The 1153433-nt window shown below is 38.3% G+C and overlaps 5 protein-coding genes and 1 non-coding gene across 8 annotated transcripts; 3 read left to right on the top strand and 3 right to left on the bottom strand.

Moving 5' to 3' along the window:
• The first annotated feature begins 28591 nt into the window (after window positions 1-28591).
• LOC146002825 (calsenilin-like) lies at window positions 28592-251411 on the top strand. Of its 2 annotated transcripts, none has more exons than XM_083140790.1 (6): window positions 28592-28734; window positions 185013-185207; window positions 225318-225456; window positions 226423-226570; window positions 228988-229050; window positions 246215-251411. In XM_083140790.1, exons 1-6 carry the CDS (start codon window positions 28665-28667, stop codon window positions 246260-246262), a joined length of 663 nt encoding a protein of 220 aa, XP_082996916.1. In that variant the 5' UTR covers window positions 28592-28664; the 3' UTR covers window positions 246263-251411. The 2 variants fall into 2 exon arrangements, with proteins under 2 accessions (XP_082996916.1, XP_082996915.1); XM_083140789.1 differs by lacking the exon at window positions 28592-28734 and adding an exon at window positions 174355-174925.
• A 20832-nt stretch (window positions 251412-272243) lies between these two features.
• On the bottom strand, window positions 272244-921673 carry Pde6 (phosphodiesterase 6). 2 transcript variants are annotated; one of them, XM_083140787.1, is made up of 23 exons: window positions 921480-921673; window positions 860655-860768; window positions 645250-646214; window positions 557810-557928; window positions 454881-455039; window positions 435564-435653; window positions 407305-407448; window positions 389812-389883; window positions 372750-372788; window positions 365069-365116; window positions 358590-358721; window positions 352965-353105; window positions 345128-345230; window positions 339749-339875; window positions 333068-333173; window positions 326785-326928; window positions 323683-323862; window positions 312285-312438; window positions 301739-301884; window positions 298552-298635; window positions 296057-296207; window positions 289709-289779; window positions 272244-276590 (listed from the first exon to the last, which is right to left on the bottom strand). In XM_083140787.1, exons 3-23 carry the CDS (start codon window positions 645722-645724, stop codon window positions 276381-276383), a joined length of 2895 nt encoding a protein of 964 aa, XP_082996913.1. In that variant the 5' UTR covers window positions 645725-646214; window positions 860655-860768; window positions 921480-921673; the 3' UTR covers window positions 272244-276380. The 2 variants fall into 2 exon arrangements, with proteins under 2 accessions (XP_082996913.1, XP_082996914.1); XM_083140788.1 differs by lacking the exons at window positions 860655-860768; window positions 921480-921673 and adding an exon at window positions 781852-782060.
• A 10460-nt stretch (window positions 921674-932133) lies between these two features.
• Window positions 932134-932215, bottom strand: TRNAS-AGA (transfer RNA serine (anticodon AGA)). Its single transcript has one exon. It is a non-coding gene; the product is annotated as a tRNA-Ser (tRNA).
• A 16683-nt stretch (window positions 932216-948898) lies between these two features.
• LOC146002822 (uncharacterized) lies at window positions 948899-1045047 on the bottom strand. The gene is made up of 8 exons (XM_083140786.1): window positions 1044739-1045047; window positions 986523-988055; window positions 980228-980658; window positions 968847-968957; window positions 963187-963337; window positions 958360-958495; window positions 952988-953193; window positions 948899-950755 (listed from the first exon to the last, which is right to left on the bottom strand). Exons 2-8 carry the CDS (start codon window positions 987868-987870, stop codon window positions 950622-950624), a joined length of 2517 nt encoding a protein of 838 aa, XP_082996912.1. The 5' UTR covers window positions 987871-988055; window positions 1044739-1045047; the 3' UTR covers window positions 948899-950621.
• A 334-nt stretch (window positions 1045048-1045381) lies between these two features.
• Window positions 1045382-1082423, top strand: LOC146002821 (BTB/POZ domain-containing protein KCTD9). The gene is made up of 8 exons (XM_083140785.1): window positions 1045382-1045540; window positions 1050648-1050769; window positions 1055921-1056115; window positions 1063270-1063427; window positions 1064532-1064755; window positions 1067274-1067469; window positions 1072371-1072504; window positions 1077638-1082423. The coding sequence occupies exons 1-8, from the start codon at window positions 1045493-1045495 to the stop codon at window positions 1077752-1077754; spliced, it is 1194 nt and encodes a 397-aa protein (XP_082996911.1). The 5' UTR covers window positions 1045382-1045492; the 3' UTR covers window positions 1077755-1082423.
• A 60266-nt stretch (window positions 1082424-1142689) lies between these two features.
• Window positions 1142690-1143211, top strand: LOC146002986 (uncharacterized). Its single transcript, XM_083141141.1, has one exon. It carries the CDS (start codon window positions 1142690-1142692, stop codon window positions 1143209-1143211), a length of 522 nt encoding a protein of 173 aa, XP_082997267.1.
• Window positions 1143212-1153433: the final 10222 nt, after the last annotated feature.

The following is a 1153433-nucleotide window of genomic DNA, read 5'->3' as shown; positions in this document are numbered from 1 at the left end:
ACGAAAAACGGGGGAATCGCACTTATTAACGGATCCTTCTTTCATCGCTCGCCTCAAAGAGAAAAACTGACTGCAGCTAATGAAATAACAAGACTGGGAAAGCATGTTAAACGCACCGCAAAAGATGTGTGCCGTGTATGCAACGTTGTGTACAAGCAGGGTCAACACTGGGTGCAGTGCTTAGTGTGTTCTGTCTGGTTCCACGTAAAGTGCGTTGCAAATGGAAATGACCCATACTTTGTGGGTTCTTCTTCTGAGAGACATGACAGTTCATAAATGAGCTAGTGTCCATTTGCCCCTCTCACATGTCCGTTTGCCCCGCCATGGTGGGGCAAACGGACACTGCTACACACACTGATTCATTTAACAATTTGGAGGTCAACGTTCATTATTTTGAATTATACATTGTACTATTTGTTAGCTCAATGTTCACACTTTCTATATCGACCATAATTGTAATTTTTCAATAAACAGTTTGATAGTTATTTTGCAATATATCCTTAGGGTGTCCGTTTGCCCCGTCCTTACCCTATTTCTATTTTCTGAAAAAACTAGACATGGGTAAAAATTGATTTCATTTTTGGAATAAGCATTCTAAAGTTATTCAGACACAACAGTCATCTGCGAGTCATCCAAACCAATGCAGGCCTGTGTAATTAGACTCCGCGAAAGGGTAGCGCAGCATTTTTACGGATCCTGTGAAAGACCAATACTCCAGGAAAGTATCGGCTGGTATCGGGAGATGCATTCGAACCGATACTTTCCGATGCCGATACCAATAGTATTGGCCGATACCAATACATTGGCATGGATATTGGCTCAGCCCTAGTCATAATCTTAGTTTGTATTTGCACCAGTCGCGTTGCGCGATGTTGTCAAAACTCAGGGCTGTAGTCAAGGGTATACGGCAGTATACGCCGTATATCCTCTAGTTAACCTTACTCGTTAAGAAATACCTTCTTTTTCAATCCACATACCTTCTACTTTCGTTTCGTTTATGTTTACTTATGTAATTTGGCCATTACTCCGTGACAGTTGGCGGCGAGTAGAGGGGGCGAGTTGCCCCACCTTTTGTTCCCGCACTATGCTAAACCTTATCTACCAAGGGAAAGTAAACTGCCCTTGCCCCCTTCACAGTTTTGGCACCTTTCTCCACTAGTTTTGTACCCCAATCACCACCACTGCTCCTTGAGCTTGTTAAGGTCAAATATTTCTGCGTATACAATGCGAAAATGTTGGGTCCACAAAACTGTCGAATTTGTAAGCGGGGTGACCTTTCCGAAGACACCAAAATATTAACCTCTCTCCCACTTAGTTAACCCAGGACTGAATTTTACAGACTAACGAGGCTCTGGCGCCTCGATCAGCAACCAGAATAATCCTCTGTAGAAATGGTATTGTGTCGTCTGTGTGTGTTTGTCCCTTCATCTTAACACCATTCATCCTTACTTCGCGATAAAGTGAAATGAAACGAAGTAAATAAAACAAATGATCCAAACAAATTGAAACCAGAGAGAAGGTCGAAACTGTAAGCATACCTATATTCCTTTTCCGGAATGTCTGGAGTAAGAGAACGCGAGCGCGTTCTGGGCGCACGTTGCGGCTGTGTGCCTCGTCCAATGACCGCGAGGGGACCGCGCGGGAGGGGGAGATTCGACTGGTCAAGTAGTTCTGTAGTAAACATGACAGCTCGCAAGCCTACTAAGGGAATTCTACGTCTTTCATCACATAGTCTAGTCCCGCCCACAAGCTTTCGTCTCTGCGCGTAGCTACTCCAGACATTCCGGGAAAGGAATATAGTAAGTAGAGCAGTGGCACGGGTTCCACGCCCGAAAATGAGGCTCGGTGAGGCTCGCAGTGTTGCCAACCCCTTACTCGAAAAAATCACCAAGGTTTTTGTTTTTGGGTATAACCTAACCTCAAGCAAGAAGTTGGCAACACTGCTTGAGGCTTTTCTCGCAGTGTTGCCAACTCCTCACTCGAAAAAATCACCAAGGTTTTTGTTTTTGGGTCTAATGTAACCTAAAGCAAGGAGCTGGCAACGCTTGAGGCTTGTTTTAATGGTTTGCTCTTGTAAGGCATGAGCCTTATTTTTTTTGCAGTGTGGCCAACTCCTCACTTGAAAAAAAATCACCAAGGTTTTTGTTTTTGGGTCTAACCTAACCTCAAGCAAGGAGCTGGCAATACTGCTTGAGGCTTGCTTTAATGGATTTCTCTTGTAACGCATGAGCCCCATTTTCGGGCGCAGTGTTGCCAACTCACCGCAAGAATATTTCACCATGATATTTTACAGGCGAAGCTAACCTACGAATGGGAGTTGGCAACACTGATTAGTGGAGGTGCACGGGTTCAAGGACATCAATTGCCAGTGTTGCCAACTCACCCTAAGAATATTTCACTATGATATTTTACAGGCGAAGCTAACCTACGAATGGGCAACACTGACTAGTGGAGGTGGCCGGGTTCTGCAACATTGCGGTTCAATATTGCCAACTCACCTTAAGAATATTCCACTATATGATATTTTACAGGCGAAGCTAACCTACGAATGGGAGTTGGCAACACTGGCAACATCAATTGCGGCTCAATATTGCCAACTCACCTCAAGAATATTTCACCATATGATATTTTACAGACGAAACTAACCTACAAATAGATGTTGCATCAATTGCGGTTCAGTATTGCCAACTCACTCTAAGAATATTTTACCATGATATTTTACAGGCGAAGCTAACCTACGAATGGGCAACACTGACTAGTGGAGGTTGGTGGGTTCTGCAACATTAATTGCCAGTGTTGCCAACTCACCTTAAGAATATTCCACCATATGATATTTTACAAGCGAAGCTAACCTACGAATGGGAGTTGGCAATACTGATTAGTGGAGGTGCACGGGTTCAAGAACATCAATTGCCAGTGTTGCCAACTCACTCTAAGAATATTTTACCATGATATTTTACAGACGAAGCTAACCTACGAATGGGCAACACTGACTAGTGGAGGTGGCCGGGTTCTGCAACATTAATTGCCAGTGTTGCCAACTCACCTTAAGAATATTCCACCATATGATATTTTACAAGCGAAGCTAACCTACGAATGGGCAACACTGACTAGTGGAGGTGGCCGGGGTTGCGTCCGAATCAGCAGCAGATGTCACCTGCACCGTTACATCCGGGGGCTCAGCTAATTTTTGTTGTCCGAATTTGCGGTAGACGTGGAGTCGGAGGGAAGAGCAGAGAGGCGCGACAGATGCGCGCTTGAACTCGCTGTGATGCCGCGCTTGGCAGCCATATTCTAATTTTTATTTTGTACAGGCAACATTTACTGATTAGAGGATGTAAAACTCAGTTATATTTTAATATTTTATCGATAATGCAGAAAAATTGAAAATGATAAAATAGCGTGTTATATTTTTAATATGAGTAGTTAGGTGGAAATTATTTGTTTGTTTGTGCCCCACGCAGTGGGTGAAGTTCGGACTGTCACCTGGCGGGAAAAGTGACAGGCGTACTACAAGGGGACATGCAGATTCAAACGACTTGGACGTGACTTCGACGGCACGCGAGAGCAACGGGGAGAGAACGGGATGGAGCGCTTGCCAATCCGGACACGGCTTTTGCAAACCTCTCTCGCGGGAACGATGTGCCACACACACGTGCGCGCGCGCGTGCCAGTATTGTGACGCAAGCAAACAAACAAAATAATAATAATTGTTTTTAGGATTCCTGGCCCCTAACCCCGCCAGGGTGCGTGGTGCCCAACCCAAAAAGGTTCTAACGGCTGCGGTTGCAGATTGCCGCACCTCTGTAGGGTTTCACGTGTTTTTTTTTTTTCCCCCAAACTTCCATGAAACCCTACAGAGGACCTCCGTAATGCATGCAACGTGTACTAACGACTCTAGTGTTATTTTGATGTTGTAATATTTTTGGATATAGAGTTTTATTGTGAGATATAGATAAAAATAATTATGTTTATTATAATATTTTTTTGATGAAGATGGAGAATGTATGTGTGTGTGTTACAAATAAAGTTGCATGCTTTTTTCTAGTGTGTGTGTATGTGTTTTTGATGTTTCGACAGCATCTGAAACAATAAAAAAAAATTTTATTGTTAATTTTCTTGTGTAAAAAACAACAACAAATTTTTTTTGTGCAAATTTTCTGATTGTCTCGTGCTATAGTGCAAAAAAGATATTGTAACTGATAACTAATGAAATTGACATTTGTAACTGATCTGAACTAGTAAAATTCGTATTGTGCTATTGTAACTGATTGTGCTAGTACAAAAAATTTCTTATTTGTGCAAGAAAAGATGTTAAACATGTTAGAACTGCTCTGTGACCCTCTCGTTCTTCACGTCGTGGACGAAGGACTTCTCTGCAATCAGGATGACGCTGCACACGGTGTCCTCGGGCAAGGCTTCGTGGAACTCGCAGACGACCTTGATGTTGGTTCGATCGTTGACCACCACCTGCTTTCTCTTAGATGTGTTGATGACGAACATCGGCCTGCGGGTTTTGAATTCACTGGGCGTGTAGTACATGTCCATGCTTCCCTCGGTCACGCGTTTGAAAGAGGTGTAAGCTTCGTAAAGTTTGAGATAATCGTCTTTGGTCATGTCGAGGTTGTAATTCTCGCGCGGGAACACTTCGTTGCGTCCATTTTTGAGATAAATGTTTTTGATCTTGCAGTCGTCGTCGAACTTGCTGGAATCTTTTTCCTGGTTGTTATCGCGCCCGGTTTGAAAGAACACTACGACGAAATCTGGCATGTCGAACTGTATGTTGTTGAACTGAGTTGTCACGTCGAATTCCATGTGACTTCCCGATGCCATCTTCTGCACGCACTGGTAACCGTGAAAGTGAATCGACACCTGCGGATTCTTCAAGATCTCTGCTTTGTACTTGAGGGCGTAGTTCGTCTCGTATTCCACGATCGGCATTCTCAATTCCATGCTCCGTATGACGTACTTGGCCGCTTCGGGTAATGTGTTGGCTATCGGCGTGCCGTCAGCGTTCAAGTTGGTGTATCGCATCAGTGCGTTGTTGTCGTTGGCCGCTCTTCGAAACGTGACGCGCAATCCCCCCTTCCACATGATCTCTTTGTAGTCCGAGAAGAATCCCGGCAGCAGACGCATGGGAAAGAGCACCGTGTGACTTCTAGTCGATATTTTGGTCCCCGCTTCGAATCCTCCCGCCTGGTAGTATGCTGCGTCAGTTTTGGATAATTTCAATGTTCCCACTGCCGTCGACGTGATGCCTGGATAATCTATTCTGTCTATGACGGTGTTGTGTTTCCTCACCTCCACCTGCGAGAACAGGTGAGGCACGAAGTTGTCCACGAGTATCAAATTTGCATTGGGTGGAAACGCGTCTCCGCTTTCCTTCTTCACCACGTCGAATTGAAGATAGAGGTCCGCTCTGTGAGGATGAACAAACCCGTCGCCTACGTCCACGTCGTATTCGATCTCCCTGTTCGCTTCGTTGAGATTGGCGAACGTGCGACGGTTGGGAGGGAAAGATTGCAATTCGTAACTTTCGATTTGCTCCATTTTTACTATGCGTGTTATTTATTATACGTTGATCTCCACGATGGCAGTGGTCGTTGCACCTGCGAAATCTACCACGTCTCCTTTCTCGTTTGTCACCACCAACTCTATGTCGTCTATGCGGTTGCGGCATACTGGAAAATAGATCGGCGAAGAGGGTGTGTAGATGATCGGTTCCATGAATTCGGAACTGGGTTTGAATGTGGCTATGATTCCTGTCTGCTTGTGACTTCCTAACAATCCGTCCGAGGATTTCGTGATCATGCCTTCCGCCACGTTGCAGTGAACGTTTAGAGTTTCTATGGCTAGAAATTTAGGAATGTTGGTTGCCGTATGTTTGATGCCAGCTTCGAGTTTGGTGTCGTTCTCGAAACCTAAAAGTTCTCCCATGGTGCCCAGGTCCACGGTCTCCGTCGCCGACACGATTTCCACTCTGTGCGTGACCGAATTTTGAGAAAGGTACGTGCCTTTGGGTAACTGAGCTTGCAAAGTGGAAAGATTGTATTGGCCTGGCGTGACGACGATGTGTTCGTTTCCGACACTAATTTTGTTGTTGTGCTGCGTGACGTTAGGTATGAGGTACATGCTGTAGAATGCACGCAGAGCTACGGATTTAGGATAGACGATGTCGTCGTGCAGCGTGAGTTTCAGGATCGAAGATTCGCTCGTGAGATGGAACACGCCCATCGTGTTTCAGGTTCCACAATGCTTTCTGAAAATGTTCCACCGACGGGTTATTTATTTTAGACATGTAAGCGAGAACTGAAAGACATAGGTGGCCGCAGTTAACATCGGTGAAACCCTGGATGCGTTTGTCATTGTAGTAGAGGTTGGCAACACTGAGATACTTCACCTACCTGGCAGGCGGTGTGCCACCGAACGAATCGAAAACAAATGTATTGTTATCGTCAATTTTGAGGTAGCATATCCAATGTGTACCAGGATTTTTGTAACTGTCCAGGTTGACCACGCCATACTCCTTTTTCTTCACAGCAGAGGGTAGAGAGTCGGACATGAAAACACCCCTGAAGTTTTTTATTCCCAACAGTTCGATTAGAGATTCAATATCGAAGTTGGACAGGGCTTCTTCTTTTTTTTATATTTCTTTAAAGCATCGAGGTTGCTTTTTTGTTTTTTGGTTATACCTTTCCCCTTCTTCTCCATGGCCAGGTTGTGACGTTTCTGTTCTTCCAATTCTGCCTTGTTCTTCTTCGAGTCGATGACGGTTTTCGCGATGGCGGCACTTCCGCCGGCCAAACTTCCAACAGCCCCCAATGCTGCCAGGATGGCTGGGATGCTGAATATGAAACCTCCGATTTTTTGCTGTTTCCGCGAACGCTGCAAGCGTCTCAATTGAGGTGTGCTGAGAAGTAATTTCATTCCGTGTCCTTTCGTCAAGCAAGAACGTTTCTTCTCGCGTTGTTTCTTGGTGAGTAAACCATCGAGGGCACCTAGATTTTTCAGATTGGAGTAAGGTATCTGGTACACGACACCTTTGGGCTTCATGTTGATGCTCTATATGTTATCTTCACGGTATGTTATTTATATATATGTTCTGAGATTTTTTTGTTTTGTGTAATTTTTTTTCGGTATGTTATTTATATATAAATGTTCTGAGATTTTTTTTTGTTCCGTGTAATTTTTTTTCAAGGATATACTCCGCGCAGTGCCGTTACACAAATTCTATTACGTGCTTTGTTTTCTTACCAAGAAGTTCCTTTGTACCCTTGTACACGATTTGAGTTTTGTTCTCGATTAAAATAGCTAGCTTCTCGTCGGATAACATGTTAGCGTATCGATCTGGTAAAAATAGACTGTATTGTGCGTTGAGCAACAGACGCGCCTTGGGACCATACTGGGTAGAAACAATTGAACCGGAAGTTATCGTGTAAGGTTTGTCCACTTCCAATTCCTGAATTTTTACATACTCTACTGACAAATTTAGCATTTGTTTTAATGCTTGAAAGTCACTCATTTTTTCAGTCGTCATATTGAAGAGAAATTTTCAGTGTGTGTGTTAGAGAAATTTATTTTTTTTCACAATGTGTGTTATTTATATACACTGAAGATTATTTTTTTTTTCACGATGTGTGTTATTTTATATATTTTTTTTTTCACGAGATTTTTGTATCGAAGATTTTTTTTGTCTGTGTTAGAGGAAGAAAGTTTGTGCTTCGGAAAATGCGATAATGTGCGTGATGATATCTTCCGTCTCTTGTTTCGACTTATGCCAATCATCTGTGAATCGTCTTCTCCCCAGCCTCGCCTCGTGCAGTTCATCTAACCTATTGTTTAATTTTTCCCCTGCGACCGAAAAAAGAGTGTCGAGATCGCCGCACCTCATGCCGCTAATTTCCCGAAGATAATCCTTAACAGCCATTTCACAAGGGATGCGAAATTCCGGCGTTGATCTCGCTATGATCAAAAATTTTCTTATATCCTCACAATCTCCATTTACTGCATGTTTGAATATTTTACACAGCAGTTCGTGTGGCAAGACGGTTATACCAGACATGATGTGTTTTTTTTTTTACTGTATGTTATTTATATACCCCACCCAAGTTTTTGTTTTGTGTTCATGGCGATGGTGGTGCCCAGTGCTGCAACTCTTTCTCCCAGCGAAGCGTCTCTGCTGATGAATCTTTCGAAAGCTGCGTGCTCTAACTTTCTGTCTGCTTCGTGACGTGCATCCAGTTCGGTGCGAGTGGTGTTGTAAGCGATGTCGTGATCTTTGCATGCGGCGTCCAACGGATTCACACCCCTGTCTCCTCTCTTCAATCTTTTCTCGAGTTTGGTACCTGGTCCGCAGTACTGGTAGCCGGGTAAATGCATCTCGAAAGGTAACTTGTTGATGATGTCGTTCACAAGTCCCTTTCCTTCGGCCACGTTCCAGAATCTCGGAGGCAGCGTGTTGATAATTTTGATGAGGTAACCTATGCCCTTGTCGTCGTTCACGATGAAGTTGGAAAGTTTTGTGCTGATCATGTCCATAATTCCTACCTTCTCGTTGTAGAAATTACGATTGCCTGCATTCTCCTCTCCTGCAATAACCAACAACCTGTCTATGAGCTTGCGCACGTCGTCCACCCACACAAACTCTTTGGGCAGGGTGTTGTAGAGTTTGACGCCGCTGCCTGTTTTCACCTGGTTCCAAATCGGCTTGATGAGATTTCTGTACTTCTCGCCGCTGCTGGATTTCACCCTATTCTGCGAGGCGTCGTTGTTCTGGTACAAGGCATCCGTCATGATCAAAATTTCCTTGTAACTCTGGTAATCTTCGTCGGTGTAATCTTTCGGCTGCTTTTTGGCAACGAGTTCCCACAGTCCCACCGTACCCGGATACCTGTTCCAACTATCCTTCTCGCCTAAATTAACTTTAATGTCGTTGCCTTCGAAGGTCACCTTCGATTTTCCAATCTTCCAAACCACACCGCCGCCTTCGTTGCTCTCCATGCTCGGATACAATCCGAACACTTCATCCTTGTCGAATTTCCCCGTGCTCAGATAGTCTCGTGCCAAAGGTCCCAACTCGATCTTATACAAAGACGACGACGTGCTACCTATGGCTCGACGTCGTGGCGGTACGTCTCTTAGTTCGAACGGCGTCGAAGGAATGCTCGAAATGGGCGTGGGTACGGTGTAACTTTTAGCTGCAAGTGGTACGAGTTCGTTGATCAAATTTTTATTTTGTTCCGTGACGCCTTTAATTTCTTTACCTAGATCGCTGATGGCGTCGATCACAGGTTGATCTTGACGTTTCTTCTCTTCGTAGAATCCGCGATTCTCGGATTTCCAACCTTTGAAGCGTTTCGCGAGGTAATCGCGAAGCTTGAGATTTTTGTCTTCGATTTTTCGTTTCGTCATAACGTTATTTATACACGTCGTTTCTCACAACGTTGCAACGTTTAGAAAGTCGTTGATTTTGTTTCTGTATTTTCCGTCGTTGGGTTTCCTCGTCATGTCGATCGTCGCGAATCCGAAATCGTCACTGTTCCAACAGTGGGAGCAGCAGCGTTCCGAAAATTGATTGTAGTTCATGTCTCCGCCTACGTAGTCATCGTACGCGTGCTTGAGGTTGGTGTGATCTTGACGAAACAAACATATGAAATTAGCGTTGTCGCGTACTAACTGTTTTGGAATTTTGGAAAACGTTTGAGCTAGGAAGAAGCAATCTATTTCTTTGTGACGACCTTGCGTGAAAAAATTGCGAATTTCATTTTGATTTTCCAGGATGACATCGTCGAACACAACGACTGAATTTTTACGACAATCGTCGAGTGGCTTTATTTCCGAAGCGAACGTTGCAATGTCCAGACCATCGTACAGTTTTATCAGTTGCTTGTATTTCGCTTGTTCGAGACTTTTCGAAAATACGTAGAGGTGCCTGTTCTTCCAATCTAACCAATTCGGTGCGAGGAGAAAATTGTCCACGAGCAGTGTTGTTTTCCCACACCCCGAAGGACCTACGATCAGACAGCGGATGCTGTCGGGAAGCAACTCACCGTTCTTTTTTCTCGTTTGACTTTCCGAATCCGGTAGACGCTTCACCACGTTCCATGTACTCACAAGATCACTTCGTTCGCGTTGATCCAACTTTTTTCTGGAAGTCCCAGCCATTTGACAAACAGTTTGTTGCCTTTTCTACGCAATACTTTCTCGATGAGGTACGTGTCGGGATGTTTTGTTTTAGAGAGTTCCTCTTCGTAAAATCTTCCTTTCAAAATCTCACCGCTACTATCTTTTATTATATACGTGTGTCGGTTTCCGGGTAAAACTCGAACCACCGTAAAAAGTTCCGTGCTCCAATTTTTTGTGAACCCCTTCTCGAAGGTGCGTTTGAATTTGCTGATCCTCACCTGGTCTCCAATTTTGAATTTTGATTTCTTGGTAGTCGTGGGAGTGTACTTTGGACAGTAAACTGTAGAAATTAAACGCTGCTCGTCAGATTTCGTAACGTCAGCTGGCTTCATGCCTATCGTTCTGTGTACTGTATTATTATAGGTGTCGACGAGTTCCGGCAGTATGTCGACCCATTTGTAATTTCCTCGAAGCGTGAATCGTTTCCACATGTGTGTTTTCAAGGTTCGATTAAATCTTACACGATGCTGGCTTTGATGTGACTGAAGGTTGAATAATGTCGAATGTCGTGTTTCCGAATAAACTTTTGGAATACGGCATTGTAAAATTCCTTCCCCTTGTCCGTTTGCATAAACCGCGGCCGTCTGTCGCTTTCGCGAAAAATTGTCTTGAATGCTTCCGTGACGCACGTTCCTGTTTTGACTTTCAAAGGTAGTGCCCATGCGAATTTCGAAAACGTGTCTATGACGGTGAGGAGGTACTTGTTGCCCTTGTTCAATTTATGCACATTTTTTAGATTGCCGCTACTCATCTCCACGAGGTCACTTTGCCAGAGGTCATCGATTCCCTTGGTTACCACAGCTAAACGTTTGTAGTTGCGGCGTGCAGGTTTATGCAATTCTTCGACGATGGCTTGCCTAGACATTTTTTAGAGATTACGTTTGAAGAGAAGCACCAGCGTGATGGGATTCAAAGAGGGTGGCACTTCGCTCGTGTTTTGAATGATCAGCTTATCGCCGGCACTCACGTCGAAAACGGTGAGATCTTCGTCTTCGTGTATTTCATATATGTTGCGCGTTTCGTTCCAACGTGCCAGAGGAATGTTTCCTGCTTTCTGAACACCACGATTCGATATCAAGGTCATGGTGGGAACGCTAGCTTTTCTGCCGTGAGACCAGTACGAAAATTCATTTATCTGAATCGTGCCATCGAGGAGAAACTTGTAGTACGGATGATAAGGATGTAACATGTACAGTTTGTTACCTTCGACGAACGTGGAGATTCTCTGTTGATTGGGTACGCTGTTGATTTCGATGGCTTGCAGAGAATGCAGTTTAGCGAATTTAGTATCGACGCTAACGAGGTTGCTGTGAAGCTGTCCCAGTGTATTTTGTACGGGCAACAAATGTTCGACGATGGTATCCGTTACTGTAGAAAATGACGGTTTGATTTTCACTTCCACGTTCAACTGCTTGTAGTTTTCGTTGAGTTCTTGTAACTTGGCACCGAAAGAGGCCAGCGTCGATTCCTGCGTGGATTCCAACACTCCAACTTGATCTCTGATGTTGACGACGATACTCTGAAGGTTCTCGACTTGATTCAATTTCGAACTTTTCTCGGTAAGATCGTTCACGATGCTTCGCATCTCGGTAAACTGCGTGTGAAGGTCGGCGACGCTCTGCGAAGTGGGCAGCGTCGACACCAGCGAAGCAAGTTCGTCTCGAATCTGTTCCACGCTCGCCGTTTCCGTTTCCAGTCGTTTCAGCATACGTGATATGCTTCTTTTCAAAGCGTGCAATTCTTTGGAGGTGGGGAGATTGGCAACCCTACTCTCGAGATCGCTCAACGAACTTTTGATGTCGCTCGAATCGGATAGTGCCGTCACCGCCGTTTTCAATTTTTCCAAATCTTCGCTCGAAGGTACGCTCGTCCGTAACGATTCCAAGTCACCCTGTATGTTGTCCAGTACGTGATGAAAATGAGCAAGGTTCGATTCGACGTTCAAATTTTCTAAATATTCGATCTTCTGCTGAACCGTGCTCAACGTGTCTTGTATGCTCGTCAACGCACTTGCTTCAGCGTGAATATTTTTAATTTCTTCGTTGATCAACTCCAGAGACGCCTGAAGCGTAGCGATGGTGGTTTGAATGTGTTCGAAATCTTGATAAGCCTCCAATTGAATTTTTATGTTCGCGACGCTTTTGCCGATGACCTGCAGTTCGTCTGACGATGGTAGGTTCGTCATGGTATCTTCCAAAGTCTGTAACTTGGATTTAATTTCTTCCAACGTGCTGGCGAATTCTTCTTGTAATTTGGAAACAACAACATGCAAGCGTTCTACATCAATATCCTTCACGACGGTTTGAAGTTCAGAGAAATTCTTTTCGATTGCGGAAGTTCGTTCTTCGATTTCGAGTTTCAATTTTTCCAAATCTTCATTTTTCGATTGAAATTGTTGTAATTTGGCCAAATCATTTTGAAGCTTATCCACGCTCAACTGTATATTTTGAACGTTGTCGTAAGAAGGTACGTCGACATAATTTTTTATGAGCGTTTTCAGTTCGGAATCGATTTTTAGAATGGGGTCCAGACATTGCGTTTGGAGCGTAGCAATCTCCGACTCTAAACTTTTGTTTAAGGTCTCCTGCAAAGCGATCAAATCGCTCCTCAACTTTTTAATTCTGACGTCCAACATGAGAATCTCTTCTGCATGGTCTACACGTTTGGTGTGGCCGAAAATATCGTTAGGCATTTTGGTTAACGGTTATTTATAATAGGATAGACGATTCGTAATTCTACGAAGAGAGGAATGAGTTTGTCGTAATCTCCTAGGAGTTCAACGTATAAACAATCTCCTGCAGAAACATCGTACGTAATGTTAGAAAGCATCTTGTCGTGCTTGATTCGAAAAATGTTCTTGCCGGTAGATATTTTGATTTCACCTACGTTTTCCGGATTCACGGTGATTTGAAGTTTTCCATCGATCGGAATTTTGTAAAAATGTAAATTGTTGTTGAAGACGTAAAACATCTTGCCCACATCGTCATCCAATTTCGTCCAAATGCTGTTAAGGTGAACAATCAGTAGACCGTTGAGTTTAGTTAACATGGAAGGTAGAAATTCATGATCTGTCGTCGCGCGGTGTACAGTCTCCATGTTGGTTTGTTTTCGGAAACCAAAGAGATTCATAGGTATGCTGGTTATTTAAAATACGGTCAAAGTTTTTTTGTAATAACAGTCAGTGTTTTTTTTTTGTAATGACTAACAAAATGATTTTTTTTGTTTTTTTTTGTTTTTTTTTGTTTTTTTATGAATCTTCTGTTGAAGATGTGCACATGTTGCAGGTTTTGCTTTCTGCTAAGCGATAGTGCCCCCAAGGCAATGTGTGGATTCCACACTCGAGGATGCGCCTCTTGTCGTCGTTGGGATCCAGAGCAATCTTCCTCACTTTGTTGGTGGTCAACACATGGTCGACGCTCTGGATGCGCTGTTCTGCTCTTAGAACCGACGACCTGGTCTTGAGGCAATCCACGAAGTCCTCGAATGTGAGATGCTCCCGAACCACCTGTCTGCCGACACCCTTGGCCTTCTTGGTAACGCTACCCTCGGCTTTGATGGTATAGGCCTTGGCGCGAAGACCTGCAAACTCGAGAATCACATCTCCATCCTTCTCATCTTTGAGTTTGCCAGGCACCTTCTTGTTGCGGGGCGGGATACCGTACCGGTTCGGCTGGGGATAGCCCGAGGTGTCGAAGAGCTTTTCAAGAGCTGGAACTGTGGCTATATCCCCGTATGCGTCGGCTGTGCGAACGTGGTACACCAAGCTGTCCGTGTCCGTGTAGAGAAGCGAGATGTTGCGGTCGTAGTGTGGACGTAATATGTCGTAGTATGTCTCGAACATGTGGAGCTTGCTCAGATCCAGAACAGTGGCTCCGACGTAGATGGGCTTGGTGAGTTTCACCACACCTTGCCTCATGTGAATCAGAGCCAGCTGCTCGTTATAGATTGTTCGAGACTTGAACAATAGACTCGCGACAAGCTGACGACATCGCTCTTTCCTCGTCACCAATTTTATGTCCACGCGATTCCGTACATTCTCCATGGTCTTGCCAAACACCGCATTATTCATGAGCTTGAAGAAATCCTTATCAAGCTCGGACGTGGCTGCGGTGCGGTGTTCAGTGTTGACTTCAATATATGGACGCAACCATGGAGAATGCTCGAACTTGAGGATGCGGTGAACTGCGTGGACCGTGACACCTCGCCGCATCAACCACCGGAGATTCCGGTAGTGAAGGACGTAATTCTTCTTGGGTTCGAAATCCATGACGAGCTTCTTCTGGTTGGAATCGGGTGGACACTTGAACTCGGGTGCAGGGGGAAGATCGCAGAACATATCCTGCAGCTTCTCGGAGAACTCAAGGTCCACCTCGGCGAAGAACCCATGTTCCGAATCGTCGAAACCTTTAATGTTGAAGTTGGAAGGGTCAACCCACTCGAACCCTCTAAAGGGGAGTGGCTGCATCATGGAGTGCCCATACAAGTTATTCACGTCCGTGTGCATGATGTAGCTGGACGGTTGGGTGGAGTCGTAGCCAGTAGCCATGTGATGGTTGTTGGCGTGTGCGTGCCGTTGCGACACCTGGACCATTCCACCCCGCACGGCGCGTTCCACAAACAGCATCATGTCTACGTCCGAAAGAAGCTCCAGCTTGATTTTCGTCACCAGAAACATGGCTGACCACGCCAGTCCGGGGAGACTATAGAAGTAGGCGGGTTCCAGGTGGTAGATGTTCATTGCGGTCGCCCGGAACGTCTGGAACACGTCGGCGAGGAGCGTCACATCAAGTCTGAGGTAGGCGTCGTGGTAGTCTCCGAGAGTTCGACAACCTAGCTCGCGCCACATGGACTGGGCGTGATGATATTCTTCGTCGGTGATGTTCGAGCCCCGTAACTGACTGTAGAACTTCGCCTGGGGAGGTAGCGACGTCTCCGCAAACTTGGTAGAGTCGGTGACGTATTCGTAGGGGTAGACCCCCTTACGCCTGAAGAGACTGGCGTCCAAGTTCGGAAAATTCGCAGAGGTGATGAGCATTTTCTCGTCGCTAAGCTTCCCCGCAAGAGCATCGAGGCTGGCTGGGAGGAACCTCAGGGAGTCGAGGAAGCGAAGTTCGACGGTAGAGTCGGATTCTGGGATTCGAACCCATTTGCTCACACTGATGTAACGCTCCTCGTTCTGCGCCAGGACGTTGATTCGCTCGTTGTCGTACCCAAGATGCTTGATCAGGTGGTGAAAGTCGTATCCCGAGCCATTGTGAAAAAACACAGGGATGAAGCGTGGGTCCTGGGCCTTAAGGTTACATCTGTTGCACCAAGGACCAACGTACCTACCGCTAAAGTGATCGTGGTGATGGACTTTACGGTTGTTGGCGGTGTACTCCTCGACGCAGACAGGGCAAGTGATGGCCTCGTCGTGTCTACGTTGATCATCGGGGGACAGTGGGAGCATAGACTTGGGGGTCAACAGCACCTTCCCTATCTCGATGGCTTCCACAACCATCCTCTCGAGGAAGTGTTTGGCAGCGTCGGGACCACGGTACACGTAGGGCTCAGAGGGGATGTGTTGATCTCGTCGCACCACAACGTATGCGAAACTGGATGCCTCGTGGAGTTGGTAAGGGGTGGTGGAAGAAACTTCAGGATCGGGATCGCAAGTAGACAGGGGTTTGAGAAAGGCCTCGAAATCCGCGATGATGATAGCGGGGTGCTCTACCATGGCACCGTGCTTGCGGAAACGCTCCACGTCGCCAGGTTTGGGCAAGTCTGCCAGCCCAGGTTCGTTGGCTTTGCAGTAGAGCTTGTGGTTAGCGAGCTTCTCGGCAGCGATGTTGCGACCTCTGATGCGCTGGTAATCCTGCCGTTTTTGATTACGAAATTTAGACAAGCACCTGGGACAAACTTCTATGTGGGTTTTGTCTTTGCTCAGCTGGCTTGAAACAAGCCGAGAGAGCGAGCGAATGAGGGTGTAATGGTGGTGGGTCTCGTCCTTGATAAGCAGAAGATGAATTTCCTGCGCACTATCGTCGTCTACGTTGCTCACCCGGATAGGGAAAACCACATTTTTGTTTTCGGTGAGGCCATAAACGTTGATGGCCAACCGGGGGTTGTGTGTACGGGCCTCGAACTTGCGAATATCCGAGACCTCCACCGGGTAGTTGATCCCAGCAATGGCATCTTCCAGCTCTGGCTCGTAGGGTAGGTAGTGGTTAACTCGGTGTGGATGGTTTTTCCAGTCGACAGGGTGCAACGCCGCAAGCACCGACCAGAGAAAGCACTTGGCGTCTCTGTTCTGAATGTTCAGGACGGCATTCTTTTTCGCAATCGCTTCTGGTAAGCGGACGTAGCTGGAGGCGGAGAGAGGCACAAACTTTGAAAGTTTGACGCGCAGTTCGTGAGGCTCCCCACACAGCGAACCCCCCGAGCCCTTGGCTTGATGTTCTTCTTGCTTTGCCACCAGCTCCTCGACAAACTTGTTGTAGATGTCCTCGAGGTTGTCGACATCCGCCAGATGCAGCGTCTTCGCCTTGGTGTTGTGGCAGAAGCTGTAAATTTCATCAGACGGCCTTTTGTACCAGCAACGAAGCGATGCGTAGAATTTAGTGGAGGCGTGCGTAGCCAGTGCATTACTAAAAATAGAAACTATTTCTGCTCGCTTCTCCTCTAAAAAGCTACGCACGTCGCATGAGCCATCCGACAATTGAACGTAATCTCCTAATATTCCCCCGAAAGCAGACCGGTCTGCTTTTGGAGGCTTGACGCGTTTAGCGGGTGGTGCATTGATGGGGGCTGCTTCTGCCTTCCTCTTGGTGGAGGTCGAAGGCTGGGCCCCAGATGTATTTTTGCTTAGACAAGTAAGCTTATGCTTCTTGACATACGCAATTGTAATATGTTTATTGCATCCGGAACACAGTTCGGTGGCAGCCAAATGCTTGCCTGGCACGCAGGTGCGACAATGTCTTGCAAAATTTTTGCTTGATATGGCTGTTTTGCACACAGGGCAATTTTTCATGGAGCGCATTTTTTTTGGGTATGTTTATTTATATGTGATCTGTTGGTGGTGGAGTGTTTACAAAACAAAAATGCCTTATGAGAAAAATTTTGTAAGCTAATTTTAATTGGTGTTAGTTTGAGGGCTTTATTTATATATGGGTAGTGTTGTCTTCCTCAAATATGTGCTTTAATCAACCCTATAAAAAAATAAAAAAAATATATAAGAAAAATATGATTGTAGATAAAAAAAACACGTGAAACCCTACAGAGGTGCGGCAATCTGCAACCGCAGCCGTTAGAACCTTTTTGGGTTGGGCACCACGCACCCTGGCGGGGTTAGGGGCCAGGAATCCTAAAAACAATTATTATTATTTTGTTTGTTTGCTTGCGTCACAATACTGGCACGCGCGCGCGCACGTGTGTGTGGCACATCGTTCCCGCGAGAGAGGTTTGCAAAAGCCGTGTCCGGATTGGCAAGCGCTCCATCCCGTTCTCTCCCCGTTGCTCTCGCGTGCCGTCGAAGTCACGTCCAAGTCGTTTGAATCTGCATGTCCCCTTGTAGTACGCCTGTCACTTTTCCCGCCAGGTGACAGTCCGAACTTCACCCACTGCGTGGGGCACAAACAAACAAATAATTTCCACCTAACTACTCATATTAAAAATATAACACGCTATTTTATCATTTTCAATTTTTCTGCATTATCGATAAAATATTAAAATATAACTGAGTTTTACATCCTCTAATCAGTAAATGTTGCCTGTACAAAATAAAAATTAGAATATGGCTGCCAAGCGCGGCATCACAGCGAGTTCAAGCGCGCATCTGTCGCGCCTCTCTGCTCTTCCCTCCGACTCCACGTCTACCGCAAATTCGGACAACAAAAATTAGCTGAGCCCCCGGATGTAACGGTGCAGGTGACATCTGCTGCTGATTCGGACGCAACCCCGGCCACCTCCACTAGTCAGTGTTGCCCATTCGTAGGTTAGCTTCGCTTGTAAAATATCATATGGTGGAATATTCTTAAGGTGAGTTGGCAACACTGGCAATTAATGTTGCAGAACCCGGCCACCTCCACTAGTCAGTGTTGCCCATTCGTAGGTTAGCTTCGTCTGTAAAATATCATGGTAAAATATTCTTAGAGTGAGTTGGCAACACTGGCAATTGATGTTCTTGAACCCGTGCACCTCCACTAATCAGTATTGCCAACTCCCATTCGTAGGTTAGCTTCGCTTGTAAAATATCATATGGTGGAATATTCTTAAGGTGAGTTGGCAACACTGGCAATTAATGTTGCAGAACCCACCAACCTCCACTAGTCAGTGTTGCCCATTCGTAGGTTAGCTTCGCCTGTAAAATATCATGGTAAAATATTCTTAGAGTGAGTTGGCAATACTGAACCGCAATTGATGCAACATCTATTTGTAGGTTAGTTTCGTCTGTAAAATATCATATGGTGAAATATTCTTGAGGTGAGTTGGCAATATTGAGCCGCAATTGATGTTGCCAGTGTTGCCAACTCCCATTCGTAGGTTAGCTTCGCCTGTAAAATATCATATAGTGGAATATTCTTAAGGTGAGTTGGCAATATTGAACCGCAATGTTGCAGAACCCGGCCACCTCCACTAGTCAGTGTTGCCCATTCGTAGGTTAGCTTCGCCTGTAAAATATCATAGTGAAATATTCTTAGGGTGAGTTGGCAACACTGGCAATTGATGTCCTTGAACCCGTGCACCTCCACTAATCAGTGTTGCCAACTCCCATTCGTAGGTTAGCTTCGCCTGTAAAATATCATGGTGAAATATTCTTGCGGTGAGTTGGCAACACTGCGCCCGAAAATGGGGCTCATGCGTTACAAGAGAAATCCATTAAAGCAAGCCTCAAGCAGTATTGCCAGCTCCTTGCTTGAGGTTAGGTTAGACCCAAAAACAAAAACCTTGGTGATTTTTTTTCAAGTGAGGAGTTGGCCACACTGCAAAAAAAATAAGGCTCATGCCTTACAAGAGCAAACCATTAAAACAAGCCTCAAGCGTTGCCAGCTCCTTGCTTTAGGTTACATTAGACCCAAAAACAAAAACCTTGGTGATTTTTTCGAGTGAGGAGTTGGCAACACTGCGAGAAAAGCCTCAAGCAGTGTTGCCAACTTCTTGCTTGAGGTTAGGTTATACCCAAAAACAAAAACCTTGGTGATTTTTTCGAGTAAGGGGTTGGCAACACTGCGAGCCTCACCGAGCCTCATTTTCGGGCGTGGAACCCGTGCCACTGCTCTACTATAGTACATAATCTAATAACCCTATCACTGAACCAGAGAAAAGCTTTACTCATTAACATTGCACTGAACGATTTTACCATCATGTCTTCAATGACAGTTGATAATAATGTTCCTGCGAATGGGAACAATGCAGACATATAGAACACAGCACTAAACGCTCACAGCGTAATCATTCTTACAGTTATTTACACGGCAAATTACAGTCACTACTGAGGCTTGACACTATGCCCGCTCTCATATCTTACCGCAACGGCAGGTGCGTTGCTCACACGTGTTTCACTGCAGCATCTGTTGGTATTATTGAATACTAGGTCACAGGAAGCTTACAACGCTGATTAACAAATACAAGGTAACCAAAAAAGTTATTGCCGTTCTAGAGCAGTGATAAACATAGAGCAATACAGTGGCCGGTACGTACCTTTAGGTTTGGAAGTAATCTCCATCAGCATCCAACACCTTTTGCCAACGTTCCTGCAGCTGCACAATACCCTGGTGATAAACCTCGGCGGGCGTGGATGCAAAGAAGCCCGTGAGTGCGTTCCGCAGGTCTCCCTCATTTGCGAAGGATCTCCCACGGAGGTGGTTGTCGAGGGAATGAAACAGGTGGTAATCTGTTGGTGCAAGGTCCGGTGAATATGGTGGATGGCACAGTGTCTCCCAGCCAAGTTGCTGAAGGGTCTCCCGGGTCCTCTTTGCCACATGTGGCTTGGCATTGTCGTGCAGGAACAGTACACCCTTGCGATTCACCAATGCCGGCTCCTTCTGCCGCAATGCACTCTACTAAGAGTAGAGGTCAGCAGTGATGGTCTGACCAGGTGGAAGGAGCTCGTAATGCACTACTTGCCGACAATTCCACCATGCAGAGAGCATAACATTTCGTGGGTGCAGAAGTGGTCTTGAGGTGTGAGGAAAAGGGTCACGTGGCGACAACCAATGTCTGGTACTCTTGGGAGTGTCATAGAGGACCCACCTTTCGTCACCAGTGAGCAAGTGATCAAATATGGGTGTTTTCAGGTGCCGATTGAGCAAGGACAAACAGGCTGTCACTCGTTGTTCCTTGTTGGCTGCCGACAATGTGTGAGGTGCCCACTTGCTTAACTTGTATGACTTCCCTATTACATGCAGTTGCAGTCTGACTGTTTCAGTTGAAACATGGAACCTTTCTGCAAGTTCCTCACACGTTAGACCACTGTCCTCCTCGATGGCTGCTTTCAGGGCCTCGTCATCCAACACATGTGGTCGTCCACTGCGAGGTTCATCCGAAAGTCTCACATCTCCCGAACGGAATTTCTGGAACAAATGCCTGGGAGTGCGTTTGTTCACGGCATTCTCTCCAAATGCCTGGCAAATGCGGCGACTTGATGCGGCAGCTGACAGGCCCACTTTAAAGTCATACAACAAACACACGCGAACAAGCTGCTTCGATACCTCCATTTCTCTTCGACACTGGACAAGCTATGACTGCTGTGTGCGCGCAACGTGCCTGTATTACGGACAGTCGATGGTCAGACTAACTCCCGATCGCTTGGCAGGCACGTGCGTCATTTCGTTTCCTCTCTGTGAGCGCATGATTAATGGGACGTCAAAAACGGCAAGAACTTTTTTGGTTACGTTGTACATTAAATTTTGCCCTGTAAGGAAAGTTCAGGATATATATATATATATATATATATATATATATATATATATATATATATATATATATATATATGCTTATATTTCTGCGAGAGTTTATATGTACTCGAAACACGAACAAGTGTATGAAATTACTCGCATAAAATATACTCTTAAGATCAGTAAAAAATCTGCCCAATGTCAATTCCAGGTTGAAAATGTTCAAACTATAGTAGTTTCAGGCGGGTTATCTACCTTGGGACTCCGAAAATGTACACCAACGAAAAAGAACTATTGTTATCATCATGTTATCGACCGATTTTTTCTCTGGTGTACTTAAAATGTATCATGACTATCTTTGGCTACAGTCAGGAGAAATAACCGATCGTATGTACGACGTACTTAGTGAAGAACATGCTAAAATATGCAACTTACATTCTATCCTAGATCTAGATCGTCATATTAGCCCTTGGTATTTACAACACTTTTAGTTCTTCATGGCAAGTGAAAACATAAATTATAGATTTTATTGCGTGCTTTAACAATAATACTATAAAATTACTAAATTTATTCTTATTGTACAAGAGTATGGAAATTAAACATTTTGCTTTTATGAAGAAGATAGGAAATCCACTTTCTCATGGATCCGCACAATACATGCCACTTCTCATTATCAGGATTATTTTTGTTGCCGTGTGGATCCATCTTTGTTTCTTTCTTTCTGTCTTCTCTGTGTTTCTGTGTCTTTCTATATCTTCATATTTCTCTACCTCTAGTATTTCTCTCTCTTTTCACACCTGTTTCTCTCCCACTTTTTATCATTATTTCTATCTTTCTTCTATATTCCATTTCTCTTTTTCTCCCTCATTTCTTTGTCTCTTTCTATCATTCTCAGGGGCGGCGCCATGAGGGGTTTGAAGGAGTGCGAACCTTCTTCAGCAAACCTATCCAGAACCTGTTTTCAGCCGAAAATACTGTTATAACTCTTCGCAGACAAAAAGCTTTGAATTACAAAAAAATAATTTCTGGCAACTAAAGATTTGTTTAAACAGGCGATAAACAAATTATGTGATTATTCATCAGTACTAAATGCTCTTTAGTAATCGTGAATTTTTGCTTACCAAAAAGATTAACGAAACATGTTTTCTTAATTCGCCCGAAAGCACTTATAAACTTCATAGCGTCATTATGTAATTTTACTTTTCAGTGAAAAGGCTTTATTTTTATTAGAGGGACAATAAGACTCGTGAAAATCAGATCGTGATGCTGAGCGTAGGTATTGAAGGAATCCACTATTATTATTATTATTATTAATAATAATAATAATATTACAGGTAAGCCATTGATACTAACCTGAAAGGGAAGCCGCATTTACTTCTATTACATGTTGTTGTTGTTGTAGTTAAAGCAAGCAAGATAAAATAATTAAGTCACTAGAAATGTTCAGTTTCACTGGCGTATTTTTATAAAATCCTACTAAAGGTTCTTTGGTGTTTGATGAAATGACTAAAGCACACATGCATATTTAATTTTTTCTTGATTTTCAACATCGCACCTCCTAAATTTCATTCCGCACCCCCTCAGCACCCCTAGATAATTGATCCTGGCACCATCGCTGATCATTCTCCTTTTCTTCATTTGTTTATTTCTACCTTTCCCTTCTGTATCTAGTAATTCATCTCTCTATTTTCTGTTGCCGACTCCCGTGGCGGAGTAGTTATCACATCGCGCTACGACGTCAGGGGTCCCGGGTTCGAATCCCGGCCTCGGCATGGATGTTGTGAGTGTTCAATTTCATCACGTCGTCACTCATCCCCATCTTCGCAAATTAGCCAAAAGTGGCACAAAAAGCGAAGTAAAATAAAGCAAATCAATCAATCAATCTCTCTTTCCTGTCTCCTTCGTACTATCTTTCTCTGATTCTCTATATCTTTATCTTCAAAAAATAAGACGAAATGAACAGTGTTCTGTTATTGTCCTACAAATTGCATCAATTACACCTATCTATCTTTCCATTAGCTGCATTGTGTTACTATAGGAAATATAATTAAAATGGTAGATATAGCCGGACTCTTTATAATAATATTTATGATTTTTGTAAACTATTATTTTTATACCGGGTGTTTCATAAATAATTGAGCGGTTACAAGAATTTATTGCAAGTAAAGTTTTGAACTTACGTTAATGAAACCAGTCTAGAACGAATGAGGAACGCAAACAGTTTGTGCGTGTATATTTTTTTAAAGCTGAGAGTTCATATCCCTGCCGCTAGGCGACGCTCAAATCACCCACATCACTCACAGTGTCTTGTTTCTTTGTTTTGGTCCCAAAAGTCACCGGACCTTACACCGTGTGACTTCTTTTTGTGGGGTTTCATGAAAGACAGGGTGTTCGTCTCACCGATGCCGCGTGATATCGCAGCGATAGACACTATCGACAAGCCCATGTTGATGTTAGTATGGTAAGAACTAGACTATCGTGTCGATGTGGGCCGTGTTACCCGTAGTGCTCACATTGAACACTTGTACAGTGCTTTTCATTGTCGAGTCGCCCGTGGAGCGGCGGGTAGCGTGCCGGGCACTGAAAGCGCGTCTGCCGCCATTTAGACCCGCAGTTTTACTGACCTTGCCACTGGACGCCTCAGCGCTTCATTATCCAGATAGGTGGTGTCTAGTTTGCACGTGTTTACGAAGTGTTAAGGTGTTTACAAGTGTTTTAGATTGTTTTGTTTTAGTTTACGTATTACTGGTGCTTTTCTGCAGCCTTATAATGCCACGCTAACCGTACAATTTAAAACAACGAATTTTTATGTACGACTATTACCTCATTACGAAGTAGGGAAGTTAGAATTCGTTTTGCAGCAGAGTTCCCAGACGTTTCTGCTTCACAACAGAGACAGTGTTCGAATACTTGTGAACAAATTTAGGAAAACAGGGTCTGTTCTTGGTAAGAAGCGAAGGGAAAAACGACGTATACTTACTATGGAGAAACTCGACGACGTTGGAGCACGATTGGAGCATACTTCTCAAAAATCCCTGCGGCGCTTTGGACAAGAAACAGACATTATCATGACGTCTGCGTGGCAAGCTACCAAGCTTTTAAACCTGAAGCCATAAATTAGAAGAATTTGAAGAAAATATCAGGAGAAAGATTAAATCAATTTAGTGAAAATTTCCTAAAAAGATACCGTAAATGTGTAGATGAGGACATTCCAACATCTCTTGTAACAAGGTACGTGCTCATTTTAATTGTAACTGTCAATGTAATTGTACGAGCATATTTCATTCCATATCTATCGGTTCCAGTTACGCGGATGTTGCATCCAGTTTACATGCAGACGCGATCTCATTTCCCGGCGCGCTAGCCACCGCTCCACGGACGACTCGACCGTGAAAAGGCACTGTAGATATACAAAATAACTGGCTCATTCGTTCTGGACTGGTTTTATTGACGTAAGTTCAATAGTTTACTTGCAATAAATTTATTTAACCGCTCAAATATTTATGGAACACCCGGTAGAAGTGACGATAAACCTAATCATTTTGGAGCACTGATTTCTCACATCTGGAGAACATAGAGACACAATATGTGACCAGGTGACACAAAGTAAACTTCTATAATGCACTGTTTTTTTTACAAAGCTCACAACCTTGAATAATATAAGAAACTTTATCTCCAATCCATACCACTTCTGTTTGCTGTCGCGTAAGACAAATTCATAATCTTAATTGAACAGACCGAATGGGCAAACATGTTCTGTTTATCTTCTTGATTGCTCATTGAAGCAATTCGTACCGACCTTCCTTTCAATATACTCAGCCCGCGGCTAATGGTTCCCTTGGGACATTCGCGTAATTGAAACCAACCAAATGGAGACAGATGTCCAGAAGTGAAATCGAGAATAGTTGACAAACCCTATCCAAAATCTTCTCTACTTTCCTCCTATCGCAAAAACTGTTTGATTTCCCCCTTATGTTCTTTCACAATCCATTTGGTTTGGAATTTCTGGGTCAATATAAAGACGCATCATATTGAAATGTGTAATTGAGTAAACTTACAAAGTTGCCTTGGATCCAAAAACTGGCGTCAGAATGAATATGTATTAAACAAACGACTCAAGCTTGTTTTTCTTGTCTGTCCTTCAAATGTAGATTTCTAGAGTTTTAGTACAGAAGTTCTTTTCATGATACACCAATTCTACTGTGCCTAAAATTGCATGCTTCGACTGCCTATAGTATTTAATATTGTATACAAGAGGGACAGAGAATAATAAGTCAAGATTTAAAAGTGTGTTTTTCGTGTTGTGATAGAGATGAGGATTACAGAATCCCAATGAAAGCAAAGTACGTGTTATGTACAAAATCCTGTTTCTATTCGACGTTACGTATCATATCCTTCATATTAAATTTTACACGTCGCTGGTCGGTTGAGGACATTGGGTACTAGACTAACAATCTTCCACACAAAGGTGCCAGGTTCGAATCTTGGCATTGTAAGTATCTCTTCATAAATTTTATCTAATCACGATTCATCGTCATCCTTATCGTCAGAATTGGCCCAAAAATAACAAAAATGCCACATGAAAATATTATGGATAATGCAGTCGACTAAACCACTCTATTCTCTTCTTCTAATACAGGGAGTCCATAAAGTCCTGCAGGAAACAAAAACTCTATAACTTGAAAACTATTAAGTTTATTAACAAAAAAAATTGTGTGTAATTACAGCAAGGTTCAAAGTTTTTTTTTCTGCTTGTTAAGGTTCATCGCCAAACCTCCAATTGTGCACCATTCACGTACAAACACTGTTGCAGTCTTTTTGCGAAACCGAGAATTGGGTGCTGACGGTGCTCTCCTGGGATATTCAGAATCACATCACTTATTTTGTCCTTCAGGTCGTCCAGATTAGCAGGTTTCTGTGAATACACCTCGGTATTTACATGTCCCCACAGCCAGTAATCGCAAGGTGACAAGTCTGGTGATCTTTCAGGTAAAGGTGTGGGTTCTCTTCGGCCAATCCATCTCATGTCACAGTTTTCGACTATCAGCTCGTGCACAAATTTTAACTTGTAGGGCCGGCCCTTCACCTTCTTGGGTACGATCTTGTGTAACATTGACTTCGGTATTCCCAGTTCCAGTGATCTTCGTTTCAGCGATTTCATTGAACTCCAGCTCACGCTGTCCTGCACTGTCTGAATCACATCGTCAGTCGTTCCTAGCCTTCCACTGCGTGGCAAATCTGACACACTTCCCCTTGCCTTGAACTTCCCATACGTTGTTTGGAACTTTCTCCGCACTGAAACGTAAGAAGTTAATTCCGCAAACCACAGCACACACTGTGCCTTTTCCTGGATGGAAGCCATCTTATGTCACGTGATCACGTGATTACCAAAGCAAGCGTGATTGAGCAGTGTGGCCAGAACAAAACTTTAAACTTCCCTTCTTCTCACCAAGAAAATTTATATTCTTAAACGTAACAGTTAAGATGTTAAAGAGTTTTAGTTTCCTGCAGGACTTTATGGACTCCCTGTATATAAGTATATTTTCATAAGGTGATCTCGTGTGGGAATTCCTCTGATAATGCCTCTGCATAAAGCTGTTCTGGAGCGCACCCAGCCTCAAAGCAATTGAGGGGTAAACTGGAAGAAGGGTGTAACTTAGAAAAAATGTCTGATGAATCGAAATGATTTTTGTGTGTGTGTGTGTGGCTATTTGCACCCGTCACACTATATGGAGCCAAGTTCCTTACTATAGTTAAAATCAAAACATATCTCTGAGGACTAAGGTCTCCTTTCATACGTTTAAAGCTGAGCACATAAAAACAAAACACAGCCCAGCAAAGGATTATACTGTACTGTAGGTCCGGAACCCCAACATTGTAGTTACTGGGATGTACTGTGTGGAAGTAAAGTTCACTTTTGTATTCTTTCTGAGAAGGTTACCCCTTACACTCCCCAAACAGTTTGGAGATATTCAACGAAAAGTATTTGCACACTGCATCTCTTGCAGGAATATGAAAATATTCATGTACAATGTACAATTATTGTACATTGTATTCAAATATATACGGATATTGTCATCATTCAGCAAGGCCCCCGTGGCGGAGTGGTTAGCACATCGCAGTACGAATCCTGGCCTGAACATGGATGTTTGCGAGTGTCCATTCATCAATTTCATCATATCATCACTCATCCCCATCTTCGCAAATTAGCCAAAAGTTCCATAAAATAAACCAAATCAATCAATCAATCAAAAGCAAGAGACGCATGGTGTAAATTTTTTTCGTTGATTATTTTCTGAGTTCGGACTTCTTCCAGCTAACCCTTCAACTGGTACCCGGGGACAAGCCTGGAAATTACGGCCTACCTAGCACAGTACAGGTCACTTCGCCTCCGTTATGGCGAGCTCGAAAATTTTTGAGACTCTACCTGTGCACACCCTGTATACCATAGTGACAAAGCGCATTGCGCATTTGAATTGCTTTGCACCAGGGAAAAAGACCACAATAACAAAACAGGATTGGTGAAAAATAACTCCCTATTAGAAATATTGTATAACCTTAATACCAATTCATAAATTTTAATTGAACAAGTTTTACATTGTACAGTGGTATGATACAACTTCACTACAGTGTTAGACACCAACATTTTCCACCAGTTTTTGCAGTCGTCTGGGAACATCCTTGACGATCTTCAACAAGAACTCACGTGATATGTCTGCCAGAACATGCCAACTGATCCAAAGTCTTTGGTTTTGTTTGATAAACATCTTTCTTCGTCCACCACCACAGGAAAAAGTCACAGGGTGGGGTCAGGGCTTCTTGCTGGCCATTCATGTGAACCGCGACGACCCAGCCAACATCCCGGCAATTGGACGTCGAGCCACTCACGAACAGTGCGTGCAAAATGAGAAGGGGCGCCATCTTGCATGAATATGAGGTCGTTGAAGTTGTCCCAAGTGGAGATGGTAGGCCACACATGTTTGAAGCATGATTATAGCTCTTTTCGTCTTACGGCGAGCACCCTACATGATGGCAATGGAAGTGAGGAGCGAGGAAACGACCAATCCAGCGCGATAAGAGATGCAGCAGCATGTAGAACGAGGTGCGCGTAGTACTTCCTCCCGCCACGTCATAACTCTCGGCACCACCGCTGTTGTCTGGTTGGTCTGCGGCGTATTCCCCGCTCCCAAGCATGTAGAGCGCCCGCCGTAATAGTAGAAAAGAGCTATAGGTGACGATCTGCATTCATTGTGTCCCGAATAAGGAATGGCCCCCGTAACTTCAAAAATGCAAAATCGCCATGATGACTCACCTCCAAAATAAACATTACAGCACTTTAAATACAAGCATAAAACCTCTGGTCCACTATTTTGGGCACTGACTGTACTGTATAATTGTAAATATTACCCTGTGTGTGTTTGTATTTATACTTTTTCTTCTTCAAGCGATCGACCTTGAACGAAGACTTGTAACGACATTACATCTGGGTGATTAAACGTTCTTTATTCATCGTAGGTAGGAGGAGACTACGTTTCAGTTGTTTCGTAATAGCGGCAGCGCTGTGATCTAATCAGGAAGCGGCGTGCTCGACCCTCCCCCCACAAAATGTTGGTGATGGTGAAGGATGCTGAAGGCAGGGGGAATCGCAGGCGACAGTCGTTCTCAGACAGCATTGGTAAGCAGCTAGTCGTCCGCGTTGCCTGGCAACGAGAAAAGGACGTGCTTTGATGGCAAACGTCATCCAGTGTTCACAAATGGTGGGAAATGTACGTTAAGGTGGGAAATTTTCAGGGTGTTGTAGGGAATTTTATGCATAACGAGAATATTCGAGTATGAAGTAGCATAACAGTTTTCTATATTTTATAAATAGCACTAGCTTAGGTTTAGTCTTTGCATTATTCATTAATTTAGATTTTAAATACTTAGAAGTCAGAACAATCATACTGTCGTTTAACATTTGATGTTGTGCTCCTGTGGTGTTATCCAAAACTTCTCGGAATGTAAAATTAAATTTCGAACTTGCCAATAGTACATCTAAACAGCGCTAGGTGATGCTGTATGCATTTGGGTCTGGTGCGAGCACATCCAGCTTGTAACAATCGCTAAAACTAAATGCTCAGATCTCAAAACCTGGCCCTCCTAACCTAACCACCTAACCTACATTGTTAGACCTGAGTGTGTAGGTCAGCAATTTTTAAGTTAGGAGGGCGAGGTTCAGAGCTCTTATCATTTAGTTTTGGCATTTGTTGTAAGCTTGGTGTGCGCCGCACCAGAACTGCATGAATTTACACATTGTGCACCAATGTGTAGTGCACTAGCTGAATTTGTTCCACTACCAATATTTAATAATTTATTTATTTATTGAAATTCCAGTACAGCAGAAGACATTTTAAACCGAAAAGAAACAATAGTAAAAGCAGTAAACTAGTGCTAAAATAAGAAAGAAAAGAAACAAGACAAAACAAAACAGTACCAAGATAAACAGAGATCAGTTTCAAAATCGCATTAGTTAAGTACAGTTTTTTCTAAGTTGGTGATAAAAAACGAATATGAATTTAATATATCTACTTTGTACTAATTTACTATTTTCTACCGACAAAAACATGCTTCAATGTGTTTGTTTTACATGTTTGTAAAAAATTAATCTATCAAGTTGAATTTTAGTATGCAAACTTAATATTATGACTAGGGAGCGGAAGTTGATGACCTAAAAAATATAGGTATATGACCTATAGAATGTCCTAAAAATGGGAAGAAATGACGTAAATGGCGTAAAAAATGACCATTAAATTTGTTAGTTTCTGGTTAAAAATTGAAATGAAAATTAAACGAAATTCAATCTTGCTTTAAAAAGAAGCACCAAATCATACCACATGCACATTCAATTAAAATATGCAACGAGGATTTCCAATGGAAACAACCGAATAATTTTAAAACAATTTTATGGAAAAGTCATAGATATACACTAAATGAATTGGTGTAAAATGCGTTAATTTCCCACATCTTTGCCTGGTGATGAGTGTGGTGTTTTTCTGTGGCACTGTAAAGAAAAATAAATCCTGCGAGATATATATATATAGGCCTATGTTCACCTTGGTGAAAAGGCTCAAGAATATTACCAAAATCAAGGAAGTGACAAAATATGACGAAACAATAAATGCGAAAAATGACGGGAAAATGCCGAAAATCGGGGAAAATTACCTAAAACCTGAAAATTGTCAAAAAAATGCAGGAAATGCACTTTACAATTACCTTTTTTGGGTTCTAGACGAAGTGTAACATTGTTTATATTTAATGGGCATCGTTTCCGAGATGTCAGAAAAAATATGACATTTCATCAACTTCCGCTCCCTAATTATGACACATTTCTTCAACAATGCTCAACAATGAAAACTTATCGGTGATGTCAGTGTTGATCTCGCGTATGAAAAGTTATGGATTTTACGGAATTCAAGTGTGTGGATACAATGATGAGGAACAATACCCGAAGTAAATTTGCTTCACAAGGTTATTGTTCTCCATATAGTAGGGGAGAAGTGCCGAATATCGCATCCATTTTGTTTTTCGTATGTGGCAGAGCAGGAATAGGCCAAATGAAAAAGTAACAAAGGCAAAACAAACTATGGAATGTTTGCCAAGACGTCTGATTGTTCGAATGTTTTTCAATACATTATACATATGTACATAATGTTGTAAGCAAAACTCTACGATTTTGCGAGTTGAAAAAAAGTGTGCGTAATATCGGACCCAGTGCACACATTCTGTAACAGCACAATTTTGCAAGACTTTATTGCCTAAAGTAAGGACAAGAAGTAGTAATGAAGTATTTCATTAAACAAATGTAATAGTAACTGTTAAGGTCCTTCACATGACAAGACACGTGTGTAACAAATTACAAATGAAACATGGAAATTGTAGAATACAAGTGTGTTACAAATTATTAAAGACAAAGTAATTATATCTACAGTAGTAATATACATTATCCCAATCTGTGATCTAATAACACAAACAGTATCCGAGTACCAAAATGTATCAAGGCAAGATACGGATCAAAATCCCTGTCATCTCTGGCAAGTAAAGCGTGGAACGAACTGCCTGTAAATTGCAGAAAGGAGAGAAATTTGGCCAAATTTAAACGACAGATTAGGACATTAATCTATGAATACTGACACCGTGCCTCATCTACCTCATTGCCTCCTTCATATAACGTAGCTGCAAAGATGTTTATTTTATTCTATTTCTTATATTTCCAATTATATAATTTTTTTAATATTCCATTAACTAACTAACTAACTCTCTACCCTTTTTAAACCCGAAGGTTCATGGCTGCAGCAACACAGACCTTCCATCTGTCCCTATCTTGGGAAAGATCTATATACTCTTTTCCATCCCTACCGATTTCCTTTAGGTCCATCTCAACGTTGTCCCTCCATTTTTTCTGTTTATTTTTTATTTATTGAACTCAACAGGTACATACCTAATTACAGAGCCCATATGAAGGATACATAGTCATTACAATTACATATATTTCTGTAATATAGAGATAGAAATTATATATATATATATATATATATATATATATATATATATAATTATATATATATATATATACACTTTATCACACAATTTCAATACGAACTTATGTGTTTAAGCTTAGGCCATTGTGTTAATAGTGGCTTTACTGAAGTCCCTTAGGTTCATAGAAAAGATGTCAATGGTGTTATTCATGATTAGCAAGTTATTGTAACTGGTGCACATTCTCCACAATGGAGATTTCTTTTTAATTTCGGATCTAGCCTTCTTTATAAGAAAAACTTCATTCTTTAGTCTAGTTTTCGACGACCGGATTCGAAAATTAATCTGGCAGAGTAGATGTTCAGCATCTATTTCGTGATTTAACAATTTCCACAAGAATACTATTTCATGTACCCTTATTCTGTTACACAGCTTTGTAAACCGACATTCATATATTAGGTTGTCGTAGTGTTCAAATGTGGGGTAAACTTTCTGAAATTTGTATTTTAAAAATCTAAGAAATCTCGATTGGACTCTTTCAATTGCTACACTGTACTTTGCTGTGTCTGTATTCCATATAACAGATGCATATTCGAGTTTGGGTCTTACATATGAATAATACAAACTTTTAGTGTCTCTATACTCTTGAAATCCCTCCCCATTCTAAGAATAAACCCAAGGTTCTTGAACGCTTCACTAATTATTTGTTCTACGTGTTTATTAAAAGTAAGATGTGAATCAAAAGTAACCCATATATCCTTGACTGTAAAATTTCTTGCTAGAGTATTGTTGTATATTTGATACTGAAATTCAACTGGGTTTTTCTTTAGAGTATATATTACATAATGGCATTTACTGATATTTAGTGTTAAATCATTAATTTTTGTCCACGTTTCTAACTTTGTAACATCATTTTGAAGTTGCACACTGTCATCTTGTTTGCTTATTTTCCTGTAAAATTTCAGGTCATCTGCAAACAGCAATTTGCGTGAATTTTCAAATGAATCCGGCAAATCGCTAGTAAGTAATGTGAAAAGAAGTGGCCCAAGGTTAGACCCCTGAGGTACTCCTGAGGTGACTCTTAACTCGTCGGATGTGTGGCCTTTATACGTTACGTACTGCTTACGGTTCTGCAAATAGGAAGCGAACAGTTGACGCAGTGGTTCAGAAATATTGAAGCATGCTAATTTACTTAATAGAATATCGTGGTTAACCAAGTCGAACTCTTTGCAAAAGTCGGTATATATTACGTCAACCTGACCTCCTTCGTCCAATGTTGAACTAATAAAATTGGTAATATCGGAGAGATTGGTCAACACCGATCTACGTGGTACAAAGCCATGCTGAAACGATGATATTACAGGTTTTACGTGGGTAAATATGTAACAGTGCATGATTTTTTCGAATATTTTTGCTGGGCCTGATAATATACTTATTGGTCGGTAGTTGCGTACGTCATTAGTGTTATTGCTTTTGGGAAGTGGGCAAATTGCCGTGGCTTTCCATTTTTCAGGAAATTTGTGTTTTGCTAGAATTAAATTGAAAATGAGATATAACGGGTATTTCAATATATCACTGCAACCTTTGACTACATAGGGCGGTATCTTGTCCGGTCCGGCTGATTTCTTAGGTTTTAAGTTTTTAATTGCTTTTCCTACGTCTTCAATTCGTATCTCTGTAATTATAAACAAATATCATAACTGTATATTAATTTATGTAGGGCAAAAAGCTGTTTTTGTAGTTATAGAATCAATGTAAAGAAAATTGTAAGCTTAATTGTAATCCTACTTTAATAATAATAATAATATAAAAGTTACAAATGAAACATGGAAATTGCAGAAAACAAGCTACAATTGACAAATAAAACAAGGAATGAATGCTTTGAAAAATCATCAGCAAGACTTGTCGGTTGAGGTTTTCGTAGGGTGATCTGCGGATTGCGAGTCATAAAGCCACAAAACCATTTCGCACCAGCTGACTCATCCTTCTTCGGAAATGGGAGGGGAATTTGATTCATTTCAGCGAGCTGAAAAGCTAAACGTTTGATATTCTTGGCTGTTAAACCAAAAAACACAGAGTCCATATTTACACAATACTTCACTAATTCACTTTCTACATTGTATCCAAAAGTTGGTTTTCGCCCTAACCTGATGAAAACTAGCTTATCTATGTCCTGTTCGGCACAGTTCACTTTGTCTTTTAAAGTGGATTTGGGTACAGAATACAACTTGGAAGCACGCTTTAGGCCCATCTCTTTAGATCTCACAGCGATAATTGCGTTCCTCATGTTCTCCTCGGACCACTGTTTCCTTTTTTTCTATCCATCTGATAGAAAAATGGAGAAGTTCGTGAGGTTATGTAAATTATGTAATTTCCTTAGACCAAATCATTACACTAATTTGGCACTTACTAATTTGGACAGAAAAGTCCAGATAATACTGTGTAGAAATGTATAAAATTTAGACAATGAGGTGTAACCCTGAAACCAACTTCATTACGTTGTCCTTAGTAATCACTCCAATGGGACCTATGCCATTCGTAATATCGCATCCGTGCGGTATTTGGAACACATGCAGGGTGCGATATTCGGCACAACTAGGAAAGACAACATGGCGCCTACTTCTACCACAACAACGGAATCCACTTCACAATATACACTTTACACTACAACTACATAATGTACCCATACCATTTATGCACTAATTATATGTCTATATTATACCTTTGACTACAGAATATGTGGTTGACAACAACCTTGCAAATTATTTTGGGCTTCACCGAAATTTAAACCTCTCGTGCTTTTCTTCCACCTGCACGCAGTGCGACGAAACTCTCTGTGTTGGAGTACTTACCTCAGTCCATTATAGTATAACTTTTCACACCAGAGTGCAGCACTTCCCGGCCGAGATACGACGGGGTACGGAATTAGGAAGGGGTTTGATAATCGGCCTTCTCCCCTACATATCGTAATTTTAGACATTATTGTAATTTGCACATTATTGAACAATTAAGTTACTGCTTGTTGAAATAGCAGTTATTGAGTTTACCTTGAAGGTGAACACGGGTTCAAACATTTTACAAGGCTATTTCCAACAATCGAGTTGGAAGTCGTTAATAATATGACAAGTTAAGAATGATGTACGGAATGTAATAAATTAAAATTTAGAACTCCATTCAAGTGGAAACAGAGAAATAAAGGTAGAACGAAAATGAGACGAAAAGAAAGGGAGATGAAGAAAGATAAAAGGAAACACGAAAAGAAAGAAGAAAACATATATTTACCGGAAGAAAGGAATATAAGATAGGATGTGGAATAGAAGCAGGATACAAAGAGAGACAGACGGGAGAGAGAGAAGAAGAGAGAGAGAGAGAGAGAGAGAGAGAGAGAGAGAGAAAAGGAGAGACGTGTAACGAAATGATACATTTTCTTTAATTGTTTCTTGTTTATAAGTTATTTTATAAATATCCTCATTGTGTTATATGTCATTCTTTATCTTATTAACTTATTATTTAACTGAAGTGATAATTTCATTGTATTCACTGAGAAGATATGTATTTCAAACATGTTCTCTATATCTAATTACATTATATGCAAAAACTCGCAACTTGCCGTATTTGCCGGTGTATAGGGTGGCCAAAAAGTCAGTTTCCCCTAGGAGAGAACAAAATTATGATACTTGTAGTAAGGAAATATGTATTTATTGCTGGAGAAAGGTAAGAGAACACCATCTACCGTACATGCTCAACGTTAGCAACAGGCTTAACACCGTTTGTCCGTTGGAACTCTTAACAAAACTTTAAATTTAATTCTTAGAATTATATATAAATTTTCTCTCAGGTGAAACTGACTTTTGGGGCCACCCTGTATATTGCCCCTTTTGTGCACATTTTTGTGAAATAATCTTTATCACTGAATATTATAATTAATTTACAGTATTTCTAATATAAAGCAACATGTAGGTCTACTTTCGAAAAGGAAATACTAGGAAATAATACAAGGAAGCAAGAAAGAAATCGTCTAACTCAGAACAGAGAAAATTTCCAGAAATAAATGTGATAAAGAATTTAGTATCGGTGTGTAAGAAAAACAAGGATATTTGCAAATATTTAACATGCAGGCAGGTAAGAGACAAAATCCTATATTACCACTTCCTTTTGAGTATGTTATTTTTCTGCCACTGTTCGTAATGTTGGTCTACTGGATGCGTTCTTCGCTTCGATTTACACCACATAATGTGGTGGGTAGTTTGTCATTTTTCACAAAATTCTTGTGTGTTCCTTGCAACCATGTCGTGCGCTCTTTCACCTCAGGAAATGACGTCACAGATACGATGTTGGGTTGCCAGAGTAAAGTCAGCAAAATGGAATTTTTTGAACGACTGTAGTGCCAAAAACGACACACCAACGATGATAATGTTACTCGGAAAAGTTTATTGTTTTGATATTCTCTATACCTTTCTGTGGTTCGTGGACGCCATTAAAATGACACACTGTATAAGTGTTCGTACTACCGGGTGTCCCATTCGAAAGGGAATCCTGAATTTGTATTGTAAAAAATTTAAATGAAGAATAAAGGAAACGAAATTTGAACATGACCTACCTGTAATTGTGGGAAAATAAATTACATCACAAAAGGTGTTGGAAATGACCTCCACCAACTTGTAAACACAGTTGAACACGGCATTACAAGTTTGTGAATGTAGCTGTCAGAACCTCGGGTGTCACTGCATGGATTTCACGGCGGATGTTTTCCAGTAGCTCATCGAGGGTGCGTGGTTTGTTCTTGAAGACTTTTCCTTTAAGATTACCCTATAGGAAAAAGTCAGGCGGGGTCAAATCCGGTGACCTTGGGGGCCACAATCCTTTGGAAATGACTGTGTTATGGAAAAACGATTCCACCTCAGCCATGTTCACTCTTGAGGTGTGTGACCTTGCACCGTCTTGTTGGTACCATCCGAGTGTCAGTTTGACAATAAACACGCGCTCTTCAAGAGAATACCGATACATTGTTAAAAACACAATGACAAAGTCACATCAAGCCACTTCCCGTGCTTACGCTTCACTGAAACACGGAGACTCGCTGAACCTGCCTGTTGACCCACTTCTTCAGTCTTTACGACGTACAGTGTTGCTACGTCGACTTTCTCATGTACTGAACTGCAACCTGTCCAAATTTGATACCATTCGGTGAAATACTTACCCAATGACGTGACAATTTATGGGTTCCCTTTCGAGTGGGACGCCCGTTACAAGCGTCGTATAATGAGTTTCGTGTTACGAAAAACTACCTATAGTTTTGAACTCCTCTATGCAAATACGTGATATAAAGCAAAGTATCAAATTATACAAATTCATATAATAGAAGAAAGATACAAATTCCTGCTTCTGTTTGTGAGGTCGTTATTGTTAGGTGGGAAATTTTTAAAGCAAAACGGGAAATTTCGTTCTCGTTGAGGGATTTTGAAAACTGAGAGCGCTGACGTCATCCCCCCATCTCCCGACGGAAATGTATTTAGGAGTCAATCGAGATTGTATACAAGGCTCGTTGGGAGCTGGAGGATAGGGTTCGGCGCATCCCTCTGGGTGATTGTTAAGTGCTGAGAGGAATAGGAGCTCCCAGCCCTTCTAAAGCAACCCAAGATGAAAGCTTTGCGCTTGTTACATTGATGCGAGTTCCTCATCAAACCTCTTTAGTTCCACTTCTGTCGCCTTATACAGGGCGTTCCTAAATTATTCACCAGATTAGATGTTATTACAAGACGGTAATTGCAAAAGGTATGAGCAAATAGTCTTAAGATTCTAGTTACGATATAGAAAGAAGTTCGAGCTGTGTTTACGGTAGATAATCAAATTCTTTGAATGTAAGCAAGTTTTGCAAGCAAGCAAAACTTGCACTTGACTAACTACAACTGTTGGAACATTAGGTTTTATAAGATTGGCTGTGACTCAGAGACAGTAACTTGTAAGGAAGTTAACAATAACTTTGCAATTACTTGTTTCAAACATGGACAAACGCAGCATTGGTTAGCTACCATAAGTGAAACAGGAAATTGCTGATGACCTGCTGGAACTACTGGCATACGCAAGGGAGAGCTCCTCACAAAATTCTGAGATAATATTTTCTAATGAATGCAGTGAAGAACACGGTAAATCTAAATGAAAACTCCCCTTAAAATGAGACCTCATTACCACTTTTGTCTTTTTTTTAACAACTTCTAAAGCAGATTAATATTGTTATTTTATAATGTACGAGAGTTGCTCAGAAAGTAATGCTCCATTTTTTTCATTCTGGAATGAATAGATAGATCAGTGTGGAAATAGAAGGGTAGCAGCATTGAAATTTAATGCGCATATGTGTGTGTTTAAGTACATGGTCATCTGACAGATAGCGCCGCAATAGTGGCCCGTTAAAATGGCGTCTGTGAGAAACACGCATTGCAAACAACGAGCTATAGTTTAATTCTTAGTGGGTGAGAAAGGAAGTGTTGGAAACATTCACAAATAGTTGTGTGTTGTATGTTGAAGTTCTGTGGTCGATATGAGCATCGTTGGACGCTGGGTGCAGACAGTTAGAGCTTCATGAAGTGTAGAAATGGAGCTGAATGATGGCCGCAATGACACGAGCTGGTATAGGGAAGGAATTCATGTCTTTGTTTCACGCTGGCGTAAGGCCGTAAACCTAGATGCAGATGATATAAGAAAAATAACATATAAATGAAACATTCAGTTATGCTGCGAGTGATTTTCATAAATTTGGAATTAATAGTTTTAGAGAAAAATGTTGTGGGGCATTAGTTTCTGTGCTCATCGGGGTTGATGTGAATTACACCACTTACCCGAACGCACCTTACGAAAGGCATATATGAGTATATGATAGATCACTCAATAATAGAGGTACAAACACTAAAGCCTTTACGTAAACCCACATAAAAAAGACACATGGAGTTACGTCAGGGGACTGTGGAGGCCATGACAGCAGTTGATGATCATTTCCACAACGACCCACCCATCGGTTTGACAGTCTGGTGTTTATGAATTCGTGGATATTGCGATGGAAGTGGGGCGGAGCAACATCCAACTGGCAGATAATGTTCACACTTTCTGTCTCCAACTGTGGAAAAGACAATTTTCTAACACGTCAAGATACCCGTGTCTTGTAATGGTTTGTTCGCTGAAGAAGGGGAGGAGTAAGCTCTAAATTTTGGGATTGCACAAAAAGCATTGAGTTTCGTAGAGTCACGAATATGCTCCAAGACACCATGAAGGTTTTCTGTTCCCCAGATTCTCACTTTGTGCCTGTTCACTGTACCACTAAGACAAAATTCCGCTTCATCACTGAACACAAGTTTATCATTATGCTCCAATCATTTGTAGACACCCTGTACTGAAAGGGTTTCATGTGCGTACATGTTCTGTGTTTTTATTAAATTGTGTGAAAGTTGTGCCTTTTCCTGTAAGCACCGGAACGTCATCCTCACTTCCTCGCTCTACATCCTCGTAGCGTATCCATCCTAGGGCCTCCCTGTTGGCGCAGTGGTAGCGTTGTCGCTTGTAATGAAGGGTTCCCGGGTTCGATACCCATTGGAGGCACATAGTGGTTCGGATCCCACTTTAAACTATAGGTCCAGTCCCGATTAGCCTTAATGTGCATAAAGTTGACTTAAAACACTAATTCAATCAATCACCAATTCAATTGTAGCACATCCTTGCAGGCTAATGGGGCTATGGCGCTACGATCTGATTGTAGGCTTGTCCTTTGTCTAGCTCTGTTCATGCTACTTTGCAGCATTAGTTATCCTATGTATGGATATAATCTCAGAAAATAGATTGTTTTTATAGCATGCATATATTGAGAGTATTTGAAATTAAGATCCTTAGGAAAATATTTGGACCTAAAAGGGATGAGGAGACAGGTGAGTGGAGAAGGTTACATAATTTATAACTATATAATTGGTATTCATGTCCAGATATTATTAGAATGATTAAATCAAGAAGACTTAGGTGGGCAGGCCATTTGGCACGAATGGGAGAGGAAAGAGGAGTTTACAGGATTCTTGTTGGGAAACCTGATGGTAAGAGACCTGTAGGAAGGCCAAGACGAAGATGGAGGGACAACGTAGGGATGGAAAAGAGTATATAGATCTTGCTCAAGATAGGGACAGATGGAAGGCCTGTATTGCTGCAGCCATGAACCTTCGGGTTTAAGATGGCTAGAGAGTTAGTTACTTAGTTTTATAGCATGCAGAATTCATGCATTTTTTTTAATTCATGAGCTCTGACTCGTGTTTTGTTCTTGTTAAGGGAATTGTACCACAATTGTGCGATAAGAGTATCATCCTAAGTAGCATCATTATATTAATTTTAAAATCAATCTATTTATTGAAAAGCCTGAAAAGTTGATATTACAGGAATACACGCTCGTGCGTACATATTAAAGTAAGGTGAAGTCACACCCTGCCCATTTATACATACTGTGGAGGCATATGGGGTAATATAAAGGTGACGCAAAGATGAGTATGAGTGTTGATATTGATGAAGAGAACACTTATACCAAGACGGGATTCGAACACAGGATCCCTGGCGTTACAGCGTGCTGTGATAATCACTCCGGCACGGAGCTCGGCACCTTTATCAATTTCATCATATCATCACTCATACTCATCTTCGCGATTAGCCAAAAGTGACAGAAAATTCACGTTAAATAAACCAAACCAATCAATCAATCATATTCGTGGACGCATCACTGATCACGGTTAGCGATGCATCAGACTGATAGCTTGCGATGAAACAAAGCTCTTCCTTACTTTGTTCCCTGACAGCGTGCAACGACCCACCGTCAGAAGAGTGATTTGGCTGAAACAGGACCATCACAGTTCAGCGCACGTTTGCGAACATTTGCCCCGATTTCCTGCGGAGGCAGAGCAGATGCGTCACCCACACGCCATAAATCTCCGGCAGCCAAACATATGGCACTGGGAGGAAGGGATGTTATTTCGGATTCCTTTGTTTGTTTGTTCGTCTGTTACCAGGATAATTTCGAAACCAACGAGCGCCACCTATGAGTGAAACATATGTGACGAATACGATTGGCGGGTATGAATCATCGTGGCTCTCTGCAGAGAATTGTAGCCGGTGGCGGGCACAGGAACCTTATATTATATCATCCATTTCTTCATTTGACTTTTTTTTAGAAAACCTCGTGAGTTTGAATTTTGAGTCCACTTTATGCACATTAAGGCTAATCGGGAAAGGGCCTACAGTTTATAGTTGGATCCGAACATCTTGTGCCTCCACCGGGTATCAAACCCTGAACTCCTTGATTACAATGCGTCGACGTTACCACTACGCCATCGGGGAAGCAGAGAAATCTTCGCGCGTGAGTAGTTGGTTCGAGCAGCGGCTTTATAGTAAACATCATACCTCTGTCATAAGTTCGATTCACAACAGCTGTAAAGAAATTTCATATAAATACGAGAGAGAGGAGGTGTTCCCTTGAAACGCAGTGTTAGAATAAGTATAGTTTAAAGCACTAGACAATGGATAATGCCCAATTAACATTGCATGATAATGTAGAACCATTGTCACTAACATTAAGAGAATTATTGCGTGAATTCTGTTATGGTGTAACACGTGAAAATATTTTCATGATATTAAAAGGTACAATATCAGTGTTTTACTTAATGTGAAAATGTATAACTCTATAAAACAAGTTAAAATTGTTAAGAGTTTTAATTTTCCGCCACTAGAGACACTTTAGTCTACTCACGTTCTCATGTATAGATTTATTTTACTATGGGAATTCTTAGATTTACACTAGGATTATGTTTCAATCTCACGGTCAGTCCTTTCATGCTTGAAACTTGTTTGATGTGATTTCATAGCCTTGAGACAATTTTGCTGTCTTTTCTTCAGAAAGTAGGTTGTGTGATGGCTACAACTTTGGGAGAACCCTTTATAAGGCCTCAAAAAGATCATCAATTGCTCCCATTCCTGTCTTGTTCTGGCACTAAAAGAACTTTCTACAAAGACCGCACTGACAATAGAAGCCCAATGTTGGAAGAAGCTTTGGTTTAAAATTTATGGCGATTATTACCTTGAAACTCCTATACTTGTAGGGGTGCTTCTAGCTCTATCTTCATCAAACGTCGATTGCAATTTCAAACCACAGACACCTAGATACCACTACCAGGCTGCAAACGTAAGTCTTTTAACATGGGTCAACTTGAAGCCAAGAATTTTGAAGCCGGGCGATACTATCAAGGTGGCGAGCATACCTTTATTTTTCTGCTTGGAACAACTATTTTGAAGATTCTGAGTCATTGCACAACACAAGATTGCAATTTTTAAGTTTACTAAAAAGTATATAACACTACAGATTACACGCCACATTTTCTTCATAAAAATTAAAACTTAACATGCTCTAATGCGCATCTCCGCCATATTCCTACGCCCAGGGCTATGCGCGAGCGAAGATGCGCGGCTTGAAACAAAAGCGCATCGTTTCCAGTCTGTAATTAGAGGTCTGTGTTTCAAACATTCTGATTCTTAGAAGTACTTCCCGTAGTGGATGGCTTTTCCGAAACAGACTTTCTCTTGGCATTTCCAAAGAGCTTTATACAAGAGTTCATCGCAACCTACAACGATACCAGTGCTGCCCCTCCGTGAAGAGCATCCATACTAATTCCAACCTAGTCCACTCTCTTTAAAAGCATTTGGGTCGGCGCCGCGAGGGTAGATGAAGTCGACTGGCTGACAGCGAACAGCGTTTGTCACTTGTTTTCCGCAGAAAAACTGTACAATGACTGCCTCTGGCTTCGAGAGCGTTAAAATCTGTGATGACAGCACAAACATAATTGTGCCCAGCCTTGAACCTCGTTGATCGAAGAATTATCTCCTTAGCACAGCAAAAAAAATTTAAACTTCAAAATTCTTTATCACGGAATTGTTTATTTACTTTCAATGTGAAAACAGGTATAAAGCATCGCTGTAGCTATCCGTACAAGCAACAGGAAAATCAGGTTTACAAAAGTTTTATCTAATACACAAAATAAGAATAGCAGTACATAGAAAATTAACAATATGTTGAAAATTAAAGTTTAAAAAGAAAAAATAAGAATGAATAAAATATAACATCGAAATCAATAACTGAAATCTGGGGATATCTAGTAGCTTCTGTGTTTGTGTGTGCGTGTGTGTTCATCTTCATCCTTGCCAATTCCATCTTCACTTTACAATATTTTTCCTTAGAGTACCTTGTTACTACATACCATTCCATATACTTACGTAATATTTTCGCAACTCACCTCATTTTTCTTAGAAATAGATTTTTGTATGATTTGTTTTACTATATATTTCATCAAGCCATTATTTGTATTAATATTTTGCAAAGGTTTATATGGTTTAATAACATTATTAAGATAATAATAATAATATTATTCATAAAGATCTGGCGTGTGTCTTATCAGCGACGGCTGGTAGGTCCGAATTAGGCGAGAGCTAATAGGAAAATAGAGATCAATAGTTACACATACTTATTTGAAACCACATTCTAATTAGTAATCGTAACTACTAATCTAATTTTATCTATTATCCCTATTTTCCTACTAGTCCTCACGTAATTCGGATCCACCAGCCGCCACTGTTCCCTATATCTTATCTTAATATATAAAAATGGATCTATGTGTGTTTGTCTGGGTGTGTGTGTGTGTGTGTGTGTATGTTTGTTCCGGCATAACTCTCGAACACCTGCAGCGATTTCAACCAAACTTGGAACACATACGATTTGCAACCTGGAAAAAATACTGTAGGGGTAAGACACCCCTGGTACCCCCGGGGGTGGGGGTGGGAGGGGGTAACATGTAAAAATAATGGAAAAACGACCGTTATTAGTGTGGAATCCATAGTTTTTGGGGTCTCTAAGATGAATAGTGACACTCCCAATACCGTTTAACTCCAAGTTCATTTTACAATAGTTAGAATTCATTATTTTCCTGTCTAATAGAAGATTGGAATAAATTATTACCCGGGGAACGCCGGGGAATCAGCTACTATTAATATATTTAATACTATTTACTTGGTCGGTTCTGGAACATTTGAGTGAATTTTGCTAGTGTTGGCTAATCATGAGAATGAAGATGAATGGTGAATAGATGAACGTGATGAAGCGGACTCAAAAAGAGCAGCGCATGACCACCGAGGCGGTTGAGTGTCATTCAGGAAAATGTTAAACCATTAACAGTGTATTTCCTTCTCTGGAGCTGGCGGCAGTGTGGAGAAAAATATTCCGTTCATTTCCCCAAAGAGTGGCTATGGGTGTAATGTACCGTATGGATATCTGTAAACAGAATGTGTGCGGGCTGGAACGCATTGTTGTCCACTTCAAACGCTGATGGGAAGAATTCTGCAACTGGACAAGCGGGTTATTTATTCAACTCAGGATTTTCCACCCCTGTTCTGCCGTATAATGGGACTGTTGGAATTTTTGTTGTTGTACATATGGGTCGGATTGCTGCTCTGTTATTTATGTCATTATTTTTTAAAAATTCCCTGCCCAAGGTTCGAGAACGCACTACGGGAAAACATAGAACATGTTATTATTTGTTCAATCTTGCTGGTTTGAAGGGTTCATTACATTACATTACCTCTTTGAACAATTTTAAGCAACAATTACTATTGTTTCATAAATATAAAGTAGTTCTTGATATTCTCAGGTCTTACAAAGTAATTGTGATTTGTATGCAATATCCAATCCAAACTACATTTAAAATGGATTGGACCATTTAATAGTTGTTCAACCTAGAGATGAGAATTACTGTTACGTAGATGAAGTTCATAAAGTCAAAACCACAAAGCGACATTCCTGCGAACCTCAAATTTTAAAATTAAATTTATTGTCGTAACTTTATCCTATCTTGTGAGTTAACAATCTAAAATTCTCTGTTGGATAAAAGGTCAAGTGTTATACATAATTAAGTTACAAAGTAGAAGGTGTTTTACATATTATTTGTTTATTTTAACTTTATGATTTTGTATTGAGTTCCACCCACGACACCAAAAAACAATTAATTTATCCTTTAACTGTCACATTTCCCCTTCAACTCAACTAGAATATTCAAAGATCAATAACCTTCTCTCTTTGTCTTAAATAATTTATTTTTGATCATTTGTAAATTCACAGAAATTAAAAGATTTTTTTTATTAAGTAAGTGAAGAGGCAGTGATTAGTCTGCCCCACCCGTGACACAAAATTGTTCACTTGTAGCTATAAATATAGGAAATTATTCTAAGGGTAGTTATGTTAATCAACAGTGTTAAGTTGCATAATTCATTGTACAGAAACTATGAGAAAAATGTTGCTTAACTATTAGTAGAATAGTTACTTTAATATCAAAACTGTTGTCCGCGTGTCCCACAAGTGACAATGGACTGCCCTCAAAGGAACTCCAACGGTAAGCAGACAAACTCCTCGGTGAGAGTTATTGAATCATATGGATAGACTCGGATTTAAATCCTGGACGATCCGTATTCTTCCAGTATCTAAAGAAAACACTTTTTATCCTAACTTTGGTATCACATGGAGGAAAAAATCTGCAGAGAGAAACAGTAAACAATGAATGTTCCAGAGAGTAATTTTACATTATGTTACCCCGTTTCATGTTATATTTGCATAATATTTTTTAGTTAAATATATTTTATTCCAAAAATGAAATTCATTGAAATAACTATAAAGTAATCAAAATAAAATTCCATTGGGATCATTTAGCTATCTGTAAGTTATCTCACACGTAAAAACTTGTCAAAATATTCTGCTCCTTAAAGAGTTAAAGTCGGTCTCAGTGGCGGAGTGGTTAGCACACTGCGCTACGACGCCAGATGTCCGAGGTTCGAATTCCTACATGTGCATGGGTGTTCTTTCTTCATCAATTTCATCATATCACTCATATTAATCTTCGCGATTAGCCAACAATGTCATAAAAGCGAAGTAAAATAAACCAAATCAATCAATCAATTAAAAGAGTTAAATAAAAATATAGATGTGTTTTGTAATTTATATACATGTACAGGGTGGCCCAAAAGGGAAACGGTTCTACCTTTCTTTTACCTATTTTTGGGCCACCCTGTATATTTCTCACTTGAAACAACGATAAATGGCATGTTTCCATAAAAAAGTCACTAGTTCACAAACTGGTTTTAGATAAATATACAAATGATAATTAAAGTAATATTGCACACACAACACGCAGTCATATGGCTGCGAATTTATGTCAACAAATGAAATAATATCTAGATGTGATCCATTCTTGTCTTCGTGGTGGCGGAAGTAATGTCTAGAGTGAAATGATGCAGCAAAACAACATCAAAGGCTGCCTCGTTATCAATAACACGATGCTAATGAATGCAGATTGGGACTCTCGGCCATTCATGTAACAGCTTTACATATACACCAAAAATTTTCTCCCATTCTTCTCTATAATCGACCAAAAGTACACGCTCATTGCGTGCCATGGTAGGTTGCAGTTCATAAATTCAAAACGTACGATTGCGGTTTAATTCTGTCCGACCGCGGGCCTGGCAACAGGAGGGAAAAACCGCTATCTGTGAGATAAAACAGGGCCGGGAGAGGGCCCGACCGCGGGCTGGTTTGAATGCACAAGAGGGCTGAATACCGATGCTGTGTTTTGTTGAAATTCACTGCCGTTTGCGCCTGGTTCGTATGCAACCCAACGTGCTCAAGTGCTGTGTGGGTGCTTGATCTCGCAGGTTAAGAGAAGTGAAATATTTACGGGCGTAGATCACTGACAGAGAATACGTAAAGGAAACTACGTAGAACAAGTTACATTGGCTGCCGTCCTTTGGGATTAAACAAACTACGCCTTCTGTGGTTCTCAGCTTTACCAATATTTAGATTGGTTTTGCAGCCACAAGGCAAGATGATGCACAAAAACGGAAAAAGGAAAATCATCCACAGTTATGATGGATTAGAAGGGGGCTATGTGGGCTTGAGCTCCACCCGAAATGTTCTCCAACCAAAATCATTATCATTAGATCAACTCGTTAAAATTAACGTACACAAGACAGCGTTAGAATAGATATATGCACATTCTCACGGCTCATTCCACGTCAAGTATGACCATAAGAGTCATGGATTTGGACGAAATTTTCAGAACCAAAATAAATTCCCATTTGGCAGTTTTTTAAAGTTTTAATTTTTAAACTTTAAAGGAGAAAGTAATCAGCCTTTTGAAAAGGCAGAGTATGGCAGATAGTGAGATGCAAGAGAATGTTAGGGAATGCAATTCGTGGTCATAAGTTAATTTTGAACAAAGTTGGAACATTCTGATCAATTCAAATTATTTGAGAACTATATAACACTCCACACCGATTACACTGTACAACAAATTTGAGATCATGTTCTGTCATTTAGTTAAAAACAGGTGATTTTGACTAAATTGTAGGTGCTAAATCGATATGTAAAATCCGTTTTCTCCTAACACGTACCATTTTTATTGTACAGTCACATGACATTTTGTTACACAGACATTAGAAAGGTAAATCAATGTACATAAACAAAAGACTAAAAAAATATCTACGAAAATGTCCTTCTGTTGAAAACATGTGAGTTTAAATAAGTTAAAGGTACTAAATCGATATGTGAAGTCAGTTTTCTCCCAAGACATACCATTTGTATTGTACAGTCTCATGATATTTTGTTGCACAGACATTAGACAGGCATTTTACGTATACAAAGCAAAGACAGTACAAACTTCTACGGAAATGATAATTGTGATCTTCTTCTCTTGTATCTATCTGAAGGAGTCTCTCTGATGATAGACCAGCAATATTCAGCAAGCATACTGCTGTTCCATCGTCCACTGAACCGCTTTTCAAATGTTGCAATGTCCTGGTATAACCGTTCCCCATGATCATCACTAACAGCCCCTACATTTTGTGGAAAGATGTCTAAATGAGAATCCAAAAAATGTAATTTCAGGGACATGTGGCATCCCATGATTTGGAAGCAGTGCACCATATCACTAACAATAGTTTCATAATTTGGTTCTTTAGTATTACCTAGGAAATTAGAACACACTAACTTGAATGCTTGCCATGCTGCCTTTTCTATGTCCGACAGTGTACATTCAAACTCACTATCCTGCATGACAGTTCTTATTTGTGGACCAATGAACACACCTTCGTTTATCTTAGAGTCACTTAGGCTTGGGAATTTTGTCTTCAGGTGCTTGAAAGCTGGCCCATCTCTATTTAATGCTTTGACAAAGATTTTCATGAAACCTAGTTTGATGTGTAATGGGGGAAGAAAAACATCTTTAAGGTCCACGAGTTGTTGATGTGGAATGTTCTGGTACATATTCCATTTGTGGTGGCCATATTTTTCGCACGTAATGGTTAACTCTGTCCCAGCTGTCCCATTCACACAGAAAGCAACACAATTTGGTATACCCTTGTTTCGTGCCAGTAAGAATTCCAATTACTTTCAGGTCTCCACAGATTCGCCACTTGAATGTATTATATTCAATGTACTGCAATATGTCACGCATTAACTCATATGTTTCCTTTTTGTGAACAGCATAAGCCACTGGCATGGTTGGATAAGCATTACCAATATGGAGCAGTACTGCCTTCAGACTTATCTTACACGAATCAATGAACAATCGCCATTCTGCTGGATTGTATTCATGGCCCAACTCCTGAAATAAAGCATTAATATTGTTACTAAACACACTTCCTGAAGTCTCCGAAAAGCAAGATGAAAAGTTACTCTGTCGCATGCTGATTTTGACTTTTTTATCCAATAGAATCCATTCTTGAAGTCGAGAGCTCAAGGTTTCTGCTTTTGTTTTCGATAGATTTAAGTCCCGTACCAGATCATTTAACTCTTCTTGTGTGATGAGATGTGGTGCACTTGAAAGGGTTGGTGGCGTGAAGTCGACGTCCTCGTTGCCTGAACTTCCTTCTTCAATTGATGTATCAAATGTACAATTTTTGGGAGCTTTCGGCACAGGTAGCTCTTCACTATGAGGCACTGGGCACCTTGCTGATTCCAAATTAGGATATCGGATGTGATGTTTTGATTTTGAAGAGAAGCCCATTACATCTGTCAAACAAAAGTAACAGTCACTTACGTGGTCTTTGGGCTCCCTCCAAACCATTGGTACGGCATATTTTAGCCCACTTCGCTTTCCTTGCATCCAGTTTCGCAAGTTCCTGGAACAAGAATTGCAGCAGATATGTGGTGCCCATCGCTTATCTTGATCGCCTACTCGGCATCCAAAATACAGTTCATATGCTTTTTTGACAACAGGGGTAAGGCTACGTCTTTGACTTTTCAACGTCAGTTCACCACATATATAACAAAATGAATCAGGGTTATTCTTACACTGACAGAACATTATGATCCACTGAACGAAGTCTCCTCACACACCTCACTAACAGAAACCCGCCACAAACGTTAAAACTTTACACAAACACCTGCAATTGCAAAGCACAACCTTCACGTTGGATAGGACAAAACAGATGGCAGTCTTTGTTCGTCACTGGTGCCAGCACGGTGATTGTTACGTATAAAATTTATCACTAGATGATCCAGCAAAACGTTTCTTTTCGTAACAATGCGAACTGATAGCGATATCATTTTTATCAAGCGCTGGAAAAAAACCCAGTTAAAAACAGTTAAAGGAATTTATAATTGTTCAAACGTAATTAATAGACATACTGTATAAAGATGGCGTTTTTCAAAAAACTGTACGTGATACGAAGAAATTAATTGCAGATTCGTGTTTTGCATGCAAAAATGCATTAGAAAAACATATTTTGAAGCAAAGGACAAATTTCGTGTTGTACAGTGTTATAAATTGTAAATTGCAGTTTTTCTCAAATAATTGTCTTACGTATTGTACACAGCATTAATATATAACTATAGTAATTCTAATTTCAATGGCGATAAAATAAGGTAATATAAGCACTGGTTTAGTAATTATAAAATCATTACTTAGTAGTATTAATTAATGTAATTATTGAAATTTTTATATTATTATTATTAATGAAAAACCGTAACATTACTTGGTGGTACGGCGAAAGAATGACTTGTCTAGTGGTTTGTCAGTCGAAAACTTTGAGTATCTCTGCTCTGTGATGATTTAATCTACAACTTTGAAGTAGAAAGTTTGTCATAATAATCTAGTTTCTTCGCAGTCAATTTGCTTCCGTTGCTGTGTCTCGGGTTCGTTGCCCGGAGGAGGTATATAGTAGTTCGGGTTCTAAAAAAGCTAGGCTCATTATCGATTCTGTGCATAAGGTGAATTTAAAACCAAACCCAATTCAAAATCAACTTTCTTATCTCACCTTGACCTTTCTGTGGATTCCCCCGCAGCAACGAAAAGAGTCACGGGAGATTTTAATATCCGAAATGTGGATTTTTAAGGATAAAACTTCAGCTCTTGCAACTGACTGAGATTTAAGTTAACTTGTTTCAAAGGAAAATTGAAGCTGCAGGCATTTTGTTCGAAGACTTCTATTTTCTCCTATCCATTCCACATCGAAAGCTGTGTGTATCGATTCTGTATCTTTAAAGGTCGCAGGGTCACGAAAAGAATAAACAATGTGTATGTCCCTGACATGCACACCTTATTTGTCTCAGACTGTTTGTGTGACGGATTATATTCACCTTCCTGATATGGCAGAAAACATATAAGAGAGCATGTCCCCTTTTCGTAAACATCTGCGGTAAGATGTTCGGTTTATAAGCTAATAACTTCTCCATACAATTCCTCGTCTAATTTTGTAGAATGGAAGAAGTAATGTATCTTTCCTTAAGTCTAATGTTCATAGAGTTAGATACCTACTACAACTAAATAGTTACTAGTTTTAAGTTCACACACTACTTAACACAACAATAGTTAAAGCCAATGGCGTGCTGAGAGGGAATTTTTGTGGGTTAAGGCTCCCCCCTGAAATTTATTTGAAACACAACGCTAATATTAAAGCATAAAAAAATAACTTCATTAGCTCATTTCTATTATATCATATAATTTATATCGTAAAGCTTTCTATTTCTTACCTATAAATGGAGAAGAAGTGATGTACAAATAGCAGATTGCTTGTGTGGTAGTGAAAACTTTTCTAAGTATTAAATCCAATAAAACAATAAGAATATAGATCAAAATGTTTCGCACATGACAGCGAAAGTTTTTGTTGCATATTTTAAGATAATAAGAGCATGGTTTAGTTTCATATATACGAGAGCAAATAGAAAAGTGTTTGCTCCAATTTTTTTCAGCCGAAATAATAAAGATGCAGGGAAATCAGAATATAGGAATTGTTCTATGTACCTTGCACTATTTTTCCACATAGTTACCACAGCGGCATTTGTCCTATCGCACCACTAGTTTGTAGATGTCGCTGTTGTAGAATTCGGCCTGTTGATCTGGAACCACCGCCGGGCAGCGGTCTTCGTTTCGTCGTCGGAAATGAACCCCTATCCTGCCAGGAACTACTTCAGTGGACCAAACACGTGGAAATCACTGGGCGCAAGGTCTGGACTATGCGGTGCATTCTCCAGAATCTCCCATTCGAATGACTGAAGTCCGTCGATGGTCCTGTTTGCCACGTGGAAAATGTTTTCCGCTCATTGTCATGGAGGTCTTTTCGGCCATTTTCAAACTCACATCACCACCACCGCACACTTTTCGAAGCGAGACACTTATCCTCATACGTTTCGCTATGGATCTTGATGAGTGTTCGTCCCTTACTCCATAGAAAAAGAATAACAGCTGCTCATACTACTTGGACGTTTTGAGTACTACAGCCATCTTTGCAAACTGACAGCAGCGCCGTGCCGCGGAGCAGACGAGAGTTAACGCTGGACCGTCCCAAGACAAACCTATTGCATTGAATGTGTATCTCCGTTTCTCAATTACTCAAATATTTCGGCTGAAAAAAATAGGGGAAAAGAGTTTTCGATTTGGCCTCGTATTTTACCATATCATGATAATCTCAAATTTGACCAGGTCTGAGTTTGAGTTTTATGTCCACTTTATATGCAGATACGCTAATTGGACTATAACGTACAACCGCCTTTTATGTGCTGTATTCCTACCAAAAACCTGGGGCCAGCGGAGGTACTTAATGCTTAAGAAGTAACAAGACTTTCAGTACTTAAAACATAACTTCATTCAATTAGACTGTAAATAGATATGTAGCTTCAATACAATGCTTTGGGTACAACATTTATTTACTATAATTGACGATTCTGGTTTCAGTATGTACATATGTTATGTGGTTGAGAAAACTCACATTAGAGAGAGAGAGAGAGAGAAATTCATTTTCTTTGTGACGGAGAGAATAAAGAAACTCAACTAAAACTATTTTTTTTTTAATTTGGTGAACTAATCAATTGACCAACTCTCTACAGTTATAATCGCAAATTAACCATCTAACATAAATGTTAATTTTAGTTATACTTCGACTGAAAAACTGAAGACTTGATTGCTCAGGTAATTCTCTCTCTCTCATGGCATAGACAGAGGCAGTTTCTCAGCTGCTCGTGCACGGTGTCTCGTAAACCAATCAGAACCCTCTCGTGACGTCGCACAGTTGCAAAATATTCCTTTATATTATTTATAGCTCAACAAAATAAAAAAATATCAATGTGATCGAAGGGTTATAACCAGGAAACGGATTTATATGTAAATACATATTTATGTATGAAGCCTAAATCAGTTATATTTTGCACATCATGGCATCTAGACTCGAAAAATTCAGTTTATATTTTCCATATTTTTACATATATTAGATTCTGGCTCATATTTTACATATTTTAGTTACTTTTAGATATTATTTCCATATTTCAGAATATTTCCCAACATATACTCCTTATTCGCGCAATAACTACATGTCTCCATGTGACCAAAAGAGTCGGGTGAATTTCTTGGGAAATAACTGAGAAATTTGAAATAACTTCCATTACTTCTTGCGATATTGAACGCAGTTTTAGTCAGTGTAAATCCATCTTAAGAGAACAGAAGGAAATTCACTTTCGAACATTTGCAACAACATTTTGTTATTCATTGTTTTGTAAACAGAAAATGAAAACACATGTTGTGTTGTATTTACAATAGTAAGCTTTATGTAGCTCGTGTAGTGTCTTGTATTATTAAAAAGGTAAATTTTTACAATTTCAAGTACATATTTAACTCTATATTTTGATGAAAATAACTAAATATGTATTTACAAAATTAGCACATTTTTACTACATATAAATACGTTCCCTAGTTATAACTTACAGTAAGAATATGGTTGGAACACTAACACTGGATAGATGAGTGTCGGAAGTGAGTTAGAGCTTTGAAGTTTTGTTTTAAACCCAATGTATGCACAAGATGAGTTTATCGAGACTGGATCTATAGTTTTAGAACACTACGTGCCTCCATCGGGTACCGAATCATTTAAATCCACGCTTGTAGAGAAATTTGTTGAGAGATGGCATCACGATCAGGGCGTTTACTAAGGAAGATATATTTTACTTTTTCCATCCGCAAGTACAGCAGAATGGTATTATTTAGAAACTAGAAAATTAATTCCACCGTCTGTTGTGGAGTGGCTGGCAGAGCATGCTAGGACTCCAGGGATCTCGCATTCGAATCTCGACCTTGCCATGGATGTTCTTTGCGAATGTCTCTTCTATAGTAAACCATAAAATATTTTTTTCTAAAATGTAACTCTATTGAATAAGGGTAAAGGGATTGATATGAAATCATAGTTATCAAACAGAATGCAGTATGTTGAAATTTGCCAAAAAAGATAAGGAAGCTTAATAAAATACAGGTCCACTTTAAAGATATTAAAACATGAAGTTGCCTAAGTATCAATATTAAGCCCGGTGCTTTTTTCTCTTGTACATAATTGATTTAGCATTAAATGTTCTGAATAACGAGATTTTGTTGTATGCAGACGATACTAGCGTGATAGTAAAGGGGAATGATGTGAACGAGCTAAAAGCCAACATTATAAAAAACAGTACTTGGTTTAACAGTAACAAATTGTTATTGAAAGAACAAAAAACAAATTTCCTGATTTTCCACACTAAACAAAACAGTCAAACTAAAGATATAGTAAAGAATAGTCATCTTTCAGTAAAACTGGTTAGCGAAACAAAATTTTTAGGAGTAACTACAATTGAAAATCTTAATTGGTTAAACCCCATATAAAAACACTTGTTAAAAATTAAATTCCAAAATAATTGCACTCAGCATATTAAAACAAACACTTAATTACAAATTAACTAATTCAGGTTTTTCAGTCAGTCACTAATAAATTACCCAATAGAATTTTGGAAACACTCACCGGCAAGTTTAGAAACATTTAGAATAGAAAAACAAGTCCTTAGGGTTATAGCAGGAATAATGATTAGGGAATCGTAAAAACCGTTGTTTATGAAATACAAAATATTAACTCTCCCTTCACTGTACATATATGAAATGGCAGTATATGCTAGGAGAAAATATTACTCCACGAAGCTCAATAGAACATACTTATAACAATTTTAGTTCAAGATGGACCCAAACAGATGGCAATTAAAATATTCAATAACCTGCCAAATGATATAAAAGCAGAAAATATGGCAAAGTTAAAAAACAAACTGAAAAATACATTATTTAATCAGGAATATTATAGCGTTAGTGAATACTTAAATTCCAAATTATAGAAATTTTGTAATTATATGTTTTGTCTGAACTGTTGTGAACCCTTCGAATCCCAGTGCATATGGTTTATATGGAGTAATGAAATTCAATTTAGTTCATCAATTACAATATATCATCATTCATTCTCATGTCGTGATTAGACAAATGTATCAGAAAAGCAACGGTAAAGCACAAAAATAAAGCAAAGTAGTGGGGCGTTACCCCCACACCCCCTATACGCCTTCATGGCGTGGTGCTATGCACAGGGGAACACTTTACTTTTTTTTATTTTTAGAAAATTACTATTTAGGTATTGCATTTCCTCAAATATGAAAAATCAACAATGTTAAAATAATAATTATTATAATCGTTTTTATTACCTGCATGTACCTATATGAATAACTCTGCCTATTAAACTCATTTTATCCATGGAAACGACCCTGGTTAGTGCATATACAATTGCATCCTTTGTACAACAAATTTGCACTGTACTGAATTTTTTCATGGTGTACAGTTTCGGTGATTTGTTTCATTCTGAAGATTCACATTTTCCTCGCTATGCTTTCAAAGCGTGCTTATTATAAAAGTTAATCAATATTACACCGTAAACGTAGCACAAGCGCCTCTCTGTTACAACGTTGTTGAAGGTTGTTTCTGACTGGCTGGTCTCAACCAATCATGCGTCTATTTTCATATAAAGCCTAACTGTTCATAAAGTAAGCAATATAATTAGAAAAATGCATTGTTTTAACTACAGAGTGTCTTAAAATCCATTGTTGGGTGTGTGGAACAACAAATGAACGTTTGTGATTAATGTCGTCGTAATGGGAAGCAGTGCTTAATAAAGTCTGTGAGCTTCTCTGCTCTACAAATTAGTAAGCGAACCAGTACGCAGTTATTATACGTTTTCGTGTTAAATTACCATGTCCTTGATATCGTTTGTTCTTCAATTACAAACATATACGATCGCCTCTTGATGAACACGGAACCTGTATCCAAGAAAATTGTTCACATGAGTTCACGAGGCCTGGAAAAATCGCAATCTTAGTTTCTCAGCATCACGCACTGGCGTGTCATTAATTGGCAATAAAAGTTAACTTATATCTGACCAGTTGTCGACATATTCCCTCCACTATGGATCCAATTATAATGTACCGGCCCCCGTGGCGGAGTGACTAGCACATCACGCTACGACGCCAGGGGTTCGAATCCCGACCTGGGCATGCATGTTTGTGAGGGTCCATTCATCAATTTCATCATGTCATCATTTATCCCCATCCTATCAAATTAGCCAAATGTGGCACAAAAAGCGAAGTAAATCAAATCAAATCAAACCAATTATAATATAACTTGATTTGATGTTTGTTATATATCGTGTATTTTCTGACACATTTTGCTCGCGGCGTTGGCACATAACTTGAACATAACATCTAATAAAAAAAACTCGTCTACAATATGAAATACAAGCATAATTACTTTATTTGGTTTATTTTACTTCACATTTCCGCCAATTTACCTAATCGCGAAGGTAAGGATGAGTGATGATATGATGAAATTGATGAAGTTACACTCACAAAGGAACACATGCTCAGACCTGGATTAGACCTCCGGACCCCGCAAGCATTATTGAATAACTGATAAATATGTCTGCTCTTTTCTCCAATCCTGTAGGAACAAATTATTGTTAAGAATTACTCTCACGTGTTAAAATGAGACTTCGGTCCATACTGTAGTGTAACTAGAGTACGAATTTTTATACAACATTAACTTATGAAATATGTGCAAAAATATGTAGTTACATACGTTTCTTGTAAATATGGAACCATGAACACTTACCCTCAACTTAAGGCTACAAGGCCATGATAAACAAGCCGGCCCTCGTGGCGAAGTGGTTAGCAGCGCTACGACGCTAGAGGTCCCGGGTTCGAATCCCGACATGGGCATTAATGGTTGTGAGTGTCCATTCATCAATTTCATCCCTCATTCCCATCTTCGCAAATTAGGCAAAAGTGGCACAAAAAGCGAAGTAAAATAAAGCAAATAAATCAATCAATCAACCATGATAAATAAGCCGTAATAAATAAATATATAGAATATCTAACAATAAGTAGAATACAGAATTTATATGATGGAAGTACGAGTACAACTATAATTCATCATTATTTTAGGTTTCTATGCGTTAAACATACTGAAAATCAAAATATATTGTATAAAATACTTACTATAATTACAGCATTGTTTATTATCTTCCCCTGATTCTTAGATTAACGCACGGTCTATCCGACAAAAACCTTCCCAGTTGAAGGTTACAACTTCCTGTTGTGGCATGAGAGTTGAGATAGGTCCGGGAAAAGCACCACATGCTAACAGATGCTTTTCACTTTTTATATTCCATTGTTTACAGAAAATTTTCAAGGCATTGAACATTTCGCGGCCATCCACAGCTTCTTTTTTTTATTGGAATTTTCTTGAAGGTTCTATGTCCATGAAGCTCTGTGTATGCAACGCTGAGATCGCATAGCGTCGCTCCGCGGCTGAACAACTGGCGCCATCTGGCGTTGTTTTCGTGCGGGAGAAGCTGGAAACGATATTGGCCCATCTTGCGCACGTGATATTGAAAACAAGCAGCGGTAGGTGTGGAATTTACCGAGGGAAATTGCTTTGTCCTGTTGAAGGATCGTGAAGGATCATAGAATAATGTGCATGTTGTGTTAGTAGCTGTGTGGGTCATGGCCATAGACACTGGCGCATTTAGCGAGAGGGTACGGGGGCACGTGCCCCTCCCAAAAGGGGGTACTGCGTAATATATAAAGTACTGATAGCATTATATTAAAACAAAAACATTTTTCTGGCAAACCTATTCCACATAGTAAAATAATGAAGCAAATTTAGCACAAATACGTAAATAGGTACTAAATTTACGAGACAAGTAAGTCGACTCTGAAGATCTAATCCGGGACTTGTTGGTTACAAAGCAATAACGTTAACTGAAGGACACAAAGCGAGAGCATTTTAGAACAAAAATTTCCTTGTTCTCCTGAGAAAATGAATTTTCACAAGGGTTCTGGGTTCATTTATTGGTGGAGATACTTTGTATAAGTAGTTCGGATTCCACTTTGAATCTTCCGGCCAAGTACGGAAGCAGTTAGGAATAGGTGTCGAGTCATTGCAGGCACTGTTTGGTGTACGTGAGTGTGGTAGTGTCTGTGCCGTGTGCGATTGAACAGAGTTGTCATGAATGCGAGTGAGGAGCAACGAATGGCGATTAGTAAGTTCTGTTTTAAAGCCGGTAAAACGGCGACAGAAACCCTTGAGATGATAAATGCAGCTTACGGGGATCAAGCATTATCCTAGTCGAATGTGTTCCGATGGTATGGACGCTTTCGTGACGGACGAGACGACATTGCAGACGATCCCAGGAGTGGCCGTCCAGTTGAGCGTCGAAATGAACAGAACATCGATGCGAATTTGTCCCGGAAGGTCAAACTGTGAATCAACTGTACTACAAAGGCGTAATGGAAAGGCTTCTTCAAAGGATTCGGCGTGTCCGACCGGCCATGGCTGCCTCCAATGACTGCTGCACGACAATGCTCCCCGCGCACAACGCCATTACTCTCAGGCAGTTTTTGGCCAAAAAAATATGACTGTTTTGGACCACCCCCCTTATTCGCCGGACGTAGCACCTGCGGACTAATTTCTGTTCCAGAAATTAAAATCCCCATTGAAAGGTCATGTTTTCGACTCTGTATGTGACATTCAGAAGGGTATGACGCGTGTTTCACACTCGATTCCCAAAGGTGACTTCTACCACGGCATCCAGAGACTGTACGACCGTGCAAGCACGTGGGTCCACTTAGGAAGGATGTATACTGAAGAATAAACAAAAGTTTTGATTCTCTTCCTGTGAGTATGTTTTTAATTCCAGTTCTAAAAGATAGTAGACATACTGTGTATACACGAATATATAGAAAGATACACACAAACGCACACATAGTGCTTTTACCTGGGAAGGAAGCTTCCGGTACTCTTCAGCTTGGTTTGTTATTGTGTTCATCATAAGAACTCATGTGCTTACAATTTCTTCCTCATATATTTTATTTGTAACTCTTTCGTCTTTCTGTCCTCGTGTCTTGTATCCAGCTTTCGACCTTTTCTCATTTTTACTGCATATTTGTTCGTGTTTACTTCATCTCTTCTTAACCATTTCTCTTCCTGTCTGTTTCCGCTATCTTCTTTTTTTCTATCGATCCTCTTGCTTCTCTCTCTCCTTTTTTGTATTTTCTTCTATATTTAGTTTTGGTAAACTTTCCGTATCCGGAAAACGCCTGAAACTCACTATTTATGTCACTTTCCATTTTCCCACTTACGTATTCTGCATTAAGAAACTTCGTTTTTTTCACGGAAATAATCTATATTTTCGACGCATGAAGTAAGTTTTGTTCGTTTCTTTTTTCACTTCGGTAACACGCTAAATGGCGGTTACAGTTTCACTACCGTAGTCTGTATGCAGTGTTTACACCCCCTCCACCCAAAAATACCTACGTAACTCCACAAACCATTGACGCATAGCCCCCGAACCATTTTCGGTAAGGTTAGGTTAGGTTGGGTCACGTTTAGGTTAGAATAGTTAAAAATTGATTTAGAAAAAATGTCTAGCCTCACACACCATTCTCGCAGACCCCACAAACCATTGACACATAGCTCCCACGAGCCATTGACACATAGTCCCACAAACCATTTGCGGAAACGTACCTTCTTCAGTTATAAAAACACGTGTTTTGAAACACTGACCGGGATTACGTCATCACACACAGGCAACATCCGACTGGAAGGAAATGGATGCAACAGCTTTCTTGCATCGGTCACACATTTATATCGAAAAATACGTGATTTACCGGTAAAATTCAATGAACGATGCGAGAAAACACTTGCCCGAACTTCCACAAATCTAAAAAATTGCATTCGGTAAATAATTTCTCCTGTAAATTTTAAGAAATCCGTTTTCCGTATACGGAAAGTTTACTTTATTTTTATACCTCTCGCTTTTCTACTTTCTCTCTCCCTCTTTTTCTATTTCTTTCTTTCTTTAGCTACTTTTGCCTTCTCTCTCTCTCTCTCCCTTCTATATTTATTTCTCAATCGCTTCCCTATTTCTCTCTCTCTCTCTCTCTCTCTCTCTCTCTCTTTCCGCGCGCGCGTGTGTGTGTGTGTGTGTGTGTGTGTTGTTTTGATTCATTTAGTTCTCTTACTTTATCTGTTTTCACTTATATACGTATATCTTCTCTCTTCTATTCTCTCTCTCTCTTTCTCTGTGGCTTTATTAATTTCTGTACTTTCTCTCATTATCTACAATTTTTTCATCTCTATTTTTCCATCTCCCTTTAAATACTTCTTTCATATGGTGTGCATGTATATACATATAAATAAATACATGCTCTTCACAATATGTCGAAAAATCTCAAGGGTTACATCTTATCATATATATATCCACCATATTCTGTGTAGATCCGCCTGTGACAATAGGGCTTTTAGAGTTGAAGTTCCCCAAAATTTCTGGCACGTTGGATTAGTCAAGTTCACAAATCAAAATCGTCAACTCATTTTCAAATGCTTGTTCAGTTTTACAAAAATACGACAGGCATATAATGATGATAGAATTCTTCCTTGCGAGAACCAAACTATAATTTTCAAAGGTTTGGATTCTAGAGGATTGATTGAGGGTAATTTTCGTTGCTTTTCTGCCATTTCTGGCTAATCGCGACGATGAGAAGAAGAGTCGACATGATAAAATTGATGAAGGGACATTGGCAAAGAACACCCATGTCGAACGTTGCGTCGTAGAGCGCTGTGCTTTCAAACGTTTGGAATTTGTGAAACGGGTTAACTTCTCGGAATCATAGCCATCTGCAGCCCTGTCATTTTTTACTTCTGGACGATATCACGGATGGCGTGGTGGTAACGTCACTGCCCTTTAATGAAGGGCTCCCGGGTTAGATACACACTGGATGGACATGATGGTTCGGATCAGACTTTAAACTGTATGTCCAGTCCCGATTAGCTCATCTGTGCACAAAATCTAAAATTGAAACTGAAAGAACCTCAATTCTCGTGAACTTTACGTCAATTGTTGATTATTATATTTGCATAATTGGATTGCAGCGAAATTTCACATTTCGTTTAGACGTGTATAAGCTCTGAGTACATACAGTTTCTATGCAGTTTCGCATATTCTACTCGTAGCTTTGTATCGCCAGAAGTTTCTCCTACATGTGAAGAGCTTCTCTCAATTCCCATGCAAACTCCAGGAGCAGGTCTTGTTTCATTAATTATTAATAAGTTCCCTCTTGCAAGTATCACAGTAAATTGCCACACGCAAAGTCCCAGAGTGCCCTGAGCCATAGTGCTTTTTACTATTTGCTTTCTGCTTTCCCCTTTATTACATTTCTTGTATGATGATGACATTTTGTGATGTAGTTTTCGGTCATATTCCAAATTTGAAGATTTTAGATACCGATACTAATGAAATTTCAACACTTTTCTTTAACATTTAAATGCTTAAGAAACTTTATATTCCAGTGATCCTAATATGCAATTATAGTGTATTCTTCTAGTACGTTTCGTCAGGTAGACTATCTTCTTCCGTCTTCACATGAATCAACCAGTGGCGAACATTACCTTCGAAAGATGAATAGCGGAAGATGCAAAATATTCACCACGCTTTCCATATTCCAATTGTACATACATGTATCACTTTATCTTTGTTTTCATACTCACACTGTTTAACAGGGTGCCTACTCACCGGGAATTCCTTGAATTCCGGGAATCATGTGTGTATTATTGGCTCCGGGAATTATGCGTGAATTCTACGTGAATTGTTCTCCGTAGACGTGAAAAACTTGCAACTTTCATTAATCCAAATTCCATTAAATTTATACATATTTACTAAAGCCCTGAGGAAAGTTTTTCACGGTTTAGTCTTTGTTTAGCTGGCTCTCGTGGCGGAGTGGTTAGCATATCGCGCTACGACGCCAGAGGTCCTGGGTTCGAATCCTGGCCTGGGTATGGATGTTTGCTAGTGTCCATTCATCAAATTTCATCATATCACTCATCCCCTTCTTCCCAAATTATCCAATGGCACAAAAAGCGAAGTAAAACAAAGCAAATCAATCGATCAATCAATCAATGGAATGGTGAAATTGTAGAGATATTTTGTAACAAAAAGTATTGTTTTCTGTTACTTGTTAAGTTACAGCAACTATTATTATTATTTTTATTATTATTATTATTATTATTATTATTATTTAAAGTAGGGTTACATTTAAGCTTACAGTCTATTTTACATGATCTAACTATAAAAAATAGCTTTTTGTCCTACTTAAATTAATGTTAAGTATACAGTTATGCAAGTTGTGTGTTCAAATCAATGTAATTTAAAAAGCAGAAGTAGTAGCAGTAGTAATGTAATAATAATAATAATAATAATAATAATAATAACAATAATAAAAAAGTTTCAGTGACTCTGTCCCCCCTGTGGAAAAACCCTGCACCCGCCCTTGACTGTTGTATGCATTTTGGCATTTTAATTTACTACCAGTATGCCATACCGGCTCATACCACCCACATTCGATCACTGGTTTGTGTACAAGTGACATGAAAGCTCTTTCAGTACAAACTTTGAAAGTTATGTTCATTAATAAGGTGAACTTTAATCACAGTGTGTAAACTTTTTTGAAATGTTTTTTGAGAAGAAGATCCATTCATAGGAAAAAATATCAATGACTGACTCACTGGGTAGAGTGAGTGCATATCACTATATTATCTAAGTTATTTATACATTTTATATTTATTTAGTTTCCAAACACCAGTATTTATGACGAAATGGTTTTTATATTAATATGCCGCACCGTTCTGTCCCGTTTTTTCTTCAGGAAAATATGAAAAATGTCCCGCTTTTTTGTTTTAAAAAAATATTTTCGTCTTGTTAGAACTTTTCTGCCTAGAAGTTTAGGCAGAACTCAATCCAGTTCTTGAGATTGCAAATAGAAACGAAAGATTGATACTTTGCAGATGGAGTGAGGGTAGATATTTTTCGGTTTCTCGCAGCTGGAATGCCCGGTTTATTCTCCATGTAACGTTGAGAGTCCAGCATTCCACACTTGAAGGAGGAGACTGGAGCCTGCAGGACACAAACACTGCAATCAGAGCCCTGCGCTCCTTTTGTAAAGCCAGCGATTAGATTTAACTGAAAGCGGTGAGGGACCGTATAAGAGATTGCCAAAGCAAAGATAAATTGAATTCCGTCTCTGTGGATCGCCAGTAAGCTTCTGTGTAGCGGTAAGAAGATAGTCGTGGACAAATTGATTTGCTGATCCACAAGCTCTTTCTATGCGTACACTATATTGTCTAACCGTAAAACGTAACATATTTTACTGGCGTAAGCAGAAGGGGTTGATGGAGTTACAGCCTTCTCCTAAATTTAAAAAAAAATCAAAATAAAATCTGGGGAAACGAGACTGCTAAATGCAACCCTCCTCTTGAAATGACCCCCTATTACAATTTTCAGCGTGGAAATATTAAATTTTACGAAACATCTTATAGTATATTCCACAACAACTATGTACACTCAACGGCAAAATAAATAGTAGGCGAATTGTCCATCACAATTTCAATTTGTTCGTTTTCCACAATGTGATGATCGAGAGTTGAAATAAAAACGTATATAAGCAGAGGAGAACGTCTACTTTGCGTCGACAGAGTTCCATTCCTTAAAATAACACAGGATGTGGAATAAAAAATTAATGAAAATAACGATGGACAATTTGCCTACTATTATCTTTGCTGTTGACTGTACTATCAACCTTTACAATTCCAGTCCCTCCCGAAAACAAATCCTGCGTACGCCAGCGCATGGTGGGCATTAAAACTAGAAATTATTAGCTTATGCGTGAAAACTTTTAACATATTCATGAAAAAGTAAACTTGTACGTGAATAATTCTAACATGCAGACGGAAAAAGTTCATCCATACCGTATCGTACCCAAGGCATTGGGTAAAAGTGACAAGTCTGCTGTTATCCTTCACCTAACAGGAAGAAGACCAAGGAATGCTTAACCAGTGTAATTTTCTGACAAAATGCTTTCCCGCTCTGCGTATTTTTTTTTTCTGAGTTTGTGTAGTAATATTTTTAAGCAGCTACTGCTTCAGCACAATTCATCCGAGTATCATGGATCATACGTCATTCTCTTCGGAATAGGACAGGCTTTCAAATGATACCACGCACAAGTGTATATCAAGTATGAGGAAAGGGAAATCAGGGATAATTCGGGAAATTTTCCTCCGAAAAATCTATTTTGGTAACTTTGGGGCCCTCTGGACCAGCCCTGGATATAGGTACCCGATTATAATCTACCTAGAAAAATACTATGGTCTACACGTAATGTGTCCACCAAGTTTCATTTCAATATCTTCAATAGGTATAAGGGATGAGGGGAAAAATATTTCGCAATCCTGTTTAACAATACTATTAGATAGCCAGTGGCGCGATTGGGTTCCAAAACCAGGGGGGGAAGGTGCTAAAACTAGGGGGTCAAAGACAGTATATTTCCCTCTGTAGACAAGATTTAGCATAGTGTGGGGGCAAAAGTAGCAAAAAGTAGGGGGCAACTGCCCCCTAATCGCCGCCACTGTTAGATATTAGAAACTCGAACTTAGGAAAAACAATCTGAACTTGAACACTTTTCTTGGCACTTGGCACGTTTCCTCTATGCCATTTTACACACCAAAACCAACAATAAATTACCAAGAGTTCAAATAACGCAACACGAAAAAAATTTCCATAAAGCAACTTACTAAACGCGGCACACAAACGAACTCACGTTTGCACTTAGGCTTTCCTCTGAACTTCTTCTTCTTCTTCTTTGTCGGCACTGAAAATTGTGACTAAATAAAAGGTCGTTGTTTCTTCAATAGCAAAACATATGTACAAGAAACGTATTATTCCGTTCAACACAGGTTACTTCAGTCAGAGATGTTCACGGGTGTAATACGAGGGTTGCTATTTATGTATCCGGAATAACAAACAAAAAAAATATGTATAATTGAAAATGGTTTTATTGTTTTTCAAAATATTCTCCATGATGATCGATGCACTTTTGGATACGATTGAACCAATTTTCATAGCACTTTGTCCATTCAGAATGAGGTATCTCGAAAACATGCATTTTGAACGCATCAATCGCTTCTTCTGACGTCCAAAATTGTTGACCACGTAGCTTATTCTTCACGTACGGGAGCAAAAACAAATCATTGGGTGCTACATCAGGGCTATACGGTGGATGACTCATCAATTCAATGTTTTCACCGGTCAAATACTGAGTTGTTTGGACCGATGTGTGAGAACTCACATTGTCATGATGAAGAATGATCCTGCGTCGCTGGTTGTTTTTTTCGGATTTCCCCAAAGACTTCTGGCAAACAAATAGTTGTGTACCATTCAGAATTGACTGCTCTACGATTTTCTAGTGGCACTGTAGCCACATGTTCATTTTCCCCAAAAAAACAGGCGACCATTTGCATCGAAGTGTTTCTTGCACGAAAAACTTTTGTTGGGTTTGGCTCATCTTGGAACACCCACACCGTCGACTGCTGTTTGCTTTCGGGCTCATATGCATAGATCCAAGATTCGTCACTTGTGTAGATGTTATACACGGCTTTTGAAGCACGAAGATTGTATTTTGTGAGTATTTGTTTGCACCAGTTGACACGAGCCCTTTTTTGAGCGATTGTCAAATTATGCGGGATCCAACGCGAACAAATCTTCTTCACGGCTAAATGTTCATGCAATATCTTATGTATGCTAGTCATACTAATGTCCAGAGAATCCTCAATCTCACGATATGTCACATGACGATATTGCATTATCAGTTCTCGCACAGCCTCAATGTTTTCTGGCACAACAACCGATTTTGGACGGCCTTCTTTAGATTCGTCCGTGAGCGAACGACGGCCACGATTGAATTCACTAAACCAGTGGTATACAGTGCTTTTAGCTGGTGCTTCATCGCCAAAGGTCGAAGTGAGTTGATCGATGCACTGTTGTTGAGATAATCCACGTCGAAAGTCGTAGTAGAAAATCATTGCTCGAAAATGTTCTCGAGTTATTTCCATTGTTGGCCTCCGATGAAACGGCGTAATATTACGCCGAACACAGGGAAGGGGTTTTAATATGATATTACGCGAAAGTTAATAGGGGAGAATCGATATGTGTGTGGATGGTAAGGAGAACGTGCTAGCGGGAAGACAGTTTTTGGACAGTGAGGTGAGTGGAGTGAAATCTGACAGGAAGGTCAGATATGTGACGATTACCATTATTGGAAGGACAAGCTGTGGGAAAACTCATCATCCAAACGGGAGGCAAGTAAGATCCTTTTCCTAACTATGTTCATATCAATTCAGTCCTGGAGAGTATAAAACCCATTTCTAGTTCAAGTGAATCTCTCGGACATCTCACTTTTAGGCGAGGCGAGTAATTACTTTCAGGAGATGACTGATGAATAGCTACCCCACCCACAGTGATGTGCCGTAGACTATAAGTTTACGTCTACAAGCATTGTCTACACGTAAGCTACGCGTAGATTACATTGGGTTGTAGTTTACATAGACTACGTAGACAATCTAAAGTGCATTAAAATTAATTTTCAAGGGTTTCATGAAAAGAAAGTGACATTTTCAACTATACTGGTTCCTAACGAAATGAAAAGAATCCTATTTACAACAAAATTTCTCTACTCTTCTATTATCAACTATGGAGGAAGATAAATAGTATCCAAGAAACCACAACAGATCGCAGTCGTGAGGCAAGAGTGGTATTTTCCCCATAAAACACTAGAATATTTCCTATATTAGGTTTCTTCCTAGGTGAGAAATTGTTCGAAATTGGAACGAAGCGTATGAAAAGTTCTCCTCACACATCAGCAACTGATAGGCAGTATAATTTTCTTTTAATTCCACGGCGCCCTTTGCTAAGTTATCACTTTTCGTCATGTTGTTTACATAGATTACGTAATCTACGTGTATATAATAGTCTACATGTAGAATGTAGACTATCGTTGTTTACGCGTAAACGCACATCACTGGCCACCCAAGAGACAACTTAGAGTATCTGGTTCGATCCCGACGTAGTATTAAAACTAAGGTACGATACATGAAAAATTTCAACTCGTGCATGAAAAAGACTATAGCAAACTCATATTTCAACTATGGTGTAAAGTAATTTACATTACGACCAACTGTCTGTAGAAATTACAATTGCTTACTGCAATTTCAGTGTAGACGGTTATCGTGACACTTACAATGATTGATTTAGGCCCGTTTTGCCTTATCCCGTTTCGCCTTATTGCGTTTTCACCTCCCCCAATAAAATTTTGCGTGATTTATGTAACACTAACTTTCTAAGGCGAAACGGGACATCCCATTTCGCCTTATCCTGTTTCACCTTACACACAAAAAAAGAAGTCACACCAGGGAATATTATCGACATGAAGGGTCATTATTATTAATGTATTATTATCCTAACCTAACCTAACCTAACCTAACCGACAGGACAATGGGAGCGAAGGTAGGCAACATCACAAGCTGTGCGCTCCCATTATAAATTACCCTTCAAGTCGATAATATTCCCAGGTGCAAACTTTTTGTGTGTTAGGCGAAATGGGATGTCCCTAAATATAATCACGATAGAGCTTATACTTGGATTAATACATACTCCCCGCTGTAACAATTCCGTATAGTGGAGGCGGATGTCTTAATTTTTACAGAAGAAAGTATTTACGGAAATCATTTTCTGTAGCGTTGTTGAGGTTCGGGAATGTAGTTTTTATCCTTTTCAACGCCAATTCATGTTTTCTTCTGGGAAAATATCTCTCCGACACGGAATTGCTGTTGCTGTCATTTGTTTCCTGCACGTGAACACGATGTTCCGTGTTTTAGATGATGTAACCCCCAATAAGTGTTGCAAACCACGTCGTGTTTTCGCAAGAAGATGACGTGTCTAGGATGCGTCGTGAAGTTTCTTAACTATGTTTGCCTAACCTAACCGAACCTAACCTAACCTTACCGGAAATAGTTTGTGGGGCTAACGCCAATGGTTTGTGGGGCTAACGTCAATGGCTTGTGGGGTTAACGTCAATGGTTTGTGGGGCTAACGCTAATGGTTTGTGGGGTTAACGTCGATGGTTTGTTAGGCTAATGAGGTATTAGCATAATTTCCACACCGGCCACGAAATTATATATTTTTCGGTGAATAAGGTTGAAACACTGCATTCACACTCCAAATCGACAAAACACTGCCACATCGCTCGATAAACCAGTACGCTATCGCCATATTGCGTGTTAGAGAACCGAGAAAAGGATGAACAGTAAGTACTCGTCAATGTAAGAAATATACATTATTTCCGTTAGAAATTCATTATTACACCTAAAGAAATGTTCCGCAATTCAGAATTGTACGTTAGCGATGTGAAAAAGTGCGAAATAAACTATTTCTAGGTGTCTCCACTATAAGGAACTAGTACCCTCCCCGCTAGCCAGCCTAAAAATCAATGTCCTATAAGAACTAGCATAAGCAGTACTTTTTTGGAATTGTAAATCCTAGGGAGGAGGTTACACTAAAATATTTCGTAACTACTATTAGAACCTTTCGTTTTAAAGACAAAACAAAAATGGTAGCTGTGGGAAATTTATGGGGAGTTTGCATTTGTGTTTTTCCATTTGACATTTTTTATTTTCTCAAAAAATAGGAAGGGGATTTAGCCCCAACAGCACCCACTGAGTCTCTAAGTAAGTGCAAAGACGACTAACACAAGACTTCAATTCCTTGCAGTTGGATATATATTCAGGTGTAAAAGAGCAAGTGTAGTTAAAACATATTTTGCATGATTAATTTTAACTTACACAGGGTGTTTCACTCGCTCTCGGTCGCCGATTTTCGATTATAAAATTCAAACTATTGGCCACAATGTAATAAAATTTGCTACGGACATACCTTGATATATGACAAACATTGTGACGTCAAGGAGATTGTGCCACAGTCTCTCTAGTCCTTGCGTAGGCATGTGCATGCGTCTGAGCTATTCTGGCGTTAAATGCTAATCGTACGGACGTGTGCTTTCAGTCTGAGTTCTGGGTTCTGCTTTTGTGATGTACCTGATACGTACGTGTTTTTTCGGGTTCCGTTGAAAGTTCGTGCTTACAATCAGTGGATCGTGATTACAGAAACTGGAAACAACGGGAACATCGTCCAAAACTGGCAGAAGCAGTGCCAGTGAGTAGATGTTGACCCAGCCAGTGGCAATTAGTGAACGTGTTTTAATTAATTTGCACGTACTTATAACTAATTTGGACGTACTTAGAATACTTTACATTTATGTATTTGCATGTTTATAACTTTTTATGAATATATAATTATTTATTTTATGAAAAATATGTATATAGAAGGTAATTAGAGGTACTTAACGCTATTCATGTGATTTTATATTCATTACTGCAAAGTATGTAATGTATACATCGATAATATTAATGTTTATAATATTGAAAATAAGAGTTTACGGTTTATGAACCGCTATGAACGGTGGTAATGGGTGTAGGTACAGTTCCAATTACGATTTGGGACGTTCCCGGTACTCGAACTCGCGATATGTAATATTATTAATTAGTACTATGCAATTATTTCATTACTGTATGAAAGACGGTGGTTTCACACGCTAGACAGAATACGGTCTCCGAATCTCGACTCCGCTCTGATGCCATACAGAGAGAATGAATTAATATTCCGCGCAGGTAGAGGAGAAAGGAATTTGGGGAGTGTGCGTTCAAGGTCAAATGACGTCAGAACGTCAGAACAAAGAAGGAACCTGATTGACCAATCAGAGAACGCGTCGGTAGATTTTCAGAACCGTTTTTTTTTCCCAAGGTTAACCAGTACGCAAGAACAGAGGAAAGGTATGCAATACTGTAGGGCAGGGGAGGGATTGAACCAGACAACAAAGGATGTCTGAGAATGCGCAGCAACGGTCAAATTTTTGAAGCTATGCGTCGCTTGTAGAACCGGTTTCCGCCGCCAATTAATATTCCGCTCATGTTTGCCCCAAGGCACAGGACGCTTTAGCGCGTCGTTTTAGGGTAGAAAGTTTGCATGTTAGAACAGGTTTCTGTCAAAGTAGCCCAATGTTACCGAGAACAAAAGAAAAAAGGATTTTTGGATACCCAATTAGATTGGAGCGAGAACTTTAAATTGAACAAGGAGAACGAAGCGTAAGGGTTTATTATTTGTACTATGAAGAAGGGAGAGCTCTCAGGGACTGGGCCTACAGTTTTCACTATTTGCTTTTATCACGGGGTATCGAACCTAGGACTTTTTCATTATTGATTTAGGTAGTAAAATTATGTTACTGTGTGCTATTTAAGATATTATTGAGTTTATTTTTTACCAAACTTTGACTTTATATCAAACATTTTCACAGCTTATTCTTATTTTTACCAAAATAACACAATTCAATCTGTTCAGGAAAGACTTTTAGTTACATTTTCGACACACTAAGTCTGTGTTCTCAACTTCTATCTGTTTATTAGGCTTATTATTACTCAAATAACACAATTCAATCTGTTCAGGAAAGACTTTTAGTTACATTTTCGACTCACAAAAAGACATTTTCTAAACTTTTAACTTATTATTTTACAACTTTATGTTAATTTTTTACCAAAATAACACTATTTATACTATTCAGGCAACATTTTTTATTAAATTTTGGACTCACAAAGTGTGTGTTCTCAACTTTTATCTGTTTATTTCACAAGTTTATTCTAATATTTACTCAAATAACACGATTTGAACGTGTTTTTTATTACATTTTGGACACACACACACACACAAACATACACGTACACACACACACACACACACTTACACACACACACACACATACACACACAGAGAGAGAGAGAGAGAGAGAGAGAGAGTGACAGAGAGAGACAGAGAGAGATTTTTTTCAAAGTTTACAGGATTATTCTCCAAGTTTACTCAAATAACACAATTCAAATGTGTTTTGAATTAAATTTTGTACACACGAAGTGTGTTTCGTCAAGTTTTAACCTTTATTTTTCAATTTTATGCTTATTTTACCAAAGTAAGACCTCTTAGTCTATTCAAGAAAGAGTTTTCAATTATATTTTGGATGCAAAAGTATGTTTTGGCAAGTTCTACCCTTTTATTTTACAAGTTTAGGCTTATTATTACTCAAATAACAACGAAAGTTTGTTTATTTTAGAGTTTGCTGAGTATTTTGTTACTGTTGTACTAGGTAAAAGTTTTCTAAATATATCAGATAGGGCTCTGTATATTTTTGTTTTTGCTCTCAGGGACTGGGCCTACAGTTTTCACTATTTGCTTTTATCACGGGGTATCGAACCTAGGACTTTTTCATTATTGATTTAGGTAGTAAAATTATGTTACTGTGTGCTATTTAAGATATTATTGAGTTTATTTTTTACCAAACTTTGACTTTATATCAAACATTTTCACAGCTTATTCTTATTTTTACCAAAATAACACAATTCAATCTGTTCAGGAAAGACTTTTAGTTACATTTTCGACACACTAAGTCTGTGTTCTCAACTTCTATCTGTTTATTAGGCTTATTATTACTCAAATAATACAATTCAATCTGTTCAGGAAAGACTTTTAGTTACATTTTCGACTCACAAAAAGACATTTTCTAAACTTTTAACTTATTATTTTACAACTTTATGTTAATTTTTTACCAAAATAACACTATTTATACTATTCAGGCAACATTTTTTATTAAATTTTGGACTCACAAAGTGTGTGTTCTCAACTTTTATCTGTTTATTTCACAAGTTTATTCTAATATTTACTCAAATAACACGATTTGAACGTGTTTTTTATTACATTTTGGACACACACACACACACAAACATACACGTACACACACACACACACACACACTTACACACACACACACACATACACACACAGAGAGAGAGAGAGAGAGAGAGAGAGAGAGAGAGAGAGAGAGAGTGACAGAGAGAGACAGAGAGAGATTTTTTTCCAAGTTTACAGGATTATTCTCCACGTTTACTCAAATAACACAATTCAAATGTGTTTTGAATTAAATTTTGTACACACGAAGTGTGTTTCGTCAAGTTTTAACCTTTATTTTTCAATTTTATGCTTATTTTACCAAAGTAAGACCTCTTAGTCTATTCAAGAAAGAGTTTTCAATTATATTTTGGATGCAAAAGTATGTTTTGGCAAGTTCTACCCTTTTATTTTACAAGTTTAGGCTTATTATTACTCAAATAACAACGAAAGTTTGTTTATTTTAGAGTTTGCTGAGTATTTTGTTACTGTTGTACTAGGTAAAAGTTTTCTAAATATATCAGATAGGGCTCTGTATATTTTTGTTTTTGCTATTTTGGAGATGATGCAATCAGCACCACTCTTCATCTGCTTTTTTTATTTTATGTACCCTAATATTATTTTGAGGCTTAGTGAATTCTAGAGCCTATTTATGCAGGAGAGAGGGCTTGAAAATTTTGATCTCAGATAACCCACAACTATTTGTCAGAGTATTTTAAAGGATATTTTATACTTATTATGGGCCACTAGAATATCTAAGCTTGCTTAATTTTAATGCCTGTAACGCTGTTATTGTATTTCTAGCTAAGGCTTACTGGATAAAGTACACGAAATGTTTAACATTTCGACTATTTGCCTAATTTTTAGTGTAACGAAAATTATTGTGTGTCTATAAAGACTGAAATGCCTTTACCGAAGGGTCCACAACTGGACGCTTACCAACATTGTTTTTTTTTTTTTTTAAATATAACCATTTATCAATATATTGACAATTCACAGGACAAGACGAAGTTCACAGACGACTTACTATATGGACCATAGGTTCACTTGCTAAATGTTTTTTCTATGCTAGAAGAATAATTTAGCCTTATAACCTTTTTCAAGGTATTTTTTAAGTATTACTGGATTTTTTGGGTGCATCAACATTTGGGTTATTTTCATTTGGCTTATTATACGAGGCTACAATCACTATTTGAACACTGAAATTCTCTGATTGAAACTAAAAGCTTAGGCTGTAACTAGGGACTTAGTATGTATATCGACAATTTATAGGACAACACGAACCTTACAAAGGATTGTAGGTGACGTAGGACCACACGCCAGAGCTTTGTTAATCTGCAAGAAGCTCTTACAGCTAATATTACGAGGAAACCTAAGTCAAATTCAAGCAGCAAGAGGAATACACAGAAACCAACATGGCATCCAGAAAGAGAAATCAATAGTCACACCCATAGCACAGTTTAAAAAACTACATAGCTGAAACCTTAGAGAAACATAAAACTGCAAACACAATATATCTAGATTCTTCCAAGGCATAGGATAGAGTAAAAACATGGCTTGCTTATGGACAAACTCAACAACATAGGAATAAGATAGACAAGCAATCTTTTTTTCAGTAGTATATTTCCAATTACTCAAATAAGCTACATCATACGTAGTACATAAGAAGAGCAAATTAACATCATCAGCAGTAAACCGTCATGCAACTTCTACCTGCTGAAACAACTAAGTGAGTCTAATTTATCAGAAAAATGCCTACATTTCAGCCTAATTTACCTCTACATTAATAATACTACCAGAATACTAAGGCTTCAAAAGTGAACACTAAGAATAATGTTCAGACAAGTATAGGGCATCTTGCAAAGGATTATTACTCCCTACATCTACAAGTCAATAACAATTATTCTAAATACTACGAACTTGGACAAAATATAGTCAAATACAAAACACGAAAATAATTACAAGTAAAACAGCAGACACTCAATATCTCAAAGCAATCAGGTAAAAATATTCTACAACAAACTGCCTCATAACATAAAACTGCTAAGTCCCCAAAACATATACAAATACAATCAATAAAAACTACTTGAAAAGGGAAAACTGTCTGCAGTCTCACAGACTTGATGTAAAATAACAGCAAAACTTAGAAGCATGCACAGTCAATAGTGGTCAATTTCAATACATTTCACATGCAAACTCTCATGAAAAGGTTCAAAACAGTCTCTCAGCTCAGTTCTCATCTATACTTGGATAACAAAATCCTGCAACAAATTCTCAGAAATCCTACCTTTCCTACCCTTGCTTGAATAGCTAAAGTGCAATCTTCATACTAAAATATTGAAAAAAGGCATATCTATGTACATAAAAGTGTGTACACATGTGTTTGTCTGTGTGTACTCTTAGATAAATTGATAAAAAAAAGCAATATAGTTATAAATCAAAGACTATACCTAATAATATTAATTTCAAAATAAGCTGATAGAAAAAGATATAATAACTACAGTATAAGCTAGGAACATAAATTGAGAGTATTTGAAAATAAGATCCTTAGGAAAATATTTGGGCCTAAAACAGATGAGGAGGCAGATAAGTGGAGAAGATTACATAATTTAGAAGTACATAATTTGTATTCATGTCCAGATATTATTAGAATAATTAAATCAAGAAGACTTAGATGTGTAGATCATGTGGTACAAATGGGAGAGGAAAAAAAAATATACAGGATTCTTGTTGGGAAACCTGATGGTAAAAGACCAATAGGAAGACCAAAACAAAATGTAGGGATAATGTAGAGATGGACCTAAAGGAAATTGGTAGGGATGGAAAGGAGTATATAGATCTTGCTAAGGACAGGAACAGATGAGAGGCATGTGTTGCTGCAGCCATGAACCTTCGGGTTTAAGAAGGCTAGAGAGTTAGTTAGTTATACATTAAATAAGCATAATATTTGAATTGTAAGTAGTGAATATAACAAATGTACAAAGCATTGTGCGAAAACTATGTCAACTTTCCATTATAAGCAGAAAATTAAACCAGTTTGCCTTAGAAATACATTTTAAGAATAGCACAAAATAGCATGCATAATAGAAAATTAAGAAAACTTTCTGATGCATAAAAGTACTGACTAGTGCTGAATGAATCAATTACTGTAAAATATTATTCTCGGATTCAAGTGATTTAACTGTAAACATTATCTTTTGTGTGTAAAATATAATTGTTAGTTGCACTGATAAGTACAAATATTAACTTTATACGCCTTCAAACACTCTAAATAACATAACTTTGATATATAAATTAGTAACAATTTGTTAAAAATTAAGTTAAACTGTACAATTGTTTTCTTAAATAAATATAAAGTAGTAAAAATACTAAACAAATAATTCCTTCTTTTGCTATTTAAAGGATGTCAAACAGTGTAAACCAGTTGTTAGTGGCTAAATAACATAAAATTTGAAGGCAGCAACAATATTTTTTTAAAATACTGTTTTTTTACCTAACTTTGTGAATTAAATACTAGTACATTTTGTCAAATTATAAATAAAATATACCTATTTCTTTCGTATTAGTACTATAGTGAAGGAAAATGTTACTAAAACTTGGCTAGTACAGTAAATCTGAGAGTTTTAGCTTTATTTGTCCGTAACTGGATATAATTGTAACTTGTTAATCTCGCCAAACACAATCTTTACCTCAATTTGGGATTTTGGAAGCTAGCTGAACTTTAGCGTTTCGAATTACATATAGTGAAGGCCTCTATAGTGGAAAAATACACCCAGTCTGTAAAAATTTGGAAATGTTGTCTCCTTCTCTGTCGAACCAGACCAAAAGTGTTCTCAAATGTTTCAATATATTTCTTAACATAACTAACTTTTCAAGAAAAAAATACCTTGTGCCCAGATAGCTTAGTTGGTATAGCATTAGGCTTTTAACCTATCTGTCCAGGGTTCGAGTCCCTGTCTGGGCGATTACAATTTTTAAATTTTGTCATCGGATCTTTAGCAGAATGGATATAAAATATGTTTACAGTCTAACAGATTATTATTTATCTAAAATTTTGCAAATAAGCTTTTAAGTTTCTCAAATATCAGCATCTTTAGCTAACAGTACAGCATAACCAGTATTATTATAATAGAAAAGTTCTGGTGGTAGAACCTACACCTACTGTAATATCTCTGTGTTATTAACTTACATGCAGCCCATAACTTTTGGGAGTGTTTCTCCTCCGTTACATTTCCTCGCCATTTACCCTTAGCGTCGCGATTAGCCTCAGAAGCAAAAAAAAGTGAAATCTTATATTTGTTCTTTTTATATCTCTGAAACCACCTATACGATAGAACTACATTTAATGAATTTTGCAGTCTTCCTGTTTGATCTGTTAAATAATCCAGTCAATAAAAATATACTTACATAGAAAAATCTGTTTTTCAGATACTTTAATCGTGTAATCTGCTTTTGCCTACTTCCTCAGAAATATACACAATCATAGTTCTTTATAAATTTAGCACCTGATATAGAATAAGTCGAAGTCTAGTTAGAGTTGGCCAGTAAGTACTTCTAGTACATGTAGTTACTTGAAAAATCAAATATTGGGTGTATAAAAGATAGCATTCTTGTGAAACAGTAAAAAAATCAACCTCATTTCCTCGTAATATTAGCTATAAGAGCTTCTTGCAGATTACCAAACCTCTGGCGTGTGGTCCTACGTCACCTACAATCCTTTGTAAGGTTCGTGTTGTCCTATAAATTGTCGATATACATACTAAGTCCCTAGTTACAGCCTAAGCTTTTAGTTTCAATCAGAGAATTTCAGTGTTCAAATAGTGATTGTAGCCTCGTATAATAAGCCAAATGAAAATAACCCAAATGTTGATGCACCCAAAAATCCAGTAATACTTAAAAAATACCTTGAAAAAGGTTATAAGGCTAAAATATTCTTCTAGCATAGAAAAAGCATTTAGCAAGTGAACCTATGGTCCATATAGTAAGTCGTCTGTGAACTTCGTCTTGTCCTGTGAATTGTCAATATATTGATAAATGGTTATATTTAAAAAAAAAAACAATGTTGGTAAGCGTCCAGTTGTGGACCCTTCGGTAAAGGCATTTCAGTCTTTATAGACACACAATAATTTTCGTTACACTAAAAATTAGGCAAATAGTCGAAATGTTAAACATTTCGTGTACTTTATCCAGTAAGCCTTAGCTAGAAATACAATAACAGCGTTACAGGCATTAAAATTAAGCAAGCTTAGATATTCTAGTGGCCCATAATAAGTATAAAATATCCTTTAAAATACTCTGACAAATAGTTGTGGGTTATCTGAGATCAAAATTTTCAAGCCCTCTCTCCTGCATAAATAGGCTCTAGAATTCACTAAGCCTCAAAATAATATTAGGGTACATAAAATAAAAAAAGCAGATGAAGAGTGGTGCTGATTGCATCATCTCCAAAATAGCAAAAACAAAAATATACAGAGCCCTATCTGATATATTTAGAAAACTTTTACCTAGTACAACAGTAACAAAATACTCAGCAAACTCTAAAATAAACAAACTTTCGTTGTTATTTGAGTAATAATAAGCCTAAACTTGTAAAATAAAAGGGTAGAACTTGCCAAAACATACTTTTGCATCCAAAATATAATTGAAAACTCTTTCTTGAATAGACTAAGAGGTCTTACTTTGGTAAAATAAGCATAAAATTGAAAAATAAAGGTTAAAACTTGACGAAACACACTTCGTGTGTACAAAATTTAATTCAAAACACATTTGAATTGTGTTATTTGAGTAAACGTGGAGAATAATCCTGTAAACTTGGAAAAAAATCTCTCTCTGTCTCTCTCTGTCACTCTCTCTCTCTCTCTCTCTCTCTCTCTCTCTCTCTCTCTCTGTGTGTGTGTATGTGTGTGTGTGTGTGTGTAAGTGTGTGTGTGTGTGTGTGTGTACGTGTATGTTTGTGTGTGTGTGTGTGTCCAAAATGTAATAAAAAACACGTTCAAATCGTGTTATTTGAGTAAATATTAGAATAAACTTGTGAAATAAACAGATAAAAGTTGAGAACACACACTTTGTGAGTCCAAAATTTAATAAAAAATGTTGCCTGAATAGTATAAATAGTGTTATTTTGGTAAAAAATTAACATAAAGTTGTAAAATAATAAGTTAAAAGTTTAGAAAATGTCTTTTTGTGAGTCGAAAATGTAACTAAAAGTCTTTCCTGAACAGATTGAATTGTGTTATTTGAGTAATAATAAGCCTAATAAACAGATAGAAGTTGCGAACACACACTTAGTGTGTCGAAAATGTAACTAAAAGTCTTTCCTGAACAGATTGAATTGTGTTATTTTGGTAAAAATAAGAATAAGCTGTGAAAATGTTTGACATAAAGTCAAAGTTTGGTAAAAAATAAACTCAATAATATCTTAAATAGCACACAGTAACATAATTTTACTACCTAAATCAATAATGAAAAAGTCCTAGGTTCGATACCCCGTGATAAAAGCAAATAGTGAAAACTGTAGGCCCAGTCCCTGAGAGCTCTCCCTTCTTCATAGTACAAATAATAAACCCTTACGCTTCGTTCTCCTTGTTCAATTTAAAGTTCTCGCTCCAATCTAATTGGGTATCCAAAAATCCTTTTTTCTTTTGTTCTCGGTAACATTGGGCTACTTTGACAGAAACCTGTTCTAACATGCAAACTTTCTACCCTAAAACGACGCGCTAAAGCGTCCTGTGCCTTGGGGCAACCATGAGCGGAATATTAATTGGCGGCGGAAACCGGTTCTGCAAGCGACGCATAGCTTCAGAAATTTGACCGTTGCTGCGCATTCTCAGACATCCTTTGTTGTCTGGTTCAATCCCTCCCCTGCCCTACAGTATTGCATACCTTTCCTCTGTTCTTGCGTACTGGTTAACCTTGGGGGAAAAAAACCGGTTCTGAAAATCTACCGACGCGTTCTCTGATTGGTCAATCAGGTTCCTTCTTTGTTCTGACGTTCTGACGTCATTTGACCTTGAACGCACACTCCCCAAATTCCTTTCTCCTCTACCTGCGCGGAATATTAATTCATTCTCTCTGTCTGGCATCAGAGCGGAGTCGAGATTCGGAGACCGTATTCTGTCTAGCGTGTGAAACCACCGTCTTTCATACAGTAATGAAATAATTGCATAGTACTAATTAATAATATTACATATCGCGGGTTCGAGTACCGGGAACGTCCCCAATCGTAATTGGACCTGTACTTACACCCATTACCACCGTTCATAGCGGTTCATAAACCGTAAACTCTTATTTTCAATATTATAAACATTAATATTATCGATGTATACATTACATACTTTGCAGTAATGAATATAAAATCATATGAATAGCGTTAAGTACCTCTAATTACCTTCTATATACATATTTTTCATAAAATAAATAATTATATATTCATAAAAGTTATAAACATGCAAATACATAAATGTAAAGTATTCTAAGTACGTGCAAATTAGTTATAAGTACGTGCAAATTAATTAAAACACGTGCACTAATTGCCACTGGCTGGGTCAACATCTACTCCAGTGAAAGACAGATTGCTGGCCTCACCAAAGAAGTCTTTCGTTGCGTAGACTGTCACAGGAAATGGGAGTTTCCACAATAACAAATGTCATCACATTATGCCCAAAACTGACTTTTTAAGCGAAAATCAGGAGAACCGGCAACAAGTGAAACACCCTGTACATGGAAAAGTTTTACTTACATATGAAAAATATTAACTCGTATCTACATGGAAAATTTTAACTTATACATGAGAAATTTTATATCGCACATGAAACGGTGCAGCTCGGAAGAAATACTTTATTTTCTCGTTTCTGTTTTTTAGAACATTGCTCTCACAACTAGACTCATCCCTTCGCTTCCGTAAGGATGGAAGAAATCCAATATATTCAGAATTTTCAAATGGGTACCTTTATGCTAATACCGTATGGATACCAGGCGCGGGGAGGGGGATGTAATCGTCAAGATGGATTGCACTTGCGCGTTCTTAAAAACCCGCTCGCATTTTTCTCAGCTCAGATGTAATCCCCCCCCATGGCTCATATCGCTTCCTCTTCGTGAGATAACTCTGAAGAAATGTCAAGATGAACACACTTCCCTTGTTTGTCTCGTTGCCAGAAGCTTTTATGGAGTAACTCATCATAATTTGCGTTTTGCCTGAGACTTGCTGCAGGCTTGCTGCAACGTTAACAATTGAAGGGAAGAAACATCTTGTTGCTTCTCAGTAATTGGCTGAGATGCACTTGTCGTTCGTGATGCTCCATTCTCTATTCATTTTGCGCAGGCAGTGCCATCTACTGCTGCATAAATTCTGTGCAATAAGTTATGTTTCTCTTTGGTACATCTATTATTCCACTGACGTACTGCATCAATTCACAGAACAGCGTCAGTGGCATATTCTCCGTATTTATTACCGGTGAACCAACTTTTCTCATGTAATTGTATACATTTTGCTTTAATGAATAGGAAATCTAGTTATATATTATACAATATAATAAAGAAAGCTTTAAACCAGAATTTATGTAAATTGTGTAAATAACTTAACCTTGGCTTAACCGAGGAAGCGGGGGGGAGCTGTCAGGCCCACCACCTCTAATTTTTCGATTTTTAACCTGTGAAAATGTTCGTAAAAAATTGAAATATTTCTGTTTCGTTCATAATACCATGAATGCAATGTAAATAGGATGCAAAACGCATTAGGTGGGTCTATCAGGCTCCCATTTTTGAAAGCGTGTTATTCGAGACACTCGTGGCAGTGAGTGACAGTGTACAATTGGTTGGTAATGATGGCAATTTGTAATTAATAAACAACTGCCCCTCTATAAAAAAATTACTAATAAAAAAATATTATGTTTTTGTGAGTTTTGGCGAATGGTAAAATATGTGTGTGACACTCGTGCAATAATTGGTTATATTTTTTTATTAAATGATGGTAATTTTTGTAATTATTATAATTAATAAATAACTGTACATGGAAATAAAAAAACGGAAGCAGTGATTCAAAAACATAATGGTTTCTTGAATTTTAGTGATAAAGAAAAGGTGTGAAGTGGAACTGTAATTAATATATGTCCCACAGTGTACCATAATGTAGGCTTTCAGAAAATTGGATACAGAAGGGAATTTTCAAATACGGAACAGTTGACGTACCTGGAAAGGTATAATTTTTAACTTTGTTTTTGCGGTAGACGACCAAAAGAGAGAATGAACACTCAACGTGCATTCTAAGACATGTGACGTCAGAGTGCCAACGTGATTGCACGGTAAAAAAAATATGCGATGACAATTGTACCTACAATTTGGCGAGAACGAAACCAAGTAACTCTTAACCAGGCGCGCCTCTTTCACCACCTTAAGTAGGCGCGTGGGGGTAAATTTGACCCCCAAATATAAAATATTATTTATAATAAAGTAAGATTCATATTCACCAAAGACAATTCTTATGTGATAAAATTTACTATTTTCAACAACTTACAGTAGTTTTTAAATATATAAAATCTAGCAATTATTTTTTAAAAAATGATATATAGAGACTTTGCATTTTCACCATTACATAATCTTTCCTTGCAGTAGTGCAATAAAATTATAATTATAAGGGAAGTATAGAATAAGAAATACTAGAATGATTATTTTTGTTGAGTATACACTTCAATAAATTTAGGAATGTCCAATTTTTGAAAAAATATACATATTTTTTGAGAACCTTTTCCAATGAACAAATGCAAAACTAATACATATAAATTTTCATAATCTCTTTTGTTTTATATGATTTCGCTAAATGCGACATTTGTATTATTTTTCTACTTCATATATTATGACATAAACTTGTTGGATTTTTTTTTCGTTTAACTTCTGTTTCAACAGTCAATTTGGCAACTTCTGCTTCAACGGTCAATTTGGCAACTTCTGCTTCAACAGTCAATTTGGCAACTTCTGCTTCAACGGTCAATTTGACAACTTCTGCTTCAACGGTCAATTTGGCATCTCTGCTGAACCTCGCCCTTTAATAAAGGAAAATTGAATTAAATTGAATTGAATTACAAATTCTCTCAGTATTATATATATGTACCTATTGATAATTTACACAATTTTCCTCAACGTAGGGCCATCTATAGACGTCTCGATAGCAGATTTAGCATTTGTTTGGAGCTGCACATTGTATAGGAATGCATAAAAAATATTCATACTTCTTGTGCGAACATTTGGACGTGAACGAACAACTTTTATCTATCGAATTATCTCATTTTTTTCAGGAAGTAATTTCCATCTTCTTCTGGGATATTGTTCCCTTGGTATAATCTTCACTAGTCTCAGGATTAGTGTCATGTTCTGACTAACTTAACTACATGATCTGCTTCTTGAATCAATTCATCTCGAAACATTTCAGATAATCTAGTGTCGCTCTCGAATGAAATGTCCTCCAACATCCACCGCACACGCTTTACATTACATGTTTTTTTTACTATTTCTTAAAAAATAGAAACGTCCACTTTAAAATCTAATCGCATGCTCACTGAGCAAGTAAAAGCTGCTAAAATATTTCACTCACAGAGCTTAGTAAGCCAAAGTTTTAGAAACACTGACCAACAAAATATCACGTTCGTCACCAGGCGCGTGGGGGTATATTTGACCCCCAGCAACTTTGGGACAGCTTTACCTTGCTGTTGTTATTTACACATTAAAGGAAATGCCGTTGTCGTTTGAATCAGACTGTTTAGAAAGGTACTGGAGAAAACTAGCATTGTGGTCAATTAACAAGCGTGTGGATATTAAAAAGTTCCTAACTGGGGGTCAAATTTACCCCCACGCGATTATGGCTCTTATCTTTGTTCGGTAGATATATCTGGGTATTCCAGGAAAAATAAACTTAAACTTAATACCCAATCTGTCCATCTGTCATCTGCTCAAGATGGCCGTTCCAAGTGCATCATCTGAACCTGTACTTGATGATGAAGAGATGACGTCATCGCCAGCGAACTGTGGTTCAGTGTCATCAGTCATTTATATCTTGCTCTCAATAGCTTCTTCATAATTTCTGAGACTAACTACATTTGTAATAGCCAAAACGACACCTTTGAAAGGTATTATACAATGTTCAACTTGAAGTGTAATGGACATTTTCATTCCACTTGGTAATGTTCACTTTTGGAACACTCTGTAGTATCAGGTGAAACTAACATCAAGCAATACTTCCTTCTTTTTTCGGCTATATGAATTACGTCATTGCTTAATATATTCTTATCCAAATATTATCAGAAGTGAAAATATGTGTAGTTTTACAATTTTATTTATACTGTTATTTAGAATTTCTAATCACCCTGTGCAAGGGAAACTGGCCATGTTGATACAATTAACATTTATGTATTGATTTTTCACTTGCTGTTTTGTGTTCAGCACAGAATTTTATTTTAAAAATGTATTTTCATACACATCAAATGTCATAATAAATGTCACGTATATGTGACAATATTATTTTTGGAACGCCATGTAAACAAAAAGTGTGAGGCAACACACATTTTGTGACTTAATTTTTGGGATCAGCAGGTCGAATTTTTTTAAGAATACCCATCAGGGTGACTTCTAGAGAAAAAACAAGTTAAAATTTGTTAGCCAGTTTTATCAGTGACGTAGACATAAACCGACATGCTGCCTTGTGAAATCGAATGACCGGGAATTCCAATTCGAGGCCTCAGTTATGGTCTCCAGTGAAAGCACAGCAAACCACGTCTGATTACAGATGGCACGCAACAACATCTGTACATTTAACATGTTTAATTTATTAATAGTATAAGCCCACGTACACGAACGGTTTCACTTTCACTATTTAAAGACTTGTTCATAAGAAATCAGTATCCTCTTTGAAAGGGTAGTTAAACGAACGGTACATTTAGCAATATTTTGACTCTCGCGGAAGAATATATCAGTCTTATCCTTGAAGTTTTTGCTGCTCTTCGGCGGGCCCTGAGCTAGATACAAATAATTGTTTATGTACGATGTTTTACGAGTTTATAGGACGCTGGTGCTTCCAATTAAGTAACTAATCTGATATACCCTGCTTTCGTGGATTTTTGTTATACTTAAACATATCCAAAATTACTGAAATCATATTTTAAAAAAGATAGTGTTCAAATATTTGTATCAAAAATAGTTAATATACGAGGGATGATCGAAAAAAAAAGTTTACAAAGCCTATTATGTCGTATGTGTTAGACATAGCTGGAAGATCAACACACTTGATGATAGAGGGCACTCAACACTAGTCCTCGATGTAATCACCTTTTTTGTTCAAGCACTTGTCACAACGTTAGATGAAGTTTTCCATACCGGTTGCACATAAATCCGCGTCAAGTTCTCGTAGCCACCGTGAGGCAGCGGTTTTGTCATCATCACATGTCAGATAATGGTGGGCAGCCATGTTCTGCTTTAGAGCAGGGAAAAGGTGAAAGTCACTGAGGGCCAGGTCAGGGCTGTAGGGAGGGGGTGCTCTAGTCGTTCCCAGCGTAAACGCTGAATACACTCAACAGTTTTTTGTGCTGAATGGGGTCTGGCATTATCATCCAGAAAATCACACCACGGCGGAGACCAGGACGTTTTCTTATGATGGCATCCCGCAACTTTAGAAGTGTCCTGTAACACCTTTCAGCATTCACGGTCTCTCCCTGTTCCAAATACTCGATCAGTAGCACACCTAATACGTCCCAGAATACAGTGCACAAAATTTTCATGGACGAAGCAACCACTTTGAATTTCTTCTTCCGTGGAGAAAATGCATGCTTTCATTCCATGAATGCCTGTTTCCTTGACGGAGTGAAGAGATGCAATATTGTTTCATCACCAGTCACTACCCAGTGAAGAAAATTATTCCCCTCTGCTGCGTAACGCTGCAGGATATTCAGCGACGTCACCATTCTGTTGGTCTTATGGTTCTTGGATAGTGGCCGTGGAACCCATTTCGCGCACACTTTCCTATACTTAAGGACATTAACCACAATGTTCTGTACAACACCATATGGTAGTCCCAGCTCAGCTGATATTGAGCGTAATGTTCTTCTTCTGTCCTCACGAATACACTCATCCACACGAGCACAGTTCACGTCAGTGGTTGAGGTACTGGGCCTACCGCTGTGTCTAGTGTTGCCCACGAGACGAGACTTTGGCCTGTCTCGTCTCGTGGAAATGCTGTGAAATGCTGACTCGTCTCGAAAATATTCGTTTGTCTCGGGACACATGATCAATCTCGTCTCGTCTTGAATTTTTAAAAGCCTGTCCCGTCTCGTCCCGTGGGCAACACTAGCTGTGTCCAGGGTTGTCATTAACAATACTGGTCCGTCCTTCTTTGAAGGCACGACACCACTTCGCTACATGTTGCCTTAAAATTGTCCCCTCCCCATACACCTCCACAATCTGCCTATGAATGTCAGCAGGTGTAGAGTTTTTGGCCTACAGGAACCGCACCACTGCCCTCACTTCTACTCTTGACCAATTTCCCAGACGAGTCACCATTTTAAATGTCCGCTTCTCGGGTATACATGGTCAGAATCCGAAGTCCTCAAACCTGCAACAAGACAAACATGTTATTAATCTACACATATATTTCCGTTACGTTACAGTGAATGAAACAAAAGTTATATGCTTCGTAACCTTTTTTTCCGATCATATTGTTCGTTTACTTATAGAATGGAATCATGATGTGAAAATATTATTTCATATGAAACAATGTGAATTCATTACAGTGTCAAAATGAAATGAATATTTCTAATAAAAAGAAAAATAATTGTTATTGCATATGATTATGTATTGCTACTTTTATAGTTACAGTGACAGTTTGATATTGAACACACGCAGTTTTGTAATTAAATAGATAGTAAACATCGCACAAGGGATACAGGATTGAAATAAAACAATATTTTTTAAACTTTTATAAGCCTCACATAATTCTCAGCTTTAAACTTCTTGTTTTCTTATTCCTCTTAGAAAGTAATACGAAATACACAGTAAAACCTCTTTATTCCGCACTAATGGGGGGGATAAGTTGACCGGTTTAACGAAAGTCCGGATTAACTGAAATAACCTAATGGAACAGTAGAAAGTGCATTAAAACTCCGTTTATAGCAACAAAACACGTTTATTATCGAATATTTAAAGGGCATAGGTCTAAATGCACTATACAGTGCCGTACAAAGTCTACGGGAAACAGAATTCCATCAGTGGTTGACTGCCTTTTCTTTGGGAAGTTCTCTTGTTGACTTCTAGCCATATTTAAAACCTTGCATTCAGCTTTTTTTCTTTTTATTTGCCTTTTGCCTGTCCGGATTAAGCGAAGTTCGGCTTATCGGAGTCAGGATTAACGAGGTTTTACTGTATATTTTAAAAATGTATTAATATTTATGTTATGATTGTATAGGATATATGTAGTTCAAATTAAGGAAAAAAAATGATAAATTTTGATCATAGACCTTGCGAATATTGAATGCCCCAGACGTCGCACCCACCTATCTATAGTTGTTGCTCAGTCTTACGGCGGGCGCTCTACATGCTAGCAAAAATTTTGTCGTGTGGGTATTTTCGATATTCCGAGCTCACCGCGTACCCCCTTCAAGTCGTTCATGTACCTCTGGGGGTATACGCACCACTGTTTGAGAACCACGGCTCTAGAACAGTAAACCTTTGATATTTTTGTTCTATTCGTGCCTCGCAACTTATCTGCAACGCACATGCCGATGGTAAATCTGCAAAATGATTACATAGTGATACACCCCAGTTGACGACATCCATCGGGAGAATGTGACGATGCTTGTCGTCTTGGAAACAAGGACATCACGTAAGAGATTTCCAGGGTCTTACGCACTATCCTCCGTCACGTCAGATAAACATCACGCCCCTGGGACGGGTAGGATTGTGAAAGCGTGACGTAAGACCTTGGATAAAGTGTCCGCGGTCTACAACCTTCAAGCATAGCCGCGAGAGAGAATTATCTACACCGTTGGCTATCCGATTATAATCGGAAACAAAATGTTATACAGGGTGTGACGTCAATGTATGTCGATTCCTTAAGGACAGAATGTCTTCTGCCAATGAGTCTTAATGAGTCAGATATGCAGCTGCGTAAGGGGCTAAGCCTCCCGTGATCCCAAAAATATCCTTCCACAATATTCCTCCGTTTTATCAAAAGATGTATTGAAGGCTAAAAGTTGCAGATTAACTGATAAAAAACAATAGACCCATGGAGTCATGTATGTCAATATTTTTAATGTTACATAATGTTAAAAATTACTTTTTAGAATATTTTTATCGCATTTGTAATTAGATATACTAGTTAATTGTGACGCATTTACAAGTAACACTTTACTTTTTGAGGAATTCTAACTGACTAGTTACTTCTAAAAGTACATAACCGTATCTATAACAGTTACTTTATATAACTAAAGTAACGTTATCAACAGCTACTTTTCTATTTCTTTGCGACATTTAAATTGTTCATTTGAAAATTTGTAATATGGGGGAAGAGAAAAATTTGTCAACTCTGTTTCAATTCTGTAACAGCTTTTACTGGATGATAAAGTGAAAGGATTTTGGTTATATTGATTAAGACAAGGAAGTTAGGATTCCTTTGATGCTAAATTTAGAAAAACCAGGTTGTGGTGCAATTGGTTATTTGTAATTGAGCACGAAGAATATTTTGGGTGGATTGCTATAATTTAATCCAGTAAGCAATTAATTTACAAAACCGAATTATAAACGGCAGAAATATATTAAAATTTTTAAAAAAGTGTTTGCGTGAAGCTGAATGTATAATTGTTTTGTTGCATTAAGGCACAATTTTTTATTACTCTTTATTAAAAGTCATAATTGCAGATCAATAGAGACAACATTTTTCGTTCAGAATTTATACACGAGTTTCCGCCATTAGCAGACAAAGCTGCCTCGAATTCGTGATAAATTATAACAGTAATATACACATTTCCTTAGTGCACATTATGCACAGTAAGGCTGATCGGGACAGTTTAAAGTAGGATCCGAACCACTATGTGCCTCCACCGGATATCGAACCCGAGAGCCCTTGATTACAAGGCGACGACGCTACCACTGCGCCATCAGGGAGGCTAGAAACATGCTGGAAGATTAGGATATGAACCACCCTTTTGTTAGTCTAGCCTTGTGGTATAGTCGAAGAGTTCTAGGTCTATCTGATTTCCAGAAGTAAGCGATTGGGGTTGTTTAGCGAAAACCCAATACATCGCCGGTGGACTATTACAATTGAACCGTAATCTACCATTAAATTTTCCCCGTTAATTTATAAAAACAAAATTATACGTATTTAAATGTTAATATTTTATCATGCATAAAGATAGCATAAATTACAGTTCACACTGTAAATATAAATTGAATCATTATAATTGCACTAATTAGGTTAATTGCGTAACAGCCGTTAAAGCGGTCATGGTCATAATTTTTACGATAGTTGGATGGCAGCATCAATGGCGGACTTACGATCGGATTAAAAATTATGGATACTCGAGGTTGGACTGTAATTTATAATTAAACAGTACACTTATGTAAATACGAGTTACTCCAAAATTTAGCTTATTGAATTCTGCATTAACGTGTGGTAACCATGTACGCCTTCCATTTTTTATTGCCGAGAGAACAAAAAAAAGTACTGCTTTCTTGTGTTTTCCAAACGACCGCTTTCTTTGAAGTTCTATAAAAAAAGCTTGTGGTCCAATCAATTTTCAGGTTGTTTTTGTAATTGGCAAAAAAGTATCTGATCAATTTTGTGAAACAACTTTACTTAGTATTGGGTAGTCGTACAAATACGATATTGGTCTTGTGTTGATGATTGCGAAACAGATTCTATACAGATTTGTATTCAACGGAGTAGGGACATGTGTTGAACGTGACAACACCGCACGCTCTCTCACTACTGCGATGTCCGTTAAACCGTCGAAACTGCGGGCTGACACTGCGAGCAGTATGGCCACGTTCAACACACTTGTTAACACGAGAAAAACATCCATTTCCAACCCGAGATTCGAACCCGGGGCCACTGACGTCGTTAATTTTCTACATGATCTTTAATATGCCTATAATTATGTTATGGAGCAGTAACTTCAATTAATTCTTGCCTACACAAAGGCAAGTCTTTTGAAAACAAATAGTCACGTTTATGTAATCAGAAATTAGGTATTGGCTGTACTGGTTTGGCGTCTCTCTGATGGCACTTGCCCGGTCCATATGTCGCTCCTGCTCATCCCCAAAGTTACGATTGCCAAAGGTGGAAGAAAATAAATTTTTAATAACAAATATACGAATACATATTGATATATATACAGTAAAACCTCGTAATTCCGGACCCCGATAAGCCGGACTTCGCTAAATCCGGACAGGCAAAAGGGAAAAAAAGAGCAGAATGCAAGGTTTTAAATGTGGCTAGAAGTCAACAAGAGAACTTCCCAAAGAAAAGGCAGTCAAACACTGATGAAATTCTGTTTCCCGCAGACTTTGTACTGTACTGTATAGCGAATTTAGGCCTATGCTCGTTAAATACTCCATAATAAACGTGTTTTTTGTTGCTATAAACGGAGTTTTAATGCACTTTCTACTGTTCATTTAGGTTATTTCAGTTAATCCGGACTTTCGTTAAACCGGTCAACTTATGCCCCCATTAGTCCGGATTAACGATGTATTACTGTATAAAGAAATTTGGTGGCCGAATTACCAGAAAGTATTCTAAGGTCGAGTGTATCTTCATCAATTCCATGCAATCATCATTTTATCGACATTGTAACGATTATCCAAAAGTGGCAAAAAGCGACGAAAAAATAAAAATACACAAATTATGGTGGAAGCAAAAATACACTTTCTTTCATTCTTTATTAATAATAATAACACCAACAAAACAAGGAAATAGCAGCTAGATGGTGATGTCCAGAGAGGAGAGGTAGATTAATTGATTGAAATGAAAATTTTGGGTGTCTCAGCACTATGGCTATTGTCCCCGTCAGTTTGTACAAGGTCAAGCCCCTTACCACAACTAAAATAAAAATGGCTCTGAAGACTAAAATATAGCCCTATGGAGGATTGTACTGAACTGAAGGTTCAAACGCCAGAGCCTCGTTGGCCTGCAACATTGCAGTTACGAGTGGACTACATGGAAGTGAGGTTGACATTTAAGTACTTTCAGCGAAAGTTACCCCAAAGAGAGGTAGAACTAGAAGAAAAGTGGAATGGTATTAACCTGAAAGTATACAAGTATTTTCTTCCCCCTTCTTCCACTAGTCCCTCCTTGTCTTCCCCTGAACTGCTCCCTGGGGATTGCCCAGCCTTCTCCATTCTCTAGATCCATAAAACTGCCTTCCCAATACGGATCGTACAAGGTCATTCCATATAAAAAGAGAGATCTCAACGTTTATATAGGTTGGCATTCTTGGAATTGAAAGCAATCTCTGTGCAATAAGGGGTGCTTTTCTTCTCAAGCAGTGGCTATTGGGGGGAGGGGGAGTTTCTTGTATTTGAAGTGAAAGGAAAGCGGAATATAGAATGTTGAGGTTTTCTTTTTCTTTTCCTTTATGGATCGTGACTTTTGCTCTGGCCGTAAAGGATTGGAACCATTCTAAAAATCTTGCCGATTTCTGCTCAGCTTTGAAGCAAAAATAGCCGACACGATTCTCGAATAAAGCAATGATTGCAGTTCGATTTTTTTCAGTATTGTATTGCACTGGAGGTAAATAATCTCAGCGTCTGAGTAGACTGGTAGTCTACGTGACCATATGGCAATGTAAAAGAGTGCGTGGCTACTATGTGGAAGGTAAAACTCTCCCCGTGTTCTCGACCTCGAGGAAAGAGAGAGAGAGAGAAATGGGGAAGTATGTGTGAGAGAGTATAAATAGGGAGAGATGAGAGAGAGAGAGAAAGAAATAGAGAGGGATGTGAAAGAGAAACAGAAAAAATACAGAAAAAGAAAAAGAGTTGGAGAGAAAGAGACAGAGAGAGGGAAAACAGAGGGAAGAAAGTAAGGGAAAACAGAGAAAAACAGATGCAGAAATACAGGATAGGTGAATAAAAAGGTGAGATAGAGAACAGAGAAAGAGAGGCAGAAACAGAGAATTAAAGAGAGAAAATGGAGATATATAGAAATACAGAAGTAATAAAAAGAAAGATAGAAAAACAGAGTAAAATAAAATGTTAGATAGACAACAGAGGAAGAGTGTCAGAAACAGAGGATCAAAGTGAGAAAATAGAAAGATATAGAAATACAGAAGGAGATAGTAAAACAGAGGATGGAAGAAATAGTAAGATAGAAAGAATAGGATGTGAGAGAGAGAGAGAGAACAGAAGATGATAGAAAGGAAAGGGAAGTCCAGAAAGACAGAGGATGGAAGAAAGACAGAGAAAAGATTTAGACAGAAAAACAGAGGACGAAATAAGGAAAGCTATTTATGTTCCTTGTACGTAATAAAGTAGCAGGGTTCACGAGTAGAATTCAGGTACTCAAAGCACAAGTGGCGTAACTCCATTCAAGACAGTTTTGAGAGTACTGTGCTAAGTTGTTGGAGCACATAGGGGTGCCTCTATGAGCAAGGATTTGAAACTTAAGAGACATTTACTTCTAGCAGTGAAATGTTGATACTTCACAGTTCAAAGTTATACATGGAACTCCATTTCGAGCAAAAGTGGATTTATGCCACTTGTGCCTTGAACCTCTCAATTCTTCTCATGACTACTATTTTAGTGACGTCATGAAAGACAAATGAGAGCTTCAAAACTTGGTGTTTTGATCACATTTTACATTCAACAATGTATGTAGTATCCGCACCCCCAAAAGGCATGTTATCCATAAGTGAAATATTAAACCATTTTCTCGCTCATCTCAACCACACTAAATACCCTATAGCTACTATTTTGTGCATCCCCGTCATGAATAGCTTATGCAAAGAATCATCTACACACCCTTAACACTAAAGGGTTTTCCAATAAGGGCGGGTCGATGTTGAAATGGAATAAAACAAGCTGTGTGTGAGGTATGAACGAAATTCTTTTTTTATTTGAAAGGCCCATGTATGCCATTATGTATGGAATATAACATCGTTCAAATGTCCGCCGTGGCTTCTCACGGTGGCACTTATCCGAGTGGTCCAATTTTCAATGACACTGCCGCATAGATCCGGCTGAATTTGAGCGATGGCCTGGGTGATGTTGACTTTAAGGGCATCGGTCGATTGCGGCTTATTGGCATAGACCTGCGACTTCAGGAAACCCCACAAGAAAAAGTATAGCGGGGTCAAATCGCACGATCTTGGTGGCCAATTCACGTCACCTCTGCGAGAGATAACCATACCTTCAAATCGTTCATGCAGAATGTCCATTGTGGCGTCCGCTGTGTGGCACGTAGCGCCGTCCTGCTGGAACTACATGTCGTCTATGTCCATATCGTTCAATTTGGGCCAAAAGAAATCGGTTATCATCGTTCTGTAGCGCTCGCCGTTGACGGTGATGGCCTCACCAACGTCGTTTTCAAAAAAGTACGGACCAATGATGCCGCCGGCCCAAAATCCGCACCAAACAGTAACTTTTTGTGGATGCAATGCCACCTGGTGAACCTCGTGTGGGTTGGAGTCGTCCCATATACGGCAATTTTGCTTATTAACACAGCCATTCATCCAAAAATGCGCCTCGTCGCTAAATATGATTTTTCGGCCAAAATTGGGGTCCTCTTCCAAACGCTCCGAAGCCCAGTCAGCGAACAAACGGCGTTGTCTATGGTCATTAACTTTGAGCTCCTGGGTCAGTTGGATCTTGTACGGGTGTAGGGCCAAGTCCCGATGCAAAATTCACCAAGTTGAAGTCTGCGAAAGGCCGAGTTCTTGTGCACGGCGAGGAATTGACTGCCTCGGGTTCTCCTGCACACTTGCACAGACCGCGGCGATGTTCTCAGCCGATCTGGCGTTCCTTTGACGTACGGGTGTTGGCTGATTGTTTACCGAACCGGTCGTCTCGAATTTGGCCACCAAACGTTGGAGAGTCGACTTTGAAGGGCCACCGCGTCTGCCGTAAAATGGGCGCAACACGCGCAACGTTTGCACTAACGAACACTCATTTTGATAATAAAGTTTTATCATTTGGACGCGCTGCTCAATCGTGTAACTTGCCATGGTGATTTGGCATCAGTGCCTGAAAAAGAAACAACAGATTAGACAGACGCCACCAAAACAACATGGCTGCCACAGGCTGCCAACATCGACCCGCCCTTATTGGAAAACCCCATACTTTAAAATTTGATACGAAAGCTCAATTTATGTACTAGATATTATTAGAATAATTAAATCAAGAAGACTTAGGTGGGCAGGCCATGTGGCACGAATGGGAGAGGAAAGAGGAGTTTACAGGATTCTTGTTGGGAAACCTGATGGTAAGAGATATAACACGTTTTTCATGCACTTCATGGGAAATAAACACAAATGCAGACCTGGGATATAGAAATAAAATTACTTACAAATTTTCCGATTTTTGGTATCTGCCATCTTTTTTCAGTTGTCGTGATGATAATTTTTTCACCTCCTTCTCCTTCTTTTTGATATTTTTTTTCCAGAATCAAATACAGGCTGACATAATTTTTACAAAGTTTTATATCAAATTTGAATGACAATATTGTCTGATTTATCTTATTATTGAATAATTCAAGAGCATAATAGATTTTTAAAAATCGCTACTATGAGATATGGTTTGCTATGGTGAACAATAGATGGCTCTGGACTTATGAGTATTTTTTAATCATTTTTCTTTGCTGTTTCTGAATGTTTTACTATGGTAGAAATAAGTTAATATCTTGATCTTTTTATAGAATTTAGGCTTTTATTTAAAATTGAGAAGATAACCACGTGTAAGAAGATAACAAAGTTTAATTTTCAATTGCCATAAAGAAAAATGTATGTAATTGCCTTTTATGGAAGTATAAAAAGCATTTTTTTCTTGCCAAATGGCTCCCGTATCAATATCATTTTTATGATATTGATAGAGACTTGTAGGAAGGCTAATGTTGAGATAAACCTAAAGGAAATCGGTAAGGATGGAAAAGATTGGATTGATCTTGCCCAGGAGAGGGACAGGTGGAAGGCTGCAGCCAGTGTTGTGCGTTTACGCGTAAACAACGATAGTCTACATTCTACACGTAGACTATTTTATACACGTTGACGTAATCTATATAAACAACATGGCGAAAGGTGATAACTTAGCAAAGGGCGCCGTGGAAATAAAACAATATTATACTGCTTATCAGTTGCTGATGTGTAGTGAGAGTAACTTTTCATACGCTCCCTTCCAAATTCGAACAATTTCTCACCAAGGGAAAAACCTAACATAGGAAATATTCTAGTGTTTTATGGGAAACATACTAATTTTGCCTCACGACTGCCATCTTTTGTTCTTTTTTGCATACTATTTATCTTATTCCATAGTTGATGATAGAAGAGAAATGTTGTTGTAAATTGGATTATTTTCAGTTCGTTAGGAATCAATATAGTTAAAAATGTCACTTTCCTTTCATGAAAGCCTTGAAAATTAATTTTAATGCAATTTAGATTGTCTACATAGTCTATGTAAACTACAACCCAATGTAATCTACGCGTAGATTACGTGTAGAAAACGTATGTAGACGTAAACTTATAGTGTACGGCACATCACTGGCTGCAGCCATAAATCTTCGGGTTTAAGAAGGCTAGAGAGTTTGTTAGTTCAATTTATGAAGATTCCCATGCACACTCTCTAACAAAAAATTGGTGTACCTTTGAAATTAGCCAAGATGAGCAGAAAAGCGAAGTAAATTAAACCAATCAATGAACGATCTGTTTAAACTTCTGGACTCCTGTATCAATCAATATCTTCATTAGTGCTGGTATTCAATACAACATATCCCGCTTTCTTGATTTCCGGTACAGCCACTTTCTAGTGAAAAACATAGTTGCCACAACCAATGAAATAACACTCGCAGCGTCATAAAAGAATCAGCCCTCCATTCACCCAATATTGAATGACACCGAGACGAATTCAACTCAAAGCTCTCACTCTTAAAAAGGAATTCTTCTGCCCATCGCTTGTAACGGGGTTACCCTGGAACCTCTTTCCACCCGTTAAATCCCGCTCCTTCGATTTCGTATTATCCAGTAGAGCTTTCTAAGCGGATATCTTTTGACGTCACAGAGAGGAAACGATTCGTTGGCTCAATTGTGCAACGTCACAAGCCAAAGAGAGCAGAAACATTCCTTCACGTTTATTACATACATTCCTTCCGCTGGTCGCTAGATGCGTATAGAAGGTTTACTCTGAATTTCTATTTCTTATCGAAAGCTTTTTGATGGCATATCCACCTAATGCAAGAAATGAAATTCGATTTCGAATATTTTTTAAATATTTCTCTACCCAGTGCAACTTCCGCCCAGACAAGTTTCAACAAGATCAAGTGTTTGACATGCATCAGTTGCTTCTCAACCAATTGTACATTTATTACAATAAATTTAATAAATATTGTCATTAATGATCCTTGAAAATAGTGGGGTAGGTTCTTAATTGAAGGGATCGGGGATAATTAGTGTCAACCCACAAGTATACCCTGTCCTAGCTAACTGTAGAGCAGGGCCGCGCATATCGGCAGAGGAAGAGGAGGAAAATAGAGTGGTGAAAGAGCAGCGTTGCCAATCGTATGGTCCTGACCATACATGTACGGAAATTTCATGACATGCACGGTCCAGACCTCAGTCCGTACGCTAAATGCACGGCTTGTCAAAATTTGCTCTTGCAGTTTTATCCCTAATATTTCTCTAAGAAATTCTTAAACCAATCGTACGCACCTGGAGGCAAAAATACGGTCCGTTTGCCACGTGCGTTCGGTAATATCCTTTTCAAAAGTTTGCAACGCTGCAGAGAGAATCTTGATAATGACTTTCATCTCATTTCATTTTGAATACCTTGCAAGTGAGTCGCGAAATAAACATGGCTTTGCACCATCTCGTCCCGTCTCTTCAATAAATAACTTAATACACTCATATATAATATGAAACAGGTGGAGGGGTTATAACACACTCAGAAAACTAAATGAATCATATCGATTGATGCACCAGAATGCAATCGATGCACTAAAGTGTGTGTTATGGCTTCTTCAAAGAATCAGATTCACATTTGATGCATTTGGGTGCATTTTTGTATGTCGTGAAAAAAACACAAAAGTGCATCATTTGATTCAAGTGAGGACATATTACAGTCGAAATGCACTTCAATGCATCAGTTCATGCGTTTTGATGCACCAGAATGCATATTTTTCGATGATGCACTTAAACGTTTCGTCTGAGCTGCATTTCTAGGCAATTTAGAAACAGCTTTGCGATTCTAAAGAAGTGGACGAAGAAAGCTAATTTCACAAGCTTTTCTCTTAGTATATGACGATGCTATTTTTGAGGGATGTTGAGACGCCAAAATCTTCATTTGCCTCTTCTGTTTCAGCCTTATTGTATATCCAAAACAAAAAATAGTCTATTACATTCTATTAAATGTGCATTTATGCTTAAATTAATAATGTATTCATCTCTCTTATTGCAGGTAAGTGGCCTCCATTCTGCCGCGAGATGTGCAATATGTGTCAGCAAGTAGTAAGTACTACAAACAAAATAATATTGCCATGTGCATTATACAGTAAAACCTCGTTAATCCGGACTAATGGGGGGGTAAGTGGATCGGTTTAACGAAAGTCCATATTAACTGAAATAACCTAAAAGAACAGTAGAAAGTGCATTAAAACTCCGTTTATAGCAACAAAACACGTATGTTATGGTGTATTTAAAGGGCAGGAAATAGAATTTCATTAGTTGTTGCATATCTCCATTACGGAGCAAAATGACGAATGCGATTATTGACTTCTAACCACATTTAAAACCTTGCATTTTTTTTTTGGATTAAGTGAAGTCCGGCTCCGGATTAACGAGGTTTTGCCGCAGTTATTATTCATTGTGAAGTTTTAATTCCGCTTAAATTTCTTTTTATATTTAATTAACGTAACATAATATGTTATTCTTGTCAACAAATTACTTGTTGTTTTCAATCAACTCAAAATATCTATACAAACGTCAGATCAACATAATTTGTAATGAGACTAGGCTACAGTTAAAGTCCGCGCGTTTATTATATCCCCATCGGCAACCCTTTCATGAAACTTAACACTGGCAACAATAGGTAACAATAACCAAACCACTCCCGATAAGCGCGTGCACTCAGACGTTGTTGCCACATTTTCTTTACATTTCTTGTAGTTGCAAGGCGCCACTCTTTATTTTTGCGCCATAGCCACGTGCGGGGTTGATTTTTTTAACTAGTTGTGTTGTGTTATGGTGCTGTTTTGTTGCTTTGTTATAGTGTTGTGTTTTTTTTCTTAGACTGTGCATAATGCAAGTTATCACTCACGGCTGCAAGTGAAGATCCCAAGTATGGAGACAAAACTGCAGGATATTATTTCCTTCATGGAGAGCAGAGGTGCCCATCCCCCCAAATCCAATGGCGCATTCCCCCCAAAAATCATATCATGTGTCCCCCCTTAAAATAAAACATCATTCGCTTTCAAGCCATATCGTAATCCCCACAAAGTACTTAATTACGACAGCGTGTCTACCGAAAGTAACTTTTTCTTAGCTTTACAGAACACTTTACTTGATCTGCCCCTCCTCCCTAAGCAGGGATGCCCATCACTCAAGACCACCCCTAAAATCGTTCATCAAAATCCCCCGAAAATAGTTTGGATGAATTGATGTCTATTTGAATGAAATACCATATTTATTGTCCATATTTTTTGATTGTTCGATTTTCGAAAAAACTTAAAGCTAGCACATTGATTGGTTATATGTAGTCAATTAAAATATGTAAATATGCATATAAATAGTATTTTTGAGTGGGTTTATAAAACTCAATTTGAGTATCTAACACAAATTTTACACAACTTAAGATAAAGATAGAAAATTCAACCATGGCAAACCAAATAATATGCTCCAACCGTATGGCAGATTAAAATTTGTTTCACGAAACATTACAGAACCCTAGCTAGAAATTCTTAACCTCAGGGCGATAATATAACAGGGTTCCTCTTTCAAAGAACTCACCCCCACCCCCCACCCCGTTTTCCTGGGGTAAATATTATTATTTTAGTAACATCCATAACAATAATTACTTGGATTTTATCTTCAGTGCAAATTTAAAATTTTCCTGTGACAAGTTAGAAATGCGAATTCGATAATTTTTTGACCCAAATGATGCACCTGCTTTAAATTAAGCAGTATACCTACACTAAGCATTATATTTTAAGAAGTAATGCTATTAATGAATATCGAGAATATCGCTTATGTCTTGTAATACAGCTATAAAACTGGTACAGGTATAAAACTTCACATTCACCTCAGTAAATCGCCAAACACGCATTCTCGCAACACATGATTGCGAGTGAAGCGAGCAAGAAAACGTTTACATCCATTTCTTTGCAGGCTTTCAAGAACATTAATTTAATGGGGTGTCAATACTTTCTTAAGATTCCGAGATATTTAGTATTGTGCAGCTTCTCTTTTGGCACGTTTGGGGTCGAAAACGTGTGGATACCATATCACCTAAATATACAGTCTCCAAACTTTAATGTTCGAACTCTATCTCCACTACAGAAATCTCTCGACAATCTAAGATTTAACACTTTATCAAAAGCTTCCTATTTCATCCTTTAAATTTAATTCTCAATCTAAAATATCAGCCATAATGTAAGACCTAGAGTTGAATACTGCCCCCCCCCCCGTTTAATTCAGAATCCCCCCAGAACGCTCGTGTCAATTAAGGCCAAATATGTAATAGTTGGATATTTCTCTCCGCCCCTTCGATAATAACTTAAACACTTCCTTTTTAATATTTGTCTGTATTTCTTTTCTCCTTCCATAATCTTTAATTTTGTTTTTCTTTCTTTTTCTTTTTTCTTTACCATTTCCTTCTGCTTTTCCTCATTACTTCTTCTTCAATTTGGCAACATCGCTTTCCTACTCCAGTTTGGGTGTTTCTTTTAACAAAGAGTACCCCTCCCTTTGTTAACCGCTGGGGATATAATGAACGCACGGACTTTTACCGTATGACGTCTGGTATTTGCACCTGGTAAGCATGAACGTGACGTAAAGTATGTCAAGAAAATAGCTGGAAATCAAATAGTGGCAAACGAGACTTCCTAAATCAATTATATAATTCAAATGTACAAGATTCAATCAATCATCTGTTTTGGAGCAAACATTCTTAACAAAACACGAATTTTTTCATTATAATTCAAATATACTTGGAAATTTGTGAGTTCACATTATGAATAGGAATACACCCAAGTATAATGTCTTCTCTTTAGCACGTCGTACAGATTGCATTCTTGTAGATTAAGAAGGAACTGTCTCTTGAATCAAAGGCAGGATAGTCCTTGTTTTCTGTGTATTTTGTCCTGTGAGTTAAGCGTACAACCTCCACATTTGTATGGAGGTTTCAGTCTTCAGATACAACTTGCTTGCAATAATTAGAATTGGGAAAAAAACAGTCAGTAATGACGGTATAACGATGGATTCGTGCAAAACGAGGCACCTGCAGGCAAGGCAACTCCTGAGTGGTGTAGAAAATTCTTGGACTTCTTGTGTGCTGCTAAACGATCAGGCGGACAGGTCCTTCGCTAAAGGTATTTTTCACTTTTACGGCGGCTGGTCCTAGTTGTGGCAAGGGAAGTGGGGAGCGGGGATTAAGCCGGCTTTAGACGAAAGCATTTCCTTTAACATTTTTGCTAGCATAAATCCTACGTAAATGTTTCCAAAAATCTTATAACAGATAGAACTTTTACACGAAAGCATTTCATAGAACATTTCGGTTAGCTGTTTCAATTACAATGTACAATACATATAGCACGAAAGACACGTCGAGTTACACCGTCAATGCTGTCCGCACGGTGTTTACAATTGAAAAAGCTAAAACATTCTTCCATACGTGTATAGTAAACGTTGTAAAGTATGTATTTAATCAGCGCCATTCTTCTCTACCTAAAACCATTTAATACGAAGCGTAATTCCTCTCGGTTGAAGAGTTATCGTCGTTTAAAAGTGTGAAGTGATACGTTGTTTACATCTCACGCGACCGCCATTTGCACTCGTGACCTAGAAGTCGCTTCTGATTGGTTACTCTACGAAAAGTGCTACGGACCGAGCCTATCCTTGAGAAATGCCATGAAATATGGCATGGCATCTGAAATGCCATAAGATTTATCACTTTAAACTGTGGCATATTGGTCATGGCATAAATGTTAAGAAAAATGATAAGGAAAATGCTTTCGTCTAAAGCGGGCCTTAGGCCGCAGACCAACCGAACAGCAGCAGTGCCGCCGAGAGACACGACGTGGCGGGACAAAGTACTACGTGAACCTCCTTCTACTGGCTGCTGCGTTTCTTATCATGCTGGATTGGTCGCTTCCCCGCTCCCCACTTCCCTTGCAGCACTATAATCGGCCACCGTAACCGTAGAAAATACATTTTTTAAGAGCCTGTTGAGCAATTGCGAGAAAGCTGAGCCGATGTACAGGGTGTATCAGAAGTCCCTTACCACCCCTTGTAAAATCCGCAGTGATGTATTTTCATGAAATTTGATTAATGGCGATACATAATAGGCCTAGGGGGACACCTTTTGGAGTATGTCACGCGGACGGCCGCCATCTTGGTTGCGCCATCTTGAATTTAACTTCTATATTTAAAATGATAGGTGGGTCATGTGATACATGACCATAGGCTAGAATTTCGTCAGGATGCCAAATCTGAAATCAGATTTCATGTAACCTCATTTGGTGAAAAGGTATTGGCAACTGAAAGTGATGTTTACCTGTTTGTTGCAGGTGCTGAACCATGCGGTTAACAACTGAGGAACGCATCCAGATCGTCAAACTGTGGGGTGGGAGAAGTATCCGTGCAGTGGCTGCCGATTTCAACCTGCGTCATCCAGAACGTCACGCTGTGTCACATGTTGCAGTTGCACAGTTATTAACCAAATTCGAGGAGACGGGCACGGTCTTGGACAGACCGCGTAGTGGACGACCGCGGACAGTCACAGATGAAGCACAAGCTGCGGCAGTGTTGGCCTCCTTCTCGACGTCGTATAGCAATGCAATGTGCTATGAGTCACAGTTCAGTGTACAGGGTGCTACAGAGGCACAAATGGCATCCGTATAAGGTGCAAATGCAGCAACACCTCTCCGAGGACGATCCAGATCGCCGCGTGCAGTTTTGCGAGTGGGCTATCGCGCAAGTACGGCTAAATCCAAACGCCGCTATGCAGATACTCCATTTCGATGAAGCGAACTTCTACGTAAATGGGAAGGTGAATAGGCTAAACATAAGCTATTGGTCGCCTGACAACCCCGCATGGACAGATCCCTCCAAAATGACCGGTGCAGGGAAGATTATGGTGTGGGCAAACATATGAGAAACACGTATAATCGGTTCTTTTTTCATCCACGGAAATTTAAATTCGGAACGATACCTGGGGATGCTACAGGAACAGATACTGTCAGCTCTGATGTCGGAAGATGGTACATTTCCCAGGATTTTTCAACAAGATGGTGCGCCTCCCCATATGGCGTCCAGGTGCGTCAGTTACCTGGGGCATGGATTGGTCGACGTGGGCCCGTTGAATGGCCTGCCCGATCTCCAGACCAAACGCCAATGGACTTCTACCTTTGGGGACACGTTAAAGCTATGGTGTATGGTGTGAAAATTCGTGATCATCGTCATCTGGAACAACGTATCATGGCTGCCTTTGAGCAAATTTCACCAGATACCTTGGTCGGTGTCCACAGACATTGGGAGAAGCGTCTGCACACGTGCATTGTCCAACACGGACAACATGTGGAGCACATTCTGTAGCAGGTAAACATCACTTTCAGTTGCCAATAACTTTTCACCAAATGAAGGTACATGAAATCTGATTTCAGATTTGACATCCTATGGTCATTTTCCACCTATCATTTTAAATAAAAAAGTTGAATTCAAGATGGCGGAACCAAGACGGCGGCCGTCCGCGTGACATACTCCAAAAGGTGTCCCCCTAGGCCTATTATGTATCGCCCATACCAAATTCCATGAAAATACATCACTGCGGATTTTACAAGGGATGGTAAGGTACTTCTGATACACCCTGTACAGTGTAAGCAAGGAGTTGCAGATGCCTCACTCGAATGTGTGGCGCAATTTACGTCTTCTTGTGAAAGCATACTGGATACTGTTCCTGCAGGAGTTAAGTCGTCAAGACATGAGGTTCGTTTCAGGTTTTGTGTTGAATTTCAGCAACACTTGCAGTCCGACGCGTATGTTGAGAATATGGTTTTCAGTGATAAGTGTGTGAAGGCAAAGCATCACAACATTTGCGTGTGACGCACGTTCTTAATTTACCAAAGATGAATATGTTTTGTTCTATTTCCTGCATAAAGTTACGAGCATACTGTTACTGGTGCATTAGACCTGGAAATGTTGCAAGGATTGTTAATGCCACTGTCACAAGAGAATAGTGAGGACTTTATCTATCAGCATGACGTAGCCCTGTGCCATTTTCATGGTGACGTTTATGCGTACTAATTTTAGAGCCTCCCGGAATGGCGTAGTGGTAAGGTCGTCGCCTTGTAATCAAGGGGTCCCGGGTGAGGGCACATTGCACAGGGATGGATTCGGATTCCACATTAAACTGTACCTCCAGTCCCGATTAGTCTAAATGTGCATAAAAGTAGACTAAAAACTAAAACTAAACACTAATTTTCCAGGCCATTGGATTGGGCGCTATTCTCAAAATGTATCTCCTCTTCTTTCATTGCCACCAAACAGGCCTGTTAAAGGTCTAGGAATTTTTAATAAAATCAATTCCGGTCCAGGAGAGAAAATCAGAAATCGTAAATGGGACCTGGACCGTAAATAACCTTTTTATATGTAAAGTATTTCAATTCGGTCCAGGAATCTTTTTCCCGGATAAGTTTAAATACGGTTCAGGAAATGTTTTACCAGATGATTAAATTCGGTCCAAGTTCCCTATTGAAATGAATCAATATGCAACTTTGATCGAAAATAAATTGTGCGAGAAAAGAATGTTCCAGACCTGTTGTGGAACCCAACAGAACCCATTAAAATGTATGGATTCCTGGACATTTAACAACCCTGCCACCAAAAGGTTATCCTAACTTCACCCAATATGATCTGACGCACAGGCCCTCTATACCACGTGACATAACAGAAGCGACAGGATTGTGGCTGCAGTTGCTACCATTGACCAACAGATGGCAGTATGTATGACATAAACTAGATTACATGATTGACGCCTGTCATGACTGCATATCGAGCACTAGTGTTACACAAAAATTTGGCAGATTTCCGCGTCTAATTATGCGCTTCTTTATTATCTGTCTGTTTTCGTTTTCTTTTTTTATTGAGTCTGAAGTTGCAAATTTCCACGTATTCTTTGTTTATAAAGGGCTTGTTTCCCTGTGACATGACACGGAATGATTCCAATTTTTTATTTGAGTTGTAAAAATTTATTTCTCTTCCCAAGATTACCCCCATATTGGTTGATTGGAGCAAAGGCTTAAGTGTTGATGAATCTATAGTAAAAACCCTGAATATTCAATATATCCTTCAGGTAATGCACAGATCAGAAACATTTTCCTGTTTTACGAGAATGATTGAACAAACATGCATATCCATGTCTTATCAAGATTCGACATTGTAGCGTGATGTAATAAGCACTTTGCAACAGAAACCACAAAATAAGTTGGCCTTTTTTGATACGAGTCTCCTAGCTGTGTGATCTACACTCTGTCCCAACTAACCCTGGAGCAAGTCTCTGCGCAAGTAGTGACGCGAGACGTCTACACCAATGAACACTTGAGAGCAGTGGCGTCTCCAGAAATTCTTCTTGGGGTTGGCTCAAGGTGGATAAAATATAATTAGGTGGGCTCTGGTTCGGAGGTCGTAGCCAGGGCCGGCGGCAACTTCGCAAACTCTACATAGCGAAGCACTTTCTGCCGTCTTATTGGCTACCGTAGTGATGACGTCACACCTAGGATAACGCGGCCTTGACGCGGCTGTGTGTATTGTCCTCGGCTCGCACGTCTGTACAGAAGACTAGCCTACGTTACAGATTTTTTTTTGTTTCAAGATATTTTCTCATAAAGCAGACAAATGACGAATGCAATTAATGGAAGTGCTAACATTAGCGTGTGCCTCTGGGATGTGGATATTTCGTACCGTAAAGATGAAAAGAGAGCTCTAAATTCATGCAGAGATGAATGCATGCAGTTGAAGACAATACCAACAAGTTATGCGTTGCATCTACATATATAATGTGCAGACATTCCTTTCTCTGCATGAAATAGATTATAAGAACGTCTTTGGGCATTTAGATATTGCACAACATTCACATCTGTAGCATACATATATGGTATATATGAGTAGATTTTTTTCTCCTTTTTGTCTCTTAAGTGTTAATAAAATTTTACAAATATTCATTAACACCCCGAAGTAGCAGTTTCACTTATCGCAAGGATTGTTAGCTTCAGTTCGTGTCCTGCTTTTCTCAATATTTCAATAGAAGCGAATCCGAATAGACATTACAAAATATGTTTTCTTTATTTTTCGATCAAAATCAGTTGTTTCTTAAGAGAGGAAATTGAGGAGATCATTGTAAAATAAATATCGATTTGGGGTGTACTGCGTATTGAGTACTCTGGAAAAAATGAGCATTCTGGAAAAATATTAGGATTGAGAACAGAATGGAATATATTACTTCAAAATTGATTATTACGTTTTATAAAAAAATATTTCGTTGCTCGAGATGCTTGAGTCTGTTGATGACAAAACCGCAGCTACGGGGGAGACTGAAAGGCAGTCGCAGCGAGCCAAGCAACAAGTTTATTGTGTTCTTTGAAAAGAGTTTTTGTGCACAATTGCTCATAATAATGTCGTATACAAGATACCAAGTGACGACTAATAATAACATGCCTAGAGGAATTTGAAAATTTGGGAAAAGTGATATGAAGTATTACAAGACATAAATATTTTTTCAGTGTTAAATAATAATGTTATTATATTATCCAATATTTCGTAGTGCGTTTTATTCGAAGCACAGAGCCGACATTCGTGGCGTGCTGGTAATCACACCGCGCTACAACGCCAGAGGTCCCGGGTTCGAATCAAGTCTGGGCTGTCCCTTTACCAATTTCATCATATCATCACTCATTCTCATCTTCTCGATTAGATAAAAGTGACAGAAAAGCGAAGTAAAATAAACAAAATCAATCAATTAAAGCACACGTGATTTTTGTAATATTCTCTTTAGAAATACGCGTATTATTCGCCGTATTATCTAATCCATAATACCCCTCAATAGACTACATACAAAAACACATTGTAAGTTACCCAGAGAAAAGGGAAAGAAATAATTGCAACTGCACATTTGGTTTGTAAGAGAACGAAGAGATCTGTTGTTACGGTAGGAGCTTTGTAGTTTAATACAGGAGAATGGCATTTGGATCAAGCACGGAAAGCGCCAAAGGCTATTTCTAAGGCTCAGACTCAGCGAATCCCTGTCACCCAAATTAATTTACCCCCATCATGTGGACTGCAAAAAATCATCAGTATTTTCTGTCATTCCGTACTGCAGCATACAGAATGGAAAACATTCTTACGTACACAGTGATATGTGGAGTATTGTTATTGTTCAGTAAAAAATATTAAATTTTACATATACTAGTACATATTTAAATGCACATTTGATTTTAGAACAAATTAGGATACGAAATTTAATCATTACATTCACATGTAAGGGTATTGACAAGGTTTAGGTGGCAGAACAGCTCTAAGCTGAACCTCGCCTGGTTAATAAAGACAATTGGTTATTATTATTATATTTGCCTTCATATTGCTTTCATAAATTTATTTAGACACTAGAAAGAAAAAATCGAACATGTTTATAAGAAGAACCTCCTTTAATGAATGTTGACTAATCAATGACCATACTGTGACGAAATTATATTAATATTAATTATTACACTAAGGGAAGCATAAAGACAATTCTCCAATGTGTCAATGTGACCGCCCACGCTTATTAACAAGATGTTGATTTTCTACCGTCTTTTTCCGTGCACGCCAGTGTAAAAATTCTGCTGAAATACGATCCAACGAGCACGTGGTTCTACGCGTTCTGCCAGATCGAATGACGTCATGTCTTAATCAGCCAATAACGGCAATGGAACGAGGAGACTTATGCTTCGCTATGTAGAGTTTGCGAAGTTGCGGTCCAGCGCTGGGAATATTTCAAGGTGGAGCAACGTTTCGTTAACGTTGTGCTGTACTGAAGCATTCTTGTTAATAGTCAAAATCATACTTATAATGCAATTATTACAAATATTTTGTATGCAATTTTTATTAGTGTTAAAGATTAGGAATATAAATTTCCTGCATTTTGTAAAAAAAAATAATATTATAAAAATAAAGCGAAATAAGGTTTCATCTGTTGAAGAAAAGCTTCTCTGTCCTTTACAAGACAAACGAAGCTGTAAACGTAATAATGGGAAAATTATATTCGGCTGATAACACAAAAATAAAGATTTAATTTACCAAAACTCATTTAGTCACAGTTACCGGAATGCTAAAAATAATTCTGGAATAACAATTTTGACCAAATTTATTCAATAAATTTTTCCTATTCTTGTTGGTTTACTCATTGTTTTTACATGTGTTAAAAGTTTATTTTGATCGTCAGCGCACTTAATCATTTTTCGCACTTTAATGAAAGGAAACCAACCTAATGGAGAATCTAGAAACGTTCTTCACCTTTGAAGTGAAACTAAGTTATGTTAGTCAATTTTTAAGGTTGCTTTGTGTGCTTTATACTATAATTAATTACTAGCTTGTTACTTTGCTTTATCTAAATTATATATGTCATGTATTCATTCTATTTGGGTGGGCTGAGATTCTTTTAAGGTGGGCTAGAGCCCACCCTCGCCCACCCAGTAGCGACGCCCCTGCTTGAGAGGAACGGGATTGCGTGGAGGGGAGAAAGTGACTGTGGTCACCAGTCTTCTCAGCAGTGTGTGCTGCTTCGCTCTGAGCACTCAACCCTTCTCTGCCGCTATGTGTTGGCTTACTCCAGGGATAGTTTGGGCAGGATATAAACTTCTTTTTTTTTCAATTTGATTGAGTGCTTTGGTTTATTGTACTTCTCTTCTCTGCCACTTTTGACTAATCGCGAAGATGAGAATGAGTGGTGATAAGATGAAATTGATGAAGGGACACGCACAAAGAACATCCATGCCCAGTTCGGGATTCGCCGTGAGACCGATGGCGTCGTAACGCTCTATGCCAACCACTCTGCAATATGACTACACATTATGTACATACACAGGACCTTAGTTAAAAACTTACCACCAGAGGGGCCTAGATTAAGTTAAATTATAATTACAGATATGCTTACTTATTTCTCACTATTTATTTTACAACTTTTAACATTAGCGAAATTTTAATACAGGTAAAAATAATTATGGATAAGAATCATTGCATTGTTTTTAGTATCATATTTAAAATAAAATAAAGAAGGTTTATTAAATAAAAATATGTTGTGATTATAAATAAATAGAATTCAATTTCAAATATTCATTTTGTGACGATTTAGTTTGGGGAAGATACCGCAAGAACGCAATCATATTATATTTTTGAATAACTTTATTCTAATAATACAAACATTTATCTCAACTATTTTAGTGCAAAATAATATAAATGTTTCGTTGATGAAATGATAAATCTCTTTCATTAATAAAAATTTCCAGCGCTGGCATATTTCAGTGGGTCTCAGCTTACAAAATGCACTTTGAAAGAACACGATTCAGTGCATATTTCTTATTTTTAAGTTGCTTTTTTGACTCCTGACTGATTGCAACAATGAATGATGATTAGATGAAATTGATGAAGGGACAGTCACTATATACTCAGGCCGGGATTCGAAACTGGAACGTGCGGTAGAGAGATCGTAAGCCAGCACTCAACTAGGTCACCCGAGGCGATGAAAAAGATAAAAATTATATCATCTCTTGCTAAATAAGGGTTGTGTTTGAACTTGAAGTGATCTTTGTATGTCGTGAGATTTCTCCCAATGTACCGTGTGTTCACTCGCTCAGTCCCTTATCTTCCCTTATAACATTCAAACTAATGGACGCAAGTTAGTGAAATTTGGCACAGATATACATTTGTAGGTATATGAGAAGCACGGTTACGGAAGGATATAACTCTCTACTGTAATTCGTGTGATGCCTTCGCCTGCGCAAATTGAAGGCCCATTACAAATACCTTCCGTAACATGAAGAGTCATGTCCAGGCATGCCTCGATGTTGAGGACAACCATTTTCGTTTGTTGGTTCGTTGATTTGGTGCTTTAAGTCCACTTTATGCACAGTAAAGCTAATCGGAACTGGACCTACAGCTCAAAGTGGGATCCGAACCAGTAAGAGCCTCCACCGGCTATCGAACCCGGGACCCCTTAATTACAAGGCGACGACGCTACCACTGCGCCATCGGCGAGGCCGCAACCACTTTCGACACTCGCTACGAGGTCATCATACTTCTCATAGAGCAAAGCATGTCCATATCAAATTTCACTGAATTACGTTCAGCCGTTTGAAAGTTGCAAGGGAAAATCAGGGGCCGAGAGGTAGTGAATGAATGAATTAATTAATTTTTGGGTGGTTGCGTCTGCACATCAGGCCATTTTGCACCCTTCAATATAAAAAGGTAAAAAAGGTAAAGTTCTCCCCTGTGCTTAGCACTACGCCATGAAGGCGTATAAGGGGTGTGGGGGTAACGCCCCACACTTTCTTGATCCGGTCATGAGTGGGGGTGATGTGATCAGCATTACGCCCCTGACCGCCTTTACCCCCCAGGGTTTCCCCCAGGTACCCATGTCATTCGACGCTGCACCCTTCATTATATTTGGGGAAATATCCCCTTACCTAAAATTCTAACTTAAGAGATTAAAACAAGGGTTGTAAAAAGTCCCTTGGGAAAAAATAAAAGTGCAAGGTTGTAAAAAGGCCTGCACAAGACAAACACAAAACATTAAAAAGTGAGGAAAAAACCTAAAAGTCTCCTCACAGACTGTGGAAGAGAGCAGCTCTTAGCAAAAACCTAAAAACATTTGAGAAAATACTGTTATGGTCGTTTAACAGGGACGACAAACAGTCGGAAAGGTTAAAGATCTGACGGAGGTAAGCAAGATCGGCACATTCAACAAGAATATGCCGAATTCTTAAAACTACATAACAAACGCGACACAACGATGTGTCCTGCCTTTGAAGCAAGTGACGGCTGTGTCCAATACGCATTCGGGTAAGAAGAACTTCTTCTCGCCGAGAGGGACGGGACGATGAACGCCAAGCACCTATGGTGGGCTTAATAGCGTGAAGCTTGTTCCCCGTTTCCGCATCCCTGTATTTTCAGACCTTTTTTGTGATCAATTGTTGTTTAATTATGTTTATATCCTCAATTGTATATAACATGAAGAACTGTCAGAGGTTCTGTCTGCATGTGTCTCATATGGAGCGGACATCATCAGATCCAACTTATATAGTACACCTTAACTCAAGCGGTCATTTGATGGAATGTTGATTGGGAACTTTTAGTTGCTTGTGACGAGCTCTATATTCTCTCTGTGTGACTCTCTTTTCCTGTCTTTACTCCATATCACCCCACTCCCTCCCCCCTCTCTCTCTGTACCTATGCCACTCTCCCTTCCCACTCCTTTGTGCCTTCTTTCATCCTGACTATTGCTCACTATCAGGGGGCGCCCCCTTCAGCACCCAACCTGTCCAAAACCTATATTCTACGGAAAATATTACCTCTTACAGTGTCATATTATGTCATGGCGTTGTCATATTGAGGGCCGAATGTTAGGTACTGAAGTGAGATTGCTATTATTATTTACAACAAGCTAGCGTTGATCCTACTCTCAAAGAGAATCCGCATTTATTTTCCTACCTGTTCTTCCTCTTTTCTTCAAGTCGCACTGGAACAAAAATTTCAGTTGCTTTGAAGTATCATCAGAAATTTATTTAACGCGACTTGTATCGTGACGGTAGTTTCCTTGTTAATTCGTTCTATTTGTTCTATAGTTCTTTTCAGTTCTTACGGCGGGCGCTCTAGAAGCTAGCAAGGGAAGTGGGGTGCGGGGAAGCGACCAATCCAGCGCGATAAGAATCGCAGCAGCCTGTAGAACGAGGTTCACGTAGTGCTTATTTCCGCCACGTCGTATCTCTCGGCGCGCAACTGCTCTTCTCTGGTTGCTCTGCGGCGAATTCCCCGCTCCCAACTTTCCTTGCTAGCTTCTAGAGCGCCCGCCGTAAGAACTGGAAAGAGCTTTAGTAAACGTCCCATTTCAACTTTTTCAAAGACTGTTACGAAGAGGTAAAAAATTCGCGAAGAAATGTTAGGGGGACAGTGCGGCCCAAGGGATTTAAACTAAGAAGGTGCTATGTATTATGTAAAACGAAAGCATATGAAAGAGGGGTAACAAAGCAACGGAACATTTTCAGAAAAGTGAAGCAGTACAAAAAAAAGTGAATTGATAATTAGTTCAAATTTCAGAACTTTACGTTGCATAGTAGCGATTTCTTTCTTCTACAAAACGGACACAAACTGAACACTCAGCAGTTGTTGTCACCTACACAACGTATTTCACATTTGATTAACAACTGAATTTTGTACCTCAATTGGTTGTTGTGCCTTGTAATCAAGGGATCCGGAGTTCGATACACGGTGGAGACACATAGTGGTTCGGATCCCACTGTAAACTGTAGGTCCAGTCCCAAATTAGCCTTACTGTGCATAAAGTGGACTTAAGACAGTGGATGTCAATCTAAAAGTGTACATTCCAGTCACGGTCATTTATGTTAATTGTTATAAGAGCGTTGCAGGAACATGGTAACTTCCAACTAAAGGATTCTTGAGAGAGAGTGAGCAACAATATTAGGGGGGGATACCTCGAGCCCTCTCCGTGGAAAAATGAATTGCTAGCCTCTCTATGTAAACATTCCTCTAGTCGTCCATATATGTAACTGGCCTCCCTTGAACACGCTGTTCTTTTCAAATTTCAAAACGCCGTTCTTGTGCTAAAATCAGGCAAAAGGGAAGCAAATCGCTGGTATTCTTCAGTTTGATAAGCATATTATCATAGATGCCTACTAAAAGTTGATTGATATTTTATTTTGGGACTAAATCATGCATAGTTCATTCTTTATTTTTAACGTGCCACCCCGTAAATTTCATTCCGCACCCCTCAGCACCCCTAGATGATTAATCCTGACGCCGCCGCTGCTCACTATCCTTTTCTCTTGGTCCCATATCTAAATATTTGTATATTTCTGTCTCTATCTTACTCTGCTTACCTGTCTGTCCCTCACACTTTCCACTCTCTCTCTCTCTTTTTGTGTGTATTTACCTGCCTCTGTTACTCCGACTGAAGGTATTGCTTTCCCATCCACTCACTGACGCGTCCCATAGACCAAAAGCTAGCTTAAAGTCAATCGGAAGTGACCGTGGCCGGCTGCTCTAAGTGGTATATTTTCGATCTCGCGCGGGTTCGAAACCAAGCCTTTGCATGATTGTTATTTCATAGTGCCCCATCTTCAACTTCATCCAGACATTACTCATCTTCATCGTCACGATCATCCAAAAGTGGAAGAATGATCGTGAAAATTTAACAAATCATCCTAATTTAATCCAAAGTTCCATTTATTCCAATCTACATCTATGCATCACTTTGTAGTTTCAGTTCTTGTATTCAATTAACCGCTCTAATAAAGAGTTTATTATCATTATTATTATTGTGAGAATTTGTCAGCATATAAAATAACCATGAAAAAGATTGATTTCATCACAACTCTCGTTTTTTCTTTCTCTACTTTTATCTTTAAATCTTGAATTATTTTCTGCATATCTATGAACTAATAAGCACAAATCATCTGCGAAATCTGTATCTTCTAGGGTCTAAAGCAGGGGTTCCCAAACTTTATCGCTTAAAGGCGCCCTTAGTGTTTCAAGATTTTTCCGCGGCGCCCAAGTCAGAATGAAGGCCTATCTAACACTTGCAACGCTGTGTTAGTGTGGTTAGGCACCTTGCCTTAAGTTTAAAAATCGACACATTTTAAATTCATAAAGACCTTATATGTAAAAAGTACTAAATAAACACATATTTGGAACAATCATATAATTGATTGAATTTCAGTTAAAATATTGGAACATTTCTCGGCGCCCCTGTAAGCCAGGCACGCCGCACCAGGACGCAGCGGTGCATGCTTTGTGAACCACTAGTCCAATGTATTTCAGTTTGTTGTAAATCAGCTTAATGCTCATATGGGCTAATCTGCAGAAGACCTACAGTTCGTTGTGGGATCCGAACCACTGTGTAATGTGCCTCCACCGGAGAATCGAACCCGACACCGCTGCATTACATGGCAAGTACCGTTGAAGAGTGCCCGAGGTGATCATGACGTACAGAAATTGTAATCAAACTGCAAGAAACCAATAGAAATTCGAAATTGCCATATCGCACTCTCCCGTCCTGTGTGTGTCTGCGAAACATAACCCATTTGTAGAAATCTACATCGGATAGTATGAAAAATTAATACATACGCATATTTCCCTCTTGAATTATAGCGAATGTAGTTTGCTTTTCCTAATGGTGGGCCTCACACAGAACTCAAAATGCAGCAAATCAAGGCTGATGCACTTTGAATGCATTAATTGACACAGTTGAACGTGTCATTTCGTTATCTTTGAAATGATCTTGTCTGATCTTTGCACCTGATGCATTTTTAGTGTATGACACGGAACAGAATCTGATAAAAGTTTACTTTTATGCATTTCTGCGTGTATTTTGACGCACCAAAAAGTACATTTTCAGTTTATGCGAGTTAATGTGTTATCGGAGTCAACATATTTGTGAAAATTGCTATGTTTTGGGTTCTGTGTCAGCAGCTGAGTGTTTTTGTATTTGACATTAAATATTTTCTATTTTAATTTAAATACTAACTACTTATTTGACGTTAATAGTGTGAATTACTGCAACCTGAAATTGTTTTGAGAAAGCTACGACGTTATTCTTGGGGGGCACTTTCTGACCCCCCCCCCCCCGAAATTCACCTAAATGGAACCGATATTATATGTATTTTCGTGTATAAAATATTGTTTATGCCAACCTTGCCCCCCAAAATTTAATGTAAGTTGCCGCCTCTGATTATTGTTCCTATATTCCGCCTGGTGTCCATACATCCTTATGGTTCGCTTATATGGCGATTCCTTGTTATGATCACGTCTAAACGACTGGAATAAACCCTTTCCATATTGCTTTGTGCTAAACTTGGCCCGAAGGTCTGTTATGAGTCACGTAGCCAAGGTCTGAAGCCACGTTCCTTGGCTTATAGCAGCGCATCAGCCAGGTTGATTGTCCATGTATAATGCAGCAAACGTTATGTCTGAGAAGAGATTTACAGCCTGGAAACAGAATTAGCCATAACCGCTTGATCTAAGCAGACGTACGTGGACAAATACTAATGAGTACTTTGAGGCTGGGTTCTTCCTGTGCGTCTCTGTTATTGGTCGTTTGGGGAGGATCAGCAAGTGACGCAGACAAAGATTGGAAGATGCTATTCAGACGTCTTATCTCTATTTTTGCACACAAAAATTTCAAAGTGCCATTTTGCGAATATCAGGTGCTCGAAATTGCTATGTTATTTCCCACTCCGGAACGTCGTAAACCTGGAAATCACCTGGAAGGGAATTCATGTGGACGATTGAGATAAACCCTTCCGCCTGAACAACATTTACAGAGGTTTTGTGGTTCATCTATACCCACTATAGCTCAAGTTCGTTAGGGATTTGGCGATTTAAGCATGTATGCTGTGGTCTCCATGCTTTGTTTAATATTTCTGATTAAAAGGTATAATTAATTATCTACACAGATAGCTTGTGTGGTCGAATTATCCTATTAAAGCGATTCTTATCTCTGATTTCATTATAGTATAGCACAGGGTCTCTGAATGTGGGTTTGATAACTGGAAGACATTCAACGGAATAATTTCAGGGAATATGGTACGATATCTACTTTAGTTCACCTCAGGGTTTAGTAGATAAGGTGCTTTCCTTATACTGGCTGTATTGTCTCACTAAGTTTATCTGCTGGGATATTTTAATACCTTTGACTACCCCTCTGTAGACATGACTAGAGCCGGCCTCCCTGGTGGAGTGGTTACAGTGTGACTACTCACCGGGAATTCTGCTTGAATTTTTCTCCGTAGACGTGAAAAATTACAACTTTTATTAATCCAAACCCCATATATACATATTTATAAATGCCCTGAAGCGGATTTTCACAGTTTATTTTATATTTTCACCAAGGAAGGAAAAGAAAGCTGTGTTAAAATAAAACAGAATTGTCTGTTTAATTTGTGAGTAGCCTTTTGTAGAGCAATCTGACAGAAGGAAGATTATTGAAAGATATCTTGACGATGATTAGGTAGAATTGAAATTATTACACAATTAACAATGTTTCGCAGATTAGAATATATACCGTACGGTTTGTTGATGTACGTATTTTGAGTCTGAGTATGCGAAATGGCATATATTGTTACTTTCTTGTGTGTGTATGGGTGTTGAGAGTCGATTATACGTAGGGAGCGGAAGTTGATGAAATGTCATATTTTTTCTGACATCCCAAAAAAGGTAATTTTAAAGTGCATTTTTTTGCCAATTTTCAGGTTTTAGGTCATTTTCCCTGATTTTCGGCATTTTCCCCTGATTTTTCGCAATATTCGGTGTATTGTTTTGTCATCTATTGTCACTTCTTTCGTTTCGGTAATATTCTTGAGTCTTTTCACCAAGGGGAACATAGGCCTATATATATCTCGCAGGATTGCTATTTATGAACTTTTTCATTAAATTGTTTTAAAATTATTCGGTTGTTTCCATTGTAAATCCTCGTTACATATTTTATGTGAATGTGCATGTGCTAGCATTTGGTGCCTTTTATTTTCTTGAAAGCAAAATTGCATTTTGATTAATTTCCTCTTCATTTCAATTTCTAACCTGAAACTAACAAATTTAATGGTCATTTTTCCAATTTTTTTAGGACATTCTATAGGTCGTTTACCTATATTTTTTATGTCATCAACTTCCGCTCCCTAGTTATACGTAAGGTTGAAATAATGAAAACATGTGCTTGAATCCTTGAGTTTTTGGAAAATTCGCTTTGAAAACAGGGAATTATACTTGAATTGTATCATGGTCCTAGAGTAGCCACCCTGTGTTAGCGCAGTGCGCTGCAAAGCCAGGTGTTCCGGGTTCAAATCATGGGTATAGGCGCACTATATGTGTGTCCCTTTATGATTTTCATCAGATTATTACACATCCACATCAACGTGTTAACCAAAAAGGGGCAGAAATGTGAAGTAAAATAAATCAGTTAATGCATAAGACTGAAATTTCAAATTTCTAGCAAAATGAAGGAACGTATTTCACATAGCTACACACACACATACGCGCTCGCGCATGCAAGGTGTTGCAGGACGTGTTATCTGCACCGCTAGTTCAAGGTGTCTTCATGATTGATTTGCTTTATTTTACTTCGCTTTCTGTGCCACTTTTGGCTAATTTGCGAAGATGGGGATGAGTGATGACATGATGAAATTTATGAATAGACACTCACAAACATCCATGCCCAGGTCAGGATTCGAACCCGGGACCCCTGGTGTCGTAGCGCAATGAATCTTCATGTTTGCAAGCAAAATACAGTAAACCCTGTCTATCCCAGAACATGATGGTTCCGAGCAAAATTTTCCGTCTTAACAGTTTTCCTTCTTATACAGGGTTGACTTTAAATACAGTATAGAGCGCTGCAGGAAATAATGGAAAGACAGATTTACATTTCGCATTACTTATAATGTAGAGTACTAATGCATGTACGTACATGAATTGAAATGCGGTACAGTCGCAATAAGCATAGCAGAGATTACAATTATGTAACGACACAACATGTTGGTACACTTTTTACAGTATTGTAAGAACGTACAGTTGTACTTATGTATCTTTTCGAACCCGGGACCCCTGGCGTCGTAGCGTGATGTGCATAGAGGGAAAGAGAAAGATTGAAAGATGGAATAAGAGAGGTGAAGAAAGATTGAGATAAAAGTGAAGAAAAAAGAAAGAAACAAAGAGAGATAAGAAAGAACAGAGGAGAAATAGACAAAGAAAGGTGGAGAAAGAGGGTAAGAGATGAAAGAAAGAAACGGAATCGTAAGAGCTATGAGTATTGTAGCGCATTCTTTCATATCGACAATGTTACCGATAAGCGAGTGGCAACAGAAGCGTGTTTCACTGACAGTATTGCATTGTTTTCTTGCGAGCGAAAAAAATAAAGGAAGAAATTTCCGTCTTACTGAGAAAAAAACCATCTCGTTGGTCTTTAAATGGTGGTCCCTTTCCGCGTTAAGGAGGTTTCCGCCTTAAGCAGGTCATTTTCAGGTATAAAATCGGTCCGTTCTGGGTACTTTTTTTTTCTTCCGTATTTACAGGTTTCCTTCTTATAGAGGTTCCGGGATATGCAGTTTTTACTGTACTAGATCATGATAAAGATCGTTCCTTCATACATCATCTTTCTGAGTCTTTACGCAGACCTATGCTCTGTTCCGGTTATCTCTGGAGCAAGTCTCTGCGGAAGTAGTGACGCGAGACTCCTCCACCAATGAACACGTGTGAGAGAACGGGATTGCGTGCAGTGGGAGGACGTGCGGAAGCGACTGGAGTTAAAACACCAAATCAATCAGAAACCATCGTCGCGATTAGCCAAAAGTGGAAGAAAAGCGACGTAAAATTTTCTAAACAATCAAGTGGCATGTCGGTGTGAATTTTCTCTTGCACCTTTCAAGGTCTATTTTTTAGTCAAGCAATGTTTACGTGCGTTCATTAGGGACCTGGTATTAAATAAACCTCGATTTTTCGACCCGAAACCTTACACTACACCCCCACACGTTACAGACATGATTTATTCAACCAGTGGATCATTGTAATTAAATCCCTTACAATGGGCACAGCGTCCGGCGTATCAGGTGCGAGCTCAAGAGTTGATGAAGGATCGCCGGAAAGGATGCTGCGTTGTCGGCGGAGACCATCTCGGAAATTTACGCATCTCCGGTCCTCTTGAACCAGAAGATTGGAAACTCTGAGCTGGAGATGAGGCAGAAGAAGGATGCTGCCTCGATCGAGACGAGACCGGACTTTCCAGCTGCAGCATCAACCGTGGACCAATTTCCTTAGGAAGAGATTAGGAATGTGGAAGGACTTGAGGAAGGATGGTCTAACATGCATTTTAATGAGAATATCCCTAACACCAGGGAGCCATCTTGGATTCCAAGGGAGTTAGGTGCGTGGGAGGGAAGAGGTTTGCTCTCCTCATACGTCTCCAGCACTCACAGATTGGCAATGGAAGACAGGAAACTCAGCATACGTTCATAATATTTATGTTTTCCTTGGTGTAAGGCGTAACATTTTCAGTAGGCATCCAAAAGTTAACTTTTCTTCCAAGTAGCACACCCTGGACTACATTTTGCAGACTAACGAGGCTCTGGCGCCTAGATTCACAGCCAGTATACTCTATCCCAGGAATCTGTAGAGCAAGATCGGGGAGAGAAGGGGGGGTCGACTGGGCAGAGCGAACCCGTATCACGTTGCTGCGAAGGCTGGTAACTGCAGTCGCTCCCCCTCCACTCAATTCCATTCCCTCTCACGTGTTCATTGGTGAAGCCGTCTCGCGCCACTACTTCAGAATTCGTTCGCTTACTCAAGAGATAGCCAGGATAAAGATTATACTCTGTCCAGGCTATCTTTGGAGCAAGGCTGCGCATCGAGGCAAAGAAAAGGGGATCTACTGGCCATAGCGAAACAGTACACGCTCCTCAAAGGCTGGCATATTCCACGCGTTTACTTCGTTAACGTCCAAGAACTGAAGGAAGCCGCCGCCTGGAACGTGGGTGGGGTTAAACAGCGGGCGAGTTGTTTTCGTCCAATCACACTCAACCTTCAGCCAATGGGCGCAGCTGTCATTCTGCTCGTCTACTCCACGTGGAGTCTCAGTCACATGACTTCGAATACGCTGTTGCCGTACTTTGCAACTTCAATGTAGAGACCGTGGGAAGGTGCTTGTGCGCGGAGGGGCAAGGTGGCGTAGAGTAGATGTGCGGCAACACGCAATCCCGTTCCCTATCTCGTGGTCATTGGTAGAGCCGTCTCGCGTCACTACTTCCAAAGACTTGTTTCTGTTCGCTTGCTCCAGTAATAGCCGGGAGCCTTTTTGACTCTGCACCCGCGCGTCTATTTGGTTACACGGTGCACCACCGACTCGTGTACTTCGTTGATTTGGTGTCTGCACCGTTTGCAATGCGTTCAGGAACGGTGTAATGTGTGGTGTATGATCACGTGCAGTGATGCAGGAACGGATGTTGGGGAAGTACAGTGGTACATTGTTCAAATTTTTGAAAGAGGGTGCAGTACCCACTAAATATGTAGATCCAAGCTGTACCCCTTGCACCCCCCTCGAATAATTTGATACACAAAAGGTGGTGCTGTTAAAATAACTTCCACACAAAAAGCTCTGTATTAAAATCAATAGATGTATCTTTGCTCGAAATTTTCACATTATAAACTTCTCATTTTTCGACCCATTAAGTCCCAAATGAGCCCAGAGTGAGGTCTAGAACTTTACATGTTTCGAAACTGGTATTTGTTCTTAAAACCTGTTTTGAAAATAACTATGCATTTTAAAAAAATGCAAAATTTCCATTAAAGAAAAGAAAATTCATGCTTGTTGTTCCAAAGGAATTTCCCAATATTAGCTATATATATATATTAGCTATATATATATATATATTAGCTATATATATATAAACACACACACACACACGGAGGTTAAATTTTGTACCTCTCCCCCCCAAATGAGAAATGTTCCTGCGCCACTGGTCACGTGCTGCTTGCTAACTAATGAAATGAACGTTTAAAACAACAGACAGGCATTTGTTGAATCTTCTGAACTTGAACACCGCTATCCGTCTACTTGGTTGAACGAAATTTCCTTGCACCAGTGTGGCACCGGGATACACCTGCACTACACCTAGTGTCAAAAAGTGCAGCACACTGGACGGGACTATGGGCAACTCAATCAGATTTATATCTGAAATGGAAGAGATATCTTTAGTTCTTATTCATATTGTAATGCACATTAAGTAATGCTAATATCAAATTGTGCTCTGTTTAATCTGTTTCGTTTTGTTGTGTTTAACGGGACTTACTTTTGTTTTACTGTTGTAGTATTTTTTTCTTTCCGGTTGAACATGAATTCTGCTGTTCTGGAAATTTCCTTAATAAATAATACTTCATGATGGCATGATAAAAACTGTTAATTTGCACTGTTAAGATTAGTTGCGTGTAAGGTAGAAATTTCGTAGTTCCTGATCGTGAATTGGGTGCATAAATAGAGTAATATTAATACGAGAGCTATTCAATAAATAAACTAACATGTCATCTAATTTAATCAAGGGTCATAGGTCCGCGGTGAATATACGTTCCGCAATGTTTCAGAGTGTCTTTAAGCTGTAGTTTCGGACGTATTTGGCCTATCTTGGCTTAAAATGAACTTCAAACAATGCCAATGTGCGGATATTGTCTTCTTATTTAATTAACATTATTCATAGTTTGTTACATTCAACTACATTTACTGCATCGCTCTAAACAATGAGGCCACTTCCCGAAATCGCCATTCCTCGTTTCTGGTTTGAGTCATAACTTGGGAATGAGTGTTCCCTTGCGAGTCTTTTTTCATCAGTTTCATCTATTCATTATTCATGTTTGTCACGTGCCCGATTGGCCGACACAATCACGAAGACGAGACAGAATATTTTGCGGGAGCGACGACAGATGGCTGTGCGCTGAAGAACGAGAAATAGAGTTGATTGTAGAAATCAGAAGAGGAGAAAGATGATTATATGTATTACAGTAAATAGGAAATAAGTAAATGAAGAGTATAAAAATGTATATAAGAAATAAATAACATATTGTAAATAGCAGATTATGATGATCAAGGATATACTCATATACGGAATATTCAGGAAAGTTAATAAGTGAGGAGATGATTTTAGAACTGTCATTTATATCGGAATTGATATTTATTTACCTCTGGCGAGGAGAACGTCGCCAGGTTTTGGTTGTTTGTCCCCGGTGGCGCTGTTGTCAAATTAGAAGCCCCGAAGCACTTTCCGATTGCGCTAGCAATATTAGTAGCACTGGGCCATAGGCAGCGCTCGCTTAGTTATTTCCCTTTGGTTTGGCATAGGAGGTGGCGCTGTTGTTACATTAGACGCCCCTGAAATCCTCTATAGCTTTGGTTCAATTCTCGGTGAAGAATGCAGCATAATGATTTTCGACATTATTATTGAGAAGAGATATAGTGAAGAGAATATTTGCGATAAATAGAAGATATAAGATTTTTGTTGCAAAAAGAAGAACAGAAGAAATAAGAATTTGTAGCAGAAAGAATAGAAGAATTTGCCGCGAATATAAGAAATAAGAATATGCCTGCAGATATAAGAAAATAAGAATCTCTGCGGAAAGAAGAAATAAGAATTGATTTGAATAGAGGATATAAGAATTACTGTAAATAAAAAAGGGATGACAATTCGTCCATAGAAGAAATCGACGTCATAAGAAGAAAGAAAAAGACTTTCCTTTTTACCAAAGAAGAAATTGATGTCACAAGAAGAAAGAAAAGCAATCCTTTCCTTTTACCAAAGAAAAGAAGTTGTACGGGTAGATGAAAGAAGAAGAAGCTTTCCCTTTTACCATAGAATAAATTGAAGAGAGAACAAGAAGCCAACTCTTTTACACATAAGAAGAATATAACTTATGTATATCCAATCCAGCTATATATTCTCTGTACGTTGTTAAGTTTCTCAGAATATAGACTCGCCTTTAATTACATCCATTGGCTATAAACGCTTTCTTATTTGCATTCTCGAACGAAGAACCCAATAACCCTGAGATTAAGATTTATGTAGCCGTGGTATAAGTTTATTTAAGAAGTGGATACAAGGGAGGTAGCACTTTGTCGCGATGAGATAAATGTGGCAGACAATAGTAAAAATACGAAACATTTAACAACAGGCGATTAGATGGATCTATATTTTTTTCTGGTAGGGTACAGAATAAGCTGTAAGCATGTATATGTATTGTGTGTGTGTGTGTGTGTATATATATATATATATATATATATATATATATATATATATATATATATATATACACACACACACACAGAGTGTTTCTGTGACCGTGTTACAGACTTGCAGGGATGATGGAAAGGAACAAACGCACGCAACAAAATGAGATAGGAAACCATGCTCCGGAAGTGCCTCAGTCAAAAGTTACAAGCCAAAACCTTCGAAGGGCAGGCAACCACGCACAACACGGAGGGGAACCATAAAATATTTCTGGGAAAGTGGAAAGCAAACACATAAGAATCACTGCACTGGCTTTAATGAGTTGTAATTGCAGTCATCTTTACAGAAGTTGTTCAAAGTGACGTCCCACTGTCTCGATACAGGCAAGACAGCGTCGCAGTAAGCTCTGTTGCATCCGCTCTAATATCCCAGAAGTCGTTCGGACCAGATCACAGGCTGGAAAGATTCTTGCCAATCCTCTACATTACTCACAGGTTTCTCGTAGACAACATTTTTCACATGATCGCACAAGAAAAATCAAATGGGTCAGATCAGGCGAACGAGCAGGCCAAGCAACAAGTCCGCCTCTTTCTATCCACTGCTGTCGGAAGGTCTGCGTCAGAATATCACGAGTACCAGCTACGAAGTGGACTGGGGCCCCATCATGCAGATACCACATGCGTTGACGAACAAGAAGTATGGCATGTTCCAATATATCAGAAACACGGTGTACACTGGTCCAGTTAATCGTGGCGGAAAAAGATACGGACCTACTAAACGTTCGTCGACAATGCCCGCCAACATGTTTACAGCAAATCTGTCTTGATGGGCCTTCACGATTGTGGCACACGTCGAGTTTGATTACGTCTCCTCCAGGGCATGCGCGGTGGATTCTTTCCCCTTTCTTTTATGGATCCCCTCCGCGTTGTGCGTGGTTGCCTGCCCTTCGAAGGTTTTGGCTTCTAACTTTTGACTGAGGAACTTCCGGAGCATGGTTTACTATCTCATTTTGTTGCGTTTGTTCCCTTCCATCATCCCTGCAAGTATGTAACACGGTCACAGAAACACCCTGTATTTATATACGTGTGTGTCTGTGTGTGATTAATATTCACTCAAGACAAATAAAAGGGTTCGATTTAGGTCCAATTTGTGGTCCGATAGCTAAACTAATTGGGTCTGAACCTTCGAAGTATAATCCGAACCTCTGTACAATGTACAATCACCTTCAATAAAAATGATGCGACACCTAGATCCTGATATACTCGCTCCCGTGTAATGCGTTATGTGTATTGCCTATCTCTATGGCGGTGGTAGAAGTTGCCATTGCATATTTGCTACTAAAATCCACTTATCGCCATAGAGTTATGCAACCCACATAACGCCTTGCATGGAGACGAGTGTTTCAGGATGTAGGTGTCTCATTTTTATTGCCGGTGACTGTACCTCCACCCAGGCCCGTAGCTAGAATTGATCTACTGGAGGGGGGGACTCACGGCTTATCAGGGGGGACCTTTGTAAACCAAGCTCAATTTTCAAAAGTTTTACTACATTTTTTTATATCTTTTAAAACATCGTTTTTTTTAAGTGTTGACTTCTACTGAAATAATCCCTTACTGCACACTCCATACTACTTTTGATGATACAGATATTTCACACAAGAAAAAATGCACAATATTCAATCATAGTGCCTACAGTACATTCCACCCCCCGGCGGAAAGCAATGAAACTCTTCTTCGTTCCGAAATCTTGGGAGCTGTTGACCTTTGACGCAGATGCGAAGGGAATTTGCATGATGTCATCAAAGTCACAGATTTCTGTCCAAGTGGGAGGTCGCAACAGGGGCAGCGAAGGTACAGATAAAGAAGCTGCCCTGTGAAAGAACTTTCTAGAGTCTAGAGAAGAGAATCTTCTAAATCAGGGTGGCTACTCACCGGGAATTCCTTGAATTCGGGGAATTATGCGTGAATTCTACTTGATTTTTTCTCCGTAGACGAGAAAAATTACAAATTTTTCTAATCCAAATCCTATTCACATTTTATGCAAATAAAAGTTATTTTCGTAAAATTTTCTTCCTCGCTTCGCTCGCAATTTCTGCTTTTCTTAGTCTTATCATGTTTATAACCATAGCTATAGGAAGCGACGGGAGTCGGCCCTGGGCGCCGAACTATCTAAATGAAAAATGTTTTAAAATTGATTGATTGATTTGTGGTTTTAAGTCCACTTGATGCACAGAAAGGCTATTCGGGACTAGACCTACAGTTTGAAGTGGGATCCGAACTACTGTGCCGTGTGGAAAAAAAATAATTGAAATCGTTTGTTCGAACACAAATCCTTTAGCACCAACTTCTACCCCGTTTTTGCGTAATTTACGAGGATAATAACGTCTTTGATACTACTACTACTACTACTAATATTAATAATAATAATAACAATGTTGGTCCCGGCGGGTTCGAATCCTGGCTTGGGCATGGATGTTTGTGACTGTCCATTGATCAATTTCATCATATCACTCATCCCCACCTTCGCAAATTAGCCAAACGTGGCACAAGAAGCGAAGTAAAATAAAACAAATGAATAATAATAATGTTATATTATTATTATTAACACTATTATTATTAGTATTATTATTATTATTATTAGTACGTTTATCATAGCACTTTCTCCCCGCCCGCTGAGACAAAAATTTGTGGTTGCGCCTCTGATTGTAAATAGAAACTCAGCATCTTAAATTAAATATTTTAATTATATTACGTATACTGTTTAAATGAATTATAATTTTTGGATATTGGAATCACATAGACCCTTTATATTATGAAGATATTTGTGTGTGGATGTTGAGAGGAGCTAATACGTAAGGTTGAAATAGAGAAAACATCTGCTAGTACCCTTGAATTTTTGGAAAGTTTGGCTTGAAAACCAGGAATTATACTTGAATTTTATCATGGTCCTAGAGAAGCCACACTGTAAATAGTTGCCGCTACTTTTACTTCTTCTTACAAATAAGATGAAGAAATGTGTTAGCTGGTTTTCATGTTCTGTGAATGTATCCTTCACCAAAGTTGTGAGAAAAATAGTATCTGCCCTCTACATTTAAAACTCCTCACTGCAAACAAATTACAGAAAATAGTTTTGCCCAATGTCAAGGGGACTGAAGGCAGAGCCAGAGGGGGATGAGCCCCCTGGCCCCTGCCTGGTTACGAGCCTGCCACCACCAAGAAAGGAACACAGGACCCTTTGATCATAAGCCATAGAATTAGTAGATCTTTGTGGAATAGTCGTTGTACTTTATTTGGATTAACAATGATTAGTTACATGAAGGGATAAGTTTGAGACGAACTGTAACACATGCTCATCAGTCAACGTTATTACCTCGTAACCAACAGGCCTCGGATTCGATTTCCAGTGTCGACATAACACTAGAACGGCGAAGGATCTGATATCCCCTAGAACAGCGGGAAAGGGGTCATTATGACCCCTCGTAAGATTTAGAATGGGAACATATTTTTAATTTATATTTTTTTCTGTGATTCATGTATTATAATCAGTGTTTAGGTGGTTTGTGACACATTTTGATTACAAAAAAATATATAATATTCAACAACTGAACACTCCAGGACACGCAACATTTCACCACGAGAAACCGCTACTTGACGTGTCATATTCGGATACGTCCAATGACGACATGTAAACTGTGAAAAGTGGGAACGTGCTAAAGACAGAATGACACAGGAACAGCAACCTGACGCTAATATTGCAGCACGCATAAATGAAACTTTATAGGGGTCAAATTGACCCCTCCAGCTGTTCTAGGGGTATAACATAAAATTTGACAGAAATAAATTATACTTGGTAGATTTCAATATACCATCTTCGGGAGGAGAAAGAATTATGAAAAGTCACATAATTTCGAGGAAATAAATAAGAAAAACCAGATACTTATTCAAGAAACGGTGAAGGTAGGGGTCATTTTAACCCCTCCCACCGTTCTAGTGCCCAGTAAATCTAGTTCCGATTAATGTAAGGTAAAGGCAAAGAAGAAAAAATTGTACTAGTTAGATATAGTGAAAACACATTTAACTCGTTTATTTCCGAATTATTTACATTTGTACTTACCTTATATGCATAGCGGAACATTTGTCAACTTGGGATTATGCTTTTTTCACTGAAAAAAGCGTAATTTTTCACATTACAAGTATTTGTTGGTCGTTGCTAATTCGCTTTCGTTGCACACAATATGGCGGCAAATTTTGACTCACGTTGTCTATCGTCAGCTGATATGCAGTGTTTCCAAACTTATGAGCCGAAAAATGCCGCACAAACTATTCACAAAATGTTTTTAAGCGAAAATTGATCCACAAACCATTCACGGAAGGTTAGGTTCAGTTAGGTTAGGCAAATATAGAAAATTAAATTTAAAAAAAAAAAAACCTGCTCACACGTCATCTGGTAAAACTACCGCGTGGTTGCTACACTGACAAGGAGTTACATATTCGAAGCATGGAACATTTGATTCAAGTAGTCGACGGTAATGGTGGCACGAGCTATCGTCAACGGAGATACATTAATGTCAAAAATGACATTATTTACCGGCCGAATAAGTTGCACGAATGGGAAAAACACTATTCCCAGCTACCAAAAGTCCACAGGAACTCAATTCCGTAAGTACTTTCCCGTCATTTCTCCTGTAAATTCTAAGGTTACCAAAAAAATTCCCGTGCATACAGCAGCATATCGTCAAGGTACATTTAGGAGATGTGTCTAGATCTGTCATTTTGGAGCTGAAGTGATCAGCATCAGGCCACCTGTACACCCAGGGTTTCCACCAAGTACCCATTGATTTGAGGCTGGGTGATCCCTAGAGCCGCTTTATGCGGGGACAAACTTAGATCACCTACCCCTGGAGTCGAACGCGGATATCTCGCGTGGCAGACAGACACCCTACCGACTAAATCACTTTGCTTTATTCTTTCACTATCTGGAAAAGGTTATGTGAACTGTTTTTGTTTCTTTAATATAATGCTCTCAATACTCTTTCATATAATCATTAGGAATGCCTTTTGGAAAAGGGGTACGTGTCCCCCGCGAGTACGCTTTCCAGACTCTCCTATTTCCAGCATGGACGCAGCGAAAGCGAAGTAAATATTTAAATGGATAAAGGACCAACGAAGCACCTGAACTCTGGAACTGAAAATACCAGACTTAATGCAATAGAGGATCCCAGTTTTCGCAGGGGAGGATGACAGAAAATAATTCAACTTGGGCGAGCTAAACTGATTGCGGGAACGTGGAGAATTCTGGGAAATGTGTTTGTTCCTGAAGTATTCTGGTGCGCGGAGGTCTTCATGGGAATTTTATTTTTGCCATAATGAAATAAAAGCTCGAAATGAGAGTGAAAAACACTAATCAACTCCCAGAATGCTTGGCGACTTATATCAGTGATTCACAGTGGCGTGCTCAGGATTTTCGAAAACGGGGTCCGTTACGTATACTTTTTTCCGTCGTTTTTCTTGCTTTAATTTTTTTTTATGAATTCTTGGCCAAAGGGGGGTTATGGCCCCCTCCAACCTCCCTTTGGGCACGACACTGTTGATTCACTATCAGGCGCTGGCTTAACTATGATGGTGGTGGGTTGATACATAATAACGTACTACTAGTAAATACAAAGCTATTTATATGGTAAATGTAACTTTATTAATAATATTCGTTCATTTTCTCGTGCTAGAGGGCACATAAGTAGTTGGTCCATGCGGGCACCAATACTTTCTTCCAAGGGGAAGATCTGCAAAGGCTCCGGCGTCTGGACTCAGTGTAATCCTTGTGGTGTGTGCTGTCCATATATGTTTGTGATTATCCCTTCATCTATTTCATCTTATCACCCTTCATCCTCATCTTCGCACTTAGCCAAAAGCGGCAGAAACGCGAAGTAAAATGAATCAAATCATTCGTTCATTCCAAGGGGAGGTTGGGAGAGCAAAACATTTTTTTTCAGGAAGACAAACAACCCAGATAGGTGAAGAAATATATACTTCGAATTGTGGGAATGTTCTACTTTGAATTATTTTAACATTTATTTCACTTTCTAACGTAAAAAGCACAATGAGCGAAATAAAAATTAAATCAATTCTTTCTCGTCATAAGTTTCATGTACCGTATGTGTTTACATAATTCCACTCTGGCGTCTGCACCCACAGCCAGTATCATCCTCAATGGGGCCTGTGGTGTTTGAAATAAATTGTTTTAAGTTCACTTTATGGACACATATCCAGTGCCGGCCCGCAAAATATTACCAAAGGCCCCCTCTACCTACACCCACCAAACTCAAAATTTTTAAATGGGAAGGGGGTTATGTGATATACAGTACAATTTTTTCTCATACCTGGAAAATGATGCATTACAATCATGCAGTCATATTTTATTCCTGATTAAAGATAGGTTGAAGAAACATTCACCGCTGCATTTCTCGTAAAATTCTAGTCTGACTGCCACGCGGGAAATCTGGAGTAGTGATCTCAGGTCGGAATTTTTTAGTCTTTTCCCCCGTATAAAGTGGCTCTAGGGTCCACCCAACGTTAACTCAAATGGCATCCGGGGGGGGGGGGGTAAAGGCGGCAGCAGCGTGGTGCTGATCACATCACCTCCAAGGTGCCCGACATCGAAAATATGTGGGGACCTACCCCCACATCCCCTAAATGTGCTTCGTGGCACTATGGTATATGCACAGGGAATATAACTTTTCTTTTACCTTTATATATTGCATTCATTTCTGTACCCCTGAGTAACTAACTTTGTTTTTTACATAGGCATATACAGACCCTCTACTATATCAATGGCTGAGGCCCCCCTAAAGGCTTACTTGTCTCCGGGCCCCCCGCACTGCGGGGTTTTGCGGCTTGTCGAACCGACACTGCACATATCGTAAGGCTTGAGTCACATCTACGCTCAAGTAATACTCAGGTCCAGAGGCGTTTCTTGAACGCATGCGGTGCATGCTGCGCATGCGTCAATTGTGGGGAAAGGACAGCTTGCTCTGCGACGACATTCATGAGGATTTCTACATTCTACTTTCTTCATATAGGAGAAGTATTTATTTTACACGAGAACGCTCAAGTAAGATTATATTACATTTTTTGGATCTGAAGTGACTCATGCGTCAATTGTGGGAAAATAATTATTATTTTCTTTCACTTCAGATCCAAGAAATTTAATACTACCTCTGTCCCATAATTATTGTCCGGTACACCTTTGTTTGTTGTCTCATAATAATTGCCCGATATTCAAACTGTGAGATTGGTGTATACAGAAGAAGAACATGAAACAAGGGAATGAGTCATACAACTTTACTACTCAAGGATCAGTACAAATTGTGCTTTCCATCTGCCTCTTTGTCTGTCATTTCTGTACTACCATTTTGGCATACCGGACTATAATTATGGGACAGATGGAGTATAAGCTTTGTTGAGCGCTCTCGTGTAAAATAAATACTTCTATATGAAGAAATTAGAATGTAGAAATGCTCATGAATGTCGTCGCAGAGCAAGCTGTCCTTTTTCCCACAATTGACGCATGTAGCATGCACCGCATGCGTTCACGAGACGCCTCTGCTCAGGTCACTATCCCCAACGCTCCGCTCACGGTCAGGGGTTATCCACACTAGCGGTCAAGGTACGATCAACGTGAGTCTGTTGTTGGTTTCTTCTCAGAGTACACAGATTTTTCTGTATAAAAGCCTGCCGATAGTGCTAACTACAATGTTTAAAATATCTTTAACGATGGACTTGTCTGTTAGAGCACTGACATTAATTAGAAGAAATTGAAGAAGGAAAAGAATTGCGAAAACGGGGATTCATTGATTTGGTTGATTTACTTCGCTTTTCTGCCAGTTTTGATTAATGCGACGATGAGGATGCGTTGTGCTATGACGAAATGGATTAAGGGGCATCACAAAGAACATCCATGCACAGGCCGGGATTCGAATTCGGGGCACCTGTCGTCCTAGCGCGCTGTGATAACCACTCGGCCACGGACGTCGGCTATTAAAATATAATACTGTTTATTGATGTACAACCTTAGTGACAGTGAAGTTCGACCAGTTACAAATATAGGAGTGCGTTGTGAAAGAAGGAGAACACATGGTTATGCTGAACATATTTTATTCAGCAGGCTACATGGAACAAAGGAAAACATAAATTTCCGCTGCAACGCAGCAATGTATGGTGTCCACACAAAATAAAACATTTCCGTCCATCTACACGTGACATTGAAGTTCGACCACGTCGCTTAAGAACACGCCACACATTCTCAATGGACGAGAGGTCGGGACTCGATGGTGGCCATGGCAGAGTTCGCACGTGATGGCGAGTCAATCATTCTCTTGTCAGCCGCGTTGTATGAGGCCTGGCATTGCCGTGTTGAAAGATGAGACGCCGCCTGTGGAACAGGTGCCTTCGCACTGTGGGAAGATGCCGCTCCAGTATGCGTGTATAGGCTTGTGCATTCACAATGCCCTCACAGACGTGTAGTGGGCCAACCCCAGATGCCGTCATGCATCCCCATACCATCACTGACGCAGGTTTCTGTACCCGACGTGCATAACATTTTGCTTCATTCTGTTCCTCCTTCCGACAAATGACTGTTTTCCGTATTTTCCCGTGCACAACATTGAAAATGGATTCGACCGTCCACAAAACCCTGTTCCACTGCCGAAATGTCCATCCCCGGTACATTCGTGCCTACCGTAGTCGATTGCCTTTCTTCAACATGGAAAGCAAGGGTTTACGTTTCGCCTTGTACACTCCGTAACCGCATCGCTGTAGGTAACGGCGAATGGTTCTGGTTGACACTTCAATGTGAAAGCGTTCTCGGGTCCACATTCGTAATTCGGCCACAGAAACATGATTGTTGGTCTGGATATAGCGCCTAAATATCCGTAGGTCACGCACGCTCAGCAGGCGTTTTCGACCGGGGGCCTTACCTGGCTCTGTAGTACCCGTATTTTGGTGGTGTTTGATGATGCAGTGGACGGTTGACTTGGGTAAGTTCAGTTGGCGCCCTATTTCCCGTTCACTGAGTCCATCCCGTTGCAACTCCACCACTCTTCTACTCTCACGGTGTTGTCAATAGGTTTGCCCCTGGCCATGGTGACGATGCACTGCGATTCCTCGGTGCACAGCACGCGCTTATATACGGCGGACTCCCTTATCGTGTACGTGACGTCATGGTTCCGTCGAATGCGCCACTATCTGGAATTTTACCGTATGGGTCTGGTGCCTGGTCGAAGTTCATTGTCACACGTATAGTTCCCCGTTTTCGTTCTTTACGTGACCTTGCGTGCAACATGCTGGGATCACGATTCTTGCCTGCTCACACGCCTCCTCTTACACACATGCGTCACTTCTGCGGGTCACCCATTCCACCGCCTATGCCTCTGTGCATTTAATCACGTATTCCTTTCTGGTCGAACTTCATTGTCACCAAGGTTGTACTTTCGATTTGAAATCGGCAAACGTTATCTGCAGCTACAATGTGCAAAACTGTAAATGTAAACAGTGGTAAACACTACTTTGTCGGTCTAGGTTTGGCATGAACATTTTCGGGCTCATTGTTTCATATATCGACATTGTTGACCATTTCTTTTATCAGAAAGTTTCCGACACAAGACGTGACAGATAAATATCAGGTTCTAAGACTAGTTTCAAGGATGCGATTGTTACGCACATCGTGTAAAAACTCGTCCTCTTTGACTAAAAACAAGGAATAATTTGGTTTAGTTTTCCGTAAACGAAGAACAAGTTCGTTGTTAATCTTGATTCGGAGATAGATATCACGAATGATTTCTTCCCCTAGGCTGAGGGTTGACCAATACCTCCTTTCCCTTTGCACACACACACACACACAAAGGACAAGCTTGTTTTCCGGAAAAATATGACCGTCAACAGGTTAGTTTTTTGATTTAAGGATTTTAATTCATGCAAAAAAGGTCACTACAACTAGAGCTGGCGAGGTGTATCTTTGCGGGTGAAACCTGACCATGTGCGGCTGCGCGATAGGAAGGGCAGGGGCTTAGTCACTGCGCGTCATTCTCTTTGCATTCTGTCCTTGCTGCCGACCAACCAACCGACGACTTGGTGGCAACTACACAAATTTACATCTCTCATATTCTGTGAGGAGTAACCAAGGTCACCCGTACAGATACAGCTCGTCGACTATAGTGCTCATGGGTCGTATTTGTGGTTAGTTCCCTATTGGATTTCTTTCATTGGCTATAGGCCTAATTGTAATTTGGTTGTTTCGATCAGTTTTTCCTTAAATTTCTTTTACTCGGGGTTCATGAAATCGCATATTTTGACCGATGTTTTACAAACAGAATTGAGAGGAAAATATTTTTAGATTTTTTGCGCAATGTCCCAATCAATCAATTTTATCTATACTCGCCTTTCTCTGTGTTTCGATAGGTCTTTGACTTCTACGCACAAATCCTCTGCAACGGGCTAAATAAAGACTGCTACTGGGTTGAGCGATACAGACGTTCACATCGACGATCAAGCTTCGGCAAAGTCAAGCTCCGCCTCATCACTCTCCGGTCAAATATTATTTCCACCTGATCGTGATCGAAGTGCGAGCTGAGCGTGATCGAAGCGAACCTTGACCGGACCACTAGGTATGAATGCTGCTATTTAAAAATCATTCAACAATATTTGACCGCACCTTGAGCGGAGGGTGATGTGAGCTTTACTTGAGCGTAGACATGAATCAAGCTTAACGGGACTAGATCTACGGTTTTAAGTGGCATCCGAAACACTATGCAATGTACATACACCACTTGATAACAAGCCGACGACTTTACCAATTGTGACGTTAAACATTGCACTTCACATTGCATCAAATCATTGAGGCTCATAAAAGGTGTGGAAATAATGTCCTCACATATTGACCTGGGCCATTGTGCCCTTCTTAGTACCTTTATAGTGGAAATTTCAGAGTGTCGTGACCTTGAAACCGCTGTTTGTTAGTCCGTTCTCAGAGCCTTAGAAACTACCTGGGTAAATGTCACCCAACGCTCGCTCATACGTTTCAGTTTCGTATTTCAACATGTTCTTATTTTCTAATTTTTATCTATTGTGTACGGGGTCGATACCCGGTGGCGGCACATGGTAGTTCGGATCCCACTTTAAACTCTAGGTCCAGCCCCGATTAGCGTTACTGTGCATAAAGTGGACTTAAAACACCAACTCAACTGATAAGCCTATTGTGTAATTCAATGCAATTTTTTTCGAAATTAATGAAATTAGATTAATCAATGAAGGTATTACTAGTTACATTCTTAAAAACAATTAAAATTTGGACTCGTGAAGTAATTTTTCTTCTGGGTATTTTTTACTCAGCGCGCGTCCTTATGGCATGAGCACTCGATTTACCATCATTTATTTTCTCACCTTATTTCAATTTTATCTTTGCGTCATGAAATAAAAAATGTTCAACATTAATAAAATTATATAATCAATTAAAGTACGTAGTATAAAACAATTAAAATTCGTCCTACCGGGTTAAAATTAACAGAAGACACGTTAAGAGTTAATGGATTAGTACCTTAAGCACAAGCCGACTGAGTCTTGGAAATTTATGCAGCGGGAAATCGAGCACTACAGATTCGAATCTGACAGAGAAAGCTGATAAACACGTGCTTCTGATGAAATGACTTTGTGGGTCAATTATTGATTTCTGTTTCCACGTCACAATGAAAGAAACGATCCCCCTGGTGCTTGTAATTGTTGTTTTGTGACGTGGGAACCGCACGGCCAGAATAAGGGAGTATAATCATGGTAATTGCCACCTCGGGGAAGCATGTGGGGAAAGACAAACAAAAGCTGTGAAACACCCGTGATATCTTTTCTGTAAATAATAAAGCTTTACTAGGATATCAGTGATCCCAGCCAGAAGCAAATTTAGCTATTACCACCACCAGAAAAATACTTTGCCACCCCTTATTTCGAAATGAATATACTGTACCATAAATTAACTACATGTATTAGTAATAATAATAATTATTATTATAATAGCAATAATAATAAAAATAAATGACGATGATATTATTATTATTATTTTAGTACCAGTGTTCCGAAAGTTCTTTTTAAAAGTAACTGAATTACAAAATGCAGTACGTGAACAATCTAAAATTGTCATTTGGATAAATGTTCAAGTATTATACATATGTAATTTAGTTAATGTGCAAGCTATTTTACGTATTGTATGCTTGTTTTAACTTTTTATTTACTTCTAATCTGATTTGTATTTTTTCCAACCTGTGTCAACAAAAAAAAAACAATTTATTTCTCCTTTAACTTTTACATTTCCTCAACTCAACTATAATATTCAAAGGTCAATTACTTTTTCATTTGTAATTTTCACAGAACTTAAAATAAAAGTTCTTATTAGGTAAAGAGAATATGTTTATCTGTCCCACCCGTGACAAAAAAATGTTAAAAATTTTCTATAAATCTTGGAAAATATTCTAAGGGTAGTTATGTCTTATGAACAGTGTTTAGTTCCATAGTTTATTGCACAGAAACTGTTAGATAATATTGCTTAATGGAATAGCCCAGTACTCAATAGTTAAAATTAAGTCAAGTATAAACACACACTGGTACTTGAAAAGTAATGGTAAGTTGCTTTTACAACTAGACATTTTCTTGCAAGCAAATTACATGTAAGTAGTAATCATTAGTTGTATTAAAATAAATGCATGAGTGTTTATTTTGTTACGCACATACGTAAATATATGCGTTTTACTCATATTTCTGGTTCATAATATAAGTCTTCATCTGTATGAATCTTGTTACAACAAATAATTTGTGTAATGGTTGATTATTTATTTCATTTTATTCGACTACCACGTTCCAATAAAGTTTTTGTCCAGTTAGAAATGAGGAATTGCAATAAAGCGTGGATGTTCTAAATTTAGCAGGCAAGGAAGCGTAACTCCTTACCTTAGACAATTCCACGAAAATCCCTTCACCTTAGCACCCACGGAAAGCACGTGGTAGGAAATAGGGTTGCTAAATATTGCTCTTCTACCTCGTTACAAGTTTTGAAGTTAACAAATTAAGTGTCATAAATCAACTGTTGATAACGTTCGTTCTATTTGATAAACTTTGTTCATGTAACAGATACTTACCTTTAAAAGTTGATAGTTACGGATCCGAATCTCTACACATCACGGATCTACTTAACTACTTACATGTTTTACTATATTTACAAATATTGAATAGCATATGAAATACTGTTCGTTCAATTTATGCAGTCTTACAAAAATACCCCATCGTACAATGTTAGTTGGTAAGGTTCAAATACCTCCACTTTGTAAATGCTACATGTATTTACATATGAATTACTCTCTCGTTGCTTTGGACTTTCATCGGTTTGAAAACACTTCATCTTTTGTTTTAAGTACATTATTTGTAAACGGCGATAAAATCCCTCTAGATTGAATTTCTAAGTGTAAGTGTTAGTGGGGTAACTAAACGCACAGCCATGAAAATAGGCGGCTGGGCAGAATTGCGATGTTGCCAAATATGCCTAGTTCGAGCGTCAGACCGACCTCTCTCCGGGGCACTTTTGTATCATCAATGGCCTTTCGAGCAAATACTGTCAGTTTGTATCAAATAGATTACAAAGACCAACTCTACAACGATATCTTTCATTCTCTTAAACCTCGGAACACAATTGTTGTGCTCCGATGTGGCAACATCGCGAACTTCTGCAACCCGCCTAATGTCAAGGACGTGTGTTTACTTCCCTTTGCCATCCCGTGCAAACGTCTATGAGTGTCTGTTTTTTAAGTCTACTTTTATGCAGAGATAGGCTAATCTGGACTGGACCTACAGTTTAAAGAGCGATCCGAACATCTGTGCAATGTCCCTCAACCGGGTATCGAATCCGAGACCCTTTGATTACAAGGCAACTATGTAGACGCACGCCTATGATTTGAATAGCTGGGCTACGAATTCTGAATTCTAAAATTCAGTTCAGGAATCTTATCTCACTAGATTAGAATTTGACTAAGTCCTCTGCATATCTAATCACAACTCATTCAATCTAATTAATGCCGGAGAGCAAGTCAATTCTCTTTTCGATCCATCCTTTTCCTCTCTTCAAGCACTCCAACAGTAATTAATGGCAACTTTCTTCATATTTAGAGAAAATACTTCGTGTAGCTAACCCTCGTGGATGTGGCGCTTTCCCTGGTTCCCCATAAGTCATTTTTACGACCACGTTCTGTGGATAAACTTCCTGTGAAGCAGAGGGGCTCAATCGCCGAGTAGGCCAAATGACCAGGGCTAAAGGTCTGGAGTAAAGACTGCCTTTGGGTCCCCTCCTTGTGGAACACGAGAATTCACTCAAAGATCCAGCTTGAGAAGGGGAGGGGGGTGCAAGGAAAGAGGACGTGCCGTAGGGTCTGACCCAGGAATTGTGGACATGAGCAGGGGAAGGAAGTTCGCTCAGTATTGCCAACTCTAGGTTGAAATTTGTGGTCAATTACCTCTAAACTCTAGTTAACCCCAATTGAGAGGGTGAGGTTAAAAAAAATAAATGTCTGGTCTGTTCTGCAGGGTTTGAAGTGGAAACTGTTATCTGTGGGGATGTTTGGTCGAGTCTTTGGGCTAGCTGGGGGGGGGGGGCGATGCTGTGCGAAAACGTTCCTTTTCTCTTTTTCCTCCTGTTTCTTTCTCGATTTCTCTTCTCTCTCCTGTTTCTCTCACTTTCTTTTCTCTTTTTCCTCCTGTTTCTCTCTTTCTTTAATCTTTTTCCTCCTGTTTCTCTCTCTTTCTTTTCTCTTCTTTCTCCTGTTTCTCTCTTTCTTTTATCTTCTTCCTCTTGTTTCTCTCTCTTTCTTCTCGTTTTCCTCCTGTTTTCTCTCTTTCTTCTCTTTTTCCTCCCATTTCTCTTCCTTTTCTCTTCTTCCTCCTCCATATCTCTCTTCCTTTCCTCTTATTCCTCCTGTTCTTCTGTTTCTTTTCTCTTATTCCTTATTTTTCTCTCTTTCTTTTCTATTTTTCCTCCTAGTTCTGTCTCTTTTCTCTTCTTCTTCCTCATCTCTCTTTCTTTTCTATTCTTCCTCCTGTTTCTCTCTCTTTCTTTTCTCTTCTTCCTCCTGTTTCTCTCTTTCATTTCTATTCTTCCTCCTGTTTCTCTCTCTTTCTTCTTTTTCCTACTATTTCTCTTTCTTTTCTCTTCTTTCTCCTCCTTATTTCTCTTTCTTTTCTATTCTTCATCCTGTTTCTCTCTCTTTATTTTCTCTTTTTCCTCCTGTTTCTCTCATTCTTTTCTATTCTTCCTCCTGTTTCTCCCTCTTCTCCCATTATGAGTCCAAAAGCTTGAAATGGACATTTGAACCAAAGATAGTATGTAGCCCTAACACGTGTAATGATTATCTGTTTCCTAACAAAAGGTATACGTCATATTAGACATTATTGAATGATTATTTCATTGTTTGCCTGTTTACGTCAAGCGTATAATATCTAAAAATACCATTAAACCATTGGAACGCTCCCTTGTGCTAAACTCTTAATACCACTGTGGTTCCTCGAACATTGACTAGTGTGCCAATTTCCAGTGTACTGTTCTGGATCATTTCTATCTGATTTTCGCCTGGTTCCCTCCAGCCCCCTCCCTTCCTTAATCAGCTTGTTGCACACAACGCCGGGATTGTTTCAATCAAAGCAATAAAGCATTCGTTCATCGTGCGGTAACTCAGTTTCCTGTCCGTGTTTACGTCTTGCTAAGCTACCGGAGTCTGTGTCGCAAATAACCCACACCGATCAATCGATTACATGCTGTAACGCTCTCGGGAAATTGAGTTTCTGCAGCGAAAAAAAAATGAGATATTTTGTTGCTGTTAAGGGACCAGTTAGGGGTTGTTTATCAAAATTCTCTAACTTTGTGTTATCCTTTAAATGCTATAACGGTCAAATATTGAGTGACAAGTAATTAATCTAATTGCCCGTTAGTAGGAATTAATTGCAATTGGTAATATTAAAATCCGTCGCGAATACAGGTGTCTAGCGAACTGTCTTAGCCAGCACTAGCTTGCTCAACCACCGTTTTTCGCCCGAATTCGGATTTACATGCATTCTTATGGGAATAACAAGAAAAATGCAACTTCTAAACCAATGGACCGAATTGGATGAGATTTCAACCAGCGGAAGACCACATCATGAAAGTACTGATTCCAAGATTTGAGCCTAATCAGAACAGAACTACGGGAGTTATGAATTATTAAAGATTCATCGCTATATTGAAAGGGAGACGCTACCCTACTGAGTTGTCCTTGCTTTTCGTGACTGAATACAAAAGAGGAAGAGTTAGCCTAATCTCTGCGCGACGGGCTGATACCAGAGGTTAAGGACCGGAGTGAGCATTTACCAGGATAGGAGGACAACGGTCAAAGCACCAGAAACAATAAACAAGCACCTGATCATAGAGGGTAGCGCGTCACTACGTTCAAATCTGGAATAAAAGGGATGATTTGGAATAGCGAGACACAGTTTTGACACAGTTTTGCCTACAATCGCCACCGGAGTGTGAGCTACGCGCGACCGAGCTGCGAGTTGCAAGCAGACTCGAGGTCTGGATTTGTTTTTCCTCGAGTGAGTGTTTCAGAGCCATGGAGTAGAGCAGAATAGAACCAGGGGGTCCTTCTCCCCCTCGCCGTCAACGCATCCGTGCACATACGTGTGGTTATGTGAGAATAACGCCAGACACGTCCACCTGTGTCAATCGTCCGAAACAACGTCTAAAGTAGTGAAAGTTGATAATATTTGATATCCATGTGAAACCGCGAATGGCTAATCGCGTATGTTCGTCTCGTCGCCCAAGTCACGTATCTGTACTTACGAGTGACCGCGAAGAACTGACCTATTATTGCGCAAGTTGTCGTATGGAGTCGACAGTGTACGGGTACCGTCCTGGACGTCTCTGCGAAGTGAACGAGTGAAGCCAGGATCCGATGATGCCAGATGGAGCTGCCGACTGATCCACTTTCGCCAACCAGGATAACCGCGAAGTGCAACCCTGGAGTGCGGATGTCTTCCAGAACTGTAGGACCACTTTCACCCAACCCAGGTCAGAGGGAACGCAGCGAAGGTAAGATCCAACCATGTGCGTGTGTGAGAGAGATGACGCCTATCTACCGCGAATCTGCGTGAATCAAATCATTGCATAACTTAAATCAGTGCTATGGCACCCCTAGACATCTGTTTTCCGGCGGAGTAATCAAATGTTAAAGATGAGAGTTTATGTTAACAGCAAACAATAGTTCATTGAATATATTTATACCTTCAGAAAAGATAGAAGGGGTTCGCACAAGGAACAATTATTCACTTTATACTTAAAATCCTAAACGATAAATTGTAATAGGCAATGTAGCCAAGACATAGCAAGAGTATGGTCAAAGTAGTAAATAATCTAACCTTTGTATTTGTCATATTGTCGCAATATGCCATAGAATGAGAGAATGAATGTGAGATCGAGTGAAAGAGGGCAAGATGTAATGTCTATTTATCTGTGCTTTAATATATGTGTATATTCAGAAACACCGTAGTATTATGTAACGTCATTTCAGGTATTTAGAATTAAATCCTCCTAGGTTTATTCTCGGTAACTCCGACTGTTAGGCACTTATCCTGACCGTATTATGTTTCATGTAATGTTTAATTCGCCCAGCAGGTGAGGCGAGCGATTCTTCGTTGTTGCGTTGCTAAGCTCAGTTCAGTTGAATTAATTGAGTTAATTAGTTAGTTATTAAATTAGCAGCCCGTAACAATGCATATTTCAATATTAGCTGCACTCATGAACTGTTTAGAGCCTTATACTTGAAGGACTGCTTTACGGTGCAAAGAATGAAGCCATTCTCTCTCTTAGTTGCACCAGGTTATGAGGATTGTTAAGTCGGCGAGTTTTTATATGACAGCAACAGTGGCGGCCAATGAGTCCCAAAATTGGGGGGGGGGGCAGGAAAGTTTACTTCCCCTTGGTAGATAAGGTTTAACATAGAGAAGGGGCAAAGCTGCTAAAAAGTTCGGGGCAACTGCATCACCCTAATCTCCGCCACTGGACAGCAAATGCATTTTACAACTGACTAAATAATTATCCAATATATATAAAGCCCCAATCCCACCACTCACTCACTCACTCACTGACATAAATGTTCTCCATGAAGGAAGCCGCGGAGGCGAAAAACACCCGATCACGACCCCCCATGAAATCGTCCCAAAAGGCCGAGAAAATTCAAAAATCCCTCAATCGGCCCTTCCTTAAGGGTGAAAATGCCCTTTTCCACGTCCTTAGCAACCGTTGCCACGTACATTTTTTTGCAGCACACATTGTTTCCTTCAATTCTTAATTGTCTAGCTACATTATATTTCTCACAGATCAATAGCACACAGATGAATGAACTCGTGGTTTTGAAAAGGTGCCTGAAACAAGGGTGACATCTACATAATAAGGAGTTTTAGCCCAGATACAATTACGTATATATTGTTATACTCAATGCGTAAATATCTACATCGTGCTTGTTTTAACTAAATGTTTAGGGGGTATAATGACATGCAATTCCTTAGAGCTTGCCGTGCCTGTTGTTGTCCATGGAAACGGACGTTGCTAGGGAACTTAAATAATGTTTATTTTCACCCCGAAAACTACTGTAAGGGAATTATGCTAGACTCTTCGAATTTCAACATGCGAGCATCAGAATTTATTACAGAGGCAAGGTAGGCAAAAGAGGGGAATGACGGAAAACAGTTATTATCCAATTACGTTCAAAAATGTGAAAATGACAAAAGAAGTAAATATAACATTTTCAATTTAGTGTCGCAATTTAATTCGTAAATGCAAAACATCCAACTAATTATCTTTAAACGGTTATTACTTACTCAGTTCATTATTAAGAAAATAGACAATAATAGTTTGAATATTTGTACCTTATTAGAGCCCATACACACATAAAGTTACTTTCTAAACTTTTCAAACTTATACATATGTTCCCCATCATCCAATACAACATGCAGACATTTTCAAAGTCATTAAGATCATTGAGGAACCCCATCTATAACGTGATTGCATTCAGAACGTGGCCGAAGGTCAAGCATGCGAGCGTACAAGACGTGGCCAAAGGCCACGTCGAAAGTACGCGAGTCCAATATATATATAGCCCCAATCCCACCACTCACTCACTGACACCTGTGGATCTTCGTGGCCCAGCAGAAGAAGAAGAAGCCTGTTCCAGAAACAGAAGAAGAAGCCTGTTCCAGAAACTGAAGCAGAAGCCTGTTCCAGAAACTGAAGCAGAAGCCTGTTCCAGAAACTGAAGAAGAAGCCTATTCCAGAAACAGAAGAAGCAAAGATGATAGGTTCCCAGAGACCTTTGACCAGGCAGCAAAAGGAGAGGCTCGTTTGCTGTACGAATGAAGAAAAGAAGGAGGAAACCTTATTACCATGATCCGGCTGTAGCAGATACGTTCATGAAAGTTGCGCACATAAAACCCCAGGATCTGACGTAGCAGCGGAGGTAGACGTTAAGTGTAGACAGTGCGTGGAAAAACAAGTTACGCCAACCCCAACAGGTGATAGTTGGAGGGAAATGATGATCTCCTTTATGACTGATTTTAAGAAAGAAAAAGAAGCAGAAAAAGAGCAGAGATTAAAAGAAAAGGAAGAAGAAAAAGAGCAAAGATTAAAAGACAAGAAAGAAGATGATCAGAAATTCGCACGTTTGATCGAGAAGCTAGAAGAACGTGAAGCTGAACAGGGTATGCGAAGACAGATAGAGAAAGAAGCAGAGAAAGAGCAAAGATTAAAAGAAAAAGAAGCAGAAAAAGAGCAAAGATTAAAGGACAAGGAAGAAAATGACCAAAAGTTCGCACGTTTGGTTGAAACCTTGGGTGAAAGAGATGCTGAACAGAAAGCAGAAAGAGAAAGAGAACGAGAAATGAGTGACTAAAGTTTACTTCCCCTTGGTAGATAAGGTTTAACATAGAGAAGGGGCAAAGCTGCTAAAAAGTTCGGGGCAACTGCATCACCCTAATCTCCGCCACTGGACAGCAAATGCATTTTACAACTGACTAAATAATTATCCAATATATATATAGCCCCAATCCCACCACTCACTCACTGACTCACTGACATAAATGTTCTCCATGAAGGAAGCCCCGGAGGCGAAAAACACCCGATTACGACCCCCCATGAAATCGTCCCAAAAGTCCGAGAAAATTAAAAAATCGCTCAATCGGCCCTTCCTTAACCCTTTCACCCCCAGACAGAGAAACGTGAAAACCCTCTACATCCCAGGTTCTAATGTAAAATCTTCAATAATAAAATCATTTAATATTCCATGACAAATATTGCCTGAATCTTCATTCCAATTAATATTGTATTTCTTTGAACATTGTAGGAAGTTCAGTGATAACAATAATATGTTTTTGTTTTTATATACTGTGTTATGTAATAGTACATAAAGAAATAATACATAATAAACATTATATATAATATATATATTGTATTATATATTGCGTCCTTATTCACTCGTAGCTACACATTTTGTAAATATTACATTGTTATATGGATATTTATAACATAATACATATAATACATAAACAAATACATATTAGTATACATAAACGAAGTACAGAGTAGAACAGCAAGTCCAGATGAAAACTTCCTACTAATTCTTTGTTGTTTTTTGAACTTTGTGAAATGTTCAGTGATAACGATAATATGATTTTTAGTATTTATTTTTTATATTTATATACTGCGTTATATAATAGTACATGATGTAATAATAATATGTAATAAATATATATATATATATATATAACACATAAAAGAAATACATTGTATTACATATTGTGTCTTTACTCACTTGTAGCTACAAATTTTGTAAATTTTACATTGTTATATGGATAACATAATAAATATAATACAAAAACAAGTACATCGTAGTACAGCAGGTCCAAATGGAAACTTTCTACTTCTTATTTTCCTTATGGTGCTTAGCAAAGTGTTCCGGAGAGCATGAACCAGGTTCATCTGGCAAAACTTTCCACTCATCATATGATAATGGTGTGTCTTTTTCATCTTCCGAAATGGATTCCGAAGATACGCCAGAGTTTGTAGAGGCTACAGAATTCTCCAGAATATAGTCTGAATTATTAGAATCACTAAAATAATTCATTTTCGGAATGAAAGAAATCAACCGTCATTCTTCGTCAACTCTCAACAAATAGGCAAAACAAACGCTCTTTGCTTCTTTCCATATATGGTCATTAGGGGCGCCACTGTTTCACACACCTGCTGGTTATTACGGAAGCATAACAATAGAACCTTCACGGTAGAGCATCCCAGAAAGAATTTCCCTTTTCCCTGCCTCAAACCAGATACCCACGTTTACAAAGAAAACAATACACTACGAACACATCATACGTGATGTGCTAGGTCTGCACGACCATTCTGTCAACACATCATACGTGATGTGCCTGGGGGTGAAAGGGTTAAGGGTGAAAATGCCCTTTTCTCACGTCCTTAGCAACCGTTTCCAGGGGCATTTTTTTGCAGCACACATTGTTTCCTTCAATTCTTAATTGTCGAGATACATTATATTTCTCACAGATCAATATCACACAGATGAATGAACTCATGGTTTTGAAAAGGTGCCTGACACAAGGGTGACATCTACATAATAAGGAGTTTCAGCCCAGATACAATTCCATATATATTGTTATACTCAATGCGTAAATATCTACATCGTGCTTGTTTTAACTAAATGTTTAGGGGGTATAATGACATGCAATTCCTTAGAGCTTGCCGTGCCTGTTGTTGTCCATGGAAACGGACGTTGCTAGGGAACTTAAATAATGTTTATTTTCACCCCGAAAACTACTGTAAGGGAATTATGCTAGACTCTTCGAATTTCAAAATGCGAGCATCAGAATTTATTACAGAGGCAAGGTAGGCAAAAGAGGGGAATGACGGAAAACAGTTATTATCCAATTACGTTCAAAAATGTGAAAATGACAAAAGAAGTAAATATAACATTTTCAATTTAGTGTCGTAATTTAATTCGTAAATGCAAAACATCCAACTAATTATCTTTAAACGGTTATTACTTACTCAGTTCATTATTAAGAAAATAGACAATAATAGTTTGAATATTTGTACCTTATTAGAGCCCATACACACATAAAGTTACTTTCTAAACTTTTCAAACTTATACATATGTTCCCCATCATCCAATACAACATGCAGACATTTTCAAAGTCATTAAGATCTATGAAGAACCCCATCTATAACATGATTGCGACCAGAACGTGGCCGAAGGTCACGCATGCGAGCGTACAAGACGTGGCCAAAGGCCACGTCGAAAGTACGCGAGTCCAATATATATATAGCCCCAATCCCACCACTCACTCACTGACATAAATGTTCTCCATGAAGGAAGCCCCGGAGGCGAAAAACGCCCGATTACGACCCCCAATGAAATCGTCCCAAAAGTCCGAGAAAATTAAAAAATCTCTCAATCGGCCCTTCCTTAAGGGTGAAAATGCCCTTTTCTCATGTTCCTAGCAACCGTTTCCAAGGCTTTTCTTTTTTGCTCACATTGTTTCCTTCAATTCTTAATTGTCTAGCTACATTATATTTCTCACAGATCAATAGCACACAGATGAATGAACTCATGACTTTGAAAAGGTGCCTGAAACAAGGGTGACATCTACATAATGAGTTTCAGCCCAGATACAATTACGTATATATTGTTATACTCAATGCGTAAATATCTACATCGTGCTTGTTTTAACTAAATGTTTTGGGGGTATAATGACATGCAATTCCTTAGAGCTTGCCGTGCCTGTTGTTGTCCATGGAAACGGACGTTGCTAGGGAACTTAAAGAATGTTTATTTTCACCCCGAAAACTACTGTAAGGGAATTATGCTAGACTCTTCGAATTTCAACATGCGAGCATCAGAATTTATTACAGAGGCAAGGCAGGCAAAAGAGGAGAATGACGGAAATCAGTTATTATCCAATTACGTTCAAAAATGTGAAAATGACAAAAGAAGTAAATATAACATTTTCAATTTAGTGTCGCAATTTAATTCGTAAATGCAAAACATCCAACTAATTATCTTGAAACGGTTATTACTTACTCAGTTCATTATGAAGAAAATAGACAATAATAGTTTGAATATTTGTACCTTATTAGAGCCCATACACACATAACTTACTTTCTAAACTTTTCAAACTTATACATATGTTCCCCATCATCCAATACAACATGCAGGCATTTTCAAAGTCATTAAGATTATTGAGGAACCCTATCTATAACGTGATTGCATTCAGAACGTGGCCGAAGGTCAAGCATGCGAGCGTACAAGACGTGGCCAAAGGCCACTTCGAAAGTACGCGAGTTTAATAGATACAAGCCATAAATTATTAGAAAACATTAAGAAGTATTACCTAATTTGCATTCAAACACCACGAACGTTAACGACAGTATTTTCAAGAGCTTCTTGGTAAGAAACTGTTAATATTGAGGATTCCGCAGTTGCTGTCCACATCGTGTTAAAACTTGCTACCATATTAATTGTGACGTCGCGAGCAGGCAACTGAACAAGAGTGAGTCCAAACCATCGACAAGGTATCAGACACATTTATGGTGAGAAGTGGGCATCATCATATTGTGATTTGTGAACATTAAAAATTCGTAACCACCACTTTATAGGAATATAAACAATACGCAAACTACTTCAGTAAGAGTGGCATGCAGATGAAATTAATACTTTACGACGATCTATCCTTACAGCACAAATCTCCAAGGGATATTCATAGGATATTGTGGATATCCATTAGATTGATTTGCTTTATTTTGCTTCGCTTCTTGTGCCACTTTTGGCTAATTTGCGAAGATAAGGATGAGTGATGATATGATGAAATTGATGAATGGACACTCACAAACTTCCTTGCCCAGGCCAGGATTCGAACCAGGGACCTCTGGCGTCTTAGCGCGATGTGCTACCCCCTCCTACACGGGGGCCGGCGGATATCCATTAGACGTCTATAGGATATCCCATCCTGAATATCAAGTTCTGTATATACATGTTTTGATATCTGTGGAAAGGTTCATTCACAGTGTCCAGTCATTCACTATATGTTAGTACGCAAACTCTGTGATGCAATGTCAAATAACACACAAACTTGCTCCTAAGGCATCACGTCGTTTACTTGCCCATTGTTTCAACCTGTGAGTCACGCATATGCATAAGCAGGGGCGCCGACTTGTCAAAATTATTGGGGGGAGGCTCTGATCACTGAAATAAATTAATGAATGACTCACTCTCTCCCTTTTTTAAGTTTTGGCCTCAGTGTTCGGAATCTCATGAAAGCTAGGGGTGTGCGGGATCCCGAAAAGTCGGGACCGGGATCGGGGAAAAAGTTTCCCGTCCCGATCCCTACTTCGGGAAATGATTTCCCGTCTTTTCGGGATCCCGAACAGTCTGGAAATACCGAATGATCATTTTAAAATGACATTATTTCTGGACGTTTTCTGCATTGTCAATTTCTGGAACTTATCGTAAATTGTTAGATTTTAATCCAGAAATCAATCAAAGTGAAAATGACGTGTAGAATTCGAGATTTTCAGAGCTTCGGGAAATTTCGAACATTTCCCGACTTAGTCGGGAAATTGAAAATTTTTCCGTCCCGATCCCGTCCCGTACACCCCTAATAAAAGCCCATGAATTCCCCAGAAAACATAACGAATTATTGATGCTTGTGCCTCTATCACTCCTGACATTTTGGGACGAACAGTGTGGAGCTTCAGACACCGTGTTTTGAAATGCATTGAAGAGAATGATCATCATTTTGAACATTTGCTCCTTTAAACATTTATTTGTGTAATTCAAATGATAACTAATTTGTAGTAACTTTTGTTTTTCATATGAAATTGTTCCTTGAAACCAAAGAGTTGGAACAAATTAATATTATTTATTGTTACACAAAAACATAAATTGCAAACAATTTTCTTTTGCCGAATTCTTTGCACACATTTTTTGAATAAAATTCGTTTTTGCAATGTTCTCAACGGAAACCAAAACTGTTATTACATAAAGGGAACAAAATGAAACTGAAACTACCAAATGTTTATAAATGTCCGAAGGTTGCAATTTTGTTACAAAGTTTTTCGAACAAAAAATACTTCTTTTTCAACACGGAATCCAAATATGTAAAACGAATGGGGATGTTAAATTGGAAATTTCACATTTACCCCCTTAGGGGGGTAGGTGGCAGCGACGAAATTTTTGCGGCATTGACTTACCCCCTCAATAGTATCAAACTTTTCTTCTGTGCAATTTTTCGATTGGATGCATTCTGCATGCGATATTCCATACTATCATTATAAATGGACCACCTGGTATAATTGAAATTTAATTTTTTTTTTAATCTTTGTAGCTGAATCTTGGTGTTTTTTAAAGTGATAGTTTGCAAGATATCAGCTGTTTAATTACAGTTTAATATTATACACTATTTACGGTTTAACATGATTAGTATTTTGTATATTATTCTACACAAAATGTTTGCTAGTTTTGCCTACAAAAATATTAAATTTTAAATCAAGATAAATTTAAGTGTGTTTACAGTTTTCATGTTACATTTTCTTTCATATGAGCTTCACCTCATCAGTACACAGTGGCGAAGCGTCCTATGAGGCCAGGAGGCCGGGCCTACCCACGCCATTACTCTTTTAAAGGTGTATTTACTTATTTCGTCAAAACACATGGAATGCAATGGAAAAGTTTGGAATTTTCATTTATGATAATTACAAAATAAATTCTAACCCTGTCCAGTATACGAACTTTCCACGGAGTGAGGCACATTTGCTGGGGCCTCTTCTCTTTACATTCCGTCGTACGGTCGTATATGCGGGAAGCCTAATCTTACGAGTACTGTACGTATGCTTATAACGTGCTCCTGAGGCCGGCCTCGCGGTGTTACCCATTAGGACGAACAGAATATCAGCAACACTGCATTTCCGCCAGGCTTGGAAATTTATGGTGTACCGGCATTTTTTGTAAACATTAACCTGTGTTCGTGCAGAGATATTTCTATTTCATTGTACATTCTCCATATTTTGTACGAAACTTAGGTTTTCCTTCCTTTCATCGACAACAGTAAGGGAAATTGAAAATTACAGAGTACTGTAGTTCTGACTTCGTTTTCTGGTCAGAGTGCTGATGGTCTCGTCGATTCACCCAACACCGTAGCGTAGACAGAAAGTCTAAAGAACTTATATGTGTAAAGTAAGTCTTCTTACCAAATTATGTAAATTAAAATGCTAGCTACGCCTTATATTTACAAAGTAGTTTTACTTTCACTGGAAATAGAATAATTTATTTTTATCGTGAACGGGGATTCCCTCGCTCCTGAGCAGGACGCTACAAGGGAGCTTGGCTCGGAGCGCGAGGTTCGTGGCGGTAGAGCTTTGTTTGTGATTCGTGTCTTGTGCAACGATCAGATTTATGCAAGAAGTGCCGGACTGAAATGCAAGAACAATCGAGTTCTTAATTGAGTGAAGATGTAATCATCGGTAAGGTAGGACCCACTTTTGGTCTTTCATGTTTCCTTCTTATAACAATCATTTCTAAAATGTTTTCAACTATATTTTCCTTTGGAAGTAGCAGTGGCAAGTGACAGCAAAATATTAAAAAAAAATATTAAAAGTTGTTGAAACGTTATTACACGTATTATAACAATCATTTCTAAAATGTTTTCAACTATATTTTCCTTTGGAAGTAGCAGTGGCAAGTGACAGCAAAATATTAAAAAAAAATATTAAAAGTTGTTGAAACGTTATTTAATGCGTTAACACTGTCGTCGAATAGATATTACAAGCAGACATTTTTTATGCAGCCGACACAAGCGAAGAGGTAGGCAGTTTCGTTTACCCTGGTGGCTAAATTCCCATGCGAACTCTTGCTTGAATCGTTCAAATAGCGTTTTCTGAGTAAAAATACACAAAAAATGCGAAATATTGTCTCTAACAGTAAAAACATCTGGTCAATTTTACATGAATCCTGATGTTTATAACCCAATAATCAAATGGGCCGTGGTTCGCAACCCAGAAATAAGAGCAAATAGTGGATCGCATCCACTTTAACCTGTAGATACTGGAACAGAATGTTCCTAGTTCAGCCAAATTCGTTACGCCTTAGGTTAAATAGTCTTTGCAATGTTACAAAAGGCGGCAGAAATACCGCGTAGATTACTTCCACCAAATAAAATTGGAACCTCAAAGAAAATCAATACTCGTGTGTAAAAATTTGGCGACACTTGACTTCCATTCAACTTCGGAAGAAGACCAAGCGATGGGGGCCGTAACAATAGAGAACTTTTTTTCCCCTCACGTGTCCATGAACGCGCGCGGTTTGGGGGTGCCGATGAATGCAACCACATAACAGGTTCTTCCGTAACAGGTTAATATTAATAACATGGATTCTGCTCGCATACTTCGTTTTCATATAGGATACATCGTTCAATTTCTTCGCCTTTAAAGCGAACATGTGTTATAATATCTTCTACCTCCGATCGAACGCGTCGGCACCGATTGAATACGGGTAAATTCGGATCCTTAATTATACCAAATATGACTCACCACCGACGCCAAAATGGCGTTTGTACATTAATGGACAAACCATTAATTCCAAGTTCCCACGTCTGTATAAAGCACCCATGACTCATATCCGGCAGAAACGCATATATAATATACAACAATAGTGTTAGAATAGTCCGAAAACGAACTCCACAATAGTGTCTTTTGTACCTTAATGGAAAAACCATTAATTCCAAACTCCAACGTCTGTATAAATCATCTGTGACTCATATCCGGCAGAAACGCATATATAATATACAACAATAGTGTTAGCTTAGGTCAAAAACGGAATACATAATAGTGTCTTTTGTGCACTAATGGAAAACCATTAATTTCAAACTCACACGTGTGCATGAGTCATCGATGACTCATCTCCTCCTCCACCCACGACACGTGGCGTTAGATTAAATAACAATAGCGTCACCCCTCGAAAATGAATTAAAAAACCATTAATGTCAATTAAAGGGTCTATTGTTAGGTCTAAAGTATTATCCCTACTACTAATGTAGATCGATGACATCTGGTGGGCGGGAGGAGAACGTCTAAGACATAATTATCGTACTGATGGCTGGTAACAACACTTTTGAAAACGTCACGCCACTGGCAAGTAAAGAAGCGGCCTGGAGAGACATTGAACCTCTCTCCATGACATAGCCCCCCTCCCTTTCTTTTTACATATTTAAGCAACTAATGGAAATTATTGCACTTTTGTGCCTACCCTGCTAGGAAATCTACGCTTCGCCACTGTCAGTACATACATTTTGATTTCATTCTTCCTATCTTAGAACCTAATGAACACCACCATTAAATGTTTACGAGATGAATTTACTTTCACCAAAAATTTAAATCAATCCATCTTGTCCACAACCTACATCTGCATTGCCTATAGTCACTCAGCCCACCTACATGTTGTCCAATCCCTTTACATGAACCTCCAACTCGTAATCGTGAAACTACATGACGTCATAACCCTAAAAAGCAAATTTACCTTTTTCTTCCTGTCGTGATATTAAGGAAAGCCTTTCAACGAACCAATAACAAGCAGCCGGCTAGTTTTTTCTCAACCAATCAACATCAATCTCACCTGCCTCTGCAATCTACGATTTCCACAAAGTGCTCAGAGTGTGGCAGATGAAAGAAAAACACACAACGGGAAGAGAGCGGGAAATGGAAGATAAACAGCGCCTCTGAGCGACTGATATTAATTTCCTTGTCCTGCGGTGGCGGTTTGTCATCTGCCTCTGTTATAATTTCGTCTGACGTTAAAAGGATGCTGAGCATTCTAGGAAAGAAATCAGACGTGGATGATGTATCCGGAACTATGCCTGAACACCGTAACTTATGAATTTTGTGTTCGTTGGTCCGGATGTGAATTGTACTCTTCAATTTCATGCTTGAATTATTTTCTTTGCGAATTTTCCAAGAGTTTTGAATGCAAGGGATAAGTGAGCCCCTGTCTCGTACAGAAAGAAAATATATTTCAGGGGTTGAAGTAAAATTTCCATTTCGAAGAAGATAATAACACTGTTTTCAGAAGATTTTAGTATTCCATTTTATCATTCTTTTACTGAGACTACGTGCAGAAAGAAATTCATAGTAAAATTAATATTAAAATGTACGTTACATGTACCCAATGACGACTACGATTTCATTTCGAATAATTTACATTTGTCCCTAAAAGCATGTCGAATTCTTCACTTGAAGAGTAATAATTCAGATATATATTTTCTACACTCGTCGTTGCCTTGTAATCAAGGGGTCCCAGGTTCGATACCCGGTGCAGGCACATAGTGGTTCGGATCCCGCTTTAAACTGTAGGTCCAGTCCCGATTAGCCTTACTGTGCACAAGGTGAACTTACAACACCAAATCAAACCAATATTTTTATTACTGTGATATACTCTTTCTGTTACTAATATCTTGCAGAGTGCCGTGCCTAATAAACTTTCAAAAGAGCTATGTCTTCATTTAGTGGTGTCTTTTTCTGCATAAGACGTTCATTTTGTGCCCCTCTACACCACGTCACATGATTGATGCTACAACTGTCACATTCTCAATTCGTGCATTTTTCATATTGTTAGCGGGCAGCATTTTTGTCATGTGGATATTTTACACGAACATACACACGGAGAGAGGACATCAAAACAATCAACTTTTCTCAGTAACGTGTCTGTCGTTTGTGCGTCGTTTCGACGCTACGAACGTTCAAACAAACCAGTTTTACCGCCTGTATGCTGGCAACCCTGCCCAACATTTGATCGCATCTATGACGTATCTTCCTATAGTGAAATGGCACCTTCCAGTGTTGCAAGGGACGCACATATTCTGCGAAAAATTACATACTACCAACCACATTATGTGTTGTAAAAGTAGCAAGAAACACATCCAGTAACCAAAGGGAAAGTGAACTAATGGTACGAAAAACGGTGCAAAAAACAATATATTGAAAAGGAAGTGGTGAAAACTAAGATAGAAGGTAAAGAAACGAACCTCTGGCTCAAGGTTAATCTATCCACTTGTCCTGATACTGGTAGCCTGTGACACACTAATCAGTTGACAAAATAAAAAATGAACAAAAAACAACCTATATGTATATCCTACAAATTTGCCTGCTAAATTGTATAGTGCAAACTTTTGAATTGTCCATCAATTTTTTCTTTCCATTAAATACAAATTAGCTCACAAGCTTTTACCGGTACCCAAATTGTATCGGAGAAAACTCGCACAAAATAATCTTTGAAATAGTAAACTTTGAAACCCAAATGATATTGTGGATAATTCGTATATATGAAGATTGAAATTTGTACCCCACTCCAAAATGAGAAACGTTCCTGACTATATTTCGATTCTGAGGGAGATGTATTACGCAGTTTCTGTTATTCAAAGATTGAACTGGTTTTATATGACAAGTCTAAACCATTCTCAGTCAGCCCAAGGACAGAAACGATCACCACAAAAAATCTGTGACCAAAAATATAGCATATTTATAGTGTTATAGAAAACATGGGTAAGACAGGGAGAAATGATTTTGGAGTGTGAGAGGCGCATATATATATAGCACCAATCCCACCACTGACTCACTGACATAAATGTTCTCCATGAAGGAAGCCCCGGAGTCAAAAAATGCCCGATTACAGCCCCCCATTAAATCGTCCCAAAAGACCGAGGAAATTAAAAAAATCACTCAATCAGCCCTTCCTTAAGGATGAAAATGCCCGTTTTTACGTCCTAGCAACCGTTTCCACGGGCATTTTTTGCAGCACACATTGTTTCCTTTAATTCTTAATTGTCTAGCTACATTATATTTCTCACAGATCACACACGGACGTTGCTAGGGAACTTAGAGAAAGTTTATTTTCTCCCCGAAATCTACTCTAAAGGAATTATGCTAGACTTTTCGAATTTCAAAACATGACCATCAGTATTTATTACAGAGGAGAGATAGGAATTTAATGGGAATGACGAAAAAAAATATTTTTCAATTACGTTTACAAATGTGAAAATGACAAAAGACGTACATATTGCTTTTTCAATTTAATGTCGCTATTGAATTCCTTTATACAAGAAATCTTACTAAGAATCGTGAAACGGTTATTTAAAAAGTATACCATTTTGAATGTTTTGTATATTTGTACCGTATTAGAGCCTGTACACACACAAAGTTACGTTCAAAATTTTCCAAATAAGCGAACCACGTCGGTGAGCTCACGAAATGACGGAAAACAATTATTTTTAAATTACGTTTAAAAATGTGAAAAAGACAAAAGATGTAAATACTGCTTTTCCAATATAGTGTCGCTATTCAATTCGTTTATATGAAATATCTAACTGTTTTGAAACGGACAATATTTACCCAGTTTATTATTATAAAAGTAGACAATAAATATGTTGAATATTTGTACAGTCACGGACACTGCCGGCTTGTAACGATTCCATTGAAAGTCAATGTATTCATTACAAGCCGGCAGTGTCCGTGACTGTACAATATTAGAGTACACACATAATGTTATTTATTTTCTAAACTTTTCAAACTTATACACTTGTTCCCTTTCATCCACTACAACGTAGATATTTTCAAAGTCATTAAGGTCATTGAGGAACCCCATCTATTACGTGTTCGCGTCCACAGCGTGGCCGAAGCCCGAATGTCACACATGCGAGCGTACAAGACGTGGCCAAAGGGCACGTCGAAAGTACGCGAGTCCAAATATATAATTCTGGATCTGCATAAGGCAATCAGAATGAAAGTCCCCATCAAGTGCTGCACTGGACAGCCTATAGGAGCATCAGGCCAATTCCAGACCTACATTACCATATCGACATTCGACAGCAGCTGTCGCTGTTGCATATTATTCCAAAATTTCCTCTGTAGGAATTTTTGTGGAGACTGTCCAGATAATTATAGTTTTTATGCTAATATAACCTAAAAAAATAACATCGCGCATTGCAAGATGGCGACCTATTTTGACTTTAAAAACTCACCCTTGAGCCTCAACTGTTGTGCATTCCATTTACGATTTTAAACAAAGCATCTTCGAGAAGGTTGTTTTTGTAGACACGACAGCATCAATAATTCCGTCCGACTGAGGACCAAGAGTTTGCTCTGATGGTTAACTCGTGCTCGACACGGAAAGAGAAAAACGGGAAGCGAATGAAGCGCCGCCTGGCTGTTGAATTATTAATTCAATCGTGAAACTCGTTCCGTTGCTCTGCGAGTTTTGTTTCGCGACGTGGCCGCCAGATGGTACTAAACTTCTCTCTTGCTCTCGCTCAAAGAAAACCGGTTAAAAATTGGAATTGCAAAAGATTACGCTTACGTTTAGCTAGGTTAATTTATTTGCTGTATGCGGCTTAAGTTATTTTATATATTCGCATTCTCCAGATATAATGGCTCTCAATTTTGAAACTGTAACAGCACACAGAGATTTGTAGGTTTATATAAATCCACATGATACATCTGCTTGATCTTGATGCCTGACAAGAAAAGAGAACTTTCACCTTCTCACTTCAACTGAAATCATAAGGATGAGCGGCTAGAGATACATGGAAGATATAGTATGTTAACAGTACAAAACCTGACCTGCCTAACCTACTCACTCATGCATCTAATAGCATAAATAAACAAAACTTACCTTACCTAACCTATTCACGTGTATTCCTTATGTTGCGTAAATGCATACGCGAGTAGGTTAGGCAGGTCAGGTTTCTTGCTGTTAGCATATGCTGCTAAACTGTCGCTAGCAGCTCGTTCATAGAATTGGTATAGTTAAAGTTTCGGCCAGTGGAGCGCTACTTGCGTGTACTTCCACAATACGGATCGTGTATATTATACAAGCAAAATCTTAATTTGAAACTTTCTGCACAAATATTTCACTCGCCACTTCAATTGTTGTTAGGCTGTGTTCCTTGTATGTTTGTTTTAAAAATGGAATTAAACTTTCACATATTATTTGGCCCAAGGTTTGTGAATAACCAGGCTGAAATTGCTTCAGTAGTGGACCATAATGCAGATTAAGATTAACAAATAGGAATAAAGGGGCGCTTAAGTTAGAAGATACACAGTCATGTATTTTCTTCACTATATCATGGATTACTAATAAGATCCACAGTAGGAAATTGGAAGGGTATTTGAGATTATTACCATTCTTCTATGTACCTTATGGTAATAATTAAAGTTTCCTAATCGAGCCTTTTGGAGCCCTTTCGAAATAACGGATTGCGGCAAAACTTTGTATGGAGACTGTGGTGACCATGGGGAAGCGAATGCTAATGAGAAAAATATAGTTCAAATTTTCACCACCAGATGGGAAATGTGGCGCTGAAATAACAACTACCAGATTCGGACATGCAAAACTTTATTTTTAGTTTATGTCTGTACAGCCGTATGTTAATGATCAATGATTCCCCAGCAGGATGTTGTTCACTGTGCACCAGATTTCAGCGCCACTTATTTTTACATATAATAATTACTACAGAGCGATCCATTGAAGTGTAGACCGCCGAGTCAGTGTTTGCGTTGTCGGCATCGTAGAGTGTCGATGAAGCAAGCACACAATAGTTTCCGTAATTATTTTAAATAGTGATTTACTTACCAGAGTTATATAAAAGGAGGTGTTCAAACTTCGGCGCGCGCACATTTTTGATACATCGTCATTAAGACACCCACTAACGTAAGCTGGCGAGGAGGGGGGGGGGGCTAAAAACCGGTTTTTACGGAGGTCCTGAAGTAGACACGAGACTGTGAAGTGATAGGATGCTTGTTACGTATTGTGTCTTTTCTAGTGTATTCAAACGCAGAGTGTCTTATGGCTTAGCAAATGTTTCCTACTACACAGCGTATTTATTTGTGATTCATATGTTAACTAAATCGGCAAGTGAAGTTGAAAGGTGATTTAAAATTAGATTCCCGGGTGTAAACGTTCCATGTTGTAAACAAATCACACTTAAACTAGGCACGGAAACTTGCGCGCTTGATTCACGGACAAACTACGCTGCCGACATACGGCCGCGAGCGCCTCGCTTGCCGATGGTGCAAACACTTCAATGGATCGCTCTGTAGAAGCACGTGCTGTTACAGATTCAATAGCTGCTGGAGGCAGGTTGGATCATTTTTGGGGTAAAAGTTAAATATTTGGGTTTGTGGGACACCGCCTACTGCTACACGTCCAACCATCTTACCTTTACAGGTTTAAATATGATCTGTAAATTATGGTGATACTAATTTCAGAACATTGTGGACAGAGAACGTCTAATTTGAGAAACTTTACTCTGGGTGGGTGTGTATAAATAATTCATGTCGTAATACATCGAATCAGTATCTACTTTTTGTATTGTTATCGTTTTTACAATTATCGCACTGCGTCTACAATTTAGACATCTATATATTTTTATTATCCAACTGAGAAAACTAGGTCAGAAATTAGACTTCCGGTATCCATAAATAAATTGTGGCCACTCGGGGAAACCCTTTTTAATTAACTTGCCAATAACGTGCCTGCTTTTGAAAGATAAATTGCGCCCTGAGCCCTTACACACCAGTGCGGAAGGAGGCTATCTTCAGCCAGAACAGCCATTTCAATGCAGGCCGCCATGTCGGTGCCTCCGGGCTGCGGAGTGAGAGATGCCTCTCGGGAGCTTTCCATTTTTGCGGGAAGGAGTGACAATGGACGTCCTCCTCTGCGAAAAATGGGGGGAAAGGATGCCGAGGGGGGAGGAAGGGGCTCTCTTAAATCGCTCTTGCACAGGGGAGAGGTTTCAATGTTGGCAAGTTTCGATACGAGCTCTTGTGAAGACGGATTCTGTCCGGAATGAAGTCTGGATGATCAACTAGTGTTGCCAGATCCTGGAAATGTAGAATCAGTTTGCTTTATGGCGAGACCCAGAAGAGAAGATATAAAATTCTTAAAGCCACGTAAATTATATTTATATCATGATTTTACTTATTCCCAGTCTTATTGCTCTTTGATTGATTGATTTATTTTTACTTTGCTCTTACTTACTTGATTTTACTTCGCTTTTCTGCCACTTTTGGCTAATCGTGAAGATGAGGATGACTGATGATATAATGAAATTGATGAGGGGACACTTACAATGAACACCCATGCCCAGGACGTGATTCGAACCCGGACCTTTGTCGCTGTATCGCGGTGTGCTAACCACTCCTCCACAGAGGCCAGCGGTCTTACTGTTTTGATCAGGTATAATAGGTTATAATTAGAATTCGGATTCTAGGTTTTTAACCTATTTTTTCCTTTACAGGTATGTAAGAAATAATAAGTTATGTCAGCGTTTCGTCAAAAAACGCAACAACTGATGAAGGTTTATAGCGCCAAAACCTATTTTGCTTGTTATAACCTATTTTAGGTTTATGCACCTAAATCAAGCCTGTTTTTAGGTTTTTATATATATATTTTTTTTTTAAAGGTTTTAAAGGATTGTTATGTCACACAGAGGCATTTGCTTTGCTTGGTCACGAAAAAATTCAAAGACGAACGTGTTTGAAATGTACTGTCTGTCGATTTCCCTTCCTCTCAGTGCATGGTGATTTTTCAAAGCTCTAAACAAAGCAAAATGTCTGGTGCCACTGTTACCTGTACAATCCAAAGTGGTCTCATCTGTGTGGTCTTGTTCACTTTCGCGTCACTTCGGTACTTTGTGGCATTCACGCCTTGCAAACTAACATTTTAGCATTTACGTTTGCACCACTGACTATGTTTTTGTTGAAAAATTATTTTCAGCATATAAGATGATCCTCACAGACAAAATTGCGACGTTTGACTGTGGATAACATGATAAAAGATTCTTGCCTAACTATATGGATTTTAATAGCAAATTTCCAATTGTAAGTTATGCCATTGCCGTAGGGTTAGGTAACACACATAACGATATGCAAGATAGGGCGCATTTCAGGATAGGTGTCCAATTTTCATTGCCGGTGACTATACCTAATCAGCATTTTTCAGGAATTTTGAACTATTTTAAGTTTTTGGAGCCTACTTCAGGAATTTTCGAGCTTAACTTAAGATTTTTAGGACCTATTTTAGGATTTTAGAACCTATTTTAGGGCTTATTGAACCTATTTTAGAATTTTAGAGCCTATTTTAGGGCTTATTGAACCTATTTTAGAATTTTAGAGCCTATTTTAGGGCTTATTGAACATATTTTAGAATTTTAGAGCCTATTTTAGGGCTTATTGAACCTATTTTAGGATTTTAGAACCTATTTTAGGGCTTATTGAACCTATTTTAGAATTTTAGAACCTATTTTAGGGCTTATTGAACCTATTTTAGGATTTTAGAACCTATTTTAGGGCTTATTGAACCTATTTTAGAATTTTAGGGCTTATTGAACCTATTTTAGGATTTTAGAACCTATTTTAGGGCTTATTGAACCTATTTTAGGATTTTAGAACCTATTTTAGGGCTTATTGAACATATTTTAGAATTTTAGAGCCTATTTTAGGGCTTATTGAACCTATTTTAGGATTTTAGAACCTATTTTAGGGCTTATTGAACCTATTTTAGGATTTTAGAGCCTATTTTAGGGCTTATTGAACCTATTTTAGGATTTTAAAACCTATTTTAGGGCTTATTGAACCTATTTTAGGATTTTAGAGCCTATTTTAGGGCTTATTGAACCTATTTTAGAATTTTAGAACCTATTTTAGGGCTTATTGAACCTATTTTAGGATTTTAGAACCTATTTTAGGGCTTATTGAACCTATTTTAGGATTTTAGAACCTATTTTAGGGCTTATTGAACCTATTTTAGAATTTTAGAGCCTATTTTAGGGCTTATTGAACCTATTTTAGAATTTTAGAGCCTATTTTAGGAACCTAAAAGCACACTTTTTAGAACCTAAAAATCCGAGGGCTGGTTATAATGTAGTAAAAGTAAGGTACAAAACGTAATATCGCTTTTCTGCCCCTTTGTATGTAACTATCATTTAATTAATACTTCATGCCGTTAATAGGAAAAATAGTAATACAGAAAATAATGATTTTTTATCATTCTTGATAAACGGTATGGGAGCGGCAGAGCTTGTTTGGCCTAGGGGCGGTAAAGAGGTAAATTTGGTCCTGACAGAGCCACAGGGATGTTCTTACCTTGGTCAAGCTGTATATGTTATCTTAGTGGAACCCGGACCCTTTATACTGTTAATATATTTGTGTGTGTATGTGTGGGGGTGGCGAGAGGCGGTAATACGTAAGGTTGAAAAAAGGAAAAATTTGTTTGTGCCCTTGAATTTTTGGAAAGTTCGCCTTGAAAACAGGGAATTATAGTTGGATTTTGTCATTGTACTAGAGTGGCCACCTCGATTAGGTCCTTGGGATTTTGCCTCGTATATTTAGCTCTTTCCTTAAATTATTTCATTAGATTTAAACTCTTTACTAAATTTATATTCAACCAATGTCTTCGCATGGGGCAGTCCTTTGGTTCACCCAGCCTGCAGTAAATTGAATTGAATTATTTTACTTTACTTTTCTACTGCTTTTGGCTAATCGTAAAGATGAGGATGAATCGTGATAAGGTGAAATTGATGAAATGACAGCCACAATCAGGCATGAACAGGATATTACAGCACCAGCCCCACAGAGGATTATACTGACTCTGAGTCCAAACGCCAGAGCCTTGCTTGTCTACAAGAATGCAGTCCAGGGTGCACAGGGTAAATTCAGAGGTTACCACCCCTTACAACTCTATAAGTTTTCAAGGCGTCCCGGAGGTAACCTGGCCTCGCCGATGGCGCAGATGGTAGCGTCGTTGCCTTGTAATCAAGGGGTCCCGGGTTCGATTCCCGGTGGAGGCACACAGTGGTTCGGATCTCTTTACACTATAGGTCCAGTCCCGATTAGCCTTACTGTACATAAAGTGGACTTAAAACACCAACTCAATCAATCAAACCGGAGGCAACCATGGGACGGAGTGCGATGCTTGTTCATGTATGGAGCCATAACTCCACACCCCAATAGAATTGCTAATTTTAATGCCTTCTAGAAATGTTACAACGTACAGGGAAGAGTTCTATGTGTGTGTGTGTGTATATATCGTTCCTACCGAGACAAAGAGGCGTATCTCAGTTTTCTTGATTATTCAGGAGAGCATTGTATAGTTTGTGATCATACATTATGATTGATTGTACTTTTGTTGCAGGGGTTTTGAAATGTGTCGAAGCATACAGATAGCTAAAGGGGCGTGCTTTTTGGTGAGTGTGTTTGCATTTTTCCTAATCAGCAATAATGGCTTTGTTGGCCGGTGGAAACTTTTTTTTGAGATTCTCCCCTTTGTCTCGGTAGGGACTGTATTATGTATGTATGTATATATGTGTATATAATATATTCATACGGACATATACATAATTGAAAATTGGAAAGATACGGAAATTTCCGATATTATCTGATACAATATTAATTATCTCATTTTTACCTATCATTTTTCTTTCTCAGAAGTCATCATCACGTGACATATACATATATCAGATATTATTACAGGCACAAAGAAAAATTGAGTGTACTTGAAAACCTATTAAATAGTAAGCTGTCCCTTTACGAGCGATTTAAAACAGACAGAAGCTCTACAAAATACCAGAAGTTGTCCATCTATTTGGACGTGGCAATCGACAATCGATTTCATGACCAATCGTTATCTTCGTAATCACATCGACTCGATCCATGTATGATGATGCATGTGACAGGCCAATAAGACCATAGCGTCTGCGACAGAGAGCAGTTCATTCGAATGATGAAGCATTAGTCTGTAACATATGACCCAACGATATCTCGGTACTCATTGATCATAACTTGTTTAATCAACGGCAGTTACATTTGCCTAATCTCTGCTGGTATATTCTCCATCCACTGTAAGAATGAAGTTAATATAAACAAAACCACGTGAAAAATAGTTATTTTTCTGTGCGTTACGTCATGGAATCTTTCACAGCATATCTGTGGGTTCCTCGTACCCTTCACTTGACACCTTTACATCATATTTCTTAATTTAGCAGTTATGAAAACGGACTATAAATTAAATTTGTTCATTGTTTAGACTTTTAATTATAAAGATGACCTATAAGTGCTTATTACTACGAAAAAATAGAAAAAGTACATTCTACGTTAAATTAAAGTGAATGAATGAACAGCCTAAGTGAACCTGGTTGCCTAATCTCTCAGCTATTGTCCGAGTGCTCTGCCAGGTTAGTAAAATATTCAGGGGGAAGATCCCACCGGGCCATCTCCTGAATTCTTCACTGCTTTCTCCTAACACCTAGAAGGAGAAAGTCATTTTTCTCGTAAAAAACTGAATTTGAATCCCTTGAATTCCTGTAGTGGTGTTTCTTCCAACGTCGAGTCTCTTGTAATAATTAGAATAATTAATGCAACATATTGTCATTCCAATAAAAAATATATGTCGTATTAGGGGGCTGTGTCCCTTTATCTCCTTCCAGCCATCTACAATTGTGGATATGAATATTATATTGTTGAAGAACAAAATCATTCCTGCTAGAGAAAATTGAAGCATTTCTTTGCCAGGGATTCCTTAATAAGTACAGAAGGAATCATCTCCACCCCAGTCCTTGGGCAGATAAATTGTACTTATTATAGGTGTTGACATTTTGAAAGGGGACAAGATCATTTCCGGCCCATCCAAATTTCTGAATAGGGTCATATTACACATACACACGCCTCATGCTGTCAACTAGTTCAGAGTTTTTTGTAAGGAAAGGTAAAGGATTATGAAACGTATTATTTTAATACGAAATTACCAAAATAATCCTTTGAGTTGAGCCCAGAATTGTACTGCTTCTGCATTCCCTAAGTGAATATTCCCAATACAATACAATACAATAGCTTATGTTTTTGTTTTTTCAACAGAGCCGGATTTAGACGAAATTGGGCCTGATGCTTTACTAAGTAAACTGTTTAACATAAAATTGATAGCATTAACTTCAAATCTTCGGTGAACAATAAACACAACGACGTTATAGTTACGTCACAGCGCAAAGAATAATAGTAACTGTATAATAAGTAACGCTGTGCCTAGGCGTCCGAAATTGGGGCTCCAAATGTCAATTTAAGATTTATTTTCAGGTTAATATAGCGAAAGAAAACTGTTCAGCTTTCGAAATATTCTCGTCTGTTTTCATCTGGGCTTATTTCAGGAATGGGCCTAATGCTGCAGCATCAAGAGCACCCACCTTAATCTGTCACTGGTAAGGTTCTCTCTCTTCAGCTGTACACAATGTAGAACAATGCCTGATAGTAACAAATTTTATATCTTCTGCATGAAATGCCACTTCTTTGATTGAACTGAAACAATGAATCCTGTATTTCTACAAACAATACAATAGTATACTTGTTGGAATTTCAGCACTTGTTTTGTTCATATGGATGTTGTAATCGTTGGTGGATCCATTGTTGAATGCGAGCAGCTTCATTGTTCTAGTTCGCTCGACAAATGTTTCACATATACATCAGTGACCTTCCTTTACTAGAGTTGACGAACTGTATCTTTGAGGGTGAATCCTGCCCAAGTCCGGCTGCGCAGTAGCAAGGAGGCTGAGCTACCGGCTGCGCGTCATTATCCTTGCGTTCTGTTCTTGCTGCCGACCACCCAACGGGCGAGTAGGTGGCAACTACATAAACGTATCTCTCTCTCACACAATGCGCGGAGTAGCCAAGGCCACCCGCAAAGATACAGCTCGTCTAGAAATTTCATTCAATCATTCGACATGAAATGTCTACGTACTTTCATTAATATCTTTGAAGCACGAAAATTGAATGATCTTTATTGAGGATTGGACTCTTGGATTGAGCTGTCAGAACAGAGTATTCTTTGTGTGACCTTGAAATTAAGTTCACTCATTTTGTGAAGGAAAATTTGGAACATTTTTGTACTTGAGGGTCGAACGAGATATGTTATCGAAAAAAGTTTTAAAAAGTTGTATAGCGCAAAAAAATACTTTAAACACGTATGCCATATTGAAAAAAATGTGACATGTGACACGAGCAACTTCCTGCTTACAGTGCAATTCTGGTTCTTAACTTATTCGAGCAACCTGCTTCCTAGCAGCCGGCATCCGTGGCGGAGTGGTTAGCACAGCGCGGCACGACGGCAGGGGTCCCGGGATCAAATCCCGGGTTCTTTGTGAGTGTCCCTTCATAAATTTCATCTTATGTAATCACTCATCCCCATCGTCGCGTTTAGCAAATAGTGTCAAACTTAGCCATATTCATATGCTCGTTATAATAATAATAGTCATAATATAGGCTAATACTAATTATAATTTTAAAAAATGACAGTAATACAAGGTGGCGCAAAATTCATCACCTGATTTTCTTAGCCTATAGCTTGGGTTTTAAATTAAACAAAGTATGTTTTTTGTGTTAAACTTTTATTGATACTTGTAAGTTTTGTATCCCCAATTTTTAAAGATAACATCCAATAAATGACCACCATTCGAATTGATGTAAATTTGTGCTCTTTTTATTGCGTTTTCTGCAGGGATTTTTTTTTTCAATTTCTTGCTGAATATTGTCCTTTAGTTGCTGTAACATCTCTGGCTTATTCACATAAACCAATGACTTGAAATATCCCCAAAGGAGAAAATTTGGAGCTGACAAATCGGGGGACCTGGCCGGCCAAAGTGTCATGCAAAATTGTCACAATTTTTCAACGTTCTTGTAGGGTATACTTATTCATTTTTGCACACAATAAATTTCGTGAGTATCTTCTATTTAACTGACAAAGCACTACTGATATAAACAACAAGATGTCAAAATAAAGGTCAGTTCAAATAGGATGATGAGTAGAGAATACTGGAGGAGAAATAGGAATATGAAAGTTAACATAATATTACCTTTAAGTAAAAGTAATGTAACCATAGTAATAAAATCGACCTCTGTGACGGAGTGGTTAGCACAGCGCGCTACGACGCCAGGGATATCGGGTTCGAATCCCGGCCTAGGTATAGGTGAGTGAGTGTCCCTTCATCAATTTCGTCATATCATCAATCATCCTCATATTCGCAGAAATGCGAAGTAAAATAAACCAAATCAATCAATCAATTGATACTAATAACATAATAGTTACAATTGTAGATTATAAGTTAAATCGCGTGTTGAGGTACAAGCTTACTCCTAGTATATGTCACTGTTCTACTGCTGTTCTTACAGAATCAATTGTTTCAGTTAAATTCTGAAAACTATTGTTGCTTTGGATATGTGGCTGGTAGTCTAATGCTTTCAGGACAGATATGGAAAAAGATGAGCTACATAGTGTTGTTGAGTGGATCATTCAAGATGGCTGATTTTTAGTGCTTGTGTTATTTAACAGGATCCGTTATGACTGTTACACCATCTTAAGATTTCAAGTTTTTATGGTAGTACCCTACAGTATTATTTAATGTAAGGATAGAGCGAGTACTTACTCCATTCTACGGTTTAAACTAGATGAAAAATTCAGATTGAGCACAAGCCTTCCTTTAGTTTCCGTTGCTTCATAAATTATCCATATAGCCCAAACAGCATCGATCAGAATTCTTCCTTTAATGCAGCAACTTAACGAGGAAAATAAAGCTCGCCAGAATAGAATGAGGAGGCAGCCATTGTTATCGAACCGAAGGCCTGTGTTATCGCGGAAGTATTGTTAGGAAGCGTTGATTCACTCCGACGGAGAAATTGGGGTCTGCTTCCAAATACGTGCCAAAGTGTATCAGGAGTTACCCAACCTGGAAGAAGCCACTCGAGCGGAAAGCATTCCCTAAGGAAGGGTTCCCTAGGGAAGGTCTTCTCTCGGGAAGTTTGGTCCCTACGTGAAGAGGGTACTCAATGCGAGGATTCTATTTTGTTGGATACCACGGGGGTTGGGGGAGTCCTGGTCTTCTCGGCTCAGATTTCAACAAGGGCTCACTTCAGTCCTCGTAGGGTAGGCCTTATCGCCAGCAATCTGGATACGTGTCTGGCACCTTGGGGATTGTGGAAACATGTGCAATTCTATTACGATGAGAATCTTGGCGCCATAATCTGTCTGCAGACGGGAAACAATGGCGTTCGTAGGATTTATGTAAGGTGATGCAAAATTTAAGCCGCCGGCCTCCGTGGCGTAGTGAATAACACAGAGCGTTACGACTCCAGAGGTCCCGGGATCGAATCCCGGTCTTGGCATGGGTGTTCTTTGTGTGTGTGTCTTCATTAATTTCATCATATCGTCATCACCCATCTTCACGATTAGCCAAAAGTGGCAGAAATTCGAAGTAAAATAAACCAAATCAATCAATCAACATTTTAATGATTCAAGGATATATGAATGTATTTTTTTCCCAAGGAAAGTCTTGGTGAACTTTTCAAATAGTTAAGAAGAACAAACCATTGACATTTTCCCTTGGTCAAAGAATATTGAGTAGGATAGAGCGGGGGAAAAATAGAAGTAGACTATTTTGTTAAGGCAAATTGAATGTAAAGTTTTCAATACGTTCAGAAATAGGCAAGCCCTGTCGGGTTGTGCAGCTTCAAGCTACTCTTTCCACAAGTGGAAAGAAATAACTCCCCATAAGACCACTGGCATTGAGGCACTATGGGGACTTTTTTTTCATCACTGTACACCCAATTGCCAGTCGCCATGTCGCGAACGAGGTGAGAAATAAAGTCATCACACCGATTTAAAGTTTTAAATTTCATTTAGGCACGATAAAATATTGAAAATGAACTCTTGACGCACAGTTCAATACAAGTACGTTATCGTGTTTTCATTGCAGGAGACGGGATGTCCTACGGACATCTAGTGGATATCCAAGAGTGGATATCCCATGGACGCCTGATAGATATCCATAATATCATGGTTCTGGTCTGGACGTTGTAGATATCCTATGGATATTCCCTGGATATTTGCGCTGTATGGGATATTTACTTATTTATCATCAAAGATCTACGAGTATATCAAGATCTTATATGTAAGAATATCAAAGATCTCGTACACACAAATATGTTTGTAAATATACTCCCTCTCGCGCGTATGTACGGATGCACGCACACACACACCCGAGAAATGTTTTATACTCACACGCATATCCATGATGAGCAGAGTATGTACCGTATTTCAGCTTATTCCTCACTAGCAGGTAAACGTCGCAACTTCCACAATGCAGTGGAAAGGCGAGCATGGCCGACGAGAAGACTCATAGCAAAGGAACTTTCACCTGGCCTTGCGTGCATGTGTGGCTCGCTGGGTCAGACAATGAGCCTATGAACGACGTTACGCACTCGGGTGATGATTTTCGAGTTACGTTTTAAGACTGCATCGCAGAGTTTGAGTCCTAACATATACCGGGTAGCTGATTGACCAGACACTATGAATGAATCTCTCCATAGATATCAAAACATTTATGTCAATTTTGAATAACACGTAGACATATACCGTATATCACATGGATATCCAGTACTGGAGATCTCATGGATATCCAGCATTGGAGATCCTGTGTATATCTGGACGGGAGATACTCTGGATATCTAGAATGGGTCATCCTATGGATAAACAGGACGTGATAGATATACCGGCACCATGGACGACCAAAAGATATCCAGAACTGGATATTCTATGGACGTCTAATGGATATCCATGGATCTTATCTGAACATTGTGAATATCTTATAGATATTCTTTGGAGATTTGTGTTGTATGGAAATTACCTAAATCACAAGGGAAATTCTCGATACGTCGAAGTAAATTAGTATACTCTGTCCCGGTTATCTCTGGAGTCAGCGAAGGAAAACAAGTCTCTAGGCAAATAGTGGCGCGAGACGGCTCCATCAATGAATACGTGAGAGGGAACGGGATTGCGTGGAGGGGGGAAGCGACTGCAGTTACCAGCCTTCGCAGCAGCTTGTACTGCTTCGCTCTGCCCACTCAATCCCCCTTTCTCTGACGCTATGCGCGGCCTTGCTCCAGTGATAACCAGAACAGAGTATAACATGCTTAGGGAAATTTTTCATCAGACGAATAAAATGGAGTCGCGACAAATGCGGACAGCAACATATGCGGACAAGAGGAAATTCCGCGACAAAAGCGGACAATGCTTCGCTATAGGGCCGCAGAGGAAAGAGCGAAACGTCACTCAAATTTTAACATGCGACATAAGCGGACAACACCTGCATGTGCCAATGTTGCAAACATATATTTATGTTAACTGATTCCCATCACACTTTTTCCTGGCTTTGGACAGACAAAATGATTACCATTATACTGACAAACATTTTGGCGTGTTTAAAATCAGCTTTTTGCCTCGTCATATTCAACACAAAATTGTTTCGTCAATAAAATAATGAACTATTTACAAATTCATCATAAAATGTTTCGTCACTTCAAAGTTTGTTTTTCACACATCTAGTTTTTGAATATAAGAAATTGCTTTCAAGCATGATCTGATGTCGCCTGTTTGCTCATACTTTGCAACAATTCTTCCAATCCTGTTATCCAGCGTAACGTCCATGGCCAATTCCATTCTCATGTACATATAATTTGTGGCCTCAGCTTCTGTCTTCAAACACTGAACGACGTCTTTTACTTTAGGTTTTGAATGAAAAAAATGGTTAATTTTGTTGTGCCAAACCCCTACAGCATTGGTAGTTCTGTGTCTCCTTTCATAACATGTCCAAAGCGATATAGGTATATCTGCATTTTCTACCCATTGATCGACAAAATAGTCAAAAAATTTCGTGAGATTCTCATTACACGGAGCTGTGGAGTGAATCTCGACGAAACCTTCTTCTACGTGTTCTGGCCGTAGAAAGGCAAGGGCTGCACACATCCTAACGTGCACACTGACGTCTTGATCTTCGCGGTAGTCAGTACCGAGTCCTAGTTCCTGCACTTTCCTCCACAAGCAACACTTGTCGAATAGCCGATATTGCTGCTGATTCGAAGTCAATATTGATCTTGTATTGTATAGATCTGTTCAAATTGCTTGCTGCAGCTCTTGAACGTTCCATCCATGAAAAATACCGTCGATTGCTTCAGACTTTCTCTACCTTTCTCGCCACTGAAAATTAAAATCCTTTCATACCAGGAGTCATCACTCAAAAGAAAGCTGCTGCCATCAGTCATTCTCAAACGTTCATCGTTAAGAACAACTTCGTCGCACGTTGTCGGTTCCTTCTGGTTACCTCTAGCAGCGCACCTGTTCCTTTGCAAGGTTCTCCTAATGTGGAGAGGTGATGGAATTTCAGTAACGAAGTCGTAACCTCTATTATGCAGATCAACAATTTTTTCAGCACAGATTTGCGAGATGGGGGTGGATTCCTCCCGTGCTCTCTTCTTTGCCTGCAAATATATAATATATAATATTACAATTTTTCTTTCAGGTATGCCCAGGAAATAACTCCTTTTGTATTTTCACGATGTTTCCTATAATCATATCCCATGTAATGTGCTGATGGCTTCCCCTTGTTAGTGTTGATAACTTCCATTGCAATGGAAGCTGTGTCTACAACTGACTGATCCTCGCGAATACGCGAGCAAGTTGTTTGTGACCTTGGCATGTGCAGGTGTTGTCCGTTTATGTCTTAGGTGAAAATTTGAGTATCGTCTCCGCTCTTCCCTCTCCCCCCTCCTCTGTCCGCTTTTGACGCGGAATTTCCTCTGTCCGCATATGTCACTGTCCGCATTCGTCGTGAAATCAATAAAATTGTCGGTACACCGACAAAGAGTTCTACGCTCTGGCTGAAATTTACCACGCTTCGAGTAAAAATTCCCACTCCCCGAGGGAAATTCCCTTTAGTTGGCCCTACTGCCGGAACGACCTCTTCAAGGAAAGATGCTCCCCACTGCACTCATGTCGAAGACAGCGAGAACCGTTGGTCCTCACGGTTGAAAGGAATCTCACCGAACGTGTTCCAAATAGAAAAGTTATCCAAAACATTTCAATTTTCAGACCCGGGAAGATCTTCGGTCGTCTTGATTGGCTGATCGTTCCAGTTCAATGGACACCATTGAGGCTATATTGCATTCCACCCCTCTCCCGTCCGAAGCTACCTGATCTAGGATTTCACGCTTCTATTTTCTAGGTCGCCCTGGTGTTTCCATGTCACTTTCTGTGATGATGATATCCGCCGAACGATGTGAGTTTTGAAACATCGACATGCAACTTTCATTTAATAATGAAACGAAAAATTACAGTTTTCAGATAAAATCAAATTTGAAATAAAAGAAGAAGAAAAGCAAAATCGTCAAAAACTTTGTCATGGTTTGATTTAAGCCAACTTTACGCTAAAATATGCTAAACAGACCTGGTCCTACAGTTTAGAGTTTGTCTATAACTACTGTACAATTCGCACCCTTGAATTCTTTGCACGTTTAGATTCGTACCAATTTGTACCCACCCTTTGGAATATGTTGGCCAATATATTGGTGTTCAATATGTACACCAACCGCTCGAATGCATCCTTCAATTCGATGCTTCCTGTTGCGAAGGACGTCTTCTAGTGTGGTGGGGGGTGACTTCGGACCTCTCATCCTTTCTTTGAGGTGGTACACGTTGCCCCACAAATAAAAATACAGATGTTGTCTGGCGACCGTGGTGGCCATTCAACAAACGAACACGTACAGTATCACCTATGTAACCGTAACTTTTGCCTTACTTAATTTTCAAATGTTTGCCCATCACTTGAGCTACAGCTTATATCAATTCCTGCCGGCCCTCGTGGCGGAGTGGTTAGAACATCGCGCTACGACGGCAGGGTTCCCGGGTTCGAATCCCGGCCTGGGCATGGATGTTTGTGAGTGTCCATTCATCAATTTAATCACATCATCACTCATCCTCAGCTTCGCAAATTAGCCAAAAGTGGCAAAAAAAAAACGAAGTAAAATAAAGCAAATTAATCAATTCCTTTGAAAAAACATATCAAGATAGCAGAACAAGCGCTATAGTTAAATGATTGGAATACAGTAGATGTGCAAAGTTCGATGCTATGTAATTTAGTGTATGCACTGATAATAAGTTAAACACCGATGAAAAAATGTCCTCAGTTCATGGTAAAATAATTGAAGCTAATTTATTGATCGGAAGCAAAATTCTCCAAATTGAAATGAATGCATGTGTAGTTAACTGGGATTTGATTAAATACACCGATTCTGTTATACCGAGCTTCATTATGAGATTGTTCGCTTCGTTATCTTTTTCATCATCGACTCCCGCATCCACGTTATTACGAAAAAATAATTTCTCTCTTTTTGAGTGCTTCATTGAAGGTTTGTGTGTTGGCTATCAACTGCCAGAGGTATATATAGAATTGAAGTATTTTACGGTTTTGTTCCACATGTCGTTTATAAGTATCTTCAAAATAGCAAGCAGTGTTAACACACAGATAATAATAATAATTGCTTTATTTAGCGGGCGAGAAAGAATGATTAAACTAAAGAGAAATAAAGAATTTCACATGTACTTACAATTACGAATATACTCATTACAGTAATATTAGTCATAAAATAATATAAATGTGAAAGATCAAAAAATATTAAATGTACAAATGTAAAAAAAAAATATGAGTAGAGAAATACTGAGGGAAAAATACAAATTGTGAATGTTAACATAATATTGCGTTTATGTAAATAATAATAATAATAATAATAATTTGAAGATAGTAATAAAATTCCAATAGTTTCAGTTATATGTGGAATATGAGTGTTTTGTCGTTTGTTGAGTGCCGGTTCACTTCAAGTATGTGCCACTGTTCTGCTGCTGTTCCTGTAGAAGCATTTCTTTCAATTTAATTTTGAAACTCTTATTGAGTTTTATGGATTTAACATTTGTTGGTAGTGCATTCCATGCTTTCGGGGCAGATATAGAAAAGGATGAGGTATATAGCGTAGTCGAATGGTGAGGAATGAATGTCAAGTTCGTTGTGACGACGTGTCCCGTACCTGTGAATTGTCTTGCAATTACATAATTTTTCAAATAAGTATGCAAGTTTACGTTCAGTTTGCAGATCATGAATAAAAGATAGATGGTGCAGTATTATGTCTGTAAATGCATCTGTGTACTTCAGAGCAAATGTTTAAGTGCATCGTCGTGAAAGATGCAGGAAGGTGCATAAAAATAACACATGACTTGATGCATTATGTACAGCTCGACATTGAAAGTTCGCAGTTCAATAAGGTTAGTGCCAGATAACAGCATATCTTGTACTTGGTCAACAAAATTAAACAAGATGCCGAAGAAGGAAAGGAAAGATATTGTCACTGGAGCTGGTCATCCACCAAGGTGGATAGGGTCAAAAACATTCTTCAGAAGTATCAGGAGCACTGACGTACCCAGGATTTTTTTTCGGGAGGGGCTGGAATTATGTAGGTGGATGCTTTCAGTGCCGCCAACTTAGGGCACCTAATAATTTGTCGTATTATTATTATTATATTTGTTATTGTTATATATTTGCGTATTGAAATCAGTAAATAACAGATTTAAAATAGCGAGTATGGTGTGCATTAAAATGAAGATACATGGAAAGGAAAATTTGATTTTTTTTAAGTTATAAGAATGCAATGTTTTTCAAAAGTTGGCGCCCCTGGCTGTTTTCTAGTGGGCGTCATACGTACTACGATATTTCGTAATATTTAGAAGGTTCCGCTGTTAAAAATGGCAACTGGGATTTATTTTATAGGACTTGCATTTACCACTCTGTTTTTTCCAGAGTTTTTAGTGCTTTTATTTGAAAATATTGATTTTTCAAAATCTCGTAGGGGGCTGTAGCCTTTTCAGCCCCCCTCTGCGTACGCCAGTGATCAGGAGAGACAATACCTTCTTCTATGCTTATCCTCCTTGCCGTTCATTTCCAAGTTAGGTTAGGCATTTCTTGTGATATTGTCTACGAGGGAGAATCGAAAAGTCTTTGCACCTAATTTTTTTCTAGCTTGTTATAAGTTATTACTAGAGCCCGGAAGTTTGGCAAAATGCCTCTTTTTATCTACTGCATATATTGATATTTTTTCCGGATATACGTTTCTTATGTTGTTTCGAATGTTTTGGAAGCCTTTTCATTTTGCCTATTTTGCCTATTTGGGACCCCACTGCCTATTTTTAATTATAATGCCTTCTTTTTTTGCCTTTTTCAATGAAATTTGATATTTTTTTTAAAAAAAATGTGTATATAAATTATTTTTCTCCCAAGAAACGTTGTTGGCATTTATTTTTCTTCCGTTTATTATGTGAATACTTTTCGCTTTATTTAAGTAATATTGAACTCACGCATGTTTCAACATTGCTGAAGGAGAAAAGTGTGAGAAAAAAGTATTTCATGCTGAGTCAGGATATTGCCTTTCGGTTAACATTTCTTGTGCATGATTGACTGCTGAAGTGGACAGGTTGATTTCGAACACAAAGAAAATATTTCTGAAATCTCCCTCTCGAACCCGAAAATTTCAGGAAGTTGCGATTGAGCTTAGTTTACGTCAGCAACCAGTCTTGACGAGATAGGGAACCTGGATATCAGCAGCTATATATTATGCTAACAACCTTCAAAAAATCAGTGAGGTGATCGATGCTCTTCCAGAAAATGAAGTGGCTTCAATTCGTGAAGTGAAAAAACTCCTGTGCTATTCAAGTTTACTTTTGCACATTATGGTGCATTGCCAGAGACAATTACAATTATAGCATCCATGAAAATCTTCGAGGAATCTACGCAGCAGATGATGGAAGTGCCAGGAGAAAAGGGGTGAGCTGTTGCGGAAAAGTGCTAACGGGTAGTGAGTGCAAATGAGGACTTGAAACAATTGAAAACAATTTGTGATATTCTAAAAGGTGAAAATGCTGTTACCAAAATGAGTCCAGCTACATTAGCTTGTTATATGTATGCTCCAATAACTTCTGTCGAAGTAGAAAGATCATTTTCTATTATGAAAAACATTCTCTCTGACAGACGACTATCAATGAATGTTTAGAACTTAAAAAGCACCTTGTAGTTATGTGCAATCAAGACGGAGAAAATTGAAATGCTCTTCCCAATTTAGATTTTAACATTTTGCCAGAAATTATAGATAAAAGTAAGCGACTTCTAAATGTGCCTTTTTTCGGTTTATTTTGCCTTTTTCTTTCATTTTAGTGCCTATTTACCACATTATAAATGCCTTTTTGCCTGCCTATTTTAACGAAAATAAATGCCTGAACTTCCGGGCTCTAGTTAATACAAAAGCGATATATACTAGCGATGCAGTAGGCTTTTCTTGGAACGGCCCTATTGTAACTTCCGATTTGTTACACGGCACGGCGCTGTTATCAGTTGGCAAAAGATGGCCGGAGCAGTGTTGCCACAATATGAGTTCAGAATTTCCCTTTCCAAGGGGCAAAATTTTCCTTTTTGGACCAATTTTCCCCTTCATCTAAGCATATCATACAATAATAATAATATTAAGTATTAGTAGTGGTAGTAGCAGTAGCTGAAATTATTATTATTATTATTAGTGGTGGTGGAAGCAGTAGTAGTAGTATTTCCGTTGGTACATGTCCGTGTGAATAAAAAATGTTAAATTTTTCACATACATGTCGCTTTCGTCGCTTCTTGATCAGATGTCCCAGGTTTGGATCCTGGTAAGGAATCCATTTAATCGTTAATCCTCATCGTTACTATTATCCGAAGGTGCAGAAAAGCAATGTAGTTAACAGAAATATAAATAGATACAGCCTATATTCGAGGGAGCAGAAAAAAGAACAGAAAAAATGAAAATGTGAATATGAAACTGGAACTTAGCATAAACTGTAATAATGTAGTCAGATGTCTTAAAATTTCCCTGAAATTGTGGTATTTTTCATAGAAATTCCCTTTTCCCGTTTGGCTTAAATTTCGGTCCAAATTTCCCTGCAAAAGGAAAATTTCCCTTCATGTGGCAACACTGGGCCGGAGTGCTCAGGAAGTCCACGCCATATGAGCAGCAAAATGTTATTCGTTTTTTATGGTGGAAAGGACAAACAGCCACAGACACCCACAAGGAAATGGAGCCAGTGTATGGGGACAAGTGTTTATCAGTTCGAAGTGTGCAGTGATGGTGCAAGGAGTTTGAAAATGGACGGGGAAATGTGGAGGACAATGAGCGATCGGGTAATGTTGTCAGTGATTTCTCTCTTTCTGTGCTGCTCGGAGGTCGAACCGATCGCTCATTGTCCTCGACATTACACTGGCTCCATTTCCTTGTGGATACATGTGGTTGTTTGTCCTTTGCACCTTAAGAAACGAATAACACTTTGCTGCTCATATGGTGTGAACTTCCTGAGCACTCCGGCCATATTTGCCAACTGATAACAGCGCCGTACCGTGGAAGAAATCGGAAGTTACAATAGGGCCGTTCAAAGAAAGACTTTTCGATTTGCCCTCGTATTACTGTAAATTAAATTGACGAGAAATCGGGTGAAACTTATAAATCACCTTTGTCTTACATACATTGTCCAGTCCCAAGTTTTGGAACAAGTGCGAGGGAAGGTTCTGAAGATGATGAAAAGTCTTAATTTGAGATTTAGATCTGTCCACCCGATCCACGGTGAAAATTTTAACTTCCAGCACAGCCAACGGTAAATCGTTCATCGCTATAATGATTTTTTTTTTATTATACACTCTTTATTGTTCAAGGGAAGGGAATTATGTTGATTCGAAGCAGGTGTTAGCCTCTACTTATTTTCGTTCTTATTTCAATTCATGATCATCAGTGTGTGGAAAAGAAACTAAATTAAAGTGTTAATGGACTACTGTTTGTTTTGCCGGTGGGTGTGCTTTCGGCTTAGTTCACTATTTTAGGCTTGGATGCCTCTCCAAGACTTCAGTTGGCCACATTTTAAAATAATAACAGTGCATTTTCCTAACATTCACTTTTGTATTAAACGATTCAAACACGGATTTATTTTTCAATGAAAGCAAGTTTAAATATTGAAGTAAAAAGAAAATTATACAAGTTTAAATGTTGTATTGCAAAAGTGTTAAAATTTAGGTTAAAACCTCCAAAATCTAGAGTTTAGTCTGCTTTTGGTAACCTGAGATCGTGGGTTCGAATCTTCTAAGGATTCCCATCACTTTATTTTTGTCACGAAATTTTCCACTACATTTTAACAGGGTGGGCCAGTTAGATTTTGGAGGACCATAGTCCACTCTAGACCCTCTTGTGCCGCCTCCTATGTAAACAATGTAATCCACGCGTAGATAACGCATGTGGAGATAGACTTATTGTCTACGGCCCATTGCTTGTCATTAGCAAGGCAAAATCAATAGAAGTGCTTATAAGGTCATACAATCGTCACAAATATATTTCATCAACAGGTCGATGATGACGTCAAGTGTCAGATTCAGAGACTTTGTCACGATTGACCTTTTTCAAGCACTACGCGACGTGGCGTATCCTGTTGCATATCTAGTAATGAGGCTCGATCGAGTGTCGGGGGGAGTGCGTTTAGTGAATATTTGATACAATTTTTCACTAGTCGATTCAGATCGCGTGTCATTGTGAGCACAAGGTTCGATATCGACTTGTGGCCTCCAGGTCTGCTTCGGTCGCCATGGTGAGCTTTGTTTATGTGCGTGGTGCACAGTCGAAGTGCGATGTGGCTTTCGGGAGGAACGTGCTTTCATGGGCTCTGCGCTTCTCAAGTTACTTCAGGGTTCTGGTACTGGTAGGACCGCGAACGCACCAACATCTTGGCATCTACCACCGCCAGAGGTGAACTGCGAGGTGTTGGAAATCTGCGTCCCCAAACGGTCGTGCTTCGATGACGAGAAAGTGTCCAGCAGTTCCGTGAAACGCTTCCAGCGCGACTCGGTAGCCGCGGACATGGAAACAGAAGTGATCCCCCCGATGCCCCTCACCCCCGCGAGGTTACCCCCTTTGGACGCCAGATCTTCATTGCCTATGCTGGAACTTCCGCTGTCAGTACCTGGAACGGCGTCGTCGTCGTCGCCGACGAGCGTCGAGCGAGAGTCGACGATCGACGACAAACCCGGAGTGGATGGAAAGGCGGAGGATGTGCCGGAATCGCCTCCTCCGAAAACGGAATCTGCGATATCGAGGAGGAGAGGGCTGTCTGCCTTGACCCTTTCGGACGTTCTCAAGGGCAGAAGGGTCCATCCTGAGCGACGAGGAGCGAAATTACCTTCGTTTATCAGGAAAAAACTGAGTAAGATATAAGTGTGCATCAATTTAGTTATTTGTGTAATGTAAATTATATTATTACCTGTGTCGGCCTTATTGTCAGAATTCGCTTCCGCCAAGGGGTCTCGGTTTGTGCATGGTTGTTTGTGATTTTCAAATTATCAATGTCATCATGTCATCACTCATTCCCATCTTCGTGATTACCCAAAAGTAGCGTTAAAGAGAAGTAAAATAAACCAAATCAATCAATCAAAATGATTGACGTCTGTGGCGGAGTGGTTATCACAGCTCGCTACGACACCAGGGGTCTCGGGTTCAAATCCCGACCTGCGCATGGAGTGTGAGTGTCACTTTCATCATGTCATTACTTATCCTCATCGTCGCGAGTAGGGAAAAAGTGAAAAGCGATGCTAAATAACAACAATCAAATTGTTATCAGAATTACATGAAAATTTGTAAGTTTTTGTTTTTGATGGAGTGCACCATGTACAGTCACCGGCAATAATAATTGGACACCTGAAATACCCGCTTCCCTGCAATGTGTTATGCGTGTTGTCTACCTCTACGGCGGTGGTTTGCCATTGATAATTTGCTTTTAAAATATACTCATCGCTGTATAGTTAGGCAACACGCATAAGACATTTGCAGTGAAGCGGTTATTTCAGGTGTCCCATTATTATTGCCAATGACTGGACAATTCTGCATTGAACATTCCAATTAAAGTCATCGGATTTGTTACAACGCAGACGTGTCCATGACTGTACCTTTCCAGTGAAAGCGCCACGGTGAGAAGATTCGGTGGGCGAGGAAAGTTTTCTAGGAAGTATCCACATTTCGTACACTACTAAAAAAAATACATGTTGGGGGGGGGGTTAAAAGAACGTTTATTTATCTTTTTTACTTGTTTCCTGGGAGTGGCGGAAAAGTAGAGGACCTGGCAAGAGCGCAGGGAGAAAGTAGTTCGCTCCCCAGGACTAAATTTATATCCAAAATGGCCTTTTGACAGAGTTTGCATCACTGCTTCGTCCCCTATGGCACTGTCACTGTATCAATGCATTAGATGTGCCTGGAACTCTGATAACGTAATGGCTACCGCTGTAATCAAGGGTTCCCGAGTTCGATCCCCGATGAAGCGTATCGCACTAAAGTTTAAGATTCCATTTGAACTGTAGATCCAATCCCAATTAGATTAACCTAACTCATAGACTTGAAACAAAATTTGTTAACTTTGATAGCGATCCATAGTCTTTGCGTAGGGTTGAGGATTTGAAGACCAAGATGAATGTTCACTAAATTTATGGACAGAATTTCATCAAATGTGAAAGTACTGAACATGTACTTTGAGAGAGGTGAATAAAATTACTGTTTTTGTCAATTCTGCTGTGTAGAATGAAAATCTGAATCCATTTCCTAATCCAAAGCACAATATCAGGACATATTTAAAAATCAATGAGATTACCCGCTACATTTTAATCATATTCTAAAATCGATTTTAATCGTAGCACATTAACATGAATAGCAACTAAATGTTTCACTCCGATCTTGCAATACATTAGCTTTGTCAAGACACGTTGGGACACGTCATATTACATTTGTGTCTTTTCAGACCTGAAGAAAGTTGCATTGAACAGTATTATCTTGGTTAATGCTATGGAAATCGTATTACGATTTAAAACATGACAACAGGTGGCTCTGCGTCAGGGGCGGCGCAAGAATTTTTCGACCGGGTGGGCAGAAGCTGTATATTGATAATTAGGGTGGGCAGTACAAACGTAAGGCATTATGTGAGTTTGACTAACATGTATCCCCCCTCTCTGTCTTTCTCCCTCTTTCACTCGAGATCTCCCTCTTACCTTGTGTAGAAAGCGATTTGAAAGCAAGGAATTCATCAAACATAATCATCGTATCCAGTAATTCCTATCCTTTTCACAGATTATTTGTGCTGTTAGTGTGACCGTTTCGAACACACTCAAATGTCAACCTCCCTCCTGAATAGTACACCCTGGAAATTGTATTATTGGAGGCAAATGAGTCTCTGGTGCCTGTAACCGCAGTCAAGATATTCCTTTTGGTGTTTTGTGTCTCCGTGCTTGTTTGTGTTCTTTCATCATGAGGTTCGTACCATTCAACCTCACCGTCACCATTGGTCACAAAACTAGGAGATAATCGACTTGCAATATAACAATGAGTCAAATCAGTCTTGATTACTTTCCACAAATAGAGTATCAACAGTTCATAGCACTTCGAAAGTTGAGGAAGTAATTTTAACTCCACAAGGCTTCATTTTTTATCAAAACAGATAACTCCGCGAACAACGACGTTGCTTTATACAAGTCTCAAATATTTTTGTCCGTACGTGAAAGAAATAGTTTAAATCTCAGGCGGCCAATCCATGGGCGTCCGGAAGGGGGAGAAAGTGACATTTCCCCCCATGGAAAATTGATCTTACCATAAACTTATACATTACACACATATATTGCATTTCATTCACAGTAATTTATGTTAATTATTGGAAGGGTGGGTGTTATAGGAACATGAGAGCTTCAATTTTAATCAGTGATTCTTTGAGGGGGCAGCACTATTAAGGGAGAAATATGTCTAGTTTGCCCCCCCTGGAAAAATTACCATGCTTGCCCTTCCTTGGAAAAAATTCTGTGGACGTCCATTGGCCAATCATAATAATAGTGTAATCCACCTCTTACGTAAATGGACGCATCTTGTTATGATAAAATGATACGGTTGACGGAGTTATTTCTGTAATCGTCTCTCCGATCGCATAACGCTCTCGCCTTATAATTAAGTAGTCCTGGGTTCGATTTCCAGTGGAAGGCCAATGCACACTCGTTAGGACTACAGTTTAAAATGGAGATCTAGTGACAATTAGCCTATTTTAGCATGTGGATTTAAAAATAGATTACTACTGGATTATTTGCAATTTTCTTCTTTTTGGCTGCCTCATTATACGTAGGTCTCTGACACCCTCGAGTCAAGATTTCTTTCCACCCCTTTCTTCCTCTTCTTTGAAATTCATGCAAGTTAATCATAAGAACTGCATAACTGATAGTGAAAATTTATATGTTGGAAGAGAACTTGTAAATAGCAATAGCCACTAATAATATCGATTCAGTAATTCGATAGATTTTTTCCAAACCTACAAAACTGATTAAAATTTGGTCACCTCGGTATGGTAGTGATTGCGAATACTCGTTATTAATTAGAACAAATTAAAAATGGTTACTTTAGATACATTGCATTATTTGAAGATGACAGCTATGTAAAAAATGTGATATAATAAAGAAAGTGGCACATCAAATTACTCACGGAGTGGTTATCGCAGTGCGCTATGATGCAGTGGTCCCGGGTTTGAATCCCGGTCTGAGCATGGGTATTTTTGTGAGTGTCCATTCATCACTTTCATCATATCATCATTGCGAAGTGAAGAAAAGCGAAATATATATATTTTTTAAAATTTATCAATCAAACATAAAATTCCGCATGTCTTCTTCTTTCCTGGTATTGCAGTGTGGACCCACTTAAAAAGGTCGATATAATTTCGTGCGTATCTGGAGGAAGCAAGGCGAAGATGAAGTTTTATTTTTTTATTATTTATTACTTTGATCATACCCATGCCAAGATTTATGTAAAGACCCGGTGCTGACATCATCATTTATGCACAGTTTGAGTTAGTCTATAACCTTTAGCCCAAGTCATGTCAGATGGTTAGTTATAAATATATTTTAATATTTTTCCACATTTCAAATATCTCTTTTACTTCAATATATGGCTGCTTTCGAATCAATTTTTCCCCATTGAATGCTGGATGCTGCAACCCTCCAAATCGTCCTAAATTCTGATTAACTCTTGATCATAAACCTTAACTTGTGAGTATCCCATAAAACTTACTAAGCCTGTTGATTTCTTCTAATCATAACAGTGTTCATTAGATCACATTTTAAAAGAGAGTTCTGGTAGTACCTTTAGCTTTCCAATGACAAAATTAAGAAGAAAAGCTTGAATTGATTTCCTTCAACAGGATATTTGCTCAAATTTTCGTAAACTTACTTACTAGACAAAAGTTTCGCCAAATGACATCAAAGCTTGTTATGGGATGAATTGAAACTTGTGAACTTTCTAGTATCTATAATATTCACAAATAAAATATACATGGAGTGAGAACCAGCCTATACTTACAGAACCATTTACATTTCCTAATTGTATATATTTATTGAATTTGATTGGGTGGGCAATCGGGTGGGCACAGGAATTTTGGGGTGGGCGCTTGCCCACCCGTGCCCACCCCTGTCGCCGTCCCTGCTCTGCGTAATGAGTGAATACGTGAATTAAAATTGTTGGGGTGCCTCGGCACACTTGGTCATTTTGTTCCTTCAGAATATTTGGGTAACATTTCCTTATTTAAAATATTTACCTTATTGTTAAAGAAGGAATTTCAAAGCCACTTGAGAACAGGTTAAATTTGCAAGGTTGTGCAGAGACTTGCTTAAGGTTGTATTATGTAGATATAATAAATGTTACAAAAAATGAACACATCGAATAGCAGTAAAAACCGGTCGTGGGAAAAACAGTTTACATTCCCTTGATACATAACGTTTAGCATAGTACGGGAACAAAAAGTGGGTTGGGGGGCAACTAACACCCCCTCGCCCACCCTAATCACCGCCACTAAAGTGAACAAATGATCATTTCCTTATTTTAGTTGTTTTCTTCTTCATGAGTAATAAGTCCACTCAAGAGCCTCTCGCTTCATTTTCACCAAAATATGGAGTTAAATATGGACATTAAAGTGTAAAAATTCAACTTTATAATAATATAACACACTACGCAGGTAACGTTTGAGTTTTGAAACATTTGATTACGCTTCTCTCGGCATTGACCTATTACCACGACGTCTTGAAGAGAAACCAGAAGCGAATCCCATACGTGTGTCTCAAAATCGTTGCTTCTGGCGCTGCTGTCAACTAGTAGCGAGGGTGGGATTAACAATGGGCTGCTCCACTTAGGACCCTCTTCCAAGATTGCCAAAACACTGTTTGTAACAACCACGAGCCCTCATTCTCTATTGTTTACAATTAATAATGTAAATAAACAGGAATTTCAAGTGTTTTACAATAGCAAAACTAAACAGTTGGGAGGTGTAAAACTGAAAAAAATAAGAAATAAACAATATTGTTTGGATGACAGAAAACTTGTAATTAACGCAATTAGAGGGTATAAAAACGTCGTAATCTTTCGTTTGATTAACGGCGCTTTTGACTGTGTCAGTTATTCCTAAGGAATTCACCCAACTGTAGGTCCAGTACCGATTCAAATAATTCCGGGGCACGCCGTGAACTAGTTGATTAGTGGCTCGTTCGATTGCAGCACCAAACAATGAACAATCTCCAATTAACATTGCATGAGACACGGTGTATTAAAAGTATTAGCCATGTAAAATATTATTTGTATTTGTGTCACTTTTGGCTAATCGCGACGATGAGAATGAGTAATTAGAAGAAATAGGTGAAGGGCCACTAACAAAGAACACCCATTAGCATTCAATACCAATTGGAGATTCTCTATTGTCTGGTGCACCTACTATTTATGACTATTCAAACACTACGCTTCTTTTATCGTCTTCAGGTGAACAGTTAGTTTCTTCCAGTGGTGAGGATCGAACCTACGAAATCCTACGATTTTACCACAAATCCAGTGCACTAATCAATTTTAAAGCAGTTAGCCAGAATTTGTATTACGTAGTTCCCAAAGTGCCAAACACCATCACGTAGTTGTTAGAAATTCAATTCAAATGATTTTAACATTCAAAACTTTATACATTGTACTATATTTTTCGTTCGAGTGTTACATTTGATTCTACCTAACAGGGTTGTTTTATATATTCAGTTATTTATGTTTGCATATTGCAACCAAGGTCGCCCGCAGGGAGGGGCCAGGGAGACAAGGGCCCCCCTTGAGATTTCTGGAAATGTAATGTAATGTAATGTAATTCGAATGGTGAAATTGTAACGATGTTTTATAACAAAATATATTGTTTTCTATGACTTACAGACCGTAAGTTACAGCAACTATTATTATTGTTAATATAATTTTTTTTTTTAAAGTAGAGTTAAATTTAAGCTTACAGTCTATTTTACATTGATTATCTGTATAAAGATATACACAATATGGAAATTACAAATGTATGATATTTTTTAAAAAAATAGTAGTAGTAGCACTAGTAGTACTAACAATAACAACAAAACTATTAGCAATAATAATAATAATAATAAATTCTATGACTCTGCCCCTGAGAAAAAATTCTGCGGGCGCTCTTGATTGCAACACTGTCATTTTGATTGCAACACTGTCATTTCACATTCCATTAATGTATTACTTTACCAGCATTACTTCTTCGAATACAGGAAAGTAAACGTGTCACTGCCTGCTCCTTAGTGATAGGTCGGAGCTGATATTTATATTTCTGTCCCCACGTTCAATGACATCTCTGTCTCTCTCTTTGTGTGTGTGTGTTTCTTTCCCTTGCTTCGAATTCCGCGTGGGTATTGGTGTTCCTTTGTGTGTGTCACTTCAACAATTGCATGTTGAAAAATAAAATACAAAAATTCTCTCTCTAGTGTACTTGAGCGCGTGTGTGGCTGTCTCTGCGACAGAACTTGAAGATGTGTTCTGCGTTTCAAATATGTAAAATCTTACCCTATTTCATCCTTGTAGCGTAAAAATATGTTATCAATGTTCATGAAAATATTCATTAAATATTTGCCCCAGGTATTAAGAAGTAATATACATAAACATGATTTATTATTACAGCTGTGGTACTTACTATAATTTGAGTTTTTCTTTTAAGTCGGTTTTATGCAGAGATAGGATACGCGGGACTGGATCTACAGTTTAAAAGCAGTACGTGCCCCCCCCCCCCCCCCGGTAGTGAACTCGGGACATCTTGATTACAATGTGACGACTTCCAACAATGACATCGGGAAGGCCTGATATTTACTAGTGTGCCTCATGTGCATGTAATAATGTTGTGTACCAAAATAGTATGTGTGCTTTTGCTGTTACATTATTCTTCAAACTCAGTAAGTTGATAACAACCTCCAGATGGTATGTTAAATGTTAAAACATTTTATCCAGCATTTTCAAATGGACAAGGTGCAAACAATGCTTGATGGTTAGCCTTGTTCAACTTCTTTCGAGAAATATAGGAACAGTTTTACTCTATAGAAGAAATAAAATTCAGTGACGATTCTGACGTACTAACTCCCTATTGTTGAATAGATATCGATTTATTGATTACATTTATGAAGCAGTTGTCATGTTTTGTACATTTAACATGTTTGTGTCGCTAGGGCTTTTGTCTGCCTTATGTTTACTGAAATGTTATGGTATCCAAGATAGTAGTACATGAGATTGTGTACAGTGAATAAATAAATAAAATTTTAATCAGTGTGTAATCAGCCACTCTATGTGAGCTCATATGCACATGCTTAATAATACACACGAGGACATAACAGTGGCGAGGAAGATAGGATCTATTGTGACGTTTTATTGTTTCTTCTAATCGAAATGTGTGTATTTCATTGATTGTTGAATTATCTTCAACCTGAAATTAAACAAAACACTCATATGTTTAGAAAGCGTTACAATAGTCCTTCATATAGAGATATTTGGCTTCCTGAAATTTCGGTCAGGCACGTATTTAGAAATATATTTTGGAAGAAAGGTTGTCCGAACCAAGTGTCTAAGAAATTAATATGTAAATTATTACATGCATAGGTAAAAAGACGATATAACAATAGAGATAAAACAGTATGCATCCATTACCCTGTAGTTTACGTGTAGCTAAGATCACCAAATTTGTATAAAAACGACTGTCCTGGCAAGGAAATTAATGTCGAAAAGATAAAGAATTTCATATTTATTGAATAACAAAAAGACGATGGTAGATCCAATTAACGATAAGTAAAGTTCCTGATTAATGTTTTATGCATATTATTATAAGTAGCTGTGTGCGTAAATCTTCTTTGATGTTGTCATTCAAAGCCTTAGTTATGACCCTATTCTAATTCTTACCTTGAAGTTAAGTTCGGCGGAAATAAATTACCTCCTAAATGCTATACAAGCATATTTTCATTATTTAAGTTTGTAGTACTTGGTAAGTCTGTCAATGAGATTCCGGACCCCCTGTACCCTCCTAAATATCGCCTTTATTTGTCATTTGGTTTGCTAGTGCTACAAGTGCATTTTGCGACTTCTATACAAGGTGTTTCTGTGACCGTGTTACAGACTTGCAGGGATGATGGAAGGGAACAAAAGCAACAGAATGAGATTTGGAACCCTGGTCCGGAAATGCCTCAGTCAAAAGTTACAAGCCAAAACCTTCGAAGGACAGGCAACCACGCACAACGCGGATGATAATCATAAAAGAAAGGGGAAAGAATCCATTGTGCATGCCCTGGAGAAGACGTAACGTCAAACTCGACGTGTGTAGTTTAGAAGCACGAGTGTCGCGGCTGCAATCAGTGCAATGGAGAGTATACCCCAAAGGAACTGGCTGATATGATGTTTGTGCATGGACGAGCAAATGGAAACTGTAGGGAAGCAGAAAGGTTGTATCGGACCACGTATCCACGACTCAGACGTCCAGCACACACCATGTTTCCCAGACTTTTCCAACGATTACGGGAAACGGGGCAAGTGCGACCTCAATTCCACAAGCAAGGAGGACGAAGAACTGCAAGGACACCCGACCTTGAAGATGCAGTGCTGGATCCGGTGCAGGGACAATCATCCATTAGTGCACGGGCCGTGGCACGTGAAATTGGTGTGGCCCATAGTACTGTTTGGAATGTTCTGAGGGAGCAGCAGCTGCACCCTTACCATGCACAGTGTGTCCATGCCTTGGGTCCAGCTGATTTCGCACCCCGCGTCGTGTTTAGTGAATGGTTACTGCAGCGCTGTGTGGTCGACACCCAGTTCCATGCCTGTGTGCTCTTTACTGATGAGGCCTATTTCACGAGAGACGGGATGCTGAATAGTCGCAATAGCCATGTATGGGCCGATGAAAATCCCCGTGCCACAACCGTGAAGGGCCATCAAGACAGATTTGCTTTAAACATGTGGACTGGCACTGTCGGCTAACATTTAATAGGTCCGTATCTTTTACCGCCACGATTAACTGGACCAGTGTACACTGTGTTTCTGAGAGACATCCTCCCGAGTTATTGGAACATGTCCCACTTCTCGTTCATCAACGCATGTGATTTCAGCATGATGGGGCCCCAGCCCACTTCCTAGCTGGTGCTCGTGATATTCTGACACAGACCTTCCCACAGCAGTGGATAGCGAGAGGCGGACTTGTTGCTTGGCCTGCCCGTTCACCTGATCTGACCCACTTGATTTTTTTTGTGGGGTCATGTCAAAATGTTGTCTACGAGACACCTGTGAGTAATGTAGAGGGAATCTTGGTAAGAATCTTTTCAGCCTGTGATCTGGTCCGAACGACTCCTGGGATATTTGAGCGGATGCGACATAGCTTATTGCGACGCTGTCATGATGGCTGAAGTTCCTACTCATTAAAGCAACTGCAGTGATTCTTCTGTGTTTGTTTTCCACTTCCCCAGACATCTTTTATGGTTTCCCTCTACGTCGTAACTGGTTGCCTGCCCTTCGAAGTTTTTGGCTTGTAACTTTTGACTGGGGCATTTCCGGACCAGGATTCCCTATCTCATTTTGTTGCGTTTGTTGCCGTCCATCATCTCTGCAAGTCTGTAACACGTTCGCAGAAACACCCGGTATGTGCCATGTTGAATTTCTTTCTAAAGCTTTCTCTATCAACGATATAAAGTATTTTTATCCTACCATCCACTGTGATGGGGTGGTAGTGTAAATGTCCTAGGTTCGTCTTCTGGTTTAAGGCATGGACGTTCCTTTTGTTTGTTCATTTGTCTGTTTCATCACTTCACCATTAAGACTCATCGAAACTGGATAAAATACCAAAACACAGTACAATAATACTTTATATCTTGTGTTTTGTGATGTTCATACAAACTTTCTGAAATTGCAAATGATTTTTCTCATAGCTGTCCGTTTCTCTTCAGATTTGGACCTGGAAGAGTTTGAATTACAGCCACCTAGGTATCGACCTGATCGGTTGGAGACGATCAGCAAAACAACCCGCTTCTCCAAGAAGGAAATCCAGTTCGTTTACCGCGCCTTCAAACAGGAATGTCCTACTGGGATGATAACAGAGGATACGTTCAAGAGTATCTATGCCAAGTTCTTCCCTCTCGGGGGTGAGTATTACCAATGCAATCTCCCTTATGTTGCCTTCATAGCGTAGAACAAACAGTGTTTGTCACAACCATTAATATAGGGTGTTCCGTATAGGACGCCGAATTTGAATCGAGTGCTATTGTTTTGTTTCGAGATTGGCAGACCTGTTCTTACCAATGTTGGTATCTGTTGTCATGCCGATTAATGTATCCTCAATTGTTTTGACTCGTTTGTTGTGGTTACGATATGGAACTCCATGAAAAATTCCCGCAACGAGTGATCTCTTTGCACGGTGACCAGGAATGGCCAGCAAGGTCATGTGATCTTACACCCTGTGATTTCTTCTTATGGGGGTTTGTGAAATCACAGCTTTTACGAAATTATTCCCGATATGAAACCTTTATTGACTGGGCTATTAATCATATGCATGTTCCTATGCGCAAGTTTCATGCAGAGCTGCAACTGAACTAAAGAATAGGATTTGTCACAAGCTACGTAGTGACTTTTTTCTTAGAGCGGATGAAGAATAGAAAATGTGACAAAGGACCAATGTTAGGAAATTATTAAAAAGTACGTTCCCAGGTTTGAATCCCTCTCGGGCTTGGTTGTTTGTGAATGTCCATTCATCAATTTCATCATTTCATCACTCATCCCCATCTTCGCAAATTAGCCAAGAGGCTCAAAACGCGAAGTAAAATTAACTAAATCAATCAATCAATCCATTATTAGAAAGTACAACCACTTAGTTCAAAGTAACGAAGTTAAATTGCAGTTATTTCATTGAAAAATTAGATCCAGTTAAGTAAATTAATAACACTTGAAATTAATTCATTAAGAAAGTAACTCAGTTACATAGTTGCAAAGAGTTATTTCAACAATGACACTGACACATTTGTTTTATGGAGGAGATCGTGTAAGATGACAAAATATTTATCAGTGTCATCTTTGTGGATGGAAGTTTTATGAAAAACTAATTGTATCAAACAGAACCTAATAATGCCAGAAAGCTAATCAGTTTGCCTGTATCGTTGAATGATTAGTAATTATCACAAGGCAGATAGGAAACGAGGAAAATATTATAGGGACATAATGTTCTCGTCTGTTTGGAATGCAGACCTTAAAACGAATTCCGTTACTTGCCTCATCCGATTCAAAGGTTCCAGCCTGGACAGTCAGTTCTTAGTCGACAGGCAAAACAATTTGTATTTGCATGCCAATATTTCTTAGACGACGCGCGCGTGTCTGATATTATTATTTTATCAGTGAATTACTAAAATATACAGATGAATATGTATATAGAAATGTATAATTCCACACAGTTCTTTTCAGGATGCGAAATTATTGATGACTGGTGTGTGTGGGGGGGGGGGGCGGGGTAGAATGATGTGAATTTACATTCATGCGTGCACAGATATATATGTGTATAATGTTATTAAATATAAAATAAATTACCTAATATTTAAAAATACATTATTATTAAATACATAGAAAAGAATTAATTCGTAACTTTTATACTGGGTGAGTATGTTAAAAGAGGCCCCGTGAAAAATGTGCTCCTTGCATGTAGGCAACTCTGGTAGATCGAAGAGAAGAGCGGGGTAGAGAACAGTCCAGGATATCAGTTCCAAGCAGTTTAGACAACTTGACAAAAACGTAAATGAATGAAACATCTCTTCTGTAAATACAGTACAGTGTGACAACAACCTACCTAGAGGAGGTGCTGGAAATGTCCTCCGTTGACCTCGAGGCACGTGTGCAGACGATACCACATGTTCTGAAAAGCACTGGCGAGGACATCCTGCGGGATGGCCTGGATAGCTGTGATAATGTTGTTCTGGAGTTCTTCGAGTGTGTGAGGGTTGTTGCTATACACCTGTCCTTTCAGAGCTCCCCACAAGAATAAATCACTGGGTGATAAATCTGGATAACGAGGTGGCCAAGTTTTGTTTGTGCCACGGCTGATGACTCAATGCGCGTGATCGTTGCACATGCTGTATGCGTCGTGACTCCATCCTGCTGAAAGTGAGCGTTCCTTCGCTCATCCTCAGTCAGTTGTTCAACAAACACGTTGAATATGTTACTGATGTAACGAGCCGAGTTCAAAGTCTCATGGAAGAACACGGGGATGATGCGGCGTGACGGCACGGCACACCAGACACCGAGTTTTTGGGTGTGCAGTGGAACCTCCATGAACACGTGTGGACTGTCACCTGACCAGTATCGCGTGTTCTGGGAGTTTATGTAGCCTGACAGATGGAACCATGCTTCATCGGAAATGGACAAGTAACCATCCTGCAGCACCTCCGGAGCGATATTGGACAGGAATAACTCACAAAACTGCACGCGAGCTGCCTTGTCCACATCCCGCACCTGATACATCACGATAACTTTGAATGCGTCCAAGTTCAAGTAATGCTTCAGGATCCGCATAGCGGTTGAGTGGGACACCAACAACTGTTGTGCCAAACGCCGAGCTGATTTTCGTGGACTGCGTATCATAAGCTGCACTGCGTCGCCCACCTTTGCCTCAGTGCGGACAGTCTTTGGACGCACTTTTGGCCTATTGAGCATGGATCCGGTTTCCCGCCATTTTGCAATCAGTTTTTGCATTACTGATTTGGTTCGAACATTCGCTGGAACTTCATTCACCGCGAACTCCGTCGTAAACAAATCTGCACACTGTTTCCAACAACCGAGGCGTGCATACGTCTCGACAACAAAGATACGCTGCTGCACCGTTAACACAAAACCACCGAACCACAATCACAACTTTCCTCGCCGCTCAACTGACCTGCACACTGCCTGCCTCAAGATTACTACTGGACACTTTCTTTTCAATCCCCCTCTATGTCATGTTGTCGAAACTGCTTGCCACCGATATCCTGGACTGTTCTCTACCCCGCTCTTCTCTTCGGTGTACCAGGGTTGCCTACATGCAAGGAGCACATTTTCCACAGGGCCTCTTTTAACATACTCACCCAGTACATATCAAATATTTGTGAAGAAGCAAACTAATTATTTTACTAACTGGTTAAAGTATAAGTTACAAAATAATTGAAATAGTTTTGTTACGTAATAGTTGAAATGAAATAGTTTTTGTTAGTTTTTGCTGTCTATATTGTTGTAAGCCCGTTTACCTGGGCTCTGAGAGGTCACAGGGAAGTTTCATTTAAACATTTAGGTAGAGCTTAATAATATCTGATGGCTGAACCTGCTCCGTAGGAGGGTAGAGATATGGAAAGTTGGTGTAAAAGGTTATTCACGCTTGTTCATACCTGGTAGATGTGTGTGATGTCTTGTCCTAATGCTTCTCGCAGACCGAATCGTGACAGTTCCAAGGTTCTATCCAGCGACCCTCAGTTCACCAAGCCAAGCGATCCCTTGCGCCTTGTAGCATGCTAGGCAGCGGTAACTCCGTGTTCCATCGTCGTAGTTAGCAGTGTAACGTGTTGTAAAGTAATCGGACTAGCTATCCATGTAGCGTCGATGAGTGTCAGAATCAAAAGAGAGCGAGCTCCGGGTAGGAGCTTGCTTTTATCATTCTCGGCGTCGAAAGGTTGTTAAACCTTTCAAACGCGGTAGATCCTGTTTAGATCCACGCGTTTGCCTTTCAAGTTCCTTGTTTTACGGAAGTTACAAGCTAGCGCATTCTTGGGATCACTCGCTGGTCGGACAAGTTCAGGAAATGAACAAGTGTGAATATTAACATGACGAGGTTTTCTCGGTCTAATAGTCTCCATATCTCTACATTCCCCTTGTTGAAATAATCGAACCACTCTATGATGGTCGACTACCTCGTCCGGAGTAGGTTATTTTTAAAAATTATGATTTATTAACATATCAAAACTCGTAGAAAACCAATACAGTAAACCAATCACTAGAAGAATCACATCACCGTAAAAAAAATTGAAATCACCAGAATAGTCATATCATATCGTGGCACCAAACACCGTTGAGAAAAAAAAAAATAAAAACACGTAGAATAATAAAAAAAAATTAAATTGTAGGTCATAGCCTCTTATAAACTCAAAAAGTACGAGCACAATTAACTAAGTCTTGAGGCATGGATAAAAATAATTACATAAGTGTGACACTGAACTAGTTTTGATTGAGTGATGACAGCACAATAATAATAATAAAAAAAAAAACACATGTCAGCACAGTGTGAAGAAACGCCGGGAACCGCACGCGGTTGTATTTACTGTTGGCTGAGTTCAAAGTACACTCGGCGGAACATACACGATGCTGGGCGGAGCCTTGAGGTATGTTACGTATGGCAACTCTGTAAACTGCATGCCGCCATAGGCTGGACGTTCTGTGCAGCTGTCGATAATAAAAAAAAAAAAAAAAAAAAGAAAGAGACGTATCTCTAATCCAGTATGGGCAGTACCCATGGGCACAAACTTTGGCACTGTAATGGACATGCGTGCGTACTAATAGCGTGTGCCTTACGGTAGTTGAAGTAGCTGAGCACCGTAACACTTTTAGCCGATGAAAAATAACATATGCATCATATGACGTCAGGAAACAAGAGCAGGATGCACTCAGTGGGAGGGGCCTTCTGGAAGTCAAATTTTCGATGGCGCTTCGGGGCAAGAAACGTCCTGGGTAAAGCGCTCCACATCTGGGTCGCGGCGTGGGAGATGGAAAAATCAGCCATGGGGTCCAGACGGGAACGGGTCCTTGTTGGGGCTGGAACTCCACAAAATCGTCGTCGGTCTCTGCGATGAGCCTAGGTCTGTCGCTCGATGGTACAAGCCAGTGGTCGTCATGGGTCCGGTAGCATCCGTGGCGATGAGAAAATGAAACAAGCGCAAAAAGGGAAAAATTAGGAAAAAGCAAAAGGTAGTGGAGCAGGGTTACAATAAATGATGACGGGTTATAAAATCAATTGAAAAGGGACTTTCAGTTAAAACTGGTGAATTATTTTGGGGGGGAGGGGAGGTAATGTCTAATTTGAATGACGGCGAAGGGGCGTTATTACTTATATGATGTAGAGTTTTTAAGGGGGCCTGTTTATGATTAACAGGTTTACATGAGGGAAGTTCGCCGGGGGGGAATGGGGGGGGGGGAATAGGTGGAATAGTCGGCTTAGCCGGGATAGGGGCCGGGGGCGGCGGTGGCTTGACTTGAGGTGCCGGAAGTCGGCGTCCTTTCGAAAGAATGGTGGTACATTGAGTTGGAGTATTAATTTGTTTCGTACCAGTAGTGAAAGGGGCCGGGGGAAGAGGGGGTGGTGTGGGAATGACTGGTGTCTCCGGGGCATGCGAAAGTGATTGTAAAGCAATCGGGGCACTGATGGAAAGTTTCTTTAATTGTTGTTGGGGTGTTGTGACACGTGATTTGTGGGAACGACAGCAAGATATAATTAATAATGCCAATAAAATAAGTATGCCGAGAAGAGCTATCACGATGGATGTAATAATAGCATAATGAGCTGGAGACATCTTGTGGTAGGAGTCTGAAATGAGAAAAGATAGGAGAATTCAGCGATGAGAGAACGAACTAAGTGATTACGAGACATTTCCTTCTGTAATATGTGTAAATGTCGTTTATAAAAGCAATTGCAAGAATTTTACGTGTCTTGTGGACAAAGGTTTAAGCGCCTTCGATTCGCTGCTAATAAAAAAAAAATTGAAAAAGAAGTGAAAAAGAGTAAGTAATATGTTTGTGTAAGAGTTCATTGAAAAATAGAGTAGGTTGTAATTTCATGGGATATGAGCTATATCATGTTGTATGCTATCAATATTTGAACTATAAAATTAAAGGAGAGAGTGGGAACATTTGCCTATTTTATTATATGCTTTATTAACATATTTAGTGCATTGCAGCTTTCAAAGAAGCAGTTCGCGTTACACCTAAGCGTAAATAAAAAAAATTGCTATGGCCAAAAAGCCAATTGTTCAAGCAAGTTCTACGCAGTTCATTTGTTCTTTAAATCATTGATCTTGTTCTTAGTTCATTCGTTCTTTATTTCTTTGTACTTTTTCTTCATTTGAGCGTATATGTACCAGCAAATGGGGAAAAAAAATATTTGCTAGTTAGAATCATAAACACACTAAGTACTTATTAGTCAAATCAGCTAAGTGATATGTTCTGACTATTACTATGCGTTGAATCGCAAATTATAAAATAACATTAAAATATCTGTAAAAAAAATTAATTATTAGGCAAGAGATGTATTATAAATGTTCCGACGATTGAGATAGCATTCTGTAATCCTGATCTTGTTAAAAATAAAAATGACCATGTTGTATTAAAAATAAAAATGAGTTCGTTCTAACGCAGAAATGAAGTGCGAGGACGGGAAGTGGAAAGAGGAGGGGGGGGGGGTCGATGAGCGTGAGAAAATGCTGGATCAGGGGATGCTAGCATGTACGCAACGAGGAGCGAGGAGGCTAAAGCAGGTGACAACGGAGTGGCGTGTTAATGAATGTTAGTGGGGTTATCATGGCACTAGTCGTAGCGGGCTTTGAGTCTAGAAATAGTAATAGTGTCAGTCTTTTGTTTATTCCTGCCGGCGATGTAAGTTACTTCGTAGGAATTCTCATTAACTTTGCGAAGAATAGTTCCTTTGTACTTATAAGAGGACGCAAAAGCTTTTGACACACCTGGAGTTGGAGTGGCATCTAGAATCCATACATGTTGTCCTGGTGAGTACTGTATTTGCCTAGAAGTGCTGTCTGCGTACTTTTTCTGCTGTTCGTAACGCTTATGCAGGTTGTCATGTGCTGTCTTACGTATGGAAGTCAGGAGTTCAAGTCTCTGTGCGTTCGTCTGGGAAACATTGTCGGGGTTCGAAGGAAGGACTGCGTCAGCTAAGATCCTTGGGTTGTAGCCAAACAAAGTAAAATACGGGCTCTGGAGGGATCCAGAATGGATTGTAACGTTGTGGCTGAACGCTGCGCTAGCTAAATAGTCACACCATGAAGCCTTTTTCTCTAATACAAAAACTCTCATAGCTTTCTTTAAGTAACTAAATGAACTCTCAACTAAACCATTCGTGAAATGTGCACAAGTATCTACATATTTTAGTTGTACACCTGTGATATTAGCTAACTCTCGTAAGAGTAAACTTGAATTGGGTGTTGAACGATCTAAATAGATCGTTTCCGGGATGCCATGAACTAAAAAGACTTTCTCAACTAGGGCTGTTGCTATGTTTTGTGCATCGTGATTAGCCAAAGGAGCTGTTATTACGTACCTTGTACAACTATCGACTACTGATAGGAAATATTTGTATTTGTGCGTTTTTGAAGAGACTAAAGGACCACATACGTCAATATGAATTCGTTGGAAAGGGATTTGGGCTGGTTGAAATGTTTGCAGCGTATGCGGTTTAGAACCTTGAGGTTTCTTTGAGATCTGACAAGGGATGCAATGTCGAACCTTATCGTACACAAATTTCTTCATATTGGGGAAAAAGTAACGCATAAGCATTAAATTATATGTCTTTTGTGCATCTTGGTGACTTCCATTCATTTTGTGTGCATGAATAAGGTCGAAAACTTGATTTCTTAATGCATGAGGAATACAAAGTCTATCCCGATTACCAGTTTTGATTTTATTAGTCCTGTATAAGACTCCATTTTTGAGTACATAAGAATACGAAAGCTTTTCTAGTTTAGGGTCACTAGCTTTGTCTTTGTTTTCTAATAAGTCAATAATGTCTCTGAAATAGGGGTCTTTACGTTGTTCTGAACTAATATCAAAATCTGCTGCTTGTGCATGAAATACTTGATGAAAGAATAAGTCATCATCATCATCATCATCTTTCTTGTCAGGATTAGTCTTTTCTATAGGGTTGTCTCTGGGAATTACAGGTGACTGAGTGTTTACTGTATCATTGGGAAGGACTACTGGATGCTGGGCCATAAGAGAAGCAGATGGGGTAAAAAATACAGGCTTAGGAGTGTTAGGTGTCGTAGTGGTGATGTTCAAATTGATATAAGTCTTGGATCGTGGACTTAACTGAACTGTGTTTGAAAGGGTAGCTTTTCCCTCATACACATTTGCATTTTCAATTTGGGTAAATATGTCATGCGACACCTGGTGAGTTTTGTACTTTGATCTTAAAATACTATAATTTGGAGTACGTCCTAAATGACAAAGAGTTATTGTGTTGTCTTTCAACGACATTTCGCACCTCTGCGTTCGTAAAAAGTCATTTCCTAAAAGGGGAGGGACGTTAGCTGAATCTACTATTCTAAATGGGTGCGAATATTTACGCTTTCCAATTATGATAGGAAGAACTACAATTTCAGACACACTCAGTTTCGATCCGGACACACCTTGGATTGTGGATTGTACCTTGTATGTTTTTCTTTCAGTAGGGAGAAGGTGGGAAGGATAAATTGAGATTTGGGAACCCACGTCAATAAGTAAATCTACCTGTTTCCCTTGTATGCTACTATTAATAAAGTATAGGCCACTTCTCTCAATTATAGGAACTTTATCTAATCTGCTATTATCTTCGATTTCGTTCCTGCAAGTCGAAGACGATTTTAGTTTAAACTGCTCTCTCGTTGTGGCTTGTAAAAGCAATTGTCGTTCTCGTGATTATAACGACCGCAAAACCTGCAGGCTGAGGTATTTGCATCGTCGCGATTAGCCTGATCTCGACGTTGAAACCTCTTGTTACTATTACCTCTGAACTGGCCTCGTGAGTTCGATCGAAATTTACCTCTGTGATTAGCTCTATGATTATTATTATTTCTGTAGAAAGAGGACTTATTATTCCCCTTGTTGAAATCTCTGTTCTGTGCGTTTTGATTAGCCGTTTTCGCAAATTCCAACACATTTGAACAAAAACTAAAAAGAGAACTTGCATTCATCTGTTCGTTCGAAAAGAGAGACATGCTCGACATTTGTGACGAGAGTATGTTTATTTCATCACCAGAGGTAGCATTTTGAGCGTGTTCCACTGTGGCTACGGTTGGTTTCGCCGCGCAGCGGGCACTATCAGACCTCGGTACATGATACATTCCTTGATACACTGTGTGAGAATTATTTACGGGAGCCGGATTGGACTGTAGACTTTGGACTTGATGAGTCGATGGTGGGAGAAAAGGAGATGGACACTGGTTGTACGGTACAAAGTGCTGAGTCGGGTTGAGTGCATTACTGGGGAGGGGGGAATAGACCTGTGCATGCGAACAGCTGTGAAGTGGTGACGGGGTGAATGTCTGGGGTAAGCTTGCCTGTGCAATTGCCTGATCTATTTCCAATTTCTCTTCCAACATACGTGAATTAATTAATGACTGCTGGCGTTCGAAATTCTGTAGGTGGGCAATTAATTCTTCTGTTCTAGCAAAATGCTTGTTGGTTAAACAGCCAATGTATTTGGCTCGCAGTCCCGTGATGATGTAAGAGAGAGTTTGTTCTTCAGTGGCGTTCGGGAAGTATTGCTGGACTAATGCCTTTTTAGCAATAACATAGGTATGGATCGGTTCACTAATCATCTGTTTCTTTTGGAGAATTATCTGTACAGGATCTGCTGACAGGTACGATCCCTTAAATAGCGTACTTAGCTCGTCTTTGATATGGGTATATGTCAAGTCTACAAAATTGGGTCGTTTCTGTATGTCATGAAAATAAGTTAAAGCGGTGTCAGTCAAAAATAAAGGTAACATCTCTTTACGCTTAGCTTCCGTCCATCCTGCGGCGTGTGCTACATTTTGGAACTTGAGGAAAAATGAGTCAATGTGCTTAGGGTCATTTCCGCTAAATGGTGCCGGGTATAATGCAGTGGGGATTGGGGTGGCCATGTTATTGGTGGAAGTTTGTACAGCTACGTTACCAGAACTATTAACAGTGTTAGAGGAAGTTGAAACGGGAGCTGGGGTACTTGCTAAGGGTTGGGGTTGGTTTTTGTTGGGTGTTTGTAGTCCAAGGACAAATTGAGGGTAATTTCTATTAGCAGACCTTAACCGTGTTAGTGGAGGGGAGGGAATTGGGGATAAAGGTCGTGAATTTATTGGATTTGCCGTGATTGCAGTTGCTAACTCTATGATTTGGTCGAGGGAGGAATCTAGGTGTTCGTGCAACGCTATCTGTGACGTATTCATAAACGAAGGTTCGTCGTGCTGACCAAAGAACAAATGAAAGTATGGGTATACAGTTATTTATGTCATTAATATATCGCTGGTCAAATAAGTATAAGCAAGTGTTCTCATTCCTGTGTGAATGATGCTTGAATACATGTTATGCAGAAGAACTAGATTTTGTTGAAAAAGGGGGGGCTCGGCATAAAAGAAAAAGAGGGGTTGTTGTCCATAGGGTAATACACATAATTGTCACTGGGTCTGACGCATCTTAAGCGTACTGTGGGAGTATGAGTTGGAATTACTAAAAATTTACTTTAAAAATGCTCCCAAAGTGGGAGGGAGGGGGGGAGGGAGACTAGTTAAATGTAAAGCAATTCGTACAGGAGGGTACTTAATTGCAAAAAGGGCCTGAAGCACCTCCACCATGTTGTAAGCCCGTTTACCTGGGCTCTGAGAGGTCACAGGGAAGTTTCATTTAAACATTTAGGTAGAGCTTAATAATATCTGATGGCTGAACCTGCTCCGTAGGAGGGTAGAGATATGGAAAGTCGGTGTAAAAGGTTATTCACGCTTGTTCATACCTGGTAGATGTGTGTGATGTCTTGTCCTAATGCTTCTCGCAGACCGAATCGTGACAGTTCCAAGGTTCTATCCAGCGACCCTCAGTTCACCAAGCCAAGCGATCCCTTGCGCCTTGTAGCATGCTAGGCAGCGGTAACTCCGTGTTCCATCGTCGTAGTTAGCAGTGTAACGTGTTGTAAAGTAATCGGACTAGCTATCCATGTAGCGTCGATGAGTGTCAGAATCAAAAGAGAGCGAGCTCCGGGTAGGAGCTTGCTTTTATCATTCTCGGCGTCGAAAGGTTGTTAAACCTTTCAAACGCGGTAGATCCTGTTTAGATCCACGCGTTTGCCTTTCAAGTTCCTTGTTTTACGGAAGTTACAAGCTAGCGCATTCTTGGGATCACTCGCTGGTCGGACAAGTTCAGGAAATGAACAAGTGTGAATATTAACATGACGAGGTTTTCTCGGTCTAATAGTCTCCATATCTCTACAATATATATAAATCTAATATATTTCATACATTTATTTTCCATACTTGTATTACTTTTATTGTGCATATATTGCTATTGCCGTATATTTGTTAATGATCTCTTCAAGAGATCATGTGCGAAGTGATTGTTTTTGAATTTCTGGAATAAAAAGAACTGGCATTTCCAAGCAAGTTTCGACACGTAAGGACTTTTAATGTAGGACCATTCGAAACTTTTCGATCGTTCAGGATCTCTTAACATCAATAAATGATATCCCGAAAGTGGAATAGGGAAGTAGGCCAGTCAATAAGGAGGTCCAATAAGGGGGGAAAAATATGGATAGCTGGAACAAATTTTATTATCTTTAAAAGAGGGTTCTAAACAACACACAAATTTTGCACCCCTCTACCACTCCGGATTTGGCAGCCATTTTTGAAAATCGCGCCCAAAATCAGTTTTTTTGCAAATATCTCGCTTGGAAAGCATTTTATAGCAAAAGAGGCTATGACAAAAAAGAATCTACATACAATTCTCTACAAAAAATGTTCTGTGCATTTTTCTTATAGGATGCGCCGTTTGGGTGCTAGCTGAGGGAGACATTTTATGTTTCTTTTTCCGCCCAGTTTTGCAAGTGCGGAACTCACGAAAACCTCTTTTCCATGATGTTTTGTAGTATTTATCTTCTATAAAACTGTACTTATTACATTTGTTCTTTCTTACAGAATGTCATTTATCAGTTCAATTGCTTTTATCATTGCATGCAGTTATTTATGTCAGCTGTGTGCAGGAGATAATATGTTTGGTCTGAAAGAGAAGATAACTCCAAAGGAGCATGTTGACTTTGTCCAAAAAGTTTGTTTCACAATAAAGCGCCATCGTAATCAACGGGTCCAGGGTTCGATACCCGTTGGAGACACATTGCACAGTGGTTCGGATCCCACTTTAAACTGTAGGTCCAGTCCCGATTAACCTTACTGTGCGTAAAGTGAACTTAAAACAACAATTCAAACCATAATAAAATGATCAGAAAAGTTCTGGTCAGATATAACAACTGAGCCGTGATGCGCTCCATTAAGAGTTTTTGTTGTTGTTGTTGAGTGGGCGTTTTGAGTCCACTTTATGCACAGTAAGGTAATCGGGACCGAACCTACAGTTTAAAGTGGGATCCGAATCACTATGTGCCTCCACCGGGTATCGAACCCGGCGCCCCATTAAGAGTTGTGGGGGATGGCAGAGGAGTGACCAGAGTCAATGAATGCTAAGTGGATTTTTGGCATGCTTATTAGTTTCCATATAAAATAGATGAGCAGCATGTCGATGCACGAAAGTCTCGTATATCAAGGGATAAGCAAGACTTTCAGTTATTTTGTCAGTGAGGACTCCTCGATGGCACAGTGATAACGTCGTCTCCCTTTAATCAAGGGTCCCAGGTTCGATACCCGGTGGAGGCACATATTGGTTCGGATCCCACTTTAAACTATAGGTTCAGTCCCGATTAGCCTTACTGTGCGTAAAGTGGACTTAAAACTCAAACTCAATCAATCTTTCGTCAGTGATTCTCATCTCACCCACCATCCTCTGATTTTGATGGCATAAAGTCAATGATTACGGAAGTAACAGGAATTAAAAAAAACCAATCCTTCTGATGCTTATGATGTTGGAATGTCTTCAATGTAGAGTATCTTTGGTAAAAATTTGGCAAATGTTAAGTTTGAACAAAATAAGAGAGTTAATCACTGGAGCGGTCACTTCTGAAGTGAAAATCAGATATGTTGTATCCAGTTGATCCAGAGTTTTTATTTAATAAATTATTTTACTAATAAATCACAAGACCAATTCAAAGAAAACTTTAAGTACAAACTTGCCCCATACCGGTTATAGCTGATGAGGTAGAGATGTGGACAACTAAGAAGCCTTCTCTTAATGATCCTCTTTGTATACTCGCTGAGAGACAAAGATGCTGAACCCCCAGATTCTTCGCATTATACCCTGTAAACGCCTTAAAGATTGCGCAAGGGGACTTGTAGCTGTAGATAAATTGGGCTAAAGTGTTCAATAACGTGTTCAAAATCTGACACTGTTGCATTTACTTCTTAAGATTGGTTTCGAAGAGACACGTGCCGCTTCAGTCTGAAAGCTCTCTTCCTCTATGTAACGACCGCCATGTTAGGCAGATTTCATTCGTATATTGGCATTTATCTTATTCGTATACTTTCAAGTTAAGAACTTGGATTAAATTATTTATACTTAATTGTTTTCATAATTCATGTATATATTTGCGTTTTATCTTATGTTATAATATTATTCGCGTATATTTGCAACATTTATTCAGAATTTAGAGGCTAATAATTATCCCAAATAATATATGCAACGTTTTCATTGTTGTTTAAGCACAAGTTAAATACATTTCTTCTTAATATCGATTTTTGTTCAACAATGTACAAGATTGAAGTAATTTGTCTTCGTTATAAACTAAATCTTTATTTAATCATTTTTATGTGCAAGGGCAAATATGATTTATTTGATAATATCAGTTTAGTTATTTCTATCTAGTTTAATATTGTAATATTATAGCAAAGTATTTCTCCCTCGTTTTCAATAAAATATCGTTTTCCTATTGGCTGTTTATGTAAGGAGTGGGTGAACCACGCTACGTGTTTTTGGCAATGTAAAAACTTCCACGTTGGCAATGTTAATTGTTGCCAACCTGAACTTTAGCTTACTATTGCTAATTAACATTGATGTGTTATATAAATTATCAGTTTTTCTTGTGTTATTTTATGCTATGAGTTTGTATTATTGTAAGATAGAACAATCTGTTATGCTGCGCCTCGCGCTTGAGGTAGGCAGTTGAGGTCTTGTTATTAACTGTGAAGGCGGTGCGCGGACTCTCGTGTTAAAAAGTTACTTATCACTGCCTACGAGCGTGCATGACCCAACAAATTATAATTTTAACTTATGCGAATCAGTATGTACGCACGCGATTCGTGATTAAAGATTTTTGACATTTTAATTATAAAGTATTTGAATTTTATTTACTGTCACGTGTCGCAATTCGGTGGTTTCCTTCCTGGAGGAAAAGTGGATCGTCTTAATCCCGAACCCTGGGTTGCTGACCAGCCGGAGTAAGGAGCGGTGTGTTTCCAATTCGGATCTCCATACCCTGGAGTTACGAGTGGTGGCACGTTGCATCTACTATACTCTGTCCCAGGAATCTCTGGAACAAGGCCGCGTGTTACAGTAGAGAAGGGGAGAAAGCTTGTGGGCGGGTGAAGCAGTACAAGCTCCTGAAAGTGGTTAGTAGCTGCAGTCGTTTTCCCTCCACCATGCAATTGAACCGGTGAGACCAAGAAGGGAAAGATTCCACTTTTTGAAGAAAATGGGCTGAATACTTTGAATACATATCAGAGCTAAAATGAAGGGTTTAAAAACAAACCATTTATGGAATATTGTTACTATGATTACGATGAATAAGTTTGTAATTGTAAGTTTTTTCATCCGGCTTTTAATTTTGGTTGCTATGAGGTTTTTTTTTTTTATTTCCCGAAAGTAAGGTCCAGTGTAATCTTTCCCTTCTTGGTCTCACCGATTCAATTACATTCGCTGTCACGTATTCATTGGTCGTTGCGGTCTTCTCGAGTTACTACTTGTGCAGACGCTTGTCTTCTTTCGCTCGCTCCAGAGATTTCCGAGACAGAGTATAGAAGACGAACGGAGCTTTCAGATGGAAGCAGCACATGTCTCTTAGAAACCAATCTTAAGAAATAAATGCAACTTTTCGAACTGAAGCGACACGGCAAGCTGCACGTGTCACTCCAACTGGGCCTTGTTCTCGATACCGTGCTTTGTAGCACCTCGTCAGTTGTGCGCGCATACACGGTGAATGTTTTAGACTAAAGGGGGCCGTGTCATCACTTAGCTTTGAAATCCCTGTGTAGACTGTGGCCTGTCGCTTTTGCTTCGATCTGCAAGCTCACGTCAATTCTGATGATCTATTCCACATTCACTTACAAGAATTCTTGCTGGTAGAAGACAAGCGATGTTTTGGTTTCTAACAGTAGCAGAAATACAGACATTATGTTGATTTGTTTTATGTTAAATATTACAAAATTATGTTTTAATTAATATACATAAATTACCATTTGAGAATACATTTTCTAGAAGAGTCCTTAGAACATTTATAATAGGCATTTTAATAATAAATAAGGCTTCAAGCTGCCATGCAAAAGCGTTTTCTTGAGTTTCGCTCTTTCACAATGGAGCGGGAAAAAGGTGAAAATACTCGATTCTCTAGCGCCATAATGGTGCTTCCCAGAAGAAAAATGCACAGAACATTTTTTTGTATAGAATTTTATGTAGATTAATTTTTGTCATTACCTCTTTTGCTGTAAAATGCCTTCCAAGAGATATATTTGCAAAAAACTGATTTTGGGCGCCATTTTTCCAAGATGGCGGCGAAATCCGGGGTGGTATAGGGGTGCAAAATTAGTATGTTGTTAAGGACCCTTTTATGAAGATAATAAAATTTGTTCCAGCTTTCCCTATTTTTTTTCCTTATTGGACCCCAAAATCATCCCTTTTTGACTGGCCTAAAGAGGAGATTTTCTTCCCGATGTCAATACCAAAATTTCTGGATCCTGCTCCTGGCGATTTTTAAAACCTTGAAATGTGTGATGATATTTTCCTCGTCATTTGCAGTGCAATGTCGAATTAGTTTCATCTAGTTTGCACTTTTCCGTGCTTTATTCTAATTGTTTCAGCGAGTTTTAAGTATAAGAACATTTTTCATTGCAATCTGTATATTATCAGTTATTCAGATAGATATATTCAATTTGTGGGTAAGAAAATGAGAATGTTGCGACTTAAAAATATTACACATTAAACAAAACAGACTTGTATATGCTTTCTTTTAGAATTACTATTTGATTCGTTGGTTTTTATTTTACTTCCCTCTTCTGCCACGTTCGGCTAATCGCGAAGATGAAGATGAGTGATGATATAATGAAATAGATATGGGGATAATTGGGGCCTTCCCCATCGTCGCCTTGTAATCAGGTGGTCCTGGATTTCAGAACTGGAGTCATATTGCACAGTGGTTCGGATCCCACTTTAAACTGTAGGTCCAGTTCCGATTAGCCTATCTATACATAAAGTGCAGTTAAAACAACAACTCAAACAAACAAACATAAAGGGGTAGTCACAAGGACGGTACAAAAGTAAGAGCCACCCAGGATTGTACTGGCTGTCTCTCCATACGCCAGAGCATCACTAGTCTGCAAATGCAGTCTATGGTGTACTACGTGGACGAGAAGTTGACATAATCATATATTTCATGTAACATATAGAATCTTCTGGGACACCCACAAAGAACACCCATGGCCATGCCGGGACCTATGGCGTCACAGAGCGCTGTGCTAACCACTCCGCTACGGTTGTCGGCAATGTTACTATTTCAGAGCGGTGAATTCCCAATCCCCCCCTACCCTCTCGGCACGCCCTTAAGACAAATAAATAAGTAAATACCATAGGCGCCTCCAGAGCTTAATATAGACTCTTCATTTTATGGGTTAAACTTGGATGAACGCACAGAATGTCATCGCGCTAGTTGTGTAGCATGAGATGGTAACGTAAGTTGATAACGGCAATATCCCCTGAACAGGCTGCGTGGAAGACCAAATTGTTTGTTTTTATTCGTGCAGTGCGAATAGAACCTTCGTGAACGACAGTTTCGTGACCTTTATCCAACATACTCAGTGCATACAACCAGAGGGTATTGCAACATAACAGGAAAGAGTTGTCACCGCGCATGGATACAAAACATTTGAGAATTGGTGTTCGTTCTTCTCTTCGCGAAAGTAAATTCTGAATTGCAAAGATGGGGATGAGTAATGATACGGTGAAATTGATAAGGGACACTCGCAAGGAACACTCGTGCACAGGTCTGAATTCAAAATCCTGGCGTTGTAGATTGCTACGCTAACCACTCCGCTATACAAAGGCCAGCTCAAGCGCAAAAAAATAGTGCCACGTAAGACAAAGTACTGTATATCAAAGCTATCAAGTAGGTCCTGTGTAACCAGTGGGACAGGAGAGTTTCTCATTTGGCGGATACACATTTCAGTCGGAGTGAACCTTAACCATTTGCTGTAAATTTTCATAAAATTTTATGAACATTTACGGAATCTCTATACATCCAGTATTGCACCTCTGAACAGGGGTGCCCATCCCCCCCAAGGCCAATAGCCCATCACCCCAAAATCATGTCAGCGTGTTTACCGAAAGTAACTTTTTCCTTAGCTTTACTGAACACTATACTTGATCTGCCCCTTCTCCCTAAACAGGGGTGCCCATCATTCAAGACCGCCCCTAAAGTCGTTCATCATAATCTCCCCCAAAATAGTATGGGTGAATACATAATAATTGATGTCTATGTGAATGAAATACCATGTTAAATTGTCCATATCTTTTAATTGTTTGATTTTCGAAAAAACTTAAAGCTAGCACATTGATTGGTTAAATGTAGTAAATTAAATTATGTAAATATACATATAACTAGTGTTTATTTTATAGTTTGAGTATTTAACACAAATGTTTACACACCTTAATATAAAGATAGAACATTCAAACCAAATAACATGACCGATTCAATTATTGTTTCACAAGACATTACAGAACCCTAGCTAGAAATTCTTACACTCAGGGCGATAATACATACTATAATACGACGAACCTGCTTTAAATTAAGCAGTATACCAACACTAAGCACTATATTTTAAGAAGTGATGTTATTAATGAATATCGAGAATATTGTATATCTTGTAATGCAACTATAATATAAAATTTCAAATTTACCTCAGTAAAGCGCCAAACACGCATCCTCGTAAGAAATTATTGCGAGCAAAGCGAGCAAGAAAATTTTTATATCCATTTCTTTTCAAGCTTTCAAGGATATTCATTTAATGGGGTGTCAATACTTTCTTAGGATCCCGAGATATTTAATCATTTCCAGATTCTCTTCTGGTATACGTTCCGGGTCGAAAACGTGTGGATACCATATCGGTAAATACAGTCTCCAAAATTTATTGTTCGAACTCTCTCTCCACTACAGAAATCCTTTGACAACCTAAGATTTAGCACTTTATCAAGTGCTTCCTATCTCCCCCTTTAAATTTAATACTCAATCCTACCACTAAAATTTCCATGCTAATTTTAGACTTACAGACTGATGATATTGAAGAGTGGATATTGCCTCCTCCAAAAAATTAATTCTCACTCCACACCAGAATCTCCGCAATAGTCTAAGACAATAGTAATACACAAGAATTGGATACCCCCCTCAATTTAATGCTCAAATCCCCTCTAACTAAAATACCTGCCATACTAAGACCTGGAGTTGGATACTGTCACCCCCAAAATTTTATTCAGAATCCCCCGAAGAACCCACGTGCCAATTAAGGCCTAAATGTAAGAGTTAAATATTTCTCCCCTCCCCCCTTGTATAATACCCTTAAACACTTTCCTTTCTTTATCTAATGGATTAAATTTGGTGCATTTAAGGTGTAAAAGTTTACATATATTTTGCAAAAAATATATAAATGTTGAATTTTATATTATTTGAAGGGGAAAAATCCCACCCAAAAATCTCGATGGCGCAACCCGCGCCATAATCCCCCCCACCCCCTGTGGGGATTGTGAGTGAAGCTAAGAAACACGTTAGAACATTTAACCCAGGGGTTTATCCAGAATTTTCAATATGAGGTCGTATTTTCGTAATTAGGGGAGGCACGTAGTGGTTTGGATTCTATTTAAAACCGATTCACCTATCTGTACATAAAGGGGACTTTAATAAACAAAAGCTCACAACTCGTGGCTGAAAGGTTACATTTTGAACCAAAATCACCATAAATTGTGCCTTTGTGGAAAAATTTAGAGATGTTGAGAAAATAGGGGGGCTGTTTAGGGGGTGTTTGATGTATGTGGATAAATCACTTATTTAACCGTTCCTTGTTTTCTCTATTTCTTCTTTCAAATGAGCTTAGAACAAAACTTTCTAGTTTCATTCAATAGGAATTTTTATTTGTTTTCAAGCTTCCTGCAGAAAAAATATATTTAAAATGTATCATATATTTTTTAAAAGAAATATGAATGCTTTATAATGGAAAACACTAAAGTTGCTGACCAAGGCAGTTTATTGAGATGTAAAAACACTTTACATGTAACGTTTCTACCCTCTATCAGGGTCTTCCTCAGAATAAGAACTAAACTAACTAAACTCTTAGTTTAGTTCTTATTCTGAGGAAGACACTAACTAACTAAACTTTTAGTTTAGTTCTAATTCTGAGGAACACCCTGATAGAGGGTAGAAACGTTACGTGTAAAGTGTTTTTAAATCTCAATAAACTGCCTTGTTCAGAAATTGTAGTGTTTTTAATATGGAAACAAGGCTTAATTATATTGCCATGTATAATGGAAGTGTACAGTAAATGCCTATTTAGTAAAAATCTTGTAGAGGAAGAATCGATCCTACACTTCTTTGATTTGTGATTTGGTGTTTTAAGTCCACTTTATGCACAGTAAGGCTAATCGGGACTGGACCTACAGTTTAAAGTAGGATCCGAACCACTTGTGCCTCCACCGGGTATCGAACCCGGGACCCCTCGATTACAATGCAATGACGCTACCACTGCGCCATGTGGTAGGCCCATACACTTCTTTGATGTAGAGATATTCCAATGAGGATGAAATGTGGTATATGTTTATTATGCTCTGAAGTATGTGTGAAACAAATGGATGAAACCAAACGTTGTACTAATTATATATTACCAAAATGATATTCCTTCTAACTGTAACTTCTTGCATTTGTTAAAGATAAATTTATGAGTACACCGTTTAATAGAAAAGAAAAGAAAGTCCTTCGAGACTTGTTGAGATTAAACGAGTCTTATCAAGATTGAGACGAAACCGAGACTTATTCCCGAGAGTCTCGTTGCCTTCGAGATTTTAATGAATTATAATTTGTAGTTTTGAAACCAAAATTACTCACATGGTCACTTTTACAAACATGCCAAGCGTATATCTACCTATTTATTTATACATAAGTCATACTTTATTTACGTTAATTTCAAAGTAATGCTGATCACATCACCCCCACTCATGACCGGATCAAGAAAGTGTGGGGCGTTACCCCAACACCCCCTATACGCCTTCATGACGTGGTGCTAAGCACAGGGGAGCACTTTACTTTTTTTTTATATGGTTATGGTTATTATTATTATACAGATGAGCCGAAAAGAAATAGATAAAACGCTTTATAAATCGAGAACTCTTTGTTTTATCAGGAAGCATTTAGTACTGTTTTATATATAAATTCTTTAACTTTACGACATCCACTTATCGTTTGTTTTCGTGACGCCAGCATCACGTGAGAGTAATATGGCCGCTAGCCAGGTAGAAGAAGCTATCTGTGTGCTTGTGATTTAGCACCGAAATTGTTATTGAAAAGTAGCTATTGGTGTGCGCCATGTTTGTGTTGTGCAAAGAAATATCGTGAAATAACGTAAGCTTCTGTTTCAAACCACGAATACTGTGAAATCGAAAACAAGGTTCAATTCTCCCACTCGCCTGCTTGAATTCCGTATGCTTACAAGAACTGGCCTCAATCATGTTGCAAAACTGTGACCATGACTCCACGACTCAATTTCCAACTCCTGAAATTATGACTATTTTATGACAACATATTTATATATTTAAACGTTATGCGTTTAATTTCTAGTAAGTGCTATGAGATCTGCGCGCAGCTAGATTGTTTGCATTGATTACGTTGTGCTCGTAGATGTCAGATATTTCTGTGTACACAATTCATATTACTTACACGTAAATTATCACTGGTTAAGCAACTATAAAGAGCTTATAACGCTCTTTGCGCAACTCTGATCTTTAACCATAGAGAACGACAGTAGACAGAGAAAACAGACTGTTCGATACTTGATTACACTTCAATAACTAGGTGGCGCTTTGACCAAATGCAATACCTACATGAAATGCAAGTAGCTCGCGTTATCGATCCTCAAGTTCACTTTTACTCTGCAATCAATATATTCCTCTTGTATTAAAACGGCCATTTTTCAATTATTTAATAGAACTCCACGTTCATGTTAGGTTACATTCATGTGATTTATGTAGTATAAAATGCTCCATTAGCTTTCAATATTATTAGGAGGGTGATCTTTTATGTTTCAGTAGATTTTTAGTTGTTCTTCGTTACTACCCCACCGTATGTGGTCCATATTTCATGTTTGAAATAATATATTTCATATATCATTATGGAATCTTGTGCTAGATGACCTAAATTCTCGGAGAGGAACAAGCCTGGGTCTCGTCTAGAAATTCGAGACAATGCTGAGACCAGAACAAGACCAAGGACGTACGGATAGGGAGGTCTTGGAGATCCAAAACTTCCCGCCAAGACTTTCCAAGTCCAAAATTAATTTGGCAAACTGCTTGTTTAGTTGCACAACATGAAATTGATGTATTTGCGCAGAACGTATATAAAGATTATAATTATACAGCTCTGAAATGACAGTGCCTATGAAAATGTGCATAAAAATAATGATCAAGAACTTTTCATCAGCTGGTGCAATAAATATTCAAATTTTTTAAAACATTACAATATTTTTTTATTTTGTAGGACAGCTGTTTTCTAATTTGCCACTATTAGAGTAAGTCATAAGCTACATAGTGAATGCATATTGTTATATTTCAATTCTTATTTCATCTTTTTAATAATAATAATAATAATAATAATAATAAAAATAATAATGATAATAATAATAAATATTATTATGAATTGACCTATGTTCATATCATTATTAATAGACACATTAACCTATTATTATAACTATTATTATTTGAGAGACTTAGTTTGGACCCGTCCCGAAATATAGTTCTATATACGTGCCAGAACGGAACCACACCATTCGCATTGTCCCGGGTTCGATACCCGGTGAAGGCACATTGAACAGAGATTCAGATTCCACTTTAAACTGTAAGTCCAGTCCCAATTAGCCTTCCTGTGCATAAAGTAGACATAAAACAACAATTCAAATCCAAATTAGATCATTCGGAATCTGATGAGGAAGACTGGCGTCTGTAAATCAAGGCAAATCGGGATTTTAGAAATTTGTAGGGGTGTGTGCGACAGAAAGATTTTGGTAGGAGCGGGATCTGGATGAGAAATTTCTTAAATCCCGATGTTCGGGACGGAAAAATTCTCAGCGATTTCCCTACACTGTAAAAATCTCCAATTCTACACACTATTTTCGCATCACGTGATTATTTTTACACTTTTAGAATAAAAGCGTTACGCTTAGTTTATGTTTTATAATAAAATAAATTTCTGCCTTGGTCAGCATATTGAGTTTTTCATATCATGAAAACAAGGCTTAATGGTGTTATATCTCAACGCTTCCACAACTCTACCGCTAGGCTTTCTCTTATACAGCCAGTACCGTAACTAACACGCTCTGCGCCACTCCGCAACTTTCAGTTGTTTTTTTTTTTTTAATGTTCCCTTTCTAAAATGTTAATTCACACCTACATTTACATCAAACATATAAAAATATAATAACGCATATATGTAATTTCAATCAATATAAAAACTGGCACGAAAGGTTAAGACAAGAGACAAACTGTAGATAAATATATATGATAATGACATATGACAATACACTGTTACTTCAAAAATTACAATATTGTTAAATGCACATTACCAGTCTTCTGCGTTTTTTGATGGAAGCAAATTCCTTTGCTAGTTTGGTCAAGTCCATTTTTCTAGCCTGATCTCTTTCGATGCTAATCAGCGCCAGTCGACTCAATCTCACTCTTGCCATTGTGCTCTTCAAGTAATTTTTGATCAATTTTAGATTCGAAAACGACCTCTCAGTTGATGAAGCAGTACATATACGTCAGGAATGATGCTAGCCAGAATTTTGTTTTCTATCAAGAGGAATTCTGCAATTTCGCTGATGTTCGACTTGTTTCTCCTTTTGATTTCAGTTCACACTACATTCCGAAAACAAACAATTTCTGTAGCTATAGTGCAAGATACATCCTCTCCTTTATATATCTCCCAGAAATTAGTAGCGGATTCCACTGGCTGACTATCGCTGTATTTCGTTAGGGCGGTGGAGCTTATAAAGGTGAAGCTTTCTTTGATTTGTTTCAAACTCTGAAATCTGTTGTTTACTTGATTTGCTACAATTTCTAAAACACGGTCGTCTACCCTTCGGTGACGTAATCAATGACTTGAACTATTCAGCTAATGAAGGGTTTCTTCTAATCTGATAATTCACTTTCTACTTTTCTAGTTATTAACATTTTCTGTTTGCAGTTGTAAGAACATATAAATAAAATTTGTTGGGTTGAAAATATATTTTAACGCCGAAAGAAAACTTTTGTGAACTATCGGTCTTTCTTAATTTATCATCGTTACTGCTGCCCCGAAGCCCTTGTGCCTCCCCTCCCGTACCGCAGAGCTTGCGGGGGTGTTATTTAGGTGTCCGGTAAAATGGCAAAAGTGAAAATGGTAAATGAAAATATGGCCAAAGTAAAATTCGTATCGGTGTCCGGTAAAAATGGCAAAGGTCATAGGAACACACAGGATTTTGTTTCAATAATTTTTGTTTTTAGAATTCCTCAACACTTGAATTTGTTCCTCCACCTTATAACATTCTTCAGATCAGACTGTTGCAGAAATAGCTTCTCTCCAGCTTTCCCAGATTTAACAATTTTCATTTTTAAAAGGTAAACAAGTTTGTTCCTCTCAGTGACACAAATTAGTGCGAGGGGGTTAGATAAGGGCTGACTTGAAGTCCTACTAGTAACAAACATGTGCGATTCGTCAGCAGGTGCGCGCAAGGAGTAAACTTGTTTTCAGTCAAAATAAAAAACCCTTTTATACTGCACCCCCCCTAAGTTTCATCAATCACACATGCTTCAAATTATTTACAAAGGTTTCCTTTTATTAGCATGTGATTCAATTGCGGCAGTAACTCCTGCCAAAAGAAATAAACGGCATTATAATTATTTTTGGAAACATCAAATAAAATGTATCCATTCAAAGAGAAATTAATGTAAACCCCGATGATACCATATGCTATCATCAGAATAAGGTCGTACTGCCCCGATGATACTATATGATATAATGGTGCTGATTACGAAATGAATGTGCTTTTTGGATCTTCATACTCTGAAACTCTGACACAGGTCTGGAGCAAGCCTGGGAAATTTACATTTATGATCAACCTTCCCCCCTCTCACCCTCCCCCTCCCCCCTCCGTAACATATCCATGCCACATTTCCGACAAGAGTTTCACATTTTGGCTCATTATTCAACTTGTATGGCACCCAAGAACATGAAACATGTTTAATTCTCATTGGAAACGTCCATTCGTTGAAAAGAATACTAAGGTTTGCGCCTTATCCCCAAAATAGCGGGAGAATGGGGGGGCAAACTTCATTTTTTTATGTTTTTTCCATTGAAATTCGGGGGTCGCACCCACCAAACCCTCCCTGCCTTGGTTCGGCGTTCTGTATTGTACACGGTTGCATGCTCTGATGTTTTAGCTGCAAAACAAAACTTATTCGAAGTAGATTGCTTCCTTAGTGCCCGAGTTATAACAATTTTCCTCCAAAGAGAGAGTTTGAATTTAAAATTCCCGCCGAGAAGTCCGGGCGAGAACGGGGGTCAATAACACTAAATCTGTAGGTCTTTTGTTTGTTTCTTGTTTGTCTTATTACCTTGTTACCTTTCTTGCTTTTACCTAAAATCATCTTCACTTGTTTTTGTGTGATATCTATTACAGTTGACAATGTGAAATGGCCATTTGAAGTGTTGTATCTGAAACTTGGAATAAATTAATAAATTTGCATTATATCAAGATTCAAGACCAGATCGAAACTTTTCTTTCAAGACCTCGGAGAACGAGATTGGAGTTTATACAGAAGCGATAGCGCAAACTGAAAAGGTGAAAAGTACACGATAGTAGCGCCGCAACCGAATTGCGCACACTTTAGATTCAGGATTGAGCACAAATCTCACTGACCCGTCTTGCGCACACATTTTGATCGAACGTTGCCACTTTGGAAGCTTTGACGTCTGTGTGCAAAACTGTTTTTTTCTTTAGACAAGAAAATTGATTTATTTGAAAATAAGATCCTTAGGAAAATATTTGGACCTAAAAGGGATGATGAGACATGTGAGTGGAGAAGGTTACATAATTTAGAACTAAATTATTTGTATTCATGTCCAGATATTATTAGAATGATTAAATCAAGAAGACTTAGGTGGGCAGGCCATGTGGCACGAATGGGAGAGGAAAGAGGAGTTTACAGGATTCTTGTTGGGAAACCTGATGGTAAGAGACCTGTAGGAAGACCAAGACGAAGATGGAGGGACAACGTTGAGATTGACCTAAAGGAAATCGGTAGGGATGGAAAATAGTATATAGATCTTGCTCAAGATAGGGACAGATGGAAGTCCTGTGTTGCTGCAGCCATGAACCTTCGGGTTTAAGAAGGCTAGAGAGTTAGTTAGTTAGTTATTTAGACAAGAAGAGAGAGAGAATTAGAAAAAAAAAAAATAGTAAATCATACCAATTTACTCAAAAGTTAGGTTAGGTTAGGTTAATGACTGCAAAAACACATGTAAATCCACACACACACACACACACACACACACACACACACACACACACAAGCAAACACAACAGAAGTGTGAACGGCTTGAGAACATTTTACATGTGACAACATCGCCTCATTTTTTTGTGCGCAATCCTTTACATTGTGACAGCTTGTCAACGGCTTATCAGATACCACTGATAAAACCGGAAAAGTGTGCGCAATCCGGCTGTAGCCGATAGTAGATGCAAAGATATCTCAGTAAACATAGGTCGGAAACGAACCGTTTGCGAGATAATTGCAAATGTATGGTTACGATCCGCCACTTACTTGATTGTTTATACGATTGTATGAAAAATGCGCTCGGTGAAAATTTCGCTCAAATGGAATGTTGCGAAATTTGCACTCAGCTTCCTGAAGGAAAGAAGCACACCTGCGTATGACTTACCGCTGAGAGCAATGCACCCCTTCGCCACCAACTATGCACTATGGAGATTCTTACAACTACTAAGGACAGCCCTCAAAGAAGTGTTTCCTTCCTCGAAGTGGATGGCTGCTACTTCCATATGGAAGTATGTATGTGGCGAAAGGTCCAAGAGCTTGGCTTAACACGAGAATACCGAAAAAAGAGGAAATCGTCATCATATTCAAATGTGTCCATCGTTAGCATTCCTGAAACCTGAAGACATAATGGATGGTTGGTTAGATATCCTATCAGAGGCTCCCGTCCACGCAAAGTTATCGGAATTTTTTGACTATTTTGTCGAGAGATGGCTGGAAAATAAAGAAATTCCTGTCGAAGTTTGGACGTGCTACAAGAGACGGCACCGAACTGCGAATGCTTAATCGCCTAAACAACCTACTTGGAAGACCAAATCCCAGGATCAGAGACGTGGTTTTTTGCTTGAAGAAAGAAACGGAAAATTCAGGCTTTGTGGACATGAATGACATCTCTAGGGCCCGGGACATTATGTTATAACATATTTTTCATTTGGGTTCGGATCTAATATTGGGGTGAAATCTTTACATATCTGATGAAAATTAGTAGAAATAGACAAACTTGACAAAGCATATTTTGACATATTTCACAATATTTCTTCAATTTTGTTGTAATAAGACATACTTCTGTATACTTTCGTAATTCTCTCGCACATAATCGGTTATTTCATAATGTTTTATTCGTAGCTTTATCACAACGGATAGTTCATATTGTCGATGGCAGGATATGGAAATTACGGAGGAAGAAAAGTGCCGTGTTTTCTTAGTAAAGAACAATAATACCCCACTTTTTTTTATCCCGCCGACAATTGAAAGCCATGCAAACATTATTGAGGAAAAATGTTCTCTCTCCTTGTTGCACGGGAAGTAAAGAAGTTTCGTTCTCATTTCTTTGCCTTTTTCGCTTTTCACAAAAATCATTCAAAAGTAAAAATAACATTCGGTACATTACAGCCCCTACTCTACTCTATCGGGTATGGGAGAAATTCGAGAGTACTGTTGTACATATTTTTGACTTTACTGGGAATATTTCTGCATTTTTCGGACATATTTGTAATTTTTCATGATATATTTTCCTATTTATATGACATAATTACATATATTTTACAGTTTTATAGGACATAAAGTCCCGGGCCCTAGACATCACAGATAAATTTTGAGGGAAAGAGAAGGAAAACTGCATACCAAAAGCTGGATGCAAGAATCGAGAACACAGTAAAGAGGTACGAAGAAACAGGCAACATTAGACCGTGTCTCAGAGCGATATCATTCTTACAATAGCTGCAGTAAACTCGATGAACCGATGATATGACAAAGCTTTCTAGCAAGAAAATAATGACGAAGTTTATATAAGCAGATTTTAAACACGCCTAAATAGTTGAAAGATATTTCAACTATTTACCAATATAATACATGAATATTGAATTCCTTTTAGGGTGGGGGAGGTTCATTAATGGTTCTTGGAAGTGTGAGCGGATATTTCGCTGAGCGGAACTTTCGCGACACCATTTGTACACGTCGTGCGCTTGTCTCCATGCGTACACCAACGACCTTGCGACTCCTGTAAGTGTTGCACAAAGCCTCTCGGAGATAATTGTTTAAAGTCAGGTAAATCGGATGTTGGTCGCTTCTCTTCCACGATTATCATTTCTACACTTTTCTCCCTCGAGCTAAATGAAGCAGATATTTGCTAAATAATACACTCATCTCTTTGGGTTCCCCGATGGTGTAGTGGAAATGTCGCCTTGTAGTCAAGGGGTCCCGGGTTCAATACCCGGTTGAGGCACATTCAACGGTAGTTCGGATCCCACATTAAACTGTAGACCCAGTCCTGATTAACCTATCTGTGCAAAAACTCAAACAATAAAGCACCAGCACTTTGCCGTATCAACCGCTCCCAAGTGCACGTTCGTTTCGATTATTTCAGAACACAAACACCAGCAACAAACACTCACTTGTCACAAATTCTTTCCCCAATACAAAGCATCCAAACAAGATGACTTTGAAAGCTCTGAAACAACAGAAAGTGATACCAACCTATTTTCTTAATTTTATCACTAACCGGAGAGAAGATATATTAGTTTGGAGATAAAAATTACGCTGTGGAATCAGAATCATTACAACAGAATGAGTATGTATACAATGTTTTTGTAATAAAGTTCCATTGATAATACAAAATGTTCCTTTGTTCTTAATGTGTACAATGTATACGATTTAGATTGCGATATGTTTACAAAAATCAGAAGATAGTCCCTTTTTCATATACTTTTTTCCCACCCCAATCTACTTGTAAAATTTGTTAAATATTTCACTAGAATTACCGTGTAAATAATTTGACAGTTGCCAACACTGTAGCTCTCAACACTGGTGCCGTAATTCGAGCTGGGTGCAGACATTCCTCTTCCCGGAATCACAAGCGCTCGCCCTTTCTACCGTTGCCTCAATCCCTAATGTCAAATTTTTGACACGTTTTCAAATTCGCGAAACACAAAATAATTTGTAATTTAAGTGACCTACATGAAATTTAGAGTAGTGATAATGATTTCTTTCAGTTATTTTATGATTATTAATTATCAGTACTTTTGTGATCTTCTTTATGTGCTCATGAAGACACACATTGGTTATTGGTGCGCTGGCAATGTTTCCTTCTGCTTTCCGAGAAGCACTAAGAAGCTCAGCTTCTCTGTGAGGGTTGAGGCCCGTATATCCAATAAGATTTCACGCGTCCCCATATGCTTTGGGTACATTGATTCACCGTGTCTGCGACGCAAGCGGAGAGTCTGCTGCTTGCGACCGGCTGCTGCAGGAGTTTGAGGCCGTAAACTCTTGTGAAATCGATTGCGATGGAATAAGTACATTAAATAATATTTTAATAGTGCAAGCAGTGCTTGCATTGCTTGTACAGTGGGATCCATGAGTATTACCTTGCAAAACCCATTTCTTTAGGTCAATGGACGGGATCCGAAAATCGGACGAATTTACGCACCGGGAGGTTGGTATGTTCATTTAAAATCGTCTGATACTTGCAGAGAATGCATGTATGATGGCTTCAAACTGCACTACGTAGTACGGAAAATACTACTTAATTTGAACAGAGAGGGATATGAAGCAACATGCACAAGATGAGTGTGCCTCAATTCTTCCTAAAATACAATTAAAGTGAGTAACAATGCCTGCAGTAGAGTTGTCTGCCAAAAGGGCATACCTTCCACTGGACGCCATGTGGAAACTTTCTATAAACAAAACGTTGTGGCTATGCTTTCGGCTAGAGCAGTGGTTCTCAACCTTTTTCAGTCCGGGACCCACCTTGAAGGATATTACACTTCATGAGACCCATAAGCATGGGCTCCGTATTCGAGTGCGCGTCAGAAGCAGAAGCTTCTTATGTTCCCTACCCATTTCATCGTACAGCAAAGTAAAAGTCTTGAATTAAATGGACGAGCTTTTATATATAACAGTTGGGCTGAAAAGTTCGTAGGCTGACTCATAGATGACGTTACTAGAATTAAATCCATGTGATTTTTACTTAGTACTAACCTTCAAAAGATACGTGTATAAATTTCACACCTGCCGGATAATTAGTTCGTGAGTGAAGCAGCTTTTGTTATTGTGAAAAAAATGGATAAAAAAGAATTTCGTGTGTTAATAAAGCATTGCTTTTTGGCGAAAAAAAATACTGTTGAAGCCAAGGCTTGGCTTGATAAACATTATTCGGACTCTGCACCAGGAAAATCAACCGTTGAGAAGTGGTTTGCTAAATTTAAACGAGGCGAAATGAGCATCGAAGACGATGCACGCAGTGGACGCCCCAAAGAGGCTGTTACCGACGAAAACATAAAAAAAGTACACAAAATAATTTTAAATGATCGTAAAGTGAAGTTGATCGAGATAGCTGAGATTATTACATAGCGTTGTTGGAGCGTTTAAAGGATGAAATCACGAAAAAACGGGGCCCCATTTGAAGAAGAAAAAAGTGCTGTTTCATCAAGACAATGCACCGTGTCACAAATCAATGAAAACGATGGCAAAATTATATGAATTAGACTACGAATTGCTTCCCCATCCACCACATTCTCCAGATCTGGCCCCCAGTGACTTTTTCCTGTTTGCAGACCTTAAAAGAATGCTCGCTGGAAAGAAATTTAGCACTGATGAAGAGGTAATCGCCGAAACTGAGGCCTATTTTGAGGCTAAAGAGAAATCGTACTATAAAAATGGCATCGAAAAATTGTATGACCGCTATAATCGTTGTATCGCCCTCAAAGGCAACTATATTGAATAATAAAATCGAATTTTGTCAAAAAAAATATTTTTTACTATGTTAGCCTACGAACTTTTCATCCCAACTGTTAGAGTTTGCGATTTTAACTCCAAGGTGGCCGCGGTGGCTCAGTCGGTCGTAGTTCCTCGGTAGACGCCGTGGGTGTTGGACGTGCTGATATCGTTCTCTGGTAGTGGAGACAAATCGATAAACTTGTAAGTACTATAGTGGCAAATAAGAATAACGAAATGAATAGGTTCAATACGATAAAGATAAGCTTTCCAGTGAATGCTCCTAAACCGAGGGCAACGGATATCCATGAATTTATTCACGGACAATTCCGTCTGCATGTTGACGAATTGATGGGAATACAACTCCCGTCAATTTTGCGTTGTGTGTATATTAAATTTGTGAGAGAAGCGACAATGAGAAAACTATTAGAACAACATGGGCCTGACATGGAGTTTCGTTACGCTGATGGCAATAGTGTGAAAGTGTCATTAGAAGATGCGGGAAGGGAAGTGAAATTTGTGCGTGTCTTTAATCTCCCATTGGAAATGGACGATGATAGCGTGAAAGAAAAACTGCGAGAATTTGGAACTGTCGATAGTGTCGACAAAGAACAATGGTCGGGCAACTTTCGATACCCAGTGTATAATGGAGTGCGAGTGGCTAAAATGGAAGTCACAAAACCAATCCCTTCGTTTCTAGTAATACGCTCGTTTCAGTGTCACGTTATCTATGATGGACAGCAACGGACGTGCCAGATTTGTCACCAGCCTGGTCACGAACGTAGGATGTGCGAACTTCGTCAACCCACTGTCCTGAGAGTTCCTCTCAGGCCAGGACGAAACTACAGTCAAGTGGTGCAACAACGAGAAGGATCATACCAAGAAGTTCCATCCAGTGAAACACCTTCTACTAGCCTTGAGAATCGGCTGGAATCAACTGAAATACACACAGAAAGACACCCTAACCCCCAGAATGACGGAACACCTACCAACCCCGTAGAAGACACCACGAAAGAAGCAGAAGTGACAGTGGCGGCTTCGAAGATCCCAGAGGAAGATGGTACACCATGCTTGGTAACTAAGAAAGAAAACTCCAACCCGGAATCAGTGAGAGAAGTAGTCGTAGAGGATGGCGTGGTACGCACCAATGACATTAAGGATCAGACGACGGCAGAACGACAGGAAGAACAACAAAACGCAATGGGAGACGATATGGATAGTGAGTTAATTACTGATGAAGATAGTGAGAGTAGTAGTGTAAATATGAAAATTGTAGTGGAAAATGTAACTGGTAGAAAAAAACGGACTAAAAGTGCGGCGAAAGTGAGCGACATGAACTTAGCGAAAAGAAGATCTAGGCACAGGGTAGGTGATTTAAGTAAATCAAAACAATAATTTAACACATAGTTTGGCCTTGATAATTGGTGTGAAATATTGCATATATAGCCAGAATAAGATTAAGTTAAAATGAACTGGAAAAGAGTATTTTCTTATAACTCTATATATATTTATATATATATACATGTAATCCTTAGTTTTTCATTATACATTCATAATATGTTGACCTATACAGTAGCTACTATTAATTATAATAAGTCGTGTAGTAAAATTAAGCAGGAAGCTTTACTAGACTTCCTTAAAAAAGCATATGTGGATATAGCCTTTTTGCAAGAAATTGGAACTCCATATTTAGAAGACGGTAACATATATGATGTGTATAATAATTTTACTCCACAAAATCATGGTACAGCTCTCTATATTCGTAAAGGAATACCGATACAACAGGTACAATGTTACTATTCAGGAAGAATAATAACAGCAATATTAAATGGAATAAAACTTTGTAATATTTACGCACCTTCTGGTTCACAAAACAGAACACAGCGGAACCACTTCTTTCTAGAAGACGTGGCGGCGGAATTAAGTGGTAATATTACATCTATCATCTTAGGAGGTGATTTTAATTCAGTTCTAAGAACCACTGATCAAAAACCAGGTTACAACTACTCCCCAACTTTAAAGGCATTAATAGACGGATTACAATTAGTTGATACATGGGAATATCTTAAAGGAAATGAAGAAGGTTATACGTACATCAAACCAAATCATGCCTCGCGTATTGATAGAATTTATGTATCTAATAATATTAAGCACCATGTTTCTAATGTGCAAACTTTCCCAATTTGCTTTACAGACCATTTTGCATATATAGTTAGGATCAAAATAGATTCAGATAATATTTGTAGAGGACCAGGTTTCTGGCATTTAAATAATGCATTGATTCAAGACAAGGAATTCATAGTAATTTTTCAAGAAAAATGGAAGACGTGGTCAACAAAAACTACTTATAAGACAAATCTTGTGGAGTGGTGGGAGAGTTGCTTTAAAGTAGAATTCCAAAAACTTTGTAAAAACTATGGAAAACAAAAATATCAAGACAGAAATAGTATGTACAATTTTTACTATAGTGTTTTGCATGAATTAAAATATCAAGTATTGCAAGGTAATTCAGTACAAGATAAAATTAAGCATGTTCAGGCGATATTATTAGGATTCCATAGAAATAAAATAAAAGGTATTCAAGTAAGAAGTAAGGTACAGCCCTTTGATCACGGAGAAACAACCACATTATATCATATAAAACAAGAACGAAATAGAGGTCAGAGAAAAATTATAAACAAAATTAAAAATAAACATGGGAAAGAAATTATAATACAATCTGAAATACAACAAGTAATAAAGGAACATTTTCAACAAAAATTTGAAACAGAAACGATCGACATAATAGAGGGAAACATAATAATAAATAATATACCCACAATACTTCAGGATGAAGATAGAAATATATTAGAAAAAGAGTTTACTTAGGATGAAATAACTAAAGCGGTTTTTAGTTTACGTGGAAATGTATCACCAGGTATCGATGGTATTACAAGTGAAGGTTACAAAAAGATATGGCCTACTATAGGACCCACAGTAACTAAGTGGGTTCAAGAGGTATTTCACAAAATTAAGATAGGAAAAACTTGTAGTACTGGAGTGACTGTTTTAATACCTAAGGTAAAGAGACCGATAACAATTAATGAATACAGACCAATTAATCTAATGAATGTTGAGTATAAAATCTTAACAAAAATAATATCAAATAGGTTAGAACCATATATGTCATTGTTAGTAGGTAACACACAATATGGAATGCCAAGTGTTGGCACTATACACCAAGCATTAATGATAACTAGAGATATAATAGCAACATATGAAGAGAAGAATGACACTGAAGCAGCTATTTTCGCGCTTGACTTTGCATCTGCATATGATTGTGTTAGCCATAAATACTTAAAATTAGTTTTACAAAAACTTGGATTTGGTGACAAATTTATTAGTTGGGTACAACTATTAACTAGAAATATATATATTAAGGTACTTGTTAATGGGTTCGTAACATCGACAATACAGGAGAAAAGAGGAGTCTTACAAGGATCCCCGTTAAGTTCATATCTGTTCATGTTATCGTTATCACCTTTTCTGAACATAATTCAAACAAAATTGTCATCTCTGAGATATTGCGAAAATAATTTACATGTATGTGGGTATATGGACGATGTAACAGCCTTCATTAACTCGAAGACTGATTATGAGGAAGTTATAGTCTGTCTAAATGAATACATGCAAATATCAGGTGCAAAAGTTAATTATAAAAAATCGTATTTGTTGCCACTGGGAAAGCAAACGAACTTAACATATGGACGTGAAATTGTAACTAAAGATAAAGTAAGAATATTGGGGATAGTTTTTCAGAATAAATTACAATCGACGATCAATATAAATTTTGAAACAATAATAAATAACATACAAGGATTGATTAAAACCAATGTGTTAAGAAATTTATCGCTCATATCACGAGTGCATTATTTAAACAGATACATATTCGCAAAAGTTTGGTTTGTTGCAGCACTCTTCCCTTTGTCAAGAATTTTTGCAACACGTTTACGATCGCTAGCTACGTATTTCTTGTGGCAAGGTCAGGTTTTCAGAGTGGCTTATAACACTGCAGTGCAACAGCGAACGGCAGGTGGATTGGGACTAATGCACGTGGAATGGAAAGCAGCGGCATTGTTCAACACGCGTAATCTACAGATGCTTATACAACAACCAGATAGCTACACAGCGATAGTGCTACGATCTATCCTCGATAAAATTCCCTTGACCTTGCCAATGCACACAGCAGCTATCCCGAAAAACTTTGCTTATCGTTTACCTTCTATTGCAGAATGTGTGTACAGACTGGGAGCAGGAAGTACGATAGCGAACCTACAAGTCAATGACTTGTATCGCCAGGCACTTGACCTAAATACGCAGTCAACGAAAGTAGAGCAACAAACGCCCAATAAAGAATGGAACCTAGTGTGGACGAATGTTTGGGCGAAACATTTAACTAACAAGGTTCAATCCTTATGGTATATATTAGTACATGATAAATATGATACCAAAAGTAAAAGACATCGACTTCAATTCAGTGACACGTCATTATGTAATGTGTGCAATAAGGAAGATACAATAGAACACAGAATATCTAAATGTCGTCACGCAAGTACCATGTGGCAACAATTACGAAACATGTTAAGTAGAATATGTCGTACATCAACAGCTAATTATACGACACAGACTGTAAAAATACCAGATTTTAAGTATTATCCTAAAACCAAATGGAATGCAGTACAATGGCTTATTAGCAATTCTATTTACTATACTTTAAACTGCACAAATATTAAGTACGCATGTAATTTTAAAGATTTCTTACAACAAGAATTAATGCAAAACACTATTGTTTATAATAGAAAGAATTATGCAAATTTCTTAAAGGTTGTATATGAATAAAAAGAAGGTATCTTATTTTTAACCATGTTCATATAAAATGTAATTTGTAATAATAGTAATAATAAAAAAGTTAAAAAAAAAAAGTCTGTAACGCGTCTGACTACCATGCTCAAGGTCCCGGGTTCGATCCCCGGCCGGTTCAAATCCGGGAACTTTTCTAACGTTGGAAGCGGCCCCGGCCCCCACCCAGCGTCGAATAACATGGGTACCTGGGGGAAACCCTGGGGGGGGGGGGGTAAAGGCGGTCACATCACCCCCACTCACGACCGGATCAAGAAAGTGTGGGGCGTTACCCCCACACCCCCTATACGCCTTCATGGCATGGTGCTAAGCACAGGGGAACACTTTACCTTTTTTTTAGGTTAAAATCAGTTTTGAAACCACTTGGCATCATAGTATAAGCAGCCAATGCGTTTCGATGAATAACAAAAATGTAGAGTTTAGACTACCTAAAACACGTGTTGGATTTAAATAGTTAAAACAATATATCTTAGTAATTTAAATGTAATAGGTTTTTAAGACACAGTAAATACATTTTTCAGCCTGACTTTGCGACCCACCAAATGCCCCCTCGGAACCCAGCTGTGGGTCGCGCCCCATAGGTTGAGAAAGGATGGCCTAGAGCATTCCTTAAGTCTGTAAAATAACTTGTATCACCAAGTTCATGAGTTCAGTTATCTTCCATGAATTCATTCGTTTTGTTAGACACGCGACCCAATATAAGAAGTTTGTTTCAAGTGCTGCATTGTACTCAATGCTTGAAAGTGTTAGCTGGGTTGCTCCTATGCTTTAACATGGTGACAGTGAGAGAGCTGGGGAATGCTTTGCAAACAATGTGCTAGGTGGGGGGGGATACCATCCACCTACATCTCCCTTCATTTTGAGCACTGATTGTACTTGTGATGATAATAATGATAATGTTTCATGGACATTTCACTTTTTGGTTTACTAAAACTGAACTTGAGAGTTTACTACAAATGCGACGTGTAACGTATTTGGATTGAGACCAAAATGATTCAGGTCCCTACTGAAACTTCTGTCTACTGTTTTCAGTAGATCAATTGGTGTTTTGAAACATCTACTGTTTTCAGTAGATGAACTGTAATGCTACTTTCTTCCAAGGTTTTTAACAGCTGAACTGTACTGCTAATGTTTTCTACTGTTTTTGGTAGTCCAACTGTTTCTTTTATCTTAAGTAGTTAAACTGTACTCTTAATATTTTCAGTAATATAATTGTACAACTAACATCTTTTATTGTGTTCAGTATATTGCAGTCTGAAAACAGTACTCTTGTCAGTAATGAAATTTTCTTATCTATACAACTGAAAATGCAATGGAAAAATCATACAAACAACTAAAATAAATGTATGGTAAAGCATGTGGAACTTAGGAATACGTTCACACAACAAAGAAATCAAATAAAGTGAACACGTTTTTTAAGTATGTAGCTTCATTGTGGTTAACACACTTGTAGAAAATTGAAAAACATACTGTTTTAAACATAAATTGGCATATTGTTCTTCCTATATTAACACGAAAATAGCAAAAAAAAAAAATAGTTTAAATGAAGACCTGACCCATGCTTGAAAAACCAAAACAAGCAAACACTGTTGACTACATTGGTCAAAATAATATGGCTCCTTTCTCCAAATTGGAAGTGGCCCCAGCACCCACCCAGCATCGAATGCCATGGGTACCTGGGGGAAATCTTGGGGGGTAAAGGGGCGTGATGCTGATCATATCACCCCCAACCACAACCGGATCAAGAAAGTGTGGGGCATTACCCCCGCACCCCCTATACGCCTTCATGGTGTGGTGATAAGCTCAGGGGAACACTTTATCTTTTTTTTTTTACCTTTACCTTTCTGCAATTGTATTGCACAGATCAGTGGAGTATACTGGGTTAAGAACCTGGGCTATCGCACAATATCATAGTGTTCGAATAGACAAAAATTTGCTGGTGGGGGTGTTTTTGTGTTTTTAACTCATTTGGGGGTGGAGGGTTGAAGAGATGTGACTCTGTGATTAAAAATATATACCTCATAAATAAAACATGGAAATGTACACTGTCAGCAAGGCAAGGATTTCAAGAATTTCATTCTTATTTGCATAAATAAGAAGACCATATTGTGAAATATTATGTAGGCCTATATACGAGAATAAAAATAAAATTTCAACCTAACTACTATTTTCACGATTTTATGTTGGAGTACTCCTTGTTGGCACAGTGGTAACGTCATTGCCTTGAAACTAAGGGGTCCCGGTTTCGATACATGGTGGTTTAGATACAACTTTAACTGTAGGTCCGATCCCCATTAGCTTATCTGTTCATAAAGTGGACATACAAGAAAAATCCACAAAGATTTGGAGCTTATCGTCATTCATAAACCGAATAGACAGCTTGTTAATTATGTCCCTCATTTCAGTTCACTACACAACACAGCACATATCATTCACAAAAATACAATCCACTCACTACTGTATTCACATGCTGCCTCTAAATAAATTCCACGCACCAAGACCACTCGACGCAATCTAGACTAGAACTGGTCCTTCATTTCGGTAATTTTTAGATGCACTCATAAACCATTCCCTCTCAGCCAACAATCTTCTACTCCCCACTGTATCTCTAGTTGTTTGAAGGTCAACGACCTCTTTTTCAACTCCTCTGAAAGCGTTCAATGATGTTCTTGTCCCTGCATGTGACACACTTTCCCCTTGCTGCAATCATTTGGCTTCAAAATTCCCCATTCCCGGGAAAATTTCATGCTGGGAAAAATTGGTTTGCAACATTGACCCAGACTGTTGAGGAAGTTCAGAAGGTTCCCCCCCCACCCCCACCATATGCAACGCTGTTCTCTCTCCTGTAACAGTTTGGCTCCACAATTCCCCGATCCTGGGGAAATTGCATGCTGGGAAAAATTGGTTTGCAACATTGATCAGGGTCCTGTCAAGCTTGACTACGGTGACCCCTGTGGAGTTACCGGCCGGCGCTCGACCAGGCATCTCGCGAATTCAAAGAAAGCGGGCAATGTTTCGAACTTCTCTAAGAAATCAGGTTCATCTTCTTATTGAAATGAATAATTTCATGCACATTTTCTGATAGATATTTTTTTGTGTATTTTATTCACTGAGTCTGGGCTTCACAGATAGCCTGGATAGCCCGGAATATATGCCTCTGACACAGATATAATAATAACCATGGAAATTCCATGCTGAAAAAAACATCAACTGATATGATCATGTATTCAAACTACTAGCTGTTATATGGTTGAGTTATATCTTAAGAAAGAATTGTAGTAACTTATTAATTAAAATATATCTGACTTCAGTAGTATTCATTAGAAAAACAGTAGAAATTCAGTTCAAGTACTGTTTTTCCAATTCACTTGACAATCACTGAAAATATGGTTTCAAGAATTAATTTGTCTATTCTTAGAGTCAATAAATGATTTTCTAATATATGGTAGCAAGTATTATGCATTATAATTTACATGGTTTTTTCAGTACTGTAGCCTTACTGCACAGTACAGCAGTCCTGCTGTAGAGTACAGTAGATCTACAATAGGATTTCAGTACATTTCACAGTACACAGTAGAAGATATTTGAAAACAGTAGAATTTGTCTACTGAAGACAGGATAAATTTTCAGGAAGGGTTCACTACCCAAGTAACCACAACCGTTGGGCCAATGTCGGTTTTTAGGTGCGAAAGGTTGACTTCACATTGGTTGGCAAATTGACGTTGATCTTACTTTGGGCAACACTGGTAGCCAACTTTGTTCAACCATGGAAAAGTGAGTTAAAATCAGTCTTAAAAACAATTTTCTCATGTTAAAACAACTTTAAAGGGTATGCTGTAAAATCTAGAAAGTGAAATGAATTACATATATCTGTGTTCCTTTTCGAATATTTCAGTCACAGCACATACTGGAAATGTAATATATTTTTAATGAAAGTGGAAGCTATTTTTAACTTGCAGTCACTCACCAGTCCTTTGTCAGCTGCCATGGATGAAAGTTGTGTTGGGAATTACTTATGGTTTGTCTCTTTTCCTGTAGTAGAATATGAACATTCTTACAGGTATTATTGTGAAGGTGGTTAAGCAATGTTATGTGCAGACTAAATTCCATGAAAGGTAGAAAACTAAGTAAACTCTAGAAAGTTTTTGTGCTACCACTTGAAGGTATGGTGCCTTGAAAACATACCTTGTGACTGAGAAAGTGCTGTGTATTATTTTTTATTTTCACAAATAATTTGTACTATTGTTTACATTTGGCCTGATGATAAATTATGTATGTATCAGAACACAAACCTACCTTTAGTTTTCAGTACATTGGTCCAATGTTGGAAACATTGCCAATATTTCCATTGCTCAATGGTATGTTCTTACATCTGGCCAACTATTTTCAGTTCGTTGGCCCAACATTGGGCCAACCACTTTTGGTTGCTTTGGTACCTCCAGAGTTAACTATACTTTGCTTCCAAAAGTAACACATTGCTCCGTAGTGGTTCAGCATGTTAAACACATGCAATGAAAGCAATAGAGTTAAAATCCTTCTGTACAGAATCACAATAAGCTTGTTAAACTATACAACCATGAATCAGATTTCCTGTATTTTTTAGTGTGGATGTTAATGAACAGGTACACAATATTGAATTGTAGTTTATTTGGAATATGCATGAAATACATGAATTCAAGTACACATAAGGCAATATTTTCTTCCAGACTCCAGTCAGTATGCACACTATGTGTTTTGCACATTGGACCGGGGCAAGACAGGAACAATCACATTCGGTGACTTCATGTTGGGCCTCTCCGTCCTCGTCAAAGGCTCCCTCCATGAGAGATTGAAGTGGGCCTTCAGGTGAGTATTCTTTCCCAGATGTTTAAAACAATTACAATATTTTTTTAAACAGATGAATTGGATGCTCATCATATATATTTGAGCAAAAAAGAAACAAAAAAATGATATTTATTTCAGCACATTATTTGTATGTAAAACTAGTCAGATTCATTAAAGCTTACATACTAATAGTATATAATTCAATACTGGCTTTTCAAAGTTCTTCCTATTTAAACCAGTTCCTTGTGGAGTTAAACTGATATAGCTTAAATAATAGGAGCATATCTTCACTGATATATTTAGTGGATAATTTTGAACAAAATATTAGCTCAAGGAAAAGTGATTTTATTTTAGAATTCAATCCTTTCCAAAATTAACTTTCATAAATTGAGAGCAATGTTACCCAAACCTATTTTAATGCAGTATAGTTTTTTAGCTCTTTTATTTTGGAAGTAGTTACAATCAGTTACCACAATCATACCTACAAACTCAAATTGAAACAACAAGCACCCACATTCCACACGCTCAATTACACTATGGTTAGAAGATGGCTGTCGAAATTGAGCATAATTTTTAGGAGCAAGGAAAATAATTTCCCATACTAAATTTGGAGAAAAGTAAGGCATATATATCACCACCAGTAAAAATACATTTGTTCACCTGAAGATGAGAAAGGAGGTGCTCTCTCTAAACATAATGTTAGAATAAGAATAGTTTCAAAGGACCAAACAATGGATAATGTCCAATTAACATTGCATGCCAATATAACATTAAGCTGTTCAAATAAGTTGTTTTTTTCTATTCTGTTCCAGCTCATACCATTGTATTGCATTCTTTTTCAAATAATTGTGTATTTGCATGCCTGCCACATGGCAAACACATTCCTGTAACTTAAAACTTCTTCATAATTTATTTTTATCTTTTGTGTATTTTTATATAATTATAATCTCTTACTAGATATTAAAGATATCTTTTAATTTATTGCAGCTTATATGATGTAAATGATGATGGGTTCGTAACGAGGGAAGAGATGACGGATGTTATCACTGCCATCTACGATTTGATGGGAGTGAATACAACTACACCTTGTATAGAGGAAGACACACCAAAGGACCATGTGGACAGAATATTCCAAGTAAGTTTCCAAAACTTTGAATAATTTTAATGCATAATTAATGTAATAAGGCAATGTGATACCTGCCACTATGTTGATCTCATTTTTCATGGTTCATAAAAGTCATAATTCATATTTGTTGCTTATAAAAGTAAACTTACCAGAACATTTATTACTGAGCACATACAGTACTTCATAAATGTCCAAGTAGCCATTGCTGTGATGAAATTGTTCCAGTGATGTTCAATTGGAGAATTTCATCACTTGTGGATGGTGTTGGAAAGTTCCACGTAATCAAGAAGTACAATTACATTAACCATTTCAATATACTATGATATTAGGTCATCACGTTTTGCGATAAAGTTCTTCACAAATTACCATGCTACTTCATGTAACCATTAATTCATAAAAATGGAATTGAAACAATTTGAAACAAAACAGAAATAGCAATAGTTCCCTACCATGAGCTTGAGCTACAGGGCATGTATATGCTCAATATGAAACACATTTCACATGTTGGAACCCACATTAGTTGAACTGGCAGGCTCAATTCAGCTTCTGGGGCTACCCTGATGGCGTAGTGGTAACATTGTCACATTGCAATCAAAGGATCCCATGTTTGATACTCAGTGAAGGCACATAGTGGTTCTGATCCACTGCAAACTGTAGGTCCAGTCCCAATTAGCCTTTCTGTGCATATAGCAGACTTAAAACTCAACTCAAACAAACAAAGAGTATGCACTTCCCTGTCATCTCTTTGGGCTCTGCACAAGCAAAGATGTACTACTTCAAAAAATGTACATCATTTCCAGTCTGCTAATTAGAGGTTTATGGTCTTACTAGCCTTGTTAAATTTTGTTACAACCAGAGCCGTGGCATGCATGTAACCGGTGTTACAGCAGGTAACAACAAAATGTGAATTAAAAAGTTGTTTCAATAACAACATTTTTAAATAAGTTAACCAATAGTATTGCCATCAAGTAGATATTGCAGAGGACATTTTTTCTGCAGCCGACAGAAGTGAAGAGGGAGGCCTTTCTGTTACCCTGAAGAGGTAAGAAGAGGAGAGGATGCCAATGCAAGGGAAGATTGGGGAATGACTTTGGGACAGTGTGCTATGGGGTTATTCATATACCTGTTTAGGGACCCAGTTATCGGTCAGGCCTGCTGGCACAGGCCAGTGTTGTCACATTGGATTGGCAGAAAAGAGCTAAATCCCTCCTAAAATGGGGATACTATTTCTCCGAAGCAACTAGTGCTAGACTGCAAAACCAAGGCTGGATTGAACAACTGAGACCGGTCGGATATTAGACGAAAATATAATTCCTTGGTGCGATTAGTGATTTGGACAAAGCTTACTCCAAAAAACTAAGTTGGTAACAGTAGTACGTACAGCTGGAGTTCCCTTCCACAATTTGACTGTCACTGGAGGCTTGGCTTGAGGAGCGGAATTCTGTCGTCTGCTCACTGCACAAACATCAAACTGGCCCGAGAAATGTGTGGTTATTCTTCTTCCCCTTTCCACCTCATTTACAAAGAAACAAATGAAGAATTGACAAGGCTCGATCATTATTCATTGGATTTTTCTGGTAACTGTCTCATGAGTGGTAGTTTTTGCTAGGAGCGTTTATGACTAAATCACTGAGCGGATTGCAAAAAAGAACGAAATGAACAAAAATCTAGATCAAAGGCATGTTTTTTTGGAAGGGGGAGTGGGTGTAGATGATAACGTCTACCAGAATAATTGTCGTACTGATGTCCGGTAACACTTTTGAAAAAGTCACGCCATGCCACTGGTTACAACAGTCAACATGATTTTAATGTTTCTGATGAAAACTGCGATGATGAAAACTGATCATGTGGCGGCGGTGGATCAGTCTTTAACATGTCTGACTACCATGTTAAAGGTCCCGGGTTCGATCCCAAGCCAGTTCAAATCCGGTAACTTTTCTAACGTTGGAAGCGGCCCCGGCACCCACCCAGTGTCGGATAACATGGGTACCTGGGGGAAACCCTGGGGGGTAAAGGCAGTCAGGGGCTTGATGCTGATCACATCACCCCCACTCACGACCCGATCAAGAAAGTGTGGGGCCTTACCCCCACACCCCCTATACGCCTTCATGGCGTGGTGCTATGCACAGGGGAGCACTTTACTTTTTTTTTATGAAAACCTTTTATCACAATTTTGTTTTTTCATGGCAGCAATTGCTGTAACTTACGGACTATAAGTCACAAAAAATAATATTATTTGTAACAAAATATCAGTAAACTCCATTCCAATTACACAAATTTTTCCCAGATATCTGGGATAGGGCTGCAACTGGCCCCACTGGCACCCTTTGAGAATGCTCTTGAAGTACATTAAATTTATTACATAAATTAATTTCAAGTACAAGAAAAGAAAATAATTTTAATTATGCTCTTTTCCTTCCTTTCAGAAACTGGACCTTAATCATGATGGAGTCATCACGGTGGATGAGTTCATTGATTATTGCTCAACGGTAAGTGTGCCAACTACAGGGCTTAGTTGGAGATGTCTACTCCTGGGAAGAGAATAGATTGTGGTACTCCCTACTATTTGGGAAAAATATTTTTGTAACAAAAATTAACAATTGTTTAAAATATTTGTGTACTAACAATATAATACAATACATACTCTTTCTGGCCAAGTAAGATATGAATATCAAAAATATTAACTTTGCCTCAAGTGCACATGCTCCTACTCTAGCAAAGCTCACTGAGACAACATTATGGCCTTGTAACCAAGGGGTCCCAGGTTCGATAGCTTGTGGAGGCACATAGTCACTTTACTGGACACTTTACAATGCACTAATCTGTAGTATATGCAATGGCATAGCTGCTGCCCCCATAACTCATGCATATTAGTAGGGTGGGGGTGGGAGAGGTTTAGGAGCCCTTTAACATCCTCTATGTGCTCTTGAAATTTTGTATAGTACCAGGAATTAAACAGATAGCATCACTTACATGCAAACAATATTTTAAGATACATATGTTGTGTGTTTGTGTGATTTTAAATCCACGAAATTTCCGGAGAAGGGCAGGGGTGGGAGTGAGGTTAAACTTTGTTGTTGTAACAACACCACAATTTGAACTGAAAATTTGAGTGAACAATGAATTGAAAGATCCCCTCTTGTTGTTTAATGTCAGTTAACTCACATGTCAGCAATCAGAATTAGCTTTCTTGTATTAGTGCCTCAAACAACTTCAGTACTGTTGTTTTCCATTTTCCTACTTCTTGTTACATATCACATGATGATGTCTGTGATAATAAGTCATGTTTTTTTTTCCTTTCGCAACTACTCTGAGGACAGAGTACTCTATGTAAGTTGGATGTCGCTGTTATTTCTGTGGATTTTGTGAAGTCTCCATTTTTTTCTGTTGGTCAGAAATAAATCAGATACAATTTTAAATTGACTTATCTTCTGCACTAAAGTTTTAGTAACATTTCTATTGGAAAAGTGTATTCAGTAGTGGGCTACATGAAAAAAAAAGTGCATCGTTCGGTATAATTCACATCGAGTCAATGTCGTTTCATCATTTTGAGACCCAAGTTGTCTTTTCATGTGGATTTTCATTGAGTAACTCATGGTGAGTAAATGAAGTCCTAGTGCCATGCTCAAATACCTCTCTCACACAAGGCTCACAACTATTTCTTTCTAGTAGACCCAAATACAACAACAATTTTTAACTCTGCCAGGATCATTTACATCAATGGTGAGAGCATTGACCATTTGATTAAGTGAGGGTACTTGATGACTTTGTTACAAGGAATATTGACCCCCCTTAATCATAGACGTTTGCAGATTATTTCCACGGAGAGACATGCCCATGGGGCATATTACCCCGATAATAGTGTTACCCCCCTCAAAAAACACCACTTGAATTTGAAATTATCACATTAATATAAATTACTATGACTAAAATCAAATTATACGTGTGAAATATATACTTTTAGGTTGATATTAGATTTCTAAGGGGGAGGTGTGTCCATCCTTGCCCCCTCTTCCAGACATCCATGTGCCTCCTATATTATTGTACTTTCATCTAGAAATTTAGTGGAGAGTAATCTTATTGCCGTTATTAAACGATATTATACTCTTCAAGAAAGTTAAGTATTTTTAAGATGATTAAAGTTCTAAGCAACTACAAGGGGAGGGGGTGCAGTGGCGAAACCACAGGGATGCAATGGGGATTGCCCATCCACAACCTTGAACGGAAATCAATTCTAAGGGGACAAGTGGAGCAAACATTTGAGGTAAAAGATAGCAAGACTAGGAGAATCTAAGAGTAGCAGGACAAAAGGATACTAAAGATGGAATTAGTTTTCGCGTCTTTCTTGCATCATTTCTTCCAGATGGCCAAGAGCACCTGCAGGGGACGCAGAGGGGCAATTCCCCCATCAATATAAAATGTTATACAAATAAAAATACATTTCGTAAAATTCTCTCCTTTTCTTACAGACTTGTCAAATTCAGAGCCATAGCTAGGGGGTGGCGGGAGTTGGCCCTGGGCACCGAACGATCTTAATGGAAAAAATTGTGAAAGAGGATGGCATGGTGCCCCATGAATTTTTTTGTGCCATATTAAATCAATATTGTATTCAGTTTGCAAAAAATTGGATCTAAAAATTATATATATATATATACAGGGTGTTTCTAAAGGTCGTTTACAACGCTTGGGAGGTGATTCCTCACACGAAAACAAGCAAAAAGTCTAAGTTCCATTTTTACGACTGAGGCTTCGTTTCCGAGATAGGAGCCTCGCAAAAGGTGACAAAGTGAACGTCACACCTAACTGGGACGAATACTATCACAGATAGAGAGGCGGTTCCAAGGGAATCATAAAGGAATCGTATGTGCTCAGTCCGGAAGTCACTATGAAAAGTTCACTGCACGCATGCGCAATGGAGTCCTCAAAGGAATTGGGGATTTCCAGCAACAACAATGCATGGAAAAGGTATGTAACGCAGCAAGAACGACCGTGACAATGAGAAATGCGTTCAAGACAACACATCCCGACCTCAAACATCAAAACATGACCACCGAACACAAAATCCGAAAAGTTGAGCACGGTTGCATACCCCAATTACACGCGAGGAATGAACGAATCATGTCATGTGGCATACGAGAGACAGGAGGAGGGAAAGAAAAACACAATATCAGATGATTGCGACAACGTGTATTTTTACACGCGACAACTACATAATATCCCCCCCCCCCCACACACACACAACAAACAACAAATGCTACAATATGTTACGCACAGACAGTCCGTGTCACTGTACACCAACTGAAGATGTCACTTTCACCACACAAAGGGGGTGGGGAGCAATACCAAAAGTGTTCGCACGCGATCATTGTGACGTAAAAGAGACCAGTTTTGGAAGCGCTGCACAGGCAAGTCTGGCTCTCGTAGTCTACGTTTGACCTTCATGACTGCTGTTCCCGCGAGAGGAGCTCGAAGGGTTGGTTCTCTCCGGCAGTCGTCCCAATCGTGTTGCAGGTGCTGGGATATGATCAGCAGTTCGCTCTAGGTTGTCATACGCATTGAAGAGTACTAGTATGTTGCATTGAAAGAAGTTGACGTGGTGGAGTGGGCAAGTCAAGTATCGCAACAATTGGTCTGTGGTGTTCGTACGGTGATACGGCCAATTTGTGCAGTGTGCCAGTGTTAAACAAAAACAATACTTTGCAGTTCCAGCTCCCTATTACACAGATGGCTGCGTTTACGACCCAGCAGCTAGCAGACATGCATCTCATGTATGGGGAGGCACGTGGTAATAGCCGTGAGGCAAGGCGTCTTTATGGAGAACGCTTTCCACATAGACGTTTACCGTCTCACACCTTCTTTCAGGTAGTGGACAGTCGACTGCGTGAAACAGGGTCAGTGTTACCACCGCGACAAGAAGTTGGAAGACCCCGAAGTGTACGCACACATCAGTTTGCAGAAGATGTGTTAACAGCGGTCGCAGAACATCCTGGCACCAGTACGCGAGTGCTCGCTCGGGCACGAAACACGTCTCATGTGAATGTTTGGCGAGTGTTGTCAGATGAAGGAATGCACCCTTTTAAACTGCAGAAAGTACAAGAACTGTTACCTCGTGACTTTCGCCCTCGTATGGAGTTTTGCCAATGGTTGTTGCATCAGCTGGACACAAACCCTCACTTCGGGGCAAACGTATTGTGGACAGATGAAGCCATTTTCACCAGGATGGATGTCTTCAATAGTAGAAACAGTCATGTATGGGACTTTGACAACCCACATGCACTTTTTGTGGCCCATCACCAGCACAGGTTTTCAGTGAATGTGTGGTGCGGGATAGTACATGATCATTTAATTGGACCATACATTCTCCCTGTTCGCCTGAATGGTCGCACGTATCATGCATTTCTTAGTGAGGTTCTGCCTGAACTGTTGTGAGACCGTACCTTTGGCACTGCGGCAAGAAATGTGGTACCAACACGATGGTGCACCAGCTCATTTCGATCGTAATGTACGACATTTCCTGCATGACGTGTTTCGCAATAGGTTCATTGGTAGGGATGAGCCTGTGCCTTGGCCACCGAGGTCGCCAGATCTCAACCCTCTCAATTTTTTCTTCTGGGGAGAAATGAAAACCCTCGTATACGACACACCTGTCACATCAGCTGAGGACCTCGTTGCTCGCATCAACGTCGCCGCCGCGACGGTAGCAGATACACCTGGCTTGTTTGCTCGTACTCGACAATCCTTGATTCGTCGCTGTCATCTCTGCGTAGAAGTAAACGGCAGACATTTTGAAAACCGTCTGTGATTATTGCCCTCGGCAAATACCAGTGAGAACACTTATGGTATTGCTCCCCACCCCCTTTGTGTGGTGAAAGTGACATCTTCAGTTGGTGTACAGTGACACGGACTGTCTGTGCGTAACATATTGTAGCATTTGTTGTTTGTTGTGTGTGTGTGGGGGGGGGGATATTACGCAGTTGTCGCGTGTAAAAATACACGTTGTCGCAATCATCTGATATTGTGTTTTTCTTTCCCTCCTCCTGTCTCTCGTATGCCACATGACATGATTCGTTCATTCCTCGCGTGTAACTGGGGTATGCAACCGTGCTCAACTTTTCGGATTTTGTGTTCGGTGGTCATGTTTTGATGTTTGAGGTCGGGATGTGTTGTCTTGAACGCATTTCTCATTGTCACGGTCGTTCTTGCTGCGTTACATACCTTTTCCATGCATTGTTGTTGCTGGAAATCCCCAATTCCTTTGAGGCCTCCATTGTGCATGCGTGCAGTGAACTTTTCATAGTGACTTCCGGACTGAGCACATACGATTCCTTTATGATTCCCTTGGAACCGCCTCTCTATCTGTGATAGTATTCGTCCCAGTTAAGTGTGACGTTCACTTTGTCACCTTTTGCGAGGCTCCTATCTCGGAAACGAAGCCTCTGTCGTAAAAATGGAACTTAGACTTTTTGCTTGTTTTCGTGTGAGGAATCACCTCCCAAGCGTTGTAAACGACCTTTAGAAACACCCTGTATATATATATATATATATATATATATATATATATATATATATATATATATATATATATATATATATTCATTCATTCATTGTTTTCTGCCTAATTGGCAGGTTTTTCACTGCAATCTCCAGCTTTCCCTGTTCTCTGCCTTACGCTTCGTAATAGCATACGACCCAGTTAATTTAGTATCATCCATAAGCTGATATCTCTTTCTTCCACGGACTTTTCTTCCTTCAACCATTCCCTCCAAGGCATCTCTTAGCAGGCAGTTTCTTCTTAGACAGTGTCCTAACCAGTTTCTTTTCCTCTTCTTGATGGTCTCCAGTATAGATCTTTTTTCACAAACTCTTTTCAGTACGGCTTCGTTTCTTACCTTGTCTGTCCATTTTACACGCTCCATTTTTCACCATGTCCACATTTCAAAAGCTTCGAGTCGTTTCTCTTCATTTCTTCTCAACGTCCAGGTTTCTGCACCATATAGTGCTACACTCCACACAAAACATTTCACTAATCTCTTCCTTAGACCTATGTCCATGGGTCCACAAAAAACATTTTTTCTTCTATTGAAAGCTTCTTTTGCTATTGCGATTCTCATTTTCACTTCTTGGTTGCAGCTCATGTCACTGCTTATAGTGCATCCGAGGTACTTGAAGCTATCCACTTGCTGGATTCTTACACTGTTTGCTCTCACATTAATATTCCTTGTTTTCCGTCCTATAACCATTGCCTTTGTCTTCTTTACATTAATCTTCATTCCATACTGCTCACATCTGCTGTTTAACTCTTCTAACATACTATTTATGGTTATTTCATCCTCAGCGAATAATGCCATGTCATCAGCAAATCTTATGCAGTTTATTCTTCTTCCTCCCAATTTGACACCTCCTGTGCCCTGGAAACAAGTTTTCACTATATCTTCTAAATAGATATTAAACAAAGTAGGCGATAGGCAGCATCCTTGTCGTACTCCTCTTCCAATTTCACAGCCTTCTGTCATTTCGTCTCCTGTTCTCACTTTAACTCGTTGATTCATGTATAAGTTGCTTAGAAGTCTTCTCTCTTTCCAATCTACGCCAATTTTCTTCAGAATTTCTAAAAGTTTAATCCAATTCACTCTATCAAAGGCTTTCTCCAGGTCTACAAATACTACAAACACATCCTTTCCTTTCTCTAAATATCTTTCCCCAATGGTCCTCAGTAAACCAATTGCATCCCTTGTACCTCTTCCTTTCCTGAAACCAAACTGTTCTTCCCCTAACTCGCCACTGACCTTCGAGTATAGGCGTCTGTTCAGAATTCTTAGAAGAATTTTTGCCGAGTGAGATATCAAGCTGATTGTCCTGTACTCAGAAAATTTTCTGGCATTGCTTTTCTTCTGCAGAGGTACCAAAACAGTCTCCGTGAAATCTTGTGGCCAATCCCCTTTCTCATAGATTTCATTGCATAAGTGCAGTATTTCTCTTTTTCCATCTCCCAGGCATTTGATAAGTTCAACAGGAATTTCATCAGTGCCAGTTGCTTTCCCATTCCTCATTTCTTTGAGTGCTTGCTCAAATTCTTCATTCAGGATATAGTATCCTTTCTCATCATCAGGCACGTCGTCTTCATTTTCTACATTCAGACTGTCTGGGCGATTCTCTTTCTGGTAGAGCTCTTCAACGTTCTTTCCCCACACATTCGATATTCCTTTCTTGTCTGTGATTTCACATCCTTCCTCGTCTTCTATCATCCACATTGTTTTCCATTTCTTCTTTTGGAAGCCCAAGCAGTTTACTTCACGATACATCAAGTCATACCTTCCTCTTTTTTCCAGTTCTTCAATTTCTTCACATTTTTGTTTCATCCATTGTTCTATTGCCCTGTCAGTTTCTCTTCTTAGCTGGTTATTCAGTATCTTGTAATTATGTCTTCCCTCTTCTGTATTTACATTCTTCCATTTTCTCCGTTCCTCCATTTTTTCCAGCATACTTTCAGTAATCCATGGTTTCTTTGCACTTTTCCTTTCCCTGTAGCCTATTGTTTCATCCACTGCCTTCTGTAAGCAGCTTTTTATTCCATCCCACATCTCATCCTTATTGTTACAACTAGCTTTAAACTTATTATAGTTTCCTTGGAAATGTTCTGCAAATTTTTGTCTTTCGTCTTCTTCCCTTAGCTTCTCTAAGTGGGGTTTCTTGCTCACCTGGTTTTGAGTTATCTTCTTCAATGTAAGATTGATTTCTCCTATTAGCAAGATGTGGTCTGAATTAATGTCAGCTCCTGGCAATGTCTTCGCATTTTTCAAACAATTTCGAAATCTTTCTTGTACCAGTATGTAATCTATCTGGTATCTTTTACAATCTCTTGGACATATCCAGGTGTACCTCCTTCTCTTATGTTGCTGGAACAGTGTGTTTCCAACAATTAGGGAGTTTCTTTTACAGAAATTTACCAGGCTTTCCCCTCTCTCATTTCTCTCGCCTAATCCATATCTTCCTACTGTACTTCCATCCTGCCTTTCTCCTACTACAGCATTCCAATCACCTATTACGATAATGCACGATCCCTTTCTCTCTTTTTCCATCAATTCCTCTATCTTTTCATAGTTTTCCTCCACTTCTTCTTCTGACAACCCACTATGTGGCATATACACTTGAATTAACACTAAGTCTTTCTTCTTTCCTTGAAGTTTCACCATTATAATCCTGTCATCCACATAACGCACTGCTATAACTTTATGTTTCACACGTGGTCCTAGCACTATTCCCACACCACGATTTCCTTGTTGATCACCTCCAGAATAAAACATCTTGAACTCATCACTCACTATTTCACCATTCTGTTCCCACCTCACTTCTGATATTCCCATAACATCTACTTTGTTTCTTCTCATTTCTTCCTTTAAGTTTTCTAGCTTTCCCGACTGTAACAGGGTTCTGACATTCCACGTTCCAATCCTTAATCTTACCTTCTGTTTGCTTCTCTTTTCCCCATCAGTGTCCTTTGTCATAACGTGTCCTTCCCAGACATCCCCCTCCCGGACATCCGAATGGGGGGCTAGTTTACGTCCGGAATATTTTGCCTTGGAATGACTCATCATGATTGCAGTTTTTCTAGGGAAAAGATATATGCGGTAGCTTCCCGTTGCTTTCCGCACACCACTCTCTCTTTCGCATCTTGAAAGATCCCAGGGGGCCCCAACGAGGAGGTGAGGAGAGTGGATTTGACTAAATGAGCCCTCCGGACTTCACCGAAATTCACTGCACCAAACGTATGGTGTTTGGATATAGGTTGCCTATCAGTTCCATCAGGGTTTTTGACTCAAGGTCGAGAAATCCCATTTAGCCTTTGCCCCCCATATATATATATATATATATATATATATATATATATATATATATATATACAGGAATAGGGTTAGAAATGGTGCCAGAAGGGCGGATAAATACAAATAATGAAGGAGACAGTAAACACTTACCACACGAATAGAAATAATTCAATATTTCGCGATCTGAGTCGCATTTTCAAGAAGGTAGATAAAAGATCGACGACACTGTGAGTAGAGGCACAGAATACTGACCGTAGCGTCTCTACGGTCAGTGTTGCCAGAAACAGTTGAAAGGAAACACGAAATACTTTAGCCAGTGTTTACTGTCTCCTTCATTATTTGTATATATATATATATATATATATATATATATATATATATATATACACACACACACACACACATTATATGCAATGAAACTTGAACAGTGAGATAAAATGAGGTTTAAATCTTTCCCGACTGAACTTTCATCAAGGCTTTTGTCCCCCCCCCCCCTTCCTATCAGAGGGTATGCACATGCCTGTGACCATAAGCCATTTCTGAAGCCCTGTCCCCAGTTCCAAAAACAGTATTTTTACATGCCTGTGCATGATGTAGGTATGTATATAGCTTAGTTGTTTTAAAAAATGCATAAAGCAGAGAAAAATACCAAAGAGTCATGTACCAAAATATTTGGCCACATTGAGCACAAACACAGAATCCTGGCTGAGCTATCCAACAAAGTAAAAAATATCTCTAATTTTGTCATCCATTTATTTTGGAGAGATTCATATACAGATACTATTTCCCTAGCACACACACATATCAATAATAAAAAGAAACAAGTGGGATGGCAGTATAGAGCATATTTTTGGGAACATATGTTAAACACATGTTAATTTCCTGATTGTTGTAACTGATAGGGAATATAGGGTGGCTAGATAGCTATCGAATTCCCATCCACCCCTCTGCCATCATAATTGCTTATGTACATTACAGTAGTCTGAATATTCTTTTTCTCTAAGGGCCCCATATAGTTTACATGCAGGGGTCACAGAAAACAGTGATATGCCACTGAGTATATGGAGTAAAATGATTATCAGCATGCCTACATGGAGCTGTACAAACAGGAGCCAATAGAGATTAATATACTTACCTGATCGAAGGTTATTATTTCCTTTTCTACACAATTCAAAGTAGAAACAACAGTCAACCTAATAAGCACCTCATTTCTGAATAATGTTCATTGATATGATTACTATGTGAAATTATATGTATCTATGTAATAACTTTTCATTCATTTGACTATACCTGTCAATTGCTGTGACATAGTTTGGCCTCACCAAACCTTGATACTCTTCTACCCAATAGTTGGCACCATGTGCACCAAATTTTGAGAAATACAGGGGGTATACACCATGGGCGGTTATTCCATAGAATGAAAGTAGAAGTATTAACTGTGTTTATGTGGTCAATTTATTTCTACAGTTTCATTCAAACTATTCTTATGTAGTCGTCTACCTACTTCTAAGGACTGTTGTAAAAACCGAGAGACGGGTGTCCTCATCGTGGTCCTACTAGGTAGCCAGCAGACGACCATCAGTGTCCATGTCGCTCACCCTCCGCAAAGGGAAAGGGAGCATTCGGCATTCTTCGTAGATCTTCGGCTCTGTCTTCGGCATATAGAACGCATGACCACCACTCATTCCAGCCTCACAGTTTCTTTTGAACTAAATCCGCATAAAAAATATATTTTGCAATGTTTATTTCTTCATTTACAGCGAATTTTGTGTTGTCAGTTATTCCAGTAAATTTCATGTGCGTTATTTCTGGAATTTGTATGAAACAAATAGATTTAAAAATCATACTTAACAGTTGACCAAATCAGCGTGGTTTAATTGACTCGAAGGGAATGAATCCACACAGAACTCATTCCGGGTCTTGCGACTTTTTTTAATGGTGCAGGGGAGAGAGTAGGTGGGTGCTGGAAACACTCTTCATCCAGGGCTTGAAATCAAGAAGTTTTGAAGAGAAGAGAGGGGTAATTTCTGGTGGTAGATCAATGTTGGATTTAGACTCTACCGGGTATAATAAAGAAAAAAAATGAGTTCGACATTTTAATCCAGACCAATGTGGAATAATAGGTGGTTGCAGAAGAGCATTAAAACTCTACTGTTTTCTTTGGGTACTTAGACAGGCTAATCGAGGCAGGACCTAACGTTTAAAGTGGGATCCAAACCTCTATGTGACTTCACCAGGTATCGAACTCTGCATCCCTTCATTACAAGGCGAGAACGTTACCACTCTCACATCAGGGAGGATCTATTTTCAAATGAAAAGGGTGCGGAAGCAGTTCAGGTTTCGATGACATGAACAATTTACTTAAACATCACAGCGTCATTGGCAAACTCAATTCCGTGCTAAAAAATCTCCTGATAACATTTGCAACTACGAGAATAAATTTGCAAGATCTACAGCAAAACTGCTGATAATGAATCAAAAATAGAAATTAAAGTTTTTACAAATAGTTCATAAAAAAATGAAAAAAAGTTTTCCTGAAAACACTTTCAATTCTTGAAATTGAGCTATAATTAACATTTGATATGGCTCGTCACAGAAGTGAACTAAGTGTTACTTATTCTTCAGATTAAATATCTCGATGGGAGTGCGAAAACCTTTGTTTTACTTGAAGGAAAGCTTTTTTGAATTGTTCAAGTTAAGTTCGTTAGTCTGAACAATTCCCATGTCTAGTGCTAGTGCTGAACAGTATTTTCATCATTTCACCGAATTCACAGTTAATGTAGAAATACCCAAGGACAGTAATTGAGAAGAAACTGCTAAAACTGAAGTGAAAATGCAGAAGATGAATTCTACAATTTAGTGATAAAAGAATTCATAAAGGAGGCATTAATAATAATAATAATAATAATAATAATAATAATAATAATAATAATAATAATGTTTTTTAAAATTTCTTATGACATGTGCTTCCCTTGCTGTAAAAGTCACAGACCGCCCCTGGTATACACATTTTAAAAGATATTATCTATATATTACTTTTCGAAGTTGAATTGAGTTAGGGTAGCAATGTGTAGGTTCACCATGCGACATGCAGGACAGTGAAAGAAAATTACAGGAACACGGTCGTCATTCAAGGAGTGCAAGACCATTTGAAATGTTGTTTGCCTGTTGCATTTTTATGCAGGCATTCATTTCGATAACACCATCTTTTGAGAGAACACCATACTACACATTGCTACCCTGATTCAATTCAACTTCGAAAAGTAATACATAGATAATATCTCATAAAGTGTATACACATTTTTTTTGGTGGGCTCAAACATTTGAGTTATAAGTTCATATAAAATCTCATAAATCCTCTTTTCCATGTATTGTGATATTAATGCCCACCAACAAAACATTCGGACTTACTTTTTTAAACAATCTGCCATGTATTGTTTTCAAAAGCACTCCACCACCAATCACAAGAACAAATAATAATAATAACAACAACAATAACAACAACACAACACATTATTTAGTGGGCTTGGTTCCCATGGGTTCATATTAGTTGGCACCACTGAATGACACAGGCCAATTTAATTTCCTTTCAACTTCTTTCTCAAGCAAATTTAAATGTTTTGGGCTATTTATTGCTAGTAATGTTACACAAATATGCTGTTTAAAATATTTGTAAGTCTGTTGCCTCTTTTGTAAGAGAAGACAAAAGGTAAATAGAAAATATCCAACAAGAAGATACATTACTTGGTTCCATCTACCCTAATGTGAATTTTGATCGATTAGTTTCTTTACTGAAGGAATGAGAAGCTGACTCATACTGCTCACTTGTCCAATAAGTTCAACTTCCTGATCATTTAATGAAATCCTGTCTAGATCGCCTTCAACCTCATGACATGAACTTATCATTTGCCCAATGCATGATCAATACCATGCTCTGGTTGATTTATTGATTCTTAGAACTTGTGTTCTCTGCTAGTTTTTGATGCCTAGTCAGAGTCTCGTCTAATAATAATATTATTGGAAGGATCCTGTCACTGATTGATCCACATATCCCTAAGAGCCCTCCCCTCCCACCTAAAGTTTTTATAATACCCCATTTTATTTTAATTTTAGCTCTAATTTTTCACCTACAACCTTTGAAATTGGTGCAAAATTCTGGTACCCGTGAAAGCATGTAGAAAAGGAGTAAATAGAAGTTATCGATTCTTCACCCCTGTTTTTCTATGGAGGATGGAAGGGTAAATAAAGACACCAGAGTTGCATTTGTCATTTCTGCTCAAAACCTACGGAAAGCAGTCACAATCCCGTGACTTTCATATTATAAGCAGCCGAATTATTCTCCAATTGTAGTACAGAAAACTCAACACCCTTTCCTATACTCTGTCCCAGGAATCTGTAGAGCAAATCCACACATAATGGTAGAGAAGGGGAGATAGTGAGTGGCCATAGTGAAGTTGTATGCACAGCTGTAAACTGATGGTAACTCAGTTCCCCTCAAACAAGTTCATTGGTCGAGCCCTCTCGAGTCACTATGTGCACAGAGACTCATTTTCATTTGCTTGCTAGAGAGATTCCCAGGACATAGTATAGTTGAGAGCAAGGAAAGGTCCAGAAAGTGTTATCAAAGGGGGCATGGGCTCCAGCGATCTGAATATTCTTTTTATTTCAATTGGTACATTAGACTGGGAATAGCTCATCACATTATTTTCTTAACCTGGTAGCATATATACACACACACACACTACATCAGGATGCAAGGGTGCATGTTGGGTAAATATTAGCGACAAGAAAAGTTGCTTCTTAAATCTGAATAATAATGGTTTTAAACCATGTAAATCAATTAAACATTTACTGTATCTCAGAATTGATAAAAAATTAGATAAAAATACAGTAAGACATGTATTTTCTGCCAGGTTGCATGGATGCATGCTGGAAAAATATTAATCACAAGTAAAAATACTTCTTAAGTCGAAATTATAATTGAAGACAAAAATTGCTAAACACTGTAAGTGCCACAGTAATTCAAACACAAGTTTCCACGTTAAACTATGAAATGTTCCATGCTTTATAATGTGGTAAACTTGAAATGTGTCTGGTAGCCCTCTAAGTAGTTCAAAGGGCATGTCAAGAGGTCACTAGTGTGAACGTTCTTACAGGCTGATGTGCGGAACGATGCAATTTCACAACACTTTTGCTTTTGGCACTTACAACGTTTACCACTTTTAGTCCTCAATTGTTTTAAACCATCTAAATAAAAATGTATTTATTAAGTAAATTAATTTTATTAAGTTTGAACATGTTTGTTGTACTACGACTGAACCTCGCCATTCGCATGTGTGTGGAGGAATTTACTCAGGCACCATTCTATGGACCTGGGAGTGTAACTAATAAAGTCTCATAGTCTACTTAAGGTCCTGATATTCACAAGATTAGTGGAAAGGTACTTAGAAGGGTGGCTTCAAGCACTCATTGGGAACGATAAAAAAATATATTTCAAAATCACTTGCGTAAAATTTACCTATAAGCAGGTTCTGAAGGGTTCAATTTCCACTGGACCTGAAGAATTAAATTTCTGATGAATAAATTCATAAATCATCATCTTAATATTGAACAATTAAATTAATTTTAACAATTAAATGTTCATATTGTGTGTATTTTAATTTTTTTTTGTCGGTCAATCTAACTTCCTCATTTGAGAAAATTAGGAACTGTACCCATACTTCTTCCACATTACGTGTTTTCATAAGATTTTAATTTCATATATTAGCCTACGTCTAATTTATTTTCAATTTTTATTTGGATTTTTGTTCATTCCAAAATACATTGCACAATTTGCAGCTAAGGTAATTTATTCATCACACATTTTATTCAATGCCCCCTATTGCTTTAGACAATGTGATTGTTCTGATGCAGAAGGGATGTCAACCTCTGTGTATTGGTGACTTTATTTCGATTGATTACCATCACTTTGTTGATGAAAAATTCGCCTACTATTACTTTTGCCATCAGCTGTATGTACCCAGTGTAAACTTACTTTTCTAAGATGCCCTACTTTTCCCATGCACTCCCCCAAGAATGTATTTAGGGAGTCTTGACCCCCTCTTCTTCCCCACCAAAACACTAACCAAGTTCAAAACTTAACAGCCAAATACTTGTTGCTGTTGTAGAACATGAAGTTGATATATTTCCACAGAACCTAACAGAGGTAAGGCTTACATTGTGATTTGCGTTTACAGTTCCTGTGAAAATGTACTACTACTATCAACAATACAAATGAAAATAATGATCAGGGACTTTTGCTTTTCATCACCTGGACCTAACAATCCTTTTGTTATCTTTGCACATTAATTTCTTTGGTTTGACACCTGTTTTACACAAATATTAGTGTTATTATAACATAAAAATATGTAATTATAATATAACACTAATTATTATAATCATATTATTATTATTACATGTGAGACACTTGGTTTGAAATATTGTTCTATATATGTGCCTGCCCTCACCATGTATCTGTGATTGATTCACAGGGCCTCTAACATTAACACACAGTACTAACCATACATCACAGATACATCTAATGGATGTCTTCTGGATATTCATGCCAATATTCTGCATATCCAGAGCATATCCAGGAAATATCCAGTAGACATCCATTATATATCCACTGAATTTACCGATGTGTCCATCCATAGGATATCCTGGAAGGACATGTTTTGGACATTTTTGTGAATTTTTTTGTTTGTGTTTTGGAGATTCTGTGGAATATTTTTGTTCATGCTTTGGAGATTGTGTGGATCATTTTTGGGCTTCTTTTGGACATTCTATGGACTATTTTGGACATTTTGTGAATCACTTTTTGACATGTATTGGACATTCTATGGATGATATTTTGACATGTTTCGGATATCAGTGTGATTTGGTTATGTGATCAGGACTTTATCTGGAGGTTTTTATTTCATTGTGTGATGGATATATTCTGGACTAAAATTGGACCTAATCTGGACATTATCCTGATATTTTTCACACATACTATGTGTGCGAAAAGAACATTCCTGGACTAGATTTACACTAGATTTACACATAAGGAGTATGAGGAATACCATAAAAAAGATATGCAAAGTGCTTAGGAAAGCGGGCATTAAAACTTACAGGAAGGGAGGACGAAGCATCTTAACAATAGCAAAGAATGCAAACAAGAAAAGGAAGAGGAAGGGATTATATATGAAGTGAAATGTAAAGAATGTTAGAGTGTGTACATAGGAGAAACAAAAAAGAGGATGAAAGACAGGTTGAAAGAATATAGGGATGATTTACGACTTAAGAGGGAGAGAAAAATGCGATATTTAAGCACAGGAGAGAAACAGGACATGACATAGAGTGGGATGAGGCTAAGCAGATAGGAATGGAGAAGGGAGAAGTAGTGAGAAAATGAAAGGAGGCCAAGGAAATAGAAAAGAAAGGGGAAGGAGACACAATGAACTGGAATGGGGGACTGAAGATAAACAAAGAATGGAAAAAGGTGTTAGAAAGAGTGGAAAGGACAAAGAGCGAAGGAGGAGAAAAGAAGGAAGAGGAATGAAGAAAGAAAGGATAAGGAACAAGAGCATGAGATAAGGAGTTCAACCAGGTTCCAAATGAAAGGAAATGTTTATCAAAATTGCCTGTCAGGTGAAACAACAGTTGATAGGAGAAGGCCACCTGCTGGAACTCCTGGAAAGGAAAGTTCCAGATAAACAACTTTCTAATTATCTTGTGTCTGGAGGGGTTATTTTTGTGTATATATATCTTCCTGTTTTGTACCTTGTATTTGGTACAGAGTCTGAAAAAGACATTGCTAGAAGGTTGAAACGTAACGTTTAGTTTATGTTTTAAAATAAAATAAATTCTGCCTTGGTCTGCATATTGAGTTTTTGGTTATCATGGAAATGAGGCTTAATGGTATTAAAATTATCATCCTTTGCTGTTTCCTGCCTCTGGCTGGGATGGCATAAAAGTCAAGCCTCTCCATTTTTACCTGGTCTTCACCACTCCTCTCTTTCCATGGTGTTCCAATCTTGTCCTCTTCTCCTAACACTCTCCACTATCTGCTCTTTCCACCAACATCTTGGTCTCCTTTTGGCCTTATACCCACTCCGTGTGCATGGTAAGCTCTTACTGGTAGTCTTTCTGCATCCATCCTCTTCATGTGTCCGAACCATTTCATCTGTGCCAGATCTATCTTGTCCTGAAGCTTCACCACACACACTGTCTGTCGGATCTCCTCATTCCTTATTCTATTCCTTCTAGTCTTCCCCAATATACTCCTTAAAAATTTCATCTCCACTGCCTGCATCTTTCTTTTGTCTCTCTCTGTCATTGTCCAAGTCTCTGCTCCATACATAATTATCGGCACATAGTATGTGTTATATATTATCTTCTTGCATTTCATAGGTACATCCCTGTTCCATATTAACCTTCGAACGCTTTGAATATAGTCCACCACCCATTTGTCATCTTCTGTTGACCTCCTCATCTATTCTTCCACTTCTATCAGTTATGCTTCCTAGATATTTGAAGCTCTCCACTACCCTCAACTCTTCTGTGTCCACCTTTATCCTTGGTACATTTTTGGCTCTGGCTCTGTTTCTTGTTGTTATTAGCACCTCACTCTTTTCTGCACTGAATTTCATTCTTGTTCTTCTGATTTCCTCATTCCAACTATCAAGCTGTCTCTGTACTTCTTCTTCCCTATTCAAAAAGCAATGACTGCTAAGTACTGGAAACAACAAATGCATGCATTTTGGAAACTGTGCTATTGTATCCTGATATATTTAATTATTTCTTTCAGAATGAAGACATACGAAGCTCGTTTGCTGTTTTTGATGACCTTTGGTAACTAATCACATTCATAATTGACTGGATAAGACGGGTTTAGCTAAACAAGGTCACTACAAGGTAGCAACTTGTTCGGCTGCAATATGAGAGTGTGGGGAAATTTTATTTTTATCAACACTTGGGGAGGTTGTTGAGATGAGCAGTATTTTGTATACCTGCAACTAGTGTCTGGTATGTGAGCTTAGAAATCTAGAAGAGCAGATCTCACTGGTTGCGCATGGCTTTTAAGGCACAGTTGAACTGAGGTTAAATTTATTACCTGTTACACAATTTTTGGCTGAACTGATGATGCGTAGAAAATATCCGGAGCAGTGCAGTCAGTAGCTGTGATCTGTAATAATTATGAATCTTACATATGAAATGGTGCTGGCAGTGCGCATGAACAGAATTTCAGAAGGTTTTTTATCTTACTATGATTATTACTATGTTTCATCATTTATATGTTGTCAACGTTTGCCTGTACATGGTTCTGTACAAAAATTTACTTTGTTGAAATTTTTTTAAGTATAAAGGGATTGATCTAATTTTTCACTGTGTCTAAGTTGTGTGTTTTGTGTATAGAAGTGTGTATTATTATTATTAATTATTGATGATTTGGTAACAGTTGATAAATTCACAATAAATAAGTATCTAATTCTAAAATCTGTTTTTGTAATCCTACGTGGTACATGATTCTAAATGCTATCTTGAACATACCAGTCAATAATTTAGAATCCATACTAAAAAGTTGGCTGAGCCAACACTACTTTGAACTGATACCGATGCTCTTACTGATTCCAACTTATACTGATATCGATACTTGAAAATTATATAAGAATTAAAAGTTGTTCAAAATATTGATTATTCCACTTCAATTATAAGTATCAATTTTCCAGAGTTTTGCTATAATTTTTTAAAAATTACATCAGAATATAAAAATACCTGTTATGCAATTACCAATTATAGTTTTTTTTACATAATAGTAGTGCAAAATAAATGGAAACTTCGAATTTTGCATAAGATCCAGGAGAATTAGACAACACAGAAGCATCACAATGAATTTTTGTGGACCCCTTGAACTACTTACTTCTGTTTCCATCACTTTCACCTATGTCTGAAGATGTAGACATGAAAATTTAAAAGACCTATTCATAACTTTGATTGTTGTCAGCAGATGTTCTGATGATATAAAATTTCATTAATTAGTAAAATTAAATAAAGTTTTACAACTCGTATCAACATTTAGGTATATGTTGTTACAGCTCAGTTGAAGATTGATAAAAAAAAAAGATATACTTCCTTATTAGGACAATACACTTTTCTTCACATCAGCAGAACTACTCTTCTGAAAAGGATGTGATATGTGATTGGTTTGTAGCTGACTGAGTGTAGCAGCTTTCAGTGTTGACATCCTTCACTGATTTGTTAACTCTACTCAGATCTATACTAAATGGAATTCCAGACATTTAGTGCAAACTAGATTCTAATGTTTGTGTTGTGGTTGTTTTTCAATCTTTCTTTTAATAATTTGTTTCCCTTTGAATGTTGTGATAGATGTTCAATGTACTGAACTGAAAGTTGAATTGAATGTAGAATAGAAAAGTTGATTTAAAATAAGATATTAGTAGTTATATGACTAAATGGTATACTAGACAACTTGGAATGGTTGTGAATTTGAAAATTCAAACAAGAAATGTGAGTGATAAGAGTATTTGATGCAATGGTTTCTATTGCAAAGCAGCATGTTGGGTAATTGTGTATTTAACAAAATTTTAATGCAATATTGATTTCTCTTTTCTAATATATAAAATTAAAATCTTGACGATTTAAGCAGAAGAAACATTAAAGTTATGGTTTCAAAGTAACTATACATTATTCCATATGTTTTAATCATTCCAAGCAAATAGAAAAATTATACCTTTAACTGACAACTGATTCTACTTGTACTTTATTAAATTGGTCCATTCTCTGACATTCTTATATTAAACAAATTAATTGAAATATACATTACCAAATACTTAAGATTTTGTTTATAACATTGCTTTCTTTTTTGTTGAAGCATAGTAATAAATGCAAAAATAAATAACTAATAATAACTAAGACCAGACAAGAAAATTTTAAACAGTGTTTTATATCAATTATATAATGTTTGAAATTGGGAAGGGTGGCTGCTTAAGTTTGGCACTCCCTCTCCACCTAGCAACAGGTGCTGTCTAAATAAAATAATTTATCATTGCATTTACATTCCTAGAGGTTTCTTTCCTTGACTCATGTCTTTTTATAAGCCTATTCCTCATGGAATTTAACCTGACAATATCTTGTGTTGACATTGATATGGTAGAAAGTGAGTGAAAATCAGTTGATTAAATATCCCCATATTAAGTACTAGGGCTTGGATCAATCAATTAGTATTAATTGATAATGACATATGAGTAAATAGATCCAATATTTTTGTAAACAGTAGACATGGGCCATGTTAATTGGTACTGTACATGTATCTACCAATCTAATATATCTACAATTGAGTGAAGAAGTGTGCCATTTGGATATTCATATATGAACATAAAATTTGGTTTTGTGAATCATATTTCTAAAAACACAGAGTTGGTTCCCAAAGCAAAATGCATTGTAGTCACCAAATTCATACATTAATTAGGGAGGATGCTCAAGGAATATTTTAAATTACTGGGGATGAGAAAGATTAATTGTTACAGATCAGTGTCAGCCTATATAGGCATTACAAAAAAATTACTGTAATTTGCCAACCTGGCTTGTAATGAGTGCAAACTTCTAACATTTCATTATTTTTTTTACATGAATATGGCAGTATAATTCAGGCACCCTGCTTTGGTGTAGTAAATTTATTATTATACTGTTTCATTCTCTAAGGTAAAACTTATTACAATCAGGCAGTATATACATGAATTAATAGGGAAGATAATTATTGAAGTTCTTCCAGGAGCATTTCTAATTTTGTATTCAATATGTAGAAAATTAGTTAAATGTAAATTTTATGTTGGCATTGGGCTGGTACCAGTAAATATTCCATATCAGCCCATCCTTAATTGTATTATATTTTAATTTTTTTAAAAAAAATAAAGAAATGTGAAACTTATTTAAAGTGCAAGAATACATTTTGTAAAGAAAGGTTTTTAATATAAGAATTGGACAGAACCCATAAGAATAAATATAACGTTATTCTTAGAAAAATATTTTTTTAAAAAATATTAGATATAAATAATTTGAAATAGTTATTCAATTGATAAAATTATCAGAAAATACAAACATAATATTTGGGGGGAAAATAATGTAGAAAGAATGTGCCTTGACAGATTCTTGTGTTCCATATGTTTGCTTCAAAATTTTTAATTTTTACCTAATATTCATTACCTAATGAAACCACTAAAATGTAACTTGATGAAAACCATGAAAATAATTATACATAATATTCCATTTGCCTCCCAGAGCCATCGTTATTCTCATATATAAATGGAAAAAGATATACTCTATAACACTACCACTATACACCATAAAAGCTAAACTTATTTTTCTTTAAAATGCTAATGTTTAGTATTCTTAATGTGTGATGTTGCTAGATAATTTTGAAATAATAAAATTTGAATTTAAAAGGTTTTGTAAACAGGTATAGTTGCCGACGCTAATCAATATTTTGCAAATTACACAATCAAAAGGTTAAATATATTAACATATTTCAGGTTGTTTGTACAGTCATCAACACTTCTTTGTTGTAATGATGCTGTTGACTTTTGTTCGGTCTGTAACTATGCAACTTACTTTTGATTCTGACTACAAACACACTTTATATATGAACTAAATTTACTTCAAGTTCTCAGAACCTTCTTTCAAAAATTATATTAAAATTTCTACTATTAATTATGCATATCCACGTTCTTGTCTGGAGCTTTTGAATAATTTTATGTAAAAAGTGTGTAGCTATGATATAAGGAACTCCATATCAGTAAATTATATTTTATCTTTCTGCATATCAAATATCTTTTTCTTTCCTCTTTTAAGGATTATGTCCCTTATGCTCTTACAAAGTTTTGAAAAAAAAATATAAGTATGCATCGATGTGAATTTTTTTTTTTGTAAAACTTGTAAAAAATGACTGGATCTTGTTTTAGAAGAAGGGAATAAAGAATATGTGAAGAATATATAAGTAAGGCAGCAGAATTTTTAAAAACACTGTCTTAGAAATTAAGTACAAAAGTAATGCCAAGAACTTAGACTATTGCCCATTTCCCTTTCTTGCCCTGATTTTCCAACTAGCATTACACTTTGTGTGTTATACATTCATGGTCATATACCCTCGACATATACAAATCAAAAGTAACATATCGTACATTTATTGCAAGTATTTTCTCTCTTTCAAGTGTATTTTCATAACAATTGCATTAGAGTCAGTTAAGTGAACTCTATCTCTATGTATCTGGTGTTGTGTTTGTGTTTCTTGTACTGTGTGTTTCATAGTTTATTAGTTCCTGTCTGTATCATGTGCCAAATTCACCTATTTATGAAACGACCTGTATTACTGTAGTCTGCTACTGCTCCGGAAGATAAAATGGATGAATGAAAAACCACTAAAAAAAGCTGAGACAATCGTGCAAACATTACTGATATACTTTCAAAGTAAACAAGAAGCATTTAAAACCAATGGTCCAATTATTGAATCCTTGAAAAATAAATTAATGTTCAGCCAAATATTTCATTACCTGCAAGCATGGTGTGCTCTTTAGTTTTGCTGACAAGATTCGAAGTATTTTCATTCCTAAACAGTTGTATACTTTGTACATGAAATCAACGGTCTTTTGTTGTTCTTACCACCAATGATTGAGAGCACACAATCACTAATGTTACTTAGATGTAGATAAGTCTTGTCAGAAGGACTTAGAATATTTTAATCAACAAGGGAAAATGAAAATTATTTTGGAGCCAGTTGCCTGCACTGATAGTGCCAATCTCCTCACAATTTGCTTTGGTGGTATTACACAAGCACAGCGTGAGATGTTTTCTTATGGACATTGATGAAATACTTCCTTCCAGCATTTGAACATCACAGTAATTTACATTCTGATGAGACATTATACTTAATTATGTACATAAAATGTTAAATATATATATAAATACAAATATATATATATATATGAATAAATAATTGTTCAATATTCTGTGTTTTTATTTAGAATTATATCACCTTGTGCACAAAATTGTTACTTTGATGTAGATCTTCATTTTATTGGACTTACTTGTATTGTTACATTGTAGAAAATTTCACAAAATTTTACTAATTTTCTTTGATTTAAGGTTCATTTGTTTTATTAAAACCATTCTCTGAAGTAACGGTATGGCTTATTTTCAAATCAGAAATATAGTTTATTTCCCAAAGAACAATTATCACGTACACATTAATTCTAATTCAGGAAAATTGACAAATAAAAAAAATTGACACTCATGTCAATCAACACTTCAGCACAATCAAGTATTATTTTTATATTTGTAAAGCAAGTAAGAAGCATTTAAAACAATGGTCCAATTGTTGAATCCTTCAAAAATAAATTACAAAATTAAATTGACCTGCAGCTGTTATGTATTTTTCTGAAACAAAATACCTTTTTTAGTTATTATTTCAATAACATTGAAACTCAGTTAATCATTTGTTGACTATATGATGTAACCTTAACAGTTCTGAGAGGAAATAGTTGTTGTAATCCTAAGAATAAATAAATAAGAACCCATACACGGCTTATGGGGAGCTGATTGGCTGGGTGAACAAACCATGCATGTAAAATTTAGTGTGCATGTAGTGTATTCACAGAAGAAATTAAACTGGTCTGTATGTGTTATGTATTAAACTAATCCAAAATACCCTATTATTTCAATGACATTTCAATAATTCTTGACTGTTTTCCAGCATTTACTCAAATAAGGATAGGGGGACAATGAAAATGTTTCCAGCCCATAAAAACACAGTGCTTTTCATGGATGAGTGTTCCACCAAGCGGCGGGGAATCAACCTGGCAGCGAGAGTGCATCTGCTGGCAACTGGATGCTACATCCGCTTAAATTGAACCGCTAGCTATGTAATGATATAAGCTTGTACAATTACATGGACAGTTAAAATTAAAATGAGCATTTACCTTTTTACTAGAAGTGTTGGAAATGATGTCTACCTGCATGCACACACACATTTACAGCATTTATGAAGGAAATTTTCAGTAACATGCACAGTTCTTCTTCCAAAATTACTTCAAATTCTCTCCTCATGTTGTCTTTAAATTATTCTAATGTATGTCTTCAGGTTTAAGAGCTTGGTAGCTCACCACGCAGACGTCATGAAAATGAGTGTTTCTTGTGCAAAGAGCCGGAGGTGTATGTTCCAAACGTTATACCCTTCACTTCTTATCAAGAACAGACCCCGTTTCCCTAAATTTGCTCATAAGTTCTCGAACATTGTCTCTGTTTGGAACAAGAACATCTGGGAATTCTTCTGTCAAATGCTTTCTGACTTCCCTTGAAAGAATTCGAAATGACGTAAGTGTCATACATAAAAATCCCTCGTTTTAAATTGTATGCATAGCGTGGCATTATTAGACTGCAGGAAAGCACCAGTAAAAAAAGGAATTAACACCTCAACCCTTCACAAACACGTGGACACCAGCTATCTGGATACTGAAGCACTGGTGCAAGTTCCTAGGTCAGCATACAGCTGTGGGTCTATATGCCGGCAGACGCCCTCCTACCACCTTGCATGTTAGCCACCACTTCATGGAAGACCCGGCAGTGAAAGGTGCTGTAGAAGCAAGAATTATTTCCTGTATAACTGATACATTTGCAAAATCACTTATTAGTTTGCTCCTTGGGTCTCGGTATGTTCAAATAAGTAAATATTAATAAATCTTGATTACTTATGAGAGGAAGGGGGCTTGGTAACCCCTTTGCCCCCACCAAGTTATGTCTATGGTTTTCAGTCTCATGCTGAGTTGGTATACAAATCTAGCCTCTCCATCTTCTTTAAATCTTCCACCACTTACCTCTTTCAACTGTGTTCCAATATTATTATTTTTCTTATGCTCTCCTACATGCTCATTACAGCAACATCTTGGCTTTTCCCTTTGGCCTTCTTCTCACGACTTGTGCACTGTGTACTTTTACTGGCAGACTTTCTGGCTTCCACCTACTTCATATGTTCAAAGCATCTGCACCTGCTGTATTCTGTCCTTTAGCTCTACAAGCTCCACTCTCTGTAATATCTCCTTGTTCAAATTCTGCCTCTCATGGTTTTTTTCAGTGTACTTCTGAAGAATTTTAACTCCCTTCTCTCTTTCATTTTCCAAGCCTCTGCTCCATACATGATTTTGGCACTGAGAATGTGTGGAAATCACGGATCGTAAATATACATCCTTACTTTTTGAGTGCTATGTGTTTCTACGTCATTCGTCAATTGTGTCATAGGCGTGCACACTGGGTGGGGGGGTGCAAGGGGGAGGCAATTGTCCATTCCTAATCATGGATATCCGCAGATTTTTTCCATGGGGGACAAGCAAGGTAATTTTCCATGGGAGCATATTACCCCAATAATAGTGTTAGTAGAGGACTTTGGGCATTCACTGGACGACCTTGTCCATGGTCATTTGATACCATAGCCTATTTGGGCCAAAATTAAGCTATATTTTCATATCTTCTGATGGATTTAGCTAATTCATAGGTGTAGAAAATTGTGTAACTTGCTACTAATTCTAAATCCTCGTACTATGATGATTAGTATTAATAAACTATTTTGGTCAAAATGAAGTTATATTTTTATATTTTCTGGTGGATTTAGCTGATTTCTAGGTGTAGTAAGTTGCCAGAAATAGTTGATATGTTCTGTCACACCCTAGTACGAGGGTTGATTGATACTATGGTCTATTTTGACCATAATTAAGGCTATACTTTTTATATTTTTTGGTGGATTTAGCTAAATTCCAGGTGTAGCAAATTGTCTAATCATGCTATGAATTCTAAAACCCTCGTATTATGATGATTAACATTCTTGAATATCTAGCTTGGGAATTTTCTACTCCCAGTGTCATGTGACCCCAACTGTTGATTGTTTGTGAGTGTATGTATTTATATATACAGTAAATGGTAATTCGACCTATTCCTGGAAAGGGGTAATACTAGAGCACATTTGCAACAAATTTGATGCACCGGGGGTCGGATATCAATGGGTTTCGAGTTATTGCAGTTTGTAGATTTTCGTGACATATTCCAACTCGTGACCAAAAAACTACTAATTGTGAAAAAACTACTACACCCTAGGCACTTAATTGACATGTTGCTAACAGTTGACGAATGGGTGACTACTGGGAAAAATATTCATGCCCAAAATTCCCATACCCACAAAGAGAAACAGTCATTGGAGCACACATCATGAAGAAATTTGGAAATTATTGTTTAAATCGAAGAGGATTACTAAAAAAAACGGTAACATACTTAGCGTAAAAATTACGGAAAAAACTTAATGGTTTCATAAGCTCTCAAAAAAGATACAAATGTTGTCAACTGGCACACAGGTTGGGGAAGATCTGAATAAAAAGCTGAGAAGGCGCGTTGTATACCTCTTTGTAAAGTGAAAAGAAGTTGTCGGTTGTGAGAAATTAAGGAACGAAAATGAGTGAAGTAATAATCTTATTTACCATTCTCATGATTCCAGGTTGTCAAAATTAACTGTTACAAAAACTACAAATCCTGTTCAAATTGCCTCCCCCGGTAACATATGCAAGTACTACTACAACAAGAACTGTGGCGAGGTGACTTGGCTTGACTCAATGGAAAGTCTGGTTCCTATTGAGGAGGGAGATCCTGTCAGAAGGATGAATTTTTGTCGATTTTTTCTAAATACCCCCACTGCAGACCCCATCATCTGACAAGAATTCTGTGAATGGACAAATCCAAATTCGACCGTGATGGTGTTACAATTTTTCATAATGCACATTTTGGACCCCTAACGGTTATAACCCAAGAAAATCTAAAGAAAAGGTTCACCAGAGTTCTCACTAAATGTGTGGATGGGAATCATCCACAATCATGTGATTGGGCCATTCTTTCTGACACAAAACCTAAATGGCATTACCTACAAAAACTTCATAAGGGAAGAATTGACGACACTACTGGAAGATGTGCCACTCATTCGCCACAAGAAGGGGTATGATTTACCAACATGATGGCTGCCCAGCCCACTATTGCCGGGGTGTGCGATTGTGGCTGGATGACAATTATCCCATACGATGGATTGGTCGAGGCTGGCGAGGAGTCCGGATTTAACGCCATGCAACTTTTACATTTGGGGTCACATGAAAATGTTAGTCTACAGTACACCAGTGGACTCCCAAGAAGAGTTGAGAGAGAGAATTGTGGCAGATGCCCAAGACATAAGAGACAAGAGTGTCAACGTGAGTGACTGTGTCTGAAGTATGCTGCAGGCTGTGTGCTTGCATACGTAACCGGGAGAGGCAATTTGAACAGGATTTGTAATTTTCTGACCATGCCCACTTCTGGCAAAAAAACAAAAAAAAATTTTAAAAAACTATTTTTTATATACTTAGGAATAGACTTGTTTCTCCAGCAAAAAAAATATATAATAACCAATACCCAAAATAATCTAGTTTGTCTGTTTCGTTAGGACCACCCTAATCTTAAACATGTATATAATGACTACGTAGTGGAGATTTAAACTACAGTGAATTTTCAAAATTCTGCTCTTCCTGCTAGAACAAAGATGATTTTGGATTTGTTACAATTGATATGACTCAAAAACCAAACAATGGAAAATATAGAAACAAAATTAACAATTTTATAAATGTTGAGTCATTATAAGATAACGTTGTGATGTAATAAGCAACCTACAAACAAAAAATGACAAAACATAAAATTGAAGACAATTTGAATTTACGTGACTATCTGGCAAAAAGATTTAAAGGCTGGAAATCTGAGAATAGAGGATACTATGAACAACACAAGCATCAGGATCAACCAATTATTGATGCTATCAGTGGTCTTGGTAGAGAAATTAAGAGTGTCACAGAACAAAATAAGAATCTCATGAATGAGCTAGTGCCTCTTGCTGCTAGAAATTATGCAGATTTTCCTCTTACACCACTATCCAGTATTCATACTTATCTAGTACTCCAACAACCACCTACTAAGGCTATAGGAGATTCAGAAAAAAATTTAATTGGGTCCCTTGGCACAAGATTACCTGAGTACTGGAAAATTTGACAAAGATGAAGTGTTTGGATTATATCCAACCATGGAGCCTAATGAAGGAGTAGTTTGGAAAATTGGAAAATCTAGAGTTACAATTCAAGGAGATGATGTATAAGTCAATTTAGGTGGAGCAAATAGCTGGTCCAGATATCCTAGTACTGTAGGATTGTGGGAACTCATCACCAAGAAACATCCTATAGATTATACAGATGAAGATTTCCAGAGTTACTCAGAAATTTTAATACTGTCTGATACTCTATACCAAAACAATGATGCTAGTCAGAATAGAGTTAAATCTAGCAGTGGAGACAAATACAAAAATCTGATTAAACCTATATGGAACCAACTTAAAACTGGTAGTGGCATTAAACACTATACTCTACCCAAAGAGTTTGTGTGGGTGGATGGTGTAAGAAAACTCATAGATAGATTGTTGGTCATAGCAGAAGAAACTGTCAACAATAATATCCTTAATGAAAACATAGGCACTGTAGATATGATTAGTGCATTTTTGAAGACCAAGATGGCGGATAGTACTGGAAGCGTGTTTCTTTGCTCTGCAAATTGTGGTTTTATTTTCTTGGTGTTGTGCTTCATTTGTGTTTTTCAATACCACGTATGTGTGAATCAGAACTCTGAAGTATCTATGTTCAATAGTGACTCATTATTGGAGACGTGGAAAATAGGATATAGGAACTTTCTTTTTCCGGCCGCTGGAACTTCTTCTGGCCTGAGCGCAGCCATGATGGGACTACGGACGTCCGAGGACCAACGACCGCGAGGTAAGCGATCCACTCTCGGTTACTTTCACCTCTTGTGCCTCGTGCTCTTGTGCGGTGACATCCATGTCAACCCGGGACCCTCCCAAGGAAATGATACTGTTTTTTCCGTGTATTACCAGAACGCGCAAAGTTTAAAAAACAAACTTTCTGACTGCGACATTCACTTAAGCGAGCTACTGCAATATGACTGCTTAGTTTTCACCGAAACTTGGCTAAACGACATGGTGATGGATAGTGAATTCCCATTTTTAAAGCATTTCAATGTATTTAGAAACGAACGTGCAAGTCGTCGTGGTGGAGGAGTGATGATCTGCGTTAATGTTAAATGGAATTGTAAAATACGAAGAGACCTAATCAAGGACTGTGAAATTATTTGGATAGAACTCAATTTAAAAAAAAAAAACAACTTCTAATTGGATCGTATTATCGCCCACATAAGAACTCTCCTATTTCCATCCTCGAAGCCTGCAGGGATTCGGTATTAGCAGCAATGACAAGTGGTGATATTATGCTATTTGGTGATTTCAACCTGTCCATCGATTGGGAAAGCCCTAATAGGGGAACTATAAACTGCCAAAATGATCAGTGGTTTATTGATACGTTCGTTCACGGAATAGGGTTAAACCAGTTCAATATGCATAAAACACGTGGTGACAGCAACCTTGACTATGTACTGGCAACCCTGCCTAATATGCAGGTAACTACAGGAAAAAATCTTCTAACCTCCGACCATGACTCACTCGATGTCACGATGCACCTGCCTACCACGAAGAAAGACAAGGAATCTGTCAAGCAGAACCAACCCCCCCACCACCTATGGCGAAAAGCTCCATGGAATGCCATCCAGCGGGTGCTCAATGTCTACCCTTGGTTTTTGTTGATGGAAGAGGAAGTGAATGAAGCCGTTGAGAACTTTGTCGAAATTCTGCATGCCACGATAAAGGACTTCGTGCCCACTGCGAGACCGAGATCTACCAAATACCCCGTCTGGTTCGACAGAGAAGTTCTCTGTGTGTTAAAAAATAAAAAAAACAGGCTTGGTACCTATGGAAGCAGCACCCTAATGTTCACACTCACGGTACCTATTGTGACATCAGACGTCATTCAAAATACCTACTCAGGAAAAAATATAGTGAACATATAAATAACATAACAACCGAATGTACTACAAACCCTAAGAGATTCTTCACTTTACTAAATTCAAGAAAACAAAGCCCACGTATACCTAAAGAAATTGTTCATAATGCTGATATTGCTAGTGGAGAAGAAAGAGCCGAACTTTTCAATCTTTTTTTTCATTAGAACTTCTCACCTCCCTCAGTTTCCGACCCTCTCCCCCACTTAAATGCTGTCTGTCCTCACGCACTATCTTCAATCAAAACATCCCCCGAGGAAGTAAAATACCTTCTCGGTTCATTGCCCCTCCACCCGGTCCCTAGGTCCAGATGAAATCCCCACAATATTCCTTCATAAAACTGCCGACTCCTTGGCTCTTCCTCTGTCTGCCTTACTCAACAAATGTTTCTCTAAGGGTGTGTTCCCGAAAAACTTCAAACGGGCCAACATTGTGCCCATTCACAAAACTGGAGATAAAAAATGTGTAAAATCCTATAGACCAATCTCACTTCTATCGCCACTATCAATTATTTGTGAAAAAATCATCAAAAACAGGTTACTTCAGTTTACGTCACCGTATATCAACACAGCACAACATGGTTTTCTTCCAGGCAGCTCTTGCCTAACAAATCTTTCCGTCTTACTTTCGCATGCTGCCAGAGCTATTGATAATAACTCCCAACTTGACACTATATATTTGGACATTTCGAAAGCCTTTGACAAAATTAATCATAAATTTCTCCTTCATAAATTATCATCCAGATTTAACATCCATGGCAAATTTCTCTCTTTACTCCAGGACTCAGTGGCGTGCCCAGGGGGGGGTTGGTGGGGGTTAAAACCCCCCCCATTGGTTTCGTCATTTAAAAAAATTCAAAGCAGAAATACATTTTATTTCATAAATCGCCAATATTGTAAAATGTTTACATTTGGCAATGAGAAATGTATTTGCTTCTTCAATTACTTTTGATAATATTGGAGTTGAGTTACAGCAATGTACAAGCATTCATTCATTCCTTAGTCACTGAAAAGGAAGTAGAATTTCCTTCTCAGTATGGTCAAGAAAAGAGCCGCAACCCTTGGAATGCGAACTGAAGGAATCCCTCCTCCCACCCACGATGACCCTCTTAGGAGAATGACCCTCCCTTTCCTGTTACGACAGTGCTGCTAACTTCCCTTTTCTTTCTTTCCCCTTCTTATACCATTTATGCCAGCAGAGCAAAGTTCTGTGAGATTTGAATCACTACAATTAGTAGGCAAAGTAAGTCAAAATCTTATTTCGCACCTGGATGCATATTTATTTCAAAATATCAATAATTATAATAATAATAATAATTGTTGCAGGCAGTAGCGAGGCATGGTTTTATGAAGGAGGCAAGCGATGTTTTGTACAATAGCATGCCGGGAGGGAGGGAGGGATGCGTTATATAGCGCAACTGGCCCAGTCAGTTTCATAAACAAAATAAAAGCAATTAATATGCCAAAATATTATACGTTTTACTCTTGTGCTCTTTACAAATTAGATATTTTTTTCTCAACCAATTTCCAGCCTTCAGTTTATTGAATTTTCTTGTAACATGTGTGAAAGATCTCACTTGAATTTGTGCGTAAATAATTTAGCAGTTGCCAACACTACTGACACTACTGGTTGCTGTCAACACTGGTGACGTAATTTGAGCTGGACCAAGTTGGATGCATGTTTCAGACATTCGACCGCCCGGTATCTTTGTCCCAAGTCCTGGTGTTCTCTGGGGTTGTAGCGAGTTGCAGTCTGCAAGGTAGCAAGTTGAAGTGGTTGTGTTGTGTGTTACGTTTCTGCGTGTGTAATAGACTTTTGACGTGGAACTAAAGATGGATAGAGAAAAGAGGAGAAATACGTATTAGATTATTTCCAAAAGAAACAAAAAATGGAAGTTGAAGCTTCACCTTCCACAAATAGAACGTCAGAAAAGGTCGATTTAAGTTCAGAGGAATTCCATCCGAATTGCGAGAGTGAAACGTGCGAACTTTCAGACTCTTGATATTCAACAAGAAGGCATAACAGAAGATATTGCAAACCTTGTTGCAACATTATGTCAAGGAACTGTCGAGGTAAGTGACGTTCATTATTTGATAGCAGATATATCCATAGACGGATTTAGAATTGTTTTTCTGGGAGGGCACAGCATGTGCTGTAAGCATACAATCGTGTGTGTGCAGGGGAGGGGGGTGCCCGCGTGTGTATGTCTGGAAGACGTGTGTAGGATGTCACCCTATATCACCAATAAACTTTCGCAGGGCGAGAGAACATGAAGATGAACAAGTTCCCTCAATGATTTCAGGGGCCTCACCGATGGTGGTGTAATCAAAGAGGTCCTGGGTTTGATCCCCTGTGAAGGTGCATTCACAGTGGTACGTATCCCGATTTAAACTTTAAGTCCAGTCCCGATTAACGTATCTGAATATAAAATGGACTTTACAATCATTTACTTTTTGTTTTGTTCACGAACCCTCCAAAAACGATATTACTATCTTATAGATCCACCAAGGCATTTGAAACCCTGGCGTCGGAGCAGTGGCACTAGTGTCGCTAGTTAAAGTCACAGGGAAGCCTGTGGTTCACGTATTTTCCGAGGTCCCAGAAAGCTTGGTGCTGCTATACAGTGTATATGTATGCAACCACATTATAAAATCAGTTTTATTATTTTGTAGGAAAGGGATAAAATTTGTATTACGACACGGGATAGACTAGATAGGCATCCTATTAACTGTAAATATTCCTTACAAATCTTCTGAATATTTCTCTTATACAAACGCAACAAATACAATAAGTAATATACGTGTGCAGTAATAAATTCATTTTCTGAAAGCATCTTTTCTGGCATCAGTGGTCGAAGTAGGTGATGCTGCCTCCAGTTAAGAAAGTTTCACAAATCATACCCCCAATTAGAATAATTTTCATATTGAGCATCCTCCACCTACTGTATTGTCTCCATGTTGATCCATACAAGGATGTACCCCATCGTATTTCCAAAATCGATCAAATATCCCCTCCCTTTTCGGCTACGAATTTCTATTTCGAGCACTGTCTGGCAAGATTTTGTCGGGCTCAGTGACAGATCCTGTGGTGCGGTACTGGGCTTCGGAGGGGAAGGGGGGGAGTGGCCCCTTCAACAGTTGGTTTCGCAGTTCCATAACGTTAACATTATACACAATTCCTCTTCATAGACCTAATATGAAAATGAATATGACACATTAATGACACTGTAGTAGAAAATGTTAATTACTGAAGGGGTTCGTATTTGTTTATCGACTGTCAAACAAATGTTTTGACCAATAATATAATAATACAATGCCAAAAATGTACACAATATTTAGCAAATCCATCTCCACAACAAGTACAATGTTGATTGAATTGATGTTTTAAATCCACTTTATGCACAGTAAGGCTAATAGGGACTGGGCCTAAAGTTTAAAGTGAGATCCGAACCACTATTAGCCTCCACCGGGTGGGTATTGAACCTGGAACACCTTGATTACAAGGCGACGACGCTAACACTGAAATGAAACTGTGGTATCGTCATCTTGCAGCAATGCAAACACGTCCAGTAAATGCTCTTGAAGCAATTGATATATGCAGTGAAGTAATATTTCCCTGGGTAAACACACGTTTGCGCATATTATGTACAATCCCGGTAACAACAATATCAAATGATAAATCATTCTCAACTTTGAGACGTTGAAGACCTATCTTCGAAATACCATTTGCGAAGAAAAATTAAATGGGTTAGCTGCTCTGAACATTCACCGGGATATAAAAGTTACTTGTGATGACATATTGTCAGAACTCGCACAGATACCTCGATGCCTAAATTTCAGAATTTAAATTGTTGAACTATGGTACCTTATTTATTACTGTCTTTAAGACATCAAGTAGTCTTAATCTCTTTAATGTTGTTACAATGTTGAGTGTACATATTTTTTGTTTAAAAATTATATTTGAGCAATTAAATATAAAATATTAATAATTTGGAAATATTCAAGCAGGTGCTTTTATATGATGCAATAAAAACATGAAGCATCCATAGCAAATACATTGATTGCGTTCATTGGGGTAAAATCCAAGTATATTAATTATCTAATTTATTACAAGAAATTTGACCTGTGAACTGGAAAATGTATTGGATTCATAACCCCCCCCTTACGAAAATCCTGGGCACGCGCCTGCCAGGACTACCTCCATGAGTGTGAGAGTGTGAACAACGTGTTGTTCTTTCAGGTACCTCTTCTAACTTTCTTCCCGTTTTGTCTGGAGTTCCCCAGGGGAGTGTCTTAGGGCCGCTCCTATTCCTTCTGTACATGGATGACCTCCCTGAAAAACTGTCCCCCCTCCCTATCAATATACTTTTGTTTGCGGATGATTGTAAACTCTTTAAGGAGATCTCATCGATTCATGACATGATGATTCTTCAAAATGCTCTCACAGAACTTGTTAAGTGGTGTCGTCAGTGGAATTTAGAACTAAACCCTCAGAAATGCTCTTTCCTTACTTATTCCCTAAAAAAGAACAAAGTGGTGTCTACTTATTCTATTGAAAACAATCCAATCCAAAACGTTTCCACCCAAAAGGACCTAGGTATTATCATGGATGAAAAACTCACTTTTAATTATCATATTATTGCTACCACTAAAAAAGCCATGCGCCTTCTCGGTCTTCTATACACATTTAGCGAAATTCAAAACCCATCATCTCTTGCTTTATTCTTTAAATCTTTCATCTCGCCCATCCTCGAATACTGTTCCCCAATTTGGGCAATAGCCTCAAAAACTAATCTCACCAGAATAGATTCTGTTCTCAGTTTCTTTCTTGCAATTGTTCACCATAGAATACCTTCCTTTCGACATGTATCCAAATCAGACACCATGGCTGCTCTGAATATTCACACTCCATCCTTTCGTCGTGATCTAGCTGACATGAAATTTTTATACAAAATAATAAATGGCAAAATCAGAACAGATCTCCTAATCAGTGAATTCTCACTTAGGGTACCCCAAAAGCTAACGCGCAACCTGCAGCTCTTCCACAACCCAACCACTAGGCTATCCCTTCTACAACGCTCCTTGTTTTACAGGCTCCCAGAAATCTACAACAAACTTCCCCTGAATGTAGATATATTTCTTCCTGAACGTAATTTTTGTATATTACTGACGAAGAACATGTATATCTATCCCATCTTGTTATTGTTTTTATCTTTTGTTATTTTTTGTTTCTACTTTATGTTGTTTCAGTGTAAAATGGCCAAATAAGACTGTATCTGAAACTCTGAGTAAATAAACTAACCAATTTTATTTTAAATGACAGTAAAAGCATAGGATACTTAAGGGCATGCAATACAATTTCCACGGGAGTCTTCTCAAGCCCTTCTGTCCATTGCAGTGTGCCAACTTAGCTCTCTTGGTGCCAGATCTGGCTCTTTCATGCACTCTAGCTGGACCCTGTGGCCAAGTGGTTAGCACATCGAGCTTCGATGCCAAGTGTCCCGGGTTCGAATCCTGCTCGGGCTTGGTTGTTTCTGAATGTCCATTCATCAATTTCATCACTCATCCCCATCTTCACAAATTAGCCAAGAGGCACAAATCGTGAAGTAAAATAAACTCAATCAATCAATCAATCTTTCGTGCACTCGTTCGGCTGTGAACTGGGATGCCCCACTATGATGCCATCTCTGGTTTCGACCCACATAGACCACCTTTCGTCATAATTATACATTTTGCACGTGACGTGATATTGTTATATTGGCTGCATCACCCCACTCTCTCTTATCTCCCCAGCTACTTCTTTATAGCGTAATGTTAGACGTGAAATTGACATAACATTGTCGTCAGGGAATTCTTTACTTTCGATTTCATACCACCATCGGTGGATTATTGAGATGGGCAATGCCGCCGGATCTAGATGTTGAAAACTAAGAATAAATTGTCATCAATTTAGAGTTAACGATAATAGCAGTGCCCCACCCCTTTGACAACTAACATTACCCTAGAAGGTACTTTATACAGCCATCGTAAATCTAGCTCCATGAGAGTCAGTTTTAACTCCATTTAAGGTGAAATTTAGTTCTTTTATGCCCATCAGGTTTGGCAACACTGCCAGGAGGCAAGGAAAAAAGCATTGATCATATGGGAGTATGATTTGATTCATTCTCTTGTGAATATAAAACTTCCGATGGAATAGAAAGAGATGTCAACGGGAAGAGGGCAGTTTGAAGATGAATTTCACCAGCGGAAAAGTCGAAACTTCCATTTGATTAGCCGTAACTTGATGTTGAAGTTGATTCCCCATAAGGAATACATGGGATTCCGAAAATTATTATTCATCATATTTTTCAAACATCGTGTCCAGCTTAATAATCATCATAACAAAATGTTTGCACTTGCAACAAGGAGAGAAATTCATACTCTTGGATACACCCAGGGTTTGTTTTAGTAGCAGTGCCCATTCGGGCTATACTGAAATAAATGCACAATTGGTGTGTAATTGTATCTCCTCGCCTTAATTAAAATTAATAATACTCTACCTGCCGGACCCCCATGGCCGAGTGGTTAGCACATAGCGCTGCGACGCTAGGGGTCCTGCGTACGAATCTCGCTTGTGCATGGTTGTTTGTAAATGTCCTTTTCATCTTCATCCCATGGAAGGCAATGGCAAAGCACCATGGGTTCAGCTTGCCCAGCGACCTTCCGGTCAAAAGACCTGCCTTCTGGCAGACAACTCATCATCATCATCAATACTCTACCTCCTAAATTCTGGAAGGGTCAGGGTTTAGTTAATGTCATTATTAACAAAATTCCTTTCGAAATGAACTGACCTGGTTACCAATACTGTGGTCCAGGGACTAAACTAGAACAAAGACTGGAGAAAGGAGACAGAGGAATTAATCGTTTGGATACAGCTTGTAAAGACCATGACATTGCCTACAATACTTACAATGATCTTAGTGCTCATCATAAGGCTGATCAAAAATTGGAACAAGTAGCATTTGGAAAACTAATCAGCAAAGATGCTTCATTAGGTGAAAAATAGCAGCATTAGGTACAACCATTGTCATGAATACAAAACAAAAATTAGGGTGGGGACTATAATCCTAAATATATATATAAATACCCATTATGATGAAACCTAAAGGTATTGTATACCAAGTACCTTATTCAGATCTAAAATCTCTAGGATCCTTAGACAATCTCCTCACCAAAAAACAAGAGGAGAAGAAGAAATCTTGTTTGAGTAAAGGTCATGGAATGAAATTAACACTTAGTACACCTCAGTTGAAAAGATTGCAAAGTTCCAGAAAAAAGAAACACACTGGTGGTTTCATATTCAGTATTCCAGCTATTTTAGCAGCTCTAGGGGCTGTGGGGAGTTTAGCAGGAGGTAGTGCAGCTATAGCAAAAACAGTAATTGATGCAAAGAATAACAAAGCTGAACTAGAAGAGCAAAAAACATCATAACCTGGCAATGGAGAAGAAAGGCAAGGGTATTAATGCTTTGAGAAAATATTAAAAAAAATAGAAACACTCTCCAACTTTGATATTGAAAATTTAATTGAATTACTGGTGTCTTCATGTCAGATTCCCTTCCTATTAAGGGACCATATAAAAAAGAGTGTGGAGTAGTCAATTTGGATAGTTTCAATAGTCAAGGCCCCCACTGGATCTGTTATTACAAACAACCTAACATAGCTTTTGTTTTTGATTCTTTTGGTGGCATACCTCCATTGGGTTTAGTCAGTTACCTCAATATAATCTTTATTATAGTGACAAGCGTATCCAGGGTTTTGAGAATCTAAATTGTGGCCACCTATGTGTTTCTATGCTGGCCTTCTTATCTCAAATAAATATACCATCAATTGAAGATTTTCAGAAAGCATTGTGGCACCTGAAGCATCAAGGGAGTATTCCATCTCACTAGTGAGATTCAGTACTTAAACTTAGATTACACAATGATATTATCTATCCTAAATCTATAGCTCTTCATGCTTTCTACAGTATGTATCTTATTCCTAATATCACAGAACACAACAATAGGGTTGCAGTAGGAAATGAAAAAAATATTATTACTCCTGGTCAGTATAATCTATCAACATTACAAGCTCATCAACCGAACAAAACTCTGTTACACATAGAGTAGAATTAGTTTCTGCAATTGAAACAGTTGATCTGGGTACACTTGGTAAACTACTAGGTTTTCAGAATAATACAAATTCTTGAGCCTGCCTTCAAACACATAGATGGCAATATTCCTAAATTCTTGGCCATAGAGACTTAGAATATTCATTGTAATGTGGCAGAAGGAATGATTACCAATTCTGATGGCAACATAGGTAGTCAGAAACAAACTGGAATCATAAGCAACTTTCAAACCAAATTCTGAGTTCAAGAAGCCTACCATCTACATATCCTCCTCACCTATCTATTTTCCAGTATCCCACAATCATATAGACCACATAGAGTTAGTACTAACCAACAAAAGAGGTGAAGTAGTAGATTTTGCAGGTGCCTCCACAACAGCAATCATAGAAATGAATATATAAAATAACCATTAACATGGAGCATATTGAAAGTTATGAATTACAATATTTTTCTCTCAATCAACGTACATTTGCTAATCTCAATAAACTCAATCATGAAATTGAATTTCACATGTACGTGGCTGCCAATTTTGTACATCCTCACAGGGCTGACTTGTATATTAAATTTGAAGTAGTAAAAAATGAAAATAATGAAGCATTTCCCCCTGGTGCAAACATAAAACTAGTAGATAATTTTGAATCCTGATGGTACAACACTTCCCAACACCTTACCTGAAGCAGCCAAGAGTATCATCAAGACCATGCAGCTAAGGATACCAGTAGTAGAATATAAAACTAATTATGCTCTGAAATACAAAGCAAATATTCTGAAAAATCCACAAGTTCCTATTGGATTTTACACTTACCAGTGAGTCCAAAAACTAGCCTCTGATGGACATTACGAATTTGATGCTACTAATCAATTCAGTAGTATACAGTATGATATGCCAGATTTTGTAATTGTACTGTTCCAGACTGGGAGAGAAAACACACAAGGAAAACATTCCAGCAAATATGATGATTGCAAGATTAAAAATATTTGTCTTAAAAATGGACGTAATGAGATTTCCCCCCGTGATAATTATAATCTGGACATAGCACAAGATGATTTTCTTAAATTATATGAGGCTTACACTGCTTACAAGAGAGTAACTGAAGAAACATAGATGTATACTACACTCCCAGTGAATTCAAGACACACAGGCCAATGTTTGTCATCAACACATCAAAAAGAAAACTAGTGGTAGTCAATGATAGAACAAATATCAAGATTGTATGTGAATTCCTTGAGACTCTGCCTGACAACACTTTATGTAGTGTTATTCTTATTGCAGAGAAGACTTTTGTTTATGATGTGATGAATGAGAGAGTCACAGAACAATTTTAGTTGCTAGACCACAATATTACTGTCTGATCTACATTTTTAACTCATTTCTAACAATACTACAGGATACATTAAAAATTATATTAATTTTTCTTAATACTAAATAGTCAAAGTACATATAAAATTTATAAGCAAAGCAGAGTGTCTCAAAATTAACTAGTAATCAAGTAGTCAGCAGTTTTCATATCTAAAAAAAAGAACTACCTTGGCACCATTCTCAAGCAAAACCAACCACCTAGCAGTAGAGTTGTTTGAAGCATAAGTTAAATACACTCACAAAGGATAAACAGTGGGGGTCATGTGACACTGGGAGTAGAATATTCCCAAGCTAGATATTCAAGAATGTTAATCATCATAATACGAGGGTGTTAGAATTCATAGCATGATTAGACAATTTGCTACATCTAGAATTTAGCTAAATCCACCAAAAAAAATATATAAAAAATATAGCTTTAATTATGGTCAAAATAGACCATAGTATCAATCAACCCTCGTACTAGGGTGTGCCAGAACATATCAACTCCTTCTGGAAATTTACTACACCTAGAAATCAGCTAAATCCACCAGAAAATATAAAAATATAGCTTAATTTTGACCAAAATAGTTTACTAATATTAATCATCATAGTACGACGATTTAGAATTTGAAGCATGATTAGACAATTTGCTACACCTAAGAAATAGCTAAATTCATCAGAAGATATGAAAATATAGCTTAATTTTGACCCAAAAAGTCTATGGTATCAAATGACCTTGGACAAGATTGTCCGGTGAATGCCCTAAACTCCTCTAATAGTTTTGGCCCTCAAAAGACACTACTTGAATTTGAAGCTATCGCATTAATGTATCTAAATTACTGTGACTGAAATTAAATCATACATGTGAAATATATACATTTTAGGTTGACATTCGATTTCTAAGGGGGAGGTGTGGCCATCCTTGCCCCCCTTCCAGACATACATGTTTCTACATTATTATATTTTCACCTAGAACTTTAGTGTAGAGGAATCTTATCGTCGTTATTAAACAATATTATACTCTTAAAGAAAATTAAGTATCTTCAAGCCAATTAAAGTTTGAAGCAACAATGGGGGGGAAGGGGTGCAGTGGTTCAACTTCAAGGGGGCAATGGGAATTGCCCTTCCCCAACATTGGATGGAAATCAATTCTAGAGGGGCAAGGGGGGGGGGGGGACAAACATTGAGGTAAAAGTAAACAAGACTAGTAGAATCTAAGAGTAGCAGAACCTAACCAAGAGCACCTGCAGGGGGGCAATTGTCCCCCTCAATATCAAATCTTATACAAATAAAAATACATTTCCTAAAATTTTCTTGCTCGCTTCGCTGGCAATATCTGCTTTTTTTGCAGTCTTGTCAAGTTCAGAGCCGTAGCTAGGGAGCGGCAGGAGTTGGCACTGGGCACCGAACGATCTAAATGAAAAAAATTGAAAAAAGAATGCCATGGCGCCCCATTATATTTGTTGTGCCATGTTAAATCAATATTGTTTTCAGTTTGCAAAAATTTGGATCTCAATTTTTTCTTTGCTCGCTTCGCTTGCAATTTTATTGTTTTCTTCAGTGCATTGTAAATTACCAAAGAGGGAAGTTTACTTCAGACTGTTGCTACTAAACAGTTTTGTGTTAAATGTCTGAACACAAATGTTTTGGAGGAAAATTAGTGCAGCATATTTCAAGGACAATTTATTTATTCGTTACGATGTGCCTATCTGGATGCAATGAAACTAATAACAGTGAGATAAAGTGAGTTTTTTTTCCCCGACTGAACTTTTATCAAGGGTTTTGCCCCCCCCCCTCTAATCAGAGGGTCTGTGCACGCCCATGAAGTGTGTTGCTGCAAAGCTTTGATGGAGGCACAAGTGCTGTTCCTTTGTTTTTCCTTGTTTGTCCATGTGGTATGTGTGCTTATTTGGTGTAATGGCTGACAAAGATGCTCAATGTTGTTCCCACGCCTACAAGATGAACTACTTATCAACAATAAAGTACTTTTAGCATCTACGAGCCATACGTTTTTCTGGCTGTGGATTACAACTTAAAATGTCAGTTATATTATATCTACTGTTTGTGAGCAATTAATATTTCTTGGATGATGTTGATAACGAATTGTGATGAAAACATACATATATATATGTATATGTACCCTGAAAACTGACTATCATGAAATTATTACATGATATTTTCCTTATATTTCTTCGTTGCTTATTGATTCGACTTATTTTCCTTTACTTTTCTACCAGATATGGCTAATTGCTAAGATGAGGATGAGTTATGATATGATGAAGGGACACTTACAAAGAACATCCATACCCAGGCTGTGACCCCTGGCATCGTAGCATGGTATGGTAGCCACTCTGTCACTTTATACTTCTTCATATTATTCTTACTTCATAGATGGATTTTTCTTTTTTTTGGACATGTTCTGATAGAAAAAATCTGGTTGTAGATTTAATTATAATTCAATATACTGTAGTACCCTAGTATCCATAGCTGATATGTTCCAAGATCTGCAGAAGATGTTCGAAACTGTGTGTAGTAATTTTTCATTTACATATATATCTATGTTACAGTTTAATTGATAATTATGCATGATATGATATTACATTTATTTCTTTAATAATACTTATAGCTTTACCACTTTCGTACTGTGATAACATACTTGTTTGCAGACATTGTTAACTATGGATAAATCAAATAGCAGAAAATTGAAACTGTGAATAGGTGAAACAATGGCTAACTAAAACCATGGGAACATGAGCTAATATTATAAAGTAATGTAAAGTGCTCCCCTGTGCTTTGCACCATGCTATGAAGGCATATAGGGAGTGTGGAGTGTGAACCATGTCCCTGGTCGCCTTTACCCCCTAGAGTTTCATCCAGGTACCCACTTTGTATGACGCTAGGTGGGTGCCGGAACCGCTTGAACAGGTGGAAAAAATCCCGGTTCTCCCCCACTGGGGATCGAACCCGGGGCTCTTCTATGGTAGTCAGATGCCCTAATGACTGAGCTACTGTGGCACATTGAATGAACCACAAGGATCCCACTGTATTAATAAAAATGATTCTTCAAGTACATTCAGAAGTTTTATTTTAAAAGTTCAATAATGTCATATGTCATATGTTCAGGACACATTGCTTGCAATATACTACACGTCCGACAATTAAGTAATGAGACAGTCATTATCAGATGAAAAGGAAACAAAATAATTGAACGGTGCATGTTTATTACTCAAAGTACATCCCTCTTGTATCAATACAGCAATTGGAATGGTTGGCCAGTGATTGATATGACATCTACAAGTCTTAATGTGACTTGAAGATTAGACGTCACAACTGTTGGATGGTCCTGTGTTCATCAGAACTGCGTAATTTCAGCAGCAGCTTCACTTTTGTGGACAGGAAATAATCACAGGAGGATTAATCTGGGGAATACATAGGATGATTCAACAAACTCACTTGCTTTTGGACTAGGAACACATAGACAACCATTGCTCTGTGGAGCAGGAATCAAGCTGAGAGAGGGTCAGTTCTCTTTCATAATCATTCAGAGCACTACGATAGCAACAACCAATTAGTTTCATCCTCTGGAACAAATACATTATGAACAATGCCTTTGCTGTCGTAAAAATCACAATATTGTATTCCCCTTTGATTTTTCGAGCTGCATTTTCTTCCCTCTTTGTAAATTTAGCCACTTCTATCCTGTGATTTGTCGGTTCGTACAAGAACCATAGTGAAAATGCTCTGTTTTGTCCTCCACAACAATATAATTCAAGAAATGTTTATTTCTGCAAGCAGTTTTCAGAATGTCTTTCATGAAACTTGATGTTCACTCGCTGCTCAATAGCTATTACATGACGACACCCTTGCACCTCCTTCACGACATGGCAGCTTAATTCCCAGCATGTCCATCACAAGTTCATGAGGTGTTTCCAGGTTGTGGATTATGAACCAGACTACATCATGAACGTGCTACTTCACAGATAGAATGCACACGTGGGACAATATAAAATCAGTCTCATTACTTAATTGTTGAACTGCGTATGTAACAAAGAACAAAATATGATTATAATGAAGATTTTCTCAGGATATCAACCAGGTGATTTCCGGATTAGCTTTTGAGAGCTAATGTCACTTTTATCTTCAGGGATGGAAGTGGCTGATACCTTGAGAAAACCTTTTAACCATTCACCACCAGGAAAGGTTCAAGAATTATCACAAAATATTATTATATTTTAAAAACGCATTTATTCAAAGAAAAAACACTTATGAATGACATGATATTGTTTTACATAGTTTCAAAAATTTAGAACTTTTCCACTCTTGCCAAGATCAAATATTGTTGTTGATGCTTTCACTTTTGTAAAAAAAATGTAGTCCTCTCTGTTACATTATGATTGTTTTTGGAGAGTTTATACACGGACAGGGAGGTCAAAATTTATTATAAGTAAGAAACTTATAAAATATATCTTAATATCTTGCATAATAATATATAGCTGATCAAAAACTGATAGAAAAGAAGCATGGTAGTTTTAAAATAATAATAAAGATTGTGGTTAGATAAAGCAATCTATGATAATTGCCCTACTTTGCCCTGTCATTAATTTCTTGAAAAAATGCATTGCTGAGACATTGATAATTGTATTTTAGCATCATGTGTGAATCTGTGTCAAACCTATACATCGAGCATACAGGCAATATTGTCACTTTTTGCCATTTAAATCTAGAAATAAATTATGGAAATATTTTGATGCATTAAAAATTATGTGTATATAAATATGAATATTAAAACTACTTTCCTGCTACTCAATTCTATATTCAAGCAAATGACTTAAAATTAAAATCCTGAATTGTACTCTATTCCTGTAAACTACAGATTCTTATGTATTACAGCTGCCTTCACTTCCTGTTCAGATTGCGTGATAAAGAAGAAAGGAATTTGTCAAGCAATTTGGTTCTTTAGTTATCTCTCTTCTAAGTCGTATGTACTTTTTGTGTACATGTATTTGAGTTTGTTCTTTTGGTACAGAAAGGACAATGAATTATCAGAAATGAACCACTATTGTTTTGTTCTTTTCTTCTTAGTGCATATTGGCATTTTGAAAATTGAAACAAAATTTTATTTGTTGACCTCCCTGATTACAAAATACATGCATAATTAAAAAAGCATATAATTTATCATTTATGTAAACATTTGTCACTCATAATATATAAAAAGTCTTGAAAACTTTTAAATTTAGACACACAGATCATCTTACTACTTATTGCTCATTGATTTAGTCATGTATCTTACATCAGCTATACAGTACTTATATCACAAAGTGAAGTTTATGTTGTGAATTAAAATTTGAATAAAATTTATGAAAACGACAACACTTTTATCTCTCGTTCATATATCAACAATAGATATATATTTATATATGTACATTTTACAGTCTCAAACATTCTCTTTTCATGCACACCAGAACAATATTGATCTGTACCATTATGTTATAAACTTTGAAAACAACTGAAACAAAATTATGTACATTTGCTTTGTTGTTTAGAATATTGAAAATTCAATGCATTAGAATCTGTATGTAAAAATAGTATCGTAATAGCATTTTTCTTATTTACATTTTGTTGAACCTCAAATTTATGTTCTTTCAATACTTACACAATATGTTTATTTTTCACAAAGTTTGTGAAGGAATAACAGAAGTTGCACATGAAACTATGACATTTATAATTTCTATAGTGGTCCCATTTTACTGCTATCAAGAAACTAATGTTAATGAATCCAGCTTTAATTTCTTTAATATAATAGAAGGCAACCATTCTTATAATTATTCATGTTGTGAAATGTGATACTAGAATGCTTAATACTGAAGTTTATAATTCAATTGGTTATAAAATTAATATGTGGGTAAGTTTTAATAGAAAAAAACATTTTTCGAGCAGGACTCATCTCAGGAAGGTATCAACTTTGGGCAAGCCCTGGCACCTACCGACCTGTTGGGTGAGATGAGTCAAGGCAAGGACTAATAAAACCTTCTCCTGCTCCCCCCAAAATGGGCAATAGTTAGGCTGGAGAACTCGATGAACTAACCGATCTCTTAAATAGGCTGGAGAGTTCATGTTAACTAAATGATCTCTAACCAGACTCTTTCCAAGCTATGCACTTCTGCCACACACACAAAAAAAATCACATTTCAAACTTTACTATATTAAACATTAGTTTCAAAATGGTTTCTCTATCTGTAATCATATGTCTGATGACATGATTGCTTTATATCTGTTTAAATTTGACTTTTAATATTCTGCTATGAGAACTAAAATTATGTAGTAGTAGTATTTAGCTGTTAGCATATGCAGATGGTGTTGACTTACAAGAGTGTGTGAAGTAAGTATCAAAGGGGATAAATTTGAAAATTAGCAAAGACTAATTTAAACTCTAAGCTCTGTTGAGGAGGAAGTCCTGGGGTGCAATTTTCTACTAGGTGACTTGTGGTCTGAGTCCCATGACTGTCAATTTCTGACTTTCCACACAGGAGTCATATAGCTCCTCAATTGTCCTGACAATGATGGATCAATACCGAAGTGTTTGGAGACCTCATCAGGAACCAAACACAGGACCCATTCACATCAAAGGTGAGAGTATTAACCATATGGCACAATTTTACCCCTTTCGCTAATGAGAAAAGACGAGAAAATTATATTTTAAATAAACTAATTCCATTGAAAGGTAATTAGCATGTTTCCTTATTCACTAATATTTCAAGTACTATTTTTAATTTTATTAAAGTAATACATGAATGTAAGTTGCTGTAGCAAATTATAAATGTCATAGGAATTTTGCTATTAATTAATTTCCTTTGGTGTGTAAATTGACTTGACTAGGATTGAATATGAGGCCAACACAAAGCCCTTGATTGTACCACTGCTTAAGCAATGGCATGTAGTATTTTCTTTCCTTCCTCAAGTACTAATATTGTAACAACTTTCCACACAAGGGAATTTTAATAATTTTGACATCCATGTGCAACGGATTGTATGTTATAAATAATTTGTGATGAAATGAATCAACTTTGTACATTAAATTTTGTAACAGGTTGTCAAGTATTTGATATGTAGAGCCCAGGAGTTTAGCAAAGTGAGCATTTATTGTCCTATATATTGACAGCTTCTTCATATATAGATGTTTATTTTGTTGCCAGTCTTTCACAAGTTATTTATTTATATAAACTCAAATTCTACATTATTTAAATTTAATGTGTTTGTGTCATTTTAAATGAAATTGCAAACTGTTTTTAAAGGTAGACATGATAAACTTTAAAATAATTTAGAGATGCGTGTAAATTATTGAATTATCATATAATTACAATAGACAAATCTTTGCTTTGTAAAATAAGCTTTCATACATTTCTCATCTGTTTAATTGGCTGCAAAGAAGCAACAAGAAATGGATAAACTATGTGAAGTCCCAATCATTTATGAGGAAATTTGATTATAGCTGTTGTCAAAAGTAGTAAACAATTACAACATTAAAATTAATGTTTTACTTGTTAAGGTTTGATTTACTTACACATATTTTTGTCTTGCAATAATAAAGAGCAAAGCATAAATAGACATGAAATGTTATATGTGGTGATATCGAAATAGGGTAACAACTGCACAGATGCTTTTCCTGTGAAATATTATTAACATTTATGTTTACTAGCAAGGCAATCTGCCGGTTTTTAACTTTCTAGTTGTTGTTAGCCAGTTTTGAAACAATGAAGTTTGTCTACTTGAAAGTTCAATGTATTTATTTCATTTTCAAGAAATTTGTAAGGCAATTTTTCACATTTTACATACAATTTTTTGTGCCTGTTAGCTAAATTTATTGCCTGAACTTCTGGGCTCTATTGATATGTAATGCTATACATGCATGAACTGTAAGAGAAACATGGAAATACTTTGCATCTTTAGCAATATAAATCATAGGAAATATGATATCAGTAGCACCTTAAAAAAAACAGTAGAAGCAAAAATAAAATTTGTGATCCAGGAAATTTCACTGCTATTTTACCATACTGTTTTTTTTATTTTTCCTGAAGTGTCACCCAAGGAAACTTTTTCCATTCAATTTGAATACAACAAGAAAATTTGTAAAATTTTTTGATTGTTAAATATTGACTACAAATTCTTACGGTTTCCATGAATGAATAAAGTGAATTCAGCAAATGACACATTTTTCGATGGATTAATGATAAAGCAAGAAAATACATCCTTCAATTCATTACGACATTTTTTGGAGTCTTCAAATGACATTTTCATGTGTGCATATTTTTTTTTTTTCACTTTTCAGTGTTCATCTGCAGCTTTAAAAATGCTGCAAAATAAAAACTATTGCCTTACACTGTGGTTAACACACAATAGTTCTCCAGAGTGTTTTAGTGTTTTCCCCACATTGTGCGATTGAAATAGGCCTTTTTGGTTAGATTTCTTCATAAAAGGGCGCACAGTTTACTTTTGTGCTTTATGTGTTTTGAGCTGGGTCCTTGTCCTTGAACTTTAAGTGGAGATTGTGTACGCTCATGTGTATTGAGGGTGGTTAGTTTATCTTTCATTGCACGTCCGAAACCCCGGCCTTTGAAGCTCATCCTTGTTGAACCGTTCATTTTCCAAGACAGCCTTGCTGCTCGACTCTCAGGAATCTAGGAGACAAGAATTGCATTAGAAAACCTAAACATATACATTTACAGTAATTGAATAAAATTGATAAATTAATGGTACCAAGCTGGAATTTTTCCAACTGGTTCAGATAGCCAACATGAGTTTTTAGATGCTCTATTGGAACCAATTGGTGAATTGTTTGAATTGTATTCAATTGTAAACCAACTGGTGAATTGTAACGAATTGTGTTCTATTGGGACCAATTGGTGAATTGTAATGAATTGTGTTCTATTGGAACCAACTGGTGAATTGCAATGAATTGTCCTCTAATGGGACCAACTGGTAAATTGCAATGAATTGAATTGAATTGTTGAATTGCTGTTTTATGTCCACTTTATGCACAGTAAGGCTAATCAGGACTGGACCTACAGTTTAAAGTGAGATCTGAACCACTATGTTCCTCCACCTGGAATCGAACCCAGTACCCCTTGATTACAAGGTGGCGACGCTACCACTGCACCATCGGGGAGGCCCGAATTGCAATGAAATGTGCTCTAATGGAATCAATTGGTGAATTGCAATGAATTGTGCTCTAACGGAACCTATTGGTGAATTGTAATAAATTGTGTTCTAGGAAAGTATTTGATTGTTTTTAGTATATTGCTATGAGAAAACACAACTATTATCAGTAATGAAAAAAATCTCATGTACACAACTGTAAATGCATTGGAAAAATTATATAAAACAACTAAAACAGATGTTTTTAAACTTTTAGCTGTTGTGGCTCCCCTGCACTACAAAAATCTGTACGCGCCTCCCCTCAATAATAATAGATAAAATACATGTGACCGGACCTCGTAAAATCAACATAAAAGCTCTTCATGTGTTTATTTACTGTTGCTACATGTACAGGTAGTGCAATTATAATGTGAATGATTAATTTAAGTGGTGTACAATTGTTTAATGTTTATAAGCTGGTGTCATTTCATTCAATGATACAATATTCATGAGATAAAAAGGATAAATACAGAAATTAAGAAAAGCTGGATAATAGATGATAATAGAACAGGCACACAACAATGTTTGGATTTCTTTATTGTTTCTTCTAAGTTCTAACAGCATGCTTAATATACGAGAGCAATGATTCATCTTTAGTCTTCTTCTTACAAAGCAGCAACTTCCTTTGAAGGCTGACACCTTGCATGATAGGTGCAGGATACGCTTGTACCTTGTAGAAATACATTCAGAACATTCAGTTGGTGGAAATTATGAGAAAAGTATGCAAATTTCTGTACAAAGTCACTATCAATTAGGTTTTCAGCATTGGCATGGTTTTCTTCTACAAGTGCAGTACGAGTGCAGTTTCTGTTTCAGTTCAAAAACATGGGAGTTGACATTACTGGATGGACAATCAACGTTAGTTCCAGGAATAGGGGAGAATCAATTTGTATTTTGTTTATTGACACATTTTAAACTCTCATAAAAAGAAATATTTATTTTGGAATTCCCACACCTCCCCTGTGAAACAGTTTGAATACCACTGAACTAAAATAAATGTCTGGCAAAACATGTGGAATTTGCTAATTAGGAATACCTTTACACACAAAAATTATCAAATGTAATGAACATGTTTTTAAGTGTGTAACTTCACTGTGTAAACACAAATGTAGAGAATTAAAAGGCATATTGTTTCAGTCATAAATCGACTTTGTTCATCCTATATTTATGCAAAAACAACAAAAAATTGGATTAAACAAAGAACTGAAACACAATGTTTGAAAAAGTGAAAAAACAAAACAATGTCTCGACTAGGTTGATCAAAAGATTGCTCATATCTGAAATTGCAATACACAGACATAAGGTTAACCATGAAAATTTCACATTGAAATTCTATTCTATTCTATTCATATATTCATCTAACTGCATTAATTTGAAGCAATTTCAGGAGATGGGAATAAGTCCCTGAACACAAAATTTGCACTTTTTTGCTGACACAACATTCTCATGAGTCTGAATTATTCTATTGTCATGTTTGCAGGATAGAAAGATAAGCAATGTTTCTGGCTGTGGGTTGGAGGATGTACTTCCCCAGGCACTAGCATTTGAATTGATTTGATTTGATTGCCCAGGTGGCTGCACCTTACACAACATCCCCCTTCCTTTTTGAAGCTAAATGTTTTGTTTACATATGCTACATAAATCTTACAATTTTAAACAAAGTTTCTGAAGCTTAATTACAACTTAAGAACAGCAATCTTTAACCATAACCATACCCATTACAATATCAAACAATATTTTAAACATAATCTTTCATCCTTCGGGGATGCAACTTCACCAACCTCTCACTTTCTTGTAAGTTATTATTTATACCTGGTGTAGCACAAATATTTTTTTACCTGGTGTATTACAAGTATTAGGCATTATACTGGGCTGAGCCCTTTCAGGTAAATACAATATCGCCCCTCTCAAAATTGTGATTCAATACCTGAGGAGCAGAGATGAGGTGCCATCTATTTCTACAAGAAGTGCCAGTATTAGTTTGTACCAAGTATGATATAGGATATTTTAATTTAGCCTTAACTGTCCCATATTGTAACTTTAAATCTCACCAACATTAAGGGCTCTTATAACAGTTGGGTTGAAAAGTTCGTAGGCTAACATAGTAAAAAATATTTTTTTGACAAAATTCGATTTTATTATTCAATATAGTTGCCTTCGAGGGCGATACAACAATTATAGCGGTCATACAATTTTTCGATGCCATTTTTATAGTACGATTTCTCTTTAGCCTCAAAATAGGCCTCAGTTTCGGCGATTACCTCTTCATCAGTGCTAAATTTCTTTCCAGCGAGCATTCTTTTAAGGTCTGCAAACAGAAAAAAGTCACTGGGGGCCAGATCTGGAGAATATGGTGGATGGGGAAGCAATTCGTAGTCTAATTCATATGCAATTCGTAGTCTAATTCATATAATTTTGCCATCGTTTTCATTGATTTGTGACACGGTGCATTGTCTTGATGAAACAGCATGCGCGGCACCCATTTTGCACACAGCTTTCGCATGTTCAAATATTCATGCACAATATGTCCAACACGTTCCTTTGATATTTTTAAAGTCTCAGCTATCTCGATCAACTTCACTTTACAATCATTTAAAATTATTTTGTGGACTTTTTTGATGTTTTCGTCGGTAACAGCCTCTTTAGGGCATCCACTGCATGCATCGTCTTCGATGCTCATTTCGCCTCGTTTAAATTTAGCAAACCACTTCTCAACGGTTGATTTTCCTGGTGCAGAGTCCGAATAATGTTTATCAAGCCAAGCCTTGGCTTCAACAGTATTTTTTTCGCCAAAAAGCAATGCTTTATTAACACACGAAATTATTTTTTATCCATTTTTTCACAATAACAAAAGCTGCTTCACTCACAATGCTATATCTCACGAACTAATTATCCGGCAGCTGTGAAATTTATACACGTATCTTTTGAAGGTTAGTACTAAGTAAAAATCACATGGATTTAATTCTAGTAATGCCATCTATGAGTCAGCCTACGAACTTTTCAGCCCAACTGTTATGTATAACTCTATGTCTTTTGTTATAATTATCAGTTTGTTTGTTCTTTATAATCTTATTCTTGTGCACAATTTGTTGACGATTCAATACCTTAGGTAGTAGATTTTTAGGTAATATTGGTAAATCAGATCTTAATTTTCTGTTCAGAAATAATTATGAGGGAGAATAGCCATTTGCTAATGGAGTATTTCTGTATTCAAGCAAAGCTTTATAAATATCATCATTTTTCATTATCCAATTCTTTGAAATTTTAACAGAAGTTTCTACTTGTCCTTGAGACTGACTATAATATGGCGAACCTGTTTGGTGAATGAAGTTATAATCTTTAGCAAAACAATGAAATTTATACTAAAATTGAGGTCCATTCTGACCACATTACTAACACCATATCTAGCAAATAATTGTTTCATTTTTGTAATTATCACATCTTCAGTCATTTGTTTCAATGGAAATATCTCAAAACACTTTGAATAATAATCTGTGGCAATAAGGTACCATACAAATAAATCTATTCCCACCTTTTGCCATGGTCCATCAGGCAAACTTTCTGTGAAAAATGGTTCTTTACAGTTATCTTTCAGTTCAATACATTGCGAGCAGTTTTTTTTACTAAAATATCAAGTTCTGAACTAAGTCCTAACCTTCATATTGTCATCTGTGCTCTTCGTCTACATTTTGTTATGCCCTGATGGCCGTGGTGAACGATGGTGAAAAATCCCAGTATATTTATCAATTTCTGCAGCAAAAATGTTTGATAAATCTGAAACAGGTGTGTACTGGTTTGCTAGTGGGGCTCAGGTAGCATATATGTTGGGCCTCAATCTAACTACATATCAGTGAACCAATTTATTTATTTATTTATTTATTGAGATTTCCAGTACAGCAGAAGCCATTTTAAACCAGAAAGAAACAACAATAAAACAATAGACTAAGATTAAAAACAAAAGAACAGATAACATAAAATAAACAAAAATAAAACAAGCCAAAAAAAGGACCAAGGTAAAAAGATCAGTTTCACAAAAGCATTACTTATGTACAATTTTTTCTATGTTCCTGATAAAAAATGAATATGAAGTGAATATATCTATTTGGTTTGAGATTATATTGAACTGATTCGGTAGCCTATGGAATAGTGATCGTTGTATGAGTGAGAGCCTGGGAGTTGTAGTGTGAAAAGTTTCCTTGCTCCATGTTTTATGTGTAGGCACTCTGAGGGAGAGTTCGTGGAGTGGGATGCTGCATCTTAAGTTTCCATTTATAATCTTATATAGCAATTTCATATCTGCAATGTATCTACGAGTTACTGGAGTATTAATATGCAGTTTTACAAGAAGATCTCTCTTAGGCAGGTGTCTTAGGGCAGGCACTCTATATCGAACGATGGAGAGGAAAAAGCTGAGAACACTGTCGATCTTGGAGGTATGAGAATGGGCAGCCATGTTCCAGATTGGTGAACAATATTCTAGAATGGGGGACACAAATATCTTGAAGTAAATGGAAAGTGCTTTCGGGTTATTGATTTCGGTGAATCTGTAAAGTAGGCCTAGCATACGCATTGCCTTTTTTGTGATGGTTGATATGTGATTATCAAAATTTAGTTTTGAATCTATGAGGATACCTAGATCTCGGTGTTGCGCTTCTTTTGCTAGAGGGAGGTCGGTGAGTGTATAATTGCCTTCAAGAATGTTTTGTTTCAATGAAATTGTTATGTCTGAGTATTTAGAAGGGTTTGTGGACAGTTTCCATCGCTTACACCATTCAGAGAATCTGTTAATGTCATTTTGGAGAATTTGCATGTCTGATGGCTGTTTTATTTCTCTCATAATCTTGCAATCATCGGCAAACATTAGAATTGTGCTTGAGATGGGGGAATTAAAGAGGTCTGTGAGATCATCCAGATATAATACAAATAACAGAGGGCCAAGAACGCTTCCTTGCGGCACACCAGATATAACAGGAAGCCAGTTAGAATGAGTTCCAGAAAGTATAACGCGTTGTTGTCTATTTCTTAGATAGTCTTTCACTAATTTTAACGTGTTTCCAGTTATGTTAAATCTGTTAGATAATTTATGCAGTAAATAGTGGTGATCCACTGAATCAAAAGCTTTGGACAGATCAAAGTAAACAACATCTAACTGATTACGATTAGTAATTGCGTTTATGGCACAGGATTGCATACAAGACAGATTGGTAAGGCATGAAGAATTTGGAAGAAAGCCATGTTGTGCTGGGTTAATGTAAGGGGATGTGAATTTCAGAAGTATTTTTTTTAGAATTTTTTCACAGACAATAGCAAGTGTGGAAAGGAGAGAAATGGGCCTATAACATGTAGTATCGTTAGCATTTCCAGATTTAAAAATAGGAATGATATTTGCTTTCTTCCATTGAGTGGGAAAGCAGCCTTCAGAGAAGCACCTATTGTATAACATTGCAAGAGGAGTAGCTAGTGAGTGAGCTGTTTTTTGTAGGAAAATAGTAGGAATATTGTCTGGTCCAGATGCTTGGTGAGAAGAAAAGGAGGTAAGGAAGTGCAAGACTTCTCCTGGTTCTGTAAAGACGGTAGAAAGAGAGTGAGAGCAGATAGATTTGATAGGCGGGTGATCTAAAACATCATTTGAAACAAAATTATTTTGAAATGTTAGATTGAATAGTTCAGCTCTATCATTACCAACAGCTGAAATGTCATTGTGTATTACTTCTAAAGGGATGCGCTTGGCTTGTCTTCGTGAATTTATTAATGTCCAGAATCTCTTTGAATTAGTAAGGAGTTCGTTTGTGACTGTGTTGACATATTCGGTGTACTTATTTTGATAACCAATTTCCTTCTTTTCTTGACCCTATTTTTATTTTAGATTTTTTTAGGGATATTATAACTACACATTGGTTGTAATTTAACCTGGTCAATATTTTTTATACTTTGTACTTAGTACAACATTTCACTATGATAGTTAAATATGACCATTTTGTATTATATTGTTTTGAATAGTATTGCATTTAAAGAGCCCAAAAATATTATAATGGGGTGGGGACAAGGGAAAAATGCTCTCTTGTCCTAAGAGACCATATGCCCTGTAAATAAATGAATAAAATAGAAGAAGCTTTACAATATGGCACACCTTTCACATATTTAATGGAAGGTGAAGATAATGAATGTACCTTTTAGAATAGGATTTTTAAAATTTTATGTAACAAGTGGAAAGATTCCAAACACATATAAGTTGAGAATTTATTCACCATAATCATAGCTCAAAGTGGTATCTGAAAATATTTTGAATGCTGATCATGAAAATGAAACCCATTTCTTCCCATCACATCAGAATTTTTCACAATTACACAATCAAAATTCTCATATTCGCCATTCCATTACACCTATTACAGAATGAACAAAATTAGTTTATATAAGGGAAAGTTCGGTTGTTTACAAATCAATAGGTGATTTTGGAAGTATTTTAAATGCTGATTACTCACATGATATCCAATTTCCCCCATCATGTTAGGATTTTTCATAATTCCACAATCAAAATTCTCCTATTTGCCATTTCATTATACCATTACAAAATGCAACAAAGGAAATTTATGGAAGTGAAATTTCGGTTGTTTACAAACCCATAGGTGAGCTGCATGTATTTTGAATGCTGATGACAGAAATGACATAAACTTCTTCCATCATGTCAGGATTTTTTCCTAGGTCAGGATTTTTTTGCACGACAATCAAACCACCTTTTCTTAACATTGAGTTTTGGACATTTTGTGAAGGAAATTTTTATGAGGGATTTCGAAAATAAAACTTACTTAATGAAGGTCCATACAATTTTCATGCCAGTGTCTTGTGATGGTAGAAGGTGAACTTACTTTTCTACATGCATTTACAGTTCAAAATTGGAGGATTTGTATTGTAGAAAACATATATTTTACCACCATCTAATCAGAGCTATCTATTGGGGAAATAATGGAACTACACATTTTATTGTGAAATTAAGGCAGTTAATATATATTGCTGTTTTCTGAGAAAAACTAGATGTGATGGGTAAAATTGGATTTCATTTTTGGAATCAGCATGCCGAAATTATTCAGAGACAATGGTCAAATGCTAGACATCCAAACACATCAGACTGGTGTAATCAAATTGGAATAAAAGAGAAACAGTTTACAGAACCAAAAATATGTGGAGTTCTTACTTAGATTTTAATTTGCAATCTATTGTTGAATGTGGAAAACTAAGTATGATAATATTTTTTGATCTTATTGTGATTACTACATTTCATTTTAGCTAACTAAATTGTAAACTATTACTCACTTTTTCCACAAACTGTTTCTTCCTTTGTTCTATTAAGTTTCGTGGATAAAGTAAGTACTAGTTTCTCTGTATATATCTACTACCGCATCTCTCTTCTCCCAATTATGAATAAATTGTAAAGTTGGAATATAATTTTAAAGGTAGGAAACTGCTTTAGTTTAAAATAATGAGTTTCACTCACTTATGTTACTCAAATCACGTAAGCTTCACAAATGATTTTTTTAAAAAATGAATCTAAATTTTAAAGTATCAATACAGTACAAGCAATATAATTTTGATTCTTGCAACACTACACTTGAAGATATTAGGGTATGTCATAGCAGCATTTAGTCAATGGACAAAAGTTAACAGCCAACATGTGAATGATTTGCGCTCAATAAGTATACTCCCAATAACGTCGAAAATTCTAGAGCGTATTGTACACCCACATCTAGTTTTCCAAAGCATCAATCTGGCTTTCGGCCCAATCACAGCACCACAACAGCCATTCTGGAAATTGCTGACGATGCACAAAAAGCTATCGATGAAAGCAAAATCACCTTACTTGTTAGCCTCGATTCCTCAAAAGCCTTCAATTGTGTAAACCATAAAGTTCAACTTGCTAAATTACATAGCATTGGGGTTACTGATATTACCCACAACTGGTTTGCTTCATACCTTTCTGGCAGAAAGCAGTGTGTAAAAATCAGAGGCAAAAATAACTGTTCCTCTGGCTGGTTAAGCATTCGTAATGGAGCCCTGCAGGACAGCATCCTTGGACCTCATCTTTTCTCCATTTATGTAATGGGATTAACATGTTTACGTGTAGTGCATGTTACTCACTATATAATATAATCAATACTAAAAAAAATATAAAATTGGACTTACGTGAGTGCCCCCTTCTTCAGGTTCTCATTTTCTCTAGGCACTAATCATTATGCCACGTCATGAAGTGTTAAAAAGGATTAGGTTAGAGGTTGGATTAAGGAACACTTAAAATAATCACTGCCAACATTCCTGTCTAAAAACCACCAGTTAAAAATCCCGTGTTTTATAAAAAGTTAACCATTTCCCATGAGACCTTTTAAAACCGGGGTCCTACAATTCAGTAAAACACATTCTGTTGCTCAGCCAGCACTTCCATGGACTTGCATAAAAGTCTCTCACATGCTCAGTATCACCAATATGCTGATGATACTCAGATTTACATACACACAGGGGTAAAAGAATACTCAAGTACGATATCCCAGCTACAAAAAGACCTTGACGCCGTTAGTAACTGGGCACAATTGAACCTGCTAAAATTAAACCCAACCGAGTTGAAATTCATCATAATAGGATCCAAATTTATTGTAAAAAAGCTAAGTAAAAGTACAGATCACATGATACTTCCTAAATTGAATAACTACACATTAACTTTAGAATAGACCATTAATAACCTAGGCTTTGTCATGGATTCCCATATAGAATGGTCAGATCATATCTCGATGCAGATAAAGTAAGCCAACAAATCTCTTCGAGCCTTGCACCACTTACCACTTAAAAAATATTGTAGGCACTGAGGTTAAGAAAAAATTGTGTGAAAGCCTAGTATTATCACAGTTAATCTATGGAGTCATAGTTGCTTTCAATGCAAGCAGCTCCATATCTAATAAACTACAAAAACTACAGAATGCATGCATGAGATTTATTTACAAGCTCAAAAAAAGGGACCACATTTCAAAATACCTACACCGTTTGAATTGGCTTAATACAAAGAATTTGGCTAAATATCAGTTACTAACTTTAACGCATAAAGTACTAAGCAGCAAACAACCTGGATATCTTTTTGAGAAACTGAATACAAATTCGAGGAGGCATCAACATGTAACGAGAGGGAAAAATTTATTGTCAGTCCCAGTTCATAATACAACAACCTGCGGAAGATCGTACACCATATCTGCCACCAAAGAATGGAATTCTATTCCAACCTCTCTGGCATCCAACCAGTGTCATAAGCAGTTTAAAGAGAAACTATAAAATCAGCTACTAGCAAGGCAGCTAAGCATATAATCACGAGCAACTTTTCTGTTATAAATATATATATATGTCCATTGTTATAACTATTACCATTCTAAATTTTATATATTTTTTTGTTTTGTCTTTTCAATTTATTATTATTATTATTATTATTTCTATTGCTGTTTCATTCATTGTTCCAGCTGACTTTATACGTTTATAAAGATGAAAGCGACGAACGTTAGATATCTACACTGCTCGCCATTAAAATTGCAACACCCAGAAGGAAATGAGATAGAAACACGAAACTTGGCAAATATGCAGTTCATAATAAGATAAGAAAATGATTACAGTTAGAGCTCGGTGGTGTGACATGTGACACGTAGAACATGGTTGCATAACCCCAAGGAGCTAGTAGCGTGTACAGCCTCCACGGGCGGCAATAACTGCTGCAACACAGCGAGGCATGGACAGTATGAGTCTATCGTTGTCTGCTTGCGGTATGGCGTCCCAAGTGGCTTCCACACGGTGCCAGAGGTCTTCAACATTACGTGCCGGAAACCTGAGTTGGGCCAGCCGGCGACCCACCATGGACCAGACATGTTCAATTGGCGATATATCCGGCGAACGTGCTGGCCAAGGAAGCAGGGGCACGTGGTTAGCTTCCATAAATGCGAGGACGTTCCTTGCAACATGGGGGCGTGCATTATCCTGTTGAAAAGTGGCATTATGCAGTGCATAGGTTAATGGGACAGCAACAGGGGTGAGAACCTGTTTGATGTACCGTTGGCTGTTCAATGTCCCTTGAATGCGTACGAGACACGAACGAACACCTATGGCGATGGCAGCCCATACCATGATACCCAATGAAGGCCCTGTGTGATGATGCATGACGCGTGTACGTCCATCATGATGTTGTATACAGAAGCGGGATTCATCAGAGAACATTACAGCATTCCACTCCGCCATCCATGCACAACGGTCTTGGCACCATCTCAGATGCAAACACCTATGCTCTAGCATCAGAGGAATCCGCAACAGTGGGCGCCGGGAAAAAAATCCCCGGTTCGCCAAACGACGAAGCACGGTTTGTGGGGACACTGGACGTTGTAAAACATCCCGTACTTCATGCGCAATCCTCGTTGATGTGGCCGTTCTGTCTGTAAGGGCCATGCATATCAGACGTCTGTCCTCTCGTTCCGTCGTCCGACGCGGACGTTGTGAACCTCTACGTCGCTCTACAGTGCCTTCCTGGACCCACTGGTTCCATACACGGATCACTGTGGATGCATTCCGTCCTACACGCGCACCGATCTCACGGTAGGATAATCCACATTCAAGGTATGCAACAATTCGGCCGCGATCGAACTGGGAAACCTGCTGGAATCGCTGCAGTATTCGACGACGTGGCATTGCTGACCGATTTTAACACACTACACTCAGTGGTGGATTACCAAATAGGCCCACTAGGCACGTGCCTATGGGCGGCAACTCTTGGGGGCGGCAAATCTTTTTTCCAGAATATCAAGAATAATAAAAAAAAGTCTCTTACATACACAGTGACAATTTAGACCTATGAAACCAATGTTTCAAATCAACGGTTTGCAACACTTTCACTTCATACAAAAGAAACCTTGATGTATCGGATTTATGTGTTATCAAGAAATGTTTCGTCTGCTCTGCCTCCTTCAGGTGCCAATCAATTTGTTTTTAACCCGTGCTGTGGCTTTTATCGCTTACAATGACAATGCAAGCCACCCAGCCTTTGTTGGTTTGTTTTTGTAAATACATATGAGTGAGTGCAGCTTTCGCGTGGACCGCAACTAGTTTTTGTCTTACTGTATTCTCTGGCTGGTTCATTCAGTTTGTTGCTAGTGCGTTTGCGATTTGGTGTTTTTTTTTTTATGCAGCAGGCAGCATGAAGTGAACGAAGTTAAGTGGGGCGGCTTATCGTAAACTTGCAAACGAAAAGCGTGAAAGAGAAGCAACCTTACAGAAAAAGCTTGGTACAGTGGACACGTTTTTTAGGCGAAAGGAAAAAGTGATTTCCGAAAGCAGTTCAAAAATTGAAGTGGAAGCGGTTACATCGAGTGAACTCTGTGAAATGCAAAATGTCGAAAATATTGTGGGTTTAGTGGAGGAAGAAAGTGCACCTGAGGTAGTGTCCCCTCAGTTCATAGGAGTTCCTGATTGTGACAGTGAGAGTGCAAATTTTGTTAGTGACTATCCTGCCGAGTGGTGTCTGAATGAGTCTACAATTGACATTCTTCTAAGACGTGGAATTAATCAGAATGCTGAAAACGATTTTTCTAAATCGCAAAGACTCATAGCAGGTAAGACAAGATTTCTAAATAATACTGTTTTTTGTGTACTGCTGTAACAAACTGTTCAGCTGAAGTTCGTTTTCAGCCCTAAAAAGACTGAAGACTTATCTCCGTTCAAAAATGTGTAATGAAAGGCTGAACGAGTTATCTATTCTCCACATCGAAGCAGACATCTTGACTGATGGACACATCAACTTTGAAGAACTTATACACGAGTTTGCAGCAACCAAAGTGAGGCGGAAGCGGCTTCATTTATGACTGATGAGTGGTGAATTTAATTTCTCAATACATTACATAATTTTAGGTATAGCACATACAGAAAATGAATTGTTTGTTATTGATTTTTATCCTTTGTTTTTTTATTTCAGTATGTTCACTAATTTTTATATTAGCCTGTAAAATAAGTTACTACTTTTCTTTTGAGAAGGACGCACATTAAGTAGGGGCGGCGAGGAAGCTTAATCCGCCACTGACTACACTCACAACCATGCACTTTCACTGCTCTTCTGCACCTATCTGACCTGCTACAGGTACCACTTACCAGATGGCGTGACAGGCGCACATGATGCATCATGGCCTTGAACACCTAATCATTTCCTTCTGCACCTCTCCTCTACACACTGTGCACATTTCGTCCGATTCCAATTACTCCTTCCTTCTGGGTGTTGCATTTTTAATGGCGAGCAGTTTATGTCCAATAGTTTATCCATATAATTATTTTTTCTTTGATATTTTTATTCAATTTGTATTTTTGTATTCAATGTTCATCCATCATACATGTAACCAGGATATGTTCATATATTCCATTTTTACTTTACTTTGCATTAATCACCCACACCAGGGTTTGTTGTAAGAGTGGCCCTCGAAGCCAAAACATACTCGCTATAATAAAGACGATTTTTTTAATTTTTATTATTATCAAATAAAAATCAGACATCACTCTTGACAGAAAAGAATATTGTAAGTAATTAAATATCAGATTAACTTACAGCTTTTTCTGTACTTTGTACACAGTTGAGTGTGGTGACAGTGAACTCAATATCTTTTGGTTCCGAACTAGCTGTAAAGAAAAATATTACATTAAATCAATACATTTCTGTACGTCTCTATAACACGCCTGCATAAACCAAACACATTTTTCTGATGAAAACATCAGAGGTAATTTAAAAAAAAAAAAATAATACACACTAATTCACAAAAAAGAATTGCAGAAGTTAGATACAAGAGACTTACAGGTACCAGATATGTTTAGCAGTAATCCATGATATTTGAAATGATGCTGCACTCCAGAAAATTAGTTTAATGAATATGTTAAGAAATTAGTGGATACCATAATCAACATTTGTATGTTTTTCTTATATGTACGCAACACTTGCATTGTAGAATTATTTTTCTGTAGTTTACGGTTATTACAAGCATACGAAAACAGTTTTTCGTTGTGACATTTCAGGAGAACACACGTTCCCTTCATCAGACATTTATTTTCATTTTGACTAAAGATACAGTTATAACAATGATTAGCAATTTTTTAAACAAAAAGAATCTGTTATATAATAGATGTTGTCAATGTTACATTGTTGTAATATAGCAACTTAACTGTGAAAAGAAGCAGTCGGTTTTATTTTTATTTCAGATAAAAATGTTTGATCACATTATTTTTTATTTAAAATTATGAATCCCAAATATGATCAGGTAATTCAAATTCATCATTGTTTTCACAAAGTCTCTTGATGTTTTCTATTACATTAGATTTTAAAGATGGTGGCTTACTCCATTTGTGAAAAAGAAAACTCCATAGTGGTTGGTTTGGTTTGATTTGGTGTTTTAAGTCCACTTTATGCACAGTAAGGCTAATTGGGACTGGACCTACAGTTTAAAGTGGGATCCGAACCACTTGTGCCTCCACCGGGTATCGAACCCGGGACCCCTTGATTACAAGGCAATGACGCTACCACTGCGCAATGGGGGAGGCCCCCAAAACTCCATAGTGGATCTATGTTACCATTTGCATTATTTAATTTATTCCAGTGTTCTTCTGCAATGAACAAAGCTTCCCAGACATTCAACTCTATGTTTTCCGTCAATCTTTTCAAAACCCTTTTCTTTTTAATCAAATGCTTCTCTTCGATGATGTGAGCTGACAAACCTGTTCTTGGGTTTAGATTTATAATGTTCAAATTGTGTTCGTGCCATTTTATTGCCATTTTCCTTGCTGTTTGTCCAACATAATCCTTTCAACATAAACAACTTATATTATATATTCCTGTGGTTTGCACATGTGGTAGAGAGTTTATAATTTCGAATTCATTAAATGTACATTCCAAACTTCTTGGTGATCTAAAAACAATTTTGAAATTAAAACTTCTAAAAATTTTGGCAATTTTATGTGAGAATCCCTTGTGGAATAGAATGCACACAAATTTATTTTCAACATATTTTTCATCTTTGTCTGTATTTCTCTTTTCCTTTAGTTTTCTTGCTACTTGTTTTTTGATTTGGTTTATTCTGTTAGTGTGAAATCCATTTTCTTTTGCTATATTAAAAAGCCTTTCTTCTTCATTTTTGATATTCTCATTATTAGAACATAGTCTTTGTACTCTCAGGAAAAATATTAAAAATATTATCCATTGTGATACACGAATGTTCTGAATTGGCATGGATGTATTTTTTCCCTGCTAATTTTTTCCTATAGACTGATGTTTGAATTGTTGAGTCAGTTGTCTTAATTTGCAGATCAAGAAAAGAAATTACATTGTTATTCTTGGGTTCGCAAGTGAATTTTATGCGACGATGTGATTCATTTAACAATTTAAATACGTCCATGATGGTGTTCTCATTTTTAGCAATAATTAGCACATCATCTACATATCTGATGTAGAGTTTGATATCCGCACCTATCTCATTAACAATTGGAGATTCTATGTAATGAAGGAAAATGCTAGAGATGATTCCTGATACTGGGTTTCCCATTGATAGACCATTACTTTGTTGATAGATTTTGCCATCAAATATAAAGTAATTATAATTTGCACTTACAGTAAACCATCGAACAATTTCCATGATTCTACTGGGTTAACCTTCATCTCAATAAGCCATCTGTGTAATGCATCTGTGGCACCTTCTATTGGGACACTAGGATATACATTTTCAACATCAAAACTTGCAATACGATACTCATTATTCCAAACAATATTTTTTAGTTTCTGTTTCACTTCATATGAATTTTTAAAACTGAATGGTGTTTGTTGTTTAATTGTAGCAAGCCTTTCAACTTAATATTTGGATAGTTTGTATGCAGGATGTGTGAAAATTGCAATGATGGGTTGTATTGGAGTTCCCGGTTTGTGAGTTTTTGGTAGTTCAAAGGCAATCGGCAGGGTTGAATTTTTGACAATGAGTTTTTCTTGATGTTTTCTGTTACATTAAATGTTAAAGATGGTGGCTTACTCCATTTGTGAAAAAGAAAACTCCATAGTGGATCTATGTTACCATTTTAATTATTTAATTTATTCCAGTGTTCTGCAATGAACGAAGCTTTCCAGACATTCAAATTTATGTTTCTAGTCACTTTTTTTTAAAACCCTTCTCTTTTTAATCAAATGCTTCTCTTCGATGATGTGAGCTGACAAACCTGTTCTTGGGTTTAGATTTATAATGTCCAAATCATATTCGTGCCATCTTATTGCCATTTTTCTTGCTGTTTGTCCTACACAATCCTTTGAACATGAACATGAATTACCTGATGATATTTGGGGTTCATAATTTTTAAATAAAAATTAATGTGATCAATTTTTTTTTATATGGAATAAAAATAAAACAGACTGTTTCTTTTCACAATTAAGTTGCTATATTACAACAATGTAACATTGACATCATCCATTATATAAGGGATTCTTTTTGTTTAAGTATCTTTAGTCAAAATGAAAATAAATGTCTGATGAAGGGAGTGTGTGTTCTCCTGAAACGTCACAATGAAAAACTGTTTTTTTATGCTTGTAATAACCGTAAACTACAGGAAAATAACGTTAAATTTAAATAAATTAAGAACTAAGTGGAAAAGTAAATTATATTCTCAGACAAGTGTTAGAAACATTTAACAATTATTCCTCTCATAAGACTTAATAATAATGCTGGTGCTAGAATTGATTTAGATATAAGTTCTTTGCATATCTTCAGTCTCCTAGTGAAGTAGTGTTTAGTGCTGCTATTACTATGTAATAAAGGGAACCAAGGTTTGATTCAACATGCTTTCGATCCCACTTTAAACTCTAATCCCAATTAGCTTAAAGCCGATCTCCATGATGGAGTTGTTAGCACAGTATGCTACAATGCCAGGGGCCATAGTTTAGAAAGAAAAAAAACTGGCCTTCTAGGTGGATGTTCTTTGTGAATGTCCCTTCATCACTTTCATCATACTACCTTCCACATCTTCACAATTAGCCAAAAGTGGTGGAAAAGTAAGGCAAAATAAACTAAATGAATGAATCATTCAACCAATTAGCCTAAATGTACATTACATGGGCTTTTTAAAATTTTGTGTAACAAGTGGAAAGTTGTTGGTGGAAAGATCAGATAGTGGATAGTGTTAGGAGAAGAGGACAAGATTGGAACACCGTGGAAAGAGAGGAGTGGTGGAAGACCAGGAAAAATGGAGAGGCTTGACTTCTATGCCGACCCAGCCAGAAGCTTTCTGATGATAAAGTGGAAAGATTCGAAATATAAGTTGAGTATTTATTCACCATAATCACAGCTCCAAGTGGTATCCACCAGCTAGCAAATTTTTCACAAAACGCTCCTCCCCCCCAGATGTCTCATTGTAATTTTGTTAAACCATTGAAGCATCCCAGTATAGGCATGTGTACGGGTAGTCAAGGGGGGTGATTGTCCCCCTAATTATGCACGTCCACAGATTTTTTCCATGGAGGGACAAGCAAGGTATTTTTCGATAATAGTGTTGCCCCTCAAAAAACACCACTTGAATTTGAAATTATCAGATTAATGTAAATTACTATGACTGAAATCAAATTATACGTGTTAAATATATACTTTTAGGTTGGCATTCGATTTCTAAGGAGGAGGTGTGGCCATCCTTGCCCCCCACCCCCCTTCCAGACATCCAAGTCCCTACATCATTATACTTTCACCTAGAAATTTAGTGTAGAGGAATATTTTTGCCGGTATAAAACGACATTATACTCTTAAAAAAAAATCAAGTATTTTCTAGAGATTAATGTTCAAAGCAACTATGGGGAAAGGGGGTGCAGTGGCGAAACCACAAGGGGGCAATTGGCATTTCTCCTCCCCAATCTTGGATGGAAATCAATTCTAGGGGGGCAAATATTGAGTTAAAAGAAAGCAAGACTAGTAGAATCTAAGAGTTTTCACGTCTTTCTTTAATTATTTCTTCCAGATGGCTAAGAGCACCTGTAGATGGGCACAAAGTTGCAATTGCCCCCTCGATATCAAATTTCATACAAATAAAAATACATTTCGTAAAATTTTCTTGCTCACTTCGCTTGCAATTTTCTTCGTTTCTGTAATGCATTGTAAATTACCAGAGAAGACTCATTTTGGAGGCAAATTATTTACTTGTTATGCCTCTCTGTTCTATGTGGCTATATGTATATTTATGTGTGTGTGTGTGTGTGTGTGTGCCCATCAATGCTATGAAACTAAACAGTGAGATAAAATGAGGTTTTTCTTTCTCGACTGAACTTTCATCAAGGCCCTTCAGAGGGTCTGCAAACGCCTATGTCTCCCAGCTAACATTTCCCACTTCAAGCAGTGGCAGTGCAAGAATAAATGTAGGGGTGTGGAATGCACTTTAGGGGATTCAGTGTTGAAATAAAGAAAACCTCAAATATGCCTTAATAAATACTGTACATCAGACACTAATAAACTTTTAGAGGCCGTTTTGGAAATATGACAAGGAGATTGTAAACTTCTCGTGAAGAAAACTGCAAAAAAGGGCATTAATTTCTTCTATTATAATTGGAAATCTTGTGCAAACATAGTGGTCATAAAATTAAAAATATTTATGTTTCCTGAATTCCAGGAATTAGCAAAAGCAAAGATGATTGTTAGAAATGAAACTTAACTCAGCATTTGAGTGATATAATCAGACAACCTGTTAATCATATTTTTTTTTGTCACCATAGCTGTCAATTTGGTTCACAAATAGCAGAATAGACAGTATCTGACTAAACTACTTTCCCTACTTTTTCCAACTTTCTGTAGCCTGTATGGCAAATTTGTATAAGATCATTTTTTAAAATTATAACATAAACAAACAAAAAAAATGCAATGACTTGGAAAAGATGTACTGAAATGTGGCTGAAATGACATTCTTTATTCTAACATTTTGGAAACCTTTTTGGTCATTCAGGTATAAGAAATGAAGACATTAGAGAGGTTCAAATTGTTTAAAAAATGTAAAAAGGGCAGAACATTGGAACTAAGATATTAAAGACACTCTACTTACAAATGAATGAAAATATTCTGTTTTGAATGCCACTCTTTTAAACATGAACAATCAGGATTAATATATTTTTTACATATACCAGTAAACGTGTGTGTTACTTGATACTACGTACATTCATATGGCTAAAAGTTGCAGTGTTACATATTTATATACTTTGTGTAACCAACATGTGTGTGTGTATGTGTGTGTGTGTGTGTGTGTGTGGGTGTGTGTGTGTGTGTGTGTGTGTGTGTGTGTGTGTGTGTGTGTGTGTGTGTGTGTGTAGGGGCAGTTTGAGGGATAGGTAACACAAGTGATTGCCAGGGCACCTCCTCGTAGAAAAAGAAACCCCACACCATCATACCAGCTCCTCCACATCAAGGTAAATATTTGTATAATTCTATGGGCATATTGTACATCTAAACCCTACCATCTGACAGCCAGACAGTCCCAGTCTGTTAGCATATGTGATTCTGTTATGGTTGCTCCATCACATTTGCACAATCATTACTAAGAGTTGATTTTGGTAATTGCAGTAGGGTTGAAATGTCCCTGACAGACTTCTTACTCAGGTGGCAGCCAATGACCAGTCCATATTTGAAGTCACTGAGTTCTTCTGACTGCACCATTCTGCTGGTACTGCTTATCTACGAACAACACCTGATGTCCTGCCTTCTTTTATATTGGATTGTGACATCATTGTGATGTCTAAGATTCAATTCACTATTGCAACAGACTGTCTGAATACTTTTGATCAGCTAGTGTATATTAGACTACATTGGTATTTATTGCAGAAAAAAGAGCATATACACTTTGTGGATAATGTAAACAACTGTGTAAATATTGGTAAATAAAGAGTGCTTATTGTTGTCCTTACTTGTGAATTCTTCAACTGGTTTTTCAATTGTGTCGTGGTCGATCCACGTAAGGCCCATTTCCACTTTCTCTGCAAGGTCCTGCCAATGCTTCTGGTTTTCAACACAACCGTCATACAATGGTTGAATCCATGGGAATGTTTCACAGAGAGCCTGCAAATATTGAAATATACCATTCTTCACTTCCTAGGCAAAGCGTAGCTGTCAGAAAATATTTATGCAAAATTTTAGATATTACATTCAGGTTAGGTATTGGTAACTAGAACCATATATTTTTCTAATAAAGTTAATCTTCTTGTTTGATCAAATTGAAAATATGGATTAATACAGTTTTTCTTTTTCAAATTCATTAGCTTTAAATGCAGAAACATATCTGATTTGATTGATAGAATGCTCTAAACAAAGCATCATGGTGCTAATCAGATATTTCAGTTTTTCTAAGTTGATTCAGGAAAATGTTGGAATGTTACCTTTAAAAAAAATCATGGAAGCTACTTGCCACCTTTGTTTCTTTCCCTTTTATGTGCTTTATTATCCATATCACAATTAATCAAATGCCATAAACAATTAAGGGTATGATAAGTGAACTAACTAAGCAACCTCCTTTTCTTGTACTCTGGTTGGCGATGATGCATACATTTCTGTCATCTCATGGTGTAATATGAAGTCATTTATTTCGAGTGTATAAATAATCTTTAGTTTAGCACACTTATGTAGCAAAATAAACAAATGAAACAACATAAAAGTAGCCTGAGAAAGATTACCTTTTGAGTCCCAAAGCAATTTTCACATGTAACCCCCTTGGTCACGAGCCGATTTTGAGCAAAATGCAGAGTTTCAATTAAATGAGTGTAGATCGGAGGCTACTTGCCCTAGAGAGATGAGTGATATAACGTTGTACGCAGAATGAACCAGAGATTCAGACTATATGAAATTTATGCAAATTAGGCGTATATGTGGCGGGGGAGGGGCTAACTCTCAAAATTCCAAAATTTTGGGGAAAAAATGATTCTACATGACAGTGTCGACATGCACATGGAAATGATCGCTGACATGTAAGGAAGACAAAAATATTTGCATTATTATCATATGACCAATGTAACGTGAGTTGTACCCCCAAAAGGAATGGTCGGCACACCACTGATTCAAGCTTCAAAATGCAGCGGTACCTTGAAATGACTTTAGTTCAGAGGCTATTAGCCCTGGAGATATGAACAATATACCGTTGTACGCAGAATGAATCACAGATTCAGACGATATATAATTTATGCACATTCGGCGTCCATAAGGATTGGAAAAGGGAAAAATCCCCTGAAAAATACTTTTTTTTTTAAAAAAAATGGATTTCTCCCCCCGCCCCCCCCCCTGAAAAAAAGGATATGAAAAGTTCAAATTGCACATAGAAATTATCGCTGGCATGTAAGAAACAAAAATATTTGCATCATTGTCATATGACCAATATAACGCGAGTTGTACCACTGAAACGAAAGGCTTGTACGCCACCGTCTCAAGCTTCGGAATTGAGCAAAATGCAGAGTTACATTGAAATGACTATAGCTCAGAAACTAAATGCCCTAGAGATATGAAAGATATACCGTTGTACACAGAATGAATACAGATTTAGACGATATATAATTTATGCACATTCGGTGTACCTGTGTTGCAACTTGTGGAACACTTGTGCTCAAAAACAAAGGTGCGCGCCTCGAAATTCCATTCTCACAACGCAGATTCAACAACCAGTCTTCTCCCTCCCCTCGCCCCACCCCCTGCTTGCGCCCACACGGAAAACTTTCATTTTGACATCGGATACTGATAAACAAGCTTCCTTCGAATGCAGTTACCAGGCGGGAGTGAAAAGCATTGCTTTAGAACAACAAAGCAGGTCTTCCTTTGTTGGCAAAAATTTTCCTTTAAAAAGAGACGCAAAAGAGAAGTCCCTTTTCCTGCCTTTTCCCCTCCATTTTCATGAAGAAAAAAAGTGCAAGAAATATTTCTGTTAAATACATGTGTTAGGAACAATATATATATATATATATAAATTGAAATTCTAGCCAAAAATAGAAAACTTATAACGTAAAAACTATGACCTTGACACAGCGTCTCGATCGAGATGCTTGGGATCACGAGAGTTACATTTGGGTATCTCGACCAAGATGCTTGGGACCCAAAAAGTTAAAGAAAAATGAAATTTAATGCTAAGAGAAACCAAAATTGACATATCTAAAATTTATTAAAAAATTATAACATATAAATTTGTTGGCTGAGAATATTTTAGTCTCTTTTGGTGTAAAGAAAAAGAAATCTTAAATCTTATTAATCATGTTTCATTTATTGTCCTCTGTCTTCATAGGCAGATTCTTCACTGCAACCTGCTGGTAAAATATGAATAAATAGCATCACCTTGTGTTACAATGCATTATGTTATTCTGACATTCACATAATTTATTTTAAAATTATAAAATTGCTTTTTATTAATTTTTTATGCTCTACTCACCTTGTAAAGAGGAAGACAAATTACTTCGATGAAACCAACTTGCATTTGTGGTAGTTCATCCTTTCTTTCTCTGTCCATCATTGCCTGCCAACAAGAAATAACATTTATAACATTTGCTACAAGTCTTAATAATAATATATATATATTTACTAACATAATAACTAATTACTCTTATGACAAGCCTACCCAAGTAACCAGAACAGTTGGGCCAATTAGAGTCTTCTTAGGTGCAAGGGATTGGTTTTACACTGGCTGGCAACTTACATTGGGCTAACAAATGTTGCCAACGCTTGCCCAACCATGGAATAGTGAGTCAAAATCAGTTTTAAAAACTACTTCCTCCTGTTAAAACCATATTGAAGGGTATGCTGTAAATTATAGTGTGTTTCTATCCAAATATTTCAGTCACAGCACATACTGAAAATATAATACGTATTTCATTAATGAAAATAGGAGCTATTCATAACTTGTAGCCAGTAACTAGTCCTTTGTCAGCTGCCATGGATGAAATATATTTTTGTGTTGGTAATTGCTTATGGTTTGTCTCTCTAGCTGTAGCAGAACAAGAACATTCTTACAGGTATGCTTGTACACAAAGAGGTAACATGGGTGACTTAGCATAGGAGGTCATTTCAGAAGTAGATGATTGCCAGCAGCACATAGGAAATATATCAGGGCATCAATTGTATTTGCAGGTTTTCTTGGACAAGAAGTTGATAGTTAATTCATGTTAGGGGGAATAAAAGTCGCAGTTGATAATAAGACGTAAGTGAGTTACTAAATTATTTCCACGAAACTTACTTGTAAATGTTCTATTAATTTAGGTGACCTCTGCCACCATCCACTTGGGAACTCGAAGATTCACTGTCGGGTTGACTTCTGGTTCCTGTTGTTTCCTTGCTTACCGCTAGGGGCGCTGGTGTAGCTAGTTCATCTGCTAATTGTGATAGAGCAACAAATGCACCACCACAGTCTACAGGGAACCAATATATCCACTCCCTCTCCAATTAACCACCCAAACATAAAGCTAATGTACGGCTTAACTTCTACCGAAGAGCTTTCCTTCACAGCACAAATGAAGAGGATCTGAAGGAAGAAGTTACTGTGGTTACAGACATAGGACTTCAGAATGGGTATACAGTGCATCAACTTTCCACATGGTACAGCTAAGTTGAAATGCAGGTGCGATAACCTAACCAACACCACCCAACAAGGTGCATCCCCAATGGTGCAGTGGTAGCGTCATCACCTTGTAATCAAGGTTCGATACCCGGTGGAGGCACATAGTGGTTCGGATCCCACTTTAAACTGTAGGTCCAGTCCCAATTAGCCTTACTGTGCATAAAGTGGACTGAAAACACCAAATCAATCAATCAGCCAAACAAACAACCCAACCAGCAACAATAAATAAAATGGATTGCCTTCCCTTATCACCAGACAACATCCAACCACCCTGAAACAGCATGACATCAAACTCACACACAGATCAGTGAATAAAATAGCCAGTGTCCTAAGTAAGCACAAGAGATCTTTCCTTTCACCACTAGACAATGATGCCCAGTGTGAGTGAAACTTGCATTACATTGGCAGATCCATCAGACCCATCAACGAACGTATACAACAGCACTTAACGGATGCAAAAAAAAATCTCAACCCACTACCGGACTAGCAAAGCACCTCAAGTTTAACAAACACAGCATCCAAAAAGTTTGTTAGGCATACAGGACACACTCTGATTGACACAAAAATCAAAGAGACGCACACAATTATGCACTTTCCACATGATCTGAATATCGATAGTGGTCAGGCACATCATGTTTGGCTCCCGCTATTGCAACAACTTAAACCTATTACATGCAGCAGACGAACTGGCTACATCAGCGCCCCTAGCGATAAGCAAGGAAACAACAGGAACCGGAAGTTAACTCAACAGTGCAGCATCGAGTTCTCGAGTGGATGGTGGCAGAGGCCACTGAAATTAATAGAACATTTACAAGTAAGTTTCGTGGAAAAAATTTAGTAACTCACTTATGTCTTCTTATTGATAGTTAAGGTGGATATTGTATTCACATCTTAGGAGATTCTCAGGTAAACAAATTCTCACAGCTGGTTTGTTCATGTGTATACATTGTTTTGCAAGTAACCTCTTACAAGTAAAATGTTGAAAAAGTTTGATCCTTCTTAACTGGCTTTGTGCAGTCAATATTTGATCATCTAAACCAAAGAAATAATAATTACATAGTATTAATAAGAATAAAGGAAGGCAGGACTAATTAAATTTACCAAAAAGAAGCAAACAGAAAACATCACTTCTTGAACAATGGTCCATTTTTCAAACATAAAAGAATAGAAGAGACTATCCCAGAATATAGAATTCTTTTTACCAAGTTTTGTTGCAATTATTGTTCTGTAAATACATATTTTAAGATTTTTTTTATTTTGATAACTGTAATTGTTAATTGTTCAAAAATGAGAATTTTTCATTGACACATCAATCTGCAAGGATCTTATAAGTAAATCTTTGAAAAGTATTACTCAAGAAATTGCTTTAGGAAACAGTGGTTATTACTGAAATTATAAACATTTTGAAAAATAATGACAGGAAAATTTTAGTTGGAAAATATATTTACAGTTGAACTTTTAAAATATAAATACATCATCTTACAATCATTTGACATTTAAGATGTTAAATTTGTGGTAATATAAGGAACTAGACATGACATAAATATGACTTGTTAATTTAATAATTTTTGTGGGGAAATGAATTGCACTTAAGTGCTTTCTGTTTTTGGTTTTAGATTATTCTCAAACTACTTTGTGTGTGTTAATTCCAAACAACTCAAAAAATAAAGAAATCAGTTCTTCTTTTCTTTTTGTTAATCAGTATACCATTGGATTTCCATGGCAATATCTGAATATAAAGTGTAGAGAACATTGTGTGAACATAGATCAACATGAAGAATTAATTTTCAAACACTGGTAAACATTAGTTTGTCTACCAAACATCTGAAATCATTACAGTTGGAAAATATTATTGTTAATTGTGAAATGAAAGACAAATATTTATGAAAATGAATCATATGAATCACAATAGAAAGATTACAAATATTATGGTGGATGAAATTGTGAAGTAATTTATTGGACAATCAGAATGCTTGAAATAATTTTCATTGTTAAAGGAACATACCACAGGTTGTTGATTCAATTGAAGTTTTTCCAAGTCCCCTTGGTCAAAGAATTCATCTGCTACTAATTTTGCAACTTTATGCTGTACTTCCCAAGGTTTAGCAATGGCACTTACATCACAGGCAGTCATCATCATTCCACAAAGAACTGAAAAATATTAAAACATGTTTCATGTCAACATTAAAAATTTAATTCACCCTCATTTACTGATTGCTAATTTAGTATTTTATATTATTATTATTATTATTATTATTTATATAATAAAAGTTGTAATTTTGTTTAGCAATAAGAACAAATTTACTGTGCAATAATATTGCCAATAACTTTATAGATATTATTATGATGAAGGCAATCTAAATCAAAATTAAATTACATTTAAGAATTACATTTTGACCCCAAAACATTATCTAATTGAAACTAGATCTAAGATCCAAACTAGCATTTCTATCACTGTAACCCAACCAAGAAAAGAAGAACCCACCAAACTCATGAACAATCATTTGTTTTCTCCTCTTGTTTCCCCTTCACTTGAGTCTGAGTGCTCACATGTTGCCATATGTGTAACTTCTCTCCCTTACTTCATTTTGAAAACTTTCAACAATGTTAAATATTATGAGGTTTATTTTTAATTAGGGGCTGTTTTGCGCTCATGTTGGCAATACTATGTGCTTGGCATTTTACAAATAAGAGATTGTTTACGGACATGCATTGCATGTAAACAGATGCCATTTGCACGTTGTGAAACGCTTGGTGTGGTTGTGGTGGACAATGGAAGTGGTGCAGGTGATTGAAAATCCAGCCGAGTGTGAGATACGATCAGTGATCAGGTTTTTGACCGCGAAAAATGTGAAAGTGGCAGATATTTTTTGCCAGTTATGTGAGATGTTGAGAGTCATTTGTGTCCCTCTACACGCCTGAAACAAAACAACAATCCAAGGAATGGCACCATACATCATCCCCTACAAAGGTGAATTGCAAGCAACCAACCTCCACCAAGAAACTCATGCTCACAATCTTCTGGGACAGATTCGGGTGCTTCTGATTGAGTTTCTGCTGAATGAACAAACAGTTAATGCAGCCATGTATTGCAACACTCTCAAGAAACTTCGCCGAGCAATACAGAATTAATGACGAGGAATGCTGTCTTCCGGTATCATGTTGCTGCATGACAATGCACGACCACAGACTGCAGCTGACACACAGTCACTCATTGACTCATTTGGCTGCGAGCGGTTGGACCACCCTCCATACAGTCTGTATCTTGCACCTAGCGATTATCACCTATTCCTCCACTTGACCAGCGATTCAACAGCGCCGATGAAGCCAAACAGACCGTGATGGATTGGCTGTCTGACCTGGCGACAGATTTCTTTGATGAGGGTCTACAAAGCTCATCTACTGCTACGACAAGTGTCTCAACATCTATGGGAACTACATTGAGAAGTAGCTGAATGTACATATAAACAGCCACAGAGGTAATTAAATTTCTTCCTTTGCATGTTTTTGTTTTATTTCAAAATGGCCTCTAATTACAAAGTAAACCTTTTACATCTCTACTTTAGCTGCGTACAGTTTTTCTTGTGAAGATACAAACTTGACAATGAAGAAAGGTAGCAATGATGTGCTAAATAATGTCACACATTTTGGCAACACAAGGGCAAGGTTTGTATGGTAAGCAGCTAATTGCATCACCCAAACTCCTCTGCTCTCTTATAGTTGAGATCTGACACAATGCCATAGGTCATATTGGTCAAGCTGCAACATGACCTACACTGCCATAAGAGAAGTGATAAAAGTATAGAACAGATAGAGTATGTTTTCATAACACTTAAAATGTAAAAAAAATTATATATTCCTGTGATATAAATCAGTGAAATATAAGAGTCACATTTCAAAAGAAAGGATCGATGTATTATATCAAACAAGAAAAGAAGTGTACAGACATTATATTAGTGGATACAAACAATTACATATCCACATCATTTTTCAACATAGTCACCATATTTTTCAAGCACTTTTGGTACTGTGGAAGAAGGTTTCTTTATATCCTTTGCATAGAAGTTTGCTGCGTGGGAGTTCAGACAATCCACATTACTGTTTTGAACACCTCAGTTTCTTCAAATTGTTGAGATGCAATTCATTTTTTGAGGTGCAGGAAGACATGATATTCACTAGGTGCAAGATCCGGACTATTCGAGAAATGATCAAAAAGTTCCTATCTGAACCTCTGAATCATCTAAAGAGTGATGGCATCAGTGTGCTCTAGCATTGTCATGGATAAGAACAGTTCCTGAGCACAGCATTCCAAGTCGTTGATTTTGTATAATGTTTCACAGTACGCCTGTGATGTGACTGTTTTCTTCGGATACATGAAATTCACCAAAAAAACACCTTGTTGGTCCTGAAAAAAAAAAAGTTGCCATGACGCTTCGTACAGATTCAGTCTGCTTTAACTTTCTCGCCTTTCTTGGGTGTGAATGCACAACACCATTGTTGTGTTTCTCCTTCACTCTTCACACAATTCACGGTCAATGTCAGCAGCACTATGGCCTTTGGCATTAAGAAATCAAATCACAGACTGTATCTCTAACTCACAGGATAACCAACAATTGACTAGTGGAAACATTATTTCTAGGTGGCCAATGGACCAGTTGATGTTACTATGCAGGAGAGATTCGATCACTGTTGGCAGTCACTTTTTACAAATAATCAGTCCTTATTTTTTAAATGTGCCTCGTAAATAGAGCAATTAGAAACAAACAAATCCCAAAGACAAAATTCAGATACTTGTTATTTGCTAGCAGCCAAAATTGGAGAAATACAAATCATCTTACTGATTTAGCCCTTAACTCTTTCGCTGCGGTCATCGCTTTTATGCACAGCACGCCATATGCCTTGCTCTGCGGAAGTCGCATTATTGCGAGTTCATACTTCCACTCGCTGTGTCGCATTTCCGAAGTACATCGCTTTTAGTAGCCTTCTGACATCTGTTGATAGTATTTTGAACTATTTGAAGTTGTAGTTTTGTTTTTATCTGTATGATGTCGCTAATTACGCCTCCGTTTAGAATTCTTTGACATACGAGCGTTGAGTGCTCTGACATGTCAGTTTCAAATGCATGTTCGAATGTAAACAACATGGCTTCGTCAAGTCGTCAACACTTGTCTGCAGTGATTGTGTAGTGTCTGATGAAGAATTTGTACCGCCGTCCGTAACATCATGGAGCAGAGTGCAAAACAGCATTGATCTAGGTGCGGGAATTTCAAAAGTTTTCAAAATATCATACCACCAGGGACTACAGAATGGTTTGCCAGTGCAAGGAATTACTTTTGTAAGTTCTCTATAACATATTTTGCAATGTAATTTTGTAAAATTATTCTTTCTAAAAAAGTTAGTTTTTTTTTTTCAAAATTTCAAATTTTTTCAAAATATCATACAACCAGGGACTACAGAATGGTTTTTCCAGTGCAAGGAATGACTTTTGTAAGTTCTCTCTCATATATAATGAAATGTAATTGTGAAAACTATTTTTTTATAAAAAAAATATATTTTCAAATTTAATAATGCAGCCAAGGGATATTGTGTGCTAGAGAATTCCACAGCGAAAGAGTTAACTACTATTGTGCTTTTTGGTTACACAACTACTATGGTGAGGTCAAGACTGACCCTGATTTTTTAAAACTTACTGAGGATGGACTACGTATTTTTTGAAGGTTCAAATCGACTGTGAGCATTCTTTGTACATTTAAAAAGGCAGAAAAGTGTAGTAAAATATCAATCTATACAAAAAGTATATTTTTTTAAACATAGTAAAAAAGTTACACATTTTTCCAAAAAAAACTTTCAACTCTTCTTTAACTATACCTATCATCGCGAATACCTAATATGACAATGAAATTACACTCAAGTATTGTTGTAATAGTATTAAACTTCAAATAAAAGAAGAAGAATCAGATCAATGTATCATAGGAAAGAATATGACACTCATGTTTTTGATATAAAATATAGAATATACGTATATCCCTGGTAAAATGTACCATTACGCAATAGTTATCAATCTTCATCCTCACTCACAACATTAAAAGACCAACTTTTCAATACCCACTACATTGCTCAAATATGAAGATGTGCCTTCCTTACACAAACATATACCATATTTGTCACACACATGTGGCCTCAATTTCTGAGTCTGCATCATAGACATTAAGTTCACTTTCATTGTCACTTTTCTCCATGTTCACATTTACAAAAGTTAGTGCTTCAGCTTGACTGTCACTCTCACCACTCTCTAACTGTTGTAAAAAAGTCAATATATCTCGAACAGTTAAGCGCCGGGACATGTCTCTACAGAAAGCAAAGCACTGATCGCAAAATAAAAAGGGCTACACAAATACTATTGTGGGGTTAGGTATGACCCCTTACCGTTATGTGGGGTCAGGTTGACCCCTTACCGTTATTTCACCGCAACTGTTGGCACTAATTGAATGAATTGTCTCCGCTCTACAAGCACACGGCCTGGATTGAGAATAGAAGACAGCATGTTATGATGTGTAAGTATTATGAAATTCCAATTTATAAAAATGGAATTAATTTGTTCCTAAATAATTTTCAGTTTTAAATGGATGTACTTCATGTGTGTAACATCCAGATAGTGACTGTATAGAAAAATGTCAGAAAGTGTACCACAGACAGGATAATGAGAGAATTTTTTCAAGATTAACCATATCTAAAATGATATTAGGAACAACTGGATAAGGAACATAATGTTATTTGGTTCAAAGTCTATAAATTATACTGAGACAAGCATCAGAAACTTAGGTCACCACTGACTACTTAATATGTAAGTTTTGAGGTGGTAAAATAAATTCATTAAATTTTCTGGATAGAAAGGGTTTTTATAAGCACACTAGGTGCAATGTTAATTTATATCCTGATGAAGAGTAAAGGCATTCCATGGCTTAAAGTGCAGGATATGATACAATTGAAATAAATACTATCAACTTACCTACTTACCATAAAGGAAAAATGAGTGCAATAATAATAATAATTTATGTCTAGAGAGAATACATGGGTATTTTCCTTGGCTCAATGTGTAGAAAATGGTATTACTGAGAACTTGCCAAATTCCAAAGAACTCATGTAACCAGAACAGTTGAGCCAACTAGAGTTTTTAAGTGGGAATGGTTGGGTTTACAATGATTGCCAAATTGAAGTTGGTTTTACATTGGGCCAACAGTTGTTGCCAACACTTGCCTAAACATGGAAAAGTGAGTGAAAATCAGTTTTAAAAACAATTTTCTCATGTTAAGACAACTTTCATGAGTATGCTGTCAATTCTAGTGTGTAAAATAAGTGACATGTGATAATGTTTCATTCTGAACATTTCAGACACAACACATACTGAAAATGTAACATTTTGTTAATGAAAGTAGAAGCTTTTTAATTTGTAGTCACTCACCAGTCCTTGTCAGCTACCATGGATGAAATATATTTCTGTGTTGAGAATTTCTTATGAACAAGAACATTCTTACAGGTATTCTTGTGAAAGTTGTTCACTATCTTAAAAGGGTGATTCTAAAAGGACTTTACAACTTTGAAACCATATAGAAATTTATTCAGATAATTTACAGAGTCAGTTGGGGTGCCATTGCAAAGCAAAACACATCAAGTTTTGACTCACGTAGTCCATTAGTACCAAACTCACCCACCAGTAGCACTGTCAGCATTATTCTTGAAAATGGCTACTTTTACTAGGTGCGGAACATGCTTGCTGTGTGTTTCAGTTTCACAAGATGCAATCAGCAACTGCAGTGCAACGTAGGTTTTGTACGGAGCATCATAAGGTGAATCCTAGTAGGCCTACAATTTACTATTGGCACCAAAGCTTCATTGAGACTGGTTGCATGGCCACCTGACTCCCCAGATTTGACTTGCTGGATTTTTTCTTGTGAGGTTTCATTAAATATCAGTTTTTTTTCCCACCTTTACCTGCTGATCTTGCTGAGCTGAGATTTTGAATTAAAGCTGCCACTGCAGAAGTGACGCCTGACTTACTGGTGAAAGTCTGGAATGAAATCAAATTCAGGGGGGATGTATGCCGCATATCAAGTGGTAGTCACATCGACCCAACATGAATGTTGCATGACAATCTTGATCTGTTTTGCTTCGCAATGACACCTCAACCGACTCGGTAAGTTATCTGAATAATTTCCATATGCTTTCAAAGTTTAAAGTTCTTTTTGTATCACCCTGTATATATAAAATAAACAATGCTATATGTCCTGAAATGCGTAAAGCTAAGTAAACCCTAGAAAGTGTTTTGTGCTACCACTTGAAGATACCTTGAAAACAATGATACCAAGTGAATGAGAAAGTATTGTGTGTGTTTTTATTTTACACAAACAATTTTTGGCTTCACAATAAATTACACATATATACAGGGTGTCCCACGAATGGTGCAGCTGGGAATTAAGAGTGGTGTTACTTTGTAACCGAAACCTGTACATACATAAGTCATACACCAAATGTTAGCCCTGTCCAAGTAGATATTTTTAAACATAGAAACAACAAACGGGGTGCAGTGTTGTTCATGCAGTGTTGCCAAATGCAAGTGAAAGTGTAAATTTATTTTTCCACAAAGCATGGAAAATTGCATGTCAAACATTCGTACAGAAATTTGGACGTCAATTTCCACCTTGGGTAGGTGGACTATTTCGCCATCTATAGTTCAGAGAAGAAAACCGATCGTTTTCGCGTATAGCCAATCCTGAAATGCCTCGTAAAGGCGTACCGGTCCAAATGGGTGTTTTAAAAAAATTATGAGGTACAGTGGCAACACTGTTGATGTTTGAAGGCAACAAAAGGTGTGTTTAGTGATGGTCTATGACATGGAAATACTGGAAACAGGAAAAAAAGAAAATGAAAATTATGGTGAAAAAAGTGTTACTTACCTACTCCTGGCAACCATGCAATGCGATAAGAGCACCCACCGAAGGAGAACAAAAGAATCAGTTAGTTGTGTACTCAGAACTGTTTGAGCCGTGCATTTCGCATTGTTCGTAGGGGAAGATTAGAATTGTTCTGTGAAATGAAGTACTCTTTGGAAGAGAGGGTGTTCATTGTGGAACATTATTTTTGTTCAAAATCGTACGCTAGTGTAAAAACTGTGTTTCACGAGAAATATCCGAATAACAGTGTTCCAGAAAATTCGACGATATATCGACTTGTTTCCAGATTTCGTGAAACAGGATCAGTTAATGACAAACCCTAGAGACAATGGTGTGAATATTTTGGATAAGTTTTTTTTCATGGATGAAGCATGGTTCCACTTAAATGGATATGTCAACAGTCAAAATTCTCGACACTGGTCAAGTAACAATCCCCATTTGTTACATGAACAATCACTTCATCCACAAAAGATAGGTGTGTGGTGCGCGATTTCGCGGAGAAAAATAATCGGTCCATTCTTTTTCAACACAACAGTTGACGGAATAGTTTGTCGTGACCTTATCACACAGTTTATTTCTCTGTTGGAACGTGATGAACGTGATTGTTGGTTTCAACAAGACTCCGCAACATGTCACATGTCTAATGAAACTTTAGACATGTTGGCAGAGTTTTTTGGCGATCACATTATAAGCAAAAACTTATGGCCCAGTCGCTCCCTGGATCTGACGTCTCCAGATTTTTTTCTGTGGGGTTATTTGAAACAAACAGTTTACATTAATAACCTAAGAACACTTGATGATCTAAAAATAAACATTTGCACAGCCATTAACAATATAAACCAATCAACCTTGCATAAAGTTGCTTCCAACATGATAAAACGTGTTGATGAATGCCTCAGGGAAAATGGTTGTCATTTTCAACATCTTTTGTAAAGCTACACTGCCTGTTACGCGCATTGCATGGTTGCCAGGAGTAAGTAAGTAATACTTTTTTCACCATAATTTTCATTTTCTTTTTTTCCTGTTTCCAGTATTTCCATGTCATAGACCATCACTAAACACACCTTTTGTTGCCTTCAAACATCAACAGTGTTGCCACTGTACCTCATAATTTTTTTAAAACACCCATTTGGACCGGTATGCCTTTACGAGGCATTTCAGGATTGGCTCTACGCGAAAACAATCGCTTTTCTTCTCTGAACTATAGATGGCGAAATAGTCTACCTACCCAAGGTGGAAATTGACGTCCAAATTTCCGTACGAATGTTTGACATGCAATTTTCCATGCTTTGTGGAAAAATAAATTTACACTTTCACTTACATTTGGCAACACTGCATGAACAACACTGCACCCCGTTTGTTGTTTCTATGTTTAAAAATATCTACTTGGACAGGGCTAACATTTGGTGTATGACTTATGTATGTACAGGTTTCGGTTACAAAGTAACACCACTCTTAATTCCCAGTTGCGCCATTCGTGGGACACCCTGTATTTATCACAACACAAACCCATCTATACTTTAGTTTTCAGTATGTTGGTCCAACGTTTGAAACACCTGTTGACCCAATATCGGAACCACAATCAAATCATCATTGCCCAACTGTATGCTCTTATATTTGGCCAACCATTTTTAGTACAATTGGCTGAACGTTGAGCAACCAATTTTGGTTACTTGGGATATTATGTGGTTTTCTGTTGGCCACAGACAATACCATGAAAAAATTTCAAAATAATTAATGTGAACAACACAAGATTCTCTCCCCTTAATTAATGTGGGACTTAATAGACCAAAAAGCACTTGGATTCTATTTCTAGCATAGTTGAAGTTAAAATAAGATCAGTTACATAGAGCAGGGCCAGGGGTGAAGTTCATTAGCCCATACTTTAAATCCTGACATTATTATAAAAATAAATAGCGTCAGTTCCACATCCCCACACCAGTTACTAGATGTGCAACTTGCCAGGGTCAAATTATTTTTATTATATTTCTTACTTAATAAAGTTAATTATGACGTTACACCCTCAAATTTTCTGGAGGGAGGGGTATGTAGGTTCATGGTCTAATAACATTTGTTTGTCAATGACTGTTGTTGGAAAGAAATATTTTAAATTTACTGGAAATAATATTATGTTAATACTAAGTTGAAGATAATGTTAAACCGTTATCCTTCAGTTTAAACCAGAAAATATTGCTATTATTAATTATTTCTTTTTTATATTTTGTGGCCTTTTTAGGCTTTTATGTCATTTTTCAGTATTTGTTGCCATCTATGTTGCATTTTTAAATATTTTTTTTAGTTTGGTTTTGCTCTCTCTCTGTTTCATGAATTTTAAATCCATTTTCTAGAGAAATTTAAATTTCCTAACATGGTCCTTTTAGCAAATATCCCATTATTGAAAATATGGTCAATGCAAAACCATTATATTATTTTTAACTGAAATCTTTAGCAGTGAATCCAGCAAACTTGAAATACTTTGGGTGAATCCTACTTTGAGGTCCCCCTGCTGTTCACTATTATCGCTTTAATCTGATGCACAAGAAATAACTGATTTTCAGGTGATGACTGACTGCTTTTTTGTAGAAGGCCAACTCTGAAAGAAGATGAATGACTTATACAGATGAACCGTGCAGTGTAAAAATAAAGATAACTACATTAGCACTTAACTGCTTTTTACCCTTTGCTTTGATCTAATTACTTAACTACCCTCTTGTAATTCATGAAAATATCAAGTTTTAATTTTAAGAGTGAAAATAATTCCTTAGGTCATTCATTCAAATTTTTAGGTCATTTTAAAATAATTTTAGTCATTCTATAGGTTATTTTATTAAATTTTAGCTCATCAACTTCTGAGCTCAAATCATTAGGGTTATGTGGTAGAGCAGCCCATGGCCGAATCTCACCCATTATTATTATTATTATTATTAATAATAATAATAATAATAATAATAATAATATAACATGTGACTGGCACTGCAGCCATGCAGTCTAAGGCATCATGCTTTGGGCTCCAGCTATCGAATTCACACAGGTTCGAGTCTCCTCGGTAAAGCATAACAACTTTTGTCCTGAGATTTCAGCCCATGTATGGAACCGGTGGGCACCCACCATCGTGAGGGATTTGGGGAGCTATGAATTGGTAGCGTAACACGGTCACAGAAAACCTACAACAAGGACGTCGTGCTCACCACACGTCACCCCATAACTGGTTGGCTCATCTCCCACCTCAGCAGGTGGGAGTGAGGCCAGCAGTCGGTAGGTAGGCACTGGCTCTCACAGGCTGTTGCACCATGGGTTATTATATTATTATAACATGTGCAATGAAACATCCTAAAATGCTGAAAATTGAAACTACTTAAGAAAAAAATACCATTCTCTTGTTCTTTGCATTTTTCATTATTAGATGTTTTAGTTGGAATATATTAGACAAAAATTATAATAAAGTACAAAAGAAGGTGTCAACATAATTTTTACAAAATAAATATCTACAAAGTTCTTTGAATTCAAGAAATATTTTCATTGAACTCTAATTCTAAAGTTCAGAGCATAAATAAATTGTTACTTATTTTTAGTAGTTAAATTACTGAATTCAAAGCTTACTTTCTTTCTTCCCTTCACTTTGCCAACCAAATTCTCCATTTTCTACCAGTTCCAGAAATCTATCTTTCTTCTTGAAGTACATCGCTAAGTCAGTAGAAAGAATAGCACTCTCAACAGTCTTCATTACAGAAATGTATTCATCAGTGGACAATGCCTACAAAAAATCATTAAAACAGTTAATTAGGTAAATAATACATTATTAAAACTTATGTAAAGAAGTACTCATTGTCTTCATTCTTTTCAGTAATTAAGGTTATTACATATCACACAAATAATTTACATGAGAAACAAATAAGTTTGTTAAGTTAAAAGATATATTTAGAAATAATATTCGTTTAAATACTTTGAAATGTAAGAAAGAAGAACATGACTGGTTGAACTCATGACCTAGTCCAGAGGTTTGGACACATCAAAATGTCACATATACAAGGTGCATTCAATAAATAACCGGAAAAGTAGTATAAAAAATCTATAATACAACCGTGATTGTTATATGTTTGTTATTTTGTGAAGGCATCTGTAAGCTATTCATAGCTGGGGCTGGGATGCCTGCCTCATGCACAGGATACTGGCAAACAGTTACACAAGATGGCGGCACCCTTACAGGAGTGCTCCAAGCTGGAACAGTGAAGTGTCATGAAATTTTTGTTGAGTGAAGGCATGAAACCAATATTAATTCATCGCCACATGACAGTTCAGTATGGTGACAACTGTATGAATCAATCACAAGTGTACAAGTGGGCTGAGATGTTCAAACGGGGCATAACTAGTGTTGAAGATTTTCAGCATCCAGGTCACTCTGTCACTGCAGTCATGGAAAGCAACATTGCTCAAGTGGAGGACTTGATATGGGAGAACCGGCATGTTACTGTCAGTGAAATTGCTTCCCAGATGGAAATAAGTGTAAATCAGTCATGATATACTGAGGTTCAGGAAAGTGTGTGCGAGGTGGGCTCCAAAACGTTTGACACTGGAAATGAAGGAGAGACGTGTTGATGTGTGCAGGGAGCTCTTGCACTGTCATGAAGCTGACGGTGAGGTACTTCTTCATTGTAATGTCACTGGAGATGAAAGTTGGTTCATTTCTATGAACCAGAATGTAAGATTACAACAATGGAATGGTGACATCCTTCGTCTCCCACACCGAAGAAGTTGTGTGTTCAACGGAGTGCCGGAAAGGTCATGTTAACTTTTTTTTAGAGACCACAAGGGGCCAATTCTTGAACATTACATGCCCAGAGGTCATAATGTAAACAGTAGTACCTATTCCAACCTTTTGAGCAAAAAAACTGAAACCCACCATTCTGCAGAGATGACGTGATGTGGTGTCCACTGATGTGCTTTTGCTCGAAGAAAATGCGAGACCACACACTGCCAATGTCACATTGCCTACCATCGAGGACCTAAAGTTTGAGTGCTTACCCCACCCTCCATATTAGCCCGATCTCGCACCTTCAGATTTCTACACCTTTGGCCCACTGAAAGATGCATTGAGTGGATCAAGGTTCCAGAATGACGACAAAGACCAGTCAGCGGTGCATGAGTGGTTACGCACACGACCAAAAGTTTTTTTCCTGTGGAATCAGTGCCCTTATCAAGCACTGACATAGGTGTTACAAGATATTTCCGGTTATATATTGGATGAGACTTGTAGTTGAAAATTATATCTGCAATGTCAAAATAGTCACCATTGTTACCAAGGACCTTCTGAACATGTGGAAGAAGTCAATGAATTCCATTAAGAAAGAACTCTGTAGCAAAGAATCAATTCAGTGAGTTTTCAAAAGTTGTCCTGTGAATGGAACAGGTGGTGCAATATGGTGCACACAAGATTCCCAACAAAGTAGATGATAATGAGTCAACTTAACCCTTAACCTGGCAACCAGTGTCTATCAGACACTGTTGTTTATATTTCTTGTCACATGCTCCAAACGATACTTCCTGCGAACATGATATTTTGTGACTTTGTTTGTTTTTCTTTTTCTTCATTTGACAATATTTGACTGTTTGAAAAAAAAGGTCAAGCGTCAAAAAATATTTTCCATTTCACTTACGTAAACGGGCAAGCAGTGTCTGTCGGACACAGTGTACAATTGATATGAAAAGAAGTCTACTTCAATATGTATTCACAAATATTTAATAAAAATAAAGTATTTAATAAGACATAACAAAAATATTATTAACGCTAAAATAGAAGAAATGAAAAATATATGAACAAATAAAACAATTTGCTCACAATACCTTCTGGTCTAACATGTTTCACATACTATGCTGCAAAAAGTACAACAACATGCAATTACGACGATGATGATGATGATGAATACAAGAATTATGGACATAACAATGATGATTAGGTTAAATATCATGGCACTCGCTTGTTTTTACAGCGATGAAACATAAAACTCTCATATTAGAAGGGCAAGATCTATTTAAAACAATGCAGTGTCCGAAAGACACTGCTTGTCTGGATATGTTACTTAAAGCTTGCCCGGATAAGGGTTAAGTGAGTCTCATGAATCAACTTAACCATGTGCAGTTTTGTGTTTCCATGCAAGCACTTACAATTTGCAATTGCATGTTTCTTAAAATTAACATGGATACATTCTCCCTGTGCAGAGTTCGTAGTGACTGATAATTTGCTAAACTGGCAGCAGTTCGTGAATCACAGGGCATAATGTTGTTAGGATATAGTGATTGTTTAGGTACGCATTCCTGCATGCTTATGACATGTGGGAGAGCATATCAAATAATGGTTTCTTATGCTGTAGAAGGTTTCAAGGGCATACAGATATAACTCTTCTGAGTCATCATTAACTCGTGTGGGACCTTCCAGTGCAATCAGTACATAATTTTTCCAGGTGATGGATGGTAGCATAGCAAGGATTTTATATAAGAAAGGAAGAGAGGGGTGGGGCTGAACATGCAATCTACTATAACTATTGGTAAAGTTCATAGAATTTTCATGTGGGATGAATCCCCCTCCCTCATCCTACATGTGTGATTTCAGCCTCTACAGAAAGCCACAAAATAGCAGTGGAGGGATTCAACATGCTAACCTTTGGAATATAAAAGAGATGGTCAGAAATGTGACAGAAATGGACTAACATTTAGATTTGCATTTTTCTTATTTAATCACTTTTTTTTTTATCTTTGGTCTAATTGCAACTATCAGAATGAATTATGATTGCAAAATCTGATAATCTGTATAATATTAGACAAAAAAAGAGAGTTTTTTCTGATAAATGGCTTTGTGAATGGAATGATGCAACATCTTCAAGCAAAAGTCCTAATGTCATTGTTAATATGTAGTGAGCAATGTAAGAACAATAATAATACTGTGTCCCATTTTTCAAATAATGTAGTTCCTTGTTTTCTGGTTGTTTCTTTCTCTGCTTCTGACTTTCCCTAGGTTATTCTGTATAATATTTATTTATATATATATATAAAAGGAAGTCTCAGTCACGTCCACCTCAAATTGTTTGGACTCTGTTGTGTGTAATGAATGTGGCTACAGAGACCATTTATAAAGTCTAAAATGCTGCACTGAAATTTCTATATCTCAAGGTGAATTTGAGGAATACACATGAGCTTCTAATAAGATTCTAATGAAGACTAGGGGCGACTTGCACGAGTTTGAAAAAATTGCTATGTTGGGCTGGCCCCAGATTGGTTCACATAAATTCAGATCAGTTGCCATATCCTTCAAGAACACAAGCACTCAACTGACATGTCTGTACCACGATTGAATTAAAAATGTTGATGCCCTTATGGCAGTCAAAAAATTGCCCTCTTGCATACACAATTGTTTGTAAATATAACATGTTAGATCATCAGTGAGGCAGGCACTACCTTAGAGACAAAGCTTGTTGATAGGTTAACTCATCTCACTACTGAATGCACAAGGTTCGATTTCTGACTTGCACAAGGTGTTCGTTTACGAATGGCATAAACTTAACCATTTTAAAATTATTACTTCCATTTTGCCTAAATACTATAACCGTCATAATAAATAACTCCCTAGCACAGGGTATCTTCCCAGAAGCGTGGAAAAAGGGAATCGTGTTACCGCTCGCAAAATGCAAGCCTGTTAAAAATGTGAATGACTTGCACCCAATAAGTATACTGCCCATAATGTCGAAAATTTTAGAGCGTATTGTACATGAGCACCTATTCACACACGTAATAGCTACATCTAGTTTTCAAAAGCATCAATCTGGTTTTCAGCCAAATCACAGCACCACAACAGCCATTCTAAAAGTTGCTGATGATGTAAAAAAAGCTATCGATGAAAGCAAAATCACCTTACTTGTATGCCTTGATTTCTAAAAAGCATTCGAGTGCGTGAACCATGAAGTTCTACTCGCTAAATTACACAGGCTTGGGGTTAATGGCATAACCCATGATTGGTTTGCATCGTACCTTTCTGGCAGGAAGCAGCGTGTACAAATCAGAGGCAAAAATAACTGTTCCTCTGGGTGGTTAAACATTCAAAATGGAGTTCCCCAAGGAAGCATTCTTGGACCTCCTCTTTTCTCCATTTATGTAATGGACTTACATAAGAGCCTCTCACATGCACAGTATCACCAATATGCTGATGATACTCAGATATACATACAAGGATAGAAGAGTTCTCAAATGCAGCATCACAACTACAAAAAGACCTGAACGCCATAAGTGAATGGGCACAAACTAACTTACTAAAATTAAACCCAACCAAGTCAAAATTTGTCATAATGGGAACGAAATTCCTGGTTAAAAAGCTTAGCCAAAACACAGATAACATGATTCTCCCCAAATTGAATAGCCACCCATTACATTTAGAAAATACTGTAAATAACCTTGGCGTTGTCGTGGATTCCCACATAGAATGGTCAGGTGATATTTCAGAGCAGATGAAAAAAGCCAACAAATCTCTTCGAGCATTACATCACTTGAAAAGTATTGTAGGCAATGAGGTAAAAAAAAAATTGTGCGAGAGTCTAGTTTTATCACGATTAATCTACGGAGCCATGGTTACTTACAATGCAAGCAGCTCCACATCTAATAAGCTACAAAAGCTACAAAATGCATGCATAAGATTCATTTACAAGCTGAAAAAAAGGGACCACATTTCAAATTGGCTTAACACCAAGAATCTCGCGAAATACCTATTATTAACTTTAACACATAAAGTACTAGGTAACACACAGCCTGCATATCTCTTTGAAAAACTGAACACAAATTCGAGCAGACATGAACATGTAACACAACGAAAAAAAATAATGACAGTCCCAGTACATAATACGACCACCTACGGAAAATCATTTACCGTAACTGCCACTAAAGAATGGAATTCCCTCCCAACCTCCCTAACATCCATCAACAGCCATAAGCTATTTCAAAAGAATCTCAAACAGTATCTACTGGCAAGGCAGCGAAATACCTAATCACGAGCAACTTTTCATTCATAAAAATACTCACTGTAACATTTGTCAACTGTGTGCATATAAATCTTATAATTTCATTATTTTATTTCACTTCATTATTATTATATTGTTCCAGATTACTGAATATATATGTATATGTACTAAAACAAAAGCAACAAACATTAGATACCTATGTTCAATAATTTATAGGTAAATCTGTTTTTCTTTTTCATTATCTATGCATATACGCATATATACCTATATATTTAATTGTTCTTATTTGTATTGATACAATGTAATCCTTTTCATGTTTTTATTTTTTATTTTTTTCTCAATGTATACTCTTTATTCCATTGTATTAATCTCCCAGACAAGGGTCTGTTGTAAGAATGGCCCTAGAGGCCGAAACAGGCCCGCTCCAATAAAGGCGATTTTATTATTATTATTATTATTATTATTATTATTATTATTATTATTATTATTATTATTATTATGTATGAATCCAATTTTATAAGCCCACTATGAACACGCACTTCACGTCACTTTGAGGGTTTGAGTCGATAGGCAATTGTAGTTTATACAAAAAACATAATACGCATTAAGAGCTACGCCCAATTCAGTAATGTTGGATTGTGTATTCTGTGTACATTACATGTAAAATGTTGGAGGGATTGTTGACAGGTACAAGATTGATGATTATCTACAAGTGTCACTGGCTGTTTATACAACAACACAGTTAAATGCTACCGATGATATAGATGTTCTAGGAAATGAAAAGCAAAAGTAATTCTCCTGATGCAACAGACTTGGATAACTAAAGGGAACCACACGAATTTGGGGCAGCGAAAGACAAACAATTGTCTCTCTGAAATGGTCATGATTGTCGTTCCCAACATCATGGAGAAATAATGGAGAAATAACTGTTAGGTACAAATTGCCTCAATCGACACTCACTTCCACATTAGATTTTGTTCATTTTAATTATATATATTAATTAATTAATTAATTATAATAAATACCACGTATTATATGTATACGGGGTGTTTCGTAAGTTCGTTTACAATGCTTGGAAGGTGATTGTATGAGTGAAAATAAGGTGGAAAGTTCATGTAACGAAATTCCGGAAACAGCTTTGTTGCCGAGTTATTGACATTTGAAAACGTGGGAAAATGATTTTCTGAAGTGAATAATGGCAAAACGAGTGGAGAGAAGTCGTCGGTGTTGGGCGGTCCACTAAGAAATTGGGTATACTCTTGTCAAAATATCACGCGGCAATGTTGTGCAATGTTGGCGCAAGGGATTCCCCAAAGGATGCGAATGAAGATGTTGACGGGAGTGGGGTGGGTGTGCGTTCTGCGTGAGCTGGTATCGACAAAAATTGGCATGTGTTGAATGGCAAAAAAAAACAAAGAAAATTTTCTGAGCTAAGGGCACCATGACATAAAAATGAAAAAAATGAACTGGTATAGGTTGCATACCCTGAAGGGCAGATGGGTGTCCGTGTGATCTGACGTTAAGTACCACATTTCCCACTAGGGGCGACAACAGTGAAGGTTTCCTCATGAAGGAGCGCACGTGTCTGTACCATTCGTGCTTCAGGTGCTGTGCCAGCAGCAGGTTGTTAAACATTCACGTGGAAAGACGTGAGGTTCTTGGACAGTAGTGTTGGGCAAACATTTGACCTAGCAGTGTTACGTGTTAATTCTTAACCACAGCCCATCGTGTTCTGTGAAGTGTACTAGTGTTAACAGCTATAAACACTTGTAGCCCGGTGTAAGGTACGGCTGCATACACGTCCAAAGAGCTGGCAGACATGCATCTGATTTATGGGGAGGCTAGAGGTAATAGCCATGCTGCAAGGCGTCTGTATGGGAGGGACACGTTTTCCAAATAGGGTGTTACCATCGCAAACCTTATTTCAAACTGTAGACACTCGACTTCGGGAAACAGGATCAGTGTTGCCACCTTGTCGAGAAGTTGGACGACCGCGAAGTGTGCGAACACGACGGTTTGTGGAAGATGTGCTAACTGCTAATCCAAGCACCAGTACGCATGCACTAGCCCACGAACGAAACACCTCCCATGTGAATGTGTGGCGAGTCCAAGGAGAAGAGGGGATGCACCTGTACAAATTGAAGAAAGTGCAAGAAATTTTACCTCGGGACTTTGGCCCATGTGAGGACTTTTGCCAATGGTTTGTTCATCAAATTGAAACTATCCCCAATTTTCAGAATACGGTACTATAGACTGATGAGACTATCATTTGACCACAGTCCATGTGTGGGAACATGAAAATCCACATGCACTGCTAGTGGCACATCATTAGCACAGATTTGCAGTGAATGTGTGGTGCGGGATACTGCATGACCATTTGATTGGACCGTACATTCTCCCTGTTCACCTATGTGGACCCACTTATCAAGCATTTCTCAGTGAGGTTTTGCCTGAACTACTAGAGGATGTGCCCTTGGCACTGAGACAAAGACTGTGGTTTCAACAAGACGGTGCACCCACACATTTCGATCAGAATGTGCGCCATTTCCTGAATACTGTATTCCACAACCAGTGCATTGGCAGGGGAGGGCCTATGCCATGGCCACCTGGATCGCCTGATATTACACCCCTGGATTTCTTCCTCTGGGGAGAGATGAAATGCCTCATTTACGAAACAACTGTTGTGTCAGCCGAGGACCTCGTTGCCTGTATCAATGTAGCTGCAGCATCGATAGCAGAAACGCCGAGGTTGTTGGGTTGCACTAGACAATCGATTCACCGTTGTCGCCTCTGCTTGGAAGTACATGGTGGACACTGAAAACCGTCTGTGATGAGGTTCCCTTCACATCTCCATTAAGCATACTGTGTGCCCTTCAGGGTATGCAATCTATGACAGTTCATTTTTTTCGTTTTTACATCATGGTGCCCTTAGCTCAGGAAATTTTCTTTGTTTTTTGGTGCCATTCAACACATGCCAACTTTTGTCGATACCAGCTCACGCAGAATGCACACCTACCCCACTCCTGTCAACATCTTCGTTCGCGTCCTTTGGGGAATCCCTTGCGCCAACATTGCACAACATATCCGCGTGATTTTTTGACAAGAGCGTACCCAATTTCTTAGTGGACTGCCCAACATCGATGACTTCTCTCCACCCATTTTGCCATTATTCCCTTCGGAAAATCATTTTCCCACGTTTTCAAACGTCAATAACTCAGCAACAAAGCCGTTTCCGGAATTTCATTACATGAAATTTCCACCTTATTTTCACACGTACAATCACCTCCCAAGCGTTGTAAACGAACTTACGAAACACCCTGTATATATCGTAGAATATATCAGATCCCTAGTCGATACGCAACAACTCTGAATTGTTCATTAAGTCAAACAATTTCAACCCGTCTTACAGATTCTGTGCATACATTCAGTGTTTATCGAGTCAGATACTTCAAATTGTGTACACTCTGTCCAGGGAATATCTGGAGCAAGCGAACAAAAACAAGTTCTCTGAGCAAGTAATACTCCGTAGGGCTCGATCAATGAACACATGAAAGGAGCGGAAAACATGACTGCAGCTACCAGCCATTTTCAGCAGCATGCCCTGCTTTGCTCCACCCACTTGGCCTCTCCTCTTCCCTACCATTATGTGTGCCCTTCTGCACAGATACCCGGGACAAAGTATAGCACATTTTCCAAATTCAATGTGCGTGTGTTTTTTCTTACATGTAGTAGAGAATTTATGGTGACATCCTTGCTTAAAATAAAATTATATACATATGTATATTGGCGCCTCCAATGACCAAGCAGTGAATAATATTAAATGCCTAGTTGCAATCCCACTCTGGCCACACATATGCAACAGCAAATAGCCGAATGAGCAAAACTATAGTGATCTACATACACTATGTTCAGTTCATGCTTATATTTCTGTTAACAAGAATTTCTAATCTTTGGTGAACTGATTGTAGAAACTTGGGAACAACAATACTGAATATGCATTTAATCATTTTTGGCTGACACAGCTATCTCTAAGTAACTACAAAGGTCATCTTTCAATGGGGTTGTGAGTATCTGGAAGAGTTCTAATTGATGACATTTTTTAATTTTAAGTAGATTTATAAACATGTTATGTGGACGATAGTTTCCAGTGTATTATTTTATAAGAATCTACTGAATAATAATAACGTTGTTAAAGTTTTGAAAGCTAGAGGCGCAACTGGTTGTTTTTCTTTCTTTATTTGCTGGAGAGGTACATATCCACAATATCACGTTCAAGTAGCATTTGATATGTTATAAATGTAGACAATTCTACACATTTGATAGTTTTCAAGATGGAGACAAGTAACTTTCGAACAATTGTCTCCCACTGCCAGGCTCTGTGGTGTTATTCTGATTAGGTCACCTTCAAACAGAATAGTTCCCTACAACCAAAACTTTACAACTTTAGAAAATAAACTTTATAAGGAGCTATTGGATTTCAGCATGGGAAGAAACCATTGATCTACACAATACATTCAAAGCTCACTATGAGAGATGGATATATATGGTATAATTTTTCAGAGTATTCTCACTGGATTGAAGTTTCAGTTATAGATGACAACATTCTCTCAATATTCGAAGATATTTTTTTTTATTCTTCCATGCTAATTTAGGATAATACTTTATCCACAAAATAATGTGGTGGTTAGAGATTACTATGAGTATAAGGGTGCATTTTCCAATTCATTTTTTCGGTATTTTGCTTGTTTAGGTTAAAAGCGACGATGTACGTGAATGAGAGGACAAATTGTGAAGCGAGGATAGCATGGGAGTCGCCATATTTTTATCATTTCATGCAGTTAGTGTACATATATGCATGGTTACAGCATTCAAGAAAAGAATTTAAACTTTCAGCTTTTTTGTAACTTGAAATGGACCATGCCAGTTTCCAGGAAGGGGTTCAGGGGCCTGTTTGACCCTCCTCCCGACGTCCATGCAGGAAAGCAGAGAGAAACACACATGCTTGTTCTGGGATTCGATCTCGGGTTCTTAGTCAGTGTCAATATTGATGACTGCACGTGTAATGCAGTCACTGATATTTCTGACATGTAACTACCACATTGAAGTCAATGAGGCTGTTACAACCTACAAGTGTCTGTGGCTGTACACTGTAGGTTCTCCGTCGCAAGGCTGTACGATACGAATGGCTTTGCGTCCCTCTCCAACTGCAACAAAAGAGGCCCCCACAGATGGTAGCCACGTTGACGCCGTTGTGGGGCTTATTAACTACTGAGAGCTGCCCGTACCACTTCTGCTGTCCTTGTAGATCATAGGAAACAGATATACCTGTACTTCTACTGGTGGAGGCAGGCTTTCTAAGAGGAGCAGCGGGAGCTTTGAAGGCTGATCAGGACAGGGTCTACAGTTCAAAGTGGGATCTGAACCACTGTGTGCCTCCACCAGATATTGAACCCGGGACCCCTTGATTACAAGGCAACGACGCTACCACTGTGCCATCGGGGAAGCCCTATATAACGTTGAGATATACAACAGACCTGAAGGGTGTTATTTGCTTGACTTACTGATTCAATAATTTATTTCATTTTTTTTCTGTGTGTAATTCGATAAATGCATACATTGCACAAAGGGTAACTTCATACATATTAATTTAAGGAAAACATATCTTTCAGTCTATTCTGTACTCAAAGTAGTTGATGAAAGCCACACAATTCTTGCTGTTGTAACCCACCACCCTTCTCAATAAAAAAAATAAAATGAAGTAAATAAAAATAAAATAATAATAAAAGAGATTACTTAGTCTCTGATTTTGCAAAGTAGACTTGAGGAATGTTTGCAAAATATAACACTTACATGCAAAATCAAAATCACTGATAAATAAAATAAACAAAAGAAAGTCCTGCAAATCTTGAACTGAGATATGGATATTTTATTGCCCCAAATTCATGTGCCCCTCAGTCCTAGTGTTGCAGGGTCTACATCTGGCCTTGCATAACACTTGCCTGGAAAATGTTATTTCCCTCGCTGTTCAAAATCATGACACATTGGTCAAAATGGTGATGCTCCATGGTGGATGTGGTGTAAAGAATTGCTAATGGAGATTCTGTCTTTGTCTGGAATGCATTATTTGTTCCTCGATGATCCAAATCATGGCACAGGCATGCAACCAGGAGACCCAGAATCTAAAGAAAAATAAAGATTAGCTCAATAACTTACACTCTGTAAATTAGCTGTTCAAACCTCAGGAAAATGTAACATGAATGTGAGACAAATAAAATAATTTAAATTTTATGTGGATTCACCAGTTGGGGCAAATAAGACACTGACTGCATCCAAAAGGTACAAGGAGCAGACTTGACATCACTAATGCAGTTTGAAAGACCCAATTAGATGAGCAATCGGGACCACAGTGCAGAGCATACATTGTTGCAGCCTTGAGCACGAGACTTGTGCACTCCTTCTTCATTTGTTTGAATTCATGGAGGTAGAAAGCCTGAAAATTGTTCATTGAAGTTATTATAATGTATGGAAATGTATGAATAAGAACATTTGAAAATGCTATGTGATTTCTATGGTGAAAAACAAGTGTTTAAAATGCGGAAAAAACAGCATGTCGTCAGTTTTATCTACTTATTGTATTTGGGGCTGCAGTCAATGTGAAATTCGAAAGACTTTCACTTCTATTCCACGACTTCAAGACCGAACTGTGAGACCATTCTCAGAGGATATTTGTTTCAAGTATGGTCTTCCACCTTCAGACAAGTCCATAAAAGAGTAAATACAAGAATGGGACAAAAAGGAAAATAAGAAATATCAAATTAGACTGTGGCCAGCTCATTGCGAGACATAGTCACCTGGTGAAGACTGCAACAGTGACAATATTGTGCAAAAGCAAATGTAAATATTTACATTATTTTTCATAATTTACACTCTTTAACCAAGCAGTCATTCTAGTGTGTTGCTACAATTCCTCAAAGGATACCAAAAAAATTTAACACTGTAACTATAAGACAATCAGTTGCATTAATCAAAAATTAGCATCGGCTCTTAAGGTAGCAGAGTAAGTGCTCAAGAAGTGATCATGTGCTCAATATTTTGTATGAATAAATTTCCCTCAATAGTTTCCAACCTAGCAATATCAGCATTCTATGACATGGTGACATTCAGACATACTTTCACACTCATGTTACAGCTAATTAACTAAATAACTAACTCTCTAGCTTTCTTAAACCCAAAGGTATATGGCTGCATCAACACAAGTCTTCCATCTCTTCCTATCCTGGGCAAGATCAATCCAATCTTTCCATCCTAACCAATTTTCTTTACGTTCATCTCAACATAATCTTCATCTTGGTCTTTGTACTGGTCTCTTACCATCAGGTTTCCTAACAAGAATCCTATAAACTCTTCTTTTCTCTCCCATTCGTGCCACATGGCCTGATCACCTAAGTCATTTTGACTTAAATATTCTAATAATATCTGAACAGAAATACAAATTTTGCTGTTCTACATCATGTAACCTTTTTCACTCACCTGTCTCCTCATCCCTTTTAGGTCCAAATATTTTTCTAAGGAATTTATTTTAATATACTATTAATTTACTTACGTGAAATTTAGAAGATTTCGCACTTCCGCATTGCACAATTTAATGGTTCAATCCTATTAATTTCGATGTGAATGAAGACAGTGGATCTTCGAAATTAATAGGATTGAACCATTAAATTGTGCAATGCGGAAGTGCGAAATCTTCTAAATTTCACGTAAGTAATTTTAAACCACGTTTACCGCAACCATCATGAAGACTATTAATTTATCTAATTCTTTTAATGTAAGGGACCAAGTTTCACATCCATGTAATACTACAGGCAAAATTACTGTTTTGTACATTTTAACTTGTAGTTTCTTAGATATTATATGAGATGATAAAAGTTTATGAAGAGAAAAGTACTTCCTGAATTAAGTCTGCTTTTATTTCCTCTTCAATATAATTTTCATTTGTTAGTATTACTCCTAAGTACTTGTTATAAATACTTGAATTTTGATTATTGCCTATCACTTGGTTTTGGCCTGTAAGCATATATTTAGTATTCTCTTTGCTAACTTCCAAACCTATTTCTTTAGCTGCTTTTAAAAATATTTTACTATTATTCTAAATTGAATTTATACGAATAAATAATATATAATACCATGTTAAAGCTGTATGTGTGTATATAAATACTTGCTCAATTTCTGAGAAAGTGCTGTTTTTCATTCATATCAAAATGTGAGCACATACTAAACCCTGTACCAGCTAACTGTATACCCGGCGAATGAGAACAAGTCTCTGTGCAAGTAGTGATGCAAGGTGCCTCCACCAATGAACAGTGAGAGAAACGAGATTGCATAATAGACGACTGGAGTTACCCAATTTCCCTGCTTTGCTCTGCAGTGTTGCAAACTTTTGAAAACAATGATACCTCACGCACATGGCAAACAGACTGTATTTTTGTCTCCAGGTCCGTAAGCTTGATTTAAGAATTTCCTAGGGAAATATTAGGGATAAAATAGCAAATGTTGACAAGCCATACATTTAGCATATGGACTAAGGTCTGGACTGTACCAAGGGACGGATTAAGGTGGGTGCTTTTGAAGCTGAAGCATTAGGCTCATTCCTGAAATAGTCCCAGATAAAAACAGACGAGAATTTTCCGAAAACTGAACAGTTTTCTTTTGCTATATTAACCTGAAAATAAATCTCAGAATGAAATTTGGAGCCCCAATTTCAGATGCCTAGACACAGCATTACTTGTTATACAGTTACTACGTATACAGCATCAGGCCCAATTTCGTCTTAATCCGGCCCTGACCATACGTCCATACATGCCATGAAATTTCCATACATGTATAATCAGGACCATATGGTTGGCAACACTGCACTTTCACAATCTGATTTCTCTCCTCCTCCTCTGCTGCCATGGGTGGCCCTGCTCCACAGTTAGCTGGGACAGGGTATACAGCAGCATGTTCTCAGCCTTTTATAGTTATATTAAATGAAGTTCATGTTCCCAAAACTTGTGAAATAAGTAGGTGCTCAGTTTTCTCTATTTGACCCAAAAAAGTCGTACCTCAAGATCTGTCATGAATTGTTCCATCTTTCCAGTCTTCAGCATAGCAAACATTGTCTGAGCAACATTTAAAGCATGTCTCCAGTTGTGGTATTTAACAGGCCGATAATTTTTCTTCACACTTAGTACAAAACGACATAGTACCTGAAATATTAAAGAATTGCAATTTATACTTAAAGCATTCCTGACTAAATACTCATACGATGTAAAGTATTCACTCTTTTTGGAAAGGTTGTAGTTCAATATATTTTCCTGTCATTCTACTTTAAATGAAAGAGAAAATTTGTGCATGCAAAAGTGATTGAAATAGATCCTACAGTTCTATACCAATACTAACTAGAACAAAGCCAATTTATGACAACCAAATTTACACATTTCTAGAATATTTGGTACCAGATTGCAAACACAAGATGGAATTAAGGTTGACTTGAGGTTATAACACTGACAAGATTGACAGGTGCATAGGCTAAATCACCTTGAGTGTAATCATTTTACAGTATGGAAACATATACAGGAATTTTACCCTAACAGTCAGCATCAGGCAAAGGCATCTGAGAAGCTCTCACCACAGATAAGTAAAAGTAACTGTCTGGAACTGCATCATCAGAAGAAAAATTGTGTTAATGTAATGAAGAGATAAATAGAAATACTTTCTTCTAAGGCTCAGATGCATATAATATTTACTGATTCTTGACAATACAAATATTATTACATTTCACAGCAAATAATCTACAAATAGTTACATGTGTAACAATATGAGTAATCATTACACTACAGCTTTATGATGACAATTTACTAGACATTTGTTCAAAAATGTTAAAGACTAATTTATATATATAAAGTAAAGTGCTCCCTTGTGCTTAGCACCATGCCATGAAGGCGTGTAGGGGGTGTGGGGGTAACGCCCCACACTTTCTTGATCCGGTCGTGAGTGGGGGTGATGTGATCAGCATCATGCCCCTGACCACCTTTACCATCCAGGGTTTCCCCCAGGTACCCATGTCATTCGATGCTGGGTGGGCGACGAGGCCGCTTCCAATGTTAGAAAAGTTCCTGGATTTGAACCGGCCAGGCATCAAACCTCGGCCACCGTGGCCATCCTAATTTATATAAATATTGTTAAAATAACTATACCCCTTTTATAGAAATCCATTATTCTCACATATTTTGTCAGGCAATTATCAAAAGTGCCAGTATTTTGCTTTTGTCATGGGATAATTAGACCTTGGAAAGTATTGGTAGACAAAATAAATTGAAACATACAGGGCCGTATTCAGATCTGTTCCTTTCCATGAGGATTAAACTGCAATTAGTTGATAGCATATGTACCACTAAGTTCAAGGAAAATATTATTGGACAGTGAGAATAATATTATATTATTATTATGTGCCATTATGTGATTTTCAGTTGATAATAAATAGATTCACTGGCACACAGATGATTAATATTAAAATATTGGAAAGCTTGTGAAAATTTCAGGTTTAGCCAGAGATTGAATCTAAGTCTTTGGGATTCTGCATCAATACTCAACCATTTTCTTTATTATTTGAATATCTTATTTTTCGTGATCTTATAAATTTTTCACTTTACTTTCAATTTTCATCAGGGCAGAAAAACACGAACATCCATGTCTTACCCAGGATTTTAACTTGCGATCTCTGGCATTGTAGCTGATATAATCTGCTGATTACTCCACCATGGAGGTCGACATCTCTGAGCTATCAAGAATATCTCTAGTTTCAGCTCAAATTACACTATTTAACATACTTACTGCTACCATAAATGGTGATGGACAGTGCTATTTTGTTTGTCCAGTCTCCCATGTATCAAACTGATGTATGATAATAATAGGAACAAAACCAAAAATTATTATAATTTCAGTTTAGTACCTTTTCAAGGTAGAAATTTTGTTTTTGTAGCAAGTATGCAATTCTGTACATGTGGATTCCTATATATAATTTTGGTTTCTGTGCCATGTGTGACGTTCATTTTGTAGATGCAAAAACATGCACATATCCACATGATACAATTGTGCGTATGGAATTACATACACATGGAATGTGTTAGATGCCATTGTTATTCCATTCCTAGACACACTTGCGCAATCATCATTGAAAACAATTGAATAGTGCTCCAGCTCACAGTTCACATCGTTCGACAGGGATGGTAATGTGGCAATATAGCATGACGTAGTGGTTGCTTCTTTTACTCAGTGCATGTTCATTGGCTAGCTAGTAACTAGTGCTGCCAACTGTAAATATGTGGCACCATCTCTGTCACGAAAGGAGAAAGGCAAAGTGACGGTGAGTTTTGTTGGATTGAAAATTTTAATTTTAAGTATTTGACCAGTTTGATGTTGTGTGCGTGTATTGCGTGTGTGTATGAAAATGCATGTGCTTGCCTCCAGTACTATTGTTCATATTTCATCACTTTAGAATTGCTCAAAAGAAATAAATTATGTGGAGGCATGAGCATATCAACTCTCGGCTCCGGCATGTGTTCTTGTAGGAATAGTATGAAGAAAGTTGTTATTTTTGTTGCTTAATGCGGTGCATGTTGTTTCCTTGTTAAAATTGGCATGCTTTGATGGGTGACAAGTTCATAACAAATATAAAAGTCACACAGCTTATTGTTTAGTGGCAATATATGGATGGACTTCTTATTCTTGTTATTGTTGAAGCTGGCATCATTTGTAAATGTACAACAAAGGCAGTCAACTGTCAGCCATCACAGAGAGGCAATGATACTGCTTAAGGAGGATTGTTTGTGGCCCAATTGTCATGGTTTAACACATTCGCAAGTTACACTGTTCTACAAATGTTCACTTTCTTTTCTGTTACAGAAAGGAAAGTAGTTCCTTCTTACTGAAATTTACCTCCTGAACATGAATATGCACTTCATTTTCTAAGATTGGCTCTTAATTTGAAGTTACTGCTTATTTCATGTTACTCATAAGCAATGCATTGGCTCTTATTTTCAAGATAAGCATAATTCACGTTACATAACAATTAATCATATTCAATGTGGGTATAACTTAATAAATATATAAAGAGCGCCCGCAAAAGAAAGCATGAAAACATAGATGAGAGATGCCGTGAAAGACAGATGCAAATTAACTTAATGCTGGTGATGCTTTATGATAATTTTCTTCTTAACTGGGGGAAAGCATAACTCTGTTTCCTTCATTTAAACATATCCGTATTCAGCATCCTCATATTAGTAAAGATTGGGTACTTTCATTTCGGTAACAAAACGTGTATTGAACAGTGATATTAGTTCTTCTTAAACCAGTGGTAGCGTCAGTCGTGTATCACATGTCATTGCAGTTCCAGTACCAGTGTGGACGGGCTTATTAAAATCCCACCAGGCCCATTAATGCAATGGAAAAATATTAATTTTTTAAAATTTTATTTGAAATCACTAAGAAGAAGTCTTCTTTGCATCATTTTGGGTAATTTTACACATGTGTAAGTCCACATTTTAGTCCATATGTATGTACATATAAAGCCACTTGTTAGCACATATTAATCCCAGCCCTGCTATAACCCTCTGCCCACAAATGTACTAAATGTGCTGGTAACATTGCAACTGATGTCATGCCTGGATTTCATTGGCTGTTATGCTCAGAGCCACCAGGAGGAAACGAGTATGGTTTGTCTTGAGGCATCGGTCACGGGGGAAAGAGCAGTGTAGCTGACTAACAACGTGTATGGTAAGTGTGGCGATATGATGGGGAATTTACATAGATTGTGGTTCCTTTAAATTCTATAGTTTATTTGTTAATTTATTTGTCCTATATTAGGTTATTGTTATTCTAACTTCTAATTGAATTAATATTAGTTTGGGTATTGAGGAACCTATTCTTAGAATTCTCGGTTGTATGGCCGCATTCACTATGCACGCATTGACCTCTAATTATTTATCAATTTAAGTTGCATATCATACAGTTGTCTGATTAATGATATATAAAGAAAGGGAATATATTTACTTGTTGATTGTTACCATTCTATAAAAGTACTCTTGCACTGTTAAAATATAAAGGAAAAGATCTAAGTTTCTTGTTTTGAATTCGTAGCTAATTTCCTAGAATAATGGACTCTGATAACAGCTTGCTTTCACTGTCCCTCTGTATGGTAGATCCTGCTTTATGCAGTTGAGGTTGAGCGTGTCGAATATGAGTAAATGGGCCTTTTTTACAGTTAAGTTGCACTGCTTATAATGCATGGCGTTTAAACCTCAATGTTAGATAGAGCTGAGTTCTCTAATTTCCTAGTTCTACGAACAGCTGTGCCTCAGAGCACTGTAGTGATTTTCCTATTGAACAGATTAGCAACACTGGTTCTCACGTTCCGCTACACCAATTGCAGCAGAGCTTCCTCGGTCAGGCTATAAACATGTTAAATCTCTCTGCATGCTTTGTCCATTCCAGGAATTTTACAAGTTCCCTGTAACTAGGTTTAGACATAGAACAACTAGTGCCATATCCATGCCATTAGGGAACTATTAATTACAAAAATTTCATTCACTAATAAATCATCTATTATTACTGAAGCTTTACCAAATTAAATTATTGATATGTTCTTTTTATCTCAAATTGGCCACTTTGCTGTGGATTTCCAAATAAGAATGTTGAGCCTTTTACAAATAATCCTGTTCATATGTCATAATTCTTTTTCAGAAAAAAAATCCCATTTCATATACAAGGGTCGTTCAAGGTTGACCGGGATTTTCGTACATAAAAAATCGATGAATAGCCGGATCATGATGAAACGTGCAGGTGACGTAATGTATTCCTTCGCGAGTAACTAGCGCATAACGTATTTCGCGCATGCGCAGCAGTTGCAGCGAACATGGCAGCAAGCAGTGTGTCTGTGGCTGTGGAGCAGCGGTGTGTAATCAAATTTCTCATGGAGGAGAAAGTGAAACCAGCCGAGATTTTCAGACGATTGCAAACGATGTCGCGGACAAGAGTACGAATGGTGTGAGCAGTTTCACGAAGGACGGGAGCTGGTGACAAATGAAGCGCATGGACACATTCGCCCGACTGCAGTCACACCAGTGAATATCGCACGTGTTGAGCAAATGATTCTTGAGAACCGGCGAGTAACAGTGTGGGATATTGCTGCCGAGGTGAATATCAGTGTCGGGAGTGTTGAGACAATCATTCACGACCACTTACGCTTCCGCAAAATCTGTGCAAGGTGGGTTCCCCACCAGCTGACATTCGATCAGAAGTGGACACGCAGGACGATCTGTGAACAGCTTCTGAATCGGTTTCAAGCAGAAGGTGATGAATTGTTGCAATCCATCATTACGTATGATGAAACATGGTTGCACAATTCAACCCCAGAGACCAAAAGACCAAGCATGGAGTGGCGGCATAAAGGTTCCCCGCCCCCCAAGAAAAACAAAACACAGCCATCCGCTGGAAAGATCATGGCAAGTGTCTTCTGGGACATGAAGGGCGTTATCAATGTGGATTTTCTGGACAAAGGGAGCACGATTAATGCCCAGTATTACTCCACATTGTTGAGTGGTGCTGTACGAAAGTCCATTCGCAAGAAAAGACCTGGGATGTTGTCTGGAAATGTCATTCTTCTCCATGACAATGCCCGCCCTCACACGGCCAATGTAACAACAACAACTCTGGCCGACATGCGCTGGGAAGTTCTGCCCCATCCCCCCTACAGTCCGGATTTAGCCCCCAGTGGTTATCATTTGTTTGCACACCCTAAATACCATCTGGGTGGGAAGAAATTCACGACAGACGAAGCACTGCAGAGCGATGTCCTCCAGTGGCTACGACAACAACCAGGTTCTTTCTATGCCAAAGGAATTTGGGAGCTGCCAGAACGATGGCAACGGTGCCTCGGCGCGCATGGAGAATACTTTGAAAAACTGACATAGTTTGGTGTTTCTTCTGCTACCTATTTCCTCTGCAGAAATAAAAGTCCCGGTCAACCTTGAACGACCCTTGTATTTGTACAAAATAATTTTTGAGATGTTCTTCCCTACCATTATCATAAAACATAGTTCAACAAATATGTGTTTTATGTTGCTATATGGTTGCAGTAATCAAGGAGTGACAGAAGAATCAAATGAAAAAAAATGTTACTCTGATACCTAAAATTATAAAGTAACAGAAAGTAAAAGTTATGAATAATTTGAATGCTAACAAACATGATATGCTTATGCTATAATACATGCTATAAGTTTGTCCTCAAGAAGAGATGTGTCATGTAACTACAGTAATTTGAAACTTACCAGTTTTAAGTCCACTTACCTCATACGGAATGTGGAACTTGTTGATTAGGTTACATTCAAGGAACATTCGAATAGTTGCTCTGCAAGTGTCTTCGTCAGGCAAATTGAAGTCAATGAAGTTAAAACTGTGAACAGCAAAGCATACACTGAGAATTGTATGACATTATCAGCATTGTGCAGGGCACTATATGATAATAAATGGAAGTCATTTAGCAGTGTTATTTGATATTTGCAACTTCTAATAGAATTTTACCTCCACGAAAGTTTGAACTAATATGCTACTATTTAAAGGTACCTTGAAAACAGTGATACCATATGAATGAGAAAGTGCTGTGTATTTTTTTTTTATTTTACATGAAAAATTTGTAGAGTTTATATTTATCTCACAATAAATTATATACTCTATGTGATCAAAAATATCCGGACACCAGTCAAAATGTGTGTTGTGCATAGTAAACCACTCTGTGGAGCCATCTACAGTGAGGTGAGGCAAGCAAGGGACCACTACAGGCAGCATAGTACACGAGACAGCAGAATGGGTCAGTTGAAGGAACTTACAGACTTCAAACGTGGTGAAGTGATTGGGTGCCACAGGAGTAACAAGTCAGTGTGCGAGATATCCACCCTGCTAAACATCTCGAAATACACTGTCGCCGATGTGATAGTGAAGTGGAAACATAATGGGATGTGTACAACTGCAAAACATTCTGACCGAGCGCCCATGTTGACAGACAGAGACTGCCGAGTGTTGAATAGGGTAGTACGAGAGAACCGGCAATCAACGATCGCCAACATCACACAGGAATTCTAAACTAGGGCAGGATGTAATTCTAGCAGCATGACCTTGCGACGTGTGGTACGACAACTCTGATACCATAGACGAGTGGCAGCCCATAAGCCCCACATTACCCAACAAAATGCGAAGCGCTGTCACGCATGGTGTAAGGAGAGGCACAATTGGTCGTTAAAACAGTGGAAATCCGTGATGTGGAGTAACAAATCACGTTATACCATGTGGCGATCAGATGATCGTGTGTGAGTGGGGCGAATGCCTCATGAACAACATTTAGCATCCTGTGTTGTGCCAACAGAGGTGGGTTGACAGTGTGGGCATGTTTTTCCTGGAAGGGGGTTGGTCCCCTCATTGATTTGAATGGTACTGTCTCGACACATCATTACGTTGACATTTTACAAATGTTCATGCTGCCTACCATCGAAGAACAGGTCACAGATGTTCATTGCGTGTTTCAACATGACAATGCCCCGTCCACACTGTGTGCTGTGTGGGACAGTGGTTTCAAGAGAAAAACGTCCCACTTATGGCCAGGCCTGTGCAAAGCCCCGATTTGAATCCCATTGAACATCTCTGGGATGTTTTGGAATGCCAACTTCGTGCCAGACCATGCCGACCAACATCCACTGCTCATCTCATCTTGGCACTTTGCGAAGAATGGGCCGCCATTCCCCAAGATACCTTTCGCCACCTGATTGCCAGTATGCCTGCGAGAGTGGAGGCTGTCATCAAGGTCAAGGATGGCCCCACATGGTATTGATTGCCAGTGCATCTGATGGAGGATGCTTCGAACTTCACGCCCTAATTCCAGCGAGTGTCCGGATATTTTTGATCACATAGAGTATGTATCAGAACACAAACCAATCTATACTTTAGTATTCAGTAATTAGTCCGATGTAAAAACTAGGGGTGTGCGGCATACCAAAAAGTCAGGATTGGGATCGAGAAAAAAATTTCCCATCCCGATCCTGACTTTGGGGAAATGACTTCCTGACTTTCTCAGGATCCTAAGTAGTCAGGAAATACCGAATGGTCATTTTAAAAAGTAGCTAATTCTGTATGTTTTCTGCACTGTAAATGTCTGGAACTTATTGGAAATGGTAAGTGTTTGGACCAGATTCAAAAACTTAAGGTGAAAATTATGTGTAGAACTTGAGATTTTCAGAGCTTCGGGAAATTTTGAACATTTCCCATCCCAAAAATTTCCTGTCTTTTTTAGGTAATTGCAATTTTTTCCCATCCCAAATATCAGGATTTTAAAAATGTCCTGTCCTGATCCTGTCCTAACCCAAAAAATTCTGCCCACACACCTCTAGTAAAATTCATATGTTGTCCTATATGTTGGGCCAACGTTGGAACAATGGTCAAAAACTACCATTGCCAACGGTATGTTCTTATGTTTGGCCAACTTTTTCCAGTATAGTTGGCTAAACATTGGGACAATAACTTTTGGGTACTTGGGTTTGGTTAAAATGTATAATTTCCTAATTAAAAGTTTTCTCTACATGATTTCTTGGTCTTTAGTTGCACATGCATGAACATTTTCATATATTTCTTTCTTTTCAATCAGATATGCACAATCAAATATATTTCCTTTTTGATTTTGGAATATAATCTTCAAGATTAGCATTAGCTAAATGGGAATTGTAGCTCTCCTGGGGACTTGATTCAAGTAAATATTCTTAGGTTACCAGCCAGGTTAACTTGGCAGAATTGTCATCAGGCATGTGGTAAAAACCATTACCATGATTGTTGTATGGTATCTAATCTACGCAAGAAGTTCAGTCATGAAGGGAGCCTGACTTTCAGTATACAGGGTGGCTCAATAAGTCACTTAACACCCTCAGTACAAGGCCACTGCGGCATGGAATTTGAAATTGGCGATGACCAATCGTTATCTGGCCAAGGGGGAACCACATTGACGCCACCCACATGGTCGGCGGCCATCTTGATGTCCGCCATCTTGAATTCAACTTCAGAATTTTAAATGGGAAGGGGGTTGTGCGACATATCAAAATGTGCTAGAATTTCACGAGAAATGCAATGGTGAAGGTTTTTTCGACGTATCTTTAACCAGTAAAAAGTTATGAGTGAATTCTTGTACCAATTTGCTCCTTTTCGAGGTGTTCGAAAAATGCCTTAAAATTTGTTTAGCGCTTCGGTAATGCATCGAGATCAAAGTGACGTCTATGGAGAGACGTTCGCATGCCATTGCACATTATTTTAATCGGATACATCCATGAAGAGCTGTGCATTATGAATGGTTGTCGCGAACAATTTACAGTGTGCGGCTTCCATTGAATTAAAAGTCCGTCACAGTGACAAGGCTAATGTTTATGTTCATAAGGAAATTCATAAATAGAATATTCGATGATTTTTATCTGATAACCCATTTTCGACAGTTCAAAGCTGAATGGTTAGTGTTGGTAAGTTAATGGTGTGGCGTGCTGTGTGGAACACGATTGGTTAGTCAATTTTCCATCAACGGAACTTTAAATGCTTAGGGCTACTTGGATTTGTTAAATAAACAGTTTTTCTCATCCTTGCTTATGGAAGAAGGTACTTTTTACAGAGTTTTTTCAATAGGGAAGAACACCAGAACACTTATGGGAACGTTATGAACCAGTTTTTGTCCAAAGTACAAGAATTCAGTCATAACTTTTTACTGGTTAAAGATACGTCGAAAAAACCTTCACCATTGCATTTCTCATGAAATTCTAGCACATTTTGATATGTCGCACGACCCCCTTCCCATTTAAAATTCTGAAGTTGAATTCAAGATGGTGGACATCGAGATGGCCGCCGACCATGTGGGTGGCGTCAATGTGGTTCCCCCTTGGCCAGATAACGATTGGTCATCGCCAATTTCAAATTCCATGCCGCAGTGGCCTTGTACTGAGGGTGTTAAGTGACTTATTGAGCCACCCTGTAGTTTGCCAGGCATCCTTAATATTGTGCTCTTTGATTTCAGTTTTCAATTTTATCATTGAGTACAATGTCTCAAAATCGAAATTACTTGGGCAGTGTGAAAAGAATATAACTGAAAGCAATGAAGGATGATAGAGTGAAGAAGTTGATGAAAATAGGCACTCTATTTCAAAATATAGAAACGAAAGAATTCTTTGGAATAAGCATGAAGTTGCTTCATCAACTAAAACTGAATGTAACAATAGATGGGTTCCATGTGACTTCAGGATGCACACAGCCTCCATGTTTGCAGCCAACTATATTTGTCATTTGCAAGGAAATATCCACCACATAGCGTTCGTTACATATGCACCAACTACACGTTTGTTTTAAGTCATGAATGTCTGTCTTAGTATCTCCCCCCCGAACACTTTAATTCAGTATGCTCACAAGAACTGGCCTCAATTATGGCTGCTCAAAACCAAAATGCAACAGTTTGTGATGTAGGTGAAACACACCTATAAGGAGGTGTGTTGTGGGAGTGTGGAAAGGAAAGTAGTGATAGTGAATGTTTAGAGGAAGAAAAGTGAAAATGTGGACAATTCTTACTGAACACAGGAGTTAGTAAAGTGTGAGATGGGGAGACAAAATTATAAACATGTCAAATAATACAGAGGTCTTTTACCAGCAATAATAAGTTATAGGATGAAGCAAAGAATCATCTCAGGTGAGTCCAAAGGTAATACTTGTCAATAACGTGAGTTATGATTCAGTTTTCTTCTAAGTTTATATTGCATATTATATGTTTAATTTTATCACAGATGAAATTGTTAGGAAACTAGTAGAAATTTAACAGTGGGGTCTTATCCTTAAGTTAAATACAATTTGACTTTATTTAAATATTTTTTTATTTTAACATCAAAACATATCTTGTAGAGCTTTTGGTCAGGATAATGCTGAGAAAACTTGCTAATATATATCACACTTTAATGTTTGCCAGTGTAATGGAACACAATGGATACTGCAAATTTGGAAGTCATGGATCCAGGTTAGAGGGTACTTTGTAGTTCTTCTTCCATAAATAATAATAATAATAATAATAATAATAATAATAATAATAATAATATCTTTATTAGAGTGGGTGTGTTTCGGCCTCAAGGGCCGCTCTTACAGCAGATCCTTGTCTGGGTGATTATTATAATGCAAAAATGTAATATAATAATATCTGTTGATTACAAGTAAGCTTAATGAATATGTGTTGAATATAAAATTATTAATAAAATATAAAAAGATGAAACAAGAATTACATATATAAACTAATGAACATAGATATCTAATGTTCTTTGATTTCATCTTTAGTACATGTATGACAGAGTCAGCTGGAACAATTAATGAAACAGTAATAGCAATAATAATAATAATACTAATAAATTGAAAAAGATAAAATAAAATAATAACATTTAGAACGTTAATAGCTATAAGAAGTAATATGCATACAGTTTTTACAATTAACACAGTTATTACAATGGAGATATATATATATACATATATAACTGAAAAGTTGCTTGTGATTAAATTAAGCTGCTTGCATTGAAAGTAACTATGGCTCCATATATTAACCATGATAAAACTAAACTTTCGAAAAAGTTTTTCTTAATTTCAGTGCCTACAATATTATTTAAGTGACATAAGTCTCGAGGAGATTTGTGTTGAAATATGATCTATCCATTCTATGTGGGAATCCAAGGCAAAGGTGTGGTTATTAATTATATTTTCTAAAAATAATTGGTAATTATTCAAATTGGGGAGAATCATGTGATCTGTGCTCTTGCTTAGCTGCCTTGCTAGTAGATGATTTTTAAGTTTCTTTTCAAATTGCTTATGTCACTAGATGGATGGTAGAGAAGTTGGAACGGAATTTAATTCTTTGGTCGCAGTTATGGCATATGCTTTTCTGCATATAGGTGGTTGTGTTATGTACTGGGACTGAACAATAAGTTTTTCATCATGTTACATGTTGATGCCTGCTCGAATTTGTGTTCAGTTTTTCAAAGAGATATCCAGGCTGCTTGCTGCTTAGTACTTTATGTGTTAAAGTTAGTAAATGGTATTTAGCAAAATTCTTTGTATTAAGCCAATTCAAACTGTGTATGTATTTTGAAATGTGGTCCCATTTTGTGAGCTTGTAAATGAATCTCATGCATGCATTCCATAGTTTTTGTAACTTGATAGATATGGAGCTGCTTGCATTGAAAGTAACTATGGCTCCATAGATTAACCATGATAAAACTAAACTTTCGAAAAAGTTTTTCTTAATTTCAGTGCCTACAATATTATTTAAGTGACATAAGTCTCAAGGAGATTTGTGTTGAAATATGATCTATCCATTCTATGTGGGAATCCAAGGCAAAGGTGTGGTTATTAATCATATTTTCTAAAAATAATTGGTAATTATTCAAATTGGGGAGAATCATGTGATCTGTGCTCTTGCTTAGGTTTTTCACAATACATTTTGAACCTATTATGATGAATTTCAACTTAGTTGGGTTCAATTTTAGCAAGTTAAATTGTATTGAATTTCATAAAATTTGTTACATTTAACAGTGTTAAATTAACGGGTGAAAAAAAATGTAAATAAAAATATCAAAAGTCCAATAATGTGAATATGTGATATAACTTGTGCTCCTGGATTTAAAAGATTCCAGATAACAATTATAGTTTCATCCTGTTTATAAGTAACAGATTTGAATAGTTGCCAGAAATGAGGACCTGATAAATTCAGTTGGATACCAAATTAAAAATTACAGTCCAATTTCATGACTTGCAACTGTGTAATATTGTAAGAGAGTGCATTTCTTCAACAAGAATGTTATAACACATAACAATAGTTACGGATTATGTGGATCATTCTCTACAATTTTTAACTGATATTTGTGTTATCTATAAATATTCTCCCTTTTTTCATTACTTTCACTAAAAATGTGGGAACACTTTTCTTACCTGTACAAATTGTAAGTTCTAGCTGAAGGAATTTCTTCCTGATTCAAGCGATCTGTGTCATCTGCTGAGGCAGAAGCATGGTATGATAAACATTCCAATGCCACCTTTTGTTTTGCCATTAGTTTACCTGTAAAGTATCATAAGGAGTTCAGTTAATTTGACTTCTAACAAAGAAGAGATTACAAATTATATTGCTTCATGATTAATAGAGGATAGTATGGGGTTCACTACAATGAAACACACATACCATTAAAGAAAATACAAGAAAATATGATGAACCCAAGACGATCTCGTAGCAGTGTATCCAAGCCAAGTAATTGATGAGAAGGACCACTGTTTTTTTTACTGTTATGCAAGAATATGGCTCATTATGACAGCACTTCAATGACTTTCTCATTTGGACAGATATAAAAGATAAGTTAGCATATCCATTATACGAGGTTTGGCTAGAAAGAAACCGGATTGTTACTACAAAAGCTTTTATTGGTTATTTTGTACAAAACGAACATTAATCCCTTCAAAGTACTCCCCTCCACTATCGATACACCTCTCCATACGAATCTTCCATTGCTGGTAGCAGTGCTGGAAATCATTTTCTGAAACCATGTTCATGACCCCCGTCGCTTTTGTTCTCAGAGATTCTAATGCCGTAAATCTGATTCCTTTCAGTGCTGATTTGATCTTTGAGAGTTAAAAAAAAAAGGGTCGAAGGGAGTGAGATCCGGCAAATAGGGTGGATGTTCTAACACTGGGATCCCATTCTTGGCCAAAAAAAGCCTTGAATGACAATGCCGTTTGGACAGGAACATTGTCCTGATGAAGAATCCATGACTTGCTTATCCACAAATCAGGTCGTCGTCGTCTTACTCGCTCAAGAAGTGTCGTCAGCACACTAATGTAATAATGTTGGTTGACAGTTTAACCTTCGGGTACCCAATTAACGTACACAATCCCACGGATATCGAATCAATTCACTGACATTTGCAATGTTTTATTCCGTTTTTGACGGGCAAGGCCGTCCAGGATGCCAGTCGTCCGCGATCACTTCTCGTCCCTATTTAAACCTTTGAAACCACTGAAACACTTGAGTGAGTGATAAACACTTATCTCCGTACACTTCCTTCAACAAACCATAAGTTTCTGTGGTGCATTTTTCGAGTTTCATAATAAACGTCACATTGATACGCTGTTCCACTTTCACACTTAACATTTTTCCGACGGAGCACAGATGTACAGTTTACTTCATCCACAAGCGGAACTGATCGCTGCGTACCCTGGGAAATCACACAGTCGATAGGCAGGATATCACATTATACACTCATGCACCGCTTGACCTTGACGTGCATACCGTTTGTCGACAGCAACATCGATCCGGTTTTTTTCTAGCCACACCTCGTAAATATAGATTTTCAAATGCACTGGAAGTGTCAAAGCCTGGATATTTATTGACCAACTTCTTAAAACAAAATGGTGTGTGTAAATATTTTAAGGATCTATTTTTCACTTTGAGAACATTTAATATTCCTTGTCTTGTTAGGTTTCTGAATGAATTCACAAAGTTCTCTAATTTTGTCAGATCACTAAGTACCTTGAATACAATTCTACAAAAATGAGATAACATTTCTACCACTTTTGGCTAATTGTGAAGAGGAGGATGTAAGGTGATAAGATAAAACATATGAAAGAAAAATCACAAACACACATGGACAGGATGCAACACGAGGCCTACAGAGGTTACACTGGCTGAATCTACATGCCAATGCATCGTTAATATGCTTTTTGATTGATTGATTTGCTTCATTTTACTTCGCTTTTGTGCCACTTTTAGCTAATTTGTTAAGATGGGGATGAGTGATGATATGAAGAACAGACACTCACAAACATCCATGCTCAGACTGAGATTTGAACACAGGACCTCATCATCCGTGTCTCTGAAATAACACTTCTGTAACCCCCACGGTTCAAGGGGGGACAGGGTGCACGCAAGCTTCTGGGGGCACAGTAAGAATGATAAATTAAAGAAAGACCGATAGTTCACAAAAGTTTTTATTTAGGCATTAAAAATATATTTTCAACCAATCATATTATATTTTTATGCCCCTACAACTACAAACAGAAAATGTTAATCACTAGAATAGTAGAAAGTGAATTGACAGATTAGAAGAAAATCTTTAGCTGAATACTTCAAGTCATTGATTACGTCACCGAAGGGTAGACGATAGGCAGGAAAATGTCCTGCCAACACTGGCTTTCACCCCATCCTGCCCCTACTTAGCACCTGCATTTTAGCATGTTGCTCCTTATGTTGTTAAGTTTCCTTATCAAATTTGTATTTGTTATTGTTAATGAAGTGAGAAATGTTTAAAAATAAACGTCCAAGTGGTGCTGAATTTCGAAAAAAGGAGGAAAGAAGAGAAAAAAATGCAAAGAAATATTGTAAGATGCATTCCTCTTTTAAACCTGGCAGAATATCAGCAGTGTTGGGACTGGTGGTAGTGATTTACACGAAATAATATGATAAGATAAGATTTATTTCATCAATGAATTTCTTATTTGCATATATATGCAGTGATATCGGACATGTCAGTTTTCTTACAACACCATAAACAATTCAGTATCATAAAACAATGAAATACAATTTATGGTTACAGCAAAATATAGTCAATAATACAATAATACAATGCCAGTACAATGCAGGGTTACTGTGGAATGGTAATGGAAATGTTACCTTATACCAGTAACCACCATGGCCGTAGGCAGGAAAAATTTTCGGGGGGGGTTCATTCATAATTGTTCCCAGGGCGTCGCCAGAAATTTGAATAATAGAAATAGTAATAATAATTGTACAATAATAATTAAAATTTCATAATAATAAAACAATTTTATTCCATAACAATAATAACTAACTCTCTAGCCTTCTTAAACCCGAAGGTTCATGGCTGCAGCAACATAGGTCTTCCGTCTTTCTCTATCTTGAGCAAGATCTATATACTCTCTTCCATCCCTACTGATTTCCCTTAGGTCCACCTCAACGTTGTCCCTCCATCTTCGTCTTGGCCTTCTTACAGGTCTCTTACCATCAGGTTTCCCAACAAGAATCCTGTAAACTCCTCTTTCCTCTCCCATTCGTGCCATATGGCCTGCCCACCTAAGTCTTCTTGATTTAATTATTCTAATAATATCTGGACATGAATACAAATTATGTACTTCTAAATTATGTAACCTTCTCCACTCACCTGTCTCCTCATCCCTTTTAGGTCCAAAGATTTTCCTAAGGATCTTATTTTCAAATACTCTCAATTTATGTTCCTCCTTCAATGTAAGGGACCAAGTTTCACATCTATATAATACTACAGGCAAAATTACTGTTTTGTATATTTTAACTTTTAGTTTCTTAGATATTAAACGAGAAGACAAACGTTTATGAAGAGAGAAGTAACATGCATTTCCTAATACATACATGCATACTAATAATAATAATTATTATATTATTGTTATATCCTTGAGGGGACTTACTCAATCCAGCAGATGAGTGAATATCCAGCATAAGTTTCTTTTTTGTTTTTACGTTTCATACAGTGTGTACTGAAATGCACAATTATTTTACTTCTTCATTAAACTTAAGATACCTTCAAAAAAAAAAATAATAAATTTTTGGAATTTTGAAAAGTGTGGAACCAGTTATTCTCTTTAAAAGCTTAGCCTGGTGCATGGATTGTAACCTCAATCGCGAATGTAATGCGCTATGAATCTGGAGGTACTATAGGTTTGAACTCCTATCAAGGGGGATTTATTTTCGACTTTATCGGAAGGGGAATTTAAAAGCTGGAAAGGGAATTTTGGGACAATCATAAAGGAATCTTCAATGTATATTCCTTGTGACGCAGGAACAACACCGGAAAGATGACAGCAGAAGTGATGATGGAGGGGTCGCCGGTGGGCTGCAATTCCGAGAATAAATCCTGTTTCACTCAACTTTCAGAATTCCAAATGTATGAAAATTCTAGCTCGATCGTTTCAACATTGTCTCCTTGTATTTTTGTGATGCTTCGAGAAAAAAATTGAAAATTTGTTACAGATTTTGGTTTCTGAACATCCATTAATCCAACATGTCAGAAGTTTCTGGGGGTTTGAACCCTAGAAACCCCCCTCTAAATACGGCCATGGTAACCACATCATGTTTGGAGAATTTGATACACATTGAGAGTATAGTATAATGTGGTTTATGTTTTATGATACCTATTTTATTTTTAATAAGACCTGAATTAGCAAAAGTTGTGAAGAAAGAATACATACATACATACGTATATTATTGCAGGCCTAGATATTCATCAATTGAGTAAAAGTAGTGTTCCAGTAAGTATTTGTACAGTTCTTTCTTAAAAGCTTTGCAGGTTTCAATGGTTTTTATGTGGTTTGGAAGGTTGTTATACAAGAGAGTCCCTGAGTACTTAGGTTATTTTTCATATACAACTGTATTGTGTAAAGGTATTAGTAAGTTAGTTTAATTTCTTGTGTTGAAATTGTGTATGTCATGGTGCCACCTAAACAATTCATAGACATTTGCTTTTACATAATAGAGCATGTGAAAAATGTACAAGCATGAGAGTGGCAGAACATGTAGATCCTTGAAAAAGCTTCCAAGTGGACAAACACGAGACACTGGTAACAATGGATTACCTAAACCAGAACTTGTAGATTCTTGCCAATTAAAGGAAAGTGAATGGTTTGATAAAAATTATAATATTACACTTAGAATCCTGCTTAACCAAGTACTGGAATAATAACGAAATGGCATTGACTGTTGAACACAGAATACAGGGGTGAGTTGAGTTCTTATGTGATATTTGCCAAGTATTGTCTAATGATTAACAATTAATTATATTTTAAAAAAAATATTTTTTTGCCTAAATAATAAATGATTATTAACTATCTATCAAACACACACCAAAAATAGCAAGAAGAAAGTGGTAAATTCCAATAGCCTATTAGTAATTTCTACATGACAAAAGTTCAAAATTAATCTGCAATTTTTACTATAACTACCAGTAATACTCAGTATAACAAACTGAACCATAGTTTGTCACCAACATTTCTTTTAAAATTTTTTGCATGTGCATTATTTCTTTCTTTGTTCAAACACCAACTTTAATGTACACACAGCAGATGTGCTACATAGAAATTTAAATAAAAAATGCAAGTTCATTCAGAACCAGAGTTTGAATTCAGGTCTCGCTTGAATTTCTATGCAGTATATCTGTGTGTGCAGACCTCAAAATTTAAATGTTTGAAATGTATTGTTCTATTCCTAAATAATAGTGCAAGTACTAATAAGACAAAGTACTTAAAAAGCAAATGTGCACATATAGAAATACTTACAAGCATTTTCATACATTTGTGTATTATGTATTCCTAAACCACAAAATATTGCAAAGGCCTCAAAAATAGAAACATCACAGTCTGTGAAAGGATGGCCATTTCCCTATTTAAGAAATAAAGAAAAAAAAATGACTGTAAATGTTCATGTGACATAGATACACACACACATACGAAGAATGACATGCATAGTCAATATTTCATTTACATTAACATGTAAAAGACTAATTAATTCCATAATTATCTGAATGTTAGTGACAATAAAATACATAAGCATGCAATGTTAATTGGACAAATTCCACTGTCTAGTGCTTTTATCTATATTTACTATAACACTACATTTTGAGAGAATATCTTTTGTTGGCAGAGTGGTTAGCACAATGCACTATGATGCTAGGGGTCCTGGGTTCGAATCCTGGCATGGGCATTGGTGTTTGTGAGTGTCCATTCATCAATTTAATCATGTCATCACTCATTCCCATATCTGCAAATTAGCCAAAAGTGGCACAAAAAAGTGAGATAAAATAAACTAAATCACATTAAATCAAATCAAATCAAAGCATCATTTCTCTCGTCTTGAGGTGCAACAATTTTTTTTCAGTGGTGGGGATCGAACCTATAACAAACCTGTGACTTTTACTACAAATCTGGTGTGCTAACTGACTACTCTACAGTGCCCCAGTAATTATTACAAAATTTTGCTCCACTTATGCTACTATTACAAGTTAGTTGTACATTCAATCCCCACCACCAGCAAAAGGAAATTTGTTTGCCTGAAGATAAGAGAAGAAACGTTCTCTCAGAATGTACTGTTAGAATAAGTATAACTAAACACATTATACAATGGATAATGTCCACATAACATTGCATGCTAATACAAATTAATTTCCATTCTCAACAGCTTATTCATATTTAAGTTTGGAAAGAAACAACATATTAAAAGCCGAAATTATACAACAAAGTAAATTATGTTGAGATATAAATAAATCCAGATTATCCAGAAGAGAAATTAGAAATTATACAATAGACTGCTCGATCATCTAATAGTTTGCATGGAGGACGCTAGATGGCTTACAGAATGGACAGTTTCTTCGCTTCAGTGAATAATGCTCGAACATTCATACGATCGGTATATGCTCAAGCGCAGTAGTTCATGTGTAACTATAATTTTTCTGTAATAGTGGGCCTTCAAATATGAATCGTGAGGTGAAAGACACAGTGGTATTGAAACTGAAGTGAACATAGTAATCATCTTCATGTTAAAATGTAATTTAGTCTATCTTATCAATACATAGCAATATATAAAAATGAATAGATGATTATGGGCTGAAACTAAAAGGCTGGATGTCCCATTTAAATGATATTTATTATATTCGAGCATATCACACTCAAGCACAGGAGATTGTGTTCCTTTAAATATTAACCATAGAGTTAATAAATCAAAGGGAACACCAAAACATTTTTCAAAATTTTGCTAATACTGTATTCAGAAAGGATAAGTGCTTGGATTACAGAAATGAGATTATCTGTGCTGCAATAAGTGTTGAATCTATCACAGTAATGTTCAACTTTATTCCTAATAGCATCTGAAACAGAGACAAGCAACAAACGATAGGGATTTTGATGGTCATAAATGAGGTAATGAGAGTAAAGCGTGTAAACCACTGTAAACCAAGTGCTTAGGCGAGACTTGAAGCAAATGTTTGATGAGACACAGCACTTGATATTAGCACTCTATTGGTCGATCTGTATCTCTGAGATTCATGGGACTAAAATTGTTAATTTTCTCGGAAACAAATAGACATGATGTTCTAAGCTTGTAAGTAGTTTATTCCCTCTTTCTCTGAATACAGATAACCACAGTCTCTCCTGTTGCACCTTCGTGTTTGGGTTTAGTAGGCTGTTTGTATCTGTAAGACCAGTTTCACTTAAGTTAATGATAGCACAGTCTGCTTGTAGAATAGACTGTTAGGATCTGGAAAATAAACAGTCAATTCATTCGTTCCATGATCTGCAGCAGTGATGGTGAATCCAATGAATACAATATCATCAGTGATGAGATTCTGTCGGTGATTGTGATAATACAGAGAGAGGTAAGAAAAGGTACTCAGACTAAACTGGAATGGGATGACGATTGTAATGAAGGGCTGAGTGATGCATATATAAGTAAATGTTTGTAAGATGACAGCAGTATTAAAGAAATGCTTTTAGGTGTTTAATAATAATACTTATACATAGGTAAGTCAGTTAGTAGGTCACAAATGATTATTAAAAAGTACTAAGTGAGATACTGACTTGACAATCGTTTTTATTTTTCAACACTGATACACTTATCCCATCACTTTCTAAGCCTTCCAAAACCAGCTGCAGAAAAGTCTTTGGGCTGCTGTCCCAGCCACAGTTACACCTCACGTTCAACATCTTCATCATTCACGAAACATTTGCCACCACCGTGTGCATACTTTTCAGAAATTCAAATGATCTTGCATTATGCTGTAGGCTAAACCATGAGGATACTTTATTTCAATTGCTATGCTGTCTTTCGTCACTCGCCTGTCAGCTTGAATCATATCCTCCACCTTTGCCATATCCACGTACACTCCTCGAACATGGTCGCCAATTTTAAACTGAGCAGTACATGCATACATCTGCTATCTAGCGAGAGCTAACTGAATATCATAAAGCTGGATCGTGCTGCCACCTAATGACACCTTTAGAAACTATTCACTACCATTTTCATCTATTACACATCAGTTTGTGACCTTATATGGGGGACTAAAATAAAATAAAGTGAAAATTAAAAAGTAATCATGCATATATTAGTAAAACCGTACTTGTGTCTCGCACATGCACATGGTACAGCGAACCAAAATGGCCTACATGCCTTCTATTAGGAGTATGTTTTAGCATAAATGTGTATTTCTAAATATCTCTCTCTCATTAGGTGTGAGTATAATATGTCTGGGCATGTGTATTTATCTCACATGTATTACAGATTTTATTTTATTTTGTGTTCAGTGTTTGAAGTGGTGAAAATGGGGGATGTTATTCCCTTAGCCAAGAAAATCTAAGAAAAGTATCTCCTAGCTAGGAAAATTTGCATATCCCACGCCCCCCTGCTAACCCCTGCTAACCCCTTCCCCCCCTCGCACATCTTGCTTCATTCTCTCCATGTTTATTTATGCAAGCATCCAACATCTATCCCTCCAGCTACGAATTTCTACTTTGAGCACTGTTTCAATTTCTTTTGGGTCAGTATGAATCTCTATATAGAATAAACATTATGTATGTGATGTTGAATTGAAGCAAAGATATCATCGTCTTAACTTTCATATGGCAAAGAAAGTAAAGCAGCAAACATGAGCTAATGAATAAATTTGGTATTAATTAGCAATTAAGTAATATGCATTTTTCTTATTATTGCATACTGCAATAAGCATGTTAACATATTTCTTAAAATTTAAAATGATGAGTAAAATTCTATATATTCCCCAATATAACAAAAAATATTGTTTATTGATATTGTATAGCAAATGTATTATTCATTTCAAATTTCTTTATCTTTTATTTTATTATAATCTGACTACCATGCTCAAGGTCCCGGGTTCGATTCCCGGCCGGTTCAAATCCGGGAACTTTTCTAACGATGGAAGTGGCCCCGGCGCCCACCCAGCGTCGAATAACATGGGTACCTGGAGGAAACCCTGGGGGGTAAAGGCGGTCAGGGGCGTGATGCTGATCACATCACCCCCACTCACGACCGGATCAAGAAAGTGTGGGGCGTTACCCCCACACCCCCTATACGCCTTCATGGCGTGGTGCTATGCACAGGGGAACACTTTTTTTTTTTTATTATTATAATCTGATACAAGTATTAGCATATATTTTGTGTGTTAAGCAGCTTTTAATTTTTTTAAAATTTAAAATGCTAAAGTTCATCTAAAACATTTCCTTTGTTTTACCCTTCTGGTCTGGCATGAGGCCCTCCTGAAGAATAGGCTTGGGCGAGTTCCCTTACTGTCTTCACATCTGGCTCAAAATGCGAAAGTGATTATTTGCTGTGAGAGTCTGTGTAAAGCCCCATACAGCACCCAAATATCCAGTAGACATCTAATTGATATCTTCTGGAGGTCTGGAGGTCCGGAACCACAGGGTACACATGATACCCCACCAGGGGACAAGAATTCACAATGCAGCAGAAGGTGCAACAAAGATCTTCTGGATATCCATGCTGAAATTGTGGATATCCTGGAGTGTAGACATCTGTAGGACATCCTCTGGATATCCATATATCTGTCCAGGGGACATCCAGAAGATATCCAGGAAGGATATGCTTTGGGCATTCTGTGGATAATTTTTTGGATATATTTGGATATTCTGGCTATGTTTTGGACATTCTGTGGATCATTTTTGAACATGTTTTGGAGATTCTGTGGATCATTTTGGACATTCTATGGATGACTTTTGGACATGTTTCAGACATGGGTTCACATGATTAGAAACTTATTTGAATGTTTTTATTTCATTGTGGATAAGGATATATTCTGGACTAAGATTAGACCTAATCTGGACATTATGCTGATATTTTTCGCACATACTTTGGATATGAAAAGAACATTCCTGGATTATATTTACACACAATAAAGACCTTTGCTTTTAACAAGTACTTGACTCTCTCCCTCTCTCTCCTTTATTCTCTCTCTCTCTCTCTCTCTCTCTCACACACACACACACACACACACACACATACACACACACACACACGCACACACACACACACACACACACACACACACACACACACACACACACAAACAAACACACACAAATTCACATTAACACATCTATACATCCGAAAAATGTATTCACAAGTGTATCAATGATAAGCAGAGTATGCAGAACTTATTCTTCACTACCACGGCAAAGTAAGGCAAACTGGCTTTGTGTTCAAGACACAAAGAAAGCATAATGACTAAGGAACATTCACCTCGCCTGGTGTACATGTGAAAAGATAATGGGCCTATGGACGATGCAATTCCTTTGGGAGATGTTTTTAAGTTAGCAGCACAGAGTTTGAGTACTAACATAATGAACTTGAGTGAATCTTTACACATATTAAAAATTTGACATAAATATTTTGATATAACATGTGGATGTAATACTAAATATCCCATGAATTTCCAGGACATGAGATCCCCTGGTTATCCAAAATGGGGATTCTCTGGATATCCAGGATGGGATATCCCATGGATGTCCAATGGATATCCAGAGCTGGATATTCAGGACTGGATATCCATGGGATATTTACAATATCCATGGATTTGAACTGGACAATCTGGATATTCTATGGACGTCCCTTGGAGATTTGTGCTGTTTGGGACATAGTTTGGGCTGTCGTTTGTACTAAAACTACTGTTTTTCTTATCTCTTAAGGTGTAAACTTTTTTTGTAACCAATTTACACACAAATATATTTTTCAAAGACAGTTGAATTATATTGTCTCCTCTGGAGACTTGATACTGGGAAGATGCCCAATCAATAAAGGGGGAAAATGAGTTCCAGAAAGATAGATTTTTTATATTATGGACAAAATTATTTATCATCAGAAGTTTGGATTGTTGATTTAGGATGTACTGAACGCATGAAAAATAAAAAAAACTTGCTTATTAACATCACATCAAGCATTGAATTCTCCATACATTTAAATGGGACAACAGTTGCCTGTCTGAAGTGAAAGGGTACAACAATTGTGCTACCATCAGAATATCATGTGTACATTGCCAGTTACGAAAACTGCTCAAGGAACTAAGTCTGCAATCTTTATTCATCTCCAAAATTAAAGAGTAATATAACTCTTCCATAGTAAATTTATGTTTTGAATCTGGAACATTCTTCAAACTATGTAAAATTTTCACTAAGTTGAAACACAGCAATTTATTTTTTACTTTGCATGATTCTGCATGAATATACCTGTTCACATCAAGAAAACATAAAATATTTTTAAATATTGTGCCCACATGTTAGAGAAAAATATTTGGTAATAAAATAGAGGATGGTTCATACGTACTTAAAGAAAATAAATAAGGGAACAAGAAAAATATACTGATACATTATATCGGGTGAGTTTTTTAGATTGACACAATGCAATATCTCGAAAAGTACACATCTGATCAAAAAAAGGTTCTGAATGAAATTTGTTCATCACGAAGGGGCTCATCCAATGATGCCAAACTCCACCCCCCACCCTACCTCCTGGGGTGGGTTGAGGGGCAACTTTAAAATCTCAAATGGGAACCCCCATTTTTTATTGCAGATTTGGATTCTCCAGACAAAAATACGCATTTCTTTACTCAAGTTTTGTTCTCTGACAAGTCGACTTTTACAAACCACGTTACGATTAATCGATACAATGCATTATTGGAGTGTTGAAACCCCGCATTGGTTACACCAAGTTGAACATCAGCACCCTTGGAATGTAAATGTTTGGTGTGGAATAATTGGCGATAAACTTATTGGTCCATATTTTATCGATGGGGACTTAAATGATGATAAATATCGAAACTTCTTGCAGAACAAACTTCCAGTATTGCTTGCAGACCTTCCCTTAGACGTGTGACAAACAATGTGGTTTCAACAGGACTGTTGTCCGGCACATTATTCCGTTGCAGATGGGAAGTATTAGATCGCGTGTACAACCATCGGTGGATCAGAAGTGGTGGTCCAGTGTCTTGGCCTGCAAGATCGCCAGATCTTACTTCGCCTGACTTTTGTTTGTGGGGCTACGTGAAGAGTGAAGTTTATAATGAACTGCCAACAGCACGTGAGAACATGACTGAGCTAATCACCAATGCATGTCGAAAGATTACACCGGGCATGCTTCTCAGTTGTGTCCAATGATTCCAAGTGCAGATAAATCAGTGTATTGAAGCGGGTGGTGACATTTTCGAGCAATTATTGTAAAATGATTATTAAAAAACAAGCACCCCGATGGTGAGAGGCGAGGGGACTCACCTAAAACAAGCACCCTGATGGTGAGAGGTGAGGGGACTCACCTAAAACAAGCACCCTGATGGTGAGAGGTGAGGGGACTCACCTAAAACAAGCACCCTGATGGTGAGAGGCAAGGCGACTCACCATAAAAAAGCACCCTGATTGGAACAAAATACTGCTACATCCACTTCGTTGTTCCTGGGTTATGCTAAATGTAGTTTCTTATAAAAATTTAACATGCCTCACATCATTTTGCGATTAAAAGTGCAATTTTTTTTACCATTTCCGCAATATTTCATTTTTGCGATTACAGCGCCTTGTATCACAAATCCACAAACAAGTTTAAGACAAAACCTGCGTATTTTTGTCTGGAGAATCCGAATCTGCAATACAAAATGGGGGTTCCCATTTGAGATTTTAAAGTTGCCAGGAGGTGGAGTGGGGGGTGGAGTTTGGCATCATTGGATTAGCTCCTTCGTGACGAACAAATTTCATTCAGAACTTTTTTTGATCAGATGCGTACTTTTGGAGATATTTCGTTGTGTCAAGCTAAAAAACTCACCCGGTATAGAAAAAGGGATAAGCTTGTTATGATATGTCACCAACAAATCAGCCTTGGACTCAATTAAATTTTTTATATGGCAAAGTGTATCAAGTGAGCTGGAGTTCATGAGAAATGTGTTGATATGCATGATTTCAACCTAACTTTAACCATTATGCTGCATGATCCTAATGTTTTCATGGCAAAAAACCATGAAAACATCATAAATAAAATGTCCCTACACAAACAGAAAATAATTCCGTTCCTCAGATCTAAGGCACTGATGAAAGATCAAAATTACAAACTGACCTTATTAATGAGTTGAGCAACACCAATGACCGTCTTTTGCCCATTGGAGATAGGCATGCAGAGAATACTTTTAGTTATAAATCCATCCTCCTCTTTAACCTCTTGTGTCATCCAAGATGATACATCTCCAATATTTAAAATCTGAAAATGAAAAACAATAGTTTTCTTAATTCTTATTTATTCTTAACTATATCCAAGCAGGTCTATAGAAGAAAGCACAGCACCCAAAAACAGTTTAAAAAAATATTTTGCAAGCTTCTTGCCAGCATTTACAAGTTAATTCAGAGGAAAAATGACAGGTAAGGAGTATCAAATAATCAAAACCTCTCAGTGTACTGACAGAACTCTATCTTGTTGATGGTGTGCGTGAACTGGCAGAACATATTACACAACACTTGTGCATGATTATTTCAGATCTGTCAAAATTTTGCAACAATGAGTTTTTTATATAGATTCCCTCTTTGCACTTGTAAATGTATCAATAAATTGATTTTTAAACTAAATAAACACTATTAAAATACTATTAACAAGTGTGCTTTGATTACTATACATTTCTCATGCAAAATGAAAATGCTCACTCATCAACTTAAAGATTTTACTGATCAAGGCATTTTACAATAACACCCACTGTTTTATGTATGCATAGCTTGCAATGTAGAATTATTTCTCTTGTAGTTTACGGTTATTACAAGCATAAGAAAACAGTTTTTCATTGTGACATTTCAGGAGAACACACGCTTTTGACTAAAGATACAGTTATAACAATGGTTAACAATTTTTTAAACAAAAAGAATCTGTTATACAATGAATATTGTCAATGTTTCATTGTTGTAATGTAACAACTTAATTGTGAAAAAAAAACAGTCTGTTTTATTTTTATTTCAGATTAAAAAAAATTGATCACATTATTTTTTATTTAAAAATTATGAACCCCAAATATCATCAGGTAATTCAAAGTTATCATTTCTTTCACAAAGTTTCTTGATGTTTTCTGTTACATTTAATGTTAAAGATGGTGGCTTACTTCATTTGTGAAAAAGAAAACTCCATAGTGGGCCTGTGTTACCATTTTCATTATTTAATTTATTCCAGTGTTCTTCTGCAATGAAGGAAGCTTCCCAGACATTCAAATTTATTTTTCCTGTCACTCTTTTTAAAACTCTTCTCTATTTAATCAAATGCTTCTCTTCGATGATGTGAGCTGACACACCTGTTCTTGGGTTTAGATTTATAATGTCCAAATCGTGTTCGTGTCATCTTATTGCCATTTTCCTTGCTGTTTGTCCTACATAATCCATTGACCATGAACAATTTATATTATATACTCCTGTGGTTTCCACATTTTTAAAATTATTTTTCTTGTAGTTTACTGTTATTCCTAGCATAAGGACACAGGTTTTCTTTGTGATGTTTCAGGAGAACACACGCTCCCTTCATCAGAAATTTATTTTTAGTTTGACTAAAGATACAGTTATAAGAATGGTTAACAATTTTTTAAACAAAAAGAATCCGTTATACAATGGATGTTGTCAATGTTACATTGTTGGAAACCACAAGAATATATAATATAAGTTGTTCATGTTCAAAGGTTTATGTAGGACAAACAGCAAGGAAAATGGCAATAAGATGGCACAAACATGATTTGGATATTATAAATCTAAACCCAAGAACAGGTTTGTCAGCTCACATCATCCAAGAGAAGCATTTGATTTGAAAGAGAAGGGTTTTAAAAAAGTGACAGGTTCAAGTCTTACTGAAATGCTTTAATAATAAAAAACTATAATATATGTATATTAACAGCTGAATATTTATGAGATTATGAGAAATTTACCATCATTGATACTGAGTCTCATTATGTTATATTTGTTTTCTTCACTTTTACTACTTACTACTGTCTTCATGTATTGCATGATGATATTTTGTAGAAAACATCTGGTTACGTCAATATTTGATTAATTGCCTCTAGCACTCTAGGCTGATTTATTCATCGTATCGCATCTCCTCAACATTTTATTATTTCTATTAGACAATCACAAGTCATAATAATAAACTGAATAACTAGCAATAAGAAATAATTTAAGATATAATTTGATAATTGCTCAAACGTTTATAATCTAAAATAGAAATAGTGACCACAACACTCAAAATTAAATGTGGAAATTACTTCTATATAAAAAAAATACAACTCTCTAACTTTTCAGTAGATGGTGTGATTGTGAATGTTACAAATATTTTAAGGAAAAGTATATTTGTGATATAGACATTTAGTGAGGAATCATGCATGAGCAAAAAGTGTCAATCTTGCATTTAATTCCTTTGAAAACAAGTGTATATGATTATCAATTAACAACTACTGCACAAATTATGAAATAATACACATTTATAAATATCTTAAAATAAAATAAATAGATATAAAAGTAATGTATTTGTGGGTTCAGATGTTTTGCATTGACTAGAATTGTAATGAGCTGCATGATTTGTGTGCTCCCAGTAACCCTGTGTCCTAAGCTGAAGCCTCCTCGCAGCGTGATAAAATCAGTTTCATACACATCATTAGTTTTTCTTTAATGCATCATTTCTAACTTCTTTCATGATATTATTATTTTAATCTGAATAATCACAAATCAATATAATCTAGAAATACGATTTAAAGCTGATAATTGAATGTAAAAAATTGCAAGTACATATATTAGAATGAAAGGAATGGCATTATAATGAACACTATTCATAAAAACATTTCATTTTCTACATTTGCAAGGGTCGTTCAAAGTCGACTGAGACTTTTGTGCATAAAAAATCAATGAATAACTCTGGCACGAGAATGTAATGTAATCCTTCGTGAGTATCCTGCACCTGGCGTGATGTATTTGGCACATGCTTAGCAGTTGCTGTGAATAATGAGGCAAGCAGTATCTCTGTAGCTGTGGAACAGCAGTGCATAATCAAATTTCTTGTGAAGGGAAACATTAAACCAGCTGATATTCTGAAAATATTGTAAGCACAGAATAGGGAACAAATCATGTTCCAGGCAACAGTATACAAATGATGTCAACAGTTTGATGAAGGAACAAATACGGAGTTCCCTAAGGATCAATATTAGGTCCGCTACTTTTTCTTTTGTACAAAAATGATTTACCATTAAATATACAGAATACAAAGATTGTGTTGTATGCAGACGATACTAGTGCAAAAATATAGGGAAATGTTATGAACGAGTTAAAAGCCAACATTGAAAAACAATGGAAAAAATTAAATCTTGGTTTAACAGTAACAAGTTACTATTGAACGAACAGAAAACAAATAACCTGCTTTTTCACACTAAACAAAATAGTAAAACTAAAGATGTAGTAAAGAATAGCCAGCATCCAGAAATATTGGCTAGCAAAACAAAGTTTTTAGGAGTAACTATAAATGAAAATCTAAATTGGTCAAACCACGTAAAATACTTGTTAAAAAAGTAAATTCCAAAATATTTGCACTGAGGATATTAAAACAAACACTTCATAAAAATTAACTAATTAAGGTATATTATGCAATGTTTCATTCACTAATAAATTATATAATAGAATTTTGTGGAAACTCACTGGCAAGTTTAGAAGCATTTAGAAAACAAAAGCAAGCCATTAGGATTATAGCAGGAATAATGACTAGGGAATCGTGCAAATCGTTGTTCAAGAAATACAAAATATTATCCCACCCTTCACTGCGTGTCATTCTAAAGAATGAGGGGATCTGAACCAGTTGTTTATGCAATTAATTGCTGGGGTGATGTAAACTACACATCATTCATCCTCTTGATGAGACCACTCGTCATTGGCATGACGAGTTAACGCTTGGCAATGCGAAAGGTACAAAATCACACTAAGGAACTTAACTACAGAAAAGACAATGGTCACTCGCTTGGCTTGTGAGAGGTACTGGGATCGTTACCCAGCATCTCCACCACGTGTCATTCTATAGAAGGACACGACTGTACATATATGAAATGGCATTATATGCGAGAAAAAATATTGCACCATACGTATAACACCAGAAATAAACAGCTTCTAAGGCCATACTTCACCAGGCTAACATTAGTTCAAGAAGGACCCGAACAAATGGCAATTAAAATATTCAGTAACCTACCAAATGATATAAAAGCAGAAAATATGACAAGTTTCAAAAACAAAATATTATAGCATTAGTGAATATCTAAATTGTAAATTATAAAAAAATTGTAACTATATATTTTATCTGAACTGTACTGAACCCTCCTAATACCAAAGTATATGGTTTATATGGAGTAATAAAATTCATGGTAGATGGTGACAAATGAACCCCATTGACATGTTCATCTGACTGGAACATGCAAGATGTTATTCATGTGGATATTGTTTTAGAAGGGGTTCAGAATTAATACCCTGGATTATTGCACATTGATGAAGGGTGCTGTACAAAATGACATTTGCAAGAGAAGACCTGGGATGTCTGAAAATGTTAGTTTTCACCAATACACGTGGCCAATTTGACAGCAACAACTACACCAGCTGCAAAATGACTTCGGACCTCACTAACATTTTCCAGCAGACTTGAGTGCATTTCTTTAAGTTCTGATGCTGTCAGTCGAGGGTTTTTATTTATTTCTCTCATTAGGAGAGCGCCTGTAGATTTGGTTGTTTTACTTTGCCTCCCACCACCGAATTTGTGCTTTGGAATGACAGTTGGAGGCAGTCCTCTGGCAGCTGCCAGTACCTTCATTATGATTGATTTTGCACGACCTGTTTGTTTACATATCGTTTTTATTGGGACGTTTTCACTTCACCATGCAATAATGCTGGCTTTTTCCACACTACTACAGTACTACCCGGCATATCACAAATACACCTGTACAGTAGTCAATACAGTAGGAAAGTATCCAACACAAAGTGCACCACACGAAAACACAGCAATTTATCACAGACACTACAGCAGAAAGTCACACTTCTTGTGTCAACTAACAAATGAAATTAAATGAACTCGCTTATCAGCAGTAATACACTTTTGCCAGATACGTTCATGCAGAAACAATTCTGTGTTCGAAACAAAATGACACTAGATACAAAGTGATAGACCGCTTACTACAGCAGATTTCACATGAGGTCCGAAGTCATTTTGCGGTGTGTGTATCACACAGTGGCAGTGATTAGGGTGGGCCTAGGGGGTAGTTGCCTTCCCCCACTTTTCGCCATTTTTGCCCACACATTATGGCTTCTTAATGCTAACCCTTGTCTACCAAGAGAAAGTAAACTGTCCCTGGCCACCAGTTTTGTCATCAAATCAATGCTACTGGTATCACTGTATGCCTTTACAGTCTGGACTTAGCCTCCAGTGTTTGGCTATCATTTGTTTGGGTCTCCAAAAGAGCATCTGAGAATTGAGAAATTGAAGCAGCCCAGTTCTTTCTGCAGCAAAGGAATCAGTGAACTTCCACAGTGATGGTAGCAGTGGCCTGGATGTACACGGGCAATACATGGAAAACTGACATAGTTTGGTTCTTGTCAGACTTTGCATTTCCTCTGTAGAAATAAAAGTTGTGGTTAACCTTGAACGATCCTTGTATGTATGAGCAAAATTTAAAAAAAGGAAAGAAAAAAAGCAGAAAGTTACCTCTCCTGTAGCAGCTACATATTTTGCAATCTGTGCTAATTTTGAATCTGCAAGTTCTATCTCTGAAGGACGATGTACACTTCCCTCATCATCCTGTGCTCTCAATTCGAAGACCGTGTGAAATTGAATATTCTGGAAGAGAACGTCAATAATTATCATATGTTTTAAAGAAACAATCCATTATATTTTAGCTTGTATGTGTCTGTATATATTCAAATAAACTTTGATGTGAATACTGATTTGAATATGTTGATGCTATCATGAAAACTCCATACCTGCAGATTTTTTTAACTGTCTTTATTATTACTCGTTATTACTGAGAAACACACGTTAGATTATGAGACTCACATAAAATAATTGTCAAGCTCACAAAAATTGAACTTCTTATGAATACTTGGAAATTACATTTGGTGTATCCTTCATAGCTTGGGAAGTTGGAAGTTTCTCATTCCTGAGAAATCTTTGTTGTTTCTACAATGACAAGAAATAATACCTTTCAAAAATATACATCCTGAATAGTACACTCATCATCATCATCTTAAAGAAAACCCAGGAAACAAATCTATTTATGAATATGCATGCTGTTTTTACAGTTAAGCTTGGGCTAAACTTTTGAAGTCAAGAGATCGATAACATCAAAGTTAAAAATTGAGGACCTTTAAAGTTTATAGAATTTATTTTTACCTTGATATTGCTCAGTTCCAATCAGATGATATGTTCCAACTTTTTAGATTTAAACAGATGATGTCCTCATGTGATGAAACAAGTTGATCAACCAAGAATATCTGTTTGAATTACATCATCAGGAAAGCTTCAATTAGGACTTTTTAGACTTTGTCTTTTTTGTTATCTCTCTTATGATTTAGACTTACTACAGTTTAGTGATTTTTAGAAATGAATATAATTGAAGGGAGATAGATAAAATATACAGTATTTATTTCAATGGTTGACACTGCAATGAATATTGCAATATTTTTTTGTGCCATCAACATATATCGGGAATTACTTCTTTTCAGAAACTTTGAAAGCTTTGAAACTTCGAAGTATTTTTTTTCTCGTAAATGTCTGCTAGAACCTTGGAATACCAATGGCTATAGGGTACCTTATCACTACACAAAGTCCCTTCCCAAACTCAATTTCCCAACCTGTAGCATCTCCTTGTTATAGTTGTTCTTGTATGTACGCATTGCTTGCATTGTAGAATTATTTTCCTGTAGTTTACGGTTATTATTATTATTATTATATGCTTGTAATAACCGTAAACTACAGGAAAATATTCTCCTTGTTAGTTTGTTGATCTGTCATTTCTCCTTATATCTTTCAATCATTAAATGATATCACAATAAATTAATCTTGTATTCTATTAGTCCTAGAGCTTTTTGCTGACATAGTTATAATTTCAGTGAATCCAAAATTTTAACTAATTTTTAATACATACCATGATATTAGGCTAAAATTACTGTGAAATTTAAATGTAAAAGTGATCTAACAGAAAGATAAATAGTTACATAAATAAAAGTACTTTTGAAAAATGGTAAAGTCACTCAAATGGTAAAACTATAAATATAATCGCTATTTCATATTTCAGTTTGCTGTATCTCATGACTCAATATTCTAATTCTAGCAAGAATACAAGTGGCATCTGTGTAGAAATATGTATAATTTATATTGCCAATGATTATCACAGAGCAATCTTTGATGAATCAAAATGTTGATGTATTTACTATTTTATTGCTGCAAGAGAAGTTAAGTAATTTTTGTGAAATATCTCTAGCATCGAGGATAAATTCTGTTCATGATTACAAGTGTCTCTGCCTTGGTGTGCTTATAATCATATTACCAAACTTAAAAAATTGTACACTGAATTATGACCACCCACCTAGCAGTGTGTTAGACCACCTTTTGCTTTTATGACAGCAGATGTCCTACGTGGCATGGATTCCCCCAAGATGTCTGGAGCAGTCCACAGGCATTGAAAGCCATGCTGAGTCCAATGCTGCCTTCAGTGCTGTAATTGATGTGATTTATGTCTCCTAGTTCCTAATGTGTCACACCATGTAATCCCAGACATACTCTATCAGATTGAAATCGGGCAAATTAGGAGGCCACATCATGTGTTGGAAGTGTTATGAGTGTTCCTGAAAGCAATCTTGTACCACACTGGCCCGATGACATGTTGTATTATTATCCTGGAAGATACCAGAACTATCAGGGGCAAAATGCATCATAGTGGGATGTACTGTGCTTGCTAGGAGACGATAGGACTGAACAGTTCATGTTCCATGGATCCAAGTTCTTGCCATGTAAACATTTTCCACATCATACAGCCAAGATGGAAGAACACTGTCATGTTGTTGACGCCAAACCATCAGACGACCATCCATGAAATGCACTAAAAACTGAGACTCGTCGGACCAACACACCTTCTTCCAGTCTTCCACAATCCAATTTGAGTGCTCTTTGCACCACATGTCTCGTGTGCACCTATGCTTCCGTGTCAGGAGTGGGTGGCGAAGTGATCATCTGCTGCCGTACCTCATGAGATACAGTGTGTGATGATTGGTTCTAGTAGATACTGTCTCTGCTTGATTTGTGTTGTTTTTGGATGTCAGTTGTTGCACTGTGGTGCATCCATTGGCTTGGATCCTCCGCTCACATCTTGTACCAATCTTCTGCTGCCCCATGAAGTTCTGCTGTCGGGACACCATATCATCATGTTCGTGCCACTCCTGGAAAACTTTCACTACCATCAATCTTGAACACCGCACCATCACAGCAGTTTTTGAAATGGATGAACCAGCTCTTCTGGCCCCGAAGATTTGACCTTTGGTAAACTCTGTCAGGTCTTACAGTTTCCCCATTTAGAACCACACTACATACTAAACTCATGATACCAAATTTTGCACAACACATTGGTTAACAGCACCCTCTCGCCAAACACGTCGTCAACAAATGACTTCCATTTCAAGCAGCGGTGGCCATAATTCAATGGTCACAGGTGTATCACTGGCATTTGTTTAAATTGTTTTAAATAGAAATGTGTATAAAATTGAAGAATGTACAAAAAAATCGTAAGAACATACATTTTGCCATATTTTGAATGGCATGAAAGAATTAACTCTCGTCCAAGCTGGAAAAGCCTATTGGTTTCAATTGAAGTTTCAACTGGTTTGAATTTGTTTCAACTGGAATGAATTTGATTCAATTGGATGTTCTATAACAGTATCGGAATGAACTGGGTTCAATCTGAATCTCAACCAAAATCAATTGGAAATGCAGGACAATATAATTATATAAATACATATATACAAGGCGTATTTTTAAAGTAAGTACCATTTTGAAATTCCGCCGCTGCAGCACTGCAGTCGGTGTCCCGTGTATGCGCACTGTGTACCTACATCTGTTGGCAAGTCACAGACGCCATTGCGGCAACAATCGATCGTGTATACATTTGCTTTTGCATATTTAAAATGGCTCCGCCAATTGAGAATCCCGCCGACTGTGAAATACACGCTGTTATTCGTTTTCTTAGTGCTAAAGGCGTGAAAGCAGTTGAAATTCACCATCAGATTTGTGAAGTGTACGGACAAAACATTATGAGTGATGGAATGGTACACAAATGGGTAAGAGCTTTCAAAGATGGCCAAAAGAATGTTCATGACGAGGATCGGAGTGGGCGACCCTCAGTGATCACTGTCGATTTGGTGCAGAAAGTCGACGAAAAAGTGAAAGAGAACAGACGCTTCACAATTTCTTCATTATCTGAGGAGTTCCCTGAAGTTTCAAGAAGTGTTATCTACGAAATTGTTACCCGAACGCTTAAACTATCGAAAATTGTGCTATCGATGGGTACCAAAAATGTTAACTGAGGCGCACAAAAGCAAACTTTTAGGTAGCACCTTGACTTTTCTTGTCAAGATATCATCGCATCATTTGGCTGGGAACAATTTGATCATCCTCCATACAGCCCCGATCTAGTGCCCAGTGACTACCACGTGTTTCTGTAACTGAAGAAGCATCTCGGAGGTCAGCGCCACGATGACGACGATAGCCTCAAAACGTCCGTGTCGCAGTGGCTGTCAACTCAGGCGGCAAACTTCTTTGATGACTGAATACAAAAGCTTGTTGTTCGATATGATAAGTGCCTTAATATTGGTGGCAATTATGTTGAAAAGTAGATAAAAGTGTGGTCCTTCATGTAACAATAAAATTGTTACAAAAAGTTTACTTGTCTTTTGTACATATCAAAACGGTACTTACTTAAAAAATACACCTCGTATATATACTTTTATCCAATTATAAGTTTAAATATATTTGAACCAATTGTTTTCAATTGTAAAATCAATTTTCATTACTGTTTACAGTGTACCAATTCTACTGTTTTCAACTATTTTCTACTGTGAACTAACATGTTCTGAAAGCAAACCATACTTCAACAGTAGGTCGGTCTACTCTACTGCAAGAGCAATTTGCTGCAATAAATTCCCAACTGTAAATTTTACCTGTAGGTTCCAATAGCCAATATAATATTTTAGATCCTCTATTAGAACCAATTGGTGAATTTTGTTCAATTTTAACCAATTAGGGAATTGTAATTAATTGTGTTTCCATGGTTATTCTTATGTCTGTGAAATTTAATTGCAGAAATGTGCAATCTTTTGACCAACCTAGTTGACAGGGTTGTGTTTTCACCCTTTTGAGTATTGTGGTCAGTATTTCAGTATTGTTTAACCTAAATTTTGGCAGTTTTCACATGAATAATAACAATAATAACAAATCGTCTTTATTAGAGCGGGCGTGTTTTGGCCTCTAGAGCCATTCTTACAACAGGCCCTTGTCTCTGAGATTAATACAATACAATGGAATAAAAGGTATACATTGAGAAAATAAAAACGTGAGAAGGATTACAAATCAATACAAATATGAACAATATAGGAAGAACAACATGTCTGACTGAAGCAGCATGTTTTTAAAAGTTTTCTACAAGTATGGTAAACACAATGAAGCTACACACTTATAAAACGTGCTCATAATATTTGATATTTTTTCTTGTGTGAAAGTATTCGTAAGTAGAAAATTACACATGCTTTATCAGGCATTTATTTTAGTTGTTTTATATAATTTTTCCATTGGATTTACAGTTGTATAGAAAGGATTTTTTCATTACTGATAATAGGACTGTTTTCATATAGCAAATACTGAAAACAATAAAATACATTCTATTAGAATACAATTCATTACAATTCACCAATTGGATAGAACACAAATTCATATCAATTCACCAATTGGTTCCAGTAGCGGCTCTGATGGTCATACGTGGGAAGTCATGACATTCTCCTTAGGCAGTACTTTTCTCTGATTGGTCGAAACTTTGACAGCATCTACGCTGACACATGCGTCACCACAGTGGTTCGAAAAGGGCATGCACGCAAGCATGACCATGTTGATTTCTTTCCAGCCACCACTGATTAGTTCCAATAGATGTGTTTGACATACATCACAAACTGTTGCATTGTGGATTTGACCAGCCATGATGGAGGCCAGTTCTTTTAAACATATGAAATCCAAGTGGGCAGGATGGAAATTTGAACTTTGGTACATTGTGGAGTATTTGGTTGTTCAAACATAAGCTCACGTTATTTTCTTGCACGCAGCAAACAAAATTGGCCGCAAATATGGCAGCTGTGAAACCCACCTGGAGAGTGTCGGAAACCTCATTTACCAATGATAACCAATAGAGAAAATTTCCAACAAGAATTCGATATTTTAAAATTCTACAAAAGTAAACCAGTTGTATTGAATCATAAACATTAATGGTAATTTTTGAGTTTCCATTAAGATCCATAAATACATTTTAATGATGCAAGTTACATGCAAGACTCAAATCACGAGTAAACTACCAGTTCAATAATTGCTGCTTCTAGATATGCACTCATGCCCAGTTTACAATTTATGTTAGAAATAAAAATATGTACAAGGAATAAAATTAATTGTTAGTAATTTGCACTTCAATTCTCTAACAGTTCCTACTGTAAGTAACAGACACATGTAGCCTAACTGTAATGTTATTTTTTATTAAATATGAATGAAAGAAAAAGAAACATACTATGCTGCACCAAAACCAAGTAACTACACTCGATGAACTGCACCCTAACAGCGAACGGATTTTGTAAAACATGAGTTAAAAAATTATATTTTGTTAGTAACCTGTAATGCATATCCATGCCATGCATTTACTAATATGCCAGCCTTAAAGAAAAATATGATTATAAAATATTCAGTTTATCAACACTTTGCCACAAGAAGAAAAAAAATGCACTTCAAATATGAAAAAGCACTAGCCATTCCTTCTTGCAACCCTTACTCCATGCTATCTGCTATAGGTAAGAACTGATGAGCCACAGAGCAATAAGGAGAAAATGTTATGATTTGAAATGGTTATGCTGAGCGAAAGTATCTACCAGCAAAAATATACTGACCTTATTGTCATTGTTGGCACAGTTGATGATGTTCTCTTTTGATACCACCTAAAAGAAATGGACGAGATTATGTCCTGGCCAAAGTGGAAGGAAGGAGTGCTTTCATTCCTTATTATTTTGCAGAGGAATACTTTTCCTTCCAATGGTAGAGAAATGCTCAGGCAAGTGACAAATAGACTAAACAAAGATGATTTAGTGAACAAAGGGATATTGTGTTTTGAAAGAAAATGAAACTATAAGAATTATTAGATAGTATAGCAGCAAAAGAAACAATAGAAGGGTATAAACAACATTTCCGATGTAAAAGGAACAAATATAAAAGGGTGGCTGAATGCAACTTGATACTTTTTACAGTCACGTACTGAAAAAAAAGGTAATGGATTTGTCTAAAATGGTAGGGTTTTTTTTTTAATTGAAGTTTGTTTCTAAATGCAGGCAGTCCTGTACCAAATTTTATCTTTATTACAAACAAGACAAAACAACATAGAATTTTCAGCAAAAGATGAAAGCCCGATCAGGACTGGAACCTGGGTTTCTGGCATACATCACAAACTGTTGCATTGTGGATTTGAGTTTGCTCTACCACTGAGCTACCGAGCCAGACCTGGCTTCGCCTGATTTTCCGCTGTTGCTGTCTCTGCATAGCACATCTCCTGTGCGTACCAAATCTTCATTTAATTTATATCTCTATGCCTGGAGAGATCAGGCAATGTAGACGTCTACAGTGTTTCAAAGGCAACATATTCTATTATGGTAGCAATGACACAGACAATTCCATGCAGGTAAAACAGTGCCAGGCCGGCTTGGTAGCTCAGTGGTAAAGCAATGGCACGATATAGGAGAGACTTGGGTTCGAGTCCTGGTCGAGCCTGCATTTCTCGCTGAAAATTCTACATAGTACATCTCCTGTGTGTGCCAAATCTTCATGTAAGAAAAAAAGAAATCAAAGTTTCACTGATTTCACATAAACTTCATTACAATGAAAAAGGAACAAGTTGGAGTTGTGTTTCATTTATAGCACAGGCAATAATAATAACCCATGGTGCAACAGCCTGTAAGGGCCAGGTCCTAGAGTACAACACACATGTCTTTGCCGTTGCGTAGATACCAATTTTTGTTTCGTCTCCCTCTCTCTTAGCATCACGTGTTCTACCCTGCTATACAACCTTCGCTATTGTTGCCATATTGTCATTCCATTCCTGGACACACTCGCGCAAACATCATTGAAAACAATTGAATAGCGCTCCAGCTCGCGGTTCACACCATTCGGCAGGGACGGTAATGTGGCAATATAGCACAGCGTAGTGGTTGCTTCTTTTATGCAGTGCATGTTCATTGGCTAGCTAGTAACTAGTGATGCCAACTGTAATAATGAAGCACTATTTCTGTCACGGAAGGGGAAAGGCAGGTAAAGTGACGGTGAGTTTTGTTGGATTGGAAGCACCATATTTTTATTTTATACTAAGTATTTGACAGGTTTGACGTTGTGTGCGAGTGCTTCTGAACTGTAGACAATTTACCGAACCCATAGCTGTGTTCAATGTTATCTACTGGTTATAATCAGGCCTAGGATTTATAGGTAAATACATACTTTTAGTTTGACGAAATATCGCTGAAATTTTGTGATATCTTTGCGAATAGTAATGTTTGTAGTGATTTATGGTACATTTTATTGTCAATATTTTTCCATATTTCTAACTTTAAAAAATACTTACTTTTACATATTTAAGGAAAATATACTTAATTTTACATATTTCAACAGGTTTAATTCACAAATTGTTCATATTTCATAATTTTGGAATTGTTCAAAATAAAAAAATTATGTGGCTCCAACAGCATTTCAACTCTTGTCTCCGGCACATGTTCTTGTAGAAATTGCATAGAGGAGGCTGTCATTTTTGCTGCTTAATGCGATGCATATTGTTTTCTGTGTTAAAATTGCCATGCATTGATGGGTGACCAAGTTCATAGCAGGACCGGCGGAAGGGGAGGGCGAACCGTGCCACCGCCCAGCCCAGAGCGTCAAATTTTCAGGGCAGCAAAATTTGAAGAGAAGAAAAAAATAAGCCTATTGAAAACTGTGGTCGAGCGAGATATTCTTTTGTGCTTAATAGTATTGAATAGCATAAGAAGTATCATTATTTATTTTATATTTTGATATTTTACTTAGGAATATATTGATTTTCAATTTCCCGTTGCTGTGTAATGACCGGGGGGGGGGGGGGGGTCGAAATGGAGCGGCATCTGCTGCCACCACCCAGGGAGGCAAAATGACTAGCGCCGGCCCTGGTTCATAGCAAAAGTGGCAGTATATGTACTTGTTATTGTTGTGGAAGCCAGCATCGTTTGTAAATGTACAACAAAGGCAACCGACTGTCACCGATCACAGAGAGGAAATAATAATACTGTTTGAGGAGGAGTTCTGTGGTCCAATTGTCGCAGTTTAACATGTCGGCATGTTATTATCTGCCGTTGCAGTTCCATACCAGTGTATACGGGTTTTGGGAGTGAACAGTTAGAACGCCACCAGTGCATTAATGCAATGAAAAATAATATTTTTTTTTATTTTGTTTGAAATCACTCAAATAAGGAATCGTATGAAGAAGTCTTCTTTGCAGCATTTTTGGTAATTTTACGTATGTGTTAGTTCATATTTTGCGAATTTTTAGTCCATATGTATGTAGCTACATACAAAGCCACTTGTTAGTACATATAAATCCTAGTCCTGGTATAATGCATGACGTTTAAAACTCAACATTAGATAGACCTGAATTCTCTAAATTTCTTGTTGTACGTAACAGCTGTGCATTGGCGCACTGCAGCGATTTTTCTATCTGCTCTATTAGCAACACTGCTTCTTGAGTTGTGTCGCGCATCGCACGGCAGAAATATCTGTGTTGGACTCTACCTACTGACTGTCAGCCTTACTCCCACATGCCTCAGCAGAGGTGGAAGATCATCCGACCAGTATGCGTGATGTGTGGTCAGCATGACAAACCCCCAGATTCTACTCCACAGGCAACTATCAGAAATTGGGAAACTGATATTTCAATTGTCATTGAATGGACTAGTCAATCAAGTTTATTTGTATTGTGGTATACTAGTTTTATGATGGGTCTATCAGTAAACCAAATTTTGTATTCCTATTTGCAACAGCTACTGAGTAAACCAGACATATCAATATGTTTGATAAGTACTGATCTCAGCATACAAATGTACTAATACAAAGCATAAAATACAGGATGTCTGGAAAAAATGTATCGATTTCTTAACCCTTTCATTCTAAGTAAACTGGTAAACTGGGTGGACAGACATGTAACAAGCACTTATTGCAAATAGACTGCTGAAGTTTCACTTGAAATACCCACTGTGTGTATGTGCATTTTTTGTGCAAAATGGTGCTGTTTTCTGTCATAGAATATGTGAAAATGACATCTGTAATCACAGTTCAATGCAGTTTCTTCTGTCAGATTGGGTTTGATCCACCTGATAAGAACTCCATAAAAGCACTGTATATGCAATTCCTTAATAAAGGTTGCCTGTGAAAAGGCAAAGTCACTAGTTGCCCATCATGTTTAGTCAAGGCAGTGGAAAGAGTTTGGCAAGCCTTCCAGTACAGTTTCAGGAACTTGGTTGAAAAGCAAGTCATGAATCGGAAATGTCTCACTCTATGGTATGGGTTGCATTTGCAATCAAGATGCAACTTGTGCAGGCTCTCACTGAACCAGACGAAGTCCTTCACTCAGTCTTCAGTGTTAACGTGCAGGAATAAGGACAGCACTACTAAGGTAGGCTGAAAGTGAACCTGTAAATTTGTAGTATGTGTTAACAAAACTTGGAGAGATTATCTTCCTTTTGTTGTAGAAGGTATGCTCATATCACCTCATGGCGCTGAGAATAAATGTTTAAAAAAGGATACATTCATTTCTGGACACCCTGTACTATGTGTCATGTTAAACTAACACTATACCAGTTTCCATTCATAATTTGCAGTTACCCAATAGTCTTTTGTCACCTTCCATGGGGAAGCCTACTCATTGGGTAAAACTCATCGCATAATTCATCAGCAACCACTCTTGTAAGCCCCAGTGTCTGATGCATCATATCACAGAAACAAAATGTTTTATTGACAGTTTGGCAATATTACTAAGATTTTCACCCTTGATGTTACATTTGCCTATGGATTCTAAGATGTTATTTTATACTATCCAGTGCTCAAAATGGGGTGGGGGTGGGGTATCTCCACAGCTAGTAGAATTTTCATTCACAAAGCATCCTCCAAGATGTTACATTGTCGCCATGTGACACGCACCTTTATACTTGTGTGTAAATGTTCTAAGTTAGCTAATTTCCCATCATCAGACTTCTCAGGTTTTGATTAACACAGCAATGAACCACAACTACTTAGATTACACTAACCTCCACACATGCAGAGAACAATATATGTGTTTCACTTTCACAAATAACAAAATTCAGATATGTTTCAATTTTTATCTTCCTTGATCTTAAGAAACCTACACATTTCCACAAATATTAAGATTATCAACATTAATAACATAAAAACACTGAAAAATACTTAGTATGTATGAGGGGTGATCAGGTTGCTCTGACCCTAACATAGAAAGAGCGGCAATAGGGTTTCAATTTTTTTTTTCAACATACTCCCCTACAACTCCAATGCACTTCTCCCATCGGTTCTCCAATGCCTGGATACCTTTCAAAAAGAATTCTTCCGACTGGTCCTGCAACCATGAGTCCACAGCCCATATCAGCTCAGAATCATCAGAAAATTTTTGCCCACGAATGTCATTCTTCAAATGTTTGAACAAATGGAAATCACTGGGGGCCAAATCTGTGGAATAGGGTAGGTGGGGCAGCAATTCAAATTATGCATCTGCGATAGCGGCCCTCGCAATGTGTGAGGTGTGGTCAGGTGCATTGTCATGGTGAAGGAGCACACCACGGGTCAACATCCCACGCCTCTTTTTCTTGATGGAATCACTTCATTTCTTGATTAGGTCACTGTAGTATGTGCCAGTGATGGTTTGGCCTCTTTGTAGATAGTCCACAAGAAGGACACCCTTGCAGTCCCAGAAAATTGAGGCCATCACCTTCTTGGCTGACGTTTGCACCTTGAACTTCTTCGTTGGTGGAGAAGGTGGGTGTTTCCACTCCATGCTTTGTGATTTTGTTTCTGGGTCGAAGTGATGGACCCATGTTTCATCCATAGTTACAAATCGGGTAAGGAAATCGTCTATATCAGCACGAAACTTGTCAAGAAGGTCTTGACTGATGAGCACTCGGGTGCGCTTCTGATCTGGGGTGAGGTTTCGAGGGACCCACATTGACACAACTTCACTCAGTTAAACCACTATAAAAACAAAACTGTACGTTACTCAGACTTGCAATTCAGAATGAAAGCATATAAAGGACCACTAAACAATAACAAAATAAAAAATCAATCATAACGTTATTCCTTCTATATTTGGGTCGGAGCAACCTGATCGCCCCTCGTAACTTATAAATTCTTACAATCAATATTACTACCTTTTTCAATAAACCAATATCTTCATTATCACATTTGCTTTTTTTCCCATAACCCAAAACCTCTAGCTTATGACATTTTTCTTAGAGGTTAACATAAAGGTTGGTCGTCAACCACAAATGTTCAGAAATACGTCATACCGTCAGGATTATTAACAAGGCCGTTACATATGTTAAGCCATAGGAGCATCCCCCCAGCTAACATTTTCCACTTCAGGCACTGATACTATCTGAACTTCACTAATTGAAGATACACAAGATATAAAGTAAACATTCTGCACAAAAACACTATGTTCAATGCTTTCTGCTACACACTTGTGATATTGTATTTTTGTCTCATTCACATGCCGTTAAAACTATGTGAGACTTTGGTATATAGCAATCACAAAAATAATCATGCTTTTCACAAGAAAAGTACCAACAATTTGCGTTGGAGAATTTAATCAATTACTTCATTGACAAAAATGTAGAAATCGAGGAAAGATGGCAGAGAGTTCACGTGTTAAATGGCTAGACAATGTGAGTGTCGTCATTGTGAACACTCACTCATCATTGTGCCACAAGATAATAACTCCCAACAACTGTGCAAGATACCTACAGTTATCTCAAGAACCCATTATATGGAACACATTGCAGAATAAAGTATTCCACAGCATCCATTAGAAACTGTCTCCATTACATCTCAGGTTATCTAATTGCCCAGAACATACAGCATCAGATCGTTGTAATCCGTAGTTGCTCTGCTTGAACTTAAGAATTTTTACAACTCTCATTTTTACAAGTTTGGAGAGAAATTAAACATATATCAAAATGTACAATAAAATTTTGGATATACAACTTCAGTTCCCTGTAATAGACCCAATTATAAATATTCTATACAAGATTTTGAATGAAAATCTAAAAACAATTTAACATTGAAATTAAATTTTAAGGGTTTACAACTGGATGCAAACCATGAAACTCAGAATTTACAACCTGCGAAAAAAACAAGCATCAAAGAGAACAGTATAATCCACCCTTCCCATATGGTTCAAATTCCTCAAAATGTAAACGTTTCTTGCAGAAACTGTGCTGCTTTCAAATTCATTATCCTGTACATATGACTGACATTCAGACACAGAACTTGGAAAATCGTAACTACATTATCCAATGCAGAAAAATCCACCTGATTTTATTTAAACCCATTTTAGGATCAGCACACGCTATGCCTAATTAAGGGTCTGCAATGCCCTAGATAAGATACATGAACTTAAAAATAGCTGTAACTAACTTCTTCCAAGCAACTAACCCCCAACTTAAAATTAATGCCTGAAACATTATGGTAGTCAAAACAAGTTATTTTTCCAGCAATTCAAAAGAAAAATAATAGCAATGCAAGGTACATAAGATGCAGCAAATATTGATTACAATTTTTGTGCATGTACGTGTGTTCTGAAAAACAATTATATTGTATCACAATTAGAAAACTTTGATATTTATAAAGGTTCTGTTGGTATTGCAGATCCATGCATGGATCTAATGAGTGTGAAGGGTTTAAGCATGCTAATATCATATTACCAGCATTTATTTTCCTACCGTTCTCTATGAATACGTTTTTAAAACTAGGGAAACATTTTGAGGTGCTGGGTGATAGATAATTATTTTATATTTTACGATCCCTTGAGATATACCAGTATTTACTTTGCAGAATATTGTCAATTTTGAAGCCTCATCTCTAATAAACATTGAGAATAAATAATAAATTAAACAGTACACATTCTAATAAGAAAAACTTTTAAAAATAATAGACCTAATGATGGAACTTTCTATTTCTTGTAAAATTCCTTGCTGGAACGTATTTACATTTGTACTCATTACCAATTTACCATCTCTGTGGTCTGGAACTGAGAACTACATTTCTGTGGAAACTTATTCTCCCCAAGCTACTCCCATACGATGTTTCTTACGTATTGTGTGAACTCTCAGTGTTACATACTTGCAACAATTTATCCTTCCAGAGCGTTAGTTCCTGAACTGATAACAGCTACCACATATTACTTTGTGGACAAATATTGCATAACACAGTAATCAGACACTGGCAATAATGGTGCTTTTAACACTAATATGACATGTTAATATCAAAAGGGAATGTACTTACCTTGTGTTCAAAAATATCCTCAATCTTGACGTTATTACTCTGAAAATAAAGCAAAAGTGAGTGTCATTATTATCATCAAGTGTACAATATCTTCTAATAAATTATGTTATTTACCATCAAGGGTTACCTATTATGTTACATCCTTTGCTTCATTAACTCTACTCTTCATGATCTATTCAGACCTCTGTGGTTGAATGGTTAACACAGTGTGCTACATTGGCAGGGGCCTCAGGTTGGAATCTTGCCCTGGCCATGGGTGTTCTTTGTGAGTTTTTCATCATCAATGTCATCATCACATCACCAATCATGTTCATCGGAGTATTAGTGGCAGTAAGGCAACTCGAAATAACAAATATCAAAATCCAATCATTACAATCTATAGCAGTATGGCATAAACAGAACAGAAAGAAAAAGCAGGGGGGGGGGCAATCTCTCTCATTTATCTGTTTTAACCCTCCGTTGCTCGTGTGGCGTCTATGAGATGCCAGAGAATCTATCAGTAACGATAACTTCTGAAATGAGGTAGCTCGGGTATTCCCTGGCCTGGGACCTTTCTGGTATGAGCAAATGATTATTCAGAACGAACTACGACAGTTCAAGTTTGTGCGGTGAGAAGTTATTGGTGATATTGTCTGCACCGAGTCTCTCAGATGCCACGCGAGTATTCGTGTTACAAAATCGTACATATAACATCTGTTATAAAACACGAGTCCATTTGTGCCCAAAACAAATAATGTGTTTTATCCAACTAAAAATGTAAGTTTTTGTTGTGTATTGCTCGAGTCTTGTATTTTTATTAAATATGTAGGTCTTGTATTTTAGAACACTCAATGAATATTTGTTGCATTTGTGCCCAAAACAAATAATGTGTTTTATCCAACTAAAAATGTAGGTTTTTGTTGTGCATTGCTCGAGTTTTGTATTTTTATTAAAGATGTAGGTTTTGTATTTTTTTTTAATAAATATATTGGTTTGAAAAACAATTCTGTTCACACTTCGGTTCATCTGAACCACAATAATCCTGAAAAAAAAAAATATATATATATATATGTTTTCAACGCAGGTCATCACGTGAGTCTGTCAGACGCCACATGAGCATTGGTGTTAGAAATATTGGTGCGAGCAAGGGAGGGTTAATTACGATAAGTTTTCATTATCCATATAAAAAAAACAACCTAAAATCTATGGCACAGCAGCTGTTTTCTGGCTATTGAGACTGAAGTCAACTACTATTGCTTTTCAGTAGCTTATTAATTGTTCTCACGATGTTGAATTGTTAGAGCTTCCACCCCAAGTAACCACCACCATTGGGCCAACATCAGTTTTTACGTGAGAAAGGTTGGCTTTACGTTGGTTGGCAAATTGATGTTGGTCTTATGTTGGGCCAACTGTGGTTGCCAAGGTTTGCCTAACCATGGAAACGTGAGTCAAAATCAGTTTAAAAAAAACAACTTTTTAATGCTAAGACAACTTTCAGGAGAATGCCGAAAATTCTAGAGCAACAGTGTTTCTTTTCGAATATTTAAGTCACGGCACACACTGGAAATTTAATATGTTTTTAATAAAAGTAGAAGCTATTCTTAACTTGCAGTCACTCACCAGTCCTTTGTCAGCCACCATGGATGAAAGATGTGTTGGGAATTGCTTATTGTTTGTCTCTTTTGATGTAGTAGAACAAGAACATTCTTATAGGTATTATAGTGAAGGTGGTTAGGCAATGTTATGTGCAGACTCAATTCCATGAAAGGTAGAAAACTAAGTAAACTCTAGAAGGTTTTTGTGCTGCCACATGAAGGTACGGTGCCTTGAAAACAATGATACCATGTGACTGAGAAAGTGCTGTGTATTTTCTTATTTTCATAAATAACTTGAACTATTATTTACATTTGGCCTCTCAATAAATTATGTAGGTGAAGGAAGGGTAAAGTGGCCAGTGCGCGCAAAGTGGCTATTTGAGTTTTCTTCGCTGTATAGTGCTTCCGTCACGCGGGAGCTGGGCAAAACAGTCGCCACGGATGCTGTCAGTCTTGTCTGTGACTTTGAAGCAGGAGGCTGCACTTTTCTAGATGTGAACTCATTTTATTGTTTTTCGCAAGTCTGATTTCAGCTAAGTGGTACAAATTGTTAATTATAGCTAAATAATAGTAAGTGTTATAATTATATGCTCTTGTGCTGTTTGATCAGAGTGAAATAACCTTCTAAATGATGTATGTTTGAAAACGCTAAGTCATGTAGGTCAGACGTTAGACCACAGTTTTTGTAATGGTGTCTTTCCGGGCAAAGTGGCCATGAAACAGACTGGGCAAATTGACCACGAAACAGACAGACTCGAAAGGCAATGAAGGATGGATAGATGTTTAAAATGGAAGAAGTGGGCACATGAAGAGTGCGCCGGTTGTGACGAAGATGATGATGAGTTTGAGTTCGAATTTTGCAAATAGGACTACGCATAATCCTTTATTGATAGACTATTGATTACGAATTACTATTTACTTTATCTTGTAAAGATTTCATACTTAAGACAATACTTCAAAAAAACATAATACTTATTCTTAATGTGTATTACTTCAGCTTGTGTTGATTAAATACACACACTGAATCAATGTGATTTGTTCATTTACCTATGCAGGTAAAATGGGAAGGTGCTGGCCACTTTACCCAACCTAGGCGGGCAAAGTGGCCACTTCGTACTTGTTTTTTTAAAAAAGTAACGTGTACATTTCTAAACAACAAGAATTAAAAAAATAAAATAGAAATTGGAAGTAAAGTTATTATACTTAGTATTGGCCTATGTTTCTATAACTTTGCTGATTAAAAAGGTATGATAAGAATTCATCAAACCTTAGAGTGGCCACTTTACCCTTCCTTCCCCTATATATCAGAAAACAAACCTATCCATTCTTTAGTTTTCAGTACGTTGGGCCAACGTAAAACCATACGTTGGCTCAATGTATAAACCACACGTTGGAACCACGGCCAAAATTACTGTTTGCCAACGGTATATTTTTGCTTTGGGCCAACCCTTGGCCAACCATTGTCAGCACGGTTGGCCCAACGTTGGGCCAACCACTTTTGGTTACTTGGGACCTTGAATCGAACCGATAACCAAAAGACACTTGCGTCAAGGTAGAGATCGCTAACCATTCATCTACCTGGGAACTCAATTCTTTTTACTTAAAAAAAAGAAATATATATATTGGAAAAGCATAGTCAAGTGAATAATAATATTAATTCTAAGATACAAGAAAACTTAGTGGTGACTCGTAATAACTCTGATTCTAAGGAATTAGCGTTAGAAGAAGAAGCACAAGGGTAAGATGACCAGATTTTAAAAGAGGGGACATTTTCCATATTTTCCTGAAGGAAAAATGGGATGGCAAAATAAAGCTAATGAAACAAATGAATACTGTACAAATAACTTACATAATATGGTGATATGCACTGAATTAGAAGTTATTCATTAATATTTTGCCGATGAATGGATCTTCTTCGCAGTACATACTTCTTATCAAATAATATTTCGTAAACGTTTACACACGTGTGATTAAAGTTCACCTTAGTACATGTATTATTATCTTTATATATTTACTTTGGATGCAATAAAAATAATAACATCATTGTTATAAAAATATACCTTTATTATTATAATTTATTACTAATAGTGGTGGTGGTGGCGGGAGTAGTAGTTGTAGTAGTGGTACTCGTGACTATTCATATGTGGTTGGCGTTCCAGCTATCGACTGAAACCACATTAAGCACTGCTAGTGGAATTTCTATTTGATTCGAAAGTACTGAAGCCATTGTATCAGCGCCAAAGATCTTGGTTTCGCAAGCAGATCTCCTGAAGGTTTTAGACCTTCCGTGCTCCATAAACAATACTCAACCTCGTGACCTTTCTTTCTGCTCCAATAGCAAATTCCCTTTGCGCAGGGAAAGAAACATCAACCAGACACAATGACAGAAGACTTGGTGACGCTGCCCCTGTCTTTCAGGCGGAAACGAGGCCGACACATGGCTAGGACGAGCAATCGATAGCTGAGCCCCCTTCCTTAAGAGACAACACTCAATTACAGAAGTTCCGAAAATAAACAGGGGAATCCGTGTTTCTTTGTCGCTAGCAGTGTCTGATTAAGGGTCGATGTTTGCCAGAGATTCTGCTTCGACCCCATTTTACTAAGGTTCTTCAACCCTAAAAGAAAATAACATCACCACGCAGAGGAATCATTTCGAAGATACTGTTTCAATTTCAAGGTGTTTCAATTAATTAAGTAGTGGCGTAAACAAGTTTCGAAATAGGCGTAGCTGAATCTCATAGTCATTGGGAGATATTGGAAGTACGAAAATTGATGAACTACCAGCTTAGCAAACATTACACCAAACGAATTGAAAATTAAAAAAATGGTTAATTTAAAATATACCTTAATAATCATGTAAGTCCATGTTTATATCAACACATATAGGTAGAACAATTTTCTCTATAGTCAAGAAATTCTTCAATATTGTATATGACACATTTAGGTATACTTAAACTATATAAATTTTAAAATTAAATAAAAATACATCCATTATAGAATCCTTCTCTAATAGAAAGGAGCATATTACACACGACAGGAGTATAACAGTATGCATTCATTCCATAATTCATGTTTTGTTTGACCCTGTCAACAAAAGGCTGTCGATTTTGGCTGACATTCCTGTTTTTTGTAGCAGATCAGTTTTCAAATATCAATGAATTCAACACGATATTGTAAATAAAGCGTACGTTATGTTTATATTACGAGTTGATAACCTAAATGACTTGTATTATTATATTTTTGTTTTGTAATTGGTACTTACATGCTTTAAAATTATCATTAAAATTAACTATATCCTACACGCCAGTATAGGATATAGTTCAGTCTTAATTATAGAGAGTAATGAAGTATTTTTAGACAATAAGAATCTCGTGTTAATGTACAAATTTTTATGCAAAACGATTGAGAAATCTCCCGTGATCATTAATTCTCATTTTGTGACGTGGTATCTATACAGCGTCACACACAACACTTGATTGAACTAAACAACAATAAACTCAACTCCTGCAGATATTCATTTATATGACAATACCGAACAGCAGTGAAATCAAATATATTTCATACTCATACAGGTGCAAAAGATCTTCAATAATTTTACAAAGATCAGTTTAAAATATTCATTATTGGGATATCATCCATCAACCGTAGCTTGTAAAGAAGACAATTGAACTAATCGATTATTCTTATTGTTGCCCATGTATTTGGGATTCCTCAAAAAAAAAAAAAAAAAACCTTCACAAGTAGAAAAAGTGATTATATTCTCTGGGCTTTGAGAAAAAAGGTTTTGTCCTTAAGTGGGAGGAAGACAAAACAGATATGTAAGAAGTCATAGAAACAGATAAAACAAAAAGGAAGAGAAATATAGGAACTAGGCATAAAGAGTGAGAGGGAAGAGAAATCAAGACGCGTCCGGAAATAAGAAAGGGAAATAACGAAGAGATATCGAGAGAGAAAGAAAGAGATGAAGAAGTGAAATGAAGAAGCGACAGGAGAGAGAAAGAGGCATTTAATATTGGAATAAGAGGAAGATATGGAGAAGTAAAAGAGACAAAGAAATTGAGAACAGAGACAGAGGTAATGAGAGAGATGGAAGTGAAACACAAGTAAAGAGATAAACGAAGAGGGGGAGAGATATATAGCAGTAAAAGGAACAAAGAGGTAGAGAAACAGAAGAGAAGAGAAATAAAAAGGAGAGGAGAGAGAAATTACGAAGTTATAAATAAATAGACAAGCTAGAGGAAAAGACAGAGCAAGAAAATAAAGAAGCTATGTAGTGACGACAGAGAGAGAGAGAGAGATGAAGAAGCAAAAGAAACAAACATACATAAGCCAGAAGGAAAAAGAGAGAGAAGGAAGATAAAGAAGTGAATGGAGAAAGAGAGACGAAGAGAGAGAGAGAGCTAGATGAAGCAAAAGGGACAAGGAAGTAGTGAAGCGAGATAGAAAGAGAGAGAGAATAAAAAAAGGAGCCAGAGGCGAAGAAAAAATAGAAGTAAAAGAGATAAAAATATAGAGCGGGGAGGGAAAGAGTGAGAAGGAAGAGAATGGAACATAGATAAAGAATGAGAGAATAAGGAAGAAACTGAGACAGAACTTACATATTAATGGGCATTTAGATTATGTCTTTGGGCCAGTGTTCGGAAATTCTGAAATTCAGCCAAAGTGAGACAGTTGTATTCATTGATCACCCTGATTTTAGTTTTGTTGAAGTAGGCCATGAGAAATGATTTCTGCGGAATTCTGAGATCTTGAAAAACTTTCCCCTCTCGGTATAAAATATTCAAGTTGAAGACCATGTCCACGTTTATCATTATTCAGGGTGGCTACAAACAAGCAGAAATGAAATTCCCTGACTTTTCCAGGTTTTCCAGGGCAAAATTTACATTCTTCCCTGACAATTACAAACTAAACTAAATCGATGTTTTTGCAAATGGAAATAATAAACTCATACAGATCCACGTATAGTTTTGATAAGTACCAATATTATCTTCTATGAAATTGACTTAATTTCTGTATTCTCTATAATTTGAATTCAAACTGCAAAATAGTGAATTTGGAAAGTTATTACAATTCACAAGGTAGGGAAGGATTACGGAATTTTGTCATACGCAGTATGTTTAAAATAAAATACTTGATTATTTTTAAAGTTACGATTAAATGAGATAAGAGTGATTGATTAAGAAATACAATTTGTAATTTATCAGTCTCCTTATACATTCTCGGTATTATATGTTGATATTTCCACTGAGGTTTGGAACCCTCTGCTTGCAAGAACCATGAGTGAGGACTCATTCATCTCTTTGTTTAAACGGAATAAGTTCCTGGTAGGGCAAGGATTTGACAGCAACACTGCGGTACACATAGTTTCAGTCTTTGCTGTCAGACACATATACCATGGGCATATAAAATTTAGTGCCATTCTACGACAAATGCCAGAACAACGGTGGTGATTATGCTGAAAATTAGGTTAGGACTCACTGTTACTAATGCAATAAATTACAACTGATATTCATGTTTTATTTATGCCTAATCAGTAGGGACTTCGATATATTGTTATTTATTTTCAAATTGTTGTATTTTCTTATTTTTTATTTTTTACTATACGGTGTTATTTTCCCAAAATTCACATTTTCTGTCAAATATATGAAATTATACCTTCATGCTGTTTTTAAACTACTGTTTCAAATTGTAAGTCACATAGCTTACGCCTCTTCGTGAGAGTTTGATATCTTGAAAGTTATTTTGGGAAAGTTATTTTCCATGCCCCTTTTTTAATTTTAAGGTAAGGATTTTAGATAATGGAATTTTCCCCGTATATTCTGAAGGGTGCATAATGACCATAAGTGGCGACGCACCCAAAAAAATTAAATCAATCAATCTCACGTGACAGATACCGATATTATAGCACAAAAAATTGGCATTATCTTTTTTTGACTTGTTAGTGTTACGTTTCCCAAAAATCGCGATTTTCTTTTAGAACATTCATTTGCCAAATATACCGAAACTTAATACTCCATTGTGCTTTTTAACTATTATTTTAAATTGTAGGTCACGTGGTCTACGTATTTTCGTGACAGTTTGATATGTTGGAACAGATTTTTGAGGAAGTAAAAGTAAAGTGCTCCCCTGCACATTTCCATGAAGGTTTATAGGGGTGTGGAGTTAGGGACCTACACTTTCTTGATCACGACTGAAGGATGGGGTGATGTGATCAGCACCATGCTCCTGGCTACCTTTATCCCTCAAAGTTTTCTCAAGATACCAGCTTCATATGATGCTGGGTGGGTGCCGGAGCAGTTTGAATAGGTGGAAAACATCCCGGTTCTCCACAACAGGGGATTGACCCCCAGTCTCTCGCATAGTAGTCAGATGCCCTAACGACTGAGCTCCATTATTACTCGCTTGACAAATGCCGTTGGTGCGCACTTAGCTTGGTAATTCAAAACATATCTCGTGCGACAAATACGAAGATGTGCCTCCCGTGTGACGTTAGATACGCACTCGATCCCCTGTTAGAACCCTGCCACTTTGCTCTGTGATGCAAATGGTTTTGATAGAAGTTGAAAAAATCGTGGAAATTATTCCATGTACGTATAACTGTATAGTTTACTCTTGAGTAAAATGTTGGAACTTGCATGTTCTATGTACACAAACATGGCCTAGAAAACACAAGAATGTTGGATTTCATGGAATTTTTGGATGTTTTAGGATATTTCTTTTAAAAAAATCACTAACAACGCCAACAATTCGCATTTTATGCCAAATTTGCATTATTTCGATATTTCGAACGGGTGAAAAATGTGTCCAGGCATCACTGCACATTCCTAAACATAACGTCGCAGCAATTACCATTTTTCACGGTTTTCGCGTTTGCGAAAAATCAATGTCCCTACTATTGGAAATTACTTTCTGGCCACCCCTCGTATAAATCAGTAGATTGAAAGTGAAAATTTAGCAGGGCTGGCAGAGAAAAGTCAATTCTTGAAGAAATTGATTTGCTTTTATGATTGAATGATTCGAGTAAATATATTAAAATAATTACATATTTATTATTAGTATTTTATTTCATAATATTGGACATTAACCTTACTCAGTGTGAGATTAATGACCATCTCTCACGAGTTTAAACAGACAGGACAGAGAGTAACGTTAATTTCATTGCAATACTAGTGTTGCAGTAAATTTGAGGTTGGGAAAATGCACTTGCCAATTTTTATAACGTTCACCAATGCAGATTTATGTTTCACTTTTTCGTGATAGTATTCAATATATATCCCGTTCTTCTTGATGTCTAAGAATAGTGCAATGTCATTGTAAACGTATGTTAACTTGTGCAAAACCAGTAATACGTCAGGGTGATAAAGGAAGACCTTCTTAAGCACTGCTACATTAAATAAGGTGAAGTGAGCCAGAAGAGAAATAAAATTCCAGCAGCATATTTGCAGTCTAAAGCTCTTCTTGTTTATGCATGCGATTTTTGTTGGATGTTGCAGTCCATGCAATTTCTGTCGCATGTTGCAGTGAGATACTTTGTCGGGTGGCTATATTCGACAAAAATCGTATGTATCAATGGAACCTATTTGTTTCCATGTTCCTTCAGTTTGCCCAACAAAATGCCTTACTACGACGTACGACAACTATCGGACGGCCCCACCCGCACGTATCCCCTCCATCTGTTGACAAGTCCCCTTACTACTCCCATACGGACAAGAAAAAAATGATAATTCAATGCATTTTCCACGTAATATTTAGACGTTCTGAATTGTACATGGTTGCATGCTATGATGTTTTAGCTGCAAAACAAAACTTATCCGAAGTAGATTGCTCCCATAGTACCCGAGTTATAACAATTTTCTGAGCAATATGCAAATTACCTTTTTTTAGGAAAAAAACAGTTTCACATTTCGGCCTATTATTCAACTTGTATGGCACCCAAGTATATGAAACATGTTTCTCTCTCTTTGGAAACGTCCATTCTTTGAAGAGAATACTAAGGTTTGCGCCTACTCCCCAAAATAGCGGGAGAAGAGAGGGCAAACTCCAGATTATTTTGTTTCTTTTTCATTGAAATTAGGGGGTTGCGCCCCCCAAGCCTCCCTTCCTCGGTCCGGCGTTATGAATTGTACATGGTTGCATGCTCTGATGTTCTATCTGAAAAACAAAACTTATCCGAAAAAGATTTCTCCCATAGTGCCAGAGTTATAACAATTTACCTCCAAAAATTCAAATTACCTATCTTATCTTTCGTAAAAGAAAAATCACATTTTGGCTTATTATTCAACTTGTATGGCACCCAAGAACATGAAACATGTTTCATTCTCTTGAGAAATGTCCATTCTTTGAAAAGAATACTAACGTTCGCGCCTTCTCCCCAAAATAGTGGGAGAAGAGAGGGCAAACTCCTAATTTCTGTTTTTTTCCATTGAAATTCGGGGGTCGCGCCCTCCAAACCCCTCTTCCTCGGTTCGGCGTTCCTGAATTGTACACGGTTACATGCTCTGATGTTCTAGCTGCAAAACAAAACTTATCCGAAGTAGATTGCTCCCATAGTGACAGAGTTATAACAATTTTCCTCCAAAAATGCAATTTTTCGTAAGAAAAAAAATAACATTTTTGCTTATAATTCAACTTGTATGGCACCCAAGAACATGAAGCATGTTTCATTCTCTTGAGAAATGCCCATTCTTTGAAAGAAATACTAAAGTTCGCGCCTTCTCCCCAAAATAGCGGGAGAAGAAGGCGCAAACTCCAGATTTTTATGTTTTTTCCATTGAAATTCGGGGGACGTGCCATCCCAGGCCCCCCTCCCTCGGTTTGTTCTGAGTTGTACACGGTTGCATGCGCTGATGTTTCAGCTGCAAAACGTAAGTTATCCGAAGTAGATTTCTCCCATAGTACCCGAGTTATAACAATTTTCCTCGAAAGAGTGTTCGCATTTAAAATTCCGGGCGAGAGAAATCTCTCTCTCTCTCTCTCTCTCTCTCTCTCTCTCTCTCTCTCCTCCTGCCATCTCTGGTTTATGGCGCCGTGGTTGTGTTGCGCATAAAAGGGGCCTAAGAGTTGAGGCTGAAACTTACGAACGAGATTTCCTGTTCCCGTGCAGAGTTCCATAACGGTATATTTAAAAAAAAGTCAATGAAGACTAAATTCCCTGACTTTTTTTGACACCTCAAATTCCCTGACTTTTCCCGGTTTTCCAGGTCTGTCGCCACCCTGTAATTGTGAAACACGAGTAAACTTAGAGAGCTTTGGAAAGCAACAAACCCCAAACTTCTGTTTTCATATACTGTTAATATAACACTGCATGCCTATAAATATTCACTCGTTTTCATTGGCCATTGTTTTTTTCCTTTGTTGTGCTGCAACACTTTTTTTACCCTTATTATAGTGGTTAAGCAACAGTACCCCAAAACAAAATTGGCTTAATGAGCATGGAAGCTCACTACTAGGATAAGCTAATCGACATAGCACGACACTGGGACATTGATGCTGTTAGCAGATATAACCTGTTAAATACTAAAAAGTTGCAAAATCTGCTACTTTACAGTGGGGTCTCATGCCATTTTCGAGGAAAAAAATAATTAATAAAAGTCAATGTCAATGATCAAAATCCTCCCCTGTCAGAAAGTGGAACAGACCTTTCCTCTTCCATTTCTTTGTTCCATGTCTTGGCAACTATGCGACTGCCTTTGTTTTCGTGCTTTTGGTGGTAACGTCGCCACCTTGTAATCAACGGGTCCTGTGTTCGATACTCGATGGAGGCACAAGTGGTTCGGATCTCACTTTAAACTGTCGGTGCAGTCCCGATTGGCCTTCCTGTGCATAAAGTGGACTTAAAACCGTACTCTATATCCTTTTGGTGCAATTCATGTATAATCTCCTAGGCTTAAGGATTTCGAGTGCAGAGTGTATGCTATGTGTGTATACAAATATTACCCTTAGGACCTACGAATAAGTTGAATTTTATGTGGTGACGTCTATATTGTTTTTCATTTCGGCTATTTTACGTCGCTGTCTACATCTTTGGTTAATCGCGACTTTCAGAATGAGTAATGATGATTGATTTAGTTTATTTTACTTCGCTTTTCTACCATATTTGGCTAATCGCGAAGATTAGGATGAGTGGTGATAAGATGATATGGGTGCAAGAACAATCACAAACACACAAGGACAGCACAAACACGAGTCCAACGGAGGATTATACTGGCTGTGAGTCCAGACGCCAGTCTCTCGTTAGTCTGCAATATGCAGTCCAGGGTTTACTACGTGTAGAGAGCTGTATGGGCGGATATAAAGGACTGGGAGACCATAAATCCACTCAACCGACATGTTACGTATCGAGACCCAAGCTCTCGTAGAGGAAAAGGTCTAAATATGATACATAAAACCTGCTGCAAACTTAGCCTGACGCGCGGCAGACCCTGGACATGTCTTTTCAATTAGTGTTTGCCACATTTTTCATTCAGATTTGAAATGTAAAAAATATCAACCAGGCCATCCAACATTTTGACACACTGTTGTAACGTGCAGCAGTGTCCACGTTACAAATATGTATATAAACTTAATATTTTTCTTTTTGTAACTATAATTATATATGTTATTGATTAATTACCAAGTCATGTGGAACACACCTCGTATATATACTATACATCCTGGTGTTAGTTATAAGTTCCAAGAGTTTGTTTCTTTTTGCCAGCAAGCTGAGCTGGAAGTTTATTATCGGTGACAACAATGCAGGAAAGCTAACGCTATTGTTTAAGAGTCAGGCAAACTCTACCTTATGAAAACGTTGTCACAGAGAAAAGACGAAAGATTAGGCTGTCTTTCCCACTCTGTATCTGTCGTGCCCCTTGGCGGACAATAATTAGACTTACATCATAATAATCCCTGATTCTTTAACTGCAAGACAGTATTTTCAGAATTTAGTTATGTTATCGCAAAAGAAAGTTATGCCAGCGCAAAACAAAACCTGTATATAAATATTTTTTGCTTAACATTTTCACGTTGTATATTTTTTCCCTTCTTTGTTGTCATATCGAATGTCCTTTGCAGGGAAAGAGGGGAGTTGAAACAAGCCATACTCCCTAGTCAAATTAAATACTGAGTGTAACAATTAAAATTATATTGCATATTTATTAATCACAAAAGGGTAAAAATAGTAATTTTTACATAACTGATTATGTTCCTCATTGATATTTAATTAATTTGTATTTTATTGTGATGTAAAATTGGTGTTAAGATAAAAGTTTGTAAATCCATCACGGCACCGAGAAATGCTATATAAGCAGCGAAGCTCCGAGGCCCGTGGCGATCGACAGACTCCCAGCCCCGACCATGATAGGAAAGGATGTCCGTGTACTCGCTGCCCGGAAAGAGGGCGAAACGCAGCCGGGAGAGCACGTAAGGAAGTGAGACTTCAGAAGTCACATATTCGCCCTCGCTCTATGGTTATCAACGATGCGACGAGATTCCATTTTGTACGGACAAACATGTCCGACCAATCTTCATTCGAACCACTCGTTGCACACACTACGCCGATAAGATTCGTCGTGTCGCAGATACGTGTCCAATTTTCGTCATGCTATATAGCCAACTTAAGGTTATATGCTAATACCTCCGACTTCCGGAAGGTCTGGCAGTTTCTGCAAGGACCTGATGGCGCACCAAACTACTTGGCCGCTGGATCAGCAGTAAAAAATTACCGAAATGTAATGATTCGTCCCGTTCCTCCGGGCTACTCCGAGAAACGAATCCTCAAACAACTGTGCCGCATGGGTTTCCAGGTGGACAGCTTTAGTCGTCAGTATAAATTGACCAAAGGAAATCCGTCAGATCCCAATCCTGAGGAAAACGAACTTCCTTAGTCGCTGTAACATTGCGACGTGCAGAACTCGACTCCGAGACGGCAACACCATCATCGGACATCTACAAACTCACCTCAATCGGTGGTTTTAAAGTCACCGTGGAAAAACTCAGATCTCAACCGATTTTACAATGCCATCGTTGCCAGGGCTTCGGCCACGGGCAGCGTTTTTGTCAAATGGACCCCAGGTGCGTAAAATGCTCTGGGGCTCATATGATAACGAATTGTCATAAGAAAGCTCGGGACATCACGCCTGAGTGCGCAAACTGTTCCGGACCACATACAGCCAACTACCAGGGCTGTCCTGTGTATCAACGATTACTGAAAGCTTCACGAGGTGAGAATACATCGAAGTCCATCCAGGATAAGAAGGAGAAGAAGCCTGTACCAAAGCCGGCCACCATTCAACCAGCTTCGACTTCGTCGCAGAGCGCCATTCAACCACGGAAGCTTGAAAATCGACCCGAAATGGCTGCATCTTCTCCTAGCCACTCAACAGCCTCATCCTCGAGACCTTCACCACAGGGAGCCGACGATTTGGAAATCCTTCGCCGGCTGATAACCACATTGCTGAATCCAGCTCTTCTACAACCACTACGTGTGCTGGTGGATGGACTCCAAGCCATTCGCCGCACAGCAGACTCAAATGCCAGACTTCAGATCCTTCAGGAACTGTTAGCTGCCATCTGATTGGTTATATGTTTTATGTTGTGTTCGTTTTGTGACGTATAGGGAACACCACAGATTTCTCCTCCCTGCGACAGTTGCGGGAGGAACAACAAATTTATGTAATGCCACTGAAAATCATGTAAATAATAATGAACAATGAGATTGCAGTTAAAATAAATATGAAACTGCCACTAATCCCGACCTGTCCACAAATAAAAAAGAAAAAAAAAGCCCGTGGCCTTTTGTATTCGAACTTCTGATAAATGCGGAACTCGTATAACCGTCTTTTCTTTTAACGCTTGAACTTCTGCTTTTACACCCACTTCGATATTAGAATTTAGTTCATTCTGGGAATACCTTAGGACAGTTACTTAGCTCTTCTGCTCTGCTCTTCTCTCTGTTCTATGCTCCTGGTCAGGAGATATAATTGAGAGAGTTATGATTGTCTTGAGATATGCCGGAATTCGGGATCGGCCGACAGACTGTTAGTAGTCAACGTTGTAGCCCTGGCCAGGGCACACCTTTTCTTATTCTGTGGTCACGGAAGAATTTTCGGTTCTCTGGTCAGAGGCTGGAGAGAGAAAAGCAAGTTGGATACTTAACTGGATATCGACAGAACCTAGTGGAAAGAAGGATTGTCGACTGGTTGTAGAATCTTGGTCAAGATCTATAAGTAGATTGAGAACCTTTAACCCAGAATTACGAGGGACATTTCATCGAGAACTGAAGCAGCCGGATTAACCCGAACCTTGAGCCGAGGAGACTCAAGCCCCGAAGAGTTACTGAGCGTGAAGCCGAGGCTCAATAGACCCATCAAACCAAGTACGATCCAGGGCAGATCTTACACTGTTCCAATGAATGAGGAATAGGCATTTCATATTGGAATAAGTTGTTGCAATTTTTCAATGTGTTGACTGTGTTCACAGAAGCTTGGGTTCATTTCTATTACAAAATGGTCCAAAAATGGACAACAGTAAAATTTCTACTATTAGTGTATACGATTTCACAAGTCACCCTGCTGAGTATTGATACTTTTCTGTCCATCTTGTGTCAAACAACTTGAGAACCTTACAGTACTTTACAACCAAATTACTTTGAGAAGATTGATTGATTTATTTGCATTATTTTACTTCGCTTTTTGTGCCAATTTTGGCTAATTTCCGGAGATCGGGATGAGCGATGACATGATGAAATTGATGAATGGACACTCACAAATGCCCATGCCCATTTCGGGTTTTAAACCCGGGACCCACGATGTGCTAACCATGGGGGGCTGCTCCCTTGAGAAGACTCGAGGGGGGGAATATAACTGATTTGACAGTCTCAATATCGCAGAAATTCCACAGAAATGGGCAATAGCCAGGGTTAAAATGTACAAAAATTGCTTTTGGACACTTCTCTGAAATTATCAATCTATCTCACCCCCTTAATTCTACCACCCATTACATCAGCACCATCATATTCTTCACTAACTATTTTTTTTTCTAAATCCACATCCCCTCAACCCAGAGAGACTAGAAGTACTAATAGCTGAAGCTAATCCAGATGCAGTTACAATCGCCGATAGGGACAAGTTTCCCATTCCGATCTTCACTTTGGAAAATGGTTTATCGACTTTCGACAGTTGGGAAATTTCAAATTATCAAAAAATTAGAACCTGAGGAATACTTAAAACTTGAATGGTAACAAACAATACTGGGAACTTCTAATGAAATTATAATGTTCGCGCTATAAGTTCACAAGCAGCTGCTTCGGGCAGAAATTACATGTGGCATTATAGAATTTGTGAAATGTCAGGAGTTTTCAGAGTATTTTCCAGAGAAATTTCGAAACTATCAGGAAATTGCAGACATTTACTTTGCAGCCCCATCTGGTGTGTGGAATTAATTTCTCTCTCATCCGTATCCCGTCCTATACGCTTGTAATTTATGAGAACAAAATAAGTCTGAAGAAATTTTTGCGAAGAAGTCTCTGCTCATAGCGGACAGAACAGATAATCTGATAATTTTACTGAAGCTAAGGGGGGGTTGGACCCGTTGAATCCCCATTAAATACGCCCAGTTATATATATATATATATATATATATATATATATATATATATATATATATATTAGAGCTGAGCCGATACCGATACTACAGTATTACCGATTCCCGCCCATACCGATACTTGAAAATTGCAATAATTCAAATTTGTTCAAAATATTGATCAATATTGGTGTGTAAATATATAATCTTCTCCAATTATATGCACATATTTACCAATACATTTGCTTTAGAATATTCAAGAATTACAACAGAATATTAAAATAGATGTTATGTAATTAAAAAATACGGTTTCAACTGCATAATTGGTGCAAAATAAATAGTAATTTCAAATTTTGTGAAAAACCAATATGGCGGTAAATTATCGGCTGGTATCGGTAGGTGAATTCCGACCGATACTTTCCGATACTGATACAGCTCTACAAGCCATTAGTTCTTATATTAATTGGCTCCTGGTAATATTTCTAAATGGCATTTCTCTTATTTAAGCGAAAGAAGTGAATTGTAATTCGATTATGATGATGCATTGCAGTAGTACTCCGTAAGACTCATACTGGTAGAGGGAGATTATTTCCGTAACATCTTTGGCAGTTATGCATTTGAAGCTTCGAAACGAGTCACAACTCTCGAAGCAGCCAATTAACCAAGCGAGCCGCTGACGTCATCTGAACCCAGAACCTATCGCTAAGCCCCTTGCTCACGTTGTACACGCCCACTAGGCTCGGTAGACAGACTCGCGCAGTCCGCTGGAGATGTTCCGAAAGTAATTCGACTCTACGTCACCGACACTGCCGGCTTGTAACGATTCCATTGAAAGTCAATGTATTCATTACAAGCCGGAAGTGTCCGTGACGTACATGCACCTAATATATCTAGGCTGTGTATGTACGGATGGTTAGTTACACACTTACCTCTCTCCTGCAAAGTGGTTTTCTTTCTGGAACGAATACTTTGGGCGTCTCCAACATTCTTTCAAGGTGATCCTGGAAGAAAATTAAAATGTTTTACGTTTTCATGTTGATATATGTGTGTGTGTGTGTGTGAGAGAGAGAGAAAGAGAGCGAGTGAGAGAGAGAGAGAGAGAGAGAGAGAGAGAGCGTGTGTACGTACTTTTCTATGTACACACTTGTCTATATTCACAATTTCGACCATTTCTAAAGATATGATCAGCACCACGCTCCAGTTGCGTTTGTCTCACAAGGCTGCCTCCAGGTACCCATTTTATCAGAAAGTGGGTGAACCTCAGAGCCGCTTGCATGCAGGGACTTTGTGTGTGTGCGTATGTGTGTGTGTGTGTGTGTGTGTGTGTGTGTGTGTGTGTGTGTGTGTGTGTGAGTGTAAAATTGCGAACAAACCAGAATGCTGCTATCGTTATGAATAAGTTCCTAATTTCATAGGTAGGCTATAGCTATATGTTAAACTGGGATAAAACTCTCATCCAGAAATAGCATCAATCTTCCTAAGTGCATTCACCATAGTTTTGTTACTGTAGGTTTAACTTACGTCATCAGTGAGAGTTTAAATCCTGTGGGAGTTGTGAGGCAATCGACTTATCAATTGTACGGCACATCTTGGGATGGTCATTGCAACAATATATATATATATATATATAAGGGTGGTCCAATTTTTTTTTTCGAATTTAATTTCGCATAGCTGCTAATTTTTTTCCTTCCCATGAACATATTTTACTGCAAAAATTCAGCCAAATTGGAAAAAATTAAGAGGTCGCTCGAATAACATGAAGTTTTGCCATAAGGTTGTAATGTAACCTGTATGGGGTATATGGGAAGTTTTCACCACTTAATAATTAATAAAGAAATTGTACTATTTGAACTATGAAATGAATTGGTATCGCAAAAATACAATTGTTTATTACATAATTGCAATTTAGGACAAGAATAAATTAGATAAATTAAAATATTCAGTCGGTGTTCATTTCAAAATCAACTTCTATAAAATCCAAATCCAAGCGTCTGAAACAATACTTCCATGGTGCCTGACGACCTGAATTAGGCTCTTCATTTCACTTTCTTCCTTGTTATTGACTCATTAAAGTTGGATATAAGAGCCACTAAACGTTCTACAGTATCGTTGACAACCTTCAGTGACAGGGATTGATTTGACTTCTTAGAATTTGTGCGAGTCAGTCCAGCTCTTGGGTTCATATTGGAATTTGAAATCAACATTAGCTGGAAGCAAACAGAAGATGAAAAGGAAGACTGAATTAATCAAATCAAACAGACTTTATTTCTAAGCTTTGGAAGTCTGTCAGTTTCATGCATATTGAGTTTGAGTTTTCATCACAAGCCTTAAGTTATTATTTCTTGCTTTTCTTTGGAAGATATCTTCTCTCTAACCAGCTCAGATACACGATACCGCAAATGGACCTCCAACATGTTCCTTGTAGTTTGTGGATATGATGCCTGCAAGCTAAATACAACAAATTTCTTGCAATACCTTGTTCCAACAGATTGCAGACACCTTTCAACGTTCCCGTCTTAGAAGCTCAATTCATGCACACAATGTAATGAAGCACCTCCCAATAGAGCAGATAGCTTCTGAATGTTTCTTCCTTGTACCTCTCCTGTTCCAGATGGTACCTTTGCAGCACCTAGTATTTTGTCAACTTCATAACTTGTAACAGGTACGTACTGGAAGTCGATACACAATTGCTATCAGATTCGTCTGATTTGTTAGATCTTTCATCCTAGTGCAAGACTAAGGAAAGCTTTTAGGTGCTACAAACTGCCTCATGCACACGTTTTGTCAATGATTCCTTGATGTGCAGCTGGGTTGTGCTTCACTGTGGAACCTTATAGGGTTCGGCTGTCAAGATTCTGGCCATTAGTTTGATTTAATTGTTGTTTGAAGTCCACTTTATGCACGTATAGGCTAATCGGGACCAGACCTGCAGTTTAAAATGGGATCCTAACCACTGTGCAGTGTGCTGTGGCACTAACAGCTGCCGTGAGCATCATGAACTTTCTGTCCGAAAGGTTGATAGAATCTAAGATTGGAAGAAATTCAAAGGAAAACTTCAGCTCCAGCCTCCCCTGCTCCCTTACTTGTACAAGAAATGAACAGACAAATTTGAAACAATGAATTGAGTGGTAGTACATTTAAATATTTACTTCTATAGGACCTTCAAATTTCTTCTTCTTCACAATCAGTCTTCTATGTTTGCTCTGCATGAAGCTTTGACTCAAACTGAGTTAATGATGCAATACACTGTAGCAGGACTTTTATTCAGTGTTGTTTTTCTTTTTACACTTATTTCTTATTAGTAAACTAAAAAAACCTATTTGAATGCATGTAAAATAACCTATTTGTTTTAAGTTTTACAACAACATGGTATTAATATATACGAAACTGTTTGATACTTCATATAGCATATAGCCGATATAGAACAATTTTTTAACGCTTTGAGCTACCCCTACATATTTTTCTATTGCCACAAAATTTTGCATATATTGTACGTCTATACCTAATGGAACAAAATTAGCAACTATACGTTGAAATCGTAGAAAAAATGTTTGCCCATGTTATGATGGATCACCCTATTACAATAACTTAACTTTATTATTAAGTTCATAAAAATCTGTAACAAATATACTACAGGGAGGTTATTTCAGTCATTTACCCTCACAGCGTCGGCCGCCGAGCGGCTCCTTCATGCAACAGGTCCCGCCAAATTGATTTACAGGAAGTCCGTAACAGAAACAGCTTGTTTTTAATGTTTCCACTTTTCACAATTACAGTTACAATTACAATTGAAAGAAGCACGTACCTTGTCGCAAGGATGCTGGAAAAGGTGTCCTCCCAAATACAAATATTTCTGGCACCTTATTACTGACATCTAATCTTAGATTAGACATCGCTACTTTATCCTCAGTTGTCGCGAGAGCGCCGGCAGCTTATCGGGGGTCGGGGAGTTGTCAGCCGCGAGAGGGCGCTTCATACTGAACGAATGCGACACCTGCCGGCAGTGATGCCAACCGTAGGGACATGTCCCTACGCATAGGGACTTTTCACTATATTTCGCCCGCGTAGGGACAGATTTTACCAAATAAGGGAAAACGTAGGGACTTATTTCAATCCAGGAAAATAACATTTTATTGTGCAAAGGTGCAAAGCTTACTCGACAGTCAGTTGCACTTTCTTCGTGCTCGGTTTGGAATGAATGGATTAGTTTATCTGGATACTTTAGCGAGGAGGAGAAAAAGAAGTAACTAACAAATCTCCATCAGAATTTTGGAACATGTTATCGGTTACCAAGAACTTTCAAGGCAAGTTCTTTTTTGAAAACATTTCCACTCTCGCGAAAATAGTGCTAACATTGCCGCATTCTAACGCGGAAACGGAAATAATATTTTCAATGTTAAGTGATACAAAAACCAAAAAGAGAAATAAAATGGGACCAGAATTGTTCAAGACTGCAGGAAATACAGCATCACCAACCAGCATCTATCTCTTCACAGCAACAGCATGTATGACTTTAAATAACATAATCAACAGTAAACGACTCAACGTTATTCATTAGGGATGTGAGGGATCCCGAAAAGTCAGGACCGGGATCGGTAAAAAAAAATTCCCGTCCCGATCCCGACTTCGGGAAATGACTTCCCGACTTTTCGGGATCCCAAGCAGTCGGGAAATATCGAATGGTCACTTTATAAAGTCGTTAATTCTCGACGTTTTCTGCATTGTAAGTTTCTGGAACTTATCGGAACTTGTAAGTTTTTATTCTAGAAATGCAAAAAAAAATCACCTAAAGTGAAAATGTGTAGAATTCGAGATTTCCAGAGCTTCGGGAAATTTCTAACATTTCCCGTCCAAAACTGCAAATTTTTTCGTTCCGAATGTCGGGATTTAAAAAAATTCCCGTCACAATCCCGTCCCGACCCAAAAGATTCTGTCCCGCACACCCCTGTTATTCATTAAGGCAAGAATTTACAATACCGGACCCTTCTGTAATTTCTATGCTACGTCTTATACTCACGAAATAATTAATCGTGATGATTTATCTGAAGTTAACATGTTGATGTGAGGTGAAAAAATTGTTCATTAACGTGTAGAAGTTGTAAAATAAGCTTTTCAATTCTCGCAATGATTCTCAGTATACAAGTATGGTAGCCATATTTGTTGATATGAACAATTGACGACGTTCGCAATCAGTTACGCTGTCAACAGCGTTGCCATACTGTTGATTTCATACTTGGAGAGCATAGATCGTGTAAGAATGGCGGAAGAGAACAGTAAAAAAGTTGTTAATGTTGTACAGATTGTTAGGTGGAATGTGCAGGTAGATGGCCGTGTGCTAATTAATAAACTTATATTGCCCAAAGAAGGTGCTTACATGTGACAGCGACAATCACGATGTAGAACATCATGTGGAGTGTGGACTGATTTGATTACAGGTAAGTTTGGCAATAGTGCATCGATCGTAAAATTGCAGGATACGAAAATGGCGTCTTTTGCCGTTAAAGTGCTACGAAAAGATTTTTTATCGGTGTGTAATCACAATTAGCGCAAAACCATACATGGATAGCCCCGCTGACCATTCTCGGTAAGGTTAGGTTAAGTTAGGTTAGGCAAGGCAAACATAGTTAAAATTTGGGGTCGTAGTAATATCAGGAATGTATATTTCTTTTTTTAAGTATTGGAAACACAAAATCTTCCAGTAAATAATTAGTAATCCTGCCAATCGCGGACCACTCAGTTTCACTTATTTTGCAATTTCCACACGTGACCCACAAATGTTAACTTCAAATTCGTGATTAAGAGGCCTCAATTAGTGAGCATGCGAAATATTACAAAAAACGGGGAGGGGTCCTGTATTGTAAATTCGCTCCTTCATTAATTGTGGAAGCACCTAGCAGAAAGATTTGGTAAGTAAATGTGTATATTTTATCTTCTGTTTTGCATGCTCATGAAGTGTTGTTTTTGCAGTCGCTTTACTTGGCGTGGGGACATTGCCGAAAAGTGGTTAGCAACACTGTCGGCTACCAGACGTAGTGAGTGTACCGTACCCTCATGCTCACTTCTGTTTGCGTTTATCAGTACGCGTGTTTTTTATACTGTGTTATTGAGTTGGTGTGCTAGTGATTTATTGTGTGTTAATTGTTATTCATTCATTAGTTATGCCGCTAAACAAATATAGTCTTGTACAAAGAGTTTTTATGTACGATAATTACGTGAAAACGATTTCTTGCAGAAAAGTGGTCAGGCAATTACGAGAGACAGGATCTCTTGAACCTAAGAAACGTATTGTATTACTGTTGAAGGAGGTCATTTTCAACATCTCTTATAACACAGGAGGTTAGTGATCATCATTATTATTACTTTTAAATATCATTTTACGCTTTCGGTTTGCTTTATGCACCGGGATGCTGTCTTCCCTTTCTGTCAACTGAGGATAAAGTAGCGATGTCTTATCTAAGATTAGATGTCAGAAATAAGGTGCCAGAAATATTTGTATTTGGGAGGACACCTTTTCCAGCATCCTTGCGACAAGGTACGTGCTTATTTCAATTGTAATTGTAACTGTAATTGTGAAAAGTGGAAACATTACAAAACAAGCGGTTTCTGTTACGGACTTCCTGTAAATCAATTTGCCGGGACCTGTTGCATGAAGGGGCCGCTCGGCGGTCGACGCTGTGACGGTAAACGACTGAAATAACCTCCCTGTAGGTATCCGTGATAGTAAACGCAGCTCCAACGTTTACTACAATGTAAATTAACTTGATCGTCACCTTGTTAAAGAATCTACAAGGAATGAAATATCGACAATTGCTAGTTTAATTACTTTCAACAGATGTAGCGTTTAAATTTAATGCCTGCTAAAATTCCTTTGTTGAACAATAGATTATTCCACTAACATACAGGCTATTGCTTTTATTGCATACAGAAGGAGATATTTTGGGACTATTGCTGCGATGTAGATTTTGGATTAGGCTATATTAAAAATGTATTTGTTTGGTAGGCGTGTTTTGACGTCATAGGCCGCTCTTACAACAAATCCTTGCCCCAAAACTTAAGAAGTTGCATTTAATGTACGTAGAACCGCGAATGCTTCATGTGAAGTTTTCGTTTTAACGATAACACCAAAAAGTTCAGGATAGCAAAATAAGGTGTTTAAAATGTATTTCGATAGGTTTAGGAGGAAAGTTTTCAGTGTTTCGGATTCGCAAAATAACGCGAATTATGCCATATTTAAAGAATAACACCGAACTTTGCGCTTTGATGTGTAAAACATTGCGATATACAGGGTGTTGCAAAATACCTGTTACAACGCTTGGGAGGTGGTTCGACAAGTAAAAACGAGGAAAAAATGTCATGTGAAAAAATGTCGAAATCGGCACCGTTTGCGAGTGACAGGCGTGCGAAAATCGCCTCACACCATGCGTAAAGTACAATAACTCAAGAAGGAAGAAAGATATCAATGTCGGAATAAAAGAATACAAACAAAATCGTGCCTGACGAATACAATGGTGCAGCAATTGAGGCCCAGTGTAAATTGCGCAAGGTGACTCTCAAAGAAAGTGGGGAATCCCGATGGAAAATATAGGAAATTTACTACTATTTTCTACATAATGTTGAGATCGGAATGTAGGCAGTAAAAAATGACGACGTATGTCCACATGTCCCACTACTGCTGGGACACCGTCCCACACTCGGGAAATAGGAAATTCACTCGAAAATGACGCTATGCCGTCAAATTACGCTCAGATTGATTTCAGCTAATTGGTACAGAAAGCTCCACTAGAGGCGCTGTGAGTGTAGGTCACCTGTTACGTATTAGTGTTGGTGGATACTACGTAGAGACTGTAGTCGACCGTTGTTTTTCCTGTCTTGTTCTGCGTCTCGCAGCGTGGAGTTTAGTCTGGCGTGTGTGTATGGTTGAATTGCGCTAAGGAATACTGTACGTAGAGTACGTATTCCCGTGTTCTTTCTCGGTTTGCAACAACTGCGTGGACACCTGTGTGACATTACGTGGGTGCTAATCACGGTAGTTGTGATCCGTCACTCGGAGGGAAAGTGCCCCTGTTTCTGGGCAGTTCTCGAACAAGACAATGGTGGAGTACTCTACCCACGAGCTTGCTGTTATGCATCTCGTTTATGGAGAGGCAAACCGAAACAGCCGTGAAGCACGTCGTTTGTATCACGAACGTTTTCCCAATAGGCGATTACCAGCACATGCACTCTTTCAAAGACTTGATGCTCGACTGCGTGAAACTGGATCTCTACTACCCCGTAGGTGGGATTGTGGAAGACCCCGCACTGTGCGCACTGTGCAATTTGAAGAGGACGTGTTGGACGCGATACGAGACCGTCCTGACACCAGCACACGTGTCATTGCTCGTACTCAACAAACCCACCATAGCAATGTGTTCCGCGTTCTTCGAGAGGAGGGATTGCACCCATACAAATTGCATAAGGTGCACCACATACTGCCCACGGACTTTCCCCTACGCATGGATTTCTGCCAATGGTACGTGCAACAAACTCTTTCCATTCCAGAGTTCCCAACAATAGTTTTGTGGACCGATGAGGCAATGTTCACCAGGGACGGCATGTTCAATAGCCACAACAGCCACGTCTGGGATATGGACAATCCGCATGCAATCATTGTGCGCCATCATCAACATAGGTTCGCAGTGAATGTGTGGTGTGGCGTAGTAGGTGACCACTTGATAGGCCCGTACATTTTGCCATCTACTTTGTGTGGTGGGAATTATCGGGTGTTTCTACATGACGTATTACCTGAACTTTTGGAAAACGTGCCACTGGCAGGTAGACAACGTATCTGGTTTCAACACGACGGCGCCCCCGCACATTTCGACCGGGGAGCCAGAGCCTTACTCAACGATATTTTCGGCGATCGTTGGATTGGCAGGGGTGGACCTTTACCGTGGCCACCTCGTTCCCCCGACCTCACACCACTGGATTTCTTTGTGTGGGGAGAAATGAAAAGGCTCGTGTATGAAACCCCTGTGGAAAGTGCTGAGGATCTCGTTGCTCGTGTTAGTGCCGCTGCTGGGACAATTGGTGACATGCCAGAGGTATTTGCACGTACCAGACAATCAGTGCTTCGCCGATGCCATCTTTGTCTTGAAGTCAATGGCGGACATTTTCAACAACGTCTCTGAGTATACCGGTGTTTGTGTGAGCCCCTATCAGCACCACATAGTGTCCTTTAGTGAAAGGTACGAGTGAAGATGCTGGATATCGCTGTACTTCATACCGTCGATCTGCATGTGCGGAGGTTGTGCGCTTCTCAGTGGAATCCCTTCCAGATGTGCTGTGCCTGGAAATGTTACATGCCATTGTGTGCGTTTTCTCGCCATTCTCCGTCTTCATTCCTTCGAGGATTACCCACTTTCTTTGGGGAGCTCTCTTGTAGTATATGTACAGCCTAACGACATGTGGCCATTGTTTAACTTTTGTTTTTCGTACTGCAAAGTAGTGTGTCAACATTAAGGGATTGAAAACTTTTTTTTATGATTTTCCAGTATTTTTTTCCATTTGGGATGGTGTCCCAGCAGTAGTGAGACATGCGACAAATTGGTTTCTTTTCTTCGAACCGCAATGTGAACCGTGTACTACAGGAGATTTGCAGTTATTTTCCTATTTCCCGGGTGTGGGACGGTGTCCCAGCAGTAGTGGGACATGTGGACATACGTCGCCATTTTTTACTGGCTACATTCCGATCTCAACATTATGTAGAAGATAGTAGTAAATTTCTTGTATTTTCCATCAGGGGATTCCCCACTTTCTTTGAGAGTCCCCTTGCGCAATTTACACTGGGCCTCAATTGATGCACCATTGTATTCACCAGGTACGATTTTGTTTGTATTATTTTATTCCGACATTGATATATTTCTTCCTTCTTGAGTTATTGTACTTTACACATGGTGTGAGGCGATTTTCGCACGCCTGTCACTCGAAAACGGTGCCGATTTCGACATTTTTTCACATGACATTTTTTCCTTGTTTTTACTTGTAGAATCACCTCCCAAGCGTTGTAACAGGTATTTTGCAACACCCTGTATATAATATAAACAGGGGATAACACTTCTGTTCAAAGCGCTATGAGTTTTGTTATTTATAGTCTTTAGTTGGTGAAAGTTCGATTCAGAAGAGTTTGTGATGCTTCATTTATTGCAGTTTGGCGTAGATACGACTGACTGCGCTTTGACCTCGTCCTGAAATAGAATTCACTACGGTGATCTTCCCAGAAGATCTTATTATTTTGTCTGAATGCGAAAATTTTAAACATAGAAGAAAGAGTTGAAAACGCATGTAAAAATGACACCGATTATAAAATAATAACACCAAACTTTACATTAAACCGCTAAAAATATCACCGAAATGCAGTAAAAAATAACATCGAAATTTAGGGGGAAAATAAAACGAAAGTTTCACGTCCCTATTAATGAGTAGTAAACATAATCTGGCACATTGATATTCTGTAGAATAAGACCATTATCATTTATAATAAGCCATTAACTTGATTTATTGATTGACTTCTTGTTTTATGTTCACTTTATGCACAGGAAGGCAAATCGGGACTGAACCTACAGTTTAAAGTGAGATCCGAACCACTGTGACATGTGCCTCCACCGGGTATGGAACCCGGGATCCCTTGATTACAAGGCGACGATGTTACCATTACGCCATCGGGGAAGCTAAAAACATTAACTTCTTAAATGTCCTTACATTATCTCTTGACCTAAATTAAAAAGTACACTCTTAACATATTGTTCAAATTTGTGATGGCTTGAAACTTACTTCACAAGAAAATTTCCTGCTAAAAAAAAACAAAAACTAAAAGTGATATCTATATTAGCAATTCCATCAAGTTAATGATATTACTCTTAAATGTAGTTTAGATTTACAAATAACAAACAACACGGAAACATTTTTAAAATTATAGGAAAGTTGTAATACCTTATTTAAATGGAATAAGAAGAGCTTGTGATGTTAATACTGTATATTTCAGAAGTAAGTTATTTTCTCCCCCACCCTCCACTCTCTATGATTTTACCTAGTTTGTAATAAGACGCAAAACGTAATAAGCTAGTACTTTGAATCACATTTCATTAGATAAACTTCAGTGATTGTGTTTTTCTTGTACTTTGCAAAACAGAAAAATCGTGATCACTAGTGAATAATGAAATTATTATTTCTTCGACATTTCACACCAAAAAATAAAATATTTCTATATTTATTTGTTATAAATAGATGATAGATCACTACAATATATATTTTTGCTGTCAATGTTTTTATTTAATTTAGTAGATAGATAGACAAGTCGTTAAAAAATAGACTATATTCATATACATAAATTATGTAAAGAAACTTCGTAATTCCTTCAGTCCTGCTGTCTTATCATATCATATTTAGTCATGAGTATTCAAGTGGTTGATTGATTGAGTTCGTGTTTTAAGTCCACTTTATGCATAGTAAGAGTAATTGGGACGGGACCTACAGTTTAATGTGTGTTTAATGTACCTCCACCGGGTATCGATCCCGGGATCCCTTAATTACAAGGCGACGACGCTACCACTGCGCCATCGGGAGGTCCTGAGTATTCAAGAAAATTGTTCGATTGCTTACTAATAGAGATAAATAGATGGGCCGTTCTTTTAATCACCCGATCTAACATTTGAAGATACTACAACGTAAAAATATAATCGATTGTTGAGTTCGATAATTTTACTGTCATGCACAGACGGACTGGCAAATCTATGTAACTTACATAGTCTTATATGAGTATTTGGTAGATCTTAAATTTTGGAAAATTTCAAATCTTCACGCCTGCTAGATTCTGATATGGACAGACCACTTTAGATCGATTGTTTACATCGAGTTAATTAATGTTACTTTGCGCACCAAAAGTTGCCTTTATAATCGAGTAGTTTCAGGGGTAATGATAAATCAAACAGACGGACATACGTGACCAGAGCATAAGAGTACTTGCGTCAGCTTTGTCGCTTAGTACCCTTAATTTAGAAGGAAACTAATTATTATAATGATGCAATTAAATATTCAATGGGAAATATTTCTATCAGTTACCAGTTAAGAACTGGTATGTGAGCAAACATCTTAGAGTAAAAAAGAACGAGTTAGCGTGCAGGGGTTGGTGTTTTAAAGTCCACTTTATGCACAGTAAGGCTAATAGGTACTGAACCTACAGTTTAAAGTTGGATCTGAACGACTATGTGCCTCCACCGGGTATCGAACTCGAAACACCTTGATTACAAGGCGACGACGCTACCACTGCGCCATGGGGGACCCCTAAAGGGGAACGAGAAATCACCTGTGAATAAGGGCAGTGTGTAGACGAGACTTACTAAAGTCTCGTTCACTTCTTGAATCTTGAAATACCGAGTGTCCCAGAAGTCTTTCCCTGATTACTAACTTTATTCATATCCGCTATATGCAAGGTAGATATGTGAAAGTGGTGCCAAAATGTTGGAAAACTAACCAAGTTTATTTTTTGCAGGTTTCAATAATGTGGCTGTAGTGTAGCAGTGCCAGTGCCAAGGAATCCGGAATTAATGCTCTTGACATCGGGTGGCATCTTTCCATACAATGTTTCTTGGACTTGACAGGATTTGGGAATGAAGATCAATTCCATTTTTTAAATACCAACTTATTGATGGCAATATTCTATACGAAAGCATTCTGTACATTTGAAAGTTCCTCTGCACTGTTATTGGTGACCGGGTCTCGTGATACCAGAGGACATGCTGAGCTTTTTCCTGATTTGTGAACATTTCCGGTTTTCTGGGCACTGACACTGCTACACTACAGCCACGTTACTCAACCGTGCAACAAATAAACTTGGTTAGTTTTCCAACATTTTGGCACCACTTTCACATCTCTACCTTGCATATAGCGGATATGAATAAAGTTTGAAATCAGGGAAAGACTTCTGGACACCCGGTATATTGTATAAATACAGTACAGGTTATAGTCCGTACCCTCGGCATAGATGGAGTTGGAAGGAAGAAGTGGAATCCGTGACAAGTGAGTTGAGGGGTTGCGTACATCCAATTTCACCGGCAAGTGGAATGCTTGCAGCTGATACACGGGCCACGTTCTAGCGGCACAATAACCAAATGAAAGCTTTGTACGTACATACTATATCCACATATATGTAATATAATCACTTTCCCCCGTTCTTTTAACGTTACTGTAGCATACAAAATTAAATTCATAGGTTAGGATATCACTTGTGATACAATTTAGCAACAGGACAAGAACATTGGAAATATGGTGTACGGTGTCAGAAAATTCAAAGGAGACAAATCGGCAATTTTGTAAATACGATAGATTGAGTATTTTGGTAAAAAAAGGACCTCCCAGATGGCGCAGTAGTAGCGTCGTCGCCTTGTAATCAAGAGGTTTCGGTGGAGGCATATAGTGGTTCGGATCACAGTACCGATTACTCTTACAGTGCATAAAGTGGACTTACAACACCAATTAAATCAATCAATTTTTGGTACATTTTACAGCAAGTAGAAAACTTTGGACACTGGTCTACGTTTCATTTGGGCGAAATCGAACAATTCGTTTCAAGATGGTGGGTGAGAGAGTAATTTTCACATGTCGTGTGCGCTACACATTCCGGTCTCACCTATCGCACACCGTATTGAGCACCCTCGTGTACTGACGTTAGCGCAGATTGGTTCGTTGTTAGGTTAGGCATGTTAGACTTATTGATAAATACACTGCAATTTTTCGGGCTTGACTAAAACTCTATTATTTATGTTAAGAGCTTTAAACCTAACATGCCGAACCTAACAACAGTAACATTTATCGCGCCGTCAAAGGTGCTCAGTCAAGGCTATACTTTAGGAAGCATAGAACACAATACTGGTAGTAGTTTTTAAGACACCACTCTAGCCAGAGGCGTCTCCTGAACGCATGCGTCAATTGTGGGAAAGAGGGCAGCTTACTCTGCGACGACATTAATGAGCATTTCTACATTCTAATTTCTTCACATAGGAGATGTATTTATTTCAGACGAGAGCGCTCAACTACGCTTGTATTACATTTCTTGGATCCGAAATGAAAGAAAGTAATAATTATTTTCCCACAATTGACGAATGTGTCACTTCAGATCCGAGAAATGTAATATAAGCTTAGTTGAGCGCTCTCGTCTAAAATAAATACATCATCCTATATGAAGAAATTAGAATGTAGAAATGCTCATTAATGTCGTTGCAGAGTAAGCTGCTCTTTTCCCCACAATTGACGCATGCGCAGCATGAGTTCAGGAGACGCCTCTGACTCTTAGCTATAGTTGACATTACAAACATTGAAATGAATTGCATGGTAGAGAAGGGTTTCCTCTGTAAAATTGGATAGAAACTTTCCTACAGTTGGAAACCTTGGAGGACTGACTTGGTATTGCATTTCGATTAAATTGGACAACGCGTTTCAAGATAGCGGACTTTAAATATTCCGTTCCAAACTTTGAAAGTTGGTTGAGGCAAAGAAAAGCTGTTCTGAATAACTTTTTGTTCCAGGATTTTCATTTACTACATGAAGATTTAGAACACAGGAGCTCAAGATATGAATTGCAAAGGTTGCAGACAAAATGAAGACGTTAGCGAAAGAAGGAACAAAAGAAGAATTGTATCAAAGTAAGAGGAACGTAATATAAACAAGTTGCACAGTGTCTTTCGGTAAATACGAGGACACGGGGAAGCAAGGAACAAGGAAGAAGATGGAAATTTGAAATGAGCAAGGAAATAATGGGGGAGGGGGTGTAAAGATCTTGTGTAAACCAACCTCAGGGCTGTACACTTTAGAAGAAAGGAAAGGCGTTTATCGATTTCTCTCAGTGTTGCAAACCTCCTTAATGAATAGAGACCCAATGTTAGGTACTAAAAATGTTCAGAATTGTCAGTCAAAGGCCACTAAATATTTCGAAAATAGGCATTTAAATAGGTACTCAAATCTTGCTACAAAATGAAATTCATCTTTAAATTGGGGTGTAACGAGTGGTCCTTTTGGAATACAGCCTAAAGCAAACCTCCCTTTCACGTAGTACGCTCTGTACTGCATTTAGCAGACTAGCCATGTTCTGGCGCCTGGACTCACAGTCAGTACAATCTTCTGTGTGCTCGCGTTGTATCAGTGGCGGCGATTGCGTTCCAAAACTCGGGGGCAAGGACCTTTCCCTTTCTCTTGGAATCAAGAGGCCATACTGCAAGGGCAAAAAGTTTTGGGGGTGGATCAAGTGCCTCCTTACCCCACTAATCGCCTCCACTATTTGTGATTTTCCTTCATCCATCTCATCCTGTCACCATTCATCATCGTCTTCGCGTTTAGCCAAAAGAGACAGAAAAGCGAAGTAATAAATTAAATCAATCATTCAACGCTCTATTTAATTAGGAGAACATACCTGATTGCACATGACAAGATGTTTCAAAATTTCCGCAGTTTTTTCTTCTATCCGACAACACATTTTTCAGCACCGAAAATAATCTCTGCACGTTCACTGACGTTAATGGAACATATATAAACAGCGATGTAAATTAACAGGCAGACTGTTAAATTTTAATGGTACAATATTGTACAGTCACTGACAATAAAAAATGAAACGCCTAGAGCTTTGAAATACTCGCTTCCCTGCAAGGCGATATGTGTTGCCTAACTCTAGCGATAAGTGGATTTTAGTAGCAAAATCTACCACCGCCGTAGACTTAGGCAACACACATAACGCCAGGATGTAGGTGTCCCATTTTTATTGGCAGTGACTGTACAATATTTTACCATTAAAATTTAACAGTCTGTCTGTAAATTTACAAGAACAGAAGGCAAGAACGCATCCGTAAATTTTAATGTTTTATGATGAATAAACATAGATAACATTATAAATTGGATGTATGCACCAAATACTGAATGATTCAAAATTCAATCATTAAAATTATGTTCATTCGGTTAACTATGTTACGGCTGTTTACACTTTTGAAACGGTCACGGTTATTATTTATGTAAAGGGTGTCCAAAAATGATTACCTTGATTTCATAATGTTCTTACTCTTTAGTCATTGCACTGATTTTGGTTTATCTCTTGCAGATGTGTTGGACAAAACGTCGAGTTTTTCTGGCTGTGTGAAATTAATATGCAGGTTCGTCACTAGGGGCACTGCTGCTGTTTAATCTGATATAATCTTTTACCCTTTTCGACTGTACCTGTTTCTATAAACTACTGCATTCAAGATTTTATCAACTTCACATCTGTTGGTTGTTTTCCATAGTGATTTTGAAACTTCCGTTGCACAGTTTTTGGGGATTTCGTCTCATCCAACCACACGACACACTGAGCCCTTTCTTGTGTAGAAGCCATGTTTTCAGATTAAACAACAGCAGTGCCCCTAGTGACGAACCTGCATATTAATTTCACACAGCCCGAAAAACTCGACGATTGGTCCAATCTGCAAGAGAAAAACCAAAATCAGTGCAATCCCTAAAGAATAAGAACATTATGATATCGGGGCAATCATTTTGGGACACCCTGTATAATTGAAAGCCTTAGACCCTCATTTCTTCAGTCACCCTTTCGTACACTGCAACATGAACTTACATTGTCAGTTTTATAACATTTGTAACAATCTCGTACAGGCATCTTGCCATTTTCTGGTCTCTGTTATCACTGGATTGATCGAACGGATCACTACAGTGATGCATAGAATATTTTCGCTTTTATCCACTATTTGTCAACATTTATCTGGTTTTATAGCGTAAATGTCCTTTTTGAAGTATTCTGGTTCGCTTAACACAAAATTATGAATTATTTCACTGAACACATTACAGGAGACGAGGAAGGAAATTCTAAATCTAGGGAGTTACATTTGGATGTGATGAAACCAAACAAAAATACATATCTTAAGATCTTACTTTTGTTAATTTCTTTCCCAAAAATTTCACAAACATGTATTTGGTGCTCTGGACACAACCACTTCATATATTTCTAACAGATTGTAGAACATACGTATGTAGAAATACTACATATCCAACAAAACATACCCGTCAATGGTCGCGTGGATCACCGATTCAAGCCCGTTTGGCCCATTTCCCTCTCGCCCAGTACCCAAGAACTTGTTTTATTGGCCCAAGTGATAACACGCGCCAGAACGGAAGTACCGTTTCGCCCAGAGGGAAATCTGAAAGTAAAAATCGTGTAGAGCCACGTGTCCTTTCTCTTTACACCCCACCTATAACCTAACCTAACCTCACTGGCTAATACTATTGTTGATATTGTGTTTGTACTGTGTATTCTTATGTACATGTATCTGTATTTCTGTTAATGCATTAAACAATGCGACAAGGCTCCCCTTTGGAAGCCACACCTGATTATTTGGCTTTTTACTTTCACATTTCCCTTCACATTCAAACCATCTTTTAAAAATTCCTTCTGGGTGAAACGGTACTTCCGTTCTGCGCGTGTTATCCCTTGGGTCAATAAAACAAGTTTTTCCGTACTGGGCGAAACGGGAAGACACGCGGATCACTATTGCCCTCCATTGAAATATAAGCTCCAATAACAAGTCAACAATGGATCTTTTTCAAAGCAATGCTGAACGAACAGACTTCCTTGACTGTTACGGGAAGGTACACTCCTGTTCACATAAAGCGGCACATTTTGTAAGGTTGTGCAGTTCAAATATGTTTTGTTTTCTTTGCTTTATATTACTTCGCTTCTTGTGCCACTTTTGGCTAACTTGCGAATATGGGGATGAGTGATGATATGATGAAATTGATGAATGGACACTCACAAACATCCATGCCCAGTCCAGGATTCGAACCCGTGACCCCTGGCGTCTTAGCGCGATGTGATAACCACTCCGCTACGGGGGCCGGCAGTTGAAATATGTGCCACAGGAGTGTACACTGGGAGCCAAGGTCAAGGTAAAGTTCCCCGTACATTGCCATAAAGGCACATTTAGGAGATGTGGGGGTAGAGCACCACACATTCTCGATCTAGGCCATTTTGAAGGTGATGTGATCAGCACCATTCTCCGGTTGCCTTCACCCCCCCCCCAGGGTTGCCCCCAGGTACCCATTGATTTGAGACTGGGTGAGTCCCAGAGCCGCTTTATGCGGGGACAAGGCCGAAAAGATTACGACCTTAAATTACCCATCCTGGGAATCGAACCCGGCTCTCCCGCGTAGCAGTCAGGCTCAAGAATATTACCAAACTCCAGTATCACGTGAAGATATATCATTGTGATCTATGCGACCATTGCAGACTTAATGAACAATTTGAAAATATGAATAGTAGATTCTTTCCAAATATGGATACGAATGTAGAAATGCAGAACTTGAGAACACATTTAGAAGGTGGAATTTCTCCCGTTTCAATTCTAGAGCGATAGACTCACCGCCTCGTAGCAGTTGAGGTCCAGCAGGAAGACGGCGCATCTCTCGCACTTGAGCAGCTCTCTCGCTTCCTTCATGATCTTCGACACCAGGCACTCCAGGTTGTTCTGCTCCTCAAAGATGCTGCGGGCCAGGTTCAGGAGGATCTGGCGAAATAGAAGAAACACCATGAAATAATAAGCCAAACATGAAGACAAAGCATCTTCAAAAAATGCTCAAAACTTCAATGACAGAATAGCGTAAAAAGTATTATCAAACTTACAATTTCATAAAGAATGTTATTATGCTACGATGCCAGCAAGTCAGTGTGCCATATTGCTTGTTACTACGACGGTTCCCGATTCTCTCTCATTTTGTGGAAAACTTTGCTGAATTTTTCAAGTTTTCAACGTTAAAATACATTCAAATACTTAGGAGTAATGTTAGCAAAGGAAAGCTACATTAATGAGTCAAAAGCAACTTAATTCCGGTAATATATGTTACTGTTGTATTCATGACGTTTGTAACGTCCCCGGCTGTCAGCCTGGATTGTAACTTTATAAATTATTAAGGTTGTATTTTCATTAGTTGATTTTGTAATGGCACTTCTGATCTGTATGTTAATTAATACCCTAAGTTGGTAACTTTGGCTGTATTCAATATACCTTAAGCACCGAGTTCATATGTATGCCACTAGAGGCGCCTCGCTAATAGTTATTACTGTGCGCAGCTGTTCAGCGCAACCATAGTAAATCTAAGTAGTTCCTAGAATCGCCACATGCTTACGCTGCGATCGGGGCTACCAATGCTATAAAAGAATCCTGATTGTGGCCCTAGTATCAGTTGGTTTCTGGACACTGACTGGAGCACATCGAGGGCTGGCTCCTCAGCTTAGGCTGAGAGATCCACCTCCAGCCCAAACAGCCTGGTCTGAACCCGGTTGAGACTGAGGAGAGGTATCCGGACCTTGGTTCGACCCCAGCCTCGTGCTGAGGAACAAGGTACCCGAGCCTTAGTTGGCTCGTCCCTAAGTCTTTAACTGAGCGGTAGGTAATCGAACCAGATTCGATCCCGGCTTCGTGCTGTGAGGAGTCTCTTGTCATACCGACTGGTTTGACCCCCGGTGTTGTCACCGCGTACCGTGGGAAGGCACCCGAACGTAAGTTCGTACCAGTATGTATATACTGAAAGTGAAAGTGCCAGAACGTTTCTCTTTTGGTTTATATATATATCCCCACCCCTACTCCTCGCTCTGAGAGAGATATATTCTTTAACGAAGGCCATGACTATAATCAGGATAAGTAAATTTTAGTATCAATGTCATTGGCACCCGATTAAAAGTTAATAGCGCCAAGGTAAAGGAACTTTAGGATTAATAAGGGGCACATTTTAATAATAGTAAATTGTTTAAGAATTGTATTAATTTTGGTATATGCAAGTTTTTCTCATTCTGCCGTTGTAAACGAGTGTAGTTTTACGCAAAGGAATTTTTATTGTAATTTGGACTTTGTAAATTACGAAAATTGTAAGCAAGTTTTGGCAAAAGCATGTTCAAAGAGCCTTTATTTAAATAAATAGTTATGCAATGTTTAGTAATCGAGTTTCCCACATTTTCACCCAGCAAGCCCTGAGTGTATAAGAGTTCTCATACTCCCGACAGAAGTGAGTAGCAATAATGGGTAATGCAACAGCGGCGGCCATTGGCGCACCGTTCGCCCTGCACCCTGGTTGCCGTTGGTTCGTGTCTTTACGAACGTTGCACGTTTTATCCTCTAGTGTAATACACTGGCATACTAGAGTGATGGGGCTAGAGCCCCCTTCAAAATTTTGAAACATTTCAAATAAAAACATTGAAAAACTCGGGAAATCCAGGGTGGTAAATGCAAACCTTTCATGAAAAGATTCCCGATCGCCATTTTTGAGATTAGAAACAATTAAATATTAGAAATATCTTATTGGCTATTCCGCTCCTGTAGAAAGTATCTATGTGCTATACCATCACCTTTACAATTCAGGCCCCTCTAAAAGAATCCTGCTTACGCCAGTGGTCTTATATCGATCTAACGGTTAAAGAATAGAAGCTACAGTCCGGCTGCTTCAGCGGAAACCATGGACAGAAGTGCGCATGCGCCAACTGGACTTGTTCAGTGTCAAAATAATGGTGACAGCAGAAATCACAGACCTCTAATTACAGTCTGAAAACGATGAGCCTTTGTTTGAAGCCGTGCATAGTCCTGGGACTAGAAATATGGCGGAGATGCACATTAGAGCTTGTTAAGTTTTCATTTTTGTGAAGAAATTATTTGTACTCACTTGTGGAGTGTAATATGTAGAGTTATATACTTCTTAGTAAACTTAAAAATTACAATTTTGTGTGGTGCAATGACTCACAATCTTCAAAATAGTTGTTGCAAGTAGAAATATGAAGGTATGCTTGCCGCCATGATAGTATCACCCTCTCTTCGAAATTTTTGTCATAAAGTTGACCCATATAAAAAGGCTTACGTTTCCGGTCTGGTACCTGGAGGTCTGTGGCATCAATGAAATTTTGGGAAGGGAAGGGTTCCGTGAAAATCGTTTGCTGTGGAAACATCAATGAAGTAAGTAGAGATTTGTTTCAAATTATGGAATGGTTCAGAATGAAAATAAAAGCAACCAAATCTATATAAACAAAATATCACAGGGTAGTTTGGTGGGTTTTTTAACTGTTTCCCCTCTCGCGTTTGGAATAGACCTTTCCAGGTAGTTTTGTCTTTCCTGGCTGGACTGTAGTAATTATGCCATCTGTAGTTTTGATGGATGTAAAAGGTGGTCGGTTACACTTATAAAACAATATAACAACAAATGCGTGGAGAAGTTACATTACATAATAATGAATTGCATTTTAGTAATAGAACCAATACCATGACAATATCGACAATTTGGTTTTCTGGCAATGATCCTGTAGAAACTCTGGTTTTGAGACGTGGATTTGAGAAACTATGAATAAATAGCGAAATAACCATTTCCAGGATTCAAACCAGGTAGCTCCATAAAACAAAATCATATGGACTCTATAAAGATGAATGTAAACAAACGTGATAGGATACGAGTCTCTTCAGGCACGCCACGAAAGCACCTGCAGACGGAGGCCAGGAGGAGCTCTTACCCCCCTGAAATAGCTGGGAAAAGTTCATGTAATTGGGATGGTGAAATTGCTGCTATATTTTAGTACAAATACAGAGGGGCCCCAAAAAATGTGTACACACTTTAACTATAAATAGCAAAAAAAATATTACTCTGAAATCGTAACTATTGTATTTACACGAAAATGTAATGTATCTGAGAGGTGTCCCTGTAATTTTGCAGTACCGCCGAACTGCTTCACGAACTACGTTCTTTAATGTGTCCAGTGTACGCGTATTGGCTGTCATTCTTTCTGTACCTGGCTAATGTTTTAAAACCACTTCAACACCGTCTGTCGTTGATCAACAACGACCTTGCTTCAGCCATATTGCTGCACTGTCTTATCGCTCAACGACATCGGCGCCATCTGAGAACATAAGACTACACCTTCACCTTCATGTGATCTGTGCCATCTATTGAGACAACATTGAACTACACTCTTTCTCTAAAATTAATTTTTCATTTCAATTTATTCCAAAGATATTGGCGAATAAAGAGTGTATATATTTTTTGTGGCCCCTCTGTATTATTATTTTCTGTGATTTACACTGTAACAGCAAACAACTGCCATGTCTAACAAAATAACGAGAGAACGTTTTCACCAGAGAAAATGGTTTCATGAAAATGAAGGTGTGTGAAATAGCGAAAAGAAGTCTGGAATTGTTCTTCAACAAAGAGATGGATGTTTATGGGAAGAAAACAAGGTGAATCCAGTTTCAATTTAAATAGTGGACTCAAGTCTGAATTTGACAACAACGCCAAAGTAATTTCAACTCCATATAAATATAATGATTTGTAAAATTATACAGGGTGTCCCAAAAGTAACGATTCATTTTCATGAAACCAGTAATGTATTGTTTTCTTTCACAGGTGTTTGAAGAGATGCTCTGTGTAGAAGAAAGAATAGCCATTGTTTCCTGGGAACTGGGTGGTACAACATTCGAGGAGGTGAGTGAGCTGACCATCGAAGATATGGAAAAGAGCCACCAACAAGGACCAATATCAGACTTCTTGTGAACAAATTCAGACGAACTGGTAGCGTGCTTAATGAGAAACGTCCTGGACGACCACCAACACCCGAGGGGACAGTCCGGAGCACTCGTGAGGCCGTTGAAAGGAGCCCACGTGCTTCCGTTCTTTGGCTGAGCCGTGAGTTGAACATTCCACTAACCAGCGTTTGGCGCACTCTTCGTTTTACTCTGAAGAAGAAGGCGTATCACATCCAGGTAATGCATCACCTAGCGGAGGAAGATTATGCAGTCCGTACTGAAATGTGTGCTGACCTTCTGGAGGCCGTGGAAAATTAAAAACCTGTCAGACAACCTCCTCTGCTCAGACGAGGCCACATTTCACACATGTGGTTTAGTGAATCGTCACAATTGCCGGATATGGGCAGACAGCAATCCTCATGAGTTGCAAAACTAGGAGAGAGACACCCCGAAGTTGAACGTGTGGCTAGGGATGACCAAGACTAAGATTTATGGACCGTTCATGTTTGCGGAGCAAACGGAAAAAGGTACAAGAGTTGCCTTGATATGCTTGAGCTTTTCATGGAACCACAATTGCAGTCTGATGAAATTCTGAATACCGTTGTGGTCCAGCAAGACGGGACACCTCCCCACTTTGCTCTAATTGTTCGCGATTACTTCAACCGCAAATTCCCGGGTCGGTGGATCGGTAGAGGTTCACCGCGTATCTGGGCTCCGAGGTCACCTGACCTTACCCTCTTAGACTTCTTCGCGTGGGGTTATTTCAAGTCCCTTGTGTACCGGGTTAAAAACATAAGCCTGGATCAGCTGCGTGGAAGGATTGTGGAGGCGGTCAACAGCATTACACCTGGTCCACTGCATAGTGTGTTCCGTGATACGGCGGAACGGTGGTCTCTGTGCGTTGACATGCAGGGTGGCCACGTTGAACTTTATTGATGTCTCGTGCCTTAAATGCGCCCTTTGTATGTATATATACGTTTCTATTATTTAACATGCTTTCAATGAAAATGAATCGTTACTTTTGTATATATATATATATACACACACACACACAAACACACACAAACACATATGTACATAACTATGTCCAAAAAGAGATACAAAATTGAATATATAAATAAAATTATTTAATAGATCGTACAAAAAAGTATACATCATCAAAAGTTGATATTGTAGCTTTCCACAAGTTGAGTTAATAAACCTCTGTCGTTTTTGTGAGATGATGGAATTGAGATATTCCTCGTATTCCACTTCCACCTAGGATTTTTATAAGAATTATTATTGGAAAAGTATTCACTAATCAATTGAAAAAGACAATATTTTCTCTACAAAATTGTTCCTTTTCAATTTCCCTCTTTCTTCTAAGCGTGAAGAGATGATAATTATTAGAGCCCGTAAGTTTGGCAAAATGCCTCTTTTTATCTACTGCATATATTGATAAAATTTTTCCGGATATACGTTTCTTATGTTGTATCGAATGTTTTGGAAGCCTTTTCATTTTGCCTATTTTGCCTATTTGGGACCCCATTGCCTATTTTTAATTATAATACCTTTTTTTTTGCCTTTTTCAATGAAATTTGACATTTTAAAAAAAAATGTGTATATAAATTATTTTTCTCCCAAAAAACGTTGTTGGCATTTATTTTTCTTCCGTTTATTATGTGAATAATTTTCGCCTTATTTAAGTAATATTGAACTGACGCATGTTTCAACATTGCTGAAGGAGAAAAGTGTGAGAAAAAAGTATTTCATGCTGAGTCAGGATATTGCCTTTCGGTTAACATTTCTTGTGCATGATTGACTGCTGAAGTGGACAGGTTGATTTCGAACACAAAGAAGATATTTCTGAAATCTCCCTCTCGAACCCGAAAATTTCAGGAAGTTGCGATTGAGCTTAGTTTACCTCAGCAATCAGTCTTGACGAGATAGGGAACCTGGATATCAGCAGCTATATATTATGCTAACAACCTTCAAAAAATCAGTGAGGTGATCGATGCTCTTCCAGGAAAATGAAGCGGCTTCAATTCGTGAAGTGAAAAAACTCCTGTGCTATTCAAGTTTACTTTTGCACATTATGGTGCATTGCCAGAGAAATTACAATTATAGCATCCATGAAAATCTTCGAGGAATCTATGCTGCAGATGATGGAAGTGCCAGGAGAAAAGGGGTCAGCTGTTGCGGAAAAGTGCTAACGGGTAGTGAGTGCAAATGAGGACTTGAAACAATTGAAAACAATTTGTGATATTATAAAAGGTGAAAATGCTGTTACCAAAATGAGTCCAGCTACATTAGCTTGTTATATGTATGCTCCAATAACTTCTGTCGAAGTAGAAAGATCATTTTCTATTATGAAAAACATTCTCTCTGACAGACGACTATCAATGAATGTTGAGAACTTAAAACACCTTGTAGTTATGTGCAATCAAGACGGAGAAAATTGAAATGCTCTTCCCAATTTAGATTTTAACATTTTGCCAGAAATTATAGATAAAAGTAAGCGACTTCTAAATGTGCCTTTTTTCGGTTTATTTTGCCTTCTTTATTTTTAGTGCCTATTTACCACATTATAAATGCCTTTTTGCCTACCTATTTTAACGAAAATAAATGCCTGAACTTCCGGGCTCTAATAATTATGTATAAAAAGAAAGGAAGGATAATCATTGAAAGTCAAAAAGAGGAAATTTAGTAATATAAAATATGTCATTATTCCCAGACAGTTAGCAATCAGCCTAGCCGGGAAATATTAATGGAATGCTTATGTCAGTTATTGGAGAGTTGGATTTACTGAGGAGGAGAAGCAGGAAGTGGGCGAGTAGGAAGGAGGACACCTGAATAACTGGGGATTGTTATGTGTGTGCATAATTATAATCTCTTTACGTAAGCTAGATATATTCAACTGTGTTAGCCATTCAGAATAATGATGTTCATAGTAATTGTTTCTACACTTTGTACATAGTAATCGAATAAAAAGTGTCTGAACTGATTCTATTTTTTGAAGGTTATTCTTTGCTGCCAAAAACCATAACTCATTCCCATATTCCAAACTTGTTCAGACCATTGTTTTATGCAGGTATGTTAAGGTACTATTTTTTTGAGAACTTTTCCATGAGAAAAATATAAAACTTTACATCTTCTATGCTCTATTGCATAGTAATTATAATAATAATTGATTGATTGAGTTGGTGTTTTACGTCCACTTTATGCACAGCAAAGCTAATCGGGACTGGACATACAGTTTAAAGTGGGATACGAACCTCTATGCGCCTCCACCGGGTACCGAACCTGGGACACTTTGATTACAAGGCGACGACGACTACTATTAATACTACTACTACTAATACTACCACCAATAATAATAATAATAATAATAATTAAAGTAAAATATAAATTTATATGAATGAGAGACAAGATATAAAATCTTACTCTACCCCCCTCCTGAGAAAAATCCTGAAGGCATTCTCGCACGCCACTGACTCATTAACTCATCACATGTCTAAAGTCATTCGCCAAGCACTTTAGACTCTCCCCCTTTGGACGAATAAGAGAGAGAACTCAGTTCAATTACAATTGGCAAAAGCGATTTATGTAATGCAACAACTCTACTATCAGAACGAGGAACCCATAGAGAGGTTAAGTTGGATTGTATAACGATGCGTTATCCAATCTCACATCCCCCACGTGCAGACGCGGAAGGGCAGATGATGCAACCGAGTTTTTCTCTTTAAAACACCGTCGGAGATGCGGTTGCCATGGAAACTAAACAAGCACTTGTGGTAGCGTTCTCGATGGCATTGCACCAATTTCTAGGTAATTTATTTATGGACGGTCCCCAACCTTCGACGTCGTCTCGCTCTTCTAAGAGCTATTTTTGAAAAAGAAGAAAATGCGTGGAGGTTGGAAGGGAGTAGCTGGGGACTTTCCCACACAATTTCCGAGAGAACTAAAGAGCAGAGGTGAGTTTTTCTTAATGGATGTTTGGCGATCAGGGATTTCTCCAAGGTTTCACGACGTTTCTCTCGGGAAATCCATCTCAGGTGCTCGTTAGCACAGAAGTAGAAAGTAGACTGATCTACTATATGCAGTTACAAATTTTAAATTTAATAATAGCTCGTAGCGTAGCAATTTTGTTAACGTAGTATGATTATTTCCATATATTTCAATTAATTGACGATCTACCTACTTACTTCCGGCCTCGCTCACTCAAGCCTCAGCAGAGATAATGCAACATGTGGCCAGCACGACGAACCCCCCACCCCCGGTTGTAGGTTTCCTTGACCTGGTTACACTACTCATTCGTAGCTCCCCACTTTCCTCACGATAGCGGATGGCCACTGGTCCCATAAACAAGCCGAAATTTCAGGAGAAAAGTTGTTACGCTTCTCCCAGGTGACTCAAATCAGCGCCCCTCCCGAGCCAAAATCCTGACGCCTTAGACCGCATGGGAACGGTGCAGGACAAAATGTAAAATGTAGTTAAGTGAAAAAAAACGATCAACGATTGGGGGTTCGCCGTGCTGACCACTCGTCACCCCTCTACCTCTGCTGAGGCGTGTGGGAGTGAAGCCGGGGTAACGGGGAATTTGGACTCCGTAGAAAAGTGACTGTACAGTCAATTTTCTACGCAGTCCAAATTCCCCGTTTTCGTGACGGGGAATCTGGACTCCGTAGAAAAATGACTGTACAGTCAATTTTCTACAGAGAAAAATCACTGCCCTTTTCAGTTCCCGTCAATTAAGCAGGGGGTAAAATATCCCCGTAGAAAAATGACAGCCTGTCAATTCCCACTTAAAAGAGGGGGTACAAATTCCCCGTAGAAAAGTGACTGCCCAATTAAATCCTGCTTATATTAGGAGGGGGTACAATTTCCCCGTAGAAAAGTGACTGCCCCTTTAAATCATGCTTATATTAGGAGGGGGTACAATTTCCCCGTAGAAAAGTGACTGCCCCCTTATATCCTGCTAATATTAGAAGGGGGTACAATTTCCCCGTAGAAAAGTGACTGCCCCCTTATATCCTGCTTATATTAGGAGGGGGTACAATTTCCCCGTAGAAAAGTGACTGCTCCTTTAAATCCTGCTTATATTAGGAGGGGGTATAATTTCCCCGTCGAAAAGTGACTGCCCTATTAAATCCTGCTTATATTAGGAGGGGGTACAATTTCCCCGTAGAAAAGTGACTGCCCTATTAAATCCTGCTAATATGAGAAGGGGGTACAATTTCCCCGTAGAAAAGTGACTGCCCCTTATATCCTGCTTATATTAGGAGGGGGTACAAATTACCCCGTAGAAAAGTGACTGCTCCTTTAAATCCTGCTTATATTAGGAGGGGGTATAATTTCCCCGTAGAAAAGTGACTGCCCTATTAAATCCTGCTAATATGAGAAGGGGGTACAATTTCCCCGTAGAAAAGTGACTGCCCCCATATATCCTGCTTATATTAGGAGGGGGTAAAAATTCCCCGTAGAAAAGTGACTGCCCCCTTAAATCCTGCTTATATTAGGAGGGGGTATAATTTCCCCGTAGAAAAGTGACTGCCCGTTAAAATCCTGCTTACATTAGGAGGGGGTATAATTTCCCCGTAGAAAAGTGACTGCCCTATTAAATCCTGCTAATATTAGAAGGGGGTACAATTTCCCCGTAGAAAAGTGACTGCCCCCTTATATCCTGCATATATTAGGAGGGGGTACAAATTCCCCGTAGAAAAGTGACTGCCCCTTTAAATCCTGCTTATATTAGGAGGGGGTACAATTTCCCCGTAGAAAAGTGACTGCCCCCTTATATCCTGCATATATTAGGAGGGGGTACAAATTCCCCGTAGAAAAGTGACTGCCCCATAAATCCTGCTTATATTAGGAGGGGGTATAATTTCCACGTAGAAAAGTGACTGCCCTTTAAATCCTGCTTATATTAGGAGGGGGTATAATTTCCCCGTAGAAAAGTGACTGCCCTATTAAATCCTGCTAATATGAGAAGGGGGTACAAATTCCCCGTAGAAAAGTGACTGCCCTATTAAATCCTGCTTATATTAGGAGGGGGTACAATTTCCCCGTAGAAAAGTGACTGCCCCTTTATATCCTACTTATATTAGGAGGGGGTACAAATTCCCCGTAGAAAAGTGACGGCCCCCTTAAATCCTGCTTATATTAGGAGGGGGTATAATTTCCCCGTAGAAAAGTGACTGCCCCTTTAAATCCTGCTTATATTAGGAGGGGGTATAATTTCCCCGTAGAAAAGTGACTGCCCTATTAAATCCTGCCAATATGAGAAGGGGGTACAATTTTCCCGTAGAAAAGTGACTGCCCTATTAAATCCTGCTAATATTAGAAGGGGGTACAATTTCCCCGTAGAAAAGTGACTGCCCCATTATATCCTGCTTATATTAGGAGGGGGTACAAATTCCCCGTAGAAAAGTGACTGCCCCCTTAAATCCTGCTTATATTAGGAGGGGGTATAATTTCCCCGTAGAAAATTGACTGCCCTTTTAAATCCTGCTTATATTAGGAGGGGGTATAATTTCTCCGTAGAAAAGTGACTGCCCCCTTATATCCTGCTTATATTAGGAGGGGGTACAATTTCCCCGTAGAAAAGTGACTGCCCTATTAAATCCTGCTAATATTAGAAGAGGGTACAATTTCCCCGTAGAAAAGTGACTGCCCCCTTATATCCTGCTTATATTAGAAGGGGGTACAAATTCCCCGTAGAAAAGTGACTGCCCCCTTAAATCATGCTTATATTAGGAGGGGGTAAAATTTCCCCGTAGAAAAGTGACTGCCCCCTTAAATCCTGCTTACATTAGGAGGGGGTATAATTTCCCCGTAGAAAAGTGACTGCCCTATTAAATCCTGCTAATATTAGAAGGGGGTACAATCTCCCCGTAGAAAAGTGACTGCCCCCTTATATCCTGCTTATATTAGGAGGGGGTACAAATTCCCCGTAGAAAAGTGACTGCCCCCTTTATTTCTGCTTATATTAGGAGGGGGTATAATTTAGCCGTAGAAAAGTGACTGCCCCTTTAAATCCTGCTTATATTAGGAGGGGGTATAATTTCCCCGTAGAAAAGTGACTGCCCTATTAAATCCTGCTAATATGAGAAGGGGGTACAACTTCCCCGTAGAAAAGTGACTGCCCCCTTATATCCTGCTTATATTAGGAGGGGGTACAAATTCCCCGTAGAAAAGTGACTGCCCCCTTAAATCCTGCTTATATTAGGAGGGGGTATAATTTCCCCTTATAAAAGTAACTGCCCCTTTAAATCCTGCTTATATTAGGAGGGGGTATAATTTCCCCGTAGAAAAGTGACTGCCCTATTAAATCCTGCTAATATGAGAAGGGGGTACAATTTCCCCGTAGAAAAGTGACTGCCCTATTAAATCCTGATAATATGAGAAGGGGGTACAATTTCCCCGTAGAAAAGTGACTGCCCCCTTATATCCTGCTTATATTAGTAGGGGGTATAGTTTCCCCGTAGAAAAGTGACGGCCCCTTTAAATCCTGCTTATATTAGTAGGGGGTATAATTTCCCCGTAGAAAATTGACTGCCCCCTTAAATCCTGCTTATATTAGGAGGGGGTATAATTTCCCCGTTGAAAAGTGACTGCCCCTTTAAATCCTGCTTATATTAGGAGGGGTATAATTTCCCCGTAGAAAAGTAACTGCCCCCTTAAATCCTGCTTATATTAGGAGGGGGTATAATTTCCCCGTAGAAAAGTGACTGCCCTATTAAATCCTGCTTATGTTAGGAGGGGGTATAATTTCCCCGTAGAAAAGTGACTGCCCCTTTAAATCCTGCTTATATTAGGAGGGGGTACAATTTCCCCGTAGAAAAGTGACTGCCCCCTTAAATCCTGCAAATATTAGGGAGGGGGGTACAATTTCCCCGTATAAAAGTGACTGCCCCTTAAATCCTGCTAATATTAGGAGGGGGTACAAATTCCCCGTAGAAAAATAACTGCCTCCTTAAATTCTGCTTATATTAGGAGGGGGTATAATTTCCCCGTAGAAAAGTGACTGCCCCCTTAAATCCTGCTTATATTAGGAGGGGGTACAATTTCCCCGTAGAAAAGTGACTGCCCCCTTAAATCCTGCTTATATTAGGAGGGGGTATAATTTCCCCGTAGAAAAGTGACTGCCCCCTTAAATCCTGCTTATATTAGGAGGGGGTACAATTTCCCCGTAGAAAAGTGACTGCCCCCTTAAATCCTGCTTATGTTAGGAGGGGGTATAATTTCCCCGTAGAAAAGTGACTGCCCCTTTTAATCCTGCTTATATTAGGAGGGGGTACAATTTCCCCGTAGAAAAGTGACTGCCCCCTTAAATCCTGCAAATATTGGGGGGGGGTACAATTTCCAAGTATAAAAGTGACTGCCCGTTAAATCCTGCTAATATTAGGAGGGGGTACAAATTCCCCGTAGAAAAGTAACTGCCTCCTTAAATTCTGCTTATATTAGGAGGGGGTATAATTTCCCCGTAGAAAAGTGACTGCCCCCTTAAATCCTGCTTATATTATCAGGGGGTACAATTTCCCCGTAGAAAAGTGACTGCCCCCTTAAATCCTGCTTATATTAGGAGGGGGTATAATTTCCCCGTAGAAAAGTGACTGCCCCATTAAATCCTGCTTATATTATCTGGGGGTACAATTTCCCCGTAGAAAAGTGACTGCCCCCTTAAATCCTGCTTATATTAGGAGGGGGTATAATTTCCCCGTAGACAAGTGATTGCCCCATTAAATCCTGCTAATATTAGAAGGGGGTACAATTTCCCCGTAGAAAAGTGACTGCCCCTTTTATCTTTAATATATATGGAGGGGGTACAAATTTCCCCCTAGAAAAGTTACTCTTCTAATAATTAGTTCTTACATGAGAAATTGCATACAAAATGCTACGGAGAAAAGTTGCTGCTTACTTAATTTACTTCACAAAACAGTAGTAGGGAAATTAGATGTAGTATATTGTCGTATAAAGCCTTTATAACTCTGGTATCTGGCTCATCATTGACTTAATTATTACGTACAACTTTCTCATTTGAATGTTCATCAAAACATTTGAATGAGTCTACCATTTGAGTAGGGTGATAAAGGTGTCCTGGGTTCAATACCCGGTGGAGGCACATAGTAATTCGGATCCAACTTTAAACTGTGGGTTCATTCTTGATTAGACTTAGTGTGCATAAATTAAAACGCTAACTCAATCAATCCATCAATCAAGGCATTTGAATTGCATTTTCTTGAAACATTTTGGACAACAAATTTGTACTCAATGTGTGTGTGTACTGTCAAAAATAAATAGGTTTCTCATCATAAAAATACTTCTTATATAATCTATGCATAACTAACAAAAAGTAAAATACTTTGTCCCTTGTGGTAATTATATTTATTTGAAAAGCACGACGAGAGCCCGTAGAAGCGATATTTTAACATGGAAATATTTTATAACTTGTAAAATATAATTGAAAGTGGTTGCTTCCACATATCCGTAGTAACTCTCGAATTTAAAAATTACATTGATGCATTTTATGATAGAACCTTTGATCAATTTTTAAAATAATCGAATACACACGTTATTCGTGTTATGAGGTTGATAAATCATAATTTTGTTACACAGAAACATATATTACATATAAACATACTTACACACACCAACATATTTATGTACACACTAATCATATTTTCATAGGAACAAATAACAAGATACATCTACACACAGACTATAGTTTTAATTGTAACATTTTGATCAGAATCAATACGATTCAGAAACACCAGGAGTACACAAGTCAAATAAAACAATTGTTTTAACTTCAAAAAAATTGAACAAAAAAATAATATACAATGCATATAGCATGAGAATTATGATTTATCACTTTTCACTAAATATGTATTTCAATAATGCTGTAGTGCATTTTAATATAATATGTGATGTATTTCAATTTATACAAAAACTTTATCAAATACAGACATTTATAATTTCGTTGTGGTTTGCAACTAACCTATTACATATTATTCACCATGTTTAACACATGAAGGAGTCAGTGGATGATATTCTTAAGCCACATGTTTGATTTTTATGTTGTTGTTGTTGAACATACCATCATGCACAATAAGCAACCCACTGTCCAAAAAGTGCGAGACATTGTCATTTTTCTTTTCGAATGGCAGTATAATATGTACATCACTGAAGTTTTTGGCTCTCCAACCAGGTGGTCATCTGTGTAGTGATATAGTCATAAGCCACACTTTCCCGCTACGTAGGCTGTACATGCACCGTTAGAAAACATGGATTTTGGAGACAATAATGAAGGAAGTGACGAGTCACATCTTTTTGATAGTAATAGTGGAAATTTCTGGCACCCGTCAGCTAGCAGTTCAGTGTGGAACTCATCCTTCTGTACGTGTAATTATGAAATAGAGTTGTGGTTATGTTCGCTGTGGCTTGTGACTATCCGTTGAAAGTTTATATGCTGCATAAAACATTGATTACTACAATCCTCTGATCACATTAACTAAATATAAAGTATATTTTCTTTCAAGCTAGTAAATATCTATGTCAAACGTGATTAATTAAGGCAGACGTCCCATTAACTTGAGCCGACCAGCTGAAGCATTGCCACAAAAATCCACACTTTCAAGGAAAAGGCAGCTGAATCGCCCACGATAGAACAGAGAGAAAGCAAAATGGAGACGTAATAGCGGATGCCAATAAGTACCCCGATAAAACAAAGAGTACGGGACATGCTGTTAGTTTCAGACATTCCTTCGCTTGTTCCAAGAAATGTACGACAAAATGCTGAGAGAGTATGTAATATCTGCATTCATCTTGAGACCTGGGTGATTTTAATGCTAAATCAGCATCGTAATTTATGGACACGGGATTGAGGTGAATGTAAACCTTAATATGTTATTAATGATGCATAAAATCAGTAAACCTGAATGCCCATGTCTTCCTGTAGTTTCTAACCTAATAACTTGGAGAAAACCTCGAATTTGGCTTATGACTATATTCTACAGAAAAGCTGTGCGATATGATAGGGAGGTACAGTAAGGGCTACATTAATTTTCTCGAAAGATGAGCACGTTGGTACCATGCATTCTTTACAAGTTGTTTATGTATCATGTGTAAAATGATGCACGATATATACAAGTAACTTACAAACATTACACATGGAACTAGCTTGTTGCAAACTTCTTTCAAGGCAGTTCTACGACAGTCAATCCACAGTCATGTATGCCGTAGTTGTATGTCCAAAGTGTTCTTTCGTAAAATGCAGAATGAGCACTTGATTTTGGATTTGGAAATGCGTTCTGCATATCTATTGCTATGGTGTGGATTTTCCTTTGGCGAAGTGGTTAAATCCATGATTCACTTTAGCCCAAAGTCAGCCTTTTCAATGTAATTCCTTGCTCTTTTTTCAGGTATTTCCTCTGGGGACAGTTCTGAATTACACGTGTATTTTGAGATGGCATTAATAAATCATGTACAGTTTTTTCGGGGAATTTATGTCCATGATTAACAAGTATATCCCTCTCTTCCTGTTTTGGTATTGTTAAAGTTTCCTTCATTGGGTGTTGAAAATTTATCTTTTGCGCATAGTTCTGCAAATCATGGACAGTCAAAATAACCTCTTTACGGATTGAAAAGTTTAAGGTCATGAACTTGTAGATAATACGAAAAGTTTACTGATCTTGTTGATTGTTTGTTCTCCATCTTTCTGTGACACTTGCTTTTCTTTGGCATCATTTCCAGGCAGCCATAAGCTTAGCATTCTGTTCATTAAAATCACCCAGGTCTCAAGATGAATGCAGATATTACATACTCTCTCAGCATTTTATCGTACATTTCTTGGAACAAGCGAAGGAATGTCTGAAACTAACAGCATGTCCCGTACTCTTTGTTTTATCGGGTACTTATTGGCATCCGCTATTACGTCTCCATTTTGCTTTCTCTCTGTTCTATCGTGGGCGATTCAGCTGCCTTTTCCTTGAAAGTGTGGATTTTTGTGGCAATGCTTCAGCTGGTCGGCTCAAGTTAATGGGACGTCTGCCTTAATTAATCACGTTTGACATAGATATTTACTAGCTTGAAAGAAAATATACTTTATATTTAGTTAATGTGATCAGAGGATTGTAGTAATCAATGTTTTATGCAGCATATAAACTTTCAACGGATAGTCACAAGCCACAGCGAACATAACCACAACTCTATTTCATAATTACACGTACAGAAGGATGAGTTCCACACTGAACTGCTAGCTGACGGGTGCCAGAAATTTCCACTATTACTATCAAAAAGATGTGACTCGTCACTTCCTTCATTATTGTCTCCAAAATCCATGTTTTCTAACGGTGCATGTACAGCCTACGTAGCGGGAAAGTGTGGCTTATGACTATATCACTACACAGATGACCACCTGGTTGGAGAGCCAAAAACTTCAGTGATGTACATATTATACTGCCATTCGAAAAGAAAAATGACAATGTCTCGCACTTTTTGGACAGTGGGTTGCTTATTGTGCATGATGGTATGTTCAACAACAACAACATAAAAATCAAACATGTGGCTTAAGAATATCATCCACTGACTCCTTCATGTGTTAAACATGGTGAATAATATGTAATAGGTTAGTTGCAAACCACAACGAAATTATAAATGTCTGTATTTGATAAAGTTTTTGTATAAATTGAAATACATCACATATTATATTAAAATGCACTACAGCATTATTGAAATACATATTTAGTGAAAAGTGATAAATCATAATTCTCATGCTATATGCATTGTATATTATTTTTTTGTTCAATTTTTTTGAAGTTAAAACAATTGTTTTATTTGACTTGTGTACTCCTGGTGTTTCTGAATCGTATTGATTCTGATCAAAATGTTACAATTAAAACTATAGTCTGTGTGTAGATGTATCTTGTTATTTGTTCCTATGAAAATATGATTAGTGTGTACATAAATATGTTGGTGTGTGTAAGTATGTTTATATGTAATATATGTTTCTGTGTAACAAAATTATGATTTATCAACCTCATAACACGAATAACGTGTGTATTCGATTATTTTAAAAATTGATCAAAGGTTCTATCATAAAATGCATCAATGTAATTTTTAAATTCGAGAGTTACTACGGATATGTGGAAGCAACCACTTTCAATTATATTTTACAAGTTATAAAATATTTCCATGTTAAAATATCGCTTCTACGGGCTCTCGTCGTGCTTTTCAAATAAATATAATTACCACAAGGGACAAAGTATTTTACTTTTTGTTAGTTATGCATAGATTATATAAGAAGTATTTTTATGATGAGAAACCTATTTATTTTTGACAGTACACACACACATTGAGTACAAATTTGTTGTCCAAAATGTTTCAAGAAAATGCAATTCAAATGCCTTGATTGATGGATTGATTGAGTTAGCGTTTTAATTTATGCACACTAAGTCTAATCAAGAATGAACCCACAGTTTAAAGTTGGATCCGAATTACTATGTGCCTCCACCGGGTATTGAACCCAGGACACCTTTATCACCCTACTCAAATGGTAGACTCATTCAAATGTTTTGATGAACATTCAAATGAGAAAGTTGTACGTAATAATTAAGTCAATGATGAGCCAGATACCAGAGTTATAAAGGCTTTATACGACAATATACTACATCTAATTTCCCTACTACTGTTTTGTGAAGTAAATTAAGTAAGCAGCAACTTTTCTCCGTAGCATTTTGTATGCAATTTCTCATGTAAGAACTAATTATTAGAAGAGTAACTTTTCTAGGGGGAAATTTGTACCCCCTCCATATATATTAAAGATAAAAGGGGCAGTCACTTTTCTACGGGGAAATTGTACCCCCTTCTAATATTAGCAGGATTTAATGGGGCAGTCACTTGTCTACGGGGAAATTATACCCCCTCCTAATATAAGCAGGATTTAAGGGGGCAGTCACTTTTCTACGGGGAAATTGTACCCCCAGATAATATAAGCAGGATTTAAGGGGGCAGTCACTTTTCTACGGGGAAATTATACCCCCTCCTAATATAAGCAGAATTTAAGGAGGCAGATACTTTTCTACGGGGAATTTGTACCCCCTCCTAATATTAGCAGGATTTAAGGGGCAGTCACTTTTATACGGGGAAATTGTACCCCCCCTAATATTTGCAGGATTTAAGGGGGCAGTCACTTTTCTACGGGGAAATTGTACCCCCTCCTAATATAAGCAGGATTTAAGGGGGCAGTCACTTTTCTACGGGGAAACTATACCCCCTACTAAGATAAGCTGGATTTAAAGGGGCCGTCACTTTTCTACGGGGAAATTATACCCCCTCCTAATATAAGCAGGATTTAAGGGGGCAGTCACTTTTCTACGGGGAATTTGTACCGCCTCCTAATATAAGCAGGATATAAGGGGGCAGTCACTTTTCTACGGGGAAATTGTACCCCCTTCTCATATTAGCAGGATTTAATAGGGCAGTCACTTTTCTACGGGGAAATTATACCCCCTCCTAATGTAAGCAGGATTTAAGGGGGCAGTCACTTTTCTACGGGGAAATTTTACCCCCTCCTAATATAAGCAGGATTTAAGGGGGCAGTCACTTTTCTACGGGGAATTTTTACCCCCTCCTAATATAAGCAGGATATATGGGGGCAGTCACTTTTCTACGGGGAAATTGTACCCCCTTCTCATATTAGCAGGATTTAATAGGGCAGTCACTTTTCTACGGGGAAATTGTACCCCCTCCTAATATAAGCAGGATTTAATAGGGCAGTCACTTTTCGACGGGGAAATTATACCCCCTCCAAATATAAGCAGGATTTAAAGGGGCAGTCACTTTTCTACGGGGAAATTATACCCCTCCTAATATAAGCAGGATTTAAGGGGTCAGTCACTTTTCTACGGGGAATTTGTACCCCCTCCTAATATAAGCAGGATATAAGGGGGCAGTCACTTTTCTACGGGGAAATTGTACCCCCTTCTCATATTACCAGGATTTAATAGGGCAGTCACTTTTCTACGGGGAAATTGTACCCCCTTCTCATATTACCAGGATTTAAAAGAGCAGTCACTTTTCTACGGGGAAATTATACCCCCTCCTAATATAAGCAGGATTTAAAGGGGCAGTCATTTTTCTACGGGGAAATTGTACCCCCTCCTAATATTAGCAGGGTTTTAGGGGGCAGTCACTTTTCTACGGGGAATTTGTACCCCCTCCTAATATAAGCAGGATATAAGGGGGCAGTCACTTTTCTACGGGGAAATTGTACCCCCTTCTCATATTAGCAGGATTTAATAAGGCAGTCACTTTTCTACGGGGAAATTGTACACCCTTCTCATATTAGCAGGATTTAAAAGGGCAGTCACTTTTCTACGGGGAAATTATACCCCCTCCTAATATAAGCAGGATTTAAAGGGGCAGTCACTTTTCTACGGGGAAATTGTACCCCCTCCTAATATAAGCAGGGTTTTAGGGGGCAGTCACTTTTCTACGGGGAATTTGTACCCCCTCCTAATATAAGCTGGATATAAGGGGGCAGTCTCTTTTCTACGGGGAAATTGTACCCCCTTCTCATATTAGCAAGATTTAATAGGGCAGTCACTTTTCTACGGGGAAATTATATCCCCTCCTAATGTAAGCAGGATTTTAACGGGCAGTCACTTTTATACGATTAAATTATACCCCCTCTAATATAAGCAGGATTTAAGGGGGCAGTCACTTTTCTACGGGGAATTTGTACCCCCTCCTAATATAAGCAGGATATAAGGGGGCAGTCACTTTTCTACGGGGAAATTGTACCCCCTTCTCATATTAGCAGGATTTAATAGAGCAGTCACTTTTCTACGGGGAAATTGTACCCCCTTCTCATATTAGCAGGATTTAATAGGGCCGTCACTTTTCTACGGGGAAATTATACCCCCTCCTAATATAAGCAGGATTTAAAGGGGCAGTCACTTTTCTACGGGGAAATTATACCCCCTCCTAATATAAGCAGGAATAAAGGGGGCAGTCACTTTTCTACGGGGAATTTGTACCCCTCCTAATATAAGCAGGATATAAGGGGGCAGTCACTTTTCTACGGGGAAATTGTACCCCCTTCCAATATTAGCAGGATTTAATAGGGCAGTCACTTTTCTACGGGGAAATTATACCCCCTCCTAATGTAAGCAGGATTTAAGGGGGCAGTCCCTTTTCTACGGGTAAATTTTACCCCCTCCTAATATAAGCAGGATTTAATAGGGCAGTCACTTTTCTACGGGGAATATGTACCCCCTCCTAATATAAGCAGTATTTAAGGGGGCAGTCTCTTTTCTACGGAGAATTTGTACCCCCTCCTAATATAAGCAGGATATAAGGGGGCAGTCACTTTTCTACGGGGAAATTATACCCCCTCCTAATATAAGCAGGATTTAAAGGGGCAGTCAATTTTCTACGGGGAAATTATACCCCCTCCTAATATAAGCAGGATTTAAGGGGGCAGTCACTTTTCTACGGGGAATATGTACCCCCTCCTAATATAAGCTGGATATATGGGGGCAGTCACTTTTCTACGGGGAAATTGTACCCCCTTCTAATATTAGCAGGATTTAATAGGGCAGTCACTTTTCTACGGGGAAATTGTACCCCCTCCTAATGTAAGCAGGATTTAAGGGGGCAGTCACTTTTCTACGGGGAAATTATACCCCCTCCTAATATAAGCAGGATTTAAAGGAGCAGTCACTCTTCTACGGGGAATTTGTACCCCCTCCTAATATAAGCAGGATATAAGGGGGCAGTCACTTTTCTACGGGGAAATTTGTACCCTCTTCTCATATTAGCAGGATTTAATAGGGCAGTCACTTTTCTACGGGGAAATTGTACCCCCTTCTCATATTAGCAGGATTTAAAAGGGCAGTCACTTTTCTACGGGGAAATTATACCCCCTCCTAACATAAGCAGGATTTAAAGGGGCAGTCACTTTTCTACGGGGAAATTGTACCCCCTCCTAATATAAGCAGGATATAAGGGGGCAGTCACTTTTCTACGGGGAAATTGTACCCCTTTTTAATATTAGCATTATTTAATAGGGCAGTCACTTTTCTACGGGGAAATGGTACCCCCTCCTAATATAAGCAGGATATAAGGGGGCAGTCACTTTTCTACGGGGAAATTATACCCCCTCCTAATATAAGCAGGATTTTAGGGGGCAGTCACTTTTCTACGTGGAATTTGTACCCCCTCCTAATATAAGCAGGATATAAGGGGGCTGTCACTTTTCTACGGGGAAATTGTACCCCCTTCTCATATTAGCAGGATTTAATATGGCAGTCACTTTTCTACGGGGAAATTGTACCCCCTTCTCATATTAGCAGGATTTAATAGGGCAGTCACTTTTCTACGGGGAAATTATACCCCCTCCTAATATAAGCAGGATTTAAAGGGGCAGTCACTTTTCTACGGGGAAATTATACCTCCTCCTAATATAAGCAGGATTTAAGGGGGCAGTCACTTTTCTACGGGGAATTTGTACCCCCTCCTAATATAAGCAGGATATAAGGGGGCAGTCACTTTTCTACGGGGAATTTGTACCCCCTTCTCATATTAGCAGGATTTAATAGGGCAGTCACTTTTCTACGGGGAAATTGTACCCCTTTCTCATATTAGCAGGATTTAAAAGGGCAGTCACTCTTCTACGGGGAAATTATACCCCCTCCTAATATAAGCAGGATTTAAAGGGGCAGTCACTTTTCTACGGGGAAATTGTACCCCCTCCTAATATAAGCAGGGTTTAAGGGGGCAGTCACTTTTCTACGGGGAATTTGTACCCCCTCCTAATATAAGCTGGATATAAGGGGGCAGTCACTTTTCTACGGGGAAATTGTACCCCCTTCTCATATTAGCAGGATTTAATAGGGCAGTCACTTTTCTACGGGGAAATTATACCCCCTCCTAATATAAGCAGGATTTTAACGGGCAGTCACTTTTCTACGGGGAAATTATACCCCTTCCCAATATAAGCAGGACTTAAGGGGGCAGTCACTTTTCTACGGGGAAATTGTACCCCCTCCTAATATAAGCAGGATTTAATTGGTCAGTCACGTTTCTACGGGGAATATGTACCCCCTCCTAATATAAGCAGTATTTAAGGGGGCAGTCTCTTTTCTACGTAGAATTTGTACCCCCTCCTAATATAAGCAGGATATAAGGGGGCAGTCACTTTTCTACGGGGAAATTATACCCCCTCCTAATATAAGCAGGATTTAAAGGGGCAGTTACTTTTATAAGGGGAAATTATACCCCCTCCTAATATAAGCAGGATTTAAGGTGGCAGTCACTTTTCTACGGGGAATTTGTACCCCCTCCTAATATAAGCAGGATATAAGGGGGCAGTCACTTTTCTACGGGGAAGTTGTACCCCCTTCTCATATTAGCAGGATTTAATAGGGCAGTCACTTTTCTACGGGGAAATTATACCCCCTCCTAATATAAGCAGGATTTAAAAGGGCAGTCACTTTTCTACGGGGAAATTATACCCCCTCCTAATATAAGCAGAAATAAAGGGGGCAGTCACTTTTCTACGGGGAATTTGTACCCCCTCCTAATATAAGCAGGATATAAGGGGGCAGTCACTTTTCTACGGGGAAATTGTACCCCCTTCTAATATTAGCAGGATTTAATAGGGCAGTCACTTTTCTACGGGGAAATTATACCCCCTCCTAATGTAAGCAGGATTTAAGGGGGCAGTCACTTTTCTACGGGGAAATTTTACCCCCTCCTAATATAAGCATGATTTAAGGGGGCAGTCACTTTTCTACGGGGAATTTGTACCCCCTTCTAATATAAGCAGGATATAAGGGGGCAGTCACTTTTCTACGGGGAAATTGTACCCTCTTCTAATATTAGCAGGATTTAATAGGGCAGTCACTTTTCTACGGGGAAATTGTACCCCCTCCTAATATAAGCAGGATATAAGGGGGCAGTCACTTTTCTACGGAGAAATTATACCCCCTCCTAATATAAGCAGGATTTAAAAGGGCAGTCAATTTTCTACGGGGAAATTATACCCCCTCCTAATATAAGCAGGATTTAAGGGGGCAGTCACTTTTCTACGGGGAAATTGTACCCCCTTCTCATATTAGCAGGATTTAATAGGGCAGTCAATTTTCTACGGGGAAATTGTACCCCCTTCTCATATTAGCAGGATTTAATAGGGCAGTCACTTTTCTACGGGGAAATTATACCCCCTCCTAATGTAAGCAGGATTTAAGGGGGCAGTCACTTTTCTACGGGGAAATTTTACCCCCTCCTAATATAAGCATGATTTAAGGGGGCAGTCACTTTTCTACGGGGAATTTGTACCCCCTTCTAATATAAGCAGGATATAAGGGGGCAGTCACTTTTCTACGGGGAAATTGTACCCTCTTCTAATATTAGCAGGATTTAATAGGGCAGTCACTTTTCTACGGGGAAATTGTACCCCCTCCTAATATAAGCAGGATATAAGGGGGCAGTCACTTTTCTACGGAGAAATTATACCCCCTCCTAATATAAGCAGGATTTAAAAGGGCAGTCAATTTTCTACGGGGAAATTATACCCCCTCCTAATATAAGCAGGATTTAAGGGGGCAGTCACTTTTCTACGGGGAAATTGTACCCCCTTCTCATATTAGCAGGATTTAATAGGGCAGTCACTTTTCTACGGGGAAATTGTACCCCCTTCTCATATTAGCAGGATTTAATAGGGCAGTCACTTTTCTACGGGGAAATTATACCCCCTCCTAATATAAGCAGGATTTAAAGGGGCAGTCACTTTTCTACGGGGAAATTATACCTCCTCCTAATATAAGCAGGATTTAAGGGGGCAGTCACTTTTCTACGGGGAATTTGTACCCCCTCCTAATATAAGCAGGATATAAGGGGGCAGTCACTTTTCTACGGGGAAATTGTACCCCCTTCTCATATTAGCAGGATTTAATAGGGCAGTCACTTTTCTACGGGGAAATTGTACCCCTTTCTCATATTAGCAGGATTTAAAAGGGCAGTCACTCTTCTACGGGGAAATTATACCACCTCCTAATATAAGCAGGATTTAAAGGGGCAGTCACTTTTCTACGGAGAAATTGTACCCCCTTCTAATATAAGCAGGATTTTAACGGGCAGTCACTTTTCTACGGGGAAATTATACCCCTTCCTAATATAAGCAGGATTTAAGGGGGCAGTCACTTTTCTACGGGGAAATTGTACCCCCTCCTAATATAAGCAGGATTTAATTGGGCAGTCACGTTTCTACGGTGAATTTGTACCCCCTCTTTTAAGTGGGAATTGACAGGCAGTCATTTTTCTACGGGGATATTTTACCCCCTGCTTAATTGACGGGAACTGAAAAGGGCAGTCATTTTTCTCTGTAGAAAATTGACTGTACAGTCATTTTTCTACGGAGTCCAAATTTCCCGTCACGAAAACGGGGAATTTGGACTGCGTAGAAAATTGACTGTACAGTCACTTTTCTACGGAGTCCAAATTCCCCGTTACACCGGCAGTCGGTAGGTAGGTACACCCTGGCCCTCACAGGCTGTTGCACCTATCACAAGTGCAAGGACATATTTAAAGAGGGATTCTGGTGGTCAGGACCCCCCTTTTAAGAAAAAACAACAAAACCCAAATTTAAGTAAGCAAAATACTGCTTTAATGTTGCATAATATGAAGTTGTTTATTTCCGCAGATCTTACATAAAGGCATGGATTAGATTGTGAATATATAGCATTGTGTCCACAATGCCTGCGAAAATTATGCTCACCATTACTAATAACAAAACGCATAAAAATGATGATCAAGGTTTCATCAGCTGAACCTAACAACTTTTTTGGTATTCAATAGATAACCATTACAAAATTGCATTATCATTTCTTTGACAGGTTAGTTGTTTTGATACAAAGTTTAGTGATCTTAACTAGACACAAAATAATGCATACTGTTATAACTCGATATATATATATATATCACCTTTTACCTGTTCATGTAAAAATAACAATAACAAGGGCGCCCACAGGAAGGGGACAGCCGCGGCACATGCCACCCCTGATATTTCCGAAAATAATTAATGTAATTCGAATGGTGAAATTGTAGCGATATTTTACAACAAAAATATTGTTTTGTGTGACTTACAGGTCGTAAGTTGCAGCAACTATTATTATTATTATTATTGTTATTATTATCATCATTATTATTATTATTTTACAGTACCCTTCGGCACGTAAAAACATGGATCAGAGGTACCATGAAGGACAGCAGATTAAGTGGTCTCTGACTCTGTTCATGAACAAAGTAATAGGCTAGATGTTTATTGAAAGGAAGGAAGGCGAATCTAGTTTCTACCTAAATAGTAGAGACTCGAGTCTGAACTTATAAACAAGATCAAAGTATTTTCAACTCAATTTGAATTTTATGATTTGCAAAGCAGTAGTAGTAGTAACTAATAATAATAATAATAATAATAATAATAATAATAATAATAACAATAGCAATAATAATAATAAAGTTTCTATGAGTTTGCCCCTGAGAAAGAAATCTTGCGGACCCCTTTGAACAATAATAATATTAATTAGCCAATTTGATTATTATCATTAAATTGATTAATCTGTTAGTTATAAGCTTCATTATTACTACATATGGTATACTTGGTTCGAACCCCTCCCGAAGCCTGCACCAATGGTGTGACGTGGGCTATAAATCTATCTACTCGTACATGCATTATCTACGAGCAGATTACTTGATTTGTAGTTTACATAGTCTATCCAGGCAATGCAAACTACGCGAAACGTAATATTAAAATATTGTTTTCAAGGGCACATTCCATTTTTCCATATTGTTCCTTATTCAGCTGAGCGTAGGCCAGGTGAACTTATGAGCGCCCAACGGGTGAGAAGGTCGTGAACCCATTAATCAACAACATATGAGGTTCAATGGGGTTTGGGGTAAGACTAATGTCTATATTTAGTAAAACAAGAACTGGAAGGAGCGAGCAGTGTCTCCAGCTATTGCATTGCAGCGCCATCTGGAAATCAAGCTCTTATGACGGATTTTTCCCGAGCAAAAGTCCCCCATTCGGATCTCCGGGTAAGGTTGTTAAAGAGGGCACGTTAAGAAGACAACGACGCAGTATCATCACATGTAGGTGAAAAAATACGTATATTTGGGTTGATCGTAATTAGCTGACGGTTTTAAAATAGCAGAAATGAAACGAACACGTTTCACTAGAGCATATTATGTAAATGCAGTGGCGACGATTAAGGGGGCCAGTTGCCCCCCCCCCCACTTTTAGTTACTTTTGCACCCGCACTATGCCATAGTAGTGGTAGTATCGTCGCCTTGTTATCAAAGGGGTCCCGGGTTAGATTTTGTTTTTAATTAATCTCCAAGAAATGTAGAATTTATTCAATTTACACAATATGCTCTAGTCAAACATGTTCGTTTTAGTTCTGCTATTTAAAACCGTCAGCTAAGCTAATTATGTTCATTCTTGTATCTATCATTTTTGTGGGCATTCGCCCCCGCCCTCTCTTGTGCGGTAGCTGTCTATACTCTTTCAAAAATGTTGTTTATTCCTTAGTCGGAAGAAATTCCTACACAGTGCCTGTTTTCAAACTTACTATGTACCAGAGGCACACGGCACAGTGGTTCGGATCCCACTTTAAACTGTAGGTTCAGTCCCGATTATCCTTCCTGTGCATAAAGTGGACTTAAAACAAAAAATCGATCAATCAATCAATTACACTTATGTACCATGAAAAACCTTATGACTACAGCAACATAAGGATTAAAGTTATGCTAAACCTATGCACACAGGCGTGTTTCTCGTGAAATTGCAGCACATATTGATATGCCACATGACGACTTTACTATTTAGGAAAATTAATTTGACCACAAGATGGCGGATTTCAACAGGGCTGCCTTGTTAGTAACATATCCTAAAAAACTTTCCATGAATCAGGATGTTTGATTCGTGTGTTATCATATACATTTATTTCCAACGCGTGTTTTGCGCTCATAGAACACTACCGTCAAGTGGGGTAACTTCGTCTTTAAGGGTAACTTCGTCATGAGACCGATAGATGTCAGTAGGAGTCACATGCTGGTGGAACAAAGGGAGTGTGAAGCCACACACGTGCAGTTGTGGAGCGGACATCAAGGGAGGAAGTGTGTTGCGTGCAAGTGCATTGTGCATAAGAAGGTGGTTGGTGGTCGGAAATATCAGAACTATACCTCCAATGAGGTGCAGGAGGCTTTACGACTGATCGGAAAGGAAAAAACGGTAGCGGAAGCTTGACGATCTTACCTCTTAATGGGGCTAATTTTGAGCTGCTAGGAACGTAAGCAGAGATGACGAAGTTACCCCATTTGCTGGGGTAACCGTCACTAAAATGCTGACGTATTTCCCCCCTAATATTTTGGAATTTCTTTGGTATTCCTTCAGTGCATTTATAAAGGACAAAGTGTTCCTCGCGTATAATTTTCGTGTTGTCACTCCCCACGGATTTTGCAGAGCACGTTGGAATATGACAAAATCTGTACAAAGTTACCCCATTTGACGGTACGCCGTGTGACGGCTTTTGTGTGTAAGCGATTGTGCTGCTGATTATCGGGCCGGGGCGGTCTACAGGCGAGTTCATTTTTTCTATTTTTGGCTATAATATTGCAACTCTTCAACTGTATGTCAAGCTGCAACAATACCACAGTGTTGGTGACCAACAGCATTTGGAATCTTCCCTTTGTTCCACAATTTGAGATCTGCTCTCCCCCTCTCAAAATATCCTGGGTAGGAACCTGTTTACATCTTCTGTAACATTGTTAAATTTTGTGCCCCGGGAACGCAATTGTTTCATCAGATCCATTTATTGACAAAGGATAAACAAGGCAAGGTTGGATTTTAGAATTTTGTATTTGAAAAGGTGGTCACTGATGCTGAAAGCTTATTAATTTTGATAAACGTAGTCAGAATTCAAGAATGTTTAGTTCCCATTTTCTGGCTCGAATGAAATTATAAAAATCTAGTCCCAGTTTTAATCGGGGTGTAAATTAAAATTGAAAAGAAAAGCAGAAATGTTGTTTTAATGGTCGTTTTGTTTACAACACTGATCAAGATTTGGATCATTAAAAGCACTGACCTGATTCCTCCTGTACTCAAGCACGGACATCTCGAAGAGCTGCGCATTCTGAATGCCGATGCCACAGAATGTCAAGTATCGTTGAAAAACCTGAAAAAAAATCATGAAATTGTCAATGCAAATCTTAAAATCATCATGATGTTGAACACAAAAAAATTCACCAAGTTATACACAGAATATCTATCTTGGAAATGTACATATAATTAACTCTGGCATTACTAAACCTGAAGGTTTATTGATCAAAGGATGTACTCACGAATCCAAAAGGGAAATCTACTAGTCCAGAGACGCTCGTGGTGAAATTTATTTATGGTTTTGTATAGCGAAGTTAAGGCACAAGCCTTAACTTGATTCATTGATTGATTTGATTGATTTTACTTCGCTTCTTGTGCCACTTTTGGCTAATTTGCGAAGATGGGGATGAATTACGATGGAATTGATGGACAATCACAAACATCCACGCCCAGGCCGGGATTCGTAGTGCGATGTGCTAACTACCCGCCACGGGAGCCGGCTCTTCCACGTTGCTTTCCCTTTACATTTTACAAATTGATTTGAATAGCTACGTAACAGTTTGCGAAATATATGGAAACTAAAAATATTAAAATACCAAAGAGAAGAATAAACACAGAAATGAACGCATAGTTCACACACACAGAACCCAAAACATGTCAATTGAAACAAATATGTTGACCCCAATAACACATCAACGTGCATAAATTGCAAATTTATTATTATATAAAATTGCACTTTTTGGTGTGTCAAAATACATATAAAATGCATAAAATTATACTTTTATCAGCTAGTGTTTAGTGTGATGCACTAAAAATGCATCAATTGGGAAGATCAGACAAGATCATTTCAAAGATAACAAAATTACACATTTAACATCCAAAAATGATGTTCGATTGTATGTTATTATTGTAGCTTATTTTTTCACGGAATACGATTATCCTTTTCCGTAGTAAAGAATGATGTATATATCGTATTTGGATTTTACATGCTAATGCATGAACTTATTATGTAGAATTCAAGGACGTATTTAGGGGTGTCTGGATCCTCCCCCCGAAAGACTTAACAAGTACTAAAATTAAATAATGAAAAATATATTCGTTTAGCCCTTGTTGTATAATTTCCTCTGAACTTATTGGAAGACAAGGATTATATTGGCATCATACGGCTTTGAAGGACACGAAGGACATATTTAGGGGGTCCAGACTCCCCCTCATCACCCGAAAGACTTAATAAGTACGAAAATTAAATGAGAAAAATATACTCGTTTATCATTTGTTGCACGATTTCCTCTGAACTTATTGGAAGACAAGGATAATATTGGGATCATACGGCTTTGAAGGACAGGAATGACGTATTTAAGGGGGAGGTCAAGGGGTCCTGACCCACCGAAAAACTTACCAAGTACAAAAATCAAGTAATGAAAATATTAGCATTTGTTGCATAATTGATGGTTATTAATTTCGTCTGAACTTTTTAGAAGGCAAGGATTATATTTGGATCATACGGCTTTGAATGACATTACAAAGAAGATTTATGTACACTACTACTCAAAATAAAATGCATAAAATATTAATCAGAAACTTACTTTTCTCCAACTACATGTAACATCATTTTTGTTATTCTATAAATATTCAATTATTCATTTATTTGTCATTAATTTCATTGCCAGGGCACTTGTTTTTATGTAAATAATTCCGATCTTAACTACAGGTAAGCTACGTAGCAATGAATATGAGCTGTTATATCTATTCATAAACAGTCTTTTTACCTATTCGTGAAATAATAATATAATATTAATTTATGTATTGTAATTAGCATTAATTTTATTAAATATAATTATTTTCATTTAAACATTATTACTAATATTCCTAGACTCTTGGTTCAAACCCCCCCCCCCCCCCGAAACATACTTCTAGATACGTGCCTGGCAGAATTGTAATTGCATGGAGTTGTTTCCTTCCATGTATGGGTTTTAGGTTTGCTGCTGCCTATCAGGCTTTGCAATACGGGACTACCTCAATGTGCTTACATCGGTGTTTTCATCTTCGGTGATCATGTGACCCTCCTCCTCAAGTTCCGAGGTTGTTAGTAGCCATTTGCAATAACAAAATCACCACTTGAATTCTGTAAGATCCTCAACGGTCCCACCGATGAAAGGAAAGTTTCCTAACGGGAAGATGGACAACGCTAATAGGCGATTAGAAACCTATTGAAAAGCAATGGCGTTAGAACTTTACAAGTCTTGGTGATGGCCAGTATGGTATTTAAGAAATTTCCAGAGGGGAGAAATATAATTTTACTGACTATGTAGAGTCAGGGTCAGATAATGCTTATATCTGGGTGGCGTGTAAGGGGTGATCTTCCACGTAGTACACCCTGGACTGCCAGAAGAACGAGGCTCTGGCGACTGGCCCTACGGCCACTATATTTCTGTGTGTTGTCCTGTTTTTTTGTCCTTATGTGTGCCGAGTGCCTGTTTACAGCCTCAGCTTTTAACAGAAGTCAGAATATTTTAAGATTTTAGTTATGCAACGTTAGAGTTGTTATTTGTAACGGTAAGGGGCTGGACCCCGTATAATATGAAGGGTGCAAAATAGCCCAAGTGCTAACGCACCCAAAATTTTAAAATAAAATCAAAATCAAATCAAATATGTATATAGTGTGTATATATACATATACATTTGTGGCCGCTAGGGGAGAAAGATTTGGGGAGGGGGTATCTCGACAATTATTGATGGTAAATGGGGGTAACTCTGCACTTCGTTTTATGTCACTCAACCTTAAAAAAGCAGCTTTGAATAAAACATATTTTTAATAATTTCTGAAAAATTGTAAATTTAAATTTGTATCTTCACAGATAGAAATGGCCAAGTCCACTTTATGATCAGAACTACTAATTGGAACTGGGCCTACAGTCTCTAAAGTGACATTTTGACACCCACCTCCAAAAATTAGTCTGGGACCTAACTTATGGGTATCTGAATCGAACTTGGGCATAACCTTTGGGAGGGGGCCAGAATCAAAAGGTTTTACACCCCATTCTCTGCTATGGCTACATTTGCGAAATCATAAAAATTACTCATTAACTTGTTTCTCTGGTCCCAAGAGCTTAATACAAGTTCCATTAGCTTGTTAATTCTGAAAATTTGTTGGGCGGGCAAGAGCCCCCACCAAGGTACGCCTAATTAGTCTGGGACTCATTGAATACAAGTCAATAGCGATTACCACTACTCCATATCTAACGCCCATCATTGTAGAAGTATTTTCATGATCAATTGTTGTTAGGGAGAGCAGGAAGAGAGAATGAATTATTCAATATCGATTCTTCTGTACTTTTATTCATGATATTTTATAAATGTGTTTAGCTTGCTGCAAAATTACAGAAACTACCAACTTGGCAATGTATGTTGAAACCGAAAAATATTTCCAACAAAGGATAACACATTCTAATTCGCCCATGTGTTTTAATTCACTGATGTTGAAATATTATGCATGTGTAACTCCAACACTAGATACATCAAGCCAGGGTCGTGTAATTTTCAACTTCTTAAATTTTTCATGGGCAACCAACAATCAAATGGAACTCACCACTTTAATACTCCTTGTTGCACTTGCAAATTTTCAAAACTGATCCTTTCCTTTGATCAACACAGCCTTCACCGCCACCAGCTTTATCAGATTTCGTTCACTTTGAAGGCAGATTTCTGATATTGCATAGTCTGGAGCTCGTAATGCTAACTTTTTCCACTAACATTCTAGCTTCACAAAGAAATCTATCTCATTATTCTAAAATAAAAGCACACTGCTCTTTAAAAAATGACTTCCTAAAGGGCTATCGCGCTCGCGTCAAAAAATTCCATGTAGGCTACCTTCATGCACTATTGTTCCACTCATACAAATACAGACGTTCTGTGGTGACAAGTTTGAGTCACGTGACAACTCATTCGTTGGGGTGGTATTTTCCTGCCAAATTCCATGGACAAAGAAAAGGGAAGAGGGGGGGTCTTCAATACTGGCCACTTGTTTGACAGTTCCAGGAATACAGTAGAGCAGCGCTTGAGGCCAGATCTGCGTTCGCCAAATGGAGGGTCCAGTTGTCTGACAGAAAATGTTGCTATTGAATGGCGAAGTGGAAAAATGTAACTAAACTGCTAATAATTTTTTGTTTCCTCCCTAAACATCATTCCCCCCCAGGGGGACAAGTATCCAGAGGGGGGAATTCCCCCTTCCCCCCTACGAATACCACACTGGTGATGACCAGAAGTTGCCTCTATGCGTTTGCTATTTTAGTCACTGTAGTATCGATGAAGCGTGAAAGGTAGTACAAGGTAACCAAAAACGTTCTTGCTGTTTTTGACGTCCCATTAATCATGCGCTCACAGAGAGGAAACGAAATGACGCACGTGCCTACCAACCGATCGGGAGTTAGTCTGACCATCGACTGTCAGTAATACAGGCACGTTGCGCACACACAGCAGTCATAGCTCGTCCAGTGTCGAAGAGAAATGGAGGTATCGAAGCAGCTTGTTCGCGTGTGTTTGTTGCATGACTTTAAAGTGGACCTGTCAGCTCCGCATCAAGTCGCCGCATTTGCCAGGCATTTGGGGAGAATGCCGTGAACGAACGCTCTGCCAGTCATTGGTTCCAGAAATTTCGTTCGGGAGATGTGAGCCTTTCGGATGAACCTCGCAGTGGACGACCACATGTGTTGGATGACGAGGCCCTGAAAGCAGCCATCGAGGAAGACAGTGGTCTAACGTGTGAGGAACTTGCAGAAAGGTTCCATGTTTTCGCTGAAACAGTCAGACTGCACCTGCATGGGATAGGGAAGTCATACAAGTTAAGCAAGTGGGTACCCCACACATTGTCGGCAACCAACAAGGAACAACGAGTGACAGCCTTTTTGTCCTTGCTCACTCGGCACCTGAACACACCCATATTTGATCGCTTGCTCACTGGTGACGAAAAGTTGGTCCTCTATGTCACTCCCAAGCGTGTGATTGTCGCCACGTGACCCTGTTCCTCACACCTCAAGACCACCTCTGCACCCACGAAAGGTTATGCTCTCTGTATGGTGGAATTGTCGGCAAGTGGTGCATTACGAGCTCCTTCCACCTGGTCAGACCATCACTGCTGACCTCTACTCGCAGCAGTTGCAAAAGGGTGCACCGTGCATTGCGGCAGAAGGAGCCGGCATTGGTGAATCGCAAGGGTGCGCTGTTCCTGCACGACAATGCCAAGCCACATGTGGCAAACAGGACCCGGGAGACCCTTCAGCAACTTGGCTGTGAGACACTGTTCCATCTACCATATTCACCGGACCTTGCACCAACAGATTACCACCTGTTTCATTCCCTCGACAACCTCCTCCTTGGGAGATCCTTCGCAAATGAGGGAGACCTGCGGAACGCACTCACGGATTTATTTGCATCCAAGCCCATCAGGGTATTGTGCAGCTGCAGGAACGTTGGCAAAAGGTGTTGGATGCTAATGGAAATTACTTCGAAACCTAAAGGTATTGCTCTTTGTTTATCACTGCTCTAGAACGCAAGAACTTTTTTGGTTACCTTGTAAAAGTTCGTTGCTAGGAGGAAAGTAGGTGACCACTAAATGGGAACTTCTCTAAAACCCAAACCCATTTTAAGTACCCTTCGTGGGTGTCTGTCGTAGCAATTGGTTAAGGTAGAGAACTTTCTAGAAATTGTCGAGACTCGTTAGGAAACTCAGTTTAATTAGCAACATTCTGCTTGATTAGAATACGTCAAGCTGTAGATTCGGAGAACAAGTGTTCATTTAAGCCTGAAAAACGGTGTTAAAAAGTGTAAATGTCACCTATATACAAGTATCAAATATACACGGCACTAGAGTAAATATGCAACCCTGCCAGGGATGTCTTTATACCGCCCCATAACAATATAATTCACATGTATCAAAATAGATGGTAAAGGAGAAAAGATGCATTTAATTAATGTATTACAAATGCAGACACTCATGATTCTATCATAATATTTTAGATAAATTAAATATTCATAGCTTCTTAGAAGGAAATATGCTCATGAGTTCAAATTAATTTGTAAAATACGTAATGCATAATTAGATATTCCATATCTACTCTCTAAGATTATTGAGTTAGAACTAATAACTCTCCTACTTCTATTATATCAGATTGTATTAACAATAGATATTTTAAACTTCTTCAGTCACAATGCAATGATTACTTGAAGGAGAGTAAACAAGGTACAAAATGAATGTAACATGATTTAGTGTGAACTATTGACTTCTATCATTTAGTATATTTTAGTGTATAGTTAGTTAACTTTATAAATATATTTTGTGCTTAAATTTGAAAGTATCTGTTGTCCTTATATTGTCCGAATCAGTATGTGACTTTACCGGGTATCGAGTCCGGGACTCCTTGATTACAAGGCGACGACGTTGCCACTACGCCATCTGGAATCAAATGTATAGTAGTCATACGTGTTGCCATCCAATTGTATTGCTGACATTTAAAGCATGAAACGATAATTGTATTATGAACAATATTACATTTATAAATCTTAGGAATATTTGTGTTGCTGTATTAAATCTATATATATTTATGTAATTAGATTATACTGCTGAAAGGTTCATTCATATGTGTAACAGCTTTCATATGTATGAGCTTTCAGCATTTTATTCCAGATGGCGTAGTGGTAACGTCGTCGCCTTGTAATCAAGGAGTCTCGTGCTCGATGCCCGGTGAAGTCACATACTGTTTCGGATTCAATTTTAAGTTGTAGGTCCAGAACCAATTAGCCTTTCTGTGTATAAAGTGGACTTAAAACAAATTCAAGAGTGTTGTATAAAGAATGAAAGCCACAAATCTTCGAAATTCGAACACTGTCTATTTCCATCTGCGGTTTAATTGTGCTTGACAAGATACGGATTAGTCGATGAAATGCATTTACTGTACAACGAGCAACTATTAATTTACCAAGCACCTGTCTACAATACTGCAAACGCTGACTGAAGCGATCACACGAACAACGTTATAACAACAAAGACCAGATTTCACAGAAACCAGTCACTGCAAAGATATTTTTCAAAGTAATTAAATTAAAGTTACAGTTTCTATAATGCACAAATTGGCAAAGAAGAGACATTTAAACCCACGATTGGTAAAGAAAGTCTTCATGAATTAAGTAATAATAATGGTATAAGATTGATTACTTTTGCAACCTCAAAGAATTTAATTGTGAAAAGTACCACTTTTAAACATAAATATATCCAAAAATATACCTGGTCTTCTCCAGATGGTAAAACTCATAATCAGATAGATCATATTCTCATTGATAAGAGACGGCATACTAGTATAATTGACGTTCGTACACATAGAGGTGCTGACTGTGCCAGTGACCATTATTTAGTAATTGCTAAATTAAGAGAAAGACTAGCAGTGATAAATCATAAGCAACAAAATCTAAAAGTTATAAAATTTAATACAGGACAATTTGCTGATGAAAGAATTAAGAAAAATACCAAATGAAACTGTCAAATAGATTTGATGTTTTGCAGGATTTAAATGATGATGAAAATATAAATGAAATAGACGTAAATAAGAATTGGGAGCACATACGTAATGCAATAGAATCAGCAGCTAAAGAAAGTATAGGATACCATAAACCAAGATAAAGTAAGCCATGGTTTTATAATGAATGTCATAATCTAATAGAAATATGAAATCAGGCTAGACTTAGGTGGTTAAATAACTCTGATGATACAAATCTAAGCAATTATAATAGAATAAAGCGAGAACTTAACAGCACGTTTAGAAGTAAAAAAAGAGATTACTTGAAAAGCAAAATTAACGAAATTGAAACAAACAGCAAAAATAAAAATATCAGAGATTTATATAAAGGTGTAAATGAGTTTAGAAAGGGGTGGCAACCTAAAGCAAACTTGATAAAAGATAAAAGACGGTGATTTTCTAGCTGACCCAAGCGATATTCTAAACAGATGGAAGAACTACTTTAATGACCTTTTAAATGTCCATGTAGGAGATAAATCAGAAGGAAATGAAGTGCACACAGCAGAACCTTTAGTTCCAGAACCTAACTTGACTGAAATTAAAGATGCTATTAAAAGGCTAAAGAATAACAAAGCACCTGGCATTGATTTAATACCAGCTGAGTTAATTAAATATGGTGGAACTTCGTTAATATGTCAAATTCATAAATTAATTTGTTTAATATGGAATAAAGAAGAAATCCATCAACAGTGGAAATAACCCATAATTGTTCCTGTGTTTAAAAAAGGCGATAAAATGAACTACAATAATTACCGTGGAATTTCTCTACTCTCAACAACATATAAAATATTATCTAACATTCTTTTAACAAGACTAACCGCATATGCTAATGAAATTATAGGTGATTATCAATGTGGATTTAAACGTAACAGATCAACTAGATATCAAATTTTTCACATCAGACAGACACTTGAAAAAAAGTGGAAATATTATCAAAAAGTCCATCAGCTATTCATTGATTTAAAAAAAGCATATGATTCGGTCAAAAGAGATAAATTATATAATATATTAGTAGAGTTTGGAATACCTAAGAAGCTTGTTAGTATGATAAAAATATGCACCAGTGAAACAGAAAGTAAAATTCGTGTGGGTATTAATATGTCTGACAAATTTACAATTCATGATGGGTTAAAACAAGGAGATGCATTATCTCCATTGCTCTTTAATTTTGCCTTAGAATATGCTGTTAGGAAGGTAAAAGAAACTGACGGAGGACTAAAATTAAATGGTGTGACTCAGTTGTTAGCATATGAAGATGATGTAGAAATATTAGGGGATGATGTGAATACAATTAAGAATAATGCTAAAATATTTTTTTATAGGTTTGGAAGTTAACAAAGAGAAAACTAAATATATGCTTACAGGCCGAAACCAAGTGTTAGGTAATAATCAAAATCTAATTATTGATAACAACGTGTTTGAACCAGTCTCCAAATTCAAATACTTAGGAGTAATATTAACAAATTAAAATTATATTAAAGAGGAAATAAAAAGTAGGCTTAATTCAGGAAATGCATGTTACTTCTCACTTCATAAACTTTTGTCTTCTCGTTTAATATCTAAGAAACTAAAAGTTAAAATATACAAAACAGTAATTTTGCCTGTAGTATTATATGGATGTGAAACTTGGTCCCTTACATTGAAAGAGGAACATAAATTGAGAGTATTTGAAAATAAGATCCTTAGGAAAATCTTTGGACCTAAAAGGGATGAGGAGACAGGTGAGTGGAGAAGGTTACATAATTTAGAAGTACATAATTTGTATTCATGTCCAGATATTATTAGAATAATTAAATCAAGAAGACTTAGGTGGGCAGGCCATGTGGCACGAATGGGAGAGGAAAGAGGAGTTTACAGGATTCTTGTTGGGAAACCTGATGGTAGAGACCTGTAGGAAGGCCAAGACGAAGATGGAGTGACAACGTTGAGATGGACCTAAAGGAAATCGGTAGGTATGGAAAAGAGTATATAGATCTTGCTCAAGATAGGGAAAGATGGATGGCCTGTGTTGCTGCAGCCATGAACCTTCGGGTTTAAGAAGGCTAGAGAGTTAGTTAGTTAGTTTAGTTTCTATTTTTGAAATGTATATTAGTTACAGTTTATTACGCTTTATTTCTTTCCGTTGCGGTTACGTCTTGGGTAAATCGCAATGATAATACGAACGGGACATACACAACAGTATACCAATGTCTTAGCCGGGATTCGAACCTGAATGCCTTTTCGTTACTGATGACTTTATGTTATAACATATTTTTTTATTTGGCATCGGATCGAATACTGGAGTGAGTTCCTTACGTATCTTATGAAAATCAACCAAAGTAGAAAATATTTGATTACGCATGTTTTGACATGTTATACCAGTTTCACATTTTTACAACATATTTCATCAATTTTCTTGTAATAAGACACATTTCAGTGTAACTTCATAGATGTGCTGCATATAATCGGTTATTTTATAATTTATTCTTTGGATCTCTAGCACAACGGATAGTTGTGATATCGATGGGAGGGTAAGGTAATAACGGACAAAAATATTAAAAGTAGATGCCGTCTTTCCTTACCAACTAGTACAAAACAATAATACCCTCCTTTTTTTATCACGCCGACAAAAGATAGCCGTGCGAACATTATTGAGGAAAAATGCTCTCCCTCATTGTTGTGCGGGCACGAGAATCAGCAGGCAGGAAATCTGCTAAAAAAGTTGTGTTTGTGAACCGATGCCTAGATTTACCATAGCTGCTGTGAGCTGCCAATTATGCTTTAGGTTCCACAAAAGTGTAAATTTGACTAATAGTAAATGAAACTTAGGATAATTGCAGTGAACCTCACGATATTTTCAGTTTTCCAACTATATTCTTCGCTTAAAGGGATTCTGATTTCATTCAATTCTCCACTCCAACCTTAGGCGATCTTCTTGGAAGATTCTGAATTCCCATGTAACGGGAAATTCGAAAGTACTGTTGTGCATATTTTTGGCTATACTGGGAATATTTCTGCATTTTTCTGACATATCTCTAATTTTTTGACATATTTTAAAATTGTTATTACATACATATTTTACAGTTATAAAGGACATAAAGTCCCGGTCCCTACTGATGACCATCTAAAAATAACACTAAATTTCACTGAATTATGTAGCTACAATAAACCTCAAATGTTTAAATTTGAACACCGAAAAATGAAAATTCAAAGAGCCCTAATACTTGAAACATTACATGATCATAAATTTTGCTCACAGCAAATGTACGATGAAGATGAAAATTGTATTTATTTTCTTTAGCAAACCATAATTTTGTTCATTAGCCCACTGTTCAACACTGAATGGAAGATAAGTATCTATCAATTTCGATAAATTATTATTTGGAAAAGTAACAGAGTTATTGTTACAGTTACTCATTTCAAAAAGTAAGTAAGTTAAAATAATTTAAAAAATGTAACCTACATTTAACTGCGTTACAAGTAATTTGTTATTTCCAAGCACAAATAGAAACAACACGGCAATGAACTATTACACGCTGTTCTTCTAAACAGAAGTTTTAAGATAAAGATAGGGCTGCTATCTGTCCATAAAAGTACAATTAAATCACTACCATATTCTAGAAGCTAAGATCAGCGTATTCATATCTTTGATGTCTAAAACGTTGGTTAGAATATTGCTCGTGTGGTTGCTTCATTTCTATGTACTATTATGCACAGTAAAACTGGTAAGAACAGACTCTAAATTATCTTCCTGAATGCAGCCTTGGGACGTTAGACAATTTGCTTCCCTTGAATAAATAAATTAATAAAAATTGTTGGGTACGTCGGCACTTATATGGGTATTTCGTAGCGTTGAAAGTGTACGAGGAAGAAATAATTTTAACTAAAACCCTTACCTTAAAGTTAATAATGTGTAAAGAGCCCATTGTGAAAGGTAAGGAAAGACTAAAAACTTTCTCAGTAACAGTGTAAGAAGCCAGCTCTACTCAAAAATCTAAAAATATTTGTTAAAAGCACTGGATGATAACCTTTTGGGAAGATTAAAACTTTGCCTCAGGAAAGTAAATTCGTCACATTCGAGAAGAATGTGCAAAAAACATTACATTCACGACACATTGGAGGGTCCACCCCTTGCAGCAATTGACCATGGGTGAGACGGCTGTGTCCAATTCGAAGTCTAGTTAAAGTGAGCTTTTCTCGAGGGTCGAAACGAAACATGTCATGCACCAATGGTGGGCTTGATAGCGCGAAACTTGTTGCCTGTTACGGCAATATTTCGTTGTTTTTTTTTTGTTTTTTTTATTTTCAGCCTTCATTGAGAGCCAACCACTAAATAGGAACACTTTCCAAATATTATTCATGTCTAAGCCACTACTGTTACAGCATCGGGGGTGGCTACTGTTCTAAATTGTGATAGTATAATTCGTGTATGCAAACCTATGTGCATGTCTAAATAATTTAAAATATATATTTCTAATAATGACAAAGTTTACACATACATGTGGTGTATACTTTTCATCCTTCCCGATGGCGTAGTGGTAATGTAATCGTTTTGTAATGAAGGTGTCCCGGGTTCGATACCCAGTGGAGGCATAGCTATAGTGGTTTACATTCCACTTTAAACTGTAGGTCCAGTCACGATTAACCTAAAAATGGACTAAAGAAAACTCAAACAGATCGTCCACTGACAATGGAAATGTTCTATGTCCAATTTTTTCGTTTTTTCAGGCTTTTAAAGTTTAACATGATATATTTATTTAACCATTGTCACCATTGCTCTGAAAGTTCGTATCATTGTAAAGGAATATGTTTTTGAAGCCTCTATAAAAAGAAGTAGTTGTTTGGTGGTTGTGTGTTTATGCTGTAATTAATTATTGAAATTTCAGAAAAAACAATTGCACACAACACTAACTTTGATTTGAGTGTGCCATTGTTCTACCTACCACAATTTAGAAATTATATTAAGTAGTTTTTCTGTAATAGAGATGAAGCAATTTCATTATAAATTATAATAAATAAATTCAATTTATAAACTACTTCGATTCTACTATTATTCAAAATGTTTATCTTAAAGACAAAGGTAAGAACCAAAGTCCACCATGCCACCCCCTTTCGGGAAATGCGTGGCTATCAGTTACGGCACTGTAAATATTATCGAAAACGTATTCGTTAATAACATTAATTGCATTTGTATTTTTTACGCACAGAAATCTTCAATGTTACGTTCACTGTTTAAATAAACAAATCAATTTCGAAAGCATTAACATGAGTCGTTTGAAATAACAATGTTAGAAATGAAATGTTTCCTTATCTGTATTCCATATTAACTTAATTGCTTTAGAAGACTTGACATTTTGGTAAGAAACATATTTACAAGTAGAAAAGTACAGAAAACATGAGATACCTCTTCAAGTCTATAAATTCTCCTTAAATCTCTGAGTGATGTACTTTCCAAAGTTAAACATTTCAGTGAGCATGCTATGTTTAACTAAGGAACGTTGTTTACAAATAAAAGAAATCCTACCTTGAAAGTCAAACATTTGTTATGCTTGTAGATTAATTTGCATTTCCAGCGAAAACACTTTTAGCTACTAATGAATGTGTATTTAAGAAATGCGCTCATTGAAAAATAAAAAATAAAACGCACAATGTCATCAGATTGAGGATTACTGTATCGAATATCGATATCTGTAGAAAGTAAATGTTTGTTTGGATCATGCAGGGTCTCCGAGAATGAATGGTGAAGTTTCATAAGGTCTCTCTTGAAGTATGTATTATATGTGTAATTAATTGAAAGTGCTTGTATTTTATTCAGTTACTCAAAAATATTAAATAACATTAGTAAGTTTCAATATGCGCAACAATAACAGCACGACACACGTCATAGCGATATTATATTTCGGTCCACACTCTGGCTAGAACATCTGGAATAACACTTGCAATTGCTTGTCTGATGCTTTCCTTGAGGTGGTCAAACCTCATTCTTGACATAGCCAGAGAGAAGGAAGTCTAATGGAGTAAGATCAGGACATATTGCGGGCCATTGGATAGGTCCACTTCTGCCAATCCACCGTTCTAGAAATTCTGAAGATTCAACTCTTCTTGCATATGATTAACACAGTTTCCGAGATTTCTTCGTCTGCCATCTTGTATTGTCTTGTTTTGTTGTTGTTATTTTTATTTTTTCTTGTTGCTACAGTTTCAGTATAAAATGGTCTTTCAGTACTGTATCTGAAACTTTAAGTAAATAAATAAAATAAATAAATAAAGTGGGGCGATGCTCTAAGTGCCTGCCGAGAAGAAATTAAATAGGTGGGGGGTTGTTTGAGGTTTTTCATGATAGAAATATTCCCCCGTGCATATTTTTAAAATTTTAGTTACCCCTGCTTCAATTGATCTGCAAATTGTTTTAAAAGTTAAACGTCTGAAACAAAAAATGATAAACTTAACAACAATGACTTTATTATTATGACGACAACAATGACAGAAAATAAAGACACATGAACTCAATCTTTCTTAGTTACTGGATAAAATAGAAGCACTTTCAATCCATGCTCCACAGAGACTCCACGAAACCCTACCATTCATTCTCGGAGACTCTGTATATCGTTGATACGAAATATCATGTTATACAGAGTGATTCACAAGTTCTCAACTCTAACTTTGATCCATTATAACATGTAAACTAGAAAACATATTCACTCCAGGTCTTCTACATTATGAAGCCTCATCTACTAGCATATGTTTAACGCTTTTGCTTCATTCATACAGGATATTCTATAAATTTATTAATGGCTATTTTTTCCAGAATGCGAATTTCTGGAGAGAGTAGCTTATAAAAAACTATAGCAGGGTCGTAATTAGCAATTCTGTGATTGACACTATGTAACATGTGGTTCTTGATCAATATAGGCCACTTGTAGCACTTAATGGGTATGGAAATAGCGATTTTATGGCGAAACGTAATGTTTTAGTGGATTATTATTTTAGTTGGTAACACTAGCAGTTTAGAGTTTTCTGACCACCTGATTGCATGAAAAGTCATGGGTCGTAATTTTGTTGTGAAGTGTCTTTTCTGAAAGAGGTTCGATGGTCGAGGGAACTTACTTTAGAACTCGCACCTGAAGTTCCTGGGTTCAAGTCCCGACCTGTCTCTTAATGAAATTTGACGTTATCATCAAATGACCAAAGGGGTTGGGTGTCGAACGAACAAGTGTTCTACTTGATGAAATGAACCACTTTCTTCCTGTAATTCTTTCACATATTTAACTGTTTTTAGGTTGTGAAACATGTTACGGCATCTGATTTTCTCCCAATCATCAAATTTGCAGGCATGCTAAAAATAAATGTGATGTACCATTGCAATTTAATTGATTGGATTGGATTGATTTGTTGTTTTAAGTCCACTTTATGCACAGTAAGGCTAATCGGGACTGGACCTACAGTTTTAAAGTGGGATCCGAACCACTATGTGCCTCCACAGGGTATCGAACCCGGGACCCCTTGATTACAAGGCGACGACGCTACCACTGCGCCATCGGGGAGGCCGCCATTGCAATTTAAATCTACATCTAGAAGTGTCCATTTTCATCTCGACGACGATAATGAATTATGTTCACATGAAACAGAGAAAGAGACAGTCACAAAGAAACATCATGCTCAGGCCAGGATTCCAACCGGCAGCTTCTCCAGGTAAATAGCTGTCATCTTATGTGTGACACACATACACATTGATCCCATACCCATGTTTCGGAGTTACAAACTTTGGCATGGTAGTGGACCACACTAACAACTCCGTCACGGAGGCTCATGTAGAAATATTGAATCACAAGAACACAAAGTTATGTAGTAGTAATGACACCAAATTGATTGAATTATGAGAGCATGATTTTTGACATGGACTGATACAGACACTTATGTTAATCACTAATTCTACTTTTATCCTTTTCGCTTGTGACGATGTTGTATGCTGATGAGTTCAGATTCCAACATATTATTCTTTGAGATGGAACGGAAAATACATTAATAGAAATATTCGTCTTGAATTATACTGTAGGGTAGATTGGGGCGAATAGGGCCATAGGATAAATAGAGCCACTCAGAACATAAATCAATCTAACATTTTATAGAAGTGAGGAGGCGAAGCAGGCACCACACCGTGTGTCGACTGTAAGTCTGTACTAGATTATTGCACAGTTGGATTCCGTAAACGTTGGATGCTGATTGTGTTGGGCAGCAGTTTTCATCAACAATCGAAGGTAGGTGTTATGTAATATTACCTATTGTTAATATTTCTGTCATGTATTCATTCTTGTTAGGCGTTGTTGTTTTGTTGAAAGTTTAGAACTTTAATTTTCTTAGCTTCAACAAAGACCGAGACAACTTGTCATGAATTCCTTTTTTATCGGAAATGAACCAAAGCGGGGTTGCCAACTCATTTTTATAGGCCTATATATATATTACCAATCAAGATGAATAGGGTCACTTAACTGATTAAAATGTGAAATGTATGTAATTGGCCTGACGTTGATAAATAAAAGTAATGTTCTTTTTCTAGTTCTTTTTTATTTCAGATAGGGAAATATAATCGTAAAACACAGCAGAAATGCAGTGAAGATGACGTAAGGAAAGCAGAGGTTGTCTCAACAATCCAGGAACATAAGAAAAGGAATGTTCTAAAAATTACTACTTATGAGCATGCAAACCTTGCCATTATATAATTTGTTTTCTGAAATATTGTACTTTGTGTGATTTTCCAAATTATGTATGATTTTGTATGTTAGGCGCAGTTTATATGCATAAAATATATGTGGCCCTATTCACCTTACAAGTGGCCCTATTCAGCGGACATGCTAGGGTGAATAGGGCCAATACATGTATTTCTTTTTTTATATATTATATAACATAATAAAATTTTTGAAATGCAAAATTTGATGTGGACACTGTAGTAGACATATGTTTCATTTTGTTTCTGTAAAAAATCCTACATTAAAACATTCAATACAGTAGTTCTAGGTGATTTTCTTGAAAGTGGCCCTATTCGCCCCAATCTACCCTAGCATTCCATCGGAATTTAGTATTGGCTTGCAGTATCCTGAAAGTTATGGAACCAACAATTTATTGCGGTGTGTCTGGTTGCATTCCAGACAAGGGTAAATACATGCGGTTATATACAGTACAATTTTCTTACGATGCCTACGATTATAATCTGCAAGGTGACGAGAATAAAGCTAATCGAACTATGATATTTATATTGCTTTGATAGTAATATATAATGTGTAATTCTTACCGATATCTTTTGCATCTTAATACAATTCTCTATTGGACGCGTGGTTCTTTCTTTAAAGAGTTACACTTGCTTTGTTCTTTAATAACTGCCTTATATATTGACTATATAAATTATATTAGTATTGATATCACACTCTAATATCAATTTCATATAATGAAGTGATATTTCACACCGAGTTAATAAATAATAATTGCCCATACCCTAATTTCGAACCATGTTTTAGGCTATATTTTGAAATCTAACGTCGCTTTCTGATACTTTTTAAATAATCGTAACGACGACAGTACATGATGATAAGATGAAATTCATGAAGAGGCACAAAGAAACACCCACGCCAACGGTGGGACTCGAACCTGGAACCTTCAGTGACGAGAAGGTGAAGGTAAACCACCACTTCAATCCGCAACTGAGGCATCTCGAACTGTGTTTACGGCACATGAGGGTGCAAGCAGTAAGATGTTGTAAATGGACAGAACAGCCCATTTGTAAATTCAGGCCAACAATAATATATCAAGAACATTGCATTTAATGTAATTTCTAATTACATTAATTGCATTAAATGCAATGTTCTTGATATGTTATCGTTCTGGTGTGCAAATTTACTTATAACTCTGTATTTAAGTACAAGTGCAACCTAACTGATATCGGTCGTAATTACAGTGGACAAATGAGTTACTTAGTACACGCTCTAAACAGGGCCGGCAATAGAATTTCCATTAGAAAATGTTATTTAAAAGAGTTTAGACAGCCAAAATGAGCTTACAAAAGTTTGAGCATGACAAGAAAATAGAGAGACAAGATATTCAGATCTTTTAAAAAAGACATACAAGTTTACTTAAAATTATCGTATATAGCTGTAAACCTAAGCAATAGTAAGATACCCTGAGAAATTATTCTCATAGACACAATAAGTATTATATTATTGTTAGGAACTTTACCATTAGAAACTTTACCAACACACTGTTTTTGTTTTACTTCTGCTATTCATCATAATTAGTGTGGATTTACTGTAAAACATATTGAATTCAATAGGTTAAGTGCTGGGAATTATCCCACTAACATGTTCTCCATGTTCGAATCGTGGTGGACAAGTGGGTGTCCTTTGTGAGTGTCCCTTCATCCTCATTCTCATCGTCGCGATTAGCAAAAAGTGTCAGAAAAGCAACGTAAAGTAAACAAAATTACAAATACAAATTGTTTCGTAGTTACATTATACGTAATGCCCAGATAGGTGTGTTGTATTACGGAATTTGTCCGGCAAAATTGTAAATAATAACAGCATAAGATTTAAGATATTTGAACTAGCACAGTTTTTATAATGTAAGTACATGGTTAATATCTTGCTCTCGATACAATATGGTGCAAGTATTCATCAAGTTTCACGTATTTAGTATTACACGAAATGCATTTGATAACGTTGTTTCCAGGACGATAATTATATCGTTTAAAGGTGTCTTTCTTCGTAAATGTTATGACGGATGAGTTCAGATACTCCTGCAACCTTTCATGGGAGTATTTCGTACCAATGTCTGTCTGTAATTTAATGCCGGCGGCAGAGGCAATGTACGGGTTATCCGTTTGGGATGTCAGAAAAGTAAACCGTTGTGTACAATAGGTTAATGTACGTATCTCCGAGCAGTTTGTTGTAACATATGCAGAATGGATGTTTACAGACTTCAGCCATGTGGCTTTACTAGTGTGCATATAACACTCGAAAATTTCACATCCCATGCGATTTATTGTGCGCTGTTGTGGCGTCACCACTATATTTTTCTACCATGAAGGCTAGCGCCACGCGGCTGAAGTATGCACTCACTCAAAACTTACACCTTTTTTGCCTCGTATATTACAACAAACTGCTCAGAGATACGTACATTAACCTATTGTACACAACGGTTTACTTTTCTGACATCTCAAACGGATCACCCGATATTTCACATATTTTAACGAGTGTTCTACATCAGTAAGACAAATATTACAAATTTCTCAATAAGGAGCCCCGAGAAACAACTCCGTTACTACACTTAAAAAGATTGAGTGATTTATTTTGCTTCGCTTTTCTGCCTCTTTTTGTTAATCGCGAAGATGAGGATGATATGATGAATGGTGATAAGATGAAATGGATGCCAGAACAGTCACAAACACACAAGGACAGCACACAACACGAGTCCCACGGCAGTAACTGTGTCCATTCATCAATTTCATCACATAATCCTTCACCCACATCTTCGCAAATTAGACAAAAGTGGCAGAAATAGCGAAGTAAAATAAAGTAAATGAATCAATCAAAACCATTTACGAAGAACCTATGATCTGTGGCGTGGTGCTCATGGAATGTTCCACACGGAGCATCGCAGCTCTTCACGTCGTAATAAGCCACAAGTTTAAGGAGTTAGAAAATCCACAGAAGGTTTTAGAATCATGAAGATGAAGAATCGTGGTGCAAAATTTACACCTGCGGACTTACCTCGACATCTCTGGTCGTGAATTCCTGCGAACCATTCGTTTTATTGATGATCTGCGCTACGCCGATCACCTCCCCTTCGTAGTTGCATATGGGCATGCATAGGATCAAGTTGGTTGTGTATCCCGTCTTCATGTCGATTTCGCTATTAAAACGTGGATCCTTCAAAAGAGAACAAGAAAAATATATTACTTTGATATTTTAATGTACACTGCATTATCTAATATTCGTAATGTACAAAATTGTCAATAAATAATAAGTAAGTTTAATAATCAAAACAATTCATATTGCTTTAATTTTAGTTTTAACTTTTAGATTTAGCAATTATCCATTACTTGACACTAGGGAATACTTTTCTTCGACAATACATGAACTTCGCTTACTACCATCCACAACTCCAAACCAAGCTGCCAGGACGAAGGGTTGCTTCGATTTTGATATTTGTTAATCAGAATTGTTTTTCTTCCACTTTCAGCTAATCGCGACGATGGGTGATGACATGATGAAATCGATGCAGGGACACTCAGAAAGAACGCCCATGACCAGGCCTGTAGTCGAGCCCGGGGCCCCTGATGCGTTGAGTAAAAGGTGCGTTCCTGTATTTCTTCGTCTGGACACTGTCAATCGGGAGTTGCTCAAATTTCATGGAAATGTAGGAGCCAGGGAATGTCCATGGGGTGCTGTTCCTGATTTCTGGTGAAAACAAAGCCGGGCGATTTCATTGAGGCAGGGATACGGGTTCCTCTAAAACAATAGTTTCTCTGGAAAGGGGGTCGAGGAAAAAAATTGACAATAGGGAACAAGACCTGGTACAGAAGAGTACAAGACACGATGGAAACGGGACTACAGTAAGTGGCAAGTCTATATAGGAGGAACTGGTACATACCAAAGTGTAAGCTTAATTAGTGAATGTGCACCGAAGTATAGAAAATCATAAGTTTGCGTTGTCAATGTACCAGGTGATCCGTTTGAGATGTCAGAAAAGTAAACCGTTGTGTACAATAGGTTAATGTACGCATCTCTGAGCAGTTTGTTGTAATATATGCAGAAAGGATGTAAGTTTTCAGTGAGTGCAGGTTTAAAGACTTCAGTGTGCATATAACACTCGAAAATTTCACATTTCATACGATAGATTGTGCGCTGTTGTGGCGTGACCACTATCTTTATCTACCATGAACGCTAGCGCCACGCGGCTGAAGTCTGTAAACCTGCACTCACTCAAAACTTACATCCTTTCTGCATATATTACAACAAACTGTTCAGAGATACGTACATTAACCTATTGTACACAAACGGTTTACTTTTCTGACATCTGAAACGGATCTGCCGATATATATTAGCTTATTTTCGCTGTACCCGTTTCCTTTCTTGTAAATATGGTCATGCTGTATATTACTAATTAAATATTGGGGTATCAACCATTCGTTTCCATAATGTAGATCAGATAGGAAATAAGATTCTGCTATTGGTAAATAATACAGACCTGTCGGCAAAAATAGGCTAAGTTGGGTAAAGCACCAGGATTATAAATTCCCCAAGCTTCCCTGGACTCACAGGTAATAGTAGAAAAAAGAATCGTTTCAGACTCTGTCAAATAAGCACAAGCGTACACCAGATATTACTCTAGGTCTTTTCAGTTCTTGCGGCTGGTGCTCTAGAAGCCGGCAAGTAAGCGGGGAGCGGGGAAGTGACCAATGCAGCGTGATAAGAAACACAGAAGCCTGTGTACACTTAGTACTTATTTCCGCCACGTCGTATCTTTCGGCGCCACTGCTGTTGTCTGGTTGGTCTGCGGCGAATTACCCGCTCCCCATTTTCCTTGCCAGCTTCTAGAGCGGCCGCCGTAAGAACTGAAGAGACCCATAATGACCTCGCATTACGTACTAGCCAAAGTTTCATTTTCAAAAAGTTTACTTTAATCAAAGGCACACTAATCTGTATTAGACCTACAGTTGTTAGTGGGATCCGAACCACTATCCTGTACAGCATAAATCTCCAAGGGATATCCATAGAATATCCATACTGTCCAGGTAAGGTACATGGATATTGTGGATATCTATTAGATATTCAGTTTTGGATAGCCATTGGACACACCACGGGATCCTGGATACCAATGGAATCTAAATAGCAGGGTATCCATTAGATATTTTGGTATATCCTATCGTGCATGTCCATTTGATATCCGGTATATGCTTTCACGTTGTCCAAAAATTGACATTAATATGTTGATATCCTTGGAAAGCTTCATTCATAGTGTCTAGTCATTCAGCAATTTGTTTGGGCTCACACTCTGGGATGCAGACTTAAATCAAAATTCGCAAATTTCACTCCAAGGTACTGCGTCGTGCGTATGTCTATTGTCTGACCACCGAGTCACGCACACGCTCAAGGCAATGTGTAAGTTCTTTGCATTAGTATGTTTTTATGTCCCGTTCACCAATCACCACTCCAGTTTGCATTGAGTACTTTGCGGTGCTTACAAATGGTAGTAAAGATTAAGCTCAAAATTGGTGCATGCTCTTTTTATTATGGAGATATGAGCGTGAATATAAAATATTTTCCGGGTGCGTAGACTCGTGTGTGTGTGTGTGTGTGTGTTTGTTTGTTTGTTTGTTTGTTTGTGTGTGTGGGTGTGTGTGTGTGTGTGGGAGGGGGAGGGAGAGGGAGAGAGAGAGAGAGAGAGAGAGATAAAGAGGGCGAATGCACGGTATAAACATTATGCGCACGAAATTGTTAATATGCCTAAATCAAGTGCAGGAATGTTCATAAATACGTATTAAAAATATCATGATAATGTCCACATGATGTCTAATGAATGTTGCAGACTTCCGTGGCGAAGGTTTGCACAGCGCAAATCCCGGACTGGGTATGGCTGTTCTTTGTGAATGCCCCTTCATCAACTTCATCATATCATCATTCATCCTCATGTTCCCGATTATCCTCTGGCCTCTCCGATGGCGCAGTGGTAGCGTCGTCGACTTGTAATCAAGGGGTCCCGGGTTCGATTCCCGGTGGAGGCACATAGTGGTTCGGATCCCACTTTAAACTGTAGGTCCAGTCCCGATTAGCCTTACTGTGCATAAAGTGGACATAAAAAAAGAACAATTCATCTTCCGGATTATCCAAAAGTTCTACAAAGCGCAGTAAAATAAACCAAATCAATCAATCAAGTTTACCATATTAGGTCCAATTCTAGTCCACATTAACATGAAAACGTCCAGATAATGTCCCCTTGACGCGAATAAAAGTAGGACTGATGTCTAAAAAAATCCAATAGTGATCCACAAAATATCCAAAGCATATCATATCCATAAACTTCTTCTCCAATATCGTATAGATGTCCCATGAACGGACATACCAATAGGTGTCTACTGGATATTCCTGAATATGTTTGATACCTGTAACTTCGGAACCAATATTCAAAAACATACATTACATGTTCTGAATGTTCGTGTGCTGTATATGTTATACACACTTTAAAATTCCTTAAGAGATGCTTCAGTTTTTCACCCCTCCAACCAGTGGCGGCGATTGGGTTCCAAAACTGGGGGGGGGGCAAGGTGTCAAAACTAGGGGGGCAAAGACAGTATATTTCCCTTTGTAGATAAGATTTAGCCTAGTGCGGGGGCATAGTGGCGAAAAGTGTGGAGGGAGGGACAACTGCCTCTCTGGCCCCGCCTAATCGTCGCCACTGCAACAAACTTTCAAACATCCTTAGAGTTAATAAATTTGTTTTTGCTTTTGTTATTATTTTTATTTTAATGAACTATTATTATCAAAATGAGCTTCTGATAAATAGTTATGTCCCTGGGGCCCTTTTCAATGTTCTATCTATGGTGGAAATTCAGTAAATTCACACATGTATACAGCATAGAAATTCTGACGCTAATTGTTAATTACAATGGAAAGGTAACGTAGCAACGGCAATTAAATGACGTCAGAGTTATCTTAGTCTTCCTTTAAATTGGGGCAGTGTGACATTCCGTCTGTACGTCCAGGTCCGCCAAGAACATAAGTTGAAGGTTGACGTGGTGAAAAAATTGGAATTCAGATCGAGAATCTCATATTTCACTTTTTCCCTCCTCTCCACCCACTCCCAAGGCTATGGCGTCATTCAGAAATCCAACATTATCTTCTGCCACCGAAGTTGCAGCGAAGCAAACGCATTCCTTAATGGATACGACGCCGAAAGAACGATGGGTGGAGGAAAAAACCACTCGTTAATACACAAGAAGAAAAAATGGAGGTCGAAAAAAGAGAAGAAAATACCAATTTTCTTCCTCGGCATCCTTAGCGAGATCGAACACAAAACGTGAAGTGAAGCAATCTTGTCGGAGTAAGCGAAGCGGCAAATTCAACTTCAAAGCCGTTGTCATGGCAACGCCGAGATTCCTCGTTCCTTCACTCGAATAGCCGGCGCATACTCTCAACTTTATGGTAGCTGTCAGATGGTTCAATCAGTTCTCTTTTGTGTCAGGTCCTCAATTCATCACGCAAAACAACTTTAATAAATTAAGCGTTCAGATATCGTTGATGTCCAGTCCAGTTTCCACTGACTTAGAGATGGGTTTAACACGAATCGACATCCTCGACTACAATAATGAACACCACAGGCACTTAATGAAAGCATATCTCCTGGGTGAATTGGTTCCTGATGCATTCACAAGAGAGTCTAGATTCGAATCTTGCCAAGACTTGACTGTTTCTTTGGTTCTTTTCTTAAATATATACAAGGGTTGTTCAAAATGTAATGCCCCAATTTTTTTTATTGAGAACTGTACGAAAAGGAGGAACCCTTGCAAGATTCCCGCCTCCAACCTCATACATAACGTTTCAGTTACATTTCTTTTTGCAAATCCCCCATTCAGTTCTATAGCTTTGCGCCATCGCGGAACGAGGGAACGTATGCTATTTCTGTACCAGACCCTATCTCGTTTCCAAAGCCATCTGTTGACAGCTTCAACAACACTTTCGCCTTCTTCAAAGGTTGCGTCCGTATTGGACCGAACAGATATAAATCTGATAGGGGAAGATCAGGTCTGTAGGGTGGATGGGGTAAAATTGTGTGCGGGCGGGCATTGTCGTGGTGGAGCAAGATGTCTACAGAATCCCTGCTAAGCCCCACTAGCCGGAGTTGCTTCTGGAGTTTGAGGAGGGTGCTGTAGTTAATGTCGGAGTTTACTGTCGTACTTCAGAGCAGCACATCCCCAAGAACAGCATGGCGGGTTAATGGCTGTGGATGGCTCCCAGATTGTGGCAAATTAATTACCCATCTGCCCTTCCCCCCTTTTTTTGTCATTTTGATTCCCTTAGCTCAGCGGCTGACTGTACTGCTATTGATTGTAGTACTTCCTGCCTTGGAATCCTGATAGGGCACATTGCCACACGATGGAGAGGGGGGAACAGTTGGAGGGCACAATTGGAAGATCCACTCCTTTCTGTAGACATAACCCATGCTCTTCTGAATGTTTATCACAGTTTAGTTTTCCGTCACTAAAAATTCAACGACGATTCACTGTTTATAACGGGCGTCTTTCACTTTCGCCATTGTAACTGACTGCTACAACGGCACCGCCATACTATCATGAAATTACAGGGTGACAATTAATTAACTATATGAAATAAAACCGTCATAATTTCTGAACGGTTCGCGTGATGACGTCCAAACTGCGTGGCTGGCCACAGGGCATGATGGGAATTCGTATGCGTATGCGCACGCAACGTGTTGATGTCGGCCATTTGCAAGTGAAAATGTCCTGAAGGAGTATTTTGGGGACCGCATTCTGGCTCTGGGGTACCCAGAGGGGCTATGTTAAGGACAAGGTGTACAGAAATAACCCCAAAACCATTGCCGAGCTCAAAACTGCCATTCAGGACGTCATCGACAGCACCGACACTTCAGCGTGTCATGCAGAATTTTGCTGTTCGTCTGCCCCACATCATCGCCAGAGATGGCAGACATATCGAACATGTCATAACCTAAATCCGAATGTCTGTAGTGCCGTTTACATGTGCAATACAGTTTGTGTACTACGTGGTTTGTCACTAATATCCGTTTTATTTCATATAGTTCATTAATTGTCACCCTGTATGTACATGTATGTGCAAGATATCCAACTTGCTGGATATAAATTCCTCCTATGATTCAGGAATTAGAATTGTTTTTTGAACAACCTTTATATATTGGATTCATCATTCGTTATCATCGCATGTACCGCATTCTGTTTTATATTTGCAACATAGTTACCTGTCTTTAGTTGACGATAATAATGAATCATCGTAATTTTTTCAAGCGTCTGTCATTATTATCGTCAGGATTAATCTGTTGTCTGTCCCAGTAATAAGTGGGGCAAGCGAATATAAACAAACCCTCTGTGCAAGTTGTGACTAGAGAGGGCTCGACCAATGAACGCGTGATACGGAAAGGGATTGCATGAAGGATGCAACGCTACTGCAGCTACCAGCCGTTGCATTATCGTGCACTTCTCATCTTCACATTATTGTTAGACGGAGTATAGAGAGACAGGGAAGCAAAGAAAAAAATGACTTTTCGACTGCACACGATTTGATCGATATTACTGAAATGCAATAGATGAGCTACCTAAGGTTTGTAGTCGCTATATTAGTTTCAGTTCGAGACCTCAACTGTTGCTACAGTTACAGTGGTCACGTAATCGGTGAATGCCCCATTTCGATTCCTATGCCCGTCCGAAATCAGGCATTATATTGTAAAGTTCTTATTAAAAACTTTTAGCTCGGCCAATTCCCTAAACGTCTAGAACTTCCGTTTCCTATTCTCCGAAAATGTGGTTTAGGAAAATGAGCAAGGAACTTTATGTCATTGCGTACAAAGAAAATCGGTTTTCCATCCACCATCCAGAGACGTGTGGAGAGCTTTTTATCAAACGAAACTAAAGACCAACTGTTGAAGGAACTGTTCAGCGACTAGGATCATATTTCAGCATAAAAATTCTACCATACGACAGTTATATAAGTCGAAATGTTTACGACTTTTTTCCCCACACCCTTCCTAAACTACCCATAATATATTTCAAATTGTACCGCAAATAACCTGTGGCGCAACATACTATTGAGAGCTCGGGCCTACCTAGCGACCGCCGGCGTCGATCCCACATGTTTCTACTCACTCACTCACCCCAGGTGGAAGATCACCTAACCAGTTACGGAGTGACGTGTGGTCAGCACGACGAACCTCCAGTCGATGTTGTAGGTTTCCATGACCGGGTTACGCTACTCATTCGTAGCTCCCCAATTTCCTCACGATGGTTGGTGGCGACTGGTGTCACACACTGGCCGAAATCACAAGAGAAAAGTTGTTACGCTTCCCCCAGGAGACTCGAACCTGCGCACTTCCCGTAGCCGAAGTCCAGATCCCAACGCCTTAGTGCGCAAGGTCACGGTGCGGAAATGTACGCAAATAATGCTCTAAAATTACTGTTACTTGAATTACTTCCTCTTCTAATCAGAGATTCGAAAATATCAGTATAATTTGCAATGTCCGATATCTTGAAACTATTTACCGATTTTACTCAAAGGCAATACCAGATCATTCCATAAAGTTGTCTGCTTGATATATGTATTACTACTTAAAATTTATAACATATTCTGGTCGCAATATTGGTAATTTGTCCTCGATTCTACCTTCTCTCCGCCCTCCTGTACGATTAGCCACTATATTACAGAGACCAGTGGCGGCGATTGGGTTCCAAAACTGAGGGAAGGGCAAGGACAGTTTACCTTCCCTTGGTAGGTAAGGTTTAGCTGGAGCAAAAGTGGCAAAAAGTGGGAGCAACTTCCCCTCATCGCCCCCCAAAGGCATTATTAGAAACAACTCGAGTAATGTTCTAAAGCTGCTGAGAAATTAGTTTCTTACACAAATTAGAGACAAGGCAGGATAAATCAAGTTTTCATCCGTCATGTTGAAACGTGTTGACCAGTTTTGGTCACAAACAAAACTACATGAATTCTTTAAGATATCTATAAGTTTTACTTATGTTATCTCAAAAGCTTTAATTTACAGCAGTTACCGTTATTACAGTGTTAAATTGCAAGATAAAAGGTAAAAAAAAAAAGGTAAAGTGTTCCCCTGTGCATAGCACCACGCCATGAAGGCGTATAGGGGGTGTGGGGGTAACGCCCCACACTTTCTTGATCCGGTCGTGAGTGGGGGTGATGTGATCAGCATCACGCCCCTGACCGCCTTTACCCCCCAGGGTTTCCCCCAGGTACCCATGTTATTCGACGCTGGTGATGACTTTCTAGACAGGTAGAAAATGCCTGTGAACATCATAGGACTTTCTTTAATTTATAATTCCCACAAAATTGGATCGATTCAGTGTGTGAGTAACTCTCTTAGTGCAGTAATTTGTCAATAGAAGGAATAAATAACCAGGGAGAAAACATTTATCACATTTTATAAGACCTGTCCCATAGTACGTGGGTCGTTCAATATATAAGTTTCCGTATGCTGTAAAAAATTTTATTTTTAAGATACATTAGAAAACTATACATACATGTGTAGGAGGATCCTTCCTCAGTTCTCCACATAATCCCCATAGAGATTCAGGCATTTGTCCTACCATTGCACCAATTCGTCCATACCCTTTGCAAGAAAATCAGGGCTCTGGCTATTGAGCACTATTCTCACATTCCGCTTCAATTCTTCATCTGTTTCGAAACGGTAACCTTGCAATTCAGACTTTAACACAGGAAAAAGATGGAAATCACTCGGCGCTAACTCGGGGCTGTATGGAGGATGGGGCAGCCGTTCCCACCCCAATTCTTCAATTTTGTGTTGTGTTTGCACTGCTGAGTGGGGGCGAGCGTTATCGTCAAGAAGAATGACACCAGCTGACAGGAGACCTGGTCGCTTATGTCGAATTGCGTTTTTCAGTTTATCCAATGTTTGACAATAACGGTCAGCATTAATTGTTCTTCCTCGTTCCAAAAAGTCCATAAGCAAAACGCCCTTAGCATCCCAGAAAACGGTCACAAGCACCTTCCCCGCTGATCGATCCGTCTTGAACTTCTTCTTCACAGGAGACTGTTTGTGCTTCCACTCCATGGATGTTCTCTTGAATTCGGGAGTGTAATGATGGACAAATGTCTCATCCCCTGTCACAGCACGCGTGCACCATTCATGCTTCTGAACTCCTTATGACGCGAGTCGGCGTTTTCCGAACAAGCATTTACTTATCGACCTTGAGCGCATGGGCCTTCACGTCTGATAACGAATTGATTGTTGTTCCTTGTAGACGAAGGATGGCGCTTGTCAACCATGTGCTTCTTTTTAATGGCATTGCTTTATACACTATTTTATAGCACAGGGAAACTTATATATTGAACGTCCCTAGTACCATTAGAAAAATCTGCTTAATTTAGACGTAAATAAAATCCCTTTATGACATAAGGGTAACATGAAATCCCAGAATCGGTGAGTGTCCGTTTCAAGGGTTTCTCGGCATGCTTTGATAAGTAAGGACTTTCAAAAAACAAATGGGAGGATGAAGCATCTGCTTCTAGTATTCTTAAGGACTTGATATTAGTGAGGTTGGCTCTACACATGCCATGAAATTTTTCATCCAATCAATCATGCATCTTTTGTCTCAATCAAAATTTCTGCTCACGGCAGCACTGTACAACACTGGCTATGTCTTTTGGTGGATGCATTTCCCCCACACATAATCTACTTCTCTGGTCCGTCTTCTGATTTTACAGATTTTTACTTTCTTGAAAGCGGACATTTCGGCTGTAATAATTAATTAAGAGTCGCACCTGTAGTATGTTACGATGTTCTTCTGAACAAACCCAAATGTTAACCTCGTATCTACCTACTTCACCTCGGAAACTGCAGTCCTGCAGGCCAACGAGGCTCTAGCTTCACAGGGTATCGAACCCGGGTCCCTTTTATCACAAGGCGATGACGTTACACAAAGCCATCGGGGAGGGAGGCTACCTCGTATAATGTGACGGGTGTAAATAGCCTAAGTTTTGACGCATAGAAATTTTAATTTCATCAATCAGTAACATTCTTCCATGAACATCGGTAACATTTAAACAAAATTCATGGCTAGTTAGTTCTACATCAACAATAACAACTACTACTACTACTAATAGTAATAATAATAATAATTATTATTATTATTAAATATTATTGCATGTATGCAACAATAACATACTATTCAATACTCAATACCAATTACAATATGTGCAATTAAATAGGACTAAGGACACATGCTGCTTGAAGAATTCGCTGCACACACTACATAATTCATTCGTTTTATATGAATTCTAAGGTGAATACCAACAAGTGTAATACGTCAAATTAAAGGTAAGCATTTACGCTACAATTTTTGTTTGGAACATTTTTCTCTCAGATGACTAGATTATTAAAAATTAATGATAAACATAAAATGAATAGTAAATAAATACGATTTCTTGTTACTAATCCATGATTAACTACTTAGCGTTTGCTCCTATTGAAAAACCTAAGATACCATTAATATAGAACACATATTAAGCATTCATTTGAAAAAAAAAGAAGATAGTTGAGATCGGACCGTTGGTTTCAGAGATATAGTTTTTTTCTTCTTTCAAATCTCAACATCTGCCATCTTGGATTGGCCGCCATTTCTATTAGCCAGAACTTTGAGATGGCAATCGTGGTTTTCTGGTATCCTTACACACCCATATAACTGTAGCATAAAGGAAAATTAGTATCCCAAAATTATACCGAATTCTTGATTTTGGCTTCTTGGCCCATTGACTATAACTGAGAGTATTTGGTTTTGGTGTTTTAAGTTTACTTTATGCACAGTAAGGCTAATCGGGACTGGACCTACAGTTTAAAGTGGGATCCGAACCATTATGTGCCCCCACCGGGTATCGAACCCGGGACCCCTTGATTACAAGGCTGCGACGCTACCACTGCGCCATCGAGGAGGACCTGAAAGTATTTGGCTTAAACTACACATGTATTGGGCAGCCGGTATTTCTAGTATTGTAAATCACGAATGCAATCCACTGATAAAATTGCACTGCACTGCACTGCGTAAGTTCGAAATTGTGAAGCATAAAAGTGCGCACGGGTGGCAAGGGGGGCTGTTGTCCCTCCTAATACTCTCAGTTAGAAATTTAGTGTAGATAAATTTTATTAGGGAAATTCCAGCGTTGTGTGTGTGACATTTTACACACAAAATTTAAGGTTCTAGACATGATATTGGATCAAAGTATTCATAATGAACTGATTTCATATGAATTATGAAGTACGTTGTGGTGTCTGATAACAAATAAAAAAAAACTTGAGTATGATGTCATAGGTTGAATGCATGAAACGTGTGTGACGCTTTAAAAATGTAGCAAATATTGACTTCATTTGTCTGAAAAGCATACAGGCTGCAGATGCTTGTAACTTTTATTGGTAAAATGTGCAAATTAATTCATTTTGTTATTTGCATGGAGGAGGGCCACTTTTCGTGGAATGCCCCATTACCATTATTAAATAATACGGCGGATTTATTTCTTTGTAATTGGACATTCTCACTTCGGTATTCAGCAAATTACTTATTATTAAGACTCGTGTATTTTATTCATTAGCCTAGTAGTGTTACACCTATGTGATCGCAGAATTAATTAGTCACACATTGAAAATGAATAAATTATGTGTAGTAGTTGTCTTGAATCTGTTGTACGAAATCATGTAGCAGTGGCGGCGATTGGATCCAAAAACCGGGGGTGCAAGGTAACAAAACTGGGGGGAAGCAAAGGCAGTACATTTCCCTTTCGTAGATAAGATTTAGCATAATGCGGGGGCAAACGTGGCAAAAACTGGGGAGCAGCTGCCCCCTCGCCCCCCCCTAATCGCCGCCACTGTAAATTAGTCTTAACAACAAAGAAGGAAAATAAAGGGGGAGGGGAACAGAGAAATTTTGTGCCACGAAAGTAGGATTTCTTCTAATCGAGTGATTTTAGGTGGGACAGGATATACGCCCTCGTTTAGTATCCATGAATACAATAAAACAGTGAGATGGAATGAGGTTTTTCTCTCTCCGACCGAACTTTCATCAAGGCTTTTGCCAGGGAGAGCGAAAGGGACGATTGCCACTCCCAACTCCAATGCTTTGGATATATTATAATAACATTCAAGACTCATTCGTTCTGTATTTTATCACCACGTTTAGAGTCGAATTACTTTCGGAACATCTCCAGCGAACTACGCGAGTCTGTCTAGCGACCCTAGTGGGCGTGTAGAGCCTGAGCAGGGGGCTTAGCGATAGGTTCTGGGTTGAGATGACGTCAGCGGCTCGCTTCGTTGATTGGCTGCTGAGAGAGTTGTGACTCGTTCCGAAGCTTCAAATGCATAACAGCCAAAGATGTTATAGAAATAATCTCCCTCTAACAGCCTCGAGAAGTCCACTTTATGCTCATGATAGGCTAATCGGAATTGGACCTACAGTTTAAATTTGGATCAGAACGAGTCTACAAGGTGCATTAAAAGGCAATCGGACCTGAAACCACTGCAGAGAATGTCTTTTTATTTCTTTGTGTACTCTTTTTACTCCTCATATCTGACTTTCAATTTATCGTGACAATGGGAGGAATCATGATAACAACAGAGGCGTAGCAAAAGGGAGGGCGAAGGGGACTCACGCCTCATGAGCTTATTATTTTTTTAAAAAAAATGCAAAAAATTGAATTGGCAAGAATAGATGGGAAGTGCTAATTTTTGTGAGCGATAAAACTACAACGTTATGTTTTTAACCAGTTATAAATTCTAGTGAAATATTACAATTTGAATGAATACGTCAAAAATCTAGTATTTTAAATAAACCGGATGGAAGCCGTCTGATTTTAGAATATTCAGGAAGCCAAACAACAACAATGAAACGTTATCTTACAAAGGTTGATGAGCATAAACATGACTTTTGACTTATAACTTAGCGGTTCGAGAACATCGAGAAACATTCAACGCAGCAGAAAGAACAAAACATTCAGGAAACATCACGTATCTGGTGAAATTTCTTTCGAAATATGGCCAATTACACAAGAACATTTCACACTTACACAATAAAATGAGGTTCACAATAATTATCCACGTTCTGAAATTCAAAATTAACTGATACAGGTGAAGAGCAACAATGTCAAAATGGCTATATTAAAAACAAAAGTAAAACTAGCCAAGTCCAGAGATTTACAAACTTCACGTTCAGTTTCAATATTTACTTTCTTTAAGTTCGAAACTTCTTCTTTTACATCCTATACTATTTTGTAAGTTAACGTGACCTAACACAAAACAACACAACAATGTTTAACAAGCAACAGATATTGTTCATTGTTGAAGCTCATTACAGTTGCTATGAAACAACATCCAAAGACTGATGACCAGACACGCATGAGAAGTATATTGTACTAAAGCTTCAATTAGGGGAGAGTTGCCAGCAGCTGCAGGATAGTATGTAAGTTTTGAATTTTATTACTTTCAGTCGCTTTTCTGTAATTTTTGGCTAATATCGGCGATGCGAATTTAGTGATGTTCTGATTAAATTAAAGCACACTTACAAGGACACCCTTGCCCAGATCGAGATTGGAACCCGGGAACTTCGGTGGCAAGATCGAAACTCGGCCACTTAACACACTCGGTCACCGAATCGGCGTGTTATCAATGCTACACTGATTTGGCTTATTTAAATTCACTTTTCTGGCACTTTTGGCTGCTCGCGAAGGCGAAGATGATGGAACAGTCACAAAGAACAGCCATTCCCAGGCCGGCATTCGAACCAAGGACCCGTATTAATGCTATATATATATTCAAAGGTGTTTGTCTGTAAAATAGATAAACCCTGTGGCCAACAGGTTTTAGAGTGCCAAAGCCTGCCAACCAGATTTCAGTTAGATGGCGCCTAGTGAACTCATAGAATCCCATAACCGCTGCTGTATACAGCTTGATACATTAGATTGCAGAATGCAGTTATTCTCTTTATCAGCAATTTTATCTACTAGTTATATCCTGTGTGTTATATTATGTGCTAACAAAATATAACACACAGGATTTTTCTGAAGTAACTTGGATTCTTGCTGTAACACGATTATGCCTTTCGACATACTATAGTTGCTAACCAAGGCAGTTTTTGTTTAAATTAAAAGCACTTTACACGTTACGTTTTCACCCTATGTCTCATGGATTCTTGTTATTCGGATAGCAAGAAAAACTGTAGGATCTCTCCCGATAAGGTTTTTCCCTACCGTTTGGTAGGAGACCTCGTGGAAGTTCCACCTAGGACAATGGGCCTGCCTCTGCGTTGGTGGCCCTATACATGGTGTGATAGTACACGAGGTTTTCGGAGCTAGTGCGAGTTCGTCTGCTCTGGAATATTGCTGGGTCGGGAAGGTCCTACATGTGTTCAGCATCCACTGTTGTTATGCTGGGGTGAACTTGGCCAGCTTGCCACGGTACAATTACAATAATAACAGTAACCCCTGAGATTTTTCCATGTCACTTCAAGCAAATGTAGGCGTGTAATGAAGTAAGTCTTGATAGCCAATGTGTATATAGGTATGCAGATAGTAGGTATATACGTATATTGTGAGACCACTAGCGGTTCTTCCTTTTGGGTCTGCGAAGTAATTCCTTAAGCTCGTAGGTTAGATTGAGTGATAGGTATTTCAAGTGCTTTGTGCAATTTTTAATACCTTAGATTTAAACATGTCAGTATTTGCAGACTTAAAAGGAAGAATGGTGTATTACAATAGATCACTGTGGACATGAAAGCGATATCTTGTTATACACAGATGCAATCGACATTTACATCGAGTGTATTTGCAAGCGTTCGATATATCAATTCGATTGCAGTTGGTTCTCCGGCGCAAGGCTGTAAGGTACAAATGGCCTTGCGTCCCTCTTCCAACTGAAAAAAAGAGGCCCTCACAGATGGTAGAGACGTTGACGGCGTTGTGAGGCTTTGAACTGACATCTTCCTGTACCAACGCTAGATGGCCCTATCTTTTCAGGACCTTGAGAGACATAGATTGCCCACGAACCATATCAGATGGAAAGCACACCAGATTTCTAACTTCACAGCCTCAAAATGAACAACGCAAGGATCCATTCTAGATCCCGAATTGTTGAACCTAAACTTGGAGCCATGTCTCAAAAAATTAGGAAATATTTCGGAGATCAAAAGCGCAATAAACTTTGCAGGTCACGTAATAATTGTAATGGAAAATAATTAAAGAAAAGAGTTGGAAAGAAAGTCTAGTATTGCGATAAACTCTCTCGAGGACTTGTGTGATACGGCAAGATTGACCACTGCCACCCAGAAGGCCCACTTTATAATCCTAAAGTGTAAACTGAATGCTAATAAACACCCACAGATAAAACTCAGGGAAAAATCTTAGAAGAGTAAAGGAAGCTAAATATCTAAGTGTGAAATTACGCGAAATGCAACGATGACATGGATTACGTAACTTCAAAAGCTGAACCTGCAATAAATAAATTTTAGCAATAGTTTCGGACGCATTCAGACTTCGTATGTCGCTTATAAACCCATACATATTCATAATCTACCAACGCGATAGTTTCTTTCGACGAACCAATCTGAGAAGATTACCTAAAATATACAACATATGTAACATCACAAATGAAGACCAAATAATCAAACATAGAACCGCCATATACTGGTGCAAGGAAGGGCAAGAAGAGAGAATTTACAAAGTAATTGCCAGATATGCCCCTACTCCTAAGACCACTTTGTTATGTAAACGGGTCTTTCAAGATGATGTGTACACTAACGAACTCTAGGGTTAAATATAAGAAGTAGAGATGACGTCAGGCGTGATCTGATTGGTGCTGCACAAGACGAGCTCGAGTGTTCAAGAGCTACCAGGAAGGCTGAAGCACTCGAGTTCTGGGTAGCACGCCGATCTGACACACTGCACGTACACTAGCGTTATTCCTGTAAGGTAGAGTTCGTTAAGTCTAATTGGTATATGGTATGTGTCTTTAATTTAACTTAGATGAATTAAAGGAACGATAGAATGGTTCCAAAAGATTTTGTTAACCTTATTATATTTTTCAATTTGGTTTCAATACTTGCAATAAAACTCATGTTAAAATATAACTTCATCTGGTTTCTTAGAAACATGCTGGTTTTGATTGTAACATCTGTATTTTTCAATGAACATTCTCGAGACGCATAGGACTATCTATAGCATGCTCCACTGCGGGGTCACATCAGCCTCGTTTCCTCACGGGAGTTTGGAAGGAACCGAGGGTGGTGATCAGTGGCGTAGCGTTATAGTACGCCCGTACGCCCGGCGTTCCCAGATTTAAAATTTCAAAAATGCTTAAATGCTGTGATTATAAAGTAAAACGTGACTAATTTCATATGTGTTTGACCTTCATGGCATTATAATGGCTATTTTTCGCGATCCGCTTGCAACGCTCCACTCTCAACACTCGTTCTAGCATCTCTTTTCAATGCCTTTCCCGGCCGGACGCCGAGCACGTTCGGCGTACAGGACTCCTATATTCCTTCCTTTATGGAGGGAAAGCTTCCATTTCTACAGCACGCGCGTAAATGGGCTCTCTTACGCTGGCGTACGAGAGGTCTACCGTGATTGGTTCATGTGACCCTTCCTGCCTTCTGAAGCAGACGACAGCGGTAGCATTCCTACCCGGTTCTTCGCTCTCATGCAACTCGTGCTATGTGATACTACAATACGCAATATTGACTGACGTAACTTTACCAATCTCAAATATACTGCTTCTTAATGGCCACTGCATTGTATAATTTATCGCACGAACAGCGATGTGTATTAGAAACTAAAAGATCAACACAGTTTTTGTCAAATAAGTTGGTGAAGTACTCGTGATAGAAATTCAGCCTGTGGCTGCTCTACCACTTAACCCGCAAAACTATTATTTTTTTATTGTATTTTTTCGTTATTATCTAACTACTTAATATTGTGTGAATGGAAATGTTTAGCATTCATTTGAAAACTCTTAACATCGAATGGTCTCTGGAGAAAATTATTTTAAAATGTTTATCAGCATTCTCAAGATGTAATAAACAGTGGTCTGAATTACTAATCGGCACTGTTACGTCAGTAGAGTGTACGATATTTGGATCATCCACTCTGCTTTTCACAGTGCGCCAAGACGACAGAGGTCCCTGGTTCGAATCCCGGCGTGAGCACGGGTGTTCTTTGTCAGTGTCCCTTCATCAATATCAGCACTCATATGATATATTCATATTCGCGATTAACCAAAAGTGGTAGAAAAGCGAAATAAAATAAACCAAATCAATCAGTAGTTGGATCGCCCACAACAATGACGTCTACTGTTGTGCAGAGGCGCTTGTGATTCAGGTAGGTTTTTAATGACTTGCGTCATGCAGAAAGATATAAAAAAAAAGGTATAGAACACCAGAGTTCAAAACATCTGTGGCATAATGAGGCATCTAATTTTCTAGCTAAAACATGCAATGATGATGTTTTATTGAAAACCCAGCTTACTTCAGGCAAATAATACCTGTGGCGACTAATACCATAAGTAAATTATTAAGCAAGAAAGGGCCGACTCTTCCTTCGGACTTGGCGTTCCCACCCGAAATGTCCATGCTACGCCACTGGTGGTGATACTCCTATTAACTCCCAGATCATCCAGGAGTGGAAGGAAACCTCCACGGCAGGAGACTGTACCACTTGTTCCGATGTATAAGAGATAGGCTGATAACGACAGATTGCTGTCGTTGACGTCTCGAACGACGAAGAGACGTCACTTACGGTAAACGGTCGACCGGGTTCACAGTTTCCAAATTCCTCAGCACACAAAATAACTTCATGTTTAAGTGTTGCATCATATGAGTGATGTTTTTTGTCTCTCCATTTTTAATGTCCGCTTAATGTGCACTTTGCAAAAGCTGGCTCACTGAACATCTATTTACAGGAACACCAGCATAAGAACAAATCACAGAGCTTACTAATAACAATAGACTGACTATGTTGTGAAATGTTGATTGTTCTAACACAACAATTTCAAAGGGAACAAAATTTCGACCCTAGAACACTACCGTACGTAAAATTTACGTATGCTTCGCGCTCAATTCCCTCCCCTACCTACCACATCGCACCCACCTACCCCTCCGCCTAAGGTATTCCTCGGGCATTCTGTCAGGTGCGTGGCAGTACTGTGGTAAGGAGGGCGGAAGCAGTGAACGTCTTTAGTTTGTGCGTTATATGAGACTCTGTACGTCAATAATAAGTAGCGATAGTAACAGAAGAAAAATCTTGCACGTAATTTTGACGTGCATGTAGTAATAACGCCATTTGTATTCACGTAAGATTTGGGTGAATTTTTCTATAATATCTCATTTTTCTATAATATGATCAACATCGCAGCGATCAATGGATACATTATTCACACTCACAACTTCTACAACAATCAGGGCAACTCAGAAAAGAGACCATTCACACAAATTCAGTTCATGCTTCACCTCCATGAGAACTTGACCAAGATCTGGCAGGAGCAAAGGCTAATAAATCCGGGACTGTCACAGGAGTTAAGAAAGTTAATTTTGAACGTACTGGTAAAGGAAGAGACAAGTACAGTAGCAGCCACGTCACAAGGGAACTGAAAGTATTGCAGTTTCTGCAACTACAAGAAAAGGAGGATGACAACTACGTACTGCTCCTGTGGGAAGCCAATTTGTGGAACCCTACCGTACGTAAAATTTACATATATTTGCGCTCAAATCCCTCCCCTACCTCCCACCTCACACCCACTCATCCCTCTGCCCAGCAGTGCCTCAAGTTGTCAGTCGGACATAAGGCAGCACTGTGGTAAGGAGGGTGCAAGCGCTGATCGTCTTGATTTCGTTTGATATGTTGTGCACTGTACGTCAATTTTACGTAGCTGTGTAAAACGAGAAGTATCTTCCACGTAATTTTGACATTTGTAAATTCGATTTGGATACTTAGATTTTGAAAAGAAAAGTTTAGAAGCATGCACTATTTTCTTGTAAGACTTTAAAATTACATTTGTTCCTTATTTACAACGTTATGAATATTATTATTGTTTGCTTTTCATTGTTCGAAATTTTCGCCTTCATTCTTAATGTACGAACGAGCTTGTCAAGCAAGACCTTCTCTTAAAATATTCTATGTTTAATAAAACCATGCTTATACATTTTAAAATGAAGAATAATATTCCAATATAAGGAAAAATAAACAAAATAATGTTCACAATGAATAGAAATTTGTATTCATGATGTAGAGGTTGTTTTAAAAAGAGATTTCTTCATGTACGTAAAATTTACGTAGCGGTAGTTATACTGTAATATTGGAACACAGTAGTGTTCTAGGGTTAAGGGCGATTTTTTTTACCGATACTAGTACTGCGGTAAAATATAGAGAAGAAAACTTGATTACTGAAATTTGCAAATACTTCATTACACTAATATCATGGTATATTTACCTACAGGATTAGAATTCAGGCGTCAGCCCCTTTTCCTCAGGAGCACTGGTGTACGCAGGATTTTTTTCGGGAGGGGCTAGAATTGTAACGATTGGGGTGCTTTCTGTGGGAGGGGGGCTTGCATACACAATATGATATTTTATATTTTTAGAATTTTGCTCTCTCAAAATGGCAACGGGGGTATTTCAAGGAGGCTTCGTATTTGCCACTCTGGATTTTCCCAGAGTTCTTCACTGCTTTTATTTGAAAACGTTTTTCTCAAAATTTCGGAGAGGGCTGTAGCCTTTTCAGACCCCTTCTGCGTACACCAGTTCTTTTTTATTTGCAAATATGGTCTAAGAAAACTACGAATCCAACTAATCCAATCTACACATTTTGAAATATGATCTTAAAACATTTAATTTATCAATTGGATTGGATTAAAAGTAATTAATTCTTGCGCGAGAGTGGCTTCCCTCAAGAAGACTCAACTGGGAACAACATGAAAACCTATGCAATCATTCTAACATATGGCCGACTCTACCATATTGCCACAGGTTTTAAAATTCGGCTAGCAACAGTGAAAAACATTTTATGGCATGTTCATTATTATGATGTAATGTTACACATGATACAGAAAACACACAAACATTAAAAAACACATACTGTGCTCGTTATTTAAAAAAAAGTAATGAAAATGTCAATAAGCAAACTAGAAATATTAAAAAAAAATAATATTTTTTAGCACTGAATTTGAAAATTCAGGCGGCAGGTGAAAATTCTCAGGCGTCCTCTATTTTTCTATCCCTGTTTATGCATACATACTCTGATCAATACGCCATCGATTCCAAGGTTCACCTAAATTTTCAAGATCAAAAATCCGAGAAAAAAGTGCGCCTGGAATTCCCAGAAATACGGTACTTAAATTTCATAATACCTTTGCTGACGTATGCTTGAAGATTTTTTATCTATGCACTTTGAGACGTAAATTTTAAAGAACGGATTGGAACTTTGCATTCTGATCTCGCCCAGGCCCCGCAATATGTTGCTAACCCAATGGATAACAATGTACGTAGAAGAAGAATATTCCGCCCTTTACCCCTTAAAAGAGCTAATCCGTAGAGCATAGTTGTCTCCTGCTAAAATAATCATATAGCTATTGTTAATATAAAACAGTGCAATTGTAGGTTCAGTGAGGTACCCGACTCTAAAATTCGCCCTTCCCCAACAGTAATGTTTGGATCCGCCACTGGCTTTTGTCCCCCTTAATTTTTGTGTATATATATCGTCCTGTTTTGTACACTTCGCAACATCTTATTTGACCGCCATGAAAAATTTCAAAGTCCGGAATTCGTAAATTTGGCAGCATAGCGCTTCAGAGCCAACTAAGAGTAGCCAACTTTGCAACATTTCTTCTTCATGAATGAAAACGCTCGTGATTTTTTTTTCATTCTTTCACATTCAATAAAGTAAATATACCCTAAAGCAGTAATAAAATATATGAGTAGACAAGAGAAATGTTAAGTAGAAATACGAATGTTGAAAATATTTCAAGATTCTTCGTTCTGAATTTGAAAATAGGAAAATGTATGTGCATTGTGAAACACTGAACAGGTTCTCATCCACCTGGAAAGAATTGCGGTCACATTTGAATGCAAGAAGGCAAATTCAAATTTATGATGATTTTATGCGAAATGTTTAGTAAAGATACCTTGCACAACACCAAACGATTCTGCAAAGTGTGTCTTTTCCTTGGTTCTTGTCGAAAAATGGTTCGAAACTCCGGCACAATGTTGCTTCAACTGAGATTAACGTGCTTTACTGAGCCTTTTGTTAGCAATATCCTGGAGTAGTTGGTTAGATGACAGCACTTTAGTAATTTACTGTTTTCGTCAAGATCGAAACATCGTAGGTTCAAATCCCACCCTTTCCTTATTATTTTTTCCTTTCTATTTACCGAGTACGAAGTGTTCTAATAACGTAATATAATATTATATGATATTACTGTAAATATTTATGCGATGCATGCTCAGTGGCGGCGATTGGGTTTCAAAACTGATGGGGCAAGGTGGGGGGAGGGGGAGGGCAAGGACAGTTTCTTTCCCTTGGTAGATAATGTTTAGCATAGTGCGGGGTCATCTGCCCCTCCACACTCCATAATCGTCGCCACTGTGCATGGCTCAAGAAATGCTTCTACTAATGTTTTTAATCTTTCAGTGATTGGCAGGATTTTAGGAAATACTTTTCCTTTCATTCAGCTGTTATAAGTTAACACATATTAAGAACTTACATGTCAACTTTCTGCATCCGGAAATGCAGGACATAAATCGCATAAATATCAACGGAAATAAGAAACGTAGATAAGCATTCTCGTCCAAAGCCGTTTACTTCCCGAAAAAGATTTCGCAAAGAAGTAGGTTTGAACCCATGACCTTCCATTCCATAAGCAAACGATACGCCTACACCCCATGGTTCACGTTATTTTATGCACTCTGTTCGGATTCCACTTTAAACTGTAGGTCCAGTCCCGATTAGCCTTACTATGCATAAAGATGACTTAAAACACCAAATCAACTAATTCATCTCCTTTCAGAGTGGGCCTTCTATGATACTGTAGTCGGCCAGCATCCTAAAATACAGTTCTGCTTCGTGTATACCAGAGTGTAATTGCATTTAATATTGAGACTAATTTTACTTTAAAACTACAGATTAAAGCGATAATAGTGTCCAGAAAAAGAACCTCAAAGTAGATCTTCACACAAAGTATTTTAATCCATTGCCAAACATTTCAGTTAAGAATAATATTATGCTTTTCCATTGAACGTATTTTCGATTCATGGTGAATTTGCTAAAAGGACCATGTCAAGACATCTAAATATGTAAGTGTTACTAGTAAATGCATTTAAAATGCACGAAACAACAGGGGAGGAGAAAAATAAACCTAAAAAATAAGTAAAAATGCAACAAAAACTGTTAAAATACTGACAAATAAACTAAAAGCCAAAAAAGGCCGAAAAATGCAACAAAAAAAATGTAAAATAGAAAGTGTTTTCCGGCTCTAACTGAAGGGAAACGGACATGATATCAGGTTTAGCATTGTTTTTAAGGGTCAGAAAAAAGTTGATTTTTCATCAACTTCCGGACCCTAATTAGTAATTATGACCATTGTCTGTAGATTCCTTCCACGTATCACCATGAAAGAAAACTAGCATCTCTTGGGATGACGCCATATTGAATACCTTACCATAGGGCTGGAACAACGGATACAGCAACAAATTTGCATATGATACAAGTCCTTTAATTCACTTGGCATTATACAGTAATTAAATACGTTTGCACACTGAATAAGATACACAAAAGCCCACATCCGATAGGCTAGCTGAAAAATGTTCTTCCCGCTGCCGCGAGCCGACATGCACCATGCCGCTGTGTTCGAATATCACACTCCCAGAATTCCGCGTTCTTGCAAGAAGCTCCCAGCGGGAGTAAAATAAAAACAAATGAGGAGCGGAAAGCAATACTATTTACAATCTTCAACATTCTCCCCCCCCCCGTTGGAATGCGCAGCATCCAAACTAAATCATGAAAGTTCAATTGATCTTCCCATCTGGAAGAGGTACAATCTTACTGAGAGCTCTTCGGTACACTCCATCCTTGGTGCGAACCACGGCTACACGAACTAAATTGTCTTTCCCTGGAAACACTTCTTCTATAATGCCCATTTTCCAGGATAATGGGGGTAGGTTGTCTTCTTTCAGAAGCACAAGTAGTCCTGGTTGCAGGTTGGGCTGCGTGGTTGTCCACTTCTGTCGCTGTTGCATACCATGAAGATAATCTCGGGACCAGTTTCTCCAAATCCTTCGTTGAAACTGTTGAACTCGTTACCACCTGGAAAGTCTATTTTCCTTGAGATCACTTAAGTCTGGTTGAGGAAAGGAAGTTAGTGGACCACCAATAAGAAAGTGGCCAGTAGTGAGGTAATTAAATTCTTCATGAGAGTCAGGTAAGGATGTAAGAGGTCGAGAGTTTAAGCAACCTTCGATTTGGCACAAAAGAGTTGACAGCTCTTCGTATGTCAGTACAGCATTCTTGGCGACTCTACGAAGATGGTACTTCATGGATTTTATGGCGCTTTCCCAGACACCACCGAATGTTGAGCTACGTGGAGGTGAGTTTTTCCACTGAAAGTTTTCTTGTGCTGCATACCTTTGAATGTCTTCACGGAATTCTTGCGATTGAAATAGCAATTGAAGTTTCTGAAGTTCGTTCTTCGCTCCTTGAAATGTTGTGGCATTATCGCTGATAATGGTGGAACACTTGCCTCGCCTTGCTGTAAAGCGTCGCAAAGCTGCTATGAAAGCTTCAGAAGTAAGGTCTGTTATTAGCTCAAGATGTATTGCTCTCGTGGCTAGGAACGTTAAAAGAGCGATGTAGCATTTCTTTGTGATTTTACTCCTGATTGACCCTACTTTGATGACGTATGGTCCGGCATAGTCTATGCCTACATGATTAAATGCCTTGCTAGGTGTAACTCTGATGGATGGGAGCTGTCCCATTACCTGTTGTGCTGCGGATGCCCTCAAACGCTAACAAGTTAAACACTGATGAATGATTTGCTTAATAACTTGTCGTATTCTAGGTATTCAGTACCTTTCTCGAATGGATGAGATTAACAATTGAGGTGCTGCGTGCATCAATCGTTCATGCTCTGATGCAATTAGTAGGCGGGCAAAGTGACTTTTTGGATGCAAAATGATTTGATGCTTGCTGCTGAATTTCAAGTTGCTATTTTCTAGCCTACCTCCGACACGAAGAATTCCCTGATTATCCAGAAAGGGGTGTAAGTCCTTGAGGATACTTTTGTTGGATACTTGTCCTTTGGTAGTGAGATCATTTATCTCTCGATGAAAGAACGAAATTTGTGTCATAACGACGCACGTTTGAGTGGCATCTTCAATGTCAATTGAAGAAAGTGGATCGCATTGTTTATTACTTGCATTTTTACAATTGCGAATGAATCTTTTACCGAGCGCTACAATCCTTAACAATTTGAAAAATGTAGAAAAATCGTTTATTATTGCCTCTGATTGCAGATGAGACACCAGTGTAGTTACAGGAAGCTTTCGTTGTTCAGGAACATCTTTGTTCTTAAGACTTGTGTCAGATGATGATGATGGCCAGCACGTTTCATCTTCTTGCAACCAAGCTGGACCATGAAACCATAGCGGATGATGAAGAAGATCTTGAGGTTTAACTCCACAGGAGATTAAATCCGCTGGATTATCCTTTGACGAAACATGTCTCCATTGATAAGTTTGAGTAAATTCTTGAATTTGCGCTACTCTGTTGGATACAAAAGGCTTCCATCTGCTTGCTGGAGATCTGAGCCATGCCAGAACTATTTGTGAATCTGTCCACAAATAAACATTGTCAATATTAAGTCTCAAAATTGGGAGAGTCTTGTTGAGTAATTTGGCCAATAAGACTGAAGCGCACAGTTCCAATCTAGGAAGAGTGGTTTTCTTGATCGGGGCGACCCGTGATTTTGAGCACAGTAAGTGCACTTCGGTGTAACCTTCTTCGTTTGCTGAACGAACATACAAGCAACTGCCATAATTTTTCTCCGATGCATCGGAAAAGCCATGGATTTGTATATTCTTGACACAACCAGGTGTTATGATGAAACGTGGTATTTGCATTTCACTCATGACTGGTAGCTGAGAATGAAGATGAACCCATTCAACTTGCAGGCTTTCTGGAAGTGAATCATCCCAGTTTATGTTGTGAAGCCACAACTGTTGTAAAAAATACTTATACATTACAGTTACTGGTGAAAGTAGTCCAATTGGATCAAAAATCTGGGCAATAACACTGGCTACTTGACGTTTGGTTGGTTTGTGTGACATCATGTTAACAGACTTGGCTCCAATGTTAATCATGAAAGTGTCTCCCGAGGGATTCCATGAAACTCCTAGAGTTCTAACACCCTCGGTATGAAAATGAATAAGACTTTGAGTCTCTCTCAGTGATTCTGGAATAGTGTTGAGTACTTCAGTGCTGTTGGAGCACCACTTTCGTAAGATGAATTCTCCTCTTTTCAGAAGTTCTGAAAGATCTTGATAAAGTTGTAACGCACCTTGCACGCTACTGCTTCCTCCAACGTAATCATCAACATAGAAATCACGCTGCAACACTTGAGATGTGTGTGGGAAGTTAACTGCTTCATCTTCGGCTAACTGCTTCAGACATCTGGTTGCTAAAAAGGCACTTGATGTAAGCCCATACGAGACCGTATTCAATTGAAATACTGTTATGAGTTCCTGAGGAGAGTTTCTCCACAGAATGCATTGCAGTGGCCTGTCATCAGGATGTATGTGTATCATTCTATACATTTTTGTTACATCAGAAACCAATGCCACCTTGTGAGTTCGAAATCTCAGCACAATGGAAAACAAATCTTCCTGTATGGTAGGTCCAACCATTTGTATGCTATTTATTGATTCACCGCTTGTTGATGGCGAACTCCCATCAAAAACAACACGTATTTTCGTTGTACTGGAATCCTTGAAAACACAATGATGCGGAATGAAAAATTTTGTGCTGTCATTTGTTTGTACATCATTTAAATTTCCTATGGTCTCCATGTGTCCCAACTGGTAATATTCTTGCATAAATTCTGTATAATCAGCCTTTAATTGTAGTTGACGTTGAAACCTCGTTTCTAATTGGTGAAATCGAGTTTAGGCAGAGTGTGGGGAGTCACCTAACACTGAACGATCCTTATATAATGGCAGCCTGACCGTATAACGGCCACTTTCATCTCGTGTTACATTTCGCTGAAAATGTTGCTCGCAAGCAATTTCTTCTGGTGATTGCAGTTTCGTGTGGATTTCCTCTATGATCCAGAACTGTTGGAGTTGCGAGCTGAGAGAATCTTCCTTTCTCGTGAAAAATGACCTAGTAATACTGTTCCTAGAAGATGTTGCTGGAATCTTCCCTGCAATAATCCATCCAAACTCTGTGTCTTGCAGAATGGGGAAATTTCCTGGTTTTGTTCTCTTTTCAGGCTTCATGACGGTGAAGAAAACCTCTGCACCAAGCAGAATCTGTATTTTGCCCGGCGAACAAAAGCTTGGGTCTGCTAAACGAATATCTGTTGGAATGTTCCATTCAGATGCATCAAACTTTTCTGAAGGCATTAGTCCTGTAATGGTTGGCAACACTGAGCACGAAATACTTGTCGTAAAATTGCTATTATTAGATCTCAGACGGATCTCTACTGAATGACTCGATTCAGCTGACGAATTGTTCATTCCCTGAATGGGAACTCGATGCTTTACCTTTCTAAGACGATGACTTTGAACAACATCTTCAAAAATGAAATTATTCTGACTCGCCGCGTCCAAGAGAGCACGACAATTGACCCAATTGCCCGCTATATCTTGTACTTGAACAATTGCTGTAGCAAGTAACACCTGTGACGCGCTTTTCTGCTTAATTGAACAATAAGAAACCTGAGGTGCTTGATCTGAATGCTGTGAAGAATCGCTTGTATTGTTTACCATCGATGTGTTCACGTGACCCCCAGATGACATTTCACGCTGCTGGTTTACATTGGATGTACCTTCATCTAAATGAAGTAAAGTACTATGCTTCTGTTTACATCGCTTGCACACTCCATATTTACACTGCGCCGAAACGTGATTGTTGCTGCTAAGACAGTTAAAACACACGCGATTTTCACGTAAAAATTTATACTTTTGTGAAATAGAAGCTTTCTTAAAGGCTTCACACGAAAATAAGCGATGTTTGTTTGCTTTACAAAACATGCACAATGAAGAATCTGTTGTAACATATGACTTCGAAGATTGTTGACATTTAGCACTGTACTGTTTGTGCATATTTGTAGATGATTTTGTTGCTACCTTGTTACCTTCACTCGTAACTGGATTAATCTTTTCAAGAGCCTGGCATCTGTGCTCTAGAAAACTAAAGAGCTGATCTAATGTGCTGAATTCAGTATCATTACTTTCTAGTTCAAATGCTCTTCTCGTTGCAGGGTCGAGATTTGAAACAAGATGCTGAACTAAAATTATATCAGTTAACGACGTGTCCTCAGCTATCATTTTGAGCGCTGAAATAGAGCTAACTGCAGTGTTTGTAAATGCACGAAGTTACGGACAATTCTCCTTTACAACTGGATTGATATGTAAAATATCATTTACATGTAACACTGCTATCAACCTTTTATTGTCGTATCGCTCATTGAGTTGCTCCCAAGCAATAGCGTAATTTGCTTCTGTCATTGGCAAATTTTGAATTAGATGTAAGGCCTTGCCTTTCAACGATACGCGCAAATACTGAACATTTGAAATATCTACATTGTTGTGTATCAGCGACACGAACGTGTCCTTGAAAGACACCCACTGCGTGTAATTACCGCTAAAATGTGGTAATGCAATTGCCGGAAGTTTCACCTGCGTACTTCCTCGTGATGCAGATTGTTTAGTTTCAGGGGAAACTGGCTTTGTGACATGCTTGTCTATCAAAATTTGCATTCTTGTTTTCAAATCAAAGTACATGCGTTCAATTTCTTCTCTTGCCGCGTCATGTTCACCTTCGACTGATTGTAGTTCAATGCTGTCTTGAACTTCTTTAGCCAAACCTCGTTTAAATGCTCCAAGCGAGTCTTGATTGTTAGAATGTTGCTTGATGCTTCATCGTAAGTATCAACATACGAAGCTATACGTTTGAGTTTGCGCTTGCATGCATTTCTCTCTTTGATAAGACGCTGAATGTCGGCCATGGTTGCAAGGTAAGGAAAATACAAGGAAGGAAATGTAAAATGAACCAGACTTACTCACCGATTTGCTTCTTTGATGCTCGCGTAGAAAGTCAATCCCTCCTCCCACGACGGTGGTGAAGAAACAGAGAATGCATCATCCTACGACGAAACAAGAGTTCCTGAAACAGGTGATTCCACCGTACCGTGACGATTAATGCTACTGTAATCCCAACCGAGTTCAAGGTCACTGCAAAATTCGTTGTAACAATGTTCGTTACGAAAGCGCGGAAAACATGTATGCGTGCAAACCAAAAACACTGTTTGTTCTGTAAAACTGTCACAAGTAGCACTGTCACAACTGATGATCACTGACCTGCACGAAACAAACTGTCACTATATTCGGAATGCGGAGGACCATAAATGTCTGTAGATTCCTTCCACGTATCACCATGAAAGAAAACTAGCATCTCTTGGGATGACGCCATATTGAATACCTTACCATAGGGCTGGAACAACGGATACAGCAACAAATTTGCATATGATACAAGTCCTTTAATTCACTTGGCATTATACAGTAATTAAATACGTATGCACACTGAATAAGATACACAAAAGCCCACATCCGATAGGCTAGCTGAAAAATGTACTTCCCGCTGCCGCGAGCCGACATGCACCATGCCGCTCAAGGAATATAGAGATTGCCATGCCGCTGTGTTCGAATATCACACTCCCAGAATTCCGCGTTATTGCAAGAAGCTCCCAGCGGGAGTAAAATAAAAACAAATGAGGAGCGGAAAGCAATACTATTTACAATCTTCAACAACCATTGAAAAAGTTGGAGGTAGCTTACTTAAAATTTTCTTGCTGAGGGATCGTATCGTCCCATATCTCCACTTCATAATACAGAAAAACATCAAGTTCATATTTCGAAAATGACTTGGAGTTTACTACCAGGAAAATGTGTTTTTCATAGTTTGAAGTTCGTTAGTATTATCTTTCAAGATTTCCATTGTTTTAATTTCACACATATTTTATATTTCATACGTTCCTCTCTCTTTTCATACAGTCTTTGGATAAAGCTGAAGTTTCTTGTCAAACGGAGTCTGGTTTAAATGACTCCTTTTCGCTCTCCTGTTCCTACTTTAAACAAACAACAAAATACTTCGTAACTAAACGATTGCTTGTTCAAAACACGGAATTTTTACACAATTTACAAAATATGACAAAAACGCCAATAGACATGTTTATCATTTTTCCCTTTCAGCGTTTCTCGATTTTATCTGAATTCGTTTCCTCATGAAAATTGCAGGATTTTTTTCAGGATTATATCGTTGGGTGTAAAGTTTATCCACCGTGCTAAGATGTTAACATTGGTCTCTGTATTTCACGAGAGGAAAGGAAATAGTAAGAGAAAGTTATTTCGATGATAGGAGGAAGTCACATGCTACGAGGAATGCGCAGAATCAAGTTACATAGAGCTAAGTCTGTGATGGTGGTATCGAATATTGCAAAGTTAGTGGGAAAGTTTGTTATATCTGATACTCGTACTTTCTGTTCAAAGAAGACAAACATTTTAGATACAAAGCAGTGAGGAATTAACGATCATTATGAGGTTTTGAATTTTTTTGTTTGTCACTATATAAATACTTATTAGTAGTTTCTTATCGAATCGGCCTTCGTCGCAATAACAATTTATTTATGTTAATAAGCGATTTACTATTAGTTTTAGACGCATGGTAAGATGGTGGTCAGAGGATTGACAACAGTCATTACGAAGGAACGGACATAAAATTACCAATCTTAGCAATTTGAACTCATTAAACGCTCTCCTTCGTTACAGTACTGCACTACATCACTACTTAACATAACTGTATATCTGTTTTTAGTATATCGAAATCAAATAATCAATATTTTAGGTGTCAGTGAAGAACAAAACTATATAACTTAAATAACATTACATTTTGCATCCTGAATACATATATGTTATTTGTGAATTAATCATGATGTGTGTGTTAACACAACATATGAACAATAACTAAAAAGAAAAGTTTTAACTTTAAATCCTGGAAATCTCCAACTTCTAAGGGGAAATATGTGCAGAAGGGACGTCCCTCAAGTGTGCATCGGATTCATTTTTTAAATATTCTAATATCAACGGTATCTGTTCAGCAAACAAAAAAAAAGAAAGAAGAGAGGGTGGGATTTGTAACCGCGACCTTTCACGCTTGATGAAAGTTAAGGATAGCAGCGCCTAACCAACTGCTCTACGTTAACTTAATGACTTTATACCCTTAAAAACATTTTGACGTTTATGAAGACTCCCACCTTCCTGTGTTTCAAGCACATTTTCTCGACAAGTCGTGTAAAATATATGTTTTTGAGAACTGTTCGATATTATGCAAGGTATTGTAAATAAAATGTCGCATAAACTCCTCACAAATTTGCTTCTTTCTGCACAAACTTGATGGCAATTTCCTCCAGGTGGAGAAAAACTCCATTCAGTGTTTCAAACCCCCCAAATTTCAAGTCGAGCAAGCAGAATCGTAAATATCATACAAGGTTCTTTTTCCAATTTATTATATCTGTTTGATTGCGTATTATAATAGCGGTTTATAGTTTCCAAGTTCATGGAAAGTGTTAAATTGAAAACCTATCACCGCAGCGTTTATCGTCTAGTGGAAGGACCTACTCAAAGTTGGCTACTCTCACCTGGAGCTGAAGTGCAATGTTGCTAAGTTTACGATTTCGGGACTTAGAATTCTTTCGGGGCGGTCAAATAAGATGTTGCGAAGTGTACCTTGTTTCATTTGTACTTGGTGCAGATTCTCAAGAAGACCTTGCTAGAAGGTTGAAACGTTACGTTTAGTTTATGTTTTAAAATAAAATAAATTTCTGCCTTGGTCAGAAACTTTAAAGTATTTCAGGTAGTTGGGAAGGAAGGTGAATACCAGGAGCATATATTCTAGTCTAGCTATGCTATCTGCGAAGCCTAAAGTCTACATAATAAAATGCAGGAGAATAATTGATGTTGTGTAATAATATTATTCATATCAGTGAGATGATGATGCTGATTCTGGAGTTGGCAACCTGATTTCTTATGAGTTGGCAACCTGATTTCTTATGAGTTGGCAACCTGATTTCCTATGAGTTGGCAACCTTATTTCTAACGAGTTGGCAACCTCATTTCTTAGGAGTTGGTAAATGTATTTATATTCCTAGCCTAGGACCACGTGACATAGTGAGATAGCCCAGATAATGGATTCAGTATACGCCACTGGTGAATACACTAATTGATTTGTTCTTTTTTTACTTCTGCCACTTTTGGCTAATCGCAACGATGAGTACGATTGATGATGATATGACGAAATTGACCCAAGACCAGACCAAAATTAGAATCAGGGAAACCTGGCGTCGTAGCGCTCTGTGCTAACCACTCCGGCACAGAGGTCGGCGAAGGTGAATAGAAAATAGGTAAGTCGCCAATACTGTTACCACACTAAATTTCCATACATTATAACTGAAATATTTGTAACTTGTACATTCGAATATTGACCTGGTGATCCACTTGATGTCCAGGGTGCATATAACCACAGAACCTCAATGATAGCATTTTAAATGAACACTACCTCCTCTTGAAGTTTTACGCCCAAGATAAATACCACACAATTCTTAGATGACGCAAAGCTTGATATCCTTTAATATTAAATGTAATTATCTACATACTTATTATAATCTATAATATGAGCTTAATATTAAAATTAAGCCGTCTGCTTCTATCATTTTCTCGATTATGCTATTGCCTCCTTCATTATAGTCCTGCTAACTAGCTGACATCTGAACTCCAGGTCATAATTGCCTCCAGAAATTACTCTTGAGCCAACAACCCTCCCGTATCTCATATCATGTTCCAATTAGCAACCTTCTTTTGTTTCTTTTCCAAACAAACACGACGTTTCTCCAGGCAAATAAGTCATCGCAGGTAATGAGCCTCTGAGTATCGAGTTCTTGCTACGTTGCCACTGACTTTTAAAAACCTTCGTCGATAATATTTGATGAGGTTATTTTCCTCTCGTTGGCAACTTTACTTATTAACTTTTGGGGCCAGCAACGGGACTCAAACTTAGAATTTCTTGTCCCTTTCTCTTTTTAAGCACGATTCTGGGATATTTAAACTTCTACTTAGGCAGGAAAAACTTATGTAAAGCTCTGAAAGAAACAAGTGAATCTAACTGGAACCTTGACATGTTCTGCCTTCACAACCCCTATGAAAAGTGAATGTACAGAGTGATCACAACTTTGTGTACCCACTTTTATTTTCGACGCTACAATCGTTATGGTTGAATGATTGATTTGAACACTTACCTGATGGTTTAAGAGTCCAGAACATTGGTATGGAGATTGTCGTTATGGTAGCCTAGCCGAATTCTGCACCATGTTCTGGCAAGTGATTTTTGGAGATAATCCAGGGTCACATGAGTGAAGGCATTTTTCACAGCTGAACCCACAGTTGAACCCCCCAGAGGTGAGTTCAGGACTGCTTGGAGGCCAGGCGAAGGGAGCTGGGTAATCTTCAGGACCAATCCACCACCAATCCACCGCCCGGGAAAGGTTTTACTCAGGCAATGACACACTTGCAACGCGAAGTGTTGGTCCAGAATTCGACTTTGCAACGAAAATGACGATCTCCATACCGATGTTCTGAACTCATAAACCATCAGGTATATGTCCACATCAAGCATTCAACAATAACCATAGTAGTGTCGAAATAAAGAAGAAATCCCTCAACAGTGGAAATAATCCATAATTGTTCCTGTGTTTAAGAAGGTGATAAAATGAACTGCAATAATTACCGTGGAATTTCTCTACTCTCAACAACATATAAAATATTATGTAACATTCTTTTAACAAGACAAACCCCATATGCTAATGAAATTATAATCAATGTGGATTTAAACGTAACAGATCAACTACAGATCAAATTTTTCACATCAGACAGACACTTGAAAAAAAGTGGGAATATAATCAAAATGTCCATCAGCTATTCATTGATTTCAAAAAAGCATATGATTCGGTCAATTGATTGATTTAGTTTATTTTACTTCGCGTTTTGTGCCTCTTGGCTAATTAGTGAAGATGGGGATGAGTGATGAAATGATGAAATTGATGAATGGACATTCACAAACAACCAAGCCCGACCGGGATTCGAACCCGGGACCCTTGGCTTCGCAGCGCGATGTGCTAACCACTCGGCCACAGGGTCGGGCATGATTCGGTCAAAAGAGATAAATTATATAATATATTAGTAGAGTTTGGAATACCTAAGAATCTTGTTAGTATGATAAAAATATGCACCAGTGAAACAGAAAGTAAAATTCGTGTGGGTATTAATATGTCTGACAAATTTACAATTCATGATGGGTTAAAACAAGGAGATGCATTATTTCCATTGCTCTTTAATTTTGCCTTAGAATATGCTGTAAGGAAGGTAAAAGAAACTAAAGGAGGACTAAAATTAAATGGTGTGACTCAGTTGTTAGCATATGCAGATGATGTAGACTTACTGGGGGATGATGTGAATACAATTAAGAATAATGCTAAAATATATTTCAAAACTGCTAAAGAGATAGGTTTGGAAGTTAACAAAGAGAAAACTAAATATATGCTTACAGGCCGAAACCAAGTGTAACTAATTAATGATAACAACTCGTTTGAACCAGTTTCCAAATTCAAATACTTAGGAGTAATATTAACAAATGAAAATTATATTAAAGAGGACATAAAAAGTAGGCTTAATTCAGGAAATGCATGTTACTTATCTCTTCATAAACTTTTGTCTTCTCGTTTAATATCTAAGAAACTAAAAGTTAAAATATACAAAACAGTAATTTTGCCTGTAGTATTATATGGATGTGAAACTTGGTCCCTTACATTGAAAGAAGAACATAAACTGAGAGTATTTGAAAATAAGATCCTTAGGAAAATCTTTGAACCTAAAAGGGATGAGGAGACAAGTGAGTGGAGAAGGTTACATAATTTAGAACTACATAATTTGTATTCATGTCCAGATATTATTAGAATAATTAAATCTAGAAGACTTAGGTGGGCAGGCCATGTGGCACGAATGGGAGAGGAAAGAGGAGTTTACCGGATTCTTGTTGGGAAACCTGATGGTAAGAGACCTGTAGGAAGGCCAAGACGAAGATGGAGGGACAACGTTGAGATGGACCTAAGGGAAATCGGTAGGGATGGAAAAGAGTATATAGATCTTGCTCAAGATAGGGACAAATGGAAGGCCTGTGTTGCTGCAGCCATGAACCTTCGGGTTTAAGAAGGCTAGAGAGTTAGTTAGTGTCGAAATTAAAGGGTGGTACGCCCACCTTGTGACCACTCTGTACATATGTCATACATGTAGTTTTGATTGATTCATTTGTTTTATTTCACTTCGTTCTTCTTTTATTTTTGTTTAAAAGCGTATGCCTGATGAGGCCATTGACGAAGGGACACTCAGAAAGAAAGCCCAGGACAGGCTTTTTACATAAGTTGAAACATTATTAAACCTCGTTTGTGTTTTACGGACAAAATGCATTTTATTGTGTGTATCCATGTTTAATTTGTACCTAAGCATTCCAATCACTTCGGAACGTTTCATAAAGAAACATCAATTAGAGCTTACAGTCTCTGTAGTTTATTTTATTGTAGGTTTTGTGTACATTTAATATAAACATGCATCAGTATTATACATTTTTACCACTTTGCTCTTAGAAACTATAAAATATTGATCTAGACACATTAAATGTACAGTTCATAAATTGACAAGGTCTTTCGACAGTCAGAATTTATCTAGCGTTAACAATTTGTAAGTTCTGGTCGATTGCGCCGCGTCACAGTGATAAAACAACAATGAACAGTAAGGCCATACTTGCATTTAAACTAGGCTACAATTATATAATATGTCTGATTTTCCTTGACTAGTGATTATTCAAAGTTGTATTGAACATTTCCTAAATGTTGATATAATAATAATGTTAATTGTTCACTCGTCGGAGTTGCTATAGGGTGTTTTTTGAAGAGTGATAGAACTTTCGATAGGGATAGCTGTCATTTGTTTTGTTTTGATGACATGTTGTTTTGTCATTTCATATCAGTGAGCATTGGCAAATGATCATGGTAAGACTGACGCCGCAACAACGTTTACAAATTGTGGAAATATATTTCCAAAATCAATGTTCTGTTCGCCAAACGTATAGAGCACTTCGGAAATATCGGTGCTGTCAGTGAATTGGCCTCACAAGATCATGGGACCTAACGCCATTGGATTATTTTATTTGGGATATCTAAAGTCTCTGGTTTATGCTGATAAACCAGCAACAATTGACCCTTTGGAAGCCAACATAACTCTTGTTATTAACGACATACGTCCCCAATTATTTGAAAAAGTTGTTCAAAATTGGACTGATCGAATCCGGTTCATCACAGATAGTCGTGGTGGACATAGCCTATTCCGGAAATTATTTTCAAAAAGTAAATGTCACAAAGTTATCTTTCAAATGAAAACACAATTGTCTTCAAACTTATTTTTTTGTGTGTTTTATTTCAATTCAAAGTTCTATCACTCTAAAAAAAAAACACCCTATACTTTGGCGTATATTGGACTTTCTTGGGATCATTAAATTATTTTAAATATTGGATTGTGTAATCGCGTTCGCGTTCGAAGCAACCGATTTACAACAATTTGGTTAAGCCCAGCCTTAGAATGTGTGACATCACACCCGGTATATTAAAACTAAAAATATACTTCTTAATTAAATTGGAAAATGTCAACCAAGATAAACGAATTTGCCAAAGTTTTTAAAGCTTTGAAGGCCGCTATCTGTAAACGCTTTGAATGATTTCACTCAATTGCAATACCAGATTAGTCATTCAACATATTGTGGTGTGAGTTGATTCCATTTCGGTCCGCTAAACTATATAAGAAAGTATTTATGAAATATTACAGTTTGTGTTATGCCCCAAAATTGCCGAAGTCGTGAAAATGAGGCTTACATACACTCGAATCTGTGCAACAAGGCTGAGCATAACGGTATAGAAGGGGCAAAACAGAGTGGGCGGAGCAATGCAGTGCGCGCTGCTGTAAACCTTGCCCAGAGTACTTGTTTTCGTTCGCTTGCTCCAGAGATTCCCGAGACGGAGCATACAATTTAGGTCACCATATGAAAAAACTCAATATGCTGACAAAGGCAGAAATTTATTTTATTTTAAAACATAAACTAAACGTAACGTTTCAACCTTCTAGCAAGGTCTTCTTCAGTACAAAACAGGAAGATATATATACACAAAAAACACTCCCCTCCAGACACAAGATTATTAGAAAGTTGTTTTTTCGGAACATTCCAGCAGGTGGCCTTCCCTTGTCAACTGTACTTTCACCTGACAGGTGATTTACCTAAATATTTCCTTTCATCTGGAAAGTGATTGGACTCTATATCTCATGCTCTTTTTCCATATCCTTTCTTTATTCATTCCTCTTCCATCTTCTTTCCTCTCTCTCTCTCTTGCCATTTCCACTCTTTCTAACACCTTCTTCCATTCTTTGTTTATCTTCAGTCCCCCATTCCAGTTCATTGTGTCTTCTTCTCCTTTCTTCTCTATTTCCTTGGTCTCCTAACATTTTCTCACTAGTATTCTCTTCTCCCTTCCTATCTGCTTAGCCTCATCCCACTCTATGTCATGTCCTGTTTCTCTCGTGTGTTTAAATATCGAATTTCTCTCTCTCTTAAGTCGTACTTCATCCCTATGTTGTTTCAACCTGTCTTTCATCCTCTTTTTGGTTTCTCCTATGTACGCACACTGACATTCTTTACATAATCCCTTCATCTTCCTCTTCTCTGTTTTCCTTTTTCTTGTTTGCATTCTTTGCTATTCTTAAGATGCTTCGCCCTCCCTTCCTGCAAGTTTTAATTTCCGCTTTCCTAAGCAGTTTGCATATCTTTTGCGTGTAAAAGATGGTCACCATACTCCTCGAATCGTGGAACTAAAGTAGCTTACATTAATATTCAGACACGGCACGTTTTTCTGTATTTATATACGATATTTCAAAATTAGCAACATGTAGATATATAAATATAAGAGGTAGTGAATTGTTTCTGTATGTAGGTATACATTAAAATTACATTCACAGTTTCGTAATCAATTCTGAAAATAATTTATTTTGATTAAATATGTTTGTACTTCGATGACAAGCAAGACGTCACTTTAACCCTCGTCTTGTGACATAGATTTGATCCCTTTCGTTGGTAACGGGGGTTATTCGTAACCCCAGAGGTTTCGTACACTCTTTAAATATAATACAAGCCAGTTCTTCTCTTGCTAAGTATTAATATATTATTGCAAGCCGGTCTCCGTGGCGGAATGGTTAGTACAAAGAGCTACAACGATAAGGGTCCCGGGTTCAAATCCCGGTCTGGACATGGTTCTTCTTTCTGTGTCACTTCATCAAATTCATCATATCATCACTCATCTTCTCGACTAGCCAAAAGTGGCAGATAAGGAAGTAAAATAAACTCAATCAATCGACCAACCAACCCATCAATCGATCACAATCAATCAATCAAAATTAAAACAGCCAATCAATGAAACAAACAGTCAAACAAACTGACAATCATTTTTTATTGTGTTTTTTTTACAATTTTGAAAATAAAATAAAATAAAATTGCTGAGTTAGACGAGGTCGGATCCATACACACTTCGAGACCGAGTTTTCAAATGCTCTTCTGCACTGTTCTCAATTTCAGATTCTCCGCAGTGATCATCAAAAGTCCTAATCTTCTTTCAAAGTTTTACACACACAGGTTCTTTTCCTAAGTATTAATATATGACAATATATCATAGTCGGTAACCTTCTTAAATGCAATTTTCCATAAGTGTAGAACAAAATCTTCGCACGCGTGGAAGGTAACAGGGATGATTCACCACTACCTGATAGTCGATTATTAGTACCGACAATGTAGTTTGCAACAACTGACTGCACATACTAATAAATCTCATTACAGAGGAGGATTACGTAATCGCGCTTGAAATTTTCGCAGGAATACCAACATCGCAACATGCACCACCCCGAAGGGTTAATATTCGGGCACATTATGTGTGCCCTCTGCTCTTGCTACGTAGCTGCTCCGTTTTTCGTCTGTTAGGATGCGCGATAACAACAACAAACGTTATTTGTCACCTATCACAGCTGTTACAAGTTGCTGCGATGCCTTTTAACTGACGTACGAGAGGAATGTGACACAAAACTAAAATACAACCTTCGAACAATGACAGCTATTTATTTTTATTTATGCAAATGGCGCTGGTACAGAGAAATTGCAAATATACATACAGGGGTTGGACAAAAATATGGAAACACTACGTCAAGGTAACGAGTTAAATTGACACATGTTTGCCTCCTTAAATTGGACGTGGTGCAACACACATTGGTTTTCTCTGAATGATGGGAACCCTCCCTGATGGCATAGTGGTAACGTTGTCGCCTTGTAATCAAGGGGTCCCGGGTTCGAAACGAAAATTGGGATCTGGGCCGCGGCAGAGATTGGTGTGTCAGCCTGTACTCTAGTGCAGTGTTTCTCAATCGCCGGGCCCTCGTATCGACTATACTGAGCTGCGAAAGATTCTGCTGAAAGTGGTTGACAAACAACACAATCCCAATATCACATTTGGGTGGTGAGTTTTTTTTTTAGTCCATTTTATGCAAAAATTGACTAATCAGAACTGGACCTACCCGGTACCTCCACCGGGTATCGAACCCGGGATCACTTAATTACAAGGAGACGACGTTACCACTTCGTCATCCATTTTTTATATTTGTCAACAATCCTACACGTAATCAAACTATTATTAATCGTTATGCCAGAATTCATTTATAAATATTTAATTTCATGCGTACATGTTAATTTATGCATAAAATCTTAAATACTGGAAAGATATTTACGAGGAAAATTCTTGGGCTAAGGGCATTGACTTAAAAAAAAATACCGGGACATGGTTTCACGAAGGTTGAGAACCATTTCTCTAGTGTTTAGGTCTTCCGTTTAACCAGGCTGGAAAGTCTAGTGGAAAGTCTAGCGTATACAGTTTGAGGTCAGTGCATATGATTTCTCCGTTTGTCATGCACGTAACATGCCTCTCCCGAGTTTCAACAACTTGCACAAATTTTACAACGCGATTTACATGTAATGTCTCTTGTTACGTTTTTTATTCGGCTGACTTAGAAACTGATTAATGCATTATATCAGTACCATCATGCGAACTGAGAAAAGAAACAAATGCCGCTTGCCGCGTTGCGCGTGCATCTTGTGTCTTCGGTGTAAAACTCTCGTGTCGCGTGTTTCTTCGGTGTTAATTTTCCCTAAGAGGCCATAGTAAGGGTGTGCGGGTTTCCGGAAAAGTCGGGACCGGGATAGGGAAAAAAATCCCTACTCTTCGGGATCCCGAGCAATCGGGGAATACCGAATGGTCATTTTAAAAAGTCATTAATTCTCGACGTTTTCTGCATTGTAAATATCTGGAACTTATCGGAAATTGTTAGTTTTTGTACCATAAATGCAAAAACAATTACTCAAGGTGAAAATGACTTGTAGAATTCGAGATTTCTAGAGCTTCGGGAAATTTCGAATATTTCCCGTACCGAAAATTCCCCGACTTTGTCGGGAAATTGCGAATTTTTCCGTCCCGAATGTCGGGATTAAAAAAAAATCCCGTCCCGACCAAAAAAAATCTGTTCCGCACACCCATAGGCCATAGTGACAAAAAATGACAAAAAGTGGGGAGGGGAAAAGTACACCCTCTTCTTTATCCTAAACCTTGTTTTTCTCTTTTGTGCAAGGTCCACATTAGCAAGGCTAATCAACAACAGAAGCAGTTTGGTATCTTATTCTATCACTGAATTAACGAGAGGCTGACAGCATTGGTGGAAATACGTGTGGCGCTGTTTCGAAACGCTGTGTTTCCACACTTAGCGATATCTCCCTTTAACGAGCCCCACTTTTTTTTTCAGTTAAACCGTCCTCACGGAGGAAGATGTCTATTTTCGTTCACCACAGCGTCACTAATGCTCGCTGCGATGAGTGAACGAATTTCGCTCGCATGCAGCAATATAACCACGCGGGGACTACACAACTTCAATACGGGACAAAAAAAGAGAAACATATCGATCGACCCCTGCTCGGCGGCGGTCTCCTTTTAGTCTGTTTCTCCCGCATCAATCACGGATTTTAATGTCACTCCGGAAAGAGACAGAGAGGACGATGGGGCTGCACTAAGTGCACCAGGAGACTTCATCGTCATATTGTATAGGTAGCGGTTTTTAATTGTTTTCTATAGTCTGTAGACTTACTTAAAAATTCATTAGAATTGAATGCATACATCACGGCCTAATATCCGGCCGAAAGTTTTTTTTATTCTATCACATTTCATACAGTCAATGTCAGCGATTAGGCGGGATTAGGGGACAGTTGCCCCCACTTTTTACTATTGTTGCCCGCCCCTCCTTTTCGACCAAGAGAAAGTAAACCGTCCTAACCCCCCCCCCCCCCCCCGATTTGTCACCCAATCGCATCTACTCCATACAATTAATATACTGAAATATAGCTTGTAAAAAGGTGTAGTTAATGAAAAATACCTTTGAAATTCCATAACTATTATGTTTACATTAGATTAAAATTCCAGTATTAATTGAGATGTAATGTTGTAATGTAGTGCGATCTGGATACGTATTCAAATGTTAAGACACATACCTAGGTACGTACGTATTTAGAAGGAAAAAAGCTCTCCCCATCATTCTTAAGAATATTGTAGAATATATACAGGGTGGTGCAAAAGTAGGTTGAGAGTCTTTCCTTTCTATTTTACAGGTTGGTAATTCGTAATGGCGGGCAACCTGACAATCCAGGACAGAAAGTGGAACCTGAAGAATTTCTGGAAATATGAAAATGCAGAAACGGTGTCAACCTACTTGTGCACCACCCTGTATATTGTTGGCATTTCTGTTAGTTTACGTCCTGTTATTTGCCACTTTCGGATAATTTCACCATGAGTATTGATGGTTACATGAAATTCATGGGCGTACCTACTCAGACTTTTCCCTCAGGGAACCAAGCAACATATTTTGAGGAGAGCAATGGTTTATTTTGAATAATTTGAAAAGGTAATAACATTTGTTATACTTTTCACGTAAAATAGGCACCATGAACAGAATGCAATCTTTCACCACTCGTTTTCCAGAGGGGCAAGCAACACCTTTCCCCGGCTGGATATGGCCATAACGAAATTGGTGATGGACGACCTCGAGCATTGCAAAATTAGAAGTTCTTTGTCACCGAGATTGAGTTTCAAATATATAGAACCTGGATCAAAATAAGCGCATGCGAGGTATGTGTGAAGATTTACAACCCCCAGCACAAATATACAAAAGGGACTGATTTCATTCTGTTTAAAATGTGCGCGCTAGCGTCCGCCAGTTGTCACAGAGAGGCGTGACCTTGAACGCGGTTGTAAGATCAGCGCCACTCCACTGTTCTGGAACTACTCAGTTGGTGAGAGGCTGCCATTCGTTTTGGACGTGTTTCTATACGCTCTCCCGGGAATCTCTGGAGCGAGTGAACGAAAGCAGGTCGAGTAGAGAGTGCTTGACCAATGAACACATGCCAGGGAACGGGATTACATGGAGGTGGAAGAGCCACTGCTTCGCTCTGCCCACTCGCAAAGAGGGAAAAACCAACTGACAGCGAAATCAGTGTTCTAAACATGTAAACAGCGTCTTGTATTGCTAAGTCCAGTTTGGCTTAAATTGTTCCCCTATGCCTGTCAAACATCTGTTGCTCTTTCAGTGCTAAGGGTTTGTTATCATCATGAAATGGAAAATTGTACACAGCGAAAGCAGAGACTTAATATTTTCCATTGCTGAATTATTTTGACAATGAAGAAAGGAAGGGAAGTTATAAATATTTTACACTACAAAGCTACAAAGCGTAGAGCGATTGCAGTAATAATACTAATGAAAGTTGAATATAGCGGATGTCAAAGAGATATTGGGAAATGCGAAGCTGGATAGTGTAGACTGAGTTAATATTCTTATTTATATATTTAATTTGATTTTATTATCTTGATTTCGCTTCATTTAGTTGGTTAGGCCAGTCAGTCATGAGAACCAAACAGCTGCTTGATTTACAACTGCTTTTCTACGTGTGGTAGTCGGATCGGCATTTTTGTTTCGTGTATGGATTATTATTATTATTATTCACTCTTACCAGCTGAGTGAGGAAGGGGGTATTTACTAAAAATATTTTGCAAATCGACACTTATTGATATAATAGATCTATATTTCGAGTGATTTCGTCAGGTCATCGAATGTTTAATTATCTACAGGTCATAGTAAGATCGCTTCTCACGTGATCGATGGAAAATCTGACCGGGATATTTCAAATTTATAAAATTTTCATGAAATACAACTCTGCCCTAGTCTCCGTATCAGTAAAAGGTAATCACAACTTGAGTTGGTAATACATTAACATCATTATGTATGCAAGACCGAGTGTAATTGAGCGGGGTGGTAAAGCTTCTTCTGAACTTGAGGCCGAGGTGCACAACCATCAAGTAAGACCAGTAGCCGCCACTTCTCAACGCTACACGTTAAGAAACCCCATTACATTGCCATACGTCTCTTTACACGTTCTTTGGGGGCCACCCCGATGCCGTAACGGTAACGTCGACAGTTTGTGATCAAGGGATCCAGGAATTTGTGGCGGCAGATAGTGGTTCGAATCCCACTTTGAACTGTAGATCCAGTCCCAATTAGCCTATCTGTGCATAAAAGTGGGCTTATTAAAACAAAAACCTCCACGTTTCTTGGCCTTCTACAACTCATTCGGGTTGAATCCCACGAAGTAGTTTTTTCGAATATCCTAAGCAACCATAGGCAACAATTTTACCTCTCGATCACATGAGCTCAGACGTTCATAACCTAGAAATGTCTAAATGACCTTATTTTTTTAAAAAAATATGACTAATAACTATACTTTCGCAAATGTTAAAAGTCACGTACTTGTAAAAGTATGATACTTGAATAACTTGACACTTGATATTTGGGGTTTTTATAGCTAAGAAATTCGAAAAAAAATCATGTGCTGTTAGATTTTTTATTTGCAGATGACTGCAACGATAAAGCTTCAATTATTTTTATTATTATTCCTATCCCTGCTCTTATCTGCTATAGACGTCGAAAATACTCTCTCTCCGACCCCCTCTCAGTCTTTCCCTCGAAATAGCCAGTGATTTATGAAAGGAATGGAAACTTTATTCCTCAAATATTTTATTGCTTTAGTCTAGATAAATGTTATATCCCCACATAATCAGTTCTAATTAAGAAGGTTTGTTTTATTTAAGACCTGTCCTATCATTAATATTAAGGAGCTTGTGGCCGTACATTTTGACGCGTTCTGAAAGCTTCAGTGTTGAGTCACTCAACATTTTGATTTTAATCAATCAATCTCTATCCTACCTCTCTCGCCGCATTTTAGCTAGAATAACATGACTTTTCCGTTGTAGAATTTTGGGGAAAGAAAATACGCCTGAAGTGCATGGAACAACCGAGATGGTGCAAAAAGTGAGATTCACTAAACATATATATGTGGTACAATCCAAAAGTTCGGGGACTCGGGTCATAGTTCTTTACCATGATGACTTCAAAACACCGATGCACAACTACCTTCAAAGTAATTTCCTTGGGCTAAGAAATATTCTTGCCAGCGCTGGTAAAGCTGCTGGAAGCCATGTTCTTTAACCTCTCGTAACGCCTCCTGCGATGCTGCTTTCACCTCGGTCTCTGACACGAAACGACCCTACTTTGGATATGTTTTCATGAGGGAAAAAAAGGTAGAAGTCGCAAGAAGAAAAGTCCAGTGAATAGGCGGGATGTTCCAGCACAAACGTTCCATGTTTGGCCATGAAAGAGTATGACATTCCCTTTGTTTCGATCATGCCGGATTTTCTTCGATCTCGGTTCTCGAGGTTCTCTTTGACTCTCAAGGAGTTGTCCATTCGGATTTCATTCCGGATTGCGGGAGTGGAATACATGGGCGGTAAGTGGCCTGAGATATGGCAAAGCGGACAATGGTACCTTCTCCATTTTAATGCCTGCCCACCGGCCCACACTTGTCGCTGAGTTAAGCCCACACGTGAGACGATTGTACTGCAACATCACCGGCCTATTCACCCGACGTAGCCACTTGTGATTTCTACATTTTCCTCCCCACGACAATCCACCTAAAGGGGTGTCGTTTCGCTTCATAAAATGAGATGAAAGCAGCATCACAGGAGGCACTACAGGCGGCTGCAAAACATGCTTCCAACAGCTTTATCTGTGCCGACAAAGCGTATCATCGCCCAAGGAGATTACTTTGAAGATGGTTAACGATTTCTCTATTAAATAATGGGAAACGAACTGTTATTATGTTAAGAATCACGTTCCTAAAAGGTTAACACAGCGCGCTACGACCCCAGGGGTTTCGGGATCGAATCCCAGTTTGGGCATGGGTGTTCTTTGTAAGTCTCCATTCATGTCTTTTATTACCACTCATCCTCATCGCCGCGATTGACCAAACGCGACATTAAGTAACGAAAATCAAATCAAATCATATTGCTGAAAAAGGTGACTTTCCATCAAATTCCTAGCACTGTATATACAATTATCACCATTTTTAGGGATGTGAAATTCCTCGTCATCTAATAGGAGTTTAGCAGAAAGATTCCTGTAAATGGGCGTCGAAATGAGGTCAACGACATTTCAATTATATTATAAATTCTCTAACTCCGTTCATAGGATGAAGGACGAACAAAGGCAGAAGAGTCACCTTATTTGCTTGTGTTCAACAAAATCGTTCAACTGTCAGTTTGGTGAGAGAACATTTGTTTTTCAATCGTGTTTTAGAAGGCTCAATCTCCTTCCTATACCACGAGTGCTCAAAGAATGGAGCCAGACATTCCGGCTCCCAGTGTGGGAGTTTAAAAAATCCCGCTAGCGGTTTTACACTCGACACTTTCTCTTGTCAATATTCATCCTTCATTCGCAGAGAACTGGAGAACCATTAATGTGTAACAGCTAACCACTAGTGCTGCATTCGAATCTGCAATCTGTCCGTTACGTTTTTTTCCAATCGCTTTGCTGTGCCTTCGAAATTATCCGAATCGAAAGGCTCCCGAGTAGTAAGTTGCAAATATTCCAGCCAGGTGTCAGTTCGAACGTCACCCGAGCGAAGCTGAACAATACGGAAGCAGAAGGCAGACGTCAACTAAGCATCTTACTGTTTTGAATATACCATGTTTTCTTTTTAAAAATGCAGCACATAAAAGGTTCAAGTAGCACAGAGCTTTAAGTAATATATTCAATCAACGTCACTTCTACAAAGTGAAAGTTACAATATGGCGGTCGAGGTTACAGAGAGTTGAAGTGTGTACTTCTCGCTCCTTCCACCCCCTTTTTACAACTTCACCAGTGGCGCGGATTCGGACTCTAATAGTACGGGTATTCTCTGCATGGAACGTTGATGTAGATAGCAGATGCTGCCGATTCTGACACTGCCCTGCTACATGTCTTCTTTCTACAATCCTCCGAAGAACCTCTAAAGCAAATAAACCCTAAATGAGGAGCGTGGACTACCTGTTGCAAGTTCAAATACATGGGTTTAAGATTTAATAGTGGCAACTACTTATTTACAAATGATTATGTGAAACTTTCAGAGCCCTTCGATGTAGTCACCAGCATTGTGTACAACCCGTTGCGATGTGGAAGTCGTAGTATACCTGTAGCAGCGCCTGTTCTGTTGATGGTTCGAATGGAACGGTGTATTGAATGAAGAATATCTGGAACAGTTCGTAAGTGAATGCCACGAAGTGGTTCCTTCATCTCAGAGATGCAATCAGTGTCACAGAGGCTGGTAGAGCACGCAAGGAGCAGATTGTGTTCTAAAAATGAACAGTAATAGTGCACATTGACGGTCTGTCCTTGAGGTACGGTATGCCTTAAGATAACACCATCACAGTCGTACACGAGAATCACCATAAATTTCACATTAGTGGTGTTCTGACCAGAACGCTGCACATCGGCCATATTTGCTTACTACGCCCGCCTGGCTGGCGAGTGAGCGGGTAAAACTGTAAGCCTGAGGTTTGACCCGTCAAGCATCGAAAGCCCATGGGTAACTGGCAGGCATGCAAGACCCAGCTCGCTTATCTGTAGCGAACGCTCATTCCGGTTTTACACAGTCTCCAGATACACGAGTCATGCAGTCACTGTTGCCAACTAATAGATTCTAAATTCTTCAAGGAGCACTTGAAATGTTCATCAGGTTTATTAATTTGAAATTGCAGATATTTATTCCGTGTATCACTCACACCCAGTGGCGGCGATTGGGTTCCAAAACTAGAGGGGCAAGATGCAAAAAGTAGGGGGAAAGGATAGTTTAATTTCCCTTGGTACAAAAGGTTAGCATGGTGTGGGGGCAATAGTGGCAAACACTTGCGGGGGGGCGATTGCCCACTCTCGTTCCGCCCGCCTGCGGACACCTGTAAATAAGTACGAACCAAGTTTCGCAAAAAGTGCCATCGTAAATATTTTGGAACATTGTGTGACTGGTGGATGTTCTACATTAAACATTTCTTTTGTGAGAGAGGCTCTGCGATGGCGCAGTGGTAGCGTCGTCTCCTTGTAATCAAGGGGTCCTGTGTTTGATACCCGATGGTGGCACATGGTGGTTCGGATTCTACTTTAAACTGTAAGTCCAGTCCCGATTAGCCTTACTGTGCATAAAGTGAATTTCAAAAACCAAATCAATTAATCAATTAAACTATTTTTCGAAGAACTTTGTAAACTTGCTACAGATTTTCTCTCTGGTGTAATTTTGCCAATTCAATATCCGAATTAGTTGCTCAAGATATCCCCTCTCCTTTTTGAAGAGTTATTCTGTTCGTGACTTGCTTAATGTTATAATCCCCTGTACGGCACAAAGATAGCTTCTTTTGTTTTCGTAAATTACATTCTGAAGGGAATTTTATACTCAATATAGATGTAATGTAGTACTTTTCCAACCATTATATTTCTGATATCACGTGATGCTGAACACTAAAGCACGGAGGTCCATAAAATGAAACGTGGAATCAGAATTTACATTACAATAGGTTCTTGCATATTCCCATCTATTTCCACAAATCGTAGGTCTCTCACGTTATGGTGAGTTATCTAGTACCATAGACCACATAGATAGTAACACCAATACCATGCAAAATATATAGTAATTGTTAGTTTATATCTTCAGACGGGTGCAAATTGCAGGCAATGCAATTTACCCATTTCAACAAACAACGTAAAAATGAAACCGAGAGAAGATTTACGATTTCAAAACCATAAAAGTGACATAACATGAACAAATAACACAAACCTATTTCAAGACCTTTGAAAACAAATTTGGAAAATATGTGGTAGTCGGTTTGACACAATAATGAAACCAATTTCATAACTTACAAAACCTAACGGTTATACAATCTCAAGGCCAATGTAACTAGCAAAAATTCAAATGTCGGCATGCGTAGTGAAATATAATGGCCGTTGGCAACACTGACACTGGCGCTCGCGTCTGACTGCAGGAACTACATCGAGTCTCACGTGACTTCTTAGTAGCCGGGTAAAGATAAAAACCTGGCGGGCATCGAGGCCTGTGAATTCTTGTTCGGGGAAACCTGTTTGCGCAGCTGGCTTGACTGCGTGTTGCATATTATTGTAGACGCGACTCCTTGAGGACGGGTTTCTTCTGGGTCACGTGCAGGCCTCTGGTTCTGACAACACAATCACCAACTTTAGATCGCCAACTCCGACGATAATCTATTTCTCTTGTTGCTGCGCATGTGCCTAGTGTTAGAAGGAAAAGTCAATTTACTGGGAGGTAGGTTAGTTATCAAACTAACGTGTGGTATAAGCGAGAAACACAGGTTCTGTTTCATTGCGTAAATACAGCAGTGTTGCCACTATTAAATCCAAACGCAGATATATTACTGTATATTACCGAGGAAAGCTACAGGATGCAACACTAATTTGGTGTTCAAGTTCCTAGTGCGCGCCGATTTAGTAATGGTGGAAGCGCCGGGTATAAAGTACACCACAGTAGACACGGACTATACTTCATTGTACACTAGGGTGACAGAATAAAATAGCCACCTGCTGAGAGAGCATCGTCACCACAATGGTGCTTATAACTGATTATGTTTTCCATTCCAAGTTCGAACAAACATCAGGAAGGAAGGAATTGAGACTGTCAACCATGCCACGTGTGACAGGCGCCAAGGATATTAGCGACTTTACACGAGGGCGCATCAGTGGCCAATGGGACCGTGGCGCAACTCAACGAGAGATTAGTACGTCTTTGGCCATTCCATGGGCAACAGTGACAGGGTGATTGTACAATTTAAAAAGAACAGGAAGATAAGTATATATCACAAACCCGACCGACCAGGGCCATTGGCACGTGTCAGACGAGCGATAGTGAAACACGTCCTCAGAAATCCAGGGATCAGTGTGGCGGACGTCGCGCAAGCGGCACAACTTGCGAAAAGAACAATTCAGCGTTATCTCCATAGGGGAGGGCTTTATAAACGAGTGGCAAAAAAGAAACCACCGCTCACAAAATTCCACAAAAACAGACGTTGAAAGTGGGCAAAGAACATGACATCGCACGGTGACAACTTTTGGCGAACTGTCATCTTCTCTGATGAAAGCCGTTATTGCCAATTAAGTGATAGCGAGAGGATTTGGGTGCGAAGGCGTGCCTCGAGCCAGCTGGATGACAGATTTGTCAAGCAGAGGGTGAAATATGGCAGCATCAGTGTGATGGTGTGGGGGCAATTTGGCATGGTGGACGTTCGTCACTCATATTTTGTGATGGATATATCAATGTAGCAAAATACACTGCCATCTTGCACGATGAACTACTTCCAGTGTTCCACAACATTCTGGATAAAACCCGGTATGTTTTTATGGACGACGGCGCCCCATGCCACAGAGCCAAAAAATAGCTGTTTGGAAACGTCAGCAAGGGATCTGTATCTTGCCTTGGCCTGGCCAATCGCCAGATTTGAATCCAACTGAGAACGTGTGGCACATTATGCAACAAAACATGGACAAGAGGTCTCAGAAGCCCTGCAACAAACATGAGTTAATGGAACATGTGTCGGAGGAATGGGGACTTTTACCACAAGGCGCCTTTGACGGTTTGATTGAAACCATGCCATGTCGGTTACAGGCGTTGGTGGGTCACAAAGGCAGACAAACCAAGTATTAACATTCCACATTCACAGCAACCGCCTGTATATTTGCTTCGTATCATGGGTGTCTATTTTATTCTGTCACTCTAGTGTACTTTGGGACCACCTTACCATCTTCTTCGCATTACAACTTTAACTTCGCTGTCAGGTATAAGCGTAACGCAATGTTGATACTGTGTTGTTAATGTTAATAGCAGACTTGTCACTTCTACCCAACGCCTTGGGTACGATACGTAAGTTTGCTTGACAGTATAAAACAAAAATGTCTTATTACCATGGCAACTGGACTAAACCGATTGATACAACGGTGCACACAAGTGGCGTGCGGTGACTGTCATCCTTGGGGAGGCACCCGTAGAACCAATTAAGAAAGTCTAAAATTCTTAACGTCTTTCTTCCTTCAAAACGATTTATAATTAGTGTATATTTGATTGATTGATTTGGTGTTTTAAGTCCACTTTATGCACAGAAAGGCTAATCGGGACTTGACCTACAGCTTAAAGTGCGATCCGAACCAATTGTGCCTCCACCGGGAATCGAACCCGGGACCCCTTCATTAGTGTATATTTGAACGTGAAGGTAATCTTTCTCTGCCTTTACAAACTCATTAGTCAATTCTTGACTAAAAAACGTCCCTTGTTTTCAAGTTTTACACAAGTTATTTTATAATCACTTTCATGCCTATTATGTTAATTCTTCTACCAAATATCGTAGTTTTGTGTGTGTACTGTGTTTCAACGGTTTTTTTTTTAAATTATTCGCTGATCTGCTTCAACGCAGGCATAATGGCCATTATACGGTATAAAGAATCCATGTACGTAGATATTTAACCATACAGTTTCTAACACTACAGTAGATAGAGGAGCAGACCTTGCCAACGTATTGCTACTACATTTCAGTCCCTGCTGATTATGAGTAAAAGTGTTCATGAATAGAAGCTGCTCTGTTATTGTTTTGGTTCAAGGTCATCAAATCTCATTTTCATGTCCTGCTTATAGTCCACGGGTTTACTTCGTTAACGTCGAAGAACTAAAGAAAGCCGCCGCCACGAACGTGGGTGGGGATAACTAGCGGTCGAGTTGTTTTCGTCCAATCACACTCAACCTTCAGCCAATGGCCGCAGCTGTCATTCTGCTCGTTTACTCCACGTGGAGTCTCAGTCGCATGAGTGCGGATGCGCTGTTACCGTACTTTGCAACTTCAATGTGGAGACCGTGGGAAGGTGCTTGTACGCGGAGGGACAAGGTGGCGTAGAGTAGATGTGTGGCAACACTGTGCGTTGAATGCGATTGTTGCAGCTGGTGGGCGCGCTCCGTGGACTCAAAGCCAGCCGCTCGTTAACGAAGCTAGCGCGTCGACTATAACCTTGTCCCAGGATGTTGGAAATACATAAATGTTTTCTCAATTCGCTACAAGATGAGGATAAACGTTTCCATCTCCGAAACGAACGCACTGGGAGGACTACAAGTTCATCCTTTTTTAGATGGTAGAAAATAATTAGAGAAAAATTCAAAGAAAAAGTAAAAATATTTGCCGACTGTTGGCCGGTACAGGTGAGTTTGCTGTACTGGAATGCACGCGCATGGTGCACAGGTTATTTCCAGGTCTTCGACGGAAAAATATAGAAATAGAGATCCAACTCGAAGCTCTCGTTGCGTGGAGTGTAGAATTGTTCATACACGTGCGCACACGTTTCCGGATCAAGAGAACAAAAAAGCTGACAATTTTCCTAACAACATTTGCTCGTTAAGGCGGTGTCTAGACGCTACGATCCTTCAAAATGGTTATTTTTACTCTGTGCATGATGCATTTACAGTTCTGTTAGAAAAATAACTAAAAAGCATACGAAAACAGAATTATGTTAGCATAGGCATTGCCAGGGTGAAACTCTACATCGCCACTCATATTCACATGGATTGCTCATCATTTATAGTGCTCTTGCAGTCAAGAGAATATTCACATCGTAAAACACTTCTGGACAACTCGTTTTGTTTATGAAAGCACACTCGCGTATGCACGCGTGGAGCTCAGAACGACCAGGGCCTTGTGTAGCGTTGCAAGAGGGGTGGTAAGGAAGGAACATCGTTGCCAGAGACTTACGCACGAAATATACATAATTACACAACGGTGGCTGTCGGAAATTAATCTCCCTCAGGAGTGCCCACTGCCTCATCGAGATTTTTTGGAGGGATATTTTCCCTTTCAAATAACATAAAATACAACATTTATATATTTTTATAAAGTATATCTAAATATTTTACAACTTAAATGCACCATATTTAATCCATTAGATGAAGAAAATGAAGTACTTCAAGGCAGGAGTGCTCAAGTGGGTTTGTGGACGCCCGTTGCGTCCACTCAATTGGAGGGGGCTTATGATGAAAATTTGACGTGAACAATATAGCATTGGATGCAAGTTACCATTGCAGCTCTATAAATAGATTTGTAGATTTACAAGGGATTTGTAAAGGGTAATACGTATTATCGGGAGGGGGGAGGTGGAAGGAAATATCCAACCCTTACATATTGACACGTGGATTCTGGGGGGATTTAGAATTAAACGTTGGGGGTGGGGGACAATATCCAACTCTTGAATATCAGTGTTACGTCTTAGATTATAGAGGGAATTTTAGTTAGGGGAGATTGAGCGTTAAATTGAGGTGTTATCCAATTCTTGTATATTACTATTGTCTAGAGTCTAGACTGTTGCGAAATATCTGGTGACAGAATTATTTGTTTTGGAGGAGGCAATATCCACTGTTCAACATAAGCAGTAAGTCTAAAATTAGCACGGAATTTTTGGTGGGAGGGTTGAGTATTAAATTTAAGGAGGGAGATATGAAGCTATTGATAAAGTGTTAATCTTAGATTGCCAATGGATTTCTGTAGTGGGGGAGAGTTCGAATAATATATTTAGTGGATTATGTTTAGCGATATGGTATCCACACGTTTTTGGCGCGAACGTGCGAAAAGAGAAGCTGGAAAAAGAGTAAATATCGCGGGGTCATAAGAAAGTATTGACATCCCATTAAATTAATATTCTTGAAACACTGCAAAGAAATGGATGTAAATATTTCCTTGCTCGCTCCGCTTGCATTATTGGGTTACGAAAACGCGTATTTCCCATTTTACTAAAGTTTCATACTATAGCTGCATTACATAACATCACTTCTCAAAATATAATGCTTATAGGGTTGGTATTCTGCTTAATTTAAAAAAGCATGTCCATTCTATTACCAGTATTATTGTAGTATTGATTCCCTGTATGCTGTAATAATTGTACTAAATGTACTTCATACAGTAACACCTTGCACGTTACCTGATAAAACAGAAAAATAAAAATAAATAACATAAAATTCCTTCGCATTTCTAACATATTGTCGGAAGACAATTTTACTTTAACGAGTGACATTTGCGCTAAAGATAGAATCCACGTAATTATTGCTAAGGATTACTAAAATAATTATATTTACCCAAAGCAGGGCGAGTTCTTTGAAGGAGGAACCGTATTATATTATCGCCATTAGCTTAGGAATTTCTAGCCAAGATTCTGTAATTCTCGTGAAAGAATAATTGAATCGGTCACACGGCTGCAGCATGTTATTTGGTTTGCCCAAGTTGAATTTTCTATCTTAAGTTGTGTATCAATTTCTGTTAAATACTCAAATTGTGGGTTTTATAAATCTCATAAATCTTATTCTCCATTCACAAACACTGTTTAAATTCATATTTATATAATTTAACTTATTACACTTAACCAATCAATGTGCTGCTAGCTTTCCATTATTTCGAAAACTGAACTATTAAAAATATATTAAAATTTTACATGGTATTGTATTCTAATAAACATAAATTATCCAAACTATTGGGGGGTATTATGATAAACGATTTTGGGAAGGTAATGCATCCACGGTCTTGGGGTGATTTTCGTTTCATGTTTTTTTTTTGGTTTATTTTACTTCGCTTTTCTGCAACTTTTGGCTAATTTGCGAAGATGGAGATGAGGGATGACATGATGCAATTGATGAATGGACACTCACAAACATCCATGCCCAGGCCTGGATTCGAACTCGGGGCCCCTGTTGTAGCGCGATGCGCTAACCACTTCGCCACGGGGGCCGCGGGTAATGTTCAATTAAAGGTTATTAAAAGTAGGCTGCGTTCCAGTTTGGGGGATTTATTATTGTCAAGTTTGCTTGTTTTGTGTATTGAGAGTGACATTCTTGCACAAATTCCAAATGATGAAATAATAGATAAATTCGCAAGGTCCAGTATTCAGAGACAAAAGCTTCTTTTAAGATCTTTATATTAAAGTTTGTTTTAGTATCTATGCTGTCTTGTAAATAAACATTAATTTGAAAACAGCACAAATGTTCTACTTCTGATATTTTTTTCAATGATATTCACGTAATACTCTGAGAAGTTAATATTTCTTATGTCGTCATAAAAATGTACTGTGTAAGCTGTGGTTCAATATATACGATTAATTGGTTTCTTTCTACAAAATATTAAGTTTTAGTACTTACTAGGAAAATCGTTCATATACATCTGTTAATGAATGAGCACAAGAAACAAATAGTAAAACGTCAATACGTTTTTACTACAATTCACATAATTATAATTACATATTGTATTTCCAAATATTTTCTCTTAACAGAACTCGCAATTGTTATATCATATAAATGTAAGCAGTTTAAACATGATAATGCGTTTTATGACCTTAAATATGTTAAGAGTTATCTTTATTACCATGCCATGTAGTTTGATGTGGCAATTCATCTCATATCCCCTGATTAATGGTAAACCTTGCTCATACTAGACGCAAAACAAATCATCGAGTCTCCACTTTGCACTACACAGTATTTGATGTGATAGTGACATGTCAGATAAGGAAACGGAATAACTGAGGACGAGGAGTATCAAGTGAAGTGATCATTAAAACTAAAAAAAATGTCCTAATTAAATACATTATGGGGATCATGACATGAACTTGGGCTTGGTTGGCTTTTGGGGGGATGCGTCATTGGCTTCGTAATTATTCGTTCTTCTTTGAGAGAGACGTAAAGGGGTAAAAAAAATGATACGTTCATTCCCAGTAATTTAAAATTGACATGTATTTTCACCGGGCTCTCTCCAGAGTGTTAAAGTTTGATTGATTGATTTGGTATTTTAAGTACACTTTATTCCCAGTAAGGCTAATCGGTACTGGACCTACAGTTTAAAGTGGGATCCGAACCACTATGCGCCTCCACCGGACCCCTTGATTGCAAGGCAACAACGTTACCACTGCACCATCGGGGAGGCCCTGATTGTTAAAGCAATGCACTGAGAAAACAAGGATTCAAGTTCTTATCCTTGATAAAAACATATGGTTTCGGCTCGGTGAGATTGGCCAGTTGCAGAATGGTGGTGTTCTTTAATCCAAAAGGCTTCATGTTTTTCATCAGGGAAATCTTTGATGACTGGACTATTAATGGACACGAATGATTTTTCAATTGTGTGTTTTACATAGTTAAGAAATGGTATAGTAAGTTAATAAAAGAAAAGGTAGGTAGGAAACTTGTATATGTTTTCAATCTAGTTTTATTTCGAGGGAAAGGATGAAAATAATTTTCTTTTTCCGCGGATAACATTTTGTGTGTGGGGAGGGGGGGGGGGGGCGCCGGCACACTTCTTCTGGCCACCAAAATAGCCCACAGAAGAAAATGTGAGGTTCATGGAATCGCATACAAATGGGGGATCAAGAGAGAATGAGGGAAGTAAATAGGGAGAGTTAGTGATAGAGATAGAGAAAGATAGAAAATGAGAAACAGAAAGATAAATATACAGGGTGGTTCCGAGCCAGCAAACAGTATTTGATGTGTTAGATTTTGTTTACATAATGCATACTATCAATTGAACGAGACAATATTTGGAAAATGAAAAATAGGAACGAGGGCCAAACTACAAACATATCAATCAAATCAGTGATGGAACTAATACTACTGTATGGATGTGAGAGCTGGCCAGCGAAAGGAAATGAACGTAGTAAGATAACAACTGTAGAAATGAAGTGCTACCGAAAGATAGTAGGCAAAACAAGAAGAGACAGAGTAAGAAATGAAAGGATAAGGGAAGAACTGGAGCAAACATAAATTGTAAACCATCTCATCAAAATACAAATGAAATTGTTTGGCCACAGGAGGACGCAAGACCAGAAGGAAGAAAGACCAGCGGCAGGCCGAGGAAGACATATGAGGAGATAGTGGAAATGATAGGAAGAAAAAGAGGGACGACATTCTAAGAAATAAACAAGGTTGCCAAGAACAGAGAAGATTGGAAACAGTATGTCGAGGCATCCCCGACGCTGTAATGGCATAAGGGGTAGAGAAGGAAGGAGATTTTGTTTATTTAACGTTTCATTTCTTCGACTTTTGGCAAATCGCTGCGGCGAGGATGAATGATGATAAGATGAAGTGAATGATAGTCGATAGAACAAAATCCCACAGAGGATTATATTGGCAGTGGATCCAGTCGCCAGAACCTCGTTGGCCTGCAAGACTGCAGTAACGGGAATATACTATGTGAAAGCAAGGTTGACTATTTGGTGCCCCTTACAATCGGCAAAATAGGAAAAGTAAGTAAAACCTCGTATCAGTGGATTGAAATAAGCTACTTGTATGTCATTTATTTTCTGAGCTTATGAATGTAAGTTTTAAAACTTCCGCCTAAGAGTTGGTTCTGGAAGTTGCCGTACAGGCGTGTGAGTAGTTGCAACTTCATCAACAAAGGCTTGTGTAAGTTTCTAATTAGTCGCCACACGTCTGCGGAGTATCTCTCCATTATTATTGATAAAAATAAATTAAACAATGAAAACAGAGAAGTAATTTTTCCACTCAGGTCTTGGAATTACGATTGATTGAATTAGGCTATTTTACGTCGTTTTTCTGTCACTTTTGGCTAATCGCGATGATGAGGAGATAAGTGATGATATAATGAAATTGATGAAGGAACACTCACTTGGAAAATCTTGCAATTATGAACACATGCAGTTGATGTGTTTAACGTTTAAATGTTGTTTAACAAATTTCCAAACAAAAACGAGAAATATTTTGAATTTGGATTAAAATTTTGGGTGCGTCAGCACTTAGGCTATCTTTTACCCGTCACACTATACGGGGTCCAGCCCCTTATCGTAACAAAAATAAAAGCGTGTCTGAAAACTAAAATGTCCTTACCTTGGATAAAAGCTGAGGCTAAAGAGGGGCACACAGCACAAATTAGGACAAAATACAAGACAACACACACAGAATTATACCGGCCATGGAGCCAGTCGCCAGAGCCTCGTTTGTCTGCAAAATGCAGTCCAGGGTGTACTACGTGGAAGGATCACCCCTTACACCCCACGAGAAATATTATCACCAGTTATTGTGAACTAAAGTGATAGACAAACAATCGGTGTTAACGTTCCAAGAACAATTCGACAACAATACTTCCATTCATTAACCTACAATGAGCTTCTCACCATGATGATAGATTCTTTAGCATGTATTGGACAAATTCAGTTCACTTCTAACGCTAAGAAAATTAATATAGAAGATACAATTATGAAATGAATGAAAGTAAAGCGCAAGATAAGGTATATATTGTTTAGATGTAGCTATTCTGTAAGTAATTTATTTAGAAAAGTAATGAAAATATCAATATCTTTATAAGTATCATATTTTAAGCATCCTCTGTTCATTTATAAATACAGAATCGATTAGATACATTGAAACTATTGGGTTGATGCATAAGTTCGTAACGTTTTTTTTTCACCGTGGCAAAAGTATTTTTATTTGACACTAATTTGAGATGAACAATAGACATGAGTTAATCAGTAATATATTTTCCTTCATTGTCTATGACTTTCTACCAAAGCTGGGGAAGTTTTTCAATTCAGTGCCTGAAGAAATCAGCTGATTCGTGGTTAAAAGCGTCGTCAAGCCAAGTTTGAAGAGAATTTTCGTCACCAATAGAGCTTCCTTGAAGATTGATGGATTGAGAGTGGAAAAGGTAGCAACGCGAAGGCGCAAGATCGGGTGGAGTAAATAGGATAGCAGCTTTGTCATATTAGCGGAGTGTGCGTGTGCATTATCGTGTTGCAACACTTGACGCTGCCTTACTGGCTGATTTGGTTGTTTCATTTAAAGCGTGCGGCATCCTGAACCTCACCCATGGAATGCAAATGTCGCACGATGGTTGAATGGTCACAGTTCATCACATTTGCTAATTCTCGAGTCGACTGATGTGGATCCTCGTGGATTAAAGCGCTTAAACTGTCTTCATTAAAGCCCGAAGGTCTTCCTGAACGCAGAGAAACGCTGAAGTCAAAAATGCCCTCTTTGTAATGACAAAACCATTTTCTTGCCATGCTTTCCCCGTTGGCATTCTCCCCGTACAAGGGACAAATATTTCGAGCCGCATCCGCTGGCTTTGCCCCTATGTTAAACGCAGACAGAAGAATATGTCGTTGTAAATGTTGTTGTTTTTTCCACTGGACACTTACAGTCCGGCCAAGGGAAACGAACCTAGCTGGAAAGTACGATTACAAATGCGAGAGGGGAAGCAGGTAGAACATTCACCAAACCACCGTGTGGCATTTTGCTTGTATGGGTTCGCTTGTTGTGTTTATTACTGCTTGCTGTGTTGGGTTTGTGATGTCTCTTACAATTTGTAACAAAACGTTTCGAAGTAGAACAAAGAGAACTGTGGCGTTTTTGTCCGTGTTGCACATTACACAAAACGCCCTCGATATAAAAAACAATGCCACAAACAGTTCAGGTACTACATTTTCTTTATTATATTTATAATACTATTATTAGTGAATACTATCCTGATTACTGCTGTGTACATATGTGCTAATTATAATATTTACTAAAATCAATTTAATTGAGTGATCCAAACTAAAGTTACAGGTTTACAAACAAGTTTATCTACTATGTGACGTGAATACTTTCCTGATATATTCTCTTTTTTTATGTAGTATATGGATGGCTATTTTTTCCATTCTGTGCCCTTACATAATTCGTGTTACGTACCCAATAGGACCAAGTAATGTGAATAGTTTGCCAAAGACGAATAGAGATGGCAGCACCAGGCGTGCAAGGTTAAGAATTGGCATAATATATGTGAATAACTTTATAAATAAGAACAAATCAAATTGGAAAGATGAAAAACAATAGAATATAGTATAAGAAGACAAAAAAGAAGTAAATTAATATATATATCTTATAAATCAAATCAGTGATCACATGTAAGTTAATATGAAAATTAAGGAAGTTAAAGCACTGATACAAGTTTGTGTCTTTGAACAGATATTGCATCTGTTTGGTTGATTTACCATTCCCGTAGCGGAAATTTTGTTTACATCAGTGGCGAGCGCGTTCCGATCGACGCCCCACAGCACTTTTTGGTTGCGCAGTTTAACTGTAGCACCTACTTGGATGCGCATGTCAATCGGCTGCACCAAGTATACACTCTGTTGTACCTAGTTAGTGGTGGCGCGTTCCGATCGAAGCCCCAAGGGAGGATATTAGTATTATTCCCAAAGCTTGGAGGAAAAAGTTGGTAAAGGATAAAGGAATTCGTTAATTAGTCAAAACCTAAATTGAAATCCAGAGGGAAGTTTACAAAGAAGATAAGAAGGAAGTCCCGATCCAGAACGTCCATTAAGAGGGAAGTCCATATCCTCCATATCAAGAAGGAAGTCTAGATCCAGACCGTCCATTGAGAAGGAAGTTCCGATCCAGGCCGTCCATCAAGAGGGAAGTCCAGACCGTCCATTGAGAAGGAAGTCCCGATCCAGATCTGCCCATTACGAAGGAAGTACAAATAGAAGAATATCCAAATAGAGAAAATAAATAATAAAAAGAATATTGAGATGAAAATTGACTAAACGAGAAAATTATAGAAGAATGTAGCTTGTCATGTAAATATTCTTACTCCATGTATCCTGTTTTAAATAATATATTCGTTTAAACGTCTCCATTGGAAGGCATCCTGTCTGGTTTCGTTGTCTACAAAGAACCCTACCCTGTAGATAAGCTAGCTGAGTTTTAAGATTAAGGTTTATGTACCTTTGCACCAAATGAAGGTAGCATTCGTAAACGTCTCTACTAGTGTTGCCCAGGGACGAGACGGGACAGGCTTTTAAAAATTCGAGACGAGACAGGCCAAAGTCTCGTCTCGTGGGCAACACTAGAAAAAAAAAATAGTCTCTACGTATTTTGGGTGCTATGTTATTATGTTTGGAACTCCATTGTTGTTTCCACAGCAGACGATTTTCGCGGAACCCGCTTCCTGAACGTCACCCCTATTTTGTCAATGAACACGTCCAGTTGGCGCATGCACACTTCCGTCTATGGTCTCAGCTAAGGCAGAAAGACATTATTGTTCTTTAGCCCATAATTAACACCGCCTTTCTTCAAATCTGTAACATTCAATGCGCATTCCCAAGCACAACAATGCCACTCCACTTGATGAACATTAAACGATAAACAAACTCCTAACACCGCAGTGTTGCCATACTAAACACAAACGCTACGAACTTATGCATCAACCTAACCCAATATATCAACGTCTCAAGAGGTATCCAAATGGTCCTGAAAGAAATACAGGACAATTACTACTTTCCATAATCAGCGCAACTTACGAAAGTTACAATCATTATCTATCACATACAGTTTGAATTCCATATTTTGAAATGCAAAATGAAAGAAAATGGTGTGTGTGTGTGTGTGTAAGCTTTCCTTTCGGCATTTTGATTTTATTAACAAGATACACAGGAACACATGAGATAGCCTTACCTGTATTACTAAACAAGTAGCATGTGTGATTAAAATAATTGACTATTTACATACGTCCGTATACACGACGCCAAGAAGTATATACAAGCTGAGCTTCAACCAAATATTCGAATTCATCAGACTTTGAATATACACTAAAATGCACGAGGTTGTTGATCATATCATATTACTCGACTCAATAAAAATATCAAATATTTTTTAAACTTAATTCCAAAAAACATAGTTATTAGAATTCTTAAAATATAATTAGAGGTATTTCTACTCATACGGCGGGCGCTCTATATGCTGGCAAGGAAAGCGGGGAGCGGTGTATGCGCAGAAGACCAACCAGACAACAGCGGTGGCGCCGAGAGTTATGACGTCGAGGGGAGGAACTACTAGGTGCACCTCGTTCTACTGACTGCTGCGTATCGCGCTGGATTGGTTGCTTCTCTACTTCCCTTGTTAGCATATAGAGCGCCCGCCGTAAGACTGGAAAAGAGCTATAGTCCCTCATGATGTTTTTAAAACTAATAATGTTCCTTTTCTGCAATGCATGAAATAATTTTTATTAAATAAATAATGTATTAAATGATAGTCTTTTTCAATTTGCTGTTTTAGCGAACTCTTGTTTCAGATCTTTAGCAACAAATTAACTAGAATAACATTAAAATACATGAATAAAAATGCGTGAAAAGTAAACCATTCATATGAACTAAAGGTGCAACTCAAAGATGCAAGAAAATGCATTAAATTTTAACGTAAGTACAAAACTGAATTCCATTATCTTTCTCTTGGTACATTCAAATACATCGCATCAGAAGATTTGCAAACCAAGAACCAAAAAATCAAATCACGGTTACATCGATTGATGAATATGAAGTCCATAAAGTAAGTTTGATGCATTCTCTTTCCTGGCGTGTAGATACGTAATGTACGCGCAACACGTCGTTGAGGGAGTCTATACTGCTTACATTTCTAGCTGGTGGCTTGGAAACAACCAGTTGAATTCTCTTCGACTGACATCGGACATTTTCGTGTTACAAGGCACCGAATGTTGCTGGCGGGACGAAACAAATAAGGGTTGGATACACAACAAGTTGTCAAACATACTGTAAAATGGCGGAGAGAAAGATTTGAGAACGTAAAATTAGTACACAAAACACCAAAAGAGTGTATAAACATGCTTATAAAAACAACTGAAAAACAAAGACGTACGCTTGGCAACGGGAGAGCGATGTTACCCCTACAGCTTTTACTTCGCAACTGAGGTTGTTGGCACTCATCGAGACACACACACACACAAAGACGATTGGTGGACAAATGGAGCTATGTAGCAAAAAGTAGGTCATCCGCCTATTGGGCCCGCGATCAGTATAGTCACCTTCAAAACTAGATTGTGAGCAAAGCTTCTAGTTGTTAATTATGCAATATTTGCGTTTCTAAGTTACCAGATTTGCACGGTATACTTCCCAACTATAATACATAGGAAAGCTTATCCAGAGGAGTTCAGTAGAAAAATTCCCGGTTGACTCAATAAGTACAGGGCAAAGTATGCATTGGGCCCCTATCTCCTTAACGATGAAATTTGCAGGTGGCACTCAATTTGGATGATGTTTTGAGCACAGTAAATGTTAAAATCAGTGTAGGTTGGGTGATATCACTCTGTAACCACAGGTGACTTTTTTGGTCGCATGTGTAGAAATTAGAATTTGAAGCAATAAAATGAGGTTCCAATACTTAATGTTCTACTTTCTAAGTAGCAAAGAACTTAGATTATGTTTCCTACGTAGTAAGACTTACAATGAATGAAGTGAATGCAATATCAATTAGCATCAAGGGCGGAACTAAAGGATTTTTGTCGTGGTTATGAATATATTTTTATGGAATAAATAGCTAGTTCCTCCATGAAATTGAACGTATAATTTGGATTATATTCCAAAGTAGCGAAAGGTTAAAATTAGCGAAATATAATAAGTTACTAAAGAAATAATTATGATTTCGGTAATAAATACAAGGGACAGTAAATGTATACCTCAATTTGTTTGCGACTTTTATCTAGTAGGTTTCTACATGTACAGTTGCACAAGTTTGCAGCATTTTAGTATATATCCATTGGTGATCCACATATATTTCCAAGTCTTCAGTTAGTGCCTGTGTATCTCAGGAAGAAGAATCTTTTGGATGCACGCGCAGTCACTTATGACTAGGGCCCTAGACTGTATGTCCTATAAAACTGCGAAATATGTATGTAATTATGTCATAAAAATTGAAAAATATGTCATGAAAAATTCAAAATATGTGAGAAAAAGGCAGAAACATTTCCAGTAGAGCAATAATATTCACAAGAGTACTTTCGAATTTCTCATTAAATGGGATGTCAGAATCTTCCAGGAAAGATCGACTAGGTGAGTTATTAAATGAAGTAAAAATTTCTTTAACAGAAGAAAGCAGTGGGAAAATACTCAAAATATTTCATTTCTGGAAACTAAAGCACAATTGGCAGCTCACTACAGCTCTGGTTAATCTGACTGATTGTTGTGAGAAGCGAAAAACAGGTAAAGAAATGAGAACAATTGAAACTTGTTTATCTCCTGTCCGGTGATTCTCGTGCCTGCACAACAATGACACAGAACATTCTTCCTCAATAATGTTCGCACTGGTACCAATTGTCAGCGGAATAATAAAAAATAGGGTATTATTGTTATGTACTAATTGGTAAAAAAATACATCTGATCTTAATTTCTGCCATAGATAATATGAACTATGCGTTGCGCGGAAGGTACGAAGAATAAATTATAAAATAACCGATTACATGCAAGATAATTACGAAATTATACAGAAATATGTCTTCTTTGGAGAACATTGAAGAAATATGTTGTAAAAACGCGATATTGCTAAAATATGTCAAAATATGCCTTATCAAGTTCGTCTATTTCGGCTCATATTCATCAGATATGTAAAGATCTGACCCCGATAATTGATCCGATGCCAAATAAAAAAAATATGTTATAACATAAAGTTCCGGGCCCTACTTATGACCAGTGATGTGCGTCTACGCGTAAATAACGATAGTATACATTCTACACGTAGACTATTTTATACACGTAGATTACGTAATCTATGTAAACAACATGGCGAAAGGTGATATTCTGCTTAGCAAAGGGCGCCGTGGAAGTAAAACAAAATTATACTGCGTATCAGTTGCTGATGTGTGGGAAGAACTTTTCATACTCTTGCTTCCAAATTCGAACAGTTTCTCACCTAGAAAGAAACCTAACATAGGAAATATTCTAGTGTTTTATGGGAAAAAGACCACTCTTTCCTCACAACTGCCATCTGTTGTTGTTTTTTGCATACTATTTATCTTCCAGAAGATAAATTTTGTTGTAAATAGGATTTATTTCATTTCCTTAGGAACCAATATAGTTGAAAATGTCACTTTCCTTTCATGAAAGCCTTGAAAATTAATTTTAATGCACTTTAGATTGTCTACGTAGTCTATGTAAACTACAACCCAATGTAATCTACGCGTAGATTACGTGTAGACAACGCATGTAGACGTAAACTTATAGTCTACGGCACATCACTGCTTATGACCCTTGGGAAGGTCTTTCCACCCATCTGCCTGTGAACTGAAGCCATTGTACTTTTCCCTCCATTCGTAAACTTGCTGGCGTGGTAATCATGCAGAGAGATATTGACTTTTCATTTGCCAGAGAATTTCTACAAGTTTTAGGCTTCCAGAGGGCAAGAAAGCACTGCTCTTCTTCACTGTGCAAATGTGTGAAGGAGGCCCGATCTTTAAAAATGACGAAAATGGTGTTGTGAAGCTCACTTCATCTGTGTTCTCACCCTTGAGATCATTTTGTAAATAACAGTTGATACCTAATTAAAATTTTATCTGTATACAGTCTGTCATACAGTACTTATCGGAATTAAGGTTCTTCATTTGATTCTCCTAGTACACTTCTGTTGAGAGAAACTGGCACACTCGTTTGAGTTAAATATCAGCTTCGTGGTCGACCGAGTGTGGCAGTACAGCCGAAGTAAAGGTTCGGGAAAACAGCACTCTGAAGTGTTGCTGAACACTAAAGTTTTCACCGGATGCAGGGAATTTTCTGACTTGCCGAGTGAAAGGAAACGGTTACAGGAAAGCCTTGCATTTTAATTATTAATGCAATGCAGTGCAGTGTCCAATTAGAAAAGAAAGTGGCAGGAAAAAAATTCTGGAAAATATGTTCGAGATACTCAGTATCCCATAACAAATCTAATAAAAAACTCAACCTCAATCCCTTCGCTTGGGGAGAAGCTCATATTCACTTGAAAGCAGAGGGGAGTGGATGGTGGTTCCATTATCTTTTTCCCTAGCTTAATGTAACAGCAACGTCGACGTTCACCAAGAGGACCCGGGTTCGAATTCCGTGGGTGTTCTTTGCGAGTGTCCCTTCATCAATTTTCCCATATCATCATTTTTTTTCTTCGTAGTAAATCAAATTGACGTTCAAGATGCGGACGGGAGAACAAAAAACAATCCAAGGCAATAAGAATCTCTATACGGCCAGAATGATGTGACTTCAGGATCACTTTCATTACTTTCTTTTACGTATGCAAAATGCTTTCCTAGCTTGTAATTTGAACACAAAAGTAGGGTAATAAAGCTCCCAAAATCAGATCAGGCTTGGATGAATGTCTTAATATTTTCCTGAGAAATCACACTTTTTTGGCAAATAGTTAGTTTTTTTATATAGGAATGTGGACTATTTGATTTTTATGTTGTTGGAAAATGATTAATTTATTTTTGTTTGGACAGTTAATTTTATACTTCTTCAGATTAATCGTGGGCTAAATTAAGAATTGATAAATTTCGTGACATAAGAAAGAGACTTTCCTATGGTGTGTTGTAAATTATTCCTCTTGTAATAGAGTGGCTCTGGGTTTGACAGCAGGTGGCAGCACATAGTGGTTTAGATCTCACTTGCAAGGTAAGTCCCGTCCCGAGTATAATAGTGAAGTATCAGTGTGACGTCTCGACAGACTTTTGACACGTCTTGAAAAAAAATCATTTTGACACGTGCCCCTGTGAAAGTTAAGAGATATTTGAAATAAATGTATATATTTTCCTTCTCTATGTAACCTCCTCTAAAAGCGCAGAAATATAAGTCTCCCGTTAGTTAGCATTATAATTTTTTACATCTTAATCTTTACTCTTGAATTGAACGTTGGCGGTTTTCGAAATTACATCGATGGCCAAAATAAAAAACCGAAATATCAAAATCTACTTTAGAATCTTGCTACACTTCTCTGTTTACCGCGTAAATAGAGAGAAGAAAAAAAATGATCCTGAAAGGGTTCGTTGCAGTCTGTCAATTTATACCAAAGAAAAACGAATCGTTTCTTCTTCTCGGTCGCAGAGAAGAAAAAGCTACACGTGACCACGTGACTGGTGCTTATCTTACTCGAACACTGCGAATACTTGACCTTGGGAGTCCAAAACCGCTCCCGCAGAAGCCAACAGACAAGAGGAAGCTTTTATTCAGATAGTTTGTAACAAAGAAACAAACATTCCATGGAATGTAACGTCGAATTTACTGAAAACCAATTCATACAAAAGATACCCGAGATGTTACCTGCGTAGTATAATGTGAATAGAAACGTCATATTTGTCCCTTTCATCTCTCTAGACTGCAACGGTTGTATTGCTATTAATATTAGATTGCAGCCCGGATTCAGCTGTTCCGTTGAACATTGCCCCTCAAAGCAGAAGTATAATATATGAATAATAATTCAAACAGCTAATTATCCAAAATACCTATTTTACAGCTCTATTTCAAGTGCAATATGAATGATGTTTAGGTAAATAATTGTATTTACTAATTAATTCCTTGTGTTTCTAATAATAACATCTACAATGTGCGAACGTCTTGACTTTAAAATTTGGACCAGCCTTTTTTCCTTCCCATCTAAAAATTTTTAGATCCAATTTTTGCAAACTGAAAACAATATTGATTTAATAGGGCGTAAATAATTTCACGAGGCGCCATGGCAACTTTTTTCATTAATCGGTCGGTGACCAGGCCCGACTCATGCTGCCCCTACTGCTTTGAAATTGATGAGAGTAAGAAAAGCAGATATTGCGACGAAGCAAGCAGGAAAATTTTATGAAACTTATTCGTATTTGCATAAAATATGAAATCGAAGAGGGGGGGGGGCAATTGCCCCACTGTGTCCCCTGCAGGTGCTCTTGGCCGTCTGAAAAATTCAAGAAATGTAAAAATTAATTCAATCTTGAGTATCATATTGTCCTGCTACTCTTAGATTCTGCCAGCCTTGCCTTTCATTACTTCAATATTTGCCCCCGCCCTTTACCCCCTAGAATTGGTTTCCGTCCAAGGTTGGGAGGAGCAATTCCGCCCTGTTTAATATGCAACTTGCTATATGACAAACAACTTTTACCGCGATTTTAGCTAGGAACGTGCATAATGACACAGATGTCACAAATTCCTTAAGTGATGGTTTAAATTGACACACTCCAAAACGTGAAAAAATATTATGTGACATTACTGTTTGCATGCAGGGAACATCGACAATGGAACCAGTCTCCGAAAGTAGCTAATTTTAAGAAGCAGGCCAAAGGAAACACCCCAATCTGCAAAAGGAGCGAATTTTAAGAAGAAGGAAAGGGGAAAGGCCCCAATCTGCGAAAGGAGCGAATTTTGAGAAGAAACAAGGGGAAAGGCCCCAATCTGCGAAATGAGCGAATTTTAAGAAGCAGGCCAGTGGAAAGTCACCAATCTGCGAAAGGAGTGAATTTCAAAAAGCAGGAAGAAGGATAGGCCTCAATCTGCGAAATGAGCGAATTTTAAGAAGCAGTTCGAAGGAAAGACCCCAATCTGCGAAAGGAGCGAATTTTAAGCATCAGACCAGTGGAAAGGCCCAAATCTGCGAAATGAGCGAATTTTAAGAAGCAGGCCAGTGTAAAGTCACCAATCTGCGAAAGGAGTGAATTTTAAAAAGCAGGAAGAAGGAAAGGCCTCAATCTGCGAAATGAGCGAATTTTAAGAAGGAGGCCAGTGGAAAGTCACCAATCTGCGAAAGGAGCGAATTTTAAGAATCAGGCCAGTGGAAAGGCCCCAATCTGCGAAATGAGCGAATTTTAAGAAGCAGGCCAGTGGAAAGTCACCAATCTGCGAAATGAGCGAATTTTAAGAAGCAGGTCGAAGGAAAGACCCCAATCTGCGAAAGGAGCGAATTTTAAGAATCAGGCCAGTGGAAAGGCCCCAATCTGCGAAATGAGCGAATTTTAAGAAGCAGGCCAGGGGAAAGGCCCAATCTGCGAAATGAGCGAATTTTAAGAAGCAGGTCGAAGGAAAGACCCCAATCTGCGAAAGGAGCGAATTTTAAGAATCAGGCCAGTGGAAAGGCCCCAATCTGCGAAATGAGCGAATTTTAAGAAGCAGGCCAGTGGAAAGTCACCAATCTGCGAAATGAGCGAATTTTAAGAAGCAGGTCGAAGGAAAGACCCCAATCTGCGAAAGGAGCGAATTTTAAGAATCAGGCCAGTGGAAAGGCCCCAATCTGCGAAATGAGCGAATTTTAAGAAGCAGGCCAGGGGAAAGGCCCAATCTGCGAAATGAGCGAATTTTAAGAAGCAGGTCGAAGGAAAGACCCCAATCTGCGAAAGGAGCGAATTTTAAGAAGGAGGCCAAGGGAAAGGCCCCAATCTGCGAAAGGAGCGAATTTTAAAAAGCAGGAAGAAAGATAGGCCTCAATCTGCGAAATGAGCGAATTTTAAGAAGCAGGTCGAAGGAAAGACCCCAATCTGCGAAAAGAGCGAATTTTAAGAATCAGGCCAGTGGAAAGGCCCAAATCGGCGAAATGAGCGAATTTTAAGAAGCAGGCCAGTGGAAAGTCACCAATCTGCGAAAGGAGTGAATTTTAAAAAGCAGGAAGAAGGAAAGGCCTCAATCTGCGAAATGAGCGAATTTTAAGAAGGAGGCCAGTGGAAAGTCACCAATCTGCGAAAGGAGCGAATTTTAAGAAGCAGGCCAGTGGAAAGTCACCAATCTGCGAAATGAGCGAATTTTAAGAAGCAGGTCGAAGGAAAGACCCCAATCTGCGAAAGGAGCGAATTTTAAGAATCAGGCCAGTGGAAAGGCCCCAATCTGCGAAAGGAGCGAATTTTAAGAAGCAGGCGGAAGGAAAGACTCCAATCTGCGAAATGAGCGAATTTTAAGAAGCAGGCCAGTGGAAAGTCACCAATCTGCGAAAGGAGTGAATTTTAAAAAGCAGGAAGAAGGAAAGGCCTCAATCTGCGAAATGAGCGAATTTTAAGAAGGAGGCCAGTGGAAAGTCACCAATCTGCGAAGGGAGCGAATTTTAAGAATCAGGCCAGTGGAAAGGCCCCAATCTGCGAAATGAGCGAATTTTAAGAAGCAGGCCAGTGGAAAGTCACCAATCTGCGAAATGAGCGAATTTTAAGAAGCAGGTCGAAGGAAAGACCCCAATCTGCGAAAGGAGCGAATTTTAAGAATCAGGCCAGTGGAAAGGTCCCAATCTGCGAAATGAGCGAATTTTAAGCTGCAGGCCAGGGGAAAGGCCCAATCTGCGAAATGAGCGAATTTTAAGAAGCAGGTCGAAGGAAAGACCCCAATCTGCGAAAAGAGCGAATTTTAAGAATCAGGCCAGTGGAAAGGTCCAAATCTGCGAAATGAGCGAATTTTAAGAAGCAGGCCAGTGGAAAGTCACCAATCTGCGAAATGAGCGAATTTTAAGAAGCAGGTCGAAGGAAAGACCCAAATCTGCGAAATGAGCGAATTTTAAGAAGGAGGCCAGTGGAAAGTCACTAATCTGCGAAAGGAGCGAATTTTAAGAATCAGGCCAGTGGAAAGGCCCCAATCTGCGAAATGAGCGAATTTTAAGAAGCAGGCCAGGGGAAAGGCCCCAATCTGCAAAATGAGCGAATTTTAAGAAGCAGGTCGAAGGAAAAACCCCAGTCTGCGAAAGGAGCGAATTTTAAGAAGCAGGCCAGTGGAAAGTCACGTATGTGCGAAAGGAGCGAATTTTAAGAAGGAGGCCAGTGGAAAGGCCCAAATCTGCGAAATGAGCGAATTTTAAGAAGCAGGCCAGGGGAAAGGCCCCAATCTGCGAAAGGAGCGAATTTTAAGAAGCAGTCCAGTAGAAAGTCACCAATCTGCGAAACAAGCGAATTTTGAAAAGCAGGCTTGGGGAATGGCTTGATTCTGCGAAAGGAGCGAATTTTAAGAAGCAGGCCAGGGGTAAGGTCTCAATCTGCTAGAGGAGTGAATTTTAAGGAGGCCAGAGGAAAAAACCTCAATCTGCGAAAGGAGTGAATTTTAAGATACAGGCCAGGCAAAGTGCCCCAATCTGCGAGAGGAATGAATTTTAATAGGTGTTTTACTATAAAAATGCAGGATTTACTTCGAAATTTAATAGGGTGTAAAGTTTTGTATCAATTTGTAAACGTAATAATAAAATATGTTTACATGCAAAGGTCTTGCAAAAACCTTATAATTTCACCCAATCTTGAAGAGGATCGAATTGCATCTGATTTTCTTGTGGGTTCATCTTTATATCGAGAACTTAACATTTTACGTTGCATTTCAATTACATAATTATGGAACATAATTTTTTAAAGTAGACACTTTAGAGACTAATTATGATTTTCTTTGCATTCCGTATGATTCCCTATTATTGTATAAATTTATTTCACTGAATGTTTACAACATTATTATTCTTGTCTTTTTTGAGTTGGATACGCAATTTATTTGATAGAGGTGCTATCTATTGGATAAATGTACTACTAACAAAAAAGTTTAAGTAGAATGAATTGTAGCTCGTCTACATAAGAATTTCGATATGTTTATTTTGCAATATATTCAAAGTAGACCTAGTGGCCCGGTTCTAAGCCCTCATTTGGGGCTCGAATCATCATGTGGGGCTCAGTGTTGCCAACTCACCCCACGAAAATTTCACCAACTGATATTTTGAAGCCTTTCACGGTGTATGTTAACCTCACAAGCAGTGTTGCCAACTCGGGCGAGGCGTAGCTTTTCACGGTGTATGTTAACCTCACCAGCAGTGTTTCCAACTCGGCGTAGCTTTTCACGGTGTATAATTTTTTAGCTTTTTTTTGTGTGTGAGTGTACATGTGTTCGGGCGAGGCGTAGCCTTTTACGGTGTATGTTAACCCCACTAGCCTCAGCGTACATGAGAGTTCTGAATTTTTTTTTGAGGCTGGAATCATTATTTGAGGCTCGTCGTAGCTTTTTATGATGTATATTTTGAGGGCAGAGTTGGCAACACTGTGGCCTATTACTGTAGCTTTTTATGAGGGGGGGTTTATTGCCCTCTGTTTACATCTGGCAACACTGCCGTAGATTGACAGTGTTGTTAAACCTACTGGGTTTTTCACTGTAAATTTTTATTAAAGGACCTGAGGGGTCCATGTATTTTTTATGTCTGGCAACACTGTTGGGGGCCTAGTGTTGGCGACACTGTGGGTTTTTACTGTAGTTTTTTATGAGGGGGTCTATTGCCCTCTGTTTATATTTGGCAACTCTATTGGATGTTTTTTTTTTGAGGCTCGAAATTATTATTTGAGGCTTGAAATCATCATTTGATGCTCGTCGGTGTTACCAACCCATTCTACAAAAATTCTACTATATGATTTTTCACAGGTTAAGCTAACCTACAAATAGGAGTTGGCAGCACTGACTTATAAACCTATTGGGTTCTCTTGACATGTTTTTTTCATGATGTGTTGCTAGGCTATTGAGCATCTTGGCGTATACAATGTATATATTTTGAGAAGGGGGTTATAGCTTTTTATGCTGTACGAATACTGGAAGCTTGACAGTGACAACCAACAGAGTAGGTAAACCTACATCCAGGAACTGGCAACACTAGTTTCTGACAGTGAATTTGAAATAAAATATTAAACAAAATACATGAGTAAGCACTGTGATTACAAATAGTACCAGTGTTATGCCCCCAACTCCAACTGGACAACTGGGGAAAATAATTGTACAACAACTTGTACCTAATTGTACAACATATACACAGACATAAAAGAGAGAGCCTTCCCGTAACTTATTTCATGTACAATTTATATGATTTTACAACTGTGAAAAGAAAGCATATGTGTTCTGTATGCACACATTTATTCTTATTTTTCGAAGTTGAATGAAAGCACATGTTTTTTACGCTCTCGTAATACTAACCTTGCTCCACTGATTTTAAATTGCTTCCATCCGCTTTTTTTTTTTCTGTGTTATTTCCGCATGCACGCAACATTCGCTTTCAATAGACAGAAGGAGTGTTAGTATAGCAGGCTCCGAGTTTACAATTTATTAAATTAAACAATAATTTATGTAAGAATATACTTGTACTTACCGAACACAAAATAATAAAAAGCACATGTGAATATTTGTGTGTGTTCATGTTATATGACGACTGAGTAAAAAAATAATGTTGACTCCCCGAAAAATAAAAGTTCCTAGTTCGACATCAGATGCATGCAAATTTTATGTTTTGCTCTCCAAAATCTTGATTTTTATGTTTGTGCTATTTGTCATACAGCAGAGGAGAAGAGGGGAGAGGGAGGGGAGGGGGTACTATCAGCGCCATCTATTAGCAAACAATAGAAATAAAAAGTAGGGTCAAACTTTTTCAACACCCAAACATTTTAAACGTCTTCACGTAGTAATACGATAGCTGAAGATGTTTAAAAGAGTACTCTTAGTCGACGAAGCTAATTGCTAGGGCCCTTATATTACTAAAATATTCTTTAATTTACATATTTCTCATACCGCCATATGTTGTTCTATTTGACTTCTTCCAAAAAAATGCTAATTAGCGAGAGTTAATTAAGCAAGGCAAGTAAAAGAAGCAAATAGGACAACATATGGCGGCGTGAAAATATGTAAAAAATTCGATTCAGAGGTGGATCGAATTAAAGTTGGGGGATATTTTGCATTTTTTCCCTATAATGTACAAAACATTTACCGTACATAATCTTTTCTATTTACAACAGTATAAAATAAGAGGAATGTGTGACAATATCCATATTAATTAGAAAAGTATGTTGTATGCTAGGTTAGCTAATTGTGTCTTCTACAGCTTCACTGTATAGAGGGAAGATGGAAAAAGAGAGCTCTACAAAAACTGGTGCTCTTAACAATATTGTACGTCCGTGAAAATTACATATAAATAAGATATAAGCGTATTATCTGCTTTCATGTCAGATTTTACCAACCTGTAAGCTGTACTGTTTAGGTGACAAGCGACCTGCTCAAATATGATACTGTTGACAATATTGTACGTCCGTGAAAATTACATATAAATAAGACATAAGCGTATTATCTGCTTTCATGTCAGATTTTGCCAACCTGTGAGCTGTAGTGTTTAGGTGACAAACGACCTGCTCAAATATGATACTGTTGACAATATTGTACGTCCGTGAAAATTACATATAAATAAGACATAAGCGTATTATCTGCTTTCATGTCAGATTTTGCCAACCTGTGAGCTGTAGTGTTTAGGTGACAAACGACCTGCTCAAATATGATACTGTTGACAATATTGTACGTCCGTGAAAATTACATATAAATAAGACATAAGCGTATTATCTGCTTTCATGTCAGATTTTGCCAACCTGTGAGCTGTAGTGTTTAGGTGACAAGCGACCTGCTCAAATATGATACTGTTGACAATATTGTACGTCCGTGAAAATTACATATAAATAAGACTTAAGCGTATTATCTGCTTTCATGTCAGATTTTACCAACCTGTGAGCTGTAGTGTTTAGGTGACAAGCGACCTGCTCAAATATGATACTGTTGACAATATTGTACGTCCGTGAAAATTACATATAAATAAGACTTAAGCGTATTATCTGCTTTCATGTCAGATTTTACCAACCTGTGAGCTGTAGTGTTTAGGTGACAAACGACCTGCTCAAATATGATACTGTTGATAATATTGTACGCCCGTGAAAATTATATATAAATAAGACTTAAGCGTATTATCTGCTTTCATGTCAGATTTTACCAACCTGTAAGCTGTAGTGTTTAGGTGACAAACGACCTGCTCAAATATGATACTGTTGACAATATTGTACGCCCGTGAAAATTATATATAAATAAGACTTAAGCGTATTATCTGCTTTCATGTCAGATTTTACCAACCTGTAAGCTGTAGTGTTTAGGTGACAAACGACCTGCTCAAATATGATACTGTTGACAATATTGTACGCCCGTGAAAATTATATATAAATAAGACTTAAGCGTATTATCTGCTTTCATGTCAGATTTTACCAACCTGTGAGCTGTAGTGTTTAGGTGACAAACGACCTGCTCAAATATGATACTGTTGACAATATTGTACGCCCGTGAAAATTATATATAAATAAGACTTAAGCGTATTATCTGCTTTCATGTCAGATTTTACCAACCTGTGAGCTGTAGTGTTTAGGTGACAAACGACCTGCTCAAATATGATACTGTTGATAATATTGTACGCCCGTGAAAATTATATATAAATAAGACTTAAGCGTATTATCTGCTTTCATGTCAGATTTTACCAACCTGTGAGCTGTAGTGTTTAGGTGACAAACGACCTGCTCAAATATGATACTGTTGATAATATTGTACGCCCGTGAAAATTATATATAAATAAGACTTAAGCGTATTATCTGCTTTCATGTCAGATTTTACCAACCTGTAAGCTGTAGTGTTTAGGTGACAAACGACCTGCTCAAATATGATACTGTTGACAATATTGTACGCCCGTGAAAATTATATATAAATAAGACTTAAGCGTATTATCTGCTTTCATGTCAGATTTTACCAACCTGTGAGTTGTAGTGTTTAGGTGACAAACGACCTGCTCAAATATGATACTGTTGACAATATTGTTCGTATATTGTATTGTATAGGAGACTAGAAGCATATAATTTGGCGAAAAAAAAAAAAACCAAATAAGGTCATAGAAAATAGTTAAAAAAAAATTAACAATTATATTTTGCATTGCACAGCATTAGGTATTAAATAACATACCCCCAAAAAATCTCTGCATTATGCGTTCTGAAAAAAATTGCCCTACGTGCCAAATTGCTGTGTCAAGTAAACGTTTTCAAAGACACTGTCGTACTTGTGTGCCGGGAAAGCGAATATGTGCAACCAAACTGTGCTCTAAGTGTGGAAAAAATTTTTCTATTGCCAACTTCAAGCGACACCAGCTTACTTGCAAGAGCACTGGAACATCTCTACCGCAACCTTCCAAGCGAAAGGTAGAAGTAACCTCCCTCGATGCATCGCCACCTGCCAAACGCGTCAAGCTGGCGAAGAAAGCAGACCGATTTGCGTTTGAGCATTTATTAGAAGACTTTAACATAACATCAGACAGCTTCTGCGATGTGCGTAGTTTTCTGGAGAGCGAGCGAGCTAAGATAATATCCATCCTCAACGATGCATTGGCTACATACTCCACTAAATTCTATGCTGTGCTATGCTGCAAGTATAAGAAACCGTCTGATGAAATATATAAATTCTTCCATGCCACAAAAGCAAAAACACTGCATCAGGCAGATATCACTGACCTCGACAGCATCTACGACAAGTTTGTCGAGGAGTTTGTGGCAAAGCACGAGGAGCATAAGGCTAAAGGCTCGGGCGGTTCGCTGTGTGGCGACCCCCACGAACTTCGTCTGAAACTTAGCAAGTCCCTGCCACTGGCAGGGTCTAGCTATATTGCCCTGCCACCCGAGGTTGAAGCAAGGAAAGCTGTTCTCAATATTCAGAACAAAGACACCAAATGCTTCCTCTGGTCGGTGCTGGCAGCATTGCACCCTGTTCACTGGAAAAACCACTCGTACCGTGTTGCACACTACAAGCAGTATGAGTCGGAACTGGAGGATGCAATGGCCGGGATTGCCTACCCTGTAGAAGTCTCGCATATTCGCAAGTTTGAGGTTCGTGCTCGTGACTTGTTGGGCCTACAATTAGCCATCAATGTTTACGGTCTCACCGAGAACAAACACGAGGTCCACCCCATCCGGGTGAGCAACGTGAGCAACAACAACGAGGTACGAGAAATCAACCTCCTGCTCATCAAGGACGAGACCCATCACCATTACACCCTTATCCGTTCCCTCTCTCGGCTTGTTTCGAGCCAACGGAGCAGTGATAGTCGCCACGTCGAGGTGTGTCGCAGGTGCTTGGCTATATTTCATAATCGAGAACAGCAGGATTACCGGCGCATCAGAGGACCCAATATTGCTGCTGAGAAGCTAGCTCGCCACATGTTCTACTGTGGTACCAACAAGCCTGCACGAATTATCCTGCCCGAACCTGGTGCAGTAGAGTGCTTTCGCATGCACAGTGCTATGGTGAAGCATCCTGCCTATATTGTAGCAGACTTCGAGGCCTTTCTTCAACCTCTGTCTAACTGCGAGCCCAACCCCGAAACATCCTCTACCATTTCTTTCCAAATCCACGAGGCCTCGAGTTACTCCTATGTTGTGGTGTGGCGAGACCAACATATTGCCTCCGAGCCCTATGTGTATCGCGGTCCCGACCCGGTCAAACACTTCCTGGAGAGAATGCAACAGGAAGCCATCAAGATAGGGAAGGTGCTGTTGGCCCCCAAGCCCATGCTGCCTCTGTCTCCCAAAAACAAGCATCAGCACGAAATAGCTCTAAATTGTCCTGTTTGCAACTCAGTCTTCACTGACGATAACAAAAAGGTCCACCACCATGACCATTATGGGACCGGAAGCTACATTGGCCCGTGGTGCAACAGATGTAACTTGAGAGCCAGGGACCCGCGCTTCATACCGGTCTTTTTTCACAATGGCTCGGGATATGATTTCCATCACTTGGTCACACAACTAGGGTACGACAATGCGAGAATCAATGTCCTGGCACAAAACGAGGAGCGTTATATTAGCATCAGCAAGTGGGTGCCGATCCCCGACTCAAGCAGCAGCATCGAGCTTCGGTTCCTCGACTCTCTGAGGTTCCTCCAGGCAAGCCTCGATGCTCTTGCTGGGAAGCTCAGAGACGACCAACTAGCCATTACCACATCAAGTTTCCCGAACTTAGATGTCGCACTCATCAGACGTAAAGGGGTCTACCCCTACGAGTACGTCACCGACCCTTCCAAGTTCGAAGAAGAGTTGCTGCCTCCCCAGGATAAGTTCTACAGCCAGCTGAGAGGTTCTGGTATTACCGACGAGGAGTACAAGCATGCTCAGTCTATGTGGGTCAAGTTGGGTTGCCGAACTTTCGGTGATTACCACGATGCATACCTGAAGCTTGATGTGACGCTTCTTGCCGATGTGTTCCAGGCGTTTCGGGCGACTGCGATAAATATTTACAACCTGGACCCTGTATATTTTTACAGCCTTCCTGGACTGGCATGGTCGGCCATGCTCCTGCTGACTAAAGTTAAACTTTCACTTATCTCCGATAATGATATCATGCTTTTCATCGAGAGAGCTATCCGGGGCGGCATGGTCCAAGTGTCGCAACGCTTCGCACACGCCAACAATCACCACATGGCCACTGGTTACGACCCCTCCCAACCATCAAGCTACATCATGTACACTGATGTGAATAATCTTTACGGGCACTCCATGATGCAGCCACTCCCAACAGGACAGTTTAAGTGGGTTGATCCTTTATACCACGACATCGAAAAAAAGTGCGACGAGTTTGGGTTTTTTGCCGAGGTGGACCTTGACTTCCCCGAGAAGCTGCAGGATACATTCTGTGACCTTTCGCCTGCTCCGGAAGTCAAGTGTCCACCTGGCTCGGATCAACCGAAGCTCGTCATGGACTTGGAGCCCAAAAAGCGTTATGTGCTACACTACCGGAACCTCCAGTGGTTAATGCAGCAAGGGGTCTCGGTCAAAGCAGTTTACGACGTGCTCTTGTTCAGGCAGTCTCCATGGTTGAAGCCGTACATCGAACTGAACACCAACCATCGCACTGATGCCACTTCGGAACTTGATCGCGATTTTTTCAAATTAATGAACAATGCGGTATTTGGGAAGACCATGGAGAATGTGCGAAATCGCGTTGATGTGAGGTTGGTGACGAAGAAAACACAGTGTCGTCGACTTGTTGCAAGCCCGCTGTTCAGCTCTCGAACAATTTACAACGAACAGATGTCTCTGATTCACATGAACCGGGGCAAGGTGCTACTCAACAAGCCCATCTATGTGGGAGCTGCAGTTTTGGATCTGAGCAAGTTGTGCATGTTCGAGACATATTACGGCATACTACGTGCACACTACAACCACAATATCTCGCTCCTCTACACAGACACAGACAGCTTGGTGTACCATGTTCGCACGGCCGATGCGTATGGTGATATAGCTAAAGTTCCAGCTCTTGTCAAGCTCTTCGACACATCGGGCTATCCCCAGCTAAACCGGTATGGAATTCTGCCCCGGAACAAAAAAATACCCGGCAAACTCAAGGACGAGAAAGACGGGGATGTGATTGTGGAGTTTGCTGGACTTCGTGCCAAAGCCTATGCGATCCGGGCTGAGGGTTCTGTAACAAAAAAAGCAAAGGGTGTAAGCAGGCAAGTGGTTCGGGAGCACCTCAAGTTTGAGGATTACCTCGAGTGCCTCAGAACAAAATCGCCCATTCTACAAAAAGAGCATCGTATCCAAAGCGTCGATCATGTGCTTACAACTAATATTGTCAGGAAAGTTGCTCTGGATGCACACGACGACAAGAGGTGTATTCTTGAATGTGGGGTCCATACACTTCCGTGGGGCCACTATCGCCTCCAAACTAGTAAGACCTGCCCAGAGTGCAACAAAAAGTAATAGGCAATGCGAAAAAAAAACAATTTTAATTTACTTCCACTTCCTCGATTACATGCATGCATGGCACAGCAAAATTAAACTTCTGGAAACTGCTAATTGCAATTTGTACTTATATATATAAAATTCCACATTTCTTATTGTGTGCTATTTTTTTTTATTTATTTAAAACTGTTCAGTCACTCTTTCATTCTTGACGTCATACACAAATGTTTTCTCTGCAATAAGAATGACACTGCACAGAGTATCTGCAGGCAAGGCATCGTGGAACTCGCATACAATCTTGATGTTGGTACGATCGTTGACCACCACTTGCTTCCTCTTAGATGTGTTGATGACGGTCATGGGTCTCCGTGCTTTGAATTCGCTGGGCGCGTAGTACACGTCCACGCTTCCCTCGGTCACGCGTTTGTAAGCCGTGTAAGCTTCGTAAAGTTTGAGGTAATCGTTTTTGGTCACGTCGAGGTTGTAATTCTCGCGCGGGAACACTTCGTTCCTACCGTTCTTCAGATAAACGTTCTTGATCTTGCAGTCGTCGAACTTGCTGGAATCTTTTTCCTGATCGTTATCGCGTCCGGTCTGAAAAAGCACTACGACGAAATCTGGCATGTCGAACTGTATGTTGTTGAACTGCGTCGTCACGTCGAATTCCATGTGACTTCCCGACGCCATCTTCTGCACGCACTGGTAACCGTCAAAGTGAATCGGCACCTGCGGACTTTTCAAGATCTCCGCTTTGTACTTGAGGGCGTAGTTCGTTTCGTATTCCACCACCGGCATTCTCAATTCCATGCTCCGGATGACGCATTTCGCTGCTTCGGGTAAAGTGTTGGCTATCGGCGTGGTGCCGTCCGGACCCAAAGTAGCGTATCGCATCAGTGCGTCGTTGTCGTTGGCCGCTCTTCGAAACGTGATCCTCAGTCCTCCCTTCCACATGATCTCCTTGTAGTCCGAGAAGAAACCAGGCAGCAGACGCATGGGAAAGAGCACCGTGTGACTTCTCGTCGATATTTTGGTTCCGGCTTCGAATCCCCCGGCCTGGTAGTACGCTGCGTCCGTTTTGGATAATTTCAACGTTCCCACTGCCGTCGACGTGATGCCTGGATAATCTATTCTGTCGATGACGGTGTTGTGTTTCCTCACCTCCACCTGCGAGAACAGGTGAGGCACGAAGTTGTCCACGAGTATCAAGTTTGCTGCTGCAGGAAACGCGTCTCCGCTTTCCTTCTTCACCACGTCGAATTGAAGGTAGAGGTCCGCTCTGTGAGAATGAATAAACCCGTCGCCTACGTCCACGTCGTATTCGATCTCCCTGTTCGCTTCGTTCAGATTGGCGAACGTGCGACGGTTGGGAGGGAAAGATTGCAATTCGTAACTTTCGATTTGCTCCATTTCACTATGTGTGTTATTTATTATACGTTGATCTCCACGATGGCCGTCGTAGTGGCACCTGCGAAATCCACCACGTCTCCTTTCTCGTTCGTCACCACCAACTCTATGTCGTCTATGCGGTTGCGACATACTGGAAAATAGATCGGCGAAGAGGGCGTGTAGATGATCGGTTCCATGAACTCGGAACTTGGTTTGAAAGTGGCTATGATTCCCGTCTGCTTGTGACTTCCTAATAATCCGTCCGAAGATTTCGTGATCATGCCTTCCGCCACGTTGCAGTGTACGTTCAGAGTCTCTATGGCCAAGAATTTAGGAATGTTGGTTGCTACGTGCTTGATGCCAGCTTCGAGTTTTGGGTGGTTGTTCTCGAAACCTAAAAGTTCTCCCATGGTGCCCAGGTCCACGGTCTCCGTCGCGGATAGGATTTCCACTCTGTGCGTGACCGAATTTTGAGAAAAGTATGTACCTTTGGGTAATTGAGCTTGCAAAGTGGAAAGATTGTATTGTCCTGGCGTGACGACGATGTGTTCGCTTCCGACGCTAATTTTGTTGTTGTGCTGCGTGACGTTAGGTATGAGGTACATGCTGTAGAATGCACGCAGAGCCACGGATTTAGGATAGACGATGTCGTCGTGCAGCGTGAGTTTCAAGATTGAAGATTCGCTCGTGAGATAGAACACGCCCATCCTAGTGATGCTGTTTGAGGTTCCACAATGCTTTCTGGAAATCCTCGATCGTAGGGTTATTTATTTTAGAGAGAAACGCGAGCACGGAGAGGCAGAGATGACCGCAGTTCACGTCTCCGAAATTTTGAATGCGTTCGTCGTTGTAGTATATAGAGGTTTTGTTCGTTTTCAGATAATGAATTAAATTTGTAGGTGGAACACCTCCGAAAGAATCGAAAACGAATGCTTTATCATTGTCGTTTTTGTGGTAACATATCCAATGCGTGCCTGGATTTTCTTGACCGTCCAAGTTGACTACTCCGCATTCTCTTCTTTTAACGCTTGAAGGTAACGAGTCGGACATGAAAACTCCTCTGAAGTGTTTGATTCGTAACGGTTCGATCAGAGTTTCAATGTCTCGGTTGGTGAGTGCTGCTGTTTCTTTTTTTTTAAACTTCTTCATCACGCCCTTCCCCCCTTTCTTCTCCATGGCCAGGTTGTGACGTTTCTGTTCTTCCAACTCGGCCTTGTTCTTCTTCGAGTCGATGACGGTTTTCGCGATGGCGGCACTTCCGCCGGCCAAACTTCCAACGGCCCCCAATGCTGCCAGGATGGCTGGGATGCTGAATATGAAACCTCCGATCTTTTGCTGTTTCCGCGAACGCTGCAATCTTTTCAATTGAGGTGTGCTGAGCAGTAATTTCATTCCGTGTCCTTTCGACAAGCAAGAACGTTTCTTCTCGCGTTGTTTCTTGGTGAGTAACCCATCGAGAGCACCTAGATTTTTTAGATTGGAATATGGTATCTGGTACACGACACCCTTGGGCTTCATGTTGATGCTCTATGTGTTATTTTCACGGTATGTTATTTATATATATATTCTGAGATTTTTTCTTGTGTAGTTTTTTTACGGTATGTTATTTATATACCCCACCCCAATTTTTGTTTCGTGTTCATGGCGATGGTGGTACCCAGTGCGGCGACCCGTTCACCCAGCGATGCGTCTCTGCTCACGAACCTTTCGAAAGCTGCGTGCTCTAACTTTCTGTCTGCTTCGTGACGTGCGTCCAGATCCGTCTGCGTGGTGCTGTAAGCGATGTCGTGATCTTTGCATGCCGCGTCCAACGGATTCACACCCTTGTCTCCTCTCTCCAATCTTTTCTCGAGTTTGGTACCCGGTCCGCAGTACTGGTAGCCAGGTAGATGCATCTCGAAAGGTAACTTGTTGATGATGTCGTTCACGAGTCCCTTTCCTTCGGCCACGTTCCAAAATTTCGGAGGCAGCGTGTTGATGATTTTGATCGGGTAACCTATGCCCTTGTCGTCGTTCACGATGAAGTTGGAAAGTTTCGTGCTGATCATGTCCACGATGCCAACCTTCTCGTTGTAGAAATTACGGTTGCCTGCATTCTCTTCGCCGGCTATCACCAACAATCGGTCCACGAGTTTCCTAACGTCGTCCACCCAAACGAATTCTTTGGGTAACGTGTTGTAGCGTTTGACGCCGCTGCCTGTTTTGACCTGGTTCCAAATCGGTTTGATGAGATTCCTGTACTTCTCGCCGCTGCTCGATTTCACCCTATTCTGCGAGGCGTCGTTGTTCTGGTACAAGGCATCCGTCATGATCAGAATTTCCTTGTAACTTTGGTAATCTTCGTCGGTGTAATCTTTCGGCTGCTTTTTGGCAACGAGTTCCCACAGTCCCACCGTACCCGGATACCTGTTCCAACTATCCTTGTCGCCTAAATTGACTTTAATGTCGTTGCCTTCGAAGGTCACCTTCGATTTCCCAATCTTCCACACCACACCGCCGCCTTCGCTGGTTTCCATGCTGGGATACAATCCGAACACTTCATCCTTGTCGAATTTCCCCGTGCTCAGGTAGTCTCGTGCCAAAGGTCCCAACTCGATTTTATCCGAAGACGTGCTGCCTATGGCTCGACGTCGTGCCGGTGCATCCTTCAGTTCGAACGGCGTCGAAGGAATGCTCGAAATAGGCGTGGGTACGGCGTAACTTTTAGCTGCGAGCGGTACGAGTTCGTTGATCAAATTTTTATTTTGTTCCGTGACACTTTTAATTTCTTTACCTAGACTGCTGATGGCATCGATCACGGGTTGATCCTGACGTTTCTTCTCTTCGTAGAATCCACGATTCTCGGATTTCCAACCTTTGAAGCGTTTCGCGAGGTAATCGCGAAGCTTGAGATTTTCGTCTTCGATTTTTCGTTTCGTCATGACGTTATTTATACACATCGTTTCTCACAACGTTGCAACGTTTAGAAAATCGTTGATTTTGTTTCTGTATTTTCCGTCGTTGGGTTTCCTCGTCATGTCGATCGTCGCGAATCCGAAATCGTCACCGTTCCAGCAAGTAGAGCAGCAGCGTTCCGAAAATTGATTGTAGTTCATGTCTCCGCCTACGTAGTCATCGTACGCATGCTTGAGGTTGGTGTGATCTTGACGAAACAAACATATGAAATTAGCGTTGTCGCGTACTAACTGTTTTGGAATTTTGGAAAACGTTTGAGCTAGGTAGAAGCAATCCATTCCTTTGTGACGACCTTGCGTGAAAAAGTTGCGAATTTCATTTTGATTTTCCAGGATGGCGTCGTCGAACACAACGACTGAATTTTCACGACAATCGTCGAGTGGTTCTATTTCCGAGGCGAACGTTGCAATGTCCAGACCATCGTACAGTTTCATCAGTTGCTGGTATTTGGATTGCTCCAAACTTTTCGAGAACACGTACAGGTGCCTGTTCTTCCAATCTAACCAATTCGGTGCGAGGAGAAAATTGTCCACGAGCAGTGTCGTTTTCCCACACCCCGAAGGACCTACGATCAGACAGCGGATGCTGTCGGGAAGCAACTTGCCGTTCTTTTTTTTTCTCGTTTGACTTTCCGGATCCGGTAGACGCTTCACCACGTTCCACGTACTCTCGAACCACGGTAAAGAGTTCCGTGCTCCAATTTTTTGTGAATCCCTTCTCGAAGGTGCGTTTGAATTTGCTGATCCTCACCTGGTCACCAATTTTGTATTTAGCTTTTTTTGTCGTGGGTGTGTACTTTGGACAGTAAACGGTAGAAATTAAACGCTGCTCGTCGGACTTGGTAACGTCAACTGGCTTCATGCCTATCGTTCTGTGTACCGTATCATTATAGGTGTCGACGAGTTCCGGCAGGATGTCGACCCATTTGTAATTTCCCCGAAGCGTGAATCGTTTCCACATGTGTGTTTTCAAGGTTCGATTGAATCTTTCCACGATGCTGGCTTTGATGTGACTGAAGGTCGAATAATGTCGAATCTTGTGTTTTTGAATAAACTTTTGGAATACGGCGTTGTAAAATTCTTTACCGTTGTCCGTTTGCAGAAACCGTGGTTGTCTGCCGCCGCTTTCGCGAAAAATTAATTTGAATGCTTCCGTGACGCATGTTCCCGTTTTGGCTTTCAAAGGTAGAGCCCATGCGAATTTCGAAAATGTGTCTATGACGGTGAGGAGGTACTTGTTGCCCTTGTTCAATTTATGTACGTTTTTCAAATTGCCGCTACTCATCTCCACGAGGTCGCTTTGCCAGAGGTCGTCGATGCCCTTGGTTACCACAGCCAAACGTTCGTAGTTGCGGCGTGCAGGTTTATGCAATTCTTCGACGATGGCTTGCCTAGACATTTTTTTTTTTAGAGATTACGTTTCAAGAGAAGCACAAGCGTGATGGGATTCAAAGAGGGTGGCACTTCGCTCGTGTTTTGAATGATCAGCTTATCGCCGGCACTCACGTCGAAAACGGTAAGATCTTCGTCTTCGTGTATTTCATATATGTTGCGCGTTTCGTTCCAACGTGCCAGAGGAATGTTTCCTGCTTTCTGGACACCACGATTCGATATCAAAGTCATGATGGGAACGCTAGCTTTTCTACCGTGAGACCAGTACGAAAATTCGTTTATCTGAATCGTGCCATCGAGGAGAAACTTGTAGTACGGATGATAAGGATGCAACATGTACAGTTTGTTACCTTCAACGAACGTGGAGATTCTCTGTTGATTGGGTACGCTGTTGATTTCGATGGCTTGCAGAGAATGCAGTTTAGCGAATTTAGTGTCGACGCCGAGCAGATTACTGTGAACTTGTCCGAGTTTATTTTCGATGGGCAGCAAATGCTCGATTATGGTATCCGTTACGGCAGAAAACGACGGTTTGATTTTCACTTCCACGTTCAACTGCTTGTAGTTTTCGTTGAGTTCTTGCAACTTGGCACCGAAAGAGGCCAGCGTCGATTCCTGCGTGGATTCCAGCACTCCAACTTGATCTCTGATGTTGACGACAATGTTCTGAAGGTTCTCGACTTGATTCAATTTCGAGCTCTTCTCGGTAAGATCGTTCACGATCCTTCGCATCTCTGTAAACTGCGTGTGAAGGTCGGCGACGCTCTGCGAAGTGGGCAGCGTCGACACCAGCGAACTAATTTCGTCTCGAATCTGTTCCACGTTCGCCGTTTCCGTTTCTAGTCGTTTCAGCATTCGAGATATGTTTCTTTTCAAAGCGTGCAATTCTTTGGAGGTGGGGAGATTGGCCACCCTACTCTCGAGATCGCTCAATGAACTTTTGATGTCGTTCGAATCGGATAGTGCCGTCACCGCCGTTTTCAATTTTTCCAAATCTTCGCTCGAAGGCACGCTCGTCCGTAACGATTCCAAGTCACCCTGTATGTTGTCGAGTACGTGATGAAAATGAGCGAGATTCGTTTCGACGTTCAAATTTTCTAAATATTCGATCTTCTGCTGAACCGTGCTCAACGTGTCTTGAATGCTCGTCAACGCTCTTGCTTCAGCGTGAATATTTTTAATTTCTTCGTTGATCAATTCCAAGGACGCCTGAAGCGTAGCGATGGTGGTTTGAACGTGTTCGAAATCTTGATAAGCCTCCAATTGAATTTTTATGTTCGCGACGCTTTTACCGATGACCTGCAGTTCGTCCGACGATGGTAGGTTCGTCATTGTATCTTCCAAAATCTGCAACTTGGATTTAATTTCTTCCAACGTGCTGGTGAATTCTTCTTGTAATTTGGAAACAACGACATGTAAGCGTTCTGCGTCTATATCGTTCACGACGGTTTGAAGTTCAGAGAAATTCTTTTCTATTGCGGAAGTTCGTTCTTCGATTTCGAGTTTCAATTTTTCCAAATCTTCATTTTTCGATTGAAATTGCTGTAATTTGGCCAAATCATTTTGAAGCGAATCCACGCTCAACTGTATATTTTGAACGTTGTCGTAAGAAGGTACGTCGACATAATTTTTTATCAGCGTCTTCAGTTCGGAATCGATTTTCAGAATGGGGTCGAGACATTGCGTTTGGAGCGTAGCGATTTCCGACTCTAAACTTTTGTTTAAGGTCTCCTGCAAAGCAATCAAATCGGTCCTCAACTTCTTAACTCGAATGTCCAACATGAGAATCTCTTCTGCGTGGTCTACACGCTTGGTGTTGCCGAAAATGTCGTTAGGCATTTTTGGTTAACGGTTATTTATAATAGGATAAACGATTCGTAATTCTACAAAGAGAGGAATGAGTTTGTCGTAATCTCCGAGAAGTTCCATATAAAAATAATCTCCTGCAGAAACATCGTACGTAATGTTAGAAAGCATCTTGTCGTGCTTGATTCGAAAAATATTCTTGCCGGTAGAAATTTTGATTTCGCCTGCGTTTTCCGGATTCACGGTGATTTGAAGTTTCCCGTCGATCGGAATTTCGTAGAAATGTAAATTGTTATTAAAAACATAAAACATCTTGCCCACATCGTCATCCAGTTTCGTCCAAATGCTGTTGAGATGAACAATCAGTAAACCATTGAGTTTAGATAACACGGAAGGTGAAAGGTTATTGAAATTTGGCGGTGCAGTCTCCATGTTGATCTGTTTGCGGAAGCCAAAAAGATTCATTGTCCTTGTTAGTTATTTAAGAATACGGTCAAAGTTTTTTTTGTTATGACAGGCAAAGTTTTTTTTTGTTTGCTTGCGTCACAATACAGGCGCACGCGCGCGCGTGTGTGTGCGACACATTGTTTCCGAAAAAGATTTACAAAAGTCACGATATATAAATATTTGGTCCCACAGTTGGAAAATTACGATAAGGTGCATTCATCCTTCAAGAATGAGAGAGTGCATTCGTCACAATACACGCGCGTGCGTGTAAAAATTATACACCGTGAAAAGCTACGACGAGTTGGAAACACTGCTGGTAGGGTTAACATACACCATAAAAAGCTACGCCTCGCCCCCGAGTTGGCAACACTGCTTGTGAGGTTAACATACACCGTGAAAGGCTTCAAAATATCATATAGTGGAATTTTTGTAGAGTGGGTTGGCAACACCGACGAGTCTTGAATTATTATTTGAGGCTCGAATCATCATTTGATGCTCGAAATCATTATTTGAGGCTCGAAATCATCATTTGATGCTCGTCGGTGTTGGCAATTTCTATTTGTAGGTTAGCTTAGCCAGTAAAAGATCATATAGTGGAATTTTATTCGGATGAGTTGGTAAAACCCAAGCCTCAAAAAAAAACATCCAATAGAGTTGCCAAATATAAACAGAGGGCAATAGACCCCCCCTCATAAAAAACTACAGTAAAAACCCACAGTGTCGCCAACACTAGGCCCCCAACAGTGTTGCCAGACATAAAAAATACATGGACCCCTCAGGTCCTTTAATAAAAATTTACAGTGAAAGACCCAGTAGGTTTAACAACACTGTCAATCTACGGCAGTGTTGCCAGATGTAAACAGAGGGCAATAAACCCCCCCCCTCATAAAAAACTACAGTAATAGGCCACAGTGTTGCCAACTCTGCCCTCAAAATATACATCATAAAAAGCTACGACGAGCCTCAAATAATGATTCCAGCCTCAAAAAAAAATTCAGAACTCTCATGTACGCTGAGGCTAGTGGGGTTAACATACACCGTAAAAGGCTACGCCTCGCCCGAACACATGTACACTCACACACAAAAAAAAAGCTAAAAAATTATACACCGTGAAAAGCTACGCCGAGTTGGAAACACTGCTGGTGAGGTTAACATACACCGTGAAAAGCTACGCCTCGCCCGAGTTGGCAACACTGCTTGTGAGGTTAACATACACCGTAAAAGGCTTCAAAATATCAGTTGGTGAAATTTTCGTGGGGTGAGTTGGCAACACTGAGCCCCACATGATGATTCGAGCCCCAAATGAGGGCTTAGAACCGGGCCACTAGGTCTACTATTCAAAAACTAAGTTCTCGATTGAGGATGACATAGCGTGCAAGAAATCAAATAAGAAAGGTTTTTTAAGAATTGCACATGTCATTCCAACTTAAATTTCTTTGTTGGGAGTCGTATGTTACCTTTTCAACAGGCGCCTTTACTTTACCTGAGATCAAGATAATGTGGAACCATATATCCTTACTACAATGAGCCTTTATGACATGGACCAAAGCGCAGGGAAGAGATAATTGCATGTATAACATACCAATTCCATGTTTTGGTTATTTTGTTAGGATTTGGTGGTTAATTGAAAGAAAACTTCACATTCGTACATTGTTTCAGATTCAACGGCAATAGTTGTTCTTTGCTGTTCATACATGCGCTCTCACACAAACAAACCCCCCTACACACACACACACACTTAATTTAAACTGTCCGAAACTACCAGAGAATGTGATTGGCTTATCTTTCACAGTTCTTGGTAAACCAATTCCTCCTGCCAGCCAAGACGTAATCTTCGGAGTTAATTATTGACATAGAGGTGTATTCTAAAAATTTGACATGGTTTTGCGTAACATTTTTTATTTATTGTATATATTTATTATATAATAATTATATATGTATAATAGAAATATAAGACCAATGCAGGTCTGCGCTAAACCAGATAACATGGGAAAATATGAAATTTATAGGTAGGGGATTTCTATCACTAAGGGGATGTTTTGCGTAAGTGTACTTTGTCCCGTCGGCGATTCTCCAATAAATGACCTGCGGTATTACCTCACTTCCTCATAATTCTAGATTGGGTGTTTCTATGAAACTTTTTATGAATTTTTTGCGTTAGTATACTTCGTTCTTCCGGGCATTCTACAATAGGTGATTATGGTATTTCCATCCCCTTTCAGATTTGTGGATAGGGAGTTTGTATGAGTAGATGAACGTTTTAAATCTTAAGGTTTAGTTAAGACACGTGCGGTTCCGCGATTAATGATCGTATTGTAGGAGCATCAAAGTACGCATCCACACCCACCTCTTGTTCAAATAACCTTACACTTCAACAGCGCATTCAAGCTATAAAATTTAATTAGTTTATCATTAGATTTTGATTTGGTTTATTGTAGTTCGCATTTCTGTCACTTTTGGCTAATCGCAAAGTTGAGGATTCGAACTCGGGACCCCTAGTGTCGTAGCGCGTTGTGCTAATCAGTCCGCTACACCATCTTATTTGAAATAGCATAAAGCAGCGCTTGAAGTGCAAAATGTTAACTGAAGGGATGTTTGGTCGAGCCCTTAGGCTAGGTCGAAGGATGATCCTATGTTTTAGCATGGTGTCAATGAGACAGATTGGGATGTTTTGCGAAAATATTGCTACCTGAGGGATACCACCCATTGACACAGCTGAAACATCAATCCAAGCAAATTGGCTTTGTAATAAATGCACAGAAAACAAAATACCTAAAATGTGCAAGAAGTAAAGGTGGAATGGAAGACCTGACCCTAGATGATGATCATATAGAAGAGACAAAATCCTTAAAATACCTAGGATCAATAGTGAATGGAGATAACAGAATATAAGAAGAAACGAAAGAGAGAATTGTATCCGGAAACAAAGCTTTTTATGCCAATTTGGAGCTATTCAAAAGCAAACAAATATCAAAGAGTGCCAAACTGAGGCTTTAGTATACCATAATAAGACCTACTGTTACATATGCATGTGAAACATGGACACTCAAAGACTCCTGCAAACAAACAGTATTTTAGAGAAAAGTAATAAGAACAATGTATGGCCCAATTATAGAAGATGATGGTACTTGGGGAATCCGAGATAATAATGAAATAAACAGAATAATTCAAAATAACGCCATAATAAACTTTATCAAATCTCAAAGACTAAGATGGCTTGGACATGTTCATAGAATCCCAGAGGAAATGCTAGTTAAAGGGATGTACAGATGGAACCCAGAAGCAACAAGAGCAAAAGGCAGACTAAAAACAGATGGATAGATAATGTTATTAAGGCTCTGAAAGATATGAAGATCAACAAATTGTGGAAGTGCATCCAGGACAGAAAATATGGAGAGAAATTGTTGAGAAGGCCAAAACTTTCAGTGTATGAAGTTGTAGTGCATTATGAATTAGAAGAGAGATACCACCCCTCCTCATCCCCCCTCACGTCAAGCATTGGTATAAAGAATACAATATTATTATTGTTTAATCAATTTGCCAGTTTATCATGTTTTCGCTGATTGATTGATTCATTTTTTGTAGGGGATATGGTTAGTTGAAACTTACTCTCCGGACAACCCTCGAAAAGATCAGATATGTATAATGTATTTGTTCGCAATCCATCTACTTCAGTCGAACTGGGGGACACATATTTCACACGCTTTTGTGAGAAAGTGGGTCCAGCGTTGATGCAATCTCTCTTCAGAGATTGATTTCTCACCTTTCTACCGTCTCCAAGTGTCGCAGCCTTTCTTCCTTTATGGCTCATGCGGGGGGGGGGGGCATGCATCTTCCTGCTGTTAGCTCCAACGGGGAGGAAAATCGAAGAAGCACCGCTGGTCACTCGGCTGTCGCAAATCACTTTCTCCGGAGAATCACGCGCAAAAAGTTGGAAGATATGAACGTGCAATTTCCTTCAAACGAGCGGAATGAGTGGAGCTAAGTTTGCGGCGTCAGATGTACTAGTTCTAAGTAACCTCTTCGGATCCACTGGCAGAAAGTCGAATAAATTTATATCCATGAATCTCTCCTGTTTATAATTGTCATGCCATGATTTCGTCGTTAGTTCTTTTCCTTACACACTTATTTTTGTGTTTATTATTTTGCATTTGTTTAAACAGATATACCGAAAGAAAGAGATAAGAAAAATGGAGGGGGAAAAGGAAGTTCAGAAAGAAATAAAAAATACTAGCTAAAAAAAAAGAATTAAAGAGAGAAGAGGAAGAGAATAGAGGATGAAATGAAACATATAAAAAATAAAAAGATGCTAGCACAGAAAGAAAGACAAGAAATATAGGAAAAATATTCACGGAGGGAAATAAAAAGAGGCTGACCGAAAAGAAAGACAGAGAATTAGAAGGGAAAATAAGTTTAGAGAGAAAGAAAAAATACTAGCATAGAGAAAAAAGAAAGAGGTAGACAAATATAGGAAAAACAAGCACACAGGGAAATAAAAAGAGGCTGGCAGAAAATAAAGACAGAGGATTAGAGAGGAAAATAAGCTTAGAAAGAAAGAAATGAGACTAGCAGAGAAAAAAGGAAATAGGCAGAGAAATATTGGAAAAAGAAGCAGAGAGAGAAATAAAAAGAGGCTGGCAGAAAAAAACAGAATTACAGAGGAAAATAAGCTTAGAAAGAAAGAAAAGAGACTAGCAGGGAAAAAAAGAAAGAGGTAAATAAATATAGGAAAAAGAAGCAACTTTACTTCTTGAAGTTGACCTAGTGTTGTGTTGTGTGTTCTGGATTACGCACCATTCTATATTGATGATGGTATTGGCAATAGAGACCACTATGCGAATTAAGCTTTTTGCTTTGGGTGAGGATGCCTACTCAGTGGCGTATTTGTGATTTTATTTCGGAATTAGGTTTTCATGTGTATGCAAATTTGTATATGTTTCCAGTCAGTAAACTAAACTATTGCATTGCGATTATAAGTACCTTAAGTCATTAAATCTTATGATAACATTTATAATTTCAGAAACAGTATATTTTACATTCTAAGAAAGCAAATACACACAAAATGAGCTATCGAACTAGTAACACTAAAACCTTGACCAAATTTCTATTGCCAAGTTCGAACTCAATGCCCATCTAAACTACCTACAAGTTTCTTGTGAACACTTTAATACCTATCAGCCCTATGTCATGAAAACTTAAGTGTAAATGAGCCTACTGTTGTCTCGGTTCAGTGAGGTTGCTCATTTGCAAATTGGTATTCTCCTATAATCCACAAGGCTGGCTGCATACTTTACGGCACGGAAATATTTGATGACTGGGACCATTAATGGACAAGAATGATTATTTCAATTGTGTTTCTTTTACATAGTTAAGAAATTGTAAACTATATGCTTCACCCCCCACCCGTTAATTCGAACAGTGATAGAAACAAACGCACAATCAGTGGTGCCCCTCCCCCCAAGGCCTATGACGCACTCCTCCCCAAAAGATAGAACATCCCCACCCTCTCTTTATGCCGAATTATTTACTCAAATTATTTGGTCAGACAAAATTTGGGTAATGATATAATACATACATTTAAGCAATACATGTTTACTTTAGGTATTGTTTAGAATATAGATATTAACATGTATATTGTATAGCCTATTACTTTGACATTGATTGAAATAACATTTTACATAAATGATAACTTCTGATGTTGCAAAGTTGTGGCGAAAAAATATTGATAAATTCCTCATTTTGAACCACTTTTAAAATTAAAAGTGGCGAAATTAGGAGACTAAAGAAAGAAAAAGTACGGCTCACTTTCGTTTGCTAACACAAAACGTACTAAACTGCTCAGGCTCACTGCCAGTGTTAGTGTAATGAACCTTATTCTTAACAGTTTGCCTGCTTGACTAACCTTGTGTTAATGGGAACAGCCAGCCCCTTCCCACTCCAAATCGATCAAACGAAACGAGCCCCCCCATTTTTCTGTGAAGATATATATACTGGTAGCTAAACTGTAAAACGTTGTCCCAAAACAATTCCCATGGCGCAGGCGCATCACGAAGAATCCCCCTGTGGGCACCCCTGCGCACAATGGAGTCCATTAGTGGTGACGTCACAAGCAGACGACGAGCTGGAACTGAGTCTACACAACGGGCAAACGTGTTTCCTTCCTATTCAAGTCAATGGGATTTTTCATCGGAAGGGTAGTTTTAACTATTGTGACAGCAGTTATGAAACAAAATTATGATGCATATTGTACATCGATATAAAGATGACATTTCGGAGAATACGACTATATATCACAGGAATCTTACAGAGAATAAGGTAAAGAATACAATAGTTGGACATTCCAGTTCCGAGCACGGCCGAAGCCGGGCCGAAGCTCAACCGAACTCAAGTCAGCCACGCTGCCGCTATGGATGATGGGAAACCAGCAGCATCATGCGATTAAACCGGCGGCGCCCATTGGTTGCGATTTTGGATAGGATTCCATTTGGACATTCGCTTTACTCATTTTCCAACTTCATTTATTCATTACATTCTCATCTGTAAGGTATACGTATACACGTATTCTCCGAAATCTCATCTTTACATTGACCGGACCCCGTGGCCGAGTGGTTGTCGGCCCCCGTGGCAGAGTGGTTAGCACATCGCGCTACTACGCCGGGTGTCCCGGGTTAGAATCCTGGCTCGAACATGGATGTTTGTGATTGTCTGTCCTGAAAGTCCTGAAAGAGAAATTTGAGTGAAATGATATGAGTAAACGAAGTGTGATGGGGGAAACTTCCGCTTAGGGGCTTTCCTTTTTTAAAAAAAAAAGTGGTTAGCACATCGCGCTGCGACGCCAAGGGTCCCGGGTTCGAATCCCGCTCGGGCTTGGTTGTTTGTGAATGTCCATTCATCAATTTCATCACTCATCTCCATCTTCGCAAATTAGCCACGAGGCACAAAACGCGAATTAAAATCAACTAAATCAATCAATCAATCATCTTAACATTGATGTACGATGCACATCACATTTTTTGTCGTAACTATTGTCACGATTCTTAAAGTAACCCTTTGCAAAGGGAGACTCAATGTATTTCAATAGCGAAAAGAGCACGTTATTTGTTTAGACTCAGTCCCAGCTTGTCGTCTGCTGTGACGTCACATTAACGGAGTCCATACCAACAACTTTCCAACCGTCTCCTTCGCAGACTATAACAATAACCAGCATCCAATATAAACTTGAGTACAAGTTTACTGAAGAGACCTACTACTTGTAACATCAGTGTATTACAATAGAAACTTTCTCCGCAATCTCGCAACCCTACACACAAGTAACCATCTCTAGCTACCCCACGTAAAGGTTTCTGTTCAATATTGAGCGTGTTCTTTCCACCAACGTGGCAGCTTTGTGGGAGAAATGACCCCGTCCCGGCATCAGACAACGGACCAGCTGTTGCGAATGCACGACCTATCTGGCACAATGTGGCTCACGCCCACACATGTGTGCGAGACGGGCAAGTCATAAAAACTGCAACGGGAACCTTTTCAATTCATATTTCCAGCAATGCCCTTAATAAAGTACACTTTCTGGGTTTGGGTTTGATATATTCTGAAAGTTACAACAACTACTGATAATCTACGACAAGGAATGAATGTAGGCTTATACAAGGGACTGAGGTACACAGTTTAGAATAAAGTCAGCATTCATTTCCAATCCATTCTGCGAACGAGTATTACACAAGAGAAAACAGTAACTTTAGTTTATGGGATCTTTAAACCGATATTAACCTCATCTTACCCAAGGAAATGTTTTTATAAAAAAGCAAAGTCAGTTTACCCCAAAAGCACATTTATAATACAGGGTGTCCCACGAACGCCACAACTTGGAATTAAGAGTGGCGTTACTTTGTAACCGAAACCTGTACATACATAAGTCATACATCAAATGTTAGCCCTGTCCAAGTAGATATTTTTAAACATAGAAACAACAAACGGGGTGGAGTGTTGTTAATGCAGTGTTGCCAAATGTAAGTGAAAGTGTAAATTTATTTTTCCACAAAGCATGGAAAATTGCATGTCAAACATTCGTACGGAAATTTGGACGTCAATTTCTACCTTGGATAGGTGGACTATTTCGCCATCTATAGTTCAGAGAAGAAAACCGATCGTTTTCGCGTATAGCCAATCCTGAAATGCCTCGTAAAGGCGTACCGGTCCAAATGGGTGTTTTAAAAAAAAAATATGAGGTACAGTGGCAACACTGTTGATGTGTGAAGGCAACAAAAGGTGTGTTTAGTGATGGTCTATGACATGGAAATACTGGAAACAGGAAAAAAAGAAAATGAAAATTATGGTGAAAAAAGTGTTACTTACTTACTCCTGGCAACCATGCAATGCGATAAGAGCGCCCACCGAACGAGAACAAAAGAATCAGTTAGTTGTGTACTCAGAACTGTTTGAGCCGTGCATTTCGCATTGTTCGTAGGGGAAGATTAGAATTGTTCTGTGAAATGAAGTACTCTTTGGAAGAGATGGTGTTCATTGGGGAACATTATTTTTGTTCAAAATCGTATGCTAGTGTAAAAACTGTGTTTCGCGAGAAATATCCGAATAACAGTGTTCCAGAAAATTCGACGATATATCGACTTGTTTCCAGATTTCGTGAAACAGGATCAGTTAATGACAAACCCTACCACAGACAACCACCAGTTTTGACACAAGGTGTGCTGCAGGATGTGGAGCAGAGAATATCACAATCTCCCAGGAAATCTGTTCGTAAACTTGCTGCACAGTCAGGTGTATCAAAAACAACAACTCACCGAGCGTTAAAACAATTGCACCTACGTGCATATAAGGTACAGGCTGTGGTGCAAGAACTGAAGGAAGCAGACAAAGGTGCACGTGTAAGATACTGCCAGTGGTTTAGAAATTTTATTAGAGACAATGGTGTGAATATTTTGGATAAGGTTTTTTTTCACGGATGAAGCATGGTTCCACTTAAATGGATATGTCAACAGTCAAAATTCTCGACACTGGTCAAGTAACAATCCCCATTTGTTACATGAACAATCACTTCATCCACAAAAGATCGGTGTGTGGTGCGCGATTTCGCGGAGAAAAATAATCGGTCCATTCTTTTTCAACACAACAGTTGACGGAATAGTTTGTCGTGACCTTATCACACAGTTTATTTCTCTGTTGGAACGTGATGAACGTGATTGTTGGTTTCAACAAGACTCCGCAACATGTCACACGTCTAATGAAACTTTAGACATGTTGGCAGAGTTTTTTGGCGATCACATTATAAGCAAAAACATATGGCCCAGTCGCTCCCCGGATCTGACGTCTCCAGATTTTTTTCTGTGGGGTTATTTGAAACAAACAGTTTACATTAATAACCCAAGAACACTTGATGATCTAAAAATAAACATTTGCACAGCCATTAACAATATAAACCAATCAACCTTGCATAAAGTTGCTTCCAACATGATAAAACGTGTTGATGAATACCTCAGGGAAAATGGTTGTCATTTTCAACATCTTTTGTAAAGTTACACTGCCTGTTACGTGCATTGCATGGTTGCCAGGAGTAGGTAAGTAACACTTTTTTCACCATAATTTTCATTTTTTTCCTGTTTCCAGTATTTCCATGTCATAGACCATCACCAAACATACCTTTTGTTGCCTTCAAACATCAACAGTGTTGCCACTGTACCTCATATTTTTTTTAAAACACCCATTTGGACCGGTACGCCTTTACGAGGCATTTCAGGATTGGCTATACGCGAAAATGATCGGTTTTCTTCTCTGAACTATAGATGGCGAAATAGTCCACCTACCCAAGGTGGAAATTGACGTCCAAATTTCCGTACGAATGTTTGACATGCAATTTTCCATGCTTTGTGGAAAAATAAATTTATACTTTCACTTACATTTGGCAACACTGCATTAACAACACTGCACCCCGTTTATTGTTTCTATGTTTAAAAATATCTACTTGGACAGGGCTAACATTTGGTGTATGACTTATGTATGTACAGGTTTCGGTTACAAAGTAACGCCACTCTTAATTCCAAGTTGCGCCGTTCGTGGGACACCCTGTAGTATCACGATAGTGTATGTGCTTCTTGTGCTAAGTAATATTTTTTAGGTATACGGTTGGTAACATTGTCGTGTGACACTGGCAACAATGGATTCGTTATTCATTTGTCGACAGTTGAGTGTCTGGATTGTTGTAGTGTGGTTGTTTGTTGTTAGATGACATATTTGAAGAGTGGACGCCGTGATACCGTTGATTGGCCTGCGCGTTCTTGTGGTTTGACGCAATACGATTTTGCTTAATGGGGAATTGTTAAGGATATGGTATACTTACTCATCAGCACCGGCAGATTTGGATGCACTGAAAGACTCGATTATAATTGCGTTTCATGTCATCAACAATGATACAAGTTTACTGCATCGTATTTGCAATTCTGTGTTGATCGTTGCACACAATGTATTGCAAACAATGGAGGACACTTTGAACAAAACCACTGAAACTGGAATTTTGTCTATCTACTTGTATTTTGTTTGTATACTTGAATTTTGTGTATAAACTTGAATTTGTGTATGGCTAAACTGACTTTTGCGCCACCTTGTATATTATTTCCTGGGGTTATCAATGTTTCTGTAATAATTTTGTTCATAAAATCATAAATGTTGTATATAGTCACCGGCAAAAAAAAAATGGGAAACAAAATACTAGCTTCCCCGCAAGGAGTTGTGTGTGTTGCCTAACTACGGCGATAAGTGGATTTTAAAGGCAACTTTTCAAAGGCAACTTCTACCACTGCCGTAGAGTTAGGCAACACACATACGCCCTGCATTGAAGCGAGTATTTCAGGATCTAGGTGTCCCTTCTTTATTGCCGGTAACTGTACACAGTAGGCAAAATTCACGTGGTGTGCCTATAAACCTCCATCCCCACGCAAAATTCGCGTGTTGCGCCTGTCACTCTCCCATTAGGATGTGTGTTCCGACAGGGCACTGATGCTGTCAGTGACACTGTGTATAGTCGACGCGTTAGCTACGTCAACGGTCGGCTGGCTTTGAAGTCGACAGAGCGCGCCCACCAGCTGCAACAATCACATTCAACGCACAGTGTTGCCTCACATCTACTATACGCCACCTTGTCCCTCCGCGCACCCACCTTCTCACGGTCTCCATATTGAAGTTGCAAAGTACGGCAACAGCGTATCAGCAGTCATGTGACTGAGACTCAACGTGGAGTAAACGAGCAGAATGACAGCTGCGCCCATTGGCTCAAGGACTCCACGTGAAGTAGACGAGCACAATGACAGCTGCATCCATTGGCTGAAGGTTGAGTGTCATTGGACGAAAACAACTCGCCCGCTATTTATCCCCACCCACGTTTGTGACGGCGGATTCTTTAGTTCTTCGACGTTAACGAAGTAAACGTGTGGACTATAATTGGTTGCTAATGATGGTAATTTTTATTACTATACAGGATAATGTGGCCGCGGTGGCTCAGTCGGTAACGCGTCTGACTACCATGCTAAAGGTCCCGGGTTCGATCCCCGGCCGGTTCAAATCCGGGAACTTTTCTAACGATGGAAGCGGCCCCGGCGCCCACCCAGCGTCGAATAACATGGGTACCTGGGGGAAACCCTGGAGGGGTAAAGGCGGTCAGGGGCATGATGCTGATCACATCACCCCCACTCACGACCGGATCAAGAAAGTGTTGGGCGTTACCCCTACACCCCCTATACACCTTCATGGCGTGGTGCTAAGCACAGGGGAACACTTTACCTTTTATACAGGGTGTCCCAGAAATAAGTGGCATAACTTCAGGATAGTGTTCCTTACATGTAAACAATGAAAAACGTTTATATGAACATAGGTCCGGGAACGTTTGGTTTCCGAGTTATAGGCTGTCATAACACCTGCTCAATGGTTGTCCATCTTCCACGAAAGGTACCCACACCGAAGATGCCCAGATAGAAAAAAAAACACTTGTGAGTATCCATCGCCGCCTGTATGAATGTGGTAATTTTGCACCACGTGTTGTTGAAAGAGGACGATCTCGATCAACGACTCCTGTGCAAGAAGAAGAGATTCTGGATATTGTGACCGCAACTCCTGAAATCAGCCCACGAAGGTTAGCAATGCAAGTGGATATTCCTCGATCCACTATCTGGAGAGTTTTGCGAGAAAAACAGTTGTATCTATACCAGGGGGAAATTTTCGTGGTATTGTTTCTAATTCTAATTTAATTTAATATAACTCATTTTATGTAATAATATTTACCTCTCTTTTTAACATAAACATCTGCAACATGTACTGGCATTATCACCAGCAGATTACCCTTCGTGTGTCGTGTTCTGCCAATGGTTTATGCAGCAATGTGCTACAACTCCTAACTTTCCTGCCTTTGTGATCTTCACAGATGAAGCACAGTTCACACAAGATGGAATCGTGAACTTCCACAATCAGCATGTTTGGCCTGAGGAAAATCCACATGCACACATTCCATCACATCATCAAGTGCGCTTCTCCCAAAACATCTGGGCCTGCATTTTTGGTGACATGTTATTCGGGCCACATGAACTTGCGCATACACTTATGGGATCGGTGTACAGATGATTTCTGGCAAGCAACCTGCCCGCTATCTTGGAAGATGTTCCACTGAACATACGTCAACAAACTCACTACATGCATGATGATACTCCCGCACTTTTGTCTTGTTGCCGCAAGTACTTGAATCGAAGGTACCCTGGTCGGTGAATCGGTAGAGGCGAACCAATTGCTTGGCCTCCACGCTCACCCTTGGATTTCTACTTGTGGGGCCATTTGAAATCACTGGTGTATTCGTCTGCACTGGCAGATGTGAATACTCTCCGCAATCGCATTGTAGCAGGTTGTGAGACAATACGGAACACGACAGGCATTTGGGAGCGTATTCCAGTGGCCATGCGACGTCCATGTGCGGACTGTATTGAGTCCGAAGATGGTCATTTTTAACATCTTCTCTAGGGTACTGTGAAGAACTATAAGTGCCATAGACCAAGTGTGTAAGATAAACAAATTCCAGTGAGCACGTGTAGTGACAGCCTATAACTCGGAAACCAAATTTCCGGACCTAGGTTCATATAAATTTTTTTCATTGCTTACATGTAAGGAACACGCTCCTGAAGTTATGCCATCTATTTCTGGGATACCCTGTGTGTATATATAACTGCACCTATGCAACAAAGCAAGCATAATTACAACATTAATATTTTTTTTAGGTTTACTTAATGTTAAAATATGTGTATGTTCCTCATGCAGTAATTGGTTCTTGATTTTAGTAATGATGGTATTTTTTGTAATTATTATATTACTGCACTTATAGTAAGAAAAAAAGAAACAGTTATTCAAAATGTGTTCTTGAATTTTAGTGCTAAAAATTGTGTGGGCCACTGAGGGCCCCTCCTCAGGTAAGCAAGTTTCCTGCAAGGCACAGGTAAGCTGGGGTTAAGCTACATAAAGCTTATTTAAAATATCATGGGTTTCAACTCCCATGTCATTCTTATGGTGGATGAAAATGTTCGTTGTTTTCATAATCAAAATAATGTTTTGGCATTTTTTGTAACAACCAGTTCACCTCCAAGCTTTCATCTTTCCTGCACAATCCTTGTACAGTTATGTAACGTAACATTGCTAGAGTATTAAAAAAAAGTAATACTACCATGTAAAATTCCAGTCGCCAGATATCTTCGTGAAGGTGAAATAGACGCGAGAAGATAAGAGATACTCATTATTTTGCAGAATACACACATGATGGCGTAAAAGTTGCGAAGTGACTTTTCATATCCAAAAGTAATCTTAATACACCAGAATATAATTTTCGTCAAGTTTCTATTAATAATTTAACTGCCATGCATTAATTTAACTGCCATGTGTATCAGATTGATACACAACTTGCAGGCAGCAACTACACAGTTCTTTGAAAACAGACGTCTGCATGAACTTCTTTGTTACTATAGGGTGTGTTTAATTATTAACACACGGTTCAGCGAAGAAGAAATTTATACAAGTGTATTACACGGGCCGTGTGTTGATAATTATACACACCATCAAAATAGTTTCGACCTTCCACAAGAAAATGCAAAACCTTGACAGCAGTTATGAAACAAAATTGTGATGTGTATCATACATCCATGTAAAGATGATATTTCGGAGAAAACGTCTGTATATTACACATACCTTACAGAGGATAAGGTAAAAAATAATTCGGATAAGGAAATTATGCAATTTTAAAGAAAATCGAACTTTCTGGCTCCCAAAGTTAACCGCCGCAGGTTAGCGATTGCTGCTGGGAGCAGGGGAGGCCACAGGGTGGGATTATGACGCAAGTTGCGCCATCGAGATTTCTTGGGGGGAATTTTTTCCCTTCAAATAATATTTTATATATTTTTCCAAAATATATGTAAATATTTTACACCTTAAATTCACCATATTTAATCCATTTTATGAAGTAAGTGTTTAAGGGTATTATCAAAAAAGGGGGGGGGATATCCAACTCTAGTATATTAGGCCTTAATTGACATGTGGGTTCTGGGGGATTGTGAATTAATTGTTGGGGTGGCGGACAGTATCCAACTCTATGTCTGCGATGATGGCGGGTATTTTAGTTAGAAGGAGGTTGAGAATTAAACTGAGGGTGTATCCAATTCTTGGGTATTGCTATGGTCTTAGACTGTTGCGGAAATTCTTGTGTGGAGACTGAGAATTAATGTTTTGACAAAGGCAATATCCACTCTTCAATATCAACAATAAGTCTAAAATTGACATGGAAATTTTGATGGTAGGATTGAGTATTAAATTTAAAGGGGAGATAGGAAGCTCTTGATAAAGTGTTAAATCTTAGATTGTCGAGGGATTTCTGTAGTTGATAGGGAGTTCGGACATTAAATTTTAGAGACCGTATTTAGCGATATGGTATCCATACATTTTCGACCCCGAACGTGTCAAAAGAGAAGCTGGAAAAGACTAAATATCTCGGGATCCTAAGAAAGTATTGGCACCTCATTAAAATAATATTATTGAAAGCCTTCCAAGAAATGGATGTAAAAAATTTCTTGCTCGCTTCGCTCGCAAGGATTAATGTGTTAAGAGAATGCATGTTTCGCGTTTTACTGAGATGAATGTGAAGTTTTATACTATAGCTGCATTGCAAGACATAAGCGATATTCATTAATAACATTACTTCTTAAAATATAATGCTTAGTCTTAGTATATTGCTTAATTTAAAGCAGGTGCATCATTTGGATCAAAAATATATCGAATCCGCATTTCTAACTTCTTGTCACAGGAAAATTTTCCATATAAATTAATCGAACAATTAAAAAATATGGACAGTTTAACATGATATTTCATTCAAATTGACATCAATTGTTACATACATTCATACAAACTATTTTGGTGATATTATGATGAACGATTTTAGGGGCAGTCATACGTGGTGGGCACCCACCCTGTTTAGGGAGGAGGGGCAGATCAAGTATTGTTAAGTTAAGCTAAGAAAATTGTTACTTTCCGTAGACACGCTGTCGTAATTAAATACTTCGTGGGAATTACGATATGGTTTGAGGGCGCGAATAATATCATTGGGGGGGGGGGCGCATGATATGATTTAGGGAAGATGCGCTATTGGCCTTGGGAGGATGGGCACCCCTGGCTGGGAGCCCAACAGCGACGCCGCCTATCGTATGTCAGCTACGATCATCCGCTTTATTTGAATTCCTAGTCTTTGAATGTAAGTACGTATGTTTCATGGTAATGTATACGAGGTGGTATCAAAAACTTTCGAGACTAGCTCGGTTTAGAAGAAAGTACTTTGTTCATCTACGTTTACACACTATCAACTTCAAATAGTCCCGTTGCACAGCAATTCAGCGCTCCCAGAGTTCCTGCTACATCTGGACTGTGCCCCAGAAGTCTTCTTTCCGAAGCGTGTCAAGCACCTTATCCGAAATGGAGTCAAAACAGTAACATTTGAGCTGGATCTTCATCGTCGGGATGAGAGCGAAATCCGCAGGAGCAAATGTGGTTCCGTATGACATACCGACAATGACAGCAATGTTGTGGATTGTTCTTCGACGATTCACATGCACAAATTGCCAAATGGTTTCGACATTTTTGGCGTTTGCGTCGTCTTTCAGTGGTGTTCTTTCGCTCTTGAAGCGCGCGTGCGTCTCAAAACACCTCAAACGACTCATTACAGCATCACAGTAAACTTACCGAATCATGCCAAGAATCTAAGTGTCAGATTTGTCCAGTTTCACGCAGAATTTCACGTTCGCTCTTTGTTCTAACTTGATGCCTATAATGGAATCGCAGACGTGGTAACGCACGCGGTTAGAAAAGCAAAGCTCCCGATGAACACACGACGATGTTTCTTGGCACACTGACTCATGAAGGTTGATTCTTCCTGTGACTGTGCAGTGTGCATGCAGCCTTGTGTTGCCATCTGTTGGCGTGTTACAGAACTAGTCTCGAAACTTTATGATACCACCTCTTATTTACATAAAAGTTCAAATCTGCAAATCAGCGTGTATTTCCAACCTTATAGGAAGTTTCCTTTTTCTCTTCGCAGTTAAGTGAAGCATATTATACGTCATATCAATTCTTGTGGGAAAATTGAAAGAAATAGACTAACCTGATAGGCGTCTTTGATGTTGATGATTTCCTTGCTCTGGGCGACATATCCGGCAATTCCTATACCGAAAGGAATTCGGATTTCCTCCGATCGGGCTTTTCGTACCGCATCTTCCAATTCTGCAATAATAATAATAATAATAATAATAAATAAAATAAAAAATACATTTTAACATTGATGCTGTATAGAATCACATCGTATTTATGGCTACCGCCTATCACTATCATTCTGTCAATACGGATGAATGATGATTATTCATGTGTTAATTGACACGAATATGCACAATGTTTTGACTCTAAAGCACATAAGCTGCTAATGATGCACTTTTCATGCATCAAAAAGCACAAGATAATACATCAAAGAGTATTTTTATCAGCTTCTCCTCCGTCTGATGCACTAATAAAATCGATCATACGCGACCATGTCAAAGAAACCAAAATTATGCGTTTACAAGTGATGCACATAAAGTTCGTCAACCTTATTTGATGCATTTGGCGTTTTTTCGTGTACATGAAATATATTTATAAACAAAATGAAAGAAATTTTCTCCATCCAAGATATTAATATGTGTTTGTAATGTGAATTTATTATAAATAATTAATGTATCTTCATAAAACCTACACCGAATTTTTGCATGAGCAAAACGAATGTGGATTTTTATTCTTATTTTTCACACTCACTCTAGTGCCTGCAGGAAACTTAAAAGAGATGCCAGAATTCTATGAATTTAAGGGATTCCATAAAGTCCTACAAAAAACTAAAACTCTATAACTTTTTAGCTGTTGCGTTTAACAATACACATTTTTTGGGTGAGAAGGGTGGAAGTTTAAAGTTTTGTTCTGGCCACACTGCTCAGTAACGCTTGCACTGGTAATCACGTGATCATTTGACTTAAGATGGCGTTCATCCAGGAAAAGGCACAGTGTGTTCTGTGGTTTGCAGAGTTAAAATCTTGTGTTTCAGTGCAGAGAAAGTTCCAGACAACATATGGGAAACCACCCCCAGCAAATTCAAGTATCAAGAGATGGTATGAAAAGTTCAAGGCAACGGGAAGTGTGTCAGATTTGCCACGCAGTGGAAGGCCAGGATTTCAATGGACCACGTCATTGGTCCTTTTTTCTTCGAGGAAGACACGGTAAATGGCAACAACTATCTGAACATGCTACAGACATTCCTTGTGCCAGAACTTAATAGTTTAGGCATCATTAATGCCGTCCACATGCAACAAGATGGGGCGCCGCCGCATTTTGCCCTTGAAGTTCGGCAGTTTCTTAACGAACAATTTCAAGGTAGATGGATTGGCCGAAGAGGACCACACCTTGGCCTGCAAGATCACCAGACTTGTCACCTTGCGATTATTGGTTGTGGGGACATGTAAAGACCGAGGTGTATTCACAGAAACCAGCTAATCTGGATGACCTAAAAGAAAAAATAAGAGATGTGATTCTGAATATCCCAGGAGAGCACCGTCAGCACGCAATTCTCGGTTTCACAAAAAGACTGCAACAGTGTTTGGACGTGAATGGTGCACAATTGGAGATTTGGCGATGAACCTAACAAGCAGGAAATAAACTTTGAACCTTGCTGTAAGTACACACAAAATATTTTGTTAATAAACTTAATAGTTTTCAAGTTATAGAGTTTTAGTTTTTTGCAGGACTTTATGGACTCCCTGTATTAGTAACGTAGTTTTATGTAATGTCACTTCCTAATGTATACGAACTGCATAAAAGCAATTATTTCATTGTGTGTTATCTCAGTGTATAAGAGTCTAATAGTCTTGTAATGGCAACTAAATGTAGCACACAAACTTTAAGTACTGCCGTACAGAGATAATGGGGAGAGAGAGATGGAAAGAAATAAAGAGATACGATATAGAGGTTGAAAGAAGAAAGAGACTGGGAGGAAAATAGAAGGAAAAAGAAACAGAGAAAGACTGGGAGGAAGGTAGGGGTAAAAAGAAAGAGAAACAGACTGGGAGGAAGATGGCAAAATGAAAGTTAGGAAGTGACTGAGAGGAAGATAGAATGGAAAAGAAGGAGAGAGAGAGAGAGAGACTGGGAAGAAGATAGGGGAACAAAGAAAGAGAGAAACAGACTTGAGGGAGATAGGCGGAAAAGAAAGTTTGAAAGAGACTGGGAAGAAGATAGGGCGAAAAGAAGGAGAGAAAGAGAGTGGGAGAATGATAGATGGAAAAGAAAGATACTGGGAGAAAGAATAAGAAAGAGTGGAAGAGGAAGGAAAAGAGGGGAAGAGAGAATGAATACTCTCTCTCTCCACTATTATAAATTTACTTACTTTTCAAGTAATAATTTGAAGTAATTGGGATTATAATGAAATAAAATTCCTATAAATATTCTACTTCCATATATTTTTATAACTTGTTGAAACCTTCCACACAGATTTTTTTAATATTTAAAATAATTATCTCTCAGTTTACCTTTACCTATTTATCTGTCTCTCTCATCTCTCTCATTCTGTTTTAATTGTAGAATGTATCTATTCGTTGAACTGTTACAGAAAGCAATGTATTGTTGACAGACTGTTGGGAACAAAGAAAAATGGGCCTGCCTTTCAGAACATATAGCTACGAAGCCTTCTGAAAATAAGTCAAAGTGTATGAAAATCAAGGAATCGGTAGAGGGAATTTATTATAAAGTCTGCAACAGTTTGTGAATAACCCAATAATAACGTTTCATTTCACAATATAATCCAGTAAGAGCCTAGCTTTGTATCGCTTGTAAGGGTACTTGATTCTCCTCAGTAAACAACTCTCTACAGAGAGTAAGTAGATCCATGACTCAGAAACTCTGAGTTTTGCTTCGTACAACTTTCACTATGTGTACATAAATCTTATTACGAGACATTATTCAAGTCGCGTGTAGGGACACACAGCCCTAGCCAAGGTTGTGTGTCACAACTTAAAGGCGACGACAGATAACTTCGACAACTTGAATTGCCATCCTTGCGGCACAAGTCTGTAACTAGATGACTTTGAGGAAGATGAAAGACCAAAGGCGTCGCAATTAGGGAGCTCAAGGGGTTGACGCAGAAGATGAATAACATGCAAGCAGGCGACAGCAATAGGGTTCAGATGAAAGCAGGTGTTGGCAAGAGTGTCAAATCAAGACGGACCTAGCACCTAAGATGGTAACAGGTTGAAAATCACTAATTTCTGGGAAAATATTTGTATGGTTTTCTCGTTGCTGTGTACGTCCCATCGGCTTTTACTTTCGTGTCATTTTATCCAGATTCCACTTTTAAGCAGATAGTTTTATTTTCTTTAAGAATTATTATGGTAAATATTCATTGGTGCTAAGTAACTTTTATTTCTGAAATTAAGGAGAAGAGTGATAGTTTTGCACCAGTTTACATTTATTTCAATATCGTCGGAATGGGCACTGCTACTAAAGAAACCCTTGACTATACAAGAGAGTATGAATTTATCTCCATGTTGGCACTGCAATCGGTTTTTTAAGTTAATTATTAAGCTAGACACGATGTTTAAAAATATGATGAGTTAGTGTTTACAGAATCCCATGTAATCCTTATGGGGAATCAATTTCAAGTTACGGCTAATCAAATGGGAGTTTCAACTTTTCCTACGACCAACAAATTGTTCAACGTGTTCTTTATCCGTCCATGTACTTTTCTATGCCGTTGAATGTTTGATATTCCCGAGAGAACAAACAAAATAATGCTTCCATAAGCGTAATGCATTTTTCCTTGCCTCCTACGGCTATCCTGGCAGTGTTGCCAAACCTGATACGCATAAAAGAACTAAGGTTCATCTTAAATGAAACTCAAGTTGAGTTTCAAGGAGCTAGATTGACGAAGGCAGGATAAAGTGCCTCCTGGTGCAATGTTAGGTATGAAAAGGGGAGGGGGCGCAACTATTACCTTCAACTTTAAAATGATGATAATTTATTCTTAGTTTTCACCGTCTAGATCTGGCGGCATCACCCATCTCAGTAATCCACCGATGGTCGTATGAAATTGAAAATAAAGGATTCCCAGAAAAGAATATTATGTCATCTTTACGTCAGCCACGGTGCTATAAAAAAGTTGGTATGGGGACGTAAGGCGGGGTGGAGACGCAGCCAACGTAACAATATCACCTGCAAAATTTACATTCATGGCAAAAGTTGGTCTATGTGGGCCTGTGACGGCAATTATAGTGAGGCAGGAGGGCGGCGCCACAGTTCACAGCCAAACGAGTGCACGAAAAAGCCAGATCTAGCTCCAAAAGAGCTAAGCCATAAGGAAGCATAGTTCACACTGGCCCTCCTCGCCTCGCGGGAGCACGGTGCACACGAAGTCGCGGGTCTGCGCAGACTTTTTTTGATTGTGGTTCCACTATAGTCAAGTGGTCAAAATATCTGATTTAACTGATGAGAATAAAAAACACACTGAACAAATATGGGCAAATTACTGACATTCATTTACACCTTATCAATAAATTATCATCATAAAAGTAAAAGTACCGACTTCCCTTGCGGAGCGATTAGTACGGCCTGCTACAACGTCAGGGCTCGAGCGGTCTAAGGCACCAGTCTTTGGCCTCGGGCTACGGGACTCGCCCTGTGGAGATTTCGGCCAATATATGGGAACAGTGGTCGCCTACAATCCTGAGAAATTCGGGAGCTACGAATGAGTAGCGTAACCTGTCATGGAAACCTACAACGACTGGGGGTTAGTCGTGCTGACCACACGTCGCCCCATAACTGGTTGGATGATCGCCATGTGAGAGTGAGGCTGGTTTACTGAGGGTCCTGGCCCTCAACGTCTGTTGCGCCACGGGTTACCACAGAGCATTCCCTGACATTCGCTACGAGACTCGGCGGCAAGCTGCCCGGCATCAGCGCTTGTCTTTCCCGGTGAACGGGTCAGCGAAAGTCGCTAGAGTCTGCTATTAAAATTACAGTTTTCATGTTGTGTACTAACTTTGACTACAGAAGGTGTTGAAAATGATGTGCCTCTGCTGCAACACATTACTGGCATCTCCGAAGGAAATTGGCATTTACACGTTCAAGTTCGTCTACTGTAATTCTCCCGATTTTTCGTACAATACTCTATTTTAACTCACGGATGGTGTGTGGATTGTCTTTGTATACTTTATTTCCCCATTTTTCTTTCCACTTTTATTCAGAACTGACCCTGTTACTCTAAACCTTTTTACGAGCTTTAATATAAGCGACTGTCGCGGACTCTTGCACCGGAAAAGACACGCGCTGCTGCCGGGCCGCTTGCAGCCGAGTCTCGTAGCGAATGTCAGGGAATGCTCTGTATTATAATTTTTCTTTTCGTTCATTTATTTCTTCCTTTGCTCCTTGTCTTGTTCATCGCACTGTACAGTCGTGAAAGGAAATATTTCCCCCTTAATAGGGGAGAGCGGGGCAATTTGATACAATTTGAGAGTTCGATCTTTTTCTTTTTTATGTTGCTAGCAAGAAAATAAAACATGTTACTACTCGATAGTTTAACTCTTTACCTTTATAAAAAGCACATAAAAATTTCACAGATATAATTTGTAAGCTGACGAGAACCTAATTAGTAACGCAGGGCAAGTTGATACTAATTTGAAGTAGGTTGATAACGATGTGACATAGTTTGATTAAATAAGACAAAATACAAGAAAGTAATTTTGAATCAAAGTTTAGTATTCAGGAAAAGCATACAAACATGAACAAAACATCGTATCAAGATGGATAGCCACTATCACTTTATGTTATGCACATATCTGATTTACAGTGAACACAGGTGTACATAGAACTATCGTATGCGCATTTTAAGTGAGCCCATCTAATGCAGGAAATGCATTGTATCCAATTATCACCAGGCTTAGAAGCTGAAAATGGTTCGAGGCACATTAGACACAAGCTGTCTTCATCTTCTGACTTTGACTCTGAATTATTATTATTCAAATATTTCCTGTTTGGTATTTTCTTCTTTTTACCTGGAGTTTCTCTTTCGGACGGTCCATTATTTATTTTCTTACTATTATTTGCTGACTCCCTTTTTCCTTTTTTTCAAAGAATGGCACAATCTTTTTTTTAACTCTTTCTGATCTCAATAATTTATTGTTAACTCTTGTTCAAGCTTCATTTCTAATCTGCTCTTCACTGGTGTGTCTGTAAGAATTGACGATATCATTCGTGGTTTCCCTTTTCGATTTGCTTTTCGTTCTCCAGCCTTAGGGTACGGACGTAACTCTTTTGGGCTTACTGACACACGATGCAATTCTTGATTGTCACTGCTGGTGGAAGGGGTGGCTTCTAATCCCAAGACGTTAGTTTCAAACCATAGTTGATCCTTGAACAGTGGACAATGCATTCCTTTAGTTGAAGTTCTAAATCTTCAATGAACACCTGACGACGTTTGGAGTAACCCATTCGTATTTTGGTATCCTCACTTTGGTTTACTTCTTTTTTCTTTTCATACCTCATAAGAGTCATTTTGTCGATCCCATATGTCTTTGCGGCTTCTCTCAGTGACAAGGTACCATTCTTGACATCGGCGTAGGCTTTCTTAAATGTTTCAATTGGTATTTCTCCTCGACTGGTCTTTTTGACATAATGCCGGACCATTTTCTGCAAACAAACAAACAAAAAAATAATTAGAAGCAGCTGGGGTAAATTGATACACCGTATCAACCCGCCACAATTCAGCCGTATCAACTTTCCCCAACCGGCGCCATTTCGATTAACGAACTGTAACGTACTACAGACAACAGAAAAACAAACAACAATAACCGAGTTTTCTTACATTTCAGTGGCCCCGATCTACCCTACTACTGGTATTAAGACTGCATAGGGAAAGTATTTTTTTACATGACTGTACATCACATTATGTGGTGACAATCCTTAGTATGGAGTTACATTCACGATATGAGTACTTAGTAGTTTTATGCCTGTGCCTAGTAGTTTTATGCCTGTGCCTAAAAATAGACTGGCTATGTTTTCGGCAAAGCAATCTGTTTGATACCCTTAAAAGCAAAATGTTCAATTCGGAATCTGTAATGTATTGTGATATATTTAAATAGTTGTGAACTCATCTTTTGTTTCATCTGGTAGACTTTTATGAGAAAAGATTAATTATCAAATTAACATCTTGCGGAACATAACCTTGTGGTACTTGTGGAAGAAAAAGAATGCAGACAAGGCCTAAGGTTCATGTTATAAGAGGCAGCCTTGTGGGAGAAAATATCGCCAGGCTTAATAGTCAGGAGATAAATCTCTGAAGGCAGCGACCTTCTCCAGAAGGAGAGCATCAATTTCCATCCTGTTCGGTTATTAAATCTCCAGATTGAAATAAGCAGGAAAGGTTCTCAGCCAGTCTTCTAGTAATACTCGATCTTATTGTTTTTTCGTGCGTCTTCCACGTTTATTTTCTTCCAGTCGAAAGTTAAAGCGGACAATATTCCCATGTGAAACCGCAATATTTATTATATCAAGTGGTGGTTCCTAAAGCGGCACGTACCGTCAACTGGCCGGTATGCGTCGAGAGAGGAAGCGAAAGTGCGCTCTTCAGAACTTCCCAAAGTTTCTATTGCTTGTTGCAAATCAAATAATAATTTCCAAAGTTTGTTTAAGTATCGGATTAGGAAGGGAAGGAAGGAGAAAAAGGGGGGGGGAGAGAGAGAGAGAGAGAGAGAGAGAGAGGCAGTCAAGAGTGTTGTTACGAAATGCAAGATCCTGAACGAAGGGTACCTGCGAAAGCTTTGTATCACGTTGTTATATTTTGAAAAATGAAAATATGGACGTGTTCATATTTTACACAACCCTGTATTTTGACGCCCTAGGCAGGAAAGGGTTTTGCTCCACCCACAAATACCAACCACCGACATTTTATGTGCGTTATTCGAAATTTTGTTATGCTATCTACGGTTTGTAGACAAATTTTGAAATCGTATCAATCCCTAAGATTGTATGTTTATTTTATTTAAGTCTCTCTGAACGCTTCACGTTGACCAGGGCATTCACTTGTTTTTCCCAGCTGTCTCAAACCTCTGAGGCATGTTTACAATGCATTGTGTTGTGCCATGCAAACCTCCTGAGCATTCAGGAAACAGGTAATACTTCTGGTTATAGAGTCAGCGGTTTGCATGGTAGCAATTATAATAAACACGATTCGGCATTGAGGAAGAGCTCGATGGCCTGGGAATATAGAGGGGAGACAAGCTGAGAGGAGACGGACTTTTGGGATTGAGTGGGGAGAGAGAAGGTGGTCAGCAAGGCAGTAGGTCAGAGGTAGAAGGACGCTTTGGTCAGCATAGTGGAGAAGCTTACAGAGGACTTCGCTTATTTGATTCAGCTAAAGACTTCAGATAGACAGGTAATTATACTACACCCAGCCATGATTCAGGTTCAACGGTTCGCAAAACCCAACGAGTGACCATTGTCTTTTCTGTAGTCTAGTTTCTTAGTGTAATTTTGTACCTTTCGCATTGCCAAGCGATAACTCGCCATGCTAATGACGAGTGGTCTCATCAAGGATGAATGATGACCAATTTACATCACCCCAGCAATTAATTGCATAAACAACTGGTTCAGATCCCTTCATTCTTTAGAATGACACGAAATGAGGAAACAAAGAAGACATCATTAAATAGTAACATTGATTATGTTTAAAAATTCGTAGGTGTATTTCTGATTATTAAAAATGTTTACCATATTTATGAATATTTCAGTTATGTCTTAATATCTCTAAAAGCGTACTATTACTTCTACCTCTGTGTAAATTTGCCCATCGCATATTCGGACATTTTTGTCTTTATTTCTAAAAAGAAAAAAATCTTTGAATGGCGCCCTTGGCTCCATCCCAACCCCTTTCGCTATGGGGCTCATTTTACATATAAGTGGACATTGACAAGATAAGCAACCACATTTTAAATCGAAATCAGATACCCTGCAAAAAGTCAGATAATCCACTGAATGCTCTAATCCGCCACGATTAAAGAGGATAATCCTACTCGTAAATCTTATTAAAATTTTATTTTATTTTTAGTTTTCATATATTCTTTCACATGTTCTAATCTGCAAGACAATGATATGAAGGAGCTTTCAGATCGAATTGACAAGCGACAAGTCACCACATGGGGGCTTCACAACAAAATAACAAACGTCACGGATCAATTAAGGCTCCTTCAGCGTCAGTCTCTAGAAGAGCATTCCCTGAGCGAGCGCGACCAACAGGATAAATAGTGACTATATGAAATGGATGAAGGGACACAATCAAAACCTCACAGATAATTATATTAGTTCGAGGAAAATGGACTGTCACTTGCTTAAAAAAAATGAAAAATTAAACATTTCATGTGTTGATAGAAGTAGAAACGTGACGATTTTTTGTAGTTTTATTAGAAATCAGTGGCGGCGATTGGGTTTCAAAACCCCGTGGGGGGGGGGGGGGCAAGGTACCAAAACTGGAAGAGGGGCAAAGACAGTATATTTCCCTTTGTAGATAAAGTTTAGCATAATTCGGCGGGGGCAAAAGGGCCGAAAAGCGGAGGCAACTGTCCCCCTTGCTCCCTGACCGCCGTCACTGTTAGAGGTTGTTTGAAAAGTAAAGTGTCTTACATGAATGATTGAAGAAAATAAGCACGAAAGCATGACTATACGGCGTACGCTTTTAGAAAGAACATGAGTTCGGCCAATACCCCAGTGCTACTGCGCTGTTGCCAAACTAACTGCTAGCGCAAGGGAAGGACAGAAGATTCGCGATGTGTCCATTATTTTGATAATGCATGCACAGTATATATGAGTACAGTGAAATAATATAGTGAATATTTCTACATGGGATTATAATATCATATCACTGTAGCATATACGAGAAACCCATACCTGAAAGAAGCTTGAAGGTATTTATTCATCACCGTTCTCGTCGTCTTCCTCGGTCTCCGTGTCACTGATTTCCCTCATTTCAGAGTCACTCTCCTGGAGGTTGATGATTACATTTTGCACCCTTGGTGCCTGTACTACTGGTGCTAGGTTTTGAGAGTGACATTACTTAAAATAAAAAGAACACACGGAACACACACTATTGCACGAAAGGGCTGTATTTAATCTTTCCACAAACTGTTCTTTGTGGTGCACGAGTGAACGATAAGCGAATAATTTTACATCAGCCTTGCTACTTGCTACGAAAACGCTGAACTCAAACTGACCCAGACTTTCAATGTTCGAGAACGCTCAGAAGAATGAAGGGTCATTGTTTATATCGAGACGAATTTAAGACCCACAGTTTTCTCTATCAGACACAACAACTCAGCTGAGTCAACACAGTGGCAACGAAAGAAAACAGGCGGAAGGAAATGAAAGATGATGTTTCCCTTGTTTCTTCAAGGAGCGATAACTCCGGCTGTAAGCGACGGAAATTCATGGGACTTGGACAGTCAGGTTCAAAATGTCTTTCTCCATCTTATGATGAACCTTAAAATGGCGAGTTTTATGAAAACTTTTTGCGCGCAAGAAAAATACAGAACACGGCTTTTAACTTCCGCGCCGCAGTCTCCTAACTGTACAACGTTGCACTCCTGCCATTGGCTGATCGCCACGCACACCCTCTGCGTGGCCCCGCCCGATATCGCTTCTAAAAGCGTGCGTCGTATAGTAGTATGTAATATATGATGAAAAATATTTGAAAATATGGAAATTATATGTAAAAGTAATTAAAATTCAGATCTGTTAAAAACTAACAAATGTAAAAATATGGAAAATAATAATAGCTAGGGACATTGAATTTTCGCGATGCGCGAAATCGCGAAATGTGAAAAAAAAAGATGCAATTTTGAACATTCTGCACGTAACTACACCCCCAATGATGAAATATGGATGCGTTTTATTCGCGAAGTAATGCGAAATGAACACTTTTTCGCGAAATAACCGTGAAATGTCATCAAATTAAGTAGAAAACACGCAAAAACCGGTAATCGAGGTTGTGCGCGCAAACTGTCGATTTGTAACGAAACGTTTGCCTAAAGTTTCCTACCACTTGCAGCTGAAGAACGTTTTATCTTCGATCACATCAGGAAGACGCTTCAAATTGGGATTTCCCATGCATATAATCTCAGTTCAAAAACTTCGCTGCCTGTCAAGCTGCATTCCTTTCTTCCCCCGAATGTCTACTCAAATTCCAGTTTCATTGAACTTGCTAGCTGTAGCAGCCATAAGATTATTCTGTTCCCGCACATCAAGGGAAACAATGGTGTCATTTGTGTTCAGTTATGAATAAATTTTGTTTATCATCATGTGATTTTCAACATGTGTTTGTGTATGTGCAGTAGTGATTATTTTATTTGTTGGACAGCAAGGATTTCCTTTAAATACATACAATGAATAAATCACGTGAGATATGCAAATTAGAAATGAAGTGATTTTGTGTTGATGTTTTCTTTTTGGTTGGACAGCTAAGTACTTGTGTATGTGTACAATATATAAAAATGAAGTAGTATATCAATTTATAGCTCTTTTGTATGTTGTTTCCTCTCACAATGAAAAAGTGTGTGCCATTTTTTTTTGTACACCGCTGGTATATACCGCTGATCTAACATTTTATTTACCGCTCTCCTCAGTTTTTATTTACCATAAATTTGTCTCCCTAATAATAGCATTTTTCGAGCAGACATGCCATGATTTGCAATGATAATACAAAAAGAAAATTATTTTTAGCATCATATGAAGACAACAGTGAGTATTGTAATAAATTGTATGGTATTTGTAATAAAGATCGTCGTTGAGCAACTTAAAAAAATTGATGCATTTATGGATTTCAAGTACAAAGTCCTGGGGGACCGCAAGAACAAAATACAGCGTGTCCACAATGAGACTCCAACATTTTGAAAGTCTATAACTTTTTCATTTAAATTGTACAGCTGTGATTCCGGAAGCAGCAGAAGCAGAAACTCAAAAAGTTTATGTGGTAACGTTTTAGTGCGCTCAATAGCCGTAGTGGCGCTGCAGCAATCGATTGTTTGAAAATTGAGATTCCAAACGAGCTTCGGCTATGTTCGGAAATGGAATAGCTCAATTATATTTAAAACAAATCATGATTTCCTTACTCCAGTTAATCTTTACCGTATTCTCTGTAAGGTATGTATAATATATAGACGTATTCTCCGAAATCTCATTTCTACATGAATGTACTATACACACCACAATTTTGTTTCATAACTGCAGCCACAATGGAAAATTCAATGATTTTGAAAAACCTTTGTTTGTGTGTGTGTGTGTGTTTGGGTGGTTGTATGTATAAAACTAAACAGAGTGGTTGAAAGAAACAATTGATCATGAATCAACAACCATTGTTGATCAGCTAAAGGGGGAAAAATCTCTCACTAATGTGATTAATAAGTAGTAGCTACGTACGAAAACAAATTCATTGGTATCCAGTTCAGGAGAGCGTTTCAGACCTAAAAGTGGCACGATGCAATAAACCACTCGACATAAGGGAAGGCTATTGACGAACTCTTGTCTGGGCATTTTACGAACCCTTCCTTCTTCCCAACACGTGTTTGATGCGAGTGGCAACAACCAACAAGCTGTTATTTTAACCCCCAAATAGCAGAAAACATAAGAAGCGAATGGACTTTTGTGAGATGATCTGGATGTTAACAGAATGATAAGTTGGGCTCGGAAGTTGAAGACCTTAAAATAGCCAAAAAAGACCTAAAAATATCAAAAAACGGACCTAAAAACTGAAAAAAGGTCTTACGTATAAATGTGATCCAAATTAATTAATAACTTCAGTTTTAATTAAATATTTAATGAATTAAAAAAAATACAAAATTCTGGTGGTATGGAACACAGTGCGAGAAACTGAAAGCTTCAAAACAAGATAAAGTTCCCACTTACAGCGCGACCTCCCAGACAAGTTACGGTTAAAGGACCTTGTACCGTACCTGCTTCAGTCGTCCAAATATATATATATATATATATATATATATATATATATATATATATATATATATTTACTGCAGAAAGGATGTTTAAGAGGTGATGAACTGATGATGATTCGAATTGAGAATGGGCAGTAAAAACTTAGTCGAAAGAAGGTGAAGTTGCAAAACAAAAGTCGTTAAGACCTAAAAAAAGGCTAAGAAAGGACCAATAAGCCAAAAGACGCCGAAAAAGGCAAAAAAAGGACAAACAAAACCCATCTTTTTCTGGCCTACAATGACCCAAAATTAACATATATTATGTTGGGCCTCGTCTTCGGACACTAAGAAAAAAAAGGATTTTTCCTCAACTTCCGAGACCTAGTGATAAGTTTTGATAACATCCATTCCCTATAATTGTTTCATATGTTAACGTCATTCCTTTCTGACAAAAGAAACTAAATGGAAAAAAATACCATCCGTTGTTCGGTGTGGTGATCTCAAAAGAAAAATCCGATACGGCCCCATACTTAACTCTTATGTTGATATAGCCTATACAGAGCGTGAAATCAAAGGACATTGTAGAAATTTTCTCGCTTCCCAACAGAAAAATCTCTAGCTTGGACTTTTACAACCAGTCTCATGTGTTCTGTGTATACTAAGATTAATTTTGACAGGATCTACATTTTAATTTAGACTCAAAACAACTTAAATTCTCTTTCGCGTTGACTCAGCATCGAATCCTTGATTCAAAATACATACAAAGCAACAGCCGTATCCACTAAACTATCGTAGAAACAGCAAAAAATAGCATATGAATGAACTCCTCCATAATTACCTTGACGTCTTTCCATCATTATATACCAAGTTAGAAATTCTATCCTTCTTAACTTGCTTGCCTTAATATGAAAATTGTCTCTGCAGTCAATCTACGAAGTGTGACGTCAATGAAAGATGTGCGTAAGTAAGTACCTGAAATTGCCATGTTATCATTCTGCTTTTTTTTATATATCGACTTGGTAGTGCAAACAAGGTCTACGCAGATGTTTGACAAGAGCTAATACGGGGTAGTTACATGGATTGGATGGGAAGGAACGTCACAAACTTGAGTGAGTTTGAGAGCGTAAAAAGAACATGAGAGAGAGAGAGAGAGAGAGAGAGAGAGAGAGAGAGTGAAAGCGCAACCTTCCCTTCAAATTTCAAGTAATTTTGTCGCAGAGGCAAACAAAAGAGAGATTTCATCATCTTTCCAATTATTCAAAATAAGTAGTCCAAACGGGGAAAACGCGGGTGCAGCTACCAGCCGTCTGCAGCAGCGCGCGCTACTTTGCCCCATCTACTCTCTGTCTGCCCATCTCCACCATTGTGCTTTGCTCTAAAGATTCCACAGGCAGAGTGTAGCTAGGCTGCTGGTGTTTATTTCGATTATAAGTCGCCTAAAATACAGGGTGATCCGTATGAGATGTCAGGAAAGTAAACCGTTATATACAAGAGGTTAATTCGTATCTCCAAGTAGCTTGTTGTAATATAAGCAGAAAGAATGTAAGTTTCGAGTGAGTGGAGGTTTACAGACTTCAGCCACATTGCGGCGCTAATGTGCATGGTAACAGAGATGGTAGTCACGTCACAACAGCGCACACAGAATGTCGTATTGTATGCGAAATGTTCGAGTACATGCCTGCTACTGCCGCCATGCAGCTGAAGACTGTAAACCTCCACTCCCTGGAAACTTACATCCATTCTGCTTATATTGCAACAAAGTGCTCACATATATCTACATTAACCTCTTGTAGACAACAGTTTATTTTTCTGACATCTCAAACGGATCACCCTGTATATTAAAAGAGAGAAAACATATTTTATGTGTGCTGTCTTCCTGTTGAGGTTTTACATAGACATGTTCAGGACGTACGGAATAGTGATCTCCGGGCCTTTGGCAATAAAACATATACATTTTAAATTATTGTAAGATTCACTGGCGTACGAAAGTCCTGTGCATTGTCCTTACAAGTGCTGAGAGCCCATTTACGGCCTTAGCGTTTAACCTGGGTATGGAGATTTTTGTCTCATAGAGAAGTGTTGATTTTAGATTAAGGGTTTAGCACCGTATAAGTGACGGGTACAAATAGTCCAAGTGCTGACGTACCCAGAAGTTTCAATTCCATAATTTCATTCAAAAACATAATATAAAACGATCTTCAAACCGTTTACGAAGAATAATAGTGTTTTCTGTATAGTTTTTTTAAATATCAGTACATATCTGAATTCTTTGAGTATTCCAAATCGACGTATGCATACAGATGCTTCTGTCAGTTTGTTTTTGTTCACTTTATGCACAGAAAGGCTAATCGAGAATTGACCTACCACTGATAAACAATGAAATATTCCTTTAAATAAAACTAAGTGACCTTTATGTATTCAGATGTGCTGATAACGAATATCGCATCCGTTTTCCTGTATCACCTAAATTTTTTGCAGAACACCCACATTTTATAGTGTTATGGTTTCAGGTCTCCTCACCCTGCTCCGCATCCGGCTTAACGTTTGGTTCCTAGCAAATGGATCAGAACTTTTCAGCGACCTTGTGTGTTTATGACTGGCACTTAATATTTAGTGGAGGAAACATCTGGCAGTAGAGAAATTTCCTGTTTCTCTGTTAAAATTTGTTCTTTTGTGCGTTAGTCGAGTCTTAACTTCCTTTCCGATAACTTCGCGAGTAGCCGTATTTTATGTTTGTGTATGTTCGTGAAATTGTGAATGTAATATTGTGTATAGTGAAGTGAAGTGTAAGTTGTATTTTAACAAAACGATAAGAGCATTCATAGTTGTTTTTTTTAAAGAAATATATTATAAGTCAATTAATGAGTTCGCCATGTCATGCAAATGTGTGAATAACCCGAACTTGTTTTGTTATGTTTGCGGGGAATTTACTCCGAAGTCACAGAGAAATAGTATCACTCCTATAGTGAAAAAGGTATATGGGTTGTATTTTGGAAGTAAAGTAGACGAGGCAAAAAGCTGGGCACCAGGTAAAATTTGTTGTAATTGTTCGCGAACTTTACGTGGTTGGCTTAATGGCACTCACAAATCAATGCCCTTCGGAAACCCTGTAATATGGACAGGACAGAAAGATCATACTACGGATTGTTACTTCTGTTTAATAAACATAGTGGGATATAGTTCAAAATCAAAACATTCTATATTTTATCCTGATGTTCCTTCAGCCAAGAAACCTATGAGTCATGATTTTATACCAATTCCTAAGCCTCCTAAAGAGTGGACAGTAGATGAAACAGAACCAAGCAGTGCTTCTCCAGATGACGATCCTGGACCCTCATATTCAAACACCGATCCAAATTTTCCTGATCCAAATATACCTCACTTTATTTCCCAATCCGAACTAAATGATATAGTCAGAGACCTCAACCTTTCTAAAGTTCAAGCTGAATTATTAAGTCCTCGTCTCCGAGGGTGGAATTTATTACAAGATGGTGTTAAGGTGTCATATCGGAAACGCCAACAATCACTGGCACATTTCTTTTCTGTTAGTAATGAGTTAACTTACTGCAATGAAGTAGAAGGCCTTCTGCAAGAACTTGGAAGGAGTCACAACCCAAACGAGTGGAGACTATTTTTAGATTCATCTAAGAATAGTTTAAAAGTATTATAGTATTGTTGCATAATGGGAATATATATCCATCAGTACCCCTTGCCTATTCTTCCACCATGAAGGAAGCATATGAAAATATGGATACAATATTAAAAGTGATAAATTATGAAAAATATGGTTGGCAGATATGCAGAGACCTCAAAATGATTGGTATACTGTTAGGCATGCAGTCTTGGTTTACAAAATTTTGTTGCTTTCTTTGCGAATGGGACAGCCAGGCAAAAGATAAACATTACAACATTGTGGATTGGCCCATACGAAAAACTTAATTCCTGGAGATAAGAGTGTTAGGAATCACCCTCTACTTGCGAAAGACAAGATTTTGTTACCACCGTTGCATATAAAGTTAGGGCTCATGAAAAATTTTGTTTAAGGCTTTGGATAAACACGGTGAGTGTTTTGGGTACTTGAGAAAAACTTTTCCTAAACTCAGTGATAGTAAGTTAAAAGAAGGCATATTTATTGGGCCGCAAATCCGTGAGATCATTCATGATGACAACTTTGTGGAATTGCTAACAGAAAAAGAGAAATGCGCATGGTTAGCTTTCAGACAAGTATGCTGTAATTTTCTTGGAAATGTGAAAGCTGACAACTACAAGGAACTTGTTAAGAACTTGTTGAAGTGTTATCAGTGAATGGGGTGCAATATGTCCTTGAAAATTCACTTTTTACATTCTTATTTGGACTTTTTCCCCCCTAACTTGGGCGCGATTAGTGACGAATGCGGCGAGAGATTTCACCAGGATATTTATGTCATGGAAAAACGATATGCAGGAAAATCGGTACAGAACATGTTACCAGACTACTGTTGGAACCCCAAGGAAGAGGTTTCTGGTGGCAGTTACAAACGGCAGAGTTCAAGAAAGAAATTTTGAAAATGTGAGTAAAAAATGTGTTTTTGTTCCTTTTTTTGCATGACATTTCTTCATTGAACAGTCAAAATCGGTCGTATATATATTTTTTTAATTTTTTATATTTCATAGTTCTTCACTTCAATATTTAAATCTTATTTCATGAGCAAACAAACAAAAATAATTTCAAATTTCGATGTATTATTACAAAGGGAATTACATTTTTATTAAAAACAAAAAATGAAAATCCAGGGAAAACGATAGGTGATACAGCATTTCTACTTTCAGATTTGGATTCAGCGGGGTCGAATTATAAATAATCACCTATTTACGTTCAAAGGAGCAAAAAAAAGTTTGAATTTGTTCATCAGTGGTGCACTCCAAAACACTGTCCCCACCGTGTATCGAACCCGCGACACCTTGATTACAAGGCGACGACGTTAACACTACGCCATAGGCTCATGCATCACACAAATATTCAGGTTACATCTAATGGATGTCTTCTGGATATTTGTTCCGCAATTCTGGACGTTCGTAGGATATCCAGGATTGTCCAGTCGACATCCATAGGACGTTCGCTGGATATCCATATGTCCGTCTAGGGGATATCGATAACATATCCAGGAAGGACGTGTTTGGGACATTCTGTGGATTTCTTTTGGATATTCTGGATATGCCTTGGACATTCTGTGATCATTTTTGAACATGTTTTGGACATTCTGTGGAATATTTTTGGACATTATGTGGATCAATTTGGACATCATGTGGATGATTTTTGGATATATTTCGGACATGGGGTCACGTGATCGGGACATTATCTGGATGTTTTTATTTTCTTGTGGATAAGGATATATTCTGGACTAAGATTTACCTAATCTGGATATGCTGATATTTTTCGAACATACTTTGGATACGAAAAGAACATTCCTAGACTAGATTTACACATATCGAAGACCTCGGGTGCACATAATGCTTATAACAAGAACTCCACTCTACTTATCGCTCTCACCCATTCACTCACTCCCTCTCTCTCACACACGCACTGGCGCAAAAAAAATCACACACACATACACATATCTACACATCCGGAAAATGTTTTTTTTTATTCACACGCGTATCAATTATTAGCAGAGTTTGCAGAGCTCCTTCCTCACTACCATGGCTAATAAAGTTAACGTCCTAAATGCAAACTCGCATCTGGCGCAGTGTTGCCATCCACGTTTCGGCAATGTCCCTACAGACGTAGTCAAATTGTTCCTACAACTGACCAAATGTTCCTACGCCAACTCATACAGCACAAATCTCCCAGGGATATCAATTGGTTATTCACAATGTCCAGATCAGATCCATGGATATTATGGATATCCATTGAATGTCCATTAGGTATCCATTTCTGGATATCCGATTCTGGATATCCTTTGTACGTCTTAGGATATCCAGAACTGGACATCTAAAACTCGACAAATTCTTGATATCTAATACACAGCCTAAACGTGTGTAGAACTGGTTGTAAGAAACATTGTCCAATTCTGAATATCCAATACGTCGCCAGATCTCTTCCAAAACTGAATATCCAAAACACATCCAATTCTGGATATCCAAAACATATCCAGATCTTGTCAAAAACTGGATATCCAAAATACATACAATTTTGGATATCTAATACATGTCTAGAACTGATCCAGAACTTGTTATCCAACAATTAACATAAATAGGGTATGTTTCGAATATTAGAAAATGGTACTAGTGTGCGGGATCCCGGAAAGTCGGGAAAACTTTCCCGTCCCAATACCGACTTTTCGGGATCCAAGCAGTCGGGAAATACCGAATGGTCATTTTTAAAAGTCGTTAATTCTCGACTTTTTCTGCATTGTAAATGTCTGGAAGTTATCGAAAATTGTTCGTTTTTGTGCTAGAAATGCGAAAACAATTACTTAAAGTGAAAATGACGTGTAGAATTCGAGATTTCCAGAGCTTCGGGAAATTGCGAATTTTTCCCGTTCCAAATGTCGGGATTTAAAAAATTTCCCGTTCCGACCCAAAAAATTCTGTCCCGTACACCCCTAGAAAATTGTCATAGTATTCCCGTCGTGTATACTTTTTTATACTTTATCTTGCAATTGAAACAATAATTGCATTGAAGCATTAGCGTTTCTAAACTTATTTACTTGTTATATTTAGTGATTTAATATTTTTCTTCTTAGAATCAGAGAATTTCGATTTAGTCTTACTAAACGCTAAAATACAATCGAGACTAAAATCGAGTAAATCCTACTTAGCTCAACCGGGAAAACCCGTTCCTTATATATATATATATATTTAGCATAGACAGTAGCTACACACATCATTTTCAGTTTGTGTGTTTTACTCCTGGGGCCTGAATGAATCAGAAGATTGTGATGTTATCCTTGTTGGTGAGCGTCTTGTTATTTGCTACTATCAGCGATTGAAACTTTTTCAAATCTTAGAATCAGAAACGCTACAATACTCTGCATACAAGAATCGGGCCAATGCTCGCTTATATAGAATCACAAATCTCCAAGGAATATACCCAGATAGCACACAAGCTTGCGGAAAACTTACGATAGCAAGTTGATATGGCAAGCTGGACGCAAGCTTGAAGTAATTATGTGCTACTTAGCGTGGGTGGGTACATTTTTAAAAAAATATAATAATAGACACACCCATTTAACATAACAATAGAGATACTCATTAGACATAAACAATAATGACAAAATGAAATAGAAACCGAAATACAGTAGTATGAAGTGAATGTTATTTTCAGCACTATTTAAGCACTATTTTCGCGAGAGTGGAAATGTTTTCAAAAAAGAACTTACCTTCAAAGTTCTTGGTAACCGATAACATTTTCCAAAATTCTGATGCATATTTGCACCTTTGCACAATAAAATGCTATTTTCCAACATTGAAAAAAGTTCCTCCTCATTTGGCAAGACCTGTCCCTACGCGGGCAAAATATAGTGAAAAGTCCCTATGCTTAGGGACATGTCCCTGCGGTTGGCATTACTGGTTTGGCGTTGTGTTCGAGGCACAAAGAAAGCCTCTTGGCAAAGAAAGTTTCGGCTGGCCTGGCGCGCATGCGCTTCTCGCTGAAAAGACAATAAGGCTACGAACGACGCAATTCCATTGGGAGATATTTTTAAGTTACGATTTAATACTGCATCGCAGAATTTGAGTACTAACATAATGAACTTGAGACTAGATACTAGAATGAATATTTACATGAATTTTTAATAACATGTGGACGTAATATCACTTATCCCATAAATATCCAGGACGGGAGATCCCCTGGACATCTAAAATGGAAGATTATCTGGATATCTAGAACGGGATATTATCCCATGGACGTTCCATGGATGTCCAGAGCTGGATATACAGGACTAGATATTCATGGAACGTCCACGAGATGTCCACAATATACCTGGATGTGATCTGGACATCGTGGATGTCCTATGGACCTCCCTTGGATATTTGTGCTGTATTGGGGCAGGTCACAATATATATATATATATATATATATATATATATATACCGCGTGAGGCACCTAAAAGTACCATCTGAAATAGCGAAGAAACCAGAAACAGTAGCGATGTGAGGTTTGCGGGAAACAATAATATCAAATGGGGCTCGTAAATCGGAGGTATGGGGGTGGGTCGAAAAATATCGACAAATGGAGCATCTGGAGCAAAGTCATATTTTTTAAATGGAACGATATACAATAACATGCATAATATAAAAGAGCACACGCAGAGAAACACAACGCCGTTGGTCTCATGCATCTACTGCACATAGGAACGAAGATATGGCCATGCGAAAATATCTAAACAAACTAACAAGTGGCCCACTTGACCGTCAGTACCACGGCATGTAAGACTTCTCAGGTGCCTGACAGAACTGCCTTTACGCAGAGCAAGTTTTGATAGCAGGTCCACGAGATCGTGTTAGTTCATAGCAAGCAGTCGTAGTGGTAAGAGTGAAGATTATGGTGTTCACAAACATAGAAAAAGCGGACATGATCCTGATTTATGGGGAATGCCGAAAGAACGCCTCACAACCTACCGTGTGTACGCAGAGAGATATCCGAACAGATGACAGCCATCTCGACGTCTGTTTGGTAAGTTATTTATTAAATTAAGAGACACCGGAAGTGTAACACCACGAGCACGTGTGCGGAACAAGCCAACTACAGGTGAGGCAGGTGCAACAAATGTTCTCGCCGCTGTTGCTGTGAATCCGCACGTTAGCTCCCGTGAAATTGCCAGGGATGCTGGGATGAGTCAGCGAAGTGTATTGCGCATTCTGCACACACACAAGTTTCATCCATATCATATCTCCCTCCATCAGGAACTTCACGGGAATGATTTTGTGGACCGTGTTCGGTTTTGCACATGGGTAGATATTACGACACGACACACCCGATTTGTCACGTATCCTCTTCACTGACGAGGCAACTTTTACCAATCATGGAAATGTCAACCTAAGGAACATGCACTATTGGTCGGTGACAAATCCACATTGGCTTCGCCAAGTGGAACGCCAGCGCCCATGAAGTGTGAACATGTGGTGTGGTATAGTGGGTAAACATCTCATTGGCCCTTTTTTATACAAGGGACACTGAATGCTGACCGATACATACAGTTTTTATAACATGAACTGCCTGTACTATTGGAGGACATACCACTTCAGACAAGGAGGGAAATGTGGTACCAACATGACGGGTGGCCAGCTCACAGTGCAAGACGCGCTACAGCATGTGTGGAAAATACATTTCCAAATCGTTGGATTGGACGTGGAGGGCCTGTCAAATGGCCGGCTCCTTCCCCAGATTTCACACCGTTAGACTTTTTCCTGTGGGGAAAGCTGAAAAACATTGTCTACCGGGATGTGCCAACAACTCCAGAGGATATGCAACACCGCATTACTGCGGCCTGTAGGGACATTCCCTACGAGATGCTACATTCTGTGCAACGATCTTTGCGTGGGCGCCTCGTTGCCTGTATCGCAGTTGATGGCCACCACTTTGAACACACACTTTGACAGGTTTTCGCTTCTTACGCAGTGGTTCTTCGACATACTGTCATGGTCATTTTCATTATGCTGTAACACTGTCAAATACATGGTGCTGACGATGTCTACTGTATTTTTTCTTCCTTTAACACGTTCTGTCTTCATCTTGTCCAATGGCTTCCGACATCTCATACTTGTACATGCCGTGGTACTGACGGTTAAGTGGGCCACTTTTTTTTGTTTACATATTTTCACATGGCCATATCTTCGTTCCTATGTGCAGTAGATGCATGAGACCAACGGCGTTGTGTTTTTCTGCGTGTGCTCTTTTATATTATGCATGTTATTGTATATCGTTCCATTAAAAAAAATATGACTTTGCTCCAGATGCCCCATTTGTCGATATTTTTCGACCCAACCCATACCTCCGATTTACGAGCCCCATTTGATATTATTGCTTCCCGCAAACGTCACATCGCTACTGTTTCTGGTTTCTTCGCTATTTCAGATGGTACTTTTAGGTGCCTCAAGCGGTATATATATATATATATATATATATATATATATATATGCATCACGTGATCCAGCACAAGTATGTTCACCGAACAATAAACACACACATCGCTCTTGGAACTTTCTGTACCATGCTTTTAAGAACACACACATCCTTTGACCTCAGTTGCACATTAGAATTCACAAGGTAGGCTCCATTTGGCATGCAACAAACATGACCCACTGACAATGACCTTCAGGAACTGCCAACAAAGAAACACTCCGAGCAGAAGAACCAGCCGTTTAAAAATCCACCATGACAGTCGCTCACGTATTTTCCTAGACGTTTCATGCATGGGAACGCACGAAAGGTTCTACCAACGTCAACCTGAATTTGCCTCCTGAATGCTCTCCTCGAGTTGCTGCTTCTTTCAGCGGGGGAGACTTCGTTCGCAATTCTCGTCTGCCACGATTTATATCTCTGCAGAGTGCTCCCCCCTTCCCCTCCCCCTCCCCCGAAATCCTCAGTTTTGAATTTCAAATGGAAAAGCATCCTCCACTCAATAACGACGCTCGGAATATCAACGCCGCGATGTTTACATCCAGGCTCTCCAGCTCCGGGGTAGTTAAGCCGTGGCTGGGGAAGAGCGATTATGGCCGGACGGTTTAAACAAAGGAAATGACTGCCAGGGTGTTCTTATCTTATCAACAGAGGCTTTGATTGGTGATGAAACTTAAGAACCAGTGATTAGAGCTGCCAATCAGCGAAAAGGATATTCAAAAATGAAAGGTTCGAGATTTGTTTACGACGATATCAGTCTGGATTAGCCATACGTTTGTATCATTTCTAGACTTTACATAAGGTTTCTATACCATGTACAAGCTTTCAGCGTCAAACCTCTGTAAAACGTAAGGACCACTTTTGGTCATGATTATCTCAAGAGTCAGTAGACGTAAAATCTTCTAATTTTACTTAAGCATTTAAAAAGGACATTTCTAACAATCCATGGTTTCACAATTTATTTATCATAGAGGGTGGTCCGAAAGTATACATGGCATACTGTTCCGCAAAACACTGCAGTTTTGTAATAGGAGTGGGGAGAAAATGTTACAGCGCATATAACGATGACGGCCTCCATCTTGAAACCCGCCATCTTGAAACCCGCCATCTTGAATTCAACTTCAAAATTTTAAATAGGAATGGGGTGATATGATATATCAAATCAGGCTAGAATTTCACGAGAAATGCAGTGGTGAATGTTATTTTAACTTATCTTTAACGAGTAAATAGTTATGAATGCATTCTTGAACCAATTTTCTCCTTTTCCAGATGTCGAGAAAAGCATTAAAATGGCTCTAACGGGTCAGTAGCGTATCGAGATCACACTGACGTCTAGGGATAGAAGTTCGCATGCCATCGCACATGATTTTGATCACGGATATTTCCTAAGAGTTGAATTTTGTGACAAGTTGTTTCCAACAATTACAGTGTGATGCTTCCACTGGAATGAAAAGTCCTTCACAGGGACGAGACTAATTTTTATGTTCATAAGGAAGTTAATAAACAGAATATTTGAAGCTTCAAAATAACCTTCACCACTGCATTCCTCATGAAATTCTTGCCTGATTTCATATATAAAATTTTGAAGTTGAATTCAAGATGGCGTTTTTCAAGATGGCAGCCGTCATCGTCATATAACATTTCCCCCCCCCCCTATTGCAAACCTAGTGTTAGTTTTGCGGAACAATATGTCATTGAACTTTTATTCGGGTGTCTACATACTTTTGGACCACCCTGTATTACTCGTTAGGATGTTCGCAAATTTAATCTTGAAATTTCAGTTCTTCATTTTTTATACCTGGCAACCCTGCCGAACTTCTTTGTGTTTGTTTTATTTTTTATTGTCTTTAATTGCTAACTATTTTTCGGGTTTTTAATTTTGTTTCCTCAATTGATGCACGGATATGTTTTTTTCGTTATATGGCTTCCCCACAATGTAACAGCCAATGGCGATAACGCTGCATATACTCTATCCCGGGAATCTGTGGAGCAAGGCCTCACATAAAGGCAGAGCATGGGGGAAAGAGAGTGGCCGGACTGAAGCAGTACACGCTGCTGCAAACAGCTGGTAACTACAGTTGCTCTTACCCCTCCACGCAATTCCGTTCATTAGTCGAGTCCTTTGGAGTCACCACTTGCGCAGAGACTTGCTTTCGTTCGCTCGCTTCAGAGATTCCCGGGACAGAGAATAGTTTCTGCTGAAAGATCAACATTTGGCAAGCAAGGGAACAGCAGCAACTTAGGACCACGTGGTGACATCATTCATTCTCAAAATCGCTTTAACAAGAAATGGCAGAAAAAAACTGCACAAAAATATGGACGAAAGGAAACATAGCGTATCACGCCGTAGGCGTGATTCGAACCCGGGACCAATGGCGTCATAATTCAATAGCCTAATCACTTCGCCAAAAGGGTGCGGCCGGAGCGCTGAAAGCATATTCTACCGGCAATGTTCTGCTGATCTTGAAAACTCCGCTGACACGTAATTCTACCGGAAATCATTCGTAAAATAAGCAAACACAGCTTTATGCTAAAAACACCGTTAGCGTCAGGACGCGGCTCGTCAACGGTTCTAACGATCGGAAATTCGAATCTCACATAAATAGTTGGAGAGAACATTTCTCTCCCTAGTTGTGCTCAGTTATTTATCGCGTAAACAGTCCTTGCCTCCGATTTATTCTGATTGTCAATTGTTACGTAAGAGTTACCACCAGAGTTGCGCTACCGAGAGAAGTTATTTCAGGACCGTGCCTTGTCTACGGATTCAACGAGACCATCAACTCTACAGGGCACCAGAGGTAAAGGAACGTTCCTACGAGGGTCACTATTTATATTTTGAGCCTAACAATGAAAAAACAGGAATTTGGCATTGAAAACTGCTTTATTGTTTTTCGAAGTATTCTCCTTTATGGTCAATACACTTTTGCATTCGTTCGAACCATTTGTCAAAGCAGTTTTTCCAATATTCTTGATACACCTCCATAATATGGTTTTTGAACGCATCAACGGCGTCTTCCGCCGACGAAAATTGTTGTCCACGCAATTTATTCTTGACATTCGGGAACAAGAAGAAGTCATTGGGTGCCAAATCAGGACTGTACGGCGGATAACCCATCAATCCGATTTTTTGACTGTTCATAAAGTCGGTTGTTAGACGAGATGTGTGACAGCTGGCATTGTCTTGATGAAGAATGATCCGACGGCGTTTGTTTGTTTTCCGTATTTGACCGAAGACCTCTGGCAAACACATTGTTGTGTACTATTCAGAGTTGACCGTTCTACGTTCCTCTAAAGGCACAGTTACCACATGACCAGTTTTCTAGAAAAACAGGCAACCATTTGTTTCGATGTGCTTCGAGAGCGAACAACTTTTGTTGGATTGGGTTCAACTTGAAACAGCCATACAGTCGACTGCTGTTTACGTTCCGGCTCATATGCATATATCCATGATTCGTCACCTGCTACAATCTTATATACGTCTTTTGAAGCACCACGATTGTATTTATTGAGCATTTGTTTGCACCAATTGACGCGAGCGTCTTTTTGAGTTTTTGTCAAATTGTGTGGGATCCAACGAGAACATACCTTTCTCACAGCTAAATGATCATGTAATATTTTATATATGCTGGTGGAACTAATGCCTATGGTTGCCTCAATCTCACAGTATGCCACATGACGATCTTGCAGTATTAGGTTTTTCACAGCATCAATGTTTTCTTGAACAACAACTGATTTTGGACGACCTTCGCGAATCTCGTCGGTGAGCGAATGGCGGCCACGATTAAATTCGTTATACCAGCGTTTCACAGTGGCAAAGGATGGGGCTTCATCGCCAAATGTGGAAGTAAGTTGATCGATGCATTCTTGTCTTGATAATCCACGTCGAAAATCGTAAAAAATCATCGCACGAAAATGTTCACGAGTTAATTCCATTTTATTGTTGTCGCGCAATCTCCAAGGCAACATAAACAACACAAATGAAGCTATTGACAAAACATTTGAAGTACGTTATGGTCAATAATGCCAGACGATTCCGTGCAAACGTCAAATCGCGCCTAACTTCAATCAGTGTTGCCAAGGCTCAAAATATAAATAGTGACCCTCGTATATCCTTTTCTGTTATTCTCACAACCCTGCCAGACCAGTCAACCGAAGGGTTTAAATCGAATGTTTAAGAGTTCTCCTTATTTCACAGAGACGAGCCCCCTTTGCTTGTTTATGTGTTACCGTTGTTTTTCAGGGATGTGACCCCAAGCTATAAGTGTACCTCTCGCAGTTAATACCTCTCGCACAAGGTGTCTCGCATAGCATGAGAATTGATCCCCAATAAAAGCCGGCGGGCTTTTATACGATGGTCCGTCTGCTTTAGTCGCGACCATCGACGCAAGTGCGCATGCGCTGACTGGACGAGTCCATTGACAAAATATGGGTGGAACGGATAAGCCAAAAAGGTCTCGTGAAAATTGTATTTTGCTGAACTAACATTGAGGTTTCACACGCCGGCAAAATAAGTTAAGAGGGGAGTTGAGAGTTGCAAAGAGCCATCACAAACACAACAACACACAAACTCACAGCGTTGTTTCGAGAATGTTTCTACCTACTTTCGCTCACGTGTGTATTCGTCCTCTTCAGCTAGTCTCGAATTCCGGCAATATGAATTTGTTATTGATTGGATTGAATTAGGTAATTTTACGTCACTTTTCCACCACCATTGACTAATCGCGGCGATGAGTTTGAGTGATGAAATGTGTGATATGACGAAATTGATGAAGGGAAACTCACAAAGAACAACCATCCCCAGGCTGGGATTCGAATCTGAGACCCCTGACGTCCTATCGAGCTGTGATAACCCCTCCGCAACGAAGGTAGGCAAATTTCATATTGTCCATTCTACAAAATATCGATTAGACCGGGAGAGAATATCTAAACCAGGGTTGTTAAATGTTCAGGAACCCATAAATTCTATTGGGTTGTATTGGGTTCCGCTGCAGGACGGGAACCTTTTTTCTCGCACAATTTAAATTCAGTACAAGTTGCATATTGTTTCATTGAGAAAGGTCATAGGACCGTATTTAAATTGATCGGGATAAAAGGATCCTGGACCGTATTTAAATTGATCGGGATAAAAGGATCCTGGACCGTATTTAAATTGATCGGGATAAAAGGATCCTGGACCGTATTAAAATTGATCGGGATAAAAGGATCCTGGACCGTATTTAAATTGATCGGGATAAAAGGATCCTGGACCGTATTAAAATTGATCGGGATAAAAGGATCCTGGACCGTATTTAAATTGATCGGGATAAAAGGATCCTGGACCGTATTTAAATTGATCTGGATAAAAGGATCCTGGACCGTATTTAAATTGATCGGGATAAAAGGATCCTGGACCGTATTTAAATTGATCTGGATAAAAGGATCCTGGACCGTATTTAAATTGATCTGGATAAAAGTATCCTGGACCGTATTTAAATTGATCTGGATAAAAGGATCCTGGACCGTATTAAAATTGATCGGGATAAAAGGATCCTGGACCGTATTTAAATTGATCGGGATAAAAGGATCCTGGACCGTATTTAAATTGATCGGGATAAAAGGATCCTGGACCGTATTTAAATTGATCGGGATAAAAGGATCCTGGACCGTATTAAAATTGATCGGGATAAAAGGATCCTGGACCGTATTTAAATTGATCGGGATAAAAGGATCCTGGACCGTATTTAAATTGATCGGGATAAAAGGATCCTGGACCGTATTTAAATTGATCGGGATAAAAGGATCCTGGACCGTATTTAAATTGATCGGGATAAAAGGATCCTGGACCGTATTTAAATTGATCTGGATAAAAGGATCCTGGACCGTATTTAAATTGATCTGGATAAAAGTATCCTGGACCGTATTTAAATTGATCTGGATAAAAGTATCCTGGACCGTATTAAAATTGATCGGGATAAAAGGATCCTGGACCGTATTTAAATTGATCGGGATAAAAGGATCCTGGACCGTATTTAAATTGATCGGGATAAAAGGATCCTGGACCGTATTTAAATTGATCGGGATAAAAGGATCCTGGACCGTATTTAAATTGATCGGGATAAAAGGATCCTGGACCGTATTTAAATTGATCGGGATAAAAGGATCCTGGACCGTATTTAAATTGATCGGGATAAAAGGATCCTGGACCGTATTTAAATTGATCGGGATAAAAGGATCCTGGACCGTATTTAAATTGATCGGGATAAAAGGATCCTGGACCGTATTTAAATTGATCTGGATAAAAGGATCCTGGACCGTATTTAAATTGATCTGGATAAAAGTATCCTGGACCGTATTTAAATTGATCTGGATAAAAGTATCCTGGACCGTATTAAAATTGATCGGGATAAAAGGATCCTGGACCGTATTTAAATTGATCGGGATAAAAGGATCCTGGACCGTATTTAAATTGATCGGGATAAAAGGATCCTGGACCGTATTTAAATTGATCGGGATAAAAGGATCCTGGACCGTATTTAAATTGATCGGGATAAAAGGATCCTGGACCGTATTTAAATTGATCGGGATAAAAGGATCCTGGACCGTATTTAAATTGATCGGGATAAAAGGATCCTGGACCGTATTTAAATTGATCGGGATAAAAGGATCCTGGACCGTATTTAAATTGATCGGGATAAAAGGATCCTGGACCGTATTTAAATTGATCGGGATAAAAGGATCCTGGACCGTATTAAAATTGATCGGGATAAAAGGATCCTGGACCGTATTAAAATTGATCGGGATAAAAGGATCCTGGACCGTATTTAAATTGATCGGGATAAAAGGATCCTGGACCGTATTTAAATTGATCGGGATAAAAGGATCCTGGACCGTATTTAAATTGATCGGGATAAAAGGATCCTGGACCGTATTTAAATTGATCGGGATAAAAGGATCCTGGACCGTATTTAAATTGATCGGGATAAAAGGATCCTGGACCGTATTTAAATTGATCGGGATAAAAGGATCCTGGACCGTATTTAAATTGATCGGGATAAAAGGATCCTGGACCGTATTTAAATTGATCTGGATAAAAGTATCCTGGACCGTATTTAAATTGATCTGGATAAAAGTATCCTGGACCGTATTAAAATTGATCGGGATAAAAGGATCCTGGACCGTATTTAAATTGATCGGGATAAAAGGATCCTGGACCGTATTTAAATTGATCGGGATAAAAGGATCCTGGACCGTATTTAAATTGATCGGGATAAAAGGATCCTGGACCGTATTTAAATTGATCGGGATAAAAGGATCCTGGACCGTATTTAAATTGATCGGGATAAAAGGATCCTGGACCGTATTTAAATTGATCGGGATAAAAGGATCCTGGACCGTATTTAAATTGATCGGGATAAAAGTATCCTGGACCGTATTTAAATTGATCGGGATAAAAGGATCCTGGACCGTATTTAAATTGATCTGGATAAAAGGATCCTGGACCGTATTTAAATTGATCTGGATAAAAGGATCCTGGACCGTATTTAAATTGATCGGGATAAAAGTATCCTGGACCGTATTTAAATTGATCTGGATAAAAGGATCCTGGACCGTATTAAAATTGATCGGGATAAAAGGATCCTGGACCGTATTTAAATTGATCGGGATAAAAGGATCCTGGACCGTATTTAAATTGATCGGGATAAAAGTATCCTGGACCGTATTTAAATTGATCGGGATAAAAGGATCCTGGACCGTATTTAAATTGATCTGGATAAAAGGATCCTGGACCGTATTTAAATTGATCTGGATAAAAGTATCCTGGACCGTATTTAAATTGATCTGGATAAAAGGATCCTGGACCGTATTAAAATTGATCGGGATAAAAGGATCCTGGACCGTATTTAAATTGATCGGGATAAAAGGATCCTGGACCGTATTTAAATTGATCGGGATAAAAGGATCCTGGACCGTATTTAAATTGATCGGGATAAAAGGATCCTGGACCGTATTTAAATTGATCTGGATAAAAGGATCCTGGACCGTATTTAAATTGATCTGGATAAAAGTATCCTGGACCGTATTTAAATTGATCTGGATAAAAGGATCCTGGACCGTATTAAAATTGATCGGGATAAAAGGATCCTGGACCGTATTTAAATTGATCGGGATAAAAGGATCCTGGACCGTATTTAAATTGATCGGGATAAAAGGATCCTGGACCGTATTTAAATTGATCGGGATAAAAGGATCCTGGACCGTATTTAAATTGATCGGGATAAAAGGATCCTGGACCGTATTTAAATTGATCGGGATAAAAGGATCCTGGACCGTATTTAAATTGATCGGGATAAAAGGATCCTGGACCGTATTTATATTGATCGGGATAAAAGGATCCTGGACCGTATTTAAATTGATCGGGATAAAAGGATCCTGGACCGTATTTAAATTGATCGGGATAAAAGGATCCTGGACCGTATTTAAATTGATCGGGATAAAAGGATCCTGGACCGTATTTAAATTGATCGGGATAAAAGGATCCTGGACCGTATTTAAATTGATCGGGATAAAAGGATCCTGGACCGTATTTAAATTGATCGGGATAAAAGGATCCTGGACCGTATTTAAATTGATCGGGATAAAAGGATCCTGGACCGTATTTAAATTGATCGGGATAAAAGGATCCTGGACCGTATTTAAATTGATCGGGATAAAAGGATCCTGGACCGTATTTATATTGATCGGGATAAAAGGATCCTGGACCGTATTAAAATTGATCGGGATAAAAGGATCCTGGACCGTATTTAAATTGATCGGGATAAAAGTATCCTGGACCGTATTTAAATTGATCGGGATAAAAGGATCCTGGACCGTATTTAAATTGATCGGGATAAAAGGATCCCGGACCGTATTTAAATTGATCGGGATAAAAGGATCCCGGACCGTATTTAAATTGATCGGGATAAAAGGATCCTGGACCGTATTTAAATTGATCGGGATAAAAGGATCCTGGACCGTATTTAAATTGATCGGGATAAAAGGATCCCGGACCGTATTTAAATTGATCGGGATAAAAGGATCCTGGACCGTATTTAAATTGATCGGGATAAAAGGATCCTGGACCGTATTTAAATTGATCGGGATAAAAGGATCCTGGACCGTATTTAAATTGATCGGGATAAAAGGATCCTGGACCGTATTTAAATTGATCGGGATAAAAGGATCCTGGACCGTATTTAAATTGATCGGGATAAAAGGATCCTGGACCGTATTTAAATTGATCTGGATAAAAGGATCCTGGACCGTATTTAAATTGATCGGGATAAAAGGATCCTGGACCGTATTTAAATTGATCGGGATAAAAGGATCCTGGACCGTATTTAAATTGATCGGGATAAAAGGATCCTGGACCGTATTTAAATTGATCGGGATAAAAGGATCCTGGACCGTATTTAAATTGATCGGGATAAAAGGATCCTGGACCGTATTTAAATTGATCGGGATAAAAGGATCCTGGACCGTATTAAAATTGATCGGGATAAAAGGATCCTGGACCGTATTTAAATTGATCGGGATAAAAGGATCCTGGACCGTATTAAAATTGATCGGGATAAAAGGATCCTGGACCGTATTTAAATTGATCGGGATAAAAGGATCCTGGACCGTATTTAAATTGATCTGGATAAAAGGATCCTGGACCGTATTTAAATTGATCGGGATAAAAGGATCCTGGACCGTATTTAAATTGATCGGGATAAAAGGATCCTGGACCGTATTTAAATTGATCGGGATAAAAGGATCCTGGACCGTATTTAAATTGATCGGGATAAAAGGATCCTGGACCGTATTTAAATTGATCGGGATAAAAGGATCCTGGACCGTATTTAAATTGATCGGGATAAAAGGATCCTGGACCGTATTAAAATTGATCGGGATAAAAGGATCCTGGACCGTATTTAAATTGATCGGGATAAAAGGATCCTGGACCGTATTTATATTGATCGGGATAAAAGGATCCTGGACCGTATTAAAATTGATCGGGATAAAAGGATCCTGGACCGTATTAAAATTGATCGGGATAAAAGGATCCTGGACCGTATTAAAATTGATCGGGATAAAAGGATCCTGGACCGTATTTAAATTGAGCCGGAGAAAAGGTTCCTGGACCGAATTGAAATACTTTACAGATAAAACGTTTTTACGGTCCAGAACATACTTACGCTTACTGATTTTCTCTCCTGGACCGGAATTGAATTTATTTAAAATTCCTGGAGCTTTAACAACCCTGATGTAAACTATACTCTGTTACAGGAATCTCTGGAGCAAGCAAACGAAAGCAAGTATCTGCGAAAGCAGTGACGCAAGACGGCTACACCAATGAACATGTGAGAGTGAACGGGGTGAGAATAAATCGACTGCAGTTCCAGCCTTTGTAGCAGCGTGTACTGCTTCAGCTCCGCCTATTAGCTTTCTACCCATCTTTGCTCTTGCAGAGGCCTTACTCCAGAGATCCACGGGATAGAGTATAGGTACCTGGAACCATAAGAGTAGTTCCACCCCTATTTCAGTTTCACTCATTAGTGCAGTACGAAAAACAGAAAAAAAAGGTCTGGGATTAAGATTTGATTTCGTTCTACGTGAACCTGATCCCAGTGTGTGAGAGAGAGAGAGAGAGAGAGAGAGAGTACAGCGGCCAGATTTAACGTCGTAACTCATTTCATGGCTGCGATTAAGAACTCTATTTCAATTTCCGTTTGAACATTGCCGCTGCCTGCGTTGCAGACAGGAAATTCGTTCAAACCGAGGCTGCCTGATGAACTGTCGCTGCAGCCGCACTGGAGGAACTCGCGAGACCATAATCCAGGCTGTTCGGTAATTTCATATCGGCCGCTTCGGGGCTATCTCAGGCATGATGTTGGCTATAAAGGTATTTAATTGCACCCATGTCGCATTTACTCGTTTCTGTATCAGGCACGTACCGGAAAAGTGGACTCAAGTTGCCTGAAGCTTTTTTCTAATATAACAATAGGTGTGAGCATGGTTTGTAAATAGTTCGACTGTTGCAGACAGTCTTATGTTACGATCACTTTTCCATAATTTCCTGGTATTACATATATCCACATGTGATTGTCGAAAACTGACATACACAAACGTTATGAACTTATTTAATGTTGAAATTTTATATATATACAGCGTGTATCAAAAAGAATCATCCGATTTCAAAAGGCAATATTTAGGAAACCAATAAACATAGGAGCTTGCGGTAAATTGTAAAATACATATTGGCATATAAAGTTTTACTTATAATAAGTTTTACTTTGAGCACCACCCCACTGGCATCTTCTTAACAATGAGCTTCCTCAACAATGGATCGGCTGTAGGGGGTCTACCGATTTGACATGACACCATTGCCAAGCGATATCGCCAGATCTCACAGTCTCCGATTTCTTGTGGGGGTTTGTGAAAGACTCCGTGTATGTGCCCCCTTCCAAGAACAGTGGACGATCTTTGAAACCGCATAACAGCAGCAGAGATTGCAGCAACACCAGACATGTTCGCTCAAGTATGGGGGATGAATTTGACTATCGTGTGGATATATGCCGTGCATCCAGAGGTGGGTATATTGAGCATTTGTAAAAATTATGTAAGTAAAACTTTATATTCTCACAAGCAGTTTACAATTTACTGCAAGGTTCTATGTTCATTGGTTTCCTAAATATAGACTTTTGAAATCCGATGATTGTATATTTGCAACATAGTTGCATATTTATTTTCCTCGAAACGTTGTTGCACAACATTTGATGACGGTCTAGCAGCGCAGACTGTGTACATCTCAAATTTACGTGAGGTATCAACTATATGTATTATTTACAAAACGACCTCAAGGCTGCAACACTAATCAAGTGAGCTTCAAAACGCCATTTTTGTTATTTCAAACATGGCGTCTCCTATACACACTTGCACCAGTGAAGAGGAGTAGTTTCTTGCCCTCTGTCACCCTAAAACTTACAGAAATTTCTCGGCAAATGAAAATTCAATATCTCTGTGCATGCTTACATCATCAGCAAATTTGGTAATGGAGGAGAAAGTTCGACAATGGCCTCAGTTCGGCAGATGATTGGAAAGGTCTCAGTGGTGGTTTAAAAGTGACTACACGTGTACCCTGTAAGGTATACAGGCACGAACTCAAAGTTGAAAATATATGTAGTTCAGCAATAGGTCTGTGCTAAAATGCAGGAAACTTGTGTAGCCCTACACACAGAAATCTACACGATGAGAAACGAAAACAGTCCTCTCCGATAGTGCAGTGGTAGCGTCGTTGCCTTGTAATCAAGGTTCGATACCCGGTGGAGGCACATAGTGGTTCGGATTCTACTTTAAACTGTAAGTCCAGTCCCGATTAGCCTTACTGTGCACAAAGTAAGACACCAATTCAATCTACAAACAATCAAGAAACAAAAACAAATGAAGATTTTTAATTGACTCGCCGTTGTATATTGGAAGTTATGAAGTGTTAATATTTGGTTAACTGAACTCAATCAAAAGGCTCGCGAAACTCAGTGACCAAAATCACTGACTTAAAGGACTGATTAAAGTATTCAATCTTCGGATATTTAAGAAGAAAACTGATTGATTGAGTTGGTGTTTTAAGTCCTCTTTAGGCACAGTAAGGCTAATCGGGACTGGACCTACAGTTTAAAGTGGGATCCGAACAACTAAGTGCCTCCACCGGGTATCGCACCCGGGACTGCTTCATTACAAGGCGACGTCGCTACCACTGCGCCATCGGGGAGGCAAAGAAGATGACTGATTTTCCGCTTCTAACTCCAAATTGTATTGCTCTTTCACAGTTTCAATGCCAGTGATAATTATGACTGGCAGGAGAGCGAAGGTTAAAATTAACGTTAACACATTAGAGTATTTATTCCATTCACGACTTACATATCAATTTATACAGGGTGGCTCAAAAAGTCACTTAACACCCTCGGTACAAGGCCACTGCAGCGCGCAACATGGAAATGGTGATGACCAATCGTTATCAGGCCAAGGGGGAACCGCATTGATGCCACCCGTGCGGTCGGCGGCCATCTTGATGTCCGCCATCTTGAATTCAACTTCAGAATTTTAAATGGGAAGTTGGTGATATGATATATCAAATCAGGATAGAATTTCACGAGAAATGCAATGGTGAAGGTTTTTTCGACGTATCTTTAACCATTAAAAAGTTATGACTGAATTCTTGTACCAATTTGCTCCTTTTCGAGGTGTTAGAAAAATGCCTTAAAATTTGTTTAGCGCATCGGTAATGCATCGAGATCAAAGTGATGTCTAGGGAGAGAGGTTTGCCTGCCATTGCACACGATTTTAATCAGATACATCCACGAAGAGCTGCGCATTATGAATGGTTGTCGCGAACAATTACAATGTGATGCTTCCATTAAATGAAAAGTCTTTCACAGTGACAAGGCTAACGTTTATGTTCATAAGGAAGTTCATAAACAGAATATTCAACCTTTTTATCTGATAACCCATTTTCGACAGATCAAAGCTGAATGTTGTTTTAATAGTGCTGGTAAGTTAATGGTGTGGCGTGCTGTGTGGAACACGATTGATTAGTCAATTTTTCATCAACGGAATCTTAAATGCTTAGGGCTACTTAGATTTGTTAAATAAACAGGTTTTTTCATCCTTGCTTATGGAAGAAGGTACTTTTTACAGAGTTTTTTCAATAGGGAGGAATACCAGAACACTATGGGAACGTTGTGAAGCAGTTTCTGTTCAAAGTTAGTTATCAGATGACAAGTGTCGCATATTCTGTTTATGAACTTCCTTATGAACATAAACATTAGCCTTGTCACTGTGAAGGACTTTTAATTCAATAGAAGTGTCACATTGTAAATTGTTCGCGACAACCATTCATAATGCACAGCTCTTCGTGGATGTATTCGATTAAAATCGTGTGCAATGGCATGTGAACTTCTCTCCCTAGACATCACTTTGATCTCGATGCATTACCGATGCGCTAAACAAATTTTAAGGCATTTTTCTAACACCTCGAAAAGGAGCAAATTGGTACAATAATTCAGTCATAACGTTTTACTGGTTAAATATATGTCGAAAAAACCTTCACCATTGCATTTCTCATGAAACTCTATCCTGATTTGATATATCATATCACCAACTTCCCATTTAAAATTCTGAAGTTGAATTCAAGATGGCGGTCATCAAGATGGTCGGTGACCGTGCGGGTGGCATTAATGTGGTTCCCCCTTGTACTGGCAACGATTGGTCATCACCATTTCCACGTTGCGCGCTGCAGTGGCCTTGTACCTAGGGTGTTAATTGACTTTTTGAGCCACCCTGTATAATAAATGACATTGAGCTACTAATTTTCCAGAACATAATTTTAGGAATACTTTCTAACTTCAGTAGTTTAAGAACAAGACCGGAAGTTTTACGTGAGCTGATGTACCGTTTCATGAAGAAGTTCCAGTTATTTGCCAAATACCTATTATTTTCACAATAGATATAAGAAGCTAGTCAAACGTGTGGAATTTTGATGTTCGGTGTAAAATATCCACATTAATTGGAATATAAAGTTGGAAAAAGTTAACGAAAAATATTTTCTGGTTGTGCTAAATCGAAAAGATGTCACAGGATCAAATATTGCCCTTGAAATTGCTGAGAAATAGCTAAATCCAGATCTAATTTTGATAATCCAGTTCTTAATAAAGAACGATTGTCTACCTCAGGAAACAAATTTTATAACTTCCCACAAAATACAGAAGATTGTTTTCATTTTATTAAACGAATTCCATTTATTGATGAAAATGAAACTACGTATTGTAAATATATTAACAACCAAGTTAAATTTCAATAATGGTGAAAAGGAATATATGATTTCAATAGAAGTACTTAAGAAAAGTATTTTTCATAATGATTATTTGGATGCTTCGCAGAAGGATAGAGTCTGAGTAGAGTAGTAGTAAAGTATATAGGATGAGCACACTTATAGCGTACAAATGAAGAGGTTATTTGATTAAACAGCCCGATTTGGCTACACTTAAAACTATGTCAAGATGCCCATATGCCCCAATTGTTCAAGTGTGATATGCTCTCAATCCCAAGAATCTTGAATCCTAGTGTAGAAATGAAGAACCCTCAAGAGATAGATTTGCCCACACTTAAAACTATGTCAAGATGCCCATATGCCCCAATTGTTCAAGTGTGATATACTCTCAATCCCCAAGAATCTTGAATTCTAGTGTAGAAATGAAGAACCCCCCTCCGACAGATTTGCCCATGTGTGTAAAAGCTACATCTCCCAGTTTGTTGTCCATAAGCTTGTCAAAAATATGCCCCTCTTGATATTTTTTTTGGCTACACCTAAAACTAAGCCAAAAATGCTCATAAGAGCTTTTGCTTACACAATAATATAATGTAATATATGCTTAAATACTTGTTGCTGTTATGTTAATATGTTACCTGGAATATGCTCAATATTTTAATTGAACACCAGCCTCAACTCATATATCTAATACTAAGACAATGTAATATGCAGAGGCCCTCTAGAATTGCTCTGTAATTCTCTCATTTCTTACATCATAAATATATGATTTTTCACCTATAAGAATAACACTACATATGGTGTCATCAGGAAGTGTATCATGGAATTCACAGATAATTTTAATGTTTGTCCTGTCATTAACCACAACTTGTTTCCTTTTTGAAGTGTTGATGACAAACATGGGTCTCTGTGCTTTGAATTCGTCTGGTGTGTAATACATGTCAGTATTGCCAGTAGTGACCCTTTTGTATGCTGTAAATGCTTCATATAATTTAAGAAAATCATCCTTGGACATGTCTAAATTATAATTTTCTCTAGGGAACACCTCATTTCTGCCATTTTTAAGATATATGTTCTTGATGTTGCAGCTATCAAATTTACTTGAATTTTTTTCCTGATTATTGTCTTTTCCAGTCTGAAACAGCACCACCACAAAATCTGGCATGTCATATTGTATACTGGAGAATGAATTTGTAGCATCAAACTCATAATAGGTACCAGTGACAGACTTCTGTACACATTGATATGTATAAAATTGTAAAGGCACCTGTGGATTTTTTAGGATATCAGCTTTGTATTTAAGAGCATAACTGGCTTTATATTCAACAACTGGAATTCTTAGCTCCATAGTCTGAATAATTCATTTGCCTTCATCAGGCAGGGTATTAGGCAGAGCTTCCCCTGTAGAGTTTAATGAACTGTACCTCATCAAAGCATTATTATCATTGGCAGCTCTTCTAAATGTGATTCTTAAACCACCCTTCCACATAATGTCTTTGTAATCTGAGAAGAATCCTGGCAACAGGCGCATGGGGAACAGCACTGTGTGACTCTTAGATAATATTTTATCACCAGCCTCAAATCCACCTATTTTGTAGTAAGAAGCCTCGGTTTTGGATAATTTTAGTGTGGCCAAAGCTGTGGAGGTAATGCCGGGGTAATCCACTCTATTTATAACAACACCATGTTTTCTGATCTCAATTTCAGAGAACAGATGTGGCACAAAATCGTCTACCAATCTTATATTTGAATTTGCCGGATAATCTGTACCATCGAGCTTTACAACATCAAATTTGATGTATAGATCTGCTCTGTGGGGGTGTATAAAGCCATCCCCTACATCAAGATCAACCTCAATCTCTGTGTTGGGTTGATTTAAATTTGCAAATGTCCTCCTGTTTGGAGGGAATGATTGTAGCTCATAACTCTCAATATTTTCCATTTTTTTCTTGTATGTATTTTTATTTAAATATTAATCTCTATGATTGCAGTTGTTGTGGCTCCAGCAAAATCAACTAATTCTTCTTTTTCATTAGTGACCATCAACTCAATGTAATCTATTCTGTTATGGCACACAGGAAAATATAATGTTGGTGATGGAGTGTAGATGATGGGCTCCATAAATTCAGAGTTAGGTTTGAATGTTGCAATGATGCCAGTTTGTTTGTGAGTGCCTATGCTATTTGATTTGGTGATCATACCCTCGGCCACATTACAGTGAATATTTAGAGTCTCTATGGCTAAGAATTTAGATATATTAATAGCAGTGTGTTTCATGGCCGGTTCAAGTTTTGTGTTGTTCTCAAATCCTAACAGCTCTCCTATAGTACCCAGATCCACTGTCTCTGTAGCAGATACAATCTCTACTCTGTGAGTGACAGAATTTTGAGTTAATAGTATACCTCTGGGTAACTGAGCATTTAAAGTGGACAGATTATACTGCCCTGGAGTGATGACAATTTTTTGATCCCCTACTGCAATTGTGTTGTTGTGGTGTGTAATATTAGGGATCAAGTACATGCCATAAAATGCTCTGAGAGCTATTGTTTTGGGATACACTATATCATCATGTAATCTAAGTTTCAACATTGAATTTTGGCTGGTGAGATGGAATACCCCCATGATGTTTCAGATACCACAGGGCTTTTTGAAAATTTTCAATTGATGGTTTATTTATTTGAGACATATATCTAAGAACAGATAAACACAGATGTCCACAATTAACATCTTTGAAGTTTTGAACACGGGCATTATTGTAATAAAGATTAGTTGATTTTAGATATTTTACTAAATTTTCAGGTGGAACACCTCCAAATGAATCAAACACAAATGCCTCATTTTTTAAATATTTAAGATAACATATCCAGTGAGTGCCCTGATTTTTGTACTTATCCAAATTAACTATGCCACACTCTTTGTTGAGTGGTTGTTCTGGTAAAGAATCAGACATGTACAGTCATGGAAAGTAGTTCTTGGGCCACGAGACCTACGATATCGTAACATCTTAAAGACTGTTGTCTATGCAACCCAAATAACAAAATTGTCGCTTGGGTTTGCCTGGCGGACCTGGATTCTCGGGAATGATTGAGTATTGACAGCAGCGTGAGTCATACCCCCCAGCCCAGCCATAACAAACGACAGCTGGGTGCCGTGAGACTACCAGAAAAAGTTTCAGGAATTGGTTTCTTAACAACAGCTATTCGTAAGAAAATGTTCTCTTTAGAGATATTAGAGTAATTGTCAAGAAAGTTCACTGAAATGATGGTTTTCGTCGAATCATCATCGCGCAACACACATGCTTCCAACCCAGAAGTCCTTGAAAAAGATTGGAGTTAAAAGTAACTACTTGACAAATGATAAGACAAATCGACATTCATTAGTCCCAACTTAGAATTTTGTGTAAGACATGGATCATCATGTCCTATCATCCACTTCTTAACTTCATTAATCATCCTCATCACCTTTGTTGACGCCAAGTGCTAGAAAAGCAATATAAAATAAGCAAAATTAATAAATTAATAAATGACATTTTCAGCGATTTAACGCAGCGACTCAGTTGCATGTAGACAAAGTTTCATTAATCGGGAACCAAGGGCCCCCTCGTTGTGTTTCATTGTCATTTTCCCTCCACTTTGCCTGCCGCGATTAACCTGATGTTGATTAATGCACAATCCACAAAGTGCACCAAAGCGGCGCATATTATGAATAGGTAAACTATGTGATATTATGCTAATTTAGAATTTAGTAATAAAAAGTGAATTTTGGGGGGTTCAGTTAAGTGGCTGCACACCCATTACGTAATCGCGATATCATCAAATTGTACGAAGCGTGTCTACACCTACGTAAAGTGTCAGTCCCCGTCATAGGCGTGCTCAGACCCTCAGATTAAAGGGGGATAGCCTTGATGATAGTTCAGGCCGGAAAAGAATAACGTAATTTCATCTCACTTGTTTAAATTTTATTGCATTGATGGGTGTGTTTATATATACACCCCTCCCCCCGCCCCACACACATATAAATACATACATACATTATATATATATATATATATATATATATATATATATACACACACACACATATACAACACACATACACAACATATACTTATATACCAACAGTAAAAATCATATAAATTGTCTCTCAAATCTGCGCGTTCCTTTTCCTCCAAACAATTGTTCATCCACTTAAGAGAAAACCTTTTAGCAGCAGTACTTCTCTCCTCGGTAATTTAAAATGCATTACAGAAAACAAATTGCGAGCGAAGCGACCAATAAATTTTCAGATCCAAATTTTTGCAAAATGAAAACAATGTCGATTTAATATGGGGAAAAAAATTCATGGAGCGCCATATTATTCTCTTTTACGATTTTTTTCATTTAGATCGTTTGGCGTCCAGGGTTAACTCCCGTCGACCCCTAGCTACGGCTCTGAACTTGACTAGACTGCAAGAAAAGCAGACATCGCGAGCGAAGCGAGCAAGAACATTTCACAAAAGGTATTTATATTTGTATAAAATTTGAAATCAAGGGAGCAATTGCAGCTCTGTCCCCCCCTCCCGCCTTCCCCCCGCAGGTGCTCTTGGCAGTCTGGAAGAAATAATGCAAGAAAGACGTGAAAACAAAATCCATCTTGAGTATCCTTTTGTCCTGCTACTCTTAGATTCTGCTAGTCTTGCTTTCCTTTACTTCCATGTTTGCCCCCTAAAACTGATTTCCGTTCAAGGTTGTGGGGGCTGTGGTTTCGCCACTGCACCCCCTTCCCCCGTAGTTGCTTTGAACTTTCATCGGCTTGAAAATACTTAATTTTCTTTAAGAGTATAATATAGTTTAATAACGGCAATAGGATTCATCTATCCTAAATTTCTAGGTGAAAATATAATAATATAGGGGCATAGATGTCTGGAAGGGGGGCAAGTATTGCCACATCTTTCCCTTAGAAAACGAATGTCAACCAAAAAGTACGTTTTCACATGTATAATTTGATTTCAGTCATAATAATTTACATTAATTATTATAATGAGGATGCAGGAATGCGATAATGCAACACTATTATCGGGGTAATATGCCACATGGAAAAATACCTTGCTTGTCTCTTCGTGGAAAAAATCTGCAGACGTCCATGATTAGGGCGGAATTTGCCCTCCCCCTGGCCCCTGGGCGCACGCCTATAATCCCCGTGATGGAAGATGTAGCGCAAAGCCAGGGCTTTAAGATCAAATTTGTTTTGTTATTCTTTTTATTAGTAATTACCTCAGTTTTCTTCCTCTAAAGTTAAATTATTCATGACGACGATTTATGATTACATTAAATACAAGAATGAACATACACAATGAACCCATTTTGGGCGGAACTCGAACTCGGAACCTTGTTCGGCAAGAAATACAAATATCCATAAGGCATGAGTGTTTCATTGGAGATGTTCCTCTACTTCCGTCATTTTATCACTAATATATTTCTTTAATATATAATAATAAGTCACAACTACCTAAAAATAAATATTATTTTGCATTTTCACATGCATATGTTTTTTTACGGTTAGAGTGTGAACTGGCACCTCTTGATTTATGTTTCGTGTGTAGTTAAAGATAGGAAATATGCTTGAGGAACGATTAGGGCTATAAGAATTCCGTCCGTGACGGAGTGGTTAGCACAGTGCGCTACGATGTCTGATGTCCTGGGTTCGAATCCCGTCGTGCGTATGGGTGTTCTTTGTGAGTGCCCCTTCATCAAATTTCATCATGTCACTCATCCTCGTCGTCGAGATTAGCAAGAGGTGAAAGAAAAACGACGCTAAATAAGAAAATAAAAATACATAAGAATCATTCTTATTTCCGGACGTGTCCTACATTTTATAGTTGTCTCTGGCCTCCGGAAGGAATTTGAAAGAAATCTCAAATGTCTTATAGGTATTTTGGGCATCACGTAACTTCAAATTAGATGGAGAAACAAAAAAACTGAGAGGAGTCTAAGATAACGTGGTTCCTTGAAGAAGTATGCTTAAATCAAAGAGTGTGCATGGTTGCTACTGGATGTTCGGAAAAGCTCAGAAATTACTTCACGATTTTCTAGATCCGGAAAAGTCCGGATATATGTATAAAAATGCTTAATTTGTGAAGTTCTATCGATATAAGTGTCTGTAATTTGTTCGAAGTAACAAGTAATTATTCTACTTATTGGAGAAATAAGGCACACAATTCTGTTTTTTCCCAGTGTATAGTAGTTTTTTACATATTAATAAACAAGAACTTCCAGACTTTGTTTACGAAATTGTGAATTTTTTCCTTCCCGAATTCATGGATTGTTTTCTCTTCCTGGCCCCACATCGACGAAAAATGTTCTGTCTTACATACACAAGTTGAAATCACATACAGCCGTGCTATTAATTAGCAGTTGAGGAATTTTGAACTCAACCGTTCACTTCAACATTAATTTTTGAGCTGAAGATGTGTCATATTCTCGTTATATGCTAAGATGTCCTAGTAACCTATTATATTTACTGCAAATGCGTTCGTGTTCAACATTTTGAGACATTTTGTCCTACTTTCCGCTGAAGAGTGATATGATAGCCTTATGTGTGATGAGAATTGTTTTTTCTCAATTTCTGATATAATTTATTCCAACATTTCCTTCAACTTGTATTACCTTCTTATTATCTCCAATGATTACACAACTTTTCCTTCGTGCTCGACCTTTGGGTTCAGAAATGTTTACAACACCCCCATCTCCCGCGTGTAAATAGCAGGAGGCAACAACACTCTGGAAGACCATAATGTATACAACCTGTTTACTACATATTTTACGAAAATACGTATTAGAATGTTAGCTTGATATAACTGTGGATTAGAACGAACGAAATAAAATACCTATTTTATACGCACACTGGAACGAGCGCAGGCCAGCTGTGAGTCACTCTGGCAGTGAAGGTCAATGATCGAAGCAGTTCGTGCTTGCTTCCTACAAGCAGACGCCTTATCTTTCCTCAAGGAAACACGGAAATCTTCGTTACTTTTTTTCGCCAGACTAATGGTGAACATTACAGGAAACCTAAGGAGTAGTATCGTATTCTATTGGAATTAGATTTCGTGGTGTTTAAAAGATATCATAACAATATGTAAATCTCTTTTGTGACCTACACTGAAGGTATTTTAAAGTTTCATTGACATGTGAAAGCGGAAATTTAGAGATCCTTCTTCCTACGATTTCTAAACAACCGAAGAGAGTGGTGAACGTGAAACTACTTATTGTTCGCAACAACGATAGGTATTATACAAATGGTCTCTAATCAAAAACCCTATTACATCACATGAAGTGATATTTAAAACAATTCTACCACGTATCCAACGTAACCAATATTCAGATTGATTCCAAGCTTCTGTTTGGTTATTTTGTGTCGCATTTTTACCTCTTGTGATAATCGCGACGATGAAGATGATGGGTAATGATACGAATGCAATGCTACATCTAAGCCTCAACAAGTTTCAAAAATGGATCCTCTGGCTTTGTAGAGAGTTACGGTGATTTTTATTTTTATTTACATTTGGTATTTTATGTCCACTTTATGCACACAAAGGTTAATCGAGACTGCATCTACAGTTTAAAGTGGGATCCTAACCACTGTGTCTCCACCGGGTATCGAACATCGAACCGGGGACTCCTTGATTACAAGGCGATCCTCTACTACAGCGCCATCGGGAAGGATGAGAGAGAGAGAGAGAGAGAGAGAGAGAGAGAGTTACGGTGACTACGATAATGAAGAATTGAAAGTAGCAGAACGACTAAGCTATTCTTTTGTCAATATTGGGATTGTTAATAAATGTTATGAATGTCAGTTCAAATTGAAAAAAAATAAACTAAAAAATTTCCAGAGTGCCGTTACAAATCGTTAATTTTTCTCTTTCCACACATTACTTTGCTACTATGTAGATATTTGCATGCTAAGATGTAGAAAGTGCTGCATTTTCAGTGGGTGGAATTGAGATTTATTTCTGAGAATGGAGTGAGTAGTGGGAAAAGGATCACCTCACATGTTTGGATTATACCCCCCCCTTACACACACGTACACAAAATATATCGGCTGTTCTTCTTATAAGGAAATATAACATGTATGAATTGTGGCAAGAAATATTGGAGCCTATTTACATCCCTACGGAACTTGGAAGAAAGTCCACGTAGGGATTGGGAAGTTCTGTTCCGACAAAAACGGGATGTATAGTAAATTAAAAAGCAAAGTGCTACCTTGTGCTTTGCACCAAGCCATGAAGGCGTATAGGGGGTGTGGAGTTAGTGGAGTTGGGGCCCCACGCTTTCTTCATCAGGCCGAAGGTGGGGGATATGTGATCAGCACCACGCCCCTGGCCGCCTTACCCCCCCCTTTCCCCAGAGTTTCCTCCAGGTACCCACTTTATACGACGCTGGGTTGCCACCGAAGCAGCTTGAACAGGTGGACAAAATCCCCATTATCCCCCGTCGGCGATCGAACCCAGTTCTCTCGCATGGTAATAAAACGCCCCAACGACTGTTCTACTGCGGCACATACAGTAATTAAGGCAAGAATTGTTTTAGCGTTTCGTTCAACGTTTTTAGGGGAATCATTTTCGGAGATATAACGTGTAGCTCTTGTCGGCTCTGCGACCTGACTTGAGAAAAGGCGATTTTCTGACGAACAACATTCCACCTGACAAGTCACGTGACTTTCCTACATTTCCTGTGCCTGTTGGCTTTTGCATGAAAGACGAGTTGCTCTTGAGACAGACAGAATCACCCGATCACCTAATGGTGCAATGTGTGTTGCCTACCCTTCCGGCATTAGTTACTGCCAATAAAGTCTTATGGGGAAGAACTTTTTTCCACCACTGTACACACCTCTAAAATGTTTGATGCCCAGTGGCTTGATTAAAGCTTCAATATCTTGGTTTGTAAGCGGCTCTTGTTTTTTTTAAACTTATTCATGGCTCTCTTAACACCTTTGCCTTGTTTCTCCATGGCCAGGTTATGGCGCTTTATTTAATCTAATTCTGCCTTATTTTTCTTGGCATCTATTACTGTTTTTGCTATGGCAGCTGATCCCCCAGCCAAGCTCCCCACAGCCCCAAGTGCTGCTAAGATGGCCGCGATAGTAAATATAAATCCACCCACATGTGATTTTTTTCTAGATTGCTGTAATTTTTTTAATTGGGGGGTGCTAAGCAACAATTTCATACCATGGCCCTTGGCAATACAAGAATTTTTTTTCTTGCGCTGCTTTTTGGTTAAAAGACTATATATATATATATATATATTACAGAAATATATGTAATTGTATTCACTATGTATCCTTCACATGGGCTCTGTAATTAGGCATGTACCTGTTGAGTTCGATAAATAAATAAATAAATAAAATAGTTTTAAGAGATTTAAGACCTGCATAAGGTATCTGATACATAACACCCTTGGTCTTCATCCTAGGTTTATTATATACATATTCACAACCCCACCCCAGTTTTTGTTTGGTGTTCATAGCTATGGTGGTCCCCAATGCTGCTATTTTTTCACTTAAAGAAGCATCTTTGCTTACAAATCTACCAAATGCAGCCTCTTCTAATTTTTTGTCTGCAACATGTCTCTTGTCAAGATCAGAATGTGTGTTGTATGCTATGTCATGGTCTCTACAAGCAGCATCTAGGGGATTAACACCAGGGTCACCTCTGTTTAATCTATGGTCCAATTTTGTGCCTGGACCACAATACTGATAGCCTGGAATATGTAGTTCAAATGGCAGCTTGTTTATAATATCATTAACCAACCCCCGACCCTCAGAGATATTCCAAAATTTAGGTGGTAGAGTATTAATAATTTTTATAAGATATCCAATCCCCTTAGTGTCATTCACTATAAAATTAGACAATTTGGTGCTTATCATGTCCATAATTCCAACCTTTTCATTGTAAAAATTGTGGTTGCCAGCATTTTCCTCCCCAGCTATCACCAGCAACCTATCTACAAGTTTCCTGACATCATCAACCCACACACATTCTTTAGGCAGGGTGTTGTATTGTTTGATTCCACTACCTGTCTTGATCTGTGACCATATGGGCTTGATTAAATTGTTGTATTTTGCTCCACTGCTAGACTTGACTCTTTTTTGTGTGGGATCATTGTTCTGGTATAGAGCATTTGATTTTATTAATATTTCTTTGTAATGCTCATAATCTTGATCTGTATAGCTGCCAGGTCTCTTCCTAGTCATCAGTTCCCACAATCCAGGTGTTCCAGGATATTTAACAAAACCACCTCTTTCCCCAAGATGAGATTCTGAATATACAATTAGATCATCTCCCATAAATGTTACTCTGAAATTGACAATTCTATGTATGATGCTACCATCACGCTCTGTGTCAGCATATAGGCCAAAGACCTCATCTTTTTTGTCTTTAGGTGTGCTTAAATATTTTTGAGCAAGAAGACCCAATTCAATAGGATCCTGAGTAGCTTCAATTCTTCGAGGAGCAACAGGACTAGGTGTATGAATACTAGAAAGTGGGGTGATTGGATAATCTAATATGTTCCTAGCAGCTACAGGTACAAGCTCTGTGATCAAATTTTGATTTTGCTCTGTAACAGTTTTGATATTTTTACCTAATTCACTAATAGCATCAATAATAGGCTGTTCTGTTTTCTTGTGTTGTTCATAGATTCCTCGGTTCTCTGATTTCCATCCCTTAAATCTTTTTACAAGATAATCTCTTAATTTAAGATCATCAATGATTGGCCTTTTCATGGTTATTTATATATGTTTCAATGTCTAGAAAATTGTTGATTTTATTTCTGTATTTGCCACTATTGGGTTTCCTTGTCATATCAATTGTGACAAACCCATAACTGTCTTGATTCCAGCACCTACTGCAAAACTTAGAAAAATCATTGTAGCTCAAGTCCCCACCTACATATTCATCATGTATGTGTTTGAGGTTGGTATGATCTTGATGAAACACACATATAAAATTGCTGTTGTCTCGGATCAGCTGCTTCGGTATTTTAGAAAATGTCTGTGCCAGGTAGAAGCAATCAATGTTTTTGTGTCGGCCCTGTGTAAAGAAATTTCTAACCTTGTTTTGATTATCCAGTATAATGTCATCAAACACAACAACAGAGTTATCAAGACATTCATGGAGTGGCTTAACATCTGATTCAAAAGTGGCAATATCCAGTCCATCATATAGCTTCATCAGCTGCTGATATTTTAATTGTTCTAAGCTCTTAGAGAAGACATACAAATGCCTGTTTTTCCAATCTAACCAGTTGGGTGCCAATAAAAAATTATCAATCATTAGTGTAGTTTTACCACAAGCTGATGGCCCAACAATAAGACATCTAATATTATCAGGCAGCAACTTGCCATTTCTCTTAATCTGCTGTTCAGGTTCTGGCAGCCTCTTTATAACATCCCAGGTGTTCATAGTATCAGTTTCTTGTAAAGCCTCTTTTGAATAAGTGCTTATATTTGCTGATTCTTACTTGATCACCCACCTTGTATTTGGCTTTTGTTGTTGTTGGCTGGTATCTAGGATAATAAACAGTTCTGATCAATTTTTGCTCATCAGATGAAGTTACCTCAGAGGGTTTCATGTTGATTGTGGAATGGACAGAGTTGTTATATTTATGTAGAAGTTCTGGAAGAATATTAAGCCATTTATAATTACCTTGGAGGGTAAATTGTTTATACATATGATTTTTTAGGGTTTTGTTGAATCTCTCTACAATTGAGGCCTTGAGATCACTGTAACTCGAGTAATGTTGTATTGACTGGCTTTTAATAAATTGTTGGAACACAGAATTATAGAATTCTTTGCCATTATCTGTTTGCAAATAGCGCGGTGATCTTCCACTCTGATTGATGATTGTCCTGAAGGCTTCTGTAACACATTTTCCAGTCTTGGATTTGAGTGGCACCGCCCAGGCAAATTTTGAAAATGTATCTATGACAGTGAGTAGATACTTGTAGCCCTTGTTGATTTTGTCTAAGTTTATCAGCTGTCCACTTGCCATTTCCACCAAGTCGCACTGCCATAAATCATTTATGCCTTTTGTAACCACTGGCAGTCTCTTATAATTATGTCTGGCTTGTCTGTGTAATTCATCAACAATAATTTGTCTAGACATAATATGTAAACAATAATATTGCAACTATGGGGTGTTCAGCAGCTGATACTACAGGATTTTCTAAATACAGTTTGTCTCCTATTTGTATATAAAATTCCAGAGAGCCATCATCTTCAGCATAAGATGTTTCTAATGTATTGGGATCTGTAAAATCCTCTAACTCTACACTGGTGATTTTTGGTTTGTTGTCAGCATTTGTTATTGATAAGGTAGGGTAGTGGTGTGCCTGTGGTTGTAGCCAATATTTGATCTTGATTGGTCTAAGTGTGCCCCCAACAAAAAACTGGTAATAAAATTGTGCAGGGGACAGCATATATATTTTGCCGCCTGGTGTAAATGGTGAATCATATTCTTTGTTGGGGATACTGTACAATTCAAGAATTACTGTATGTTTTGGATTCTCGATTATGCCAGTTATTTCTTTTTCTGCTGTAAGCAATCTACTTGCTACAGATTTAAGGTGCTCATTGATAGTCCTAACAACATCATCATGGCCTGGCTTGATCTTTATGTCCACAACAAGTTTTTTGTAATGTTGCACAATCTCTTGAAGCTGGGTGGCAAAAACAGACAAAGCATTTGCTTGATTGGATTCCATGGTCCCTAGCTGTTGCTTGATATTAGCTACAATTTGCTGTAAATTTTCAACAATTGCCAATTTTGAATTTTGAGCAGTAAGATCATGGACCTGTCTTCTGATATCCTCAAACAGGACATGCAGTTCATTAATATGTTGTTTAGTTGGTAGAGTGGCCACTGTCTGAGTAAGTTGTTTGATCTCTGTCTGGATATTCTTGATATCTTCTGATTTCAATATGCGTTTCACAGCTCTCTTAATATTTTTAAGTTCCTGTGATGTAGGCAGATTTGATACAGTATTCTGCAAAGATTCAAGTGCCAATTTCACATTATTTAATTCAGAAGCATCAGCCACATTTTGCATAGCATCTTGGAGCAGGGCTATATCTGCCTGAGTAGGTGTTGATTGTTGTAAAATTTCAAGTTTTCTTTGGATATCATCGATCAAGTGATGAAAATGAGATAGCTCAGATTGAGTGTTGAGGTTTTCAAGTTTTGTGATCTGTTGCTGGACACTGACAAGGGTATCTACAATACCAGGCAGGCGGGATTCTAGAGATTCTTGTACATTTGTCAAATCACTTTGCACTGCTGCTATTGTACCCTCAAGATGGGTTATGGTACTTTGAATTTTTCCAAAATCTTCATATGTTTCAAGTTGCAGCTTAATATTGGCAACACTCCGAGTTATTGCACTCAAAGCATCAGAAGATGGCAACTTGTTCATAAAATTTTCAAGTGTCTCAATTTTTTCTTTAACCTCGGCTATGGCATTGTTCAGAGGGTCCAGATTAGGTATTTGGAGTGATTGAATCTGTTCCTTTAGAGTGGAAATCACTAGATCAAAATCTTCTTGTGATTTTATGCTTTTGACAATTGTTTGGAGCTGTGTCTGGACAATATTAATCTGCTCTTCCAATTGTTGTTTCAATTGCTCAGAGTTGGTGGCCTGGGTCTTAAATTTGGCTTGAAGAGCTGCTACAGCTTCTTCTAAACTTTGAAAATTATCCAATGTGGCCAAATCAGTATATTTTTGAAGCAATAATTTGAGTTCTGAGTTAATTTTAAGAAGAGGGTCCATGCATTGTGATTGTAAATTTGTAATTTCTAGTTGAAGACTGGCATTGAGTGTGGTTTGTAAAGCTTGTAAATCACTTCTTAATTTCTTGACTCTGACATCAAGCATCAGAATCTCATCACTGTGATCTTCATGTCTTGTATGGCCAAATATATCATTAGGCATTTTTGTTTTAGTGGTTATTTATTATTGAATATCTAATTCTTAATTCTATAAAAAAAGGTATAAGCTTGTCATAGGATCCCGGGACCTCAATATATAAGCAGTCACCAGCAGAAACAGTATAAACAGTGCCAGAAATCATGTTTGAGTGCTTAATTCTATAAATATTTCTCCCTATTGAAATCTTGACATTACCCTTGGGGGTTGTAATAAATTGTAATTGACCACCTACAGGTAATTGGTAATGATTTAAATTATTGTTAAATATGTACAATGTTTTACCTGTTTTATCATCAACATCTGTAAGTATGCTGTTCAGATGAATAATTAACAAAGCACTTAGTTTAGATATTATATCAGAAGAGGGTGCTGGTGTTGGCAGGTCCATAATAGCCTGTTTTTTGAACCCAAATAAGTTCATAGGCATGTTTATTTATTTCAAATCATGCTCTGTAAATTGGCATTGATTGCCATTTTTCAAATCACAATGACCCCATGGTAGAGTATGTATGCCACATGACAAAATGCATCTCTTATCATCATGTGGGTCCTGAGCAATTTTTCTTACAACATTTGTATTCAACAAGTGATCCACACTCTGAATTCTGCATTCTGATGTTCTGATTGTGCTACATTATTTGAGGCAATTTTTGTAATCTTCAAATTCAAGCTCTTTGTCAACAGTTACTCTGCCAATGCCCTTGGCCTTTTTGGCAACAGCGCCACTACATGTTTCAAAACTGTATATCTTGGCCTTTAACCCAGCAAATGCCACAATAACATCACCAAGTGTCTCATCTTTTAACTTGCCAGGCACCTTTTTGTTGTGGGGTTTAATTTTTGAATGTTCAGTGGTATCAAAATATTTAATTAATTCAGGCTGTGTTATATCTTGATAAACATCTTCTGTTTGAATATCAAGAACAAAACTATCTGTGTCCATGTACATCAGTTTTACACGATCCTTATAAAAAGGCTTCAACACATCATAATACAATTTTAACATGTGTAATTTGGCCAATTCCAATATCACAGCCCCTACATAAATAGGCTTATCAAACTTAATCTTTGTTTTTTTTCATGTTGAAAAGTGCCATATTTTCATCATAAATTCTTCTGTAATTGAAGTTGGGCTTTGCAATCAATTTCTTGCTCCGGCTGGGGTCAGTAATTATTTTAACATCAGTATGTTTTCTGACATTTTCTATGGTTTTGCCATACACAGAATTGACCATCAATTTAAACAAGGTCTTATCAAATTGGCTCATTGCAGATGTTCGAAGCTCTGTGTTTGTATCAATATATGGTTTCAACCATCTTGAGTGCCTGAACCTCAAAACTTTGCCAACTTTGGTTACTTGAACACCATGATTCATTAGGAACTGGAGGTTTTTGTAATATATGACATAATCCTGTTTTGGCTCTAGAGTCATCATCAATTTCTTCTGTTTAGAGCCAGGTGAGCACTCAACCTCAGGAATTGGGGGCAGATCAGAAAATGTGTTGTGTAAATTATCTGGAATTGTCAGATCAACCTCTAAGAACAGGCCATAGTTACTGTCATCAAAATCCTTAAGATCTTCAATATTGAAATCTTCAACCCACTCAAGCCCTGCATATGGCAGTTTATCCATCATAGCATAACCATACAGGCTGTTGGCATCTACATACAGTATATAATTTGATGGCAGTGCTGGATCATAATCAGGAATATATTTGTTATTAGCTCTGGCATATCTCTGAGAGCATTGCACCATGCCCCCTCTTATACATTGCTCCATAAACAAGTACATATCTTGATCCTGGATCATATCCAATTGCATTTTAGTGTTTAAAAACATTGAAGACCATGCTAGGCCTGGTGCACTGTAAAAATACATTGGATCCAGTTTATAATTTTGCATGGAAGATTTTCTGAATGCCTGCAGTATATCGGCTAAGAGAGCCACATCAAGTTTTAAATAAGCCTTGTGATAATCACCAAATGTCTGGCATTTTAAATTGTTCCACATCAACTGGGCATGGGGATAATCTGCATCAGTGATTCCAGATCCTCTGATTGATTGATTGATTGATTGATTTAGTTTATTTTACTTCGCGTTTTGTGCCTCTTGGCTAATTTGCGAAGATGGGGATGAGTGATGAAATGATGAAATTGATGAATGGACATTCACAAACAACCAAACCCGACCGGGATTCAAACCCGGGACCCTTAGCGTCACAGCGCGATGTGCTAACCACTCAGTCACAGGGTCGGGCCCAGATCCTCTGAGTTTTCTGTAAAGCTCTTGTTGTGGTGGCAGAGCACACTCATTAAATTTAGAAAAACCTGTAACATAATCATATGGGTATACACCCTTCCGCCTAATTAATTTCAGGTCCTGATTTGGAAACAAAGCACATGTGATTTTGAATTGATCATCAGATAATTGACTGGCCAGTGTAGCCAGGCTAGCCGATAGAATTCTGTAGGAATCAAGAAATCTTAAGTGAATAGAAACACCATTAACTTCAATTTTCTTGCTAATAGCAATATATTTCTCATCATTTTCTGCTAAAATATTTAAATTCTGCTTGTCAAACCCCTCGTACCTGATCAAATGATGAAAATCATAATTGGATGCACCATGGCAAAATATAGGGACAAATTTTGGTCTCTGGATATTAATATTACAGCTATTACACAAGGCCATTAAGAATTTACCATCTGTATGAGAATGGTGTTTCACCTTGATATTTATATCTGAAAATTCAGAATCACATACCGGGCATTTTTCTGCATTGTTGAAATCTTCAATCTGTTTCTCTGTTAAAGGCATCATAGGTTTTGATTTTAATAAGATATTAGATGCTATGTCATGGCACTCATTTTCTATTCTATGTGCAAATTCTTTGATGGCATCTGCTCCCATGTATAAATATTCTTTACTAACAACACCATCCTGTACAACCACATAATAAAAACTAGAAGGTTCATGTAATTGATATGATGTAATTGAAGATTCCTCAGGATCTGGGCTACAGAATGCAAGAAGTTTCAGGTTTGACTCAAAATCACAGACTATATATGCTGGGTGTTCCAACAAGGCTTCAAATTTTTTGAATTTGGCATTTTCACTTGGATTAGGCATAAGCATATGAACAGGTTTATGATTCCCACAGTATTTTAAATGTTCAATTAACTTGTTTTTAGCAATTTCTGCATTTTTTTCCCGAACCCCATTTACCATTTTTTGACCATCAAATACAGTCAAACATCTTCTGCACAACTTGAATATTCTATGAGTTTTGTCTAGTTGTTTTCTGACTAAAGCTTCAAGATTATGTATCAGAGTATAATGGTGTGTATCATCCCCTTCAATTAAGAGCAGATCAATCGGAACAGCAGAATCATCATCAAATGTACTGATTCTGAGAGGTGCTATCAAGCAATTGCCACGGCCAGTAGAACAAATAAATACATTAATAGATAATTGTTTACCATTGATATCCCTGGCCTTTTTTCAAATTTATCAATATTCTGAACAGACATTGGATATTCTAAGCCCTCCATTGCATCATCAAAATTGTATTCATATTGTTTATAATAAGTTATTATCTGAGGATTCCTTAAAACTGGATACAAAGCAGCTAAAATACACCACAGAAAACATTTCTCATCATTATTTTTTTATGTTAACCACGGCTCTTTTGTTTTTAATATTGGCAGGTAATGGCAGATATGTAGAACCTTGTAATGGGCTGAATTCAGAAATATTAACATAGAGCTTGTGTGAAGATCCGCATAGGCTCCATCCTGACTCTTTTGCTGCAAATTCAGAGTGTTTAATATTCAATTGCTCTATCAAACTGCTGATTATTTTGTCTAAATTTGCATTTGAATATATAGCTACAGTTTCTGTTATGTGGGGCTGTGTAAATTTTGTGCCATTTGGCTTCTTATATTGTGTAAACAATTTGAGGGACAGCTTATAAGACCCATTTTGTGCATTTAGAATTGCCTGCACATCAGGATTTATACTGTTCAAAAAATTTTTAATGTCACATCTTGGCTCTGATTTAAAACAGTGATCCCTTAATTGGCCAGCAAAACTGCTATGGATAGGTGGTGCATAGCGTGGCTGCTTTGCTGCTCTAGCATTAACAGGTGCTTCATGCTTCCTTTTCAGACCAGATGAAGATGGTTGTGGGGGCAATGTTGATGACTGTACATAACAAGTACACTTATGCCTTTTGTAATATGCCTTGCTTAATATTTTATGGCATCTTGGACACATTTTTGTGGCCTTTCTGCATTTCTTAGGGTCACAAATATGCCGGTGCCTAGACCAATTAGAACTAGATATATTTTTATTACACTGATTGCAATATTTTTGATTTGGCATTTTTATTGTTTATTTATATAAAATTTCTTGGTCCAAAAAAACAGAACTATGGACAATATGCCAAAACAATTATAACAGCAGTTAGTGGCTGAGCTGATGCTTTTATACCCAGACAACAGCAATAACTAGGCTCTGGTGATCCCCAATATAAAATAATTTTGCTCTATTATGCTGTTGTATAACACACTTTACCAGGTTTCAGATCTGGGAACTATCAGTTGTATATCAACTAGCAGTGAATATTCTCAAAATCTCACGTGTGGAGATATTATTTTGCCACATCTATTTCAATCTTACACATTTTATCAGGCCTCAAACCCAGAGCTCTTGTTTACAAGGCAACAATATTAACACTTTGCCATCAGGGGAGGCCTCACATTTTACTAGGACTCAAACCCAGAGCTCTTGTTTACAAGGCAACAATATTAACACTTTGCAATAGGGGAGGCCTCACATTTTACCAGGACTCAAACCCAGAGCTCTTGTTTACAAGGCAATAAGCCATGGGACTATGTCCACATTTTATTGAGTATCAGAACCCAGGAGCTATGAGCTCTATATCAACTAAATACAGTCAAAACTGGATTTTGAACTGTGCAATGAATATTCTGTAAGTCTCACTTGTGTTTATATTAACAGAACAGAGCCTTTTAGAATTGTACCCAGGCTTGCATGACAGCATGCAAGGGAGGTAATGTTTTTTTACTAAGAATTTCCTTCTATTATACAGAAATATTAATTGAAGTTTTATGCTCTTCCAGTGAATTGGAGTCAATGGCATGCAGGCCCATACATGCTATCATGCATAGGGAATTTTCCATGGAAGAGCACAGAAATATCAATAATGCTGTGTAGATTATATCTCCTGCGTGCCAGCATATAAAAGCCTCCAAGGATGCATAATTTATTGCCTGGGGTAAATAATTACTTTGCTCAGCAATGCATCAATTTTCCCGATCAGACAGATTAATACATTGTTGAGCAAAGTAATTACTGCCCTGGGCATGGAACTGATCAAAGATTAGAAAGAACATGAAACTTCAATTTGCAGCCTGCCTTTGTCCAAATAATCCTATATTGAATTAGATCTGTAAGTTGTAGAGCAAAAGCTCTTATGAGCATTTTTGGCTTAGTTTTAGGTGTAGCCAAAAAAAATATCAAGAGGGGCATATTTTTGACAAGCTTATGGACAACAAACTGAGAGATGTAGCTTTTACACACATGGGCAAATCTGTCTGAGGGGGGTTCTTCATTTCTACACTAGGATTCAAGATTCTTGGGATTGAGAGCATATCACACTTGAACAATTGGGGCATATGGGCATCTTGACATAGTTTTAAGTGTGGGCAAATCTATCTCTTGAGGGTTCTTCATTTCTACACTAGAATTCAAGATTCTTGGGGATTGAGAGCATATCACACTTGAACAATTGGGGCATATGGACATCTTGACATAGTTTTAAGTGTGGGCAAATCTATCTCTTGAGGGTTCTTCATTTCTACACTAGTATTCAAGATTCTAGGGATTGAGAGCATATCACACTTGAACAATTGGGGCATATGGGCATCTTGACATAGTTTTAAGTGTAGCCAAATCGGGCTGTTTAATCAAATAACCTCTTAATTTGTACGCTATAAGTGTGCTCATCCTATATACTTTACTACTACTGAGTAGCTAATGCAAACGTTCGCGCAGAATTCATAGAGAAATTCAAGGTACATTCACCGGTATTCCATATACCATTCCTATATCTAAAATACATACTTTAGAGGGAGGAATTAAAAACACTGGATTATTTATCAAGAATCGTCTCCATACTTGAACCCGTTACACGCAGTTCCAAAACAAGGAGATATATGGAGACCAGCAGTGGATTCTTGTAAATTAAACCAACAGTTCAGCTGAGAGTCGAGCACTAAATGAAAGCCCACAAGACTTTTAAAGCAAACTATTCTTAGTCGATCGATTTACCTTCTGGCTACTTTTAAGAATTCATATTAATATACATATTTCCTTTGACGAAGATTGTATTTATTTCGTTATTTATCTTTTGGCACTCGCAAAGCTGCTGATGTATTTCAAGAGATAATGAATAAAATTTTATCCACGAGTTAGAGTAACATGGAGGGATAATTTTCAACACATGGTACTGTTTTTACAACAAGTTAAGAACATCAATATGTAATCAAGGGTTTCAACCCTTGTGGAAGCAAATTTCACAGAGGTTTTGGATCCCACTTCCAACTACAGGCCTATCACCCCCTTGCCTATCTTAGCATAAGGTAAACGTATGACTAAGAATGTCAATATTTCTATAAAGTTTACCATGTACAAATTTACAGGCAAGGAAATTTCTCTCCTTAGATCTGGTTCAAGTATTATGGGTGATCCTAAGCAGTATTGCACTATAAATATTTTTCCTACTCCTACAAACAAGAGATCGTCGCCGAGAAAAGTTTTAAGTTTGACGAACTGGAAACCAGTGATCGAATTGGGACGGTATGGCTTACCGAAAAGGATATCAGCAGTAAATTTTAAAATTGGCACTTATTTATCGGAGCTGATGGCACAAGTATCTATGCAATGGCCAAAAATGTACTCTCTCTGTCTCTCTCTCTTGCACGTTTGAGTAGTACCGTATAAACTCCGTACCAGCTAACTGTAGACCACGCGAACGAGAACAAATCTCTGCGCCACGGGAGAAACGGGATTGTGTAATGGGCGACGGGAGTTACACGATTTCCTCGTTCTCTCTGCAGCGTTGCAAACTTTTGAAAAGGATAATACCGAACGCACATGGCAAACGGATCGTATTTTTGTCTCCAGGTCCGTACGATTGGTTTAAGAATTTCTTAGGGAAATATTAGGGATAAAACTGCAAGAGCAAATTTTGACAAGCCGTGCATTTAGGATACGGACTAAGGTTTGGATCTGTGCTTGGACCATACGGTTGGCAACGCTGTGCTTTCACCAGTCCATTTTCCTCCTCCTCCTCTGCCGATATGCGCGGCCCTGCTCTACAGTTAGCTGGGACAGAGTATAGTACTCTGCAATCTTCCCCCACCCCGCTATGCACGGCCGAGTGGTCCTTGTCGAAAATACATTAGTACATCTCGGATTTTTATATAACATCAAATACAAGATATGTACATAAATATGAAACATTTCTTGATAAAATATGTACCTAAATATGTAGCACCAACGAATAAGTATTATTAATAAAAAATCGCGTATTAATAAAAAATCGCGTATCCAAGCAATTCAAGAATTCTGCTAGATATATATCAGAGTATTGTTTACGTTTGAGCTACTCCACCTACTGCAAGCAGCGAGCATTGTTGAACACTTGCAGCTTGAAACTCTTTGCAGTTGTCAAATTTCCGACTATGTTAAGACAAATAGAGCCCTTTTTAACTTTTGAAACAAATTGCAAAAAATTAAAAAGAAAAAAGAAAAGAACACTACTTACTACATGCAGAAAGAACAATCGAATGAAAATACATAGCTAGCTTACCTTTGTACTTTGTGTACAAAACATATTGTGTAACTCTACGCACAGGAAAGTAGTCTTTCCCGTTTCTAGGTGCTCTGGCTAAACCTTAGTGAAATCAGAATATGTAACCAGAAGAAGGAACGCCAGCATAATTTCTTAAATAACAGTTCCCGTTCTTATCTTTATATTCAGCCTGTCTTTCTACTTGGCAGTCAATTTTAAGTGACCGTAAGCACTTTGCCTCTCATTGATTAGAAAATATAACATCACATGAGCTACAAAATTTTATTCATCATGTTTCAGAGTTCGAAAATATACGAAAAGAATCAAAATAGGAAAAAATTCCGAAATATGTTGCTTTATGTAAAGTAAATTAGCAAATATGTAAAATATGTAATATCCTAGCAAATATGTGAAAATATGTACCAGAACGTAAATAAAATCATGTCAGTTGTATAATTCATTTGCCATTCCGTTCTTGTTGGGAAACCTGATGGTAAGAGGCCTGTAGGAAGGCCAAGACGAAGATGGAGGGACAACGTTGAGATGGACCTAAAGGAAATCGGTAGGGATGGAAAAGAGTATATAGAACTTGCTCAAGTGTTGCTGCAGCCATGAACCTTCGGGTTAAAGAAGGCTAGGGAGGTAGTTAGTTAGTTAGTTCTAGGTATGTATCTAGAAAGGAATAGAATATGTAATTATATACAAATCCGAGATCTTCATGAGGTTCGCAACAATAGCGCCGAGAATGTGCTAAAAAGTTCTAAATTTAACCAAATATAGGAATCAATTAACATAATCAATGCAAAAGACATAGAATCAAAAACCAGGGTTGTTAAAGATCCAAAAACCCATAAATTCTAATGGGTTCTATTGGGTTCCGCTGAAGGACGGGAACTTTTTTTCTCGCACAATTATAATTCGGTCCAAGTTGAGTATTGTTTCTTTGAAAAAATATTCCTGGACCGTATTTAAATTCATCCTGGAAAAAAAGTTCCTGGATCGAATTGAAACATAAAAAGATTCTTTACGACCTTGAACCCATTTACACTTGCTGATTTTCTCTTCCTGACGGGTATTGCATTTATTTACAATTCATTTCAGTGGTGTGTATGTATGTGTCTTGTGTTGTAATTGTGCTGTCTAGTATGTTTGTGTAGTAGTTGTGCTGTCTAGTATGTTGGTTTTGTCTTGCGTAGTAGTTGTGCTGTCTAATGTGTTTGTGTTTGTCTTGTGTAGTAGTTCCTCCATTCATATTGGGGGTTAGGCGTAGAGCTGACAACTCTGCACTGTAAAAAGCCATGTCAAGAAACAGCAATATAAGGCCATGGATGTTCCCAAGGTAAAATATTCCGGAGGTAAAATAGTCCCCCGTTCGGATCTCCGGGGAGGGACTACTTTGGGAGGTCCCTGGACTAAGGATAAGATCTACATTAGGAATAAGGATATCAAATTAGGCACCTGGAATGTTCTGAGCCTTTACCGGCCTGGGGCATTTCAGTGTACAGTTAATGAGATAGTTAAGTATAAATTAGATGTAGTAGCTGTCCAGGAAGTTAGGTGGCCAGGAGAAGGGAATTGTAAAACTAAAAATTATACTTTTTTCTATGGTGGTACTGAAAATCATAATTTTGGAACAGGCTTTTTCATAAATAATAGAATTATCTCGGCTCTTAAAACAGTAGAATTTATTAATGATAGGATATCATATGCAGTTTTACAGGGTAGGTGGTGTAAAATTATTTTAATAAACATACACGCACCAACGGAAGATAAAGATGATAATACTAAAGATGATTTTTATACAGAGTTAGAACAGGTCTTTGATAAATTTTCTCAGTATGATATGAAAATTCTGTTAGGTGACTGTAATGCACAGATTGGCAAAGAAGATACATTTAAACCCACGATTGGTAAAGAAAGTCTTCATGAATTAAGTAATGATAATGGTATAAGATTGATTACTTTTGCAACCTCAAAGAATTTAATTGTGAAAAGTACCACTTTTAAACATAAAGATATCCATAAATATACCTGGTCTTCTCCAGATGGTAAAACTCATAATCAGATATATCATATTCTCACTGATAAAGAGAAGGCATACTAGTATAATTGACGTTCGTACACATAGAGGTGCTGACTGTGCCAGTGACCATTATTTAGTAATTGCTAAATTAAGAGAAAGACTCGATGTGATAAATCATAAGCCACAAAATCTAAAAGTTCTAAAATTTGATACAGGAAAGTTTACTGATGAAAGAATTAAGAAAGATTAACAAATTAAACTGTCAAATAGATTTGATGTTTTGCAGGATTTAAATGAAACAGACGTAAATAAGAATTGGGAGCACGTACGTAATGCAATAGAATCAGCAGCTAAAGAAAGTATAGGATACCATAAATCGAGAAAAAGTAAGCCATGGTTTGATAATGAATGTCATAATCTAATAGAAATAAGAAATCAGGCTAGACTTAAGTGGTTAAATAATGATACAAATCTAAACAATTATAATAGAATAAAGCGAGAAGTTAACCGCATGTTTAGAAGTAAAAAAAGAGATTTCTTGAAAAACAAAATTAACGAAATTGAAACAAACAGCAAAAAGAAAAATATCAGAGATTTATATAAAGGTGTAAATGAGTTTAGAAAGAGGTGGCAACCTAAAGTAAACTTGATAAAAGATAAAGACGGTGATTTTCTAGCTGACCCAAGCGATATTCTAAATAGATGGAAGAACAACTTTAATGACCTTTTAAATGTCCATGTAGGAGATAAATCAGAAGGAAATGAAGTACACACAGCAGAACCTTTAGTTCCAGAACCTAACTTGACTGAAGTTAAAGATGCTATTAAAAGGCTAAAGAATAACAAAGCACCTGGCATTGATTTAATACCAGCTGAGTTAATTAAATATGGTGGAAATTCATTAATATGTCAAATTCATAAATTAATTTCTTTAATATGAAATAAAGAAGAAATCCCTCAACAGTGGAAAGAATCCATAATTGTTCCTGTGTTTAAAAAAGGTGATAAAATGAACTGCAATAATTACCGTGGAATATCTCTACTCTCAACAACATATAAAATATTATCTAACATTCTTTTAACAAGACTAACTCCATATGCTAATGAAATTATGGGTGATTATCAATGTGAATTTAAACGTAACAGGTGAACTACAGATCAAATTTTTCACATCAGACAGACACTTGACAAATAGTGGGATTATAATCAAAATGTCCATCAGCTATTCATTGATTTCAAAAAAGCATATGATTCGGTCAAAAGAGATAAATTATATAATATATTAGTAGAGTTTGGAATACCTAAGAAGCTTGTTAGTATGATAAAAGTATGCACCAGTGAAACAAAGTAAAATTCGTGTGGGTATTGATATGTCTGACAAGTTTACAATTCATGATGGGTTAAAACACGGAGATGCATTATCTCCATTGCTCTTTAATTTTGCCTTAGAATATGCTGTTAGGAAGGTAAAAGAAACTAAAGAAGGACTAAAATTAAATGGTGTGACTCAGTTGTTAGCATATGCAGATGATGTAGACTTACTGGGGGATGATGTGAATACAATTAAGAATAATGCTAAAATATTTTTCAAAACTGCTAAAGAGATAGGTTTGGAAGTTAACAAAGAGAAAACTAAATATATGCTTACAGGCCGAAACCAAGTGTTAGGTAATAATCAAAATCTAATTATTGATAACAACTCGTTTGAACCAGTTTCCAAATTCAAATACTTAGGAGTAATATTATCAAATGAAAATTATATTAAAGAGGAAATAAAAAGTAGGTTTAATTCAGGAAATGCACGTTACTTCTCTCTTCATAAACTTTTGTCTTCTCGTTTAATATCTAAGAAACTAAAAGTTAAAATATACAAAACAGTAATTTTGGCTGTAGTATTATATGGATGTGAAACTTGGTCCCTTACATTGAAAGAGGAAAATAAATTGAGAGTATTTGAAAATAAGATCCTTAGGAAAATATTTGGACCTAAAAGGGATGAGGAGACAGATGAGTGGAGACGGTCACAAAATTTATATTCATGTCCAGATATTATTAGAATAATTAAATCAAGAAGACTTAGGTGGGCAGGCCATGTGGCACGAATGGGAGAGGAAAGAGGAGTTTACAGGATTCTTGTTGGGAAACCTGATGGTAAGAGACCTGCAGGAAGGCCAAGACGAAGATGGAGGGAAAATGTTGAGATGGACCTAAGGGAAATCTGTAGGGATGGAAAAGAGTATATAGATCTTGCTCAAGATAGGGAAAGATAGAAGGCCTGTGTTGCTGCAGCCATGAACCTTCGGGTTTAAGAAGGCTAGGGAGTTAATTAGTTAGTTCCTGGAAATTAACAAGCCTGGGAGACCTCCCCGATGGCGTAGTGGTAGCGTCGTCTCCTTATAATCAAGGGGTCCCGGGTTCGATACCCGGTGGAGGCACATAGTGAATCGGATTTCACGTTAAACAGTAGGTCCAGTCCCAATTAGCCTCTCTGTGCATAAAGTGGATTTAAAACAATTCATACCAAATGATTAACAACCCTGGGATTGTTAAGGATCCATAAATCCATACATTCTAATTGGTTCTATTTGGATCCGTAACAGGACGGGAACCTTTCTTCTCGTACAATTTCAATTAGATCCAAGTTGATTTTGTTTAATTGAAAAATAGTTTCTTGGATTGTCTTTAATTGATCCGGAAAAAAGGTTCTTGGACCGTATTTAAATTGCTCTGCTAAAAAGTTCCTGGACCGAATTGTAATACTTTACAGATAAATAGGTTCTTTACGGTCCAGAACCCATTTACGCTAACTGATTTTCTATCCTGGACCGGAATTGAATTTATTTAAAATTTCTGGACCTTAAAGAACCCTGTCAACAAGTAACGTGTTTAGAATTGTGGGTAATATTGGTATAAGAAGGGACGGCCTTTTATAGATTTACCACATGATATAACTTGCAATAAATTAGACAATGTGTCAGTTCATAGGATAAATAACTGTGTGATTATTCATGTTAATTTTTTGGCTGCTATTTATGGTCTTAGGAACTTCTGCAGTGAGTGGTTTAATCTTGTAATATATAAAAATGGATGTGTGTATGTGTATGTGTGTGGGTGTGTGTGTGTGGTTGTTCCAGCATATCTCTCGAATGCCTGGAGCGATTTCAACCAAACCTGGAATACGTATCACTTGCAATCTCGAAATAAATGCCGTGGGGGTAAGACACCCCTGGCACCCCTAGGGGAAGGGGTGGGAGGGGTGACACGCAAAAATAATCGAAAACTACCAATATTAGTGTGGAATCCATAGTTCTCGGGGTCGCTAAGATTAATAGTGACACTCCCAATGCCGTTCAACTCCAAGACACTCCTGGCACCACTTGGAGTGGGAGTTGGAAGGGGTGACATGTAAAAATAATCGAAAACTACCAATATTAGTGTGGAATCCATAGCTTTCGGGGTCCCTAAGATGAATGGTGACACTCCCAATGCCGTTCTACTCCAAGACACTCTTGACACACCCAGGGGTGGGAGTGTGAAGGGGGTGACATGTAAAAATAATCGAAAACAACCGATATTAGTGTGGGATACATAGTTTTTGGGGTCGCTAAGATGAATGTCGTTCAAATCCAAGTTTATTTTACACAATAGCAAGAATTCATTATTTTCTTGTCTAATAGAAGATTGGGATTTTTAAATACCCGGGCAACTCCAATCAATCAGCTAGTCCAATATATATAAAGCCCCAATCCCACGACTGACTGACTCACTCACTCACTGACATAAATGTTCTCCATGAAGGAAGCCCCGGAGGCGAAAAATGCCCGATTACGAACCCCATCAAATTGTCCCGAAAGGCCGAGTAAATTAAAAAAGCGCTCAATAGCCCCTCTTTCAGAGTGAAAAAGACCTTTTTTTACGTCCTTAGGAACCGTTGCCACGGACGTTTTTATGCAACACGCATTGTTTCCTTCAATTCTTAATTGTCGAGATACATTATATTTCTCACAGATCTACAACATACAGATGAATCAACTCCTGGCATTGAAAAGGTGCCTGAAACAAGGGTGACATCTACATAATAAGGAGTTTCAGCCCACATACAATTACGTATATATTGGTAAATTCAATGCGAAAATATTATCTACATCGTGGTTGTTTTAACTAAATGTTTAGAGGTATAATAACAAACAATTATTTAGAGAGTTTGCCATGCTTGTTGTTCACCATGGAAACGGACGTTTCTAGGGAACTTAAAGAAAGTTTATTTTCATCCCAAAAACTGCTGTATGTGAATTATACTAGACATTTCGTATTTCAAAATAAGAGCGTCAGAATTTATTACAGACGTAAGGTAGAAATTTGGAGGAAATGACGGAAAACAGTTATCCAATTACGTTCAAAAATGTGAAAATGACAAAACACGTAAATATTGCATTGTCAATTTGGTGTCGCTATTGAATTCGTTTATGCAAAATCATCCAAATAATTCAAATAATTATCTTGAAACGGTTTTTACTTACTCAATTTATTATTAAGAAATTAGACAATACTCTTTTGAATATTTGTACCTTATTAGAGCCCATATACACATAAAGTAACTTTTGAAACTTTTCAAATTAGCGAACTTATACACTTGTTCCCCTTCATCCAATACAACATGCAGACATTTTACCCCATCTATAATAAATGATTACGCCCACAACGTGGCCGAAGGTCACGCATGAGAGGTAATAAATAGGGCTAGGATTTTGATGAAATTGCATATTTATTTCTGGTGAATAAGAAACCCAAATCTTTTAATATTTATATGTTTCATGTCGTGCTGAAACTTTTAAGCAATATATGTTGGGGCATTTTTTTGCATTTTTTGCCATTATGGGTTGTATAAGTCATTTTTTGGCATTTTAAGTCATTTTTTGGTCATTTTTGTATTTTCTTAGTTTTCCAGAGCACTTGTACGCTGCGAGTGCATGGGCAGCATTAACGTGAAAGGATTAAGATGAATAAATATCCAATTTTTTCATATCTTCCCTAGACAATTTAAAATATATGAAACCCCTGCTACCTTCCGTCCGTCTCAGAAGAAAATAAACAACACGAATATAACGATTTCCTTACAATGAAATTCAATTGTTAGAAGTTCAAAACAGCTCGCAATTTTGCCCCAGGTGAAGAAAGTCTTATCTTCTAATCTGCTCAGACCAATTGTTGTGTTCCTTGAAAGTGAATGGATGGAACGTGCGACCTGGCCATTGTCGAAGTTCCTGTTTATTGCGAGAATTTACTTTGGTGCAGTGTTCAGTAGAGCAGGTTTTCGAAGCATTGGACAAGATGCCAAAAACCAAGCAAAGTACACAGTACAAATTAAAACAGTTTGTGTCCCAGTATGGTGAAAATACGTTCTGTACGGACGGATCAGTATTATTCTGTCAGCTTTGTGGTGTAAGAGTTGCTGCGGAAAAGAAATTCACGGTGGAGCAACATGTCAACCGCGAGAAACACAAGGCAGCTCAGAAGAGGACGGTGCAATTGTTAATGGGTGAGTGTTCCTCCAAATCCTTTGTTATTTCTGAAGAACTGTGCGACGCTTTTATTTCTGCTGACATTCCTCTAAGTAAACTAAATAATTCTAAACTTCGAGCATTTTTGGAAAAACATACTGGGAAATCGATACCAGATTCTTCCACGCTAAGGAAAAATTATGTCAAGAAATGCTACAACCAAACAATGGATCAAATTCGGCAGAAAATTCATGGTAAAAAATATGGGTGTCAATTGACGAAAGTACCGACTCACTCGGACGGTACATTGCAAATGTAGTGATTGGTACGATGCAGGAATCCGAGTCTACTCAAGTGTTTCTAATAAATTGTGAATGTCTAGAAAAAGTGAATTATTCAACGAAGTAGTATAAGAATTAGATAAGGACAGTTGCTATTTAATACTCGCAATTTAATTTGCACGTACTTATAACTAATTTGCACGGGTTTTAATTAATTGCGCGTACTTAGAATTCATTTGCAAGTACTTAGAATACTTTACATTTATGTATTTGCATGTTTATAACTTTTTATGAATATATAATTATTTATTTTATGAAAAATATGTATATAGAAGGTAATTAGAGGTACTAAACGCTATGCATATGTTTTTATAATCATTACTGCAAAGTATGTAACGTATAAATCGATAATAATTAATGTTTATAGTATTGAAAATAAGTTTTCTATGGTTTATGAACCGCTATGAACGGTGGTAATGGCTGTAGGTACAGGTCCAATTACGATTGGGGACGGTCCCGGTACTCGAACCCGCGATATGCAACGGTAATAAATGGTTTTAGTGTACAATGTATATAATAATGTATGTTATTATGGTATGAAACACGATGGTACGAGATGCTAGACAGAATACTGTCTCCGAATCTGAACTCCGCGCAGGTAGAGGAGAAAGGAATTTGGGGGATGTGCGTTCAAGGTCAAATAACGTCAGAACAAAGAAGGAACCTGATTCACCAATCAGAGAACGCGTCGGTAGGTTTTCAGAACCGGTTTTTCCAAGGTTAACCAGTACGTAAGAACAGGGGAAAGCTATGCAATACTGTAGGGCAGGGGAGAGATTCAACCAGACAACAAAGGATGTCTGAGAATGCGCAGCAAGGGTCAAATTTCTGAAGCTATGCGTTGCTTGTAGAACCGGTTTCCGCCGCCAATTTATATTCCGCTCAGGGTTGCACCAAGGCACAGGACGCTTTAGCGCAGGTTTTTTTTATCTGTACTATGAAGAAAGGAGAGCTATCAGGTACGGGGCCTACAGTTTTCACTATTTGCTTTTATCACGGGGTAACGAACCTAGGACCCTTTGATTATTGATTTAGGTAGTAAATGTATGTTACTGTGTGCTATTTAACTTAATTTTGAGTTTATTTTTTACCAAACTTTGACTTTATGTCAAACATTTTCACAGCTTATCCTTATTTTTACAAAAATAACACTATTTGTACTATTCAGGCAACATTTTTTATTAAATTTTGGACTCACAAAGATATTTTTACAACTTTTAATTTATTATTTTACAATTTTATGTTAATTTTTTACCAAAATAACACTATTTGTACTATTCAAGCAACATTTTTTATTAAATTTTGCACTCACAAAGACATTTTTTCAACTTTTAACTTATTATTTCACAACTTTATGTTAATTTTTTACAAAAATAACACTATTTGTACTATTCAGGAAAGACTTTTAGTTACATTTTCGACACACAAAGACATTTTTTACAACTTTTATCTGTTTATTTCACAAATTTATACCTATTTTTACCAAAATAACACAATTCAATCTGTTCAGGAAATATTTTTAGTTACATTTTTGACACACAAAGTGTGTGTTCTCAACTTTTATCTGATTATTTCACAAGTTTAGCGTAATGTTTACTCAAATAACTCGATTTGAACATGTTTTTTATTACATTTTCGACACACTAAGTGTGTGTTCTCAACTTCTATCTGTTTATTAGGCTTATTATTACTCAAATAACATTATTTATACTATTCAGGCAACATTTTTTATTAAATTTTGGACTCAGAAAGATATTTTTACAACTTTTTAACTTATTATTTTACAATTTTATACCTATTTTTAACCTAAATAACACTATTTATACTATTCAGGAAAGACTTTTAGTTACATTTTCGGCACACAAAGTTTGTGTTCTCAACTTTTATTTGTTTATTTCTCAAGTTTAGCCTAATATTTACTCAAATAGCACGATTTGATCGTGTATTTTATTACATTTTGGACACACACACACACACACAGAGAGAGAGAGAGAGAGAGAGAGAGAGGGAGGGAGAGAGAGAGAGAGAGAGAGATATTTTTTCCAAGTTTACAGGATTATGCTCTAAGTTTACTCGAATAACACAATTTAGATGTGTTTTGAATTATATTTTGTACACATGAAGTGTGGTTTGTCAAGTTTTACCCTTTTATTTTACAAGTTTAGGCTTAATATTACTCAAATAACACAATTTAATCCAGTCAGGAAGGATTTGTTATTATATTTTGCATGCACAAAGAGATGTTTTCAACTTTTTACTGATTTTTTGCAGGGTATGTATTAATTTTTATTTATTTTGTTTTGTATCATATATACATTTACAAATTTTTAACTTAAGAGTTTAGTATTTATTTAAATCTTTTCAAAAACACTAAAGAAAAAGTACTTTTAGCTAAAATGTAAGCCACAGAATATATTATTAATATTATTATTATTATTATTATTATTATTATTATTAGGGTTTACTGATTTCCACTATGCTATTTTTGGTTCTGTATTTCTATATGCATTTATTTAGGTCAGGTTACGCCTGCTACGTAGGAAAGTTTGTTTATTTTAGAGTTTGCTGAATATTTTGTTACTTTTATACTAGGTAAAGTTTCCTAAATATATCAGGTAGTGCTCCATCCATATACTTTTGTTTTTGCTGTTTGGAGATGATGCGATCAGCATCACTCTTCATCTGTTTTTTTATTTTATGTACCCAATATTATTTTGAGGCTTAGTGAATTCTAGAGCCTATTTATGCAGGAGAGAGGGCTTGAAAATTTTGATCTCAGATAACCCACAACTATTTGTCAGAGTATTTTAAAGGATATTTTATATTTATTATGTGCCACTAGAATATCAAACCTTGCTTAATTTTTATGTCGGTAACGCTGTTATTGTATTTCTAGCTAAGCCTTACTGGATAAAGTACACGAAATGTTTATCATTTCGACTATTTATGTTTATACGAGGCCAAATTTTTAGTGTAACGAAAATTATTGTGTGTCTATAAAGACTGAAATTCTTTTACCGATGGGTCCATAACTGGACGCTTACCAACATTGTTTTTTTTTTAAAAAAATATATAACCATTTATCAATATATTGACAATTCACAGGACAAGACGAAGTTCACAGACGACTGACTATATGGACCATAGGTCCACTTGCTAAACTTTTTTCTATGTTAGAAGAATAATTTAGCCTTATAGCCTTTTTTCAAGGTATTTTTGAAGGATTACTGGTTTTTTGGGTGCATCAACACTTGGGTTATTTCCATTTGGTTTATTATACGAGGCTACAATCACTATCTGAACACTGAAATCCTCTGATTGAAACTAAAAGCTTAGGCTGTAACTAGGGACTTAGTATGTATATCGACAATTTATAGGACAACACGAATTTTACAAACGATTGTAGGTGACGTATGACCACACGCCAGAGCTTTGTTAACCTGCAAAAAGCACTTACAGCTAATATTACGAGGAAATGAGGTTGATTTTTACTGTTTCACAAGAATGCTACTTTTTATACACCCAATATTTGCTTTTTCAAGTAACTACTTGTACCAGAAGTACTTACAGGCCAACTCTAACTAGACTTCGACTTATTCTATATCAGGTGCTAAATTTATAAAGAACTATGATTGTGTATATTTCTGAGGAAGTACGCAAAAGCAGATTACCCGATTAAAGTATCTGAAAAACAGATTTTTCTATGCAAGTATATTTTTATTGACTGGATTATTTAACAGATCAAACAGGAAGACTGCAAAATTCATTAAATGTAGTTCTATAGTATAGGTGGTTTCAGAGATATAAAAAGAACAAATATAAGATTTCGCTTTTTTTGTGCTTCTGAGGCTAATCGCGACGCTAAGGGTAAATGGCGAGGAAATGTAACGGAGGAGAAACAGTCCCAAAAGTTAGGGGCTGCATGTAAGTTAATACCACAGAGATATTACAGTAGGTGTAGGTTCTACCACCAGAACTTTTCTATCATAATAATACTGGTTATGCTGTACTGTTAGCTAAAGATGCTGATATTTGAGACATTTAAAAGCTTATTTGCAAAATTTTAGATAAATAATAATCTGTTAGACTGTAAACATATTTTATATCCATTCTGCAAAAGATCCGATGACAAAATTTAAAACTTGTAATCGCCCAGACAGGGACTCGAACCCTGGACAGATAGGTTAAAAGCCTAACGCTATACCAACTAAGCTATCTGGGCACAAGGTATTCTTTTCTTGAAAAGTTAGTTATGTTAAGAAATATATTGAAACACTTGAGAACACTCTTGGTCTGGTTCGACAGAGAAGGAGACAACATTTCAAAATTTTTACAGACTGGGTGTATTTTTCCACTATAGAGGCCTTCACTATATGTAATTCGAAACGCTAAAGTTCAGCTAGCTTCCAAAATTGAGGTAAAGATTGTGTTTGGCGAAATTAACAAGTTACAATTATATCCAGTTACGGACAAATAAAGCTAAAACTCTCAGATTTACTGTACTAGCCAAGTTTTAGTAACATTTTCTTCACTTTAGTACAAATACCAAAGAAATAGGTATATTTTATTTATAATTTGACAAAATGTACTAGTATTTAGTTCACAAAGTTAGGTAAAAAACAGTATTTTTTAAAAATATTGTTACTGCCTTCAAATTTTATGTTATTTAGCCACTAACAACTGGTTTACACTGTTTGGCATCCTTTAAAAAGGAAAAGAAGGAATTATTTGTTTACTACTTTATATTTATTTAAGAAAACAATTCTACAGTTTAACTTAATTTTAACAAATTGTTACTAATTTATATATCAAAGTTATGTTATTTAGAGTGTATGAAGGCGTATAAAGTTAATATTTGTACTTATCAGTTCAACTAACAATTATATTTTACACACAAAAGATAATGTTTACAGTTAAATTACTTGAATCAGAGAATAATATTTTACAGTAATTGATTCATTCAGCACTAGTCAGTACTTTTATGCATCAGAAAGTTTTCTTAATTTTCTATTACGCATGCTATTTTGGGCTATTCTTAAAATGTATTTCTAGGGCAAACTGGTTTAAATTTCTGCTTATAATGCAAAGTTGACAGTTTTCGCACATTGCATTGTACAATTGTTATATTCTCTACTTACAATCCAAATATTATGCTTATTTAATGTATAACTAACTAACTCTCTAGTTTTCTTAAACCCGAATGTTCATGGCTGCAGCAACACATGCCTTTCATCTGTCCCTGTCCTGAGCAAGATCTATATACTCCTTTCCTTCTCTACCAATTTCCTTTAGGTCCATCTTTACATTATCCCTCCATCTTTGTTTTGGTCTTCCTATTGGTCTTTTACCATCAGGTTTCCCAACAAGAATCCTGTATACTCTTCTTTCCTCTCCCATTCGTACCACATGATCTACACACCTAAGTCTTCTTGATTTAATTATTCTAATAATATCTGGACATGAATACAAATTATGTACTTCTAAATTATGTAACCTTCTCCACTCATCTGTCTCCTTTATCTGTTTTAGGCCCAAATATTTTCCCAAGGATTTTATTTTCAAATACTCTCAATTTATGTTCCTTTTTCAATGTAAGGGACCAGGTTTATTTACTGTATTTAACTTTCACTTTTTGTAATTAACAAAAATTAAAAGCTTATACTGTAGTTATTATATCTTTTTCTATCACCTTATTTTGAAATTAATATTATTAGGTATAGAATTTGATTTATAACTATATTGCTTTTTTTATCAATTTATCTAAGAGTACACGCAGACAAACACATGTGTACACACTTTTATGTAAATGAAGGGCCAGGGGGAAAAACGATGAATGTCGATTTTTCGCCCATTTTGAGATCGCAACGCCATCTGATAGTTCAGAAGCTGTACTATAAGAATGAGAACGGCCTTGGTTGGGAAACGATGAGAAGTGCCTGAAAAACGCATTATTATTTGGGCATATATTAACGTTCTTATGGAAAGAAATACTTTGTTTTTCATTTCCTGGCAAATTGTCTCGAATGAACATTCATCGTTTTTCCCCCTGGCCCTTCAAATAGATATGCCTTTTTTCAATATTTTAGTATGAAGATTGCTTTCTGAGAATTTGTTGTAGGATTTTGTTGTACAAGTATAGATGAGACCTGAGCTGGGAGACTGTTTTGAACCTTTTCATGATAGTTTGCATGTGAACTGTATGCAAATTGAGCACTATTGACTGTGCATGCTTCTAAGTTTTGCTGTTATTTTACATCAAGTCTCTGAGACTGTAGTCAGCTTTCCCTTTTCAAGTAGTTTTTATTGATTGTATTTGTATATGTTTTGGGGACTTAGCAGTTTTATGTTATGAGGCAGTTTGTTGTAGAATATTTTTACATGATTGTTTTGAGATATTGAGTGTCTGCTGTTTTACTTGTAATTATTTTCCTTCTTGTGTTGTGTATTTGACTATATTTTGTCCAAGTTCGTAGTATTTAGAATAATTGTTGTTCACTTGTAGATAATCCTTTGCAAGATGTCCTATACTTTAGTCTGAACATTATTCTTAGTGTTCACTTTTGAAGCCTTAGTATTCTGGTAGTATTATTAATGTAGAGGTATGTAAATGTATGTATGTATGTATGTATGTATGTAAATGTTGAATTTTAATTACTTTAAGTTTACATTAACTAACATATTTTACTTTAACAACAAAAATATTTACTCTAGTATAAAAACTTCTACTAACAAAAATGTACTATTATAACTTTTAATTTTAGAAAATTGTATTTTTAAAACTTTAACTTTGAAAAATTGATTTTTAATTACTTTAATTTTAAATTAACTAACAAATTTTACATTAACAACAAAATAATTTGCCTAGTATAAAAACTTCTACTAACAAAAATATACTATTATAACTTTTAATTTTAGAAAATTGTATTTTTATAAATTTAACTTTGAAAAATTGAATTTTAACACACTTTGACTTTAACAATGTACTTTGAATTTTTATATGTAAAATAATATTAAAAAATAAAAAATACTGAACAAATAAACAAATAAAGATCTAAGAAAAAAGCAAAGAACCTAAGTCAAATTCAAGCAGCAAGAGGAATACACAGAAACCAACATGGCATCCAGAAAGAGAAATCAGTAGTCACACCCATAGCACAGTTTAAAAAAACTACATAGCTGAAACCTTAGAAAAACATAAAACTGCAAACACAATATATCTAGATTCTTCCAAGGCATAGGATAGAGTAAAAACATGGCTTGCTTATGGACAAACTCAACAACATAGGAATAAAATAGACAAGCAATCCTTTTTTCAGTAGAAAATTCCAATTACTCAAGTAAGCTACATCATACGTAGTACATAAGAAGAGCAAATTAACATCATCAGCAGTAAACCATCATGCAACTTCTACCTGCTGAAACAACTAAGTGAGTATAATTTATCAGAAAAATGCCTACATATCAGCCTAATTTACCTCTACATAAAATAACATAAAATTTGAAGGCAGTAACAATATTTTTAAAAAATACTGTTTTTTACCTAACTTTGTGAACTAAATACTAGTACATTTCGTCAAATTATAAATAAAATATACCTATTTCTTTGGTATTTGTACTAAAGTGAAGAAAATATTACTAAAACTTGGCTAGTACAGTAAATCTGAGAGTTTTAGCTTTATTTGTCCGTAACTGGATATAATTGTAACTTGTTAATCTCGCCAAACACAATCTTTACCTCAATTTTGGAAGCTAGCTGAACTTTAGCGTTTCGAATTACATATAGTGAAGGCCTCTATAGTGGAAAAATACACCCAGTCTGTAAAAATTTTGAAATGTTGTCTCCTTCTCTGTCGAACCAGACCAAGAGTGTTCTCAAGTGTTTCAATATATTTCTTAACATAACTAACTTTTCAAGAAAAGAATACCTTGTGCCCAGATAGCTTAGTTGGTATAGCGTTAGGCTTTTAACCTATCTGTCCAGGGTTCGAGTCCCTGTCTGGGCGATTACAAGTTTTAAATTTTGTCATCGGATCTTTTGCAGAATGGATATAAAATATGTTTACAGTCTAACAGATTATTATTTATCTAAAATTTTGCAAATAAGCTTTTAAATGTCTCAAATATCAGCATCTTTAGCTAACAGTACAGCATAACCAGTATTATTATGATAGAAAAGTTCTGGTGGTAGAACCTACACCTACTGTAATATCTCTGTGGTATTAACTTACATGCAGCCCCTAACTTTTGGGACTGTTTCTCCTCCGTTACATTTCCTCGCCATTTACCCTTAGCGTCGCGATTAGCCTCAGAAGCACAAAAAAAAAGCGAAATCTTATATTTGTTCTTTTTATATCTCTGAAACCACCTATACTATAGAACTACATTTAATGAATTTTGCAGTCTTCCTGTTTGATCTGTTAAATAATCCAGTCAATAAAAATATACTTGCATAGAAAAATCTGTTTTTCAGATACTTTAATCGGGTAATCTGCTTTTGCGTACTTCCTCAGAAATATACACAATCATAGTTCTTTATAAATTTAGCACCTGATATAGAATAAGTCGAAGTCTAGTTAGAGTTGGCCTGTAAGTACTTCTGGTACAAGTAGTTACTTGAAAAAGCAAATATTGGGTGTATAAAAAGTAGCATTCTTGTGAAACAGTAAAAATCAACCTCATTTCCTCGTAATATTAGCTGTAAGTGCTTTTTGCAGGTTAACAAAGCTCTGGCGTGTGGTCATACGTCACCTACAATCGTTTGTAAAATTCGTGTTGTCCTATAAATTGTCGATATACATACTAAGTCCCTAGTTACAGCCTAAGCTTTTAGTTTCAATCAGAGGATTTCAGTGTTCAGATAGTGATTGTAGCCTCGTATAATAAACCAAATGGAAATAACCCAAGTGTTGATGCACCCAAAAAACCAGTAATCCTTCAAAAATACCTTGAAAAAAGGCTATAAGGCTAAATTATTCTTCTAACATAGAAAAAAGTTTAGCAAGTGGACCTATGGTCCATATAGTCAGTCGTCTGTGAACTTCGCCTTGTCCTGTGAATTGTCAATATATTGATAAATGGTTATATATTTTTTAAAAAAAAAAACAATGTTGGTAAGCGTCCAGTTATGGACCCATCGGTAAAAGAATTTCAGTCTTTATAGACACACAATAATTTTCGTTACACTAAAAATTTGGCCTCGTATAAACATAAATAGTCGAAATGATAAACATTTCGTGTACTTTATCCAGTAAGGCTTAGCTAGAAATACAATAACAGCGTTACAGACATAAAAATTAAGCAAGGTTTGATATTCTAGTGGCACATAATAAATATAAAATATCCTTTAAAATACTCTGACAAATAGTTGTGGGTTATCTGAGATCAAAATTTTCAAGCCCTCTCTCCTGCATAAATAGGCTCTAGAATTCACTAAGCCTCAAAATAATATTGGGTACATAAAATAAAAAACAGATGAAGAGTGATGCTGATCGCATCATCTCCAAACAGCAAAAACAAAAGTATATGGATGGAGCACTACCTGATATATTTAGGAAACTTTACCTAGTATAAAAGTAACAAAATATTCAGCAAACTCTAAAATAAACAAACTTTCCTACGTAGCAGGCGTAACCTGACCTAAATAAATGCATATAGAAATACAGAACCAAAAATAGCATAGTGGAAATCAGTAAACCCTAATAATAATAATAATAATAATAATAATAATAATATTAATAATATATTCTGTGGCTTACATTTTAGCTAAAAGTACTTTTTCTTTAGTGTTTTTGAAAAGATTTAAATAAATACTAAACTCTTAAGTTAAAAATTTGTAAATGTATATATGATACAAAACAAAATAAATAAAAATTAATACATACCCTGCAAAAAATCAGTAAAAAGTTGAAAACATCTCTTTGTGCATGCAAAATATAATAACAAATCCTTCCTGACTGGATTAAATTGTGTTATTTGAGTAATATTAAGCCTAAACTTGTAAAATAAAAGGGTAAAACTTGACAAACCACACTTCATGTGTACAAAATATAATTCAAAACACATCTAAATTGTGTTATTCGAGTAAACTTAGAGCATAATCCTGTAAACTTGGAAAAAATATCTCTCTCTCTCTCTCTCTCTCCCTCCCTCTCTCTCTCTCTCTCTCTCTCTCTCTGTGTGTGTGTGTGTGTGTGTGTGTGTGTCCAAAATGTAATAAAATACACGATCAAATCGTGCTATTTGAGTAAATATTAGGCTAAACTTGAGAAATAAACAAATAAAAGTTGAGAACACAAACTTTGTGTGCCGAAAATGTAACTAAAAGTCTTTCCTGAATAGTATAAATAGTGTTATTTAGGTTAAAAATAGGTATAAAATTGTAAAATAATAAGTTAAAAAGTTGTAAAAATATCTTTCTGAGTCCAAAATTTAATAAAAAATGTTGCCTGAATAGTATAAATAATGTTATTTGAGTAATAATAAGCCTAATAAACAGATAGAAGTTGAGAACACACACTTAGTGTGTCGAAAATGTAATAAAAAACATGTTCAAATCGAGTTATTTGAGTAAATATTACGCTAAACTTGTGAAATAAACAGATAAAAGTTGAGAACACACACTTTGTGTGTCAAAAATGTAACTAAAAATATTTCCTGAACAGATTGAATTGTGTTATTTTGGTAAAAATAGGTATAAATTTGTGAAATAAACAGATAAAAGTTGTAAAAAATGTCTTTGTGTGTCGAAAATGTAACTAAAAGTCTTTCCTGAATAGTACAAATAGTGTTATTTTTGTAAAAAATTAACATAAAGTTGTGAAATAATAAGTTAAAAGTTGAAAAAATGTCTTTGTGAGTGCAAAATTTAATAAAAAATGTTGCTTGAATAGTACAAATAGTGTTATTTTGGTAAAAAATTAACATAAAATTGTAAAATAATAAATTAAAAGTTGTAAAAATATCTTTGTGAGTCCAAAATTTAATAAAAAATGTTGCCTGAATAGTACAAATAGTGTTATTTTTGTAAAAATAAGGATAAGCTGTGAAAATGTTTGACATAAAGTCAAAGTTTGGTAAAAAATAAACTCAAAATTAAGTTAAATAGCACACAGTAACATACATTTACTACCTAAATCAATAATCAAAGGGTCCTAGGTTCGTTACCCCGTGATAAAAGCAAATAGTGAAAACTGTAGGCCCCGTCCCTGATAGCTCTCCTTTCTTCATAGTACAGATAAAAAAAACCTGCGCTAAAGCGTCCTGTACCTTGGGGCAACCCTGAGCGGAATATAAATTGGCGGCGGAAACCGGTTCTACAAGCAACGCATAGCTTCAGAAATTTGACCCTTGCTGCGCATTCTCAGACATCCTTTGTTGTCTGGTTGAATCTCTCCCCTGCCCTACAGTATTGCATAGCTTTCCCCTGTTCTTGCGTACTGGTTAACCTTGGAAAAACCGGTTCTGAAAACCTACCGACGCGTTCTCTGATTGGTGAATCAGGTTCCTTCTTTGTTCTGACGTTATTTGACCTTGAACGCACATCCCCCAAATTCCTTTCTCCTCTACCTGCGCGGAGTTCAGATTCGGAGACAGTATTCTGTCTAGCATCTCGTACCATCGTGTTTCATACCATAATAACATACATTATTATATACATTGTACACTAAAACCATTTATTACCGTTGCATATCGCGGGTTCGAGTACCGGGACCGTCCCCAATCGTAATTGGACCTGAACCTACAGCCATTACCACCGTTCATAGCGGTTCATAAACCATAGAAAACTTATTTTCAATACTATAAACATTAATTATTATCGATTTATACGTTACATACTTTGCAGTAATGATTATAAAAACATATGCATAGCGTTTAGTACCTCTAATTACCTTCTATATACATATTTTTCATAAAATAAATAATTATATATTCATAAAAAGTTATAAACATGCAAATACATAAATGTAAAGTATTCTAAGTACTTTCAAATGAATTCTAAGTACGCGCAATTAATTAAAACCCGTGCAAATTAGTTATAAGTACGTGCAAATTAAATTGCGAATATTAAATAGCAACTGTCCTTATCTAATTCTTATACTACTCAACGATCAGCAAAGTTTTCAATAACGCGATGCAGTTATTGTGGCCCGACGGCATTCAATATGACAAGGTGTTGCTTTTCGTAACAGATGCGGCACCGTACATGGTTAAAGCAGGGAATTCTCTGAAAGGTCTGTACTCGAAAATGGTACATGTAACATGTCTTGCACATGCGTGTCACCGTATTGCTGAAGAACTGCGAAGTCACTTTCCTGATGTAGACCAACTGATTGCAAACATTAAGAAGATTTTCCTCAAGTCCCCATCACGAGTGTTAGCTTCTAGGTCTCATGCACCTGATGTGCCTTTGCCACCAGCTCCTATTCTTACTAGATGGGGTACGTGGTTAGAGGCTTCTGGTTACTATTGTGAAAATTATAAAGTTGTGAAAGAAATTGTAACCTCGTTCGACAGCAGTGAAGCATTGTGTATAAGACAAGCACAGGAACTCTTGCTGATCCCGAAATGGAGGGAAAATTATGCTATATAAAGTCCAACTTCGGCTTCCTACTTTCTGCCATAACTTCACTCGAGACACCTGGAGCTACATTGGTTGATCAAGTTAATGTCCTTAACAAAGTTCAGGATAATTTGGAAGCAGTTCCAGGTACTGTTGGAATGCAAGTGAGAGAAAAGATGCAGAAAGTGCTGGGGAAAAATGCAGGATACACAATAATATGTTCTATTCGTGACGTATTGTGTAGGAAAACGTTTCCATTGCCAGACTCTGAAACCGAATTAGAACCAAGTGACATTGTATGTTTTAAATATGCCCCTATTACCTCTGTTGATGTTGAAAGGAGCTTTTCTATGTATAAAAGTGTGCTAGCTGACAATCGTCATTCATTTCTTTTTGAAAATTTACAGAAAATATTCGTTACACACTGCAACTCAAAACTGAACAGTAACCTCTCATAATTTGTCAAAAGTTGCATACTAGAGTTGCTGTAATTTGAAGTGCAAATAAAATTTTACTTTGGAATTTTTAACGGTTTTAGGTCATTTTTAAAGTCATTTTTTGGCAATTTTTAGGTCATAAATGCATCTTTTTAAGGGCATTTTTTACGAATTTTTAGGTCATCAAAATCCTAGCCCTAGTAATAAATGTGGCCAAAGTACGCGAGTCTAATATATAAAAATTGATGTATGTGTGTTTGTTCCAGCATAAATCTCTAAGGCCTGGAGCGATTTCAACCAAACTTGGTACACATATCACTTGTAATCTCGAAAGAAATACTGTGAGGATAAAACATGTAAAACGACCGATATTAGTGTGGAATCCGTAGTTTTCGGGGTCGCTAAGATGAATAGTGACACTCCCAATGCCGTTGAACTCCAAGTTCACTTTACACTATAGTTCGAATGCATAATATTCCTGTCTAATAGAAGATTGGGATAAATACCCAGCCAACGCCGGGTAATCAGATAGTGTCTAATACATTATTTCATTATTACAATTCATCCGTGGCACAAATAAAAAAGGAGCGCGATTTATGGTGGTAAATAATAGATCGATTTTAATTCTCGTTTTAAGAAATAACAAAAAAAAAAGATTGTATCAAAAACAGGTCTGTGCATACGAGCATGCCGGTAGTAATTTATTTCCAATTTGACCGGAGACGGAAATTTATTGAAATAGCTCAACCGCTGTATGAAATGCAAACTGAAAATGTAAAATAAAATGTCCCAGGGCTTGTTAGAAACGTATTACCGTATTATATATTTTTTTAATATTAGATATTGTTTAGTTTTATAATTATTACAAATTACCATGAATTAAGTCCTTAGAGGATGTGCTAGTACATTAAAGTATGAAATTCTTTTAGTTTATATGGATGATTTGATTTAATTCGGGAAAGTTAAACTCAGTACGTGTTACAACAAATTTACGATTTTTAGGTAGAAAAGATTGCTTCACTATGTCTTCTTTTATGAGTCCAAAATTAAAGGGTTGAGTGGAAAAGGCGTAGGTGTCACTTCTTAGTGGATATGTTATTTTTGCTTACATCCAACAGCTCATGCCATCTAGCGTGAATTAATTTCACTTCCAACCATGTCGTAAATGCCTACCTCACTACAGAAACATTTACCAATGTCCATCTATTACAGTTTACAGGGAAAACATTGGCTTAAAATTCTTTTCATATGAAATTGTTTTTATGGCATGGACCACTTTTACATACAGCCCTGCAATTGTCGAGTCTCCTTGTAATTAGAATTTTTGTTTGCGTATCTTGCTACCAGGTGGCACAATGCAATGACTTAGCTTTTCACAATTACGAGAATCTTTTCAATATATTATAAACTTACTAAGCCTAGAACAATAAGTAACAGAAATATATTCTAGATTTATGGAAATTTCAACAGGCTTCAATGATGACGAAACAATTTTAACTTGAGTAGCACATAAAGTTCCAAAATACAATGTTGGAAACCAAAATCATGTGACTACGTTTTAGTAGTCATTCCATTAATATTATAACCGTAATATTTTAACTAAAAAACAATACTGTATATTATCAATGTATTTAGATCACCAATGCCATTTTCTGTTTCTGTATGTTATATTGAAAATACTCTAAATTTTAACTCACTCCAAATATTTTGCGATTTTGTATTTTGCGTTGATATATAATTTTATAGCGTTAGATGTATTATATCCATGATAATGGACAAGCTATTGCACTGGTCAACACTGATTTTTGTCCAAACAAGCTGTATGCTGAACAATACTAAGACCACAATATTAAAGGTAATGCGAAAGCAAAAAGTGGCTATCACGTCATGATTAAAAGTTATGTGCGAAAATATTATGGTATTCATATAGCATATTACACATCTACAGTAGATGTTGTTTTGTTGATTCACTGAAACCCTTTTGAAAGACCCCTATTTTTATTTCAACGTTTAATGCTAAGTATGGGGCAACCCCTTGAGGTGTCAAAGGAGAAAAAGTAAGTAAACTTTGTGTGTCATAGCAAACAGCAATTTTCTTTTGTTGAAAACTGTGGATGTGGTTCAGTGAGAGTGGATCGAGTTTGTTCGTGTGCACGAAACAATAATTATGAGGAAAACAAAACGTGGGTGTAAGAACAATCCAGATACTTTTAGTTATGTATTAACCACGTATGTGGTTAATTCACTACCAAAAAACAAAGACTGTCTATTTCTAGACTGATGAAGAAGGCACACAGTTTATATTTCCAATATCCACTGAGGGACCAAGATAATAGTTGGGCACCTCACATTACGTGTTCCAGGTATACTAATGCTAAACTAACGAAGTGGTTGAAAGGTAAAAAGGAACACTTACCATTTGGCATACTAATGATTCGGTGTGAGCCAAAAAACCAGCTGTACGATTGCTACTTTTATTTGACTAATATTACCGGATTATCTTCCAAGAATAAGAATAGAATTGAGTACCCAAATATTCCTTCGGCAATTAAACCTGTGTTTCATGGAGAAGATTTACCCATACCCATTGATTGCCCCATCTACATGGGAAGACATTCGTGATATCGACGATATGTCAAGCAACTTGAGGAAGTGCAGCATGAAACAAGTGAAAACCGTTACAAAGGTAGATAGAACCCATCAATCTCAAGTGATTATTGCTGGTTTGTTCAGTGAGAAGGGTCCATATCCCACAGGAGAAAGTATTTATTAACGAGACTTCACCCTGCATCATCATCATCTACCATTTAAAGGACGAAATATTCTGCGATTTGTTCTTAACGTGAATGTTATGTTTTTTGTTGTTTTTTTAAAATGTATATGGTATATATGCAAGAGCTCACTCTAGGTTTGTATAATATTTTGCGCTAAATGCTGCCATTAGTAACATCCTGTATAACCACTATAACTTAACATTGGAGGTTGATGGGAAAAACTGCTTACAGCTTCGAAATCAGTAGGTTTAAATTAATAAAGGCCACCATGTTTATTCTCTGTTTTTATTGTTGGTCAGTGTAATTAAATAAATATTTCAATTAGTGAAGCACGCACACATAAAAAAATTGTTTTTCTACATATTGTTTCGTTTTATGTGAATAAAGTTTAGAAAGCTCAACAATAACACGTTTTCTTACAATTATATTATCTATGTGCAACAATGAAAGGGAAAAAATAATATAAATGGATCCCAGGTAACATTGTGAAAAGTACCAACGAATGTTTCTTTTTAAACTTTAGATTGCAGACTTTCAAGGAAACAGTATTATTTTTCTTTCGAATGAATCCGGGAAAACTTTGTTATTTTTGAAAGGTAAGGTTGTATGTTAAATATTTACCTGTCGCAATAATGTAGTTCTATAGTAGTACTGAACAATGTGGTTATATAAAAAAAATCTCCGATACTACGATAGGATTCCGTAATTAATATCTTATCTTCGTACTGGGTTATTCAAAATGATTGTCGGGGTTTCAATATTTGTTCTGGGTAACTCGTGAAACTTGCGGTATTTGTCACCTTGCCAATTATGGATTGTCTCCAATTGATGGAGAAAATCTCAAAGTTTTATTTCTTTACAGACAATGCCATAGAGATGAATTTGACCGTTAGGATGCAGGCTTTTTAAGATGGCATGGCACGACTCTCAGAAACATTTTTATGATCGAATTTATTCAATCAGTCACTTACCATTGTTCAATACACTTCCTAGAAAGTCTTCCATCGATTGTGATCATCGGTTGATACTATACTGCGAACCTTTATTTTGTTATTATTATTATTTATAATTATTATACAAAAATTTCCATTTACAAAATTTTGTCAATTCATCAATAATAGAATCCTCTATCTTTTGCATGAGTGAAGGGTGGTTGAATATGCAATAATAGAGTATAACTTCAAAAGCAGCAAATGTTTACAGGAACTAAAATAGGGTAAATACGGATACGAGTTGGCAGTGGTGTGTGGTCACGTGAATTTCCTTTGTGAAAATCCCGGTAAAAAGGGGAAATATGAGAGACGGTCGTCCATTGGGTCAAGGAAGGACAGAGAAGCCGAACGGTGACAAGATAGAGGAACTGATTTGTATTTTTGAGTCCTTTTTTTAAAAAAAAAATCTTGGAAGAGGGAAACATGCGTTTTTCGGACTACACTGTGTTTTGAGAGTCTGACGAGCGGACAAGTGCTATTGTTAAGTGCGGAAGAAGAAGAACGTTTGTGTTATAGTGCTTCCTTTGTGAATGTGTGAGGTGGACAGAACGAGATCACAGTAGATTGGAGTATTTCTCTTTCATTAATTCCTGGTGGAGCTGAGAAAGTACGAGGCCCTACCACCGACACACATGTGTGTTCTGCAGGCGAGGCTAAACTCCGTACCAGTTAATTGTAGACCAGGCGAACAAGTCTCTGCGCAACGGGAGAAATTGAATTGCGTAATGGGCGACGGGAGTTACCCGATTTCCTCGTTCTCTCTGCAGCGTTGCAAACTTTCGAAAAGGATAATACCGAACGCACATGGCAAACGGACCGTATTTTTGTCTCCAGGTCCGTACGATTGGTTTAAGTGGCTCGACACACGCGATGAAATTTTTCAGCCGATAAATCATGTATCTATCTATTCACAATCAATTTTTTTTGCTCACGGCAGCACTGTACAAAACTGTCTGTGTCTTTTGGTGAATGCATTTCCCCCACAAATAATATAACTTCTCTGGTCCGTCTTCTGTTTTTACAGATTTTTACTTTCTTGAAAGCAGACATTTCAGCTGTAATAACTAATAACTAGTATAAACGTTTGTTATGATGTTCTTCTGAACATTCCCAAATGTTAACCTCATTTCCACGTACTTCACATCAGCAACAGAAGTCTTGGAGACCAACGAGGCTCTGGCGTCTGAACCAGCCAGCACAATCCTTTGTAATGTTGTTTGATTGAGATTTTCTTTTTAAGTACACTTTATGCACAGATAGGAAAATCCGGACTGGACCTACAGTTTAAAGTGGGATCCGAACCACTTTGTGCCTCCACAGGGTATCGAACCTAGGTCCCCTTGATCACAAGGCGACGACGTTACACTAAGCCATCGGGGAGGCTACCTTTGTATGGTTGTATGTATGGTCTAATGTGTATTGCTCAGTAGAATATTACTGAGCGCTCCAGCACAGCCTCTGTTTTTACCCTGGGTAAGGAGATTTTAAAGACACGCATGGTGATTTTTTATACATTGTAAGGGGTTTGGCCTCATATAATATGACAGGTGAAAATAGCCTAAGTGCTGACGCATACAAAATTTTAATTTCAATCAATGTATAACATTTCTTCCATGAACATCGTTAGCAATTAAACAAAATTAATGGCTAGTTAATACTACAACAACAAAAACAACTATTATTATTATTATTAATAATAATAACAATACTAATATTAATTATGATTATTATTAAAATGTCATTGTATGTATATAACAATAATATACTGTTCAATAGTCAATACCAGTTACAATGCGTGCAATTAAGTAGGACTAAGGACACATCCTGCTAGAAGAATTCGATGCACACACTACATAATTCATTTGTTTTATATGAATTCTAAGGTGAAAACCAACAAGTGTAATATGTCAAATTAAAGAGAAGCGTTCACGCTACAATATTTGTTTGGAACATTGTCTTCTCAGATGTTTACACTAAATGAAATAAATTAATGATAAATATAAAATTAATAGTAAAAAATACGATTTTGTGTTACTAATCCGTGATTAACTATTTAATGGTTCCTCCTATCGAAAAACTAAAGATATAATTAAATATAGAACACATATTAAGCTTTCATTTAGAAAAGTGATGAGATCGGGCCGTTGGTTTCAGAGATTCAGTCATTTTTTCAAATGTCAACATCCGCCATCTTTGATTGGCCGCCATTTCTATTAGCTACCATTTTGAGATGAGAAGCATGGATTCTTTGCATCCATTCATAACCATGTAACTGTGGCATAAAGGAAAATTAGTACCCCCAAATTATACCGAACTCTTGACTGGCCCATAGACTAATAGGTGAAACACTCGAGCTTGCATTTACCCCTAAAATGGAGGCACATTGCACTCTGTTCCTATACATCTAGCATAAAAATATAAACATAAAGAAATTGTTGAGAGCAACATTTCCAATAATGCAGTATCGGGAGGTCATATTCATAGTTTGCCTATTCAGAGTCATTGAACCGAGATAAAACTTGGTATAGAGGCCATGGGGAAACTAATACTGATCAAAAAATTGTTTCACCACCAGGTGGAAATGTGGCGCTTAGAATTAAAATTCCCCTAGTCCGAGTCCTCTTGAGCCTGTTCGAAGTAACGGATTCCGATCATACTTGGTACATAGGCTATGGAAGCAATGGGAAAGTGAATTCTGCTGGGGAAAATAGTTCAAGTTTTCACCACCAGGTGGAAATGTGGCGCTTAGAATTAAAATTACCCTACTCAGAACCCTCTGGAGCCCGTTCGAAGCATCAGATTGAGGTGAAACTTAGTATGGAGGCAATGTGGACTATGGTGAAACGAATACTGTTGAAAAATAGTTCAAGTTTTCACCACCAGGTGAAAATGTGACGCTTAGAATTAAAATTCCCCTCGTCATAGCCCTCTGGAGCAAGTTCGAAGCAGCGGATTACGGTGAAACTTAGTATGGATGGTAAGGAGACCAGAGGGAAGCGATTGCTGATGAAAAAAATATAGTTCAGATTTATATACCTAAGGAGCTATCGCATAGGATAAAAGCACGAGATGAGTCTGTTTATCACAAAATACATGTATTACGAATGAAAGTAAAAATGTGGAAGACTATATGAACAACTTCTGCATTTAGAATTTTAGAAAGTAAAACCTACCTGTATCGACGGTGACGTCAAACAATTTGGCGATGAGAAATCTGCTCTCCCTGGGTCCGCGTGCCAAGAACAGACTCCCCCTGTCGGCATGAGTGAGAAGACCAACATTCACAAGGATCTTGTGGCAGAGGACGTCGATGTCCAGCTCGTTCGATACGTCCCGGATGAGCTCCATGAAGAGCTCGTTCTCGTCCAAAAGGTCGAGTCGACGTCTCGACAGCGTCGACTGCTTCGGAGACTTCTTCTTCGGCGAAGACAGCCACAAGTGGAAGAGCTCTGACGTCACAGAGTTCCTCTTGGTGCGCGGGATCGTCGGAACCTCTGAAAGGCTGGACTCTGCTCGCTTCTGGAGAACATTCTGCACAAAGTCCGGGTCTGCCTTCTCCGCGAGCCATCGCTCTATGAACTCTGGATGCGTTTCCAGATAGTTCTCCAGAGTGTCTTCTCCAGGTTCAGATTCCTCCCCGCTGTCCATTTTTGGAGTTTCCACTGGAAAAATTTCACTAACAGAACACTGAGGATCACAATTATTTATCTTCGGGAAGCATTGAGGACAGTGACATTGACGTCCTTCCACAACCCACGCCTGCGTGAGTGGAAGAGCATGCCAACTACCTCTAGGCCTTTAGTCAAACCGGCTGACTTTAATGTACTAGCATCGTTCACTTTAACACGTTGATCGCTAGAAAAATGCACTATGAACCTATCTTCGTTTCTTATAAAAGGAATTCCGAGTATTTGCAGACAGGATAATGTTCCATTTCCCCTTTAGGACCTGAAGCATCGCATCATATTGTCCTCAACTCTCTCTCTCACTGAGTCAAACCATTCTAACGGGAATGTCCAGGCGGCTTCTACACTCCAGGAGACTTCCCGATGAAGAGTTTTCCTCCATACGTCATCATCTGGTTCCTGTAGATCAGAGTGTGTTGCCTTAAGATCATTTCAGCACCTCTGAAGATCACCTGGGAAGAAAGATAAAGAAAATTGAATTGATTGAAATGAAATTATTGAGTGTGTCAACACTAAAATCAATACTTGTTTCTCGATCCCCGTGGCGGAGTGGTTAGCACATCGCGCTACAACGCCAGGGGTCCCGGGTTTGAATCCCGGCCTGAGCATGGATGTTTGTGAGTGTCCATTCATCTATTTCATCATATCGTAATAATCCACAAATAATGGAAATACATTAATATAAAAGAACTTCCAAATCCCAGACAGAAGCTATCATTTTCCACACAGGAACTTGACAATCAGGAATGCAGTGTCAGACGTCACCTAAGATCTTCCTGGTAACCAGCGGCGTAAACATGTGAACAAGTGAAACCCAGGAAGAGGCCACAAGTAACTGACTCTGCACTACTTAGTAAAATACATCACAATAAATATCTGGGACGATAAAGGTCATTGGTCAGTATTGAGCTATCAGCCAGAGGGAGCAGAATCACGGACAAGAAGTCTAGGAGAAGGAGAGTGAACGCTGAGCATTCAGAATAGCACCACAGACGGACACTTCGTTTATTAACCAGTCCGTAGTTCGACTCCTCGAGGAAGCACTTCCACACATTTACCATGCTGATCGAGTCCTTGAGGGTATAAAACTCAAGTGTTGTGTTTTGTCATTCATATGTGTGTTTGTCATCTCTCGCACGTTACCTTCAAGCTCTTCATGAGCAGCGAGTATGCAATCAACGAGGATGAATGAGCTACACCACCCAGATTCGATCCCCAGTTCCTTTAGGGAACATTACGATATCATTCCTCATCCCCATCTTCGCAAATTAGGCAAAAGTGGCACAAAAAGCGTGGTAAAATAAAGCAAAGCAATCAATCAATACTTGTCTCTGAGGACTAAAATATCCTTCCTCACATAAAAAGCTGTGAAGGGGAACTGGCAACATATATGGACAGAACGGAACCCTACAGAGGATTATACTGCCCGTAGGTCTAGACGCCAGAGCCTTGCAGGCCTGCTACCAGTATGTACTATGTGGAAGTGAGATTAACTTTTCGGTGCCTTCTCAAAAGGTCATCTCTTACAACCGAACTGGAAAAAAAAACACCTTGAAGTATAACTTACAATCAACATTGTTTATAGACTATTTTAACCAAAAGGATCTAGGATATTTTGATGCCAGGTAATTTTGGTGGCAGACTTTTTCATGTCTAGCCATATTGGTGCTTAACGACTTTCTCCTTTCCCTTTCACCAAAATGCTCAGGTACCAAAATTAACAGCACCAAAATGTTCGCACCAAGATGTCTGGTAACAAAATTCCCGGCATCAAAATGTCAGACTTCCAACCAAAGGGCATACATAGAATTTTTAGAGTACTGGTGGATAAAAGCTGAAAAAGTATCGGACAATGGTAATATCCGTCTCCCTCTCTCTCTCTCTCTCTCTCTCTCTCTCTCAGACTGTCTGTTCCTCTGTCCGTCAACTACAAACAGAAAAGTACAAAAAACGCATGAATTCTGTAGATCAGACCAAATCTATTTGAAGCATTTAGTTTTCTGTGTGTATTGACATCTCACAAACTCAAGAGCTTTAAAAACAAACGTTAGTGGACTGACAGCCTAATACTTGATGCATTTTAATGAAACTTGAGTAGCCAGTCTGCCTGGCTGTAACCTGCCGGTATCTCGAAAAGTAATAAACGTAAAGATCTAAAATTGATGTCCTGGTAAATTAATGCAATTCAATTATTTTGATTGGATCGTCGGTCTATGAGAGGGGGGATGTCAAACAATTCAACAATTGATATATTTTACTTTTGCAATATCCCCGACTTAAAAGAACTATGAATTATGTATTTTTCTGCAACATCTATCTTCTTAATACATATCGATGATATGGACATACATAATAATACATATTGATACATATTGTGGGCAATATGCTGATGATAGAAACATAAAATTCGGTGACTAGAAGCATTTACTTAATCCTAACCTAACTTGATATAAATGGGATCTATCTGCTTGTTTACGGTAGTCAAAAATTCAAATTTAACAATATATACGAGTACATACTATAATTTCAGAAATTAAGATACAATCATAAAATTTGGTACATTGAAAAAAACAAAACTTAAATATCAAGTCATTCTCCAAAATTTTCCCTATTGGTCAACTTGTCTCCACATGTCAAACGTCGAAAAAGTTTCGTGAACTAAAAGAAATACCGGGCACAGAAGAATATTTAATTTCGCAATCTATATGCCTGCTATGAATGTGACTCAAGAAATAGACGGGGTTTCGCATTCTAGCGATCTATCCGTAGTAAATATGTGGGATTTTATTGTGTGAGTAAAATCTTGTCCGCAGCGCCAAAATGGTAGGTTCGAGTGAGGGACGTGGTAATGTAGGTTAATATTAGTGTTGAACAAGATAAAAACTAGATGGTGAACAATGAACATATTTAATTGAAAACTGGACGTATGTCCGAAACATACATATGCATTGTAGCACGATACCGAAAGCTATACACAGAATTTATTTGTTTATGGTTTCTCTTCCGTTAGCTATAATGGCCCAACCTAGTAGCCATGTACTAATACCTGGGTTGTATCAATACCTATACGATAATATACTGCTGGACAATGAAAACCGGACACTTTAATATTTGACATCTGAATTGCAATAACAGCTCGCAGGTATATTACAGAATGTTCGGCAGATCATGTAGTACCATATGCACCATTCATAGGCTCGGACTTTGTTTATGCATTCGTACTTAATTCAGTTTCTGCAACATTTAGTTAGCCCTTGTACCAGAGCTTTTATCGACCCAATGCGTTATCACAAAAAATGCAAGTGTCCGGTTTTTTTTGTCCAGCAGTATAGTTTAGTAAAACATTTCCCATATAGCAAGCATGAGAGAGAAACACATTAAAAATACGTATACATAATGTAATGTAACACAGCCTAGACATCACAACATCAAAGTAATATAAATGAGACATAGTGAGCTGCATAGCTATACCCTGTCACAGCTAAATGTAGACCAGGGCCGCGCATATGGGCAGAGGAAGAGGAGGAAAATCGAGTGGTGAAAGCGCAGGGTTGCCAACCTTACGGTCCAGACCTTAGTCCGTACGCTAAATGCATGCCTTGTCATAATTTGCTCTTGCAGTTTAATCCCTAATATGTCCTTAAGAAATTATTATACCAATCGTACGGACCTGGAGACAAAAATACGGTCCGGTTGTCATGTGCGTTCGGTATTACCCTTTTCAAAAGTTTGCAACACTTACAAGAAATCGGGTAACTCCCGTCGCCCATTACACAATCCCGTTTCCCTCACTGTTCATTGGTGGAGCCGTCTCGCGTCACTACTTGCGCAGAGACTTGTTCTCGTTCGCCTGGTCTACAGTTAGCTATATAGTACGGAGTGTAGTTGCCCAGATTTGGATATTTAGGAAACTATCAATTCCACAATTCAAATACCAATATGATATAATTTAACCTCATTCATAGTTGGCTGAAATTCAACAACACATAGACTGGCGATAATGAGAATGCTGAAGCTAAAATGCATAGGCACAGTACTAAACGAAGTTACCCTGAGAAGTACACAATGTGAGAGAACGCTGCATAAATCGATGCCCCGAAGAAGATGAAAGATGGTAGATCGTATCCTGAGCCACAACAGAATAATGTGAATCATAAATGAAGGAAGAGCAGAAGGAAATCACATTGGCGGGCCCAGAATGAGGTACATCAATCAAATCGATATGGATGTAAATTGCTACGGAGATACCTTTGAAGGAGACAGAAAAAAAGTAGATAGATGCAACGAAGTAAGTAGAATCTAATATAAACCAGTAACCCAGCTCGTCTTTCATAAATAAGAAGAGATGAAGATAATATAAGGTGACCACGAATACTTGGAGGAAGGTCAAAATACATTATCGTGTGGAATAAAAGGAGTTTGATTCGAATATCTTCAGGCTTGAATTCATCGGGACTGGACCTACTGTTTAAAGTCGTATCCGAACCACTATGTGCCTCCACCGAGTACCAAAACAGTGATTCCTTGATTACAAGGCGACGACACCACCACTGCAGCATCGTGGAAAGGTGACCTTGAGTATGTTGAAAAAGACTACCTTTGGATCAAATAATGAATAATAAGTGTTGCAATTTAAAAAAAAAAAACACGGAGGATATGAATTTTACAATAGCGATGTGCTCAATGGTTACTAATAAGATCATAATTTAACAAATCTATCATACAAAGTTTACACGAAACTACAAATAAAGTAAAATATTAAAATAATTAATATTTGAATCCGACTCCACTACATCAAATTAAATCTTTCTAGCATTTATAGTTTCCTACATAGACAAACAGTGGCGGCGATAGGCGGACCATGGGGGCAGTTGCCCCCTTACTTTTTGCCACTTTCGTCCCCGCACTATGCTAAACCTTATCTACCAAGGAAAAGCTAAACTGTCCTTGTCCCCTAGTTTTTGCGCCTTGCCATTCTAGTTTTGGAACCGATCGTGGCCACTGTAAGTAAATCAAGATAACTAATATATAAGTATATTTTAATTCTACATGTTACATACAAAATGTAGTACATTTGTTACCGATAGCTCGCTATATTTCCATTTGTTTTTGTGACGTTTTTTCAAGATTGGTTCTGTGTGAAATCTTTTTAAAAAAATCATAGAATGAAAACTATGTTTGTCGTAGAGAGTTGTTGTGTTATATTGGATTGAATGGCTAGGGATTTCACCGGAGGTTCAATGTTGACATTCAATCTCGTTTCAGGCGCAGTTAGAAGAAGAAGACCAGTAATTTACTGAAGAAATTTCTTTTCGGAGAACCCCTTTCTGCCAGAGGCGTATCCTGAACGCATGCGTCAATTGTGGGAAAGAGGACAGCTTGCTCTGCGACGACATTAATGAGCATTTCTACATTCTAATTTCTTCATATAGGAGAAGTATTTATTTTACACGAGAGCGCTTAATTAAGCTTATATTACATTTCTTGGATCTGAAGTAAAATAAAGTAATAATTGTTTTCCCACAATTGACGCATGCGTCATTTCAGATCCAAGAAATGTAATATAATCTTAGTTGAGCGCTCCCGTGTAAAATAAATACTTCTCCTATATGAAGAAAGTAGAATGTAGAAATGCTCATTAATGTCGTCGCAGAGCAAGCTGTCCTCTTTCCCACAATTGACGCATGCGTTCTGGCGACGCCTCTGCCTCTCTCGTTCACATTATCCGAAGTAAATAGAAAAAATCGATCAGAACTGGGGAAAAAAGTTTCATACATTTTGACACTATATTTTGTATTTTGTTATTATTCATCAGGGATTTGTATTGTTTGACTAATTTTAATGGTGCATGAGATATCGAAACGTCAAAGTATGTTCTAATTCCACTTGATGTTCAAGTTTAAAGTTGGATATGAAACTTCGTGCAATATTCTCCAAACCCAGGCACCTTGATTACAAGTTGACAGTGTTACTGCTGAACCATCGAAGAGGCTCTACTGGTATTTTGAAGAAAAGGAGCTACTGAAACTCTAGGTTACATATTTTTTGTATTTTATTTATTTTTACGTTTCTTCTCTGCCTATATTTGCTAATTGCGGCGACGAGAATGTGATTATAAGATTAAATTCATCACGGGATACTTACAGACCGGAATCGACCTTGAACCTTTGGTGACGAGATTGTGAATCGGCCACTTAACTTGCTTGGCCACCAAACTTGATTTATTTTATTTTGCTTATCTGTCTCTTTTGCCTAATCGCGAAGACGAGAATGAGCGCTGATATGATGAAACTGATCAAGGCGAATACGCAGGCCAGGATTCGAACCCGGGACCCCTGGAGTCACAGAACGCTGTGTTAACCACTCCGCAACAGAGGTCTTTAATGCATCTCAAATGTTACACTTTGGTGATAATGCTATTGTTTCGAAATGATTTGAATTGATAGGGCGTAAAACAAAAAGAAAATCGAAATGTGAAAAAGAAAGTTCTAAATTCCCCCTCCCCTTCTATTCCACTTTACCCTTACTCTGTTCTGCAACCACCTACCCTTGACGCTTTTAATTTTGTTCCTTCCGCTGCGAAAAGCCACACAAGCTACTTCCTTCCGCTTTTAGCCTTCGCTTAATAAGACTCTTCCATTTGTGGCCCTTCAAAGGGCAGCCGTAAGGCTACGTGTTCGCTGGGTCTACGCGTAATTATTATCGGGGGGACTTGCTGACGTAAGATTTCAGACTGCTCCAACCTCCACTATTGATCGAGCGGTGCATTCTATTCCCAGGGAAATCCACGTGGGTTATGGTGTATCTATACCCTGCGGGGACGCCGACAAGTATGTCAAGGGCGGTCCGCGGACCTAATTTTTGCAGGGGTGTCTGCAGGAGAGCCGCAAGGAATGGCATACATTTCTCAAGTATACAGCGTGTCTCATAAGTAATAACGCAAACTGACACAGGTAAAAATACACGATAATAGAAGCAAAAAAGTCTCAGTAAACATGGGTCTGCAAACGAGCCGTTTTCGAGATAATCGCGAATGTGTGATTATAAGCCGCCACTGACTTCATTGTTTGTAAACGTCGTCCTAGTTGGTAAAATGCTAATAATGTGTGCGAATGTGTGGTTACAACAGAACATTTCCCAGAGGTGGCGTTGTAATCAAACAGAACATTTCCGAAGTCAGTGACGGTTTGTACCCACACGTTCGCACATATTATTAGGATTTTACCAACTAGGACGACGTTTACAAACAATGAAGTCAGTGGCGGCTTGTAACCACACATTCGCGATTATCTCGAAAACGGCTCGTTTGCAGACCCATGTTTACTGAGACTTTTTTGCTTCTATTATCGGGTACTTTCAGTTTGCGCTATTACTTTTGAGACACCCTGTATAATAAGCGATGTATTCAATTTTCTCTAGATAAGATTGGTATGTCTCTCTTTTGGCACGATATATGCATGCAAACGTTAGCCTTTTATCCTGATTCATTCCAAATAATTGTGATAGCTCAGTTTATACTGTAAGAACAGACTTCCGTTGCGGAGTTGTTAGTGTCACACGCTTTAAATCACGAGGTCCCAGGTTCGAACTCTGCATACTTGAGGGTATCAATGTGCTTATCCCGTCATCTACACTCTATCCCGGGAATATGTGGAGCAAGGCCACGCATAAAGATAGAGAAGGGTAAAGGGTGAGTGGGCGGAGCGAAGCTGCAAAGGCTGGTAAAAGCAGTCTCTTTGTCTCCTCCAACCAATCCCGTTCCTTCTCACGTGTTCATTGGTCGAGCCCTGTCGAGTCACTACTTGCGCAGAGGCTTGCTTCTCGTTCGCTTGACCCACAGATTCCCGGCACACAGTATAGTTCGAGTTGTAGAAGGGTAACTAGTTCTAGAGACCCAAATATCAACCACTCTTTCAGGTATAGTACACAATGTACTGCATTTTGCACACTAACGAGGGTCTGGCGTCTGGACTTGCAAGAAGGATAATCGTCTGTTAGGCTCGTGTTGTGTCGTCCGTGTGTGTTTGTGATTGTCCCTTCATCTATTCAATCTTATTCTCATATTCACGATTAGCCAAAGTGGCAGAAATGCGATGCAAAATGAACTAAATCAAAGAAACAATCATCATATTCGTTCATCCTCATTGTCACGATTATCTCGAGAGGTATAAAGCGACACAAACTAACCGAAATACAGTACAGTCCCAATAATCCAATGTGGACAAGGACTTATCGGATACGAGTATATGTGTATAGCAACACCACGGTGTTAGTCAGTGGTGTCGATTGCATTCCAAAATTAGGGGTAGAGGTGCCAAAACTAAGGGTGGGGGGACTCAAGAACAATTTAATTTCTATTGATAGATAAGGTTTAGCATAGTTCTGATGCAAAATTCGCAAAAAGTGGGGGCGGCAACTGCCCTCAACGCCCCCACCCCTAATCGCCGGAACTGGTGTTAGTATAATACAGAATTTCAATTTGCAAATTTCAGTGAGCAAATTTTTTCCTCAAATTTGTACCGAAATACCGGTATTCTTAAAAATCTTTCTTAATGAAATTTTATTTCCTTTACATTTGTTGTTACAACAATCAATTTCACAAGGAATAAGTATATTTTTAGCAGTGAAGTAAGAAGGGGAAATAAGGGAAGACATTTTATTGTATTCTTTGCAGTAAAGATGTCGTCAGTCAGTCAGCCTGTGTACGGTGCACCGTATTACTAAATTCATTGATCCTTTACCTAAAAGTCGCCCATTGTCAAGCTTTACCTCAGCTGCCGTACCGTAAGCGATTTAAATGTCGCCTGTACTATTTCTCGAGAATATTTGTAGCAAGCGAAAGATAAGTCCTTGCGCAAGAAATGATTGGAGAGGGATCGGCCAATGAACGGAAAGGAAAATGCGGCTGCAGCTAACAGCTGTTAGCAGTAACGCGCCCACTCGCTTTCTCCCCTTCTCTACCGCAATGCGTGGGCTTGCTCCACAGATTCCTACAACAGAGTATACGTACATCCTTCAGGAGGGCACCACGTGAAAATACATATCACCATTGGACTCGGTACATAACGTTCCATCCGCGTCACGAAGTTACATACACACACACACACACACACACACACACACACACACACACATATATATATATATACATATATTACATTGTGCTTGCTTACTCACATTCTCAACTTAATATTCTTAACCTTTATTCTTCTTCTTTTACTTGTAACCTTATATTCTGGTAATACACTGTTGGAATTTTCTGTTTCCAAAAGAAGTAAGTAATAATATTACGCAAGGGCGCCCGTAGGGAGGGGCCACTTGCCCCCTCTGAGATTTCTGGAAAGGGTTAATGTAATTCGAATGGTGGAATTGTAGCGATGTTTTATAACAGAAATGTTTTATGAGACTTACAGGCCGTAAGTTACAGCAACTATTATTAGTATTATTATTATTATTATAAGTAGCAGGGATAAATTTAACTTAGTCTATTTTACACTGATTATGTAGGAAAAACAACTTCTTGTCAGTATACAGTTATGCAAATTGTATATAGATATACAGAGTATGGAAATTACAAATGTATGTATTTTTTTTAAAAAAAAACATAAGTAGTAGTAGCAGTAGTAACAATAATAACAAAAATAATAGCAACAATAAAATCAGTAATAATAGCAATAATAATAATGAAAGTTTCTATGAACCGGCCCCCCCACAAGAAAAATTCCTGCAGTCGCCCTTGATAGTACGTCTTTAAAGATGTTCCTGAGACACTACGACATAACTGGAAAATTGGGTCTCCCCGATGGCGCGGCGGTAGCGTTGTCGCCTTGTAATCAAAGGGTCCCGGGTTCGATACTCGGTGGAGGCACATAGTGGTTCGGATCCCACTTTAAACTGTAGCTTCAGTCCCGATTAGCCTTAGTGTGCAGACTTAAAACACAAACTCAATCAATCAATAACTGAAATATTCTTAGGTGTACTATTTTCTTTACTCAGAAATGTAAAATACGAATCTTTTCTGCCACTTTTTGCTAATCGCGAAGATGAAGATTAGTGATGATGCCATGAAATTGATGAATGAACACTCCTGTCCAGGCTGGGATTCGAATCCGAGAACCCTGACATCATAGCGTTCTGCAAGCATCACTCCACCACGGAGGCCGGAAAGCAAAATATTGACGCACAAAAAATGTCGGGGCTTGGAAGTGCGAGAGGCGTCGAACGACAATTCTTTCTCGGGCGCCAAAATATCTAGCTAGGGCTGCAAGCTCTGATATGATTCATTTCTGTAAGGCTCCTAAAGGCAACAAGGTCTTTCTTCAACCGGAAGAGCACTGGATTCATTTTAACAATCGATACTCGTCCGATCGGCTCTTGTTTACCCTCGAACGTCCCTGTGGGCTGGAACCGCCCTGCGTTCCGACATCGCTTTTGCTGTCTTCGAGGTATGCGGAAGTTTGTTTGCCCTGCTCGGTCGCTCCTCGTCAAAACACAGCGGCACGATCACAGGCGAGGCTGCAGAATGTTTGATGTCGAGGGGGGGGGGGGGGAGGAACAGGAAAAAAAGATGATTCTGTTGTTCTTGCCCTTGTCCGGAAATTCCAGAGTAAACACAACCGGAGATATGGAGGACGGAAATATGCGAAATTGGCTGAAATGCTAACGCCGAACGTCACACACACACCGACACATGCAACGGCGAAAATTGAATATCTTCCGACCACAAAATCCACAAACATGAGAATAATTAGCAATATTCCGTGAATGCCAGATCGCAAGCTACAGAGGAAATTATCGAAAACATTATTATTAATATCACTATCATGTTTTGTTTTAGCAAAAGGACAACTATTACAAATTTATTGGTGTTGATAGATTCGCTTATATCTAACATTAGGAAGCAATCCCAGACCGATATTTTATTTATTGACTTGGCTAAAGCCTTTGATAGTGTCAGCCATCAGATATTAATAAACTCGACCAAATGGAATTATCACCTCAATTTCTAGAATGGTTTTCCAAGTCTTTATAAAATATAACTTTTTCTGTCAAGATTGGTGAAACAGTTTCCTCTAGAAAAGAAATAATGTGTCAGGAATCTCAAGAGTCGCCAGTTGGCTTAATTCTATTTACTGTTCTTATCAATTATGTTACTTCATGTTTTGAATTCAGCACATGTTTACTATATGCATATGATATGATACATGTTAAGAGTATTTTAACAAATAGTGATGTCGTTCAACTTCAGGCTGGTCTTGATAGAATGGCACATTGGTGTAGGATTAATGAAATGGAAATTAACTTGAACAAGTGTAATGTTTTAAGTTGTACAAAGGAAAGTTAATTTTTAGTTTCCAGGCATTACATTTATCAAAATAAAATCGAAGTGCGCGATAATCAAGAATATTAATAGACTCGTCTCTCATATTTGATGAGCACATCTCAGAAATTTGCAAAAATGCAGAAGATGCTTGGTTACATGTCTTTCTCAGGGAAGTTTAAAAAAAAGAAAGTACCTTAATATACCTGTATAAAACAATAGTTCGTCATATTCTTGAATATGCTAATGAATTACGATTACTGACAACCAAGAATTACCTTCAAAAAGTTGAATCCGTTCAAAAACATTTTATCAGATTACTATGCACGAAGTTTAAAAAGAATTACTATGAACAGCATTATTCTGAATGGCTAACTTAGTTGAATATGTCTACCTCAGAAGAATGACGAAAAATGAAGAGAAGCAATTTTGTACAGAAGGGCAAGTAGATACTGAATACATTTTGAATAATATAATATATTATATATTATAATATTCCCAAACATTCCAAGAGGATTATCTGAATTCTAACATCTCTCAAAAAGGACAGAGGTCTAATACCTGAACTTGTGGAAAGCTACAATATGATCTTATGATGATGTGTAAAATTGTAGGATCCCTTGTATATTTTTATAATTATACAGGGTGGGGCAGAAACAATTAGATGATTTAAATTTGGCGCCATACCGACATCTTTGTAGGTTGTGTGGTAAAACACACATCCCTGAGTAGAATGTTTTAAAGCTTTCAGTCGTCATGCAGGATTGGTCGACTTCTTGCTGACAATAAATGCAGTAGTCCTGAATTCTGTAACCCAATTCAATATTGTTTGGCGTGTCGGAACCTTTCAATTCCTTCCGATGTCAAAATATTTTCGAAAAACACGCTCCGTTACGTAGCTCGATGCTCTTAACGACAAACGCTGCATTACGACTAAACGCTTTAAACCGCTCTATTCAGAGATGTGTGTTTCACTAAGAAGCCACCTACAAAGATGTCAGTATGGCGCTAAATTTAAATCGTCTAATTGTTTCTGCCCCACCCTGTATATTCAATTCCGTAATTTTGTATCTTCTATTTTGACATAGTGAAGTGCCTGGTTGTCGTATCGTGCTCATCACTTAAATAAATATTATTATTATTATTTACAAAGGTACTGTACAGAAGAGCTTGTCATGAAGGATAATTGTAAAAGTCAAAAGTCCACTTTATGTTCAGATAGACTAATCGTAATTAGTACATTAGAGTTTAAAGTGAGATCCAAACACAGTACAATGTGCTTCCTCCAAAGCTCGTACCCCGATCCGTTGATTAGAAGGCGACAATGTTACCACTGAGCTATCGGGAGGCGTCGGGTAATTGTAAGGGCTCGTTAAATTTACACGTTGTTCTGTCTATGGAAAAAATTCTATGATATTTCTGTTATCTAATTCTTGTCTATGATATTCTATGAACAATGGGTAAAAATACTACTACAATTAGTAATGATAATAATAATAATAATAATAAGTTTTATATCGACGGAAAGATATTCAGGCACTTAACTTTTGTCAATTTCCATACATAAAATGTTTTTTTCTTTCTATTATTTCAAACCCACTTTTACCTTCACTAGGATAATTAGGGAACGACAGTATAATTTAAGGTAGAATTCAAACCACTTGAATGCGATCCCACTGGAAACTAATCTGGATCCCCCTAATTGGAGCAACCTCGCATAGGTGATAATTAGGGCTCGGATAATTATGCATTTTGCATATGCAAATGCATATTTAAGGATTTTTAACTAAAATGCATATTTCATATGCAGGTGCATATTGGTATGAAAATAAGTTGATGTTGTGCATATTTTTGTACCCACAACCAACACCGAGCATATACTGTATTTATTTCTCTTCTCCTCGCTTTTCTTTTCTTTATCTTTTATCTTCCTTCTATCCTTTTTTCCTGGATTCTATAAAATGTGGCAAGTACGTCATTCTCACCTCAACAATCGACTAAGCTGGCAACGCCGCGTGCAAGTTTCTTACCGCTTGTCGGTTAATTTCTACGAGCGAAACCCGATATGTTTAGCTCTTGAACTGTAATATATTGTGTTTCATTTAAAGATTCATAAAGATAAACATACAGGGTGGTCCGAAAGTGTGGAGACACCCGAATAAAAGTAGTTGAATGACATACTGTTCCGCAAAACTAACACTGCAGGTTTGTAAAAGGGAAAAATGTTATAGAGCATATGACCATGACGGCTGTCATCTTGAAACCCGCCATCTTGAATTCAACTTCAAAATTTTAAATGGGAAGGGGGTGGTATGATATATCAAATCAGGCTAGAATTTCACGATGCAATGGTGAAGTTTTATTTACGTATCTTTAACCAGTAAAAGTTATGACTGAATTCATGTACCAATTTGCTCCTTTTCGAGGTGTCGAAAAAAAGTATTTAAACGGCTCTAAGGCGTCAGTAACGCATCGAGATCAAAGTGACGTCTAGGGAGAGAAGTTTGTATTGCACACGATTTTAATCGGATACATCCACGAAGAGTAGCGCATTACGAATGGTTGTCTCGAACAATTACATTGTTCAACAACACATTAATATATATACTTTCTCCAACCCCCAATTAATCTATTTTTTTGTAGAAAAGTAAAAACCATTGCTTTCTATAAAATTGTAGGGATACTGCTTTAGAAACTAATATAAGTAGCAATGTATAATGTATAATGTCAATGAAATGTAGCAAATCTATTTTATAACGGATGCCACTAGTTAGCAGCACTTCACACAGGTTTCTGCTTTCAGGTATTCTCAAGAGGTTCAATGCAGAGAAAGCATCTGTGAAGAAATAAGTGTTTCGTGTTGTAGTGTTGGCTGTGCTTCGTGTTGGTAGGTGAATTTTCACCCATCTAGTAATAGTGCAAGTTTTTATCATTGCTAACTTTTCTAATTACTACCATTTCAAATAATTATTTTTTCATAGCTTTTGATTATCAAATATAAATATAGTAATTTTAATTGCATAATAACATATTAATGTATTCATCAATGATTAATGAAAATGTTAAAATTATGAAAAATGATCTAATAAGAAGTTGATAATAAAAATACATTTTGACATTAAAATGTTGTAATTTTACCCTGACAAAAAATTATGTGATATAAAACTGTTTCTTAAATGCCTACAATGTTTTAAAGAAAGTGTTCGAGTTCAAATACACTAAAAAAAGAAGAAAATCACACTGGTGAAAATTCACCCATTGTAGTAATAGTAGGCAATAAATACATCGTAGTGTTCAAGGGTTAACAGTAACAAAGCCAAGATGTTGTGGTATATTAGTAGATGCACCAGCCCGGTTCTGCAACCTCTATTGAGGCTCGGTGAGGCTCGCCTTAATGGACTTGTCTCGTAAGGCAATGAGCCTCATTTGATGGCAGTGTTGCCAGCTGCTTACTCGAAAAAATCACCAAGAGTTTTTTTGGGTCTAACGTAGCCTCAAGCAAGGAGCTGGCAATTTTGCTTGAGGCTCGCCTTAATAGTTTGTTTTTGTAAGACATAAGCCTTATTTTCTCCCAGTGTTGCTAATATTTTACTCGAAAAAAATCACCAAGGTTTTTTTTGGTCTAACCTAGCCTAAAACAAGAAGCTGGCAATCTTGCTTGAGCCTTGGGGTTACACAGTGCATAAAGCAAGGAGCTGGCAATCTTGCTTGAGGCTTGGAGAGAGAGAGAGAGAGAAGAGTTAAACAACCGACAGCTGCCAACACCCACCCTAACCTACTCTAACCTAACCTAACCTAACCTAACCTAACCTACTCTAACCTAACCTAACCTAACCTAACCTAACCTAACCTACTCTAACCTAACCTACTCTAACCTAACCTAACCTAACCTACTCTAACCTACTCTAACCTAACATACTCTAACCTAACCTAACCTAACCTAACCTAACCTACTCTAACCTAACCTAACCTAACCTACTCTAACCTAACCTAACCTAACCTAAAGCAAGAAGCTGGCAACCTTGCTTGAGGCTTGCCTTACAGTACATAAAACAATTTACCAACCTACTAGTATTTTTGCCATGGCTTTTTACAAAAAAAAGAGAGGAGCGAGAGAGGGGAGAGTTAAACAACCGACAGCCCACCTACAGTTTTTTTTGTCTAACCTAACCTAAAGCAAGAAACTGACAATCTTGCTTGAGGCTTGCGTTACAGTACATAAAACAATTTTTACCAACCTAACCTACATATACTAAACAAGAAGATAGGTTAGGTTAGGTTAGGTTAGGTTAGGTTAGGCAACAAACATATATACTGCCGTAAAAGAGAGGGAGATATGGGTGGATGGTAATATAGTATGCGTGTGCGTGTGTGCGTATAATATGTAGCATTATTAACTAGAGTGTGTTGGCAATTTACTTACAAGTAAAAAAAAATAGAGATGCCAATTTTGCTGTAAGATGAAAAGAGAGAGAGATTTATGGCTGGCAACAGTGGTGAGCGATGTTCTCTCTCTTCTGTGCAATATGACATTATGATGTTACTGTAGTTTTTTGACGAGGATTACGAGTTAACTAAAAAAAAACCTGCAACTAGAGAGAGTTGCCAGCACATACACGCTATTGTAAGAGAGATGGATGACTGGGGGAGGGGCAGTATTTCTGGTATTTCAGCAGGTCTGGCAACTGTTGAGAAATAGTGACGTCAGTTAACAGCATTGGTAGCAGTGATGCGATGCGATGCATTAACTTGTGAATTTTCGAACTTATTGTGATTTTTGTAAACCTCTCTTGGGGGAATGATGTGCCACACGCGCACGCGCGTGCCTCTTATTATTTCCGTATTGTGACGCAAACCAAACAAATAACATGCTATTCATTATCAATTTAGCTGTGTTCTGTTTGGCGTCTATTTTGAGCAGTTTGCCCGGCGGTAAAGTCTTATTGTAACAATTGGAGGTGTATATTGGCTGCACTGCATCCTGTTTATTGCAAAAATAATCCACAGTGGGTTGGATATTACAAACAATACGAGTCCGAGTTTTAAAAATGTAATGTCTGGCATCGAATACCTGGTGACTATTTCTGATACATCAAAATTTGAAATATGAGCACGAGATGCAGAAGGAAAACGCTTAATCATCAACGTGTATTCCTATACGTTGGATAAACATGTCGTGCATCCCGTCAGGATAAGCGATGTCGACGATGATGATGCTCGTGTGATTAATCTTCTTCTAATTTCAAACGACGGTGTTCACTATTACTGTCTCAGGAATGTTATGCTTTTTTTTTCTCTATAAAAAAGAGAGATTTGTGTTGATTGTTTGGTTAAAAAGAATTTCCTAATTATTTGTTTTTTTATTTTGTCACAAGAATTGTTTGAATTTCAAACATTCCTAAGTGTTTGCTTAAAGATTGATGCATTAACCTGTTAAGAATGTCATATTAATAATACCGGCTCGAAAATGTCATGTCCTCTTCTTCTATAGAAGGTCATATAAATGTGCTAATTGGTTGGTTAGGGGGGATTTTTTGATTAGTAAATTGAGGTTATAAATACGTACGTATAAAGGTTTTGCTAATATGGAATGCTAAAGCTTAGTACTTGGCTTTCTCAGAGATTCGAATTCTATTAGGTTAAACAGCATAGAAATTTCACAGCAAGAATTGGCGTATACAATGTATATATTTTGAGAGGGGGGTTATAGCTTTTTATGCTGTACGAATACTGGAAGCTTGACAGTGACAACCAACAGAGTAGGTAAACCTACATCCAGGAACTGGCAACACTAGTTTCTGACAGTGAATTTGAAATAAAATATTAAACAAAATACATGAGTGAGCACTGTGATTACAAATAGTACCAGTGTTATGCCCCCAACTCCAACTGGACAAGTGGGGAAAATAATTGTACAACAACTTGTACCTAATTGAACAACATATACACAGACATAAAAGAGAGAGCCTCCCCGTAACTTATTTTATGTACAATTTATATGATTTTACAACTGTGAAAAGAAAGCATATGTGTTCTGTATGCACACATTTATTCTTATTTTTCGAAGTTGAATGAAAACACATGTTTTTACGCTCTCGTAATACTAATCTTGCTCCACTGATTTTAAATTGCTTCCATCCGCTTTTTTTTTCTGTGTTATTTCCGCATGCACACAACATTCGCTTTCAATAGACAGAAGGAGTGTTAGTATAGCAGGCTCCGAGTTTACAATTTATTAAATTAAACAATAATTTATGTAAGAATATACTTGTACTTAACGAACACAAAATAATAAAAGCACATGTGAATGTTTGCGTGTGTTCATGTTATATGACGACTGAGTAAAAAAATAATGTTGACTCCCCGAAAGATAAAGTACTCCACGTCACCAAAAAAAAATATCTCTTCTTGTCGATAAGTTGTCACGTTGTAATCAAAGGGTCCCGGGTTCGATACCTACTGGATTCCGATTCTATTTTAAACTGTAAGCCCAGTCTTCTGATTAATCTATCTGTGCATAGAGTAAACTTAAAAAGTCGGTTAATTATTGTTGCGATTAAGGATTAAAAAAAAGAGTGGGTGAAGTTAGATTCAAAAAGAATGCCACGTGATTATTTTGATTCAATAGCTTCGTCTAGTTTGCTGTATTTTTTGACTGCACTCACGCGTTTAGTTGGTTATACGGTGCAACCTACCTTGTTGATTTTGGGTGTCATGTAGTGTATTTGGTGTCTGCACCACGTCTTAGAGAGGTGTAATATGTGGTGTGGTGTATGACCACGTGGTGAGTGGTTAACTAATCAAATGAATGTTTAAAGCAGCAGACAGGCATTTGTTGAATCTTCTGAACTTGAACACTGCTATTTGTCTACTCGGTTGAATGTTATTTTTTTTTCACCAGCCTGACACCGGGATACACCTGCACTGCAAAGAAGTGCAGCGTACTAGACGAGGATATTAAATTGCATACTGATCTATTGCATGCTAACCAAACCTCTTGGGAGGTGGGCCACGGGTCCTCCACATGTATGTATGTATGAAATGCGATTTGGGGGAGGCCAAATTTTAAATTTACAGCTTAATTAATCTGCATGCATGCTTAATGTTTGATTTTTTTTGTTTCTAGTTCGACATGAGATACACACAATTTTTATTTTTGAAGTACAGTTAATATTACCTAGGTTAATCTGTGACATACAACTAGCGATCGACACGACCACCTGACACACAGACACAGAGAGAGTGAGCAAATTTAAAATGTGATCTATCGTGAATTAAACTAAACTCCCTCACCCACCCACATATAGTCTTACAGGTGACTCAAAAGCAGAAATTGGTCATAGCGTGACAGGTCGATCTATCGTGAACTAAACTAACCTCCCCCACTCATACATACACACTATGTCTTACAATAAGTAAGGCTGCTATATCACATGTAAGGGCTGACGGTTGCCAACACACACAAGATCTATTGCAAATTTTATTAACCTACGACATAAGCCATGGACGCACACACACCAAGCCTTCCAGATAGGCTATAAGCAACTCACCTCTTGCAATTGTATAACGGGGAAAATTAACCTACAGCTAGCAACACTGTTTGAGCTGCTTTCGACGAGTAGTGTTACCAAACTTATTTTTTTGCAAATAGGCTCTACAGCTAGAGGCTTGAAACATATACCCTACCAGAGTATGCCAACTTACCTCATGTAAAAATATTACCTAGTACGGGTTAAGCTGTGACATACAACTAGCGAACGACACGACCACCTGACACACAGACAGCTTATACGCAGTTTTTCCTACACACGTACTGGGTTTAAAAGATAACTTGCAACAACCATTTCACTCACCTCCTATCATATAATAAAATTACCACAGGTTTTTGATACTTGCTGCCAGAACATGGTGGTTTTAGACTGGAAATTCAGCCCGATTATTCTATTTGTGCAAGAGAAAAATGATGATGCCTGTATTTGGAATATATAATTCTTCTTACGGTATTTTGCGTGCCCCCCCAGTAACCTTGCTTTCGATTCACGGAAGCTATGACGTGTATTTCCTGTTTCGCGAACATACGAGAATTTTTCACAATATCGCATCAGATAATATATTGCAAGAGCGAGTTGGTTGTGTATATAAATCTAGTCTTGGGGAATGGACATGAATATAATGTCAAAATTATTGCATAACTTAAAAATAATATTTATTGCACTGCGCTTTCTAGCAAAGGTAAATGTGGAATGCCCCCGGCCCCTCAGAGATTCGAATACTGTTAGTTAAACAGCAAGCATTGTCATATGGACTGACGATTATTATTTTTTTAAAAAAAACAGACCTCGTAGTAAGTTATAACCTGAGCTGTCTTGCAAGTCTCTCGAGTTTGATATCTGGTGAAGGAATATGATGCCACTATAAACTGTACACAAGATATACCCAGTCCCTGGCATGAGATGGACGAGGACCTATACAGTTGTACAATGGTTGTTTTTCTATTAAAGCATAGCGCTTATTTACATGTCAGCGCAACATGCATGCAAAGAAGGGAGGGAGACCATAACGGATAATTCTTATTTCGATTTCAATATTTTTGCTAGTCACGCTATCTAGACGAACACTGGAAGATGGGCAAAAGCGAGGGAAAGAGAGAAATGTTACCTTTTGCCCCTCTGCCTGTGTGTGATATACTAGTTTTACATGCATACGGCTGTATCGTGAAGCGAGGCTGAAAATAATTTTTGAAAGCAGTCTCGAGCATCTTCGCGTTCAGCCAACAAGAGAAATAAAATATTACACATGGGTGTGGGGCGCAACAGCCACAGTACGGTAATGTGCATGGATGTTAAAACTTTTGGGTTTTTCTGAATAGACATACATATCAGTTTTGCAGTCTCCAGATGGGACCGGAGCTTACTCTTCATTTGGACGAGGGGGTTCAGATCAACTATAATTTTTGTTCACATCAAAATGAAACAAAGGATTTTACTCCACTGCTTACTTATTCAATATTTTTATTACGACGCCATCCTGGAAAATCAAAATGAAATTCGCAATTTTTTCACGCAAGGTCGTCACAAAAAAATAGATTGTTTTTACCTAGCTCAAATGTTTTCCAAAATTCCAAAACAGTTAGTATGCGACAACGCTAATTTCATATGTTTGTTTCGTCAAGATCACACCAACCTCAAGCACGCGTACGATGACTACGTAGGCGGAGACATGAACTACAATCAATTTTCGGAACGCTGCTCTTCTTGCTGGAACGGTGACGATTTCGGATTCGCGACAATCGACATGACGAGGAAACCCAACGACGGAAAATACAGAAACAAAATCAACGACTTTCTAAACGTTGCAACGTTGTGAGAAACGACGTATATAAATAACGTTCGTTGAAACGTTTCAACGTTTATGCAGAAAGGTTGAAACGTATTGTCACGATTAGTCAAACATGTCGCGAAAGGCAAAATAAAAAAAATAACTCCCAAATTCAAAATCAACCAAACAAGAGATAGTGAAAAAAAAAAAAAACATAGAACCTTACAACATCCATTGAATAATCGACATTTTGCTGAAATGTCTCAGGCGTTCGCTAGATGATCATGAAAAATTACATTTCTAAAATTGGAGGGGGAAGAAATGATAATCTAGAAGTCTCGATTGTGATAACAGAAGAGATGGACGCGACGAGAAAACGAAAAAAAAAACATAAGAAGATTAATCGATGCGGACAAGATAAACGATGATCTAATCAATAACATTACAGCATTAAGTGCCATGCATTCTTTCCTCGTTCGTAATAAAATTTAACAAATTATAAAAAGGATAGCAATCCAACTTGTCATTTGACCTCCTTAGTGAAGTATGTTATAAAAAATATATATATATTGAAAGTTTCCAGTTCGTTTCATTTCGCGATTTATCCTCATAGCCGCGATAAACTTAGGAGGCACAGGCTTGTATACATTCCATCTTTCGTTCGGAGGGACAAGGTAAACCGAGCACCTAACCAACTATTCAATGATAATAATATTCATGAATTTTTGTTTTGAATTGAGAAAATAAAAAAATAATCACCTCCTTTAAATATCACATCTACTCTAAAGCATTCATTCGCTGTTCATATTTTCCGTCCTTGAATTCGAATATATGTTTTGTCTAACAATTGATTAAATTAAGTACCGAACATTATCGAAAAGCAATTCTGAAAACATTCTACTGAAATATTAACATTATAATAAGTGTCCTTCCATAGCCCTTTCAGTCTTCAAACTGCTTCCAACACTGCTTCTGCATACTTTTCAATAAAATCAATTTACCGTACGCCCTGGCCCTTTGCAGATTAACAAAAAATCGTCTAAAGTTTGAAGTTGTGACCCTTCTCTATACCGTTGCAAGCTTTTTTGTGGTTATTCAAAATACCTCATTTTCGCATATTCAAATACACACCAGTGAAGGGAGTTCATGTCTCATTAGTGATTTTAAATTTGTATTTTTGGGACCATGCACACACTTCCTAACATTGTTGCTTTGTAGTCGATGAGTTGTGCGGGTACAGATGTGAAGTAGTTAATAAGACCCCACACAGACAAGCCCCCCCCACCATCGCCGACATAGTTGTTGTTTTGTTACTAGAAAATTGTTATGATTACAGTACACCTGTATCAGTATAGAATAACATAGTGCCATTTTCTGTTTCTGTTGCCAGCAAAAGCAAATCTGCAGGTCACAGGTTCGAGAAACAAGACATTTTTTAAAAATTCTCCTGCGCATAATATGGACCACCTATAGCGATGATATAATATAGATCGTATTAACAAATATAATTCAAAATTATGTAATAAGATTTTGGTTTAGTATTTAATCACAGCAGCAAAACAAACTTCACAACTGAAGTTAAGTGCATTTTGCATACATGCAGAAGCAGAAATTTACGCCCCCGAGGTGGTTGTTGGAAGACTATATACAATACAACACACCGCCCCCATTCTTTACAATAATAAAAATATTGAATAAGTAAGCAGTGGAGTAAAATCCTTTGTTTCATTTTGATGTGAACAAAAATTATAGTTGATCTGAACCCCCTCGTCCAAATGAAGAGTAAGCTCCGGTCCCATCTGGAGACTGCAAAACTGATATGTATGTCTATTCAGAAAAACCCAAAAGTTTTATCATCCATGCACATTACCGTACTGTGGCTGTTGCGCCCCACACCCATGTGTAATATTTTATTTCTCTTGTTGGCTGAACGCGAAGATGCTCGAGACTGCTTTCAAAAATTATTTTCAGCCTCGCTTCACGATACAGCCGTATGCATGTAAAACTAGTATATCACACACAGGCAGAGGGGCAAAAGGTAACATTTCTCTCTTTCCCTCGCTTTTGCCCATCTTCCAGTGTTCGTCTAGATAGCGTGACTAGCAAAAATATTGAAATCGAAATAAGAATTATCCGTTATGGTCTCCCTCCCTTCTTTGCATGCATGTTGCGCTGACATGTAAATAAGCGCTATGCTTTAATAGAAAAACAACCATTGTACAACTGTATAGGTCCTCGTCCATCTCATGCCAGGGACTGGGTATATCTTGTGTACAGTTTATAGTGGCATCATATTCCTTCACCAGATATCAAACTCGAGAGACTTGCAAGATAGCTCAGGTTATAACCAGAGGCCTGCACAAGACCTGGAGCAGACCCGTTCGCGAGACATCGCTCCTAAAATACCATGCAACCTGCGCAACATCCTCGCTTGAGCAGCTTGTCTGGCCACCTGCCCAGATCGTTCCTGGCAGGCATTGTAGACCCGCCGGGTACCCGCAGTCTTACGATACCTAGTAGGTCTCAGTTAGTTCTTTCCATCAACTGCAGGCCCCTCCCTCTGCGTGACGTAGTTACTTCGAGTAGAAACTGCACCGGACCCACACCGTTCTGCAGTGTTGCCAACTGCAATAGATTTTCACTACTTAAAAAAGGGAACTCAAAGCTTCGTAAGCCACATCACCAATGAAATGAGATTTACGACGATTGTTGCTACCCCCCCCCCCCCCCACACACACACATTGAAATAGGTTTTCCGTGGCACAGGATCCATAAGTATATGTCGTAAACAACCAATATACGTGTATATAGTGATATAGGGCAGGACTGAAACATGTCACGTTCGACGCTGAGGTCGCGAGTCGAACAACACACTCTTCTACTGCGAACACCAGGGTCGTAGCCAGCCAGGGGCATTGCCGTTACCCTCGTTTGGGGTGGGGGGCGGGGGCAAGTACTTGGATAAACGTGCCAACAACAACAATCACAATAATAGTAATAAAGTAGCATGAAAGGCATTATTATCTTCATAAATCATGCAAAAAGGGGGTAGAAGTCGGTTCTCACGCATTTGTGTTGAAACAGAGGATTGTTAGTTAATAATGGAAAACAAGCACACAAACTGTTTTTGAAAGAAAGAAAGTGCATGATAAATGCATTCCGAATGTACATACATATGGCATGTAAAATTTCCATCTACAATATTTTCTTTTCACATGGAGCGACGTATTACATAATCAATTCATCCAACTCGTAACAAACCAACATTAATAGCAAATAATATCACGGGCCGCCATAGCATTCTGTTTTAAAACTTTTCTCACTTAGATCGTTCGGCGCTCAGGATCGTCTCCCGCTACCCCTTTGCTACGGCATTGAACTTGATGAGACTGTATAATATTTTATAATATATTTCTACTTTCATAAAATTTGAAATCAAGGGGTTGCAATTACCTCTCCATTCCCCCTCTGCAGGTGCCCTTGGCCGTCTGGAAGGAAAATGCAAGAAAAATATGAAATTTAATTCCATCTTGAGTACCCTTTAGCCCTGCTACTCTTTAATTCTGCTAGCCTGTTTTTTCTTGTGCTTTAATGTTTGACCCCCACCCTGACCCCTCCGCTAGACTTAATTTCCGTCCAAGGTTGTGAGCAATGCCCCCTTCCCCCCCTCTGGTTGCGCCACTGCGTTCCTGGTTAAGGCACCATGCAATAAAAAACAATTAGTTTTCAGTGAAAAGATTTTTGTTTGCTCGATCATTCATTTAAATAAATGAAGCTGTAATATTGCGTGCATTTCCTGGCAATAAGATAAAAACTGCTTACAATGAACTGAAATCACTAAGTATATACTGTAAATTCTCCTTAAAACAGAGAGCTCCTCCTAGGACTTCGTAGGATTTAGGAGCTACGTAAGTAGGCAACACTGGCTGCAGCCGTCCACGTGGTGATGAAACACCTGGAGCGACACGCAGCCGGAGGGCTGTTTCCTTCCAGCAGGTTTTGCAGGCGCCCGGGTCTTGTTAAATGCCCAGTTACCTTGTAAGCGCAGAGCGCCTTGAAGACCAAGAACCCGGGTAAAGACGCAAGTCGACTCGTTGCCGTGGGCAGTCGAGCAGGTATACCTGTCCTCGCGAGCAAGCGGGCGTGGGTAGGTAAAAGGCACACAATGCAGCCCTTTGGTTATAACTTACTACGAGGTCTGTTTTTTTAAAAAAATAATAATCGTCAGTCCATATGACAATGCTTGCTGTTTAACTAACAGTATTCGAATCTCTGAGGGGCCGGGGCATTCCACATTTACCTTTGCTAGAAAGCGCAGTGCAATAAATATTCTTTTTAAGTTATGCAATAATTTTGACATTATATTCATGTCCATTCCCCAAGACTAGATTTATATACACAACCAACTCGCTCTTGCAATATATTATCTGATGCGACATTGTGAAAGGTTCTCGTATGTTCGCGAAACAGGAAATACACGTCATAGCTTCCGTGAATCAAAAGCAAGGTTACTGGGGGCACGCAAAATACCGTAAGAAGAATTATATATTCCAAATGCAGGCATCATCATTTTTCTCTTGCACAAATAGAATAATCGGGCTGAATTTCCAGTCTAAAACCACCATGTTCTGGCAGCAAGTATCAAAAACCTGTGGTAATTTTATTATATGATAGGAGGTGAGTGAAATGGTTGTTGCAAGTTATCTTTTAAACCCAGTACGTGTGTAGGAAAAACTGCGTATAAGCTGTCTGTGTGTCAGGTGGTCGTGTCGTTCGCTAGTTGTATGTCACAGCTTAACCCGTACTAGGTAATATTTTTACATGAGGTAAGTTGGCATACTCTGGTAGGGTATATGTTTCAAGCCTCTAGCTGTAGAGCCTATTTGCAAAAAAAATAAGTTTGGTAACACTACTCGTCGAAAGCAGCTCAAACAGTGTTGCTAGCTGTAGGTTAATTTTCCCCGTTATACAATTGCAAGAGGTGAGTTGCTTATAGCCTATCTGGAAGGCTTGGTGTGTGTGCGTCCATGGCTTATGTCGTAGGTTAATAAAATTTGCAATAGATCTTGTGTGTGTTGGCAACCGTCAGCCCTTACATGTGATATAGCAGCCTTACTTATTGTAAGACATAGTGTGTATGTATGAGTGGGGGAGGTTAGTTTAGTTCACGATAGATCGACCTGTCACGCTATGACCAATTTCTGCTTTTGAGTCACCTGTAAGACTATATGTGGGTGGGTGAGGGAGTTTAGTTTAATTCACGATAGATCACATTTTAAATTTGCTCACTCTCTCTGTGTCTGTGTGTCAGGTGGTCGTGTCGATCGCTAGTTGTATGTCACAGATTAACCTAGGTAATATTAACTGTACTTCAAAAATAAAAATTGTGTGTATCTCATGTCGAACTAGAAACAAAAAAAATCAAACATTAAGCATGCATGCAGATTAATTAAGCTGTAAATTTAAAATTTGGCCTCCCCCAAATCGCATTTCATACATACATACATGTGGAGGACCCGTGGCCCACCTCCCAAGAGGTTTGGTTAGCATGCAATAGATCAGTATGCAATTTAATATCCTCGTCTAGTACGCTGCACTTCTTTGCAGTGCAGGTGTATCCCGGTGTCAGGCTGGTGAAAAAAAATAACATTCAACCGAGTAGACAAATAGCAGTGTTCAAGTTCAGAAGATTCAACAAATGCCTGTCTGCTGCTTTAAACATTCATTTGATTAGTTAACCACTCACCACGTGGTCATACACCACACCACATATTACACCTCTCTAAGACGTGGTGCAGACACCAAATACACTACATGACACCCAAAATCAACAAGGTAGGTTGCACCGTATAACCAACTAAACGCGTGAGTGCAGTCAAAAAATACAGCAAACTAGACGAAGCTATTGAATCAAAATAATCACGTGGCATTCTTTTTGAATCTAACTTCACCCACTCTTTTTTTTAATCCTTAATCGCAACAATAATTAACCGACTTTTTAAGTTTACTCTATGCACAGATAGATTAATCAGAAGACTGGGCTTACAGTTTAAAATAGAATCGGAATCCAGTAGGTATCGAACCCGGGACCCTTTGATTACAACGTGACAACTTATCGACAAGAAGAGATATTTTTTTTGGTGACGTGGAGTACTTTATCTTTCGGGGAGTCAACATTATTTTTTTACTCAGTCGTCATATAACATGAACACACGCAAACATTCACATGTGCTTTTATTATTTTGTGTTCGTTAAGTACAAGTATATTCTTACATAAATTATTGTTTAATTTAATAAATTGTAAACTCGGAGCCTGCTATACTAACACTCCTTCTGTCTATTGAAAGCGAATGTTGTGTGCATGCGGAAATAACACAGAAAAAAAAGCGGATGGAAGCAATTTAAAATCAGTGGAGCAAGATTAGTATTACGAGAGCGTAAAAACATGTGCTTTCATTCAACTTCGAAAAATAAGAATAAATGTGTGCATACAGAACACATATGCTTTCTTTTCACAGTTGTAAAATCATATAAATTGTACATAAAATAAGTTACGGGGAGGCTCTCTCTTTTATGTCTGTGTATATGTTGTACAATTAGGTACAAGTTGTTGTACAATTATTTTCCCCACTTGTCCAGTTGGAGTTGGGGGCATAACACTGGTACTATTTGTAATCACAGTGCTCACTCATGTATTTTGTTTAATATTTTATTTCAAATTCACTGTCAGAAACTAGTGTTGCCAGTTCCTGGATGTAGGTTTACCTACTCTGTTGGTTGTCACTGTCAAGCTTCCAGTATTCGTACAGCATAAAAAGCTATAACCCCCCTCTCAAAATATATACATTGTATACGCCAATTCTTGCTGTGAAATTTCTATGCTGTTTAACCTAATAGAATTCGAATCTCTGAGAAAGCCAAGTACTAAGCTTTAGCATTCCATATTAGCAAAACCTTTATACGTACGTATTTATAACCTCAATTTACTAATCAAAAAATCCCCCCTAACCAACCAATTAGCACATTTATATGACCTTCTATAGAAGAAGAGGACATGACATTTTCGAGCCGGTATTATTAATATGACATTCTTAACAGGTTAATGCATCAATCTTTAAGCAAACACTTAGGAATGTTTGAAATTCAAACAATTCTTGTGACAAAAAAAAAAAACAAATAATTAGGAAATTCTTTTTAACCAAACAATCAACACAAATCTCTCTTTTTTATAGAGAAAAAAAAAAGCATAACATTCCTGAGACAGTAATAGTGAACACCGTCGTTTGAAATTAGAAGAAGATTAATCACACGAGCATCATCATCGTCGACATCGCTTATCCTGACGGGATGCACGACATGTTTATCCAACGTATAGGAATACACGTTGATGATTAAGCGTTTTCCTTCTGCATCTCGTGCTCATATTTCAAATTTTGATGTATCAGAAATAGTCACCAGGTATTCGATGCCAGACATTACATTTTTAAAACTCGGACTCGTATTGTTTGTAATATCCAACCCACTGTGGATTATTTTTGCAATAAACAGGATGCAGTGCAGCCAATATACACCTCCAATTGTTACAATAAGACTTTACCGCCGGGCAAACTGCTCAAAATAGACGCCAAACAGAACACAGCTAAATTGATAATGAATAGCATGTTATTTGTTTGGTTTGCGTCACAATACGGAAATAATAAGAGGCACGCGCGTGCGCGTGTGGCACATCATTCCCCCAAGAGAGGTTTACAAAAATCACAATAAGTTCGAAAATTCACAAGTTAATGCATCGCATCGCATCACTGCTACCAATGCTGTTAACTGACGTCACTATTTCTCAACAGTTGCCAGACCTGCTGAAATACCAGAAATACTGCCCCTCCCCCAGTCATCCATCTCTCTTACAATAGCGTGTATGTGCTGGCAACTCTCTCTAGTTGCAGGTTTTTTTTAGTTAACTCGTAATCCTCGTCAAAAAACTACAGTAACATCATAATGTCATATTGCACAGAAGAGAGAGAACATCGCTCACCACTGTTGCCAGCCATAAATCTCTCTCTCTTTTCATCTTACAGCAAAATTGGCATCTCTATTTTTTTTTACTTGTAAGTAAATTGCCAACACACTCTAGTTAATAATGCTACATATTATACGCACACACGCACACGCATACTATATTACCATCCACCCATATCTCCCTCTCTTTTACGGCAGTATATATGTTTGTTGCCTAACCTAACCTAACCTAACCTAACCTAACCTATCTTCTTGTTTAGTATATGTAGGTTAGGTTGGTAAAAATTGTTTTATGTACTGTAACGCAAGCCTCAAGCAAGATTGTCAGTTTCTTGCTTTAGGTTAGGTTAGACAAAAAAAACTGTAGGTGGGCTGTCGGTTGTTTAACTCTCCCCTCTCTCGCTCCTCTCTTTTTTTTTTGTAAAAAGCCATGGCAAAAATACTAGTAGGTTGGTAAATTGTTTTATGTACTGTAAGGCAAGCCTCAAGCAAGGTTGCCAGCTTCTTGCTTTAGGTTAGGTTAGGTTAGGTTAGAGTAGGTTAGGTTAGGTTAGGTTAGGTTAGGTTAGGTTAGAGTAGGTTAGGTTAGAGTAGGTTAGAGTAGGTTAGGTTAGGTTAGGTTAGAGTAGGTTAGGTTAGGTTAGGTTAGGTTAGGTTAGGTTAGGTTAGAGTAGGTTAGGTTAGGTTAGGTTAGGTTAGGTTAGGTTAGAGTAGGTTAGGTTAGGTTAGAGTAGGTTAGGGTGGGTGTTGGCAGCTGTCGGTTGTTTAACTCTTCTCTCTCTCTCTCTCTCCAAGCCTCAAGCAAGATTGCCAGCTCCTTGCTTTATGCACTGTGTAACCCCAAGCCTCAAGCAAGATTGCCAGCTTCTTGTTTTAGGCTAGGTTAGACCAAAAAAAACCTTGGTGATTTTTTTCGAGTAAAATATTAGCAACACTGGGAGAAAATAAGGCTTATGCCTTACAAAAACAAACTATTAAGGCGAGCCTCAAGCAAAATTGCCAGCTCCTTGCTTGAGGCTACGTTAGACCCAAAAAAAACTCTTGGTGATTTTTTCGAGTAAGCAGCTGGCAACACTGCCATCAAATGAGGCTCATTGCCTTACGAGACAAGTCCATTAAGGCGAGCCTCACCGAGCCTCAATAGAGGTTGCAGAACCGGGCTGGTGCATCTACTTATATTCAACAACAAAGTTCAGTTAAGTTTAAGCAAAATTGGAGAAACAGCTAGGTTTGGCAACGTCGCGTTAAAATTGATCGAGCGGTCTCTTAAAATTTAATAACGTTTCGACGACGAGAAGAGAATGATAAATAGGTGAACACAGCCTGGCATCAAGACATTATCTCTTGATACACCCGGCCTTTGCGGTCTATCGGCTGGTGCAACATGCATGTCTCTTTCATATGTGGATCGGGACTCTCCCAAAAAAGAATGATAAACCCTTAAACACATAGCGTTACCATATGGAGACATTTTCGTGCATTTAGTGTGTAATCCAGTGGTTCCCAAAGTGTGCGCCGCGGCGCCATGGGGCTTGCTTACAGGAGCGCCGCGAAATGTTCCAATATTTTCACTGAAATGACACTTACTTGTTAGTCTAGAATCTGACCATTGCACAGTGATCCAGAATGTGAAAAAATTCGCAAAAATCAGGAGTTCACTATTTGACACCTAAATCAATACAAATATGTAAGATTAGCAATTTTAAGGAATAATTCTCACTTTGGGTCCACAGATTTCACATGAGATTATTATACAAAAAAGTATAATTTTGACCTATTTCAATACACACTTGGAACCACAGTATAACTAAACAATATACTTGAAAGACCGAAATACATTTCTAGAAATATATTAAATAATAACAAATATAATGATAATAAGGATAATAATGATAGTAATAATAATGATATTAATAATAATAATTTTGAGAAGTATCGTTAAAATTAATTTATGCCCAATAAATGTTTAAAGCCAGGAAAACAGACTTCCTGTCAAATCACTTTGAAGATAAATTAATGTATTTTAAGGCATTAAATAATATTTATTCACTAGTTCCGATATCTTTACATCTCCTTTAAATGTACTTTGGTGGTGAATGAGAATTCATTAGACTTATTTTCCCGGCGAAGTTCTTCAGTTTATCGCATTTTATTTATGTTGCTACTTTCTTCAAAACTCACAATCTACTTTTAAGAGTGCATAGAGTGAAGAAAAAGCAACTACAAATACCCCATTTTCTAAAAGTCAACTGAAATTATTTTAAAGAAAATTATCTTCTTTTCGGCGACAATTTTCATATCTTTAAAATACTTTGCTACAACACCGCGACACATCAACACTAAAGATCTTAACACAATTTTAAGCGATATTTTCAATATTTATAGAATCTAACACGAATGAAACAAATGCTTAATTTGATTATTCCTATCTTCAACAGATTTTTCATAAATTATGTTTTGTGGATTTCTATGACACACCACCATTAACCCGCAAGGACACGTGAATGGGTAAAAATGACTCATGCGATCTTGAAATATTTTTTTCATCTTTAGCAATGTGTATCTTTCCAGTAAACACTTTCGAATGTCATGATCTTGAATCAGCTGTGAGGCTTCGTCAGTAAAAAGTCCAACCACATTCTATATGAAAGTAATTATGTTTTGCCTTTTAGGTGAAAGTACAGTTGGCAAGTGAAAGCCACCTGCTAGAAAGTTCCTAACAACTTTCTAATAGTCTGGAGGGAGTAATGTTTGTGTATATATAAGGCCTTTTTGTGTATCTTATTACTTTTGTACTCGATACAGAGTCTGATGAAGACCTTGCTAGAAAGTTGAAACGTTACGTTTAGTTTATGTTTTTAATAAAATAAATTACTGCCTTGGTCAGCATATTTAGTTTTTCATAATCATGGAAACAAGGCTTAATGGTGTTACACTAACTGAGTGTTGCAAGTGTTAGATAGGCCTATATTCTGACGCCGCAGAATATTCTTGAAACACTAAAGACGCCGTGAAACTATAAAGTTTGGGAGCCCCTGCTGTATGTGGATGTAGTCTCTCTAGGATGTATCAAGCTTGTTTTTGAGACCGTTAGCTTCTATCCAGGTAACAGCATTGTTGTAGGAGGATGTATTTGTTTTGAACTTCCATTTTGTTTATTCAAAATGTCATTTGCGGAAGGTAAATACGGTGTTTTTATCTAATTGTCATGCATTATTTTGTTCGGAATGCTTTCAACATGCAGTAAACACATAAAATGTAAAACCTATGACGTTTTCTGTTCAAGAATTTACATCACTAGTTCGATTTTTACTAATAATTGTGGCGTTACTATGGTAACGCTTTTCTCGTCTTTTGAATGGTATATTTCAATTGCTTATGATTATGATATGATTCAAAATCACTGATTAGCCCATAACAACTTATATTAGAATAAAAATAAGAACACAATATGACAAAAATAGTTCATGCGTTTAAGAGTTAGGTAAAAACAAAAGATGTTCTAGCAACGTAAAATAAATACGTATTTCAATAACCCCCTTCAGCAATATATACCATTCATATATAAAAACGGATAATTTAATTTCTTGCATTTTTACTTTACTTCATACGAAATTTAATATATCCCTTTTATGTATATGAATGGCATATATTGTGCTTTCATTTAAAATAATATTTTTAGTGAAGTGCAAAAATAAACAATACTCCTATTTCATTTCACTTTCTTTGTCCTTTTTAGAGTAAAATCTTTCCCTTTGAAATCCGGTCTCTAATGTTGAGGAAATACTCATAATTGGCATAAATGAGGCGTATTACAATTGAGAAGGTGTATTTTAATGATTATACTTGAAAGTAAGTGCCGGCCCCCTAAGCGGAGTGGTTATCACATCGCGCTACGACGCCAGGGGTTCAGGGTTCGAATCCCGGGCTGGAGATGGATGTTTCCGAGTATCCATTCATCAATTTCATCATATCATCACTCATCCCCATCTTCGCAAATTAGCCAAAAGTGGCACAAAAAGCCAAGTAAAATCAAGCAAATCAATAAGAATAAAATCATTTGAACGTAAGGGATACAGTCCTGCATGAAAAACTTGGAGAAAATACTTTATAGACCGCACTACTTACATTGAGCAATAAAGTCTTGCTCTTGGAGCTGTTTCTACTTCTAAAGTTTTTCTTTGGATCAGCATACTTGTCATAACAACGTTTTTGAACAAAAACTCTGGAACTGGCGTCATTTGCAGTGAATCCAGAAGTATTTGACCGTTTGTTTGTTTGAATTGTTGTTTTAAGTCCGCTTTAAAACACAGGTAGCCTAATCGAGACTGGACCTACAGTTTAATGTGGGATCGGATCGGAACCACTGTGTACCTACACATCGAACACAGGACCCTTTGATTACAAGGCAGTATTTGACCGTAATAAGTAGAGACCGGATTTTAAAGGGAAAAATTTTACTCTAAGAAGGATAAAAATGAGAAAATTATTGCCAAAAAAGCACATGAAAAAGGACTATGGTTTATGATTTTAAATGAAAACACAATATATACCATTCATATATAAAAAGGGATACATTACGTCTACATATGTATGAATGGTATATATTGTGTTTTCATTTAAAATAATATTTTTAGTGCAAATATTTACTGTCAGAGTAAAGTTAACACTATTCTAAAAAAAACACAATAAAAGTCCAAATTTATCAGAGAAGTACACATTCAAGTTTCAACTCAACAGGCTTACAACGCGTTTAATACTGCTTAAGCTCAGATCGCATTGTTGCAACAATCGCTGGAAACGTATCCACAATTGTTGAATGTTTTGTGTCTCGAAAATACAAAGTTTTTGATATCTTGTCAATAAAGGGACAAGGAAATGTTTTTTAAAAAAGGGAAATAAAGGAAATGTGGGCTTAAAAACTTGTCATTAAAGGGATCCAGAAAATAACATATTTCATAAAAAGGGAAAAAATGGGAATATGGGCTGAACAAGGGAAAAAAGGAAAGCGAAAAACATATAATTTTGTTGGTTGAAAATAATTAACAACATTGTTGTTATTTATTCCATGATCCGTGTTGAAAAATAAAAAAGGACTTCCCTTTAAAATCCGGTATATGGCGTATACCCTCGTCTACAGCCCTGGTTCACCTTGATTTTGACATTCACAATATTCATGACGATAAGACAGTCTGGTATTTGTTTGATTCCATAATGTTAGGCTGATCCTGCCCCCTGCTGGAGAGAATTGGAATCATGGTTAATTTCTTGAGAATGTGCAGCGATTAGTCAAATGCTCTTATACTTCCGTTAACTTTACTGGTTGTTATCTGTGTGGCTTAATATCTCCAGACGAGACCCGAAAATAATAATACGTGCTTGCTGGAAAAGTGATGCAGAAATAGCGCCATACGCATAGAGCAAGCAACCGACATCTCTTGAAGGGAAGCCCGTCGTTATGAAGTCAGCCAGAGAGCGTAATAGGTATAATCTGCTTCGTTTGCCTCTTCAAATTCCCCTCTACTACAGCTTCCATCACGAGTTGCTGCGGAGAATGATCTTGTGGTGCTTCGCATTCAGAACTGAGAAGTTATTAAGCCGTGAAGAAAGCAAACTGCTTATCCAGCAACAAACATGAACACAGCATTATTTCATATTCCAAACTGCCGGCATGCTGTGCACTAAGCCCCGTGACAGGTTAAGTTTGCAGCAGGTTTTATATATTAATCCACGCAAGAACGGCGCTCTTCATCTAATATCCCGTGCCTGTCTTGCCTCAACCGCCAAGCTGTTCACATCACAGACAGTGAAAAAATCGGCACTATTGCAGCGGAACTACAGGGTGATTCTTTATGTAGTTTACAACTTTAATAAATTATAATTATTTATTGGAACCACATACAGACTTGGGTTTATATGTTATTATGCAGCAAAACACTTCAAGTTTTGACTCACGTAGTGTGTAGTTGCGGAGTTGATCACATGCTGCGCCACCGGTCTATCGTTGAAAATGGCGACTTTTACTGGTGCGGAAAGAGCTAAGCGCGTGTTCTGGTTCGAAGAAACCAAGTCAGGAAGGAGTGTACAGCAAAAGTTTCGCACAGAATACAGCAAGGGCCCGCCCAGCAGACCAACAGTGTACAAATGGCATCAGACATTTATCGAAACTGGTTGTTCTGTGCGACACACAAAGGCTCCAGGGCATTCTTCTTTGCTGAGAGCACCATCACCGGCAAAGTCTATCTGGATATGCTCCAGAACTTCCTTCTTAGATGAAGATGACCATGATGGGCGCATATGGTGGCAACAAGATGGCGCCCCGCCGCACTACCTGACAGAGGTAAGGGAATTCCTTGATCATCGTTTCCCAGACAAGTGGATAGGTCGTGGTGGACCAATTGCCTGGCCGCCACGGTCTCCAGATTACACTCCACTCGACTTTTTTTGTGGGGGTTTGTACACCCTTCTCCTACCTCATAATCTTCATGAACTTCAAGATCGCATCACAACAGCCATCGCTAATGTTACCCCTGAAATGCTGGTTAATGTTTGGCAGGAAATTGACTTTCGTTGGGATGTGTCCAGGATGACCAACGGTGCACACATTGAACCATAACAGATTTCTACTAAAAAACTTGAAGTGTTTTGCTGCATAATGACATATAAACCAAGTCTGTATGTGGTTCCAATAAATAATTATAAATTATTGCAGTTGTAAACTACATAAATAATCACCCTGTATATTCTGCTCGCACATTTGGGTCTATATATGCGAAAAGTTGCTGCAAACTTATCCTGTCACGGGGCTTAGAGAACTAAAGTTCGAGCTTCGTTACAACACCAACTTGCTGCTTCATTAGCTGTTTGTACTATACGGCGTACGGTTTTAGAAGCGATATCGGGTGGAGCCACTCAGAACCTGTCCGTTGTGACTAGCCAATGGCAGGAGTGCAACGTTGTACAGTTAGGAAACTGCAGCACGCAAGTTAAAAGTCGTGTTCTCTATTTTTCTTGCGCGCAAGAAGTTTTCATAAAACCCGTCACTTTAAGGTTCAGCACAAGATTGGGCAAGACATTTTGAACCTGACGGTCCAAGTCCCATAAATTTCCGTCGCCTACATCCGGAGTTCTTTTCTATAAGAAACACTGGGAAACAGCACGTCTCAACACACACACAGTGACCCTTTCATTATCCTTCAGCCTTTTTTTTTCTTGCCACCGTGTTGACAGCTGAGTTGCTGTGGAAAACAATGGGTGTTAAATTCGTGTCAACACACACAATGTCCCTTCATTGTCGTGGGCGTTATCCTACATTGCGAGTTTGAGTCAAGGGTTCTTATATGCTGCAGCGATATGATATTATAATCCTGTGTAGAAATATTCACTGTATTATTTCACTTTACTCGAATTAGTATGCATTATAAAAAAATAGTTGAATATTGGCCACAGCTAAGTGTCTGTATTTCCCTTACGTTAGCAGTTAGGTTGGCAACAGTGCAATATCACTGACTGCGTATTGGTGGAACTCACGTTTAATCTAAAAGCGTACACCGTATAGATGCGATGTAAACACAAACCCTTTTTTTTCTTCCTAGTACAGATGTTTTACTTCAGTTTTCTTCTTGGGCTAATCGCGACGATAAGGATGAATGATGGTTTCATGAAATGGTTGATGGGACAAACACAGGTATACACTCATGCCTTGCCTAGGGTTGGAAACTGCGATATCTGAATTTCTAGTGAAGTCACTGAGGCAAAATCAAGTCTCAAACGACTTATCCTTCGGTATTATTAGTTCAAGATCGAATGGCATGGCAGTCACCAATCCAATCTGGGTGCACCACTGACGTTTGACCACTGGTTCACAAGTAACGTTTTTCTTTTGCAAGTGTCGACCGCATTCTAATTGTCAGTACCATATTTATGTAATATATACCGTGTTCCTTGACACCTTTTCGGGATGTCAATTGTCCACATTTTGAAAATTACATTTTCCATGGATTATCAATGTTTCTGAATGCCTAGATCCACTTTTATTTCACTCTTGGTGGTGTATTATGGGATACATATTAATTCCAGTTTCGCTTCCCCACTTGTTTCTGTACTCCTTCTACTTTCTCCGCAGCGAACGTGGTGCTTGGGTTCTGTTGCAAGTTCTGCTCACCATGTTCCAGCATGAATGGTGAACATAGAGTCTTCCAACGAAAGAACTATGTATATTTCGCAAGTCATGATTGAAAGAAAAAGATTTTCACCTCTTGGTGAAGAATGGTGATTCAGGAAAGGGATTTATATGTAAAAACATATCTTCATGTGACGATAAAATCCACGATATTTTGTATCTTTGCGAATTATGGTATGTAGGCTCGAAAAATGCAATTTTTATTTTCCCTATTTTTACATATATTAGTTTTTAACATATATACCAATATTACACATAATTTCCATATTTGTAAACATTCTCCTTTATATATACACATAGGCTTATATTCCATATTCATTATTACATATTCTCTTCTTGTGTTAAATACCAAAAGATTTCCGTTCGTCTGTATTCTCTTTGATTTGTACTCTGACAATAGACAATGCATCTGTTTTCCAACATATCAACAATAGTGAATGCAGACTCCAGCTTCCATTGTGTATTTTAAATATACTCCCATTACAAAAGGCGATATTGAAAGTAGTTTCAGTAAATATAAGTCTGTCTTAGGAAAACCAGGAGGAGGTCCACATTTCAGATCTTAAAAAGAAAGTTTGGTAATGCATTGTTTTGGTAACAGAAAATAAAGCACAGTTTTATGGGAAACCAGGGCAAGAGAAAACATGGCATTTTCGTAGAATTCGCAACTCCGCAAAGCGTTAGAATAGCGAAAATTGGAAACACGTCATGGATACCGAATGTTAAAAGCAACAGAAAGTATGGCCTTATCGGTGATGCCTAGGAAAGTATAATTTCGTTGAAAACTGCCACCTGAGCAATTTTTTTGCAGGTGTGTGTTACATCAGGAGCCCGTCAAGTATATCTGAGCGACACTCGCTAAGCAAGATTTTCGCTCGTTGAGCAGACAGATCATTTACTTGACGCTCAAAATATCAGTGCCTTTGAATAATCTGTGATCAATGTGGCTGCGTCGAGTGAACAAGATTTCGGTGCTTGAGAAGCTGTTAATTATGGAAATAGAATAGTTGATGTGAACAAAACTGTCGAAATTTTTCATTTTCATACCCTGGCACAACTTTCCAAAACTACGATGTATATTTATTATTTGGAATAAACAACACTTTCATTTTAATAGAATTACAAAAACTGGAATATTACATTACCTTCTGTTACTTGAACTTTCTCTCTAATTACGCTATATCACAAGCCGTTCATCATAATTCATAAATATTTCCTCATTGGTCGCCACCCCGCCATCCTCATACAGTTTTCCTCTTGTTCGCTTTGCCTCACGAGATCGTAACACAGAAACTCTATATTCTGTGCCTCAAACTGTGGCGAGCAAGGTGCAAGTTCAATCAGCGATCAAGTGAGCAGCGCTCGCGGAGCAAACGGGGCAAGAGTGAATTTTTGCAGAGTTTGGAAATATTAACTGTGGCGCATTTGTAGTTTGTCTAATTTCATAAACATGTCATTACTATGATACTAGAAACTTGTACTTTTCATGCCCTGCCATTGTATTCTCTGTACTCTACGTGTTTAACTTATAATTCGTCTTCCAAACAAGGTGTTCTCTCTTGCCCTGGTTTCCCATACTGTATGTTTGAATTTTGCATTGTCATTAAACGTGGTGTATTTTATTTAGCTAAATAAGCTACTCGCTCAATGAAAATCGCCATTTTCACAATTGTAAGTCCATATTTAATTCCATATTTCGATTAAATTAATTAAATATATATTTTAGTACATGTAAATCGGTTACCTGGTGATAAAAATATAAAGCAAGTTGGAAACACTGCAAAGAAAAAGTGAGATGTGTTTTTAAATGTTGTTTCTTATTTTCAACTTGTGGTTGCGTTTTTGTCCCGTATTTTCATCGTGACAATCTGGCAACCCTGGTGAAGAGTAGCGGACAACTGAAACAATACACCACGATTGCGTAAGAGTCATTCCATTTTACCAGTAGCGTGATACATCTCTCTCTCTCCCACTGTGAGAGGACAGCAAACAAACAAAAAACACCGAAGAGGAGAAAGATTAGAAGAGCAATTGCGAGGCAAGCCCCCATAATCCTTTTCCGCCGGACACCCAGTAATAGGATTGTCTCGGCGTGCAAGGGCACTACTCATTCCAATGTGAGAAATTACACGCTCGAGGGTGTTTCCACAAATAAGGTAACGCCACTTCTCGGAAAGGGGAGAGTCGACTGTGTTGCAGATACCTTCACAGCTTTGATTTTAATAATATCTGATTTGATTTTTGATATCTCTGGTCAACAATGATTTTGTTAAATAAATCATTTTCACCGATTCTTATGTTTTCTTGGTGTGTTGATTGTGAATATAATGTCACAATTTCTCTATCGGCCTCATTTTTTTTCTCCAGAGGTTTCCAAACTTCTTTGTTTCACGGCGCCCTTAGTGTTTCAAGATTTTTCCGCTGCGCCCAAGTCACTTGCAACGCTCAGATAGTGTGGTTAGGTTGTTTGCCTTAAGTTAAAAAATAAACACATATTTCAAATTAAGAAACATGTGTAAAAAGTACTAAATAAGCACATATTTGGAACAATCATATTCATATTCATTACAATCGCTGTCATTTCAGTGAAAATATCGAAGAATTCGCGGCGCCTCTGAAAGCCAGCCAAGACGTCCTAGGGCGCCGCGGCGCACACCTTGGGAATCACTGCATTAAGCTCTAATAGCAAAAGTATAAGCAATATGAGTTCCAAAATATGGATATAGTGACTTGTTTTGCTTAAGAATTTTCTGCGTAAGGCAATCATTATTGACAACAATGATAATGTTGAATGCAATGATAATACAATGATTTATTGCATTCAGAAAAAATTGCAAGGGTAACATTTAAGTTGAAATCCAGTTCTCTTATATTTGTGACATGCATAAAGCCTTGCAGGGAAGCAAGTTTTTCAGGATCTAGGTGCATATTTATTGCTGGTGACTGTACATGGAGCTCACGAATGTTACCCGATTACTGCTGGACTCTCAAGAGAGATGTTCCTCAAGCTAAATGCAGCAGAAAATCCTCAAGAGGTACATTTGAGGTCATTATACATAATTTGTAACATGTCTATTAGTTCAATAAAGCAAAGTTATTCCATTACAAAAAAATTGTAAAGTTGTGTAAGCCTGCATTTTATTAAGCTAGGTGAGCGGCTTGCTTACTGAGATTACCACCTTTCACAATTATAAGCCCACATTAGTTGATTTTTGTTATTAGTGTTGCTTTACTGCCACTTTTGACTAGTCGTGACGATGAGAATGAGTGATTATATGATAAAATTGATAAACACTGACAAACAGTGGGGGCGATATGGAGGGGGCTGCCGTACTATGCTAAACCTTATCTACCGAAGGAAACAAAACTGTCCTTGCTCCCCTCAGTTTTGCCCTCCTCCCCCGCAGTTTGGAACCCAATCGCCGCCACTGCTCACAAAGAACACCCATGCCGAAGCCGAGGTCCGAACCCGGGTCTCCTGGCATCGTAGCGTGTTGTGCTCAACATTCCGCGTTAAGTCCATATTAAATTCCATATTTTGATTAAAATAACTAATATATTTTCCGTATTTGCTGGCGTATAAGAAGCGCAATTTTCCTTTAAAAAAGTTTTGAAAAACAGGGCGCGTCTTGTATGCACATACTCAGTTTTTGATTACATTAATTTCTGAAAATTGTATTTGTTCTGAGACGATTCCCTTGCCGTGTGTGATGAAGATTAAAATGTATTCTTTCTTAGTTACATTGGGTAAGTTATTTGTTGAAAGTAGACCTACGTATTACTTTATATTTGAAATACTGTAAAGTAATTATAAATTCAGTGATAAAGATTTTTCCTTAAAAATGTGTACGATAAAGGGAGTGTGTCTTATACGCCGGTAAATGCGGTATGTATGATTATGTAATATTTTAGTACATATATACAGGGTGTTATGGCGTCTGACTACCATGCGAGAGGCCCGGGTTCGATCCCCGGCGGGGGAGAACCTGGATTTTGCTACCTGTTCAAGCGGCTCCAGCGCCCACACAGCGTCGTATAAAGTGGGTAGCTGGAGGAAACTCTGGAGGGTAAAGGCGGCCAAGGACGTGGTGCTGATCACATCACCACCACCTTCGGCCGTGATCACGAAAGTGTGGGGACCTAACTCCACACTCCCTATACGCCTTCATGGTGTGGTGCATAGCACAGGGGAGCACTTTACTTTTTTACTCTATATACAGGGTGTTTCCGTTACCTTGTACCAATCTTGCAGGGTGGATGGAGACTGATCCAAGTACCAACATGAACCTCGGTCTGGAAATACACAATTAAAAAGTTATGAGACAAAATTATTTGGGAGCTTCCTATGTCAATGGAATAAGACAAGTGAAAGATGCCGCTTGTAGATTTAATACGGACGTTACTAGTGTTCAAAATGGAGGCCCCAAGCGTCGAAAGAAGCTCCGTCGTATCCGTTCCGGAGCCGTTCTGACGATATAGCAAGGATCCTTGCCAACAGGTCCTCTCACTCAAACGATTGACGATTGGGTGCTGAGCAGAGGGACACCTTTTGCATCCCCTCCTGCCAACTATCCTTTCTGCCTGTAATATCGTCAGAATGACTCCGGGAATGTTATAGCAGCTGCGACAGAGCTTCTTGCGATGCTATCGTGCCTGCATCGACGCTGGGAGCCGTCATTTTGAACACCTACTGTAACGTTTTCGTCGTTTAGTGCTAAGGTACACTGTAGAAACTTCTGTATTAAATCTACAAGCCGCATCTTTCACTTGTCTTATTGCACTGACATAGGAAGCCCCAAATAGTTTTGTCTCATAACTTTTTAATGGTGCGTTTCCGGACCGAGGTTCCTTATCTCATATTGGTACCTGGGTCAGTCTCCATCCATCCTGCAAGTTTGGAACGAGGTCACGGAAACACCCTGTATAAGTTCCCTGATTATCAGAATCAGAACAATACATTACCTCACCCTCTAAAGTCTCTCTTTGCACATCTTCATGTTTACTAGAGTGAACACTGCCAGGACTTAATGTTAAGATCTGAACTTTGCAAGTTTCCGAAAACATGAAAATCCTATTTTTCTCACGGCAATTCGAACGTGTTTTTGTTGAAAAGGTCAGAGTTTTTCCGCTCTTGAATGTTGGAGGAAAGTAAGCACGTTGTTTTCTATCAGCGATACTAAACAGACCCTGACAATGCCGCCATTTACCTGCCAAATGTAATTTTGTATTGAACCTATCTCCGATTAAGTTTGGGCTTTCTGTGAAAACAAAATCATTATTTGTTAATGTTCTGCACATTATAATCCATCAGAGAAGTACATAAATATTGCAAATAACCTTTGTTCATGATTTTATCACCATGGAATATTTAGACTCGTTCAAATGGACGAAATTAAATTTTATGTTGCAAGTTGCTTATTGCACATTAAAATTTAGAAAATTTCGTAACTAGCTTGTATTGGAGAGGAGTTAGTAATTTTATTTTCTGGATGCTATTTGAAAAGTAATGATCGTGCATAAAATTAATGGGCTCGTTTAATTTCATGCAAACAAATCGATGCTACTATTTCTATCTACTCGTATGATTATATTCAATGAGAATAATTTTCAGTATTAAGTTTTACTTCTTTGGTGTTTGTAGCATATTTTAGGCTGAATTAAAATGTAATTCAAATAAATCTAAATCTACCCCTCCAACATTCCATGGAGGCATACAGGATATAGGTCATTGGTTGAGGTGATGTGATCAGCACCACGATTCGGTCGTCTTCAACTCCCGCCGAGAGATGGCGTCTCATACTCATTTACAAATGGATGAGATGTTATTTATTTGTGCAATATGTGACCAAAGGGTGTAATTATAAAGGTATTTGATGTTTAAGAGACAAATGGATTAACGGGGTTTCTAAATCTGCGATAAAATGTGAAATTGGGTTCAAAATGCGAAATGCATGTGTGTGACTGGAAAAATAAGAGCAAAATTACATTTCTATGAGACATCATTGCGTACAAGACGATATATCAGGCTGTATCTAAAGGTGTGTCGGTACTTTCAACGGACATTAAATCACAAGTAATCGGCTACTTTTCCATGTATTTTTTTCGTGCTCACAATTTCACTTTTAATTTTACATGCTCTTTTAGTGCATCCAATAATTGAAACTATAGAATGTATAAAACCTAGTAGACGACACGCTGATTTTTTAAATCCAATTCTCCATTCCAAAAATCACATGCCAAAATACTAAGAAATGATAAATATTACAAGATGCTAAATTTTTAATTTTAAAATTCGAGAATCTATCATCTCTAGTAATGACTTAATGTAGTCTAAGAATTCTAGAAAAATGTAAACCTTGATGGTCAAAATTCTATATCAGTGAAGAGCAATGCTACACATTGTTTTAAACATCTAACGTTATAGATTGCGAATATACAATACATGTGTTTCTAAACTCTAAAATTGTCTGTAAAAATATTCCTCAGCAAGTACTATTCCACTAACTTTGATTCAGATAATTCAGATTCATAGGTTGCAAATTGAGTTAGTCTGTTTGTGACCTTCAAATTTGATTTTATACAGCTGACAGAATACATTTGAATAAATTTTGCTTTGCAAGAAGAAAGATTTCCTTGGTTATATTTTTTCGTTATTATGTTTCAGTAATCACATACGAGGTGCGTACAAAACGTTCGTACCCTGACCCGCTTCGGTTAGTGTTTTCGGAAAAATTTCTTCCATCACTTTTCGACATAGTTTCATGAGAGTGCCAGACACTTACCCCATCGCTTTTCTAACGCTACAATTCCAGTAGAATAAAATGTTCTGTCTTGCTCCTGCACCACTCATCCACAGCGTCCATGATATCAGAATTATTGTGAAATAACTTACCACGCAGTTCTTCTTTTATTTTAGGAAACAGGTACTAGCCCCTTGGGCCAGATCTGGGGGATAAGGTGGACATCGGAAGCTTTTGAAGCAACAGGACTGGATAGCCGCTGTGGTTACATCTGTCCTGTTTTTGAGCATCTGTCAACATTCGAGGCGACCAACGAAAACTTACTCTTTCTAATCAAAAGTGGTCAGTTAAATTGCTATGAATGCTACCGTTTGATGTGTCCTAGCGGTAAATCTCCTATAAGTGTTGATCAGTTGTTGAACACGATCGATAGTTTCCTGGATTATGGCTGTTGATGGTCTTCTGGTGCGTTGTTTACCTTCACATGACTCACGACCGCAGCTCAATTCCCTATCCAACTTCTTTACCGTGGAATATGAAGGTACTTTCTCCCCAAATGTCTGCACCATATCATTGTGAACTTCTTTAGGTGACAGACTTTTAACTGTAGATACTTGAACCCTGAAGGCTCCCTTTTCCAATGTAGCCTCACTTCTGCTATGTTTACGCCTCTAACACAAAAAAAATATTAGATGCATGCTTGAAACTTGCAACGTATACAACGAAAGGATACATCAGTAATACTACAGAATTTGGTTCATCAGACACATCCGGAAGTGGGTCAGGGTACGAACATATTGTACGCCCCTCGTACAAAGAAAAATATAAATAATACTATTTATTTCTAAAGTGTGAGTCTGTTTCCTCTGGAATTACTCAGTCTTCTGAATTTCGTACACAAAATTGTTCATGTAAACGTTAAGTGAAAGAAAAAGCACCACAGCGTTAACTTAGATATGAAAAACCCAGAGTAATATGTAAACAACGTTAAAGTTAGATGCTCAAGGCTCAGACAGCGCAAAGAGATAATATGTTAAGAACTTTTCAAGTTAGAACTTTGACTTGCTCTCACTAAATCCCAAATCAGGGTTTCAAATCTTGTTAGCAACCATACACCTCTTCTACGCCTGTGTTGGGAAGTACTGTGGAGTTTCATTAATACATTATACTCCCTCCATCATCATTATGGCCCACTGCCTGACGTTGGGAGGTCTTGATTCCACCCGGAGAGAAGACGTTGATTGCGACTCACGGCCAGTTATCTTCTTCATACAGAGAATTAGGGGGGAAAACTCCCAACACAAAGCACTCAGATAATCTCCGCTCGGCTGAAATTAGGTTTTCCCTCCTGAAAGAATTTCGCTGAGGTCATTCCCAAAGCTGGCTTGGTGACAAATGCTTCTTTCCGTAAGGAAACTTCATTGCCGATTCATTCATTCCCTGCTTTCAGAATTGCCAAGAAATGGTCTAGCTGAAAACTAGATAAACGACCAATTTCGTCAACGTGAAAGTAAGCTATATTAAGAATTAAAAATGCACGAGAGGGGGGGGGGACGGAATATTGCACCTACAGATACGTAACATGATGTAGAAAACGTGAAATGATACGCATAAACTTTGATAGTTATCTGTACGAAAGGTAAAAATGATAAATATCTATATGTTCTTTGCACCGTGCCATGAAGCCACACAAGGTTTAGGAGATACGGTTGACGATATCTTCACTGCTTTTATTTGAAAAAATGTTGGTATTCTCAAATTTTCAGACGGGGTTGTAGCCTCAATACGTACGCCAGTGCCCAGGTACTTGTATAGAAATATGTTTCGGGAAGGGGTAGGTCTGAACCAAGTGTATCCGATATAATAATATAATTGTGTAAGTTAATACGTAAACACACTGTAAAAACGACTTAGTCAAAAACGAGCAAAATTTATTCACTTTTGACTAAATGCAGTACTCAGAATAGCACCGACCCGATTTTCGTCAAAAGTGACTACATGCATTTAGTCATTTCATTTCAGTGAGTAATATAGTCAAATGTAAGAAATCAATTTATTCACTTGTTGACTAAAATGTAGTCAAAATTGAATAATCACTACTTCTGAAACCTGAGGGGATTTATTCATTTCTTGACTAAAATTTAGTCAAAATTGAATAATTATTGCTTCTCAAACCAGACCAGGATTTAGTTACTTTTTGACTAAAATGTAGTCAAAATTGAATAATCACCTCTTCTCAAGCCTGAGGTGGATTTATTCATTTCTTGACTAAAATTTAGTAAAAATTGAATAATTATTGACTAAACCATTTTTAACAGTGTAGAATTTATAATTCTATTCATAACATGTAAATTAATTGATATTGTATTGTTATTATTACACGAATAGGTAAAACGTATAATAATAGAGTTATAACAGCATATATTCATTATCTAGATATATATAAAAGAACCGTCCTGCTAAGAAATGTCAAAAAGATAAATAATTGAATAACAAAAAAAGATGTTCCATATAGTTCATGAAAAGTAAAGTTTGTAATTGATAGAAGTGTTTTATGTATATTATTATAGTAGTAGCTTGGAGTAGTTATTTGAATTCCACGCATAAATTCTACAGCGCTTCCATATTTGACCTTAAACTTGTGTTAGAATCTAAACATACGTATTGATCTTTCAAGTTGGATTCAACTTGAAACAAACTGAACGCATAACTTCGGTTAGAATTTAACCTTCAGTCAGATCCTCAGCTAAGTTTGCAAGACAGTTCTAACCGAAACAACAATATCTACTCATGTGAGCGAGTGTGGGGTCTTCTTGCATTGTAATCTGTGATTCATGCAAAATTTGAGCACATATTTTTGTTGCGCAACAAAAACATAACAAGGCTTTCATTATCATAAAGTATATTAATATATAGACTTAACTTCTAATGACTTATCTGTGTTCTGTTCGTGAATGGCTAAAATCACGGTGCTATTTATTTGCAGGTATAAGCCACTGTTTATATTTCAGTTACGGGATAGGGGAACTCCCTCAGGCTTGCCTTACACGGTGATTCCCCATTCAGCCTTGTCTCCGGAGAACCCTAACACAAAGGTCTCTCTATGTTTTTGTCCCTAGAGCTCCATTCTAGCCAGTTATTTACTCTGTCAGATGGAGACGAGACAAATGACTCCAATTAAAGCGCTTTCCAAGCGAAATATTCAAGTTGGTTTTGTTTCTCAACTCAACGTTTTTGAACATGCAACCCATAAGCTTCAAAGCCTTCAATATGTTCATGGACAAATAAACTCGATAGTTACACTCCTATTTATCTGCCTTGAACCTCCCTGGAGTATCCTGCTGCGTGGACTCCGGTCCAGGTAAAGAAAATCAGCAAGCGTAAATTAGTAGTTCTGTACCGTCAAGAACAATTTTATCTGTAAAGTATTTCAATCCGGTCCAGAAACCTTTATTCCGGATCAGTTTAAATACGGTCCAGGAACCTTTATTCCGGATGAGTTTAAATACTGTCAAGGAACACTTATTCCGGAACAATTTAAATACGGTCCAGGAAACTTTTCTCTGGACCAATTTAAATACGGTCCAGGAATATTTTTCCGGATCAATTTAAATACGGTCCAGGAATATTTTTCCGGATCAATTTAAATAGGGTCAAGGAGCCTTTTTATCTGGATCAAGCTCTGTATTGAAATGAAACCATAAGCAGCTTGGACTGAATTTAAATTGTGCGAGAAAAAAGGTTCCGGAGCTCTTACGGAACCCAATAGAACCCATTAGAATGTATGGCTTCCTGGATCTTTAACAATCTGAGGGTTGTTAAATATCCAGGAATTGTAAATAAATTCAAATCCCGTCCGGGAGAGAAAATCAGCAAGTGTAAATGGGTTTTTGGACCGTAAAGAACCTTTTCATGTCTAAAATATTTCAATTCGGTCCACGAACATCTTTTCCGGATGAATTTAAAGAATTTAGATACGGTCCAGAAACCTTTTTGCCAAATGAATTTATATACGGTCCAGGAATCTTATTCAATTAAACAAAAGGCAACTTGGACCGAATTTAAATTGTGCGACAAAAAGATTCCGGTCCTGTTACGGAACCCAATAGAGCCCATCAGAATTTATGGGTACCTGGACCTTCAACAACCCTGACAGCTGCAACTATACAATTTGTAATCATATGTTTTCCATCTCGCTCGAGTGTATGATACTACCAGATTTCTGTTCACATCATCTACCGAGTGATGTGGTCGCAATTCAGTAACAACTAAGTGTATATTCTTTGTTACCTTTCATTTATTAAAATTTCAGTATACATGCAGAGTAGCTTGGTATTAACTATATTTTTGTAGGTTATATCAAAACTTGTTTATTGTCTAGTTTCAAAACGTAAGTGCAAAATATTTCTCAGTCTTTCAAAATGGCTAAAGAGCATGTTCTGTTCATGTACTGCCAAATTAGTGACCAATTATATTGAACAAGCTATCAAACTAAACACAGAGTAAGCTCAAGCTGACGGTTTACGTTCCTGATGTGCACAAAAATAACTTAAAATTTCCTCAGGTAGACAATAAGCAATAGAAAACAAAATATTTACTCTAGAAATTCAGGTTCAATACTTGCTATATAAATTTATTTTTGAGAAGTATTGGATCTGAATTTCTGAAGTAAATATTTTGTTTCAATTAAACATAATCTTCCTGTGGAAATGTAATATTATTGTTATTATTATGCGCATCGGCTGCGCAAAGAATCGAAACTTGTTCTATGTTTATTTTCGTAGATCTTTCAGTACAACTAGTCAGTAATGATGACATATGCCATACTAGGTAAACCTTAAAAGAAAACCTTTTTTCATTAGTTCAAAAATTATTTTTGCTCCATGTTACAATAGTAATTGTGTAAATGTAAAGAACGACCAAAACAACAGAAGTATTCTACAAATTTAATATTGCTTCCTTACGATCTATGTTTTCAGCTTTTTAATACATAATTCAATATATGGTAGTCGCGCTAAAAGCATTGAAGGCATAGGCGCCGACTTTGAGGGTGAGGGTGGGGGCAAGGCACTTTTTGCCCCCCTAAATTCACGTAGAAGGACACATTTTATGCATATTTACATGTATAAAGTATTGTTTATGCCGATCTTGTCCCCCACCAAACTTTACCTTGCCCCAAAATTTATCTTAAGTTTCGCCTCTGAAGGACAAATTTTAGCAAACTTTATCGTGGGAAATATTAATATAAACATGAAATCTATATAGTCCCTCCTAAATTTAAATTCAGCCTACGTTCCTGATAGTAGGCAAGAGAAAGTTATGTTAACAGAAATGTATTGTGATGTATGAAGCATTAAAAATTGACATTTTGAAATTTTCCTATGTTTTGAAAGTATATCAAAATGAAAATTAAGTTCTAACTAGAAAATGCCATTGAGAAGCTGAAAAACAATAGAGCGCCAGGATCTGACAAAATAACAGCAGAGATGATGAAACTTCACGGAAGGGACTTCTTGAGAAGCATTCAAAATCTACTAGATAAAATATGGAAGGATGAAGAAATCCCAATACAATGGGAAGAAGGTATAATATACCCCATATATAAGAAGGGGGATCGCCTACAAACAGAGAACTATAGAGGCATCAGCAAACTTAACACCGGATACAAAATTCTCTCTAATATACTTTTCCGAAGGCTCTCCCCGTATGTAAATAAAATAATAGGTGACTACCAATGTGGCTTTAGAGAGGGAAAATCGACCTCAGACCACATACATACAATTAGACAGATATGCGCAAAGACAAAAGAATTTGGAATAAATACATATCACCTTTATATAGATTTTAAATCTGCGTATGATACCATACGAAGGAACGAGCTGATTGAAGCCATGAGGGAATTCAACATCCCACAGAAATTAGTAAATCTAGTAGAAGAGACTCTAAAAAAAGTGCGATGTAGAGTACAAATAAGAAATCAGCTATCTCAAGAATTCGAAACAAAACAAGGATTGCGTCAAGGAGATGCCCTGTCATGTATGTTATTCAATATTGCACTAGAAAAGGCTGTCAGAGAATCAGGCATAGACACTAGAGGAACTATAATAAACAAGTCAGTGCAAATGATGGCATATGCAGATGATGTGGTTATAATAGCTAGAACAACAAGAGCACTGCGTGAAGCTGTAGCTAATCTCCTTACAGCAGCACAAAAAACGGGGCTTGCAGTAAATGCTGCTAAAACAAAATATATGGAAATAACCAAGGTGCATACTAGTACTACACATTTTGAAGTTAACGGGCTCTCCTTTGAGAGAGTACAGGAATTTAAATATCTTGGAGTGTATATAACAGAAAAAGGAGATTCCCTGACAGAGATTCAACACAGAATAAGTATGGCAAATAGAAGTTACTTTGGACTTGGAAAACATATGAAGTCCCGGTATATCAGAAGGAAAACAAAAGTTAAGTTATATAAAACGTTAATAAGACCTATTTTAATGTATGGATGTGAATCATGGATTATAACTTTGAATGCTGAGACAATGATCGGAAGTTTTGAAAGGAAGATCCTACGCAGGATCTATGGTCCTATATGTGAAAACGGATTTTGGAGAAGAAGATACAATAATGAACTATATCAACTCTACCAAGATATAGATATTGTGAAGGAAATTAAACTAATACGGTTGAGGTGGCTAGGACATATATACCGAATGCCAGATAACTCGATGTGCAAAAAGATAACGTTTATGCATATGGAGGGCAGGAGAAAAGTGGGAAGACCACCTTTAAGGTGGGTTGATTCGGTAGAAGAGGACCTAAGTATGCTGGGAGTTAGGAGTTGGAGAAGGAAGGCGCTGGATAGAGATGGATGGCGGAAGATTCTGAAGGAGGCCAAGGCCTGTGATGGGCTGTAGTGCCAGAAAAGAAGAAGAAGAACTAGAAAATGTTGTACGTTCCTCATAAAGAACCAAAGATTGAAACAAAAATAATTAATTATTTAAGTGTAGATCTACTGCAACAATTACGTTGTTTAAAAACAGCTTTAGAAGAAAATCCTAGTTTTGATGTAAAAAAGGATTCACATGTTCAAATATTTATCAGTCGGCCTATGGACTTAAATCCTTCATGTCTAGACGTGGTGACAGAGGAATTTTCCGTCCACTAACCAAAAAATAGAACTGCATTGGAGTTGCAGTCGATTCCTGCTTTAGGAAAAGGGCAGGCAGAACACAGCTGATTTGCATTTTAAAATTATGCATTTTCAACGTCCCTCCAGCTCAACCTGGATCATGGGAATATATTATGAAGTGGTGAATCAGAGGGCAGAACGAAGAGTACGGAACCCACTAGAAATGTGTTACATTAACCAATATCCTATTGAGACTGCCAATCTGACATTAACTTGTTAGTGTGTATAATACCGGTTGTGGCATGTCAACCTTGCAAATTTTAAATCGACATTGCTCATGAACAAGTTTACTAAAACGACCTACCGTTCTTTAAATTTATTGAAACCTTTTTGAAGTTTTGAGTTTTCATTGACTTTTAAGTTCATTTTATGCACAGATAGGCTAATCGAGACTAGTTCTACAGTTTAAAGTGCGATCTGAACCACTATGTAGCTGCAGCGGGTATCGAAACCGGCACCCCTTGATATACAGTAGCGTCGAGCCCAACATTTTATTTTGTTATTAAAAGTTTATTCAATGAGGAACACCTTCTTGTTCAACGTAATAGATTAATTCTCAACAGAAAACAGTTCGTAGCTGTAATACGAACTTGGAGGTCTGCACGTTCTCAGGATTAGCTTACCCACAAGTATAGTCTTTGCATTGTCTGAAAGTGCAAGTGTTCACTATACTGACTGCCAGGCTAATTAGAGGCTGACCTTGAGAATTGTTTCTATCTGCCAATCCGGGCGCGGATGCCAATCTCAGTTAAGCGTTAGATGTTGTACGAAAACCTTCGCCTGCTCTATAGCAACGTTGCCAAGTGTAGACTTTCCTTTGCTTCCGTGTTATCCGAAAGTAAAATGATCCAACGTCCTTGGATGGTGGTTTTCTCCCGTGCTTTTGAGTATCCACTCGTAACATAACTCTATAGCAGCTCTTTTCTTTACAACCACGCTAGAAACGTATATAAGCCTTAAAAACATCAAAATTTCCTACAAGATGGAAAATAACAGAAATCTGCCCGATTCCGAAAGCTGCTAATAAGGCTGATATATGTAATTTCAGGCCAATTGCGAAGCTATAGGCTCCTGCAAAACTTCTAGAGCAAATAATATACAAACATATATATTCTCACGTCAGACCTATCCTCTCTGGTCAGCAGCATGGATTTGTACAAATGCGCTCAACTGTATCCAACCTTGTTAAACTAACGAAATAAATTGCATCTAGTATAGATAACAAAGACAAGTTGACGTTCTATATACCGACTTTTCAAATGCCTTTGATACGGTTTACCACGACACCCTAATGCTGAAACTAGCCAACTTACGCCTTTCACCTCCACTCGTACGACTGCTCGCTTCGTACCTACAGAATCGCCGACAATATGTCATGTACCAAGACCACAGGTCCTCTTATTACACAGCTAGCTCTGGAGTCCCACAAGGAACGAACCTTGGCCCCTTATTATATTTAATTTTCATTAACGACTTACCAGATGTGCTCACAAACTCTGAAAACTTATTTTTGCCGACAATGTAAAAATATTTTTTTTAAAAAATAAAAAACAACTGTAACTGTAACCAATTGCAAGAAGAACTTGATAAATTACTTAATTGGTGCGAAAATAATAAAGTTAGTCTTAACCTCAAGAAATGTAAAGTAGTGTCATTTACGCGTAACAGGTGTCCCATACAATACTCATATAACATCTCTGGTGTGTAAATTCTAAGAGTGAATACCTTTACCGATCTTGGAGTCACTTTCGACCAATAACTGAGCTTTCAATCACACATTGACGTATCCTCAGCGAAGCCCATATAAATTTCGGATTCATAATGAGAATGGGCAGCCAATTCAGAAAGAGGGAAACTTTCTTGTTGCTGTATTATGCGTTTGTGAGATCGAAACTGGAATATGCCTCGGTTGTTTGGGACCATCTAGTCAAGAAAGAAATAGGCAAAATAGAGAAACTTCAAAATAAATTTTTGAGGTACCTCTTATTTAAACTCGGTGGTGCATATCCGAAGTTCACCTCGGGTAACACGTTGCGTGAAATGTTGAATGTTCCGTCGCTCGAAAAAAGAAGACACATGCATCAACTGACTTTCTTATCCAAACTTGTCAACGGAAAAATAGATTCTCCAGTTCTACTCTCACAATTAAACTTTTATGTTCCAAACGCTATTTTAAGACCCAGAAATAATCTCCTTAAAATCTCGCATGGAAGAACCAACATGGCAGAAATGGAACCCCTGAGGAGAATGTGCAAGTTGTTCAACTCAGTGTCTAGTAATAACTCTAGTATCGGTCTTTTCAGATTTAAAAGTCATTGTATTATATCCAGCAGTTAATTGGCGGGCCGCATTTTCTTTTCGGGGAGGGGGGTTAAAAATTACAAAAAATGTTAAGTACTGAACTGAAAATGTAGTACATTCGCATGACATAAATTTCTAAAATGAGGCAATAAAAACAATGGAATCACAAATCAAAATTGTATCATTACAATTTATTTCACAAAAACTCAATACTTATGGATGAATTGAAAGAAATGAAAAACACACCATACAATCAAGAATCCATCATAATAAGTGTTCAATGTGAAAATTGAGGCCGATCTGCTTCTTTTATTAAAGTTGGAATGTCCATTTCAATTTCTGTATTTGAAAGTCTCAGAAGGTGAAGCAGTGAAGAATCTGCCAGTCGGCTTCTGTAGCGGTTCTTGATGAACTTCATTTAACAAAAAAACACTTTCACACGTGTATGTACTGCCGAACATCGATGTCATTCTTTGCCAAAAACTCCGAAGGTTTGGAAAGCGTTCGTTTGAAAGGTATTTGAAAAACTTTGGTCCCATTTCTTGCCTAGTTTGAAGGAACACATCGCCTCGCAAATCACACAATTCAAGTTGTAGAGAAGCTTCCTGTTCTTCGATGTTAACGCCAAGAGGATTGCTAAATAGCTGGATGCTGCTTTTTAAGTTCTTCAAAATCTTTAAATCTGGAGTAAAACTCATCTATTATTTCTTTAATATTTGCACTGAATTGAAAAACGCCCAGTGTCTCTTCATCTTCTTCTAGCCGCCGACAACTTGGAAAATGGACCAGGTCATTCCTCTTCAAAGTAACGTTGAAAATCTTCAGTTTGTTATGAAACCCATTTGTTTCCCTTAAATCTGACACCAGCTGGTTTCTTCCCTGCAGTTTCAAGTTCAGTTCGTTCAGAAGACCTGTGATATATGTTAGAAACGCCAGTTGTTTAAAGAAGTCCATACTCTGAAAGTGTTCCAGTTGTCTTACGTTTGATGAGGCAAACTGTTCCAAGGAACGCAAGGATTTCGTTCCTTATTGCAAAAAATCTCTGAAGACACCTTCCTACGCTCAACCACCTCACATGGTTAAAAAGAACTGTCGTCATATTCTACCTCCTTATCCTCCAAAAACTCACGTAACTTTCTATGTAGAAATCTTGTTCATTATTTGTATAACTGTGTTAAATACTTCATTTAGTTTCACTGATTTCCCACACAAAGCCATTTGGTGAAGAATGCAATGCAAGGCTGGACAATTTACTCCACTTTCCTTAAGCATTCCTACAAATCCAGATTTTTCTCCTGTCATCGATTATGCTCCATCTGTTACAATGCATGAACACTTATCAAAATCTCAGATCTTTTCTACCGATTTTTTTTACCGCATCATATATATATATACATACATATATATCCTTCCCTTTAGTGGTTCCATGAAGAGAGCAGAGGTAAAATAATTTTTCGTTTGATGAAAAATCGTCCTGCGTTATACGTATAAATATCAAGAGCTGGCTAACATCTGTTTGATCTGTACTTTGATCCAGACACAACGAAAAATAAGAACTACTTTTAACCATGTTATAAATTTTTCTGTTACTTGTTTTCCCATATCCATAACCCGTCTTTGTACAGTCGGTTTAGCCTGAGCTCTGGCATGCGCAAAGCGGGAAATGTTTGTCGTCTGCAGAAGACGTCACGTGACTCATAGGAGCAGTGTTGCAATACGCGGAAGTTACAATTCTACTAGACATGAAACTGGCAAAGGCTATACACTGTTGTGTCATAAAAAAAAAAAAATACTTACGAATCTAAAGTAGCACGCTGTCCTTCATGATCGAGAAATTTGTCAATTGTTCTACGAATAACACACTTGTCAAACTCGTCCACGTCACTTTTAAATTTCTTTCTGGTGGTTTCTTAGGCGTTACTAAGCCTTCCCAGTTACTTTGTATCGATCATTTTCGTTTCAAAGTACTTAATGACATATCAGTAGCTGCGGAAACACGCTTTTGCACTTGTTTCACGTTCATCGCAAGACTATTGTTAGCTTCTTTCTTCATAAACTTATGCACATTAAGATAATTTCTCTACTCTGACTATGAATCACTTTGCTTTCTCCAATATTCATTCCAGTTTTCACCTCAACTTCCGTTGAATAAAACACAGGTCAACAATCACCTTACTCGTGGTAACACGATCTAACCCCCCCCCCCTGAGAGAAAGCGAAGGAGAGGGAGGATGCCTCTTTCGCCGTGGGGCTTAATCAATGGGGGTTTTACCGATAAAAAGAATCCTCTGTCATTCAGCGGCGTAGTGTCCACGTAAGGCTTGTAAGTCCACCTTACAAGCTGAAATTATTGAAGAAAACGTATTTCATTCCCGTATTTATCGCTTGAACACACATAGCAATATCAGACTTCAAGTAGAACTTTTAACGAAACAATTGAGGACTTGTTTTGATTCGAGTTGTTTCTCTGTAAGGCCTCTTGAGAGGACTTACGTGCGGGTGAATGGAAGAAATGATTTGGACTCGCCCATGGCGGGTGTGTTTGCTTACGTAGTATCTTATCAACCAATGACAGGGCGCCCCGATTCTCACGCACTGTAATGCGCATTACAAGTGGGTGCTATCTGGCGTGATTTCTGTCCCCGCTGCGTCTGTTTGCACGGTCAGAAGAGAACCAAGAAAATCGACTCCCGTGTTGTTTCAACAATGCTTGACGGGAGATATAGCTAACAAAACGGGTGTCTTTTAAATGTGTAAACTAACTATTAAGTTCACAAAGAGATGGTTTAATGTTGGATATTACCTTCATTAGAAGCAGCGAAGTTAAAGATAAAAGAGGAATGTCTGGCAATCCTAGATCCGGCAGCGCCCGCAAAGTTAGGCGCGTGCATCCCAGTTGCCCGTAATGTTAAAAGCATACGCGTAATACTTAGCGTTATGATTTACAGATTTTTTTACCTTTTCCTCTCGCTAAGTTGCTTGATATGCTTTTCAAAATGTTCGCAAATGTCGTAACCATGATAATGAGTAATATTTTCGAATGCATTAGCATTTGCAAATTGTATCTTACGCATTGCCCACAAATGGCTTTTTAGTGAAAGAAAAAGAATAATAAGAATAAAAATATGACATGGCCTTTCCAGAAGAAGAGTTTGTGTGCTTAACTAAGCTGTATGCGAAATTTGTCAATTGCTACCAGTTGAAAGTTGAGCTATAGGTAATTTATTCTGAAGCCGAATATCGAGTAAAGAGTCTGTTTGAACTTCATGAGTACCTGCGTACTACCCATTTGAATGAAGCTGTTGAACAAGTGTACAAACTAACAGAATTCTTCCTCGCTGTTCCTGCCTCAAGCTCGTCGGTGGAAAAGTCGTTTTCTACACTGAAGAGGATTCACACATTTCAACGCAGCACACAGACTCAGGCAAGGAATTCTGACTTGGGACTGATATCCATTGAAAAGGAGCTGCCAAAGACATTGACCATAAACTCCCGATTCTACGACGACGTGATTGAGGTGTTCAGACTAAAGGATCGTCGGATCGAGTTACAGTATAAATGATAATTCTCATTAAGTATTACATACATATGCTATTATTGTTAACATAGAGTGTGTGCATTTTATGTTTGAAATTGAGTATGCCCATGCATGACTTACATTCAAATATATTCTATTTAGTTAAGATATCTTTGGGTTTTCTTTATCCAATATTCAGATGAGGTTTATCTAAGGAAGCCTTACACCTTTCATAGAATCACGCTACGCCACTGCTGTCATTCTTTTTCTTGAACTACCACCTTCTCAAACTGTCGCTTTCTTAAAATATATATACGTATATATAAATGCAGTAAGTATCGAACACACCTACCAATAAGCTCTGAAGTCAGATTATGGATATAGGTAATTGTTAAGACAGTTAGCAACTCTGCTCTCAGTGGAACTCTCGCATCGTCGCGCTGACGGCAGGCTTCTGCACAGCTGAAGGTCAGAGCTCAAGTTAAACCGAATCACTTTTTTTGTACAAGCTGCACCATTATAAACTTGTACAAGCTGCACCATTATAACTTTGGCCTGGGGCAAACGAGAAGGAAACACATGTGCATTCTTAAGTGATTAAAATTAAGAGTAGCTATAAGGAAAGCGAAAAAAGAGAAGGCAAGAAAGATGTGCTTATTCAAGACAAGGTTGCATGTGTAAAAATATCCAAGCAAGTTATCCTGAAATTTGCGTTGTACATGAGAATTGCTAAAATAATTTGTACTGTTTTTCGGGACCGCTTAAGCTTTTTTGCCAACCAGAATTACGGGGTCCTGCGGTCCTGTATGTTACACCCCCTGATAACGACAATACATTTAATAAATAACAATAAACAGTTGAGGTTAATAGTGCAATTAATGCGTTCTGTAATAATAGTTTGTAATGCTATTAGGAACGAATTTCAGGGAGAGCTTGTTCACGACTTCGAGGGGCTTATCCTTTGTGTACCGGATTTAAGCCTTCCGATCTTCAGGAAAGTTCTTGCTCCTTGCTACCCGGCGCCTACACCACGATACGGACCAGACACAGTCCGTAATGATGAAATTCGTCTTCACAAAAACACCAGCCAACTCTAATGCACGCCGCATAATCGATGAAATATGAATACATCATATTTTTTTCGGTGCAGGAAGAAAACGAAGAATACTGTTTTCTTATTGGCTCCTCTTAGAGCCCCAGAATTTATACGGAGAAGAGGTAAATCACGTTCGGATCATGAGAAAAAACAGAGAATGTTTGGAGCTGAAGATCAGCATCCGAAAGCAATATCTGCGAACTTTCTCGAAGGAGTGGCGGAATCTTTCATCTCGAACGCTGAATTTTTCAACGGTTCAAGAAACCCACGCGTTCCTGGCGGACGTTTATTGAGGAAGCGAGGCATGTTGAACGCCAACGCAGAGGTGAGGAAGTCGCATTATGCGGCGGGAAGTTAGGGAAGGGAGAAAGTGTGAGGATTTGACAACGTTAAGTCTCGGGGGTGATGGAAAATGTGTTGTCTGGTCCTAGAAGCAAACACAAGGCCACAAACTGGAGGTTCGAAAACAAATACGTAACTCAAAGTTAAATTTCAAGAAGTTCAAAAAACAACTACGTAACTCAGAGTTAAATTTCAAGAGGTTCGAAAACAACTACGTAACACAGATTTAAATTTCAAGAGGTTCGAAAAGCAACTACGTAACTCAGAGTTAAATTTGAAGAGGTTCGAAAAACAACTACGTAACTCAGGGACCAATTTCAAGAGGTTCGAAAAACAACTACGTAACTCAGAGTTAAATTTCAAATGTTAAGAACTGTTGAAACGTGAAACTTCCTCTGGTGCCAAAGCAGAATTAACGTTTTACAGACTACATTTTGTAGACTAGCGAGGCTCTGGCGTTTGGACCCATGGCCAGTATTATCCTCTATGGGACTTATGTCTTGTGTTCGTGATTGTCCCTTCATCTATTTCATCTCATCACTATGCATCCTCATCTTCGGAATTAGAATGATTTGCTTCATTTTACTTCGCTTTTTGTGGCAATTTTGGCTAATTTGCGAAGACGGGGATGAGTGATGATATGATGAAATTGATGCATGAACACTCACAAACATCCATGCCCAGACCGAGATTCGAACCCGGGACCCCTGGCGTCTTAGCGCGATGTGCTAACCACTTCGCAATTAGAAAAGGATAAAGATGGAAAAGTGCAATGGCTGTGCGTATGAGTGTTTCTGAGTATTGCATGCTTTGTATCATTTTCTTTCAAGAGATCATTAACAGATCTACTCCATCTATCTCCCGACCACCGTGGCAAAGAGGATATCACAGGCGCTATGACAGCAGGGGTACGGGTTCGAATCCTAACATGGACACTGGTGTTTTTGTGAGTTTCCCTTCATAATTTCATATAGCATTACTCATCCTCGATGTCGCGAAAAGTAGCAGGAGAGCCACACTAAATATCGAAAGTCAAAATCAAATTATATACTGTATATATTATATAAAGGAAGAAATGAATTCCGTTAAAGATATTACAATAAATTTACAGGGTGTCCCAAAATTAAGCAGCACAACATCAGGCATCGGGGATGTGTTCCTCATATCTAAACAGTCAAAATAAAAAAAGTTTAAAAAACAGCTACAGAAATTCTTGGTTTTCGAGTTATAAGCTTTTAAAACAAGTGCTACCCTGAATGTTTTGAAGACTTATGAGGTGTGAGGAATAACATTAGGAACATATTCTTGAAGTTATGCCGCTTATTTTTGGAACATCCTGTACATTTATAAAAATATGTAATAATTTATTATTTAGATTCATATCATACAATAATTCATATATATATATATATATATATATATATATATATATATATATATATATTTGTATATATGTATATACTATATATGTGTGTGTGTGTGTGTATTAGTTTATGTGCAAATTGAAAATCTCCTCCCCCACCAGCCTTCAACGATTCCGCACCCTGATCTGCATCTTCTCGCCATTTTCATATCAAAGGAAATCAATTGTTTTGAATAATGCATCGGGAGTCTGTTTATCAAGTCTAAAAGTTTAGAGCCTCCTCATTCCACGGTCAGTTATGAGATTACGAGAACAACAACAGTGCCTGATGCCAAGTGACAGAAATTTTACAATCATGGGCGTGGGAGAAGAAATGCCATGCTTCCATCATGCCTAATGGTGCTTGTGTTATTTTCCGTTCCGCCTCATTAACTTCAGACAATGTTCCGTCATCCTCTCGGATGTTAAGCAAATTTCTTTGAAAATTGCTCTTTTGCAATTCAAACATCCTTGCTCCTTCGTTTTTCCTTTGTTTTTTCCTCGTCCGCAGGAACGAGCGACCACCCGCGCTGCTAAGCCATTTGCCCTTGCTATGGAAGTTTGTCAAATATAAGAGCTTTTATTGATGTCTGTAGGTTTCGTTGTCATTTCTCATCCTGTCTTTCTCTCTCTTGTGAAGCGATTTGGGGCAGTCGTGTCGTACAGGTCAGCTTACACGTTGGACCCAAGAAATTTATGTTCTTCCAGTGAAATAACTTGTTTTTACTTATTGTCAGTTGAATCTCCTTAAATACAATCAATGTTCGTCGAGTTACTTTTTACTTGGTTAAAATAAACTACGGGGGTGAGCAAAAGGTAACTGTGAACCTACACTACGCTTCATTACGCAGAGAAAAACTTCCCTTTCTTGATGTTTGTTGGTACATAAGGGCATGGACAGTTGGTTAGTAAGACACTCACTGTTGTCAGCCACTCATTGTTGTCAGTCACTCATTGTTGTTTCTTCAGTTATTTCTTCGGAGCGTGATCTTCCAAAGCGCGGAACTACATTAGCAATGGTTTTGTTACTCGAAGCTCGTGTGTTTTTGGTGGAACAAGTCTTTCGACATGGAGGTGAATATACTGAAGAAGTGCGAAATAAGTTTTTGGAAAGGTTTCCTGATACAGATCCACCACATCGTAATGCAGTGCGACGGTTGATCGATAAATTTCGCAGAACGGGATAAGTGAAGAATGCGCCTAAATCAGGCAGGTCACGAGTTCTAACAGAGGACAAATTACAGGATATTTCGATTAGAACAGAGCAAAGCCCAAAGAAGTCAATTCGTAAATTGTCACAGCAAGTGAGTGTGTCGTACGGCAGTGCATGAACCGCACTTAAAAAGCACTTACATTTACACCCCTACAAAATAACAGTAGTGCAAAATCTGCAAAGAAGGGACCACGACAAGCGTGTTGAGTATTGCCAGTGGTTCAGGGACTAACCATTGCTAATGAAGTTCAGCGCTTTGCAAGATCACGCTCCGAAGAAACAACTGATGAAACAACAATGAGTGACTGACAACAATGGGTGACTGACAACAATGAGTATCTTACTAACCAACTGTCCATGTCCTTATATACCAACAACCATCAAGAAAGGGTAGTTTTTTCTCTGCGTAATGAAGCATAGTGTAGGTTCACACTTACCTTTAGCTCACCCGGTAGTTTCAGTTACTTATTTTAAAAAGTTACTTAGTTACCGTTACTGCTACTTGAAAAGTACTTGAGCAGTGGCGTAACATGAGCATTTCGGGTGGGAACGCCAAGTCCAAAGGAAGGCTACGCCCTTTTTTGCCTAGTACTTCACTTATGGGATTAGTCGATATAAGTATTGTCTATTTGAAAGTACAATTTCATTGTGTTTTGTTGCCTGAAGTCAGTCGGCTTCCGATAAAACATGATCCATACATATTAAAAAGCTAGCAAATTAGACGCCTCACTATGCAACAAAGGTTTGGAAGACTGGTGTTTTATAGCTTATTTTAATTAGGTTGTTCAACTCAGAACACCATACGCCATTTGGAGTGTTTTACCCATGTGTAGCAAAACAATATTTTGTTTCTCTCAGCACACTCAGCTAAGCAAGGAAACCTTTCGGCATGACGCAAGTCATTAAAAAACCTACCAGAATCATAAGCGCTTCTAGAACAATAGGAGACGCATTATTATTGTGGATGATCTAACAATTGATTGATTTTGTTTATTTAACTTTGCTTTTCTACCACTTTTGGCTAATCGCGAAGATGAATATTATAAGTGATGATATTGATGAAGTTGGAGGGACACTCACAAAAAATACCCATGCTGATCGGCGGATGATCCAATTATCGTACACTCTACTGACGTAACAGTACCTATTAGTAATTCAGACAACTGTCTGGCATACGTCACGTTGCGACATAAAAAACCTGATAAACATTTTAAAATAGATAATTCGATGTTAAGAGTTTTGCAACGAACGTCAACATTTCTATTGACAAAATATAAAGGATTTCTATATTAGCGAACAAATAAACTTTCTTATTTGTTTTGCGAGTTAAGTGGTAGAGCAGCCACAGGCTGAACTTCACCCATGAATAAATAATCTCTGTTTCTAACCTTCCGTACGGCGAGGACTGAAAAAACTGACGAAAACTGTAATTTTTTTTGTTTGTTTTTAATGCACATCGCTCTTCGTGCGATAAATTACACAAAAAAGTTATATATTGGAGTTTGATAAAGTTACGTGAGTCATATTGCGTATTGTAGCATAAAACTGCACGAATGCGAAGAACCAGGTAGGTTTGTCGTCTGCATCAGAAGACAGGAAGGGTCACATGAGCCCTAGAATGAATCAGGTGCTCCGTACGCCGGCGTTCGAGAGAGTATGTCGCCCGTGTTGTAGATATCCAAGCTTTTCCTCGAGCCAGGCAGAGTCCTGTACGCCAAACATCCCCGGCGTCCGGCCATCAAAGGCATTAGGAAAATGCTAAAACGAGAGCTGTTTAGTGGAGCGTTGTAGGCGTACCGCGATAAATAGCTATTATAATGCCATATAGCTCAAACACATATATAATTAGTAATGTTTCCTTTTTATTTGCAGCATTCACGCTACACCACTGACAATGAGTTACTTTCACAATTACTATCTCCTGAAAAGCCGGTCTCCGTCATGGATTAGGTAGCACAGCAAGATACGACGACATGGGTTCCTGTTTGACCATGGGTGTCCCTCCATTTATATCATGTCATCACTCATCCTCATCGTCGCGATTAGCCAAAAGTGGCAGAAGAGCGACGCTAAATAACAAATCAAATCTCTCCTGGAAATTTCCTTGTCAACAAATTACACACAATCAGTGAACATTAATGACTTACAAGTATTTCGTTTATGTTTCTGGTAGTAAAATCTTAATATATTTAAATTATTACAACAAATAAATGATGGTCAAGGAGTCAGCTTTGCTTGAATGATATTTCTATTTATTTTACTCTCTTTATACAGGGTGGCCCAAAAAAGTTAACAGAAATTTAGAACCGTTGTATTATGTTTCGGTTACCTTTTTTGGTCCACCCTGTATATATATATATGTTAAACATTCTGTCTTATTAATCAACGACTTCTATCTAGCTCGACTACCACATTCCAAATTAATACAGCTAAATTTTGATGTAACTCGTTTTTATGCAGGTCTACTTTTTTTAATTGGAGTCGAAACTCTCGTATCTATAATGTTTAAACCGACAGTAGGTACTATTGTAAGCAGCGACGGGAGAATACATCAGGAGGTAATGAATTGGATAAAGGAGACAGCTACAGCGTAGTAACAAATGTACAACACCTTAGTGGGCAGGAGAGAGATCGGATGAAGAACATAAATAGAGTTTTACAATTCGATCATTGATGTTATATGGAGCAGAGAATCAACCACTGCAAGATAAACATTTTAGCAAATTCCAAGCTATAGAGATGGAATAACTCAGAATAGTGAGAAGAAACAGAATAGATGTGATAGGCAATGACAGAACACGAGAGGAGGTAAAACAATAAAAGATAATGTGTGAGGTGGAAGAGGAGAGTCAGTTGTAATGGTCTAGGCATGTGAATAGAATGAGCGAAGAGAGGAAAGCTAAGCAAGTGATGAAAAAGTGGTTGGAGGGTAGAGTAGGAAGATGCAGGCCAAGGAAAACATGGGAGGATAAAATAGAAGAGAATGGATTCAAGCGTGGGAAAGTGAAGAAGATGATGAGCCGAGATCGAGAGGAGTTGATGAGGTGGACAGAACGTGGTGCCTCGACCCTTAGCGGCAAAAGGTGCTAATGACGACGACGAACAACATGCATAAAGAAGTCGGGGCGAGATAGTCACATTTATTTACACCATGCACTTGCAGAGTATATTAAAATCAAATGATAATAGGAACATTATCAATACATGTTTTTTTAGGGCTTACAAAGAACGAACGGAAAAGAAGTTTCTGTTGTAAACTGTCTCAGGGTGGCTACTCTAGGACCATGATAAAATTCAAGTACGTATAAGTCCCGGTTTTCAAGGTGAACTTTCCAAAAATTCAAGCATCTGTTTTCTCTATTTCAACTTTACGTATTACCTCCTCTCAACATTCACACACAAATATCTTAAAAATATAACGGTTCTATGTGATTCCAACATCCAAAAATTATAATTCAATTAAACGGTATACGTAATATAATTAAAATATTTTATTTAAGGTGTTGAGTTTCTATTTACAATCAGAGGCGCAACCACGAATTTTTGTCTGAGTGGGCGGGGAGAAAGTGCCAGGATAAACGTACTAATACTACTAATAATAATGTGTTAATAATAATGTTATTATTATAGCATTATTATTATTATTATTGATTTGTTTTATTTTACTTCGCTTCTTGTGCCACGTTGGACCAATTTGCGAAGATGGGGACGAGTGATATGATGAAATTGATGAATAGACAGTCACAAACATCCATGCCGAAGCCGGGATTAGAACCCGCCGGGATTAACATTATTGTTGTTGTTGTTGTTGTTATAATAATAATAATAATAATAATAATTAGTAGTAGTAGTAGTAGTATCAAAGACGTTATTATTCTCGTAAATTATGCAAAATGGGGGTAGAAGTTGGTGCTAAAGCATTTGTGTTCGAACAAACGATTTCAATTATTTTTTCAACACATGGCACAGTAGTTCGTATCCCAATTTAAACTGTAGTTCCAGTCCAGATTAGTATGTCTGTGCATCAAGTGGACTTAAAACCAAAAATCAATCAATCAATTTTAGAACATTTTTTTCATTTAGATAGTTCGGCGCCCAGGGCCGACTTCCGCCGCCCTCTAGCTATGGTTATAAACTTTATAAGACTAAAAAAAATGGAGGAATTGCGAACGAAGCGAGCAAGAAAATTATACGAAAATAATTTTTATTTGCATAAAATGTGAATAGGATTTGGATTAAAAAAGTTGTAATTTTTCACGTCTACGGTGAAAAATTAAAGTAGAATTCACGCATAATTCCCGGAGCCAATAATTCACGCCTAATTCCCGGAATTTAAGGAATTCCCGGTGAGTAGCCACCCTGTCTCTTCACATGTATATATGTGGAGGCACGACGTGTTGACACCCAATATAAAATTTTAGTTATAATTTATTGGTCAAGGTATGTCAGATGATTATATATATATATATGTCCACATTTTTAATTGTGTTCTATTTCAAAGTAATATTTCCACCGTGGAGGCACCTTTGCAGATGGAAATCCTGGCTTGACGCTTTCCTTAAATTCGGATCTGATTTTGGTATTATCTTAATGTTTTCTTCTGTAATGTTGTTTTAAGTATTCGGTATATTCTTGTTGAATGTACCTATTTTTGCAACTATTCACGCCAACCCTACAGTGTGTGTGTATAAGATTTCCTTAAGACGAAAATTTTAATATCCCTGTGTGGTGTCGTGTGTTGCAAGATTTTGTTCTCGCTGAAAGCAATTAAGTAAGGAATCTTAATAGGCCATGGCCTATGTACATATATATTTTGCCCGCGCGCGTGTGTATATATATATGCGAGATTCTTTCCGGTTTACTGGTTTAATAATAATAATGATGATGATAAGAACAATATTAACAATACCAATATGACACAATGAGTATTATTTCTTTCCAGGTTAGGTTAGGTTAGGTTCGATATCTTGGATATATGGTTAAGCTAGAGTGGAATGTCATTAATCCCTGTTGCACATTTGTCTTCCCTTTCCCGTTGACGATTTGCTACTTGCAAAGGAAAAACGTGACAAGGCTCCTATTGGAGCCGCCTTGAACGGGATGTACAACTATAACAATCTCATCCATTGCAAACTTCTATGCTTATTCGACGTCATTGTAGAGTAGGTAGGAGGATAGGGTCGAAATTACTTTCCTGATAGCAAGAACATTTTTTACATTTATTGTGTATCTACTGTTCATTTATATATTTATTTTCTTATTATTTGCATTTATTATCATAGGCGGAGTTTGGCTTTTGCTTTGGGGGGGGGAGACTCTGGTAGAAGCATATGATGTATCTGAGGGTTGTTGAATATCTCCTAGCTTATAAGGGGTTCGGAAACCTTCCCCACGAAATTAAAAAAACAACAACTTAAAACAACTTCTTTTAAAAGAAGCAAAACATTACGATTATTGCATTTTGCGTTCAATTAATTTGTTATTGATACAATACTCGTATTACTTTAAAAAAGTTACGGTACAATAGTAAGCTTCAGAAATTTTAGAAAAATTAAATTGAAAAGTTATTTTGATGCCTCAGCAGTAACTGTTGACTCAACACAAAGTCATTTTAAGTTTTTCTTCCTTCAAACTGTACACATCAATCAAATCGTCTAAGACCCGTTCTTGTGGCGCAATTGCCGCCATGCCAAACGTCAAGTTTTGCGGTATGGATTCATAACAAAAATGAAGTAACTGAACTTAATCATGTGTTTTTTAGTATTTTTTAAGTTGGGGGCAGCCCCCCCTCTGGCCCCTCTAGAACTCCGCCTATGTTCATGGACGTCCGCAGGATCTTTTTCCAGGGAGGGGCGAGCAAGGTAATTTTTTTCCAGGGGGGGCAAAGGACACATATTTTCCTCCAAAATAGTGATGCACCCTCAAAACACACTGTTTCAGTCTGAAATTATCATGTTTCTTCAACGAATTTATAATAATTAACATAAATTACTGTGATTGAAATGAAATTATGTCTGAATTTTATAATTTTTAGGTACAGATTCATTTTCCAGGGGGGGTCGTGGCCCCCCCTTGCCCTCCCTTCCGGACGCCCATGCCTATGTTTATTATTGCGAAATGCTCAGTTTTTTACTTACTTCTTTTTACATATTTGTGTGTGTAACAACGTTTGTTAATTTTGTTTGTGTGCGTGGGGCACAAATTTTTATATACATTCTGTGAGTGTTCATTTCTTTATTTTCGGAAGCGATGGATCGGGAACACCTGACCCGGAAAAAAACACTTTCGTTATCAGGAGCGATGGATCGGGACAAACCACGCCCACTTTTCGAGAAGCGATGGAACGGGAGTAAATCATCATTAGTAGAAGTGGCAGAAAAGCGACGCTAAATTTAAAAAAATCAAATCAAACCAAAGCAAAGGTATAATTGGTACACAGTTGGTCACATACACACACACACACACACACAGATATATTTCGATCGAGTGATGAAATAGCTTCTGTTGCAACTCAACAGATGGCACCACTTTAATTTAGCAATACCTCGACCAAAAAAAACAAAAAAAAAACGTAAAGGCGCATCCTGAATGTTACAGCAACTCATGCAATTTTACAAACCTATTCATTTGTTAGTCGTTTCGAAACTACAACGTTGGTTTTATGTCGCGCGTCCCTCCCAACAAGCATCCTGGGGGGACATTAAACGTTTTACGCTTGGCGCTGGTGTCTCATTTACGAATGCAGGGAGTTCTGCTCAGCTTCGTTCCGGGATATTACCCCTTGTTTACAACCTGCCATTGTCCCAAGATACTCTTCTTCCTGGTAGATGTCACTCCTGTTTCATTTCTTGGATTTTTGTACTTATGCTATTCTCCAGTGGAGATGTTTACCAATCTACACACTCTGGACAAGAGCACTAATTTTGTTCTGTTTGGATTACGTTCCGAAGTTGCACGAGTTAAATTCGATACATTACATATTGCATTGGCCGTTCCTAAAGTCTTGGTGTGAAGATTGTGAAGTTCGTTTTTTGCGCTCCTTAACTCGATCTAGCATGAAACGAACGGACCAGAAGGACGGCTTGTTTGCAGCAATGGGCGTGCGTGATGACTTCAAACTGCACTATAGTGAACGGCACGAAATTAGACCAGTCAAGGTCAGGCAACCTTTCTACAGTGTTGCCAATATACAACAATTTCAACAAATGTTAGAGAATAGTACTTAACGTAAAGAACACGACAATGCCTTTAAAATAAAATATTTATTTGGCAATTGCAAAACATAAAAACATGATTCCACGAATTTCACAAGGAAATTTATTTTCTCTACTTCAACCTCGCAGATCACGCAAAACCTTCCAGCGAGTTTGTGATAAAATATTGAAATTAATTATGAAAACACACAGCGTAAACCGGGTTATGCAGCTACCAGCCCGTACTGCTTTGCCCTGCCAACTCGTTTTCTCCCCTTCTCTTCCCTTATGCGCGACTATTCTTAACAGGTTCCAGGGACGGTTTATAGAAACATGAGCGCAAAAATAATGTAAAAGTGCAGCGAACTAAACAGAGCTAATGCATTAGAATCAGTGATCGAATTGGGCACACCGGTAGTAAATTAAGATGTCAAAAAGCATATCGGCAGTACATTTTTAAAATTGACTTATTTATTGGAGCTGATCGTTCAAGTAGCTTCGCAACGGCCAACAATGTACTCGCTCATCTCTCTTCTTCTCTCTCTTTCTTGCACGTTTGAGTTGTACCGTACAGTACAGATTATCTATTTCCTAAAACATGACACGTCCATCATTTATATTAGGAATTCTGCAGGAGTGAGTGGTTTAAAGTGTAAGATATTACAGGGTGACAAGAAATAACCCGTACAAAGTTTGGCGTATCCTGCCAAGAATGTAGTGTATCGTAGCCAAATAATTGTTGTGTTATTGGATTCTCCATAGTCTTTTGTAACTGTACTTGTTGTTTCGGCTTCATAACGATTACAGTCTTTGTGTTTCAGACTGTCAACCAAACGCAGTGCAATTTTTTAACTGTGGCGTCAGGGAAAGCGTCAATGTGAAATTGTTCGTTTGCTGGGTGTTCCAAAAATGACAGTCTCAGATGCAGTTCGGCGATTCAAGGAGCTCGGCCATGAAGGCGACCGTCCCAGAAGAGGAAGAAAGCCTACCATCAACACGTCCCAGAACCGCAAGATCATCAAAAAGCGAGTTCAGCGAAATCCGAGGGTCTCCATGAGAAAAGTCGCCCGTGAGATCGGGATCAACCGCGAATCGGTGCGGCAAATGGCGAAAAAGAACCTCAACCTCAAGGCGTACAAGCTCCAAAAAGTTCAGCTTCACACGGACGAAATCAAGCGCCTGCGACTCAAAAGATGCCGCCCTCTGAAGTGCCGGGCCGCAGGTCAGCAATGGGAGCGCATTCTTTTCACAGACGAGAAGCTGTTCACCGTGGAGCAGGCGCACAACCACCAAACAACAGGACCTGGTCTGCAGAGGCTCGCGGTACCTCAGCCATCGCCCAACACCGCCAAAATCCGCAGTCGGTCATGGTGTGGGGCGGAATTTGCGCAAGCGGCAAGACGACCCTGGTTTTCGTGGATCAAGGGGTCAAAAGCAACCAAGAAGTGTACCGCCGCAACATTCTCGAGAACGTTGTCCTTCCGTGGGCCCAGCAGCACTTCGGCGATACACAATGGACATTCCAGCAAATATCCGCTCCGGCCCACAGGGCGAAAATGACGCAAGCGTGGTGCAGAACCCATTTTCCGGACTTCATCGCATCGACGGAATGGCCGCCCTACTCGCCGGACCTCAACCCAATGGACTACAGTCTGTGGTCGATTTTGGAGGCCAATGTATGTGCTAAACGCCACCACACTTTGGAGTCGCTGAAGCAATTGCTGCGTCATGAGTGGAACCGATTGTCGCCCGAGGACCTGCGGCCCATCGCCCAAAATTTCAAAGCCCGTTTGGACCTCTGTATCGCCGCCCAGGGAGGCCACTTGGAAACCGGCTGAACATCTTGTTCCTAAGGTCCCATGTCATTGTTCTTCAGTGTTGTTTTGCTCAATTGTTTCGGTTTAATAACTTTATGATCACAAACATTAGTACGGGTTATTTCTTGTCACCCGATATTAGTTCACAAATGCGTGGTACAATAAAAATGAGTGCAATTTGTAGTGATAACAGAGAGAAAGGATGAAAATTGATGTATTATTTAAGCAATCACACACAATGACGGATTGTATCAAAAGACAGGTCTGGGAATACGAGCATAACGGCAGTAACTTATTTCCAAATCGGCCACTGATTAGCATGGTGTAACATTATGATATTTCATCCAAGGTTATTAAAGGTCCAGGAATTATAAATAAATTCAATTTCGGTCCAGGAGAGAAAATCAGCAAGCGTAAATGGGTTCTGGACAGTAAAGAACCTTTTTATCTGTAAAGTATTTCAATTCGGTCCAAGAACCTTTTTACCAGATCAATTTAAATACGGTCCAGGAACCTTTCTCAATAAAACAATACCCAACTTGGATGGCATTTAAATTGTGCTAGAAAAAAGGTTCCGGTCCTGCAGCGGAACCCAATAGAACCCATTAGAATGTATGGGTTCCTGAATATTTAACAACCCTGATTTCATCGAACCAGTAGCATACGCAGGATTTCATCAAGGGGGGTGTTATTTCTAAAACTTTTTCCCAAATTCACATTAACATTGTTTTATTATACTTTAATTAAATAATAATAATCACAATTAATTAATAATACTTATAATTAATTAATTATCTCAATTAATAATAATACAACTACTACTACTATTTAGTAGTAGAGATCTACATAAATATAGTATTTACGAAAACATTAGAACGAAATTACTTTCTCGTCATTCGATATTTATCAAATCCTGGGAGCATTTTTTTGTTTCTTTGTTATGAAATAATTTCAAGGGTGAAGAAGATCCATAAATACAAGAAAATATATTAAAATAAATTGAAATAATCAAAGTATGGAACTCATCCAAGGTGCTGCGATGGTCTGGTCATTAGAGCGTCTGACAACCACGCAGGCGATCCGGTTTCGATTCCCGGAATTAGTCGGAATTTTTCCGGCTTCTTTCTCGCATAAATGTCCCTGATAATTCACATCTGAATTGTCTCGCTGTTCTTACCAACAAAACATTTTGTAATAGTTAAGCTTATTGTCGTTTGAATAATTGTCTAGTCAACAAGGTGAGACATTTTAAAGGGACAAGACATTCAAACGTGCCGCGGTAAACAATACAATGGGAAGGCGGACTGTATTCTTGTCCGCCTAGCCTTTGTCTATACATTAGCCTCTTACAACGAACCAAGAACTTTATTTAGTTAATTCTCATTGTTCACACACAAAAAAATACATGTTCGTTGAACACTGGCATACGTAGAGGGGTGGCCGATGGTGTTCCAGCCCCTACCGAAATTTTGAGAAAATCAGAATTTTCAAATAAAAATCCGTTAAGAACTTTAAAAAATCAAAATGTGTAAATGCGAAACCTCTTTTAAAGTGAATCCCGATTACAATTTTTGTCTTTGAATACAATTTTAATAGACTGAAAAGCTCCAAAAATACGAAATATTTTATTATGCATCCTGCCCTCCAAAACGAAGCAATGTGCTATCCACATTTACTATTCCAGCCCCTCCCGAAAAAAAAATCCTGCGTACGCCAGTGTATTGAACATTGTTGCAACTGAAATACAAAACAACTTTTTTCTCTTTTAAATCATAGTTACCCTAACCTAACCTCATAAACTCGTGTTTATTTTCAAGGCATCACTCTGAAAGACGCGTGTGTTTGGAATGCTGTGCTTTTCTCCATGCTGCATGGAAATAATAATTCAAATTATTATTATTATTAGTAGTAGTAGTAGTAGTAGTAGAAGTAGTAATAGTAATATTATTGTCTCAGATCTTTGACTGTGAAAAATTGGTCATTTAATTTTTTTTCAAAGCATTTTTCATAATATTTCACAAGCTCAAGGGGGGGGGGGTTAAACCCCGTAACCCCCCCTTGCGTACGCCACTGCATCGAACACACTAATGAGAACTAAAGTTCCTTTGTCAGTTTTTTTTAAAAGGGTGGCCAAACGTGATTGACATACTAGAGCTACTTGCGCTTTTGTTTACATTTCACTGCACGCCTTCAGGTAGGCGCGAGTAGGAAATTTGTTTCTTGTGCCTGTAATGATTCGGTTACGCTGAAAGCAGTATTAATCAAGCCAAAGTGGCGGTTGCGTTAGCGTCTTCCCATCTTAGATTAATGTCCAATATCTTGCACTTTAATATCCTGGAAGCGATCGATTCTCCAGCCACTTCTTAGTCGGCGGCCCCTCCAGGCGATGACGTCACCGGAAGCAGCCCTCTTCCTCGGCAAACACTCGCGGAGAAGATCAACAAAATATTAGCCACGCAGGCCGATCGCTCCCTCATCAAGAGCGGAGCCCATTTAACTAAGTGCAGACGCAATCATCCCGCAAGAAAGGGCATCCCGGATTCAGTTACTGGAGTTATTTTCATCCCGGATTATCAAGGCAAGTTCTACTGGTTTACCCATATCAAGACAGGCATTTGTAAGGCAGAAACATGCTGATTTTTGCCTAGTGCGTTTGTGCATGAGCATGTTCATCATCAATAGAGGAAGGTACCTAAATTTTGCCCACTTTTTCTTTATTTAACACAAAATCTACTGCACCACACATTGCAAGTATGTTACGCACCTTCCTGTCTTTTCAGAAAGCCAGTCATTCAGATTTAGAGCAGCATTCGTGGAAGCAGGTGTTTATACGACGCACGCTTTTAGAAGCGATATCGGGTGGGGTCACGCAGAGGGTGTGCGTGGCGATCAACCAATGGCAGGAGTGCAACGTTGTACAGTTAGGAGACTGTGGCGCGGAAGTTAAAAGCCGTGTTCTGTATTGTTCTTGCGCGCAAGAAGTTTTCATAAAACTCGCCAGTTTAAGGTTCATCATAAGATGGAGAAAGATATTTTGAACCTGACTGTCCAAATCCCATGAATTTCCGTCGCCTACAGCCGGAGTTACCGTTCCTTGAAGAAACAAGGGAAACACCTTTCATTTCCTTCAGCCTGTTTTTTTTCGTTGCCACAGTGTTGACGCAGCTGAGTTGTTGTGTCTAGGCAAAACTGTGGGTATTAAATTCGCCTCGATATAAACAATGAGCCTTCATTGTTCTGGGCGTTCTCGAACATTGAAAGCCTGGGTCAGTTTGAGTTCAGCGTTTTCGTAGCAAGGCCGGTGTAAAATGATTCGCTTATCGTTCACTCGAGCGCCACAAAGAACAGTTTGTGAAAAGATTAAATACAGCCCTTTCGTGCAATAGTATGTGTTCCGTGTGTTATTTTTATTTTAAATAATGTCACTCTCAAAACTTAGCACCAGTAGTACAGGCACCAAGGGTGCAAAATCTAATCATTAACCTCCAGTAGAGTGATTCGGAAATGAGTTAAATCAGTGACACGGAGACCAATGGGCGTCCGGGAGGGGGGCAATGGGGAGGCGTGCCCCCCCCCCTGGAAAATGAAAGTCAACCAAAAATTATATATTTTTCACATATAATTGCATTACAGCCACAATAATATATGTTAATTATTGCATGAATATGATATTCAAATTTAAGCAATGTTTTTGAGGGAACAACACTATTTTGGAGAAAAATGTGTCTTGTTTGCCCCCTGGAAAAAAACACCTTCCTTGCCCCTCCCCGGAAAAAGTCCATGCGGAGACCGAGGAAGACGACGAGAGCGGTGATGAATAAATAAATACCTTCAAGCTTCTTTCAGGTATGGGTTTCTCGTATATGCTACAGTGATATGATATTATAATCCTGTGTAGAAATATTCACTATATTATTTCACTGTACTCATATATACCGTGCATGCATTATCAAAAATAATGGACACATCGCAAATTTTCTGTCCTTCCCTTGCGCTAGCAGTTAGTTTGGCAACAGCGCAGTAGCACTGGCTGGGTATTGGCCGAACTCATGTTCCTTCTAAAAGCGTTCGCCGTATAGTGACATGAGGAGATCGTTTTATTCAGAAGAAATATTTTTATCCTTATTGTTCGACACATCATAGATGAAGAGTAAGTACAACTCTAACAATACTACATCAGTAACAATCATATTCTGTAATTGTATGCAGAGTAAACCAACAATAATTGTTTCCTTTGTATTGTTTACCCATCATTGTTAGCAGGCAGATGTACACAAACTGCAGTGTCCCAAATACCGTACGCTAAGCTCTACTGAGAGCATTTATATTCGCATTTCTTTTGATGTAACAGAAATGTTTTTTGAATTTACGTATTATCAATCGTTATTGTAGCAAAGGTGATCAGGTATTGCTCCACAAGTTAAAACTGATAAGTTCCATCTCCAGTGGAGCACCATAATTTCCTATATATCTATTTTTAGAACATTATAGCTTGGCAGAAAACAGAAATTCTATTATAGGGAAGTACTGTTATATTATTATTATTATCGTTATGAAAATTATATTTACAGTTCTAACATAACACAATTGGCCGCGGTGGCTCAGTCGGTAACGCGTCTGACTACCATGCTAAAGGTTCCGCGTTCGATGCCCGGCCGGTTCAAATACGGAAACTTTTGTAACGTTGGAAGCGGCCCCGGCGCCAACACAGCGTCGAATGACATGGGTACCTGGGGGGTAAAGGCGGTCACATCACCCCCACTCACGCCTTCATGGCGTGGTGCTAAGCACAGGGGAAGACTTTACTTTTACTTTAACATAATACAATTATTATTTTCCTTATCGCTATCATTATTCTTATTCTATTATTACTTGTATTATTAGTAGTAGTATTATTGTATTTGAATTTAAATTAAATTTTTTTGGGTGCGTCAGCACTGAGGCTATTTTGCACCCGTCACACTATACGGGGTCCGGCCCCTTATCTTTACAAAAATAGAAGCGTGTGAAAACTAAAATTTCCTCACCTTGGTTAAAAGCTGAGGCTAAAAAGGGCGCTCAGCACAAATAAGGACAAAACACAGGACGACACAGAATTATACTGGCCATGGAGCTAGTCGCCAGAGTCTCGTTAGTCTGCAGTACAGGCTGTACTACGTGGAAGTGAGGTTGACTACGTGGAAGGAGCACCCCTTACACCCCAGAAGTAGTATTGTAATCTTTTCATTTTCTTTTCAGAGTGATCTGCTACGTGGGTGACATCTTCTGCTGCTTCCGAGACACTTGCAAATTGAAATGATGTATGTGTTGTTTCTAGTCAGGAAATTCTCTCGAAGGAAAAGTTACTTGCTTCATTTGAAACTATGGAAATAAGTAAGAAAACTTCGTGTTACAGATGTGGAAATTGTGCATTCTCGTCAGACATAAATTTAACTTTGTTTTTCTGGTAAAAATCGCGGTGTGGTGACATCCCTCGTTAACTCATGCATTGTTTCTATCAACACGCAGAAAAAGTTTCAGTCAGAACAAAACTTTCGACGCTGTTTATCAGAGTTTGTGCTTTCCGCAGCGATTCGTTAACATTTCTCCTCTCTGCATCCGAGTTTGGGTTAAGCTGGGTTTCATCCCCCGAAAAATAGTCTCAGCAAATCCTAATCCTAATGTCTATCCAAGTAGATTGCAAGTAACATTTTCAAAATATGGTATGCTAGAGCAAGATAGAGAAAGACAGAAAGAAATATAGATAAAGAAAGAGATAGGGAAACAGAAATCAAGAAAGAGTAAAGAAGATGAAAGGAAAGAACAGAAAAGAGAAAATACAACAGAAAATAAAGAATGAAAATGAAAGAAAGAACGAAAAAAATTAAAGATAGAGAGAGATAAAGATAGAAAGATAGATAAATAGAAGAAAAATCGAGAGAACCTTAATAGCCATAACCAGTTAAGAAGAGACCACCTGAAACAGAAAGAAATGGAAATACTGAAAGAGAAAATTCAGGTAGATAAAAGTAGAGTAAAAGGATAAAAGAGAGAAGACAGAAAAATAAGAAGAAGAAAGGGAAAATGGAGAAAATTTAAAGGGAAGAGAAGGAAGAGAACAAAAATAAAAAGAAAGAGTGAAAGATAAATAGATAGGAAGAAGAAAGTGAGAGAATTTTAGTACTCAAGTCACAACCAGCGAAGGCAAGCCAATCTGAAACACAAAGAAAAAATATATATATATAGAACACACAAGTAGCAAGTAAGAGAAAAGAAGATCGAAAGCAAGAAAGAGAGAGAAGACAGTGATTAGTAAAATAAATATGAAAGAATGAAAATGAAAAAAACACGTATATAGATACAGAGAAAGCAAGAAAGAGGGAATGAAAAGAAAAAGAGAGATAAAGATAAATAGATAAAAGAAAAAACTACTCTAGTTTCTCAAGTTTTCAGGAAAGTTTTTTTTTTCTGTTACAGATTTTGTGATAATAGTGTAAAGTTATTTGCGAAACTCGCTGTTCAATCGCCAAACTCAACAATTACTCATATATTGTTGTGTATGTAATATTGGCGTTTGCAATATTCATTATTTTCGAACTGGTTGCGTTACATGAAGTTGCTGAGCAGACACTGGTCAATGATTAGTTTCCTTAAGGTTTCGATACTGCTCCTTCGAGATCTTCATTTCCTCCCAGGAATCTCTGCAGGGATAGAACATAAACAAGTCCCCACGCAAGGAGAGGCTTCAGAGAGCTCGACTAATGGACGCATGAGAGGGAAGGTGAGTGCATGGAGGGGAAAACGCGGCTGCAGCTTCCATCCGCTTGCAGTAGCGCGCACTGCTTTGCTCCGCCTACTCGCTTTCTTCCCTTCTCTACAGTTACGCACGATGTTGCTCCACTACCTTTAGTGTGGCTTTTGTGAAAATCATTATTTTTGAACTGGTTAAGGCAGCTGAAGTTGCGCAGCAGGCACTGGTCAAGGATCGGTTTTTGCTAAAGCTCTTGTCTACTCTTACGACGGGCGCTCCACATGCTGGAAGGAAAGTGGGGAGCGTGGAATACGCCGCAGACCAACCAGCAGCGGTGGCGTCGAGAGATACGACGTGGCGGTAGGAAGTAATACGCGCAGCTCGTTCTACAGTCTGCTGCGTTTCTTATCGCGTTGGATTGGTCACTTACCTGCTCCTCACTTCCCTTCCCAGTATGTAGGTCACCCGTCGTAAGACTGGACAAGAACTATAAGATTGTTTAGTTTCGAGAATTTCTTGAAGACCTATAAATTGCCAAAAAAAGACCTATAAAAATATCTAAAAATATCAAAAAAAGGATCTAAAAACGGAAAAAAGGACGTATAAATGTGATCCAAATTAATTAATAACTTCAGTTCGAGTTGCATATTTAATGAATATGCGCGGCACCTCCTTACCTGACTTGAGATCTTTTCAGGCGCGTGCTGGCTGGTCGTATACACCGTGCTGAAAGCTTCAAAACAAGATAAAGTTGTCATTTACAGCGCGACCTTCCAGACAAGTTACGGTTCAAGGACCTTGTACCGTACCTGCTTTATTTTTTTCTTTATTTCTTTACTACAGAAAGGATGTTTAAGAGGTGATGAACTGATGATGATTCGAATTGAGAATGGCCAGTAAAAACCTAGTCGAAAGAAGGTGAAGTTGCAAAAGAAAGCCGTTAAGACCTAAAAATAAAAAGGACCAATAAGCCAAAAAACGCCGAAAAGGTAAAAAAGGACAAATAAAACCCACCTTTTTCTGGCCTACAATGACCCAAAATGAACATATATTATCTTGGGCCTCGTCTTTGGACACTAGGAAAAAAAAGGATTTTTCCTCAACTTCACGACACTATTCCTTCAAAATATAGTCTTCATTTCTGCTTCACCAGTCTAATACACATTTGTTAATTGTGGAAAGGGGGTACAAGGCTACCACTTTGTTCCGTAGCTAGTGAGGGTAGCAGCCCCGGTGTTGTCGCCGCATTAGAGGGTATAACCTTTCGGCGGACGTAACCTCAAATGCAGCTTCAACATTTTCCACCCTTATTAACTTAACTAGGGTTTTGAACAAGTTTCCCCTGCAAAAACTGGAGAAGCCGCTTTCGCCTCTAAGGCTAAGCTCTCTTTGAAAGCTGAGCTGTTGCCCGAGCTACAAAACCAATTACCTAGTCATCACATCTCGAGCAGGCGCCAAGACTTCACTTCACAGTCCCACGGGACGTCCCAATTAAATACCCGCTCTTTCTCACTCTCTTGTCAGGAGCTTGAAGAAAGCAGCGACTATTACCGGAGAAATTCCCTTCGTGCCAGTGTAGGCAATAAAGGGAAATGCAAGACGCGCTTTTCTACGGCCGAAAGTGCAGGGTAGGGAAACCAACAGCCATTGGTGGACTCCAACACCAATTGAGTTCCAAGGATTAGATGAAACTGCTCTTACTGCAGCAATAACCTCAATGGGCAATAATGAAGGCTATCAAATAACATAATGGCAATGTTACACTCAAGGTTGGTACTTTTAATGTGAATTTGGTTTGTTAAAGAACTTAAGAATGCAATTATAAGGCAATAAAAGTGCTTGCCTAATGGGCATGTTATCTTTGCAAATACAACTAATATCTTCCTCTCCCCCCTCCACACACAGACTAAGCTTAAAAAATATGGGCGTCTGTAAAACATTTTGCATTGGGTTAGGCCATTGGTAAAAGTTGAATAGTAGATGCAATAACAAAATTAATATTATCACGTTATAAATGATGTTATACAATAATAAATATTATAAACTAATAAAAATAAGCAAGTTTATTCGAAATTTATTATTATTATTTAACAGCAAGTAAAATTAGTGTGGGTATTAATATGTCTGAAATCGACCTAAAGGAAATCAGTGAGGATGGAAAAAGATTGGATTGATCTTGCCCACTACAGGGACAGATGGAAGGCTTGCCATAAACCTTCGGGTTTAAGAAGGCTAGAAAATTAGTTAGTTAGATAGTTAATATGTCTGACAAATTTACAATTCATGATGGGGTTAAAAGAGGGAGATACATTATCACCATTGCTCTTTAATTTGGCTTAGAATATGTTGTTAGCAAAGTAAAAGAATCTAATGAAGGACTAAAATTAAATGGTCTGACTAAGTTGTTAGCATATGCAGATGATATAGACTTTCGTTTGAATCAGATTCCAAATTCAAGTACTTATTAGAAATACGAGTAATAACGAATGTAATGGACCCCCCGATTTCCTACTTTGATCCGGCCCTGGATTAGTTCCTTTCATTCATCCAATTTCTCTCCTTCCGCACTTGTCCCTGGGTGTCTCGAGAGCAGATTAACAATATAAAATTCATATTTAGGGCAATAGTTTACCTAATTATTTCTTGTGGTCTTGAAGCAGAGTACCCTTACGAGACAAAGTTAGATTCATTCATTGATTTGGTGTTTCTAGTTCACTTTATGCACAGTAAGACTAATCGGGGCTGGACCTACAGTTTAATGTAGGATCCGAACCACCATGTGCCTTCACCGGGTATCGAACCCGGAACCCCTTGATTACAAGGAGAAAATTAGAAGTGGAGAAATCCGAAATAAATGGAGGATAGAAGCAATGATGGAAGAAATTAAAAAATATCAGTGAAAGTGGAATCAATATGTTCTGAAGAAGCCAGATAGCCGTTTGCCTCGAAAATTATTAAAGTGCAGGTCAAAAGGGCAAATAAAATTAAGGAAGACCATATCGCCCATGGAATGACCAATTTTGGTAGTTGTAGAATAGACTTTGTTACACAGACCTGCAAGAAGAAGAAGTAGTAGTTCACCAAATTATCAATTCCTTTTTTGTCTATGTGGGCAGTGAGTGTGACGGCGTCATAGGGGGCAGGGAAGCTGAACCCCTCCCCCGGAAATTCACAGCTTAATTTAGGATACTTGCATTTGTATCGACGTTTTAAAACTAATAGCACAGTCGATAAGAACATACAGTGCAAGCGAATTTATTGACTGTATTAATAAAAAGGGCTACACTCTATCCCGGGGATCTCTGGAGCAAGAGAACGAAACCAAGTCTCTGCGCAAGTAGGGACTCGAGAGGGCTCACCCAATGAACACGTGACGGGAAGTGAGTGGAGCTACAAGCCATTTGCAGAAGCACGCACTGCTTCGCTCCGCCAACTCACAGTCTCCCCTTCTCTACCGAAATGCGCGGTCTTGCTCCACAGATTCAAGAGACAGCGTATACATTTGGAGCTAAAAAAAAAAAGATCCTTGGATCATTACGAAATTTTAGGAGCCAAACGAGTGTGCGAAAGAGATAGATCTGGCTCCAAAAGAGCTAAATTGGCAACAGTGTACCCTAGTTGTTTTGTAACTAACACGGAACACACATCTCTGGAGCAGGCGAACGAAAACCAGTCTCTGCGCAAGTAGTGACGCGAGACGGCTTCACCAATGAACAAGTGGGAGGGAACGTGATTGCGTGGAGCGGAAAAGCGACTGCAGTTATCACCCTTCGCAGCAGCGTGTACTGCTTCGCTCTGCCCACTCGATTTCCTCCCCTTCTCTGTTGCTATGCGCAATCTTACTACAGAGTTAGCTAAGACAGGGTGTAAGCTTCGTCTACACTGCGTGTGGTGAAGGTGTATCCCGGTGTCAAGATGGTGCGAGGGAATGCCGTTCCACCAAGTACACTCAGAGAACTAAATGCATTATATCGATAGATGCAATTATAACACCATTAAGCCTTGTATCCATGATTATGAAAAACTAAATATGCTGACCAAGGCAGTAATTTATTTTATTAAAAACATAAACTAAACGTAATGTTTCAACCTTCTAGCAAGGTCTTCTTCAGACTCTGTATCAAGTACAAGTACTTGATACAGAGTCTGAAGAAGACCTTGCTAGAAGGTTGAAACGTTACGTTTAGTTTATGTTTTTAATAAAATAAATTACTGCCTTGGTCAGCATATTTAGTTTTTCGATAGATGCACCAGAATGCATCGATTGATGCACTAAAGTGTGTTTTATGGCTCCTTCAAAGAATCAGATTCACACTTGATCCATTTGGGTGCATTTTTGTATGTCGTGCATCATTTGATTCAAGTGAGGATTCCTTTCAGTCGAGGTGCACTTCAATGCATTAAGTGATGAGTTTTGATGCACCTTCCTGCATCTTTTTTGATGATGCACTTAAACATTTCGTCTGAGCTACATAAACTCTGTAGCTCAGACCAAACGTTTAAGTGCATCATCCAAAAAGATGCAGGAAGGTGCATCAAGGAACATCAACTAATGCATTGAAGTGCATCTCGACTGAAGGAAATCCTCTCTTGAATCAAATGATGCATTTTGGTGCACCCAAATGTGAATCTGATTCTTTGAAGAAGCCATAAAACACACTTTAGTGCATCAATCGATGCATTGTAGTGCATCTATCGATATGATACATTTAGTTTTCTGTGTATAGACAAATAGCGGTGTTCCAGTTCAGAAGATTCAACAAATGCCTGTCTGCTGCTTTAAACGTTCATTTGATTAGTTAGAACGCACCACGTGACCATACCACACACATACACCGCTCCAGAACATAGTGCAAACGGTGCAGGCACCAAATACACTACTTGGCACCAAATCAATGAAGTAGACGAGTCGGTGTTGTACCGTGCAGTCAAAAATGCAGAGAGCCAGACGGGGCTATTAATACCCAACTGTAAAATTACGCTTCACAACGTTGATACAGGATAAGCGATATTACCTGACATGGGCTTACTTTTCAACTGAGATTGCAACCCCACCCACCAAGAGGAATGGCAGAATTAATGGCCCTCAATGTCAGCCTCAAGTTGAGCTGATGGTCAGTTTAACTCACGAGCAAGTTGAACGAGATGAGCACCAAGCAACGGTGCAACAGGACATTTTTAAGCCTCATCCATATTTTATGTGCTTGCGAACGAACAAGTTTAAATCCTCTTTCTCCTCCATATATATTTCTGAACCTGAAGAAGGCATGACGAAACATCTGAAGAACAATTAACGTAACTACAGAGAAGTGAATTTTAGTTTCAACTCATATCATGGATATTAATACATAGTTTTTTCATTTGTTTTTAGAAAATTATACATGAAGCCTATTGAAGTACAAATACGGTATGCGCCAAAATATACAGTACTGAAACTCGCGCATCTCGAACACGTGGTTGCGTTTGTCGACGGGGCATAGCTCCAGCTGCACGCGTTCGCAGTAGTGAAAAGGAAGTTGTGTTGTGCAGTTCTTGTTGGAAATGGGTCTCTCGACGGAGGAAAAAGTATTCATAGTTGAGCATTATTTCCGCTCATACGGAAGCGGTCGTGAAGGTGGACCGAGTTTGAAAAAGTTGACTGGTCTATATGCAACCCAAATGACAATCGTCCACTCCACATGCCCTAACCTAACCTTAGGTTTCCTGACAGTTATGCAACCCAAAAGGGACGATTGTTATTTGGGTTGCATATAGATCAGTCACTATATTGTAACATGTCATACTTTTGTTCATCTTTTTATTTCAGTACTGTATATTTTGGCGCATACTGTACTTGAAAACTTATATTTTAAAATTATGTTATCATCATCATGGTGTGTTTCGCACTTTTGCAAATCGAACAGGAAAAGGAATTAATGGTTTGATTTATTGAATTAGTTTTATATTATGGACATATCAGCACCTAGACTATTTATACCTGTCACGCAATACCGGGGATAAGCCCTTTAACTAAAACAAAATTGAGGACAGGTTTCTAATAAGAAAGCAAAATATGTGATAAAAACTTGCTTACTATTTTTTTAATCTAGTTCGTCCATTCATAACTTAACAAGCACTTAAATTACATGGTCTCTGAGGACCAAAACCTCCTTACCTAGTTTAAAAGCTGAGGCTGTAAATGGGCACTCAGCACACATAAGGACAAATCACAGGACAACACACGGCCCTACAGAGCATTATACTGGTCTTAGGTCCAAACGCCAGAGCCTCGTTGGCGTGCAAGAAGCCGTTACCGGAGTGTACTACGTGGAAGTGAGGTTAACTTGTTTGCCAGGTCACTCCTTACATGGCCAGAAAATAATGGTGTAAATCAGACGATGTCCATATCATTTGATATGTTCTAGTTTATTTTGCATCGAATTTTTGCCACTTTTGGAAATGAAAGTTTTATGCACAGATAGGACTGGGCCTACAGTTTAAAGTAGGATCCGAACCAGTATGTGCTTCCACCGAGAATCGAACCAATGACCCATTGATTACAAAGCGACAGAGTTATCACTACGCCTGAGTACACATGTAAATAAGTAATTGTCTGTACATAACTGTTCAAAAGTCAGCTCTTCTTTTTTCCTTTTCAAAAAAATGATCTTAAAATATTAAATTTATTAATTAATACAAAAATCGGCCCCGTAGCGGAATGGTTAGAACATCGCGCTACGACGCCAAGGGTCCCAGATTCGAATCCTGGCTTGGGCATGGGTATTTGTGAGTGTCTATTCATCCAATTCATCATATCATCAAACATCCCCATCTTCGCAAATTAGCCAAAAGTGGCACAAAATGCAAAGTAAAATAAAATAATAATAATAAAATAATACAAAATTGGATTATAATAATCCTTTGCGCAACAGCCCTGAAGGGACTTTGCTTACCTACCGACTGCCGGTCTCCCTCCCACGCTTTCCTTCGTCACCTCTAAGCGTGGAGATCTGCAACCAGTATTGGAATAGCCGGGGGGTCAGCCCGACATATCCCCAGCCGTTATACTAGGTTTCCGGGACCGGATTACGCTTACTCATTCGAAGCTCCCCAATTTCCTCACGATGGTGGATTGTCACCGGCCCTATACATAGGCCGAATAAATTCCGACCAGAGCCGGATTCGAACCTACGCCGTCCCGCAGCGAACGATCTTAAGACGAGTGAACGCCTTAACCCGCTCGGCTACGGAGGAGGACCAAAATTGGATTAACATTAATTTATTCTTCTGCCATACCAACCTTACTAAAGAAGGCTCAAACGGTAACAACATGAATAACTATGAAATACATTCTAGTATGGTCGACTCGAACATATGGACGCAGATTTTAAAATTCGGCTAATAACAGTAAAATAAATTATTCTGATTTAATGATGCACGTGATTCAGAAAACATACAAATATTTTTAAAGCACATACTGTACTCGTTATTTTTTAAAAAGAGGTAATGATAATTTCCATTATTGAACTTGAAATGTTTTTTCTTTATAAAAAATAGGACTGAATTTCAAAATTCAGGCACCAGGTGAAAATTTTCAGGCACCATGATTGCTTGATAGTAGGCTACTAGTTCAATTATAACACCACTAAGCCTTGTTTCCATGATATGAAAAACTCAATGTACTGACCAAGGCAGAAATTTATTTTATTATAAAACATAAACTAAACGTAACGTTTCAACCTTCTAGCAAGGTCTTCTTAAGACTCTGCACCAAGTACAAAAGTAACAAAGTACAAAAAAGGACGATATATACACACACAAAAATACTCCCCTCCAGACTATTAGAAAGTTGTTCTGGAACATTCTAGCTGGTAGCTTTCCCTTGTCAACTGTATTTTCACCTGAAAGATAATGTGGTTGGACTCTTTATCTCACGCTCTTTATCCTTCTTCTTCCTTCTTCTCTACTCTTTCTATCTTGTCCTTTCCACTCTATCTAACACCTTCTTCCATTCTTTGTTGATCTTCACTCCCCCATTCCACTTCATTGTGTCTTCTTCACCTTTCTTCTCTATTTCCTTGGCCTCCTTCCATTTTCTCACTAGTATTCTCTTCTCCCTTCCTATCTGCTTAGTCTCATCCATCTCTATGTCATGTGCTGTTTCTCTCGTGTGTTTAAATATCGCATTTCTCTCTCTCTTAAGTCGTACATCAACCCTATGTTGTTTCAAGCTGTCTTTCAGCCTCTTTCTAATAGTCTGGAGGGGAGTAACGTTCGTGTATATATATCGTCCTGTTTTGTACCTTGTTACATTTGTACGTGGTGCAGAGTCTGAAGAAGACCTTGCTAGAAGGTTGAAACGTTACGTTTAGTTTATGTTTTATAATAAAATAAATTTCTGCCTTGGTCAGCATATTGAGTTTATCGTACTAGTTCAGTGAAAGGTAAATGTGGTTTCCGATAGGCTTTAGAGTACTGAATAAAATATATGACGTGTATCAGTCACATTTTGCAACACACTCTGTGTGTGTGTGTGTTGCAGGGACGGATAAAGACTAAATTATGCCTGATGCTTTACTAAGTAAACTGTTGAACGTAAAATTGATAGCATTAACTTGAAATCTTCGGTGAACAATAAACACAACGACGTTATAGTTACGTCACAGCGCAAACAATAATAGTAACTGTATAATAAGTAACGCTGTGTCTAAGCGTCCGAAATTGGGGCTCCAAATTTCATTCTAAGATTTATTTTCAGGTTAATATAGCAAAAGAAAACTGTTCAGCTTTCGGAAAATTCTCGTCTGTTTTCATCTGAGCCTATTTCAGGAATGGGCCTAATGCTACAGCATCAATAGCACCCACCTTCATCCGTCATTGGCTGTGTGTGTGCGTGGGTACAGTGCTTTTTCCTTGGAAGAAAGGTTCCGGTATTCATCGATTGGATTGTTATCGTGTTATTTTACGAACTACTCATAATATTGTGATACATTCATAAATGATCGGTTATCCATGTGTAAATAGTAATACCCATATACATTTCTTTCATTAGAATAAAATATTATTCGTCTTGTTTTTACCTATTAAAAATGTGTCTGTGAGGCGTACCGTTACGTACCGCAAGAAGAAAAAAAAGCATTCTGTGCGTGAGTAAGTCTGTGGAATTATATATACAGTACCCGCCCAAATTATATCATATTTTGGTTTTTTGATGATAACTTATTTGAGCATACTTCAGTTCATCTTCTAATTTCAACATATTATTAGTGAGATATATCACACAGTTGAAACAGGTATCCAGCATCGCGAACTCATTTTCCAATTTTACAGAATTTATTTTGTCATTTTGGGCAGAGCAGACAAAAATAGTCGTCATAATTACACTCAAAATTAGCCTACTACGCCTACTCTGCTGTGCTCTAACAACTTCAACGTGAACAATCAGTTTATACTTCGTAGGAAATCCCTTGCTTTCAATCACAGCATGGCATCAACGTGGCATGGTATCGAGGAGAGTATCGATGACAGACTGGTCAATCTTCTCCCACTCCTCCTTCAGATGTATGAACTTCTCATCCGCAGAAGTGACTCTGGTGCCTCGGAGACGTCAGCTGAGCTCCTCCCAGAGGTGTTCTATAGGGTTCAGATTGGTACTCTGGCTGGGCCACTACATAACTGGCACTCTGCGCTGTGCGGACCACAATGTGACATCCTTCGATCGGTGCTTAGGGTCATTGGATTCTTGGAAGACCCATCTTCTTCCCATGCTGCGATGTTCCCACGGCAGCATGATATTTTCCAGAATGTTCTTGTAGACATTCCGATCCATGATTCCATTGATGCGTTCCAGGGGGCCAGTGCCGAGGGAAGAGAAGCATCCCCACACCATGACCGATCCACCACCGTGCTTGACTGTAGGAAGCTGATACTTATGGTGGAATCTGGTGCCTGTATGACGTCTTACCCACTGTATGCCGTCAGGCCCGAACAGTAGATACTTTGATTCGTCACTCCAGATGATGGTATTCCACTCACGACGCATTCAGTTCAGATGTGCCTTGGCCCACTCGACACGTGCCTTCTTATTCTTCTCGGAGACAAGCGGTTTCTTAACTGGCCGAAGTCCTTTCAGTCCGGCAGCCTTCAGCCTCTTTTGTATCGTCCGTATGGATGACTGGCGATGTTCTGGACTCGCTAGTTCCCGTTCAATATCCGCTGCAGTAAGTCGGGGATTCTCCTGAGACAATCGCAGTATATTCCTATCCGCGACACGGTCTGTGATGCTTGGTCTTCCAGTCTTCTCCTTCTTCACGTAACCTCCCTGGACCCGCCACCACTTCAGAAGTTTGCTCACAGCCGACTGGCTGATCGAAAACTGATTTGCCAGCTTCTTTTGAATCCTCCCTTGGCGATGGTCTACAAGAATCGCATCTTGTTGCACCTTGGTGAGATCGAGCGCTTGCTTTGTTTTACTTATCACTGAAATGATTTTTATAATACATTTCAACAAAACAATTACAGACTGAGATAGAAAAACACTTCTAAAATGAAGATTCAAAAATACGGAAAAACGCCATTTTCGAAGATCGGGGAAATAATCACTTCTGCTTTATACCATTGCACACCACTCTCGGCTACGGTAACCAATAGAATGTTCAAAGTGCTGTGAAAATTTCAGAGAGAGAGGATAAGTCCCCAAAAAGATATCCTCAGAAAATCTGAATATGATATAATTTGGGCGGGTACTGTAACTAGCTGATTACGCGGCGTTGCCCGGGTATTTATTTATCCCAATCTTGTATTAGACAGGAAAATAATGAATTCTAACTATAGTGTAAAATGTAACTAATTTTAAATGTGATCGTGAAAGTCACCAATTAGCTTAGCGAATCCGAAAACTATGGATTTCATTCGTAACACAGCCTGAATGTTAGACAACCCGAGAAACACTATCGTTGTGCGGATTGCATAGAGTCACGGATGTCTGTTTGTGCTGAATTTAATATCGGTGGTTCTCGACTATTTTTACACGTCACCCTTTCCCAGAAGCTGATTTAGTATGTAAAACCCCTAGGAGTGCCAGGGGTGTCTTACCCCAAAATATTATTTCCAGATTGTAAGTGATACGCGTACCAAGTTTGGTTGAAATTGCTCCAGGCGTTCGAGAGTTATGCCGGAACAAACAAATATATACACCCACATACACACATAAATCAATTATATATATATATATATATATATATATATATATATATATATATATATATATAATGGTAATGTTACCCCCACACCCCCTATACGCCTTCATGGCGTGGTGCTATGCACAGGGGAGCACTTTACCTTTTTTATAGTAGAAGACCTGATGGAAAGTGTAAGTACAGTCACCGGCAATAAAAATGGGACACTTAGATCCTAAAATGCTCCCTTCTCTGCAATGGGTTATGTGGGTTGCCTAACTCTACGGTGATAAGTGGATTTAATAGCAAATTTTCAAAGGCAACTTCTACCACCGCCGTAGAGTTAAGCAACACACATAGCGCCTTGCAAGGAAGTGAGGATCTATGTGTCACATTTTTTGCCGGTGACTGTACAACAAGCAAATAGGGAAATTTAAATTAAAGTGATAAAAAATACAGCCATTAAAACTTAGAAATTAAATAAAAATAAAGAAATAATGAAATAAACAAATTGAGAATTGAAAAATATAAAGAAAGTGTGTGTGTATTTTGAAAATCATAGCGATGGATGAAAATACAAAAACATTCGTGACGTAATGATGAAGACTCCAACGGAAAACTCGGACCAGTCTCTCCTGCCCCTTCGAAACATAACTGATGATTCTTTTTTGTATAAAATGAATCCCAGCTTATATGGGAACGTCTGGTAATTCTGGTCACCTTCTCCCACACAGCCAATCCCGGCCAGGGGAGGTGTTACCTCTCGACAACGCTGCATGCAATCAGAAGACAGACGAACGTCGAGCGACCGGAAGGTTGTTGTCTTGTTTTTCAATTTAGGGATCACTCCGGCGCCAAGGAAAAGGGTTTCGTTTCGAAACTCTTATTTTTTGCTTCGCGTCGTTCGCTCCACACAATGAAATGACTGGGAGGCGCTGGGTAGGGAGCTTTTTATAGACCCTAAGACAAAAGCTTTCGCCGTTGTGTGGGGTCACAGTGGGTCGACAACATCCAACGGCAAAGCAATATCTGTTGGACGTTGTTGGTCTCAGGGTGAGAAATCATTAACATCTGAGGAGAATATGATCTTATTTTGCTGTTTTCTGCCTTACAGACACCATTTGTAGGCAAGACCAAAACTTACAACGTATTATCTTAACGAAAGAAATGTGTAAGTGTATATGTGTGTGTGTACGTAACTACGTACAGTCACGGACACTTCTGGCTTATAACAATTCCATTAACTTTCAATGGAATCGTCACAACCCAGAAGTGTCTATGACTGTACATGGATACAAGATCATCTATGAACATATAACATACTGAATAGTTCTTATGATGAACACAATAACAAACTAACTTGAATAACTTTTATCCCCCCCCCCAAAAAAAAACAATCACTTTGAACATATATATCCGCCCAGGGGCTTACTATTAGTAAGTACGTGGAGTTGCGCCCATGGGACCCCGAGCTGGTTAACGGCTCCAAAGGCGGAAGAAGATGGATGGTCATCTCAACGGCGGCGGAGGCGGAAAACCTAGAGGAGTAACACCTCTCTAAAAAACCTTGGACCATCTGGTTCCGGATGATAGAACCTCGTAAGAACCCCTAGAAAGGGTAACGGCGAAGACCCCAACGGCAGATGCGGCAGAGGACTCCTTCGGTACGGCGCAGATGGCGGAAGGGTCACTACATTCCCAAGTAGTTAAAATGGGAAAAACCACTGTCTAGTGGCGAGAAGGAATCCTCAGAAGACTATGGGAGAAAACCCCGACAGAAAACCAGCCATTGCCTTGAGGCTGAAAGGAATACAGAACCAAAAGGCCCCATATCGCTGGGCTAATCACCCGCATAGGGGTAGATGAAGATTCTGAGAAAAAAAATGAATGCCACGGAAACCCTGGACAGATCTCACAAAGACAACAACGCAAGAATAAGGAAACGAGAATCGGAACCTGGAATATCAAAACATTAAATGGTAAAGAAGTAGAAGTAATCATGGAAATGGAAAGATACAAAATAAAAATACTTTGAATAAGCGAAGGAAAGCAGAAAGGAAATGGGGAAAAATACTTGGAGGAGGAAATATATTGAGATATTCAGAAGTACCAGTTGGGAACAGAGCAAAAGAGGGAGTAGGAATTATAGTGACAGAAGAAATAGATAGAAGAGTAATCATGTGGGATCCAGTAAATTCAAAATGATAAGTCTATGCATAGACTTTGAAGAAAAGATCACACTGATTCAAGTATATTCACCAACCGAAGATGGTAATGTGAGAGACAACTCAGAATTCTACACAGAATTACAATCAAAAGTGGAAAAATCAGAAAGAGGAGGAAGAAAGTTATAATTGTGGGTGACTTAAATGGAAGAGTGGGAAATGACAACTTGAGTAAATTCGTAACACTAGGAAACTATGGAGGAGAAATTATTAAAAACTGAAATGGACAGAGAATTATAGATTTTTGCATAGAGAACGCAATACTGATAAGAAACTCCTTCAACAAACATAAAACAATACATCAAGTTACGTTTGAAGGCAAAGGAAGGAATGCCAAAAGCATCATAGATTATATAATATACCCACAACAAATAACACAACATATCCGAGACATAAAAGTAATAAGAGGAGCAGAACTCGGAACCGACCACAGGCTACTGGTAGCAGAAACACTGTTTTACACAGGGATGAAGAAGGAAAATTAAAATACCTATCACAAAATAGAAACAGAAGAGTTGAAGAAGAAAGAGAAAAATCAAGAATATCAGAATAAAGTAGGAGAACGACTAAACCAAGGAAAAATTGAAGATGAAGATGTAGAGGAAATGTGGCAAGAAATCAAATATATAATACTCAAGTCAGCGGAAGAGGTATATGGAAAGAAAAGAGTAAATACAGGAAGGATAAGAACCAGATGGTGGAAAGAAGAGGTGAAAAAGGCAGTACAGGAGAAGAAAAAAGCATGGAAGAAATATAGCAATACAAGAAGAGATGAAGACCAATTAGATTATTTAGAAAAAGAAACACAGCTAAATGAATAGTGAGAGAATCAAAGAGGAAAACATGGGAAGAATTTGGAGAAGTGGAATCACAATACAAAGAGAATAAAAAAGGATTTTGATGCATAATAAAAGGAATAAGAGGAAAAGTTGGAAGAAGAGTAAGAAGTGTAAGAAATAAAGCAAATATTCTGGAAATACGAATTGAAAATGTGTTGAAAACATGGAAAGAATACTTGGAATGTAAAGTTGAAAAGGAAGAAGGCATAGGAACAGCAGACGGGAGAATTGGAAAACATAATAGACAAAAGCAGGAAGGAGTGGAAGAATACAAGAGCAGAATAAGGTAGAGGATGAGAATGAGATAGGAGAGCTAGTAAAGGAAATTGAAATAGGAGAAGTATATGAAGCAGTGAAAAGAGCAAGAAATGAAAAGGCAGCTGGAATAGACGAAATAGCTCCAGAATATATAAAATATGGAGGAAATACACTCTTGGAGGCAGTGAGTAAACTGTATCAGAAGATCTGAAGAGATAAAAAATTACCAGTAGAATGGGCAAAGAACATTATTATACCACTGTATAAGAAAGGAGACTCAACCAACTGTGAGAACTATCGTGAAATATGTCTATACACAGTGGAACTTAAGGTGTACTCAAGAATATTGGAAGTAAGGCTAAGAAAAGAGATAGAAAAGGATATGGAAAAAGAACAGGCTACATTTCGTTCTGGGAGACAAACACAAGATCACATATATTCCATCCGAACAATATGTGATAAATACTTAGAAAAATCTAAAATGATGAACGTAGAATTTTTAGATCTAAAGGCTGCTTTTGACTCTGTACGCAGAGAAGAAATATGGGTAATATTAGAGACAAGAGGAAAACTCATTCGAGTAATAAAATCAACATATAAAAGAGTAGAAGGAATAGTAAGATTGTATGGAAAGATGTCAGACACATTTAAGTTGGAGAAAGGAGTGGAACATTTAGATAGTTTGAGCCCGCTGCACTTTATAGTATTTATGGATGAAGTTCTAAATATATGCAAAAGACGAACAGCTAGAACAAAAGTGGTTAATTGGAATATGAGACCGATACATTGTCAAGCATTAGTATATGCAGATGACATAATACTAACAGCAGATACAGAGAACAAGCTACAAGAGGCGGTTACAGAATGGGCAGAAGTTCTAAAGGCTAAAAGAATGACTGTAAATTCAAATAAGAGCAAAGTGATGCAAATAGGAAGAACGGAAGAGGTAATAGAAAGAATATATATAATATGCGATGGAATAGAACTCGAGCAGACAGAAAGATATGAGTACCTGGAAACAATCATAAACAGACAGGAAGAATAGAAGAGGAAGTGATGAATAGAGTAAGGAAATCTAATAATGCATACTACCAACCAAGCCAGATCATTTTTGGAAAAAGGGAAATAAACACCAAAACTAAACTACAAGTGTACAAGTCAGTAGTGGATCCAATTCTATTATACGGAAGTGAAAGCTGGCCACTAACAGGAAAAGAAGTAAGACAAATTCCGTAGAATAGTTGGTAAGACGAGAAGAGATAGAGTACGTAATGAAAGAATCAGAGAAGAATTAAATCAGAAGCCAATAGAATAAAAACTGACACAAAGGACAATGAAAATGGTTCGGATATGTGGTAAGAATGGACGAAGATAGAAAAGCAAAACAATTTACGGAAGTTAGAACAGAGGGAAGGAGAACAAGAGGTAGACCCCGGAAGACATTCGAAAAAGAAATAGAAGAAATAGGGCAAAATAAAGGAAAAGGAATAAGAGAATTGAAGAGGATGGCAAAGGATAGGGAGAGATGGAAGGAGTAGACAGAGACAACCCCGACGCTAGGAGGCAAAAGGGGAAAGAGGAAGAAGAAGAACATATATATGCGCGCGTCTATTTATTACATTACTATGGACAAAAGTAAATTACATATATATTACGCACACACACACACACACACATACTCACACACATGCTTTTTTCGGTCGAGTCGCTCGCAGAACGGCGGTTAGCGTGGCGGAAAGTTAGATCGCGTCTGCCGGCAAAGAGGATCCAAAATCCGCGTAACTGAAGCCGCTAGCTATGTAATGAAAGAAGGTCGTACAATTACATTGACAGTTACAATTAACATGAGTAAGTACCTTGTTACACGAGGTGTTGGAAATGATGTCCTCCTGCATCCACACATTTACGGCGTTTTTAAAGGAAATTTTCACTAACACGTATTAGTTTCCCTTCCAAGATTACTTCAATTTCCCTCCTGATATTTTCTTTCAATTCTTCTAACGTATAGTTTCAGGTTTGATCCGGAGGGATTTTTGATGGTACTTCAACGTTTCGCCTTATTAAGCACACGCCGTATTACCCTTTGATTCTTATCAAGAACAGACCCTGATTACCTAAACTTGTTGAAAAGTATCCGAACACTGTCTCTGGCAATTCTGCTGAAAAACGTATTTTAGCTTCCCTACAAGAATTTGTAATGACGTAAGAGTCGTGCATAAAAATGCGTTGTTTCAAATTGTACAAATACCGTGGCATTATCAGACTCCAGAAATGCACCAATAATACGTAAACTAAAACAAAACAATCTAAAAGACTTGTTAACACCTTAACACTTCAGAAACACGTACAGCTTACTGGATACTGAAGTACTGATGCGTCCAGTGGCAAGCCAGCGTACAGCTGTGGGTTTAAATGCCGGCAGATACGATCTTACTTCGCGCCGAGCTAGTCGACGTTCCGCGGGCACTGTATTTATTATTAATATAAATTTTAAAATATTGAATCGGTGTTTGCTTTCTATTAATATAAATGAATTAGATTTCATACTTATTTTTGTATTTCATTCTGGTTTTACTTTAATTGTGCAATAATATAATTGGGGTTGATCTGTTGTCAATGGTTTCTTGAAATACATAGAGAGGGAGTGAGATATACAGAATATCCTTAATTTAAAAGTATGCTTATCTTAGATGTTATCAATCTTTTTCGGGTTAGGCACATTCACCTGCGACGGGCACACTCAAGCCTAAAACGGAAACAATTCTTTTCAAGAAGCCACTAATACCATACTATCTTCTTTAAATTCTTCGTGCATTGCAAAATAGATACAATGCGCTTTATTCGAATGTCTCCAACGTAATTCTCCCGTCAATGATTTTCCCACAGCAGAGTACATCCTATCATGCTATGCAACGTGGACAATCGAAACGTGATATAGATTGCAAATCTACAGGGGCGACTTCTTCCAAATAACAAGTACTCATGACTTGGATTGTACCATCACAATCCAAAGGTTCCGGAAAGAGAAAAGACACGCATGAAGTGTCCATCTTAAGAGCGACGGAAGGCGTATTGATTTTCTATAACCAGCCTCACTAAAAGAGAACACCTATGGGACGACGAGAATAGATCATTTTGATCCCAGAATTCCCAACGCCCACATCCTTGAGCGACGGACCGTCAACAATAGAATTCCTGGTTCGTTTGGAGATCTCCGCTTCTAAAGTATGGGGTGTCATGGGATATATTTGCGCCTACGTGGGACGAAAATTGTGTAAACAGCATTACAGAAGTATGCTATGGGGGGAACATCGAAAGTGCCTTAACATGAAATGTCAAATTTTCATAACCCATCTAAAATACAGGAAATTGTATCTCGTTTAACAGTATTCAAGATACTGTTAACATTGAGAAATGCTGATACTGGAAACATCACGAATACCACGGATCCGAATTTGAGCCTATTCTACAATCAGGTTGTATAATATTCAGTAACCTTGACTTCACAGGGGCGAGAATGGCTAACCCTTTAGCTGCAATTTTTTTACACACCGCCAAATGCAGACGAAGAAGGCATTGTCAAGAGTAACGTCAATGGGGGGCGATGGTAGGTTCTATCCCTCCTGCTCACCCAAATATATTCTGTTGATGTATACGTTCGTAGCGTTTTGTTGTGGGTTGACAACACTGAGTTCCCAGAGTTCCTTGTCCGTTATTCCATTGCTATGGCTTAGTTTGTAGTTTTGTGTTCGTGAAAACACAGTGTATTCTAATTCTGAGCACATTTCGTCTACTTTGCTAACGAAACAAGATGGATTGTCAAGTGGAGAAAGTTGAACATTTCCGGCACGTTCTGCTCTTCGAGTTTAACCGAGGATCAAGCACAGCAGTAGGAAGTCTTTCCTAATAAAGCTGCTCTTGAAACTTGGCTAACTGATTTCTTCATCTCAAAAACAATTTGTGCTGTGTACGGGGCTAATGTCATATACTGAAAACACAGCAGTTCTACAGGCGAGGCATCGAACTCCTCCCCCAACGCTTGCAGATCGTCACTGACAATGGAGGCGACTGAGTGAGTGTTGTTGTGACTGTGTATTGCTAGACTAGAATAAAAATGTTTCATCTTACCACCTGTGTACTTGTGTTAATTAATTTTTGTATTCCTGTTAACGTATGTTATAAAACGCTATTAACGTATGCACCGACCCACGGGGGAAATTTTCTGACATTTATTATGTAGGCGCAAGGAAAAAGACACACATTCATCGATGGAAAAGGGAGATATGTAGAAACAGATAGAGAAAAGGAGAGATGAGATTCAAAGAGAAAGAACTATGAAAAGGAAGGAAGAGAGAGAGAATGATTGAAAGGAAAAACAAGGAGAGAAAGATCCAACAAAAGAAAGAGATAGAGGAATGTATGGAAAATAAAGTGGAAAAAGATAAATCAACTGAAAAAGGATTCCTTCCTGGCAAGAAAGGGGAAAAGGAAGAAAGAGAGAATGTAAAGAAAAATATATGGGAAAGAAAGAGATAGAAAAACGGAAGAAGGGAGGAAAAATATATAAAGAAATGGAGGAAAAAGAGAGAAACTGAAGGAAGAAAGAAAGGATAGAGAAACCTAAAAAGGATGAAAGAGATAGAGCAACGGAAGAAGAAAGAGAGAGAAAGAAAGATAGTGAAACGGAAGGAGGAAAAGAAAGATAGAGAAACGGACGAAGGAAACAGAGAAAGAGAGGCAGGAAGAAAGAAAGAAACAAAATAGGAAGAAATAGATGAGAAGAAGCAAGAAAGAATGAAAAACGGAGATTTTACACAAGAAGAAGTGTAAGGGAAATGGATGGGCAATTATGAGACTCGGCTGGCATTAAAGGGAATGCTGAAGAAAAGAGGAAATACCAATAATATAACGTGTCCAAAGAAAGAGGGAATCTACAGTAAGAACTGAACAGTTGAAGAATGACCAATAAAAATATTTTGCATGGAAGTATCAGAAACGAAGTTATATTAATCCATAGATGTCCCTAGGTAGATATTCCACTATGGATAATACAAACCAGAAGCTGTCACCGGTGTTGTTTCAGCATTCCTGATCTGCCACCACTTGATTCTCTACCCCATTCATAGATAATTTATTCTGCTATTTACGCTATTCACCTCACCCGTAAAGTTCCATTAGATCTGCAGAAAAATTCTCCTCCTCTTACAGAAGCCGTTACGAGGCCAATAAAAGAGGCTGTTTGGTCATCTAAAAAGGAAATGCGCCTGTAATTTTCGTGAATGTGTTCATGTAAGTGCATGTATATTTTTGGGCTGAATAGGTATCAGGAGTGATCTCAGGCTTGGAGTTCCATTACGAAAGCATAAGGTATGCCTGTATGAAATTTGTAGTTAAGTTTCCCTATTAAAAATTTGAACTTTGGATTGAAAGTCCACTTATTTTTATGTGGAATTTATAACAAAAACATATACTTTGAGACCACTTATAAAAGTCAGTGTAGCATTCGAAATACTTCAGAACTTTTTCGAAGTATCGAAGACACTCTTTTACTCAAAGGTCTGACTGTCGCGCGGGAGAACCTGGTTCGTTTCCCGGTGTAAGTATTTTCAAGTGTGGATTTTGCAAGCAATGTTTCTGATAGGAGAGGCTGGGGTTCACTTATCCTCTAAAAAAAGTGGGGAGCGTGGTGCTGATATCATCAACTTTACCGAGATCGTGAATTGCCCAACTTCCATCACGTGATACGTTGCAATGTGCAGAGGTAGCTTTGCTTCTATCTACCCATATATCACCCCCTAAGGTTTAAAAATATGAAACCAGAAGCATCCCTCCAACAAATATATTGCCGACAACGTGGGCGGGCGGGGGAGGGTTAGCAAAGCACGCCAGGGGTCACGGGTTTGAATCCCGGCATGGGTGTTCTTTATCACATCACTACTCATCCTCATCGCCGCGATTAGCCAGAAGTGGCAGAAAAGCGACGCTATAGAATAAAAATCAAATTAACAGTTGGGCTGAAAAGTTCGTAGGCTGACTCATAGATGGCGTTACTAGAATTAAATCCATGTGATTTTTAATTAGTACTAACCTTCAGAAGATACGTGTATAAATTTCACAGCTGCCGGATAATTAGTTCGTGAGATATAGCATTGTGAGTGAAGCAGCTTTTGTTATTGTGAAAAAATGGATAAAAAAGAATTTCGTGTGTTAATAAAGCATTGCTTTTGGCGAAAAAAAAATACTGTTGAAGCCAAGGCTTGGCTTGATAAACATTATTCGGACTCTGCACCAGGAAAATCAACCGTTGAGAAGTGGTTTGCTAAATTTAAACGAGGCGAAATGAGCATCGAAGACGATGCACGCAGTGGATGCCCCAAAGAGGCTGTTACCGACGAAAACATAAAAAAAGTCCACAAAATAATTTTAAATAGTAGTAGTATTTACGGTACTATAAACCCGAGAAAGTATGAACCCCTCTCCAGCAGATTTGCTATACTTAAAACAAGCTTAACATGAGCATATGAGCTTTTTGTTCAAGTGTGGAATCTTGTCTAATCTAAGATTTTTGTGAAAATGCCCTCGGGAATTTCCTCAGAAAGTATGACCCTCTCAGATTGATTTGTTTATACTTACAAAAGGCACTTTTGTGAGATTGTTATCCATAAATTTGTTAAAAATATGCCCCTCTTGTGGCCACACTTAAAACTGGCCATCCACACACATACACACACACATACACACACACACACACATACATATTTATTTCTGGTTTAAGTTCAATTGGGCACCAGGTTCAATTTACATATCTAATATTAAGACAATGTAATTCTTCTAGAATTGCTCCGTGACTCTCTCATTTCTTACATCATAAACATATGATTTTTCACCTATGAGAATGACACTACATATGGTGTCATCGGGTAATTCCTCGTGGAATTCACAGATAATTTTAATGTTTGTCCTGTCGTTCACTACAACTTGTTTTCTTTTTGAAGTGTTGATTACAAACATGGGTCTCCGTGTTTTGAATTCATCTGGTGAGTAATACATATCAGTACTGCCAGTAGTGACCCTTTTGAAAGCCGAAAAAGCCTCATATAATTTGAGGAAATCATCCTTGGACATGTCTAAATTGTAATTTTCTCTAGGAAAGACCTCATTTCTGCCATTTTTAAGATAAATGTTCTTGATGTTGCAGTTATCAAATCTACTTGAATTTTTTTCCTGATTGTTGTGTCTCCCAGTCTGAAACAGTACCACCACAAAATCAGGCATGTCAAATTGAATACTGGAGAATGAATTTGTGGCATCAAACTCATAATAAGTACCAGATGCGGGCTTCTGTACACATTGATATGTATAAAATTGCAGAGGAATCTGTGGATTTTTTATTATATCAGCTTTGTATTTAAGAGCATAACTGGCCTCATATTCAACAACAGGGATTCTTAACTCCATAGTCTGAATAATGCATTTGCCTGCATCAGGTAGGGTATTAGGCAGAGCTTCCCCTGTAGGGTTTAATGTGCTGTACCTCATCAAAGCATTATTATCATTTGCAGCTCTTCTAAATGTGATTCTTAAACCACCCTTCCACATAATATCTTTGTAATCCGAGAAGAATCCTGGCAACAGGCGCATGGGGAACAGCACTGTGTGGTTCTTAGTTAATATCTTATCACCAGCTTCAAATCCACCGATTTTGTAGTATGAAGCCTCGGTTTTGGATAATTTTAGAGTGGCCAAAGCCGTGGAGGTAATGCCGGGATAATCTATTCTGTTTATAACAACGCCATGCTTTCTGATCTCAATTTCAGAGAACAGATGCGGCACAAAATTATCTACCAATCTTATATTTGAATTTGCCGGATAATCTGTTCCATCGAGCTTTACGACATCAAATTTGATGTATAGATCTGCTCTGTGAGGGTGTATAAAGCCATCCCCTACATCAAGATCCACCTCTATCTCTGTGTTGGGTTGATTTAAATTTGCAAATGTCCTCCTGTTTGGGGGGAATGATTGTAGCTCATAACTCTCAATATTTTCCATTGTATGTATTTTTATTTAAATGTTAATCTCTATGATTGCAGTTGTTGTGGCTCCAGCAAAATCAACTAATTCTTCTTTTTCATTAGTGACCATCAATTCAATGTAATCTATTCTATTATGGCACACAGGAAAATATAATGTTGGGGATGGATTGTAGATGATTGGCTCCATAAATTCGGAATTAGGTTTGAATGTTGCAATGATGCCGGTTTGTTTGTGAGTGCCTATGCCATTTGATTTGGTGATCATACCCTCAGCCACATTACAGTGAATATTCAGAGTCTCTATGGCTAAGAATTTAGGTATATTCATAGCAGTGTGTTTGATGGCCGGTTCGAGTTTTGTGTTGTTCTCAAAGCCTAACAGCTCTCCTATAGTACCCAGATGCACTGTTTCTGTAGCAGATACAATCTCTACTCTGTGAGTGACAGAATTTTGACTTAATACTACACCTCTGGGTAATTGTGCATTTAGAGTGGATAGATTATATTGCCCTGGAGTGATGACAATTTTTTGATCCCCTACTGCAATTGTATTGTTGTGGTGTGTAATATTAGGGATCAGGTACATGCCGTAAAATGCTCTGAGAGCTATTGTTTTGGGATACACTATGTCATCATGTAATTTGAGTTTCAATATTGAATTTTGGCTGGTGAGATGGAATACCCCCATGATGTTTCAGATACCACAAGGCTTTTTGAAAATTTTCAATTGATGGTTTATTTATTTGAGACATATATCTGAGAACAGATAAACACAAATGTCCGCAATTAACATCTTTGAAGTTTTGAACACGGGCATTATTGTAATAAAGATTAGCTGATTTTAAATATTTTACTAAATTTTCAGGTGGAACACCTCCAAATGAATCAAACACAAATGCCTCATCGTTTAAATATTTAAGATAACAAATCCAGTGAGTGCCCTGATTTTTGTACTCATCCAAATTAACAATGCCACACTCTTTGTTGAGTGGTTGTTCCGGTAAAGAATCAGACATGTACACACCTCTAAAATGTTTGATGCCCAATGGCTTGATTAAAGCTTCAATATCTTGGTTTGTAAGCGCCTCTTGTTTTTTTTAAACTTATTCATGGCTCTCTTAAGACCTTTGCCCTTTTTCTCCATGGCCAGGTTATGGCGCCTCTGCTCATCTAATTCTGCCCTATTTTTCTTGGCATCTATTACCGTTTTTGCTATGGCAGCTGATCCCCCAGCCAAGCTCCCAACAGCCCCGAGAGCTGCTAAGATGGCCGGGATAGTAAATATGAAACCCCCCACATGTGATTTTTTCCTTGATTGCTGTAATTTTTTTAATTGGGGGGTACTAAGCAACAATTTCATACCATGGCCCTTTGCAAGACAAGAGCTTTTTTTCTTGCGCTGCTTTTTGGTCAAAAGACTGTCAATAGTTTTAAGAGATTTGAGACCTGCATAAGGTATTTGATACATAACACCCTTGGCCTTCATCGTAGGTTTATTATATACATATTCACAGCCCCCACCCCAGTTTTTGTTTGGTGCTCATAGCTATGGTGGTTCCCAATGCTGCTATTTTCTCACTCAAAGAAGCATCTTTGCTTACAAATCTACCAAATGCAGCCTCTTCTAATTTCTTGTCTGCAACATGTCTCTTGTCAAGGTCGGTATGTGTGTTGTATGCTATGTCATGGTCTCTACAAGCAGCATCTAGGGGATTAACACCAGGATCCCCTCTGTTTAATCTATGGTCCAATTTTGTACCGGGACCACAATACTGATAGCCTGGAATATGTAGTTCAAATGGCAGCTTGTTTATAATGTCATTAACCAACCCCCGACCCTCAGAAATATTCCAAAATTTAGGTGGTAGAGTATTAATAATTTTTATAAGATATCCAATCCCCTTAGGGTCATTCACTATAAAATTAGACAATTTTGTGCTTATCATGTCCATAATTCCAACCTTTTCATTGTAAAAATTGTGGTTCCCAGCATTTTCCTCCCCAGCTATCACCAGCAACCTATCTACAAGTTTCCTGACATCATCAACCCAGACAAATTCTTTAGGCAGGGTGTTGTATTGTTTGATTCCACTGCCAGTCTTGATCTGTGACCATATGGGTTTGATTAAGTTGTTGTATTTTGCTCCACTGCTCGACTTGACTCTTTTTTGTGTGGGATCATTGTTCTGGTATAGAGCATCTGATTTTATTAATATTTCTTTGTAATGCTCATAATCTTGATCTGTATAGCTGCCAGGCCTTTTCCTAGTCATCAGTTCCCACAATCCAGGTGTTCCGGGGTACTTAACAAAACCACCTTTTTCTCCGAGACGAGATTCTGAATAAACAATCAGATCATCTCCCATAAAAGTTACTCTGAAATTACCAATTCTGTGTATGATACTGCCATCAAGCTCTGTGTCGGCATATAAGCCAAACACCTCATCTTTGTTGTCTTTAGGTGTGGTTAAATATTTTTGAGCAAGAAGACCCAATTCAATAGGATCCTGAGTAGCTTCAATTCTTCGAGGGGCAACAGGACTAGGTGTATGAATGCTGGAAAGTGGGGTGAATGGATAATCTAATATGTTCCTTGCAGCTACAGGCACAAGCTCCGTGATCAAATCTTGATTTTGCTCTGTAACAGTTTTGATATTCTTACCTAAATTATTAATAGCATCAATGACAGGCTGTTCTGTTTGTTTGTGTTTTTCATAAATTCCCCGGTTCTCTGATTTCCATCCCTTAAATCTTTTTACAAGATAATCTCTTAACTTAAGATCATCAATGACTGGTCGTTTCATGGTTGTTTATTTATGTCTCAACGTCTAGAAAATCGTTGATTTTATTTCTGTATTTGCCACTATTGGGTTTTCTTGTCATATCAATAGTGACAAACCCATAACTGTCCTGGCTCCAGCACCTGCTGCAAAATTTGGAAAAATCATTGTAGCTCAAGTCCCCACCTACATATTCATCGTGTATGTGTTTGAGGTTGGTATGATCCTGATGAAACACACATATAAAATTGCTGTTGTCCCGGATCAGTTGCTTCGGTATTTTAGAAAAAGTCTGTGCCAGGTAGAAGCAGTCAATGTTCTTGTGTCGGCCCTGTGTAAAGAAATTTCTAACCTTGTTTTGATTATCCAGTATAATGTCATCAAACACAACAACAGAATTATCGAGACATTCATGAAGTGGCTTAACATCTGGTTCAAAAGTGGCTATATCCAGTCCATCATATAGCTTCATCAGCTGCTGATATTTTAATTGTTCCAAGCTCTTAGAGAAGACATACAAGTGCCTGTTTTTCCAGTCTAACCAGTTGGGTGCCAATAAAAAATTATCAACCATTAGTGTAGTTTTACCACAAGCAGATGGCCCAACAATAAGACACCTAATATTATCAGGCAGCAGCACTCCATTTATCTTATTCTGCTGTTCAGGTTCTGGCAGCCTTTTTATAACATCCCAGGTGCTCATATTATTATTTTGTCTGCATCGATCCAGCTGTTTTCCGGATGACCCAGCCATTTGACAAATAACTTGTTGCCTTTTCTGCGGATGATTTTTTCTATGAGATATGTGTCAGGCTGTTTAGTTTTGCTGAGCTCTTGTTCATAAAACCTGCCTTTGAGAATTTCTCCTCGATGATCTTTTATTATATATGTGTTAAGGGTCCCGGGTTTAACTTGAACTACTGTAAATAATTCGGTGCTCCAGTTTCTCGTAAAGCCTCTCTTGAATAAGTGCTTATATTTGCTGATTCTTACTTGATCGCCCACCCTGTATTTGGCCCTTCTTGTTGTTGGCTGGTATCTAGGATAATAAACAGTCCTGATCAATTTTTGCTCATCAGATGGAGTTACTTCAGAGGGTTTCATGTTGATTGTGGAATGGACCGAGTTGTTGTATTTATGTAGAAGTTCTGGAAGAATATTAAGCCATTTATAATTACCTTGAAGTGTAAATTGTTTATACATAAGATTTTTTAGGGTTCTGTTGAATCTCTCTACAATTGAGGCCTTGAGGTCACTGTAACTCGAGTAATGTTTTATTGCCTGGCTTTTAATAAATTGTTGAAACACTGAATTATAAAATTCTTTGCCATTATCTGTTTGCAAATAGCGCGGGGATCTTCCTGAATGATTGATGATTGTCCTGAAGGCTTCTGTAACACATTTTCCAGTCTTGGATTTGAGTGGCACAGCCCAGGCAAATTTTGAAAATGTATCTATTACAGTGAGTAGATACTTGTAGCCCTTGTTGATTTTGTCTAAGTTTTTCAACTGTCCAGTTGCCATTTCAATCAAGTCGCTCTGCCATAAATCATCTATGCCCTTTGTGACTACTGGGAGTCTCTTATAATTATGTCTGGCTTGTCTGTGTAATTCATCAACAATAATTTGTCTAGACATGATATGAAAACAAGAATATTGCAACTATGGGGTGTTCAGCAGCTGAGACTGCAGGATTTTCTAAATATAATTTGTCCCCTATTTGTATTTTAAATTCCAGAGATCCATCATCTTCAGTATAGGCTGTTTCTAATGTATTGGGGTCTGTAAAATCCTCCAATTCTACACTGCTGATTTTTGGTTTGTTGTCAGCATTTGTTATTGATAAGGTGGGGTAGTGGTGTGCCTGTGGTTGATGCCAATATTTGATCTTGATTGGTCTCAATGTGCCTCCAACAAAAAACTGGTAATAAAATTGTGCAGGGGACAGCATATATATTTTGCCTCCTGGTGTAAATGGTGAATCATATTCTTTGTTGGGGATGCTGTACAATTCAAGAATTACTGTATGTTTTGGATTCTCGATTATGCCTGTTATTTCCTTTTCTGCTGTAAGCAATCTGCTTGTTACAGATTCAAGGTGCTCATTGATGGTCCTAACAACATCATCATGGCCTGGCTTTATTTTTATGTCCACAGCAAGTCTCTTGTATTGTTGCACAATCTCTTGAAGCTGGGTGGCAAAAACAGACAGGGCATTTGCTTGATTGGATTCCATGGTCCCTAGCTGTTGCTTGATATTAGCTACAATTTGTTGCAAATTTTCAACAACTGCCAATTTTGAATTTTGAGCAGTAAGATCATGGACCTGTCTTCTGATATCCTCAAACAGGGCATGCAGTTCATTAATATGTTGATTTGTTGGTAGAGTGGCCACTGTCTGAGTGAGTTGTTTGATCTCTGCTTGGATATTCTTGATATCTTCTGATTTCAATATGCGATTCACTGCCCTCTTAATATTTTTAAGTTCCTGTGATGTGGGAAGATTTGAAACAGTATTCTGCAAAAATTCAAGTGCCAATTTTACATTGTTTAATTCAGAAGCATCAGCCACATTTTGCATAGCATTTTGGAGCAGGGCTATATCTGCCTGAGAGGGTGTTGATTGTTGTAAAATTTCAAGTTTTGTTTGGATATCATCTATCAAGTGATGAAAATGAGATAGTTCAGATTCAGTGTTGAGGTTTTCAAGCTTTGTGATCTGTTGCTGGACACTGACAAGGGTATCTACAATCCCAGGCAGGCGAGATTCTAGTACATTTGCCAAATCATTTTGCACTGCTGCTATTGTACCTTCAAGATGGGTTATGGTACTTTGAATTTTTCCAAAATCTTCATATGTTTCAAGTTGCAGCTTAATATTTGCTACACTCCGAGTTATTGCACTCAAAGCATCAGAAGATGGCAAGTTGTTCATAAAATTTTCAAGTGTCTCAATTTTTTCTTTAACCTCGGCTATGGCATTGTGCAGAGGATCCAGATTAGGTATCTGGAGTGACTGAATCTGTTCTTTTAGAGTGGAAATCACTAGATCAAAATCTTCTTGTGATTTTATGCTTTTGACAATTGTTTGGAGCTGTGTCTGGACATTATTTATTTGTTCTTCCAATTGCTGTTTCAATTGCTCAGAGTTGGTGGCCTGGGTCTTAAATTTTGCTTGAAGAGCTGCTACAGCTTCTTCCAAACTTTGAAAATTATCTAATGTGGCCAAATCAGTATATTTCTGAAGCAACAATTTGAGTTCTGAGTCAATTTTAAGAAGAGGGTCCATGCATTGTGATTGCAAATTTGTAATTTCTAATTGAAGACTGGCATTGAGCGTGGTTTGCAAAGCTTGCAAATCACTTCTTAATTTCTTGACTCTGACATCAAGCATCAGAATCTCATCACTGTGATCTTCATGTCTTGTATGGCCAAATATATCATTAGGCATTTTGTTTTACTGGTTATTTATTATAGAGTATCTGATTCTTAATTCTATAAAAAAGGGTATAAGCTTGTCATAGGATCCAGGGACCTCAATATATAAGCAGTCACCAGCAGAAACAGTATATACAGTGCCAGAAACCATGTTTGAGTGCTTAATTCTGTAAATATTTCTCCCTACTGAAATCTTGACATCACCCTCAGGGGTTGTAATAAATTGTAATTGCCCACCTACAGGTAATTGGTAATGATTTAAATTATTGTTAAATATGTACAATGTTTTGCCTGTTTCTTCATCATTATCTGTAAGTATGCTGTTCAGATGAATAATTAACAAGCCACTCAGTTTAGACATTACAGATTGTAAATCAGGAGAGGGTAGTGGTGTCGGCAGGTCCATAATAGCCTGTTTTTTGAACCCAAATAAGTTCATAGGCATGTTTATTTATTTCAAATCATGCTCTGGAATTGGGCATTGATTTCCATTTTTCAAATCACAATGCCCCCAAGGTAAAGTATGTGTGCCACATGACAAAATGCATCTCTTATCATCATGTGGGTCCAGGGCCACTTTTCTTACAACATTTGAAGTCAACAAGTGATCCTCACTCTGAATTCTATTTTCTGATGTTCTGATTGAACTCTGTGATTTGATGCAATTTTTGTAATCTTCAAATACAAGCTCTTTTTCAACAGTTACTCTGCCAATGCCCTTGGCCTTTTTGGCAACAGCACCACTACATGTTTCAAAACTGTACATCTTGGCTCTTAACCCAGCAAATTCCACAATAACATCACCAAGTGTCTCATCTTTTAACTTGCCAGGCACCTTTTTGTTGTGGTGTTGTTGAATTCTCGTATGTTCACTGGTATCAAAGTATTGAAACAATTCAGGCTGTGACATATCTTGATAAACATCTTCTGTTTGAATTTCAAGAATAAAACTATCCGTGTCCATGTACAATAATTTTACACGATCACCGTAAAAAGGTTTCAGCACATCATAATACAATATTAACATATGTAATTTGGACAATTCCAATATCACAGCCCCTACATAAATAGGTTTATCAAACTTGATCTTTGTTTTCATCATGTTGAAAAGTGCCATGTACTCATCATAAATTCTTCTGTAATTGAAGTTGGGCTTTGCAACCAATTTTTTGCTCCGGCTGGGGTCAGTAATTATTTTAACATCGGTATGTTTCCTGACATTTTCAATTGTTTTGCCATACACTGAATTCACCATCAATTTAAACAAGCCCTTATCAAATTCGCTCTTTGCAGATGTTCGAAGCTCCGTATTTGTATCAATGTATGGTTTCAACCATCTTGAGTGCCTGAACCTCAAGACTTTGCCAACTTTGGTCACTTGGACACCATGTTTCATCAGGAATTGGAGGTTTTTATAATATATGACATAACCCTGTTTCGGCTCCAGTGTCGTCATGAGCTTCTTCTGTTTAGAGCCAGGTGAGCACTGAACCTCGGGAATTGGGGGCAGATCAGAAAATTTGTTGTGTAAATGATCAGGAATTGTCAGATCAGTCTCTAAGAAGAGGCCATACTCACTGTCATCAAAATCCTTAAGATCTTCAATATTGAAATCTTCGACCCACTCAAGCTCTGCATATGGCAATTTATCCATCATAGCGTGACCATAGAGGTTGTTTGCATCTCCATACAGTATATAATTTGATGGCCGTGTTGGATCATAATCAGGCATGTATTTGTTATTTGCTCTGGCATATCTCTGGGAACATTGCACCATCCCCCCTCTTATACATTCCTCCATAAACAGATACTTTTCTTGATCGTGGATCAGATCCAATGGCTTTTTGGTGTTGAAAAACATTGCAGCCCATGCTAGGCCCGGGGCACTGTAAAAATACACTGGGTCCAGTCCATAATTTTGCATAGAAGATTTTCTGAATATCTGTATTATATCAGCTAAGAGGGTGACATCAAGTTTCAAATAAGCCATGTGATAATCACCAAATGTCTGGCAATTTAAATTGTCCCACATCAACTGGGCATGGTGATAATCTTCATCACTGATTCCAGATCCTCTGATTTTGCTGTAAAATGCTTCTTGTGGTGGCAGGGAACACTCATCAAATTTAGAAGAATCTGTGACATAGTCGTATGGATATACACCCTTCCGCCTAATTAATTTCAGGTCCTGATTTGGAAACAATGCACGTGTGATTTTTAAGTCATCATCAGATAATTGAGAGGCCAGTGTAGCCAGGCTAGCAGGTAAAAATCTGTAAGAATCAAGAAATCTTAATTGAATAGGAACACCATCAACTTTAATTATCTTGCTAATAGATATATATTTTTCATCATTTTCAGCTAAAATATTTAAATTCTGCTTCTCAAACCCCTCGTACTTGATCAGATGATGGAAATCATAATTGGATGCTCCATGGCAAAATATGGGGATAAATCTTGGTCTCTTGATCTTAATATTACAGCTATTACACAGGGCCATTAAGAATTTACCATCTGTATGAGAATGGTGTTTCACCTTGATATTTGTATCTGAAAATTCAGAATCACATACCGGGCATTTTTCTGCATTGTTGAAATCCTCAATCTGTTCCTCTGTTAAAGGCAACATAGGCTTTGATTTTAATAAGATGTTAGATGCTATGTCACGACACATATTTTCCATTCTATGTGCAAATTCTTTGATGGCATCTTCTCCCATGTATGAATCTATTTTAATAACAACACCGTCCCGTATAACCACATAACAAAAGCTGGATGGTTCATGTTGCTGGTATGGTGTACTTGATGATTCTTCTGGATCTGGGCTACAGAATGCAATAGGTTTGAGGTTCGATTCGAAATCACAGACAATATATACTGGGTGTTCCAACAGGGCTTCATACTTTTTGAATTTGCAATTTTCACCTGGATTGGGCATCACCATATGAACAGGTTTATGGTTGCCACAGTATTTCAGATGCTCTTTTAACTTGTTTTTTGCAATTTCTGCATTCTCTTCCCGAACCCCCTTCACCATTTTTTGACCATCAAATACAGTCAAACATCTTCTGCACAACTTGAATATTGTATGAGTTTTGTCTAGTTGTTTTCTGACTAAAGCTTCAAGACTGTGTATCAGAGTGTAATGATATGTGCCATCCCCTTCAATTAAGAGCAGATCAATCGGAATTGCAGATTCATCATCAAGTGTACTGATTCTGAGAGGTTCTATCAAAGAATTGCCACGTCCAGTAGAACAAATAAAAACATTAATAGATAATTGTTTGCCATTGATGTGCCTGGCCCTTTTTTCAAATTTATCAATATTCTGAACTGACATTGGATATTCTAAACCCTTCATTGCATCGTCAAAAATATGTTCATGCTGTTTGTAATAACTTATTCTCTCAGGATGCCTTGAAACTAGAAACAAAGCAGCTAATATACACCACAGAAAACATTTCTGGTCGGTATTTTCTATATTAACCACGGCTCTTCTGTTTTTAATATTGGCAGGTAAAGGCAGATAAGTGGATCCTTGTAATGGAGTGAATTCAGAAATATTAACATATAACTTGTGTGATGAACCGCATAGGCTCCATCCGGACTCTTTTGCCGCAAATTCAGAGTGTTTGATATTTAATTGATCAATCAACCTGCTTATTATTTTGTCTGAATTTGCATTTGAATATACCGGTACAGTTTCTGTTATGTGGGGCTGTGTAAATTTTGTGCCATTTGGTTTCTTATATTGTACAAACAATTTGAGGGATAGCTTATAAGAGCCATTTTGTGCATTAAGAATTGCCTGCAGATCAGAATTTATACTGTTCAAGAAATTCTCAATGCCGCATCTTAGCTCTGATACAAACTGGTAATCCTTAAGTTGGGCATTAAAACTGCTACGGGTAGGTTCATGGCGTGGCTGTTTTGCTGCTCTGGCATTAACAGGTGCTTCGTGCCTTCTTTTCAGACCAGATGTAGATGGTTGAGAGGGCAATGCAGAGCAAGTATCTTTATGTTTATATGTGAAATATTCCATGTTGTATTTTCTATTGCATTTGGGGCAAATTTTTGTGGGAGTTTTGTATTTGTCTGGATTACAAATTTTTTGATGCTTGGCCCAATTGGGGCTGGATATATTTTTATTGCATTGATTACAATATTTTTGATTCGGCATTTTTGTTGTTGTTTATTATATACAATTTCCTGGGTTTCAATTCAAAACTTTATACTGGATAAAAATATCAGTTGGGGTTCAGCACTGTACTTTGTGTGTGTGTATGTATATATGCGTGTATACACTTAATATTTTTTGGCTTTGGTATTTATATACAATTTCTTGGGATTCAATTCAAAACTTTATGCTGGATCAGTTGGGGTTCAGCACTGTGCTTTGTGTGTGTGTGTATGTGTGTATGTGTATTAATAGTTTTGGCTTTGGTATTTATATACAATTTCTTGGGGTTCAAATTCAAAACTCTATGCTGGATCAGTTGAGTTCAGCACTGTGCTTTGTATGTATATGTATATATGACCTTACTTGGATTATTCCGCCAAATTATATGCTTCAAGTCTCCTATACTTTGGTGGAGCAGTGGGTTCCACTGCCAATCCAGCAATGGTGAAGAATCTGCACTGTACCCTAGCTTTTATAGTTTTACAGAGCCAATAGAAACACTGTAGGGGTATATTCAGAAACATGAGCTATTCTCTAACATTTTTGCCGAAGTACTTTCTTCTGAGTGTATCCCGTTTTTCTGCTGAGCGTACATGCAATCCCGACCGCAGCGCCTCCACGCTTAGGGGAGCGGAATTGTCTGGAACTAATTTGTAAAGGATCGCTGCTCCAAATATTGATCGACACGCCGGTGCTGGGCTCGAAATGAACTGATCGCTGTGCAGAAAGTATCGATCCCACCGCTTTGGGGCCGTCATGCGCACATATTGTTCAAGTATTGATCTTATATTTTCTCGGGGCTTGATTTTATATATGAACAGATTACAACAAATAAATTGAATATAACAAATGCAAAATATCCTAGTTTCTATTCAATCCTTTTATGTGAATTGAAGAAACCAACAATTCACATATCCCCATACCGCCATATGCTTGTCCTATTATTTCACTAATAGGCAATGTTCTCGAAGAGTCCTAATAGGCAATGTTCTCGAAGAGGCCTAATAGAACAAGATACAGCGGTATGAGAAATATGTGAATTGAAAATATTTTAGTAATATACGACGTCTAAGAAAAGGAATATTCAGCTCCAAAGTACTTTGTCTAATGCTTGCTACCATTTCCCTATTACTGGCAAAAGAAGTTAAAAATGTTGACATAATGAAAAAAATGGACTTGTTCCCAAGTATTCACCGAGTTCAGGCATTTGCACATAGATGGGTCTGTTGTCACGGAGCAATTCTAGAAGAATTACATTGTTTTAATATTAGATATGTAAATTGAACCTGGTGCCCAATTGAACTTAAACCAGAAATAAATATGTATGTGTGTGTATGTGTGTATGTGTGTATGTGTGTGTGTATGTATGTGTGGGTGTGTATGTGTGTGTATGGGTAGGGGTGGGGGGTGGGTAGGAGTGGGGGTGCATCTTGGCTTAGTTTTAAGTGCTGTGTTCAAAATAAAAATATAGTGGCTGGTAGCTGTATCCAAGCCCTATTATAATTTTTGTTTCTGCATTCTGTCACTAATTTTGATCCTAAGCCAGTAATATTTTATGGGGTGACTCTGCATGGCCCCCAGAGCAACATACTGAAATTTTGAAAAAATCGATTGTTTTATTTTTGCTATTTTCACTAATTTTGATCCTAGGCCAGTAATATTTTATGGGGTGACTCAGCATAGCCCCCTGAGCAACATACTCAAATTTTGAAAAAATCGATAATTTTTTGGATTTTGATTATCTCTGGAACCATGAATCCTAGAGACATGGGGTTTGTTGCTTTGGACTGGGCATGGCAAGATGCAACTTTTTGGTCTCTATAAATTTTTCAAAATATCTTGTTGTTCTCTAGATCTTAAATAACTTACCTATTTTTCAAGATAGAGGCATGGGAGTTGTTTATTTCAATTCTGGATGAGATTTAGAAGTTTTGTTAAAAAATCGATAATTTTTTGGATTTGAGATTTTTCAAAAACTATCAGTACTAGAGACTTGAAATTTTGTAGGCATATTTTAGACATGATTCTCTACATTTTATGTCTCTATAATTTTCCTGATATATGCAATACTTAAGCTGTAAATGTCCAATTTTTATAAATAGAATTTTCTGAAAAATGCAATATTAACAAAATTGTTAATATTTTGAAATCTATACATGCTAGGGCACTATAACAGTTACTATACTTAAGATATCATACAATATCAAGAGGGGCATATTTTTAACAAATTTATGGATAACAATCTCACAAAAGTGCCTTTTGTAAGTATAAACAAATCAATCTGAGAGGGTCATACTTTCTGAGGAAATTCCCGAGGGCATTTTCACAAAAATCTTAGATTAGACAAGATTCCACACTTGAACAAAAAGCTCATATGCTCATGTTAAGCTTGTTTTAAGTATAGCAAATCTGCTGGAGAGGGGTTCATACTTTCTCGGGTTTATAGTACCGTAAATACTACTACTTTAAATGATCGTAAAGTGAAGTTGATCGAGATAGCTGAGACTTTAAAAATATCAAAGGAACGTGTTGGACATATTGTGCATGAATATTTGAACATGCGAAAGCTGTGTGCAAAATGGGTGCCGCGCGTGCTCACAATCGATCAAAAGCAACAACGTTTTGATGATTCGGAGCAATGTTTAGCGATATTCAACCGTAATAAACACGAATTTTTCCGTCGATATATTACAATGGATGAAACATGGCTCCATAACTACACTCCAGAGTCCAATCGACAGTCAGCCGAGTGGACTGCACGTGATGAACCAAATCCAAAGCGTGGAAAGACGCAACAGTCGGCTGGCAAGGTTATGGCATCAGTATTCTGGGATGCGCATGGTATTATATTCATCGATTACCTCAAAAAGGGCCAGACCATCAACAGCGATTATTACATAGTGTTGTTGGAGCGTTTAAAGGATGAAATCACGAAAAAAGGCCCTATTTGAAGAAGAAAAAAGTGCTGTTTCATCAAGACAAAGCACCGTGTCACAAATCAATGAAAACGATGGCAAAATTATATGAATTAGACTACGAATTGCTTCCCCATCCACCATATTCTCCAGATTTGGCCCCCAGTGACTTTTTCCTGTTTGCAGACCTTAAAAGAATGCTCGCTGGAAAGAAATTTAGCACTGATGAAGAGGTAATCGCCGAAACTGAGGCCTATTTTGAGGCTAAAGAGAAATCGTACTATACAAATGGCAACGAAAAATTGTATGACCGCTATAAGCGTTGTATCGCCCTCGAAGGCCACTATATTGAATAATAAAATCGAATTTTGTCAAAAAAATATTTTTTACTATGTTAGCCTACGAACTTTTCAGTCCAACTTTTATAATATATATTATTATTGTTTGTAGAATAACTAACAGGCCAAGTTCCTTATGTAGTTATTAGAATAATTAAATCAAGAAGACTTAGGTGGGCAGGCACTGTGAAACGAATGGGAGAGGAAAGAAGAGTTTAGAGAATTCTTGTTGGGAAACCTGATGGTAAGATACCTGTAGGAAGACCAAGACGAAGATGGAGGGATAACAGTGAGATGGACCTAATGGAAATCGGTAGGGATGGAAAAGATTGGATTGATGCGGTTAAGAAGGTTAGAGAATTAGTTAGTTAGTTTAGTGGTACTGTTTGTAGGACCACTTAATATATGTATCATGAGCCGCCATTGGCCTAATGATGATAACGAAAGAATAGCACAATATTTATTAGTTTGTTAAACAACAACAACAAAGATGCGAATTATATGCATATCCCATTAGGATGCCCACACATTGACAAACGCGGTGGCGAATAATCGAATACTCTTCTACAAACATATTTAATGAGACCTTTCTGATCGTCAGCTAGCTGCAAATTGGAACCTCCAATTTGAATGTACTTTCTACAAAACATTAATTTTGTAGCTTGTTGACATGTAGGCACCTCCATTATGCAAACTTAATTTCTCTCCGTTAGTCGAACACGCACACGGACTCGTTGGTTCACTCAGTTTTCCTTTTAAAAGAACACCATGCCGGACATGAAGGGGGAAATATAGAGCTGCTAGTGTAAAAAGAAGCAGTTCTGGACCATTCCGAGATCTCTTTCACAGAGGTTTGGTTAATCTGGTTTCTTATAAGAAGGGAGAATGATGAGATGGGACGCATTGGGAGAGCTGTCATCCTGAGGCTGTCATATTCAGGCTACCCCCTGCTCCGGGAACAGTGGCGTGCTGTGACGTTTAACCTTGGGGAAGCAACCCCAGAAACATTAAGAAACTCAACCTTCAAAACGACCTTTAAAGTAGTCCTTCGCTGTCTTTGCTAACGCATGTCATTTCTAGATAAAAATGTAGTTTACTTTTAATATTTGCTAAAGAGTTTTCAAGATCACGCTCAGACATAATATGTTATTCTTGTCATAGATTTGCGACTCTACTGTGCTCGAAATCTTTTAATTATAATTTTTTAAAAAATGATTTGTTGATCTGCCTCAACGCTGGCAATGACATTGGAACAAAATAAATCCTTGTACGTAGATATTTAACCGCACAGTTTGCAACACTACTGTAGCTACATCAGCAGGCCTTCCTGATCACACTGCGACTGAATTTCGGCCCCTGTTGATTGAGGGTAAAGGTATCATCCATAGAAACTGGCCTGTTATTGGATGGTTCAAGGTCACAGAGTCCCGTTTTCATTTCTTGCTACCCCTGAATCCGGAATGTTGAGCGAAATAAGCAGATGTTTGTCAAATCGCCACAAGATGGTGCTAAGGTTTGCAATCTCGAAAACGAACTGACTGGGAGGACTACAAGTTCACTCCTTGAGATGGTTAAAAGTAATTATAGAAGAAAATTAACTGAAATAAAGTGGGCCAGCACTGCTGGCCTTGCTGTACTGAAAATGCACGCGCATGCGCTATAATATCTGGATCAAGATAACGAAAATAGTGTCTTCGCACGTAGTATAGAATTGTTATTTCAGTCTTATTTAAGGAACAGGCAACAATGTGTAAAATTAGTACATAAGAATAAGTCGTGCATATCTAAATGGCTTGGTATCAAACAAGAAGTACCACTAGGAAGTATTCTAGGAGCTATCCTCTTTTCTCTATACATCAAAGATTTTAATGAAGCACTAAAACACTGCAAATATTACCAGTATGCAGATGACACACAAATGTATTTAAAAACACCATTAAGAGACAGTTCAATGGCCCTAGAAGCATTGCAACAAGACCCCAATTCAATATCTAAATGGTCTGAATATAATGCACTCAAGTTGAATTCATCTAAGTCTTACATTTTAACACTAGGCACGAGTAACCTCAAAAAGTTAGAACAATTAAAACTCCTCCTCCCTACACTGAATAATGCCAAAATACAGAAAGTAGAAACAGCACGCAACCTCGGCATAATATTGGACGATAATCTACATTGGGGTTCTCATGTCACACACATAATTAAAAACTCGATAGCTAAACTGAAATAACTTTTTCCATTCAAACATATGCTAAGCAAAGAAACGAAAACTCACCTAGTCAACACACTTGTAATGCCAAAAATTGATTATGCTACCCCGTATTTATAAACATCAACAGTGCCCTAAATCACAAGCTACAAAAGCTTCAGAACAGTTGAATAAGATTTATACTGAATGTCAAAAGAAGATAACATATTTCCCCGTAATTACAGGAACTTAATTGGTTAAACGTTAAAAATAGGAGAACATTGTTGGCATTGTCGTTATTGTACACGATCCTGAACAATAAGGAACCTAAATATTTATATGATCAAATTGCTCCGTACAAGAAGAAGGGGAACAAATTAACCTTAGTCAAAAAACACAATTCACGACCCCCCCCCCCCCACACACACACACTATAGAAATTCCTTCATAGTCACTGCAATAAAAGAATGGAATGAACTCCCCCCACCGCTGACCTCAGGGGAGCTCCACCCTGCAACACACAAAATAAACGTAACGAAGCATCTACTGTCCCTACAATAGTGTCTGGATTTGTCTTTGAATGGGAATGAGGTATTGGTTTTTAGTTTTAGTAAAGATTGTATTCGAATTGTGGTTTTAGATTTAACTCTGTTCCTTCAGTACATTAATTGCTTATATTATAAGTACAAATGTTTTATTTTTATTTTTCTACTGCAACAGTGATTTTCAGGAAGTGTAAAGTGTCAATTGTAATATGTATTTCACAAGGGTTTGTTGTAAGAACGGCTTCGAAGCCGAAACACGCCCTCTCAATAAATAATATAATTATATTATAATTATTAGTAACTCGAGAGGGCTCACCAGTCGACACGTGAGTGGGAAGTGATTGCATGGAGGGGAAAATGCGGCTGTAGTTACCAACCGTTGCCATCAGCGCGCAATGCTTTGCTCCGCTCACTCGCTTGCTCCCCTTCTTCACCGTTATGTGCGGCCTTGCCCCACAGATTCCCGAGATAGAGTGTAGGTGTCTGGTTGCAGACGAGGCTCTCGCGCTTCCTAAGGCCGGAGGAGGACAAGTTGGAGGTAAACAGGAGGTCACGTGGTACGAGCGGACGTGGACTAAGCGGATGGTAGCACAAGCAGACAAAAGTTAATATTCAGGTATCGTGGCATGAGCGGAAAGTAATGGATGATCAGTAGATTGATTGATTGATTGATTGAATTGCTTTATTTGACTTAGCTTCTTGTGCCACTTTTGGCTAATTGCAAAGATTAGGATGAGTGTTGATTTGATGAAATTGATAAATGGACACTCACAAACATCCATGCCCAGGCCAGGATTCGAACCCGGGGCCCATGGCGTCGTAGCGCCCTTTTCACCATTTGGCCAATTTGGTAAACAACACAGTCCCTTTGCAAAGGAATGGAATTTACATTGCAATATTCCCGTGTCATATGGTCTTACCTAGTGTATAAGATTTGCTTATAGTCAAAAACTATGATCCCATTGCGATCCCATAACAAAACTTCTAAGACTTGTATGTTTCTATGTGCATTTTTTAAAAATTTTCAAAATATAGTTTTTTTGAAAAATTAGATTTTCAAAAAGATTTTGAATGACCTTGCAATGAAAAAAAATGAAAAGTAGTCATGTGATATATCTAATTAAAGCTCATAGCCAAAGCAACAATTTGTTTTTTATCCCAACCTTCTAAGTCAACTCTATCTTGATTTATGAGTTTTTTGTGATGGCATGTGTGCCGAAAATTGTGCTTCTTTCCATATTTCAGAGGGTTCTAACTGGAGAACTACAATAGATACAAATCTGCAGTTTTTCTATATTAGGGAAGTACTTCATGACAATTAAGTACGAATAAAATCAGAGATGGTCACGTTCAAAATTGAATAAAATTTGGTTCAATTGACATGGAATGACCTGTCACTTATATCAATAATTTCATTCAAAAAGTTAAAATCTACATTCAAATAACATTTTTACCGGATTCATATCGTCAAGAAAATAGCTTCCACCTTTATGAATATCACAATTTGTTTTCAATTTTTCCAATTCCTGTCATTATACGTTTGCATTTTTCTGCAACAGCTAACTTTTTCTCCAAGCACTTCAATCAACTGCTGCATCAATTCTTCGAAGACTTTCATGTAGAATTTCACCTCTTTTTTCCAGCCTTGTAATTGTGTCTGGAACATCATAATGTGCTGATAAATAACGTTCTTGAAAGAAAAATAATTTACATACAATTGTTCAATAAAAGATTCTCAAATTTCATTGAAAATGGAACAAAAGGCAGCAGAATACAAAATAGGCAAAATTAAAAAGCTTCTAAAACATTATTGGCAACACGAAAAATGTATATCAAGAAAAATGTTAGCAATAAATGCAACAGGAAGAAAAAGGCAATTTGCCAAACATCTGGGCTCTAATGATCAGTGGATCTACTATTGGCTACCTGATTGGTTAACCCAAGTTCAGCTGCCTCACTTTTACTGAGGTCTTTTCAAGTTGTGTCGACTTGTGTGTGATGAAAGTGACAACGATGTATGAGGTAAAACAGTGTTCGATTCTGGATGGATAACGCTATGAACTTCACAAGAAAGCAGAGGATACATGCTAGGTTCATTCATGAAAAGCTGTTTTCCTACGCCAGTCATCTCTCAAATTTCGTGAAAGAGAAGGACTTGTTAATACAGGAACTTATGAAAACCTGTGGTACAATTTCTGTCCAATAAGACAAGCGATGGACATAGCCCGTCGTTCGCTATAAAATTCCATTGTGAATGAACCTACGGACCATAATTGCACCACATTATCTTTCTCCTTAAAGCCAATTAACATTAATTTGAAACATTTCTTTAGAAAACGCTTCGTTCGTAACATCTTGCGAGTTATCAACTTAAATGGTCCACCCTGTATATTCCAGTTCATTAGCAATTCACAGCCAACATTATAATAATTTTTGAGTCACACTGAACCTCTTGGACATTCCACGTGGCCACAAAATATTTCCACATTACTTGCTGTGGTTTCTGACCTTTGAGATTTAGCTAATAATAATTCTAAATTACTGATATACGGACAGACAAACGGATCAATAGACTAAATTAGCAGTTCGATGCGTCCTTGTTTTTTTATTCAATCCAGCTCTCATAAGTAATGATTAGACCTTGGATTTTTGGTTTTGAACCTATTTTTTCCTTTACAGGTATGTAAGAAATAATAAGTTATGTCAGCGTTTCGCTAAAAAACGCAACAACTTATGAAGTTTTATAGTGCCTATAAAAACCTATTTTGCTTGTTAGAACCTATTTTAGGTTTATGCGCATAAATCAAGCCTTTTTTTTAGGTTTTTATATATTTTTAAAGGTTTTACAGGATTGTTATGTCACACAGAGGCATTTGCATTCACGAAAAAAAAGAGCATGTTTGAAACATACTCTTTTAAGATTTGCCTTCCTCCAAGTCCATGGTGATTTTTCAAAGCTCTAAACATAGCAAAATGTCTGGTGCAACTGATACCTGTACAATCCTAAGTGGTCTGATCTGTTTCGTTTTGCTCACATTCGCGTCACGGACAAAATTGCGGAGTTTGACTGTGGATACCATGTAAAAAGATTCTTGCCTAACTATATGACGAAGGGCGGATTTTAATAGCAAATTTCCAATGGTTAGTTCTGCCATCGCCGTAGGGTTAGGCAACACACAACGTTATGCAACATAGTGCTTATTTCAGGATATAGCTGTCCCATTTTCATTACCAGTGACTATACCTAATCAGCATTTTTCAGGAATTTTTGAACCTACTTCAGGATTTTTCTAGCCTAACTTAAGATTTTTAGGACCTATTTTAGGATTTTTAGAGCCTATTTTAGGAACCTAAAAGAACACTTTTTAGAAACTAAAAATCCGAGGTCTAATAATGAGATACTTGACAGCCAATATCGGACAGACAGGAGTAGAATCTTAATTTTTCTGATCATTACTCAAAGACGACAATCCTTATGAGTCATTCCATGCCAAATCAACACAGATGTGTGCAATTTTTTACCTGGCCATCTCCGATTTTCATGAAATTTGTGGAGTTGAAACTATGCATAGAACTTAGTAATTATGAAAATTTTTAGTCTCGTGCGTCTTGTAATTGTTAAATTATTCAAGGTCAAAGTTTGCAGAAATTGCCCTTTTTGAGCCCGCTTAGCTATACTAAATGTGCTGTAACTCCGCCACTATTTTGCCTAGGAAGATCAAATAAAGCTTATTGTACAGGGAATTGAACAAGCTTTCCAGTGATATATAAAAGCCCACCTTTCGATAAAAATATAATTTTGTCACGTGACCTTGCCCTTTGACCTTGAATATCTCAAAACATGTCATCACCAAAAATCGTGAAAAAAAAATATATATTTGGTCCCTCATGCCATACTATAAAACATATCAAAAAATGATTCTGGGACTGCAATGGGATCAGAAGATACAAAATAATATGTGTAACTATGTGACTGATAAAAGTCTCTTTACATGAACTATGACGAGTCAAAAGTCCTTTAACACCCCCTACAAAATGTAAAGGATTTATCCTGGTCATGAAAGAAATAGGTTAGGCACAGGGAGATCCCTAGCTGTGTGTGTCAAACGCAAGTCCGGCATATTGTTGACCCCCATATTGAATTCAACGCAAAAATTTCAAAGGAAAGGGTGTGAAGTGATATACAAATCAGGCTAAAACTTCACGAGAAATGAAACGGCGAAGGTTTATCCAAAGTATCTTTAACCAGCAAAAAGTTATTACTGCATGCTTGTAACCATTTTCTCCTTTTCGAGGTGTTAAAAACAAAGCATTAAGAATGCTCCTAACGTGTTAGGAACTCGTCGAGATCACGCTGACATCTTGGGAGAGAAAGAAGTATAAGCATCATTGCATTTGATTTTAATCAGCAACATTCACCAAATACTTGATTAGTGAAGAGAATATTGGGCAAAGTATCTCAAACAATTACGTGACACTTCCTTTAGAATGAAAAATTCTTCAGTGACGAGGTTAATGTATATGTTCACGTTAAAGTTAATACAAATTATATGCAATACTTGTGATTTGATAATCTACAGTAGACAGATCCCAGCCGAATGGTTGTTGCTGGTAAGCTAATGATGTGGTATAGTGTATGGAGAACGGGAATGGTTGGTCCATATTCAACAACGGAACCTTAAATGGTGAGGGCTTCTTGAATGTGAACAGGTTTTTCATCCATGCTTACGGGATATGGCACTTTTCCAGAGTTTTGAAACAGGACAGTGTGTGACCACATTATGTGAACATTTTGGCAATTTCTTCATGGTAAATTTCTAGGTAGATTGATGGGCAGACGGGGATCTATTAAAAGGCCTGCACATTCTCCAGATCTAACATCTTAGGAGGACTTTTACCTTCAGAAACATTTGAAGAGAATGGTGCATGCACTAAAAGTCCCTGATATTGATTGATTGATTGATTGATTTGGTGTTTAAAGTCCACTTTATGCACAGTAAGGCTAATCGGGACTGGACCTACAGTTTAAAGTGGGATCCGAACCACTTGTGCCTCCACCAGGTATCGAACCTGGGACCCCTTGATTACAAGGCGACAACACTACCACTGCGCCATCGGGGAGGCCAAGTCCCTGATATTGACCATCTGAGAGAAGGCATAGTTGCTGCTTGCGACGATGTTGCACCTGCTATATTGCCAAATGTTCTATGTGAGTGCGAGAGACGTCAACGAGTGTGCTCACAGGAATATTGACAACACTATAATGTGCATATATCGTAAGTGAAAGATATGCGTATAACGTTTTGCTGCCTAAAAATAAGTTGGAAAAACCTTCGCTGCTTCATTTCTCGTGAAATTCTAGCCTGATTTGATATATCACATCACCCCCTTTCCTTTGAAATTTTTGCGTTGAATTCAATATGGGGGTCAACAATATGCCGGACCTGCACTTGACACACACAGCTAGGGATCTCCCTGTGCCTAACCTATTTCTTTCATGACCAGGATAACTCCTTTACATTTTGTAGGGGGTGTTAAAGGACTTTTGACTCGTCATAGTTCATGTAAAGAGACTTTTATCAGTCACATAGTTACACATATTATTTTGTATCTTCTGATCCCATTGCAGTCCCAGAATCATTTTTTGATGTGTTTTATAGTATGACATGAGGGACCAAATATATATTTTTTTTTCACGATTTTTGGTGATGACATGTTTTGAGATATTCAAGGTCAAAGGGCAAGGTCACGTGACAAAATTATATTTTTATCGAAAGGTGGGCTTTTATATATCACTGGAAAGCTTGTTCAATTCCCTGTACAATAAGCTTTATTTGAGCTTCCTAGGCAAAATAGTGGCGGAGTTACAGCACATTTAGTATAGCTAAGCGGGCTCAAAAAGGGCAATTTCTGCTAACTTTGACCTTGAATAATTTAACAATTACAAGACGCACGAAACTAAAAATTTTCATAGTTACTAAGTTCCATGCATAGTTTCAACTCCCCAAATTTCATGAAAATCGAAGATGGTCAGGTTGGAAGCTGTGTTGATTTCGCATGGAATCTCTCTTATAAAACTTTATTTTTTTATGAAGCTAAGACACGCATATTCAACGGTCAAGCTGACGAAAACTTACAAAGATGGCCGAAGATAGAGCATGAACTCTATTTCCCGCGAGAAGATAGTATGAGAACACGAACTGCTCTGTGTCTCTTGAAACATTAGCTGACCAACGTCATATCTCAAAAACCCGCTGAGGAAGAGAAGAGCAGACATATACGTACATCTTTCCACTAAATCTTGCTATTTTGTGACTGAAACCCATGCAGGATTTAAATAAATCCTCTTTAACTAACGCCGGTAAAGTTTGAGCAAATGCATTCATGGAAAGCAGCACATAATGCAAGAATTATATACAGGGCTACTTTAAATGATTCATTCGATTTCAAAACACTATATTTTCCAGTATTGCACATAAATATGTTAATGATACATGAAAATAACTGTAAACTCACCAGGTTTTCCTCACATTCTACAAACGTTCTGTGTGTGCCCCTCTGGCCATACGACACACATCCAAGCGATAGTCGAGTTCCATCCATAAATTTTGTAGCAATCCCCTGCCAATGGTCATCGAGAAGCATTGATGCGTTCCCTGAGCTCCACCATGTTCTTGGCAGTGGGGGTGCATAAACAAATGCTCTGTATACATGGTGGTTCTTTTGTGTACTCTCTTCTGAATGAACACTGCACTGCAACAAAACAGATGAACATCTCGCATATTCCAACACACAAAAACTCTTTTCTTCTGTTTTTACAGTTATTTTCATGTATCATTCATATCTCTATGTGTTTTGAAATCAAATGAATCATTTATAGTAGCCCTGTATTAGAACATCGACAATTTGAACCTGAAATTTACTATGTAACCGCAATATGCTTCATGAGTATTAACGAGAATATTAGCATCTCTCTTATATGAATATTTTACCCTCATTACTATATAAACCTCATTGTTACCCATTTTTTATTCCCTTCAGTTCTTGATGGGGGAATAGATTCGCTGAGGGGATAGCATCTCGCAGCTAGGAAAATTAAGTTAAGGCATCCTCCCCCATCTGTCTCATTAGCATTGTGTTAAACCATAGCAGCATACGCCTAGCTAATCTGTATAGGCTTGACAATTCTACTTCAAGCAGTATATTCACAGAGAGGCATGGATCGAAATATAAAATATCAAATTATACCAACTCCTTAGATTTCTTTTAGTCTACGAAATTACATACACATTTATCTGAGCACTACAATCCCTGACATTTTCATAAATAGTGAAATCCCTGTCATTTCCTTCAGCACTGAAATCCCTGTCATTTCCTTCAGCACTGAAATGTCTTGACATTTCTCTCGGCACTGAAATCTCCGACATTATTACTCTTAGTACTGAAATTGCTGACATTTCCCTCATCACTGAAATTGCTGACATTTCCCTCATCACTGAAATTGCTGACATTTCCCTCATCACTGAAATTGCTGACATTTCCCTCATCACTGAAATTGTTGACATTTCCCTCATCACTGAAATTGCTGACATTTCCCTCATCACTGAAATTGCTGACATTTCCCTCATCACTGAAATCGTTGCCATTTCCCTCATCACTGAAATCGTTGTCATTTCCCTCATCACTGAAATCGTTGTCATTTCCCTCATCACTGAAATCGTTGTCATTTCCCTCAGTACTGAAATCGCTGACATTTCCCTCAGTACTGAAATCGCTGACATTTCCCTCAGTACTGAAATCGCTGACATTTCCCTCAGTACTGAAATCGCAGACATTTCCTTCAGCACTCAAATCTCTTACATTTCTTGTAGTACTACTGAAATTCCTGACATTTATCTCAGTACTGAAATCTCTGACATTTCCCTCATTATGGCAAATATTGACATTTCCTTCAGCACTCAAATATCTTACATTTCTCTCGGTACTGAAATCCCTGACATTTCCCTCAGTTCTGAAATCCCTGACATTTCCCTGTACTGAAATTGCTAACATTTCGCTCAGCGCTGATATTTTAGATATTTACCTCAGCACTGAGATTCCAGACACTTTCCTCAGTATTGAAATCCCTGACATTTCCCTCAGCAATGAAATCCCTGACATTTCCCTCAGCACTCAAATGCGTCATTTCAGCTTCTCCAGCTTTCCTAGGCTTGCCGACAGCCTAGGTAACAGACACACCAATATATCGCAGTAGCAGTCCACACTACCACAGAGCTTCTGCAAGTAATCTTATATTCAAATTTCCACCATGTTCTCGGCTGCCGAGTTTCAACGTGCCTTGATCACGGGGATGCTAACGAGACAAGTGTCTCGTGCATAAACCATCATTTGGTGACGAGCAGGAAAGTCTTCAGAAACTCAACACACAAGCGCAAAGTTTTGGAAGCGGTGCCAAAGAAGCCCTATTCAATTACTTGACAGAAAGCTTCGCGCCGCCTAATACCAAGTAACTTCTAATCCTGAGCTAGGCTAATGGGGCCTTTAATCACGCTTCAAACCCCTACAAGCGTGCCTCTGTCATCTGAGGCAATAAGCCGGATCTACCAGAGACAAAGGAGATCGTCCGATATTGCAAGGTGTTTCTAGATTGCCCCGGTAGATGTCGCACCTGTGACGTGTAATAATGACGCGACGACAAGGCAAAATGAGAAGTTTGTCTCTCCTGTGTCAGCAATGACGTGGCAACGGTGGAAACAATCTGCAATCAAAATGCGCAATTGTACGAGAGTTGGTCATTAAGTTCAGTCTTATGAATGAATTAAAATTTATTAGTGCGTCGGCACAGACTACCATTTACATTCACGGGGAAGTATCCTTACCTGAGAGTTAAAAAAAAGCGGGTGTAAAAAGAAGGTTGTAAACTAAAATGCACAGGACAAACACAAAACATTAAAAAGGTAAGGATACACTAGAAACGTCCTCAAGAGACGGTACAAGAGAGTATTGTCAAAAAACTAAAAACATTAGTTTAAACACTGTCGTCATCTCTCAACAGGGATGATAAACAGTTGGGAAGATTAAGTCTGTCTGAGAAAATTAAAATTCATATGCCGAACTCTTAAAATTACAATACAGACACGGCACATTGGAGGGTCCAGCCCTTGAAGCAAGTGACCAAGGGTACAGCGCCTTGAATAACGTAGTGTGGAAAACGACCCAAGAAACTGGTTCCCCGAGACGATGACAAGTAGATGGCAGTGCGATCGACCCAGGTGCTAATTTTGTTATGAAAGTAATGCGGCTTAGTTAGTTTTTGTAATATATTGTGTAGATTTGTTTCTCTAGAAAGGCGGTAAGTGAATTGATGGAAACAGTTATATTTGTGGAGTGATTTGCAGTCACGAAATGGCATTAATTTGGAAAGAAAAGTAAAATAAAATTAATAAATAAATAGCATGCGTAACACAAGAAGAAACATCGCAAATGTGATTCCGGACGTCAGGTCTTGGATTGTGTATTAGAGTTTATTTTTCTATGTTATTAGAATATAAATGGTATCCTGAGAGATATTTCATACCAAGGCGACAAACCACAAATGTCGCTTGAAAGCGAGCAGTCGGAAATCAATGCAGCCTTTCGAACCGTAGGGACAAAAGCTCTGACTGCACCGTTTCCTCAAGGAGATTTTACACCAAAGCGACACGCGACAAACGATACGAGAATTTCACACCAAAGCGACACGGGTCATTCGGTCCAAGGCAACTTTCATACCGAAGTGACACATGTTGCTTGGAAAGGAGCCAATCAAGAGCAACATTTCACATGGTAGCGGCATGACGGGAAGCACAGGCCAGCGTTCGGTTGGTGAAATCCTCAAGCGATAAGTGTCGCGTGCCGCTTGTCGCTTTGGTGCGCAATCTCACTAAAGCAAGACACTCATTGCATCGCGTATGCGCGAACAACAAACCACGGCAACATGTTGCAAGCTATTGAGGAAATGGCCCAGTTTGAGCGACGCAGAAGCGACAAAGCGACACGTGTGGCTTATCGTGTCGCCTAGATCTGTTGTTGTAATGTGCGGTTTATCGTGTCGCCTATCTGTTGTTCGCAAGCAACGCTTGCTAATAGACTGAAGGCACCATGTCGCTTGTCACTTAGTTGGGAACTCCCCCTGTAGCGCGTCGCTTCGGTCTCAGCACCCTTCCTTTAAGGAGCTTTCCGACCGAAGTAACAAGTAGCACGCGAATACGCCATATGAACGTGTCGTTTGCTGTTTGGACCCTATGTGCAATGAATGCTATTTTACAGTCTGGAAGTGTGTGTCACTAGTGTGACAGTGTGAACATCCCGTGTCGCTTGTCCCATTGGTTTGAAAGTTGCCTTACACTAATGTCGATGGCACTAAGAACGTTTTGTGGGGTTCCCCTTGTCGTTTCATGCAATCATCATTATCATCATCCCCGCGATTAGTTTAAAGCGGAAGAAAAGAGACAGTAAATATCAAAAATACAAATGCTTCAGTGTGTATATCTTTAAAAGAAATGATGATGATGATAATAATAATGAACCTAATTCATACACAAAAATTTAGTTGCCAAGAACATTCCACACGTATTTTTTCTCCCGTATTATTAACGAAAGTATGACGATAACAGGACGTGGTCGACTGTCTAGAATGTTCGTTAATATCTTCGCGACCACTGTACCAAATATCATAGCAATTATCACATTCATAGAAATGCTTCCTGTAAAAGAATCAGACGTTGTAGCGAAAACTCCATTTACTTCCATTATAAGCAGTCGAACACCAAGCACCGGGGTCAACACCAGCGCCTCTAGCGGATCATTTTCGAGTGGAACCAGCCAGAGAGCGCAGATGCATGCCGTTTTCCACACTACGTTATTCTAGGCGCTGTACCAAGGGTGAGCCGGCTATGTTCAATCCGCAGCCGAGTTAGAATAACTTCCTCTCGGCGGGAGGGAAGGTACAATTGATTGATTGAATAAATGTTGTTGGGGGCTTCATACCACATGGCAATTTTGCATCCTTCAATATATACAGGGAAATATCCTATCTAAACTTCTTACTTAAAAGTTTCATACAAGGGGTGTAAAAAGCTTTTAGGGAAAGTTTTTCAACGTGCAAGGATGCAAAGAGAACTGTACAAGACAAACACAACACATTAAAAAGTTCGAATAAACTAAAAAGTTACAGACAGACACTGGAAGAGAGCAGCTCTTCGTAAAAAGCTAAAAACATTTGTTAAAACCGTGTCGTCATCTCTGAATAGGGACGATTAAAAGTCTGCCTGAAGTAAACTCGACACATTCAAGAAGAATATGCCGATTACAGACAATCAGACACGACATATTGGAGGGTCTAGCCCTTGCAGTAAGTGAGCATGGGTGTCCAATACGTAGCCGAGAGGTACGTCATGCACCAATGGTGGACTTGATAGAGCGAAGCTTTTACCCCGTCACCCACATCCCATTCTTATGAACTGCAGCAAATTATATATAATTTTAGCTGAAATACATATATTATTATTCATTATTCTACGTCTTAGAGAGCTTCTGGACCCATCTGACATCCCACCAGTAGCGCAACCACAGGGGGCAGGGGGGGAAATGCCCCCCAACCTAAGACGGAAGTCAAATCTAGGGGTGCAAGGCGGGACAAACGTTGACGGCCAAGGGCACCTGCAGGGAGGGCACAGAGGAGCAATTGCCCCCTTCGATTTCAAATTTTATGCAAAAATTTTACGCTTCGCTCGCAATGCCTGCTTTTCTCAGTCTCAAGTTCAGAGTCGTAGCTGGGTGGCGGCGGGAGTCGGCCATGGACGCCGAGCAATTTAAATGAAAAAAGTTGTAAAAGGGAGAATGCCATGGCGCCCCGTAAAATTATTTGCGCACTATTAAATCAATATTGTTTTCAGTTGCAAAAATTGGATCTAAAAATTTTCTTGCTCGCTTTGCTCGCAATATACTGTTTTCTGTAATGTATTTAAATAATATGTGTTGTATATATTATTGAATAAACGTTGAATACGTACACAATATGTTAGCATGTTGCATATTCATTTTTTTATTTTACGTCGCTCCATGTTGCATATGTGTAAAACATCTACATAAAAGTTATACATGTTATATGTACAATAATAATTATCTTCGGAATGCATTTATCATTCATTTTCTGCCATTCAAAAATACAGTCTGTGTGCTTGTTTTCAATTATTAGGTAATGTGAAATTGAACGTGTTGAGAATTTTTTTTTCAAATTGTTTGTTGCAAACAAATGCTTTAGCACAGACTTCTACCCCCTTTTTGCGTAATTTATGAAGATAATAACGTCTTTAATACTACTACTACTACCACTATTATTATTATTATTATTATTGGTACGTTTATCCTGCTACTTGCCCCCCCCCCCTCAGACAAAAATTCGTGATTGCCTCTGCATCCCACAAGTTACAGGCGACAAGCGGCATAGGACCTTCCAGTTCATAAGAATTAATTCATGACCAACAGACCAACAGACTGATACGACATCATACTCACAGCGGGCTTGAATTGAGATTTTAAGTCCATTTTATGCACAGATAGGCTAATCAGGACTAGACTTCCAGTTGAAAGTGGAATCCATACCTAGGATGTGAATCAACCAGGTATCGAATCTTGGACTTCTTTGATAAATGGGAAACCGCGAATCATCGTCAATCATTTCTTCAGTGTTCATCTTGTCATCATGTCTTCGCGTGAGGACAAGTATGCGATTTTGGTGATGAGTGGTGCGGCTTTAGTGATGGCTAGTTTGTGCAAGAAGAAGAGGAAACAGCAACGTTGGTGACACACCAACCTGTAGCTATAAGAAACGCACTGATACGGAGCTTATGATGGATTTGAAGTCACATTTGTCCGCAAAATATTCATCTCGGCACCTATTTCCCTCCAGGCATCTTCTTTGAATTTTTTTTAAATGGTCCTTACGTTTAGGATCCCAGAGTAAAGATTTGGTTTCATAAATACAAATAAGCTTTAGTGCATTTTCCTATGACCACTCCATAATTACATCAAAAACTTCAACAAAACCAATAGAAACTCTGGAGGTTCGCGAGCAAATCAAAAGCAACGAACTACGCCCGACGCCGTCCCAGTGTGAACTACGAAATCCTTTGTGTTCGTCAGAAAAACCGACAGGAGATGGATTGCCACGAACGGTTCACAAGCAGTTGGCCTGGCGCTGTAAACCACGTCCCAATTGTGAGAACAAGAGGGTCACAAGCGGTTTGCGAACGGTTCGGTTCGCACATGTATACGCACCTTAACACGCAAGCGACAAGCGATATGTGCAGCTTGTCGTCTTGCTCCGAAAAGTTGCATTTATTTCAGAAGGCTCGTTTCCAAGTGACACGTCCCGATCTGATTGGCGGAGTGGTTAGTACAGCGCGCAACGATGCCAGAGGTCCCGGGATACAATTCCGGCCTAGGTATGGTGTTGTTTGTGAATGCTCCTTCATCAATATCAAGGTTGGATAAAAATCATATTTTTATTTAAATAATAATTTTTTTATGATTTATTATTTAAATCGATTCTTTGATTTGTTAAAAAAACACGCTTAAAATTGTTTGTATGGTTTTTGGCACCATACATTTTTTTTATTTATATATGTGTGTTTTTTATGCAAAGGCTTTTCTACGGCCATGTAAAATATTTGAACAGTATTATTAAAGCAAATAAAAAAATATATGTAAACATACATCTTTCTGTTTCTGATGCTGTATATATGAACCTGCTATGGAAATGTTTCTTGAGAATGTTAATGAAACTATAATAATTTTAGTAATTTTTCTGCCAGTTAAAAAAAAATATTCTGGATGTACTTAAAATATTTTCTGTAGTCTGTGTAGCTGAATTTTGGTAATTTTTTCACGATAATTTGCAAAAATCAGCTACCATGTTTATTTACACTTTAATGATATTGACACTATTTACTGTATAACATGATTTGCATTTTGTACATTATTATACACAAAATGTTGGCTACTTTTGGCTATAAAGTTATTGAATGTCCTTACATTTCCTTTCATATGAGCTTAACCCATAAGTACATTATTTTGATTACTTTATTTTCCTTTATTAGAGCCTAATAAATACCATTAAATTATTCTGATATCTACAAAATCCTTATGTACACTATTGTATGAATTATTTTTTGAAAGTTATTTAAATCAGAGATTTTTTTAAAAAAAATCACCTGATTTAAATCTTGTCAATATCATAAAATAATTTACTCATCCTCACATTTGCGATTAGACCTCCCTGATGGCGTAGTGTGTATGTGTGTGTGTGTGAAAATCCCATATTCTGTGCCCTGCCAGAAAAAAAAACTGGATCTGCATATGTCTGTGGGTGAACAGGAAAAAGTGTGTCAATAGTCATTTTGATTTAATTTTTTTTTCATTTTCCCACATATTTCCGCTGTTTGTAGAATATACAAAATAAATATTTTTCAGCTTTTTAGCACCAAAAACTAGGCTTCCTAATCATCAGCACCACGCACCGGACGCGACGTACCCCGAGAATTGAACCAGGTTCTGCTGTGTGTTAGTCAGAAGCCGTACGATCAAAGGGTGTACCCAGCTCATTATAAAGAATTAGTCGACAATGTTTTACGTAGGCTATTTTTTACTGCTGGCTTAAAATAATAATATTAATATATAGCACGGATTATGTTTTTAAGAAGGGCACATCTGCACTACTTTAAGATCTCTAATTTCATCATTAAACCTTTGCATAAGAAAACAGAGGATCGAAAAAATATTATGTTAATTGATTATATAAAAATAGTTCAATCTGATATGGAATAAGTGATTAACGCACATGCTGCAAACTGCAATAATATAATGTGAGAAAATCACTATAAGCCGATAGTGGAACCATCCAAGAAGATATTTTAGGTTAGAATTTTAATTCTTTAATGTTTTGTTAGAGTTATGTTGAATGGTTTGTACTTTATACCAGAGTACTTGGATTATATACACTTATATCAACGTTTCAGAGATTCGTCGTGCTACGTGGTCAGGTAGTCCCCGAACAGATGATGTGTTTGAGAATAGCAGGACGACTCGAAATGGAAATTTTCATGAAACGGAACGGAACGCTTTACCTTCGTTAACATGGTGTTGTCTTCTTTCTTTTGTCTCTGACTACTATAGTGACGAGATTAACAACTAGTAAAATTATACGCTGTATTACAATTAATAATAGTTAATGCTTCAATATTTAAAATAATATAAAATACATTGGACATAGGTCTTCTGGTATTTACGTCCCTTTTTAAAATTTAAACAGATGGAAATCTTGGCAAACGACAGTCAAACCGCAGTTAAGGAATTCGGGTCAGATAAGCATCAATTGACAATTTCGTCAATTCAAAATGGAGTCGAGCAATGTTTTTGCCTGTACTTTTAGTTCTTAATATGCCTTGTTCTGCAGAACGTCAACAATATATTTGCTCAGCTTACTATAAATATACTATATATATTTTTATAAATATAAAAAGCAAGTCGCCAGAATCATTTTATACGAGTTTGATTTAGGCCAGCACACGTTACACCTTTAGGCAGTGGCGGTGATTAAGGGGGGCGAGGGGGGCAGTTGCCCCCCACTTTTCGCCATTTTTGCCACCGCACTATGCTAAACCATATCTACAAAGGGAAATATATACTGTCTTTGACCCTCCGGTTTTGGAACCCACTGCGCTTTAGGTTAATCAGGGAAAATATTGAATAAGAAAGCATGAAATAAAAAAGAAACTGAATTTGTGTAAAAATCGTGTGCAGGAGGATACCTCTGTAAGAACTGAAAAGGGGAATGTAGTGTATTATGTATGTATGTATGTATGTATGTATACACGAACAGAAACGGTCTATTGCCATTTCTGGCAAGACTGAACGAGAGGTTACAGATATTCACAAACCGGAACGCCGTTCCTGTCCGCTACGGTCCATTTCGAGCACTGAAAAGCAGTCACTATAATCGGCGATGCCTGGAAAAATAAGGAGTGGAGGCTTAGTGAAGAATTTAGTGAAGAAAACAGAATGCTTTGGGAGGAAAAGATAATTAAATAATCCTCACAACCGTCGCAGCTCATATTGACTGCCTTCCCAAACAAATCCTGCGTTCAGGGACTACTTTTTGACCACATTACACTACCCTGAAGATTCAGATAGAACCAAACTCTAATTGGTTGTCGTACATACGCGTATAATACCAAGCCCAGTAGTTAAAAGTCCCCATCCACTCATCATACACTGATAAGCTGCAACGAAGAATTTGTCACAATTGATGCTGAACTACAAGATTCCTGCTCAATTTGCTGCTTGGACTAATGGTGTGGTACATTCTCATGTGCTAGTTCTCGCCTCACACGATATTCGTTTCCGAACTTGTTGGTAGACTTTTGTTTCCACAAATCATTGCGCAGAGCAGATAGGCTAAAACAATGAACCAGCTACTTGAATAAGCAAGTCCTAGAAGAATATCTACTGCTGATATTTTCCTCACAATTACCAAAATTAAAGGTTTGAAAAGAAAAATAGTATGAACTACAAATTGACTCGAAAGAAGGATGGTAAGCGAGGTATACTCAACATGCTTTTAAATATTTAGGAATTTATCCATAGCAATGAGATTTATACACGACAGATGTAATTGGTTTGAGTTGGTGTTTTAAGTCCACTTTATGCACAGTAAGGCTAATCGGGACTGGACCTACGGTTTAAAGTGGGATCCGAACCACTGTGCCATGTGCCTCCACCGGGTATCGAACCCGAGACCCCTTGACTACAAGGCGACGAGGCTACCACTGCGCCATCGGGGAGGCCCTGACAGATGTAATTAGCCGATAATGAAAATATTTATCATAACCAGTGTATTAAATGTTTTCCATATTTAGTTCAACAACAAACATTCATTTGCAAATTAATCCTGCGAATCTTATGTATGAATACATACCCAAGTCATTAATAACCGAAATGCACCTCATTTCAGCTACTTTTTATTACTTAGCATCAAACAAAAACATCGCACAACCAACACTTAAAAACTACACACAAGAACAGATTTTACTTGCCAAAACTAAAATATTATCTTCACATGACAAAACATTCGCTCTGACTGGTTGTTATACAACAGCATCGAACAAAGAAGCAAGTTGCTAATAGAACACGGTCTAGTCACCAAAATCAGTCAGGCATCATTTTTAAACTAGTAGCCAGTCTTGCGCAAACAAGGGCATTCCAGTATGAAATTAGGTTCCGTGTGGTTCGGCCTATTGTGTTAATAATAATGACGATAATCCTAATTCAGTCATGGCTATGGCATTCTCCAAAAAGTTTATTTCGTAGGCTGAAAGCTAGTGTTAAACAAAATATGAGATTGTTGTGTCACTTCATCCAATGCATTTGTAGAATCGTTCGTCAGGTTGACGATAAGTAATTAAATGAAGCATAACAGTACAAAAATGACACTACTATGTTACACACGAATCTAACAACATGATCCGAATTACAAATTGAAATCAAACGAATGTACAAAACTAAAGCTGTACCGAAATCATGGTTTCACGATACCAATCAGCATTTTTAAAAAAAATAGCCGTATCCGACGCTGGTGTCCGCCTAACTGTTGGAATTTTAGAAACTACCAGTTTAAAGAGAGATCTACCAAACAATAGCTCAACGCAACTCGATCCGGTCACGAGAGAGAACAAACAATCAAAAGTGACCTGCTATCGTCTTGGAAACTAGCAAATATGACGATGCATAATTTTCTATACTATAATCGAGACCTATCAAATACCAGTTTAAAGCGACACAAGTTATTCATTAACCGTTTTCTTTGTCTACAAGGGACAATTGATACTTACAGTTCTATTGTTGTGATATCTCCATAACAATTCTAGCTATAAATATGAGAATCGGCAAGTTGAAAAATATGTAAATTATTAACTTGTACTTCACCCATACATTCGAGGCTATTTCTTACGTTTTATTACGTTTGAAATTTGTATTTCTGTTATTACACGTCGGTTTTCTACCATCTTTGGCTAATCGCAAAGAATGAGCATGAGTGAAGATTAGATGAAATTGGTGAACTGACACTCACAAAGAACATCCATGCTATGGTCGAGATTCGAACCGGGAAACTTCAACCAATTAATGTACCCGGCCATTGAGGTTGCTTTTTGTTTGTCCTGGTCAACAATCGAACAATTCGATACCTGTTGATTGCTCGAAAAATGCAACAGATAGAAATATATAATTTTATGCACTGAGAGAAATCCAAATTTATAGATTATGGGATATTTAATATATCGTTCGTTCTGTGTGTCTGGTTATCGACGGCATACAACAAGAATCTTCATGATAGTGAGTTATCCATAACTAAGTAAAAATATATTTTGTACGTACAATGCGGATTACATAAAAAATTTAAAACACGATTTATCTCGTTCCCCGAAACTGTAAATTATGTTTTTGTAGTGTGCACAGCATAAAATTCTGATTATTTACAAGGCAAATTCTCCTCATTAGCAGTCCGTTAAAAATCTATAAGATATACTATAAACCGGCGATATGCTAAATTACTTATATGCAATTCCAAATTGTTTTGTGAAGTTATCGCTATTTATTCTACACTTGTCGTTTCTAATCTCATATACCGGTGTTTATTTCATGCTATGCACATACAGAATTTAAGAATTAAAGCACGTCTTATTTGAATTTGGTCTAATAATTCTTAAATTAAGGAACACGCTGTGGAATAAATACACTACACAATTCTTAACTTCATACACGTTCTATATTTGTACATGTTTATGTTAAACGTAATTTGTGGCAAATTTATGCACATGTTTTTCTTTAAATGCCTGTAGAAAGAAATTTTGGAGCATTTGAATGTAGTGAAAGGCAACAAAGATATCCAAGGAATCCTTGAAACTGGCAGCAATTGTACAAGACCGGGCCTACTGATATTTTTATTGGCCGAAAATAGATTGACTGAATTACAATTGTTGGGTGAATCGCCACGTACGTGTGGCCATTATGTAACGTTCTGAGTATACGAGGAAAAATCTCCTTACCTAAAACCCTTACCTTGAAATTTAAAAAGGTGGGTATATGAGCACTCGGAGAGAGTCCCTTGAAAATAGTTAAAGGTGCAAGTTGCAAAGGGACTTGTACAGGAAAAAACAACACATTAAAAAGCGCGTGAGCATATTTATGCACTTTGCTACACACAGCAAAGCAATTACAGAAATCAACACAAGGAAAGTGCGCACATAATTTTGTGTCAAATAAAAGTCTAATCGCGTCAGCAACTCAATACAGTGGGCGCCCATTTCTTACATTGTTTACAGGTTAGTTTTCGCACTGACATTTTATATTGTACAGTGAACTACATAATCTCACTAGCTCAACCCTTCTCAGAATGTTAGTGCACAAATTTAGCGAGAACCGAACTGATTTTATCTGCAAATGAACAAGTATGTGTTCATATAGAGAAGATGATGGAAGTTAGGGGTTGCATCGACCAATTATAGATAATGCCTAAATATCAATAAATGCATTTCACTTGACGCGGAAACGCAAGAGACGTTCTTCCCACTGACCTCCTGTGCTTAAAAGCAGTGTTTGGAAAGTGATATTTTTAAAGTAATTTAGTTAAAGTTAATGCGTACCAAAAGTGAATCCGTTAAAGTTAAAATTTACTTTCTTTACTCAAATGAGAAATACCTCAGCTGTAATTGGCGATACTTTAAAATTTACCTATTTCAATACAGGCGTAATATATTTATGGACTACAAAGCAAGCTAAGCTGTTCTTTGTTTTTTATCAGATTAACTGTTTCCCATATTAATTCCATCAATATAAATACGAATAACACTTGAAATTCTTTATTATGACACTTTTCTCATAAACATCTGTTATTAACATATATTTTCGTTTAGTATTAATAACCTCGTTTTAATTTTAGAAAATAAGCAATAAAGCATGTAATTTAAAAATGGGATTGACGTACTTCAGCAAACCTTACTTTCATTGTTATTTACTGCCAAAAATACTGTGAAATGTTCATGAAGATTGTTGGAGATTACATTTATATGTCCAAGGCTGTGATAAAATAAATAAATTTGGACACATGCAATAGAAATGTTGACTATAAAAGTATAAATTTAAGCTCACAATGTTAAACTTAAACTCCATAATTTCTTTCGGCTAAAAATTGATTAAAAATCTTGTAAAATACATGGCTGATGAAAGTATACGTAAAGTTAACTTTTAATTTCATTAATCATTACTTGATAAAAGTAAATGAGTTAGTGTTACTCTTTATAAAAAGGAATAAAGTGATGCAAAGCTTCTTTATTTCCAAACACTGCTCTTGAAGAACCATGGTTTAGGTTTAAAGACGAACCAAAATTGTTTTTTCAATTGGTCCATTGGAAGTACACACAACGCATTTACTTTTTTGAACGTTAAAAGATATCACACCAGTATTTGATCCCTGCAAACCTCAAAAGTCAATGCATCCTTTCCCCCCCTCATGGACTCGCCACATTATTGCACTCCCCCTAATGACCCCTTCTCCAAAATCAATGTGGCAAATGCATTTCCCTTTCTAGGCGACACGGCACTCCGTTCCACCACCCCGACAGCTCGCCCACCCGGAGAGGCACTGATGCGGTCCACACCATCGGCCAAACCACATAACCACTGTGCATGCAATCCAAGAAGGCTAACCTACCTCTCTGGAAGGTACAGGGACTCAAAAGTATGTTTCCTCACTCGTGGAAGCTGGAACACTGGAGCAAGAGATGACTGGAGCTCGCCAACACAGGGCTTGTTGCTAGGCAACGGGAGATGCGCGGCAGAATCGACCGAGGGTGCATGTGGCTGGATCTGTGTTCGAAGTTTCAGCCCGGGGACCCCTTGACACAGAGGATAGTAACCCACTCCGCAGGTGCCTGACGAGGACCCTAATGCGTCGCACGCTGGAACAACAATGGCAATTCCATTAACGGATGCGTTTAGTATAGGACACGCATGCGATGTGTAAGAAGGAAGGGGATAAGCCATTAAATTATAACGTGATGGGGAAGCGAATTTGATGATTGAGTCCCAGGCAAGAAATGGTCACGTCTCGTCAGTTTTGCAGTCGGGAGCTTTTTCCTGTTGCTTGACCGAGCTCGCTGAGTGGGTGGCATGAGACCTCTTATGCACAGCATTGTAGTTTTCTTATGTTGCGTCGCCTTCGACATCTGTATGCTAATCGTGGCGATGAGGATGAATTTGTTGAAGGCACCGAGTTTCTGCTCCTGAAAAGTCCTCATACATATATTATAGTTAATGTCAAATCTATTAGAATTTTTATTTTTTTGGATTCTTGTTATTTAACGTCGCTTTTTTGCCACTTTTGGCTAATCACGACGTTGATGATGAATGGTGAAATCGATGAAGGGACACTCACAAAGAACACCCATGACCTGGCCGGGATTCAAACTCGGAACCCCTAGCGGCATGCTGTCTAAACACTTCTTCACAAAAGTCGGTAAATTTATTAGAAGTTCACGCCACTACTTACATTGCAACGCCTATGCTTAGAACTTTGATAGTGTTATTTACAACATTATTGTTACAAACACCTGATTTCTGGTAATGGTAAGGACCCTGGTTCAAATCCTGCAAATCAACATAGCTAGACTGATGTGTTGGGAGCGACAATTTGGGTATATATGCATTTATTTAAAACTTAATGTGGCTTATAAATTATACACTGTTTTCTACATATTAATAATATTCTTCACATAATGGATATGCCATATTGATTGAGTGATTTTGAAATTTTTGGCGTGTCAGCACCTATGCTATTTGTGACAGTAACGAAATAAGATAGTAAGCCCGTTACTTACAAAATATAGAAGACAGGAACCTAAGAAGAAATAAAATATGTACGAGAAATGCTTCCATTGTCGAATACTATACTACGAACAACTAAGATACTGTCTATTAGGGTAATATTAATAGCTGAGGTTGTATAGGGGAGCTCAGCACACATATGGACAAACACAGGATAACACGACCCCCCTTTTTACCCCCTCCACCCCCCTTGTGCCACAAAGTTTTATTAATTCATGGCAGTAAAACAGAAACAGTATCAACTGAGTGTTTAGAATGTATAGACATGTGAACGCAGAATACTGCAGAACTGTGCTTTATTGGTAGGCTACCTTGTCAGTAGTGAATTCCAGGTTTCCAGTGGCGGTGATTGGGTTCCAAAATCGGGGGTATGGGGGCAAGGTATCAAAATTGGTGGGGGGTGGCAAAACAGTGTATAAGGTTTAGGATAGTGCGTGAGCAAAGTGACGAAAAGTGATGGGGCAACTGCCCCCCCAATCGCCGCCATTGCAGGTTTGTATTACTAGGTAGGAGTAGGACTTCTGACCAAGCCTGCTTGGGGGATTAAGCGATTTAAACAACATTCCCCGAGCATATCAATAAAACCCAGCCAAACCAAAACACAAGAGACTTGAACAAATACATAGTAGGAATTTAACATTAATTTCACTCAAGAAAGACAATTATTTTACATTTCTGACTCAGCAATAACCATAGCACAACTTGGAGGATAGTAGGGCTTACTCGGGTACTCGCAATAGGCTCCGCCCTACAGGGGAGGGCACCATATGTAAAACTTATTTTTGTATGATTATAGGACATTGGTACTTCAGAATGATTTCATTTGTTTTTTTGTTATTTAGCACCGCTTTTCTTTCGCTTTTGGCTTATCGCGACGATGAGGATGAGTAATGAAGGACACCCACAAATAACACCCAGATCGGGATTCGAACCCGGGACCCCTCGTGCTAAGCAGTTCGTCACTGAGGGCGGCTGCTTCAGGATGAGAAGCTCAGGTCATCGACGTAAAATAAACCAACCAACCACAATCAGCTCGATTATCCTTAGTTAATAATGATTAATTGATTGGGTGTTTTAAGTCTACTTTATGCACAGTAAGGCTAATCGGGACTGGGCCTACAGTTTGAAGTAGGATCCGAACCACTATGTGCCTCCACCGAATATCGAACCCGGGACCCCTTTATTACAAGGCGACGACGCTACCATTACGCTGTTGTTGATTTGGTGTTTTAAGTCCACTTTATGCACAGTAAGGCTAATCGGGACTGGACCTACAGTTTAAAGTGGGATCCGAACCACTATGTACCTCCACCGGGTATCGAACCCGGGACCCCTTGATTGCAAGGCGACGACGCTACCACTGCGCCATCGAGGAGGCACTCTACCATTACGCCATCGCCCCGATAATAATAAGTAATAAGAATAATATAAAGTACAATTAAGAAGACTAGGGTGGACAGTAAAGAAGAGTTTATAGGATTCTTGTTTGGAAACCTGATGGTAAGAGATCTGTACGAAAGGTAAGACGAAGATGGAGGGATAGCGTTGAGATTGGCCTAAAGGAAATCGTTAAGGATGGAAAAGATTGGATTGATCTTGCCCGGGGACAGGTGGAAGGCTTGTGTTACTGCAGCCATAAACCTTCGGGTTTAAGAAAGCTAGAGAGTTAGTTAGTTAATACGTCGTCGCCTTGTAATCAAGGGGTCCCGGGTTCGATACCCGGTGGAGGCAGATGGCACAGTGGTTCGGATCCCACTTTAAACCATAGGTCCAGTCCCGATTAGCCTTAATGTGCATAAAGTGGACTTAAAACACCAACTCAAACCAAACCAAGTTAGTTAATAATGAATATCAACATGCCGTAAACGCATATTAATCCAGACGCTGGGGGTCTGCAACTCAGTCCCCGGGATAGATTTTTTTGCCAAAAATTCTAGAATTTCCCTCAGATGGACCGCGAGACTCAATGCGTGGGAGGATGATCTCTCTGGCTATTGATTTCCCAAAATGGGGTCCAATTTGGCGGCCAGGATAGGCTAAAGTGACCACATTTGAAGCCAAATCTTTGCTAAAATATTAGGACATAGACAAATCGCGTTGAATAAAGTTTACCTTGTCTTTCTGGACGCCTGGGGCACAGTGGCGGCGTCAGAATTTTTGGCATGGGTGGCTTGGATAGGTTTTAAAGATCTGGGTGGGCAAAATCTTCAAAGTAAAATATATTGTGATATTCACACTTATATTACGTGATTCAAATAAGGGTTTCTTATATAAATGTATAACAAGTCTAAACAGAGTAAAAAAATATACATATTCAAACGTTGCATTGAAAATGCGTTAATTTTTGGTTCATATCTCCATGATCCAAGGGTTAGCAGAGTACAGCCTGACGTTAGAGACCTTGCATTGGAATCGTATATAGTCTACCATCGTATTCATCATAGTTGCATGCATATTTCGTTTTTGACGAAAACGCGAAATGTGAAATAACACATTGTAATGTTAATTTTTCATGTTTTTGAAAGGTGTGAAATAACACATTGTAATGTTAATTTTTCATGTTTTTGAAGGTGTGAAATAACACATTGTAATGTTAATTTTTATTGTTTTTGAAAGGTGTGAAATAACACATTGTAATGTTAATTTTTCATGTTTTGGAAAGGTGTGAAATAACACATTTTAATGTTAATTTTTCATGTTTTTGAAGGGTGTGAAATAACACACTGTGATGTTAATTTTTCGTTTTGGAAGGTGTGAAATAACACATTGTAATGTTAATTTTTCATGTTTTTGAAAGGTGTGAAATAACAAATTGTAATATTAATTTGTCATGTTTTTGAAAGGTGTGAAATAACAAATTGTAATGTTAATTTTCATTGTTTTTGAAAGGTGTGAAATAACACATTGTAATGTTAATTTTTCATGTTTTTGAAAGGTGTGAAATAACACATTTTAATGTTAATTTTCCATGTTTTTGAAAGGTGTAAGGTCTATTTTGATACCATGTTTTGTCAGGAAGTGATGCGAAATGAACCGCAACATTCTGAAATAAACTCTTAAACACCTTCTGAGGTCTGAATTATCCTGTGAGTTAGGCAAATCACGGAATAATTGAATAATTCTGCTGTAAATATCTGGGAAGCAAAAATGGACTGCTTTACACATGAATAAATTTAATACTCTGATAACTATATACATATGCTATTAGAAGTGAAATGTTAATTTGGTGTAATAAGTAGCTTTTAAATTAAATTTAGGTTTCTATTCACTATTTTAATACCGATATGCCACTTTAAATACCGCTTTTGATCCCGAAATATGCTAAGTTTTTATATCGAAAAATTATTATTTTATTCAACATAATATGTCGCTCTCTTTATTCGCCTTCATTTTACTTTCATAAAAAATCTGCCAATTATATTTGAACAGGCTGCGCCATCGTCCACTGTGATGAATGTAATGAAATAAAAATGTTGGATGCATCAGCACTTTGGCTATTTGCCCCGTCACATTATACGTGTTCAAGCCTCTTACCATATATAAAATCAAAGCGTCTCCGAGTACTAAAAACACCTTACCTACGTTAAGAGTTGAGGTCGTAAACAGGCGCTAAGAACGTATAAGGACCAAACTCAGGACAATACACAGCCCTGCATAGGATTATACTGACTGTAGGTCCAGACCAGTGGCGCAACCACATGGGGGGCATTGACCTCCCCCCCCCCCGAACCTTCGACGGAAGTCAAATCTAGGGTGGGGCAAAAATTGACGGCTAAGGGCACCTGCAGGGGACACAGAGGACAATTGTCCCCTTCGATTTCAAATTTTATGCAAATTAAAATACATTTTGTAAAATTTTCTTGCTCGCTTTGCCCGCAACCCCTACTTTTCTCGGTTTCGTTAAGTTCAGAGCCTTAGCTAGGGGGCAGCGGGAATCGGCCATGAATGTCGAGCGATCTAAATGAAAAAAGTTGTATAAGAGAGAATGCCATGGCGTCAAGTGAAATAATTTGTGCCCTATTAAATCAATATAGTTTCAAATTGCAAAAGTTGGATTTAAAAATTTTCTTTGTAATGTAATGTATTTATATAATATGTGTTGAATAAACTTTCAATACGTACACGATTAATGTTAGCATGTTACATATATAAAACACAGTTTGTGTGCTTGTTTTCCATTATTAGCTAATGTGAGAGTGACGGTCTTGAAAAAATATTTCAAATCGTTTGTTCCAAACAAACGCTTTAGGACAGACTTCTACCCCCTCTTTGCGTAATTTATGAGGATAATAACGTTTTTGATACTAATACTATTACTACTACTTCCACTAGTAATAATATAATAATAATGTCATTATTATTATTATTATTGTTGTTGTTGGTACGTTTTTCCTGGTATTTGACCCCCCCAGACAAAAATTCGTGGTTGCGCCTCTGGTCCAGACGCCAGATCGTCGAGGGCTACAACATTGTAGTTACTGAGGTTTATCACATGGAAGAGAGGTTGACGTTTGTGTGCTTAAGGAAAAGTCACCCCTTACACTCCCATGACTCACTGTGACCTATAGTGGTTCGGATTACACTTAAAACTGTAGGTCCATTCCACAAACAAATTACTCTTAGCGCCGCTTCTACTGGGATGGTATGTGAACTCCCTACAAGTTTAAATTCTTAGAGTGTCTCTTATTTTGTTAAAGAATATAATCTAAAACATGACTGTTCGAGAAATAAAAAATGCCACAATTGCTCAATTAATTTAATTTGCTTCTCTCTAGACGCCCAATAACCCTCTTCCCCTTCTCTCTAAATATCGGCCTCTAATTATTTTACAAAAGCCCGTTTTTCTTTGTTAAAAATGCGAGTTTGTCTCTCCCCAAGGCCCTTTCACTGTAAAACGTTAACTACATATGATAGGCCATACTACTGTAGAAACACTTTGGGATGTGCTCTCTCCAGCGATGCTAAGCATGATCAAATAAAAAGTGTCAGATTTGATATAGCATTCTGAAAATGGGTTGAAATTTATGAATTATTTCTTTTAGGAGAAGGTTTAAGGATGTTACATATAAAAATAATAAATCTTTGAGCAGACAGAACGCTATGCGAACAGCTATATGACATGTCCATGGCCTATAAACTCGAGAAACGTCAGCCTCGCAAAGCAATGAATTCATTAGTTACAGCTTGCTAAAGTTTGGGGCAAATTTTCATTGCAACATTCTTATTTGCTGCAAAGTGACCTTTACAGAAGCAGCCCTGGCTCCCAACCAAACTACTTATGTGTCTGAAACTTTGCAGGTCTCCATGTGCGATCCTATGCACAAACTATAGAATTGATTGATTGATTGATTGATTTGCTGTATTTTACTTCGCTTTTTGTGCCACTCTCACAGAGAGGGGTTTCCCCTGTACCCGCTAACCTGGAGAGAGTCAGGACCCATTCAAGAGCTAAGTGTCTTACATACTAAGTGTTCCCGTAGGCGGAAGTCTTTTGTTCCTGAGTGTCGTTAAGCTTAGCCTTTTTTTCTTCCCTTACTCGCAAGTGCCATCGCGACTTCAATGGTCGACTTGCGGTCTCTTCACCGAGATCTAGTCCCATCATGCAGTGCCTATTCGTACGTGCACGCCCAAATAAATTTGTAATGCAATTAACTTTTATTCTACTCATGCATTTAACAGCATCTCCTTCAAAACATCAAATGTTCCTACGCCCCTTTACCTGTCATTTCCTTCCGTGTTTGATCAGCAGTTCTGCCTGCAGTCCAGTGGCGGCTCGTGGTCTGGCTCTATGGGGATGCACTTCAGTCAATCGTCCAGAAGTGCTATACCACCCCTGTGAAATACTCACACCGTTTTTGCGTACATAATGACGCTTAATATATTGGCAACTCAAGTTTTGATCACCTTTCACTGAACATGGGGCTATGACAGAGTTATACGTATTTCATGATTTTTTTAACACGATTTTTTTTTTTTGCAAATTTCAAATATTTCGGAAATTATCCAGCCAATCACGAGAAGAGCGATGTTTTGTGCAGTATGTAATTCAGCATTCGATAACCTGACAAAATCACTCAAAATCATACCAATCTACAATATCAATACTATTGTCGATTTGCAAAATATTTCGTAAAACCTTTCTCCCCGGCTCTGTTGATATTGAACAAGGAGAATAATGACATTGGCGTACACCAAAGAAGCCTATCCAACTACCACACGCAGGAAATCAGTTGTAATCTATTTAACTGTTGTTTATTTCTAATAGCAGACTGATAAAACGAAGCAAATCGAGCGAAATCAAGAGAATAATAAATGTTAAAGCAAATAACAGTACTCACTAAGTTCACACTGCCCTGCTTCTTAATCGTACTTCAGAATTTCCCTTCTCTTCCGCCGCATCCACATATTACTGCAGTTGCTACAGGCTTTGTATCTAACTTCCCTCCAAAAATTCAATAACGTTAAGTCTGCTTTCGCTATGTACAGTTTCCCTGTTTATCATGAAATCAAACACTTTGCACTGAAACAGGAACGACTTTTTGACACCGTTAATGCCCCGATCGCGGCCTGGTCTACGCGGGTTGATATCACGGATCGCAGACTTCTCCACCATCTCTCTTGGTGGAGCGGCGTGGGAAAACTTGATGTTTCTAAGGAGATAGAGTTCAATAAATAAGTATAATTATTTGCATTACAGATTTATTTGGGTGTGCACGTGCGAATGTGTGAATAGGCAGTACTGCTGGAGTCGGTTTCTCGTGTCGACTAAGGCTCGCATTTTTCGAAGTGAGCTATCTGCTCGCCGTTCTCAGAAAGCGAGTAGGGGAAGCGGATTTGTTGAGGTAGACCCTTCTGGCTTGAGCAGCTCGTACAAGTTTGTGAACTACAATCAACAGCCTTACGCTGCAATGCTTCTTCCGTCACGTGGTGTTTCAACCAGGGTTGTTATATGTTCAGGAATTCATAAATTCTAACGGTTCTATTGGGTTCCGCTTCAGGACCGGAACCTTTCTTCTCGCACAATTTAAATTCGGTCCAAGTTGCGTATTGTTTCATTGAAAAAAGGTTCCTGGATCGTATATTAATTGTTCCTGGACCGTATTTAAATTGATGTTGGAAAAAAGAATTCCTGGACCATATTTAAATTTTTCCGGGGAAAATGTTTTTGGACCGTATTTAAATCGATTCTTCAATAAAGGTTCCTGAAACGAATTTAAATTGGTTCGGAAAAAAGGTTCCTGAACCGTATTTAAATTCATCCGGAAAAAAATGTTCCTGGACCGTATTTAAATTCATCCGGAAAAAAGGTTCCTGGACCGTATTTAAATTCATCCGTAAAAAAGGTTCCTGGACCGTATTTAAATTCATCCGAAAAAAAGGTTCCTGGACCGTATTTAAATTCATCCGGAAAAAAGGTTCCTGGACCGTATTTAAATTCATCCGAAAAAAAGGTTCCTGGACCGTATTTAAATTCATCCGAAAAAAAGGTTTCTGGACCGTATTTAAATTCATCCGGAAAAAAGGTTCCTGGACCGTATTTAAATTCATCCGAAAAAAAGGTTCCTGGACCGTATTTAAATTCATCCGAAAAAAAGGTTCCTGGACCGTATTTAAATTCATCCGAAAAAAAGGTTCCTGGACCGTATTTAAATTCATCCGGAAAAAAGGTTCCTGGACCGTATTTAAATTCATTCGAAAAAAAGGTTCCTGGACCGTATTTAAATTCATCCGGAAAAAAGGTTCCTGGACCGTATTTAAATTCATTCGAAAAAAAGGTTCCTGGACCGTATTTAAATTCATCCGGAAAAAAGGTTCCTGGACCGTATTTAAATTCATCCGGAAAAAAGGTTCCTGGACCGTATTTAAATTCATCCGGAAAAAAAGGTAAAAAAAGGTAAAGGTAAAGTGCTCCCCTGTGCATAACACCACGCCATGAAGGCGTATAGGGGGTGTGGGGGTAACACCCCACACTTTCTTGATCCGGTCGTGAATGGGTTCCTGGACCGTATTTAAATTCATCCGGAAAGAAAGGTTCCTGAACCGTATTTAAATTGATCGGGAAAAAGGTTTCTGGACCGAATTGAAATACTTCACAGATAAAAAGGTTCTTTACGGTCCAGAACCCATTTACGCTTGCTGATTTTCTCTCCTGGACCGGAATTGAATTTATTTAAAATACCTGGACCTTTAACAACCCTGGATTCAACTCCGTTCCATTCGAGACCGTGTGACGAGACCGTGTGACGAGACCGTGAGACCAACATTCTACAGTGTCTCTCAATAGTCTTAGGACAACGACATTTTAAACTAGGTAACCCAACTCATTCAAGGCGTTGTTGGGTTGAGTGTAGAGTTAGGCTAAATTTCAGGGTTGCCACATGCAAAATATATATTTATATTATATAATTGTGTACCGCTTAAAAGTCATTGACTAACTATTTATGTTTGTGGTAATTCAGAACATACTAATTTTACCCCTTTACCCACTCCAGTTCAATGGAAGTATACCTTCGCAAATATCGAATGAAAAGTTATCATCATGTGCAATTCTCCATTAAATGTTTTCGCCGATTCGTACTACCTTCGTTTTCTTTGTTTTAAACAAGTATTCTTTGCACATTACATGTAGAATGAGAGTTTGATCTACATTTCACATTGGTCAGCTGCTTCTACCTGCTTTCAGGAGCGAAAGCTTGTAGGTTAGTGGTTGCCGTTAAGGATTGTCAACCTGATGGTCGTGGGTTCAAACCCCTAAGTATGGTAAGTTTTAGACATAGGTATCCCATTGTGTTCATTGTCCACGCCGTGTGAAACGGAATAATTCAGTTTGGAATTAACGATGGGGGAGGGGAAATAACAAAATCTCCATTTCAACGAACCCAGAAGTGGAGAAAAATTGGATAATTCTTATAAATATTAAAATTACATTCATGTTTTTAGTGGTATAATCGCAGATAAAAACCAAGGATCTTACGTGGAAGATATTTTCTTACTCCGACTCAACCAAAAGGCATTTCGCACCCATCTAATATATTCTCCAATCCATTTTAAAATGTTATTGAATGTTTCATGTCGATAATTTGATCAATGCATCAATTCTTGACGCCGAGACGATATTTTCTGCAACTACATCTTCTCTCATCTCGTCTCCAGTCTCTTCTGTTCTTCTCTTCGCCTTCTCTCCCCTCCTTCTCCTCTGCTCTTATCTCATATCGCCCTCCCTCCATTTTTCGCCTCTTGTCTCTATCCCACTCTTCTCTACTCCTCTTAGCTCCTCTCCTGTCTTAGATTTCAGACTCTATTGCACTCTTCTCCTCTTGTTTTTGTTCTTCTCTTTTTCTCTCCTTCATTCTATTCTCCACTCCCCTCTTCTCGTTTCCTCCTCTTCTCTCATCTCCATTTCCTTCCTCTCTTCTCTCCTATTTTCTCCATTCTCCTCATATCTTTTTACATTTTTCCTTTCTCCTCATTACTTCTCCTATCCAATTCTGTCCTTCCCTTCTTTGCTTTTCCTCTTCCCCTTTTGCTTTCTCTCTTCTCCTCTCTTTTGTCCCCTTCCGTTTCATCTCTCATCTTTTCCTTTGTGTGGACTCATCAGCATCATCAGGGTAGATAAACAACTGACAGCCAGAAAACCAATGATGAAAGAAAAGTAGAGGTATCCCTTACAAGGTATCCCTTACAAGCTGTGAAAATTCCTAAAGTGGGAAATAGTAGAAAATCCGAAGGCAATTCACGATTTAAATTACCACTGTGGCGGTAGTGGAACTGCCCAGTGGCGCAGGAACATTTTTCATTTGGGGGAATCATCATTGCATGATGTATACAGTTTCGAGACACACCTTTTGTGGCACTGAAACACCAGCAGTGTTGCCAATGCACAGTCTTAATTTCTAGAAACAACGATTTTCCTAGTTCCACCTTAAACACGTGTCATCAGATTGGCTATCGGTAGAAATGGCTACTTCCTTTTTCATTGCCATAGATGCCGAGCTAATCCACCTAACCAAACTGAAAATTACCGACGACATGTCCGTACATGTGTGTTATGTGCCATTTTTCATGCTTTGTAAAAAAATTGATTTACACTTTCCGTTACATGTGGCAACACTGCGTGGACACTGCGTGAATGAAATCCAATCATTGTTCCCCGGTTTAAAAATATATGTATACGTATGAACAAGGCTTCAATTTAGTATAAGGATTATATGTGTACCACTTCCGGTTGTACTATCCCCAACTCCGGGTTGCGTTGTAAATGGAACACCCTGTAGTAGCAAGCACAATGTAGTAAAATAAGATTATAATGGTTTGAATTTCTGTGGTAAGAAAGATAACGCTTTAAGTTATAAACAATATAAATATTTTACTTGAGCGAATTGAAAATAGGTTCTTTTAACAGTAGCAAATTTCGTCTGTCAAATTATGTAAGGGGTGGTACAGGGGGTACAATTGAATTTACTGATTTTGGGGGTACAGTACCCCCCGTTCCTGCGCCACTGGCGCTGCTACTATTATCTCTGGAACTGGGGTACAGCGCTTGTTCATATTCCGCTGCACAACTTGATGATTTGGAAAATGATTTGTCGAGAATAGTGGACACTGAATTTTAGAAATATTTTCGTGTGTTGCGAATCCAATGTGAACTTAGTGAGGTGTAGAGAAGTTGGAAGCATAATTCGAGCACATTTTTACTTACGACTCTGAGCAGAAATATATAAAATTTAGTCACAAGTGCACATACATTTATATTGTAAAAGAGTGTTGTTCGTATCTCGTGTTATAACTGCAAATATTCGGGATGGTATACGTACGTATCAAAAAAATTTACGTGAACTGTACTAGGTAAAACATGAAAAAGATAGATGACGATCATATTTATGTAAGCAGGTAGGTAAGTGGTGAGAAATTATAGCTGCTTCTGGTTACAGATACCGTATTTTAAGGCTCGACTGAACGTTTGGCAGCCGTAAGGGCGAATTCTTTCAAATTTTCTCTTCATTCGAGAAACCACTGTGATATTCAAAAATATGAAAAATTACGTGAATTTTCGTGCAGTTTGATTGCACTGTAATCTAGATATTCTCAAAAGTTTCGCGATTACGTAAGTCTATTAAACTATTGTAATATCTAAATAACAGTGAAAGCAAAATACACGAAAATGCCCCGTCAATGCTCTAGAAGGAATTCTCAGGGTATATACGAGGGTAGTTCAAGGAGAAAGTACGAGCCCGATAAATGAAATGAAACTAGCAATATGTTCTTTCGTCTTTCCTCTACATTTACACGCAATGCAATATTCGTTCGGGCTACCGCGCATGCGCGGCACGTTATTAGCGTGAGTCATGCAGTGAGAAACGTGCCCTGGACATAAGAAGTAGCGACGGAACAACGTGTTTTGGCGGTGCGGAGTAAAGAAGAGATTCGTTCTGTGATCCGGTATGAGTGGGCAAATGGTCTTGCTCCTATCGACATCCACAAGAAGCTGGTTGTTGTCAGTGACGTGCACTGAGGAGTAGCTAGTCTAGCAGAGATAGATTAATCAATCTCACATCTCTTAATCATTTTCAAATCACAATATTTATTGTCTTGTTAAAGCCAGAGTTCATATGCATCACTTTCTTTTTCACGCGCTTCTCGCCCCTCGATGTGATCCGCGGACAAAACTGGCCTAGCTCGCTCTTCTTCCGCCTCAGCAGTTTCAGGTAGAAACGGGTTTCCGAAGGAAAAGGGAAGATTTCTGCCTCTACCTCGCTTGCCCCCTCGCCCCCGCTGCAATGGTTGAAAGCCCGTGGTTTCAGGTCCCCCAGTCTATCTCCTATAGGACAGATAGGGGATTGGTTTCCATTCGATTCCTTTGTAAATCCTCTAAAGAACTAAAGGAAAAATTTTCTGCAGTACTTATGTTCTTTGTATTTACACAACCTTTTACACGTTGTACAATATGTATGTATAATATGGGATGTAGTTTTATTATTTATGAAATGGGAACGTGTTATGTGCAGACAATAATGTTATGCTTTCTTTATTTTTTTTATTTTTTTTAAATTTTTTTTCCAAATATGGAATATATAATGATTAAATTACAAATATTTGCTCAGGCTCTCTCTCGCTCTCGTTTTAGTAGTGTTTTTTTTTTTAAATATAGTAATCTCTTGGCCTCCAACGGATGTATTTATTTGGGCAAGAGAACGCACATTCATATTGTTGTTGGTTTGGTTTATTTTACTTCGCTTTTCTGCCACATTTCGTTATCGCGAAAATGAGGATGATGTGATGAAATTAATGAAGGGACCTCCAATCCAGGCCGGGATTCGAACCCGTGATGAGCGTGCATTCTTGTTCCTGTGTTGTACTCTGCAGTGAATAATTAAATAATTTGAAATGAAAAATGTATCTCAGAACTCAAGAAGCCAAATTAATTATTGAAGAAACTAAAAAAAATGTGTTTTTTTACCTGTTTTGTTTCTGTGCATAAAGTGTGCTTAAAACACCAAATCAACCAACCGTGAGGGAGTGGTTATCACAGCGCGTTACGACACCAGGAGTTCCGGGTTCGAACCCCGACTTGGGCATGGGTGTTCTTTGTGTTTGTTCATTAATTTATCGTATCATCTTCGCAATTAACCAAATGTGAGAAAAAAGCGACGCTAAGTAACAAATATCAAGTCAAATCATTGATTGATTGCTTGATTTGGTTTATTTTACTTCGCTTTTCCACCACTTTTGGCTAATCGCGAAGATGATACAAAATAATTGACGAAGGGACACACTCAAAGAATACCCATGGCCAAGCCGAGATTCGAACCCAGGATCTCTGGCTTAGTAGTCAAATCATTTTTTTTTATTTTCAAATGGGGGTGGGGGTTACGTGTACTTTTTTAGTACTCATTCATCATTTTGCAATCTTTTTCTGTTATTGACGTTCTATTTTTAGAAATACTGGGCCCTAAAGGGGGGGTATGAGCCCCGACCTTGAGCACGCCTCTGATTGCTACCCCTCGACGTTACCGCACGTCACTGGTTGTTGTTTATGGAGACTCTTTAATGTCAGTGTCAGTCAGGTTTCATCGCGTTGAGTCCCACAACAAATCGCTGCAGAACATCTCACGACGCGTATGACATGTTACCTGGATTCTCTGACCCGGTACCATAATGAAGGGAACAACTTTCTCTGCCGTATTGGGACTAGGATGAGAGCTTCGTTCATCACTACATTCCAGAATTCAAACGGACGTCGATGGAATGGAAACAGCCGTGAAAAGTATTCTTAGTTTCCTGGACCCCGAATTTTTTTGCAGATGGCTTTCAAAAACTTGTGCAACGATGGGACAAATGCTTGTGCCGCCTTGGAAATTATGTTGAAAAGTGAGAAAGGACCATGCTACTTGGTGCAACTTGATTTGTGTCTGTAACTTAAGAAATTCATTTTTTGCAACATAGGGAAACTTTTCCTTGAACGACCCTCGTAATTTTTCATATTTTCGAATATCACAGCGGTTTTTTAAATGAAGAGGAAAATTTGAAAAAAAAATCGTCCTTACGGCTGCCAAAAGTTCAGTCGAGCCTTAAGTCTAATGAAGTACAGTTTAACTGGTGATGCAACCTGGGTGTATTACAACGACCGGAAGGTAAAAACAGAGCAAGAAGTGGGTGATGAGATTCCTGTGGAATTTGCTCGTGAGAAAAGCGTTGAAAATTGCAATTCTCTTCCGCCTACATGTCATCTTGAAGCCAGAAGTACTTCAAAAAAGTGCAACGCCACTGACAAGTGTATAACTGTGCTATATGCTCTTCAAGAGCAGCGACCGAAAACAAAGTAACGCAACATTTTCCTGCACCATGACAACACACCGGCCCACAAGGCGAGAATCACCCAGTCGTTCCAGATGTCCACAGAACTGGAACTCATGCTGCATCCTTCATATTCCCGTATTTAGAGACATGATATTTCTATCTCTTTTCAATCATGTAGAAAAATCTCAAGGGAAGACATTTTCAGTGCAGGGAATACCTGTTGGCAGCCGTTCATGTTGAGTTGAAAAGTTTACTTTAGATGATTTGAGGGATAGTTTCAATAAGTGGTTTTTGCGCATGAAAAAATGCATTGCAGTTAATGGAAAATATTTTGAGAAGCAATATAGGAATAAAGATCCCCCCCCCCAGAAATTTCCATGTGTTCGCTCATCTAGAAAGGCCTAAAGCCAGGAACGTTTTGACTATCTCTCGAATGAGTACCGTAAAAATGTGTACAGGGTAATTCAAAATGATGTTCCTGATTTCAATATATTTTTTAAAATCTATATTTTGTGTAGGCAGAGGTAAACACAATTAGTAAATATGAAAAAGAAAAGCTGAAATGTTATTTCAGAAAATTACAAGATAGAGCATTTGTAGAAAAGCTACAACAGTACTAGAAATGTTGAGTGTGAGCTCCACTCGTAACACTGCAAAACCAGAGAATCAATGTTAGTAACAATACTCGCCAAGACAGCATCTGAACCCATGGAGTGCTCTTGCAACATTCCTAGTGTTTGTACTTTTGTATATTTTATTCAAATGCTGTAACCTTGAAATTTTGCTAAAAGAAACCTATTGACTTTTCCATTTCATAAGTTTGTATCTACTTCTGCTACATAAAATATAAATTTAAAAATATATTAAGACGGGAACAACATTTTGAGTTACAGTGTACTTTAAAGTTAGAATTAGTTATCGTATTAAACATTCCGATCAGCTTTGAAGCTTTGGATTTCTCTAAAGATAAGTTTTCAGAAACTTATTTTGAACCTATATTTTTAAGTATAGCAATCAACTAGGACATGTGCAGGAAGATTAAGATGTACGTAAATTACAGAAGACCAATGTAGAAGTCTTAAATTTATCCAAGGTGTTCTAACTGATGGTCATTCTGGTCCAGGCACTCCTGAGAGAACGGATCAATGAAATTGCAACGTCACGAATGATTCGCTTGCTATTTGGGCACATTAGCATTCAATTGCTGTTTTCAATTCAGTGATTTTTGCGGGCGTTTGTACTGTAAACCTCATCTTCGATGAGTACCCATAAAAATAATGTTCAAGGGTGCTTGATATGGTGAACGCAGGCGTATTCAGCGCTACCTCTTCACCAATCAAGGTGATTACCAGTTTTTCATCAAGATAGGTGCTCCCATCATGAGAAGGAACTCCATCTTGCTGAAAATAAAACTCGTCCCTATTCCAAAACTTATCTCTGATTCATGGCACGATTGATTCAAGCGACGTGCTCAATTTCTGTCCCATGAGCCGTTTTTCGAACAGATTGTTTGGAGATTTGCATAATTTTCCAGCAGTTTTTTTTTTCTTTTTTTTTTGGTAGGTCGTGGACTTCCCGGTCGAATGAAATTCTGTTATCGTGACATCTTAAACAGTACCATCTGCTTCAAAGCCTATCTCATATTCGAACAATGGCGTGTCACGTTGATGTATTACTTTGAACTTCTAGTTTAACCTGGCCTCCACGATGATGCAGTGGTAGAGTCGTCGCCTTGTAATCAAGGGGTCCCGGGTTCGATACCCGCTGGAGGCACATAGTGGTTAGGATCCCACTTTAAACTGTAGGTTCAGTCTCGATTAGCCTTACTATGCATAAAGTGGACTTAAAACACCATATCAATCAATCAATCAATCTCGTTTAAATTGTATTTGAACTTGTTACCCCTCGTTCATTTTCCGACTAACACGTTAAATTTGTTTGTTTTACTGTTGTTTGTGTTATTGAGTTTACATTGAAGGTCGTAACGAAAAAAGGAGTTGTCTAAGATCCCATGACCTTAACACCGGAAGTTGAACCCATTTCCGTTTCAAGAAGTTTCGAGAAACGTCCAGAAGCTAGCAACGAAAAATCTATTGTGGAGACAATATCGCGGACAACAGGAGTTTTACGCACAGAATAGGACGGAATGCGATACAAGCTACTACAGAGTGTGTTGTGAAGATACATTTTTAGAAAGATCATAGCTTTGAGTTTGTAATCAAGGGCGACGCAGGGAGGGGCCAGGGGGGTAACTTGCCTCCCTGAGATTTCTGGAAAGAGTAAATGTAATTCGAATGGTGAAATTGTTTCGATATTTTATAACAAAAAATATTGTTTTCTATTACTAAAGTTACAGCAACTATTATTATTATTATTATTATTATAAGTAGTAGGGTTACATTTAAGCTTACAGTCTATTTTACATTGATCTCGTAGATATACACAATATGGAAATTACAAATGTATGTAATTAAAAACAGAAGGAGTAGTAGTAATAAAAATAATAGCAATAATAAAAGTAATAAAAATAATAGTTTATTTTAAGTGTTGAGCACAGTATGAAACCTAATACAGCACTAAGTCAAATACAAAAGTACAAAGTTACACGAATAAAATACATAAGCTGCAGAATAACATAACATAACAAGTTAGCATATTTACACTTCAAGTCACAGTTTTCAATGAGATCTATTATATCTCTGATACTAATAATTGTTTATTGTCATATAATATTGTGCAATTAACTGTGTATTGTTCTAATAATAATAATGATCATATTTATTGAAGTGATGATAACGATTAAACAACCACTATGTTATACAAAATTAAAAAATTGAATACATAATTATAAAATAAAACAGTAGATCCTACAATTTTATACATCAACATAAATTCAAATTGTAGGTTTCAACAAGATCTGCTACTAAACCTCTTGCCTTGTTTAGGCCTGTGAGAATTGAGATATACCTATGTGAATATCTGGGAATTTTATAAGCTATATTATTCAAAAAGTATTCACTGTCAACTTGGAAATTTAATATCTTCTCTACAAAATTTAAACTTTTCACTTTTCTTCTTTCTTCTAAGGAAAACATATTCAACTGTGATAACCATTCAGAGTAATGTTGGTCATAGTAATTTTTTTTTAAACTTTGCGCATAATAACCTGATAAAAAGTTTTTGAACTGATTCAACTTTTTGAAGGTGACTGGTTGCAGTCAGAAACCATAATTCATTTGCATATTCAAGAATAGGACGAACTATTGTTTTATACAGGAATATTAAGGTATCTTCCTTTTTAAAAACTTTCCATGAGAAAAATATATAACCAAGCATTCTCTTTGCTCTTTTGCAAATTTCTGAAATGTGCTCATCAAATATGAGAGAGGAGTCTATTACTATTACAGTCTTTATGACTGTCGCACACTTGGATTTTATTTTCATAAATAAAATAGTTGGAGACTATATAATGAACTTTCTTAGTACATCTTAAAACTTTACACTTTTTCAAGTTAATTTCCATTTCATTAATCTTGCACCAATATGTCATTCTATCGAGATCAGCCTAAAGTTGAGCGACATCATTATTTGTTAAAATACTCTTAAAAATTTTTATATCATCTGCATATAATAAACATGTGCTAGATTTAAAACATAATGTAACATCATTGATAAAAACAGCGAACAGAATTGGGCCGAGTGGCGACCCTTGAGGTACTCCACAAAGTATTTCTTTTTTAGAAGAATTTGTTTCACCAATCTTAACAGAGAAACTTCTATTTACTAAAAAGTTGGAAAACCATTTCAGAAATCGTGGTGATAATCCCATTTGGTCGAGTTTGTAAATTAATAGCTGATGGCTGACACTATCAAAGGCTTTAGCCAAGTCAATAAATAAAATATCGGTCTGGGATTGCTTCCTAATGTTAGATTTAAGAGAGTCTATTCAAACCAATAAATTTGTGATAGTAGACCTTTTTCTAAAAAATCCATGCTGATTTCCATCAATATATTGTTTAAAAGAAAAAGACAAATAGTCAGCAATTATGTGTTCAAAAACCTTTGCCATGGAATTTAATATAGTAATTTTTCTATAATTATTAAGATCATTGGCTTTCCCATCTTTGTTTTTAGTTACAGGTACAATAAACACATTTTTCCAGATATCTGGAAATATTCCAGAAGTAAGTGACATGTTGTAAATTTTAGTTAACAATGGTACAAAAACATCTTTGTTTACTTTCAAAATAAAATTAGGTATGCCATCAGGACCTATTGAAGACCTGCCTTTTAGTTTGTTAATTGTATCACTTACATCCTTTTCCAAGATAACAGGTACATCAATTAAGTTGGTGTATGAATGAAGATTAATATTTTTAAAATTTACATGACTTCTTTTTGAGAAAGATTTGTGAAAAAGCTCACTAAAAGCATTAGCAATATCATATTCATTGAACAGTACATCATTATCATAAATAATTTCAGTGATAGTATTTTCTCTCTTCTTTCTATTAAAGTGAAACCAAAAAGCATTCTTATCACCATTAACATTGTTTTCTAAGGAGGAGTAGTAATGCTCCTTTACATTAGAATATTCCTTTTTAACATCTTTCCTTAATTCGGAATAAGTAGTGTAATATACACACTTATTTGTAAGTTTAAATTTATCATGATACCTTCTCTTTTTATTGATCATTCTCTTTAGTTTCCTTGTCATCCAAGGCAGTTGATTGTTTGTTCTTTTAACTTTTGAAGGAATATTGTTTTTTAATATTGCATACACATTTCTAGTCAGTTCCATAACAGATTGTTGTACATCATTAGATATTTCAACCATATATGGTAAATGCAACAATTCATTATAAACATTCACATAATCACCTCTGGCAAAATTAAGACATCTATAAATATTATTTTCCCTTGTATCTATATTGTCTTTTTTAGACCTATCCAATTCAAAATAAAATGAAAATGGTGGATGAAACTTATCAATTTTAGATAAAGGATGTTCATTAAAACTAATGTTACAAGTGGAAATGTTAGTAAGTAGAAGATCTAAAACATTAAAAGGCAGTGAAGGGTCATACGATACATTGTGCTGAATTAGATTTGAAAGTGTTGCGATTTCAACAATTTTTTCAGCCTTTCTTTTAACATAATAATTAGAGCAATACAAATTTCCAGTAGCCCAGTCAATTCCACCAGCATTAAAATCTCCAACTAAAATTATTTTATTGTGTTTCATTAACATCTCTAGAACTACCCAATCAAAGTAGTTTGCAAACAAGTCACAGTTTAAATCAGGTGGCAAGTAATGCAATCCTATTATGGTTGGATCAGAATTATTTGACATTAATTTTACCCAAATTACATCCAATTCTGTAAAAGGTGATTCCAAGATCACAAACTGAACCTTGTTTTTGATAAATAAAAGACAACCACCACCACCAGATTTCTGTTTGTTTAAATCCAGATTTCTATCTTTTCTTATCACCCTGTACATTGGATCTAAATCTATAAAATAATCTCTAACTTGTTTACACCAACTTTCTGTAAGAAAAATTATGTCATAATTTTCAATATTTATATTGCTTACTAATGTTTCAAATTTGGTGTTAATTCCTCTAACATTCTGATAAAAACATTTAATCATATTATTACTAAGGAAAGACAAACTTAGTTTTTTGAAGTTTGAAGTCGAGTTTTCTCCAGACTTACTGTTACTACTTGTATCAGATATTATTGTAATGATAACAATAATAATAAATTGTATGAATGCTTCCCCCCGATAAAAAATCCTGCAGTCGCACTAGTAGTAGGATTGGTGGTATAACCAGCGCACTTATAGCGTAGAAAAGAAGAGGTTATTTGATTGAACAGCTCGATTTGCTTACACTTAAAACAATGCCAAGAGGGGCTTATATCCTAATTCTTCAGGTGTGATATGCTCTTATTTTTAAGAATTTTGGATTCTAGTGTAGAAAGGAAGAAGCCTCTCAGATTGATTTGCCTACACTTATAAAAGGCACTTCTGTGAGATTGTTGTCCATAAATTTGTTAAAAATATGCCCTTCTTGATATTTTTTTGCCTACACTTAAAACTAGGCCACCTACCCATACTCACCCACACCCACCCATACCCACCCACACCCACCCACACATATTTACTTCCGGTCCACTTCCGGTTTGCCTACTTCCGGTCCACTTCCGGCCCACTTGTGGCCTATTTCTGGTTTATTTATATTGCATCATGTTTTGCAACAAATTATTACCTAATATTATGCATTAGACATGTGTTTTATTCTGATTGGCTTATTGTTTCAGATGTTTTCAATGCGGTCCGTGTTTAGGCTATATAAAGAGATTTTGTATTGCATATCAGCTAGTATTGTGAGAGTTGTTGAAGAGAAAGGGTGTGTTGTTGCAGTGCTGCTCATATTTTTTAAACACAAAAATATTGCAGATTTGTATAAATTGAATTACAAATCTATTTGATTTAATTGACAACCTGTCATAGGTTTATTAAGTATAGAGTTTTGATTTGAACCCCAAGAAATTTTATATAAATACCAAAGCCAAAAATATTAACACACATACACACACTAAATATACAAAACACACTGCTGAACCCAACTGATATTTATTATTAAGCATAGAATTTTGATTTGACCCCAAGAAATTGTATATAATAAACAACAACAAAAATGCCGAATCAAAAATATTGTAATCAATGCAATAAGAATATATCCAGCCCCAATTGGGTTAAGCACCAAAAGAATTGTAATCCAGATAAAAGCAGAATACTCACAAAAATATGCCCCAAATGCCATAGAGAATATAGCATGCAATACTTCACATATAAACATACAGATACTTCTTCTGCACAGTCATCAATATTTCCAAACAAAATTGATTGGAAATATTTGTGTGATTGCCCTGTATAATTTAGATTGCAAGGCCAAATTTTGCAATTTCCTAGATCAGGAACTTGACCCTGTGCACCAGAAACAGGCCATAAGATGTTTATCTACAAATTATGCAAATATAATACATTTTACAATTTGGATAATAGAAGATGATGAAAAATATAATATTGTTCCCCTATTACCCAGGCTGTGCTCAAATATTCAATATGAATACCTGATGATGTGCATGTATTTCCAGGATGACAATAAAACAATTACAGATGTGAGCAGGTGCCCAATATTGAATCTGCAAAAATTTGTTGCACTGATGTGAAGAGCATATTGAAAATTAAACTTGTTAGAATTGGCAATGTTCGTATCACCGATAAGAATAATTATTATAAGATTACAAATATGTTTTCAGGTTTATTTTTTTGTTTAGATTATGAAGTTGTTAGAGCATATAATCACAGAACATGTGGCAGATATTATTACAGTGATGGCCCATATGTTGCTGAGTACATATACAGGGACAAGACTGAAGTGTTTGTAACAGCAGAGCTTGAAAAATACAGAAACATAAAATCAATAAAACATCTCATACATCCAAATTGTTGCAGGTTGTCTTATCTTATAGAGGTTTGTTCTGAGTACAATTATATCTTATCAATTATGAACAGCTCTGCTGCATGTTGTGATTATGAATGTCTAGTCCCTAAACCTAACAGAGCTGTGCAGTGATGTTGTTATTGGGAACAGGATTCAAATCCTACACAGATTTATGGATAGGAGTGAAGAATTAATTTTTGCCATGAAATTATATCTAGATACTCAATATCCCTGTGCAATAATGCTGTTATTGGGAACAGGATTCAAATCCTACACAGATACAGATTCTTGCTGAGCTCAATAGGTGATTGTCATGGAAGATACTCAATATTTCTGCTGTTATTAGGTACAAAATTCAATTACACAGACACAGATATAATATCTAGATAAATAATAATGCATACAGAACTGTGGTTTCTATAAATCTATACTCAATATCCCTATACCTGACAGCTGTGCGGTGATGCTGTTTTTGGGAACAAGATTCAAATCCCACACAGAAACAGATTTTTGCTGGGCTTAGAACTATTATGGATAGGTGATTGCAATGAAATAATATCCCTATACCTGACAGAGCTGTGCAGTGATGCTGTTATTGGGAACAATTTTAACAGAGCTGTGTTTTCTATAAATCTATACTCAATATCCCTATACCTGACAGAGCTGTGCAGTGATGCTGTTATTGGAACAGGATTCAAATATACAGATCCTTGCTAAACTTAGAACTATGCCATGAACAAAACTGTGCGGTGATATAATTATTGGGAACAAGCTTCAAATCCCCGCACAAATACAGATTCTTGCTGAGCTTAGAGTGAAGATACCAGTGATATAATTATTGGGAACAGGATTCAAATTTTGGAACTATTATGGATAGGTGATTACCATGAAGATACTCAATATTTTTGTTATTAGGTACAAGATTCAATTATACAGATACAAAAATATTCATTAACAGAGCTGTGCGGTGATGATGTTATTGGGAACAGGATTCAAATCCTACACAGATACAGAGCCTTGGAATTATTATGGATAGGTGATTGCCATGAAGATAGATACTCAATATCCCTATACATGACAGAGCTGTGCAATAATGTTATTATTGGGAATTGGAACTTAGGTACAAAACTGGAACGTATGTTGAAACGTTTATAAAGGAACAATGGTGGAAAATATCAGAATCAGATTATTAGAGTATGTATTATTCACATCTTATCCATAACATATCAGCAAGGGTAAATAATATTTTCAAAGCAACCTACACAACACAGCTCTATTAGAGATAGAGATTATGACAATAACAATATCAACAAAGCTCTATATCTATGTGTGAGATTTGTACCTACACAACACAGCTCTGTTAGAGATTCATAACAATTCCATGCTATAGAAATATCAGCAAGGCTCTATTAGATGTTATTTCCATAGTAATCACCTGTCCATAATAATTCCAAGCTCAGCAAGGCTCTGTATCTGTGTGGAATTTGTAATTGTTAGAGATAGGGATATTAAGTATAGAATTAATACTAAATATTATTTTATTTTCTGTGTCTGTATCTAATATCTATCTTCATGCCTATCTATAATAATTCCAAGCTCAGTATTAAAGCTTGTTCCCAATAACAGCATCACCGCACAGCTCTGTAAGGTATAGGGATATTGAGTATAGATTTATAAAAGTTGTGTCTAATATCTATCTTCATGGCAATCACTTATCCATAATAATTCCAAGCTCAGCAAGGATTTGTATCTGTGTAGGATTTGAATGCTGTTCTCAATAACACACCTATCTATAATAATTCTAAGCTCAGCAAGGATTTGTATCTGTGTAGGATTTGAATCCTCTCAATAACAGCTTCACCGCACAGCTCTGTCAGGTATAGGGATATTGAGTATAGATTTATGGATAAATATTATTTACCTCTTCATGGCAATCACTTATCCATGATTTGAATCCTGTTCCCAATAATATTATGACCGCACAGCTCTGTCAAAAGGATATTGAGTATAGATTTACAAAAATTTATTTACTAGATATTATTTCATTCTCTGTGTTCTTTATGACAATTACCTATCTATAATAATTCCAAGCTCAGCAAGGCTCTGTATCTGTTTGTATTTGTGTCTAATATCTATCTTCATGACAATCACCTATCCATAATAATTCCGCTCTGTATCTGTGTAAGATTTGAATCCTGTTCCCAATAATTATATCACCGCACAGCTTTGTTAGGTATAGGGCAATCACCTATCCATGATTTGAATCCTGTTCCCAATAACAGCATCACTACACAGCTCTGTTAGGTATAGGGATATTGAGTATAGATTTATGTTATTAAATATTATTTCATTCTCTGTGTTTGTGTCCAATAACAGCAGAGATATTGAGTATCTATCCTCATGGCAATCACCTATCCATAATAATTCCGCTCTATATCTGTGTAAGATTTAAAACTTGTTCCTAATAATATTAACCACACAGTTCTGTCAGGTATAAGAATATTGAGTATAGATTGATGGAAAATATTATTTCTGTGTCTGTATCTAATATCTATCCTCATGACAATCACCTATCCATGATTTGAATCCTGTTCCCAATAACAACATCACCGCACAGCTCTGTCAGGTATAGAGATATTGAGTATAGATTTATGGAAAATATTATTTCTGTATCTGTATCTAATATCTATCTTCATGACAATCACCTATCCATGATTTGAATCCTGTTCCCAATAACAACATCACCGCACAGCTCTGTCAGGTATAAGAATATTGAGTATAGATTTATGGAAAATATTATTTCTGTGTCTGTGTCTAATATCTATCCTCATGACAATCACCTATCCATGATTTGAAGCTTGTTCCCAATAATAGCATCACTGCATAGTTTTGTCAGGTATAGGGATATTATAAATTTAATGATAAATATTATTTCTGTGTCTGTGTCTAATATCTATCCTCATGGCAATCACCTATCTATGATTTGGATCCTGTTCCCAATAACAGCATCACAGCACAGTTCTATTAAATATAAAGATATTATAAATTTATTGATACTGTGTTTGTGTCTAATAGGATATTGAATATCTATCTTCATGGCAATCACTTATCTATAATAATTCCAAAGCTCTATATCTGTGTGAGATTTGAAGCTTGTTCCCAATAACAGCATCACTGCACGGTATAGGATATTGAGTATAAATTTATGGAAACTACAGCTCTGTTAAAAATTATTATCTAGATATTATTTCCGTGTCTGTATCTGTGTAATTGAATCTTGTACCTAAGTTCCAATTCCCAATAATAACATTATTGCACAGCTCTGTCATGTATAGGGATATTGAGTATCTATCTTCATGGCAATCACCTATCCATAATAATTCCAAGGCTCTGTATCTGTGTAGGATTTGAATCCTGTTCCCAATAACAACATCACCGCACAGCTCTGTTAATGAATATTTTTGTATCTGTATAATTGAATCTTGTACCTAATAACAAAAATATTGAGTATCTTCATGGTAATCACCTATCCATAATAGTTCCAAAATTTGAATCCTGTTCCCAATAATTATATCACTGGTATCTTCACTCTAAGCTCAGCAAGAATCTGTATTTGTGCGGGGATTTGAAGCTTGTTCCCAATAATTATATCACCGCACAGTTTTGTTCATGGCATAGTTCTAAGTTTAGCAAGGATCTGTATATTTGAATCCTGTTCCAATAACAGCATCACTGCACAGCTCTGTCAGGTATAGGGATATTGAGTATAGATTTATAGAAAACACAGCTCTGTTAAAATTGTTCCCAATAACAGCATCACTGCACAGCTCTGTCAGGTATAGGGATATTATTTCATTGCAATCACCTATCCATAATAGTTCTAAGCCCAGCAAAAATCTGTTTCTGTGTGGGATTTGAATCTTGTTCCCAAAAACAGCATCACCGCACAGCTGTCAGGTATAGGGATATTGAGTATAGATTTATAGAAACCACAGTTCTGTATGCATTATTATTTATCTAGATATTATATCTGTGTCTGTGTAATTGAATTTTGTACCTAATAACAGCAGAAATATTGAGTATCTTCCATGACAATCACCTATTGAGCTCAGCAAGAATCTGTATCTGTGTAGGATTTGAATCCTGTTCCCAATAACAGCATTATTGCACAGGGATATTGAGTATCTAGATATAATTTCATGGCAAAAATTAATTCTTCACTCCTATCCATAAATCTGTGTAGGATTTGAATCCTGTTCCCAATAACAACATCACTGCACAGCTCTGTTAGGTTTAGGGACTAGACATTCATAATCACAACATGCAGCAGAGCTGTTCATAATTGATAAGATATAATTGTACTCAGAACAAACCTCTATAAGATAAGACAACCTGCAACAATTTGGATGTATGAGATGTTTTATTGATTTTATGTTTCTGTATTTTTCATGCTCTGCTGTTACAAACACTTCAGTCTTGTCCCTGTATATGTACTCAGCAACATATGGGCCATCACTGTAATAATATCTGCCACATGTTCTGTGATTATATGCTCTAACAACTTCATAATCTAAACAAAAAAATAAACCTGAAAACATATTTGTAATCTTATAATAATTATTCTTATCGGTGATACGAACATTGCCAATTCTAACAAGTTTAATTTTCAATATGCTCTTCACATCAGTGCAACAAATTTTTGCAGATTCAATATTGGGCACCTGCTCACATCTGTAATTGTTTTATTGTCATCCTGGAAATACATGCACATCATCAGGTATTCATATTGAATATTTGAGCACAGCCTGGGTAATAGGGGAACAATATTATATTTTTCATCATCTTCTATTATCCAAATTGTAAAATGTATTATATTTGCATAATTTGTAGATAAACATCTTATGGCCTGTTTCTGGTGCACAGGGTCAAGTTCCTGATCTAGGAAATTGCAAAATTTGGCCTTGCAATCTAAATTATACAGGGCAATCACACAAATATTTCCAATCAATTTTGTTTGGAAATATTGATGACTGTGCAGAAGAAGTATCTGTATGTTTATATGTGAAGTATTGCATGCTATATTCTCTATGGCATTTGGGGCATATTTTTGTGAGTATTCTGCTTTTATCTGGATTACAATTCTTTTGGTGCTTAACCCAATTGGGGCTGGATATATTCTTATTGCATTGATTACAATATTTTTGATTCGGCATTTTTGTTGTTGTTTATTATATACAATTTCTTGGGGTCAAATCAAAATTCTATGCTTAATAATAAATATCAGTTGGGTTCAGCAGTGTGTTTTGTATATTTAGTGTGTGTATGTGTGTTAATATTTTTGGCTTTGGTATTTATATAAAATTTCTTGGGGTTCAAATCAAAACTCTATACTTAATAAACCTATGACAGGTTGTCAATTAAATCAAATAGATTTGTAATTCAATTTATACAAATCTGCAATATTTTTGTGTTTAAAAAATATGAGCAGCACTGCAACAACACACCCTTTCTCTTCAACAACTCTCACAATACTAGCTGATATGCAATACAAAATCTCTTTATATAGCCTAAACACGGACCGCATTGAAAACATCTGAAACAATAAGCCAATCAGAATAAAACACATGTCTAATGCATAATATTAGGTAATAATTTGTTGCAAAACATGATGCAATATAAATAAACCAGAAATAGGCCACAAGTGGGCCGGAAGTGGACCGGAAGTAGGCAAACCGGAAGTGGACCGGAAGTAAATATGTGTGGGTGGGTGTGGGTGGGTATGGGTGGGTGTGGGTGAGTATGGGTAGGTGGCCTAGTTTTAAGTGTAGGCAAAAAAATATCAAGAAGGGCATATTTTTAACAAATTTATGGACAACAATCTCACAGAAGTGCCTTTTATAAGTGTAGGCAAATCAATCTGAGAGGCTTCTTCCTTTCTACACTAGAATCCAAAATTCTTAAAAATAAGAGCATATCACACCTGAAGAATTAGGATATAAGCCCCTCTTGGCATTGTTTTAAGTGTAAGCAAATCGAGCTGTTCAATCAAATAACCTCTTCTTTTCTACGCTATAAGTGCGCTGGTTATACCACCAATCCTACTACTCGCACTTGTTTGTGGTTAGTGAATGTTAGAATGCTTTCGTGTTATTGAACGTGTTGGGTATTGGTAAAGGTGTAAGTAAAGCTTGTCATAAAGGTAAGAAGTACGTTTTCATTTTTTTGGCTATCACTTCCTGAGAAAGCTCAATGTAGCTCTAATATGAACGAGTCTCATAACCCTGCTGTTTACAGTGACGTAGTAATCTCTGGTTCCCAAAAAGTAACGTCACACACTTCACTTGCGTTCTACAGCACTTTCAGAATCATTTAAGGAAAATGTTCTTTCCTCGAAATGACTTAAATTCAGTTACATCTCCAAAGAATGAAAATTATTGACTTACAGGCTGTTGAGCTGTCTATAAATTTCTTGCAAACTACGCTTCAAAACAATATTGTTAGTATAAAAGTTTAGATAAAACTTTTTCAAACTTTAGACAAAGTGTAGAAGCGTCCAAAGCCATCATATCAACAAAATCCCGTGGAAGTGTTCAGAAAACGGTACTTCACTTTTTTTATATTTTATTCACTAATTTGAAAAATGTCAACACCTAAATCAGTACTATGATAGGAACGGCAACAGCTTTTCCAAATATTATAATAGGATATTTAGGAGCATTCAAAACCATAGTTCAATGCCGTAACAAGTTTAAGAACCATCTTTACACTAATAGTGTAAAACATATGAGAAATGAGTGGAATTAATATAAAAATGCAGGTTTGCCCAGTCAGAAATCGCACCAAGAGCTCTACCTAGTCAATCCTATATTCGCCTGTTCTGTTTTTCCGCTTCTGTTGTCTTGCTCGAGTCGAAATGGTCTCAGTCAGTGATAATGCAACGGAGTCTGTTGCTTTTGAAATACGGATGACGTCGACGATGCCTAGTATCTTCCAATGTGGAGTCGAATATTGCCCTATGATTTTGCATACACAGGATATGTATCTACTTCTGTTAGCAAGGTATTATACAATTTCAGAACTACTATTTCAGTCTATATATCAGTATCATTGAAGGTGACTGCAATTTCAAGTTTGAAATTAGTAGACTAAACCTAATGGTACTGACCCTCAATTTGGGGCAATGTATCAGTACTATGAAAGTGTTCATGGGCGTTCTTTATATATTTATAGGGTTAAACCTGTTACAATGAACATATCAAGCTTTAAATAATTGCCTAAAGGCGTTCAGAAACAATATCTTAAGTTTTAGATTAGTACAGCAAGAAATCTCCAAACTAGTGGTTAAAATGTTTAATCAGTGCGAAAACCATCCAGAATAACTATTTTAATCTTTATATCAGAACTTACAAGCCATCGGAAGAACTAAATGAACTTTTAGATCAGTACCACAAGAACAAAAGCAGGAGTTAAAACGTTTAATCCCCGTGTAAACCATCCAGAATCACTATTTTTGAGCTGTATATCAGAATGTATAAGTGTTCATAACCATTATATGAAGTTTTAGATCAGTACAAGAACTTTCAGAAGCAGTAGTTAAAACGTTAATCGATGTTCTGAATCACTTTTAAGCTTTATATCAGAACCTTTATATAGAGCGTAACAGCGTTCAATTACAGTATTGTATTTTTGATCAGTGTCTAAAGATATTCAGATCCACTATATCGAGTTTTATGTCAGTAGGACAAACCGTTTTCAGAACAAAAATTTAGAAACCTTTGATAAGTTATAAGAAGGAATTAGAACCAGTATCAGTACCTAAAAACTTTTTAATCCCGCTTGCAAGCAATACATCAGTATTCTGAAAGCATTCTGGAAAGCTTTAGATCAGTACCCGAAAGCTATCAGAACCACTATCTGAAACTTTAGGAGCAGTTCTAGTTCCGCACGAAATGCCACGCAACCGGAAGAAAACCGTCACCCGCCTCTATCCTTTCTACCTGCTCATGCTCCTCCACATCTGCTCGCGTAATTTTATTCCTGGTAGGAATTCGTGGAATGGCGGCAACCGCAAGAATTCGTTCGTGGAAATCAAGGAGTCGTGAAGCAGATGAATAAAGTTCTTGTCGACGGGAGGAGATCTTTCGTCCTGCCGTGACGTCACCCGAGCCGCTTTGCATCCATGATTCATCCGCCCGAGAAAGGCAGAAACCGACCTGCATGGGAACGTGCCGAGTTTCCCAACGCTGGCCGGGTCCTCCTGAGAGCTATCGGTCGATGTAACTGCTTCATTTCCGTTTGATCTCGCCGAACGAAACATCCCTGAAGTGGATGGCAGTGGTATCCAATTTTAAGCGTCCGAGGTAGTTTTCCCTAATCCTTTTGATGGCTCGCAACAGGGTCCTCAAAATTGAAACCGAAATATCAACCGCAGGAGATTCAGAGTAGATAAAACAGTCGCTGAAATTGATCAAATAAACTCGTAATGATAGTAACTAGTGAAATACGATGGCTGGGGCACAAGTCATGACAACTTTTTTTTTCGCAAGAATTCAGGACCGGCACAAAAATTTGAAATATACAAATGAAAGAGGATACTTTATGGAATTGAACAATGTATGAACAAGGCAAGTTATGTGTACTACTGTCGGATTAAGAATTATAGATATTTAAGTTTAGACTGCAATTAAAAATTAACCAGTAAACCTACATAGAAAAGAGTTACATCAAAATTTAGCTTATTCAATTCTGCGTTAATTTATGCTAACCAAAATGTTTTTCGAGTAGGCGTTATATTTTTTATCGTCGTGAGAACAAAAAAGATATTTTTTTTAGTTTTGCAAACGATCTCTCTCTTTGAAATTCTGTAAATAAAAAACGGTTTCCCGATCGTTATGAAATTTTAGGACGGTGCAGACAGAAAGATTATAAATACAATTATTAATTTTCATTTTTTTTTAAAAAAAAACGTTATTTTTAATTTTGTGGAACAGCTTTATCTTGGTATTGGGTTGTCCTACAAATACAATATTGGTCTTGTTTTGAAACTTTTACATCTGATTTTAAAATCCATTATCATTGTCAATTCACATTGCGAAACCGATTCTATACAAATGTTTATTCCGCGGAGTAAAGCTGTAAGTGGAACATGGCAATACGAAAGTATTGACTCGCAGCGCGAGTCCCTAGTTTTCACGGTTCAACGGACATTGCTATGTTTCGCAAAATTGAAGAAAACTGCTTTTTAACAAATTTAGAATACTTGAAAATTAAGAATTGTGTTTAAAACCTTTCTGCCTCCACTGTACTAAAATTTCACAACGATCAAACAAACTGTTTTTGATTTACAGAATTTCAAAGAGAGTGACCGTTTGCAAAACTCAAAAAAACCTGCCCTTTTTTGTTCCCATGACGATAAAAATATAAGACCTACTAGAAAGAACTTTTGGTTAGCATAGATTAACGCAGAATTGAATAAGCTAAATTCTGATTCAACTCTTTTTTATGTAGGCCTACTGGTTAATGTTTAATTGGAGCCAAACTCGAATATCTATAATTTTTAATCGACAGTAGGGGTTGGTAGGGAAGTGCCCAAAAAAATAAAGTTTAGTTCTACATGTGTGTATGAGTCACAAGGCTACATTGTCAGTACAAAACAAGAGAGACGCAAAATAAACCGCCCTGTAAACACCCACATTAGGCCACGTGAGTGTCCACAACACGCTATCAACGATATGTGAGACGGTTTCCCACATGTTGGAGGCGTCGATTACCATCCGCTTCATCAAGTGAGAGTCTCATATCACGTTTCACGGCGATGACATATTCGACTCAGTCCGAAACAGTCTCCCACAAATAACACGGATGTAGTACGAAACTTTCTTAATGGTTTCTTTGGCACTTCCCTACCAACCCCAAGTACACATGACTTGCCTTCTTCATACATTGTTCAATACCATAAGGTATCCCCTTTCATTTGTATATTTCAAATTTTTGTTCCGGTCGTGAATTATCGCGAAATAAAAAATAGTTGCTATTACTTATGCCCCAACACTCGTATGTACGATATGTAAGTAGATTGAAGAATTAAACACTAGTGACCATTGTGAATTCATGTAATCAGTAATTTTTGCACTCGTAGTCTGTGTTGCATGTCGTTTTCAGCAGTGGCTTAAATAACACCCCCGCAACCCCCGCGACGCGGGGGAGGGACGTAGTAAGAATGCAAAATTAAGAAAGACCGACAGTTCGCAAAAGTTTTTCATTCAGCGTTAAAATGCTCCTACAACTGCAAACAGAAAATGTTAATCACTAGAAAAGTAGAAGGTGAATATCCAGGTTAGAAGGAAACCTTCATTAGCTGACTAGTTAAAGTAATAGATTACGTCACCAAAGAGTACATGACAGGCAAGGAAATATGATGGAAACCCTTTCAACGCTCTCCTCTCCTACTTACCGCCGCGTTTTAGCAAGGTTTGATGAAACTGTGCTGGTGTTGTAAGGGAATCTGCTACAAATTTCCGGGAGAAATATGAACAAGATCTTGCACTATAGCTACAGAAATTGTTTAATTTCGGAATGTAGTATCAACTGAAATCATAAGTAGAACGCTGTTAAGCATTGAAAGCGATCGTCCTCGAAAACTGGGCTTGACGAAACTACCAAAATAATTTGCTTCCATCAAAAAACACAGAGGACTGGAAATGGTAATTTAACAATATCGTAATTTTTGTAGTAACAGTGCATTTTCATTTGTAATTGTAACACAATTCAAATTACATGTATGTATTTTCATATTTGTAAATACCTAATTTAAATGTAGAAGTGAATTAAAATTTTAGAAAAGAAAGTTTTTTTAAAAAAAAAAATAGTAGGGGAACAAAACTGTAAGTTGCGGAGGAGCTCAGAGCGTGTTAGTTACGCTACTGGTTTTCCGATTAATCATGAAAATCAAGATGGAGGAAATAGTTGCAAGAACTAACAAAATGCTTGTTCTGGTATTGAACCTTCAGGGACGATGTCGACATTCCAACACTAAAATGTGTGATATTGCACTGGAAGACAAACATATCAAAATCTGACAATGATTTCAGATTTTACCGAAAGTGCGTGCGTCAAGAAAAATGAATTGTCCTAAGCTCTTTACATCTTGTTCACTTCAGATGGAATCTCAAACTATTAATGGTGTTTTGAACGCACTTTGCCTACACGACTTTCATGGAATTTTAAAAAATAATAATATATTTCTCCTTCTTTAAACTAGGTTTTCGAACATGGAACAAGAGTCGATAACTCTCAGATACAATAAGAGATGGAAGCATGCAACATCAAAAACTTCGAGGTTAAAATAGTGAAAGATAAATACACTACAATTCAATAGAAATGGAAGCAGTTCGTGGTTGCTATTATATGAACAAAACGTGAACAATCACTACACATAAAAGGATTTAAAAAGAACTAATTATGTAATATAGAGCAAGGTGACACGTACTAAGAAGCATGATTGAAGCTAAAATTGCGAGACAGTCATGAAACATTAATCCACATATCTCATATGTTGTGAGATGTTTTGATTGTGAACCCTTAGGGTCCTGGTTGACTATTTTAAGTTCTTGGATGTCTCTCAATTCTCATTGGCTAGATATGAACTTGGATCGAAAACGACCCGGGGGCAATAATAAACCAATATGCTGATGTTCAATATAGTTTTTTCTGAAAATGACATCGTAAACACTATTCAAATCATAATAATTGTCATTTTATAAAATTATTAATAATGTAACTAATATTTGGTTATTAATATTAATAAAATTAAAATACAGAGTTATCATTAGCCTATATACGGAATTAAAGCTATTTCATTACGTAATGAAATTATAATTATTTTCGTAATGCTTTTACAATAGTATTATGTTAAAATATAAAAGTTAAGGTAAAGTGCTCCCCTGTGCATAACACCACGCCATGAAGGCGTATAGGGGATGTGGGGGTAACGCCCCACACTTTCTTGATCCGGTCGTGAGTGGGGGGTGATGTGATCAGCATCACGCCTCTGACCGCCTTTACCCCCCAGAGTTACCCCCAGGTACCCATGTTATTCGACGCTGGGTGGGCGCCGGGGCCGCTTCCAACGTTAGAAAAGTTCCCGGATTTGAACCGGCCGGTCATCGAACCCGGGACCTTGAGCAAGATAGTCAGACAGGTTACCGACTGAGCCACCGCGGCCACCATGTAAAAATATTTGCAATACAAATTGTAATTTTATTATCTTTCTTGGCGAGCTCTGTGGCGGAGTGGTTAGCACATCGCGTTATGAAGTTAGGGGTCCCGAGTTCGAATCAAGGCCATGGGTGTTCTTTGTGAGCGAGTTCATTCTTGGTGAAAATATATAACTGTTCTCATGAAACTAACAATTTATTTCAGGGTCTATAGAAATCCACAAAATATCATGAGCAAGGACTCCCCTATTTACACAACGGTTCACTAATTTGTTTTGGGGAAACTTCGCAAGTCCGTCATGCTGGTTGGTCATAACGATATGCTCAGCTTTCGCATTTCGTATTGTGTAAGGGACATGTCTATCCGTTGAACGGTAGTTGAAGTCGCAGTCAAAGGAGTGTAGAAGTCCCATGATCACCACGACCAAAAAATTTCGACATGCATAAGCAAAGATGAAGCAAATAATTACCTTTGCCTTTGATCGCAAAGAAATCATCATGATTTATAGTCTCATGTGACACTAGTATCACAATAGGATTTTATCGTGTCTGAATCCAAAAATTACGCAGAAAAATGCAGAAAAACCGACCTGGTTCACTTAGGGCCACCTGAGGAAGGCTGTGACCGATTTGCTGAGCAATTATGAATAGGAAGTACTGGCTCAACGCATACAGTCCAAACATGAGTCCACCAGACTTCGACTTATTATTCCCCAAGTTGAAAGAGCTCATGCTTCGAGGAGTTTTCTGAGCGGTACCCGAGTCATCCGCGGACTGAACAACAGTGGTACCTCTGTCTGACACACACTACTATTCGCCCTGGGCCTAACATATTTCTATCATGACCAAATGTACTCATCATAACTCCCTTACATTTTATAGGTGGTGTAAAGGGACTTTTGACCCACCCTAGTACATTGTAATGATACCTTTATCAATCATACATATTATTATGTATCTTCTTGCAGTCCCAGTTTGATTTTTTCATATATTTTAGAGTATAGGATGGTGTGCCAAATATATATATTTTTTACGATTTTTGGCGATGTCATGTCAAGGTCAAAGGTCAAGGTCACGTGACGAAATTTTCTATCTAAAGGTAGGCTTGTTAAATATCATTGGAAAACTTGTTCCATTCCCTGGACAATAAACTTTACTTCAGCTTTCTAGGCCAGAGAGGGACAGAGTTACAGCACATTTAAGATAACAAAACGAGCTCATAAAGGGCAATTTCTGCGAACTTTGACCTTGAATAATTTTGCAATTACAAGACAAACGAGACTCAAAAGTTTCAAAGGTCCATGCATAGTTTCAACTCACCAAATTTCATGAAAATCGGAGATCAGGTTGTCAGCTGTGTTGCTTTCGTATGGAATGGCTCACATGTTAAGAAAAAATGGTGTGCATTATTTATGAAATTCCTCTAGTAACTTGGGACTAGACACTATCAACGAATCTTTCCCCGGATATCAAAACATTTAAGTCAATTTTTTTAATAATACGTGGACATAATACCGTATACCCCATGAATATCCAGAACGGGAGATCCTCTGTTTATCGAGGACGGGATATTCTCTGGCTATCCAGAACGGGATATTTCATGGACGTCCCATGGATATCCAGGACACGATATTCATGGGACGCCCATAGGATATCCATAATATCCGTGGATCTGATCTGGTCATTGTAAACATCATATGGATATCCCTTGGAGATTTGTGCTGTTTGAGAAGCTAGTCGGCGCAGCAGTGTGCGCTGCTACAAACAGCTGGTAGCTACAGCCGCGTTTTCGCCCCTATGCACTCACTTCCCCTCTCCCAGGTTCAATTGCCAACCCTGAGTAATACTTGCGCAGAACACTTATTTTCGTTCGCTTGCTTCAAAGAGTTCCGCTGTTTTCTGATTGAGGGGTAACAAAGATGCGAAGCAAATGGTCAAGAGCAGAGGCCTGACCAGAGGTAGAACGTCAATTAGAATCGTACTACACGTCTGAGATGAATCCAGAATTGTTATGAATTTCACCGAGTTTTTACGCAAAGAATACCCGTCTGGTTTACAGAGAGAAAGCTTATGGCCTGTATGCGTTAGTTCAAACCATGGAAGCAAGTGTGCATGCGCTGACCGGACGAGTCCAATGGCAAAATAGGGGTGGAAAGCAGACGGAAACCGTGATAGTCGTCTGCTGCTGAAACAACAATGAAGTTCCATATGCAAAGCTAAAGCCATGATAATAGTCCAGTCAAGGTAATGCAGCACACCTACAGTGTTGCCAATAAGCAACAATTTCAACTGACGAAATCAACAGCAACGCGTGAAGTGTCGACTGAGCATCTTAGAAGACGTGTGGCAACCCTGGAGGGGCAGGGATGTGGAGGAGGCAAGGGGAAGCTCAGACCTTGAATTTTCGTAAAAGGTTAAAAAAAAGGTAAAGTGTTCCCCTGTGCTTAGCATCACGCCATGCAGGCGTATAGGGGGTGTGGGGGTAACGCCCCACACTTTCTTGATCAGATCGTGAGTGGGGGTGATGTGATCAGCATCACGCCCCTGACCGCCTTTACCCCCCAGGGTTTCACCCAGGTACCCATATCATTCGACGCTGGGTGGGCGCCGCGGCCGCTTCCAACGTTAGAAAAGTTGCCGGATTTGAACCGGCCGGGGATCGAGCCCGGGACCTTGGTAGTCAGACGCTTTACAGACTCTCTCTCTCTCTCTCTCTCTCTCTCTCTCTCTATATATATATATATATATATATATATATAAAAAAGGAAAGCCCCCTAAGCGGAAGCTTCCCCTATCACACTTCATTCACTCATATCATTTGACTCAAATTTCTATTTCAGGACTTCTCAGGACAGACAATCACAAACATATCCATGTCCGAGCCAGGATTCGAACCAGGACCCCTGACGTCGCAGCGCGATGTGCTAACCACTCCGCCACAGGGGTCGACAAACCGACTACCTTGAATTTTCGTGGAGATAGCAATACTAACGTCGCCGTCAAATACTTAGAGATTTGTAAAAGTCGTCGCAAATACAACAAATTGAGCAATATTGAATAAAATAACCACTTGCCTCCTCTTTCGTTTGTAAATTCGTCTTCTCGAGCTATAGCTCTCGGCACGAAAACAGTCCAGACAAGGTCGGAGCTATCCCTTGCCTCCTCCATGCACATGGCCCTCCAGAGTTACCACACTTCTTCTAAGTTGCTCATTCGACACTTCGCGCGTTGGACGTACGTATGCGGTTGATTTCGTCGGTTAAAATTCTTGCTTTGGCAACACTGTAGTGCGTGGCGTAACCTTGACTGGACTGTTTTCGTAGCGAGAGCGCTGGTCTTATCTTCTGTGGTCGGACAGGTTAGATTTGTAGTTTTCTAGCAGTGCGTCCGAACCAAAACGGCTGGGTACGTACGGATATACCGTGCGTCCATTTCGATCTGCAGCCGAGAGATCGGGAGAAGCGTGGCGGGCGGCGCTGACGGAGAAGCCGACATTTGCGGCCTGTAATGCCCGCTTATTTTTATAGACATATGCAGACATTTATATAAATATTGCAAAACGATCACTAACCTGTGTTATAACACGCAAAAGTTCTTCTGTAATTCATCCAAATTCTGCTCTTATATACACAAATAAATACGCTATAGAAACGATGTTAAGAGCCACAGATAAAAAAGCATTTTAATCATGGTTTTGATCAGTAACGTCCTGCTTAAGTTTATATCCTTGAAAGAGTTTTGTGGCGATGGGAATCGTTTGGAGGTTTCGAATGTGCAACACTGTATCAGGATTACACTGCAGACGAAACCGATAAAAGTGAATGGTTTTCGTGAGCTTCCTCGCAATCCGAAATATCCGAGCTCGAGTTTTTTGTTCCTTCGCGACTAGATGAAGACAGAGTTGTAAATATAGTGGCGAGCAATGTAAACCAAGAGCGTGTTAATTTCGTACTGTGCGCAAGAGTGTTATTCTTGGTTACTTGCAGTTACTTGTTTGTGTTATTGTAGTGTGTATGTGTGACGTGTCAGTGAGACGATTGGAATGCCAGCCGTAAGATTCACGTTAGAACAAAGATTTATTATGTATGACACGTACCTACGTGAAAACAAACTCGTGTAGAGACGTGTGTAGGTAATTTGTACAGAAATTCCCATGCGTTTCAACTCCACACAGAGATACGGTTAGATATCTTGTCCTTAAATTACGAGAAACTGTATCGTTAAATTTTAAAACACCTAAGCAAAAACGACGGATTCTAACCGAAGCAAAACTCGATGATATTGGTGCAGCGTTAGAACGTTCTCCAAACAAACCTCTACGCCGTGTTTCACAAGAGGTGGGCGTGTCAAAATCATCGGCACATACATTCACTAAGCTACTAAAATTAAAACCATACTCTTATAACACAGGTTAGTGCTCGTTTTGCAATATTTATATAAATGTCTGCATATGTCCATAAAAATAAGCGGGCATTTCAGGCCGCAAATGTCGGCATCTCCGTCAGTGCCGCCCGCCACGCTTCTCCCGATCTCTCGGCTGCAGATCGAAATGGACGCACGGTATATCTTTATTCCACCTTTTAGCTGATTGGCACACTAAAACCGACATGCATATCCCAATAGGAAAATGATTGGAAGAGAATGGTGGCAAGTTCTGTAAGAATCGATAAATTGGAGAGAAAGAAAGTAGCCTGGAGGAATTTTCACCATTCCAAGAAGTTCCACATTAGAACTTTCCTCTTGCACTTGCAACATTTATCCATCAAACGAAGTTGAAAATCGCTTCCTCCACAGCTCCAATTGACAACCACCCTCGCCCCCTCTTCACCCCCTCCGTCGGCATGATCCATTTCAGACTCCGCACCGGAATTTCTCCGATTGTTCCTCTCGGCGGAAACCTCTCCCAATCCCCCATTTCCCAATTTCCTCTTCGTCTGGCTTTGTCCCGATCTTTGTCTTCCGGCGCTTCGAACGGCATTCAATCGAGAGGAGGATAAGGGGAGAACTAAGAGGAAAGAAAAAAAGGGACCACAGAACGAGGAGGAAGGATTTGTAACGAAAGTTATTATGAGTGACCATCGTCTTGTATATCTACAGCATTTTTGGCAGCCGATCTCTCCTCCGTGGCGTAGTAGTTACTATACCGCGCTTCGATGCCAAGGGTCCCACGTTTGTTCGAACTTAGCTTGTGTATGTGTTATCACTAGAGAACGGATTTTAAGGTGCAACATATTTCCAAAAATATAGCTGTTTTCATACCGTTCGTTTGGGATATTTATTTTAGGACATGAAATCAAGTAAAATGAACACACTTTGTTGCACATTTTCGTGAGATCCCCTTTTACCCCCTCTTCGATGCTTCAGCACATTTTTCCTTAGTTATCTTTCATGTTTTGTTAAAAAATTGGACTGAAAAATAAATTACAAGGGCTGATTTTTTAGTAGTGGCAACGCGACGCCGTGCAACGGAGCCAGGCAATGTCGTTTATACAGAGCAACCACAAGGAAAACAACCTTGGACGAAAAGTCCCCGCGCAGCTTTCCCTTCTTCCGTTCCTCTCGGGCCATAAGGAAGCATGGTTCACTCTCCCCCTCCCCTCCTTGCGGGAGTACGGTGCACAGGAGTCGCGGGTCTGCGCAGGTTTCTTTGCTTGTGGTTCCACTATACCATAGGTTAGTTACATGCGTACCCTCCCTCAGAGCAAATGAACTCACTCTTCCCACTCCATGCCCGTGCGCAGTGACAACAAGAACAGGGAAGTTGTTAGCGAGCGGACGCGGAGTGCAGTCACGAAGTTTACGAAGCAGGAGCAGCGGAGCTAGAGGTCGCACAGCACGACAGTGTTTTTACGAAACAACCTGCGAGCAGCTCTGAGAAGAAAAGGGCGACATTTTATGTATAACCTACCCATCATTCTGCATGACAATGCTCGGGCGCAATCGCTAGGATTGGGAAGCGCTCTACCACCCTCCTTACTCTCCGGATTTAAGTCTCTGCCACTTCGACCTAATCCCTGAGATGAAGGAACCACTTCGTGGAATTCGCTTCCGAACAGTTCGATACATTCTTCTGGCAGTAGATCGATTTCTTCACACTATCAACAGATTAGGCGGTGCCAACGGCATCTGACGGCTTCCACATCGCTAGCAACACGTTGTCCGCAACACTGGGGACTACATCAAAGGCCTGTAAAACTTAGAACCATGTATGTGTGCTGTGTGTCTATAAGATAAATAGTTGCCAATACCAAAAAATCAGTCTATGTATTTTCACTCTTCTTGAGTAGCCACATAAAATTTTATAGTCTCATTTTGTAGAGCAGAACCAGAGCTACAAAATGATATAATGTAATCATTGCAGCCCTAATAGTTCCCAAGTAGCAAAACCCTCAAGAGAAAACATACGCAACAAATCCTATTCGACAGAACCACAGTTCTCTGTGCGGTCCGCGCGCATTGTATACAGAAGGCGGAGAAAAAGAGAGCATTGAATATAGCCATTTTATCAGCACCTGTTTTTGCAGCTATTTGAACACATTTTCAGAACCTCCTTTCCCCTTTCCTGACCATAATTCTGCACTTTTAAATCCATTTCCTAGTTATCACCATCCAGATTCAAAGCTGTACAACTTGGCAACACTCGGATCACATGTTCTGACGTTACACGCGTAATCCGCTCGACCACTTAGTCTACGGTATGGTGGAACACTTTGTCTTGAACCCTTAAACTTCTTCCTACAATTTACACAGTTTTACATTCATTTGTCAGTGACTTCTCCCAGAGCAAATTTCATAAGCGTAAAAGGTTCTACGAGGCTGACCTGTCTAGGATACATTCCCAGCATGGCTGGAATGTATAATGAAGGCTACTGCGCTAATTTTGCATTGGACGTACTACAGCGTGAGAACCATGATAATATTGAAAGAACGGAACCAACTGCATGGTTCAATATATACGAGGAGGGATGACTTGGCCCGACCTAGAAAAAGTTCAACAGTCTTCGCACATCGTGTTTTAAGTATCTTTAACGCTTCCAAAGGAATTATTTTGTCTGATCTGCAAACACTGCTATGCTGCTGGCTGCTATCACCTCCGTCCTGACTAAAAGACTCTGATAGACAAGAATTTCCAGTGAAAACAATTAATTACTTTAATATGTCTCTCGTTAGACCTCCATTCAGTTATTTGTTAACAATATTTACTTAATTGGTCACTCGAATCATTTCAGTAATATTTACTTTTGTGTACTTGTAGGCTATATCTGTAGTTTAAGGCTGATGACATTTTATCTTTATCAAGTCTGTTTTAGAAATGGTAGCCATTTTCCATCATGGCGTTTAGTGGTTTTTACATTTGCAGAACTGTAACGTGATCATTGATATCTTGAAACTATATAGTCAAACCAACTTCTTGTTATCATTATAATCTCAACACATTTTGAAGTTTCACGTTATTGTAGTCATTTCTGTAAAGTTCTTCCTTAAATTGCAAAATTTAGTCTAAACATGAACGTCATACTTTTCATACAACTGCTTTTCAGAGCACATGATCAGAGAAACGTTATAATTCTAAGAATTTAAACTTTCTTCATAAAAAGTACACTACCAGTACCTAGTATTATTACACCAAATATGAAATTTGAAAAATTCCGCCATCTCTTTTTAGCTACTCGCAGTTCTCATTTCTGACCCTAATTCTGGTCCAGATATCTGACGGATAAACAGCTAAAAATATGATTTTCTGCTACATTGATGCACTGTGTGAGAGTAAGTTCCAATATAACTTTTGACAATAAAATGTCAACGAGAGTGGAATTAAACACACAGAATGGAAAGAAATATGGTAAAAATATTGGCTATTTTAACACGTAGAACTATAGTATAAGTAAGCAGAAATTGTAGATAACAATACATTATGTTATTCTGTGTGTTCCACAACGACATAGTAAACTTAATATGAAGGAAATGCAATTTAATTTTAAACTAAGTGATATTACCCATAATACGTATCCTATATTAATTAAATTACACTATATGAAACCTATAAATCGTAGGCTAATGGGAAGATCGAGAGATTTTTTAAAAGAAGTTTGAAAATGATCATCTCCATGGACGTAAGGCTACGAGTATTCTGGTAAACCACGTTTAGTGATAAAATATGTAAAAAGTAAGTGATCAGATTTTTTCAGAGGAACAGAAATGTGTTCCAGATATTTCCAAAAATGTATTTATTTCAAAAGTATTGAAAGAGTGTTCTGCAGATAGTACATATCAAACCATCTTTACACTTTTAAAGATCTGTATGTTTTATAAAAAGTTTCGGAGCACTTTTAGAACGCTTTCGAAACATATTTTTATGTAGGATCTATTTTATTATTTTGTAGAGGTCTGTCAAGGAATAGTCCATATTAAAATCTACCTTTTTTTAAAAAAGTTACTCTCAATATAAATATAATCGTTTGTTACTGTTGGATGTTGGATTGGATTGATTTGTTGTTTTTAGTCCACTTTATGCACAGTAAGGCTAATCGGCACTGGACCTACAGTTTAAAGGGGGATCCGAACCACTGTGTGCCTCCACCGACTATTGTGTAAATATCCACTTTACAAGTGAATAGTTTCCACTTATTTCCCTAACTACGTATAATCATGATGGCTAAACTACCATAAAATAAATTGCATGGACTGTTAATATACGTATTTTAGAATGCACGTGAAGGTCTGCCGGTTCAGGCTTAACTTTAAACTGAATGTCCCATCTCGATTTATCTTCATGAGAATAAAGTGGATTAACGAAGCTTTAAGAAATAACTAAAAAAATGTTCGATTCGTTATAGAAAAATACAGAAATTAATAATTCAATTGTAGTTCAGCTGTATTAAGATAATTGAATTAACAGAATTATAACAATGGAATTAAGTAACATTGAGTATAATAAAATTATCAGATAAATAAGTACAGTACTGGTAATCAAGGTGCAATTATGTTCTAAACATGAATTGAGAGAATCATCAATGAAAGTGCTGCTATCTATCGGCAATCAGTGTAAACTTCACCGCTTCCTTCCACTGTGCCAGGAGTGATTTGTGGGTTAACCTTTCCTCTGGGTCAGGTATGAACACAATGCCCCGCACAGCTGATCTCATGAGGCATACAATGCACGCAGCGTCCAATCATCGATCGTTCTCCTTTGAAACATGTCTCGAGACTTCCTTCAAATGAAAAAAGCTCTCCCAATAGCTCGTCAGTATTCAAGAAGAGCCAGCAGGGTAGACTTATAGAGAGAGGCCCATGGTTGCGAATGCAAATTCCCTCTCGTGCATGGACGATGGACAACCAATCAGAGTCTACTGCATAGCAATTTCCCCATCCTCTTTACAGATTTTCCTGGACGTAAGAGACACAATCTAGCTTGTTCTTTGAACGGTTCGAATTGAGTTTGCTGCAGTTCTGTATAAGGTAGGGAGGGATTGTACAGTCACGGACAGTTCTGGGTTGCATTTATTTTATTGAAAGTCAATGAGACTGTTATAACATAGACGTGTTCGTGACTGTACTCAGATGAGACCGAGATTAATGTGCTCGATTAAAAATCGAGAAGAGAACCAAACCAATCCGATATTTTGTTCGAGTTGTTATCGGCGACTACACTGAATTTTGCACAATCACCGATAAAATTGGGAGTTCTCGCCGATATGCCATCCCGCTACGACGCCAGGAGTCCCGGGTTCGAATCTTCGAACCTTGTAATCCCAGTCTGGGCATAGGTGTTGTTTGTGAGTGTCCATTCATTAATTTCATTATAACATCATTCATCCTCTTCTTTGTGATTAGCCAAAAGTGGCAGAAATGAGAAGTGAAATAAACTAAAATAAACAATCAATCAATTCTCATCAATACCTTTGTTGTGGTCAAAGTCTGAGAGCGGAAATAGCTCCTGCTTGGATTAAAAGGTTTTATCATTTGCGTTTCTTGCATCTTGATTTGATTGAAATGGTCATTTAAGTCCACTTTATGCACAGTAAGGCTAATCGGGAATGGACCTACAGTTTTAAAGTGGGATCCGAACCACTATGTAGCTCCGCCGGGTATCGAACCCGGGACCCCTTGATTACAAGGCAACGACGCTACCACTGCGCCATCGGGGAGACCCTTTTCTTGTATCTTCGATGTAAATACAACAGCGATAGAAATTCAAGACGTTCCTGGATGCATCCAATGCTAAATCATAGAAATAATTAATAGTTCATTAACATTCTTCTTTCCTCCACATAACTTCACAATAAATCTTTCTCCTATTTCAATTGCTGTTTGAGGATCTAGATCAGAGTTGTTGAACACTGTAACTACTTTAGAGAGTTCTGGGTCTTTCTGAAGAATCTTGAATGCAGTCTGCTTTCCTTTGTTGAATAAAACAGATGTCGTGTCACATCCTGTGACGGCATGGAAGAACAGAAAACTGTCTTTAAGTGACTGAGCTTCTCTGAATATTGCAAATGTGGAAGCATTTGCCTTTACTTTTGTTTGTTTGTGGCCTCATAAAATACATTGTAATGTTTGGATGTCCACGAGCAATTAAAATCGACAGCAAGTCAGAGTCACTTCCTACAACAGCAACAGAAATATTTTTGTCACCAATACTAATCGCAGCAGCAATCACAGCATCTGCATCTCCTTCAGCTTGGTACACTGTGGTACCTACAGAGTGAAAGTGAATCTTAATCATTGCAATCAAGCGATACTTATTTTCGGAGTTACGTAAAAAGTGTGCTTTATCAGTTGTTACCTTCATATTTTCCTTGAATGCAATCGTAGCAGACATCTTTGAAATCGTTCTCCTCTGCCGTTCAACATCTTTGGTATTATTGCCTGTCGCATACCCATCAAAAATTACTTCTTGACAAGGTGAAAAATGATTCTATACATATGTAACGCATTTTTTACAAATTTTTCCCGTATGTGTCAACATCAGACCAAATGACAGTGTGAAGTAGGAAGCCATCATCTACAATATAAGTTAATTCTGATGGTTGTTGTACACAGGTTCGATAGGCTCTCCAATATCCAAAACTCATTGAAATGTCATCAAATATAGATGGAGGGTAAATATCCGTGGTGAAAAAGTTTCCTAAGTTCTTCTGGTTTCATTTTATTTCCCAATTCCTCCATCTATTGCAGATAAAATTGTACAGATTTGCCATAGTTCAGATGTCCAGCTGCGTGAAAGTATGGAAGCATGCACTTAAAGAGTATAAACGTAAAGGTCCCAGTCTCCAGTACGCTCTGCTCGAATATAAAGCATTATCAGTCTTACTTGTTCTAGGTACTGCAGCCAGAATTTTGCTCTTCGGCCTTTATCCTTAATTTGTGCCTTTATCTCGGCTAGATCTGCTAGTAGTTTTTTCATGTCTGGATGATCCTTGATGTCATTTAAAGTCTTAATTCCCGATATCAAATCTTCACAACTAGAACGTATTCCACTTTCCTGTGTTTTTTCATGAAAATTTCTCCTCAGAGACAATTTCTGAACCTGTTCCTAACGTCAAGTCTGTCAGTTCACACACTCTCTATTAGATTAAAACCTCCCTTAAAGAAGTAAAATCCCTCCTCTCCTCTTTGCCGTTTCGCCGGTCATTAGCCCCTGATGGAATCCCGACAATTTTTCTTCGTAAAACTGCTGACTCCTTGGCTCACCCACTGTGCCTCTTACTTAATAAATGTTTTTCTACAGGTGTGCTTCCCGGCTTGTTCAAACGTGCCAATATTGTACCTATCTACAAATCTGGAGACAAAAACTCCACAAATTCGTACAGGCCGATCTCTCTTTTGTCACCTCTCTCCATTGTCTGTGAGAAAATAATTAAAGACAGGTTGCTAAAGTTTACATCTCCCCTTATAAATACTGCTCAGCATGGTTTCCTTCCAGGCAACTCTTGCTTGACCAATCTATCGGTATTACTTTCACATGCTACTCAGTCTATCTCAAATAATTCCCAGCTTGGCGTTATATATTTGGACATTTCAAAGGCCTTCGATAAAGTAAATCATGATCTCCTTCATAAATTACAATCCAAATTTAGCATCCATGGGAAATTTCTATCCTTACTACAAGACTATCCGAGTACACGAGAACAGCGTGTTATCCTTCCTAGCACCTCTTCCAGCTTTCTTCCTGTTTTGTCTGGAGTTCCCCAAGGGAGCGTCTTAGGCCCACTTTTGTTTCTTCTTTACATGGATGATCTCCCCGATAGACTGTCCTCTTTCCCTATAAATATACTTCTGTTTGCCGATGACTGTAAACTCTTCACAGAAATCTCATCAGAACACGATGCTTTAATCTTACAGAAAGCTCTTACAGAACTACTTGTGTGGTGTCGCCAGTGGAAACTTCAATTGAATCCTAAAACATGCTCCTGCCTCACCATTTCCCTAAGAAGGAACAAACTCGATCTGCTTACTATCTTGAAAACAATCCCATCAAAAAAGTTTCCTCTCAAAAAGATCTCGGAGTTATCATCGACGAAAAACTAAACTTTAATGAGCACATTACGAACACTACTAAAAGAGCAATGCGTCTTCTCGGTCTTCTGTACGGGTTCACTGAAACACGAAACCAATCATCAATCAGCATATTTTACAAATTCCTTATCTCCTCCATTCTTGAATACTGTTCTCCTATCTGGGCCATGGCTTCAAAAACAAATCTTTCCCGGATTGATTCTGTTCTCAACTTTTTCCTCGCCATTGCTCGCCACAGAATACCTTCTCTGAGGCATCTTCAGAAAACAGATATTATGTCTGTCTTCAATATCCAACCATCACACACTCGTCGCGAATTAGCAGACATGAAATTCTTGCACAAAATCATGAATGGTAAAATTAAATCCGAATTTCTGCTCAACAAATTTCATCTACGTGTTCCCACACGGCCAACCCGCAACGTTAAGCTATTTCACAATCCCACCACAAGGCTCTCCCTTCTACAGCGGTCTCTTTTCTACAGGTTTCCTCACTCATATAGTAACCGCCTCCAAATGTGGCCATATTCTTGCCAGAACAAAGTTTTAGAAAACTGTTAACGATATATGTATAATTTTGATTTGTTTTCAGTGCCATCATGTACTCTATTTTGTTGTTGTTTTCCTGCTGTTACTGTTTTAGTGTAAAATGGCCATTCAGTACTGTATCTGAAACTTTAGGCAAAATAATAATAAAAAAATATCCTCACCACCTAAATTACGATACAATACTTCCATAGCTGCTGGTAGACTGCTATGTAGGTCAAAAAATGTGCTCTCAGTGCTCTTGTGTATGCAGTTCAAGTTAACATGTGAAGAATAGTATTTTGCGCATATAAGAAAGCACAAAGTTCTTCAAGGACACTACCTGACATAATGTGTCTAATGGTACCTAAATATGACATTAACAGGTGAAATCCTCCCAGTTTGACTACTACTTTAGCTGAATCACTGTCTGGGTCAGCTGATGCGACAATTCCTACAGCCTCCCAATAAAGAGACTGGTCAAAGGTGACAATACAGGTACCCTGTCCCGTTTTCTTACTTTCTTCGCAAGCAAAGAGAAGAGAAGTATAAATCGTACTGAGGTTTGATGCTTCCATATGCTTTTATTTTTAGACACACCTTTTGACAGAGTTTACGAGTTCATTTTTTCATGCACCAAGAATCCTAGTGTTTGTTTTCCGAATGTGATTACAACGAAAATTTTTCGTTACTTGCTCTATAAGAGCTAATGCATGTTAATGAAAGCGGGTTATCTTGCAGTAGTATGAATGATGTGAATACCAACAAACTACACATATTAAGCCTACCAAGCAATATTATTGGAGAGAATAACCTTTAAGAACTTCCTCCTACGTGATAAAAAAAAGAAAATGAGTGGGCCTCTTAAAATGTGAAGTATACATTCCTGGGTGAACAACAAACAGCTTCACTCGTGTCTCGTTAAATAGTCCTTCATCACTTTACCGTAAGCTCAATTTTATTTTCAAGAGAATCGTTTTGCACTCAGATAAAATCTCTACGGATTCCATTTCGAATATTTTTTTTTATTCTCTCAATTTTATAGATATATATTTAAAGGCAGAGAAAAATTGTATGGAAATAATAAAGTAACATTTTTATTGTTAGTATCGTTAAATACGTATTTTCCGGATATTTTAATACATAATCTGATTTTTCAACATTTCTTGTGTAAAATAGCGAAAACAGGAATGACTTGGCTTTAAATTATGGGATTTTAGGGGCTTTTGGGATTTTATTTGGGAAGTAACAAATAGCAAACCCTGAAAAAATTAGCTTCATATAAATTATTTCAGCTCGACAACATTTTCGGTCCTTCATTTACTGGGCTATGAGGTCAGTGGTGGTTGGGGGGGGGGGGGGGGGGTTCATACCATTCTTTTACAGCTGTGGCTATGAAAGATTTTCCGTGAAGTGCTGTCTTGTTGCCTCCCCCATGGCGCAGTGGTAGTGTCTTTACCTTGTAATCAAGGGGTCCCGGGTTCGATACCCGGTGGAGGAACAAGTGGTTCGGATCCCACTTTAAACTGTAGGTCCAGTCCCGATTAGCCTTACTGTGCATAAAGTGGACTTAAAACAGTAACTCAAACTCTGCTGTCTTGTGTAGGAGAATCGTGAATTTAGATTTCTGACGAAGGTTAATTTGTTTTCCGTTCTTCATGTAGGGAACTTAATTGGTTAAACGTTAAAAATAGAACATTTTTGGCATTGTCTTGACTATACAGGATTATGAACAGTAAGGAACCTAAATATTTATATGACCAAAATGGCTCAAACTACTTCACGACCAAAGACGTATTTAGTGCGGTCCAGGGGGTCCGGATTCCCCTGAAAGTCTTCCTTAGTACTAAAATTAAATAATGAAATAATAAAATAACTAGAATTAAATAATGAAAATATTGGATTGGTTTAGTTTATTTTACTTCGCGTTTTGTGCCTCTTGGCTAATTTGCGAAGATGGTGATGAGTGATGAAATGATGAAAATAATGAATGGACATTCACAAACAACCAAGCCCGAGCGGGATTCGAACCCGGGACACTTGGCGTCGCAGCGCGATGTGCTAACCACTTTTTTTTTTATTTACAATTTTCTTTCATACAGTAATTTTACAGGTTTTGGATAACAATAGTTCTTTTAACATTCCATCAGCACCTTTAAAAAATGTGCGAATAATATTTTTCTTTTATCTTGAGACACTTTATGATATTCCTGTTTAACATATATTAAAAATTGATCATGAAAATCTATACCTTTATATATGCAGACAAACAATATATAATGTCCAACCAACCATTGTACACTACGCAATTTAGTAAATGGAAAATACGAAAACGTAGGTAACATTATGTTATGCACAGTAAACGCATTGGGATGGGTGCGACAAATTTTTCCTAATAACACACATAGATATTTCCATGTTTCGCGTGTCCGTATGCATTCACTTAGCCAGTGTGAAATCGAACCATTTTGTTTACACCTACCACATAGTGGGTCTTGTAAGTTTTAATTTATGTAGTTTCTCTTCCGTCACCACTATATCCTGTACCACACAGTACCACGCAGATTTTACCAAGCGCGATAAATGTGGTGCTTGAACATTGTTCCATATTTTGTGCCAGGGATGGGTTGGTTGATTATACATTATCTTGCAGCTAGGCAGTGTTGCCAAACAACGTGACTTGTATAATTGAGATACTTTCGGTATTTCAAGAGGTTTCGCTGAAAGTAGTATATAACAAATTTCTAGCACTGATTCTTGTAAATATTTATAATGCGGTGGCACCGTTGCTATAGCAATCGGAGACTGCAACGGTATGGTGTCCAAAATCTGCTTAAGTATCACACCCGTTAAACTGTCTGGGAAGTTTACTGACATTGACATATCTGCTTGTACGCGGAGAGCTTGGCTTTTTAACTCCACGTAAGTCAAGCCAAGTCCCCCGCACCGTACCGGTAGACATACATTCTCGTGACTCACCCGCAACATTTGGTGTGCCCAAACAAACCAGTTTATCGCATTCCTTATCTGTACACAATCCAATTTCCTCATCGGAAGCACTCGTGCCACAAACCAGAGCTTTGAACTCGCATAAATATTTATAAAGGCTACCCTGGCAACCAAGCTAAGGGCACGAAGTTTGTTTTGTTTAGGCACACTTTTCAGGCCAGCAATACATGTTGAATAATTTTGAGCAATCATTTCTTGTAAAGAGTGGGTAAAAATTATTCCAAGTATTTTCAGTGCATTTACATTTTGAATTTTATCGTTTTGAATTTTATCGTTTTGATACGAGTGGTTTGTAGCATCTAAGTGCATCCAATGAGTTTTATTATAGTTAAGCTTTAGGCCAGCCACCGAGCTGTACTTTTCTATCACATTTTCAAGTATTTCCATATCTGTCGGCAATTTCACAAACACAGTGACATCATCAGCATAACCTAATAATTTTATCGTTGTTGAGTGAATATTTAACTCCTGCAATTGCATTTCAAGTACCTTTAACAATGGCATTAACGCTACACAAAAACTTATCATAGACATGGGATCACCTTGTCTGACACCCCTTTGTATAGGAAATGTCTTAGTTAAAAAAACATAAATTTTTACACACAATTTGGCATCAGTATATAAACTCTTAATCGCATTTACAAATTTTGGACTACAACCCATCCTTAAAAATACAGCATATAAAAATTCGTGCTGTACCGTATCAAAAGCATTTTGAAAATCCAATGCCACTATACCATGGTGACCTTGTATGGTCGTATGTCTATAACTAGTTATGACTTCACGAATTGTCTGAAAAACAGTAAAGATCGATCAATTATTCCCATAACAGTATTGATGGACACCGATCATTCTTTCCATATAAGGCAAAAGAGGACGAAGTAAACATCGTGCAAAAATTGCAACGCCCCCTCGTGTTCGCTCCTCACACACACACACAACGTTGCAACGTTGCAGTTTCTCAGAATAGTACTTGACTGCAACGTACCGGGTTCGACGTTGTGACGGGGAACATTATTCAGTTTTGCCCATGATGTTAGCTCTTTTCTAGCCGGAGATATGATGTTCTTATACACTCAGGGTTCGGGTATATATATATATATAATGAAAGTTAGCGTCGACGTAAACAGTTTATTGAACTGGGGTGAAATTAGATATCCGCACAAAACAAAGTCACAATATCTCCTGATAAGATTTCACTGCACTTTTGACGTTCTTGAAGCTCCCGGTTCGAATCTCCTCGGCAGAAGTCTTGGAGAGGGAGGACAGGAACCATTCAATTTTTCTCCAGTGGGGAATAAAGGTCCTTCTTTTTCTTTTATGGCATTGGGTCGCCTCTGTGCTGACTTGGGGACAATAGGGCATTAATTAAACGACTCAAGGAACATTTAAATCTGCTATCCTAGTAAAGAGTAATATCAACAAAGCAACGGAAATTTACTGTAAGCTTACAAAGGATAATGCTTAGTTAAACTTTATTTACTTTAATTAATTACTAGAATAATGCTAAGCTGTAGGCAGTAATAAAACACTGCTCGTTTTTCCCTTAATGAAAAATTAACTAACGATGAACATCACCCTTCGTATTTTCTACCTGGTAGGCCAAGAAATATTGCTATCGCTCGTATAATCTACCACAGTAGGCCAAAAGATGACGTCATTTCTGCATCGACTGTTGTGAAATGTATAATCTACTAGTAGGCCAAAGAATACGGATACCCTTCGTATAATCTACTAGTAGGCCGTCTCCCAACAGTAAATATGTCCACGAGCTAAACCGTAACCCCAATACAATGCGTATAATCTACCTGTAGGCCGCACAAGGAGTACGTTTCTGTTCTACAGGCAGGCCACACTGTAGGAGGTTGAGCTTGAAACAATGCGTATATTCTACCCGGTAGGCCGATAAATATTGCTACCTCTCGTATAATCTACCAGAGTAGGCCACACTGTAAGAAGCCCTCTCGTATCCCTAAGCACCCGTGTGCTTGCAATGCTGGGTTATTTGCGGGAGCAGAGCTCGACCATGAGTCGTTGAAGAGTCAACACAGAACTGAACTGCCTGGCCGGGGCAGCGTCGCTGCTTATATACAATTCCGAGCGCAGCGCCAGCGCCTCTAGTGGATTCTCGTGAACTACGAGAGCGCTGCTTAACATGAGGTGCCATCTATACAGATTAATAATGAACTATTAGATACAATAACGCTCCCTAGTGATATATGGTAGAACTACGTTCTCTACCAAGCATAGCAGTGAAACCCTATGCAGAAGCGATAACACAATAGATAAGATTATACAATGCTATTCAACAATGACAATAAAAAGAACAAATGCGTAACTTGTGGCGATCTCGCAGGATCGTTGCAAAATTTTATAATCCGTGCAAAACAAAGATAAAGGTCTATAGTGTTTTACTATCGTAGGGTTAGGAACTTTGGGAACCAGGACGATTACACCTGTATTGCTCGTCCTACCCAAGCAGTGTTGGTTATATACTTCATTTATCCAGTCTGTCACAATATTACCTACAAGTGACCAAAATCTTTTATAGAATTCTATGGGAATACCATCTATTCCTGGCGATGAGTTATTCTTGATTCCTAGAATCGCTTCGTACACCTCAGCAGCTGTAAAGGTCTTTTCAATCCGCAAGTTCATTAACAGAAAATATTTCCGGAACTTGATGTAAAAATATTTGTTCCTGAGCTGAATCATAACTTGTTCCTTGAAATCTAGAGTGATAAGCGCGGTAAATGATTTCCTATATGTCAGTCACATTACTATGTTCCGCATTATCTTCGTCTATTATCTTATGAATCGTTTGGCGTTTTCCACGATTACGTTCATGTAGAACATGACTAATATTGGCCATTTCAAGAGGGTCAAAAGGTAAAAGTTTACTACATATTTTGCACCCACTTCTTTTTTGCGCGTGTAATTGCAACAATATTGCCTGTACTTGTTTAATGTTCTGTTGCACTTTTCCCCCCTCTTACTCCTTCATCAGTTAGCTCTCTCAACACTTTATAATAAAAATTGTATTTATTATTCCAATCCTGGTTCCGTTCCCAACTATATTGTCTACAAAATCGTGTGATAGCTGGCTTTAGATATTCATCCCACCACTTAATTATATTTATTTGTTTCGCTCTTAATCGTTCCCAATACTTCCATTTCTCTTGGAATTTGTCAGCAAAAAGTGGATCATCAAATAAAGATATATTCATTTTCCAATATCCATACCCATATTGTAATATTTGGCAGTTGCATATTTACCGCCATTATAATTGCACTATGATCTGAGAAGTAAGTTGGCACCATATTCACATTAGTGATATTAGGGATAATTGATGGTGAAACATAAACTCTATCTAACCGTGAAGCACCCCCATCCTTTACATATGTGAAGCCTGCACTTGTTGTTTGCAAGGTGTCCCATGCATCTTTCCATTGAAACCCAGTTACCAACTGTTGCAGCGCATTGGATGTATTAAATCCAGGGCGCTGGTCTTTTGGCAACAAAACACAATTAAAATCGCCTCCACAAATAATATGTTTGCTTATTACCTTGAAGTTCCGTCGCTACTTCAGTTGCGAAAAATTCATTGCGTTGCTGCCTTTGATTACTACCAGAAGGCGCATACAGATTACATATCCACAGGTTTTCCACTTGTACAGTTGTAATTCTACCACTCGGATGGTATTCTACATTTAATACAGGTATATTGTCTCGAATTAATACAGCTGTTCCTTGCGCTGAATATGTGTAATTACAATTATAAACAATATAACTAGAGGGTAACTCATAATTAGTTATTGCTACTTCTTGAATGAGAGCAATATCTATAGCGGACTGAATTAGAAAGTCCCCCAAATACACTTTGTTTAGTTTTGTAGTTTGTTTATGTTTATACTAGCAAGTCTAATGGTGGTAAGCATCACGATGGATATGTAAACACTTGCTTTTACAATACTGTTAAATATATACATTGTTTTACTGTTTTTAAGTCTACCTTACACACCAAGATTCTTAATGTGGGTGTTCATCACAACAAGATTAATATTATAACTTACCAAGAATACAGCATATCGCACATCATCCTGGAAAAACCTATCGCACCACACCAAAACACACCATATACTAACGCGAAAAACTAACCAGCACCAATTTATCATATTGAAAAATTCTAATTTTTCTCACTTTCAGTTGCGAAAACATTAGTATTTGGATTACTCTGGGATCTGGTGATACGTGCCGGCGATGGATACGGAGAAGGTCGATCGTCAGGGTTTTTTTTTTCAGAAAGTGAAGTCACCTCATTCTTTGCCTGGCCTTTCTTCCTTTTGTGTTTGCCCACCTGTTTCTTACTTATGTTTGAATTGGAGCAATCGGGGATGTTTTCAGGCAATGGGTTTTGTAATTGCTCTGTACTGGATAATTTCATAACACCAGTCGGATCAAACACCATACAAGAACTATCACTTCCGTTCAGCTGCAAAGAGGAGGGAACCTTCTCCGCGTTTGTCTCAGTATTATCAGACATCAGACTTGAACCCATTTCACTATCTTCAACTTCCTTTATCCACGAAGAACTACTCGTCGTGAATTTCTCATCCTGCCGGATTTCGGAGATATTTTCCTCGTGTGGCTAATTTGTTAGTACACACACTGGTTCATCCTTATGTATCACTGGTTCTTTCGGCACGTCTCCTATCGTGGTGTGAACTGAAGATTGTAATTCAGTCGTTCGAAATTCCATTGTGTCCTCCGCAAGGGGCGGCTGGATCGGAGAGCGAAGCACACTTTGTGCATAAGTCACTGTTGAATGGGAAACGCTGTCAGAAATCGTTGTGGGAGGGCGAGCTCCCCCAACTACTGAACGTGTATATGAACGTCTTTTCGGGCACATTATAGCTGTATGGGACACTTCCCCACACAGTCGACAAGTAGGCTGTTGACCCGGATAAGTTGTCCAATAACGAATACCTAGAATTGTCACATAAGACGGTATTGGTTTCTTGAGTGACATTTCAACTAGCTTCCTCCCAGTACGAACAGGGTATATGTGTTCACCTGAATAAACTTCATCATTGAGAGATTTGATTTCACCATAGGATATCAACACAGCCCGAATCGCATCGTCCGAAAGTTCCATCGGCACTAATGTAATCGAACCAGCACAGTGTTTTTTTCCGCCCAGTCAATTTTCACGTCATGAGAACCCTCTTCGTCACTATATTTCAGAGTGGCACCGCATTTAGCTATTAACTGTTCACCCAGAACTCGCGAAATCAGTTTAACATACACACTTTTCCGACAGTAATCTATCTCAATACTTAGCACTTGATCCGGGGTCAATAACAGCTTGTCACTAATGAAACGATGAATGTTCATAGATGCCGGTACACGAGATACAGTCGTAAAACACAATTTCAAAGTATTCACTCGCTTAATTTCCATGGTGCGTCACAATCTATTCGATTTCTCGCGTCAAGCTACCGTGGCCGAGCACCAGTCCACGCAACATACAGGAGCTCACAAGCGATGTTGCTCCTTCGAAGGCTGACCTTTGACTACAACCACTCGGCCCTAGGGTCCGGCAAATAATGAAAATATACTCCTTGTTTAATTCAGGGTTATTTATTTCTGCTGAACTTATTGGAAGAATTATGCAAAATTTATTAGTACTAATTATAATAATATGCATAAAATATTACCAGGAACTTTACTTTTCGTCAACTGGATCTAAAATCCTTTTCGATATTCAATAAATATTCAAATCTTTATCTATTTGACATTAATTTCCTTGCAAGGGCTTTATTTTTTTTACAAATGTTGCTGACCTTAACTATACGTACAAAGATAGGTAATGAATTCGTGCTGTTATATTACTATCCTTAGCTATACCATAATTTAACCTATTCATGTAATAAAAATATATTAATTAATTTGAATATTTTAATTAATACTATTTTAATTAAAATAATTATAATTGTTATATTTTAAACATTATTATTGTTGTTGTTATTATTATTATTATCATCATTATTATTATTTTGAGACATTTGGTTTGGATCCCCCGAAATGCATTTCTAGATACGTGCCTGTTCACGGCATATTCACCATCGTTGTTAGGCCACTTGCGTGGCACCACATTTTGAATGCTCATGTCATGTGTGTCTGCCTGAGAAGATTGGAACATTCTGTACCAGAGTGTCGCTGTCAAAACATTGTTCTGCAGAAACCTCTTCGGCTGAAGGAAGAGACTAAAGTTCGTAGGCCGCGGCTGTGAACTCCCAGTTGAAGTGATGCAAAAGAGCTCACGTGTGCTCAGCTATGTGAGGTCATGCACATAGAATAGGCCTTCCGTGGAGTGTCTGCACCATCGCCTGATCATACTGTCGCACATGACGTCCGGTACTCACACCTCACGTAATTGCCGGTGGGAGGATCACTATACGCTTCTAAGCGTGCAAAAATTTGATTACGGTACGTATCTCGCAGTTACCGGGAGACCGTATGAGAGCTGTCATCTTTCTCCTAGCACTGTTCTAAAACGACTGATTTTACAGCGCTGCGACTGCGCCAGATTACAGTGACATACCCACTACTTCTAATCTGCGTAAGCGCGTTGCGTTCCGACCCCTAGCGCCACCGGACGCCATCGGAACATTCTTTCTGGACGACCCTCGTGTGTGTCAGAAATTTAATGAAAATGCAGGGTCGGCTTTAAACCAGGCATACAGTCTCAATGCTCTGCCATCCGAGTGTTAAGAGTATACTTTCGAAAAAGACACGTACATTTGAGATCCATGGATGCGCTCAAATATTGGAAGGAGCCTGCGCTGTTTCCTAAAGTATGTAATTCTCGTCATGGAACAGTTGGATGTAGTCTTTACGTGTTTAGAGTCTATTAAAAAACATACAAATCTCTTTAGACTCCTAGTAAGAATGAACACATTCCCTTTCATATTAACGTTTTCATTTATCAAAATACGGTTTTGGCATCTTTTAGTTCGTTATAATATCCATCAACCTTCCTCTTTCCCACCCATGTGGGAACACATTCTTCGTACAGCTTTAAAAGCAATACTTCTGTTAACGCTAATATAAGTCTGCCTTTCTTAAGTTTTTACAGGAAATACAAGTAATACATCTTCTATGTTTGCAAAAGTAAATTGTAATTAAATGAAGTTTGATTTAAGTTCATTTTCTGCACATATTGGCTGATTTGTACTGGTCCTACACTTCTTTGCGGAACCTTAACTACAAAACTTCTCTTTCCTAGGATCGAACGTTGGTTCGATTATACATTTTAAGCGCATAACTAGTTAGTATTAGCAAAATTATAAACTTTGACATTAAATATTATGGGGAAACTAAAAACACATTGATAATCTTGACAACAATCAAATATTCTCTATTATAATCCCTTACGCTCTACCGGACATTTCTCATGAGTATAGAAAAGCGTGGAAACCTCAAAGACGCTACATTTTAAGTGATAAAAATAAGACGATATCGATAACATTTTGAACTGTTCGCAATCTTAAGATCAAAACTGTATAATACTTATTATATCGTAGAATATTGTAATTATTCTTTATGCAGTTTTGTGATGGAAAATCAATTGCGACTGAAGTGTATTTACTGTGTTCTACTGCTAATCTACCTATATATATATATATATATATATATATATATATATATATATATATATATATATATATAAATGGATGTGTGTGTGTGTGTTTGTATTGTATGTATGTTTGTTCCGGCATAACTCTCGAACGCCTGGAGCGATTTCAACCAAACTTGGTACACATATGACTTACAATCTGGGAAAAAACTGTGGGGGGTAAGACACCCCTGGCACCTTTAGGGGTGGGGTGGGAAGGGGTTGACATGTAATAATAATCGAACACTACCAATATTAGTATGGAATAAATAGTTTTCTGGGTCTAAGATGAATAGTGACACTCCGAATGCCGTTCAACTCTAATTTCATCACCTATCATAATGGGCCGTGAGAAGGGCGAAAATTGAAATGTCAAAAATTACCAAAATTAGTGTTGAATCCATAGTTTTTGGAGTCGCTAAGCTAATTGGTGACATTCACAATGACCAAACTTGGTACACATATGACTTACAATTTAGAAAGAAACACTGGGGGCGGGGGTAAGACACCCCTGACAGCCATAGGGTGGGGGTGGGAAGGGGGTGACATGTAAAAATAATCGAAAACGACCGACATTAGTATGGAATCAATAGTTTTCGGGGTGGCTAAGATGAATACTGACACTCCCAATGCCGTTTAACTCCAGACACCCCTGGCACCCCTAGGGGTGGGGGTGGGATGGGGATGACATTTAAAACGACCAATATTAGTGTTGAAATCAAAGTTTTCGGGGTCGCTAAAATGAATAGTGACACTCCCAATGTCGTTAAACTCCAGGACACCCCTGGCACCCCTATGGATGGGTAGTGGGAAGGGGGTGACATGTAAAAATAATAGAAAACGACCGATATTAGTGTGGAATGGATAGTTTTCGGGGTCGCTAAGATGAATAGTGACACTCCAAATGCCGTTCAACTCCAAGACACCTCTCGCACCCCTAGGGGTGGGGGTGGGAAGGGGCTGACATGTAAAAATAATCGAAAACGACCGATATTAGTGAGGAATCCACAGTTTTCTGGGTCGTTAAGATGAATAGGGACACTTCCAATGTCGTTCAACTCCAGGACATCCCTGGTACCCCTATGGATGGGAGTGGGAAGGGGGTGACATGTAAAAATAATAGAAAACAACCGATATTAGTGTGGAATGGATAGTTTTCGGGGTCGCTAAGATGAATAGTGACACTCCAAATGCCGTTCAACTCCAAGACACCTCTGGCATCCCTAAGGGTGGGGGTGGGAAGGGGGTGACATGTAAAAATAATCGAAAACGACCGATATTAGTAAGGAATCTACAGTTTTCTGGGTCGCTAAGATGAATAGGGACACTTCCAATGCCGTTAAACTCCAAGACACCTCTGGCACCCCTAGGGGTGGGGGTGGGAAGGGGGTGACATGTAAAAATAATCGAAAACGACCGATATGAGTGAGGAATCCACAGTTTTCTGGGTCACTAAGATGAATAGGGACACTCCCAATGTCGTTCAACTCCAGGACACCCCTGGTACGCCTATGGATGGGAGTGGAAAGGGGGTGACATGTAAAAATAATCGAAAACGACCGATATTAGTGTGGAATGGATAGTTTTCTGGATCGCTAAGATGAATAGTGACACTCCAAATGCCGTTCAACTCCAAGACACCTCTGGCACCCCTAGGGGTGTGGTCGGGAAAGGGGTGACATGTAAAAATAATCGAAAACGACGATATTATTGTGGTATTCATAGTTTTCTGGGTCGCTAAGATGAATAGTGACACTCCAAATGTCGGTGAACTCCAAGACACCTCTGGCACCCCTAGTGGTCGGGGTGACATGTAATACGACCGATATTAGTGTGGAATCCATAGTTTTCGGGGTCGCTAAAATGAATAGGGACACTCCCAATGCCGTTCAATTTATTTATTCCTGCTCTTGGAGGTGGAACTAAAAATGATTTTCATTAATTGTTGTTAAATTTATATTGTTCTGAATTTGTAAAAGATATTACTTTTTAATCTGTATAGCCTACTGTACTTACACTTTCAAATACCTGTAAATAAAATTAGTTACATTTTACGCTATAGCTGGAATTCATTAAACACCCGGACAACGCCGGGTAATCAGCTAGTGTAAAATAAATGTAGTTGTTTTTTCACAAATTATGACAATTTTCGCTCCCTTCATACTGCGTCAGTTGCCGGTCAGAATTGATCACCACTACAATTTTGATTGAACATAATCCTAGGAACAAATGACATATCACCATGCATTATCAGTAATTAGAACGATGTAATTAAAAGGATACTAATTAATTTGGTTTTGCGAGAAACTATTTACATCAACATCTCTCGCTCGGAACCTAAAATAAAATTTGTGAAAGCCACATTGGACGAAAGCGATTCGTGTCTCCATAAAATCTATAGGGCAACAAATTTATTTTTCAGAAATTTGATTGATTGATTTAGTTTATTGTACTTCGCTTTTCTGCCACTTTGCGTTCATTGCGAAGATGATGATGATGATACGAAATTGATGAAGAAACACTCGCATAGAACACCCACTCCCAGGCCGGGATTGAATAAACTAATAAGCTGGCTTAGATTTGAGTTGGTCAACATCATGCTTCTGATACTAGTTAAACAACACCCATCATTACACATTTTGTAAACAATATGGCCGCCATTTCGGTATTTTTCGATTCTAAGATATAAATTATAATTTTCTCAAGCGATATAGATTGAAACGGACTCAATCAATGTCTCTAAAAAAATATTGTATACATTTTATAAAGAATATTGGAGGTATTAGCTTCCGTTACCCTCTTCAGACGCAAGCATACCATCACTTCTCTTCACGCAACATGAATATAAAAATGATACCAACCGCTACTCTAACAAAGGCAGGATACGGCTTGTAAATTGAGTTTGGAACGGTACTGCTTGTAGTGGTAGGAAACCCTACAGGTATTAATTAATAGGCTAAGATAGTAGCGCTTACTAGCCAGCCATTTACGAGAAAAAATCCTTCAAAGTTTCGAAGCTATCCAAGCGCGCCTCATGAGGTGAAGATATTGTCAGAATGCCAAGTGCTCGGTAGCCTGGTGTTAACGATCAGTTTCACTCGCGGAAGAGAACCTTCAACTCCCGTTCAGGTTTTCCTACTTTTTCGTATTAACTCGAGCAAGTATCAGCCTGGAAATGGGTGCCCTTTTTCAGTGTCCCTTCATCAATTACATTATATCGTCACTCATCTTCGACCTTAGCGAAAAGTGGCAGAAAAGCGAAGTAAAATGAACCAAATCAATTAACTACTACATTTACAGTTAAGTGTACAAGCTTTCTTCCGTGCCACAGTGTTTAGAGTAACGCGCTTCGAGCCAGTGGTCCTAAGTTCAAACCCTGTAAAGGGCATATCATTGGCTAATCGTCATTCATCCTCACTGATCAATTAAGCCAACAGGTATAAAGATGACGTAGAGAAGAAATGAAAGAGAAAATGGCTATCTTATCTCCTGTGAGGACTATCGCAGATACCCTTTAGGGAAGGCGAATGAAGCCAGTCTTACAAGAGGCCGAGAAGGGTATCGATCCACGATCCCCAGGCTCCAACCTCTAGCAGGACAGATGACAATCGTTCTCCCGTAACAAGGTTTCTAAAGTGGGAAGGGTGACCGGGCCTCCAGGTATTGATGAATGGGTAAAGTGGCTACGCGGGAACTTGTTGAGCTTTGAGCGTCAATAAGAACAACAAGTTGGAGCTATGGCTGCGGCATCACGATCTTAATCGGCTACTTGTTGAAGTTTGACCAGTGGGTTTCAGCGAAATGATTATGGTGCTTAGAATGTTGCATCAATTTGAACACATCAGCTCGCTTACTAAATCTTATTATTTATATTTATATAATTTTAAGGTAATAATAAGCAATGGGGGAAAAAATTATGCGGCGGTCGTGTCTGTCTGTTTGTCCGTTCGTATCATATATTGATCCCGGGGTCAATACTAGGGATGGGCAGATCCGGATCCGGTTGGTTCCGGATCCTTGGGATCCGGATCCTAAAATTTTTCGGATCCCGGATCCAGGGGATCTGTTTGGCCATTCCACATAAGCGCTTCTTTGGAAAGTAAGAATGTGTTTATAACATATTGTTACCTGCTAATACACACACACACACACACATATATATATATATATATATATATATATATATATATATATAAAATATACATACACTTGCGCGATTTGTAATTAATACACTTACGTTAGTCTTACACTTTGTAATTATATAACACTTCATATATTATAATGTTTTATTTTAATTTTTAAAACTGTAACTGTAGAACAATTGCATAATTTTTGTATAAACATTTCTAACTATCTTGTTAAATGTGTTAAAGGTTTCATCCTGGAATGGAATGTCTCACATTTATGTGTGTTTCCATTTCCAATACACTCGAATTAATGCATATTTGTTTAAATGGCATTTACAAAATCACCTCTGACATATTATGTTAAACAAGTAAGATTAATTTTGTGCACGAGTGTGTTAGCCGATGCGTAGCAAAGTATTTTAGGAACAACACTTGAAAGAAAATCTTGTAGGACTAATTAATGACAAATTTATTTGTAATCGAAGATCATAATACGTTTTAAGGTGTGGTAATATTATAAAGGGATTGAGATACGAAACTCTCGGATTCGGAATTTTCGGATCAGGATCCAGATCTGGAACTTTCGGATCCAGATGCAGATCCGGAAGTTTTGGATCCGGATCCGTTTGGCCATCCCTAGGCGAAGGCAAGCGCTGGTTTGGATCTCGCTTTAAACTGTAGGCCAGTCCCGATTGGCCTCTGTGTATTTAATGTGGACTTAAAAATAACTCTCAACACAGCCATGTCATCTATCAGTATTTCAGAAACTGCTGACAGATTTTATTAAAGGGCAACTTTCTTTCCGAGAATGTTAGAGTTCCACGGACAACCACGCTCTTTCACTGCTTCCCCTTTGTTTATAAATATAGTATTTTCCTTGGGGTGTTTTATTTATTCATTGGTACCTTTAAATGCGTTGAAAATGAGTTCGATTACCTTAGCCGGTATTTTAGTATTTGTATTAGTATAATAATAATGCCTGTTTGACACGGAAGTAGGCTTCTCTCATTTTAAATGGTATAGAATGTTTGCTAAATAGAGATCATTGTTTTAAAAAGGGATATTTTTATTTAATAAAATTTCTGAGAGAACAGTCTGATATAAATAATAAAGATCATGAAGACACATGATAGGTTGGTAGAGCCCCACATATTCTGGATTTCGGTACAACTTTTACAATCCGAGATTTACACATACGGTAAAACCTCGTTAATCCGGACTAATGAGGGGGATAAGTTGACTGGTTTAACGAAAGTCTGGATTAACTGAAATAACCTAAAAGAACAGTAGAAAGTGCATTAAAACTCCGGTTATAGCAACAAAACACGTTTATTATGGTGTGTTTAAAGGGCATAGGCCTAAGTACACTGTACAATACAGTCTAAAGCCTGCGAGAAACAGAATTTCATCAGTGGTTGACTGCCTTGTCTTTGGGAAGTTCTCCTGTTGACTTCTAGCCATATTTAAAACCTTGCATTCTGCTTGTTTTCTTTCTCTGGCCTTTTGCCTGTCCGGATTAAGCGAAGTCCGGTTTATCGGCAGTGACGGCGTCAGCCTGAGACAAGTGTGTGTGTGTGTGTGTGGGGGGGGGGGGTGGGCATGGGCGTCCCGAAGGGGGGGCAAGGGGGGCCTTGGCCCCTCCCTGGAAAATGAAAGTCAACCTAAAATTATATATTTCATAGATATAATTTCATTTCAGTCACAATAATATGTGTGAATTATTGCATGAATATGATAAATTCAAATTTAAGCAATGTTGTTTAGAGAAAACACCACTATTATTGGGGAAAATGTGCCTTGTTTGCCCCCCCCCTGGAAAAAATACCTTCCTTGCCCCTCCCTAGAAAAAATCCTGCAGACGTCCATGGGGGGGGGCTGCAGATTTCGGAGTGAAATTCTCGGGGGGCTAACTAATATCGGCTAAAAAGTAATACTTTACTTCTGTGTAATTTTACCAGTGACATATATCAGTCAATCACTGAGATGCTACGTTGAATTTTATTCCATAGGCAAAAAATATTTTATGTCAAATAAAATGTGCAATAGTTTTATTGCTTTATTTTCCTAAGTCATTATCGAGACGAATAATACCACAGGCTTACTATTAATGTGAACAGTAAATGAAATACACCATAAAAACTACACTCATTATCAACTCTGGAACGTTTTAATACTACACGTAACTTCCTTTCTATGTAAAGGGTGTGAATTCCTTTTTTGCTCAAATAAGAAAATAACCACAGCAAGAAACTACGATAAGATACGTCTGTTTTATGAGCAGCTACAGCCTTGTTTAAATAGAAAGAATTTGCAAGCTCTCAAAGGACAGAATACATAGATCACTCAACCACTCATTACCAATTCGATTACGAAGGTAACACTTGATTTGCCGCAAGCAGCCGTTGATGGGGGTATGCACATTTCAATAACAAAAAGCTTATAAAGTTCGTAAACTTTCTGCTTCATAGTGTGCCATAACTAACTAAACTGTCCAAATCACAACAGTAGGGAGAGGCAAAAAATTGTAGCTTTTCCTGCTTCAGAAAAGCGGCACTAATTTAATAAAGTAGGCTTCAAATAAACAATACCACCCTTGAATAGAAAGTGTATTAATGATACGATTTTCTCTGCTATGATGAAATATCTTAAGTCTTCTTGTTCAACGACTGGAATTCAGAACTTAGGGCTAAAAATGAGGAGGATGCGATTAATACCGTCCACTTAGGAAGTGCCACTCTCAAGGAACAAAATTTTCACTACAAATTCAGCTCCACTAGGAGACAAATACATTGACATATAAACAATGAATATTGTTGCAACTCTTGCGCTGGGCATTCTGATTAGTTAAAATAACTACTGAAGATTGTAATTTAATTTCAGAACATATTATTCATAAATACGGATCAGATTGCATCAATTAGTTTAGATGTGCTTCAAAGATTGATTCTCCTGCACAGAATCAAGCTTGCTCACTACGGGGGTACTGCAAAAATTGTTTTCTAACATCAAAAATTATAATTATTTAACATAGGAGTGGGACTGCGAGTTATAAAATTGCCCAAGCCGCCACGCGTGCTGATCTTCGCACCATATTGCAATGATTACTTGATTGGATTTGTATTAAGGTTCATTATATTCACATAGGCTAATCGGGACGAGAGCTACGGCTTCTAGTGGAATTTAATTTAATTGGATTATTTTTGAAGTCCACTTTATGCACAGAGAGGATAATCGGGACTGGGCCTACAGTTTAAAGTGGAATCCGAACCACTTAATGAAATGTTACCTCCGGGAAGCCTTGATATCAAGGCAGCAATTTTATTGCTAGACTATAGGGGCTGGGAGGCCAATTTTAATCTTTCCAATGCTTAGCTCAGCATTTAGGAATTAGGTAGTTTGTGTATTCATTGATTCTTTAACTACATATTTCTCCTTCTCGAATAGTTGCAGCGATAAGGATAGGGAGGCTTGTGTTTGCTGGAGCCATAAACCTTCGGGTTTAAGAATGCTGGATAGTTAGTTAAGAATAGATATAACATTGAAACCAATGAGAAAACTTCATTAACACTCATGCAATTGTCGGTACTCCAATGAGAAACTAACAAACAGAAAACCATAACGCTTCTTTAGATTTTGAACGTTGTCCTACTTAGACCAATTCACTTATCACACCTGTTAGACCTATTCCGAAATGTAGTGATACGATTTACAAGCCGCCCATGTGACGGAGTTGTTAGCACATCCTTGTCATGGATGTTTGTGAGTGTCCATTCATCAATTTCAACATATCATCACTCATCCCCATCCTTGCAAATTAGCTAAAAGTGGTACAAAAGCGAAGTAAAATAAAGCAAATCGATCAATTCATCAACGATTTACAGAGGCTAATAATTGTACATATTTAGCTGTATATGCCAACAGCAATCAAAGAACAATTTCAAAGCCACTGGATACGTCCACCTACCAGGCAGGCAGCAGACTCCGTAGCAAGGTTGACGACTCATAATTGGCCAATTACTTAGTATCGAATTATCAGTGGCCATTTGATTTTATAACACACTGTAATAAAGTAATTGCGATCTAATAGAACAAAAAATGTACTTAAACATTGAACAATGGAGGTTTTATAGTGGAAAATTTAACTTTACGTTTAAATTTTCGGTCGAAATGGGCCTACCGTACTACAAAAATCTAGGGGGGCTACGAGGAGGGCTGAGACGTAGTTTGGGGGGTTTCAGCTGAACCCCCCTAACTCCCTGTAGCGCCGTCCCTGATTATCGGGGTCCGGATTAACGAGGTTTTACTGTATTAATAAAAAGGGCATTGTTTATGTCTCGAAATGTTTACTGTAAATATCCTGTTTCTGAATATGTGTAAATATCAGACTGTAAAGGTTGAAACTTGCAATCTTCCAAGATCAAATCCTACCGTGTAATGTAAATAAATATAGCATATTTCATTGCACATTACACAGATAGAGTCTGTTGAAATTCTCTTAGTATATTTCGTAGCATAACCAATCAGAAGTGAGCTCTAGGTCAAAAGTGCAGATGTAAAGGCGGCAGAGTACGATATAAACAATATATCACTTCAAATTTTTAAAATTCGAAAACTATTCAACCGAGAGGAATAATGTGTCCTATGAAACGGTTTTACGTACAAATCAATAGCGCTAAATAAATAGGAACTTTGTAGCGCATACACTACACGTATTGCAGAATACACGAGATGTTGTTTCAATTGTAAACACCAGGCACTAGCTCATGGACAGGAATATATCGATATCTAGGTGATGTTGATGGTTACTTAATGTTACAAACAGGTTTTTTAAGTACCAGGAATTTTAAATAAATTCAATTCCGGTCCAGAGGAGAACCTCAGCAAGCATTAATGAGTTCTGGAACGTTAAGACCTTCCTATCTGTAAAGTATTTAAATTCGGTCCAGGAACATTTTTTCCGGATGAATTTAAATACGGTCCAGGAATCTTTTTCCCGATTCAGGAATATTTTTCCGGATCAGTTTAAATAGGGTCCAAATTCCATATTGAAATAAAACAATACTCAACTTGGATTGAATTTAAATTGTGCGAGGAAAAAGGTTCCGGACCTGTTGCGGAACCTAATACAGCCCATTAGAATTTATGAGTTCCTGGACCTTTAATAGTTAAAATAGTTTTAAAATGTGTAGTTTCAGTTCGTTTACACGATTACGTGAAATGCTTCCGTGTCACGTACTGTCTACTATAAAAAATGGTACAAAATTTTTTGATTCATTTACACTAGAAAAATATTAAAGCGAATGCTTCCGTCTGAAGCTTCTAACTGGAAGAAGGAATAGGGATTAAGATAATCGCCACCAAGCTTCCAGTTATCGAGCTAACTGTACATTCGTATCAATCCATAGCATTATTCTATACTTTATTTAAACTTTCTCTTGAAGCTTCAATTCACCAAGGGTCGTTCACTTGTTTACACCACCTGTCTACTTCTCTGAGGCATTTTAATTATGTATAGTCAAGTGTATGTAGACTTCCTGTTGTATTGAGGTTACAGAGTTCCATCAGTAAACAGGTAGCAAGAAGCAGTTTACAAGTATAGGAAGGTTAAAACTCACGAATCAGCGTGGAGGAAGTCTCGATTGACAGGGGTTTTAGAGGGGCAGACAGGCTGGGAGAGGACTCACTTTTCGATTTGATTGGAAAGAGGGAAGAGGACTTTGGAGAGTAGGGAAGGAGAGTAGTCACGCTGTCTGAGGTCAACTAGCCTAGAAGCTTGGAGAAAGGAGGTTTTTATTTTACACTTCGCTACTGATTTAATCATCTACTGTAAGTCTATACTCCTTTTCCGGAATGTCTGGAGTAAGAGAACGCGAACGCGACCTGGGCGCACGTTGCGGGTGTATGCCTCGTCAGCAGTTCTGCAGTAAACATGACAACTCGCAAGCCTACTAGGAGAATTCTGCATTCAGGAGAGCGCCGCATACTCTGGCCCCGCCCACAAGCTTTCGCCTCTTGGTGTTGCTACTCCAGACATTCCGGAATAGCAGTATAGACAGGTATATTATCCTAACCCTTACCATGTATGATTCAGGTTCGAAAGTTCAAAATCCAACGAGTGACTATTTGCCATTTCTAGTTGTTTTGTAAGGTACTATATTTCAGTTGTGCCTCTTGCTGCCAAGCATTCAACTTGTCGTTATGGCAAGTGCTTTAATCATTAATGAGGATGAATGATGATTAGCTACATCACCCATAAATCTATTGGGAGTGGCAGGTTCGATCCCATCATTCACTAGAATGATACGCATTGAAAAAAGAAATTCCCACAAACTTACAGTTAAGTTCTAACTTAAACCTTACTCGTACACGTACAGTCACCAGCAATAAAAATGAGACACCTATATCCTGAAATACTCTCTTCCCTAGAAAGCGTTATGCGTGTTTTGCCTAACTCCGGCGATGAGTAGATTTTAATAGCAAATTTTCAATGGCAACTTCTACCACCGCCGTAGAGTAAGGCAACACATGCAGCGCCATGCAGAGAAGCGAATATTTCAGGATATAGATGTTCCATTTTATTGCCGGTGACTCTACATTGAAAACCGGCCCTTAAGAAACTATTAATGTTAAAGGCTGGGTTAGCAAAATCGTTAGTCAAGCACTAATGATCTCAGACATGAAGGAGGATAATAAGTACATAGGTAAAACTTAAATGAAAAATTGCTGTGTGTAATAAATGGAATTGGGGTTTTTATGACATTTAAACAACGGCGGCTGTATTAGCCAAACATCAAAGAACTATAGCCTGTCACAACTAACTGTGGAGCAAAGCCGCGCATATCGTCAGAGAAGCAAATGAAATAGAGTAGCCAGAGTCGCTTTCCCCCACTCCACGCAATTCCGTTCCTCTTACGTGTTCATTGGTAGATCCGTCTCGCGTCACTACTTGCGCAAGGACTTGTTTTCGTTTGTCTGCTCCACAATTAGCTGGGACAGAGTATAAGTCAGGGCAATGTAAATAGCTAAACATTATAAAGATAAAAACTATCCCTGTGAATGTCACCATGCCATGAAGACACATGAACGGGGGTGAAGATGTGGCACACACATTCTCAATAACGGTTCTAAACATTATAGAATTTTCAAAATAATCCAAACCTCTCTGCCACTATTCACTAGTCTACCATTTACAGGTACTCCTGCTTCAGAAAAGCAATTAAAAACGGGGAGAATAAGCCACATCAAGAACAAGAATTCAATCCGAATTTCACATTTCCCCCTATAATCAATTTTGTCTGATGCATTGGTAGAAAGAAATGACAACAGGAAGGACCAACATCGATCTTTGAAGACTTCGCATTCTGACGTCAATACATCCGTAGGGTTTTGAGGAGGAAGTAAGAAAATTCAATTCTGCGAAGCGCTAGGTTTGTTATCCAATTTTCTACTGTTTCATGTTTCCATCTGTAGGTTACGGAACACTGTTACGACTGGCTGGAAGTCTGCGAGTTTTTGAGTTTAACACAGTCAATAAAAGCAAATAGTACAGGTAATTCAGTTGCAGTCAAAGCATTAACGATCGCATATAATAGGATAATTTCCTTGGAAAGCACAGTTCAATACCGCTCTTAGAGTATGCAATAGCCATATTCGTAGGCTTACCATACGTCCGGGATTAGCCCGGACAGTCCTGGTTTTTTAGTGCTGTCCGGGATTGCAAAATGTCCAGGGTTTTGAAAATCTAAACATGAAAATAGCTACCAGTATTGTATATTCACGACCAGAATTTATGACCGGCAAGGATCGATCGATTATAAGGATTTATTATACCTTTTCATTCTTCGAGTTCGAGATATTGACTTCCGAGCGGTTCAGTTTCTGTACTTCCGTGAGCGTCTTGGTAGTCTTACAAGCGTGTGAAGTAACTCGTCTACACGCTTTTCATAATTATAACTATTTACAAGGGCTTTGCATTTGGCAATGGGCAAAAGAAAGTGTGTATTTGATTTAACGTTAACCTGCAACAGGAATACAAATTCTTGAAACTGTGTAAGGACAGTGACACTGAACGTGTGTAATGTACATTTTGTAATAGAGTATTTTCTTTTGCACATAAAGGAAGAGGTGATATTGAAGACCACGTGAAAACAGTTAAACATAGGAGTGCTATTAATGCTACTGCTTCAGCAAACAAAGAGATTTTTTAAGGCCAAAGATGGGAATAACAGTGATCTGGAGTGTGCTGCTAAAGAAGCTACATTTATTAAAACAAACAAGTCATTTCTGGATTAGTCATGTCTAGTGAAAAGTATAACTGAGTCAACTAACAGATATTGCTAGCTCATTTCAATTAAACATTTGAAAAGTAATTGATTGATTTTAGAAAATAATGTTAATATTTTATCTTGTACAATTTATAGTTTAATGTTACTATAAAATGTTAAAGCTTTTAAGTAATTTCAATTTTTTTTAAAAAAAAACAACAACTGGAATTCAGCAGTAACGAGTTGATCGCGAATATGTCCTGGGTTGGACCCAAAAAAATATGGTAAGCCTACCCATTCGGCGAGCCAGACAACTGTAAGATGCATCTGAGAGGAAACACGTGACTACCAACTTCCGGTTTAAGATCATCTTAGCTGAATCGCCGGAAGACAACAAAAGTCACACGCGGTCTGTGGATGGAACTAGTCAATCCAACAACTAGCATACAAGTTGCAAAGGGAAAAATTACGGAGAATAAATATATTTAGGAAACAATGAAAAAAGTAGCTACTATTCTCGGAAAGGGGGTAAATATGGTATATCATCTTTGGTCATACGATTAATTGCACTAAACTAATTAAAATTAATTTTGAGTTCATTTTCATATTCAGCTTCATAATATTCCGAGTTCAATCAAAATATTTGTTCTGAATAGAAAAAATGTTACCACGTTAGGTCTCGTTATGGATATATTCTTAGCATTCATTATAGGAGATTGTATTGTTCAAATCTTGCGTCGAAGTCACGCTCTTCGTTCTTTGAAGTAGACGAGATATTCAGTGAACGTTGTCTTCATATAAAACAATGAACTTCTCTCACTTGAAACCAATATTTCAACATTTTCAAAGTATCATTTATTTATCTTGAGTACAAAGAATGTTGTCAGACATTGCCAAGTATAACTATAGCCATCTCCGCAATAACATTATCCCAAATCGCATATATCTCTACGGACGCCGCCATCTTGCAAGATCTTGTGCAGACGAAACGAGTCAACTTTTCTATGACTTGCTCCGGCTGCAAGATGGCTGCTGAATGGCCGGACGCTTTCACTCTGTAAGACGTGACGTCAACTTCCGCCCGCCGAACGCTAAAAGTGCAAGATCTTCAAGCCAACTTGAAGTTGTCTCGCCCGCCGAACGGGGCTATTAGCTCCGTAGTTCGATGCACTTCTTGACTCTCTCTGTACTCGCGTGTCTAGTTGGTTACACGGTGCAACACATACTCGTCTACTTCGTTGATTTGGTGTCTGCACCGTCTGCACTACGCCCTGGAGCGGTGTAATATGTGGTGAATGGTCACGTGGTGCGTGCTAACTAATCACCTGGACGTTTAAAGCAGCAGACAGGCATTTGTTGAATAATCTGAACTTGAACACCTCTACTTTGTTGAATGTCATTTTCTTGCACCAGCCTGACACCGGGATACAGCTGCACTACACCTAGTGTCAAGATGTGCAGCGAACTAGACGGAGCCATTGCCGCAAACGTCGGAGGAGTAAAGATGGTGGTGCAGGAGGGCATTGCACCGTCTAGCTCTAAAACAAATTATGATGCTTAAGCTCCCTGCTAAAGCCTTGAATTAAATCGGAAATTCGTATGAAAGATGCAGCAAGTTACACTGAGGTCAAGGTCTTATCATGTCGGATTTCGTCTAGTAGTGACTAGTGAGTGTCAGTTCTTCTATTAGGGCACTGACTCAGAGTTGTCTAGAGCTCTCTCCACGAAAACAGTCCAGTCAAGGTCAAGCCACCCACCTACAGTGTTGTCAATAAGCAACAATTTCAAGCGACGAAATCAACCGCATACGTACAACCCGCGAAATGTCGACTGAGCAATATAGAAGTGTGGCATGCCTTAAGGGCAGGGGTGTGGAGGAAGCAAGGAGAAGCTCCGATCTTGACTGGAGTGTTTTAGCGGCGAGAGCTATAATTAGGTAGCGGAAGTTGATGAAATGTCATCTTTTTTCTGATATCTCCGACACGATGCCCATTAAATATACACAATATTGCACTTTGTCTAGAACCCAAAAAAGGTAATTTTAAAGTGAATGTTTTTGCATTTTTTTTTGCCAATTTTCAGGTTTAAGTCATTTTCCCCGATTTTCGGCATTTTCTCGTCATTTTTCGCAATATTCGGTGTATTGTTTCGTCATATTTTGACACTTCTTTCATGTTGGTAATATTCTTGAGTCTTTTCACCAAGGTGAACATAGGCCTATATATATATCTCGCAGGATTTGCAATTTACGAGCAAACGAAATGCGCTGAACTGGTGACAGTCTTTGTTGTGTCGGGAGAAACCACCAGGTATCCGTCTGGGGCAAACTCAGATTTAAGATCAGATAAGAAGAGGCTGGAAATACCCTGGCCAGACTGGCCTAATTTTGGTTATTTTTTATACAATTTGTTAAAATTCTAAACAAAAATTGTCTTACGTGGATCGTGATAATTTATTTTTCCTTACAGTGCCACAGAAACACACCACACTACATCACCAGCCAAAGATGCGGAAAATTAATGCATTTTACACCAATTAATTCAGTGTGTACGACTTTTTAATTAAATTTTTTAAAATTATTCGGTTGTTTCCATTGGAAATCCTCGTTGGATAATTCAATTGAATGTGCATGTGGTATCATTTGGTGCCTTTGTTTTGAAAGCAAGATTGCATTTTGCTAAATTTCCTTTTCATTTCAATTTTTAAGCTGAAACTAACAAATTTTATGGTCTTTTTTGCATTTTTTACGTCATTTTTTCCTATTTTTAGGACATTCTATAGGTCATATACCTATATTTTTTAGGTCATCAACTTCCGCTCCCTAGCTATAATATTTGTAAATGGCATGTTGGTTTGAATTATTCGCATCTCTAGATGTCCTTCCCACAACTGTCGCAGTAATTGACTATTTTGTTTATAATCCATGGCTAGAGTCGCTGACTTCACATGGGAAGATACAGACTATGTTGATTGTTACGATGTTCGTTCATTCCGGCGGATTCGTTTCTACGGAGACTAGGCAATCCTACAAGCGAGGAAGTTACAATACGTGACTACGTGACGTCTAGGGTTCGCTTGTCCAATTATGTTGATCGTTGGGTTTGGATGATGCGGTTGTGCTGCCCAATCATTCATTCTTGCCATCACTATGAAATCATGTAGTCTCTCCTGATGTAGAACATCTCGTATCATTGAATTTTGTATGTATCTGTGTGCTGCTGCCCACTGAGAGAATTCGACATCTATTTAATAGCACGAACTAGCTCCGAAAGCATGTGGTAATTCTAAGAAACGAATTGCATTCCTCGGAAAATTAATTATTAATGTTATAATAGAAGTGTATACATAAATATAAACGCAGAGCAACTCGATAACGTGTAACGACCGCCATGTTAGCCAAATTTCACAGATATAGTATTGGAATATATCTTATTCGTATGCTTTCAAGTTAAGAACTTAAATTATATTATATATACGTACTTAATTGTTTCTTATAATTCATGTATATATTTATGTTCTTACGTCATTATATTTTTCGCATATTTTCGCAACATCTAATTAAGATTTTAAAGGCTAATAATTATCCTAAATACGTAGTATATGCAACGTTTTCATTGTTTTTCAAATCCAAAATGGCTAGGATTATTTCTATCTTTCACGCAAATGTTGTTGTTTAAGCACAAGTTAAATACATTTCTTCCCAATACCGATATTTGTTCAACAATGTACACTTCTGTTCACAAAAAGTGGCACACTCGTTTGAGTAGGTCCAGCTTCGTGGCCGGAAGTACAGCCGAAGTAAGTGTTCAAAAAAGCAGCAGTGTTGCTTACTATCAATCAATTTAACCATATGCAGGGAATTTTGTGTCTCTCAGACTCAAAGAAAAGGCATAACGAAAAATTGCAGCCTAAATATTAATTAACTGGAATTTCCACGTCTACAATCAAGTTAATGTAAATGTGAAATATTCCTGAAATTTATTTTAAAATGAAACACATTTTTTACGTTCGTGACGAAGTAGTTACCACAGTTCGTTAGAATGCGAGGGCCCCGGGTTCGAATTTGGCCTGAGCATGGGTGTTCTTTTTGAGTCTCTCTTTATCATCGCGTGGAGCCGAAAATGGAAGAAAAGCAACACTAAATAACGAAATGGAAAAAACGCAATAAGAACAAGAGAGACCGAAATAGTGCTGTTGCGATTCCTGAAAATGATGAAAGAAAAAATCTTTCGGAAATAGTGTTATCCTAGTCCAGGAGAAGGCTTGAAGAATAAATAAACTCCTTCCCCATACACTTTGGTAAACAGAATCGCAAAGTTGACACTGAATATGCGATGGGAAAAATAATAGAAATCCTAAAGGAAGAAGAGTTTATGTCACAGTCAGGGGGGCACATGAGAGGAAGTACCCCCCCACCCCCACATCAGTCATCCAGGCTATTAAAAAAGTGCCATATGAGTGATGTTTAGGTAAATAATTGTAGTTACTGATTAATTATGTTTGTTTCTGATAATAACATCTACAAGCTGCGCACGTTTGACATTACAATTTGAACCAGGCTTTCTTTCTTTCCCATCTGAAAATTACTCTTAAGGTGGGAGCATTCATCGAGTGGGTCACTTGTAAATATCTATCTATGTATGAAACGAGGAGAGTGACACGTGAATGACGGAACATCTTAAAATACATCTGCTGATGTTCCTCACAACTTACTCATTTAATTTCAGTGATTTTCTTCTTGAGAATATTAAAGGTGTGTTTTATCACACAACAATTTTCAATTTTAGCACTTGTAAATATCGAGGCTTAGCAGCAACTAATTTCAAGTAGTCTCGAGTAACAGTCACGTTCTCTGAACGAGTAATAGTTTCAATACATATTTTCTTATTGGCACGCAAACAATACCAAAGTTTCAGTCTGCAATTGGTGTGAGGAGAATAAAATACATTATGTAGCACCCATTTGGTAAGAAAAATATTTAGGGATTCGAACCTAGGATTTCAGCTTACAAAGCTGGCCTTTAACCGACATGGCCACAAGCCACGGTGAAGAAACCAAGCTATTCGAGTAATTTATCCATAAGATTGCATATTTTCCTGCCCAGCTCGAAATTTTGATGTCGCTTCTCGCTAATTACATTAAATGAAAGCAATACGCTTCATCAGATAGTGTTCATATTCTGTACACATTGCTGACAAAATACAAGTAAAGCTTGTGCATGAAATTTAATGAAGACTTTGGGAAATCGTGCTTTTGTGGAAGGTTAGTGATTGCAACCCTAAATGATAACCTTTCGCTAGTTTCCGTCAATATAGTGGATTCTGCTATGTGACTACTAATCTCATTAACCAACGGCACATATTTTGTTTTGTTTTAAACTATTTATTTCAAAATGAAGAGTCATTATTCTGGAATCTACGGGGACATTCATTCATTCGGTAAGTTTTACGAGTCACAATTATATTTTTGTGCTCCATTACGAAACCAACGTGCACGTGTAAAACAGTAAAGCCCGACAATTTTTATTTTACAAATTCCATTTACTGTTAAAGTTAAATGAGAGGACAACCAGTGACTTATTTTTAATAGCCTGGATGACTGATGTGGGGGGGGGGGTACCTCCTCTCATATGCCCCCCTGGCTGTGACATAAACTCTTCTTCCACTAGGATTTCTATTATTTTTCCCATCGCATATTCAGTGTCAACTTTGCGATTCTGTTTGACAAAGTGTATGGGGAAGGAGTTTATTTATTCTTCAAGCCTTCTCCTGGACTAGGATAACACTATTTCCGAAAGTTTTTTTCTTTCATCATTTTCAGGAATCGCAACAGCACTATTTCGGTCTCTCTTGTTCTTATTGCGTTTTTTCCATTTCGTTATTTAGTGTTGCTTTTCTTCCATTTTCGGCTCCACGCGATGATAAAGAGAGACTCAAAAAGAACACCCATGCTCAGGCCAAATTCGAACCCGGGGCCCTCGCATTCTAACGAATTGTGGTAACTACTTCGTCACGAACGTCAAAAATGCGTTTCTTTTAAAAATAAATTTCAGGAATATTTCACATTTACATTACTTTGAGTGTAGACGTGGAAATTCAAGTTAATTAATATTTAGGCTGCAATTTTTCGTTATGCCTTTTCTTTGAGTCTGAGAGACACAAAATTCCCTGCATCTGGTTAAATTGATTGATAGTAAGCAACACTGCTGCTTTTTGAACACTTACTTCGGCTGTACATCCGGCCACGAAGCTGGACTTCAACTCAAACGAGTGTGCCACGTTTTGTGAACAGAAGTGTACAAGATTGAAGTAATTTAGTCTTCGGTAAATATACGTAAACTAAATCTTTATTTATTCATTTTATGTGCAAGGGCAAATGTGAATTATTTTATAAAATCAGTTTCGTTATTTTCCTATTTTAATATTGTAACATGAAAGCAAAGCAATTCTCTCTCGGTTTCAATAATATATCGTTCTCCTATTGGCTGTTTATTTTAGCAGTGGGGAATGACGTGTATATTGCGACGTCAAAAGTTCCACGTTGGCATTCTCAATTGTTGCCAACCACAATCTAAGCTTACTATCGCTAATTAGCATTAATCTTACATATAATTATTAGATTTTGTTATGTTATTTTTATGGTACTCGTATGAGTTTGTAGCATTGTAAGAAAGAATCTGTTAAGCTGTGCCTCGCGCTTGAGGTAAGCAGTTGAGGTCTTGAGGTCTTGCTGTTAACGGTGAAGGCGGTGCGCGAATTCTGTCGTGACAAATAAGTACTTATCACTGCCTCCGAGCGAGCAGGACCCAACAAATTATACTTTTAACTTGAGCAAATAAGTATATACGCACGCGATCGTTGATTAAAGCTTTTGGACATTTTTTATTATAACATATTTTATTTTATTTGTGGTGACGTGTTATAATTCGGTGGTTACCTTCGTGGAGGAATGGGATCGTCGTAATCCCGATGCCTGGGTGAGAACTGATGCTTCCAACTGACTAACCGGACCAAGGAGCGATGTGTTTCTAATTCGTGACTCTATACCCTGGAGTTGCGATTGTGGTGGCACGTTCCAAACGTGAATCTTAAAAAAATATATACGAGGGTTACAGCAAAAGTCGAAGCAACCATTTTTTTTTCACGATAATGCGGGTCAGGCAAGAAATTTCAAAATATACAGTGGAGACCTCGTTACGTGCAATGTAGTGTTGACGCCACTAGATGGCATCGGGTGCCAAGACATTGTACAGAGCGAAGTGGGAATCCAGTGTGTGTCGTGCAGAATGAATGTAACCCGGCGTGAACAGTATTCTTATGTGAAAATAGCAGTTCTGCGTGGAAGGAATGCGAGAGAATGTCACACTGAGCTTGTGGAAGCTTTAGGAAATGATGTTCTACCATACAAAACTGTTGCGAGGTGGGCAGCAGCATTCGGGCGTGGAAGAGACGTTCAGAACGACATTTGTAACGAACTATTGATGTTTCTTATTTTGTCTTTTTCTCTATCCTGATAGAGATCTCTATGTTGTTCAAAATTCATACATTAAACGTTAGCATACATCATGACCTTCGAATTGTATATTTTACAATTTCTTGCCTGACCCGCATTATCGTGAAAAAAAAATAGTTGCCATAACTTTTGCTGTAACCCTCGTATATTTCATATTATTTATTAATTGTTTAGTTTTCTTTATATCGAATGGTCACAAAGTTTCCATGCTAAGAGCCCTCTGGGGCTCATTGGAAGCAACGGATTACCCTGAAACTTGATACAGAGGCTTCACAAGACCTAACACGATTTAACATTTTCCAGAGATGCCACCTACAGACGTGGTAAGGTCTTGTGTACATTCCCCACGTCATGCGCCTTGGTGTCATAAGATTTACAGAAGGATTTATTTATAGAGATTAAAACATGAAATAAAAGCGAACACTTTATGAGATATTCAAAACAGATGTAACTATAAAATATAATAATTACCTTCACAGTTGTTCTACTCCTACGATCAAAGGTGCTGACTTGTTTGGTGATCCTCTACAACTCATACGCAAAATTGCATTCATATGTCTGCTAGGTCATCATGTCTTGGGGTGACTATGAAAAATATAAAAGAAGTTATTATTTTAATTGCCTTATTTATGCACAAATGTAATACTGCATTCGCATTTTAAAGTCACATTCAAATCACCCTGCCTGGAATTCAACCTGGGACTCCTTGATTCGAAAAATTTAACACGTTGGGAAAGGTAGGTACTTCTATTCCAATTTTAATTTTGTATTAGTGATATGAGCGTAGATAATAGAGTGAAGAATTCCAAAAACAAATTTACTAACTTACACGAATTTCGTTCCAAAAGAGAGGAGTGGTTAGCACAGCGCACTACGACCTCAAGGCTCTGGGTTTGAATCCCGGCCTGTACATGCGTGTTCTTTGTGAGTGTCCCTTCAACGATTTCATCATGTAATCACTCTTTCACATCGTCTCAATTAGCCAAAAGTGGCAGAAAAGCGAAGTAAAACAAAGCAAATCAATCTTGGAAAGGGATAGAAAGTTAGTTCATTGGTTAGTTAAAAAATGATGCGTTTCTGAAACAAGTTTATAAACGCCATATTGGATTATATGCAGCGTCCTCTTTTCAAGCCGTTGAAATGTACATTGATGGATTGATTGATTGATTTAGTTTATTTTACTTCGCGTTTTGTGCCTCTTGGCTAATTTGCGACGATGGGGATGAGTGATGAGATGATGAAATGGATGAAAATGGACATTCACAAACAACCATACCCGACCGGGATTTGAACCCGGGACCCTTGGCGTCGCAGCGCGATGTGCTAACCACTCGGCCACAGGGTCGGGCTGCATTGATGGAAATGAGCTTCGAGCTTTCTCGTGACAATCTACATAAATCAAATTTGGAAGTAAGAGTTACTTTTCTTGAGAAATTCTAACTTTAATTAGCTACATATAAAAGTAACTGTCAGAGTTAATTTTTGCAATAAAAGTAACGTTAACAACAGTTACTTGGGAGAAGAGCTCAATTTGGCAACTCTTATTGGGCTTACTTTTATCACTAAAATAAGGCATTATAATTAATTCGCTGCATTTCCTATTTACTCATTCAAAATGTATTTTCAGGAGTTGCCATCCCCCATTTAAAATATCCTGAGTGAACAATGTGTATATATACTAGAGCAACAGTGACTGGGCCATTTTGCCGATTCGAATTTCCCTGCTCCCAATCAGATTCGTCGACAAATACATACACACACACATGCACACAAACGCACATAGACAGAGTGTGCCATCATTTTGTTATTGTGCCGCAAGAACGCGGCCCATGTAGCGGCAGGATAGACGCTGCATGCCGGCGATATCTCAACTCGAGTGTATAACCTACATTTATTTAAAATACAATTACGAGTAAAGTAATAACTTACGTTTGTAACAGAATATTTTGGAAATATTGTCCTTGTACTGCCACACATTTGAGAAAGATTGCATTCACACGCATTACTTCTTATCTACGAGTTTGTTTTCACATGAGAATCGTACATATTATGTTGCGGCAGTATAGCAATACTAATAACACTTATCCACACTCGACATTTATCTGTTTACAACATATCATCTTAGCGATCCTTAACGGAAGCGAATATGTTTGTAAATATTTCGTCAAAGCGATAAATCCGCCCTTATGGAAGCAAATACTGACATTCAAGACAAAGAGATGCCATGTTCAGATGATAACATGTTGATGATCAGAGGCAGTAGTGGCGATTATGGGGGGGGGGGTGAGTGGGGCAGCTGCCCCCCTACTTTTTGCCACTTTTGCCCCCTCACTATGCTAAACCCTACCTACAAAGGAAAGAAAACTGTCTTTGCCCCACCAGTTTTGGCACCTTGCCCCCCTAGTTTTGAAACCCAATCGCCGCCACTGATTCAGAGGGAGGTGTTCGAGATCGATCTGGGCATGGGTGTTCTTTGTGAGTGTGCCTTCATTAGTTTCATCATATAATCACTCATCCTCATTGTGGCGATCACCCGAAAGTGGCAGAAAAGTGAAGTAAACAAAATCAATAAACCAATCAGAGTTAGCTCTGTTCCGCAGGGTGCTTACCGAAGAGAAACTGGACGAAATATCGGCTTGGAAAGTTGCCAAATGCGCTATGCTCTTCAGTTGAGGGGTCAGGCACATCTTATTCCGCCGGCAAGAGGCGTGTTTCCAGCCGCTTCACGGGCCACGTTCTAGCGGCACAATTACCAATTACCAAATGTGTGTCAACGAATCTGAATGGGAGCAGAGCAATTTGAATCAGTAAAATGGCCCAATCACTGTTATTATACTATCCTGTTGTATTCGATAACATTCTCTCTCCCCGCCCTTTATTGCCGAGGCTTCTACCGGGAACAATCTATGATCTGTAAAATACATAGCTTCGAATTAAATATATACTCCCCAATTAAATAAACTCTGAAATGCTATGAAAAGTGTTCATTTTAATATAAGAAATACTTCGGTTAATCAAAAGTTATTCTAAATAACGAAACAGCCAAACATGAAGTTAAAATTAGTTTTATATAACTACAGATCAATATAATAATTAACTCAACTAATTAGAATCAAAATTCACTTGACAATTAGCATCAGCGGAGATGTTTATAGAAAGAAACAATATATTCCTGGCTGTAACAAATACAAATCTGGATATTTGTACGTCTGACTACAGTAGGAAGAATTGAGAAAAGAGTAATAATGGACTCTTTCAACTTAATCTGAACGTCTGGTAGCTTTGTGATCATGCAGAGTTGAGTAAAGGATTTCAGAACAACATTTGAATGCACAAACACAATTTTCGGATTTTTTATGTACTTATAAGAAAGCTCTTTGCATTAGTTTTATAACAGTGCCATCTAGTGACGTATTCTGAAACTTCGACCTGGTTACCGCAAAAAATTTACTAATTATATATATTTATTATACACCTCATTTGGGTTAATTGGAAGCAATAGAAATATAGGCCCAATGCAGACTTGCAAGTAAGACAAAAACAGAAGTTCGACAACTTCACATTTTCCTGCAATTTCTACATTTTTCATAAAAGCTCTTATCTTTATTTACCCAAAAGTAGACCTAGATTTTCCTGCACAAGGGAAATTTCTCTTAATGTAGCAACACTGTCTCGGCCAAGCGCAGGACAGAAAGCCGGGTAGGGTGGTTTAGGAGATTGATTCAATAGTTTGCATAATATATAATGAGTAATTACCCATATACGAGGACTGGAAAGAAAGTATTTGCAACACTGTCCACACGTCGCATAAGGAGGGCGTTGCTGTTCCAAGGCCATCGAACGATATGGCAAGGCTTCAGTGCCACATGTTTCTCGTAGACTTGCATGACATTCCGTTGAATTTCTACCAAGCATGCTGCTCTCTTTTCGAAAGCTTCGCTTTAGAGCGGTTCGATTTCACAACATTACTTCACAGCTCCGTATTCGTCTATCTGTGCGCACTGCATTAGCGACAATGAGTGCGTTAAATTTCTAGACGTAGGGGGAACAGCAACGCCCTCAGTTGGTCATTTGTACCGTGACGACAATGTTGCCACTACTTTCTTTCCAACCCTCGCATTAAAGCTAAATGTATAACAATATACAGTGTGTCCCATAATTTTCCGGGCTAGGACGAGAAAATAGGAAACGCACCCGCAATGACACTCTTAGGTGTATATTATTCAAACTACATAACTTGTGCTTCAATACACTGAATACGACGCTCATAAAGCTTGTCAAAGCACTTCTGGAACTCTTTGACGGGAATAGTGTTGTAATACTCGATCAAAGATCTTTGAATGTCTGCAACAGCATCAAACTGGGTCCCTTTCATCCGCACTTTCAGTTTCGGGAAAAGGAACTAGTCAGGAGAATAGGGGGGATGATCAAGTAGAAAATCCCCTAGGAAGCAAAAAATTGATGGACAAGCATAGACCGGTGACTTGGTGAACTGTCAATAAAAAGGGACCATGTGCCCTGTTGTCGGCATTGTGGACGTACCCGTCTAATTCGTGCCCACAAACGCTTCAAAACCTCAAGGTAGAACTCCCCTGTGGTCCCTGGGAAACAAATTCTCTGTGAATGATACCCCTGGAGTCTAAGAACATGATGAACATCGTCTTGATATCTACGGAACTTTTGCAGGCGAACTTTCCTTTGGATTTTCCACACCAAACTCTGGCGCTTTGTTAACGGCTCATATTGGAAGCACCACGTTTCGTCACCGATCACGATAGTTTTCAGGAAATTGGAATCCCTCTCCGCAGCCTTAATCAAGTCTCGACAATGTTGAACCCTTTGGTTTTTCTGGTCATTTTCGACATGGTAACTTTTAAGAGGATCCTTCCCCAACGTTCAAATTAGAGAAGGGGTGTTTTCCAAATCATGCAATGAATGTGTAAATGCACTATGACATCAGTCCGGAAAATTATGGGACACACTGTGTATATCAAGAAAGGTGGTTCGCCGGTGGTTAACGCGGTAACATGGACAATACAGTTCCAAATATACTCAACAGCCATTACAAGAAGGAACAAGCGTCTATGCGGATGGTTCCATAAAAATATGATTCACCATGAAGTACACAGTCAAGATTACTTCTGCTGCTTGGGGCAGAAAGACATACATAACAGGATGAGAAAGCCCACTTCGCAGGAGAAAGTTACAGCCGGGAAGGAATAACCTGGCAGTAACGTCACTCCCTGCTAAGTCAGCATTGCCAACTACTATGAAAGGAACCATGGCACGAGTAAGAGTACGAGCAGTAAGGATCGCGGTACAAACTACCAATTTTTAATTTAATGTTAGCACTGCTAGATGTTTATTTTATGTTTGTTTATTTTAATTATTTCATATAATTCGGCTTTCAGCAAACCTTCTGCATGCGGAATATTGTGAGATGATAGCCACGACTTCATTTCATCCTTCTGCTGTTTGGTGTTGGGATTTTTTTCAGTAACTTGTTGTGGTATGGAGGATTGTCACACACAATAACAAGTTTGGGGGCAGATTGGGAATAAGCTGCTCTTCGAACCACAACATAAAATTGTTAGTGTTCATGTCCCCATGATAGTCACCAGAAGTTGTTTTTGAAAGGAACACCAACTACGCCCCCTCCACAAATCTACTTTCACCACCGGCATGCACAATTATAAACCTGGGACCCTTTCCTGTTGGCACTTTTAACCCCCCCCCCCCAGAATCTTTGGAATCCAGCCAAACTTTGGGGACAGTGTGGTGTGTGTTCACGAAACTTTCATCCATGTAAATGAAAGACCGGCGGTTTGCTCTCTGCGCAGTTCTTTAACTTCACGCAAAAATGATCGCCACAAAGTAACGATGCTGTTTCGTTCAAGGAGTAGCTTCCTGCTATTTACTCTATGCTTTTTAAATCTGAATCCTAATTTTCTTATGATCATACGCAACGACCAACGCGAAACCTTAAAATTAACATTTTCTTGCAGTTCCTTCATCAGTTTATGTACGGTGACAACAATGCCTTTCGTATAAATCATGGATTGTTCGGCGCACGACTGCTTCATCAAAAGAATCCAGATTTGACACACGTTGCTGGGCATTCGGTCGGTTTTTCTCCGCCGTTGAAAAAGGTTTCCCGCTCGCAGTCGCAAATCTTTTGTCTTTCTCCTTCAAAATTCTCCACACAGATCTTTCACTGACACCTGTCGCCACGGGCGTTCTGTGAACAGCTGTGGTTTTGTTTTCATGGCAATCAAAGTACTTATACACATTGAAAACTATTTCTCTTGTATGGCTGTCCAAGGGCTTACATTTATTTACTCCACTGCTCATTGTACAACAATGACAAAACCAGCCAAAAAACCTCCCTAACAAAGAAACAAAATAGCCTGCAATCCCTCGCTCGTAGCTGGGGTTTGTTAGACTAATGTAGCAGTGTGGGGGTTTGCACGCCTGCATCACCCCTCTGGGAATGATTTCGATTGGTTTGCACGTCACCTTGTCGTCCGCTCTAGCGAATGAGCCTTCGCTTCTGGAAGGAGAGGTGAAGGTGGGAGATGACGTCACTGCCAAGCTATTTCTTCTGCACTGTAGTTACTAAGTTTGTACGATTTTTAAGAAGCCCACTCACAAAGGATAACGTCAAATATTGCCGTGAGTGAGTTTAATTTTTCGTTTTTGTCTAAAGAAAGAAGCTTTTATGTTGATTTATATTCAACTTTGTTTGTAAAACGAACGGTAAACTGTTCACAACGCGAACTGTATTCACGGCAGGAAGTTTAATCCGAGGAGAAGAAACAAGCTTCTTCCTTCTGTCAACGGAAAAGGTTGCTTTTGTTGGCTCAGGAGAGAAACACAATAAATGAGTTAATTAGATTTTCCCTTCGCGGGAAGACTTGCAGACGCGTGTTCAATTCATCTTGGAATAACGTTTTTGTAAGCGCGTCTCTGGCGATGCACAGTTCTTGCAAATCAACTCCCTTCGACTAGGAAACTGTCGCTTTCAATCGAAATCCTTCCCGACTTCAAAGCATGTATCGTCTGCTCTCTTTGTCTACAGGAGAAGCGACCCCGCTTTGATCTTTCGCAGCGGTTGGTGGGCGATTCATGGACTTGATACCGTTGACTTTAACTCGCACTGGATCGCGAGAATACGAAATTATACAGTAGAAGGATGAATATCTAGTACTATATCATTGAACGATTATGTCTACATTCCGTAGTTTTATGTTGATTTGCTGGCCTAGCAGTAGTCATGTAGAGAGTTATTACCACGGGCGAGTCGATTTGATTGATTGATTTGGTGTTTTAAGTCCACTTTATGCACAGGAAAACTAATCGAGACTGGACCTACAGTTTAAAGTGGGATCCGAACTACTTGTGCCTCCATCGGGTATCGAACCCGGGACGACGACGCTACCATCGGGGAGACCCTGCGGGTGCGTCGAGTATCTGAGCGATGCTCGCTGAGCAAGATTTTCGCTCGTTAAGCAAAAATCATATGCTTGATGGGTGTGCTCATTGATCAAAACAATCAGTGCCATCATCTGTGATTGAGCGTTGCAAAACTAATATTATAATATATTATAATTACTGCTTCTCTAAACAATGATTGGTGCTAATGAATGAGAACAAAAGCAAACATTTTCCACCAAACGTTATTCGAAATTTTCGTTTTCACACACTTGCACAAATATGTAAAAACTGAGGTCTATACTCTTTGGGTATATGTTTGGAATAAACAACATTTTCATCCATGGGCGTCCGCAGGATTTTTTCCAGCGAGGAGCAAGCCAGATATTTGATTCCGGGGAGGGGGACTAGTTACATTTTCCCCAATAATAGTGTTGTTCCCTCAAAAAACATTGCTTCAATTTGAATTTATCATGTTCATGCAATAATTAAAATATATTATTGTGGGTGAAATTAAATTATATGGGTGAAATATATAATTTTTGGTTGACTTTCATTTTCCAGGGGAGGGGTGTGGACTCCCCCTTGCCCCCCCCCCCCCGCTTCTAGACGTCCATGCTTTCATCTTGCCATATGGCAAGCCGTTAATCACAAATACTTCTTCTCGCTCAGGCGCCATCTCACGACATCGAAACACAAAACGATATATTCTGTGGCGAACAAAAAGTTCAATCAAGCTCAGGGAGCAAGTGAGCAGCGGTCGCCCAACAACGCTTATTTGGCCGTCAAGTAGCTGAGCGATCATGTTGCTCGCTGAGCGCTCAGATATGCGTACTTGACGCGCTCCTGGGCTCGAAATTGATCGCAGCGGATCCCGTTCATTCCCCTTTTTTCACGAAATTTCCCTTTTATGTCTGAACTAACTCTTTAATAGTACATATTATAGCATCCACACAAACTTCCCTTCTAGTTGGAGATGTGTTCTTGCTGCAAGGAGGCTTAGAAAAAGTAACTCTTACTTGAAAAAGTAGCTAGTTACAGCACATCAACACGGTAACTGTTACGTGTAACTAGGTTGATTGCAATAAAAAATTTGGGATGCGTCAACACTTGGGTTCTTTGCACCCGTCACATTATAAGGTGCATAACATCCTAGAACCAGCACTTTACTTATCTCTGAATGCTAAAATCTCTTTACTTTGGTTAAAAGCTGAGGCTGTAAATGGGCACTCAGCACATATATGGACAAAACAGAGAGCAACACAATGCCCTACAGAGAATTATACTATCCACAGGTCCTGACGTCATGGCCTCGTTGGACTGCAACATTGGAGTAGTACGTGAACGTGCCTTCTCAAAAGGTCACCCCTTTTGTAACTCTGTTATAAAGAGGAAGAGAGAAGTAAGTGAAACGCGGTCTCTCTCTCTCTCTCTCTCTCTCTCTCTCTCTCTCTTTCTTCCTTTCTTCTGTTCTTTATCTCTCTACCCCCGCTCCCCGGAAATGAGGGGAAATTTGGAAGAAAGACAGAGATAAAGCGAGAAATGTATTATCTTCTCATCTGTCTTTCTTCGTGTTATCTCTTTTTGTCTCTCTCTCTAGTTTCTCTCTCTGTCCTCTTTCTCTTCCTCTCTCCAGCATAAAAAAAAAAACTACGCAGACCCGCGACTCTAGTGAACCGTACTCCCGCGAGGAGGGCGGGGCAGAGTAGAGCATGCTTCCTTATGGCCCGAGCTGAACGGAAGAAGGGGAAGGAATTTAGCCGAAGGTTCCTTTGTTTGTGGTCGCTCTATAGTTTCTCTCTCAATCTCTCTTTTGAAAGAGAGAAAAATAGAAAGGCCTTTCTTCCTCTCTTTCCACTCCGTCTTTCTGGGATGTTTCTTTTATCTTTCTCTCTCCCTAATCTACAACGTTAAAACTCTTTCTCAATAATATTTCCTTGTTTAGTAAAGTTTTTACTAAGCCAAGTTAGATTATCCTTTTGAATGAAAGCAGTTTTACAAACCTTTAAGTATATCCTGAATAATATTGCGATTTTTTTCAAGATCTCGCCTCATTTTATTATTTCCTTGCTAATGTTAGCCTGTAAAGATTAAATGAGTTCAAATAATATTTAATGGTCGCCCAATCAATTTCAAATTCAGGATATTTTCATTAATTATTTCACAAACCCAACAGAGGGTTACATGCTGCAACAATGTATATACAGGGGATTTAGTAGCAACAGGCGAACTACTTCAGAGCAACTTGCAACCAGTAATCATGTCAAAACTCCAAGATTGGATCACTTCTTGTTTTATGGTTAGATCACGATACGAGGGTCACTATTTATATTTTGAGCCCAACAATGAAAAAACAGGAATTTGGCATTGAAAACTGCTTTATTGTTTTTCGAAGTATTCTCCTTTATGGTCAATACACTTTTGCATTCGTTCGAACCATTTGTCAAAGCAGTTTCTCCAATCTTCTTGAGACACCTCCATAATATGGTTTTTGAACGCATCAACGGCGTCTTCCGCCGACGAAAATCGTTGTCCACGCAATTTATTCTTGACATTCGGGAACAAGAAGAAGTCATTGGGTGCCAAATCAGGACTGTACGGCGGATGACCCATCAATTCGATTTTTTGACTGTTCTTAAAGTCGGTTGTTAGACGAGATGTGTGACAGCTGGCATTGTCTTGATGAAGAATGATCCGACGGCGTTTGTTTGTTTTCCGTATTTGACCGAAGACCTCTGGCAAACAAATTGTTGTGTACCATTCAGAGTTGACTGTTCTACGTTCCTCTAAAGGCACAGTTGCCACATGACCAGTTTTCCCGAAAAAACAGGCGACCATTTGTTTCGATGTGCTTCGAGCGCGAACAACTTTTGTTGGATTGGGTTCATCTTGAAACACCCATACAGTCGACTGCTGTTTACGTTCCGGCTCATATGCATGAGTTTTTGTCAAATTGTGTGGGATCCAACGAGAACATACCTTTCTCACAGCTAAATGATCATGTAATATTTTATATATGCTGGTGGAACTAATGCCTATGGTTGCCTCAATCTCACAGTATGTCACATGACGATCTTGCAGTATTAGGTTTTGCACAGCATCAATGTTTTCTTGAACAACAACTGATTTTGGACGACCTTCGCGAATCTCGTCGGTGAGCGAATGGCGGCCACGATTAAATTCGTTATACCAGCGTTTCACAGTGGCAAAGGGTGGGGCTTCATCGCCAAATGTGGAAGTAAGTTGATCGATGCACTCTTGTCTTGATAATCCACGTAAAAAGTCATCGCACGAAAATGTTCACGAGTTAATTCCATTTTATTGTTGTCGCGCAATCTCCAAGGCAACATAAACAACACAAATGAAGCTATTGAGAAAACATTTGAAGTACGTTATGGTCAATAATGCCAGACGATTCCGTGCAAGCGTCAAATCGCGCCTGACTTCAATCAGTGTTGCCAAGGCTCAAAATATAAATAGTAACCCTCGTAATACCCGGCCTTACACAACTCATGCCAGAGTAAGAAAACCATAGATCACAGGTTTTTTTTTACATGTTCCTCATCCTATCATGTGTTTCTTTCTCTCTCTCTCTCTCTCTCTCTCTCGCCCATCTCTAGATCTCTCTTTATTTCTTCTTTCTGAGAGAAAGAGAGAGAAGATCTAAAAGAGAGAAAGGAAGAGAGAGGGAGCGAATAGGGAAGAAGAAGGAAATTGAAATGAAGAGAAGAGATGAAAAATAACTGCTACTTTTAACTAGGTTGCAGTTATTAGTTACTTCCAAACACTAGAATTGGGGGACGTCCTCAAGCGACCAGCAGGGAAAATTAACATTCGATATTCAATTGCCTTTCAAGTCGCATGCAATCGTTATCACATCAAGTGGAACGCCAAAAGTGGGAGACAAGTAAAGTAAAATAATCCAAATCAATAAATCATATTCCTGAACAATATCATTACATCGATACTCCTCTAAACCTGACCGACAGAATCCTGCATGGACAGTCAACAATTCTGCTCAGACTTCTGAGATTCAGGACGAAGACGCAGACGGAGGGCAGTGCCGAAAGAACGGGTTTTGAGAAGAGATGGTACGTTGGCAGGAGACTACACTTATCGTCGATGACAGCACTTCTGGGAGAACCTTCCATACGAGGTGGAGGAGATCAGGAAGGGTTTTGAAGAAAGGAAGCAGGAAATCGAAGATGTTCTAACGACAGCCCCCACACTAACAGAGCCTGCACCAGTTCGGCGTACAATGTGTGGTTGCCCCACCATCAGGATTGTTGGCATAGGCCATTTCTGAAACCCCAAATTCAATATAAACGAGTTGCTAGGAAAGAAATAGGAGAAGGAAGACCGAAATCGACAATAAATAAATACAAAAAAAAAATGCATATCTAATGTGTCAGCTCTGCACTGTCTCCACTAAGCAAGAAAAAATTGTGTCCATCTTTGATGGATTGATTTGCTTTATTCTATTTCGCTTCTTGTGCCACTTTTGGCAAATTTGCGAAGATTGAGATGAGTGATGACATGATGAAATTGATGAATGGACACTCACAAACATCTATGCCCAAGCCGTTATTCGAATCCGGCGTCGTAGCGCAATGTCATAACCACTCCGTCACGGGGACCGGCTCCCCACTTGTTATATTTTCGATATTTTATCGATTGATTGATTTCTGTATTATGGGCATATCAACACATAGGCTATTTTTCCCTTTCACAAAATACGGGGAGAAGACTTAAATTAAAAAAAAGATGGGATAACAAGCCCCTAACAATAAATAGAACAGGTCTTTTAAAAACTTCGTAACTCAATTTTTAAAACTATTAATTCACCCTACTTAACAAGAACTTAAACTACGCTGATTCTGAGGATAAAATCGTCTTAATTATTAAAAGCTAAGGCTGCAGAGAGGCACTCCGCACACACAAGGGCAAAGAAAAACACAACTCCATAGAGTATTATCCGGACCGTGGATCAGGGCGCCAGAGCCTCGTTGGCAAGCTCTTACTGGATGTACTACGGGGATGTGAGGTAGACTGTTGGGTGCCTTACCAGGACGTCACTCCTTACAACCCTCGACATTTTATCGTTTATTTATTGAAGCTAATCTACAATTTTAAGACTCTTCAATATTTTCTTGTTTAGGAAAGATTCTACTATAAATAAAAAACACATTACATTTTCTGTTTGAATGAAAGCAATAATTATTATATTTTAATGGTCAACAAAAGGCTACTGCACTGTCTATCTTTTATTCATGATCTGCAAACTGAACGTAAATGTGCATACTCATTTCAAAAATTATGTAATCGCAACACAATTCACAGGTACGGGATACGTCGTCACAACGAACTTGACATTCCTCACCATTCGACTACGCTATATACCTCATCCTTTTCTATATCTGCCCCGAAAGCATGGAATGCACTACCAACAAATGTTAAATCCACAAAAATGAATAAGAGTTTCAAAATTAAATTGAAAGAAATGCTTCTACAGGAACAACAGCAGAACAGTGGCACATACTACAATTAAACTGGCACTCAACAAACGACAAAACACTCATATTCCACATATATCTGGAACTATTTGAATTTTATCACTATCTTAAAATTATTATTTTTACTATTATTATTTACTTAAAGGCAACCTTATGTTAACATTCATGTTTTTCTCAGTATTTCTCTACTCATATATTTTTTTGGTATTTGTATTTTTTAATATTTTTTGTTCTTTCACATTGATATTATTTTATGACTAATATTACTGTAATAAGTATATTCGTAATTGTAGGTACATGTTAAATTCTTTATTTTTCTTTAGTTTAATCATTCATTCTATCTGTATTCATGTATTATTATATTATACAGGGTGAGTCAAACCTTATAAAATGAAAGTGAGTGTAGATGGCAGCAATTAGTCATTGTAGTCATATGCTAGGCCTAGGGGGAAACTTTTCGGTGCATGTCATGACAACGTCCGCAATCTTGGATCCAACTTTATTTCTTTAAATGGGAAGGGCGCATATGGAGTATGGTTTTGGGCTAGAATTTCATTAATATCGTCTCATCCATTCTTCCATCGTGGTGATTTGCCAAAAGCTATGTTAAATCCAACGACATACAATCTACATGCACACAGCACACTACTTCTTCCAGGGTTTCCCCGAGAACTTAGTGGTAACGCTATCTACTTGAAATAAGTCCTGAGTTCTCAGGTACAAACCCATTGCATAGTTAGGATCGTACGTTAACTTGTATGTCTAGTTCCGATTAATCTATCTGAGCTAAAAGTAGAGTCGAAATTTGTTTTGCTTCTTTCAGAGATAGTTTGGAAGTACAGTTTAAACAAACGTCCAATCTAGTAACATATTTGTCCGCAGTAGCGTGCCCAAGGGGGTGTTGGTGGGGGTCATAACTCCCTTTGGTCTAGTATTCCTTAAAAAAAGAACGTAAAGGGCAGGAAAATATGGCACAATGAGAACTGAGTTCTACAAAAAAGTATGCGTAACCACAAATCCTGAGCCGCTGTCTGTCCCACATCTCCTTCACATACAAATCCTGGCTATAGAATTAAAATTATACTCGGTGAGGTCTAACATGTACCTCACAAGGACCCCACTCGAAGAAAGTACTCACATGCCAATTTAAGCAACTGAAAATATATAATAGACAAATCTTGTACACCCAACGGCAAAAGAAGTAGTAAGCGAATTATCCATCTTCATTTTCACTCAGTCTGTTTTCCACAACGTAATGATTATGCATTGAAATAAAAACGTCAATAAGCAGAGGACAATGTATACCTCGAAGCAAAATAATTCCATGCCTTAAAACAGCATAGAATGTAAAATGAAAGAGAATGAAAATAGTGATTGGCCTCCCCGATGGCGCAGTGGTAGCGTCGTCGCCTTGTAATCAGGGGTCCCGGGTTCGATACCCGGTGGAGGCACAAGTGGTTCGGATCCCACTTTAAACTGTAGGTCTAGTCCAGATTAGCCTTACTGTGCATAAAGTGGACTTAAAAGAACAAATCAAGCAAGCAAGCAAGAAAATAGTGATTGACAATTTGCCTACTGTTATCTTTGCCGTTGGCTGTACACAAGACTTATTCTGGCTGCCAGAAGAAGTCTTGGCCTTCAAATATATAAAAGATAGAGGCGAAGTTCCCCTTGCATATAGCACCGTCCGATGAAGGCACATTTAGGGAATGTGGGGGTAGGATGTGATGTGAGCAGCGTCACGCTCCGGCCGCTTTTACCTCCAGGGTTGCCACCAGGTACCCATCTCTTACTCAAATATATAACAATAATAACATTTAAAAAAAATAAACAGGGGAACCGGTAAATTCGGACAAGGGTCCATTGCACCACTAGCATAACATGTCAGTCAAACGACTGGGCGAATTGCACCCGACTTCCTCGTGTACAAACAAGCGAGTTGCACCAGTTCCGGATACATGACGTCATAGCCTGTCTTGCTGTAGCCGACGTGAAATTTTTCGTCGGCTACGCTGTCTTGCATGTGCTGTGGTAACGTGTGTTGCCTGAAGGTACGTACCTAACTTTGTTAGTATCGAATGTCTTATCGTTTGTTTGAAGTTTTAGTAATAATGGAATTCATGATGAGCGAAAAGGACGCAGGCTTATGGTTTACGGTAGTCATAAATTTTACAGGCAGCATGAAACGCAAGAAGGACTTAAATGGATGCGTAAAAAGAAATTGCTTAGCAAAGATTTATACGAACGGAAATGCCACAGTTATTGTAAAATGTGATGTGAACCATAATCATGACCCCGATAACAACTTGAAAAGACAAGCCATCTCGAATAGTGTTAAAAGGAAAGCTCTCGACGAATTGAACGAACGGCCACAAAAATTAATTAGAAGGGAAATAAGTGATGTACCTTCAGGTTTTACAGACGAATTCAGTGTAAAAGATATGGAATATAAGGAAAATTTTGAGTCGAGCACGGATTTAGCGGTGCAACTGACCCCTTGGTTCGAAGAGTTTAGCGGTGCATCTCGCCCATTTAGGTATTCTCGGGGTACAACTAACCGTCACCTTTAAATTCTGAGCAAACTGACGCCCTGGTTTATGATTGATTGATTTGCTTTATTTTGCTTCGCTTTTTCTGCCACTTTTGGCTAATTTGCGAAGATGGGGATGAGTGGTGACATGATGAAATTTATGGACACTCAGGAACACCCATGCCCAGGCCGAGGTTCGAACCCGGGAACCCTGGCGTCGTAGCGCGATATGATAACCTCTCCGCCATGGGGACCGGCCCCAGATTTATGATTAAAAGCCCAAAGTGCATACACCTGAAAGTATACAGGTGGAGGTTGGCATTCTCGGAGGGTTCCCCACCTTATATTCAAGGGGCCACAATTTCCTGGACACACTGTATGTGGAGTATCCCAAGGAAGTAAATCAACCCGAACTCGCAGACAAGTTCATCTTGCAATATTCAACACCGCCCGAGGCGGAATCACAATCAAAAGTGTAAATCCCAAGAAATGAGATTAAATTCCAACACGGAAAAAAGAAGGAGGTGCTGAAAATCCAGTCTCATTTATTGATGCGTTCCCTTTTTACTCTCGGACCCCGTAGAACCGCGGCAAGATTTACAGAGATTAAAGGTCGAGTTTTATCTCCGTGTAAAACGAAATCGCAGAGCTCAGGAAAAATTCGAAACGAATTTATCCCCAGGCTTCGGTGAGAAAATTCTCTGGTCTTAAAAATAGCACTAAAAGAAGACGAAACGGCCATAAAGGGCTAGGATAGAAATTCAGAGGAATTAAAAGAAAGAGGAAAAAGCTAAAACTGGCGATGCGCATTTGTTGATGATGCTACAAGGTACGTGCATATTGCCGATGCAAGCTAGAAATTAATTAAAGCGAGATCGGGACACATAAAACAAAAAAGTATCGAAGTTTTGGAGATCAGATGTAAAATACATGTTAAAAATAAACTTCGAGTTGCTAGTTGTTGACCAATGAAATTTCATGTAGAACTCTTGCAACGGCAACGATTTTCTTGGCTTGCGGGGTTTTATCAACACATTTCTGTTGATTCTGTTTCTCACGTTTTATCGTTTGTTAAAAGGCTACTTGCTACCAGGAAAGTGTTACATCAACAAGATATGATACTCCAGTAAATTCATATATTCGGTTAGTGGCAGCGATTAGGGGGCGTGAGGAGCAGTTGCCCCCTCCCCCACGTTTTGCTACTTTTGTCCCCGCACTATGCTAGAGATTATCTACCAAGGAAAAGTAAAATGTGCTTGCCCCTCTCCTTCCTTTTTGGAACCAAATCGCCGCCACTGTTCATAATAGTATACGTGAGTTGGAAATTTAAAAGTAGCAACTATTAATTTACAAATGATAAGAAAGAGATACCTCTGTGAAACTTTTACAACCCTTCGATGTAGTGACCAGCATCGTGTACAACCGTTGCCAGAGATGTGCAAGTCGTAGTATTTTTGTAGCAGTGCCTGTTCGGTTGATGGTTCGAATGGAGCGGTCTATTGTCTGAAGAATCTCTGGAACAGTTCGGAAGCGAATGCCTTTCATCTTAGGGATCAAATCAAAGTCACAGGTGTTGTTAGAGCATCTGCCAGCCCCATCGAGCTAACAAATCAGCCACAGGTTGCGCTATATGCGCCCGAGCATTGTCCTGCAAAATGACGGGAGGATTCAGCAGAAAGTGTCCCCTCTTCTTTCGCAACGCAGGTCATGTTCCAAAAATGAACAGTAATACCACAGACAAGCTAATCAAATTAACTTATCTGTGGTCATTCTGCTCATTAACGGTCTGTCCCGGAGGTACGGCGAGAATAACCAGAACTTTCACATTAGTGGGGTTCTGGTTCCAAGTCTGACTACACAACTGTAGACCGCCAACTTCAATGATGCTCTATTCCTCTCGTCACTGCGCATGCGCCTAGTGTATATCACGTAACTAGACCAGGTACTATGAAAGCATGGACTATGTGCGCCTCCTTTCACGCAGACGTCTTTGGCAGTTAATTCCGATGCTGCTCTTTTTCGGCCTTACTTCAAAATTCACTTTCGATAATTCTGCCCCTCGGTGCAAGATAATGGTAAACCACAGTTTGACCAAAATTGAGTTACAATTGTTTCACGAGCCTACATATGCTTATCTTTCCTCCCGTTTTGTCAAAGTTCGCATGTGATACTTCCATGTATGTTTTCTGGTGTGAGCGAAATTATACCATCACCACATATTCGTAGCAGCATAGTGGTAACCCACAAGGCACGATGGCCGTCATGCTGGGTGAGTGTACACATCCATCGGAGCAATTGGAAAGTGAACTTGTCGGATATATAAGTGATTATGAAGTAGTGATTTATCGTACAAGTCATCAAGCAGTGGAAGTTCCTCAGATAGTTATGAAAGTATAAGTATTGGTTTCTTTAGTTTTCATTCATTTGTGGTGTGTACCATTATGTTGCACAGGAAAAAAGTTGTGTTGAATACCATTATCTTGCTCCTAAATGATCCTAAATGTGATCATTGAAAGTCTATTGTATATCTAACTCATAGTTTCAAGACATTTAAAAGATACGGTATATGTGAAATTAATGAATTTCCCATATATTCAATCGCCATTTTCTCAAAAATGCCATCTTATGGGTTGCCATTTTCGTGCCCCGAGAGGCAGAATTTATTAAACAAGGTTGTAAGTCGGAATGTGTAGGTCCAACTAACATACAGATTTGCAGATAACCTTCGGGCTTTACCTACCTGCCCTAAAATTCCCGACGCCATCCTCCCCCGTAAGGATAGGAACCAATAGGGTGTGTGTTTTTTACCCCCAACCCCCTTCAACGTGTTTTTTTTTCGCACACCAGAATCTAGATGAAGCTATTGTATTCAAAGACATCCGAGGTTTTGTCTGCTTGCAGAATTTTGTCCTAGGGAGCTTCCCTTCATTTTCTCTTTCTTGTTTCTTGTAGTTTTTCCTGTCTATTTAATTTTCGCCGTCTGGTAAAAATCTTCTTTCCATAAGATTGAAACCAGATTTAGTTTAGATACCCGATGTCCCACGTAGGCAGAGTTGCATACTAGTGCATGCCTGCATGGAATGGCGGCTTCCCCAAGGGAGAAATCCGGCTTTACTGGATCTATTCCGAGGGGAAGATTGCACCTAGGCAAAAGACCAGACATGGGGCTATAATGTGCTTGGAGAGTGCATTAGTGTCTCAGGCGAGGTCTGCGCCTTTCGGTGGGGTTGCAGGTTGACTTCGGTCGGGCGCCACTCATCCTCGCGAGGCTTTGGGGGCGAGGTTTGTGTGTGTGTGCACATGAAAATTTTCTAAACGTGCACTGTTCGGTCTACAAAATTTACAAGTAATGTAGGACTGCTGGGAGACGGCGATCGAAATATTGATACCTTCCTATATATCAGAACTGCAACACGCAAATAAATATCATGCTAAAGATCTTATGGCCTATGGTAATGAAAAATGTCTGAATACTTGGCCATGTAGATCAGCAATTGAGACCATTGATACTGATGTATCTCAGGAACTATACCTGTCCCAGGAGAAAGCAAATAAAGCAAGTCCTCTGCGCAAGTAGTGGCTCGAAAGGGGGCAATGAACTGCTCAGAGGGAAAGGGATTACATGGAACGAGCAACGCGACTGCAGCTACCAGACGTTTGCAACAGTTAGTGCTACTTCTCTCCGCTCACTCACTTTCTCCCCTATTCTAAAGTTATGCACCTTAAAATCCGTTCCCTGCTCATTAGCGTATACTTTCTGCTACAATGAGTACAGTCTACCTTCTACATTCGTATCGTTTACATTTATTTATGTAATTGTGCCATTACGCCAGTGAAGGTTTCACGTGTTCGAGAACATGAAGTTGAGAAGGGCATGACTACAGGAAGAACGTTAGAATTTTATCACCGTCAAAAATTTTGACTGCTGTATAGGGTGACCATAATATTTTGACCCAAAAACGGGACATTTAATGGAGGTCAGATTACCTCACCTCTCCGCTGCTTCCTGAAAACATAGGTTTGGCTTAATTATAAAATAATTGTTAATAATAGCGTATTATTATTATTATTTATTAAAGTATGGATAACATAAATTATACATTATAAATGATAAATTAAATATCTCCCGTTTTCAAAATATATTCATTATTATCATCTCGGTATGATTTTCAGAGTGTTTTTACTCCCTTCTGATCAACTTTTGATGTTATTTATACGCTGAAGTTGAGGAATGCGAGAGGTATTAATCAGAACAGCTTTAGCCCTATTCTTCACCAACCGTTCAGAAAACGTCCCACATGTCTTACATACAACGAGAGATTTGTCTTTTGAGTTTGTCAAGACTTAGTAATTTAAATTCTTGTTGCAGGTCCGTATTGAAACTACGTATATGTACGTTTCTTGGCCATGCTTATTCACTGCTCTACAAATAAAGGAATACATACAAAATATACAACCCTCGACGCGAGCTAACTTAAACAGTGAATTGCTGTCTGCTCGAATGTCTTAGTCGATAATGGACCATTTTGATTGTTATGAAGTGCATGAAACGCAAACAAAATTATATCAACATTTTTTTTAAAGCATGAAATGTTTCTCAAATTTAGACTTAGTTTTGAATCTTACTCCTAGACTTTCATAAAACGGAACAAATAGTGCTTTTAAATAATATCCACGGGACGACTGTGACACGTCTCCGAAACGGGACTGTTCCTGTTAAAACGGAACGTATGGTCACCCTACTGCTGTATGGTCTCCCTATGTGCAGGTTTTGAATAATGACATCTGATTTTTATCATCAAAAACAATCTGAAAGTTTGACTTAACATGAATTGAAATTTCGAAGTATCGCGTAAAATGCGCAAGTTCCAACAATGTTCGTGTTTATCTTTCCCGCAATACTAGGAGGCGGAATATTAAGTCTCTTATCGTTAAATGCGAAAATTAAAGTCTGTTGTATTTTTGTTTTCAAATCTGAGAAAACGAAAAAAAAGAACTGTTGTTTTTCTGTTCATTCCTCGCTTGCTTATGTAAGTATTTTTCATAGGTTCTCATGTTTAGTGTTACTGATATTATTAAAGTTATTAACAATACACAAACTTACTAATGCGATATAAACAGGCTGTACTGTAGCCTTTACATTTAAATGCAATCATTAAAATATGCGTTCTATTTTATTATTTTGTTTTAAAAATACTTTCTCTATTGTTATGCCTTTTTTTTTGTCAATTCTGGATATATCGTACCGTTCTAGGAACGGGGACTGAACCAGGGACCTTTAGATGTCCCTATGGGTAGTGTAGCTCGATCACCATTCATCCTCACGACAAATAAGATTACTCGCCTCTTGATGATAGCTCAGCGGTAAGGAGCGACAGGTGAAACACACATTCAAGAGATGGCAAAATACTTGGATTTTATACTTTCAAGTTTGGATCGCACATGTTAATGAGGTATGTACAGGGTGTATAGGTGAATTGTAAACAAACCTGCAAAATGTTATTTTAACAGCATGCGTATGATGAGATGATGGTATAACATTAAATCACATAAATGACCATCATTTACTCCAGAGGATCTGTGTGCACACCGCCATTTTAATGCACAGTATTGTGCATAGTGAAATCCTCCGTAACATGGCTGGCGTGAGGGAGGCACACGCACTGCGAACAGCTTCTTGAGGTTCCTCAGTTGTCTGATAACGATTTTGGGCGACTTTCTGTTTGATGTGCCCCCATAGCGCATTATAACAAGATGTCAAATCTGGACTTCGGAGTGGCCATTTCAGAGGTGCTGGTACGTGTAAGAGAATACCTCAATGATGTGTTCAGAGACAAATGAATTGGACGAGAATCGCCAAATTTAGCAGCACCTCAGAAATGACCACCCCGAAGTCCAGCTCTGCCATCTTGTGATAATGCGCTATGGGGGCACATCAAACAGAAAGTCGCCCAAAATCGTTATCAGACAACTGAAGAACTTCAAGAAGTTGTTTGCAGTGCGTTTTCTTCCCTCACGCCAGCCATGTTACGGAGGATTCACATCGCACCTGGAGGCGAATAATACTGTGCATTAAAATGGCGGTGTGCACACAGATCCTCTAGAGTAAATGGTGGTCATTTGTCTGATTTAATGGTATACCATCCTCTCATCATACGCATGCTGTTAAATAACATTTTGCAGGTTTGTCTGCAATTCAAAGGGAGGGGGGGTAAAGGGACTTTTGGTACACCCTGTACCTGTCTGTTGCTGATAGCTCTGATCTACGAAGTGAACACTTAGGCGTGAACCTGCACAGTTCTCCCAAAACTCTCCTGCTGATTCCCACCATAAACTCTCTCAAAAGACCAAAGACCTTGGATACCTATGAGTGCAACGGCTCGTGAACGGGTTTATGACTTCATGCTTGATAAAGCTTCTCAGTTTTATGTGGGATGTTACGATTACCCCCCTGCAAGAAATTATTTTATTGAAATGTGTGTAGTATCATGTTGATCCATCCTTTATAAGTCGAGTTTTATTAAAAATAAACATATCCTCCCGCCAAGTATCATTACCCATTGAAGATTTTGTGACAGCAGCACTCTGCTTATATTGCATCTGCAAGTATGTATGACACTATTTTAAGGATGCAGTTAACATACTAACACACAGGGGCGTAAATAACACCCCCGCAAAACAACACGCTACTGCGTTAGTAACATAGTACAAATAAGAAGAATTAACAATCATGTATTGCGATTACGCAATTGGTTTCGTAACCGCTGTTCATCCATTTTAGTTCTCATTTCCTTTCCGTAAACATTGTTTCTCCTTGCATAATCAAGATAGACCAGCCTGGAAAACAATTTCATGGAACCCATTATCATTACGTTACAGCCTATTTAGGAACAACTAAACTCCTGAAGAAAAATAAACATTACCAAGATATGGAAATAAAACGACTTTGAAGAACTCGATGTGTGTTTGCAAGCCTTCAGAAACAGTCACCCTCATTTTCCCCTCTAATTCAATAATAATTCCTTTGTTGCCAGCGAACGCTGTGATCTAACAAATGAAATGAGTTTAGTAAACTTTGCAGAAAAACTCGAAAACTTCTTCATTCAAGCCATGAAAAAATTCAGTGAATTACAGAGATTTTCAAATCAGAATATTGGATTTCTCTATATTCATGAATATTTTGCCTTGGGTCCCCGAGGGAAAAGAAAAGACTCAAAACTTATTTAAGTTCAATGTGATTCGAAAGAGTGTCTTGATGTGCGTTGAACCCCCCCCCCCCTACCTTAAAAGCTATCGACCGTAATCCAACAGCCAAAAAACTTAATATATACAGTGCGGCAATTTGAAATCGAGACTGATATTTCTTCTCGGTTAGGTGTCGTCATTGTGCAAGCGTTCTGTGGTGCTAACAAGTCACGGGTATCTCGCGAACTGTTAAATTTTAAGAAGCCATAATTCAAACCTGATACTGCATGTTAACTTTTAAGCCATTATTCAAACGAACTAAACTGGAAATAAGAAGTTTTATTTCTCTCCTCTTCTAGGCCACAGGACAATCTAAACGTAAAAAAAAATTGCTTCACCGAATATATCACATTATGAAAAATTTACATGAACATATTTGAGTATGAGAATCTTTTGAATCAAAACATTTTAACACTTCCCCTTACTCAAATATGTATACTTTACATACATGCGACCATAATTATTTTATACCTAACTGTGATACATAATTGTCATGCACAATTTTAGATACAGGTTTTGTTAACAAATCTGCTATCATATCATTTGTCGGTTGATAAACCAAATGAAAATCTCCTTGTTGAACAGCATCCCTAATATAATGATGTCGTACATCAATGTGCTTTGTACGCCTATGGTGCTGAGAATTTTCAACAATTTTATGAGCACTTAAATTATCATTAAAAATTGTAATTGTCACCTTAATATCAATTATCTCTGATAACAAATGTTTCATGAATTGTGCCTCTTTGGCAGCATCACCCAAACTATAATACTCTGCCTCGGTACTTGAGTATGCAACTGTTCGTTGCTTCCATGATTCCCAATTTACAATTGAGCCTCCAAATTTTACAACTAAACCACTGTATGACTTACGATCTACCAAATCATTAGCCCAGTCAGCATCTGTGTACACTTTTACTTCATTTCCACCTTTTTGAAATTTAAGTTTATAATCTAGTGTACCTGCCAAATATCTTAAGACTCTTTTTGCTGCAACCCAATGTCTTACATCATAACAATTATTGAATTGACTGAGTTTACTACAAGCAAAAGCAATATCTGGTCGCGTACAAACTGCTAGATACATGAGACTACCTACCAATTGCTGATAGGGAAATTTGGTTTCACATTTCTCAGCTTTTTCTAATTTTACATTTAGCTCCATGCGAGTTGAAACAGTTTTGCAATTATTCATACCAAAACGTGTAAGTAACTGTTTAGTATACTGCTTTTGAGATAAAGTTAGAGTATTCAATTTCTTATTCCTGTCAACCTCCATTCCTAGACAATGTCTTACTGGTCCCAATAGTTTAACATCAAAATGTTCTTTCAGTACCTGGATCAACATTTGTTTTTCACATGTATCTTCACTAAATACAAAAATATCATCAACATACAATGCTACAATCATCTCTTTACCCTTTATACATTTTGTATAAACACAAGGTTCACATTTTGATTGATCATATTTCATTTTAATTAATACATCATGTATTTTCTGATTCCAAGCTCTACTTGCTTGTTTTAGACCATACAAACTCTTTTTGAGTAGACACACTTTATTATCAACCTGATAACCTTGTGGTTGTTCCATATAAATTGTCTCATTTAAATCACCATTCAGGAATGCAGTACTTATATCAATATGATCTACGTCCATATTGTATTCCACACCAATAGCAAACAAAAGTCTGAGAGTAGAGTGTCTTACAACAGGTGCAAACGTCTCTTCATAATCGATACTGTATCGTTGCGTAAAGCCCCGTGCTACTAATCTAGCTTTGTATCTATCTACATCCCCATTTACATCTTGTTTTACTTTATATACCCATTTACATTTAACTACACTCTGGTCTTTTGGACGATCTACTAATTCCCAAACTTCATTCTTCAAGAGTGATTTATATTCATCATCCATCGCTCTCTTCCATTTGGAATTTTCTTTGCATGTTGTGGCATCTTCAAAACTTACAGGTTCCTCAAAACTCATAAAGGATGTGTCGGATAAATCATAATCACCCATCCAAATTGGTAATAGCTTATTTCTAACAGGTCTACCATTTTCTTGTTCTACATTTTGAGAAAAATCACTACCTACATTAGAACATTAAGCAGTTTCTGAATTTGTTACTTCTGATAATTCGCCGACATTACTATCAACACATAAAGTGTCACTTGACTTTTCTTCACATTTCTGTCTAGCACCTACAATATTTTGACTGTCATTGTTTTTAACTTGTGATCCACTAAATTGTATCTGTACAGTCAGAGGTAAAATTACATCAGAAGACATGTCAGTGTTGACATCTGTCTTATCGACACATGACCCTGCAACATTTTCCAGGAATATAACACTTCTTGCTTTAATAACCTTACCAGAATTAGAAGTATCAGCTAATCTATAACCTTTTGTAAACTCACAGTAACCTACCATAATGTATGGCTTCGACTTACTATCCATCTTTTTTCGTTAATAGTCTGGTGTGAAAACATATGCTGTACAACCAAATACACGAAGATGACTTAGATTAACTTTATGTCCTGTCCACATTTTCTCTGGAGTAGCATCTTTAATTGCAACTGTAGGACAAACATTCTTCAGGTATACACCTGTTGAAATTGCTTCAGCCCAATATCTCTTACTGAGATTAGCATCATGAAGCATGGTTCTAGCCTTTTCTACAACTGTTCTGTTTAGTCTCTCGGCAACTCCATTTTGTTGCGGAGTATGTGGAACACTTGTCTCATGGATTATACCATGTTCACTGAGAAATGCAGAAAATTTCTTGTTACAGTATTCTGTACCATTATCTGATCTAAGTTTCTTAATTTTTAAATTACACTGATTTTCTACAAAAGCTTTGAACTCTACAAATTTTTCAAATACTTCATGCTTAATTTTAAGAAAATATACAAAACTCTTGCGAGTATAATCATCAGTAAAAGTAACAAAATATCGTGCACCACCCCAACTTGATTCGGACATTGGTCCACAAACATCAGAATGTATTAACTCTAGTTTTTCTTTAGCTCTTTTTGCCACTCCCTTGGGAAAGGATGCAGTTTTCTGCTTCCCCTCAATGCAAGGGATACATTGTTTTGGGGTGTAATCATGAAAACATACTCCATCAGCTAAATTATCTCTCAAAGATATCATTCCTTTTAGATTCAAGTGACCTAAACGTTTATGCCATACATCTTGTGAAGCATTAACTGACAACATAGCTACTGTTTCTTCACAATTTGCAAGAGAATTTACAATAGTATTGTTTAAATTCATCATAGACAAATTTTCAGCCTGGTCTAACTTATAAATGCCACCTACCTTTGTTGCTGTAAATTTTGGAGTAGCCTTAATCTCAATATCAGATACATTGTAACCACTACACCGTTTGTCATCGAAAAGCATAACATAACCTTTTTCAGTAACTTTGTTAACAGACAACAAATTAGCAGTAATATCTGGAACATACATCACTTCAGATATTAACTTCTGCACATTATTTTTGAGTTTTACTTTCACATCACCAATTCCATTACTGATCACCTTTTGATTATTTGCAATGGTAATTTCAGATGATTTAGAATTTGAATAATTATCAAACCAATCTTTACGTTTACTCATGTGTGAAGTACACTCTGAATCTAGTAACCAGTCATCATCATTAAATATTTTACTGGAATAAGCACTGTGGGTAGTCAACAAAAACGAATTATTGTGTTGCGAAGAACTTGGTCCTTGCTTCGTAACTGTAGGTTTCTTCATCCGCTTCTTAGACTTCTGTAGTTGAGGACATCTAGGCTTTATGTGGCCTTCCTTCTTGCAATGATGGCAAATAGGTACAAATGGACCCTTCTTCTTATCTGAAGCTAAATATGCAGAATCCTTGGAAACATTTTCACTTCGTCGAAAGTCACCCTGCATGAGCCGTGACTTCACAAACTCGCTGGTAAGTTTCGTCTGTGTTCCTTCAATACCCATTACCAAAGGATTGAACTCTTCAGGCAATCCAATCAACATAATTTCGGCGATTTCTTCATCATCGACACTGCAACCCACGTCCGCCAACTCTTGTTGTAATGAGATGATTTCACCAAGGTACAAGTCCATTGAAGGAAAATCTTCATAACGCACTCTGGTCAGTCTTCTTTTAATTGCTAAGCGCCTACTTATACCTTGATTTTCGTAAGCTGCCTTCAAATTTTTCCATGCTGCCTTTGCACTTTCAGCATTTCTAACATGTGGGTAGCAAGAAGAATGCACGCACAAACAAATCTTGGCATACGCTTTCTGGTCTTGAACTGGATCCACTGGAGTAGCAGCTTCGATACAGTCCCATAAACCACTATCGATCAGAGTTAATTTCATTACGAACTTCCACGTGGCGTAATTCTTAGCACCTTCCAGTTTTTCAATGTTTGGAGGTCCACTATTAATCACGATTGGAGTCGTCATTGTAGTATCGAATTTGTTTCAATTTTCTTGGCACCGTAATTTTCGTACAAAAAAAATTACATTGCACAAAGTTCGATTCAAAGCTTCACAAGCACTACATACATTATAATATCATGTGATCAGTCATGAGTACATCACAAAAAATTTACGATAAAATTTTTCACTGTGATGAAGCAACTCCAAAGTACATTGCAGCACAGTTCATGAACACCTGGGCTGGGCCCATAACCTGTTAAATTTTAAGAAGCCATAATTCAAACCTGATACTGCATGTTAACTTTTAAGCCATTATTCAAACGAACTAAACTGGAAATAAGAAGTTTTATTTCTCTCCTCTTCTAGGCCACAGGACAATCTAAACGTAAAAAAAAATTGCTTCACCGAATATATCACATTATGAAAAATTTACATGAACATATTTGAGTATGAGAATCTCTTGAATCAAAACATTTTAACACGAACAATCGATGCAGAGCTCGTAGACCTTGAGCGACATTGTCGTTTGCGGCGATGTTGAATGCGGGCACGTGTCATGAAAGTGCGTCGTGATTTAAACATTGGACAAAGAGCAAACATGAAGTTTTGTGCGCTCTTGGGTAAAACTGCTGCGGAAACGTTTCACATGTTGTATCAAGTCTATAGGGACAATTGTTTATCCTGTACGCGTATATTTGAATGGCTCAGGCCTTTCAGCGAAGGACGGGAGCCAATTGAAGACGACGAGCATGCAGGTGTAGCAGGGATGGTGAGAACACCAAAATTGGTTGAGAAAGTGAGGACAATCATTACTGAAGACTGAAATTTCAGACAGACTGTTACTGTTGCATTTTATCTTGAGGTACTGAAACGTTTGATGCAAGTAAAAACACGTGTGAGGCCCGAGTGTCGGGATGATGGCAGCTGGCGTCTGCTTCATGACAGTGCCCCAAGTCACAAGACTGTTATTGCGAGTGTGTGCGTGTTGTCACACACTGCCTACTCACCGCATCTGGCTGTGTGTGCTTATTTTCTTTCTATTTCCTAAACCAAAATCTGCACTGAAAGGTTCCTAGTTTTATGATGTACAAACAATGAAGAAGGCTATGACATGCCTTTTAAAAGCGTTGCACAAAACGAATTCTAGCAATTCTTACATGCACTGGAAGACATTACGCTACGATGTGTGGTTGCAGGAGGGTCCTACTTTGAATGATCCAAGGTAAGTAACTTTCTATGAAGACTTGTTTATTTTTAACAGCACCAGTCTCGATTTCAAATTGCCGCACTGTGTATATTAACTTTGAGTCTATACGTAGACTGCAAATACAATAATAAACATAGGTTGTGAATTCAACTGCCTCTTTTAAGGAATGTACGTAGTTTTAGAAAATAATCCGCCGAAATGGCTGAATTTCAATAGCTCTTGCCCAGTCTTACGGTGGGAGATCTGCATGGTGGCAAGAGAAGTGGGGAGCGGGCAAAAGACCAATCCAGCGCGATAAGAAACACGGCAGCCTCTAGAATGACGTGCGCGTAGTACTTCCTCCCGCTACGTCATAACTCTCGGTGCCACCGATGTTGTCTGGTTGGTCTGCGGCGAATTCCTCGCTCCCCACTGCCCTTGCCAGCATGTAGGCCGCTCGCCTTAAGAGTAGACAATAACTTTGCGGACCTCCTGCCCAAGGGCCGAGGGTGAAGAGGACCGGAGCTCCCGTGGGGAACAGAGCCCAGCGTCACTCTAGCTGTTGATCAACAGGGTACGAATACCCAGACTGACTCACATTCAGGCCGTGTCCGAAAGGTGCAAGACCGTGCTTGAAGCGAGCATACTTCGAGAATGGTCTCGCAGTGCGGTCTTGAAGTCGTGGACTGGAACTGAAAATCTTTCGAACTGCACTTCGATTGCAGCGCCAAATACGATCAGTAGATATAATCGAGGATACGTTGGTTTTCCACGTTTTAAACAATTGTTTTTCACCACAGAAATCAATAGCATTTGCGAATCTTCTTATAGGGGAGAGGCCCCAAGCCCCGGACGGCACATAGCCCCGGACATCAACGAGTTCTCAATAATCCCCATAGATGGCATAAGCTGTCCTTCAAGATGATAATTCTGCCCCTCGGTGCAAGATAATGGGAACCCACAGATTATCAGAAAATGAGTTATGGTTGTTTTGCAAACTTACATGACCCTACCTTTCGTCCTGCAATGTCAGAGTTTGCAATCGACACTGCCATCTACTTTTTCTACCGTGTACTAATTTATACCATCATCATTTTTCGTAGCAAGATAGTGGTAACCCACAAGGCAAAATGGCCGCCAATTCAGTGAAGGGTGTGCGTCTATCGGAGCAATTAGAAAGTGGATTTCCGGAAGAAGAATGTGATTTAGAAGATAGTGAATCACCATACAAACCATCAAACAGTGGGAGTTTCACAGGTGACGAAGAAAGTGTATGTATTATCGGGTTTATTATATAGTCATTCCAGTAGTTTTGTGGCATACCATTATATTACACCAAGATATTATTGTTGTGTTGAATACCATTGTCTTGCTCCTAATTTACTGGGATTTTTTTCGGTTTGTTCATTACAGATCGTGCCCATGGTCTCAGATGATGCAGTTGCTGGTCCATCAGGTCTTCAGATTAATCCACAGGGGAAGTCGCCTGGGAAACGCCAAAGAAAATGTAAACGCAACCAGTGGGAGAGGAACAAACGAAAACTTTTGCGCAACAGTGGATGCGAGTACATATCGTCTTCGAAGGAAAAAGTCAAAGCGGTTACTCAAGGAGAAGACTGTTTGTGTTCTAGAAAGTGTTTCAAAGAATTGACTGCCCGTCAAAGAGAAAAGTTTTTTGCAGAGTTTTGGAAACTGGAAAATTTTGATCTCCAAAATTCATACATCTGCTCTTGTATGAAATTGATTCCAGTAAAGAGACACTATGTACAGAAGGAAAAATCTAGAAGACAGAGGTCAGTAACGTATTCACTCAAAGGATCTTCCGGAGAACATGTAATTGTATGTAAAACAGCTTCCTAACTATTTTAGGATTACAATAGCATCGGGGAAGAGTGGAAAATCTCCAGAAGAAGTTGAAACTGAATGAAGAAACCACAACCCCTCAAGATAAACTAGGAACACATGGAACAAGAGTGAACAAAATTTCTGACGAAGATATTGCATTTGTTGAGAAGCATATAGAATCATTTCCGGCATACCAGTCTCATTATTCAAGACGAAGGAGTGTACTGGAGCGTGTGAAGAACGGTCTCTGATTCCAGTATCAGCTGACAAGTATCGACGAGTATTTTACAGCAATTATAACATGGGATTCAAAGAACCAGCTATTGACACTTGCAATTTTTGTGACGAACTTATGATCAAACTTGAAGGTGAAGAGAACACAGAAGTGAAAACGAAGTTACAAGAAACTCAAAAGGTACATCTGCTAAAAGCTGATAGTGTTGCGAAGTCAATGCAGAGGCGCACAGAAGAAGCAAGGGTTTATCCAGATGATGTCCAAGTTTTAGCTCTAGATTTGCAACAAGCCCTTCCCACCCCCAAAGTTGTCTACCAATCCAATGTTGCGTTTTACAGAAGGAAGCTTTGGACGTACAATCTTATCATCCATGACTGTGTTTCTGGCCAAGGATTCATGTATGTTTGGTCTGAAAATATAGCTAAAAGAGGTTCAGGTGAAATTGCATCGTGCTTACCATGCTTTGTCAAGCCATATCCAAAAAAGGGGAAAAACTTGTTTTTGTATACTGATAACTGTGCAGGGCAAAACAAAAACCACACTATGTTGTATCTTCTTAGTACATTTGTGTCATGTGGGTTTTATGAGACTGTTACTCACATTATGCCTCCAGCTGGACATACCCGTCTTCCATGTGATTCAGATCAAGCCATTATAGAAAAGGCTCAGTCACGACACAAGTTCATATATTCACCTGACGATTGGATAAACATCATTGCCACAGCTGCAAGGAAAAGGCCTTTTATAGCAAAGAAGATGTCACAAGAAGATTTCTTCCATATCAGTGAACTTTCCTCGAACTTCACAAAACGAAAAGTTGCTACTCATGGTCTGGAGCTAAAATTTCGTGATGCTTGTTCATTTCAGTTTACAAAGGATGATCCCTGGACTGTAAAATTTAAAAACACCTACAGTGATATGGAAACATGGCATGACATTCGCCTTGGCAAACGTGGACCTAGACCCAAGATCGACGTCACTAAACTTGCACGTAAATACAGTTCTCAGGTTCCAATTTCTGTAAAGAAGTATGAGGACTTACAGTATCTGCTGTTGTACGTGCCTCCAGTGCATCATTGTTTCTACAGAAATCTGCATTTTGATTCACAAATTAAAGATGAAGACTGACTGTAGATATTAATCATTCCAAACAATGTAAAAGAGGTTTTTTTTTATATACATCACTAGACTGTCTCAATTTGTGCTCATTTTGTATTAATATCATCAATCCTGATTGCTTAAGATTATAGAAATTGACAATCATCCTCACATGCTAAGATAAAGCTTCAGTAATATTGATTTGTATTTCGCTTTTCCAAATAAAATAATATTCCCTTTTGCATTATTTATATTACCATACATATTTCTTCGATAAATTTTGTAGCAAAAGCATGGTAACCATCAGTTAGCTGCCATATAATGGTATGCCACGTCCATGTTTTCCCACAACATGTACATCAATTTTGTTTCTTTTTAACGTGATTTATGGAGTCTTATGTTTGGAGTATAGGGTATGTGGTTCTTGAAAGTTCATTTTATCAGTAAGTAGAGTTTCAAGAGCTTCAACTTATATTTGCGAAATTAATGAATTTCTAAAATATTCAATCGCGTTTCTCTCAAAACTACCTTGTTGTGGGTTCCCATTATCTTGCACCGAGGGGCAGAATTGTCTTGTGCCACAGATGTCACAACCGACGGTTGAGCTTTAACAGTCGAGCGGGAACGCTGTACAAGCAAGGAGTTGTAGGTATTGTGTAAATTTGTTGGTGAATTTTTGAGGCGTCTAACTTTCTAATACAGGTAAGGGCTTTACAGGCAAGATATTTAATACTGTATGTTATTGTTGCATATATATCATAGTTGTTATTAGTTTTATCTTAATATTGGTCTTGAAACTAAAATCAAACTTCAAAACTTTGATCAACACTGCTCTTTTTGTTTCCACATGTTGCCGGTAGCCCCGGACACCGCAAAGTGTGTCGCTATCCCCGGACATAATTTCTCTCCATAAAATGTGCCTAAATTTTGTTTGTTTTTTAATCACACTTCTAAAGAAAAGAATTGAAACACAAAAGTTCTTCAAAAAATATTTCGTACATCTTCTGACCTTTCTGGTATCCGAGTATTACAAACTAAAATTAAAGTCATTGCCTACTTTTTACATAACATTTATGAACAATTTATACTTTATTTCATCGCAAGTTATTTCTTAAGTAAATAACCCTCGACACAACAGGCCAATCAGGGTCAGGGCATACTTATTTCTTGTAATATGCTTTATTATAAGGCGAACTTAAAAAAAATATTATAAGAAATTATTTTAGTTTCTTCATTCGGATGTCGAAGCCAACGACAAATTGAGGTTCATGGGATGAAATATTGATGAAGAATGCAGTCGACAGTGTTCTTGAGAGGAAATTGGGGATCAGAGCTGCGGCCACTAGGTTTGGTGTTCCCAGAAACACATTACACGACAGGATAACACAGCTACGGAAAGGAGAACAGGTAAAAATGCAACCGAAATTAGGACGTTTTCAGCCAATTTTCATTGGCATTGAGAAGCAGCTACTGCAGCACATAAAAGAGCTCGACAATTGTTTGATACCATTGACTAGAAAAGAATATCTAAAATTGACTTTTGACTTGGCTGAAAAGCTGAAATTAGACCATAGGTTTAATAAAGAATCAAAAACAGCAGGAAAGCATTTCTACATTAACTTCATGAAAAGGCATCCAGAACTCTCGTAACGAACTCCGGAATCAACTAGTCTTATGCGATGTGTCGGCTTCAATAAGCCACAGGTTGAACTGTTCTTCAACAAGTTGGATTCTTTAATAGAGAAACACCATTTCCCTCCATCTCGCATTTATAATGCTGATGAAACAGGCGTTTCTTGTGTACACAAGAACCAAAAGGTTTTGTCAAGTAAAGGGAAGACACACGTTGTAAACTGACATCTGGAGAAAGGGGGAAGAATATTACCCTCATGTTTGCGATTAATCCTACAGGGAACATTGGCTCTGTCCGAAAGGTACAAAGTACGGACTTGAAGTATGGTCTTAGCGTAAGTGACGTCACCTAGTACAGTTCGAAAGCGCCAAGAACAGAAATATGCAAGTGCACAGCTTGCAGTACAGACGGAAGTTGACTAGGTCACGTGATTTTCACACTCGTTGTTCATTTGTTTAAAATCACGGAGGTAGAAAGCCAGCAACACATGTTAAATATACGTTATGGGCCAGCAAGTTATTTTAAAGTTCTTATAATGTGTAGAAATGTATGTGTACGAACATTTGAAAATGCAACGTGATTTCTGTGGTGAAAAACAAGTGTTTAAAACGTGGGGAAAACAACGAGTACTAAGTTTTATGTACTGATCGTATTTGGCGCTGCAGTCTTAAGTGCAATTCGAAAGACTTTCACTTCCAGTCCACGACTTGAACACCACACTCCAAGACCATACTCGGAGGATGTTTGCTTCATGTACGGTCTTGCACCTTTCAGACACGGCCTTAATTCCACCACTTTTCGTATTTCTACGCCTGAGGATGAATGACAGGCTGATGTTGGGGGCCCCAGAAGAAAGTGTTGCTTTTGCACATGTGAGTAGATGGATGAATGTAGAAATATTTTATCATGGTTGAAACATTTTGAAAAGCACGTACGTCTATCGGCCAATGACCCTGTGCTGTTCATCTTAGATGGACACGCCAGCCACAAGGAGCTTCCAGTCATTCTTTTCGCTCTTGAGCACAATATTCATATGATCAGCATCCCTCCACACACTGCACATAAGTTACAACCCCTAGACCGCAGTTTCATGAAGCCATTTACAGCTGCCATGTCACATGAAATTACTTTCTGGATGAGGAAAATGCAGGTAAAAAAATCGTAAAAAGTGATATGGCTGGAATTGTGTCATCTGCATTCACCAAAGTGTCTCATCTGGAAATAGCGAGGAATAGATTTTCCTGAACTGGTATTCATCCACTTAATCGACACACTTTTTGCCATGTCAAGTGACAGACATCGAAGAAGATCAGTTACTAACAACAAATCCTGTTTCCGGAAATGATACACCTAGTGATCGCGATGGCGTGTCTGATAATTGTTTCCAAGAAACAACAGGTAGTCAAAACGCCTCTCAACTTTCTACATCTGGTGTGGATGTTTCTCAACCTTCTACATCTTGTGTGGATGTTTCCCAGCCGTCTCTAGACACAAACGACATGGAACAAGAAGAAACCACAAACGATGTTTCAGGTATTCTGCAACAAATTTCGCCTCTCCCTGATGCGTCCAAGAAGAGATTGACAACAAGAAAACGAAAAGCACAGAGAAGTGAGATTTTGACCTCTACTCCTTACAAAACTATGATGGTAGAAAAATCAAAGAAAGGCAAACCAAAAGACAAATTTTGAAGGCGGGCAGTCAAGTAATGTGGCAATACCCAAGAGTTCTCAAAGCACAACACAATGCATAATCTGTCAGGAAGAATTTGATGAAGACTGGATAAAGTGTGACACCTACAAGGGCTGGGCTCATGAAGAATGTGCAAGTCTTGATCCTGCAGATGCAATTTATCACTGATGTGTGTGCTGCGAAAAATATGCAAAAAACAATTAGTTTCAGAAGTGTCCGGGTTTACCGCCCAATTCTGTTTTTGTACTCTACCTTGTTCTTTCAGTCTCTTTTTAATTTTAAGATTCATTTCCGTGTTGTTTTATATAATATATCATTGTATCAAGAAAATCATGCATTTTCAAGACATTCCACTTCCGAGCACAGCCGAAGCCGATCTGAAGTCGGCTACGCTGCCGCTATGGATGGTGGGAAACCGTGGAAGACAGCAGCCTCAGGCGATTCAACCGACGACGCTCATTGGCTGAGATTTCTTTTGGAGCATTCGCTTTACTCGATTTCCTACTCCATTTATTCTTTACATTCTCATCTGTAAGGTATATGTTATATATAGACGTATTCTTCGAAATCTCATCTTTACATTGATGTACGATTCACATCACAATTTTGTTTTTTAACTGCTGTCATAATAATTAAAGCTACCCCTTACGAAACGGAAATGGCATTGAATTGGATACGAAGAAAACCCGTTCTCTTGTTGTGAAGACTCAGTCCCAGCGCGTCGTCTGCTGTGACGTCACACTATTGGACTACATTCAACGAACATGGCTGTGTGCTGTGTTGGCACGTTCTGCGTACAGCTTTAGTCCGCTGAATAAAAATCTGTATAAAATCGGTTTGGCATTGACAATGATAATGAATTTTAAAAACAGATGCAAAAAGCTTCAAAACAAGAACAATATTGTATTTGTAGGATTACCCAATACCAAGAAAACGTTGTTTGGCAAAATTAAAAATAACGTTTTTTTGAGAAATTTTGAAAACCTGAAAATTAATAATTTTGTTTAAAACCTTTCTGCCTGAACCCCACTAAAATTTCGTAACGATCGAACAAGCCGTTTTTTATTTACAGAATTTCAAAGATAGCGATCGTTTTCAAAATTTAAAAAAAGGCCCTTTTTTGTTATGACGACGATAACAAATAAAAGGCATACTCGAAAAGAAATTGGTTAGCACAGATTAACGCAGAATTGAATAAGCTAAATTTTGATGTAAATTGTTTTTATCTACGTCTACTGGTTAATTTTTAATTGGTGTCCAACCTCGGGTATCTATAATTTTTAATCCGATAGTAGGTGTGCTTTAAAGTAGTTAAACAATCTAACGGCATGAAGCATGTCATACGCAAGGAGGGCTCTCTTAGAGTTCCATTGAACCTGCCTCCCATGTGGTAGGGCCCAAGAGAAGCTGCCATTATACTGCAGCGCCGGTTGAACTTGTTGGTCCCCACTCAATGCGGCGTAGAATTTTGGGGGCTGCATTATTCTATTCTATTCTGTAGGAAGCGATAACCAGAGTTGTGCAATTACACGTAAAAAAAGGTGTTCTACATTACACGAAACTTACGCGTAAAGTACGTAGAAAACGTAAAGTACGTAGAAAATCTAGAATCAAACATAAAAATTAAATAAAATATATTTTTACGAGAGTTATTGTTATGTATGGCAGCCAAAAAAGGCTTTAAAAAACATTCCTTAATAATTTGTATGGGCTCTTATATTGGAATTTTACAAACTGCCATATTCACATTCACATCATAATTAGCCTATGCAAGTGTATAATACGCATGAAAAAGGAATTTGAAGCTGTTACTAAAAATTTGAAATCCAATCCAAAGAAATTGTCGTTCATCGATATGTTATGTTATAAATACAAGTACTAATACAGTACAAGACGTATACAGCAACAGGTTTCTCAGTTCTTAAAAATAAGTGTAACAGTTCTATTTTTAAAATCATGTTAGTGAGGGTGAGGGTGTGAGGTGGCTGTATAAACAATCTACAGAAAATAATGATTTTGTGCTGTAATATGTAAGAAAATTAATGTTTAAGATGTAATATTTTTGAATTCGAATTTAAAATTGTTGGTGCGTCAGCACTTAAGGCTATTTTGCACCCGTCACATTATACGGGAGCCAACCCCTTTTCATTACAATTAACAACTCTAACGTTGCATAACTAAAAATTTTAAAATCTTAAAATCTTCTGACTTCTGTTAAAAGCTGAGGCTGTAAACTGGCACTCAGCACACACAAAGACAAGAAACAAGACAACACACACAAAATTATACTGGCCATATTGCCAGTCGCCAGAGCCTCGTTAGTCTTCAGTCCAGGGTGTACTACGTGGAAGTGAGGTTGACTGTTGGGCGCCTACGTGGAAGGTACCCCTTACACTCCTTAAGATGTAACATAATTAAAGTAGTTTTATATTACTAATTTACGAAATAAAATTAGTTTTTTTTACATCTGCGTAAAAAACTGGTTTTCTACGCAAAGTAAATTACTAGAAAATTGCGCGTAATTTACGTAAAAGACGTAACGAGTAAATTACCTTATCAACCCTGGCCGTAACACAGGAAGCATAACGAACGCACAAAGACACACACACACACCATCACACATAGAGTGTGAAACCGTTACGTTTAGAAATAAAGTTTAAAATCTGATATTGCTCTCAGGATAGTAATATTTCATTGGTATATACCTTTTTCGGCATTATCAACGGCGAATATCAGTCTAAAAGGTTTACCATCCTATTCTCAGGGCTTATATTACACAGGGTGGCTACAAACAAGCAGAAATGAAATTCCCTGACTTTTCCAGGTTTTCCAGGACAAAATTTACATTTTTCCCTGACAATTACAAACTAAACAAAATCGATGTTTTTCCAAATGGAAATAATAAACTCACACAGATCCACGTATGGTTTTGTTAAGTACCAATATTACCTTCTATGAAAATTACTTAATTTCTCTATTCTCTATGAATTGAATTCAAACTGCAAAATAGTGAATTTGGAAAATTATTACAATTCACAAGCTACGGAAGGATTACGGAATTTTGTCATGCGCAGTAAGTTTAAAATAAAATACTTGATTATTTTTAAAGTTACGACTAAATGAGATAAGAGTGAAGAGAGATTGATTAAGAAATACAATTTGTAATTTATCAGTCTCCTTATACATTCTCGGTATTATATGTTGATATTTTCACTGAGGTTTGGAACCCTCTGCTTGCAAAAACCATGAGTGCAGACTCATTTTTCAATGCATAAAGCTACTTCTCTCTTCTCTGTAAAGCAAAGAACTTAACTCTTGCATATAAGTGAAACAATTGAATCGAACAAAATAAAGTGTCATATTTCCTTACATTATCAATGGGATTTCTGCTTCAGTACAGTATATCCAAGTGAAGTACTGTGAAACTGACAACATGCAGTTATACCATTAATGCTGACGAAAAGGGTATGTAGGTATTAGAAATTTAACACAAGGAATTTATAGAATTGCATTGTATAAGTACCTGATTTAGCTAACCACACATTAAAACAGGAAAACACTAATAATAAAAGCTTCTGAAAGTTCATATACGAGGGACATCCTGAAAAAAAGCTCTAATGGTGCCTATACACAGCACTAGTGGTCGGAGAGCGACACACACACATGCAGGCAGGAAGAAGTGGCATGTACATAGTTGTAATCTGGTACAGTTGCAATGCAGCCGTTTTAGGACAGTTCTAGGTTAAAGATTTCAGCTCTCACACAGTCTCCCACCGACTGCGATGTAGCCTAAATTGCACGCTCAGAATTTGGCACAGAGCCACCAGCAATCGTGTGAGGTGCGCAGACCGGACGTTGTGAGTGATAGTCAGATTATGGTGCAGACAATTCACGGAAGGCCAATCGAATGTGCACAATCCCATACAGCTGAGTACACACAGGTCCTTTGCATCAATTCAGGTGAGAGATCTTGGACCACTCCTTGAACAGCCCTGGCCTTGAATGTACCGACTTTCATATCTTTGCTTAACTAAAGAGGTTTCTGGCAGGGCAAGGATTTGACAGCTACACTGAGGTAGAAATAGTTCCAGTCTTTGCTGTCAGACACATATACCATGGATATACAAAATTTAGTGCCATGCTACGACAAATGCCAGAACAACGGTGGTGATTATGCCGAAAATTACGTTAGAACTCACTGTTACTAATGCAATAAATTACAACTGATATTCTTGTTTTATTTATACCTAATCGGCAGACTCTTTGATATATTTTTTTTTTTTTCAAATTGGTGTATTTTCTTTCTTTTTATTTTTCCCAAAATTCCCATTTTCATTTTAGCGCATTTTCTGACAAATATCTGAAATTATACCTTCATGGTGTTTTAAAACTACTGTTTCAAATTGTGAGTCACATGGCTTACACCTCTTCGTGAGAGTTTGATATCTTGAAAGTTATTTTGGCAAAGTTATTTTCCATACCCCTTTCTCAATTTTAAGGTAAGAATTTTAGATAATGGAATTTTCCCCGTATATACTGAAGGGTGCATAATGACCATAAGTGGCGACGCACCCAAAAAATTAAAATCAATCAATCTCACGTGACAGATACCGATATATTATGGCACCAAAAATTGGCATTATCTTTTTTTGACTTGTTAGTGTTACGTTTCGCAAAATTCGCGTTTTTGTTTTAGAACATTTATCTGCCAGATATACCGAAACTTAATACTCCATTGTGCTTTTAAACTATTATTTTAAATTGTAGGTCACATGGTCTACATATTTTCGTGACAGTTTGATATGTTGGAACAGATTTTTGAGGAAGTAAAAGTAAAGTGCTCGCCTGCACTTTTCCATGAAGGTGTATAGGGGTGTGGAGTTAAGGCCCACACTTTCTTGATCACGGCCGAAGGTGGGGATAATGTGATCAGCACCATGCTCCTGGCTACATTTATCCCTCAAAGGTTCCTCAAGATACCAGCTTCATATGATGCTGGGTGGGTGCCGGAGAAGTTTGAATAGGTGGAAAACATCCCGGTTCTCCTTTCTCCCCAAAATAGCGAGGCAAGAAGGGGAAAACTACAGATTTTTAAGTTTATTTTTCCATTGAAATTTGGGGGTCGTGCCCTCAAGCCCCCTTCCTTTGTCTGGCGTTCAGAATTGTGCACGGTTGCATGCTCTGATGTTTTAGCTGCAAAACAAAAGTTATCCGAAGTAAATTATAACAATTTTCCTCCAAAGAGTGTTCGAATTTAAAATTCCTGCCGAGAAGCCCGGGCGAGAGAAATTTCTCACTCTCTCCTCCTGCCATCACTGATTTCTGGCCCCATGGTTGTCTTGCGCATAAAAGAGGCCTAAAAGTTGAGGCCGAAACTTGCGAACGAGATTTCCTGCTCCCGTGCAGAGTTCCATAACGATATCTTTAAATTTAAAAAAAAAATTAAAAAATCAATGAAGATGAAATTCCCTGACATTTCCCTGACTTTTTTTGACACCTCAAATTCCCTGACTTTTCCCGGTTTTCCAGGTTTTCCAGGTCTGTCGCCACCCTGATTACATGAATTTACCTTACAAAAAATAATTTTTCACATTCTCAAGCTCCTGATGTACATAATGATTTTTTAATCATTTTACAATCTGTTGTTCGTGTGTGGAAAAATATAAATATTGAGTTGGTGTTTAAAGTCCACTTTATGCACAGAAAGGCTAATCGGGACTGGACCTACAGTTTAAAGTGGGATCCAAAACTATAAATAATGAATACAGAATACAGTACACAGTTAAAATAGTGTGCTTTTAAATCGTGTTGTAAGAGAAAAACACCTCGGATATATAGGACATTGCAAACACTTATATCACTTGCATAGGTAAGGAGCATTCTTCAACATTTTTCATCAAACCAAAGCACATTTCAAAATATAATTTTACAGAAAACGAAGGGCATATCTCGAATTTTCACTCAAGACTACAAACCAACAAAGGTACAGTCACCTGCAATAAAAATTGTACACCTAGATCCTGAAATACTCGCTTCCCTGCAAGGCGTTGTGTGTGTTGCCTAAGTGTACGGCGGTGGTAGAAGTTGCCTTTGAAAATTTGTTATTAAAATCAACTTATCGCCGTAGAGATGAACAACACACACAACGCCTAGAAGGGGAACAAATATTTCAGGTTCTACGTAGATGTCCCATTTTTATTGCAGGTGACTGTACATTTGTAACAGTCATAAGAAGGTGCTACCTTCTGCTAACTCTGAAATAAATCGGATGTAACAACTTGCTCTCGTATCCTTTATCACCAGCCTCCCCTACAACTTGTAATCGTAGCATATACTAAATCGAACTTTAACTCGCTTGTTCTATGGACACCAGCGAACGAGAACGACGAAGTCTCCTGCCTTCCTCTCTTACAGCTCTCCAGTGTCATTGATCACTTTGCTCTCCACACGTGCCTTCGAGAGCGCTCTTACACAATTAGAGCGGGCTGACTAGGCATGCACTGAATATTCAGCAAACTCAATTATACTACAAACTAAGCTAATTGATTGCTTAGTCTGTGTGAAACGTACGTGCTGGATTGTAGCTATCTCCAAAACTTTCCATTGAAAACGTCACTATTGACAATGTTTAGGTGAGAGACAAGCAGATGGTGAACCTGGCCGTACATTTTTATTAATATTATTACTTATTGCCAGATAGGCTAATCGGAACTGGACCTACAATTTAGAATGGTATCCAAACTACTAAATTACTTCCCTAGTAAAAATCAAATTCAGAGCTTTTCGTTTCAGGGTACTCATCAGCAAAAGCTGAAAACAAGTACCCATGAGCAAAGTTCTGTCTCTTCCGTCTGTCCGTGTCAACTATCGGTATCTCAGAAATTTCAAGAGATATAAAAACAAATTTTGTTGAACTGGCAGAACCTACCAAATTAGAGCTCAACGCATCAACTAATTTTCTGTTCGATATCTATAGCTCTTTCCAGTTCTTACGGCGGGCGCTCTAGGAGCTGGCAAGGGAAGTGGGAAGCGGAGAATTCGCCGCAGATCAACCAGACAACAGCAGTGGCGCCGAGATACGACGTGGCAGAAATAATTACTACGTGAACCTCGTTCTACAGGCTGCTGCGATTCTTATCGCGCTGGATTGGTCGCTTCCCCGATCCCCACTTCGCTTGCCAGATTCTAGAGCGCCCGCCGTAAGAACTGAAAAGAGCTATAGGAAACAGCAAATGTGAAGATCTAAAATTGTCTACGATTGAAGACCTAGCAAATGTCAGCTTAATGCGATACAGATTATTTCAAGGTCGGTCCTTCGATCTATAGGGAGTCAAACAGTAGAGAGTCTAATGCGATACCTATCTTCTCGAACAGTCAGGCTATTTTTCTCTTTTAGACAACAATGGAAAGCAATCAATTCATATCGATTTCTCGGACACTACTATAAAATTCGGTGAACACTAATATCTAGTTTTTTATACTAACCTGACGTGATACAAAAGTATCTCGACGGGGAAGATAAGGCAACAATCAAAAGTCAACAATCAATATCTCAGAAGTAAATAACAATACAAACATTTAAGCACGTATACCGAAAGATACGTAACAGAAAGATAGATAACAGGAGTCCTGTAACATTTTTCTTCGTTCTTGATCTTCAACGTCGTGGTTAACCTAGTGGAGGAAAGAAGGTACTTTAATTAAACCAAGAAATGAACAATTTTAATTTAATGATCACTGCGACTGTAATCGTGATAAGAACACATTATCCAGGAGAAAATAAAAATTCCTTAAAAATATATTATTTGCACGTGGTAATTTTACGTAGCTTTTCTATCTCTTTAGGTTAATATTCATTCAGTGGAGCCAACCTTTGAGAATCATTAGGTATGCTGAATATTTGTTTCATAATTTTATGCAATAATATATGATGCCATAAATAGGCTGAGGATTTACTCTACAATGCCTTTTTTTTTTGTTTCTTGGTCAGAAAATGTAGGCTCTTACGTTTAAAAACAGTTTCAGGCTATCTCTGAGAGGAATGCATGTATTTTATAGGCAGTGGCGGCGATTAGGTGGGGTCGTGGAGCAGTTGCCCCCCTCTCACTCTTTGCCACCGCACTATGCTAAATCTTATGTACCAAGGGAAAATAAATTGTTCTTCCCCCAGCCCAGTTCTGAAATTCAATCGCCGCTATTGTTTGTAGGCATCTTTTGCCTATTTTAGTTACAAATGCCTATTTCGAAAACTACTTTCTGAATGCCTAATCGAGGAGAATAATGACAAATCTGTAGTTGTTCATAATCACTGTTATTTTCTATTTTTCAGTGCTCTTTGTGTGCCTATTTGGAGTGTCTTTATAGTGCGTAACGATCGATATCCTAATAATCAGCCCTTATACTCCCTTTCTTTCATAATAACGATGTGACCAGGGTATTGAGTACTATCATTATTGCAGACGTAACAAATTATTATAAAATATTTTGATAACAGATATAGTTCCCCGTGCACCGTGCCATTAGGGGATGTGGGGATAGGGCTCCACACCTTCTCGATCGCGGCGATTTGGAAGGTGATGTGATCAGCACCACGCTCCAGCCCCCCAGGGTTGTCCCACGTACCTATTGATTTGAGGTTGATACAGCCAGTATTTAAATATATAATGATGAAACATTTTGTTTCCTTAAGTGCGAGGAAATAAGTAGGCAAATTATTGGGTGCCTCACATTATGAGTTGGCGCCACTGTATAAATTGTTTCGGAATCAGTTGTATTGCTACAAAACTTTGTTATCACTTCCCTGAACAACTGGACATTTATATTTGCATATTGATTTTGATGTAAAGTATTATATTTTTCTGATTGCCAAAATGCTTACAACATGAAACGACCCGATTCGACCATCCAAACCTTGCGATCGTTAGCTCTCTGTCGCCGTTCTCCAGTCCAGAACTGAACATTACCTAAACGTTAATAAATAATCAACAACGACACAACCAAGGCTGGTAACAGGAGTAGAGCATCATTTGAACGGCTGTTAACATTCATGGCTCTCAATCTGCGCCACCCGAAGCCAGGCAAACAAACAAACGCTCTGGGGCCATAATTTAACCCTCGGAGCCTCCGAAACAATTAGCTTTTCATATCAGCTTGTTGGGTCGATACTGAAGGTCCAGGATCGAATGAAGAAGCGGACACTGCATGCCAGGGGTGCCCACAGGGGGGTTTTATTGCGCAGGTTGCGCCATCAAGATTTTTTGGGGGGATTTTTTCCCTTCAAAAAATATAAAATTCAACATTTATATATTTTCCAAAATATATGCAAAAATTTTACACCTTAAATGCACCATATTTTATCCATTAGATGAAGAAATGAAAATGTTTAGGGCATTATCGGAAGCAGGGCGGAAATATCGAACTCGTACATATTAGGCCTTAATTGACACGTGGTTTCTGAGGGGGATTCTGAATTGAACTTTGGGGGGACAGTATCCAATTCTATGCCTTAAATTATGGCGAGTACTTTTGTTAGAGGGGGTTTGAGCATTAAATTGAAGGCGGTATCCAATTCTTGTGTATTACTATTGTCAGACTGTTGCTGAAATTCTGGTGTGGAGACAGAATTAATTTTTTGGGGAGGCAATATCCACTCTTCAATATTAACAGTAAGTCTAAAATTGGCATGAAAATTTTGGTGGTAGGATTGAGTATGAAATTTAAAGGGGGAGATAGAAAGCTCTTGATAAAGTGTTAAATCTTAGATTGTCAAGGGATTTCTGTAGTTGAGAGAGAGTTCCAACATTACATTTTGGAGACTGTATTTAGTGATAAGGCATCCACACGTTTTCGACCCCGAATCTACCAAAGGAGAAGCTGGAAAAGGAAAAGACTAAATATTTCGGGATCTTAAGAAAATATTGACACCCCATTAAATTAATATTCTTCAAAGCCTGCAAAGAAATGGATGTAAAAATGTTCTTGCTCGCTTCGCTCGCAATAATTTGTTGCTACGATGTGTGTTTCGCGCTTTAATGAGATGAATATGAAGTTTTTATACTAAAGCTGCATTACAAGACGAGCGATATTCTCGATTGTTTGATTGATTGATTTGGTGCTTTGAGTCCACTTTATGCACTCTAATGCTAATCGGGACTGAACCTACAGTTTAAAGTGAGATCCACACGATATTCTCGATTATGTTGAACGATTTTAGGGGTGGTCTTGAGCGATGGCATCTCTGTTTAGGCAGGAGGGGCAGCTGAATTATAATGTTGAGTAAAGCTAAGGAAAAAGTTACTTTCGGTAGACACGCTGTCGTAATTAAATATTTTGTGTGGATTACGATATGGTTTAAGGGCGCGAATGATATGATTTGGGGGGGACGCATGACATGATTTTGAGGAGTGCGCCATTGGCCTTAGGGGGGATGGGCACCCCTGCTGCATGCAGTTATGCCCAATGTAAACAACAAACGCTTTATTCAACACAGGGTGGTACCTAACGGATGGGTTGTGGTTACAATTTCTTTCACGTAATATGTATGGTGCATACAAGGTGGTTTGATGATAGATGCTCAAAATATGAACATTTCTGTTTCTGGAAATTTGCATTATATCTATACGGTTTGCCATATTGCTAGCAATTTTTCCCCAAGAACAGGGGCGGCGCCAAAGGGTGCGAAGGGCTGATTGCGCACCCCCTTCATTTTCTTCCACACCCCTTTCAGCACCCTTTTTTTACAACCTACATTCAACGGAAAACACTAAATCTAGTTGTTGCCTAGTGGCAATTTCTTTATTTACCCAACGCACACAAACTGAACACTCAGCAGTTATTGTCACCTGGATAACGTATTTAACATTTGATTAATATCTGAATTTTGTATTGCAATTGTTCAAAAAGTGTGTTTTTGTGTGGTGCATACAGGGTGGTTTGATGATAGATGCTCAAAATATGAACATTTGTGTTTCTGGAACTTTGCATTATATCCATACGGTTTGCCATATTGCTATTCCCCAAGAACAGGGGCGGCGCCAGAGGGTGCGAATGGCTGCTTGTGCACACCTTAATTTTCTTCCACATCCCCTGGCTTGCAAGGATGACTTTGTTTTGTATTTCACTACATAGTTCAATAAGCCTGTAACGAAAGTCTGAAAGTTTACACTCCATGACCACTTATTTGGAGAATTAGACGTGATGTATCCCATCATGGACGTCCAGAAGGGGGCAAGAGGGCTACGGTCAAGTAATTTATATCAATTATTATAAGAGCGCCGCAGGGACATAACTTGAAACTGAAGGAGTGCTTTTTAAGAGACAGCAACACTATTAGGGTGAAAATAGCCCTTATGGCCTGCCCCTCCGGTCATCCATGTATGTCATTGGCCTTCCTTGAACAAGCTGTTCCTTTCAAATTTGCAAACATGTTGTTTCGCTAACATCAAACAAACGTGAAGCAAGTCGATAGTATTATTTTCCATTGGCATATTATCATAGATGCCTATTAAAAGTGGCTAAAATATGCATGCATGTTTCACGTTTTCTTCATTTTCAACATGGCACCCCATAAATTTCACTCCGCGCCCCCTCAGCACTACTAGATGATAAATACTGGCGCCGCCGCTGCCCAAGTATTTCCCCAATTGTCTCAATGTCACCATGTTAAAACATAGGAGCAACGCTCAGATAGCCCCAAGTCTTGAGCAAACATTTCTCACCTTAAAATTTATTTACTAAACGCACGTCCATGAAAATAGGCGTCTGGGCAGAATTGCGCTGGTGCCACACATATGAGAAAAGCAAAGCGAGAGCGGGACAAAAGTTGCTGGTTCCCGCGCACTGTGTGGCAACGTCAACCGGGCTGCGTTGCCTAGTTCGAGCGTCAGACCGGCACTTTTGGGTCATCCCTTCCCTTACGAGCAAATACTGTCAGTTTGAATCGCATGGATTACAAAAACCAACGCTACAACGAGATATTTCATTCTCTTAAATCTCCGAACACACGGGACTGTGCTCCGACGTGGCAACAGCGCAAACTTCTGCAACAAGCCTAAAGGCCGAATCACACGGAACTGGATTTCCAGTAGGAATTACCTAGTTGGCGCTGGACTGGCTACCCATCTGCTAGTTTTCGCTTCACACGATACTTGTTACGGAACTTGTCGGTATACTTTTGTTCACATAAGACGTGGCGCAGCTGGCCTTTGTGGCGGAGTGGTTACTACGGCGGCAGGGTTCTCGAGTTCGAATCCCGGCCTGGGCATATATGCTTTTTCCGAGTGTATATTCATCAATTTCATCATATCATCACTGATCCCATCTTCGCAATTAGCCAAAAGTGGCAGAAAAGCGAACTAAATTTTACCCAATCAATCAATCAATTCAATGAACTAGCACAATGATTTCGAAACGTGTTTGATAATCTCTTAAAAATTAAATCGCTAGGAAGGCGTAATGTATAGAGTTTTCCCAGTAGAAGCCACCAGGTGCGTTCTGGTAATGGTTGCCATTTGGAAATCTGTTCGGATAAAACGATCTTCAGCTGTAGGCCATGACAAATGAAGTCATGCAGTCAAACTCAGTGGAACAACACGTGTATATCGCGAAAATGTATTATGGTAATTCGTTTTCTGTGAAAACCACGTTTCGCCAAGCATACGTCATTATTACGGTCTGCATGAGCACCAGACAGAGAAAACAATTACCCTGCAAATTGACACCGCCGGGAAATTTGCATTGGAGCTATGTGAAACGCAAGGCGTACTTTAACAATGGAACAACTACCAAAGAATATCAAGAAATTGGACACGTCATTGGAGATACTGAGCTGCGATTATGAAAATCAGAAATATACACAAAAGGTGACATCATTCCAAAGGAGCCGCTATGGTCATTTGTCGAACATTATCACATTGTAATCGATTTTATTTCAGTCAGTCAGTGTTGATTTCACAGAGTCATTCCCACTTGGACGTTTTATCGGTTAAATCCCGTCATGACATGATTCACTTATTTTTCTGAGCGCCAGAGGGTCACACCAGGATTGTTAAAGGTCCAGGAACCAATAAATTCTAATGGGTTCCCCAACAGGACTGGAACCTTTTTCTAGTACACTTCGCAACATCTTATTTGACCGCCCCGAAAGAATTCTAAGTCCCGAAATCGTAAACTTAGCAACATTGCACTTCAGCTCCAGGTGAGAGTAGCCAACTTTGAGTAGGTCCTTCCACTAGACGAAAAACGCTGCGGTGATAGGTTTTCAATTTAACACTTTCCATGAACTTAGAAACTATAAACCGCTATTATAATACACAATCAAATAGAAACAATACATTGGAAAAAGAACCTTGAAGGATATTTAAGATTCTGCTTGCTCGACTTGAAATTTGAGGGGTTTGAAACACTGATTTGAGTTTTTCTCCACCTGCAGGAAATTGCCATCAAGTTTGTGCAGAAAGAAGCAAATTTGTGAGGAGTTTATGCGACATTTTATTTACAATACCTTGCATAATATCGAACAGTTCTCAAAAACATATATTTTACACGAATTGTCGAGAAAATGTGCTTGAAACACAGGAAGGTGGGAGTCTTCATAAACGTCAACATGTTTTTAAGGGTATAACGTGATTAAGTTAACGTAGAGCAGTTGGTTAGGCGCTGCTATCCTTATTTTTCATCAAGCGTGAAAGGTCGCGGGTTCAAATCCCACCCTCTCCTCTTTCTTTTTTTTTTGTTTGCTGAACAGATACCGTTGATATTAGAATATTTAAAAAATGAATCCGATGCACACGTCCCTTCTGCGCATATTTCCCCTTAGAAGTTGAACATTTCCAGGATTTAAAGTTAAAACTTTTATTTTTAGTTATTGTTCATATGTTGTGTTAACACACACATCATGATTAATTCACAAATCACATATATGTATTCAGGATGCAAAATGTAATATTATTTAAGTTATGTATTGTTTGTTCTTCACTGACAACTAAAATATTGATTATTTGATTTCGATATACTAAAAAAAGATATACAGTTATGTTAAGTAGTGATGTAGTGCAGTACTGTAACGAAGGAGAGCGTTTAATGAGTTCAAATTGCTAAGATTGGTAATTTTATGTCCGTTCCTTTGTAATGACTGTTGTCAATCCCCTCACCACCATCTTACTATGCGTCTAAAAGTAATAGTAAATCGCTAATTAACATAAATAAATTGTTATTGCGACGAAGGCTGATTCGATAAGAAACTACTAATAAGTATTTATATAGTGAGTGACAAACAAAAAATTTAAAACCTCATAATGATGGTTAATTCCTCACTGCTTTGTATCTAAAATGTTTGTCTTCCTTGAACAGAAAGTACGAGTTTCAGATATAACAAACTTTCCGCACTAACCTTGCAATATTCGAAACCACCATTACAGACTTAGCTCTATGTAACTTGATTCTGCGCATTCCACGTGGCATGTGACTTCCTCCTATCATCGAAACAACTTTTTCTTACTATTTCCTTTCCTCTCGTGAAATACAGAGACCAATGTTAACTTCTTAGCACGGCGGATAAACTTTACACCCAACGATATACTCCTGAAAAAAATCCTGCCTAGGTGGGGAATCGAACCTACGACCTCGTAAGAATCAAGCACGCTACCTCTTCTCCAGGTAGCTCATGTTAAAATTTGCTACCAGTTTGAAGAAACCAATTCACACATAATGTCATGTCTATAATTTCCTCATGGCAATTTTCATGAGAAAACGAATTCAGATAAATTCGAGAAACGCTGAAAGGGAAAAATGATGAACATGTCTATTGGCGTTTTGTCATATTTTGTAAATTGTGTAAAAATTCCGTGTTTTGAACAAGCAATCGTTTAGTTACGAAGTATTTTGTTGTTTGTTTAAAGTAGGAACAGTAGAGCGAAAAGGAGTCATTTGAACCAGAACCCGTTTGACAAGAAACTTTAACTTTTTTTCCAAAGACTGTATGAAAAGAGAGTGGAACGTATGAAATATAAAATATGTGTTTGTGAAATTAAAACAATGGAAACCTTGAAAGATAATACTAACGAACTTCAAACTATGAAAAACATATTTTCGTGGTGGAAAACTCCAAGTCATTTTCGAAATATGAACTTGATGTTTTTCTTTATTATGAAGAGGAGATATGGGACGATACGATCCCTCAGCCAAAAAATTTTAAGTAAGTTACCTCCAACTTTTTCAATGGTCATAATTACTAATTAGGGTCCGGAAGTTGATGAAAAATCAACTTCTTTTCTGACCCTTAAAAACAATGCTAAACCTGATATCATGTCCGTTTCCCTTCAGTTAGAGCGGGAAAACACTTTCTATTTTACATTTTTTTTCATTTTTCGGCCTTTTTTGGCTTTTAGTTTATTTGTCAGTATTATTAACAGTTTTTGTTGCATTTTTACTTATTTTTGAGGTTTATTTTTCTCCTCCCCTGTTGTTACGTGCATTTTAAATGCATTTACTAGTAAAACTTACATATTTAGATTTCTCGACATGGTCCATTTAGCAAATTCACCATGAATCGAAAATACGGTCAATGGAAAAGCATAATATTATTCTTAACTGAAATGTTTGGCAATGGATTAAAATACTTTGTGTGAAGATCTACTTTGAGGTTCTTTTTCTGGACACTATTATCGCTTTAATCTGTAGTTTTAAAGTAAAATTAGTCACAATATTAAATGCAATTACACTCTGGTATACGCGAAGCAGAACTGTATTTTCGGATGCTGGCCGACTACAGTATCATAGAAGGCCCACTCTGAAAGGAGATGAATTGGTTGATTTGGTGTTTTAAGTCAACTTTATGCATAGTAAAGCTAATCGGGACTCGACCTACAGTTTAAAGTGGGATCCGAACCGAGTGCATAAAATAACGTGAACCGTGTGGTGTAAGGGGATCGTTTGCTTATGGAATGGAAGGTCATGGGTTCAAACCTACTTCTTTGCAAAATATTTTTCGGGAAGTAAACGGCTTTGGACGAGAAAGCTTATCTATGTTTCTCGGATATTTCCGTTGATAATTATGCGATTTATGTCCAGCATTTCCTGATGCACAAAGTTGACATGTAAGTTCTTAATATGTGTTAACGTATAACAGCTGAATGAAAGGAAAAGTATTTCCTAAAATCCTGCCAATCACTGAAAGATTAAGAACATTAGTAGAAGCATTACTTGAGGCATGCACAGCGGCGACGATTAGGGAGTGTGGAGGGGCAGATGACCCAGCACTATGCTAAACATTATCTACCAAGGGACATAAACTGTCCTTGAACTCCCCCACCTTGCCCCATCAGTTTTGAAACCCAATCGCCGCCACTGAGCATGCATCACATAAATATTTACAGTAATATCATATAATATTATATTACGTTATTAGAACACTTCGTACTCGGTAAATAAAAAGGAAAAAATAATAAGGAAAGGGTGGGATTTGAACCTACGATGTTTCGATCTTGACGAAAAGAGTAAAAAAACGAAAGTGCTGTCATCTAACCAACTACTCCAGGAGATTGCTAACAAAGAACTCGTTAAATCACGTTAATCTCAGATGAAGCAACATTGTGCCGGAGTTTCGAACCATTTTTCGCCAAGAACCAAGGAAAAGACACACTTTGCAGAATCGTTTGGTGTTGTGCAAGGTATCTTTACTAAACATTTCGCATAAAATCATCATCAATTTGCCTTCTTGCATTCAAATGTGACCGCAATTCTTTCCAGGTGGATGAGAACCTGTTCAGTGTTGCACAATGCACATATATTTTCCTATTTTCAAATTCAGAACGAAGAATCTTGAAATATTTTCAACATTCGTGTTTCTAGTTAACATTTTTTTGTCTACTCATATATTTTATTACTGCTTTAGGGTATCTTTACTTTATGGAATGTGAAAGAATGAAAAAAAAATCACGAGCGTTTTCATTCAGGAAGAAGAAATGTTGCAAAATTGGCTACTCTTAGTTGGCTCTGAAGCGCTATGCTGCCAAATTTACGAATTCCGGACTTTGAAATTTTTCAGGGCGGTCAAATAAGATGTTGTGAAGTGTACAATTTAAATTCGTTCCAAGTTGCGTATTGTTTCATATCAATAGGAACTTGGACCGGATTTAAATTGATCCTGAAAAAATCTTCCTGCACCGTATTTAAATCCATCCTGAAAAAGGTTCTTGGACTGTATTTAAATTCATCCGGAAAAATGGTTCTTGGACCGTATTTAAATTCATCCGGAAAAAAGGTTCTTGGACCGTATTTAAATTCATCCGGAAAAATGGTTCTTGGACCGTATTTAAATTCATCCGGAAAAAAGGTTCTTGGACCGTATTTAAATTCATCCGGAAAAATGGTTCTTGGACCGTATTTAAATTCATCCGGAAAAAAAGTTCTTGGACCGTATTTAAATTCATCCGGAAAAAAGGTTCTTGGACCGTATTTAAATTCATCCGGAAAAAAGGTTCTTGGACCGTATTTAAATTCATCCGGAAAAAAGGTTCTTGGACCGTATTTAAATTCATCCGGAAAAAAGGTTCTTGGACCGTATTTAAATTCATCCGGAAAAATGGTTCTTGGACCGTATTTAAATTCATCCGGAAAAAAGGTTCTTGGACCGTATTTAAATTCATCCGGAAAAATGGTTCTTGGACCGTATTTAAATTCATCCGGAAAAATGGTTCTTGGACCGTATTTAAATTCATCCGGAAAAAAGGTTCTTGGACCGTATTTAAATTCATCCGGAAAAATGGTTCTTGGACCGTATTTAAATTCATCCTGAAAAATGGTTCTTGGACCGTATTTAAATTCATCCGGAAAAATGGTTCTTGGACCGTATTTAAATTCATCCGGAAAAAAAGGTTCTTGGACCGTATTTAAATTCATCCGGAAAAAGGTTCTTGGACCGTATTTAAATTCATCCGGAAAAAAGGTTCTTGGACCGTATTTAAATTCATCCGGAAAAATGGTTCTTGGACCGTATTTAAATTCATCCGGAAAAATGGTTCTTGGACCGTATTTAAATTCATCCGGAAAAAAGGTTCTTGGACCGTATTTAAATTCATCCGGAAAAAAGGTTCTTGGACCGTATTTAAATTCATCCGGAAAAAAGGTTCTTGGACTGTAATTCAATTCATCCCGAAAAAAGGTTCCTTAACCGAATTGAAATTCTTTACAGATAAAAAGGTTCATTACGGTCCAGAACCCATTTACACTTGTTGATTTTCTTTCCTGGACCGCAATTGAATTGATTTAACAAGCCTGGGTCAAACTCACAGCGTGCTTTACATAGGCGTCGGAAGGGTTTCAGTCGAACAGGTTCGTCGACCCCCCTGGAAATTGTCAACCTTCATTTCAATTTCTAAAGAAGCAGAAAGTTTGTTACTTTTATTTAAAATAACACAAATAAAGTTCAATTGGATGATATTGGAACAGAATAAGTAAAGCGTGCAATGTATCGAGAAAAACGAGTGAAAAATACAGAAACCTGGTTGTTTTCATATTCTACCATTTAATTAAATAAATAAATAGCATAACAGTTTTCATAATTCCAACAATGAGATCTATGTGTGAGAGATCACACAACTAAAACTAAATTTTCGTCCTAGCTTTACAAAGCTTTTTTTTTTAAAAAAAAAGTATTTAAAGTTAATAACAAAAAGTTATGACTATGCATTTCCGTACAATGGCTGTAGAAACGTTAAAAATATTTGGAAACAGATGTTTTGGATATTCACTCATCATGGTGGATCGAATAGCAAGGTAATACATTTGGATTTTTTTTTACTACATTTTATTATTAATTATCGTATGATAGTAACCACAACCATGGTAATAACTATTATTTCTATTCAAGTTTTATCGGTCCTATCCCCACCTCCTACAAATATTTGGGCCTCCCCCATGGCGCAGTGGTAGCGTTATTGCCTTGTAATCAAGGGGTCCCGGGTTCGATACCCGGTGGAGGCACAAGTGGTTCGGATCCCACTTTAAACTGTAGGTCCAGTCCCGATTAGCCTTACTGTGCATAAAGTGGACTTAAAACACCAACTCAAACCAAACCTACAAATATTTTTGGCAATGGCCATGTTTGCGCGTGTGTTTATGATATAGACCTGTGCTTGTCTTTGATTGGAAAGGAATATGATTGGTGAATGAAGATAAGGTGAAAGTTTAAAAACAGTGCATCTCATCTTTGTGTATATAAAGAATCATCCTTAACAAATTATTTGTTCTGAACCTGAAAGAACACAAGTGAAAGTGAATGAGTCTTCAGAAGACGACAAAATGGCTGAGAATATGGAAATTATACACAACGCATAGGAAGCCGTTCTTGAAACTTTCCTCGAAAGCTTTAAAATGCTTATGTACAAGATAAACATGGGTAGACACAATAAAATACATTCTCTACATAAAACTAAAACACAAAAGCGAGGTTTAATATGTGTACAACATGGCTCCTAAACAAACTCTACCTGATAAACAGACTATTGATCATATTTGTTCTTCTTTCTCGTAGCTTGATTATACATAATATCATACAGCTCAATCACAACAGTCCAATATTTACGAAGGTCAGCAGTACAGGAAGAAAAGGGAGATAAAAATGTTCGATATTGGATAAGCAATTTCCTTGTGTAAATTTGTTATATTGTACCAAAATTGTAATCATTTCTGGTTCGTAAGTTTGTACCGTGCGTCCATTTCGATCTTCAGCCGAGAGATCGGGAGAAGCGTGGCGGGCGGCACTGGTGGTGATGCCGACATTTGCGGCCTGTAATGTCCGCTTATTTTTATAAACATATGCAGACATTTATATGAATATTGCAAAACGAGCACTAACCTGTGTTATACGAGTTGTTCAAACTGATATCCACCAAGTGCCAAGTGTGTAGACTTTCGGGGAGAATACGTTGAATAGCCTGAAACTTTCGTGCCTGTAGCTAAAGTCCTTCTGGGTCGGGTCGAGAACATATCAGCCCCTCGTAACGTAAACCTTGCGGCTGGCATTCCAATCCTCTCACTGACACAATACACATACACACTGCAGTAACACAAACAAGTAACGGCAAGTAACCAATAATAACACTCTTGCGCACAGTACGAAATTAACACGCTCTTGGTTTATATCTGCTCGCCACGATATTCACAGCTCTGTCGCAAAGGAACAAAAAAACTCTAGCTCGGAGATTTCGGATTGCAAGGAAGCTCACGAACACCATTGACTTTTAACGGTTTCGTCTGCAGCGTAATCTTGATACAGTGTTGCACATTCGAAACCTCCAAACGATCCCCATCGCCACAAAACTCTTTCAAGGATATAAACTTAAGCAGGACGTTACTGGTCAAAACTATGATTAAAATGTTTTATTATCTGTGGCTCTTAACATCGTTTCTAAAGCGTATTTTTTGTGTATATAAGGGCAGAACTTGGATGAATTACAGATGATAAATTATAACACAGGTTAGTGCTCGTTTTGCAATATTTATATAAATGTCTGCGTATGTCCACAAAAATAAGCGAGCATTACAGGCCGCAAATGTCGGCATCTCCGCCAGCGCCGCCCGCCACGCTTCTCCCGATCTCTCGGCTGAAGATCGAAATGGACGCACTGTATTTATTGTGCTGCAGGTCAATGATTTCAAATGTTCCCGGCGAGGAACAAAAGCGCCACAGGCAGACACTGTGCATATTCTGATTTTGATTTTCAAGCATTGGAATCATAAATAAACCTTTTACGAGCAGGCCTCATCTCACCTACCAGCCTGTTGGGTGAGAATGAGTCAAGGCAAGAAGAGTTTAATAAACCTTCTTCTGATCCCCTAAAAATAAGCAATAGGTAGGCTGGAGAGTTCAATGAACTAACAGATTTCTAAACCAGTTGATTTGGGCGTTCTCATCTAGGTTCAAACATTGGATCCGTTCACTGCTCATGTTATTTGAACAGTCGCAGCCCTGCACCTCTAGAGCATGAACTTCACGTCAAAGCTCATTTTAAGTCCCACTCAGATATGTAATCGGCCCTGGGCTTAGAGTTCAAAGTGGTATCCGAGCCAGTATGTACCATCACAGAGAATTGTATCCGGAACCCCTTGATTACGAGGACAGCGTTACCACTACGTCATCGAGTATTCTTAGGGCATGCAGGCAAAATAAAGTGCATAACTTTCTATCTTGCATTTATGTTATTTTACGTACCTCTTGGGTTAATCGCGACGACGAGGATGAATTATGATTAGATAAAATTCATGAGAGAACACCCTCAAATGAATATCCAAGCCCAGGCCAGGAGTCGAAACCGGAAACGAATAAAATACCATAAAATCAAAGTTCATCCGCCTACCTCCGAGGCGGAGTGGTTAGCACAGCGCGCAACGATACAAAGGGTCGCGCGGCCTGAACATGAAAGTTCTTTGAGTTTCCCTTCAATTTCATCATGTCGTCACTCAGTCTCATCGTCGAGATTAGCCAAAAGTGGCAGAAAAGCGACGTAAAATAACCTAATTCAATCAATGAAAATTGACCAATACAATGAGAAATTTCATAAGGTGAGTCCGGATTCCAACTCAAGAGTCATAATTCCGAAACTCATTGCGCTATATATAAAGAAGAAAATGACATATTCGTCCCTTACCATGAAAAGAAAATTTATTATCCATTCTTTACAAGAAGGAAGGGATACGATAAAAATAACTGCGTCTGGCAACAGTGCGTGTTTGCAAATGGTTCTTACTTACAGCGGCCATAAATGTGCAAGAGTAAAAACGTCACTCTACATAATATATAAGCGTTGATTAACTGAACTGTCGAAAAGTCAAGAACTCAACTGCGCTAAGCAACAGAAGTCAATGGATGATACACTTTGTAAAGAAAAAAAAGGATCACTTCATTATTTTTAGTTTTCAGCATTTCGCTCCTGCATTCTCTGATGTTTTATTGATTTCACTCGATGATATATCTTCCTAACAATTTATAAAAATACTATACCTGTACAATATATATTTATTTATTGATTGATTTATTTAGTTTATTTTACTTCGCGTTTTGTGCCTCTTGGCTAATTTGTGAAGATAGGGATGAGTGATGAAATTGATGAATGGATATTCACAAACAACCAAGCCCGAGCGGGATTCGAACCCGGGACCCTTGGCGTCGCACAATATATATTTATTATCTTCGCCGCTGTTAAGTACTGTATAGGGAGCACTTTGCAAACTTTTAACAAAATTCAAGTAAATATTGTTTGTATAACGTGTTCGCACACAAATAATTCTTGCAAGTTCTGTAGATAGATTGAACAAAGGTTTTTACATGTAGCAAGATGTGTCAGTCACCGACAACTAAATGCGGCACTGGTTCAATTTGTTCCCCCCCACCCCCCCACCTAAGTCAAGTGAATACAACCGCAAATTACCCGATTCGAGGACATTTAGGTGATCTCATCTTCTATTCCTCCTATCTAAAATACGCCACTAGTCTGTTACGTTATTAGGATTAGTGTTGCCCACGGGACGAGACGGGACAGGCTTTTAAAAATTCGAGACGAGACGAGTTTGATCATGTGTCCCGAGACAAACGAATATTTTCGAGACGAGACAGCATTTCACAGCATTTTCACGAGACGAGACAGGCCAAAGTCTCGTCTCGTGGGCAACACTAATTAGGATGTAGTTTGTCAACATTTTTGACTATCTATCATTTTACCTTCGAGATTAACTAGCATATAAAGCTATACAAGCCATTAATTTAATGCTAAAATATATAATCAACCTTGAAAAACAGGTGCGTGTATGTGCGTGTATATTTATATATATATGTGTGCGTGTGAAGGGGGTCGGGTTAATATTTCCCAAAGAAATTCTTAAACTAAGCGTGCGGACCCGAAGACAAAAATACTGTCCGTTTGCCATGTGCGTACGGTATTATCATTTTCAAAAGTTGGCAACGCTGCCAGAGCAAAGCTGTGAAAGCGGGTAACTCCAGTCGTCTATTACGCAATACCGTTCTTCTCACTGTTCATTGGTGGAGCCGTCTCGCGTCACTACTTGCGCAGGGACTCGTTCTCGTTCGCCTGGTCTACAGTTAGCTGGTACAGGGTATAGCTAGGGGGCGGCAGGAGTCGGACCTGGGCACCAAACGATCTAAAAGAAGAAAGTTGTTAAAGAGAGAATGCTATGGTGCCTCGTGAAATTATTATTTGCGCCCTATTAAATCAATATTGTTGTCAGTTTGCAAAAATTGGATATAAAAATTTTCTTGCTCGCTTCTCTCGCGATTTTATTCTTTTCTGTAATACATTGGGAATTAGCAAAGAGGAGTTAGACCAATTCAGACTGTTGCTGCTGAACAGTATAGTTTTAAATGTATGATCAATTGTTTGGAGGAAAAGGTTTGTTGTGAGGTGTATGAATTAATTATGTAATGTATTTAAATAATATATATCTATTAAAGAAACATTGAATACGTGCACAATTTAGTGTTAACATGTTGCATATGTAATTTCTTATTTTACGTCGCTCCATGTTACATACGTACATGTAAAACATATGTTCTACATAAATGTTACATGTCATATGTACAAAAAGAATTATAATCGTCATTTTTGTATTTCAAAAGTACAGTTTCTGCGCTTGTTTTTTTATTATTAGCTAATGTGAAATTCAACATTTTAGAAAAAATACCAGGATAAAATGCCAATAATAATAATAATATTAATGTCATTATTATTATTACTATTCTTATTATTGGCCCAATTGAGGCGTTGCGGATACGAAGGGCGAACTCAACAAACGTGCATTGTGAAGGAAATGCGTTTCAAGTTGTTAGGCACAGTGAGAACTTCACAAAACTTTGTAACAGTAGATCGGAATGTTTCATGCGTGATTTCCAAAGCCTTTGTGGAGTTCACATTGTGCTTGACAACTTGAAACGCATTTCCCTCACAATGCACGTTCGTCGAGTTCGCCCTTCGTATCCGCAACGCCCCATTTAAACTCCTGGTACTGCCCCCTCCCCCCCCTCAAAAATTTGTGGTTGCGGCTTTGCTTGCCTCGATTGATTTCTTCCTCCAGCTGCAGCATTTTAACGATATTGTTCTATTAGAGGCAATACTGTATTGTATATTCCCTGTACTGTAATAATTGCACAAAATATTCTACATTTATAGTAAGGCATTAAATTACCTGATAAAAAATAAAAATAGATAATGTAAAACGGGCATTTCTAACTTGTCGCAAGAAGTAAATATTGCACTTGAGATCAAATCCAGAAACTTTTGATTATGAATTACTAAAATGAAAATACAGCGTGTCCACAATGAGACTCCAACATTTTGAAAGTCTATAACTTTTTCATTTCAGATTGTACAGCTGTGATTCCGGAAGAAGCAGAAGCAGAAACTCAAAAAGTTTATGTGGTAACGTTTTAGTGCGCGCAATAGCCGTATTGGCGCTGCAACAATCGATTGTTTGAAAATGGAGATTCCAAACGAGCGTGCACAGGTTCATTTGAAAGGAGTCCACAGAAGCCAGTAAGACAAGCAGTGAAGAACTGTGTGAACTGTCGACCGTTTCATACCAAGTTCTCTCGCTGCTTGTCTTACTGACGTCTGTTGACTCCTTTCGAATGACCTCCGCACATTGCCGGTCGCCAAAAACTGGTCACACCACTTCTTTATAGTCTTGAATGTCGGAGGATCCTAATTGTACACACGACGAAAGTTTCGTTGCACTTGAATAACTGATTTTGTTTCTGCATACCACCACACAACCTGTGCACGTTCGTTTGGAATCTCCATTTTCAAACAATCGATTGTTGCAGCGGCACTACGGCTATTGCGCGCACTAAAACGTTACCACAAACTTTTTGAGTTTCTGCTTCTGCTTCTTCCGGAATCACAGATATACAATCTGAAATGAAAAAGTTATAGACTTTCAAAATGTTGGAGTTTCATTGTGGACACGCTGTATATTCAAGTATAGGAGGAGCCACCAAATTATGTTCTCACTGTCTACGGCTTTCTATATGTGAAACAATAATTATAATTGATTCAGTCACATGAACAAACCATGTTTGGTTAAGATCAGACAACTGCAGAACGAATATTTCGTGTGCCGAGAATTGACAGATTACTGCATTCAAATTTAAATCAGTTTTTATATTTATAAAAAAATAATTGGGGGTATTGCGTCCAGGGTCTGGGGGGATGGGCACCCCTGGCTCCAATAAACCGGTAGATATATCGACTGACAATATTTACTAAATAGATTTCATTTTGAGACATTGAAGAGGATTTCATGTCCTAATTTGGCAACTTTACTTTCGAGTTGTTGGCAACACTGATCATAGAGATTTTATTTTAATGTAACATTAGTAGTAATAATAATATTATTTAATAGTTATATTATATATTGTTATCGTGAAGAAAGTAATGAAATAATAATTGTAGCTTACAATTCGCTTTTAATTATGAAAATAGAAAGCGGTATATTATGGAATTGTAATTCTAATAATTATTTCAACTTGATGCTCTGCCAAATATTCTCCGATCAGAAGCACACTATATTGCTAAAAAATATTTTTGTCGTCGTTCATTACTTTGTTATTCTACATCACAACTGTTTAAATATATAATCAATTTAACAATGATGTGTACAACAAAAACATTTAAATATCTTGTTTATAATAAGGAATAATCGTCTACGTATTCTGTTTCGTTACGAAATGAGGACTTTCATGCTACACAGACTCGTACCGACAATAATTTTCATATACATTTTGTAGGTTCCCAATTATACGTATGTAAATTATCGTATGTAAAAATGTTATTTTAAGGTTGGTTAGAATTGGGAAATGGTTAGTTCGACATGTGTTGAACTCCTAGATAAAATACGCCCCTATTAAAAACTCTACTGAATTTATGTTTAATGGGAATGGTTTCTTCTGACCTGACCAGTGTTGCCCTTTTTTTATAACATTGTATATTCACGTATGGGGCTTTTTCTAACATAGAAAAACCTGACGCAATTGGAGATGTGTGACAACTTTCCGCACGTTACTGAAATAATATTTGTGCAAATGTACAGCAAGAAGAAACAAACATATTTAGATATTATGTTGGCGAAGGAAAGATAATTAATTCAATTTGAAAGCCTTGTGGATATACTTCCTTATTACCACCATAAAACAACCAATCAAGCTTACCTTTCTAAAACAAACGTGAAACACAAGATTGATGCACACTACTACGATCACGTAAGTAAGAAATAACAGGTAACGTAAATTGTACAATATCTTACTTCTCAGCAGGATAGCCTTTATGTCAGCAAAACTAAATCGTCGACCTTAGCTATGTAACCGTTAACGGTCTGTCTTTTCGTTCATTGCATGTAACTTATCCTATGTCCCTCAACCCTTACATAATATGAAGCAAAATGCAACTTACCTCTGGGTGCAAAAGAACATGCCTAAACCACTCGTAAAGAACTACACTCGCGTATCAATAATTCAAAGCCCTGCCTGCCAGCATAGCTTCACACACACAAGGACTGGGCCTTCTTTCCTTATTATCCGCGAAAAATGTGGGTCAAAGTTAAATCCATGCGGGCCGAATGTAGAAGCTTGCTGGAGGTCGCTCCCCGCCTCTGCAAACAGTAGCTGCTTTGCTTGCTGTGTGTTTGTGTCAGAGCTCAACAAGCTTATCTCTTGCACAGTGTGGCCAGTCAACTGTATCATGATTCCAACATACGTATTATACTCTATTTCAGCTGTGCTTTTTAAACTTACTCGACCGGGTCTCAGTATTCAGTACATGTAACGTGTAATAATATCAATTTATTGAAATACAGAGAATATGGAAACTTAACACGTTGTTACCATGTAAGCAAATTTGGGACCAACACTAATACGTTGATGAGTCCACATCCAAAATTGGAAGCGCCAGGGTGGGATAGGGGTGCGAATGGGGAATTTTCGCACTATTTGTTTCGATTCCCGCAATCCCCTAAAGTTCCTCTCAATAACAATATCATGAAAGATATACCGGGTGGTCCAAAAGTCCCGAAACGGTCACATATCGTGAGAAATACACAACGAATCAGAAAACGAAAAAAATACGTGTTTAATAAGTGAAAGAAAGCTATTCAATGATATCACACTTGATTCCCCACCCCCGCCCCCTGGGGGTAAGGCGGGAGGCAACTGTGAAATTTTAAATGGAAACCCCTATTTTGTATTGTAGAATCGGAAAGAGGACTTCATTCCGAGTCCAACGAGCTATCAACCATTTTTCTAGCTCAATTAGGAACGGAGATATGGCGATTTTAAATTTTCGCCCCTTCCATATACTCTATTGAAAGGTCTTGACGTGCAGATTTCGAATCTGCAATCGAATCAAGTGTGATATCATTGAATAGCTTTCTCTCACTTATTCAACACGTATTTTTTCGTTTTCCGATTCCATGTGTATTTCTCACGATATGTGACCGTTCCGGGACTTTTGGACCACCCGGTATAAGGGTTCCCACTCTAGCTAGTGTTGGAACTAACTGGTTTGTAAAAGTTTAACAAACCAGTTTATAATGACTGACTTAATTTACTAATAAATAAACGTTGCTTTCAACTTTGTATTATATAGCCCTGTGAAGAATTTACACTTCTCTCTGTCAGCAAAGGTTTAGTTTCTGTACGTAAATGTCAATAGGTGGCACGGTTTGGTTCTTACGTCATAGTATGCTAATCAGATGAACCAAGTATATTAAACACCGAGGTAAATAAATTATGAAAAGTAAAATAAAAATATTTGTAAGAGGAAAAAGCAGAGAAAGCTTTTAATTTCCTTAACTTTTACAGGATTCCCAAGTCAGCAGTTTACCGGAGTACAAATTTGACGACTTGCTGGGGATAAGGTGCATAGGTGCACCCATACTTTTTTAGAGGCGGAGAAGTTAATGTGCCACACTACGAGGCCAGGGGTTCAGGGTTCGAATCCAGGCCTGGGTGTTCTTTGTGAGTATCCCTTCATCAATTTCTGACACCATTAAGCCTTGTTTCCATGATATGAAAAACTCAATATGCTGACCAAGGCAGAAATTTATTTTATTATAAAACATAAACTAAACGTAACGTTTCAACCTTCTAGCAAGGTCTTCTTCAGACTCTATACCAACATTTGTACTTGGTACAGAGTCTGAAGAAGACCTTGCTAGAAGGTTGAAACGTTACGTTTAGTTTATGTTTTATAATAAAATAAATTTCTGCCTTGGTCAGCATATTGAGTTAAATTTCTGATATAATCACTCATCCTCATATTCCTGATTAGCCCAAAGTGGCAGAAATGCGAAGTAAACACGTTTAGAAAGTAGAAACACGTGCGTGTAATGAATGGGGCAATATCCTGTTTATCGCCACATTCGAGTACAATGAAATATAGCAACGCCAGTCACACAGATACATTCACGGACACTTCTGAGTTGTAACGACTCTATTTCAATGGAATCGTTAGCACCCAGAAGTATCAGTAACTCTACGCACAGTGAAATATACAAGTATTGCTCGGAACGTCCGTGACTGTACACAGGCTGACAGGCATTTTGTTTCAATTTTTGAAACTCTTCTTATGCAACAAAATGTATGAATATAAGTAATGGAGTTTGCTTGGTAATACTTATGCATCCCGCTGTACAAGCGAAGAGGAAATGAGAGGAGAAAAAGAAAACACATGACCAGTGCCGGATCTACAACCCGCAAAACCCCGCAGTGGGGGGGGGGGGGGCTGGAGACAAGCAAACTTTTAGGGAAGGCCCTCAGCCACTGACATAGTAGAGGGTTCGTATATGCACATATAAAAAATATACGTAGTTACTCAGGCGTACAGAAACGAATACAATATATACAGGTAAAGGTAAAGTTAAAGTTCCCTGTGCATATAGCACCGTGCCATGAAGGCACATTTAGGGTATGTGGGGGCAGGGCCTCACATATTTTCGATGCCGGACATCTTGGAGGTGATGTGATCAGCACCACTCTCCTGCCGCATTTACACCCCTTCCCATCAACGGATACCATTTGATTTGATGCTGGGTGAACCCTGGATCAGCTTTTTGCGGGGACAAAGCCGGAAAAATTCCAACCTTAGATCAAATCAGGCTTCAATTTCACGAGAAATGCTGTGGTGAAGGTTTCTTCAACATATCTTTAATCAGGAAAGAGTTTTGACTCCATGAGATCGTAACAAATGTATCATTCTACAGCTGGGAGAAAATAGTGTCATATTTATATATATATATATATATATATATATATATATATATATATATATATATATATATATATATATACTCTATGTGATCAAAAGTATCCGGACACACCGCGATACGTGTGTTTATCATAGAGAGCGACACAGTACTGCCATCTACCGCGTGGAACACATAGTCAGCGAACTCAGTAGTCTGCAGACAGTGTGAGACAGCAGTATGGGATGGTCTGAGGAACTCACAGACTTTCAACATGATTAGTTGGTTGGGTGCCACTTGTGTAGGAAGTCTGTGTGTGAGATTTCCACCCTCATAAACATCCCTCTGTCCACTGTTTCCAATGTTATAGTGAAGGGATGTGTACAACTCAAAAGCATGCATACCAATCTCCCATGTTGTCCTCCAGAGACCATCGAGTGTTGAAGAGGGTCGTACAGCGTTATCGCCAATCATCCATTGCCACCATCACACAGGAATTCCGAACTGCATCAGGATCTACTCCAAGCACCATTACTGTTTGGCGCAAGGTGCGGCAACTTGGTTTCCATGGCCGAGCAGCTGCCCATAAGTCAAACATCACACAAACAAATGCCAAACACCGCCTCGTGTGGTGCAAGGAGCGTCGAGACTGGACCATAGAACAGTGGAAAACGTTGTGTGGAGTGATGAATCAGAGAACACAATGTGGCGATCCGATTGTAGGGTGTGGGTGTGGTGAATGCCTGGTGAACGACATCTATCAGCCTGTATAGTGTCGACAGTGAACTTCGGAGGTGGCGGGGTTACAGTGTGGTCATGTTTCTCCAGGAGGGGGCTTGGCCCCCTTGTTGCTTTACATGGCAATGTCACGGCAGAAGCTTACATTGATATTTTAACAGCTTTCATGCTGCCTACCGTTGAAGACCAGTTCGCGGATGACCATTGTGTCTTTCAACACAACCGAGCAACCGTCCATACTGCAGGGCATGTGGGGGAGTGGTTTGACGACAACAACGTTCCACTAATGGACTGGCCTGCGCAGAGTCCTGATTTGAATCCCATAGAACATCTCTGGGATGTTTTGGAATGCCGACGTCGTGCTAGACCACACCGATCCACATCAGTACCTCTTCTCATTTTGGTGCTCTGCGAGGAATGGGCTGCCATTCGTCAGGAAACCTTCCGGCACCTGATTGAAAGTATGCCTGTGAGAGTGAACGGTGCCATCAAGGCTAAGTGTGGTCCAACACCGTATTGACTGCCAATGTTCCCGATGGAGGGTTGCCCAAACTTGTACTTTGCTTTCAGGTGGGTGTCCGGATACTTCTGATCACATAGAGTATATATATATATATATATATATATATATCACATCACTACCGGTGCCGAAACCGGGAGGGAGGGACAGAAGGGTCCGTGCCCATCCAGTTCTCGTTTGACCCCCCTATAAGAGGCCCAATGCATATCTCCCAACATATTACATAACTTTTGCACACAGAAACTTCGCACACAACAGGTGGGAAGACACGCAGGATTCTGCTCTGAAATGTGCAGAATCAATAATGTGGGACTATCACTCAGTTTGGGGGGGGGGGGGTTTCTTGTGCTTGTGCATTTACTATTTCAGTATTTCCTTTTTCAAACTGACAATGAATTAAGGAAAACACATGGCATATTATGAATTAATATGTGCGAGAATAGAGGAAGAAGCATGGGAATACTGCAGGCTTCATGCTCTTCAATGAGCCAGTCCATTGCAAAATAGGATCCTTTGTTTCCCTTCGGAAATGTCAAAAAACGCTCGCCCAGATGAAAATATTATCTTTTGCCTTCCTTTTTTATGAACATATGTGTGAAGATATTAAACTCCTATAAAGGATTGTAAGAATAAGTATTATAAACAGAATATGATAAAAAATTCTCAGTCAAAAGTTACATGTAAAGTATTATGTTGTATAATTACATAATCACAGTAGTGCAGTGAATTTTTTGTCCAGCTAATAAAGTTCGATGTACCCTGATATATATGTTTTGTTGTCAAAGACGGTTATTGCAATTACTATTCTTCAAAGGTTAATTCAAGCGTATTAGGTTCCACCTACGATCACGTAAGTAAGAAATAACAGGTAACGTAAATTGTACAATATCTTACTTCTCAGCAGGATAGCCTTTATGTCAGCAAAACTAAATCGTCGACCTTAGCTATGTAACCGTTAACGGTCTGTCTTTTCGTTCATTGCATGTAACTTATCCTATGTCCCTCAACCCTTACATAATATGAAGCAAAATGCAACTTACCTCTGGGTGCAAAAGAACATGCCTAAACCACTCGTAAAGAACTACACTCGCGTATCAATAATTCAAAGCCCTGCCTGCCAGCATAGCTTCACACACACAAGGACTGGGCCTTCTTTCCTTATTATCCGCGAAAAATGTGGGTCAAAGTTAAATCCATGCGGGCCGAATGTAGAAGCTTGCTGGAGGTCGCTCCCCGCCTCTGCAAACAGTAGCTGCTTTGCTTGCTGTGTGTTTGTGTCAGAGCTCAACAAGCTTATCTCTTGCACAGTGTGGCCAGTCAACTGTATCATGATTCCAACATACGTATTATACTCTATTTCAGCTGTGCTTTTTAAACTTACTCGACCGGGTCTCAGTATTCAGTACATGTAACGTGTAATAATATCAATTTATTGAAATACAGAGAATATGGAAACTTAACACGTTGTTACCATGTAAGCAAATTTGGGACCAACACTAATACGTTGATGAGTCCACATCCAAAATTGGAAGCGCCAGGGTGGGATAGGGGTGCGAATGGGGAATTTTCGCACTATTTGTTTCGATTCCCGCAATCCCCTAAAGTTCCTCTCAATAACAATATCATGAAAGATATACCGGGTGGTCCAAAAGTCCCGAAACGGTCACATATCGTGAGAAATACACAACGAATCAGAAAACGAAAAAAATACGTGTTTAATAAGTGAAAGAAAGCTATTCAATGATATCACACTTGATTCCCCACCCCCGCCCCCTGGGGGTAAGGCGGGAGGCAACTGTGAAATTTTAAATGGAAACCCCTATTTTGTATTGTAGAATCGGAAAGAGGACTTCATTCCGAGTCCAACGAGCTATCAACCATTTTTCTAGCTCAATTAGGAACGGAGATATGGCGATTTTAAATTTTCGCCCCTTCCATATACTCTATTGAAAGGTCTTGACGTGCAGATTTCGAATCTGCAATCGAATCAAGTGTGATATCATTGAATAGCTTTCTCTCACTTATTCAACACGTATTTTTTCGTTTTCCGATTCCATGTGTATTTCTCACGATATGTGACCGTTCCGGGACTTTTGGACCACCCGGTATAAGGGTTCCCACTCTAGCTAGTGTTGGAACTAACTGGTTTGTAAAAGTTTAACAAACCAGTTTATAATGACTGACTTAATTTACTAATAAATAAACGTTGCTTTCAACTTTGTATTATATAGCCCTGTGAAGAATTTACACTTCTCTCTGTCAGCAAAGGTTTAGTTTCTGTACGTAAATGTCAATAGGTGGCACGGTTTGGTTCTTACGTCATAGTATGCTAATCAGATGAACCAAGTATATTAAACACCGAGGTAAATAAATTATGAAAAGTAAAATAAAAATATTTGTAAGAGGAAAAAGCAGAGAAAGCTTTTAATTTCCTTAACTTTTACAGGATTCCCAAGTCAGCAGTTTACCGGAGTACAAATTTGACGACTTGCTGGGGATAAGGTGCATAGGTGCACCCATACTTTTTTAGAGGCGGAGAAGTTAATGTGCCACACTACGAGGCCAGGGGTTCAGGGTTCGAATCCAGGCCTGGGTGTTCTTTGTGAGTATCCCTTCATCAATTTCTGACACCATTAAGCCTTGTTTCCATGATATGAAAAACTCAATATGCTGACCAAGGCAGAAATTTATTTTATTATAAAACATAAACTAAACGTAACGTTTCAACCTTCTAGCAAGGTCTTCTTCAGACTCTATACCAACATTTGTACTTGGTACAGAGTCTGAAGAAGACCTTGCTAGAAGGTTGAAACGTTACGTTTAGTTTATGTTTTATAATAAAATAAATTTCTGCCTTGGTCAGCATATTGAGTTAAATTTCTGATATAATCACTCATCCTCATATTCCTGATTAGCCCAAAGTGGCAGAAATGCGAAGTAAACACGTTTAGAAAGTAGAAACACGTGCGTGTAATGAATGGGGCAATATCCTGTTTATCGCCACATTCGAGTACAATGAAATATAGCAACGCCAGTCACACAGATACATTCACGGACACTTCTGAGTTGTAACGACTCTATTTCAATGGAATCGTTAGCACCCAGAAGTATCAGTAACTCTACGCACAGTGAAATATACAAGTATTGCTCGGAACGTCCGTGACTGTACACAGGCTGACAGGCATTTTGTTTCAATTTTTGAAACTCTTCTTATGCAACAAAATGTATGAATATAAGTAATGGAGTTTGCTTGGTAATACTTATGCATCCCGCTGTACAAGCGAAGAGGAAATGAGAGGAGAAAAAGAAAACACATGACCAGTGCCGGATCTACAACCCGCAAAACCCCGCAGTGGGGGGGGGGGGGGGGGGCTGGAGACAAGCAAACTTTTAGGGAAGGCCCTCAGCCACTGACATAGTAGAGGGTTCGTATATGCACATATAAAAAATATACGTAGTTACTCAGGCGTACAGAAACGAATACAATATATACAGGTAAAGGTAAAGTTAAAGTTCCCTGTGCATATAGCACCGTGCCATGAAGGCACATTTAGGGTATGTGGGGGCAGGGCCTCACATATTTTCGATGCCGGACATCTTGGAGGTGATGTGATCAGCACCACTCTCCTGCCGCATTTACACCCCTTCCCATCAACGGATACCATTTGATTTGATGCTGGGTGAACCCTGGATCAGCTTTTTGCGGGGACAAAGCCGGAAAAATTCCAACCTTAGATCAAATCAGGCTTCAATTTCACGAGAAATGCTGTGGTGAAGGTTTCTTCAACATATCTTTAATCAGGAAAGAGTTTTGACTCCATGAGATCGTAACAAATGTATCATTCTACAGCTGGGAGAAAATAGTGTCATATTTATATATATATATATATATATATATATATATATATATATATATATATATATATATATATATATATATATATACTCTATGTGATCAAAAGTATCCGGACACACCGCGATACGTGTGTTTATCATAGAGAGCGACACAGTACTGCCATCTACCGCGTGGAACACATAGTCAGCGAACTCAGTAGTCTGCAGACAGTGTGAGACAGCAGTATGGGATGGTCTGAGGAACTCACAGACTTTCAACATGATTAGTTGGTTGGGTGCCACTTGTGTAGGAAGTCTGTGTGTGAGATTTCCACCCTCATAAACATCCCTCTGTCCACTGTTTCCAATGTTATAGTGAAGGGATGTGTACAACTCAAAAGCATGCATACCAATCTCCCATGTTGTCCTCCAGAGACCATCGAGTGTTGAAGAGGGTCGTACAGCGTTATCGCCAATCATCCATTGCCACCATCACACAGGAATTCCGAACTGCATCAGGATCTACTCCAAGCACCATTACTGTTTGGCGCAAGGTGCGGCAACTTGGTTTCCATGGCCGAGCAGCTGCCCATAAGTCAAACATCACACAAACAAATGCCAAACACCGCCTCGTGTGGTGCAAGGAGCGTCGAGACTGGACCATAGAACAGTGGAAAACGTTGTGTGGAGTGATGAATCAGAGAACACAATGTGGCGATCCGATTGTAGGGTGTGGGTGTGGTGAATGCCTGGTGAACGACATCTATCAGCCTGTATAGTGTCGACAGTGAACTTCGGAGGTGGCGGGGTTACAGTGTGGTCATGTTTCTCCAGGAGGGGGCTTGGCCCCCTTGTTGCTTTACATGGCAATGTCACGGCAGAAGCTTACATTGATATTTTAACAGCTTTCATGCTGCCTACCGTTGAAGACCAGTTCGCGGATGACCATTGTGTCTTTCAACACAACCGAGCAACCGTCCATACTGCAGGGCATGTGGGGGAGTGGTTTGACGACAACAACGTTCCACTAATGGACTGGCCTGCGCAGAGTCCTGATTTGAATCCCATAGAACATCTCTGGGATGTTTTGGAATGCCGACATCGTGCTAGACCACACCGATCCACATCAGTACCTCTTCTCATTTTGGTGCTCTGCGAGGAATGGGCTGCCATTCGTCAGGAAACCTTCCGGCACCTGATTGAAAGTATGCCTGTGAGAGTGAACGGTGCCATCAAGGCTAAGTGTGGTCCAACACCGTATTGACTGCCAATGTTCCCGATGGAGGGTTGCCCAAACTTGTACTTTGCTTTCAGGTGGGTGTCCGGATACTTCTGATCACATAGAGTATATATATATATATATATATATATATCACATCACTACCGGTGCCGAAACCGGGAGGGAGGGACAGAAGGGTCCGTGCCCATCCAGTTCTCGTTTGACCCCCCTATAAGAGGCCCAATGCATATCTCCCAACATATTACATAACTTTTGCACACAGAAACTTCGCACACAACAGGTGGGAAGACACGCAGGATTCTGCTCTGAAATGTGCAGAATCAATAATGTGGGACTATCACTCAGTTTGGGGGGGGGGGGGGGTTTCTTGTGCTTGTGCATTTACTATTTCAGTATTTCCTTTTTCAAACTGACAATGAATTAAGGAAAACACATGGCATATTATGAATTAATATGTGCGAGAATAGAGGAAGAAGCATGGGAATACTGCAGGCTTCATGCTCTTCAATGAGCCAGTCCATTGCAAAATAGGATCCTTTGTTTCCCTTCGGAAATGTCAAAAAACGCTCGCCCAGATGAAAATATTATCTTTTGCCTTCCTTTTTTATGAACATATGTGTGAAGATATTAAACTCCTATAAAGGATTGTAAGAATAAGTATTATAAACAGAATATGATAAAAAATTCTCAGTCAAAAGTTACATGTAAAGTATTATGTTGTATAATTACATAATCACAGTAGTGCAGTGAATTTTTTGTCCAGCTAATAAAGTTCGATGTACCCTGATATATATGTTTTGTTGTCAAAGACGGTTATTGCAATTACTATTCTTCAAAGGTTAATTCAAGCGTATTAGGTTCCACCTTAAGGAAACAAAATAGCCCCTCTTCCCGCAAACGGAAATAAATCGGTATTTATGCTTTACTTAGCTTTACCCCCCCCCAATCTCTTAAGACATCGGCGCCTATGCACATCACCCCATTCCCATTTAAAGAAAATTGAGTTGAATTCAAAATGGCGGCCACTAATATGGTGGGCGTCCGTTTGGAACACACCAACGTGGTTCACCCTAAGCCTAACCTGTTTGTATCATGACCAATTGTAACCAGCCTAACTCTTTTACCTTTTATAGGGGGTGTTAATGGACTTTTGAATCGCCCTGTAGGCCCTCCTATGTGAGTTTGTGAACATGAGATTAAGAATTACACACACAGACATTATATATGTGTAATACATACATATATATAATACGCGCGCGCGCGTGTGTGTGTGTGTGATGGTAGATAGAGGGGGCCTTTGGTAATATTTTGCGGGAGAAGGGGACAAGATTTGTAGATCCGGCACTGCACATGACTTTAGTTCCCGAGTTTGCTTGGTACGACAGTAGGCTATATAATGAATTCGTACTTAGAGAATGCCCATCTATTCACGGTAACTAAAAAGGATATATTCATGACAGCCACGAGATTAAGAAGAATAGCCTAATTCTCTTTTTGGAAACTGAAAATAAAGGTTAAAGGATAAAAAGCGAGTCGCAGTCGGTAGGATTCGAACCTACGCTCCCAGAGGGAATCTGATTTCTAGTCAGACGCCTTAACCGCTCGGCCACGACTGCTTGTGGTGTTTGCTTCCTGTTCATTCAACTGGTGATGAGGTGCAATGCAAATTGCTTGTTATTAGGACTCGTGCATTTTATTCGTTAGCCTAGTTGTGTTACAACCATGTGGTCGCAGAATAAATTGGTCACACATTGTAAATTAATATATTATGTGTAGTTGTTTTGAATCTTCCGTACGAAATCATGTTTAGTCTATATGTAAATTAGTCTGAACCACAGAGATGGAAAATAAAGGAGCAAGAGAACATAGAACTTTTGTGCCACTGAAGCTGGAATTCTTCTAATAGAGTGATTTTCGTCGGGTCCGGACACACACTATGTACGTCCCTGTTTATTTATTTATTTATTTATTTATTTATTTATTTTCAATAATGAACTCAACAGGCTGGCGCCCAGTTAAACCAATACAGTAAAACAGTGAGATGGAATAAGGTTTTTCTTTCTCCGACTGAAATTTCATCAACGCTTTTGCCCCCCTTAATCAGAGGGTCTGCGCACGCCTATAGGTTAAAACCAAGAATTATGCAAGGCATAACTTGGGACGTAACGCATGAAAATAGCGTTAAGGACAATTTTGCTGAATAACTGCTATATTTGCAAAATTATAATGGTATATAAATACACAGTTAATTTTTTAATTAAACTTTTAAAAACATTAATTATCTATTGGAAAATTAACAAGCTGAATAGAAATGTTACATACACATTAAATTCCAATTTAATATTTTAGGTATTTAAAGTAATATCTGGTTACTCACGTGGACATTTACACATACTTTTGTTGTCACTATTCTTAAAACTGTAATCAAGGGGTCCCAGGTTTGATACCTGGTGGAGGCCCACCGTGATTCGGTTCCCACTTTAAACTGCAGGTCCAGTCCCGATTAGCCTATCTGTGCACTTAAAAAACAACTGAACAAGATAATGACACAGTAGGAAACTTTTCACAGCACTTGAGCTGGAAAGAACTATGGTTCCATGTCATTACGGTGGATGTGAATACCAGGACTCCCTCCCAGTGGCGTAGCTGCCAACCCCGCAATGTGGTTCTGAAAATTTATATAACAGCAGAAATTCCAGAGTTAGTGTCGCTTACAAAAAAAAAAGAAGTCGATTTGCGAAACAGAAATCTGGTTTCCAGCAACATCATGTGACGACGTCTGCGATAGTAAGCAGTGGTGCATTATCTCAGCAGGAGGGGCCTGGGTAACGTGTCATATGAGTTCCCTCCGAAATGCAGAATTAACTTATTTGCTCCGCAGATAGTAATCGATAGGAAAATATCCCTCATCTCATACCGTTATAGACACGCAGTTTGTCGTGAACGTAGTGTATTGAGATTCAGTTGCTCAACCAGTCGATTCCTTATTGCTACACAATAAACAGTGGCGAAGCGTGACATTTTTACGTATTCATCGCAAGATTTGCCAAACGTCAGGGTCGATCTTTCAACGGAGGAGAGGGGGGGGGGAACAATATTTATCTGCGATAAACGCCAAGGTCACTGCCAATTCAATGTAAAAGCTCATACCACAGACCATACGACTACAAGAGACACAAGATACGACGAGAATTATTAAATATGATGGAAACTGAAATGCAAACACCTCACTTGTCGCGTTTAAAACTAAGAAGAACCTTTATGGTTCGCCGTCAATTTTGATAATGAAAAGCGTATTCATATCGTCCAATGTGAGCTTTTCCTCTTAACAAGTGGAAATAGCAGACATTCGAGTGGTATGTCCAGCATTTTCGAAGAGGGGGGGTGGGGGGGGTTACGTGTACTTTTTAGTAGTCATTCCTGAAGTCCTCATTTTGCTATCTTTTCCTGCCTTTTCTTTCTTCTTTTTTTTCAAAGAATATTGAGTCTAAACAGAATTAGGATCCTCACCATCCCTCCTTGAGCACGCCACTGGAAACTCGGAAGAATCTTGATGACTCCAGACAAACCCTGCCGTGGCTGTAAACATGGGGATGGGAGCTGAAAAAAGAGCCTGTTATGACCCAGACCTTCAAGAGTGGGGGGGAAGTACAAGTCGTTAGACCTGTCTGCCTGTTCGGAAGCGTTCGGTTGTTCTCGGCACCGGCTGAGACCAGAGAGATTCGCACCATTCTGCGATGAGCTGGGCCGACGAACACCATTGCCTTCAATAGGAAACTTGGCGGGAGGGTTCGGCGCGAGGGGGTAGTACTGGGCCCTCATTTCGATGAGATTAGTGAATCTCTTGCGTATTTCGAGCTGTTTCATGCTGTCGCTTGGCTTATTTCGCACAAATATGCGAGTATTCTGACTTATTATTTTTACTGCTTCTCTAAAATATATAAAATACAATATTTTCATTATTTTGCTTGGTCATCGACGCATCTCCCGACAATGAACATCAAACTTGGTAATTCATGACCTTTTACCGCTAATATTAGTGTTACACGTGATATTAAAAATGTAACTTCACATTAAATATTTTCAAGGAGGCCCCTAGCCATTTTGTATTGAAATAAAAGCCGAAACGAATTTCGCACATTGTCTACACCTCATACGTTTTACTTCAAAGAGGCCCAAAAACTCAGTAGGAGGTGGGGCCCAGGGGAAATTATCCCTTTGCCTCTGTTACTCAGGGTATACAGCATATGAGTTAAATCTGTCCATTATTTTGTGTAATTTTGTGAAGTTCATTTTTCTTATGTATCGAAATTTTGTGGACATTCCTGTCGAACTAGTTTTCATTTTCCAACGTGTTAAGATTTCTGTGATTTGCAGTGTTCGAAGTGAAAATTCCTAGCTGCGAATTTCCTTGTTCGAGTTTGGGATTTAAGAAAGGATCCTTGTATGGATCAGCTTGAAGACAATGCTGTACAATCTGTCCCTAATGTCTCTGGAGCAGGCGAACGAAGACAAGTCTTTGCAATTAGTGACACGGGACGGGTCCACCAATGAACACGTGAGAGGAAGTGGGTTGCGTGGAAAGTGGAGGGAGAAGCGACTGCAGTTACCAGCATTGCGTGTACTGCTTCGCTCTGTCCAGTCGATTTCGCCTCCCCTTCTCTGCCGCTATGCGCGGACTTGCTCCAGAGATACGTAGAATTTTCCCCGTCAAATTTGTCTTCTCAATAATTTTTCGAAACTCTTTGTCGGAAGGAAACATTGAAAACAATATCAGTTTTTTTAATATTGTATTTTACTGTACTTGACAGTATTTATGTCTCAAACCTACGTAGATATGAAATGAGAATCCTACAAAAATAAATCATAAGGAACACACGAATACAACAACAAAAATTACACAAGATTATTTCACTTTTCAATCAGGGGTGTACTGTGTTCTCTTCCGCGGGCTTCCTTCCCTCTGATGTCAAACTTTACAACTTTATCCATTTCCAAAAAGGGGCTTCAGAAACAGGTCTCTCAAGGCAAGTGGTGTGCAGGTCAAAGGAACTTGGGTCGGCATATTGCGGATGAAATGGAAGTAAAGATCTGGTGATATGAGTACTTTATTTTTATTGCCTCTCAAACCCTCCAAGGGAACGAAGGTTTCGAGATTTTGCCAGTTATTACAACCATGCCGAAATGTCAACAAATTTCAAGTCATTCTTGTTTTGTTTGACACAGTAGTGCGTGCGTGTGTGTAGAATCGCGATTAGAGGAATATCTAGGGAATGAGACAAATTTCGTAAATTTGAATCTGGATTCCAAAAGGCTAAAAAAAAAAAAAAAAGGTCAGAAGGGTGCCTTCGAGAAAATCTTGCTGCATGTGAATACAGTTTCCATTTCAAATTTCGCCGCGATAGACAAAAATGATGTATTAGATACGCTTGACGTCAAGTATTTTAGTGTTAGTGATGATGGTGGTGTTACGGAGTGTGTTCGCGATGTAGTCCAAGTCGTGTGTACCAGTGGCGGCGGTGACCTTAAACGTAGCTCGTCTGTGAACCAGTTGCCAAATGTAGGAGGAGTATGTTTCATGTTCATCTTCTGAGTCTGGTGACAGATCGCCTCTGCTTTTAGAGATCCAGGTTGTGTTGACGTCAGTTGAATTTGATTCAATCATTCAAATCATTATTCGCATCATAAATAATGATTACCCAATTAATGGTGATAATAGACACTTTTCACCTGGACATTACAAGCGTGTTGTGCAAAATGGGGAAAATGTCGACAGAAGGTGGTTGGTGTACTCGAAGAGGAAAGATAAGATTTTCTGTTTTTGTTGTAAGCTGTTTGGGGAGAAGGGTGGGGGCATGCTGGCAAATGAAGGCTGCGATGATTGAAGTCATTTAAGCTATCGACTACAAAACCATGAAATATCAGAAAGTCAAATTCAATTCCTTAAAAAATGGAAAAACTTTCACGTCCAAGTATTGCACGAAGCTTCCTATCAGTCTCTGCATAACACCCGCCATTCTTGTAATGAATTTTCACTATCAAAACTCCTTATTCCGTTGTGTAGCGCTTCATGCCGATTAAGCTAACAATCACTGATAAAGGAACATGTAAGGACAGTGCTGCCAACCCACACACAAGACATGTTGCGTAAATCAAACTTGGCACTCTTAAATCGGAACATTTACTCGTTATACTGATGTAAAAATATTTGTCATTTCGTAATTATATAGTGTTATTTTACAAATATTAAATGTGTCCTTCTTATTGGGACACCCTATACATATAATGTATAATTAAACGAATAATACATATGAACAGTACTGTTTCTGATTGAAATATTTTAACACAATTTTTATGTAGTGCTTTGTTTAGAAAATTATTTCAATTATTTTGGTTAGTTTTAAGTATGTCAAAACACTCGATCAAGCCGGGGAAAATTAATTAGTTTCCTAATAGGAAGCATCAGCATCCTATAAAATCGTAATAAACTGTACACAATTACTTATATTTGACGAGGGGCTTTGGGCGAGTGCACGACTTACAATCCTTAGATATGAGTGCTGCGGTGCCAAAAAAAGAAAGAAAAAAAACAACGCGATACACTTATTTAGCCTTACAAATAGTGTGAATCACTATTGACGTGAGCCTATTATTATTTTTATTGTTTGCAGTAAGGTTGTGCTGATACTAATACAATTGAATTTGCAAATTTCACAAATACACGGAGCAACATAAGTAATTTTGCATTTAGACCCCACTTTACATAATGGCGTGTTGTTAACATGGCTATGGGAGGTCAAACCGTTCATTCGACCTCCTTCCCCTGAATATTAATTGATTGACTTTCTTTATTTTACTTTGCTTCTTGTGGCAATTTTGGCTAATTTGCGAAGATGGGGATGAGTGATGAAATTGATGAATGGGACATTCACAAACAACCATGCCCAGACCAGGATTCGAACCCGGGACCCCTGGCGTCGTAGGACGATGTGATAACCACTCCGCCACGGGGCCAGCCTCCTTCCCTGAATATGATATCGCTCATCTTAATTTACAAAAATAGCCAAAGACCTTGTTATTTGTATTATTTATCACAGAAAAGTTTGGTTAACTAGTATTCGAAAACAATAACCAACGTAAAACATTTTGAATAAATATCATCAAAAAGTTACATTGAGAAATCTGTTAAGATTTGAAACGATTATTTGCTAAGGTGATATTTGTTTTCTGAAATTGCTCTCATGCACACATGCTTCGATGGAAACGTGCATATTGATTGAGGTAACAAATAGTTCACATTTTGCAGAAAGCAATGTGGATAGAAATTCACAAAGTTGATCATCGTAACTATCCGGTAATTTGTTTCTTTTTCACAGATTCTTTGGGCTGTAAGGGTGACGTTTTCAGAATACTCTCATATGTAAGCCTCTCTCCCATGAAGTATTGCATTCTTGCTGGCAGAGTCTCTGGCGTCTGAAACAACAATCAAGTTTGAGTTTGAGTTTTGGGCACATATAGACTAATTGGGACTGGACCATTAGCTTCTCCAATTGAAAGCCTAATGGCTTGCTCTGGTCACGTGACTAAGCGTCAGCAACTGGAGGCGAGATAGCCGCCGTTTGATTTGCTCCTTGGGAATCAATGTTGGTTGGACCTTTCTAGTGAATATGGAATTGTAATTAAAATTTAAGAACTGTATTCGAGTTTACATGACGTGTAAATATGCTTAAATGTACAAAAGGTATGGTATATAAGTGTTGTGTGGTTAATTGCAGGCAATTATGATGGAAGAGGTGAGAGCAGGCCCTTAGCCAGGCAGGGGCCAGGGGTGGCTGAGCCCCCCCCCCCCCCCCCTCCGGCAGTGAGGTCAGCCCCTTGACATTAGGTAAAACTATTTTGTGTAATTTGTTTGCAGTGAAAAGTGAAAATGTAGACAGCAGATATTATTTTGCTCACAACTTTGCTGAAGGATAAATTCAGGGAGCATGAACAGCAGCCATTACATTCGTTCATCTTATTTATAAGAAGAAGTCTTAAGTAGCGGCAACTATTTAGGAGATTCTCTTCTCTAGACTTCAGAAAGTTTCTTCACAGGTGAGCTTCTTTATCTGTACCTTCGTTGCCCCTGTTGCGACGCCCCCCCCCCTCATTTATACAGAAATCTGCGACTTTGATGTCATTATGCAAATTCCCTCCTCATCTGTGTCAAAGGTTAACAGCTCCTAAGTTTTGGGAATGAAGGGGAGTTTTATTGTTTCGGCCGGTGAGTAGAATGTAAGGTAGGCACTATGATTGATATCATCAAACGTAGTATGGAGTGTGTAGTAAGGGATGATTTCAGTAGCAGCCAATTAACACTTCAAGTGATATTTTAAATGATATAGAAAAATGTAGTATTTCTGTGATATTTCTAAACTTTTTGTAACTTAATGACCGCCACACATAATTTACATTCATTTAACACTGTTAAACTTTTGAAAAATGGACTTGATTTACAAAGCCCCCCTGATAACCCATGAGCCCCCTAGAGATCAATTATGCCACGGGCCTGGGTAAGAGTAACGTTCACATGTCTTCAAGATATTGCTGAAAATGAGAAATGTGTAGGGCAATTCCATGTGATTCGGTTCCTACGAAAAAATACAAGTTAAGTAACAAAGGTTTTATACTCATAAATAAATAACAGAAATAGTTCATGATGTAAAGATTTCATGTGTCCGGAATAGGCATCTAATATAATCTTAGATTTGGTCAAGTTTTATCTTTTGTCAACAATTTTCTTAGAAATATCAAAAAATTTACCCTGAATTACAACGTTAAGATTAATGTTAAGATGCGTTGTTGTTTATGATTGCAAAATAATTTGTTTCAAGATTTAACCAACGTTTAAAATATTACGGTTATGTATACCAAAGCAGTTTGTTAGTTTAAATGTTATGCAAGCATTCGAGAATATATTAATATAATTTACACAAATTTTTAGTTTCAAAATATGCTTAATGAAAGAAAGCTATACAACTGGGCCAAATTGATACATGTGTACATTTACATTCTTATTCTACTCTGCTTTTATGCTTCTTTAGGCTAATCGGAGGCTAATGGAATATATGTTATGCATTCAAATACAAGGGTACGATGTGCAACAAGAACTTCGATGAAATATTCATGTGTAAAATTGTTCAAGAATACAGGGTGTTCCAAAATGAATATCGAGGTTTCAATGAAGTGTATCTTCTATTACATACACATTACAGAAATGAAACATACCTTAAAAGGAAAGGTAACTCAAACAGTTTTTGTTTCTACTTTGCAGGTGATGTTTCGTAACTCCGCACCAGCATGGCGCTAGTAGTAAAGATGGAGATGACTCCTGAGTGTAAAGCCTTCTGTGTTTTGGAATTCGCAAGGTGTAACTCAGCAATTGGAGTGCAACGTGCTTTTCGGCAGGAATATGGATGTGATCCCCCATCGGATAACAACATCCGAAGATGGTACAATCAATTTACGAAATACGGGATGCCTGTGCAAAGGGAAGAGCTCCGAAAGACCACATCTACCAGATGAGCAAGTGGAACAGGTTAGAGCAAGTTTCGGCAGGAGTCCCAGGAAATATGTAAGACGGGGGAGTTGAGAACTATCAATGCCATCCATGACTGTTTGGAGGGTGTTACGAAAGAGGCTGCACATGAGGCCGTACTGTCTACATCTGTTACAAGCCCTAAAGCCTGAAGATAATGTGACCCGTGCCAACTTATGCGAAAATGTGCTGGACATGGAAGATGATTTTCATACACGTGTGATCTTTAGTGATGAAGCCTCGTTTCATCTTAGTGGACGAGTGAATATGCATAATGTGCGTATTTGGGGGGTCTGAAAATCCACACCAAACAGTGAAGCACATGAGGGATTCGCCAAAAGTGAATGTCTTTTGTGCTCTATCCAAAGAACAAGAGTATGGACCTTTCTTCCTTGTGGAAAACACTATCACTGGTACTGCTTATTTGGACATGCTCCAGCAATGGTTCTACCCTCAACTGGATCGTGGGAAAGAAAGGAACATCATCTGGAAAACAAGACGGCGCGTCACCTCACTTTCATCGTGAAGTACGGAATTGGTTGAATGCTGTTTTTCCCCAACGATGCATCGGTCATCATTGTGAGGATGACGTGGCTCTTCTGCAATGGCCCCCAAGATGTCCCGACCTCACCCCCTGTGATTTCTGTTTGTGGGGGTATGTAAAGGATAGTGTAGAACGTGCCACTGCTACTTGCCGACCTCCCTGAATTGCGACGCAGGATTGATGCAGCTGTGGAGTCTGTTACACCAGACATGATAGCTTCAGTGTGGGAAGAAATTGCCTACAGACTAAATGTGTGCCATGTCACAAGGAGATCCCACATTGAACACTTGTAACTTGTGACAAAAAAACTGTTTGAGTTACCCTTCCTTTCAAGGTATGTTTCATTTCTGTATTGTATATGTAATAGAAGATACACTTCATTGAAACCCAATATTAATTTTGGAACACCGTGTATATTACTTATGTTTCAAACACAAATGTTTTTGCACAAAGCATTTTATTACCTAGCTATGTTAATATGAACTACAAATGTAGTAAATTTTATAATATTGTTTCATGTGAACTGTTATTTTATTTCTTGTCTTTGTGAAGCTTCTATGTTTGTAATTTTGATTATTAAATCAGTGATAATGATTATTGTATAATTTACTAACATTCTTCACGATTTTATTAGCATAGTGTAAACACTGTGTAAGGAAATATTCCAAATAAACGCCAAGATCGAAATGTTAATCTGCTTTTTTCCCAATGGAAATGTTCAAACTCTTAAGTTATGGTCACAGATCTTACTAACGACAATGAAAAGATTCAATTTGTTTATTATCTTTCGTTCAATAAAGTCAGAGGGGTTGAAATTACAATGTGACAAGTGATTTAGGTTTAGTCTTTATTAACAGAAATGTAACATTGCCCTTGTACAATTTCTTTCACTTTGGCTGAAAGGTTATAGAGATTGTTTTTGTATCAAGATTGTATGGCTACACATAATATCTGCATTATCTGGTTGATTAATTGTGGGTAAAGTTAACACTTTCTGGTCGGGAATCGGGTGTGATGTGAGTAGAGTAAAACACCCGTTCCGGTCGCCAATCGACTGGGATACGATCGCCGTACAGAGGTAGTTCGCTTTATATCGGACCATCGTCGATTCTGTGCTGCCAGCTGGCGTATCGTGCTGGAACTATGGGTCTGCTGGTGGGAGTAGTGTTGTGTCTGACATTGTAGGTGCATGAGTGTTATGTTATCAAATGGCGCCAAAGATCAACTGGTATTGAGGGTTACATAATGATCCTTTTCCATGCTAAGTTCTCATATGTACGCATTGTGAAACTGTATGAAAAGTACCTGGCGGATTCCAAATGGAAGAAAGTTGTCACAATGGATGAATGATACGTCCATCTCACTGCTGGTGGTCACATTCGGGTGATCACATACTGTGACATTGACGGCAAGGGGCACAGCAACTTTGTTCGTCAGTGCAGGAAAAGTTCCCCTCGTGGCTTTATGGTTGTGACGGGATTCGGATATGAGGGTAAGTTGATATGCAAGGTGGACAAAAACGTGAAGGTGAATGCCAGATACTTCCAAGACTCCATTCTGACACCTATCTATCGGAGAGACATCCCACAATTGTATGGAATGGACGCGAACCAGGTGATGATACATATGGACAAGGCTTCGAGTCATACCGCCAGAACATCACTACGTTTCTATCAGGAAATGGCAGAGGAATTAGGAATTTGTGTCATTCCGTTTGAAGACATTCCTGTGAAAAGCCCAGATGCCAGTCCAATGGATTTTTGCGTTGGACTGTTGAAACGACGTCTTCAACATCGTCGCCCGCACACCCTGGATGGTCTATGGAAAGCTTGCAGGGAGGAGTGGGACAGAATTCCTATGCCTGTCCTGCGCCGGAGCATCCTGCAATGGAAACTGCGATGCCGGGCGATAGTCCACAATGCTGGGGGTCTAATAGAACATGATCGGTGGTGGCGGCGCAGTATCTCTTAAGGTGAGTACCCGTCGAACATGATCGGATATAAAGCGAACAACCTTCTGTATTTTCGTTGCGTTTAAATTTAGTTGCTGGAACTTTATGCGATTATCATTGCACATGCTTGGAGATAGTTCTATTTTTCGCCACCAGAGAGCATCTTATGTTGGTTGGGTAAAGGCTTAACGTTATTTCGTTGTTTTTTATAACGTGCACAGTGTGTGTTTATGCTGATTTATCAAAAATACAAAAATATACGTAATTTTTCAATAAATATTGCAATGTGTAAATTATAAAATGTAACATCTAATTGATTTATCTATTAGAACAGAATCTAAGCTTTCATTTTATATATAATACATTGTGATACTATTAGTAGTGTATTTTACTGTATTTTTTTAAAAAATGCCCTAAAATGTCCGTCCACAGGTAAAAGACGCGTGAAAACCATCAGACCGGCAAGTGTTAAATAAAATTTAATTGATTAGGTTTTTTGTCAAGTTTACGGTCAACCTAACATGCGGGATTTTGATTTAATCCATTGATTTTTATATACAAATGTTCATGCAAAAGCTGTAATGAGTTTTACTGTAGTTGACAAATATTCCGGATAATTTTTCTGAAGAAGTACAATGTTTAATTGTTTCCACCAGGAAGTTTCTAACGGTTTTCAACTCTTTCTTTGTGCTATGTTAGGAATTTTTGTGGTGGCCATAGTGACTTCCTGAATGAAAATGATGGTGTAAATATTGAAAATTCTACTTTCTTCTTCTAACTATATTCATTGGGAGAGTAAATGTCAAAATTTAACTTCATGAAAGAAAGAAATATACCTTAATTCTCTACGATAAAAATACGACAATGAGTTTACAGCGTTAAGACGATCGCCTCCAGATGATGACGTCTTGACTGAGCACTGCGGCCTGAACCTCAAGATGGTCTTGACTGGAACCACAGTTTAAATTTCGATCTGAACCACTGCATGTCTCCACCGGATATCGGACCCAGTATGTGAAATGCAGAGTTCTGCTGTATATATGTGGAAACCCACGCAAAGTTTTATTTTAATTATCACAAATGCTGCAGGTAAAAATGTAAAATTCCCCATGCATATAGCACTGTGCAATGAAGACACATTTAGGGAATATGGGGGTAGGGGCCCACACATTCTCGATCTCAGGCATTTGGAGGTGATGTGATCAGCACCATGCTCCAGCCACCTTTACCCACCATGGTTGCACCCAGGCATCCATTGATTTTACGCTGGGTGATTCCCGGAGCCGCTTTATTTAGGGGCAATGCTGGAAAACCTCCGACTTTAGATCAGCCACCCTAGGAACAGAACCTGGGTCTCCTGCATGGAAGTCTGATACCTGTTTTCATAATTCACTTCTCACTACTACAGGAACCTTTCTCTTCTGACATATCATATGAAGATATTATTTTCAGATTCTTCCTACCTGTAGCCAAGTAAGATCCATAAAATGTTATTTGTGAGGCATTCAAACAGTTATTTTTGTTTTAGAGAACTGGTGCAAAAGAGCAAATGCCATGGAAATGCCATCCAAGTACGAGTATTTACCTTTTACTAATTTTAGAATTTGTAAGAACCATTTGTTGGATGGTAAAATTAATAATTTGCTGAACTGAGCCAAAGAGCAAAATCAAGTGCCTCGAGATATGATACGTTTAAAATTAAGTGGCATGCAATGTTTTGGTTTGAACTCAGTCCATTGATTAAACATACATGGAAATAGAAAATACTTTGTTTTATTGTCATAATTTAACAGTTTCAGTTGTGTGTGTAATGTGAGAATGTATGTGTATGTGTATAAATTAAAAACAATTCTGTGTTACTTTTGAAAATTAATTTTCATCACTTTTTTGGTTTCCGTTGCTTATTTCTTTACACAGAATTGAATTTTAACTGTTTCTGCCATGGCTATAAAAGGTCTCCTAAAAAAATGTGGTGCAATGATATAATAGTAATCAAGGCTGTTGTTGCTGTTATATGACAGTATATGCTATATGCCTTCTGGTAAACCTTACTCATTATCATATGCAAAATAATCTAACACAGTTGTTTTATTTTATCTGCGATGTTTAGTTCTGGTTTCCCAGAACTAAGATATACATACAAAAACACAACCTTACAAGGCTAGTCACTCTACACTTCTAAGGATTGAATGTGTGTCCTTATTTCCTCGTAGGTAAAACTGGCTTTTCCACCTTGCAGGTGTCATATCTGGCTGTTTCTCCCTGTCCCTTCCATTCTGTAACATACTCTTCTTGTCATCCCTCCCCTCCTCTTTCTGGTGGCATGGATCTTCTTTTTCTCCTTTAACTCATCTGGCAAGTTAAAATCTTCCATTTTTGTGCAGAAAATTGAAAGTGGCTCAGGAAACTTAACTTACTTACTTAACCACATGCTTTTTTATCAATTCCACTAATTTCATACCAATTTCCCCTTTGTTTTAGTTCATTTTCTCTCTCCTGTTTATGCATATGTGCTTTGTCTCTGCCACTTTTATCTCTATTTCATTTTCCCTCTTCTCCTTCATTTGTACTTTCTTGATCTTGTGCTCATATATCAACATATGCTCACTCAGTGCTCTTTTTGGATCTTCTTCTTTAATGTCTCTCCTATATTCTTTAATTCTCTCGTTGATGCTTCTCCCAGTCTCTACTAAGTATTTGCTTCTACATCTACCACATTCTACTTAATATACACCTGCAATTGCAATTCATCACTCTCCTTTGTATTCATTAAACCATTTCTCGATGATCTTTGGTGGCTTGAAGGCTGCTCTTAGTCCATACTTGGCATAGATGTTTCTTGTCTTTTTATCCATCTTTCTTCTGAATGGCAAACTCACATATTTCTTCTCTTCCTGTGCATCCTTATTTTCTTTTTTCCATTTTCTTCTCTGTTCTTCTTATGATGTGAATTATATCCCCTGTTTTGTATCAATTTTCCTGCGCAGGTTCTATTATCCACTTCATTCCTCTGTCATAGCTTGCTCTGTTGTTGCATAATCCCATTGTTCTCCATACAAAATTCTCCCAAATGTTGTCTTTGGTTCTCTTTTCAAGTGCAGATTCCGTGTGGATATACTTTCTCCCAGCTAACTTATTATGGTACACCCTGGTTTCAAGTTCTCTTCCTTTTACTCCAATGGTTATATCTAAGTAGTTAATCTTTCCATTGTCCATTTCCTCTGTTGTATATTTTATCCTTTCATGACCTTCGTTCAATAATCTAAACATTTCTTCTGTTGTTTCTTTGCTTTTGGCTATGAAAATCACATCATCCACATATCTCTTGGAACAGTATCACCTCATTTTTTAAGGTTTCCATTGCTCCCTTATCTATCCAATGTATACATATATTGGCTAACAAACATGATAAGGGGTTCCCCATAGCTAATCCTTCCTTCTGTTTAAATACTTCTCCTCCAAAAAACAAAAAAACAAAAAAAAAACACTATGACTTATGCACACATCTACCCATCTTATGTTCCATATTGTTAGTTCTTCCACCTTTGATTCACGTAACAATTTTCCGAGGGAATCCAAAGCAATTTCTTTTGGAACACTGGTGTAGAATTCTTTCATGTCAAAACTTACTAGATCATAATTTTCATCCCATTCTATTGTTTTCAAAATATTGGTTACTTCTTCGGAATTCTCTATTGCAAATTGTTTTCTTCTTGAGGTTTGTTATTGTTCTCACACACTTTTTGGCTAATTTGTATGCTGGATGGTTGTACATTGGCACAATGGGTCTCATTGGAATATTCTCTTTGCGTGTTTTTGCCACTGGGATGGGCCACCTTTCCATTTTTAGTCTCTCTTTCTCTTCGTCATTAATTATCCAACTGCTATCTATGGTTTCATGTACTCGTCTTATTATAGCATTCAGAGGGTCAACTTTGATTTTTTCAAAATCATCTGTATTGAAGCACTGTCTCATTTTCTTCTTTCTTCATTATTACCATCTTGTTCTCTTTGTCTGCTTTCATGATCACAATTTTATTTTCCTTCAACCATTCTTTTACTTTCTTCACATTTTTCTTCATATTCTTGTGTGATGTATTATTCCCCCCCCCCCCCCTCCATGCTGAATTCATTTCTTAACATTCCATCTAATTGTGCAGTGAATTCATTCATTCTTTCATCAGTGTCTTCTATTTTAGGCATTCCTTTAATCCCACTAGCCAGCATGTCTACTTTGATTATTCTGTTTTCTTCAATGGCAATTTTATGACCTTTTGCAAACACTGTATATATTTCTATCGGAATTTCTTCCCCACTCATCTTTAATATGTTTTCTTCCATTTTGTGACTGGGGGCTTGATCACCTTCTTCTCTGCTTCCCTCATGCCCGCCCATACAGATGTTTATTCCTTTCTCTCTTGAGGTTTCCAATTTTCTACTTGCACTCTTCCATTTGGCCTGCTTTTCCTTCTTCACTAGTTCCTGCACTTCCTCGTTCACTGCATCCTATACTATTGAGTGAATTATGCTTGCTCCTTTCTTGTAAGTTTCAACTCCCTTTGTATAGCATATGCTTCCTTCACAGCATTCTTCAACACCATCTTCATTGCCTTGTCCTTCCCTTCCTGCCCTACTGCACTCAATGGTCTGTATCCCCACTTCAGAAACCTGGGAGTGACTCCTTCTTCAACACACTTCTTTATCATATACCTTCTAAATTGTTTTGATATATATTGATTGGTAATATTGTCATTAGTCCAGTTAGCTTATTACGGTCAAATATCACCTTGTAATCAAGGGCTCCATGTTTGACACTAGTTGAAGGCACATTGCCCGGTTGTTCAGATCCCACTTGAAACTGCAGGTTGACACGTCCTTTCCCCTTGGACCAATACTTATTGTTGTTAATTTCATTTCTTATTCTACAGATGTTTATTGTTATTAATCTTAATCTCTGTTATTTATTTTGTGATTCTTGTGGTATGTGATATTTAAACCTATCATGAATAATTTGGTTTTGGTTTGAATTGGTGTTTTACGCCCACTTTGTGCACAGTAAGGCTAATTGGGACTGAACCTACAGTTTATAGTGGAATCCGAACCACTATGTGCCTCCACCGGGTATCAAACCTGGGACCCCTTGATTACAAGGCGACGATGCTACCGCTGTGCTATAGAGAAGACCCTATCACTGATAATGTCAGGATAGTGACTGACTTGTATATACATATCTTGTAACAGCTTTGCCATGATTATTACGATTTTGTTTTGACTTTTACTTTTAGTTCGACCTTTGAGTTTTAAATAGTGGTCAAGCAGAATTGTAAGAAGCTGCTATTTCTTTGACAAATCGATTTATGCACATAAGTATTTATTTTCCTAAGAAGTAAAATATACTTCTTTTCTCTTAGTGAAAACTTGACTCTGATTTATTTTGATTATTTATCACCCCTACCCTGAGCGGCATCAAGAATGATACGAGCCTTCATGTGATCATTTTTCTTTGTATTTGGTTTAAATCATGTTCTCTTGACTGCAAGAATGTGTCAAGGTCCAGTTCCGATTAGACTACCTGTGCACAAAGTAGACACAAAACAACAATTTAAACAAACAAGCAAACAATCATATACTTCTGGATTCACTGTAAATTATGCTAATTCTAGTTTGTTCAAAAACATTCTTGTGACAAGTATGGTGACGTATCAAAAGAGGTACTTTTAGAAGTAGAAACACCATCAATAGAAGAATTTGTTGTTCAACGTAAGTAGTGTGGTCTCCAAAGTATTTTCTACAAACTTTCCATGCTGTACTGTTTCCCTTATGTTCAAGTGTTATCACTAAAATGCACATTCTCTATTGTAATACACCTCACTTATGCCAATTATGGGTATTTCATCATCATCATAGTCAGTATACTATTATCATATATATTTTTTCTTCAGAGGTTAAATGAATTCTTCAAAGTATGTAATGGAAATACAGGGTGGCCCATAAGTCATAACTGCTAGTGCCAACTGCTATGGGCCACCTGATATAATGATTCATGAAATTTAACGTATATCTTCTGAAAATTTTGGGACTACTACTTCATTATCTCATCAAGGTCACAGGAAATCATAGCAAATTTCACATGCTTCATTGTTAACTTTTTTGCAAACATGTAAATATTAATAATGGGAAGGGTGGGATAAATTTCAATATGGTAATTAATAAATAAATGATTTCTATGCAGCTTTTAATAAACAGGAACATTTTCAATATTCACTGCACAGAAGTAAAATAACTTTAAAAGCAATAACATTTCAAACAAATTAACAACATATATACACAATCAGTATTGACATTCCAAGATCATGCACTCACAATTCAAATTACCACATATTCCATGAAGTACCCTCATTAGATCTAGCATGCAATGCAATATATAATCTCATCTCATGTGCATTGGAGGCTACAAGATGGTTAAAGGTAACTTTTAATACTTAAAAATTGTTAGTACAATGATGTTTGGGAAAGGGAGGGAGAGGAGAGAATGCCTTGCATACAATACCAAAGGTCATGCTCCTATTCTACCTTCATAATTTGGGGTCACTGAATACCTTGATGCATATACAGGGTGCCTGGAAAAGATTGTACTTATTTAGTCTCTCTCGTTCTCAGTAACCAGCATGCGGAGAGATAGAGTGAGAAAGTTTCAGATGAAATACACACTGTGCATGGGTAGTGGAGTAGTTGGTTACAGCAATGAATTTGTAGCAAAAATCACAGGTCTGTTGTACATTTGATTCCCACCACTGGCAAAACTTGGAGAGATTATCTTCCTTTTGTTTAGAAATTGGGTTAATACCATAGCATATGTGTTTTGAACAGGGTATATTCTTTTCCGGACACCCTCTACTTAACCTGTAAATCATAGGTTTTCACCTTTGGCATATAAACAACATTTTATCAATATGCCAAAATAATTTAAAAAATATTGGCTCATGGATTCCAAAGTTTATAAGGGTGTAAGAATTTTAATTCACACATTTCAAAATGCAATCTTCTGCCAAACTTGTTATTCCATTGAAATGGTATACAGAGAAACCCCAATTTTATGTTCCTGGATTTTACATTTTTCCGCATTATACATCAATCCTGACGGTTTCAACGTAGCAAACATTTATAAAACTTTCCTTGATTTTGCATTTTTTTAGCTTGGTCCCCTGAAAAAACGTAAAATTGAGGTTCCACTGTATCATTTAGATAAACCAAACATTTGGTCACTAACAATGATTACAATTTTAGCTGCTAGGCACAAGAAAGCAATATCTATAAATTTCAGTATTTCCTTTTGGTAAAAATAAATGTCAAAATACAGTATCTGTATTTACCTGCATGAAATGTTAATAGCTGGCACCAATGCTATACCAATTGGTCAGAGGTTGACAGAATTACCACGGTGGACTGTAACCGACATGACCTACTTCTGAGATCAATATTCTCACCTAAAAACAGTACCAAACTCTTTGTCTCTTCCATACTTTTCTTTTGATATATGTACAGGGTGTATCAAAGAGTAATTTCCTGTGCCATTATTTACAGTTTTCTTTTTTAATTTTAGTAAAGGCATGATCATATTTCAAAATTAACATTTTAACATTTTTTGCATAGTAGTAACATCTATACTGTCCTGAAAAGTGTGTATATATATATATTTATTTGTAAAAACTTGCTGATCACTAACTGGAACTCAACATTTGCATTTACTAATATTAAATGCAGAGTATTAAATATTCAATTATGTTGAAAATTTCTGTTCTTGTTCAGCATGTGCAAATTGTATGCAAACATTGTTCTCAAATGAATAAATAAATTATTATAAAACTTGTCCAACATTAAATATGAACAATCCATTTGAATGTAAAACATTTTTTGTTATCTCATTACACTAATTCCATTATGCACATGTCACCTGCAACATGAACACATAAAGAGGCCACGTCGACGAGCTCTTAGTTCCAGCCATTGCTCCTGATTGGTAACATACATCTCTGCTGGCATCGCATCCAATCCAGTTGACTGCGGAGAACCAGTATTGGTGTCTGTGGAGAAGAAATTGTGTATTTGTAAGAATAGTAACAAATTCTGGTTGTAAAACTCAAGAATATGCAGTACATCTACAACAATACTGGCCTGTAATTAATCATTTCAGCAACTTTATTGAAAATTAAAACACCGTATTTACATGTGTATAATGCGCACCCTGGTTTTAGATGGGCAAAAGTGACAAACAATTATATCTTGTATATAATGCGCAATACAATCCAGGTTCAAGAACTTGATTCCTTAGTTGTAGGTCGTAACGCTGTTGCTATGCCGATCAAGAGGAGAACATCCTCTTGTGTAAACAATAATTCACCAACCCATACCACCTCCCCCCCTCCCACCACTGTGCTTAGCATCCCAAAGTTTTCACTCTGTAACCACCTTATATATTCGGTAATAGTAGAAAGCAAGATCAAAATTACATTATGGATTTGCAGTGCTCAGGAACTTATTTTCTATTATTTCTCACCCAACAAATACCGCTGATATGCATCCCATGTGAAAGGAGATTAATGCTAGAATTCTTCCAGAATGTGCCTGTTTTTCTTGGTGTCACAGAACATTACTTTAGAAGTGAAAAATAGTCGGAAATTGTTTTAAAACTTTTCTATGTGGTTTTGCTCATTCCTTCTTTACTTTTTCTAAAACAAAAAACTTCAAAATATATACTTCTTCCATGACTAACGTAACTTTTACACGAGGCACATTCAGGACCCTCAAACTAGTAGTTAACAGCACACGATTTCTTCCATTAAGGCATACTTCATATATATATTATTATTTGGCCAGTAATACAGTTTAATTATAATTTTCTTTTTGCTTATCTTTTCTTTCATCCAAAGTACCATAAAAATCAGAACGTTCCATCATTTTGTGATTAACTTATTTCAACTGCATTGCACATTAGTGTTGCCATATTCAGAAACTACAGAATTTAAGCTTTACAACGATATATTAACATGATAGGTTTCCATAAACATGAAAAATCAATGCAAGCATCACAAAATCATGGAATGACCCTGTACGGTTTCATGGTGGCTGTCCGAATTATTCTGTGCATAATACGTACCACAGTTTTTGGGGGCAAAAATTTTGGAAAAAATACACATTATACATAAGTAAATACTGTATATCCAAAAGGCACTCATACTAAAGATTAGACTTTATGCCAATCTCCACAGCAGAGTGGTTATCACAACTTGCTATGATGCCAGGGGTCCTTGGTTCAAATCCCAGCCTCTGTGAGTATCCCTTCATCGATTACATCCTATCATCAGTCATCCTCATCATCACAATCGACCAAAAGTGGCAGAAAAGTAAGTAACAAAAATCAAATCAGGATTAGATTGATTGATTTAGTTAATTTACCTCATGAGTGATGATAGGATGAAAAATCGTTGAAGGGATACTTACAAAGAACTCCCATGACCAGGCTGGAATCTGAAAATGGGACCCTTACCGTTATAGTGTGCTACTTTGCCACAGAAGTCGGCTCAAGAAAATACTTTAAAAATTTGGCAAAATCTAGATTTTTTTACATTTTAGGTATTTTCTGACACTTTTTATGTTACTTTTGGCTAATTGCAACAATGAGAACGAATGAAGGTTAGATGAAACTGATCAAGAGACATTCATACAGAAGTCTGGCTAGGTCTCGAACATGAATATTTTAGTGCCATGATCTTGAGTAGATCCGAACATACCTTGAGTCAGATAGGTACTTAAATGGGTTCTGTTAAGGCTTGTTTCCATGTTAATAAAACATTAAAATGCTGAGCAAGGCAAACTTTTATAGTATAAAAATATACATTAATGTACATACATATATTTGTTGTGAATATTCGTCTGAAGAAGACCCTGTTAGAGGGTGGAAACATTACGTTTTTATATATATATTTATGCTATAAAACTTTCCCTTGGTCAGCATTTTAATGTTTTATTAACATGGAAACAAGGCCTAACACAACCCATTTTAGTACAAATTTTAATGTCTTATTAAATGGGTTAATTAAGATGTGTGACAATTTCTTTGTGTGCGAATCAGGAAAACAATGGGACACCCAAATTCAGTATAAGTGAATATTCTGAATGACTCTGAATGATGCATAATTAATAAAAGAAGGCACAAAGTTTTGTGAATGTTATTTTAGAACTATTTTTCTTAAAAGTTGGTTCACATGGCTTGAGAGTGGAATGACTCATAATTGAGTTACAAACTTGTTACATACCAGCTGGTGCAACTTTATTTCTTGGAACGGACATCCCTAAAGTTTCACCAGGACTACGAAGAAGCAACCTTCCAACTCCCTCACATCGCCTCAACACTTCCATTCGAAGGAGGTAACGCTGGAGTTCATTTGATACTGTAGCTCGTTCTTGTAGCCATGTTGGAACAGCACCAAAATCAGCCAGAAGTTGCAATGCACCCCATTCACTATAAAATGTAACGAAAAACGAACATATTAACAAAATTACAATAAAGTAACACTAAAATGTACCAGAGTGGTTATTAAGTAACAATTGTAAACCAGAGAGGTTAAAAGGGTCACCCAGAGCAAGGCAAACAGCAATTTAATTTTTGATGAAAAAAAAACAACAACTTTACAGTAGACTCGCGATTATCCGAGCTAATTGGGACCGTGATTACCTTGGATATGGAAAAACTCTGATAATACGGAGATAATATGCTAACAGGTCGTAAATGACAAAACAACACTTAAAACTGTATAGTAATTATTTATTACTAGTACAACATAAATGAGAAGATTACTTTTTATGCTTAGAATAGGCCTACACAGACTTAAACACCACCGCAACAATCGGATACACCGACAATGTAACGAACACGTGCAGCGTGGACGGTGACTTGACTCCATAAACAAACAAAGGGTTGCGTTATGAAGTGCGATGTTTTCCAACCACTCCCTCGGTTAACCCAGAGCCTCTGTTAATCGGGACTTGGTTAATTGCAAGTCTACTGTATTTAGAAGATGGAAATGTTGAATTCATATCTTAATAGCTACTCTAGACACACTCGTAGACACCAAAATCAAGGAAACAAATGCCATAATGGACTTCCCGCAAGAGCTAAACATCGATAGCAGACAGGCACACCACACTTGGATTCCCCTACTACAACAGTTAACACTGGGAAATAGCAGATGACACGAATGCAGACGTACAGTTAACAACAGCGCACCTAGCAGCAGCCAGAGAACTACAAACAAAAGATGCACGTCAAGCAACAGTACAGCAAGTTCCAACGAGGATGGTGGCAGCGGCCACTGAAATTAATAGAACGAAGAAGAAAAAACAGTTTCACGGATAAAGTGAGTACTAGTTTCTCCGTATTTATATACTACAACGTCTCTCTTTTCCCAATTATGAACTACTCTAGGTTCATGTTTTTTTTATTAATTAATGATGATGAGTGGAGTAACATGCATACTTGCCAAGAATATTAAAAAGTAAAAGCTTAAATACATTATCCTGTGGAGAACAATCAAGCAATCGAATACAGTAAAAGAATAAGTTTTACTATTTTAATGCACAGTCACGGAGAGTTCTGGGTTGTAACGAATGCAATGACTTTCAATGAAATTGTTACAACCCAGCAGTGTCCGTAACTGTACATACTTGCATGTATTACTAGTGGCATCATGCAGAGAAAATGTTTGGTGTTCACTGTCAGTTTAAAAAAGCAATAGTCCTATCATAACATGAAGTTATTTTACACCCTCCCACACACAGATACATTGTTATGCTCCCTCCCTTCTCTCTCTCCTCTAGTGTACATGTGCACCCCTTTGACAGCAAATTCGTCCCCAGCTGGAATTTCCTATTGGTTCCAATTGAAATTTCAATTGGATTGAATTGGTTTCAATTGGAATGAATCAGATTCTATCGGATGCCTAATATAGGTATCAGAATGTATTGGTTTCAATCGGAATCTCAACTGAAACAAATTAGAAAATCAAGATAATTTCCAATTGGTGAATTGTATACAATTGTAAGTTTGTATATATTGTAGAATCAATATGTTATAAATTCATTTGTTAACTCAAAGCATAACCACATTTCCTGTAATTTAGAAGTTCTTTGGAAAAACCACACACTTGATCTGAATTTATTCTAAATTTTAATGCATACTACTGAAGTCAGATTTATCTTAATAAATACCTAAGAAAAACTATTTCTTAAGAACCAACTCAACCTAAAGCAGCTAGTAGTTGTAATAAATGCTCATATTAGTTCTTGTTATTTTCAATATGGAGTTTCCATGGTTAATCTTATGTGTATGTAATGCAATTGGAAAAATGAGCAATCTTTTGATCAACTAAATCAATCTCGACAGTGTTTTGTTTGTTCATCACTTTTTCAAGTGTACTGGGTCAGATTCTTTGTTGAACCCAATTTCTTGCTGTTTTTGCATGTATAAAGGAAGAACAACATGTCAATTTATGACTGAAGCAGCATGTTTTTCGATTTTCTATAAGGGTGTTAAACACAATGAAGCTACAGAGTTAAAAACGTTCATATATTTGAAAAAAAATTGTATGTGAAAGTTTTTTCTAAGTTACAAATTCCACACACTTTACCAGAGATTTATTTTAGTTGTTTTATATGATTTCCCCATTGCATTTACAGTTGTAGTTAAGAATTTTTCATAAGCAATATATTGAAAACAATAAAATACTTTCCAATAGAAACAAACTTCAGTTTGATAATATGCAGAGTTGAATGGCCTTGTTGGCAACATGGTGAATGGTTAATGTCCCATTCAGCAATAATCATGAATCCTTGGGAAAAGTTTCCTTGCATTCCAAGTACCGTGTTTAAAAATGCGTATTGCCCTTTTGGATGGTAAAAATCTCATGGGGTTTGTTGCACTTAGACATATGCTTCACCCAGTCCCACAAATTTCCATCTTTCTCCTGCCAGGTAATTCTCACACAGCTTCTTGGCATTTGTGTGACGTTTTCTAATGTGAAGAGGACGTAAAGAGGCAACAATTTGTAAAATTATTGCTGGAGTCAAGGACTTTAACTTTCCTCATCTTACTAGTTTCAGCTTGTGGATTTGCCTCTTGTCTTCCTTTTGGAGTTAATCTCAGGTGGGCCTTTCCTTTTTATATTGAGCACACTGCTAATACATTCTTGGATATAGAAAAAATTCTCTTCCTGCATATGTCTATAGTTTGCATTCCCAAAAATGTTCAATTTGCTTCGACATAGCTGCAAGATGGACATGTGCCAATACCAGGCAGCTGGCTTATAATATATCCATAAAGAGCTGACCTTGCAATTTGATTCCAGAAACTGGAAACAGGCCTCCATACTTTGTTACAGAAATATATAATATTTCCATGCATCTTATATATAAAAAAAAGATATTTACCTATTGATTTCGGTGACCATTTACAGATGGCTGTTTATTAAAAGTTAATACAGTTTATAACAGTCAAAGAATAATGAAGTATGACCATGACTGAATGTCAATCAATAGCCTTCTGTGAATGTTGGCAATGAGTCAACAAAATCGATGGGCATTTTTTTGCCCCAAAAAACACATGGAATTATTATAAATATATATATGTGTATGAACTGAATTCAACTGTTTGTGCTATGAATTATTTTATTGCACAAGAAAAAGAAAACGTCATTCTGCCTTTCAGTTCACATATTTCTGTTTGCAACAGTTGGAAACTTTCAGTATTATTGTAATACGCAACATATTTTCATGGCCACAGCACACTACAAAAAGACTTTTATTAGGGAAGTACAAATAAAAATTGAATTCCTATAAAACCATCAAATACTGATAATCGATATTCTACTGATCTAACGTAAAATTGCAAATGTTTACTTAATTTATTTAACCAGGTGCCTACTATGGGTTTTGCCTTAGAAAAACTAAGTGTGAAATATGGTATTTACTTTTATAAATCATGGTGTCTGAATTAGGTCTTTAGATTCATACAAATGGTGAATTTTGCACAAAGTTACAAGCTATTTATAAAAATACCGAATGGTAAATTATGGGTAAATTTACTAACATTAACTTTGAAGGACCACTGCCTTCATTAATAAAGGTTACAGTATCTGGTACAGAGATGGGAATGAACCTACTATTCTTCGAAATTAATCAGAAAGCTAATTAAATTTGCAAATGTGGAAATATGGAAAATTACCTGCACTATCCAGTAGTGGCTGTACAGAGTAGTGAAAACAGTGTGGCAAGAGAGAAAAATGCCAAGACATTGGACAAAGGGACTAATAGTTCGCATATTCAAGAAGGGAGACAGAAAGGAATGTAAAAACTACAGAGGAATAACATTAATGTGCCACTCAGCATAGATGTATTGAGAAAATATCAGAGAAAAGAATAGGGGAAGTAACAGAGCTTAACGTGAGAGAAGAACAGTATGGATTTAGGTGAGGCAGATCAACAGTAGATCTGATATTCACCATAAGGCAATTACAGGAAAGGCATTATGAGTATGGAAATGATTTGATTATGGCATTCCTAGACATAGAAAAGGCAAAGGATAGCATGGAGAGAACAAAGATTTGGAAGGCTCTAAGAGAGAGAGAAATTGAGGAAGAGATAGTGTGCAGAGTGCAGAGCACATACAAGGCCAACCAGAGCTTTGTGAAGACTCCAGTGGGAAGAACGGAGTGGTTCAGTATAAGTAATGGACTAAAACAGGGATAATTACAATGGATGCAATTAATGAAGAGGTGGGGAAGAAGATAGGAGAGGAAGAGATGAAGGTCCTGTTGTTCGTTGATGACTTAGTAATATGGGAAAACAGTGAATAAGAAGTACAGAGACAGCTTGATAGAATGAGGAAATCAAAAGAGCAGAAAATAAATTCAGTCCAGAAAAGAGTGAGGAGCTAATAACAACAAGGAACAGAGCCAGAAATGTACCAAGAATAAAGATGGACGTGGAAGAGTTGAGGATAGTGGAGTTTCAAATATCTAGGGAGCATAATTAAGAGAACTGGAAGAATAGATGAGGACAGATGGGAGGTGGACTCTATCAAAGCATTTGAAGATTAATATGGAACAGGGATGTACCTATGAAATGCAAGAAGGTAATATATATTACATGCTATGTACCAATAATTATGTATGGAACAGAGATTTGGACAATGACAGAGATAGACAAAAGAAAGATGCAGGCAGTGGAGATGAAATTCTTAAGGAGCATGTTGGGAAAGAGGAAGAAAATGTGTGCAGAAAGACTGCCAGTAAGAGCTTACAATGCACAAGGAGTGGAAATAAGGCCAAATGGGAAGAATAAGATGCCTGTGGAAAGAGCAGATAGTGGAGAGTGTTAGGAGAAGAGGGCAAGATTGTAACACTGTGGAAAGAGAGTAATGGTTGAAGAAAAGAAGACAATGAAGAAGCTTGACTTCTATGCCGACCCAGTCAGAGGCAGGGAATGGCGAAGGATGATGATGACCTGTACTATACAAAAAAATGTGCTTACCACAAATACCATGACAACTTATATTAGCTGATACTGATAAAAGTACAATAAATGTTTCCTACTTCTAATTTTAGACAAACAGCTGTGGAACTTCATAGCTTACCTGAACTTAATTTTCTGCTGGTAAATGTGATCCAACCAAGCTTCACACAGTATCCTGAGCACCATGCCCGTAACTGTTTCTTGCACTTTCATGTTCAGATGACTTACAGCTGTTAACATTGGTCTCAGAATCTTGTCTGAAAATATCAATCAATGACAGTAGTTAATGATCGAATTAGAACCACATGATAGATTACAACTTCTAATTTTTAATCCATCAGTGTAGACCTAAAGAAAAATGTTGATTGTATATCCATTAAATTAATACTTCCCACAAATTATTATTTTTAATCTCCATCATACAACAAATGGATGAGGGGTGTATTAATATGGGGCAACTGTCTGCTTATTGTTTCTAAACTGAATAAAAAAGGTAACAGAAAATAAGTTTCCTATTACTTTGCTTTTAGATTTTCAAATGTATTAACAAAATTTAAACAAAAAATTGTGGGCAAAGATTACAAGAGAAATTCCAGATCAGTAATAGTTAGTGGCAAAAGTTTACAGATGTCACTAAATACTAGGGACGGATTAATACAAAATTTTTACTCATGCAAGTAAAATAACTGATATAAAATTGGCCAATATCAATAATCAATACTGTACCAATCCAATACAAAATGGTAATTAGCTTAATTAATTAATTAGTCATTCATTGACAACCTTAGTTAGCAGCTGCATTTAGAGGTTTATGACGTGTCCAGAAACTAAGAAGCAATTGCACATTGTGGTCTTGCAGTTAACACTAGCATTTCTTCATTCATTCAGCCATTTGCTTGGCATACAGTGGAACACATGTGCATGATGCTGTTCTGCTAATGTTGTTTTGCTGTTTGTTTACAATGGGCATGAAAATTGACAATCTCGATGTTGGGAAGTGAAAATGTAATGAACAAAATGTTGTTTGGAATGATTTGTTGTTTTAAGTTCAATTTATACACAAAAGGTTAATTACTATCACTTCGCCATTGGGGATGATGCAAAATGGTGTTGGGAGTTTTGATGTACATGATAAAGAATGAAGTGGATAATCTTTTTTGGCAAAAGATGATTTGAAGAGAAATGCAAATCCAAAACTCAGAAAAACATGATTTACTACTAATCATGAGCATATTAGTTGAAGCAGACATTATCAAAAATTGTGCATTAAATGTGTGTATAAAAGTTCTTAGCGCACCTTACTACACCTATCTGGTTCTTACTTACTGTATGAGCTTTGTGTTGTTGCCTTGTAATCAAGGGGTCCTGGGTTCGATACCCGGTGGAGGCACACAGTGGTTCGGATCCCACTTTAAACTGTAGGTCCAGTCCCGATTAGCCTTACTGTTCATAAAGTGGACTTAAAACACCAAATCAATCAATGTATGAGCTTTGAAATTTGCAAAATGAGTCCAATGAATTAAACCTTTCTATTCATACAAACAATAACAAAAGGGTACAATGGAACACCTCATTACAGTCTATTTACAGAAATATCGAATCATTAAATTACTTGTAATTTGATCAGTTTATGCGTAAACACACACTTTATGTTCATACAGGGAACATACCATATATCTCGCAGCATCAATTTAAAGTAACTTAATTGAAGAAAGGTCACATGTCACATAAAGATGTTATCTGCATTAGTAAATGCCTACAAAAGAGAACTTCAATGGACTGGCCAAGAGGGTTCCTCTATTGAGGGCATTTTAAAAAGGGGGAGGAGTAACTAAATTGGTTTGTAACTTTGAGGAATGCCATTGTTGTTCAAACATGTCTCTAGTGTTTTACTTGTTTATCACCCAAATAGCTGGCTCTCTCCTGGCATCAATCCTGTATTACATCCTCCAAAAAATAAGAAGAATGGCCTTTCTTCCCAATAAGTCTTTCTTATAGTGCGAAATATTTTTATATATAATATATATTAATGGTGGATGAATTTTGATACCTAGAATATGAGTAACAAGTTCACCAGTGTTGCAAACCTTACACAAATTCAATGCAACCAGAAGAATGCAAAAAAGCACCTCTGATCTCAGAAAAGAATACATAGAACAGTGACGTGCAGTGCCGTCGACATTTGGGGTAGCAATCAGTGGCGTACCAAGGGGGGTTGAAGGGGGTCACATCCCTCTTTTAGGGTCCAGTACTCCTAAAAAAAAGAACATCAAAGGCGGGAAAATATTGCAAATTGGGGAATGACTACTAAAAAGATACATGTAACTCCTATTTCAAAAATAAAAAAATATATTTGATTAGACTCCTAAGCCACAAATCATGGGTTCGAATCGCAGCCTGCACACGGGTGTTCTTTATGTGTGTCCCTTGATCAATTTCATCCTATCATCTTCGCGATTAGGCAAAAGCAGCAGAAAAGCAAAGTAAAATACACCAAATCAAACAATCAATCAATGGTTTGATTTAATTTTTGTTACTCAGCATCGCTTTTTGTCACATTTGATTAATCACGATGATGATACAATAAAATTGATGAAGGAACACACACAAAGAACACTCATGCCCAGTTTGGGATTTGAACCCGGAACCTGTACTGTCATAGTATGCTGTGATAACCACTCCCCCACGGACATCTGCCGACAAGAAAGACAAGAGAAAAACGCTAACCATTCATATACGTGGGTAACAGTAAAGCAAACTGCATTTTTTCTCCATGGTATTTTTCAATTGGATTTTTGAAACACCATCTTTGTATGTGATTAATGTTTTCTGAAAGAAAAAAAATGCTTTACTAGATTTCCCTAATTCCTCCATCTCACGATGTCGTTACTGAAGGATCCGGATTCGAGCCTGTGCCTGTGCATGAGTGTTTCTCTTGTATCCACCCTTCATCTGTTTAACTGAATCTATGTTCATCGTCATGGCAGAAATTAGGTAAGGTGCTGGAAGAGCAACATTAAATAAATACAAATAATTTCTTCCCAGTGCATCTGCAGGGCACTGAAAAATCAGGAGTCCAGAGTTCTCTGTTCACGATTGTCCTTCATGACTTCCATAAGCTCATTAGCTACTTATTATCGCGATTAAATTTATACAGATAGAAAAAGTGATGGATGGGAGGTGGCAAAAATTCAATATATTAAAGGGGGATAAAATGGTAAGAAAATACACTTTTTTGTAGTTTCATCAATAATATTCATTTGGCTTGTTAAATTTTGGGATACATTTTTCATTCCAAATTATTTCATTATTCACTGCAGCGAACAAGAGAAGTAAAATAAACCAAACCAACGCACATTCTCTTGCCCAAATAAATACACCCGTATTTGACCGTTTAGTTAACCTTTTTTTTTTATTGGAGGCCAACAAATTAGTATATTTAAATAAAACACTACTAAGACAAGAGTGAGAGAGAGCGTGAGCAAATATTTGTTATATCTTCCGTATTTGAAAACAATAAAAGAAAGCATAACATTTGCAGGTATTTTTGTCTGCACGTAATATGTTCCCATTTCATAAACAATAAAACTGTATTTTTACATACATATTATAAAATGTGTATAAATTTGTGGTGTAAATACAGAGGACATAAGTACTGCATAAATTTCTCCTCTGAGTTCTTCAAAGGATTTATAAAGGAATCGAAGGGAAACCAATCCCCTATCTGTTCCTATAGGAGATAGAACTGGGTACCATAAACCAGGACCTTTCAACCATTGCAGCAGGGGGCGAGGGGGCAAGGGAGGTAGAGGCAGAAATCTTCCCTTTACCTTCTGGCGGCCATTTCTACCTGCAACTGGTGAGGTGGAGGAAATCCCAACTAGAGTAGCTCCTTCCAGTCTTGCCGGCAGATCTCACTGAGGGTCGAGAAGCGCATGAACAAATAAGTGTTTTATGTGAACTGTAGCTTCAACAATAAATATTGTGATTTGAAAATAATTAGAGATGTGAGATTGATTGATCTATCTCTGCTAGACTAGCTACTCCTCAGTGCACGTCACTGACATAGAATATATGCTAATTGTAGCACATATATATATATATATATATATATATATATATATATATATATATATAAAAAACATGATATGAAGAACATGAATAAAGGAAACAAATTCTGCAGTGGCATTGTTCCATTAATGCTGAATAGCATCTGGCAAGCGTGTCTTCCAAGAACACAAGGAATTGCTTTGCCCACCATTTGTGCAATAAGCTCATGCATAGCAGACATACGACTATGGAAAGATAACACAACATTTGTAGTGCCATCAACTGGGCAAGATGTGGATTGAAATGGCAACTCTTAACAGTAAAACAATCAGAAAACATTGTAGATATATGCACAAGTTCCTAAAATAAAAAGAAAGAACATGCATGTACATTAACTGCAATCTGTTCACACTAGGAGAGAAAATACATATATAAGTTAACTACATGGAAAAGGTTAAGATGGCATATGCACTTATAAGTACATAAGTACATAAGACCATAAGAGCATACATACACTAACACCTAAAGAATTCAAGTAGATACATGGTACTCTCTCACGCCCACATGTGTCAAGATACAATTAATTAATACCCTAATAGAATGGGTATATATGTAAAGTTATGATATTTGCAACAATGCATATATGGACTATATAATTGAGCAGTTAATAAACAAATAGTATATCATTCTTAAGTAAGTCTTGAAGCTTTCCTGGTGATGAATGATGAATAAATTTTGTTCTAAACCTAATTATTCACACAGTTAGGAGAATAAACCTTTATATTTTAAGTTGAGTTGAGACTTGGGCTCCCCATGTATAAAATTATCACGCTGATAAAAATCTTTTCTGGAAAGTGGTATGATTTAGTAATAAATTAACTTAAGAATGAATACGTACCCAAATACTCTTCAACATATGGACTTGCAAACTCTGGTAACGGACCATTTCCCCTCCAGTATTTAGGATTTGGCATACACATATGAAGGTTAGCTAGGCAAATGCATCTACATACCACAGCCATTCCAGCAATGCATACATCAGGTTGTTTCTGGAAATGTGTTTAAAAAATTAACTTTAACTTTCAGATAAAAAAAAATATCACACACAAAAAAATCATCTCTATAATTTAGTGTTTAGTAAGACTAGAGTGTCCAATTTTCGGTCGTGAATTTAAACCCTTCCCTGTGTTCGACGTAATATTACACCCTTGGTCACTATAGCTTATTCTGTGTTGGGCGTAATATTACGCCCGCGAACATCTCTGACTGAAGCAACCTGTGTTGAACGGAATAATACATTTTTTGTTGGTGAAACATATGTTTTGCTATTGAAGAAACAACAACTTTTTATTTAGTCACGATTTTCAGTGCCGACAAAGAAGAAGAAGAAGAAAGAGGTAGTTCAGAGGAAAGTAAACTGTTTTGTGTTATGCTGACAAAGTGCAAACGTAAGTTTGTTTGTGTGCCCCGTTTAGTCAGTTGCTTTATGTACATTTTTTTTTGGTGTTGCATTATTTGAACTGTTGGTGATTTATTTTTGGTTTTTGAGTTTGTGAGTTTCTAATAGTTTTGTCAAACAGGATTGCAAAATATTTTTTCCCTCATCGCTCATACCTATTCAAGATATTGCAATGAAACTTGGTGGACGCATTACGTATAAACCTTAGTACTTTTCAAGGTAGATTATAATCGGGTACCTATATCCAGGTCCGATCCAGATGGCCCTGAAGTTACCAAAAGGGATTTTTCCGAGGGAAATTTCCAGGATTATCCTCGATTAGTATCTAATAGTATTGTCAAAAAGGATTGCGAAATATTTTTTTCCTCATCCCTCATACCTATTGAAGTATTTCCCTAATTATCCCCTATTTCCCTTTCCTTATACTTGATGTACACATGTGCGTGGTACCATTTGAAAGCCTGTTCTATACTGAAGAGAAAGACGTATGAACCATGATACTCAAATGAATTGTGCTGAAGCAGTAGCTACTTAAAAATATTACTACGCAAACTCAGAAAAAAAAAAAATACAGAATGGGAAACCATTTTGTCAGAAAATTTCACAGGGATGGGGTTAAGGGAGATTTCCAACTTTTGTACATTTTTAGTGGTGAGGTGTCGCTCCAGTAAATGTTCATGGAGTGGATAATATTAAACAAAGGAGTATTTTATATTTTACAAGGGAGAGTCAAATGAAAACCTTACTTTGTTTCTTGTTTCTTATCTAGTATATTTCTGCATGTTTGCCACATTTTAGCACAGACCCATTGCTGATCTACATATATTTTCAACTTTGAGTTAGTGCCTGTATATCTTGAGAAGAACATGTCTTTGGGGTCCATGTGCAGTCACTTATGACCCACTGCGAAGGCCTTTCCACCCATCTGTCTGCGAACTGAGGCCATTGTCGAACTTTCTCCTCCATTAGTAAACTTGCTGGTGTGGTAAGCATGCACAGATATACTGTATTTAATTTCATTTGCAAGAAATTTCTCTTACGTTTTAGGCTGACAGAGGGCAAGAAACCACTCCTCTTCACTGGTGCAAGTGTGTAGAGGAGGCACCATCATTAAAAAAAAATAATAAAAAAAATGACGTTTTGAATCTCACTTGATTAGAGTTGCAGCCTTGATGTCGTTTTGTTGTAAATTTGAGCTGTATACAGTCTGCCTCACAATTTTTATTAAACTTTTAAGGCTTTCATTTGACTCTTGTGATATATAATATACAGCTCATAATACAGAACAAAAATTCACAAATTTTGCATGTTTCTTAGTCCTAACCTTTATGAATTTGTACACTGATGCAACAGAACTAAGCAACTAGTATCGATCAATTACTGCAACATGTGAAGGCTAAATGTGCAATATCTTGCAGTTCACTTTTGTATAGCTCGCCGAACTCGATTATATCACATTGAATTTAAATTTCACGATCTTGACTTAATACAGGAGTTCCTGAGAAACAGGAGAGTTGGTCATTCTAAGTATGACATTATGCTCATGTCCGTCGTGAATAATAAAAAGCTACTTAATGGCAATTATGTTTTGGCACAGAACTACTTTTGTAGCTCTTTCAATAAAGAAAAAAAGAAACAAAAAAACTGTACGTGGGGGGACCAAAAAAGAAACCAGAATCATTCTCTGACAGGCAGGCCCATTCCAGTACATGCTTCTGCCGCTAGATGCCTCTTGCGATGACCCTTCTGCATCAGTCTGTCGACCTGCATCGTCAGGTGAAGGTGTGGTGCAACAAGTACAATTTTTTGTTAGGCGCCTCTCGCTTGTTCGTTGATTTTTGTGATAGTTGAAAAGTTTGAACAACGTGTTGATGTGAAATAATGTTTTCTGTTGGAGAAAACGGCAGGGGAAACAGTTGTAATGCTTGACACAGCCTACAAAGCGGCAGCTCTGCGGAAGACCTAAGTTTACGGGTGGTTTTCCCACTTCAGGAATGGTGAATTGTCACTTGCAGACTGACCTCGCTCAGGGCAACATGTCAAGACGATGCTGATTCCTTTTTCTGATGCAAACGGCATTGTTTACTTGGAATTTGTTCCTAACAGTCAAACTGTTAACCAGGCGTTTTACCTACACGTTCTGAAATTCATAACTGTGACGTTTTTCCTACGCTTTTGTATTTTCGCATGGAAAAGCATCACAATTCCTCATTTCTTCGTACGCCTTGCGTCTTGTTTGTTTGGTTAATTATAATAGTCCCCGCTAGAGGTCTCCGCTGACCTCTCGCCCCGTGCTCGCTTCTCCAGCGGAAGGCGATAACAGTTCCGATTCTTCAAGCTTCGCGATAACAACGACGTGACTTCGGTCACGGGAGAGAGAGAGCCTTCCAGTGTGTTGCATATTTAAGCGTGCAAGTTTGCCTCGCGTGCGAAACTTAACCTCCTTTCATTTTCATTTTTAGCACACACTTTTACGATATATTCTCTCTCTGCTTTTCACGATTCAACGCGAGGCAGAACTAGTTTTTTCCTGATTAACTTATACATGTAAATGGAAGGTTGCATTTGACGAATGTGTGAACTTTACCGTCGTCCAGTTTGATTTGGGTGTTTTTCCCACAACTTGTGATAGGATTCAGATTTGTGACTGAGGATGGGTCTATGGACTTTTCTAGACGCGAAGCCAATGTTCTGATGACGGAACGTGAAGGAAGGCAGGACTTCTTTTGACCAGTCGCTATTAGCAGTGTTGAAATTGACGTCTGGTACTTCATGTGCTACTAATGGAGGTATGTACAGTGTCGTCTTTTCCCTCCTCTATATTTCTGCAAAAATCCAAATATCGTGAAGTGTGAAAGAGTGGCGTACCTGTAACTTAATTGAGTCACTGATTTAAACGAGTATAAAAGGACCAAAAAAGAGGAACCGTCGAAAACACTAGTTGTTCTAAATTGCTATTAACGTACTTTATCTAATTAAGAATCAACGAGTAGGCTTATTGATTATGTATCAATAATAACGCGAATGAACTCGCGGCATTTTGCCTGTATTATTAACGTTTACCAAGACGTGCGCGAGATATTTGACATGCACCATTGCGACCCCTTAAAAATGTTGAAATATCAAATACTCGAGGTTGGCACAAGTTAAATTGGGATATTACGAGCATCAAATAGGAGTAGGAAGTATAGTATTACTTATTGTCAAAAGTAACGATATGTGGCAAAACTAGTCTGATTATTGATAAATGGTAAATGTTTGAATTTCCTTGGCATGTTAAGTTTTAAAATGGGTAATAAATGGGGTTCACTTGGAACTCGTGAGTTTTCTAGTAGTTGTTAGAATTTGTAATATCCATAATTGTTTGTACGTCTCCCGTCATGTCAAAAGGCAAATGAAAGAACGACAGTAACAATTGTAGTATTGCAAGTGAGATAAATTCTCAAAGGGTACGTAGAACTGATTGATACATGATAAGATTATCCGTCTGTTGTTGTTATTTGAGAAGTTGATTGTTCTTGTTCAAGATTGAGTATAATAAATTTGTAACTCAAATGGATCTTCGATATTTGTATACTATTTTGTGCCTTACCCTTTTCGTTTATAAAATTATCGCGTAAAGGAAAAAAGACAAAGAACAAAAATTATTGTTGGTAAGAAAAAAAACTAGTGACAAAGGTATTGAGTGACGTAGATTACGTAAATGTGTCTACATTAATTTATTGTGTATATCTTTTCTTAAATTGAAAGATCTCTTAACAACTGGTCAAGCCTGAGTGAAATTTTCCACGATGTTTTGTGATCTCCTTTTTTTTGTTGCATGTAATTTCTTGATTGTGCGAATAATGGACGATAACTATTTTTGTTCTCTTTGAGTTCGCACAATAGCAATTATTGGTTCTCTTTTGAGACTGAGGGGGCAGTGCTAAACGCAGGCCGTAATCCTCAACAATTCGAATTTGTACTGTTGGTTGTAGCTTAACTTTTAAGCGCGTACTTTAAATTGATCCCGGACCTTTTCGCGCTTTCCACGAGTCAGTTTTGCCCCCCCCTTTTTCCAAGTACTCAACCAGCAGGTTACATAACTTAATTTGAAATGGTTCTTTTACACTGAGAAAGTTTTCTATTGTTGTGGTTTTAAACAGTCAAGGGGGATGGGAGTTTTAATAGTTTTAGCAAAATTTTCCAAATTCTTCCTTCACCAAAGTCATACCTTATCCTCTTTCCTGACTTTTGAAGTTATTTGACGTGGCTATTGAGTATTTCAGATAGCCTAAAAAAAGAACCTGAGGAAGGGAACAGTAGTTTCCTGAAACGTCGTTTGGAGAAAATAGATACTCACCTAAACGTAAGTACAAGAAGTTTTGTATTTTTAAATATTTTTGAGAATACATAGTGTTCTGAAATGTTTGCTTGCCGCGATGTTATGAAAACGTCCCAAGTTGTAACAAAGTGGGGAGTGGTGGCTTCACCACGACAAAGTGCTACTGCACAAAGCCTTGAGCGTGAAACAATTTTTAGCATGACCCAGCTTATCCACCCACCATTTTCACCTGATCTCGCTCCATGAGACTTCCTTTTATTCTCCTCAATGAAAAAAGTAAAGTAAAAAGTAAAGTAAAGTGTTCCCCTGTGCTTAGCACCACGCCATGAAGGCGTATAGGGGGTGTGGGGGTAACGCCCCACACTTTCTTGATCCGGTCGTGAGTGGGAGTGATGTGATCAGCACCACGCTCCTGACCACCTTTACCCCCCAGGTTTCCCCAGGTACCCATGTTATTCGACGCTGGGTGGACTCCTCAATGAAAAAAGTCCTGAAAGGAAATTGTTTTGGGGACATGGAAGAGGTGAAGAAAAAAATGAGGCATTAAAAGGCATCATCACTTTGCATGAGGGTAAGGACTGCTTCGAAAAGTGGAAAACACATTTAGATCGGTGCATTGCATCAAATGGACAGTATTTTGAAGGATATTAAATTGGAACACCTAAAAATAAATACACAATTTTCTATTACAAAATTTTGGTTTCTCTTGGGTCCCCCCACGTAATCATCTATGCCTAACATAGAAAAATAGTAAAATGAAACAATAGTAACTTACCTTCAGATAACCATGGTTTGTTTGTACTTCAGAAACCAATTTTGTTCTCATTTTGGCACAAACAGTCACATGAACACTCTCCACACCTGTCAGGTCTTCCATTTCTAAAAGCTGGAAAAAATTTAACAACTTATCATAAATCCACGTTTACTAATACACTAACAATTTTATTTAGATACAGTATTAATTAAAGGATTAAAAAAAAGGATGTTTACTGTGGTGCAACAATTTGAATGTGCAGTGTTTTTAAATATGCAAGCCAGTTTTTCAACAGAATAATATACACTAGTGTTCAAAATTAAAGCAACAAACAGAAATCCTTTCCTCGTGTGATTTTTTTTGAAAAATTTGCCAAGTTTAACCTGTTGCTATCGTGATTTTTATTTTGATAAATCCTGGCACATTAAGGTTAGTTTATTTTCTATCTTAAACCAGTTGTCTATGACATCATAAATATGACTATCACCTGCCTGATCGTATTATGTGGTCAAATGGACACACGGGAAAGAATTTCCTTTTGTTGCTTTAATTTTGGACATTAGTATAGATGTATCAGCATCCAGAGCCATTTGAAAATGGCACACTTTTGATATAAACTCAAGTTTCCCACTCTTACAATCAAATACAGTGTGTTTTAAAAGTCCTGCTGAATTCTATAAACCTATAACTTTTAAAGTAATGGGTTTATTACAATGAAATACAGGGTGATTCAAAAAGGACTTTACAACTTTGAAAGCATATAGAAATTTATTCAGATAACTTACAGTCGGTTGAGGTGCCATTGCAAAACAAAACACATCAAGTTTTGACTCACAGATTGACCAAACTCACCCACCAGTAGCGCTGTCAGCAATGTTCTTGAAAATGGCAACTTTTACTGGTGCAGAATGTGCTCGCTGTGAGTGTTGGCCCATTCTTCTTCCAGGAGGCAAACATAAATAGTATTGTGTATCTGTATATACTACAAAATTTTCTAATTCCTCAGTTCGACGAGGATGACCAAGATGGATGCATTTACAATCAGCAAGATGGGGCACTACCACGTACAAGTCCGAGATTTTCTTGTTACCCAATTACCAAGCTGATGGATTGGTCATGCAGGTCCAATTGCATGGCCTCCTCGCTCCCTAGATTTGACCTCGTTAGATTTTTTTCTTGCGGGGTTTCATTAAAGATCGGGTTTGGAATGAAATCGACTTGAGATGGGATGTGTGCCGCATTACAAATGGTAGCCACATCGACCCAACATGAATGCTGTATGACAAACTTGATGTGTTTTGCTTTGCAATGGCACCTCAACTGACTCTGTAAGTTATCTAAATAAATTTCTACATGCTTTCAAAGTTGTAAAGTCCTTTTGAATCACTGTATTGTTTGTTACAGAGAGGAAACTTTAAAATTAATGTTTGATGTGGTTTGCTTCATCGTCAGATCTCCACATAGCACTATTTACATCCAAACAGTCATGCAATCTTTGTTTGAATACGAGAATTGCATTCTACAGTGCTCATCCGGAACGTTGTGAATCACATCAAGCATCTTGAACTTCAGGTCATCAAGATCTGTCAGTTTCTGTGCATACACCTGGGTCTTGACATCTCCCCACAGTCAGTAATTGCAAGGCATAAGGTTTGATGATCTTGCGGGCCAAGGTGTGGGTCCTCTGTGGGCAATCATCTCTCCACAGATTGACCATCAAGAAACTCACAAACTTCAAGGGCAAAGCAGGGGGAGCACCATTCTTGCTCCAAGTGGACCTCATTGATGATGCCTAAGCACTGAATTTTGGGACAAGAAATGTCTGTAACATGTTCAGGTAGCTAGCGCCGTTCACTCTGTTCTCCTCGAAGAAGAATGGACCAATGAGGTGGTGCATGAAACCTGCGCACCTGACATTTTACTTGGGGCTATCCTGCTTATGCATCTTGAACTCATGAGGATTCTCAACCCCCCAAATTCAGCAATTCTTGAAACTTGGAACATGGCCTCATCAGAGAAAAGGAGAGACCAACATCACCATTTTAATCGGGTTAACACTAATTCACAAAATTTGTAGTGTCACCCTATTTTTTTTTTAATTATTATAATTTTGGATTTTTCTTTTTATCGTAGAAGTTGGTAGGATTTCTTCCGCATTTCAGAGTTGCATCCCGTCCCTTGTTTGGCATGGCGAGGGGGAGAACCGAGCCCCTCAGGCAAGATTCACTGGCTAGGGTGTTATTTTTTGTGTGTGTTTTGTTAGAACCAGTGGACAAGACTTTAAAAATAAACAGCAACACTGCAAAGATGCAAGGGAGTTTTTGGCGCAACGGAGGACAAGGCCACAACAGTATTGAGGTGACAAGAGAGTGAGGGTGTGTGTGTAGGAGGTGATGCCTGAAACTTGGCATACCGGGATACAAGGGTGACAAAGCACTGAACATGATACTGTGAAGTGTGACAATGGTGAGTGGGAGGAGTCAGAGTTTAGTACCACTCCACCCTGGCCTAGAGGCAGACTAAGGTTGTTCCGAGGCTTATAGCCGAACCATCATCCAGCCCAGAGGACAAGTAGGTTGGCAGAAGAAAGTTGAGTACTGGACCCGAGGCCAGTCACAGAGGAAGCCATGCCTATTCACCTCCCCCATCTCCTCCACAACAGGAGAGACAAACACGAGAAGGGCACCCACCAAATAGGAAGAATCATGCATGTGAGTATGTGATAGATATCGTAGTAGTTTGATGTACTGTTATTTTCCTGTAGTTTACGGTTAATACAAGCATAAGAAAACAGTTTTTCTTTGTGACGTTTCAGGAGAACACACGCTCCTTTTATCAGACATTTATTTTCATTTTGACTAAAGTTATAACAATGGTTAGTAATTTTTTAAACAAAAAGAATCCGTTACATAATGGATGTTGTCAATGTTAGATTGTTGTAATATAGCAACTTAACTGTGAAAAGAAGCAGTCTGTTTTATTTTTATTTGTTTTCTTTTTAAATAAAAGGTAAAAGAAGGTAAAGTGTTCCCCTGTGCTTAGCACCACGCCATGAAGGCGTATAGGGGGTGTGGGGGTAACGCCCCACACTTTCTTGATCCGGTCGTGAGTGGGGGTGATGTGATCAGCATCACGCCCCTGACCGCCTTTACCCCCCAGGGTTTCCCCCAGGTACCCATGTTATTCGACGCTGGGTAGGTGCCGGGGCCGCTTCCACCGTTAGAAAAGTTCCCGGATTTGAACCGGCCGGGGATCGAACCCGGAACCTTTAGCATGGTAGTCAGATGCGTTACCGACTGAGCCACCGCGGCCACTTTTTTTTTTTAAAATATGAATCCCAAATGTCATCAGGTAATTCAAATTCATCATTGTTTTCACAAAGTCTCTTGATGTTTTCTGTTACATTAAATTTTAAAGATGGTGGCTTACTCCATTTGTGAAAAAGAAAAGTCCATACTGGATCTATGTTACCATTTTTTGTAATAACCGTAAACTACAGGAAAATAATTCTACAATGCAAGCAATGCGTACATACAAGAAAAACTATTGCACCACCAAATTGACAGAAGGTAAGGGATCCCGTTAGATTTATGGCCGGCCATCAATGGTATTTATATTGATGTGTTGTATGTCCTGTCTGATTCTTTTACATTCCTTGTGATTAATAATCAATGGATTTGTTCATTACATGCACGAGTTCTTTGGTTACATATTACGCCTGCAAATTCCCTCCTCATGTCACTGTTCAGGGTGGCCACTCAAGGACCATGATAAAATTCAAGTATAATTCCCGATTTTCAAGTCGAACGTTCTAAAAATTCAAGGGTAGATGTAGATGTTTTCTGCATTTCAATCTTATGTATTACCACCTCTTGCCACCCACACAAATATATTAACAATATAAAAGGTGTGTGTGATTCCAATGTATTAAAAAAATCTACTTCAATTCAATTACATGGTGTGTGTGTGTGTGTATGTATAATATTTAATATTTAATTTAAGGTGCGGAATTTACATTTGACATTTCACATACTCAGACTCGAAATACATGTACAAACACGTCACAAATGTTACGATATACACAAATCTACGAAAAATTGTTAATTGTATAAAAATTTCAAATTCAAATTTACCTAATCAACTTCAATCTTTTGTCTGTGAGATAGATTGTTCTGGAAAGGACACTAACAAAGTAAACGGATTGAGAGAATTCTGTTTCATTATCCAGCCAGCCCTTTTTTCTTTTCCTTCCTCGATAAAAATAAAAGCTAAACTGTGAAAACTTGCCTCAGGACATTTATAAATTCAATGGGATTTGGATTAATAATTTTTCACGTCTACGGAGAAAAAATCACGTAGAATTCATGCATAATTCCCGGGGCCATAATTCATGCACAATTCCCAGAATCCAGGAATTCCCGGTGAATAGCCACCCTGCTGTTCTATCAGATCGTGCACAAATCTCAACTTGTAGGTCCTGGCTTTCACATTCTTGTGTAACATACTGTGTAACGTAGACCTCACCACTCCAGTTCTAAGGATCTTCCTTTAAGAGATTTCATTGGACTCTGTTGCACACTCTCCTGTACTGCATCCACCACATTGTCACTCGTTCTTGGCCTCTCACTATGTGACAATTCTGCTATGCTTCCCGTAGCCTCAAAATTTTTTAAACCATCTTTGGATACTTGTCTCAACTGGAGGTGTTTTCCCAAACATTGTTTGGAACCTTCTCCGTAACAAAACACAAGATTTTTTTTAACTCAGCAAGCCATAACACACACTGAGCTTTTCCCTGCATCAAAGCCATCTTGGAATCTCATGATTGTGTCATCATCTGTACACACGGTATTCAGTAGTGTGGGCAGAACAAAATTTTTAATTTTCCTGTGTAAAATAACAATATTTCGTTGTAATAAACATATTACTTTAAAGTTATAGCTTTTTTAAAACACACTGTAGATTTCCCTGGCTCTCTCAGTGTTACCAGACTGGTCTGTATGTTTTCGATTAGTACTAAATCAGGGTGCTACAAAGAAGCAGAAATGAAATTCCCTGACTTTTCCAGGATAAAATTTCCTTTTTTCCTTGACAATCATAAACAAAATCCATGTTTTGCAAATGGAAATGAGAAAGTTATATAGTTCTAGGTATGTGTTGTTTTAAGTGCCTATATTTACTTAATTTCTCAATGATTTGCCTTCAAACTGCAAAATAGTGAATTTGGAAAATTATTACAATTCACAAGCTAGGGAGGGATTATGTGATGTTTTCATATGCTTATTTGATTATTATTTAAAGTTACGAACGACAAATGAGATTAGAGTGAAGCGTGATTGATGAGAAAATAAACATTGTAATTTATCAATCTCGATGCATAAAACTACTTCTCTTTTCTCTTGTCAAGCAAACAACTTAACACTTGCACATAAGTGAAACAAATGAATCGTACAAAACAAAGTGTCATATTTCCTTACTATCAATGGAACTTCTCCTTCAGTAAAAATACTCGCAGTATATCCATCCAAGTACTGTGAAACTGACAACACGCAGTTATACCATTACTGCTGGCGAAAATTAAAAATTTAACGCAAGCAATTTATACTGCATTGTACAGGTACTTGATTAGCTAATCAAATATTAAAACATGAACATGCTGTTGATAACAGCTTCCGAAAGTTTATATACAAGGGGCGCCTAGAAAAAAAGTTCCAATGGCACCTGTACATGACGCTAATAGTCATGCATAACACGCATATGCAGGCAGGAAGCAGTAGCATGTGGCTGCAATCTGATGTAGTCGCAGCGCAGCAATTTTAGGACAGTTCTAGGTTATAGATGGCTGCTCTCATAGTCTCCCACCGACTGTGAGGTACATGTGGATATCAGATTTTTGCACACTCAGAATCCGGCAAGCAATCGTGTGAGGTGTACAGATTAGACGTTGTGAGCAATAGTATGGCCAGACGATGGTGCAGACAATTCACAGACTCCATACAGTTGACTACATGTGGGTTATTTTGCATCCCTTCAAGTGAAAGATCTTGGACCACTCCCTGTAAAGCCATGGCCTTGCATGTACCAACTTACATGCTCAGCTGAAGAGGTTTCTGGCAGGACAAGGTTACGACAGCTATATTGTGGTACAGATAGTTCCAGCCTTTGCTGTCAAGACACAAATGTCATAGCCATACAAAATTTAGTGCCATGCTACGACAAATGCCAGAACAACGGTGGTGATTATGTCGAAAATTGGGTTAGGAGTCACTTTAATTGATGCAATAAATTACTACTCATATTTTTGTATTATTTATGTCTAATCGGTAGGGATCTCGATTTTTCGTAATTTTCATTTTAGCGTATTTCCTGGCAAATTTTCTGTTCTAAATTGCATGTCACATGGCTTAATATTTATGAAAATTTGACACCTAGGAAGTTAAATTGGGAAAGATATTTTCCAGACCCCTTTTTAAGTTTAAGGTAAGGGTTTTAGATAAGGGGATTTTTTCCTCGTATACACTAAAGAGTGCAAAATGGACACAACCAAAAATATTAAATTATTCAATCTGAAGTGACAGATATCGATACATTATGGCACCAACAATTGGCATTCTTTAAGGAAGTTATCTTCCATTATTTCTCACTCGACAAATACCGATGTTACAACTCCCCTGTGGCGGTTGGTGAGCACTCGATCTCCACCAAAATCGTACCACTTAGCTCGGTGATTCAAAACACTTCTCGCGTGACAAATACTGATGATGCAGCTCCAGTGTGATGGCAGATACGCACTCGACCTCCTATCAGAACCCTGCCACTTTGCTCTATGATACAAATTATTCTCATAGAAGTTGAAAAATCATGGGAAATATGTGATTTAATGTGGCTGAAGGAATAATTCCATGTATAACATGCATTATAGTTTTCTCTGGGATAAAATGTTGAATAACTTGCACGTTCTATGCACACAAATATGGCACATTTTGTTTCTTTAAACATAAGAAAGACAAGAATGTTGGATTTCACGGTATTTTGCATTGTCTAAGCACATTGTTTAAAAAATTCATGAAAAACGCCAACGATTTGCATATTACGCCAAATTTACGTTATTTCGCTATTTCAAACAAGTGAAAAATGTATCCAGACATCCCTGAACATTCATAAACATCCTTCTCAGCAATTATCATTTGTCAGTGTTATCACATTTGCGAAAAACAAGTCCCCTACTAATTGGAACTTACTTTCTGGATCACTCTTGTATAAATCAGTAGATGAAAAGTGAAAATTTACATGACAGAGAAACTTCAATTTCTGAAGAAAGTGATATTCTTCTAGGACTGAATGATTTGAGTAATTATGATATTAAATATTTACGAATTTATTATTAGTATTTTATTTCATAACAATGGACATTAACTTCACTCAGTGACAGATAATAACCATCTCTCACGAGTTTAAACAGAGAGGACAGGGGGGGGGGGGGCGTGAATAGCAATACGAGTGTTGCAGTAAACTTGAGGTTGGGAGCATGCACTTATCAAATTTCTATAATACCAATACAGATTTCTGTTTCGCTTTTACCTGATATTATTTAACATATATATATACATAAAAAAAAAATCTGTATATATATATATATATATATATATATATCCCGATTTGTTGGATTCTTTTTGATATCAAAGAATAGTTCAATGTCATTGTAAATATATATTAACCTGTGCAAGACCAGTATTACGCCTGGATAGTGAAAGGAAACCTTTTTACACATAAAAAAGGTAAAGTGCTCCCCTGTGCATAGCACTATGCCATGAAGGCGTATAGGGGGTGTGGGGGTAACACCCCACACTTTCTTGATCCGGTCGTGAGTGGGGGTGATGTGATCAGCATCACACTCCTGACCGCCTTTACCCCCCAGGGTTCCCCCCAGGTACCCATGTTATTCGACACTGAGTGGGTGCCGGGGCCGCTTCCATAGTTAGAAAAGTTCCCGGATTTGTACCGGCCGGGAATTGAACAAGGGACCTTTAGCATGGTAGTCAGACGTGTTACCGACTGAGCCACCGCGGCCACTGTTTTTACACATTGCTACATTAAATAAGGTTAAGTGAGTGAGAAGAGTACTAAAATTCCAACAGCATGTTTGCAGTGGTGCAGCAGACTAAGGCTCTGTCCGAAAGTTGCAAAGTTGATACTTGAAGTATGGTCTTGGCGGAAGTGACGTCACCTAGTACAGTTCGAAAGCACCAAGAACAGAAGCAAACAAGTACGCAGTTCGCAGCACAGATGGATGATGACCAGGTCATGTGATATCCACACTTGGTGTTCATTTGTTTAAAATTGCGGAGATAGAAAGCCACTGACACTTCCTGCGAGGTATACACCCTGGCCAACCTGACAGATGGGCCAGTTACAGTTCAGAGACCGGTTCATGCAGGTTATTGTGAATCACGTCTGAGCTGACAGAGTTTCAAAGAGGGCAAATTGTGGGTGCGCGTATGATGGGAGCTTCGATGACTAAAGTAGCAGAAATGTTTGGTGTATCAAGAGGCACAGTCTCGAAGATCATGACTGCCTACAAGACTTCTGGAAAAACCGCATCAGCGAAGCACCAGCATGGACGCAAGTGTGTGTTGCGTGACAGAGACAGATGCACATTGGATAGGATTGTGACCAAGCAGATCACCACAGCTCCAAAAGTCACTGCTGAGCTGAATACAGTGCTTACAAACCCTGTTAGCATGAAAACAGTCAGAAGAGAACTCCACAAGCAGGGTATTCATGGCAGATCTGCAATTCCCAAACCACTCGTGACTGTTGACCATGCTGTTGACCAGACTCATCATCACCCTGCATGGACATGTCACTGCCAGGGACTACGTAACCATTTTGAGTGACCAGCTGCATCCCATGGTGCAAACTTTGTTCTCAGATGGTGATGCCGTGTTTCAAGATGACAGAGCCCCTGTTCATACAGCTCATATTGTCCAGGACTGGTTTGATGAGCACGAAGTGTCACATCTGCCATGGCCTCCACAATCGCCGGACCTCAATATTATTGAGCCTCTGTGGTCAGTTTTGGAGACCAAGGTGCGAGCCCGCTACCCACCACCATCGTCTCTACAACAACTTGCAGCTGCTTTGGAGGAAGAATGGTACAATATCCCTTTGACAACCATACGTGACCTGTATTTGTCCATTCCACGTCGACTGCAGCCCGTTCTGCGTGCCAAAGGTGGTCCTACTCGATATTAATAAAGGTAATAGCATAGCACCCTTATTTGTTTCCATGTTTCTTCATAATGTCCGACAAAATGCCGTACTACCGGATGGCGCCACAGTGGTGGTTCCCTTCCTCCCCTCAATCGGTTGACAGTTCTGTCCCCTTACTACTTTCCCATAGATACAAGAAAAAAATGATAATTCAATGCATTCATTTTCCACGTAATATTTAGACATATAAAAATTTTCTGCCCCTCCAGAAACTTCTCTCCCCTCTCCCCTCCTGCCATCACTGGTTTCTGGTGCCGTGGTTGTGTTGTGCATAAAAAGGGCCTAAAAGTTAACACTGAGACTTAGCAACAAGATTCATAACATTATCTTTCAAAGCAAACGCCTGACACATTCATCCATTGAATATAAAATAAAAAAGGAAAAAGGTCAATCAAAACAAAATTCCCTGACTTTTTTTGACCTCTCAAATTCCCTGACTTTTCCAGGTCTGTCGCCACCCTGTAAATAAGTATTAAATTTTTATTATTACACTATATTCAATTGAAGTTTACTAAATATTTCTAAAATATAATGGACCAAGAGTTAAAAATAAACACATTTTTGTTTTAAATAGTTTTCGTCGTCAGTGACTGCAGGTAAAAAAAATCATTCTCTTCCTCGTCATACCATCTGAGAAGTGTTGCAGATTCATTGATATGTCATAATTCATTTCATGTGTCAAGTTCGTAAGAACCCATGTGGTGCATAATTATGCATACTGCATTCTCTCTTATGATGAAGTTAGCTGATCTAATGCTTGCATGAAACAACTCTGCCAGTTCCTTGACAGAGATGCATTTGTCTTGACAAATAAGCTCATATTGACTGTTGTGTTGACTTGTCTTGATTATCTTGTCTGTTACAGTACTGTGATGAGTCCAGCTCACATATGTCGCATTGTGGAAACTTACATGTCCATTCATACACTTGCAGCAGTTATATGAAGGAACTACTGTACTTAGCTTTGTGGTATATGGCCTTCCTCATACCATCTTTCGCATTGAGAACTCTAGTTCGAATTGGACATAGCCGTCTTACACATCGTCATTTGCTGCAAGGGCTGGACCCTACGCTGTGACATGTCTGTAATGTCATTTTAAATGCTCAGAGCATCCCCTCTTGAATGTGGGAATTCTAATTTCATTAGACAAAGTTTTAACCATTCCAGCAATTTATCATCCATGCTGGGAGATGATGAGAGTGTTCTAACTAATGTTTTTAGTTTTGTAACAAGTGTCATGAGCCAGCATTAAATGCTAAATCAGCAAACACCAGCCAAGTCCCCGGTGATGAGAGGTCGCTGGGACAGTCAGAAGTTAGTGGCCAAGTGAGTCTGAAGCGAGTAGCCTTAGTGTGTGCACCGTAGAGTGGGCCCGTGTGGAGGATTGGGCCACGCCCTCCGTGGGCGAGAACCATGGGAACATCAACAGGTACAGTGATGACAATGGGTCTTTCTATTATCAGTGTTTAAATTATCTTTTCATCTGGCTCGGGAGTGAACTTCCTCTTGTTACGTGAATCCTAAATAAATATTGTTAAGGGGCAAAAGAGCATTATTTATTCCGCCTCCTAACTTATAAATACAACCTTTCGCAGCCAAGCAGTTTTAGCCGGCAAACGGCTAACACAAGAGCAGGTCTTTTCCACTCTCTTTGAGGAAGTTATTTTAGTGTGTCCTTATCTTTCTAATGTGTTGTGTATATCCTGTTCAAGTCCCTTTAAAACCTGTACTTTTAACCATTTTCAAGGTACTTTTTACACCCTTTTATTTTACTCCTAGGTAAGGCTTTTAGATAAGGGAATATTTCTCCATATATATTGTAGGGTGCAGAATGACCATATGTACCAATGCACACAAAATTTTAAATCAATAAATCAATCTTCGTTTGATGATGGATGTCAATGTTTTCATACCTTTGCTTGTAAGGAAACAAATGACTGACCCTGTTCTACCTTGGCACAATCTTTAAACAGCTGCCATGTAACTACATGTGTGGGAAAAAATATGAAAAGAGCTGACTCACCATCTACAGCATGACACAAATAGTTGACACAAATATGAACTTAAATGAACTTTTAAGGTTCTTTACTGAACACCCGTCATAAAATATTAACTACAAATTCAATACCTGAAGCTTTCCTAGGACATCCAAGCACTTATTAACATCTGTCTGTGAGATCAGGAAGAACATAGTGCATGACCAATTGTTGATCACCTGCTTCGAACGTTTGATTACCCACAGGCGGCAAATGTGAATGGTGTGATCAAGGCGATGAAGTATTGGTATCTGCTCTACTAAAGGGAACTCCTCAGGGTGCCTACTGCGTTCACATTGGTTGATGAGAACAACAAGGCTTCGCAAAACTTCCATGTACTGCTGACCTGTAACAGTGCCCTCTCTTGGATCTGTTCCCTCCTTGCCAAGTAATTTACAGGATGAAAAATTTGCATCCACCAGAGTTTTCCTGAACTGCTGGTCCCAAGTAACAGTTGTTATGTGACAACCAAGCCCGTCAATTAGGCTCTGAACAGCAGGTAAGATAATCTGTGGAAGACGATCTGAAAGACAACAGAAAAATAAATTAGGGATGAGACAGATTAATCGGTACGCTAAAGGTATCAGCCGATTTAGGCATATCGGTTTATTGGTAAAACTAACAATTATTATACTGATTCGATATATCTATAAATATCTTAAAATTTAGTGCAAAATTCTGCCATTTTGTTATAATTTTTATGGATAATATCCATGCCCTATTTGTCTGCATAAGCAACTTCTTTTACACTGCAGTCACCTCGAAACGCACATTTATTAAGGTCAATGAACCATTCAGGTTCTTCAAGGACCATTTGGAATTCTATATTGGATTGGTAGAATATGGGTTTATTGGTGTAAGTAAATTTAATATCGGTACTTTATCGATATCGGCAAAACATTTCATATCGACCCATCCCTACAAAAAATTTACCACTACTAGAGACATTGACCATCTAATCATTTCATGAGTAAAACAGTGGAAAAAGAAAAACTAGCCCAAAAGAAAAATCAGAATATACAGGGTGTCCACATTGAGACCGACATATTGCAGATCACTGCAATAACTTTAAAAGATAAAGTTCGCCATGCAGTTCACACTATGCCATGAGGCATATAAAGGATGATATGTGGGTAGGGCCCCACACATTCTATCGATCTTGGCCATGTTGGAGTTGATGGGATCAGCACCATGCTTTGGACACCATTACCCTCCAGGGTTGTCCTCAGGTACCCACTTATCTGAGGCTGGGTGAGGCCCAGAGCTGCTTCATGTGGGGACCAGGCTGAAAATTCCGACCTTAGTTCACCCACCCCTCAACTGCCATAACAAACTACACTGAAATAAAGACACCTTATGCATTGCATTACAGAAAGTGAGATTTTTGCCCAGAATGCTTGGCATGGAGAGTAATTGCATGGTGGCAGCACTGCAGTCGAGAAAGTCAAAATACTTTTGTGTTCATCTTCTAACATTTTGTATTTTCATGAATTTTTAAAAAGTTATGATTGATATATTTTTCAATAATGCTGAAAACTTGTAAAATTTGTTAAATAAGCATCTGGTGTGAGCAGCAAATCCACTGTAACAGAATGGGTGTTTTGTTTTTAGAACAGCAACACCAAACTTGAAAACAAACGGTGGTCTGGAAGGCCTCTGGTCATTGACAACTAAGCATTGCCCAAACTGATAAACAGGACCAACACACCAACCAGCATTAGCACATTGTCTACGAGAATGAGGATTCACATTTCACCAATGTTAGCTACCTGCACGATCTCGGCTTCCGAAGAAGATGACCTCGAGAAGTACCCCACAAACTGATACATCAGTAGGCTTTTTGCAACAACTATTACAAAATTCAAATGACAACAGTTCTGGCATTGAACTGTAATTTGACATGAAAAATGGACCATTATTTGAAATCCCTCACATAACACATAGTTGCAACCTGGCCAGTTGGTATATCTAGTGGTTCAAAAGGACATGTTCAAACACAAGGTCCTACTGTGCATCTGGTGGAATGCTGATGGTGTATTGTGTCTTGGATGGCAACGTCTACACTTACAAGTGGATTGGATGTTTCAAGTTCTGCACACTCACTATCCAATACTTATCAATCGGAAGCTAGATTGCTACAATGGCAGCAATCCGATGCAACTTCCAGTGTGATCCACTAAGTTAGCAAAAGAGGAGAGTACAGAAGTTCTTCTACACCCAGCCTGCAGTCCTGATTTCATATTCTTGCCTTTTCTAGTAGTAACTGGCTCACTGCACACGTGGTGCTTCAACTCAGTGGAGAAGGCTGAGGTAGGTCTGCAAGTTTTTCATATATCCAAACCAGACAAGTGCTCTTGCACAGAATTAACAATTAGCATAAAGACAGACAAAGAACACAGGCAATGATTGGTTTATAACTACCTAAGAAATTTTAATTACTACAATAAATAAATAAATAAATATATATATATATATATATAGCATATTGGTTATGTGCGCATTACTCACTATCTATAAACAAAAATACGTTAAAAGTATTAAATTTCGTCTACTTACGTAAGTGAGTATATATTCGTTGTAAACTACGTTTCAGAAGCTTTACTGCTTTCTTCTTCAGGTGGTCGTATTTTAGGCTCGGAACATCAAGCTATGTCGGAGAAGTGTCATACGAGGATACTAGGTAAAAGGTTGGGATTAAAACACTTCATGGCGCTCGACACTTACAAATTTAATCCCTACCCCCCTTTTTTCCCCTCACCAATACAAGGAGAATTCGTGTTCCGAGGAAAAAGAAAAAGAAATATCATGGATAATAGAGGTAGGATTGAAGAATGGGTACTCCGAATATGAAATGAATGTGTTAGCCAGAAGAGCGAGGAAGAATATCGCGAAGGGGAACTCCTATTTCGATAGCAGGATAGGAAAGGAGAAATTTGAGGAGGGAGAGTTGGATAGTAAAGTTCACTATGTTGGGATCCCGTACTGGAAAGGACTCATGGAGAAAATTGAAAAGACTGAAAAAGTATGGTGTGAAATGTGGGACGAAAACCCCTAGAAATATTGAAAAGAATTTCACAGATTATAAGAGGGGGGTAAAAATCTGAAGTAACCCAGACAAACAAAAAGGGGTTTATAAGATCTAGTGTGATTGCGGTATGGAATATATTGGACAGACAGGCAGAAACATGCGAGTTAGATGGGGGGAACATGATAAGAATATTAAGGAAATTGATCCGAAAATGGGGTTTGCGGAGCATGTAATAAACAGTGAGCATAGAATCATACAAAGGCAGGTTATCAAAAGAAGTAACAGTAAATTGGATAGGAATGTATACGAAACGGCACTTATTTGTGAGGGAAACAGAAATAAACTGAACCGAGACGACGGCAATTTGGATAATGTATGGATTAGCTTTTTTTAAAAGTGGGACAATAAGTATGTATGACAAAAATGCCCCGATAGGCTTCCATGTCACCGCGGAGGTAAAGAAAGCAGCCAAAGTGGAACGCGAATTCTCCTTGGATTGGTGAGGGGAAAAAAAGGAGGAGGGACCACTCGAAAAGAGGAAGTTCCCCATAACTCCGTAGCATGGCGCCAGCTGCTCGCATGCTTCACCTTGGGAGGGAACTAGGGCTTTAAACGGCCATCCATAGCTTACCGTGTTGGTGATTTTAACATGTTGTTTCGTGAGTTTTAAGGGTTTCTAACAAAGGTAGTTTTTAATTTGTAAGTGTCGAGCGCCATGAAGTGTTTTTAACCCCAACCTTTTACCTAGTATCCTCGTACGACACTTCTTCGACGTGGCTTGATGGCTAAAATACGACCACCTGAAGAAGGAAGCAGTAAAGCTTCCGAATCGTAGTTTACAACGAATATATACTCACACACGTAAGTAGACGAAATTTAATACTTTTAACGTATTTTCGAATATATACTACAGTATATACACACACACTAGCGGCAGCAGAAAGCTTAGACTCACCTGTAAAAATTTGAAATTCACTGAAATAAAGTTTAAAATGTGACAACAGGTGACACTACTGTGCTGGAATTTCACTATTGATATTTATAGAATGTTTTTAAAGCTGTTTTGATATGTCTTGGAAATTTTAATCTGTTTATCGAATGATGTTTATGTAATATAAGTGTGCAGTCTTCTTCTATAAACTTTTTCCTCTGTTATTGGTATGCTCTTAACAAGTTCTCACTGTCTTTTAATACATTCTCGTTTTTGTTAAACTTCAACACTGCAATGATATTACTGATTGTGAGTGGTTGCATCAGCCTACTGACGAGTTATTGTGGGGTCAATTATACTTATACCAGAAGTGATTTTGTGTAATTTTAACCTACAGTACCTGCTATTGTCATGCTATTTGTATTTGAAGTGTCCAATTGGACGTAAAGGCGGGAATAAGTTTGCATTTACCAGAAACTATGGGAAGAAAGGCTAATATAAGCCAAGAAATTAGGGCCAAGGCATGTGTATATAAGGAAATTGGATGGTCAAACCGACAAATAGCAAAACAATTAAACATTTCGGAATGCAGTGTCCGTAGAGCAGTTATACGAAGAGAGGAAACTGGCAGTCATGAGGATCAGCCATGCTGTGGGAGTCGAAGGAAGAAGTCTATCATCGAGGACAACCACATTGTCATCCTCAGTAAGCGTGACAGAAGGTGTTCGGCAGTGGACATATGCGCAGAAATAAATAAAACAAGAGAGCAACCAGTGTCTGTTACAACAGTGAAAAATCGTCTGCATACGGCTGGATTACTTGGTCGAGTAGCAGTTCGTAAACCATTGTTGAAAGCCTTACACAAGCGTAAAAGGCTGTAGTGGGCCAAAGATCATGCTAACTGGACCATCGAATAATAGAAACAAGTACTTTGGATGGATGAATCAAAATATGAAAAATTTGGTTCTAACAGCCAATACATTCGTCGCTGTTTTTTTAGTGAGAGTGCAAGAAACACAGGAACAGAAACAGTATCGTCGTATTCTTTCACGCAATGCTGTACCATCCGGGAAAAGATTAATTGGTCGAGGATTTGTTCTACGACAGGGTAATGATCCTAAACACACATCAAAATTGTGTAAGCAATATGTCGCAGGAAAGGAAGCCGAAGGAGCATTGCAGTCAATGATTTGGCCTTCCCAATCAGCTGATTTGTCACCAATTGAGTTATTGTGGGAGGAACTTGACAGAAAGGCAAAAGCAAGGAGCCCAAGCTCTGTGGAGGAGCTGTGGCAGTGTCTACTGGAAGCCTGGGAAGGTATGAAAACAGAGACATTAGAAAAACTCACAGCAAGAATGCCATGCATATGTAAAGCTGTCATCAAATCAAGGGGAGGACACATTGACGAACAGGCAGTGTGATGAAAATGCATTTTGAAAAATTGGTGTCTTCTATACAGTATTATATGTAGGTTGGTGTGTAACATACCCATACAAATTCAAATATATGCACTATGATGGTTGGTTTCAACTAATAGCATTTTATTTTCATTTCAACTATAAATATCATACGTGAGTCTAAACTTTCTGCCGCTAGAATATATATATATATATATATATATTCATTGTAATAACAACATATAATACTAATAACTTAAATTATAATTGCAATGTAATTTATTGATACAGTATAATTAATAATTTTTGAAATGATCAAGCTGTTATTTCCTTGGCATCTGAACTTATACAAATTCCAACAATACTAAATCCCTGATTATGTTCTGGTAATGATTTCACCTGGTAATCAAGGGGTCTCAAATTCAATTCTTGATGGAGGCACATGGCACAGTAGTTCAGATCCCATTTTAATCCAGTTCTGAGCATAAAGTTGACTTGAGACAAATTCTGACGAAGTTAATACTGAACTAAAAATAAATATACTGCAATTAATTTTCTCTGATGGTAATGCATTATCATGATGGGCAACCAATGACACACACTACCCATCTCATCAAAATATTTTGAGAATTTTATTTCATAGGTTGGGGATATCTCTCAAGATCTCTTCACCCATGGGCAATGAGTGACACAGTGGCACGTTTATGGATGCTACATGTGGTTATGTTAAATTCTACAATATGATATACTGCTTTACACAGGGCTATGGTTCAACTGTGTATGACATTTGTGGAGAATTTGCTGATGAACAAATGATGCTGCTTAGTGGAGCAGCCATCTTGTGTAAAGCAACGTATCATCATATTTAAGAACCTAGTGTATGCACATGAAATGCTTTACAAATGTTCTGTAAGGGATCTACAAACTTACACCTTTGTGGTCCGGGTGAAGGGAGCTTAGTTAGTGCTTCAATATTACTTTTTGTTCTTAAATAATTATGTGCAAGTAATACACACAAAATAATACTTACCATTGGTATTAATAGCATCCTGCAACCAGTTCCTGAGACTTACACAGCATTCTGCATACCATGTACCAAAAAGAGGCAAATCTGAAGATAACTTCTTCCACCAAAGTAACACATGATCTATATATGTTCCCACTTCTCCCCACAACACTTCTTGGTAGTAAGTCAAAACTTTTGAATGCACACCTTTAGACACTCGCATATCGCCATTTTTCGATCGTTTCACACCATTTGTTCCAATCATCTCTGGAATGTTTGCCACAACAGACAACAGAGTTCTGATGTAATGCTCTTCCGTATCCATAAAGTTGTTCAGCACCTGCAAGTCAAGATTCACTATTTTTTCACAACAATTTCCTCGCCTAAGATGCCTAAACAATCGATGAGTTCGTTCAACAGGTGGCAAGAGTGAGTTCAGAGGTGGAGTTAGATGACCAGTAAGATCTCTCGCGATTTCAAGGCTTGTAGCATGAGAACTGTCACTACACACGTCACTTCCGTCACTTTCATGGTAACATGTACAATTTTTAAGTTTTTCAGGGGATGTTATAATGATGCCCATCCTGCGATTAACCGAGTCTGGAATTTTAGTCCACACTGAATTGTCTGGTGGAGCTTCTACATCCGGAAGTATGTAATTCTTTAAAATAAACCCTACAAGTTCATGACAACCACATTCGGCACGCTGCTGTGCCAAAATCTGAAATATTTTTGTTATCGATAACCGCCTCAGGGGATAGCGAAGAACGGGGCATGTATTTGTGCGTAAGCTGTTAACATTGAGAGACACTTTTGCTCCGAGATTACTTTCGTCTCGACCAGTATTATGATCCTCGCCTCCACCTTCGGAGAGCATGCTATTATACAAAACAGCCAACTTAAATAAACTTTCCAATTGACTGTGACTGTTATCTAAAGCACTAACTGTTCCACCAGCAACTTCCCTCAGAACAGTCTGAATGACTTGGTTCACTAAGTAATAGATTGTTATTTGTACATTTTGCAGCTGGTTTCTCATGTGTTGCACTTTGTACCAGTTCACAAACGAACACAGCTCCTTCTTCCCTGAGACAAAATCCAGCTTGTCCTGTGTCATTTGGAAGGCACTAACCAAAGACTTCATCTCCTCCAAAATTGGATTGAAATCCAACCCAACTTTAGACAATGGTGGAAGAACATTCCTTCCATCTTGTTTTCCCGTGCTTGATGTCTTTTTTGTAGCTGACAACCGACAAAGAATATTTCTCAGTTCAACAATTAATTTTGTGCCACGGCGCTGATGCTGCCAGCATTCACTGAAAATCAAGATACAATCTGCATCTGCAGCTGCCTGATTTGCAAATAATGACATAATGTTCACAAAAAGTCACAGCACTTGGGGAAACACACACTTTTGAAAACTCGTAGCAAAGGGAACTTAACCAGGTTGCAGGCAACTTGAATCTGTCCTCTTGTGTCGAAATGGAAACTGGATAATGTGAAAGCACATGGCTTCTTAAATGGAGCAACGTCTTCTTTCAAGTTTTCATGTTGAATCTGCAACGGAATGAACCAAGTGTAAGAACAAAGATATGCATTAACATCATGAAAGCAAAGCTCTCATGGATATTACTACAGCTATTTTCTAATTACATTTAAACAGATGGGAAGACCTTCAAGATTTATTAGATTGAGGATATGTAATGCAGGCTTCTTTATACACCATAATCCTTATAAAGATAACACCAAAAGTAAATCTATAAAATCGTCAATTTTCAAGGGAGCGTACAACTGCTTCACACACAGCCTTTCCAGCTTCTATGACACCAACTAGCTTCTTGTGGGTCATTTCCTGTCATGGTCTACAATTTAGCTGGGGTGGATGCACTTGCCCAACCTGTCCCCCTTGTCCCACCCTTCCCTTCATATATTCTTGATTGGTATGTCTATTTATTATTTTATTTGTAGGCCTACATTCATCTGCTTATTGGAGCCAAACAATCAAAAGTGAAGAATCAAAATATTTTACCTTTCAAAACTTTCAATATCTTAAAGTCAATAAAAAGGTGCAAACATGTAATTTGGTGCGCCAAGAGACAAATCAAGTAACAATTTTATTCAGTAAAATATTCATGATTGTACTGTTCATTTGTCTGTTAGTGTAAGTAATTGAAGCATTCGATACTTCTTGATTATTCATAAAATGTAACAGCTACAATTATAAAATTATATGAATGGAATGAAGTGTCAAGTTTCTATATAATATAATAGGCTATTATTTAATTATTTTGATTGATCCATCTCTCTGAATGCCAAAAGGAGTAAAAGAAAATATAGTAACAACTGATATGATAGTGATCTATTGCTAGCAATTAAATATAGAAATATCATATTTTGTAGCATAATACTTTCATGAGACAGTAGTTGCCTCAATTTGTCTATTTAGCAAGCTACCTGAAATAAAAAATACGAAACATTCTATAATGCAATTGGATTCGGAATGCTAAATTATTACATGTTACATCATATTGAAAATCAGGTAAAGGTTTTCTATACTTATCAAAATTACTTACTTATTAAAATCTCTCATTATTTAATAGAAACATAGTATTTTTAACTTTCTTGAAATCTTCAAGAATTTCCTATATTGTTTGTTAACCGTAAACCTAAAGTACATTCACAATTTACAATCATTCAGACAATTCTATGGTCGTTACTTGAGCACAGTTGCCTGGAACTGCAGACAAAACTCTGGGCTGCTATTATTGCTAATCAAGGGCTTCGCAAAATGATTTGAAGGACTAAAAAACGTTCCATGAGGAATATAATATTACCAACAATCGAATATATCATGAAATACATTTGAACATATCCTAAAGTTTACTCAGGAATAGGCCCAATAGTTCATATGTCTACTGGCCCAATAGTTCATATTTCTACCACCAGGTGGCAGGCTGACTAGAAGTAAAATGCTGAAGAGAAAGCATTTTGCATCTTACAATTTCACATGCGAATGTCTAATGTTTAGTTGAGCAGTGATGATAATTATTTCCCGAAGTTAGTGTTCAGCAATTAGGCTACATCGATTGATTGGACGTGCAGCTATCAGTGATAAGCATCTTCTAAGGTGGCCCCCAAGGTCACGCGACCTCTTCCCCTGTGAAAACTCTGCCAGACAATTTACCTTTACAAGAGCAGCTTATTCGCTGGAATTGATCATAACACTTTTCTTCTCAATGGGCATGCTACCCACTACAAAAACAGTTGATTTAAATATCCAAGCATCTTGCAGTTCATGCAACCCATTGGGGAGTATGTTTCGACAATGTCCTTGACATACCCTAGAGGCCAATGTGGAGAGAATTAGGAAATGTTGTAAAGTAGTTCGATGTTAGCTATTGCGGATTAAACATGGACAGTTATTTGCTGGCATTTATTTAAAAATCATGCATGAAATTGAGCACACTCAACATGGACAGGTTCACGTGAAATTGTATAAACTGCAAAATGCTTTCTCCTCCCAACAGGTAGCCATTTTACTACTGATCAGCCTGCCACCTGGTGGTAGAATTATGAACTAATGGGCCCATTCCTTGAAAAACTTAAGGGTGTGTTTGAATGAATGTATTTTACGGGATATTCAATCCCAGGTAATGTTATATTCCTTATGGAACATTTTGTTATAGTTCAAATCATTTGGAAAGATCCTGTATGCCACTAATATATTTGTTTTTCACATAGCTCATAAAAACGCTATTCCTAAATCCATTAAGAAGGGCAAATACCTTCTTGGTCACAAATTCTAGATTAGGATACTGCCAGTCACAAAACTTCGAAGCATGACCCTGCAGTAATATGTAATCTTTTTCCTCCCCAAAATTAGAATTCTAGGGGGAAAAAGCATTTGGTTTGAACCATTAATTAATATCAGTAATTTCCTGCAGGAGTGTGCGGGATCCAGAAAAGTTGGTACAGGAATCGGGAAAGGAATTTCCCATCTCGACCTTGATTTCGGGAAATTATTTCACTTTTCGGCATCCCGAACTTTCGATCCTGACCCAAAAAAAAAATCTGTCAGGCACACACCTAAGTTTCTGTGTAATATAAACTAGCAAGCAAAAGTATTATATCAATGGGTGATGAATATCTCCCTCAAAGTGTTTGTGTAATATATAATCAATGTTAGGATTACACGACCTTTGAAACACCCTGTGTTTTTAAAAATTTTGTTATGTAGGTTTTCCGCCATACTGAAACGATTACTTCAAATGAGTATTACAATGGGGGATGAATATCCCTCAAATTGTTTATGTAATGTACAATAAATGTTAGGATTGCACGACTTTTGAAACACCCATTATATTCCAAAATTTTGTTATGTAGGTTGTCCGCCATACTGAAACGTTTGACTTGACTCACACCACTTCTCTAAAAATATGCAGATTCTATGAAAATTTCAGATCAAAAGGGCTGATTTTAAGAGAGCAAGGTTGGTGACTTGCAGTACCCGGATCTACAAATCTTGCCCCCCCTGCAAAATATTACCAAGGGCCCCTCTACCAACCTACCTTTACACACACACACACACACACACACATGTATATAATGTATTGATCTCATGTTGACAAAGTCACATATAATGGCCTACAGGGTGATTCAAAAGTCCCTTAACACCCCCTTATAAAAAGTAAAGGAGTTAGGCTGCATACAAGGGTACAATTGGTCATGATAGAAACAGATTAGGCTTAAGGGGAACCACATTGGTGTGTTCCAAGCAGACGTCCGCCTTATTGGTGGCCGCCATATTGAATTCAACTCAAAAATTTCAAATGGGAAAGGGGTGATGTGATGTATATATGACACTGTTTTCTCACACCTGGAAAATGATACATTTGTTACAATCATACAGTCATAAATTTTTCCTGATTAAAGATAAGTTGAAGAAACCTTCACCACTGCATTTCTGGTGAAATTCAAGCTTCATTTGATTCTAGTCTGACTGCCACGTGGGAAACCTGGGGTGGGTGATTTAAGATATAAAGCATAAAGCGGCTCTAGGGCCTACCCAGCATCAAATCAAATAATACCCGGCGGGGGTGGGGGGAGGCAGTCAAAGCGTGGTGCTGATTACATTACCTCCAAGATGGCCGACATCGAAAGTATGCCTACCGACACATACACTAAAGGTGCCTTCATGACACAGTGCTTAATGCACATAACTATATTTGTATATATTGTATTTGTTTCTGTACCCCTGAGTAACTACGTTTATTTTTTTTACATACGCGAACCCTCTACTGTGTCAATGGCTGTGGGCCCCCTAAAGGCTTACTTGTGTCCAGGTTACCCCGCACTGCGGGGTTTTGCGGCTTGTAGATCCGGCACTGGCGACTTGCCTTCGTCTAGGGTGACCAGACGTCCTCTTTTATCCGGACATGCCCTCCTTTTTAGGCGCCTGTCCGGCGTCCGGGCAGATTTTTTAGAAATCGGCAAATGTCATCCTTTTTTTTGGAAAGAGTATACTGCATTGGCGTGTGCTGCACAGAGAATGTATCCATGCATAAGGATCATCCTTTGTTATTTCACATCAAAAGCTTGGATGTTTTAGATCGCTTGGAGCGCGTTAAATATTTGAGCAATGTTCGCTGAGCATCTGAGAGCTTACCTACCATCATTTTATCCAAGGATGTCATCAGTATCATAAGAGAGCATACTGTTATACAATCTCTGCATTTCCGTTACGAATGAACGAGTCATTCATACGCCATACCAAGGTTTTAAGGATGGGAGAAACTAATATGAGGCAGGGTGTAAAGTAGTCAGTCACTTTCCCCTGCTGATGAAAGAGTGCCAGAAATGTTCACGGCAATAAAATTATATTTCTTGTCCCAACCTAAACTACATAAAATATTAATTCAGTTTTGGAAATAGGTTAAACGATCCGTAACAGTCAGGATTCTAAATGGACATTTTATTGATTGATTTGTTTGATTTATTTATTTTACTTAGCGTTTTGTGCCTCTTGGCTAATTTGCGAAGAGTGATGAGTGATGAAATGATGAAATTGATGAATGGACATTCACAAACAACCAAGCCCGAGCGGGATTCGAATCCGGGACCCTGGTGTCGCAGCGCTAAATACCCCCTACATGGAGGTATCCCCCACCATTCACACTTTTTCTCACTTTTACACATTTCAATTGTTACAGTTTCTCAGTTTCTTATCATCTGGACAAACACAAATACCCATGCCTTATCCGGGACTCGAATCCGGAATCCCTGGCGTTGTAGCGTGCTCTGCTAACCACTCCGCCACAGGGTCCGGCAAATGGACATTTTAAAAAGTGATAAATTCTTTGATGTTTTCTTCATTGTATAAGTGTCAGAAACTTCTTGGAATTTATTAGAAACAATCACTCAATGGGAAATAACCTGTAGAAATTGAGATTTCCGCAGTGTCGGGAAATTTTGAATATTTTCCGTCCCGACATTGCGAATTTTTCCCGTCCCCCCCCCCTTTCCACCTCCCTCGGGTTAGCTAGGGTTAAGAGTAATAATGGCAAATGTGTTGTGATTTTTTTGCGGTATCCTCTTTTTTTGGGCTTTGTCCTCCTTTTTCACCATGCCCTGTCCTCTTTTTTGAATGTATTTGTCTGGTCACCCTACCTATGTCCTCTCTTTCGACTTATGAACCATGCATTATATTCAGTGCCGGATCAACAAGCCGCAAAACCCCGCAGTGCATGAGGGCACGGTGACAATTAATCCTTTATAGGGCCCTTAGTCATTGGCATAGTAGAGGGTTTGTATATACATATGTAAAAATTAAACGTAGGTACTCAGGTGTACAGAAACGAATACAATATATACAGATTAAATAATAGTTACTTCTAACATTAGTAGCAGTAGGAGCAGTAGCAGCAAACGCAGTAGTATAAGAAGCTTCAAAACGTGTGAAAGTTACAAAGTAACAGAGTTTCAGTGTTGCAAATTATGGAAGATTCGTACCAAATTCGATATCTGAAGACCATTTTTAAACCACGACGCAAAATCAGGTGAAATAAAGTGCTTCGTTTATAAATTGAAAAAAAGTAGATGGAAATTTCCAGGGGGGTCGACCGACTGGTTCGACCCCCCTGCCGACGCCCATGTGTGTATGTATGTATGTGTGTGGGGGGTGTAAAGGTAGGTAGGTAACATTTTGATAGGGGGGACAAGATTTGTAGATTATATTACAACGTTTTTACTGAAAATTTGAGGATCAAGTGGTGTCCTAAAGCAGCAGAGATTTTCATCACTAGTTTTAAAAAATGGGGCCCGGACAGGGATGTGAGCATATAACATGGGAATAATCCATTTTTCGTGATTAAACGCTTTAACTGATTTCTCTCAAATGCAATAGTTACTTGGATCAATCATCGACTACCTGTTGCTGTACGAATTTAAGGCTCCTTCATACCGCGACGAAAACGCGCAGTGCAGACGTTCCGTTTTAAACAGATTTTTCAGTTACGAGCAAAGATAGGACCTCGGGGTTTGTTCTCTATCCTTCAGAAAATATGGCTGCGTAATTCCTACAAAGCCGAAATTTAAAAAAAGACCCTGCTTAATAAGTAAATTGGGCATAAAAATGGGGAAAACCGTAATTTTCACATGCAATTATCTCGTTAACCACACAAGCTTATGGAAAACTGTTTTGTTGGGGTCATGCAATGTTCATTGTACTTGACATTAACATCATCACTGTAGAAGTCAGTTTTCCTATTTTGAGACTGTTTGAGGAAAACGAAACCCTTGCAATACGTAAAAGTGTCCCTGCACTGTGGCGACACCTCGTGCAGATAGTTAGAAGCATTCTAAACCCCACCCACAGTAGAACGTGGAGGGATACAACAAAATAGCTCGTGAAGACAAAACACGATCGCAGGAGGCAGGGAAGTGTGCATGCGTCAACTGGACGTGTTCAATTGCAAAATATGGGTGACGGCAGCAAGTGTGTTTGGCACAAGATGTGGGCTCCGAGAAAATCGTCTGCTGCAGAAACAACAATGAAGTTTCAAGCGCTACAAAATCGCCGGCAAAATAACTACGCAGACGTTCACCTATCGAGGAAGGGTTCAGAATGAAATATAAATAATACCTATCCGTTTACTACATCATGAAATGGGGAAGTATTTATCGCTTTCCATTAGACGTTTACATTGTACATACGTAAACCAGTAACGTTATTTTGAGTAATTCAATTAAATCGGTCTACTTGGCAAATATTACGCTATAATACATAGAACAAGTTTGCTGGGGGTCCAGACCCCCTCCCCCCGAAAGGATTATGAAGTACTAAAATTTTAGCAATTTTTGCATATTCGATGGATAATTTCCTCTGAACGCGTATTGGAAGGGAACGATTATAGCTATAAATATAATACGGCTTTGAAGTATAGCACCCGAAATATTTATCAAGTACTACTATTTTTACTCTGAATATATTGGAAGGCAATGATTAGGATTGACATCATACAGCTTTGAAAGACATAAAGGATTTATTTAGGGCGTCTGGACCTCCTCCCCCAAACGAAAAGATTACCAAGTAATAAAATAATAACAATACTCGTTTAGCATTAGTGAATTTATTGGAAGGCAGGGATTATATTGGGATTGTACGGCTTTGAATGATATTAGAAAGAAGGTTTATGCATACTACAACTCATAACAATATGTATACAATATTAATCAGAAACTTCACTGTATCTAACATTTATTTCGTTATGCAATAGTATTCAATTCTTCTTCTATTTTACATTAATTTAATTGCCAGGCACTTGTTCTTATGTAAATGTTTCTACTTTTAACTACAGGTAAGCTACAGAATGAATATACAATGTTTGCCTCTTTACCTAGTCACGTAATAATAATATATGTTGAAATTAGTATTACTTTAATTCAATTAAAATATTATTATTATTATTATTCGTAGACATTTCGTTCATTTAGTACATTGAGTGTACTAATCACTTACTGCGGAACTATTGTAAGAAACTGAGACTCATAAGCACTAATAGTAATCTGAAGTACGTATGTTCACCTGAGAAAACGAATCTGATCCAGCATTCTGAGATTAGGAGGAGGAGTGACAAAGGCCGTGAAACATTGTATTAGTCAGGACGGTTTGACACCTGCTTGTCGACATACAGATTTGTATAAGGATATTATCAACGGGCCAAGCCATGTGTTCGATGAACATTTGCATTGCTTTGAGCGTGGCTACTTCTGCTCTGGAAAATCTGCAGAAGAAATTAATATTGTTCCCGAACTTCAGGCAGCCAGTCTGTACCCGCTCATCATGGAAGCAGTGGACCAACTCGCAATTCACTGCAGAAGTCTCCTCAAGAACTTAGACAACAACCCTGCGGAACAGTTCAACTACATAATAGCAAAGTTTCTTGGTGAAAAACGAGTGAACTATGGGTTGAAGAGGTCTTATGGGCCTAGATGCTCCGCTGCTCTGGTTTCTCATAACACACACACTCCATTGTACAGCCTACACAAAGAAATGTGCGCCGAGAACAGCCCAGGATTTTTCACAAAGTTGCTAGAGTCAAGGTGAAATCGTCGACTAAGCCTCTCCAAGAACCGGCAGCATCCCAGAACCAGAAAGAGGTTGCGACTTGAGCCTACGTCTGCATAATTGGTAATACGCATAACGAGGATTACGGTCAAAATGCCCAAAAAACCAGACCTTTCGCCTAATATGCTATAGCAAAGATATCAAGAGTTCCTGCAGCCGTTATCACGCACAGAACAGGAACGCCAAGAGCTCGAAAGGAGCACTGTAATGCAGAGGAACTGCGGGCTTTGGAAGCAAGAGAGGCGTAAGTTACTCACAGCATTCCATTTCGGGGTAGTATGCAAGAGAAAGCCCTACACTGGCTGCGAGAAACTAGTCAAAACCCTACTCTACAGTGACTGGGACTGTGAAGCAATGCGGTACGGTAGGGAAAAAGAACTCACTGCCATTGAACATTTGGAAAAGGAGGTTAACGTGACGGTAACACCATGCGGCCTGTTTGTTGACCCCACCATTCCATATTTAGGAGCGTCCCCAGATGGCCTGGTAGGTGAGGATGGCATTATCGAAATTAAGTGTCCCTTTTCTGTCAAACATGTAACACCTGCACATGCCATCAAGACGAAGATAGTAACTTTCTGGGTAATAGTGTAGGGTAATAGTAATTATTACACGGAGAAGGTACTGTATCTTTGGTCTGTGGACAGAGAAAGGTGTTAAAATAGAATACATCCAGAGAGATGATCAATTGTGGAAGAAGAATATGGAAACGCAGCTACAACAATTCTATGTTGAGTATCGACTACCAGAACTTGTCTATCCACGGCACACACGCTCAATGCAGATCCGAAATCCCACGAGAATAATCCAAGCCCAAAACAGAAGGAAGGCGAAGACGTTAGATGGGAAGAAAAAAAATCACCGGCAAACTGATCATGATGGAGAATCTTTATAAACGAGGTAACCTTTGTATGTAACGTAAGCACTGTTTGTGGCATAGTTGGAAGTAGTTATTTCTGGGAGGCCTACACATAACGTACAGCAACAGATTTCACTTTTGTAAGTGTTTAGAGGCTTTTCTTCATGAATTTGATCTTATTTATGTATTGCAGTGCACAGGAGGCGTTTTGTATAACAACAGAGAATATGTTTACCTTTGAGACTGATTTTGTCATATAAATTGTTCGCAAAGTATTATTAGCTTATGTAACGTAATGTACAGAAACACAGGGCGCTTTCCAACTATTGTGAGAGTTTCGTTGTCATGTATTTGTTCTTTTTGTATTACATAGTGTATCTACGTGCACTGCTGTTCATGAATTTTTAAGAAGCTCATTGTTTGTGTCCGTGTATTATTTTTTGTAGCACAGTAATTTTTTACCTGTTTGTCAGAATTTTTTTCGTTCTTTGTTATTTGTACTTCAAATAAGCAAAAATTGGAATAGTATACAGGGTGGGCCAGACTCAACTGGGCAGTTTTCGAACATTAGTAACCAATAAATCCAACAGCACACGGAAAAATTGGAAAGAACATTTTGTTGTCGACAGATGGATGCATCATACGGTATGCTGTGAACGAGGTTGATCGCTGGATTGGCCGTCGAGGGCCTGTGGAGTGGCCAGCCCGATCACCCGACATCAACCCACCATGCTTTTTCCTTTGGGGTTACCTCAAACACAAGTTGTACGCTAATCCCATTGATAGTGAGCAACATATGCGTGAGGTGATTGTTCAGGAGTAAGGCGTGTGAAAATGTTGCTTTGCGTCTACAAGCCTGTGTTGACTTAGATGGTGCCCAGGTCGACCACTATCTTGAAAATCAATGACTTATGTGTGTGTGATTTCATTTTTGTAACAATTTTGTAGCCATTGGAATTGTTAACATTTGTCAATAAAAATAAAATAGATAAAAAATAAAAATAACATCTTATCAAAAACTGCATAATTGAGTCTGGCCAACCCGGTATATATACATAAGAAACTGTTACTTAAGCAAGAAAAATAAATTCACCTCGAGAAAAACCAGTCTACTCCGTTCCCTGCGATGTAGATGGCAATGTCTGTTCTCATCATCCCATTCATTACTCTTCACCACGAAATAAACTTTATCTGCAGAAAATAATACAGAAAGACTACTAATTCAGTAACGCACAACTTTACTCTTCCAGTGTGAGCGTTGTTCGTTGTAAAAGCAAAGTTATAAAACTACAATTTTAGCATACGTGTAGTTAATTGTACATGATCAGAATGATATGTGTATATCTTATGGAACACTGTCCATTCAATGAACCTGTTGTGATCACTGACTGGGCAAACTAAAGAAATGTTTAATTCGTGCTGTTTTAAACTAATTAGTGTCACATTTAGCGAAAATATAAACAGTTCATATTACTAGATTACCATTGTTAATAAATGTTATAATAAAAACAATGTATTGCCGGCTCCCGTCCGTGGCGGAGGGGTTAGCACATCGCGCTACGACGCCAGGGGTCCCGGGTTGGAATCCTGGCCTGGGCATGGTTGTATGTGAGTGTTCATTCATCAATTTCATCATATCATCACTCATCACCATCTTCGCAAATTAGCCAAAAGTGGCACAAAAGGCGAAGCAAATCAATCAATCAATCAAAAAATAATGTATTGTTATTATGACTATAAATACTAAAATCTAAACAATCTTGAAACACCTCGCGACAAAATTCTGAATAAGCCAATTATAGTTACAAAAATTGTAATTTCTATTTAGGAACTGTAGGTACAAAATAGGAACAGTTTTCGGTTTTCCTTTCATTGCTCTTTATGGAAGATTAAAAAGAGGAAGAGAGAGAGAGAGAGAGAGAGAGAGAGAGAGAGAGAGAGAGAGAGAGAGAGAGAGAGAGAGAGAGAGAGAGAAGTGCCTATTCCCCTCCCTACCTCTCCCATATAATGATATAGCCAAGATTCAAGACATGAAAGCGCGGCTGTGATTACTATCTTCCATTTCATACATGTTTGAGAATCTTTTGTCATCAAATTACGGTTTTACTATCCATGAAAAATTCGTTACGTGTTAAAAGAATGATAATTCATGTTTGCTTTCTTCGCTCGCCTGTGCGCCAGATGGTCAACTGCTTCACAACAAACAAATTTTCGTCCTTCCACCCTTGCAAGCGATTGTGTTTGTTTCCCCTCAGGTACCCACCCCATCCCAACTGCTCTCCCGTCAGCTTGAACAGTAAACAACGAATGCCTACCTTCAACGATCTCATATGAAGATCTGTTTCCATGTGTAGGTAATCTTTTATACTTTTTTAATATAATTTCGCTGTTTCTTTAACATAACTTCTGTAGGTTCGTTAGGGACTATTTACTGTGTCGGAGCTCTACGAGGCAGTAGAAGCTGAGACCCAAGAAAACTGTGAAGACTGCCAATCTCGTGAATAACTCTGTTACGTCAGAGATACGTACAGAGTAAGCCACACAAAAACCAAACCATATGACCCTCCTTTTTTTTCCTTATTCCTCAGATTCGACTTTCGTCAAATGTATGAAGGAGCCTTAAGTTTGAAACCTTCGCTGCATCGGTCATGTTTACAAAATTATCGACTTGCCCCCATTTCGAACCTCGATCCTTCCTAAACGACGCCCTATATGTTCTATATTATGAGTTTAGGGCTTAAGTGATTCCCTAAAACTACTAACATACCTGTTTCTTAATATATGAAAATGTATTGTAGATAAATGAGCGGAATTTTAAGGTCTTGCACGAAAGAAAAAAACAGTTTTACTTCCTCCATTTTGAAATCTGTTCATCGACTTGTCACAATGTTTGCATCTTATACTTTAAATGTTCTACTGCAAAACTGCGTGCGACCTAAGAAATTTCCTAAAATGAAAGTGAATTTAGTCCATAATCTCCCGAAAATGTACTACAGGGTGTTCCACGAACGGCGCAACTGGGAATTAAGAGTGGTGTTACTTTGTAACCGAAACCTGTACATACATAAGTCATACACCAAATGTTAGCCCTGTCCAAGTAGATATTTTTAAACATAGACACAACAAATGGGGTGCAGTGTTGTTCATGCATGCCAAATGTAAGTGAAAGTGTAAATTTATTTTTCCACAAAGCATGGAAAATTGCATGTCAAACATTCGTACGGAAATTTGGACGTCAATTTCCACCTTGGGTAGGTGGACTATTTCGCCATCTATAGTTCAGAGAAGAAAACCGATCGTTTTCGCCTATAGCCAATCCTGAAATGCCTCATAAAGGCGTACCGGTCCAAATGGGTGTTTTAAAAAAAAATATGAGGTACAGTGGCAACACTGTTGATGTTTGAAGGCAACAAAAGGTGTGTTTAGTGATGGTCTATGACATGGAAATACTGGAAACAGGAATAAAAGAAAATGAAAATTATGGTGAAAAAAGAGCCAGGAGTAGGTAAGTAATACTTTTTTCACCATAATTTTCATTTTCTTTTATTCCTGTTTCCAGTATTTCCATGTCATAGACCATCACTAAACACACCTTTTGTTGCCTTCAAACATCAACAGTGTTGCCACTGTACCTCATATTTTTTTTTAAAACACCCATTTGGACCGGTACGCCTTTACGAGGCATTTCAGGATTGGCTATACGCGAAAACGATCGGTTTTCTTCTCTGAACTATAGATGGCGAAATAGTCCACCTACCCAAGGTGGAAATTGACGTCCAAATTTCCGTACGAATGTTTGACATGCAATTTTCCATGCTTTGTGGAAAAATAAATTTACACTTTCACTTACATTTGGCAACACTGCATGAACAACACTGCACCCCGTTTGTTGTTTCTATGTTTAAAAATATCTACTTGGACAGGGCTAACATTTGGTGTATGACTTATGTATGTACAGGTTTCGGTTACAAAGTAACGCCACTCTTAATTCCTAGTTGCGCCGTTCGTGGGACACCCTGTAGTTAGACAAAGTTATTATAAAATTAACAGAACGATTTTGCGTGCAGAGAAAATCTGTTTTTCGTGCAACACCCTGAAAAGCGTCGCCTCATTTCACTCAAATGCAGTACCAAACTAGCGTGTAGGCGCAACTTGGGACCTAACTTTGGGGCGCAGAATGAAACTCGAAGCTTAACTTGCGCGGGGGGGGGGGGGGGGAGGGGCGGAGAATGGAAAAGTTTCCAAACCCATAAAAATAGCATCCACGATTGTTTGTTAAATAACTGTTACATTTGCGAAATCATAGATATTACTCTTTATTTTTTTGCTCCTCAGGTCCTAGGAGGTTCACAAGGGGGGCAAGCACCCCCTTGGCTCCGCCAAGTCACGCCTATGGAAACCAGTCCTTCACATACAGAAATGATTTTATCTAAACAAATCTAAATTTAAGGCAGTAATCGTGGTCAGAAAATGATAACGGGAAAATTAATCCCGATAACCGTCTCTTAAATACATCACTGCATGGGGAAAAAAAACGAACCTTGAAGGCACATTTAGGGGATGTGGGGGTAGGGCCCCACACATTCTCGATCTCGGACACTTTGGAGGTGATGTGATCATCACCACGCTCCGGCTGCCTTTACCCCCACCCCCTACCCAAGGTACCTACTGACTTGAGGCTGGGTGAGCCCAAGAGCCGCTTTGTTCGGGAACAAGGTCGGAAAAATTTCGACCTTAGATCACCCACCCCGAGAATCGAACCCGGATCTCGCGCCCTACCAGCTAGACCACCGCGGCTCTTAACTGCGAGTCCTCACGGACGACTTGACGGTGTTACTATCTACAGTATAGCAATACGACACACTCGTCAAGTGTGAATATTGGTTACACTACTACAGAGTATTTCAAAATTATTCATTCAATTTCAAATGAACACATATTCTATTTTTGCAATGTCGTATGACGAGTGTTACATCCACTTAAAGGAAAACGTAAAATTTCATATTATGTCTTACAAGTGCTTCCCTTGTTAACACTAAAATATCGAGAATATAGTCAAGCTCCTGCCACACACACGGTCCAACATGTTAGTTGTGTCAGACTCTTACGACAGCAACACTGATAGATTCGTTCATAATTATGGACAATGATGTCATGCGTATAGCATCTTTAACGTACCCCCTATAAGACGCGTGAACAATATTTTGATACCTGGGAGGCAAACACAAAAAGCCATCTGCTGTCCGTTCGCCATTTTCCTTCAAGGTGAGTGCTGGGAGAGGTACGACGTTAGAAATGGTATTTAGCGACGTGCTATGAAATTTTACGAGTTTTCCCATTCTCGTATTGATGTCTGTCGCTACTTTGGCGTTGTAAACACAAAATATGAAATCGGATGTATAATTTTGAATTACTCTGTATTTATTACATTACAAAAAAGTGAATTAGGTGCTTCATTTCTTACCTAACCTAGATCTCAAGTTTTTCCATCGCCCCAGATCAGTGGCAAATTGCTTTGGTTTGTAACACTAGGAGATGTCCATGTTGAGATCTGTGCTTAAAGACAGTCTATTTAGATCAATCCCATAGACAAGGCTCGAGGACAACAGTTACTTTTTCAGCAATTCATCTCAGCTGCCACACGTGGAGGGGGTGGTAAGCACTGTGCAAATTAAGCTTTTTCTTTGGGGTCACTCAGTGGCGTATATGCGATTTAATTTTGGGAGGTAGGTTTCTTTAGTATCCAAATTTGTATGCATGTTAACTATAAGTACTTTAGAACATTGGCTCTAATCTTGGTAATGACATTTTGTGATAACATTTACATGTAATCTAGAAATAGGCGTGCTGAAAAGTAATGCCTCCTATTTTTTTTTAACGGTGTAAAGACATTTTGGATTTTGAGCAACCATGCATTGTACTCTTCAGACTTTCCATTCCAAGTTTCAAACTTCTATCACCAGGGGTTGCTGAACTAGAGCGAGGAAAATGGCAGCATGTAATCATACTATGTCGTTACACTTGAAACAGCGTGTGGTGACCGAGTTTTTAACTGTAGAAAATGTGTCCCCAATTGACATCCATCAGAGAATGAAGGCTTTTTATGGCAATGAATGTGTAACGTTAGTACTGTATGATATAGGGCTGTTCATGCTCACAATGAAAACCCCTACCGAGGAACTCAAAACTTGTGTGACAAAGAACTTCTTGAGAGTTAAGCGTTCCTCGGCAGGGATTTTCATTGTGAGCATGACCAGCCCAACTTCATACAGTACTGACGTTACACATTCATTGCCATAAAAAGCCTTCATTCTCTGATGAATGTCAATTGGGGGACACATTTTCTGTGTCCATGTATGTTGTCACATGTCTTTACACCGTCTCAAAAATATGAGGCATTACTTTTCAGCATGCCCTCGTACATTTACAAGTTAAGAAAACCCAAACTAATACATAAAAAGAGCTACCGAACAAGTAACACCGAAAACTTAAACGATTTCTATTGCCGAGTTCAAACGTAACGTCCATCCAACCTACCTCACGTTTCTTGTGGACACTTTAACAGTGTAAAATATCAGCACTATGCCTTGAAAACTTAAGCGGAAAACAGGCTGCTGCTGTCGCGGCTCAGTGAGTTTGGTCAGTTGGAGAATGGTGCACTTCTTTAATCCACAAGGCTGCATACTTTTTGGCAGGGAAATCTTTCATGACTAGAATGGTGTACTTTTTTAATCCACAAGGCTGCATACTTTTCGGCAGGGAAATCTTTCATGACTAGAATGGTGTACTTCTTTAATCCACAAGGCTGCATACTTTTCGTCAGGGAAATCTTTCATGACTAGAATGGTGTACTTCTTTAATCCACAAGGCCGCATACTTGCCGGCAGGGAAATCTTTGATGACTAGAATGGTGTACTTCTTTAATCCACAAGGCTGCATACTTTTCGGCAGGGAAATCTTTCATGACTAGAATGGTGTACTTCTTTAATCCACAAGGCTGCATACTTTTCGGCAGGGAAATCTTTCATGACTAGAATGGTGTACTTCTTTAATCCACAAGGCCGCATACTTTTCGGCAGGGAAATCTTTCATGACTAGAATGGTGTACTTCTTTAATCCACAAGGCTTCATACTTTTCGGCAGGGAAATCTTTGATGACTAGAATGGTGTACTTTTTAATCCACAAGGCTGCATACTTTTCGGCAGGGAAATCTTTGATGACTGGACCATTAATGGACGAACACGAATTATTTCTCAATTGTGTTTGTTACATAGTTAAGAAATGCTATACCATATGCTTTCAATTCCATTTTTATTGAAGGGGATAAAAACATCCTTGGCAGGGAGAAAAATAATTTTCTCCCACACTGGTGGGAGGATTATGGTTACACCATAAAGTAGCCAGTTTTCAGGAAATGCCCGAAAGAACAGCCTGATACGGAGACCCCTCTAAAATTTGTAAGCCTTAGCACACCTAGAAGTTGGCTGGCAAAAAGCCATTTGCCCTGTTAAAGTATTAGATATCCAATAAAAGACCGATTAAGCTACTGAAAACAACGAACAATTTCGAAACCAATCTAAAAGTGAAATCTGACCCGGACTGACCTGAGTTGGAAGAGAACTACAAAAACAGATTATGGGTGAGGGTAATTCTGCCTGCCACCGAGAGCCGCTATGTTTCGCGAAGATGGTGATGAATGATGATAAGAAGAAACTGAGGACAATCGCAAACACACAGACGCCAGAGCCTAATTAGTCAGCAAAATACACTCCACGGTGTACAACATGGAAGTGATTTGGGTGCCTTCAGAAAGGGTGGCCCGATCAGGGGACGTGGACGGGAGGAAATAATATATGACGCTTTTTCGGGGCGCTCTTTCCTACACAAACACAAGTCACAAATGTTACGGGATATACTAATCTACGAAACATTATTAATTGTAAATAATTTTAAACTCAAATTCAACTAATCAACTTCAAGATATCATATCTTTGGATAATCTTCCGTCTGTCAGATAGATTTTCTGCAAAGAAGACTAAGAAAGTAAACGGATTGACAGAATTATGCTTTATTTTCCACACAACTTTCTTTTCCTTCTCGATAAAAATAAGAGCTAAACTGTGAAAAAGTTACCTCAGAGCATTTATAAATATGTTTAAATTCAATGGGATTATTATTAATAAAAGTTGCAACTTTTCACGTCGGAGAACAATTCACGCAGAACCCGGTGAGTAGCCACCCTGTTGTATTCCCTATTGGTAGCAAAAATTTTGACAGATGCATTGTCTATTGTCAAGATTTAAAGCAGAGTACGAAACGAAGAGAATACAAATGAACGGAAAATCTTTGGTATATATTTAACACAATAAGGAAATCTCGTAATAGCATCTACACATCTCTATATGGAGTATATGTCCGAAAATGTTTGAAAATAGTGAAATTATATGTAAAAATAACTAAAATATGTGCTAAAAGCTAATATCAGTAAAAATATGGAAAATAAAAACAGCATTTTTCGAGCACGATTCGCATCATTTTAACGTCACATGATGATATGTATCTACACATTAATAAATCCGTTCCCTGCGTGTAATGAACTTAATAGGCTTGTAACTGAAACAGATATAATGATCGTTTCAGCTCCCTTATCTAGCGTGACACGCTCAGAAAAATGTGGATTCCGAGTACGAATATCGTATTATATATTACAGGGATGTACAACAGACACGTACTTAGAAATTTATTTCGGGAAGGTCCGAACCAAGTGTCTCAGAAATAATAATAATAATAGTATTAACGTTTAAATTATAATAACTTTATAATTATAGTCAATTAAAATAATATTAACTACAATATATAAATTAATATTGTTTTGCTATTATTTACATGAATTGGTAAAAGTACGGTATAAGAATAGATATAAAAGCATGAATTCTATTATCTAGCGTACTAGTAATTAAGATCGCTTAAATTTTGCATGAAAGTAACTATCCTGACAAGTAAATCAGTGCCAAATAGATAAAAAATAATATTATTAAATAAGAAATACAAATACTAGATCCAATTGACGAAAATTAAGGTTTCAGATTAATGGTACTGTCATTCTATGTTCGGTGGAAATAAATAACCTCGATTATTCATATGCTTCATTATTTAATTTTAGTACTTGGTAAGCTTTTGGGTGGGGGGAGGGAGTTCCGGACCCTTGGCCCTCGCCCTTAGATATGTACTTGCCAGTCCGGTAGAATAGTTTTGTCTTGAGTCTCCCAATAAAATAATTATGCAACAAAGGAGTCATTGTACTACGTTAGCTTTTGCTTAGACAGATACACATCAAGTTAAATAAAGCAATTAAACTAAATATTTACTGCCTTCAAATAAGTTCGGTGGAAATAAATATTCGATTGTAGAAAAAAAGTTAAATAACGTATATTTTCAGTATTTATTTTTTGTAATTTTGTAATGGTAAGTCTTTCCGGGAGGTGCGGACCCCCTGGAACTATCTAAATACGTCCTTGAAGTCCCAAGTTTTCTCTATGTAAGACAAGAAAGTACTTGAGAAATTCGTCGCGGGGTCAAATTACATTACATTTACACTGATGATTGTGCCTCAAAATAATTGATTGTTTTATTTTTACTTCGCTTTTCTCCCACTTTTCGCTAATCACGAATATGAGTATGAATTGTGATGGAATGAGATCGATGAAGGACAATCGCAATCACAAACACACATGAACGGAACACCATTTAAAGTCTCACACAGGATTGTACAACACGAGTCTAGACGCCAGGGACTCGCTAGTCTACTAGTGTCTTTAGAAATGGTCACACCATAAACCCACACGCCTTAATATAAAATGAGATGTTTTATACTATGATAGGCCACATAAAAAGCCATGTCGGGCCGTAGTTTCGGCTTCTCTATCCTATATCATTGTAATTTACCCTATTCTTGTGAACACTTACATGAAGTGGAGTATTAAAAGAGGTGTATCTAAATTGAACCCACCAAAAAATTCCTCGAACAAACAAACATGATTATTACTAGGGCCCGGACTTTTAGGAATTTTATAGACATCATTTTAGGCTTTATAAAGAGATGATTTAGCCCTTTTTAGGATTTTTTACCTACCTGTATTTTTATTGAAATCAATCAAAGATCTTTGCATTTACATGAACAACAATAATGCAAACACATTTACCTTCACATATTACATGTTTACTAAACTTAAAGCACACAAAAAACACAGTTTTGAGAAAAAAATAATTAAAACGTGTCATTGTTAAGCTATTTCTTTTGTAATGCCAACTTTGCTTTCCTTTTTTTCTCATGCCCATGCACCATGTTGGAAAAATGGCTGCCCCAGGAGAAATAAAGACAATAATTTTATTTGAACATTGGTTTTGATATCTAGAAACATGTACAAATGTATGTACTAAAAAATGATATTTTTCTAAAATGGTCATGCAACCAATTATTTTAAAATTAGTTGATTTGACATGGAATTACCCTATACTCTTCGAAAGATTCTTTGCGGCGCTGTAATGGCCTTTAGGGGATCCATAGTAAAGAAAAAAAAATCACATTTAACTAATGAACTTCATGAAATTTTGTCTTGCAATAATCTTCCGTCTGTCAGATAGATTGTCCTGCAAAAGGCACTAACAAAGCAAACGTGAGAGAATTCTGTTTTATTTCCCACACAGCTTTCTTCTCTTTTCTTTCCTCGATAAAAATAAAGGATAAACGTGAAAATCTTGCCTCATGGCATTAATAAACATGTATAAATTCAATGGAATTGGGATTCTAAAAAAGTTGCAATTTTTCACGTCTACGGGGGAAAAGCATCAAGCATTATTCACGCATAATTCCCGGAATTCAAGGAATTCCCGGTGAGTAGCCACCCTGCATTATCACCAACCAACCCCATCTTCGCGATTAGCCAAAAGTGACAGAAAAGTGATGTAAAATAAACTCAATCAATCAATCGATCCATATTGAAGCAAATTCTGTTTCCTGGGCAATTAGGTGCTCCCACTGTAATTCACGCACGTTGGTAGTGGAACGATTGGGGTGACCTGATACAAACCCAGGAGTCCTAGGTTTGGTTTCTGGGGGTAATGCGTATCAATCCCGAATGCATGGATTTTCCTTTCATCAATGCATGATGTGTGGCTAACTAAAAAATAGCTAAGTAATTAAAACGACAGTACAGGGTACCTCGCGTATTGTTGCAACCCGTGCTTCGCCGGAAGGTAGAGTGTTGCAGTGAGAGGTTTTCTCTCGAACGCCAAATAGTTCGACGGACGACACTAGATAGCGTTCGGAATTGAGAGCTTCTTCGCTCGAACAGGCAAAACGAGCGTTATACGCTCGAAGCCCAGCAGTACACGTATAACAGAAATTTGTCTGTGGTATGAGCCATGGGCGTAACTTGGGACCTAATTTTGAGGGGGCAGAATCAAAGTTGGGCCTAATTTTGAGAAGGCAGAATCAGACTTAGGGCCTAATTTTGAGGGGTCAGAATCAAAGTTGGGCCAATTTTGAGGAGGAATAATCAGACTCGGGGCCTAATTTTGAAGGGGCAGAATTAAACTTGGACCAAATTTTGAGGGAGTAGACTCAAACCTGAGGCGTTAATTTGGGGGAAGAGACACGAAACGTTTTCCATCCCATAAAAACAGTGTCCAGGATTATTTGCTGAATAATTATGACGTTTGCAAAATCAGAAATATTACTCTTTATCACTTTGATCCTCAGGTCCCCTAACTTGTAAATTTGAATAAACCTACATTTTTGGGAGGGGAGGCAAGTGCCACCCTTGCCCCCGCCAAGTTACGCCTATGGTATGGGCCCTCAAATATGGATCGTGAAGTGAAGATTAAGTGAAATTGAAACCGAAGTAAACATAGTCATCATCTACATGTTAAAATGAAGTTAGTCTATGTTACCAATAAAGTGATATATGAAAATGAAATAGATGACTGTGGACTGAAACTACCAGGAATGGTATTTTCTACGATTATTGCCAAGTTAAAATGATATTCCTCACTCGAGGGTGGGAAACTCGAACGAGCCAAAGTGGTCCCATGAAGTACTCTAGTTTACAGAGACTTGAGACAAAGAATGACAACTATGCGAAATAAATAAACAGAATCACAGTCGAGGCTAAGCATTGCTAACCTCCAAAATCTTACCGTATCCTCCATGGAAAACATTCTGGACTAAGGTCATCGCCTTCAGACGATATCATGAAACAGCACGGTATGCTGAACCGGCAACTAATGATAATACGTAACACTAAACCTCAATTGCAAATATACGACAGAGAAAACAGATCTTGATCTTTCACCTTCCAGTGACACGGGCACTCTACGCAACACACAAAACGGCATGTGACGGTTTTGCATTATCATTGTGGCAAAATTGGGTCAGGGGGGCGTGAAGAAAAGGGGTATCTGAAAAAAATGAAGTACATATGGAAGAGGGGAGAGAGAGAAAGAGAAGACTGGGTGGGGAGATCGATATCTAGGGGTCACTGGTGCAATCCGTACCAGGCCCAAACTTACACCAAGTTGCAGAAAGTTCTCGGGAGACAGATCGCGTTTCTGGGCTGGGGAGAATGGCATTTTCATCATTGGGGTGATTATATGATTGCTTATGGATATCAATGGCTGCAATCAATGGGTTGCAAGAGTAGCTGTGCATAACCAAACAAACGAAACGTCATTTATCAACTCACTTGTGCTGTCTTCCTTCAGCAATTCACATAATTGAACAGAGCTACCCTTAAAACGATATAGCCATTCTTCAATTGTGTAATCATTTTCGGAGCCTCCCCGATGGCGTGGTGGTAACGTCGTCGCATTGTAATGAAGGGGTTGCGGATTCGATACCGGTGGCTGATCCTACTTTAAAACTGTAGGCCAGCAGTTTTCACGGTTTAACGGACATTGCGGTAGTGACAATGTGTGGTGTCGCCACGTTCAACACACATATTTACTCCGTTGAATAAAAATCTGTATAAAATTTGTTTCGCAGTGTGAATTGACAATGATAATGATAATGGATTTTAACACAGCTGTAAAGAGCTTGAAAACAAGACCAAGATCGTACTTGTAGGATTACCCAATACTAACAAAAAGTTTTTTTTGTTTCACAAAATTGATAAGAGCCTTTTTTGGGCGGATTTTTAAAAAAATGAAAATTACGAATTGTGTTTAAAACCTTTCTACTTGCACTATATTTAAATTTCATCACGATCGGAAAACAAGTTTTTTATTTATAGAATTTCAAACAGAGCAGTCGTTTGCAGAACTCGAAAAACCGGCCCTTTTTTTATTTCACGATGATCAAAAATACTGTAGGAGGCATACTCGAAAAAACAAAATCATTACAACAGATTAACGCAGAATTGCTTAAGCTAAATTTTGATGTAACTCTTTCTTACGTAGGTCTACTGGTTAACTTTTAATTAAAGTCCAAACCCGGGTGTCCATAATTTTTAATCCGACAGTAGGCAATATGTGTTTGCTGCTTAGTAATTCCTTTATGTTTCGTAACGGAGGTTGGTGTACGTTCAATTTGGTGAGCCACCCTATATCCTTAAAATTAAATTGCGTGGGTATTACTCTTTGAATGTGGTTGATAGTTCTAAAACCGAAATAATTATTGTTATTTCTAATGGCTAATCGCCACGACGAGAATGAACTCGATGAAAGGATACTCACAAAGGAACGTCTATATCCAGGTCAGTACTCGAAGCCGGAACCTTCCGTAGGGAGATCGTGAGTCGACGCTCAGATTTCCACAATAGTAGTAACATGCCTTAAGCTTGCCCTTATTTTCCTACAAGTGCCATACATATTCCTTCTTTTTCAAGGTTAAGGTCTGTTTGGTAATAGCTCTGAAACAAATCTCTATAAACAGCTGCCATGGCGAAAGAGTCCATGAAAACTAATCTCGCAAACTGCAGAGCCAAATCCTTGAAGAGTGTTCATTCTGTATTGTGTTACTGGTTTATTGAAACACAAGTATTTGTCAATTACCATACGAGACCAGCACTTGAGTTCACAAAACTTTTTTTTTCTGAAAATCAATAATAGGCGAGAAAAATCATGGGAATCGGACAATCACGCACATCCGAAGTATAGTTGTTACCGATTAAAACGATAGCTTTGTTCTGAGTTGTTTGTTGCTTCGTGGCTGAGTACCAATTACTGCTTTCGTTTATTTTGTTCACTGATTTATTTCGATACGGGATTTCATACTCTAAGCCGGTCTGATTTACTGATCTACGATGGGGTAGAAGGAAAAATGTTCACACTCATTACATTGTACGCATAGCTCACCACAGGAACTATAAACCATAGAATTCAAGCAGGTAACAGATGCTATTATGCACATGGTACATTATTAAAATCTAAATTATCTAAATTTCTGTCTCGAACAACAAAGCTAAGGTTATACAGGGTGTTCATAAAGTCCCGATACCATTACAAAAAACATAGCTCGGAAACTACATGCAATAGAACAATGCTGTTGATTGCAAAATGAGCTACAACTCTCCACGTTTATATTCCATACACCTCAATGTGCGCCCCTCTAGTTGCTCTCAGAACATCAAGGCGTTAATCCACTTCTGCCGATACACGCCCCAGCATATCACCAGTAACAGTTAGGATACTCTCAGTTATTCTTCTTCGAAGAGTAGCAACATCTGGAACAGGAGTGCGGTAAACACAATCCTTGACATACCCCCAGAAGAAGAAATCCAAGGGTGTGATATCAGGAGAGCGCGGTGGCCAGGGAATAGGTCCATCACGGCCTATCCACCTGCCAGGGAAATGCCTATCCAGAACACCTCGAACATCCTTGGAAAAATTAGGGGTGCCACATCTTGTTAAAAAAAATTATAGTTGGCTGGAATTCTTCCAACTGAGGAAGAAGGTGCAGTTCAAGCATGTCGTAGTAAATGTTACTGGTAATGGTACAGGGAATTTATGAACAAACTGTATAAAACAATCGTACGCCCAGTAGTTGTATATGGAGCACAAAACACGAAAGCTAACAAAAAAGGAACACGGTAGCCTAATGCTTTTTCAAAGAAAAATATTTAGAAAGATATATAGCCCAATAAGAAACAAAGATGGAACATAAAGAATCAAATACAACCATGAATTAGGACAATTCATTAAAGGAGCATAGTGCTATTCGCGAAGTCTCAGAGGCTTAGATGGGTAGGACATGTTATAAGAATGCGTAGTAAAACATTTCAAGGAAAAATGAGTGGGACAAGATCAAGAGGAAGGCCAAAGAAAATATAGCAGGATGCTCTGGAAGAAGTCAGAACAATGTACATCAGGGATTGCAAGATAAAGACTGCTGACAGGAAATATTGGAGGAAAGCTGTGAAGGAAGTCAAGGCACACAACGAGCTGTAGAGCAGAAGACGATAGCTCATTATACCTTGTACAGTAACCGGCAATGAAAATGGGACATGTAGATCCTGAAATATTGGCTTCCCTGAAATGCGTTGTGTGTGTTGCCTAAGTCTACAGCGGTGATAGAAGTTGCCATTGAAAATTTCCTATTAAAATCATTTTATCGCCGTAGAGTTAGGCAACATGCATAACGCCTTGCAGGGAAGAGAGTATTTCAGGATCTAGGTGCCCCATTTTTATTGACGGTGACTGTACATTAATTTCTAACCCACATAAATATTTATTTACTTATTTATTTATTACGTCTTGTTTATCATGGCGAAGTTAAGGCTTTGTAGCCTTTTCTACCACTTAATCATGTTTACATCGAAATTTGATCATATGAAAATTAGAAAACAACATTTAAACCATTACATAGAAAGGTAAATATTAAAATAAAGAAAGAAAAATATAAAATTACAAAGAAAAAATTACAAAAAAAGGATAAGAAAAAAATACATACGGGAATAAAAACCTAACCTATACTCACGAGCATATAACAAAACACACACATACACACACACACAATCACATATTCATGACAGTAGTCAGGGATTTGAAATATTAAAGTTAATAAGAGTTTTCAGTGTTTTTCTGCGCTTAACTGTATTCAATTTATCACTAACATATAATGTGCTAACTATTTGTGCCCAATAAAAACATGTTTTAATTGTGTCTTAAAGACATAAGCTGAAGATGAGTTCCGGATTTCAAGGGGCAGTGAGTTCCAAAGACGAAAAATAGAAACGGTGAAAGATTTTGAATAAAAATTTGAGCTATGAAGGGGGATGAGTAGTTGAGTTCTCCCTCACGATCTGGGGTCAAGGCTGTGTGATTCGGAAAGCATTGAGAATCTGCTCGAGAGATAAGCCCGTTCCTTCGAACTGATTGCCCCATAGAGAAGGGTGAGGTTGTGTACCTTTCGCCCATCAATTAATTTGAGCCAATCTAGCTTTGTAAAGAAATCGGATAAATGGTGCCTATATTTCAGATATAGAAAATAAAGCGGACGTAGGTGTTTTGTACTCGTTGAAGTCGTTGAGCGAGATCATCTGGTAGTTCGGAATAGACAGAATCGCAGTAATCGAAGTGTGGAGAAACAAGTGCTTGCACCAGTTTGATTTTAATGCTAACGGGTAGAAAATGTTTAAGCCGAACAAGAGCGTGTAATGCAGCGAAGGCTCTTTTACTAGTTAAATGTACGTGATCTGACCATGAGAGATGCTGATTAAATATTACGCCCAGATTTTTGGCTGTTTTAGTTAATTTAATAGCTTTCCCTAAGACCATTATGGGCGGGAGGGACGAAATTTCAAAGCGGAAAGCATTTTTTGTGAACCTATAATAATACTTTGGGTTTTCCAAGTATTAATTAGTAGCCCATGATTAGCTGACCAAGTACTGATTTTGTTCAGATCATAATTTATATCGCGAATTGAATTTTCAATATTCTTTGGAGGAAAGGACAAATACAGCTGAACATCATCTGCATGATATTTATAGTGTTCGAGTTCATCAGGAATATGGTTAATGTACAGAGAGAAGAGGAGTGGACCGAGGACGGTTCCCTGGGGGGACACCGGCGCTGATTGATCGCCACGAGGATTTCTCACCTGAGTTGAAGACGCATTGTTGGCGTTCATTAATATACGAACGGAACCAAGCTACGGTTGGGTCAGAGAAGATGTACAGGAAGGATAGCTTCGATAGCAGGATATCGTGGTCAATAGTCTGAAAAGCTTTACTAAAGTCCAGAGAAAGAATAGTTACTTTTTAATGTTGAGTCGAGAGGAGACCTGCCCGGCCCTGGTGCTGATCCATTGATTGAACGACTGAATTAGGTTATTTTGCGTCGCTTTTCTGCCACTTTTGGCTAATCGCGACGATGAAGGTGAGTAACATGATGAAATGGTTGAGGCGACACTCAGGACACCCATTCCCAGGTCGGGATTTGAATCCGAGACCCAAGGCGTCCTAGTGCGCGGTGATAACCACTCTACAACCGAGTCGGCAGGAATACTTTTGGATTTTGGTAATTAAGCCTTGTAGTTTACTTACTTTATCCTAGTATGGCGCTGAAAAAGTTATGCCAAATTATAATATTATGGGTTTAGAGAATGTTTTCATAGGCTAGAAATGCAGGGAATGAGCAATAAAACAAGAAAATACCATCATGAAGGTTATATATCATGGGAAGAATATATAACAGAGATTTTAACAAATAACAGAACCTTTAGAGAGGAAAATATATTGCCTACAGCAGCACGAGAAGGATTGGGACTATTACAGGGATTATTAATTTGTGTTGCTATCGCCTTTTTGTAAATTATTATGCTTGCTAAAATTGGCTACTTAACTCCTTTTATGACAGATTCTCAGAGATCGGCTCTTTGGATTTCTGGTGGTGATGACCCGTGGTCTTTTCGTTTCGTTGAATGGCTCAGGGACGCATTTTATCAAATTTCGCACTTTAAAATAAACTTTTCGACGAAAAGGAACTCCCGTGCTTGATGCCAAAGTGTACCTGTTTAATGCTTATAAACAGTAAACTGAATGCTATACCATCTCTGTATTGGATGACCACCTATGACACACTTCCCGACCCATGGAGCTATTTCTCACATTTGAAAATACATGACGAGCTACCAAGTATGGGTTGATTTTTAATGATGATTTCTTCGTTCATAAAAACTCGAAGATGTAATTAAATTATTATACTTAAACATATACACGAGGAAATGAAAAAAAAATGTCGCGTTCAACTTCTCTTTGCAAGATCTTTAACTTTAGAAATCATTTCAGATTAATTATGTCTATGATTTGATAGGTCTATCAGACCACCAAAATTTATCTTTAAAGCACTGGTAGTTACCGAGATAGCGATAGTATCACTGACACTGATAGACGGAGACAAGTTTTTGTACACCCCCGTCATATACATCTGCTGCCATTACACTAAGAAATGCAGTTACCACCGTCTTATTGTTGATTCATCCATTACGTCAGGACCATAAACCTTTGTGATTTGATGAATTATAAAAGGTTGGGTGTGATGACAAGGGGGAGGTGGAATAACCGCGAAAGGGCACAATCGCGAAATAACAGAATTAAACGCGAAAGGAACAAGGGCGACAGGAATAAACGCAAAGGAACCAGCGCGAAATGTTTAAACGTGAAGGAATAAGCGCGAAAAAAATTCCAGCGAAACGGATTAAGAGTGAAACCAAACTTGGACACTGGAATAATGGAATAAGTGCGAAAGGAACAACCGCGAAACGGATTAAGCGCGAAACCAAAATTGAATCCCGGTATAAGCGCGAAAGGGACAACACGAAACGGATTAAGCGCGAAACAAAAAATGAATCCCGGTATAAGCGCGAAACAAAAAAATGAATCTCGGTATAAGCGCGAAAGGAACAACTGCGAAACGGATTAAGCGCGAAACAAAAATTGAATCCCGGTATAAGCGCGAAATGGACAACAGCGAAACGGATTAAGAGCGAAAGGAACAACCGCGAAACGGATTAATCGCGAAAGGAACAACAGCGTAACGGATTAAGCGCGAAACCAAAAATGAATCCCGCTATAAGCGCGAAAGGAACAATTGCGAAACGGATTAAGCGAGAAAGGAACAACAGCGAAACGAATTAAGCGCTAAACCAAAATTGAATCCCGGTATATGCGCGAAATGGACAACAGCGAAACGGATTAAGCGCGAAACGAACAACAGCGTAACGGATTAAGCGCGAAACCAAAAATGAATCCCGCTATAAGCGCGAAAGGAACAATTGCGAAACGGATTAAGCGAGAAAGGTACAACAGCGAAACGAATTAAGCGCTAAACCAAAATTGAATCCCGGTATATGCGCGAAATGGACAACAGCGAAACGGATTAAGCGCGAAACGAACAACTGCGAAACGGATTAAGCGCGAAAGGAACAACAGCGAAACGAATTAAGCGCGAAACCAAAAATGAATCCCGGTATAAGCGTGAAAGGAACAACTGCGAAACGGATTAAGCAAGAAAGGAACAACAACGAAACGAATTAAGCGCGAAACCAAAATTGAATCCCGGTGTAAGCGCGAAAGGGACAACAGCGAAACCAAAACTGAACATCGGAATAAGCGCGAAACGGGATTAATCGCGAAATCAAAATTTAAAACAGGAATAAGCGCAAAAGGAACAACCGCGAACAAAATAAGAGCGAGAGGGACTAGCTGCGAACGGAACAAGAGCGAAGGAACAACAGCGAAAAGATTAAGCGGGAAATGGATTAACCGAGAAAATTTCACTTTCGCGGTTAATCCCTTTCGCGATTATTCTGGCGACTCATGACAAACTCTCACTTCACACGTGGCACGATTCTCGATTTCCTGGTTCATCTTGACTGCTCACAGAAACACGTACACAACCACTCCCGTTATGCAACTTGCACTAAAGCTCACTAACAATTGACTCGAGACGGGTCACACTTTTCGTACAAAACACAAAAACATTCTTAGTTTGATTGATTCATTTGGCTTATTTCACTTCTCTTTTCTGCCACTTTTGGCTAATCGCGAAGATGAGGACGAGTGATGATATGATGAAGGGACAAATCACAAAGAACACCAATGCCGAGGCCGGGATTCAAACCAGCGACCTCTGTCGTCACAGTGCGCTGTGCTAATCACTCCGCCACGGAGACCAGCAACAAAATTAAGTATGTTACTACAAATTAGTTACCATTTGAGGTACACAAATAAATGTTTAAAGGAGCAAATGTTCAAAATGATGACCCTTCTCTTCAATGCATTTCAAAACACGGTGTCTGAAGCTCCACACTGTTCGTCCCAAAATGTCAGGAGTGATAGAGGCACAAGAATCAATAATTCGTTGCCTCATGTTTTCTGGCGTTGTTGGAACTTCGTGGTAGCACTTTTTTTTTAAATAGTCGCCAAAGGCAGAAATCAGGCGACGTGAGATCGGGTGAACGAGCTGGCCAAGAAACGGATTCTCCACGTCCTATCCATCGACCAGTAAACTTTGTGTCCAATATGGCTCGAGCCTGAATGGAGTAGTGAGTAGTGTTGTTCATATGAAATTCTTCCTTGAAACCAAAGAGTTGGATAAAATTAACATTATTTATTGTTACACAAAAACATAAATTGCAAACAATTTTCTTTTGCAAAATTCTTTACAAACATTTTTTGAATAAAATTCGTTTATGCAATGTTCTCAACGGAAACCAAAACCGTTATTACATAAAGGGAACAAAATGAATCTGAAACTACCAAATGTTTATAAATGTTCGAAGTTTGCAATTTTTTTACAAAATTTTTCAAACAAAAAATTCTTCTTTTTCAACACGGAATCCAAATATGTAAAACAAATGGGGGTGTTCCATTTGAAATTTCAAATTTACCCCCCTCCCCTCTAAGGGGTGGGTGGCGGCGACGAAATTCTTGCGGCATTGACTTACCCCTCAATAGTATCAAACTTTTATTCCCTGCAATTTTTCGATTGGATGCATTCTGCATGCGATATTCCATACTATCATTATAAATGGACCACCCGGTATAGTTCACGTAAGGGGGAGGGGTTCAACTTTTTGTATGATTAGGGTTGCTATATTTCATAAGTGAAAATACGGGACAGTGCTGACCAGAAACTTGTTGGGGAGTGTGTGTGTGTGGGTGGGGGGAGGCCCTGGACCCGACAAAGTTGTGTGTATGTACAGTGGGATCCATGAGTATTACAGTGCAAATTGTCCATCACTATGTTCGTCCACTTTATTTGACCCAATATGAACTTCAGGAATTAAAAGAAAACTCAAAACAAGCTGTTGACAACTTCTGCACCAGCATGCATAAACATTCATTGCTGCAAAACGCATAGGAAGGAAAAAAATAATTATGAAAATAGGCATGGACAATTTACTCGGTAATACTCATGGATCCAATTGTACATTCTTTCGAAATTCTTAATCTTGCAATTCGTTTTCGAAACTTTATTTGAGAACTCCGGACTGAACAGTGCGGACACCTAATCACCGACTGTTTACAGTAAACAGCTTACTATGAAAGGAAGAGATTTGCAACTGAAATTCAGTACTGCTAGCAGACGGCGGCGCTATCGTGGAGTCAAATATATTTTCAGCATCTTCTTGTAACTCGATAACTCTTGTATCATCGAGAGGGGGCGGTTGAATGTACAGTTATATTGTTTAGTAAAATGAGTATTTTAATATTACGCATTTAAATATAAGTAAATTTGAGGAAAGTATAGTCTTAATAATTTATTCTTTCCCACCCGACTCCAGGTCATTTGTGCATCCCGAAGAAACTATTCGGGACACCAGGACAAATTATATCATTCCGGGATTGTCCCGGAAAATCCTGAACGTATAGCAGTCTTAATAATGAACAGGCTATCAAAATCCAATCTATCAACCAGGTCAGCCAACATTTTGACACACTGTTCCAATGAATGAGGTATAGCCATTTCACATATTTGGAATAAGTTGTTGCAATTTTGCAATGTGTTGAATGTGCTCAGAGAAAAGTGAGTTCAATTCTACTACAAAATGGCCCAAAAATGGACAACATAGTTTACCTTGTAATAATCAATTGTGCTCTCAGCTGGTGCATTATTCCTTCAGATTTGACGGCTGGGTGTTCAATAGGTCTCTCTCTCTATCTCAAAGTAGTTTCTCTGCTTTGGAATAAATTTCATTAAAGTTCTCAGAACTCTCTCCATTTTTTTAAATATCCCTATTAGAATACTGTCATGTTCACAGTACTTGAACAGTTCACCTTTTGAGGTGCGCAACATAATCTTGCACTGCATGATAACAATTTGGTTAGAACAAGTGGGGATATTTCAAAGTTTCCACAGGTTACACAGTGAAGAAACTGAAGAGCTTGCTGAAATACTTATCTTCTGCTAGTAACAAAAAACACAATTAATGAATACAATTACACAAGTCACGCTACTTGTTGATACTTTTCTGTCCATCTTGTGTCAAATAACTTGAGAATGTTACGGTGTTTTCATGATTTTCTTGCACTGCCTATTTAAAAACCAAATTCCTTTAAGAAGACTTGAGGGGGAAAAATATAACTGATTTGACAGCCCCAATGCAGTTTCTTATCACAGAAATTTCGAAACTATCAGGAAATTGCAGACATTTGGTCTGGAGTCCCATCTGGTGTGTGGAATTACATAATTTCCTTCCCATTCGTATCCCGTCCTATCCTATACGTCTCTAATTTAGGAGAATAAAATAAGTGCGAAGAAATTTTTATGAACAAGCTGATAGAACAAGTAATCTGGTAATTTTACTGGACCTAAGGGGGAGTTTGGACCCGTTGAACCCCCCCCCCCTTTAAATACGCCCATGGGCGAGGGTATACCGTCGGAACCTCGTCGTCCTTGGAGCTCACTGCCCCTTCGAAATCCGTAACGCATCCTCATTATATGTTTTTAAAACACAATTAAAACATTTTTACTGGACACAAATAGTTAGCACATTAGAGAAAGCGCATACGCTACGGACAAATTGGATACAGTTAAGTGCAGAAAAACACAACACTGAAACCACTTATTCAACTTAATATTTCAAATTTCTGTCATGAATATGTGAGCGTATGCGTGTGAGTTAGGGTTAGATTTTTATTCCCGTGTGTATTTTCCCCCCTTTCTTGCAAATTCATATTTTTCTTTCTTTGTTTTCAATATTTCCCTTTTCATGTAATGGTTTAAAAGTTGTTTTCTAACATTCATGTAAATTTCCATGTAAACATGGTTAAGCGGTAGAAAAGGCTACAAAGCCTTAACTTTGCCATGATAAAAAGACGCAATAAATAAATAAATACAAAAACTTGTTTCCAGGTATGATGAGTGCCTCAATGCCATGGGTGCATACACAGAAAAATAGCTTAAGTTATGTACTTTCAGAGTAAAAGAGTTTCCTTCAACTAACTTCTTAAATAGGTGAATAAACAAACACAATGTGACGTTCATGGTTTACCCAAGATTCGAATTTGCAATATTACTTGTGGACATCTCATGATGATATAAGTTTATTACAGATTACAAGATAACCTCCTAGGGGACCGAGTGAAATTGAGCGGTCGCCTCAGGACCTCGCCACCGAAGGTTCGATTCCTGTTCTTAGCGTGGGAGTGTGTTTGAGTCTTCATTGTTGCGATTAGCCAGAAGTGAAAGAAAGCGACGTAAATTAAAACTAAAAAAAAAAAAAGTTTACAGGCCGTCACTGAATACAAATGTGGGTGATTGGCGGAAAGAACATACCGAGATGATTCACAACAAAGAGCAAGAAATTGCGTATAATTTTGTCCATATCTTAAACCACCGTACATAATCCTACGCAGGGCTTCAAGTGAAGGGGGGGGGGGATGCCCCAGCTACCAAAATTTTCACAAAGCATTCTCCCAGCCGTCTCATGGTCACCATGTTGGACCATAGGGTCATTCTCCAAAGCTAGCCCCACATCCACTTCAAGCACTGATCCTAAGTCTTTGACAATAACGCAATGCTAATATGAAAATTACCCGATTCATTTCTGGTATAACAGAACTATTACTGACATTAACAAAGATAAATATATAGTGTGTGTTTCAAAAAGAATTACCCGATTTTAAAACCTCAATCTGTACAATCACACACCGCTAGTGAATGAAACTTGCACTACTTGACCCGCAGTGGTCAAGAGTTTTAAATGACTGCCGCTAGATAACACCAGTAGCGCCCAAATAGACGCTCACCTTAGTTGTTCACAAGATGGCGTCTATGCAACAGAAGGAGTTTTTATTACACCATTACCCATTGACTTGGATGAGCTCAAGGATAGAATCACGGCTGCAGTAAATTCTGTGAAAGAAGACCCTCTCAGACGCGTTTGGAACGAATTCAGCCATCGTCGTGATGTTATACGCGCAGCAGGTGGAGGCGGAACATTTATAATAGATACGGTCAGTGAAACTCGAGGACTTACTTAATACTTTGTAATTTGTTGGTTACCTGCACCAGATTTTCATTATTAAATATAATTATTTGAAATCGGATTATTCCTTTTGAAACACACTGTACATAAGCAACTGTATATTTTTCTCGCACATTGGCTTATTAAATTCAAACCTGGAAGCAAGCCTACCTATCACAGCATATAGAAAGGGACGGCGCTACAGGGGAGCAGGGGGGGGGGCTGAAGCCCCCAAACAGCGCCTCAGCCCCCTGTAGCCCCTTAGATTTTTGTAGTACGGTAGACGCATTTCAACCGAAAACTTAAAAAGTAAAATTTGCATTTTCCATTATGAAACTTCCATTCGGTCAAGTACAGTTTCTAGTTGGGGTAGATCGCAATTACTTTATTAAAATGTGTTCTGAAATCAATGGGCCACAGGTCATTCGATACTAACAAGTAATTTGCCAATCATGAGTCGCCAAAATTGCTACGAAATCTGCTGCCTGCCTGAAAGATGGACGTATTCAGTGGCTGAGAGATTGTTCTTTGATTGTCGTTGGCAGCCTTTGTAAATCTTATCACTATATTTCTGAAAGGTCGAACAAGTGTGACAAATGAATTTTTAAAAGTAGGACGACCTTCCCTTTGTTTGTTAGTTCCTCATTGGAGTTCCGGCAATTGTATGAGAGTTAGAGATGTTCTCTCATTGGTTTCATCGTTATACCTATTCCTAAGTCACTAATTCTCCATCATTCTTAAACCCGAAGGTTTATGGCTGCAGCAACGCAAGCCTTCCTATCCTTATCACTTCAAATCTTCGAGAGGGAGAAACACGAAGTTAAAGAATCAAATAGTACACAAACTACCTAATTCCTAAATGCGAAACATGGGAAATATTAAAATGGACATTTCCACTTTGACGTGAAAAACGTTTTAAATCCATTCATTTTACAGATAATGACACAAACATGAGATGTGCAAAATATCTCGGCGATATTTGCTTCGGTTCTCGAGAAACACGCTTTCAAACACCGCTGAAATTCACCTACTACGTCACTGATTTGAAAACGTCCTCTCCACAGACAGGAGGTCCTCTGACGTCATCACTTAGAAATGCGTGCAGGCGGGGCTTCTGCTCGTCCCGTCAACTTAGCATGAGCCGCGGAAGCGACAGAAAATTCACTTGCTACTGTGTAAAACAAGTATCTTACAACTTCCAGTGCAAAAATCTGTGCTCCATTTCTTGGAGATGAATTATGCCCTAGGAGTATAGCAGAATCTACTATAATTCAGCCACTCGGTAGAGGGTTTTCCCATTAGGGTGACAAAGCAAACCTTGTAACAGTCAATGGCTGAACACGTGAACAGACTTGCTCATTGCGAATACATAGGTTAGTTCTGACTGGCAAGAACTTAATGTTATAGGAATGCCTTTTCTGGAATTACAGTTATTTTCGTCATAATACTGTCTTCACAAATTTTAAGATAATACTTTTAGAACACACTGGTTTACACGCCAATTTCTGCAATATAAGAGGTGATACGGTATAAAAAGGTACGGTGAGTTTTTCAATTTCCTGCAGTAAATGACAGTTTTCTTCAGTTAATATATATATATTGCAATTTTTTGTATTTAGCCTACTTTTACGTCGCTTTTCCGTTCACTTTGTTTAACCGCAATGATGAGAACGCATGGTTAATTTATTATAATTTATTTATTAATTATCATTTCGAACATCACATTTATTCCCACTTTTGGCTAATCGCTACAATGAAGATGAATAACTACAAGCTGTATTCGAAGTCGGAGTGCAGGAGTACACCCCCCCCCCCACACACACACGCGCTACCACCAACTGCACAATGTAATATCACCCAACCTGCCGTGATAAGAGACGAACTTTTTCTTCTGTCCCATCTCATTTCGAAAACATTCACTTGTCCCATCTCCTTTTATGAGACGCCCGACCCTGTGGCCGAGTGGTTAGCACATCGCGCTGCGACGCCAAGGGTCCCGAGTTCGAATCCCGGTCGGGCTTGGTTGTTTGTGCATGTCCATTCATCAATTTCATCATTTCATCACTCATCCCCATCTTCGCAAATTAGCCAAGCGGCACAAAACGCGAAGTAAAATAAACTAAATCAATCAATCAAAAAATCCTTTTATGAGACGAGACGGAAAATGTCTCGTCTCGTAAGCAACACTAACATTAACAATAGAAGCATCCCCCTAGGTGTCCCCAAAGTCTCGAGCAAACATCCTCCCTTGTAACAATTTCCAGTTCAATGAAATGTCACTCACAAGGAAACAGTCATGCCCAGGTCGAGAGTCAAACCTGGAACAAGCGACTTCCTCAGATAAATCACGAATTTTGTGTATAATAATTACAACGCCAGTTCATTCCTGGTAATTCTGAATCTGCAGTTTGGTTTGCATATATAAGCAGGATAATATTTAGTTTTCGAGGGCTGTACCGTCAAATCGAGGAGTCAAAAAAAAAATAATAATAAAAAAAATATTAAGAAAGGTTTTTTTTGTATTTATAATGATAAGCCTCTGCATACGTTGTTAATTCTATATTTTTCTAGACTTGAGACGAGAACGAGAATTGCCCTCCCAAACCGAGACGGATGTTTATAAATAGAGACGAGACTGTCAATGAGACATTTACAAATAAACACGAGACAGACATTTACAACTCTCAACGAGAACGAGACCAAGGCTGCCATGTCTCGTCTCGATAGGATCCTTAGTGGTGAAGATGTGAATCAACCAATTAATGCGTTCGGGGTAACGAGATGAGGCGGGTTTTCTCGCAGTTCAAAATTCAAAATAATTATATCGTACCATTTCAGTACACATGGGCGTATATATAGTTCACGGGAGGGGGGGGGAGGGATGGATCAACTTTTGGTATGATTAGGGTTGCTTTATTTCGTAAGTGAAAATCCAGGACACTACTGGCCGGAAGCTCGTTGGGGAGCATGGGGGGAGGGAATGTTGGACCCGACAAAGTTGTGTGTTTGTAGTCACGAAGTATTGATACTTTTCTGTTCATCTTGTGTCACTACGTTTTTAAGAAGCAAATTTCTTTAATTATTCGAGGGGGAAAAAATAACTGATTTGATAGTCTCAATGCAGTTTCTTATCGCAGAAATTCCGAAACTATCAGGAAATTGCAGATATTGGTCTGCAGTCCCATCTGGTGTGTGGAATTACGAAATTTCCTTCCCATCCGTATCCCGTCCTATACGTCTCTAATTTAAGAGAATGAAATAAGTCCGAAGGAATTTTTTATGAACAAGCGGATAGAACAAGGAAACTGGTAATTTTAGTGAACCAAAAAAGAGAGGGGTTGGACCCGTTGAATCCCCCTTAAATACGCCCATGGTTATATACATTATTTCCTTGTAATAATTATACATAAACTAAGTATAGATATGTACTGTGCAACTAATGTAATCTTCTCAGTGTATTTTCTCTTATCTGCACAAAAATGTTTGATCATAATTTGCGCAACAGAAATGGAACACAAACTGAAATTGCTTTATGGAAAAGAAAGTTAAATAGGCTTTATAAATAAAGTGAAAATTCCTATTTTGCACTACATATGTTACGGTAAATATCGATAAATATAAGTTTAAAAAATATTTTTGAGTGTCTGGTCAGCAACCAATTTTATAAGCAATATTTTTCGCATGGCCTAAGAACACACACGCAGCTGAACACTTTCATTAATCTTGCACGTGAGCAGCACGGATATTTCATAGAAGAATGATCATTACAAAGCATAGCTTTCCTTTCTCCTATCGCTCCTTCTTCCATTATTTAAATCGGTACAGATTTGTAAAACTGCTGCACGTGTTCGCTCACCGTGGGCTACCCATTCGGAACTGGACGCTCGAAGCAGACGACAAACGAGCTCTCCCTAAGGAGTGACGTAGTAACATGGCGGCGGCGTGTTTTCAGCGCAACGCTAGCCTCCCAACTTTGGAAGTCTCGTTTCTGCCTTAAACTGAACGCAGAGAAACGCGAGAACTTGCAGGGGTCATTTTTCCAGGGTGTAGTTTTTAAAATCGTTGTAAAAAAAATTGAGTGGAAATGTCCATTGGCCTCCCAGCCACCATAGTGTAGCGATAGAATTTCTGCCTTGATATCAAGGCGTCCCAGGTTCGATTGATTGATTGATTTAGTTTATTTTACTTCGCGTTTTGTGCCTCTAGGCTAATTTGCGAAGATGGGGATGAGTGATGAAATGATGAAATTGGTGAATGGACATTCACAAACAACCAAGCCCGACCGGGATTCGAACCCGGGACCCTTGGCGTCGCAGCGCGATGTGCTAACAACTCGGCCACAGGGTCGGGCCCCAGGTTCGATCCCCGGTGGAGGTAACATTTCATTAAGTAATTCAGATTCCACTAGAAGGGCTTCCCTTATGGTGTAATGGCAACGTGGTTGACATGTAATCAAGGGGGCCCGAGTTCGATACCCGGTGGATGCATATTGCACAGTGGTTCGGGTCCCACTTTAAACTGTAGGCCTAGTCTCGATTAACCTATCTGTGCTTATAGTGGACTTTAAAAAAAACAAAAACAATTCAATTCAATTCTACTAGAAGCTGTAGCTCTCGTTCCGATTAGCCTCTGTGCATATAATAGACCTTAATACAAATTCAATCAAGTAATCTTTGAAATACGTTGCGAATATCAGTAGGCTTGGGCAATTTTCTTGTTCGCAGTTCTAGTCCTACATGTTAATTAATTATAATTTATTAGGTTAGGAAAAATGCTGCAATACCACCATAGTGGCCAAACTTGATTCTGTGAAGAATAATCAATCTTTGAAGCACTTCTAAAACTATTTATCCAATTCTGTTCAGTATTTATGTATAATATAGTCTGAAATTTAATTAAAATCTTCAGTAGTTATTTTCACTAATAAAAATTCCCAGTGCAAGAGTTGCAACTATATTCATTGCTTTTACGTCAATGTATTTGTCTCCTAGAGGAGGTGAATTTGTAGTGAAAATATGTTTGTTCCTTGAGAGTGACGCCTCCTAAGTGGATGGTATTTCTCGCATCCCCCCATTTTTAGCCCTAAGTTCTGAATTCCAGTTGTTGAAAAAGAAAATGTACGACATTTCATCACGGCAGAGAAAATGGTACCATTAGCATACTTTCTATTCAAGGGTGGTATTGTTTATTTGATGCCTACTTTATTAAGTTAGTGTCGCTTTTCTGAAGCAGGAAAAGCTACAATCTTTCGCCGCTCCTTACTGTTGTGATTTGAACAGTTTAGTTATGGCTCACTGAGTCAGAAAGGAACTCAAAATAAAGACCCGTCAGCAGCTGCTTGCAATGGTTGAAATATTTAAAATTACGAACTTTAAAAGCTTTGTGTGATTGAAATGTGCACACCCCCATCAAAGGCTGCTTACGGCAAATCAAGTGTTGCCTTCGTAATCGAAATGGTAATAAGAGTTTGAGTGCTATATCTATTCTGTCTTGTGAGAAAGAGCTTGCAAAATCTTTGGAATTAAACAATGTTGTAGTTGCTCATAAAAAACACACGTATCTTATTGTAGTTTCTTGCTGTGGTTATTTTCTAATTTTATCAAAAAAGACTCACATTCTTTACATAGAAATAGTGTTACGTGTAATATTTATACATACGAGGGGATATCAAAAAGTTTTAATTATCCCCCAGAATTTATTGAGTGATTTCGATGAAACTTTGCTTCTGTAGTCATTAGACCTTCTATGTGTTCTGTAGTGAAAATTATTAATGTGTGTTATTTCTGTTCTTTATAGGTGGCGCTAGTTGTCAGTAAAGTGCAAAATGGAGAAGATTGAAGCTCGCAGCGTTATTAAGTTTCTGCATTTGAAGGGTCACAACGCCCGCCAAATTCATGAAGAAATGAAAGTTGTGTATGGTGGAGATTGCCCATCCTATGACACTATTGTGAGGTGGAAGAGACATTTCCAAACAGGTCACATGTCTGTTACAGATGAACCTAGATCTGGACGCCCATCATCCACGGATGACGCCGCCACAGTGAAGAAAATCGAGGATCTGATACTGGAAGATCGACGCATAACTATCCAAAACATCATGCGACAAAGTGGACTCAGTTATGGTAGTGTTTGGAATATTATTCATAAGGAATTGCATATGTCTAAGGTGTCGGCCCGCTGGGTTCCGCGTTTGCTCACTCCTCTTCAGAGACAAACACGGCGTGACATGTCGAGTCAGATGTTGAACATTTTGGATCAAAACGAGGAAGATTTTTTTGCCCGTATGATAACTATGGATGAATGTTGGATCTACCTATATGATCCTGAGACAAAAGAGATGAGCAAACAATGGAAGCACCCCTCGTCCCCTCCCCCCAAAAAAGCAAAGGTGCAAAAGTCTGCTGGGAAGGTCATGCTCTCAGTGTTTTGGGATTGTCATGGGGTCATCCTTACAGACTACCTTCGGAAGGGAGAAACTATCACTGGGACATACTACTGCTCACTTCTGAGGAAGTTACGAGATGTTGTGAAGGAAAAACGTCGCGGCATGCTCTCCAAAGGGATCCGTCTCCTTGCGAACAATGCACCCTCTCATTCATCGCAAGCAGCGGTTCTTGAAGCTCACCGTTGTGGCTTTGAATTATTACCGCACCCGCCCTATTCTCCCGATCTAGCACCAAGTGACTTTTTCCTTTTCCCACATATGAAGAATCCACTTCGGGGTCTCCATTTTGACAACACTAACGATGTCATATTGGAGGTGGAGCGCTGGTTTGCCATGCAATCTGCAGAGTTCTACAATGATGGTCTTCGACAGATCAAAAAACGCCGGGAGAAATGTGTAACTCTGCATGGTGACTATGTAGAGAAGTCACAATAAAAGGATATAAAACTCAACTTTCTGTCTCAATTATTTCATGGGGATAATTAAAACTTTTTGATACCCCTCGTATATCCAGCGAGTTGATAATGAGTGTATTTTTGTAGTGCATTTTGTTTACTGTTCATATCAATAGTAAGTATGTGATATTATTCCTCTCGATAATGGCTTAAGAGAAGAAAACAATACAATTATTGCATATTATTTGATATAAAAGATTCGCGCATGTGGAACAAAATGCAACATAACATGCCAGTGATTTATCTTTGGATCTGACTGTAAAGCATGTCTCTGGTAAAATGATACCGTAGTAAAGTATTACGTAATTACCTTTTAGCAGATATTAGTTAGACCCCCGGGAATTTAACTCCGAAATCCGTAGCCCCCACTTATTTAAGGCTGCCGCTGTCACTGGATGTAGGGTGTATTTATTATATCCTTCCACGCTACCTGTAATATCTAATGCTGATGTGTGTGTCTAAATCAGAAGTTTGTGTCCAACGAAACATTTGATGTCTTGCATTTGGGCACGAATGCTCAATATGACCATGAAAGTAAAACACGCAAGCAGATCATCGCGATACAAAATCCTACATTGGTTAAATATTAACAAGGGACTATGTTGGAAGTAGTGTATGAAGTGTCGTTTCACATGTCCCCGTTTGTCTTCGTCTAATAAATGCCTACTGGAATTTGTAGGCTTTGCATTAATTTTTTTTTTCTATCGTCCCTAGTATTACAGATATAATACAGATAAATAAGATTGTGAGATATTCGTTAATTGATTTGCCTTGTTCATTGGCACAATTATGCAATGATACAACAGAATCAATACTATAAAATGATACCATATAGACAGTGTGGTATTTATGACATTTCCAGAAGGGGGATTCTACTGACTGTCTAGAGCAGTGGCGAAGCGTGACATTCTTAGGCCGTGTCCCAAAGGTACAAGACCGTACTTGAAGCGAGCATCCTCCGAGTATGGTCTTGGAGTGCGGTCTTGAAGTCGTGGACTGGAAGTGAAAGTCTTTCGAATTGCACTTCGACTGCAGCGCCAAATACGATCAGTAGATAAAGCTGAGTACTCGTTGTTTTCCCCACGTTATAAACACTTGTTTCTCACCATAGAAATGACGTTGCATTTTCAAATGTTCGTACACATACTCTTCCACATTTAAGAAGCACTTTAACCGACAACTTGCTGTCCCATAACGTATATTTAACCTGTGTTGCTGACTTTCTACCGCCGCGATTTTAAACAAACGAACAACGAGTGTGGAAATCACGTGACCGAGTCAGCTTCCATCTGCACTGCGAGATATGCACTTGCGTACTCCTGTACTTGGCGCTTTCGAACTGTACTAGGTGACGTCACTTCCGCCAAAACCATGCTTGAAGTACGTACTTCGTACCTTTCGGACAGAGCCTTTCATTGTCATCGCAAGACTTGCCAAACGTCAGGGTCAATCTTTCAAGGGGGGAAGGGGGAGGGGGCATTCCTACATTGATAATGATGATAACAGTGTTCCTACATGACCTATATTATATATATATTAAACTTCTCTCTCCGAAATTCGGATTACTTCCGAAATCCGGGTAGTAGAATTTTTGAATCTAGATTTTTAGATTTTCCGGAATCCTGATATTTTTGGCCATCCCTGGTGTGAAAGTAAGATATGTTAGGGAAAAGGTTCTGTTTGAGTAAGTATGTCTATCACCTCGAGAACAAAAATCTTGATCAATCTTGTCATTTGTAAGCATAGTAAACACAAAACAGCAGGAAGTACTTCGTGTTTTGTAAACCAAGAACATTTTTTCCCCCCCAAAAAATTGATATTTGAACCGCAGGATCCAAAAAAATTAAAAGAAGAAATACTATGAAAAAAATAGAATGGATCCAGAACTGATTTTTTTTCAGTTCTTTCTAGCACTAACCGTGGGGAAATTTATGCTTTTGCTTACTTATATTTTTTTCTATGCACCATTACTTTCATCATGTATAGGTTGCGTTGCGATGCTCTTCAATAAGTTTTTTTCCTCTTAAAAACAAGAGCTTTGCATGCTTTACAGTGCTGGACATTCTGACAAGTTTCATCTTGATGTCACGGAAACCCTGCAGTGTTTGTAAACAAGGAGGCTGAAAAAAAAAGGTATCTCATGACCAGACCTTCAAAAGCGGGGGAAAAGCGGTCGAAGGACCTTGGATTCGCAGACCTGCTGCGATGAGCTGGCCCGCCTAACACCATTGCACTCAACGGAAACGCAGCGGGACGGTTGGGCACTGAGGGAGGGGGGGGGGGTGTACCGTAGAACTGGGCTCTCCTTTCCATGAGCTAAACTTAGCGAATCTCTTGCGTATTTCTAGCTGTTTAATGGTGTTACTGGACTAATTTCGCTCAAATATGCGAATATTCTGATTTATTTTTTCTTCTTCCCTAAAATATTTAAAAAGCAATATTTTTATTATTTTACTTTGTCATCGCCGCGCCTCCCGATGACCGGACGCCTCGCTTCTGGTCTAGAGACAGCATGAGATAATATATATATGTTTGTGGCCTTTAGAGGAGAGGGGTTCCTTGGGGGGGGGGGGACATCTCGACAATTTTAAATGGTAAATGGAGTCATTCCACACTTCGTTTTATGCCACTCAACTGTAAAACAAAATCTTGAACAAAACATATTTTAAATAATTGCTGAAAATTGCCGATTTAAATTTGTATCATGACAGAAAGAAAAGGCCAAATCCACTTTATGATTCAAACAGCTAATCGGGACTGGGCCTACAGCTTTTAAAGTGAAATTTTGACACCCACCCCTAGAAATCTACAGTATGGGACCTAACTTTTGGGGATCTGAATCGAATATGGGCATAACTTTGGGGGGAGGGGGGTAGAATCAAAAAGGTTTCTACTCCATAAAAATAGCGCCCAAGACAACTTTGCTAAATTGTTATGGTTACATTAGCGACATCATAAAAATTACTCATTAACTTGTTTCTGTTCCCAGGGGGGTTAACACAAGTTCCATTAGCTTCTAAATTCTGAAAATTTGTTAGGTGGGCGAGTGTCCCTGCCAAGTTACGCCTAGTTAGTCTGAAGCTCCCTGAATACAAGACAATAGCAATTACCACTATTATATATATAACGCTCATCATTGTGTATGTAATTTCATAATCATTTGTTGTTACGAAACTGATCAAGAGAATGAATTCAATATCGATTCTTCTGTACTTTTAGTCATGACCATGATATTTTATAAATGTGTTTAGCTTGATGCAAAATTACAAAACTACCAACTTGACAACGCATGTTCAAACTGAAAAATATTTCCAACAAAAGATACCACATTCCAACTCGCCAATGTGTTTTAGTTTGATTGATTGATTGATTTAGTTTCTTTTACTTCACTTTTCTGCCACTTTTGGCTAATTGCGAAGATGGGGATGAATTATGATATGATAAATGGACTTGCAAACACCCATGCCCGGGATGGGGTTCCAACCCAGGACCCTTGGCGTCGTAGCACAAATGTGCTAACCACTCTGCCATGAGGACCGATCCATGTGCTTTACTTCAGTGACGTTGAAATATATTGTATGTGCAACATCACTAAATACATCAAGCCATGGCCCTGTAATTTTCCATTCATTAAATTTTTCGCAAACAACCAACAATTAAAAGGAACTCACCGCTTTAATACTCCTGCCTTCTTGTGTAGATGCACTTGCAAATTTTCAGAACAGACCCTTTGATGAACACAGTCTACCGCCACCAACTTTATCAGATTTCGTTAATTTTGAAGGCAGATTCCTGATATTGCAAAGTCTGGAACTCGTAATGCACACTATGTTCTTTAAAAATTGACTTCGTAAAGGGCTATCGCGCTCACATAAAAAATTCCATGTAGGCTATCTTCGTGCACTATTGTTCCTCTCATACAAATACAGACAGACGTTCTGTGGTGACAAGTTTGAGTCACGTGACAATTCATTTGTAACTTTCACATTGATTGGGGTGGCATTTTCTTGCCAAATTCACGGGAGGTAGTGTTCAACCCTGGCCACGTGTTTGACAGTTCCAGGAATAGAGCAGCACTTGAGGCCACATCTGTGTTTGCCTACTATGGCAAAGTGGGGAAAAGTAAGTAAATTACCAATAATTTCTTGTTCCCCCAAAAATATTATTCCCCTCCAGGGATAAAATTTACCAAGCAGAGAGGGGGAATTCCCCCATCCCCCTCTATAAATACCAGATTAAAATAATATAATATTTAGATAGTAATAGGATATGTTAAGTGTGCTCTACTTGTTGACTTATTCACACAGTAACAATGAGAATTATAGTGACAATATTGATATTTTTTCATTAATTACATCATATATATTTTTTAAAATCATGTCTGATATTTTTTTTATTAATTACATCAGTACTAATGCATGATCTAAATCACATGTATTTCACCGATTTTGATGAAAATTGAGTCAGAATGTTCTAATTTCTATTTAAAAGGCGAATGAAGACTATTTTACAAGCGTTTTGTCTTTTGTTTATTGTTTCTCTTGTTCTCCTCTGCATAAGATTCATAGATATTTCATTTAATACATATTGCAATAAATTCAATATTTCTGTTGAGTTTGTGTTAAAATCCACTTTACGCACAGAAAGGCTCATCGGGACTGGCGACGTCACTGAGTGCATATGATATGATTAATAGGGTAAGTCAAACTTTTGGGAGGGAGGGGAATTTCAAAACAAAAGGCTAAATATGACACGGGTATCATGAACCTCAAGTAGTGTTGGGATAAAATGCCTGAACAAGGGTGGAACTATGTTGAGAGGTAGTAGAAAGGCTCATCGGGACTGGATCTACAGTTTAAAGTGGGATCAGAGCCACTATATGGCTTCACTGGGTCGAACTCAGGACACCTTGATCAAAAAAGGTGACAATTGCATGATTTGGTTTATTTCACTATGCTTTTCTGACACTTTTGGCTAATCACGAAGATGATAATGAACGAGGATATGATGAAATTGATGAAGGAACATTCACCAAGAACACCCATACCCAGGCCTGTATTCAAACCTGGAACCCCTAGCATTGTAGCATGCTGTGCTAAAAGGCAACGACTCTACCACTGTGTCAATAATCATAATAGAATAGAATAGTATTTTTATTTTTTACTGAGTGAGGTTCAGCCTAGGGCTGCTCTACCACCTAACTCAGGACTAGGTATTACAAACTAGGATTACATGTGAAACATATTTAACAAAATAGTTTAGAATAAATGAAATACATGAAAAAAAGAACTAAAAAATAGAAGACCATGCTGGAAGGCTTCTGCTGGAATACCCTTTAATTCGTCGGTTACGCTCTTCTGGATATTATCCAAAGTACCAAAACGGCGCCCTTTCAAGTTGTTTTTGAGCCGGGGGAACAGAAAGAAGTCCCAGGGACTGAGATCCGGTGAACATGGGACCTAAGGAACCACATGAATGTTTTTCTCTGCCAAAAATTCATTGATGGAGACTGCCGTGTGACAGGGGCATTGTCGTGGTGCAGCATCCAAGTGCTAAAATTTGGTGGACGGTAAACCGGTTCAAATTTAACTCACTACTGATCATTCTCAACGTCAATCGACGATCTGGTCTAACAAGAGACCTCACTTTTTCCACATGGTCTTCCGTTTTTGAGGTTGAAGGTCTTCCCGCACGAGGATAGTCTTCCACTTGTTCTCGGCCTTCTAAAAAGTACTTGTTAATTGATTTGCCTTGTTCATTGGCAAAATTATGCAATGATACAACAGAATCAATACTATAAAATGATGCCACATAGACAGTGTGGTATTTAAGACATTTCCAGGGGGGGGGGGGGGAATTCTACTGACTGTCTAGAGCAGTGGCGAAGCGTGACATTTTTACGTAGTCATTGCAAGACTTGACAAACGTCAGGGACAATCTTTCAACCGGGGAAGGGGGAGGGGGAGGGAGCATTCCTACATTGATAATGATGATAACAGTGTTCGTACATGACGTGTGAAGTATTACAAACTAGGATTACATGTGAAACGTATTTAACAAAATAGTTTAGAATAAATGAAATACATGAAAAAAAGAACTAAAAAATAGAAGCGCGCACACACACACAGATACATAATTCAAAATTGTGTCTAAAAAAGTAAAGAATCGTGATGTCAGGTGGGTGTATGGATTATCATAATGCAATGATACCATGAATAAAGTGGTTTTATACTACCATTAACCCCACCTAGAGCTTGCAGGACCTTGTAGTTGGTGGTGGGGCTTGCGTGCTCTGATGATCCCCTAGGCTATACCGGCGGTAGCATAGCTACTGGTAGGGTCTCCCATGCTGGGCAGGCTAGCGGGTAAAGAGCCAGACTAAGAAGCAGCCTAATGGTCAACGGCTCCAAAGGCGGGAAGAAGATGCATGGTCATCTCAACGGCTGAGGAGGCGGAAGAACCTAGATGAGTAATACCTCTCTAAAAAAACCATGTCCATCTGGGTCTGGATGGTAGCACCTTGTAAGGGCCCCTTACCAGGGATACGATGAAGAACTCAACGGTATCTGTGAGGGAAGAGGCAACCCACCCTCTTGGGAGAAGAGGGAAACCACTGCCTTGTGGAGAAGGGGAACTTCAAAGGGTCAGGGAGTAAACCCTGAAAGAAAATCCTGGTCCCCCAGGTTGGGGGTTGGGCACTGTGCCGACAACTCAGTCCTGAAAAATTCCAACGGTTACGAAACCACAATCAGAGCCTCGGAAGGATGGACATAAACTAAGTCGACCAAGGCAAAAGGATATGGACATTGAGATGGGTACATGAAACATCAGAACACTTCTCAAACCAGGGGCCCTGAAAATAGTCACAGACCAACTGATTAAATATAACATGCAGATAGCTGCCCTACAGGAAACAAGGTGCACAACAAATGATATATGGGAAACAAAGTAGAGAGAAGACTGAAAGAGAACGTAATTGATTTTAAGCCTATAGATGAGAGAATATGTAAAATAAGAATGAGAACTAAATTCTTTAATGTAACCATCATAAATGTCTATGCACCTACAGAAGAAAAAGAACAATAAAAGATGACTTATATGATAAACTAGAACAGACAATAGATAGTGTGCCATCCAGCGATGCGAAGATAATAATGGGGGACCTGAACACACAGATAGGTAAAGAAGAAATCTATAAATAAACAATTGGAAGGCACAGCTTACATGGAAATTTGAACGATAATGGTCATAGACTCATTGACCTGGCAATTAGTAAAAATATGATAATAGCATCCACAATGTTCCACAGAAAACAAATCCATAATTATACATGGAGATCACCTGATGGAAGAACCAACAATCAAATAGACCATGTTTTGATAGATCGAAGAGGAGGAACAAAGCATTATAAATGTACGATCATAAAGAGGGGGCCAGTTGCGGAACAGACCATTACCTAGTCAAAGTAGTCTTCAGAGGACGAATAACAAAATCACAAAGAAACAAAACAGAAACGAATCAGATATAAAAATACTAAGAAACTGACAGAAAAGATACATAGTGAGAGGTTTAAGAAAAAATCAGCACACAAACTAGAACAAGTAGGTACAATCAACAAGCAAGTAAGAAGAAGCAGAAGTGGAAGAAATATGGAACAACAATATACGTATATGATTGTTTGCAAGCAGCATTTCGTACTGCTGCTTCGATCTACTTTGCATGTGTGGGACACCTAGGGGTATTGTATTTTTAATGGTATAGTTGTTAGATTAAGCAGGTAAGATTTAAGGCTCATAGTATTAATAAAACACCCGCCAATGCTTTCGTTGCAAGGTTAGGTGGATCAGGATCAGGTTGCGGGCTCTTAGCATTAAAATAGCAGTTAATATATACTCCGGTGGGCTAAGTGGACAAACTAAACTTTGAAAACCAATATATGTTTTTCAAATAGTGAATTTTATAATTGGTTAGAAATTTCACCATGGGTCAGAAAAACAAATTTCATCGCATTCATAATTTCATCACTCCAACAGGCACTGCAGTCGGGCCATTTTTTGATTAGCATGTATAGAATGTTTAAAATATCAGAATAGTTACTAATTTTTACAAATGTGCAGCCGAAAAAATGTTTTATGCTATTATTATTCCTGAAAGTGATTTTTTTTATGCAGACATATCTACACCAGTCACATGCAAATCATCTGCATTCACAGTGCAATATTGAAAACTCTTATTGGAGCAGTCCATGAAGACTGGTCCTACTCCATGTAAATAACAAAATGAATTATGGTTTTTAATTGTATTAAGGTTTAAATGTTTGTGAATACATATAATTTGCATGTTTCACTAACAAAAAATATTAGCATATTGTTGTATTTTTAAAGTGTCGCACACTCTTAACACATTTTTGTTAATGCTTTTCAGGCATTCAGGCTATGTTAACTAAAGTTGTTTTTTTATTTGTTAGTAAATAGCACAAAGTACTTCATAATTCTATTAAATCTGTTCATTGTGAATATTTTAACCCAATCTCATGTCTAGAACCTGGCATTTTTGTGTGAAATGTCACACACGTAATGCTGGAATGACCCTATTACGTTTCTTCCATAAAACAAGACATAGGTAATACGAGTACTGTGATTGGATATATTTCATAAATAACAACACATCTCATAAATTACGACAAGTTTTACAGCAAGAGAAATTTCATTGCAGTTGGGTGTTTGTCCATCACTAACAAAATATTCCCAGTGTTTAGCTACAAGTGCTTATAGAATCTAAGAAGATATGTGAAACACAAACTTGTTCCATCAAACTTGAAATCCACTTTGGTCAAACAGGTCTTTATCCACCACCCAGTATTCAAATTGAAATAAGGGGAAAGTGGAAGAGTTATTTCTCCTTTCTTTCCCAGGTTCTGCAAGTGGGGTAGAAAAGTGCCCTCCTCTCCAAGAACATTTGTATTATTATAGTTGTTTCATTAATAATTGCCAGGATTATAATTAAATTTTAGGATTGATGTTCACCTGGTTGTTCACTGTGAATGGTACTGAGTCGGGTTTTCTGACCACTTGCCATGTTCTCTGCAAAACTTTGTGGTCTCTCTCTCTTAACTTTGTTAAATGCTGCTTCCGTGATATCTACTTGTGGATGGTACAGAAAAATGTAGACAGGTTGGCAGTTGACTGTTTTCAATACTTGATGAAACAAGCAGCTTCGAAACACACTTTGATTGTCAAAATGTAACAATATTCCAATAAATCATTGAGAATGGTCCCAGCCAAGAGTAGACAAATCTAAAAATGATTCGGGCAAAAACCTCGTTTCTTTGGAGGCATATATTATTATTAATAATAATAACACAGGCTAAAAAAACAACAACCATGAATCTACCAAGTAAGATAAAGCTACACATTTGAAAGGAGATCTTAAACACCGAATTTATTAATTAATACAAGATTGGATTAAAATAGCCATCAGTCAGTTGTAGTTCTCTTGTAGTTTACAGTTTGATTGATTGATTGATTGATTTAGTTTATTTTACTTCGCGTTTTGTGCCTCTTGGCTAATTTGCGAAGATGGGGATGAATGATGAAATTATGAAATTGATGAATGAACATTCACAAACAACCAAGCCCGACCGGGATTCGAACCCGGGACCCTTGGCATCGCAGCGCAATGTGCTAACCACTCGGCCACAGGGTCGGGCTGTAGTCTACAGTTGTTACAAGCATAAAAACTAAATTAATTGGAATCAAACTAAACATAAATGTCTGATGAAGGGAGGGTGTGTTCTCCTGAAATGTAACAACAAAAAACTATGTTTTTTTGCTTGTAACAACAACAGACTAGAAGAGAAATAATGCAAGCAATGCATACATACAAGAAAAATCATCAGTCAGTTCGTAGTTATTCTTATAAAATTGCATTATTTGTGCCTATTGGATTTTCCAACAAAATTCAGAAAACACACAAACAACAGACATACTGTACTCCAAGACTATTAGAAGGAAGGCTGGGGCCATACCTGATCACGTGGTCCTTGACGTCAGGCGTGACGTCACGCGCGGACAGATCGCTCCGCTCCACGGTTTCGCAGCGGAATCAATGCAGAAATTATGAACAAAAAAGAGCCGTCATTATGCCCAGAAGCTAGCTGGGACTGAATATACAGGTTCACTTAGGATCCAAGATAATGTATGTCTTCAGAATTGGATTATACAGCTATTAACATATGTATTGAATCGGTAGTTTTTAGGTCGCCACATTTCTCTCTGAAACCTAAAGTTTCATGTAAAATTGAACAACCTCATCTATTGCTCTCTTTTAGGAGTGAGAGAGGAGCTGTTTTCACTTAACTTCTTCAAATTTGGTAAATTTGCTTCGACTATTGATATTTATTTCATCATTAATTTTCCTTATTCAGATTACAATTCTGAGTCTTATGAATCTTTGAACTACACAGGGAGGAATGTGAGGAAGTTCCGTGTGTATTATGTCACAAACACTTTAAACAACTTTCGACTGAACGAAAACTTGAGACATAGAACTGAAGAAAGTCGAGGCTCACTTTATATATATATATATATATATATATATATATAAAATCAGTGGGATTTCGAACAGGGGTGCCCACATGCGGGTATGTAAAAGCCACATAACTTTGGGGGGGGGGGGGGGGCGATTGTGATGAAAATTTGACTGAATAAATAATAGAACAATGGAGGACGGAAGTTGAACTACGTTGTCATTTAAGCATCACTCGTATATAAATAGCAAGTTGTGTATTTCCAAGGGAATTATAACAGTTACTATGTATTATTAGTGTTGTTAACGAGACTAGACACGAGAAGAGATGGAATTTTCACGCGACGAGACATACCAGTGTTGCCTCTCGGCAACACGGTATATCTATTTGAGGTGCACAATATCCAGCTATTACATATTAAACCTTAAAATTTTATCACGAATTCTGATGTGGAATTACCCTTGGTTGGGGAAGTTTCCAACTCTATAGTAAGGAAATTGAGCACTAGGATGGGAGATAGCCAAGTCTTGAGTATTAATTACTGTTGCGCTTAGACTGTTGTGGGAATTTTGGTGTGGCGATTGAGAATTAAATTATTTGGAGGAGGTCGAGATTTAACTCTTCAATACCAAGAGTGAACCTAAAATTGACATAGGAATTTTGGTGGGGCAGGATATTAAATTGGGGGTATATGCTTGCAGTTTTTATCTGACTATACTCGTGAGAGCCTTTATTATTATTATTTTTATTCTAATAATTGTAACCCAATTGAAGTGTATGGTTACCTGATGTTGTGTAATGAGACTACTGGTATCGCAATCCACTAACAAGTCTCGTTAGATGCGATGTGTTCAGTTATATATTGTCACCCGCTGTTTTTATTTTTTCATCGGAGATTACGACACGTCGCAACACCTCACTGAAGGCATTGTGTGAACTGCAACACCTCACAACCCACCAGGGTGCGAAATCATTGAAAACTGGTGAGGGGGAGAAACTTCTTAACCTAAAACCCCCCTCCCCACAAACATATGTGTGAATTATACGATGTACATATTTTTCAATGTTATTAAAAGTAAAAATAAATTACTCAATTAAAATAATTATTATGATTATTAATTAGAAATTAATTTTTTACTTTCATACATATCAGATAGTGTAAAGCAGCTAACTAATTCCTTTACTAACCGGTTAAAGATGTTAATAAATTATGGCAGTTGAAGTGGTTTTATTATGTGTAAGTTTTTGTTTAGTTTGTGCACTATGTTAATATAAATCAATTAGATTTCATACTTATTATTGTTTTGCATTCTTGTTTTACTTTTATTGTGCGTATTGATGTAGATTTGTTAGTGATCTCTTGAGAGAGAAAGCATTCAACACTCACAGCCACACTAATTTGTGTGTGTTTTCGATATTATTCTTAGTAAAGTATATTTGAAATTAAAAGTAATTGCTTATCTTTTCTTTGTTATAACAGAAACTGTCCCCCCGGGAAATTTTTGGTCGGGGAATTTTTGAGGCCAAGATTATTGGTGGGGGGAAATCCCCCTCGTCCACTCCAGGATTTCGCACACTGAACCCAACAATCCAGAAATACAAGAAAAAAGGAGCGAAAAGAACAAAACAGATCAGCCTTTCCGTATGGGGTAAAGACTCAGCTGGGTTTTGTCCGCCCATGACGTCACACCCGCGGCAGTCACGAAAAGAGGTGTGTCTGACCCCAGCCTTTCCTTCTAGTAGTCTTGACTGTACTCCAGGGGTCCAGAGTTTGAATCCCAGCCTGGGCATGGGTGTTCTATGTGAGTGTCCCATCATCCATTTTCTCACTCATCCTCAGCTTTGTGATTAGTTTAAAAGTGGTAGAAAATAAAAATAGTAATGAAAAATTTCAATGTGCTAACTCAAAATATTAATGAAATAATTTTAAAATGCAGGTACCATGGCAGCTTGACCTGTACTTATCTACCCTTGGTCCCAGCTGTCTGTTGTCAAATATAGGATAAATATGTCTCCAGAAAGAATCATCAATCAGAAACATGTGGCAATATCATCCTCTAGAACTGGTGAGAAAAGGTCCACACAAATCCCATATAATTACACTTTTGTGCGTGCAGCTTCTCATGAATCCCACCTTAGAAATATCTGGGTTCTATATGAAGCATTATCTGTTAACATTAGAGGAAAATTTTCCAAAGTAAACAATTCTATGCTGTCCAAAGACTGGGAACATTCCCTTTCCCTTCTGTAGAGAATCCTGTCTTCATTCATGGAAGGTATGCTCAATTGAAAAGCGAGAATTTTCCTGCTCAATTACTTGTCCAATTGAACTTTCTCACCCTTAGACACTCAATTAATATGACAAATATGGGTCATTCTGTTGCTCTCTTGTCCATAAATGCTTGCCGTCTAAATTGATATTGCAAGTTGTTATTTCATTTTCTTCCAAGTTATTTGTGCTAGGTTCTCTGCAATTGTCGATTTTGCCCCCGGGGCAAATATGGTTTGCATTTTCATTAAGAGATAGAAGCTTGATTACATAATCACAAAAATATCTTCTGACAAGTGAGAACCCTAAATTTTTTTCTTAGTCCTGTCAAAGATGTTACTCTGGAACCAAGCATTCAGATCAAGTAAGTAGACAAGACTGATTACTGGACAGGTTGCAGCTTTGCACTAATGCAGAGTGTCCGAAAGGTCATGCATCTGAGATTTTGAACGTACATAACTTTTGTAGAAAGAGCTATAGAGATATGAAACTTACACTGTGTATTAACTTTGTCTGTGTGCATATTTTTAAAATATTAAACAAGAAAATTATTTAAGTCCCTGACTAAAGATATTGGAGCTCAAATTTAAAACAATAAAAATAATAATTTTCAAAAAGGTATAACTTAAAGAAAAAAACATTAACATAACTCAACTATTTTCTGCTAAAACCTTGGTTGAAAATTCTTTAGCAGCAAATCCTTGAATTCTTCATAGCTTTCAAATGAACTTGCAAAGTGAAAGAATTCCTTGGCATCTCCTTTCAATGCTTATGGAATAACTCCTGTTCATTTATGTCCAAAAGTTTCCTTATGCATCCACTGCTTCTATGCCTTTTGCTTCCTCCATTAGAAATAGGTAATAGAACTCTGAGGTCTTCTGGAAGAATTATTGGCCTCTTTGGTTTCCCGAGCATTGTTTTCCGAAGCTGTTGTTTCCCCAATAGTGGAGGGCAATGCAGATTGAGTTCTTGTCAGCATTCCCATTTTATCAACTGTTTTTCATTTTCACTTTCCATGCCTATGTCCTTTCACAAAATTATCCAGAGACAGGACCCCATCTTGATTCTGATAGCAGACCACAAACTCGGGTTGCCTCTGGTAGAAAAAGCCCAAATAAATATAACAGTCAGTGTGAGAGTATGCTTTTGTGGTTTATCAGATGCAAGAAAAATATGCCTGTGCACACTTGAGGTGAAAATGCATTAGCCAAAGGATATGAGAATCCTCAGACAAGCAAAAAAGGGACAATATTTTGCTCAAAACAATTTGACACATGACATTAAGATGTGACAACCTACCCTCATAATCATGTTCTCCTCCTCGCTTACAACCTCACTCACATTTTTTGCATAACGATTCCAGTTAGGAATTAACAAAAAGTAGATTCGACACCTGAGTTCCTCAAATCACTAAACTTGATTGCAAATCATTGTCATAACACTATTAAGCCTTGTTTTCCATCATATAAAAATTCGGCTACCCAGCTTTCTCTATAGAGTCCCTGTTAAAGGTATGTTAGAAATTGGCCTGAGTCACCTGCCGCAAATGAGCCCCAAACTTGTAAATTTGAAGAAATCAGTTTCCAGAATAAAAAAAAAGGTAAAGTGCTCCCCTGTGCATAGCACCATGCCATGAAGGCATATAGGGGGAGTGGAGGTAACGCCCTACACTTTCTTGATCCGGTCGTGAGTGGGGGTGATGTGATCAGCATCACGTCCCTGACCGCCTTTACCCCCCAGGGTTTCCCCCAGGTACCCATGTTATTCGACGCTGGGTGGGCACCGGGGCCGCTTCCATCATTAGAAAAGTTCCCGGATTTGAACCGGCTGGGGATCGAACCCGGCACCTATAGCATGGTAGTCAGACGCGTTATAGACTGAGCCACTGTGGGGATACGGAAAATTTACCTGAATTTCACCACGCATCCACAATACGTCATATTAGGCAAACATAGTTACAATATAATCATGCACATTTCAGCAGGTTAGATTATGTAAACACACTTAAAAACACCTCATCAATAGATAACATATATTCTCTTTTTTTCCTTTGCATTATACATATTTTCATCAAAACTTCTCTTCGAATCTGAAAAAGTTTTGCACTTACAATTAAAAAAATCCATTGGATCTTCCACAACCGGTACAAACTTCAACACGCATCCATGACACGTCATGCTTCTAACTAACTTTCATTGCAAACACAGACGATTCGAAACACTGGATACCCAATTAACATGAACAAAACACCTGAACATGATGTATGAATGTGTACGCGCCAAAGGCTATTCTCCATCGGAGAATTAATTTTCAACAAACAACATGAATTTCCCCTATCATACATTCCCACATCACACAAAACGGTAACATTATCGTATGAGGGAAACGGATTCCTTCAAACTTACAGGAGAAAGTACTTACGGAAATAATTTTCTTTAGCGTTGTGGAAGTTCCTGAATGTAGATTTGATCCATTTTAATGTGAATGCATGTTGTTTTCTGTGAAAACCTCTGTCCGACATGCTGTTTCTGCTCCCGCCATTTGCTTTTTGCACGAGAGTGCAATGTTCCGTGTGTTAAGATGATGCAACCCTGTAGCCAGTGTTTTCACTAGAACATGACGTATCGAGTATTTTTAATTTTTTTTTTAACTATGCTTACCTAACCTAACCTTACGGAAAATGGATTTTGGGGCTAACGTGAATGGTTTTTGGGGCTAACGTCAATGGTTTTTGGGGCCAACGTGAATGGTTTGTGAGGCTAACGTCAATGGTTTGCGACGTATTAGCATAATTTCAAATCCGGGCAGGAAAGTAGATATTTTCCAGTGAACGAGGTTGCAACACTGCATAAATCGACAAAACACTCTCAGAACGCCCCCTAAACCAGCACGCTATCATGGCCATAATGTGTTACAGATTCGAAACAACAAGTGACAGTAAGTACTTGTAAATAGAAGAAATATACATTATCTTAGTTAGAAATGCATTATTTCACCTTAAGAAATGTTCCGCATTCGAAAATAACACGTTAGCAATGTAAAGAAGTCCGAAATATATGATTCGTAGGTGTTTCCCTCATATGATAATAGTACCGAAATCTGTCCGAACAATAGTAAACTAGTACCGAAAATCGGTCCGAACAATAGTAAACTAGTACCGAAAATCGGAGAGGGGTCTGGTCATCTCAAGTCGTTCCCAATTTAATTTTCTATGTTTGCCTAACCTAACTTAACCTAACTTTCTGTGAATGGTTTGTGGATCAATTTTCGCTTAAAAACCTCCTGTGAATAGTTTGTGCGGCATTTTTCGGTTAATAAGTTTGGAAACACTGCATATCAGCTGACGATAGACAACGTGAGTCAAGATTTGCTCACCATATTGTGTGTAACGAAAGCGAATGAGGAACGAACAATAAATACTTGTAACGTGAAAAATTACGCTTTTTTCAGAGAAAAAAAGCATAATTCCACGTTCAAAAATGTTCCGCTATGCATAACAGGTAAGTACAAATGTAAATAATTAACAAATAAACGAGTGAAAAGTGTTTTCACTATACTACACTTTCTCCTTTAATTCAAAACACTTACCACAATGGTACAGGGCAAACTTCTCGTTACTCCATTGCTTGAGATCTGGAGATATAGCGTGTAGATCACACGGGCCGGAAAATTAAATACAACACAAAGTGATTCTTCTAGTTCGGTTAACTCGTACATGTCCAACGTTTGTCAATTAACATTTCCCAGGCACTTGTCAAGAAATTCATCCTAACATTTCCTCTCAGATGTTTAATTTAAAGTAGATCAAGACAATTCATCAAAGGAAAATAGAAATTAATTACATCAACTGCGGCGATATTTATACGATATCCCTCCATGATGTTGTTTACTACTGAAACTTCGCCACAGTTTCAAAAGTCACTATTGTCGACTGTGCATTTTAATCTCTTGTATCAGTATGGTTAAAGTTGTAGCACATATTATATGGTTGTAGTTGTAGAAGACCAAAAATTGGAAATTGGACCAAGTGCCACTTATTCTTACAAAATATTGAAACCCTAACCGTGTAACGATATATGCAAGTGATGTAAGTTGCATCATGTGTGTGCCTGCGTGTGCGCGCGCGCGTGAGTTCGCAGTTGTATGAGATATAGGGGATAATTTTGGCAGAAAATAGAACACTTGTTTTTTCCAAATTACGTCACTACCGGCCACTTTCCAAGAAGGAAATGTTAGGCAATAGTCTGTGCAAGTACAAGGAAAAGTTGACGTAGAAATTCTCCTTTAGCCAACTAAACGAAGCAAATTTAAATTGTAATATCGAAGTTCAACATTAAAGAGCATGAAACGAGTTATATTATTTAAAAATGGAACAGATGTAGACGGGAAGGTACGTATTAATTACTACAATAAGTGTTGACAACTTTCAGATTTTATTGTAACAGTCTTTACAGGCTGTTAGGGTTGAAGGTATTTATTCAGTTTATGTTTATAAAATAGAAACTTGATATCATGCATACTCTAAGTGACGAAGAATCCAGTAGCTTTATTAAAAGTTTAGTATCCGCGAAACGTCTGAAATTCCTTTATTTTCTTCTTTTTCACATTAGTACTTACGTATTCTGCATTGCTAAGGATTCTTGAAGGTGCCATTTCGGTTTTTTCACACAAACAATCTCAATTTTCGACATATCGAGTAATTCTAGTTTGATCGTTTTCGCTTGTGTTACACGCAATATGGCGGAGAAATCTTGGTACTATTATCGTATGGGTGAAACACCTACGAATCATATATTTCGGACTTCTTTACATTGCTAACGTGTTGCGGAACATTTCTTAAGGCGAAATAATGCATTTCTAACTAAGATAATGTTTATTTTCTCTATTTACGAGTACTTACTGTTACTTGTTGTTTCGAATCTGTAACACATTATGGCCGTGATAGCATACTGGTTTAGGGGGCGTTCTGAGAGTGTTTTGTCGATTTCTGCAGTGGTGCAACCTCGTTCACCAGAAAATATCTACTTTCGTGCCTCTATTTGAAATTATGCTAATACGTCGCATTTACGTGTAGAACTTGTAAAATAACCTTGCGATTTACCACGTTCATTGTCCATACACAGCAATTCGGAACCATCTTTCTTTCGCAATTCGGAACCATCTTTCTTTCGCAATTCGTTAATGCTCTTCCTTTACGCACAACACTCTTGCAACCTTGAATATTGACGTCAGACGAGGAATGCCTACGTGGTTAGGTTAGGCCTGTTAGGTTAGGTTCCATTAGCATAAATACAAAGAAAAAATAATATTTTCGCTAAGAGACGCGTTACCTTTGTATTGTCTAACATGAAAAAGGTCTCTCCTGTGACGTCAGAACACAATGTTGCTAGAGTGTTGTGCGAAAAGTGACACCCATTCGGGTCGGAACCATCTTTCCTTCGAAATTTGTTAATGCTCTTCCTTTACGCACAACCATCTTGCAACCTTGAATATTGACGTCAGACGAGGAATGCCTACGTGGTTAGGTTAGGCCTGTTGGGTTAAGTTCCATTAGCATAGATACAAAGAAAAATTATTATTTTCGCCTAACATGAAAAAGATCTTTGCTGTGACGTCAGAACACAATGTTGCTACAGTTATGTGCGATAAGTGACACCCATTCGGGTCGGAATCATCTTTCTTTCGTAATTCGTTAATTTTCTTCCTTTACGCACAACAATCTTGCAACCTTGAATATTGACGTCAGACGAGGAATGCCTACGTGGTTAGGTTAGGCCTGTTAGGTTAGGTTCCATTAGCATAAATACAAAGAAAAATTGTAAAAACAGCTCTCTCCTGTGACGTCCGAACACAATGTTGTTACAATGTTGTGCGATAAGTGACACCCATTCGGGGAAAAATGGCTTGTTCCGAACACGACAGGTGGTTCTAGTGAAAACACGGCGAGGCTGAAACACTGGCTACGGGGTTGCATCGTCTTAACACACGAACATCGCACTCTCATGCAAAAAGCAAATGGCGGGAGCAGAAACAGCGTGTCGGACAGAGATTTTCGCAGAAAACAACACGCATTCACATTAAAATGGATCAAATCTACATTCAGGAACTTCCAAAACGCTCAAGAAAATGATTTCCGTAAGTACTTTCTCCTGTAAATTTGAAGGAAATTTGAAGGAATCCGTTTTACCCATACGATAATGTTACCGAAATCTTGACTAGCGTTGTCGATGATCAGTGGTTATGCAGTGAAAAATACCTACTTTCCTACTTTCGTGTTACTGATTTTGTATTTTTTTCCACGTTCGAAAACCCCACGAACCATGCACGGATAGCCCCACGAACCATGCATGGACAGCCCCACGAACCATTCATAAATAGCTCCACGAACCATGCACGGGAAGGTTAGGTTCGGTTAGGTTAGGCAAACATAGGGAACAAGTTTACAATACCGGACCACCCTCCAATTGCTATGAAATTTCGCCTACTCACTAATTGCGACCTAATCACAAATCTGCATGTAATAATTGGCGGTCAAGTATGGAAATGTAGAGAAAAACAAAATAAACTATGTTTTCCTAATATAACGTAACCCTACCGTAAGAAAGCAGGTCCACGGAAGACGCCATTTTCCCAACATGAAAAAATCAGCGTGCAATACACCATTGCGAAACGAATCCACATTCCTAATTAATAATTGTTCATTGTATTTATGCTAATGGAACCTAACCTCGTAGGCATTCCTCGAACACAAGGTAGGAAAACTGTTGTGCGTGTCTCCCGCCATTCTTCCATGCTGAACACAATGTAACTGAGAACTTAACTGTGTGGCATCGCTGGATACAGCGTAAGAATTGGGTCTCACTTATCGCACAACACTTAACCAATCTTGTGGGCTAGACTGTAGTTTACGTCCTTCTTGCCCGTTTACGTCTTTCTTGCACACTCCTTTTTGCCCGTTTACAAAACCGTGCTAGCAGACAGCCGGCGCTCCGGCATCCATAGGGTAAGTAAGTTTTCCTTTTTACACTTTCTGTCACTAACCATTCACAGGAACGAGGTATGCCTACGAGGTTAGGTTAGTCCTGTTAGGTTAGGTTCCATTAGCACTCATTTCACCCCTCTATATGTGCTTCATCATCGAAAAATGTCCTCAGTATGTTCAATCACGCATATCCGGACTACATCGGTTTTTCTCGATTTTCTCCTCCAGGAAATTTTTCCTCGCCTTGGGATTTACTTTGTTGAATTCCTTATAAAATAACCTTTCCAATGATATATGACACGTATTTCTTAGGAAAAGGACATAAACTAGAGTCTTACCATCTTGTGTTCTGGCATCAAGGCAGAAAGCTTTCCAATTTTAGTGTGTTTAGTTCTCTTAGCGTAAATAATAATTTTTTGTTGTATTTATGCTAATGGAACCTGACCTAACATGCCTAACCTAACCTTGTAGGCATTCCTCATCTGACGTCGGAACACAAGGTAGGAAAACTGTTGTGCGACAAGAAATTCGAAAGAAACATGGTTGTCAATTGCTTTGTATGGAGAATATCGTGGTATTTAACAAGGTTATTCTACAATTTCTACACGTTATTTTACAATTTCCTTGCTTGACCGCCAATTATTAGATGCAGATTCGTGATTAGAAGGTCTCAATTAGTAAGTATGCGAAATTTCATAGAAATTGGAGAGTGGTACAGTATTGTAAACTCATGCCAAACATAGTTAAAATTGTCATCTTCAAAATTATCATGTTCTTGGAAAACAATGGTGTGGTTGGAAACACTGACCAGGTGGTGACATCATCGATCGCACGCAACATTTGGTTCACGTGGAACACACAGCTTTCGTGCATTGGAGATACATTAATCATCAAAAATAAATGATTTACCAGCGAAATAAATTAAGCTATGTTAAAAACACTTCTATGACCTTTCAAAAGTGTATGGAAAGTCAGATCAGTAAGTAATTTCTCCTGTAAAATTGAAGAAATACATTTCGCGGATACTAAAATTTTACCGTACATTTTAGCAAATACAAACACATTGCAAATGACTAGGTACTGGTTGACGGACACAATTGTATGTAGAGGTTTTTTTTTTTTTTTCAATAAGTAGTTATGACTTTTGTGTTACCAGATGTAAGTCTTTAACATCTGCTACTTTCAAAATTATATTAAAGTACTTGTAACTATTCGATCTCCACCAAACAGATTTCTTCATTCTTACAGAAGAAACTACTTACGGAAATGAGTTCCTGTAGCATTTTCAAAGTTCGTGGAGGTATTTTCTTTCATCGTGGAATCTATTTGACCGGGAATTGATGTATTTTTGAAGAAAAATATATCTCTGATACACAATTGCCGTTGCTTTTATTTGCTTTTTCTAAGTGAACCGGATGTTCTGTACGTTTGATGACGTAACCCCCTGTTAGTGCTTCCAACCATGTCTTAGTTTGCAAGAAGATGAAAAACTGAAATATACATTCCAGATATTACTACGACCACAAATTTTAACTATGTTTGCCTAACCTTACCGTGAATGTTTTGTGGTGCTATGGGTGAATGGTTTGTGGGGCATTTTTTAACTATGTTTGCCTAACGTAACCTAACCTTACTGTGAATGGTTTGTGGGGCATTTTTCGGTTAAGAAGGTTGGAAACACTGTATACCCACTGACGATCCACAACGCGACTCAAGCTGTGCCCGCCATATTGTGTTACGGAAGCGAAAAAAGGAAGAACAATAATTACTGTTAATGTGAAAAATTGAAATTATTTTCGTGAAAAAAGCAAAATGCCACCTTAAAGAATCTTTCGCAATGCAGAATAGGTAAGTACGAATGTTAAAAATGATGAAATAAACGAGTGAGATGTGTTGGATAGAAATCGAATAGGTGATAAAGTACTTAATTACTAACTTCCAGTCAATTAAATGTCAGTATTGAACCTGCTTTTCTCCTGCAGATTATTATGTTTTCACTGAACGTGTTGTGATTTAACTTAGTCTTTTGTCTTTTCCAAATAATGGTAACCTACTGTTACAAATGCTAACGTTAATGCAGTGTGTAAAAAAATGCTTCTGTCCATAATGAAGGAAAGTTAAAATAGTGGTGTCCCCCCATACATCCACATGAAAGTGGTAAGTTTAGCATGGTTTATGAATGTTTCATATGAACAACGTCTGTCATTACGGTGACCCTTCATGCACCTAAGTGAAAGTGGTAAATTTAGCATTGTTTATGAATGTGAAAGTCGGTCATTATCTTATGAACCTAAAATTTATTTAAAGGTGCAGAAACTGCAAATACCATATATTTGGTCCTGTAATGGGGTGTACTCAAGGGAGATCTCTTGTTCTCAGTAATACTTTGTTTTTTCACAGTTGTATGCACACTAAAACACTAGAGAAAAAAAAATTCAAATGCTAACAGCACCAGCCTTTACTTACTACGTTTGAAAATAAAATGTAATAACGAAAACATGTTATTTTATTTCAGGTTGTTCTTGTAACACACTCATTGGCAGATCTTTTAACATCTGCAAGTTCAAAGTTCAGCGTTTCGGCAAAGAGACTGTTCACGTCACAAGGAGGTGAAATAGATGACATAAAGCTGATAAGGTATGTGATTGCACCTTAAACTGTTTGTACACGATCAATGCCAAAATCAACAGTTGAAAGTTGTTGAACAGCACCGTATTGGAAATCTTTAATGGTCTGAAATTGCACATGTACACGATCAATGAAAAATTGGACAAATTCACATTTTACCAAAACATGGCAGTGTGTACGGCATGAAAAGATATAGACTAACGATTAGCCATAACATAGATCACTGGGGAACAAATTTTTTGTTGCATTGATACCAGCACTTGTCCTAACCTAATTTGGGTGCTCTGATTTCAAATCTGAGGTTAGTTTTTCTCTGTAAACTCTAGTTTTTTTGGGGGAATAGAACATTTTGAAGTTAGATGTCTCGGATACCATCTGGGTGAACATATTCTTCGTATTCAGAAACACGTGTAAATGCATCACAATATGCATTACAGTTTGAAAATTAGCAAGATAAAATCAAACATGTATTCAATAAAGTAAAATATGAGTATGAATTTAATGCTTAAAAAAATTAACACACATGTCTATACATAGACGGGAAGGAAATATATAAGAAATTTGATATGGATGGCATGCAAGGTTAAAATTGGTTCTATTCAGGTAAGAATTTGTGCCTGTAGCTCTTGTTTTTTGGGCTGCTCAGGGCAATCTCGCTGGCAGCAGTGGTCTGCCATCATATTATTGTCCCGTCACCTTTGACATGTTCTTTAAGGCCATTATGTTCTCACAAATGTGCTGAGCTACTGGAACTGATCCATAAACATTCCAATTGTGCAAGAGAACCTACATGAGACTGTGATTAGAGCTATCAAGCGATAATCACCATTCTTTGGACTATACGAGGTAAGACCTAATTTGGTGAGAAGACCTAGAATATCATGGCAGTAAACAGAGTGCTTGTCTTCTGAAAGGAAGTCCCCAAAAATCTGCTCTCACTTTCGGAAATGTGACACTTTTGCTTATCAGTCCAGCATATTTTTTCTTGCAGCTTGGATGCTAATAACTCAGCTGCTTTCTTATGTCTAAATGAAGAAGCTATGATTTGATATGGAAAATCGAAAAGGATGTGTTTTAGGGTCTCCCCGACGATGTAGTGGGAATGTCGTTGCCTTGTAATCAAGGGACCCCTGGTTTGATACCCAGTGAAAGCACATAATGGTCAGATCCCACGTTAAATTGTGGGTCCAGTCTCGATTAGTCTCTCTATACATAAAATGGACTTTAAACACACTAAATGAATCAATCAAAGGTGTTTTAGTTTGTGTTTAAGGTAAATCTAAGTGTCGTCGTCCACCTATCCCCAATGTAAATACCAATGGGTGTCCTTTTTCGCAAAAGTACAAGTTTCAAATTGCAGAAAATGAGAAAAATTGTTCCCCTGTGAATAATTTTATTTCCGAAGGAAGATGTAGGGCATATTAGAAACTGGAAAGAAGTGTAATGCTGATATATTTTCTCGATATTAATAGTCTAAAAGTAACCTAAGACACCAGAAAAAGAAGGTGAACAAAACAAAATAATTTTATAAAAATCTCATTTCCACAGATATACAGTTGTTTTTCATTGTGTTTATTTAATAAACTTCAATGTAAGATCAACGCAAAATATTATCTTTTTTGGTTTATTGTCGAATATATTTTATCACGTTACTCACCTCTTGTAGAAATAGAAATATATTATTATTTTTTGTGTCATTGGGATGAAATAAATACAGAATATTCCACCCCCCCTTTTTTCACAAGTCTCCAACACGTGTTCTCTTTGTGTTTACACTTCCCACGTTGCTTTGATCTTTTCCCTTCACCACAGAATAGAAATCAATAGCTTTCTGTACGTCGATTCTTCTTTCCGATGATCAATTTCAATAGCATGTGCTCTGATTAGTGGAAAGCCAAGTTTGGATGGTGTTATTTAGAACCGTTGCTAAATAGAAATTCTTGGACCTAACCTTGCATCCAATGAGAAAAATGGCATGGTGTGATGTCATTCCTTTTAAGTGTTCAATTCAATGACTTGTTCCTTATTCATTTGATCGTGTACAAGGTGCTTTAGTCTTTGCATAAATCAAAATCCTTCTAATATTTCCAAATTCGTCCAGTCACTCACATTTTAAAAGCAAATTTTTAGCACACAAGTCTGTACTAGTCAGTATTGCAATACTGAACAAAATACAAACTGGAAGTATCCATTTGTAGAAGACCATGCCATAAAAACGGAGATGAGAAACTTTTGAAATTTGTACACTTGAAGAACATGTGACAATAAACGGATTTCGATGTAGAGTCACATGAACATAAAATTCAAATAAAAATAAGCATATTACAGTGTTCTTATGAATGTAAATTAACTTTCCACATATTTTCAATTTTAGAAGTTAAAGTCTATAATCAAATATTTCTTTCAGAAGTAAAGAGTTTAAAGTTTTTTCCGAAACCACCTGAGTTTTTTGTAAGTTTGGTGATATACCATATTTTGACACATGTTTCTAAATTCATCCATTTTAATTGCAGTTAGCAATATTCTAAGAACAATTTGAAACAAAAGATAAATCAGAAGTAAAATTTATTTCATTACAGTCATTTGTGTATAAAACCGATTATATTCTACTTTTGGAAACTGCCTTACAATTCATAATCAAAACTTATTGGCAGAAAGTGTTGCTTTCTATGGAAAGGTTACCATTCCTGAATTTCCCTTCACACATACATATTCATATACAGGGTGATCTGAAATTGTATCTTGACATTTTTTACCTGTGTTTTAGAAATAATACATGACATTACATGAGCCACATGGTCCAGTGATTTGTTTTATACAGAATACAGCAAAACATTAGATTTAGCAACACAGTTTCCCAGGTGATACTGAATGAGCTGTATTGTACTGTATTAAATGACACTTGGCACATGCTCAATACTGGTCAGCTGGTATACTCAAAATCTGCATAATATTTCCACAATGCCTGATGACTTGTTCCTGAAAATTATGTGCCCACTTGGACTAAGTTTGCTGTCAAATATGTATTTGTATGTGTGTATTTGAGAGCCCGAAAATTGCAACAATAGGACTCTTTATGTGCTGACCTTGCGCCACCCAATGAAAAAGCTACTTGGCTGGCCCACACGCATGGATCAAAACTTCAGGAATGAATTCCTCATGTGTAAAGAAACAAAAGTTTATATCAACATGAACCTGGAAATAGGAAATTTCTGTTTATTTTTATTATTCTGATTATTATTGTTATTTTATTATTCCAAATTTTATAATTTTAATCCTGTTACCTTCTAAGCAAGAGGACCTGCAATCCCCTACACATTGCACAGTAGTTTGGATCCCATTTTAAATTGTTAGTCCATTTCAGATTAGTTTAACATAAAGTAGACGTAATAGAAACTTTGATTTTTGAGATCTTGGGATATTCTCAACAGGAATTAAATCAATTTTTCTGGATTATTAACTTAGAAAATGAATAATAGTTTTTCTTGTATGTACACATTGCTTGCATTGTAGAATTATTTTCCTGTAGTTTATGGTTATTACAAGCATAAGAAAAGAGTTTTTCGTTGTGACGTTTCAGGAGAACACATGCTCCCTTGATCAGACATTTATTTTCATTTTGACTAAAGATACAGTTATAACAATGGTTAGCAATTTTTTAAACAAAAAGAATCAGTTATATAATGCATGTTGTCAATGTTACATTGTTGTAATATAGCAACCTAACTGTTAAAAGCTTCATTTTTATTTCAGATATATATATATATATATATATATATATATATATATATATATATATATATATATATATATATATATATATATATATATTTTATCACTATTTTTTATTTAAATTATGAATCCCAAATCTCATCAGGTAATTCAAATTCATCATTGTTTTCACAAAGTCTCTTGATGTTTTCTGTTACATTAAATTTTAAAGATGGTGGCTTACTCCATTTGTGAAAAAGAAAACTCCCGACTGGATCTATGTTACCATTTTCATTATTTAATATTTCCAGTGTTCTTCTGCAATGAACGAAGCTTCTCAGACATTCAACTCTATGTTTCCCATCAATCTTTTCAAAACCCTTCTCTTTTTAATCAAATGCTTCTCTTCGATGTTGTGAGCTGACAAACCTGTTCTTGGGTTTGCTAACCATTGTTATAACTGTATCTTTAGTCAAAATGAAAATAAATGTCTGATAACTGTTCTTCTGAAACGTCAGAACGAGAAACTGTTTTCTTATGCTTGTAATAACCGTAAACTACAGGAAAATAATTAGAAAATGAATCTGCATTAATCTTACATTTTTATAATGTGTGTTAATATATATATTTTTGATTCTGTATAAATTTGTATTTTATAGGGATGGGACAGATTGCTATCAGCTGATATAGGCATATTGGTGTACCGGTTAAATTACCCATTATTTTACCGATCCGATATATCTATAAATATCTTGTAATTTAGTGCAAAATTCTTCCATTTTGTTATTATTTATATGGATAATCTCCATGCCCTACTTTTTAAGAAAGCACACGTCTAAATATGCAGCCTCTTTTGCACTTCAGTCACCTGGAAACAGACATCTATTAAGGGGTCAATGAACCATTCAGCTTCTTCAGTGACCATTTTGAATTTTATATCGGATCAGTAGAATATCGGTAAATGTTATATCGGTAGTGGCCAAAATTTCATATCAGTCCATCCCTACTATAAACGTAATGTTTGTAGTATCTTATTTTACAATAAATTTTGCCTTGGTCAGCATTTTAATGTTTTATTAATTTTTTTTATTTTTATTGCTGTTGCCTTGTAAGCAAGAGGTACTGGATTTGATCCCCTACACATTGCACAGTAGTTTGGATACCATTTTAAACTGTAGATCCATTTGAGATTAGTTTAGCCTAAAGTAGTCTCAATAGAGACTTTTCAGATCTTGTAGTATTCTCACAGGAATCAAACCAATCTTTCCAGATTAAATCAGACAATGAATCTCCATGAACTGTACCTCTTTATAATGTGTGTTAACACATATTTTTTGATTCTGTGTAGATTTGTATTTTAACTTACGTTTATGTATATTTAGCTACATAGAAAACTATAACTAGAAGTTATGTACTGATAATTTCATTGTATTTTTATTTTATTGACAGGGATGATGACATTCTTTATGTATCTTGTGGTGAAGGCTTTGTCCCTATCAACTCAAGTAGCAGTGCTAGCAAGACTGCTCCTTCCAACATTCCACCAAAGTCTGATGAATGGGTAACATTAAATTTAGGAGGGAAATTATTCACAACATCAAGGAGCACTTTGACGAACAAGGAGCCGATGAGCATGCTAGCAAGGTAAGATTCATTAATATTATTAAAAGAACATGTTTTGCTGTCCACAAAACATAAACAGCATGATAAATACATACTTTAAAAATATGTCAAAGCTTTCATCACCATTTCAGAGTCATCTGTGGGATTGGTGGAGAGGGAGATTGAGAAGAAATAGCAACTCCAATGTCACTACTTGCTCAATTTCCTTCTCCACCAATCCCGAAAATCACTCCGAGTTGGTGATGAAAGCTTTGACATATTCTAAAGTATGGTTTTATCATGCTGTTGTTTCATGTTGTGGATTATAAAATATTTGATGCCACATATCGTAAAGAGATTTTTATTATCATATACAGTTTGGTCACAAAGTGGGCGTACCCGCCCCCCCTTTATTTTCAACACTACGATGGTAATAGTTGGATTACTTGATATGAACACATACCTGTGTCATTGATTAACCATCTCTGGAACTTCTTGGAGGCCCTTCAGAACGTATTGAGGGGAACCTCACCACCCGGAAAAGATCTTACTCACACTTGCATCGCGAAGTGTGCCAAAATATGGTGCAGAGTCCGGCAGTGCTACGAAAAAGACTATCTCCATACCGATGTTCCGGACACTTAAACCATCAAGAGAGATTAAAAAAATCGTAATAAATTACATATTCCAGAAAAATGCCACAGTTCACATGGACACGACTTTGTTATTTTTCAGTATGGTGTTTACCTATTCTGCACAATTGCTCCAATGCAGCAGATAAAAATATGCCTTTTTCTTGTGCAATGAGTATATTACTAGAACATCCTGTACTTTAATATTGACTTTCAGGATTTTTTTTAAATATTTGACATTAGTCACTTGGGGTTAGGTCTAGACTGTAAGTTAAGGTAAGCTTCCCCGTGCACTTTGCACCATGCCATGAGACATATATAGGGGAATGTGGGAGTAGGGCCTCACACATTCTATCGATCTTGGCCATGTTGGAGGTGATGTGATCAGCACCATGCTCTGGCCACCTTCTAGAGGTCTGCACGGGCTCGGGCCTAGGCCCGGCCCGGCCCGCGGGCCGGACTCGGGCCATAAATAAGCAGAACTTCTCGGGCTCGGGTCGGGCCCGGGCCTCCTGGCTATTTTGTTAGCGAATATTGTCATCGAAAAATAATTTTTAATTATTGAAATTATGGTTTACTTCGAGAATGAGAATACATTTTTTTATAACAGCTAGTTAACGAAGTACAACAGTGCCCATTTTTTTTTTCAAATGCTGAATTGGAAAGTAATTTTAATTATGTTTTCGGGCTCGGGCCGGGCTCATGTTTACTTATTATCGGACTCGGGTCGGGTTCGGGTTTCTTTTCCTCGGGCCGGGCCGGACTCGGGCCTTACAATTTAGGCCCGTGCAGACCTCTACCACCTTCATCATCCAGGGTTGACTCCAGGTATCAATTTACGTGAGCCTGGGTGGGTCCCATAGCTGCTTTATGCAGGGACATCACGAGGAAAATTCTAACCTTAGCTCACCAACTCTGGGTATCGAACCTGGATCTCCCGCTTGGCAGTCAGGCACTCTACAGACTAGACCACCGCAGCTCCTCTGGACTGAAAGTTCGTTCTTTGCTCCTTAATGCCAGCTGTGCATTTTGGGATGAATGTGATGAGACACTATTTTGCCCAAGCAAAAGTTGTTGATTTGCACTTCCGCTCCTCTTTTCCTCCACTGCACAGTGATCCAGAATGTGAAAAAAGTCGGCAAAAATATAAATTTTAGACTTTTCAGTAAGGGGATAAAACATTACCACTTCTGTAAACAACTAAATGGGACATGAAACTGCCATAATTTTTTTTCTCTAAATTTATTATTTGTTCTCAAGATGGCAGTTCGTGAAAATGGAATTTTCGAACTATATTTTTAAAACTTGTTATAGCAATTATTTTTTCACCGGACAATATAATTGTGCTAGGTAGACTCACAACTTCTCAACTTCTCAGTAATGCACAGAAAAAGAACACCTATTTGAATTACAATAAAATATAATGTTTTAATTTTGGTCTTGAAAATACAAAAGTTATCTTGAGTTAACATAGCTTTCACCGCTATTTCCTGCAACAGTTTTTGCTATTTTTGACAAATTTAGCTTATTTATGAACACGTGATCTGTTATTTATGGGTCAGCTGGCAACCCTGAATCAAGCATGTGCATGTGCAAGGGGAAGGGGTCGTCTCTGATTTCACTATCAGCTGATGCTTAATACTACTGAAAATAGAAGTAGTGCAGTATAACAGAAATTTATTAAAACTTCCCCAACAACCCTTAACACCTTCCAAGACCTTCATCAGCACTTTCCCTAAAATTTTTCCCAAAGACTTGGCTATGTAAATATTACCCAGAAGCAAAATTACTTCGTAAATACGAGTTATAATTACATTAAAGCATTTGATTAACAATATCTTTATTGGTTAAACTGATTGTATTAATTTTGAACATCTTTCTTGTATTTGACAATTGATAAAAATGAGAGAAAAGATCATGTTTGAATACCAAGCCGAAATGCAGGAGCGCACGTGTGGGTGAAATTTACACAGGCCATGTTTCTACGGCCCTGTGGGGTCAACTAAGGAAGCCTCATAGCTGATTGAAGGTCATGACATTAGAAAGTGTTTACAGGAAAGGTACTGAGAAGGGTCCCCTCAGGCACACTCATTGATAAAGATGAAATAAATATTTCAAAATCTTTTATGTCCTTTTTTTTTTACCCATTACATGTCCTTGGGGGTTAATGGGGATGGTGTGTCATAAAAATTCATGGAACATTATTCCTGAAAAATCTGATGAAGATAGAAATTATCAGATTAATCATTCGTTTCGTTCGTGTTAGATTCTATAAATGTTAAAAATATTGCTTTTGATTGTGTTAAGACCTTTAGTGTTGATGTGTCACGGTGCTGCAGCAAAGTATTTTAAGGATATGAAAACTGTAGCTGGAAAGAAGATAATTTTCTTAAAAATAATGTCAGTTGACTTTTAAAAGAATGTGGTATTTGTAGTTGCTTTTTATTCACTCTATGCAATCTCAAAAGCAGATTATCAGTTTTGAAGAAAGTAGCGACAGAAATAATAGGTGATAAACTGAAGAGCTTTGCCGGGAAAATACGTCTAAGGAACTCGCATTCACAAGCAAAGTACATTTAAAGGAAGATGGAAAGATATCGCAACTAATAAATAAATATTCTTTAATGCCTTAAAATATATTAATTTATCTTGAAAGTGATTTGATAGGAAGTCTGTTTTCCTTGTTTTAATCATTTCTTGCTCATAAATTCATTTTAACAATACTTCTCACATTTATTATTGTTATTATTTTATTAATATCATTATAATCCTTATTTTCATTATTTTTGTTATTTAATCTATTTCTGGAAATGTATTTCGGTTTCCAAGTTTATTGTTTAGTTTTACTGTGGTTTCAAGTGTGCATTGAAATAGGTCAAAATTATACTTTTTGTATAAAAATGAAATTAATCAATCTCATGTGAATTCTGTGGACCCAAAGTGTGAATTATTCATTAAAATTGATAATCTTACACATTTGTATTGATTTAGGGGTCAAATAGGGAGCTACTGATTTTTGCCATTTTTTTTTCACATTCCGGATCAGTGTGCACTGCTTGCTTCGGATTTGCAATTGTTTTTGCATAACCATTTCTTGTAGTGATCTTCTTATTTTCCAAGTAATCAAGCAACAGTATTCCCTTTCTACTGAAGAATACATTAGCTATAATCCTCCCTGCTGATTGTCGTACTTTACATTTCTTGAATGTCGGCGACCCTTATGGTTGGTTTGATTTGAGTTTTCATTTGCTGTCATGCCAGTGAACCTTTTTTACTATCTTGTTACCAGCTGGAACAAAAGTTTTTGCCTTCTGCCTGCAAAGTTCAAATTTTAGCAACAGTAGGAAACAACAACAACAAAAAAGTTTATTTTAGATTTGAGGGATATCGACAGAATTAAATGTTGAAAATCTACAAGTAACCATTGCTAAGAACACGTGCAAGTAGACATTGTCTAATAAAAAGCAGCAAAGTTTATAGGGATCCAACAGGAATAGACCTTCGAGAAGTAGAATTCTTCATGTAATATGTTCGAAACAAAACCAAGTGAAATCTTCTCTTAATTCTCTATCTCCTTAAGTATTTGGCAACACTCAAGGACAGCAAGCAAGGTGTTCTATAACATACACAGCTTCAGGCATGGTTTTCCTTATCCTTTCCTATATTAAATTAACTCTCATACCTATCCCTATACATTTCTCCATGTTTTAATGTCAAAATGCGTGACTACAGTAATAAAACTGCTGATTACATGTTTTTGCTGAATTTGTGGATGGACATTGGATTTTGTATTTCCATCTTCCTGGGTAGTGGAATACTTACTGCTTTCATGTTGTAGCTGTCACCGTAACATGCTACAAGGTCAGTGGTCCTAGATCAGGACCCAGGGTAAGGTATGGGCTATATCATTGTGCTTGTCCCATAATCCATTATTCATCCTCATTAGTATTAATCCAAGCAGAAGATAGTAACATAAAAGATTTGAAATTGAACGATGGGAAAAATATATTAAGCATTTGCATAAGACACTTGTATGTGTTACACAGGAAGCCATTTCACTTGCTTCTTTCTCCTCCATACAACTTTCTATGGGATCAGAGACTGACATGAAAGAGTCCCAGTGAGTACAGATGCCAAGAGACATGCATGTGTGCATCATGAATTTTGTGTTGCTGACCCCTGCAGAGGAGTGGTTAGCACATTGTGCTACGATGCCAGGGGTCCTGGGTTCGAATCCCGGCCTGGGCATGGATATTTGTGAGTGTCCATTCATCAATTTCATGATGTTATCACTCATCTCCATCTTCGCAATTTAGTCAAAAGTGGCACAAATATGCGAAGTAAAATAAAGCAAATCAATCAATCAATTAACTTTGTGTTCTGACCTAAGGTGTGCCAGAACATTGAGCATAAGGTAAGATAACCCATTAGTTTTAATTTAAAACCATAAATGGCTTGTTAAGCTATTTTACATAATTTATATACAGTTTTCCTTTTTATATTCCTTCACAAAGCATACAGGGTTATTACAAATGGTCTTTCCCATTACTAACTTGAATAACTCAGGTTTAATGACACTCAGATACATGAAAGTGGTATCAATGGAAAGGGAAGCACAAAAAGTTTTGTATTGCATTTGGTTCACAACATGACATCACATGTGCTCAATGTAAGCTCCCTGTTTCATGGGACACACATCAAGCCTGTAGTCCAATTCCTGCCATACATGTTGTAAAATTGGATGATCCACTAATGCAGGACTCTGTGATGCGAACACGAAGATCCTGGATGGTAGGTGGTAAAGGTTTTGTTTGTCAAAACCCCAGCGGAAAAGTCACAGGATGTAAGGCGGGGGAACGTGGAGGCCAACGCAAACATTCATTTTCGTCACAGCCAGCATGCCCAATCCATTTCTTTGGTAGTCGCCTATTTAGTTCACGTCTGACATCTAAGTGGAAATGGGGTGGTACTCCATCCTATTGAAAATTTAAACCTTCGATATCCTATTCCAGTTGTGGAAGAAGTCAATTTTTGTAGGTACGAAATCCCCATGATTGAGTTCTCGTCGAAAAAGAAAGGTCCATACATCTTTTCATAGCTAATAGCGCAAAAAACATTCAACTTGGGGGAGTCGCGTACATGCTCCACATAACCTCTAGGATTTTCCAGACCCCAGATCCTAACATTATTTTTGTGCACTTTGCCCGACAGGTGGAAGTTGGCTTCATAACTTAACACCAATGATTCCGTGAAACCATCAGTTTTCATTTCAATTTGCATGTCCTCACAGAAAGACAGTCTCTTGGCTTTGCCGTCTGTTTTCAAGGCCTGCAACAATTGCAGACGGTAAGGGTGGAACCGCAAACATTTGCGTAAGATCTTCCACACAGTTGGTTGCGGGATGTCTAATTCTCTGCTAGCTGTGGTGGTGGATTTCTGTGGACATCGTAAAAAACTCTCTCTCACACTCTCCACAGTTGCCTTGCTTACTGGCGAACGGCCGGTTGACTTTCGCTTGCAGATGCATCCCCTTGCTTTAAAGTCAGATTATCACTTACGGATACTGGGCTCAATGGGTGCATCTTCACCAAACTTTCTTCTAAAATTAAGTTGCACAGTGATAACAACTGTCAGACTTGAAAATGCGGCACACAAAAAGCCTTCCTGCCTTCGTTGGCAGTCATTTTCTCTCCTATCACCCCTAGCGACGAAATCAATAACTATGCGACAGTTGTACCAACCACTGAAACTTTTTGAGTTTCCCTTTCCATTGATACAACTTTCATGTATCTGAGTGTTACTAAACGTGAGTTATTCAAGTTTGTAATCGGAAAGATCATTTGTAATAACACTGTATTTCACGAGCCTTACATCTTTAGAGCAATTAAGAGCATTCGTTGGTTCAGCATCACTATTCATAGGCATTGAGCAAGTCATAAAATAAAGTTACAGCATCTACGAGTATGAATAACACTGTTGTATTTTTGCACATAAATTTTCATTTTTTTTTAATAATGTAGCCATTTTGTAGGCAAAGAGTTCAGAGTTAATATATTGGAAAAACAACTAATTCATTGAGAGAATTATGTCATATGTCAATTGCCTACTGTCACCACTAACCAATCTTCACAATAGATAGGATAAGACATTTTATTTGTGGTGTCTATAAAACTTTTTGGTTTTGGACAATCGTGAATAATGAGCATGCAGGTTTCCTGTGTATTTTATATCTCAATACTGAACTTAATTTTTTATTATACTTCTATGCAGAATGAATTATTTGAACTTGTAACTACTTTATTTGATTTATAACACTAATGTTTCATGTACCCATTTTGTCTCCACAAGAACAAAAAACCACTGATCAGGTACTATGAAGAAAGTAAACAATCTGGAGGTATTAGGAAATTTGTGTACAACATTTGTGTATTCACACTGATTCTGTATTTAAAAGAGTGGACTTATGAAGAATAATCAGATATTTAGTACATGTTGCAGGATAAATTTACACAAATCATTCCTTTTCTTCATATCCATTATTAACCATATGTTTCTTCTTTATAGGATGTTTGCTGAAAATGAGCATGGCTATCAAATGACACCAAGTAATGTTGATAGAAATGGAGCATACCTCATTGACAGAAGTCCTACGTATTTTGAACCAATATTAAATTATTTACGTAGTGGGCAGTTGATATTCGACACCAATGTGAATGCTGAAGGTAAAGTGTATCTTATTTTTTCAAAAAGTGTATTTTCTGTTTCTGGTGAACTATCATTCAAGTAAATGAAGGTGGTACAATGGTACTGATGACAACTTTTAATTTGTCTCTTTATCAAGGAGTTTACAGTTTGCACAACATGAATCAAGTTTTGTGACCAATTGCTTTGTTGACCCAGCAAAGAATGCGATGGGACCAACCGAATTTCAGAACTTTGTAATATAAATATAATGTAAAATTTAACTTTTGTACTTTTAATAAAGAAATGAATCCAGGTAATGATTTCTTGAACTTTGTGTGACATTCTTTTGTCCAATTTTTATGCCTACATAAATTGTTTATATGATGTAAAGGAATTATTTGTAAATACGTGCATAAAATATCTGTAGCATTTATTTTTTAGTATAAAATGTTGTTATTTTTAGCCTTGAGTCTTTGGAAAGTTCACCTTCAAATCCTGGAATTATACTTGACTTTTATGTAAGTCAAGATGCAAAGATGGTATCTTGCATCTGTCCTTTTCCATCCTTACATAACTAAGAACTCTCATCAAGTTGTGTCAACAGTATTTATGTGCCTCTTTGTTTGACTTCAGAATCTGTTAATATAGGTATTGTGTACATTTTAACATAATCATGCTGACCTCCATGTCAGAAACACTATGGTGACAGGAGTTCCAGGTTCAAATCCCAGCCTGGGCATGGGTGTTCTTTGTGAGTGTCCCTTCATCATTTCATCAATCATCTTCATTGTCGAGGTTAGCCAAAAGTGACAGAAAAGCGAAAACGTAATTAAATCAGTCATTTGAACATAGTTCAATTTAATTTTCAATGTTGGCGTAATCATCTGACAAGAATATTAAGACAACGATCAACATATTTTCCACTTTTTGTTACAAAGTAACATTACAGAAAGTTGTTAACAAATGCTGTTTTGTTCGTTTCCTTAAGTTCCAGACCAAGTGATGGCAATTGCATAAAAAAAATGTACATATTTTGTGTACAGTGTGATATCAGTTGTTTAATAAAAATCTAGTGACAGTTTGGATGTTTAACTCTCGGCCAATTCTTAAGTTTGGTGTGTAACATTTTCTTTTCTTTGAAGGTGTTCTCGAAGAGGCAAGGTTTTTCGGAATTGAATCTGTTATTCCACAATTGGAATCCATGATTCAGAATAGCCAGAGATCTCGAGACAACATTCCACTCACACGACGAGATGTTGTAAATGCACTCATTATTACCCCTCACACAACAGAACTCAGATTCCAAGGTGTCAACTTAGCTGGATCGGATCTTTCAAGACTTGACTTAAGGAATATTAATTTCAAAGTAGGTTTGAGTTTTTGTCATAATGGTAAGATTAACATGGGAATCTGTGGGTTAACTGTCATGTGGGTTGTATTTAACTCATGCTAGTCACATGAACTTCTGTGTTTATTTTCACTTGTAGAATCACCTCCTATGCATTGGTAACAAACTTTAGAAACACCCTGTATAACTTTAAGGTATGTGACACCAAAATAATTTTGTGCCTGCTGCTATTATTGTTCCTGTTATTGACATTCAAATAGTGTAAACAATATTTTGGGACACTCTGTGCTGAGTGCCTTTTTACAGCATCAACTTTTAACATGATATGGAGATTTTAGTCCTAAGAGACAAGTATTGATTTTAGCTACTGTAACGGGTTGGGTCTCGTATAATGTAACAGGTGCAGATAGCCTAAGTGATGATGCACAAACAATTTTAATTCAATCAATCAATCAACAAAAAATGATTCATCATACTTGGTAACATATCCTATGGTTTGACACTGATGTTATAGACATTTGAGTTGAGTTGTTTCATCAATACAGTATATTCCTCAATATTTTGTAGATGTTATGTTACAATAAGTCATTTTCTGTATCATTACCAGTTGCATTCAGTGTCAGTATTATTTCTTGTAATACTGTGCTATAGGGACTTATGGTACTGACTGTGTGTGTATTCTTGAAATACACAGTACAAAAAAAAATACGGCTACGTGTTCAAAGTTTCAAAAATGTTTTATTTTCAACTTCAGTGACTGCAAGGTTTGATTAGCTTTATATAGAGGCACATATTTTTGGTAAATAAAAAAGCAATATTTCGGTACAAAAACAGTGTCGATTTCAGGTTCAAAAGCGGTAAATAAAATAAAATTTCGGTGTTATAGCGGTGAATAATCACATTAAAAGTGCTATATAAAATGACATTTTGGTTTTAAAATTGTGAATATAATCCTAAATTTGATTTATAAACTGCACTTATTACACAAAATAAACATATCCCTTATAATAGCACATTTATTGAGTTACCAGAATATTAAGTCTATTCCTGTGTAAAGGGATCCATTTTTTATTCTCATATATTTACAGCAGAATTAATCAATTTTCCATGAATTGCATAACCCACAGGATACTTCAAACATCAGAAAGTGTCGCGTCGATATATAAATGGTAAATTTCGTGTTTAAGAGTATATTTCGCATTTTGCAGTTCATTTCGCATTATTTCGTGACAAAATAGGGTAGGAAAATGCACCTCACACCTTTCAGAAACATGAAAAATGAATATTACAGCATGTTATTTCATATTTCGTGTTTTCGTCAAAAACTAAATTTGCATGCCTCTAGCTTTATATTGTAAATCCACACACTTTTGAAGACGCAAGCATGAAGTTTACTGAAAATATTCGGTTTATTAGTGCTCAGTTTTTCAAAATTAAAGATAATGAAAGGGATAAAAATATGCACCAGTGAAACAGAAAGTAAAATTCGTGTGGTTATTAATATGTCTGACAAATTTACAATTCATGATGGGTTAAAACAAGGAGATGCATTATCTCCATTGCTCTTTAATTTTGCCTTAGAATATGCTGTAAGGAAGGTAAAAGAAACTAAAGAAGGACTAAAATTAAATGGTGTGACTCAGTTGTTAGCATATGCAGATGATGTAGACTTACTGGGGGATGATGTGAATACAATTAAGAATAATGCAAAAATATTTTTCAAAACTGCTAAAGAGAGAGGTTTGGAAGTTAACAAAGAGAAAACTAAATATATGCTTACAGGCCGAAACCAAGTGTTAGGTAATAATCAAAATCTAATTATTGATAACAACTTGTTTGAACCAGTTTCCAAATTCAAATACTTAGGAGTAATATTAACAAATGAAAATTATATTAAAAAGGAAATAAAAAGTAGGCTTAATTCAGGAAATGCATGTTACTTCTCTCTTCATAAACTTTTGTCTTCTCGTTTAATATCTAAGAAACTAAAAGTTAAAATATACGAAACAGTAATTTTGCCTGTAGTATTATATGGATGTGAAACTTGGTCCCTTACATTGAAAGAGGAACATAAATTGAGAGTATTTGAAAATAAGATCCTTAGGAAAATCTTTGGACCTAAAAGGGATGAGGAGACAGGTGAGTGGAAAAGGTTACTTAATTTAGAACTACATAATTTGTATTCATGTCCAGATATTATTAGAATAATGAAATCAAGAACACTTAGGTGGGCAGGCCATGTGGCACGAATAATAGAGGAAAGAGGAGTTTACAGAATTCTTGTTGGGAAACCTGATGGTAAGAGACCTGTAGGAAGACCAAGACGAAGATGGAGGGACAACGTTGAGATGGACCTAAGGGAAATCGGTAGGGATGGAAAAGAGTATATAGAACTTGCTCAAGATAGGTAAAGATGGAAGGCCTGTGTTGCTGCAGCCATGAACCTTCGGGTTTAAGAAGGCTAGGGAGTTAGATAGTTAGTTATACCTCATGTGAACCATTCTTTCCAGACTTTAATTTAATTAATCTATTTCAGTATGCATGCCTTCACGGGTGTCGAATGGTTGGTGCCAATCTCAGTTGGTGCTGCTTAGAACGAGCAGACCTTTCTCACGCACAGCTCGAGGGCGCTCAACTACTTGGAGTGAAAATGCTGTGTGCTAATTTGGAGGGAGCAAATCTCCGTGGATGTAACTTTGAAGACCCTGCCGGAAGTCGAGCCAATATGGAAGGTATGTACTTTTATATCACTTTATAGGATATCGTTAATTCATGTTTCTAGGAATGGAAAATGTTAATATACTGAAAGGAAGTACTCACATTGTTACTAATGTTATAAATACAGAGAAACTAGTACTCTCTGTATTTATCTACTCCCGCGACTCTCATTTCCCAATTATGAATAATGTTATGATAAACAGTGTTGTGGCTAAAATAATTATTTTGCTTTCACTATGTCATTCACCCATAACCATTAGGTGAGGTTACTAATGCCAAGATGTGACATAAGTCACATTTTTTTTTTCACCTTGGAAAGTTTGGGTAATGTTCTCAGGTACATTCTTTTACATGCTTTGCATGTTACACGAACATTGTGGCATCCTATTAGTAATTAAAACATAACATGACCCATGGCTCTACAGCCCTAGAAGGGCCTTGGCCTAGCTCCCGACTACTAGTCTCCCTCCCAGAATCCTACCTAGAGGTGTGGAGATCTTCAATTGGTAAGGGGGTGACATGGGGTCAGCATGCCGAACCCTCAGACGTTATAGGAGATTTCCCAGACTGTGTTACGGTACTCACTCATAGCTCCCCAATTTCCTCATGATGGTGAGTGGCCACAGGCTGAAAAACCAGAGACTGAACCCAGGCAGACTCAAACCCATGCCTTCCCACAGTCGGAGTCCAAAGCACAGTGCCTTAGACTGCACAGCCTAGGAGGAGGACCCTCTTAGTAATGTTTAATTTGATTCTAACTATATTTTTGAGCTGCAGTGGCTCTGTCGTTAGAGCGTCTGACTACCATGCAAGAGACCTGCAGGGAAGATCCGGGATTTTTTCCAACTATTCAAGTGGCTCCGGTGCCCACCCAGCATCATATAAAGTGGGTACCTGGAGGAAACTCTGGGGGGATAAAGGCAGCCAGGGGCATGTTGCTAATCACTTCAACCTTAAATTTGGCTGTGATCAAGGAAGTGTGGGTCCTAGCTTTACACCCCCTTTATGCAAAGCACAGGGGAGCACTTTACTATATTTAGGAGGGAAGTATGAGATACGGTGGGGGTAAATTCCTGGCAAACAAATAATGGCTTTTACATTAGCAATTTTTTTTTCTCTGAAAGTATCAGCAGCAAGTGTGCACCATGGCCTCCTAGTAATTGATGCCACTTATCGAAATGAGCCTACTCGAATGGTAACTCAAGTGTAGTTCTTAAGTCGTCATCCCCCCCTCCCCCTCTGCATTTTCTTCAATTCGAACACTGCATGGACTTGTGTCTTAGGGCCCACTAGAAAGTGATTTAAGGCCAAGAACTATTATACAGGGCTACTATAAATGATTCATTCTATTTCAAAACATTGTATTTTCTAAAGTATAGCACATACAGATATGAATGATCCATGAAAATAACTGTAAACTGACCACGTTTTCCTCACATTTTACAAATGTTATTTGTGTGCCCCTTTGGCCACATGACACACATCCAAGCAATGGCAGATTAAAGACGTTCTCTCGGAGGGGGCGGATGCCCATTCCCCCCTTCCCTCTCGAATTTTAGCCACCTAGCACTCTTCCCTCGCAAACTATGGTCCTACCATATGTGTCATAAAATCACTGTCGTAACTAGAACGTTGGAGGCCCAGTGATGTGTGTATTGTTGCAATTACGAATTGCATGCTTATAATGTTTTTATGTCAGAAAATCCTCAACGTGTGGCTAATGTTTATTGATAAAAGTGTGCATTTTACAGTAAAACATGTAATGAATGTGTATTTAGCACATATCAAACAATGAAGATACAAGAAATATATAACAATATTAAATTTGCTTGCATTCTTTGGCATCAGTAAACTGCTTCACAGGATGTTCAACATTTAGCTGTTTCATTTGTCTGTGCTCATTGTTCAAAACAGACATGTTTGTTTATCGTCGCCGAGGAGCACTATTCTGCAGATAATATTTTATTGGCTGAAGTTTTGAAAGTGACCATTCTAGAAGCAGAAAATAAACCCAGGAAAAGAAGTGTAATAGTCTTGTTCCAGGATGAAAGTAGTGACGTCGCGAATGGTCTCCAGTTTTGTGATCAGAGGCGTACCAAAGAGGGGTTGATGAGAGTCATAACTCCCCTTTGTCCCAGTATTTCTAAAGAAAAGAACGTACACCTTCTTTCGAAAATTGTGGGCACGACACTGTGATATCTTCCATTGTATAGTTTCTGAATGTATTGGGTGTACGACATTAGATCTAACATTGGTGGGAGCAAGGAAAGTTTACTTTCCATTGGTAGATAAGGTTTAGCATAGTTCTGGAGCAAAAGTGCCAAAAAGGTGGGGGGGGGGGGCAAATATCCCCCACTCCACCTCTAATCGCAACTACACTTTGAAGTTCCTTTTTTGATAAATCAAGGAGCACCGCAGAACAAAGAAACAATTTTTTAAAGGCCCACAAAGTCTTCTGTCTTGCAGCATTCTGCTGCATGTACGTTTAGTACAACCCAGTGTTACTTAATAACTGATATATTATTGTTTTCTCGGGCCTCCTAGATGACGCAGTGGTAGCATCTTCACCTTGTAATGAAAGTATCCCGGGTTCGATACCCAGTGGAGGCACATAGTGGTTCGGATCCCACTTTAAACTGTAGATCCAGTCCTGATTAGCCTTTCTGTGCATAAAGTGGACTTAAATCAACAATTTAATTCAATTATTGTTTTCTCCAATTTCATCGTTATCTGTTGAAGAAAAAAGAATGGAATATTTAAAAAAAAAAAAAAAAAAATTAAAAACTGGTTGCGTGCCCACGGTACCAGAGCTTGAAACACCTCTTGCAGCATAAAATACTACAATGTTTGCTGAGCCCATCAGTAATTCTAAGTTGTTTAACGTCAATAAAGTAAAGACAGTAATAGATTTACCAAAAATCACAGTACATTTATTTTTGATTACAAAAATTAGTGGCCGCGGTGGCTCAGTCGATAATGTGTCTGACTACCGTGCTCAAGGTCCCGGGTTCGATCCCCAGCTGGTTCAAATTCGGGAACTTTTCTAACGTTGGAAGCGGCTCCGGCACCCACCCAGCGTCGAGTGACATGGGTACCTGGGGGGTAAAGGTGGTCAGGGGCATGATGCTGATCACATCATCCCCACTTATGACCGGATCAAGAAGGTGTGGGGCGTTACCCCCACACCCCCTATACGCCTTCATGGCGTGGTGCTAAGCACAGGGGAGCACTTTACCTTTTACCGTCCAAAGTACTTGTTTCCATTGTTCGATGCTCCAGTTTGGCCCTCTCCAGCCTTTTACGCTTGTGTAAGGCTTTCAACAATGGTTTACAAACTGCTACTCGACCAAATAATCCAGCCGCACGCAGACGACTTTTCACTGTTGTAACAGACACTGGTTGCTCTCTTGTTTTATTTATTTCTGCGCATATATTTTTTTAATATTATTATTACAATAAATATGACTGTCGGGAACAGTGGAGCAGCTTAACCTATATCCTGTCCCAACAGGCAAGAAAAGTACTGCAGTGTCACCTCCCAAGGTTGCTAATTTTTAGCTCTTGGGTATGTCATAAAATGCCACAATGTTTGATGTATTTTATTTCAACTTACAAATTTATCAATAGCTAAGAGAAAGCCCTTGTGTAGGGTGCAGTAGAAGAATGATTGCTCTCTCAAGCCTTCAATTTGCCCTTGCAGCAAGCTACATAAGATAGATAGTTGTATAGTTTGCCTAATTTTTTTTCGTCGTAACCCTAGTGGTGCTGTTCTCTCTCCCTGCCTACAGCCTTTTTACAGTGACTGCGCATGAAAAAAATGTGTGAGGAGGTAGAGGTGGCGGGAATGTTTTCTAGATCCTCTACAAAGGGGCGGTTGGTCACCTCACGACTCCTTTTCTACCCAACTAATATTTACTAGTCCTTACCTTTGTTCGACCTCTGTCTCTCATCACCACCTATCTTTTGTCAGCTCCTACTTTTCATCACACGCACCCATCCTTATCTTTGTTCGCCCATGTCTCTCGTCGCCTCCTTTCTTTTGTCGCCCATTTTTCGTCATTCTTATCTTTGTGTGCCCTGTCTCTCGTTGCCACCTTATATCCCTTTCTTTTCTCGCACTCACCGTTAAGCTTCCTGCTCCCCCATAATGGTAGTTCTTCGTAAAATACCACAATATTTGTTTTATTGCATTTCAACCGTGCATATTCTTGAAGAAATAAAGTAAGTCCCTTAAGGGTCGGGGGTGGGAGTGTCTTTTTGGAGGGAGAAGAGAGGAATACTTTCTCTTTCTCTATCCAAGGAAGAAAGAGCGAGAGAAGAAAGAAAGAAAGGAAGAGAGATAAGAAAAAGAAAGGAGTTACGGACGAGAAAGGCTTCTTCTTCTTTCTTCTTATGGGGGGGAGCCTTCCCTTTCCATAGGAAAAAAATAGTCCTCAGAGGGGCCTCCCAGATTCCATAGTGGTAACTTCGTCAGCTTGTTTAACACTAATTGTTGGTTGATTTGGTGTTTTAAGTCAACTTTATGTACAGGTAGGTTAATCGGGACTGTTCCTACTGTTTAAAGTGTGATCCGAACCACTATGTGCCTCCATCAGGTATTTGACACTGGTGGAGACACATTCCACAATGGTTTGGATCCCACTTTAGTTTGTAGGTGCAGTCCCGATTAACCTATATGTTCATAAAGTGGACTTAAAATAAACCACAACTTTAGTCCTCGGAGACACATTTTGATTTTAGTTATGGTAAGGTGACAGGTGCAGATAGCCCAAGTGCTGATTCACTCAAAACTTTCATTTCAATCAATGAAAAAGCTACATATTGCAGATTTGTCAACATCTTAAACATATCTTCTACATAAATATGTTTAAAGTGTAGTAGTTGTGATGAAAATAACTCCGTTCTTCGTTTGCAGGTGTCAATTTGAAAGGAGCCAATTTAGAAGGAAGCAATATGGCAGGAGTGAACTTACGAGTCGCAACCCTGAAAAATGCAAACTTGCAAAATTGTGACCTCCGAGCTGCTGTGCTGGCTGGAGCTGATCTTGAAGTAAGTTTTGTATTGGTTAGTTGTTAGATGTATTTTGAAGTGTGGGTCATAATTATCAAAGGTTCTATCATAAAAATTTCAAATCTTAAAAAACAATAGAATTAATTGCTTATGAAATGTGTGCTATGTAAACGTGTCAACCATGTGTGAGTTTAATACAAGTGCTGAGCAGATACTTATGCTGATGTATCAGTATTGGAAAATATCAAATTAAATTCAGTAACAGATACCGGCAGATACTTTTCTGGAGTCTGTGGATCTCACATGGCATGCATGAAGCAGAACCCTCATGTACTTATAGAAATTGTGTATAATTCTGACAATGCACAATTTTCAATATTTTTTGCATGAAAACTTCTCAGAGACAGTTTCTGAACCCCTTCCTCATTTAAAGTCTGTCAGTTCAAACACACACTCTTTGGTTAAAATCTCTCCTGAATATGTATAATCTCTTCTCACTTCTTTGCAGTTGCGCCAATCTTTAGGCCCTGATGGAATTCCCACGATTTCCCTTCATAAAACTGCTGATTCCTTGGTTCACCCTTGGTACCTCTTACTAAATACGTGTTTTATGCAGATGTGTTTCTTGAGCTGTTCAAGCATGCCAATGTTTTACCATTTTCTAAATCTGGAGACAAGAGTTGTGTAAAATGTTAAAGTGTGCATCCTCTCATTTAAATACTGCTCAGCATGGTTTTCTTCCTGGCAGCTCTTGCCCGATTTATCAGCATTGCTTTCTCATGCTACTCAATCGATTTCATATAATTTCCAGCTTGACTTCATGTACTGTACATGTACTTTGTCATTTCAAAAGCCTTCGATAAAAGTAACCATTATCTGCTTTATAAATTACAACCCAGATTTGACATCCATGATAAATTCTATCTAGAAGATAGGCGCGATGCAACGAGTTAGAATAATACTAGGGTGTGGATTTTTGCCTATTTGTCTTTTTTAGTCCTTTGTAGTAAAACATTGTGTTTCTAGTCCGAAAACACATTTGTATAGTGCCTATTTTGCTTAATCGTACCAAAAAATGTCTATTCTGCAATTTTTCCATACTTCAGCTTTTTTTGCGTGCCTTTGGCTCTCACTGCAGTGAAGGATGTAAGACTGTTGATGTACTGACTGAAATCTGGTATTCGCCAGATTTGAGGATCTCAATTGGACCATTGTTTAAAATATTTATTTTGTTACATGCACATTGTTTATTCATCATTTGTTCAAATTCGAACAGTTGTTAGCACAAGCTCATTTTGTGAGAATTACTTGAACTGACGATTCCCTGCAAATGTGTAATTCGATCAAAGGAGTATTAATAGTTTGTTAACCGTTAGCGCTCTTTTATGTATAAACTGAAGTGCTAATACAGTATAACTGTGCATTGTAAGAAGAAAATTGAAATAAGTTCACATATATATTGTCTATTTTAATGTCTTTTTTAAAATTTTAGGGTGCCTTTTGAATGCCTATTTTTGTGCCTTTTCTTAGTTTATAGTGTTTTTTGAAGTGACTATTTCCATCATTTTGGTGCTTATTTGAGAGGTTTTTTAATGCCTATAAATCTGCACCCTACTAATGACAGTCGGGGAAAGTGATTGCGTTCAGCTCCCAGATGCTAGGTGAGCATTGCTCGAATACTTAATGCGCCCCAAGTGATATGGTGATCGTTATGTGTGGAAGCATTCTCTAAGCTGCACATTTTCTATAGTTGATGTTATACTCTCTCCAGAAAAAGAGGACATTTACCATTTTTTAAAAAATCCACTGTGACGCCGGACAGACACCTAGAAAGGAGGACATGTCCGGATAAAAGAGAACGTCTGGTCACCCCACCCCGGACTCAGCCTAGCCAACCAATAACCCTTTCCCCGAAACTACCCACCCATCATGCAGTAAACACTGGTGAAATTTCATTTGTTATTTATCAACTGTTTCTGGCAACACTGACTGTATGGACGCTACCGTCAGTATTCTGTGCCTCTACACTACGTAACACCAATATTTCTTTCTTCTCCGATGATAATGCGGCATATGTCGTGAAATATCAAACTATTTCTTTTCGTGTGGTAAGTGTTTACTGTCTCCTTCATCATTTGTGTTTATCCGCCCTTCTGGAACCTCTTCTCATCCTGTTCATGTGTGTGTATATATATATCAATCTTATAATTTCTGCAGTATTCTGATATTTTGTTATAATTTTTATGAATATAAACATATAATCTCCATTCTCTACTTTCTTTGAAAGTAAATGTCTAGAAATGCAGCTTCTCCAGCATTGCAGTCGTCTTGTAACATATATTTATTAAGGAGGTCAATGAACCATTCAGATTGTTCAAGGACCATTTCGAATTTTATATCTGGTCTGTAGAATATTGGTTATCGATATCAGTGAATTTTATATTGGTACTTTATTGGTATATAAAATTTCATATTGGTATCTCCCTAGTATGTTTATGAGTAGAGGACAGACTAACAAGTATTTGTCAATCAGTGTGTGTAAAATTGCTGATTTTTTCCCAATCTGATATTTGTATAAATTGAATGCACATTCATGATGGTTGTGGTAAACGTGGTTTAAAATTACTTACGTGAAATTTAGGAAATTTCGCACTTCCACGTTGCACAATTTAATGGTTAAATCCTATTAATTTCGAAGATCCAATGCCTTCATTCACAAAAGGGTACGGCGTTTGAAGTGGAGATGGTACCGCGTCACTGCATTGGTTGTTCCCGGGTGGCATCGCTGGCACATGCACCCTGGTTTGAGTCGTCTGCTTCCTGTTGTCAGGTGGCGTTGCCAGTTGGTGGTTGAGGGGTTGGGCTGTGCTGCTCGGCAAGGTACCGTTCCTGTTCCCCGCGTGGCTTGAGGGGGGTCGAGTATGTGCATCGCATCTTTTCTATTTCAGGTCGGGGATCTTTCTGAGGACAGGGTGCCAAGTCAGGTGTGCCTGTCCATTGTCCAGGTTCAGTGCTTTTTTCTGTTGGATGGTAGCATGTGTTTCTTGGGTGTCTGAGCTGGGCTTCTGTTTTTGCACACCACATGGATAGTTGGCGCTCAGTGTAACCGTTGTTTAGTCCTATTTCAGTTACACATACTATTTCATCATGGAAGTCATCTTCCTAGCGATGGGCAACCCCTCTTCTCCACCCCTATCCAACATTGTACTGCATGTGGCTGAGAAGTCAATACTCACCCAACCAGAGTTTGCTCATATAAGATACAGAAGATATGCCGATGACACCATAGTCGTTTACATACAGGAAGAGGACCTAACCCATGCCCTAACTGGCCTCAACAACATACACCCTAACATAAACTTCACCATTGAAAGGGAACAAAATGGCCACCTCAACTTTCTCGACCTCAGAATCCGATGACACCAAGACAAATTCATCACATCTGTATACATGAAATCAGGTTTCGGGCACCCAGTACATCCATGCAAAATCCAACCACCCACCAAAACAGAAAGCTGGAGTATGGATGAACTTTTACAGAAGAGCCTTCACACACAGCTGCACAGAAGATGACCTCAATGATGAAATAGCATGCGTAACTGAAATAGGACTAAACAACGGTTACACTGAGCTCCAACTATCCATGTGGTGTGCAAAAACAGAAGCCCAGCTCAGACACCCAAGAAACAGAGATAACCCAAACCAAAATCCTAAACCCAAATGGATCGCTTTTTCATACCACCCCACCACATCTGGCAAATTTGCCAACGCCCTCAAACCTTTCAACATCCGAGTGGCACCACCTTTCAACATCCGAGTGGCACACAAACCCATATCCCAAATCGGAAGAGGACTACCCAACTTCAAAAGATACTACCTACCCAAACTTGCATCCCCTGGTGTCTACAAGACCACATACCAATGCCACAACACCTACATTGGCAGAACCATCCGCACTGTCCAAGAACGGATTAACGAACACTTAAAAGATGCCAAAAATGACACACCAAAATCAGGTCTCTCTCAACATCTCCACTCCACTAACCACGCTGTCTCCTCCATATCCGTACTTCACCCAACCGGCTCTGTCATAGAAAACACGGTCAAAGAAACACATGCTATCATCCAACAGAAACCAGCACTGAACCTGGACAATGGACAGGTACACCTGACTTGGCACCTAGTCCTCAGAAAGATCCCCGACCTGAAAAAGAAAAGATGCGGTCCACATACTCGACCCCCCTCAAGCCACGCGGGGCACAGGAACGGCACCTTGCCGAGCAGCACAGCATAGCCCAGCCCCCCAACCACCAACTGGCAATGCCACCTGACAACAGGAAGCAGACAACTCAAACCAGGGAGCACGCACCAGCGCCACCACCCGGGAACAAACAATCAGTGATGCGGTACCATCTCCACTTCAAACGCCATACCCTTTTGTGAATGAAGACAGTGGATCTTCAAAATTAATAGGATTTAACCATTAAATTGTGCAACGTGGAAGTGCGAAATTTCCTAAATTTCACGTAAGTATTTGAATGCACATATCTAATATTTTGATAGTGTTACATGAATGTAGTCATATAATTCAGGTACCATCATCTTCATCCTTTGTGGTTTCCAATCTTTTCCTGGTTTGGCACAGACTGGTCAAGCTTCTCTGATATTTTTTTCTCATTTTCCATTATATCTCTTGTATTAGTATGTTTCAGTTGAGCCCTTCTTCAGACACCCTCCACTACCATGCACTGTCCATCAAAACTGTGGTCTTCTGACACTGGTATATTTTTCTTGAAGACCTTAATGTACCTCTTAATGCACCAAACTACATCAACTGTAGCTGTTCTATTCTGCCCTACAGCATTACTTCCCATACTCTTGTTCTCTGTTGAATCTTGTAATAAATGCAAAATAAAATTCTTGTACATGTGGCATGGCAGAATAGTTAGCTTATTACCAGGGGTCCCAGGTTTAAATCCCAACCTGGCCATTCGTGTTTTTTGCAAGTGTCACTTCATCAATTTCGTCATATTACCCATCCTCATTGTCACGATTAGCCAAAATAGGCAGAAAAGTGATGCTAAGTAACAAAAATCAAATCAGCTCATAAATGTTGTGTAATTTAATTGTTCCTACTTGATGCTTATGCTTTAAAATTTATTTTTCCTGCAGAACTGTGATCTCTCTGGGAGTGACCTCCATGAGGCCAATCTACGAGGAGCCAATTTGAAAGATGCGGCATTTGAGTTAATGCTAACCCCACTTCACATGTCACAAACTATACGTTAAGTCATATATTTTGTGTTCAGAAAGAAGTGGTGCATTCAGTTCGTGGGTGTATAATTTGAGTTGTGCAAATTGCACGAACTATTAAAGTAGTGGAGTGCTTATCCAATACTCATACTTAAAATATATTTGTAATGTGCTTCCTGATAAGGTACAAATAATAGTGTATTCCTCTGAGTCACATCATGTTTGGTTTGAAAGTTTAATGTTATCAAGACTTTTCCCTCAGTCTGAAATGCATAAAAATCATTGTTGATATCCTTCCAAAGTTGTTCAGGGAAATTCATTTATTTATTTCATGAATTGAAACTGATGTGCAATTCCATGTGTGTGTACGTATGTATGTGTTTGCATATATTGATTGTTTATTTCTTGTTGAGAGATGTACTTGGATAATAGTATAAAGATTTATTTATATTTTAAAAGATCATCTACTTATATATATTTTTGTGTGGTTTCCCTGAAACAAATCTTTACCCCACATTTTTTTTAAAGAAACCAAACTGTTGATTTTACAATATAGTTTTTGAATATTTCTGTAGTGCATATACAGACATCTTAATGCAAAATATAGAATGACGGTGTATTGTTAGATGTAGACATCACATGTTCCCTTTTTCTAAAAAAAAGATGATGTTTCACATGTTAATCAAATTTAGATCATAGTTACATTTACAGATTGTAGAATGTTAAAACAAAATTTGAATAGCATGTGCTGGCTTAATTGATGTCTTGGTAACTAGAGGGACTGTTGTAATTGTAGAAAATTTGTGTATTTACATATTTCCTATAGCAATACAACATAGGTTATTTATATATCAAGTGGATAAGAATGGAATGCTACTAGAATACCACATTGTATAGTTTCTTTATGATGTTGCATGAAATGCAAGAACCTAACTTATATATATATATTTTCTTTTGTTACAACATAATAAACTTTTAACAGTTCCGTAAGCTTTATAACCAGACAGATGGAGCATTTTTATGTATGTGTTAACTGCATATTTTTATTGCAAATCGCAAAAATAAAATAGCATGTACATAAGTAACACCATGTCATAATTTTTTCACTGCTAGTGTGCAAGATGTTCTGCACATAGATTATTGCATGCCACAACTTGAAATATAGAACACATATATTCTTCGTGGAAGAGAAAAATGAGTGGTTATATTTTTTGTAGCGATGACTTGTTGGTGATGTTTTCATCTTGAAATAGGAAATATATTGATTCTGATGTACTCCCTGATGAGTTTTTCATTCCATTCTGATCTGATATCTTTCTTAATAGAGACACAATATCATTTCCACTATTTGAGATTTTAATGCTGTAAAAAAGTGAGTGTGTTTGCATTGAAAATATCCTCAAATCTTTACATTGTACACAAGCAGGTATTCATGTGTGTATGAGATAAAATGTGATCTCAAATCATTAGCACTCATTATTCATCAGTTTTCCCACACAGGAGTATTAATACAGGATTGTATTGTACATGATATAAATTATATGCCTTTTTTGTTAAGTTTTCAAAGAGTGAATGTGAGCGTCAAAATCTGTTAAATTATTGTATTTGTACCAATTCTGATATGCCAATTTCAGCAGATAGTCATGCATTGAAAGTCACTGTAATCTTTTAGCAACTGGTGTACTAAAGAGTGTGATTTCCTTTATAATAACATGACTGTGCAGTAATCGCAAGATTAAGCAATTTGATTTTTTTTATCGAATACATTAAAATGCTCATATGTGAATGCACTAATTCCATAAATATAATATGCATTACAATTTTTGATAATGGTGCAAAAAGTGAGATATTTATATTTAGGCTGAAAGAATACTAATATATCAATTGGTACAATTCTAAATGCTATATATCAAATACAAGATAAATTGTATTGTATGAGGGAGAAGTCAGTAAATAGAAAACAAAATTTCGTTGAAAAAATGCAATGAAAGTATGAATCTGAAAATGCTCATGTTTTTTGATATAATGTCCTTCAATTTTATACACTTACCCATCAGTGCTTCAAAACTTACAGCATTGAAGTATTTGGAGAATGAAATGTGCTTCATTTTGTGTTCCTCAGTTCTTTGTGGGCACCTATCATGAGCACAGTTTTTAGAAATTCAAACAATCCTGCTGTTCTAGTTGTTTGTTAACATGAGCCATCTCCTCCATTCTACTCACATTTGCTTCCATCTCACTCAGTCTGATGAGGAAAATTATTGACCCAATCATGTTTCCGCATATGCCAAACGAATCTCATGATAAACAGAGAGCATTTCTTGATGACTATCCTTTTCCACGCAAAATCACACAACAGTACATTGGTTTCACTCTTCAGACACAATTGTCATTTTTATATTAAGCTGTCCATGTGCAGAAAATATCTAGACTCTGCACATTACCCATTATCAACCGTGATTGTACTGCTGTATATTCACACCTTTCAAAACAACTACAATTATCAGCTGTCGGCCTCCGTGACAGAGTGGTTAGCATAGCATGCTACGATGCCAGAGGTTCCGGGTTCTAATCCCGGCCTGAGCAAGGGGGTTCTTTTGAGAGTGTGCCTTCATCAATTTCATCATATGATCATTCATCCTCATCTTAGAGATTAGCCAAAAGTGGCAGTAATGCGAAGGAAAATAAACCAAATCAAACAATCAATACAATTATCAGTTGTTCTTGTACTTACTTCCTTGCCCTTGTAAAATATAGGATCCTGTTGGCCTATATTGGTAATAAAAATATCAAAAAATCTCATCTTGAATTGAATCCCCCAATATTGGTCGATATTTTATCTAGAGTCTTATCTCACAAGGTACACAAAATTCCAGTTACTTTTTAACTTAAGTGATTAAGAAATATTTTTATTATCTCACGAATGAATATACAATATTGGCGAAATTATTGGACTCGTTGTAAAAAAGAAGCAAATGTCCTTGTTTTGAAAGTGTTCTAACTAAACATATTTGACGATTGTTATAACTTTTTATGGGATTAAACTGTTTGTCTGCTTCGATATAATCTTGTTTCCCACAATCCTTTTTTTTTTTTTACTGTGTCCCAAGAATGGATGGCAGCACAATTCTTTGCATATTCGCAAAAATTCCTGGAACAATACGCACATTGTTTACCATATTATTTATGGTATTTTTTTGGTTATAACAGAGAAAATAGTATTACTTCTGATTGTTGTAAGGGTGTTCTTTATTTGTATCTTTGGAGCAACATGTAATTTCATAAACCACATGGTTTAAAGTTTAGTAAAAAGAGTGAAAAAGAATTGTACACAAGCAATGATTAAAATGGGCCAAAGCTGGTCATACGAAGTACTTGACAGTACTTGCAATATGTATCACAAAACATTAAATCTGTCAAATTTCTCTACATAAAGTGAGTTATTCTGTGTTTCATTTTTTCAACTAATGAGTCCAATAATATGGCCAATACTGTAGTTGTGAAAATGGTATTGAATAGTGACATATTTATGACTTTTCATTTGAAAATTGTTTTGGAGGTATTTGAAATTACTGAAGTACATAATACTCCCTCTGTCCTATAATTATTGTCCGGTACACTTTTGTTTGTTGTCCCAAAATACTTGTCCAATATTCAAATTTGTGTATACAGAAGAAGAAAATGAAACACTGGAATGAGTCATACAACGTTATTACTCAAGTATCCAAAAGAACATAAATAAAAAGTTACGATTTTGGCATACCGGACTATAATTATGGGACAGAGGGAGTAGTATTACAATGTTGTTAAAAAGAAGTATGGGTATTTCCAAGATGTGCTCTCAGTTTACTTGTAATTGGTAAACAATTTATCAAAATGTCGTTCATAATTTTGTCTCATATACAGGGTGATTATAAAGTCAATCCATTTTTAAGAAAAAGGGACTTGAGATTATAACAAATGTATTGAATGAACTCCCGAGAACATGGTAACACATAATCAGCGTTCAAAGAAATAAATATCAAACGTGATAAGTGGTGTACAGAAGAAAATCCATGAAAGTGTCATCTCAACGTACTTCCACATAAACACACTGCACGTCTACACACGAATCCCAAAGATGTACCGTTTCACCAAACACCTTTGAGACTTTGTGATCCCCAACCACACATTGACTTTGGGGGTGTTTCATTCCCATTGGAGGGTCTTATGTAACTGTTCATTGGTCCACACTCTGCAGGTGTCCAAGTTGAAAGTTCCATATGTGTGGAATGTGGCTTTATCACTAATAACAGCTCTGCACCCATTGTTTTGCGACCAGCATAGTCTTTCCTTTCTAACTTGTGCACCACCTGAAGGTGGTACGTCCATTTTTTTAGAGTGTAATGGAGTATCTTCCACACAGTTCGTTGTGGTAACGACAGCTTCCAGCCTTCCTGAATGTCAAGCATTGTACACAGTACAGGTTCACTTGAATTTTTGAATCAGTAGCCTGATATTAGCCCTGGTTGGAGCAGGTTTGTGGAATTTTCTTTCGAACGTTGCTTGGACCTTTTGAAGCTTAATCCCCACAAACTTCCACATGTCACAGCTATTCCACACATCTCAGCATCTTTCACATCACATAAAAGAGAAAGAAAAAATCAGCATCTTCACATAAATGGATCAAAACTTTATAATCACCGTGTATATGAACCAAGATATGAGCATTCTAGTAAATATGGTATTATTATTTCAATGAAATATTTTATGAAGAATGTTCTTGGTTAGTGAAATTAAAATTATTGTTACTTCCATCTTGTGTAATGTCTAATTACCATATTTGGTGGCATATGAGATGCACTTCTTTCCTTTAAAAATAAGCCTGAAAAACAGGGTATACATCTTATACACAGATACTCAATTTTTGATTACCTTCATTTCTGGAAAATTCTTCTGTTCTGAGTTAGTTGATTGCTTCCTTGCAGTGTGTGACTTTGAACTTTAAAATGTATTCTTTCCTAATTAAATTAGGTAAGTTATTTGTTGAAAGTGGACCTACCTCGTATTACTTTATATTTGAAATACTGTAAATTAATTATAAATTTCCAATTTCTCTCACTGTTCATTGGTGGAGCCATCTCGTGTCACTACTTGTGCAGAGACTTGTTCTCGTTCACCTGGTCTACAGTTAGCTGGCACGGAGTGTATAAATTTTTTCTCGTATTTTAAGTTCTTTCACCTTCGTCCCATGAAAATCGTAAAATCAAGGTTTCATTGTAATTTCAGAGTTACAGTAATTTTTCTACTGTAATTGAGATTATGTGTCAGTGCACTACTAACACCCCTACTGCAATTTTGATGGATTCACCACTCTCAATTGGGACACTGAAAATAGCTAGAGATCTTGGAATAGTTCATTCCTCTGATTCTGCTTTCTCATGCTAAACTCACTCTCAGGCCTGCTTTAATTGAAATCATTTTCCTTAGTATTTCTGCTTCAATTTCATTCTACCATGCAAAGTGAAGAAATCTTGTAGCATTTTGATCCCTGCGCATATTTCATGGTATATTTCACAGATAGAATCACTCCTAATTCCCTTAGCATTTTACGTAGCATAAACAATCAGAAGCAAATATTTAAAACATTGTACATTTTTTTGTTGGTTATATATGTCGGAAAATATGGTATGTACTTTATAATGCATAATTTCTTTTTAAATTAACGTTTATTAAATGAGAACTTCGTAATTCAGTATGCCTATCATGTGGTATGTATTAGCTAATGTTTTCTGCGAACTTCACATCCTAAAGTCAAACAGGCTTCCGTGTAAAGTATTGTCTGCTATAAAAAATGCCATAAGTTTTTTGGAACCATTGATGCTAGCAAAAATGTCAAAGGAAATGTTTCCATCTAAAGCAGCCCATGTGATTAATTCATGCTTGAATTTCTTCCTACTTTTTGAGATATACACACAAGTACCTTACTTTCTTTTTAGGTAGGGTTTTAGGTTCAAACACATTGTGTAACTACAATGAAGGCAAAAATAAAATATAGCAGAAGTGGTTGCTGCTGGTATCCATGCTATCAGTATTGCATTGCAATATCAGTGGTCCAAGGATCACAAGATATGTTCTTCTAAAACACGTGACCAATATAGCAATTTAATGTCATTTTTTGAAAAACTGGAGATTTGCACTGATGGATTAATTCAAAATAGTAGATGTATTTTTGCTAAAAAAATTGAGTTAAATACAGGAGTTCTCTTATAATACAGGAGAGTTGGCAACACTAATACGTGGCTAAATACAAAAAAAAGTTGCAGTTTACCTGAAATGATTGTGTTAAACCAGAGGCTTGCTTGATAGCTTAGTGGTACAACATAGCAGAATGTTAAGGACAAACCCTCAGGTTTGATCTCTAGTTGAGTTGTAATTTCATGTGTTTTCAACAACTTTTCATTAAAATTTATGTTTGTAATATTCAATTCAACCAATGTTGTTAGTTTATGGTTGATATAACACTATAAGTCTAAATAATAACTTCACCAACAGATTCTGGGTTGTCTTGGCCTGTGCATGTGCGAGGGTGGATCATTAAGTATTGCACAACAATTTTTTGAAAAAGAAGTTGAATAGGTAAGGCAACATAAACTATACACAATGAAACCACATCTTTTAGCTACTTTTCAACATAGGAGCCAAGTCTTTCAACACATTTTCCCCATTGTGGCACTAGTTTCAATATACCACAACCGATTGCACTTCTTCGGCACCCAGCGGGCACTAACTTTACGAAAATTCATGTCATGCACAATATCGCATACTGTACTGTAAGAAATGTTGAACTACTCTGACAAGGTTCTGGGATAGATCCACCAGTCATTGAGAATTGCTTCCTCAATGGCTGTAAAATTCCGTTCCGTTGCAGCTGTTACTGGTCGCCCGGAACGTGACGAGTCAAAAAGGTTCACATGGCCTCCTTGAAAGAATGTGCACCACCTGGAGATGTTGCTATGGTCTAAACAGTTTTCCCGTACATGCCCAACATTTCCCTGTGAATTTCACTAGGGTTTTGTCCTTTCGCCCACAAAAAACGAACTACAGCTCTTTGCTCTTCACACATTGACGACAATAATATGCTCGCCATCTTTGCTAAGTAGTTCATGCTTCTGCCGCAAGAGTTATACCTGATCAAACAAATGACATCTCTAGCTCAAACTTCACATTATACATCTGTAAAATTTCGACATCCCAGCCACAATAACATCGTGGGGAAAAATTGTTGTGTGATACTTAATGGTCCACCCTCGTATGTGTGTCTCCCTTCATCAATTTTTTGTAATCATCATTCATCATCATCATACTGATTAGCCCAAAAAGGTGTGTAAAATAAGAAAAATGCTCACTTAAAATACAACATTTGAATTGTCAGATTGGATCATAACTTAATCAGTAAATAAACTGTGTAACAAATAATGATTCCAGATCATGTTAGCATTTACCTTGAAATGTTAGGATTATTAGTGCAATATCTGGACAAATGTTAAAAGATAATTCAAAATTTTCTGTTGTAATGTTAACCTTGTTTTATTCAGACACTTGAAATTATTCCTCTTTTAAACCTGTAAACTTTCTCTTTCTTCTTAAAATCTTCCATGTATCTGGTCCACCAATGAACTATTCTTGGTTTACTTTTTCTAATAATAGATATTAGAGGATAGCAATTTGTAGATTTCACACACACACATATTGCAACTGAAGATAATCGTAGTAAAGGTATGAAATAATAATAGTGATAAAAGAAGAGCGTGTAAATATGTAAGCACTGTTTACTTGAGGAAACTTTTGTGCCTAGCAAGTGCAACAAAGTATGACATTTAGTTATCGTTTAACAAAGGGGTGTGCTAAAAATTGATTTTGTAATTAAATTGAAGCTAGTTTAATATTATGAGTACCTCCATGGTAATTTTATGAGGTGAACGCTAACAATGGAAATTTATTGTACAAAAGCTTAACCTACCTATCTTTTTGCATGATAAATTTCAAATCATTCATTTGCTTTGTAATCAAGGGGTCCTGGGTTCTATACCCGGTCGAGGCTTCTCTGACATTACCAATGTTGCCAGTACACCTCGTAATATCAAAAAACATCCCTTTTTATGACAAATATAAAGCAAATTGTAGCCCATATTGAAATATTACCAGGGGCCTCCAAGCCTGTTTTTAGACCACACACCACTCCAACTAAATTAGAGGCGCAGAAAGGTGACACAAAAAGAACAAAATGCAATTTGCTTGACAAAAATGCAAATCAACCTAATTATTCATTTACATAAAGTCAATAAATAAAAAAAGATCCGAAAGCATGCCTCAGTCACATTTTGGTACTGGTGACCACTAATTTTGATCAATTTCCAATTCCTGTAATATTGAAGTGTCCACATTGTGTCTGTTGTTCAAATGTATAACAACGCTAGTACATTTGTACTATTATTAGAGTGGGTCAAATGAAAATGAAACATTGGCCACAGAATGAAATCAACAAGGTTTATTTCAAACGTGATCACAAGCACTTGTCCCACTGTTTCGCCAACTGGTGAATACCCTGCAAGTAAGACTCCTTTTGCTGAGATCGAAACCAGTTGCGAACATTGTTCATGACTTCATTGTCCGAGTGGAAGTGCCAACCCTTCAATGCCTTTTTCAACAGACCAAAGATATGGAAGTCACATGGCTGTAGATCAGGAATATACGGTGGGTGTTCCAAAACTGTCCACTCAAACGTCGCCAACATGTTCTTTGTATGACGTATGTGGCCGCATGTTGTCATGCAGCAATACTACTACTGAGGACAACAGGCTGGTCCCTTTGGCCTTGATTGCTGCCCGACCACCTATGCATATCATGTGTTCACACACAACTATCTAGGGCGAGTCCATTATGCAATAGGGGATTTCTTCCTTACCTCCCGCTCGACCTCTACACAGGGTTGTTGCCACACACATACACAAATATAACCCAATACATCTGCTGTTCCGTTTTCATTTGATCCACAATAACAGTCTGGGTAAATAAAGAAAACTTGTGAATTATGTTGTTTTTATCTCTTCTTTTATCATTATTTCAATGCATCCATGATATCCCTGCTGTGTCTATTTTGATATGTGAACATTCATCAAACAAATACATGTGTAAAGTTTATGTCACCTGATTTTTTAAATATGTCAATGAAAGTTGCATGTATTGTGTAGAAGATTGTCGTTGCTCATTACGGCTGTTTCACAGAAAGCAAATGCATTGTATGTATTTCTGTATGCTGATATCGTAACTAAATATGCTCAATAAATAATATTTATGTTGTTGTTATTGATATAAGCGAAAGCCTATAAGATTTAGGCTAAACTGCTACAAGTATAAATCTCTACATCTGGCATTGTAAATCAGAAAGTCAATTTCCATAAAAATGTCCCTTGAGTTAAATACTTTTTTGCTATTCATGAAATGGCAAGTTGGGAAAAAAGTAAACTTTACCTTTTGGAAGAAACTTCTTTATTCTAATGGTTGCAGAATGGAATTAACTTCTACCAAATTATGTGAAATCAACCACTTGATTATTTTCATTGAATTGGGATGTATAATAATTGCAACATATTATTGTTTTTGTGTCTGAAAGTTATTGCTGATGGAGTAGCATGCACATTATACATAACAATATTTGTTGATAATTTGCATCATTATGTGCCTTCTGTTGTATATGTATTTTGGGTGCTTTATTTTCAATATCCATGTGGTTTGTACAGATTACCAAAGAAAGAATGGAAATTTTAAATTGTTTTTATGTACAGTATATGAAATTAAAACATTACTGTAAACTTTCTGAGACATTAATATTTGATAACCTAGCATGAATGTGAATCGTTTAGGATGTTATAAGCAGGGAACAGATTTATGTGTACCTAGTCATATCATAAATTCTGTTACAGAGTTAATAATAAATTATAGGCACAGTGAGCAAGCTAATGTATTAATATTTGGATGTTACAAAGGTACAGATCTTGCCAACACAGACAACCAATCACTGTTCAAATGGCCACCTCTGCCCTTCACACAGGCCCGAAGTCTCTGAGGCCAGTTATCGATCGCAGCACGCACGGTCTCGAGGAAAAAGTCCACCACTGCCTTCACAAGAGAACGCTTGAGACTCGCAAGGTTTGGATGCCTCTTCCTACTGACCATTCCCTCCAAAATGGACCACAACCTGTAGTCCAGTGGCCTGGGCTGCTGGAGGGCCAATCAGCCAGAGCAATGAAATCAGACACATTACTCTGAAGCCACTCCTGTGTGGTCTTTGTCTTGTGGGGCAGTGCTGAGTCCTGCTGATCATGGTGCAGGTCAACGATTTCACAAGTGGCTCCAACACTGTCACTTGGTACACTTTTGCAGATCTTTTCACACCATGTTCACAGAAGTGGAGGTTCAGTTGTGCCATCGTACGAAACTCCCCACCAAACCATCACTGAGGCAGGTTGATGGCCTGAGGATCCATGGCGTGTTTTCACGAGCTTCCTGGGATGTCGAGGCATAAACACGGTTGTTTTGACGATTGTAAGACACTTCAATCTTGAAGATTTTTTCGTCCGTGAAAAGGATCCTCCTGTGGGCACCATTTGCGTAACGCTGAAGTATTCTTCTGCTCCCTCTTGACCTTAAACTGTGGAGTGAGGGAGTGACCAGTACTTCGCTGTAAAGTGAACATTCCTAGGTCACTTCGGAGCACATGCGACATCGACATTTTCGAAATGTTCAGCTCTCGAGCCATTACTGCGTGTTTCCTGACAGGATTTCGCCGCCACTGCTTTCACGAACTTCTGGCTCCTCACGCTGCGAGGTCTACCTTTCCTGGGGCGGTCCTCAATTGTCCCTGTGTGACAGTATCTGTTGATGGTCCGATGCACGAACATCCTGCTGATATTCAGCTTTTTCAGGGTGTTGAAAATGTCTGATGGTGATTTGCCAACTTTGTGCAGTGCGATTACTGCCACATGGTTCTCGTATACACCCCACTCCATTCGACTCTCAGTGCAATTCACCTTTCCGCTACCACAGCCTAACACACAATGATACTGGTTGTTGTTTGATCCAACATTGCGGGGTTACCTTGCCAACCAGTGTTGCCGTCCCTGTCTAAACTTTGTAACATAATTTATGATATGACTAGGTAAATACATATTTTTATATGATACTAAAATCAATGTTACTTTGTGTTATCTTTGCAAATCGTGACATGTAACCTTGAAACATGCTATTTCTATTTTCCAAATTTTTACACATGCTAGTTTTCAACACATATTTTAGTTATTGTTACATATAATTTTCATATTTTCAAACATTGCTTAATATAGTTTCCATATTCATTTTATTGCTACATTTTCCCTTGTGTTAAATACCAAAGGTTTTTCCGTTCATCTTTTTTTCTGTTCGTTTTGAACACACCGATTATTTCAATATATCTGTTAAATTGAATCTGTGAAAACAGTTGTCAACGACACTAGTGTGAGGAATGATTTAAGTTACATTTAATATACTTTTTCATGTATTACAGAAACTGTGAAATATCTTCAGAACAGGCATCCTTTTTTTTTTTTTTTAATATGATTATGGAAGAATTAAATCATGGTGAAGGGCAAGTTGCAAATATGGTAAAAAATAAGGTGGAGTATGTGCTTTCATGAAAGAACCCTGTGTATTAAGAAATTCATAAGGATAGTACTGTAATGGCTGCCTATTGGTAGCACTAGGAACCACATCATCAAGGCAACAGTGCCTCTGAAAACCAATTGGGAAACATTATAAGAATTAATTTATAATATTTTTTTTGTTCTCCCCATGGGTAGCTGTTCCTATTTGATAACAACAACGGGCTCCTTGTAACTACACACAAATGCAAATAAAATCTAATAAGAGAATGTTCTGGGAAGCCGAGATTCAAACCCTTATGTTTTCATGCTACTACATATATCTGATACCTGAGCAGAAAAGAAGATTATATAAGAAAAGATGACATATGCTGTCGTAAGCAAAGTAAAGTACATAAAGACAATGGAATGTAAATAATTGGCCAGACGAGCATGCAGAGTGCGTACTACACATAGACACATTTGCACACTAAGTTCTTGTTGAGAACTTTGTCCTTTTCTCACTAAAGTTAAGATGAAGGAAGGAGTAGTGACGATGGAAAGTCTCAGTGGTGCAACCACAGGGGGGAGGGGAGCATTGCCCCCTCCAACCTTGGACGGATATGAGTTCTAGGTGGGAGCAAACATTGACAACTGAGGGCACCTACAGGGGGTAATTACTGCCCCCAATTTCACATTTTATTCAAATAAAAATACTTTTTGCTTTGCTCGCAATACCTGCTTTTTTTAGTTTTATCAAGTTCAGAGCTGTAGCTAGAGGGAAGTGGGAGTCAGCCTTGGGCACAGAACGATCTAAATGAAAAAAGTTGTTTTCGAGATGGAGACAAGCTTGGAAATATTTCAGTGAAAGTATATGGTCACATCAATGGACAGAGAAAGAGGTTGACATAAGGATTTCTAAAAACATGATGTGACTCGAATTTGAAAGGCCCCCTCCACCCTTTTCCTCCAGGATGGAGTACCTAGAGCCATCTAAGATGGAAGGAAATAACTGAATTTGGAATGCAGAAATGAAACTGGCAAATTTATACTTTTACTTATTGTGCTGGTGGAATTTTGATATGCTTGGCAACACTGACATCCAGGTGCTAATTTAGTTGTAGAGACCTTGCTCTAATGTTATTTTTTTAAAGTTTTCTAGTTTGGCCACTCCATTCAGTACCTTGGCCCTGAAAGTTACATGGTGATAATCCTGGAGGTGCCCAGAGGTTGCGAGCAAAATAATTTTTACATCCAATTTTTTTGCACACTGAAATCGATATTGATTTGATTGAATTATGGTTTTAAGACCACTTTATGCACAGAAATGCTAATTGGGACTGGACCTACAGTTTAAAGTGGGATCCGAATCACTGTGCCATGTGCCTTCACTAGGTATCAAACCTGGGATCCCTTGATCACAAGGCGACGATGTTACCACTACACCATCAGGAGGCCCAAAAGGTGTAAAAGAGATTTAATAGGGTGCAAATAATTTCATGGGGCGTCAATGGATTTTAAATTAAAAATGATGAAGATTTGCTGCAGTCCAAAAAAAAAAAACCTCCAGAAAGTATTCATTGTGCATTTTAACTCATCAGGGCCCATAAAGTGAACTAAAAATAATATGTAGATGAAAATATTTCAGCATAAGTTAGATATTGTTGTTTGAAACAGTCTAGTTATAAGGGCATAATTTTCAAATTATAGTGCATATTTTGTAAAATTTTAGGTCATAAGAGTATATTTTATTTTGCATATTTTGGTGATTTTTAGGTCATAAAAATCCTAGCCACAGCGTTACTGTCAAAACTTTTGTCCTGCCAGAAACTGCTTTAGCTGAAGGAAGAGATGAAAGTCATAGCAAGTGAGGTTGGGGCTTCCACTTGAAGTGATGCAAAAGAGCCCAGGTGTGTGGGGTCGTGCATGATGGATCTGCCTTCCATGAATTATCTGCATCATCGCCTGACCATATTGTCACTTATGGCATCCAGCCCTTACACCCCTCACAAGTTCCAGTGGATATCTGCTGGCATCCGCTTCTGAGCATGCAAAAATCTGATTACAGCATGCAATCGGTATATGAGAACTGCCATCTTTCTCATAGAGTTGAGCCAAGCTAACTCCTGCCGACCCCATAGCGGAGTGCTACAACACCAGGGGTTCCGGGTTCAAATCCCGACCTGGTCATGGATGTTTGTGAGTGTCCATTCATCAATTTCATCATGTCATCACTCATCCCTATCTTCACAAATTAGCCAAAAGTGGCAACGAGAGCGAACTATAATAAATCAAATCAATCAACCAAGCTAACTCCTGTCACGGGACCCGTCTTTATGGCAGTGACCCGCTGTTGTCACTTCTACCTAAGAAGAAACTTGCAGTTAAACAGCAAATTAGGACTACCGCTCCCCCCTCCCCTCTTTGAGCATCAATCGGCAACCTTAGAATCTCTCCTCCCAGCAGCGGCCAGTAGGGAAACAGGATTTTGCCAAAATAACCGTTCTGCGCTGTGAATACAGCCAGAAGATAGCTTGGCCCTGGTATAACACTCTTCTTAAATCGACTCCCTTCACAACAATGTGACTTCACCACATTACAGACACATACACCTCTTCCTATCTGCATGTGCACGTCATGCTCCAACCACTAGTGCAGCTTTCCAATGATATCAGAACTTGTTTTCTGGAAGTGCCTCATATATAAATTTACAGACGCTGTTATTAACAGCATATTCCTATCTTGATTGACCATGTAATAACAAACATACAATCAAATCACATTAAAGCTGAAGTCCTACATACGCTTATCTCTGACCACACGTCTCAAAAAATTACAATACAAGGAAAAAGGTTAGAATAATCAAAAAGTTACACAATAGAATGTAGGGATACATGGGAGCAAAATATAGATTATCTTAAATACCTCTTACATCAGGAAAATTGGATAGACCTTTACCAACTGACACGAATGATATCTGGGAATTGCTAATAAGCCACTTAACATATTATTTAAATGTAGCTTGTCCCAAAACAACAAAAAGAATATACCCTAACAAGAAGAAAGTGCCAGAAACAGAAGAAATTATACTTTTGAAAAGTAATATGAAAATAGAATATGAAGAATTTAGAATTACAAAAGACACTAAGCACCAGGAAAAGTACAAAAATGTAAAAAAAACTATTCAAGAAAGCCATAAAGAAACAAAAATCAAATATTTTCAGTAAGCAAATAAAAAAGTCTGTTAATAAACAAAAAGCCATTTGGAAAATTGTAAACAATCACCGTGTATCAAACACAAACAATGATAAAGCAAACATAAAAGTCATCAAGGATGACACTGAAGTAATTGACCCGAATATCATATGTAACTTATTCAACGAATATTTTATAAACTTAATCAACACAAACAGAGAGAATGAAAATAATGACAAAACACTAGAGATCCCAATGGACAAATATCGGCCGAACAGTATACATATCCCAGAAGTAAGTGCTAATGAGCTAAAGAAAGACATACAAGGTTTAAATAACAAAAAATCACACAGACCTGATGAATGGTCAGCTGAACTTATTAAATCCTGCTCAGAATCTATTTTAAAACCCCTGCTGTATGCAATCAACAATTCAATAAAAGTTGGTACATCCCCCAAAGTTCTAAAACACAGCACTGTGATACCCATATTCAAAAAAGGAGCTGCAACAGACATTGAGAACTACAGACCTATCTCCCTAACAGCTGTTTTTTCAAAGATATTGGAAAAAATTTTATCAAATTATATTATAAAGTTTTGTAACAAATTTAACATAATAAACAGAAACCAGCATGGATTTCAGAAAGGGAAATCAATAAACACAGCTCTAGCACAGTTAATTGATTATGTAACCGTAACATTAGAGAAACACGAAGCTGCAAACACTATATATCTAGATCTTTCCAAGGCATTTGATAGGGTAAAACATGACCTGCTTATGGTCAAACTAAGTAATATAGGAATTAGACGGATAGCTTAAGAACTTGTACAATCTTATCTACAGGACAGAATGCAAATTACTCAAATAAGCTACAATATGCATGGTATAGTCACTAACTTTAAATCACAAAGTAGGAAAGCTCTAATGGGGGTACCCCAAGGATCAATCCTGGGGCCCCTGCTCTTTATTTTGTACATAAACAATGTACCAGAATACCCAAACACAAAAATTGTCACCTATGCAGATGACACAACCCAGTCAACACACTAACGTTGTCACAACGTTGTATGAATGTTGTATTTATGATGAATGTTGTATGTAGGAAAACAACGTTGTGATAACGTTGCCACAACGTTGTATGCTTGTTGTATTTATGATGAGTGTTGTATGTAGAGGAACAACGTTGTGATTACGTTGCATCAACGTTTCAAAAAAAAACATTCCACTGAATACGCTTTAGTTTGGATGATCAGCACCATGAGCGCCACAAGCGTCAGATCGGAGTGTTTTGTTTAATCTGAATTTGTGTGTGCACTGACCATCAAACCTTATATTTCCTACAGCGTACACTAGATGGCAGTGCGACTCAAATGCAAAACAAACATAACTTTTAGTAACACAAATAAGGATAATTTAGATATCAATTAGTGAAAAAATCTGTTTTATTATCCTTCGAAAGATGTGTGAATATAGAAGTTGTAAGGAAGATCAGAAAATGAAATGTGTTGAATACAAGTGAAACTCCCATGATAAATATTTTTATCCCAGACTATATAATCAGGAGCTAAGTACTGCAAAAAGAAACATTACCAGGTGTGGTTAGAGATTGGTTAATTCATCAAAATCTCCAGACTAAAAATTGCCTATTTTTGTGGAGCAGGAAAAGTTTTTATAATAAGAAAAGAGAAACTGTGACTTTACAAGCATGAGTTTTTCCTGTTACGCATATGTATTATATATAAAAATCGCTTGGCATGCAAAATAACCATATTTTAAATATGCATTGTTCTATTCGTAAATAACACAGACAGCAAGGTAATGTTGCAAAAACGTTGTGACAACGTTAACCCCTTACATACCTAACGTTGCTACATAATGATGTGACAATCTTGTCAACCAACGTTGCAGCAACGTTGAAATAAATGACCCTTAAACGTTGACACAACATTGTATCAACATACATTCAACATTGTAACAACGTTAGGTATGTTAGGGGCTAACGTTGCCACAACGTTGTGGTAACATTACCTTGTTGGCTGGGAACTGTTCTTGCCAGAGGTATCCACCCTAGGAAGCTTGAAATAAACACTTTTATCACCATAAACCAACTGGCACAATACTTAACTTCACATGGATTAATAATAAACAACAATAAAACAAAATTTATGATATTCAATACAATCCGAAACATGGATTTTGAGTCACAAACACTATGCATAGACAATGTGTTCATAGAAACTGTATCTTCAGTAAAGTTTTTGGGAATAACACTAGATCAAAAATTAACATGGGAAGAACAAATAAACAACATCTGCAGTAAACTATCATCTAATCTATACCTGCTAAAACAAATGGCTGAATATAATTTAACAGAAATTAACAAATGCATATATTATGGACTAATTTACCCCTATGTTGAATATGGCATAATAGCTTGGGGTGGATCATTTTATAATAATACTGTCAGAATACTGAGACTTCAAAAGAGAGCACTTAGAATAATGTACAAACTAGGCTGTAGGGAATCTTGCAAAGAGTTATTCAGGGAGAAACAAATAATGACAATATACTCCCTATACATCTATAAGGCTATAACATTTGTTCTAAATACTGGAAGCATGACTAAAAATAACCAATTACACAACCACAATACAAGGGGGAAAGATAATTATTACCAGAACCAACACAGACTCAATATTTGTACTGAAACAGAAGTTTTCATTCATAATGTAAGGTAATATAACACTTTGTTTTGAACAATTCCGTTGCTTCACTTTCAGAATGTTTAGTCGCGAGAAGCAGGTTTAAGATATTTTAGGGTTTGAGATGCCAAGTGGATGCCATGTGTTGCATGTTGCCATGTTCACATCAAACAAGCCACAAATTCACCATACCAATATCTCAATCATGTGTGCATGTTTTAAGTTGTTTGTTTGCTTCATATAGAATAGAGACGTACGTAGGATACAAGTGTTAATGCTTCGAAAATAAGTTTGCAGTCATGGTTCTTGCAAGCAGAAGGCAAAATATCAACATTTAATAATGAGAAGGGCTTAGAAGAATGAGAAATTACAAAATGTCTTCATTCAAAACAACTAATTTACTCTAATTTCATTTAGTCATAAATTTAAAAATAATCAAATATTTTATTTAAGCCTGTTTGCAAATAAGAAAAGCCCTGTAAAAGTCCCTTCCTAGCTTGTGAATTGTAATATTTTTTTTCAAATTCACTATTTTTCAGAACGAATATAAATCATAGAGCAAATTAAGTCAATGTATTGTAAGCTAATATAGACAAGGTTGGCATGTTTATAACAAAAGTATTTGAAACAACTTGTTTTAAAAGTTTAAAACACATGGATTTGTTTTTTTAACGAATGTTTAAAACATTTAAAACAATGTGTTTTAAACATGTTTTTTCAGACTTGTTTAAAACACATTTTGATACGTGATGTTTGATAGTTTGTGGTTATTTCTGCATTTTGTAACTTTGTATTTTCATTCATTCCATGTCATTTTGTTTATTATGCACAAAAATCTGTTGAGTGGCTGAAAATGTATAATCAGTTAACAAAGTAACATATCGTGATGAGTAGTACCCGTGGGCCTCTTTAAAACGTCTGGATATGTTTTTTTTAGAAGTATTTAAAAAGAATTAAAATTGAATACTATATGGATGAAACAGTTTTGTTCCTCACTCAATACACTACAAACAGTTGTTAATGCCAATATTTTGTTGCATTCACGAAAAAATGTCGTATGCTGAAAAACAGAGTAGCTACCACATGGATAGAGAGGGGCTTGGCCAGGGGGTGCTCGTTGCTATGTGAAGTACGTATGCATTACGTCATCTGGGAGGATCGGGTTTGACGGTGCTCGTTGCTTTGTGCAGTAAGTTTGGTGCGGGGTACATTTAGCTACTAACACGTCGCAAAAATCGGAACAAGCAGGTTGTTGATTTTGTAGCGTTCGATTTATTTTTATTGTCTATTTTTGTACTTGTAGAATGCAATCATGTCTAATTGTGCTGTAACAAGCTATGAAAACTATAACCAGAAAACTAAAGGAACTGACATAAAATATCATAGATTTCCAGTCGATAATTGCGTAAGTAAACAGTGGATTCATGATTGTAAACGAAATGTAAAAAATGCAAGTGTGCAGTGCCAATTATTGTGAAGAAGACTATGTGCGAGATCTAAAAGCAGAATTTATGTATTTTCCACCAAAGAACGTGCTGAAGCCAACTGCAGTGCCATCGCTAAAATTACACCCAATTTAAGAAATTTACCTACTTTAGTACCAAAAAATCGAGGAAGACGTGCCCTAAACAAGCTAAAGACTATGCTGCCAGAAAAGAGAAAAATATATAGACGAAGGTATATACACAAACTGCAAGCAATGTTTCGTAGTTGGAAAACATATTCGATCGTTTACAAAGGAGAAACACACGTCTGCATTCAGAAGCAAATAAAATTAAAGATTACAAACAACCTCTATCAACCTGCTTTAACTAAATAAAGAAGTTCAAAATCTAAAACGTAACCTAACCGACAATACCACAAGAAAAGTCATCAATATCTTGAAAATGTGTTCAACTAGTGCGAAGTACGTAGTGAGCCTAAATGATTTGTTATGTACATTTTATGTAAGTCGAATTTATAATTACTAACACATTCATTTATTTAACACAAACCGATGTTGATTGTGATTTGTATGTTCACATTATTGTGAAAAACGTTGTCGAAAATGTGCATTTCGAAGATCGCGTACTAACTTCCACGCTATTGGAAATTAAATTCACTTAGTACATCTTCAATTCGAGTTACATAGAGTTGTATGCACGATGGTAAATATTGCATGAGTGAATATTACACCCATCATTGAAATTTTTGCAACTTTGTTCAATTTTGGTATTTCACAAATACATTGTAAATAATTTTGTACCCTTGTACTCAATATAAACCAATGGACGTTACATTATTTCTTTGTAGTACAATTCTGTCAAAAAGAGCAAGATCTAAGATTAGTGTAATGCAAGTTACTTCGTTAATGTACAAATGTGTGTCGCATATCAGCCTTGGAGTATATTTTCCTGTTATACAACTCAGACACACATGGAAATGGAAATGAAAAATCTGCGGACAAAGTCCTTTAACGAATAATAATTCGTACACTTGCACAGTCAATCATTGTGAGTTCATCTAACTTAACCTAACACGTGCGTATGTTTGTGTGTGTGTGGAGGAAATGCGCGCGCAACCATTGCGTATGATGCAAACACATGAAGAAATGATTTAAAGATGGCGCCGAATTTTGCTGTACCCCCGAAAGTTTAGCGGCTAAGGTTATTGCTCTGTAAAACAAGAGGCGTCGAGGGTTCGATTCCTGGTAGAGTCAATATTGATTGATTGATAGATTGAGTTAATTTTTTTTAAGTCCGTTTTATGCACGGCAAAACTAATCAGGATTGGAGCTACAGTTGAAAAGTGGTGATTCGGACCACTATGTGCCTCCACCGAGTATCGAACCTGGGACCCTTTGATTACAAGGCGACGATGTCAATATTGAATGGTCTCGATTAGCCTGTGTGTAAATAAAGGCAACAAAATGGTTGAGTTCGAAAATCGAGTTGGGTTAGTGGTTAATGTTGTCACCTGGCAATGAAGAGGTCGCGGGTTCGATTTTCTAGGTAGTTAAATGAGGCCAATTGTTTTGTCCCGCCATTATAGGTCCCGATTAGTCCATCTGTGCATAAATAGTATTTGAATAAAATCAATATGGCGGCCGCGTTTTGTGTTTAGCGGCGGCGGCGACCGGGGCGCGGCGCGGCGCGGGGGGTGTTTTTTATTCCGCGAGATGTTTTAACCAAGTGGTTGAGGGTTCGATTCCCAATGTTGGTGAAAATTGGATATTCAATTGTATTTGTTTAAAAGTTCCGATTAGCTTTTTGTGCACAAAGAGAAAATGAACTAATTGGAAATAGGATGTTTATGCTGTAATGAAAAGGTCCCGGGTTCGATTCACAATGTCAAATTGGCTGATAATGATGTTGTTGTTGTTTTTTTTTTTAAAAAAAGTGTGTTGAGTCCCCATTAGTATTTAGGCAGGAACAGATATTAAAAATCAAAACAAAATGCCTTTTGATTACAACGCAAAGACTTTACCGCTAATGTATAAAGATAAATTAGAATCTGTTGTTTTGCCGTGTGGGGCCCCAGTACCGATTAGCTTAAATGCATAAAGAGTAGGTAAAATAAGCAAGATGGCCGTCACTATTGTTTTGTGATCAAAGAGGAGTCACAGGTTCGATTCAATCAAAGGAGGCAAGATTCTATGTTTCAATTCCATGTAAAAGTCTAAAGTTATGTTTCGATTAACCTCAATGCATAAAGAGGAATTAAATAAAAACAAGCAAAATGGCGACAGATGTGATAAAAGAAAAATTGAATTAGTTTTTTATAGTGACAAGAAAAAATAGCGAATCATTGTTAGAAATAGAATGAAAATAAAGATACTTGCCTTTGCGTGTCCAGCGCTGTGCAGAAAAGCTCTCATGCTTTATCTCCGACAAGTCCACAATACACATTTTATTTTATTGTATAGTTAATTATTAATGTTGTTATTAACACAGATTCTTACCAGTGTGAAGAAAAGCTCTCATGCTTTATCTCCGACAAATCCACAATACACACTTTTTCATTATATAGTTAATTATTAATGTTGTTATTAACACCGAGTTTTACCAGTGTGAAGAAAAGCTCTCATGCTTTATCTTCGACAAGTCCACAATACACACTTTTTCATTATATAGTTAATTATTAATGTTGTTATTAACGATTGTTACCAGTAAAAATATAAACCATGAGGATTTTTAAAGGGGTGATAAGTGAAAAAAAAGCCAAGACATATATTTTATCCCTGTTTATTACCAATATTTACAAAATTCAAAAGAGCCGCACACACACACACACACATACATATGTAAAATGTTTATATTGTGTCACCAGTTTATCAGCATGTTATTTAACAAGTTTTTATTCTTCAAGTTTGTTCACTCACCCACATAAGGAATTGTGTCACTATCATATCCATTTTCTGCTGCAACCACTGAATTAAAATGTTTCACTATTTTTTCCACAAGCATGTTCTCGCAAAAAACAAACACTTCTTTGGAAAGTCTTTTTCCGTCGATGTTTTGTATAGACAAAGGCTCAGGTTTTGTACATCCATGTAGATGGGAAAGCACAAACTTCTTGTTATTATATGCATGGACAGGGGAAATATCTGTGCAACCGAAACATTGTTCGCGAAGGTCGAGAATGCAAGATTCCACACAGTTTCCAAAATATGATTTCAGATACGGCGACACTGTTTCACACATAACTTTCGCATGCTCGATGCACACAAATATCTTCATAAAGTTCCGCCACGAACTTTCTGCGATGAACACTATCTCCAGGGAACCGTAAGCTGGTTTCTTCCTTATAATGATCTGACGGCGATTGTACAGTGTGGTTATCAGCAATTCATGTTGCTCACTTAGTGGGTAGGAAACACGAGGCTGCTCACCTGGAATAGCGATGTAATTGTCGATTACTGGAAACAATTCCTGAAGAGCGTGCCACTCCTGCAACTGTAGTTCAACACCGGCCGCCCCGCTTCTGTGTAGCCTGACCACAGGTTGGAAATCCAGATGAGAGGAAAGTCCGATTGAGATAACTTTTGTTTTCGAAGCATTCAAATAGTAGACGTGATCAAATAATATCGACTGGCGTATAAGACTAGTTACTTGTTTTTGTTCTTCAGGTAAATGCTGATCGCTCTCTTTCTGAAGAACCCCCTTGAAATTAGTGTACGGTTGAAATCTTTTTTTCAGCGGCATCGAAATAGAGGATTCCATGACTAAGAACTGCGAGATACTGCATGTCGCAGCGTGTAGGTATACATTTGAAGAAATGCGTGGGTGTGTTTTTGAGACGCATGCGCGCGTAGCAAACCAAGCATGTGCTGGACAAAAAAGGTGGAGGGGGCGGGGCATTACAAAGAGGATAACAAATATTAATTAATTTAATTAAAGCATCAACCGCATTGTCGATCTGAAATTAGGTTTATAGACAGGGGGCAAAATGGAAAATATCGACGATGTTCTAGTATTGGATTGTTTCTGTATTTCCATCGGTATAATCCTCCACCACATTTGAAGCATACTGTTTTATCCTCTTTTTGAATGTAAAATAATCCTGCTTCGGACAGAGCTTCTACAAACGGGAATTCTTTTGATTGCCAGTTTCTGAAAGAGGACAATCTAGCATTGAAAGATCCCATCTCTGGATATTGCGTCATTGTTCTGTAAAGACACAAAACAAGATAAATATTATAAGTAAGCTGTTGTAAACTGTAACGCTACAAAATTATTAATATACTATTAGGACTATATGTAACTTGTATAAAATTTCAAACAGTATTTACTGTCAATATTTTCTAGTATATGTACCGAGTATTATAAATTTAATTTACGAGTCAGCAAATAAGTTGTTATAATATTGTCGTTTTTTATCGGTACTGGGAATAAAATTTGAAATTTATGCATGGGTTTACCAGAGGCTCTATGGAATAAATACAGAAAACAGTAATGCCCACAGTACACAGACCCGTAACTTTGTATCTGATGAGTGTTGTACGTATAGAATTTAGAGTTATTTTCCAAAAATCGCAAATGGTTATGCACATGTGGAGGTTTTCCGTAACTATCAAAAAATTCCCCCCGGGAGTTACTGTCTATGTAAATTGCTACCCAGTGCTTCCCGGGGCTATCTTTGGGATCTGTATTTACAATCAACGCTGCTGGTAGTTCCACATGTACAGGTAATTCATTAGCTGCGAAAACCCCAACATGATGATTGTCAAAGGCTCTATTTGATATTAACCCGTGAAGCAAATTTAAAGTCGACAGCATTGCTGGACACTAAATAGTAATATTGTGCAACTCACCTTGTTATACAATTAATCCAGATGAATATCTCTTTGATTATTAATTTCCATGAGAGCGTCAAATTCAGAGTAGATAACACAAGTCACAGTAGATTCCAAAGCCGATTTGAAGTGGACTTCCAAGCTAACAGCCCCTTGCCGTTGAAGACTGCAGTGGGATATGGCACTTGCAGCTGCGTCTGGTGTTATATCGAAAACAAGTAATGCGTATCCCTGGGGGTATTCCTCACGCGATATATTGTTTCCTTCATCCATATAGTGTATCCCTGTTCCAGAGAATAATGTGTGATATGCTGTTATGTACTTGTTGTTTTCAAAGTCTGGTTGAAGTGGTTTGCCGGGAATTTGGACTCCATCAACATATAAAGTAAAGAAGTTGTAATTGAAATGTTGAAAATTGAATGGGTTTGTAGACAGAGTGCCGTTGAATGCATCGTTGGTAACAAACCCCACAACTAATCGTTTCGGAAGACGTCCAAGTATCACATTGTCAATTGTTTTTGAAACAATATCTTTTGGAATAGTTACAGCTTTAAGTTGTACTCTTGTTAGAGGGTATTTTGCTGTATGTTTTTGCAATATGCGATTGTGACTAAGTTTGATGGATGAACTGACCGATACTTTTCTTACATATAGTGTAGCATCCAGAATTTCCACTTTGCCTTCACTGTCATCTAATCCCATCAAACAGAAAGTGTTTTTCGAAGGAATCAGTTTTATTCGCATTTCCACTCCATTGATCAAAAATTTCTCTTGATTGAAAATATCAGAATGCAAGTAACCAAACATATCAAATGTTTTACTCTGTTTTGTTAGTTGGTTACGTTTTGTAAAGCCTTTGTTGTCTTCCGAAACGTTATCAAAAGCGCCTGCTGTATCTTTGTACCACAATGCACTTTGGAGATGAGATGATTTTGCAGATATGTCATAGTTCAGTGCTTTTTCAAAATAAGACCTGTATGGGTGCATGGGAGATGGAAACGAGATGTGTTTGTTATTTAAGTAGATTTGTACTTCGCTGAACATTGCATTGAGAAAATCATTGACAGGTCCAATTGTTTTATCTGTGGGTAGCAATAACTGACCATTCGCTTTTACAATTCTGGCATCTATATTCAACATTGTGTGTGCTAAATCCATATAATCATCACCATGTCCAGGTATTACAAACTCGGTGGGGGTATTATCTGCCAGAGAACTAACAGGTTTGTATCCGATGGTGTGGTGTTCTAAGATGCTTGTCTGAGTAGGTTTTACCGAGAAAATATCCAATTCACTTTTAAAACACTCACATGATTTCTCCCTAATTAGCGCCATATCTAATCAATGTTATTTGAATTTTCTTACGGTTGCGTTTGGTTGTTTTGTTGGTGTTTGTATTGGCACTGGATCTCTTCTTTCTCTGAGCGATCCTTCCAGTTCGCTGTCCCGAAGCAGAGTGATTCCTTTTGAAATGTTTATGCCCCTGATAACCTGAACCAATCATTTCCTTTAGCTTTGTTTCAGCTTTTATTTTAAGATTTGATCTGGCATCCGAAATTCTGGATTGTAGTGACTGTTTTAGGGGTGTTTTGTCTACAACATCACCTAACACATTTACCCCTGTTTTTAACATTTCTTTCCCTACAGCTTTCGCTCCTTTTTTGATAAGAGGCAAAGCTGACCGAAAAAGTCCTCCAAGAAAACTTCCAAATGCCATGTCCTTTTTGATAGGCAGCACCGTAATATATGTTACCCACACCAGATCCAGCTTGTTGATGGTAGTATTGAAAATATGGGTCATTCATAATCAGAGCTTTTCACCACAACGTCTAAAATGAAGTTTCAAACACACTAGTCCGAAGGAGAATGGGATGTGTGCACCAGTGCTATCCCTTAAGTCAATTTCTATTTGTTCGAAATTATGTTTCTGCACTGGGATGTAATGTGGTGAATCGAAAATTTGCACACCATCACTTCCAAAAGTATGTTCCATAGGATTAATGTTTATAATACGTAATAGAGGGGCGACAGCATCTCCCACCATATGTGATTCCGCAATATCTGTGTAAATATACATCTGGGAAGGAATTTCTCTCACAACATTTGGAGGCGAGCGTCCAATTTTTACTTCTGATAGATCATCGGTCGGTTTAAAACCTAATATCCGTGCCAGTTGAGGTGACAATCGTACATTTATGTTTCTCTGCTTGGTAGATATATCAACAGTCACATGTTTGTACGCAGGATGATTTCGGAGACTAAAATTTAATGTTTCAGAATATTTATTGATTTCTGCAACAATGCTGTTTATAGATGCGTAATAGCCTTCGGATATTCGAAGTTCGTTCCATTTGACATCATCCATAGATTTATATTGAATATAGTTGTTAAATCTTGTAATGTTTAGTATTGAATAAGGATAATGCACTTCTACCAATGCCATCTCCCATTTGTTGGTGTCCAACTCCACACGGTTCTGAAGCTTTGTGGTGTAATTAGTTAGAGTATTACTTGGGAAATATTTCATGGAACTGTTACTAGGCAAAGTAAGGTAGAAAGCGTTTGCTTTTCTCATGATGTGTTATGAAGGTTATTTGTACCACTGATGAGAATACCTACAAAAGTGTATGCCTCTCTCTCTCTTTTTTTGACTCCAAAAACGATGCGCTAATCCAACTGTCAAATAATCTGGAGTAACCTTTCCAATGAACTAACAACTTTTTACTGGCTCCTTTACCTTTGGTCGCAAGGATTTTATCAATTTCATGCATATCCGGTAAGCGGACCAATTGCAACTCTTCCGTATAAAATGTTCCATCGATTTTATGTCCTTGTAGATCTTTTAATTCATACACTTGAGGATTTCTTTTCAAAATACGTTCCACCACAAATATTTCTCTTGTCCAATTTTCCATGTAACCTTTGTCAAAGCGTTTTTTGGTTTTTGTTATTCTCACTGTATCTCCTATTTTGAATGGCATCTTCAATGACAATAGTGGAGATGAATCAGATTTGAGTTTTTTGTCATACATATTGTGCCATACTTTCAAAACCTTCTCAGGAGTAACATCTGCTGGTGCCATTTTAATACTCGAGTGAATTTTATGATTATAAGCTTTCAAAAGCTTTGGGAGTACATTAACATAACAGCTGGTTCTTTGCTTAGTAAAATACTTCCACATGCGTTCCTTTAAAGTTCTGTTGAATCTTTCAACAATACTAGCTTTAATATCAGGATTCTTTGTTGTAAAATAAATTACATTTTGTTTTTTGAGATATTCCTGCACAATACTGTTGGTAAACTCACGGCCTTTGTCAGTTTGTAATTTCAAAGGTTTTCTTTTGCTTTGTTTGAAAATTTGCTGGAAAGCCTTTTTTATACATACACCAGTTTTATTTTTTACAGGGACAGCCCAAGCATGCCTGCTAAAAATATCGATAACTGTGAGTATATATCTGTACCCTTTGTTGTGATTCCGCAAACTCTGCATGTCATTCAAGTCAGCCTGCCATTGGTCATCGATATTATGCACAAAATAAAGGTTTCTCGGAAATCGACGCTTTACAGGTCTATGCAAAGTGTATGCAGTTTGCTTTGTCAACCAATGTTTGATTGTTGACAATGGTATGGATTTTTTTACAGCTTTCCATAGTGTTGAAGCTGTAGAATAGGATGCTGGATGAGATGGATTGTACCAGATATTCTCTAATATTTTTTCGCTCATGGTTTGTATTTTGACCAAACTGGAACAGTACGTTTACGTTTGTGCCCTGGAAATGATGATACAAAATAAATTGGTTCCTTTTCTTCTTCTTCTTCTTCTGCTTCTGTTAATTCTTGTGCCTCTTCTTGGTTAGCTCCGGACAGCGGAACATGGCGTCCGGGGTTGCCAAAAACAATCTGTTGAATAAACTCCTGTCTCCGGGGGTTTCCAATATATTCTTGAGGAATATTAGATAACGCCAGAGCTCTATTGAATAGTTGCCACCCAACAGGATTGCTTGTTTTTCGTGGTCGAATTATATCCGATACTAGATCGACAATATTTGAGCCTTCAATTTTATTATTGTTAATAAAAACTGCCCCATATTTATCCCAATCAATATTACTATTATGTAAAAGACGTTCATACAACAGTTCGGCTTTTCTACGATACATGCTAGGTGTAGCAGCTAGAATTTCTTCTTTCATATCAGTCAACTTCTCAGTAGATTCTGTAATCGGTAGCGACACAGGTTCTCTTTGTTTTCGAGTAATAGACAGAAATTTTTGGAGCACAATACTGTAACGATTCCATTTTTCATCATTCGAAAGACCTTTGAGATTCAAAATTACTTGCATATCCTGATCCAATGGCGATAAGGATGTAGACGGTGCAGACATAACAGGATGTCTCATGTTATCCATAAATTCTTGAGGTATTATAACCATTTTTTTGGCATGCTCCATGTTCAGATTTTTTTTCACTTAAATAAACTTGATAACACACCTCCTATTAAAGGGGCTAATAACGCAGGTAGAAATCCTCCGTGTTGCACTAGTATCTGTTTCTTCTGCTTTGTAGAGTGTCCTTTGGCAGAGAGATTACGTATCACCTTCTTGTACCGGCTCAATCTTGTTTTCTGAGGTGTTGAAAGAGGAACATTCCCTTTTAGAACATTGTAACAACACTCACAGATTGAATTAACTAAGGAAGAATCAGCAGCTTGTAATATCGCTGTGCGAAGAGCTGGTTTAGCATCCGACAAAACTTGGAGCACTTTAGCGTGTTTCAATCTTGGAGCCATGATGACAGAATAAACGACTAGTGATTATGCTTGCTTTTTTTGTAGGAATATATACATAATTGATATCATCGTCGGGAAATATCCGCGACCGAAAACGTACTTCTTCCGGAGTGTTCTGCTTCAGATCAAACAGCAAATATCCATGGGGTTCAGCGGTGGCATTGTAATATGCATCTTTTATAAAATTTGGATTCTCCGGGTATACTTGTCTAGATAAATAATTAATTTGGGCTCTGTCTCTTGGATTTTTGAAGCATACAATATAATGACTATTTAAAGATATATCCCTATTCCCTTTTCCCTGATGGAATAGATTTTGAGTGATAAAGAAAAGACTAATATCACGATGATGACACCCTTTTGTAAATAAATCTGTGACTCTTTGATCGCATTCCCTCATCTGATCATCGATAATAATAAGATGAGGTCCAGAATTTGGCACAAATTGGTCAATATTAGGCATTCCTTCCCGAAATTGCACAAAACCAGGGAAATCATTGTATGCAGATTGCCATTCCCCGTAGCACACCAAAATATTGTTGAATTTTACATTTACCATTTGGGGTAAACACTGGAGAAAATGCTTCACAAAATATGTCTTTCCACATCCTGATGGACCAGCCAATATTGCAGAGAACGGGTGTTTCCACAAGCACTCCATTTCTCAAACTGTGAAGAATGTTTTAAATTACATATAATATAAAAGTCGAATGTTATGAATATTTTTCTAGATGTTAGATTTTACTGATATGTTGTATCTTCAAATTACATATATATATATTATATTGTATTGTATTATATATATATATATATAAACACTTCATCAAATAAATAAATATGCGTGTGTGTCTGTATATATATATATATATATATATATATATATATATATATATATATATATATATATATATACACACACACACATACAGACAATTTTCTTATAGTACAAAATTCATTTTACAACAGCACAACAAATGCCTGATAGCATTGTACTCATGCGCGTTTGTAAACCCCGCCTACATATTCCGAGCATCAGCGTTGTGTTAGATAGCTCTCCATTGTTTCAACAACGATAAACAGCTTGGTGGCCCAGATCAAATTGGTTCTGGAATCTACTGTGACGTGTACCGTCTACTTTGAAGTATAAAAAGGTGAGTTGCACAATATTACTATTTAGTGTCCAGCAATGCTGTCGACTTTAAATTTGCTTCACGGGTTAATATCAAATAGAGCCTTTGACAATCATCATGTTGGGGTTTTCGCAGCTAATGAATTACCTGTACATGTGGAACTACCAGCAGCGTTGATTGTAAATACAGATCCCAAAGATAGCCCCGGGAAGCACTGGGTAGCAATTTACATAGACAGTAACTCCCGGGGGGAATTTTTTGATAGTTACGGAAAACCTCCACATGTGCATAACCATTTGCGATTTTTGGAAAATAACTCTAAATTCTATACGTACAACACTCATCAGATACAAAGTTACGGGTCTGTGTACTGTGGGCATTACTGTTTTCTGTATTTATTCCATAGAGCCTCTGGTAAACCCATGCATAAATTTCAAATTTTATTCCCAGTACCGATAAAAAACGACAATATTATAACAACTTATTTGCTGACTCGTAAATTAAATTTATAATACTCGGTACATATACTAGAAAATATTGACAGTAAATACTGTTTGAAATTTTATACAAGTTACATATAGTCCTAATAGTATATTAATAATTTTGTAGCGTTACAGTTTACAACAGCTTACTTATAATATTTATCTTGTTTTGTGTCTTTACAGAACAATGACGCAATATCCAGAGATGGGATCTTTCAATGCTAGATTGTCCTCTTTCAGAAACTGGCAATCAAAAGAATTCCCGTTTGTAGAAGCTCTGTCCGAAGCAGGATTATTTTACATTCAAAAAGAGGATAAAACAGTATGCTTCAAATGTGGTGGAGGATTATACCGATGGAAATACAGAAACAATCCAATACTAGAACATCGTCGATATTTTCCATTTTGCCCCCTGTCTATAAACCTAATTTCAGATCGACAATGCGGTTGATGCTTTAATTAAATTAATTAATATTTGTTATCCTCTTTGTAATGCCCCGCCCCCTCCACCTTTTTTGTCCAGCACATGCTTGGTTTGCTACGCGCGCATGCGTCTCAAAAACACACCCACGCATTTCTTCAAATGTATACCTGCACGCTGCGACATGCAGTATCTCGCAGTTCTTAGTCATGGAATCCTCTATTTCGATGCCGCTGAAAAAAAGATTTCAACCGTACACTAATTTCAAGGGGGTTCTTCAGAAAGAGAGCGATCAGCATTTACCTGAAGAACAAAAACAAGTAACTAGTCTTATACGCCAGTCGATATTATTTGATCACGTCTACTATTTGAATGCTTCGAAAACAAAAGTTATCTCAATCGGACTTTCCTCTCATCTGGATTTCCAACCTGTGGTCAGGCTACACAGAAGCGGGGCGGCCGGTGTTGAACTACAGTTGCAGGAGTGGCACGCTCTTCAGGAATTGTTTCCAGTAATCGACAATTACATCGCTATTCCAGGTGAGCAGCCTCGTGTTTCCTACCCACTAAGTGAGCAACATGAATTGCTGATAACCACACTGTACAATCGCCGTCAGATCATTATAAGGAAGAAACCAGCTTACGGTTCCCTGGAGATAGTGTTCATCGCAGAAAGTTCGTGGCGGAACTTTATGAAGATATTTGTGTGCATCGAGCATGCGAAAGTTATGTGTGAAACAGTGTCGCCGTATCTGAAATCATATTTTGGAAACTGTGTGGAATCTTGCATTCTCGACCTTCGCGAACAATGTTTCGGTTGCACAGATATTTCCCCTGTCCATGCATATAATAACAAGAAGTTTGTGCTTTCCCATCTACATGGATGTACAAAACCTGAGCCTTTGTCTATACAAAACATCGACGGAAAAAGACTTTCCAAAGAAGTGTTTGTTTTTTGCGAGAACATGCTTGTGGAAAAAATAGTGAAACATTTTAATTCAGTGGTTGCAGCAGAAAATGGATATGATAGTGACACAATTCCTTATGTGGGTGAGTGAACAAACTTGAAGAATAAAAACTTGTTAAATAACATGCTGATAAACTGGTGACACAATATAAACATTTTACATATGTATGTGTGTGTGTGTGTGTGCGGCTCTTTTGAATTTTGTAAATATTGGTAATAAACAGGGATAAAATATATGTCTTGGCTTTTTTTTCACTTATCACCCCTTTAAAAATCCTCATGGTTTATATTTTTACTGGTAACAATCGTTAATAACAACATTAATAATTAACTATATAATGAAAAAGTGTGTATTGTGGACTTGTCGAAGATAAAGCATGAGAGCTTTTCTTCACACTGGTAAAACTCGGTGTTAATAACAACATTAATAATTAACTATATAATGAAAAAGTGTGTATTGTGGATTTGTCGGAGATAAAGCATGAGAGCTTTTCTTCACACTGGTAAGAATCTGTGTTAATAACAACATTAATAATTAACTATACAATAAAATAAAATGTGTATTGTGGACTTGTCGGAGATAAAGCATGAGAGCTTTTCTGCACAGCGCTGGACACGCAAAGGCAAGTATCTTTATTTTCATTCTATTTCTAACAATGATTCGCTATTTTTTCTTGTCACTATAAAAAACTAATTCAATTTTTCTTTTATCACATCTGTCGCCATTTTGCTTGTTTTTATTTAATTCCTCTTTATGCATTGAGGTTAATCGAAACATAACTTTAGACTTTTACATGGAATTGAAACATAGAATCTTGCCTCCTTTGATTGAATCGAACCTGTGACTCCTCTTTGATCACAAAACAATAGTGACGGCCATCTTGCTTATTTTACCTACTCTTTATGCATTTAAGCTAATCGGTACTGGGGCCCCACACGGCAAAACAACAGATTCTAATTTATCTTTATACATTAGCGGTAAAGTCTTTGCGTTGTAATCAAAAGGCATTTTGTTTTGATTTTTAATATCTGTTCCTGCCTAAATACTAATGGGGACTCAACACACTTTTTTTAAAAAAAAAAACAACAACAACATCATTATCAGCCAATTTGACATTGTGAATCGAACCCGGGACCTTTTCATTACAGCATAAACATCCTATTTCCAATTAGTTCATTTTCTCTTTGTGCACAAAAAGCTAATCGGAACTTTTAAACAAATACAATTGAATATCCAATTTTCACCAACATTGGGAATCGAACCCTCAACCACTTGTTAAAACATCTCGCGGAATAAAAAACACCCCCCGCGCCGCGGCCGCGCCGCGCCGCCCCGCTCCGCCCCGCGCCGCGCCGCGCCCCGGTCGCCGCCGCCGCTAAACACAAAACGCGGCCGCCATATTGATTTTATTCAAATACTATTTATGCACAGATGGACTAATCGGGACCTATAATGGCGGGACAAAACAATTGGGCTCATTTAACTACCTAGAAAATCGAACCCGCGACCTCTTCATTGCCAGGTGACAACATTAACCACTAACCCAACTCGATTTTCGAACTCAACCATTTTGTTGCCTTTATTTACACACAGGCTAATCGAGACCATTCAATATTGACATCGTCGCCTTGTAATCAAAGGGTCCCAGGTTCGATACTCGGTGGAGGCACATAGTGGTCCGAATCACCACTTTTCAACTGTAGCTCCAATCCTGATTAGTTTTGCCGTGCATAAAACGGACTTAAAAAAAATTAACTCAATCTATCAATCAATCAATATTGACTCTACCAGGAATCGAACCCTCGACGCCTCTTGTTTTACAGAGCAATAACCTTAGCCGCTAAACTTTCGGGGGTACAGCAAAATTCGGCGCCATCTTTAAATCATTTCTTCATGTGTTTGCATCATACGCAATGGTTGCGCGCGCATTTCCTCCACACACACACAAACATACGCACGTGTTAGGTTAGCATACATCAAGAAACAACGTGACAAATCCATTGACCCCCTCCCCCCACCGCTTCCGATGTCTTCAAGGTGATCAGACACGTTCTGCTGACTCAACAATAAAACCGCTCGTGGCCCGCTACACCGGATGTAACATAACACCAGCCGCATCAAATTTTTGCTGACGCGTAGGAACATAGTGCTGTCATTCTACTGTTGTAAATAGATTATACCGGACTACTATCGGATTAAAAATTACGGATATTCAAATTTGGACTCCAATTAAAAGTTAACCAGTAGAACCACATAAAAACGAGTTACATCAAAAATCAGCTTATTCAATTCTGTGTCAATCTATAGTTACCATATTTTTTTTTCGATTATGCAATCTATTTTTATCGTCGTGAGAACAAAATAGGATATTTTTTAGTTTGGCAAACTATTGCTCTCTTTGAAATTCTACAAATAAAGAACGGGTGTTTTATTTATTTATTATCCAAACTCTAATATCCATAATTTATAATCCGATAATACTCCTGTGACGTTCTGAGGCCCGTAGTACCTCGAAGGCCTCTGTCGAGCTCCGTGAGGGAGTTGTTAGAACAGCGCACTACGACGCCAGGTTCGAATCCAGTCGGGTAATGCATTGATTTGTCCTTAATGAGAAAATTGAGAATTTAGTAAATGTGATAGTATATGTGGAAACAAAGATTGATTTGCTTTATTTTACTTGGCCTCCTGTTCCACTTTTGGCTAATTTGCGAAGATCGGGATGAGTGATGAAATGATGAAATTGATGAATGAACACTCACAAACATCCATTCTCAGGCCAGGATTCGAACCCGGACCCCTGGCGTTGAAGCGCGATGTTCTAACCACTACGCCACGAAGGCCGGCGTGCGGAAACAAGGAAAGAGATCGATGGGAGGGGTGTAACTACCGCTAATGGATTTTCCTTTCATATTTAAAAAGAAGACAGAATAGCAAAAATAAGTCAAATCTGTCAATCAATTATTTCTTTGTAACTCTTTCACTATAGGGGTGTAAGGGGTGACCTTCCACGTAGTACACCCAAATGTCAACCTCACTTCCACGTTAGTACACCTGGACTGAAGACTAACGAGGCTCTGGCGACTGGCCCCATGGCCAGTATATTTTTTTTTGTATTGTCCTGTTGTCCTTATGTGTGCTGAGTGCCCATTTACAGCCTCAGCTTTTAACAGAAGTCAGAACATTTTAAGATTTTTAATTATGCAACGTTAGAGTTGTTCTTTGTAATGATAATGGGCTGGCCCCCGTATAATGTGACGGGAGCAAAATAGCCTAAGTGCTGACGCTCTACAATTTTAAAATCAAATCAAATCAAACTCTTTCACTATACAATTCTTCTTTAGCATGCAATGTTTTTTTATTAAAATCATAATACGATTTATGAAATGATGAAATCTGAAATGCTAATGAGAACACGGACAACCTTCTTTGTAATAAATCGATCAGGATTCAGAAACATGATTTTTTTACAATATGTTTGCATGTGCAATTTTCCCTCTTTCAAAAGTAGCATGTTTTAATTATGTTACTAATCATTAAAGGAATACCTCAATACCATCCCGAAGTATGATAATTAATATTTACCCGTCAAAGTAAGTTTCCTCTCTGAAACTCGCATAGAAATGATAGCGGCCGTTTGCTTCGGCCAAGCCCCGAACGAACATAACCGAAGGGGCACCGAGCATAACCGATCCTCCCACATGACGTCACGCGCTCGTGCATGATCGGCAATTTTCGGATGGCGCTACCTTATATATTAAGTTACCTTGGGGCTTGGCATCTGTGCATTAGTTGAAGCTTCTTGAACAGCCTACATGCGAGATTTAAGATTAACAAAAATAAGCATTTAAAGAAGTCAGTCAAACGTTTACTTTAAAACTAGGAACATAGTCCTTCCTTGGAGGATTACCAGATTCCTTATTAATCATTATTCTTAGAGAGAAGTATTCTTGGCATTATGTTTTAAACGTTTTATTTGTTTAAAACAAAAAAAAACGTTTTTTTTTTTTAAAAAATTGCCAACCCTGAATATATATACTTAATACAGCCCATACCTGAGCTGTATGAGTTTATTTTCCATGTACAAATACGAGGATTTAGTTCAAAATTGTCAGGGGGAAAAAAATGCAAAATTTGTCCTGGAAAAGTCAGGGAATTTCATTTCTGCTTGTCTGTAGCCACCCTGATACTCCATGAAGGATACATTTAAATCCTATTATCTTAAACATATCCATATGATTTACTAACAAACTTACAATTTGTCACATCCATCACAATCTATATGAACGAATATTCTAGATTATTCAATCATCATCATCTACAAATTTTATTGGATAGATTATTTGATTTTGTTCTATTTCTTTTCAGAGTTAGACATACAGGGTGGTCGACAGCCACAAACTCTCAGAAATGCATCCTAAGGTTGAAATGTCAGTGATCAGTGACAAGCTCGTTACAAGGGTGTTTAACAAAAAAGGTAACTGAAGCTCACCACTCAATCCAAAGCTTTCTGCCTATTACACAACTATGTTGATTGCAACACCGAGTTGATCACACGCTCAAAATTGTCATTGTTCCTGATGTAGCGAGATCTGCCAGAACATCCTTTATTACGATTATGGTAAACACAGGACCTGTTTGCCGGAATATTACCACCCACGAAAGGATAGCTTTATTTGGTGGTGCAGGGTAATGCAACTCAGTGGCGATTTCTCTGGGTGTGTAAGTCGTGTGTCAACGGCCAAAGCAAAATGAAATAAAGAAGAAAGTATCTGTACTTTTATAAATTACGATTTTGAGCGTTTTTCTTCAATTGTCAGTCTCGAGCGCCCGGTAGTTTTCGAACGCGGCGCAGAGCGCAGTGGTTGTCAGGCAGGCAGATCGGTCCCTCACTGCCAGGGCGTTGGAGAGGATATACAACGTCTTACCACTGCCAAAACATAGGATGACCGCGCATGCGCACCCTGCCACCCACCAGCATGGTTACCTTCTCAAGGCGTTGTATTTGTTCCCAACGATTTGGCTTTCATTCGCCCCGCGTTCCGCGTTGTTTTGCTCCTGATTGTTGTGCATTATTTTTTAAACGTGTGGTGCGAAGTGATGTGATTATTTTAAGATGGAGAATTGTGAAAGTGTTGTGCAAAAGTATTTAAATAATTCATTTTCTTCGCTTTCGTATTCAGAGAAGAAACAAGTGATTGAGAATCGTCGACCATGTCCGAATCTCACGATGTCAACATGTGTTAAAGGAAAAAGTGGTGCTGGAAAAGGTTTTGAGAGACATTTTCGAAAAGAACTCTATGAAATTTCAGACTGGCTTTGCGGGTGTGATGTGGTGAATAAATTTTACTGTTGGACATGTTTATTATTCTAGACTAAAAAAGGTGTTTTGAATTATCAAGGGTATGCGGATTTGAATCATCTCAATAGAATTGAAAGAAACTATAAAGATGCAATTCAGACTCGCTGTATTTTCTCACTGCAGTATTGAGTCAATACTGCAGTGAGAAAACACAGCGAGTCTGAATTGCATCTTTATAGTTTCTTTAAATTTAGTAGTTTTGTTGCCACCCCTACTAGAATTGACGTTCTTTTGGATACTCAACGAAAAGCTGAAAATAGAGCTACACAATGAAAAAGTAAAAGAGAAGAGGGAAATATTAAAGAGGTTGATTAACACCGTCTGCTGTTTAGCAAAGCAAGAACTGCCATTCCGAGGCCATGAGGAAAATGCAGCATCTCTAAATAAGGACAATTACATGGAATTCCTTATTGCAAGTGCCGAGTTTGATCCCTCATTAAAAGCACATTTATTAAATTCTAGTTTTTCGCGGTACTTCGGCAGGCATTCAAAATGATTTAATAAATTCAGTTTCGGATGTTCTGAGAGATGAAATCTACAATGAAATTCAAAACACAGACTTGGTGGCTATCATTGTCGATGAAACATCAGACATTAGCAAGAAATCTCAGGTGTCAACAGTGTTACGTTTTTTTTCGGCCTCACAGAAAAAAGTCATTGAAAGATTTCTTAGATTTCATGACATGAGCGCCGATAAAACTGCAGGAGCTCTTTTTAGTCACGTGACTGAAATAATGGATAAATATAAGTGTGGGGATAAATTAATTGCCCAGACATACGATGGATATTCTGTAATGAGTGGTCATTTGAATGGCCTTCAAAGTAAAGTTTTGGAAAAGCTTTTTTTACGCATTGTTATGTTCATGTCATGAACTTGGTGCTGTAACAATCGTTAGAATGTAACAAAGAGCTTAAGGTGTTCCTTTGTGGTCTTAAATCACTTAAATCTCATTCTCCAAAGAGGTAACACGAACTTTCTGCTTTCATGTCCAGAAAGCTCCCGTCATTAGCTCCTACCAGATGAAATTTTACCTCTAGGCTAGTGTGGACAGTCAATGACAACAGAGAAGCACTGCTTATGTTTTTTGAACATGTTAGTGAAAGTGGAGACTTCGATCATTTGACTGCGATGACTCCAAGAGGATTTTCTAGCTTCCTTAAGGATTTCGAAAATATATTTTAAAAAAAGGCTTCATCCAACTTGCTTGCCTTTTCAGACGTATTATTCAGTATATTGCAGTCTAAAAATGTTTATGTAATAAAATAACTGAATTTCAACAACAGCTGAAAAAGGAAAGTGAGAATTTCGAAACACTATGGAATTCTATAACTCGTGCAGTAGAAGAGGAAGAGGCTGTTGAAATGGAAAGGAGGCGACTGAACAACGAATCACAGAAAGACCACTGCCGGAGGCTTTACTTTGAAATCATTGATAATATCAGCAACCATATAACAATTAGATTTGCATCATTTGAAAAATTGCAATATTTTGATTTACTAAATCCCACAAAACTTGAATAAACTTGAATAAAAGAGAAAACTTTCCTCACCATCTCGTACATAAATTGTAGGAAATTTATGGCAGTGTTTAATTTAACCAAACTGCAGAAGAATGAACTTTGTTTGGTATGCTTCCACTGAAGGATCAGAGAAAACACCAATTGAGATTGTAAATTATCTACTGGACACGAATCTAGTGGGCGAGTTTACAGAAATATATAAATTAGCAGTGTTGATGGCAACAATTCCTTCCACGACGTCATCTGTCGAGAGATCTTTCTCATCACTGAAGAGAAGCCACACATTCTGCCGATCTACTCTACTCAGAACCGGATGACGAATTTAAGTCTTATCTCCATCCAGAAAGAATTACTTTCTAAGCTGCGAGAAGGGGAAAAATCCAAATTTTATGAGGCGGTGATCAGCGCATTTCTCTCTAAAGAAAGAAGAATAGAGCTGGAATTCAAGTAACTATAAGTAATGAGCAGTTGATTTTTCAAAATTTACTTTTATGGAAGGATAAATGAAGGGTAAGGGGAAAAACCGGGAATGTGCATTTGAGCGATTTTGCAATGAACGGGTCATTCTTATGTCCACGGTTTTTTTTAGGGGTGATAGGTAGGAGTTCCACCAACCCCTCTGGTTGCAAACTCGTGCTTTAAAAATTAATTGTATGGCGATGTATTGAACATATTAATTTTCTCCTAACCTTCAAATATATTAATACTTTAAATGAAGTATTTACTTGATTTAAAATAATTTATGTAATTTAATGTTTTGCTAAATATTTATAAATTTACACCAAAAAGGTACGGAGAAAATTTGTAATATTGGCTCACAGAAATGAGAGAGGGAGGAGTTAACATTCCTTCTTTTCCAACGCCTGAAGTTCAGGGTCAGGAGACGCCACTGATGCAACTGATCGTGGAACCCGGTTGTACAGATTCCTGGGAGTGACCACAATTCCGTCCTGCCCCATAAGTTCGGAAATAATGTTACAAGTATGATGTGCATTCCTGGATGGTGCACTGTGGCATGGCGGCTATAACTCACTGTCTACTGTAAAACATGAACATAAGATACCGCGAGTTACATTAATTTAACATTTACTTTACTTTATTTTGCATTTGAATAACAATTTCATGTTTGGTTACCTTTTTTTAAACATCCTCTACAACAACAAATAGTCGTCAACAAAGATAGATCTAACAATGATTAGTGGCTGCTATGGAAATTCCGTAAGCCACTTCTTGTCATCTGTGTACAGAAAAGAGTTTCAGAGTTATAGGAAAGGTTCTGTTTGGTATTGAGTGTCCAGTGGAAGAAAATTTCAAAATGCAGCACATCGTCAGCGAGCAAAGAGGCTTCGTAACCATTCTGAGGCAAAGTAATCCTCCGACTTTGAGGGAAATCGGGTGCAGATGTGTATGGACCATGATGCACGGCGCCTTGGTGAAACTGAACGACAACGACGCGGAACGCTTCGTTGTAAGGAAAGAGCAACTGGGGAGCTACATCCGACAGCTTCCCGCCACGGTGAAGACCAGCATTCTGTCTATGGCCTGTGGCAGTCTGCTGCCAGATTACCTGACGGCGTACGGAAGCAGGTACCCTGGGTACGTCTTCGTCTCCGAACATCTAGCGTCGCCAGGGATAACCTGCTTGGAGCTGTGGCTGCAGGAGGTATCCAACCCTCACCACTTGGAGTCACTGCTGCGTCACCTGCGGACTTGCTGCCGTGACCTCAGGTCACTCTCTCTTATTAATCTCCAAAGTGAGTTCCGGTTCAGCTTGCCTTGCTACGACCTCATGACGGACACTCTTGTGGCCGCCGAGAAGCTCGTCCGGCTGACTTTGATGGGCATCTGCGACGACAAGGTGATGAAGATCATTGGAGAAACGTGCGTTCGTCTGCAGTGCCTCGAGATACCAGACTGCAAGGTGGCCTGTCTTGGATTCACCTTCCTCACACAGAACATCCAAAAGGCTCCACCGGGATCCAATGCCGTGTATGTCCCTTGGAACAGCACCATGTGGAAAATACCTGGCGTGTATCTCCCTCTGGAGATGCTGATACCTTTTGGGGAGCCGAGAAGTCTGTTTGAGAGGAGAAGGAGTCCGCTGTGCGACACACTCAGATCCATCCACGTACCTTTGAGCAGCGAATACACATACAAAGACAGGGTTATGATTCTGGAGCTGGTACCAAACTTTGAGTCTTTCCGTTCTAACATGGATTCGTTCATGAGAACTCTCTCTGCTCACTGGGACATGTACTCGAAGACCCAGAAAGATGCCATCCTCCCGAAGCTGAGCCTGACCTCGCTCATGTTCGAGACACTGACGCCGAAACTGTTGGACTTCACCAAATCGACGTGCCCAAGACTGCGTGAACTGACCATCAGGAGGTACCCGGATGGTTTGTCGCAGCCGCTGATGGAGTTCAACAGTTTCCCGCTCTTGGAGCGACTCAGTCTCCCTGACACGCCTTCCTGCACCGACGAAGATGTCCTCCACCTCTCCCCCTGCATCAGGGAGAAGCTGGAAATGCTGCAACTGAGGAACAAGACCTGTTCTCGTCCTTTCAGGCTCTCCGTCGTCTTCACGACGCCTTCTTCCTTATGCTTCCTCCGTCTCTGCTTCCCAAGCTTCGTCTGGGATCGACTGAAACTTCTCAGCCCATCACCAAAGTACTCACCTCTCGACAGTCTTCGATACGTGTATTTGGAAGGGCAAATAACAGGCGACGCAATGATCAAGCTGCTGGAGTATGCGCCAGTCCTAGAGGAGTTCCACGTTCTGGACATAACCCAGAGATCTCCACTCTTCCTGGATAGGCTGTGCTCAGTTCGCAAGTCTCCAAAGCTGGAAGTTCTGAAAGTGAGCGACGGCTTCCTCCTGGAGGAGGAGGAAGACATCAAAAGATTCCTCTCAGGATTTGGAAACATCAGGAAATTCGGCAGATGCCGTTTTATACATTAATACTCGAATTTTCGTTACAAAAAATGTTGTTCACGTACGGTTTGTTTGTCCTTTGTGTTCTTAAATCCCAAATGTTACAGAAACATAAGATGCTTTAATAAATAGTACATTTCGATAACAAACGTGTTTTAAAAGTTTCGGTACACTCAAACATCGAGAACGTTGTATTTTCATGTATGAACAAGGGCGTTGCGAATCTGTCGTCAACCATCTCCCCTGGAAATGGACAGCCCCCATTTGATTCTACTCGTAGGAAAAACAAAATGCTTATATTTTTTACTTAAGTTGAGTTGGTGTGTTTTTAAGTCCACTTTATGCACAGTAAGGCTAATCGGGACTGGACCTACAGTTTAAAGTGGGATCCGAACCAATATGTGTCTCCATCGGGTATCGAATCCGGGACCCCTTGATTATAAGGCGATGACGCCACTTATACACTCCGTAAAAGAAATAGATTACATTTGATTAGAATTAAAGCAGGAAAATCTAAAGGAAGTGGGGACAAATCAGCTCGATAAGTATAGTAGTGGGTCTCTCCGATGGTGCAATAGTAATGTATTCGCCTTGTAACCAAGGGGTTCAGGGTTCGATACGAGGTGGAGGCACATAATGATTCAGATCTCATTTTAAACTTAAAATTCAAACTCAAGTCTAGTCAAATAGTATAGGTGGGTTTCATGTGACGTAAGGATTCGCACCGCCGCCATTTTCGCGGGCAGGTTGTGTGTGTGTGGTCTGCAAGGAAATACCCACCATGTAGCGTTCGTTACACATGCACCAACTGTACGTTTGTTAGTACTGTGTAAAATGTCGGTAACATTGGATAAACTTAATGACAACGTCATGCCAACTAGAAATAGCGGTAATTTTTCATATGTTCAAACTCTTGTCGACAGAGAAAGATATGGAGAAAAACCGAAGTTTTGCGGTGTAGATTCACATGAACTGGACGATAGCTAAATTAAAAGGGAGTCCAAACCTTTGGCCAACTCTACATAGTTCACATGTGTTTATTTACTTGACCCAACTACCTGGAATTAATTTGTTTTCGTATTTATTAGTGGTTAGGATTCTGCTTGAAATATTTATATGCATTACAGATTAACTATAAATTCCAAGGCTCCGCCATTATCGTCTCTGTTTCCTTTTAAGGTTTGTTCAAGCGGTGTAATTTAATATGTTGAGGTGCTCGAAAACAGTAATTTCACTCCTTGCTTTAACAATTCGGGATACACCGCCCTCCGGTGGCAGAGTGGTTATTTATTTATTTAATTGAAAACAACAGGTGCATGCCCAATTACAGTGTTCAATATGGGATAACACCATTACATAAACAAGATCATGAGTGTCAATTCATCAATTTCATCATATCTCTCATCCCCATCTTCGCAAATTAGCCAAAAGTGGCATAAAGAGCGAAGTAAAATAAAACAAATCAATCAATCAATTACACATAGAGCCAGTGTCTTTGAAATGTTTGTACCAACAGTATATGTTCTTGCGATAAGGTGGATTACTACCGAAACATGTGTGGAAATGTCTTTATGATTAACTCAGTCTTCACTAACTGCAACACACTACACCTTATGCTGGGCACTCGCCATTTTGCCCCACTAGCAATCTGGGTGGAGCAGTAGCAAAGCTGCATAAGCATGCCAAGCGAGAATAAAACTTTGAGAGTTTTTATTTATATTGATATATTGTTTTATTTTCTATCATAAATACTTATTCTTGGTTGGGAACCACAAAACTTGTAGAGTAGGAATTGTAGCTTTCCTGGTGATGTGATTCGAACAAGTGTTCTCGGGTTAGGCTCTAACATACATAGGTCTTGTGTAGTAGTTGTGGTGTCTAGTGTGTTTGTGTTTATCTTGTGTAGTAGTTGTGATGTGCTTGTATGTGGGTTTGTCTTATGTAGTAGCTGTGCTGTCTAGTGTGGTCGAGTTTATCTTGTGTAGTAGTTATGCTGTCTAATGTGTTTCTATTTGTCTTGTGTAGTATCGGTGGTGTGTATGTATGTGTCTTGTGTTGTAGTTGTGCTGTCTAGTATGTTTGTGTAGTAGTTGTGCTGTCTAGTATGTTCGTTTTGCGTACTAGTTGTGCTGTCTAATTTGTTTGTGTTTGTCTTGTGTAGTAGTTGTGGTGTGTTTGTGTTATATTGTGTTATAGTTGTGATGTGTTTGTGTGTGTCTTGTGTAGTAGTTGTGCTGTCTAATGTGTTTGTGTTTGTCTTCTGTAGTAGTTCCTCCATTCATATTGGGGGTTAGGCGTAGAGCTGACAACTCTGCACTGTAAAAAGCCATGTCAAGAATCAGCAATATAAGGCCATGGATGTTCCCAAGGTAAAATATTCCGGAGGTAAAATAGTCCCCCGTTCGGATCTCCGGGTGGGGACTACTTTGGGAGGTCCCTGGACTAAGGATAAAATCTACATTACGAATAAGGATATTAAATTAGGCACCTGGAATGTTCTGAGCCTTTACCGGCCTGGGGCATTTCAGTGTACAGTTAATGAGATAGTTAAGTATAAATTAGATGTAGTAGCTGTCCAGGAAGTTAGGTGGCCAGGAGAAGGGAATTGTAAAACTAAAAATTATACTTTTTTCTATGGTGGTACTGAAAATCATAATTTTGGAACAGGCTTTTCATAAATAATAGAATTATCTCGGCTCTTAAAACAGTAGAATTTATTAATGATAGGATATCATATGCAGTTTTACAGGGTAGGTGGTGTAAAATTATTTTAATAAACATACATGCACCAACGGAAGATAAAGATGATAATACTAAAGATGATTTTTATACAGAGTTAGAACAGGTCTTTGATACATTTTCTCAGTATGATATGAAAATTCTGTTAGGTGACTGTAATGCACAGATTGGCAAAGAAGAGACATTTAAACCCACAATTGGTAAAGAAAGTCTTCATGAATTAAGTAATGATAATGGTATAAGATTGATTACTTTTGCAACCTCAAAGAATTTAATTGTGAAAAGTACCACTTTTAAACATAAAGATATCCATAAATATACCTGGTCTTCTCCAGATGGTAAAACTCATAATCAGATAGATCATATTCTCATTGATAAGAGAAGGCATACTAGTATAATTGACGTTCGTACACATAGAGGTGCTGACTGTGCCAGTGACCATTATTTAGTAATTGCTAAATTAAGAGAAAGACTCGCAGTGATAAATCATAAGCAACAAAATCTAAAAGTTATAAAATTTGATACAGGAAAGTTTACTGATGAAAGAATTAAGAAAGATTACCAAATTAAACTGTCAAATAGATTTGATGTTTTGCAGGATTTAAATGATGATGAAAATATAAATGAAACAGACGTAAATAAGAATTGGGAGCACATACGTAATGCAATAGAATCAGCAGCTAAAGAAAGTATAGGATACCATAAACCGAGAAAAAGGAAGCCATGGTTTGACAATGAATGTCATAATCTAATAGAAATAAGAAATCAGGCTAGACTTAGGTGGTTAAATAACTCTGATGATACAAATCTAAACAATTATAATAGAAGAAAGCTAGAAGTTAACCGCATGTTTAGAAGTAAAAAAAGAGATTACTTGAAAAGCAAAATTAATGAACTTGAAACAAACAGCAGAAATAAAAATATCAGAGATTTATATAAAGGTGTAAATGAGTTTAGAAAGGGGTGGCAACCTAAAGGAAACTTGATAAAAGATAAAGACGGTGATTTTCTAGCTGACCCAAGCGATATTCTAAATAGATGGAAGAACTACTTTAATGACCTTTTAAATGTCCATGTAGGAGATAAATCAGAAGTGAATGAAGTACACACAGCAGAACCTTTAGTTCCAGAACCTAACTTGACTGAAGTTAAAGATGCTATTAAAAGGCTAAAGAATAACAAAGCACCTGGCATTGATTTAATACCAGCTGAGTTAATTAAATATGGTGGAAATTCATTAATATGTCAAATTCATAAATTAATTTGTTTAATATGGAATAAAGAAGAAATCCCTCAACAGTGGAAAGAATCCATAATTGTTCCTGTGTTTAAAAAAGGTGATAAAATGAACTGCAATAATTACCGTGGAATTTCTCTACTCTCAACAACATATAAAATATTATCTAACATTCTTTTAACAAGACTAACCCCATATGCTAATGAAATTATACGTGATTATCAATGTGGATTTAAACGCAACAGATCAACTACAGATCAAATTTTTCACATCAGACAGACACTTGAAAAAAAGTGGGAATATAATCAAAATGTCCATCAGCTATTCATTGATTTCAAAAAAGCATATGATTCGGTCAAAAGAGATAAATTATATAATATATTAGTAGAGTTTGGAATACCGAAGAAGCTTGTTAGTATGATAAAAATATGCACCAGTGAAACAGAAAGTAAAATTCGTGTGGGTATTAATATGTCTGAAAAATTTACAATTCATGATGGGTTAAAACAAGGAGATACATTATCTCCACTGCTCTTTAATTTTGCCTTAGAATATGCTGTCAGGAAGGTAAAAGAAACTAAAGAAGGACTAAAATTAAATGGTGTGACTCAGTTGTTAGCATATGCAGATGATGTAGACTTACTGGGGGATGATGTGAATACAATTAAGAATAATGCTAAACTATTTTTCAAAACTGCTAAAGAGATAGGTTTGGAAGTTAACAAAGAGAAAACTAAATATATGCTTACAGGCCGAAACCAATCAAAATCTAATTATTGATAACAACTTGTTTGAACCAGTTTCCAAATTCAAATACTTAGGAGTAATATTAACAAATGAAAATTATATTAAAGAGGAAATAAAAAGTAGGCTTAATTCAGGAAATGCATGTTACTTCTCTCTTCATAAACTTTTGTCTTCTCGTTTAATATCTAAGAAACTAAAAGTTAAAATATACAAAACAGTAATTTTGCTTGTAGTATTATATGGGTGTGAAACTTGGTCCCTTACATTGAAAGAGGAACATAAATTGAGAGTATTTGAAAATAAGATCCTTAGGAAAATATTTGGACCTAAAAGGGATGAGGATACAGGTGAGTGGAGAAGGTTACATAATTTAGAACTACATAATTTGTATTCATGTCCAGATATTATTAGAATAATTAAATCAAGAAGACTTAGGTGGGCAGGCCATGTGGCACGAATGGGAGAGGAAAGAGGAGTTTACAGGATTCTTGTTGGGAAACCTGATGGTAAGAGACCAGTAGGAAGGCCAAGACGAAGATGGAGGGACAACGTCGAGATGGACCTAAGGGAAATCGGTAGGGATGGAAAAGAGTATATGGATCTTGCTCAAGATAGGGAAAGATGGAAGGCCTGTGTTGCTGCAGCCATGAACCTTCGGGTTTAAGAAGGCTAGAGAGTTAGTTAGTTAGTTAGATCATAACACGGAGCGCTACGATGCCAGGGGTCCCGGGTTTGAATCCCAGCCTGAGCATGGATGTTCTTTGTGAGTTTCGCTTTATCAGTTTCAACATATCGTCACTCAGCCTCGTCTTCACGATTAGCCAAAACTGGCATAAAAACGAAGTAAAAAAAATCAATCAATTTGGGATACTTTGATAGCAGTGTTTTTTCTGACAGTAATCAAAACCTATTACAGGCACCTTTTTTCACGGATCGAATGACATATTAATAATAGTTTGTTGTGAACGAACGAAGTATAATAAATAGAGTGCGGATTTTGCATATTTTATTCCGGTCCTCTAATTAATATGCAACCGGGTTCTAAAGTTGTTTCAGAGCATTGCGAACCGAAGTAGGGGGGGGGGGGTTGTAGTGCATATAAATGCTTATTTAAGGTGTTCGTGCATATTTACTGCGTAAGCGCATATAAATGCATATTACGTGAAAAAAACATTAAATTGATAGTTTTTTTAAAAATATATTAGTTTACTTGGTTAATGTTTCGTCTGCGGAGTGTTTCTGAGAGTAAAATTTTCAAGCACAGGTGTTCGAAAACCTCTGTTTATGCGCTGCAGGGCAGACGGTCTCCCCTCCCTCGCGCATACCTGACAATGACACAGAGAACACGTGCATCCCCTCCCCCGGCCTTCTTCCTTGGCCTATATAAGGCAACGGAGATTTTTGCTCGTAAACAGTCTGTACTCCGTTGAATTAGTGTAGTTTGCATTGTGTGAAGATGACGAAGGAAAAATCATCGAAGATTGTTTTACTGAAACAGTGGATTATAGGAGAGCCTACTTTACAAACGGACGGGAGAGCGATTTTCTGCAGAGTATGCTGTAAGGAAGTAAGTATAATATTTTTTTTTTTTTTTTATACTCAACTTGGTCTCTTTGTTTTTAGTGAACCGCAACAGTGTGAATCCAGAAGTTATTAAAATATTTTGTAATGTTTCAGATACCATGTGACAAAAATATCAAGTAGTTCAGCACACGAAGACTGCCATCCACCTATGAAATTCTAGGAAGACCTGCAAACAGCAAACAATAGAAACTGTACTTGATAAACAAAAAACAAGTGAAGATGGTTTCGCTGGGGACCTGTGCAAAGCCCTGATAGCAGCTAACATTCCTTTAAGAAAGTTGAGCAATCCTGAATTTCGTAGCTTCCTCGCAAAGTATTGCGAGAAAAAAGTTCCAGACGAGTCAACACTACGAAATAATTATATTGGGCCACTGTATTCCGAGGTAAGTTGTTTTCGCACGGCTTTAGAGAACTTAGTGGTAAAATTGCAAGCGACGTTTTATTTAACAAGCGAAAGAAACAGACTAGTCTTCTACTTTTATTTTTTTAAATTCACTCTGAAGCTGTATAGAATAATAAAAATGCTCAAGGAATATTATGTTTTAAATTATTAATTTAAAATTAAATATTTATTTCGCAGGTTTTACAAAGTGTCAGGGATGATATCGCAGTTTTTCCGATGTGGCTATCTATAGATGAAACCACAGATTCCTGTGGTCGATATATCGCTAATGTGGTCGTTGGAAAGCTCAATCAAAGTGAACCAGGAACACCACACCTGATTTTGACGAAAGCTTTGGAACAAACAAATCATTCAACTATAGCAAGAGCAGTTCGTGATGCACTACGTAAGTACGATTTCCGATTCTATTATCATTTTTAGTCTCTCTCCTTCACATAAAATTACCACATAAACATGTTTTCTTTAATAAAAAAATAGATTCCCCATTTGCGGGTCTTTTGGTTTTTTATTTGCAAAAGTAACACATTTTCTGAAGTTAACATATTTTGCAGAGTTTTGTGGAACTTCAACTGCTTCTTTTTCCAATATCATTTCTTCATTCGGATATCTTGAGTTAAGATTGCGTATGTCTTATTTTCAGAAATTTTATGGCCAAGCGGAGATAGAGAAGACAAGTTCCTAATCTTCGTCACAGATGCCTTACATGATTAAAGCAGGAAAAGCATTACAAGTGTTTTACCTGGGACCCATGTAACGTGTGTTGTACATGGTCCTCATAGAGTTGCGGAAGAAATTCGTGCACAGTTTCCAGATATAAATAATGTGATTTCTGCTGTGAAAAAAGTATTTATGAAAGCACCTTCTAGAGTGAGGATCTTCAAAGAAATGTTACCCGACACACCCCTGCCCCCTAAACCGATATTAACAAGGTGGGGTACGTGGATTCAGGCGTCACTTTATTATAGTAGACATCTCCAGGACTTCCAACAGGAAAGTAATTTTTGTGTATGTAGTACTTTAAAAAATAAATGTATTTCGAGGATTTTTTGGGCCTATATTTTTCCTTTAGTGCATAATTTACATATTTGAGTGCATATTTTACTTGTTTTTAGTGCATAGATGCATGCATATTTTCCACTTTTTTAGTGCATATTAATCCGCACTTTAATAATAAATAATCAAGTTCAAACGTACAATTATCAAGATGAATTAAACTTTGAATATTATAATTTTTATCTTCAAACTACAGCGCCTAGAATAACGTAGTGTGGAAAACGGCATGGTTCTGCGCTCTCTGGCTGGTTCCACTCGAAAATGATCCGCTAGAGGCGCTGGTGTTGACCCCGGTGCTTGGTGTTCGACTGCTTATAATGGAAGTAAATGGAGTTTTCGCTGCAACGTCTAATTCTTTTACATGAAGCATTTCTATGAATGTGATAATTGCTATGATATTTGGTACAGTGGTCGCGAAGACATTAACGAACATTCTAGACAGTCGGCCACGTCCTGTTATCGTCATACTTTCGTTAATAATACGGGAGAAAAAATACGCGTGGAATACTCTTGGCAACTAAATTTTTGTGTATGAATTAGGTTCATTATTATTATCATCATCATCATTTCTTTTAAAGATATACACACTGAAGCATTTGTATTTTTGATATTTACTGTCTCTTTTCTTCCGCTTTAAACTAATCGCGGCGATGATGATAATGATGATTGCATGAAACGACAAGGGGAACCCCACAAAACTTTCTTAGTGCCATCGACATGAGTGTAAGGCAACTTTCAAACCAATGGGACAAGCGACACGGGATGTTCACACTGTCACACTAGTGACACACACTTCCAGACTGTAAAATAGCATTCATTGCATATGAGGGTCCAAACAGCAAACGACACGTTCATATGGCGTATTCGCGTGCTACTTGTTACTTCGGTCGGAAAGCTCCTTAAAGGAAGGGTGCTGAGACCGAAGCGAGGCGCTACAGGGGGAGTTCCCAACTAAGTGACAAGCGACATGGTGCTTTCAGTCTATTAGCAAGCGTTGCTTGCGAACAACAGATAGGCGACACGATAAACTGCACATTACAACAACAGATCTAGGCGACAAGATAAGCCACACGTGTCGCTTTGTCGCTTCTGCGTCGCTCAAACTGGGCCATTTCCTTAATAGCTTGCAACATGTTGCCGTGGTTTGTTGTTCGCGCATACGCGATGCAATGAGTGTCTTGCTTTAGTGAGATTACGCACCAAAGCGACAAGCGGTACGCGACACTTATCGCTTGAGGATTTCACCAACCGAACGCTGGCCTGTGCTTCCCGTCATGCCGCTACGATGTGAAATGTTGCTCTTGATTGGCTCCTTTCCAAGCAACATGTGTCACTTCGGTATGAAAGTTGCCTTGGACCGAATGACCCGTGTCGCTTTGGTGTGAAATCCTCGTATCGTTTGTCGCGTGTCGCTTTGGTGTAAAATCTCCTTGAGGAAACGGTGCGGTCAGAGCTTGTGTCCCTACAGTTCGAAAGGCTGCATTGATTTCCGACTGCTCGCTTTCAAACGACATTTGTGGTTTGTCGCCTCGGTATGAAATATCTCTCAGGATACTATTTATATTCTAATAACATAGAAAAATAAACTCTTATACACAGTCCAAGACCTAACGTCCGGAATCACATTGCGATGTTTCTTCTTGTGTTACGCACGCTATTTATTTATTAATTTTATTTTACTTTTCTTTCCAAATTAATGCCATTTCGTGACTGCAAATGACTCCACAAATATAACTGTTTCCATCAATTCACTTACCGCCTTTCTAGAGAAACAAATCTACACAATATATTCCAAAAACTAACCAAGCCACATTACTTTCATAACAAAATTAGCACCTGGGTCGATCGCACTGCCATCTACTTGTCATCGTCTCGGGGAACCAGTTTCTTGGGTCGTTTTCCACACTACGTTATTCAAGGCGCTGTACTTCAAACTTATCGGAAGTATCAGCACCTTTCTACCAAAAAACAAGGGAACACTATTGCAAGTATGAGTAAAGACACCAGTCACAGAGAAAGGTGACATATGAACGAACTTACCTGAGAGGAAATGTTCACTACACGCTCTGTAATGTTCGCTTTGGTCATTAATGTTGGCACGATTTACTTTTGCCAAAAGACGCCGCGGTATCTTCTGATCAACAATAATTGTTATCGAGTCCCGTGCCGTGAAGCGCACCTTCTGTTCTTTCTCGTAAAATTGGAGAATAAACGTGAGTTTCTGTTAAACAGCCGAATTCTGCACAGTACCATCGTAAAAAAGGTTGAAATCTCCCGCCAGAAAGGGTTGGCATGTTTAAAACACTTTGTTTTAAACGTTTAAAACACACGGCTTTGTTTTTTTACAATTGTTTTAAACGTTTTTTTAGAAGTGTTTAAAACACATTTTGGTACTTGATATTTTATAGTCTGTGTTAATTTTCTTGTTTGGCAACCCTGTATTTTCATTGAATCTATGTCAATTAATCCGGGCTTTACGGGTTTCACTTATCGCACAACACTTGAGCAACCTTATGTTCTGACATCACAGGAGAAGGCTTCTTAATTTTAGGCTAAATGTCTGCGTTGTTAGGTTAGGCTAGGGTTACCAGATCGCTATAAGGGAAATGTAGGACATGTAGAGGGCTGCATAGTCCGGCTTTTGCCTACCCACTGCCCGGTTGCCCGCGAGAACAGTTATACCTGCTCGCCTGCCCACGGCAACGAGTCGACTTGCGTCTTTACCCGGGTTCCTCGTCTTCAAGGCGCTCTGCGCTTACAAGGTAACTGGGCATTCAACAAGACCCGGGCCTCTGCAAAACCTGCTGGAAGGAAAAAGCCCTTCGGCAGCGTGTCGCTCCAGGCGTTTCATCACCACGTGGACAGCTGCAGCCAGTGTTGCCTACTTACGTAGCTCCTAAATCCAACGAAGTTCTAGGAGGAGCTCTCTGCTCCAAGGAGAATTTATATACTTAGCGATTTCAGATCAGAGTAAGCATTTTTTATCTTATTGCCAGGAAATGCACGCAATATTACAGCTTCATTTAACTAAATGAATGATCGAGCAAACAAAAATCTCCTTACTGAAACTAATTGTTTTTCATTGCATGGTGCCTTCACCGGGCACGCAGTGGCGCAACCAGAGGAGAGCAGGGGGCATTGCTCACAACCTTGGATGGAAATTAAGTCTAGCGGAGGGGCCAGGGTGGGTAGAACATTAAAGCACAAGAAAAACCAGGCTAGCAGAATTTTAAGAGTAGCAGGGCTAAAGGATACTCAAGATGAAATTAATTTTCATATTGTTCTTGCATTTTCCTTCCAGACGACCAAGGGCAGCTGCAGACTGGGAATATATATTATAATATACTATACAGTCTCATCAAGTTCAATGCCGTAGCAAGGGGATAGCGGGAGTCAGTCCTGGGCGCCGAACGATCTAAGTGAGAAAAGTTTTAAAACAGAGAATGCCATGGCGGCCCGTGATATTATTTGCTATTAATGTTGGTTTGTTACGAGTTTGATGAATTGATTATGTAATGTATTTAAATAATATATATGCTTTAATGAAATTTTGAATATGTACACAATATTGTGTTAGCATATGTGTTTCTTATCTTACGTCTTTCCATGTGAAGAGAAAATATTGTAGATGGAAATTTACATGGCATATGTATGTACATTCGGAAGCATTTATCATGCACTTTCTTTCTTTCAAAAACAGTTTGTGTGCTTGTTTTTCAATATTAGCTAATGTGAAATTGACGTGTTGAAAAAAATATTTATAATCCTCTGTTTCAACACATGCGTGAGAACAGACTTCTACCCCCTTTTTTGCATGATTTATGAGGATAATAATGCATTTCATGCTACTTTATTACTATTATTGTTGTTGTTGGCACGTTTATACAGGTACTTGCTGCCCCAAGCGAGGGTAACAGCAATGCCCCTGGCCTCTGGCTGGCTATGGCCGTAGTGTTCGCAGTAGAACAGTGTGTTTTTCGACTCGCGACCTCAGCGTCGAACGTGACATGTTTCAGTCCTGCCCTATATCCCTATATATATATATATATATATATATATATATATATATATATATATATATATATATATATATATATATATATATATATATATATATATATATTGTAGAGATATGGAGATTATTAAACCGAGAAAACCTCGTCATGTTAATATTCACACTTGTTTATTTCCTGGAATTGTCCGACCAGCGGGTGATCCCAAGAATGCGCTAACTTGTAACTTCCGTTAAACAAGGAACTGAAAGGCAAACGCGTGGATCAAAACAAGATCTACCGCGTTCGAAAGGTTTAACAACCTTTCGAAGCCTAAGATTATAAAAGCAAGCTCTTCCCCGGAGCTCGCTCTCTATTAGAATTTGACGCACATTTGAACTACACCTATCATCGACGCTCACATGGACAAGTAGTCTCTGAATACTCTACAACACATTACACTGCTGAACTACGACGATGGAACACGGAGTTACCGCTGCCTAGCATGCTACAAGTCGCAAGGGATCGCTCGGTTTGGTGAGCTAAGGATCGAGAATAGAACCTTTGGCACCTGTCACGATTCGGTCTGCAAGAAGCATCAGGACAAGAACATCACACACCTACCAGGTATGAACAAGCGTGAATAACCTTTACACCAACTTTCCATATCTCTACCCTCCTAATCGGAGAAGGTTCAGCCAACAGACACAATTAAGCTCTACCTAAATGTCTAATTGAAACTTCCCTGTGACCTCAGATCCCAGGTAAAACGGGATTACAACATGGTGGAGGTGCTTCAGGCCCTTTTTGCAATTGAGTACCCTTCTGTACGAATTGCTTTACATTAAATTAGTCCCCCCCCTCCCTCCCACTTTGGGAGCATTTTTAAAGTAAATTTTTAGTAATTCCAACTCATACTCCCACAGTACGCTTAAGATGCGTCAGACCCAGTGACAATTTTGTATATTACCCTATGGAATACAACCCCTCTTTTCTCTTTTTATGCCGAGTCCCCCACCCCGCCAACAAAATCTAGTTCTTCTGCATAATTTTCATTCAGTACGTATTCAAGCATCATTCACACAGGAATGAGAACACTTGCTTATACTTATTTGACAAGCGATATATTAATGACATAAATAACTGCATAACCATACTTTCATTTGTTCTTTGGTCAGCACGACGAACCTTCGTTTATGAATACGTCACAGATAGCATTGCACGAACACCTAGATTCCTCCCTCGACCAAATCATAGAGTTAGCAACTGCAATCACGGCAAATCCAATAAATTCACGTCCTTTCTCCCCAATTCCCTCCCCTCCGCTAACACGGTTAAGGTCTGCTAACAGAAACTACCCTCAATTTGTCCTTGGACTGGAAACACAAACCAGAAACCGACCCCAGCCCTTAGCAAGTACTCCAGGTGACGTTCCTACTCCCTCTAATACTATTAATAGCACTGATAACGTAACTGTAGAAACTCCCACCACTAACATGGCCACCACAATCCCAACTGCGTTGTACCCGGCACCATTTAGCGGGAATGACCCAAAAGACGTTGACTCATTTTTCCTCAAGTTACAAAATGTAGCACACGCCGAGGGATGGACGGAAGCTAAGCGTAAATAGATGTTGCCTTTATTTTTGACTGACACTGCATTAACTTATTATCATGACATACAGAAACGACCCAATTTTGTAGACCTGACATACACCCAAATCAAAAACGAGCTAAGTACTTTATTTAGAGGATCGTACCTATCAGCGGATCCCGTACAGATAATTCTCCAAAGGAAGCAAATGATTAGCGAACCGATCCATACCTATGTTATTGCTAAGAAGGCATTAGTCCAGCAATACTTCCCAAACGCCACTGAAGAACAAACTCTCTCTTATATCATCCTGGGACTGCGAGCCAAATACATTTGCTGTTTAACTAATAAGCACTTTGCCAAAACAGAAGAATTAATTGCCCACCTACAAAATTTCGAGCGCCAGCAGTCATTGATTAATTCCCGTATGATGGAGGAGAAATTGGAAATTGATCAGGTAATAGCGCAGGCAAGCTTGCAGCAACAGACATTGACCCAGACGCCACTTCACAGCTGTTCTCATGCACAGCTCTATTCCCCCCTCCCAAGTAATCCACTGAACCAGAGTCAGCAGTTTGTACCATACAACCAGTGTCCATCTCCTTTCCTCCCACCATCGGCTCATCAAGTCCAAAGTCTACAATCAACACCCGCTCCTGTAATTCCTTCCCAGACTATGTATCAAGCATCCAGTTCCTCAGCGTCACAATCTGGCATGTTTGCTGTACCGAGTTCTGACAGTGCTCACTGCGCGGCGCTACCAGCCGTAGCCACAGTGGAACGCGCTCAAAGCGCTGCCTCTGGTGACGATGTAAATAAGCTTTCGTCCCAACTTGGAAACCTCTGCTTAAATTCATAAGAACAAATGAACACCGCTTCTCTTTTTAGTTTTTGCTCAAATGTCTTGGAATTTGCGAAAACGTCTAATCAAAACGCACATGACAAAGGGAACAGAGTTTTCAACAAGGGGAATAATAACTCCTCTTCTTACAGGGGTAATAGTAATAATAATAATAGAGCTAATCATAGGGGAAATTTTAGGTCGAACTCACGAGGCCAATTCAGAGGTAATAGTAACAAGAGGTTTCAACGTCGAGATCAGGGTAATCGCGACGATGCAAATACATGAGCCTGTAAGTTCTGTGGTCGTTATAATCACGAGAGCGATAACTGCTTTTACAAGCCACAAAGAGACAGTAGTTTAAACTAAAATCGTCTTCGACTTGCAGGAACGAAATCGAGGATAATAGTAGATTAGACAAAGTTCCTATCATTGAGAGAAATGGCCTATATTTTATCAATAGTAGCATACAAGGGAAAGAAGTAGATTTACTTATTGACGTGGGTTCCCAAATATCCATTTATCCCTCCCACCTCCTTCCTACTGAAAGAAAAACATACAAGGTGAAGTCCACAATCCAAGGTGTGTCCGGATCAAAACTGAGTGTGTCTGAAATTGTAGTTCTTCCTATCATAATTGGAAAGCGTAAATATTCGCACCCGTTTAGAATTATAGATTCAACAAATGTCCCTCCCCTTTTAGGAAATGACTTTTTTCGAACGCAGAGGTGCGAAATGTCGTTAAAAGACAACACAATAACTCTTTATCATTTAGGACGTACTCCAAATTATAGTATTTTGAGATCAAAGTACAAGACTTACCAGCTGTCACATGACATATTCACCCAAATTGAAAATGTAAATGTGTATGAGGGAAGAGCTACCCTTTCAAACACACTTCAGTTAAGTCCACGATCAAAAACTTATATCAATTTGAAACTTACCACTACGACACCTAACACCCCTAAGCCTGTACTTTTTACCCCATCTGCTTCCCTTATGACCCAGCATCCAGTAGTTCTTCCCAATGCTACAGTAAACCCTCAGTCACCTGTCATTCACATACACAACCCTACGGAAACCACAATCACTTTGGAAAGTGACACAGTATTAGGTGAAATATCGACCTGTGAAATTTTAAGTGATGTTACTTCCGTTTGGGAGAATAAAAACGAAGATGTCGCATTTTCATACTCTTGTAATGAAAATAGCACATTAAAACATCAAATAAGTGAAAGTCAACAGAAATTTGACCCCTCCCTCCTCACAGTTAACCCTGATATTCCCCGAGAAGAAAGAGAAAAAATCCTAAAGCTCGCATACACGTATGCAGATATTTTTCTCTGGCCAGGGGATAAATTAACTAAAACCAATGTTTTGGAATATGATATCAAGCTGACAGATGACACCCCAGTGTATGCCAAGACCTACCTTATTCCTTTTCATTACAGAGAGCCTATGAAACAGGAAATTCAGAAATTATTAGACCAAGGTGTTATAAAGCGCTGTGAAGGGAGTCCCTATCGACACCCAGTTCTATTAGTCAAGAAACCCAATGGGACTTACCGTTTTATTTCCGACATGAGAGCGCTTAACCAAGTAATAGCTCCGATTTCCTTACAATCCCCAGACATAAAAACCATCATGACAGAGATGGCTGGTAAGAAATATTACTCAATTTTAGACATGTCCAGTGCATTTTTTCAGATTCCATTAACAGAGCGTTCTAAGGACATTACCGCCTTTTCCATTAACAATCTTGGCAGTTTTAGATATGCTAGGTTATGCCAGGGATTGAAAATATCCCCCGGTGTAATGAACCGCGTAAGCGAACTTGCCCTTAGTGGAATAGACAGTTCAGAACTTTCTGTTTACACTGATGACATTATTATTTACAGTTCAAATCTCCCACACATGGTTAACATACTGGATAGAGTGTTTCAAAAGTTAAGACAAGCATCCCTTAAATTGTCACCCTCTAAGTGTAGGCTAGCTTTTACCGAAGTAAAAGTCCTCGGTAACTTGGTATCTCAAAAGGGAGTTAAGATTTCAGAGCATATTCTTAAAGCTATTTTGGAATATCCCACCCCTACCACCAAACGCAAGCTTCGTAGTTTTCTAGGACTTGTAAATTTCATTCGACGCTTTGTGCAAGGATTTGCAGGACCCACAGAATGTTTATTCAAGCTTCTCAAAAAGAATGTTAAGTTTCAATGGACTGATGAACACCAGAAAAGTTTCGAAACACTGAAAGAAATGATCACCTCCGCCCTTATGACCCTAAGCGCCCCTCATATGTATACATTGACGCAAGCGGAGTTGGGGTTGGCGGAACGTTGTTACAGCCCGACGAAGAGGGAAATTTACATCCATGTGCTTATTGTTCACGAGCCTTAGAAACAGAGAAAAAAGCTGACACATTTTCCCTCGAAATTGCAGGAGCATATTATGTTTTGAAAACTTTCAAATTTTTTCTTATGAATCAACATTTTGTGGTTCTCACAGACAACAAAGCCTTATCCTATCTTCGTTCAACTAAACACCATAGTTCTATTCTAGGTAGAAGATCTCTTTATTTTCAGAATTTTGATTTCGAAATAAGGCATGTCAGCGCCAGTAAAAATGAACTTGCGGATGCACTTTCCCGTGCAAGTTTACCGCTAGAAAAGATTAATCATGACAAGAAAGATGATGATGATGATGACTTGTTCTTTCATCAAGTATTTCATGCACAAGCAGCAGATTTTGATATTAGTTCAGAACAACGTAAAGACCCCTATTTAAGAGACATTATTGACGTATTAGAAAACAAAGATAAACCTAGTAATTCTAAGCTAGAGAAACTTTCGTATTCTTATGTAATCAAAAATGGAGTCTTATACAGGACTAATAAAATCAAAACTGGCTATAGGGATAGACTTTGTATTCCCCATGCATTAAGAAATCAAGTTTTCGATCTTATTCATTCACACAAAATGAATGGAAGTCACCAAGGTGCACAAAAGTCATATATAATTTAATGCTTATGCGTTACTTTTTCCCTAATATGAAGAAATTTGTGTACGATAAGGTTCGACATTGCATCCCTTGTCAGATCTCAAAGAAACCACAAGGTTCTAAACCGCATACGTTGCAAACATTTCAACCAACCCAAATTCCTTTCCAACGAATTCATATTGACGTATGTGGTCCTTTAGTCTCGTCTAAAACGCACAAATACAAATATTTTCTATCAGTAGTTGATAGTTGTACAAGATACGTCATTACAGCTCCTTTGGCTAATCATGATGCACAAAACATAGCAACAGCTTTAGTTGAGAAAGTCCTTTTAGTCCATGGCATCCCGGAAACGATCTATTTAGATCGTTCAACACCCAATTCAAGTTTACTCTTACGAGAGTTAGCTAATATAACAGGCGTACAACTAAAATATGTAGATACTTGTGCACATTTCACAAATGGGTTAGTTGAGAGTTCATTTAGTTACTTAAAGAAAGTTATGAGAGTTTTTGTGTTAGAGAAAAAGGCTTCGTGGTGTGACTATTGAGCTAGTGCGACGTTCAGCCACAACATTACAATCCATTCTGGATCCCTCCAGAGCCCGTATTTTACTTTGTTTGGATACAACCCAAGGATTTTAGCAGACGCAGTCCTTCCTTCGAACCCCGACAATATCTCCCAGACGAACGCACAGAGACTTGAACTCTTGACATCCATACGTAAGACCGCTCACGACAACTTACACAAGCGTTACGAACAGCAGAAAAAGTACACAGAGCGCACTTCTAGGCAAATACAGTACTCACCAGGTCAACATGTGTGGATTCTAGATGCCACTCCGACTCCAGGCGTGTCAAAAGCCTTTGCGTCCTCTTATAAGTATAAAGGAACTATTCTTCGCAAAGTTAACGAGAATTCCTACGAAGTTACTTTCATCGACGGCAGAAACAAGGAGAAATCTGACACAATTACTGTTTCTAGACTCAAAGCCCGCTACGACTAGTGCCATAAAAACCCCACTAACATATACGCTAACATTCATTACCACTCCACTCCGTTATCACTCTCTTTAGCCTCCTCGCTACGTACATTGCACATGTTAACATCCCATGATCCAGCATTTTCTCACGCTCATCGACTCCCCCCCCTTTTTCCACTTCCCGTGCTCGCACTGCACTTCTTCGTTAGAACGAACTCATTTTTATTTTTAACAAGATCAGGATTACAGAATGCTATCTCAATCGTCGGAACATTTATAATACATCTCTTGCCTAATAATTAATTTCTACTGATATTTTAATGTTATTTTATATTTTGCGATTAAACGCATAGTAATAGTCAGAACATATCACTTAGCTGATTTGACTAATAAGTACTTAGTGTGTTTATGATTCTAACTAGCAAACATTTTTTTCCCATTTGCTGGTACATATACGCTCAAATGAAAAAAAAAAGTACAAAGAAAGAAAGAAAGAAAGAAAGAAAGAACTAAGATAGAACAAGATCAACGATTTAAAGAACAAATGAACTGCGTAGAACTTGCTTGAACAATTGGCTTTTTGGCCATAGCAATTTTTTTTTATTTACGCTTAGGTGTAACGAGAACTGCTTCTTTGAAGGCTGCAATGCACTAAATATGTTAACAAAGCATATAATAAATACAGGCAAATGTTCCCACTCTCTCCTTTAATTTTATAGTTCCATTATTGATAGCATACAACATGGTATAGCTCATATCCCATGAAATTAAAACCTACTCTCTTTTTCCATGAACTTTCTATAAACATATTACTTACTCTTTTTCACTTCTTTTTCAATTTTTTTTAGCAGCGAATCGAAGGCGCTTAATCCTTTGACCACAATACACGTAAAATTCTTGCAATTGTTTTTATATACGACATTTACACATATTACAGAAGGAAATGTCTCGTAATCACTTAGTTCGTTCTATTATCGCTGAACTCCCCTTTCTTTTCTCATTTCAGACTCCTACAACAAGATGTCTCCTGCTCATTATGCTATTATTACATCCATCGTGATAGCTCTTCTCGGCATACTTATTTTATTGGCATTATTAATTATATCATGCTGTTGTTTCCCCAAATCACCTGTCACAACACCCCAACAACGATTACAGAAACCTTCCATTAGTGCCCCAATTGCCTTACAATCAATTTCGCATGCCCCGGAGACAACAGTCATTCCCACACCAACCCCCCTTCTCCCGACCCCTTTCACCTCTGGTACGAAACAAATAAATACTCCAACTCAATGTACCACCATTCTTTCGAAAGGACGCCGACTTCCGGCACCTCAAGTGAAGCCACCGCCGCCCCCGGCCCCTATTCCGGCTAGGCCGATTATTCCACCTATTCCCCCCATTCCCCCCCGGCGAACTTCCCTCATGTAAACCTGACACTCATAAACAGGTCCCCTTAAAAACTCTACGTCTTATCAGCAACAATGCCGCTTCGCCGTCACTACGATCAGATATTACCTCCCCTTCCCCCCAAAAATAATTCCCAAGTTTTATCTGGAAGTCCTTTTTCAATCGATTTTATAACCCGTCATCATTTATTGTAACTCTGCTCCACTACCTTTTACATTTTTCCTAATTTTTCCCTTTTTTTGCGCTTGTTTCATTCTCATCGCCGCGGATGCTACCGGATGGTTCATCATGACGACCTCCTGCCTGTGCTTCCGAGCGCTAGATCTAGGCTCATCGCAGAGAACGACGACGATTTTGTGGAGTTCCAGCACCAAAAGGACCCAATCCCGTCTGGACCGCAGGCCTGATTTTCCCATCTTCCAGCAATCCAGATGTGGAGCGCTTTCCTCAGGACGACCCGAACCGGCATCGTAGACTTGAAATCCAGACTGCCCTTACCTGACGTCACGGCGACCTACATCGGCAAAGCCCCTCCCACTGAGAGCGTGTTGTTTTGCCCTTGTGTATTGCCATCACATGACACGCATCGTCCTTTGTCATCGGCTGAAAGAGTGTTCCAGTGTTCAGCCTCCATCAATTAACGTCAGGCACGCATATTTAATACACAAATATGTCGTTTACAGCGCCAAAGTTTGTGACCACGGGTACTGCAAATATTTTAGTGGATTTCAATTCTTACGCCATGTGTGAGATAAAAGTGTTCGTTAAGTGTTTTATTGTCTGCTGCAAACAACGTCCCGCCTATGGCGACATGACGTCTACAGGCGTTGCCATGGTAGCATTACCTCAATCCCAAGAATGCGCTAACTTGTAACTTCCGTTAAACAAGGAACTGAAAGGCAAACGCGTGGATCAAAACAAGATCTACGGCGTTCGAAAGGTTTAACAACCTTTCGAAGCCTAAGATTATAAAAGCAAGCTCTTCCCCGGAGCTCGCTCTCTATTAGAATTTGACGCACATTTGAACTACACCTATCATCGACGCTCACATGGACAAGTAGTCTCTGAATACTCTACAACACATTACACTGCTGAACTACGACGATGGAACACGGAGTTACCGCTGCCTAGCATGCTACAAGTCGCAAGGGATCGCTCGGTTTGGTGAGCTAAGGATCGAGAATAGAACCTTTGGCACCTGTCACGATTCGGTCTGCAAGAAGCATCAGGACAAGAACATCACACACCTACCAGGTATGAACAAGCGTGAATAACCTTTACACCAACTTTCCATATCTCTACCCTCCTAATCGGAGAAGGTTCAGCCAACAGACACAATTAAGCTCTACCTAAATGTCTAATTGAAACTTCCCTGTGACCTCAGATCCCAGGTAAAACGGGATTACAACAATATATATATTGGTTGTTTACGACATAGCTATACTTATGGATCCTGTGCCACGGAAAAGCTATTTCACTGTGTGTGTGGGGGTGGGGGTGGGTAGCAACATTCGTAAATCTCATTTCATTGGCGATGTGTCTTACTTAGCTTTGAGTCCCCTTTTTTAAGTAGTGAAAATCTATTGCAGTTGGCAACACTGCAGGCAAGTGTGCGCCCGGTGCAGTTTCTGCTCGAAGCAACTACGACATGCAGAGGGAGGGGCGTGCAGTTGATTCAATGAACGCACTGAGACCTACTAGGTATCTTACGACTGCGGGTACCCGGCGGGTTTTCAATACCTGCCAAGAACGATCAGGGCAGATGGTCAGGCAAGGTGCTCAAGCGAGGGTGTTGCGCAGGTTGCATGGCATTTCAGGAGCGATGTCTCGCGAACGGGTCTGCTCCAGGTCTTGTGCAGGCCCATTATGTTGAGCGGCGGTTAGACTTGAGAGCATCTGGGAAGGCGGGTGGAAAGTGGGTGCGCAGTAGCAAAGGAAAGGCAGCGTTGCCAACCCTAGCTATAAGTACTGAAACCATCCGTAAAATGTAACCACCACAACTAGGGACAGCATTCCAAGCATTATGTACCTATTCCCTTGCAACTCATTCCAAACAAATAAATAGTGCAAATTCAAGGTCTACATTGTCGGTGAGGCAAGGGACAGCTGTTTGTATCGAAATAGGAAAACGTGTGGGTAATTGGGACGTAAAGTAAAACGCGTGCAAACCTGCAGAGATAATTGCAGAGAACGTTTTGCCTTTTATCTGGTCCGTGAGGCAAACACGATATCTAAAGGGCCTCCCCCATGGCGGAGTGGTAGCGTCGTTGCCTTGCAATCAAGTGGTCCGGGGTTCGATACACGGTGGAGGTTCATGACACAGTGGTTCGGAACCCACTTTAAACTGTAGGTCCAGTCCCGATTAGCCTTACTGTGCATAAAGTGGACTGAAAACATAAAATCAAAAAACAAAATATTTAAAGTTGATACTGAATAGATTGGGTTCAAGCCACCACGATCTTATGCAATGTTTTATAACGGCAACCATCATGTCATACAGTTACGTTTGAGTTATTGTTGTACGTATTATTATATATGTAAAATTACTATATCAATACGGGTAACAATAACAATGGATCGGTTTTATATTAGTGTTATTGCCATACCTATTGCCATAGTTATCCATACGCGTAATATGAACGCTAACCAAAGAAATCGTTCCCAGTAATTCTGTAATGTATTGAATTAAAAATGGAAAGTACAACGAAAAACTGGAAAGTTACAGCACTTATTAGAAAATAATATACGTGTAACAGTCCAAGAATTCATTTTGATCTAGATATTTTCTGGTAAACAGAACCATAACAGCGAAATAAGTGTTTGGTGTTATTATTCTTTATTTTGTTGTTGTTATTATTATTATTATTACAAACACAAATAATAAAGTGTCTGATAAGCGTGAAATTCTACTACCCTTTCCAGTAGCCTACAGAATAAATTCAGTGAGCAGCGTTTGTTTCCCGTGCGAGGCTGGCAAGGCTGACTTGGAGCCAGTACGGTCGAATCTGGAACTGTCTTTCCGCGCGCTAACTTTTTAACGCTGTGATTTACTGTTTTGTTTGTGGCTATTGGAGTAGCAATATTTGGCATATCCGTGTGCACAATGGAAGCTGAGAATAGGAAGCGTTGTGTTTTACACAAGCAAGCACGTGAGATCGTGTACAACGTGTACAATTACTTTAAAATCGAGGTCGAGCAGAAAACGATTGTGGAGGGCGAAGTTGAGTGCCATGTTGCCAGACCTCAAGAAAGGATTGCCGCGGCGTGCGGGGTAAGTTTGCATTCAGTGCAGAGAATTGTGAGCGAGGGGAAAAAAATCTGTTCGTGCAAGTGGGAGTGCTGTATTTCAATCAACAGACAAAAATCCTCGCCGCGAAAAGCCTGTTACCGATATTGATGATTTCGATAAGAGCATATTACGCAGGGAAGTTCTGAACATGTACAGAAATGGTGAATTTCCTACATCATTGAAACTCGCAAAAAAAAATGAAGGCGCAATGTAAATTTGTTGGAAGCCGATGGTCAATGCTGCGTATTCTAAAGAGCATGGGGTTTAAATATAGAAAATGCAATGATGGACGGAAGATGTTAATGGAAAGGACGGACATCGTAGATGCGAGAGCTGCATTCTTGCGAAAGATTCATTGCATCAAACAAGAAGGAAAATCACCTGTTTTCTACCTCGATGAAACGTGGGTTAACCAGAACCACACACGAAAAACATGTTGGCAAATGAACGATGGTACGGGTGGCCTAAAAGTTCCTGTAGGCAAGGGGGGCGTCTGATTGTTTGCCACGTTGGATCCTCAAATACCAGCTTCCTTCCCGATTGCAAATTGATTTTCAGATCAAAATCGAAAAGCACATCTACCAATTACCACAATGAAATGACTGGTGCTGTCTTTAAGCAGTGGTTTGAAGAAAAATTAATTCCGAACCTTCCTCCAAATTTCACTATAGTCATGGATAATGCCAGGGTAAACTCTGTAGAGTTAAATAAGGCCCCAACAACAAATACCAGGAAAGCAGAAATAATATCGTGGCTGGAAAAACACAATATTCCCCACGCATCTTTGCAAACCAGAGCAGAGCTTTTACTTTTGGTCAGGGATCACAAGCCGACGTCGAAATCATACGAAGTGGATACACTTGCAAGAGGATTCGGCCACCAAGTTGTGCGTCTGCCCCCGTACCATTGCCAATACAACCCCATCGAATTAATCTGGACGCAAGTGAAATCTTACGTTGCAGAAAAGAACAGCACTTTTAAAATGGCTGATGTCGAAAAGTTGACGCACGAGGCTGTAGCGAACGTGTCGTTTTCTGCCTGGGATAAATGTGTGCAACATGCAGAACGTCTGCAAGAAGAGGATTATCAGCGTGAAATCTCCCGAGACAGCATCATGGAGCCCTTCGTTATCAACCTCCAGGACTCCGACTCCGAAGACACTGAGGGTGAAAATGAATCTTGTGAATCTGAGTAAAATTGCAGGTATGTATGTTCAGTTGCCGCATTCTTATCCTATTCATTTCCGTTTTGCGATTTCATTTGTATGTTTATAATTGTAGTATCTAGGGAGACAATAATGCTTCGATTTGTTCGCTTAATGTCAAACGAAATTTCTCTTTTTCATTTTGGCACAAAGATCTTGTTCATCGTTTCATTGCGGTGCGTGCGAAATACATCGCATATCCACGCGGCCGCGGATGTGGCAACGCTCTGCGCGAAGGTAGCAGACGACCGCCTACCCAGTTGCTCAACATTCAACTCGACCGTGAAAAGGGACCGTGTATATTTGAACACTTTTTTACAGTTGTTTCCTTAAAAGGAAAAGTCACCAAATTTTTTTTACATGACTACCTTATTTTTAGCATGCAGTGTTCATTGGACATTGTCAACTGTCTAGTACTTTAAATTATATATGTGCTATATATGTACTATATATGTACTATTATAATACTATGTTTCAAACGATCACCTTTTCTCTCTTCTACAGGTGAACAAATTTCTTTGGCCGGTGATTAAAATTGAACCTACGACAGACTTTGTGATTTTACTACAAACCCAGTGCTTTAACAAAATATTCCAAGGCTTATGATAATTTTACGTTAGAACCAATGCCTAAGGTAACATATACATATTTTCATGAAGCTACCCAAAAAACTGCCTACTGTTAATTATAGAGTAGCGTTTGTTACTGGTTACACGATAGAATTGCCGATAGCCCTGGTTCGAATCCCTGCATTGGCATGAGTGTTCTTTGTGAGTGTTCCTTCGTCAATTTCTTCACTTAATCACCCATTCTCATCCTCGCGATTAGCCGAAGTGGCAGAAAAGCGAAGTAAAATAAACCAAATCGATCGATCAATCAATCATATACATACATACTACCCATATAAACTTTAAATTTGTATCAGCCGAATTGGAAACAAAGAGCCACACATTCTAGAAGATAGGACGTTTATTAAATATATCTGCAGTTGAAGTATGCGAAAACGTAAGAAATTTGGAATGGAAATGATACGTTCTAAGCAAAATTACTTCACGCGTAGTATTATTTTACTATTAATATTAACTTAATAATACTCAGCGGTGAACGATGAGACTCGGTGAAGTACACAGACTCCTCTCAGGTACAGGGATAGTGTTAGGCAAAGACAATATTCACAGCACAGAGAAATAAAACCACATTACTGCCGTATGTATAAACTGAAAAGTTTTATTCTTTATTTATTGCAATTATAATGCAACTATACTTGAGACGAAGGCGAGGATTTCGCTTTGTCGATGAATTGACTCAATTAAAACGCATAAACTCAATGCGTGGCTATCGGCAAGCCTATGATCACATAGACCTAGCTTGCGCCCCGAACTACCACACCAAGAGATATGCAATGATAACTGAGCCAATATTTGCTCTTTAGCCTTTTATTTCAAAATTAATCCTTAGGCTAACTTTATTATTTGACGTAGAATGGTTGCAGTATTGTGAATATCATCAATGCATGGCTATCGGCGTACCTATGATCACATAGGCCTAGCTTGCGCCCCGAACTACCATACCAAGATGTATGCACAACACCGAGGAGTTCTTTTTAAGTTTAAAAGCTTCGTCGATCTGTGGCGAAAAAGTGTGATGATTCTTACGCGATATCCTCGCTTTTATACTATTTTCGAGAACACAGATTAAAGTACAGATGAATCATTCACTATCTACAAAAGGATACTATCAACAAAACTGACATCTATACATCTTTAGAAATACAAATTCGTATAGTGCACTCTTGCAAACATGAAGATACATTAAACTACTCATAATGTAGCATAAAATACAATAAACATTAAACAAAAGATATACATTACAAACAAGGTGCAATATTACATAAAATAACAAGGAAATTACGCTTGCTTTCACATAATAAATATATTAGTGACATATTTTCTACTGGTGACGTCACATAAAAATATGGATCATATCATTTGCCCCTTCCTTTCGGAAACTAAGTTTCAGGAAGGAAGTTATCTACCTGGAGGAAACTTAGTTTTAATGTACAAATTCTTTCTTTTTATCCTCTGAAAAACGCACCAGTTTTAGGTTATCCAAGTTAACCTTACCATATAATTCTTTAGTCCTTGGAATTAGCAATGTCACAACATTATTTTCCACTTTGTCCACTAGATAAGGTCCTATCCACAACATAAATAACTTTTGAATGGTCCTATCTAGAGTCGTTTTCACGTTCAGAAGACACAATGGGCTCTTATGGGCAATGCTTTTCTTATGGGAAATACGAGCGCGCTGTTGTCAAATTTCTGGATTTACAAATTTAGCTTAAGTAAAATCGGTACCTGCAGTTTTGCAGGAAATTTTGTAGAGAATACGATGGTGAACACAAAAAACTGGTAACTTGCTTACATAATTTTAGATAAATTAAAAACGCAAATTTTCTGTGAAAACACAATTTTTACATTATTTTCATTCCTAACGTTGAAACATGCCGTAAAATTGAAGCTTTCATTATGAAAAAAATTGACACTGTTTTTTAATTGTCATAGGTGACGGTGGTACTCAGAATTTATCAATACTTTAAAGCATATTTGCATTAAAAAATATTCAAATAAAGTATGTGGAGATTTTTTATATTCGTGCAGTAGAAAATGTCGTCGCTGGCCATTTTTTGTTCTGTAATTCCAAGTAAAAACTTCCAGCGACAAAGTTGTGGAGAAAATAATGAAATTATTTTTTATAACCACTCAAAGGTTCCCAGAAATATTACTTCCATGCATTTGGAGTTTCTTTTTAACCCGAACCGCGCGCGAAGTAAGGAGACGTTGTCTGGCCATCTTGAGCCGACTCACCGCAGCATTCCGGCTATCACCACCAAGTTTTGCAGTTGTTATTTTATTTCCATTCAGTAAAAATATGAACTTCATGCAGTTTGTTATAATAGAATTGAAATTACTTAAATTTAATATTTGACAATTATTTCCAATGCTGCTGTTGTGAGCAACATTAGTGCTGTCGCAAATACACGTTGTTTTCGTTTACATTACTGTCGACATTAATACTGAAATGAAGATCACCTTTCAGTTTCCAACGTACACATCAATTCATAGACACCATATTAACCTTTGAAAGGCTTTCCAACACGTGACAAAATATGGAGCTTCAAGATAGAAATATGACATGCCTTGCTTGAGTCATTCACGTCTTATCAGTTCACGTGGGCCATAACTAATTTGTTTGTTTGTGTTGCAACTTGAATCTAACCCATGTGCCAGGGTCCCCTTACTTGAGTGAGAGATCTGCTTTGGTCTGTTTAGACTTTTTCCCTCTCCCGAAAAAGTGTTTTCAGTTGTGTGAGCTCTCAGTGATTTTTACTTTTTTAAGTGATTTCTGAAGTGTCATATTCGTGCATTACACTCGCGTGTGTAGTGATCGCAATGGATCATAGTAAAAAGGGTAACTGTAAAGTTCACAGTATAATATTAATGTTAATAATTACATATAATTATCATTATATATACAAAATATGTAACACCTTCATTGTGAAGGAAGGTCATCATTTCCCGGCGACATGAGCTAGCGCTGTATTGGCAACACTGTGCGGTTTCTCCATAAGCGCCGTTGTCTCTTCTGAACGTGAAAACGACTCTAGTGAGGAGCTTAAGGGATGGTTTATAACCATCACGAAGTCTACAACTGTCACTGTCTTGGCGTTTCCCTTCTGTTTTAAATCCTTCGACAACTTCTTCTTCTCCCTGACTTGGGCTAAGAATAATTTGTACTTCCAATCCGGTTGGGCTTCTTCCCGTTCGGGCCAATTGAAATGGGTTAGGATCTCTCTGGGTATGGGATGGTTGAAGAATAGTTCAGCAGGTGAATATCCAGTAGTCTCAGAAATGGAATAATTAATTAACCAAACAACTTTTGATATGTATCGAGACCAAGTCTGATGTTTTTCGATAACAAAATAATCTGACTATCTCTTGATTTGCTCGTTCTACCATGTTCCCCTTTGGATTGTAAGCTGTTGTGCAAACGTGATGGATACCAAGCTTTTTGGTAAATTCGTGCCACTGCTTAGAGGTAAACTGAGCTCCTCTGTCGCTCAGAGTAAACGTAACGTTTGGATAGTGAGCAAAATATCCTCTCTGAAGCGTGTTTATAATTTCTGTGGTGCTGGCAGTCCGTAAAGCATATGCGGAGACAAAACATGTATCCACATCAATAAGGCTCAAGATGTACTGGTATCTATTAGACCGAGGAAGCTTCCCAATCAAGTCCAGAGAAAGCATCTCATGATGTTGCTTGGGACTGATATGAAGGGTATCCTTGAGTATCCCCAATTTGTCTGGTTTACTCTGGGCACAAATTTCACAATCTCGGATGTACTGTATCACGTCAGCCTTCATGCCTTTCCAGAAGTATCGTACTGCAAGTCACTTCAATGTCTTGGATACTCCAAAATGTCCAGCTTCATCATGAATTATTTTCAAGAGAGGTTGCTTCATTACCACCGGAACACACAATTTCCAAAGGGACTGATTGTCTGATCCTCTCTTAAATAAAATTCCTTCCTGAATGCGATAGGAACGATGCAATCTGAGGTTAGGTTCCTGAGAATTTAGAGATTGGAGTAAATTTTTGCAGAATTTATCTTCAGATTGTGCCTCTCTCCACTTGTCGACGTCATCTATTTCTCCTCTTTCGGCCCACAGGTAGTTTATTCTGAATGTCTGCTGGCTATTTTCAGGATGAATCTGGGGTATATCATTAGCAGGATACCGAGATAAAATATCTCCCAGATCGTTTTGGCGACCAGAGACGTATACTGTTTTATACTGGTACTGTTGGAGTTTTAAAGACCAGCGAGTCAAACGACTGTTCCAGTTACGGGCGTCTTGTAACCATACCAACCCTTTATGATCACTGTAGATAGTGAAGGGCCTACCTTTCAAATAAACAGCATATTTTTCAAATCCAAAGATTATGGCCAAACATTCTAACTCATGGATGGAGTAATGGCGTTCGTTCTCCTTCAGTTTTCGGCTTGCATACTGAATGACCTTTCTCTCTTCACCATCCATTTGGAAAAGAATACTACTCAATCCTTTCCCAGAAGCATCGCATTGGATACAGAATTCCTGTTCAAAATCGGGCTCTGCTAATTCAGCATCTCTTACAAGTTCATTCTTCAGTAGCTGGAAACTTTGTTCTTCCTCGTCTCGCCAAATCCAACGTTGATTTTTACCTAACAGCTTGGTGAGCGGTTCAGATTTAGCTGCAAAATTTTCAATGAACTTCCGCCTCCAGTTGGCGAGGCCAAGGAATTTCTTTAGGAAATAACTTAACGGCTGAATTTTTGTCTGGTTGGATTTTGATCGCATCTCCAGAAACAATGTGACCCAAGTAGTTGATTTACTTTTTGACAAATTCACACTTTCGCAGCTTTACAGTCATCCCCACTTCTTGGAGTCGCTGCAACACTTCGTCCAGATGTTCGAGATGCTTGGAGAGTTCTTTGTCGAAAATCAGCAAGTCATCCATATATTGAGTTAAATACTCTTCGGTTTCAGGACCAAATACAGCATGCATGGCAGCTATTAAAATTGACACAGCACTAGAGATACCAAAAGGCATTCGAGCAAACATCCACTGACGTCCTTTATAGGAGAAGGCAGTACATGGTTGGCAGTCAGTTTTTACAGAGATCTGTAAATATCCAGAAGCCAGATCCAGATTTGTAAAATAACGAGCACCTTTAAATTTTTGTAAGGCATCCGAAATGGGCTCAACTGAATTTCGTGGAACACGTACAATTTTATTCAAATTTCTGAAGTCAATGCATGGGCGTACTGTACCGTCAGGCTTGTCGACTACAATTAAAGGGTTCAAGTAAGTGGAATTACAAGGCATTGTAACACCCCATTGTCTCTACTTTTCTAATTCTTCCTCCAGGAGTTTCCTTTTTGCTGTAGGTATGGGATATGGAGATCGATACACAGGTTCTGTGGTGGTGAGTTCAATCTCACACTGGAAGTTTTTAATAGTACCTGGTCTCTCGGAAAATACATCTCTATGCTTCAATAAGACTTCTTTCAATTGGCTTCTACCCCATTCGCATAAAATCTCATTCGCATTGACCTTCTGAAGAATGTCGTCAGGTCTAGCCGTCCACTGATCGACATGGGAATCTTCACGGACATTTCTTACATACGTCCCTTTCGAAGATCCATTATTCACGAGGTCCTGCTCTACCGGAACTCCATCTACGGTGAGGGATAACTTCTCGCGCTGTAGGTCAATTCCTGCTTCATATTTCCTGAGGAATGGGTAGCCCAAAATAAAGTCAGCTTTGAGACCTTTCAAGACAAACATGTCATCCAATAAATTTCTTCCAGCAATCTCCAGATATACTTGTCTACATCCCACAACTCTAGTTTTGTTTCTCCCAGTGAAATCAGTCAGCCTAACATCTGGACATGTTTGTAACTGCAATGACGGCAGCTTCTCTTTAATCTTCTTCCAAATGGCTTAGCTCATGAGATTACATTCGCTGCCAGTGTCCAGAACACAAATAAAATCGACGCCTGTTACAGTTGCTTTAATTAACGGAGCCCTGGATAAATTTTCCTTTCTAACTGCCTGTTGTAGTGCTCTATCTAAACTTTGATCTCCTTCATTGAGAGTCAGCACAACAAAAAGATGATTATCTTCACTATTTATAACGCTGTCATCGGTTCCCAGAGAAATCCAAGATTTTAGCCCAACCGTGATCGGGAACGAAGAATTCACGTTGGGCGACTGGCTAAATCCGACTTCATACCACTCGGATTAGCACTAGTCGATGGTGCCCAACAAAAATATCTTGTCATGTCGACGCTTTGTCGTTGCTCGTTCGTCAAACGTGAAGCAGAAGGTTCAAACGGAGGCGCCGTCGCTCTGAAGTTACTGGGTTCAGAGGTGTTACGTGAGGAGTCACGGGAATGGTCTTCTGGATCAGATCTGGAACGACGCGGCCCACGTGCGTAGTTGTTCCTGCCATTCCTTCTAGGAGGATTGCGTCGTCTGTTGTAATTGAAATATCCATTCCTCTGGTTCTGCATAACTTGTCTGACTCTGGGTTGTTGGTTTCCAATTCTATTTTGTCTGGGAGCATTTCCCTGGCCTGCACCTTCCCTAATCCACACAGGCTTCCAACTGTCCTGCTCTTCAAGCACCTCGAATATTTTAAAAAAAATCAGCAAGCTGTCGTACACTTCGAGGAGAATTAGCCAAACTCAGGCTGCGGGCTCTATATGGAAGCTGAGAGATAATTAAGTTCACTATCTCTGGTTCTACATAACGGGCAGACAGATTGCGGTAGGCTGAGAAAATGGACCAGGCATATTCCTCCATGCTCATAGCAGACTGCTTTAAGTATCGGCGAGATCTCACTGCTGTCAGCTGCCTCTCTTTGGCCTCTTCTGAAGCATATTGTTTGCGAAAACGACGGCAGAAATCAGAATAGGACTTGAACTCTAACTGGTTTGCTCGAAATCAATGCTCAGCCTGGCCCTTGAAAAGCCGAGCAATAATTTCCAATCGGTATTCGTATGGAATCTTCATTAAATCAAAATTGATATTAAGTTCTATTAAGTATTGCTCAGCATTCTGGGCTTCCAGGTCTCCCTTGAACTTCGACAAGGAATTAAGGTCTGCCATCCTTGGAGTTCCAGTCATTGCTGATCGCTGAGTTGTTGGCGGCGACTCATCTGGCTCGCTCCTTGAATTTCCATGCCTTCGTGTTCGCTTCCTGATTTTTGCTTGATACTCAGAGTCAGAGCTGGTGCTGGAAGAGGAGGAACAGCGATCGTTCTTCCTTTCTATACGTTTCCTCTTTGTCCTTTATTCATAAAGACTGTGCCGGGCCCTGCGAGATTCACGCTCTCTGTAACCTCTGTCATCGCCCGAAAGACTAAAGGTAGGTGGAACAGCAGACGCCACTTCATTAGCTCTTGAATCAGCAGTAACTCGTGAGCGACATACTTGTTTGTCTTCTCTAGTTCTCTCTCCACCGGCTCTGTCCATCGCTTCATTTAGTTCAATGTTCATGGTTGGCAACGCTGCACTCTCAGCAACTGCAGACGGATGACCAGCTGTTCGAGATCCAGTTTCTGTTTCCGTTTGGTGGGTAACGTGCATGGTCTCTAAGTGATTCGTAAGTTGTTCTACTTGAGTTTTTATTTCCTCAACGTCCTTGCTTCTTTGAGACACAACTACTGAAATCTGACTAATGTTTTCTTGGACCTCAGCCCGGAAATGTATTTTGTCAGTCTCGGCCTCAGCCAATATCTGTTCCATCGTCAGCTGTTTTTCAATAATCTTATTGCACTCCTCAGTGAATCTCGAATTAATATCCTCTACATCGATGCGAACACTTTCCGTGGCTGTATTAACATCGGCTGCCAAGCTACGCCGGAAGTCATCAAAGTCTATCTCTCTAGCCTGCCGGATTTCTTCAGAGAGTCGCGCCCTAGATTCCTCGTTCTCAGACTTCAGTTGTTGAATCTCACAGGCCATCTCGCCTATTTCAGCTCTTAATACTTTTATAGATTCATCGTGCTGCTTACCGATATCATCCTTTAGCAACGGACATTGTCTGAGGATATCTTCCTTTAATATGTCAGATTGTCTACAGATATCAGCCTTCAGTGCTTCAGACTGTTTACACATATCAGCCTGCAATGTTTCAGACTGTTTGCAGATATCAGCTTTCAGTGCTTCAGACTGTGTACACATATCAGCCTGCAATGTTTCAGACTGTTTGCTAATATCTTTGCTAATATCAGCCTGTAATTTTTCCATACTTTCGACTTGTTGCTTGCTAATCCCTTCAATCATGGCTTTTAATGCTTTGAACATATTTAATGGATCAGATGAACTATCCGTAGACAATAATTCACAATCTTTACTAACCAAATCGGTAGACTCGTGGCTTTCAGTTCGAATATCTAAGCCACAACATTCATAATGTAGAATCTTTGTACATTTCTTGCATACAAATGTGGTTCTTTCTTTATCAATAGCCCGACAACAATCGGGAGTATTAAGCTCTGAACTTGAAGCAAGATTTTTATTTGCGCTACGCAAATGTTTTCTTTCCATTTCGAACGAAGTAGTTCTGTGCTTTTCTACAAATATAAAAGTTTAGTGCTCTTGCACAATGAATCTCAACTTTAAACAATTGTCTTGCCTTTGTACACTACAAAATCGAGCCAACACGTTGAGCTGCCACTTGATACGTTCTAATCCCAATTACTTCACGCGTCGTATTATTTTACTATTAATATTAACTTAATAATACTCAGCGGTGAACGATGAGACTCGGTGAAGTAGAGTCCAGCGCAGATAATTCTGCCGTGCAATGCGCGACAGAACTAAAGAAGCAGTGTTGCTAATGGAGCAGATAGAAAAATCGCTGCGGTGCGCCGATGCACAGCTGTTACGTACAACAAGAAAATTAGAGAATTCAGGTCTATCTAACGTTGAGTTTTAAACGTCATGCATTATACCAGGACTAGGATTAATATGTACTAACAAGTGACTATGTATGTAGCTACATACATATGGACTAAAAATTCGCAAAATATGAACTAACACATAAGTAAAATTACCAAAAATGCTGCAAAGAAGACTTCTTCATACGATTCCTTATTTGAGTGATTTCAAACAAAATAAAAAAATATATATATTATTTTTCATTGCATTAATGCACTGGTGGCGTTCTAACTTTTCACTCCCAAAACCCGTATACACTGGTATGGAACTGCAACGGCAGATAATAACATGCCAACGTGTTAAACCGCTACAATTGCACCATAACACTCCTCCTGAAGCAGTATTATTATTTCCTCTCTGAGATCGGCGACAGTCGGTTGCCTTTGTTGTACATTTACAAAGGATGCCGGCTTCCACAACAATAACAAGTACATATACTGCCACTAGACGATAAGCTGCGCGGCTTTTTCTTTTGTTATGAACCAGGGCCGGCGCTAGTCATTTTGCCTCCCTGGGAGGTGGCGGCAGATGCCGCTCTATTTCGACCCCCCCGGTCATTACGCAGCAACGGAAAATTGAAAATCAATATATTCCTAACTAAAACATCAAAATATAAAATAAATAATGAGACTTCTTATGCTATTTCAATACTATTCAGCGC

Source organism: Lepisma saccharinum, chromosome 19 (assembly GCF_977018435.1).
Source record: "Lepisma saccharinum chromosome 19, izLepSacc3.1, whole genome shotgun sequence".
Classification (NCBI taxonomy): Eukaryota; Metazoa; Arthropoda; class Insecta; order Zygentoma; family Lepismatidae; genus Lepisma; species Lepisma saccharinum.
This window is presented reverse-complemented; position numbering and strand designations above follow the sequence as displayed.

Coding starts and splice junctions, on each gene's coding strand:
- LOC146002821 (XM_083140785.1), top strand. CDS start 1,045,493: ATGAAACGAGTTATATTATTTAAAAATGGAACAGATGTAGACGGGAAG. Junction 1,050,770..1,055,920: donor GATGACATAAAGCTGATAAG/GTATGTGATTGC, acceptor TTTTATTGACAG/GGATGATGACATTCTTTATG. Junction 1,064,756..1,067,273: donor TAAGGAATATTAATTTCAAA/GTAGGTTTGAGT, acceptor AATCTATTTCAG/TATGCATGCCTTCACGGGTG.
- Pde6 (XM_083140787.1), bottom strand. CDS start 645,724: ATGGACAGCGGGGAGGAATCTGAACCTGGAGAAGACACTCTGGAGAAC. Junction 353,106..358,589: donor ATGTAGCTGCTACAGGAGAG/GTAACTTTCTGC, acceptor TTTCATTTTCAG/ATTTTAAATATTGGAGATGT. Junction 339,876..345,127: donor ACAAATGTATGAAAATGCTT/GTAAGTATTTCT, acceptor GATACTTTACAG/GTAAACTAATGGCAAAACAA.
- LOC146002825 (XM_083140789.1), top strand. CDS start 174,382: ATGGGCTCTGCGCTTCTCAAGTTACTTCAGGGTTCTGGTACTGGTAGG. Junction 185,208..225,317: donor CAAGTTCTTCCCTCTCGGGG/GTGAGTATTACC, acceptor ATTTTCTTCCAG/ACTCCAGTCAGTATGCACAC. Junction 229,051..246,214: donor TCATTGATTATTGCTCAACG/GTAAGTGTGCCA, acceptor TATTTCTTTCAG/AATGAAGACATACGAAGCTC.
- LOC146002822 (XM_083140786.1), bottom strand. CDS start 987,870: ATGTCATTATTTGCAAATCAGGCAGCTGCAGATGCAGATTGTATCTTG. Junction 953,194..958,359: donor CAGCAGAAAATTAAGTTCAG/GTAAGCTATGAA, acceptor TACATTTTATAG/TGAATGGGGTGCATTGCAAC. Junction 950,756..952,987: donor AAATAAAGTTGCACCAGCTG/GTATGTAACAAG, acceptor TCTTCTCCACAG/ACACCAATACTGGTTCTCCG.
- LOC146002986 (XM_083141141.1), top strand. CDS start 1,142,690: ATGGATAATGCCAGGGTAAACTCTGTAGAGTTAAATAAGGCCCCAACA.